Source organism: Coturnix japonica, chromosome 11 (assembly GCF_054131305.1).
Source record: "Coturnix japonica strain WE chromosome 11, WE-NBRP24, whole genome shotgun sequence".
Lineage (NCBI taxonomy): Eukaryota > Metazoa > Chordata > Aves > Galliformes > Phasianidae > Coturnix > Coturnix japonica.
In genome coordinates, this window is record NC_140673.1 from 6,132,787 (window position 1) to 7,186,149 (window position 1,053,363).

Genomic DNA, 1,053,363 nt, shown 5'->3' on the forward strand with positions numbered 1-1,053,363 from the left:
CCTGTACAGCAGAGGGAGGGGAGTGAATAGTGACAAAATCCAGAGCAAAAACACTGCACCAGGACACATGGCTGCAGCCGCGTCCAGGCTCCCGGTGCTGGACCCCGTGCGGAGCCCCTTGGGCTGGACCCGAAGTCCCCGGCAGGAGCCTATTGGGGATGGGGATGGGACCACCTGTCCTCCTCTTCCATAGCTACCACCTGCTCGGCGGCCTCCACTGCCATCCTCCTGTCTGGCTCATCCTTGTGCCCGCTGCCCTGGCACCCTGCTGCCTCCTTGGGTGTCCCTTCGCTCCTCCGGCACTCGCCTGACTGATAGAGGCCCTCCATGCCACTGCTACTGGTTCTCCTCAGCTGCCGGGTCACGGCACGTACACTCGTCCTGGTCACAGTCAGCAGCGAATGGGATCACCTGCAGAGACACAAAGGAGATGTTAGCCCAGGTCAAGCCTCCACTCTCAGATCCCTTTGCTCACCTCCATAACCTTTCTCCACCTTGGTATGGGCTGGTTCTCCGGGCTCAACCATAGCACAGCCTTGTCCTGTTCACCTCTTGGAGGAACTCAGCACCTCCCACCCACAGCAACCTCCATATTACTTGGTGTGGGAACCGAGTTATATGCCTACAGTTCTTGTATGCAACAGATAAAGAAAACCTAGGTAGGCTGGAAACAGTGTGGGCAGGAATGACCTTCAGTAGGAGAGGCAGTGGGTCCATCTATGGTAATTCACATGCATGAGAGAGATTTATTGCACTACATCAACTGTATCCAGCCAAGCAAGCTTATGCCACTTCAGCTGATGACAGCAGAGAAGGGTGGCAGGGCACCAACACAGTATCTGGCTCCTGGTTAACAGATGCCCAGCAGTGGGCCATGGGAGTTGAGATAACCAGTTCCTATGGAGGCTTTATGCAAACCAGGCTCAGAGCCTGGAGTTTTTCTTACTGTGGGAGCATATCTGATTTTTGACAGCCAGTGAGAGGCTGGAGAATTTGGTGTGTTCCGTCCTTAAGAGAGAAACACAAGAGGCTCGTACTGCTGGAGAGCTGCCTGTGGGGCACACGAACTGGGCTGCGTCTCCTTGGGACTGCCTGTCCTTTATTTTGGCCAGAGATCCAGATGCCTCAAACACCGAGAGCCATGCCCTGCTCTGAGATGTGCTATCAGTGTGGAGGTTTCACTCATCACCTGGCTGTAAAGCCTCTTCTGTCCTATCTCAACTGGATCTTCCCAGGGTTTCATTTTTACCTTACTCCGTGTGTGCGTGTGATGAAAGGAAAAATGATTCAAGCTCCACAACAAAGATGAGAAGATCCAAATTCACATATTTTTGCACTGAGAAATCCTCTCGTGCCCTATGCTTTGTTTTGCTGCTGGATATGTTTAGGAAGGATGGGCCGTGAGCGTTGGGTAGCAAGTTAGGTGGGAGGGGTGGTTGTGGTGGGAGACAAAAGAGGGTCTGCACAGCTCTAATGCCAAGTTTCTTCCTATATGCTATTTCTCCTGTTTTGTTTTCTTGGTTTTTTTTCCTCTCCCAAGGAGAACTGGGAAAGGCAGCTCATAGCAGATGCCAATAGACCATGCCAAAATGCCAAATTCCCTTGAGATCACTCAGTTTTACAACAAGGTGACTTCTGACTCACCATGACTAGTGCTACATCCTATGGAAGGCATGTATTCAGGACTTATTTCCCAAAGTGAGAGGGAATCCTGTGAGCCTCAGCAGGAGCCTGGTTGAGCTCTCGGTCTCACTGGCGTGAGTCCAAACCTCACTGTAATCAGTGGAATGATGTCTATCAGCTTCAGCTGGTTTTGGTTTAAAATCATGGGTTTGTTGATGGGAGAATTGCACTGCAGGCCTGGTTCCACAGCCAGCAAAGCACGGCTAATGGGGACCACTTAATCACAAATGCACATACAGCGGAGAATGCTCACTCACCTTCCTGGAGGACAGCGTGGAGGAGCAGCAGTCACCTCCGTCGTACTGGCAGTATGCCCTGTTGTTGATGGTGTCACACCAGCCATCTGCTAGGAAGGGCTACAGAAACAAGCAGTTGCTGAAAGGGTTGTTCGAAGGTGCAAAGTTCCCCCCAAGAGCAGAGATCCCACATCCTCAGCAAGCTACAATGCTCTCATGCAATGGTACCGCAGTGCAGCTGTGCATGTTCACATGGGAAGGGCCTTGTAAGAGGCTGACCCAGCTCTTCTCTCATCACTACTCTTCCCATCAGAAACCTTCCTTCTGATGAGCTTGGCTCCGAAATTGAGCTTGGTGACCTGGCTTGGGCAGCCAGGAGCAGAGAGGTGGTCATGAGGATCAATAGATGCTCAATTTCAGGAAGGCAGATGCTTTATCTCCCTTGGACTACAGAGTCCAAGGTTAGGAGTGCCCCAGAAGTTCTTGTGCCTGAGCAAAGCCAAGAAATTACAAACACTGGTTGCAAGGACTAACTCATTTCCAGAAGTTTCTTGGTCTGACTCTGATGTCAGAAGACATGTCCCTGCGGTACTCTAGACTCTAGAGGCAGCTCTAGCCCTCTCTACAGCACATAGCTCCACCAAACTTTGCCAGGCTGGACTACAAGCCTATTCATCCAGTGGTCAGATGGGAAAAACAGATCTCCAAGCACTTACTCCCTGCAGTCAAAATCCAATTCTGGCTTGAGTAGAGAAAGCATTAACCTTACTGATAATGAGAAATACTGGCAACAAGGCCTCCTTCTAGCTTCAGAATATGGTTGAGTAGTGAAGGACTTTCATCGAGTGGCACAGCCCAGTGCCCTTTGCTGCTCTGCCGTGAATCACCATGGGATCTCCTTGATCTGCTGGGGATGTGCAGAGCCTGTTTTTGCACAGCTCAAACTAATGCCTGAACATTAACAAGCCTTCCTTACTTTCATCTGTACTGTGGAAGCAGAAACCTATTCCAGCAGAATAGCTTTCTGACCAGAAACATTAAACAGCGCAAACAGCCATTCAGAAATCCACTTAGGTTTTTTTTTGGTCTAGTTACATGAGTCATCTGATTAGAGAAGAGAAACAAGTAACTGGGGCTGAGCAGCAGCCAGCTGGGCCTGAGAAACAACGCTGCACAACTGGTGCAACCCAGCAGCGTGCATGAGGAGTGCTTGCAAAGAGCTGTCAGGAGCTATAGCCGAAGTTTATTTAGCACAGATCCACATAAGTACGGCCAAGCAACAATGGGATGTGTTAACAGAATGGAGAGGCCATTCATTATCTGGGTGATTAGCACTGAAATATTTCTCCTGTTCTGCACTGGCAGCTACTGGCTGAACAACTGTGGCCATCCTCCTGCTGTCATCATAAGGGGCTTCTGGTAGAAATCTGACCATCCCTTAGCTCAGGAAAGCAGTCAGGCCATTTCAATGGTCAAGTGATAAATCAGAGGACTTCAAGGTGCAGTTGCAAGAATACAAAAGGGTAAGCACTCCTCTTCCAATGAGGGTCCCCAATGGCTCTGAAAGAATGGAGAGCAGAAGTCTCTGTTGGGCAAGGGCTGGCAGGTGCAGGATGCAGGCGGGGGACTGGCCGCTGATGGTGACGCGCTCTGGACATAATTTTCTTTCATGTTGGAGTTTTTCCTTGAGCTTTACTCCATGTTTCATGACTCATTGGCAAAACAACACCCGCTGCTTCTGTAGTTTCCATCTAATTACCGCGGAGGATTGCCGGTCCCAGCTGCGCAGGTCTGAAACGATTTCCAGATCGTGCTTTGTGTGCAAGGTGGGGGAGGACAGAGGCAGGAACAGGATGGGCAAGGAGACGCTCTCACTTTCTCTCTATAACTATTAGGGCTAATTGCCCCCTTTCCTCAATCCGCCAGAGCCCGTTCCCCACCCCAAACAAATATAGGCTCCTATGGCAACACATGTTGGGGAAACTTAACAGCTCATGCTCCAAATTACATTGGAAAAACGTATGAGGGGAAAATAAGAAATGACTAATTGGACTGGAGACTCTTGAGAGCCAGGAGTATGGGTTGGGGACACTGGCCTTGTTCCTCGCAGCACCAGGACAGGTTCAGTCTCATTGCTTACAGGACAACGGGAGATCAAGGGGAGCAACCAGAGTTGGGCTGACGAGGAGATGCTGAGGCTCTCACTGGATCTGTGAGGGAGATGCCATGAATCCTGCTGCTTTGCCACAGAGCCTCCAGCCAGCTCCAGTTTTTACAAGTAGAAAGAGCAAACCGTGGTGCTGCTCTTGGCTTCCCTTGGTCCGTGCTTGTGTTAGTGTCATCGTGGTCTTGCAAGAGTCTAGAGGAAGACACAGGCAGTGCAACTAAGTATGAACAAGTGATCTGAGAGAGAAAATCACCTACGGATGCTTCCACACAGTGTGTGGCTCTGTAGGAAACAACACCTGCATGGGGCGAAGGGAGGCCAGACTGTGCCAAGGGCTCCAGGAGGACTTGGAAGTGAGTTAGGACATGATGGGGAGCTGCATGGCCAGCTTGCATGACAGTAAGAGCTGGGCTTTGTCATCCATCTTGAGTCTTGGAAGGAGCATTGCCAGGGCATGTGTTAGCATGTGGAGAATGGCACCTGGCACCGCAGGGCCAGGCAATGTGCTGCCCTAATAAAAATAGCAATTGTGCACCCAGTGTTTTGCTCACAACATTTTCCCCTCACCCCTGTACAGTTCCCAGAGTATGAGCTGAGGCTGCTGGCTCTGTCCCTGCAGATGAACCAGACCAGACAATATAGGAGCAAGAGCCATCTCCTTTGTTCTTATCCCAAAGTCATCAGCTAGGTGAATGGGGTCCAGATGCTTTTCTTCAATCTTATATGTAGGTTGATTCACTGTGAAAGAGCTTGGAAGGGTGTGACAGGAACAGTGGTGAGCAAGGCAGCCAGAGAGGCTGGGTTTGGAGAAGGCAGAGAAGCAGAACGGATAAACCACAGATGCCATCAGTATTGCACATATTTTGGTGCTGCGTCACGGGCACTTGGTGAACAGCATTTCTCAGAAATGCAGGCTTTGCTCTGGTTGAGCAGACCTGAAGGCCCAGCACCTTCCTATTGGCAATGACCCATTCCAGATGCTTCAGAGAAAGGTGGAAAAAAAGGGGAAAAGAAAAAAAATGCAGTGTGCACCTGGCCAATTATGTACTGAACAGCTCTTCTGTGCTGCTGTGGAAAATGCTTGTGATTTCCATCTGCCTATAGCTAGAGAAAGCCCAGATCCTAGTTTCAGAATTCAGCCTCCATAAGCAAAATGTTTCCTCCCAGCTTCTAGGATGCTGTGCAGGTCCTGCGCTTTGCAGCCACACTGATTCCATGCAAGGAGGGCAGTTAGGTTGCTCTTCTGCTTCTTCCAAGTCAGAAAACCTCCTGCTGTCTTTGTGTCCTCTCCTTTGGGCAACAGTATTTTGGGTTTTAATGGTCTTCAGATCCTTTGCATTCTATGATGGCCATGTTTTACTCTGCAGGTGCCTTCGCTCTTCTCAGCTGTAGAAGCCCCAGAAGATCAGGGGAGCACCATTTTGGAATTGGCAACAGGCAGAGACCAGCCCTGGAGATGTCATTGCCAAGCTCCATGGAAAGACTGGAAATCAAAGGGAGCTGGTGCAGACTGGAGATCAAAGGGACCTGGTGCAGTAAAGGAAGCAGGGTCGTGGCTGGGTGATAACCTCTACAGGGACATGCCTCTACTTGCTGTGCACATGGTTTTCCAGAAGCACCAGCAGGTGCTCACTGCCAGACACAAAAAAGCAGTGACTCGTAGCTCAGGCAGGTGGAAGCCAGTTGGTAGATGAGTGTCAGCCCAAAGTTGGGCTGATGGCCACAGGACATTGAGTTGCCCTGGGGCTGGAGGCAGGGGGTCACCTCCATCCCTTTCCTTCTTTGCCACCCCACTGCAGCCCCAGGAAAGCTCTGCTATTCCAGGAAGTGTCTAGGAGCACACAAAGTGTGCCCAAAACCTTGTTAATAGCCAGGTTTACCCAACCGTCCAATGCATCCACCACCTTCACGTGTGTCCCTGGAAAACATCACATGGAAAAGCCCTTGTTCCAACCCTTCAGCACCACTCCAAAGCACTGTTCCCCTATAGAAAAAGCAGGGTGTTCCCTGTCCCTCCAGCCACAGCCACAGTTAGAGGGATGCTACAGCGCAGTGTCCCAAGGATGCATCCCCTTCCTTGCACACACTGCCGCTGGTGGGGCAAGGAGCCCGGCAATTCTTGGCTCCTCCAGCTTGCCCAGGGAAGTTGACGGGGAATGCAGACTGTGGGAGGAAATGACAATGTTCATTGTTTGGATTGAATATTTTTCTTGGCCCTCTCTCTATTGCAGTGTGCCTTTTATTTCATTATTTTTGCTCCCCCCTCCCCAACACCCCGAGCATGCTGACTCTCCCTCTCTCTCCTTCCTGAGGCTCTCTGGCACGCAAGGAGGAAATCAGCTCTGAAAAACACAGAGAGGGACAAAGAGGGAACAGGGCTGGCTCCTGATCAAGAAGATTTTTGGGATGCCTCGCTGCCCTGTGCCACTCTGAACAGCAAGTGAGTGCTGCCCAGCTGCTGTGCACAGGGGAAGAGACCTTGAGGGTGGAGAGCAAAAGAAATTTGGCAAGAAGCACCTGAGACCTGAGACCAAGTGTCTGGGAGAAGACAAAAAAGGAATGAATCTGTGCAGCACCAGTGTTTTATCCACTATTTCTGTGCTACCTGGTTTCTGTCCCCTGAGCCATTTCTGTGCTCGTTTTAGAATCGTAGAATCATTAAGATTGGAGAAGACTTCTAAATCCCCAAGTCCAAAACCCCAGCCCACCCTTCCATGCCCACTGCCCACGTCCCTCAGTGCCACATCTCCATGGTTCTTAAGCACCACCATGGATAGTGACCCCACCACATCCCTGGGCAGCCTGTGCCAGTGCATGACTGTTCCTTCTGAGAAGAAATTGTTGCTAATATCCCCCCTTGGAGCCACATGCCCCCAGGATGGCTTGGAAATGAAATGAAGTGTCAGTTGTTTCTGAGCTTACTGGTGCCCCCAAGCCATTCATTATCAATCACATCTTCTCCAGGTGTCCCCTTAGCCTTGTCCTTTGTACACCCTGATCTCACCGCTCAGAGAACAGGAGGAATAACCCAAAGGCAGGAAAGAATAAGCAAGGGGCAGTTTAGGAAGAAGCCACATGCACATAGCACTCCACGCAAGCCTGAGGGTCTTTGAGGGGTGTCCCCAGGGCTCCCCGTGCCATAAGCCTGCCATCCTGCCCTCAGCACCGTGCCCGCTGCTGGCAGAGCCATCGCCTGCCAAGCCCTTCGTGCAAAGTATGTTGCAGGATAGGACGGGTTATGAAAAACAAGCCCTGAAAACCACAAGGGCCTCCTGACCCACTTGTATCTGGTTTCTGCCAAGTTCTTGTTACAGATCTTAAACAGAAAGAAAAACAATGTACGAGGGATGAAGGAGCTGAAGGGGAATATTCGTGTTGGAAGAGCAGTTGGCCGGGCTGCGCTCAGGGATGTTTGTTTATTGTCAAACGCGACTCAATGATTCTGATTTCAGTAGGTGCCTTCAGTGGTTTTCCACTCCTGTCTGCATCCCCAGCTGCAATGTCTGAAAGAAGGAAGCAGGATGTGGGGTTCTGCAGCCTGTCCCTGGCCTGGTGCTGCTGTGTGGTCTCTGGGTGCCCATCCATTTGCTTTGCCCCTTAGGAAAACCTGTTTTCTATGATCAATCTGTGTGCAGGGCAGGAAAAGCACAGCTCAGGGGAATGCTGGAGGAGAAGCAATCTGCTGGGTCAGCCCACAGCCAAAGCTAAGCAGCACGGAAATGTGCCCAGCAGGTATCTGTACAGTTCCACCTCCAGAGAGCTGCCTGCCACCCAGGGCTTTCCCCTTTCAAGTCAGGGGCTGCATCTGAGCCCACGCTGACCACAAACTGCAGTTTAGTCACATGGATTGCTTCACCACGTTCTCTTGAGACGTGGCACACACTGTGTCCTACATGGGAATGTGCCAGAGTCTTGAGCAACTCATTAGGTGTGTGCTCACCTGGAGCACATGGGCCTGTAGGCTCTGGTGGGACGCCTGAAGGAACAGCAGCCACATTCCTTGCAGAAGGATCCTCTCCACCCTATCAAGGCAGGTGGCAGTGCCACATCTCCACAGCTCTTGAATACCTCCAGGGATGGCGATTCCAACACATCCCTGGGCAGCCTGTGCCAGTGCATTAACACCACAAAGAGAGTGAATTTAAATGGCCATGCTGAGATATCTGGCCACTTTTCAGAGCAGCTGGGGTGCCCCATTGCCCTACAGACCAGGAGCAGAGAAGACATCACCTGCTGTGCAGCCCCATTCTGATCAGGGTCCCATTGTATCTCCCACTGCATTAAGTTACAGTGGGAAACTGATTTTAGATGAGACTTCCCCCTGCCTTTACTGCACATGCTATTGGAGGGGTCAATTGCAGCTGCCAAATGCTGGACACAAGTCATGGTTTTGTGCACAGCACTGAGAAGAGCTGAGAAGACCCCATTGGGTCCTGGCTACCTGTTGAGTCACGAGAGGCGAGAACAGCCTGCAGCCACAAACATGCCTCCATCCCTAACTCATAATTTCCACTGCAATTACTCAGGAAAACCACAAGAGAGAGAACAGCTTTGCGTTTTACGATCGTGATAACATGATCGGCAGCGCACACAAGGGCAGAGAGACCTTGTCCTCATGGTGGAAAGACCTGCAAAATCCCCGGCAACCCACGCCAGCCACAGCCTCCTGCCATGGGCTGTTGTCACCTGCAATGGCCTCGTGCTGATGTTCCTGGCTGTCCCCCAGCAGGGATGCTCAGAGCCCAGCCAGGTGACCTTAGGCAGGACAGGCAGAGCCTCAGAGCTCAGACCAGCACCAGAACCTCAAGTGTTTCTCACTAAGAAGGCAGAAAGGGTGCCTGCACCTGCTACACTTAACCCTTTGCTACCTGTGCAAGTGGAAATGTTGCAGAAGGGCTTGGCTGCCCATGTCTGCTTGATCACCACAAGAGCAGCCTACGTTTCTCTTCAGGACGGTGGTGTTACTCCATCCTGTGAATACGACAGTGATAAAAGAGGTGGGCTTTTCCACCTGAACTGCAGTGTATTCCTCCTGAAGTGGCAGTAAGAAGAGTGCAGAGCTGGTGGGCAGCGTGGGCTGTAGACTGCTTTGCTTTCCCAGGTGTGGCAAGCACTAGCCACCTTCATGGATGGACTCAGCACCAGGACAGCAATGGGGACAAGCCATTCTTCTCCCCAGCCCCCTCCCCTCTCCTCCCAGTGCTGCCATCTGTTTTTCTACTGATGGAAGGGGATGAGACGTTCCGCTGGCCCTCGAGAAGCAAAGCGTCTCAGTGCTAACTCGTATTCCTGATGGGCTTCTGGAAGGGTTCACATCACTCTCTCTCTCCTTGAACTACGTGCCTCTGCACTGAGGGGATGGGGAACTTGGCACAGAGCAGCGAGAGACGGGGAGGCAGATGGACGGCCAGATTAGTGGGAAGGGAAGGGAGGTGGGGAGAGGAGTGAGAGGGATGAGCAGGCGAGCTGGTCTGCTGCCAGTGGAGGAGAGAGATGAACGAGAATCTCACTGATGCCATTACATGGTGACTTGAAATTTCCAGCGGGAGGTTGGCGAGGTGGGGCTGGGTTGGTCAAAGCTGGGCTTGGCTGCTGCTCACTGTGCCCTATCCTGAAGAGGACCCTGCGGGGAGGGACCGTGCCAGCAGCTGGGAGTGCTGCACTTCTCCTGAATAGGGCTGTTCCCTGAATGAGGCGGCCAGATGAAAGCAATTCCTCATCCAGGGCACTCAGTAAGAGACGACAGCATCTCCAAGGAGTGACTCAGACCTGAGGGGACCTGGAGAGGCCACTGGAACAGCGTGGAGAGCAGAGGCTGGGCTCCAAAAGGAGGTGCCTCCAGTGAGGGATTACTGTTAGATAGGGAGGAATCCGGGCCTAAGACATCCGTCCCACACAGCTGGCAAGTCGAGCTGAACCACGCCAAACCCAGGAGGATCTCCAAAAACATAAGATTCCTTGTGCAGATGAAGGAGACGCGGGGATGAGTGGGGAATGGCATGCAGCAAGGCCAGGCTATGGGTTGTATTTCATCCATACCCTACTCTCACTGTCTGGCATCTCCACAGCCCATAAGAAATTCACCCCAAGTGAAATGGCCTCCAAGTTCACCCAGGGAGATGCAGGCAGGAGAGAAAGGGGATTGAGGCTGTGGGGGTGCAAGAGAGCACAGATGAGATGGAAACCAAGGGGCACTTCCTTTGTGGAATGGCAACACTTTTCATCTCCCCAGTGCCCAGCAGCCTTCTGAGCAATACCTTTGGGGAAGAGTTGTGGCAGTATAATGTCTACTATGAAACATGTATTAAAAGGTTGGCTTATCAGTCCAACATAAAGAGTAATCAAAGACATGAGAAGAGAGGAGGAGATCAGGGAGGAGGCGGCTGTGAGCTGTTTCTGAAAGGAAAGCATCGGGGCAAAGAAAACAACCTGAAGGATGAATCTTCATTAGTATTGCAGTGAGTGACTGTGACCTTAAAAACAGGCCTGGCTGATGAAATTGCTAACAAGGAGGAAGGCATTGTTCCACAGAGGAGGATCAGGATATCTGACAAAGAGATGACCTGAGGACTAGGGAGAGAAACAGGATGACATTCACTTGTGTAAAATTGAAGGGCAAGCTCTTGTGCTGATAGTAAAACATCTGCTGTTAGCTTGGAGCTCATCAGTTGGAAACAAAGGATGCAGAGAAAGATCTGGGTGTACTTGCTGACCTCAGGTCTCTCTGAGCTGCCAGACTGATGCAACTGCAGAAATGACAGATACGTTCCTGGGTCTTATCAAAAGAGATTTACACATAGGCTTTGTGCAGGGCTTTGGTGAGACCGCAGCTGGAAGAGCGTGTACTGCTCGGTCATTTCTACTGGAAGAGTAATTAAAAGCAGAAAAGGTGTAGAAAAGTATATGATAACAATGACGAGAGTAGACTCTATCTGCTTTTAGGGCACTGCAAGGTTTTGGCTTGCTTAAGTTATAGCTGTAGGCTACAATTCTTGTCTGGGAATGCTCCTTAGAAGTAAATGAGGATGACAACATCCAGGAACAGAAAGAGCTTGTGTTGGCCATGAGCACGCTTAGGTGGCTAATGAGAAGACAGGGAGTACTGCTATGAGACACTGGGATTTTAGACTCAGTGCCTCTCTCTCATGCAAACAAACAAGCTGGCATTTTTCCATCATCCTTTACGATATCTCTCATTGAAGACGCAGACCCAAGATGAGCCACAAAACCTTCCTACTTCAATTAGAAGACATAGAGCTTCCCAAGGCACTGAATCCACCATTGAGCTCTGGTACTCAGCCATCCAACTCCTCTCTAGCACACAACATCCTATTGCCTTACAGATTACAGGAGCAAGACACAACAAGCCACCAGGTTTGGGAGATAACTGCTGCACGTCCTGCCAAGCACATTTCCTCTCTGGGGACATGTCCACTGCTGCATTGAGGCCACACAGTCACAAACAGTCACACACGCTGCCCTTTCTTCCACCCTTCAGCTGACAAAGAGCTGAGCTAGGCAGAACCAGCAAGCAAAACCTGATCATTTGCATTGAAATGAGTGCATTTAAAAAAAAAAAAAATAATAATAATATTAAAAAAAAAAAAAAATCAGCAAAACCCAAAGCTATTTTTGGTGCGTAGACTTCATTTACATTTTCCTTTTTGGTAGAAATCCCAAATTTTTAGCAGACAACATTCCAAAATTCCCTCTTCACCCCACCCACCCACCCCAGCTTTATATTTTTTTTAACCCTCAATCATAATAACAAATCGTGCTCGACAAAGACTGCCTATTTTTCATTTCCTCTGTGAACCGACTCCAGGCTGCCTATGATTTTCTCTTGCCGGGTAATTATTCAAAACCAAATGAGTGGCTAACCGATTTCTGCAAGGAATTCTTTGTCTGCAGATTCTTGGGGAGCGGTTTGTTTTGCACACACGACGCTGGAAATCCTCCTTGTTTTGGTTGGACGCGTGAGTCACGCAGGGCTTTTCTGGACCCGTATTACTCTAGAACTGCAGATCTGGTTAAGGAAATATTCAGGCTTGGAGTCAGCACGCGATTTTTGGGGATACCCCTTGCCAGTGAAATCCTTTTGCTAGAATTTTCTTCCCGGGTTGGCTGAGAAGAGCGCAAGGAAGGAAACGCGGCATGAAGCCCTGGACCTATTCCGTGGCCACGCGGCGCGTTGCAGCTCACCCCCAGCATTGCTCTGACCGCATGCTCCGGGTGAATGCCAAAACACCGAGACTCCAGCAGACTTTCTCCATGCCAACCCATCGCAGACCTCCACTATGCCAACCCATAGCAGACTTCATCTGATCATAAAGACCCCACATCCGCGCTACCCAGCTGCACCGCAGGGCTGGAGCTGTCCCATGTGCTGGGAAAGGAAGCTTACCTCACATGACTGGATGCAGTGGATGGCAGAGGGGTCTGGGTACCATTGCAGCCTGCCCGTGCATACGATGTGCTGGGGAGGAGAGGAGAAAAGAACTGTTAGGGAGATGGTGGAGGGAGGACACAAGCATGCTCCCAGTGGTGCAGGGTCTCTTTGAGCTCCACAAGGCAGATCAGCCCTAACACCCTCCTGCATCTCTGCCCGGAGGAAACCCCTTGGAGCTCATTGAACCCAAGCTTCACCCACAAAGCAGACTACACTGTTCAAAGCAGAGCCTGGATAAAGAGATAGATGCATATGTATGTATATGTATGAACCCCCAGGAGAGGAAAAGGGGAGATAGTAAGGATTACCAGGATCTGGTTTTGGCTGGCAGCACTACACATGGTGGGCAGCAGCCAAGCTGGGAAGTCGCCATCCAGTACTACCACAGATGGAGTCCTCTGTTCATCTCAACACACCGTGATGTATTTATCAACTTCCCACTTGCACCAGCCTCACGTCCCAGCCAGCTGTCCCAGGACACCAGCATCAATTCACCCTGCACAGCTCTGAGAGCTGTGTCCACAAGGGAGACACCTGGGGACTCAACTCCCCCGACTTGGCTGGGGCTGGATACACCAGCCTCATGCTCACCCCCACCGCAGAGGTATTTATGAGGTTTTAAGTCAGCAGTTGCAGCCAACTGGACACAAGAACTGGATGCGGAGGACTGAGTTTCATCTAACTGGAACGCTCCGTCCCCATAATTCAGAAGGGGGTTGTTGGGAACACTCATGATTATATGGGGGAAGAAAAGCCCCACCACACAGGCAATTTCCTCCTTGTAAAGCTCAAGCAGGCTTTGAAATCCGAGGCCCCATAAAACAACGGCTGGCCTGTGAAAGTGTCCTAGGATGCCCTGTACAGCATGGGGTGTTACATGGATGGACACGTCTTTCTTCCACCAACATGGCTCCAGCACCCTCAGCATGGGATGGAGCAGCTCTGCCTCAATATGCTTTCATGGGGTGCTTTACTCCTGGGTTTGTGTGTGATGGGAGGGGTGAGGGAGCTGCAGGCTGGCTGGTGGCATCTCCATCTGCTTCCCATGTATGCCAGGGTAGTGACTGATGGCCAGAGGGCAGGGTAGTAGTAGCACCCTTGCAGGTGGTAGCAGACAAACCCCTGTGTTTCTACTGTATTTTTCAGCTCCTTCTTGCTCCAAGTCTTCAGTCCAACCCAATGGGTTGCCAAGAGTAAGCTCCAGAGGCAATGTCCTCAGCCAGAGCAGGGAAGGCAGCTGTGATGGGATGGGACAGAGAAACTGGAGAGAGCAATTCCTGCTCACCCCAAAGGATGCTTGGATCCCAACCCCATTGGATATGTTGTATGCGGTTGCTGTACAACTTGAATGAGTTCCCAGACCTTCTTGGCTGTAGGATGCGATGAATGAGAGCATAAAAAACAGCAATGCCCTCCCCAGGCAGCCTCTGCACTCCTGGTGTGTTTTGTCACATCCTCCCCACCACCTTGGGAGCGTGGCAGCTCCTGGAAACACAAGCACAGCAGGAGGCAGAGAGCAAAGCAAGGCAGCCCAGGCATAGAGATGCTGCGAGGGGCAATTCAAAATAACACTGTACTTCACTTCTCCACAATGTTTCCCTTGCATGAGAACCTGTGGCCAAGCCACCCGGTGATCTATCCAAGGCTCAGGCTCCACAATCCCACATGCCACGGGCATCCTGCTGCTGCAAAGGCATGGAGATATGGCATGGGGATGCTGCTGGGCTTTCTGCGGCTTCCTGGTAGGAGGGGAAGGCCTGGATTAGGGGTGCCAGCTCCCAGAAGGACTGTTTGTTTTCCTTTGTTCCACCTCCTTCCTTCTGCATCTCGGTTTTATTTTAAGAAATATTACCCCGTTGGAGCTGCATTTTGGGAAAGTCGTGCCACGGAGATCCAAACTATGTGAGCTATTTGAGCTGTTTTGCCTACAGAATGAGTAAGGGTTGGGGAGGGAGAGGCAAGCGGGTGGCCAGCAGTCCTGGCTGCAGAGCCAACTGCAATACCTCCTCCCTGGCAGGGACACGCTGCCCGGGGCCACATTGCAGCTTCCAGGTGTTCAGGGACCAGGGCTCACACCTTGCCCTCTGCCAGGGGTGAATTCTGATCTGCACTCGGCCATTAAAGCACCTTGGCTGCCAATCGCATGTGGCACATCCCAAAAGTCAGCAGGATTCCTGCATTTAGCTTCATTCACAAAGGTATCCTGTGAGTCCTGGAAAACTCACATAACATCCAGTAGCTCACACTGAGCTTTGGTCTCGGAAGGCAGGAGGCTGTGCAGTAGCATCCTCAGTGTGTGAAAGAGGAGGAAGAAATGCTGAAAACTTGGGCACTGGTTATGAAGCAGAAGAATCAGCCTGAAGCCTCATAGCAATTAGATGAAGCAGGCATGGTGCAGAGATACCAGGCATGGCCTCTGCTGGCCTGAGTGAAGCAGGTCTGAGATATATCTTGGTCCTCTAAGATCACCAAGCCCAATTCATCCCACCATGCCCATTTACCACATCCCTCGGTGCCACATCTCCACCTTTCTTGAATGCCTCCAGAGATGGTGACTCCACCACCTCCCTGGACATCCCATTCAAATGCTTATACCTGCATACACAGCAGGATGCGTCCTTGGCCATGCCAGCCCTGGTGGAGCTCATCCCAGGCTCTAAGTGGACATCAAGGCAGAGGTGGCCAAGATGAACAACCCAGAGGCATCTCCTGAGCATACATTCATGGAGAAAACCATGCTATCTCCCTGCGTACCTGGACTCTGGTCGGTTGCAGGCGGTGATCCATAGTCTCAGCAGTTATGTTTTCAGGCAGTATGACTGGATCGCTGGGGGGGATAATGCAGGAAGGTACACACACAGCACCTGAGGAAGGAGAGACAGCTTTAAGGGACTGCAGCAGGAAGCAGGCAGCTGACTGCTGTGGGATGGTGTTGGACACCAACATTCCAGCTCCTCACTGCTTGAGATGCATTTAAAGGAAATCCTTTGCCTACCAATAGCTGACAATTTCTTCCCCCAGCCCTGACTTATGTGAGAGTTTACAGTTCTACCATGACTTCCTATGACCCAGGAGGACAAAAAGCTGTAAAACTCCCACTTGGCAAAGCAGGTGGGTCCCAACCTCAGTCTCAGCTTCACATTAGGTCTGTCCCAAGTTTATCTTTGGCCAAGCCTCAGCCAGTTTTAGGTTTTACACTAATGTCCCACCCAGCAGGATGCAAGGTGGGATGTAATGACTGTGACAGCATTGCATCTGAAAAACCAAGTCTTTTAGAAAGAAATGGATGATGTGGTCCCTCATCTGGTGAAAGCACCCTGTTACACACAGCTGTCACTCCAGCTCTTATCTCAGACCTGCCCCATTAACCCTGCAGATGTCAGCAGTCACATTAAGTGCAGAGGCTGCAGTGGGACTGAGAGCTGGAGGGTGAGATAAAGCACTACAGAGGGCTGGGCTTGCCCTAGAGATGAGTCAGTCCTTGCTTCTGAAGAAGTGCTTATGCTGATGCAAATTCTAAGTTACCAGGGGATGCACAGGGCTAAAGCCACCCTAGGGCTCTGTGTTCAAGAGGAGATTGAAAAAAGAAAACATTTTTTTTTCATAGATTTAATGGGAATTGGCCCAAGTAGAAGAGTCACTGTGACCTTCCAGCTGGCTCTCCAGGACAGCTGACTCAACACAGGGTTTCTGCAGGGTGTTCTCCTGCCCTCACCTATGCCGTGCCCCTGCTCACACTTGTACTCCACGAGGTTGAGCTCTGGGGGTGGTGGGCAGGTGCCCTTCAGGCTCTTGCACAGCTTGAACTCCTCCGTCCACGTGCCCTCCTTGGTGCAGACAATGGGAACCTGGAGAGCAGAGAGAAACCAGGATCTGGAGATACTCTAAGCTGGGGTGCATCCGTGCTGTTGCTGGCACCCACACCACCACAATCATCTCCAGCAGCAAGTAGAGCTCCGTTTTAGCTTTAAGTGGTACCCAAATGCCCCAACATGCCCAGCCCTGCTATTTTGCAGTGCTCTGAAGCCCAACGTGTGGCTCACCCCCACCCTGTCCCATCACTCACCCGTGATCCTGGCGGCTCACAGCTCAGGACACACTGGCTGTCCAGCTCAAAGCCCTGGGTGCAGTTGTACATGCCTTCAAACACTGGCGGGGGTGGCTCACACACCACAGGGATGCAGCGTCCCTCCTCCCATTGCCCGCTCTCCAGGCACTGCACCTTCAGGAACTTCCTGGGAAGGGAGATGGAAAGAAAGCTGAACTGCAGACTCCAGAAACAATCCTTCTTGGTTCTGAAACCCCCACTCATGGGGCTTTCCCACACTGCTCTATGGGATAACCTATGCTCAGCCAGGACCTTCCTTCCCCTTGTGCTGATTTAGGAATCCTGGACACTTCTCACACCACCCACCACCCCATCACACCAATTTAGTGGGCGTGATGGCGATGCATTGACAGCTGGACTAGATGATCTTAGTGATCTTTTCCATCCTTCATGATTCTATGATTTGGGACCCCTGGGCACTTTTTCTCAGGCTTCTCACAGCACTGGTATTGGAGCCCCAGACACTTCTTCCTGTGCTCCCCATCACCCTCCATCCTTTGTAGCACCTCCGGATGATCTCTCCCTGCCCTCAGCCCCCACGGGTACGTGCAGGGCTGCCTTGTCCTGCCGCCAGTAGCTGCATACTTTGCTGGAGGAGCGAGCCTCCCCTGTAAATCCTGCTGGCCCACACCCAGCCCTGCTGAGGCTCCTCTTTGTGCAGCGGCCAGAGCTGTCAATCCCACTCTCACTGAGGAGCTGCCGCACCAGAGCAGACCAACACCAGCTTGTGCTGCTGAAACGGCCCCAGCGTGAACCGCTTGCCAAAAAGAGGATGAAAAAGAAGGGGAAAGAAAGGCCAGGAGCAAAGCCCACCCGCTTCTCTGTCTCCTCGCCTCGGCAGCAAGATAGACTTCACATCTTCTGCACAGGGCTTGCCTCTGCCCACTCAAGCTGCCAAAGCTATCAAGCAGGGCTCCAAGTGCCCTGCAGAGGGAATCTAACATCCAGTGCTGGGCTGCAGAAACTCCTCAGGGTGGCACTACATTGTTCTGAGCTGCTGCCTTGGGGCCACCTGTGCCACCCACCACACACCACAGCAGTGGGGATCGTGGCCATGCCCCACTGTCAGAGCGCAATGCAATGGGCTTGGTGATGTCTCCATCAGGTCAAACTGCCCTTCTCATGTCCATGCAAGCACCCTGCTCTGCTTGCCCAGATCTGGCCAACCCAGAAGGCTGGAAGACAATGCACATGAGAAGAAGTGACCCAAGGTGGACATGTGTCTGACTGACCCCAAAGCAGGTGTGTATGTTTCTGCTGGGTGCTGCTGGATGGGACATTCGGGAGCCTTTTCAAAGCATTCTTGTCTTTTTAAATAGTTGAAGCTCTTTGAGAATCCCCTTCAGAGACCTGACTTTTTCTAGAGACTTTATAAAAGTGGCAGATGTTTCCTGCTCTGATGAACACAAGCAATAACACAGGGAAGGCACAGGAAGGGAGGGGACATGGCAGGGCCCCCAGTTCAAGCAGGAGCCTTGAATTGACTGAATTGATTGAACTGAACTGAAACTGCATCCAATCTTGGAAAGGTGGTGGGGAGAAACATCTCTAGATCTCACTGTGGACATCTGCAGCTTCAGCCCAATGCCAGTTTCTTGCTCTTGCTTGCTGCCCCTGCCACCAGGATAATATTCACTGCCTTACAAAGACGTTCCCATCAGACCTCACTGATTTGAAGACTTTGCTCTGCCCAACTCCTCAAGCAGCATTTTACCTTTCTGTCATTGCCTGGCATGCAGAGTAAATCAGAGCAGAGAAAGGCTTTCCTTGTGTTGCTGCATTGCAGCTACACCGGAGGTTAAGCTGATGACTTTAGGGCAATATGAGCAAAGCAGTGGTACAAAGCCTCTAGCACCAAGCAAAACTCCTTCTCAAAGCATCTGGCCACCTGGCCAGTATAACTGATGCAGCCACTGCACGTCACTGTTGTTCTTCTGACCTGCAGCATAGGACCTTTAGCATGGAGCTGGGAAGGACTGAGGAGAGGCTCCTCATGGTCTTTGCACAGAGGCATGTCATGTTGTGCAGCCTCATTGCCCTCAGTGGGGATTCTGGTTGAGGTCCAGGGTAACCTCATGCATGAACTCTCCCTGTCCCTCCGCAGCCCCTCCAGACCTGGACTGCAGTCCCTCCCCTCTGGAGGCTTGTCCCACTGCCAGTCTCTGTGCCTTTAAACCCCAGGTGGCACATGGATCGTCACTGCACATATGAAGGGGGCAGCTTGTATTCAGGCATGGAGGAGGGAAGGGAGAGGCTTTTTAAGAAAATAAATAAATAAAATAAGAAATACCTTGAAGCAGCTTGAAGTTTCCAGGCCCCCTGACTCCTTCTGATCTGGCTTAGCGGCATTTCACAAGGATTAATGAGGAAGCCAGGAAAATCAGAGTCAACGCTTCCCCCTCCAGCTGGGCAGTGTGATGTCTGATGGGGAGAGGAGACCGGGAGACGCCTGGGACTGCACCCAATGTGAAGGCATGAGCCCCATCCAGCCCCAGGGCTGTGGGAGCAGGAGCCTGGCTGGGATCCAGACCCACACTGGGGTCCACCACACAAGAGCGGTGATGAATGAGCCCAAAGCCACCTCATCTCCCATGGCAGGAGACTGGTGGCTTCAGAAAAGAGGGGGAGGAAGGAGGGAGATTTGATGGGAAGTTAAAAGAAAGCAAGGCTAGATTGTAAGGATTCTACAGCCTGAGCAACCTGGGCAGTAAATCTTTATCGAAGGTCTTAGAAGTGGAAATGACATGGAGCCCTGCTGACAGCCTGTTTTCTTTACCTGGCTTTTGGCTCTCCTGGCTGCCTGCATGTTTGTCTTTTATCTGGAAGGGACCAGATGTGGGCAGGAGAGGCGATAGCCCTGCACCTTTGTACCCACCACAAATGTGCATGGCCTGGTGCCCTGCTATGCTGTGATATCCCTGGGATGGGCTGTCCTGCTTTGCCCGCTGCCGTCCTTCTGATGCCATTCCAGCCCTCAGCCAGCTAAATTCTTCCAGGCCACCTTCCCATCCATGTTCCCCACCTCCTCTTTCTCCTTCGTGGCCTCCATCAGCCTGCTGCTGTCTTTGAAGAGGGCAAGAGGTGGAGGGGCTGACATCTCCATGGGGCTGGGCTTTCTCATGTATCCCTTGATCCTGGTGAAGGGCCATTTATTCCTCAGGCTCACCAGTGCATCTCCTGACAGTCCTGCCAGCTTCTCAGGGCTCATCCCAAGAACTGGTTATGGAGCAAGCAGGAACAGAGGGTGGTGGCCTTAGGGGCAAAGTCCCTGGGCTTGGACTGCCATTATGGATGTAGCAGCTGTGCAGTTCTACACAATGTATGGGAGAAAGGCACTGCAGGAGTCTGATAAATAAACAAACAAACAAAAAAGCAGCATTCTCACTTTCTTGTACCCATCAGCACCTGTGCAGCACTCAGTCCTTTACAAGGCTGGTACTTGCTTTACAAGCTGTCCTGACCTACACAGATGCCACATGCACACTAGAAGAGCATGAGGTCTCCCAGAAGACACCCTTTGCCACAGAAGAGGTGGCAGCAGGGCTGGGACTGTGCTGATCTAACTGCATGTCCAGCGCCTGAATGCCAGAGGCATCCAAGCTGCTCCCCAGTTTGCAAAGCAGCCCATGTGACTGTAGCCATAGTAGTAATTTGCTCTGCTCCTCTTGGCCCAAGAGATCCTCCTAACACTGTGAAAAACTGTTTACAGAAACCACTTCCTTCATTACCAGGCAAGAAATTTGGCAGCTGCTTCCCAGTGCACAACAACCCTACCCCAGAGCAAAGTAGAGCTGAAGTCTGCATCCAATTTAAACTGGAAGAGGGCATTAAACAATTAGCACATAATTATCTGATTGGGGCTAGCACTGGGACTCTGGGGAGGACCCTGCTGTTGCCAGGGAATCTTTTGTGACCATACCCAAGGGGACTTCAGCTGGAGGTGTTGCAGACAAAACGTTGCTCAGCCCTCCAGCATCACAGTGCTGGTAGTGAATCACCAGGATTTTTTCCCCAAAGAACTGGGAAAAACCTTCTACAATTGAAATACAAACACTCAAGATCAGATTTAGCCAAGATGTGCAGGGGGTAAAACATTAACCCCAGCAGAAGGCCGTTGTTTGTTCCTACAACCCTAGTGCTGTGATCTGTTTTGATCACTTGTCACCTTATCACAGCCCTACTGAATTACCCAAGAGCCTGCAAACACTTCTGCACACACTTACTTTTCAGCAAGAGGCAAGTGCACTGAGCTGCACCGGACAACTCATACGCTTCAGGCTAAGGCACTTAATATACACAGCAGCTTATATGGAGTTCCCATCTGCTTTATTCTAAAGTGGAGGAACGCCTCTTGTATTTGACAAAATAAGCATGAGAGCAAGCTTCTCTGCTTCATATCTCTTCCAGCAGCTGAAGCAGTGCTTTGATGGAGATAAAGCATCATGACCTGTACTCTTTGTTCATGAGCAGGAAGGAGAAGTGACTGCAGACCCATCCCAGACTTACTTCTTAGGTTTGCCCACTGTGTTCTCTGCCACGTGGTACCCAGGCTTGCACTTGTAGCGGCAGATGGAGCCCACATCGTGGTTACCCTGCATGCAGCGTGGGACCAGGAGCCTAGCGTTGGGCACGGCAGGCGGAGCATCACATTCCAGCTTGCAATAGGCTTCAGGGAGTGACCAGAGCCCGTCCTCCAGGCACGTCAGCCATTGGTTCATCCCTGAGTCCAGGAGAGAAGTAGAAAGTTTGGGTCAGCGCTGGAGCACCTCTGAGGGAAGGTCTGAGCTACCAGCACACATCTTCTTGTTGGGTAACACCACAGGAGGCAATATATACAAAGACAGATTGTATGCACAGTTGGACAGCTTCAAAGGGATGGAGAAATGACCTTGGTTCTGCATATTTCCCCCCAAACTCTCCCTTAAAATCCCCAACTCTGGTGATGCCTGAGGAGAGTCTTGGGTGGGCTGAGGGCTTTTGTGGGTGACAAAAACACAGGCATGGGCCCTTCCTCGTGTTTAGTTCAGCACAACTCCATTCACCCCACATGGCCTGCCAGAGGAGCCCAGGCTTGCACCCACCACGTGCTAAGGTTGCTGCTTCTTGCTGAGTAAGAAGAAAAGTAGAACTGAAGAATTGGGACTTTCTCTTGGGAGCTTTGTATTGGGCCTCCAGCAGGTTCATGGTACAGCCAGACAGTGCCATGCTCCCTCCAGGCATCACTTTGTTTTTATAGACTCACCACTCTGCCTACAACAGCTCATAGACAAGGCTGTGCTCCTGCTCAGTGCCAGTATTCCTGACGGCTGCGGTGCATGGGCTGTCCCCACCTCCGAGCGCCGTGACAGGAGCTATGTAATCCTTTCCTTGCCTATTCTTAGCATTTATGAGCACTGAGAGCTTTTGGGGAGAACACGCAGCAGACACGTTCCTGCCTTGACGACTCGGCAATCCCCCTCTCCTTGTAGGCCTTGGCGGAGCCCCATTGGGACCGCTGTCAGCTGCTGGAAGCCACCCGTAGATGGGACGCCAAGGGAGCCCGTGGCAAACCTCCCGTTGACTTCAGCAGGAACAAGAGGAGGCTGTCAAGGAAATATCAGCTTCATGCCTGCCCTGGGTTGACCCACTGAAGGCAACGGCATGGCTCTGTGCAGAGCTTGGCCCGTCGAGCTGTCGCTCGGGCGCTGCCCTTTGATCAGCTCACGCTGGGATCTGCAGCGTTCCCTCCTGTCATGAAATGAGACCTTAATTCTCCACCACCAGTTTTGCTCCTTAGATTTAACTAAAAAAACAGTAAATGATTTTCATGCGTTTCAGCTATAAATGTCGCCGTAAAATAGGGCACCCATTAAAATGATTTGTTGTATGCGATTGTTCAGAGCGAAGGCACTGGTGGAAACTCACATAAAGTCCCAATGCTTGAAGCTGTCAAGGCAATTACCCCCGAAATCCCATCCAGCTCAGCCTTGCATAGACAGGAACAGTAGCTCTCTTTCTCTGACTTGGCTTAAAAACATTCCTGTGGGTATTGATGGAGTCGGCAGAATGAAAGCCAGGCCGTGGCGTGTCTGGAGGACTGCTGTGTGTCTGGGTGGTGCACATCTTGAGACTGCTCTGCAGCTGTGGGCATCAGTCTCTATGGCGTTATAAGGCCCCAGGCCTGCTGAACCACATTATTTCCCACAGCCGCCAGGCACCAGGCCATCTGCGGCTCTCTGAAACCCCCTCTGTTTGTCTGCACTCTTGCTTCACTCATGTGTGTAATGCCACAGCCAACCAGACTTCACCAGTTAGCAGAAGACATCCCTGAGGATGTGGGCTGCCAACCAGGGCTGGGCATCACAGGGAGTATCCTTATGCCACGGTGACCCTGCTCAAGAGGGATGTATGTCTATCATTTTGGGAAGGATTCTCAAAGGCACACCTGTGGCAGAAGCAAACTGGGAAATTCAAAATATCACTGCTCAGTCCTGAACAACCTGGGACAGGCACCAAAAAGGGAGACTTAAATCTCTTCAGCACCCCAGACCGTACCTCGAAGCTTGGCAGGGTGGATGCAGGAGAAGGAGCATCTCTTCAGGTAGGTGGTCCCCCTGGGGCAGGAGAACTCCGCATAGTAGACATGTGACTGGTCAGGGACACCACAGTCAACAGGCTCACAAGTCACAGATCGGTCCCACCGCCCTGAACTGCACATCAGCGTCACCTCCTGCTACAGAGAAAGCAAGTCTCCATCAGACCCCAGCAAATGAGCCTTAATGCAGTGTTTTACTTGAAAATACACAACAGTTTCCTAAGCAAGGAGTTATTCCCAGATCTGCACACTACCATTTTCTTCCCCACAAGATCAAGTCTTAACTCAGGTATTTCACCTCTCCTGTTGATTGGTCTTCCCCAAATGTCCTGATCCTGTCATTCCTGAAGTCTTCACTGAAATCAGAGATTTGTAAAATCTTATTTACAAGTTGTCATTATATAGCCCCTCTTACACAGCTGGGGGCCTGCATGAGAACCTGAGTCCCAGCTGCCAGGGGTTCCAGCCCTCCATATGATTAATATTAGGTACTGACCTCGCCAAAACAGAGCAGTATATGATGGTGTGCTATGATTTCCATCCCCATAGCCCAGAGAGGGTGTGCAGGAAAAAATATATCTATTTTTCCCCTTCCACTCAGGGGCTGAGGGGTGCATCTCTCCTGCCTCACTGCACTTCCCAGTGCCTACCAGGGTGAACAATTGGGGCTCTCCAGGGAGAATGAGGCCCATCATGTGCCCATGGCCTGATTTACCTCTGCTTGTCTCCATATGTGAGAGTCTCACACTCTGCCTTGGACTTGTGGGGTAGCCAGCTCAGCTTCTGTCCCCTCTCCAGGAACAAGCTAAGGATGGGACACACTGTGCTCAAAGCCCTGCCAAGGTGACTGCCCACATCCAAGCTGCTCTGCTTCGAGGACCTCCAGCCCCAGGTCTCCTCATCATCGACTGAGAGCGGAGCTGGCTTACAGCTTTACAAGGCAGATCCTGGCCTTCTGGAAGGCAGGATGAGCCCTTTTATGCTGACCTCTGCCCTGCCTCACAGGCTCAGGCAAGGAAGCACAAAGGAAGAAAAGCTCCCAGAGGCTGTTCTCTGTAGCCATCTAAATATAGTCTCTTTGCAATGACTTCATTTTTTCCCCAAGCCACTAACTTCAACTTTAAAAGAGAAAATGTCCCTGGGATGTTTAACCCTCCCTTCCAGAGAAGAGAATTGTCTGCTCCTCCCTCTGGAGTGCGTCGCCTTGGCCTGAGATGTCCTCTGCTCTGGCATTTAGCCTGGAAGAGCTGTGGGCAACATGGGGATGCAGGAAGATGGCAACAGAGCAGCACAACCAGCACTGCGGTCCAGCATCAGAGCTGCTGTTAGAATGCCATTTGCTGGAAAGGCTGTGAGGAGCCTGGGATTGGAAACCTTTGGAAACCAGAAGTCAGTCAAAGGGTCACCGTCATGCTGATGGTACTCACCTGTGAGGAGCCCAGGCTCTTCCCACTGCCAGAGCGTGGCACAAAGCCCTGCTCACAGGTGACGGAGCACACCATGTGCCTTGGGCCATCCGAGGAGCAGTTCAGGCTGGCAACATGAGCAATCACTGGCTGCGTGCAGCTTCCCAGCCCTGTGCAGGCACCATAGGCACAGCTGTGGAGAAGAAAAGGGAAGGGTCAACCCCAGGATCCCAGAACTCTGTAGCAAGGGACTGGCCAGGTGGCACTTGCATGGGATGCTCGGCAGGTCATGGATGCATGTGGAAGGAAAGATGAAGGGAGCTCAGGATGGAGCAAAGGGCAGGCTGGTATGGTGGTTAGTGACCCTGCTCATGGCAGCAGCTGGAGTTTGATGATGTTTGAGATTCCTTCCCACCTAAGCCTTTCTATGACTCCATGATTCTAGGATAAATCCTCCACCACTAGAAGGGCATTAGGTATGTCAAACCCTATACAAGACATCAGAGAACCCTCAGCACATGTCCAACTGCAATACAAGGTTTTGTTGGACAAGAAACCTCTGCACATACTAGAGAACCAACCTTCCAACTACCTGCCAGGCTCTTTGGGAACAAGACCACCTCAACACACATCTGTTCAGATCTAAAGCTCCTCTGTGGCCACCAAGGTGAGACATGGATAAGGGAAGAACAATCCTCCTCTCTGAACCATCTCAGGTTGTGAGAGGGCTGAGGAGATCTGCAAGGTGTCACCTGTTCCCAGAAAAAAAAGCAGCCCTTTTACTTTTAAGTAGTCCTTACTACAGCAGCTCTCTGCCAAGGACCCCTGCTGTTCAATGATTAAGCATCACAAAATACCCCAGAGCAGAGAGCGACACTAGCCAGGAGACCAAGTTCTCCGTCAGTGAAATGCAGCAGTGGATGAGTAAACTGGGATTGAATTAGGGCATGACATGGGCTTAACACGACTGCTCCCATGAGCTAAGCCCCAGGACATTTGGTGGTCGGGACTGTTTTGTTTCATATGCTTATTTAACCATCTGCAAGCAGTACCAGTGCCAAAATGCCAGCAGCCCTCCTGGAGCAGGAAAGTACCCTCCAGCATTCCCCCTGCTCCCTGGCCAAGCCTCACTTTGCATGGGGCTGCCCACAGCTTTGTGCACCGTTTGGCACTCAAAAAGCAAACACTGTGCTGTCTTTGCATCTTGCATTGCCCGACCCCACCAGCCGAGGACGCACAGCCAGGAATTCCACAAATGCACAGAAACTGCTGCCAGCGGGGATGCAAAGGGAACGCGATGTGCTGTCAGATCTGGACAAAGGCACAGTGGAAACCTGTGGGCCACAGCCTCCAAAGAGCTGGTGGGCACAGACAGAGGGGAGGAATGGCACGGGAGGGGACCACAAAGGAGAACAAGAAAAAAGGGGCTGTTTTTTCAATGCAGACCTGTTTATGAAGTGAGAAATGGTTTCAGGGCAGCTGCTGCAAATTCTTTCACTAGCTTATATTTCCATTTGCTTCCTTTTTAAAGAATTTGTTTTACGAGCACAGCGTTTGTCAGGTCATTAGCTTCTGAGGGCATCTGGTACCAATTGCAGCCCTCTCCCCTCCCTCCTGCCTGCAGCCACCTTCCCTGGGCTGCTCCGCTCTCTGCCGGTGCCCTCTCCCAGTGACACAGCCTTTGCCCTAGTGTGTGAGGGGAATGGGACCTAGCTGTCCCCTTCTACCTCTCCCTTATCACATAGGAAATCAGCGCATGGGAGTGACCACAAGAAGTGCTGGAACAGGCTGCCCAGGGATGTGGTAGAGTCATTGTCCCTGGAGCTGCTCAAGAAACATTTAGATGTTGTACTGAGGGACGTGTTTTAGTGGGAAATAGTAGTGATAGGTGGATGGTTGGACTGGATGATCTCAGAGGTCTTTTCCTACCCTGGTGATTCTATGATTCTATGAAACTCCAAGCAAAGAGCAGCATCCCTCCTGCCCTGGAAGGATGGATCACCACAACACAACAAAGCAAGGAACTCCTCACCCCTATAACCTCTGGGCACACAGGGATTATCTCACCCAGTCTCAGCTCTACCACCGAAGAAGTGGCTGAGGGTTGAGCCGTAGGATGGCCAGACACCTGTAGGTTGCGTTGGCCTATTGGGTTCTGCACAGGTTCTGTGAGCTTAAGGGACATGACACTTGAAGAAGGTATACTTAGGTTGGATATAAGGAAAAGTCTTTTACAGTGAGGGCAGTGAGGCACAGGTTGCCTAGAGATGTGGTGAATGCCCCACTTCTGGAGATTTTCAAGGCCAGGCTGTACCAGGCTTTGAGCAACCTGGTAGGTTAGTGAATGTTCCTGTCCATTGCAGGGGAATTGGACCAGATGACCTTAAAGGTCCCTTCCAACACTAAAGATCCTACAACTCTACGAAAGGTTCTCATGAAGTCATGATGAGTTTCAGAGGGCAGGCTCACCCCGGGCTGCATGGTGGTGGCACCCTATGGGCACATCCAACCAGGGCAGAGCTGGGATGGGGCCATTCTGAGGGCGCTGGCCGAGTGGTGACAGATGCATTGTCTGGGACAGCCATGCAGCTGGGATGGTGCCATCACTGAACAACAAATGGCAGAGCACAGATCGCTTTCAGCACCACCAGGCACAGCTTTGTTTTCAGCTTGTTTGGAAACAGCTGACGGTGCTGGTAGAAAACAGATCAGGAGACAAGCATGTTTCTTTCTGCGTTATATATGGACAATATTATATAGAGGTAGTAAGAGATTTATAATGCTGGATCAAAATGTAAGACTGAAACATGACTTTATATATGCACTACACATGTACACTCATGCACCCTGCCTGTATGTGTATATAGCTATCTTTCAGAAATAATTAGCTTTCCATCCTTTCCCCAGAAGATAATTAACCTATCACCACTCTCTGTGTGACTAACAAAAACCCACCACGCCTCAGCTGGGACATGATCTGAGGCATGTACCCAAGCTTTGAGTGGTGCTGAGCTCTCAGATTGATGTTGTTATTCCAGACCCAACGAGGGGCTCGGGTCGCTGAAAGGTGCTCTTCCCAAATACAAGCTCAGTTAAGAAAAATAATATTCTACCTACACCCTTGCTTCAATCATTTGTTTTATGGTTACCAACACCGTTGTAATAGTCTGGGACAGGATCCTCTGAGCCTGTTGCCATACAAAAGCAGGACAAAAAGAGCCCCATCGCAACCTACATGCCTTGCTTGCTCAGGTAGCACGATGGCATAAATCATTGCTCCCAGCTGCTGGAACACCCCAGAGAAGGCTGGACAAGGAAACGATGCAGTTAGCCCAGTTCTGATCTCAGCATAAAGGAGCTCTTTCTCCTTTTGATGATAAATGAAATTCCTGTATCACAGCTGCAAACCCCTGACATTTGGCCATTTCTGATTCAGTCCGTATAAGATGTATGGCAGGCCAATGTTTTGGGTTTCTTTTTTCCATTTTCCTTTATTTTTTTTCTCAGCACCTTTTGAAGCTCAGACTAATGATTTGTCTACAACATTTTTTACCAAACACCAAGCTTTTTCTCCTAACTCACTCCACATCAACACAGACCTGCATGGCTTTCTGGGCTCATCAAGTTCCATAACTCACACATCAAAGAAAATTTCAGATCTGGAAATTTGAGAAATTCTGCCAAGCAATGGCCCTGATTGCTTTGGAATGATAAGAGCTTTGTTTTGAAAAGGGATCAGTTCTACAAAGTCAGAGGAGAGCTTTTCCTTCAGGATCCTTCTTTAATATAAAGCAAGAGGCAACCACCTCCGAGGGAACGCACTGAACCAGAGGTGGGAATGTCAATAAGAAGAGCTCGTTTTGTTGTAATGAATTCCAAATTGCAAAAAAGACAAAGTTTTGCATTTTACAGTCATTGTTTCAGAGGACCCAGAGAATACTGAAGGATTTACCCAAGTCAAGCTAAGCCAAGTCAAATAGAGCGCAGCTGCCTGAAGTATAATAAATCATCCATAAATTGCTGTTGTATCTACCTAAGCTTTCAACCCAAACACTGCTTCTAAAACAGCTCGAGATCCAACTTTAACAGGGGAAAATTATTATTATATGAAGTTCATCTCATAGTGCAAATCTGGGGGGCTATGGAAGGTGCTGATGGAAAGGTAAAGCCTTCAGCCAAACCTCCTGAAGTTAAAAGTAGTCACTGCATGCACGCTGGTGGAGTCCAGATTGTAACACAGAAGAACATCAGGGAGATAAAAAATGTTTACTCCAATGTTGCAAAAAAGGATAGCTAGAAAATGAGGAAAGGTGTTTTGGAAATACTTGAGAATCTCTTCTCCCTTCGGGCATGTTTCTCATGAAGAGGAAAGGTCTCACAGCATTACGGTAAATCTGATGGCAACCATCCTCGTGGGAGCAGGCTGCATGTACAGACCCAACGGTGGTGATGCTTCTTGATTAAGATCTTCACTGAGGTTGCCACCTCAAGAGAAGATGTTTGCTTCTCTACGTGACTCCCAAAGAAGCTTGCCAAAACAATAACATCCCTGTGAGTCATCCACTGTCATCCACCCCACAGATGATAGAGAAGGCTAAGATAGAGAGACTGCTAAGATGTCAGATGATCTTTTGGCCTCCCTATAGCCATAGGAAGCAAAGGCAGAAAATGAAACAAGAGGAGCTCAGTCTTAATTTATTTCCAGAGAGTTCCTGCTGCTTACTGCACCAAAATACATTCAGAGAGCAGAAAGTGGGGTCTTTACATCAGTCTATCCAATTATTTTCATTGGCTCATCCAATACCATGGTGGTACTGAGGGATGTGATTAGCAGGCATGGTGGTGATGTGTTGATGGTCAGACCAGATGACCTTAGAGGTCTTTTTCAATCTGTATGATTCTACTATATAGATGGATTTGATTCTTCATTCATGCCATATAGTTCCTCACCCAGTGCTAAGTCACTGCCTGATGCAGTGGTTGAGCACCTGATGGGAAAACAGGGCCAACCCAGGGGAGCTCAGGTGTATGCAATGTGCCTGAGTGACCAGAAGGGATGGAGCCAGGACCCACCCTTTCCCAGCCCTCATTTAAGGGTTTGCAGTGGAAGTCAGAGCATTTTGTTGGAGATCCCTGCCTACCTGAGGCCTTCCAAAGGTAAGCAGCTTTTTTTTCCTTCGTGTTTGTGGCTGCTTCATTTGGGCTTGTCCTCATTTGCTGCAGTTAAAGACTTTGTTGCCCTTCTATTACTGCTGTACTTTTATAGTGTTACACTTCTGTGGCTCTCAGTTCCTGCATAGGTGCTATATCCTATTTTCAGCACTCCTATGATGGCTGGGCTGTACAAAGATGATGGTGTGCTGTTTAGTTTTGTTCTCAAGGAAGTTAATTCATGCACTTCATAAGTGTGATTGCAGAGGGCAAGGCAAAGGCAAGCCCGTGCTGTGGGAGAGGCAGTGGTTGGGATCATGGCCCTGGTTCTTGAGAGGATTTCTCCTGCAGGAGAGGATGTGCATGGTGCTCTTTGAGGTAACTGCTCATCAGAGAAGGTTGCCTCTTGGAAATACCTAAAAATGCTCCTTCTCTGTCTGATTTTTCTCTCCCTGATGCCCTTCCCATCTAGCAAAAAAGCCAATGCCAGCTCTTGAGTTAAATGAGCTTTTTGTGGGTTTCATGCAGGAAACGCAAACACAATGCAGCCTGCATTTTGTAGCACCTCTCCTGTTAACTTGCCAAGTCACTTCCCAGCATATGCTAACATAAAATAAAGCACTCTAAAAACAAAGCTGAGCTAAAAATAAAAGTAACAGAGGAAATGAACAGCGTTCCCTTAGTTCGATCTATAGCCTGTACCAAGGAAAACAGGAGGATTGCGGCTTGGTTCCTAAAATGTAAAGAAAAGCATGAAAACTTGAGAGCTGGAGCCTGGTGGGATGGCATCCTGATGGGAGCAGTATTCCTCAAGCTGAGTGCAACTTGGGGTTGAGAAGGGATAATCTCAAAGGAGAGTCCCTGGGTCAGGTTTTGCATTGGACACATCCATCTCTGCAGATGGGAATTTTCAGGAAACTCATTAAAAGCCTGGTTTCTGCTTGACCTTGTATCTTTTTGGTTGAGTACAGAAGGCAAAATGTGCCCTGGCTGTTGGCAGAGACAGTGGAGAGTGGATTGTGGTGTTGGGAGCAATGTGTGAGGAGGGATATCAACCTGCTCTGGTCTTGCTCTTCCACCTGCAATAGCCAAAGCAGCTCTGAAAGGAGAAGGCAGCTCTTTCCTCCAAACAACTGTGTGCTTTCCTAATGTCTGGTACCTGCTGCATTTCACCAGCAAAAGTACAGTCCCTTTGTTTTTAATCCTTTGTTTCTAAGCCTGCAAAGCACTTTGAGATCCTTCATGATGAAAGATGTTACAGAAATACCAAGCCACCGTATTTATTATTTTGGCAATGAGTGTTTCTAGACCAGAGTCAGGAAACCTCATTTCTTTCTTGCTTTTTGTTACTGTCCCTCTCTTGGGTTATTTTAGGAAAGAACTTACATGCACATACTGTGTATGTGAGGCTGGGTGCGTGCGAATGGTCCATTCAGCTCTTTACTGGAATAACACAGATCTTCTGTGATCTTTTACAGCTGAATGTCTCTAAACCTCTTAAGAATTTATATTCCTGTTGTTTTTCTTTTATAGGGGATTTTTTTTTTTTCCCCAGGCTCCACCTGACTTTATGGGAAACCAATTATTACTCCTGAAAAACAGAAATATCGCTGTACATTTGTTTTGGAGATGAAATAGGTTTTAAAGAATACAATAAGAGAGGGGAAAAAATCCCACTTGGATATTTCCTGCCTTAGAAGAGGCAGATCCTTTATTAGTGAGACTACTGGAGATTGTAAATCAGAGCTTAACCCCCCTCTAAATACTCAAGCCTCTTATCCAAGGGAGTAATACTATAAATAATACTTCCTACTTCTAAAACTCTGTGGATCTGATTCATTCAGTGTGTTTGCTAAGGACACGAGCATAAGCTGTAATTTAACATACTACCACCTCACAGCTGGTCGGGGAGGCCATGCAGAGAGGTGAGAAGCCTGTCTGGGGTGCTTAGGGCTGCCTCATGGCTGCAGAGATCTGAAGAGAATTACTTGAGTGTTTTTTGCAGCCTGGCTGAAGAGCAGAAATATCTTCAGACAGCATAATTTGGACTATTTCATCCCTGCACCAAACCTCTGCTAATGGCTGAAATCTCTGGCCAGGAGAAGCTGCTTTAGAACATATCTTCTCCAAAGGCCAGCCCTTTGGCTGCCTTCTTGCCCAGCTGTGGCATTACACCTGCAGAGCTCAGTGCTGCAGGCAAGGGGAAGGGAGAGGGGCTCAAAGGTCCCGTTGAGTCCTTCCATGGCCATTTGTAGGGGACAGCAGGCACTGTGCCCTTTGGTGCTAGGGGAGCTGGCTTCACACAGGCTTGCATTTCATCACTTGAGCCTGTTAGCAGTAGAAGACTTAGAGTGCTTTTCCCACAGATGGGATGTGCTTAGGAACCCTCTCTGCTGTGGAGCCACTGTTGTCTAACAGAAATAAGTTGACAGGATCTTGGACTTTCTCCTCTCTCACCAGCTATGTGTCTCTATGAAGCTTTCAAGAGAATAACATTCACTTCCTGCTATTTGTCCTTTTACATCTGCCCATATACAAGTGATGCTCAGCTATGTCTGGTCAGTCTGCTCCTCCTTTCCGTCCCTTCTCAGGGGGGATGGGAAGCTCCCCAAGCAATGAGAGAATAAAATTATTTTAAAAGATGAGAAAATGTAATTGAAAAACCACATTAGTTGGCTGGGGGCTTGGAAGCATGTGTGTACATAGCTCTAACAGCTACCAGGAGGAAACAGTCTGCATTTCAGGTGGACACTGATCCTTTAATGTAAGGCTGAGAATAATATTTATATGCTGACTCACCTTGATTTATGTTTCTGTATAAATCACACATGCACTTTAAAAAAAAAAAAGTCAAAAGCGACTGCAGGATATTCACAGCTTCCAGAGCTCCACATAAATCAATCACACTGTGATCCCACAAGCTTTTAGACAGGCACACACACACACTCATTAATTATCAGGGATGTTTGTCCATCCAGGATCATCAGCAGAAGAGAAGTAAGGATGGCAGCAGTGTTACGATGACCCCAGTCAGAGCCCTTTGTTCTCAGTGCCTCTATGAAAGCTCAGGCCCAACTCGGCACTCCCAGTTGCATGGATTTAATAACCAGGAACTGCCAGCTTCATTGTCCCTCCTGGACAAGCCTGAGCACTGTCCCCTCATTCTCCCTATGTCCACGTTTCTGGTATGCTCTTGGCTTAGTCTACCTTCAATATTGGTCCTTTGTGTTTCTCCTCACTTGACTTGCTTGGGAAGAGCTCCCCATTCCATTAATACTGCCTCTCATTTACAGCTTTACAAAGACAGGTGGGCATCGTTGAATGCCTGACATCAATTAATTAGCACTGTGGCTGCTACTATCATTACCAGCACATTGCAGTGAGGCAGCACAAGTCAGCACAGGGAGCATGCCAGCCACAGTAGGGACCAGTGTGCTCCATGGTGTGTGGAAGGATGGGGTGGCATGAGATGCTATAGTATTGGGCATGGTAGTGATGGGCTGATGATTGGATTCGATGATCTTGATGTTGGTAAAGCATATGTAGAAGAAACCCATGTTTTAGCTTCAATAACTACTTCTTAGCTGAGAGATCTTAGTTTTGCCATCAGGAAATAGCCCTTTAGTGTAGTTCTATACAGATGCATAGGCCATATGCTATTTTTTTTCCCCCTGCCCTGTTACCTCCACAGCACTATAAACAAGTCTACTGACACTGAGTGAGAGCTCCAAACCCATTGGAGAATAGCTGTGAAACAACTCAAAGAGTGAATTACAGTGATTGAGGTTGGAAGGGACCTCTGGAAGCCATCAGATCCTACTCTACTATTCAAGTTCACACTTGCATATGGGTGTAAAAACATTAAAATTGAAGCCAAGAGCCCCTGGAGAAGAACCTGGGAAGGAAATACCTGTAGTGCTGCTGATCATGTCCCTCCTTGTGCTGCAGCAGACAGATGGAGGGCTCAGAGGAGCCAGGCACAGCCAGTGTTCGTAGGGCCACAGCCGCGATGCCCACAAGTGGTGAGGAGAAGTTGAGCAGCATTGATCCAGCCCAGAGGGATGATGGCTTCTGGCTGTGGGTCACGCTGATGATGAGTGGGTTTTGCTGGCATGACAGCTCATGTGTCCCTGTAAGGTGAAGATGAAGAAAGAAGTTGCTATCATTTTGGCTTTCTTCCCCTGCTTGCCTGTACATCCCAATGGATCAGCTTGGAGCAATGTTTGGGAAGCAGAAGGTACTGCAAAGTGGAGGATGGATATCAGATCCCAAGACAGTGACAGATGTCTTGGGGCATTGGCAGCCACTGTGGACCAGTGGTACAGCACACAGGATGCTCACCCAAAGAGTGGTTCAGCCCATCCACATCACCCAGCTGAACGGTCACCCGTGGCTTGTGCTGGTCACTTGGGATGGTGCCATCAGAGGCCAGGAAGAGTAGGACGGAGGTTGGCACCACAGGTCTCTCAAAGCACACCTGGGCAAGGAGAGAAAGGGAGATCCTGAGAGCAAGAACACCCAATGTAACCTATGTGACCCCATGAGAGAGAGTGGGAAAGAGGAGGACTAGGGCAGCACTTAACCAAGACCCAGACAGCCCCTCTCTCACCCTTCTTGCACCCCACAAGTGGCACATGCAGAGAGCACAGCTGCTGACAGCACAACTGCAATACTTCCATTATAGGCAAGAACTGGCCCTGGCACTTGGAGTGATTGTGAGCTGTCTGTCAGCCAGCATGGGGAAAGATTTGTGGCAGGATGTCCTGCCTGCTCAAGGAGCCAACAGCTCCCCGCTTGTCTAAAGCCCCAAAAGCTACAGGAGACAGCCAGGAAATGCATGCCATCAAGCATGGTGGGGCAGATGTTCCTTGGAAGTAAGAGGGTAGAAATGTTTTTCTCCCCCACCCCAGCACCAAGATGTGTTTTGATCAGATCCACTCTACAGAGTGTTGAACGCGGGTATACGTGGATCACAGGAATTCAAAGCAAAGCTGTGCTCAGGAGACATCCCAGCTGATCACATCAGGCATTCCTTATAGGCTTGTGGGGTTCAGCTCTACCCCAGTACTGGTATGGGGCTGAGGGAGGTGTTATCCCCACCGTACCCCATCCTTATTCAGCAGCCAAAGGGTGCAGGAGACGTGGACACAGACTGGAGCAGGAGAAATCCTTCTGCATCAGCTCAGGTCTGCCAGCCTGCAGAGCAGCCTGTTTAAAGCCACAGCAGCTGACTCATCTAACATCCCAGTTCTTTCCTTCTACTTTTTGTTTTTTAAATATTTTTAATTTATTTTTACATATTTCATGCTTGACCACAGCAAGCTATCTTAATTTCTCTTCTCTCTCTCTCTCTCTCCCCCTTCCCATTTAATTTCCTGTGTGTTATGCATCCTGACTTGCCTCCAAGTGATTTTGATTCCTCTCTTCCTCAGATGTGCTGGAAATGGAGAACAAAGAGTGGCCATGGATCTGCAAATGGTAATTATTCCCATCTGCACGGTAGATGCCTCATTAGGTGGCACAGCCATGTGCACCTCTTGCCCCCAGCCTGCCTACAGTCTCCCTTGCTCATTGGTGCCACCTCTTCAGCAAGGCAGTAGGAAGCAATTCCTACCCCATGACAGGCTTTGTGGTGTGGTTTTAGCCCTGGTGACACAGGTGCGGCTGTAAAATGGGGATCAATAGCTAGGAAACAGTGTGCACATGCATGTGTGAACAGTCCCTGCCCATGCAGGCGGGTGTGCTAAGCGAATTGTCAACAAGAATCTGTCTTTCCCAACCCAATATGTTACCAATCAGGCAAACTATTAAAGAAAAAAAAAAAAAAAGGCATATTTATTACTAGTCCATAAATAATTTTATGGATGGAAAATAATAGCACTCCTAAAGAGAGCATGGAGAACCAGTAATGAAAGTCTTTAATATAAACATCCATAGAGGAAGAGAACTGACCACAAGCCCCAATAAAACTGGAACATGCTTTAACCCCTGGTGAGAGGTGGAAAGCAAGCTTTCATCTAGGTAGGGCAGAGGGAGATTTCTGCCTTCATGCTAGCTAAAGAAGAAAGGAGGTCCATTTGTCATGGCTGGCACCAGATACTGAAGCTGGAAAGCAGGTTGTGAGCACAGACAGAAGGGGAAAAAAAGCACTTAAAGGAAGTTCTTTGGGGACGTAGAGGAGCTCAGAGGGTAGAGAGGTGACAGCAAAGTTTATTGACTCTGGTTTGAGTGGGTGGCAGCCCTGCACACAGCAGGGGGTTGGATCTATTAGATGATTTTTAAGGTCCCTTCCAGCCAAAGCTGTTCTATAATTCTGTGGTGGGATTCTGATAGCCCCAGTTTGATGCCCAGTGCAGAAGGTCTCCAGCAATGCAGGCGAGGTGCAGGGAGGCAGCAAGACCAAGCCCAGTATTCCAGCAAGACCAGGCAGGAGCCATGAAACTTCTGTACCATGGCTGTGGCCAGAAAATCAATGCTATAAAAATCACTTAGGCCTAAGCCTTGGCTCTTCCCTGCCTTGCTTCTCTGCCTGTTGGGATTAAGAGGTCTGATGCTCCAGGCTCATTCCCAAAAGCACCAGAGCCCTCAGGACTGGTATGTGGTCAGCAGTGGCAGGACCTGCATGCTATGGCTGGCTGCTGTGGGCTCTGTAAAGTGGGATACACAGCCCTGTCTGTGCAGAAGTTAAGATTCCTACAGCTCCTACAGAAGGACAGAAGAGGAGTGGTCTCAGTCACTGAAGTTACGGGGCAAAGGCAAGTGAATCCTCCCATCCCTGCCCGCACACCTTGCTTACCTTCAGCCAAACTCTCTCGCCACCCAAAGGCATCTTCTCATCTGGATCCTGAGTGTTGTCTTGGCTGGGAGCACATGGGAACCAAGCAGCCTGGGAAAGGTCCTTTGGCACAGTGTGAAGATAGGATTTACATGCCTGAAAGGAGAGCAGTTTTGGTGGGGTTGATGTTGTTTTTCTTATGCAGAAAGAAGAAAGTAGGAGAGAGAAGTTTTGTGGGCTCTCTTTAATTCTCTAAAATGAGGCTCAATGCAGTGTAAAGCAGAGAGACAGTAATTCCTAGCATGAAGGTAATTAGGATGTGGGACTGACAGCTCACCACCCACCTTGTGCACAGGAGATTTCTGTCCTTTTAGGATGCTGTAAATAAGATGTTGAGGTACTTCATACTGCCCATGGGGCTAATGGCCAGGAAAAATAACCAGGCTCTGGGATGGCAGGAGGACTGTGGTCGCTGTGACTGAGTTAACAAGATCTGAAGATGCAAACTGTCTGATTGAATGCCAGTTTTCAGCCATATCACTGACCTCAGGCATCTCCATAGGCCTGCAGGACAAAGTCTAGGAGAAATAGGTACATGTGTCCTTCTAGAGGAGCAGGCACCCAAGGCTGAGACAGCTCACTGGGCACAGATGTGAACCAACAATTTAATCATGGTTTGGGTCTTGTGAAGAATGTGCCTTACATTAGGTCAGTTGTAGTGCATGTGCAGATAGCTAAATATGTACCCTTTCTACTCTTCTTCCCCTTCTTCAGTTTGTTAGCAAAGAATATGCACGTATCGTGTTAACACTGATCGTGTGAAATCCTGTTCTATACCTCCAGGGCCCTGCTCCAAAGCCTGCATGAAAGATGGGAATTCTCCCATTGATTTTTGCTTTGGCTCCAGAACAGACAGCTTGAGAGCAACACAGATGTGTGATTTTTATCCCTTCAAGCCCTGACCTTATAAGGTATTCTATTTATTTATTTATTTGACTTTATAGCACTACTCATATGTTCCAACTTGTACATCAAGCTGGTGGGATAGGGGTGGTCACTATTTATCATACTGTAAGGTGCATAGGAGATGCTCCTGGTTTGGATGAGACCTCCGTGCACTGCAGTTCCTGGCCCTAGAAACTGCTGAAAGAGGGATGTAAGAAATGTCCCAGTCATCTGCTGGCTCTCTGTCTGGAAACACAGTAGTCCAGAGCTGCACTGATTTATTTGTATTTCTTTAGTACACTCTTGCACAGGCAGTGAATTCCCCAGCTTTATTACACAGGCATTACTAGAAAAGCCCATTATTATTATTATTATTATTATTATTATTATTATTATTATTATTATTATTATTATTATTATTATTATTATTGTCATGCCTAGTCTTACCTTTGCAACAGGCTCTCCGGTGACCAATGAAGCAGGGCAGGACTTCTCATCCTGATGGGAGGCATAAGCTTTTGTTGCCCATAGGTCCACGTATCCATCTGGCGTGTAGGGACCACAGTCCGTGACACTGGTGGTTTTCTCGAAGGACTCACACACACCATCTCCATCATGCACATAGCACAGGCTTGGCTCTCCTAAAGAAGATGGGGAATGCCACACTTGTGAACTTGGATCCAGCCACACATATCTCCTGTTCTAGGAGGCATGCTGGCCACTTGGCCTTGGCATTTCCCATCTCAAGGACCTGATGAGCCCCAGAAATAAAACCAATGTTTTATTGTGCTGAGGTGCATCACCACATGCACTAGGCCTGCTATGAGGGAGGTGTGAGTAGTTCACCTTTTTGATTCCTGCTGAGCAAGGTTGCCTAAATCCATTTGGACTCACCAACACAGTTGAAGCCTTTTTCCTTCTTACATTTCCTGGAACAGCCATCTCCATCCAGCAAGTCCCCATCATCACATTCTTCTTCCAGGCTCCTATAAAGACCACAGCAGGATGTTTTCATACTATTGACTCACGTTTTCTAGGTGCTTCTGCCTAGTAACAGTAACTCCATATCTTGGGTCCATTTCCACAGAAGGACAATATGTGGCATAAAGAAAGGAAGAAACCATATCTTTCTAGGGAGAGAATGTTCAGGTTGGATGGCTCATCCAGACCCTGCTCCTCACACAGAACATCTCCATCTCCTGTACGTGTGGCATTTTACAAAACACAAGCTCTATAGCCCAGTCTGCTGGGAGGATTCAACACAGTCCTATACCCCTGGGTAGAGGACTAACCCCATGCTTCCCTTTGAGACAGGGTGACCTGACAGCTTTAAGACCCTCAGCTGGGAGGAAGGGGCTTCTTGACTTACACAGTCACCTTCCCATCCCCACAGTAGGGTGCTCCATGGACATGTACGAGCGGTGGGGATGCTTCTCCCAAGGTCGTCCCAGAGACTGCCTGCACCTGATAGTGGTACACTTGCCCGGGTGTGACTTCCCTGCAGGAACAGAAGGCATAAACAAAGAGCAGGAGAGAAGAATCCATTCATCTGCAACAAATTTGCTCACCCAGAGCTATAGAAATCACATGTCTGTGCCCAGGCAGCATCGTGGTTTGATATATGTCTTCATACACTAAAATGCCAGAGGCAGGGGCTGTGGGAAGAGGGCTGCTGCCAGGCCATGCAGAAGGGCCTGCCTTTTCTTCCCCTAGGATCTGAGCTGGGGAGAAGTTGCATTAACTCTAACAATCATTTTACTGGTCATGTTTCTGGGTTTAACGAGCTGCTTCTCGTTAGCAAGGGCTGTGCTAGCACAACGGGGCTGCATCAAGCTTCCTGAATGCTGAACGAGGAATCTGCTCACAGCACTGAGCATGGCATTTCACACAGTAAGAACTCACTGGGACCAAAAGGCAGCACTCACGTGTCAACAAACTCACGGTGCAGCTGCACGGAGGTGGCAGGGGAACCATTGGCAAAGGGAGGATCCCGGAGGATGCGGTACTGGATGAGCTTACAGGAGGAGCAGAGGGAGCTGTGAGGCAGAGAGGTCAGCAGGGCTGTGTCTATCTCCATCCTCTCATCAAAGGTGTAGATTTTGACCCCGGACACCTTTTTGTGGATGTTGAGCTTCACGGTAAAGGGAACATCACAGTAAGTGTCCAGCGGGCCCAAATGGATGGACTCCCCCTGCTCTGTCAGTATTTCAATGTCAGCCAGTGCTTTGGGAGCATCCGTGGAGAGGTATGTGGTCCAGAGAGTGAGGGAGTCGGGGTAGACAGGGTGCAGGAAGCGCAGCTCCAGGATGCAGCCATCCGGCTGGGGACAGGGCACCGTCATGTTCATATGGTAGAGGTGGAGCTCTGGGCTCCAGGCCTGCAGGCTGGGCTCACAGGGCTGGTCTACATCCGGGGGGCCTGGATAGGAGATGTGAGGAGCAAAGGGTGAGGACCCACCTCTTGGTTACACACACAAGCATCAGATCTGCCTAGTCTTGTCTCACTGCCATTCAACCAATGGAGATAAGGACATTGGGACACATCAGGTGCAGGCCTAACTCATTTCTCTTGCACTCAGCAGGTAACAGGTAGCACTGGGGTATCAGTCCCAGAAAGCATCACCAGATTTCTGCCTTGTGTACTGAAATACTCTCATCTTCACCAACAACTGCAAGCATCCCTCAGGGCCCAGCAGTTCAAAGCCTGCATCTGTTTAAAGCCTGCATCAGTCTTCTAAAAACCCCCAAACCTGTCTCTTTTTCAACAGAGCCAACATGAGCTTGTGGTAATTACAGGCTGATGCAAAGGAGAAAATAACATCTAATACTTCCAGCTGTAGTTTTAATTTGCCAGTGAATCAGACAGGCGGGGGAAACAGGAACCACTGAAGAGAAATGAGCCAAGCTTTCATTTGTTTGGTATCACTGAATAAGCACAAATTTGTGTATTTCTTCAACTTGCCTTTTGTGCATGTATGTGTGATTTGTACTGCTGGCAAGCAATCATTCCATGAAATGCAAAAGCTAGGGATGAGTTTTCAGATGGTGAGCATCAGCTACATCCTGACACTCATGTTCTCAGTGCATGGGCTTCATCCACAGGGACAATGAAGTCCAAGCTGTACTTCCTCAGCCCTCCCTCATTTTCTGTCAGCCCTGGTGTCTGATGCACATGCAAATACTCAGAACCAGAAGGTCCTCTGGATCTGGACAACCTATGGGATTGCTTCACCTGGTCTTCTCCATTAGTGAGCTTCCCTGACGAGAAGACAATTCATTCTCTCAGAGAAAGGCTCCATTTTCAACCTCATCTCTGCTCAGGGGATTCAAGCCAAGGAAAGAGAAGAGTTTACCTTCTGCTTCTTCCGGGGTCCAGTAGCCAGAGGAGTCACAGACCCGAGGGGATGAGGCCTCATGCACGTACTGCCGAAAAGTGCCATCCTCAGCACAGTCATCACAGAGCGGATCCAGTTCCCTGCAGACCAGAGACACAGAGGAACAACGTGTGTAGTTGTGACCAGCTCATTTACCATCCAAGTTTACCCAGGCAGGATCATGGTCCAACTAGATTTCAGTCTGGGGGTCAGCCTCTTCTCACAGGTAACAGCGATAGGATGAGAGGGGATGGCCTCAAGTTGTGGCAGGGGAGATTCAGGTTGGATATAAAGAATGGTGAGGCATTCAAGTGAGCTGCCAGGGAGCTGGTGGGGTCACCATCCCTGGAGGTATTCAAGAACCATGGAGGCTTGTCCACATCTCTGTTGACCTTCCAGCGCTACCAGGAGGAAGAGAAGACAGCTGCCCAGTGACCAAGGCTGCGCACAGCTCCCCAGCTCAGTGATTCCTCAGCATCATTTCCCCTGCTTGAAACATTTCCTGACTTACCCCCAGTTAGTTACACCGGGAGCCTGTGACAGCACTGGGAACGAAACCCAGCTTTTGCGGTTCCAGCTCCCTGCCTTAACCACAAGGCTGCATTTCCTCCTAGTAAATGGCTATTTTATACAATAAGTGCTAAATGAAGCTCATTTTTCATTCTGTGATTGCACTCTTGGGTTTAAGAATTGGCATTGCCTCCCAGCGCTCCTTGGCTTCCCCTCCCAGCACCCTGACAGCAGAAGGCTGGTGGCAGAGCCTGGTGCAGCAGCCTGCTCTCATAGCAGGGGGCTGTGCTGGAGCTGGCCAGGGGCAAGGAAAGGTTGAACTGTGTATCTCCCTCCATCACCAGGCAGCTGCGGGGATAGCTGTCTGTATGGATGGGCTGAGCCCTGCCAGCTGGCGGGGGTTGTGAGCAGCATGCCAGCCCCCTCAAAGCCTTCACCGACTCCAGAAAGGCTCCTGTCCACCTCCCAGCTCTGTGCTGAGCAGCTTTGCCAGCAGATCCCCACTCGTAACAGCTAATACAAGGAGAACATCGCTCATGAGGCTTCAGCTGTAGCGGATGGGCAGAGAGCTTTAAGATGGGGTCTGGACCGCTGGGGGCTTCTTGGACCCTTCATCAGGCACCCATGCAAGCCCCGAATCATTGCAGCAGCCATCACAGCAGCAGCTCTCACCTCTCGTGGATCACACCGCTGATGGGGGGCAGCCAGTAGATGCTGAGGGAGTCCTGTGTCTGCCCTGTGACCATGGGTGGGATGGGGATGGGCGTGGGCTTCTTGCCCTGGCTCCAGCGCTGGTACACCAGGTCCAGGTAGCAATGCATCCGGGCCACTTGGTTAGGGGTGAAGGTGTTGGTGCAGTCGTCGTCTGGAAACGAAGGGGAACATATAGGTCAGGCTGGGGGTGGCAGGGACCGGATGGGGGACACGGAGGCGTTCATCTTCCCCCATCCCCAAATGCTGTTATGGGGATGCATGCGAGACGCCTGCGACTCCCCGACCAGGCTTCGCTGGTGTCGTGTGTCCCCAATGCCACAAGATGGCACTGCCTCAGCAGCCGCACGAAGGCTCCGATCCGCGGTGGCCCCGTGTTGCCGTCGGCCGTCATCCCAACACCCGCACCGGGACCTGCGGGACAGCCCTGCAGGCTGCGGGGCTCCTGTGCCGATAAGAGGGACACTGTCCCATGTTGAACTCAGCCTGTCGCATCCCTGCCCACCGGAGAGGAGCACACAAGGAGGGGGCTATGTGTGAAGACGGAAGGAAGACCCAGCTTTCTAGCAATGGTCACCCCTTCCGTATTGTAGCAGCTTACCTGTGTAACTCATGTAGTTGTTGAAGGGTGTTCCTGTGAAATACATCTGGCCACAGGTGTCATTGGTGGGATCTGGGTCCCTGCAGAGTTTGCTCTTTGGGGTCGGGGCAGTGTCAGCACAAAGGTCTCCTGTCTCCATAGATGGAACTGTCTCCCTGCAGGGATCGTCGCATGATTCCCTCTCACTCACTCCCTTGAAGACGTGGTACAGCCCCAGGACATGCCCTACCTCGTGGATCATGGTGTTCGTGTGGCCAGGCACACCATAATACGCAGGGTTGAGGACAACTCCACCTGAAATTGTAAGCACGGAGATCAGCAGGAGAAAGTGACAGCAGGATGCAGTGACTCACCTATGCTGGCTGAAACTCCTCTCTCTATGCTGCTCAGGTCGCAGCTGAGGTGCCAGATTCAGACCTGAAGGTGGATATATCCATCATTCCCATGGAAATGGATTCACACTGATGCCCTCAAAGCTTTCAATGATTTCAGCTACCATTTCCCTCTGTACACAACTCCAAGAGAAGTCTGGAGCCAGAGCAAACATGCAGTGAGTTTCAAGTGATCACCTTTCGAACCAGAGGACAAAAGACCTCCCCATAGGTTAGACAGCTCACCGACAGCCTCAGGTGGCTAAAGTGTGCCAGCTCCTAAGGCAGAAGAGGAGAACAAACTAGCAAAGTCCTGACACACCTGGCTTTGCATTCAGCAAGAACCCAAAAGAAGATCTAAAAGCACAGGGTAGGTCCGTGCTGACCTTGCCCCAAACAACCTGCAGGACACAGTGTTTCTCCTTCCTGCTCACCTGCCTGCAGTGAGAGGAGCAAGGAGCAGTGATGCTGAGGAAAGCTGAGAGGAGCAGAGCTTTTGTTCAGTGCCAACATCTCTGACTTCTGCTCCAGGGCACAAGTTCTGTAAGGACTGTATGCCACACCTGCTGGGAAACTGCCCACGCAGGGTGCTCCAGAACAAAACTTGTCCCTCTTCTCCTCTCTCTTACTTCCCTTCCTTTATTCTGCCCAAATGGAGACCTCAGTGGAAACTCTGCTTCTTTTCTCCCCATTCTCTTGCTTTTTAGTGGCTATCTCCTCCCTCTTCCTTGCTCCCCTACCCCCATTCCTCCATGCTGTCTATGGTTCAGGAGCTGGAAAACGGCATGGCAAATTGGTTATACCCCACTGTTGTTAACCTAGCTATCCTGAATGGCAGTGCAGTGCATAGTTGGCTCCAGCACAGCTTGCTCCCTCCTTAGCAAGACCCTGGAGGATTTACTGTGCCAGCTACCTCGCAGCAAAGCCTCGGCTACTGCATCTTTGCTGCTGATTGCTGCCCCTGCCAGCAAAGCTATAACTGGCAGAGGGCCACGGTGTGATCCCATCTCCAGCCACAGCATGGACAGCTTTAATTCTGCTCCTGAATCAGCTCCGTGCATTACTGGACTACCTCGTGTCCTCGAGTACAGGGCATTCCTTCCAAGAGAGGGCTGCCTCCAGATCACAGTGTCCCTGGCAGGGGACCAGCAGAACTGTGACTCCTCTTGTGGAGCCATGCTGGACAAACACTGGGTTGGGCTGGAAAGGAGCCCTTAGTGGTGCCCTGAGCAATGCTTACAAAGCCAACAGGTTGAAAAGGGGTTGAAGAAATAGGGGTGGCATCTTCCATGGAGCATCCTGCATATGTGGTGTGTGGAAAGGTGGGAGACAGCAACAAGCAGTGATGTGGCACCATGTTCTAGCTGAAAACATGCTGGTTACTCTTCCTCCTGTGTGGAGGGTAGTTTGTTGGCTCAGAGCAAGGGGTGGTTAAAACACTGCTACCTTCTCTTTCACCCCAGTAGTAGAACAACAGAGCAAAGGACCTTTCACTGCTTAATCTCCTGGTCCTACTGGTCTATGACTGGTTTCGAGCCATACGAAGTAAGAGGTTGAAAATCCTTTCAGCACCTGCACGTTCAGTTGTGTCCTCTCATCCAGAAGGGTTCTGCATGCTGTCCGCCTCCCATTTCTGAGGCTGGTAAGTACTACAGAGGGCACCCCACAGATGGAGAGACCAGTGGGCAGACAGAAAGCTACTTTCCGCTTTAGTCAAAACAAAACAGAAAGAAAAGACTTCTCTGCAGCCAAACCCAAGCCTGAACAAGGCAGGGAGCTGCCTGCCCAAAGGTCTGGAAGGAGGAATGTGCATGCAGAAAGAAAATAATGTTCATAAATAAAAGAAGTGAGATGTGAAAGCCCTGCACGCATCCTGCAGCACTAACCACAGAGACGGTCGGAGGGGCACCAGAGGCTCTGCAACCAAACTGTCCTCCTTCCAGCAGAAACCTGATATTCTTCCCAAACAGGGGGAAAAGATGGGATTCCAGTGCAGGGAGGGAAAGAAGTGTCGCAGGGGAGGGAGAGATGCCAAGGCTGGGATACCCTATCGCTCTCTCCTCTCTGCTGGCTTCCCCTGGCCCAGTTCCTCCCCCACACTCCATGAGGACATTCGTATTTTTAGTACTTTGTGTGGCTAATTAGATGGCAGGATTAAAAACAGCATGAGAACTGTGCCTGACTTCCAGAACCTCCATTCTCCCCGCAGCTCCCTGGTGAGCAAAGAGCTGCAGAGAGCCCCTACTTCAGACCCGGATGCTTTGTTTCCACTCTTGGCGGGTCCTAACTGCAAACACAAACTATGGAAGTGTTTGCAGCATCCCATTGCACCAAGACCAGCCTCCTCTTGCGCACTCTGCACATCAGATCTTCCCCTCACTTCTGTTTCTCCTCTGGGAGATGGACTGAACTGAGCTTTGCATGTGCCTTCCTTCTCATGCCTGACCCTTAGGATCACCATTTACACAATCAGGAGCTCCCAGTCCCAGGACCTCACTCTTCTTCTAGATGTAGTCACTGAGCAAATGCAGAGGGGCTCTGCTTCATGTCGACCCCAAAGAAACCAAGCAGCTCTTGGTTCAGGGCTGTTTCAGAGAATACGCTCAAGAACAGCAAACCGCAAAGCTAAACCTGTCTCGGAGGCCAGCCTTCCCCAAGCACTGAGTCATGGCAATTAATGGAACAAACCCATGACCGTTAGTCAGACAGGAAGATGGCCATTGCCTAAGGTACCTTTGATGGAACGACTGGCCCTCCTTCAGGATCCAGTGACCTCAGCCAGATATATGAGCTGGCCTCCGCTTATATAACTACAGAAGATGGCCTCCGCTTATGTAACTAACGAAGATGTTTATAACTTCAAATATTCATGATTCTGTTGCCTTTCTACCGTGTTTGTGCGAATACAGTTCTCATGCAGATACACAAAGTTGAAAGTGTTTATATTTTTGCGTTGCTGGGATTCTGAGATAAGGCTTTTTCATTGTGGAGGGATGAATTTTGTATAGGTCAGGAGTTTTTCATCCCTGTCTTTTGTAGTTGATGCACATGAAAATTCTCAGAATATGAATTCTGGACTCCAAGCAAGAACACGCTGAATTTGAGAAGAACTCACTGTGAGTATGGTGGAAACATCAAGGTAGAAATAACGGCTATATGCAGCAGTGCAAATGACTTCGGGTTTTAGCTCTGCTGCTGGCTGTCTTGTAGCTTACAGAAATGCCACAGACTGGGACACCCTCTCCAAGTCAGTCATTGCCTTTTGCACTTCAGTAAGCACAGCTGCTGCTTGTTGGTATTTTGTAGCAGAAATGCTAAGTCAAGGCTTGAAGCAGTGATGGAGCACCTGGCAGAAGGCAGGGTCAACCCAGGGGAGCTCAGGTGTTTGCAATGTGCCTGAGTGACCAAAGGGATGGAGCCAGGATCCACCCCCTTCCCAGCCCTCATTTAAGGGTTGGCAGTGGGGGTAAAGGAATCATGCTGGAGACTTCTGTGTTCCTGAGGTCTTTTGAAGGTAAGCAGCTTCTTTTCTTTGTTACTGTGTTCATAGCTGATGCATTAGTGCAATACTGAAATGCTCCACTTACTGCAATCTGGGATCTTGCTGCACTGCTATGTTTTCCATTATGTTGTGCTACTAGTTGGTTGAGGAAATGAAGGTGAAGATACTTGCAGGAAGGTGGAGAGGGCCTGCTCAGTGGATGTGCTCAGGGGTTATGAAGAGTTTCTGCAGAGTTCAAAGCCTAGACTGATAAACTGCTAGAGAAGTGAAGATGAGTAATTTGGGAACAGTTGATCTGTAAGCTTTGGGATGAGAGGAAAGGGTTGAAACAGAAGAAAAGAGCTGGAGAAAAAAAGTCTCATGGTATTTCTCTTGAAATCATCCATGAAAGTTCAGTTCTGAAAGAGATATGTAAACAAGGGGAGAGAAGAGCATGACCAGAAGGTAGGCTAGCTTCTAGGAGAAGTAAGTATAATTTGAACGCTACTCTGATTCAGTAGGAGACTTGAAGTAGAGGGTAACAGTTCTGGTAGAGAGTGATGTCTGTAAAGAACGAAGTGGGTGGCATTTCTGATGAGAGAGAACACAGCCTGCAGGCTGGCTTTAAAACGTAAACATCAGGAGGGATGGAAGCCTAGCTGATAACAGTTGAAGGGAGGGAAGGAGAGTGTCTTGTTGGAGACTGGCTCCACTCGTCTGTGAAGACCTGTCACCACCCCTTGCCACTGCTGGGTCCTTAAAGCTCAGGAAACTTTCTCAAGTTACTATTAACTCCTCCCAAGCTTTTCCTTTTCTTTCTTACTGTACCTTCACATTTACTCAGATTCTCCAGTAATCTTCTACTCAGTCCTAAGTTTCTTCTGTGCTGACAATAATATACATTGTGTGTGGTATGAAACGCTTGACAAGCCTACTGTTTACAGAGCACAGAGTCCATCACCCTCCCTTCCCAGCTCGTTAAACCTAAACCTAAGGACAGTCTTTAACCAAAGCCTTTGGTCTGTGCCAGAGCCTCAGAGAAGTTCAGATCCAGCTTCGCACTTCACAGCTCTGGCACCAGAGCCAGGCCAACACCCCTCTTCCCCTGAACCTCTGCGGTAAAACCCCGATCCAACATTTCCAGATGGTGCCACTCTGCCTAAGGGCTCTGGCTGGACATAGGCTCTAAGAGCAGAGTTAAAGTGCAAGCTTTTGATTAAAGCAGTTACCCTGATTCCCCTTCTGTATGACTCTTTGCGAGCCATTGGGAGGGGTCTGATGAGAACATGTGTGTCTGAAGCACTTGCTGTAGGAAGACGATTGTCAAGACGAGACTTGGAAGCGATTTCTGGAAGCTGAGGGAATAAATTTCATGGAGATTTGCCTTCCTCAACTAGCAACTGTAGCACTATGCCATTGAAAAACCATTGAGGGAGGGAAGCTGGCAAAGAAGAGATTTAAAACAGGTCTTTAAGAGCAGCGTGAAACTGAAGAGTTGCACATCATACGCTGGTTAAAAGCAGAAGGTCTGGGTCTGCTGTGCAGGTGTCACGAGTAATTATTTCCAGTAACTTATTGAGAAACACTTTAGATGTTTTGACTACAAAGTGTAAAGAGCTCTGCCAGAAAACTCCGACACTGAAGAGGTGGAGGGAGAGGCAGGAAAAAAGAGAGACAGTAGAAATAGGAGAAAACACACAGTACATTTACATTCTAGTGAAGCGTTGCCTTTAACTAGTCTGGAGTCTGCCAGGACTGATGACCTTTATGGGCTGCCCTGAATTCACTGGAGACAAAGGGTACCATGCCTTCAACAAGCAGTAAGTTGAGTTATAAAAAACATGGTTTAAATTTGATAGTTATCCTCACGTTTGCTGCTGGATTTGGAAGTGGATGATGCTCAGTGTTCTGAGTGGCTTGTATCTGGAGTCTTTGCTCTGAAGTTGCTGAGTCTCCTGGTTTATGTTTGTCGTTGGTAAAGCTGACCATTCCTAGCATCCTGGTGGATGGGTCTGGATGGTCTGAAAGAATCCACCCTACCCCATTGTAGGACCAGCCTTTCTTAAACCAAACAGGACTGATGTGACTCTTGCTGCCTCTCCAGAGCCTGCATCTCTCCCCACCATCTCTCTGTTCAGTGCTAAAATGCCAACCCATGCTGAAGAATGGCTAACCTGGAGGAACAACCCCAAATCTTCCTTAAGCATCCCATAAGTGAAGGCAAAAGGCTTTGTCTCAAAATACCAGTTTGTTTTTTCTCCCAGCTCTAGTGCATCTTTTCAACCATCCAACTGAGAGAGAAAGAAGTGGAAAAACCCTGAGACCTCGTTAGTCAGGCAGTTTGCTTACCCAGGTGACTAAGGGCCTCTTTATCCCATGGCCAAGTGGCAGCACCAGCCAGCTCTTCCCTCACTGAGCTGGCAAAGTAAATGTTGAGGAAGTGGGTGCTGTTCAGCTGCAGTGCCTCCTTCAGCTCCTTCACGCTCATGTATGCCCTGTAAGGACAAGGGAGAGCAGACAGTCAGCAAACATATCAATGTGGCAAAGAGGACAAGCAAGAGCAGCCCATAGTTGAGCTGGAAAAGGTTAGTGCTGAGGTTGGGTTGGATGCAGTCATGCAAATCCAAAGAATTGTTGCCAGTGTTTCTAATCTGTTCATAGGATTTCACAACCATGGGTCTTGGTTCTACCTATTTCCTCCAGGCAACTGGTATGGTGGGTGGTAAAGAACAGGGAATCCCTGCAGTGTGTACTGCATCAAAGGGAGTGCAGCCTCACCACCATGCCTGCATGTTGCACAAGGAGGCAGAGTATGAACAACATTTTGCTCTTCCAGCTCTGCTCAAAATGGAGCATGGCTTGATGTTGGAGAAATTCCCTCTGAGTAGGATGGGCTGGGATGGCTGTGGGAGAGAAGTTTAGGAGCTCTGAAATAAGGGAGAGGGAAGCAGATTTGGATACAGCTCCACCAAAGTGCTTGTTTAGTGGGGGAACCTCATGGTAATGCTGCTGACTATCTCTTCTCCAGTCTCCAAATTGGGGCTAGACAGTTACTGGAATCAAAAAACAACTTGGAACAGGGATATCCAAGGCATCCATTTCTTAGGGGCACAAGAAGGTGGTGAACTGGGAGAGGTGAGAAACATTGCACCCATCCTACAGCAAACAGCAGAGCAGTAGCTCTCATGGGTGCCGGAGCATCTCCAAAATGATCCTCACTGCATCTGCAGGGCTGGCATGTCTCAGTGCTTGGAGAATGTATGGTAGTCAGGAAGTTTAGGTTTTGCTCTCCCATCTGTGGGGTGCTTTTTGCATAGGTCAGAGATCTATTCTGCATTAACTGGTATACCAACAGTGTTGATCTTTACAGAGTTCATGTCCTTAGCTGTGTAAAAGGATCAGGATCAAACTTAATAATAATAACAACAATTCCAATAAAAATAGTAGTGGGATTGTAGGGCCTTGGGCTCTGCTGCAAGTGCCAGGTGCTCTTTTAAGTTAACTACTAGTGTTTCCACTATCGGTGCCATGAACCCCATGAGCTGAGACAGCACTGGGACAGGTAGCCCTAGACACTGCCGCTGTGTCTTCAAAATCTGAGGAGCCTGACCCCACAGTTCATGAAGCCAAGGGGAAAGCTGCATTAACTTAAGAGATCCTGAGGGGAAAGAAAACACGTGGAAAGGCTTCAAATAGATCACTGTGGAATGATGATGGAAATGCACCGTTGTGGAAATATGTCATAAGAATGACTAAATCCCCAGCATAAGGCCAACAGCAACATTAAGGTGGTGAAAAGCATTTCACTTATTCCCATGCTTCCAGGAGCAATTGGCATCCTTGAGCTCCATGGAGCGATCACGAAGGGAATGCAGCTGTTTCTTTACACTGGACCAGCCATGAAGGTTCACCGGCTGTGTTTGAATTAGCAGCTTCTGTAAAAGTGGTATCCATTAGAGCATTCCTCACCACGCTGAACTGTGGAAGAGGGAACTAAAAGTTAAACATGGGCTAAGAGGAAAAAGGCACGTTCTTGTCCAAGATGTGAAATGAGAAGGGAAACCAGCAAAACAAAAAAAAGTGCAAATACGCTGTTTGAAATGGCAAGATCCCTAGTGAAATTATTATACCAACAGGCTTGTTTAGAAAGAGAGAGGTTGCTACAGCAGATGGAAGAAAAGGAGGAAAAAGTGAACTGAAAACTCAGATGAACAGGATTTCAAAAGCACACCGGAGCAGGATGACATGAGGAAAATGTAGCACATCAAACCCAGTGTGACCATCTCCCTGGAGCTGAAATAGCACAGGTTTTCAGAAGTCACTACCAACTTGGTGAGTATCACACAATTGGAATCTGCTGACTATGTTCCCCATACCTGCCATCCTGTCCTGGGCATCTCAACTACCTTCCCTGTGACAAAGCAGTTCCAAAACATCAGCCGCTTATAGCTGAAGCATAAGGCAGTATTTAACAGTGGGATGAGATGACCATCTCTTCATCACCAGGCCCTGAGATCTCCTACCACAAAGAAGCATTCCCAGCACGTTTTCCCTAGGCACATCAGCTTGTGGAAAGAAAAACTCTCCCAACCGGAAACAGCAAATTAGGATAACATGATCTCTTATTTGTGATGTCTCGCCTGAGCATCCCAGACACGCGCCACGCTGACGCCATCTCTGCAACCCAACCAAGATGGGAGCAGGCTGGGAGGAACAGATAGGGAGAAGAATAAATAAACCTGAAGAACATATTTGTGGCATGACTCGGAAGGAAGAAAAGCAAAAAAAAATTCATAGAAATAGAGTACAAGGAGGGGAGAAAAAGCCTTTCTTATGTACCAGAGCTGCTCAGGGGACGCAGAATTAAAAATAATGTTGATTCCTGACCTATGATATCTTGGAAAAATAGCCCCAAACCCTTCCAGGCTGTCCAAATTCCGAGAGCTAACGTCAGCCCTATTCAGAGGGATATTCCCGCTGCCTCTCTTCTGGAGACATCATGTTTTTCTGGCTGTCGCCTGCCGTTCCCTTGACATTAGCAACATTTTTTGGTCAACCCTTAATTATAAATAACTAATTTCCTCCATTGAAAGATTGGGATGGTTCAGAGTGTTGTGTTAAGGGTAGGGAGAGCAGTTCTAGCATGGAGGTGCTCAGTTGGATTGGATGGAGGAGGAGAGGAAGAGACCCCAGTTTCATCCACCATGGCAAGGAAAGCAACACATCCTTCCAGCATCCCCGAAGACATGAGCAAGACCAAAACAACTCTAGAAAAGGCAGCTCTGATTCCCCTCAAACCCTCTTTTCCATTGGCATTCTTAGCTGAGACAAGGAGCATGCAACTGGCGTCTTTGCCTGTCACTAACTGCCAAGGTCATGCTCTCCCTTCTTTTCGGCGCTTCTGTGATTTTCCCTGGGGATGGCAGAGAAGCTTTTGGTCTCCATGAAAGAACCAAGTAACAGACATCTCTGCTCCCCAGATAGCTTCCCAGCTCCTTCAGGATCAGAGAATTCCAAACTAGATGGTATTTAGGGCACAGTGGGTGTTGCAAACCGATGCACAAGCACAGGGAAAGCCAGAAGGATATGTGGGGGGGGGAAATGAGGAAAAAAACCCACCCAGGAAATAACACCCTCTCTACACAGAGAATAAAGGTGAGGGCAGAAAAGAGGCATAAAAAGGTCTTTGGTTTTGCAGATGTTTCTCTAAGAACAGAAATAAACTCAGAGGTGAGCAACTAGATGCATGGCAGAGCCATTTGAGCCTGGGTAGTACGTGCACCCCTGGGAGAGTGTAGCTTGCAAGAAGAATATGTGCAAAAGTGGTTGGAGAATAAGGTAGGAAGGATCATGAGCTGTCATTATTAGTATGGAGTATAGGCATGAACACCATTTGGAATGATGATGTTTGAAGGAGTGAATCCAGACGTGAGGGCTTCCATCATGCCAGTACTCACCTATGGCACAGCTAACTGAATGATGCTAGTGAGTAATCTGACTACAAGGTGGGCTTAGGTACCATGTGAATGCTTCTCAGACTCATGGCTGCTGGAAAAGCAGGATAGGAGGCCTAGATCTTGTACTGTTCAACAGTACAGTGGGGCAGCCCTGATGCGTCTGTGGTCATAGTAATGGGTCAGGAACATGTGACTGTGTATGGAACAAGATGTACTGTTTCTGTGTGAAATTTCAGGCAATTATTAAAGGAGATGAAAACAGGAAGTCCAGCAGCTTCCATGATCATCTTCAAAGAGGTGTGGATTCAGAGACTTACAAACTGCAGCTGGACAGGACTTCCACATGTCATGTTGTCTGACCTCTTAAGGTACAAAGCTTATTACAACAAGTTGCTCAGGGCCATGCCCAGCTGAAACCTGAACAGCTCCAAGGACAAAGGTTTCACTACCTCTCTTGGCAACCTACTCCACTAATTAGTTGCTTTCATGGAGGAAAAAAAAATAATCCTAACACCTAATCTAATTACTTGATGCTCTGATTAAGGCTTGAAGACCCAAAGATTCCATTCTAAGCAGCTGAAAAGTCATACTTTGTTCCAAGCCTCCAAGGAAAGCTTTCACATCCTTTCTCGTGTGTTTGCTTGCACCATTTTTTTCCTAATCCATGGGGAAGACGGCATCTTTCTACTCACGGTTGTAAGTCAAGGTCTGTGTTGACTTAGCCAATAGAGAAGACTTGGTGTTCTTCTGCAAGCAGCAATTTCTGGCAAAGATAGTAGGAATGCTGGTGGTGCAGAGTTGGGAAAGAGAAAAAGATCTGGTAATCTACTGGGTGGTAGAATGGGCAACCAAACCAAGCCTGATTTTGTTGAAGTTGAGAGAAGAGAAGCAAGAGCAGCAAAAAGTCTTGGTGCCATAAAAATGGCCATTACCAAGGAAAGGCAAAAGATGGCACTTCTGAATGAAAAAGCAAGACCAACGTGTACCACACAGCACCATAAATCAAACTGAATTCTCTGGGTATTGCAGAGGATACAGTGTGTAATGCCACAGGAATTCCACTGCAATGCAAAAATAGAAGTCTTTTCCCTGTAGGCTTTTCAGAAGGGATGTGGGAGTGGGGATGAATGGAAATTGTCCAAGTGCCCTCCATGGACAGCTGGAAAATACTTGAGACACAGCCAGCTCCAAACTAACCATCCAGCCTAATGAAGTCACAGGGGATTCTGCTTTCATGTCTCTCATCCACCGCAAGGAAATTCCTACTCCTGCCAAGCAGGGAGGATCCTTTCTTTCCCCAAACCTCTTCTTGACAAACGAGGAATCCCTCAGACTTCCCAGGAACACGAACCAGCCTGCCAGTAACTTGTGCTGACAGCATGCTCCCCCAGGGCTGCAAAGGGTTAATGCAAGGTGTTAAAGACAAAAAGCCATGACTCAGTCCATGAAGACAGGTGCTGAACTAAGTGGCATGAATATCATCAGAGGGCAGACTTGGAATTCTCCATCTTGTCCATGAAGAGATGCTCCTCCAGATGGTGAGCCAAAGCAAAGATATTCCATTCACCCCTGCAATGCCTCTCCCTCCATGGCAACTCCACAAGGAGTCTAAAAAGTTTTGCTGCTGAACTCAGGCTTGCGTACACAAATCTTCCCAGGATTTGGGAATCCTCATTCCTATTTCCCAGCACAGGAGCTCCCAGGTGATATGTAACCAGAAGTCTTCCTGAACTTGTTAAGACTCTTCAACTCCCTCTTCAACCACAAACCTTTGTGCTCTGATTCCAGCTCAGAACTATGCTGCCATGTCACAAGCATCACTGCTGGCATCATGCAGCTTAAGAAGGCAGCTCAGTCATCTGGGCATCTAACAGCACAGGCAGACATGAAACTTGTCAAAGAGAAGCTGGAGGAACAGGCAGATAACTCCCTGGGCTGAGAGGAGGCACAGCACCACTGGCGGGATGCCCTCTGTAATCCCTGGGAGTACTTCATCAGCTTTGCTGTGTGTTGGGCTTCAGCCCAAGAATCCAAAGCCATTTGGGTGTGCAGAGGACAAGAGTATCTCATCATGTCTTGGGTTTGCCTGAGAAGACCAACCCTGAGGCACTGATACTGTTGGTCAAAGAGCAGCAGGGAGCAACCATCACTAGCAGCATTGTATGAGAGACAGTTCAAACTTATCATCAAGGTTTGGGTATCCAAATGTCAGCAAAGATGGCACACCAAAATGCTCCTATGAGAGAGCCGTGGGGTTCAGGGTTTCCTTCCCCAAGAGAAATTCCTGTTGCAGTCAGAAGGAAACCTCAGTCTCTGTGTGGGATGTGGATTTGGCTTTGGGACTGAAAAAGCAGCAGTAGATGCTGCAGAGGTAGAGCTGTACCAGCATAGCTGCAGACAATGGTTGTGGTTTGAGACTGTGCCCCTTCCATGCAGATGTACTGAGCACAGAGAGCAGAAGGCTGTGGACCATAGCACAGAGCAGACCCACTGCCAGCTACATCAGATGGGAGCATGTAACTTCCTGAGGTCAGATTTGGGTGAAAGGGAACAATACCATCAGTGTCAGATTAGGAAGCCCTGCAGGGCACTTTGCCCTGAGATAGGCTGAAGAATAAATGCTGCTCGCAACATCATGGTCCAGTTATTCCTGGAAGTGCTCACTAACAGAATTCTTTAGTAAATCATCACCGCACCAGCAGGAGCCAATACTATTTTAGACCGGGTTTTGGTAAGCAGTGTAAGAATTATGAAAGAGCTGATGAAAGAAAGAAAACTTGTCCTGAACTAATTATGGCTTGATTGAGATTAATTTAGACAGAGGAATAAAGAAAGTCCTTGAACTAAGAATGGTAAAAACAGGACAAAGCAGCAGGCATTGCTGCATCGGAGAGGCTGGGAGTGCAGGGTGGAATGGGAATTCCCTGAAGTCAGGCTGACTCCAGTGAAAACAAAGAGCAAAAGGCCCTTTTCAGAAATAAGAAAAGCGATAGAAGAAATGAAGAGGTCTGCTGAGCAGGGAAGGTGGGACTAAAGATCAGTTTAATTGAGATTAAACTGCAGAAATCAAAGTGTTCACAGATAAAACTTGGTGGATATTTGCAGTGGGAAGCTGAAGAAGTGCCACCCTGAATCCAGAAGGGCTGACACAGGGCATGTGACTGGAGAATAGCCATTGCAATGCATCATTGATGTCTGCAAGGGTGAACGAAGATCACAATGAGGTAGGCTGATCCAGTTATCTTTGTGCTGACAGACCTTAAATCTACCTGCAAATCTCAGTAGACTTTCTGCTTTCTAAGTCTCTGTGTCTTTACTTCCACCCTCCACCCTACTTCCCAAAAAATAATGGAAATAGATGGTTGGATGGAGCTGAGAGACTGTACTTGAGCCATCTCTGAAGGACAGGATAGCATTCACACCCTATTAGGAATTCAAGAGGAAACCAAGCAAACCTGATCTGAAGGGGAAGAGCTCTCCATAGAGATTCATTGAAAAACAGCTATTCCATGAGGTTCAAGTCCATCCTGCACTGCAGAAAGCACCAGAAATAGACAGCAATGGTCCCAAAGGCTCATGGGGCCATGATGGGTGATACAGAAGCCATTTTATTATGAGCCCTATCAGCGGCATGGCACAGGCAAGAAACTTCACAGCATTCCCTCTGGATGTCTACACCTTCTCACAGGGATGGGAACATGCACATTCTCCTTCATCTCCTTCAAATTTAATTCCTCTAAGCTGATGAACACACAGTGCCTCCTCCGCTTTCAACCCAAGTCCATTCAACTTCACTTGTTGCTGGAGAGGAAGGGTCATCCTTTGTCATGACCAGAGCTATTGCCCTCCAAAGCTGAGCACAGGAACATGCTAAGTCTGTGCTTTGTGGTGGCCTTAGGACTTGCACAGTCCTGCTTTCTGCACCTCATTTTCAAGACCCTGGGCACCGTCCTTCCATCTCAAGCCACTTCTCAGGCGAAACAAACCGCAGAGATCTCCTGCAGTCTCACCACGTTTGCACCTCTGCAGCCAACTTTAGGGTCCATCACATCAGCAGCCCTAAAGGGCTTACAGGTGCATGGAGAAGAGGACTTGGAAGAAGGGCATCCTTATCTTTGTAAGGTAACCTTCCTAACAGTTTTCACTCATACAGCCTCCAAGTGCATGACACACGTGTGTGCACTGTAATATACAATATGGAAAATCCTGTTCTACCAAGAACAGACCCACAAATTCCTAACTTCTTCCAGCATTTCAACCCTGAAGCATCATTTGCTTCTGCCAAACAACCAAAGCCTACACACACTTGAAAGTTAATATAAAATAAGCCAAATGTTTCCCAAAAAGCTCCCACGGGTGTCTGGCTTTGAGCTTGTGCTAAAGCTACCGATTCACCCCACAAACCTTCCTCTTTACCCCCTTAGGGAAGACTAACACACACAAGTCCCATAAACTTCCTGGCTTATGTGACAATTCTTGTGTTGCTTAAGTATGATGGACCATCAACTTTCCCCTGGGATAAATTTGTCCCAGCAATCTGTGTTTTAGTGCTCTACATCTTGAGGGAGTTGATAGCGTTTGGGATTTGTTTTAATGGGAGTTGGTAGCTGTGATCAATTGTAGAAGCTCTATTTCCACGGAAATGGGTATTTAATAGATTTTTGAAAATGGTAGTTATTGACCCAATGGGCCTTAATGGCTTAAAACCCATCTGATTGTAGTATGTAAGAGTAAATGCATATGATTTTCAAATTAATACTGGAATAGGTAGTAAAAACCCTTTTAAATTGCAGGGACGTGGTCAATAGGGAGTTTCCATTTGCTTGTTTGGCCTTTCTATTTCTATCAGCATGAATCACGGCCATCTCTTCCTCAAAGAGACTTTCAATTTCCTCACAAGTGAGATCATCTTAAAACGTTCAACACATCTGAGCCCCATCAAGGTAGGACATCTTTCATTAGGGGAGAGCCAGGCTTTCAGAATGGTTGGCCTCTTGTGGTGGGAGCAGAGGACACGTGGAACATTTCATCCTCCCTGGCCACAATCACTGTCCCTTGCTTCCAGCAAGAGATAAAAGTCAAATGACTCCTGAGATTCAGCTCAACCTATGGGTTCTCACTTGAAGATCAGATGCTCAAAGTTCCAAGAAGAAAACTTGGTTCATTTAGAAGTTAGCATATCCCAAAAGTATGGGACAGTGAAGGAGTGAACTGTAAAGGAACTCAAAATCCACAAGGTGAGACATGGATTTAAGGCTTTTCCAGCCCCTGCTGATAGGACCCTGCTGAGCTGGACTTTCCACCTGTGTCCTGTGTTGACCCTCCACTTACAGCAGGCATGAAGAATGCTCAGTTGGCTGTGTTGTGTTGGCTTCTAGAGAACCACCTTCCTCCACTGTCTTGGCCATCTGAAAGAGCACAGACCTACCAAGTGAAAAAGCCCCTACAGACCTACCAGGGCTGCAAGAGGACTGGTCCCTGGGAAGAGGAGTGGAGCTGACATCATGGGATGTCATTACCTCCAAACCCAGGTAAACAGCGCTGGGAGCATGGGGGGAGTTAGTGGGAAGAATGTGGGAGAAGCAGAGCAAGAGACCCAGATCTGGAACAGGTGGTGGGGAAGGCAAGGGCCTTGCAGCGAGCACAGCAGCAGCTCAGCCAGGCCAGGAGCCCAGCATCTCTGCACATGGATCTGCTCCAAGTCCCAGCACGGGCAGCAGTGTGGCTCCAGCACACGCCAGCAGATCTTGGAAAGCCCGGCTGTCCCCCGCCTGGCTGAGCACCCGCTGCCTTTTCCCGGTGTTGATGCTGGCTGCTGAGCCACCCGCGTTACACAGAACACGTGTGAAGGAACATGTTTGCAGCCCCTTGCGGTTTTGCAAGGCAGAACTCAACAGTGGCAAGTTATTGTAGAGCAGGCTCCAAGCTAAACAAAGCCAGGTATGGTTCGGTTTCTGCCTCGGTTGTTTGTTTCAAAGAAAAATAGAAAATTTCCCGGGCCAGGACTGAGCCTTGCAGTGCTCTTTCCCTCTCTCAGACAGTACAGATAAGCTTGGTCCCCATCTAAACCGCAGGAGATATGTTGTAAACCAGCTCTCCCTTCCTTTCTGCCAGTGAATGAAGTAGCAGTCCAGGTGCAGGGGGCTGTCAACACTGCATTGCCGCACAAGATGGCTGGAATTTTGTGCCTCAGTTTCCCCATCTGGAGAGCTGGAATTACCCTTCCACACAGCACAGGTAGGTGGGAACTACAGAAAGACAACCTCTGCTGTGTGGGTGAAGGACCTTTCCCAGGGCTGGCAGTAGCCGGGTGAATTTGCTGAGCAAGGATGAAGCTGCTCATCGAAGGGCAAATACTCTTGGTGTTATTCTGGAAGAAGATCGATATGGAGAAAGAAAATAAATCTATTCAATCCAAACTTCCCCTCCTCTTCTTAAAGAAGTAAATAAGAAGGGGAAAAATCAAGTCCCCAGCCCCCAGCTTATTTTTAGGCCCAGGCAATCGGGTGTCCCAGCCGGAGTGTGCTCAAGCCAGCATTCTAAAAATGCCTTTCTCCCGAATGCAAAGAGGATACAAGACAATTATTTAGGGGAAGAACTGTAATGTAACAGCCCTACGTTAACCACAAACAAGAAAACCCCAAAGCTCCCACCGCTCCCCTCCCCAGAGCCCTCTGCTTTGCTCAGTTCTGGTGGGCTTGGGCTGCGTCGGACCCATCCCTCTCCACACATCACCCTCTGCAAAGGGACAATCTGATTTCCTATATAACGGTGTCAGCAGAGCCAAGGCAAACTAAAAATGGTATGCTCATTCAACAGCTCCAGTGTCCGCGGCGCAGCCTGCCAACCCAAACGTGCATCAATCATCCACAAGAGCCCATCAGCGTGGGGCTGATGGAGTCCCACCAGCGTGCTGCCAAGCACCCTGCTGGGTCATTTCCTGGGATCTCAGCTGCGCACGGATGGATGAGTAGAAACCCCAGGGAGTGCTGAAAAGCTGGAAACAGAGTGAGTCGTCCCCCTCCTCTTCCCCAGCCCTTGGACACACGCTGTTCCTTCACAATTGTTGTCTGGATCTGATCAGCCCCTGGGATGGTGGTACTGCTAGAACAATAGCTCACATCTGGATGGGTTGTTTTCCCTGAAAGCGTCTGGGCTCCTACAGCTGCTGGGCAGGGACTGCTGCTCCCGCTCACACGCGGATCGGGTTGTCCTTCTGCACAGTCCCAGCCACCCTGGGGCACTGGGCAGTGTGTGCTGCTCTTCCCTTTGCCAGCCTGAGCTGGAGGTGTTATGTCCTTCTCACAGCTTGGGGAGAACAAATGCCTGAAAGCCCTCTGGGATGCTCAACTCAGCCTGATGAATGATGAAGTTTGGGAGATCTCTCTCTATCAAGAACCTGGAAGAGAGGCCAAACCAAAGAGACCAGCACATCCAACTCCTGTAAGAGACAAGGGCAGACAACTGCATCTCATGACAGAGAAGGAGCAGCTCTCACAGCAGATGAGAGATTGGAAGGAAGAAACAGGACATCTAACCAAACAAAATACATCCCACAGCTGAGGTGAGCAGCCCCCCAGCAGTACCTGGGAGTGACGTGAGTGCAGACACACTGCAGGGCTCAGGAAGCCACACTGACTAAGAGTGGAGCCCATCTTCTTAGCACTCCCTCTCAGAGTTCACTGCTCCTCAGAACACAACTCTACTCTTGGGTTCATCTTTGACACAGTACATCAGATGCAAAGGATGTGTTGCATACCATCACCTGATGTATTTGGGCTGAGAGGGTCAAAAGTAAATTTGGGGTCTTTGACCCAAACCAGGAGTCTGGGTGGACTGGCTCTCTGTCACATTATGAAGAAGCATCTCGGTGGACATCCTGTCCTCAGGATACAACAATCATGGACAATCCCATCCATCTTTGCCAAGTTTTGAAATTAGTAATCAATGGGAAGAGCCCAGAGAGAGTGTGCTTTCCTGCAAGGAAAGGTTCAGCTTTTTATGAGCTCAGTCCAACCTCTCACATGAAACTTTAAAGAACCCACCAAGGAATCCATCAAGCTCCATCAAAAAGCCCTGTTAATTACCACACCTGCCCAGCCCCAGTGGGCCTACCAGCCTGGGGAAGTGGCTACCAGGAGCAGTACTGCTACCTTTGGATTTCCCTTTGGGGTTCCCAAGATGCTCATCTCCTCACCACAGTGCTTACAGCTCCCAGACCTGAGCCCAGCACTTGGCTTAGGCTTTCTGTAGCAAGGAAAGGAGAGTTGCTGAGTGATAGTTTATCCTTAGGTCCTGTGCACAAGAGACACTCAGTGAGGTTAATCTGGATTAGTGTTTGAAGAAACTGCTTAAACAGTGGGAGGCTTCCCAACAACCCTAACCCAATTAAGCATCTCTCCCTGAGGAAGGCAGGCTGGCTAAGTCTGCATTAAAGCCCATCAAGTGTCCTGATGATGAGATAGACCCTAACATCACAGCTGTGGCCATCCCAGAGGAGGCAGAACTGAATTTGCTACTCTGAAAAACAAGAGGTTGGCAAGAAGGAAGGGAAAGTGTGGGGCAGAGAGCATGTTGGACAGCCCCATTCAAGCTCTGCCCCACACCTTCCTAGCCCTGCAGCTTTCAGGGCCATAGCAGATGCTCTCTGTGCCTGTGGCTGTCCTAAAGGGCAGCACCTCTACCACCAATTCTTCTGTTTATTGTGTTATTTCTGTTCCTTCTGCTGGAACCCACACTGCCCTCCAGTTGCTCTTTTCACACTCACTGTGTCACACACCAGGCTCACTGAGTTACTGCCCGAGGGGGGACCACACTGAGTGTTAATTGCTGTTAATGAGCTGTTGCTGCTTTCCTTCCAAGAGCACCAATTACAACAACACTCAAACTCTGTAAGAAGAAGATGTCTGCAGTAAATGAACACAAAATTACTCCAGGATCCTGGCATTACACTGCCAGCAACTCGTGGAGGAGTTGGGTGCTGGATGACAGCAGGCAGTTTTCTTGCCATATCTGTCCCCTTGTTCTTTGTATGGTCAATCATGTCCTTGACTTGCTCACGTCTCCTGCTGTGGTTATGGCTCAGTACCACGGTCTGGCTGTGTGCACACCAACACTGCTATGGGTTCAGCACAGCTCCCTGCCCCACAGTCTTGCCACCCTTCCTTCCAAGCCTCATCTGCCTGCTGTGCTATTGATATTGGATGGCACTATGCATAGCCAATGTGTTGAGACCAAACATAGCTCTAGAAGCATACAGAGACTTCCACAAGCTGGGAAGCACTAGAGCTTCCTCTGCTCTCTCCAACAATCAGATTAACTTCTCTCAGAGATGCAGTCATAGAGAGGTAAGGGCTATTCTAAGATGGCAAAAGCTTTTACACGCGCATAAGGTCATGCAAGCCAAGGTATCAGGGCTCTTCACCAAAACAACAGCATCTGTCGACAGCACTAAGTAAGAAATTGTCCAGTGTCTTGTGCTGACTTTCTCCTTTGGATTATTTTTGGCAGTGCTGAGAAACATTCACATCCAAACCACTGCTTTAGCGAGCCTTGAAATGAAATACAGCAGAGCTGATTCAATGCGCAAAAACCCCAAAGCTCCATTGTGCCACCTTGACCCAAAAGGAGATGTCCAACAGCGTGTTTCCCCCTGCCCATCTCCATCAAAGACATCACAACGCTGTCCCCAGCCACTGCTCTTGCCATGCTGGGAGCTCTTATCTCCAGGCACCTGGCTCCTGCTGCACTGCCTTTCCTCAGTTTGTTAAGTTTTATTTTTTGTTATTCCTCCCCCTTTGGCTTCTACCCTAAAAATCCTCCTGCAAGTTTCCCAGCTGCCCCGCTCCTCATAAACACTCATTTAAGCACAATGCTTTATGGCCAAATGCCTGCTTGTGTATTTTGGGATTAAACCCCCAACTTGTAGGAAGGGCACCAACCCAACCAGCTCACCTCACCTCCTTGTTTCCCAGACCCATGAAACCCATGAAACAGAGGGGTGCAAATTCAGGTTGTACCTACCCCAACCACTGTGATAACCCATGCAGGCAGGGAACATGCAGCTCAGGAACTCAGCAATAGCAGGATCATTAAGTCATAGAACTTTAGGATGGCTTGGGTTGGAAGGGACCCCAAGGATCATCAAGTTCCAACCCCCTGCTGCAAACAGGGTTGCTAGCTGCTAGATCAAGTACTTGATCACATTGCCCAGGTCCCCATGCAGTCCATGCCCAAACCACTATGCAAGATGGATTTCCCTTTCAGAGCTTTGCCTACAGTCCTGTCTTGTCTGTAGACCAATGAGGGTTGCGGAAAGAAAAATTACAGAAGTTTTGTTATTTCCCTAGTGTTCCCATTTTCCCACAGAAGGAAGGGTTTTGTTTTGTTTTGTGTGTTGTTTTTTTTTTTTCTTGCTTTGTTTTGTTTTGTTTTGCTTCTTTCCCAACTTTCAGGGGAAAATCCTGACAAATGGAAGTCCTGATTCATACCAGCAAAAATTCATCCTTTTTAAATTTAGGTGGAGCCCTTCTTGTTCGAGGATGAAAACATTCCTCTAGCTGCACATTGCATGGCCAAGGACAGAGCCTTGGCTATGTCTCCATTAAGTAGCAAAGCCTCTTCTGGTGGCCAAGAGGGAATGGGTGGCCACCCTGAACAGCCATGGAGCAGGCAGCAGAGCCACTCACCGCACCAATAATAACGAACAATATGGGCACAGGCAGATGGTGGCTGCCATCAAATTTCATCACAGGGTGAAAAAACAGCTGGGGGTCATGTCTGGTGCCATGGTTGATGGGGAAACACCGAGAGAAGGGCTCCTCGCACAGAAAAATACTGCACAGCTCACAAGCCTCACAGCCTGGCCCCCTACATACCTGTATGGTGAGTCAGGGTCAAAGCAGGTCTTGGTGACATCAGTGGCCCGTGGGTCGCAGCAGTCGCCATCATCGAAGTCATCCAACATGTTGTTGCACTCCATGTGGCAAACACCATCGCGGCGCTTCCAGGAGAAGCAGCGCCCAGGTCGGCGGCAGTCCCCTCCATCATAGCCAGTCAGTGGGTGCTCACACTCGGGGTCGCAGCGTTCATTGCCCACCTTACTGGGCTCGCAGCCCAGCAGAACGACACGGCGGCGCAAGGATGAGTTGCGCACCTCCAGCAGGCTGAGCTGCCAGGTGATGTTATAAGGGCGGAAGGCCTCGCTCAGCGCCCGGTGCTGCCTCCACACCTGCTCACGGCTCACTGTCGGCTGCCCGCCACTGTCCTCGGCCAGGCTGACCACGCGGTACCGCACCACCTTGGCCCCACGCAGCGGCCAGTGCCGGTTGTAGTAGGAGACCAGCTCCACGTTGTCACACGCCGTCTGCCCACAGGCTGGAGGACCGAATGGATGGAGGATGGGAGGCACGGCGGGGGGCAGGACCCGGCGCCGGGGGAGCGAGGCTTCACGGAATGGCACCCACTGCTGCTCCAAGGTGTCCAAGCCAGCAGCCAGCACCGGAGAGCTGCCAGGCACCCCTTCAAGGAAGGATCGCTGGAGCTGCGCTTGGGGCAGCACGTCCCGCCATAAGGCCAGCCCAGCCACGTGTCCCCGAAAAGCATGAGTGTCCCCCCAGGCGTCCCCTCCCAGCAGCAGGGTGCGGCAGGAGGCCATGAAGGTGCTGTGCAGGGGCCCTCCCTGCCCATCAGAGTGGCCCACCCGCACCCCGTCCACATAGAGGGCCATCCAGTGCCCGTCATAGCTAGCAGTCAGGTGGGTCCAAGTGTCCGGTTGGTAGCGGTGGGACCCTGTCACCTCGGTGGCGGCAGCCGCTCGGTCCGTGCGTAGGGAGAAGAAGAAGCGGGCATCCTGCTTGCCACCCAGGCGCAGGGCACGGATGCCCAAAGCCCAGCCCTTATTGCTGGCCGTGTGTGAGCAGTTGTCGAAGACGCCTGCAGAGGGGATGGGGTTGGAAAGAAAAGAGGGAGGTGGTGAGGAGTGGAGAGCATTGCTGCTCTGTGAGCATCCTTGTGGCATGCCACTGCCTCCCACACTGAGATGGCTCTTGGGGAAATGGAACAAAAGAGCAAAGCACAAATTATTGGGCTTCTGTGTTTTGGGGAGAAGAGGCAGGGGAAGTTTTCATAGAGTCATAGAATCACTGAGGTTGGAAAAGACCTCTGAGATCATCCAGCCCAACCTTCCATCTACCACCACTATGACCCCACTAACCAATGAGGTCACATTGGATGAGACACACGCAAATGAAGGTGGACAGGGTCTGGCCAGTGGGCATTGCTCTTTATTTGGGTGAGCAGGTGGGGAAGTCAGGAGGGAGGTCAGAGCGAGGGTGGAAAGGGGATGAAATTTATCAGGGTCCATTTGGATAGCATCCCTTCCTTCTGTTGTAGCAACTGCACCACTCAGCTTGGAGTCATCCACAAACTTGCTGAGGGTTCACTCAATCTATGTCACTGATTATGTTAAAGAGCATCAGTCCCAAGATGAGCCCCTGAGGGACCCCACTCCTCCATTTGGACATAGAGACATCGACCTCAACCATCTGTCCATGACCTTCCAGCCAAATCTTTACCCACCAAATGGTCCACCCTTCAAATCCATCTCTCTCCAATTCAGAGATAAGGATGTATGGGACCATGTCACAGGAATTATGTCCAAGGGAGCCAGGCCACCACAGCCCCACATATCCCTTCCGGACCTCATAACACAGCAGCAAGCTTCACAAAGGGAAAGAGCCATTGCAGAGGAGACACAAACCTTGGAATCTGCAAGTACAACTTGGCACCTGATCTATAGGTTGGGAAAGGGGAAACATAACCTGGCCTGTGACTTGTACCCAGGATTAGAGTGATAATGCTGGATTTAAAACATGAGTTGTTGGCAGCACCACAAAAACACCAAGGGAAGCAGCCATGCTTCAGCACCCATGTGCCAAAAGCTGGCCACAAAACTGCCCTCCAAAGCACCGAGGTGTAAAGTTCAGGTGGTGGAGACAGACAAGGGATAAATAACCCTTCTGGTTTTACTGCCAGGAGAGTGGTGAAGGAGAAGTACACAGCTTTGTAAGGACCACGCAGAGCATCCTTTCCCCCAGGGCTCCTCCCTGAACACCAAGCACCCAATGCTCAGTCCCATCCAAGCAGGACAGCAGGGCCGGAGATCCCGGTGCCACCTGCACACACAGAGCACAACAGCACTGCTCCATCCCATCCCTGTCCCCATCACCACGGCCCCGCATCGCCAGCTGCAGGGAGCGGGTGGGAAGCTGCGGGTGACTCAGCCAGCCGGAGGTGCGTGGGGCTGACTCAAAGCCTGGAGCGGGGGATCATACCAGTGCCAGTGGTCGCTGTGTGACGACAGGCCCACCCTCCGCTAAGGGAAAATTAAACAACAACAAAAGACAGAAAACTAGCTGGGGAAAGTAAAGCAGAGCACCTGCAGGGCTGAGCTCCAGGTGCAGACAGCTGTGAAACGGGTGGGTGGGAGACACTGGCTCAGCTTCCCTCTCTGCCACTCGTCCACTCTCCTCTTCTGCATCCCAAGGAGAAAAGTATGTGTGGGGCCCAATGGTAAGTGAAGCAAAGGGGTTGAGTGGAGAGGCACAGGCTGCCCAAAGGTGCGTGACTGCCCTATCCTTGCAGACAGCCCAGGTCTGTCTGCCGGGGCTCTGAGCATCTGATGGAGCTGTGAGCGCCCCTTTTCAGTGCACGGAGTGGGGCCGGATGGTTTTTTAAAGGTCCATTCCAACTAAACTATTCTGTTATTCTAAGACTCTTATTGCAGCTCTCCATCACCAGCTCCTGGGGAGCCGTGGGTTAAATCCCCGTGCCATCTGTCTCCCCACGGATTGAAGCCCACATCGGCAACCACACGAAGAAGGGACCCCGGGGGGACGCAGAACCCGGGGGCACCGCGCAGCCCGGGCCGGGGCGGTGCGCGAGGTGCGGCTGCCACCGTGCGGCCACCGCTCCCAGGGCTCCGCGGGCCGGGGGGGATTCGCCGGGAGCTCCGTACCCCAAACCCGGGGGGGCGAGGGGCCGGGAAATACAGACCCTCTCCCGGTGAGTGCCCGGGACATGGGGAGAGAGGGATCTGGGGTGTCGGTGGGACGGGGCGGGTGCTGTCACCTGTCGCAGGTGAGCAGCTTCAGATCTCGGCTCTGTCCCCGCATCCCACCCTCACCTCACGACCTCGCAGCTCATCCCTTCCGCCGCAACACGTCGAGCTTTACCTGCGATGATGGCCGGGTTGCTCTGTCCGCCCTCCGCCTTCACCCACAGCTCCAGGGTGAAGCGCTCCCGCGGGATGTGGGGCAGCGCCTCCGGCCGCGCCGACAGCGTCTCCCGGCCGCCGGCGAAGTACAGGGCGGGGAGCGGCCGGCCCCGGGGGGGGCTCGGCACCCTCGCCGCCCGGCCCCGCAGCCTGCCCTCCGCCTCGCCCCACGGCTCCTCGCCGCCTGCCCCGGCTGCCCTCGGCCTCCGACCCCGCTGTCTCCTGGAGTCCTGGGGGGCTGCGGCTCCGAGCCCCCCTTGCGCCGCTCGGCCCGGGTACAGCCCGTAAGGGTGATGCGGTGGGGCCGCCCGGCGGCTCGGAGCCTCCAGCCCGCAAGGCTGCGGGGGACCGGGGGGCCGGGGGTCCCCGCGGGTCAGGCTGAGCGCCGTCAGCAGCAGCGCGACCAAGGGAGCCCCGCGGCTCTGCATGGCCCCGAGGGGACGGGGGATCGGGAGGCGGCGGCCCCGGGGCTGAGGGAGGCTCAAGGGGGCGGCGGGCGGCAGTCGGGGCAGCGCCGGGGCATCCTCCCCCGGTGCCGCTGCCCCCAACTTTTTCCCTGGCGCCGCTCTCCTCCCCTCTGCGGGCCCGGGAGGAGGAGGAGGAGGAGGAGGGGGAAGAGGAGGTGGAGGAAGAGGGGGAGGAAGAGGGCACGGCCGCGGGGACCCCTCTGCCTGCGGCGGTGCCGGAGCTCTCTGCCCGCCGACACCGGGAAGGAGAGAGCCGGGCGCTGCCTGCGGGAGCTGGAGCGGGAGATGCGCCCTTATCTAGAAAGCCCCGAGGCGCTCGGCTCCCCCCGCCGGGGAGGGGTTGGGGGGGGGGTAGGGGGGGCTGCCTTATTTAAAGATGATTATGTCCAATCTAATAAACCCCGAGCGAAGCATCGCATCGCCCTCCCCTCCCTTCCTCCGCCTTCCTGGGCTCTGCCCAGGGCTCTGCACCCCACCAGGACCCGCTCCCCGGCTCAGCACGGCGCGGCTCGGTCCCAGGCTGGGAGAGGATCAGGGGATGGGAGCGGTGCCGCGGCCACACCTGAGGACACAGCGCAGGCTGCCCCGACCGCCTGCCTCACTCGCTCCTCTCCGCGCACTGCCGAGGAGCCCGGCGTGCTTTTCCCCTTTCCTTTCTTTCCTTTTCTTTTTTCCCTCCTTTTCCTTCTCTCTTTATTCTATTCTTTCCAAGACGAGCCGTGCCCACGCTTCACTCCGGTCGTGGCACCGTCTCTATCCTCCGTCCCATCCCTCACCTGTGAGGAAGGGGCGATCCCCTGCCCTCCCCACCGAGAGCTCAGAGCAAGCAGTTCACGCAGCAGAGAGCCCCGGAGTGCCCCTCACCCAGAGATCTCCACTCTTTCCCTATTTTCTTTCTTTTCCCTTCCCTGAACAACGGTCCCATCTGCTTGACACTTGCAGAAAGGTGGGCTGGAGGCATGCCGCCCAAGCTGGGGGAAAGCACAGCCCCCCAGGACCCACCTTGGCACATCCTCACCCCCCTCTGAGCACCACGCTGCCAAACCTCCCCTGAGAAACCCTCAGGTACATCTGAAAACTACATCGAGGAGATTCTTTTCTTTTTTTTTCTTCCTTTTATTATTATTATATATATGTATTTTTCACTTCGAAGCACTATCTGTGGCGGTCAGTCTGAAGTAGGGTTGCCAGCAAGAGCTGGGAGGCCCCTTCCAGGGTACCGGCTTGCAAAGCAGCCAGGCAGGAGGGAAGGGATTGAAGCACAAGCAGCGGGAGCTGCACACACGGGGCTTGTTTGCTTCCCAAGGAGGTGGGGGGCTGATGCTTTGGGCATTAAAAATAGCACTGGAAACACTGGAGGGGTGGCACAGAGCGTCGCCAGGACACAGTGATGCAAGAAGATGTGTGCGAGGTGCATGAGGACACGGAGAGCTCATGGAAGGGGAGCTCCACAGTTCCCAAAGATGGAGATACTGCCCAGGGATGTGGGGTGGACTGCAGCCCCCTTCCAGCACAGGGGTCCCACCCGCTGCTGGCATAACTCAGAGGCACCACTACCCAGCACTTGGCCCCACCGCAGTGTTGTGCTAGGGCAAATGCCAGCAGTCCCTGCTAACAGTGCGTGTGAGTTTAGGAATGAGCCAAGCTTCTGATAGCCCCATCTACCAGGGGCAGATATCAGTGGGTCCCACGAGACAGCTTATTTTCAGTGGTGGTGACTTTATTTTAAGCAGTTATTCATCATCTTGCCACGCGCCCTGTTGTGCCAGCCAGCCGTCGCACCAGGAGCCCACACCCCAGCAGCCCCAAAACATGTGTGACATGAAGACAGCTCCTCTGGGCTGGACCTGGCTCTGAAGCAACAAAACCCTCCCAAAAGGCACATTTTCCCCCCTCTTACCCCTCATGCACACACACAGAAAGAGCAGTCTTGCTTCATCAGTACTCCCATGTGATGGTTTCACTGGTGTAAGGCAATGGCAGGACCTGGGAATAAGGTAAAGGAATAGGGACAAGTGCTTTGCCAGCCTGCCAGCCACCATGAACACTGGCACATGGAGGTTTTCTGGGCAAAACCTCCCCCCAGGTGGCAGAAAATATGGGGAATCATGGAATCATTAAAGTTGGAAAAGAGCACTAGGATCACCAAGCCCACCAACAATACATCCCCACCATGCTCACTGATGTGTCCCTCGGTGCCACATCTCCACAGCTCTTGGACACCTCCAGGGACAGTGACCCCACCACCTCCCTGGGCAGCCTGGAAGAGCCATCCCCACTGCTCTTTGCCATTAGAAACTGTCACCAAGTTCTTTTCCACTGGTTTTCATAGATGGGAGCAGATGCTCCAGTCACCATAGAGTAATGCAGCCTCCCTCCAAGGTGTCCAAGGAGTGGATGTGTGTTGGAGGTCCCAGCCTGGAGCAAGGATGCTTCGGCTGGGAATGTAGCAGCCCTGCAACCCATGGCCATCACTGCATCCCATTGGCAGCCCTGCTTCCTTTGGCATCCCTGCATCCCAGGGACACCCCTGTGTCTTGGGGGCATTTCCACATCTTGTGTTCATCCCTGCATTCTGTGAGCAGCCACACATTCTGAAGGCATCCCATGGACATACCTGCATCCCACAGGCATCTCAGCATCACGTGGGCTGTCCTGCACTGTGCAGGCACCCCAGCATCCCATTGGCACCCCAGCACACAGTGCCTGGATGGAGATCCTCACCTCACAGAACCCAGTGCAGGAGGGCAACTGTCTGCACTTCCTTGCTGTGCACCCTTTGGCCACTCTAAGGCCCCCTCCGTACTCCCTGAGGTGACACTGCTGGTGCAGGGACAAGGCTACAGCCTGCTCCATGGGAGGTGAGAAGCAGCATTCCTGCTGGAGTTGAAGCCGAGCTGTGCCTCTCCCCACGCCTGTCAAGAGCCATCAGCAAAAGCCTTCCTCACCCTTTGCTCCTCCATAGGCAACCATTGGAGAGACTGACACGGGAATAAAGGCACGGGGAGAAGGCAGCTTTTTGCTCACGGCTGGGCAGCCAAATCCTGTGGGCTTGCAGCAGCAAGCCTGATCAATCAAAGCAGCTCAGGGCATAGCCTGGTTCCCCCCTCCCTACATCCCAGCTGTGGCATCTTTTCCCAAGCAGATTAGGAGTGCATTCAGGCAGCTGGGACCCCCGAGGTCAGAGACCCTGGCCCCGCACGCTGGAGGTTGGCTTGGGAACGCGGTGGGTTTCCTGCCTTCGTCTGCTCTGCAGATCAGCACTGGTGAGCAACCTGGCTAAAATACTGGCATGAAACTTCCGGGTCCCCTTCTGCTGCATTCCTTGTTTGAAAAGCAATGTATGTGACCCCAGCTCCCCTGAGCACAGAGCTAAAGACTAAATAATGAGCAGCAAGGACGCATCTCCACCACCCTGCACCTTCCATGTGCCGATGCTGAAGGCAAGCCCAGGGGCTGAGCACTCACCAGTGCCTGAGTGAGCCCTCAGTACACACCATAGGCTCTCAGGCAGGAGAAGATGCTCCAATTGCTCACACCTTGATTCAGGGAAGCTGCCCACACCCCAGTGCTTTGCACATCTCCAAGAACTCACAGGCGCTAAATTAAGACCATCGAGAGAACAGAGCACGACCTTTGCCAGATGGGGTGTCTCAGATATTGAAAGTGATTCTGACAGCTCACAAAGGGCAGAGACCCGGCTGCCTTTATGTAACACTGCTCCTCCAGCAGCCACGGAGGAGAGAGCATGGAAAAATGAGGAGAGATGCTGGGGCTGCCTTTCTGCTCTGTTCACTCATATCCTGCTGCTTTTGGTCAGGAGTTTCAGCCCCATTAAGTCCAGATTTTCAAGTGTATTTCTGTGTCCCAGCAAGGCAGGAAGTGTCTGCTGAAGGGGAGGGGGAGGATACTGTGTGGTCCATGTGCCAACAGCAGAATAATGGTCCTGAGGACATCAGCTCAGCCACCTGCATGAGGAGCATCTTGGAACAAACAAACACAGCATGGGCTGGAGCTCATATCAATAGAGCCCTGAGCTCTGACAGGAGCTCCAGGAGAGCACCACGCTCACAGCAGGTGAGTCCAGGTAGAATAATGACACGTCCTTGCTGCATTTCCAGCATCCCTCTGCCAACACTGACATCTGCTTGCTGGTCCCCCTCAGATGTGCTGCTTGCACAGTATCATCTCTTCTCCAGGTTAGCGTGACTTTCCCTGCCTGATTCTCAGTGTAATCACTTGCACAAACCTGCCACCTCCAGACAGCTTTCACTCTGCCTCCTGTGGTTATGTACGTGTTTGTATTTGCCACTCATTGGTGCTAGGAATTAGAGGTCCATCCTGACCTGCTCCAAAACACACAAACATTGTACTGTCTCCTTTTGACTAAGTTCATCACAGATCCAAGTGCACCTTTAGTACCCAGCCTCTGAAGCCAGGGGCTGGGGTTTCCTCCACAAAGATCTTGCTGATAAGGAACATCCTTTCCAAACAAGTGCCTTCCTGGGTGCTATAACCCATTGGGTGCTCCTGCCAGGCTGCCAGTGCTCCCCTAAAAACCTACTGCATCACTGCCACATCACAACAAGGCCTCCCAGTCCCCTGTAGACCCTCTTTCCTCCCCTTGAGCTTGCGTCTTGACATCATCACCTTTGGGACAGCAGGAGATATTCCTGCATGCCCCTTGGACAGAGCAAGGGTGGGTTCGTTGTGCACATTCAACAGTCATAGGTAATGCTGGCTCCAGCTTCAAAACAACAAAGAAAAAGGGTGAGTGTGGGCAATGTGCCTGCAGGGCTTGCTTTTTGTACATGATGGGATGGCCCTTGCATGGCTTGGTGGGAGGCTGTTCTGTGGACATCCTAAGAGGCATCCCCAGCAAAGAGTGTAGGACAAGGAGCTCATCGGCTGCCGCTTGATCATGAGTCCACATCCACTCCTGTCCTCTTGGCTCAGATGTTATCTCCAGGTTCTTTGTTTGCCCACCTTGAGCTCTGGACAGGTTACCCCAGATGAGTCTCCTACGGATGACAGAGAATGGAAGAGGATGCTCCCAAAGATGTAATGATGGAAGATGATGCTCCCAAGTGCATTACAGCAGAGGATGATATCCCCAAGCACATCATGTTCATGATGCTTCCAAGCATATCTCAATGGAGGATGACGATGAAAGAGGACGATATTGTTCCTAAACTCATTATGATGGAAAATGATGATGTTCCCAAGTGCATCATCACGGTTAGCAATGACCACATGCTCGAACCCCATGAAAACACCGTGGTTCTTGGTCTCCCCCCAGTGACCAGACCACAAACAACAAAGTAGCAGGTTGCACCCAGACACCAGAGGTTTCCAGCCCATGAACCAGAGCTCCCAGAACAGGCGTGTTGTTACCAAATAATTATACTAATAATTATTTCTCTGAATCCTCCCAGTGAGTGAAACCCTCTAGATGCACCCGTTCACTTTTGCATATTTGGAACAAGAACCTATTTCCCTACACGCATGAGCACTCCAAATGTATATATTCATTCATTAGAGAGCACTGACACCATGGAGGCAAATGACCTGCCAACAGATTTACAGCAGGAACTAAGTCACTGCCTCTGAGCCTGCGCTTTTAATGTAATTAAAGTCCTCTGTTTGGAATTCAGTGCTAATTAATATTCATGCTCTGTTCCCCATCTGCCATTCCTGCGTTGCTGGTTCCTCCTGAGATTGATCAGAGGGTGATTAAGGCAACGAGCAGACAGAAGGAGGGGGAGGCTGGTGGGATGGATGGAAGGGGAGAGGGGCTGCATCCCAGGCCCAGGCTCAGCTGCAATAGGCTGAAGCGGGGGGAAGTTATGGGGCTGACGGGGATGCAGACCCTGATGGTCTGCTTTGGAGTCCTGCAGGGTTTTCCTGGCCCAGGAGGAGGGCAAGAAGCGTTTACAGAGCCGGGCTACAGAGGACAAATCAGCAGCTGTGGTGTGAATGAAAGCCCCTAATTGAGATAGAGCCTAATCAAGATAGAGTCTAATTGAGATAGGGGCTAATTGAGATGGAGCCTAATTGAGATGGAGTCTAACTGCCAGCTCTTGTGTGTTCATTGTGGGGTGCAAAACATGGAGCTCACTGGGACACTGTGCACGTGACTGTGTGTGCTGGAAGCTCACCATGGCCACACACCCACTGGGGCAGACACCTGTCCTGCTCCAAAACCATTCTGTCTGAAGCTGAGCACAGACTGTCCAGTGCTGTGCATGAGGAATACATCCACATACTCTGGGCCGGGGGCACAATGAGTGGCACAGTTCACAAGGGCCCAGAGGGATGTGGGCCCTGGGCCAGGTGCTGGGTGACCCCAGCTGTGCGGCAGGTGCACGGCCAGGGGGTTCCTCAGTTAATGAAGGGCATTTCAAACGCCTTTCAGATCCTCAAAAGCCATCGGAGGGCTTCATTTGGATGCACCCCAGTTGGAGAGCTGAGTCCCGCAAGCACCTCTTGTTTACGTACGAGCAATCAAAGTGATTTATTCAACCGTCTGAAGCATGCTTGCTCTCTGACCATCCATCCATTATGCTTATCTCTCTGTCCTAGTTACCAGCCGAGCAATCCATCTCGCCCACCCTAATGCATGCCCAACCACTCTACGATACGCCAAGCAATGCACGGGGCAGACAGGGCTGGCCTGGCTTTGTGCAGCATTGACGTCAGCCCAAGCTGCCCACCAGCACCCTCCTGGACAATTAGGATGATGGGGCTTAAAGCCATCTGCAGCCATAATTGGGACCAGCTATGGCCAGGGCCTGGTGATGCCACGCAATGGGCGCCAGGGAGAAGCCCTCCCACGCTGACACTACAAGTGCACAAGGAGCACGCGTGTGCAGGGAAGCTGTGCTGGTCCACGAACTTGGGCTTCGTGTTTCTCCTAATTGAATTGCAAAAGCAGAGCGGTGCCGGAGCGGCGTGTTCTCATCCATTATTGAAAGAACAGGCTGCTCCGGTGTTGCAAAGCACCCACGAGAGACAACTCGTCACTCCTGCCCACTCCCAACAAGAGGAAGGGGAGGTGTCCAGGAAATGCCTTGCTGCCTCTCTGCTTTCTCTTCCACTGGGAACAAGTGGCTGAGAGAAGCTGAGGATGCCCACCAGCCCCCTGCCTGCAGCAGGCAGGCACCCAGCGGGAGAATTTGGGTCCCTATGCCCTGGTCCCATCCTGAGCTCTATGGAACAGGTGAGGAATGTGGCCATGGATGGGGCAGCATTGATACTCAGTTGCATGTTTTCATGGAGTTCTCCAGTCCATGGAGCACAGCTCAGGGTGGGGAGGCGTGCTCACTGCCCCATGGTTGGCAAGTCCAGCTAAGAACCAGTCTGCCAGCTCAAATCAGCTACTGAAAGGCATTGTGCTCCCTCCAGTAACCTAGCAGTGGTTTGCAGCTGGAAGAGGGCACAAGCATGGACCCCCTGAGAGCTTGCCCATGGGTTTTCTGCTCTGGGTAGCATTAAGGGTGCACTCTTGCCAAAATTCCCCATTCCCTGATGAAGCACAAGATGTTATGGCAGTTCTAAGAGGTTTGGGAAGGATGCTCAGGCACAGATAAACCCTACCCTTTTTCCTAGAAACAGCTGACCCAGTCTAGCTGAGATTTTCCGGAATCTAAGCTGAGGCAAACCTCTGGCAGATGACTTCTGTCTAAATGGTCAGTTTGGGCATTGTTCTAAGAAATGGGAAACAGCCTTATAATGGGAAGTATTGGGTAACCTCAGCAACAAGTACTATTATCTCCTCTACCTACAGTAAAATAATTAGCTCTCATTAAAACCCTCTTTGTCTTTGAAGGTGATTTGGGATCAGCCAACCCCCTCTGAACTCAAATCACTCCAGATGCATCTGCAGATGTGTTAAATGCTCACAGCACCTGCAGCACCACTTTAATCCATGCAACATGGGCAAGCAATGCTCAAGCATTGGCATTCTCTGTAGCATTAGCAAATGAGGTTTACTCCCTGTCTGAAAGCAGGGGTGATCAGCATTTCATGAAAAAGCTTACTTTTGAGAGATTTCCAAAGTGAGAAACTCATGATATTTGTATAATCCACAGTAGTTCCATAGAGGTGACTAAATTTTGAGGAATCCCACCAGAACCAGGGCCTTGACACTGGTGCCTACATCAGGACGCATCCCCAGTTCTGCCTAATGGATGGAGACATGGGTACCATCATCTCCCTGATGGATGGAAACGTGGATGCCATTATCTTCCTGATGGATAGAGACACGGACACCATCATCTTTCTGATGGATGGAGAATGGTCTCCATCACCACCAGGAATGGGGCAGGGAGCACAGCTGTCAGCACATCCCAGTTCAAACCCCATTCTCTATCACTCCCAATCCCCTTCTATTACCCCTTCTTGACTCATTTTGAGCCCTGATCTGTTGTCTTCTGGAAATTCCTGTCTGGGTCATGCAAAAAGACCATCTGGGTTTGATAAATTTAGCTTTCTTTAGTGTGAGATGTCTCCGTCCACAAGCCACAGTGACTTCACAGCCGGTGTGAGCACAGGGCACTCACCGCAAGCTCAGAGAGGAGCCCTCCAGCCAAAAAGGTGCTTTTGTGCCATGAAACTGTTTTCACAGAGCTGAAGTCAAGCAATGAAATATTCATAGGACACTAAAGCAGTGGGCTCACTGGCTGCCTTCTTATGGGAATTCAATAATACTGGAGACAGCCTTAATTCAATATTCAAAAAGCCTCTTTCTCTTTCCCCTTCTCTCCATCTCCCGGCTGTCTCTTTGGGTTCAGAGATCTTTTCCGAAACCTCACTTTTATGCACCGGATCCATTAGCAGAGAACGGCGGGGAGGAGAAATGGGGGGAGAGGCAGTGGAAATGTGAGGATGGGGAGCACACACACAGTGCTGGGTCACCGAGTGGTGCTTGATGGATGGTCTGAACCAGCCTTTCTCAAAACTGTCTGGACCCAAACCTGTTTTGGGAAGGTTCAGTGAAGAAAGTCCTCCAGGGGCTATCAACACACAGGTGGAGTGCCTGGAGAGCCCTGAGCCACGTGCTGTTGGAGGCAAGGAGAATCCCCTTGGTAGGAAATGGAATGCTGCTCCTGTCTGGCTGCCCACCGTGGTGAGAGGCAAATCTGTGGGACAAAATGGGAGGATAAACCAAGACTGACCACTAGCAGGGCTGTGCAGGGCAGTGACACAGCTGTCACCTGTAGCTCTGGGCTGCGATGATCTATGGGAGTTGCAGCAAAGGGGAGATTTAAGACAGCACAGCTTTCCAAGCACTTAATGGGTTTTTTCTTTCTTTATAAAATCCTGTCCAGAGAACATTTAAAATTAAATGATTTACTCCACGATGCACTAGTTATTTGGTTTCTTCTGGCATCTCCCTGCCACAAATGCCCTCGAGAAGATCAGTTTCAACCTTCAGAAAACCTCTCTATTAGCATTTGATCTTGTCAGGCTCTCTCTACAGCCGCTCGCAGAGCTAAGTGGCATGTCTCAGTGGCTGTCTGCCATGCACGCAGGTGCCAGCTGGCAGGGACAGCACAGGGAGACTCCAGCACAGCAACACCCATACAAAGGGTGTACAAAACCTCAGGGGGAAACAGGGGGACAGGGGGCTCAGTGCAGCTTGGATGGACTCACCCCAGGGCAATGGCCATGTTCCCATGGCACGGGGATGCCTGGTGCACCCTGGAGTCACCAGGTCCATGGAGACAAGTGGAGGCATGGGGCACCCTAAGGAATTTTTGGTGGTCACTGCTTCCTTTGCTCTGTTTTTTCCAGTGCTCTTGTTCTCTGCCAAGCATCTCTGTTTAGCTACCAATATTTACAATCTACAAATGCCCCTAGACACGATTTGCTCTCTACAGCAGCATCTTAATGGAAAGCCTGGTTTCTCTGATGCAACATGGTAAAACCCACAGCATGGCCAACCGTGACCCTGCCCTAAACACAGCTACTCTGCTGTAGCACCTACACGTGTTGGGGTATCTAAGCCTATTTTATACTTCACAATTCAGCAAGTATGTTTTCCTGATGAAATGTCTCACTGGAGGCAGATAATTATCTATTAGATGCACAGAACCAATGAAGCTTAGTTTTCTCCATCTTTTTTAGTCCTCTTGGTGTTAGCTTGAAACAAGGCTTTTTCTGCACTTGTGGTGATCTCCCTGTTCCATGCAAACCTTGCCTTGAGCCCATTCTTTCCAAAGGCAGGTCGAAACACCAGAATGTCTCCCTTTGCCCTAAGTCCTGTTGTCCCAATGGGCCAACGGTGGGTGAAGGACCAACTCCATGTTCCCTAGCTCCTCTTTTCATGGACTATCTGGTGGAGCTGGCTTCAGGCCCGCCACCTTCCAAAGAAGCCCTCTGCGAGGAATAACATCACTAATGGACATTGCGTGAATTGCCTGCCAGTAGGTCAGGAATTACTCAGATGGGTCTGTTATTCCGAATTATTCACTGATTCACGCGGCAGCTTACGCAGGAGCTCCTTGATTAGATTCCTCAATATCGAACGGCCCGCTCTTTGGCCCAACCTCCCCAGCCACGTAAGCCTCCAGGCCATAAAGCACTCTTATCCAAAATCTTGACCTCATGTTTAATTTTATCACCGTTGACGTTAGCGGAGGTTTGTTAAACTTAAGCACACGTTGGAAGCGATGCTTTCCTGCGTCGGGGCCTCGGGACATTTCCCATTGCTGACTGATGACCTGAATTCAAAGATGCTTTTTCTCTGGCTTCGACGGGCTTCAGCTTGGCATGCACATAATTCCTGGAATCAGCTTTCCACCACAGATGATTGTGAATCAATCATTTGCTTTCTGAACGTGTTCCACAAAATTCCCTCAGCCTTCAACATGCTGGCACCTTTCCTACCAGAAAATGAGTTGGCTCGACAGCTCTTGGGATAGCAACCACCCCAAGTACAGCTCCCGCCTGGAAACAAATGTATTTCAATACTTGAACTTTTGTGGGATGACCTTTCTCAGCACTTTCCCAGTTTTAGTGAACGCCACTGTCAACAGAAATGGGTTTGTGGGCAGAGGGTGGCTGAAAGGTGTGCGCCAAGGCTGGTGTGTGGAAGCTGCTCAGCCCAGGGTGGTCTAGGAAAGGCTTTCATCCATTCAACAGACCCTTGGGTATCTCACCTTTTTTGGATAACTCCATGGAAAATTCCTACAACACTTGGGATGAATTCATCTCACCTCACATTTGGTGTTTGGAAAGCTAGTTGTATGAATGAACCGAGTCATCCCAGCCCTCTCTCTAGTCACTGAAGGGATGAGCAGGGGCTGCATTACCCCAGGTATCTGAAGCAACTGGTTTGGATGACATCACTCTCCAACAGCTGCTTGTTCCGTTCTTTGGCCACTGAGGGAACTCAAACAGCATCTTTTGCTGCCGCAGCCAGCTTTTGGATGGCTGACATGGCTAAAGCGAATCCTGCCCTTTGGTGACCGCTTGCAGCTTCACAAAGCTCTCTGCTGCCATACTTACTCTTCTGCAGACACATGTCCCTGTGTTGTCCTCCATGGTCACACTCAAGGCAGGACAACGGCTCTGGAGGCAGAGAACCCAGCACAGTGGGTGCTTCCTTGTTCCGTATGGCACCTCCCGTGCCATCTCCAAGAGCTTGGATCCTCTTGGTTTTACCAGCAATAAGGGTCTACCACAATAGCAGGGCCAAACTTTCGCTGTAGTTGATAACTGCCTCTCTTTGCCTTTTCCTCAAGGGGTGGTTTCATCCTTGTGAGGTAGTTTTGGTTGAATTTGGAGCCTATCTCTGTTCTTTCCCCTCCATATTCTCTGCTGTGAGGGCTGAGCGTGGGGTGGGCGGCTGTGTATTGCCATAATGCAGAGCATGTTTGCAAAGCGGAGTGAATCATTTTTGCCTATCAGTTTAATCGTCAAATGCTGCCTCTCTCCCAGAACCACTCTCAAATAGATGACAACTTTCTCTAATTTAATCATTAGCCCTAATTATTCGATCCATCTCTCCTATTAATAACACGCAGTCGGCAGATTGACAGTAAACAGCTCTGTGCAATTATTTTGCTGGGTGAAGTTGGAAGCGTGAGCTGTGCCAGGTATTTCTGCTAGGGCAGATTGCATGGTGCATCTCCGCCTGCCGACGGCGTGGATCTGAAAGCCCAGAACTGCATTTCTGGTGTGAATGCCCCTGTTTGCAAAATGAATGCATGCCAAAAAGCTGCTGGTTCCCAGACTCAAAAGGCATTTGTGTGAATATCTGTGAAAAGGGAATACAAAGAAGGACCGAAGCAGATATATTTTAAATAGCTCAATAAATCATCTGCTTTGAGTTTTCAGGAGGCGGCTTTCTTTGGGCTCACCACATGCCCATATGCAAAGTTACAGTGGGAATTTGCCACCTGAAGCTAAGAGTGACTTCTGGCAAGGGCACAAGAGAAGTGCCTGGTATTTAATGAGCGTGATGTTAATCAGCTACATTGTATTCTGTTCTTCCAGCCGCACCGAGATCCCCTTTAGCAGCATGTGAAGCCTTTGCCTTTCTTTCCCAGTGCTCAGAGGATCACAGGATCATGGAACAATTTGGGCAAGGACATCACCAAGCCACCAGCACATTCCTTATGGCTAAACAGCTTTGAGCCCACTTGTGAGGCTGCAGTCTTGTATTTCACTCCTAGCAGGGAACAAACAGGGACCTCCCTTATGCATATACAGACCCAAATTTAAAGCCACTGGGGCATTCACCAAAAGAGGCCCTGATGCTCTGGCTCCCAACAAAAGCCCCTGTGAGGGAAATCGCATCAACTTCTGATGGGGAGAGCTCATTCCCTGGTTTTGAATTCACCCGAGATGCAGAGTTTATTCAATTATTGGCCATCTAGAGAACAAAACATGGCTGCAATCCAAATACCAAATGGGCAGGGGAGACGATGACATCCGGGTTAACCCTTTGCTCACTGTCCAGCTGGAAGGCAGAGTACCACCGAGCTGTCCTACAGGCATGCACCACGTACCGCCAAGGTTTGAGCTATTGGCTCAGAGGTGGAAAAAGCTCAATATGATGTGGTACCCAACAGGAGGATGCTCTATACACAAGCCTCCTTTTGTAAGGGGACCCCACGGAGCACAAAGGGCCTTCTGTCCTCAGGGGAGACCCACGGCTGGAAAACAACAAAGAGAGACACCGGGAAAGCGTCTGGTTCATTATTCCCTTCTGAAAAGCTCTCCAGCGTCAGGCTTTTTGAAGGAAGCGCCGGGGCGAGGAGGGGGTGTGGATTAAGGCCGAGATGTATTGGCAGAGGCAAGGAGGGGGAACGCAGTGGTGGGGCTGGCGAGATGCAAAGCCTTGCTAAGTGCACCAGGAGGGTCTCAGATGGAGCTAGCAGAGGGGACCACATGCCAAGCTCCGGCTGTAGCTCAAAGCCTTTCTCTTTGTGCCATGACCTGAAGGGCTCAGGAGAGCTGTCCTCATGGAGGATGCCTTCACATGAGCTGATCAAACACAGGGAACAGAGAATATTCCCCCTGCTACACCAAGCTTGCTTGGTATTTCAGGACTGCTTCCGGCACAGGACTGCTCCCGGTCACCCAAAGTCACTGCACATCCCTAGAGAAGCAGTACCACTAATTTTGCCAGGGCTGTGCAGCCACACTGACAGTTCAAGGGAGCAGCCCCATTCAGCACCGTCTTTTTCCATCTCAAATCCCATCACGAAGTGTCAATAGAATTTCTACCAGAGGGGAGGCTGGAGAAGGCTCCTGGGAACCACTCCTGTATCAAATTTGGAGCTGCAGGAGACTTGCAGCGTCCTCCTCACCGTTTGCTGCTGGTAATCTTGCAGAGCAGGATTTGCTCTCAGGGGAACAAGGAGAGAAATCTTTGCAGGGATAGGCTCGCCTCCCATCCTCTTGCGGGACAGGCAGTGATCGGCCCGGCTTGCCTTTGCCATTACCCAGCAGCAGGAGCCTGGCAGCAGGCAGTACGGGCTCTCGCTTGGGCTGAGCTTGCCCTCTGATGGCAAATCCCGGTAGTGAGAACAAGCCGGCTTTGCAAAGCCCCATTCTCTGCCCATCTCCAGTGCTGCTGAAGCATCTCAGGGTGCTGTTGCCGTGCAGGCATCCTCGGCTCCTGAGTTGAAACACGTCGAGAAAAGATGAACCTAGAGATGGAAAAAGCCCAAATTAGGGGGAGAAGCCCAGAACTGAGATTAAATACCACTTCCAGGCAGAGGATGTATGGCTGAGGTCCAAAGGCAGTGAGGACTGCTAGGTGCTGGATTCTGTGCATAGTCCCAACTTCCAGTCTGGGTATCACAGAATCACAGAATGGCTTGGGTTGGAAGGGACCCTAAAAACCATAAAATCCTGATCCCTGCCATGAGCTGGCTGCCCCTCACCAGCACAGGCTGCCCATGGCCCCATTCAACTTGGCCTTGAGCACCTGCAGGGGTGGGGCACCCACAGCTTCTCTGGGCAGCCCGTGCCAGTATCATGTTGTATTTCTCTGGCCACACATGTAAGGAGGGATGAGAGCAGTGACAACGTGGTGTCTGTTATAATCATGAAAAATCCACATTGCACAAGGCAGCATCACAGTGATCCATCCCGGTGAGCTGATGCAGAGGAGCAGAGCCTGGCAAAGCAGTGGGCAAAAGGCAGGAGAGGTGCTCAGCCATCAGGGAAATGTGTACGTGGAACTTCAGACAATGAAAGGGACCTCAAGACAGGGCAACTGCTTCTGCTTGGGTAGGTCAGAATGAAGTGAGACCCCTCCTTTCAACCTCATGTGAGTTCAATCAAAACAAATGCCATTTCATAAGACACAAACGATGCAGCTGGCAGCAAAGAGATGACACAACCCCAGATAACTTCTTTTTCTTTTCACTTTAAGGGATAAAAGGTGTTTAAACACAGCAGCAAATGTTAATATTTTATTTTGCTGATTCTTCACCTCTGAAAATGAAAATGCTTGAACCACTTATGCTCAAAATCCCTACAGTAGCTTGGAGTTATATTGCGGCTAATGCACAAAATTTCCTCTGGGAGAGGCAAAGGTGTTGCTATAAAGCACTGAAATTCCTCTTTTTTTTTACTAACACCATATGATGCTAACTATATCAGAGGTCACTGAGCATCTTCTCTCCCAGCAATACTTGATATTGCACTTTTAAACTCACAAAGTAAATTAAAAAGGAAAAAAACCCCAAACCCAAGAGTGCTGCCCATCCACCATACCATGCAGATTCCCTACATCTCTGCATCTGATTTCAGGAATTAAAGACTGGAGATGTGCGTCTTCCCTTTAAGCAGAGGAAGGAGCGTGTCTAATGGGTAAGGATGGGGTCTCCCAGATAGCTGTGCTGTGAGTTTGCTTTAGGAGAAGTTGCTGACAGCCTAATTTTCAGATTTATGGAGCATTAAAGTTCCCATTGACTCTGTAACCAGGTGATGAATCTGTCTGTGCTTCATTTTTCTCAGCTAGAAAATGAGAAGAAATGGCATTTCTGTCACTGGCTAGCTGGGAGGTTAATGCAATGATTATTAATAAGGCTCTCTAATGACCTCTGGAGCAGCAATTCCCCAGCCCAGGGGCAGCTCCTAGCAGGGGCTGCAGTGCTGCTGAGCAGACCAACAGGCAAAGGAAGCAGAAGTAATTTTCCTAATGGCAATCAGCAGTGGAGCCCAGGACAGGATTATGGTTTCCTCATACACCTGGCCCATGTCGCACTGCATGGAAGGAGATGAGGTCTCCCTGGGCTTCTGCCGTTGTGCTGACAGCAGGTATCACATCTTCCACTTGCACAGGTAAATGGAGCTGCAGGCACAATAGGCACTCACTTACAGTGAGCAGGATTTATGGATCCAGAAGAGCAGAACCTATGCCGCTATTAAGGCTCACTCATCTATAGACACTACTTGTCTGCTCCTTCCTTTAGTGCCAGGTTCCTGCCTCATCCAACACATGGCTGTGCAGGCCATTCTATGATTCTGATGATGATCTTGAAAACCATGTTCCTTATCCTGGTACAGTGCAGATACCTGTGTATCTCTAAGTAGTAGCATCTAATCTTCCCCTAGGCTGCATGCATTGATTTTGGGACTGGTAATGCAAGGTAACCCAGGAAATGAAAGGTCCCCGGTGATTAGCAGAAGCCACAGGCTGCTCAATATTCATCAGGGAAGCACAGACAATGTCTTTGATTCCAGAACCTCCAGGAACTCATAATGATTTCCTGAAGCTCAGTATCATAGAGTTGGCCTTCAGGCACTGCAGGTACTGGTGCTCAGCTCCCGCTTGCAGTTGTAAGCAGTGTTGTGACAGTTAGACCAAGGGAAAACAGCTCACCTCCAACACCTTTCACCTGTGCTATGTTTGCCCCCCTGGATCACAGGCACTGACAGCATCAAGAACTGCACAGCTTTTCCATGACCAGACCATATTTTGGTATGCATGAAGCATGCAGACATACTACTGCCTTTATTATTGCTTGTGACAACTTTGCTTTTTCCTTGGGTAACATACTAGTCTGCTGCAGACGCTCATCCCTGTAGCTTCTGATTGCTCTAGAATACAAGGAACTGTTGCTTTCCTCTTTGGCTCAAAACAAATCAAGGCCCCTTAAAATCCTCAAGAAAGGGAACTTCAGTAGCAGCAATAAAGAGTTAACACATGGGAGTGACTATAATGGCAGATGTAGCTTGTAAAGGTGAGTCTGCTGACCCAGACTGAGAAGAGAAGCGGCTTTGACTTCCCTGGCTCAGCTTCGTCGGACTGTTTTGATTGTTGCCGTCAGGTTTGGCTTTTTAACCAACATTAACATCTCCTTTTGGGAGATGCAGGATCTGGCCATCCCTGGCACACAGCAGATTGCTGACCAGCACTGACAGCCACTATTTTCTCCCAGACCAGTTTTCCCAGCCATCATACTGGTTTTGCAGCCCACTGAAGGCGCATTCTGCTACCTGCGCTGGGAGGAGTGCTGCAGACCTCAGCTCAATGGGCATTTCCCCATACCTGGTTTTGGGATTACCAATCTTGGGGGCTGCCCTGGAGTTTCACCAGCTGCCTTGAAATCTCTTTAACCCTAGACAGGTAGAACTGATGGCAGGCAATACAGTTACTCAATGCAAAGCAGGCTGTTGTATTTTTATTACTTATAGGCTGTTTGAAAAGAAACAAGTGGTTTTTATAAAGCAGTGAGGCAGCGGCACAGGTTGAAAAGAGAGGTAGGTGCTGGTGCCCCATCCCTGCAGACAGCCAAGGTCAGGATGGATGGGCTGTGAGCACTGATGGAGCTGTGTCCCTGCTCAGTGCACAGTGGGACTGAAAGGCCTTTAGGACGGAACCGTTCGGGATCCCCTCAGCCCCAATGGACCCGCACGGACACACATGGAACCACGGCTCCATGCTCCGCTCCGCATCCCCGCCCCGCTGGGAGGAGCCCCGCATGCGCGGCGCCGTGTCCGCCTGTCAATAAAGATTGAACCAGCTCCGTGCCGGGGGCGCTCGGGCGGGCGCGTTTTGTTGGGCTGTTTTTTTTTCCCCTTCCTTCTCCTTCCTTTTTCCCCTCCCCTTCTTCCAACAAACTTTATTGTTCCGGCGGCGCCGCGCGCGCGCGATGCGCTGAGCCCGCCGCGCTCGGCCCCGCTCCGCCCGGCCCGGCCTCGGCATGTCGGGCAGCCGCCCGCCGCCGCACCCCGCCGCGCCGCCCGCCGCCCCGGCCTCCTCCTCCTCCTCCTCTTCTTCTTCCTCCTCCTCCGCGGCTATGGCGCCCGGCTCGTCCTCCTCGGGCGGAGCGTCGGCTCGGCCCGTGCTGGTGGCTGCCGCCGTGTCGGGATCGGGAGCGGCGGCGGGCGCGGGGCTGGCCCGGTTGGCGGCGGCGGCGCGGCCCGGTGGCGGCTCGTCGGGAGGCGGAGGGGCGGGAGGAGGGGGCAGGAAGAGGCCGCTGCTCACCCCGCTCTGCAACGGGCTGCTCAACTCCTACGAGGACAAGAGCAACGACTTTGTGTGGTGAGTGAGGGGGTTGGGGGGGAGCGAGGCCTTCCCAGGCGGCCCTCAGCCCCTCCTGTGGTCCTGGGCCCTCTCTTCCAGGGGGCTCCTGCTGCCCCGTTCCCACTCAGAAGGATCCTGGAGTTGGTCCCGTGGTTTACTTGCTTATTTAAGGACTGATAGGGGCCTGCAGCATCTCCCTTACGAGGGGAAGCTGAGAGTGAAGCTTATGGCTGTTTATCTGTACAACGGGGCCAGGCTCTTTTGGTTATAGAATCATAGAGTCGTAGAATGGTTTGGGTTGGAAGAGACCTTTCAGATCATCTAGTTCCAACCCCCCTGCTATAGGCAGGGACACCTCTCACTTTTGGTGCTGCCCAGAGGCAGAACAAGGGACAGTGGGCGCAAATTGCAAGGTAGGAAGTTTCATACTAAGGTGAGGAAGAAGTTCTTTGGGGATCTGATCAATATCTATAAATATCTAAAGTGTGGTATGCAAAGGGAGAAAACCAGACTCTTTTTCAATGCTTGTGACAACAGGAAAAGGGGAAATAACGACAAACTGGAGCATGGGAAGTTCCACATGTATGTGCATAAGAACTTCTTCATAGTAAGAGTGACAGAGCTGTGGAACGAGCTGCCCAGGGAGGTTGTGGAGTCTCCTCTCTACTCAGGCATCCACCTGGGTATTGAATACCTGTACAGCCTGGTGTAGGGAGCCTGCTTTGGCACAGAGGTTGGACTAAATGGTCTTCAGGGGTCCCTTCCTGCTCCTTCAGTTCTATATGTCTTTACTGGGCAGGTAGCAGAGCAGTGGGACAGGCTGGACAGAGAGAGGTGGTGGAGTCCCCTTCTCAAGGCGACTTGAGCACTTTCTTATTGCTTTTGCAGAGTTCCCTTCCAACTGACCCCTATGATTCTGTGTCCCCTTGGCCATTGCTTTATTTATTGATTTATTTTTGGATGCTGATCACCACAAATCCAGCAAAACTGGTGTGCGCCTTCCTTTGTTAGCTGGAGAGAAGTGTTTGTGTCAGCCCAGCACCTAGACCCAGATGAGTAAGGAACTTCTGTGCTGATGAGAAACATTTTCTTCCTTAATCCTCTACATATGTCATTCTTCTAATGTTCAGAACTTCTGCAGTGATGAGGAAAGCTTTACTTCCTTGAACCTCCCCACATGTCATCCTTCTGATGTTCAGCCAGGGCTGCCGTTTATACTTGAAAATACCCGTCCAGCAGATGTGGAAGACCAAGGCCCAATGCTGTGTCTGCTGTGGGATCTGATGGTAATTCTCAGTTTAAAGACAGCTTGCTGGTAATGGGTTTCAAATCTTTAAACGTCAGGAGGAGGTTTGGTGTTTATGGCTGGGGGGATGTACTAGAATGTGAGAACAGAAAGGTGGGGTAAATGCTCTCAGCTGTGGGGTGAGCCGTGATAAGAGACTAGAAATAAGTGTGAGCTGTAGGAGAGTCATCGGCTGGAAGTACAAGAAGAAAAGAAGTGAACTACAGCTGCCAAGGTGGCCCTGTCTGACTGCTGACTTGCAGGGGAGGATTGGATGGTTGTGTCTGCAGGACACATGTCATAGCAAAACCCCACGGACCCTAAAGTCGTCTGTTAGAGTAGATGGGAATTATCCTTATTACTCAAGTGAAGCTGCTGTGATGTTGGTGGCAGGAAAACCAGCAACTGCTTGCTAGTAATAGGAGTAATTTTTGGTCGTTACCTGTCGCTGTAGGTTTGCTCTGTAGTGGAGTTGGGGTGAGCAGGCAGCTGTAATTGGCTGGTGCGCTCTGTCTGAACAGTGGGCCTTGTTAAGTGGGTTTAAGGGCACTTGTTTGGAGAAATAGCTGCTTTGCTATTGTTTTGTGGTTACGGTAAGTAATGTGATGCTGAATGCACTTGTCTATTCATTATGCTCTGGTCTGCAGCCATCACTTCGCATCCCTGTCCAGTCAGTTTTTGCTGCATGCTTTGTTATGAGTTGTAGAAATAAGGTTGCTGAAAGGAAGGGGGCATCAAGTTCTTACCATTAAGTTTGCAGGACAGTTTAAATACTTTGAGTCCATTCAAAATTTCATGCAGCTGCTTTCTTTCCTTGCAGGCAGGTGCTGCAAGGAGAGTGTGTAATTAGTTGTTTTCTCCTCATTCAGGAGTGCTGCTGGCTTGAATAAGCGAGAAGGAAAAAGAATAATCAGCTGAGCAGTAATCAGGGCAAAATACCTTTCCCATCCTTTTGTGCTTTAAAGAACAGCCACGCTGGGCCTACTTAACTACAGGTCAGAGACTTTAAGAGCAAGTAATAATTAGAGTTAACTTACCTGGGTTCTTCACTGCTATGTATGTCAGTGGGCTGTAGCACCTGCTATGAACAATAGGTTTGAATTATAGCACTCATCTCTTTTATTTATTTATTTAGAAGTAGCAGTACAGTTATGCAATACAGAAGTGAAAACTCAACTGGCAACTTTGAGTAACATCCAGCAAGACAGGTGTCTGCACAGGTTTGAAGAACTGAAGCTTTGGCTGACTTAGTCTGAGAAGAGGAAGCTTTCTTTCTTTCCAGGGATGCTTTCAAGACTCTGCCAGATGCAGGGGTTGCTCAGTGATCTTCCTGCGTATGGACTGTGAGTTACTATTCGATGCAGCTGCAAGTTTGGCATCATGTTCTGTCTATACCAAGCTGAAGCTGGAGGAGGAAGGACCTTCACATATACAACTCACCTGAACTTCTTTGTGAAAATCCTCTTGGTAGCATAAGTGTGCACAGCCTCTCCATCTCATAAAAATGTGCTTTCAGAAATGTGAGGCCTAGGCTTTAATGCAAATGCTGGCATACGCTGCTAGTCTGAGTTGTGAAATCTTGAGCTCAGGGGTTTGTAAATAGGTACTGTTTGTAGTACTTTTCACCTTCTGCCTGGAAACGCATTACGCCAGACCAGGAGAGCGCATGTGTGTGACTTACTAGACAGCTTTATGGTAATATGGTTGACTTCATGTTCCTCTTGGTATAGGATGTAGAATTTAAAGATAGACTTTGTATTGCTTGTATAGCCAAGCCTCCTTCCAGTCGCCTCAGGAGTGACTGAAAGGGAATCTTCTAATAGGAATATTTCCTCCTCTGAAGCAGTGTAATTGCCTATGGTTTTCCCAGGCCTTACTTTAACCCTCCCAGTTAATGGTTGGCTCAAACTTTCTAAAACCAGTTGCCAGTTGTTCTGCTTCCCAAACTGGGGGGTCTGAACTGCAGGCTGACTTTTCAGTGGCTGTTTTGTTTCATCACTTGTTTGAGCTCTGACATAAATAAGAGCATATGGAGAAGAGGATATTGCATACAGAGGTACGCCCAGCTGACTTGGGCGTGGGAAGCTCTACTTGCTACATTTAAAGGTAGACTTGTAGGTCTTTAAAACCAGTTCTTTCCTTAGGTGCTTCCCTGTTAATGATGTCATGTGTAAGTATAGTTGTTTGTATTCTTGTGGTTTGCTGTTACATTTGAGCTTTGTATCAAGTATAGTTGATGGCAGTGGTCTTTATTTACTCTGAGTGTGACCATTCAGAGCCTGTAGCCAGTGCTGCTCTCTTGGATCCCAGAAGGATGGAATAGGAGGGAGAAACTTTAACAGGTCTGCTTTGCTTTGGAACACATGGAAATAAGAAATGTGCTTGGATTTTGTAGTGATCACTTCAACCAGACCCACAGATAAGCTTTTGTGGTTTAGAAAGCATGGGGTAGGTAATTGTTCAGTTAATAAAGTATCTGTATCTGTTAAAGAGGAGTGAAATTGGTGGCTTGCTGGAGTAACCTGCACCTTTTTTACATGACTCTTCTTCTTGTGACCATCAAACAGTGAATAGGAGCTACCTTGTGTAGAGGAGCCTTGGTTTCACCATGCCTATGCTTCAGTGAATGCTGCAAGTTGTAGTGAGTCTCAAGTTCCTGTCTCGTGCCTCTGTTCATTTCTTAACTTTCCTTCTATTGAACTAACATAAAGCAACTGCTGCATAGCAACTTCTCTGGTTAACAGCCAGCTTGGCTTTGATAAGTATTAAAAGGCATCAATCTTGTTTCCCCTTGTAAATCATTGAGTATCTGGGGTGGGATGGAGGGGGGGAATGGTTCCTAATGGTAACTTTAGGCTCTGTTGAGAGTAACCCTGGTGCCAAGTGGCTATTTTTGCAGGCTCTGTTTGCTTTTTCTCAGCTGTTTTGGGTCTGTCACTTTTCCAGTCAAACTGGCATGAGGAAGAATAAGTTGGGAAACAATGGTCTGGGATAGCTGTCATGTCAGGAGGCTATATTCCTTCTTTAGCTCTAATTTGTGATGTCTTGCTGCAGACAGAAAAGCTGTTTCCTGCACTTATTGTGAGCAGTGTGCTAGGAGTGTACCAGAGAAAACACATCTGTTGCTGCAGAAAACAGCAATTTTTAGCCTGTCTTCAAATAATGGCATGTTATATGGCATGGCTGGAAGGCAGCAAAGTGATTAAACTCTTCATTACCAGTGGGGAGAGACCAGATTCAGAGACTATATAACCACAGGTTTTTGACTCCTTGTTTTCTGTTAGCTAGCCTTTAAGTGATGCTTGCTTTTCCTCTTAACTAAAAAGTGCCTTAAAACTAAGTTACTTCTTGTAGAAACAAGAGACCTTAACACCTTTTGTTGGTGCAACTTGGGACAAATGATTCACAGTAAAGGATCTGCTGGGGCACAAGAGGAGCAGGTACCTGTTAATTACTATAGCGACTTTGGAGGACCAGGAATGATGCAAAGGATAACATTCTGCTTTGCTCACAGTTAAGTTGTGTTCACGTAGCTGATTTTCTTGGGGTATTTAAGACAACCTAGTTTGTGTGTCAGGTTGAACAAACTTAAAGGCATCTATCCTTCCCAATTTGGTCACTTTGAAGGGGATTTAGTTTGCAGTGGCCATGGCATCCACTCTTTATGGGCTTAAAAGATACTTTAAGAGATGTTCCTCCTCCTTTTAAGTGCTCAGGGGTCCCAGACATCTCTGAACAGAGTGGTGGGATAAGGGAAATGATTCCTGTGATGACTTTGCTTAGCTAGGTATTTCCTGGTTTGGTCTGACATCAAATGTTTTCATCTTAAAAGCCTTGTAAAAGCTGTTAGTGGTTTTTTAACAGGTTATCCTATGAAAATGCACATCATAAGGGGGAGGCTGCTTCTGAAGAAGTTCTGCTGACTAACTCCTCTCTGAGTGTAGATGTGTATGGACTAGCGGGAGTGTGAGGACGGCATTGGAATCTCTGGGTTTGAAAGCAAGGTGTAGCTTGTAGCGTGTCTGTAGCATGTGTTACATAGAAAATTATGATACTGTTATCCACAGCACCTTGCTAGATAACTGGTCGAATTCTGAAGGTATGTATGTCATAGCATGTCTTACCAACCATCAGGAATAGCAACTAGAGTAGTCACTGGAAGTTAAGAGCAGCTTTTTGTCTTTCATTTGCCTTCCATTTCCCCTTCAAATTTGGTGCAACCGCTTATCAAGGAGGCAGATATCCTGTATTGCTATCTCAGTAGATCCCTTTACCTCCTACCTGCCCTGGGCTCTGTGGAAAGAAATAGCTCTGGAAAAAACAAAAGCCTTGGTGTCCAACTGCGTTCTCCTGTTTTCCTAGTTTGGGTTCCCGTTTCCTCTATTCTGTTGTCTCTTGTCACTTTATAACACTGCTGGGCTGTTGGTTCCCACTTGCTGCACTGTACCTTCAGGCTGTTGGCTCCTACTTGTTGCATTGTATACCTTTGGGTGCCCTTCAGCTCTGCCTGCAGTCTGGTGTGCCCTGCAGGGCACAGCCCTCACTGGCACCTGTGCCTCAAGCTTGTTACAGCTAATTCTCATGACATCACTGTTGAGTCATTTCTTTTAACTGTGCATAGCTATTGGCTGAAAAAATAGAAGAAAAAACTGATCTTGATGTCACATAGGCATAATTTATGTTAAAAATAGTTTAGGGTCAGCTTGAACTGGCCAGGAGGTTCAATGCTTGTCAGTGGTGCTTTGGCTTTGAGTGGTTTACAACTGTTGAAAGCTTCAGGGGTGAACACGTACCTGGTCTCCCGTTGGAGCAAACTGCAGTATTACTCAGAGTTCAAAGAACTGTTGATTGCCCTTTTGATCTTTATGCTGCCTAGTTGCTGTTGCATTTTTCTGTCCTTTTCAATTTTACAATCATAAAAGATTACACTTGTTTGAATGGCTGCTTCAAATTAATAACACTTCATAAAAAATACAACTTTTTTTTTTCCAGTCCCATCTGCTTTGATATGATTGAAGAAGCCTACATGACAAAGTGTGGACACAGCTTCTGGTAAGATCTTTGTATTGCACAGATCATCCATCCTGTATGGTGCTTGAGACCTAACATTGCTGTGGACCACTTTCCTTGTGAGTTATTACTTCTGTTTTCTGGCCTTGCACTGAAGACATTGAAATCAAGTTTAAAAGGTGGTTGCTACCAGTTAGACTAACATAAAGAAGTCTAAGTATTTAAGATGAAGCTTTGTGCTGCCATATTTCTCTATAGAGGGAAAAAAATGAGAAGTTTTAAACTGCTGTTAGCACTCCAGGGTCAGGGCTGCTTCTGCAGGAGGGCTTTTTCTATTGCCATCTGAAGCAGTGGGTGTTGCTGTTATAAAGGTCATGAGAGCCGGTGTTGGTGTTGGCAGGTCCTCTGCTTTTGTGCAAGACTGCATGCAATTGGCCTCCATGTTATCTATTGCAATTCCATTAAACTTAAGACAGAGGGTGTGCTTCAGGCTTGCTTCTTTATTACCTCCTTTATATTTTTCTCTTTGCAAACTGTTTACTAGGAAACTACTATATCGAATTGGCTTTGAGGTTCATGTATTTTTCAGTATGGTATCTCTGGCTTTCACAAAGAGCAAATCTTCTGTGGAGAAGGACACGAACCCTCCAGGTGCAGGTGTGAAGTTACCTGCTTCCCTGGTTTCAGAGTGGGGTTGGAATAAGTGTTGACCCGTGAGGTTTTAATGTCTGGTGTGTGCTGCCCTCTTACAGCACCTGTTAAATAGGAAAATTATTTCCTACCTTTTGCAAGTGGTAGTGTTTTAGGAGCATAAAACCATTACCTTGAGCAGCAGATTCAGTTAACTTTCAGGATAAGTTTTGTCTTGCATACAGGTAAGGTAACATTTGATACAAAGCACAAAACATAATGCTTCATTATAGATCACTGGGATTTCTTTATTCTAAGAAGTCCAAGATGAAAGGCGTAATTATTTAGGTAGAACAGAGCAATGATGTGTCATTGGATGTTTCTTTCAATTGACTTAAAGCTGGGTAGGGAGTGAGGTTCTTTAGCTCCATGCTGAAGTGCATCTTGTTAGTCCATCCCTCAAATAGCCAACAAGTTTATCACAGCACCTTTGGAGTGCCTTGTATTAAGAACAGCTACTGGGAGATGGGGTGAAAAATGTGAGGCTCTTCTAAAGGTCTGAATGTGCAGTAGTTTTCAGTGTACTTGCAAAGTATTTGGCTGATGTAGAAAGGTGCTTCTGAATAATGCTGTCCATCTGCCTGCTCTACCTGTGGAAAAGGAGCATGAATTTAAGATGTGAGTGTGACTGAATTAGCCACATTGTCACAATCCTTACTGAAATAAAAGAGCCGAGTACTTAAAACACAGTTTTGTAATCCTTGCTAAGAACTTCAGTTTTTGCTGTAGCATGCCCTTAGTCAGTATTGGAGTGCTTTGACTCTACTGTAGCATCTTGGCAATGCAGCCATTAACTAGGCATCTAAATGAAGTACACGTTACCTAAGGTATATATTCTTTCCTTTATGCATATGTACCTTTTTCTTTTCTCTTTATTTATTTTTACTTAATTGTTTTTCTTTTAATAGCTACAAATGTATTCACCAGAGCTTGGAGGACAACAACAGATGCCCCAAATGTAATTATGTTGTGGACAACATAGATCATCTTTATCCTAACTTCTTAGGTGAGCCCTGGGTTTGTTTGTGTAAGTAACGTCTTGGTTGTGATGGGAGACATGTGCTTGTAAATTCATCCTATAAATAACCTGCTTGCAGAGATTGAAAATGAAGTCCAAGCATCATCCCTTTGGTCAGCTGTGTTTTAAAATAAATAAATACACGTGCTTAGTAGTATAAATTGTTAATACTCCACTGCCTCTAGCAGTTCTGTATGCTGAGTTATGGCAGCAAGACTCTGGCTTGCTTTTTATAGCATGTAGACAGCAGCGAAATGTTTTATGTCGACTAGAGATTTCAATCTCTGTAATTACTTCTGATTTCTTGTGCTGCCATTTGTTTAATAACCAAGAACTTAACGCTGTTTCTGAAGTACAGATGCTGATGTGGGGAGGCTGAATTGTATATGGTGCTACTTTGACTGCCAATGTGGCTCATGTGATGCATTTTAGTGTCTAAATTACATACAGAAAATCTTTTTGTGTGTACACAGTACTTATTATTTGCTACATAAACAAAGAATGGAAATAGTTAAATACTGTGTTACAGGGAGAAAAGATCAAAGTGAAACATGTTGGAGTATGAAATATCAAAATTGAACAAAATCTTGATTTCATAGCTGGGATACCCGTTTAATAATAGCCTCAAAGCCACAATAGCCAACAAATGTTTCAGAAACTGGCACGTTTGCTGGTTTTTTAATGTATCTTTATACTCTTCACAAAAATATGTCCAGATAGTAAATTGGTAGGAGAAAAATGTCAGCAACTTCGTACTGTTTTAGATGCAAGTTAACTTTGTGTAATTGCAAATAAAGATTGGGATGGTTTTTTCTCATTTTATTTGAGCTTTTAAATCTCTCTTCTGATATCTGGTTGTTTTTTGTTTGTTTGTTTTCAGTCAATGAACTTATTCTTAAACAAAAACAAAGATCTGAGGAGAAAAGATTCAAACTGGACCATTCAGTGAGTAGCACCGTATGTTCAAACTTTCTTACTTTATATTTATTTAAAGATTCTGTACAACATTAGTCATTATGTGGCTTGGTTTATAGGAGATTATATTGTCAAGCTGGTGTTTTAATATGCTTTATGGGGAAATAACACTAATGTTAGTGGCAGTGCATCTCCACAGCCTTGTTGACTCTAGTTCTTCCTGCCAGCATTCGTACAGGTAGAAGCAAGTTGCTAATTACTTAGCATAACTAAATGTCATGCGATGTACTGAATATAACCTGAGAAAGTACCCGTGGAAGCACGCTTATTTAAAGGTAATCATCTTTATTCAGTGTTGGAAATTACAGCTGTATTAGGACTAATAGTAGTACAGGCTTGTCTGATCATGTGCGAGAAGTTAAGTTCTACAGAGAAACTGAAGGATAATACTAACCACAAGAGGGAGAAAGATGTGTTTGGAGTACTGCTGTCCTGGCTCTGATCCCAGATGCGACTGCCTGGTTCTCTTCTAGACTTTGTTCATGTTGTGGTAGCAGAGTGCAATTTAGGCTGAGCTGTGTTCTCTGGAGGAAATCCCTGTGCTGTAGCAGTGGATGCTTTTGTATGTTTAAGATCAGAACAGTATATGATATTAATCAGGAAACTTGCATATTTGTCTTAGTACTTCTGGTTTCCTTCCTGGGCTTCCGTAACTCATAAATAAGGATGCAAAGTAAATTTGTTTTGGTCAGTGTAATATAAAAAAAGAAAATTAAATCTCTATTGAGGCCTTATTAATTTAGGGGTTACATTGTAGAAAACAATGCTTCCAGCAGCTGTGTGCTTCAGGAAAGAGAATGCTTTAAAGATTCGTTGGCTTATTTACCACCCATTTTCTACTGAAAATAAAATAGAAGGGAATTGATACCTAACTTTAAAATTCATACAGCTAACCTGAAGGAATGTGCTATAGCTTTTTGGAAATCAATTCTGCTTTCTCACAGTGCACTATTAAAACTATACCTGTGGATACCCTTACGTTAGATAACTGTCAGTAAGTGGAAAAATCTACTATGACATTACTCCAGAAACACTATTATCTGTTTTTGCCAGCAAACAAAAACGCCATGTCTTCTATAAAAAGAAGCCTTGATGCCGTATGTGCTTCTTAACATGCCTGTTCTCTTAACATCAAATGTAATAAAGGAAGTTATTTGCGACATGTTACAGCAAATGAATCCTGTGCTGAGCACTGTTTCTTGGCTGTGTATTCGTCTCATTAATTGAAGAAACCACATTAAGGAATCTCTGAAACTTTCTAAATCGTTTAGTAGAATCCATTAAGGAATAGCACCAGTATGTAAAGATTGTGTTCTGGTCCCTTCAGTGATGGCTAAGACAAGATTCACGCTGCATGTAGCATTAACAAATCAATTGTGTTCTTGTCCATACTGGAAGTGCGTTTCTGGAATCTGGTATCTGTAGATATGAGTCTTCGCCTGTACATTTCATTTTACTCAAACATCTCTTTCTCCTCAACCTCGTCTCATGAGCCCAACAAACCTATAACAGTGTTCCAATTACTTTCCATTTCTGGAAGGAATTTGTTTCCAGATTAATAATTTTCAGGTTAATATTTTGTAGCTTTATTACTATCCTTTTAAAGTATTAAATAAAAATCTTCAGCAGTTCAGCAAGTTCACCATTGAATTCTCTTTTTTTGTGAATCTGATGCTTGTTCTTTCTTTCCATTCTTAGAAGAGTAAAAGTATACCCTGAAATTTATTCTAGATTGTATTACTTGAAACTTCTCTATTAGCATATTGACTTGAAGTGATACATAAATATACATATTTTTTTCTAGCTGTTCCAGATTGAAATTGAGGTTTTTGTCTGTGTGGTTCCCACAGGTTTTAGGCGCTGTGTAAAAAGGAATAATGTTCTATATGGATGTTACATTATTTGTCTTAATGTAGCCAATACAAATACACTATAGCTTCTTAGAAAACGTCTGCTTTGGATTGGAAGGCACTTCTAGTTCTTGCAAACCTAAATATCTTGATTTAATGTCGTAGCTTTTGAGGACAAGGTTTTTGATCCAGCTTTGGGTTTTAGGAGGCCCAGAGACCTTTCAGCTTCATCCTGAGTTTTCCTCATGTAAAGGTATGCTAGCACTGGCCTATAATTCAGCCTTTCCTCTTCTGAAAGATACTTTTTTGCCTAACTTTACTGAGAAAAAGAGGGGCAAACAACCTTCAGAGATGGGAGTCTGGGCTGTACGGTACTGTGCTTGCTCTCCAAGGAGTCCTTTTTAGTTCTAACAAGTTGGATGAAAAGATCAGCCTGCTGAACTCCAGCTTCTTTCCTGCTCTCCTGTTTGCCAGGAAAGTAGTCTTAAGAGGAAAATAGTGGTGGTGTTGGGGTGGGGAGGCATTAAAGAAATGGACTAATGCTACTTTTCAATTTAGCATAAAGCCTTTATGTATTCCTCGGTTAAAAAAATTAAATGGGATTGCCAGTTAACAATATTTCAGGTAGATATAATTCAACTGAGTTTCCATAAACGTGCTTGCTTTCCCTCCCCATAGAAATATGTTCTCAAAAACTAGGGCACAAATCAGATAGAACTGGGGCTGTGTAATAATTTTTTTCCTAGCAGTAGCTGTGTTCTCATAAAGCACAGATGCTTAAAATATCTTCCAAACAAGATAAGCAGTTACACAGCAGTGGGACAGAAGAGCTATTTCCTGTAGGTGTGGGAGAGTTGGGGGATTTTGATTTGTAAAACCTGCTTTGACATTTTTTACAAAGGGATGAAATAGTGCTGTTTGGATACTTGTAGCTGCGTATAGCCCTGAACTTCTTGAACCTTCTGTCCAATGTCTCTCATTTTTCTTTCTAGAATGGCCACAGGTGGCAGATAATTCAAGATTTGTTGGGAACTGATCAAGACAATCTTGACTTGGCTAACGTCAACCTGATGCTGGAGCTGCTGGTGCAAAAGAAGAAGCAATTAGAAGCAGTAAGTTTGTTTTGTGCCTTGTATATTAAGTCAGTCTGAAGGTTGGTGCAGAGTGAAGCAAGCTGTACTGATTGATCAATATGTTGTTGGTTTGGGAAAGATTTAGCCATTTGGTCTCAGATGACCATTTTCAGTTATAAGAGCCAGATCTTCCAAATAAAACTGGGTTACAAACTTTGGCCGAGGGATGCTTGGGTAGCGTTTAAATGGTGAGGAAAAGTTGTATTGGAAGTTGTGTATCTTATTCTTGTAGAATCGATATTTACTCAGTCTGTGTCTCTGGTAGTGGGGGAGTAACACAAAGATACTTATTGACTTTGAGCAAGATTACGTACCTCTCTTGGGGTTTGGAGAGAGGGCTTGTATGTAACTCTTCCACTGTCATTTGTTGATGATAGGGTGGGAGTATAGTTTCTAAGTTCAAAGTAAAACCCCTTTATTCTCAAGCCTATTTGTCACTTGTGACAAATGTGAAACAAAGAAACATGATTGAGCTTATAAGTACTTCTGAGAAGGAAAATCTTGTAAGAATACTTAACTTTCAAAAAAACAAAGTAAAAAGCATCCTCTTACACTTGAAGAATGCTTGACAGCTTTTTTTCTTGAGTTTGCTTGCTTTACTTTTCAATTACAGTTGCAGGGGTGGGGAGAGAGAGGAAGAAAATTACAGAGGAGAAAATTGTGTCCTTGCATCCTAATTTCCTTATTTCTTTCCCTTCTGCCTGTAACGGGTTGTGTGTCGATATCATGAGCTGTTTTGACTGCATGTTCTCAGTCAATCAGTGACAAAAATTTCTGTAGATTGTGAGAATAAACTTCAGAATATTGGAGCACAACTATAGGACTGTATTCTGAAATGTCCTTATTTCATCCTGCGGTCTTCTTTCTCCTCTTCTCTTTCTCTAAGATTTTAACAAATTTAGGTGTAATTATTAAGTTGATGCTTGAAGGAGATAACTATGGAAAGACTGGAAATATGTGTTTTAGTTTCAATGACTTTGTCTTCTATTCAGGAAATGTCTTCAGCCATCGTCATGTCTTCTTACATAATCTCAAGTGTTAGTGTTTTTCAAACAAGTATTTCATCCTTCATTATGCTGTTTGCAGAAGTGAATACTAACAATCTTCAGAGTAGACAAGTGTGCAAAGAACTGGTATTCCAGAAGCATTTTCAGGTGCAGCAGAGGGGGGCCTTCAGAAACACACAAACAACTGTTGCAAAGGTTTCTTCTTTCGTGTAAAAACTTGTCATGAACCAAACAAAACCTTTAAAACCTGCAAGGCAAGTAAAACTACTGTTCTTAGAACTGTCTTCATAATCCAGTTTCTTGTCCTCATCTCTGAATGAAAGCAGCTTTTTTTGCTACGTGAATATATGAGTACTGTGTATGAATGCTTGTTGCTGTCTATGAAAGAGTGGTACACCCTTATTTATTGTTTTACAGGAGTCCCATGCTGCCCAGCTGCAGATCCTTATGGAATTCCTCAAAGTTGCCAGAAGAAACAAACGAGAGGTAACGTGCTTTGTTTCTTAGTGTGTGAGGTGGTGCCTGCTGCTTTCTGTCATATTGTTTCTATGTAAGCAATGTGGAAGCCTGGCATTATCTCAGCAAATAAAGCAAGGCATTTTTGGGGAAGTCCTCACACAGAGGACAAACAGTTTTCCTTGCAATCTAATACGTTTACCACATGACAGTTTCATTATGGTGGTTTTGTTTTTTGCCTCTTCATCTCATGCTGATGTAAGTTTAATGAAGAACTTTTTATCCCCGGCTTCCCTTCCTCCAACATGCTTCACTAAGTTTATTTTATTTGTGATGGAAAAGTTGGAAGACTGAGAAGGAGTGAAATTGTGGTCTGTCTTAATTTGGTTTTGTGTATCAAATGCCATGACTAATGCTGTGTCAAAAAAGAACAAATAGTCTGTGCTCTTTTCTTACTTGTCTCAAAATGAATGTCTCAAGGAATGAAAGATGTTTCCACGTCAGATGCATTGTCTTTCATGGTTTGGAACATGTTGCTTACTAACTGTCATGAAATAGTATACACTCTTGTAGCAGAAATTTCCCAGAAACCTATGGAAATGATGGTGAAAACCACAAAAGAATGAGCTTTCTAGAGGCAGTTTTTTTGTTGAAAGATAGGAGAAATCTGAGACCCAACAGCCTGACTGCAGCTTATTGCAAACTTGAACCACATAAAGGCGATGCACAGGAACAACCTTGTTCAGAATGGCATGAGGATTTGTTTACACAGTCATCCTAAAGGAAGTTATCCTGAACCTGTCCACAAGTAGACGTCCACAACCTTCTTTCTTTGAGTACAAATTAAAGATGCATGTGTTGAGTCTGAGACTTGCTTAGCTAGGTACAGCCACACCTGAGAAGTGGAGTAGCTGAACTTCAAAGGAAAACATATACTAGAGGATATCTTGGATGCCTTATACTAGAGGTGTCAATGAAGATGTGTCCACTTAGTATGAAGCAAACTGTTTGACTGAGCCTTCAAGGTTAAGAAAGAAATACATATTCCTGTGTTTTTTTGTTTTTTTTTTTCCTTGTTTAAACGTCAGAGACTTGAGCACTGCTTGAAACTGCTGAGACGTGTTTAAGCTGCACTACTGCAGCTGAAAGAGTTACTTTCACAGAAGGATTTGCTGTTAGTGCCAGCTTTAGTTTACGTTTGGGTGGAATGCATGGCTTCTGTATGTTCTTTTTGCCTTTTAGTATGTGCAGTGTTCCTCTACTGACAATACTATTCAGCATCTGGGAAACCTTTCTCATATCATCTGTGTTTGCCCTTAGTTTCAGTTGTAATGGACGTCAGTTCTTAAGGCTGGAAATATGGGGCCTTGGGAGCATTCTGAAGCCTGCTGGGACAGAGAATCTACTTCAGGTCCTTTCTGTCCCTGCTTATGTTTTCCCTTTGTTGTCAAGACTACTTTGGATGTTATTTCTTATCAACCCCTTCTCCCCCTTTTGTATTCTAACATCAAATGCAGACTGTCACATCTCAAAAGACATTTGTGCAAGCCTGTCAGTTCTGAGCCTGCTTTAGTGGTTAGCATCTGGCCTTGCCATTCATCTTTTAGGAAATAAAGCCTTGTCAGGACTTGCACTTGCAATCTTTCTTTTCACTTGATAAGAAAGATAAGGAGAAACAACGCATAGAAATGTGGAAGATAGGAATTAGTAGGAAGGTTCTAGAAAAACTGTTTTCATCAGTCAAGACTCCAGTTCTTACCAACAGAATAAATGAATCCAGTTGGTTCTTTATCCCAAGGTAGATATAATCTATCCCAAGATCTTTCCCATAGTCAATAGAGTTTGTTATAAATACCCCATTCTGTTTTCCAAGTGATTTCTTCCAGAGGAGCTGCTGTTTGGGGAAGGTGGTCTATGTTGATGGTGATGATGCATTCAGTCTTAACCTGCATAGAGATGTCTGCAGAAAGGCTGAAGTATTAATTTGGAAGAGGAGTTCAAATGACTGTCTTAATAAAGCAGTAAAGCACAGGAAAGGTTATCAGATCTTTCAACAAATTTTAAGTGCTGTTTGATGCTTTAATAGGTGACTTTAAGAAATAAAGATGGAACTCAACCAGCAAAGACTCTGGAACATTTAACATATTTGACAGAACTCTGAGTCATGTAAGCAGACTTTATTTTTGTGGAGAGAGTCTGAAGGAACACTACTCTTTTGTTTTGTTTTTACTAATTCAAACCTGGTTCTAGTACAGATGACTGCACAGTGAGTAATTGCAAGTTCACTCAGTAAGTTACAGCTTCTTTTGTGTATGATTGAGTGTCTGTTTCAATTTTTTTTTTGTCTCGAGTCTTCAAAGAAATACAAAATTGCCTGGTAACTTTTTTTCCTAGTGTGCCTCTTTGAATATTATTTATTGCATGATTTTTATTAACATCTTTTATTAATTACAGACTGCAATATCTTGGGACTGGCAACTTTGTTAGTTAATACAGATCTTGCCCTGGAGTTAGTGTACTTGTATATTTCATTACAACATGTTCAGAGCATATAATTTACCACCTGTAACTCTTTGCTTATTTCACTCAAAGTTGTTTTTTTTCCTCCTGCCTTCATAAAATAGCGATGACTTCACTTATTAAAGTGGGAGTTACATCTAGAAGAAAACTCTATAGACCCATACTTAAGAATTCAGAATATTGCTGTAGTCAAGTCTTTTGACAAATGCCTCTTTCTTGCACTTTCATCATTTCTCCAGAAGATAAATGGGAAGTTCAGCACCTGCAGAAGTTTCCATTAGAAATTCTGTTTTGATGTGTTCATAACTTTCCAAATCTTTCAAGCTGAAATTTACTGCATGTATTTTACACAAAGGTATTTGCAAGTTTCTTTCTCTTTTAAGGTTATGTTTTGTTTTCCTTGTGACCTATGGCAATGTGGCTAAAAGAAATAATAAAAGAAAATCCTTGGCAGTAAAAGCAGGAATAAAAAAAAGAGTCTGACTTGGAAAAGGATTGAAAACAAATGGCTGAAGCTTAAAAATATTTTCTAAACAAAATAACGGATGGTTTTATAGTTGATGGCTGTATGGATCATTCAAAATAGCGGGTTTTCTCAAAGGCAGACTTAGCGTGGCTGTGTGCCTTTCCATATGTGTGCAGTTAATTGAATGCACACTTCCCATTTTTTCCATCTATTATATCTCTTCTATTAAAATCAAAGATCCAAGGAGCCTAGGAGGTCAAGTTTAATAATGAAAAGCTTAACTTTGTGTTTTATTAGTGTTTTCAAGGGAAACCAAGTACATCAACCTGTGACTCTTTTAAAATCAGTGATTTAATGCCATTACCTGAGCTGTGTTGCATAAATAGTTTATTCAGGTTTAACTTTGTTTATTTTTAAATGATTGTTCACCCCCCTTGAACATTTAACTGCTGTTATCAGTTCTCTTGCTAACAAAGCACTGCTCTGTTATCAGTTTAAGGAGACTTAACTAATTATTTTACCGTGGCTTGAATGCTACCACATGCAGCTAGGCACTGCCATATGTATGAATGTATTTTGTGTGTATATATTTGTCCTAAAGCACTTCTAACACATCTGCTTGATGGAGAATTCGCTGTGTGTTTCTGTGAAGTAGCATACTTACTTACCCAAGGTGGATATTGAGTTAACAACTGGTGTCACAAATCAAGTTGTGCAATGTATAGGTGATATCATCTAGGTATATTCATGCTTCTCTTGGCAGCTGTCACTACTTTGTCTTTATGGGCTTTTTATTTCTAATAAGGTCACATTAAGTCTCTCTTATTTACCAAGCAAGACTTTTTTTTAGCATCAGCCAATGCAAGAAAATGGTCTTCATCTCTCAAACATTATGGAACAGAGGAGTAATCCCAAACTCTTCTCAGGCTGACTGTGCTGTATGCTTGCTCAGCATTTCAGAATCATTGTCACTCTTTTCAGTTCGGATACACATTTATCCAACTGTCTCCACTTACTCCATCTTGTGAGCACGTTAAATACTAAAAATAAGAGGAGTTATTAGTTATTGTGGGGTAATTGCAGGGAATTATAAGCATGAATTCTCCGGGGATGTCATTAGCTTGTGTTAATCACTTCACCTGTCAGATCTTTTTGTTCTGTGCATACACACACGGATGAACTAATGAATAAGCAAGAGGAGGTGACAGAACTAGAAATCAGTCATGCTCTTATGTTGTCATATAGTCTTGATTACATTCCTGGGCTCCCGAGGTAAATTTATATCTGTAGTACTCTTTCCTATGCACTGCACTTAAATAACGGGTATTTTAAATCTATTTGCATTTCTAAGCTGCTCAATTAGACATGTGAGCTCTGACTGTAGTGATAAGCCAAGGATGCAGCTGGGGTATGAGCAGACAACTAGGGATTACTGCAGAAATACCGGTGTGTAATAGCTGACTGTTATTTCTTAGTGCGGTGGGGGAGATATCCCTAAAGAAAGGAGGGTGTGCAACCTAATGCTGGGAGTTAAGTGGCCTTGTGCACAATTTTATTAAACTGAATTGATCTAAATGTTTAAACAGTTTTGTTCCCTGCCTCAATGATTTTTCTCTTGTGGTGTCCTTCTACCTGACTGTGTCAGCAAGCATTCAAAGCATTGTCCCTGCAACCTGACTTGGCAGATTTATTTCAGGAGGGCTTGGGGGAAATTACAAGTATGAAACACACTTGGTTAGCCAGGCATCCCCCATTCCTGCCTGCAGGAATTTTGTGTTAGCCAGGATGTAGCCTTCAAGCCATTGTTAGCTCTTCCCCTGCTTAGAGAAAATATATGCCATTTGGAGGAAGTATTGACTGCAGGGAAGAAATATATCATCAAGACAAGTCTTATGGGTGGCCTGCTCATATGTCTAAAAGGCTTGTATCCCACAATTAACCAATGGAAATAATATGCAAAGGCTTGTACAAAGACAAGAAGAATGCTCCAAAAGGAACCTTGTATTGTTTTCCACTCATGCAAAGACTTCATTGGTAAAGCTGTCAACAAATGGAATTTGGTGTCAAAACTTGTGGTTTAAAGGCACAAAATCTCTTTCAACTCTGGAGATTGCTTCCTTGCCTACTTGATCTATGTAGCATGCTCTATCAGAAGAAGGAATGGAAAGAAAACACTGAAGCATGTGAAACTTCCAATTCATTTCCAGGGAAAGCTGATCTATTTCTCTTTAGAGCTGTATTTGAGATATTGAGTTTTATGGGAAGAAACTTATCTCACTGGGTATCTGAACTGAGGTTCAGCTATTGATATACTGAGAAGATGATGTAGAAAGGGGATGTTGTATGGAGGTTTTTTTGTGAACATGAACTGATTTAAAGACTTTGATACGCTAAAGCAAGACCATGAGATATTCGAGCTACCAAAAAAAGACTCAGTGCGAGTATCATCTCATTTGATGCTTATGAGATCCGAAGACTCTTTCTGAAGTAAACATTCTACATGCTTACCTCATTTTTAGACTTGCTGCTGCTCGATAAATCTGATTGCTGGACTAAATGTAACTGGGAGGAAGAATTAGCAATAGCAAATGAGGTCTTGGGTACTTCTAGTACTGTGCAGTAGTTACTAAAAGCTGGCCACTGAAGTGTCTCTGCACAGTGCATATAGAAAGGTCTCCTGGTCACATGATGGCAACAGCCATCAGTTATTTATCAGTAATCTAGTTTGGCCGTGATCCAGTATGTTGTAGAATAGCTGATTTCCTTGCTGTAATTTTGGAAGTGAGGTTTTGTAACTTCTTTTTAAGTTTAAAGGAGTAGGGGACTAATGGTGTTTGACTGCTAGAGCTGAGCACAGGCAGGGGCCCATGCTGTGCAAGTGTCACTTAGCTTTACCACTAATCTTGGAGCTATAGCACCACCTGCTATTCTTACTGTAGGTTTTGCAAGTGAAAATGGAATTATCTGATATGTGTAGTGGTTTGTAAATTATCTGTGGCAGTCTAGGTTTAAACCATTAAACTTGTGCAGTCTGTGACTAAAATTGTGAACTGAAGGCTTCAGAGTAGGGTGGCTGGAATGTAGATACAACATCATCTCATTCCAGGGAAGATGCTGCCATCTTAGAAATAGGTGTGAATGCAGCAGTCCTCTCCTTCCTTTAGGCACAGAAACATTCTTCATGTCAAAGAGGTGGGTTAAAAGAATGGCTTTTCTGGTGCAGAGTATGTCAGTGTTTGCAATGCTGGTCAGTAGTGGGAATTTTAGTCTTTAAGCAAAAGTTTGTCATTTTAAGGAGCAGGGCACTTGAGGGAATAAGCCTTCAGAAAAAATTTGCCAAATATTCTTGGGAATATGTCGTGCTAGGAGTATTGTGTAATGCAGTACTAATAATTTTGGTTTGGGTCAGTTTGATATTCCCTTGTAAATCCAGTAAAACAAAAATGTGACTGACCTTTAAAGAACATTGTGCTTAATGCACTTTCAGTGGACTTGCCAACTTGATTATAGCTTCTGGTCAAATGCCATAGTGCTAGCTGTCTGTAGTTCTTTATGGCAAGGTGAGGCAAGTTAGGTGGACTTCCAGTTCTCTGTTAATTAGGGTTGTGCATGTTGGTGAGTTGGGCCTGCACAGAAGCTGGGATTAGTGTGTTTAGAGCTTTTTCCTAGCATAGTGCATGTGTTTGAGTCCTGAGATGCTAGGCACAGGCTGTGTGGCTGCCTGGATGGGAGGTATCTACTGAATGATGAATGAGAATTAGAGCTGGTGAGCAGGTGATGCTCTTGCTTAGGAGTAAGCAGTAAGCACCAAGTCTGTGGCCTTACTGTGTGGGATGAGTCAAACCAGTGCAGTGTCTGATTGGAGAGGGAAAAAAAACAACAGTGTGACCCCAAAAAGGGAAAGGAAATGGTGGCTGGTGAGTTTGGAAGATGTTTCCTTCTGAGCCTTTTGTGGACAGACCTCAGTTAGATTGGCTGGAATCTGTGGTGTAATCCAAGGTTCTGCACCTTTTAAATTGATACCATGCTTGCTTGGTACCAGGAGCAAATCTCTCCCTGGTCATAATGGGTGTTTTTGCCAATCTGAAAATCTTACCAGCAACTTTAACTTGTCAATTAGTAGGTTAACTGCTAGAAAGGGAAGTGCTTGTAATACATTTTAGCTAAGTATTTCATATTTTCTTGGAGTATGAGGTGATTGTGGTCTCATTTGTGGTGTCTTTGACTGATCACATTCGATGCTTGTAAACAAGTTATAAATATCTTGCATGGAAGGTGTTACGAGAGTGTGGAAGTGTATATATTGAATAATATGGATCTTTGTTTAAAACCAAAGTATATCATGCTCGTTTTGTGCCATTTCACGATAGTAACTTCGTCTTAAAAGTAGTTTGTATATATTTATGTCAGTCTGTACATATGAACATCTGCCTAGTGACTTTTGAGTCATGTACACTTAAAATAGTTAAGGTTTCTCTCTGAAAAGATCTTAATTTAACTCAGCAGTAGTGATGTGCAGATTGATTTAGATTTCTCCCATTCTCTTACCCACAGCAACTGGAGCAGATCCAGAAGGAGCTAAGTGTTCTGGAAGAAGATATTAAACGAGTAGAGGTGAGGTGCCCAGACGTTGTTCTGACTCTGGCAATTTTTCTTTTCCATCAAGCTGTCTGCCTTGCTGTGGGGCTGATGTGTTAAATTTATGGCATTTGATTCAGTAATGGGAAAATGAACAGATGATGCTCTTTCTTTAATTTGTTCACATAGTTGATGTGCGCAGACTGCAGGTTAGTAAAGGAGGAGCTTTATTGAAGCCTGGCTCTTATATAATCATATCTTTCAATTTCTTTATGTGAGTACTGTTTTAGAATAATTGCTGGCAATCAGCATTCAATTTATTGACCATGATGTATGATTTTTTGTGTTGCCCTATTCTGGCTGTCTGCAGACAGTTTAAATCTTAGCAATACACCACAATAGAAATGGAGGTGCATCGGGGCGCATGAGAGAGCTGTAATGCAATGACAGGGTCAGAGCAGAATCAGTATCTACTATATGTCAGAAAAGAAACCTTCTGCTACTACCTGATTCTCAGGATCCTCCTGAGACTTTTTGTTAAGAATTATTCTCTAAGTATTTGTGAGCCCATCAGCATAATCCTGCTATCCTCATTCAGTCTTTTAGGTTTCTGCTTGATCCTTTCCCCCAGTCATTCTAGTGTTTTGATTGTGAGGTAGGAAACTGTTTTAGGAATGCATCAGATTCTGCCACCTCTCAACATAGATTTCCCTTAGAGCTTCTTGGGAAATCAGTTTGCTTGGCTGCTGTTCTTCTTGCTTGCCTCGAGCAGTCAGTCCCATCTCCCATCCACTGCCCCAAAGCCTCTTAGATTTCTACATTTATGTTGAATTTATACACGTGCTGAGGAATTATCAAAGTATAAATAGAACTGACAGCTGCAGGAACTTCCCTTCAGCTGATAGCTATGCAAATTGTAGTTCAGCGGATAACACTGTGTTTCAAGCTGGCTTCCCTGAATTTTTCTCAGCTCTTGGGAAATAAATATACCTTAGCTTGTTGACTGGTAAAATAGGCCTTCAAATTTAGGAGAAGCTATTCTTAAAGCTGCGGGTTCCCTTGGAGAATGTCTAGCTACCTGCTTTTCTGCTCTTTAATCAGGCAGTTCAGCAGGCTGCAGTTGGGGTATGCATCCAGAGTGTGACAGTGACCTCAGTACTGACCTCTGAAGCTCTTGTCACAAATATCTCACTTTATACCTAACAACTAATGGGCGCCTAGTGGGAATTTTAAAAGTACCAGTAACATCCTGGAACACTTTGCCCCCCAAACTAATGAGCTGCAGCATCCTGCATAGCTTCAATTTCTCAAATGGATTAAAGGTACAATTTCGTACTGGGTGCACTGCAGTGATTTAGTCTGGAAGTGACAAAGCCAAGTTCATGTGCAAAGTTTCCCTGTGCACCTACTCCACAGAAGACTGATAGATCCTCTTTTAAGTCTGGGGCACAGTACCACCTTTGCCCCATGGTCTTGTGGCTGTTCTTGCCTTGACCTACATCTGACATTACTTTATAGCTGCAAAGGCTACTAGATAAAAGTTAGCATGCGTCTTGAAAATGTGCTTAGAGCTTGCTTGTTCTGCTGCGCTTAAGGGAGGTGCTGGGTTAGGGACTCTTGGATGTTAACTAAATCCATTGGTGTTTTCTTTTTGTTTGACTATAAACTTTACAACTGCCTTTTGTAGGGCAAAAAGTTACTGTGTGGCTTCATAAACCCAGTTGATACCTGAGTTTGTCAGAAACAATACCTGAAAGAAAAAAAACAAAAAGAATAGAATCAAGGTTTCTTCAGGTATTGCAAAGGCTTCCAGGAGCAGATTGAAGACTTAAAGATACAGTTCGTTATTTCATTAGTCAAGGGGGAGGGAAATGCAAGGAAGTCTATGTAAACACCATATATTAAATTATGCCTACTAGTTGTGTTTTGTCAGCTTTGCTGTAATCTGACTTTCTGTTTCAGGAAATGAGTGGCTTGTACTCCCCAGTCAGTGAGGACAGTACGGTGCCGCAGTTTGAAGCTCCCTCACCTTCACACAGGTACGGAGCTTGCAACTTGGATCTCCAGCTGTACGTGCTGTGCTGTTCTTGTTAGTCCTCTCCATGCAATGCACAAAACACAAGCAAAACTTGAGTGCCATACAGTATCTACCTGTTCTGATCTTACTGGTAGAGATTCACATGAACGAAGCCATCTGAACCTACAGTTGGATGACAAGTCTTCTCCAACCCAGATGATGTGAAAAGCTGATGGTTTCAGATGTAGCGTGGGTTAGTTAACTTGAGTTATAAGCCTTTGCTATGGTATGAAATATTACTATTAAATACATGTTGAACATTATGCAGGTTTTTGACATATGAAAACATAATGCCAGTGTCCTCTGGCTTTTGCACTCCACATGAGGGACTAAAGGTACAGGCTTACAGAATCAGGCTGTGAAACATACATAGTGTTGATTGAGTTTATCTACTGTCTGCTTTGATTTAATGAAATGCCTTTCTAATAACATATTTTCAATGTGGATTTTAGTCTGGAATATTGCATAGTCTGGTTTCTTGATGACAAAATTGCAGATGCTTCTTACATCCAAGTTGCGAGTGCCAAGGTTTGAAGAGCTCTGGTTCTTTATAGCCATATTTTTTTCAGCTGGAAGAAAGCTCTGATTTCACAGGGCCAAATTGTTTTATTAATTGGTCATCTCTCCTACCTCTCCCAAGTGTATTTTCCTGATAGTACGAGTTCTATAAGCAGTTGATTTCTGCCACAGAAGTTTCTTGGTACAATTACTACAATTATCAGCTCCAAACCTGGTAGCTCAGAAGCCAGCTAGACAGGAACGATCAGATTTCCTCTGCTGGAGAGATGTAGAAACAATGCGTTGGTATGGAGCACAGCACTAGTGGCTGGGAATTTTGTTCTAAGTTGCTATTTTTGGACCCAGAGAAAAGAATCACTAGGATTTCTAGGAAGTTCTAGTTGGCTCCGATGGAAAGGAATATAGTAGAGATGGACAGGAGCAGCCTTTGTTGCTTTGTCCTTCGCTGCTTGCCTAGATTTGGGTGTAGGTGTGTTTTCTGTGTGGGTTATTGCTGCTCTGCTAAGCAGCAGTTTTGTGAAGCTGATGAGATTTTTGTCAGGTTCTGCTAGTTTTTTCTGCTTATTGGCTATTAAACAGATTGCTTGTGGTTTGTTTCATGTTACTGCTGCTTGGGGATAACTTCAGCAAGGGCTGGGCTGAATTTGTTCCTCACACATTGAGTGCCTTCAGGCGTAGAAATCTTTTTTTTTCTGAGAAGATTGTGTTTACGAGTAGAAATGCATCTTTGTTACTTGGGGCAAGTTAACAAGCAAACTCCCAGATAACTTTATCTATTGAAATCTCAAATAACATTTTAAGCCCAAGAGTTTTTATGAGAGGGTTTAAGAATCTGCTGCGTGTGACCTACACTGGTTTCAGTCTACTGAGAATTTCTTAGTATTTCTTATGCCTCCTTATTTCATGTGCTAGGGTCAATTATTCTCTGTCCTTGCTTTTGAAGATGTAAGACAGTGTCCAGAATTGTTCAGGGAGTTTCAACTGTGTTCTGCTGGGAGATGGTGGTAGGCAGCTAGACCATTGCAGTTGCTGAGGCCATGGGATTGGTTTCTTACTTATGTTTCTTCAGTTCCATCTTGGCTGAGTCTGAACCTTTATTTCCTTCCCCTCTTGTACAATGTAATACCAGGACTGTGATATATAACACAGAGTATACACTGTCTTTCTGTACTACGTGGGATTGCTGACTGCTTTTCTGTTTCTTGATGGCATTGCTACATTAAGAGGTAGTTGTGAGTAGTGCAAGAGGAAATGGTAGGTGAAGGCAGCGTCTGAACAAGCATCCCTTGTTACCTGGCTCTTGTGACTTCCATCCCTCCTTGATCCTGACAGTGGTTTATGTAATACAGATAATTGAATTGGCTTCAATTACACGAACTCTTATTCCAGAAACTTTTAACGCTTGAAATTTTTCCTAACGTTAAGTATAAGTTTTGTGGAGTATCTCCCAAATTAGCTGTGATTCCTCCTTGGAGAGAGTGGTGCAGGACAACTGATAGGAGATTTAAAATCTGCAGGTGTTTCCTTCTGTGGTAGCTGATGTATTTAATCTTCCAAGTGGTTTTTATTGATGATGCTCTGAATCAGAAAGGATGAAATATAAAATATTTTGGAGGCAGTTTCACTTATACATTAAAATGATGTTAAACTGGCAGAGGCTTTTTACACTTCCCCTGAATTAAAGCGGTATATTAAATTGGAATGTAACTTGTTAACATGCTAAACACCTTGGCAATGAAATCCAATAATATAAACTTACTACCATGACTCATAAATAGCACAAGGCTATCATGGAACCCTGCTGAGATTAAAAAAAGTACAAGTAAAAAAATCTCTATAAGCCTTTGAATTTAAAGTTCAAGAATATGGTTCTCTGGAATTCAGAGTTTTATCTGGTCTCCAGTGACTTGCCCTTATTCAACTACTTGCTCTAAATTACAGCCTTGCTTCATTAATTCTTTTCATTGTTTCTTGCTTTTTTTTCATGCATCCACAACATCAGAATGTGAAATTACTGTGCCTCCCCCCATCTCCCTTTCTGAATCCCTTAGCAAGAAAACAAATACAACTACCATGTTCAGAATGCTCTCTGCTTGAAGAAACAAGTGTTTTTCTCTTTTATGCTTGTACAGGACGTGAGGAAATATTCAATTGAGTAATAGCGTGCCACTTGTTTACAGGACTGCAGATTGCTGCCTTTGTATACTAATAGAGAACAAGATGGGAAGAATAGGGGAAAGAACAAATAGTTCTGGGTTTTATCAGAACAGGCTCGTGTGCTATTTTTGCTATGGATAGATGGTGCAAACAGGAGATAGAAGCAGCAGCTTCTCTGTGGCTAGGTATTCAGACAGTAATAGCAATAACAAACCATCACTCTAATAGGTGTTTCTGGGGAGAGATTCTGATGTTTAAAAAAATAAAGGAAAAAGAAAAAATTAGTTGCCTGGTAACTCGGCCTCAGTTAACAAAATCCTCATCTCCTCCCCCTGCATTTGCTCTTACCATCTCATAAGAATATAACAAATGTGATTTACAGGCATGGGTTACTGTGTCGTTCTTCTCATTCCAGCTTTTTAAGTATGTCGTTTTAGTGTAGCTGGATTTCCTAATTGAGCCTCCTGCTACAGCTTCTTAAAAGGAGTTCAGAGGAAACTTGGATTTTTCTGATTATTTGCTTCCTGTTTTTTTAAATGGAAAACATGCAAACATATGCCAGCTTAACTCGGCTTCAGGCACCATGCAGATACAGCTTTGAATTTGTATTCTGGTTGGGGAAATGACGTCTGCACTCCTGAAGGCTTTACATCACCAGACAACCTGCAGCAGAACGAGACTAGACACCCTAAGTCCGTGTGTTTTGCTGTTAATTGCTGCTTTACCTGTCTCAGAGTGGAGTACTTTTTCATTGCTTTCCAGCCGAGTGTCTTATTCATGCTGTTCCTGGCAGGATCTACTGTATGTGTTTCATTATTTCATGTGGCCACGTCCTAAATTAAAGTTCATTGTCCCTGACCATGCTTGAAACAGCTCTGCAATTTCTCCTTTGCAATAGCTAGCAGCAAATAATGATTTCTATCCCTTAGATTTTCTTTGTTTGCAGCTTTAGTCTTGCTTGTAACAGAGCTCCAATCAATCTCACCTTGCCAGTTAGCCACTAGCGATACTTTAAAATCATCTCTCATCTGTTTCTGCTTCCTTCCACTTCCAGGAGATGCTTTAAAGGAGAGCTTTAAAGCATCCAGAGAAATATTTAAGCATTAGTATCACTATTTCATCCTGACTGGTGTTTCAGCCAGACCACTCAATTCATGACCAAGAATGTCATGTCTGCCCATCTGTTCTGGCAGCCATTACCTAAACATCACTACATACAACCCCTTCCAAAACCATGGCCTATGGAAATGTTCTGGCAGCTCCTCCCAGGCAGTGCTTAAATCTAGGGTTAACTTGGAAGTAAAGCTGAGAATAACGAGCACAGCTTCTGTCCAAATCAAATGAAATGACACAGCAGAAGCATTAGAGAAAAAAGATTTTTTCAGAGACAAATAATGGTGATTTGTGGAAGGTGTTCTTTGTAATTAATGAAACGGTGTTGTGCATGTAACATTTTTGAATAGGTGTGCTTTAAGCTGGCTCCGGCGCTTCACTTATATTTGGCCCATAAATGAGAGTGTACTTACCACCTTCTTTTTAGCACTGTCAGATACCTTTGCATTTTTGATATTGGAACATTTGGAGTTGGCATGTATATGTTACATTTTAAAAGCAGTGATTTAGATTCGCTGGGTCATTATAAATACTGACTATGAAGCCTATATGTAGCGTGTCAGTTCCTAGTACTAGCACTCTTGGCCTTTGGTATTTCAGTTCAGTTCTGTATTTCATTGCTGGTGTCTGTTCTGTGAGGTGTCTGGAACACTTGTCTTTCTTAAGCTGGTTCCTTTAGCTTTTTCTTCGTCCTGCTGTTTCAAATGCTACTGATTTAAACTTCTCCTAAAGGAATTGAAAACCGATGGTAGCATGTTAGTTATCAGAATGCATGTTTCATGCAAAAGATATGCATTTGCATTCTAATTAGGAATTATTAGATTGTACTACACTAAATTGTGTGCGACAGGAAATGAATGTATTGTACGCACAGGGATGATCAGCATTCTGTTCGAGACATTGCAACCCCACGTCACTCCCAAATCCCCAAATAAAAAACAGCCTTGTGTTCCCTATCTGTAAAATGGGTTCCAAAGGTAAAGTATGCTACAGGATGTAAAGGGATAGGGGAGGGTAGTAGAGGTTGGAAATGAGGAAGGTTGGTTGTACAGTGATTTACACAGACTGTTTCTTTTGTTTTTGCAGTAGTATTATTGACTCCACGGAGTACAGCCAGCCTCCAGGCTTCAGTGGCAGTTCTCAGGTAAGGTAATACACGTGTCTGTGCACGAGGGGAGAGGAGCAGTGGATGTGGAGACTGGGGAGAGATTAAGTACAACACAGGCTAGGTTGCCAGTCAACTGGCCTCTTGCTTTTACTGGTTATGTCGTCAAACTTGAGCTGAGACTATAGCGGTAAGAATGACTGTGCGTAGTTGTGAATATTCATAGTGATGCAAGCAAAGAAAATAAGTGTAACTTATTAGATGTGTGACTTAATTCCCAAAGCTGAGTCTTCCAGGGCAGAGAGGATATTTTCTGCTTTTCATCTCTTCTCCCAAGTCAGCAGTGTTTTAGAAGAGAAGTAAATCCCTGACGCTCTGCATTGAATTACATAGAGTTGGATCAAGTCTGACTTCTAAAACAAGAACATTCATTTTCCAGATATGCAGTTGCCCTCTAGTTTATCATTGTTAGGGCCTTACAAACTGTAGTAAGAATTCATACTGTAGAGGGCAAAAGGTTCAGCATACAGTGAGGCCGTTTGGCAGGCAGCCTCCAAACTCGGTCTGATCCACACAGCTTCGCAAATGACAAATAGAGTGCTGCTGTGGTCTTGCAGCTCTGAGTGGTTCATCTGAAGTATAAAGATGACACTGGTATCCAGCTCACTGCGTCAGGAGAGTTTTGATTGTAGAGATGAGCCTTTATTTAGGTAGGCTGTTGTTTACGTGTTAACTTGTGTCTTAGGAGCTCTGTTGTGTGCTGCCACTAGAGATATTCAGGAACTGGCAAATGAACTGGTAGAAGTGCTGCTGGATTTTATTTGATCAAGTAACTGACATCAAGAAAAAGCACCTACGTTTTGAGCTTGAGTGCATATGCAGATCACTGTTTGCAACTGTATAACTTATTAGTAATGAGAAATTTTTCTCCATCTGTATAAGAAAGCTTGTTATTCCTTCTGCTGCAGTCTGTGGGGTTTTTGCTTAAGCAAAATGTTGCAGCTCTACCTTACTGTAAAGGGCACATGAAATGTTCATGGGGATTTTAAGTTCAGGACTGATACGGTATCGTGTTTGTTCCCTACTGACGTTGCTTGTCTTGGTACTTTAATTTTTCCTTTGAAATGGGGAAAAAAAACACCATAGCTGTACTGCACAGAACAAACAACCTAGATTTTCTAGTCAGACTGTATGACAGTCAGATTTGTTTGAGATTATTCTTTTTGTCCTCCAATCCAATTTCTTTGTCCTTGACAGTGCAGGTTCTATACTCTCTAGTGCAAATTTACTAATCAAACTTTAATGCATGTTTGGATGGAGAGCGGAGAGAGGAGTCTTAAACATTTCATTCAAAGGGTAGTCTCATTTCAACACGACTTCACAGCTAAAAGTTTTTCTACAGTAAGAACATTTCTAAGAATTTAAATGCAGTTGCACACTTTAAATTGTCAGTCACAACAGAAATCATAGATTTTTACAGCTGGCAGTGTGTAACTAAACTAGAAGGGACAGCATAGCTTGCTTTCACAGTGCGATTACTTTTTGCACTGCTTGCAAATGTGTTCTTAAGGAAGAATTCATGTGCCCTGAGCCATAGGACAATTTTCTTGCAGAGGCTGAGCTTCAGTAGAAAACAGTGGACAAGTTACATAGGCTCTGGGGAGTTCTGCAGGTAGTGTTTAGTTACAGCATTTGGCTTTTCTGCTGGAAATGAGGAGCTTGTGAGCAGCTGTGAAGGTTTCCCACAGTTGTTTGAGAGGACTCTTTAGGGCACCTACTGGACTTCAGACAGAAGAATAATTCTTGCTAAGAGTAACCCTAACTATCGTTCTCAACTGGAACAACACTGATAGCATTTCCATATTATAGTGAGCGGTTGAATGAAAAGTACTTGGGTGTGTTTTCTCTCCTATAGCCTTATTTTTTCCACTTCTGTTTCCTAGTGTTGCTTAACAACTAGCCATCAAGCAGTCTTATCTGCTTAGAAGCTCAGTAAATGTTTTGATTAAAAACTCAAGCAGCTTTAAACCTCTTGCTGCTGAGGCTTAGCACAAGGTGCAGTCCAGTTCCCAGCACAGCTGGGTCACCAGGTGCCAGTCTGAGGCTGCATGGAGGGAGGAGTTGTCCTCTGCTGATGTATTGTACTTCAAATCACTGATGCTTACCTCCACGTGGACTAGACACAACCAGCAGATCAGAGCCAGGCATGACTTGTATCCCTCATTGTGTCACAGGTTTGTTTGTCTTAACAAGTGATTGCTCCTTGGTGCTTGAGTCACTTTGAGCCCTCATCACTTCTGATGTGTGGAGAGAGGCTGGGGTGCAAAATTAGGGGAGTGGTGCTGTAAAATGTTCCATCACCTCTCTCTTTAAGCTGTGAAGCTTTTGAAAATTGTATTCAAAAGTTGTTGAGGTAGGAGTGCTTTCCAGCACTGGAGATGTGTTCTGAGATTGGAGCCGCTTTCAAGATGAAACAAGCTGTCGAGCTATGAGTCGCAATGTCAGCACATAGCCAGGGGCCTCGCACAGGAAGTGGCATCTGGAAGTTTCATTGCTCGGGGTATGTTTCTTCCCTTGAGCGTTAAGTTACTGTTTGTACAGTTACAAGCAGAATCTCAAAGTAGGCTCTAAACTTTGTTTAGTCTTGTTGGCTTCTTGACATTTGCAATGAGAGCAGCCCCATTCTGCCTCATGATTTGAGGGGGAGTTGAACCTGTGTTCTTCGTGGCATGTGGGTTTTGTTAGTACTTGAGAGGCGTTATACACCTTGTGTGTGTTCAGGAGTATTGTGCCCTAAGAAATGTTCATTGCGGAGCCTGTTGGTTCTTTTAAAATTCCCCCATTATCTCTGAGTGATGTGTGAGACTTTTGAAACACAAACAGAAGCGAGATGCTCTTCATGCTCCTTGTGCAATAATTTGTTCCTTTCGCTAGTGATTGAAACAAGAAGTACTTTGTTTTCTAAGAGAGAGCTTGCTTATGTAGTTTCAGTCCTTCTCCCTCAGCATTGATGCCTGTGTGGGTTGGGAAGTGATGGTTTTTTGTGTTTCATGGACTTATTTTCAATTAACCTTTGAACTTAGTCTCTTAGTGTATTCCTGCTTCTTTCCTCACTTGTTTACTTTTATAGGTACTGAGTTACTTCAGAAGGAATAATTCACTGACTCCTTAAACAGCCCCTACTCTTTATGAGTGGTTTGCTAGAGATCTAGGAAGTGATTCTTGTACAGTCCATTTGATTTGGGAAGTTGAAAGGCTGTATATTGGGCCTCTGCTATCTATCTGCACCAGTGTGATACATGGCTCCCCATGGGTTGCTGCCATCTGTTCTGTGTGTAAAGCTGAGCTTGCAGAGATTGAGAAGACTGCTATCTAAAAGCAGCTCTTTTTGCTTCTTAGGTTAGAAGGTGCAATGCAAGGCCCTAGTCATGAGTGGATAGTAACATGATATTCTTCATTGTCGCTGTGAAATTCTGACTCACCAGATACAGTGGATAAATTGTATTTCAGTTTCTTAGAATCTATTGAAATAAAGCCCAGGCTTGTCTTTTCCTCTCTCAAGAAGCATTTTCTCCATTCAGGCCAAAAAGCAGCCGTGGTATAACAGCACGCTCGCCTCACGACGGAAGCGGCTCACAGCTCACTTTGAGGACCTGGAGCAGTGCTATTTTTCCACAAGGATGACACGTGTCTCAGGTGAGTTCCTCCTGCTTGCTGTTCAGCTTTTGACATCATTTACTTCTCACAGTCCCGCTTCTCAGGAAAGCTTCACTTTTAAGAGACAAGCCTTTGTTTTTCCCTGCCTTGAGAAACACTGCTATACATATGCATATATTTCTTCAAGTCACCTTGTGTGGATTTTTCATGACCAGTCTTTGAGGTTTTTAAGCTTATAAAGTATAATACTATTGTTTCAGAGCGCCACATATGTTGCTCTGTAATGCTGTACTATGAAGGTCGTAACCACTAAATAGTTTTTCTCTAATCTTTGTTCTGAAGCTGCGGTGGCTGGGTAGTCTTTCTTCTAGATGTGGAAAAAGCACAGTCATTAAAACACTTATCAAAATACTAAAGAGGTGAAAACAAGTTGATAAATGTTACTATATTTAATGTGCGGTACAACACTTGGAGGTTATCCTTTGTTGTCCTGATTGTGAGTCTTGGTTAACAAATGGCTTCAAGTACAGAAGCTGAGTGTGCAGCAGCGTCATTATCCCATGGGGCACACCTTAGATTTAAGACTTGTTTTGTAGAATTAGAAGCTGTTTTCACAATTGCCTGGATTGCCTCATTCATAATTGAGTAACAGTGTGGCAGCAGCTAGAGTAATTGTTACATGGTGGATGGATGGTTCTTAATTATATAACGATATTCTCTTTGGAAGCGAACAGGTCAAACGGATGCCTCTTAAGGGAGAGGAAGGTCGCTCTCTGGCTCTCATGGGGAACAAGCAAGCTTTGGGGAAAAAAAGTTTAGTGCAATGGGCTGTGGCAGGCAAGAGATGTGCAGCACCATAGTTCTAACAATTTGTGGCATGATGGGCTGCAAGATGATGGCAGAAGGTAGTTGTGTGTGACCAGCCAAACTCCTGTGAGGTGCTTGCAATGTTCTGCAGGCTGCAGTACTTCACAGATCATGCACAGATATTTCCATGTGTGCTATCTTGGTGATACGGAGCTGTGTTTTTGTTAAAATAATACGTTTATTAGCTAAGGATAACAAATTGGACTTTTCCCAGCATTCCCTTGTTGAAGACATTTTTCTTCATAATTGGAACTATAAATATGAATGCGGTGCAATTGTGCATTTTGTTTATGTGTATGTCAGCTGCACCAAAAGTAGAGGATTTGATACGGCTGTTTTTGCCCTAAATAAGGGATAACCTGTAATGCTTAATTAGATTTTCTTCTCTTCAAAGTCATTCCTGCTTTTTGACACATTTTAAATAGGATTTAATATGGATATAAGGGGTTTATTTGCAAGAGATGCCTGAAAATCTTCTAGTAAGGAGCAGAGCAGTAATACAGCTGGAATTATGAAATGGCCTCGTGCTTTGACGAGGAAAATGTCTTGAGAAATAACATCCCGTTTTGCAGACATAGATGCAGAATAAATTACAGGAGGACTGTGTGCTTGATCTCTAAATGAGGGAAATGGAAGAGCAGCAGCTATTTGCTCCTATTAAAGTGTCAAAGGAGGAATCGGTCTTTGAAAAATACTTACTGATGTTTATGTGCTGCCTCTCGAGTTGTTTTCTTTAGTGGTCAGGTGCTGAGGGTTTAATTTAAAGCAGTGCTTTGTTCATTCTGATCTATCTGACATGAGTAATGTACCCATGGCTGTACCCTAAAACACGCTTATTACTGAACTTTGCTATTTCTTTATGCAATCAAACATGAAACAGCTTGCAGGGGACACTTCAAAATGCCCTATGGTTACAAAGCAAGATAATTTCTGATGGCAAGGAATTACCATGGTGCAGAAATGTTAGAAATAACTATTGCAATTTTTCTCCTTTTTTCACCCCAGTGTTTCCAAAGACTTCCAGTAAGTTGAGTTATATCACTTTCTTACGCTATTGATAAGGGAAGCTTAACTGTGGCGTAAATTAGCGACCTCGGCTGCACAGGCAAATGATGTGTACCTTTCTGCTGCTGCAGTGGGTGCTGTGGTTTAATAAAAGGCAAAGTATTCAGTAATGTGACTTGCATACTGGACTACCTGCAATCCAGGGTGCTGCATGTCAGAGCTGCAAGGAAGGCAAGGGGGAATTGCTGCAGATTCTGGGGGTTGCTACAAAGCCTGAGGGCTCTGCCTGATGTTTGACTGCCGTTGCTTGATCACATTAGGAAAGCTGGCTCGTCCATGAGGCATGGCTGTAAGTTAGGAATTCTTCCTTATATAGAAAACTCTAAATTTTGAAATGGTTGAAATAAAATTCCTTTAGTACCGAAGAAAGTTAAGACTCGTGAGGTTTCAGGGAATCATTTTTAGCCCTCTGTACTGTAATTTACTTTTAACGTTTGTAGCGAACTGTTCCATTTTCCACAGAATATTCATCATTATTATTCACGCTGGCTGAATTTCATCTTGTCTGCTGAAGGTCATAATTTCACAAAACTTACAGCACATGGAGTCTTTTGGTTTCATGCTTGTCTCCTTTCTCTAGCCGTGAAACAGCTCTCCCTCAGCTCTGTTGCTTTTGGAGTAACAAGAGAAATACTTCTTGCTACAAGTTTTTTGAGTGTAATTGACACCAAATGTAGGCATATTGTACCTGAAGTATAGTTCTGGGGGAAAGGAATATATTTTTCACTTCCATAGAATGCTAGACATTCTTTACAGTGCAATTTGATGTGCTTAAGGCTTTTCTGTTAATAAACCTTATGGCCCGTAGGCTTTGAATTTGACTAAAATAAGTGAGCTCATCTATCAGGAAAGCGTATTTATGATCTCTAGGCAGATTCTCAATGCAGTAGGTTCATTGGAAGGACTTAATTTATGCTCTGAAAATCCTGCTGCCTTGAGGGAATGCCAAAAAGATGAAAGAGAGAACCTATTTTTGACCAAGAATCCTCCCCAAATAGCAAGCAGAGGTGGTAACACATGAAGACACGCGTCATGTTTGCCGTTGTGTTTATTTACTTTCTTATTCATTTTTCACCCTCTGCAACTCTTCCACCTCTCCCTAGATGACAGCAGAACCACAAGCCAGCTGGATGAGTTTCAGGAGTGTCTATCCAAGTTCACACGCTACAATTCTGTCCGGCCCCTGGCAACGCTGTCCTATGCTAGTGACCTCTACAATGGCTCCAGCATAGTCTCCAGGTGAGAAATTTGGTGGCTCTAGCAGTGCGTTTCATGGTGATACAGGCTGCTGAGGCAGAGCTCATTGCTTGTACATATCATAACTTGTTTAATACATGTGTAATGCTTTAGCTACACCAAAATAATTTTGTGATGAACGTGTGGTTATCATCGGTCTGTGAATGTGCTTAAGAGTCACAGTAGTACCTTTTCTGCCAGCTGATATAGATCAGAACCAAGTGTGGAATCTTTGAGAAGCCTTTCTAGTAAGACATGAAGGTTTTGTTGTAGGCTCGATCCTCTTCATGGTGAAGTTGCATTAAAAATAATGGAGATCTAGCATTTTAAGCCATTTTTCCTGATGCTGGTAATGTTAGGAATCTGTGGTGTTATTAAATCTTGTTTGTGGAGCCAGTTGTAATGGCAAATATTAAATAGCTAAGTTGTTGGTGACTGCGATTGCTTGACCTCTGCTAAGTGTTGGAAGCTCTTTCTGTCGTGCTTAAACTGGTGAGGGGGTGGTTGTGGTAAAATCAGCATAATAATTCTCTTTGTGCCAACAACAACTCTGCACCCCTCTGCCACGTGGGATGATCATGTCTTCTGCACCACTAAGGTCTGAGCTTGCAATGGACTTGTTTAGACATATGAGCTGGTGTAGGGAGCCTGCTTTGGCAGGGGGGTTGGACTCGATGATCTCTAGAGGTCCCTTCCAACCCCTACAATTCTGTGATTCTGTGAAATGTCTTTCAACAGAATCAGTTTCTTCTAGTTTCATGCCACGAACCAAGCTCCCTTAGGGATCAAGCCTGAGAAAGCACACGGGATAGGGAAAAGCTGCGACCTGCCAGCAGGCCATACTTTAAACTGACTTCAGCAGCTGTGGAAGCATTCCCTGGGGGATTTAATTAGTCTGTGGTAACTTGGTTAGAGCTGTTGGTGGTGTTGGGAAAGATGATGCAACGTGCTAATTGGGATTTTTTTTCCCTGTATGGCATACGTGCAGTACACACAAGATTCTTAGGGACACATTTAACAGATTTAAATGCATTTGTAGAAGTAGCATCATCCCTAATTTATAGGAAGGGAGCGTGAATTCCAAAGTGGCCATACCTGGGGTCTTGAAAGTAATGCTACAATAGCATGATGAATTGAACTCAGACTTTGAGCCTTGGTCTAGTGCTGTATGACAGAACCATCCAGACAGTGACAGAACAGCTTGACTGTTTCTTGAAAGACCACAAGAAATGTGTTATGTGGAGAAGCCAAGGCATGTGTAGCATAAAATACATATTTTCTTTTAAAGCAGCATTGATCCCTTAACTGCTGCAATATGTAGCAGGAATGTATAATGTCCGACTTAGTCACAGAGGTCAGAACACAATAATCACTGATCTGACGTGTATTTAACCTGTGCTGATTGGGTTCGTGCTGGCTGCAATGAAATGCAGATGGGAATCTCACTGCAACATAGACAAACTTCCTCAGCTACCAACTTCAGCATGGATTGGATTTTTCTCCTTTGCCCTTTCTTCTCCTTCACATTCTGCAAGAACAGCATTTTTGTGGTATTTGGTTAGAAAATACTGGAAGGGCAGTAAATCTCGCTCCGGTTTTGAAGGTATTATAATTCTTGGGTGAAATATACATTTGAATGGTATTTTACTGTTGTTAAAAATGAAGATAGAGTAAGGCCTCCATCCAAGCTAGCGCTAGAATCTGTAGTTACCTAATTTGCAACACATTTAAGCCCCCAAGAGTGTGGCTTCCACCTTTGTGTTTCTCCCTTGCTTAAGCCTTTCTTTTTATCAAAGCATTTAAGGGATGTTTAGGGGTTTCAGTGTGTGGGCTGACTTAAGACATTTTGCATTTGAGTGTGTCCTTAAGTGCCTTGGTAAAAACAATGCTGCCAAATGTGCTTCCACTGCAACTCCAGTTTGCTTCTGGCTATCCAGACAGTTCCTTCCAAGTTTGAACTGGTTAATCGAGAGTTTATATGTACTATTTGCTGGCCAACATGTTCAGTTGTTCACCACTGCTCTTCAGCCAAATTAGTAGGTCAGAAGCATCAATGAAATAAAAGTCAAAAAGAGAAGTCTTACTGCTTAGCTGCTGCTGTTGACACAAGTGCATTTAAATACAAAGCAAAAATGACTTATCAGTAGGTAATCCTCATCAATTCACCCCTCCAAACAAGGAAACAAAAAACCCAATAACCAAAAAATAGAGAAACAACCCAAAAGCAACCCGGTGGTATTTTTAAGGGATATTTCAAGTATATTTAAAAGTGGAACGTGGGATTGACCTGAAGTTCAGTTCCTGTGTGTGCAGTTTAGCTTGAGGTTTTCTTAATAAAATGATGGTATGAACCAACAGAATGCAAAGGTGCCTGGTTTGCATTGCTGTAACTCCTTAGCATTTAATACACTGGACTTGGAGAACTCTGTTCTCTTTAACAGAGAGTTGATAAGATATATTAGCTCTGTGTGCAAAGGGAGGTTGATGGAAACATGTTCGTTATCAGCAACCTCTTGTTTGTTTGTTTAGAAGGGAAATAAAACCGGATTTATGGGAACGGGATGAAAAGTGTAATTAAAGGCTGTATATAAGCCGACTGAAAACCCCCAAAGCTGAGCAGCAGTCTCCTGAGCCACTTGCCACAAGCATATTTATGAATGCCTGAACTTCTTGAGGGCTAATAAAAGCTGATGAACAACCCTGGGCATGTTGCATTACCTAGAAGCATTTTGGTGAGGCATGAAGCTGCTGCTGCCCTCCAGGACACGACAAGCTCTGCTTTCCAGTGTAGCTTTCCCCAGCACTGAGCGTACCCTGGGAACTCTTCCTCCTTGCTCTGCAATCCTGCTGTCCCTGGGCAGCATCCACACGGTGGCAGCCGCCGGTTGCGGTGCTGGGAGCTGGGCAGGGGCTGTGCTCCCTCTGCTGCATCGTCCATCACACATTAACACTGATTTAATAAGGTGCACGCAGCCAGATGGTGAGCCCAGCCTGGGTGATCTTCCTCACTTTGCTTAGAAAAGATGCTCGTGCATGAAAACACAACACATCCTTTTTTCCCCCCTTATTTGCATTGAGCAAAAGCTGAACAAAAGATATTCGGTGAAAATACATGTAAGGGTTTACACTGACCGGTTGTTCAGTTTCGCTTTTGGGGCACTTTCAACATGCCTGCTTTGCAATTGGAGCATACGTGTAGCTCAGTATGCTAAATGTATTTTTATGCACTCAGTTCTCTGAGGACAAAGTATTTACATGGCTTTCACGAGTATGTTAAGTTTAGCTAGAATTGGGCCAAGGAATAAATTTTCCATTCATTATGCCACCAGACAGAGCAGTCGTCAGAGCTTAACTTTTCCTCTCTCCACTTACTGAGGCAGTAAATAGTAGAAGGCTTTCTTTTAAAGATGAGACTGTAAACTGCAGCGTTAGCATTACAATGATTTATGTAGAAAATTGCTTTAGCGCTGTCAGAGGCCTTCAGAGTATAACGTGGCAGTCTTTCATGTTTCAAGAAACCGAATAGAGAACTACAAGGCTGCAGTGGGATGATGTCTGCCTGAGGCTGCACATCGCTACTCCCTGCTGGGAGTTCCCAGGTTGGGTGCAAACATGGCTGACTTCTGTCCTAGAAGCCCTCAGAGGTTTTTTTTGGGCAAATGCCGTGTGGGTTTTTCTAATTGGCTCAGACTGCAAATTCTTCTGGGTTAGTTTACCACTTCTCTGCAAGGTCTTGAAATGACGTGGGAGGAGGTTTGGATAGCCAGAGCTCTATTTGCCCAGTGACTTAGTGATTTACTTCATTAAAAAAATAATAATAAAATAAATTGGTTTTGGCTGCTGATACCTTGCTAATCAAATGAGAGCTTTTACCTTTTGGAGTCCTTTGTTCATTTTTTGGATTTATTTCTTTTATTACTTGCTTTTTATTCTCTTTCCTCTAAGCCAAGTGCAGGATATGAAGAGGCTTTCCTTGCACTCACACCGTACAATTAAGCCACTGTTTCAAAGTTGGGCTTTTGTTTGAGTTGACCCTTTCAGTAACATGACCTGAAATTCTTTCCTCAAAGGTGAGATTAAAAGGAAAAAAAAAGCCCATTAGGAGCATGTTTTCCATCGATTCACTGAGCTGTTTCATTTTTCTGTTCCCCTTTTTCCTTTGGTCTACTATTACTTGTTCATATATATTGAGTTCCGTACTTAATAAGATGCCTTTTAGTTCTATCTAACACAAGTGTTATTTTTTTTCTTCACCTCCCAGCCCCTTCGCTTTTTAATGCTCTGGGCTGGCAGGGGTTAGATGAGCCGTTTTATTAAACTGGTGATGCTTCTGTGTTGGTGGTAGAGATGAATGACAGAAACGTGCATGTGGGTTTATCCTTCGCAGGACTACGTTTCAGAGTGGAATGGATGCTGCTGCTTGAGAAGGTGAGAAACGAGTAGGGCTGAGTTTTTCTTATGGCCTTTTCTTAAAGCGATCGTTTATAAAATGGACCCTTATTTAAAGGTGGCAGTTCTAAACTGTGGATGGATTTGTCTTCCTTGGATTGTTCTCCATAACTGGATGGAGGAGAAATGGTCGGGTGAAGCGACTTTAAGTGCAGAATAGCAGAGGATGCTTGAAGTGGAAAGCCCTGAACCTCTTCGAAGTTTGTGCTTCTCCTCTGGCTCTGTTACCTTGATTCACATGAGGTTTTGGCCTATACACCAGAGGTTGTCTGGGGCCGAAATGGAATTTTGTTTACTTAGAGCTGGGCAAAATACTGAGCCTTTCCATTACTTTTTCTCTTGAGTGCAAAACTAATGCATTTCTTAGTACATAATTGTGGTCTGGATCCCTGGAGCAGAAGCTCACTATGATGTGTAACCAGCAGAAAGGTTATACAGATGTCAGCGTGCAACTTTGACTTTGAGGCCATCTCAGCTCCATACTGTAACCCTCCTAGTCCAGAGCAGTAGGACCAAAAGGAACTGTGAGAACCTCTCCAGCCCTGACCAGAAATACACACCTTCTGGTGGCTGTGTTGGCATTGCAGCGATATATTCTTGCATCTACGTGTGAATTTGCTTTTAGGGTTAGCATTTACATAATTAGGAATTGGGAAGCTAATGAATGAAACTTTCATAGCCACCAGTGGGACCTTATTTTTTTTCCTCTGGTAATTTCAGACTATCTGGTAGTAAGAAGATCTTTTTCCCATTAAGCTTTTAGTACTTCAAAGCTGTCTACAACTACAGATAATTAGATGGGTTTTGTAATTTAAATCAAATTGTATGAATTTTTATAAATAGTCTGTAAAAAGTATTGAAGAGTCCTTGATCAGTTTGGGAATCAGTTTCCTCCTGCCTTGGAAGCACTAGCAGAAGAGCTGATCATGCTTTGGGTAGGGTGTCGGACTCAATACCTTGCAAGGTTCTTTCCAACCTGAATTACTTTCTATTCTATCGCTCGGTAAAGCAGCTTGGACCTAAATGCCATTTAATGAGGTTTTTGAATCTCCCTGTTTCCAGGTCTGCATTCTGTATGTTTGTGCTGAATGCACACAGTCAGCTTGTATTTAAATTCCAGGTTCTGCTTCCAACTTCCTGCTGAGCATCTTCCTCTGGCCTTATGGTTCAAGAAGAAACAATATCCTCACGTGGCTTTGCCACTGTGCAAACTGAAATGCACTTCCTATGTATTTAGATGTCAATTTAAGCATGAGTATTTACCCTAACAAGGCTGGGCTTCTCAAAGCATGACTTTGTAGAGCTGCAGGAATTGAGAATGAATGCAGTAGCATCAAGAATGTCTTCTGAGACAGATACCTGAGTAGTGTGTGGAAGTCGTATTGCATCCCTGTGTTCACCCTTCTTTTCTTGATCAGGACAAAATACTTTCCTGTGAAGCTTCTGTTTCTCCTCCTATTCACATAAATGCCATCATTAGTCTGTAGTGTGGTGCTTTGACCTCAGACCTGGGACTTACAAACAACAAAAGCTGTAGTTTCACAGCACCTTATCTGCTGAACACACATAAGGACAGCATTGGCAAAAGGCAGTTCCACAAGCTTGCCTCCTCCATTCCCAATTTTATAGCTTTCTTTAATTTTTGAGTTTTGATGCAGTGAGTTTCATAGCTGACTGCTTGAGGAAACAAAGCCTGTCATTAACAGGGCATGAATTTCAGTAGTTTATTAGTGGGCTCTTTAATTTTCTAGCTGGATTTGTTGGAAATGCCTCGCTTTGGTAGCAGGTCATTATCTGAAAAGAATTAGTGTGCCTTTGGATTTCTTGTTTTTCTTCCTTGCTTGCTTAGGGGGGAGTTGAGGTTGTTAAATGATGGGCTGGCATGCAGAGTAGTGTGGGCTTGAATAGTTCTGAGGGAGAAAAGAAACGAAATCACCCCCCCAGCAGCTCAGCTTGGAGAAGAGGTTGGAGCTAATGGTTATTAATGTTGGCTGTACTAAGAACTGAGAAGTAGGATGGAGATGCTTTGGATCCATATGCTGCCTAGGTGTTTTGTGGGATAAACTGTGAAGTGACACTGGTGTTTGTGTGGTTACAGGGCTGAGTATGAGTGTGTGTATACACTGATGTAAATGATGGTGGTGGGAGTCAGGGCAGGTTTCTCTCTATGAGACAAACAAGGAAGATCCCTCAGAACCTCTTCCTGAAGAAACAGCATGCAAAACACTAACCAAAGAAAGAGATTCGGAATGCTATCAAAGCAATTTCCTGAAACAGATTTGGCAGGTGGACTGAAAATGTTTCAAATGGCATTTTAACCTCCTTCCATCATTGCCAGGCAGCAGGGCCATCAGAATTAATTGTCCCAGCCTGTTCTTTGGCTCCTCGACACGGCTCATCTGCGGCGTGCGGACACGATATTTATGAAGGCTGGTACCCTGCCTCACGCTGCCTGTTGGATTCAGCCGAGGTGTCTGAAGAGGTTACTGTCTCCAGCTGTCCCTCCTGATGCTCTGCTGCAGGGCGTCTGGCAGAAGAGCTAATGGAGTCTGATGAATTCGGAGGCTCTGGTTAATAGTTTGGCAGGCCGTGTGCCTGGCATGGGCCGGGCGCCGGTTTGATCTGAGCTCCTCATTAGGGAAATGGGGAATCTGGCAGTGTGGTCAGCTGGAGGCAGTAATGCCTTTGGCGTGATGGTGAAATGGGGAACTGGAGGCCTGTAGATGGGCTGCGTTGATTACAGTCCCGGTACTGATGGATGCTTCCTGTTCTGAGCTCTTTTCAGATGCATTTGTTGATCTGTTGCAGCTGCGATGCTCTGTTTTGAAGAAACACAATTTTGTTGGCACGGTAATAAATGTGGTGGTTTGAAAGGAAGCTTGCAAGCTTTTGATGGCCCTATATTTAGAGGGAATTTCAATCGCTATCAGAAGCTTATTCCTAATTCATGGCATCGCACTGGTAGGATGTACAGACAGCCTTCCAACTGGCTTGAGTTTGACTGTGGGGTGGAGTAAGGTTTCCTCCCTCAAACCTGTTCCATCATACGCAGCTTGGCAGGAGGCTGCGAGCTTCCTTCTGAAAACACTTCCCGAGCTTGAAAGGAGAGTGGCAAGCGTGTGTGGAGGCCTAAAATCTCTTCCACTCTTATGTTTTGGAATGCTGAGGCTGTGCAGTGCTACCCCCAGAGCTGTCAATAAACTCTTGCGTACCAGCAAACCTGGTTAAAATTGAGGATCCTGCTTTTCAAATCTGGATAAGCCGCCTGAAATATTGCAGCAGGCACAGCGATGATTTGGCTGCAGTTTTAGCTAACATCATTAGAAACATGCTGTATTTAATTGTTGGTGATTTTTAGTTAACGTTTGCCCTAGCCTAGCTTATTTTAAAATGGTGACTTTGGAAAAACTGAATCTAATCCTCATTAACTTGCATGGTAGTTGTTTGCAGTTGCTTTGGCTCATTGTACTTCTGTGTATCTACCATATAAACCCTGGGACTGTCGTCATCTCTTCAGCATGCAGAAGAGCATCGCTAGCAGTAAAGTGGCTTTTTATCAGTACGCTTTATGTTCAGTTGCTTGCAAAATTCAGTAGTTCCCTATAGATTTTTCTCATCATTAGTGCTAATTAAACTAGGTTCCCCTGAATACATGTATGAATAAAACTTATTTAGTAGAATAGTACGTCCCTAGCTACATGATTTTACAGACAAAGTTAGAAGAGATTTTTGGGTTGTTTTTAGAGGATATTATGTTCAAAGTTGCTTCCCCTCAAAACAGAGGGGATCTTGATTATGGAAGTTAAGCTACTGTAGGAGGCACTGTCTCATAGTGCAGCATATTCTCCTGTTGGGTTTTAAAAAAGAATAATTTTATTTTATCTAGTGATGAGAAGGCATGAAAGTAGCTCTGTTGGTTTTGATGTTGGAGCAGAGAGAACCTACCAAACCTCCTCAGTTTCAATTTAGAATGAATTGAGAGTATTACTAAGTGGCTTCTATTAGAACTGATGGTATTTCATTACACATAAAAGGATTTTTGTAAGCATGAAATGGGCCCGAAACTAGGTCTAATGACATTACTTAGTCAAGTTGGTACCTTTTTATACCTGTCTTTGAAACAGAGCAGAATAAAGCTCAAGACTACTGTGGCTGTGAGAAGGATACTGAGTATGACTGCAGCATGGTTGGTACTATAGTGTCTTCACAATTGCCCAGAGCTGAGGACTCACCTTGTCTGTGCAGTGCAGACTTCAGTAAACAACAATGTCCTTCTCTGTTTGTTCCCTTGCTGATGGGAAACAGTTACAGGGAAAAGCAGGTAATCAACTGGTGAAGAGCTGACTTATTGTGCCTTATGTCTGTGTTGCAAATAGACTCCTAAGCAGAGCTGTACTTGAAAACATTTGAAGTGTGAAGGAGAAGCAGTGGCAGGTGAGGTTACCCAAGATGTGTTCCAACAGCGGCCAGTGTATCCTGAAGATCTCCAGGAGAAGGGATCAAACCCCAAACCCTGTGCTTTTGGTGGGAGAATGTGCTGTTACTAACAACTCAGTAGTCTGGGCTTTTGATCAATATCATCTGTTCTCATACTCCTACAGTGGCGAGGAGTGATATCATTGTAACAGGACTGCTGAGCCCTGATGGTATTGATCTTAGGGTGACAGGGATCTGCTCTGGATCTGCTGCTTTCATCACTGGAGGTGCACATGAAGAAATTGTCTCTCAGTTCTAGCAAGTCTGGCAGAGATGGACTTGAAACCTTGCTGAGTCCTTCTCCATCTATGGCCTTGGTTCAGATCCAGCTCTACCTTATAAAATGTTGTGGTAAGTTGATTGTGACTGCTAGAGTCAAACAGCAAAACAAAAACCCCACCAAAACTGTGAGCCCTCTAGTATGCAGCTCATGTCTCAGAAGCATCTAAAGGTATTTCTTTGTGAAAAGTGGTGTGCTTAATTTTGGACTGGAACGCTTGCTTTGTAAAGCAGATTGCCTTTGCTAGGGGAGGCATAGGATGAAATGGAGATCTGTTTGCAACAGTTTACAACAGATGTTCAGTTTTCTTTTTCCCTGAAAATCAGGATACACGGTATCAGAGGGATCCTAAAGTCCAATATCTCTGCCAGTTTTCCTGGCTGGTTTGCTGTGAACAGAATAGTAATAACTCCAGGCACCAAGTGGGCTTCAGTGTTGATTTGAATGATGGAGATCTTGGGGCTGGGAAGTAAATGATAACTACGGTTATGATTAGGGAATAGGAAGGCTTTCTCAAGTTTCTGGCTCATTCATTTCTATGCATCAATTTTCATGTAATTTCATCCTTTGGGCTGTTGGGACCAGAGGCTGTCGTGGGCTGATGGACTCTTGTTTAATTAGCTGGGCTGTGAGTTCTCTTTCCATTCTTTCTGTCCACTTAAGTTTCCTTTGTGCTGGGTCAGACATGTAGCTGATGTTACTGAAATTATCCTTCTGGTTTCAGCTTTGACTTGAATGTTACACAGAACTTACCCATACTGCTTTTCTGAATGAGATTAAATGAAGCAATAGGAATGCCGTAAGCCCCAAACTGTGATTCCAAGTCATAACTAGATTATACTAAAACATAAATAAAATTACCTTCACCTTTGGCATAGGGGCTGTGGGCATGTTTGACAGGAAAAGTGTTTTATGTTGTGCCAGAGGATGTTCAGGTTGGATATTGGGAGTGAGCGTTGAGGGACATGGTCAGTTGGCATGATGGGGATGAGTTTGGGTTGGACTTGGTGGTCTTAGACTCATAAAGGCTGGAAAAGCCTCTTTCAGTGAAAGTGGCAGATGCTGCTGAATGATGTTCTCATTTTGTACTTGGTGCTTATGCACCTGTTTAATATCTTTGTGTCCTGGCTGTCTGCTTGGGCCTGTTTAGGGGTAGGTGTTCCATTATTGTCTTCTGCTTGGATTACTCTATAGCCTAGTAAAGAACAGAGCAGGCAGCCTACAGAATCTGCTGTCCCAGTATGGCATTAGGTGAGGAAGATGCATGCCAGTCACCACTTGAACTAAATGAATATACAGGTAGTAAAACTAATATCTGCTATTGGTTAAATGGCTCTGTTCTACTACTGTATTTAAAACTTTGTGCCCTGCAAGTTGTCTTCTGGAATGTCTCATCCACCAACGTTTTTCATCAGACCTCTGTTAAACTTGAATCTGATTTATTAAGAGGCCTTAATTGTGGTAGCTGAGACATCTTTGTCAGATTTGTCCTCTAATCAAGCTAATGTTCTGGTAATCTACGGTCGTGTCCAGCCCAGGTTGATGCAGTTCTTAAGGATGAAGATGTTTGCTTTTTGATGTTGGTATCCATTAAGCAGAGTCTCATTTATGTAGTTAACTTGTCTGTCTGTGTAACAGGCTGTAGAACTGAAAGGTATGCTGTTTTGTTTTCTTTTATTTAGGAGGCTCTTCATAAGATTTAGGGGCTGCAGTAACTCAAGGTTGCACTGTACTTACTCAGTTTCTATTTGGAAACACCCTTTGCGGTACAGCAGTTTCAACAGGGCAAAATGTTCAACTGAAGGTGGTCTGTTTGTGTTCTTATGGCACAGGTCAAGTATTTAGGGGCAACAAGGAGTCACTAATGCAACTGTTGCTTTATAATTTAAAACTGACTATTTTTTCTTATGCACAGCTTTAGCATAACAGCTTTTTGATAGCAAAACATGATTGTTTTTTATCTCAGTAATAGTTGTTTTTAGATGTGACAAAATCTCATCTTTGAGGTGCTGGAGTGCAAAATACAAGCACCGTCTGAATGTAGCTTTGTTTTAAAAACTACAAATTAGTATGTGAGTGCACGCTTTGTGGCACTAATTACATTGCCTTAAAATAAAAGTCTGCTGTAAAAGCAGTCTCTAAGGAATGTGATATTAATACCAATTTCTGTATTGGTCCCAGGTGCCAAACAGTCTGCAGGGCTGCTCGTGGATTGGCTTGTAACCTTAATTTCTAATCTTTTGACTTCAGTGTTTCAAAACACGTTGGAAATAGGCAAAGAGGCTGCAAGCAATAGGGTTTGGGATGGGATATCCCCATAGTCTGGGGAGTGGAAGCACAAAGAGAGAAAGACTGAAAGCAAATGCTGCTGCTGCTGCTTCCCTCCCACCAGTTAACTTCCCTCCGCTCCCCAAAATGGAGAGCAATTATCCAGATTGCTGTTGAATGTGGGACTGGAAATGTAGAAATAGAAACAGCACCATATTAGGTAGAAAGTGGAATTGAAAGGATTTGGTATATTCAGTCAGAAAACTATATATAGGCCCATGGGGAGGGACTGAGATGTACCCTTTCTGGAAATGGTAACTCCTGCAGTCTCAGATTCTATTACTGAGTCAGAACTTAGGATTGTAGTAGTGATTGTAGAGTGTGTATATGTACAGTGTTCATTACCAGTGTCAGGTTCCCATCACACTATGCAGCAGCAAGGATCAGGTGTGGTGTGTGTGTGTTTTAAAGTGAAGGGCCATGGGGAACCCAAGATAAACCTTCATCTGTTCCAAATCAGTCTTCTGGCAAAGTGCTTTCCACTTCTAATATGAAGTGGTTCACCACCACTTTTGCTGTTGCTTTGTTCATAAACTGTGACTTTGTACACCCTGCTTGTCCCTTCCCTCAACCTGTTTCCAAAGCAAAAGCCTCAGTCGTTCTGGCACTCGCCTGTGAGGGAGCTGCTTCATCTCTTTAATCCTTCCAATTGTCCATCTGTATGCGTTCTCTAACTCCAGTACATCATCCAGGGATGTGGCGAACATCAGGATGCAAATATAGCAAGGCTTTATGCAGTGGTAAAAATGGGGAATACTCATTCTTCACTGTTTTCCCCGTAGGTCTACCCTCAATACCAAGCCAAGGTCCAAAACGTGTTTCAGAAGCAATTTATTTCATAATTCCATTTGTTAGCTGGAAGTGCTCTCTAATGTCATTGGCTTTTAAATAAAAATGAAAAAGTTGATTTATTTTTTTTACTCTCAATCTCTGAGATTATAGAAAAACAGCAGAGAAACCAGAACTTTTGAGAATGGATTTGCTTTCCACTGGCTGTTAGTGATAATACTAAGATGCTGGTTACTTGACTTCTCAGCAGAAAGAAAGCAGTGATTTGGGCATAGGAAATGTCTCATCTCCAGAAGGTTCCTTCCAAAAATTCACATAGTACTGATGCTGTCAGTCTAGAGAACAATCTGCCATCACTGGAGCTGGTTGCTTGCACTTGGGTTGAGGTAGGTTTGTAGCTCCAGCACTGCTGTTCCCTCAGCCCTCTCCAGCACTCTACTGAAATCAATCATCGTTGGTCCTACATTAGGTCTACTTCAAACACATGGCTCTTCTTTCAGGAGGACATTAACATCCAGCACACGAGCGCTTCCTGCCTTGTGTTGGCTCGCTGGTGGCCTCTCACTGCACATGAAGCAGATGCTAACTGCTGCATGTGCTGTGCTCTGGCTGCTTGTTTTGCTGAGTGATGGCCTTTTTTTGGACAAAAATGGTTATTTCCTATTACCCGATTGCATGTTATTGTTGTACTAATGGCTGCAACTTGATTTATTTATGTAAATCTGGCTTTAGAAATATGTCACCTGAAAAGCAGGTTGTTGTTTATCAGAGCTAGCCCCATTGTGTCATTTGGCAATATGTAAAACTGAATTCTCCTGTGAATTTTCATAAAGATAAACATGCGTGTAAGGCAGAGCTTATACTGAAACAAAAAGACTTGAGATGGTAAGTGACAGGAATACCAGCGAGCTAGTTAAGTGCAAATGAGCCTTGCTTAATACTAAACATGTTTAGAGGACTTGTAGGGAAAAGTGTGGGAATGGCTGCTGTGCGAATGGGGTTGTTTGTCCTAATCCTGATTAGTGCAGGGGGGAAGCGGAGGCTCTGCAAATATTAGCAGTAATTTTGCATAGTGAATAATCTGCTCCATTAGTTACTTAGATTGTTGATATTTTTCTTTGCCAGTCGCTTACTAAAAGCTGATTGGCAGAAAGGTGGGTTGCTTTTCCTACCAGCACTGCGCGTAGGTTGCAGAGGGCAGGATGCGACACTGTTAGATTTGCTGTGTTGGGTTTGCCTGCCTTCCTCACAGCCACCAAACATCTGTGCAGGTGCTGCTTCATTTCTGCATCAGTTTTCTCCCTGCAGTGTCTTTGATGCTGTCTGAAGGTCGCAGGTCTGATGATCTGTTTTTGGTGGTTGATGCTTTTTATTAATTATTTGTAATGGTGTGCTAACTTTTACAGATGCATTGAGATGCTCATTTGTTACGTCTATGGTATATCTCTTAATGCTAGAGAAGGAAACCTACCCTCGCTGAGACAGTGTTCTGTTCCAGTAACTTGGCTTTTTACCAGCCATTGTAATAAATTATTTGTTCTGCTGTAGCAGAAGGCTGAAGGTATAAATTGAGTCCAAGCAGATGAATTGCTGCCATCAGTTTAGTTGCGCCCTACCTGAATCCACGGACAAGCAGGAGCCGAGGCTGCGGTTCAATTAAGACAGTGGTACAAGTAAATCCCTTCTTTTGTTGCGTGTGCTTTCGATTATACAGTTCTCACATAGAGCAGAGTGAGCTGACAAGTCAAGTCAGGAACAGTGCTTTTGTCCTGGCTATATAGAAGGAGGTGAGGCTCAGGGAGAGAAGCAGCCTGGCTGCTTTACTTCTTGCTTTCCCTCTCCCTTTTTATATAAATAGATGCCTGTGTGTCCTCTTGATTCACTTATTCCCCAGTCATAAGCACGTTCATTTTCTTCACTTCTTTTTGGAACTGATTTGGCAGGCTTGGCCTGACTTGCTCTATCTCTACTGTAGCAAGCAAGCAGTGGTGGAGGAACTGTCTCCTGCAGCGCTTTGGGGAGTTTTAGGCAACCTGAGTTAAAAGGCCAAGTTACAAGCTGCTTCATTGAATTACTTCATATCGTCAGGCAGCATATCAAAAGTCCTTCGTCTCCATAGTTTAAAAATAACCTGATGATATCTCTCCTCTACAAGGATTTGAAAACCCTGTTGGCATTTGAATTTCTCTTCCCTTGAAAGCAGTGCGGTGCCTTCAACTGCTCAGCTATGGCGAGGGGTAAGAAACACGAGCTGTGGCAGCTGTGAGTGCTGCCTGAAGAGCCCTCTTCTCTTATAATTGGTTTGTCACTTTCTGACTGTAGAAAGGTACCGTAAGTACCCCTGCTCAGGATTTTTCAGGCTATATGAGTGTGAAATCCTCTCAGCTTAAACTGGGTGTTCTCTGCTGTCAGTCTGAATGTGCTGTCTGGTTCACAAATGCTTCTGAAGAGAATTCTGATAGGGACAGTGGAGATTGAAATTAATTACTGAATGGTTAGTAATAGCGGATTGCTTAGATGGGAGACTAGAGGAGAGCTGGTGACTCATCATTGCAACATAGAGATTGAGGGTAAATGCTGCTTCCACCTTCTTTCTGGGAGTAACACCAAATTATAGTCTCACTGACAGTGATGTTCCTGAAACTAGTTAAGTGTCTGCACACATCCATCCTGCCATACCTTGCATGACATGGGCTACAGGCTGGTGAGGAGCTGCTTCTAGAAAGGAAATTTACTTCTCTGGCTACTAGATGTTAAGTGGGTTTCTCTCAAGCCCTTCCAAACTGTGGAAATAGCAATGAATTGAGCTGTGTATACCCTGTTGCCTGCCTTTCTCTCTGATGTATATCATGTACAACCGCAGGCTTTTCTCATTTGCAGCTTAACTTTGTTATAAGGTGACTGCTTTTACTTGCTGCTTTGTTGATATCTATTACAAACTTGCCCTGCAGTTCAAGAAAATAAGTGCCTCTGTTTCCAAGAGCAACCCTAAGTGGAAGTCGTAGCGTGCATGTGTTTTACAGTATTGATGATATATGTTTCAACCCTCTGTTGTTACTTAAGGAATTTAGAGGGCCTTTTCCAGTAGTGCTGGTTTGCCCTGCATTAACACATAGAGTTCACCAAGCTGCTGTACAGAATTGCTGAAGGATGGAGCGATGCATCCAAAACAAATCAATGGGCAAGCATCCCTCAGCATCTTTTTTGTAGACCATGCAGCTGAATGTAAAGCAAGCTTCCAGGGTGAACCGTCAGCTGTGATATTTGGGTATCTTGTAATGTAGCTGATATAGTTGAACTGAAAAACCTTTAGAGCTTCTGAACAGAAGTTCATTTTGTAAATCGAAGAGTTGGATGTGTATGGAGTGGATGATTAGAAAATGGTGCCTGAAAGCAAGAACTCTGTCATTGGTGCCACACCTTATACAGTGTTCTGTGCATCGTATTTGTTAACTGCAGTCTTAAGGAGGATTATTACCTGCTCTGCCGTACTGAAATGTACTTACCAGCAAGGTATTTTGTAATCTGAATATGTGTCGTGTTGCATGATTCTCAGTCTGTGCTTTTCTTTTCTAGTATTGAATTTGACCGGGACTGTGACTACTTTGCCATCGCTGGGGTGACGAAGAAGATTAAAGTCTATGAATATGGTACAGTCATTCAGGATGCAGTGGATATTCACTACCCTGAGAATGAAATGACCTGTAATTCCAAAATCAGGTAAGCGTTGACTTTGTATTTACTCTCAGACTGCCTTTTCCATTCGCTTGTTTACGTGGTTATTTTGTTGTTTTGCTTTCTTTGTCTGCCGTGGGTAATACTTGGCTGGGAGGGGAAGGGTGGAAAGCAGGAGCTGGCAGAGAACTTGCTGTGTGCTCTGGGTGGGATGATGTGGCCACTAAGCACTCCTGCTTGAGTGTGCTGGGCCCAAGTATTCCGAGAAAGAAGCTTATGGTAGTGAAGAGTCTTCGTGTTCCTTGCAAATGCTGCTGGAAATCCACTTGGGTAAAAGGAGAGTAAAACCTGAGTTGTGGATCTACGGGCTATACAGATAACTTTTTGTCTCCAGTTCCTTATAACAGCCACCAATTCATTTACACTCTTCTATTCAATAAGATCATCTCCATTGCAACAAGTGGTTACTGGTCCTCAAGAAGTACACCTCATTTGCACCTCCTGCCTATGAATTTATATTTGCCTGATGGACCTCATGATGTTGAGCTCTCGGGAAAAGATGTTGCTTAATTTTTGTACTTCTGTTGTTACTGTTAGTGTTTATTTTTTAATCCTTATAAGTGACTTAAGCCAAAGGAAGTGTAACCTATCCCACAACTTCTATCAAAAGAATCCAGCTAACGTAACTTTAAAAATCCCAATTTTTTAATTTAATGCGTTCATTGTGAGCTAGGCAGCATACCAATATAATAGGCAGTCTCCCTGTACAGCTGTGTGTTTGTATGATGCTTGCTTATGTAAATGCACCTGTTTGTTTGGAATGATCCCTTCATGATCAACTATTGGATTTCTTCTTCATTCTCTTACCTGTCTCCTTTTCATAGCATTGACATTTAGATCAGTATCACTCAACTGTCTTTTCCCAGTCTGATTTATTGCCTGTTTGGAGCTGAATATAAACAATATCAGAGGATCCTGTATTGATAAACCGTACTGATGATGGAGCTTGTGTTCTGCTGGACTTGTGAAATGCTCAGCTTTTTTGACCGAGTCATAGCAGTGTTCACACTGTTCAGCTTCATTGTTCTGAAGAGAAGAGCAGAATAACAGAACAATCTAGCACCTGATGAAAATCTCTCGTCTTAATTAGAAGGTGGAAAGTAATGTGAATTTGGTATTTTGCTGTCCGAGTCTCACTTCCCAACTTACTGCTTCACATTTGATAGGAATCTGCCCTGACAGTCCTGCCAGGCATTAGGTAATTGTTTGTTCTCCCTTCCCTGGCAGCTGCTGGTGCATTAGCACATTCACTGATGTTACCCTTGTCAGCTTTGTGCTCCAGACAAGATACTGCTTGCATTCAGCATTTCTTCTCTTCCTCAAATCTCATGCATGTATATACATATATATATACATATATATATGTGACGATGCAAATGTTCTGTCCTCTGACACTCTGCCTCAGCAGAGATGGACAGGGTCCTCTTCATTCATTTACCTGCCCTAGTTTCTCTCTTTCCTCCCAAGAAATGCTCTTTTTCTTTTTTTTTTCCATTGGTACCTTCACATTATATCAACCTTCCTTCAGCATATGGGTGCTTTTGGTTTTGACAAATAAAGTTAGGCTGTCAGTCAAATGCATCCTTGCTATATCCATTAGCTGTTCTGCCAGTCACTGGTCCTGGGGCTCTCTGTCACAGTGTAAAACAGTATAATAATTTGCTATTCTGAAGTGATGTAGCTTGAGGGAGAAGTTATATAGGAAGGAAGACTGTAATCTCATTACAGAATATTGCAGTATGCTGAAATTGTGCCTGCATTATGGTTAAAAAAAAAAAAAAAGCCTTGGCTTAAGGCTGTTTCATCTTAATTTGGGTGGAAATGCAGCATCTTCCAAAGGCTTATTCTAACTCCTCACTAATGCCTTTCTATTACCAGGGACAAACACATCCCTGCAGCACTGCATGGGTGGTACCTCTCTTGCCTGCTGTCTTGGGTGGGTTTTGGTGCTCTGCCATGGTGCTGCCATTGAAAACTCCTTTTGCTGTCAGGCTGCCTTATGGGAACCTTTGTGTCCCAGCTGGTTAGAGCAGGCTATTGAAAAAACAACAATAAAAAAAAAAGCCCTGGTATAATGGGGATCTTGCAGATGGCTGCAGGCGCTCAGCACAGCTCGTAACATCCCTCTTTGCACTGCACCAGGGCTGTCTGTCTGCAGGTGGTTTTGCTCTCCAAATCCACGTCATGGTAAGCTCACCCTAAATCGATCCTGGTTAACCTTGTTGGAGGCAATGATGCTGGGATAGAAGTGATTAGCTTAACACCGGTGATTCAGCTCTGGGGGAGCAGTGGCTCAGGCGGGCTTCCATTGAGCTGACAGGTGACAGCAGAGGCTCAGCCTCTGGTGCCAGGCCTGCTGTCCTGGAGCAGCTGGGGAAGGGAAGGCAAAGGAAAATGGGAAGGGAGGAGAAGGGCAGCCCTGGTTGAGGCTGGCACCAGCCCTGACAGCATTGGTGTCCTCTGCAAGCTCAGGTCTCACCGAGTGGTGATGGATTGTAGGCCTGCTTGGAGCAGAGCCCTGGCACAGAGCATCTCTTCCTCTTTTCCAACCCCCTCTTTACACCCACCTGCTTCTTAAACATGTTCCTTTTTCATCGCCTGCTGAGCTTTTCCTGATCTTTATTTTTAAGAATGGGGAAGGAAGTTGGTGTGTCAGTTTTCTGGTAAGCGTGCATCGCGTCCCCTGGGAACGGCAGAGGCAAAAGCTTCCAGGAAAAACACAAGATGACACATAAATCCTCATAAAAATCCCATTTACAGATTCATAGCTTCAGCACAAGAAACAAATCCTGGCATTGTGCAGGAGCTATAAAAAGCACCGTGTGAGCTAATTATGATTTGCTGTGTCCCAGCTATGGCAGGCAGTAATCTGTAGCTCCCTCTGAGCAGGGGAGGTGGGAGAGAACCAGAGTGGGACAAGCAGCAAGCACAGCTCTCCTATGATTTATCCAACAGGCAGAATGGCTGCTGTGCCATAGGCTGCTGTGCCATACACTGCAGCAGGGAAAGAGAAAATAAGAGGGCTAGTGTTCCAGGTGAAAGAAATTTGCTTTAGGCCTCATTAATCCACAGTAGGTGATGTGCAAGTGTGACTAGGTAAACACGCCTTTCAAATGCATGTTTGATATTCTGCATGCTCACCACTGTGTGTGTGTTTGCAGCATCTGTACTTCGGTGATAGATGTTACCACGAGCCGCCCAAATTGGCTGCATCTATTTAGTCAACTGCAGTAAAAGCTGGGTTGTTGCTTTGTGTTTTGGTGTTTGTTTTTTTAGGAGGCTGCTAGTATTTTATTGTACTCATTTCTTGGTGTCAATAAATCAAATGCATGATTGCTGTAGCCTAATAGTTTGCAGGCATATTACTGTCAATTTTTAAAGTGTCTTTCAGTCCCCGCTATTAAGCTGAAATTAAGCAAAAACTCAGTGTGGTGTTTTTCAGCTTAGTGGGCTATTTGGAGAGGTATGATCTTAGTTTATGCTGGAAAACTTCAAGGATGGTTGTTGGGCGTCTATATTTCTGCTGCAGAGAACAGAAACACCTCCAACTTCCATTAATTCCAGCTTTAAGGTAACTGTCTTATTTTGCAGTAAGATGTTTTTCTTTACAAGTATTTCTCTCTTAACCCCATGAGGGACTTTCTTTGGTTTGATTCAAAAAAAAGAATAAATCTGGTTTTAATATCTGCTATGATGCTGTAATTCTGTATGTCTCTGAAGTGTTTGGTTAGTGCTGTTTCTCACAGGGATGGACCTTGCAATAACACATCATTCCTTTAAAGGCGTTTCTGTCTTCTAATTACTGGGCATTAGTTCACTCATGGCATTAGACTGGATCTGAAACATTTGGTACTCGAAAGCAGGCCGCTATGCAAGTAGTTTGTGCCTTATTAAAAGCCTCGGCTCCATTCATTTGACACCTGGTGACTTCATTGTGGATTTTAAGACTTTTCAGCCATAAAAACATTGGCTCATGAAAGAAACATCGGCACAACTGACAGCTCTCACTGAGCTGCCCACTCGTGTCACTGAACAAAATGAGCACACAGCTTCACAGGGTCAGGGATTTTGTGTGTCTGGACCAGATGCCAAGGTTAGGAGAGTGCTTCAGCAGGGGATAATTAGCTTTCAGTGAGACCTTCTCAGCAAGTTTCTCCTTGCTAATATCTCAGAAGGAAAGCTGTCATAAATTACAGCAAAGTAAACCTCGGGTGCAACTGTTTCACTGTTTGTGGTCAAAAAAGCAAAGTGAAAACTGAGAAGTATGGCCACTAGTATTTTAAATAAAAGGTGACCTTCACAACCCCACTATTAATTATGCATTATCTCAGCCCTAGGTATCTATCTTTTGTATCATACATCATAGCCTCCACATTTCAGTTTTTCCCCTGTACATGGCTGCAGGCCATCCAAAGGTTGTCTCTAGAAGGTTATTTCCATATACTCCTGGGGTTTTTGTGCTTAACTCACCTGAGGACTGAGTAAGCTGCATTTTTGGTCCGTCTCCCTTTTGCCCTTTACTTTCCCAGTCTCCATCTTGCTCACTTGTGCATTTCTGAGTCTCACTCAGCTTGTTATCCATGATAACATCTTATAGGAACCCAGGAAGATAAAAGGTCTTTAAAATTTCAACAAAACTACCTGTGTTGGGCACAGGAAAACGATCAGCCCCTTCCCAGTACCTTCTGCAATACCGTCCCAACCCTCTGTAGATCCCAGAGAAGCCATGTGGAGGAGAGCTGTAGGTGTGCTCAGAACAACTTGTTCTTCATCCCTTTGCAGCCTTTATTTTAATACAAGGAACACTTAGGTAAAAAAGTGTCCTTTACCTGGTCTCTATCTGTTCCAACCCTGAATTGTGCTGTAAAAAAGTTACTTTAGAGGCTTTAAGTCATAAAGAAGCTCAAGCACTACACTGTCAAGGAGAACACTCTGATTTCAGACTTTGTAAAGAGAGTTGGGTGGTGATGAGGGGAGAATGAAAGCAGAGAGGTGGAACAGGATTGTCTTTGTCTTATTATGATCCTTTAATCGTATTCCTTAAAAATGAAAGATTTATGGTGTGTGTGACTTAAAAGGTGTTAATTGAACCACTTAGTCGCTGCAAATCCCCAAACATTTTTCACCTGTCAGCTCCTGTTTTCCCTCTCAGTCTATCTACAAATGGTTTCCAAGTGAGTGTTAACCCCTTGCTAACACTATCAGGATAAGTGGTGCAGAATGCTTAGCTTGGTCTTTGCTGTGCCAGATCTACTGGATGTACTTTAGGGCACAGAAACCCTTCTTTTTTCTCTGTTTATATTGATTGCTATGATAATCTATTACTTCTCCTTACAAGCCTGACGTTACTTATATCCTTAGGCATTCTCTGGTCTAGCATATCTCAAACAGCAATGTTAAGCTGACCTTTATATTTTTCTACCTACTCAGTAGTTCTAAAGTTTCATCATTAGGGATTATTATTATTATTATTATTTACACAGTGCAGTTACACAGTTTTACACTTCTTCATAGTTCATTTCTAACCAGCCAGACTGGCACCAACCCATCTGCCTTTCTCTCCTACTGCTGATGCTGCCTGTCTGACATGCTCTCAAAGCTGTCTGGATGGAAGAATGCATTTTCAGATTTGGCCCTTTGCTGTATTCTTTCCGCTCTTCTATGATGGCTAAACTTAGATACGTTTCTCTTAAGCTGTCTCCTTGAAGTGCTGGCTTGAATGAAGATAAGATGATGGGAGGAACAGGTTTAAATAGATATGTCTGGGTCAGTGCCTGCCCCCTGCCAATGCTTGGAGGCTGCTCCCAGCCCAGGGCCTCATGCTGTAGCTGTAGGGCTGTGAGCTGCTGCTGCTTCCATCAGTGGTCACCTGGTAGCAGGACTCCAGATGTCAGCTATGGTTATCTCTGGATCGCTGCAGTCCTTGGTGGGCAGTGCCTGCCAGCTGCATTTGGTCCACAGGGAGCCACTTCATCCTCGCAATGAGGCTTCAGGTAAATCATCGACTCAAGATTTGCCTTGCTGTGTGTGCCCAGAGGTGGTAGCATCGACATAATGATGATATCTCCTTAATGATACGTTTGGGAGCAGTACCTACAAGGGCAGAAGATATGCTTTCTAATTAATGACATATTCAGGAAAAGCATTGCCTAAGCTGGATCGCCTCAACCCTTCTTTTAGCACCTGGTGGTACAGGATAATGATTTATATTAAGTGAAACTTGGAAATTTCTGATTGTGAAGTATTGCAAACAGTAGATGGCTGTTACAAGAAATGAATGTCCAAAGGTGAGAACAGGCTCTATGTTGGTAGAGGTGAGCACAGTGGTGTGAGAGATTTGTTGAAAACTGGTTCTTTTGGATGGCCTGCTCTCATTTTAAGTTAGATTAATATGTACAGAAGAGCAAGTCAGAGCTAGAAGGCTTGGATCGCCCAGCGAAGTTTCCTGTTGATGCAAACACTGACAGCATGTTATTTCTTTCACACATTTCTTTCAATTTGTCTCAGAAACCAGCTGGGTTTCTTGCTTCACATTACTCAAATAAACCTGTTGGTGCTACAGTTAAATAGCAGTCAGCTGAGATTAGTGCTTGGTACCCACAGTCCCCTTGTAGTTTTAATATTGGCACCCCCTGTAAATCTGAGCATGGTCAAGAGTAGGACTCCGGAGCTGTGCTAATCAAAGAACAATGGTGTTTGTATTTTTAAACTGCCTTAAGAAAGGAAAAGGATTTTCCCATATTCAAGTGCCCTATTTCTGAGGAAAACAGGATACGAGTATACAGTGGAACCAAGAATTGGCCGTGGTAAAGTACTCCCAAATGATTTCATGCATCTACATCATATTTCAGAGTGCAGCTGCAGTAGTCAAAGGGTGACAGAAAAGTTATGGAATCCTGAACTTTGAGCTGTATCTTTGGTTAAAACTTGGTCCCAAGGCTGTCCTAATCTAGTTAACTGTGTCAGAGTGGTTTGATGACCTGCATGAGCTGGCTCTGTCAGTTCAGTTTCTGCTACATACATAGCAATTGATACCAACTGGCATGCTTTTGTGCCAGATGGTCCAAAAATTGGTGAACAAGTATTACAAATTTGCTTACCTCTGTCACATTTCAGGAGGCAGAGCGGAGGCATAATGCCAGAGCGATATGAATGTGACTTGGCACAATTGTTGCTCCTGTTTTGTCTGCTAGCAGTTAGTTTGTCAGTGGAATTGTCATTTAGATTTTATGCCTACTTAATTTGGTTAAAATATAAACCCATGTAATGCACTTCCCAGTCAGCAGCATCTCCTGAATGGCCCTTAGCAAACAAACTGCTGTTTTCTTCTGGATAAGAAGTGGGCTTTTTATACGGAACTGTATATGTGCCAGGGAGTAAGACTGTTTTGCCTTCCATGCAGCCCTATACTTTGCATGTGTAGCTTTCGTTAGGTAAGTAGTTATCTCTGTAGTAAAAATAAGGCAGTAGCTATTGGCAAAAGGTGAGGTCATCAAACACTAACCTTTCTGTGAGAGTTTTTGAGGACTTAAAGCTAGAACAAGAGCTGTATTAGAAATGAATATATCCAAACAATAAATAACTCAAATCCTAGCACTTTGCTTGCTTAAGTGATGTTGCTCTGTCACTCGCTCTTATATAAAGCTTTTCTCCTAGCTTGTGGAGGAAGGTTTGCTGTTCCTGGTGATTTTTGGTTTTGTCCTTTCTCAAGTGTTTCAGTGGCATGACTGAATGAAATCACAGAACCATCTAGATTGGAGAAGACCTTCATGATCATCAAGTGTTACGTGCTTTTTAAAGCCTAATCACCTGACGTATCACAGGGTATGGTTTCATGTAAAACTGACCTGGCTCTTTATTTTCTTCTTTTAAAGCTGTATCAGCTGGAGTAGTTACCACAAGAACCTGCTAGCCAGCAGTGACTATGAAGGCACAGTCATCCTGTGGGATGGGTTCACGGGACAAAGATCCAAGGTCTACCAGGTAACGTGTAATCAGCAAGCGACACTTCTCTGCACTACAGACTGTGTCTGGGGAGCAGTGTTCAGATTTAGATGCTGCTTCTAGTCCAACTGTAGGTGAAATAGATGCTGCTTCTGTTTGATAGATGTCTTATCCATACAATGTTATTGAGCTGTAGTCCTCTGAGCGAGGCAGCTCTGTCTTCTTGTCACAGCCATGAAGCAGTTGATGTTTTCTTGCCACCAGTCTTGCTGCTGTTTCCAGGTAGGGAGTCTGCACAGGGAGAAATGAGTTCCTGGAACTTATTTGTCTCACCCTTCTTTAGAAACCTTTGTCTGGCTCTCTCCATACCTGTTCCACATCTGTCTTTGTCAAAAGCGTTTTGTGAAATCCTGCAGTGATTACTGTTACAGGTGTTTGTAAAGCAGTAAAGCAAAATGCAGACTTGTGTGGTGAGTCTAGGAGAATGGAATTGTAGGCAGAAGGCTTCCCAGTACGGTCCTGTGTTCAGCAGAGCAGCGTGGGCACATGTGGACTGAGTTCAACAGCGAGACCTGTTTTGTGATAACTTTGTGGTACTTTGTCTTTTTGTGCTATTTGAACACAGTGTTTTTATTTAATAGATCTGAGAGCCTTGAGGTCAGAACAAGGGGGTTGGAAGTAAAGGTGGCCTGGTGGAAAGAGGTTGGAAGTGCTTGCTGTGTGTTGTGTAGGTAGAATACTGCATTGAAACTGGTCTGTGCAGGCAAGCCTTCAGTTCTTCCTTCTTGACAGTTCAGCACAACTTTTAATTCCTACTTAAAGCTTCGTATACTTTTTCATTGTGTTTGAGTCATTTACAGTGTTTGTTTTCATTAATCCTGTACACGTGTCAATTAAAAAGAAATGGTACCGGGCAAAATAAATCTTGTCTGTTTTCCTCACATATACGTTTTGCATTTCTTTGAGACTAAGTAATGAGCCTGGAGAGGACCCAGCTGTTGCTTGTGTTAAAACAAACTAATTTTGCTTCCTATCGAATTACCTGAATTCTTGATTTAGATGTTCAGAGATAAAGGTGCACACACTGACATGTGCCTCACGTATATTAGAATTCCTTTAGCGACTTTGTCTTGGCGAGCTTTTCATGTTATCGTCTTGTTTAAAGGCTTTAAACAAAGGATTTGCCCAAATTTCAGGTTTCATTCAGTGCTTTCGATTCCAACACGAGATATGTCAGTGTAACAAATATAGCCCTTCTGTGCTTTGTGTGCAGGCTTGAAAATGTATGTTTGAGTGGAAAAACACAGGATTCAACACTAGAAGTGTTGTTTAGTAATTCGATATGAAGATGAGAGCTTCCAGGACTTTCTGATAGATGTTCTAAGTGGTTTTGGACAGACGTGTTAATCAGTATTGGGAGACAAAGCTGTATTCTGTTACAATAATTAGCAGCACACATTGGAAAAACAGCCAAATTATAGTGGGAAAATAAATCTTTAACATATATATCTTGAAATCATAATTGCTTCAAATTTCAATATCAGATTGAAAAAAGAACAGTTTTTAGTTCTTAAAAATTGGTGTTCTGCTGTTCTTCCAAGCCATGTTTAGTATAATACAAGCATTGATCTGACTGGGAGAAAAGGTTTTAAGAAACCACCAGAAGGCCTAGGGATAGCCTGACAATTTACAGCAAACAGCATGCGTTTTTCTTTCACTGCTTGATCAGATTACAGCTCACTGCCTTGAAATATGTGTCGTTTTTCTCTAAACAGGAGCATGAAAAAAGGTGCTGGAGTGTTGACTTCAACTTGATGGACCCAAAGCTATTAGCTTCAGGCTCTGATGATGCAAAAGGTATTGTTTTTCTTTTCCCTTGTCTCTGTGCAGAAGACTTACGCTTTCTGCATTCCCTCCTAGGAACAGAAATGTGATCATTCAAGTAGCTGATCCCTCAGCTGCCTTCAGTATTGTTGTTGATGTAGTAACATGTCAAGATACCACCAAACTGTTCAGAACTTAAGAGTGAGAGAGCCTTTATTGGGATTAAGATTTCTTGGTGTGACATTCAGTTTTAGGGTAACATACTCTCTCGCCATCATCTTCCAGAGCACTAAAGAAAACTAGGTGTGTTTTAACATTAGTTAAGCTTGTTGAGTTAAAGCCTCAGGGCCTTTCAGAAGAACAGCATGTATTTGTGTTCCAGAAATTAGGTTGTCAGGCAAGATGCAGACACTGAACAGCAGCAGGCATTTTTACCTATAGTTCTGAACATTAAATGTCCTGCACGGCAATAAGCATCTCTCTTTCACAACGTGCAGGGTGTTTTTCAGAGCTTAATGGGGTTGGGCAGAGTGGACTCAATGGGGTTATTGGGAGCAACTCTCAACTTTCCATACTCAAAGATCCATTGGTTAAAGAGATTTTGAAGAACCCTTAAGGCAATTCTTTCCCAACCTAGCTGGTAGGTGAACGTTCCTCTTCTAAGAGTCAGGAAACATCTAAAGAAGGGGGATGGCACTGAGGAATCTGTAACACGTGTAACATACTTCATCCCTAATGAGCAAGATTTTATCTATAGTGTGTTTACAATAACAAATTGCTTATCAAGCAAAAAGAGCTTTAGAGTTCCTTTTGTAGTCAGTGGAGGTGAACTCTGCTAGATGGGCTAACAGAGCCCTGGTCAGAGCTGTTCATGATTTGCTTTGAAATGATAACTTTTGCACAGCAATTAAACCTCGAGAACCTCTTAAATGCTTTTAAAAACTGTTTCAAAAGAAAGCTGTATTAGTGTTCATCAAATGCATTTAATCCTGTTCACGTCACTGGCAATTTCATTTAGAAAATGTAGCTTTAATAATTATTTTATATATAAGATTCTTTTTAATATGTATATTTTTTTGCACTTTCCCCCTTATGGTTGATAGTCAAGAGTGTTTTGTGTGTGCCTAAATGCAGTGTGAACGTTCACCTTGCAAATTATCTGCCTTTCCATCACTTTGCTCCCCCCTCATGCTGTGCATTTAAAGAAGCTTATCTACTAGGTAGACTCGCATTTATTAGCATGCTAACAAGTTGTCCAGTTGTGGAAAGCCAGCCGCAAGCAGAGCTCTTGTCTCTAACTTGACAGTTCACTTCTTCAGTAATAGTTTTTAAGGGCGGTGTTTACTTAGATATTATTGAAATAAAGGCTGCAGATCCACATAAATGGCATTTCAATCCTCAAAGGTCTTTTTGAAGGTATGTTGGTGAGGTTTTTTAGTGAATAGAACTGGCCTGGAACACTTTATCTTTTACCTCCACCACGGTTTGCCTGTGATTTGCATACAAAACAAGAACATAAATGGATTTCTGTGTGAGTGTTAGAAATAAGCACCGCTTTTAAGTCGTTTCAGGTACAAAGCAATAGTAGTAAATATCCAAATTGAACTGTCATTGGTGTCCAACTTTGATTTCACATAAAAAGGGTTGAATTTGAGGAAAATGTAACCCCTACGAATGGTCTTGAAGATTAAGGACATATTTGGCCAGGTGCAGTATCTGGTGGGAAATACAAGAGCTCCATACTCTTCCTGTTCTCTTCTCTGCTTGTGCAAGGCCACTCTTGGCTTTCTAACAAGAAATTTCACTGTTGATAGATATTGGTGTGACCAGGACAATTGGAGCTGATCTCTCCATGTTTCTCTAGAAGGCATGGCTGTAAAATTTTTCTGTCAAGTGTTCAGGACAAGCCAGCAAAAAAAAGTTGACAGCTTAGCCAGTTCTTTCTGCTTACCTGTGTATCTGCCTGTCCCTTCTCAGTCTTTTCAAGTTGGAAGCTAATTTTTAAAGCACTCTGTATCCTCAGTAGATATATTTGGGAAAGCAGGTCTTAGATTAATAATACTGTCATTGGTGCTTCACAACTGTCTCTGCCAGGGCTCAGACGCAGCAAAGAGGATGCTAATAAATGAAGTGTCACAAAGGATAAAATGCTTCTGATACAATAAGAAACAACATCTTCAGGTCTTGGGTCCTGCATCAGCTTCTTCATTAAATGAACATAATCCAGGATGCTTATTTGTGGTAGATCTTTGTACTTTAATAGTAGGTAATGAGAGCGTAAAAGCATTAATGCACTTGAAATAGCTACCATATGCATGAAAACATCATTTTGTCTATGGTTGTTATGCACTTCCCTCTTAAAGTGGCAAAGGTAGTTGAGTACATCTATAGAGACCCAAAGGTGCATGCCACCTAGATGGCAGTCAGCAAAATTAGTGTTTACTTACGATGCAAACAGCCTAGGGAAACTGCATGGCCCTACTTTCAGCTCTTTTATTCGCATAATAATGGCAGGAGCTGTGATTCTCATGTAAGTAAGAAAGGGTGAAGTTGTGCTCTTTGAGCAAAGGTAATTTAATTTTGTGACAGCATACAGTCGATATTGAAGTGCTGGGTAGTGCTGGAGCTAGTGCAGACTTGCAGCTCTTCCTTAACCCAACATTGCTACAAGTTCTGGGCTGAGAATGTAGTTTAGTGGTCAAAGTCATGTTAGTGAATGAGATAATGAGGCAAAGTATTACCTGTTGGTGTGCAGGGAGAATTTAAATCTTCACTGAGGCAGTTCTGGAGTGATCAAGTCTGTATTCCTTGTTCTGATCTTTTTGAAGCTCTCTGATGCTTGCAGAGACGCTAGCAATACTGACTAATTAAACTACAGAAGGAGTGTTGGCTTTGTGTCCTTTCTTAGCTGAAGTCCCTTCACTATTTCCAGCTCAAAACGGGGACCTCCAGCAGAACAGAAGCAGCTGTGAGGGTACTGATGACTGCAGGTCAGAGCATGTTTCCAGCTGTGGTGAGGATATCAGAGGTTTGTTTGGTGCTTCATTTTGAATGATACTTAGCTCCTTCAGCTTCTACTGACTCTCAGTGGAGTTTTAGGTGTTTACAGCTCTTAAAATATCAAGCTGAACTTTCAGCTCATTCGTTTTCCTGGCTAATAGCAGTTCAATAACTTCCTGGAGCTTTCAGGTCCATTGTATTCAACTGGGAGTGTCTCAAAAGGTCAAGATGATGCTGACAGGTAAAGTGGCAACCCAGATACCTGACTGACAGTCTTAAACTTTCTGTGTGTAGGAAGGAAATACCTCGCAGTCATTGCCTTCTAACAATCAGGAGTTTAAATCACACTCCTGACCTTACCATCAGTGTGCTGATTTCATACATCAGCCTCTTCGGCTATTGCAGTGCAGGCTTCCATCTCCTTTATTAGTTAGTGTTTGGTCTATGGAAGATTAATTTATAAACTGACACAGTTGGTTCTGAGCAAAAATAATCTTAAAAAGGTACAAACATTTGAAAAGGCGAAGGCTGTTCCAGAAGCATCTTCTTCTTTGTGTGGTGAGTAGTAGCCACTTGGCCACTTAGAACTGTACCTGTCAGCAGCAGCAATACTAGGAAGTGTGCTCTGAGAACATGTGTTGTAGAAATAGTCAATCTCAGATGGTTGTTTGTCTCATCCACACAATTCAAAGTGATAAAGACATCTGTGTATTGTATAATTACTGCCTCGACCTCAGTGCTGAAAGCTACAGTAAATAAACTCTTATGAATTATGCTTTATTAAACTGTCAGTTCTTTATGAAAAATAATGGACAGTTGCAGGTAGAACTTGACAAGTTTCATTATGAGTTGTTACACGTTGCATACATCCTTTTTTATGGCACTGACTAAGATATAATTGGAGCCTGGTGTATCCCACAGCAGCCAGATCACAGAAATTGCTGCAGACTCTAATCTGCATCTGTCAGTTGCGACGAATATTATGATGGCTTTGAACACACAGGTTGACTCTCCTCTAGATAAATGACTACACAGTGTGACCTGAAGACTGGAATGGAAAAAACCTGAAGCTGAAATGGTAGCCCTCGCATAACTTCTGCATCAAAACTGAGACCAAATGGCTCTTTAGTAGAGGTGGTTTCAAGAAGGGACTTGGCTATGTTGGAGACTGCTATAAATGTCAGGGGAAGCTGGAAGGCTTCAAGATGAGTCTGTTTGCTTTTATTCCTAGATTTGGGAAGAACACTGCTCTAAATTGTGAGAACATTTAACTTTGCTGCATACCTCAAGTTTAAGCAGTGTTGTCTGCCAGCCGTGTCTTCAATAATGACAGCATTGTTTGCTTCCTATACTGTCACATTCATAAATGTGACGTCCTCTACTGGCACTGCAACTTTGAGTGTATATTTCGTTCATTAATACAAAATACTAGTGTTATATTACAGTGCAGAATTATCTTTTCTAGCTTTGTGCTTCTCTTCTGTCCCCCAGTATGACATACAATGGAGGAGTTATACCTTCCAGTCTGATCTGGGTAGAAAAGAACATCTTAATTGATGTTTACAAGGTTGTTTGTTTTATTTACAAACGTGGCTAGATGTTTAAGGTGAACATTATGGCTCAGGTAAATAAGGATAGATTTATTGCTGAAAACCAACAGCAGTGTGGGTGCTGTTTTCATTGGATTTTATGTAATGGCTTTATGTACATCCAGTATGCATCAATGTTTGTGTTTTTTGTTGTCTTCGTGCTTCCTTGTAATGGTTCCAGGCAGCTGTCAGATGCCAGCACAGGGCTGTATTTGAAAATGATTTGTTGGTGTGCTCTGAGCAGTTGTGTATTTCCTCTGTTCCTAGAGCCATTCCCTAAGGTGTGATCAGACATTGCCAGCTTTTCATTAATAACAATACTATTAAGAAGTAGGAGCACTGGAATGAACCTGCCAACATTCCTTCTTTTCCTTGACTTAAAATACCCTCAGATAATCCACACAGGATTGCTTTTCCTTCAGAGCTCCAGGGATTTGAATGACCAAGAGAACGTATAGAGGAGTGCTCTGCAAGTGGAAGGGACTCACCATGAGAATACTTATTTCACTAACATGCTGACTATAGTGGGAAACAAGATTCCTGCTCTTCTTTGCCATTTTTACTTACACCTTCACCTCCGAAGCAAACTTTCTGTCAAGAGATGGCCACAGATCTGAAGAAACCCAACAGGGTCTTGGAGCTTTTATGGGGTTTAAGCCTTTGTGCATCTCCTACATGCTCAGCTCTTGGCTTTAGCTTGCTCTGCCTCAGAACACAGTTCATGATGCTTGAGTACAGCACAACTTGCTGCAGACTTAAATCAGCCTTGCTGACACTTGCATGCTGCGTGCAGGGCATCTGTACCTTTGCTAATTGTGTACGTTTTCCAACTGTATCTTCAGCTCCATTAAAAGCAGTGTGGTCGTTGGTCGGTGTGAGCAAAGTGACTGTCCTCTTCTGTTCTGCCCTGTTCCATTTGAAGTATTGCATCCAGGCCTGGGACCCTCTGCACAAGAAGGATGTAGAGCTGTTGGAGCAAGGCCAGAGGATGGGCCACAAAGATGCTCAGAGCAAAGGTGGAGCACCTTTCCTATGGAGGAAGGTTGAGGGAGCTGGGCTTGTTTAGCTTGGAGAAGGCAAGGCTCCAGGGTGACTTCATTGTGGCCTTCCAGTACATAAAGGGAGGACCACTGGAAATCTAGGGAGGGACTTATTATAAGGGCATGTAGGAATTAGGCAGTGGTTAATGGGCTTTAAACTAAAAGGTAGGTGGAGGTTAGATACAAGGAAGAAATTCTTCACAGTGATAAGGTGCTGGTTCAGGCTGCCCAGAGAAGCTGTGGGTGCCCCATCCCTGGAGGTGCTCCAGGCCGGGTTGGATGGGGTCCTGGGCAGCCTGATCCTGATGGGCGACAGCCCTACCCATGAGAGGGGTATTGGAACTAGAGGATCTTTAGAATCCCTTCAAATTCAAACCATCTGTGATTCTATTTTAAGAGTAAGACTGACCACGTGGGGAGCACTTATCACTTCATCTTTGAGGTTAAATGATGCTTGAAGTTTTTGTGGATAGTAGAGAAAGCTAAATTTTGAAAAGCCACTGGTGTTTTCTGTTGATCTTCCTGTGAAGCACTGTAGTACTTTTGGGGAAGAGCTTGTTCTGTACAACATAGTTTAATCAGTGTTCACACAGCAGTGTTGAGAAACAGTAGAGTTCTTTGTACCAAGGAAATATATCATCATAGGAAGCTAGCATACTGATTTCTTTTCTGTCTGTGCCAGTTTCTTGAGAATAAAACAAGTTGTTCTTACTCGCTTGTGTTTAAGCATACAATTAGGTGCATTTATTAAGTGCAAAGCAGTTCTGCCTTGGAGCATGGAGTTCTGTACATCTCAGCAAGGGAACAAAGAACAAAAGGGGGTATAAACCTTCCTGCTCGTGGTTATATGGATCTGCAGTCCAGTCATCTTAAATGTTGAGATTATAATATAACAGTGAGTCATCTGTTGTGCACCCATCACCTGCATGGGACATGCACCTTCAGCACCTCCTGAGTGTATGGGGATGAGTGGAGTATTGGTGTACCTGGGAAAGCTGTCAGGCTCAGCAGCCATCAGTTAGAATCTAGCCATTTCTAGTTGTTAACATCTTGGCAAATGAGTTTGTTTGTCATCTTAATTTTGAAGGTGATTCCATACTTTTCAGATGAAGTTGGGTCTTTTTGCTTACTAACTTCTTTTTCTGTTTCTCTAGTGAAGCTGTGGTCTACCAATTTGGACAACTCCGTAGCAAGCATTGAAGCCAAGGCGAATGTGTGTTGTGTCAAATTCAGCCCTTCTTCTAGATACCACCTAGCCTTTGGCTGTGCAGGTAGGTGAAAGGATCCTTGAGCAAAGAGGTATTGTTTCTTCCTTCCTTTAAGCTTCTTCTTTCTTGAGCTTGGCTGCTATTCTTAGGAGTGTAGTATCTTTGCAGTTAAAATGTCTCTGAGTAAAGCTTTTCAAATGTGCAGTCACCCTGAAGACATTGTGATACCTGAGTGTCAACTCCTTCCTGCAGCCTGACTTTTTAATTTGCCTGTGTATCAGAGAAAAAAAACTCGTGAAAGCAAGAGGCACAATGTGTTTATTGAGATAGCTACCAAGCAAATCACAGCTTTGTGAGTCTTGAAGCAAGGTTGAGCGTGTTAACATGGTGATAGTTGTCCTTTCAAATTTACAGCATTGCTTAGAAATAGTAGAAAACCATACTGGGAGTTTCAACTGGTTTTACCTGAGGCGTGCTGTAGAACAGTGGCCGTGCATGTTTCCCATAGCTGCAGATATGATTCCTGTTCATGGGTTGATGTTTTCCTAGGTTGAGTAAAGCGTTAATGTTAATGGCTTTGGGGGTTTCTTGATGTCACTGGGAAAGGCACAATATGACTTCTATTCTTTTAGATTAAATAGGTTTTGCTGTTTGTACAAAGACTTGAAAGCAGAGCGGGTATCACTTCAGGAGGAAACTGTATTGTGCTACACATGCAGCAATTGAAACTTAGAGGTACATATAAATGTTTAACCAACTCTGCATTTCCCTTCTCCTCAGGGAGTTTTAATGTGCTTGTAACTAGATGTTCTGATGACACTTGCTATCTCTGGACTTTGGGAGATATGTTGATCGCGTTCTTGCAATCGCTACTTTGCCATTTTTCTTTAGGTGTTCCAATTTCCAGACTGGTTATGCTTAGAATTGACTCTTAGGAGGAAAAAATACATTTGCATTTTGATACACTGCAAAAAATGGATTCAAGTTGGAGTGTAAAATATTGACTTGCTTGACAGGCATCTTGCTGAAGGTTAGTGAATTACATGCAAGAATAGAATTGAATTATAATACCTACTAGCAGCATTTGAATGAAAGGGGCTATCTGTGAAAGGCTCTTGGGAACGATGAGAGCACTAGCTCCAAATGGATCAGCTACTGATTAAAATAGATATGTAACAGCACCATGAAGCAGAATTCTTCCTGATAAATCAGTGACTGGGATTCTTTTCCACCTGAAAGGCAGAGGAGAGGATAAGGCACAGATAAATCTATGAAGGTTTTTGAAGCTGTAGGGGCACATGGGATGAAAGCAGATTGTGTGTCTGAATCTATCAGGCCATGCTCATACCAAATTAAAACCACACTTGTCTCGTCTTGTTGGGGAAAGAGGCATTAGTGGACATTAGGGGTTAAGTGGAAGCTTCGTATCACCACATGTGCTTTATTGAGGTTGAGGTAGCTGAGGGTAAAATGGTATTTGTAGTAGGGAAGAGCACGTAGGAGGAAGACAGACGATATTTGTTGTAAAAAGTAAAAGCATCTTTACCACCAATTAGCATCTTCTTGGTGCTTGGCAATTAAGTCTAAATAAAAAGCAAAATGGATATTTAACAGTGGTTGTGGGAGCAATTACGTGGACTAATTGTACTGGTGGGAATGATTTCCCACAAAAGAATTTTAATTAATCTTTCAGCAATAAATACGAGTGGGGGGAAAAAAAATGCCAGATGAAATTAACCAAAAAAGAGGGATCTTAAAAGCTGGTTTTATTTCTAAAGTAAAAATTTGAAGTAAAGAAATTAGTTTATTTTTCTCTATAGTGAGTATGAAAGCAGGCACTCTCCTGTTTAATGTGTTATGACAGAAGTAGTTTTTTCCTTCTCCATCAGTTTGAACTGATCTTGTTTACTAATTTCATTGAGTCCGTGGAAGAAAAACAACAGTGTAACTTGTGAACACCGTGTTTGTCACGTGGGCTGTACAATTAACAAAGAGAGAGAAAATCTGGTTTCTTTAAACAGTGTTTAAAAAGGAAATAGGGATGCAGAGGTTCCTGTTACCTGTCACAGAAATAAAGATGGGTAGTAGAAAACACTGATTCATTAAGAACTATAATGGGCAGTTTTAGGAAGTGGGCTTGTCTCTGCATTGACTTGCTTAGGTGCTCAGAGGAGTTTCAGTGATGAGAATTCATGTCAACTACTGTCCCAATGATTTTTTTCAGTGATAAAGGAGCCCTGATTTCCCAACACTGCCCACCCAACAGAACTGGGTGCAGTGTTTAAGCAGAAGTGCTGCTCCTGTATGTGCTTCGTAGTGTTGGTTTGATGGAACTTGATGCTGTATTTGCGTGCATGTATGTGTGTATATATCCTTACAGCTTAGAACTTAAGAGGCAATTGATGAAATGGTTGGTGGGGAAAGTATGTAATATTTGAGGTATAAAAAGATGGTGTGGGTTGGTTTAATTGTGTCATAATTCAATTACTAAATGCATATCTTCCATTCCCCCTTTCTCTGTACGTGGGATAGGTTGTGAATTGGTACCCTTGCTTTAGTAATGCAATTTTGACTGCAAGTCTAGGATTTCGCTATTCGTCTTTAGGTTGTTGGATGTTGCTCTGCACAAGTTCATGCGTTATCTCCATATGAAGTGTCCTCCTTTAGAGTGAAGTACTGGCTTGGCTTCAAGTAGATGCTGCAGAAAACTGCTTTAGTTGCTATTACAGTTGCAAATCCCAGTATTCCCATCTTAGATGGATGATAGATGTTTCTTTTCTGGACTCTTTACTCCAAAAGCTTTCAGATGACCAAAAGATCATTTCTGTGTCTTAAAACAAAACAAGCAAGCAATACACTGGAAGTAGAACCTAAAATAGAGAAATAGGTGTTCAGTTTAGGAAATAATTGTCTTAAAATTTGACAGGCCATTCAGGTGAGAAGAAAGCTATCACATCAGAACTGCAACCTGATGGAATCCATTGCAGTGGAGAGGGGCCATAAAGAAGAAAAGATCCCTTTTGTCTATTCCTTTCATAAAAGATTCTATTTGCATGCTTACTGTGTTGAAACATTGTGCGGTATAAACTGTAATCACTGACAAATATAAAATCAGGTAATTTTGTGGTCTTTTCCTCTTTTTAAAAATAGGTGGGTCTTTATACTGAAATTAGCCGTATAAGTCATGGCCAAAGGTTGTTACTGTTCTGCTTCAGCAATAGCATTGATACCCTCAACCCATATAGTTTTGAGCAGTACTGTTTCCTTGCTTTTAGGGGAAAAATTGTGAAAAATGGGCTGCAAATGTATACAGTTGGCAGCTTGAAAGTCCAAGTTATGCAGTCTGGGTGAGATCAGCTTGTCTTACTATCTCCAGTGAGCTAAGCACAGCTATTGATAGCAGCAATGCTTTATTCCCAGCATGCTGTAATACCGTCAGCAGCTACTGCTGACCTTTTATTTCCCATATATTATGCGGAGATCAGATCATCAAAACTTTGAATTCCTGAGTTCTTGCACTAGATTCATCATCATCTTTCATGTGGTTTTTTTCTCCATGCAGGACCCATAAATGTGGCAGGTTGAACTGGGGATGAGAGGGGCTCCTCAGCACTACACAGCCACAAAGCAGTCTACCTGCTTCCCAGGAGTTGTACAAACAAGTGGAAGCAGCTGATGAGTATACATAGACAGAAGTGCAGCGGAACATGTGCATCATGTTCAGAGCTTAACATTTTGGTGGGTTAGTTTCAACCTCAGTCAGATATCACTGCGTTGTCACAATCTGTTGACAGTGTAGATTCAGGTGTACTGACCCAGAAAAGCATTGGGCACCACTCATTGTGCTGGTAGTAATGCTTACATAAAACTACAGCCTCAGAGGTTGAGGTTGTCTACACTGGGGTGGAGTCTCTTCCCCACTCTCCGGCTTCTCCGCCTATTCCTGTCCATGCATTCATTCCCCATTCTGTCCCTTTTCCTTATTCCCTTCCCTTCTTGTACAATGCTGCTGAGCAAGAGCGCTTCCCAAGTAGCTGCTTGTCCTTCCCAGATGACTTTGCCCTTGTCCAGCAGGTTTTGCATGCTATTTAAAAACACTTTTCTTGCACCATCTTCAGCATTACAGAATGGCATCATACTCTGGCTTTGAATGCTGTAGCCTTTCGTTCCTTGTTGAAAGGCCACGAAACTAATGATTCTGATTCACAGCGTACAACTTGAAAAAGGACTCCTTGTTGCTATGTCAACCGTTTTGTTTTGATTTTTTTTCTTTTCAACTGTATCCCCACCTCTTAAATTCCCTGCGCAGCCCTGATGCACTTCGAGTTCAAGGTCACGTGTGGTTTTTTAGTCAGTACCATTCAATTTTGCTAATGTACCTGATGCCCGAGCAGGACTGCATCGAAGACCATCTTTGTCCAGTGAAATATTGATTTTCTTGCTGCAGTAACTGGAGGGAGTGATTTCTCTTTTCCCAATATCTTTGTGTAGAGCCAGCCTTTCATGCTGCCTGAGATCTGGGTGACTTGCCTGCCTTGTCACTCATCTCAGAAGAATGATGTGATATTAATGACCAAGAAAGCAGCATGCCTTTTTGGAAGAGAATTAATGTTTTCCAGCTGAAAGCAAGGTCTTACCTTAATAGATTCTCCTGGGTAAGTACTTCGCTCTACTGAAAGCCAGCAATGACTCAGAAAGGATCTATCTGTGTGAAAATGTGATATGTTTAGGGTGGAGTTAAGCAACTTCTTTGAGCTTAAGCTATAGGATTGCCTTTAGCTTTTGAATCGAGTTTGGTATTCAAAGGCACGGGCTAAGGTTAGGCATTTCTTTGAAGCATGTGGATAAAGTTCACAGCAGCACAGAAAATTCAGCCTTTATGGAACTGGTGCAGCATGCAGCAGTCCAGGACTTGCCTGTAAATTCTGTTGAGCTGGACCTGCAGGGTATCTTACCTTTTTAAGGGTATTCAGTGAGTTTCTTCTAGTCTGTAATCTCTGAGGCTATTGACAGGGAAAGATGGGGGCAAGGCCATGCTTTTCCAAGTGCATGCCTGACATAGTATGGCTTAAACTAATTCCAGAAACTGTGCCAAGTGTTTCATTTGTTGCAGGCTAGGAAAGCATCTGCAGCCCTTCTTCAGTCTTCTAAGGGTCCCTTGAGGGAAGGTGTCTGTGTTTGACATGGTCTCACACAACATCTTTGTTATGAAACTTAGAAAATGTGGGATAAATAAGTAGATGGTGCATTGAGCTGACTGGCAGAGCTCAGAGGGTGGTCATCAGCAGCACAGAGACTGGCTGGAGGTATAACTTGATCATCTCTTTTGGTCCTTTCCAGCTCCTATGATTCTGTGGTTTCAGCCAATGGTAGTAATCATTTGTCTGAACTGATAGTAATTAATCTGGGGGAAGCGCTGAGCTTAGTAAGATTGTTTAGTTTAGAACACTGTATTGAATGTTTCTTTTAAAAGTGATCCCTCTTCATAAATGCTGGAATGTAATATAAATTGAAGTATCAAACTGCCTTCTGTCCTGATGCCTGTCCAAAGACTGTCTTTCTGGCTCAGATTTCAGACGTGTAAGGTAGATCTGCACCTGTTCAGAACTGGGAAATGGAGGAACTGCAGCCATACCATGTTACTTAAACCAGTGCTGTGTAAACTGACCTGCCTGTGTGGGCACAACAGAGAGATGCCAGCTCAGCCAGGCACTGTGCAGTGCCTTTAGATCAGGCTGGGACAGGAAAAAAAACCCAAAACCCATTTACAGGCATGAAGAAGGTGTTGTATATACAGATTTCAGGACTTAAAGCTTATTTCACGTTATTTACACAGAAAAAGTCATCTCAGATTCACTGGGTCAATACATACATTGCAGTACATAGTGAATACCACTACAGAGACCTACTGGGAGGTACCAGACTATCCAAGAGATCATCACACTTCAGTGCCAAGTGAACGAATGAAATGAACTTGAGAAGCTCCATTTGATTCTCTGGAGAAAAGGATAAATCTGCCATTAGCAAGAAACGAGCTTTCTTATTGTTTGCTTAAATATTCTTTTCCCCAACATTTTGTCTTACAACCAGTGCTGAAATCATTTAGTCAACACTACAAACTTCAAATTAAGATTGAAATAAGCCTTGAAATTGAGAAACAGAATAGGCAGCTCTGAGATTCATCTTTTCCTCCCAATGTCAAATTGCTCTTGCTAGGACTTTTTGCTCTATTTCTAAGCGTTGAATTTGCTTCAACCTCAGTTTCCAAAGCTGCAGTTTGTTTCTGATGGCTGAATTTAAAGGAATTACTTATTTGAATGACATCTTCTCTAGTGCCTCATTGTTGTACCTCCTTTTCAAACTGCTTACAGGTTTTTATTTGAGGACAGTGTACAATTGGACTTAGACAACACAGAGTACCTTTTCCATACAAACTGGTGAAAATTGTCACCTTGTTTAGGAAGAAATCTGCAACATACAAATGCAGTGTGATCTGTTTTCTAGAAGGCTCCATTCCACAGTGTCTGAACATCTGGAGATTGCCCATGTTTTGTAAGAGGAGAGTTTCAAGATGCTTGGCCTAGATTGTGAGGAGCTTGTCTTCAGTTCCTACTGTTAGACACTTGCATCTCAATTTGGTGACAAAAAGAAAGGCTGTAGATGTATGTACACATCCAATTGTCCTTCCTGTGGGTCATTTCATTGCCTAGTTACGTCATAGATTGCCTCTTTTCCACATTGGATTCCTGTGTATTGTCATGTACTTCTTCCATACTTATTTTCTCATCTGCATTATCTACCATATCTTCAGGGTTTTGATTGAAGCACTCCAATCTGAAGTCTGAGTGTTAGTGATTGTGACATAATAATATCTTTAATATTCATCATCTCTTCCAACAAGACGGGAATCTACTTTGATGGCCATTTAAGCGATGAGTGAGATCACCACCTCCAAAACCTCAGAGGAGGAGGCTTGTATCTCCTCAGGCCAGACAGGCACAGCATAGTGCTGGGCACACATCAGGTTTGGCTGAGAATTAGACAAACCTGTGTCCTCAGTTGAACATTGTAATGCCTATTGCAGCAACCTGCACTTTTCCTAGAACCAGTTTGGTTGCTCTGAAGCTTGTGTGGTGGTTCTTGTGTGATGTTTGCTGATATAATAGAAATCCTAAAGCTGTTGCTCCATAAACATGCTAATAAAATCTTAGGGAGGATGTTCCTTTTCATATCTATCTTTTATAGTGTATCAGGCCTTCACCTGCATGAAGTTGTTGTCTTGGACCTTGTGGTCAGTGTAAGCCTGACTACCACCTTCCTCACTGCTCCATGACCTCCAATGCTTTGAGGGAATTAGTAACAAGACTTTTGTTTTGCACTAAGGTCAAATGTTGCGTGCAGCAAGTACATTGAATCAGGAGAGATCTGCTCAGCAAATGAGGTGGTACCGATGGCTTTGATGGATGTAGCCAGCAGTCTTTGTACAAGACTTCTGGTGCACCTGAGACAGTTCAGATCTTCAGACATGTATCTAAATTATAGCATGGGTTGGGGGACTTCTTACGATTAAATTACTTAACATATTCTGGGTGTCATGAAAGTCATTTATGGTCTTTGAAGTATATGAATTAGTGGATATAGTCATACACATCCATTGTCAAGAAGAAGAGTTTGAATAAGAGTCTGAACAGCAGATTTCTGCAGGTCTGCTATTGTCTTCATTAGTTTTGTAACACTGACAGATCTGCCTTATCTTTACTGAGTATTTTGGGTTTTTTTCCAGCAATCTGATATAAGAAAAACTTTGAATTGCACACAGACCATCTATCCCTTACTCCTATGAGAAATCTCTGCAGTTCTTTAAAGCCATGAAGGTCAAAGTTGCAAAGGAGTTCAAGAGAAGTCTGTTTTGCTCCCCTTCCCACCTCAACTATTTTTCTCAATGGATTAAGATCTCTAAAGCTTTATGTCTCTTCCCTCTCCCCTTAATATGGGACAAGTTACTTAGTGGAGGCTTTATGGGCTGAGGCTTTAGACAAGTCAATAAAAAACGTCCCCGGTGCATAAAGACCATTCTCCATACCTTGGCAAATGTCATCTGTATCTTCAAGCCATAGGGAATCTGTCGAATCCAAAGGTTAAAAAATAGGTGGCAGATCCCATCAAGGCTGCTGTTCCCTTTTTCTGTTCAGCAGAGGGAGATATAGATCTTCAGTGAAATGCTAGTGTTGATATATATTAAAAAAGAAAAGCATTTGGTGTAAGAGATTACAATCAGTGGCTGAAGCAGAGTATCATCCTCCCTGCAGAGCTCTGTCGGCGTATATCATATGCTAACCTGTAGCCCACTGCTGTCACCTCCCTGAGCCTTTCCTTGGAAGAGTGCTTACGTGAGCTATTGGTTTTGCCAGCCATGAGACTGACCCTACCAGTTGTGCTCTATGCAACTGGAGCTCCCTTGAATTCAGTTTGCATGTGGTGAGCCTTTCCCATATTGCTTTTTGTATCATCCAGTCTGCCCTACAGAAGGTTGCTAGGCATTTCCTTCTTCTCAGAACTGCGTTCTGCCTTTGTTTACATGGAGATCAGGGCTGGATTTGTGTGTTGGATTCTTTAAATATGATGGGCAGTTGCCTCCAATAGTGGTCTTTATTACAGCATGAGAAAATGAGATTGTCAGAATGCAGTCATCCCCAAAAACCTGCGTGCCTTCTTCTGCTTTAGAAACTCCCCATAACAGCCCTACTAACATCACTGCTCTGTGTTTTACTTAACAGATAGATTTCAGATTTTGCCACCAGCAAAACAAATCATACGAACCTTGCTTACTGTTGCATAGTCCTCTGAGCCAGGATGTAAGGGAAGAGAACATCAGGGAGCTTCAACCCACAGGGAAAAATCTATTGAGTGCTTTTCCAACCCTGGGCCCTTGGTGGGTGGCTGTTAAATGCTTGTGATGTGTATGAGCTCCCTGGGAGTGCTGTACAGAGGTGTTTGAGACCACTTGTCTAGACAGAACTCAGAGAGCAAACATGAATGAAGCACTGCATCCCAAATCACGTTGGGTGCACACATGAAATACAAAATAAGGACGTTGTTCCAGTTGGCTGCTGCAGAGCAAGGCATTGCTCCTTGAATACCTTGCTGAGTTTCCCCACCAGGGTAAAAGAAAATGGATATCCAGGAAAACTGTTCTTTTCTTTTAAAAAGAAGAGGTAAAACAAATGCTTCAAACGGGTAGTTTTGTTTTAGTTACATAAACAGAATGCTTGTAACTTCAGCAACGGAGCGTTGTGAATATGAAGCTATACCCAGCAAACACTGTAATTGTGCCTGTAACACTGACTGCACTGGGATAGAATTTTCTTTGTTTGTGAGGTCTTTTGATGGGAAGCTATGGACAGGAAAAATAAATAGCAGTTAACTCAGCCTGATGCTGTGATGATCTTCCAGCAGGGAAATGCTGGGATGAAATGGTTTTATCTCTCTTCTCTCCTCGCCATGTGATTTGTCATGCTGCAAGTGCAGAACGCTGCATTCTTCAGCAGAATGCTCCGGATTGTTTTGTCTGCCAAAGGCTCTTTGCTTCAAACTATATCAAACCCATATTTAATCTCTTCGCTTACAGGAGAGGAAATAGTTTGTAAAGAGGGCACTGGTGTCAACTCACTGCTGTTGATATTATCCAATTTCTTCAGGAAATTCTTGTGTTAATTTTTGTTGCAGGGCTTTGTTTTCTTGAATTCAAGTCCATTTTGTTCCCCGTGCTTAACGTGTTGCTGTCTTCTCTCTTTTTTTTCCAAAGCATCTGTTTTCTTTATGTAGTGGAAACTGTCATGTTGTCTTTTCTCCTTGCAATTGCTTGCAATGGACCAAAGCCTGTGTTGAGCCTTGTCCGTTCTGGTCTTATTCTATAGAGTGAAATCAATCTTTTGTAAAGCTTCTTTGGCTGGAAAGTTTTCTTACTATTCTTTCTTTCTTCCATACTCTCTTATACACTGGAAAAGACCAGCCTTCATGTTCCTTAGTGCAGTGGATTATTCCCGGGGCTGGAGCACTCAACCCTATGCTCAAACTCCAGTCTACCTCTCTGTCATAGGGAAAGCTAACTTTCCATCTCACTCCCTTGTAGACCTCAAAGTGCTGTTGTTTGTTGTTACAGACTCTGCAAAAGTTGAAGTTCTGTAGTTCATTTTCCTTTTCCTTCTTTCCTTCTTTCCTTCTTTCCTTCTTTCCTTCTTTCCTTCTTTCCTTCTTTCCTTCTTTCCTTCTTTCCTTCTTTCCTTCTTTCCTTCTTTCCTTCTTTCCTTCTTTCCTTCTTTCCTTCTTTCCTTCTTTCCTTCTTTCCTTCTTTCCTTCTTTCCTTCTTTCCTTCTTTCCTTCTTTCCTTCTTTCCTTCTTTCCTTCTTTCCAACTATAAGAATAAAGTTAATTACACTTAACAAAGGTTGCATGGCAGCACCTCGTGCCACCTCCAGTATGTGGGAGTAAGTAGGCAAAACGTGAAAGATCTGAGATTCCAGAATAATAATAACAAACGGCTTAAGCAAATTTGAATCTTAAATTAAAGGAAATCTATTTTAATGTATTTCATCTTTGAAGCTTGGGCACCGATAGCAGTTTTCTGTCTTATCTCAGATGTCTGAGAAATAGCTACACTTGTTTATTTGGCCCTTACTCAGCTTGCATGTTATGTGCACTGGTCCTTACAGAAAAGTCATCTTCAGTGTAATGCAATATAGTGCACCATATGACAGTGTACCACAGTTGATGTGAGCTTATTTTAAGATCAGGATGTTGTCCCTTTTGATCTCCTTCCTCTTTCTCTGCACTAACAGAAGAAAAGTTTTCAACAGGGAAGACTGAGATTGTACCTTCTGATTCTGCTTCTGTTTTTAGCTTAGCCAGAGCCTTTACCTCTGAGGATGCAAGCTTCCCTTTTGTAGGACAGAACTGTACTGAGCCTGGCAGAAAAAAAGGCTTTTGGTTAACTCATCTTGATGGCAAAGTTCTGTTTTTCCTATTGCTTGTTTGTGTACGGTGAACAAGAATTCTTTAAGGTGGCCTGCCCTTCTCTTTATGGCATAGCACTTGTGGGAGTGATAACATGTACTCTTTATGTTCACTCAGACACATGAAATGCAAGCTTTTGTTTGGACCTCTAGGCTCGAAGCAATGCAATGCATTGGGGTATGACTATGTGTTTAACTCTTTTCTTTGTGAGCAAGTTGCCTAGATATAGTTCTGGGTAGCTTTGAAGGCCTTGTTCTATCCTTTCTGTGTGCTGAATGTTCTTGCTTACACTTGGTAGAGGAGGAATGAGTGAAAGACCATTTTCTATAGGTAGATATTTAAATATAAATATTGGGGTTTCATTGAACTCCTTCAGTGCATATTGAGCAATGGGTGCTTCCCTCAGGATGTCCAAAATCATTTTTTAACCAGCCTCTCTTCCTTTACTTCTTTGTGCTTTTTGTGGTCTTTTTTGTGCCCTTTTGTTTGTATTGGTTTTGTATTGGATAACCTGACTGGAGGAGGGCGGACGTATCTTGCACCAATATTGCCCAGATTCAGATTAAACGTTACCAGGCAAGTTGTATAAATATTCCCCTCCACTCCTCAGTCAGATTTATATAAATATCTTTAATTTTCACTACCTGTCATACAGACTTTCACTGTGGCAAAGGGCAGCAGCTTTGATCCAAACTTGAATATCACAGAGGGGGAAAAAGAAAGCAGACAAATCTGAGGGAATAATCAACCACTGACATGAGATACTAGATAAACAGGTAAGGCTGTTGTGAACAAAGAAACACAGGAGAAATACATTTGAGTGCTGTTTTCTAGCCTGGGCTTCTGTTTCAGTGAAACAGCAGCAGCACAAGACATGCTGGACTGTAGGCTGAAGCTGGAGCATTGATATAGAAAGTGGATTTGGCCCCTTGTTTATTTTTAAGAAATTACTAATAATTTGAAGTGTGCTTGGATAACAAAAGGCCTTTAGCAGACCTCAAGTAGCATCTGATTTGTTGCTTTCCAACTTTGGATGCTGGTGTCTTCCTGGCTATAGCATCTGTGTGGTCAGAGCCACTGGCATTCCCAGGCATGTAAGCCCTTGAAAAATGAGAACGACTTAAATTGCTTATATTCTGAGTAGATCAATAGCATAAATATTGAACAGCTGAGAAATATGCATTTCTGAATGAAGTAAGAAAAATGGTCGTCAGTTTGTCAGCAATTCAGTTTTCCTAAGGAGAGCTACAGGACCTTTGCGTGCAGCTCTTGGGGCTTTCTAGTCGTCACATCTATTGAATACAAAGCTGTTGCATTGCAGGTAAGCTGTTGTTTTGCTGTCCTTGGCTTGGTATTCCTTCTAGGAAGTGGTTCTCAGTCAGAAAAAAAAGCCTTGGAGGGCTGCGAGGTACTTGGAGCTGTAGGGTAGTTAATGCTGCTGGTGAAGGACGTGACGTGGAAGATGAATGTGGCTTGGAACTGCTGGTACCTGGAGAGTTGGATTGGTCTGTGTGCGTCACCACCGCGATGCACAGGTACTCAGAGGAACATTAGGGGGAAAAAAAATCTGCTGCCCTACGATGCTCTTTGCTAACCTTGATCCAAAGTTGCTGTTCCTCAGTATATTTTAAGAGCTTTTCAATAGGTGATGTGAATTTAGAGCCTTCTGGTAACAGCTGTTCCGTGAACTTTAGCAGCAAATCTCCCTAAGTGTAAGAAAAAACATTTTAGGCAAAAACACAGACTTCGCTCTTCTTTATTGTTGTTTAAACCACTGAAAATCCAAGAGCAATTACATCTTATAAAATTACTGAAGCTGCTGCCGGGTCCATTAGCAATTCCCAGCTCTCTTTGTCGAAGTATTTCACCTGGTTCCCTGTAACCAGATCATCAGTTTGTTCACTCCTTCCGTTGTGTCCAAGCTGTGATGGAGATGCTCATCTCCTCGCGGTGTTCCAGCCCTACTGCTTGCCCTGCTAATTTACGAGCCAGCCTGTGAGTGATGGCAGCCTCTGCAGATATAGGCTGCATTTCCTGGAGGTGGGAGGGGGGGGCTGGGGCATCTCTGGGAAGCTTTGCTGGACTTGTCAGTGCTTGGCAGTAGAAAGTCTGAATTCCTGATGAGTTGTCGCCTGGGCAGCCCAAAGGTGAAAGCGCTGCTTCATTGGGGAAGTAAGCACTTCTGGAAGTGCTATTTAAAAACTCAGCCCTGTGGTCTGTGACCTCGTGGCAGTGGTAGCTGAGCTGAGCTGCCCTTTCTTTGCCTTCTGAGACCATTAAAAAAAAAAAGAGCGATAAAAACAGATATAATATGACCTGATTAATCTGAATTCAGGAGGAGCAGCAGCAGAATTCTGTCATGCTCGGTGTCTGCGGTGACATTGAATTAGATGAGAATTGCTTCAGAGTGTTTAATTTGTTATGGTATGTATACATACCCCTTCCCATTATCTCGTATATATTTCAATTAAGCAGGAACACAGAAGCAGAAGTGGAGAGCTGCTTCTGCCTCGGGGTTAGGTGTGAGGCTTTGCACTGTGGAAACATCATTTGGAAGTTGTTTGAAGTGAGCTTTTGGGTTCGGGTGGGAACTGTAGACCTTAACAAATAAAACTTGCTGGATGATGGTTTTTAATGCTCAACGAAACAAGGAAATCAATAGAGCCACCAAGGTTGGAAAAGACTTATGAGATGATCCAGTCCAGCCGTCCACCTATCACCAATAGATCTCACTGGAGCTGTGCATGGCTGGCACCAAAACAAACACACTCGCGGCTTCTAGAAACATGCAAACTGCTTTAAAAGTTGAAGGGCAATCACAGAACTTGGGGGCTGAGTCCCCTCAATGCCCACTCCGCTCTCCTGACCACCAGCTGGATGCTGGGACCCCTTATTGCTGAGCTGCACAGCACTCAATGCCTCTGTGCCCTCATCCCAGTCCACCCCATGGGGCTCCTACTGGGCTAACTGGGTGTTGTGTTCCTCTCATTTAGCTTCACTTTCGGACTCTGCTCTTCCTCAGCAGATGGCGTTTTTTATCTTGTTTGCGGAAAGTCCATATGGCCTGAAAGAGAGAGTATCTCTTTAATTGTAAAACATGACCACCTGTTCTGGTTTTAATGAATGCAGTATGCGTTTGTCTTCACATAACTACTTTAAAAATAGCTGCTTCAGTCGAATAAGAAAAAAAAAAAACCTCAATTGCGCGCCAACACTCGGGCTGCTGAAATAATCAATTAATAATTAAGTGGCTAATTTTAGAGCCCACTGGCCTTGCTGTTCCCCCCGGCCCTGCGGTGATGAGAGCAGACAGTGATTGATTGCCCTGCTGCCATGGGGAGGCACGTTGTGCTGGGTGCCAGCAGACTTCCAGCTGTTTGTTGCCATATTTTGGAGGCGAGTGCAACTCCATTTCCCTTTGCTGCAATGGACTGCTGGTTCCTGCTGCAGCCCTTGCCTTTCCCCGTTGTCCAGATGCTTTGAGACGTTCTCATTCAGCCCATCCGCAGTTCCCCCTTTCCCTGTCACCCTCTGAAGGATAAAATCTGGTGATCCAGAGGCATACTAATGACAGACCAGCTGGAGAGGAGGCTGAAACTGGGAGCAAAAATAGGCTTGAAAGGCTTATCTACTAACTGGCTCATAATGGGAAGCCCTGCTAGGATCATTTCTGCTCATTAAAATAACAATTGCCAGTTAACTGTTTCATAGCTCCAAGAGGTGTAGCTCCCAGAGGTGTATGCTGACCAGGTTAGCAAACCTGCCGGGTTTGAAGCAAGCTTTCAGAGAGATAGAAGGGAGCAAGGTGCTCAGATTGTACTGAAGGAATGATAACACTTAATCTGACTTCTCCTTGAAAATTATCCCATTGCTGAGTATGCATGTTACATCACTGTGTTGTTCTAAAGGTGATTCAATGCTTGATTGTAGGAAAGCTCTTGGACTTTAGTTGGTACCATCACCCATTCTGAGGCTCCTGTTTTGGAGGTAGAAGGAACAGGAGCATGTGAAGGAGTGTTTGGGAGCATAGCACTTCCCAGTGCCCTGATGCTAGTGTGAAGGGACACAGCAGCTGCAGAGCTTGAGCCCAGTTGGGAGGCTTGCCTGCTTGAATCCTGGTGTCAGTGATGGAGAAGACTCAGAGTGTCTGCTTCTGCACTGCAAGAAGGACATGGTTGGAGAGGGAGAGAACTGGAAAAGCTTGATATGCAGTGAAGTGAGGCACTTAAAGCAAAGAGGACACCTTACCTGCATGCCACATCTGACTGCAGGTTCTGCCATACGGCCCTGTCCCTCTGTGTCCTGCAATTAGCCCCTTAATGTGGGTGAAAAGCTGCTTCTGCTCCAGGAGCTGCTGTGGTCTGATCGATGGGAATCCAGTTATCATCCAAAGCACATGGGATACTGAGACAGCCAGGCACTGCTTGTGAGACTGAGAGCCCTGCTTCAAAACCATGCAAATACAGAAATAGCTGCAGCTATTGGCATTGAAATTCATTTCTGGGTAATCTTAGTGATAATCTTCCATTGGTGATGCTTGTTTCAGCAGAAGGAAGATTGAGTCAGTGTTGAGTGCTGTCTGGGTACGCTGAATTGCAAGGTTAGAAGGCTGAGGACAGTGAAGCTGTGCAGGGTCTGGGGCACAGTGTGATGGGAAGCAGCTGAGGGAATGGGATGGGGCAGTGTGGAGAAGAGGAGCTTGGAGACCTCATTGCTCTTTATAACTGCCTGAAAGGAGGCTGTGGTGAAGTAGGGGTTGGCCTTTGCTCCCAGGTAGCAGCAGCAGGATGAGAGGTGATGGCATCTAGTTGCACCAGCGGAGGTTCCGTTTGGATATTAGGGAAAATTTCTTCTGCAAAAGAATGGTTAGGCTTTGGCATAGGCTGTGCCGGGATGTGGTGGAGTCACTGTCCTTGGAGGTGTTTAAGAACTGTGGAGACATGACATTGAGGGACATGGCTTAGTGCTCATGGTGGGGATGGGTCAAGGGTTGGACTAGATGCTCTTTTACAGGTCTTTTCCAACTTTAATGATTCTGTAATTCTAAGGGAGGCTTCCTGCTCTGCTTCCATGCACATGGTGTTGCCTGCCCTCCCTGGGTGTCCAGAGCAGCAGGAGATAATTAAATGAAGTTCAGCATTGACAATAGAAGGTCAGGGAGGGAGAAGCTGATTAACCTCATTAGGCTAGGAAGAGCGCTGGGTGGCCTCAGGGCTTGGATCTCATGGGGGCTTCCATTCTTGCTTTTTCTTTTCCTGTTTTCCTGGGAGGTGGCATTTAGTTGTGGAGGAAATAAAATGTATTGCTAATTTTGTCGCAATCCTTTTTATGTGGTTGTGGCACTGCAGCACATCTGTGAATTAAATCTAAAGAACTGAAATTTAGTCTCTGCTCTTTCACAAGCAGAAATGCTTATTCTCTCTTGATCGGTAATAAAGCCCAAGGAGAGATGCAAAAACAAAAGTATAGAGGTTACCTGTGTAAGGTGAGCATGAGGAATTCAGTCTGTTTTCTGCTGTTTAAGTAGCAGACAGGCTGAGTTTGTAGCCTAATGTTCTTCAGCAGTTTTCCAAGAGGGGACAGATTGAGGAAGGAGAGGGGGGGGTGGCATAGAAGTGGCAATTAGGCTGCCCAGGCACAATGCCAGGAAAGGCAGGAGTGGTGAGAGTCCTTTTAGCTGCTGCCTTGCACATGGGCTGTGAGGTTTGTAGCACTGAATCCTGGAAGCAGCCCATTTGAAATGCTCCTTTCCTGTTGTGCAGATTGTTTACCCCAGTTGCAGCGTGAGGTGAGATATAGAAGGTATAGACAGCGCTTTCATTGTGTCTAATTACCTATGAGATGTCTCATTCATCCTTCCCAGCTGATAAATGTTACCTCTTCTTTCTTGTTTCCAGATCACTGTGTCCACTATTATGATCTTCGCAACACTAAGCAACCCATCATGGTGTTCAAAGGGCATCGCAAGGCAGTCTCCTATGCAAAATTTGTGAGTGGGGAGGAAATAGTCTCTGCGTAAGTATTTATTTTTATGCAGGGTAAGAACTTGGTAGCCCTTGGTTTCTGGCAGCTGTCACGGGCACTTTGCAGGGTGGCCAGTGTGGGTGGATGCACACACTTGCTGTGCTTTTAGGAAGCAGATCTTTGCTTTTTCCAAGGCAAAAATAGAAATTTATTCCACGTGTTACTTGGCTGTACTCTATCTTATGCTGCTAAGAAGCTTGAGGAACATGAAGACAAGTAGATTCAACTTCTGTCCTTAAGCCCCAGCTTTGGGAAGTTGCAAGTTGATGGTCCTCCTCTAAAGAGCCTGTATGTTGAGGGTGCTCCTGACCAGAGCCCTGCTGCAGACAAGGCTGCTGGCAGCCTGAGAATAGTAATTTGCAGCAGAAGGGCATCTGGTGAGTGACAGAAGTGATCAAATAGTGTTGCTACCATTGAAGAGGGTGTTTGGCCACAACTTGAAAGCAACTCATGTGAGCCCATCCCAAAACTGAATATGGCTGCCTCCATTCTAAGTAAGTTTTCAGTCATGTAGGGCAGAGTGTGTCTATCAGATGATGTGTGGAAATATTTGAAGGACCGGGTACATGAACAAAGCAGAGATGAGCCCCTGTTAAACGATGGGGAAAAGGCAAATAGGTTTTGTAGGCTACAGGCTGCTAGGGGAATGTTAGGTGTTGTACGTGAGTGTGTTGACATCAGGGGAGACAGGGTGCAATCACAGGGTTAAATCTAGTCCCAACTTGCTTCCTTGAGCTGAGTAGATGTCTGTCTATCTCAGTTCTCTCCCATGTTTTCTCACAGCTTGCTCTAGCAGCCTGGAGCCAAAGCAGAGCTTCTTGAGGCGTACATCTGAGTATTCAGACTGCTGGTGAATTACGCTGATCAGAGCAGCGTGATGGAGGATTCCCCAGTGATTTCCAGTGCTGTTTGTATTTCATCAGCTCCTCTTCTTATTTCCATTAGCATTATAGCTCTTTGGAAGGGTGCAAATTCATACCTAGAACATAGATCAAATTAAATTGAATGCTTTGAACCAGATCTGACTAAGAAGAAAGCATTTACTAGAAGCATAAGGAGGCTGAGAATGTTTTACAGCCATGATGCATAGGATGCTGTGGGATTGAACTGCCCTGTCCTACTTGAGCTGTCCAGTTGAGAGTGGTTATCCCTGAGCCGTGGGAGGAATATTGATAGAGCTGTTGGAATTGGACAGGCAGTAACAGGATGAGGGAGCTAACTGTAGGGCTCACCTATCTTTCTGTGTGAACAAAAGGAAGCATCAAAGAGAATAGATGTCTTAATTTTGCAAACTGGGGAGTCAGCAGTAGCGACTCCCAAAAGCCAAGTACCAATTCCTTTAAAGGAAAAAAAAAATAGTTTTGTATATTCAGATTCTTTAGATTTCTAGCTAAAGCTGTTTTATAGATTGCATTGATTTACTGTGCCCTGTAGAGTTAGGTTTTGACCTCGAGAATGTTCAGAACTGCCTGGTATTTAGCACAACACATTGATTGCAGTGCTAATTTACAGAGAGGCAGATTTACCAGAGCAGCACATCCATGATGTGTTTTTTTTGGAGAGGGTATGAATCCAGAAGAGCAGTGTCACAGCAGAAGGATCAATAGCCTATTCTTATCCTTATGGCACAGTGGCAGGTAACCATCATCTTGTATGGCACACTTGTCCTAAGGAGTGAAAAAATGACCAGAGTGTGATAGAATATTGTTAACCTACTACTAATTGAATGCTTTTAATGTGAAGTGTTGTTTATTTTAATGAAGATCTAGAATGTATGTTACTAAAACACGGAGGTTAAGTGCCTGTATACGTAAGGTCGTCTTGATGGGTTAACTAATAGCAGAAGCTGTCACACGAACCTGACAGCTTGTAGACCAGGGATTATTCTGCTGCTTCTTCGCTCTGCCTTCTGAAATTTTTAGTTTCCAGGCAACTCTGAAGCTTTAAAAAGGGCCGTTTTAAAAATAACACTGCTATCCTAATAGCAAAGAAGGCAATGTCCTTGTACTTCTGGGCAGTAAAAAAAATGGCAAAAACAAACAACAATGAAAAAAAACAACAAATAATAAAAAAAAAAAAAACACCAAACCAGTAGTATATATGTTTTTCCCTTTTCTTTGTATTGCTCTGATGGTGAGTAGAAGGGAAGGGAGAGTGAGCTGCAGCGAAGCTAGGGAAACTGAATGCTCTGTTTTAGGCCTCCCTGGTCAAGACCTGGGACTCAGATAGCACTTCTGCTCAAGTCACAGTGTTGGAGATACAGTTTGTACCTTCATGGGGATCTGACCTCGTGCTGTTATTACATATGACTAACAAATCTTGCTGCAGCTCCCTTATCTCTCCTTTGTCATTCCAGCTGTCATTGAGGGCTGAGATAAGGTTTTTGCAGTAAAGCACAAGGTGCATCTCTCTCATGCTATATTTTTAGGCAAATGTGACGTTGGACTAATGTGTTACGTTGGGAATATTTGATGGATATTGTTAGTGGGGTTGTTTTCCTTCCAACTCCCAGTATTTGAAAAGCAGTACGTCTGGGTGACACAGCCTATACCAGCCTCCCCTCTCTTCCATCTCATCCGGATGACAGGTCCTACTCCCATTCTCTTTGAAATTTAAGATCAAAACAGCTCTATCTGTTTTCTCGAGGGTGGGCTAACTGTGCTCCAGTGCCTTCCTCATCAGGAGTTGATGTGCTCACAACCGTAAGTCAGGGAGTGCTGGGACATCGGAGCCTGGCTAGACAATAAATCCTGGCAGGTGAGAGAGGCTTGAGTCCCATCAGCTCTAAGGAAATGAATTAGCCCTGAGATCTGGGATCTTCCTATTTTGCCTGTGCTCTGCCAGCCTGAGAAGTCTACCTGCAGCACCTTGCTTTTGCCGAAAGGGAGGTTTGCTCACAGTAAATAGACGGTATGTTTACAAGCGGGGTAACAATGCGAAACATCGACTTCAACTTAATCCCTATGGAGCTGTATATTTCTAAAAGTAATATTTAGCTTTGCTGCCAAGGTGAGAACAGCGAAAGTTTGAGATTTATATCTAGGCAGTCTCAATTACACAAGAGAAATCCACGTGAATTTAATGCAAGTAGTAATGCTGAACCCCCATAGGTTTCTATGTGCTGATGTTTGGTATTGGGAGAACGTCGTGCTTTGAAGGCAGCCAGAGGGGAGGAGACTGCCTTGAGTTCTGTAAAGGCATGAATGAGCATTTCAGCAAGCAGGCAGGAAGGAACAGACTTCCTCTGTGCTGTAGAAGTTAAAAAAAAAATCGTGTCCCAGATCTGCAAGGATTTGAGGGAGGCAGTGATGTCCCACAGGCTGTGCAGTTCAGTGGAGGACTCAGCAGTTGATAGGAGAGAGGAAGAGTAATATTGCAAGGAAGTATTTTATTCAAACATTTTGACAGGCTTTTAAAAAGAGCAGATACTTTCCCAGGCTCGGGCGGGGTTGCACCGTGATTTGAAGTGGGATAAATCTCTGCAAGCGCACTAAGACTTCCCACATTAACACTGCAAGTAGGGTGTTCAGGAGCAGTGTTTCAAGCAAGGATTACCTGCCATATGGCAGCATTGTAACTTCAAGTCTTGTTTTCAGGTCAACAGACAGTCAGCTGAAGCTGTGGAACGTAGGGAAACCTCACTGCTTGCGCTCCTTCAAGGGCCACATCAATGAGAAGAATTTTGTAGGGCTGGCGTCCAACGGAGACTACATTGCCTGTGGTGAGTAAAGCAGCTGCCCTTACCCCAGGGCTGGTGGGACAGCTTGGGGTTCCTGCCTCTTCATTTGCGAAGCACAGCAGCAGCATGCCATGTCGCTGCATGGACTTCTTAGTAGAGGATTGTCCTGAGCTTCCCTGGGAACAATGTAAGCAGCTTAACCTAAGGGACTACTGCTTGGTTTACCTTTCATTTGATATGAGGTCTGTGTGTACAACAGTTTGGACTTGCTGCCACCAAAAACTTCTTGTTAACGTAGTTGGTGTTGATACAACATACACCCTTCCAATTTTTCAGCTGATGCATCTTCCTGCATTTTTCTTAGGAAGGTTAGCAGCCCGGAGCATGTGAGTGGGTCACATACTTGTCACATAGTCTGCATGGTAAAGGACTGATTCCCTCATGGTGAACAACTTTCAGAAGACTTAATTCATTCTTAAGCAATTACTCCTTGGGTCATTCCTGTCTTTTTGCTACTTTTTGGACTGTTGAACCTCTGCAAATCCCCAGGTCTTGGTGGAAAAGCACTGGCAGGCTGATCCTTCTGAGAAGTGTTCTCTGATCCCTCCATAGCTTGTACGGCAGAAGTTGGGATGGATTTTAAATAAAGCCTACTTGCTGTCTAGTTTCTCTCACTTAAACCTCCATGGAACCTACTGTCATATTCGATTACTGCAAGCAAATGTATGACAGTGCTACCTGCCTCACAGCTGTGGCACTGAGCAGGCATTCCATAGATGCCATACTCAAAGGGCTTGACCCTAAGGAAGTTCTGGAGAAAAGCTGGGATCTGGTTTATTTTACATCTGCACTGCATACTGCAGTTGTTTTGTAATGAAGCCTATTCTCTTTGTAAGTGTTGTGAAAGTTTGCTGTGGTTATGCCCAGTTGCCAAGGCACCACAAGCATGATGACAACTACTGGGAAGAAATGTCATTTCTTGAAAGAATAAAAGGGCTAAGAAACTGTATTTTTTTTTTTTGTCTGCTTCCAGAACATAATCTTCTGTATTTTTTATTTCTAGGAAGCGAAAATAATTCCCTTTACCTATACTATAAGGGCCTCTCAAAGACACTCCTGACATTCAAGTTTGATACGGTCAAGAGCGTCCTGGACAAGGACCGGAAGGAAGATGACACAAATGAATTTGTGAGTGCTGTCTGCTGGAGGGCACTACCAGATGGGGTAAGCTTTCTGCTCACTCACACAGCAGGGTGCTGAAAGGATGCCCTTCTGATTTCACAGCAAGTGGCATTGCTGAGGGCTCGGTTGCATTTGGTATTTGCCTGTTCATGGGTGTTGGAGGCCTGTGTAAGAAAGTGAAGACTGCAGGATGACTGGAGTGCTGTGAGCTGCAGGGAGAGGATGCCAGGGGATGAGGAACTGCTGTGGCCTGATGTTTTCCATCCATGTGTCTGAATACCTTTACTTTTGTGACTGAAATCCTAAAAGCAGCACTATACTACTGGCTTTCCATTGTGTGCATGCATTAGAGGAAGCATTGCTTTAATGAAGGCACTCACAGATACTCTCTGTGTGCTCTGATTTAAACATTACCCTGTATAGATGGCTAGCTATTTGAAATGTGTGCCCCGTGTGTGGACGAGTAAATATATAAAAGAGGTGAGCCCTGGCTGCATTTACTTCAATGAGTACATCAGTAACAGGCAGTTTTTATATTTAAAGTGCGTACTAATGCTGCAAGCAGACCTGAATCCATGTTTTTGAGCATCCTTTAAGTGTGGGGAAGCTTTGGAAACCCAAGAGTGTTGCTTTTAATTCGGAGTGTCCTTGAAAACCTTGCATAAAGAACTTGAATGAGTGACTCTTCTGTGCAAATATTTGCAGATCAGGTACTTAACTGGTTTTTTGGGAGGAGGAGGAGAGGATCTCATCCTAAATGCAGTCAATCAAGGAGCTGAAGTGGAATGTTGCCTAATTGATGTTTCTAGACATTGCATTTACAAAGAGAACTGTTTTAGAAGGGTAGCATCCACCACTCCTGTTTGAGTATGAAGAAATTGCCCCCACAACCGTGATTCAGTTGTCACTGGTGTAAACTCATTTCAGATGAATGCTTCTAAGTTAAAAGAAAGAAACCAAGGGGTAAAAAAAAACACGACAAGTCTCTAAAATGAAAGCTTGCTTTTCAGTTCAAAAGCAAAAAGCGGGTGGTTTCAGTTTGAGCTGTGGACATGAGACTGAATGTGTAGGGCTGCTTACACTTCTGGCTGGGGAGTTTCGAGGCGTTTGGTACAGACAGTTGTCATGTCTCAGATTGAGAGTTACTATAGGAAGTTGTGTGATTTCACGTTTCTTCTGGATTATAACATGCTACAGAAACCTCTGTGTCTGTAGACACCCTTTCCTTAACTTTCTTTACTGCTGTATTTCTCCGTTGGGCTGGTCTGCCCACTGACCTGTGCAGCTTTCCTACAGGCAGCACCCTAACAGTGGGCCCATCTCTTGGATTATTTCTAATGCTGTCCAATCTTATCAGCCTTTTCCATCTCTGATGTATTGTGCCTTACTTTTTGGGGGGGTCACCGTGGGCTGTCAAACAATTCTCTACAACAGGAACAAAAAATTCTCTGAAATAAAAATGTGAGAAAATGTAAGACAGTTTTAAAATGTAACAGTTAAATTGGGCCCATAAAGATTGTACCAAATAACATTGAAGCTTCCTTTTGTTAAGCAGCATTCAGAATCTGTCACCGTCCTGATTTTATTTTCTACCATTCCTCTGCTTTTTTCCTGGGCTTCTACCAAATTTCAGCATCTCCCATGACAGCCGCAGCACCTGGCTTCAGTTTATATAGAAAAAAGCAAAAAACTGCCTGTGGTCTGAGAGCTGAGTGTTTTCCTTCAGTATTTCACTTCTTTTTGGAGCACTTGCCATCCTGCTTGTGCTACTTGCATCTGACTGTGCTGGCATTGGCCAGAAGCCTCACTGCTGCCTTGTGCCATCCCTTCAGCCTCCCCAAGAGGTGAAGTGCTCTCCAGCCCTGCATCTGCACGCTTCTCTTCCTCTTCTAGTTGTGCAGTGGTCCTCTCAGACCTAATTGAGACTTTGCTCGTGTTCCTAGTAAATTAAATTACTTCACAGCCAAAGGTCACTTACATCCACACGGTCTTGTTCAAGTGATGAAACTTTTATTCTCCTTTTTGATGATGGTCTCCTAAATTAGCATAAAATTTTCAGATGAGCTTTGTATATAGGCTCCCTAAAAAGCTAGCGTGTTTCTTAATGATGCTGGCATGAGAGAAGTCCTTTGCTTTGCAGCACAGTCAGTGTGTGTATGGGCACTGGGGAACCTAGCGCCTGTTTCTAGGTTAATTGCAGCCTTTGATCCTGGGTGACTCACTCTGCCTTAGTTTTCTAATTATAAGAGTTACCACCCCTGCCTTTGGCCGCTGGTGGCAATGGCTCTGAGCTCTGCTGAGGAGTGTCAAATCACAGAGCACAGCCCAAACTGCAGCACTTGCCCAGGAGCCATAGCGAGCACTGTGGGCAAGCTCTGTGCTCTTCTTGATGTCATGCTGGGCCAGTTCAGAATCATTTTGGGTCTCCATGGCAGTGGTCACTGTGCACTGATTTCAGCTTGGAAACTGGAGCTTTTCAGGTGGGGGTGCAGGCGCTGCCTGCCAGCTTTTCCCCAGGACTCTCAGGTGGAACAGACTCTTTTCTGTTTCCCTATGGCGTTGCTCTCAAGGATTGTTCTTTAATTAACCTTTTGAGATGAGATGGGTAAGTTTCAGATCTGTCAGTTATCTCGGGAAGCATCAGTAACATACATTCCTTCTCTTCATGCAGTTCAGTGCAGAATCTCAGATCCTAATTAAAACTTAAGCTAAAACTTTCAGATGAAATGTCATTGATTCTTTCCTAAATCTATTTCTGTGTAACTCAAGCTTTTCTTTCTTCATGAGCCAAAGTCAAGCTGTGCCAGCAGCCCTTGCCAGAACCCATCTCTGTTTTTTTTCTCCCTCTTTCTTGGTCTTCCCTTGCTTAAGATGATGCAGAGCTCTGTTTGCTACAGCTGTCTCTTCTCCAGCTGCACAGGTCCAGGCAATGTGTTTTCTCCACGTGTGTCAAAGGCATAACGAGTTAGAGAAATTGTTCTCTGTAAGTGCTTATTAGCATTTTGCATAAGCCTTAGTCACTTTTTCAGCTCTTAGGTAATGTTTAGAAATGAGTACTAGCTTGTAGGCTAATGTTTCTGCTAGACTATTCAAAAAAGAACAAATGTTTCAGCGTGTACTTGAGGAAGGAAGCATTCATACTTCTATTGGTGCTGCGTTTTCAACATAAGTAAATGGGGTTTTTGTTTTGTTTTTAAGGCACTTCTTTTTGTACCCAACATCCAACCTGAACCTCTTCTGCTTTCTGTAATACAGCCTCTATTTCTGACACCTTGGCAAGATTTACCTCACTTTATTTGAAACCCAAATCTGGTCCTGAAATGGCTAAAATTCTCCTCATTCAGGACTCTTTCATTTCATTAACATCCAAGCAGACTCAAGACGTGTTTTCTCCTTCCCTAAAGGCAGCACCTTTTGTTTGGACCTGGCTTCCTACATAGCAGAGTTCAGGGTATGCCTCACACATCTGTGTTAAACGATTGCATCTCAACTAGCCCCTTTCTTACCTGCAGTTAGCATTTCCCAGATGCTGTCAGAAGAGAAACCAATGCTGAACCTGCTCCCAGGACAGCAAAAAGGTATTACTGCTGAACACAGAAGCAATTTGATTATGTAGATTAAGCGTGGCTCAATCTATCATAATCACTGTAAAGAAGCCATTTAATTTTGTACCTGTTTGCGTGAGTATTCATTACTGCTGATAAGCAGGTTAGCTGGGGAAAAGTTTCTCAAGCAGAAATGTTAAGGTTTTGATACCAGTAACGAGATAAAGATATGAACAGCAAAATGTCATGTAAATTAGCTTTGGTAAAGCCTTACTTACGTATGTGTGTGTGCACTGGGTGGTTTGGGAGGACCACAGCAGGTGGAAGAGCAGCAGCACTGTGAATCCATCTCCTTTGTGTTACATGGGAGATGCTGGTGTGTATCTTCTCGCCTTGTTGGCACTCTTCAGAAGGCATCTGGATTTAGGGGGGGCTCTGGAAACAATTGTCCAGCAGCAACAGAATGGAGCAGGCTGAGGGACTCAGGCTTCAAGCTGCCTTTAGGCACTGTGATATGACAGAAGCATTTACATAATTAGTTTTGCATCTCTGAACTTCTTTTCGTTAATGTATGAAGATTTGAAATATTCCCTTCAGGTGGATTTTGGTGCAGCTCTTCAGAAAGCCAGATTTTCCTCCATTTGTTTGTTCCCGTCCTCTCGATGCTCAGCTTTGTATCTAACGATGTCTGGCTTGAATTCTGTAAATAGAAACCCATAATTATTTCACAATAAGCCGGTCATTTAATAGGGCTGTAATCTTGTTCAGTGATGAAAAGTAGCCATCCTTTGTTTCCCAGTAGCCTAATAAACAGTACACAATGTACACACAAACTAGTCAGGGCCTCTGATAATTTACAATCAGCAAATTGGCTCCCTTCACTGGATTTAATTTAACCAATACAAATTATTTCGGGAAGTGATTCATGGCCGTTTTAAAGCACTAATTAATTTGGATGACTTATGAACATTAGAAATGAAACCTCCTTTGTCATTCCCAAAAACCCAAAAGCTTTTTCAGTATCGTTCTTGAGTAACTTGGGTTGACTGCAGCTACAGCTCTTGTAACTTGAGGGTGGTAATTTAGGTGGGATTTGGGGGCTGGGGGCAGGAACAAGAGTAAGATTCTTTTGTTGTTGTTCTACTTCACTTCTGATACGTTTAAAGCCTCAAAATAGCTGCAAATGTTGTCCTAACACTTTCAGTGAGGCTTGCTTGTTTTTGCAGCATCCTTTTTTCTCAGGTCATAGTTAAGATGGAATCAGGAATCTAACTAAAGCTTAGGAGCAAAACAGCTGTCTGAGGTGGTCAGACCCAAACTGTCCTTGCCTCCCCAGACCCAAGTGAGGATGGAGATATAGGGATGTTCTCTGGCTCATCCCTTCTTTCCCAGAGCTGGGCTGAGCTCCACAGAATCTGGCCCCGCAGCATTGCCATGCAGTATCTCCAACCTGGTGTTCTTGCAGGTCATTCTGTGCTGTAGCATTGCAGTATGCTGGAGATGCAGTATCCTGGGGATGCATTCTTTGCCTTCTCCCTCGTGATTGAAATGCACAGCAGTTTATGGCAAGCTGCAAACGATCAGCTTTTAAGAAAAGCAAAGAGATCAGGCTTTGATCAGATTTCTATTTTTTTCTTTCCTTTCTTATCCCTCCTTCCCCCCCCCCTCGAAACAAGTATCTTCAAAGATTTTCCTCCAGTCAGTGGAACTTGCCTAAGCCCTGCAGCATGTGTGCTGTGAAGCTGGGAGCTATGTGATGGCTTCCCCTTCCTCTCTGCATGTCCTCTTCTTCTCCCTGGCCTTTGGCAATGCTTTCAACAAGAAGTGTTTGACTTCTTTACTTAGCTGCTTCACGCTTTCCACTCTTAGATTGTAAACATGGTTTATTTCTCTTCTATCTTTTTCATGTCTTCCTCCTTTACTTGCCTGGGAATCTCTGGTTTTCATTAAAGAAAAAAGTGGAGCCCAGAATATTGCAAGATAACACTGTACATCATGCATGCTTGATTGTTTTTTTCCTCCAAATCTTAGCACATTACTTATGCATACCAACACACACAAGTATATATTGTTTTGTATGCTTCTCGGAAGCTATTTTTGCGTGCAGAATAATTTCAGCCTCGCAGACAAAAAGAAGTCACAAGTTCAGTGTGCGTGCTCCTTTACTTTTGTACGTGCTCCTTTACTTTTGTACGTGCTCCTTTAGTTTTGTATGTGCTCCTTTACTTTTGTACGTGCTCCTGTTCCCTCATACCCACATCTCTTCAAATGCTCATTTTTGGGCTCTGTTTTTTGTTTGACTAAAGAGAATCAAACTGCTCAGGTTACTGTGACAATGTTTTATTCCTTATCGGGAAGCTTTGATGTCCAACCACAGGAAACTTCATGGGGGAAAGACATCATACTCTATTATTAATGTCTCATGCGCTATATTGAAATTGCAGTATTTTGACACTTCACTCTGTGTGAAAGACCACGTTGGTAATGCGATTATGCAAATGATAGGCTTTAGGAGAGAGTGTTTAAGTGTGAATCTTTTGTACAAGAAGACAAATATTGGTAAATGCTTTTCTTATTCCCTCTCCGTGGCTTGCGGGATGCTCCCCGAGCTGCCTCCCAACAACATGGGCAGGGATGGAGGGTTTCAGGCACTTAGCTCTCAGGTGAGGGGCATTTCAGAGGGAAAAAAGATGCATTGCACCCTTCATTTTGCTGTCTCAGGGCTCAGCGCAGCACGCCAGTGGGTGCATAACGCATATGTTAACTCTTCTCTAGATGCAGAGCTGCTGTTGGTGTGAGCAGAGGGGGTGAGTGTCGCTTTTGTTCAGCCCTGGAAGTTCAGGTCCCCTGTGGTACTGCAGCACTCCGATATCATTCGAGCTTCTATTTTAGGAATAGCCTCTCCAAGAAGTGTAGGTGGCTTGGTTTTCCTTTGTTAACTTTACGTTTACATTTGCAAACTCAATTTCTCTCTCCTTCCGCAAGGTGAGGCGTGCATCTTTTTTCCCCTGCATAATCGCTGAATATTGCTACCGGGCCAATGTGTTTTCTTTGAAGCAAAGGCAGATCAAAGTTGCTCACATTTCCTGAATGAAGGCAGCACTTACACTCCCAAACTTGTGCAGCTGATATTTGCTTACCGATGCATCTCTTCTAACGTCACCAGAAGCACCATGCAGGTGGGACTGAGGTCCTTATTAGAGTCATCTGTTTCCTAGAGCAGTGAATGACACAGCGGTCAGTGTAACACTGTTGGCACTACAGTCCAGGAGCTGATCCCGGTGGTGCAGCTGTACAGATAATGGATTGCAGTTCATTGCCGGTGTAAGCAGAGGTCTAAGCAGGCTCTTGTTGTTTCCTAGGTTTTAGAAAAACAAGGGCATCCCAATGCAATCAGAAATTGCATTGGTATGGTACGCACCGTGAGCTGAGGATGCAAAGAAGTCTCTGTGCAGCTGTCATTAAACTTGTAAGTGGCTGTTTCTCTCCTGTTGGGCCTCTGTTGCTTTTGTAAACACACGTTCTTTATTCAGGTCTGAGTTTTATAGCAGATGAGCCGAAGGCAGGAGCTCAGCTGTAACCTTGACTTCATTCCCAACTCCATCTTTAGTTCCCTGCTGTACCATAATGCTGCAAGGCACAAGCTGAGAGGTAGCAATACGGATTTGGGTGGCCCTTCACATAAACTGTATCCCAAACAGTGCCACGTCATAGAAAATTACTTATATAACAGCATTGCTTGGGGTTACCCTTGTGTGTTCTGTGAAGGGAAAATAAGAGCAGATTCACACATTTGCTTTTCAAATCAGGTGTTTATATGACTTCTTTTCTTCTTCACTGGTCCTCTGCAGTGCTGCTGATGGACCCTTGGCCTGAACTCTGATAGATGTCCTGCCAAGCTGTAAAGATGCTGAATCCAGTGACTGGTAGAGGCTTTGTTTGGTTGCTTGGTCAGATGGTGCCCAGCAACCTGCTTGCTGCGAGTTGTAAGCTTCTCTTTTGCCAGGCTTGTTCTTCTTGTTCTTGTTTTTGTGGGAGAGTTCAGCCTCATGGGGTTTTCACCCTCTTTAGCACTATGGCTTAGAGATGTTAGGCTTGCTTTCTGAACTCATAGTCTTTGGATAAGAAGGCCTATCCTTATTTATTAATTTAATAGTGCTGCTGCTCCCCTTCTTATCTCTGTGCACTGAAACCTGTAAGTCACTTTTGGAATGAAACAGAGGAGGTATGTGGGTACCAGAGCTGGCGCATATTGACTGATCTCAAGCTCTGACAAAAGCTGCTCTCCTCCAAATTCATCATGAAAACTACCTGAGCATCCACTGTTAGCCTTTCACTTATTCAGTTCATCTGGCTTTTGTTATGGAAGTGCCATATGTTTTAAGTCTCTGATTGGCGCAAAGTGAGGTGTGACTCCTTTAGCCAATTCTCAGCAAGCTAGGCAGCAGTCAGTCTGTGTTTAGTGAAGCATCTCCCATTTACGATGGGAACTGCAGGGGTCAAGTTTCCATCTCAGCACTAAAGAAGGAGCCTGATTTCAGAGCTGTAAGAGCAGAGCAGGTTGTGAGCAGCCCTTGGCACTGGGCTCACCACTGCCTTTGAAGCCAGCTTCAGTGGAGCAGCACAATTCCCACACCGAGGGCGTCCAAAACCTCAGTGCTAGTGTTCCTTTCTCACTGCTGCTTTAAGGTGGTTTTACAACCTCATCCCCTTTAACAAGTGCCACTGCTTCAGTCAAAGCAACCTCAGGGTACTCCTTTTCTCATTCTCTGGTGCACCTGCTGATGGTGAGTTCTGCCAGGTCACTGCCGTTCCGTTGTCTCAGTTCATGAGCTGCACCAACCTTTTGCTCTGGTGCTCCCAATTAAGCGGTTGTACTGGCAAGGATTTAATGTTTTACGGAGTCTGAATGAAGTGGAAAAAATAGGAAATGAGTTTGTTTTTTTTTTCCTTCCCGGCGCAAGATTTTGATCAGATGATTTAATCTCTGGGTGAGAGGGAAGTGGAAGCATTTATGCACAGGTAGTTTTGACTGCAAAAGCTTTGCTTTATGTAGGTCTCTACAGTAGCAGTTACTGCTTGGCTTTGGAACAACCGTTCTGAAGGTTTTCTTGTGCCTTTTGCACTTCCATTATCAATAGCAAAAACCTTAAAAACCTTGCAGCGTGTGACCGGTTCAGTGTCAATCACATTGCCTGCTGGTAGAGGATGAATTAAGGCTTTTGTGGTGCTGGTTTTCCCCCAGCAAAAAGGATTGATGCATCTCCCTCAGACACAGGGTTTGAATTTTGGGTGGTCCTTTGTGGAGCCAGGAGTTGGACTTGATGATCCTTAAGGGTTCCTGCCAACTCAGGAATGAATTAATCTCTAACCCACTGAAATAAGACTACTTTTCTTTCTGCTGTTGTCCCAGCTTAATTCTCACTAAGGGCAGATGAGTGAGCTACCTGCATGCGATGGTCACCCCATCAATGAATCCAACTGCTTGTCTGTGTAATTAGGCCGTGTAATTATTGTATGTAGAGTACATACAGAATTATACTAATCATCCCTGCCTGAAGGAGGGAATCCAGTACAGCTGGAAAATTATGCTTAGTAAGTTAATGGGTACCTTGTAGATGGGAGTGATGCTGTTAGTGAAGGTTGGGCAGCTCAATAGAGCTGTGCTCACCCTTACACAAGGTGCTCTGAATTCTGCAGGGGAGGTCTTCCAACAGTTGTACCTCTTTTATGCCCATCGCCATCACTTTCTGAGCTCTTACCTAGTCACTAAAGCTGTAGAAAAATAAGCTGTTTGCTGCAGCATTGAATTTTTCTAGATTTATATAGTATGTCTGAAATGAGTATTAAGAGATGCAGCCTGGGGAGCAGGCAGATAGAACTGCATTGTTTTCCACTTCTAATAATGAGAGATTCTGGAAGGAAGATAAGCAATATTGCATGTACAAGGAGGAAAGATTGGTTCAGATCTACTTAAAGGAAAAATAAAACAACAAAAAGGTAATAATAATAATAATAATTCTTTTTACCTGTAATCTGCAAATAGCATTATAAATTAATTGCAGCAGGAGGAGGAGAAGCTGCATCTCTTTTCACTACCTCACTTTCAGGGACTCCACATCCTCAGCCAAGCCTCCAGCATAAAGCAGCATACATGATAATTTTTTCTTCCTCATTTCCTGGTTGATCAATTTGATTATCTGAGCTCTTGTTCTTTCAGGAAAGAATTTTTCTATCAAGCAGGCTTCTCTGGCCAAGTTTGTTCTCCTGACCACAGCTTGATGGAAAGCCCATCTCGTCTGGGAAGTATGTGCTCGTGGAAGGCTGTGATCATTTAGAGCGAAATATCCTTGATTAAAGTAGGAGGTTAATGGTGCTTCTGTATGTGCCTTGGTTTAGAACATGCACGTTAGCTCCAGCGTTTGAAGGGATGAATTTGAGCCAGCGGCGGTTTGAAAAAAGAAAGAGAAAATGAGCTGGAAGTGAAATACAAATGTCCTTATTTAGTACAAAAGAATTCATCTCTCTGTAGGCTTTCTGTTTGTGTGAGGTTCTTGCTTGGCTTGACAATGCAAAAGAAGAAATGTAAACTCTTGGAGACTCTTTGAAAATGCAAAGGAAAGCAGGAGTTGGCGGCTTGTGGAACTTTTGTTCTGGTGCTGCAGCCTGCATTGGGAATGCACGAGGTGGCTTTGTTTCAGGATGCGAGGGGAATGTATTTACCTTGCAAAGAGTAAGCAGTCACACTGTGAAAATCGCTCTGCTGATGCTTGGATGTTTGTATAAGAAAAATACTGCTCTAAAGATTTATTTTAGATAAATGTTTGGATAGGTGTATGGCGATGGGGCAAGGAGATGCAGCCGGCTGGCAGCAACTTTCCCACTATCTTGGAATGGACCTCTGCAGTCACCCTCTGGCTCTCAGAATGACGTTCCTTGCTCTCCCCAGGAGCAGAGCAAGCTGAACCTACAGGTGGGACAAGGGCTGTCTCCTTGTAAGCCCACCACGCAATTCTCAGCTTTCTGAACAGGAATTATAGCTCCATCCCCACTGCAGAACAGGTGATAGCTTGTGTTTGTGCAGGCTCTTAAGGCTCCCATTCTCCTTTATGAGCAGGTTGAAAGTGCTTTTATGATGTTGACAAGTGTGTTCTCAGCCAGGCGGGGGCTCCTGTATTAATTTCAGATAACACGTAGATGTGGAATTGGAGTCCCTCTCGCTATAAATAAAAGGGGGTGAAGTAATGAACCTGTCGCACGCTGAGCCGCGTTGTCTCTGTCCCTTACCCTGTGTGTGTGCTGCGTGTGGCTTTTTGGAGGCCGTTTCTTCCTGTATCATTTATTTCCTCCCTGGATGCCATAGCTAGGGCAGCAGATGATCATGAACTCTTTGCAGGAGCTGTCTTTCTGCTGATGATGTAGCAGAGCACATAGTTTTGCTGTGACAGGAAATAAGTTCTGCTTAGTCCTGGCACAGAACAGTTGTTGTTATCTTCAGATTGACTGTACTTTGTCCTATATTTCTTCCCATCTCTGCTCTGAGTTGCTCTCAGGTCCCAGCAGCCTGTGAGGAAGTAGCAGGTACCTGCTCCAGAGCTGTGATATACATGAAGGAATGAGCAAGCAGCAGCATCTCTGCAGAAGGAGTGTTTAAAAGGCAGTAGTCAAAGGAGAAGGAAGCAGATTAGGTAAAAAAAAAAAAACACAAAGTAAAACTGATCTAATGCCAGAAGTGTTTGCTGTCTCTTCTCATCAGCAGAGCTCAGGTGTGCAGCCCCCTGTTTACACTGTAGGATATAAAATTGGAGTTACTGTGGATCCCAGCACCAGGGGCTCATTCATTCCTATGATTCCAGTAGTACGTAACACAGTTTTTTCCTTTATATACTTGAATCTTTTTGAATGTCTTTTTTGCTATTAGTGTCGTTGGTGGCTTAATGGATTTCTTGGTAGCCGAGCTCCTCTTTTTGATACAGCTTTGTCAATCTGCGCGTGCGTTCAGAAAGACAGTGCTTAAAAATCGCTCCTTTCAATTTGAGATATCGGAAGATAATTTTTATACCCACTGTGTGAAAATAACTTGAACAGTAGTAGAATTATCCATTGTAAGAGAGGTGATTTTGCTTGTGAATTGTGGGTTTAAAGATAAAATCTTCCTCGTTCCTGGGACCTGGATTTCCTATTCATTGCTCTCTGTTAAGATTAATCGGGAGCAAGGCTTAATCCAGAAGGTGATTGAATTGTCCTTAAACAGTGATGTAGAACATTACCCACTTTATCGAAATCCTTTTACAGTCTTGCAGTGCTAAGAAATCACGGGCCTGTGAGCTGCTTGTGATGTGCACCGTGTGAAGGAGGACGCTGCTGCCTCTCTGGAAAGATAAATGTTTTCAGAGGTTTTTTTGTACTACAGTTGTTGTAACTTATAAGAATTAATGCCTTCTGTATCTCCTCTTTTTCAGCAAGAAGCGTGTAGTGACTGTTTCTAGGGGTTAATTTGCCACTTTTGGATACCCAAGAATGGGGAGAAGCATCTAATTCTCAAGGGTTTTCGGGCTGGGATGCTTCAACTCCGTAGTCCATCACTTCATTTTAGGAGTCCCAGCTTGAGAATGGTTTGTGATGAGGAACATTTGGGATCTGGTAGTGCTCATTTGAGATGCATGTACCACATCCAGCAACAAAAAGAAAAAAAACTGGGAACCAGCAGCTTGTTGTTTAATGGCCTTGCTGTAAGGATGCTGGCAGCCAGCACGCTGCTGGCACGCTGCTCCCTGTAGTTTAGGAGGGTAGTCAAGGCCAGGAGATTTAGGGGCTTATTAAAAGCACTGCAGTTTCAGGCACTCCTTCTAGCTAGCAGTCACCTAGCGAATAAGAAAGACAGAGTCTTAGGGGCATTGCTGAGTGCTGTTATTCCTGTGCTTCGTGTGGCTTCTTTCTTGTGTCCAGAATGATTTTGGCCTTCTGTGTCAAGCTTTCCCACTTTGTGATGTTTTTCTAGTATTTGAATCCTTTTTCCAACAGTTTGTTTGCATGCTTTTAAATCATGTTTCGTTTAGGATTGGATACGGTCAGAAGCTTGGGATAGAAGACTCTGTAGGAAGCATGTCTTAGTCACTAAATGGGACTGGAGGCTGTTGGGACCAATTGGGACCAGTCGTGGGCAAAACAAGTGTTTTGTCCACTCTTGCAGCCTTCCTAGAGTAAAGTGGAGGTCTCTGTCTGCTTTAGGAGAGCCAACTAAACTGGATCGTTCCCCTCCATATATGTTTTATGCCAAGATGTTCAGGGACAGCTTGTTCTGCTGCCAGCTCATCCCACAGCATGGAAAGGGCCATTGGGCAACCCAAAGCTGTGTGTAATTGCTTAGAGTGAGGCTAGCCCATTAGTTTAAAGCAAGATTATAATCATAGCTGTTTCCCCCCCCCCACACACACACACACACTTTTTTTTTTAATTTTTATTTATTTATTTAAGTCCTCATTTGGTTTATAGGTGGAAGTGATTAAATTCCCTCTGTAGAGATGCACAGGCATAGGACAGGGCTCCTGGGCTTCTCTTCCCTCTCAATTCTTCCTGCTGCTTCATGAGGCAGTAATTTGCTGCAAGCCAGGCTTTCACTTGTGATTGGAAATGACTGTGCAAAACCCCATCAAAGCTGTTCACATCCCAGAGTCGTTTAAAATATATATGGATATTTATACCTAAAAGGCACTTTGGAGCGCAAGAGCTCCCTGGGATGCCAGGGGCCATTGCAGTCATTGCTGGTGTCCCCAGATGGGACCTAGGGAATCTTCAGCTGAACTCGCTGTGTTTGTCTGCCCGGAGAGCCCACAGACTGAAAGGAAAAGGGAGGAGGATGAAATTGCTCTCACTGGGGTTTCGGATGATTATTAAGTGCTGGCCTACTGCCTGGTTCCTGTCACTGCTCTGCAGAAGTGAGACAGATCTGGAAGAGGTGGCTGCAGCTGTACAGCTGAAAAGTTGTGCTTTTAATTGCTAACTAATTAAAGTTACCATTTGCATTTGGGGTATTCCTTTTTTAAAGAATGACATGATATTATACATGAAACTGCTAGCACTGCTTATTTAGAGCACAAGTGAACCAGGAACTTTTTTCTCTTGCCGTTTTGTTGGTGCATCTGGGTTTCACCTATTGCGTGCTTTGCTTTGCCATCTGGATTATGTGACTTCTTCAATCTGGTAGCACTTGTCCTTCCAGTCCTTGACTCCCCTCTCTCTGGGCATATGATCCAGTAATGTTTTCCCTTTTGTCTTTGTAAACAATAGGCAGTCAGACTAATAGTGGAAGTACAAAGTCAAGGGAGCTTTGCAGATTCAGCTTGACAACTCCTCTCTGAATTATTTAAAGACCTTAGACAAAAAAAGCCCGTCATGATTTTCGGATGACTGGTATTGTGGAGAATACCTGGTATGCAAGTCCCACTGATGTTACCCATTGAAATCCACGTGATTAGTATAATAGCAAATGCAATTAGAATTCGGGGGCTACCTCCTGGTATCCTCTAGAGGCAACTGAGTTACAGGGAGCTGGAAGAAAGAAAGGGAATTTTCTCTCTAGCCGTAAGAATTGTGTGCAGAGATTGGGTTGGGTTTTTTTTCTTCTCCCAATCAATGAACTTGTCTAAGGATGTCCTGCCTTTTTCTTCTGACTTCAGTCTCAGTTTTTGGTAGGCTGTTAATTTTGCATTCTTGTGGTTTTGAAATCTACCGATGCTTTTCTACAGTTGAATGACCCGGTGATTTCTGATCTCTCAGATGCATTTCTGTTGCTAGTTTCAACTGTCCTTCTGGATTCTGGGGCGTTTATAGATGGATGGGATCAGGGAAGCAAGCAGAGAAGTGCAATTGAGTCCTTTAGATGATGTGCAGTTCATTATTACCTTTTGAATAGTTCATTCTGCAGAACTAAGTAGGGAAGATGTCATGCTTTGCACTTACTGCGCTAAAGCTATAAAGCTGAGCTCTCATCATTATCAATACCTAAGGCATAGCCATCATCTCTTCCTGCTCTCTTCTCCCTCGGATGAATACAATAGAGAAAGCATCAGCAGAAGGATATTAGAGAAACAACCTCCTATGTATCATCTGTACAATGTATGGTTTTGTTTAATGAAGTTCTTCACCTTCAGTGTCAGAGCTTTACTCCTTATTAAAATTCAATTTACTGTACTGTCTTTCAGTACCAGCAGTACCATTTGGTAATCAACGCTGATATTTTGCAGTGTGGCCTGCCTTTGAAAACTGGCTTGCAGAAATGCTGTGTGGGCTGCGATGTACCTCCCTTTAGAAATTCCAAGATTTCTTTTAGTTTCCAAGTAGAAGATATCACTCTGCCTCCCGGCTTGAGGTCCAGTTGAGCCACCTCTGCATGTGCTCATACTGATGAAGAGAGACCACACTGATGCCAAGCCAGTCTGACTTCAGCCCTCTTCTTGGCCATGGGTGAGCAAAGAAATGTCTCTGTTGGCTGGCAAGAACTCCTTGCTAAGCTGCTACAGCCCTATCCATGCTTACCCTGTAGCACCACAGCAGAAGAAAACGGTTAGAGGCTGTAGCCATTTCCATTGCCAATCTCAAGTTTATCAGTGTATTATTTCCTATTAATTTTCTTATGTCTTCATACAATGCAACAGCTTCCCGTTTCTGGAGGCTAGAGAAAACAACATGGTATGGTAAAGCTTGCACTGCCTTGTCTGCATTGCAGGAGGCTTCAGGTATGTAGCACTGCGCTTGGTCTGTTTATACCATTAGCTCGATTGAATGTTGAAGGAAAGCAGCAGGTTGTGAATTGTTTCAAGATTGATGGGAACTATTGTTTTACTTTAATTAAACTTGCATTCATTAAATCAAAGTCCTCTTCCTCAAATAGGTGTATGTTATAAATAACATTAGTATAGGGATAATTTCATGAAGCTTGTATGCATGCTAAACGTTAACATTTTCTCTGCAAGAAACAGTTTGTTCCTTTTCTCTCACCAGGTTCTGCTGATTTCAGTTGTGGCACACCAAAGCCATACCATGTTCTAGGGTGCTTCACAGGGCTTTACCCTTGTGCCTTTCTCTTAGATCTCCCCTAGCTTCTTCTGACACATCTCTTCCCACTCAACCAAAAAGTGTCATGTGGAAACACTTGTGTTCAGAGTTGCATCTTGGTCCTGACCCTTGCTTATAGCTCTGCTTATCACACAGATGCCTGAACTTCCATCTTCTCTGCATGCAGTGTCAGCTAGAGGTATAACATCTTAGGTATGCTCTCATTTTGGCCCTGCAGACTGCATCTTTGACAATTAAACCCTTGGTTTCATTCCAGTTGCTATTAAAAACCTCACTCCAGGCTTAAGGAGAAGTGAAGGCTTTAATTTTCATGCCTGCACTGAAACCACTGTATTTCTTCTTTCAGTTAGTCATTGTTTCACAGCTATCAGAGCACTTGGGTCCCTATGCAGTATTATTCCAAGACCCATCAAGAAAATGGTGAGGATTTTAATATCCATTCCGATCCTTCAAAGTGATCTTGGTTGTGGAGGGAGATGCTGAAGTGCATGTTTTAAGTCACCATTGCCCTTAAACCTCCACATAGCAGAAGTCAGGTCACCAAGAAGCTTGGAGTTTTCCAGTGCTCCATCTCCCTGCCTGGCATTGCCACCAGCACAGTGTAGCAGCACACTGCTGCCACACAGACTATGCAGTAGCTGTCACAGCTCCTGTGCTGTTGCTGTGGCATCAGGGTTTGGGGGTGGGATTTCACTTCAAAAGGGACGTTATTACAGTTAAAGCTTGCAAATTAACTGTCAGAATGTGGTTGTCTTAATGTGAGGTTTTTTTTCTCCTGTCTGCATCAGGCGAAGGTGGAGGTGACTTTCATTAGCACAGTGCAAAGAAGCTATGATCGCTATGAGACCCAATTTGCTGGGTTTTGTCCAAACAGACAGAAAGTGACAGCCTATTGCCCCTGAAGCTTTGACAGCCAAACCGTCCAACGTGAACGATAGCAGAGTATGAATCTGTTATCAGTTTTAAATAAATTGATTTCCTCAGCCCATCAGCCATTCCGTGAGCTTTTGCCAAAGTGTTCCCCTCTTGCTGACCCAGCCAGCCTGACTCAGCGTGGATCTCTTCATCATTCCTGACATCTTTGAGTGTTAACCCGTTCTCCTGCATTGATTGCCACTATCTGTGTTTATAATGTATTAATTGTTCTGCTTTTCCTTTGAGGGGATCCCTTGTAGAAGTGCTCAGAGTGCATGGGAGACAGCAGACACTGGTGTAGGTTTGTGTCCTGCAAAGCAAGTGCCCTGCATACCAAGTGTACATGGGTGCGACCTATGGGATAGGAAGGGCCATGACATGTTCTTCAGAACCCACAAGCAGAGAGCGTGTTGGATGCAGTGCATTCAGCCTCACCTGGCAGACTGTTGTGGGTTAGTGGGCTCGACAGCAGTGATTTGTGCCCCTGCGCTGTTTGGGAGAGAAATGCAGATTGAGCAGATTTCTCATCAGCAAATAAGTAAATACCACAGCTCAGGAAATGAATGCTTATTAAGAGAGCTAAATCTCAATGGTATTACTCCCTGCTTTCTGTCTTCAGTTCCATGTTGTGAACATCAGGATTAACCTGGGGCAAATCCAGAGGGTGTGTTGCCTCTGTTTCCCCACGTGTCGAAGTAGGATAATAGTTAGCTGTCTGGCCAGGACATTTGTTACACTTAATTAATGTTGTAATATGCCTTTGGTTCCTCTGATAAAACGTGCTGTGTGAATGCTAAGTTGTTTTTACTGATTGGATTGTTAATTAAATGTGCACATAGAAATGATTTATTGGCGTTAGAAAAACTAAGCCTTAATAATTTAAAATGTTAACATCAAGGGGGGTTGGGTCAGTGTTAGGATTGTATCATCCACCTGTGTAGAGATTTAAACCTGGTACTGAAAATGTAAAGGATGGTTTTATTGGGAGAGAGGGAAAGCAGGAGCTTGAACAGCTGTTGGCTTATTTAGTGGTATCTCTTCATGGGGGCTGATTTAACAGCGGGACCCACACTCTAATGCCTGGTGCAGGGATGCCATCAGCAGTGCACTGAGCTACAGAGAGCAGGGAATGTGGCATGTCATCTTGGCCCAACTTGGAAACTATTTGTCAGCATGCAGAACAGAGCGCTTCAGTTTGGCACAGCAGATGACGTGCAAAACTTGCTTCTGTGAATCAGGGGATGAAAAAACAAAAGAAAGTATATCTGGGGGAATGTATGTCTGCCAGGCTGCTGACACGGATCACTGCCTGCTGAACACTCCTGGCCCAGCAACAGTTATTTTCCCCATCAAATAATGTGGAGTTTCAGTCTGTAGTCACAAAGCTTCTGCCTCCATATATTCTTTTTTCCTGTCTGGGCAGGTGTCTGAGGTGAAAGTGGGAATGAGCTGTAGCTGTAAGCCAAAGCAGGGACTGGAGGAACAGATATGTTGTCAGACTGCACTAGTGAGTTCAGGGACCTGGAAGGATGGAGAGCTGAGAAGATGCATGGGAATAGATACGATACCCTTGGTCAAAGAATGGGTTACAGGGACTGGAGGAGTGGGTTAGCCAGCATCCATTCCCATTCAGAACCCAAGCAAGATGTGTGTACTGGTGTGGGAGATAAGATAGCATGCTGGAGGCAAAAGGTTTGGAAAGGAAGGGAGGCAGGATTTACAAAGCTGGTGTCAAACAGACACCTGAAACATTAAAAAAGAGCACAGAATGGAGGGGTGTGGTGGGAGATCTCATGCTAGGGAGAATGGTCTCAGATATAAAGCTTCCTGAGGCTATAGACAGATGGTCTGGGAGAGATCACAGTGCTCTTGCACAGACTGGTGTGTGAAGACTTGAAAGAGGAAACTGAGCAGCCAAGGAGTGCTGGATTTAGTGTTGCTGGAAGAGAAAGCCCTGGTTTGGTGAAAATGAGGAGAGAGCATAAGAGAGATGGGAGAACATGGAAGTGTGAAAGAAAGAGGCGTATGAGAGCTAACTAAATGCAAAGAAACACTTAAACAAATTGGAGTTAGCCCTTAACAGTAGGTCAAAGAGCTTGTTGTAAATGGAGGAGGACCAAGAGGCTGGGAAACAGAAATGGATGGCTTTAGCATCAATCAGGGGTTCCTCTCAGCACCTGTTCCTCCCACTCCCCAGCCCAGAACAGCAGTTGGAAGCAGGGCTCTTTGCTACGCACCAAAACCCTTCAGCACCCACGGTAGGCTGCATTTATAGGGTGAGCTGCTCATGCAATTCCAGGATTGCTTGGTCTGAAAAGGCTTTTCACGTTCTACTGACTTCTATTTACAGCCTCTGATCCCCAATGGCTTGCAGTTGGTCTGCAGAAGATGAAAATCTAAACTACCAGATTTAGATCACATTTCTGAGTGCTCTTATGCAGACTTTGTGGCAATTTCTGGGTTCACACATTTTGTTTCTGATTAAATGAGCATTTGGGAGAGAAACATACAGCGATAGCAATAGTAAGTGTTAGCGCCCTGGGGCTTCCTTTTGCCACACACAGCTCTGATGGGCAGGGCAGCATGACCTTGCTTGGGAAGAGATTAAATTCATCACCTCCAGCATGAGGTAATGACTGAGCACAACAAACAGGAGGAGGGAGGGAAGGAGGAAAACGTATGGGCAGCAAGAATGCAGATCTTGGACAGTTGCAATTGTGAAGCATTGCAGTATGTAAAATTGCCACTTGGATGTTTGGGGTCTTTAGAAGTAACAGAACGGATGCTAACGGCTGTTTTCACTAAACTAATGCCTAACTGCTTAATGTAGTTTTACAGTGTTGATGCTAATGTGTTGCATGTTTATGTATATATATTTTTATAGGCTTATTGCAAGCTGTATTTATGCACTGTTGATGGCTTTGTTCAAGGCCTTGAGCTGTTTGTTTATGGCAAGTGTCTGAAATCCCAGGATATAGGATGATAGAAAGAAACAGCTTTAGAGACTGCCACGTATAATGGGCACCAGAGCTCAGCCGTCCCGCACATGCAGGATGAGATGATTTGCCCTTTGGGAAGAATGAGGGCTGGGTGTGTACCTTAATACCAACATAATTTGCTTTTAACATATGTCTGTCTACCTTGCCTGATAGGGAATGTGCAACAGCTGCTAGAGCAGTGTCGTTCAGTCTGCATTAGATGCAAAGTAATAAGGCTCTGACAAGTTATTCTTGTGTTGAATTCCAAATAAATCGGGTGCCCATCAAATGATAGAGGTGGTTACCCATAACCATAATCAGCACCTCCTGGGGTGTGCTTTGCAGGCTGGCTCTTGCCCCTGCACAATCATCCTCATTGGCCTCCATTTCCATCTTGACTTCAGAAGGTGGTGTGGGAAGGAGCAGATTGGTGCTCGTCTGCATGCTGCTCCATACACATGCCTGTTTTTCTTTGAGCCTGGTCTTCAGTTGCCATGTTGATCTTGTTTTCGTGAGAGCTACATGCTGAAAAAGAAAGGTCACGCTATGAAAAAGCCATTTCTCACTTGGCTGAGAGATGGCTTACTATTTATTTGAGTATGTCGTTGGAGCAAGTCTTGGACTGCTTGCCTCTGAGCACCCGTGGGCTGTGAATACAGAGACCTGTCTGCATGATAGCGAATGAGCCTCCAGTTATACGCTTCCTTCTTGTGCTGAGTTCTGTCTGAATAAAAGTAGAAAAACACATTAAGTGTAAAATCCATAAATGAGCAGACTGCTTCTTCGGGGAGGCTTTCTTAGGGCTAGAAAGAAGGATGTATTCATGTACTGAGAGTTGTGGTTGGAAAATACCAGTTGTGGATGTGTCAGGAAACTTTTAATAAAAGTGTCCACGGTAAAGAGGTTAAAGGATGGGATTGCAGAAAAATGAGAGCAGGGATTCAACAAGATGCTGACTTTCTACCTGTGAGCATTTCCCAGCGAGGCTAGATTCATCTTGTGCAGAAGCTGCAAGCTCTGCATGAGGCAGAATGATGAAAACTAATTTGTTTGAAAGCTTTTTCTCCTTTATAGAGTACCTGTGAATTCCTACGTGAGAGGAAAGCGCGTATGTGATTGTGGGCAACCCTTTCTAAAGAAAGCAGCTGAAGGAGTATTGTCATCTGTAAATCTCCAGGTTAATGTGTTAAAAAAAATACCTTTATGTGTATTTTTTTTTACACACCTGTGTAGGTGTGGTTGTGCAGCGTTTATAAACCTGGGGGGGGGGGGTAGAAATAGTCTCTGCAGCTGGAGCTAGAAAGAGGCACAGATGAGATCTTTTTAGGTTATTGAGTTGTTGCATTTCCCCCCCCCAGATAGATAAGCCTAAGGAGGCTTTATCTCCGTGTACAAAGGAATTACCTTCGGAATGAGATAAAAATACAGTTTCTAAGGATTAAAAACTGCTGTTTAGGCACGTGTTCTGTTCCAGGCTTAAAAGCTGGAGAGTTGGATGGGGCCGCTGCTGAAATGCCTTGGTGTGACATCGTGTGTATGGAAGACCTCTTTCTTTAGAAAAAAACTGCTCAGTTTAAAGAATTAATTAATTTCTGCTCAGACCCGATGTTCCCAGAGTAGATAGCAGTCAGTTAAATTTGTTCCAAAGGGATTAACATCGAGCAAACGTGATGGCACGTGAAGTGGGCTCTGGAACATGGGGAGATAACAGGTTGGACAGTGCTGCTATAACCACTGCACTGTGCAGCTGTTCATGGATAACGATTGTAGTGCAACAATGGAGAAAGGACAATTCCACATGCAAAGTACTGCCCTGCTGGGGAGAGATGTCGTTTATTGGTTGGGCTTATTAGCATTTGATTTTGTACGCTGGAGGTTCATCTTGTTTCTCAGGTTAGAATTTGTAATTTTCTTTCAAAAACAAAAGCTGGCTTGAGTCATGCAACAAGAAAACAGCTGGATCTCAGGGGATTTAGAGTGAAAAGCCGTTATAATCTGCTAATTACAAGATGAAGAGCAGGCGAGCATTGGTGTTCTGTTGGGGAACCACTTTCATGCATCTCGATACATGAAAAGGCTTCGTGCATAGCGTCAGTGTGAGAACTTTCCATGGGATATGTCTTGAGTAATAGCCATCTCCTGTAAGGACCAAGTAGCTTTGCTGTTAAAAAATAGCTTTCTGTGCAAGCTGCACTAGATTTAATCCAACTGTGCACTTTAATTCTGCCTATAAATAACATAAAACAATGGCCATTTGAGCACTAGCTTTCTCAGCCAGTATATCTTGCTATTGTATCAACAGCTTTTCTTAATTAGGGCTCCAGCTCCTTTGAATACGTGTTCGGGGTTGAGCTGCTTGAAAGAGAATTGCTGACAAACCAGGCTTTTGTTAGCAAAAACGTCTGCTGGGGCGGGAAGGTGAGAAGTTGTTAATTTAAAATAAGTTCTTTAAGAATCCTAACTGTGAATCTATAGAAGGAATGTAGCTGAAAATGCAGAAAACTCACACTTATCTCAATGATTACGGGACTGGAAGTTTGGAGGGGAATGTGGTTTATTTATGTAGGGAGAAGAGAGGCACGAGTTTGTCTTCTGTAATTATTTATAAGACAGTGAAAAGTCCCAAATAAGGTTTTGAGTCTGTTGTGTGAACACGTGCATGTATAATTTGGAGAAACATCTTGCTCCACCGTCTCTACATTAACCTTCCTAACAAGCAATTTCTTCAGCCCGTTGCATTCTTCCTGCTATTTGTGGAAGACAGGAGGGAGAGTGCAGAAGTAGGAAATAAGTCTGTGTTGTCTCATCTCTCCGTTAAGCAGGCTTCTTCTTCAGCACAGTCCTTGTGGGAAGCGGTTGGCCAAGTTGGTTTGAAGCTTAGTTGTGTCTGGTTAATGGCACTGAGGAGCGCTTCTGCATCTTTTATGTGTTTGCATATGCAGTTAAAGCAGTGTCTGTTTGCTACCCAGTGCATTTAGCAGCCCTTCAAGCACTCTGACTCTGGCCTGGTTGGACCAGCAAGCACAAAACTATTCCATTTGCAAACTGTAGAAGCGTAGGTTATGTTGATAAACAAGTGCTCCTATTCATACTGGAGGGACAGAGATGTTTCAAGTGTGCGTCTGTGCTCTTCTTCTCATGTAGATGATGCTTCAGCTTTTCCTTCAGGGAAAGTTGCAGCAGAGATTGGGAACATCTGAATTTAAGGATTGCTGTGTGTGGGTTAACAGTGGGTGAGTGGTCTTGCAAAGAGGATTAAAGGAAAAAGAGATAAGCGATTTGTGTTCATCTTGCCTGTACCAAGTCCTTTTGAGACAGGCCCTCTATTTTTATCAGGAGAGGAAGACCGTAAGCCACTTGCCTGTGATTTCACAGCCCAGTGATGAGGGATACACAACAACTGGAGGCTGAGGATGCAGGTGAGGGTACAGCAGGGTCCTCCTGTTCACCTCTTTGTTAACAAGGGGGGCTGGCAGAGACAGGTTGTGCAATTACACCGTAGAGTTGTATACCTGAGTGCCAATGTGTGCCCATCCAAGAAGCCGTGCCCTCATGGTGGTTCTAAAAACTATCCATGTGGAGTGACTTTCATTCAATTACCCCCACCTGTGTTTTCTTGCACAGAGCTACAGCCCTTACTTCCTATCACACTGAAGCAGCTCTGACAATTTTCAGGGCTTCAGTTGTTCAGCTGAGTTAGCTCAAGCTTCAGGAAACTTCCAGAGCAATTCTGATTCTCTGACTGCTCTTGCATGAATACCAGCAGCCAGCCAGGCTTGCCTTCCCCTCCCTCCCCTGTACAAATTGCCTCCCCAGGGCCATCCAAACGCAGGGCTCATCTAGGAGGGAAGGAAATCAGAGTGCTTCAAAACCCAGCTGTCACCAGGTGAATAACTCCTTTGAATGATGAATGTAGCAGGTATCTCATCTACTCAGGAAGGTCCCAGATTTGATTTTGTTTTTCTTTCCCTTCAAGAATGTGCTGTAGCAATTTCTCCTTTTGGTGCAATCAGTGAAAGTCCCATCAGATCCCAAGGGTGAGTGGCTTTGAAGTTACTGGGGGTGAGTGAGTCACGTTCTTCCAGCGCCAGCTCTGGGTGATGGGGATGCCAGGTTCAGGTCAGAGGTGCTTGTGTCTGGACCACCTTTGCTCTCATTACAGGTTGATTTTGCACAGTGCCTATCTCTGTGTAGGTCCACATCCAGTCTGTAGGAAGGAAGGGATTGCTGGTGGACTTGAGCCCTTCCCAACGTCAAGCAACTGTCTTTCAGGCTTCCCATAGTAATGTCAGGGCACCCGAGGGAAAAGACAGCACAAAAGAAAGGCTGTTCTTGAGTAGTTTCAGCACAAGATGAGACTTCAGCCCTGGAGCACCCCGTGTTCATCTTGATGCGAATCCTGAGGTGCACCTACATTTGTCAATTAATCTTTAAATTAGTGCATAACTCCGAGTGCGCAGTTCTGATGATCCCCAGAGCCTCTTCTCTATCGATTTAACAAGACCAAAAAATCTTCAGCAGTCTCTCATCAGTTCTGTGGCTGTCCCTGGCTTGTTTGAAATGCTGTGTTATCTCATGGCAGGGGACCGATGCACGCTGCATCACATCTCCACCCATCACCCCTTATCTGCCCTGATGTGCATGGGAGAGGTTGCCACATTTCATCAGGGTGCAGTAATGCTTGCCGGATGGAAAAATGCTGCTGTTTGCCAGGCAGTAAAACCTTCGCTTGATTTTTATCGTGTTTGTTCTCTTTTTTTTTGTTGTGGCTGTTTTCCCTTTCAATCTTCTTTTAGTGAAGGCAGCTGGCACCTACAGATCCTGCTGCAGGAAGTGCTGCAGCTGCTTACCACCCACAGCAGGACCCAGCGGGGTACATGTGTAACAGAGTCATTTCAGAACTTGGTTACTCCAGGGCACAAGCATTCAGTTGTGGTGGGTCTCCCACATCCCCCCACCTTTGCTTTGGGATCTTTGGACTCATGCAGGCAATAAATGAGAGAAGGATTGAGAGCCAGCCTTCCGACCCATCCTGCCATGCGTGATTACAAAGTGATCAAGTAGGACATGCAATCAAAGCCAACAGTAGGAGTCTTTGTTCAAGCCTGAATGCTGGCAGTGGTGCCATACATCTGCCAGCTTAGGTGGCCATGGTCCTTTGAGGTAACTCTCTTCTACCCACCCAGGCAAACAGATTGGCTCAACGTGTGTGTAGCTGCTGGGAGGTATAAACTGACAGGGCTCGTGCTGCTATCTAAGCAGCTGCACAACTTGCTTAGGTTTATGATGCCTTCCATGTATTGCTTGTTTTGTGGGCAGCACAGAAGGAAGAGTGTTGTTCCTCTAGAGGATTAAAGAGTTCCCTTGCTGTGTTCCCGGAGAAGCAGTGTTGGAGTGCCTAACACACGAGTCCCTGTTTGCTCAATGACAGATTTGGTGCTAATTTTGCTGCTGTCTGCTCTCATTTGTGTGTTGTGGATGAAAGCGGCGGAGCAGCGATTAGCTCAAGCCCTGCTGAAGAAACAGTGGCTTCTGAAGAACTAGAGAGTGAGAGTGTATTACCCTCTGGCGTTTTTATTTTATTTAGCAAGGTAAAACTGTTCATTGAACCAGAGTTCATTTACAGTGGTACCCCAGCAGACTGCAGCCACAGGATGAATTACCAATCACTCGCAGTGCAAACAGGAATCATTCTGGCCCTGGACTGTCTGTACCCAGGAGTTCACTCTTTGGCATGGTTCAGTAGATTGGTATCTGTGCCTCTCCCCCTTAATCCTATCAGGCATCCCAGAACGATCTGCTCCCTGTTCTGGTCACCAAATCACACTTAAATCTGTATCCTTCCTGCTGTTTTTGGATTGTAGTTGTTAACCAGAAGCTGGGGAGCTCACAGGATTAGACTCTGCTAGCCTCCAAATTAATGGAAATGGGAGTATATGTTTCCTTTGAGGATGTATTTTCTTCTCGGGAGCTTTGACATTGGAAGATCATTGCTGAGATAATACCAGGAGTAGTAACTAATCCCCTAATGGATAGAATTGGGGGTGAACAATTCTATTTCTAACAGTTAGCCCAGTGGGTCGCCGGAAGGCTGCTCTTACCTGATTAGTGGACTTACACATCAAATGGGATTTCTCCCCCTTTGCTTCGGAGCTGGTGGTTGTGTGGGCTCCCAGTGCTCCATGCATCCAGCATGAAGCCCCATTCATCGCCCTGTCCCCCAGGCAGTGATGTGCCTGCTGCAGGGCCACCTCCAGCCCGCTGAACACCAGCAGGTCTGTTCCAGTCACCGGCTTCATTAAAAATGCATGTGTTAAGTGATGGGATAATTACAGCAACTTTGTCTAGCAGCACCAAGAGAAACTGAAAGATGTTGGGGGATATCATTAGACAAAACAGTTTGTGGCAGGTGGTTTGGTTGCAAAAGGGCACGCAGGACACCAGGTAGGGAGGGGTTGCTTCCAGTGCTGCTGCCATTGCTGTGGTGCTCATTTCTTTTTGATGTTTCTTGGCACTGTATCATTCATTTGGGATTTCCCTGCCCTGATTCTGGTTGGGAAGGGTGCATTTGCACTGCCATCAGGCATTCAGGCAGCAGGGCAGAGGGCTTCCTGTATGCGACTGGCACTCAGTGTCTGCCTGAGGTTGCCTGTTGGTGTGGCAGGTGTTAATTTGCAGACAACCAGGATAAGAAAATAAGAGAATTCCATTGGTTCACAGGAGCTGTCTTTCTGAGTCACAGCAAAGCTGAAGCCCTCTTTTCTTTCCCTTCTAAATGTGGTGTATTTGCTATTGCTTTCTGACAGCGGGGTAAGACAAAGCTACTCTTTTCCTTCTTTGTTTTGTTGGTTGGAAACCCCCTGGCTGAGCTGGAGAGCTTTTGTCACATTGATGAGTTGGTTTAGTTAGGTAGGGCACCAGAGACCTTTGTCCATATGCTGCCAAAAGATGAAATGATTGTTATTATTTGCCCACTTCACAAGGGGACTGTGAGGATTAATTCATGTTTGTAAATTGCTTTTGAGATTTAAAGCTGTGTACGAGCACTAGGGATTATTGCTTTCTAACTCTTTAAGGTAATGTAACTTTTATGAAGACTTCTAGCCTCAAAAGCATCTTGGAAGTGGGAAGAGTTAAGTTCCTTTTGCAATTAGATATACTTACCGTGTTTAAAATGAAAAAGCAACTACTTCACTGCTGTTTATTCCAAATAAAGGAAAAGGAAAAAATGGGAAAGCAATGGCAAATGGTGACTGAGCCTCTTCTTTTTTCCAGGAGTCCAACGTGCTAATTGCTGCTAACAGTCAGGGTACAATTAAGGTAAGTTATTTTGTGCATCTTCTCTTTGAGTGCTTGAATCTGTTGTTAGTAAAGAGAGAGGCCGCAGACATGGTACAGCCAGCAGAAACCATCAGTGGAGGTCATCCCAGCCATGGAAGTTTGCAGTTTAAATGATGTGTTTGCCTCTGGTATTTGGAGGGATGGGCATATAACAGAGGTAGGACCAGGGTGCAGAAAGCTGCTGGTGCTGCCCTGCATCCACTGCTCCTTTGCTCTCAACAGTGCAGAAGGGAAACTAGCCTGCATCGGGAGAGCTCGATGCTCTGCAGTGATGTGCTGCTTAAATTAAACACAGGCCTGGCACTGGGTGTTATGTATGCAATATTTTTCCTGACTGATAATAGGTGCCACATCTCAGTTGCCACAGCAGCCGCTGCATTTATACGTTGGTTCAAAAGCAGCTGCGTGGCGTTGCTTTGAATGGAGAGGTTTTAAATTAGTGCTGTCTGGCACAAACATCTCCACGCGCTCGTGTTGATTTTTGTGACAGCAGAGGAGGCTCTGCATTTGCTCGTTGGCATTAGCCAGACCCCATCTTCTGGCTGGTGCAGCAGAGCTGAAAGCTGAGCTCCTGATGTGCAGCCAGCTAAAGCAGTGCTTGAAATGAGCAGGGCTGCTCCCTCGCATTGCTTACTCTGAGCATGTGGACTGACTTTAACAGACAGCAGCTGCCAACATAGAGTTTCACGAAAGCAACAGCCTTCCCTGTGCACAGAGAGGCTCATGTTTTGCCAGGTTTTCAGTGCCTGAATACAAGTCTTCCCAGGATATCTGTTCAACGTATTTCTGTCCACACAATGTCAAATAACATGCAGAAGACTTTGTCCCACTTTGTGTCTCTATCGAGCACATAGCCAAGCAGAAATACTGCCCAAACCCAGGTGCTGCTCCTCTGCAGAGCCCCAGGTCCAGCATTGTCCTGGACTGAACCCAGGAGTGTTCACCTCCACTGTGCTTTTAAGGCTTGGTTTTCATGCTGCAGGCTCATAGCCCAGAGCTCTGATGCTTCCCATGGCTGCTGATAAAGGAATTTACTTGCTGTCTGCAGAGTTCCATGCTGAGTTGTCACCCTTGTGAATCTGAGCTTCCTCCTCCCAGTTCTCCTTCATGCCATCATGTGACAGCAGTTTTCTGGAGCCAGACCAAGTACAATGGTCTGAACGAACCTGGAAAAATGACTGAAAAAGCAGAAATAAGTCCCGAGTTGTTTGTGTGATTAAGTTTATATTTTTCTTCCTTTTTAGGCCATCATTGGCCTGGTTACTCCTGTTATTGCAGTGTGATGCTGTAGCTTTTCATTTGTAGGTGATTTATTTGGCAGACTTTGGAATTGGTTGCTCATTACTTTGGTCACTTCCTTCCTACTTAAACGGGCAAAGCACACAGATGCTTCTGATACCTTTAAGTGAATCCAGCAGCAACAGGAATGGTTTTGCTCATGCACTTTGCTTGTTAATGAGTGAAGGTGGAGGGAGAAATGTGTAAACAGCCAAGGTTATTTGGATTCTGATATTTCTATTAGAACTTGTTAGCAGACAGTGGGGAAGGTGCAACAGGCTGGCAGTGCCCAGGAAAGGGCACTTATGCTGTGGGCCCATCCCTCTCCACCATGCCAGTGTGTGCCCATGGACTTACAGCCCCCAGCTGTCCCCAGTCAAACCACCCTGGGTTGTTACGTGCTGTACAAATCACTCAGCAGGTGACAGCCCTCATAGTGCCCGTCTCATTTGTTTGATGTTATTGCTTGCTGGTGAATAAAGGGTAAGAGGTGGAGACAAGAAGGGTCAGACCTGTCCTAATGATCTATATGCTGATGTAGGACATAATGAATGTCATAAATTCCTATTCTGTACTTCTTGTCTTTCCTATTAATCAGGTACTGGAGCTGGTATGAAGGCTTTTCTCAAGGCTTGAGGTACTTGGTCCTGCTGATAACGCTGCATTGTTCATCTGGGATCTTCAGTGGGACAAGAAACCGAAACCACCTTGATGTTCCTCCCCAAAACCACCATGTTTGTTTGTATGTTTTCCCATGTATGGACTTTCAAGGACATTTTTGAGATGCTGGGAACACCGGTGAACTGTCTGCCATCAACATTAACTCCACAGACTTTGCTGCTGCTGGTGGTGGTATGGTTGTCTAATTTTTATGATAGGAAAACAAATTCTTTAAAATAAAAACAAAAAGGAATAATAAAATTTATTGAGCCACAAGCTGAAGCGGGAAGATTCTCTCTTGTTGCACATGGGAACAGATTTACTGGGGAAGGGAGCGCTTACTGGACCACACAGGGCTGTCCTCAGTCGCACACCTCCATTCGTCTTTATCTGGACTATTCCTTCATCTCTGTTGGCATGAAGTCTCTAAGCCTTACCTGGACGTGCAAGCAATTTGCTTTCAGATATGGTTGAGTTGTTCCTTTGATTTTATTTTTTAGATGCATTAAATGTTGAGAAATGTCATCCAGGTTGACGCCGCTGGAGACTAAAGTCCTTTGGTTACCCAGAAGAGAAGGGCAGCTTCCCCTTCTTCTTCCCTTTGTGCCCCTGCTCTGGCCCTAACGGGCTGCTCCAAAGAAGAGGAGTAAGTCAGCCTCTGACCCACGTGAATTTAGTCCTCTGCTGCCTGCCACCAACTGTGAAGAAGTGACGTGAGCTGCAGCTGCCTGGGACCTGGACTGCCCCCACCAAGACGTCATGGAGAGGTGACCTCATTGACACTGAGCTGCCTGCCTTTGACTCTACCAGCTGGAGGAGAAAGTATCTTGTTCCAGTTACCAAACCCTGCACCATTGGTCTCCCTTGTGGTCCACTGACGTTTGCCCCTCTGCAAACCATCAATGGAAGCTGAGACTTGTGAATGCTGTAATAAGAGAGAGGATGGAGTTGGTTTGTAATGTGTTTCAGAGCCATGATATAAGTAGCCTTATTTTTAATGGTCGTGCATACACTTAACTGTACATACGGAGGGGGAATAAACCATGATGCTAAGAGCTGTCGTTGCTTTGTTGTCAGAAGAGCAGGGGGAGGAGGAAGGTGCAGATGGTCCCCAGGAGCAGCAGTCACACAGAGCTGCCAGCACTTGTTAAGCCTGGAAGTGGAATTGGGTGGGTGTAGCAGCTTTTTCTTGTTGCATGTGGTGAAGGTGCAATGCACACAGCGATACCTGTAGGCAGCATTTCAATTCACAAGCGGAGCCCCTTTGAGTTCATTCATTGAGTTCATGTGTCTCCAAGGCTTGGGGTTGCTGGCGCAGGGTTTTGTGTGCTGTGCATGAGCACAGCAAGGTCTTGCTGCCTGGGCTGCCAGTCATGCAGCTGTGCCTGCTGTGTGTGAAAGGTGGTAAATGCTTGGAGCTGATGTTTTACAGCAGAGCTGAGGACAGATCCTGTCCTGACCCAATGCTCGTGCTTGTTTCCAGCTGGGCTACAGTGGACAGATGTGCTGCAGTTCTCAGATAGAAGGGAGCACCGTAGGCAGCACCCAGTGTGCGCTGGGTTTCTTTGTGACTGTTGACATGCCGGGACAGAAAGAGCAAGGAGAGCAGGGAGAGAGGACAGAGCATGAGATCATACTGTCTTGCTGCAGGTCTCAGCCATGTGAGTCACCAGGGTCGTTGTGACAGAAGGAATCGAGATGGGCTCCTTTGGCCTCCTGCCGAGCAGTCCATATCCATCTTCACTGTGTTTTCAGGGGTGCCTGTGCCTGAGATCTGCCACCCTCCCTGCATTGGATGCTGGGTTTCCCTCAGCCTGTCTCAGTTATCGGTGCCTATTGATTTGTTTTGCAGGCTGCTGCTGTTGTGTCTGGTGTTGTGACAGGGGCCTTCGGGCACATCTCATCCCCCTGCTCCATGCCACAAGCAGCCACTTGGCAGCTGCCCTCATTCCTCCTCTGCTCCCTACTTGAATGTCCTCTGGACTTTAAATTGAAATGGCTCTGATGAGATGTTGAAAACAGAAGGGGGAAAAAAAAACAAACAGCTATTGAATGCTGTGAGGTTACTCCTTGAATTAAGCAGTGAAAACAGTTTAACATTAGCCTCCTTTATTTTCTAGGTTTTCATTCCGCTTCAATCAAGATAAAATGCAAATTCAGAGTCTGGCCCTAATTAGAAACACAGCAGCTCATAAACACGGGTTGATGGCATTTTTTGTCTTTGTCTTTTTGTGACAAGCGATATGCTCCTTATTTTAATCCCCTTAATTTTCTTTCCTTCAGGTAACTTTCTGCTGTTGATGTGAATTAAGTTGCATATAATTACTATAATCTTTTAACAGCGCTTGGTTGGATTTCTTTCGAATGAGTCGTCTTCCCATGTCCTCTATATGAGCAGCTCGCTATCCAAAAGCCATTGCTTTGCTGTCTGTGTGGTGTTTGCCAGGACAAGTGATGAGGATCCTGCAGATGACCCACGTGGAAGGAGCGGGTCCAGTTAACAGAGACTGTGGAAGAGATGGTAGTTCTCCCTTCCCAAACAGCTCTTGCACAGACCTGCAGCAGTTCTCATCTACTGTTTTGAGAAGAAACCATCTCCAGGCAGGTTGGTTAATGGCTGGTGAGTTCCCAATTCACACACTTGCTGTACTGATGCCGTGCTGTGTTCCTTCAGCAACGTGGTAGCCTTCAACAGCCTCCTTTCCATCCTCAGCCCATGACCTCAGTGAGGTTTTCAGCCTTTTTTTTAGTGTCGGGGAATAATCCAATTCAGGAGTCACCTCTGGAAGTCTCTGCTCCACCCCCTGCTCAGAGCTTCAAAGCTGCGTTGGGTTGCTCCAGGGTTTGGAGATGCTCAAAAGCTCAACCGAGCAAGGACAGAAATTCTTAAACCTCTCTGGGAAACTTGTTCCAGTGCTTAACTCTCATTGTGAAAATTAATTGCTGTTGCAGTAGGTGTGTGCAGCCCTTACTCCCAGTCTCTTGCTTTGGGAGACCCAAAGTGACAAAGCCTGTGGCTGGTAGCTGCCCCACAGCAGCTTTTGCCTCCAGTGCTTGTGTCTCTGGGAGAGGTGTTGGGTGAATTTGAAATCCCACAAGAGCAAGCCAGCCTCTTTAATTAATCTTAAAGCACTTAATAGAAGAGTGGGAGGATCGCGCTTCAGTGCTAAAAAGAAGTTCATTGCTGGAGGGAATCGAAAGTGATGGTCAAGGGGAAATTTGAATTAATATCAATATGTCAGGGCTCTTCAGCAGCAAGTGCAGGCAAGCTGCTAATGCCAGCATTCAACTCACATGCTGGATCCTTGTTTGTTTAATTTGGTCTCATTCCAGAAGGTTGCAAAGACACCAGCAGATAATTAGAAAGGCAGAACCAATCCTTCCTTGCTCAAAAGCAGTCATTCCTTTCTCCTTGTTGGAGGAGGCCAGAGGGCAGCCAAACCCTGATGTTTGGCTGGAAGAAAGCACCTTGTTAGCCCATCGCCTGCCATGACATGGGGAGCCAAAGAGCTGAAGCCCCCATGGAGTCATGGTGTGGCAGGAAAAGACCAGAGCCCATCCCACAGCTTCCTGGTGACCGTCACTTTGCTTCAGTTCTGTTTTGAGAGCGGGTTCTGGTGTTGAGGGTCTTCCCAACCTGCTCTCAGCTCAACAAGGCAATACTGGGGTATTTATTTTGTTTCTTCACTCTCTTAATGATATGAAACTGTGTTGGGTTAAAGCAAGTCTGCTTTCCCTGCTCCCCACTGACAAGCCAGCTTGAGTTGAGTCAGCTTCACCAAAAACAGTGGTTTTAAATCTTTCCTAGCTTATCTTCAAGAACAGGAATTTTATACCTTCCTACTTTAACTTTCACCCCCTTAAATCTGGGTCTGGGTGATGATTCACCATTGCTACTCAGCAGAGGCAGAATGAGGACTCATCCTATACAATTAAGCAGCAGGAAAAAAAGCCTTTGGGGCAGGGTGTGCAGTGACTTCTTAAGGACTTGCACAAGTAGCTGTAAGGCATGAGCTGCACCTCCAGCCCCAGTGTACTGCCTGAAATCCCTTTGTGCTCCCACTGTGGGGCTGGGGGCTGCTGGCAGCTGCAGCTGGACGGCGCTGCCACCTCATCTCTGAAATCCTCTCAGGCAGCCAAGGAACATAATTTGGAGACGTTCAAATTAAAAGAACATCCAGGCCATCCTTAGGAGGCGTGAGTAATAGCATGTGACAGCTGAAATCAAGTCAGTGGTGCAAGCCGAACACAAATCCCAAACTGCTCATGCAGCCTGGGGGCCTTGGGGAGAGCTTTAATCCTGTTTGCTGCACCTGGGATGATTTTTGTGGGGATTGCTTTTGTGCATTTGAGTAACAAGGAGGGGTGAAAGGCTGTAGGTGTGGACCCATCCCAGTGTCCTTCCATCCAGGAAATGTGCACATTGGGTAGGGAGAATCTTTTGCACTCATTGAAACAAAGAGCACTCTGAATTCCAGATACCCCTAAGAACGTACAAATGTTGTATGTATGTTTTTAATCCCCAAAGTTCCTTTCAACTTGGTACCTGTCTTTGCTGGCAGTGAAGACTAAATCCCATTCAAGACCACCTGAAAATGTGAGTGTCTGCAAATAACATCCCACTGAAGCTAGAATTCAGCCCCTTTGTCTTGTGCTCAGGACACCACCATCCCAGCATGACTCAGCCCTTCCCTGAGCCATGTAGCCTTCCCTGGGTCTCTGGGGTGGATGTATCCTCCTTAATCAGATCTTCATGACTCCCCTTTTTCCAACCCTTGCCTCCCACACCCTATACATGACAATCCTGTGGCTTATTTCTATTAAACCACAAACTCAGCATCTCCTCCTGATCATGTGCCGACCAACAAACATCCCGAAGCCACTATCGATCTGCAGGGGCAGAGGGGTGATGTGGAGGGGCAACCCCTCAAAGTCATAGCAGCATCACGCTCCAGCTGCCGCCTAAGTTGAGCCAAAGCCCAGCAGACCGCAAAGGTGTAGCCCTGGGCACAGCCCTGGCAAGGGCAAGCAGGGGCCACAGGGCTCAGAAGTTGTTCAGAAGCAGCACATGCACCAACACGATGCTTGTGAACCATGGACGTTTCTCACCTCTCTTCCCTCCTCCAATTCATTTTCTCCTTTTTTCCCCCCTGTAGGAGATTAATGGTAACTCTTTGTCTTCTAACACCACTGCGCCTTACAAATTCTCTCTCTCACCCTCATCCTTTAAATTATCCACATAATAAAATATGTATTCAGTGATTTCAGGTCATAATTTGATCTGCTTAAGGAAGGAATGGAATGATGGAGAAGGACTGCCAACACGCTCCTCTTTCCTTCATTTATCTTTATTTATCATCTTTTTTTTCCCTAATAGCCCATGTGCAGCCCAGAGATGGAAACACCAGTACTGCATGTTGCCTGCCTGAACAGAAAGAAACAGGGCTGAACAGGGAGTTGAGCCTATAGGACCCGTGGTTGGTGATCCCAGCCCGTGGCCCTTCCAGGACTCAGTTTTACCCATCTGTGAAATGGGCACAAATCCATCCCCCTGCTAAGCTGTAACACACTGTGCTTCCTGCAGAGAAGGCTTCAGCTTCCCTCTTGCCCATCAGGCAGTGGTGGGCAGGGGGCTGCTATAGGGTGATGGGGCCAATGGCTGAGCCCCATTGCAGCCACCTCTATCGGAGCCACCAGCTACTCCTGGAGCCCTCCCAGAGCTACCACAGCCTCGTCTAATTCCAGATATTAAACCTTGAAAGCAGAGCTTAATTGCTTTAATACACCCCTTAACACGCAGTAACATCAGAATGAATTGTCTCGGTAATAGCAGCACTGAAGGGCATCTTGCATTTTTAACAACCCTGCCAACCTGTTGCATGCTGCTGCATCCCAGGGATGCTGCAACCCCACCTGCACATGGCTCTGCCTGAGGGGCGAGGAGGGGATGGAGATGCAGAAGGCAGCGTGTGAGCGCTCCCACTGCAAGTGTGTCGGGCTTGTTTGCCATAAAAATCATGGTTTCAAATCCCTGCATTTAGCACGGTCCTTGGAACAACGTTCCCCCGGGTGCCAATTTTTCCTGTAGCTGTTTACAGAGCTATTTGTCTGTCTGCGAGCCTGCAAAGCTGCTCCTTGTGCTGATGCAAAGTCGTCGGAGTCAGCGGTGCTGGGCTGGGGTGTGGGCTGGGACTGGGGGAAAGGAAGCAAACTGTGTGGCCATAGTGGAGAAAGAAAACTTGCCTGCCCTTGCTTTATATCATCACAGGTTTACCTGGGCACTGAGCGCAGTGGTCAGGGGAATAATCCCACTTGCCTGGGCTCATTTAAAGCAAAGATGCAGAGAAGTGTTGGTGCAGAAGGGAAGGCTGCTGCTCACAGTTACCCTGGGATGATGCTGCCCAGGACAAGCAAGTGGTAACCCCACATTCAACCTGCCTCTCCCTGGGACACAGGTCATCATCACTGAGCCTCTTGCCTCTGCTTTGAGGAGTAATTTATTCTGGCGATGGAGATGCTCTCGGTGCGGACAGATGAGAAATCAAGGGCTCGTAGCAGCAACGACTCTTTAATGATGATGAAGTGCCAACGTCAGCATCGCTTACCCAGGACACCATGAAAGCGAGAAGGAAGAGGGACCAGAGCAGAGGATTCTGGCTCTTCCCCCAGACTCAACCCTCTGGGGCTCCTTTTTTGGGTTTTATTTTCATTTTTACCTTTAAATCTGCCTCTCCCAAGGAGCAACAGGTCTCCACGCTGTCAGCAGCAGCGCTGGGTCGTTTCCTTCCAACACGAAATGAAAAATCCATTTGGTTTCTCGTGTGCTGCCTATGATCTATAAACACGGCTTTTATTGGATGTTTTCAGAAAGCTATCTGCTGGTAATAAGCATTTTATAGACGGCGGTGTCAGCTGCAACCCACAGCATGAGCGCACGGCGATGCCATGCAATAATATTAATATTGATATGAAGATTGGACACACTGCGCGTGCCATCCGAGGGAGACAAACTCTCTTCGTATCTCAGAGTTTGCTTCTCCCCACCACCCCAGGCTCTGCCTCTGCAGCTGCTTCACAGGAGCAGGGAATTCGGGATTTGATCACGGGGGCATTAGATGGGTTTAAAGATTTGGGTTTATTGCTTCCGTGACTGCACTCAAACTGCTTTAATATCCCTCCTGCTCTCCGCCTCTTGTTATTCACAGCCCTCCATCTCAGCGACCAGCAGCCCTCGAGCTGCTCCTGTTGGCCACACAACTGGGGTTCTTGGTTTTTTGGGTGAGGGATTTTGTGCTCTGCTTCTCAGCTTCACTCCTGGTTTTGTTGGTGGCGGCCTCTGCTGCTCCAGCTGTGGGGATTGCAGAATCCCACAGGGATCCAGTAATCCAGTGACCCTTTGTCCTGCCCTGGGATACTGAGTGCTGCTGACCAGCGATGCCCATCTACTGCTTTTATTTTCCCATTAGGCTGCTCCAAGGAACATATATATGTTTTTTGCCTCACTTGAACACTTCTTAAACAACAAAAAGTGAGATGTCTTTCAGATGAAACTCTTCATTTCAATGTCTTTCTCTTCGTTTCAGATTTGCCCTCTTTGTAATGCAAAAGCCTGAAGCCCACATTCTGTGGAGTACATTTCAAAGAGGCTTCTCAGAATCGATCTGTCTTTCCCCAGTGGAAGATGAAACAAAGTGCTGTGGGATGTTGTTTCACTCAGTGCAGTGGGGAAACATTTTGGATTTGAAGGCGTGGGGCAGCAATTGATGGACCTCAAGGCTCTCAGTCACTCTGCTTGCAAGTAAATAGCCATCCACCCAGAGTGGCATGGGACCCTAAGAAGTAAAATCATGTCTCTGGAGTTACAGACACCTTTAGGGCCACCTCAGCACTGTGCCATGTTCTGGCTGGATCCAAGAGGGCAGCACTGGGACCCACCTGTGGGAGCTGTGTCCAAAGCTGTACGTGTAATTAGGTCAGATTGCTCTTTTCGACTTCAGTTCACCAATTCAACTGGGAAAAACACATCAACCCACAACAGTGCTGCTATTCCTTGTTGGGCAAAAAGCATTGGCAGGCTCATTACCAGAAATATTCAGCCAAGTTCTGAAGTTAAAAGAAATCAGAGCTCTCTGAATATGTTAAAATACAACCTCACAATCTCTTCAGTGTCTTTCCTGCATATTGGGGGCTGAGTGATGGTAATTGGGAGGATTTGTCAGGAATACACAAACAGTTCCAAACCTGCAAAGAGAGAATTCAATTGAAACTTCCCTCCTGGTTGTGTTTGAGGCAGCAGGCACCGGGGAAGCAAGCCTGTTTCTTGTTCTCTTGGTGACACCAGCAACAGTGTCTACAGGAGCAGTGTGGGCTACTGAACCTGGGGATTTTTCACTGTTTTAAGCAAGGATGGGTGCAAAAATCCCTCATGCCAGCCTGGCCATGTATTCTTACACTTCCCCAAGGTCTGGCAGCTGGTCTGAGACAGGTCAAAGTGCCGATACAGCACCTTGTCCATCCTGCTTGGGAAGGGAGCTGGAAAATCCCTTCCAACTTGGGATTTTCTGTGATTCTATGATTAGAAAAAAAACTCTTCACTCTGTGGATGGTGAGGGACAGGTTGTCCAGAGAAGTTGTGGATGCCCCGTCCTTGGAGGTGCTCGAGGAAGCCTGGTCTAGTGGAAAGTGTTGGGTTGGAAGGATCTAGAGGGATTAGAATTGGATGATCATTAAGATCTCTTCTAACTCAAACCATTCTGTGATTCTATGATCTGCAGGGCAGGAACCACCCCAGACCAGCGGCTGTTTCCATCACTGTTAAGGAGGAACAAGACCCAAACCTTGTTGAATTGTTTTTTCCCCAGGGGTTCGCGTTTCCAGCCCAGCATAACTCAGCTCATTCTCTGCATCTCTTCCTTTATTTTCTCACCCCTCCCTTTTCCCCCTCATGGTCCCTCTGCCCCCCTCCCTGTCTGTTCCATGCCTCCCCCGGGGCAGCCGCCTGGCATTAGGGCGGCGGGGGGGAGGCGGTGCAGCCGCAGCGGTGCCGCCTGGGTGTTCGGGCGGGATTTTCCTCCCATTTCTGCCCACTAGGTGGCTGCGTGCTGGGAGAGCCCGGAGCGGGGAGAGAGGGGAGAAGAGGGGAGAGCAGGAAATATATAAAAAAAAAATAATAAGAAAGAAAAAAAAAAAACGAAGCCGCTGAAATTTAAGCAGAGGAGGGAGCGGCTGCCGGGCAGTCCCGGGGTCGCTCCGCTCTGCCACAGTAGGCAGCGGGCTGCCGGCGCCAGGCAGGCGTCAGGCCGAGCCCGGGGACCCCCCCCTGGAGCGGGGACGCCCCAATTCCACCTCGACGGCAACGGGAGGAGGAGGAGGAGGAGGAAGGACGAGGAAGGAGGCGTCTGGAGGAGGCAGGAGGCGCCGGCCCGGCCCGGTGAGTGCGTTCAGCACCGCGGACAGCTCCGCGCTCTGCGGTTCTCCGCGCTGCGGGGCGACGCGGGGCTGCGAGCGGGGGGGGCGGCCCGGCCGCAACGGGGAAGGGCTGCGCTATGGGGGGAAGGTGGCCGCACTTTCTGCAAGTTCCCTTTGTTGTTGGTATGAGGCTGAAAGAAATGGGGTTCTGAGCCCCCGCGTCGTGTGGGGAGAGGAGGGGGAATGCATCTCACTTCATCCGCTCAGGCGGTGCTGGGGGGGGGGTCGCTCACACTCTCTCCCCTTCGTGCTCCTTCCCACTCCCTGCTCCTGTTTCCCTTCTGCCCAGCTCCGGGCTCAGCCCCGAGCAGCGCCGTGTCGGTACCGGCGGAGCCGTGCCAGCCGCAGCCGTCCCCGGGCGGGCAGGGAGCATCCCCAGCGCAGCGCTGCCCTCCGCACCCAGCCCCGCCGAGCTGCCCCCATTCTCCGCCCCGCAGCCCTCCCAAGCCGCTCCGAGCTGCCCGCATCCCCGCTCTCTGGTTAAAGTTTGAAGGAGATTTTGCCTCCCCTCTTGCACGGTCGGGAATACACCGATGGCAGCTTGATGGAGGCACGTCAGGTTTGGGGGCAAATCTGGTACGGTTTGGGGCCAAATCTGCGGGTTTTGGAGCAGCTTCTGTAGCGCTCCGAGCAAAACACGGAGATTTAAACAACAGCCCCAGAGCTTCGTGAAGCTGGAGAATACCAAGCAAAGGAAACAGCCCCGCTGGCTGCCGAGCTCCAGAGGGCTTTTTCCTCCCCAACACCCGGTGCCCTTCTATTGCCCGCGGGGTGCGCTGCCGGGGAACTGCTGGGTGCTGCGGGATGAGCGCTGAGCGGCGGCTCCGGAGCGGGGAGAGAGCGCTGTTGGCGGGGTTAGTGCTGCCGAGCTGGAGGGGAGAGCTATGCTATGCGTGGGAGCTGCCGAGGCACGGATTAATTAGGCACGCTCCGTTAACGGGTACCTGTTAGAGCTCCTGGCTTAAAGCATCTGCCCTGCGAGGAGGAGGATGCTGAGCACAGCGAGGATGTTGCCCTGCTGAGCATCCCACCTTTAGCCACGTCTGTGTGCAGGCTGGGACCGGCGTGGCCGTGCCCAGCTCGTGCAGGGGAGTACCAGGCAGGGAGCGATAGTGTGGGGTGGGCAGGGGGAGCAGAGGGGCCTTGGGCTCCCACAGCCCCCCCAGCATCCTCCCAGAGCTTGTGGTGAATGTGGTGAGCACCGAGCAAATGTTCATTAGCAAGTACAGGAGTGTGGGTGCAAAGTGGACGTTTGAGTGTGTTATATAAACAAACAGAAAGGAGCCATCAACGCGGTGGGGGAAGGAGTCGATTCATTGATGGAACTGCCCAAGCAGAAGGGATAAAGCCGGCAGCAGGGTGACATGGCGTGGCGGCAGCTTATAATCCGCTCTGCTTTTAATTGTGTCTATAATGAGAAATGAAATGTCAATGTCATTAGATGCTGCCTCTTGCTGTCCCTGCCAGTGTGGCACAGGGGCATGGGGACCAAGCAGGGTCGAGTGCTCCCGGCTCTGTTACGAGCTATTCCAACCCCTCTGCCCAGAGAGCAGCAGGATGGGATGTAAAGGACTGATAACATAGGAGGAAAGGAAAAGAGAAGGAAAAGCAGGGGAGGAGGCTGTGGCCCCCTGCACAGCTCACTGTGGATTCTGTGGAGCACATGGGCAGGTGCTGCCATGGGTCTGGGCTGTGCAGGTCCGTTCCAGGGAGCTTCTTTGGCTCCTTGACCTGGAGGTGGTTTCTCTAAACCTCAACATGAGGTTTTGTCTCAGTTGATTTCTTGTGGTGTTCTCTGAATGTGAAGCTTGTGGTAGTTGGAGAAACCCCATCTTGGGATGGACACAGGGAGCCTTCCCAGTTGTCATATAGAGAACTGAGCTGCTGGCTGTGGTGAATACCGTGATGAACATGAATTAGCTGCAAAGAAGGTGGGTGGTGCCCTGGCTGCCTTAGCAGTCAAGGGGTGCAGAGAACAGGGGCAGAGCCATGCCCAGTGCAGGGCTCCCTGCTCTCCTGCCTCTTCCAAGTCCTCCTGCTTTCTCGTGTTCATCTCAGAGCTTGATTTCAAAATCCTTCACTTTACCTTTATAATTACCCCTCTCAGTCTCTTGCAGCCACTTCCTGATGAGCCCCAGATGATTGTTTGATCTTTCCTCCTCACACCCCTCCCTCCCCTCAGATTTGCTTCTTGTTTTCAATGTCAAAGCCTTGCACTTCCATAAGCATCAACATTCATCTCCAGTAATGCAGGGGGAGCAGAAAACGGCAGGGCTGGAAGTGCCAGGAGCTGCCCTGCTTCCAAAACCAGACAGGGGATGGAGGCATAGCCAGGATGGCACCCAACCCTGTGCTGGGAGATAGTTGGGCCATTGCTTGAGTTGTCCCAATGCTACCCTAGCTCTGATGGGTCCCCATCACTGAAGGCCCTCAAAAAAAAAGACTTCAAAATTACCTCCACTGTTGGAAAGTGTTGCGTATGGACCTTCAAGTGAAGAGATGCCCTTTGGTGGAGGCCACCTTCTGAGTCAGTGGGGTGCATTTGTGGAGGGCCAAGTGCTCTGAGCAGGGGGTGGAGTGGGATGAGTGGGCGAACAGGAAGGGTGAGGATGCCCTGGCTCTTGTAATCCTTGTCTCAGTCCCAAAGCATCCTTTTAAAAATGGTAACACTGAACAATGAACCCTTTCCATTTTTTCTCCTGCTGAAATCATGTTCATCAGCAGAAATATCTGAAAACAAATCCGACTGCTGAAGCACATCCCTGAGCAGAAGCACAGCCCTGCAACAGAGGCTGGCTGCCTTCAAGTTAGCCAGCAAGGGCTCCCGGCTGCTAATTATACATGGATTGATTGGGATCGATTGGGCTGTTTTCCTTTCGGGTGCAGTGGGGTGTCCACAAGAACTGCTCGAGCTGGCAATAATGGGACCCCCTCGCCCCAAGGTATCCAAGAAAATCCTATTGCAAAGCGCAAGCCTTAAACTCAGCTGTAATTACCCAGCTAATCTATTATGTAGCACTAGAAGCAGAGCAAACCAGACAAACAGTTCTGAGATAGCACTCGAAGAATCGCTTCATTCAGTAAATAATTTTAATGCCAGTAATTATTTCCTACAAGGGGACAGGGCAAGAATGCCTCAGGGGACTTCCAGCCACAGAAGGGATGAGCCCTCTGTGTAATTCCTCATTAATAACTGGTGTGCATCCCTCCCAGTAGATAAACCAGGATGGCTGGTGTGGTTTCAGTGGCCCTGCCCCCATGGGCAGCATCTATGGTGCTACCTGGGGACGCAGCATCCCTGCAGCAATGGAGGCTGGGATGGTCCCTGTGTTTGTGGCAGCATCCCAGCCCTGCCAGGGTTCAGAGACAGTAAATAGGGTAAAATCCATCGTTCTGCTGATGTGCTACTTCCCTGTGTTAGCTTTGTGTTAATGAAGATTAATGGTGGGGAACAAAGATTAATGTATGGCTCGCTTCCTGGCCACAACTGGCACAGCCAGTGTCCCCAGCACCAAGCTGCGGTGCCACCAGCTGAAGGGTGATGCTAGAGATGGGAGCATGGTGTCCTACCTGCAAGGGTTGTGTCCTACTGTGGGATGGTGCTGGAGGGGTCCCCAGGATGCAGGGTGTTGCATTGCTGCTGCATCCCAGCAAACAACCATTCAGACCTACTTCTTGTCTTTCCCTCACTGCTGCTTTCTGCAGGGCTTTGGGTTCTTTGCTGCATCTGAACCCAACTTCATGTGCGGGAGCAGATGTCTTTGAAGATGCTCAAGGCAAGGCTGCTGGAGGGAGGGATGACTGTCAATGCTTCGCTCAGGATCAGCATTGCCTCCGTTGTCCAGTCTGGGCTGTCATGCCTGGGGATGCGTCACCTTCTTGGTCAAATGGAAAAGCTGCACCCAGTATTGGATCACAGAGCTTCACAGCTCTGTTTCCCTCTGTCCTCCATTTCCCCTCTCCACCTTCCATTTCCAACCTTCATCCTCCATTCTCTATCCTCAGTCCATCTCCACCTCCATCTCCATCCTCTGTCCTCCACCCATCTCCATCTTCCTGCTGCATCCCCATCCCTCTCCCTCCCCAGCCTCACTGTTCTCTCTTCCCCACTCTGGGCTTTTGTTTCCATCCCGGCTCCATTGAAAAGCGCTATTTATTGCATTAGGCACTAATATGAAGAGAGTCTCTCTCCGGCTGCCCACTGCAGATGGGGACCTCACTCAATCCGTGTCCTGTTCTCAGCTGGGGAATAACAATGAACTCTGGCTGGAGAAAGAGCAGCTCTGTGCTGCAGGAGACAGCCCTGTCCATGGGGCCAAAATAACTCCGTTTGTTTTATTTATAAACTCCGGGGGGACAGGGAGTGAGCGGCATACAGATGTTGGCACAGCTGGCTGGGCTGGCACTACGTGCCCGACTGCGGGGATGCTCTGGGGTCTCGGCATCCTACCCACAGCAGGGATGCTCATGCAGAGCCCACGGTGTTCGGCTTCTACCCAAGAGGAAGGGGGAAACTAAAAACAGTGGGGGGAAAAAAGCCCCTCTTCATCATTTGTAAAGAGAAAAAGGAACAGCAGTAGTGGCAGAGCTGATCATTCCCCATCCGGATCCCTCCCCTCCACTGCCCCCCATGCATGTGCTCACTCTTGCTCGTCTCCTCCCGCGCTCCCACAAGTGAATTGGATTAGTCACATCCTTAATTAACTGTGCCAGTGTGAGCTCTATTAGGCATTAAATGTTTGTCACAATCCAATTAAAAAAGCCATCCCAGCAGGGCAGGGGATGGGCAGCACCATGGGCATGCAGGTGGGTGGGGGACATGGAGAGGAGCCCCCCCAGTCCCATAGACACCCATGGGATGTATTTGCCCTTGGGAAGAGCTCCATCTCTGCATTACACCTGGGTGGTTTTGCTCCCTGCAGCCCTAAGGAGGAGGTGGTAGTCCCCGTGGTGCCCATGGCCACATCTCATCCCATGGCAGTGCCCTGGGAGAGGGAACCCTGGTGGGGAGCGTCTCCTCTGCAGCAGAAGCAGGAGGCTTAATCCCATTAAATTTCTCCTTATCGATTGTGGATTTACAGCTAAACCACTCGCTGTGGAAATGCATAAGCTTCCCCCTCACAAGTGCATTAGCTGACCACACCAAGGGCTGCTCACACACCCTAGGGCTCAGCTGGGGGACATCTGTCACCTCTGCTTGGTGGTGGCTGGAGTGACCCCACCAACAGGTAGGTCCCCACCACCCTTCCCTTTTGGTTCCCTCCAAATCACCCTGCAGGTCCCACATCCCACAGGCTGTGGGATGGACAGGGCTGGGGTAAAGGGGATTTTCGTTATCGATCCCCAGAGTGCAGAATCTGCCGCTCTGGAGGATTTTCTTCCCAGCAATCAATGGAAATGTGTTTATCAGGAAAACGTGTTTGACCTGGACAAGTGTTTTAGTGATGTAAACAGAGCTGGAGCGGCGAGAGGTGGAGATAAGGAGGGTTTGGAGCAGAGACAGACAGCGGCACAAAGGCTGGGAGATGAGAGGGCCTGAGATAAGGAGAAGGAATGGAGGGGAGAGCAGTGTGGGGAAGGGCTGATGGGAGAGCAGTGGAAGTGCAGGGAGGAAGAAGGTGATGGGAAGGCAGCCGTTCCCTTAAACTAGCTCTAGGCAGGTCAGATTTCTATGGAAATGGGTGGTGATGCAATGATGCTCTACCTGGACCCAGTGGTACCTGTACAAGTGATGCTGTCCCTGCCTCTCTTTTTGTGGGTCCTGATAAGACACCTATGGTGCAGCTGATCTCTCTGCCAAACTTCTCTCCCCTTTATTTCTCCTCTGTCTTCTTGTGACTCACCCCACGAGATCGCCAAATTAAAGAGGCCTCAATTAGAGGCTTTAATTAGATCCTGGCTGTTGGATCTGATGATCTTGTGTCCACTTTGGTGCCATGCTGCAGCACAGCTGACCCAGGTTGGAAGCGATGAAGGATTTGAGCTCAAGTGGGTTTCATCTTCCCACTGTGCTTTCTTGGACATGGCACTGTCCTGCAGCCCAGGTTGATAACAGTGACTTTATAATGGGGCTGCTTAGGAAAGATTTCAGGAGAGATGCCAGCACTGCCGTGGGCGGAGAGATACAGGAGGGATGCATGGGGTGGTCAGGTTGGGATGTGCATACCCACCAGCACCGACACAGGAGTGATGGTGATGCTCATAACACCCCAACATACATCCAGGACCGTGGTGCTATTTATTGTAACCCGGTGAAGCTGGGGAATGCCCCGGCACTGGAGCAAGGACCACAAACAGCAGAATAAATAATTCAAGAGGTTGTTAAACAGGACACCCAGGGAATGAAAAGAGAGACACCTCCAGGGCTTTGTGGTACAAAGCCATTAACTACCTGTGGCTGTAAGTAAATTCCTGCTGTAAGCAGCCTGTCCCTAATGGCACTTTCTCCCCTTATCAGGCACCTGGTGAGGCTCTGGGGAAGCTCTGCTTTGCTTTCTCCCCACCCATCACTTCTGCAGCTGCTTACCTAAATACTTCAGTTTCTGCCTCAAACATGAGGAATGGGAGCACTGTGGGATCTGTACCCACTGCTGTTATCCTCCCTGGCACCATGTCTCTATCTCAGGCACCTCTTGTTTGTTGTTAACGCTCTACCAAAAAAGAACTTTACATGGGATAGGACAGCTCTGATGGAGTGTGGTGATGGTGACGCCGGGCTTGGTGTGATGGAGGCTGCAGGCAAGATTGATGGGCAGATCGAAGAGGCAGAGGAAAGAGAGACAAAGGTTAAGAGTATAAATAGGCAATGCTCCAACCCAGAGCACAAGGGACTGGTGAGGGAGGATCGGTGGGGAATAAAGAGTGCAGGATAAACAGTGCATGAAAGTGATGATGGGTAAATAGGCAGTGAGATGAAAGCATTACCAGGAGCTGGGGGCACAGAGGATGGGGATAGGGTCCCTGTTGTCCCCACACATGGGAGGCTTTGCTGGTTGGGAAGAGATGCAGAGGATGAAGTGAGACCCTCAGCAGGAATGTTTCTGCAGGGCAAGAGCAGTGGTACCCAGTGGGGATGTGCCATGGGATGACATGGAAGAAAGCCACACTTGGCATACCCCAAACCCTGAGTAAGCACATAGATATGTAAGTACTGGGTGTGCATACATATGCATGCATACGTGCTGCTGTTAACACTACTATTTGGGTTTTCTGCTGCTTTTAGGAGGCACAAACAAGGAGAGAGGCAGAGCACTGTGTGATGGTTTTACAACTTCCCAACCTGCTGAGTCGTGTTCTCAGTGGCTTAAAATAGGCTGTTATTAATGTGTCAGAATGACGGGCTCCCTTCAATTGTCAGTTATCCTTTTTTATGATATCTCCAAAAGCACTGGAGAAAAAGACCGGGTCCAACCATCAGCCTGATCTATCAAGTGCCACCACACTAACCCACGTCCCTATCCAGGGATGGGGACTCCACCACCCATTCCAATGCTTGGCCACCCTCCCCATGAAGAAATTCTTCCTGTTGTCCAACCTAATCTTCCCCTGGCACAGCCCTCAGGAGGGATAACTCTTGGTCACTCCAAACAAGGGGAGCAATGATGAGACCCAACAACCACTATGAAATTGCTGATGAAAAAGAAAAAAGATTAAGAAAACTGGAACTACTTAAAAAGAGAATCTGCCATGAGAAGCGATATTTGAAGCGCTGCCATTTAGTGGACTCACACGGAGTGTGGCAATTAAAAGCTGGCTACGCTTGATTGGCAGGAATTAGAACCCATTCCAAAGCCTGGCACAAGTGTGGGTCTCTCCCACCTGCTTGTCCTTCCTGATCCTTCAGACCTTTACCAGATGCCAAGCAGACAAATGATGCTAAATTAGCTGCGGTCCTTCCCGCTTGTTTCATTTATTTTATTTCTCAAAACCAACAGCTTGGAAATAAATGTCCCCTCAAGGCAGAGCTGTCTCCAGGTTGAGTTATTTTTCCTCACCCTAAGCAGCATCCCCTTCGCCCCCACAACCCCCTATCCTTGGTCCCATCAGCCGCTTCATCCTTAGGCTCTCCAGGTAACTCCTTCTGTAGGGTCTGCTCTAATGTGTCTTTGGGAATTGCATTTGGAAGGCGAGATGATGTTTTGGGAATTGTTTTCTGTTAGGTTTAATTCATTTTTAATCAGCTGACGGTAACGATTTGATACAGACCATCTTCCTGAACCGAAGTTAATCACTGCTGAGCAAGCCTTTCACTTTGCGTTATTTAGAGAGGCATTTTAGAGAAATACTGTTGGAGAGGTTATTTAACCATGTATTTGTTTTCATTGTGTACACAGCTCTTTCATGGCCTTCCCGGCATTTAATGCAGAGAGATTTTATTTATTTTTGTCATTTAGAGGGAATTCAGCCCTGCCAAACTGCCTGGGATTGGTGGCCCTGGAGGCTGCAGTAATCTGCACAGACCATCTGGGCTGCAGCCCAGGGGACTGGAAAGCCCTGTTCCCACCAGGCCAGCTCCAGATCTCTCATTTTTTGCAATAGAAGGGCAGGGAAAGGCACCATAGAATCACAGAATCATAGAATGGGCTGGGTTGGAAGGGACCTCAAGGATCGTGAAGCTCCAACTCCTCTGCCACAGGCAGGGCCACTGACCTCCACATTTAATACCAGCCCAGGCTGCCCAGGGCCCCATCCAACCTGGCCTTGAACACCTCCAGGGATGGATGGGGCATCCACAGCCTCTCTGGGCAGCCTGTGCTGGCACCTCACCACTCTCTTGGTAAAGAACCACAGAGATGCACCAGGTCCCTATTTTTGCTTCCAGAGCACTTGGAGGGTTGATGATGTGTTGGCAGCAAACTCAGAGCAGGAGATGCAGAATGGGGCCATGCAGGCTAAGACCCTGAGTTATGAACTGAACTGGCTGAAGAGTCACCTGGCAAAGGATCATCTGACCATGGTGGAAGCCAGGCAGATCCCTTGGGCAACCCGTGGCTCCAGATGGAAGCTGAAAGCCAGGGAGTCTGGTGCTGCCCCATCCATCCAAATCCTTTCCTCTGACTCCCAAATCTCCTTCCACCCTCTATTATATCCACCCTATCAGAATCCAGAAATAACTGTGCCATCTCCCTTCGGTCTGCTTCGGCAGAGCTGGAATTAGCCAAATCTCCTCCATGTGTTTATTCCCCTTTTTCACTCTTTGCTCTGAGCCGCGCTCCCTCCCAGCTCTGCCGATCTACATCGGCATCTGATAACGAAAGGCAGCATTTCCCCCCCCCACATCCCCCACCCCACCGCAGGATGCATTATTTATGACGCGCATCGATCGTGGGAAATAACCCCGGGGCATTCCAACCTGATCGAAATCGCGGCTCACACCGCAGCGTTAATTACCCGCCGGCCCTTCCCTGCTCTCACAATCCCAGCGGGGTGGGTCCATCGGCCCCACTGAGCGCTGCCCGCACACGGAGCATCCTCTCATCCACCCCCCATCCCTGCTGCCTTCTCTCCCTGCCACCTCACTCTGCTCTCTCAGTGCCCAGGAACTCTTTAGTATCTTCTTTAGTGTTTCCCTGCCTTGACAGTTCTTATAGGAACAGTTGAAGCCACCACTCCATCTTCCTGATGGACTGAACAGGCTCAGCTCTCCACATCTCTCCAGCTAAGCGGTCTCCCCATCCTCTAATGATTTTGTGGCTCTCTGTAACTGCTCTGATTCCTTCCTCATCCTCCTTTGCTGAGGTGCCCACAGGCAGAGCAAAGCACCCCCAGCTCAGCACACTCAGAAAGGTGCCCTCCCCCCTGCACAGCTCCCCCCCATTCCTCCCACCATTCCCATCTCCATGCTGGAGTTATGATGGAGAATGGGGTGAATATACCCACACAGGGCCAGTACAAGTCAATGCAGTGCCATAACACCACGGACCTGAGCACCAGCTCTCACCCAGGTGCCAATTCAAATCACATTGCTTCAGCAGAATGGCTGGTAAAGGAAGTAATAACAGCAAAACACAATAAAACTGTAATGAAAAACAATTAAAAGACGGCCGTCGGCATGGGGGTGATTAGGATTGCAGGGAGGGAGGCAGTTACAGTGCTATCCCACGGAGGCAACGAGGAGCAGTTCTGATGGTGGTAATGGGGCTGCTGGAGACAACGGGGTGTCTGGATGAAGGCACAGATCTTGGAATTGTAATGGGAATAATTATGACTGTAATGGGGTGGTAATAAAGATAATGGTACCGTAATTGAGGAGGGGATAGCTGGAGAGGAGGAGGTGCAGATAACAGCCTTGTAAAGGAGATGATAAGAAAGATAATGGATGGTAATGGAGTTGTTGTTAAAGGTAATGGAGTTATAATGAGGTGACGACTGCAGCAGGTAGAAGGGATGGTTGGTTTAACGAGGACCGTGATGCAGAGAGGACTATATTTCTAATTGGCTGTGACAGGCAGTGGTGGAGGTGACCGGGAGGCTAATATCAACTGAAGGGGTCAACCACTAAGACAAACGCGGACATGCAAAGAGCACGGCAGAACTGTGGTCCCTAGGGATGCAGTGCAGGGGTGATGGGCAGCGGGGATGCTGTGCTGCGGCACGAGGAACAGGGCAGAGATGGAAAACAAGCTCCGAGCAAACCCTGAGGTTTTCCTCAGGTCTCTGAACCCAAGAGACAGGGATGGGGGGCAGCCCGTGGCATGGATGAAGATGAGGAGCACCAGCAGTGGAGATGACGGTGACTGGGACGAGCTGGTGGTGGCAGCACAGCTGTAGGGCAGGGATGGCCCCTGTGGGCTGCGCTGTGTGGCAGTGACTGGCTGGGACAGACACACCAGTGAGCTCATCGGCTTGCAGCGATGCTGGCACAACTGCAGGGGATGAGGCAGAGCATCTGATTCACTCACCTCCTCCTGAAGCTCAACACAAGGTCCCCGGCCCTTCCTTCAGTCCCATTAATGGCCATTTTTGGGTTCCTGCAAGTGCTTTCCACCACGGTGCTCCCAGGCCACTGTGCTCAAGCAGGACTTGGAGAACTCTGCATGCCCCATAGGTTGGGTTAGCCCTGTGCAGGCAGCTCAGGGCATGCCCTGCTGACATGAGCACACTTGACTCTAAATACCCCCCCGGGCTGCTTTGGAGCCTGGTGTAATTATCCTGTCCTGATGAGCTGGATGGGAGGGAGGGCTGAAGCTCAGCCCACACTGTGTTCCTGCACTGCAACTCTGGCTCTCTTCCTCCATTCAAGAAGCAAAGAGCTTGGGCTCTCCTTGGCTCTTATTCTCCTTGCCATGCACTTATAAAACAGTTTTCCCCAGCCATTAAACTGATGGCCTACTGGAGTTTGCTCTGCTTGTATTGGTGCATCTGCTCTCCTCATCATTGGGTCCCTGTTTTCATTTCCCTTTCTCTGCAACTCCTCACGTCTGCCAGGTCTCTGAGCCACCTTCCTCTTGTCCCTCTGCATCAACACGGCCTGTTTTGGTGCCCCTAATGCAGTCACTTTAGGTAATTGCCAGCTTCCCTGCTCTCTTTATCTCTCGGATTATCTTCCCTAGAGATGTCACCTACCAGTTCCCAGAGAATTTCTTTTGCAGACCATTATCATCATTCTGCTGTTCTTGCTCCCCTTCTCTTGGCACCGTGCACTCCATTATTTTGTGATTTATTTCCTGAAATTACCTCCCACTTTTTTTTCTTTCTTTCTTTTTTTTTTCCCCAAGCAGTTCTACTCTATTAGCCCAAATCAAAGCCAGAGCAGCATCTTCTCTGGTAGCTTTTTCCATCATTGGAAATGAGATGTTGCTCTTAATATGCCCCAGGAATGGAACAACTCCATCCTGCTGTATTGCTCTCCCATGAGGTGTTGGTAGAGTTAAAGGCTCCATTACCAGCATGTAATGAGAGACCCAGGTACTGAAAAGTCCCTTTTACTCACCCACCTCCCCATGCTGACTCACATTGGTCCACCAGTGTAGCCTACATCCAAGTCAGCTACTACCAATTCCTTGCTAAACTTTAGGAGGAAAACCCCATTCTTTCTTGCCATTTGCTGGTATTTTCTGGGCAGAAAATACTTCTTCCCTTCATCAGCAAGCCAGCATGACTACAACGCTATAACCTGTGTAGTTCTGCCTCTGCTTTTAGGGGCACAATTTGGTGAGTTCGAAGTGGCATCTGCCTGGGAAAGGGAGAAGCATCCTTTAAATGCCTCAAGCACCTGTGAAGGAAATGAAAGAGGTAAACAAAGAAAAAATAGCAAGGTGAAGAGTGAGAAAGAAAAGAGCTAAGGAGATTGCCTCCCAGATAACCTAAAGGTTCACTTCCACTTAAAGATATGGCTTTTCTTTCTTTTGTCTTAATCGGTTTCTCAATAGAAACACTTGAAGTCGAAATAACCCAGCACACCAAAGGACAAAGCAATTGCGGGTCCCCTGGTTGGTTGCCAGATCAAACTCTGCTATATACAGTAACAAAAATAAAGGGGAAAAAGAAGGAAAAGAAAAAGAAACGATACACCTCAACAGGTCTCCCAAAGGGAAAACAGGCAGAGAGGTTGAAGAATAGGAGGGGAAATTGGAAGGGAAGGTTGGCCAGGCTCCAGGACCTACTTGTGCGCAGATCCCTTAATGGCCAACCAGTTGTGGCTGCCCTGGGAAGCTGGTGAAAAACTCCCATTGGTGTCATCACCAGAGGCTCCAGCCCTGGTAAATAATGATAAATGGTGAGCAGTGTCATGCAGTAAAAATCAAGGAGAGAAATATTGCCTTAGGAGGAGCTGCAGAGTAGGCAGCTCTCACATTCGAGGTGTTACTTCTGCTTGAGCAGAGGGATTAGGATGTCCCACATCTCTAGTATGGGGCTGGTCAGGATGCTCAGAGCTCCTTGGAGATACATGCGTTCAGGATGTCTGCTGGTCACTGTGGAACTGAGCTGCTCAGTGGAGGGAAAGAATAATGAAAAGAAATGAAGGAGAAAGATGCAACACTCCTAGTTAAGGGCAATCCCATGGGGTGAGGGCTGACCTCTCCTTTCACCTGGGTATCAACATCTCAACACGAGCTCAGGAAGTTCTTGAAATTGCTGGAGAGAGGATAAAAGAATAAAATAACTGAATGAGATCAACTTCTCTGTATGCAAGAGATGTTATTGGTGCTATCTTGGCTCTTGTTGATGCCACGTACCACAAGCAGTGGAGAAAGTTTATCAGCTTCCATTCAAAAACTGGGAAACCAAATGTCTCCTATGGGCACAGGCTGCTGCCAGCCTCAGTGCTCCTCTCACCTTTGGGAATAATACTGCCTAAGGCATCCATGATGCTGCTGCCTTCATGCTGATTTATTGCTGACCTTGTCAAAATTAGAAATAGGCTCTTTCAGGCTCAGCCCCTGCAAAGAGATGAGCATCCCTCAGCTCATGTGTGCAGGGCTGTGCATGTGTTTGGTCCTCACCTAGGGCTCAGCCCACTGTGGCATGTATTTGGAGGATGGAGCTGGTATTCCATTGGTGGGAACAAAAAATTGCTGCTGATGGCCCTGAGATGTCTTCTTCCTTGGCAGAGAGAAACACCAGGAGAGAGCAATGGGGCCTGGACACCAGCCCAGGCTGAGTCAGCATTTGAGTGTGCAGAAGCTCTAACATTACACCATCAGAACTGGGACTTAAATTATAAGAAACTAAAGCCATGTTCTCAGCCCCAAGCTGTCCCTGAGCCCCACAGAGGACATAACCATCCCCTCTCCATCCCACTGACCAGGAGGCTGCAAATTAAGCTTTGGGTCCCATTCCTGTCCACGATCCTGTTTTCCTGCAGGTTTTGCAGGCTCAGCAGGCCGCCCCCAGCAGCACAGTGCTGCCTGCCAGGCCCAAAGGCTTTGGCAACTAATAGCTTTTTATGGATACTTGAGCTTTGATGGAAGCCAGGGAGCTCCTGGATGCAGCCATCCACCACAGCCTCTCTCCTGCCCTGACCTCTGTCCTGTTTGCTTCATGTAATAAGACAGGAGAGCAGTGGGTTGGGTTTGCTGAATCTGACCAACTGCTCCCAAGATCCTGCAACCAAAAATCCCTGCCTTTCACACTGCTGTACTCCAGCTCCATGCATATTTTTGGCTCTTCCCACAGTGATGTAATTGCTGTGCAAGAGATCTTGTTGCTCAGTCCAGCAAGCCCTGCATGGAAGACCACAGCGCATCATTTACCACTACTTATTCATCCACTGGAAGCAAATGGGAAGGAGGGCAACAAGAAAGCGTGTTTCAGATGGCTGTGGTTAATTTGGGCTTTGAAACGATAAGACTCAGAAATACAGAGAAACAAGAGGTGCTGAACCAGCTTTCTGGAAAGGGCAACTGCACATATGTGCATGTGGGTGCTGGGGACAGAGGGAGGGGAGGGAACTGAGCCAGCACAGTGATGGGCTGTGACACAGCGCCAGGGGTATGGCACATCACTGCCACACGACCAAAGGATCTCCTTCAGCCCAAGCCTTGTGTCTCCATGCAGCTCTTCAGGCAAAAAAAAACCAAACTAACCTTAAAATTGATTTTAAGTGCTGGCTTGTAAACAGTCCAACCCAGCACTCATAGTGCTAGTGGGATAGTTTAAGTGAGCAGGAACGAGCTGGAGCTCACAAACCCTGACAGACCAGCAGGCATCATTCCAAGCTCCCATGCCCTGCACCGGCTCCAAGCTCAGCAAATTACATTAGGCATTTATATCCATTCCTTAATGAGGTACTTGCGTATTATAGAGCAATAAAAACCCAGCCTGGCTTGGGTCCTCAGTGCCAGTCCACACTGGGGCACTGCTGTTCCCCAAGTACCTTGCCCTGTAGGGCAAAGCACTGAGATTGCTCCTGGTTCCTTCAGAGGGATGTAGAAAGGGGGGTCTTCCACCCTTCCTTGATGCAGTGTAAGGACTGAACCAGGGAGTCCATGTGGGTATACAGCAGGGGATGGGAGCCAGCTTGAGGCCAAAGAAGAAGGGAGAAGCCTTGAATCTTGGGCAGCCACAAGCAGAGGCAGGGCTGCCACCTCCTAGCTGTACACATGCATGCAGCTCATCTGAGGTGGAAAAAAAAATAAATAAAACAGATTAACCTATCTGACAGTACAGCCAGGATGTGTCAAAGCCAGCCTGGCTGGCTGGCTAGGAAAAAAAAAGTGGTTATTACTGCAAACTCTATATACATTATTTATCAAATGAAGTCTCTGCAGCACGTCTGCGATTCATTTCCCTGCTCTGGTTGTCTTCTCAATGGCAGAAGTCAGCCTGAGCCCTGCAGTGGGGCTGAGGACGAGCATCTCACTGCACTCCTAAAACACTGGGCTCTGCAGAGGGGATGTATTGTGTCCAAGAAGTGTGCTGCTCACATGCATCACAGCAGTGTGCAGTGTGGAGCTGTGTGCTCTGTCTGGGGGGGTCAAAGTCTTGCACTAGCAGTGCTGCTGCCCCAAACGTGTAGGGGGAGCTCAGCAAAAATGGTGATTAGATGGAAATTACTGCTTTTTGAACTGCCTCCTGGATGCTCGTCTGGCTTCTGGATGCACACATGGATGTGTTGCATACATTAATTTGCATCATTACCACAAAGCAGAGGCAGTGGTTGGCAGTGCTTTGGAGGAGCTGGGATGGGAACATCCCATACTGGGTAATTCACATCCACTGCAGCTACGCACACAGCTCCGAGGAGGAGCAGGAAGGCTCACGCACTAATGAAACATGACAGCAAGCAGCAGATACACGAGCACGAGGCTTTGCTGCCTTTCCTGGAGCTGTGTGCTGAGAGCAAACAGGGGAAAAAAACCCATGCACGTGGCTGAGAGGGACCCAAAGCCAGTGCTGTTGAGATGGGGTGAATTCACTAGAGATCCGGGCTCTCAGAATGGATTTTCTCCTTGCTGGAAGATGCCCATGTGGTCCTTCACCTTACATCCATGAGTCCTGTGCAAGGATGGGCAAAGGGAGGAATGCCAGGAACAGGAGTGGGAAAAGCCATGATTGATGGAGAGGGAAAAAGAAGTACAGAAACTGCCTGCTTATGTGATGCTTCACCAGGTCCCCACAGCCCTGCATCAGGCTCCTGCCATGCAGGTGCTCAATGTAGCCATAATTAGAAAGCAATCTCGCAGTCGTTTGCACCTGAAGTCCATTTAGGATGGGCAAAAAAGCAGAGTAGAAAAGGAAAAGTGGAGCTGGGTGAGCATGGGTACATGAACAGCTAAAAGCCTGTTGGTATGGTTGGATCTAGCAGCAGTTCACAACATATCCCTGTGGGACACAGCCCCATCCAACAGCCTCTACCATGCCGTGCCTGCAGGTCCTCCATCACCCTCCAAAGTTAATGACTAGTGCCCATGCTGAAGATAAAAATAACCTCATATTTATTTTTGCTCTTAAACTACAGTTTCCTTATAGATTAAGTGCTACTACATAATTGGAGAGGATTTAGAGTGTGTTTGTGACCCGCAATGCTCTGTAATTATGGTTAATTCCTCCTTTATGGTTTCACCAGCACAGTTCTGTGCCAGAAGAGCTGCATATGGAAGTGAGGGGCAGAGCTGGTGGCTGTGACACTATGGGTGGGATCTCCAGAACTCCTTTCTTCGTAAACTTGGGCAGTTTGGTGGGAAATGGGTCTGCAGAGCAGAGAGCGGGGCATTGCATGCAGCACTGCAAGCCATCATGCTGAGCATCACCTGAGGATGATGTGGGATCACACGGGTCAGATTCAGGCTCCACCTGCCCACGTGTAAAGGTAAAGAGCTCATCCCAAAACTTTTCTCTCATCCCTTCCTGTGGGAACATACAGAGGCTACCGATACATGCCGCTAAAATCCAATAAGGAAGCGTGTAATGAAAGAAAGATATAATGTAGGCTGCAATCACAAAGGCATACATGAATTATTAAGCCTGCCAAATTTACAGGCAGCTTGGGGAACTATAGATTTCTTCCTCCATGTATAGTTAGGGAACTGCTGTTTAAAGCAGGAGAGTATTTCATCCTTAACCACACAATTAGTCAGCGGGGGAAAAGCACTCACTCTATGGGTACCCATGTCACAAGAGCCAACCTGTATCAGTCCTATGGGTCCTGGGGGCACCTGATGCATTCAGTCTGGTTTTGCATGGGGATGCTGTTGGGTTTTTTAAACCTTAAATCATCTCCAGCAAAGATGTTCCCCAACAGCAAGTGATTTTGCAGCTGTGTCATACCCACATCCATCGCATGGTTTGGGCTTGTCAAGGCCAAATTTACAAGCAATAAACAACAGGCTGCAGATGCTGCTCAGGGCCACAAAAATCTATAATTCAGGTGGACACACTGCAGGATGTATCTTGGCTTTTTACTTCTTCCCTTTGTAGGCCCCCAGTACACAAATCCTGGGTGAGGGGAGGACATCTGAGAGGTAGAGCACTTCACTGCTTCTGGAAACAGCACTCCAGTGTTTATCTCAGTTTTAGATTGTTTCCTTTTATTGAGCCCCATGCACATAAACGGCAGCAGATTGATCATCTCGCACATCCCTGAAGTTGAAGCACTCGATGCCTGCCAAACTTGAATTTGAACTTTAATTCTCACTAGGTAGGCCCCACATTTGCCTACAGGCATGTTGTTAATGTAGCCTCTCTCCCTTGGTAGCTTTCAGACATACCTGCAATCCCAAAATGCACCCATTGTTCAGTTTATGATACTAAAAGAAAACAAAGAGAAAGCACCCTTAGCACTGTACCATGGGGATACAAACCCCCTGCAGCATCACCATTGCCCAAAGCCACTCCATGGGGTGGGAAGAGAGGTGATGCCACCATACATCACCCAAGAAATGAGCACTGGGCAGCACCCCATAGGCACCCGCAGTGATGGAGATCTGTGGGAGGACTTTATTTCGTTCCTACCACCTAAGCTGCTCTGCGATGCTGCTGCTTTGAAGCTCTGGCCCAGCTCCATGCTACTGGCTTGCAGCCACAATTCCTTCCCCACTGAACAAGCACAAGAAAATAAAAGCAGGGAGAGAGGCCAAGGAGCTTGCACGGAGCCTTGCATGCCAGCAAGTCAATCAAAGGCAGGAAGCGCTAATTAGTCCCTGTGCCTCCCCCTGTGCCTGGCCTCTCTGTCATATGGGGACAAGAGGAGTCAGCCAGAGCCACCAAGGAGCTGTGGAGGAACCTAGGGTGGGTAAAGACTGGGGGCTACTGGGAGGCACTGCATGCAGCCCCACTGCGCCAGGCTGGGTCATGGGGTGTTGTTTAATTCCATATATCATCCCTATCACAGCTAGTTCCCTCAAGATACCTTTCTCCATGGTGGTCTATTTACCTGAGTTAATTATCAGGTCTTCCTTGAAGGGATATCTTTCCCTCATGGCTGACAGGAGCCATCACCATAGGGTAAAAGGCTGTGTTCTTTTTCCAATTGCTTTGGCAATACCACTTTGCATAGAAAGAGATCCTAGCTGCTTGGCATCACTGCCCACTAAGACCAGACTACTGGTCCCTCCATCCCAGCACTGAAGCATCTAGGTGGCAGCACAGTCAACATTAGGAGTCAGATGGTTTCTGTCTCTTCCTCATCCTCCAGCCAAGTGGATCCTCCATATTTAGTATGGAGGATGATGGTTGAAATACAAATATGGAAACAGCTGGCAGGTGGATTATATCACACATCCACAAACTCACCATGGCACACGCCATGTGCTTACAATGGTGGAAGCAACCACCACTGCATGGAAACATATCCCATACCCCATGCCAACCCCATCTGAAAAGGTGGGGAGGTCACTCCACCTTGGAGAATTTCATTTATTTGCTTTGCTTGAAATCACAAAGAAATAGAGAAAGCCTAGCAAAGCTCCATGTGCCTGATCACAAGAGAGGCAGGCACTGAGCACAGAGCCAGGAAGAAACATGCAGGAGGAACGCTGCAGTAATATGGGATAATAACCCTGCAAAGACTGAGAGGCAGCTGAATAGCTGTATTTTCTGTAGTACCATGGTATTGTAAGAGAAAAAACAGTAAACAAATATTTTCACTGAGAAGCTGACGAAGAGGGGGAGGCATTTTCATTCCTCAAAGAGGAGCGTTAGAGCAGGGGAATAGCGCTGAGAGAGGGGAACTGCTCAAGATTATGGCCCTTACAGACAGCAGTAAAGTCAGACCACAGACAAGCAGCAAACCACTCTTGCCTCCCATCTCCAAAAACCCAAGCTTTGTGGCCTGAAGGAGACTGCCCCTGCACAAGGACACTGGCTCCTCAAGGCAGGTCCCATCCCAATGGGACCAGATATTATCCATTCCCCTCCCAGGGCATACAGCACTCCTAGGAAAAAAAAGATACTGTGAGAGTCCCAGTGGCTGACCCCATCCACATTGGGAACCACTGACCTCCAAATGATGAGAGCAATGTAATTGTAGTCTCAGTCTCACCTGCCCACTAGTTCTATCCTGGGATGGACTGGGCAGTGATTCCTCATGGCAAACTTGTTGATGTCCAGCACTGGTCAACACACAGTAGTCCCAGCAAGAGTAACGGGACCAAATCCATCTCCAGCACAAATGAGCTGACATTGGAGGTTTTTGGTTGCAGATAATCATGTCCTTGGAGCCCAGATTGGTACCTGGGGGCTTGTAATTGATACAGAAGTGAGAAGTTATTTATTTTCAAATCAAGGCAACTTTAACCTGTAATCCAGAGCATGGGTAGGAGGTGAAGCCACTTCATCACAAGGGATTTGTCTGCTCAGAGCACAAACCTAAAGGAGCTCAAGCCTGCGTGGTGTAATTTAACGGTGTTTTGTGTTGAGGCTGCTGTTCCTATAGCTACTGGAGGAAGCTTAGCAACCTCAGGCTCAGCTCCTGGGGCACCAGTGGAGGGGTCCAGAGAAGAGTAAGGATGTGGTATTTTCACCCATGCATTGTCATCACCCATGCATTGCTGGCACCTATGCTTTAACCCCAGTGCTGATGTTGCACTGATTGCAGTAGCCACATGGGGGTGGAAACACAGATGTGTGGGGCTTTGTTAGTACCAAATCAACTGTTACCTTCAAAAATACTATGGGAATAAGAATCTGCTTCTGTCATTGAGAGCTGGAGCCAGAATGCTGGGAATGCATGCTCTGGAGAATGTCTACCTTCTTCCCCCAGCCCTGTGCCCATCTTGGGGCTGCTTTGGGCTCTACCAAGGTCAGTGGGACTGTGCATATGTCAAGCTGGCCCACATCTCTCTGGACAACTCGCCTCTCTGACCTTAGTGCAGTGTCAGGTCTAACATTAATCATGCTCTTTTTCCTTTCTGTCCATAGGTCCTCCTCACACTTGGCCAACCAAGGTTGGCTTAGAAGGCTCCTCCCTCTCCCAAGAAAATGGGGACTGACAGTGACAACCCAGTCCTGAGAAACGTGCTCATCAGCTTCAACCTGCTGCTCTTGGGTGCTGTCCTGAAGCCGTTTGAGTGCCGGCTGGAGGTGACAACAGAGCCAGCCGAGAGGCCGGCAGTGGATGAGGAGGGGGGCCTGGCCAACTGCAGCCCACCCATCAAAGAGCAGCCCATGGTCTTCCACCACATCTACAACATCAACGTCCCCGCGGACAGCTGCTGCTCCTCCATGCTCAGGTCTTCGGCTGAGGAGGTGAGTTCAGAAGACGACAGGCTGGCGGAGTACACGGAGCAGACCTCCGACAGCGAGAGCCAGGTCACCTTCACCCACAGGATAAACTTGCCCAAGCAGGCCTGTAAGTGCTCCACCTCCCTCCCGTCCCTGCAGGAGCTGCTGAGCAGGATTGAGATGCTGGAGAGAGAGGTCTCCATGCTCCGGGACCAATGCAACTCCAATTGCTGTCAAGAAAATGCAGCCACAGGTAGTAATACCATGCTGTTAGCTCTTGTTGGGGATACAGGGCTCAAGCAAAAGGCAGGAGAAATAAATACAGAGCTGGTAATGTCACTCAGAGCAGCGATGAATGAAAATCTCTGTTCAGCCGTGGTGTCACAGCTGTGCCAAGAAAAGCCCAGCTTAGGGCCTCCAAGGCAGGGAAATACCTGGGAGGGATTCAGTAACTTGAGCTCCCAAAGCCCACTTGTTATGGAAACCCCATCAGCAGAAGTGTATCCATTAGGCAGAGCTAAAATCCCATTAAGAATAAAATTGTGGCTGGTAAGGGATGAGCGGGCTGAGCTTCCCAACCTGTTACCTCCCAGTTCTGTTGGCCCTTCACTGAGAACAGCCTTGGCTCTGCACAGCACTGCTTAGCAGCTACTGTAAGCATCAGTGTTTTACCAGTATGGTCTCTCAGGTGGCCCCTCCTGGCTCCAGGCTTGGCTCAGTCCTGCTTGGATGCCCCAGTGTGGCACCCATCAGCTGTGAGCATAAAAGGGATTGGACAACACCCTTGAAAGCCACGACTGTGTGCACAGCAAGGGTTAAAACAGAGTAGGAAGAGCAATAGGAAAAACCTGATTTAAAGGAATACATTTGAAAGACCGATGGAACAATTTGGTTTGCTTGCAACATACGCAGCTTGTCCCATTAAACATTTATCACTAGTTGGAGTCTTCACTCGAACCGCAGATGCGTGCCGAGGTAAAACTGGAGTAATTTCATTCATTTTACCCAAGCTGCTTTCAATTCACCACACTTTAAATGAGAGCAAGATCCCTACCCCATAGCCTCAGGCACTTCCCCAAGGAAAGAGCTGTCTTACAGCACACCTACAAGCATCTTCTCTCCTCCTTTGATAACTTAACTAGAGGATGAGATCTGAAGAGAACCCAGTCACCATTCCCAATGCTTTGCAGGAAGCATCCTGCAAAGGAGCCCAAACCGCTCTGTCTGACATAGTATGGCAGCTAAGCCTTGCTGAGAGAGCATCTATCAGTTATCATCCAGGTAACTCATCTAGGATGAGAGATTCAGTAGGGGGGACAAAAAGGTGTGTCAGAAGGGGAAGAATTAACCAGGCTGCTGTAAACCCAAAGCTGAAGCAGCAGGTCCATGTTGTGAGGAAAAACATGGGAGGATGGGCAGTGTCAGAGCAACTGGTGCCCTCATTGCCATGTGCTCCCCCTCACCCCACAGCAGCACTGCTGAGCAAAGCAGGGACATCAGAGGAGGTGGCTGTGTGTTCTCCCTGCCTTCCCACAGCCCTAACTCACGTGCAAACCACTCTCTCCATTTCAGCAGGAGTCAGAAGGATAGGGATGAATATTATACATTTTTGTTTATAATAATGGGACATAATATTGGGATGTCTCAACTGTATGATGAGAGAGGAGACAGCAGAGTCCACTGAGTTGTAGTTAGTACAGAGGGGTTGGCCAGGGTGGGCTTTTTACCATGTAACTGTCTGGAGAACTACAGAGAAACTAAGGGGAGCTCTGGCACCCAGGAGCCAGGAGCTGAGACTAGAGCTCCTACCCTGAGCCCCAGCATGACCCATGCTGAACCTGCACCTCGGGCATCCCCAAAGCCACCAAGTCCCACGAAACAAAAGAGCACAGCTATAGGGAGGACCACCCCTGCCACTTGCCCTCCATTCACAGACCCCACCCCAGGCTCTGACCGCCCCGTCCGCATCATTTTGCAGGACGCCTGGATTACACCTTACCGTGCAGCGGCCACGGGAACTTCAGCCTGGAATCGTGCCGCTGCGTCTGCAGCGAGGGCTGGGCTGGCAGCAACTGCTCCGAGCCGCGCTGCCCGAGGGGCTGCTCCAGCCGTGGGGTCTGCCTGGAGGGTCAGTGCGTCTGCGACAACGACTACGGCGGTGAGGATTGCTCCCAGCTCCGCTGCCCCGCCGGCTGCGGCTCCCGCGGGCTCTGCGTGGATGGAGAATGCATCTGCGAGGAGGGATTCGGTGGGGAGGACTGCTCTCAACCCCGCTGCCCCCGTGACTGCTCGGGAAGGGGACACTGTGACAACGGCACCTGCGTGTGCATCGAGGGCTATGCTGGGGAGGACTGCGGGTGGCTGCGGTGTCCCAATGGCTGCAGTGGACGAGGTGTCTGCCAGGATGGCCTCTGCGTCTGCGAGGATGGCTACGGAGGGCAGGACTGCTCGGCAGGTAGCAGGGGTGTGTTGGGGGGGTGAGTTAGACCTGATTGCATGAGGAAGGGACACAAAGTTCCCAGAATCTCACACATTGTGGAAGGAACCAAAAGATGGTGGAGCACTTTGTGCTCACATCCCATAGTTTGATTGCCTGTCTGTTGTTCCTGTCCCCAAAGAAATGCATAAAGGTTTGGAAGGCAAGCAAATAGCCATTGAGATTTGTCCAGATACTGGTGGTGAGCCACTTTTACAACAGCAGTACAAGCAGGTTCTCCTGAGCCTTTGCCTTGCAATAAAACATGTAAGCACGTGACCCCCAACCAAGAGCCCTTGCCCATGTCTAACCAGCAGACCTACACTCCCTCACCTGTGGACAGAAAACAAGCCATGCACATCCTGATGCTCTCCCTCTCTCTTCCTGTCAGTGGCTCCTCCTGAAAACCTGCGAGTGACAGGGATCAGCGACAGCTCCATTGAGCTGGCATGGGACAGCCCCGGGGCAGCCACTGAGTATGTGGTATCATACCAGCCAGCGGGGCCAGGGGGATCCCAGCTCCAGCAGCGGGTGCCTGGGGACTGGAGCACCATCTCCATCACGGAGCTGGAGCCAGGTGTTGCCTACAATGTCAGCATCTACGCAGTCATCAGTGATGTCTTGAGCAGCCCTGTCACCACCAAGGTGACAACCAGTAAGTATCTGCCTGCACTTGTCACTTGGTACCCCAATAACCAGAGGTGATGCTCATCACACGGCTGCAGAAGCCGGTGTTGGCCCATATAATGAGGAATGCTCAAAGCAGCCTGTAAAAAAAAAACAAACAAACAGATGGCAGAAAATCAAGGAAAATTTCAATGCTTACTTGAAGCCCCCAGAACACAGCCCAAAATATCTTACATTTTTTGTGATATATCATATAAGTCACAGGTTCTGCTCCTTTCTCTGGATGGACTCTCCAAGGCAGAGGTAACAGCACAGCAAGAGGGGATGTTCCTGTGCATCATGAGGTTCTTAATGTCAGAGGGAAAAGGGAACAGCAGGCTGTGACAGCAGCCTCCAGAAAGTACCCTTGGGAAATTAAAGGCAGAGTGAGCAGGGGAAAAACTAGTGATGCCGGTACCACTTTTGTAACCCCATTGCTCACCCTGTTGGCATGGTGTTATTGGGTGCCATGCAGTGGGATGCCACAGTGGAGAGCATCCCCTTCCTCTCCCTCCAGCCCAAAAGGACAATGATGTTGCTAACAGAGACCAGCAGGGCCCTATTTCCACCACCCCAATAACAAAATAGCTGCGAGGAGGTCAACCCAGCCCTCACCACCTCCTGGTCCCTTCTAGACTTGGCCACGCCGCAGGGGCTGAAGTTCAAGACCATCACAGAGACAACAGTGGAGGTGCAGTGGGAGCCCTTCTCCTTCCCTTTTGATGGCTGGGAGATCAGCTTCATCCCCAAGGTAATGCTACCTCACAGCACGGCATCGCAGGGTACACCCTAAGCCACTCCAGGAAGTCCAGATCTCAATGACCAGCCGTTAGCTGTCAGGGCTCCAGTATCCCCAACTATGTGCCCAGATAGCTCCTGCCACAGCATTTTAATTGCAGTGATGAACAGGTAGAACTGGTGCCAGGAAAGATGGGAATGATGAAAGTGTTGCCCTAAATATCGCCTATTTTCCATACGCAGTAACAGAAATTGTACATCAAGTATTTCATCTATATTCATAATTTCTACACCATTTAGCCATAAGTATAGCTTCAATTGTATATGGAGCCTCTTTACAAGAGGCTTTCAATCCCCAGCAGTAAAAGAAATGCTGATTAAGGGCACAATTATGCCATTTTCCCTTGTACAAAATCCTTGCTGGAGTCAGGCAGCTCTGGGCAGTAGGAACAGCAGAAGTTGGCCCCAAAGTTTTAACAGCTCTCAATTGCAAAGTGTCATGAGACACAGCACAAAACAGGGGCCCGGGGGCCTGAGATAATTCATTCCCCACTTTCAGAAAGGTCTGGGAGCATCTTGATGCAATTTTTGATCCACAGATTGTGACCGAAGCCAAAGTTTGGGTACTGCAGTTACAAAACCAAGGGCATCAGGATGAAATAGAGCAATAGGATCATGGGATGTCTTAGGTTGGGGAGGACTTTAAAGGTGATGTGGTTCCAACCCTATGCCATAAAACAGGGCAATGCCAAGGAAAGACCACCAGAGCTTTCAATTTAGTGGCAAACAAATCATGCATCATTCAAACATTTCATCAATACTCATGAATTAATCTAAGCAGCATCCTCCCTGAAGCAGATAAATGGGTATAGGCATGTTTTGGGGTGATGTGTTTGTGGGATAGAAGCATCTCTCCTACAAGGACATCAGCAATAGGTTTTCCTCAAGCCAGCCCACTGCAGCAAGCTGTTGGCTCCCATTTCTCTTTTTTAAGCTTCAAACCAGCAAGAGACACGTTGGGAATGAAACAAAGAGATAAAGTACAAAAGGAAGGTTGTTCCTCGGGCAGGATTTCAGAGATGGGAACGGTTGCAGCTCACAGGGCTTTCATTTTAGTACCGTCCATCAAGTGTGAGCTCTTGCATTGTGAAGATACAGTTGTGCTCCTGCTGCTGAAATTGGGCTTTCTCACGTCTGTCATCAGCTTTTCCCCCGAAGCAAGACAGAGGGTGCTGTCTCCCTGGCTGCCTGGAAGCCACACTGACGGCTCAAGCCGCTTGGACAGACACAAAACCATTGCTGCACCCCAATTAAAAGCAAAACCCAAGAGGCAGCAACATGGAAATACATACATATATATAGCATTAGAGCAGTCTTATAGCAAATAACCCCTGTGCTGTAGGCTTGCAAATCGAGGTCAAGCTGCCTTTCCAAAAGATGGGTGTGGAATTTTGTCCTCAGTGTCCCCAGGGGGAGTGCACACCCTCTCTCTGTACAAGCCACCCTCCACACACCAAATGGTTCCGAGATAGCAGGATCGGGGTTGTTGGGGTGCAAAAAGGAAAGAGGAAAGCAATACACAGGGATATTTGGGGCAATGAGAGTGTCTCAGAGTAGCAATTGATGAAAGGCTGCAGTGATAACAGGCATAGAAAAGAAAATTAGGGTAGGTGAGATGGCAATTTATGGATAAAATGGAAGATTTCCTGTTTAATGAGGAAAAGAGATGAATATGGATTGAGAGCTATGTGCACAGATTTGTTTAGTGCGTTATTAGTAAAGACAGCAGCAAGAAAAGATCCATTGTCCAAACACTGGCAGGGAAGGTGACATTTGCAGTTGCTTAAAAGACTTATGTGTTTTTCAGAGTACAAAACAGAAAGTATAATGAATTCAAGATATTTTAAAAGGAGGGGATTCCAAAATAAATACGCGATGGTTTCACCCCTGCATGAAAGCCGTGCCATAAAAGGAGGCTTTGGTTTTATCTTTTATGATCTGGGGAATATTCAGATGGCAAAATACAACAAGGTATGAGGCAGGAGAGAGGATGGGAGCATTTCCCAGCTCAGGTGCTCCACAGCTGGTGGGTGACTTTGTCCCAGGCTCCTGCATCTCCATGATGAGACATGCTGGGATGAGGATGTGATCTGGGGGTGCATGGCTGGGTCATCGCCTTGCCATGCAACAGTGCCTGTACTCCCCCAAAAAAGAAAAAAAGAAAGAAGTTTTTTTGTGTTGTTTTTAAACCCATTCCTCCTTCTTATTGCCTTTTCTCCCCCCCGTCCCTGGCAGAACAACGAGGGTGGTGTGATTGCCCAGCTCCCCAGCACCGTTACCACCTTCAACCAGACGGGGCTGAAGCCAGGCGAGGAGTACACTGTCACCGTGGTGGCTCTGAAGGATCAAGCCAGGAGCCCCCCAGCCTCTGACAGCATCTCCACCCGTGAGTGAGCCCGGTGCTGGGCAGTGCATCCCAAGAACCTCAGCATCCCATAGCAAAATCAGCTCCAAACACAACATCTGCTGGGGCCAGAAAGCTGCCCAAGCCAGGTGCTGGGGCATCAGATACACAGAAGTGTTTTTTTCTTCAACCAGTATTCAACCCAAAAGCCCAAGCTACAGGTGCATTGCAGCAATAGGTTTTCATGCAACACTTTGTCCCTCTCCCTCCCAAATTGCTGCAAGCATGGAAAGCATGGTGTGTTTAATGGGGTTGGGAGTCACGGCTCTAGTCAGCTTGCACATTATAGCTGCATGAATTGCTCTTCTCTGTTAATCTTACCCCAGGCACATTTGGGAGGCTGGATGCACCCAAGATACAACTCTTAAAAGTGCACTGCCTACTCATCTCCTCCATATTAAAGCTCCCACATGCTTTTGTGCCTCCAAACACCCTGTCCTCCCACCCATTCAGGCAAATCAGGCAGCGGGGCAGGGAGCCAGAAGCAGCTTGATGAAATTCGGTGTGTGAGGAAGAACGCAATCCCCTCCTCACCAAGAGGATGTGGCGCTGGGCAGAGCACGGAGAGATGCTAATCTGGGGCTTTGGGGAGGAAGGGGTGGTGCAGGGATGGTCCCTCCATTAGACAGCACCTCTCTGGCTGCAGATCTGAGCTTCCTCAGTATAGTCCTGCTCCTCTTGACACGGCTTAACAGAGACATCTCCTGGTCAAGGCAAACCTTTCCCTTTTCCTAGGAAGTCACAGGGAAAAAAGAAAAAAAGTAAAAAAAAAGAGAGGCTGTTACCTCAAATTAAGCAGTTGACTTTATCAACTGCTTTTTATGCAGGGCTGTGGTCTCCACCTCCAACATGAGATGCACTGTTTGGATTAGCCTTGGCCAAGTTAGACACTCATCTCCAACCTAAAAGCCCTGCTCCCAACAATCCTTCTTCCTCTGTTGCTGTTTTGTCCCCAGATCTCACCCCACTACTTCCAATTCCCCCCACATGTCTATTCTAAGCTCCTTCATCCCTTCCCAGGATTTCTCACCCTGGGACACAGCATTCAGCACATCCTTATTACATCATGACATTTCCAATATATGTAGCATATGGGCATATGCAGCACAGCTCAAACTACAAGGCAGACTAGTATGTGGTTTTTTTTACCACCTTTTGGTCGCAGAAGAGATAAAGCAGGCAGCCAGCGCATCAGCAGTGCCATGGTACAGTAGCATCTGTCCATGCTGATGGTCCTGCTGTACTCAAAGCATCCCTCACTTGGGCTGAGCATGTGATTTCCCTTGACCGAATACTGATGGATGCAGAGAAAGAAAGAGCCCAATTCTCTGCAAAATAGAGTAAAAATGTCCTAAACAGCCTCTTCAGGAGATGCTTAGTATGAATGCTTTAGCTAGAACCCCTTTATCTGAGGGTGTTTGGTGGACACCTTCCATCACCCTGCTCCCAGCTGGTTATGAAGCCTCATCAGAGCAGTTGCATTTTCCTCTCCCTCCCCAGCACTAACACGTCAGCAGCTCCAAGAGCTGATCCTGCAGCTTAGCTACAAAGCAGGAGCTGGCACTGATGCTGGAACATGTCTAGAGACTTTCTCTAGCTCTTGATGGTTGGATCAGTCCTTGGCCCTGTGTTATTTAACACACTGTCAACACCTTTCAAGAGCCATAATAGACAAAATATCATTGATGATAAATTTTGCCAACAATAGAAAGGCTTGGAAAAGAGTAAATTGAGTGGAAAGAAGGAGATCATCAATAAAAGCATTTTGAATGGCTTGAAGAGCCAGGCACAAAGGAAAACTGCATTTTTCTATGCATCACCAAGTATGAGCAGTTATATAGGAGCAAAGAAAATGGACCAGAGAGAAACGTAGGAGGTTTTATTCTGGGAGATGACTCCTGAGCAAGACAGAGAGGAATTGTCTATACTCAGCTTGAGAAGGGCAGAAGTTGCATTGTATCTGTAATTGGCACATATCTGAAATGCTTTGCTCAAGAGTGATGTCAGGAAAGTGGAGGGTCTGGAATAAGGTACTGGAACTCCCCATGACCAAGCCCCTGTGAGTGCTTTAGGTTGGAAGAGTTGAGCCTCGTGCCAACTCTTCACGCCACCCTGAAGGCCAAGTCACAGCTTGTCGACCCCATACCCGCTGCACTTCCCCATCCAACCCTCCCACATTAACCTCCCCTCCTTTCCCCCACCCTCTGCAGTCATCGACGGCCCAACGCAGATCCTGGTGCGGGACGTCTCCGACACAGTGGCCTTTGTGGAGTGGACACCACCACGTGCCCGGGTGGACGCCATCCTGCTGAAGTACGGGCTAGCGGATGGGGAGGGCGGGAGGACCACCTTCCGCCTGCAGCCCCCCCTCAGCCAGTACTCCCTGCAGGCCCTGCGGCCCGGCGCCCGCTACCACCTCGCTGTCAGTGCCCTCCGGGGTGCCAACGAGAGCCAGCCGGCCCTTGCCCAGTTCACTACAGGTAGCTGGAGGAGCCAGCGAGGGGGATGAATGCTGCAGAGTGGTGTGGTGGGTGGGTAGGAAAGACCTTCAAGAAAGACCAGATCCAGCCATCAACCTGACCTACTGAGCGCCCTACACTAACACGTGTTCCTCAACGCCATGTCCACACATCTCCTGAGTTCCTTCAGGGATGGAGACTCCCCCCCTGACCTGAGAAGACTGTTCTAATCCTTGCCTACCTTCCCCGTGAACAAATTGATCCTAATGCCCAACCTAAACCTTCCCTGGTGCAACCTGAGCCTGTTTCTTACTGTCCTATCAATTGTCACTCAAGAAAAGAGATGAACACCCACTTCACTGCAATCATCATAGGATGGCAGAATGGCTTGGGTTGGAAGGGACCTCAAAGATCATCCTCTCCTCTCCTCTAAATTAAATTGCAGTTTTCACCCTTGACGCCACCCACAGACCAGTGTGCATCAGAGGGGTCTGAGTTTAAGACAGTGCTCCCATACTTGCTCAGCACTGAGAGCTGAAACAGGCACAGTGCCTGAAAAATCAGCAATCAGGCAGCTGGAAGCAGCCCAGTTAAAAACACGGATATCTTATTTTATGTCTTATATGAATAGCCTAACAGGTCAGTAAAATTTTAATTAATGTTAAGCTTGCAGATAGCTAACGGGTTTAATTTACCGTGCCATAAAGGAGGAGGTAGAGAGCGTACATCAGTACTGTTTTATGGTATATAAATTACTTGTCATGTACATCACTGGTGGATACTAGGCTCCTATTACAATAACCACAGCGTGTGAATTGTGTGTATATATCTATGCAGATATATATATGAGACGAGATGTTCATTGCAATTGGTTTGCTGAGTTGGCCTTATTTGCTCTATTTCTAAAAGGCAACATAAAAATCCCTCCTAAGCCCAGACCCAGAGCAGGAATTAATGCATATCTCCTGTGCAGCCAGAGCCTGCCCTGCTCAAACCCATTCCTTGCAGGCAGCTATGGTACAGATCTGAACAGGTTTGGCATGCAGCCTCTGCAGCACTAATAAAACATTTTATAAGTCTGGACAGTGTCTGAGCATGAATGAATCTGTAGAGATGCTTGAGGTCTTCTAGAAGAGGTTCAGGCCAGTGTTTGATGGCTTTAGAGCACTGGCCTTGATGAGTTCATGAGGGGCACCTCCAGGTCTGTGCTGAGCACGGGGCAAGAGCAGATATCCCAAACGTGGGGATGTGCCACCTGTGTCCCCTCCCCATTTCTCAGCCATGCCACAGCTCCCAGTGCCCATTGGTGAGACCATAGAATCATTAAGGCTGAAAAGGACCTCTGAGATCTAGTTCAACCATAGAGAGACCATGCTTTTCTTCCTTGTGTTGCACAGAGATTGATGCCCCCAAGAACCTACGGGTGGGCTCAAGGACCCCCGCCAGCCTCGAGCTCACCTGGGACAACAGCGAGGCAGAGGCACACAGCTATAGGGTGGTCTACAGCACCCTGGCTGGAGAGCACTACCACGAGGTTCTGGTGCCACGGGACACTGGCCCCACCACCCGGGCCACTCTTGCAGGTATGCCTGCACTACCTTCATCCTCATCTTCATCATCTTCATCTTTACTCTCACTCATCTCCATTCTCCTTGCAAGTCCAAATCAGCTTACCCTGGTGCTTCTGTGAGTCTGGACGATGATCTGCTGAGAGCCAAGCGATGTCCCTTGCTGGGGCTGTCACAAGGGTCCAAAGCACAGCTAGCAATGCAGAAGTGAGAACTGGGGAGAGGAAGACACTTCAGGTTGATCTAGATGAAAACACTACTTCTCTTTTTACTTTTCCCCCTCTTGATGGGACACTGATGCTCACCCCAACACTTACATACCAAAAAAATATCATTTGTTGAGCTTGAGGCTTATCTAGATCTTCAATATGGCACTGCACCAGGCTCTCCCGTGTTGTGTCAGGCTCAGACAACTCCGCCATATGGACATATAGGAACAAACATGTTCAGTGGGAAAGTCTAATGCAAAGCTACAGGCATGGAGGCACTGAGTCATGAGAAAGGCTGGAGGGCAGAAAAACCTTTAGAGCAGTTAGCTTGAAAAATGTGGTGTGTAAGAAAGAATGTAGTAGGGATAGTTTCTGCTGCACTCATGAGTGGAAAAGTGGGACAGAGATGGATGAGGACAGCAGGAGATAGAGGTTTTGGCACTGGTCCCCTGTACTCTAGGACATTTGCTGCCCTTTGGGATGATATGAGGGGGACAGAAACGAGGACAGCCTTTTTTGATGGCATGGCAGCTGCAAGCAGCCTCTCTGTATCCTCATCACACACACTGTAGCCTTCTCCTCCAGGGTTTCATCACCCATAGTCCAGCCTGTTGGAGCAAATTTGCAGCTGCTGAGGACCTGGTGGGGTCCAAGGCATAAAAGCCTTTATCTGCTCCTAAGAAAAGTGCCAAGGAAAGGTGCTGAGCAGAGTTTATCGAATATTTAAGCTTAAAAATACAGCAAACTTTGCCCTGCCCCATAGGTCTCTTTTCAAAGATGGGAATTCACAGAGCTGTCAGAAATATTGGGCATTTTTCCCTATCCAAGAGATGGGAGAGAAAAGGCTGGGCTGCAGGGCTTATGGCTTTCTCTGACCCAGTGGGAAAGATCAACAGAACATGAGGAAGAGAAAAATGAAGCTGTCAAAGGCCAAGCAGGAGTGACAGACCCTGGAGATGTTCCATGGAGATAGAGCAACCAGCAATAGGTACAGACAAAACGAGCTCCATTAGCTCCTTTTCCATTTCCCAGGTGAGAGGAACCACAGGCCATATCTTCCTCAAGGATCGTGCTTGAGTCAGCTCCCAGCTAGGCTGTATGTTTACTAATTAATGCCCATTTCATTTACTCTGCATAATTTATTTCTTTTCGAGACACCAACCCTGTGACAATATTTGAAGCTGAATCATTTCGGAAACAAACACAGCTACTTTATCATTCCCATCTCATTTTCTCCCTCTCGTTCACACACAATTTCAGTCTAGATGCCAGCAATTACAGCAGACCTCAGTAACGGCTCTTAAAAATTGGTTATTTCAGAGCTAGACTAATCACATTTCCCCGTCCAAAGGCATTTGGGGACTTTTTCAAAAGGCTTTCTACAGCCTGTGCTGCGGCTGGTGATTCTAGAGGCACTCAGGAGTGTCCCTTTACCTCCAGCTGTGGTGGGAGTCACTCTCTAAGACCACCAAGTTGGATGCTGCTCTCACACCCCTCTGTGTCCTTTACTCAATCTTGCAGATCTGGTGCCAGGGACAGAATATGGCATTGGGATTTCAGCCGTGATGGACAGCCAGCAGAGCGTGCCAGCAACCATGAATGCCAGGACAGGTGAGTCTAGCCCCATTGCTTTTGGCCTCAGAATACAGTCAGATCCTATGGCTTTCCAGCTCCTACAACATCCATGGGACAACCCATGCATGGGACCAAATATCTGTAATATCCAACCCACAGAGCTTGATAGCCCCCGGGACCTCCTGGTGACGGCTTCCACGGAGACATCCATCTCACTGTCCTGGACCAAAGCCATGGGTCCCATTGACCACTACCGTGTCACTTTCACCCCTGCCTCGGGGATGGCCTCTGAGGTGACGGTGTCCCGTAATGAGTCACAGCTCACTCTCTCTGAGCTGGAGCCAGGGACAGAGTATACCATCTCCATCATTGCTGAGAGGGGACGTCAGCAGAGCCTGGAGGCCACTGTGGATGCTTTCACAGGTAAAGAAAACCAAGTGGAGAAGTGCCCAAGCACAGGGCACTACCCCATTACCAATTCCCCACCACCAAAACTCACGAGACAGGGATGGGGATGAGAGCTCAGGGACAATCCATCCACATCAGAGCAGGTCCATGGACCTGAGAAAGGTGATGGCCCTACCAGTGTGGGCATCCTGCCCCTCTGGATGGTGGCACTGAACATCTTCTTGGCTTAAAATTTCCATAAGGAGGAAGTAGGGAAGCCTCTGTAGGAAAACGTGCTGTCCTCTGTGGTCTGAGCTGGCAGAAGGGAGAATCCAGGCCTCGAGGGGCCTCAGAAGTACCTCTGGGATAATAAAAACATGGTTGAGAAGTACAGACAGCTCATCTCAATTGTATCAGATTGTCCCCTCCACCCATCATACGTTCACAGTCAGAACTGAGGAAAACACCATTTCCCCTTTCCAGTTCTGCCTCTTGATCCCAGCACAGATTCAGGCCCCTGGAGCACCCACATGTGGGGCTTTGCCACCCCCCTTATATCCCCTATATTCCAGTGCACAATACTGGATACAAGCAAGACGCTGGGAGCCGCAGACTGCAGGGGGCTGCATCTCCCCTCTATGGCTTTCAGGAGTCCGGCCCATCACGCAGCTGCACTTCTCCCAGCTGACATCCTCAAGTGTGAACATCACGTGGAGTGATCCATCCCCACCTGCAGACCACCTGGTCCTCACCTACAGCCCCCGGGATGAGGAGGCAGCACAGCAGCTGGCACTGGATGGCACCCGTAGGCATGCCAGCCTGACCAGTCTGCGGCCATCCACTGAGTACCTGGTGTCCCTGGTGGCTGTCCATGGCGCAGTCAGCTCTGAACCCGTCACAGGCTCCATCACAACAGGTACCCACTGAGTGTGAGACCCTGCCAAGGAGGTGGGTGGAGGAGGGGGAGTGGACCTGCCTTCCACAGCTGTGCTTTCTGCTCCATCTCACCAGGGATGGATGCACCAAAGGACCTCAGAGCGAGCAACATCACCCAGGACTCCATGGTCATCTACTGGAGCCCTCCTGTTGCTCCCTTTGATCACTACAGAATATCCTACCGTGCTGCTGAAGGTACGGGGTCAGACACTGTGCAAAGTCCCTCCTAGCTATGCTGTACCCCAGGATGCACATGGGGCTGGTCCTAAGTTAAGCAGAGGACTTCAGCAGTGTCCCAGCAGCTTCAGCCCATTTCACTCTTACTTTTCTCTTTTGGAAAATGTGGTGCAAGAGCAGCTGCTGGGGTTGGGGAGCAGGGGCAGAGGTTAGTCCCACATCACTGCAGAACCCAAATTACAACCGGCACAACTAGCCCTGATCTCCTCCTGTACCCTCCTCTCCAACCCTTGAGCCCAAGTTTTGCCAATGATGATAGAAGGACTGAGTCAGTAGGATGATGGACACCCTGGGTTGTGGCACTGCCATCCCCTCCTGGGCAAACTCTGCACCTAGGGTCAGGGCCAGATATGTCACCAAAGCTCCTGTCTCTGTCCCTGCAGGGAGGACAGACAGCACAGCCATTGGCAGTGATGCCACTGAGTACACCATCCGCCTTCTGCAGCCTGCCACCAAGTATGAGATTGGAGTGAAGAGTGTGCGGGGCCGGGAGGAGAGCGAGGTGGCCTCCATCACCACATACACAGGTAGGAAAGGGCTCCCAGTGGCAGGCAGTGATCAGACTGGGCCATGTCCTGTACTGGGGCAGGGCTGGCAGCCCATAGTGTTTCTGGCAATCAGACAACCAAGAGTGTACTGAACCTAATGGCATCCTGAGGTGAGCTTGAGATGATGAATGAGACTCACAAGGACCCACTGGGGACTTTCAAAGTATGTCTAAGCAAAGCCTTTCCTGTATATGCTTGTCATGGAGGGAGTGACAAATCTGTGTACCAGTCACAGGGAGGGCAGAGATGTGATGCTGGGCAACCATAACAACCTTTCCTAAAGGAAGTACAGGCTTCCAAAAATAATCCCTAGGGAAATATGTGCCAGAGTCCTGAAACAAACAGCATCTGTTGCAAGAATAAAACCCTCTGCTATCCCTGGACACCTCAAAACCTAAAAAACCTTAGCTTCTCAGACTGTGTATTGGGAAGACAGTGGAAGGCAAACCCGGATAGTGAAGCAATGCAAGCTGCAACATGCTGCTCACCAGCTAGGGCAGTAATATCTCCTCTGTAGGTAAATGTGTGCCTGGGAAGAGACCCAGGGCCAGAAGAAGCCCTTCCAGCTTCTAGTCCAGAGTCCCTTAATGCACCTGACCCTCCAAATCTGTCCCCTGTGCAGCCATGGATGCTCCGCTGGGTGTCACCGCCACCAACATCACCCCCACCGAGGCACTGCTGCAGTGGAACCCGCCGCTGATGGATGTGGAAAGCTACGTCCTCGTCCTCACCCGCCACGCAGGTGTGCTGAAACCCCGCACCCCTCTGCTGCAAGATTTGCTAGGGCTCCATCTCAGCTCACCTCTATCTCTCCCCCCACCCCAAACCTGGGATTGTGTTGGTTTTCTTTCATGGAGGGAGCAGTAAAGGAGCCTGTGCCTTGGGAGAACAGTAGCTGGTGGGTGGTGGAGCTGTACCCCATCCTCAGGCACTGACTCATCCCACAGCCAGGCCCCATGGCATGTATCACTACCCAGCCTCATAGCATCTACCCTAACTCATCTTTCGGCTAACAGTTGCGGGAGAAACAATTCTGGTGGATGGAATCAACCAGGAGTATCAGCTGACCAACCTTCAGCCCAGCACCACTTATACGGTTGCCATGTATGCCACCAATGGGCCCCTCACCAGCCAGACCATCAGCACCAACTTCACAACCCGTATGTACAGTTCTGCTCCTACATGACCCTAACCATCTGTCCACCCCAGGAAAAGACAGAAAGGCTGATGCTAAGTTCTTGTTCCAAACATATCAATGGCCACATGCTAAAGGGACACCCAAATACCAGTGCTAGACAAGGCACAACATGAGAACAGGATTCCCATTACTGCATGCATTAACCATCATTTTCTCTCCTCCAACACCCACTGACATCTTTCTTTGATTTCCTTTGTGTTCAGTGTCCTGAGAAGATCCTTGATCAGGTGTTCTTTCCCAGGGCCATAGTCTGGCTCTGGAACAGGCCATCAAAGTGGGTTGTGGATTCTCCTTCTCTGGTGATACATCTGCCTGGAAACTTTCCTCGGTGACCTGCTGTAGTGAACCTGCTTTAGCACAGGGTTGGACTAGATAATCTCCAGTGGTCCCTTCCAACCCCATGACTGTGATTCCAAGGAGAGTGATAGACCCCATTCCACATGCATTCCAGAGCATGCACTGGAGGGCACTTAGAGGGTTTGCATAGCGCTGATCAAGGCTGGGAACAGAGCAATCAGAGCTGGAAATGGGATGAGGATGGACTTCAGGCTGCAGCTGGGGGTTGTGGGGCTGGATACCAGTCAATATAGTCAGGGAACAGCTTAGAGAAGATGCAGTGGTTGTGTGTGTGGACATGCCTTCCCTTGTGCCTATCCACCTTGCAGTTTTGGATCCTCCAACAAACCTGACTGCCAGTGAGGTCACCCGACGGAGTGCACTGCTTTCCTGGGTGCCTCCCGTGGGAGACATTGAGAACTACATCCTGACCTACAGATCAACTGATGGAAGTCGCAAGGTGAGTCTTCATGGGAAGAGGTTCAGTGAGTCCAGCAATCACTCGATCACGGAGGGATGAGCAGAAGAAGCCCATAGAACCAATAGAATGATACTCATTAGGCCAAGGATACCAGAAGGGCACATTACACTCTCCAGTAAATGTAACTTAGATAAACAATTGGAAAAAGCAGAAAAGGACTGCCTAGGGCAAAACCTGCAAGTCTGGGCAAAGAGGGAATGCCTGGGAACAGACAAAATTCACAACTCATGAAACACAAGCAAGTTGAGGCAGGAGAAAATTTTCCAGCAAGTGGAGATGTTAGAAAGGTGATTTGCCCTCCCTGCAAAGAGGAGGGTAGGCACAGACAGCTAATTAATCCCTCAGTACAATATATCTGACTGTTTAACAAGTGTGTCCATATCTGTCTGTCTGGAGGAACTGCTACAAACACTATCAGAAGCATGTCACTGTAAATCATCTCATTTCCTGGTGCAAGTAACTTGCTGCTGCTGGAGGATAACAGCATTGCAGAGGTGTTCAATATAATGCTCTGTGGCATTGGCTGATGACCAGAAAAATTAACATGACAGGGATTGATGGAGCCAAAGCTGGCTGATAACCAGGCTTGGCCAGCCCTGCTCCTTGCAACGCTCAGGAAATCTGTCACGCCCCACTCTGAAGATGAACAGATCCAAGCAGTGTCAGTAAATAGAGCACTAAACCTCCAGTGTCCAAAGCAGTGAGTTCTTACCTGTACTATCCCAAAGCTGGACCTCACGCTGACTTAGCCCAGAGCTGTAAGCAGCCATGCTGCACCCTCAGCCAAGGGCTGCAGCAGTCTGTGGCTTCCCTTCCCTCTTCACTTGCTCTTTAGGCCACCCATTCTTTTTCTCATCTGTTGCTCTTGGTGTCTTCCCATGTACAGGAGCTGATTGTGGATGCTGAGGACACGTGGATCCGCCTGGAGGGTCTTTCTGAGACCACCGAGTACACCGTGCACCTGCAGGCTGCCCAAAATGCCATGCGGAGTGGCTTCATCTCCACCACCTTCACCACAAGTGAGAACCCACACCTTGCAGGCCAGGCCAAAATGATGCCCTTGTCCCTGTAGAGAAATTCCCTCCATCTTCACTGCCAGTTCAGTGCAGAGAGTTTTCTTTGAGTTTGCTGTGGATACACTTCCCCATCCTGGTTACATGCAAAGGTTCCTTCACCTGCTTTCAAGAGATAACAGAAACTATTTACACCAACAGAAAAAAAAAAAAAGCTTTTTTTTTTTTTTTTTAAACAGATGAGGTACTCTACTTTTTTCTCATCCCTTATCTGGGTGCATGTAAGGGTGGCTAATTGTAAAGGTATTGACCAAGATGGCGGTAAATAGTCAAAGGTTATAAACAAAAGAAAACTCACCAATGTCAATGCCTTGACCAGAAGCTGAGGCAGTCTCCACTAGGAAGCAATCTCCAAGAGATGCTGCCTCAGTGGTGGTCAGCCCTTAAATGAGGTCTCAAAGGAGGTTGAGTCGAGTTCCACCCCTTCCAGGAGCACAGCTCCATTACTCTCACCTGTGCTCCCGCAGCTGACCCAACACTTGCCTCAGCTGATTAACCAGTGGTTCAAGCTGTGATTTCCCATACAGTGCATTACGTCAGTGCATTTCCAGCAGGTGATGGGAAAATGTGTGTAATCTTCAAGGCTTCTCAGGAGTCAGGGACAAAACATCTCATAGCTGGCTTCTCAGAGAGGAGAATGCAGGACAAACCCACTCACACCAGGTAATGAGAGCATCACTTCAGTTAAACAAAAATGTGTCTCCTTGACTTCATTAAACACCACTGCCAGCTGATGCAGCATCTCAACAGAAGTTTAACTCAGCTCAAGGTAGGCATTAACAGGAAACCAATTTCTCCCAACCTACCCCACCTAAAGGAGAAAGAAAAAGAAGAAAGAAAGAAAGAAATAGGCTTAATTTAAAATGCTTTGCTTCTTTGTGCTCTCAGTACACATCTCAGGGTTCTTCCATTCCCTCTGACACATTAATAGCTCCATCTCTTTGTTTCATGTTTGCATAAGGTTCTTAGGGAGTTGTATACAGATGGGACAAAAGGAAGAAATAGATACGGTATTTATAATTTATAGTGGTTTGAAATGTCTTTCAAGGTCTGCTTGGTTCTTTAAGATATGAATATGAATTAAGAAACAACTAATCTGTACGGAGCCCAGGGGAGCCTGGAGTGGATGCCTTTGAAGTAATTTACATTGTTGAATGGTACAAAATGTAAACACTGTCTCACCAGAACTTCTGCAGAGAGAGGAAGAAGTAGGGGATATATATCAAAAGTGACAACTTGACAATTTTGGGTCTTCTGGTCAAAAGGGTTGGGGAAACAATGGGAGAACTCCCTGTCCTGCCACTCCTATGGGGCTGTGCATTAAGGATAGATGAACATGGTACATCCTTCATACTCTCTCAACTGCAAGTCTGACGTCATTTACAAGGACATGGGTCAGGAGAACTCCCCTGGAAACAGTGAAGTCATAGAACCAACTTAGAGTTGGCAATCCTAAGAGGAGAACAGGTTTTTGGCATTTTCAGAGCTGTCCAAATATGCCAGCGACAGCTTAAACCCCAGGGTTATAGAAACGATGCGGAAAGACGATGAAAGGCGTGACATTCCTCATCACTCATCACAGTGTTACCACACATCTTTCCAACGTAGGATGTGTGGGAACTCATTAATGTGTGCTCAGATTTACCCCATTGCATTCTATGGTGTTGTCGACGGATGCACAGTCACCACTGCCTTGCAGAACCCAGGACACAAAAACAAAGCTAAATCCTTGCTGGACTGTAACCATCAGGGCCCGAGGCACATGGAAAAGCTGTTTGCCTGCCCTGATTTTGATCATTGCTCTCTTTCATAGGTGGCCGTGTCTTTGCCAACCCTCAGGACTGTGCCCAGCACTTGATGAATGGAGACACACTGAGTGGTGTCTATACCATCTCCATCAACGGGGACCTCAGCCAGAGGGTGCAGGTGTTCTGTGACATGAACACAGACGGCGGAGGCTGGATTGTGAGTTACTGTGGCACACCTTGACCCCAACAAAGCTCCAGGAGCAGCCCCGTAGCACTGAGACCCTCTCCAAGGGGACAGCAACCCCCTGAGCCATGCAACTCCCTGCCCAGATTATGCAATGGCAGCCTCCCTGCACGTTGTCCCCATCACTGAGGAACACCATCCCATTCTGACAGCAAAACCAAGCTCCACGCCAGCTTAATGTTGCTCGCCTCATTTCCCACACCACAGGGAATGGCCCACACTCCAGTAATAATAGTTACACTTGGAGAAATGGCCTTTGATTTATTTGACGTGTTTGCAAGTGCTTTTGGAGAGAAAGATCTGCGAGTAAATTTGAAGCTGATTTATTGTTCTAGAAATAAAATTAATGTCTACTAGCTTTCATAGGGAATGATTCACACTGGCTGCAATAGGAGGGTGTCAGGCATCACCCAGATTGAATCTGCACTGGAGCATTTTAGAGGCAAATCTCTGTCTTGCTATTGAATTGCACCATCACCACTTGTATTTACTTAGATGGACTGGCCACTGAGGGAAACAATGCTCTGGCACTAGGATTATTTTTGTCTCAAATAATCACTTGCATGTATTATATAAAACCCCAATAGATGTATAGTCCAAACAAGAAGAAAAAAAGGTTTTCCTTAACTGCTGAGTTCTAGCACAGCTATATTTTCAGCCAAGAATTTTTCCTCCATCTCACTCTGCTTCAAAGCATCCCATTGGGTATCACAAAAGAGCCAAGCAAACACAGAATCATGCTAGAAAACTGGAGAAACCACACTGGGTATAGCATAAACTCTGAAGGCTGAGTCTTTCCTCCTCGGTCTATTATAATATTGCTCCCTGCATCTTCTAACTTGTCTTCAGCTGATCCATCCACACCTGAACCAATGGCATGGCTGCAATTAACATTAACTAGATGGACATTGCCATTTTCTCCACTGAAAGGCGCTATGGCAGGGCAGAGTATTCTCCTGGCTGTGTGTCCCAAAGCCTGACCAGGTCATCCGCTTCTCACATAGTGTCCCTTGGTTTCCCCAATGCAGGTCTTCCAAAGGCGGCAGAATGGGCTGACTGACTTCTTTCGAAAATGGGCAGATTACAGGGTTGGCTTTGGGAACTTGGAGGATGAGTTTTGGCTGGGTAAGACCTTCACTGTTGATCTTGCACCAAAGTGTCAAACCTAAGCTCCTCTCCTCTGCAATCTCTCCAGGCTGTTTTACTTCCCTTGTTCATTCCCTGCCCTATGCATTTGAAATTCACACTTCTGCGTGATATAAAAGCACATCATGGAGTTCCCCAGTTTGCTGCTCCCAGGCTGGGGACCTTCATGGACCAGCATCTTCCCTTGGATGACTGGAGGTGTTGGTGAACAATACAGTTAACAGCACAACTTCTCAAGCACCTCTCCCGGCCTTAGTCAGCAAGCCAGTTGCCCAAAACAGGAAAGAACCACAGGGAGGTGCAGCTTGAGTGGAGAAAGAAAGCTTACACCCCATCAGTGTCAGCAGAGATAAGGCCTAACCACAACCTGCCCTCTACTGCCTCGTCTTGCTTTCATTTCCCAGAAACACTTTACTGGCCCAGATCTTTCTGGTTTGCTGATGTTGCAGATTCATGTGCTGCATCTCACCAGGTGTCCTGTTGCTTGTGTCCCCAGGCTTGGACAACATCCACAAGATCACATCGCAGGGACGTTACGAGCTGCGCATAGACATGAGGGATGGCCAGGAAGCAGCATACGCCTACTATGACAAATTCTCCGTCGGTGACTCCCGGAGCCTCTACAAGCTCCGGATAGGAGACTACAATGGCACTTCTGGTACAGCCTCAGGGCTAGCTGAGGGCTTCCCCAGTAGGGAAATGCTGGGACTGGTCAGTGTGAAGGTGTAAAGGAAGTCCCAACATCAAAGCTTGCATTTCTGGAGTGTAAAGATGCAAGCCTACAGGCCCTTTCTGCCTTCCTGCAGTTCACTGTGCAAAGCAGGCTGATAAATTCCACTAGAGACTGATAAATTCCACTAGGGACTGAGGGAATTTTCCATCAGGGATAATATATTAAATATCAGAGTCGTTGCTGTTCAGATAATCAGGTCATCCACCAGAGGTGTCATCTCAATGAACATCACCGCAGCTCACTATTGATGCTGTGCTGCAGGGTGTGTTTATCACCCTCCTACAGCAATGGAAAAATCTGAAATACTCTGCAGAACTTTGCCCCATACAGACCCAAAGGTAGCCACTATTGTAAGGGCATGGGCACACCTGTTGGCTCAGCTGACACAGCAACATTGAGCTTTGCCCACCATGTGAGGAAGGAAGGAGAACATGGGGGTCTCTGCCCCAAGTAGGGGGTAGGGGCACAGCTACAGCCCCTCTAGCTGGGGTAGAAGTGTCCAGTGACTGCAAACCTTCACAAACACCCCTGTGTGTGTCAATATTGCTTAAAGCATTCAATGCACAGTTTGGGAAGAAAAGCAGTCCCAGATTGCATAGTTCTCTGCCTTCCATTTCTGCAGCAGCATTTGTGCAGCACTTTTCTTTCCCCCAAAGGGAGTTTCTCTCCCCTTAGTAAGGAGGGGAGAGCAGGCTGGTGGGTTTGGTGGAATAAGACATAACATGGCTTCCAAAAGGGTCAGAAAGACACTTCCTCCCTCTTATCCAGAAGGAGAAAAGAAGGGCAAGCATTTTGGTTCAAGAGAAAAGTGCTTGGTTTCCTCAAGAATGGGCAGGTCCCTTTGGTTAGCAAGAGGGAGGGAGGGAGGGAAATTCCTCAAGGTATGCAGCTGATCCAGACTCCAAGAAATCAAGGCTTTAGCTCATTTCTGAAACACTGAAATTCAGATCCAAATACAGACGGCTACTTTATCTTCCAAACCCTAAGATTTCCTATGGTCTGTTCTGATCCAAAACCAACAGCAGAGGACCTCAGATGAATCCACCATGAGTAATCCCAGTTAACACTATTCCCACACCATCCCACCAGCCTTCAGCTATTTGAGCTGTTGACTGACAGGCTACCACACACACCAGAATTTCCTCATGAAAGGCCAGATGGCTTGAACATTGAGGCACACAAGCCACAAGTGGGTTTGTTGGTCCATCCCCCTTAACAACGTGTCTTTCCACAGGGGACTCCCTCACCTATCACCAGGGCCGCCCCTTCTCCACCAAGGACAGGGACAACGACGTGGCCGTGACCAACTGTGCCATGTCCTACAAGGGGGCCTGGTGGTATAAGAACTGCCACCGGACCAACCTCAACGGCAAGTATGGAGAGTCCCGGCACAGTCAGGTAAGGGCAGAGCTGGGCTGAGACCCTTCAGCATTTCTTCAGGCTGTGGCTGGGGTTGCATGGTCTGGTCACTGGGGTCACTGACATTGGCTGCCTTGGTCATTTGCCATGGTGCTCTTGTAGGTTACACTACAAAATATATCCACCAAATCTCATCAGGAGCCTTTGGGCAGTGGGAAAAAACAAGCAAGACAGTTCAGCAGAAGAGTTTCTTGCTCTTCCTGTAGCAGGCTTTTCCCTCTGGTTTCTCTATGCAACCAAGCTTGTTTCCTTCCTCTCACACTTTCATTTTGTGTGTGTGCCTTTCTTTACACCAAACCTTAACCCTTCACCCTTTACCTCTTTCTCCCTCCAGGGAATTAACTGGTACCATTGGAAAGGCCATGAGTTCTCCATCCCCTTCGTGGAAATGAAGATGCGACCTTACAACCACCGTAACATCTCTGGGAGGAAGCGACGGTCCCTACAGCTCTGAGCCAGCAGAACTCCCCTCCCGCCACCTGACCTTTTCTGTCATTTGTTTGTATTTTATAAAATGAAAAGGGGAAAAAAAACAAACAAAAATACCCCTCCTCTGAGATAGCAACCTGCCCCTCATGAGTCCTGGAGGGAACCACAGCACAAGCAAAGGCTGTGGGGGGAAAGAAAGACCTCATTGCTTTGCATCTGTCCCAGAGAAATACCAAATTTCCAGACTCCCTGCACCCATACTCTGGCCCTTAACATGAAAAGAAGGAGAAAGAGACAGACAGATTTTTTGATATTTTTGTTAAAAGACCTAGAAATCCCCAGCAAACCCCCTCCAACACTTTTGTTACAGGGTTGGTGGCAGAAGCCTTCCCAGCAGGGACCTTCGTGCCATCATTTCTAGCCCAAGGCACAGCCAGGGACACCTGGCCTCGTCCCCATCCCTGTCCTTTCTCAGCAGGGAGGCCCTGAGCCCCCAATGACACCATCCCTCTGCAAGCAAACTACCACACTTCAAGTCCACAGCAATGTGTTTGGGTTACGCTGAGCCTGAGAGAAAAATAGAAGGTGATAGATTGAGGGGGAAAAAAAGATCATTTCTTTCAGTCTTGAAATCATCATTAAGGTCTGTTTCTTCTGCTACTTCTTTATGCCACCATGATGTCATTCACAGAGGTCGCTGGTCCCAAACCAAAGAGCCACAGAGAAGGACCAACAACCAAAAAAGCCATCACACAGCCAGAGCTCAGCCTGAAGCCAGCAGTTGTGTCATGCCATGTCCAGGGACCTGCACGCAACAAAGGGAAGACAAGTGCACGCTGAGAAAGGCCCATTGCCTTGCCTCTACACCATCCCTCCATGCTTCCATCACAAGGGGGACCCAAATCTCAGTGCCTTGGTATCACCATCTTTCTCATGGGAAATAACTGCTTCCCTCCTCAAAAGAAGGCTTGGCCCATTTAGATTTTGGAGCACCTGGAGACCCTTGAAAGAATAGACATATTCACTCTTTGCATCCTTAATCTCTCTCATTCTAAGGAAGATGGACACCTCAGGAAGCCTTTGTTGTCATTGCTGCCACCTGCACAGAGCCCCAGTGGTCACCACCATGGACCCACCGCTCCTCAGAGGCTCTGCTCAATGCTGTGCTTTGTCACCCACGTGTCCCAGGACAATGCAGCCCATCACTGGATGCACAGCCAAGGCAGAATTACAAATGCTAAACACTGCGTTTTGATTTTACCATACTGAAGCTGCTTTGTCTCAGGAAACATCTTCCAGATGGCAACATAAAGGCATCCTTACAGTAGCTTATAATTCAGGCCAGTGTCTCTTTCGTGGTCATGCTCCTTGATTTGCTGACGTTACTCACCACCCTGCAGAGCTGAAGGAGGGCATTAAGCAAGAACCCAGCCCCTTTGTCCATGCTGGGCACACAACCTCAGCTGGCCCCGAGGTCAGGATTAGACATGGGGTCCAGCCCCAAGGTGGGCAGCTCGCATCCTGCTGTCACAAATCAGATTTTAATCAGTTCTCACTAAGTGAGTCCAACAGCCGGGGCACAGGCCAGGCAGGAGGCTGTACATGTTGAGATCTCTGCAGCATCACTGATGGCAGTATCTCAATCCACCCACGCAGCCTGCCCCATTAAATATCCCCGGTAGCAGCAAGTAGAACTGATTAAAACTGAGGAGGCCTCCTGCTAGAGCAGCACAGTAACATTTTCCCCACCACTGAGAGTTTATAGGTAAGAAGTGCCCTAAATAAAGTGCTATAGTACAGCACTCACAGCTATGAGCAGAGGTTGGTGGTGGATGATATTCATCTCCTGTTCTGGATGGAGCTGTTTGCTTTTCCACCCAAGTGTAACAAAGAGATGGCAGTGAAAAAAAAAATGGTAACTCAGCCCTGGCTATCAGGAGGAAGGCAAGAAACCTGGTTTTGTAAGCACAAAACAAACAGAAGCAAACAAAAAAAACCTTGCTTTTCCATGAGGCTCCAAAGAAGATCCTCAAAGAAGCTGGTTATTCTCCCAGTAGATGTTCTGACATGCATCCCTCCCTCTCTGCTCACATCCATCATCCTGTGGTCCTGCAGCTGGGACAGGAAGGCCTGGCCAACACAGCTCTGTCGTCAAGTCTGAAGGACACCCCTGGGGACAATAGTCAACCTTCCAGTGAAACAAAACAAGTTCTTTCAGGGAAACAAAAGGGATGTTACAAGCCAGAAAGCCAGGCTTCTTCCCAGTTCTCCTTCCAGCATCACCTGCTCTGCTTCCTTCCATCACTGTCCAGATGGGTAAGGGCCCCTTTGCCTGAGCACTGCTGGTGTCACATCCTGAAGCCCACAGCACCAGCAGCACATCAGTCCTTCACCCTGCAGAGAACCACATGCCCCCAGCACCTCCACAGCCTTCCAAAGCCACCTCTTGTTTCTAAACCCAAAACACCAGAAGGAAACACCAAGGGACCCTCTCAGCTCTTTCCCAATGTGGTTATCCCTCTGTTTCTGTTCCCACCTGACATCTTTTCCACCACACACTGCTTTGCTGTATGACCAAAGAAAAGAAGGCCTGAAAGGAAGATCTGCATTCAGAGAAGTAACCCCTAGGGCAGCATTTACAGAGGAATAGTGGAGTGGAGGCTTCCCCAAAGACAGCTGGGCTTTGGCAGGAGGATGCTGCAAGAGCATCAGAGCCGCACAAAGACTGGGGAGAAGCCTCCACCTCTGCTCCTCCTCTTTGTGCTGCTTTACTGTGTGCATCATAAAGCACAGTGCAAGCCTAAATGCACTCTCAGCTCCTTCCCAATGTGATATTTACACCATGTGAGGCAGAGCTTCAGGCAGCCTGCAGGAGCCCCAGCACCTTCCCAGCACCTCACCTCCACACCAGCCAGGTTCCCTTTTTCCTGACCCCAGCACATCACGCCCTGGGGTGACCACACACCTCCAAGCAACACCCAGTAGCCTTTCATCCCCCATCCTGACCAAAGGCTTTGCTCCAGGACCAAGCCCAGCCCCATTTCTACCAACCAACCACCTGTAGTTGGGCCACCAAACCCAACCAAGCCCACATGGATGGGTGGCATCTCCCTGCTCAGCCCAGAGCTCTGCAGGTGTCAGAGGTTTGCCAGAGGGATGGTGACATGGGAAAGAACCAACCAAGCAAAAAGCAGCTCCTCGTGTACAGGCGTTACACTGCAATTGTGTTTATTCCTTCAGAAACTAAAAACCAAACAACACAGAAAGGCGACAGAAGAACAGAGGCAACGAAACCCTTTGGAGAGATTTTGATGAACCAAACACAGCCCAGTGCAGCCAAATGAGGGGAAGATGAAAGCAGATAAATGCATAAAGAGAGAAGATAAATAATATAAATAAATAATATATTAAACAACCCTTCCCCACCCCATAATGAAAACGTAGCTGGGAGAATGGGATCGACGCTTGTTAACCATTGTTAACTAGTATTTTTAGTCTTGACCGCTCTTAGGCTATGTATAGTTCCTTTTTTTAATGCATTTTCTATACATTAATAAAAGATACCAAACGAGTCAGCTGTGTGCCAGTCTGGGAAGAAAAAGGGAAGGAATGAGAGGTGATGGCCTTACGTTGTTGTTCCAGAGAAGGTTCAGGTTGGATATTAGGAAAAACCCATCCAAAGAAGTGGTGATGCATTGACACAGGCTGCCACAGGGGTCACCATCGCTGGAGGTGCTCTGGACCACAGAGATGTGGCACTGAGGGATGTGGGCATGGTGGGGTGGGTTGGGGTTGGACATGGGGATCTTACAGGTCTCCTGCAGTCAGAATGGTTTCATGATTCTGTGATTCGAGGGCTGAAGCTCCATTGCAAAGCAGCCTCCCTCCACCATCACCCTCCTAAGCAGAACATGCTCCTGGTAAAACAAAACACAACACGGGTTTAGCAAAACCTCCAGGAAAAAGTGGGAATCTCAGAGAGTACAGGAAGCCTCCCTTCATTCCATATGCAGGCTTTATTTAGATCTCACATCTTAAATTCTCATGCTCACCGTGCAGCCAGCCAGAATGAGAAAGCCCTGCAGAAGCCAGACTGCTAAATTTAATGCTGGAGAGACAAAACAAGGGGAATTTGCTTTAAGGTGGTTTCTATGTTTCTGTTTCTTACTCCAATTCGAGAGAAAAAAAGGGAACTGCACTGCATGGGGCACGTCTGCAGCCTCACTGCTGTGGGGAGAGGACAGCAAAGCCTGGAGCTCAGCCACTGGCACTGAGTGACCCCTGTGCCAATGAATAACATCAGCTCCAATTTGCACTGAGGCTCACAAAGTCTTCTGGAGATGTATGAGGTGGAGGACATCCCAGCCTTCATCATGGTGCCCCACTAAACCCAACCTTGTGGGTGCCACATATGACCCCTAGGTGAGGGCAGTGCTCCTCCAACGCATTTCAGACTGGATGAGGAGGGGGCCAGGCTGCCATAAGCCCTTTCCCAAATGCCCCGTGCTCCTCCTTCATCCCATGGCAGTCATTAATCCCACCACACCAACCCCATCACCCACCACCGGTGCCTACCCAGCCCATCACCCCACTGCCTCTGCACAGCACATGTTTTGCATGGCGCATGCACTCATTGCAAGAAGTGATGATACAAAGTCCAGCACATTCTAGACAGGGTCACACGTGGTAAGATGTCCCGTTCCCAACCTCTCCAAGAAGCATAACTTAGCACAGCAGCCCCTTTCCTCCTGGGATCGAGCTCCAGCCAAGCATTGTGCTGCCCGCCATCCCATATGCACTTTGTACCCAAATATTTCATCAGAGCCCTTTTACCAAAGTCCCTTTCTTGCATGAGTGATGCTTGGGAACTTTGTCCCACCAGCAAACATCAGGAAGGCACACAGAAGGGTTCTGGGCCAGCCTGTAGGCACTGGTCTCAAGCCTGGCACTTGAGCAGAAGCAGCTTTAACCCCCCATCCCAAAACCCCATTGCCACCCCCCTTTCTCTGCTTTCCAGCTTAGAGGGTAGGAAAGCACTCAGAGCCCTGCAGAGAAAGTGCCAAGATTCCTGAGCTCGGGGTGCCCAACTCCCTCCCATACTTGATGCTTTGCAGAACGTGGTATTTCCTTACAGCACTGTTTCTAATGCTTGTTTTTTGCTTTTTATTCCCCCTCGTAAGCCTGAATGTGCTCATCATCCATTTAAAACCCTCGTTCCCCTTTTTATCTCCTGTAGCTACAAGCATTACCGCATAATTATGCAGGGCATTAAAGAATATCTCTTTTAATCAAATCCAAATGCAGGGCTTTTAATTTTCATCGATCCATTATCCCCCTTTGCAGGACCGGGAGCAAGGTGAGGGCAGCCCATGGGCTGTTCCCTTTCCCACCTATACATACACACAGTGCCACTTCCAACCCATTTGAGCAGTTTTCCATGACAAAAGCATAGAGGATACACACAGTAATCGAGGCAGAAAGACTGAAGCTGCGTCTACCTGCCTCCCCACCGACCCCAGCACCATGCAAAGCTTTGAGCATCACCAAAGAAAGGCACCTGCCGTCCCTTGAGGGGGTCAGGGAGAGGTGAGACACCCACAGGAGAGAGACCTTTGGCTGCTTGTCCTCTTTCCCCTCTCCAACGATTTGCATCTTGCTTTCATTTCCCCCCTGCCCCAGCTGCACAGTCCCCATACAGCAGAGCTGTGGGGCAGCATCAGGCCCTACACTGAGGTCCTACACTGCTCTGAAGCCTGGTGCTGAATGTGAGGTAGTAAAAGTATTCATTTAAAAAAGGAAAGAAAGAAGAAAATGGTGCCTGCTATTTGTTAAAGTAATGCCATTGTCCTGCCCTGCTGCTGCTCTGCTGGGCTCAGGTTTGGGGTGCTGACACTGAGGGGGGCCCAATGCTCAGCTGTGGCAGAGGGATGGAGTGCAATGGGGCTGTGCCTCTGCTCCCACCATTAGGAGCGCATTTTTACCCCCCCAAAAAGCCATCTTGGCAGCTCTCAGCATCAGGCAGAAACCAGGTGTTCAGAGCAGCATGAGATTAAAAACAACACACCACCACAACAGAATCCAAGCAGCCCAACCACACCTCCACCCCAAGCCATTAACCCCTGGGACTCTGCTTTGCAGAGAACAATCCCAACAGACAGCAAGCCAGGTTGGATACAGCCCTTGGGTACGAAGTCCCATGTCCCAGCATTGCTCAGCCCCATGAACATGAAGGATGCAGGGCACCCCATTTTGGTGCTGGATGAGGGGTACCCCACTGCCCCATCTCCATGCTGGGGCACCACCTCATCCCCAGGCTGCTCCCCACTCAGCTCCTGTATGTGGTTCCGCTCTCCCCACCTCCTGCTGCCATGGGATTTCCTCAGGAAGGAGCTCCTGCTCACACACACAAAGCAACCACCGATTGTTTGGAGTGTCCCAAACAAATCCTCCTTTTTACAGGGGGTGCTCAGCCTGACAGCCCTGCACAGCACAGGAGCAGCATCACAGCATCCCCATCACTGCGGGTGCAGAACGGAGCCACAGGCACTTCTGGGGGCACAGCTCCCTGGCCTACAGATGGAACCCAACATACTGCGGGCCATTTTGCCCCTGGAGAACTGCCCCCCGGGGGGAGGAAAGCCTGACCTCAAGACAAACCCAAGGCAGCTCAGTGCCCACCACCTGGCCCCAAGCATCGCCCGCCCCATCCTCCTCCTGAGCTCTGCTCCAAAGCCGGAAAGGCGACTGCTGCTGCTCAAATAAATACCAGGGGCAGCTATTTTTATCCAGCAAGCGACCGGGCAGCTTTATTTTTAGCATTTAAACTGCAGCCTCCTTTTCCTTTTTTTCTTCTCCTTTCTTTTAGCCGGGAGGGGGGAGAAGGAGGGAAAATGCAGAAGCATCAGGGAAAAATGAGAGGAATGTTTCCCTTCGAGCAGAGTTTTCCATTGCTTACTTTGAGCCGGGGCCGCTGTGTGCAAACAGAGCAAAGGGGAAGGTGTGCCCATCAGCAGCAGCTCTGCTCTGTGCTGGAGGGGGGAAGCAGGGGAATTTTGCTGCAGTGAGGCTGCGAGGGGGGGGTTGAGGGTGCAAGGATGTGGGTTCCAAACACAACGTCCCCAGGGATTGCGTGTTTTGGGTTAAAAATAGGCCGTGTGCTGGCAGATCCCATGGGTCCCATGGGATGCAGAGCCCTGCTTGTGGAGCACCGATGCGTTACAGCAGTGTTTTTTCCACCAGTCACTGCAGGGTTTCCCAAACATTCAGGTCTGGTTTAAAAGGATTCTCACCAATGTCTCTGTGGGCTCCTCCGTCCATGCTGGAGGCCCAGGAGGAGGAAAGAAAGCTGTGTAATCCGGAGCAGGAGTGATTCATCGGCCTCTGAGTCACAGCTTCCTCTTGACTTGGTGCTGCTTCTGGAAAACAAAGCACCCAGAGAGTTCCATACAAGCAGGCAGCAGAGGCCACATCTTGCCCAAGAGCGGAGCCATCAGTCACCAGCTCCATCACATCCCCTCGGCGTGGTCACTGTCACACCCTCATTGCTCCCATCCCCAACACTCGTGCTTGCTGAGTCAGAGCAGCCCCACAGCTTCACTAATAGGGAACTAATAAGGAACTAATAGGGAACTGGGGAGGCTGAATGAAACTAACAGGTGACAGGTTCAAAACTCCAATATTTGGGTGTTTGGTGTTATTTTTTAACACCATACATAGCCAAGCTGTGGGACTCTTTGCTGCGGGGTTATGTGTTAGGAGGGATTCGTGTTCTTGTAATGCATCTGATATGGACCACCATTGGAAAGAGGAAATGAGGCTGGACAGAGCTGGGAATGTTGCATCCATATATCCCTGTGAGTTGTAGAACCATTCAGGCTGGAAAAGACCTCAAAGACCATCTAAGCCAACCCACCTCCAGTACTGCCCACTAAACCATGTTCCTAAGTACCACATCTTATGGCACCTCCATGGTTTTATGGCACCTCAAGGGACAGGGATCCCACCGCCTTCCTGGGCAGCTGTGCCACTGCATCACTGCTCTTTTGGAGAAGAAATTGTTCCTCATATCCAACCCAAACCTTCACTGGCAAAACCTGTGAGCTGGCCATGGTTACCCCCCGAGGCCGCTAAAATTGGCCACTTCCAGTTAAGGAGGATCAAAGAGGGACGGGGTTTGCTCCTCTTGCTCTGGCCAGGACAGCCTTAGCTGTGTGTTCTTCCAGTCACAACACTGGGCTGCGATGGATCCCGGTTACACCTCGTGCGCAGATAAAAGAGAAACGGGAAGGAAAGCCTAAGCGCCTAAACTGGGACGGCTGGGGGTGTTCGAAACTGAGCAGGAATCACGCCTGGAAATCACCGAACCGTCCGAGCACCGCCCTGCAGTGAAGCCGCCTCCTCCACAGCCCGTCCCGTCTAAAGGCAGCGCCCTCCAGTTCCTGCCCGCCGTGCCCCGCACTGTTAACACAACACAGCCCCCTCGGGCCGTCCGCCCCGTCCCCTCAGCTCCTCCTCTAGGGCCCGGACGCGCCTCCAGCACCGGGGCGGAGCGGGGTGAGCCCCGCTGGGGCCGGGCCGGGGGCGGAGGCTGCGGGGCGGGCGGCCCATTCCGTCGGCGCGGCGGGACGAGGTAGGTGCGGGCCGGCAACACGCGGAGCCCCTCCGGGAACAGCCTGCGGGGACCCCAGGAGCGGGATGGGGGTGAGAGGCTTCGGGGTGACCGCGGCTGCCACCTCGGAACGGACGGTGTCACGGACGCAGGAGATGCCGTCGCGTCCCCCGCTTGTGCTCCAGGGCTGAGCCAGGTGGAGCCGCGCTTGCAGGGCTCCCGGTGCCAGTGGTGGAGGCACGGAGGGGTGGGAGTGCAGGGTGAGGTCCGTGCTGTGCTTCGTGAAGCTCAGCCCGTGCTTTCACTTTAAACCCGTTAGCAGCAGCCGCGTCGGGAGCGCTCACGCCTGGCCGGAGTGTTGGGGGCTCGGGGCGAAGTTCTGCTCAGTGCGGCGGCTCTCGGCTCACGTTTTGCTTTGCAGCCTATAAACGGGGCGATTGACGGCTGCTGCTGCTGCTGCTGCTGCTGCTCACCACTTCCAGGTCTGCGACGGCTCAGGCTTCACCCCGCTGCCTTCCAATCTGCAGGTGCAAACAGGGAAAACTGGCTGTGTTCCGCATGCGTCACTGAGCTCGCAGGCTCCAGGGGAGCTGGGACACACTGCACCTTGGTTGTGTGCACGGTGACTCCCAGCCCTTGGCCTTGTTTGCAGGGGCCCTGCAGCTCCTTGCATGGCTGCGGTTGCTGTGCCATGGATGTGGGCAAGCTGGCACTGCCAGGCTGTGTGTGCTGGGTTCCCTGTGCCCGGCCTGGGCCCCCCAGTTTGCCTCTGTAACACAGGAGATGCTCCTTCCCTTAAAACCAGTTTGCTTTTAGCCGAGGTGGATTAAAGGATGCGGTGCTGGGCACCCACCTTCAATAACCCCAACAGGAGAGGCACAGACAGCAGCTCCAAACCCCACTGCAGGACCTCCTGAGCCAGTTCTCCTGTCAGCCTCCTCCTGATGCACTGCCAGCACTTCCCCAGCACAAAGAGAGCATTTAACAGGCGCTGAGCAGCCCTCCCAGACACTGCCCTGTCTCCAAGTGCCTCCTGGTTGATGGTTCTTGGCCCAGAAATGCACCGACCTCCCACTGGCAGCTCCGTGTGCGCTCACACCCATCCTGGATCACAGCTTGGACGTGGCTCTGCCCCTCCATCCTCCTCCAAAGGGAGATGCTGCTGCTGCTGAAGCACCAAACAGGGCACGTTCCTAAAAAGCAGTGAGAAGGAAGGGCTGCGTGCAGGAAGGCAGGCGCTGAGCGAGCAATGGGTGGCCTCAGCTAACCCCAGCACTCTCAGGCTCAACAAGGCACCCGTTTTCCTGCTCTCCCCTCTCCTATTTGTTTATTTAGTAACAGAAGAACCCCTTCATGTAGCGCACAGGCATCTCTTCATTCACAACACAAAAGGCGATGCACGTACCAAAAAGCAAAGGCGTTTGAAAAGCAGCAGTGCTACAAGGCAGCCTGGGTGCCGTGCTGGGTGCCGTGCCTCTGCCTGCCCTGCTCTGCAAGGATATGCATCACCCCTTGATTCCAATGTCCCACACTGCAGGGTGGGGGTCCCAGCTGCCAGCCTCCCCCTACAGACTAAACAGCCAACAAAGGCTTTTTCCCCCTCATTCAGATCCATTTTCAAATGGAAACATTTCAAAGGACTCTCTGCTCTTCTTTCTTTCCTTCTTGCTTTTTGTTTTTGCACTGCAAACAATTAATTACGAGCTTAAAAGGAAGTCCCAGCCCTCCTTCCCTCCCCTGAAGTTTACAGGCAGTAAACATGAAGCGGCTCAGGGCAGGAGTAAAACTGAACATCCTGTTTTGTCTGAAATTGAGGCCGTCGTTGTTTCGCTTTTTGCTTTTTAAGAAGCTTTTTGGAATGAAGGGCATCGTAGGAGCTCAGTGTTCCTGCCTGGATAGCGAGCTGTCAGGATATTTAGGGATAAATGGCAAACCTGCTTCAGGCCAAGGGAAAGCTGCTGTGTTTATTTGTACGGCCATTTAACCTTAAGACATCTGCACTAAAAATGGCCTCGGAGAGGAGGAAATCTGGGACAAAGCTCAATGAAGTGCTCTCTGCTTTCCTCAGTGCCCTTTGCTTGCAGTGCAGTGGGCAGCAGAAAGCACCATGGGCACCCAAGGACTTTCTCTTACCCCCTCCTGGGAACAAAGCTCTCTTTAAATCCCCTTTTTACTGCACATGAAGTAGAGGATAGAGCAGCAACAGGATTTTCGTCTGTGAGCTGCCATTTGGAGCCTGCCCACCACGGTGCTGCTTCCTCTTGGCAGGTTGCAGGTGCTGTGCTTCGGGCTGTCAGGCTCTTATGGTTTCCTCTTTTGGATCAGATAGCTTTGGTGGTGGTTAGGAGATAGGCAGGGAGTGAGTGCACCCAAAGTGCTGCAGGAACCCAAACACTTGGTGCAGGGGTATCTGGAGATAGCAGGTGATATGCAGAGATAAAGGCAATTCAGAGCAGGGAAGGGCAGCACTGTAGAGATGGAGGTTTCAGCTCGGGGCCCTTCATGCTGTTCCATAGAGGAGAACCAGCAGTTCAGATGCCTCAGCTTCCCCTTTGGTATATCACAGGGTTTTCAATATTCCCTTGAGAGGCTGTGGGGCTGGACTCCCAAAGGCAAAAGCAAAGCAAAGAGACACCGATGTAAAATGGCAAATGAGGGTGAAACATGCTCTCTGAGCCTCATGTTGCTCCTGCTGACTTTCCATCGCTGTGATCCATAACTCAGTGATACTTTGCTCATAACCTCCAGGAGCTCTGCCTGGCCCCAGAGGGAGGCTGGGAGTAGAGGCAGCAGCTCCCTTATCCTGCCCTCCTCTATTGCAGGAGGGCTTCCCCAAAAACCTGGGGCTCAGCAGCACCTCTCCCTCCTTGAGGGGGAGGAAAAACCTCACATCATGCCACAAAAATGCTCCTCAGCCTTGCCCAAGCCTTGGAGCAATTCCCAGGTGAGTCATGGAGGCTTCTCAGTGCAGGCATTGCAGACAGCCCCTGGGGGCATGAGGCTGCTTTTGGGGACCAAAGTTCACCCACGCTGAGCCACGGGTGATCTGTTTGGGTCCTGCAGGCTCTCACCCACCTGAGTGCAGCTCCATAGTGTAATTTCTGTCTGGACTCTGTGGGCACAGACCTCTCGCCCTGCAGAGACTTTGGCTGTGCTGGCAGCTCTGAGGAAAAGAAAAACACACTGAGGGCACAGGCACCTGATCTGAGTCATTTCTTGTCTCTGCAGGCACCACCCAGAGCTGCTCGTGGAGCCCGTTAACTCCTCACAGGAGTCAAACATATCCTGAGGAGCCATAATAAAAGAGGAATCCTGCCCAGGAGCCAGCATGGAGCAGAAGATCAGCTCGTTCTTTAATTCCATCTTGGAACTTGTCCGCACCAAGCACAAAGAGGGCGTCTTCAACACCGTCTGCCTCGCAGTGCTGCTGGGTCTGCCCTTCGTCGTCCTCATCGCATCCATCTTCATCTGCTGCCACTGCTGCTTCTCCCACTGGAGGAGACAGAACAGGAAGAGGGACAGCCCCAGCAGCAACGGGCAGCTGCAGGCAGAGAGGAACAAGAAAAAGAAGAAGAAGAAGAAGAAGGATGAGGAGGACCTGTGGATCTCGGCTCAGCCCAAGCTGCTCTTGCTGGACAAGAGGCCATCTCTGCCTATCTAGCGACCAGCTCCGATGTCTCCAGTCCTTCCAGCTGTGCTACAAGGAGATGCTCATACTGCTGCCACTTTATGGTGACTTTGAAAAGAGGCTGAGCACATTAGTGGGGTATGAGAGAACCTGAACAGAGCAAGGCTTGTAGACATGGGTTTATGCCCCCCACCAAGGTGAAACCCTCTGCAAAGGACATACGGCCTGCTGAGCCACCATGGGGCCATGCTCACTCTCACCTTGGAGATGCAAGGCAAACCAAGTGCAGCATTACAGTGCAGTGCAGACATCCTGGCCCTCCAACCCCCAAACCAAAAGCAATATGAGTTTCACAGGATGAACTCAGCCCAACCTCAGAAACCTCAAGTCCCAACGTAAGGCAGCAAAGCAGAAGGCCATGCTGCCACTCAGCCCAGAGGCAGGAAGGAGCCAGGAAGTTGCAAGACCAGCCCTTTTGCACCGGCACCTAAAAAGTTCCTTAAAAGACTTGTTTTATACAGACTTGCTTTTAAAGAGCCCACCATATTGCAGCAAAGGCTGCATCACCTCTGTGCTACTGCAAGAGCGGAGACGTAAGCTGACGCTGTGTCATGGCTTAGCTGTGGCCATTAGTGTTATTTATTGAGTGACTACTAAAGAGCAGGACCAAAGGCCCCTCTGTTACAGGGCTTGGTGCACTGAATTGCTATTGGAGCAGCACTTTCCCAGCACAGTCCTCCCCGGGCCACACATCGGGGGCACGCACAGACCCACAAGCACACAGCACTGCCAGCTGCTGCATGGCCATCAGCACAGCTGGATCTGGGACTGCACCCTGCACTCATTTCCCTCTCTATCTCCATCACCCTTGTTTATCCGCCTGGCAAAGCCACCAGCTCATGGCAGCTCCTTGTGCCACCCATCCTGGTTTGTGCAACTCCAGCAGGGTGGTGATGCTGACATCACACCACGGGGCTTGGCTCCATTTGGCTGCACTGGTGACGGCCTGAAGGCTCCTCACCACTCGAGGGCTTTAAATTGCCCCCACATGTGCCTTATTTTCCACTTTCCTTTGTGACCATTGAAATAAACGACTCCCTCCTCCTCCAAAACAGGAAACGGTGTATAATGGTAAAAAGGTTTTAAGCTTTGCCACACGTACACCCATCCCCCAGACAGGTACTTGCTGGCCAAACCATGCACTGAACCACTGCATTGAGTCAAAAGCAAAAGAGATGTGCCTGTTATCATTGGGGTGACAGCCAGCTGAGCATGAAGGCAAAAGCAGCATGGTACGGAAACACGGCTGCACTCCCCCTGCATTGCCAACCCACAACTGCACTTCAGTATCAGCCTTTTCCTAACGAGTCCATGCAACAGGAGGGGAAAAAAACCACCCACAAAACTATACATTTTCCTAGATTCTTATTGGTTTTTGTACAAATATAAATGACTCTAAAAGTGCAAACAAACGCCATGCCTCTAGCTGTTGTGTTTATTTTCATGGGGAAATTGTTCTTGTATCTGTTCCCTGGCCCTAGATAAGACGCTGGGAGGGCTTAGTGGTCAGATGTGCTGTGCCTCTCTGCCTGCAGACAGCTGTGCAGCTCCAAGTTTTCTTAAAGAAACAGCTTAACTTAATCAAGTTTATTGGCCTCGTCTTGTTAATGAACACAGTCAAGTTCCTCTCCCCAAAGGCAGAAATTACCAGGAAGAAGAAAAGCAGCATTTCAGGCTGCAGGGAAGGGTTCTTTTTCCCTTGTGAAGGCTCTGTAACACGGGGTGAAACCCAGCTGATTTCTATCAGACAAGTAGTTCGTGGTGTCTGCAGCTCCTCGCAGCTGTTCTGCACTGGGCATGGAATGGGGAAGGACTGGCAGGAGGAGGTGGATGGGGGTGGGAAGCTCATGTCAGTTTTTGACTGTTCCCTGTAACAGCCCAGGGATTAAGAGGGTGCCAAAATTGCCCCATGTCATCTCTGAAGTCCCATTAGGAGGGGAGAACTGGATCCTCAGTGACCATTCCTCTATTTCCTCAGCCAACAAAGCTTGAAGTACGATGGCTACTTTCCAACCAAGTGCCCAGTACAGTAAGACACTCCCATTTTCTCCTCTTCCCATAGCCCAGTGAATGGTGACTTACACCCTTGAGAGTCTGATGCCTTCAGGAAGCAGCTACTTTTCCCCATCAGCAGCATTTTGCAGAGTCCAGCCCTCTTAATGGGACAACTCCAAGCAGCTCGAGTCTTTAAACCAGATCAGCCAGCTCCTGCAGGCAAAGAAACTGCTTATCAGAGCAGCCCCAGCCTTTAAGTCTGTGATGCAGCCTGATTAGCCCTCAAATCATCTTTCCGTGGAAGCCAGCTGCATACAGGACTGGTTCTCCTGAAGCAGCATGAAGAGAGGATGCCATCCTGTGGCTGTCTGGAAACACTGGCTTCCCACATTAGCAGTGGTCTCTGACTGCCCTTCCTAATGAAGGAGACAGGCCTGTACTGCAGAGAAACAAGCTCATTCCATTTCAGAAGTGTATTGAGTATTGCTCCACCTCTGTAAACAAAGCTTAGTTCAAATTGAGAAAGAATAATAATTCTGACACCCAAAGCAAGGAAGGCAGAAATATTTTAAGACCTCCTTTATCTGCAATTTTATTGCTTCTTCAGAATCTGGGGGCTCTTTAAAATGTATTAGTCAGCTTAATACTGGGATAGAAAAGGCCATTAAAGCATAGAACAATCACGTTCCAATCTGCTCAAATGAGCAAGCCTTTAATTAAGCATCATTTGGTGAGCTCCTACTTCTCCCCTGCCTGTAGCTGGTGGTCCAGACACCCTGAAAGAAAAGCCTAAGGAAGAGTGTGCAGATCAGCTTAGTTCTCTGATGCTAATTTTAGGGCTGGATGACAAACATTAACTTTCCAACATTGCTATCCATCTACAAAGCAGAGGATGGCAGATGGGATGTTCACATGGAGAATTTTCTTTGCAGTCTGTATCGAGCAAGGATTATACAGAGGTTTGTGATTGTGAGACAAGCTTGGAGGAGTATAGCCCTTACATTTACCTTCTTTGGGGCATCACCTGGGAGTGTGAACGTTCCCTTTACTGCATGTCTCCACAGGCTTTTCTTTGGCTGGGAGATGAGAAGAGACAAGTTAAATATAGACCAGGATATCATCCTGGAAAGATGTTATATTGGAAATTGAGGAACCCAGACTACAGACTTTGCCTGTGTTAATGAGGCTTGTTGTCAGCAGCTTGACAACATTTCCCAAATCTCAGTGCTTTGACTGGAGAAAGAATAAGAAATGCTGCACCCCAAATGAGGAGGGGAGAGGAAAAGAGGAGACCACTGATCAAGCGATGTGGGAGGAGACAGTCTCAGAACAGCTCTCTAATGTAAATCAGGAAGATTTCATTTCTCAGTGAGATCACAATGAATCATTTGAAATCTGAACTAGATGGCATTAGAGAAGGACAGAAATCAGAGGAATCAGCAAACTGGGTTTTGAGAAACAATAATGTGTTAAAGCTTGTTTTATGAACAATTCATAAACGTTGCATACATTGGATCAAGCAGGTCCTTGTCATGTTTAACCAGGAAAGCTACAAGTGACATGCTGCCCACAAGTCCCCTCCCAGTCTCTGACACAGCACCCATCCAGTGTATTCCAAAGGCTGGAACTAGCTGAGCTGCAGATTCAGAGACCTCTGGGTCCAAGTTGGTCAGCAGTTGCCTCCAAAGTATTGGAGAAAGTCATCCAAAGCTAATTTTGTTAAGAAATACCAAATTATAACCTTTGTGTGCTGTCCTGCACAGAGGGCAATTTAAAACCTGATCTTCCTCATTTTTCCTGGTAGAAATCTCTTCTTCCTTGCAAGGACTGACTCATTACTAGACGACTGAGGACGAATCTTCATCTCAGTAAAAGGGATGGAGAACTCATGGCCCTTCCATGGCTCCCAGTTCACCCCCTGCAAAAAGACCATATGATTTCTTTTAGTAAAACACCTAGACAAGGTGTTTGGAGTCTGCTACTGCCCCCTTCTAATGCCATTCAATCCTCCCACAAAGAGAGACACTGTTTTCCACCAGGTTTTTACCGTAACTACAGTCAGTATGCTGATGCTCCTAATATGAAACTAAATCTCTATCCATCCAATCTGGAGCTCAACAGGACTGAGTTATGCTCCAGCACAAATTCAGGCCATATAATGAGATGTACACCAAGGCACACACTGAAAACATTTGCCTTTTTTTCCCTTCTATTCCTCTCTGAAATTAAAACAGCTCCATCTTAGGTGTCTCTGTTCACCACAAGAAACAGATTGTGAGCTTAAGCCCTTTGGATCCTAGGAGAATCCAGGAGCTTTCTTGTGGGTGATTTTCCTTTAAAATGAAATGAGCATCAGATTGCATGGGCAATTGACAGTCACGCAAAGCTCTGCCACTCACCTCGCTGTGCTTACTCTCCCCGTATTTCCCATTGAGGTTGGCCAAGTGGCAATTCTTGTACCACCACGCACCATGGTGTGTCAGAGCACAGTTGCTGAGAGCCACATCGTTGTCTCTGTCCCACGTTGTGAACTTCCAGCCATTGTGGTAAGTCATTGCATCTCCTAAGAGAAATGATTACAGACATAGATAGGAGCAAGGGTGTGCAGTGGCTCAGCCTGAGCATTTTATGCAGCCTTCATAAGGCAGAACACAGCAGGCCTGTCAGGAAAGAAGTAACAGCACACAATAGATTTAGAAAATAATTTCTTACTGGCTGTTAGTAGAGGGCACGTATAAGGACTGGATCCTCTGGGCCTGAAGATCTCAGTCTACTACTACAGCTTAGCAAAGCCTCCTTCTGAACAAAATCCACTTTCTTTGCACTTCTCAGATGGGGAGCCCCAGAAATTGCTCCCCCATAAACACTGTTAATCTCATGAACACACTTAGAGCCTGCCTGCTCAGCTGGTGATTCACTGGGTCACAGAGCAGCTCTCTTCCCAGTTGAAGAACAGCTTAATTCTGTCCTCAGCAGAAGACAAGCCTTGGGGGGTGCATCTCCCCAGTACTCCTGGGAAATACACAGTTCTCTCTTCAAAAAAAGGGACATGCAATCTAACCCGAACTAATGAGCTCCCATGCTACTGTCAAAACAAATACCCAAATCCCACCACTTGCTCCCCTGTGCGGAGCAGACAAAACAAGTCTCAGGCACTCCTCACCAGCATTGCCTCTGTAATTCCCCACGGACAACCTGTATCTTTCTTTGCTCGAGGCGACCTGGAAGAAGTCATAGACAGCATAGGCAGACTCGTTGGCTGTCCGTAGATCCACCCGCAGCTCATATTGGATAGGGCTGCTGCTTGTGAGATTGTGCAGCTGGTCAAGACCTAGAAGGAAGAAAACTACTGTTAAAAGGGAAAGGCCTGTTCACCTTCGCAATCCTGGAATCTCACCCTGTGGCCATTTTGGTTCAATCAGCTATTTCCTGCCTGCTTCCCATCCTGCTTGATGCAGTTATGACATTGTGCCAAGTTTATTCTGTCTTATCCCATTCTCTGGCAAGAGATAGCAATGTCAGGAAAAAAAACAACAACCAAACCCAAACAGTTTAAAGCAGCACAGGACAGACTGTGCAACATCATTTTTCCAAGAACATTCAAAGACTCTTGCCCCAAAGACCTTGGCTAATTTAGGGCTGGATTCTCTGATGCAAGCAGTTATCTAACAAAAAAAACAACTAGGCATGCTACATTTTGTGTGATAGCCTGGACTGTACATTTTCATTAATGTAATTTCTTTATTCCTCCTTGCATAGGAGCCCGCATGCCTCAAAGAAATCTCTCCAGAGTTTGTCTTTTTCTGGGACTGTCATAAAAACCAAAGATGCTGATGGAAAGACTTAGCTGGCCTTTAGAGATCCTCATAGCTTAAATGGCACTTCTAGGAGAAGCATAAAAACTGACAGGTCAGAACTGTAGACTCAGCAGGATCTCACTATTTCAGCATTTAGATGCCTCTCCAAAGCTAATCTTCATCTCTTCAGCAGTCACACCACCCTTGTACTGTACCGAGCCAAAATTCCCCAGTGGGATCTCCAAAGCCTTCCACATAATTCTTCCAGCGTTTGTAGAAATCCAGTTCACCAGTGCTCCGCCTCTGAAACACCTGCAAGGCAAGGATGGCTGAGTGAGAGCTCATGGCAGGTATATGAGACTCAAGGAGGGTGGGCGTGAGAAATCCTCATCCTGATCCAAGTACAGGCAGAAAGGTGAAGTGTTTGGGACAAAACCAATAATATAGGCCCTAAGTCACATTCATGACCAAGCAATGAAAGTTCAGCATCCCCTTGTTTCCAAGCCATCCAGCCTCCCACAGCATTCCTACTGTCAGTCTGAAAGGGCACAACAGCATCCACTCCCCTCCTAAAACATGCTCCTCCATCATGGGAGGAGCTGAAATACAGCAGAGTAGACAGAAAGGAATATCAGCTAAGCCCAGTTCACATGATTATGCTCATTAAAAGCAAAAATTAAACAGTAGCAAAGAACCACTCACTATCCACCCGCCTCCATCGGTGGTCATGTCACAGTACACCTGCATGGGCCTGCTGCCATCGCCATTGAGATAAATGGTGTACGTGCCACTGGAAGTGTTTCCATTCTGCTGCATCTGGGCGCAGTCTGCAGGGTATGGGTAGAGGAAGCTAACTGGGAGAAGAGAGAACAAAGCTGGAGGCATCTCTTATGGACAACAGTATTGAAAGAGAAGTAAAGAAAGTCCCCAGCTGCATCAGCAGGTAGCTGTCAGCAGCCTTTCCCCTGCTCAGAAGCAGGAGCATGGATGAGGTCAGCAGAGGCAGCAAGAGATGCTGCTTTGGGTCACAGTGAGACAGAAAGAGAAGCCCTGGTTTGTGAAGGTGGGAATGCCAGTAAAAAGGCATTTTCTCTGCATCTCACAACCTACCCACAGCTGGCAGCCTCTGTGAGAACCAGCTCAGTATAAGAGGCATCCACATCAAGGCATGAGAACGTTTGCCTTGCTGGCATCCAGGCATATATTTCCTGATCTCTGGAAACAACCTAGGCAGCTACTCAGGACCACAACAGTACTTACACAACTGCTGGCCTATCATTTCTGTGACTGTGCTGAACAATCCCAAGCCCATTATCTTCTCTCCTGCCCACTGGCAACTCACCAGGAGGCTTTGCCCTGCACTTGGCCAGCAGGGTTTGCCAGCAGCAGTGACCACTGTGGCAATTTTCTCTTACAACTACCCTGTTATGATTCCAGCCCTCCAAACAGCATGGCTTAGAACGGAACCCAGCCAGAAGAGAAGTTTTCAACTCACTGGACAATTTGCTTCTGATCACATAATTTCCCAGTATATCACATTGTTTCCCAGAATAGGGACTCCATCTCTGACCTCAAGCATAAAACACAACAACTGCACCCAAGACCAAATCCTACCTGTTGAGAAGGTACCGACTGTCTTTCTGCTCTGGTGAACCCCCTTATAGGCCATCACAAACACAGTGTACTTTGTTCCTTGTTCCAGTCCTTCCAGCACAAACTGTTGTTCTCTAGGACCCAGCTGCACTTCCTGCCAAATAAAACAGACTGAACATCAACCCAACTCTGAACATCATTTAGCTTTTCTGGACCGCAATACCTCACACTCAGTAACTATTCATAGGCTTTTCTTGTAGATTTCAGATAGGCATACTGTATATCTTTAAGACATAGAGTCAGTTTCCTCAGAAGGAAGGTGTGATGCAGGGTCTCAATAAATGCTGTTAGAACACTGAAGACACTGTGTCCCTGGTTAGTGCTGCTTTTTCACGTAGTAACAAGTTAGAAAAGGAAAGTGATGCAGTAAACTTGTTCTCTGCATCCTGAAGATCTGCTGGAAAGTGGTATTCCACTGTCACAGAGTCACAGTCACAGCTTCTACTCATAACAGTAGCACATTTACTTAGGCTCTGCCTCCCCAAGCTAATAAAGCATAGATTCCACCTCAAAATTATTTACCTGTGGCCCATATACCCACAAGATCCAAATATCAGAGTCTATAACCATAGGGGTGATGTCAGTGAGCTCTGCAGGGCTGAGGAATTCACTGTACCTTACTGGTGTTATTTTGATCCTGGTAAGTCAGAGTGTAGCCATCAATCTGTGCTTCAGGAGGAGCCCAAGTAACTACACCAGTAGAGTGAGTCACATCTGATACACGGAGATTCTTGGGAGGATCAATCTCTATTGGGAAAAAAAAAAAAAAAAAGAAAAGAAAGAAAATTCAAGTCCCTTTGCATAAAAGAAAGGCAGCAATTCCTGTGTGTACAGAACCAGTTGATCACAGCCTGAACCTCTGCTTGATCACCTGAGGCAAGTGACAAGTCAGCTGTGGGAGCACAGGTGGAGGTAATTCAGCTGTGCTCCTGGAAGGGATGGAGCTTGACTCCACCTCTCCTAGAACCCATTTAAGGGCTGACCACCAATAAAGTACCATCTCTTTCTGGAGTTCTTGTGGTGAGTCTTGACATCAGTGAGCACCTATCTTGAAGACTTCAGAGCTGGTGAGTCCTTTTCCTTAGTTACCCTCTGGCTATTTATTTCTTACTATGTTTGTACTATTCCAACTGTACATTATACATGTATTATTTCCACCATATAGTGACAAACTTGGGCTGAGCTTTCCAATGCCTGATCGTGTGAACTGGAAACTGCAGAAGTCACCTGGTTAAGTTTACAAGAAACAACAGAAGCCTGTTACAAATTTGTTTGTGGTTTTGTGAGCCCTGCAACTGGCTCAGCTGTACAGAGACTCCCAGGGCCTGGAAGCTCCTGACTCATCCGTCTGAGAATTACTTTTTAAGCAATGTTAGTTCACAGCAAGTGTCAAAAAGCATCTGTCTTAGAAGATAACCATATCATGAGGGAAGCGCTGGAGCCCTGTTAAAACCAAATTGCCAAGCTCAGCTGGAAGTAATAACAATGGAAGCAGGCTCTCTATTTTTCATCCTATGCTTGATATTCTGGTATTTTGGGAACATCTTAGAGACAGCAACTTAAACAGTAGGTCTGTACGGCCTCCCAAATTTTAGACAGAAGGCCTTTTGGGGGCAGCACTGGCCTTGAGGGAAGAGGGCTCCATCCCTGATGTATGCCTGAGTTTATAGCAAGCTACAGCTGAATAACTCAGAACATCTTCCTGTTCTTCCATAGATCTCCATGGGTGGTGACAAGCATGGCATTAGCTTGCCTATTGATTCGGTTCTTCTCTGTACAAGCCAAGCAATAACAATTCTCAGATCATGGAGAGCATTATGAGAATAATCATAACAACAATTATAATGCAGCAGTGAAATATTACAAGTTATGAAAAGGCCACAGAGGAAAACAAGGCCAATATTTTGGCCTTTACTAGATAAACAAGAAAAATGGAACAGTACAGCTTCTCTACATTCCTTGAGTATGGGGTTACTGCTTAAAAAAAGACATAAAAACAAAAGAAAACAAAATACCAGATAAATTGAATCAACAAAGACATTAACTCTTAAGTTGATGTAATGTGTCACTTAAAAGTTGAGCTATTCGTTATAAACTAAATCCACCATTCACTGGTCTCCCGAGTCAAGCATCTGTTCATTTTTAATCAACTCCAAAGTCATAAAAGAGACCACCACACAACTGCTTTAAATTAATGACTCAGCTCTTAAAGATACTCATTATATGTGTACCACTGGATGGACAGAAGAGGGAGCTAAAAGGTGTCAAATCCAACACTAGAAGTGAGTGCTGCAAAGCTCAGCCTCTAGGCAGCACTTGAACTTTACAGCACTGTTCCTTCAGCTTCCCCAGGTGAAGGATATAACTGCAGAATAGACCCCTGCTACAGTGTGTTTTAGGAATGTTAGTGAATAAACAGCCATCATCTAGAGTTAAAGGTTGGATTATTTTACCAGAGGTGTCAGGTTTTTTAAATACCACCAAGATGGGGAGGAAAAATAAAATAAAAAGGAAAAAAAAAAGTGCTTTTTTAATGGGCACAGATATTCCTAAAACACCCCTATTGAAGTGAAATTCATTCCCTCTCTGATCAGTTTTACTTCATGTGAAATTTCCAGGCGCATCCATTTTCATCCTAGTTCAAAAAAAAATAAAATATAAATATTTCAATTTGCTTAAATGATCCTTAAATTTTCAATTTAAAGACATTTGGCCTTAAGAGATTGCCCTTTATTTCCATGTGCTGCCTTTGACCTCTTCAAGCACTGAGGACCTGTCTGGCTCCTTGCCCTGAATCCAGGCTTTATTTTTCTATCTCACACCAGCTTGAATCAGAAACTAAGAAAAATCACATTAGCAAGGCCAACAGATAAGGAGTGACCCTGAAATACTGCCAGAACACCATCGTCCTTATAGCTGATTGAACAAGATAGATTTAAGCCTGTTTTGTAGTCTCTTAGGACCAGTCTAAGGTCATGAGTCAAGCCATTATTTTTAATTGCCTCTGAGTCTAAGATGGTTTAACTTTGGCTGTTAAACTTCTGTTATTGTTAGACTTGATAGCAGCATACTAAGCACTGCGTGCTTTTGATTAATAAGTGAAATAAGCTGTGTACTCAGCTGTCACCGCTCCTGTGTTCTGACATCTGTCTCTTCTACAGCAGCCTCTAATAGCAGTTTCTGCTATGTCAGGCTATAATCATGCACTTAGCTCCAGAATGGATTTACCACAGTAGATCTTTGTTACCCAGTAATGCAAAGAGAGATCATGAAATGTAAATTAACAAAGGAGTGGGGTTCTACTCTGCTTCTCTTCTCCCCACAGTTACCTGTGAGCGCATCAGTGCTTGCCTTCTTGCTCTGTATGCTCCCCAGCTCTGCCCAGAGATGGATGGTGTACTTCATGCCTGCTTTCAGCCCCAGCAGAGTTGTAGTGCTCTTGGCCTTCCCCACTTCTATTTCCTTGGTGTCCCCGTCAGCAGAGGTGTAGCTCACAATGTACTTATCTATGGGAGCTCGGACACTATCCCAGGAGATTGTGGCTGAGTCTTCTGTCACTTGGTCAGTTACCAGATTCTTTGGGCTATCCAATTCTAAGAAATAAAGTGTAAAGTATCAAGTATGAGTAACTAAAACACACACGTTGCTCTTAAAAGCTTTAGCTTTCATTCATCCATGATATAGATGATGTACCCAGTGTCTGCCTTCTCTCTATTCTCTATCTTCTTCCTTCTCTATCTTTTCCTCATTTCTAGGAAGCTGCCAGTCAGTCAGTTTTCAGCCTAACTAAGCATCCAGATCCTGCAAGCAAAGGCCTTCATGATATGAAGTGAATTACTGATACTTAAGAGACTTATTCTGGGCTCAAAAAATTCTTTACCCTTTTGCTTTATGGAAGATAAGTAAAGTGGGGGTGCTTCCTTCCAAGCCTTGATTCATTGGCTAATGCAATTCTTATCAGTGGCCCATAATTTAAGTAGGATTCAACAGAAATATTATACGCTGTGGAACTGCACTCAGCCACGCCTGCAGAGCTCAGCATAACTGGAGACCAAAACCAGCACGTATGGCTGGTAAGCGAAGGCTACAGTGCTTTAGCAAAGTATAAGGAAGCTCACACTGGTCTGATAGTTTCTAGCAACTAGCAACTGATCTGTTAATTTAGAAGTAATTAATGTCTTTTCTCCTGAACTGAGGGGAGGCAGTATTTCTACCTGAAGATTGAAGTGCCCGTAGTATGAATGTTTCCATATTACAGGTGAGCACAAGATAAATTGATGTCTAGTACACAGTGCAACAGAAGGAAGCAGGCAGGTAGAAATATCACCTTCACAACATAGTATAGAAACACAAGGATTCTTCTGGAATACCTGTCACTGCCTCAGTGCTGGTCCTCTTGCTCTGCCTCACTCCTTTTTCTGCCCAGAGGTAGACGACATATTCAGTGCCAGGTTTCAGTCCTACCAGAGTTGTAGCAGTGTTGTTCTTCCCCACTTCGATCTCCTCAGTATCACCGTGGGCAGAGGTGTAATTCACCACATACTTATCTATAAGAGCCAGAACCCTGTCCCAGGAGATGGTGACAGTGTCCTCTGTCACTTGATCAGTCACCAGGTGAGTGGGGCTGTCAATTTCTGCAGAGAGGAAGAAGTCAAGAAGTCAAGTTGTCACAGTCAGGCTGTGCTGAGACACCACAAGACTCCTCCTCTGGGGCTGGTTTTGTTAAGAGACCCAAGTACTCTTTTACTCAATTCTCTTCAGCAAGTCCCTGATTTAGAGCATGGGTATTGTAAATGCTTACGACTGCTTGTAACAGATACACTCATCTTTACAATGTTATAAGCCAACAATGGACAGAGCACTATATAATCCTTACCAGAACGGACCACAGAAGAGAGAACAAAATGGTAAGAACAACTGAGGAACTCAGATGAATTATCCTGCTGCAAGAAAAAACATCCTGCATGCTGTTACTCTCTGCACTTCAAGTTCTCCATCTGCAAAAATAACCTGAGCCCTTGAAAAAGGATAAACCAACACATTTAAATAAGGCTAGACAAATAAATGAGAGATGCTAGAATGGAATGTCATCGTTTTCATAGCTAGAGACTAATAATACGCTACTAGTAATCAGCATGCAGCCTATCTGTAGTACATACAGGTAATTATGATCTCTCTGTGATAAAGTTGAATGGGTTTCACAGCGAGATGCATTAACCCAAAGATTGTAACTCCTAAGCTTTGTCACAAAAATGATAGACTTATTCAGTGTTAAGGCAAAAGCAGGCTGCAGCTTATACTCTTAACCTACTGACCTCTTACCTGTCACAGCCTCAGTGCTGGCCCTCTTACTCTGTTGTTCTCCCTTTTCTGCCCAGATGTGAATAACATACTCCATCCCTGGCTTCAGTCCTGCCAAGGTGGTGCTATCCTTGTCTTTCTCCACTTCTCTCTCCTCTGTATCCCCATCAGCTGAGGTGTAATTCACTCTGTATCTGTCTATTAAAGCCTGGACTTTCTTCCAGGAAACAGTGATTGCATTCTCTGTCACTTGGTCAGTCAACAGCATAGTTGGGCTGTCAATCTCTGTAAGTAAAACTCTTCATTAGAAGTTTTAGTATAGCACTGTGGTAATCACAACGGTCTAAAGATAAAGACAATGTAAGCTTTATAGGCAGAGGCAGTATATTTTATTAGACTAACATAGATTTGGAAAAACAGATGAGCTTTGGGAAATTATTCTATGCCCAAAGATCTAAAAAGAGCCTGTATGCACATAGACAGTTGTAGGTAGGCAATAGAATCTGCTCCTGCACAGCCACGTGAGATCACATCAGCTTCATTATAAAGACTGAGCAAAGCAGTGCTTTGAGGGGTCCCCCAAAAGAGCTGCAGATGCTGCTCAGATGCCCTTACAACTGAGGATCCCTATCATGTGACTGTCCTGTTAAGGAGATTTGATTCTCCACACAATTCTTATCTTATGCCATGAATACCAATACCATTCTTCCTTTTTAACAAACACTGTCAAGTCTGACTGCACAACACTTGTATGAACTCAATTTAGTAATGGGCAAAGTCACAAGAACAGCTTGGAGATTTATGGCATTTTTAAGACATTTTTAATGTACCGTGGTTCTAAGGCTTTAGTCAATCAATAAAGGAGTCTAAATTCAGACCCAGGCTTCTCTTGCTGCCACTGCAACTTACCTGTCAGAGCTCTGGTGCTGGCTTTCTTGCTCCTGTGGGGTCCCTTCTCTGCCCAGATGTGGATGGTGTATTCCATGCCTGGCTTCAGATTCCACAAGGTGACGGTGCTGCTTTCACTGCCTACCTCTGTTTCCTTGGTGTCTCCATCAGCTGAGGTGTATCTCACCATGTACCTGTCTATGGGAGCCTGAACTTTATTCCACGAGACAGTGGCTGTGTCCTCCGTTACTCGACCTGTCACCACGTTGGTTGGGCTATCAATTCCTGAGAACAGCATTTTTAAATGCAGGATTAGGAAACTCCATCTAAATTAAACTATTACAACACCTCTCATTCACGTACACACTTCTGCTCTAAACAACTAAAACACAGTCACCTGGATGAGTGTGAGAAACAAAGGCATCCCCAAGGAACTGGTATGGTCAGTGTGGGAAGAAACTGGGATTTTTCTACCTTTTGGATGTAACCTTTTTTTACTCTCTGCAGAAAGGTCTTGAAATCTATGTGTTTCACCTTCCTTGAGCAATAACTTCAGCATTACCTGCCTCCTTCCTTTTCCTATCTCCAGTGTCAGCCATTTGTTGCTCCTTCCTTTCTGCCCACCCTGCAGACCCTTTGTGGAGTTTACTGCAAGCCTTCAACATCAGTGAGTATTTTCCATTTGTCACAGATGATCTTTCTATCGTGATAATCTTTTGTACAAAACATCTATTTAACCTGTTTACCTGTCAATTGTATAACTGTACAGAGGGAGGCTGTAGGTTTTATGAAGCTTTTATTTTAATTGAGTAATTTACAAGACAAACTCGGGTGTATCAGAACTGATTTCTCATGTTTCAGTCTTTGGATGCAGCACCTTCACCCTTCTGTAAAAGAACAGATTTTTACAAGTTTCCAGAATCTTACAGGTATAATGAGAAACTGAAATTTCTTCAAGATCCGTCTTGTAATATAATGAATAGCTCAAAAAGTTTTGCTGTGTTTTTGAAGAGCCTGAAACACTAATGAACCAACAGGTTTTCCAGACCCGTTTAAACATTCAGCATCCTCTACTGTTCAGTTCATAGTCTAATAAACAGCAAAATGATGCTGGAGCCAGGGAATACAGGAAAAAGAATTCACTCTCTTCATTACTGCTCCTAGGCTCAGGGATCAAAGAAATCAGCAGCAGCTAACAGCTGCAATGCGGTCAGCAGCAGCAGCCATAGCCAGATTGGAAATCATGTGTACATGGATTCAGGGAGGTCATCTTGTCAATTATCAGGTTGATATCAATATCAATCTGTAGTATAACCATTACCATAAAAGAAACTTTCCACCTACCTGTCCTGCCACTCACTGAGGATGGTTTGCCCTCTGTATCGTCTTTCACAGGTATGACAGTAACCTCATACTCCATGCCAGGTTTCAGGCCTGTGATCAGAAGGTAAAGAAAGCTATTTAAAGAAAGCTTAAAGAAAGCTATTTTGTTTAGTCTCCCCAGTTCTAGACTTACAGAAGACAAGCATTTCAAATGTAGATATCTATCTAAACTTCCTCTTATCTTGAGAATGCCTCGGACGCATTCTTGGTCTAGTCTTGTCATTAGGGTCCATATTAACTACAGGAAGTGAGGCTTTCTGTAACATTAGTACTTCCAGGACTGAAATAGAAGATATACTTTATTTTTTTTTTAAACAAGGATAGAATTAAAGCTGTCTGTCTTGAAAGCTGTTATGCACAGTGTACCGAAAATTTCTCCCTGTGGGAGGATTCCCAGCAGATCTCATCCTGCTCTCAAGGTGAAGGAGAGCACAAGAGAAAAGAATCATGTCAGAACTAAGATCAAAATGGATCACTTGTACCCCTTCTCCCTGCCCAATAATCATAAGTACTCACCAGTCATGATGTGTCTGCTCTTGGGGTCGCTGCTTTTAGGCACCACAACCTGCTTCTCATCTGTGTCCATCAGGGATCTGAATTTCAGCTTGTAAAAATCCACATCTGTTGGTGGGTTTTCCCACTCTACTTCCAGGGAATACTCCATCTCCTCTGTCACCCAGATGGTATTGAGTGCTGATAGGACTGAGGAGGACAGAAAGATGTGCCAGGAAGAAGCAGCACAAGCATCAAGAGGTGAATATAAGATAGGAAGTTGCTCAACAGACCTTCTCCTTCCTTAGATGACTATTCTGAGACCTAAGAAAAACCTGAGACGGTTTTCCTCAACCGAACTTAAGAGGTGAGTATGGCACAACCACCATTTCAACAGGAATAGTTTCATCCATGATAACACTCTGATTCAGGAGGTCTCTGGCTCTCAGTTCCCAACCTCTTATACTAGAACTAAGAAAAAATGTCAAAATAACCCAACTTTCCCATATTCAGATGTGTCAATGCCAGTCAGATTCAGAAAAGAAGAGACACAGGAAATTTGCAATGCATTCAGCTCCAGAAACACAGATCTAGAAACAGATTCTCCAGAAGAGAACAATAGCAAAAGACTGAGATAGGGATCAGAAGGAGGCACTGCTCTCCAGCGTTCAGACAGGATGCTCCAAGTTTGCAAAGCCAAACCATTTACTCTGTTCAAATCTAACATGAAAGACCTACGGATCTTAACTCTGAAGGAAAGGTATATCCATTCCTACCTGTACTTGCTTCCAGATGCACGGGCTCACTGGTTATCCCCTTCTTCACGTGACGAAATGTGACATTGTATGTGGTGCTAGGATGGAGGCCTATAACCTCATAGCTCAGCTGCTCTTTGGGCACATGGACTTGTTTCTCCAGTGTCTCATGCCCTGCTGGGTAATAGCTGATGAGGTAATTATCCACATCAATCATACGATCCCAGCTGACAGCCATGGAATCCTCTGTAACATTCAGCAGCTGCAAGTTCTGAGGAGCAAGCACTAGAAGAAAAACAAACACGCTTCAATGAGGATGATTTGTTACAATCCGGTCCAGGACTCAGCGTAGTCACAAGGATTCTATTTCAGTGGGCAGAAGGCAACTTGTTGCTCTGTGAATGAAGGATGGATGAAAGGTGAATTAGGAGGACAGGCAGCTGTGGGCCATGCCACAAGTCCTTCTTAGGTTCTACTCATGGTCATCAGTCCTTCTCTATCTATCTTTGAGCAGCCAGTACACCAAAACTCTAGACAGAGCACAAGTCAGTACCTGCTGTTTTGTCATGCCATGTCTCATCTACCTTCCTTTGCAAGAAATTGCAGTGCACTAATTATACTGTTGCATGCTTGGTAGCAAGTTCTAGATTATCAGACTTGCTGGGTACCACGGCAACATACAACAAAATGTTTTGTTATCATCTGAGATATATTAAAAGCAAACAAAAAGAACAGTGCTCACTTTAAATCCCAGGTTACAAAATATCTAATCCAATGGAACAGAAAAGGAGAAAAGGCAATTTTTGCTGCAATAGGACAACTTGGCTACAGGTGCTGACACAAGAAGCATTTTGATTCTGGACTTAAAACACTTATTAACTGGGAGTGAAAGCCTATTACTTAGGAACAACAACAAAATGGATAGTGCAATATGTATTAGCTCTACAGTGCTTGCTCACTTGCACACTCAGATTAGAGGCTATTTTCACAGCCTATAAAACATCTGCAGGTGCTGTATAAGGAAGGTGACGCAAGGCTGGACACAGCCAGCCCCTTAGAGAGGCTGCATGGGGAAACAGCTCCCTGCTTGCAACCTCTGTAAAGGTACTGGCCTGAGCTGCAAATCCCAGTCTGTGAAAGATTAGACTAAGCACAGAAAGCAAGGGTTTCAGGGTAAAAGGCTGAGTGTTAAGGCCTAGAGTATCAGCTTGTGGTTATAGGGAGATTATAGGTTTTTCAGAATAGACACCAAGCCATCCAGCATTAAGCAGAGACTGGTGGATGCACACTTCAGGGTGAGCTCAGTCCATGTTCTTAGGCAAATCCTTCTGCCTCATAACAGAGTATTGTAAGAGTTTCCTAAAGCCTTTGCCATCAAAGGGTGGTTACTTAATGGCTTTGTGCATCTTTCATCTAACAGGTTTTTATCAAACCAACTACCTTATCAGCAAGTAGCACATGTTACAGCAGCCATAATTCCATCTTTTATTATCTCACATGTCAAGAAACAGATTTAAAGTTCCATCTTTAATTACAGGATCCGTACATTGTTCTGCTCTCTCCTTCAGCCACTACCCACATTTTTGTGCTAGATCTGCCTTAACCTGTGTTTTCCTATTTTCTCAATCCAGAAACATTTTCCAGGCAGTTCTTGAAGACATGGCTCACTCACAGCCATCACTAAGTCCAATCCCAACAGGAACTCAGAGGGGACTTCGGTGATTCCAGGCCTGTCTTGCCTACATGATCAGCCCAGTGCTTCCTCAAGAGGGAAAAGGGAAATGCAGAATGAAAGTAAGGAGGGAGAAATAACTCACAAGTTTTTCTTACCTTGGGAGCAGTCAAGGCCAAAGAACCCCTCATGGCAGTAGCACTCTCCTGTGTCACAGAACCCATTGCCACTGCAGTCCCCGGGACATCGTTTCTCACTGCAGTCCTCTCCGATGAATTCTTCGTAGCACACACAGACCCCTTTAGCTGTGTCACAGATCCCATTGCCGCTGCAGTTCTCAGGACAGAGCTGCTGGCTGCAGTCCTCACTGAAATAAGGCTCATCGCAGATACACCTCCCACCATCACAGTGCCCGTGGCCACTGCAGAGGTTGGGGCAGGTGGGGAGGGAGCAGTCAGTGCCCTCCCAGCCCTCTGCACACTTACAGCTGCAGGTCTCATAGAGGAACGTCCCATGACCACTGCAATGCGTGACACCTGGCCAGCGCAGCACCACAGCAAGGGTGATGATGCACAGAGAAAAGAAAGAAGAAATAAACTGAGGAACAGGTCAATGAGAAGGTGTGTTTGCAGTCATTTAAGGGAAAGTACAACTATATATGGGCTGAAGAAGAGCTGAAGATCACACAGCCCACATGCCCCTGGTTCAAAGAGGGTCCTGCTCCCTCTTGTCTTTCCCAGTGCACTTGTCTGGAGTCAGCAACAATGCAAAATTCACTAATATACCAGACAACCTTCTGATCACAAAACCACCACTCTGCCTGCAGGACTTGAGCTTTTCACTCTCATAACCCTTACAAAAAGATTCCAGTCCCCATAACTGTGGAGAAAACAGGCTACATGTAGAAGATAAAAACAGACACTTCAATTGTTACATACCCTGGCTTCCCCCACAGCACTTCTGAGGGCTGCAGGCTTCTCTCAGCTTTGCAACTTCTTTCTCTAGCATCTCCATCCTCTCAAGGAGATCTTTAACATGGGCCAGAGTTTCACAGCTCTCTTTGGGTGCATGCACATGGATGTTGTGCCTAAAGACGATATCCTGCTCTTCATTTTCCTCAGCTTCACTAGGATCTAGCTGTACCCCACTGTAGCCTTCGTGCTGCAGTGGATCCGCCTCCACCTTGATCTGGGAGGTTGTAGGCAGGTCAATCTTGTAGGAGTGGCTGAAGGATATTCTTTGACCACTGCTGGTGCAGTTTTTGGATGCAGGAAGTTGAACAGCCGATGTCTGAAGAGCACAGCATAGCAATATCCCAACGGGGAAGGCAAACCAGCTCTGGAAATCCATCCAGTAGGTTGTCAGAGGAAGCACTGACCCCTAAACAGCAAAGCTGCTTTCAAGAAGAAGGAAAGAAAATGTAAGAAATGTAATTATAAAGCTGGTATTTGTGATTTTCCACAAGCATTCTACTTTGCCTTGATTCAGTACAAGGTTGGTTAGCACCTGCAAAAAAGTCACACTGAATTAGATCAAGAGTGCTTCTAGACCCCCTTGACTAGGAGCTTTAAACTTGTATTTCTTAAACGAGATTCAGTCTTGCAGACCAACACAACTTTTAATGATGCCATAACCCTTCACAACCCCATGCAGCTAAGACAGTCTTCTAGCTGTGCTGCAGATTACAATGACCAACGTCTTCTGGTCAGAGTAAGTGATCAGCAGCACCTCAGCTTGCAGGCTTTCAATTAGAAGCTCGATGGCCTGTCCATGAGAAAATCTTCACTGAGATCAAGCAAAGGGTACTGAGTTTGTTTTATTTTTATACTAATTAAAGAAGATGATCATCTCTGCTTCTTATTCACAAGCAGTACTTGGCTTTGTTCATCTTCTCCCTCCTCTGTTCAGCACTTACCTAGCAGATCTAATTTCCTGCAAGAGGAGTGGGGAGAAAGGGTATGTTGTGCTGCTGAGGAAGGGCTTCTTCCCTGCCTCCTTTATTTCCAAATGTGGAAATGAGGAGCCAGGATCCAGTCCTTGCCCCTACAAAGCACAGACAAAAATCCCTTCTCTCAGCACTAAATGCTCCACAGCATTCTGGGTTACAACATGATGTCATTACTAAGTAGGGCTTCCTGAAAACCACAAATTGATCTCAGATTTTCCTCGGCCTGGAGATCATTCATGAGGAAAAACCCTCAAACATATGGATTTCTGTCAAGTAAAATGAAAGAGGAGGACAGCTATTATGGCTTCTTCATCATGTAATAGAGAGATTTTTCCCCTGCTGTTAAAAAGAGCGGGTTTAACTGACTCATTGTGGAGAATATCATGTCATACACATAATGAGCAATAACAGCAGACCAAGAAAAGGAATAATTTAGGGCAGAATGCCTGGCAGTCAGGTCTAAGAAGCTAGAAAATATTATCCTAAGAAAAGGGATGGAAGAATCCCTGCTCACATGTTATTCACTGCGTAAAGCACAGGGTAACCAAAGCTGGAGAGATCCTACAGTGCAAGATTTCAGCAGCGTAGCTCTGTAAGCTTTTCTCCATCCCACAGGCTGGGGCTTGAAGATGCAGATCATTGCACTGTGATGTTCAGGGGAAGATGCACGACTGGAAGCTTCTATAATAGAGGCAAGAGCTGATAAAGACCTGGTTGTGGGTACCAGCAGGTGATGCAGACGGAGATGGGACAGAGGACAGAAAAGGGGCTTGTAATCATAGAAGAAAGGAAATGTATGTCCAGCACAGATCTAGGTTGGAGAAGGAAGAGAGAGACAGAAGTAAGACAGCAAGAGTTACATAAAGCAACACCCAAAGCGACACAAATTAAAGCTGAAGGAAAACAGCCAGAGAAAAAGGAGATACAGTACATGAAGCCATGGACTGAGACCTGAGCTTGGTAAGTGCCAGAGGCCAGAACATCGTGCTATTACTGCAGTCCTGAGCTAGAACAAACTCTGCCAATTTGTACCACAGCACTGGAAACAGACATTGGCAGCTTCCTGACTGCTGAGTTAGAAAAGTGCTCACATTCAACCATCCTAAAGCTACGGGAGGGTTCTCAAGGAGCACAAAGAGAATAATAGATACTCTGCTACACTGATTCTTTTGCAGTATTCTTCTGTTAAATCATTATTTTCCAGCTCAAGTTAATTGGTCTTTTTTGAAGCAAATCTGTTTTGTTGCACGTATGGTTCAAGAACCTTCAGACATCTGTATTTGCTCAATTTTACTTACCCACAGAATCTCACATTTTATAACTGGTATAAATAATGAATTGGCATTATTATGGAAATAGAACTGTATTGGCTTCCACCAGTGAGCCTTGAGAAGGTGCATTAGGACGCATAAAGAGCTTTTCTGTGAGAAAACACTGAGCAATCACTAATACAAACAAAAGTAACAAAAACGCCTTAAAAGATTCCTCTTACCATTCAAGTACTTTCAGATGCTCTTCTGATATATCTGCCACTTGCAGAGCTGATCTGAGCAAGCTGAAAGCTCTCTTCTCTTCCCAGACCACTCCACCAGCCCCTGTAGTGAATGTAAGTCCTCGTGCATCAGATGGAAGAAACCAATAAGGTCTGTGAGTGTTTCCCCTACTCAAGTCTATCCTACCAGCAGGAAAAGAGTCTGTCCTGTTCATTATATGCTCCACCCCATAATGGAAAGCCAAAAAGCCTTTCCAGACATGTACATGTGGCAGAAAACATCTTGGCATGGCTGTAGAGACCCAATATTCACAAGCACTTCTACAAGAATAAAAGATGTGATCATTTTTGTATAGTCAGCACCAAATGCAAAACCTTTAAAAGACAAAACACTATGAACTCTCAAGGAAGCCTTGAACTACACTTCTAAACTCTAACACCATAGACAGTAACCAGCTTTGACACAGAACTTAAATAGGAACCCCACCAGAAACGGGCCACAACTCAGTTTCCTTCACAGACTCTCCCCAATCCCACTCACAGAAGGGCTCTGTTCTGTTCCAAACCCAAACACTGACCCTACATAGTGAGCAGCTCCAACCCTAAATAGGGATTCAAATGGGATCCTATGATTCAAAGCTTGATACACCCCATCTTTCTTTGGCAGATCCTTCCCAATCCCACCGACACACAAGCCACTCTGAGCTTCACACCTAATTCATCTGGGCCACCTAAGAAGCACACAGACACTAAAGGGAGACATAAATACACACAGAACAACTGATAACCCTTTAATAGATATACACCAAACAACTGATCGCCCTTTAAACCCAGCCGAGCGGCAGCACCGAGCTCCGCCCCACAGGGAGGTGCTGCGCAGGCGGGGTAGGGGGACAAGATGGCGGCGTCCTTGTTGTGCTGGGCCCTGAGGGCCGCTCGCCATGTTCTCCCAAGCCAAACGAGGAGCTACTACGTGGACTGGAGGATGCTGCGAGACGTGAAGAGAAGGAAGATGGCCTACGAGTACGCGGACGAGCGGCTGAGGATCAACGCCATCCGTAAGAACTCCATCCTGCCCAAGGAGCTGCAGGTACAGCACGCAGCGCTAAGCTCATACCCACACTGCATTAAATCCCCCTTTGTCCTCTGAGTTGTCACTTACATAGCTTGGGAGAGCTGCTTTCCTGTATTATATATTGTCTGTATATTATACAGCTGCCTAAATAAACTTAAAGGTTGTTACTCGATCCTGCCAAAGCCATTTGTTGAATTATACGTTGTTAATTTTAACATAGAATCCTGGAGCAGCTTATTATCCCTGCTCTTACATTAAAGCCCCATTATCCTGCTTATACCCCCCACCTCAATTACTTCCAACCGTGTCTTCCTACCACAGGGTTCTTTAAGCTGCTCCTTGGTGCTTTCTGCAGCTTTTTTTTGCTGTGATTCTGTGATTTTTTGCTCTCTGGTACATAGACAGAACTTGGAGCTTCTCATTGGAACAGAGACACTTTCATTCTCCTCTGCCTGTAGCTCCTTATGAAGTACATGCTATAATACCCATTTTATTGACAACAAAGCATAACCTGTGAAGGCAGATAAGAAAACAGCTTCTCCTAAGGGACTAACCCACCCCATATCTACTGGCTTGAGGCTGTACAGTGCATCAGAAGGTTCAATTTGAGGCCTTGATGTAGATCAGTTTACATTCACTTTTAAGGCATCCAGAAGGTAAGAAGTTTGCCATTAAATATCCAACCATACTCATGATGTAATAGCACCTTGTGGCAATACCTGTTTTTACAGCTGGATTTGGAGGCCCGGAGGTCAGACCCCCTCAAAATCCTGATGAACGTGGTTAAACTCTAAACTGTGATCTTCTGTTTTAGGAGGTGGCTGATAGAGAGATCGCTGCCTTGCCCCGGGACAGCTGCCATGTGAGGATCCACAATAGGTGCGTCCTGACATCCCGCCCTCGGGGGGTGAAGCGGCGTTGGAGGCTCAGCAGGATTGTGTTCCGCCACTTTGCTGACCACGCTCAGATGTCTGGGATACAGAGAGCCATGTGGTAGATCACCATATGGATATACATCCAGGCAGGAAACACAAGACAGGCTTACAAGTTCAATTCAAACAGAGTCCTGTGTGTAAGTCCAGCATCAAACTGAGCAGGAAGGATGAGAAGCCAAACCGACTCATTGACTGGATTGTGATTGGTACAAGCAGCAGCATAACCGCACTAAGGCAGTCTGTAAGAGGCAGTTTTATTTTGAGGGGGGGAAAAACAATAAATCACACTGTTGCAGAACTGAGCTGAGGTCTGTGATGTGGAGAACATTTAAAATAAAGACATATAGCAAAGGCTCATTTAAGCTTTTTTTTTTTTTTTTTTTTTTTGCCACTCTATGGTTAATTTAGGTAAAAGCATAAATGAAACTTCACAACAGGGCAAAGTAGTATCCTGCCAGAAACAAGAAAGAGCATCAATTTAAAACATAATTTCAAGTTCAGATAATCTTGATATGCAAACTTAACACAAACATACTAACAAGCGACAGGTAGAGAAACTATTGGAAACAGCATGTTAATGTTCTTCTCCTACCTATAGTGCAGAGCTTGTTCCAGTGCTTTAAAAACAAATTAGCAATGAAGTCCTAGTCCAGACCATAACAGGGTGGTAATGGCTTGCTTATTTTGGCAGGTCACATTAAGTAAACCTGTCCCTGGGAGAAAGCATGAAAGAAACAACAGTAACCCCAACAAGCCTGCTGCTAAGTTCATGTTTGCCATGTACTCTTCTTCAAAGCAGGGCAATAAAGGGGGAATGGCCACTCTGCCCTCACTACTTGTAGGTGGCAGTGGCTGCAATAAGTGCCAAGTAAAGCTGTACTATCCTCAGGTGGAAGGAAGACACACAGGCAGCAAGTTAACAACAGTCCATCACCCAAGATTTGGTGAAGTTTTGGTGTTTAACTTAACATACTACTTACTCTGTTACCTTAAAACCTTTCAAAGTTGATAGGAGGTTACGGAGCTTCTTTCTTTTCCTTATACAAGAGCCAGGGTCAGCTCACCAGCATCAGCAGCTCACTACTGACTGATGCCACCTGAAGACACCCCCAAGGAGCTCACACTTAGAAGTTAAAGAGCAGTTTCAAAGCCAGGAGCAGTTAAACAGGTAGTATTTACATTTTAATCCCACATCTCATGCCACTTCTGCTCAACTAGCGAGTGCCCTGTCTTGAGATAGTGGTTCTACCTTCCTCAGCATTCATCCTCTTGTCACAACATACTATATACATACCCTGCAGTGACATTAGTCCCAGTAACCAGGTGGGTGCTGATGTCACTTGCAACATAGAGACCCTGACCCATCCTCGTTTAGGATTCCTTTTTTCTTCTACATTCCCTTCTCAGTTTCACAAAAGCCTCCACTTATCTGAGGTGCTTTTTCAGGGAGGGTAAGGATTTACCTACGCTCCACTCATCAGGAGATGCTGAATCACTTGACTGAAGGAAACGCTTTATAAGCTATTTTATTTAAATATTTTCTCCAACCTGAAATGGAAAAATGAGTGTCTTTGCTTGGAAGAAGATTGTGTAAACAATGATCTTTGCAGCACAGCGAGTTCTCACATGGAAGATCTGTATTAAGGCAGCCCTTCAAATACTTTCAGATATCCATCGGTATGTCCCCTTTGGATTGTTTTTCTCTGCTTTCAACCCAGGCCTTGTTGATGGTGCGCTTCATTTCATCATCTCCTTCTGCATACATCTTCTTTAAGAGGTTCATAAGCCCTTCGCTGGGATCTGAGGTGTCATAGGCAGCTTTCCTGCAAGACAGATACATACCAGAACATCAGGCCTAGTTAATAATTCTCTGCAAAAATCTGAGCTCCAGCATTTGTTAGAAACATGCTGGCAACAGCGAGCATTTAGTTTTGGCAAAGCCTTTATGCCATGGAAACCCTTCATCATACCTTTGGCACCACGTCTTCAGGTACATTTAGACTAAGTGCAATTGCACTTAAAAGGAAGGTATGACAGGACCCACGTTACTAGACTTTATACTATTCTATCTCTGGCTAAACTGCCTCTATATCCCATTTCTCTAAAACCCATAGGTATTATAGCTGCAGGCTACCCAAAAAACACTGAGATCAAAATAAATCAGCAGAGGGAGCAAGTTCCCAAAGTATGGGGCTACACACCAGCCTCAAAAACCTGAGAGCACTGGTAAACTGGGAGGAGTATTTCTGAAGCGACTCATTTGTCTTACTATAATCCTCAAGCCTTTGAGTAAGGCAGCGTTAGCCCTGTCAGGCTGGGCAACAGATGGTACTTCTCTGCACAACAAACAGATTTAATCAAATGACTACGTTATACACACATAGAAATGCCTTTTGTCCCCATGTGTTTGTAGCTGCAGTTTACCACCTTTTCACGTCCAGTGCTCCAGTTACCTGTAGTATTGGTCCCAAGAATTTGAAGCAAACTGATCTAAATTAGTCTGAAAATGCTGTCCAATGATTAGGTAAGCAAAAAACCTGTTTTACTCTCACTGAAGGTCTCATCTGTCTTATTTCCATTGATGTGACATTCATAATAAGCAATAAACAAGTAGAAGAGTGACAATCAGCTCTCAAAGAGCATCTCCTCCACTGTCAGTCCTACTGGTACCACAAAAACCCCAGCCTAATGATTCACAAACACCTTGGGGGCTTGTGCCCCAGAACAGCAGTTCTCTTAATCTGTCTGTCAGTGCATTACAGCTCTTCTCTTGCCTGTCCTAAAGCAATTTCAGGAAGGAGATAAAGGGGCAAATGGACACTTACTCTTTCTCTTTGCTTTCTTTTTCCACTTGAGTGAGACAGTCCCATTTCTCCTCCCGCTTCTTCTTACACATCACAAGAACTGTGTCTGTCTTTATCTGGATGGAGAACAGTAAGGTATGAATTTAGAATCCTAATAAAGGATGCCAGTCACAACCACAATGAATAACATGAACTTTAACCTCTTTCTATATCCACCAATTCCCAAAACATTTCTTTGCTATTGATTTTTAGGTAATATACAGAAGTCCTAGCGTGTATTCAGCTTCATAGCACCAAGTATTGTTACTGTGGTGGGATTAAATGCCATGACTGACAGAACACTAGTATAGTACTACAGTAGAATAGCAGAGCATACAGTGCTGTAGCAGCACCATTCAGTCATTTTAGGATGCTAAAAGCACACAGGACTGTCTGGTAAGTGGCATTACCAAGTTTTGGAAGATCTTAACTCATTTCTCCAAGGGCAAGAAACTGGTTTAAGGGCATTGCTTCATCTCATTGTATGTTTGGAAGTTATAAGCAAAGCCTGTTTAATTGCAACCCTGACCTAAATTCCTCCAAACTGCTATGTGCCATGGCACACAAAATTCTACTAGAGCATCAGCTGAGCTCACTGCCATGACCACTGTTCTTTTTCACTGTGAATTGGAGCACCGTTCTTTTCTTCCCCCCCTTTGTGATACACATTCTAGTTTTAGGACAACTTCAAACTGAACCATCATTTGGTTCAATGGTGTTAGGAGCAGCAAAGTAAGAACAGTATTTCAGTTGCAATGACCATGGTACTACCCATAACGTGGGGTTTCCACTGACCTTTCTGGAGCTGCCTTCCACAGAGATGGGCTTCAGGAGGTTGTTGAAGGTCATGGTGTAGTTCTTCCCATTCAGATTCTTCACTAGCAGATCAAACGACCTGGAACCAGAAGGTGGGGAGAGAGCAAACATAAATCAGTACTCCCAGTCAGTGCAAGACTATTCCACCCTGTCATTGAAAACTGTCCTAGAGCCCCTTAGCAGGTGTATTACTTGGGAGAGTATGTCTTGAGTCTCCTCCTACCCAGGGCTTTCAAATCTAAAGTTGGATTTAATACTGACATGTTAAAAAAAACAAAACTATCTACATTTCATAACAAATCAAGATGTTTCTGGGGTTCTTTCTATCGCACTGACCAACAACCAAGGCAATTTTCTTTAATCAACAGTTATATCACCATTAAGAACAGGGCTAGCACTAAGTAGGGGGACAGGAGAAGACCTAGTTGATCCAGAGCACTACTCAGCACTACACAGCCCTGCTTTTCAAACAATATTTCAGCAGTTCCTCATCCATGCTCTCCCTGATGGCACAGTGCAACAAGACGAACTCACCTCTCTGTGAAATTCACTTGCACGTTCTCAGCTGGAAGCTTCTGGACTCCATTTAAAGAGACATAAATCTTAATAAACTTATCTGACTGATCCCAACCTGCAAGAGAATAAAGAGATTAAGATCTAGCTTTCCTCCATAAACGTAATGCATTCTGTTCTACGATTGCACGATTCCAATACTCCCACAAAATTCCCTGGTAATGATCACAACCTGTACCTTATTGAAACAACCTTCAGAGGGATAAAGGAAATGTACGTGCCACTCTGGAATCATCTGGGAGTAAACAAAGGTCCTCACACATCCCTACACCTCTAAATTGGGAGAAAAGCCATGCATCAGCTCAATTAAAATGACAGAACTCCAGCAGTGCAGGAGCTGGAGATGTCTGGTTTTGCTGCAGTTTCCTTGGCCCACTTTCTCCCAACACACCAGACAAGTATCTTGAGCAATTCCTTCTCCTTTCACCTACACGACAAGCAGAGAAGCCAAAGCTCACTCTTTCATTCTTGTTGAATGCTATACAATAGAAAAAATACTCACTAGTACAGCAGGAACCATTAATACCTTCTACCAGAATGGGACAGCACTCACAGCAACAGAACTAACACATGTTGGGGCTGCACTGTATGCACACAGAACCTTTGTAAGTGGCATCTCCAGTGCAAAATGAACATCTAAGACAGCTCCTTATAGCACCATGTGGAGACTGCAGGTGACTAACACTATTCAGGGGGCAGTCTGAGCTTTTTTGAGAAGCAAACCTACCGTAATTGTTGATTTTCACAGTGTACCCTCCCAGCGACGACTTTTCTTCCTCTATCACATCTTTAGGCTTTGGCAGAGGCTGATTCTTGATCTCTAGCTCTAGTTTGTGCTTTTCCATCATCAGAACATCACGAAGCCGCTTCCTCGTGGCTTTCGCAAGCAGCTCTTTCACCTCCTCCAAATCCTTCTGCAGCTGTTTAACAGATCACACACGTAAATCACACACAGGTTCACTGCCTTCCACCCTCACCAGCTATTTCGTATTTACCCAATCATCCTCGCTAAGCACTGAGGCTACCAACACCTTCACACGCTGATCAACCAGGACACAACATTGAGCCGTATGTATTTTATACACGAGGTTCCCCGCGTCTATAAGCCCACAGAGGCCTCACGCAGCGCTCCGGCCCACAACTCCCCACAGCGTCCTTCCCTCCAGACCCCATTCAAAGCCGGGCTTGGGGCCGGGCCCCGCTCACCTCCTCTCTAGCAGCAGCCATATCGTGTCACAGCGCTGAGCTGCAGCTCCACACAGCACCAACAGCTCCACAGCCCCTCTGGAACCTTCCGACCTCCCGCCCCGCCCCCGCGCACCACAAGTGACGTCCGCCGCCTCCTCCTCCTCCATCGCCACTTCCAGCTCGCTCAGCGGAAGGGGAAGGACAAACCATGATTGGCAGGAGTTTGCCAGTGTCGTATTTTCACCTCATTTTGTGGTAGTTACAATTGCAAACGGCACCATAACGACCTCAGCACAGACACTGTGCCATATGGGGGCTTGGTTTTCTCCCATCCCTCCTCTGAGGTGTCTATCTGTTCCTCAGGCCAAGCATCAGCCTGCAGCCTTTAGGCCACAGCATTTGCAGTGGGGCCAATCTGCTAAATTAACCAGCAATAAGTTTATAACCTTCAGCTTTTCTACCTCTGTTCCTATTTAACTCCCTGTGAAGAACCCTGTGCTTATCTAGTTATGCAGGGAGCACCGTCTGTTCACCTCAGATCATACAAATAAATCCTCTAACAACTACAGACAAAACTGATCAAAATAAGCACCTCATTCCCATTTTGTTTGCATCTCCATTTATTTTACAAGGCATCGTCCACACAATGATAACAAGGTACTGATCCAAACGATTCTGTAACGATTAGAAAAGTAAACATTTTGTTGTGACCATGTACATTGAATTGCACTTTGAATAAACAAGCGTTACACTTAGTATTTCTGTATCATACTTTACATAATACATGGATTTGTTACACAAGAACTGGCAGTATGGAACTGTTCTCACAGCGCTGTGATGCTCTTTCTTCCTAACTCTCTATTTTATGAACAAGGGACACACCAAGATAACAAGTGCAGCTGATATAACAGGATAACCTCATTGGTAATCAGCACTTTGAGGGTGCTCTCTACTTTCAGTGTGCTCACGGAGGGCTCTGGATCAGAATTACACTTGATTAGATCCTTCTCTGCATTGCTAACCTGTGTGAACACACCAGAGAATCCTCTTACACACACAAAAGCATCCCAAAGCTCAGGAGAGCTCATGGTACAGCTTTACAAGGTGGTATTGGTACCACTGTGTCCTTAGGAATTATTGGAAGGAGGGACATGGGATCTGGAGAAAAAGCTGAGAACATATGTTAATATTTGCATTGATAATAGCATCCATGTATTATATAAAATACAAAAATAAGAGAAACTGGAAGGAAATCAGCACAGCCCAGGATTCTGGTGGTATCAAATCACAAATGAAACCTACAACACTCGATCCTTTCGCTGTATTTATCTCCTTGGGATTCAGTTTCCTATATATTATTCTATATATAAGATATAGTTCTCCAAAGATACATATATATTCCTTTACAGGTTAAATAAAAGCAAGTCCCACTGAATAAGAAAATAAGAGGAAGTAATGTTCTAATTCTATACCCATTTTTTTAATTATTATTTTTTATTTTTTTATTTTCAGGTAAAAATAGCATGAAATACATTCAGTAGCAAAGCAGTTGGAATCCAGGAGAAGTGGAGAGCCCTGTATTCCTGGAGGATTAACCTGTACGTCTTAAGTCATGATCCTGAAACAAACTGTGTAGACTTCTGAGTTGAGAAAGGTACGATCTTGATCAGTGCTGATAATTAGTCGTCCAGTTCCAAATTCTTTGTATCTCCCTAAATCCACCTATGGATAAGCCCAGTTTTAAAAGCTGCAGTGATGTATACATAATCCATTTGGAAAGGTCCAAAAATCAGTGCTTCATTGTGTCTCCCCTTAGTATTGTTACTTGGAAGGAGGTATCGGGACAGCTCCCGGTAGGATGGTATGTTAATAGATGGAAATAAATAGATCTTAGTCCAATCCTTTGCATTTGAAAGCACAAAGTGAGGCCTGGTGCTGCGTGTACCCACAGCACTGGGTATACATGGCATTGCACATCTCTTGCAGCCAGCTGTTTGAGCAACAGCCCTTTCTGCAGGGTTTAGCTGTAACAGTGGCATGCAGGTCAACCAGAATGACATAGAGCAAGGTTTTCTCTATAGCAGCTGAAAGAAAACCAGCATTGTGAGAAAAGAGAGTTTCTGGTTTCAATGCCAAAGGTATTTAGGCTTACTAGATCATGGAGAAGTATGCCAGTTATCCCTGAGTCTAACAGTAAATCAACATAAGAGGTATAACTCTCCCATGCATACGAGTAGTTCCATGGATTTCACTGCAACTACTTAAAACAAAGATGGGAACAGTTCTGTTTCCTTTGAAGAAAGCATCACTATCTCATGCTTTTTATAATGTTTTAATGCCAGTAACTTAGATTTTCATTTAACTCCAAGTGCCCTGTTCAGTCACTGAGTAACACTGCGACACTGAAGTCAATGGGACACTTCATACTTTGTCAAAGGGACGAATTATTTCTGTTCTTGATGTTTGAGCTCCCTCTCCTGTTGTAAAGTGCTGCCTTTATGCTGTGTTGTTTTTCACACAGCAGCACGGATGGAAAAGTCTATTTCAGGGGGGATAACAAATCAGGAAAAAAAAACACCAATTAATCACTCCAGTCTTATGAGATTTGCTCTGGTGCCACATGAAATAAGTTTGATATTTCCTGCTGAAAATCTCAAGGTTGAGCCAGCTGCCCCTCACAAACCAGTTGATCTGGAATATGAGCGTGTCTATAATCAACTGCTAAAAGGACTAATTAAAAGCCAGATTTTCTTTATCCTCACAAGAAAGTATCTCAGTAACACGTACAGTCTGCAGGCCGAGTTTGAGCTTTCCTGGTTTCATTCCGCAGTTTTGCTACTTTCTTTGTTTCTGAATCTAACTATACTCATTCATCAAGGTAATGCCACAGAGCTATTTTTCTTTCAGTACATTTGAGAAAACAGTTTCCACGTATAAATGTTACTCTTCCAAATGCCACTGCTACAAACACTGACTGGGATGTACACATGGAATGTGAAAGTCATTAAGTGCCTTTACATCATTACCAAAAGTGGATAGTTCAGCCATTCACTGCCTTCTGAAGCTTCTTTTGAGAGGTATAAGCCAGTTTCTATCTGACAGTGCTATGAAATCATCCTGGCTAGCAGGATTTTGTCACAGAAACTCAACTTCCAGAGTCAGAGCGCTGAAATCTGAGGAAGCTGATGTTCTGTCAAACCTAATTTCACGAAACACAGAAGCTTACTGAAATCCCTAAATAAACACTGAGAGCACCTCTCCCATCTCCCCCTCATCCACTCACTCTTATTGGACCCACCAACACGATTTCATGGAGTGATTTATCAAAGGACCAAAAGGCAGGAAAATATTCACACACACACGCGTTCATAAAGTTCATCTGCAGTAAGTGCCATACCAAGGACAGGGACATGGCTGTACAACAGGGAGTTGGGGTAAGGTCTCTGAGCAGCAGTGAGATGTTATGTAAGCACTGCTGCTCAGGGAATTACAGTCTTCACCATTTTCTTTTCTTTATTATGATATCATTTTTCCAATCAAGGCTTTAATTCAGACTGAAGGTACTCATTTTAAGATATATTTAAGAAATATGGACACTTGTCAAACTTCACTCATCAGCACAGCTCTCTCAAACATAACAAGTAAATGCTCACCAGGTTTTTCTCAAGTGTCACTTCCAATTCTTTTATGCCATTGATACCAAGTGTGAAATGGTACTGATAAGCGAATGGATAATGCTAGGTTAAGATAGTCCACACAATGGAAACATCTATGTAAATATTAGCAAGAAAATGTATTTTTCTCCTAAGAGATCCCTTCTCCTAAGAGATCCCTGCAAAAGAGATCCCTTCTGCTTTTTACCTCTTTATTCCCCCCTATCCCCCAACATTAAGGTTTCCAGACGATCACTTGCGGGTGTTTGTAAAAATACGAACGTTCTTTAACTCCCAACTCTTAGAAGAGAGGACTTTGTTGCAGGATCTCTGTGTCAGGACAATGATTATATTTTGATCCCTGCTTCAAACAGGTGACTATCCTTCTGAATCATTCCTTTGGCACAGATAAACCTTAAATTCATACTACTCTGTTCGAAGTAATTCACAATTCTGCTTGACAACAAAGCACAGGATGAGTATCATTAAATTTTATTATACAAAACTGACAAGATATGGCATTCCTTCAAACTAAAAAAGAAACAACAGCCAACCAAGTCAAACCAAAACTGCTATACCTGGAACAGTCCTGTAAATGGAACAATTACTACACAACCTTTTGTTCGGCGGCGATATTTACCTGCAAGACCATTTGATAGACACGAGAGGTATAATTAAAAAAATAGTCCATCAGTTCAAGCAATAGTTCAATCTTCCATCAAATAAGTCTTTCTATAAACACTTCACGTTCAGTCAAAACAAACGCTTTTGAGTTTTCTTACCTTGGACACAGAAAACAACCAGACAGGTTTGGGGATCTTCAGAGAAGTCTATCCCACGGGAAAAGTCTTAAGTTCTGGATTTCACTTGAAAATGTTTGTTTTTATGAAATAAGTACAATCAACATAGAGGTGTTTTTTTTAACCCAAATATTTATAGCGAGCAGATCCTGCTTCTGTGATGTTTTATTCATCGCTGCAGCAAAAAGCCTTTTGGGGTTTGTATTTGATACCTCATTTCTGTGTCCAATTCAAAATCTGCATTTAGACCCGGGGAAAGTTTTCTGTTCATTCTATTCACAAAAGCTCTGCTTTATTGCACAGGGTCACAACTACGCAAGGTCTTTCCTCTGCTTAACAATCACATTTCCAACAGTTTTCCCTTTCTCCCAGTGGAAGGAATGACTTCTTGAAATAAAAAAGGGGAACCAGGTAACTTTGCTAAGTTCCAGTTCAGCTGTAAATAACCTTTAAATAACCTTTAAACCACAGCGCTACTCAGCGCTACGAAGAACTGCACAACTTGCATTTCTGAAGAAGAAACAACTCAAACAACAATGAAATACTTGGGGGAAGCTCATGAAGAACTGTGCCATGAGAGCACAAGGCTACCTTCTGCCTAAGCTTTACAGTAAGTGCTTCTCTGCAGGACGCAGTCACTGCCATCAACTTCTGATGGTCCCAGGGCAGAAGTTATCCTAGACACTCACACACACACTAGTACTTGTTACACTGTGCTTTCTGGGCAGAGATGATGCTGCAGTACTTTACATTTGACATTCTCTCTCCTCCCCTTCCAGAAGAAAAAAAAAAAACCTTCTATGCAAGGTAAAAAATAATTCTGAATCATTAGTCATGTATTAAAGAGCTAGTTTTGAATTATTTATTCATTTTAACATCTAGTCATATAAAATAAAGTGTAAAAGTATGAAGGTATCAGAACGTGGCTTTCAGCAAGGCAGTTTGGGAAGTAGGAATTCAACGTAAAACAATATTTTTTTACCCTCCTTGAAAAGGGTCACATCAGAACGAATGAAAAAACACTGAAGAATTTCACTTCAAGCCTGCACTGCTGCCTTTTGTCCTTTACCGGAGAGGAGAGACCACTGGAAGACTCCCCCAGGGTTTCAGCTGTGTTGTTCTTTGTGCTCTTGTGTTAGGTCTGGCTGGAACTATGTGCTGCCCTCCTTGGGTGGCAGGGACGGCTGAGGCTGCTGCAGTGGCTGTGTGCCTGTGGCAGTTTTGATAGAGTTCAGAGTTTTGCTAAACCAAGAGTTTTTGGCAGCTTGGATTTCATTCATAAGGGCTCCCCTCTGGTGCTCCAGCTCCTAAGGAAGCAGAATAGTCAGAACTGATCAAAAACAATTAAATAAAACCAAAACATATCTTCAAACTCAATTCCCTGCAATCTAACTTTCCTTGCAGCCTCCCAGGCACTGGGAGATTTAGGTATACAAATGAGAATCCTTTTTTCCATCATTTAAGGACAATCAGAGGATTCTGGAAGTTCACATGCATACAGCAGTGCACATATATGCCATTTTCTTGAATCCAAGCACTGCAGGGCAGTCTTCCTGAACCCACATACCTGAATTTTGCACTTGGCTTCCACAAGCTGCAGTTTGGTCTGTGCAAGTTCCAGCTCCATCTCCCTCAGCTGCTTCTTCAGTGCATCTTTCTCATCATCTATTTCTAAGCCTTTATTATCCAGGCTTAGAGCAGGCAGCTTCAGCGTCCCCTCCTTACTGAAAATCTCACTGCAGTGTTTGCAAGCCATCACTTTACCCTGGAATAGCCAGAAAGCTACTTTCACACTTCACATTAAAGGAGTTCGGTGAGTTCATGAACAACATGCTTTGGCAGGGGGGTTGGACTCAATGATCTTTAGAGGTCCCTTCCAACCCCTAGAATTCTGTGATTCTGTGAACATCCTGGGTATATGAAACAGTTCACATTTTATACTGTTTCACTCAAATTTAGCAACACATGCATTAAAATCATTCCATACGGAGAAGCATCAGACTCACCTTTACAACTTCCAGTTCATCTTTACTGGCTGTCTGTTGTTTTTCCAGCCTGGTACTCAGCTGGGAACAAATCTGGAGCAAAGAGAAGGCACGTTCTTAGGTGAAATGGACTTTACTAGAATATAACCTGTGCTTTTTAGCAGTGCCTCACTCAGCTACACGTGTTCCCCCTGAATAAGTTCACTGCTGCTAATAACTAAGACTTAAAAACAGCAGTATTTGATACAGAACCTGAATGCAGGGATGAGAATATTTTATAAGCTATCCGGTTTGTGATGCTTACACTGCTTTGCAACACACAGCAAAAACAAATACAAATCACTCTACAGTCCTAAAAATAGCTTAAAGACAGATTGTTTTGGGTTCCCTAAGTCAGCAGACTATCAGACAAAAAGACTTATCAAAAACTATCAAGCTTTCTGAAAGTCTAAAGTATAATTTTTTTTTAAAGCTTTTTCATGTTTATATAAAGGATGAGACTTTTAGCTCTGACAATTCAGCTCTCAGGGGGGGTGGAAAAAAACATTTTACAAATAAATATGAGGAAGAGTCTCTATAGATCATTACCTGTTTATAGTCTGCAATAATAGCTGTGGTCTTCTTAATCTCAGATTCTGCCTTCTCCAATTGCTTCCTGAAGACTTCCTTCAGCTGGGAATTGAAGGAGAGGAGTTACACAGAACACTGAAAGAAGTGCTTGAAATGCATCATCAAATTGTTCTCTCCAAGTCTGTCCGGGTTTACAACATCTCTGCACCCTTTTCTTATCTATTTCCAGCTCTTTCGAACAGGAAAAAGTCTGATTAATTTATTACACTAATGTTTCAGTTAATGCTGCGTTTGGAAGACAAAAGCCCCTTTCTGATTAACATTTTGCTTGCATTCAGCTAAATGGGAAAGACTGGAGAATGCCTCACCTGAGCAGTTTCCTCTTCCTGCTTCCGTTTCTCTTCCTCAGTCTCCACTAGTCTCTGTTTGGTCAGGAGAAGCTCTTTGTTCAGAACATCTGCTTTGTCTTCAGCCTAGAATGAGAAGCACCGGTGTAAACCACATTACCTGTGCCACTGCAAGTGCACCGATGTATATATCTCACAGGTACTATGGATTCAGGATCTAGAGTTGCCTTTTCCTGACCTCGGATGCTTCACCCAACCTAGTTTGTAAATGAAACTCCCATTCAAGTAGCTGCTAAGATATTTCTTTGTGCTTCAAAAACTGTGCAAAATGACCCTTTTTGACAGATGTTATCCATTCCCAGGTCACATACAAACCTAATATAAATGATATATAAACAACTTTCGGTTTGCATCAACATTAATCCAAGTGAGGGCAGCATGGTTCAGCTGCTGCCTAACTTTGCACACTGCAGATAAAGCTGGGGGCCTGCTATGTACCTTACCACGTGCCAGAGCTCAGGCAAGTATTAGAGGCAAACTGAACCACTAGATGAATAAGTTTGTTTATTAGTGCAATTAAGTAATTCCTGGAGAAACCTGATACAGTGCGCATACTGTAATAGTAAAGAACTTGTCTCTGACTTGCACTCTGTTTTTCTACACTGCCAGTGGTATCAGCTTATCTATTAACACAGTGTGAACTGTTAGGGAGGGTGCTGGTGGTGGCTGAAGTGATGGATGGAGGACCCCTGCATTGCTTACTGTGTATATGTGGCTGTATGGGAGAGAGTGAAGGCACAGACAAGAGATAAAGGCTGACATCTTAGAACAAACCAACTTAGAATGACAAAGGTATTTTTAATAGAAGTCCTGCTAAAGGCACACTGCGAAGGAATAATTGAAAGTCTTTCCTCCTTTGATGTGGTTATTCCTGGTTCTCCAGGAACCTGCAGTGCTGCACAGTGTCACCTCTCCCTGCAAGTGAGGAACAAAGCTTTTCTTTCAGTGCTGTTGACCCGAGGTGAGGTGTGGGAAAGCTTCGTGGAGCCCCCTTCATCTACAGGAAGGCTGCTAAAATGGAGGAGAACAAAGAACAGGACAGGCTAAGGTACATGCTTAGCCTAAGTAGAAATACAACTTGCATTACAGGGCTCCTAAAACTGGCATTGCTAAGCTGGAGCTTGGACCCATCTCCATGACAATCTCCATTACCTGGTCCAGGTCATTCCGTAAGGCGATTTTGCTTGTTACAAGCTCATGGGCAAGGTCATCGTTCTCCTGCTCCAGCCTCATGCTAGCTTCTTGGAGCCTGCGGTTTTCCCTCTGCAGAAAGAAAGGAACAACCAGAAGGGGATGTTAATCCTTATCAATATTAACGAGTGATAAGTGAATATACTGTGTGTATAAAGCACCGAGAAGGCAGAAGTGCACATTAAGACAGGACTGCTACTCTGGGAAACAACAGTGAATTAAGCCAGCAGTGCAAATGCAGCAATTCCACTTACATCCCAATGGATATGTTTGAGTTGCACTAAGTGACACACTGATTGCTGGGTTTCTCTGTCCAAAGTAAACACAGTCCTCTGTAGAAATACTTAGTTTCTGCTCGTTCATCATCCAAAGAAATAAGGCAGATAAAATCCCACCAGCAGCAGTAAACAGGCTAATACCCATAATAAAGTTTCCAGTCAAAAGAACAAAGCTGCCCTCTACTCCATTTTACAAAACCTTGTGTGCAAGTAATTCATAAGAGTCATCCATCTGTAGATGACATTGTGCCAACCGCTCATCTTCTGTGGGACCAGCACAGAACCCATAACCTGAACCTCCATTGCATGCTCTCTCTATAACCTGCACCAGTGACAACAGGTTTATATATATATATATATTATAAGGGTTCCTGCTGAGAAGAAGCACCAGATGAAGAAGGGTGTCACTCCCTGAGCTCAGGTCCAGAACATGTTCTGCAGGTGATGTGTGGCAACTCAAAATGTACAACTGTGAGACTGCAGGCCCCAATGCTCCCCTCAGCACAACCAGACTTGTTCCACAAAGGAGGAACTAACTCTATAGAGCACTAATTAATGAGGGTAAGAGCACGGGGGGAAAAAAGTGACTGTTTCTTCTGGAGCTGAGAAGCAAGATTATATTCAGAATGAATCTGCTGGCCTTTGGTCACACAGTGATCGCAGGAAGGGACTACAGAGGGAAATCTGAGCACTGTGAAAAGGACAAGTTCACACAGAGACCTGCAGATGGAGAAATGGGAACCTACACAACAACAACACAAAAAGGACGCTCAAGAGGTAAGTTCTGCTTTCCAAAGAAAAACAGTACAAGGGGATATAGACCAGCGACATTTCCCAAGGGTTGCTCAGTGAATGCTGTTCTACACAATGTGATCTCTTTGCAGCCTTCACTTCCTCCTGCTCAACAGTTCTGCTGACATATTTTGGTCCTTCCAAAGCTCACCACGGTGAAACCATGTTGCAAAAATAACCCACAGATAGTGCACGCTTGTCTTAAACAAAAAAGGACAACTATAGCTGTGAGAGGATGCTGAAAAAAGGCCTCCTCTTTGTGTTCGCTTCCTCTGTGGCAGGAAACAGAAACTGTGCAAATACATTCTCCTTAGTGTGACCTTATTGTGCAAGTAGATTGTGCCCTGCCCCGCACAGGAAAGTCAGCTTGTTTCCTCTCTGAAAGACAGGACTTAAAATAACTGTGTTGTTTTCTCTCTTTAAATAGGGACTGTTAAATATCTGTGTCTCTCGCAGTTAAAATAACCACATATTCTGTTTGAGACAGGGAATTTTTACACGTAAAATTATCCTGTAAGGCTAACACGTACTTCAAAGCACAAAACTAACTTGCTGTATTCAGCAGTAGAAGCTCCAGTGCATCTTTACTTCTATATGCATTTGACACCATCCGAGTAACATCAGTTTTTATAGACACAGGTCTGTCAGTGAGCAGTGAACAGAAAGTCACTTCAGCTCACTTAAAAACTGGGATGAAATTAGGACTGTATTGCAGTCAGATGCTGCAGCACCAATACCTTGTCACAGGGATGTTCCTTAGAGCAAAAAATAACCCAGAAAGAAGTTTGCTGCAACGTTTTTTTGCTACGCTTCCGCCAAAAGCTTCGGTGTCTGCAAAGCAAGCTGCACAACGTGAAGTCTGAAGTTCCTGCTTTGCGTTTGCAGACAAGTGGTAAGCAAGCTGCGTGGCTGGAAATGCGATATCCTCCTCTTAAACTGCAAGTGACATCTTAAGTAAGTTAAACGTCTCTTACCTTGGGCATCCAGTCAATAGCTAAGAGCTGAGTCTCTCATTGGGCCACCTTTACTCTTCCTCCACACAGGGCAGAGTGCACAATTAGATGGTTTGTCCTTTCCAGCTCCTCCCCCCTAATCTAGAAGTGAAAAACTGCCTCCTTCCTTGGGAGGAAACTCTCATCTGCTTAAGTCTAAATAAGACCTAACGTTATACAACAAAGATAAGAATATCAAATGGTGCTTTTTTTGTCTAGCAGAAGTACTTCCGACAGCTCTGAAATACAGGAGGGTTTTATGAATTACCAGTTGGAACAAAGTTCAATAGATGGAGCTGGTTCATTCCAGCAGGGCTCACAGGCACTATTTTGTAACCTGGCATGAGCCAACTCGTCAGACCTGTCTCTGGTATGAACAACCAGCTTCCTGCCTTTTTCTTTGCATGCTGCTAACAATTTACTGACTATGCCAACAATTTCCTTCTCATCAGCACTACCCAGTCCCTACAACCATTAGAACACGATATTCCTTCTGTCTTAAATTCCTGTTACAAAAAGCATCCCGTGAACTCTTTTAAAAGGAGGATACTGCATTTCCAAAAGGGACAAACATTGCTGGTACGAACAAACACAAAGAAACTTACCTCCAGCAAAGTCACAGACCAAATACTGCTTTCAACCATTGGTGAAAAGACAGTGAAAACAGGATATAAAATATCTTTAATACCAGCAAAATCAGAAAAAAAACAACAACCACAAGAAAACGTTGCCAATTCTTCGGTGGGTCTTTGGTTCCTATTTTAAAAGAGGTTACTCTCCAGCTTCCATCACACACTGGATGGAAAGAAGGCTAATTTGAAAGCAGTAGGCAAGCCTCAGCTCAGAGAGCTGAAGGGCTGAAACTCCACCCTCTGCTCCCAACCAGCCAGTGCAAAGGAGCAATACCAGACACAATTAGTGGTGATGATGCATCCTCTCTATGCTGCTGCTCAAGCTGGGTGTGACGAGTCACAAACCTTGTTAAGCAATTCAGTGTCACATTTTTGGGTAAGCAAACACCCAAACCACAGATCTTTGGCAAGAAAAGGTCCTGGGTGGAATGAAAGCACTGCTTACAATTCGCTTTCCTGATGTAATCAAAGTGCAGTCTTCGTAAGATCACTGGGATGAGCTCTGGATTGCAGCTCTAAAGGAAAACCCTGCAAAACACCATCTAGAAAGCCAAAAGGCTTTTACACCACTGCTCAGAAAAACCTTTTGTGGGAAGCAACTCAGAGGCTCCTGGAGGTGATCTGTGTCTTTCCTTGTTGAATGTAAGTTCCCTGAAGGGCACCAGAGCTTTTAACCAACAAATGGAACAAAACCAAACAAACACAAACCAACCCCCAAACAAGAAATCCCAACAAGAGTTACCTTACATTTTTCCACATGGTAGTTACCATTCAGTTACCACGACTCTGAATTAAAACGCTTCCACTTCAGAGACAGAAAAAACTATTATGTCCAAATCACATTTATTCAGATAGAGCCCTCTTCCTTGGTAAGTAAACCAAAGCAACACATTGTTCTGGAAGATTACAGAGTGGACCTGCCGGGCAGAGCTCACACAGAGCACACAAGGCCAGAGGAGCTAACAGCAATGCTGTGCTCACAGCCAATATATTGGCTTTTCACCAGTGCTGTCTCAGGCATTTCCCTAACCAAGCCCAGCAAGGCAGTCTAACATGACACTGCCAAAACCAAATGCATTTCAAAACACAAGGGCTGCTGTGTGATCATTTAAGGGACAAGTAAATCTGGCTCTCCATTTTCTGTCCACAAGGGTCCACTGCTTGCATCTCCTGTTGCCCTTTGGAAGCTCTCTTGAAATGTCATTTCTCACCAACCTCAGCCTGACACACAAAAATCAAGCAAGTAAGACAAAGGACAGAGAGCACTGCTAAGCATTTCTCCATCACATCAATCAGCTGAAGAATGAGTCTAAACTTTGAATTTAACAAGTTATGGAGCCTACCATCAGTAAGAACAGCAGACCCAACACAGGCAGGTGGGCAAATGCAAACCAACACCTGAGCTGTGCTCTTGGCTGTGACAGTGATTCACAGGCAGTGACCATAGAGCCACTTCCTATATCCTCGTTTGCAGTTTGGAGATGATGTTCTTCACCGTCCACCACCCAGGATTAAGCAGTTAATAAGTTTCCACAGAGCTCTGAAGAAGCTTTCTCTGGATTTTAAGCATTACTTTAATTCCACAGTAGTAAAAGCAAACCACTGGAAAAGAAGTTCATCAGCAGCAAGTTGTGTTTTATCCTCAATGTTTTGCTCATCAGCTCTTGGCAGACCCAGCTCTCAGAAACAACAAACACAACACACACTCTTTGACATAAAAGAACTACACTTAGAACATTAAAAACATATTTCATTGTGAAAAATTAAGTCAGTTTCACTTTCTTTGCAGCTGTAACTCTATCTTATCATATTTACTGATTATGGCACAGTCTTTCACACTGCGGTTATACAAACACGGTGCACTTTTCTTATGCCCACATAACATGTAAACCTGTGGCAGCACCTGTAATTATTCACTAGCCCACACTTCAGGCAGACTCTGTACCAACAGCGGTGTCACTTCACATAATAAGGCACGGCAGGAAAACATCACAGGTGTATATAAGCAATGTCAGTTCCCAGCAAAACTGGGCAATATGCAGTAAAGTGCTTCATCTTTGGCAGCTTTTCCCAAGGAACACTAGAACACTGACCTCTTTTTAATACTGGGTAAACAACAGAAGAATCCTGAACACTGTGTAAAATATAAGCCTAGAGGCAGAGCCTCCATCACACAAAATCTATGGCAGCAGAACGTAGCAATAAGGATAAAACAAACATATTGGAAACAACGCTGATCCAAAATTATCAAGGACTATTTTTCTTTGTCAACTATTGAGCTACCATACTAATAACTGAAGCTTTATTCTTCTGCTGCTCTAAAGCAGGCTATTTATGACTATTAATTCTATTGCAATGCTATACCAGGACCCCATGAGAACACCGGGTCCCACTGTACTAGCGATTATACTGACAAAAAATTACTAACATTTGCTATAAACAGAGTTGAGAAGCAAGGACACGTCAAAGCAAGGAAGAGTGCATCTTCCCAGAGTCTCTGTGGATGTTACTGCACACAGCTTGGGCTACAACAATGTGTATTCTCTCCTTTCTGTGTCTGTAGCTGAGAATCACCCTTTGTTTCTGCGTCTCATGAAGATCTCCCGTAAAAGAGCAACAGCAGGAGAGTTACCTACAAACATATAAACTGAAAGAAGAAAAATATTACATGTGGCTACTTGAAGAGGTCTTGAGAGCAACAAATCGTGATTCAAACATCCCTGCAAAAGCACCGAGCGTTCAAAGTACTTGTACAAGAGAGGGAATGAGTTTTGCCTGCCATTTTAATACCCTGCAATCTGCATCAGCAAATCCTGGAGAGGTGAGCAAAGGATGCACACCTCTGCCTAACACATGGACTGCATCACTCCCCATGTAATTCAGCAAATGAAAGAGGCTCCCACACAGCATCTCCCGTACCTTGTATCTGTCCATAGGATCCTCCTGCTGCAGCTGACTCTCTCGCATTGTTTGGTACTCTCTCTCATATTTCTTCAGTTTCTTTGTTGGCACCTGTGGGACACATTTGGAAGACACGCATTTAAAGATCAGAGAAACACCGGAAAGGCTTTTTGAAAGCTCTGCCTGCAAGCAGGAAGCAAAGGAAGAGCTGGAAACTGCTGCTGAATTAAGTGGCTCCTCATTGCCCCCCTCCCCTCTTGCTCAGCAAGCCATGTCAAACACTTACCAATACACTGCAGGCTGGCTGACATCTTTCTGTGCCTATTGCTGTTAATTTTTCAAATACTTAGAGACAATGCAATAAGAAACAAGAACAAAATGGAGCCGAAGAACAGGGAAGAAGAAAATGCGCTTTGATATGTATGATTCACTAAAATAAAGTGCCTTATCAAAACCAAACCAAACCAAAAAACAAACCTGCTAAAATGAATTAGAAGAAAGGGGTGTGTGTGCAAAAGGACTGGAGAATTCCCTGGGGGAGATCAGAGTAATGGTTTATATTGCTGGAAGAGTATTAATGTCTAAATTACCAGCTTGTGACCAATGCCCTCCTGAAGTCTGGCACCAGACTCCTCCTAGCAAAGGTGGAGATGCTGCAGTGAGCGCTGCCAGACGCAGCAGGGAAACACAGAGGCAACAACACTGAAATCACAAGCAAATTCAGTCATCAGCAGTGCCTGAGAAAACACAGCTTTGAACATGAAACAAGGGACAACAAAGAGCACCTGTATTTCCTACAGACCAAGCACAGAGATCCTGTGCTTTCACCTTGGTACGCTGTACTACACGACCAGCTCTCTGGAGGCTTCTAATAGCATTACCGTGTCCCTTCTGTGCAACAAGAACTCATCCCTGCCAAGTGTGGGATCACGGGCTGGCATCCAGAGAGATCACTGACACCACTGACCACTGCGACTTGTAAACATACGCTCTATCTGTTATGTATGCATTTCCTCCTCTCCCATATATTGATCTCGTCTAGCCAACTGCTGGCATGAGGACATGCTCCTGTCACCTTGCCTTAGGACACAAAGTTACTGCCAATGAGCAGAGATAGATGTTTACATGTCATTTTGGTGTTGTTTTTCTCTTACTGGTTTTCAATCCAATACCTCCTTCCTCTGTGAAGCAGGAAGGGATCAGGGAAGGTCCCTGGTACAGCAGAAAACATGAAAGCTGTGACCTGCAAAGCAGAACGCAAGGAGCTGATAAAGCAGCACTGCTGCTTGCAGCTGCAGATGGAATCTTAAACCCTACAAATAAAGAGAGGAGGAAAGGAGAAACACATATAGGAGCACAGTGTTAGCTGTGTTTCAAGTCTTCATGGGCTGCTCCTGAACAAAGCGTGCTCATAAATCTTCCGTAAAAGCTTCTGCAATATCGATCTCTTCTTTCTTTAGCACCGTGGTTATATTGGCTAGAACTGATGGTTATCAAATATAGGAGGCTCTTATGGTTTGTAAACAAGGCTCATCTGTTCATCTTGGTATCTTCTCAACTTGCGTCGCCAGTAGTCATATGTATGGCAAAAACACACAGAGCACCTTGATAAGACATCCATGCAGAAGAACTGACCGACAAATCCTCTCCCTGCTAGAATAACATACGAGTGGCACAGAGCACTCAGGGATGCACTGAGCCGATAGGCAGCAGGTGAGACAAATACTCTGTTATTAGCTGGCCCTAGTTCAGACAGGGCTGGAAAAATCTGCTTCACCCTTCTTTAGCAATCCTACTTGCTGGCAGCGTGGGGAGCACCAGCTCAGCTACAGGAGACCTCTGCCTCATTCTGCAGTTTCTGTGGCTGTTTACAGGCAGTTCAGCCTGACCTTGCAGGATTAATAAGTCACACATCAATGATTCCTTCCTCCGAAATGTTTTATCGCTCTAATGAGGCACAAGCACTCAGAGGAGGTAGTTATCATTATGTTCATTTGACAGCCAAGGAAATGGAAGCAGAGATGTAAAGTCATTTCCTGAACATATTGAAGAGAGCCAGAGGCTGATCCAGACAGAAAAATCCCATTACCCGATCTCCAGTTTCCATTAAGGCCGAAGTGTCACACCGAGCACAGCACCTTTCCCAGCTCCCCTCTCCTTTTCCATCTGACACTGCATATAGACTCCAAAAACATGCAGTCCCAACAGACTCCCAATGTAGGCAGCAGTGTTCAGTTACCTCTGGACTCATTTTAAAGTGCTCGTTTCTCTGAAGCACGTCATACAAAGACATCAAGCTTTAAGCAGAAGCTCACAAAGGAGAACAGTGGTAACGCAATTCAGATTTCCAGTGTGGCCTCCATTTGTTGCCGCACTGATTTAGTTCTAATTCATATTTAATATTTAAAAACAACTAAATTGGTTCAAGGAAGGATAGTATGATTCTGTTCATTTAGCCAAATTAAGGCTCGAATGTAACCAAAACACAAAGAAACTGACTCAATGCTTCCCTGCTCTGCCTAGTCATTGCTATGGACCATCCGCTTATACAAATGCAGTTGCCAAAAGCCAAAGAGAAATACTTTGCAATATCTGTCACTGGAAATAAGATGCAGGAGGAGATAAGCAATTTATTTTTCTTTTGGGAGGACGCAGTAATGAAAAGGAAAGAATAAAACCAATGGTAACATGTTGGCACAAGAGACTTGTCTCTTGGATGTGGTTTTAAAGGGGATGAGTGGGATGTCATCTATAGATGTTATGCAAAGCAACTGGAACAACTTGATCTCCAATAAGATATTAACCACAGGCAGGAAATCACAGAGGGAAAAAAGGGCAAATCAGAGTTTCCCACCAAACACTCTTCACTCTGGGTAGAATGCAGAACAGCCAGGGATGTAAATCAGCTGCTGCCTAAAGAAAATCCAAAAGCTGGGACGAGGTTTGAAGAACTGCCACCACTCCTTTTTGTGCAGTGAAGGTCTTGCTGATAATGAGCTGTTTCTCTGCAGGTTTGAAATCCAGTGCAACAACAGGCATTGCTATTTCACCTGGCTACAGCATGGCCAGGAACCCAACAGCCTGACTCCAAAACACAACCACTGACCTCATTAAACAATGCCCAATCCCTGGTTTTAGAGCAACACTGTCAACAAGTCCCAGTGAAGCAGCCTCTTACCACGTGACTCCAGCATCATCCTCCTGCAGCCTGGTTTCATGTGAGTTTGCAGTATAAAACCTGCAGTGCTTGTGCTGATTTACCACCTTTCATCACAGTGGATAAAGGTGAATCCACAGTACTGTTATCCTGCTCAAGCTCACGAGCTGCATACAGCACAATAAAAGCCCTGAATGGCAGCTGCTGTTTTACTATCTGCACTGGCAAGAAGGAGATGTTCCCTGAGATTCCTTGGGAACATTCATCATGCTGGAGAGACCGTCTGCTTCCCATGTGCCAGCTGCACGGCACCACCTCTATGCTGCATTTGGGAAGAAGAACCTGCAGGGATGCTCTTTTCCTATCAGCAAAGCAGCCTGTCCCAAAGCAGCACATGTAAGTACTGCTTCATCGCAGGAAGAATGTTGTTCTTGCTGTGCATCACCCCTTTGTCAGTTCTGTAGGTCTAAGACCTCCCAAAGAAAGTCTTCAGGATAACACAAATCCAATTTGAATGCCAGCTGGAGGCAAAGCAGATCTGCTTTGCTTTGAATTTTTACTGACCTCTTCCACATCACCCCATTAACAAAATATATCAATTGCAGCTGAGACACCCATAGGAATTTATACCAAGGGGAAAGGCAGCTTTCCACAGTGCCTGCCCAACTTGCTGTGATTCAATACAGCAGTGGCTGCAGTCAGTGACTCTGCTTGATTTCCAACACCAGATTCTTTTGTCAGCTTTTAATCTCTCTACTGCAGTTCCATTCATCTAAACCTGCTGAACCTGACAGAACTCATTATTCTTCCACACCCCCTCCATTTGAAGATCTGCTTACTTAGGCTCGATTAACAATACAGTTATCTTAGTTAAGAGAGTGAGCTGAGACCAAAAGATTTGTAGCAACACAGGCAAAGAGAACATGAAATTCACGTTTCCTGAGCTGCAGCTCTGAATACTGGAGTGCACTTATGCACTCACTGCAACACTTCTGTGTTAGAACTGCAGAGGAATCTGCATTAGAAAGGAAGTTTTTCAGTGCTCCAGAATTCATTTTCACTCCAATTCTGCTTGTTTCAGCAAAGAACCAACCAACCAACCCAACAACCATCCTCTATGGCTTAAAAGCAGTGCTTACAGATGGCTGATGTTCTATCACTGCAGTGGATGTCTAGCAGCTCACACTGACAAGAAGTGCTTCCTCTCACAGATACCAGCTTCAGCATTGAGAGTCACACAGTGAAAGGAAACAGCTACATTGTCTGCAAGCATCCTTTTTTTTTGCATTTAAATTGGCTCTGGTCAACAAGAGTGCAGTGGTTAAGGGTAAAAATATTCAAAACATTGTAGAGATGGAAAAATATCTGTCTACAGGTCATTTTCATTACCCAACATGGCTTTAAGAACGCCTGAACACTGAGCTCTCTGCCACAAAGGATGATGCAGTCTAAGTGCTCTTATTTATATACCCAGAGGACTCAGAGCAGGAGCAGGTAACAGCAGAACTGGCACAGTGACCAGAGCGGATTTTCCATCATAGAATTATTATGATTTGCACCTCATCACGTTACATTTCCCTGTAAGTTTACATGACTTACAGAAGCCTTCCAGTGCATTTGGTGCTATAGGTTACAAACACACACACTCCTTCTTACTGATTATACAAAACCAGACCCCTCAGCTCCCCCCAGGTTGAGGGGCAGCATTCACTGATTTTGATCTAACCCACATCTATGACAGTGAAAGGAAATCGGGGGTGGTAAATCATGCACAGCTGTAGCTCACTACAGCTCACAGTATTCTCTGAACACATGTTGGTTTTGCTAACATTGCTTCACATCAACCGCTCTGCATCGTAATATTCAGAAATCACAGTGCCATCATACCTTAAATTTGCAGTCAGACTTCTGATACAAGGCAAAGTCATCGATGCTAAAACATCTTTCATTGCTTTTATTAATATTTCAAGCCCCCGGATTATTAAGAGCAATTACTTCCTAGTGCATTAATACACTAGCAGAAAATATTTACCTTTATTACAGCTGGGCCATTAAATGTTTGCATTCAATGCTCTGTAATCACTTCTGTTGTATCGAATACTCCTGTCTCCATCTCAGTAACAGAGCTTTCACCTCACCCTCACAGAAGCTGTACCTTAGAATCATGGTCACAGAATCACCATGGTTGGAAAAGACCTCCAAGATCATCCATTCCATCTGTCCACCTATCGCCAGTATTTCCCACTCATCCATGTCAAGCAGCAGCCTCACCAGAGTCAAGCACAGAGGGATGATCACCTCCTGCTGGCTGCTCTATTTCTGCCACAAGCCAGGATGCCATTGGCCTTCTTGGCCACCTGGGCACACTGCTGGCTCACCTTCAGCCGAGCATCAACCAATACCTCCAGGCCCATTCCTTCTATGCAGTCTTCCAGCCTCTATGCCCCAAGCCTATAGCACTGCTGGGGGTTGCTGTAGCCAAAATGCACGACCCAACACTTGGTCTCATTGAGTTTAATCCCAATTTCCTCAGCCCAGTGACCCAGCCCGTCCAGATTGCTCTGTAGGGCCTTGCTTTGCCTTGACATACCTAATGTGCTGCTCTGGATTTTTCTCAGCACAAAAGACAAGCTCGTAGGTTTGAAGCAACAGCAAGCAGCACGACCAGCACTCGATGGTGTATTTATTGTTATGTAAGTTCATATTGACACAGCTGGGCAGAAGCAGTAAAGAAGATGTGTACACACTGTATGTGCATGAGAGAACAAACAGGATAACAAATACTGCAATATACTTCCTGAGCATGGCACTGGATATGTCACAGTGTTCTGAGAACGGGGTTCAAGAGTGAAAAAAAATCCTGTTAATAAGCTGTAACGTGACAAATGAAGGAGTTTTTAACCCTAGGTCATCATTAGGACCGACACTAGAATACAATATCTGATCTCATAATATGCATTTGGGATAAATAAAAAGGATGCAGAGCAAAGCTACCTAACTGCTTTGTGCATGGTGTAAATGCCTTACAGCAAGGTGCTTAAGAGCTCAAGCTCCTCAGCTTGTACAAGAGAGCAGAGAGCTGAGCTGCTCACAGCACGTCGGTACCTGCATAGGGATAAAACACATCATAGCACAGAATGCTGTGTTCTGCCAAAAAAAGGCCTGCTGAGAACCAAGATGAGGAGCTGAAACCTGAATATATTGCAATGAGGAGTTGGAAGTGTATTTTCAACAGCTGGAGATGGACAGATTTCCATGGAAAATGACCCCGTCAAACTCAAGTGAGAGCTGTTTGCTTTTCCTCAATATTTTCCCCTATATTTTCCTCTCCTATTTGAGGACATTGCCAGAACAGAAAGAGGAAAACCAGCCCCCCACACAGCAACACAGCAGCAGGGCAGGGCTGGATGCCCCACAGTAGCTGACTCCAGCTAAGCTGACGTGCTTTATGCTGTTTACAAGATGCAAATTTGGGGCTCGACCTGTGCACATTAAAACAAGCACTGAGTTTTATCAGACTGCTATCTGCTCCATAATGATGTCATTGTTAACAGCAGCAGGAGCTTACCCAGTGCTGGTGCTCTCTGGCCCAAAGGGATTCCACATGGCAGGGGACCTGCAGGTGCCTCACACAGTCACCATGGAAGCAGTTTCAGTTTTCTCAAATAAGCAGAAAACGTAAGAGTTTAAAACATGGGGAACCCAAGAAAGGAAGGCATTTTATTTTAATGTGCTTATTGCTGACATCTAAGGATGTTAACCACGTCTTAATGGCAAATAAATCCTTACCAAATTAATACTCATTGGTCACACTGATTAATCTGTAGTAAGTTACTCAGCAAACTACAGTGATATGACTGCTTCTTTAATTAGCTTTATATGAGGAGTGCTTTCTTTACCCACTTAAAATCCTGATGAGTTTAAGGGAAAGAAGATAACATGGTAGGGCTGACTACTTAAAAGTAGATTTATATGTATATATGTGTGCGTGCAGGGGAGCAGAGGCAGAGCTCATGAGGGTCAGATCCCTGCTGCTGTAGGGAAAGGAAATGAGAAAGATTACAGAAGGGTGCAGATGAGCCATATCCATTGGGAAGAACCAATCCCAGCAGTAAACTGGGGGTAATAGCACCCAGGGAAAGCTCCTATTCTGGCAGCTCCTTCTGACCACCAGACCACACAGGAGACACAAATCCAGACTCAGAAGAATGGAGATTGAAAGGGCTTTGCATTGGGCACACAGTCCGGTCTCCTGCTTGGGAGTTTTTGCCACCTGAATGTGATAATTCATCCTCTTCTCCTGTATAGACCTGAAAACGTGTACCAGCATCATCCCCATCCCACCACCAACCCCCAGTCTCAGCCAGCAACCAGTGAGACCTCCAACCACCACTGCTATGCCCTGCTCTCCTGCCTGGCCACCCAGTTTCCCACCTACTTTGCAGCCAACCCATTCGCTCTGAACCTCCTCCTTTTGGCTCCAAAGCTTCTGTGGGAAATAGCAACCGAGAAATCATTATGGCAGCATGTGCTGGTGTGTAACCACGAAGGATTTCTGTGAAATGCCTGATAATCCCCCTGAACAGAGGGGCAAGGCGGGCAGGCAAATGAAAATACAATGCAGCTTTCCAGAAGAACGTCCTTCAGCTCTGGATTAAGCGGATTATTCCATTTAGCATTGCATTTTTATAAGTCTTTGCATCCAGGTTTCCTGCAGATAAGTTGAGAATTTAAATTCCCCAGAGTAAAGCTACTCAGCTCTCCCAGCACTCAACTTTCATGCTTCTGTGTATCTCAGTGCAACATGGTTTTGGACTAACATAAAGATACAGTGATCTATAAGGAAGGCATCTTGGTCCCATGCTCACTCATGCTGTTTATCTGATAAACACTTGCCATAGCCAGCTACCCCCCCATGAAACACATGCAACACCTACCAGAGCCCAATGGTGACAAATTTCCACTAATTTTATACAGGTGCAAGTGACTGCCTACGATGCAAACCAAAGCTGAAGCAAAACTGCACAGAGAAATAACCACGTGTCATGGTCACACTGCAATATGACTGATATTATAAAGATGTACGTTGGAAGTTTGCTGTCATACAGCACTGAGAGCAAATATTCCTGTTAAGCTGTCTGGTATTTGCATGCATCAAAGCAACACTAAAAGCACTGTCATTAAGGCTGGGAAAGAATCATTAAGGTTGGAAAAGACCTCTCAGATCCCCAAGCCCAACCACCCACCCCCCCCACTGCCCACATCCCTCAGTGCCACATCTCCAGAGTTCTGGAACACCCCAGGGATGGTGGCTCTCCCATCTCCTTGTGCAGCCCATTCCAACACTTCATCATTCTTTGAGAGAATAATTTGTTCCTGGCACAACTTAAGGCCATGACTTTACTCAGAGTAAGCAGGAGATGAGTTCATGCCCTGAAATTCCCCGAGCACACACGGGCAGGCAAATCCAAGCAGGAAATATGTGCAGGGAGATTTTACACGTGGCAAGAAAGGAAAGTCTTCTAAGAAATCTCCTTTGTCACAGCTTAATGAATCGCTGCAGGTACCTTTATGACTAACTTAGTGCATAGAAACACGTACACAGACCAAACTGAGAACAGAGATACCTAGTTGGATTCCTAAGTAATTAGTCTCATTCATATTGAACTTCTAACTGCATCTGCTTTCAAGGTAAGCTGAGCATCCATCTTTCAAAGGCTCCTTTCGACCCCTTCTAGCTGGATTGGCCTGCACATGGGCACAGCTGTAGAAATGAGAACAAAATGAATGCTGGCACCAAACTTTGGGGACAGAAAAGCATCACTGCAACTCCACAGAGAAGGGCAGAATCACAGAATCACAGAATTATAGGTGATCACACTACATGGAATTTACACAGACGTGCTACTTAGGAAAAAGTAAGTGGTAGTTCAACTAAAAGGCTGTAACAGATACTTATGTTGGCTTCAAGAAAAGCATAGAGAAGTGTTGAATCATCCTTGCCACAAAGGCCAGGTCCTCTCACAACCAATGGTGGGTCATGACCTCTACCACAGACCCCAGGCCTGAGCCTCCAGCTGAGTGCTCAGACACAGAGAGAGCACCCATCATTTAGCAACAACATCAGTTAATTTTCCAGTTCATTATTTCAATTATTTAAAGATTACTTCCATAAATCTTATCTTCCCACTAAGCAGGTCATCCTCTCCTAAATTCAGCAATCTAGAAGGGTATTACTTTAATCATCTCTCCACTGAAATCAACTTCAGCCTCACTGGCACATGAAGGCAAATAGCTGGAAAGGCACTAAAAAGAAAAAAGCAAAGAGCTTTCAGCAGGAGGATGGAGCTGCTGCAAAGAGCATAACCTTAAGCACTATTGGCAAAGGAGCGAGAGGAACACCTACCACAGATCTGGGTTTGCTGACTGCCACCAGATTGGCCAGAAAGTCCTCATCGTACAGCTGGCTGAAAACATGCGCGTCGTAAGCCACCATGATGGACACCTCTTCCATCATCCTGCCGTTAGCAGCGGGAGCGCCAGCCTGAGCCTTGGCACAGCTCTTTGTCAGTTGTTCACACCCACCTGAAGAGCTAATGAAGAAGGAGTGTCAGGAGCAAACCCGAGCTTAGCAAACAGCTCCTGTGTGGATCTCCCTCTCGAGGGTGCCTCTTATTACTGCAGGAAGAACACCTGCTCACATTCCCATCAGTCCGCTTGCAAAAGCGTCTCCCGAAGGCTGAAAAAAATCCAGCGAGTACTTGAAATTCCAGTATCAGGCTGAAGAGGAACGAGCAGCAGCCAAACCAGATCAGTGTTAAGCAAGAGCTGAACCGCCAGCGCTTGACGGCAGGACTGCAATCGCTTCTGTTCTTCTCAAACTTGGTACCAATTGCTTTTCCCAGCTTTCCTCCACTGAAAGCTGATAACCTTCTTTAGCAGGTTAGCTTGCCTCCCTGAGGTCTTCCCTCAGCTTTCCACGTGTTCCAAACCTCTCCTTTGAAGCTCTGAAGAACGTTCACTTTTTCTTCTACATAAATCCAAATTGCATTTTGTGCCACTCAGATCCTCGCTATGAGCAGGAAGGTAATGGTAGCAGGTCGCAAATCCCCCTCAGAAGAATCCTTTGGTTTCACTTTGTAACACAGTACAACAGTTGTGCAAAAGGCAATGAAGTCTGTAGGACCTCTCTTGAATAAACCTGAATTTCCACAAGTGAAATAAATCCAGTTTATCTAATTGGGGAGTTTCACAGTGGAAGGTTTTTGACCTGAACCCAGGACTGCTCTGCTTTTATTTAAGCAGCGCACTATCTCGTCTCTGAGCCTTACAAAGCAAAGCTGCCTCCCCAGTTACTCCAAGATGTCCATTTGTTTATCCCAACATCTGGCACAGCCCAAAAGCCAGTGCAGATATTAAAACAGAAACAAACACATCACCTCCAAAACAAACTCCTTCCAGGTGAAAATTCCAACCAAATCCACACTCCTGCATGGGCACATCCGCTACCTTCTCCTCTCTTGAAGCCTTCTGTCCATCCCAGCAGCAGAACCGACCTGTTTCAGGAGCACCATGTGTTCATCTGTCCCCGAGGAGCACACGCCGGGTGCTGCGGCTCAGCTAGAAGTTTCCAGTTGAATGAGTTGGTAGCAGACAGTTACACTTTCACTTTCCAGAGCAAACTGGGTTGAAGACGCACCTTGCTCTTCTCTTTTTCCTGTGCTCCCGAAGTGTCCTTATCACAGATTACACGGGTGTCTAAAAAGCACCAGGTGTTATTTGCATTTGAATAGGAAACTTGAGCAACAGCTGCAGCGTTCAGGATTAAAACCAGACATTTCTCTCACTTAAATACGGGGGAAATTACATGTTATTGCTAGGAAACTGAGAGAATTCTAATAGGCTTATGGCAAACAAAAATGCAGTACTTGAGGTTAAATCCTTGAGACCAAAGCAGCTTCTGACCACGCTTAACCCTTGCAGGATGAAGGGAGGTATTTTTTTACTCAAAACGCATCCATAATGCTGCTTTATAAGATCTGTGTCTCTCTCCAGGGGCGTGCAGAGCTTCAGCGATTGCTTCCCACGGCAGACGTAGCTCAGACTCGGATCCTGACGCAACACCCAGCTCCCAGGGCTGCTCTTTGTGCCACGTCAAACAAAAGCCATACCTGATACGCTAAAACCTGCTCAGGTTTTCAGGAGCCCTTTGCACGACCGCCTCCTCTTCAGCTTCAGGAGGTGCCTGTGGGCTCCTTTCCTTGCAGGAGCCGAACACACAGCGCTCACAGCCGCCGCTCACAGCACGGGAGCTGCCAAGGTGTGCTGACAAAGGCACCTGTTGTCAGAGCCGTCCCACAATGCCTCCTGCAGGGCTGACCTCACAACCAGCAGCCCCATGGTAACGAGGGACCGACTCAACGCTGCAATAAGGGCAGGAGGTGGAGAATGCAAATTATCAGAAGGACTGGGCAGCTGCGGCCGCTCGGAGCCCTTTCCTGATTCAGCCAGCAGGGAATTGTGTTCATAAGGAATCATGGATGGGGATCTGCGTGCCCTTTTTGAGCCCTCACCAGGAGGGGTACGGTGATTTAACAGAACTAAACAGACACATTCCCAATGTATCATTGGCTGAATGATTCTTCTCATATACATCCTTCACAGAGGGCTTGCGATCCTGGCATGCTCTAACTAGCAATCTCAGGAACTAACCACTGATTTCTGATGCTGGCTAATGCCTGTCTTCACTCTTAAAGGGAGGATTTTCAGCTTGTTATTTCCAGCTAGCATAGCTGAGCTGCCTACCAACCTCCGTGAGCCTGCAGCTTGCATCCACGTTAACAGCCTGTGCTATAATCTGAGTCACAGCACAAAATTATAATAAGCACTGCAATCCAGTTAGCCTAAGCCTGTACTGATGGAAGCAAACACCGGGAAGAAAAAGGCAACAAGCATGGAGCAAGCCACGGCCACTTCCTTGGGCCACACCACCCCTTACTGACAGCATCTCAGAGCATCTTCCCCCTGCAAATATCTCTGAATGCTGCACTAATGATCCAGCTATTAAAAGACAATAACGGCCCCATGCAGCACCATCAGACAGCCCTTATCTGCCTTCTGCTAGGAACAGGAACACAGTGCCTTCCACAACACGTTTATAAGGCATACCTCCAAAGCAGCAATTTTTGGAGCAACGGTTGAAGCGAGCGGTCAGGACGGCAGAGGAGAGCCTGCAGAAGGACAGGTGAGCTGCACACAGCTGTTACCTAATCAGGTAAGTAGCCCTAATTGGGATTTCTGTGCTGGTGGATAACAAGAGGTGAGTGGAAAATTCCCGAACTGAGCCCAGCAGCCAGCTTAGCAAAGCAGAACCTGCTGGCTCCCGAGATAAATTCACTTCACTCCACCCCCAGGAATGTCTTACTGCTATCTGACAGGGATAGGATCTTCTGATAGACTGCAAAGCATTACGTATGTGAGGTGTGTGCAGTTTCTAGCTAAGCAGTCATTCCTCCTGCTGTGCTACCTCTGTCATTTTCTATGATCTGTTTTTCTTGCATTAACGACTCCAGGAGTTCACAGCAGCCCTCAGATAAGGAAACATAGCACTCTTTTCATAGCACTGGGAATGGCATTTGGCAGCATTCAAGATAAGCTTACAGGGTGATTTTTTCACCCAAATGCGATGGAATAATGATTCTATCATTCCTTTCTCAGTAATGAGCACTGCTTCAAATGCAAACAGTGAGTGAAAAGCGCTTGTAAAGGGTAAATGCTGTAACTCCCAAAATGAAGTTCTGTGTCTCCACCCCCAAGGATCCCCAAATGGTGGACACCCAATATTACCTGAGGTCCCACCTGCAGCCCCAGATATGGCTGGCCAAGCCCAGGTCCCATCACTGCTGAGCCCATCCCTTGGCCAGATAAAAATCCTTGAGTTGGAGCACCAGGTGGGCAGCCCATCCTGCACAGCTGTGCTAACCCAGTCAGCTGGGGAGCAAATCCCCGACTCCTGTGCTGGGCAGCTTTCAAACAGGCTGCAATTTTACTCATAAATTGTTCCACTTTTAGACATCAAAGTTTCTCTAGAGATGATTCTGGACTCACAGCTCGTAGAGAACGCCCAACACCATCCAATAAATGCTGTGGGGTGACCTCATTGCAGCCTTCCAATATCTGAAGGGAAATTATTAACAGGAAGGGAAACAAATTTTTACATGGTTTGGCAGAGATTCGACAAGGGGGAATGGTTTTAAACTAAAGGAGGGGAGATTTAGATGAGGTGTCAGGGGGAAGACTTACACTGAACAGGTGGGGAGGTGCTGCCCAGAGCTGTGGATGCCCCAACCCTGCAGGTGTTTAAGGTTGGACGACGACAGGGCAATGTGATCTAGCACTTGATCTAGTGGATGGGGACCCTGTCTGCTGCAGGGGAATTGGAACACGATGACCCTTGAGGTTCCTTCCTACACCACATCCTTAGGATTTGAACACAGGTAAAATTTAACTCATTTTGCTTAACTCATGCTCTGCTGGAGCAGACCCAGCCCCAGGGAACTCCACACACACCTCAGTTCATGGACACATCTTCTGTGCCCTCAGATCACATTTTGCTTTAAAACTGCTGCATTTATGACTTCAATGGGTATTTCAAAGAAAAGAAAAAGTATTTTTTGAGGAAATGAGCACAACAGTTCTGTCAGGAGTGCTCTGCACTTACAATTACTACAGTGGATTTATGGAAAGACTTCAGCATGGCCTCGTTCAGGGATTTCACCCAAATAGCATGGAAGCCAACACAAGCAGAGCCAATTTCATCAAGAACAACATCCATCTGAGGAGCAGAGCCAGCTCAGGCTTCATGAAAACAACAACCATACAATAAGTATACAACCGTACCGCTATCTTTATCCATACTCTACTGGCTTTTCACTGAGAGCAAATGATCAGCAAACAAAAGACATTAATTAATGACTAGTAGTGTATTGAGAAGCAGTGTCTGTCTTGGATTGGGTTTCAAGGCTTGGGGCTCCCCACTCTAAAACCCACAACCAGATTGTTCAAGGTAGATATCTATCTACATATTCACCCTTAACCTCCCTCAATAGGAATTAACAGCCTTTATCTACCTCCCAGCGGAAGATTAATAGCAGCAAAATCCATGACAAGTGTCAACATAAAGGTGATCATTATCATTATTATTGGTATTATGTTGTTTTCTCTGAGTGCTGTTAACAGACAAATTGTTGTGGTTAATGGAAGAAGGCAGGAGCACAGAGCTTCCTCAACACATCAAAACACCAGGGCTGGCTGGGCACAAACCCACAACAACATGCCTGCTGTGCAATGGGTAGGCAGGGGCTGTACTCCTACCTCTGAAACTCCATGCAGAACCCCACAGCAAAGCCCCACACAGGTCTGTGGCCATGATTTCCTCCTAGAGCCCCAACAGAGCCAAATGGAAAAGGTGGGACACCTTGATGTGTGGATGGCACAATAGTGAAGTTACACTGCCAACACAAACAGTGCATCAAGAGCATGACTGCTCACTAGATGAGATAAAAATAATGAAGGCTAACATTATGTGGGTGAACGGCACACGGTGTCAGCTGAATGGGCCTAAACTGGACAGACCAGCCCAAATATCTTGATGGCTGATGGCCGAAGTCAGACAGCTGGGCTGCGAGAGGCAGTCTAGACTGAGGAATGCATCGGGACTCTGAAAAGAGATTGTTTCATGCATTATACATGAACACCACAAACCACTGACTCTTTCCAGGAGAGCAGCGTGTCCCACTGTGTCGGGGTTCAAAATGAAAACATTAACTCGGAGGTCACAGGATAAAACACAGCCAAAAAAATAAAGCCCTGAAAACAGCACTTGCATGCCAAAGATGAGTAAGAGGGATCAGACAGAGAAAGCCTTTGCCATGAGCCCTGCTCGCTGGGGTCAGAGGAGGGCAGCTCAGTCTCAGTGCTCCCCTGGACCAGGCAAGGGAAGCAGCTCAGGGCTGTGTGAGCAGCTCAGCAGAAGGCTTCCAGCAGCAGCCACTAAGCTGAGCCTCACATTATCCTTTGCTGCTAAATCCCTATTCACCACTGCACAGTAGAGCAAAAGGCAAATTCTGCTCTCAGGATGATTTGGGAGACAAACTATTTCAGTGCTTAACTGTGCTGATCTAGTCTCCCACTGTGAAAATCTGCATCTAAGTTTAATGCCTCAAAATACCACTACGAGAAAAGCTTCTGTATTTACACATGATTTAAAGATTAACTTGTCTCAATTTGACTGCTAATAAGCTTACTTGAAGAGCTCAATTGGTCTGAGTGGAAGGGAAGCAGCTTCCTATACATGTTGCTGGAGCAGCTCCCTGCCTGGTGCTGGGGTATTTATTCAGGCAGCAGAGACCTGAAGCGTGTCAGCATCCATTTCTTGCCTCTGAGTTTGTCCCATTCTAATTTAATCATTTATTTCAACTGGCCTACAGCTCTGGTATTAGTGCCATTATAGTACCTACACACTGGAGGGTTGTGCTACCATCCAACAAGACATGGACAGACTGGAGAGTTGGGCAGAGAGGAACCTGATGATGTTTAACAAGAGCAGTGTAGTTGATTTACCAGATACTCAGTCTATTGAACTGTCTTGGGGAAAAAAACACATAACAGTTTCCTTATCACTATTTGTGACTATAACACTGAAAAAGACAAGGAAGGTCTGAGTCACATATTTCTCACGGAGAAAAACAGCAGCCAACCTGCTGCAAGGTAAGGACTGAGCACCCTACCTCAGTACCTCCCTGTTCTTGGCCAGCTGTTATCAGGGCATTGCAAAACATCCACTTGGTTGGGCAATGCTGTATCTGTATTCTCACTTGTTTCACATTTTCCTATCAGGAATGCACGACCTGTGCTGCCTCATGTGGTACTGTTTGCATTCCTGAGCTGTTTCTGGATCCTTCCTGAGCTGCAGATCATTAGATGCAGGCAGCTGGATGGGGAAGCTCTGATGGTTACAAGAGGCAGCAGAACAAACCAACAATCAGCTCAACCTGACCTTCTCTTCCTTGGATGTAAATAAGTACACTTGCCCTCATACACAACCCCAGTCTGCTGAGCATTTATATGCTTGCCTTTGTTCTTCTCCAGAGGGTCAGGTAAGGATGGATCATCAAAGCAGAACAGTGATTTTCCACCAGAAGCCCATGATGAACACACAGCACAGGCATGCAGAGCAGCTGCCAGCCAGCAGCAGCAAGGAGAGGACCAAAGGGCAGCAGCTGTTGGAGAAGTGGAGTGCAGAGAGCAGGCTCGTGGATATTGTGCTTGCATGTGGCAATGAGAGGGTAACAAATACAAAAAGAAAAGGGGGTGAAAACATTTTGACACCTGTTTGTTCTAATATAGATCTGCTCTTTCTCAAGCTCTACAGCGCCTGAACTGCCTTCCAAGCCAATGTGAGTGGTGCTGCCACACAAACAAAGCCAGGCCCTGATATTCTCTTATTTCCACTTACTGCCTTCCTGGTTGTGAAAGAGACTCAGTGTTGAGCTGCCAACTTGAGCTTGGCAAGGAGCTTCTCTGGGCAGCACCCCTGGCCTGCCCATGTGCTGGCTGTAGAAGCAAGCTGCTGGTTTATGGCAGCACAAACCCTCTTGCAGCAAGCTGCTCCTCCAGCCACACCCTGCAAAAATGAGGTTAGTCCTGCAGAACTGCCTCTGCAGCAGGGCTCTTCTCGGCAGCGCTGCAGGGAAAGGAAAGTGTCTTCTCATGCCTGGAACACAGGCACAGCTGAAGTCAAAGTGGCCAGAAATAAAGCAGAAAAATGGTTTAACGCTGTCTTTGTTTGCAGCTTTTCTAGTTTCCCCATCAAAAACACCTGGGACCAAATCCACAGCTCAGTTAACTCACAGTGAGTGCAGCATGGCCAGCTCTGCACCCAAAATGCCCTTCCAGCACCCTGATATCACAAGGAATTTGCTCAGCTGCTGCAACAGCAGAGCTGGGGTTGGGAATGCTGCTTGGGAGGAGCCACAGCGATGTGCAGGGCACACTGCTGTAACTGCTCTGCTTATGAGCTATGGAAGAAATCTGCTCAGCTAAATAAGGGAATAAAGCATGCAAATAAAGAAATAAAAGCAAGGGGCCAGCTGCAGATGAGTTGTGAGAGGGAGGCCCAGGCATTATTTCAGAGGTTGCCTGGTAACAGACGGCAGCAGAGCTAGAGCTGTGCAGAACCACAGTGCTGTGTTTTGCTCCATACTGCAGGGAGGTGTTGTCCGAGGGGCAGCAGGACAGAGCAGTTAATTGACATGGGGGCATCTCTAAGGCTGCTCTCCCAGCAAAGGGATCTCTAATTGAAGCAGGCAAGGCCCGCACCCTGCCTGCCCAGATCAACTCCAAAGCACACCCAGCTAATCTGTAATTCCATCTTAACTAAAATGATGCCCTTTACAGTCACCTCATGGGTTAATTACTTACTAACGATCTTGAATAGCTCGAAGCCTGTCGTCAAGCTACTCTCGCTTTGTTAGTGGCAGCTGATTGTACACCACAATTTCAGTTATGGACTTATATAATGTATTGCCCTGTTATTTCAGCACTAGGTTATCTCAACACCAGCTCTGCATTCCCTACGCATCTTTTGAGTAACCGAATCAGCATCATAGATCCACTTTTCTGGCCAAAAAATCCTCCTAAGTCATGTTGCATCTGCAGCCTTCTGGATCCACCCCACATGGCCACTGTGGATTGTCACATAGACAGCAGCTGCTGAAAAGAGCAGCGTAATGAGAACAGCAAGAACTACACACGTACACATTTCATAGAAGCCCTAAACAGGAGTTCTGAATGAAACTTATTTCTGGGTCACTGAATGTGGGCTCAGACTGCAGCAGTTAATTGTTTTCCACTGCTAAATGTGTAGGATGCTGCTCTTCACAGCCAGACACAGACATATATCCACGGCCACAAGACCCAGGCAGGCTGGGGGGAAGGCAATGGTCCCTGCTTCCAACACACAGAGGTAACTTACATTGGAAGCCGTTACATTCCATAGAGTGAATTATGGACTGCTGAGCGCGTTGGCTGTTCTCAAACCTCATAATTACAGACAGGACTTCTGGGTCCTTGGGGAACTGCTCACTTTGAGGTACCGTTAGCAATGTTTTGCTTTTGTCTGGGGTTGGAATGAAGGCAACATGCATGGCAAATGCTTTGGAGAGACACCCTCCATTTCCTTAACAAGCCTATTAAGAGAATCTATCAAGTGTTAAGGATGGGTCTCAGAGGGAAGAAACACAGCAAGAAAAGAGATTGTCCCGAGATATTTCCAGCCCATGATCACAAGGAAACAGCCCACAGCCTACAACTGTCAGGTGGGAACAATGCAATCCCATTGCTAGAGAGGTACAATCTCACATACCTGGACACCTCCTTACTGCACAGACAAAGCATTGGCTGTTTGAGCCTACAGCTTCCCCATCTGCTTCAGCTTCCCTTTCTCTGAAGGGGAGATGATGAACCTCGTTCCAAGGAGATGCTGACATACTCAGCTCTTGGGGAATCAAAAAGAGGACAAATATGAAACCCAGATAGACAGAATGATAAGGCAGGTACTCACACTACACACTGCAACAGGACCTGTGAAACCCCCTGCCTCATTGATTTGAAAATACTTGTGTGTTTTTTAACCTCTCTCTCTGTCCCTGTGATGGTATACGATCCTGTGTAACTTGTATAAAATGTTTATATCATGGATCAAAGGTTGAAAACCCATAAGGCAAACAGGCAAACAGTTCTCTTGTTTAAACAGGTATTCTGTAAACACTGCCTGCAACACAGTACTCCTGTAAGACGATATTCTTATTGAAATCTTGTGGATGTTACAATACAGAAAGTTGGAAGGAAAACAGAGTGGCTCCTGGCTGCTCCCAGCACAGCAGGATCCCTCAGGAGCCCCGTGTGTGCTCTCAACTCAGCACTGTATCTATGAATGCACTTCTTGCTTACTGCCCACATAGGCCATTAGGGCCTCAGCCAGCTTCCGGAGGAGCAGCTGTTGGATGGAGAGAGACTGATGAGCACAAGCAGAACCCAAGATGGACTTCTGGCACTGCCCACAGCCATCTGTCCTCCTAATTCACCTTGGAGTGAATTAGTGGGGAACCCTTTAATAGAAACATCATAGAATGGCTTGGGTGTAAAGGGACCTTAAAGATCATCTATTCCAATCTCACTGCCATGGACAGGATAACAACCAACCACCAGATTAGGTTACTCAAGGTGCTATTCAACCTGTCCTTGAAAACCTCCAGGGATGGGGCAGCAACGAATTCTCCAGGCACCGTGTGTTAGCACCTCACCACTGTAAGTAAAAAATGCCCCCTTAACATCTAATCTAAATCTCTTCCCTTTTAGTTTTAAACCATTCCCCTTTGTTCTATCACTATCAGACCACGTAGAAACTGACCTACGTGGTCACTTGCATCCCATCTGATGTCAGCATGACCATCCTCAGTAAGGCCTGCCTAAGATCATAGAATCCAAAGCCCCGAGTGTGGCACCAACCACACAACCAATCCTTCCACTGTTCTGTTCTCTTCCTTCTTCTTGGGTCCCAGTCTCCAAACAGAAGGACAGAGGAGAGCACCACTTGTGCTCGTGATCCCTTCAATGTCCTTCCAAGAGTTGCAAAGATATTAGTGACATACTCTGCAGTCACTGAGTAGCAGCTCCTCTCGGTGCTATCGCCCCCTTCCATCTCTACCTCACAAATAAAGAAATCATGCTTATTATTTCCAGGACCGACAAAGGCAAGGACATTTTTTCCCCCCTCATTTCTGACAAGTCAGGTAGATTGCAAAGTCATCCAAACTAACAGCCTGACAATAAGATTTCCTTGTGCCACTGACAGTGGAAAAAGAAAAGAGCTTCAAGTGAGAGAAACAGCTTAGCAGACAATGCAGATGTTACTGAATACAGCAGCTTGCAACCAGCTTTCCTTGAGGGAGAAAATGTGTACGTGAGCAAGCAGGACAAAGCATTCTCATTATCCACTTAGGAATCGAGGCATTGATTTGTTTCCAATCCCTTCCATGACTTTTGATTAGCTGAGATATAATCGATATTCCCAGCTGGGTAAGGGTGGCACAGCCAGGTGGCTTTCTCAGACTGCTGTAAGACGGCTCCTCAGCAGGATGCTAAGGTCAATGCTGCTCAGACAACATCTTGACTCTGCTAAGAATGTTAGCTGTACCTTTATTTCTTTTCTGAGGTCAAGGATTTGACCTCCAGGCTACATCAGCTGTGTCCTACAATTTATAGTTGTGCACATAAACAAACCAGAGAAATAATTTAACCCTGTGTTTACTACGCAACTTACCTACCACGAGAGGAAGGAGGCGATGATATAGCAAAAATAAAAGGAAGTAACTACAGCAGGATCCTGAAGCAAAGCCACAAGGAGACCGAGAACTGTGAGTGCTGCCATCAGGAGGCACTCAGCTATACCTCTCCTCCAGAAGCTGCAGGTTGCTTATACAGCAATCAAATAACCACTCAGTGAATTTAACACTATCAATAGTGGCAAAAATAGCCCCCAGGGTCTGTAATGCAAAGTTATTAATAGGGATTCAGTTCTGAACCCCACCTGCAGACCTCTGCATGTATAAAATGCACACTGCCATCTTTCTATACATAGCTTTGTTTGCTCACTTATTTTTGAAGCAAAGAACTTCAGCTGCAGGTGCCCGAGAAACCAAACATCAGCAATATATATACACATGCATAAAGAAACTGTCCTCAGTGTCTTTTCTTTGTTCATTTGCAAAAGCTCCAGGGGAAAAAGAAGGGAACATTGTCAGCCTTTGTCTTTTTTTAATGCTTTTTTTAAGTTTATTTTTAAAGCCTACCCTCAGGTCTCAGTAGTACTCTCAGAGTAGCACTCTGAGTGCTTCAAAAGTTCCCTCATTTCATTACCCAAACAGCAGAGCAGACCTGACTACACAGCAAGGATTTTCTTCCTCAGTCTGACTGCTTAAAATGGTCCAGAAGAATGAGAGATGGATTTGCACCTCCAGGAAGGAGCTTTGATGGTTTTGTTAGTGTTGAAGGAACACTTCCTGGCCAATGTAAGTGTGGTGCACAGCTCTTTTCTATAGGTATTTCAGTGGCTGCACATTCAACTGCATCTTCCTCCACAGAACAGGCAGACCTGGAGTTATGTTTATATGAAGCGTGGTTATAAGTGCTGATCCTGAGACAGATTCTTCTCCATGAAGTCAGGCACTGGAACAGGCTGCCCAGGGAGTTGTGGGGTCACCGTCCCTGGAGGTGTTCAAGAAACATTAAGATGCTATATTGAGGGCCATGGTTTAGTGGGCAATGTTGGTGACAGGTGGATAGTTGGACTGGATGATCTTGGAAGTCTCCTGCAATCTTGGTGATTCTATGATTATTTTTTTCCCTACAGCCTCTTGTGCATCACAGAGCTGCCTACAGGAGGAACACATCACACTGCGAACAAGAGGCACTGCAACCTGCTGGGTACCGTCATCACAGTCTTCCACTATACTCAAACTCAAGGCATTCATCAAAAACAAAGAAGAGTTGAGACTTCTGCTTCTGGAGAACAACCAAAACAATTGCCACATTCACAGTGGGAACCCGACATACTCTGCAACCAGTTGACCTGCGGGCCACTGGAGGTAGAAATCTGTTCATACAATATCTTAACCTGTCACCGTATTAGCCAGGACCCTTCAAACCCCCCTCAGCCAACTTGCACCTGGAATTCAAATGCATCTGATTCAGCTTAGGAAACAAAAAGAATCAGTTTCTCATAGAACCGAGTTACTTTAATTTAACTGTGATATACCTGACAGGAGAGAAACATCAGTGAGACTCGGTGCCACTTTATCACCAGCTCTCTGTGCTATTTTCAGAACCCTTTTCACAAAGAGGATGGAAGATAAAACTAATTCCCCTCTCTGCCCCCAAAACTGGGGTTTCTCCTAGTGAAGACAATGATCCAACTTAAAACCCTAACAGTTTTGCATGCCCCAAATGCAAATACAACATGCAACAAAAACTTCTGGCTAGGCTCCAGCTGACATGCCCAGTCATTCTGAATTAAGGTCAGGTAACTTCAGGTTACTGTGGAGGAAAGCAAGGGACAGCCATCTCTGTAGATCGTCTGTAACCTTGTAATAACCATCCGGCAGTACATACACAAATGGCAATACCTACTCCAAGTAAATTTAAAAGAAGAAGTAAAAGAAAGAGCAGCTTTCCTAATGTTTAATCATCATAAGAATCTTAGCTCACCACCTGGTCTGCTCACTGGAAAACCACATACACAGAGCTCAATAAATAAGGATTTCTTAGCTGAAACTGATTTCAGCTGATGGCTTCTTCCACACAGTTGACACTTATCACTGAGATGACAGAATATTAAACATCCAGATCCACTGCAGGCACTCCAATCTGACTGTCAGACGCCAGGTCATCATGCTGCAGTGTAGCACAAAGCCAAGCAGGAAGGAAGAAGCTGAAGGTGAAAACAGAGCAGGCATCAAAACCCATTGCCTTCCTATGGCAACAACAGGATCCTGTGCTTTGGAGATAACAGCACCGACATAATAAGTGGAATTGATCATTGGCTTTTAATAAGAATTCATATCCAGGCACAGCAGGGTTTTTTACAGATCTAAACACTATTCTTTTCAATTTGGTTTGGCCTTATCTCAAGAAGGTGATAAATGTGCAATCTTCTTCCTGCCCTTCACAGCAGAAGATGAATTGGATGCACTGTGGGTAGAACCAGAGGAAGAAGAAAGTTGTCCAGACGCAGGGCTTTCTGCTCCATCCATGGACTATTATCTGACTAACCAGATAAATACACAAACACAAAGAGAGAGAATGTCCTAGAGAGGGAACAGGAGAGCAAGAGAGCTACTTTTCCTTCTTTCTGCTGAAATTCACAAAAATCAGTGTGTAATTCCTTGTTAAACCACGCCTGCAAAAACTCGCTTCCAGATCAGACAGCAGTACTGCATCCACATCAGCACGGTACCAGCTTTGAAACTCCAGTTTGAACACCAAACCCTGCTACCTAAATGGGCTGAAAGCATTTGGATGGCGAAAATCTCACAGTGAGACTCCACACCAATCTACAACTCAACTGACTGAAGCCAAATGTAAGAACAGAAGTGCCAGGCTTCCTGTATTAAAACCAAGCCCATGTTTACAACTGTAAAGCTTATGAAATGCTCTGGGAGGAACAAGTCCCCCTCCGTAAAGTACCAAAATGAAAGCTGTGGTCATTGCAGACTGGAAGGCCAACAGGAAAGGAAGGAGGAAAACCTCCCATATATATATATACACACACACATATATATATATACACACATATATACACACACACACACACACATATATATACACACATATACATGTGTGTATATGTGTGTGTGTGTGCATGTATATATATATGTATATATATAATATCTAAATTTTCATCATTTGTCATTTTTGTCTTTAATAAAAGTTTTATTAGCCCTTAAATTAGCACCTGCCACCCTACTCAGAGAATTAAGGCCTTTGCTTTGTTTGAGTGACTCTGAGCTGGGAAATCTGTGCAACAGAGGTCTCCATCTACCCTAAGAAACTCAGCAGAGACCTTCACAATTCAGCCTCCCTCAGCTGAACAAACCTTCCATTCTGCAAATGTGGGATATAATACATCAGCCAGATATTAGTGGGACCTTAACTCTGCACCTGTGTAACACACACACACGAGAAACAAGGGGAAGCTTCTTAGGCAATATTATTTCAGGGTATGGAGCCCCACAAAACATTCCTCAGCCATGGAATGCCATCCACCAATCAGTGCCAATAAATGCAACAGTTCTTTCTAATTCCATTGATTTCAATCACAGCGATTTCCTCACTGATAAGCTATGGAAATTCAGACCTGGTGAGTAACCACCATGGATAACTCTTAATTGAATGAGACAGCCTCTACCACACTTTAAATACAGATTTCAGTTAATGGGAGCTTTTTCTTTGTATTCACAGAACAGTTCTCAAGGGAGAGTCTGATGCTCATTCTTTCAGATTTGCTTTAAAAATAGGATGACAAAACTACTACTTCCAACACAGCACCTTCAAAATCCAAGGGTTAGCTCCTGAGATCCTGAGTTAAACCACAGTGTGAAGGAGAAAAACACACCACACATTTTCTCATTCGCCTTCTCTAGAACCATGATAGGTAGAGCTCAGGGTAAAATACATGGGGGGAAAAAAAGGACCAAGAGGTGGATTATTACTTGGGTAAGGTCCTGTTTTGTAGCAATGCAAAACAGACCATGACACTCTGGAGAACACAGATCAAGAGCATGAAGCCTGGATGCATCACGATTTTGATCTCAAGTTGTTATGCCTCAGCCATTAGTTTACAGTCCTGAAACAATCTCTGGCACTTACTGTGTGATACTTACCCTAAAAACATCTGGTGTTTGGCCTACAAATACTAACACACGAGTGAGAAGCAGTGACAGACACATGGTGCCCAATTTATTCTTTAGCAAGTACATGGTTGGAGGTCTGTTTGTTGATAGTTTTTTAAACAGAACAGGTTTTGCTGCATTCAACAAGACAGAAAAATACCCTTCACACAACCTCTGCATTCTATGTGTATCCTCTTCTGACAATAATTATCAAGACCATAATTTCCTATTTGACCATGTCAACTTCTGTAATTATTAGCTCCTGTTTGTACACCTATGCCACAATTATAGTATCTAATTACAGAACTTCAGACCTTATAGAAGATGCTGTCCAACACAGCAGGGTGAAGGACAGCTGGCTGCTCAGGGCCACTTGTGTTGTCAGTGCCTCCTGAGATGGAGAGTCCACAACCCCTGGGGCAAACCATTACTGTGACTGATCACCACTCAAGTCTGAGAAGATTAAACAACCCCAAACCACCTGCAACTTGCTGAGGATGCTCCTGCTCCATCTGCAGGCTGCCAATGAAGCAGCCCTTGGGTACAGCTGCCAGTCACAGCCACTGATGCTGGGCAGCTCAGCCACATTCCAGCCCACCCTCTGTCCACCAACCTAGTCCACGCTTCAGCATTTTGTCTATGAGGATGTCATGGTGTCAGAAGTCTTACTGCGCTCATCCCCTACACCAGCCACCTCATCACAGAAGCCACCAGTGTGATTTCCCCTCCATGAACCCACACTAATTACTCTCAATCAGCTTGCCCCTGTTCAGTTGATTTTTTTTTGATGGGCGATGAAGCCCATCAAATAGTTCCCGTACCACCTGAAGCCAGAGGTTTACCTTCTCTTCATTCAGACTTAGCTCTCTAGAGACATTTTGTTGGCAAAAGTGAGAAAAATTGATCCAAATCTATAACAGCTGTGAACATGAAGTCAGTCCAACCCCCGTGTTCTAATGTGACATGGAGCTGACATAGCCAAGGCAGCACGGAATGCCTCAGTAGGGATGTATAACTGACCGGTCATTAAGAGCAAAAAGATAATTTGACTGTGCTTGTTCAGTTACTCATTGCTGAGAGCAGAGCAAAAAACTAAACATGAAACATCCACCATCTTTTACTCCCAAGAACTCTTTCAGCAGCAGAGCTCAAATCTCAAATCCAATTTTCATAAAAGCTTTGCACAGATCATCTCCGTTTCTGGCTGGAATCATCATTAGTCTGGCAAGCCCCGCTCTTTGACAAGATCAGTGTTTTAACCAGAATGGAAAGAGCTCTTGCTTAATAAATGGTGAAATTAAGCAGCACAAAAGCAAATGCATAAATACATGGAGAGATACAAGGAACAGCTGACGGTGAGAGGATCCTTCTGTCCCCACCATACAGTGCCAGCTCAACGCAGGGCCACACCAACAGACCAGATATCAAAACCCTAGACATAATCCAACAACATAAAAATCCCAGAAGAAATGCTCAGCCTTTCAAATGACAGTTTTATGAATGTCTGTAGCCCTTTTTAATAGATTTCCACCAACAAAATGGAGTCAGGCTCCTCTGGTTTGCCCAGAGCCCAACACCAGCGCTCCAGATGTTCTCCAAGGCTCCCTTTTGGCAGCACAGCTTTGGATAACAAGATTTTCCATCTCAGTAAGCTTGATAAGCAAACAGGATTTCAGTTTCTACTTCAATACAACTGTATCACACAGCAGCACTTTGCAAATCAACAGCATCAGGACAAAACAAATAATTATGACCCGTGACTACGTGATTATTCGATTTATTGTGCTGCTGCTACCACTGCTTATATAGAAATCAATGAATTAGAGAGTTCTGATCATCCCAGTTTTGGATCACGAGTTTAGTATTCTAATAACAAAGCTTGCTGAAAAGCAAAGAGGGAAAAGTTCAGCGCTGTACTCTTTTAGCATTGCACCTTACTTTTGCCATGAGCAGAAACACAGACTGCCTTACCTTGATGTTGCAGGCTTGTTCCATCAGCCTCCTGGCGTTCTCCTCAGCTCTGTACCTCTTGGGCAACTGAACCCTGAAGAATTTTAAAGCTCCTTCAAAATCCGCTTGTAGAAGGTCCTCTTTGGAGGTCTGCAACCGAACACAAAGAACTGCTCTATAAACGCTGAGAACATTAAGTCATGCTGTTTCACCAGATTTGTCATTTACTGAATGTATTCCAAAGCACTGATATTCACACCGGCTCAAAAGACATCACCTTTGCTGTCAACTCTTTAATTCCTGTCTCATAAAACAAACCAGAGCTTAAAACTTAGCCGAGGAACGCTATGCAGAGAGGGGCAGCCTCTGCCACACACGGATGTATGTTGTTCTTCTGTACCTGCAGGGTAAGAAAGTGATTCTAGCAAAGCCTGTCAAGCTGCAGCTCAAGGAAGAAAAGAAAAAAACAAAGAAAAAAGAAACAAGGGAATCTGTAATATTTTTAGAGAGCTTATGCTTTGTAACAGCACTGGCTTTTATAACGCTGCTCTAAGAAGACAATATATATATATATATATATATGGATATATATGGTTGCAGACATTAACAGCAGAAGCAGAAATGCATATGACTCATAGGAGGCACCAGCAAGTCAGTGTGCAGAAGTCTGTGACACCATTTCTCAGAGAACACTGTGCCAGAGAACGTTTCCCATGTTTATTTCTATATCTGTCTTAAGGCTGTATTCTCACTGTGGTATCGAGCCTAACAGGTCAGAAATGTGAAACATTCTGCGCTAATCCCATTCTGCTGCTGAGGAGGAAATATGATTCATGACTCAGGGACAAATGAACTCATTTTTGGAGCTGCAAGAACTACACAATGAGATCTTGCAGCTAAACAGAAGCCTTCAGACAGCTCCCTTAAGAGGCTCACAGAGATCAGACATGCAGAGAAAACAGTCAGGATGTCACCTCAAAACAGGAATTCTTTACGAAGCAGAAGGAATAAAGAAAACTGTGCCAATGTACAGCAGGGTGAGTCAGGCCGTACACCTCAGTGCCATCACTGGCACGTGTGGGACAACACAGCCCCCCCATAAAGGCAAACTACTGGATGCCAGCTCAGGCACTACATGAGGAAGAAACCTGCACTGTGCATGGTTATCCATCACATAGTCCAACAGATTATTATACTGCATGCCCTGCTGAGCACTTACTAATAGCTTCTGCTGCATTAATCACAGAGTGAGGAATCGCTAAGTGCAGCTGAAGTGGCTTTGGAGGATCTGTTTCCCTGCAACTGCAGGATTCACAGAATCTGCTCAGAGTTCCCTCAAGATCTGTTGGGTTCTCCCTTCCTTGGCAGCCAGGAAGCCGCTGGGTCATCCCTGCAGGCACACAAGAACAGCTGACATCAAGATGCTGATGAGCACTGCTCAGCTTTACAAATGAACACATCCACTTCTGCCCACAGTAATTTGGCAGGAGGGCTGCTTGGCCGAGGCAAGGCCGATGTCATGTTGACAGCAAGCTGATGCTGAGGTATCCAATGAATCCCACTCGTGAACACAATTCTCGCCAAGGCATCTGATTCCTCTTCTGAAGGCAGTTTTCCATCTGGACCAGGTTTGCCATGGCGATGTGTGCTACGCCCCACTGCAGATGAGCTGTGCCAAAGCAACCGCAGGGCACAGCATCACAGCAGTGTCATGACACAGCTCTGGACAGTGTTAGCTGGGCAGTGCTGATCGATCATGGAGCTGTTAAGGCTGGAAAAGCCCTCTAAGATCCCCAAGTCCAACCCCAGCCCAACATGCCCACTTCCCCCATCCCTCAGTGCCACATCTCCACAGTTCTCCAACACCCCCCAGCATGGTGACCCCAGCACTCTGCGGGCAGTAAGTGTTGGATGCTCAGCTTAATTGAAAATGACCACCCTCCTCTCAGCAATGCTGACAGCTGTGATCACTATATGGACCAGAAAGGTTTCCCTATTCCACTGTAGATCTGCCTTACTGCATTCTTGTCCTCACAGCCCTGCAGCCCAGCCACAGCTCTGAGAAAGCTGCAGGGGGACAGGGGCAGCCTCCAGAACCCCATTTTGCTGCTGTTATTGATTTCACAGGCTGATTGCTGTGGCTTCTGACACAGTGGGAGGATGTTTTCAATCACAGCTCCTGGACAGTTGCTCCTAGCACTAAACAATGGAGCACACTTGTTGTCAGAGTTCCACCTTTTTAGTAGGAGCTGAGCTGCTCTAATTTCAAGCAAACATTTTAATCTGAATATTAATTAATATTAATATAAAGCATATTTTGCTTTAGCTTTCCAAAAGTTAGCATCGTGTACTTTGGGCTCTTGTATTTCTTTACCTTTAAAAACATTTAAGATCAACACTTAAGTTATCCCACCAAACCTCAGAGAAGCAAAGGCACCAACCCTTTATATCCATAGCACTTCATTAAAACAAACAAATACCAAAAAAGACAGAGGCAAATATATCAGAACAACAAAGATGAGTAAAAATTCATACTTGGAGGCAGTTCTCCCAGGGTTCCCTTTGTATCACTGCTACAATGACTCTGCAACAACCCTCAAACCAATTACTTTCACAACACTGTAGACAAGAAATCAAAGTAACCTTTTAAGACCAATGTTAACTGGGCCATCTATTTTGTGTGTATATATATATATATATTTGTGTACATTATGCAAACAAACCTTTTCAGGTACTAATTAAGAACAGGAAACAACAAAAACCAGTGTGTGTATATAAGTACATATGTACGTGTACTTAGAAAGAGGGATAGATGGATGTATATGTAGTCCAAGAGAAGTACGCAGCGCTGTCGATATTCAATGATTCACATTTTGTGACATTTTGTGATCTTAATCTATAAATCACAAAGACATTCCAGGCCCCTCTGGCAGCTGTTTGACTGGCAGGGCTCTGTAAATGTACTGGTTCCTATCACTCAGCTCAAGGATCTCACCAACAATTTCTTTCCCTCAGCCATCTGTAGGCCTAATGAGCCGCTAATTCCAGTTTGGCAGGTATATGTCACTGCTGTGCACCTGGGGACCCCAGGGCATTTTTTAATATTTGAGAGGTAATTCTTAAATAATCATATTTCTGTTTAAAACATGTGTTAAAAAGACAGGCATAAGAGGAGACTCATTGAGATCTATGCACTTCTGAAGTCTCTGCTTGCCTCGTAGGGTTTGGTTCAATGTCTCCTCAAGTGTCCTTCCCACATATTTCAGTAGATTCACAAAATGGCCTGATATGGAATGGCTGAAAGGAAGGAAAAGCCCTTTTGCAGAAGTAGCAGGGAAGCTTTGAAGCCTACAGATGAACTGCTGGGAATGTGCAGATGATTGAAAAGCATGAACAGAAAACCTGAGCTCTTCTTTGTGACCGACTTGAGTAATGGTGGGTTTACCTTATTATTATTATTACCACTATCTTCTCAAAATGCTGAGGGAAATGTGATTAAGACAAAGGCCTGGCTTTTTTTTTTTTCTTTAATTTAATTTTGCCATCTTTAATTATTCATTCTGCAGTCTCATTCTTCATTGACTCTCCCAACTAAATCCCCTGATCCCAGCTGCGAACTCAGGGAGCAGAAGAAACTTCCGATCAACCACACTGAGTATCCCTGATTTAATTCTTCCTCTTTTATCCAAATAGATTGAACAATTCCATGGTCATTTCTACAGAATTAAGCATACGTTGTATTTCTGTTTAGGATTTCTATGGGATGCCAGTGAGCGTAAACCTCCTGTTGCACAGCCTAATGGGCATGGGTAGGGAAGAAGAGAGCCACTGGAAGGCAGAGGAGAACCCAGCCATACTCATACTATCATACATCCTACCAGTAAATCCAGAATGCTTTCAAGTGACCCTACAGTACTTTATCAGACCATATTTAATCTTTAACACACCTAGATGTGGTTTTAAGTTGCTGCACCTCTGCTCCAAACACCACCGGTGTTTGCAGATCCAGACTACAGAAGGTAACGTTCCATCTGCCATCTAAAATACTGATGAATGTCAATCAAACCTCTTTAAGAGAACAGACATTATTAGCATCATTTTGCCGTTTTCCTCCTTTTTTTAGTAACTGAAACATCATCATTCAGAAAAGTTGTCCAGGTGATTAAGTCCACCAATTTCCTGGTATTCCCTACCTGGAGGGCCAGTTCCAAAGCCTGATGAATCAAGTGAAAAAGCCTAGTGACTCTGTCTCATCACAAACCAATTCAGAACGACCTGGCAGCCCTCTCCCAGGAGATCAGCAGCACTGAGGCTGCAAAATGGGGTGGAGGAGTGCTGAGGAGCAGCAGGAGCCGTGCAGGCACTGTGCTCACACACAGCACCTTCAGCCACACGTTATCAGTCCATGGCTACACCCAGTTCTACAAGTGATTGCAGACATACCCAAACTGCCCTTCACTTCACTTGCAATCTGTGAGCTTGTGAATATTGCACCTGTCATGTCACGACACTCGCAACATGCAGGTGCAACTAACCACCCTTCTTTCTTTCTATTATTTCCCGTTACTCCAACGCTGAGCATCTTACACCACCACTCATCCGAGGGCGCCGCAGAACACGCCACGATGGCTCAGCAGCACCATGAAAATGCACAACAGGTCACACAAACACAGCACAATAAGGGGCTACACAGGGTGTGGAAATAAGTCGTGGAGCAGCAGCAGCTGCCTTTCCTCAGACACGGCTCCTAAATGGCATTTTGGTGTGCTGTGCCACCCAACCCCAGGGCAGCACCCAGAGCACACCCAGGGCAGGGACCAACTCTGCATCCTCTGCTGTTCAATGGCTTTGGGTGTGTTCTGTGCAGCAGCAGTGATGATGAAAGTGCACTTCTCTGTGCCGTAAGATGCCACACCAATTTCGGGCCATCTCACAGACAGACATCATTTGCTATGACAGATAAAAAACAGCTTTAACGATTTATCTCCCAGATCATTCCACACAAACATTTTGAACTTCTTTATACTTAAATTGCCTTACCAAAACCGAACACGGAAAACTACCATACACCACATCTTTAATTGTTATGATTGCCTAAAATGTTTAAAACAGAACTCTGATGCTGCTGTGAATTAAAGCACTTTCCAGCAGCACCTGGGAGCAGACACAGAATGATTATCAGGAACCATTACAGAACTAAGAACAAAAGCATCCACTGCTTTAGGACATGTTTTATGGGATTAGCCCTGGTTGGGACTGCAGGTATCACAACACCAGCCTTGCTGGGTATAGGGAACAGTCAGCACCCAGGAGCTGGATTGAGAGAAGCCAAGAGAGCTCTCCCACTTCCATGCAGCATAAAGAATCCCAGGGGAAGCAGGTTTGAAAGGGAAGATGGCAAATTCACAATGACTTAATGTGAAGAAAACGTGATCTCACCGCAAGCAGCCGAGGCACAAACAGGCGATGCCCCATCCCCAGAAGTTCCAGCACCCGACATGCATACTCATTCACCAGCTTGCTCCTCTCGTCATGCATGTCCTGGGACTTTTTGACAGGTGGGGTGAGCTTGGCAGCCGGAGTTTTGCAAGGTACCCCTTCTTCCATCAGCAGCAAGTAGTAAGTATCCAGAGTGAGAAGAACAGGCTTCTAACCCCAGTTTCCAGAAGTGCAATGCAAGGTGAGGTGAGCCAGCCCCGGCTCTCGGAAACAGGCTCAGATGGGCGTCTACAGCTCAGAGCAAGAAAAGCATCTTTGCTAAGAATCGAGGAAAAATATCATCCACTGTGTTTGCTTGGGCTGAGTCCAGAAAGGATGTGAAAAACAAACCAAAGAAAACATGGATCTAAAATGTACCCAAAAAGGCAGGAAAATGGCAGAAAACAAGTGTGGGAGAGCTCTGATGCAAGAAAGGCAAGGGAGAGCTCTCAGGGCTCAGTGTGTCTGAGGCTGTGTGAGAGCAGACAGCAGCAGCGATAAGAGCAATAAAGCCGGGGCAGTTCTGGAGCTGCAAAGAGAAAAGGATGAGCTCATTGCAAGCTCGGGCTGGTGACAAGCGTGGCGGCGGCTGCTGCTGCCTCTCGCTGTGCATCGGCAATGAAGGGATGGGGAGGAGGGGGCTGGGAGGGGGAATGAGCATGCAGTGTGCGTCTCAGGGGAGAATGCCGTAATAAGAAGCCAATAGTAAGCGGCGGGACGGATGGGCTCCCCTCCCCTCCACCTCCCATCAATCCCACTGTGACAGGCTCTGCTGCTGGATCCCAGGCTCACGTACACGAACGGACGGCATCCTCGATGGATGACTCGAAGGAGACTGCCAGGCAGCGCAGGGACTGCTGGCTGACGTGCTGCTGAACAATGCGGACACAAAGCGTACTACAGAGATGGGCAGGTAGGGCTGGGACCATCGCCCCTGCTGGACTGGAGAGGAGAAAGGACGCAGCAAGAGGCTGCTGGAGAGGGAAGGGCAGATGCAGCAGATGCAGCCAGCTTTGCACGGCCTATACAGTGCTGAATGAAACAACCAACCATCACTTCCAGCCCTGCCTTCTCCTCATGCATTTCTAAATCTGGAGACGGAGGGCTGGGAGCGGATGATGTCAGTATGTGCTCTGAATCAACCCTAGCAATTAACTGCACGTTCGTCAGGAAAGCAGTGATGTCACACATCCGTGGTCCTGCAGCTCCCCAGGTGCACTGACCATCTGCTTGGGGACAAGGCAGCACATCACTGCATTCACAGGCCTGCATTCAGGCAGTGTGCTTTGCTGCTGCTGCCCCTCTGCATTGCCTAGCTGTAAAATGGGCTCTGTAACAAACAATGCATGTTTCCATCACAGAGTATAACCCGCTGTAAAGAAATAAAATCGTAACATACCACAATGAGCTCGAGACACCTAAACCACAGTAATTGAAAACGATTCTGATCTGCATAATTTATATATAAAAAAATCACGTGTTTCATCACATTCTGAAACATCATGTTCAGGTAAAATAGTGACACAGAGTAAAACTCCATCAGCGTGCAGTTCCAAAGACTACAGCTTATCATCTTATTAAGTATGATGTGTGTAAGCCAGCAATGTAACGCTGACTGGTTATTCACCATTGGTTGAATTCTCACCTCACTAAACCATCTGTGAAGGGTAAAGGGGCTTAAAGAAAGAAGGTAGCTTGATATTCAAGAAGCATCAAGATCCTATCCTCAACATGTGACTGGAAACACGACTCAAAACATTAAGGAGGAAGAAACGAGAGCATTACACGGTGTGATTTGGGAAACAAAGAAGAGACAGAAGAAACCAGAAGGGGCAGAGTCACTGGGGACCAGGCACAACCTGTGGGCAGAGCATGCAGAGCACCGGCCATGTGAAAAGCCTTCCATTCCTCCTTGCATAAATCAAACTTAACGAGATTTGGTTCACTGTGGGTAAGATCCGGGCTTATGAATAATGGAATGAAGTGATTATTAAATAAAGTCTTTAATTCTAGAAAGTTATAATAGGATCCAGTAGTTAGAGGCAAAAACCAGATGAATTCAGGTTAGAAATAAGGTTCACGCTTTTAGGAATGAGGAAAATTAACTACAGGACAAGCATCCCAAGGGATGTGATCTACTACCATCATTACAGTTTCTACATCAGCCCTGGATTTCTTCTTTAAAAAAACAGGTTTTAGATACCCTGAAAAGTTTCAAGGCTTCATAAAAAACCTGAACTGCCAGCTGAAATCCATCACTCATTGTTTATTACAGAGCATGACAGTGACCCGGTCATTAGATCTGCAGGCTGAGACTTTTCATACTCCCATCCATTCTCAGATATTTCTACATCCTAATTGAACACTGCATCTTACTTTTACTTGTGTCTGATGCACAGTTGTGATTTGCCCTTCATGCAGACCTCACTGCTCTCATCCATGCCTTTGGCACTGCTTTCAGCTCTACCATTAGCTTGCTACCCTGGATTCTTCAGCAAGGCCTGGCCGAAGTCAACATAAAAACCTGGAAACAGCCCAGGAGGCAGTAACTGGCACACTAAGGCCTTAGGGTAAGCACACATTACTAGAGCTCTGAGTTCCAAGTTGGAAGCTATCTGGTCTTTTAAGTATGTTTGCATTGTTTTTCTGGCCATGAAATACCTGCTCACATGGGCACTGCTGCCATTAGGTCAGCTCAGACACAGACAACAGAGGTCCACTGAACTCTGACTAAGTGGCTCATGGAAGAATGCTCTTTATTTATATATATATTTATATATAAGATTCCTTTCTCCCCTTCTGCACCCTCACCCTGCCCACCCATTCTCCCAGTCCTATGCCTTCCCTCTGCCCCTGTCCTTCTGCAGAAGCCCTGCTGGCCTCACCTCCCATCCCATGCATCTTATGATAATGGAGCATGCTACTGAAAGGTCAGTACTGAGATAAACTGAACATTTCCTTAATTGCTTATATCAACTGCTAATTGATCAATGCCTTTGTATGATATCATCTCTCTTTTACATGTCAGCTATCCATAAAAAAACCGAACTGGGGTTTTAGTGGCAAGAATAACTGGCTTTGAAAAGCTAAATAGAATCTAAACCTTGAAGAACAAAAAAGAAAGCTCTCCTTCAAGTTCTTCTCTAGGAAAGGATAACACAAACCCTGCACCAGAACAAATCTGAAAAGCCATATGAATTACAAAGTGCCTACAACAAGTGCTTCACCTCTCACCTTATCAGAAGTTACCTTGTCCTGCCTGTTTTTCAGGTCCAGTTGCAACAGAACAATCTGAATTTACTGAATTTTACATCTCTTAACGTTATCAGAGAGAACACAACAAAGCAATTACTTCTCAAAGCAGATTCCAACTCAGTGCCAGGGTCTGTGCTGGTTAACCTGTTCTTAGATGGCTTGGAAAAGAGGATGAATCACAAGGTGACAGTGTTGGCAAATGCTACTGAATTATTCAGGGCTTACAGTAAAGAAGTGAAGGACTGTAAGAGTCTGAGTGACTGTGCAATAGTGCAGTACATGAAAATTCAGTGTAGATAAGTGTAAATTGTTGCAAATGGGAAAAAAAATCTATCATTTTTACCTATAAATGACAGCTGATAATTGCCACTCTGAATCTTGGCATTACTGTGGGTGATTCAATGAAAACAGCACAGCTGAGGTCAATAAAATAAGTCAAATGGCAGGAATTAATAGGAATGTAAGGTAATTTAAACTCCAAGAATGCCATTATTCTACAATACAACTCCACAACATGCTTTCATCTTCCATATTACGCACTACTCTGGTACTCCTACTGCAAAAAAAGAGATAACAGAGACCAAGAAGTATATAATGAGAGAATAAGGCTCCAAGTGAGGAGATAAAAAACAGACTCAAACAAACAAGCCTGTAAAATAGACAGCTGATGAGGGATACAATGAACCTGTAAAATAATGATGGCCAGGAGAAAGTGAAGAGATACAAGCTGTCCAAAACCCCTTTCAACCCCACTTTTTAAACTCTAATGCCCCAGCCTAGAGAGCAGCAAGGGGTAATATCAGCAGCATATGTGTGTGCTGGGGGATAAAGGCAGCTTCATTTTGGCTTACAACGCAAACTGCAGAGCTCCCTGAAGAATCGGGTGTACAGCTCATCCATAAGCAACAGAATCCAAGGCCGGTGAAAATCAATCACTGCTATGTCAATGTTTGCTGTGTCCACTTCTCATGAGGATAAATTTCTGAGCTATATCTTTAACGCTGAGCAAAATTTCAGATGTCATTTTGAAGTTCTGTGTTGGTAATTCAGGAGGTAAACGATGGACAAAACTCAGAGCAACCATTAGAAATGCTGCTTACATTTGGCTGAGTTCAAGGAACAATATACATAAGTACTGACTTGAAGACAACAGGGCACTGAAGTGAACCTCTGCTAAAGCAGTTCCCTGCAGTAGGTGGCATAGAAAGCATCCAGTTGGGTCCTGAATATCTCCACAGAAGGAGAATATGGAACCTCTGGGCAGCCTATTTCAGCCCACTCACAGTTAAGAACTTCTCTTATTTGCATGGAACTTCCCATGTTCCCATTTGTGCCCACTGGCCCTTGTCCTGTCACAGGGCACCACGGAAAAGGCCCCATCTTCTTGAGTCCTGCCCTTCAGATATTGATTGGCACTTATACAATCCCCTCTCAGTCTTCTCTTCTCCAGGCTACTTGCCAACAAAGAAACCAACCAGCTGATGACAAAGGAGATCTGAAAGTATGCTGGCGCTGGAATGCTACATGTTCCTCTTCTAACAGCCTTACCAGGGATTTTAAGTGAAAATCCCAGTGCGATGTTGCTTGCAGAGCTGTCTGAAGCACGCTATTCTCAGCTGCCTCTTTCAGCACTGGGTTCTTCTCCAACCTCAATGCTTTGCTGGTAACTGATGCTCACAAAAAGAAAAGCAAGCAATGTCTGCACTACCAGCACAGCTGAGTGAGTGTTAATTCAGGTGCAGTCTCAACGTGATGTAACCCAGTGATTAATGCCAAGCTGTAAAATGCTGCCACCAGCTGGATAGAGAGGCTGACGGTGCACTGATAAGCAGCACATATTGGAAAGCAGAACGTTGGGATGCTACGGCAAATGAAGGCTGTTTTGCCATCAGTAAATCAGATTAATGCCCTGCCACAAAGGGCAGCCTCCACTGCTAAGGAGCTTTAATCCATATTGTTGCATACCCAGAAGGTGGGAGGAGGAAATGGAGAGGACAGCCCTGGTGTCTCAAACACATGTTCATTTTCTGAAGAGCACGGCACCGAGATATCACGGGTCATTGGTCACAGAAGCAGCACTGCTGTTTCCAAACCAGAAGCCACTCACCCTAAGCACGAGCAGCTGGCGGGAATAGTGAGAAACTGCAGTGAGTTAGGGGGAACTCGAGAGAAAAGCTTTCTGTTGCTATTTAATGGGGGACTGAGGGGCACACACTTCACAAAAATGCAAGAAAAATGGCATTTATGGAATGAAGACTCAGATGTTCCACTGCTGGATGATCCCCTCCTCCAAACTAAATCCAATAGGTTGAGGATGAGAAAACAAAAGCTCTGTTTTAAGACAGAACAAAACCTAGGAATTACGAGGGTGGCCAGTGATAGGACAGGAGGGAATGGTTTTAAACTGAGACAGAGGAGGTTTAGGTTGGATCTTAGGAGGAAGTTTTCCACCCAGAGGGTGGTGACGCACTGGAGCAGGTTGCCCACGGAGGCTGTGGATGCCCCATCCCTGCAGGCATTCAAGGCCAGGCTGGATGTGGCTCTGGGCAGCCTGGGCTGCTGGTTGGCGACCCTGCACACAGCAGGGGGTTGGAACTGGATGGTCATTGTGGTCCTTCTCAACCCAGGACATTCTATGATTCCATGAATTGCTTCCATTCACTTCAGAACCAGCGACAGGCACAGCCTTACAACCTCACAGCTTTCAGAGCTTTGTCTCTGCAGCACTCACATTCACTTTCTGCCATTTAGAACAACCAGCAAACTAAAACGCATCATCTCTAATGACTGTAAGGGGTTATGAATACATCTGAATAGGAAAAAAATATTTCAGGTCTCCGCGTTTCCCTCCATAAAAGAACAGCAACCCACGCTTGCAATCCAATCATAATGCTAATTTGATGACATACAGTCATCAGCTCTGTGATGGTACCACCACGGAAATGTGCTCTGATGTGAGTGCATCTGATTTAGAAACTGATCCTACTTATCTATGTCTTTGTAGCTGGTACTGGCTGTGGTATAGCATCATCTGCTCAGGATAATACCTCCCTTCCCACTCAGAGCCTAAGGCTGATGGAGCAGATACAGCACCCCGAGTAAGTATTAGACCTGCTACATGCAGAATTAAAATCAACTTGCAAACTCTTCAGATCACGAAGTAGTTACAACAAAACTGACAACATCCTTCCTTGAATTTTCCTCTCCTGGAAAGGCCAAAGAGAAATGATCAACTGGAAAAAAAGCATGTTGTGGAGTATATATAAGTACAAGGAAAGGACTGAGTATTTTCTGTTTAAATAAACTGGGGTAATTTTCTGGCATTACAAAACCCTTATTCACTACTCCAAGTCTTATCGTGTTTCCTAAAGATTTATTCCGTTGCTAACCTCAGTTCAACCGTCTCCAGCAGCAGCAGCAGCAGGAAACACAAGGCAAACAGAACTGCTGGGTGTACACCCATAGTTTCCAAGCCAGACCGCAGAACTACGTGGAACTGAATTCTAATTTCCCAAAAGCCTTGCCAGCCATTTTCAGCTCAGCACAAGCACTCCTCCTTTTCCTTTTCCTCGGCTGAACATCCATATACTGGTATCTCTTTCCAAGTTCTGATCCCAACTGGTGGCTACTTGGAGGCTCGGTCTCACCTTTTCACTCTCTCTCATGCCAGCACCTGCTATGCTGCCCTTTAACCATATGGGCCATAAAAAGCAGAAAACAGAAGCACCTCCCTGGCTGCAAATAAGTTACAAAACAGGCAGAAAAGAATGCACACTCCTCTCAACCCCATCCTTCTTTTTCTTGTACATACAAATTTAGATTCCCGTGTGGGAGCACTTCCCTGGAAACATACATTAACCAACATTTCAGCTTATAGGCTGGTTCATTTAATACGTATACTTACATTGATAATGACACCACCACCTGACGCTGACTGTGCAACACAAGTTACTTGGGACCTTTCCTTAGCATAAATCTACCTGCTGTCTTATACTCACCCGTGGTCCCCCACTTAGCTTACTGTTCCCCAGGTGATCGCCTGTGCCCTGAAATTTGCAGTGCAGCACCACCACATATAAACAGGCAGACAGACATAGATGCACACAGATATATTCCTACTGTGGAGCATTTGGAACAGCAGGAGGTGAATGATCCACGTCACGGGGCTGCTGTGTCAGTACTGGCAGGCTGCTCTACCCTGAGCTTTGGACCAAATCACTTGAATTCTAAGGTGGAACTTCTAATTCTGTATCACATGCCCATGTAAGGGCTGCAATTGCACTAAAGCCGACTTGTGAAGGTTGATCCGAGTTCATTTTGAGCAGTCTTACTGCCATCAGAAGAGCCAATGGTTCACCTGCAGGCGGGTTTTTCTTGTGTGTGCTTCGTTGCTTTAGGTAAACTCTGAGTCTAAACCAAAGATAGAAGCTACCCATTCCATAAAAGACTTCCATTCCTCCCTTGACACTGCAAATACATTTGACACCAAATAACATTCCAACACATTTCTTGAGTATTTATACGTAAGAATCCAGATATAAAATAAATATGCTGTGAAGTGAATCAGAATTGTTTCCTAAATAGTCTCATATGAGACACTTAAGTGCTAAGAACGCACTCCTTGTTCCATGAACTTTATGATATGATTAAGTTTAATTTTAAAGGGATAAACAAATCTATCATAACTGTAGTTTTGAAGACATTTCTACCTCAGTGCATACTTCTCCTCTGTTCTTTCTCCCAGAAGTCTCACCATGATCAGCCCTTCATTACACTACATTCAAACACTCCATACAGTTGAATAAGAAAAGCTTCTAATCAATGACTGACTTACCTTCAAGAGAGCCAGGGCTACGTGAAAGATTACGTTCATACCCTGAAAAATAAGAAGAAAGAGACTTCAATCATTGCCAGCACACAAATCTCTTTTCTCTGCTACTTATCGCCATGCAGCATCTTAACAAGATGCCACAAATCCCTAGGGAACACCTTTCTTTTCCTCTCTACACTTCAAAGCTCGTCATTAAAGCTCCAAGGCTCAGCTTTCAAACTCCTGGCTGGGGAAGATGGAGGCTCTTTGGAGTTATGGAATCTCGCTGTGCAATTAGTCAGGTGCTTTGCATGTCACAGGATGCCTCTCCAGCTCTCCAGTACCTGCCAATGCTGTTTCTCATCAGCAGTACAGGATATTGTACCAAGCAGCCCTTCAGGAAAGCATCAGAAATATTCGAGCTGGCAAGACTTTTCCCAGTAACTGAGAGCTGTTATCAATCACTTAATACCGTCAGTGTAATCTGTTGTGAGATAACAGCAGAACTTTGGAGAAGGGAGCCTTCTTCAGGGAGTTTCTGCTTCTGCAATGGAGTATTTTCCAAGTCTCTTAAAAGCACTTGACTACACCCCTATAAAAATCAGACTTTATGCACAGAGACTTTGGAGGCATTCCTGGGAACAAACTGTATTTCCTTCCTATAGGTGGTATAATGCCATGAAGGGATGTTGCCATTAATTAGTCTTGGAAATGCTACCACATTAGACACGCTGAATACTGCATAGTTCAGTCAGTTAGTGTGCATAGTCATCATGACAGACTGCCTTTTTCCACTAGAGGTCACAATTGCAGCAGGTCTGAGCCAAAAAGCGTTAACAGGAAACCCTTCTTCCAAAAGTGATAGCAGAGCTTTCAAATACAGTCGTTATTTTGCTCCTCACACTTTGTTTTAACAAGAACAAAAGGTCTGTCTGTGAGTTTCAGTCATGACACTCAATCCCAGAGCACCTACAGCCATTCTTTCAGCGCACAGCACTCCCAGCTATATCCCAAACACCCATCGGAGGCCAATGCCCCATTGCATCCATACCCACCTGGTTAAGTAACTCACAACCACTGAGTCAAACCACAGACCTGAATGCCTCTTCCTAGAGCAAGAAAGACTGTTCTGACACTGCCTTCTTTTTCATAGCTGTTAAACATGGCTATCTCAGCTCATTTTTTCCAGTCTCTTATTTAAAATCCTACTTCATTTACAACACGTTGATTTATAAGATTCAGCTTAAACTCCTCCATCTATTTTAGAAGCAGAAGAACCAAAAATACCAGTGCGTACCAGACTTATAAATCATTGCTAGCAATATCCCTCCAGCAATTTTATAATGAAAACATGGAAGTACATGCAAATCACCCTCAAAGGAAAGAGGAGAGAGCCCATATTAAATAAGCTTCAGATAATGACTTTCTAAAACCAAAGGTCATCATTTTAACTGTGCATTTTGAAATAGCTGCCTTATTATCACGCAGATCTCAGTATTAGTGTCTTTGCAAACATGAAAGCTGTCAAGAATTACCTCAGTTTCTGTTTGACATTTAACAGCAAAAATGAAAACTAGATACATATATATAAACAAGAGCTGCCCTTAAAGCACAAGAATGGTGAGGGGTTTATTGTGCCCTATTGCTTCTCGTGCATCCATTCTGTTTTTCAACCCAAGAAGCTTTGCTGGGCAAACAAAGGACAGTGTGTGGACTGCACAGCTTTCAGGGGCAGAGATCCCAGAAGGAAGGCACGTGGATGTGCCCCTCCACAGAGCTTGCAGCAACCAGAAGAACTAGCAGTTCCTACAATAGTATGTCTAGAGGCTTATCTGTCTAGCTGAGTGTCTGTACAGTATCTCCCTGCTTCCATCAGGTGTTACCTAAGAACCCTCTTAAGCTCGCATACAGGCCTCCAGCACTCAAAAAGATCTCATTAAGCTCAGAAGCCAGCTCTTGTAGTGAGAGTTGTTCACAGTTCCTCAACCCTCTGCAGCCAGAAGCACTCTTCCAGAAGCCCTCAGCTTGACTCTCTCTGCTCTCTGAAACAAGTTGGCTTCTGAAAAGGCCTGACATGAAGATGGAGAACAAGGAGCAACAAACAGATGGTAAAGATAATAGAATCACAGAACCATAGAATGGTCTGGGTTGAAAAGGAACACAATGATCATCTACTTCAACCCCCTGCTACGTGCAGGGTCACCAACCACCAGACCAGGCTGCCCAGAGCCACATCCAGCCTGGCCTTCAGGTTCTCTGAAAATGATTTTATTTAGTGAGATCTGTGTGGCAGAAAGGCTGCTTATGTCCTCCCTTAGAAGTGAGGACATACATCTGTATCCATCCAGCAAACATGCCAGGAGACAGGAACAAAGGGAGCTGAGGGAGGGAGCAGCAAACACATTTAGGTAGCAGGTAAAGCTCACCAGCACACTGAGGGAAGACATAACAGTCAGGTCATACTGTTTAATCCCGTACTATCGGGACTACATTTCCATATGGGATTCCTTTGGGATTTTTCTCTCATCTTAAATCGTGTCTTAAAAGACAGATGCCTTGCAGGAACACAGGCTACTTTACAGACCAGCATCCAACCCAGACCACCACAGACCTTCCTCTGGTTACAGGACAGCACCTGTACAACATTTCCATAAATAAAAGGAATGAATCTCTTCAAGGAGAGCACAGGAAATTCATTTGAGTGTCCTTATCTTTGCTCCTAGATGTAGGCAACATGCCTGGGAAAGCAATGAAGGTATTAATACAACGATATTCTCTGAAGTTCAGCACCAGGTGGAAAAGAACGCCTGAGCACATCCTCAAGGGTGGAGGAATCTAAAGACTAACGTGACACGCCATCAAGAAGCAGTTAACCTGCTCCAGTCTTACAAGCGAGTTTTCCCTTTTTAAGGAGAGATTAGTTATTCCACTGAAGTTAATTTGACATTGTTTCATCATTAGAAAGTGCTTAATAATTATGCGTTCAGTCGCATACTCCCTTCAAAAGAGCCGTAGAGGGTAATTGGGGTTACGAAATCAAAAGGAGAATTACAATTCTATTGGTGTTTTGGATTGCTTCCAGCAAAACGTTTGTTTGGCATCTGTAACACGCCGTGAATACACAACAAACCTCAGGGATGTCACAGATACATTTACGTTGCTGACGCTGTACAATATGCTCTGAAGCCCAGATTTCTCTTTGTAAGTGATGCAGGCTCGGAGCACGCTCTGCAAAGATATGCACATTAATTTGAAGCTTTTACTCAGATGTACGGCTTGTGCTTTTATTCCAGCTCAGCGACAAGACAACGAAGGAAAGGAAAAGCTAACTCATTGAAATAAGGCATAAGAAACAAGGAACAGTTCTATTTACCAAGACTGGCTGCATCTGCACACAGCACATCCACATGTGTACATGTGCATTCAGCCATGGCTACTCACCTCAGTGACTGAATACCATTTGAATTATGGCCTCGTTAGCCCAGCAGATCACGGATACGTATGAAAAGAACTGTTAAGTTCCAATGGAAAAACAGTTTGTAATTCCTGCTCTAGAAGGCCAGAATAAGCTTAATTTCCAAATTCTGGTTCACTCCATAGAACTAAAAGCTACATAACCATGATCTCAATATGTGGAAACAAGCAAGCTGCTTTGTATGAGCAATGGACAGAGCTTTCTTCCTAGACAGTTATCTCAGAGAAAAACAAAATGCAAAGAGGTCTGACTTCCAAATTAGTTGACATCTCAAACTGGTTTTCCCTCAGTGCACCCATATGTATTGCTCCTATAATAACTAACAGCAGGAAATGCTATAAACACATAAATGAAGGAAAGGAAACACAGAATTCTTCATCCTGATACTACAATGCTATGAATAACACAAAAATCCAATTAAAACCAGTTGACTGAACAATTAGATAAATAGGCACCATGGAAATAATGAAAACAGTGTCTTGAGATTCAATACTCATTGTGCCGCTTTTCTGTATTGTATTGCATGAAACGGCACATGATAAACATTACCAGACAACCATGAAAGTAAGATTTTGCATAAAATTGTGTTTGGTTGGTTGCTTTTAAAAGAAATGAATGTGATTTCAGAGTGCTAGTAAATATTTAAACGCTTTGTGTGACTTTCACCTCATTTAATGCTAAGATATTGCAATGGCTGGATGAAGGCCTACAGTGCTATGAGATTAGCCCTTTTTCTATTGAGTTCATGTGACTGATTTCAAAGAATAAAAATTACAGCCATGGGATTTTAAGGCATTTTCTCATACCCAACTGGCATCTGGTGTTTCTGCAGTGGCATGCTCCCTGGAGGTGTTCAAGGCCAGGTTGGATGGGGCCCTGGGCAGCCTGGTCTGGTATTAAATGTGGAGACTGGCAGCCCTACTTGCAGCAGGGGCGTTGGAGCTTCATGATCCTTGAGGTCTCTTCCAGCCCAAGCCATTCTAGGATTCTATGATATGATTCTATGATAGAGAAAGAGACCTGCAGCCAGGTCCTTTAAACCGAGAACTGCCCTCAGACATGCTAAGATAAGCAGGAATCTTCCAGACCCCAATTTTCTTAATAGGAAACGATGCATGGGATTTGAGACATCACAGATGTGTGTCCTTCCCCTCTGCACGTTCCCTCAGTCACAGCACACAGGGGAAAACACACATCCATGCTAAAGCTCCCTCCGTGCCATCTGATCTCTTTCCCAGTATCCGTTCTTCATGACGTCTCTATCACAGCACAGCCCTGGCACTTGCTTTGTCACGCCTTCACCTTTATCATCCCTTCAATGTGACGTTTACTTTTTGATTTTATGTATTTCATCAGAAATTCAGGCCTCAGTTTCCAAGCACGAAGTGACGGGAAATGTTTTGGCACAGGCAGGCTGCACCACCCTCTCTTTTAAAAACAGCCCCCGAATTAGCTCAGCTTCCTGGATTTGTTCACGGAATATCACTTTGTCGTTTGTTATCCCCTTCCTCCAGTTATTTCTGAAGCACTTTTCAGCACTGCCAAGGCTGTCTGGAATATGCTGCTATCCCACTACAGCAGATGGCACTGGTGTTAAGTAAGCATTATGGAAATTTACTGTATTCCTAGAAAAATCAACCAAGTGAACATCAACTAGTAAGTTGCAAAATTACTTCAGTGGCAATGGGGAAAGGGATTTGGAGACAAACTGTGATATGGCATTAGCTGCCTCTGCCTGCTAAGGCACAAGTAGGTTGCTCTCTAGGATCCCTGTCTCCGCCAACTTCTCACCTGTATCCCAAAACATCTTCCAAAACAGAAGCAGGCTCCGTGTTACAGGACCACAACATTTATCAGCATCCCCAAAAAGGCACCTTCTGTTCACAGAAGTTCTCTTGAATTGCAGATTGCCGTGAAATCGTTTTTCCTTTGCTCATGCTGAGTGTTTATCACCAGCCTTCTCATAATTGGGGATAAACAAGCTGCAGCTATGAATAGAAGACACGTACACCGTGGATGTCACAGGAACAGCTGGACAACGCAGTGTAAAGCATTATGTTAAACCTTGAGGCTCACCAAGAACCTCTTGAATGTGCTCTATGAAAACACTTCCCTCAATTCAAGCTGGAATTCTTACAAGTTCTCTATAGCTTTAAAAGTGAACACAGCATTTTGCGTTCTGCACCCCCAGGCAATACAGAACGCAATGTTATATGCCTCCAATGTCTCTGCTGTTGGTTGGTTGGAATTCTGTACCCAAACACCTAATGCTTCTTATAACCTTTAGTTAGAAAATAACTTGCAATTCTTTATTATAACCTGGATGTTTTACACACGCTCATACAATAACTTTGGCATGTTTCTCCCCCATAAAACACAATCAAATACTACATTCATCTAAAATCCTTTTTAGTCTAATTTCTAGTAATGGAAAAAAGCCACTCATCATATAGATTAAGCTAAATTTTCATTTAGTATGGATTTATATAATTCATCTAAATACATGAAAGCAAAATATCCACTGTACTCCAGACCTCAGGCTTTTGCAGTGAAGGTGATGATGACTGACATGTCAGCAGCTGCTTCATGATGCAGAAAAGTCACTTCTGTTCTCTCGATAATTGACACAAAATTCTGTATCTTTCTATAGCGTATGTATCACACTAATTGTCTATCATTGCTTTGCCTCACGATGTCTAAAGGAACATCTATTTCAGGAGATAAGAGACTGTACATGCTATATTCATGCATACATGTCACACTTTGAATTGAGAACGCTGCACGAGCGCCGCAATTCTTTTGTAAACGTACTGCTGGCAGCAGCCTTGCAATGACAACTTCAGAGCTTAACACCAGTCCCGCTAAATGTCATTTAAAAACACAGAGCTGTTATACAAGAACTTGTGCCTTACTGTATGGAAGGCCTCAAACCACCTAACGATCCATGAATCTTTTCTTTCTCAGAATAGCAAGCCTCGAATGCAGTAAATCAGTGCTACCCAACGGGGCACGTGTGTTGAGATCCCTTCCACCCGCAGTCTGAGATACAACCTCTTCTCTTTCTTCTCAAACCAATTAGGATCTAGCTGGAATAGGCTCCGATAGAAAGCCTTCCCAGACTATTCACATGGAAGTGCAGTGGCTTAGAGAGGCTTCAGGAAGGAGGCTGAGCTCCCCAGCAGGTGTAACACAAAGAGAGATGGACAGGAGGAACAGCACAGCTTAAATGCCAAAGCTGGACATCACAACAACATAAAGACAGAGCTGCTGCTGTGTAGTCCTGGGTAAGGCAGCCTCAATTCTCTGATACGAGCTGTACAAAAAAACAATGCATTCAAACACAGAAGTGACAGGAAAGCAGTTTCATCCTTGTCTTTTCAGTCCTGATCCAAAAATCGCAGCTCCGCAGTCAAAACACTAATTTCTGTAATGGACTACGTAATTACTGACACTGAGATATGTAAATATATGTACCAGAGCAGGAAAGGCAGCACAGAAGGATTTTTGAACAGTCCTTGAAAGGAAAGAGACACAATCCTTACGTATTTCATATCCCCAAGACCGGCACATGAGAGTAGCCAGACACACACACAGCAGGTTAGCAATAGCATCTCAAAATGCCAGGTAAAGAACAGAACGTCAGCTTGAGCTCTGAACCTCCTTCAGTTTTGGCAGCACTGTATGTGTGTGTGTGTATATATATTCCAACTGGTTTGGGTATTTTCTTTTTTAAGAAGCAACTTTCATGAAATCAAAATTAAAAGCTTCTATGTAGCCTGCCAACTGTTTTCCTTCTCTTTTAAATGTCTAATCAAGGTCACTTGTTCAGTGCATCTAAAAGGCATTTTGATTCCAAGATGTAGATTCTAAAATGCAAGAGGAAGATAAATGTTAAAAAGTTAAATGATGCCAATTTTTTAGTCAAAGGTGGGGGCAAGACAAAGCAGCCTCAGGAGCGTTCAATAGCATGATGTCACATGGATAGTTAAGACTGACAAGCCCACACAGAACTCTGCATTTCATCAACACAGTTGTTCTGTAATGCAAATAGAAATAGCAAAAGGAGACTAATGAAGTGGCTGAAACAAGCAGCTAACAGGAGCCTTGGAGGAAGCTCTTCAGCTGACACTGAGATGTTGAAATCTATCTGCAGAGCCAGGCTGAAAACTGATGTAATCTCATTGATGCTTCCAACTGGATCTAGAGGTTGGTTTGTTTGCTCTTACCACAGGCACTCAGACAACAAGTACTAAGCCTTACAATTAGCGCCATGATGGTATGGGTTACCTGCCTCCAAGCTGGCAAACTTTCAGTTTCTGCTCAAGGTAAGACAAAGAAATTCAAAACATCTCCTTTCTAGATAACCCTGGGTGACATATTCTGTCCTACGGTTATCAAGGCAGCATTGCTTATTTTTACACAAGTAATTCTGGGGTTGAATCTTCAGCAGCCTGCATATGGCTTAAAAAAGGTGAGAGAAAGACAACAGGATGGAAGAACTCAATCTTGAAGAGGCCACACTAAGTCCAAAACTCATGCAAACCTGAGCTATTTATTTAGTTATTAATCAGGTAGTTATAATGTGAGAATGATGGAAAGCCGTTGACTGCAATAGCACATGCTCTGATGGGATTTTAAACATTTCCCCATCATTCCCATCCCAAATTCAGCTAATCCCATCTCCCTGGGATCCTGTGATGAAGGATGATCCACAAATGGTGTACAATGAAGGTTGACTTCCCAGCTGTGGAGCTGCCACTCCAGCACATGCAAGGGAAGCAGGCAGGCCTACCTGACCACAGCTGCACAACTGCAGTACTTCGAACGCTTCCTCTTCCACTCAGATCTGTAGTATCTCTCCCAGCCACGATCAACAACTATAATGACAAATCTCATCCAAGAGTTCCTGGGCAACCCAAGCCACTCATCCACGATTCAAAGATTCTCATGGATGTCAGAGAACTGCCCTTGGAATGACCACTTTGCAGGTAGCAATGATTTAACCTTTTTTCCCCTTCCCCCAGTACTCTTCTTTCACAGCATATACATAGGATGTAAACTTCTTGTCAGCAGCAGCCAGGACAGGATTATGGAGAAAGCACAGCCAGGAAGGAAAGTTGAGCTATTTTAAATTCATCCGTATTTATGACAAATTAATGAGAAGGCTGGAAGCTTGTTTAAAAAACAAACAAAAACAACCCCCAAAAAATCAAAAGACTTCAAAGGAGTTTTGATTTTTTGAGGATTTTTTTTCTCCAGAAGAATATGTTCTGGTTTTAGCAGCTGCAACTGTTTTTTCTCTTTCCAGTGGCTGGAATCACAGGCATGCTGTTTGTTCAGAGATAAAGAGCAGTTTAGTGCAGACACAAATTATTTTTTGACTCCTTCTGGAAGCTGCCTGGACAGACTGCTTTGCAGTGCCATTTCAGCCCTCCATTAAGGAATGATTCTTTTCCTATTCTGTCTACGTGCCTTCAGATTTTACTTTCTCTCCATGGTGAGAGCCAACCCCATTTTTAGTTTAACCTGATTTTAATCTTTGCTCCTCTCACAAATGCTCAGAACTGCCTGCTACTCCAGCCTGGGTGACTCATGAACATTAGGAGCAATCTTCTGATAGTCTGCACTGTTGCCTCTGTATGTTCCTGTCTACACACTGCCCCACTGTTTCTCATGATGTCTGTACGTACCTTCTCACTTGAAATCAATTTTCTTATCATTTCTGATTTACTTTTAACTGTTGTAAAGGATGCTCCTTTGGTGCCCTCCGCAGATGCTAACCACTTTCCCTTTCTCTAGCAGATTCCCACATTGGCTTCTCTGAGTCTCTTTCCAATTCCACTACCTTTCTTCCCAGAGTAATTCCTTCAGACATGCTGAGATAAACACTGTCACACGTGAGATGAATGCAAATATTTAAACCTGTATTAACCATAACTAAAATCTCTCTACAGCATGTTTCACCTTCAAGCCTAATGCAGTAAGTACACAAACTTCAGGTGGGACGCAGCTATACTGCTAGCACAATAACCACCACTATGGAATGGTATTCTGTACTTCTTGACTAAAAAGTTCTTAAAATGGTTATTTCCGAGTGCAGCTCTACGTCAAGATCAGAATGAAGAAATAAAATCAAGCAACAAAGAGTGATCAAACCCAGGCGAGAAGACCACTGTAAAACCTAACTCACAATTCCAAAGTGATCAAGGTATTTTGTTCTCTGTTGGACAGCTATCTCTGCAAAAAGGAGGGCAGAGACAGGACAAACCAACAACTGTTCTTTTCCTATTTGCCCACTTAAAGGAAACAAGGCACTATGAAAGAGTTAGAGCTCAGATATATCTAAACTAAAACATCAACATAAGCGCAGCTAGCCTGAAAATTTCTAAGTAAAATACTTCATGCTAAGAAATGTACAGAATGAACCAGAGTCAACCACGTTTCACATTCGTGAAGCCCTTTGCAACCACTGGAACAGGTTGCACAAAGAGGCTGTGGATGCCCCATCCCTGCAGGCATTCAAGGCCAGGCTGGATGTGGCTCTGGGCAGCCTGGTCTGGTGGTTGGCGACCCGGCACATAGCAGGGGGTTGGAACCAGATGTGCACTGTGGTCCTTTTCAACCCAGGCCATTCTGTGGCTCTATGATTTGAAAATATCAATTATGCACACACGTACGCATATGTAAACACATACATATACAACCATCTGTACACCCTGACTTCCTGATGGCAAAAAGAAGAACCTACATCTCACCAAAATAAACACTCCTGACTGACTACCATTTTTGTTTTTAATCACAGTGTGGATGTGTCCACAATACAGAAATGTACTATTTGGTATCTGAAGTAATGCGTTCCTTAGTTGGAATAGCAGGGAATAAGTTGGAATAGTTGGAATAAGGAAGGAGGGAGTCGTGTCTTTGGGTGACATTCTGAAATGCAAAATCTGAAGAGTTTTACCACTAAAAGCTCACTGGGTATCTCCTGGAGATTAGATTTTCCAACTTTGAATACACTGCGTAACAAATTAAATGAGAACAGATGTGTACATCAGATACTGTTAATAAGATCCCTTAGTAAAGAATGAGGCAAATCACAATTTTAATTTGAAAACCAGACCAGCATTTCACTGAACATCGTCTCTTCAATATAATCACGTTTTCTAAAGAAGTTAGTACACACAGTTAAGCTGTAATTGACTCCAACAAAATGAAACAGAGAGATACATTAGTTCTTAACGCATTCATGAAGTGGAGAAAGGACTTTCTGATTCAAGGATCTTTCTTACCTCACAAAGTAGTAAATCAATGATGTGGAAGACCATGCAGAGTGGAAATTTGGCAGTAAAAAGAGTGAGGAACCACTGGGATGCGTACATGTGAGCTTCCAAGTTGAGGTCTGAGAAATGGCTGTGCAAATCAGGCAACTGCTCCTGCAGTACAGGAAAAAGTAATGAATTCTTCAGTACTCCTCCTTAATACGGCACCATCATCTGCAGTGTAAGTACCACGTTGCTAAAGACTGAGAAACACAATAAAGTGAAACCCTGGCTTCTTCTGAGCAACAGTAATAAGTTTCTACATAACTTGTAGTGGTTGTGGTTACAGTTTTAATGAGATAACTACAATGAATTCTATCATGGCATCACACAATATACTATTAAATTATACTGAGAAATTACAAAATCTTCAATAGGGGAAAGACAGAGTAGCTGTGAAATTTCCATCATGTACATATATATTTTTAAAAGCTTTTTCTTAATCATGCCTTGTCATTTATAAATGATTCTGTTAGAAAAGCAATAGATACTGGAACAAGCTCACCTTGCAGACCATGAAGGGAAGCTAGCTCTAGTGCCTAGCTTTCACTCTGTAACAGAAACCCAGGTCAGGGCTTACTGAACTGCTAGTAAGTGCTTCTTAGTCAGAGCAATAGTGTCAAACTTGCAACTTTCCATTTAACCAGCTCTGAATAGGACATAATTACACCCAAAAAGAGAGCAATGCATTGACATCCCAGTAAAATGACCTACATTTATTTTGCCCTGCCCCACCTCTAAGTGAAGGGATTTGCTGCCCAGAAGGTGATGTAAGCAAAGCACCAGTCCCCACATCAGTATCCCCATTTAGGAAAGCAATTTGTTACTTCGGCCCCACCTGCATTAGCTTCTCCAGCTGGAAAAATTTGCAATGGAGATCTTCAAAGTTATTTCTGTAGAGGTCCCTCAAACCGTAGTCATACATGATCTTCACGAACACACAGAACGCCTGCTCCTCCGGCATCTGGGGAAACACACAAACCTGATTCTAAGAACTGAGCTGAGGATGGGTATTCTCTCTGCAGACGGACACACACGCACACTTAAATACATTGAGATGAATTCAAAACCAGGGATGTATTAAATTGTTCAGCAAAGCACTCAGAATTTAGAATTATGCTACTGAAATCTCAAGGGGACTGTTCTACTTGATGGACACCCTGATGTGGCTCTGTAAGACTGAAGAAAATGTGGGATCAGATCATAGGCTCATGTCAGTATTGCATCCCTACAACTATACAACTGCCATCACTATGCTTTGTGCCAATAGGTCTGAGATCCATCTCAGGTGCAGAACTCCAGCTTTAAAGCCAAACACAAAGCAAAACACAACAACAAACCATCCTAAGACACTGACTTCTACCAAGAAAGACTCGGTTGGTTGTGAAATATGCAGAACTGAGCTACGACCAACCCTCTGTGAGAATCTCAAAGCTCTTTATCACTATTCTATCTGGACAAAACAATCCTCTCTGACAGCTGATCAAGGCTGCAGCTACAGGGATGGGGAGAAAAAAATTATCCTGATCAAAAAGCTTCAATCTGCTCTAGAATAAAATGAAAGCAAACATACATTTTTTGTAAGGTAACAATTATTTCTAATAAAATGACAGATGCTCATGCACAAGCACACCTACCTTGCATGCTCAATCAGACACGTGCATTGACAAGTCATTCCTCCCCCACCACAGGGAGAGGGAACAGATGTGAGTACTGGGCCAAAGACGGTACAGGCAGAGGCCAAGGTGTCCTCACTCTGTGGACGCAGGTTCTCCAGTATTACCAACCCCAAGAATTCAAAACCATAAATGAAATTTACTTTGTTGTTGTTGTTTTTAACTTTAAATAAATCCTATTATTTGGAATTACAAAAGCCAGACATTTATATTCTGTTTTTTGGTGTTGTTTTTTTTAAAGAAATACTAGTTTTTCACTTAGTAACGTCTCCAAGAGTCAGTCAGAAAAAAAAGCCAAATCCAGTCAGACTGACAGCAAGTCTTATTAGAGATGGCAACACTGGTCCCCTGAGATTAGAGATTACCTGCTCATCTTTGATGGGAATTTCACCAAAGTAGCAAAATCACAAAAAGCCAGGATGGAAGTTCAGGCTACCCAACCATCCCTGAAAGATATCTACGCTGAAAAGAAACAGCCTGTCCCAGAAGAGAAGGGGAAACGAAGGAATCTAGAATCCATGCAAAGACTGGAGAGTTAGAGGGGATCGTACAAGCATTCACAGATGCAGATTGGTTGGAGAATTTGAGAAAAACACAAGTTGGAGGATATCCTGGGAAGCTCCCAACTTACATGAGTGACACTGCTTCCCTTCCCCCCTTTCTCTGATTATTTCAGTTTAATATCCTATTGTAAAAGCAAACATTATAAAGGGCATATTAAAATGAGTGCAATTGCCATTTAGCATTCCCTGTAAAACAGGGCACTTTTTTCTAACTCCAGAAACACTAGAAAGAAAAGAGATTCTCTATCGCAATGACTGCATACTACCAAGAGAGAAAAGCTAAATACTGAACACTAAGAACGTGACAACCATTCATTTCTAAACAACTTGGGTACTGCAAATAAATTATCCTTCTGGTTGAAATTAAAAACCTTCTTTGAGTAAAAACATTACTTGCAAAGTAACTGATAGATATGAGCTGATTTGCAAAGTATGTGGGACTGCAGTAACCGAACTGAATTCAGATTAACTCTTGACAAACCTCAAGTTTCTCTGTAACACTTTCATGTCATAAATCTTACCAGAAATTACAGCTTATAGTTAAATTAATCTGAATTTGATTTCTGGGTGCCTTGGGAAAAGTATACATAACATATATATGTCATGAACATCCCATCCAAACCCACAGGGCTGTATGTATTTCAACCACGATTAATAATTCATTAATTAAAAGCCTGACAGAAAAAGGCAATGGACAGAAAAAGAGCTGCTGTTGGGATCTTAGGTGTTTTATTCAGAAACTCTTCACAGTATCTACCAATATTGAATCTGCTTCTTTTCTACTGATGCATCTAAGTGAAAACATCTCATAAAATATAAAAACCATGTATTTTTCTACCTATGTCTAGACACCTACATATGTATATATAGGAAGTGACTGATGAAGGTTTGTAAAGATTTCGGTTACAGGCTAAAATATCAACATTCAAATTCAGCTTTCATTCAGAAGGATTCATAAAATGTCCTCAGGAGAAAAACATATTGCTGAAAATTCAAGGGCATGATTTCCTCTGTGAGCTACTCTGAGAACATCTCCCAGATCTGAGTTCCCCCTAATCCCTTTACCTACGGGAGTACTAAACTCAAAGAAAATCCAGCACATCACTTTCTGGTTTTGACACAGAAGTACTTGATAATTTGATGGATTTCTCCTAAGTAAATGAAATCTACATTCATAGAAGCAGAAGCTGCTATTCACTATTTGCCAGAAAGCAACAGCAGTAAAATGAATATAGACAAATATAAAACAGTGCACATCTGTCAAATAAGATGTTCCAGTACTACTGATTTTAAGGCTGCTTTAAGTATCAAAGCTTTCATTTAGCAATTAACTCACATGAAGCAGTAGCACAGCTGCAAGGAAGGACTGTCCCTGGCAATAGCCAATATCTTCATCGTAGACAGAATATGCCTAGAAAAGATAACAGTCAACATATATTTAAAACTCATTTATTTTTCAAACTGCATGAAAAGATCTGGATGTGATTTATCTTCACCTAAACCAGGGATAATTCTGCTGAAGTCAGGAATATAAGAAAGGGAATGATGCAGCAAGTACGAGCTGAAAAACAGGTAACTATGGGTTGTGTGCGGAGTGTGCTTCCTTCTTGGGTGTGGGGAAAACAAACGTTCACGTTGTGAAAAAACAGGTCATTTGCTAGAAAAAAACACCAAAAACTACACTGAAAATTTCATCAGAAACTGTTTTTCCACTTCCTTGTTATGCTGAAAAATGAAGACAACTCTTTATGGTAAGATGGCCGTGTTACATTTTTCTTATCACTGAAAATAACAAAACCTTCCGTCCTTCTCTGCTTTTCAGAGACAAGATGATGGATACTGTTTTGAAAGAGATGTTAGAGGATGTTGAGGATTGGAGGAAACCTGGGACAGGAAGTAAGCTGGAGCAGGACTGACATGGAAAAGACAGCCATCCTGAGGAAACAACAAGGTTATGGGGAGGGAAAACTGCAGTGCAAGGCCAGAGCTGCAGGAACAAGCCAACAGCTCCTCCTCAGTCCATATCCACTGCAAACATACCTGTGTACACTCCAGTCCTGCATGCAGGCTCCAATTCCACAGCAAACCTTCCCTTTATAGAAAAAGCACTGAGTACATCATTTTACCAGGTGCTGAAGTGAAACTGAGAAGCCTCTGATTATCAGGGTCTTCCTTCTTGCCCAGGACAACGTTTGCCAGCTCCCAGTCAACTGGGACCCCTCCAGATTCCCAAGACCATTAAAAAACAGTTGAGAGACCTCACAATGCCTTCAGCCAACTATTCATCTCAAAATGACATTTGGCTCCTTTTAAGCCAAGAGTATTATCATAATTGTCAATAACTTCTGCCAGAAACACCTTTCCTTCTCCATTCTGACTGGCAGAAACCAAGCAATAAATACTTCTAAGGAAGTTGGTAGTGACCCCAGTAAGGAAGATTTTCATCAGGAACATAAACTGAATATTCTTCTAAAGAATCCATACATTCCCCAGTATATTTGTCCCTTGGCCTCTACTGCTTACTGTACCTTAACAGCAGAAATAGAGGTGACCATGATCCCAATTCACCACTCATTTTCATCAGACAAGTAACTACAAGAAGACTAGTTAAGTACACTACTGAAAAAGAACTAATTAAAACCATCACTTGTTAATAATAAACAATAAACAGCCTTTATCTCTTTGTCCCCCAAATCTACCAGTCTATTTTAACTGCGCAGCAGTCCTAAAACATGTATTATTTCTGTCTTGAAAGGCCAGCTCCAGATACATGAAATTACAGATAATACATGTGATCGATGCTTTCTTCACATAGAAAGACATATTAAATTAACAACTGCAACAAAAACATGTAGGCTAAAACCAAAATGATCAACCTTCATGGTAGCTCTATCTGTCATGAGAGGCAGTATTAGCACAACGGCTAATTGTTGCTATAAACAGCATTGACTTAATTCAAACTACCTTGAAGACCTATATAAACTGCTTTGCAAACTGGTATGGATAGAATTTAAGGTAAAGGAAACTACCAGGAACATAAACATATGCCTTTGAGACTGGGAAGCGAGTTGAAATTAGGGCAGAAGGTGGAAAATGCAGTGTTTAAAAAGAAAAGTAACCCCAACCATCAGTCTGCATTTTAAACACAAACATGAAGAATAAGGAACATTCTCATGATCAACTTCCGTGAGCACAACATAAGTAGCAATAAATCCATTTTCAAACATAACCAGAGCAAGAAGGCAGAGCTTATACTTGGAAAATATGTGATGGAGGTGTACTGCAGTTGTGTTTAAACTCCAGCACAACATCCACATGGACTTTCTTTGTGCCTGTGTTATAGCAGAATAATCTCAGAGGCTGTCATTCTGCTGCAATGACTTCCTGCAGGGAACGTGCTGAAGGGTCTGTCTCCAACCGAGTATCAGGAGAAGAGATTATAAATCAAAATGAAGAAAAATAGTGAAAATGTATTAAGAACAGACAATGTCTGTTCCGAAGGAAATTCCCCACAACGTGATCCATGGAAGCAGCTGTGGCCAGATACGTGGCTGTCATCTTGAGTTCAGGACAGGAATTAGGACAAAGCTAAACAAGTCAAAGCAACGTGATATGTGCAAATAAAGATATTTTTGTTTTAAACTAACTCTGTAGAATCAACACAGTTTTATTTCATTTGCCCAAAGCAAATACATTTTTGAGCTTCATGCATATTACATTTCCAATTATACGTATACTTTTAGCTTTAAGTAACCTTTGGGACTTGATATTGCTGAAATACGATGTAATTAACCAAAATACCCTCAAAGATAAGGATGTTGCCTACAGATACAATACTGCTGTGTAATTAAGAAAAGATCTAAGATGAATTATTTAAGATTTGTTCTTTAAGGGACTTAAGAGCATTAACTTTGATTTTCCACATAAATTACAAAAACAAAGCAAAACCCCAAATCTCCCATTTCCAATGAACTCAATGTTTCTTCCCATTTCAAGGGAATGGTATTTTTCCCTTGATAACTTGTGACAATGCTGTAAACTTCCAGTTCTTAGTTTTTCAAGCTCTTCAGGAACCTCCAATTGCAATACTTCAATTAACTGAGATCTTAAATACTCCCTTTCTCACAGTTTAGATTTAATAAATATTCTGATTCTGACTTAAAACCTTCTTTAATTCTTTAACTTAGCAAAGACCTTAAAACAGAATGAAATCACCTTTTCAGTAGTTATCTGTCTTCTGCAGAGAACTGTGCAGTTATTAAGCACATTGTTAGCAAACAAATTGTTTGGAAGCTAAAGAGTCTCATGAAATAAATGAGCAATAGGGAACCACGTGCATATCTGGAAAGTGAATGAAGAACCCAGAAATGGACCGATCTTCTATAGAAGAGGATGGTAGTGACGCACCGGAACAGGTTGCCCAAGGAGGCTGTGGATGCCCCATCCCTGCAGGCATTCAAGGCCAGGCTGGATGCGGCTCTGGGCAGCCTGGGCTGCTGGTTGGTGACCCTGCACATAGCAGGGGGTTGGAACCAGATGATCATTGTGATCCTTCTCAACCCAGACCATTCTATGATTCTATGATTCTATAGATACACTAATTCCATTGCTAAGTTCCATTCCAATGGTCAGTACTATTCAAAAACACAAATGGAAAGGTTACTTATTGGAATGCAGTAACTCAGACTCTGGATTTTTGCAACTGCTTTGTGTGAGTCCCAATTAAAAGGTTCATCTTCAATTCCAGACTAAACTGTTTTTTGCCACTTTGCATCCTCATAAGCATGAAAATGATTTCTTGAACTTGCCACAGGTTCACATGGACTTGAAACAACAAAATGTACAACACTGACCAGTGAGCAGCTTACAATCACACGGCCAATTTGCCTCAACTGCATTAACTGCAATGAATTAGAAATTAAACAGAGTCCATGAAAACATAATTCTATAGTGTTTTCCTCATAGAAACATATTTGCCAGAGCTTTTGCACAGTTCTCAGCAATGCAGTGGGAAAGGTACGAGCAGAAGAGCTACACATCCCCATCCTCATCTGCAAGAATGCTCTCCCTTCTCATTAGTAATATCATCTGGCACAGGAAACTCACTGCTCTGAAAAAGCGACAGGCACTCTGGCAAGCTGCTCAGCAGCCTTACTATATATCCAGCATCTCAGCTCCAGAAAAATACAAAATGAAAAAGGAATGCAAGATTTTTTGACTTACAAGCCTGGTTTGCTCTCACTACTCGCCTTTGTAAGTACAAATGACCTCTGGAATCCACACAGGGTTTGACATGGAAACTGCTCTGTGCACACTCAGACCTGCAGGCAGCCTTCTCAAGCAACAAGGCACTTTATGACATGCTGAGTAATACTGGTAATTGGTAATATACTTTGAAGTGCCACACCTAAAAGGGGAATTTAAAACTCCGTACCTGAATTTATTGCATTGCTAACAGCCTGAAAGCAATGACATTTCTACATCTGCAGCATTTAGGATGTATTGCATCCTACAGGGAATGTCTGTGTTCACTGAAGACTGCATTTACCTGTTTATTGTGCATCCCCCAGAGGCAGGTGTATGTGCACCCTACCATAGGCCCAGTAAGGGCCCAAAGAATGAAGAAGTGCTCACGTTCCCTCATGCAGGCCCTTGAAAACAGCAAAGCCTTAGCACCATTTCCAGCATTCAGAATTCACAATCCTGACCTTTTTACTAGCACAACTCAGCAGAAAATCCACATGCAAGAACAGCACTGCTGCTTCCTTGCTGAGCACAGATGCACAGAGAAGGAAACAACGTAAATTGAAGAAGACAAGAGAACGTTAAAAATCCTTTGCATCAAGCAAGACAACAATATTTACTGAAATCGCTCTTCAATCCAGGAGTGAAGAAAATAAACAACTAAAAATAGATGAAGAATAATTCTTAACTAAGTCTGCTTGTGCTTCTATGTATATTCTAAAATACGATAGACCACTACAGGAAAGAAAGAGATCTGCTCTTGGACAAGGAATTAAAGGGGACAAACACTGGAACTACCCATCTGTAAACCTGAACAATAAGTAAAGAAGGATCAAGAAAAGAATATGCTCATAGTGTCAAGAGGTCATCAGCAGAATGAAGGCTCTGCCAAGAAGTGAGTATTTCTCATGAAAGGATGAAGGCAAACAGTCATTTTACATCAAGGCATTCAGCAGCTGTTCTGTCATCCTGGAGGATGAACCCACCCCTCATGGTGTGGTACAATACAGAAACTACTGGTCACAAAACTCAAAGACACGCTCATATTTCAATTATATCATCAAGAAAGCTAGACCAAAAAAATCATATTGGATGCTGTTAGTTGGCTTTGCTAACAAACTCGTGTCTAACTCCATCTACTAATCTGGGTACCACCAAGCAGATGCTGGGACAGGGAAATAGTGCCTCATTTTGCAGCAAGCCAAGCATCACAGTGATACTGCACTTTACACATCCAGGCAAGTATGACCGGGATTAGGAGGAAACTACAAATCTGATAAACCAAGGAGACAAGTAACAGTAACAAAATACATCATGATACAAGTGATTCATAGCCTTCCTTGTGCCTTTTCCACTGACACCTACTCCAAACCTCTGCAAATCCCATCCATCTACTTTCACAATAGCAGGGAAACGCTGTGTCTATTGTTTCAGCCTGCCCGGTAACATTATTAACCCTGATAAATTGAGTTCACTGCAACAAATTCAGTTTCTTCTATTAACATCACAGCGGTTGTTTGTCAAAGAAGAGCTGCTGTAATCAGAAAATTAGAGAAAACACATCTCACATTAAATTGTGCATTGTGTACGCTCCAAACAGTCAAGAGAACTATTTCTGTCACACGCCTCGATTCCCTGGAGCACAGAGCTGCTAACTACATATGCAAGCATGGAAGTAGGTCAAGAGTACTATCCTGCTATGCACTGTAACACTAAGAACAAACTCTTTAGAAAAGCTTGAATTTTCAGAGTATTTTAACAGGAAATCTGCAAGAAGCATAAATATTTCCCAAAGACGTTCCCTCTGAACAAATCTAGTTTATGTGATGTCCTCGAGTGAAATCTCAGATCTCAAATCTGGAACTCTTTTCATTCCTTATCACCACTGTCAGGCTTAAAATTTATTTTTAGACTCTTTACTTTTTCACATATACGTTCTGAAATTGAACAAGTTCCCATCTTCCCTGATTTCCTACCGTTCTGAAGAAGAGTTTTAAGAGATGGAACTAGAACTGACAGACCTGTTAAAATGAGGCAGTGAGCTTTTAATGGTTTCCCTTTTTATCTGACAGCTCAGATCATCTCTTGTTTCAGCAGGGCATGGAGGAAAAGCTCTTCTTTCTACCCTCCCACTTGAGGAAAGACCCCTTCTGGCTTCATTCAATAATCCCATCCTTCAAATACCTTGTTTTCCATGTCAAAAGAAGGCCCTGAGCACACAGCACTGCTGTTCAAAGCTATGCCAGCAACCTAAAGTAGTTACTAGAATGAAACATTTATAAGCGAATTAATTAGATTTTAACACTGTTCCTTTATAAACGATCAAGTTAAAATAAACGCAAGGTCTGGTCAGAGCTCCATCACCATTCAACAAAGACAAAAAACTGCTCAGAAACCTATAGGGCAGTTAAGTCTCATCTCCATTCTGGCAAGAAGGTACACACCGGCAAGAATAAAAGCAGAATACTTACGAATAATTCAATGCTGAAGATTCAATATGGCTGCTCTACCAAGAAGCAATGCTTCACAAATGCTTCTATGAAGGAACCAATGAGCACACAAAACGCGAAGCAGTCAGTGTAGCCCATGAGCATTTTGGAAAGACATCCAACAAGATCCCTTCCCAAACACTTTTAGGGAATTAAGCTGCCATGAGAACAGGCTCAAGCAATCGATTAGAGAATAGGAAACCAAAGGAGGGAACGAAGAGTCAGATTTCAGCCACAGAATGAAGGCAGAGTCTCTCACAGAACCTCACAGGAAGACATACTTAGAGCTGATGCTATTGAAAATATGCATCAGTCGTTGTAGTTGTTTAATTCTGCACGTGGCAACCAAAAGCAGCTGCAGTGACTATGAAGCACAAGCTGCTCAAGTCATTCTGTTCCTACCTAAGCTTCATCTATTTACATACCCTTCATTACTTATAATTCCCTTCTCTGTGTCACCTACAAATCCTTAGGAGAAACGATTTTTCTCTGTTCTTTCAGACAACTAACAGGAGCACACCAAACAAACAAGTCATCTTCATGACACCTTGTTTGAAATGCATTTAGTTCTATCTAGCTACGTTTAGAAACCTGTTAGCTAGTTAGCTGTAATTCTTTAATGTGCATTTTATTATGTTCTAACTTGTCCAGCATTTATATACATATATTTCTTTTGTATGGCATCAGTTTTACAAAACTGTGGTAAAATTGCCTTCACCAAAGAAAACTGTATTTCCCTTTCTTATCTTAGCTTGTCAAGATCTATTTGCAATAAACTCGCAGGCATTCATTATAATATACTTCTCACATTTAATTCCTGATAAGCTGAATGCCATTCCATCATTTTTCACTTAACTGATCTCAAACTGACAAGCCCGTAATTACCCGCATCATTCCAGTTATTCTTTCCAAAGCCCTCCAGGATTAGTGAGAAATCAATGTAATAGTTCCAATGTCCTCTCTACTCTATTATTTGCTTTTTCTCCTTTAAAAAGAAACCAAAAACAAGTTAATGTGAATTATCTAGGACTGTGAACATCCATTCTAATAACCTAAGCAGGTATTTTTTTCCCTGCTGTCCAAATTACTGTTTGAATAGTAGACTGCATCACCACCACATTTATCTGGAGAAAGGGAATATGTATCAATATACCCCACAGGCAGGACGCTTGTCTGCTTGTTATGACAACTCCATCACTTCTGTCTGTACAGCAGCTGGGGGAGGAAACAAGAGCAAGAAGGAGAAAGAAGGGCAGTAGGAATGGCTTTGTCTGAGGCAACCCTTTTTCCTATAGGTAGAAAAAAAAATGTAAAATGAAAACTGACTGCCAGAAACACAGTACAGTCTGTAAGTGACAACAGGAGAATTGCTTGTCTAGAGGCAATCTAATACCTTCTGCATCTCCTCCTGAGCAGCAAGCCTGCCTGCACAACCCGGCCAAATCTGACCACTCGGTTCCTCACCTTCCCTAGGAGTGAACTGGAAGAAAAGTATTAGGCTTTTCCTGGATCAGAGGGTGACCTGAATGGTACGAGTGAAAAGCTGTATGTGTATGTCACTCGTGGAATGGCCAGATAACTTGTTCTCTAGATAATTACCTCAGAGACATTCCTGCTCAGCATCACTCAGACATTGCTCTGAGGATTTCTCATCCTCTGAAACACTCTTAAACAGCAGAGAGACAAAAGCTGTGCTGCCCAGGGCTCCTATAGGAACAGCTCCAGATCCCACACTGCCCACAGATAGCACTAACGGGAGCCTCAACCGCTCTCACATGCATCTTAGGATACAGAAAAGGCAAAGCTGCAAAACTACTTCAGAGTATCTGGTACTACAGAAACACTATAATTTTCATAAACAATATTTAAAAAGCTTGAAATCACATTGATTATTTGTATCAGAATGAGGGGGTTAGCTGGGCAAAATACAGTCACAGCATTTTATGGAACATGTTAAAATTCAGAGTGCTGACTGTACCTTGCAGATTTTGTATAGAGATTCCTGACCGTCTCCTTCTGTATCTTTGAAATAATCGTGTGCTGGGAATGTACGATGAATATCTCGTGTAATAACATTCTCCTGAGCAGAATCCTGTAAAAGGGAGAGAAAAATCCCCAAATATTAGCCTGGCAACAGCGTAATTAAACATACAGCACATACAATTCTATATGCAGTCAACGTGGTTACATTAGATAACTGCTTTACTGACTCATGCTCCAAAAATGCTTTGAGAAGAAACTGAAAAGCCTCTGGTCTCAAACGCAGTAATAATTTGACAGTTTAACAAGAGCAACGTGGCATGTTTTCTGTCCTTCAGGCTTACAGTTCAACTTCAGAACGCAGAGAAAATGACTGGTTATTTAATTGCAGATGCTTTTTTTTCCTACGGAACATATGCTTACTGATTTCTCTACCAGTAAAAAAAAGGAAAATGAGACCGTCTCCCTTGTGAAAGCTTGAAGGTATTAATTCTAAATCCGTATCAACATACCACAAAAACCATGTTAATTACCATTTCAAACTACGCCTGGGAAATGTTCAAAGTTTACCAGTAAGTGATCTCTAAGAGAACAAAACCAGAAGTACACAAGTCCTGTATCTTCCTTGCTAGTAGAACACCTTCAACAGGACTTAACTTCATTTTTACACGGGCCAGCACCAGGGACAAGCTCAGGTGCCAAACCATGTCCAAAAACACCTTGCAGAAGCCCTGTGATAGCCCTGACTGATAGGCAGCTGTGCTGCAGGAGGGTAGGAGGCTCCTTTTAAGCACTGCAGCAGCTCTGTAAGCTCCATACGGATGATCTGCATATCCACACACATCTGAAACAACACCAAGTGTCTGTGCTTGGAACTGAATTGTTCCCAAGACATACCTGCCTCTTTAGATGAAGAAGTAAATGCTCACAGCGCTGCATTTTTATGTGATAAGAGCTGTGTGTACGAGGACATGGCACCAAAGTGCTGGAGCCTCAGCAACTCATCCATTATCTTCAGGTCCCAGTTACCCACAGGGGAAGATAGCACCTTTACATCAGCGAATACCAAACACTGCTTTTCTCTATTACCTTTGTAATCCTAATCCAACAGAATCCTCACGCACAGCTTAGAAAATAAATCTTTTATAAGTACTTTTGCCTTGAAAACGAAATACATCCATTTGTTACACAGAAGCTTCTAAACCCTCAGACTGCAGTTTGTAATCCAGCGCTCTACAGAAATGAGCTTTAAACCCCTTGGAGTCAGTGGGCAGCCCATCTCCCAGGGTTGGGGCATCCCTCATCCCACACAGGACAGAGGAATGCTCCCTCCTCCGCTGTTTCTGCAGCTCCTCTCCTCTTCCTCCTCTCTGATTTCCCTTCAAGTCCATGTCTCCAACAAATCTCCCCTGTGAATGCTTCATTTATGTTGTCCTCATTCTTAGTGATCTCAACTGTTGCTTTCCCTTTGCTTGACAACATCTTTGGTACAAGGCAGCGACACAATCTGTATTTTGCAAAATAACACCAGGCGTGTTGTGATGTGCTGAGGAAAGGAAAGCTTACAGAGAGGGGCTGTTTTTATTACACTTGCTGGAGAAAACAAACATGCTTTTGGGCTTCCCCTGGGTCACCATCAGCACCTTCAGGATCCCTGTTAGTGAGTGAAACTAACCATGCAGCCCAAACCACATGCAACAGTACAAATAAGAATTAATGTTTGATAACAAGCAGTTCTCTTAGTGCTCTCTTATCGTATCCCCGAAGTCCAATACAGGAGTATCTACTGACAGGCACAGTGAGAAGAGTGAAAGGCCACTATGGAAACTCCCATCAAAATATAAAAAAGAATCAGTGCATTGGTTCAGCATCTTTTTCTCATCAAAACAAGTCACCCTTCCACATGCCCTTCTATTTTCACCTTGTGCCTTCATTACTATGTCACCTTTCCTCACACAAACCAACAAAACATACAGAACCTGTGCAAGTCTCTACCATTTTCCACACAGCATTCACTCATTGGCCTGCTCTCAGGATTACCGCAGCAGCAGAGTTTACCCTTATCTTAATTCAGCTTTTCAGAGGGTTTTTGTTCTTCTGAAAGTCATGATTAGTTAATTCCTTATGGAAAAAAAAAGATCAGGTGAGATGGCTATCAAAGCACGAAGAGTTCTGATCATCTCCTCACTTCTAACAATCACTTCTGTGCTGCCAACTCATGAGAAACAATATTCTACTGAGGAAAAGAATTATCTTCATGTGTCAACTCTGTGACAGCTGACAACCTACTGAACGAGCTCTCTATTTTGAGTTGGCACACTCTGAAACAGCCCAACTTCTGCAACTGAGAAGCAACCATACCCGCATGGTGACACTGCTATCGTTCTGAACTATTAAGGCACTGCTGAACGTGGACATGGGATGCCAGAAGGCAGTTTGAAATAGAAGTACAGAGAAAAAAAATAAAACAAAACAAAATCTGAGAACTATTTCCATTAAAGTAAATATGTTAAAAGAAAATTAAGGCTACATGGCGCTCAGAAGTAAGAAATACAGGGCAATCTTTGTGCAGGCATATTCTGAATTATGTTTTAATTGAGGACATTTCAGACACATTGGAAAAGACTCCTGCTCATGTACTGCCCTGAGCGTAACCATCCTCGGTGTGACATCTCCATGCCAGCTGTTAGATGATAAAATCATAGAGTCATAGACTGGCCTGGGTTGAAAAGGACCACAATGATCATCTGGTTCCAACCCCCTGCTATGTGCAGGGTCACCAACCACCAGACCAGGCTGCCCAGAGCCACATCCAGCCTGGAAGATGCACATCCTTTCCCCACTTCTGCCCACAGGTTCTTACATAGAAAAACACACACAGCTTTCACAAAAACATCACAAGAGGTCAGCTGAGCTTTGCTTATTACACAGCTGCCTGTATTGCAGCTGTGGACTCGGTATGGAGAAATGCAGGTTACTCATGGATGCAACCAAAGGAAAGCGAAGTTTTGCTCCAGAAGTTTCATGTGAGTAGAAAGAAAAGTAATAAATCAGGTCACGGGTGTCTCAGACCTGGCACTCTAAATGAGCAGTACTTCTGACCTCAATCTCCTTGTGCTCCGTTTCTCTGGTTAATAATAATTCTCTGTCTCAGTAGGGTGTAGTGAAAATCAATTAACATCTGAAGTGCAGAAAAACTGTGGTGCTGAGTCCTACAGAAATGCCAAAGAGGAGAATAATAACTTCATCCTCAAATTCTGATCTAAACTGTTTACTGTAAGGCATAGAGCTACAAAATGAAACACACTTAAGGGAAAGAAAGAAAATAAGTAAAGATAGACAGGTGCTATTCCTTCCGTATACAACAAGGTAGGGATCCTGGGAATTAGAAACCAAAACCACAGAGCTGAGTGTGACCAAGACCACATCACTATACATACAACCACACAATTTCATACTGTGCTTCTTACTTCCCAGACCCTTCCAGTTTGGTCTTATCATATTACACATTAAAACAGTATCATTTGTATGTGCCAGAGTAGGCACAAGCTCACCCGAATGGACTCAGCTGTAAGGTCTGCATCTCTGCTGAGGTGCAAACAGCAGTTTTTCAGCAATTGCCCCATCCACGCTTCATCTTCTCAATGACTTAAAATATCCACGTCCCAGAGTCTCAAGGAAAGACCAAAAAGTTCTCTAAAACACCATCAACCAATAGGTAGAAAATAACACACAGCAAAGAGGTTTAACACGGGTTTGAAACGAGCCATGCTCCTGGCATGTAGCTTTGGCCCTTGTTATTAATGAGATCCTCCCAAGCTCCTGCTTTCAATGAAACCTAGCATTCCGTTGTGCCCACACATGCACATCACCAACCCCTCTCCTCTCATCATCCTCCGTGCTCACCACAGCCCTCCAAGTACATGTGTGACCCAACAAAACCCCATGTTCTTTACCAACAAGTACCTGGGAAAATAAACCAACAATCAAGAGCTCTTCCTTTTAAAACTACTGAATAGAAGAGGCTTGGCTTATGCTCAAGTCCTTCTGTAGCATTTTTGTAATACATACCTTGTAGCTCAGCTCTTTCCTATAAATAGATTTTCTTTCTATCATCAGCAGCTTTTATTCAGCACAGAGCACAAAACACTCGGATTTCTTATTAACAGAGAAGAAAACTGAGAAAAAGGACACGTGTCATAAACACAACAGTTCGGTTCGTCCAATAAGTACACGGGTCAACTAAGCTTTGCAAATCCAGTCTCCCAACCAGCTGTATTTATTGCTGCTCAGGCAGAAATGCTCTCCACAAGCAGAATGACCCAACAGTCCTGTTGGAGATGGGCCCATCAGCTCCAGCCCAAGCAGACCTCTGCTTCTGGTGGCTCACATCAGCTTCTCCTCTTTTATTAGTGTGAATATAGCTATTCTTCTGTAACTGGCTATAGCAGGGAAGTGCTGCTGCAGCCTTCTTATAGGTAAGGCAGAAATAGCTCAGATTTAGCAGGGCTGAGCCATCAATCTGCCCCAGTATGATGGGATTTTTCTGTAAAAATCACAGCACATTAGATCAGCTACAGAACACCAATTCAGCACACGCTCACTCCTTCTCCAAAAGGGAGAATATCTGTGACCTTTACTATCTTTGTGTTTTATTTCCCTTCCTCTGCTCTATACAGCCTCCCTCTCTGGTATATACAGATACATAATTTATTCTCCTTTCTCTGCCATATCCTTTCTGAAAAGACGCTGTCAAAAGAAAAATGCTGTTTGTGCTACTGGGCAAGAGATCAATTCTGGAATATGCCAGGCTCAAATCATTGCCACTGGCACGGCAAAATGAAGTCTGAGCTCCCCTTGAACACTTATCTTGAAAGCTCCCTGCTCTCCCACAAGAGACAAGGAGCTCTGCACACCAGCAAATGGCTTTGGGGTCATTTTTACCCACGTAATGTACAGCAGGCATGAAGGGCCATACACATTTAACTGTAGGTATGACAGCATTTCAGTTTTGATTTTGTTCTATTTGGAGCTTTATTTGTTTCAAAAATTCTTAGGCAAACATGATACTAAACACCTTTTTTGTTCAAGAGCATTTTGTCTTTGCCTTTAACAGCTGTTACCTCGGAAGGCCGATCCCTGCAGAGGATGTGAGGCTCTATCAGATTAAGACCAGAGGGAATGGTTTCAAGCTGTGACACTGAAGATTCAGGCTGGACATTAGGAAATATTACTTCTCAGAAGGATGGTGAGGCAGTGGAATGGACTGCCCAGGGAGCTGGTGGAGTCACTGATCCTGGGGGCATTAAAGGAATGACTGGATGTTGTGCTGAGGGACATGGTTTAGTGGGAGCTATTGGTAATAGGTGAACGGTTGGACCGGATGATCTTTTAGGTCTTTTCCAACCTTGGTGATTCTATGATTCTATGGCAGTCATGCCACCCAGGTTACCCACCATCAGTTCACCAAGAGCGCACAGGCATTACGTTATGAACAGAAAAGCAAATGTGTGATTCCCAAACTTATCTGTATAGCCAGTTACTTTTGTCCATGTTCCTTCTGGCTTGTTAATCCTCATACAGGGCATTTTTTTTTCTCAAGTCTCCTCTGTTCGAGATGCAACTGAATTGTAAAGGTTGGAGAAAGTGTTCTCGTGATTAATCTGCAATTTGAAATTTAGATAGTCCTGACTCTACCACCAACTCACTGGGTAACTTCCAGAAGCAGGTGAGCCTGCTTCTAACTAACAATACTTAGCTGCACCCACAGCAGATGGCTGTGAAAAATGAAGTTGAAAATGTTTACAGAAAATCACAAAAGCAGTGTTTACGGATCCTGGGCTCCTACGTACCTGCCTCAATTGACAGTGTTACCAAACCTAGCTCAGTTTTATTAAGTAGCTTGAAATCTTCACTACGAGAAGGACAAAAAGGAAAAATACTGTTACTGTTTAAAAAGGCATCTTTAAAAAGTCAATGTTACAAAATTCAATTCAGTTACCACCCAGATCTTCTCCCTACATCGTTCAAGCTACAATTTGGGATCCTGATATCCTTCATTTTAATACTTGCTAATGGCAATGCTGCTTTTCTGATTTCATTAAGCAAGGTGCCTCATTATGCTGAGGCATGTACTTCTGTGAGCCGCTCTTCCAGAACTACCAAGATCAACAAACCCATCACAGATTAAATCTTTTCTATTCTTCACGTACGAAATCCAAAACCCGATGATTTCACTGACAGCGATTTGCATCCTTCAGTGCTCACATCAGAGCATAATACTGAAGGACTTTTGCTTGTTGGGAGCACGTAACACAAAATCACCCTTCAATAGTACCTTGAAGCCTTTGCTTCAGCTGCAGGACACCAAGCACTGCAGAGCAGGAAGGCCAGACAGATGGAGAGGGACAAGAACAGAAATACCATGATGGAGTTTTCATTCCTGCTTTTGGAACCTGATACAATGGTGGATATATTGGATTGTGTGCATTAACTTCTGAGTACCTCACTGGATCTTCTGGAGTGGATCAGACCATGAAGAGAGCTGCTGAAACTGCAGGCACTGACACCACAGGTGGCACTGGAATATGCTGCAAGACGAATCCCAAACATAAGATGCTGACACAGGGGGCTACAGCTCTGCTTCCACTCTTTTCACTCTTCTCCTGCTACAAGGAGAGGGAATGCAGAGTGAAGGGGCTTCCACCTCCTGACAATTCTTCATACAGCTGCAAGTGACTGCAAGCAGACGCTCCCTAGGCTGACAATTAGCTGTCTACACCTAGGTTTGTTAGTCGAAGACTTTAACACAACTGTAGATGAAGACACAAAGAAAAATACTGCAAGAAGGACAGAATCACACATCAGCTGGTCTGTGCTGACTGTATCACACGCAAAACCAGTGTTTTCAAGCGACAATTCCTTAATTCAACGTAAGCCCAACGTCCCTTAAGTCCCACTCTGAGCCAGCAGTGTGACTGCCACATGTGGCAATGGGAGGGCCGTGCCACAGAGCACTGCCTGTAATTGGGACCTATGGGGCTGTGCATGAATCATCAAAAGCAGCTCCATTTCTGCCTCTGTGTTTTGTTCTGGTTCATTCCCATTGTTTGAAAATGAAATTTGCCTCAGATTCAGCACCACCTAACATTCAGGACAGTGCAGTAGTGACATTAGAGAGCATTTAGCTGGTCATACATGGGTCATAACAATAAAGACCAGACAGTGCAAAGACAGCACACCGCACTAAAATAATCCTAACTCAGTTACAAATGATATTTGTTTCCTATATACCACTTCTCAGTGTGTCTGAACGTTTCTCAAGCAGTTTATATAGCCACTGCACAGGTACAAGCAGATTTCAGCTGCTCCTTCTCCTTGGAAGCAGTCAAAAGAGACTACATCCACCCCTCGTTTTATGCTTATATTTAGTTTATTCCAGCTACTCTGATCACAGCGGGGTGGTGATCTGAGTTTACTGATAACGCCACCACTCCCTTCGCATAAAGGATACAACTGAAAACATACCAGGAGACAGCACTCACTTTTACAGCTACAGAAGTGCTCTCCATGCACCTAAAATCAGTTCAGTTACGGCTCGGTTATGCTTGTTAAGATCTGTATCAAAACCCAGCAATCATTCAACACAGAGGATGGTGATGCACTGGAACAGGTTGCCCAAGGAGGCTGTGGATGCCCCATCCCTGCAGGCATTCAAGGCCAGGCTGGATGTGGCTCTGGTAGTTGGCGACCCTGCACATAGCAGGGGAGTTGAAACTGGATAAGCATTGTGGTCCTTATCAACCCAGGCCAGTCTATGAATTAAGCAAAGCTCAATGGGTAAGTTAAACAACCAGCTCCTAAAAAACAGCTGCACTTTTCAAGGGTGACCACCAATTAAACACACATTATTATTTGGGAGCACCTAAGAAAACACTGGCAGTCACAGAAGCAGCAGCAAGCAGGCATCCAGAGCAGCCAGGTAGAACTGAAGACAGAAGTTTCCAACCTTGGCCAGTCTGCCTGGAAAGGAAAATCTTTGGGACTTCTGAAGCCTTCCCAAAACTACCAGCAAAACAACTCGTAAATCAAGAAAGATCAAGTTCAGTCCTGGCTGCACAGACATCCCCCAGAGCTTGGAACAGGAAGCACATCTGGGTTGTACAACAACATGTAGAGAGACAAGGTTACAGTAAAGGGGTAACTTTGATTCAGCTTTTCTTCCCCCTTTCCATCCCTCCCGGCTTTGATAACCAAATACTTGACATGAATTGTGTTACTTCATTACATGTGTGTTTGCCTGAGGTGAAGGAAGGGCTCCAAATGGAGGATGAATGACCTCAAGTACTTCACAGGAGTGATTAGGGAAGGCTGGTCATCAGCACAATAGGAAAACCAATTTTCTCAGGCTGCCACAGTGCAGAACAGCAACCAGCAGTGAGCAGCAAGGGGGGGGGGGGGGGGAACAGAGGAGAAGCAGACTAAGGCTGTAGGGACAGAAAGGAAGACAAGAAATGATCGTGAAATGGAGAGGAACAAGAAGAAATAATGGGGAATAAAATAAGATAAAGGATGGAAGAGAAAAGACAAGTACCAGAGAGGTTATATTTAGTTCTCGCCAGCTCATAAAAGGAAGCTATAAATCAAATATCCTCATTTAAATCAGTGAAAATCAGTTTGAAAGAAAATCCAGATTGGTTTTGTACTGTGCAGGCTACCGAATTCTATAAAATCTAGTTAGAGCTGTTACACTGATGAAAAGGGCTTTTTTCCCCTCTTATTATAAATGTATTCTCTATTATTAAAACGATCCTGCCATCAAGAATTCTGTAACTCCTACAATATACAGCTGATATATGTTAAAATTTTCCACTTCTTAAAGCTGCTTATCTGCTTTGGGATTAGCAAAGCGCATTCTGCACACAGCCGCACGCTCCTCTACTTGATGGCAGCCTGAAACCAAGAGCAGAGAGAACACGGCCCACGCTGCAGTGCTCCCTTTCCCCTGGCTGCTCACAGGCTCTGCTGAAAGCAATGCAGGACAGTTCTCATTACTGCTGCTGACAGGCATTCCTGGAGCCAGCCCCATGCTTCATCGCATTTCTGCATGGACTCAGTGTGCGATTCCTTAGCTGGTTGACCTCGGCTCACCTGGACTCAGCTCTGTGTTTCAGTCGGGTATTTGCAGCTCTCATCTCCAAGTACAACTGATAACCCATAAACCAAAGGAAATACTAATTGAAACATCTACTTCAAAGATGCGTAAATGTGCATCAGAAAACAATGTAAATACAGATGAGACCCACCCAAGTTTTGGGTTGTTCAATGTGGGAAGTCTACTCCAGAAGGATAGAAGCTATTTATGAAGCCGCTTTCTGCATCTAGTTTTATTTTAACACATAATGCCTTACAGGTTTATAAGAACGTGTGCATCATCGCTTCCAAGCAATGCAGGAAGCAGGCAGAGGATTAAACGAGTCCCAAAGAACACCATGTGCTTCTCAAACCCATTTTTTTCCCCAGTTGCAAGTAAGGAATAAACAGTGAAGGACAAAACTATTTGACAATACTATGCAATAATTATTTGTATCGCCCACAAACATAAACAAACAGGGAAAGTCAAAAAACAAAGGAGAAGTGCCACCAACAACTACTGCTATATGATGCAAAGGGCACATCCACCTGATGTACCAGCCTACATGGTGGATCTGCTCCCACACAGCCCCCTTAGTGCAACACCCACTCATCAGCCCTGAGCCTTCCCACCACTTTCACCTTCTCAAGGCCAAGGTAGAAAATTGAATTGGCTGTCACAGAGAAGCGAGCTGCAGGCTCTCATGGAGAGGTTAAGCAGAGAGAAAAGATCAACAAACCTATATATAAATGTCTGTCAAGATAAAAGATGGAAAACGCCAAAAGCATTATATAACGCCACATCTGATTCTAAATAGAATAGGGTACAAAAGTTTTCCACTGTGTATCAGCAGCTTTTTCTGCAAAGAATCAGTAAGTGTAAACATGGATAGCTATTTATAGGCAATACAAAATACGTGTCTAGGAAACACCTGGAGCCTTTCACTCCCTGCTTCCATACAGTGATTTCAATGGCAGCCTCCTCTTTCTAAGGGTTTTCTAAACCAGAAAAGATTTTATGTCCAGAGATTGCTGAAGTATTTGATGTGAGGCCTGATTTCTTGTAAAGTTATCTTTACTTTTTACTAGTTATTCTTTACTTCCTGAGGAAACAACCTCACACTTTCGGATCTTAGGAGAAATAAACCAAAGTCTTTAACTGTTAATCTGTAGCGATACTTCACTGAAGATTACTTTCAAGGTGAATATGTGTGAAGTGAATGATGAAATAACTTCTTTCACTTGCCATGCTATAACCGCCCTTACAGAGCAGTGCACATCTGCATCCTGCCTGGTCATCATAAGATATGAGTCACTCAGGGGGTGGTGACACACTGGAGCAGGTTGCCCACGGAGGCTGTGGATGCCCCATCCCTGCAGGCATTCAAGGACATGCTGGATGTGGCTCTAGGCAGCCTGGTCTGCTGGTTGGCGACCCTGCACATAACAAGGGGTTGAAAGTAGATGAGCACCGTGGTCCTTTTCAACCCAGGCCATTCTATGAATCTATACTCAATTCCATATATCATACACCAATACTGCAAGGCAAAACAACAGCAATTAAACCCTAAACAGAGGCCATACTTCTGTTTGAAATAAAGAGGATGAAGGACAATGAGTGGCACTTTCAAGCCAAAGGCTTCTGCTGACACAGGAGTGGACCCCCAGCCCTACAGAGCCCTGCTCACCCAGGCTTCTCTGCCAGGGATGGCTCCCTGCCCCATCAGGGACCTGCACTGCTAGAAGCCTGTGCTACTTCCTGCACTTCCCAAACACTTCTGAAGTATTTCGGTACCACCTCAGATAACTTTTCCTTTAATACTTTTTCTAGGCAATACTTTTTCTATAGCAATAACATTCTGCAATATTTCTCAGGTTTGGAAATCCATTGAAACCAACACACAAAGCATAAAAATAACTTTTCAAGGTAAGCGCTCAGGCACAGAAGATCAAACCTTGGCCCTAAAACTCTGCTGCCAGGTACCTGAAGCTGAAAATAAAAAGCTCAGCTACAAAGAGACCGAACGCAGCCAACTTAATTTTGTACAAAAGCACAGGGAAGAAGAGGGAGAGAAGTGGATTTCAGATCCCCCATATCTTTTTGGTGAGAGATGTACAATGCTGACAGCACAGATGGCACCGGCTCAGCCCTAATCAAAACTAATGAAGTTGAACTTGATACACAACCCTGTAATGAGCAGAATGTATTTTTGTTTTCCCAGTCATTTGAAAGTTATCACACAGCAACGGAATCATTAAGCCAGCACATTAACTGCACAGTGCATTGTAACATAGGTAGCACTTGGGAGCACCTGAGAAAGGCTGCAGAAAACAAGGACACATATACTTTTAAACTGAACTGTATGTGGCTTTCCTATCCCAATACAAAGTCTCATTGGTATCCCATATCCATAGCCTGTAAAGGAAGAAGTCATGTTCAGATTTCTTAATAGAAACTTCACAAGGCATCACATTTTAAAAGAATTACCCACTCATTAGCATTTAAATTCATATATTGCATGTAACCAGCAAAGATCATGGTAATGAGCTAGATGACATTTCACTTTGCTAGCAGCTACAGCATTAAAGTCTTCATGCTTGAGGGACAGAGATAAATGAGGAGAACATGGAATAATGGAACAGGCTCACCAAGCCCACCATGTCACTGCTTCACTCCATGTAAAACTAAGCAGTCTGCATCTTTTGCTTTGATTCTTTTTAAAATAAGAATATGAAATACTCCGTAACGACTCATACCATGTCACTGCAGCACTGCAACTGCAGGGCTCCTTTACTCAGGGACAACACAGCTGTCCTGAGCTGTACTCCAGGGTGAGAGGAGGCAGCAACAGCTCAGGTGCCGGACTGAGCATCTGACAAACACTTACACAAAGCACAGACAGGCAACAGGAGCTGCAAAGTGAGAGAGGAGTCTGCCTGGCCAGCATGAAACTTTAAGATATCTCTGCTGCACCTTCTAACACAGCCCACAGCGTGAAGGTTCAGGACTGTGTGCATCCGCAGCTGGACTGCTCTGCTACAACAGACTGCATACAGCTTTAATAGGAAAGCCTTCAAACTGAAAGATTAAGATTAAACTATGTTGAACACCCCAAGCAAACTGTGCTTCACCTGAGCTTTGTAAAAAGTTGGCAATGAAAACAGGAAAACTAGGTAACCTAACAAACCCTGCCTGATGCTGCCCCACTGAGCACAACAGCAGCAGTGAGACACATAGTAGAAAAGATCCCACTCGTGTAATGAACCCATCCCCAATAGCATTTTTATTAATTACTTTCATAAACATATATTGTGCCTTGTAATTAAGATTCCGTGTGCCGAGTTGCCATGGCAGCACAACTTCCCCAGAAGAAATTGCCAGGGCTCAGCTGAGAGCGGTGCCTGGAGCTGGGCAGGAGCCTTCTGCAGCAGGTCTGCAGGGCACCCAGGGGGAACAGGGCACAACGGAGAGGAAAAAACAGCTTCCTTGGTTCCTAGTGCAGAAATCAATGCAAGAAGAGCCTGCTGCATTTCCAGGGAGGCTTCAGAGGAATGCAAATGATGCCTTTTCCCTCCGATGGTCTGCTCCATCTCCTAATAGCTGGCAGCAGCGCGGGCAGATGGGCTGCAGCTATAAATAGGGCTGTGCCAGCTGCCTGCCCGTCCCTGTGCCGTGCCCGCTGTGCTGCTCTCCGCCAGCCCTGGGGCATGCAGTGCCCCGGTGTGAGCCAGATAATGAGGTGAGCAACGAGCTGCTTGCACCGTAATTAGCTCCTGGGATGATATCCCTTGCTGTAAAGGAAGCTATGAATGCCGAGAGAAACTCAGAAGTATAATTAATAATGCTGCGTGTTGTCTGCAGGCGCTTAACATTCAAGCACAATTCCTCACCATGACACCATTCTTGCTTTTGGTTACACAGAAATTAGTAATAGATAAAAATAAACCTCAAATACCAACCACAGCAGCCAAAAATAATGCAGCTGGGGAGCCAAGCCTGGCCCTCTGCATGAGTCAGCAGCAGGCAGGCGGGCGCGTGGCGAGGTGCAGGGTTTGCCCATCCCCATATCAGAGCAGTGCCCGGCACACCAACATCCTCCTCCTGCTGCTCCAAGACAGAGGAACGACCCTAAAGCATCTCCTCGCTCCCACTGCAGGTCTGAGCAAGCACATTTTGCTTACATTTTTAAACACTGTAATTTTCCTTGAGTACGTTTGTCATATTGCACGTACTTCCTCAATAACCCTAATGGTTTCAAAATGGAGCTCTCATTTCTCTGCTAATCTATGTAAACATTTTACACAGCAGATCAAGGGAAGCAATCATTCTTTTGCACTCGGCACTGGTGATGCTGTATCTTGAATACACTGCTCACCAATGGGATGTTAGGAAGGCAGAGCACCCAGCACAAACCACAGCAGATTCAAAACCACACTGCAGGTCTCCAAGACTTCAACAGACCAAGGTGCAGCTGCTGAGTGATGGAATAGTGATGGAATAGTGCCAGTCGTGCTCTGGGAAGAAAGGTGGGAGGGCTGACCTCCAGAACAGATAGATGGCCCTACCCCATCTCCTTGAAAGGCTCTTCAGTCATACAACGCATCTTGTCCTGGAGCTGTTTCTATCTGGGACCTCTGCTATAAAGCAGACCTGAGGAAGGGAAGGAGAAATTCTGAGGTGGTAACTGAGGATCCCACTCAAGAATTAGGCTCCAAACGTTGGTTTCAAGTCACCTGCTGCACTCAGTTTTCCCCAGCTCGCTGCCTGGTTCTGAAGGATGGCACCGGCCAGGCACTACCACTTGCCTCTGATGCCCACTGGGATCCTCCAAGCCCCTGTATCCTCAGTGTGAGCACACACAGGGCCCTCTGCTCAGAGCAGCCCAGTGCATGCACAGAGTGAGGCACCAAGCAGGCGGCAGTCACTTCAGCAGCTATGGAACAAGTCAGTAGGAGGAGACAGCATATACTCACAAGGTAATCTTTCTGACAAGGTAATCTTGAACACACTTTAACCCACGTATTGCTAACTTACACCATCTTGACACTTTAAATATCCACTTTTCCCTCACATGAGAATTCTCCTCAGCAGCAGAGCCCGAGAAACAGGAACGTTCATTGCCACTTCCTGGGTAGCTGGCAGTTTTTGTCTCTTATAAGTGACTATCAAAGATTTCTTCTCAATTATATGCTCAGATTGCCAAATTGGGTAAAACACATCCTCTGCAGAACTTTCATCTCAACCTTGAAAAGATAAAAGTCATCTGTCTGAACAAGCTAAAAAGCACACAAGAAGTTTTTTCCAAGCACAGAGAAATACGAATCCATGGGGAACTTGAGGCATCGTCAACAAGGCTAAAAAAAATTCTTACCTCTATAGAAACATACAGCCAAACTCCTACAATGTTAGTGTTACTCAGCTAACGGGAATCACAGAGTGGCTGAGGTAGGAGGGTACCTCTGGAGATTGCCTGGTCCTCTCTACAGCCACGAGCTGCTCAGGATCACCTTCAGGCAGCAGCTGAGCCATACCTGGGATGGAGATCCAGCAGCTTCTGGCTGGTGACTGTCATGACATCCAATGGAAAAAGAAAGGGTTTTCTTTTCAGAGATGCGCACATTTAGAGGACAAAAATAAGACCACGACTTCCATTTCTACAGCAGACAAGGCGTTTCCATCACAGCGAGGCTTCCAGGCCACAAACAAGTGTTTGGATTGTAAAACATTAAGCTCCTAGCACTACAGGAGAGCAGCAGAACAAAAGGTTTTTATCATTACTCTTCATGCTTTAATTACCTTTATCAAATGCCATCTGAGAGTAGCTATTTTTAAATCCCTCCACTTCATCTGTAATTAAACTGACTTAGCACAGATTTGATTCTTCCCTACACAGCTCCATCCTAAATAAAACTCAGTGTTTTTTGATGTAGAAAGTTTCCGAGGATATTTACGGACCGATCAATCTGAAAACAGCAGCATCCAGAAACAATGCTGGGTTTGAGCTGTCAGTCAAACCCAAACAAAAACATGTAATTGGGAAACAAAAGCAATATACTGAAATCACAGGATCACAATGATTGGAAGAGACCCCCAAGATTTAGCACAGCAAAACACTCTGGCAGCAGAGGCAGCTGGAGATTAAAAGATTTGGTTTTATACAGTGGAAATATAATTTGTGATCATTTAAACACAAACTGACACCGTGTCTCCTATTATTACTTATACAGTGTTCCTTTTTTATGCATCCCTTTGGACAATGAAAACCAAATTGTCAGTTTCCTTTTTATTCATTAATTACCTTCAGTCATTTCTTTTGCAGCTAATATCTGTTCCTAAAAAGTGTAATATTTGCAAAGAAGAAAATGAGACATTAAGTACTTTCATTAGCTCCTAATTACTCCTATTATAAACTGTCACTGTTACTTAGCGATTTCCTCTTTTCCTGAGCAAAACCCCTCTTAAAGCAAGGACAGAATTCAGTGCAGCCTTTCCATACCCAACCCAGAGAGCAGCCAAAGCAGCTCTCACTCAAACACTCACAGGATGCTCACATTGCAGGAGGGCACAGCAGCTCACAGGGCTCTACCAGAGGAGAAAACAAATCCATGCATCGCCACAAGAAACACCATGGAGCAAATGATGTTTTTGGCAGAGAGGCCATGGATATAAAGGGTAGAGAATAGGAGGAAGGCACAGAGATCCCAATACATAAAAAATTCAGGCTGCGTAATGTAAAAGCTTCTCTCTTTGACCCATTCAGAGCTGGATCAATAAATGCTTTTGAGGAATATTCTTAGCATCGTGTGACTTGCAGATATGTGTTAACTCAAAATATAATGCACATCTCCACTGTTCTGGCACCCTAAAGGAGTGCTAAATATAGCTCAGAATCCGACAATGTTTTTTGAAATACCTCATTTGTTCCCTCCGTGTTCTTCTGCTTTGATAATTATTTCTTTTCATCTCTCCCTGACTCACGCACAGAGGCGACCAAAGGAGAATGAACAAATAGAGGTGGGAGGAGAGTGGAGAAGTGGCACGGATTTGAAAAGCTTTGAATGCCTTCAATCATCTGGAAAATCACAAGAAGCAACCTTTTAACTTCTGTAATTAAAGACTCATGACACATAATGCTGAACAGCTTCAACAGTTCACTACTACGGACAATTACATTTTCGAGGCCTTTCTTCATTTTCTTATACAGCTTTTCAACAGCAGCACTTTGGATGTCATGCTGGAAAACAGAATAAATAAGTATGCATGATCGTGTCCACAACATTAAGATGTTAACTCTCATTCACAAACACGTGGCATTTAAGATTTTAGGTTCCTCCTTCCTATACCTTCTTAGTCTCCATCTTCTGCCTGATTTTGGCAGCAGGTATTTCAAAACTACAATATGTAATCCTCAAAAGAGAGCCTGCTGTTCCACGTTCCATGCAAATCACACAGGACTGCATTGGGAACTGGTCACATCTCAGTAAGACTCCCTCTATAATTCAAAGATAATGGCAGATATGCTGCAACCCAGAATTTGGATAAATCAGTACCTCCCAACTGAACACAGAAAAGTTGTGAAGTAATGATATGTATTAAAGATACAAATCGTGTTTACATCTGGAGAGAGAGAAGTTAAATACAAACTGAGGGAAAAAAAAGTATTTTCAATCAAATCAAAAGACATGGAAATAACATAAGATAGACAGAAAGCGTGGCTGTACAATATGGTGACTGCAGGCTCCTTCTCTTCAAGGAGATGCTTCTTCAAGGGGAGACAGCACTAATTCTATCACTGCTCAGGCCCAGGAGATCAGATTCCGAGCAAACAGAATGAATTTGAAAGTAATCCATGTCAGACCCGTTAATACCACAACATACATCTCCTTGACATTAACAGAGACCAACAGACACAAATAAAGTGCAGACAGCAGATAATCTGCTTATGTTTCTGCTCTGCTTTTTAGGTAAGAATGGATTTTGTGAAATGAAAGGGCTCACTGAAAGCTGTATGCAAAGTTATTTTGCTAGTGCTTATTCAAGAGTTCTTGAACTTAGAAGGATGAAAACATGGCTGGTTATTTCTCCTGAATAGCCTCCCACTGCTATGAGCGAGGCTCTCCAGCACCAGGTGTTTAATCTTCATCCTATGCAAGTGAGCTTAAGAAAACCAGGAAATTTGTATCCATCACAAAGTACTTTCTCAGCCTGCTGCTATAACAGACTTACAGATGGACCCACACATTATGGATGTGTAGACAACTCAATGAAGGCAGCAAAAAAATTACTACTTTTTTAAATACAAATAGGGAATATGAGAATAGTAACTATTAGCACACGTTCAATAGTTGCAACAGACTAAATTCCATATGTATATATAATGCGTTAGATGCTAAAGGAGACCAACCAGCAAAAATTAAGAAGCAAACTATATTAGCATTTCACTTCTGAGAAGAATGTGACCCGCTATAATTAAGATAAATGCTTACATTACACTATGGGTACATGTAGCACGTAGAACATTATTCACTGTAACTGAAATAGGAACATTTGATACTATGGGCTTTCCTAGGCAGGTAGGTGCCACTGCCACAGACAACGGCATTACCCTGCTGACCAAACCATTCCCTTCAGACCTGCAGTCCCCATCCTGCCTGTCTCCTTAGTAGAACCATGCAGAGCTTGGCAACGTAAGGATCTACTGAACTATTCTGCATTGAAATAGCAAGAAAATCCTCAAGTGCTGCACCAAAAAAATCAGGTGAAGAGGCTCTACAAATCTTTGTCTACGTGCTGAACACATGTTCTCTGACAGTAACTTTCATCCTGCCAAATGCAAGTACAGACTGATACCATTCGAGCCCCATCTTGTAATTGGAAGCATTTGTCTGTATTGTTTCTATTTTATATCTCTCTTAAAGGCTTCATCATCACTTCATGACCTAGCTTGTCATTTCTATGGCATTTGTTGCAACAAATAACAAGGCCAGCTTTCAGCACCCAATTACAGGGACACTGTTACCCTGTAAATGAATAAGACAGCTTTTCATTAAACTTGCTCTCACCAATACATCACTACCAGTGATGCATCCTGATGGATTTTAGTCTTGTTTCTTATGGAAATCAACCTTCCCCAGCCCATGTGGGGCTCCTGCCTCCCTCCCTCAAGATCTCAAGGGGCAGAAGAGATGCTCTCCAACCAGCGATGGGTAACTAATGCAGAGCTGCTCCACGCTGCCTATACTGCCTGTAGACAAACTGTTTATGAGTGTCATAGAATCACAGAATTACTCAGGTTGGAAAAGACCTCAAAGATCATCAAGTCCATAACCTAGTCCTAACCATAGTACTTGTACCTGTGAATAGCTAGCTGTTTCCTAATAGATGCTGGATAACACCTTCACATTCCTTAGAGCCTACAACACTACATCAATGACTTACAGGTTTCTCTGAGCAGGGAAAGGTAACGTCCTTCACAAGATCTCCCTTCCCTTATTTACATTTTGGGTTGGGTAAAACATTCTTCGTGACACAGATTTCATCTGAAATTCAGGTAACTCTGCACAAGCTGTCCTCATTCCCATTTCTCCTCTGTAGTTCATTTTGAGGGAAAGTACATTATTTTCTAGCATTCAAGTTAGTTACCCTCCATTTCTTCCAGAAAGGGCATCCCAGCTTACTCTTCCATCCAAAGGCCTGTAATCTTTACTTTGGGCGGTTAGCTGGGTATTACTAATTATTAAAACAAGTGCACCCTGTCGTGGGAAATCAGAATGAAAATAGGTAAGGGTGGCTGTGAAAGCTTCTCTTGTCTCTCTTGCTCAGTCCTATGGGGAGAAATCAATTAACTAATCAAACACATAAGAAGAGCATCACTCCATAAGCCAATATCTGACAATTCTCCAATCACCAAAAGCATCACTGGTGCTCAGAGGCTTCACTCAGTCCTATCTGCTGTGTTTGCTTCCAGGTTCCTGCAGCACCTCCTGGCCCTGCTCCACGCCCTCCCTGGAGCCCTGCCTGTGCCCAGATGGGCTCTCTGTGTGGTGCAGTGGGAGAAGGACATCCTTCCTCAGCCTCCCATTTTACATAAGCCTAAACAGCAGCCCTATGCACAAGGCTTCACCCAAACAAAAAGTAGAAATTCAGTGTCCTCAGGCTGGTTCTGTGATCCAGGACCACATCTCAAGCATAACGCACAGGTTCTGCCTTGCTGGTACGGCACTGAGTGCTCACACTCCTAAGCATTCTCCAGGAGCATTTATCTCACAGGTCTACATGGTCTGAAAACATTCCACCTCCTGGTGTTCCTTCTTGGAGACTGGGATGAGCATTAGGTCTCAAATCTTGAAAGGCAGAACTGCAGAAGGCAGAGTGAAAAAGAGCTCAGCACAAACTCACATGCAGCCCTACAAGCCCTTTACCTCCTCTGAATTCAGTACTAACAACAAAACAAGTGCTAACCAATGGTTGTCCATTTTACAGCCTATAGCTACACATCTGATCAGGCTCTGAGCCCCCCAAAAAAAGACCAAAATAAAAACAAGAAAAGAATTTTTTCCAGTCACTGCTGAAAGTAAGTTTAGAACCAAACTGGTTACCAAAACCACTAATATATCAGGAGACAGAAAGAATCAGGTCCAAATTTAAAGCTACGTTATCTAATTGTGAATATTACAATTACTTTGAACATAAGCGATGGTTAGTAAGACAGGATATAAATCTACTGGCAGCAAATATTAAATTCAGGCTCTAAATCTTAATTGTGAATTCACGGAACCTCAAGAACAATCAAATATAAAAGTAACACAATGTATGCTAATACTGCCCTAATTTTGAAGTAAAATGATTAATAAGAAAGCAGGTCAACTCAAGTACAGCCAAAGATGCTGCTGCAATGGAGCAGAAAGAACTGACAAGGCTGAACCAAGAGAAAGCACAGACATAACCTGAGCTTGATTTATACACATGAGATTATTTTCTTGCAGACAATGAAGAAGGCACAAATAATAAACTGAAGCGTGACCACTGATCTTCTGTTATGCAGAAAGCTCTCAGAGGCTGCAAGAAGGCTTCTTGTCACAGGAGTCAAGGAATCATGTTAAATGTCTAACAAGAAACCTACACAATGCTAAAAATACAAATAGAGAGAGAAGATCACAGCTTTGTATATGAAACAGAATTATTTTTCCATTAAAAGAGTACATTTACTACCAGGTTTCAGATTTCAGCTCTATTTTTGAATGTTCAAATATTCTGTCAGTCAGCAGAGACAGTATCAGATGGCACTCATGAAAAATAAGATACAATCTCGAACTAATTAATTTGCTATACGATGCCTCTTATGTTCATATAATCTTACTCTACTTCAAGTGAGAACAGGAAACGCTGTTAAATGACAAAGAGTGATGTAATAGATGCAGAATAGGTTGGGACATAAGGGTTCAGCAAATCTATAACAAAACGTCGCTAGTGTCTTTGGAATTCAGACATTCTAATAAACATTCTAATATAATTACTTTCCAGAGCTACATTCTTATGTTTTTACTGAAATAACCTATATTTTAAGTTTCTCAATAAGCTTATAAAATAACGGTAAAAAATGCATTATGTATAAAATAAGCACTTTAGCTATTTTACTTCACACAGATGAGAAACGTGACTTTTCTGACCATACTTTAACATAATGTTTTCAGTTCAGCACACACACACAGATGCACACTTTCATTATGCAAGTCCTCTGTTCTCATTAGTAATGCTGCTGATGCATTTGTCTCTACTGTAATGGAGCTAGACATGAGTCATGTCGTGTAGTTGCCTAAAAATCACAAGTCCAGGGCTCTCCATATTACTGGTAACTTAAATAGAGAGAACTGAGCACAGGCTCCTTAGTACTCCAAGATTCTCTCAAAGTCAACCGGAATTCTTCTTGCAGAAGGAATGAAAAATTAGACCAAAATATCTGTAATTAATAATTGTAACAAGCTGACAGCTTTAGAAACTGCTAAAGGGACTAACACTCATATGTGGAACTTAGCAGAGAAAAAACACAAACGTACCTTAAACACCAGTTTTATTCACAGAACACTTTCAACTGATGCTGGTTTTAAAGAAAATGTGAACGTGTTATTAGGGGCAAACCACACGTACTGTCTGTAATTGCAAAGTGAAAGGGGTGGGATGAAAGTTCACTACAAAAAGCAGGTGAGAAAACCCAGTTGTGGAGATATACTGATGGGCAGGGCAAGCTAGATGCTGCTTCCAACCTCGATGCCTGTACAGCAGCAGGATGGCCAGGGTGGCACCCAAAGAGGCAGCCGTATTTCATCCAAGTAACGTGACAACAAAGCCAACAACTGCCCAGCCCTCACTGTGCCCATCAAAGACCTGAAGAGCCCATTCAGTAGAATGATGCTGTCAACACCTAACTTGCCATTGATGAGCCAGCGCTCATAGAGGTGCAGCAAACAGCAGAACCTCTGAGAGCTCATGAATCTCAGAGCAGATTAGATTCCAATCACTATGTCAAAATGTTGACGCTGTCTGCAGTGGGGTGGCTCTGGGAAACACCAGGCCCAGCTCCCATGGTACTCCCCTGGGAAGGAGGGAGTTCACATGGAATGAGCCTTGGCAATGAAGGGATGACAGGAAACATCTTCATTTCTTGCTCAAGGCACTTAGTGGGTGAAAACACCAGCAGGGTTAATTTGGTTTCAGAATGCTTTAGCTAAGCTGGAGGTTGAAAGCAAACAACACATCTCTTCAAACACACACTTCTCTTTTGCAATTCAAAGTTACACTCCTCTCATCCTTCTGATTTTCAGTCTTGGCACGGTGTCAGCTCACTCCTCTCCTCCACACCATGAATTCCTCTTCCACCACAACAGCAGCTCCAGCAGTGATGATGCTCGGCTGCTCCAAGATGGCCAACAAAGAACCAGGCAGAAAATGGCCAAGGATGGTCGCCCCTGCCTGGCTGACCTCATGCAAAGAAACTAGCCCAGAAGAGTGCAGATGAGATAGAGAGCACAGGCACTCGGTTAGTGCTTCATAATATAATAGTTAGTAGTTCAGTTGTCAAAGAGATCTCTAATTACACTGTTTGAATCAGAAACCTGATGCCGATGGTACTGATGCTAACAGCTTTCTTTCCTTTTTATAACTACAAACATCTCACATATTTTGGATCAGCTGTTGTTTATTAAACTAAAACTTCCCTAATATTTCTTTCAGTACCCCAGAACCTCTTCTTGATAGGAAACAGACATCGTTTGTTCCATGGCCAGATGAAAAGTCAGGGCTGCTTTTCTACAGGATCAATTATTCCATTTCTCTCTTGAATCTTACCCCAAATAAATCACAAACAGATACTCCTCACCTACATGACATTCCAAATCTCTTTTTACCAACAGCGAACATTTTTTGGCTTGCTCTAAATCTATTTTTTCTACCACAGACAAAATGAGCATCACAAGAGCACTTTGTTGTTTTATTTTTAAAATACAAGCATCACTTAATGCAGCAGATCCATCAAATCAGAGGACCACCGTGCACAACTATACCAATGACCAGCTGTACCAATGCCCAACTGTACCAATGCCCAACCATCACAACCATGCTGCCCCCCCAGAAGCACTTCCAATGCAAGGTAACTCAGAAGCAAGGAATGCATGAGGAAAACACAGTAACACCTCCAGCTGTACTTCAGCATTTACCCTCATTTACTCTCAGCAAAATTGAAGGAAACATAAAGAAGAGAAAGGAATCTCCATAAACTCCTCCAAAATGCCAACTCACCACCAAAACAGTTTCTTTACCTGTAAATTTACAAATAAAAGCAGAGACACATCGTATTTCAGCCCAAAAGAAAAAGCTGTGAGGATCTGGCACCTGTGCCTGAGGCTTGCTGCCAAAACACACAAATTCTAGTAAAAAAGGTTTAGCAGCACGTTTCTTTTGATACCACGGGATGCATCTCAAGTAGACTCAGGGCTAGACACAGCTCCTTTGAAGGATACGACCCCTCTTATAACCTCATAAAGGCTTTTACAGAAGTGAAGAACATATCAAAGTATCAGCAAACCTGGATTTTAAATTCATATTCAAATAAAATCTTAAAAAGCCAGAGATCAAGCACAGAAATTAAAGCAGAGTCAGCAAATGATACTAATTAACTGCTGCTTCCTGAGGTGCCAGATACCAGAAAGTACAGCCTCCTTAAGTCCTGAGTAGAAAAATTAAAGATCTTAAAGATAACGTTGTCACAATAGCATGGAATTGCATTTGTATTTATTGAATTATTTTAACGTTTTATGTCATCTTCATAAACCACTCCAAGTTATTGCCTGGAAAACATGAAATAGCCAGTATTTCAGAGACAGCAGCGTGGGGTGAAGGCCTTTCCCTGACAGCCTCCTTGCTGGATTGGCTTTGGTCGTTTCAGTGCAGACTGTACTTATCTGACTCCAGCCACAAAGCAGCCCTCAAAGCCCTTGAAATGAAGAGAAAGCTCCCACTGAAACCTGCTGTTATATAACTGTTTACAATCTTAAAGTATACACATATGTGTACACATACAAGCTGCGTGAGCAGTCATTATAGAAACTGGAGAGCCAAAAATCCACCTGGTTATAACGCGATTATTTTATGACCCTGTTCCCCTACTGAGGGCACAGGTGGAAAGGAGACCAATCTGCTCCTGACCTAACAATTCATTACTCTCATCACACAGATCTCTCCTTCAAATGTTTATTTTTAACTTACTGCTTGCCATTAAAGATTCCAATCCACAACCTCCTGCAAAAGCCTTGCTGAAGACACAGAAAGCATTACTGCCTTCAGCAGCACGTCCCGCTGCTTCTGGGGCAGATCACCTTCATGCAGCCCAGTCCAGCAGGAGCCCTTCAGTTCTCAGGGTGCAGGGTGAGGTGAAAGAGGAGCCCAGAACAGCTGGGGGAAAGGAGGCGAAGCAGGGCCCTGCTTCATCCTGTTGCTGGAACAATTTAGGGACAAAAACCGCCCCAGGTTTAGTCAGTGAGCATGAATCAGAGATTTAAATGGCACGCTGCACTGAAAAGGATCTACAGGGATAGAAAAGAGGGGGGAATGTATCTTGCAAAAGGACACAAATGCCTTAGATTTGATGCTCACCATTTCAGCATAGATATGAGCGCAGACATCCAGTACCACAGCAACATTGAGCAGTGCCTGGTCCCCAAAGCCCCAGGCTGGCTGCCCTGCACAGCGTACCAGCAGTGCCCAGCCAAGGCCCCAGCAGCTCCTGCCCCACTGCCCCAGCAGAGCTGCTAACGAGAAGCTGCGTGCTGCCACCAGTTAATAAGCGTTCAGAGCCTGGGGCTGCAGCAGACCTCTTGCAGAGGTCAGAACAGATCAGCTTCAGCGCTGGAAACATCATTTGTCCATTTACAATTATAAATTTAAACATCACACAAGAACAGCTTTTAAATAATACATGCCCAAGTATAAATAACACTCGAGAGATCATTCAAGGGCAGAAACCTTCACAGGATGCAGGTATTCAAAGACTCTCTTACCTAAAGAATGGGAAATGTGAAGTACCTGCATGCTCTATGTGTGATGCACCTCATTGTCTCTCTGTCACCCCATCATACTTTCCCAAGTCACTATCTTATTTCTCATTTAAGTATTTCATTACCTGGACTTCATCCATGAAGCATTTAAGCTTATTCAAATAATTTACAGAGGAAAAACAAGACAACAGGCAGATGTATTCCACATCAAGGAAAGGAAGAAACAAAAGGCAATATCATCAAGACGCAGAAATGCCCTCAATGTGATTAATGCTGACATCTCTGATCCTCCTCAAAATTTCAGCTTGTCCCTTTTTCCTAATGCTGCTGCTCATAAAACTGAAACCACGGGCTGGAGCGAATGGCACATACAAGGAGTAAGACCTCTTTCCCTGGCAATCATTGCATGTATACAAGTTTCCTTTCAATCAGAATCATCTGTGCTTTGCTCACAGTGAGCCGCAGGGTGATGAGCACAAACACCCGCAGCATTTCTGCCATGTTCTTCTCAGGAGGGTCAGGCAGCAGACAGGGTAAAGCAGTAATAAAATCCCAAAGATCTACAGGCATTTTTACGGCTTCAAATAGCATTTCCCAGCCTGCTGTCAGCACATCTGAAAGCACAAGGGCCTCCTTCTACTTGCCCTGTCCTTCGCAGTACTTCAATAAAGGAAAAGCCCAGAGAAATGGTGGATGTGAAAGTGAGATGAGTGGTTGGCAGAGTTTCCTCCAGGCTCTGCTGAGGAAGAGTGCCCTTAGCAGCCTCTCCTCTGCTTGTGCACTGCCCTATTAGCACCTCAGGCCCGTGGAGCCCTACTCATGTTTTCTGGAAGGATTTTCCTGCTATCAAACAGAGAAAGGAGTCTATTAACGGAGCTTTGCATTTTGGCTCAGCAAACATCGCACATTCCTCCCTGAAAAGGCAGCTCCAGGCTGGGCACATCACTGCCGAGCTGCTGCTGGCAAAGGCTTCTTCCTACTGCAGCAGCACCCCGAGGCAGAGACACAGACATTCAAATGGCAGCACAAAAATCCACAGCCCATAGGCTGGGCCACAAGCGTATCACGGAATCAATACGTAATATGGAAAGATGAAAGAGCTCCATGTTGAGAACCAGCCATGGGATGGTACACAAACTAATTCATTTCCCATCAACTTGACATCCTGTTGCAGCAACTACCTTTTGTTTGTATTGAAACTCCTTCTGCAGAATAAGAAGCTAATGAAACTGCAAATCATTGCGTCGATGCTTGACTCTAAACAGCCAATTTCTAATATGGGCTGGCACATCACCAAAAAAAAGCAGTTTTTACCAGCTTTGCTGAGGGTGAAAACAAAGCACAGCTACAGATATTCAGTTGGCAAATACTAACACAGTAAAATATTTGTAATTACAAAATAAATGCTGTTTTTAAAAGGTTTTCATAAACTGTACCATGAAAGGCGGCTCATTAAAGAACAGTGAACTGCTCAGCAGAGGACACACAAAGATTCTGCCCAAAAATAAACCCAGCATGACGCCTCGTGCTTTACCAAGTACAATCACAAGACGTGTTTGTAAGCAGAAGTGGGGAAAAAAATACATCTTACTATGAGAAAATCAGTAAGAAAACACTTAAAACAACACCTTACGCTTCTTGTGGCCACAGTTTTCTTTCCCTGTAAGGAATGCTTTAAGAGGAAATCACTTGGGTGTTTCAGGAAATAAAGGAGCACATGATGCTTGGTGAAGAGAAAGTCACTTTCCTGGTCGCACTTCGGCTGCCATTGCATGATTGGGGTTTTCCTGCTGTTTAATACAAGATGATGAAACTTTATATAATAAAGACAGACTGAAAATCACAACTGACAGGCTGGAGATTGAAATTTCTACTGGGCTTCTTTTAAACCCACCAAAACATCCAGCCTTATCATTTCTGAAAGAGAATTCAGCACCAGCTGGAGTCCTCAGACAGCATTAGTAAAACAGCAACAAACCTCCCTTAGATAACTCTTGAAATCAGGAGTTTAAAAAGCTTGGAAAAAAAAAATAATGAAACACACTTACTAAATGGACAAATTCATGTGACTGACCACCACGTCAAATTCTGTCATCCAGGGAACAGCACCAGGAAACACAGGGTTGAACTTGGCTGGGGATAATTCAATAAACTCCAGGTTTATATAGAACAGGCTGGAGCATGATTTCAGAGCAAGTGAAATTCTGGCTTCAGATACATGCAAGTCAGTTCTCTTGCACCAGCATTAGATTGATGTTCAAAGAAAAATAAAGCAGGGAACCTGGATACCTACAATTCATATGCAGGGTAGGGGATTTCTCCCAGATTCTGTCCCTTCAGCATCAGCCTGAGGGCCCAGGAAAGTGCCACATGCCAGCTTGACACATGGGGAGGGAGGTATTACTGCCTGCCCCATGGGCTGCTGCATCAATCCTATGGGGCTGCACAAGCAGGGTTCAGCTAAGGCACTACTGATACAAATGAGCTAGCTTGTGTATCTCAACACTTTTGAAGCTACAGCACCACATAAATACGCACCTGGCGCCTTCAAAGTTGCGTTTCTTCTTTTTAATAAAAGGTTTGGCCAGCTACAAGGATTTCCTAGAACTCTCCTTGGATTTCCAAAGGTCACACCAAAACCTGTTACTGGAAATGCCAACGAAGCACTAAGCACAAATGCAGAACTACTTCATTAAGTTGAAGCCAACCACACAACCTGGGAGGAATAAGGCATTGCTTGCTGGCCAAGTCCTGTGCTCTAAGAACCTAACTAGGCAGGAAACTAACTACATTGCTACACAGAGCACAGATACAGGTCTGGTTTTTGAGATGAGACAGGGTTGAACAACCTTCTGGAGCTGCTAAGAAGAGCCTTCTGAAACAAACAGCATCTTTTCTAAAGAAGGCAATACACACGTTGCCACTGACGTGAATACGTGCAAAGAACTCTACTTGCTTCTCCGCAGTATCTGTCAGGGCTCATCGTCAGCAACAGCTCAGTTTAGCTAGAGGAATGTTTCAAGTCATATTTCAATCTGCTTTAAAGGCTGTGTGATGATAGAAACCAGCATACAAACACTGAAGACAGAAAGCAGGCAGTCTTAGTTTGGGATTTTAAACAGGCAATTCCGAAGTCCTTCAGAAGGTCGCTGGAACCCAGAAGAACTTGCACAAAGAAGAGAGCGTAACATCAGGGAACTACAGTCAGGCTGGGTTTGATATACACAATATTACTTTATTCCATCGTTTTATCTTTCTTACAGGTTTAAAAACGTACAGGGGTTCAGAACCACCTCCACAGAACAGAGAGTACATCAGTATGGGAGATCTGGAGTCAAACCACAAGTGTGCAAACGTGGTTAGCTTCCATTACAAAAAGTAATAGGCACGATCTTCACAAATGCGTTTTGGTGAAAGAAGGAATAATAGTGCAGTGCTAAAAAGGCACCAATAGTCGGGGCCTTTTTTAAAAAGCCAATAACCATCGAAGAAAATGACATTTGGTTCAAAATAATGATTTAGGTGTTTTATCAACCAACATGCATCTGAACCCCTGGCAATTGATTTCACAAACCCAACGTTTCCGCGCCCTTGCGAAATAAAAAAAAGATTTAATTGGTGGACTTGAAAGTCAGTTCACTACAAAAGGAAATACCAAAGCTCATTTGCCTGTGTTTGATACCCAAATGTCTTGTTCACCTTCTCCGAGAGCATCTGGCTGGTGAACATCTATTCAACAAGTATTTCTCTGAAAACAAGTACAGCGTTTTAGTCCTGTAGCACTGACCTACCCCACGTGCTAGAAAAAACATCAGGCACAGACCACAGCTTACGTTTGCTCTTTAAAAAATAACAGCTGAAAAGAATACAGTATGTGCAAGCTCGGTTCACACAGAGGATTGGCAGCTACAACAGTAAGCCAGACTTCCAAAAGAAAAGGTTTTGTTATTTACTTTTAATTTTCTAAGCAGTGATGCACACTGCTGTGCGCCATTACCATATCTGCGTTAGGATTATTTGTGTAGACAATAAAGGAAAAGCTTTAGTACACCCTAAAGGACACTACATCAACACCGTGTGCTACTTTAACAGGATCGAGAGAATGAAAGACAGAAGAAGTCAGTCCTTACAGGCGGGCAGCTGCACTTCCTCAGCTTACCTCATAGGTGCCCCCAAACTAAACCCCTGCAACAGAACAGGACCTAAAGATGCACAGGATGGAGGGGGCCGGCGGGGAAATAAAAAGAACTGAAAGGGGGAGGTTTGGTGACAGCTATAGCAGAATGTGCCATTTTATCCGAAAGCATCACGCCCTGCGTAGGCTGTATGCACTGCAGGTTGTTTGTGTAACTGAAAATGGTTTACCAGGTGTGAGCAGAGACAGAGCTGGTTATTGATCTGCAACATCTACTGCAAGTCCTCAGGAATATAATTTATGGATAGCCACTTACTGTGTAGTTGATTGCTTCCTCGTAAATATATTTAAATTCAGAAGGCTACAGTATATTCTGACACAAAGATAGTAAGACAACTTTTCTACAAGGGCGAAGAGAAGGTAGTAACTAACTCATTTGTTTTGTGAGGACCCTCCTGCCACGCAGGAGCTGCATCCTGCCCTTTGGAAGATTTAAGTTCTCTGACTTTCTCTGTTGTCTCTGCTGAATGGCTGTGCTCATAATTTCAGAGCTACAGTCAAGAGTCCAGTGACCCCTCCTACAGCAGCCTTTTCCTTTCCCAAAAACACTTTTCAACTCATCTCTTAACAGCATTGCAAAATATTCAAGTAAACATTTCTCCTCTGTTAAGTCCCCAGATACAGCAAACACTATCAAAGCTCCTCGTTTGATGGCACACAGCAGTGTTCTTTAAATGGAGCAGGAATTAGCCCGTTTCCTTGGTTTAGGGTCCTGTACATCCCTGTCCTTTAAACACGTGCAAGATGAACACATGGTCTCTGACAGTCTCCGTAGTCCCAGCCTGAAAACACTGTTGGAGAGGCTATAGATCACACAGTTGCAGAAACTATTGCTTATAGCAAGCCATGTCGTTAAGAAGGAAAGCGCGGGGTTCTCCAACACCCTAGAGCTCTCCAGCAGAAAGTATATGATATAGGGGAGCCACAGCATGTAGAACACGCTGGTGATCCGAAACAACACCATGGCATAGCGGCGGTCAGGGCTGTGCCCCGTCTCCCCAGCAGCATCCACTTCGTGGCTGGGAAAGCGAGCCCTGCGGTCGTTGATCTCTTTGGTGTGCTGCCGGCAAATCTTAAAGATGTGGAAGTACGTGAAACATATGACAAAGGCAGCAGGAGCGTACAGTAAGCAGACAATAAAGCCAGTGAAGTAGGCATTAGTTAGCCAGGAGGTAGCACACCACTCAAATATATCTCCGTGGTAACCAGGTTTTCCCCAGCCGAAAAAGGAAGGCAAGAAGATCAAGCAAGAGTATATCCAGATCAAAATGATGCAGATTCTCAAGCGACAAGGTGTGACCAGTTGATTATAGGAGAGAGGCTTTGTTATAGCGAGATAGCGATCCACGCTGATGCAAGCCAGACATGCCATAGACACACTTTTTAGCACGGAGATGATGTATCCAAAAACTTGGCACGTCAGGGACTCGTGGACACCTGTTGAATATTGTAGCAGGGACAGCGTGGGGACCAAGCAGCTGACTCCAACAAAAAGGTCTGCGTAGGCCATGGTCTGAATGAAATAGCTGGTGGTGTAATGGTGCAGAAGCGGGGCGCAGTGGAAAACGAAGATAACAGTCAGGTTACCCGCGATAATCAGAAAGGTGAGCAGGACGATAACGACCGTCTCAAGGATACAGATGTCGACTGCGTTGTAGTGACCAAATCCCAGAGGGCAGGAGAGGTGCTCAGACAGGTTCACCACGCTACCGCTCATATTCAGAGTCCTCCATTCAACCCATCGCGACCGGTTCATGTTTTGTGGTGGGATCACTGTGACTGGAGGCAGCGGGCAGGTGACCCGCTCAGCGGCAGCCAGGCTGCTCCAGCGTCCCACGGTCTGTCCTGCAGCTGCTGCCAGCGCTTACAGTTGGGAGGGTTCTACAGTCCCGTAAGCAGTTGATGCTCCTCAGCATCAGCACATCACCTCTGGTGCACCTTAGCTTTAAGGAAAGAAAGAAAGAAAGAAGGAAAAAAAAGAGGAAAAAAAAGAAAAAAAAAAAAAAAAGAGAAAAAAAAAAAGGCCAGAAAGAGAAAGGCCACTGATCAGCTGCTTCAGTGCTCTTGACCAAACCTTAGCAAACACAAGGCACTTCTAAAGCAAGCAGGTACCATGAAACAGGGAAAGAAAAACCGAAGAACCACCTTCGTTCCCCAGGGTGAGGGGGGGGAGGGTTGGGGGGAAATCTCTGACTTTTATTTTCCTGAGAAAGTCATTGACTTTGGAACACAGCGGGGTGAGAGGAGGGAGGGAAGGAGGAACCTTGGCACAGCTCAGGGCTCCTGGACCAGCAGGTGCTAGAGGTCATCTTTTAACGTCGCAGTTTAAATCAGAGTGACTTGAGAGTAAAGGAAAAAGTTCATCATCTAACGCTGCCTTTTCTGGCTCCGTCTGGGAGATGGCACTCTGCCTTACCCACGCTGTTTGTTAGGAAGGTAAGGAAAACACTTTTGTCAAGGTTAATTCCAACAGACTCACCACCGTTTGGGTATGAATAATGAATTTTATTTGGAGGGAGACGGGCGGGGGACAAGGCAGGTTTGTCCTCTGATTGCCCAGGAAGCAAGCATACATCTCACATACAACGAGGAAGATTGCGTCTATTCACGTAAAAATCAAAATGCTTTAAGAATAGGCTTTGGAGACTTGGGTCAGTATTCACAATCCCTTTAAAGCAGTTACCGTCTGTTCCAGTGATCAATGCCAGCAGCATACCTCAAGGTCCACACAGACCAAAATAAATCCTCTTCAATTCTTATTTCGGCATCGGCAATTTAAAAATCATCATCTTTGGAAGCTCTGCCACAGCAGAGCTCAGCACTCAGGAGTTCACGGGTACAGCCATGGCAGAGCTCACCTCTGTAGCAACACCTGAATCATTTCACAAACCCCCACAGCACAGCGACAGAAACTTCCATCTGCATTCTGCTGCGATGCTAACGAAATGCTGATTTGACCAGAAAGGCTGCCATTGTTTACTACTCCATTATCCTGCTGTTTCGCTTCATCTTCTACGTGGTTTCAGGGCTCTTACATTTATAGGTGATCGGTGTGATAAATAACTGCTTAAAATAATCGTTCTTCTAATTGCAGGACGTTACCTTGCTCATTGTATTCGCAGTTGGGGAGAAAGCAAACATTAAGAGAAAGCATCTGGGTTCAGTTTGAAGTAAATGCTCCATCAGTTCCGGAATCGTTAGGCAGGTAAATTAATTGCACGCACTCGTGGTTTCCGAAAGGCCCCAGAAATGCCACAACCGCCTTTATCCGAGAGTTCTGGAGCCCGGCGGGGGGAAGCGAGGGATCCACACACACCGATCCCAAGGTCATTCCGGTATTAACGCTGGCATCTGCTTTAAGTCTCTGCAAAAGTCCCCGGTGCGTTGGGCAGCCCTCGCTGCGTCCGCAGGAGGGATTTCAGCTGCCAGACAAGAAACATTTTCTCCAATCCTGTCGCAGCACTTTGATACAAACCATTCCAGTCGGAGTTAATTTCCTGCCGCGCATCCCCACGCCGCACAGAAAAAGTCCTTCGGTTTTCAGAACGCCCCAGAAATCCCGCCGGCTATTCCCTCCGTCCACGAGCGGCACAGCGCACACAGAACCACTACTTTTTCCTCCGCTTCTTTGTTACGGCAATGAGAGCTGCCTCCCCTCCGCGCATCCTCGCCAGCCGCCGCCCGCCCGCGCTCTCCTACTCGCCGTGCTGCGGCTGCGGCCGCCGCCGCTCCGCTCCCCCGCCAGCGCCGCTCGCACCTGAGCCGCCCCTCTTCTTTCCTCCCCTCCTCCGGGCCGGCGCTGCGGCGTCCGGGCGGCTCGGGGCAGCGGCGCCCCCCGCAGCGCAGCGGGGGAACGGCGGCGGGGATGGACGGACGAGGAAGAGGCTGAAAAGTCACGCGTGGGAACGGGAAGTGGCCGCACAAACCGACCAGAAACATCAGTCACCTACACCTGACTTTCGCCACCACAAGCAGAGCCACCAACCTCCACGTTTCGCAGACCAGGCTGCTGGGGACCCATCCAACCTGGCATTGAGCACCTCCAGGGATGGGGCATCCATAACCTCTCGGGGCAGCCTGTGCCAGCACCTCACCACCACTCTGACTGTAAAGAACTTCCTCCTAACATCCAACCAGAATCTTACCCACCCTGCCCCCCGTTCCTGCCATGGGGTTCAGGGCTGCATCCAGCCCCCAGCTCCTCATGCTAAGTACCCACATAGAGCCCCATGAGTCTGCAGGGACACTGGGTGCCTAACACAGTGATAAATGGAGATATGAAGATACCAACCCCGTACTTCAGGCTACAGGGATCAGCAAAATACATCTGCAAAGCACAGCGTGGGAGAGTTTGACAAAGGGATTTCAATGCCATAGAACCAAAGCAAGGCAGAGCTGCCATACTCAGCCTGGAGCAAGAACTGCGGCCAGCAAAGAGAGTGGCTGCAACACAGAATGCATCCTCAGAGCTGGGCCCCACATGAGTGCCAGTCAGCAGCAAACTCCACTGGCTGGTTTTCAGTGCAGGTGCCTGAATTATAATGAAAGGGATGAAGTAAGGGAGTGGACATCCCTTATTTGTGAGCAGATTTCCTCCACGACAGCAATAAGGGCCCTGCTGCAAGCTGCCAGCAGCCCTGCCCTGTGCTGCTCCCAGCAGCAGCTCCAGGTGCAGCGCTGCCTACTGGAGCTACTGATCCTAACTAAGACTTTCCTTTGGAAGAAGGCTCTCAAGATCACATGATAAATGGAACTCACACACTCCACTGAGTGCTACAGGCACTCCCAAACTTCTGAGCTTCGACTCAATCGAAATAAAACACCCTGGAGTAAACCATCCATAAAGAAATGAATTTTCCTCAGGGAAACGCTGTCAAGTGTAATGAATGGTGATCATTAGCATTCCTTAGAAATTAAACATAGCATCTGCTTGAAGAAACAGCGCTTAAGACAAAAGTGTCTGCAACCACAACTAACCCACCTGCCCTTAAACCAGCAGTAACATCACAGCACCCCAAAGACCACCTAGTTCAACCCCCCTACTGATTTTAACTCTGTGTTCCTATATACTTCTCCAAGGCACACTTTGACATAGCTGTGGTTTTACTAATACCTTCCTCTGCAGCAAGGCAGAAAGTTGGAACTAAATGCTACAGATATATCTGAACTAGTATTCTACAAGCACATCAACAACTGGACACCAAGAGATTATATGTTCACAACACACGTTTTCCATTCTTCATTGTCTTCAAAAACAAAGCAAACAAAAAAACCTATGCACAATGCTAACTTTAGTTCACCCAAGAGCATCACCTCTGTTTTGCCCTCCAAACTTAGCACAGAACTCCATGCCAGGCCCACACATGCACTCAGTGCTGTACAACCAGCCCTCCTTTCCCACCTCAGCACAGTACCTTTACCTTTCACAAAGACACACTTGGAAGCAACGTGCTGCTGCCGACTGCTGCAACGCTGTGCTGAGAACTACAGCACACACACACACAGAGAGCACTTCCATGTGTAATTCATCTTCTCAAAACTGCTTAGAACCCTTCAGATTATCCACTTCACTCCAGTTCCCCTTTCTGAAAACACTGCCAGCACTACAGGACAAATTCCCAGCTGCTTGTCAAAATGAGATTCCATTCCCCTGTTTATGGACGCAGCTCCCATTAAGCACCAGCTGAATATGACAGGCTGCCTGGAAACGCGTGATCTCAGGGACAAGTCAGCTTTGCTTATACAATGGGAACATTCCACCCTAAACTCTGCCTTGAGTTTAGCGGCCATTAGGAGAACAAGCGAGAGCCTGAAGTGCTGGAGCTAACAAAAGCAGCTGAGAGCTAAAGATTCAATATTTACCTTAGTGCAAAACCTGCTGAGGATGATGTGGAACTTCCCGAGAGCAAAAAGGGGAGAACAAACCAAGCAAATCTGGGATCTTTCAAAGACTGCCTTCAAACAACGTGACTGCTATTCCACCACTTCAGATAAGAAATGGATGAGAAGAACGTGGAAAGGATATGGCATGGAAATTATTTATAAACTGAACCGTGGTACAATTTCTTTATATAGATTTCAAGCTTCATTTAGGCTGAATTTTCCTCCCAGCTGGAACAGCTGAAGAGGTAGCACTCATAGGCTGTGTGCTGCCAGAGAGTGTATCAGCACCCACTGACATCAAAAACAGCAGAGAAAGGTCCAGAAGCAGCACCTTACCAACAGGAGCCTATAGGGAAAAGTCAGCAAACAGCAGCAACAGAAGCAGACTCCGACATGGCACACAGCACTAACAGGATGCTGGAAATGCCAATGAACTCCTGCCTTTGCTTTCCCCACAGTTAAAAGTTAGCTAAGTCAGGTTTCAAGGTATTTCATATCTGGTAACTGTGCTTTGAGCTTAGTAATATCTAAATGCATTCAATTTCAAATAACTACTGATTTTGTCTTAAATTAGATTATATGAGGACATTTATATTTATAGATAGAAATTGGCACATGTAAAATGTTATGCGAGCTGAGAAATTAAGTTCTGATATTTCTTTTCCTAATAAAGAAAATGACATTATTTGCCATCTAAGAAACAAACAGAATTAAACGCACACTTTGTTAGTGCCGATAGCAGGTAAAATATCTTGTTAATAAAAACCAGCAGAAAACTGAAGAATAGAGTGTCCAAGTAGAGGCAAACCAATGAGCTTTCCATGCTATACATTCCATTCCAAGATTTCACAAGGGCACTTTATCACATTGCCCCTTAAAACGCGCAGCTGAATATCTATGTTTCAAAGCAGTGGGTTTTTTATAACTCGATTTTAGGTCTTACAAAAACCTTACAAGTCCTTCCAGGTCGAAGTTGCTCTGATAAGTCTACAACAGCAAAAAATAAATGAATCTACATCAGTTCTGCTCCATGAAACCTGAAAAAACTGATACAATTTCTCTATGTAAATGCTGACTGCTTTGTATTTGCTTCATTTTTAATTCTATATTACATCTACAAACCAGACCTAGGTGCTGTGTTTAAAACTAGCACTGAGACATCTTATTGCAGCCCTTCACCGAGCAAATCATGCTGTGGATTGCTAAATCCCAGGGCAAAAGACAAAGCTTTTGAGAGAATCTATGAATGCATTTTACAAACTCATTTGGGGAGGACATTGCCAGGCAATAGAGAGTTTAAACCTATAGATCAAATTCAAGGCCAACTTTTTTCACCAATACTAAATTCATAATAAAACGTCTCTCCTCTGCTCAAAGCTGAACCCTGAAACTAAACACCAGACTCTTTGTTCATATTTAGAGTTGTTATAAGTAAGCACCCCACAGCTGGCAGATAAACACACTGACCCTACCTACTTGTCATGACAGCCAGGAAGGCCACACAGAAGTGAGTGGAAGCACTGGGTGCTGCAGAGGCATCTTCACCTGGCAGCTGGAAGTAGTTGGGCTGGAAAAGTCACACAGCACATTTCTTCAATGCTCTTCCTCCCAACACATCTCTAATATTTGCTGCAAGAATAAGCTGAGCTTAATTTGTTCTTGTGCTTCTAATGAAAAATAAGATAAAGAATGATGTGACAAAACAAAAGATAGTTATTGGCTTCAGAACAATCTTGAAAGCAATCTTATGGTAAGAAAAAGAAACAAGCAAGCAGAAAGAAGGACAGCTTTCAATGGCATAAAGAAATACACTCCCATATCACTGCATCAGCAGCAGTTATCTACACTGCATTTACTGCCATTCCGTGTAATGAAATGAAGATATTTGGAAGTGACTCCGATAGTTACGGTGTTTGAATACACAACATACAATGAACAAAATGAAATCCCAGCAGCAGTTTTCTACACCAGGAAAGGTATTTATACAGTGATCTGTATTATTTGTTCTGCCCAAGTTATGAAAATGCTCAGTAGTCAAAAAACTCAGTAGAAATTGAACAGAACTAGATTAAAAAACAATATCAGCTCATGTTCTAATCAAAGCGCTCGCAGGGGAACAGCTTTGCTATGATTCCTTCCTCCCCCCCCCCCCCACCCCCACCCCATAAGGTTCTTTGTAAAATAAAGCTAAAAAAAAAAAGGTTACTTTCAAAAAGCTATATTTTATTGTTATGGCAACTGATGTGCTAAAAATAAAGAAATAAAGTTGTTATGGCAACTAGCATTTTAAAAGGCAGTCAAAAGTAGAATAACCAAACATTCTGCTGGCTTAAAATGTAATGTCTATGACTCAATTTTCAGAGAGAGCTTCAGAGACAAGTAGTGTTCTTTTTTTGACGCTGCTCCGGAGCTCACAATTAGCACAAGCTCCAGAGTGCTCTGCAGAGTACAAGGAAGGAACTGGAGGAGATCAGGCATTTCAACACTGCAACTCCTCTTGGTCCACCCTGTGCTGCTTCCTTACTGTGCTGAGCAAGCAGAGTTCTGCCCCTTTATACATACAGGATTACACAGATTATTATAATTACTGGATCATACTAGCCTACAGTGTCTGATAGATGGCTGGTCAGCCTTGCTGTGAGCCCTCCCCAGAGCAGACAGTCACAGAACCTACTCTCTGCCACCCAATGCCTGGCACATGTCAAAATATGAAATTAAGACAGCTGTGCACCGTTAACTTTCCAAGGCCCATAGTCAGATAGGCCTTAATTAATGCTAAGCAGAGTATTTAACAACTGCTTCAGGGACTTGAGTCAGTAACTTTTCCTGGGAGTAACTTTAACTGGAAATATTTGCACTGGAACCACACACACAGTGGTCACCCCCAGTTCCTTGCTGGGGACAAGACAAGAATGGATGTTAAATGAGGAATCCATGACAAAGCCAACAGCTTCTGCACAGGAAACTCCACATACAATACTATATAGCAATTCTCTTCAGTCAAGATAAACCTTAGAAATAGGAAAAAGCAAAGCTTTAAAGCAAAGATTTTAGCAGCATGCTCTGTAACACTCAGACTGAAAGAGCCAGGCTGCATATTTTCAAGGCTTGACGCTGACTCAACCAGCCAGTGAAGACAAAAGACGCGCTGATGAGAGCTTTCTATGAAATTTGTTTCCTCATTGTGTAATAGTCTAAAATTAATCGAGTGCATGGCTGCTTGAAGTGCAGGTATTCAATCCCAAAGAAAGCTTGCAGCAGACCAAACAACACACACCACCCAACTGAGAGCTACGTTCATCCATCACCTGCATTCTGCCTCGCATGGCAGCTGCACAGAGATGCACCTCACCACTACCATAGGAAAAGGGGGAAGTTCTCTGAAGAAATACATAGAAAACACCACAATGCAGCTGCCTTCAGCCACAGTGAAGAAAACCTCTTCTGCCTGAAAATGCACCCCCAAATATGGGGTTTAGCTTAGAGTCAGGCTGTATACTGTACTGTCTGGGCAAAAAAAGGTTACATGAATAACAATAAATCCCAAAGTATGATCTAAAAGAAGTCATACATAAATTAAGGTTGAAAAAGGCATCAGGATCCTTTCACGTATTAGACGTTAGATTGCATTCAAGTGATGCGCTCATGGCTTATTATTACTACGACTGCTTGCTCACTAAGATTCTGAAACATCAGCTCTCAGCAGTTAGTCACAGGAAATACTGCCTGTTTTGAGAACTGACTCCTGTGCTACCTTCTACATGTGAAAGTTTAGGACCTCAGATTGAGCTCTTAGAGAAAATACTTGATTTAAAGCTTTCAAAAGCACACAGCTTCAAGCAAAGACCACTGCAAGCCAAAACTGCAAGCACCAATTCAGATTTTCAAGACAGAGAATCATCTTTAGATAGTCACTGTGTTAGGATATGCCAATGCCTTTTGCATGGCTTGGTGTCAGTTCAGCAGCCAGCTGATGCACAAATGGCCTTAATTACAAGTCAGTCTGAGGCTGCCCCCATTTGCTTCTGGAGACTAATGTCACAATTAATTTACATGTGCAATATCAGAAATTAGTCACCCTTATAAACAAGGCATTTAAAATACAATTGCTTTGTCTTTCAGAGCAGCTTTCCAATTTCCAGACTGCAGATGCTGTGCAGATAACATCACTGAACTCATCTCTAACTAGCAGCTGCATTATAGCAACATACACAAAATGATGCTTTGTCTCTTCTGCTCACGTTCAAACAGCTCCAGCCCTCAAGTAACGTGGCCTCCTGAGCACCAGTTACGTGACCTTTGCATGGAAGGAGGGAATGGTTAGGAAGAAGCCAGCAAGCAAAGAATTGCAGATGAAAGGCAGCACCAAGAGAACATTGAAAAGATAAATGCTGTTAGGAATTGTAGAGCTCTCAGGCTGGCCTGGGCTCTGAATGCCCTGATAGAGCTGGAGATGTCCGTGTTCATTGCAGGGAGGTAGAGGTAGCTGACCTTTAAAAGTCCCTTCCAACTCCAATGATTTTACCATTCTCAGAACTGTTTACAACTGATCAAAAACTGATCAGTTTGAATACTGGTATGTTAACAGGTAAACCAGGATAGCTATCAGTGTTGTATTTATGGAGGGATATGACAGCGCTTTAGAACTCGTTCAGAGGTGTGAAGCACTTACCACAACTAGCAGCTTTTATCGCATGCTAAAGAAACAGAGAGATACTGAGATATCCCTGCTCTGTTCTGCCTAACAAAGCCCTCTGTATCATCATATATATCAGTGTACATCCAGAGACTATGAGAACGTCAATTGAAGTATCAGTTCTTCCAGTAACCATCAGTTAAGCCTCTTCAGGCCATAATACTGTTATTATCATTCTATTTCAGTTGACGCTCCCATGCTTCTGCAGATAATGGATTATAAATGTACACAGATCCCAACAGAACGTGGCCTCTGAGAGAACAAATGCAAATCTCATTTGCACTCTCCCCTTCAGAACAGATGTGTGAGTGCATGTGATGTTTAGAGCTGGTACGTCCCGCAGCGCCCCAAGAGTCAAGGTTGCATCCTGAGTGTCATCAGTGCTTGTGCATAGAAGAGAAAACGCAGGCCAGTTCTGCCTGTGCTACAATGCTTTTTACACAGGCCCTGCAAAAAAATATTAAGAGTTATTTCACATATTTTTTGATATCACATATAAAGGTTAAAATTTAGATGACATAAAAATTACTAATGGATGCTATATTTTTTTCCTTGCAGAGAGCTGTTATTAAACATAAGAATTCCTTCAGAGACAAAGAGTGAGTACCACGTTTTCCCTTCTGTGCACACAAAATTGAAAGATTTCCTCCAGATGAGCAATAAATGAATCAAAATTTGACAAATTAAATTCACCTCGGGGACATTTTATTCCTGAATTCCTAACAGAAGTATTAACATTTACTATGCAACGAGATACCTTGGCACATTCATGATAAACTAAACCTTTTATCTGAAGTCTAAATTTAAATAAGGCTCTTTAAAGAATTAAAGCCTCTGTCAAGTTCTGCTCTTCAGAGGCAGTATTTTCTTATTAATTTCTGTATAGTATATAATTGTTATTCCACAACACGCAGAGTCACTAAAATAGTTCAAACAAGGGGAAAATCTGCCTCCAGCAGTAACCAAAATACCACTAATGAGGTAATAATAACCAATACCAAAGATGAGACATCCTGCCAATTCAATCAGTGTTTGACTGATCGTTCCCTAGAAACCACCACATTAAACTATAAAAGCATCACGAATCTACCTGACCCAAAATGAACAATCAAGTTTAACAGATCAATTAAATAAAAGCCATCCTAGTCTCAGCCCTTCAGGGAAGGCAGAGGTAAGTAAAACTTAAGAACCTGCCAATAGATATGAGTTAGCTGAATAGAAAACAAACACAACTCTGAAAATACTACACATATGTCTGATTATCTGTTCCTGCACAGTTACCATATCTCATTCAAAATGCAATAAAACAAGTTGATGGAAGAACTTATTCTGGATGTCATCACCAAGAAGTGGAAGAAAGAAAGGTTATCAGATGAAGTCAGCATTTCCAAGAGGAAACTGTGCTTGACCAACCTGGTAGACTTCTGTGATATCATGACTAGCTGGGTCAGTGAGGGGAGAGCTGCAGACACTGCCTACCTTGATTTCAGCAAGGCTTTCGACACTATCACTGATAACATCCTCATCAATAAGTTAAGCAAGTGCGGGACAGATGAGTGGACAGAGACACGGACTGAGAACTGGCTGACTGACAAGAGCTCAGAGAGCTGTGATTGGCAAACAGTCTGGTTGGAGGCCCACAGTGCTCCCCAATGGTCAGTACTGGGTCTGGTTTTATTCCACATCTTCATAATGACCCGGATTAAGAGGTAAAGTCAGTCTGCTGACACAGTTAATGTGCCATTCTGGATGCTCCCTTGTTGTTGGTAATCAGCCTGCTCAGTAGGCAGAGCTCAGATAATACGGACAACCCCCACTGAACCAAGCAGAAAACCACACAGAAGTTGCTCCACTCCACAAAGAAGGGTAAATAAACTCTCCCACTTTCACTGAGGACAAACAGATTCTGAACACAAATATTTGCCACGAAAATGCTCCAATGTTTCAGTCCATTAACCAATCTGCTGTGGCAGCTGGTGAACAGTCATTTTTTAATTAGCCTCCCTTACTGATTAATTAGTCTCAGAGCACTGAGCAGTAGAACCCAGCACAATGCCATTGAGACACAAGAGATTCCTCTTCCTGGTGCTAGTTTTACATCCTTTGGTATAGCTGCAAATAACAAGCTCAGTTCATTTTCCACTCAAACTAAAATAGTCTTTTTTCTATATACTCAACTCTCTCAATCCACAACTAAGGAGTTTCAATGCAACTCTTTCACACAAATAAAACACATGGCATCAAGGCTCCAGTTTCAAAGCCAATCACATTTTATCACATTAGACTCAGTGGCTTATTTGTAATCTCCTCCATATCCCATTTTCTGCCTATGCTAACAAACTTGCTTTAAGAAAAGCCAAGCAAATATCACCTTATTGCTGCCACCAAGAGACAGCAGATTGCTGACCATTTACACATCAGTTCTGACAGAGTCAGAGAGAGGTGTGACAGAGCATCATGACTGCTAAAGGCCACTACCTGTGTGTGGTGCACATTTTTATGTCTGAAATTGTGCTATCATTCACTAGGGACACATGTTCAATATGCCAACACTGTTCTCCTTCCACAGCTGGCAGTTTCCCAGGCCTCACCCAGTAGTTTTAAAGCTCCAGCATTTAATATATTTCCCTCTGATGCCCAGAAGATGCAGCCACAGATCAGGTATTGTTTGCACAATACAGGTAACCCCAGCTATTGCTTCAACATGGCACCTCTGACAGTAGAATTATAGTGTTAGGAGAGAGATGTGACATGAAGCAAGGGGAGGGATCAGTGTGGGACAGCATGGCTGCAGCTCAAAGGCAAGCAGACATGGGGCATGACACAGATGTTGCTCCCACCTCCAACACACCTGACTCTCAGGACAGTCAAATTCAGAACGCTGAGAACGCTGCCATCTCTTATTGCAGAATTGCTCAGGTTGGAAAAGACCACGTAGCAGTGTCTTAAAGGAAGACGCACGTGCTTACCGAAAATACTCAAGTAGTCAAGGAGACAATGAAACTGTCCAGATGTAGGCACAAATGGAAAGAATCAAAATGAAAGCTATGGGAAGAAAAGTTAATTATGGAAAATAATAACACACGTGTATTGGGACAGCATTGCACAAACAATGCAGCAAAATCAGTTCTGCTTTGTCACACAGAAGAAAGTGAACAATGAGTAATACTCAAATTACAAACCTGCATCTCATTGCTGATACACAAGATATTGCTACCAGAAAGCTTCCAGCAGGACTCAGAAGGATACACATATGACAGTCCTTTAAGTAGCTTAATTCACTTTATAAGCACACAAAACTAAAACCATTTTCCATCAGATATAGTATAGAAAGTTCCTAAAAAACATCTGATGTTTTTCTGTTGCATCCAACCAACAATGGACTTTATCTTTAGTTAGGCAGAGTAGCTCTCCCATTCATTTATTTCCATGAACTCTTTCATCCCATGTGTGCTGGGTGATGTTATCACCAGTAGCTCTACATGTGGTTTGGCTACAGAAGAAAGCTTATGATTACAGATTTATTTCAGAAGAAAACTGAATTTGTACAAATGCCTCAGCAAATAATTCTATAACCCATACACGTGTATGCAACATCTATCATCTTCCAAAATACACACCACCAAAATACTTCTATCACAAAAAGGCCAAACGTGGGCAAGGTATTTTTAAGGCATGAGACCTTAGCTGCAAGATCACATTTGTATTTTAGAAGCTCTCCACTCCCTCCTCCACAGCGAAACAAACGTATTTGGCACTTTTGGAAAGCAAGCAGAAAAACAATGGAGGTGGCTTTGATGCAACATACAGCTGACAGATGTCCTGCAAATGGTTTCCAAGGAAAATACAACCTAACCACCACCTCAAAAAGAACGTATACACCTTCATCTTTATTAACTGGTAAAGGAAAAAGAAGTCATGATGGCAGATCTCACTCTGCGACTTTTTAAAGTTGACTGACAAAGCTGGTAGGTCAGACAAACAGGACAAGCATCAAAAATAACCATCACAAATTATGAAAGGAAGCATTTACTAACAGCCCCTACCATAGAAGCTTTCTATGGATAGACGATCCATTCTCCATATAATAAACAACAAAATAAAAACCACTTGAGTTTGTATTCTTAATTCAAACTAAAAAGCTGGAAATTAAGACACGGAGTAAACAAACTGCTGAAAAACAAAGGCATGAATTTAAAAAGCAAACACCTGGACAAGAAGCTGATGTGCTTATTATCATCTCAGCAGGCGGACAGAAAACGAAATGTCAAGTATTACCATAGATATAGGTCAGCAGTTTCTATTGTTAATGTCATTCAGCAGGTACCCTTGGCAGGAGGTAAAGTCACCATCACAATTTCAGTTGCTTCAAACAAGCCAAACTGCTCCTCTCTTCTGCTGCTTTGCCACTGAATAAAATCACCACTCTGTATAATTCATTTTAACTACTCAAAGAGAGAAGGAAAAATAAAAAGTAACTTACCATTGTGATGAGAATTCTGTATTTATCCAGCATTGCCTCGTTGTCATGACATCCCGCCAGCAGCTGCCAAACCTCTGCCCTCAGTGCCTCGGGAACTCCTCTCTTCACCAGTGTGGACAGTCCATTGGGTCTCACCACAAGGTTATTGTGCCTAAGGAACAGAGAAACATTCACCTGTTACACTACATGGATAGAAAGTGAGACAAAAAGAGCTCAAGTTTTCCAGTAGTGCTCTGAGAACTAAGAGTCAACTACTATGAACATTTCTTCCACGGGTCATACTAAATAGTATTTGTCAGATGGGAAAGCAAGGATTTGCAATAAGAACCAATGGCAAAACATAGTGATTTCCAAAGGGAAGATAAGAAATGGCAATGACAATTAAAATAACAAATTACAGAAACTAAACTATACTGACCAGTAAAAAAGAAACTGAATTGAAAGAGAAAATTAAGCAGTACGTGCAAACATGTGTTTGGCATTAGTTCCCTGCATAGGGAATGATATTTTGGGAGCCATCAGAAGGTGACTAAGTATTAACACAAAGACCTACAGTCCTGCTCTTACCCATAGTAACACATGGCAAGGCACACAGCAGCCCTGTTAAGCGCTTGCTAAAATGCCAGCACCCCAAGCACAGCTGCCAATGGGGCTGCACAGCCACCAGGCAATGCTGCAGCACCAGGATGGCTCTTTCCTGTCCCCAGCATCATATCAGTAACCCTCCAGAAGTGGGCACACATCAGTGTGAGGAGGTTGTAACCACATGGATCAAATACTGAAGACAGGGTTTTTTCCCCCACAACTCAGCCCGTGCCTTCAGGATAAAACAGCTGCACACACATCACTGCACAGCGTTCAGACACACGTATTTAAAACTCCTTTCTGAGATAATGGTGTTTACTGCTGTAGATTAAACCTTGGTTTGATTTATTATGACAATTTCCCTAACAATGCAGCAAGAAGGTCGCGTGAATCGATGCTATTCTTGCTGAGGTACAAAACGCTTGCAGGAATTTGCTTTGTTATTGTTTTGACCATTGTTATGTTTTTCAGTTCTACTGGCAGGAGAACACTGACAGTGGCAGTTTAGCCAAACGCAAGCAAGCTGCCATTTAATCAAATAACTCACAATTTGACCCTCAATTTTATATAAATGTTTGCAGTACTCATTCTCTGAAGCAGCTCATTAAGATGCGAACAGTTTTCCACTGCTGGTTCCATTCAAAAGCTGCTCCAAACAATGTTCTTTGTCCTGTGCTCAGAGGAGTTGTCTCAAATCACTGTGACACCAGGGAGGGGCCTGGAGGCATGACTTCCTTATGCACCATACTTTATTCCTTCAAAAACAGTGATCAGCTTTAATTTTCAGCATGCACTGCAACAGAGGTCACTTCAAACTTCATTATTCAGTCAGCCCAAATGAAGGCCTTGCTAGGCCCCGCTCTCTTTTCTGGTGTATCTTGAGGCAGGGCACATTAGTAATGCCATGATAGGAAAAAGATTGAAAGCAAAGGCAATATTCACAGATTAAAAGAACCACACATTCTAAATAGCTCCAGAACGATGCAGCGTACATCCAGGTATAAATAAAGTACAATAGAAACTTTAAGTTTTGCAAATACAAACTACTCACTGCACACTTTGTATCAAATTAACTTGGTTGTTAAGTGGATTTGGTCATATGCATTATATACAAAACATAAAGCCTTCACTAATGAGTAGCAAGTAGATAAAATCAAACAATACTATTAACTTCCAGCAGCCACTAATGGAGATGCTCCTTCCATGTTACAACACCTCACCCTCGACATACAGTCGAGAACTAAGCACGCCACAGTACAAGGTCTCACTACAGCTGGTGCATTAAGACAGCAGTAACACCTTAGCAACTGTAGGATGTAGCGAAGAATACGGTGTATGAAGTAAATGAAAAGCTTTCCAACTGCTTACTGCATCTTCTTGTGTAGTTATTCCTTGCTCTGCGGTACCCTTTGAAGGAGGCTGTTGGAGCAACTTTCTGCTGAGTCAGTCTATGATGTTACAGTGACATTTCCATTAACTGACAGGGAGTATTTAAAAGGCAAGGGATTTTGCACCTAAAAGGCAGATGGGCACACACCACTTCGAAGTGGAAATGTTCATATTTCTTTCTTTATGCTCTCTACAAGCACACAGATATTCCTTTAGCATATGGTGCACTGTTAAAAGCATTTGCGGATCTTATTTTCACCCGTTTTTAGTTTTCAAATTGTCAACATTTTTTCATGTTACACTTTCCAGGTTTTGTTCTTAAAATGTAACATAACACTGTTCAAGAATCCAAGTACCTTCTGTACTTCAATTCATCTCAAAAGGGAATATTGTATGAGACGCTGATAAAGAAAATGTTTGCTACTGTTAGGCTTCAAGCGGACTGGGACATCTCATTTCTCATCCCGTACTTAACTCACTTCAGCTGGGATGTTTGACTACCAAATGATCCTCTGACATGAATGCCTTGTTGGTTTTGTGGTGCCAGATGTAAGACTTCAAACCATTTATAAATTCTTTCTTTGTGAAGGCCTTTAGAACAAGCTTTGGATAGCCCTGCATAGCTCCAGAGCAGATCTGTTTCTAGCCATCCCAGAGGAGGAAGCCATTTGTGTACAGGGATCAATAACTTCCACATACTTCCTCATTTGCTTCAGCACTCAAAATGGGGTAAGAAATAATGAGAACAAAGGCAGGAAAGATGGGTTCTGCTGAGAACCTGGTGGTGTCTCACACTGAGGTAGCCTTTCCACAAGGTGTCTATTACAGATAAGAGCTGCACCAAAGGGTTGTTTCATCTCCAAACAAGCAAGGCGGTCAAGTAAAGAGGGAAAGCATCTTGATAAAGCCTTTTTCAAACATTTTTCAGCTCTGTTTGGAGTTGGGAAGAACCAACTGTGCCAATTCTGGGTTAAGAGCCTGCCATTATATTTGACCCAGGCAGTATGAGCTATTACTTACAAAGACAAAACCAAGTAAATGTTTCTGGCATTTGCTAACAGCATAAGGTCTTGCAGAAGCAGCAAATTTACCATCTTTTTTCTCTCTTGGCAAAACATACGCTGCTGCTGAAGTGCTTAATTAAAGCACAGAAATTAAAGCACAGAAATAAGGCTGCTCCAGGCTTACAAATCATCTCACTCTTCACCAGAAACAGTTTACAGCAAGGGTCGTGGTCTTCCCACAATTTCCTGTGCCAACAAAAAGCACATAAAAGAAGAAAAGCAAGAACCTTTCTAAACAATTCTAAACGTACACCAGCCACAACTGGATCTCCTGTAGAACAGAGAGGTTCGACACAAAGTCTCAAAATAACAATGCTTAAAAACTAAATTTATATATGTATGTATATATATATATAAAGAAAGAAGCATTACCATCTCCCTAGTAATTCTCCCCAGGAATACAAAATCTTCTCAGGACAATCCTTTGACACATCACCAGTGCCACTGGAGAGTTCATTATCACTCTCTGCAAAATAAAAACAAAGACACAAACAAGAAAACAAAAGCATGCACAGATTTTACCATAAAGGAACGGACATTAAGGATGCACACACAAATGTGTCAGACAAATTCTTCTCGCTTCTCAGCTTTGAAGAAAAGAGAGAAACATAGATAGTATTAGTGGAACCGTAAAGAATGGTTGGTGGATTTGACAAAATAAATGTGTTAGTAAAGTCACCAGAAGGTTTAAAAGAAAAGGCTACAGAAGAATTGACAGAGTTGTTATGAAAGAAAGGGCTGGGATGCAGAAAAGCATTACATGAGGAAAGATTCGAGGCAATCAGCTCTTCATTCAGTGATACTTCACAATGTAAAGTTATCTAAAAGTCACATCCACTCTAAATTTCACATCAAAAAGAGCTCTCTCGCAAAACACAGACGATAACACCACTCCATGACATCCATCCTTCCCGTGGCATTCTGTTCTCATGTTCTCCAAAAGCCTGCTCGGAGCAATGGAATTATTTCTTTTAATGAAATAAGTTCAAAGTGCAGTAAAAATGATACCGTGACATGAAAGGTCACACGGTGAAGAACAGAACAAATGGAAAAGAAGCAATGTAAGTATCAGAACAAATGACTTGTGGAGGAATACGTGCCATTACGTATGACTAACACACACAACTCAAAGAGATAGTGGGAGCTTAGGATAGCAGGCTCAAACAGGCAGTAACAACCCAGTTTTGGAGTGTTTTGGAAGCCTGTGCAGATGTTCACTACAAGAGGAATAAGAACCTTTTAGAACAGCTCCTGATATGATCATGGCTTCGCAGTTATTCAGGGCTTTTTCCACTGTTATCTGCAGAAAACACTGCTAAAAATTAAACACGAGTATGATTTTGACAACACCAAACGGTAAGTGGTCTGCAGCTCTCAGCACCGCTGTTAATGAAACCCAGTCCAAATGAGGGACTGAAACAGCCCCGTTATCCTCAGAGTCTGGACAGCTCAGGTGTCAGAATGCGTGAGGTTGCTCTCCAGCTATCTCAAGAAGGAATGCCTTCATCCTTGTCATTCAGACCTCAATGACACATTCCTATTATTTTACCTCAGCAACTGCCAAATGCAAGTCAGTAATCTTACCATACTAAAGCATATGCAAAAGAATCTACGCTTAATACTTTTGGGTTGTTATCTGATCCAAACACAGGCTTGCAAAGGAACATCAATACCAGCCAACACAGAAAACCCTTCCTTCCCTCACCAGGTCAGTATGCTACACTACATCTTCCGAAGCTCCTAAGGACATCAGTGTTACACACCATAACTATTCCAATCAGATACAGCACAGAGTTACAGTGCTTCAGCCCTGGAAACTCTTTCATCTGGAAGACTTCACAGTAGTTGGAATGTATTATTCAGTTGTATGTCAGAAAATCACAGGCCTTAATTAGAAATGCCATATGGTCCCTTTCAAAAGACACTAACGTCAAATTTCAAAATAGAACAGGGCAAAGGGTGGAGAATAAACAGCTTTAAAAATCTCTACTTTGTTTCCATTCTGAAGACTTTTCACATGCTCTGATCTGTACAATCGCTGCGGTATAAACGAAGGAAAAAAGAAAAGAAAATGGATCCTGGGAAGAATTTTTAGCTGTATAAATTCTCCCCTGAAGCTTTTCCCCCCACACACACTGTATAGCATCTATCAGCCAGCAGCATTAGCCAAGCATAGTTTCATCCTGTCTGACTCTGCAGGGAATGCAATAGAACCATTTCCCTGGCTGTATCACGTATTTTTCTCTTACTTTTCTTTCCTGGTCTCCCAGAAGCTCTAAGCTGCAAATCTGAACGCACACCTCAATAGAACAGGAGGTCAAGGATTGGCAAGGAAGCAAATCAGAGTGGCTGGGTTATGAATGTGTGTAACACACATCGCCCATGAGGATATTTACAAATAACAAGTCTCTTTTTGTAATGCATTATGCATTCTTATTTTGTGGATGGGCGGCCCAAAAAACAGTTGCCTAAATTCCAGCTTTGATTTTAATGCAAGCCTGAAGGACTGCACTTAAGCAGCCAGCGTCACTCTGCATGGCTTAGCAAAGAATCAGAGAATACCTTGGGTTGGGAGTGACCTCTGGAGATCATTTGGTCCAACTTCGTGCTCCAAACAGCTCTAATTAGATCAAGTCACTCAGGGGGCCAAGAGCAAGTGTAGAATCTCGAAGATCATCAAGAAAGATGATTCCAGAATCTCTCTAGACAACCTGATCCACTGCTTGAGCAGGATCTACCTCATCATTCATTACACGAGCAGCCTATTTTGAACAGGGCACAGGGAATTATATTTTAAGAGGCCCAGCACTTACAGCATTTATTAGGTAAAATACTTCACTGACCAGGCTGTTATAACTCTTTCCCACCTTTAAAGGACAGACTCCATCCTGTAGGAGTGCTCTTTGGAAAGACCTTTTACCACTCCATAATAACGCTGGGCTCTTTATTCTTGCTAACTAATAATTTGGAAAGTGTTTCCTGATGTCTTGCCTTCCACACAGCAGAGGCACAGCCCAAAAAGCTACTTTCAGTGGGACCACCCTGTGCCACAAGTAAAACCAGAAGAGGTTTTGACTATCTCCCAAGACCACCTTAGAGTGTTCAACACAAGCCTTAACAGGGAGCTCAGGTAGGTCATCCAAGCTTCTGCTTTTTCAGCTTGACCACAGAAAACACAGGCCTGGATCACACAGTCCCCTACAGACACTTGTTAACAGACAGACCTCCAGTTACCCCCCTAAGTTCATTCCAAGCCCTTCTTAGTGTAACTCTTGGACCACCTCTCAATGTTCTCAGTGCTTTCTTTCTCCAACTTTCACCAATTGTTTTTTCTCCTAAACAGAAGAGACATGGAAAACAATTTTAACATATCTCATGTTAAAAAAGAGTCTTTGTCCACTCCTTCTCTCACAAGACACATTTCTCAATGCTTCTACTCGTTTCTGACTAATTCCTCCAGCTTCCCTCCAACTGCTCTGTATTTTCTCAGTGAGCCACATTCAAACAAAACACCAAGACCTCGTGTGTCCAAAACAGAAGAATCACACAGATGCTCTCTTGGTCATAACCTAGTATCTCACAGACATAAAGCACACACTAGCATACAAAGTCTTGGCCTTCTCCTTCCCTTCACATTCTCTGATAGCATGATGCTACACCTTCCTGTCCCTCCTCAGGTACCTGGCAGAGTCTTAGGAAAGAGCAAGCAGCTACATGTATCAGAACTGACCATGTTTGGCATAAGGAAATAGATGCCAGTTAAGAACTCTTGCTCCTGTCAACAAAAAAAAATAGGTGTTAAGTAGGCCTGAATATATTTGATCTTGTTATTTTATTTTTTACTGCAAATGAGGGGCATTTTGTCGGTTATTGTATTATTATTTTTTTCCATTTTCCTTAAAAGTAGCCTTTAAAAAACCATTCTTCTTTACCCATGTTTGAAACAAATATTATAGATACAGGCAGTGCTAACTTTTAAGCAGCTCTGTTCCCCTTGAAAGAAGCCTACTGGATTACTTGAAGTACAGCAGGTACCTTAGAAACCAGACTAATTTGTTGACACTAAATGCAAATAAATTAGAAAACTATAGTGTTGATACCAAGAGTTCAGCATACAAGCAAGTAAGTACGGTCTGAAGTGAGTGAAAATGCATGAATATAGCAGGAAAAGAAATGAACAGGTGGGGTGTGAAGAAGAAAAAAGGATTTTTAATGAGTTTTAATTGAGAAGCTGTTACAAGTGAAATAAAGAGTAGGTGGAACTGAACAAATAATACAGTTGGAGCAGCCTGAGCATGGCAGCCTGTAGGAGAAGGAAATTAGATTGTAAAGATAGGTGGGAATAGAATGGGAGTAATTCAAAAATGAGAAGTTTGATCGCTATGTAGGAGCAGAACAAAGATGAAGGGAGGGCTGACGTTGGCAGCGTATCATCAGGGCAACAAGATAGAGACGTTACATGGAATCATTCCATACATTAGAAATGAAAGACAATCATGAGAAAGGCCACAGAAGAAAGCAAGTTTCCATTTATAAGGTTAAAGGAAATTATACAGAGCATGAGCTTTAGTTTTGCCAGGGAAGACAAGAGGGAAATAAAGTTTAAGTCAGAGTTGATTCTAACATTAAATAAGGCAGACTTCCAGAAAGATTCAATTTATCAATGCACTACAAAGCATTCTGATGAAAGCAAAAAGCCTCAAAACGCCTTTTAAATGATGCATTTATGAAAAGATGAGCCTCAGAAAGTAGGAAACTGAGCAAATACAACACATTCCTTACGTCAGAGGGAAGAAGAGTTCTGATAGTATTTAAGTTATGCAAAAGAATTGAAGAAAATTAACTTCTCAGCTACTGGGATACACAGAGAGCAAAAACAAAAAGGTAAGCCTACATCTGATAAGCTCTGAAAGAAGGTGGAGGAAATCATGCCTCTCTGTCACTGCCAGCCTCATCCAGACTGCATATAAGAATGGTTCTCGCACAAGTAATGCAGCCTGTGCAGTATCTCTCAGCATCTACATCTCCACGTTGGAACAGCCCCATTGGTGCAGTGTGAAATGAGTAGCCACGCTGCCATTTTTTTCCCCTCAATGCAATAAAAAGATTCCTTAGTTTCACATCATAGTTTGTACACAGACACCACCTTACCCTCATATAAAAATAAAACTCATGGCAATAAACCTCAACTCTTCATCCATGTCTGAGTGCAGAAGCGTGCAAAGATTTTACCCTTCTGTAGCAAACAAACAAGTGGGCCACCATGACATCTCCATGTGATGTAAAAGTGCCTGAAGCTGCATAAAAGAGCGGAGGAAACCAGCGCTTCAGTTCAGTAGTTTTGCTCCCACACAGATGACAAAACCAACTCAGTGCTGCTCAGTGGAGGTATTCTTGTAAATATAAACATCTTCCACATGTACTGAGCTGTCTGAAAACTGACATCCTTGAGAACATGCAGGAAAAATCCAGCGTGAGATGCTGCCGCAGTTCTAAAACAATGCAACTCACTGCTCTGACTGAACTTTACAATTTGCGGATTCATTCCCTACTTGACATTTACCTCTGAAACTGCAATGGAAAACTGGTGGATCTCGGGGTTGTTTTACATGTCATATACAACCTTGCAATATCATCATAATCAGTACTTTGAGAGCTGCTTTGAGTTGAAGCCATTTTAAATACTTGCCTATTTAATGGAAAGTCCGTACCTACATGAATAAATGTGAATATGGTTGTAACAACTTCCATCATTTGGTGCAAATTAAGAAAAATCCTCTGCTTTTTTTTTTGCTAAAATACACACTAACAACGTGATCACACCCCATCTAGCACAGTCATTTTAATAACAGAAGTTAACTCCTAAGGCACCACAACCCAAGACAAAGGGTCCATCAAATGACATCAAGACTATTTTATCTTCATTTGGAAGTTATGGATTCACATTTCTTCAAAGCATTTGTATTTTAGGAACCCCCCTGACAGAACTCCAAGCAAAGGTTAACTGGTATCTGTCAATAAGAATAACAGCTTAATACATTTAGGATTTGTTAAATTCTAGTTCACTTGTATGGCTTCAACAAACAAACAAAAATTCTCCAGAACAGATTCAGTGTGATTTTGTTTAGGACACAGCATCATTATTCTGTGTTCTGATATAAGAAACATTTCCTATGGATTACATAAAGTTATTTTTAATATGGATAAAAATGAGGAGTTGATTATTTCCACAGTACTAATGTCATTCGTCTCACTCAGTCATCCTCATTTGTTCAAATTCTCCCTGATCATAAGCCCTTATTTTATCACAAAATACTCTGAATAGCTCTAACTCCTAAAATATCACCTCCTCTACTCTTCTGCCTTTTCAGTTCCTGAGAACAGCCTCTAACTACTCACAACATTTGACCCAGCATCTTAATTTAGCCTCAATGATCAGCTCTGATCATTCAGCATTGCCCACTCCTCAACCACTCTACCCATCCACTCTTCCTGTGCTGCCCAAACATTACTACCTCAGATTTCTTTGAAGCTTTCATAGTCCTCTATCTTATCTCCACACTCAATTTCCATATCTCATACGTTAATTTCTCTATTGTATAATATTTCTCTTTGTACTTAGAGCCAAGGCAGTTAGAACAGAGAGGAAGCATTACCCTGTTATGTTTGTTATTTCTCTTCTTCTCCTGCACATTACTACTCCTACAGCTTGATATTTACATGTAATTTCTCCTTATTAAAAGCCAATTATTAAACTCCAGACACATTTGACTGGGCCTCTTGCTGCCACTGCGTTGTCAACTGGATCCCAGTTGCCAGAAACGATGCATCTTTTGAATATCAAGAAATCTATTGCTGAATTAAATAAAAACCACAAACATCACTGCATTCCTCGAAGGCATTTCAGATGGTTCTAGAGCCAGTCTACAACTCATCCTGCAGCTTCTTTCCAGAGACTTGTTAACCTTCACCTAACATGAATGACCTGTTTTGGAATGTGTGCTAAGTACGCTGTGTTTGCTCTGCGTCAAATGGATAGCTGGGGAGAAGAGTCAGTAATTAGATGCTTGGGACCACATAAAATAGAAGCAAAAGAGTCTTCAGCTTACTTGCACTCAGTTTAAAGACTCCGGAAACACACAGTATGTTGTGGTTCTGAATACAACTACTCCTACTTACAATGATCCTTAACAGCGTTCTAATTTAAGATGAAACTCAAATAGCTGTCCAATACTTTCCTGCAAAGTTTGACTATTTTAAAAAGAAAAAAGTGTTAGAATCAGAGAAAGATCAGGATTTCACCTATCATCTAAGGAAGTCTTTGTATGTTCTCCTTGCAAATCCTTCTGCCAGAAAGTTTTCTCCAGTGCTTCATCTCACACCAAAAGTGAGGAGGATCAGTTCAACCACCAGCACTCAGCACTTTTTATCAGGTCCTACTTATAATTCCATGTTAGCAAGGTAGTTTCCTGCCTAGGGATGAAAATTGATATTTAAATACTTAAAAATTGGTATTTAAATTATAATTTATTTGAAACTTTTCTGGAAAGTAAGAATTTTCTTATTATATATTTGATTCTTTTAAGTTTGAACGTGAATTTAAGAGAAAATTTCTTACTAAGAAGTGCACTCTAGACTCTGGATTTTGACAAGGAACCATTAACATTAATTAATACTTAGAAAAATGCTATCTCCAGAGCAATGAACCTTAGATGACAGAGTTGCCTGAAATATCTATGATAGTGTTAATATTTAAAAAGAAATAAAAGTGACCAAAAGAACTCTAAGTCGCTACTTCACAGTCTTTGCAAATATTAGTTTTCAACAGAAAAAGCTATAGAAAGAAGCTAAAATGGAATGATAAGAAGAAAGAAAGCTAAGAATAATATGTAGTGGAAATATGTTTGGCCTTTCATTAAAATAAAAAGAACAAGAATATTGAAAAGATGCCTTGTGCAGATAACCTTTATTCATATACTCAAAACATGCGACATCTCACCAACTGTGTGTATGGAGTACATAGAAAGCAGGTAAGTTACAAATGAGTCATGCATTCCCACAGCGTTACACAAACAAAACTTGAACGTAGTGTTTCTAAACTAAATTAATGTTCTGTACGAATGCAGTATATGCCTTTAAATATATATTAAAAAGAGATAATAATCCTCAATATCTGTAAATGGGTACACCAGCCTCTGGTCTATCTAATATTCTTTATAATGCAAACTTGCCACAGGAGCAAGCAGAAAAAAAATCTACATGGCCAGAGAGCCTTAACATTAAAGAAAAAGCTTTCTTCCAAGGCTAAGACACTGTAAACTCAAGGTTTTTTTTTCCATCATCATAATTAGTACCCTGAAAAGAAAAAGAAAGAAAAAGAATGAAGAGATTTATTTAGAACAACTGGCAGTGACTCATTTAACCTGCATATCCACTAGGATAGATAACTTCTAAGCAGATCTAAATGCAGTTTCCATGAGAACAGAGTCACATCATGGTATTTTTAATGTCTTCTCTTAGGACATAATCCACATATATAATATGGAAACTAGCATTAGGAAGCTAACCCAAAGTTAAACTTTGGCTCATGCCTCATACGCATATACTCGCCCTATAGTAAAATATAGCTGCTTTATAATAGCACCAAGAGGACAATAGCCATATTATTAATAATTGAGCTATATTCATCAAATTCTACTATAGCACTTTTCTTGGTGAGAAGTAATACGGAGGGGAAAAAAACCAAATCAAGTTACTATTTAAGTGCTGTCCTATCAAACAAGCTCCAGAAAGCATTCTGACTACCACAGCACAAACATCCAGCAAGGAAAAGAATACCCATAAATGTCGAGCTTCACTACACTGAACCACGAGACCCAAAGGTCAATCTGAAATAACTCCTGCTATAAACATTAAGGCATTTCCAAGTAACAATTTAATATAAAAGTTCCATTTGAGATAATGTTATTTTTACTTTTCAGAATTGATAGTGGAAAGACAGTGATAGTCAAAACCCATCCTGCCAAATTCAGAGATCAGTCAGCTGTGTTTTTCAGGCATGGTATCACCTGGGATTTGGGTTTTTGTGCTTTGTAAAAAGAAGGGAGTAAACATCTGCCTGCTCCTTGGTCAACAACAGGGTTCTGACTCCTGCTGCATAAACTGATATTCAACTATTTACGATCAAGTATGAATCAAGATGGAATTTTTCCACTATAATAAGCAAAACTTTTTACGGTACTGACAGAACAGTGCCAGAAATCTCAAGTGTAGCTTTGTAAAACTGTCACAAGTTCTGGAAGGCTGGATAACCAAATGAAAGAAGGCCCCTTGAGAGCCTGTTCTGAAAGCTCTAAGCCAGCCTTCAGGTACAAAGGGACTACAGTAGGCCAAGGGCTACAAACACAGGAGAAAGACTCTGAGGAACCATTAGCCTTAGGAAGAAGAAGGCAAATGTTATGTGTCTATCAAAAGCAGCAATCCACAATGCACTCACCAATTTGAACCAAAAGGTAATTTGATTTGTAAGTGCAAAAAAACCTCACAATCGCATGCTTGACATACAGATCAGGGGCAGGAGAATTCCCTTTATGAGACTGTTACCCTGTTGGCTCTTTTCCTGCATGTAGGCATTTACAGCCAGACATTTCAGTGCTGTTCTTTAACAGCACAAAGCCAAATGGCTTCTGATCAGATGAAAACCACTCTAGAAAAGGTTTTCTATCACATTAGCAGGGCACAAGTGTAGCAGTAACAAATTCTGAAGCATACAGAAAAATAGCAACGTATAGTCTGATGCTGCTATTAAAAGAACTCCAAGTAATAGGGTTGGCAAAAATGCTATTGCTCAAACTGCTGCCAGAAGACAGTTACGTGTGAACTTGCTGCCCAGAACAGCTGTATTTCTATTAGACACAAACAGGAAGAATTGAGTAAACGATCAGCAAAAATATAATAGTACTGTCTACAGAAACTACAAGCACTTCCTTATTCATTCTTACCTTCTTCTGCCTCATCTTCCTGCGATGATACAGGCCCCCCTCCACTTGTTGGGCTCAGCAGCTGCTCTTCTCTTGTAGACTCTCTTCGTAGACTGGCAACTTCATAGATGGGATCCCCAGCATTGGTGCGGTTTTTTCCTTCAGACTGAAACAAAATAGGTGCATTTATTAGGACCTCTTATTGACAATTCCAACTCTAACAGTTTGCCAAAATCAAACCAAAACACACATTTCTTGCTGCAGCTACACAATAGTTTGGGCAATATTCCCTCAGATTCCTTTCAATGGCATATGTAGGCTGGCTGTAATACACAGCTTTGTTTCTCTTTTGAGGTTTATGGTCCAAAGACGCAAATAAAACTGCATGGTTTTAGTTTTACTTCAGGGTGGAAAAGTTCAGAGTTTAATTTACGTCTTCTGCATTCAGTGGACACCTGCATGAAAAAAGGTACCTGTATCCACTGGATGCAGCACTGTGAGTTTTTAAAGGAAAACCAATAGTAGCTTTTCCTCTGAGTTCCAGCTCTGAAAACAGTTATTATTCAGTGACATGCAGTGATTAATACACTCACAGAGAGTTACATAAAACTGAAAACTAATGATTATAGTAAATGAACTAGAACCAAAACTCTGCTTTGTTATTTGTGCTCTTATCAGTTCAAATAAGGTAATTTTCTGAGGATATTAAAAATAACAAATTATCCATGAAAATAAAGGAATACAGACTCAGAGTATATTCAATTTGATCCAAAAACAAAACTGGGAGGGATCTGGAAGACAACTTCATGACACCTTTTGCTGGAGATGAGCGACTGCTCAACAAAACTGGCATTTCCAGCCAGATGCTGACATTGTTAAGATAGTACCTTAAACAGGGACTGCTTGCACTATAGCAGCATTCACAATTTTGAGCTGAGAAATCCCACTCTATCTCAAGGACATTAATCATTCACATCTGCCTCCTTTAAAGCTGATACTCCCTGAAGTACACAGTAAATGGGCTCCAATTAGCAGCCAGTTTTGCTGACTGAACTTCTGAGGTGCTTAATGAACTTTGGGATGAAAGCATAAACACCCTGTATTTTTTTTAAACATTCAGCAGGATATTAAAGCCATTAGCCCCGTTTTACTTTCACAGAACACTTTTATCACGCAATTACAAAGTACTTGACTAAACTGATACCTCTCAGTGTTATTCACCCATCATTATCTGTAGCTTTTATTTGAGCAGGAGTAAGGCATGAGGTACTATGGATTTTGCTGCAGCATACACAAATGACAAGTCTTTGGTGCCTTGCACTGCTCTGGTTGCCTGCAGGAGCCATTTGTATATGACACAAGTAGCTCTGCACAATGATAGCATTATTGCCATGATTTTACATCTGAAGGCAAACACAGGATTTGTTGAGCTGCACAGAGAAGCCATCTCTCTTTAGAGCTGATGTTACCAACTTTCACGTCTACCTGAATTCAACTGCTTTCTCAAACAGTGGCTGACCCCAGTGCCACATGCAAAGCTGTTTTCAAGAGTCCCAAGGGATGGGCTCTTTCAGAGCTATGTGCAGGAAGAACTACTGCAACACAAGCTGTGCAGCCGGTAACTGGATGGATAAACAGTTGCTAGAGCTCAAACACACAGATCCTGTCATCCATAATCAAAGCCTCATCTGGGAGAAAGTTTAATGAGACTGAATATGTTCCTCTTCTTAAAGTGTGCAGAACAGCTTCTCAGGATTCTATAGGTGTAAGAAAAGCTTGTGGTTTTTAGGGAGAGAAGGCGAGCATGTTTTGTCACATTATAAGGGGCGAGAAAGGAAAAAGAATGCATCCATGATATTGTGGTAAATGACTTACTGGAAATCTTTGTTGATTATAGATGAGTATCAAACAGTTGGGAAAGCAGTATCTCCAAATGCATTTTCCTTACATTTAAAATGTAGATACTCTCAACATTTGCATATAAGAGGGAATTTAAGAAAATGTGAGAAAACCAAGCCACTGTGCTAATCTCTAGAACTACATCAACAGCATTTCATGAGATTTGCTTACTAGATGTTAAACAGCTACAGTTTTTCTATATAACATGAACAACAGGCTGTTTTTCAAGGCCCATTACTGTGCCGCACAGAAAGATGACAATTAAAGCATTCACACTAAGCTCAGTAGAATTAAATCACTCCCGTTTGGTTTCATTAGTCAAAGATGATGGATCATTATTCCAATGCAAACGACACTGTTCGCCTCTACTGCTCATTCTGTGAGCTAAAACCCCAGCACAAATCTTTGGAGAAAGCAGGTCAATGCTCAGTGCACAAGGATGCAGTTGTACAGCACCCCACACTGATGATGGGAAGACATACACACTTCATACATTTCAGTCCTGCACTGCTCACAGCGCTGGGTCTTCAGCATTCAGTTCAGTAGGGAGCTATTCTACAGTCATTACAAGATGAGATGGATATTGCATCTCTCAGTGCTTGAGGAAGTAATAAATGCACATTAATCATGCAAGCACAGGACTGGGAAAGCTAACAGAGGAAATACACTACTATGCATTAAGCTTCATCTTCACCACTTCTCCCTTTCATAGAATAGGGATTTGTTGTTTATCTTCAAAGTTGAACTCCAAGGAACAGAAGAACAAAAATATTTCAGACAAACAGCATGCAAAAAAACACTTTTCGTTTAACATTTCATAAGCTGTTCATACAGTCAACAGTATGAACAACACTAACTTAATCACAGCAACAATGCCCCTGCCCTTGACAAAGAGCATTGAAGAATATAAGAATAAGAACTTAATTACGTATTTAATCCTTTCAGCAATAACCAGCTTAAACAAAGGTGTCAACATTACAAAGGCTACAATAAAAGAAACAAAACAAACACTCCCAGCACCACCTTCTCTTTAAAACATAAGCACACAATACCCGTTTCAGCTTCATGTAGAAAGTTTCCGTGAAGGTTTTCCTGCTGAAGTACCAGAAGCGTTCGTTGGCAGGATACACACGCACTACAGTCTCCAGCAAAAACCTCACAGGTTCTACTACCTCAGTGACAACCATATCCACTGCCACGGTCATGTACACGCGCTTATCTGAAACACAAAAATAAGTCATGTGCAGAAAAAGTTGGCAAAGAAAAAATACCTTAAAGCAATAAAAAAGTGAACTGTTGTACAAATGGAAAACTAGCTCAAAGGAACACTTCAGATCTTTGTCTATCTCCATGTCTATACTGTGTCAGTTGTAAGGACTAAGAAGGACATGGAGCTGTTGGAGCAGGTCCAGAGGAGGGCCACAGATGATCAGAGGGCTGGAACACTTCTACCATGGGGACAGGCTGAGAGAGCCGGGGCTGTTCATCCTGGAGAAGGCTCCGAGAAGACCTTATAGTGGCCCCCCATTACCTGAAAGGGCCTGCAGGAAAGCTGGGGAGGGACTTTTTATATGGACATGTAGCAACAGGACATGGTTAAATGGCTATGAACTGGAAAAGGGTAGATTTAGATTAGATATTAGGAAGAAAGTCTTTACTGTGAGGGCAGCAAGACGCTTCCCAGAGCAGCTGTGAATGCCTCCCTCCCCCCCCGGAGGCATTCCTGGCCAGGCTGGATGGAGCTCTGAGCAGCCTGGTGTGGTGCAAGTGTCCCTGCCTATAGCATGGGTTGGATCTAGATGGACTTAAAGGTCCCTTCCAGCCCAAACCATTCTATGATTTTATGACTAAAAAAGTTTTACCTGCCCCTTTCCCATTCCCTGGGTCAGACGATCTTTGTAGCAGCAATGTGCTGTGCTATTTTTTTCTCCCTTCATCCTTCAGCATAAGTCAAACTTTAAGTAGAGCATAATACACAACCAACCAGAAGATGAAGCAGAAATAGTTCAAGTGTATCTTGTAGATTCCCAATATAAGAAAAGGATTGGGGCTTCTGAAAACATTTATCAAGAGTAGCAGCCATCATTTTGAAACAGAATTGATTTCCCTCAGTCAAGAAGCACAGCTTTTTGTAATAAACACTGAACATCCGATTTTGAAAACCCAGGCCCTCATGTTCTCCAACCAAAGAGGCAAGATTCTGTATGCTTAGGGAACAAAAATCCTGATAATCACGGAGCAGGAACATAAGCCCAACCACTAGCTTAGGAACTCTAAACCTGCAACACATAGGGTCTACATAAAACTATTCACATTTCTATGTTGAATATGTATGTACAGAAAAGTTCCACTTCCAGTCACAGATGCTCAGAACATGATAGTGTATGTACACAGAAGTATGTGCATCAAGCTTGGTTCATATAAAAAATATATATATATAAGTTAGGTTAAATTACCTTTAGGTGTTTCCTCATTAAGTACTAGAAACATAGGCGCATTAGGATTCCATATTCCAGTAATTACATAAGCCTTCCCATCAGAGCTTTTTCCCATGGATTCCTAAAAATAAAAGAGAAATAAAGGATTTTATTACAGATCAAAGAGACAGAGTGTGGGGAGGTAAAACAGTTCTTGGAGTTTAAGAATATTATTATGTTCACATCAGAGAACAAAACCCAAAGAGCGAACGTGGTATAATGGACTGGAAAATGGCATAGAAGCCAAAGTAAACAAATAGTGGCAGTTTCATTTTTGGGTGGTGCTTTTATATGGCTGGGGCTTTTTGTTTGCTTTTTAAATTACCCATCTTATTAAAAGGATCACTAAAAACACACATTACCATGTCCAGTAAATGCATGTCACTGTTCTTCACGTTTCTTCCAGGACTCAGCAGCATCCCAAAGCATCTGTGAAGTTTTATTAAAAATATATGTTAGCATTTCAAAGACACAGAAGATAATAAGAACATAATGACACAGCACCCACTGCTTCTAAATTAGAGCAAATCTCAGTAATTTTCTGCTAGTGTTATGGCAACACTCAGCAAACATCACAATATATATTACAGACGTGACAATAAAATTATTTTCCCAAATGAAAACAACAGAAATTAGTGTCTAACAGAAATTACTGTCTAACCTATGAATTAATTGCTCTTAAAGACAATTTAAAACACCAAGTTTAAGACATGAGATTCTCTACACAAACGAGACAGATTGGCAACATGAAATAAGTTCTCAATTTGCTTTCATACAATTAAATTAAAAAAACAATTTACATATTTTATCACCCGTAACTTCACTGGTGTAAATCAACATCGCCCAGCTTCACAGATCCTTAAAAATACCAGTTTGCTCTGGTTTTACACTTTAGTCTATTCTTTACATCTGATCCTCTGTATTATACAGGTGCAAGGATTCTTCACAGTCACAACTTATGGCCCTCAAGTGTTACATGACGAATCACAGTGACAACCTGTCATCAGAAAGAGTTCAAAAACAACGACCAAAAAACCCTCAATAGTATTAATCCAGTATAAACTAGGTTCAATTCTGCCCAACAGATTCTCTACCAGCCTCATTACCTTCATTCCACAGTATTCCACTCACTGTACTCAAAAAATGGAGCTAACAAGCCAAAGTAGGCTCACACCTTTCTTGCCACAAGCAAAAATCACCTCCTTAGGTTTCAATGTCCTGCTAACCCCTTCTGTAAGCATGCCTACTCTCTGTTCTCTCCTTTACTTCAGACACTGATCACTTTTTCGTAGGTTTTAATACCATTTTAATAACTGTTAGCTATCTCAAGATGCATCTTGCTTACTTACACTTTATGATCAAATCATGGGATGCTTTATTACTGTCATTTTATTAAGGAATGCAAGATATAAAGGCTTACAAGAGTTCTCGACAAGTCCCCCACCATCTAAAGTGTGTATATATAAGAGTAGGAAGCAGCTTCTGCCATAGAGTTTGCAACCTAAACAGAAGGGACAAAGGAAGTTTTATGGCCACTACCACCATGTGAGTACTCTGCCACAGAGATCATAAATAAGCCAAGGTCTTGAATTCCAGCCCAGTCATTTAACTAGCAATCTTTCTGGATACCTTTAAAAGTAGGAAATAATTAAAGCCTGAAATTTTCCTGAACAACCACCTAGATTTTTGAACTTTCTAAAGTTTCTGCAATTTACGTCTCTCCTTTGAGCATACACCACTAGGAACAAACACTGAACCAGTATGCATTTACAACATACGGTGTAAGCTGTCTAATATGTTAGATCTCAAACAAGGGGAAAGAAACTTAAAAGCAATTGCATAATGAAATGTTATAAAAATCAGGGATCCTGGTTCAGAGGGGTTTGCTTTGAGAACTTTTGTGTTGGTCAAGTTCTAAGTATCTCCAAAACAGACATTAAATAACTTCTCTGGGCAATCTGCTCCAGTGCTCAGCCCCCTTTGTACTGATAACAACTAACCCAAAGGAATTCCCAGGGAAGTGACTTGTTCTCACTGACTCCAGTCCTTCCATTCCACACCTCCAGGGAGGGCCAGGCTCTGTCTCTTCCTTGCCCCTTCCCCAGGCACCAAAACCAGCTCACATTCTCACCTTCTCTAATACTGAACAAAAGTTGCTCCCTCACCTGGGCAGCTCAGTTATCCAAAGGAAAATTCTGATTTCTCAGCAAGCAGAAATCCTTAGATATTATCTGAACAGTCAGAGGACAGTAATGCAGGCAGTAGTTTCACAGCTTCAAAGCAAAAATGCTATCATGAGCAGTAGCAAATAAAATAGTAGGTAATGATGAAGACTCATCTACGCAACATAACACAGTGCCATGTAATGACAGGGCAGATACCACATGAGCAGGCTTCTCTGTGAGACCAAGGAGATCAGGCAGACTAATGGTACCATGGACCAACAGTACCACTTTTAGCTCCTGAGGCAAAAATAGCTCGGAAGGAGCTACAGTTTATTACAACAAAGTGGTCATTAGCTTCAGGTAAGCCTGCTAAAGAAAACTGCAGGCCTGAGGTTCAGAGGCAAATGAAATATCCGTGCTTTTCTAAGGCACCAGATCCCAGCCCTCACCACATTCTATCAGATGGAAATAAACTTTGATGTATTTCTCAAATATTCTGGCCTGTATGCTTCCAGAAGAAAGGGAATCAGTAACAAGCAATCCCTGCCTCTCGCAGAAGTAGATACTGATGATGACTGGTAACATCCTGCTACTGGAAGAGTCAAGGCTACTCTTCTAAGTTCAAAAGAGTAAAATGACTTCAAGTGAGTTCAAGTAGTAGTAAGAAACCAGCCAGTATTCTGCACATCAATCTTATGAACACCAAGTACAGGCTCCAGCCTAACGTACACTTACATGACTCAGCAAGGCTGTGCATGTTACACCAATTAAATAACTCAGCAGCAAAGCTTGTGGTGATAAAAATAACATCCAAACTTAGGATTATGATTCCACCCTAAATACCATGTAAGTTAAAGCTCTTTTCTAATGAAGGTAGTTTTAAGAGGAGAAAAACTAAATAAACAAATAACACGAAACCAAACACCTTAAGATCCCCCACAAAGAAAATGCTAAATAGAGAATTAATACTGTTCAGAAAACAATGAGTTAATCATTCATGAACTTTCAAATCAACTTCATTTCGATTACAAATTTAATCTAACGAGAAGCAAAAGAATGGCTTTACATTACTGATAAAATAACCCGCTGTGTGTTTAGAGTTCCTTAGATTCTGTTATCTTGAATTCCCTGCAAAGCAACCAAATTCTGCTATTGTTACTTTTTTGCTAAGCCTGCCATCTAGTGGCATTTGCTCTTTTTAAAATATGAAGCACTGAGAAAGATTTTCCTCATTTAAGTTCATGCAATGCCTACTACTGCTGTAGCAACAGTCCCCATTGCTGAAGGTATCAACAAACAGCTTCTCTTCATGCACATGGTTGGCTATTCCTGCAACTGCCTCCCACAAAAGAAAGTTACTTTGAAAGAATTCCCCCCTCATTCAGTTTCCAGTAAATACACCTTTGGTCACCAACCATCCATCAACTTTACTTAAGATAAACAACAGAACCATACAGGAACAAGAACTACAATGAAATCCTGGTCTTGAAGACTCCAACATAAAATTCCTTCTTCCAACTGTCCGGCTGAGTCCAAATACGTGCAAATTCCATTAAAAAGACCTAGGTTGAACATAGTTCAGACAACCCAACTTAGTTACTTTCACAACACAGCCAATAGTGATAATGATTATAATAAATGTGGTTTTCTGTGCTGATTAAGAACAAAAAAGCACAGAACGAAAAATGTGAGTACCCTAATTATCCTAGTTCAAAAAATTCACATTCAAAAAATGCAACTAAGATGAAAAGTTTGCTTATTACATGCTATGCTTCTAATACATCGTGTTTCCACCTTATAAGTCATACATGTGATGTTATTTAAAATTGAACCACACACCTATGTGATTTTATATAATTTTATAATTTCATTATGCAATAATACTTGTCGCTGTTTTTCTTCTTTCAGCTGCATGACCTGCAAAGCCAGGCTGAGAGCTACTGTTCTCATAAAAGGGTGATCTGCATTACTTTTACACAGCTCTTACCTTTCAATGGCCAGTTCTTTGTTCGAGAGCTGCTGAACTGTAATCACTACTTTCTTCTCAATTCCCTGCTTAAGTTTGAAATACAATTTGTCTCTGTCCTTCGGCACAGGGCTAAACGAAATTGTTCAAAAGTTAGTATGAAAAGAAGACATTAACATGCAGAGAAGAAAACTGTAAAAACAAAGCAATAGCTTCCTCCTTAAAGCAGGAATAAAGCACTTATGAAAAGAAGCTAAATCAATCTCACTGCAGCACAACAGTTGTGCCTTCTGCAAGTATGTTTGATTCAAGAAGATTTTCAACTCTCCCATCCCATTCAGATTACCTGAAATTTCCTTTTCCATCATCTTCTTTGACTTCTAAGGATACACTGAAAGTGTACACATCGCTGTCTGGAGTAGGAAGAACGAAGTCCTTAACGTGATCAGATACTTGTTTGGAGGAACGTTTGAATGCTGTGGAGAAGCTATATAAAATTCGGCTGACCTGCAGAAAAGCAAAAGAACAAGCAGTATTATCAATTAAAACATGAAAAAAAACCATCCATGTTTGCTCTTTTTCCTTTTCCATTTTTTTTAAGCTTTATTTAAAACACAAAGCTTTTAGTTCATGTGTTTCACAAGCATTCAACAATGTTTTCTCAGTAAGTTAATATATTACAAGATTGGGAATGCAACTCATTGGCAGACACTAAAAATACATTTTTCGAGTTGTGCATTTAATAACACATCTTACAGTTTGTGCAAGTAGAACCTTGTTTTGTCACCTTTTCCACCCCTTACTCTTCCAGCCTAAAAAATCCTCCTATCTCAAACTATCAGCGGTTCTTCCCAAAATATCAAGGACAATCTCAGCACTATAAAGTGATTCTTTCCAACTCCCAAGATCTGCACTGCAACACTAACCTGGAGTCTACTCAAACAAGGCCTGAAAAACAAAAGGCTTTCTACAGCACTCCCATTACAGTGCACTTCGCTATCTCACTGAAATACTGTAACTTCTAGCTGGTATTAACAGTCACACTTGACTATCTGCACATTCTGTAATATCCGTTAGACATGTGCTAATTTATTTCTAATACATATCATTCCCACATCTGGAATAACTTTCTCAGATATCCTTTATATCCTCTATATGAGCCATTATACCATATTTAATACTTACTGCCTCTTTAATTTCACAGGAGAAAACATGAATCTGGAACTCTTCCGTACCACAACTGCTTTCAGTAAATGCAAAACAGTCACTTTCTGCAGTCCCGTTCTGTCCACGCACACAGAACAACACCTTATAGATTGGAAAAGAGGCTATTTCCACATTGCTTGACTGATCTATTATTCTGCCAAAGAAAAGAACAGTGAAGAACAAAAAAAGCAAATCAAATAAATGTACACAAAATAACTTCCTGCAGTTAGATAAATACCTAAATTAAACTTATAACTAAGTATACAGGACTGAGAATAGAACAGATAAGTCAGGCTTGCTGACCATAAGATTTAAATACTTCTGGTTGCAACAGTGGCCTAATTTTTTTATGCTCCGTAAGACAAACATAGTAACTCTTTCCAAAACAGCAGAAATCAATGAACAAGATGCCTGACAATATTTGGCCCTAAAGCTAATGAACAAGTACTTGCTGATATCCAGCAGAGAGAAACTAAATCTTAGAGTAATCTTACACCCAAAAATGACTTTCAGCCTCATGCTTCATTTTCATTGGTCAACTCATCCTTCACATTTTAAGTGCTTCAAGAAGATGCCCACAAAGAGGTGAACATGATCATCAATACGGCACTTCCACAGACATTGCTTTTAAAGGGTGAAGCGTCTCACTGTACTGTACAAGAACCTGAGCCCAAAATCCAACAACTCCACCTGCCTGTGAGAGTAACAAACTTCAAATCCACCTTCCACGTGTGGCGCAAGTAACAAAAGAAACATTTACACACTACCTTACAGAGCCCTCTGGAACATTTGGAACATAGAGTGTTACAGAGAGAGGGGCCTGACTTGAGGATTTCAAGTTTGCCATGGCACGTAGAGCTTCTGGCTCATTCCGAGGGGCAGACACCTTCATGCAACCCATGTAAGTCAGTTTGTTAAACAACACACTATCCTCTTCCAAGGGTTCACTGGGAGAAGATGACCTTCGTGCAGATACTTCTGAAAATGAAGAAACCATTTAACTATTTGTTTTGGGTTTTTTTAATACATATTTTTACATATGGTTACTGAACAAGTTCCATAGCAAAATCTCCTGGTGCTTGTAAGAATGGACAAGAGGATCCAAGTCTAACAGTGAGAAATCCACTGAGCAGCATAACATTGTTATGTCTATTCTAACACAGGTTTCCAACTATTATCAGAGTAATCCAGATTACTGAGCTACTGGATCCAGAGATCCTTTCCATCTTAAATTCATTCTAAAGCAGAACAGGCCAGACTAGAGCTAGTTGAATCAGGTTGCTCAAGGTCCTGTTCAGCTGAGTTTTAGCTCCAAAAATGGAAATTCCAAGTCTTTCCTAGCAATTTGCCCTCTGTTTCTTCATATTTCTTTTTTACTACAACCATTGCTAGTGAAACAGTTAAGTCAAAAATGCTGCAGAACTGAATATGTGTCAATGGACATAATCTTGACATTTCTCATATTCCATCAGCAGCATCTCTATCTTACCTATAGCATATTCAGCACTTATCTGACACTGAACCCTAACTAAACTAAACAAAAATTATCTTGATGACAAGTGAGCAAAGGCGTATCTGATACCAATCTATTCCTACATACAATCTTCTCCTAATGGGAAACCTTGAAGAAACCCCACAATATTCTCCAGAATAGATTCGAAATTAAGTTCCAGAAAGCATTATATCTATTTCAACTTCAAGCTTTAAAGAAAAGAACTACCATATATGCAAGAGTTATGTGGAACACAATGCAGGACAGGGGAACTCTTCAGTAATACCTGTAGTAGAAGGGTCTAAAACAAGTTGCAAAGACGGATGACTTGTTTGACCTGCTGAGCCAAGTCCAGATGCCTGGCAGCATGAATCACCGGAACCTACGAGGACAGCAGTGGAATCGTTCTGATCTTTTTCTGAATCCCTCAGTATCTCCTCCATTGCCTTCTCCAGATGATCATCTCCATTTGAAAACACCTGTAAATAGATGGAGATTTTTTTTTTACCCAAAAAACATATAGCTGTATGTATGTTTATTTTGGCTACTATCTTTCAAACACAAAATCTTACTGCAAAAGTTAAGAAATATTACTAAACAAAACAAGCTAAGCACCTGTAAGACTGCACCTTAACACAGATATATAACTAAGAGGAACTGATCAGTAAGGTATCAGAAATCCATGGAACAGTCTGAGATCAACTGCATCCCATGACACACATGTATGTGTTTCATCCCACCAAACACAACATGCATCTTCTCATTGCTGGACCAACAACCATCCAAAACCTACAGACCTCTGTTAAAATAACACTATTGTGTTTAGATTCTCCATTCGAAAAAGAGAACAGAATTTGTTACACATTTTCCTTACAGAAAATTGTGCTTTCTTAGTCATACCCAAACCAGTTCAGTTGCCTCAGCAATTGTTCCACATATAGTAGGAAAGTAAATGTATAAAAACAGCCAGAAAATAGTCAGATGTTCATCCTCCCCCCCAGACAAGTGCTTTTCACAGACACCTGCGTTTCCAACCAAAATACAACACAGCCAGTAATAAAGCTGCTTTATGGATTCTATCTTGTAGATATAATTACTAAAGAAGCAGTCGGTGTTTAATTAAATTTCAGACTGAAATCATCAGTTGTAAATAACTGCCCAACAGTTATGGAAACATAAAATCATTGTTGTCATTTCAAGGGGAACAATTTCCCATTTTTCCAAGTGAATCACATCTGCTACAGCAACTGATTTGGGGAAACTTGCAATTAACCAATCAGCTGATACCAAAACACTAAAACATCCAGGCAGCCTGTGGTAGAAAGCTTCCATAAAAGGCCTATAGCCATTAGAAGGAAAACAAAACCAACATCTACTGTGGCTTATTCCTATGCAGCCTAATTGTGCTCTTTAAAGAAAAACATCCTGAGGCTCTTATCCCTAAATAAAGAATATCTCCCAAGCATTAATCTGGAGTTTATTCTTTTAAAGAACAAATTTGTAGTCCCTGTTAAATGCATAAACGCACAGAATATTAACAAAACCAGCCCCTGAAGAAGTTACCTCTACAAGGAAAACTGAACTGCCACATTTCCTTACTCTGAGCCCTTAATTTCACTGGCAACGAGCACTGACAAAAATGGACAGTAAGATTCTCCTCAAGCACACTCAAGTATCTTTAGTTAAATACTTCAAGGCAGCAGCTGTTTTTTTGCTCAATATAAACCTTATTCTGTATTTCAAATAAAACAGCAATAAACCTTTAGCTGAGGTTTTGCATCTTTCCCAGATGAGTCTTCAGTTTGCTGGTGAACCACGACAAATTCTTCATTAATTAATGTGGATACGGTTTCAGGAATTCTACTGGCTTTGCTATAAGATGTTCTGACTTCCATATCAGGTCAGCAGTTTTCTGCCACAGACACCTACTGAAGGAAAAAACATTACGAACAGATCAAAAACTCGGTCTTTAATAGCTTAACGGGTGTAACAGGAAATTTCTCTCAGGGAATATAATACCCCAAGTTTTATGAATGTATTATACTACATTTAAGGACATTTCTCTAATTTCATCTCTGTAAGAACTTTTTTAATAGCAAGGTGTATTTAAGGGTATTAAAAATGCTGTGATTGAACAGCAGAAGCTTTTATCTGCATGCATAGATAACCCCCAACCAAGTTCACCCTGGAGTATCCACAACCTTCCAGAGTTTGCTCCCTCTACCTCCCCAACTCCTGCCCTTTTTCCTCCATTCTCTCTCATACAGATGAATTTCTCAACATCAGCATCACCAAAATTAGGTGAAGATGCAAATTACCTGATGACTAATTTCCCAAACTCATGCCATACCCACGAAAACACATTTAGCAACGTTTTCTCACCGGGGTATTTCGATCTACGTGTGATAAAGCATCAAAGATTATACTAAACCACAATCATATTCTTCTCAGCAGTTTCTCTGAAAAGTCCACATCAGTTAATCACGTTACTCACATAAAAATTAGCTGTAAATATTACAGAAACCAAGAACAGGTTTCCTCTTCTCTGTGCAGAAATAAGCCCAGGCACAACCAAAAAAGGGCAAAGGATTGGTATCTCTACAAGATCGTTTAAATGAGTACCAAAAAACCAACAATTTAAACCATTCCCAGCACTCCCAAATGAGAACAACTGTAGGTATCCAACACAAAGAGAGAATCATCTGTATTAGTATAGAACATTTTCCTTGGACCCTACAGGAATGACAGACTAAGATGCTGTTTTTAAAGTGAATCCATGTTTTAATAATTCCTCTGTTAAAAGAAGCAAAGGTATTTTCAGATACTCTTGGTAAGTGGCACATACTCCCAGTGTGCTTCCACATCAGGTTCCAGAAAGTCCAGCTCAGTGCTGCAGTGTTTTCCTTACAAGACAAAGCTGTGATGAATAACCTAGATCAGAGGGGGAACCTTCACTTACTGCCTTATTTGCAAGGTGGAATATAATGCTTACCCTGAAACTGGATACAGAGAGCTCAAACTCTGCTCAGTCCCCACCTATTCAGCCCCCACCAAACCCAGTTTCACACTGGAAGGATCAGCTGCAAAGCATCTCAGAGAGAGAAGCTCAGTCAGACTTGAGTTGTGACTTGTGAGCATGGGCAGATTTTGCTTCCCACTGCCTTCACAGCAGTACCAAGGCACAGAACTGTGCCACGCTCACGTCTCGGTTTTAGTTTCAAAACATGCAATCAAGATCACCAATTTAGGTCTACTGGCAGGGAACCACAAAAACAGCCCTTCAGACACACAAGTCCTCCTCCATTCTGAGCAAGCACTATCGAAGCCTGCTCGCCACAACAGGCAGCTCAGCAACTTTGTACCTAAAAGCAAGTTTAGGAACTAAGCCAAGTTCAATACAAAAACATTTCCTATCGTTTTGCTCTTCTCAAGACTTGGTCTACTTACACACACCTCTCTCCAAACAAATTTTCTCTCTCCCTAACACAACCACAATCTTACCTTCCAAGCCAGTGAGAGCATTACACACAGAAATCCCAGAGAACCACAGAATGGACCAAATTGAAAAGGACCACAATGATCCATCTGGTTTCAACCCCCCTGCTATGTGCAGGGTCACCATCCACTACATCAGGCTGCCCAGAGCCACATCCAGCCTAGAGTAACTAAAAAAACTCAACTTGAAGTGTTGTATTACAACACAGAAAACTTGTCAGGAGAGTGGCATTAGGAGAAAGCCCCCAAACAGCTGTAATATTCAGAATGACACTAACTACCAGTTTGGACTGGCAGTGTGATGAACCCAAAGCAGTAGCTTGCAGACATGACATCATGTGAGCACCACCCAACCCTTGGTCATGGATTCTGCACTGAAGTCAGCTTGATTTCAGCATTTTAAGGCATCTTAACTCTAAAGGTCTTCTAGGCAAAAGGGACCAAAAGAAGTTTTAAATGTAAAAGGCTGAAAGCAGACTCAAGTACAAAACATCCCCACGTGGGTAAAGATAGTTTTAGGCAAGTTCCTCTTCCGAAACAGAGGAAGGAAATATAATTAACACTAGATGACTGCAGGGAATTTCTAATTCAATTTGGAATTCCTAAAAGCATACCATGCACATCACTGCAGTTACAGTAGATTTGCAAGGAATTTAATGTTGTTGAGAGTACAGCTCAAGCTTGACCCACGATGTGGTGTGCAGGCACCTCCGCTATGCCAGCTGAGCACACCACCACCCTAAACCCCTTCATTCCTACCTTTCCAACTCCAACCTGCCATCAGCATTACTCATGCGGATGCTCTCTGTGCCATTCTAGTCACAGCAAAACCAGCCCGGTTTCTGATGGTAATCAGACCGTGAGCTCCAGGAGCACACATCTCCTCCCATATCAGCTCACCTAAAGCTACAAGCCCACAAACCCCTCAGGCTTTTGCCAAGACCAGGTCTAAATCATGACTGAGTCGTGTTTCGAATTAAACAACTGAAGTTGATATGAGAATTTAATAATGTAACTCTGAGTCTCAAGCAGATTACTGAGGCTTTACTGCATTAACAAGTAAGCTACTTAGAGGGAAAAATACACACATTCTGTTACTCCAGCAAAGCACTTTGGAAGAAAAGCAGTATCAAGAATAAACCTCTCTTGAATGAATCACACCTTACAGCGCTTAAGGGAAGGGAAGAAATAGAATGTGATTTTTTTACTTTATTTCTCATTCTTTATGTCTAAGAAAAGAAAGAAACACATTCTGGACTTTCCAGTCACCTCCAGACAGCAGACAGTTACGTTATTTCACTTTCAGCATTCGCTTTATCCCATACTGAGTACTTACTCCTGTTTCACCCATCGCAGAGAGATGAACTCCCCTGTTTCTCATAAAGGCCTGGAACAAGTGACTGCCAGCAACTGGGGGTGAGGTGGGAGCACATCAGTCAGAACACACAGACGGTTATATAGCCTACAGTCATGCTAAGTTTATTCCTGGAGCTGAACCATGGCTCACAACAGTCATGAAAGAGGTTCAGCATTTGCATTTGGTTACTGCTCAGAGTACACGTGATGGGCAGGAAGCCAGCAGAAGTAAAGCACCTCAGCTACTTCCACACCAAGCCCATAGGCTTTGCTCAGCTCCTGCTGCAGTTTTACTTCAGATGAATTAACACGTCTGAGGTGCAAATAAACCTTCTGTTTGACCAACGCCACTCCAAGAATAAAACCACGGAGCAGATGGGAACTTCCCAAGCCATCACAGCCCAGAATCAGAGGGATCTTCCAACCACATCTTCAGAAAAACGGTGACAAACTGTTTTGCAAGTTCTCTTCACAGTAAGAAATGCTGAAGTACATTCTACTACCACAAGGAAGCAAGTTCTTCAATAGAACTCCTGAGCTGTCCTGTTCTTCCCCATAGAGAGGACAGTTCTTCCTCCACACAGATGAGCAACGCCACACAGAAAACAACTGGAGAACCCTGTGACAATACCACAGAAGGAAGATAAAAACAACACCACACACACCTGGAATACAGTTCTCTGGAGGCCCCAAAGTGGAACTTGCCATATATACATCCTAATCATCAGACAGCCCAGACCCAGAAGCTACAACACTTCCTTCCAGTAAGGCACCATGGTTTCACTGCAACTACCTACAGCCGGCTTACCCTGCTGTACAAGAGGAGGGGACACAGGAGGAGGTGTTTCTCAATTCCCCCTCTCCCTAACTCTGCCATGTATTTCATGCTGCATGTAAACTGGAAAACCACATCACAAAGAGAAACACACAGGCCTGGGTAGTGATGCACATCCAGACCCTGAATGGATTCATAAACTTCCTCATCAAACTGGTCCCATTAGTAAATACCAATATACACATGAACTAGCCCTATGAAGCACTGACCTGGTATTTTTGCATTTACTTCCAGTTTGTGTTCAACAAATATTTCAAAGTTAATGCTCAAGTTCAACCTAAGTTAAAAAAAATAATGATTTATTTTTTCTTTAAAAAAGAAAATGCTATTAAATTTAACAACTAAGATTTTCCAGGGGACTCTCTGGAAGCCTTTTGTGAGGAAGGTCCCACACGACTATGTGGTGATTTCTGTTCTGCTAACAGATGTTCAAAGCACAGATGTACACAGAAAAGGGTCATTTGTTCCCTTTTTTAAGCCACTCAATACAATGCACATGAGCAAAAAGAGCATTAAACTAACTGAACTTGAAAACACAAGCCCTGTGTGACTCACATTTCTAGTTTACATAGAGGTAACGTGCATTTCATTCTGATTTCCTGCTTAAGGCACTGGAAATGGCACCCGCTGCCAGTGATACCCACACAAATAACTCAGTCTTTGCCACTGTTTCCTACCCCGAGGCACGTCATAACTGTTACTGTAAATCCCACTCCGTTTGTTTAAATCCAAGATCATCACCACTCTAATTTCACCCTCCATCTCCATTTCTCTTTGTGTCATCTTCATGTAAGAAGCAGAACCTCTCTGCTCATACTATCTGCTGCTTTACCATCCATAAACTGTTTTCCAGTGTCCTATCTCTGGCTGTGAAAAACAGCTCAAAACACACCTGGAAAGTGTTTTGAACTAGTGTTTACTTGCTTTACTGTTCCCCTAGATTAAAATCAACCTAAAATAAAGAGATCCCTGCTGGATACATACTAACATGTACTTCCATGTTTATGCATTAAAAGTCTAGTTTCTATGAAAGCAATGGTAAGAACTCAAACTAAATAAAACCAAAGAATGACCACGCAGCTGAAAAACCACGTCGCTTATTTTGGCAGCTTTGTCTCCTCTGTGAAAGTGAACTTGTACTTCATACAGCACAGCAGATAATCAGCCTGTTCACAGCCAGCAGCCTGTTTGCAATTCCTGTACTGGGTGCCTGGATACAGAGGATACAGGAGGCCTCAGCACAGACTGGCCCTACGTCCATCTTATAGCCAAGGAAAATCTATTAAAAGGAAAACATTCAAAAGAAAGCTACGTAAACAAGAAAATGTCTATTGTGCTTCAAAGCAATCTGCATCCACAGCTTAAAGAATGAATTCTGAACTGATTGCATTTTGCATACTAAGGGATTTATAAGGAGAGAAACAGCTTTCCTGAGCTGGAATCCCTGATTACACGTAAGCCACCGAGACACTTGAACATTGCAAAGATTCCATTTGGAGCTGCACAGGGAAAAAGGCTGTTTTCATTCATCTTGACTCCAGGCCTGTCGGGTGCTGGCAGACACGTTGGTACTGCAGAGCACGGTGACTCAGGCAAGGAAGCAGCTGACATTTATGACATTTACAGCCCGACAGAGAAGCAGCACCTCTCCTCTTCTGCAGAGATCATCAACTGCTGCAAAGCACAGGCAAGAGGGAAGATGAGAAGCACGTTAAAAAATAAACCCACCGATGTGAACTACAATTTGGAACGTGTGGGGAGAAGGGTATCACAAATGGTAAACAAACTATCAGACCAGATAAAGGAAAGAAGATCAGGTCAACCACAGAGGCAGCCCTGAGTCACATGCCTGCTTGCATTCACTCAAATGCCACAAACAGAATCACAGAATGGCTGGGTTGGAAGGACCACGAAGCTCCAAATACCCCCAGTGCAGGCAGGGCCACCAACCTGCACTTTTAATACCAGCCCAGGCTGCCCAGGGCCCCATCCAGCCTGGCCTTGAACACCTCCAGGGATGGACAGGACATCCACAAACAAATGGAATAGCTGCAGGGCACAAGCTACAAAACTGAGTTAAAATAAGGTTGGGGAGTAAGTCCTCAAAAAGAAACAACTCCTCAAGCCTAAGATTTGGCCACAGTTAATGGCACGAGCCACCAGGTGACAGGCAGCTAACTCTACCATACACACCTCTCACTCACACATACTACTTCACACTGTTCACAAGTGCAAGCAATGCTAACCAATCCAATTTGTATGTAAGCAATTAAAGGATATATGGATTTTCTGCCAATTAAAAGTCTTTTCCCTAACAACCCCCTTTGAAAGCGTACGCCTCATAAGTAAGCATAAACAAAGCAGCCCTCACTATCCTGAAGAGGGATATCCTATCAGTCTTTATGGTTATTTTATGGAAGGAAAAGCAAACAAACCCCACCAACACAAAGCACAGCACAGATACATCAAGTTCTGGTACACAGGTTCACTGTGCAGCTTATCAGAGGTTTAAAACAACTCATTTCAGCACAGCAGCTCCAATTTCTACCTCTAGGATAGAGCAAACAGCACCAAGGAGCAACTCAAACACATGTTCACACTGTTACCTGTCACCAATCGAACACTGATCTTCTATTTAATCCTTTATTTCTTTAGTGAAAAATAAATAGGCCTAATTTAGCCTATAGGGCTATGGAACTCTCTCTGTTATAAGACTCTGTCTGTTAAACACACTGAAAGATTCTAGCACATAATTTCTCCACCAGCAATTATTTCCCATTAGAAACACATTATGTAATGCAGAAAAGACCATATGGAAGAGCAGTATGATACAGGCAGCAGAGATTCTGGGTGCCAGCCTTTCTCCCTGCCAAACACACACCTCACAGAGCATCACTTCCAACAAATGCCACTGAAACTAACACTTTATGCCCTGATCTGGAAGTCTGGGATGGAACACAGAATACAGCCCTAGTGATTCAGGGGAACACAGAGAGCTTCTTCTCCATCTGGACTGTCGTAAGTCCATAGGACTGGACAGGCTCCATCCTCGGGTGCTGAGGGAGTTGGCAGGGGGTGGAACTACCGAGCTGCACTCTGACATCTATCAGTGTTCCTGGTTATCTGGAGAGGTCCCAGGGGATTAGAGGCTTGTCAATGTGACTCCCATCTACAAGAAGGGCCGTAAGGAGGATCCAGGGAAATACAGGCCTGTCAGCCTGACCTCAGTACTCGGGAAAGCCATGGAACAAATCATCTTGGGTGAGATCACACGGCATGTGTGTGGCATCCAGGGGATCAGGCCCAGCCAGCATGGGTTCATGAAGGGTAGGTCGTGCTTGACCAGCCTCATTTCCTTCTAAGGCTGCGTGACCAGACTGGTAGACAAGGGAAAGGCTGCTGATACAGCCTACCTAGACTTCAGCAAAGCCTTGGACACTGTCTCTCACAGTATTCCCCCAGGGAAACTGGCTGCCCATGGCCTGGCCAGGTATACCCTTCTTTGGGTAAGGAACTGGCTACAGGGCTGTGCCCAGCAGGTAGTGGTTAATGGAGTTAAGTCCAGCTGGCAAATTCTGAGGAGCCATAGAGGTGTCTCTCCAATTGCTAAGCACCATACGAGCTAGCAAAGCAAGCATTCTGTGACAGACAAGAAAATACACTGCACCTACAGGAGGTGGGGACACTACATAACCTCAGAGCCAGCGTTACAGCAGGGAAAGCTGCCATCACCCAGGAAAAGCAGAGTGACACAAACCCACATCTCATCGTTTTGATGCTGAAAATTGAAAACTAAAATGTTAAGTTTGGGTATAAAGTGTTTTTGTTGGAAGTAAAGCAGGAAATTCACAAAGGTGCCACAGACAAACCTCTCCGATCCATTTCCTGGAACTTTATACAGTCAATAAATCGCACTCAAATTATTCTTCTTAAAGTATCAGCAAGTAGGATCAAGTATGACAGGAACAAAGAAAAGGTTTTATGTAGAGACATCTATGTGAGAACACAGCCTGCAGGAACTGACAGGACTGATATTTCCAAACGCCTGCCTTCCTTGCACTGCCTGATCTGCGTTCCACTTCAAGTTTTACCCCCAGAGCAACCACTGCCACGCACTGAAAGCTCTCTTCCAATTTCATTACCGAAGATGACACAAGCTACAGATAGCCCAGTAATAATATCTCAAACATACAGGAGGTGCAGAATTGTCCACAAAAGTGGCAGCCTTACTGACCTTCTATGCTGGGTGCACAAGCACACAAGGCAGTGATGCTGAAGGAGATGGGGCACCTCCTGCCACTGAGTGACCAATAACCCCAGAGGAGAATGGAGGATTGGAGCAGCTCCTCCCGGCTCAACGCTTGGCTGGGCGAGCGCCTGTGTTAACACCATCACTGCACAGAGCACACACACAGACTGGCAGCTTGGACTGGGGACAACTATTACTTACGCTGTGCTGCCACCAAGAATTTACTTGCGAGATCTGAGTTGAAAACAACAGGAAATAATGAAAGTATACGCCAGAGGAAGGAGATAAAGCAAAGGCCTCGCAGAAAGGAAAGAAACAAAAGCAGCCAGCACTGCTCTCTGCCACAGGCACTCCAGATGATTCAGCCCAACATCCAAAAGGTTCCCCAAGGAACAGGCTGTTGTGGAGTGATGTCAGCATGCAGTGCTCGCACTGAGCTGAAAGACACCTGGATGTTATTGAAGGACAAAGAAACAACTTGCAGATTATTTCTGCAAACTTATTTTAACTGTTTTGCCTGTTCTTACATTTCTGCACCTACTCCTAAATTAAAGCTCTGGACTTTGTATTGCAAACAGAAACAAGCACAAGGACAGTGCACCAGCTGGGGAGTTCTTTACAACGTTAACTGTGAAACATTTGTTGGGAATACAAATATGTATACACAACATACACACAAATGAACTCACCTACAGATCATACCTCAATTACTTCTTTACTAATTATCTCCATTAAAAAACACACTATTTTACACTGTTCTAACTCGTACTTTTCTTGTCCATCTTAATCATTATGTCAATGGGAGTCCAGACCTCTGTGAAGTGCAGTAATCAAGTAAAAATAGCTGATTTTAATTACTTTCAACTGCTTTCCTCCAAAGAAAGTACAGACTGCTGTAGGAGTATTCATTAAGATACTAATAAAAGATATGCTCCTATTAACTCACTGTAAACCCACAGTGCTAAATGAATGATTGTACTGAAAAGTAACCCTTGTGTTTCAACACAACAACTCACAACAAAATGCTGCTGTGGGTTGGTTTTTTGGTGTGTTTTCTTAAGTTATTGTGATTTCTTGTTAAAGTAGAAACCATGTTAACATAAAAGGTGGCAACTCTAAACAGCAGTGAATTAGTGTGATCTAATTGTTTAGTTAACGTTAGCCCTCAGAGTAAGAAGCCCTGGCTCTCAATCTGTTCTTTCCAAAGGCAAATAAGAACATCAGCTTATAAAATGCAATAGTCCATTACGTGGAACATTCTTCCTATCAAGGAAAACCTGGTTGTATGCCTTAAGATGCACACAACTACACAATATAAATACTATAATTTAAAAGCACAATTATTTAGCTGTACAGCACCCTGGGAGGACGGAGGTTTACAGATTGCTTGGCACCAACAAGTATAACTTCAAGATTCCTTGATGGCTCCAGCCCCCCAGGCCCCTGAGCCCAGCAGCAGAGTCTGCTGGAATAAAGATGCATGTCAGGAAACTGGAAACACCCAGATCTGTCAGAGCAGGTGGGATGCATCTGAAAGTCCAGAGGGAGCTGGCCACTGTCACCAGGCTGCAGATCCAAATGCAACAAGAGGACCACAGAGCAAATCCTCCTGAAAGCCATTCCTATGCCTGAGATGAACATGGTTATTGGGAACAGCCAGCACAGACCCACTGCGTACAAGGTACACCTCATCAGTACAAGGAGATGGCTGGCTTACTGGGTGACCATCAACACAGTTCCACGCTGTAAGGTGGAATGATACAAAGATGGTAACAGATATTCAAAAGTTTATTTAGGGAGAAAAACTCACCAATATAGATGCCTTTGCTGGGAAATGCTGAGGCAATCTCCACCAAGGAGCAATCTCCAAGAGATGCTGCCTTAGTTGTGGTCAGCCCTTAAATGAGGTCTAGAGGAGGTGGAGTCAAGCTTCACCCCTTCCAGAAGCACAGTTAAATTACTCTCACCTGTGCTCCCACAGCTGACCCCACACTTGCCTCAGCTGGTTAATCAGAGGTTCAGGCTGTGATTACCAATTTCCCATACACCTTTATCCAGGTTACAACAATGGCTCTCTTAAAACTTGCACTGCTATAGTGAAGTATGATTGAGGCTGGAATAAACTATCAAAACTACAAACATCAAAACAAAAAAAAACCTTACAAAATATACTTAAAGCACCTTAGTCTCCTTTAGGAGGAGAATTCTACAAGGCTTAATGTTAATATTTGAAATAGACATTTTAATTTTCACTTAGAAGGTCAAGATTAAAATTCACAGGGTGAAAGAGCACTTACAGCAAAGATTAGTACAGCTGGTGGTTGGAGATTTAAAAGGTCCATTGCTGCCGTCTGACACGTTTGTGCATCCCTGGTGCTGCCCTACCAGGATTAAGAGTGCTGACATGGCGTATCAGCCCACTGGGCACGTAGGATGGGTATAATCTAATGACAAATTGGTCTGAACTGGAAATCAGAAGGTTTGTAATTACTAAGGTCAGTCAGGTCTGAAATAGCCTTTCAACTATAGCAGAAGTAATAAAAATACGACTGATTATTTTTAAATTAGAGCTGAACAAATTAACAAATGTCTCTATCTAGTAATGCCCACATCATTCTTTGCAATTAATGAATCAACAGCAAGTTCAGAGAGAAGAAAGGATAACCAAGGAGAGAGCAAAGAGCCAGCTACTGATGTGGGCAAGCGGAATTAATGTGCAGAAATAGAGGTAGCTCTGTTGCTTAGAGAAAAACAAAAACAAAAAGCACCACCACAAATGATACACCATGGCTTCCTGACCAATGCATGCCAGTACACGGGAGCTCTTATCATTTATTACCTTCAGCATGAGCTGCACTAAAGCCAGCCACACACACAGCAGATCCTGCGGGCAGCTCCTTTCATGATCTTAACACCCCTCAGAGCACGACCCAGATCAGCACATCACACACTGCAGCTCGTGGCTGCATCAGAGCCACAGCAATAGCCACACGCACTGCAACACACTTCTCCCTTTGGATGGAGTCAGCATCCCTATAACCTGGCAAGCGAACTAGTTCAGGAAGTTGTTCTAACCATAAAGTAACCTGGAGGGGGGAAAAAAGAAATACCAAGTACTGCTTTTTGACCAGTTCTCTGAACTCACTTCCTTGCTGTACAAGTCCCACTGCTGACACAAGGGAAGCAGCAGCCCCAGCTCAGCTCATCCTCAATTGCTCTGCAGTACACACTACGGCCTGGATGTTTTTGCAATCCTCTTAGTAATATCACCAAACCTTAATCTGTAAATCTCTTTTCAAAGGCCTGCATTCTATTTTTACCCAAGCGATCCTGCATTTCACTATCACTATCTTAAAGAGAGCACTGCAGAGCGCTTCATACACCTTTCTGAATTAGCTTCAACTCCTACAACACTGAGCCAACCGAGCGTGACTGCATTAGTGGTGTCTTCAACTTTAAACTGCAAACTGACCTCTTAATTAGAAGCACAAATATCACATCACCCAAATGAACAACACCGTGCTACCCAGGCACAGGCATAAGGTGCAGAACTGATCTTTTCCCCCTGCACACATTCACAAGACGTGGCACATGAGTCAGGCTGACTCTGCTCAGGACTTTTACCTGCTTTGACAAGGTTAGGCCAAACAAAGGCACGCTACTCCTTAATTAACAGGGAGATGATGATGCCTGCAACACCATCAGCCAGCCAACTCTGTTTGGAGACAGAAAGACTGCTGCCCTTTATCTGGAGTTTTACCTGGAGAAAAATGTGAGACTACAACCTGAGTAAAGGAGCAGCAGCGCTTACTAAAGGGAGCTACTCCTTATGTCTTGCTGGATTTATTACTGTCTTAAGATTTAATAATAAATAATTGACAATCTGTTGGGGTTTACGCAAAGGGATGGATGCACGCACGCAGGTATAAGATCACCGCATAGCTGGCTTGGAAGGAGCCCCAAAGCCGCCCCCCCAAGTCTCTCCAATGCCCTGCCCCAACTCCGGCCGCACACCCCGCACTGCTTCAGGCCGGGACACGGCAGAGCACAACCCAACGGAGCAGCACGTCGCTCTGCGAGCACAGCGGGAGCGAGGGACGCGCGGCGCTCCGGAGCCAGGCGGCAGAGCGCACCGTGCCGCCTCGGGATCCTACAACCGCGGGCAGCACTTCGCCGCAGGACACGGATGTTTGTGCTGAGCCTCAGCCGGGGAGGGCCTAGCAGGAAGCCGGAGAAATTAAAGGGGGGAAAAAAAAAAAAGCAAAGCACTCGAGAACAGGCAGTAAGTCCGAGCCGTGCCAACAGCGCGGGGTTAGGACTGCGCCAGCTCCGGGCACGGACTGCACTTTCCCTCCCGCACCCAACTTTACGCCGCGAACTCCCCGCAGCCGCCGCCCTCCCGCGGGACACGCAGCGGCGGCCGGGCCCACTCCCCCCCCCCCCAGCCCGGGAGCCCCGCGGCGGCATCGCCTCTCACCGCTGCCAGCCCAGCCGTCCTCCGGGGCGACTCCGGCCCGGCCCGGCCCGGCCCGCCTCCGGACGCGGGGCGGCGGGCGGGGAAGGCCGAGAGAGTAGAGAGCGGCCACCGCGCAGCCGCCTCAGGGCCGGCAGAGCGCCGTCCACATTCCGGCGGCGGGAGGGGAAGGAGGGAGGGAGAGAAGGAGGGAAGGAGGGCCGGGGCGGATGGCGGAGCGCGGCGCAGCGGGTGGGGGCACGCGAGGGCCGCTCCCCTCCTCCTCCTCCTCTCCCTCCCCCTGCCGGCGGGACGAGAGCGCCGCCACCCCGGCCCGAGTCCTACAGCACTAACGTAGAGAATGAGCTGTAGCGACGATTCTCCCCGTCCCTTTGGACGTGAGAAAGGCCGGCTGTAAAAGTGTTAAAGTCCCGGCTGCGGCCGAAGGACAGTGAGCGACGTGCACGCAGCGCCGCCTGCGAAACGCGCCGCTTGTTTGGCTGTGGCTCGCGGCGCTGCGGGCTCCTTATCAGGTGTTTATGTACGGCTAAGTCAATATTTAATATTCAAGTGGTAAATAGGCACCTGTGTTTAGATAAACATCGGCACCGTTTATGTGCAAATATCAAGAGAGGCTGCCCCGTCGGTTTCTTTCCTCCCCTTTGTATTCCACGTGGAACAAATTGCACTCAAATTACCCCATAACTCACATGCTCTCAGCGTTGGACGCAGCCCCGCCGAGCAGCACAGCACGGGATTAAAGCACAGCAACAGCTGCCATGGATGTTATGGGGGAGGAGTAAGATGAACACAGTGTTACTGACACACGCTCAGGTGCTGCACTTGTGTGAGGATGCGAGCAGCGCACAGCAGGAACTGAAAGACACGATCAGAAACGGCTGTAATCACTGCAAGAGTTTGCTCAGTAACTCGGCTGTTAGTGTCCATGGACCAACAAGATCAAGTGTATGATGCCATAACTTAAAATCATACACAGCATAAAGACTTGTAATGAGAGAAAGTCACGGCTAAACAAGAAGTTCCTCATCTCCTGATATTTTTGTCCTGAATCCCAAACTGCTTGAGTTTAGGTGACGTGACATGAAGTGAATGCAATGTGGACATAGAGGATATGTCCTCAGGTGAGAGATTCAGGTGAGAGCTGCGAGCACTTTAGAAGACAGAAGTGAACATAATGCCCTGTGAGGTGCAGTAAAATCCTGAGGACACACAGCACCCATATGCTGAGGAAGAACAGCGTGGATTTTCACCTTGATAGATAAAAATCTGCCCAGGTAAAAAAGATAAGAATCAATGCCAGACCTGTCCTGCATTATCCACTATGTGGAGCTGAAGGGTAATCCTGCTGGGTAGATAAAGGAATCCAGTTGTGTTTAATTGGAGCTGTAAAGTTCACATGTACTATTTTCACAACCTGATCTCTGCAGAACTCACATATAAATGCCAGGAAAAATATATTCAATTCTATGATATAGCAGGAAATACAGCTAGAAAGATATAGCAGGAAATACAGCTAGAAAGGTCCCAGAAACGTTTTCTCTATCTTTGTATTACAAGGACTTTGCCTCAGATCTTCACAGTACATCTGAGCACTCTGCCCTGATATACTTCAATATAGAGCTCACTGCTGAAGTAAGCTTTAAAATCTGGAAAAAATAAGTGATGTTTAGAACTAATAGCATTGGAAATACTTAAGAATAGATTCCACAGTGACTTTTGTCTATCTAGGGAGGTTTCATATCCTTAGAATCATAAGGCTGCTGCCAAATATCACATGCCTGAGGTAAGATCAAGTCAAATTATCTTCAGTAAGTAATTAATACTTGTACTTTATGGGAAGTATTTCCCAGTTTAAACACCTATTGAGGCTTTTAGTTACAAGATATGGAGAAGTTCCACGTGTTAAAGATGCTCAGCACATTGACAAATTGTAATTAAATATTGACACAGCCTTAAATAAACACAGCATTGAATTATGGACACATAATCAAGAACAGGATATAGATAATCTATTTTATAATGTGATTGCTGGTTTCCCACATTGGTGGTTCAATAGCACATAAATGAATTCACGAGTTATTTCTGACAGAACAGATCAATGTGAACCCAGCAGCGTGTTCAATGCTATTGCTAAAGTGCCAGCAGCTCAGTAACAGGCCAGAATGAAGGGAGAAGCCTTTATGGGTTTGGGGATGTAAAAGCTCTTATCATCACGACCTTATCTCTCTATTTCCTTTGTTTGTCATTATGAAAAAGAATCAATTGATTCTGAATTTGCATCAGGATTACTGAACACAGTAATAGAGCACAGGGAAACTGAATCAGTTTGACTTTATCTTGCATAACTTGTATGTGTTATGTACCACACCCTGTGTCACAACAGGAGTGACCACTTCATGGCTAGTCAATCAATTAATGTAGGCTCAGTTGCTCAGGTGAGGATGGCTTGTTATTAAATAGATTAAAAAGGGCCAACATCTACTTATTTCCTGATGCTTACATAGATCTAATGCTTACATTTCATGTTGCTGTGTTAGAAGATCTCTATCTTGTTTAAGAAACAAAGTCAGATAAGAGCATAAGTGAGCACTAGGAAATGCTACTATGAGATCACAAAGGGCTTTTGTGTTTATATTTATATACTATGTATATTCATAAGTGCTCAGTTTATATCAACATACACCCACACAAACACTGTGTGTATTGTACACATTCTCTAATATCTGGAATTACTCTGTTGCCAAATCCATGCTCTCCTGCCTTTAAAGCCAAGGGTCTTATGTCCATAAATGCCAATCCGTTGACATTCTTCAGAAGTGTGAGATGTCCCCAAAAGCTGCTGTAAAAAGATTTCTTCTGAATATTAACATCAGAAAAGCTATTGGAGCTTCAGGCCTGTCTGTAGTAAACTGCAATTGTTAAGTTCCAGTAGCGATGCCCTACAAAGATATAAGGACTACAACGAAAAGACCATCTTAATGTGGAGCAAAATACAAAGAGAGGAGGAAAGGCTTCAGTATTGTCGACATACTTCTGCTCAACAGTGTGTGTATTTATTATGAGAATTCCTGACCTTCAAACTAACCCTTCACCTGAGAAGTTCAGAAGAATAAGATTAAAGGTTATGTGATAAAGTTTTCAGAGGGAGATATCCAACAGTTGGCTCTTATTAAGATCTGATAACTAAACTGAGCAGCAATAGCTACAGGATTCAGCATTAATGGAGAAGCAGGTTACTAGAATGCAAATCTCCTTCAGGGTACACAGAAAAGATGAAATGTCTTTAGAATTTTTAGTTGCATTCCTGTAATTTTCCTTTAAATCTGTTATCTTGATATCAGTTCAAGCCTTCATCTCCTGACACTTGTGTGCTGTGGCTGTTGGACCTCAGAACACAGTGCATAAATATATGTCCATTCTTACCTGTTCTTCAGTGTTTGATTCACATATCTCATCCATTCTAGTGCTTGACTCATATATCCACTCTTACCTGTTTTTAAAGGCTTAACACATATAAGTGAATTTAAAACAGATTTATGCTGTCTGTGCCATACAAAAATAAGCATACCTATCCATATGTGCTCCCTTTGAAATAAAGAAAAGGCCTGTACAGTGATAATAAAAGATGATAGTTGTAAATACCAAAAAGATTATTTACAGGAAAAGCTCACCCATGTGGAAGCCTTCAGTCTGCTGGGAACTGCTGAGGCAATCTCCACCAAGGAACAATCTCCAAGAGATGCTGCCTTAGTGGTGGTCAGCCCTTAAATGAGGTCTAGAGATGGAGTCAAGCTCCACCCCTTCCGGGAGCACAGCTAAATTACTCTCACCTGTGCTCCCACAGCTGACCCCACACTTGCCTCAGCTGATTAATCAGAGGTTCAGGCTGTGATTATCAATTTCCCATACAAGGCCACTCCCTTTTCTTTGCAGAGTACTATGTGTACTCCAATAGAAACCAACAGAATACCAACTAATAGAAACGCTTGTAAGAAAAGCTGCTGCTGAAGAGAAACAGCAATAAACTGCAGCATAAACGAACAAAACCTGACTGATGAAAAGAAGTTATTGAGACTGAAGACAGCAAGATGATTACCTGTATGGGAAATTGGTAATCACAGTAATTTAGCTGCGCTCCCGGAAGGGGTGAAGCTTGACTCCACCTCCTCTAGACCTCATTTAAGGGCTGACTACCACTAAGGCAGAATTTCTTGAAGATTGCTTCTTGGTGGAGATTGCCTCAGCATTTCCCAACAAAGGCATCTATATTGGTGAGTTTTTCCCCATAAATAACCTTTTGAATATCTGTTACTATCTTTGTATCATTCCACCTTGTGTTGCCTCTTTCTTTCTGACTTCTCTTTTCATGTGTCTGTCCAGCAAAACCACCAGAAAACCAAAAGCATTGGAGACAAATAACTAGGGATGCTTTGGCTTTACATATAGCAATGAGAAATTTCTCTAACAGAATGGAAAGTGCCCTTTGTAAAATATGTTGGCTTTGCTAGCAGGCTCTCACTTCTGCTGATGCTGTAGCCTTCTGGGTGCCTCAATGAGCACAAAACTAATCCTCCCCAGTGTCCAAGATCTGATGGCACTCACTCTGAAATGAAATTAGTTTAACACCTTATAAACTTATATACAAACCACATCTGTGATTGTGTTTGCAGAGTATGTTCTGATCCTTTTATTGCTGTGGTTTTCTTGGTTGTTTTGTTGCTTGTTTAGCAATTATTTCAGTAGTTTACGAAGAAAAATAACATCAGAAGTACTTAACTAGCCAAACCACAAATACTATTCCTTCCTGTATGTTAATGAGAGCTAATTCCACTATTTAGTTACTATTTCATACTTAACTTACTATTTCCCTTTATGAATTTCTTTTTTCTTTTGTGAATGCCTCCTCCTTTCTCTCCTTGCATCAAATGAAAGTAGACAGCATCATGTGACACAGCAGGTTACTGCTGCCTTTAACCTGCCAAAGAAAAACAAGTCAGAAAAATCCTTTTTATTTTTACTTATGATAAAAGATAGCAACTTAGCTTTTTACTTCATCAATAAAATAAATGTCCATAGTCAGAATGTTAAGTTAGAAAAATCCTTCTAGTTTAGGATTAATAGTGTAATACTTGATAATAATTTACTAAGAGAAATATGTGTTTCTCACTCAGACTGTAGTGTTGGAGTGTTATGTAACAGCTTTTTACTGGTATGTAGGAAGACAGAAAAAAAACAAAAATAATACCTTGACAATAAACTTAAAACTAGGAGAGGAAAATAAATAGGTAATGTTCTGTGTCTGATAGAATTTGCTTATGAAATTCTAGCTGTGATATGTAGAACCTGCTAAAAGACTTAAACAAATAATCATACAGCTATGAACTCATAGAAAATAATCCCATCCTACCTGAACTAATTCAATATGTTCCCTCTGAAATTATGATTCTGCAAAATGCCTCTAAAGTGTGTACTGCAGCTCTGTGTTACTTAATTGATAAGCATCTTCTTCAAGAACAGTGAGATAAGATCTTATATAGGACCCTCTGCAATGACCTGAGACAGCACTGATTTAAAAACTACCAGAGTTCAGATCTGTGATATTTGAAAAAGCAGAAGCTACTAATAGCCCTGCTCATAATAATTCAGAAAACAAACAACAACAGCAAATACCACCCAAACATGCTTTACACACACATCATTAATGTATTAAAGCTTACTCGGTCCTTTGCTTTCATTTTCCTACAAGGACTGACAATTCTGTTTGCTGGAAGATGCACTTGGGAAGGTGTGTGTTGGATGTTCTCAAACCAAACAAGAGCAACGCTTCAGTCTTTACGAGTGATACAAGGCAAAGTAAGTCCTGGAAACAGTTTGTTTTCTTTTTATTGTGCAACCACAGAAAGGTGAGGGAGTCCCACTTTTTACTTGTGCTCTAACTTAGAAAATCAATTGGAAAAATGACTCAGATAATAGCTTACTCATCACGCAATTACTGTAACTTGTGCAAGTGTGGAAGACATGGTGATGTCTGGTGGTTAGGAGACCAGACCATGTGTCAGGGTTTTATTCCTTATCTTGCTACTGCTTGCTGTGTGAACCTGAACAGTTGCTTGACATCATCTACATTTAGCTTCCCTTTCAAAGTGAGAGTAAGGTTGTGGTTTCACAGGCAGCTCAGCAAGGATACTGAATTGCTGCAGAAAACCCATGCTGAGTGTATCACGCTTATCTTTTTCCTCTGCTTCTACAGAACATGAGGAATCTGCCAGAAAGGAACAAAAATTATGTGGCTGCTGTAAGTGGTTTTTGGTTTTAAACATATGCAAGTTAGCCTTCTTGTAAAATGTCATTTTCTTAATTCTCATCATCACCACTCCAAGGGAAAGGTTGTTGCAAACTGCTGTGCAGCAATGGTGGTAAGGAAGAGAACAGATTTCACAACAAAAGTACCACCAAAGGAAGCAAGGGAAAAACTTATGCTGCTTTTTGTTGAGATAGAAAGGAAATAAGAAGGAATTAAACTGCAAGATAAAGGGGTAGCAGCAGATGGCACCTGACATAGGCTCTTGGCCCTCACCATGGAGGATTCAGAAGCCAAACAGATGGTTACTTCAGCAGAGGGCACCAAAACGACAAATATGTTGTAGTGCCTTAAACTTGCGCTGTCCTGTGAGCACTGAATCTCTGATATCCCCACAGCCTCAGAATGGGTTTGTGTCCTTGTTGTACCTTGACTTTACCTATATTGCTTCCAGGCATTGGGTTTTTTGTTTTGTTTTTCCCTCCTGCCAGGGAAGAGATGGTGCTGAATGACACTGGAAGATACACAGTTAAAGCAAGCAAAGAAAAGTATGCAGAAAGGCACTGAGGAATACCAAGAGAATCTGTGACACTCTACTAAGTCAGTCAAGTCAGTCTGTAGTATCCCTCAATGTCAGTGGGAGAAGGAGAATAATGAGATGCTACAGTGAAGTGAAACCTGTCCTGAGAAATCATCAGAGGGAAGTTTCTTACCTTCCTTGCCATTCCTTCTTATATTTTAACACCAAATGAAGCCACAGTGTATGTTTATGAAGATTATTTCATTCCTAGCAACCAGAAAACACAAATGTTAACTGTTCTGATATCCTGCAAATCTGTTACACATAACATCACAGAACTGTAGAAAGTTTTGCAGGTTTTTAAACAAACGTGATAACATTTGGAGAGTTACACAGTATTATCTTGTATAAATTGAATGGTAGAGAGATGAGCATTCATGGAGATAATATTAATATCACACTTATGCCCTTCACATTTCATTACACCACTAACACTTCTGCAGTATAAATGACATCCAAACTTCATATGTTAATATGGTTAAGATATGGGGCATGCCCTTCCACAGTAGAATACTTTAGTTTGTTTTCATCCTCTTATTACTTTACAATTGGCATAAATGACTAGTTCTGAGAGTTGCATCTGAATTTTCATTTGGATGATATTCAGCATATTCTTTAATGAATATTTTTTACCTTTCCAACTTTACCATTGGAAGGACATGCTTCTGTGTTCTGCTTCTATCAGTGGCATTTTATAAAACAGCAGGAATTTTGGGTTTTGTTAATGCCTATGGTCAAACACATGAAAATGCTGAAGATTTCCTCTAGTGTTCTCTTTTATTTGATATGATACATGCAAGAGTCTTGCATATGTGAAATAACAGGAACATTTTTTTAATGCTTGAAGCCAGCTGGAAAAAGATATTTCATTCTTTCCTTTTATTTTGATATCACATGTTTCAAAATGAGAAAATTTCCATTATTATTAGCTTTATAGGTCATGCAGGTAACTGAAATAGCAAACTGAAACACTGCCAGCTCATTAAAAATCTTTCTTTATGAAGATGGCTACTGTTACTGCACTGCAATTTTATATGGAAACTAAAATAGGTTGAATAATCAAAACGATACTATTTCACAGTTGCATTGATATTTCACCTATTTCAGTTGTGTAGGTTAGTATAGGGAGTCATTTCTAATGAATCTGAAGGCTACTGGGTTGGCCACAAACATAAGATCCTAGAAGTGTGCCAACATCAGCATCTCAATGGTGAGAGGAACAAAAATGATAACGATGAAATGGAAAACTGGTACATGGTATTGTAGAATCGAAGCTAATAAGTGGAGATAAAAGACAGCAAAATTAAAAAGCTGAAATGAGATTTGAAAACAGTAATCCTGAAAGTAAATATTTTGTGTTTTGTATGTTGATGCAATGTATCAGATAGGAAATAATGCTGGATAAGTGGAGAAAGTGAATGTTAAGAATAAACTAGCTGTCTCATGAGATCAACTCCTGGGTGGAGGGTGGGGGAAAGAAGGAACAAGTTCACCTACAAATTTCAGAACCTTTAAAATCCAGGACAAAGAAGAATCATGTGGAAGTGTTACTCTGAGGATTTAAAATGGGTTATGAAATTCAGAGCAGTCATCTCTGCAGTGTTACTTAATAAGCGTAGGTCATTCCAGATCCCACTTCTCTAAACAATGTGGTACTGTGGTAGATTATGTTGTAATACAGAAAATTGTTGTTAGCGAGTAAGTACTGGTAACTGAGTTTACTAAGTGGTAATAGAATTAAATGTTGAGGGCAAACAGAAGCTACCTGAAAATGAAATCCTTTCAATAGACAGGAATTTATGTGGGAACTGACTATAGGAAGTGGTAGAAGGCTCCTGAATGAAGTACTGAGAACACAACTGAATAGAATACTAGGATTATGTACTCTGTACCACCTGATATCCACTAGGCAGGAGGAGCATGTCCTTAGACCTCAACTGTTTCTGGTTTCTTCAACTTTAAACAAAAGTTGTTGAGAATACCTACCATTTCAGTTCATGGTGCTGGCTTCTGTGTCTGAACAAGATATTAGCAACTTCAGCCATTAATTAATTAAGACATTACTTAATAGTAATGTGTTAAGTACTTAATAATAAGACATTAATTAAGAATTAAGTAGGTATTCAAATTTACTTAGGATAATGTGCAGTCATACTGTTTCATAGTTCGTTTGCAAGCAGAGGGGTTAATTAGATAGCATTATGAATATTCAGATTTTATCATTAACCATGCTGCAATTTGCCAGTTGGTCATACGAAAGATTGTGCTTCAAGACAGACTCTTCCAAAATTTACACAGTCATTATGAACAAGTGGTCTTAGTGTCACTGTAGGAAGTATTACAACATGACCATAATGATAGAATGATCAATGAATCTATGTGCAATTAATAAAAGAGACAGAAAGATGAGCTGAAAGTCAAACTGTCAAACTCAAACCCCTTTGTCTAAGAAGCTCTAGGTGTTTGTTTCCAGGTCTGTCTGCATGATGTGACCCTGCATCCTTTTGCAGGTTGCTATCTCAAGGCCCTGACTCTAAGCCTGGTTATTCTTCACCTGACATCATGCTTCTTCAATGGCATATGAAGGTCACACAGTCCTCTGCTGTTGGGATGTTGAACTGACAGAGCAGTGCATGTTTCTTGTAAAGTAAAGTGTAAAGTGTAAAGTGGTTAGCAATGCCAGGATTCCACGTACAGCATCCTGCATGCGCCTCACTGTGCGGGTTACACACCAAACCTTTCCCAAAAGGGGAGTAACAGGAAAAGTATCAGCATGTAACTCTGTAAGACCCTTTAGAAGAGCAACATGAGCTGTCAGTGCCTGTTTTAGCACTGAATGAAGAGCTGTACTAAACAAACCCCAAGCAGATGCTGGGGCTCCAGCTGGGCACCCACACAGGGACATCTTTGGGGAACATCATGGGGCCGGTGACCCCAGAGCTGGTTCTCACATCTGTACACAAATTTGAATGAGTTCAATTGTATTTGATATCTCAGATCACGCTTTCATGGCAAGAGAATCCAGTTGATGCTATGCTGAAATAACCTGAAGTTCAATAGCTTTGAGATGTTCTGGGGAGTAGATGTCCATCCATTTATGCTAACTAAATGCAGCAGTTGTCAATACGTGTAAAATACTCCAACATTTCTCCAGTAACCAAACTAGCTCCAGTACTGTGTGCCACAGGACGGCTTGGTGGATCCCCAGCACACCTCCAGCTTATTTTATGTGGAGGATAGCGGACCTTCCCAGCAGCAAGCCCAGCTCTGTGCATTCCTGTGGACCTGCTGGGCAGAGCAGCGCACAGACATCTTAAAGAGCCTGGCAGGGGAACAGCTTTATATTTTTACTTTATTTTGAGGAAGAAAACGCAAACTGTAAGGCCGATGCCGGGGGGCTCCGAGCAGAGCGGGAGCGCGCCCCGCCTGAGGTAAAATGGCGGGCAAGAGCCTGAGGGGCTCCCAGCTCCACACAACCAAGAACCAACCTTGCTGCGGCTGCGTGAGCGCCGGGAACGACGAAATGAACTGAAAGAACGAAGCGGGGGAAAAACATCCAAAACCAAACCAAAGGCACAGAATGCAGAGAGCATTTCGCTGCCCCGGCCGCCAGCTGCCGGCAGTGACAGCTCCCCCGCCCGGCAGCCCGTCGCCCAGCAGGGCCCGGCCCGTGACTCGGCTGTTTCTCCGGTTCCTCCTCTCCCTCCTCCTGCAGGGGGCCGGCCGCAGGAAGGGGCGGGCGGCAGCGCGCAGGGAGCAGCCGACGCACAAGATGGCCGCTGCTGCAGCGGCGGCGGATGGGGTAGCGGCGGGGCGGTGGGAGGCGGCGGGGGGAGCCCGGAGCCGGTGGGTGCAGGAGGCGGAGGGCGCCGCGGCCGCCCCCGTGTGTCGCAGCTGAGGGGGCCGGAGGCTGCAGCCGGGAGTCCGGCCCGTGTGGTGAGTGAGTGAGTGTGGCGTCCCTCTGCCTTCACCGCGCCGGACAGCGGGGCCGGCCGCGCGGGGCCGTTGAGGGCGGTCGGGCCGGTGGCCGTGTCCCGCCCGCCTCGGTAGGCCTCAGGGTAGGCCTCAGGATTCGCCGGGCTCCATTTCCGAGCTCCCCGGGAGGGAGGGAGGGAGACGCCGAGGAGAGGGGGGAGGGGAGGGAGGGCCCGCCGGTTGGGTCCGGCCGGGGGGGTGGGGGCAGGCGGCGTCGCCTCGGCCTGCGGTGGGGAGGGAGGGGAGGGAGGGAAGGGGCCGGCGGCTTTGTGCGCGGCCTGCGTCTCCTGCCGCCCTTCCCGAGGGCCGTGCGGGCCTGAGCACGATCAACACCGGACCCCGCGTCGCTCTGGCTCGGCTCGGCAAGAGCGGCCCAGCTGCCAGGCAGGAGCCCCCCGGCTGGGGACGAGCCCGCGGTCGCCCTTTTGTCTGCGTCCCTAAGGGCAGAGCGAACAGCGGGCATTTCCACTGCTTTTTCATCCTGTGTTACGTTAGGATTGCAGGGCGAGAGTGGGTAGGGTTTATGGCTGGCTGCACGGAGGCGGTGTAACTGCGTTGTAGCTAGTTGCGGTGGCTGGGAGTGCCCCGGTGTAAGGTTTTGTCCGCCAAAGCCATTGTGAGGCGTGTGCCATGTTACAAGCAGGGAACCGGTGTGTTTTTTCCTTGCTAGTGAGTGGTAAAGCTGAATTTCTCCGTGCACGTACTTGTTTTGTATGTAAGAGCTGCTCTCTTGTTTTCTAATTTCAGTCAAGCGTGAATGGAAAATCCTGTGTGTTTTGTATTATACGGGATACGGCCAAAGTAAATAGAAAAAAAAATAATGATAAAGGAGCCAAAAGCTGCTCTCATCTCTGTAACAGCTTTAGCAACGCTGTCTTCTGATGGCCCAGCTAGGAATAGAAACGCAGTTGTCAGAGTCTGTGTTTATGCTCCGTTGGTGCCATAGACCCACACAGAGCTGTTAGGTAGCTCTCCAATACTCCAATGCAGATCTTGACCTATTTTTTCCTGTTCCTGACCTCTCTTTCCCTTTCAGTCTTATGAGCAGAGTGGTGCTAGCTGGCAAATTGTAAATGCCTGCATTTGTGTGTTTGAAGTCAATGAAGCTGATGAAAGCCTTCCTACCTGTGTAAATGGACAAATACACCTCGGAGTGTGTGTGCAATGGACAGCTTCAGTGCTAGAACCATAGAATGTGACTTTTATTTAGTCTATTCATACATGATGTGGATATGAAATTATGGTTTCTACTAACATTAAATACTTCATCAGGTAGTCACCTTTCTTTTTCTCTGCAGCTTCTTATAGCTTTGCTTCCTGCCAAAGCAGAGAGAGTGATGGGTTGGTTTGAGGGGAACTTGGAAATGAGAAAGTGCTGTCGTTGTGGTCTGCTTTGACAACCAGAGTCTTGGTGTCCTTGTCAGTCACTTCTGAGCAGCGTTAACACTAATGGAGATGAGAAACAAAGTGACTTGCGTGTTTTCTGTGTTTTTGTGGGGTTTTTGTTTTTTGATCGATATGGTATTTGACCCAGTTTAAAAGAAAAGTGGTTTAGAGGCTCGTAATATAGTGAATGCTTATAAAGATATTAAAGTGTTCCAGTGGACAGGTAAATGCGTGGATCCTGCAGTTACATACACCAATATGTCAAGGCTTAATGGAAGGGCAGCTTAGGATGTATGTGTTACTGTATGTACATGATCAGGTGAACAGAGATTAGCAGGATTTTTTTCTCTGCCCTGTTGCCACTGATTCATCATCAATCTGGGCGGCAACCACTCTTAATCTTGTTGAATTAAGCACTGCAGATTCCGAGATTCAGCAAGCGAGTGTATTGAAATGGTGGCTGAATTTCTTCATATTTCATTCAGAGGTCTTGGGTGATGATGACCATGATCACCCTTGATAACAATGATGCAGAGTCTGCTATCAGTAATTATTTGGGGTCTGTGTCTCTTAAGTAACTATTGCTACAAAGGGGATGTTTTTACGGTGCTTAAAGAAAACAAGTACTCATCTGCATTTACACTCACAAATGTACATCCCCAGTGTCTCAAAATAGCTGTGCAGCAGCCACTGTGTGATACCTTATAAGCAGAGAATCTTTTGTGAAAGTTGTTAATTTTTGGAGACGTCTGTTCCCTGTTTCAGATTGTTATCTGCAGTGCATTCAGTGAATCATTTGGCAGATAAAGCCATGGTTTGTGGGTTATCCCCTCCCCCTGCACACCCCAGATTGGAGGATGGCTGTTTGTTGGAGAACCCCGAGCTGTTAGGCCAAAAAACTCGAACTCAGTGGGAGATTTGTGGTTTGGAGCTAATGCCTTGAACTGCGTTTAGCAATGAGTATTCAGTTAGCATGCAGAAATAAAGCTATATTATCCTTCTGTTGTGACAGGGTTTTATATAGATGTCCTAATCCAGCTGAAATTTCAGAGTGACCTTCAAGGTTACTTCTGGATGGGGTTTATTACAGCCGAGCAATCTGAAGTCCACAGACTCACATTAACTGAGATAGAAAGCTACAGCTATTTACCTCTGTTCCTTTCAGTACAGAGGCGGTTCTCAGTGTGTTCTGAATAGATTGCAGTTCCCATCACCTACTTCGGCCACTTGTTTTTCTCAAGAAGTGCTTCTGACAGATATTATCTTCTGCATTAGTTTCAATTCCTTAGTTAGCAGTGCAGTAAAAGCTGAAATGCTATTAGATTTCAAAGGGCTAACTGATCTCTGAATTGTGTTTTTTCTATTTGTGGAAATGCGTAACTGGGAAGAAGGCGAGGAAGCCCCCATCACGTTGTTGTAAGTAGATATGCTGACAAAAACCAGCTGTCTGCTTAGACTTGTTTATGGGAATAACTTCTATCGCTATTGTATGGTAAGAACTTTATTCTGCTGTACCGGTGAGAAAGGAAACTGACTTTTAAGTTTGAAATATCAACATTTTGGGATTGTTTCTTCAAGTTTGTATTGCAAAGAGCTGCACCACTGTACTGGAGTTGTTAGTTGAACGTGTTTCTTATTTACCTGGAGATTCCTGTTTTAATGTGGCAAGAAAGAAGGTGGGTATGTGTGGACTGGGGTGACTTGTGGCAGGTACGGGTGGCTTGTTGTATACGTGAGCAACATAGTTTGTGCAGGTGGGCTATAGAAAGGCCATCAGCATCACAAGAGCAGGTTTTACCTGTGTTACCTCTGTGGAGGTGGCAGCTCCTGGCTCTGGCCCGAGCTTTCACTCATGAACAAGAAACCGGTGCCTTATTTAGATGAAGAATGTCACGTCGTTTGTTTAGCTGCATTTTTCAGCACTGTCCATTGACAACTGGAAAATCTAAATACTTTAGTTCACATGAGGGGGAAAAAAAAGCACTGCACATCTTTTACAGACTAACACCTGAAGCAGATTGTTCAGAGCATAAGGGCCGCGTGTAGAATGGGCCAGAAAAACTGTGTGTTGCTTTTGTGCCTATACACTGTTTTACGAGGCATTAGTTGGAATCAGTAAGGCCATAGACCAAAATCTTCTCACGAGAGATGGTAAGAAGGAGGAAAGAGGAGTCGAGAGTAGAGGATTTATTTTGACAGACAGAAGAATTAGTTTTATCCTGTTTTGCAACCTACAAAATGGAAGGAATTCAATTAAACTGAAAAGTGTTGCAAGTGTAGCAGAAGGGAAGGAGCCTGTCTTGCGTTTGTTTGGGGTAGATTGTAGCATTATGGGATTACTTTGTCATTTGAGGCATAACAGAAAGGAGTGTTTGAGTCAAAAATGGGTAAGGCTGCGGTAAGGAGTCCTGAGCTCAGCATTTCATAAGCAAGAGGGTTAATTTTCATTAGTTCATTCCAACCTTGATGTCACTGGAATATCCAGAAGCTGCACTATAGCCACCTCCACACCAATTCACAGCATTATCTTTCACATAGGACACTATTCCTTAATTACACCAATACTTCAAGGGGGGGAATGTTGTGCTGATCTGAGACTGCTGCACTATGATTGCACTTCTTCAGCTACAGGACTATTGATGACATCAAGTGTGTGGATAGCTGCACTAACTGAAATACCTGCTGCTCTGGGAGAGCCTGCATCCTGTAGGACATTCCTCATTCCTTTTGGTGTGGTTTACTTTTGTTTTAACAAAGCCTGATTTATTGCACTGTTTTGCCGGGTTGGTTTAATAAGTGTTCTTAGAATCGATGCTTTCTTAACTACTGCTTAAAGGCAGGTTGTTACATTGAATAAGCAGTCCAGGCTTTCCAAATGGCATGACTTGACAGGATGCTAAAATCCTGCCAGGTTAAGCTTTGAAGGTTGAGGTGTGGTTGGTTTTAAATCTGTTGTTTGTTACAAGCTTCTGGTTGATCAGCTGGTGGCACAGTATCTCCTTAGTATGCACTGAAGGTCTTCAGGGACCTGCAAACTAATTATTTTTGATAAACTATGGCAGGCAATTCTGGTCTCCAACTCAGATTTAAGAGCTGTCTTCGGAGGCGAAAGGAGTCAGGTTGAAGGAAGGTATTACAAAGTGGATTAATCGAAATTGGTGCCAACGGGGATGGTTTTAATTAGTTACTTATTAATAAACCAGCTTATTTGCAACACTCCCTCTGTTCAGTAGCATTTCTCATTCTTTGTGCTTTGTTTTTAGTATAGATGTTATTCATGCTGACCTACTCCTCTTTGTGTGTAGCAGTTGTACATGAATCAGTAACTGTTCTGTGTCTTAATACAAAGTTTGTGTGACATAAATCCCTTATCGTTTCCTTTAAAAGTGAGAGTTAAATGAGACCTTTAGTTGTTGACTCTTGCTTGTCCTGTAAGTCACATGCTTTGGCTTCTTTCCCCTCTCTCCCTCCCCCCCCCTTTCCTTTGTTATCAATTTGGAATAGAAGTCCTTCAGGTACTATTTGGTGTTTGGAACTGTGCAAACAAAGGAAAGTGCTACGAGTTCCTTATCCAGCATTTGTATCTGTCGAGTCTGGTACTCACAGTACAGGAAGGCTGAAGTGCTCTGTGCCCTATTTCTAACTGCATGCCAAGACGCAAGAACTGAAGACCTTGAGACTATCAACCACTAATTCAAAAGAAATAGCAGAAAGCGAGCTTGGTAGCTTACATGGCTCTCTGAACTATGACACACTGCATAATCGTCATTTAATGACCATTCATAATACTGGCAGTTACACAGACCTAATGTTAATTACATCCCATTTCTGAACAGAAGACGTTCTCCTGATGAGCCCAGTGGAGCGTTTTTCTTTGCTTGTGATGGTTTGTGGCTTTAAAAGGACCAAAACAGACATTTTACAAAATCAGACTTGAAATTTGTGCCACATTTGGGTCTTCCAGGTATTGTGAGGAGATAAAAAACACCAAACTGCTGTTCTGCTTCATGTGGAGGAAAGGAAGAGCGTCTACATGCTGTGAAGCAATTCTCAGCCTACCCCCTCAATGAATGAAGCATCATCTCAGCTTTCATGGTGTGTTTTGTGGCTTCCTTCAAGCTTGCCTAGATTGATATTTTTTGAGTATTCTAGAGCAATTAAAAGATCTGCTTTAGATGGTGGTCGGTTGAGTTTTTTAGTCTTGTCAGAGGAGCTCAGGTGCTCCCAAGTGAAACATTGAATTGACAGAATGCCCTGTTGTGAACAGCAGCATGAATTAATCAAATTAAAAATGATAAATTGTGGTACTGAAACTGGCGTTGGTCATCTGTATCAATGTGGGTAGACATTAGCATTCATTAACATTGTCTTTCATGATCTTTCTCAGTTATTACCTACTTTCCTCCCAAGCGCTTTGTTTTTGTTCTGTTCTGAGCCAGTATTCAATTCAGCCAGTTAATGAAGGTAACAGAGATGGCGTATTGCTTAGTAATTTTACTGCTTTGATGATCCAGGATGGGTTGTTTGCATAATGGAGCGGCCATGGGACTTCTTGTTCCTGATCTTCGCTATGGTCTCCCAAAATGTCCTTGCTTCCTCTGGAACCAGTGAGAAATTGGGAAGCATTGTTCATGGCCTGCTCCCTTGTGACTACTCTGGCTGTTCCTGTGAATGTGAAAGATAAAAATAAGTTAGGTTAAACTGGCTTGTTGGAATGAGCTGGTAAGTTAGATGAGAGGCTGCAATTCAGGCTGCCCTTCCTGTTTGTGACTCATTCCTATTTAACTGCGTGAAAAGGCCTCCTGTAGAATTAATTAAAAGAGATCTTAGTGGTGCTGCGAGAACCTCACAGTTCAGTTAAAGTGGTGAATTGTAACTTTACTCTCCCTTGTTTAACCTCCTTTAAGATGGAAGCCTGGATACTATGACTAATCTGTAGGTGATGCATACAACAAGCAGAAAGAGAATGTTGTGGGGTAAAGTGAGTGTTGGTTAGACTTTAGTTGCCTGCATTAATCCAGACTGTTTTATATGACCACTTTGTTGCCAGCTGCTATTGAATTCTACAGAACAGCTTGAGCTTGTCTTGTGCATATTATTATGCTTCTGCATATTATTAATCTGTTGTATATGTGCTCTGTCACATTGTGGCGGTTACCTGAAGGTGTTACTTCTGTGATACCTTTGTATGCTGCTGAGTTCTGTGCATTGCACTTTGCAGAGAGCCGTTTTCTGACTTGGGGAGGGCGTCCTTTGTATTTCCCTGTGTTTTTCTCCTCTGAATCATCTGTTCTGTTTGCCAGATTTAAGGGCATGTTTGTGTTCAGGATCTGAATAACGAGTTTCACGTTGATAACTGTGGCTTTAAAAAACGGCTCTGTGGGCAAAGTGTACCAGAAAGCAGAAAGGCACAGTTCAATTGGTACTTTTCAAATTAAGGACTTGTGCTTTAAAATGTCACCTTCAATTGCCTGCTTGAGTTTTGCTAATAACATTTCTGTTTTGGCGTTGTGCTTTGAGAGCTGCTGATAAGGGCTGACTTCAGATGAGAACAGGAGTGCTCCCTTTTTCCCAGTTATTACCAGAATTATTGAGGCTGATCTCCCCAAGCACCGTAGTTACTGCAGAGAAGCTTCCAGAGGGGGAGGAATATGTGGCAAGATTTGTACATCTCCATAACTCGCTGTGTTTTGTTTCCTTTCTACAGCATTTGCAAAAAGGAACAAGGAAAAATAAAACTATTAAAATGACATAAAAACCAGCAAACCACTTTCAGGCTGTATTTCTTCTAGCATTTATTCCTGTACCAGGTGTATCAGAAATAAGGGAGTAGAATTATTCAACGTTAAGCATCAAAGCCTCTGCGTTACAGTTCATAGATATTAAACATTTCCACCCCTGTGTTTTGGAGTCTGAAGGTTTACGTGGGTTCAGCAAACAACAGGCTGCAGTTGGCTTTTCTGGTCAGTTCCTTTCTCAGTGGAACTTCTCAGTCAACTGTTTCTAACAAAACCACACACGGGCACTGGGTGGGGATGTATCTGGGTGTGCTCCTTGGGAGCAATTACACCATCACAGCCATCTATATGTGGCTTTCTGGATTCACTAGCTCAATTTAGAATAGAGTAACTTGATCTCTGTCAAGCTGAAGCCTGGGTGTGATTTAGATGATTTCCAGGCATACCTGGTAGAAGGTTGCCGCAAAAATACCTGGTAGGTGAGCTCAACACTTGGGCATTCGGGAGATAATGGTGTGAATGTCCTTAGCACTGTGTGACAGGAATGGGGTGTGGTGGCAGTGTTGCTCACCAGGCACAGAAACTACCGCAGGTGTAGCTTCTCTTATGTAAAATCTGAATTAAAACCACATTCCATTGTGTCTTCCCTTGAATAATACATGAAGTTGTCTGCTAAATAACAGTGGAAGCTGTCTAATCCCCTCGCTTTGTCCCAGGAGAGAGGGAAAAAACCTTGGACCTTCACCTGCCAGCTTATGTGACAGTAACTGGGAGCCTTCAGGAGGAGCAGTGGGCAGCAGCGATGCTTCATTGATCAGTTCTGAAACGTTAATGGACTAGTGTAGATTTTGAAGAGTGGGAATAAAATCAGTCATGTTGATGTGATGAGCTGGTTTGAGTGCTGTCGTTGTAGAATAAGAATTGACAGCAAGCCTGTGGAAATCCAGTGACTAAAGTATGCTAATAAATACATTGAAATGATGTGGTTCTATCAGGCTTTGTGTATTAAAGAAAGTAATTCCCAGCCCGAGTGTAATAGCTTCAGTGGATGTGTTAGAGGCAGCTGTGTGTGGGCTCCAACAGTCAGTGTTAGGAGCTATTGGGCTGCAGCCACTTCAGGAAGACGATTCTTAGCAGGAACCAAAACACCCCATTGAATTACAGGGATGTCAGACCAAAGAGCTACTCTGGTTTTCTTCCAGAGTCAGATTCATTAACAGAACCTTCCTCTTTGCTCTTAAAAACTACTAGTTCAGCATGCTATGAGGAGTTCCATACTTTGTACTGCTAGGATTAGGGCAGTGGTATGTGAGAGATGAAGCGTCCTGTGTATTTCTTAGTTTTGTCTTGTTGCTGATGCTGCTAAAACATGGTTGTAGTAAGTTTTCAGAGATGAACAAATCTTGTAATACATAACAATGGTGTCAACTGAGAATGAGAGAATTATTTTCCATGGGTTGCTCCACTTGCATCAGTTCTGTGCTAAGTAAGCAGTAAATAAGATCATTTTCTTCTAAAAGAAGTGTGTGTCTGTAGCAGAACTGCATTTACAAGGCTGGTGTTGCAAAAATCACCAAGTTGGCAATGGAATTTTAATAGGTAACTTCCTGGGATTATGTTTTGCCCTTTTGCTTGGATTATTTTCAAGTTATGTAACTTTAAACCTTTACAACTGGGTTTATAATTCAAAACCCTTATTAACAGGATATGTCATTCTCTTTTGTTCCTATCTGAATTCAGGCTCCTGCCAAAGAGTTACACATCTCTCATCCATTACTGATAGGAGGATGCCTGGGATGTTGGAGGGCTTTTGGTTTTTCTTTGTACAAGGCTGTCTTATATGGTTTGGTGTATTTAAGAAGTAGTGTTCTTTTTTATTGTGGTTTAGCTCTGAAATGCCATTTGTTGGATAGGACTAAGCAGTCAATGGAAATGCTGAGACTTACACCTGCTTGTTTCCACTCGCCAGAACCACACAAGTATTGTTTTTAATAATCTGAACAAAGCTGCGAAGAAGAGGCACTATTTATAAATGGGGAAGGTGAGACTTACAGCAAAGCAAAAAAGTAAAGAAGAAAAAAGGAAAAAAGTATGAGGTTTTGTTTAATAATTGCAAGTTAGGTGAAATACCACAAGTTGTAGTTTGCCCCAGGCTATTTCTGGCCTCTGGGATTGCTCTTTTTAGCAATTCTACAAATTGAATCACCAGATGCCAGTAGCATTTAAAGCAGATCAGGCTCAATTACACCGTGAGTCAGAAGTACCTGAATTAACCTGCTTTTCAGCAAAGGTGCTGTGACTCTCCTACTGCTATGAAGTCTTTTAAGCTGCGTATACGTGGTAATTTAAAGCTGCTTGGAAATGTTGAGCAGGTTTTTCTGTTGTTGAACAGTGTTTAACTTTTTTATAACAAAACTGTGCTCAGGCATGGAGCAAACCTTGGAACAGTTCGTTTGACTCTTTTATTGTTGTCATTTTTTATTATTATTTTTTTTTCATCCAACAGTTGCAACAGAGCTGAAACTCTCCAGGCTCCCTGCCATTACTGCAAGGAGCTGCTGCTTAACCTTGGATGACACCAGAGCCCCAGTGTAGACTGGGTGGTGTGGTTAATGAGATGCAATTGCAGCCTGTGTCACGGAAACAAGCACAGTACTCATCTGTGAAACTTACATTCTTTATCTGGATATTCTGCCTGTTATTATCAGCAAAGCTACTGCAGGGGTTGCCAGAAGGGGGTATCTGGCTAAGTTTGGTCTCATTGACCTCTTTTTCTGCTAGCTACTGGAACATTCACATGATTGCTTCTACCTTCCTAAAGGAACAATTCCATTAGTTGTGTTCTGCATTCCATTTCAGCTCTTTTCATCATGCCAGCCTGCTATTCTCAATGCTAGGGTTTAGTACAGTTTACATATATAGTTTTAAAAAGCTAGTACTTTAAAATAGATTTCATTAAATAAGCCATACTTTTAAGGCCTGTTGGCCTTGTCCTGCTCACAAAATTGCATCTAAAAACTTCATAAAACTGCACTGATGCAAAATGTGGCTTGCAGTTGGTCCCCTTCTCCTTCCCTCTTTCCTTTATGCTTTCAGGACTTCTTGACCAATTAACCAAGCTGAAGCAGCTTTGGAGTCTGTAAGGAGCTGACATGGGACAGAAAGGGATTTGGTTTTGACAGAATAAAGTCCCTGGTATAGATGAGACAGCTGTGTGAAGTGTAGAGCTGGGACATAGGAGCAGTGTGATAGTGCTGGGCAGTGGTGCTGCTGCTTTGCTATGAAGTGGTTCTGATTTGTCCCAGCGTAAGCTGTACATGAAGCTGCATTGAAAACACAAAAAAGCTTTATTTAGTATATTTAATTATCTGTCTTCATTGATTGCAGAGTTAAAATGTAAGTCTGTGTGATTCTGTCCTCACAGGGATAAGATGGTTAGCCCTTTTTAGCTAGTGAGCAGCACAGATAATTATCTGGTGTCTTAGTGGAGATAAGGTTCTGTTGCTGCAGCTGTTAGACCTGAGCTGGAGGATCCTGTCTGTAGGCTGAGGCTGTGATTTGGTCTTTGTTTACAATGTGGGTATTTTCAGTCAACAGCTTCTAACAGTGCTCCTTTCAGCTCTTGGCGTGGCAAATGCAGGGAGGCTTGTGCTGCAAGCAGGGAGAAAAATGGGGGAAATTCAGATACCACTCCATTGGCATCTCCTCAGTCTGCTAGCAGAATAGGGAGTAAAAAATCCAACCTCTTAAGGAATTCCTGCTATAGTGAAAAGCATGCCAGTGCACTAGGTGCTCCATTGCCCTTTGAAATAACATCACAGTAGTCTAGAGTTTGTTTTGTATACAGCAGAAAAGAGGAGATCCCTTCTTTTGATTATAAAAGCAACTCATGGATTAAAACACAGACAGGTACGCAGTGCTTCCATAGGTTTCTGTTTAAAAATTCATAACTTTGTTTTACTTGGTGCTTTTATTTAAAAGATCTTTTTGATGTTTAAATGCACTCTTTGGAATTAAACAGCATTTGGAGGTAAATACAGTAACCAAAGGTTTATTAGAGACTCCTGTTATGTAAACAGTTATTAACATGAGGCTGTTATCTGCTTTTAAAATGGGGGTGGCACCTACTGAATGAGATGAAAAACTAGCTCCAAGTCAAAGGGACTGGGAGGGAGGGGTAAGAAAGCTCAAGAGGAAATCCAGATTTTCAAAACCCAGAATGGCTGGGTTGGAAGGGACCACAAGGATCATAAATCTCCAACCCCCACAGCCCCCACCAAGAGGCAGGGCCACCAACCTGCACATTTAATACCAGACCAGGCTGCCCAGGGCCCCATCCAACCTGGCCTTGAACACCTCCAGGGTTGGGGCATCCACGGCCTCTCTGGGCAGCCTGTTCCAGCACATCACCATTCTCATAGTTAGGAACTTCCCCCTGATACCCACCCTAAATCTTCCCTCCTTCAACTTAACCCCCCCACCTTGTCCTGCTGTTATCTACCATTTCAAACAGTTGACACTCCTCCTGTTTATAGTCTTCCTTTAGGTCCTAGAAGGCTGCAATGAGGTCACCACACAGCCTTCTTTTCTCCAGGCTGAACAAGCCTGGCTCCCTCAGGCTGCCTTCGTAGAGGAGGTGCTCCAACCCTCTGATCATCACTGTGGTCCCTCCTCTGGACTCTCTCCAACAGCTCCCTGTCTTATACTGTGGGTTACTGTGGACACATTACTCCAGATGGGGCCTCACATGAGCAGTATAGAGAGGGACAGTCACCTCTCTGTCCGTGCTGGCCACTCCTCTTCTGGTAGAGCCCAGGATCCCATTTGCTTTCCGAGCTGCAAGAGCACACTGCTGGATCATATTAAGTTTTTCATCCATCAGGACCCCCAGGTTCTTCTCTGCCGAGCTGCTCTCAAGGACTGCTCCTTCCAGTCTGTTCTCACTAGCAGATGCTGGTTGCCGATGGCATTGCCTTTGATATTTGAAATTGCTAGAAGATATATTGAAAAAAATGTTTCTCTTTAGCAAGTTAAGGCTCACCTTCCTGTTCTATGCCCATCAGCTGAAGTATTTACCACCTGCAGCTTACTACCTGCTTTCAATCTCTGTCTCTTTTGAGCCTCCTGTAGCTTAGGTTACTTTTCTGGTGAGCTGTTTGTGTGGCTGCTTTGTTGCCCTGTTTCACTTGAAATGCTCTATCAGTGTAGTTGCTGCCCAGCTGTGTTTCTGCATATGTGTTTATTAAAAGGTTGCATTTATATATAGGAGTAGATGGTTATGTGTATCTGCAGCAGTGTAGGCTTTTGTGTAAGTTCTGCAAAATATCATAGGAGAGAACAATCCTGGATTGCTTCAGCATTAGCTCTTGGGAGCAGATTAGTGTTGGCCATTCTTGTATTGGTGTGTTCAGAAGGCAGCTCGTCAAACATGGCTCTGCTTCTGGATTAAGAAGTGGTTCGTTACCATTACTTCTGGAGAGCAGAGCTGGTGACTGTTGATGTGTTGTGTCTAGCTGAACCTAAGGCTGCATTCTGAAAGCTGCTGTGGTTATTTCAAGTGCTTTTTGCTGTTAATCTGACTGATTCTCCCCTGATTTTATTCTATTATTATTATTTATAGTTCTGGTTTAATCACTGTGCTGCTGTCGATAGTCATTTGCATTGAAATATGCAAGAACTTTTAATTAGAAGCGAATGCGTTCTGGACCTGCTTGTCTGCTCTTAATTCCCTGGCTTTAATCATCTGTGGGTTTGAGGTTCCTTATGATCGGTAGAAAATTTTTCCTGGGTAATAGGCCATGAAACCATTTGCTGTTAAGGGTTGGTCGCTGCTTCCCCTTTCTTTTAAATGAGCTGTAAGAGATGTCTGATACCACCCAGGAGTTCCAAAGGTAGACACGTGTGCCTTCCCTGACACTGCACTGCTGGGGCCATGTGCAGGAGTGTGATGTGGGGCAGTGTGAGCAGGGGCTTCCTTTCCATGCACACTGCCTTTAAAGTGCTTTTGGTGTTATAGTCCATAGGAAGACATCAACTCTTGCCTTGCAGGATGTGTGAAGTGTAAATCATTGCAAATTGGGTTTAGGTTCCCTGTAGGGGAGGTACTTGAATAGAGATGTGTTATTCCTCCACCCTTCTCCCTTGTGCTGTGACAAGCCAGGAAGTTGCATGACTATAATGTCTCGACCTTAAATGGCCCCATTTTCCCAAGGAACTTTACAGATGTCCCAATGAGATAATTTTGAATGAAAGCCTTCGTTGTTCAAATATATTACTGAGGACAAGAGAGAGCAAACCTTGGGTCCGGTTTAACTGAGCTTCAGTGCTTTTGGTACAGAATTACAATGGTGTTCATAATTTGCTAGTATTATTTTTCTATGAGGCTTTATGTCTCTGGAGCCTGTAGGTTTGTCTGTGGGTTGGAAAGAAGGATGGGAAGGTGTTACACACGGGCTTCTGGGATTCGATTGGGGTGGGAATCCCTGCGTTGTGTTGCAGAGGGCAAGTGGTGGGAGCGGGCAGGCTGGGCATGCGTGCAGCAGAGCAGGAATGAGGAAGTGAAGCACTTGGCGTCACTTGAGGGTGTGCAGCAGAGTTTCAGAGAGCAAAGACTAGAGGGGGAAAGCTCAGCCTGTTGGAAACAGTCTTCTGAGCGTATTGTGTTTAGTGTTGTTCATGGAGCTCCCCAGGCAGAGGTAAGGAGCTTTTTCTTCTGTATTCCCTTCTGTGGTGAGCCATGGGCTTTCTGCTTCTCTTTTCCTTCTTTTTTTTTTTTTTTTCCTTTCTTTTTTTTCTTTTATTTCCCCAGAGGCTTTTCTGTGGAACTAGATATAGAGAATGCTGGCCAGTGCTTGTCCTGTTGCGCAGCCTGTCTGGGTGATTGTGTGTGCTGTTAGTGTGTGTGGCTTCAGTGTATCTGTTGGGAACAGCCTTGTCTGTATAAACAACTGGTCACTTGTGGCTGGTCGGCGTTGCCCAGGGGTCAGCTTGTCAGTTTTTTCCCTAAAATGAAATTCAGGACGTGTTAAAGTGTTATGTTGCGAGCCGTGGGTGAGTGTTGGGGTGTTTGTGTGGCAGTTGCTGGGTTGGGCTGTGCCGTATACATCTGCTTCCTCTTATCAAATAGGTGGTTCACTGTTACCTGTTCCCTTCATTTGGGTTGATTTGTTTTTCATCTGGAGCTTCAGAGGTTTATTAGTGTAGCATGGAACCAGTCCTGTGCCTTAGGCCAGGTTGCTCTTTCTCAGAATTGTTTCATTACTGCTGAGCAGTGAGAGCCTTTGAACAAATTAATGATGCGGTGTATGCTTTATTAGATTAAACTATAGATCAGCCAAGAGCCGTATTTGCTTGAACAGATCGGTTGGCACAGCTCTGTTTGTTTTGGCAGCGAGGAGCTGCTTTTGCATTAAGCTTTGCACTAAATAGGCTTACATGGACATTCATTGGTGCAGGAAGTTCTGCTTGTTTTGTTTCTAAGTCTCAGCAAAAATAACACAGCAAAGAAGAGCTGGCAAGAAACGTTACTAGTATCCAGAATTTTGACCCATGAACATCCCAAAGCTGATGCCGTCAGGGTAGGAAAGCTTAGAGAGATGCCATAAAGAGAGATGGAGGAACGGTGGAGCAGGTAGTCCCTGTTGGGTGATGCATATCCTGCATGTGCAGGAGCAGTGGCTGTGGGGTGCTGAGTCATCTGCCTCCAGCTGACATAGTGTGATTGTTGCGGGCTGTGCGTGACGCAGCGCACGTGATGGGGCTGTGATGGGGCTGTGCTCAGACAGGTCGGGCCCTGCACCGTGTTTGTGGGGGACGCTGGTACTTAGAGCTGTGGGGAAGGACTTGGGCAGTGCCATTTAAAGGGAGTTGGATTTTAACTGAAAGCAGAAGTGAGTTTTCCCAACGTGTCATCGTGTCTGAAACTTGACGCCAGTCGATAATGCTATGAGGCATTCTTGAGTTTGAAAACATCCTAATTTTGAGGGTTGGATCTGCAGAGCTTGCTGGTTGTGTGCAAGGGGCCCTGCACTGCACTGCTGGGTGGGAGCCACTTCCTTGCAGTGCTGGCAGTGACAGAGCAGTGCCAGCTCTCCCTGAAGCCTGAGCAGATCTTGGTGGCAGTGCCCAAGGGGAGAGGGGTCACGGGTCTCATTGCAGCCTGATGTTTCCAGTGCTAAGACTGAAATGGAAGAAGGAGGCTGTTACCTCTGTTTAGAGTAGAATAGCTGTGTGGTACAGCATCAAACAGTACTAGCAACTGAAATAGATGGAACTAATTTCCAGGCAGGTGTACTGGCTCTTTGGCCTGAGATGTGGGGCTAAAGAGCAAACAGGAATCCCTATATGAAGTGTAAGTAGGGAGCAGTGCCTTCTATCTGACAGCGTGTTTTCTAATCTGTTTTTTCTGGCATCTCTTTATTTTCCTCCGTCACGTTTAAAGAAGCGTGTTTGTGTATAGATGTGTGTGTGTGTATGCATACAATATTATGAGTTAAAGTGGGAAAGAGAATGGAAGGGATGAGTTAAAAAGTCCAAATGTTATGGGGAGAGGCCTTTTGTTTTTATGTGGGTTTGTCTTCCTGAAGGGTTGCAGTGAAGGTTTCCCCAGGAGGATTCATACTCATGGAATAATTCTGGGGAGGTGTATGAAACTGTCTCATTTCTCCTGTTTTATTGTAGCTTCTGTTTTCTCACCTGTTAGTTGGAGGGTACTTTGTTTCCCATTGTTTTCAGGGTAGTAACAAGTTGCAAAGCTTGCAAAGAGACATCTCTTACCCAGCTCAGTTGTTACTGATGCACCATCTGCCTGTGGTGATTCTGGGTGGTATTTATGTTGTATTTCAGTGCATGATTCTGCTTGGTGCTGTGGATGAGGACCCAGCAGTGAGACCAAAGCCATGTACATGGGCAGCTGTGGAAAGCTTAGTTCAGGGCCAGCCTGCACACACACAGCCCAGAGCTGTCGGCCCCTGCAGTGTCATTCCTGCTGTATGTGACACTGGAGAAGTTCAGCTCTGTGCTGAGCAGCCGGGGAGGTTTATTAGCAGAGCAGGGCTTGTTGCACAGACAGCTATTCCTTCCCTCTGTGGGGAAAGGTTGGCTGGCTCCAGCTAGATAGCCATCTGTTTCAGCTGTTAGACTGTGCAACAGTAGGTGGTTTCCTGAGGTTCCTCCCAGCCGTACTTTCTACTGTCAGTGCTCCCAGTGGCCTCGCTCTAGCATTTAGGCATCAGTCTGGGGCTGTGGGTGCTTGCAACAAGGGGCTGGAGGGCAGTCTGTCACAGGGAGAGCTGTTACCTGGTGCTCCCGGAGTCACTGCATTTCCCCTGCAGGGGCTGTATCTGTGAAGGCTCTTCTAGCCCAGCTGGCTGGTACATGTGATGACAGGTCTGTGTGCTGTGCTTGGCTGTGAGCTTTGCCTCCTTCAGAACCCGCCATGGTAAGATATCAGCAGTCCTGCTGTTACCTCCCTTCTCGGACTGGAAGGCAAAAAACTTTCCCTCATGTTAAGGCTGCAAATAAGTGATCTATTTTGTTATGCTGGTGTTCTTCAGTGGCCGGAGGCATGACAATGAACAACGTCTGTTTATTTTTCAAATTAATTAACTCTTGTGTTAAAGTATGTCAACTCACTTTTTTCCAGTTGAGAAGCTGGGATAGCAATGCCTGCATGTTCACATCTACTTTAGTGCATTGGCAGTGCAGTTTCACGTTAGTATCTGGTTTTAGATTTTCTCAGTTAGCAAAAAATTGCTCTTTTTGTTAATGCTTGGATTAACGCAGTGGTTAATAATCAGTGTTTCACTTAGGCTGTTCAAATCGCTTGTGAATTGGAGAGGAGCCTGGGAAATGATCGGTGGATCTTTTAATACCAGCGTGGTGGAAAGGAAGCGCTGTGATTCAGCTGTTAAGCTGTGAGCACCGAGTGGTATTTCACAGTATGGCAGTACGTGCTCTAGGTTTATGAAGCTGTGTTCTGCTCTTTGCAGAAAGGTCTTGTGACATTTCAAGGTAATACCTACTGCAGGGGTGTGGAATACCTATGTGTTCAAACAGCTGTGACGCCTCTTCCTCAGTACCACCTGTCTGGGCAGCACTGATTTCCTCTTCACTCCTTGCTGGCTGCTTAGCATTGGCCCTATGGCATTGTACATCTCCTGACGATAGATGTCATTATTTTTTCCATTAGCTTTAGTACCAAGCTTTAGATCCACTGTTGAAACATGGCTAGAAGCTTAACATGTAACTGTTCATTGTTTGCCCTGGCAAAGTGATGTGAAGTGTGAACAACACGGTGCTAAATTCTGGAACAAAGGCCCGAGGCTTTTCAATCTCTGTTTTGGCATCAGATTTTTGTTGCCATTTCCAAATGCTTTGATTCTGAACAGTGCAAGTTCTAACATGAGCTTTATTTCTGCCTTTGAGTTGTGTGTTTGTTTTTTAAGCTAAGGTTTGTTAAGAGGTTGCTAGGTTTGCTTCTTTTTGAACAGATAATAGCAAGCAAGTGCTCGCACCTTGGGATGGAACCTAAACCAGTGACTGGTGGAGAATTGGTTGTTTTAGAAGAATCTGTTTAGTAGTGGTTCAATGTGACCTGAGCTGGTTTCTGCTACTTTCACCGATGACAGAAAGCGAACCAGGCATCAGAATGTTGTTTTCATTACCAACATTGCTTCTGGTAATGATTCTTTTCATATAACTTCCTCTCACATTTATTCTTTTCTATTTCCCATCACACGTGTGATGCAGCTCTGCTTTTATGGCAGTACGGATCAAGGTTAGAGAAGGGGCTTTGAGAAACAGTTGTGGCTCTTACAGTTGACAGTAACTTCTGTAAATTCTTTTGGTTGTAGACAGATGGAGGGCAAGCTGTCAGTGCAGGATCACACTCAGTAATGCATGGGGATTCCCAGGGCATGGGAGGTGTGCCCAGGTAGGTCCGTGTGGGATAACGTAGCTCCATAGAGAATCATAGAGTGGTTTAAATTGGAAGGGAAATCCAAGGTCATCTAGATCCAACCCTCCTATAGGCAGGGACACCTCACACCAGACCAGGTTGCTCACAGCCCCCCACCCAGCCTGGCCCCAAATACCCCCAGGGAGGCATATAGATCAGCTGCAGTCTGCTGGTGTTGCAGTAGCTGTACGTGGCACTGTGCATGGCTGCATTGCATGCAAGTGGTGCCTGACCATAACCCTGAGCTATTCATCTGTCTTCTGAGGCTGCGGCAGCTCAGTGCTTCCACAGAGTCTTTGTGTGCCAACCCAGAGCCCCTGAGCTTGGGAGGAAACTGGCTTGTGATACAGCGTTTGGGTGAAATTATTCAAACTTCTAATGAATACTTGAAAAAAGTGTTTTGGTAGAATCAATAGAGCAGCACTTCAAAAGCTGTCTTGTTTTGACTCAGATCTAGTTAATGCTAATTGGATCATTTGTAAAGGAAAAGGTAAAAATTGAAAGATAATTAATCCAGCCTTATATCTTTGGTAAGATAACTATCTTGATTTGTTTCTTTCAAAGACAGATAAGAGCAGAAAGATTGAAGTTTCTTTTCCAATGCCAGAAAATAGCTGGAATTAAAACAGGTTGTGACTTAGTCCATTAAATATGTCAGAGCTGCGCTCCTAGTTCAGCTATACCTGCACAAGTGGAATTTAAGTAGCACAAAGGATTTCAGATGCCTGTTCCGGTAGAGAATGCTAATTTTCTGTTTCTGTTTTCTTCCAGGTTATGTTTCACACTATGTGCTGACTGTCTGTACTTACAGAAGATATTTAAAAGCAAACAGACTTTTTTTTCGAAGATTTTGATTCCAGTGGAATCTGCTTTAGATTTTTGTCTCGTCAATTAACTCCTGAAACAATGCCTGTACAAGCTCCGCAGTGGACGGATTTTCTCTCCTGTCCAATTTGCACACAGACTTTTGATGAAACGATCCGGAAGCCCATCAGCTTGGGTTGTGGCCACACTGTCTGCAAGATGTGCCTCAACAAGCTCCACCGTAAGGCGTGCCCTTTTGACCAGACCACTATCAACACAGATATTGAACTTCTTCCTGTGAACTCAGCTTTACTGCAGCTAGTGGGTGCTCAGGTACCAGCGCTTTTTTTTATTACCTCTTCCTGTGTTATCCTCTAAAAAGAAAGAAGGAAAACAATTAATGCTCTAAGAATGTGACTGTGTAGACATCTCATTGGTGATTACAGGTTTTGAGCCATGACGTGCTGTAGACGATATGACTGGAACAGCAGTTCAGATCTTACTTCTGTCAATCACTGACTAATTTTGTGTTTGTCATTTAGTGTAACTTTGGGCTGTCACCATGTTCTGTTCTCTTCCTTCTTCCCTGAGTTGTATTTAGCCATACTATGCTGAAAGGATGAGCTGGATCAGGATCAGTGAGTTAATCTGGTGGAAAGCTGTTCTTCTTTTGTGAGTAGGTTACTTGCTTTATGTGGTTGACCCAATGGGCTCGTCATCAGGTGCCCCAAAAGCAGGATGTAGAAGAGAAGTAAGACAGACCCCTCTGGTAGCAACCTTTGTACTGCCTTATCTTTAATTTGAAACTGAACTCTGAAAGTGTAACTTTGTGAGCTGGCGCGTTAATATAAACTCACAAAGGTGTATGGGGGAGGCTGCCCAAGATGGCCTTTCTGCTCGAAGGTTGCTCAGAGGTCAGCTGAATTGCGATGAACTGTGTGAGTCGTCCTGCAGCACTGCTACTAATGGCAGCCTAAGGAAACAGGCAAGGATGTGGCCAGTGGGAAGCAGGGTCGCCCTGTTCATCAGTTGCAGCACAGACTTAAATTAGTGTAAGCTTACTGGTTGGTTTATCAGTAATTTCATGTGACCTGTACTTGCCAAGGCTGGATGGAACTGTGAAACAGGGGCAAGCAGGGGTGATCATGTCTAACTTATGAGTAAAGACAAAGATGTAGAAGGAATGTGGTTATCGTAGCATGGTCATTGTTTTCTGTTTGCTGCTCAGCTGCCTGGGTTCGCCTGAGTTGAAGAGGCAATAGAAAAGTCAGGGAAGTGCACAGCTCAAGGAAAAGAGATGAATTGTATTCCAGAGGAGCCAGAAAGGGGGGAGGCCAAGATGTTGCTATGATGCTTCTTGTTAGGTTCTGTGACTTAGATCCAGATGTGGTTTTGCCACTTCTTGTTTTCATTCAATTTATTGAGGAGTGTGGCTTATTTCTTGTTTTCATGCTGTCTAGAACTTGGTTACTCTAGCATTGAAGAGTGTCAGTTTCTACCTGGAATTACTGCTTGTTTGTCAGTTTTGGCTCTCCCCATCATTTCCCAATGAGTGAACTTGTTGCCCGATTTAAAGCCATACTTGATGTGGAAATTAACCTTTCTGCTTTCCAGGGACATCAGTAGGGTGTGCTCTGGGGCTGTTGCTGTGTGGTTCAGCACATACTCAAGTGAGGTGGGGGGAGAAGGGATAGTGGGGAAGGTAACAGTTAATATCCTTGAGAGAGCTAGAAATAACTGAGCACCTAAATAAGAGCTGAGAGAAGAAGTGAAGAACAAGAAGGACGGTGGTCTTTAATACAAATCAAAAAGGATTTATTAGAGCATTCATAGGATGGATTTAAAACTTTTTAAACTTCTCAGATAGAGAAGAAATCTCTTAAGCCTATTTCTAATGGAATTAAATTCTGAATTTTGGCTGCTCAGGCATCTACAGATTACTCGCTATTATGTGACTGCTTTAAGCATTTGCTGGGCCAGTGTTTTGAAGGCTCACAGTCATGGATGTGTCATCTCATTTCTTCCCTCAGCATTGTTCACATTCCAGGTGGGTGGTGTCAAGTGGCAAAAGTTCCTGTGGCACTTTAATTTCTATTGTAGTCACCTGTGAATGCGACAAATACAATTCCAAACATTGGGCAATGGAATCATGTGGATGGAGAGAGAATTTGGGAATGTGATGAATTGATAGCCCACGAAAAAGGGGAAGATTACAACTGCAGAGCTTGTATTAACAGCTCACTTGATAATTTAACAGCTAAACTGCCATTTCCAAATCTCTTGCCTGGTATGAGGTGATGCAGTGTCATACTTTCCTGGTCACCCTTCTCATGCTGTCACAAAACTGCCTCTTCCCATGGCTGCGCTGCCAGGAGGCCTGTGTTCATTGCCAAGGCAGATGTACTCAAAAAGAACACAAGTTAAAAGTAATAAAAGAGTCTGAGATGATTTTTCCGGTCTCGTTCTCTGTTGGGAGACGTTTGTGATGTTATGTAAATGTGAAAACTGCGAAGGGTGTGGTGTCTGAGCAAATGGAATATTGAATGAGGATGAAAATCATGAACTCATTCTGCAGGGCATCTATTTTGAGGCTCTCAAGAGGCGTTGTAAACAGAAGGGGCTGGAGCGTCTGGCATGCAACTGAGAAGATATTTTGAGACGGGGAAATGAAAATGCTTTGAACTTGTGTGATTTCTCAGTTGTCCTCCAGCAACTGTTTGACGGAGCCAGAATTAACGTGCAGCTCTCGTGTGACTTTCATTAATTGTGGCTGTGCTGTTTTTCACTTGGTCAGTGCTGTTCTTATAGTTGTTACAACTGTGAATGCACGGGGAGCAATGGAACTGTGTATAGCAGTACCCAGCAAAAGGACAAATAACTCACAAGCTCTGCTGTAAGATGCTTCAGTGGTGTTGTATGTGTGAGAAGAAAGGTATTTTCATCTCCTGAGACTCCTGAAGACACCAAATAAGTGTCTAGTTCTAGAGTCCCACACAATGCCTGCTTCAGCTTGAGATGAACGTTGCATCTCTTTTGAGCTGCTGCTTTGGATTTTACATTGAAGCTTCTCTTGCAGAGAGGAGAAATAGGAGCGATGTTGCAGATGTGGAGGTTTAAATAGCTTTGTGAACTCCTGGCAAGTTTTCCTGTGCCATCTTTCTCCTAGAAAAAGGGAAGCTTTCTGTGAGCTTGTGTCTGTGGGGCTGTGTTGTGCTGCATACAGCACTGCAAACCGCAGCTGTGAACATGTACCAGACCAACCCTGCCTGATTGCAGACTGAAATCCAGAGCTGAGCAAGCCATTCGATGATTCCTGCCCCAGCCCACTATAGCAGCTCTGCTTGCATTTTTAGTTGCTGCTGCTGGCAGAGCCTGCAATGGTATGTGGGAATTGTGCAGAATAACCATTCTAGCAGTAGGGTAGGGCAGAAATACGTGAGATGCATGTGCTGTTAGATCAATGAGCCAGTTCTGCTTGTGTAACTTTACAAACAGAAGCAGGCTGCTAAAAGGGCAGCAGCTTTGGAAAGGTGGTGGAGTGTTCTGCGAACATGAATGTGAATGCTGAAGGTGCTAATGTGTGTTTCCCAAAACCCACTAATCCAGTCCAGCTGAGACTGTTGCAGTTGAAACAGTTATGGCTGACCTCTGTAAGGCACAGCTGCAGAATCCTCTGCTCAAAAGCAGAAGTCCATGGAAAGCATCCAGGCCAGCCTTCCTTGCCTGCTGTGGTTTAGCTTGCTGTTTTCCCCTGTAAGTGGTGTGAAAGTGCCAGATGCATCCTATTTTGGTGTTGTTTTTGGGGTGGTATTAACTGTCCTAATTGTTGTAGGCTGTATGTTACGCAGACAGACTTTTTTTGTCACCAACTTTTGACACAGAAATGATGCTAGTAGTAACTTTGAGATGTGTGACAGAACGAGCATCTGGCACGACTGGCCTTCTGGGCTTGTGGAAGTGACATCCTCTAACTGGAACAGATGGCAAATCACAAATCAACAGGGAAACTCCTGTTTGTATGCATGGTGATGAACATAAGTATGTGTGTTTGTGTGTGTATTTTACTTACATTCACTGCTGCCGTCATAATGGTACTCTGCGTGGCTGTGTTACATGCAAAGGTTGTCAGGTTTGTAGCTCAAGCATTAAAGGCTTGCACTTTGAGGGTCAGGTAAGCAGCTATACAGGATTAGCATTGTGTTATTGCTGGTGGGATGGAAATTGACTTGGAAATAACAGAAGTCAAAGTCTGAGATCTGTTTGCACTTGAGTAGCGTATGCAAAAAGGCTTGCAATTAGTCTTGTGGGAAACTCCAGTTGTTGATACTGTTGTGTATTTGTTGAGTTGGTTGCTGGAATAGTGCTGTTAGTGGGCACTGTGCTGTGCTGCACCTCCAAACTTGTTTAAAGCTGTAAGGATTTAACTGGAGAAAATGGCAGCAAAAAAATAACTTTGGGGGTGAGGATCCAACGTACCTTCGAAACATGTTGGTTTCTGGTGAGTACCTGGATACAGAGATAAATACCATAACCAAAACATCATAAAAATAAAACCAAGTGTGGCCTGTGATGTCAGTTTGATAGTTGGACTTTGTGTTCATACAAGCTGTGTAGGATAATGTCTTCTTACTACTTGATGGCAAAATACATTGCAGGAGTGACCCAGTGTATTTGCTGCTAAGTCTTTCTCCCCCTAATCCAAGTAGCTCAGATTGCTTATCCCAGGATGACAGTAGAGCTGTGAGACCCTGGATACGAATCTGCACTTTCCTGTAAGTCAGTGTTCATCTGATCTGTGCTATATTTGGTCATCCAGCTTTGGAGATGTCTCAATATGCACATATGACTTCAGCAAAAATTATAATTACAAAAAATGCTAATATCTCTTGTCATGTTTCTGTTTCCTGTCAGCAACTGAATGAAAGAAATCTGATAGAACAATCATACATTGTCTGCATATATTTAATCTTGTTTTTAACTAGTAGCTCTTTGCAGTTTGTTTACTAAGGCTGAAAAAATTGCTTGCTAATGTAGAAAAATGCAGAAGAGAATGAACCAGGAAATGCTTGGTATTAAAAAACGTAATGTGGTATTTGTGAGCATGGCTGCCAGTTTTTTCTGTGCATTTGTCATAAATATGTCATCTCTTTCCAGGTTCCTGAGCAGCAGCCAATTACTATATGTAGTGGAGCTGAAGATACCAAGCATTACGAGGAGAGCAAAAAATGCGTGGAAGAATTAGCATTGTACCTCAAACCACTCAGCAGCGCAAGAGGTAATTCCTGCATGGTTTCCTCGGAAGATGCTTGATGGAAATACTGTGTGTAACAAACTGTTCATGTGGCTTTTGAGCCCATTTGGGATAAATGGGCATAGACATAGTTTAAAACCAGGTTGAAACTGCTTTCCTAAGCATTAAGGTTATGCCTTTACTTAAGGGAAATAAGTAAAGTCATTATATCGAAACTAATACTGAGGGAAAAGCTGAGGTATTTGGTGATGGTAAAGGAACTCAAAGTAAATCAGGTAAAAATAATGTTTTTTGACTTCTGTTTTGTTTTGAGATAACTGTAGTCCAGCGTGTTTGTGGCAGAGGAAAAAAACTGAAACAGGGAAGTTATGGAGCATAAAAGAGAAGTAATGCTTTGTATAAACAAGGTTATACCACAAGAGCAGGGTCAGCAAATAATCCTAGCACAGCAAAACAGAACCGAGTTCAAGAGTTTTGTATTTTATCTGCCTTACATATGATGAACTTAAATCTGTCACTCCTTCCTAGATGTAGAAGCTAATAAAGCACACACAGGCTAAGAAACTGATGTCTGAAAACAGATGGTCAAAGAAGGCAGTGATCCCTGCAGCCCCTGACTAAGGGAAGGACTGCAATATGATTTTACCATTGAGGAGACACTTGGGAATCCATAGCAGGAGGCTCAGGATAGACTTCTAGTCTGGGGAGAAAATTCATTAGAGGCTGCACCATCTTAGAGAGCCAAATCAATCAATGAGACATAAATCTGTGGGAAGGCTGACTGCAGAGCACTGTTAGCTTCTAATGCTGAGTGAAACAAACTGGCAAAAACAGACTTATACACCTTCTCTGTAGTGTTCTATTTAAAACAAGTAGGCATCAGAAGAACTAGTTTTGTGTTTCTCCAGAGCAGTAATTGAGGACTGGCACAAGAAAAGGAGATACAAGATAGTTTATTTCTTTTCTCCTTCGTTTTATTTTGAAGGTGTGGGTCTGAACAGTACTACTCAGAGTGTCCTGAGTCGTCCTATGCAAAGGAAGCTTGTGACGCTGGTTCACTGCCAGCTAGTGGAGGAAGAAGGACGGATCAGAGCCATGCGTGCAGCACGGTCACTTGGTGAAAGAACAGTGACAGAGCTCATTCTTCAGCATCAAAATCCTCAGCAGCTCTCTTCCAACCTCTGGGCTGCAGTGAGAGCCAGAGGGTGCCAGTTCCTTGGACCGGGTACGTGACGTTGCTTTTAATACTTCTTGGTTCTAGAAGCAATTCAGAATTGAGGAGGGCTGAGAAATGGACATCCTTGTGACTGAAATTGTGAGGGTTTTTTTTTGTTGTTTTTCTTTTAGGCTGTGGCCTGATTTCTTAACTGTATGTCTTCAGAATTAATGATGTATCTGTTGGGCTGCTGTCCCAGGCTTTCTCACCCCTTTAGTGCTTTTGCAGGTCTTCCATAAAATTCAGAATGATTGATGTCCTTTTGTTCTTGTGCTGCGATGAAATAGGAAGTAGCCTCTCCTGCTGTCCTTTGGAGAAGCAGGGCCTTCCTAGAAACAGGAAGGCAGTGACTAGATGTGTTGTCTTTTCCTAACCAAGGGAAATGAACATACAAAACAGCTGTAGGGAGAGATCTGGTACCTGCAGGTGTATGTGTATACATGTCTTCTTAGAAGTTACATACATCAAAATCTGAAATCTTTTACTTGGAACACTAAATTGCCTTTTGCTGAAAATAAATCAATATGAAGACTGGTTACTTGAATTTAGAGAGTTCACTTTCTGAATGCCAACTAAAAAGAGTTCTTTGAAATAGAGGCCAGTTTCTTAAAATAGAAGCTTTTTACTGCTGAAACAAGTGGAAGAAGTCCAGCTTTGGGATGCTAACTTTGGCTCCACTGCAAGGAACATTGAGGCTAATTTGCTAGCAAAATATGTAGCGGTACAGCTCCTCATTTGTTTGTGTGGGCACTAATTGCTCTTTTACCTGCATGGGAACCAGCTTTGCCATTCTTTAAGCTGTCAGCATTCTGTTACAGATATGAGAATAGAACTTACATTAAAAAATCATCAAGATAGACAGGAATGAAGAAATCTTCCTATCATCTGATACCCCAGACTCTGGGAATCTGGAAGTTGTGTCTGAAACAGCACAGAGACCTTCCTTGGTCTCCTCTCACTTTTTTTGTGTGTGTGTTCTCTTTCATTTTCTTCCTCACAGCTATGCAAGAAGAGGCTTTAAAGCTGGTTCTGCTGGCTCTGGAAGATGGATCTGCCTTGTCACGAAAGGTCTTGGTTCTGTTTGTGGTTCAGAGGCTGGAGCCACGATTTCCTCAGGCTTCTAAAACTAGCATTGGGCATGTTGTCCAGCTTCTTTACAGAGCCTCGTGCTTCAAGGTATGAAGAAGATTCTGCTCAGAGATTTCATAATGCAGGAAAATGTTTCTTCATATAACAAAATGATCCCTCAGTGTAAAATTCTTTTAATACACATGCACCATGTCTGAAAAAATTTCTGCTTTTTGGTTTTCATTGTCCTATACGATTACATGAGTCTAAAAATGATTATGGAAAATATTTCTATCAAGTCCCACATGTGTTTAGAGAATTTCTACATCTGTGATGGCAGTGTGGGCTGAAATTGCAATTTTAAGCTGTAAATCTAAGTTGGGACTCTGTCCAGGTTTAATGGATGTACCATGACTAAACCTGTATGCAAGTCAGTGTAATTTATTTCCTTGGAAGAGGCCTGAAACTGGAAAATTGCCGGTTCTGTTAATTGAGTGGTGATGTGCTTAGAAACAAAGAAATATGAGGCGGTGGAATATGGGAGTTGTAGTAAAGAGAATGAAGGCTGTGTTTGGTCCTTCATGCTATTTAAACACTCGTTCTTATGTGCTAAACGTCTTTCAGTTAAATGAGGAGAATGTGCTTTGTTGCTGGTAATTGTGTTCTAAAACGAACAAACCAAAAAGTGCAATGCACGTGAAATACCTTGATTGGAGAAATGAAGTTAGTGTGCATGTTGTGATATTGTTTGCAAAGTGTGGCGCTGCAGCAGGTGATGTCTGGGTCAGATTTTGAGTGAGTTACAGTTGGTGTGCATTTCATAGTGATTGCAGTTGTTGAAGAGCGCACGTTATTTTAATAGGAACCACTAGTAGTGTTCATTGCTGGCTAAGTGTTTTTCTTGCTTTGTACTTCACATCATCTTATCCTGCATGATTGTACTTGACTTGTTTTTTCCTGCTAGGTGACGAAGCGCGATGAAGATTCCTCCCTGATGCAACTGAAGGAGGAATTTCGTACTTATGAAGCTCTGAGAAGGGAACATGATTCCCAGATTGTTCAAATTGCTATGGAAGCAGGTTTACGCATTGCACCAGATCAGTGGTCCTCGCTGTTGTATGGAGACCAGTCTCATAAATCCCACATGCAGTCTATCATTGACAAGGTAAAGCCACCTAAAATCGACCCACTTTATCGTTTGCAGCTGTTGTAGACATATGTGCTTGCAACTTGAATTCTTAGATTTGCACGTTGTGCCTGGGTGTACTCACCTTACTCGTTAATCACTTGCCCCATTATTATAAAACCTGTTATGGCTTGAATAACTGCAGTTTATGTTTGTAACCTAGTGAATCTTTCTCCTTTCTGTCATCTTGCCATCTCTTTCTACCTTACCTCTTTCAACAGATGAAAAACCACAGAAGTTAGTGCATGATTGGCGTGTGTCCTTTCTAAACACCTGATAACTGACAATGCAGAAAAAGAATCTAATGGTTCCTGCTTTCAGGCTGGGAACTAGTCATTCAATTGAAAGAGAGCGGTTGTTTACTCTGTACTCAAGACGAAGAGAGAGGATGAAACATGTTTCTTAAATGATTTCACCTCTGGAAATGTGCAGATCACTTTTTGTTCAGAGTGAGCACAGGTCTAATGTTCCCTCCAAATGTTTAAATCAGGGGATTCCCCTTAAATATTAGATCAGACAACTCATAAAATTGCCTAAATTAGGTGGGAAGAACTGAGTCCTAATGTCTCGGTGAATGGTTATAAAAGCTGTGAAAACAGCTTTGAGTGCCATTCAGGAGGGCTGGCTTCGGGAGCTGCTATTTATTATTCATGTGTTTGCCCGTGTTTTCTGATGTCCTGCCAGGACATCTCCTGAAGGTTTTAGGCAGAGTTATAGAACTTATAAATGCTAAAATGTGGGATGTTATTAATCTTTTTTCCTTCTTCCACTGTGCTCTTTCCTGGCTGCTGTACTCAGAATGCAGTTCTGTTGGTTCAGAAGTTGAAGATACTGGACTCCTCAGAAATCTTATATAAATGAACTTTAATAGCTGCATTTCTTTCTGTGTGCCAACACAACACAGAAGAGATCGTGGGTACATTGCTAGAAGTAATGTCAGCTTATTTTGTTTCTTTAGGACTATATTTCAACTTACAGTATCAAAGAAAGGGTGTGTTCATAACACCGTAGGGAGAATTTAATACAAGGTGCCGCAATCAGTTTGTGTGGGGAGAAAAATGTAGTTCAGTTTTGTAAAGCAGCAGCTTTCTGGCCTTGTGGAGCGACCATGAGAAACTCTGAGGATTGCTTCTCCTGTAGAAAGTTAATTATTATAATTTTTTTAAGTTGCAGACCCCAGCCTCGTTTGCGCAGAGTGTTCAGGAATTAACTATTGCTCTTCAGAGGACTGGAGATCCAGCTAACCTGAATCGTCTTCGACCTCACCTTGAGCTCCTGGCAAATATTGATCCCAGCCCAGGTAAGTCCAGATGCTTTGCAGGGCTGGAGGTGGGAGGACAAAAGAAATCACAAGCTCTAGTTTAGCAGGAGGAGCCTTAAGAGTCTTAGGGGGTAAAACAATATTCCCCAAGTAGAAGGAAACATATTCTGTAATTCTAATTTAATGAATGACGTTCGTAACCAACTTGAGAGCAGCAGTGACCTCTGTGAGAAAGTTAACCGTTTTGAAGCTGATAGAACAGCAGGAACAGTTTAACTACTTCTCTGAAGGCAGCTTCCTTGTTTGTCAGCACTGACTGAGTGCAGATAAGGATTTCTGATGTATGCAGTCTTGCAAGGTTCCACAGATGTTTATTTCTTATTAGGCAATGCTAGCTGGAGGGACTAAGAACAGTCTTTAGTTTTGCATTTGCTGCTGTTGGAAACCAGACTTGCAAAGCAGTGGAAGAGTTAATAAAACCACTAATTCAGTGCTTTGGTTGTCACTGTGTTATTTTTGTATCTCCAGTTCTTTGCTAGAACAAATGATTTATTTATGATCTCATGGGAGTAATTAAGGAAAGCAGTTATCAGATTAAGGACTTCCTTTAATTCCCTATCCAAAAATTGTATATCTTTTCTGTTACTCTAAAAATTATACATACTAATTTTTGATCCGAGGTCTCTAGACTGCAGTCACTGCACTCAAAGACACACTTGAAGGCAGCTTAAAACCATAGGGGACCTTCCGTGTGAACAGTTTTGATAGATAGAAGCTCAGCAAGAATCTGTCTTAATGCACACATTACTTATCTTAAGGAATTTGTACTTCTACAAGAGTGTGAATGATGATCTGGACAGGGGAAATGAGATGGAAAGAGCATAACTGGGAAATTAAGATGCTGACAGAGAAGAAAGTGATGAAAGACGTTGGAAAAGTCAGCTGCAGGAATAGGAGAGTGCTGAAACTGAAACTTTATTTAATACCTGTTGATATTTGTGAAATTGAGACTAGAGTGACATCAGGAGATGAAAAGCTGTAGATAGTTTCTCTACTTTTAAGGCAAAAAACACCTTCCATGTGAGTACGAGTTTTACTTAGCAGGTACTTTTTCAGTGGGTGAGTCTGATCTTGAAGTCATTTCTCTGCTATGCTATGGAGCTGCTTCCCTGCTATTTTCTGAATAGCAGAAGTTCCATGGGAATCAAGTACTTGTCAAAGTGCTTGAAACAGACTTAGTGAAGCTCTTTGAGGTCCAGCATGTCCACGTGGCAGAGCACATCAGCACACTCTGGAGTGTCTTCTGTTGGAACAGGTTAAAGGGTTGGACGAGTACGTTAGTCAGCTAGAAAGAGCAGATGCCCCTGTAGGACTGAAGTTGCAGTTCACACTGCAGTGTGGTAGATGGTCTGATGCATGGATTTGTTTTGTGTCACATGTTTTCACATGTGGGACACAGCAGCTTTGTATGCTGCTCAGTAACTGTGTAATCTAGGCCATTGATAATGGCGTTTGTACAGAACAGTTTTGCCTGAAGGAATCTGAGTGTGAAGCAGGATTTTGATTTTTAAGTACATAGAGTTTGTACAGGGTATTTCCTCTCAAGTTCTGTGGGGTATGAAAACCCTTGTAAAGGAGATCATTGATGTGGTAGTAGTAGACTTGATGTCTGATTTATCTGTGAGGTTCAATATTGAGTCTTGAGGTAGCATTTTTCTTTAAATGTTACGTAAATCTAAAATACAAGGATTGATTTTCTTTATTCAATGACTTTTGCTTCTGATAAAACTTGGTAACTATTGTTTTTGTGTGTGATACTGACTGTTTCCTAATACCTGGTTTTGGAAATACTTCTTCCTTATTGTATTCTGTTTCCTGCTAATACTACAGATGCTCCACCTCCAACATGGGAACAACTGGAAAATGGGCTCGTTGCTGTAAGGACTGTGGTTCACGGCTTAGTTGATTATATCCAGAATCACAGCAAGAAAGGAACGGATCAGCAACAGGTAACAGCCGAATCATTTAATATAAGCTAACTCCTAAATTTTACTTGGCTCTGTGTAATAGTAGAGGTTTACTAATGTCACCTGGAGAGATTTGACTTCACAAAGAGTATGTTGAGAATGTTGCTGCTCTTTCATATTCATATATTGAAAAAAAAACCAAAAACCTGCATGAATTTGCACTGTTCACTAGGATGGAAAGAAAAGAATCTGATCAAGCTGGTTTGTTCATAGTGATTCCTGATTAGATGGGGAGAGAAGCTGGGGTGACTAGCACTGTGCTGTGGGAATTTCCTTGCCCTTAATGTGACAAATGTTAGCCGGGTCCCTGTGTTACCAATGATTATTAAACCTATTCTTAATCATGCATAAATTGTAAAGTTTTAGGAAGACTGGGTTTCATCAGACAACTTTTTTGTTCATTTTGGTTTGTTTCAGAAATTGACGTTGCTAAATACAAGTATGAGATAAGCTAATATTGATCTTATCACATGTTTCTTTGATCTCATTTTGTTCAGCTAAGTTAATCTAAATGCTGGCTACTATCGAGAGGCAGAGCTGCTTGCCATACATTCCCACTCTCTGCATTGGCACTCTGCCACCTGGAGAGTTGGTTCAGGGAAAGAGCTGGTTCAGGGAGCCGAACCAGTGTGGGGAAAAAACAATCACAAAATCAGAGTGAATTGTTTCAGCTCTTTTACCTTTTTGTGTTCACTGGTACTGTCACTGGCAAAAGGAGAAGAAGTTGAAATACACACAATATACCTTTATGCACTTATATTCAGATATCTTGTTGTTTTGTTCTTTTTTAACCTTGCCAGCCTCCTCAGCACAGCAAATACAAGACATACATGTGCCGAGACATGAAACAGAGAGGAGGATGCCCCCGAGGGGCCAGCTGCACCTTTGCACATTCACAGGAGGAGCTAGAAAAGTAAGTGTACAGATCTGCCCAATATTTGCTTCACCTTATCCTTAGTTCTTCATCATAAAGTTTTGGAGCTGTTCATTCTTGTGTACAGAATGTTTTGGTTAGTTCAGCAGCAGCTCAGCTCTGAAACTTTGATATTTCCACAGGAAGCATTACTTGAGATTTTGGGGATAAGCATTATATTTATTTTGTTGGGTTTTTTTGTTACTTCATTAGTGTGGATAAACATGCTACTAGATTGCATGCATTGAAGTTATTTCTTCATGTGTTTTTCTCAACCTGTTTTTATAGTTGAGTGTGAGAGAGAGGTTGATACTGTCACATTCCCAGATCTAGGGTTCTTTGTTGTGTGCTGCTTTTGCTATTCAGAAAGCTAAAAACCACAATACTGTGCATTTTCTTTCTTCTTTTCTTTAAACATCTGAAGCTTCGAGTACTGATACAGCAGTTCGTTAGCTATACAGCAGGCAATACGTGGGCAAAAAGAAATTGGAGGAGAGCATGTGGTGTTAGAATGACAAAGGTGGTTTTTCAAGCTAACAGAAAATGGGACTTCGGTACTTTTTTTTGCAGAAACGTATGGATTTTTTCCCCCTTTTGTAATAACAGTAAGAAAATGAAGACTGGTGGTACTATTTTGGATGATTAATAAGGGTGGTGAGTCAGTACTAGCATCTCCAAACTAGTAGTGTGTACCAAGGACAGTTTGTCGGGTTTGCAAGTGCAGGAGGCCTATCCAGACTGGATTGTTTGCGTTAGTGATAATGTTCCTGGGGCAAGTGAGGTGAGTGCTGTGTGTCAGTTGCAGCAGTTTTTGTAGGCAGTTGGAAATTGTCCCTTTTGGTGTGGGACAAAACAAGTCTGCATAGGTGATTCTTGGCAGGGGGTGTTACTGTTTCTGTTGTTGTCCTGTACATGCGGAGACTACAATGTTCCTTTTGAAGAAGATGAAGAAGAATCCAGAGGGAAACACTGTACAACTGTGTTTCTTTCGAAGCATGTTATTATGGAGTACATAGTACAAATGCTTCCTGTCACTTCTGATCTGAATGTGTTTGTATGTGTGTGTCTGCCTCTTAAGCGTATTGTTGTGATCTAGATGAGTGAGCAGGGATTATTAGCTGTCTCCTTCTTGCAAGTTATGTGCAGACCTTCAAAAGATCAGGAGTTAGGAGGCACTGCACCTCTAAGAGACCTAATGTGAGTGAGATGGCTAGAAGTTATTGGCAGGCAGAACATGCTGTGCTGATGCTTTGCAGGGAAAACCAGTTTAGCTTTGAGTAGAATGGCCAAGTAAAGTGATACACTCAGCCTGGGGAGCTCACTTCAGCTCACCTCCATGTCTCCAGCTGGCAGGAAATGCCAGAATGACTTCTAAGCAGCATGTTTTTAGAAAGCCTTAAACTGTCTGTCCCTCCTCGCGTGCTTGTACCGTGTTAGTATCTGTCTGTTTATTCCTTTTAATATGTTCTGGACAATGCCTGCTGTCATTACCACATAGCCTGGATTTAAAGTGTTGTTTTGTTTGTGTTACCATCTCACTTTGCTCGGAAGTGTTTGCTTCATCCAATCTAACCCCTGTGAAGGCTTCACACATAAGAAAGTCTCTTGCTCTGTGAGCACTCAGGCTAACAGATGTGCCCTCCTACTTGTGTTCTTGTATCTAAGCTGGTGGCAGGAGGTTTAGTGGAGGACCTTCAACTCTGGAATTTGTTCCCTTTGTTAGTCCAATACCATCAGTCTGCTGATGTTTTTGGTTTTTTTTTTTGCTAGTGTTAAAGGGCTCTTGTTTGTTCAGACTTATCAGAAGCAGTTGGATTTTGACATTATACTGTGTCTAGAGATTTTTCTCTGAAATCATTTATCAAACCATGCAAGTGGTATCAGCTGTATATTGCTATAGTAACAGGGCATGATATATCAAGATCAGTATGAAGGTGATGCAGTTTGGCACTAAGGACTTATGTTGGCTTTATGTCATACATCTTATGTAAAAGATAATCTATCTTCTGTGATTCCTTTAGTTGTCTGCTGTTGGCTTATTCTCTAAATAAAATAGACATCAGCAGCCTGTGATTCTTGTTTTGAAACTTCTGTTATTACAGGTGGTATTTTAAGTGGTGTTTGTTTTTTGGTTGATTTTCTTCATTACAGTTGTAATGGATATATGTGCAGGAGGGAAGATTTCAGGTTTTCTGAGCTCTTGGTGTAGTTGTCATAAAAAAATCCACACTTGGTGAGACTGATACTGGTTCATTTGATTGAAATTGATATGAGCACGTCAAATTGCAGCAAAATTCTAGTCTTTCAGGTATTAATAATAAACGTCTCAAGCCAGTAGGAAATACAATTTCGAACTTGAAGCTTTGGTGCCACCTGTGTTTGGGGGAAAAAAGAAATCTTGAAAACCCTTTCAGTATTTTGTTTCAGTTTTTGATGTGTAACTTCTTTCTTCAAAGATTTCGTAAAATGAACAAGCGTCTGGTTCCAAGAAGACCTCTGAGTGCCTCCCTGGGCCAGCTGAATGAGGTGGGCCTGCCTTCAGGAGCTATCCTCTCGGATGAAGGGGGAGTGGACTTGCCCAATAGGAAAACCTCTGCTCTGCCAAATGGAATTGTGTCAACTGGCAGCACAGTGACACAACTTATTCCTCGAGGGACGACTGACTCCAGTTACGAAGCTGCTCTGAAACCAGGGAAGATGGACCATCTGAGTAGCAGTGCCCCTGGATCCCCTCCTGACTTGTACGGGTCTTCTTAACTATTGTTTGAAGTGTCCTGTGTAAACATGCAGTAGAGACCAAAGTAAACCCACTCTCTAGAAAAGAAGCAGAATGGTTTGCTTGTTTGTTTTGTGGTGGTAGAGTGCAGTAGAAAACTATAGCTAAAATAATGAATTGCTTTACATCTCTGATTGCTTATATTTTAATTGGAGGAGATGATGCAAGTCTTCAGAAGATGGAATATAGACAGAGTACCTGTGAACTGTATCAGCTTTTAATAGGCAATGTCACCTTTCTACTTCTTAGGCTGGAACCTGTCTCCAAGAGCTCTATTTCTGCCTTACCAGTGAACCCTCATCCTGTGCCTGCTCGGGCACCAACAGATCTGCCTTCAGTGTCTGTCACAAAACAGTTGCAAATGGTACCTCGTGGATCTCAGTTGTATAATACTCAGCAAGCAGATATCTTTTATCAAGATCACAGGGGAGCTGCCCCACCATTTGAGCCAGCACCCTACCAGCAAGGTACGTTTGTGACCAAGCTCTCTATCTTCTGATTTACATATCAGTTTTATTCTTTCTTCCCACTTTGGTGTTTATTTATGTTTCAAATTAGGTTTTTTTTGCATATCACATAGACTTCAGGCATTAATGTGATTATGGTATAATACAGTGGAAATAGATGTGTCAAGATGCTGTACAAATGCAGTTGGTGAGCTACCTCCTGCAAGACTTCATAGGTCTTGATTGAGGAGCTTTAGAGGTTTTTGTCCACTGTAGTAAGTCCCTCTTTCTTCAGTTTTTCCAAACAGTTGGCCAGGTCAGTAAATTAATGTGGTAGCCCTGAATTCTATTTGATACAGGGAAAATGGAAAGTAATGTTTAAACAGCAGAGGGGTTTATTCCTGAGGGATAAAATAAAATACTTCAATGCAAGCTGTGTTAATATTTCAGAAATGTATGCGTATGCATATGATGGGTAGAAGTGAGTGAAATTAGAGAACAGCTGGGCAAAAAAAAAAAACAATAGTAAAAAAAAATAATGGGAATAATGGGAAAGGAAAAGTAAAGGAAATGGAAGAGTTATATGTGTAAAGAGACCAAATGGAAAAAGAAAATATTGAAGGATATTTACAAAAAATAAACCCACAAACCTACGGCTATAGCAAGATGAGGAATCAGTCTTGTCATGAAAGAAGAAATTGAAGAGAGAACTGGAATAAAGTGAAAATAATGTCATAGAAAAAGAAAGAATGTGACTAATGGAAGTGGAAAGAAGCTCTAGGAAGGAGTGGAGGGAAGCATTTGGGGGAATAGGAAGCTTGTATTTGATTTTTGCATGCCAATGCATGACAAAGTTGAATGTGCTCAGTTAGTGATGTGTCCCCTGTCCATATGCATTTGTAAATAATCCAGGAATCTCAGATCAATTACCTGAAACATTCAGGTAACTAACAAATGTAATTTTAAGAGGTCTTTGGTGGTTCACAGTACTGAAATTTGCTTCTGTTTCTCAAGAGGTAGAGCAAATATTTGAATAATTAACTTTAAAAACCTCATTAATCCCTGTTTATGCAGGCAATGACTGATGTGTTGGGGCAAACTGAGTTTTTAGTTGCACAGATAGAGGCATACAAAATGATCTTCCTTTTGCTTTTAGCTCTCTATATAAAAACATTCAGGTAAATAGAGAGACATCCTAGTGAATTAATTCTGGTTAGTGTGCTGTGGAACCTGTGGTGGGCTCGATCTCACTGCCTTTTCTTCAGCTACAGTAATCTTTACATCTTGCTGTCACTTGTGCTTTGGATCAGCTCCTGCTTCTCTAGGGTTTTCTGAAGTGGTTAATTCTTGAGTAGAAATACCTGTTAGACAGTGGTGGCAAACAGTAAATGCGTATTAATTTATATCACTGTTCATGATACTTGTAAACTGCAGTGTTTGAATCAGCCCACTTTTATGAACAACTGTAATAATTTCATTCTCTACCTTGTTTGTCTTTTTCTTGCCTAAATTCAGGAGTTTACTATCCTCAAACCATGTCTCGCTTTGTGCGACCTCCTCCATCAGCTCCAGAACCTGGTCCACCTTATTTAGACCATTATGCTCCCTACCTTCAGGATCGTGTGGTGAGCCCCCAGTACACACAGCCTCAGCAATATCCTCCGATGGGACAACCCATATATCCCCCGCACTACGACAGCCGCCGTGTGTACCCCCCTGTCCAGCCATATCAGCGAGAGGAGATGGTCCGAGGAAGCCCTGTACCCATTGAAATTCCACAAGCAGCTGTACCCTCCTACGTACCTGAATCCAGGGACAGATACCCACAAACAGAGAGTTATTGCCCAGTGGCTCCCCATCTCAGTCAGATCAGACCTTCCTGCCACCGGGTATGGTATTCCTAATGTGTTTTTGAAGTTGTTCCCAGAGAGAAAATACAAACTAGTTGAGAAATTGATTTTTTTTTTTTCCAAGTAAGGTTGTGGTTTATGTGAGGAATTTAAAATAATAATAATAATTAAAAATAAATTGGAGAATTTGGTGTGAAGCTGATGAAAAAACCAGAAGGCAGTTTATTATCGGCCAGCTTGGTGATTGTAATGATGTTAGTGTGTAAAAAGCAGTTTACTGTTTAGAGCTTGAGGAACGTAAGTATTGTGATTATCCATTTCTTTTAACATAGAGCTGCCTTCTCTTGCTTGGATAAAACAGCATTTTCTAAATTAGTGATTTAGCATGTTGTTAATGCTTCAGAAGTTTTGTAATGTATTCCTGTCTTAATTTCAGCCTCACCCCAGCCTGGATGAACTTCACCGACGAAGGAAAGAGATCATGGCACAATTAGAGGAGAGGAAGGTTATTTCCCCACCTCCTTTTGCACCTTCTCCAACCTTGCCTCATCCTTTTCATTCAGAGGAGGTAAGAATATTTTTACTTGTGAATATGATTAGAAAATGTTCTGATGTTTTTTTCGTGTGAGCTGACAAGTGACAGTAACAAGAAAACTAGAACAATACCATCTTGAAAAATGTTGTGGAGAGAGTATCTTGTATTGCAGGTGGGAAACCCTTGTAATATGATCTCTGGAATGACTGGCTATTCTGTGATCTACCACTGATCTGTAATGGTCAGCTGTAGGTGGCACCAAGAGAATTAAATCAAGCTATTATTAATTGAAGTAGTCAGACTTCGCAGTCACTAAACTTGGCTTTGTTCATTCCCAACAAGTTTAGAGTTACCTAGCAGTTTGGGGCTTTTTTTGGTATCATTTGTTTTCTTAAACCAAGGTTAAAATATATCACTCTCGTACTGAGCAAGTGAACAGTTGGTGCTGGAATTGTTACCAGCCAATCAAGATTTGATATGTCTTCTGCCTTTTGTGGCCCAACTCCAAATGCATTCAATTAAAAAAATAATAATACAAAAAATCTGATGGTGTTTTTTAAGTTCACTGCTGTTGAGCTAATCAGCTGTGGCTGTGAAGCTGCATCTTCTCCTTACTGACAGGACCAGATCTTTGTTTTTGTACAGTACTTAGATGAAGACCTGAAGGTAGCTGGGAAATACAAAGGAAATGACTACAGCCAGTACTCTCCCTGGTCCTGTGACACCATCGGCTCCTACATTGGAACCAAAGATGCAAAACCCAAAGATGTCGTGGCAGCAAGGAGTGTGGAGATGGCGGTATGTAGAGATTAGGGGAACACCAAAGAAAAGCTAATGCTTCTCTAGGCTGGGAAGGACTCTTTGCTCTCCAGGTTGATGTCGGTACTTGTGGAGGACTTTTAAGCTCAAAAGCGCAACATAGTGAAAGAATGTATTTGCAAGTGAACAGAGTGTTCTGCTTTTGAGGTTATAAGCACTCCTATGTCTGCATTACTGCTTTAAAGTTCTGGATATAGATGCAGGCTAACTGCTCTGCAGTTAACTGTTCTTTATGCTTACTTGAAATCTAAAAATGACTCTACAGGCAGCTTGTTAATTAGACATATCCATCTGTTGCTTCCTCTTCTCTGTAATAGGAAGCTACCATAACTTTGTGTGTTATTAATTCCATTTATGGTGATTGTGACTGCTCTCAACAGTATTATTAGATTCTATTTGATTTTCTGGGATGTTGTGACCACAAGAATGCTCTAAATTTGCTTGAAATTTTTCAGAAGTGTAGTCACAACACTAGTCTGATTCATCTTGAGCACAGTTCATTGCTCTGTGTTTGCAGTTCTTCACTGATGCTGTGACTGCATATGATCTTACTTCATGCAGCTGATGCTTAAATGCGTCTTTTAGCATGTTACGTTTCTTTAGTTTCCAGCTCAGCTGTGATTTCTACTTTCATCCCTTTATTCCTGCATAGCTCTGTTACCTCGTCAGTTTCCAGCAATCCTCTCCTCACTGAAAGCTTGCACTGACTATGGAGAGATGTATTGTATGTGTCCGAGTAAGTGTTTTACTGACTGACTCCAGTTCTGCAGGCTGTTAGATGATAAAGGGCTTAACTCTGGGCTTCAGAGGAATTCCTTGTGGTCTGTGGAAGGAGTGTGTATTCCTCAGTGATGCCTACTGATCTCCTCCTTGATATTATTCTCTAGTTCTTCTCAGCTTGTCCCATTAAACCTTGTCTGTCTTCCTTTGGCTCCTGCTCTCTTTTCTTGGTTTGCTCACAATCATGCAACTATTTCGCATTGGTGGTAGTGAACATGTTAAGTTAGGCTATTAATGATATGCAAACCCTAAGCAGTGGAGATACAAACTGCAGAACAGAAAGGCTATTTGAAGGATGAAGAACCAGAATAGGAGAGAAACCTTACTGTAGTGGTACCAGCTTGTTTTAAAAGAAGCGTATTTTTGCTCTCTTCTGATTAAATTCTTCTTTCCCGTATCTTGTCTAGAACGTGGATAGTAAAGCCATGCGTGACCAACGATTAGACATGCAGAGAAGAGCAGCAGAGGCTGGTGATGATGACCTCATTCCATTTGGAGACCGACCAACTGTGTCGAGATTTGGGGCCATCTCTCGTACTTCCAAAGCGATGTACCAGAATTCTGGTCCCATTCAGGCCATGGCGGTTCAGGGAGCTTCCACCAAATCAATCATTTCAGGTGCGTACGTGCTCTGGGATTTTGATGGTTGTCGCTCTTTTCTTCAGTGCTCTGGTATAGTACAAGCTGAAGACTGCCTCTGTGAACTTTTCTTGCCTCAGAAATATAGTTAAGATGTATGTTATGTTCACAACGTAACTATTTTCTCTCTATGGGAGACTGAGACACCCAGATAAAAAGCCTTCTGCTTCTTCCTGTTCCAAGGACAGATTTATTCACGCACAGAATGTGTGTAGGTAACTTGTTGACACTGATACAGGAAAAGTAATTTGTTTTTCTGGTCCCTCTGAGATGCGGTTACTGCTGTTACAGTAGAATCTAAAAATTAGCTGCTTTCTCAGGCATGAGTTAGCTGAATTATTTAAGTGATAGTTTTGTAGGTTGCAATTTGATTTGTTTTCCTTGTTTGCTGGCAGACTACAGTCCTTATGGAACTCATGGAGGCTGGGGAGGCTCTCCATATTCTCCCCATCAAAATATACCTTCTCAGGGACGTTTCAATGACAGGTAGGAATTGTTTACTTTTTTTTTTCTGCCTTTTTCTATGATCTTTTTATCTCTTTTCTTCTGTACCAGCTCAATTAATTATTATTATTTTTAAAGTCTCCTTATTTCTCATTGTTTTTCTGATCCCAAAGGGAGAGACTGTCCATGTCAGATGTGGCTGGTCATGGAAAACAGTTGCCCTCAGCTGAGCGAGAGCAACAGCTGCGCATGGAGCTGCAGCAAGTGGACCATCAGATCAGCCAGCAGACACAAATGAGAGGACTAGAGGTTGGTACCAACATTTGTAAGGGTGATGAGAAGTGGTAGGGAGAGAGAGATGAAGCTAACAGAGCTGCTTTTTGTATGTTGATGGTCCTTCTCTCTTTAACGATACTCATTGTTATTATTAATTCTCTGATGATAGACATCAGGACTGTGGTAGAAGTGTAAACTTCTTTGCTTAGCAGCAGAAACTTCCCTGGACTTCGCATTAAGCAAATCAACACCGTACTTGAATCTGCACTCTGTGCTCATTCGTGTTTGCTTTCATTATCTCTCTCACTCCCCCTCTCTGTTCATTCAGAGGCAAACCTTTTTTTTTTTTTTTTTGAAGTGGTTATTTGTTCCTCTTGGCTTCTGGCACTGAAAATGTCTGATTTGATGTGCAGACAGCTGTGTGACCTTCATCTGTTTCATGTTTGGCTTTGTGTTGTACCTGTTTCTTCCTAAGTAGCACAAGCCACAAAAGTGAAAATTAAGTACAGTTAGCTGAAAAAATTAAAGCTTAATATTTTGTCTCCTTTTAGAGGAAATGTTGTCATTTGCAACATAAAGTAACATGGGGGGTCTGTGTTTGTAAAGGAATTAATAAGGAAATAAGGAATTAATATGGAAATTTTTGTTCATATTTTGGTTGATTGAAAGAGGAGAAATATCAAGGTGTAATGAGATAGCAAATCTTTCAGTTGTTTGTTTCATTTTCTTAATAAGTTGTGGGGGAAAAATCAGTAAAACTCTTCAGAAAACACTAGAAAACTATTCTGTGTTCTTCATATCAATTGTATTTGCAGGAAGAATTGCTATAAGTAGTGAGTGGGTAGCAGCTTCTACTGAAGCTTTGGTTATGTGAGAACTTGTGTTAAGTCAGAAGGATTATTGCTGATTTCTCATAATAGCTGACAAATTTGAAGTGGCAGCAGCAGTTACAAGAAGCGTGTATTTTTTAGGTACTTGAAAAGTAATTTGTGTTCTTGTGCTCTTGTTTGGAAACGAGAAGAGATTGTTTAAAATCTTGCATGTCTACTTTTGCCATAATGGAGGAGTATTGGGGAGTTCTCAAAAACCTGAAGTGGCCTGTCTCTCCTCCTCACTGTTACTGCAGTTGTGTCAGTTTAAATCCTACATAGTTGAGTTTAAACTTTGATTTTACCATAGTATGGATTTGTTGGAACTCACAGGTTATTATGGGTAACAGCAGCTTTCCAGTTGTATGTATTCGATACACAGGAAGCTTTATAATTTGCCTGTTAACTGGTTGTCACAGTCACTAAAATTCAAGTCTGAGCATAAATAACTAGACTATCCTGCTCTTTTGTCAAATTAATGTGCACTTCTACTTGTAGACCTGCCATATGCTTGGCTGTGACTAGATGGTGCAGTTCTCTGTGTTAAAATGCAGAGCACAAACTCAGGGAACTCATTCCCAGATATTACCATATTTTTGGAATGGCTGACATGGTTACTGCTTTTAAGATGGCTGCTGGTAACCTGTGACTACAGTCTTCTGATCCTCTCTATTCTGTCCTTCCTTATCTGAGTCAGTAGAGAGTGACATATTATGCCATAATTTTAGATATACTCTGAACTCTTAACATAGAGCTGTGATAAATTCTCCACTTAAAGCAGCAGGGTTATGTATCTGCTCTTACCTTTTACTCAACAAGTAGCTCACAAAAGAGTTTTTGCTCTTTTGCTTTATGTCTATATGTAGAAGATGTCTGAAGTTATTTCAGTATGTTAAGTATGGAGCAAGAAGGCCTTGGTTTTATCAATAAACAATACTCCAGAGTTATGGCCTAGTGCCCTTTTTGTGCTTGGTGTGCCATGTGCTCAGTTGTGTATGTGCTTGGCTTTATGCATTTAGGCTGTTAGTAACAGGCTGCTGTTGCAGAGGGAGGCGACTACCCTGGCAGGCCAACCACAGCCCCCACCCCCACCTCCCAAGTGGCCTGGGATGATCTCAAGTGAACAGCTGAGCTTGGAGCTACACCAGGTGGAAAGGGAAATTGGGAAGAGAACCCGGGAGCTGAGCATGGTGAGTGCTGTGGGGGTGGGAGGCAGAGAGGTGGGGTGGAGGGCTGTGCAGCTGCCTGCAGCCCTTTCACCTCAGCACAATGGCTCTCTGCTGGCTGCCAACAGCTGGAGTCACCCATCTCCCTCTTCACCTCTTGATTCTTTGAAACCTCCAGAGAAGTTTCACAATTCTCTGTAAAGGATTTGAATTTGAGCCACCTTAAAATACTCTGCTTTTGTTTTGTTGCTGTTTGAAAATAAGTGTGGCACTGGATTTGTCGAAAATATGAATTGTCTCCAAGATTACTGTGCTATGAGTTGCATAAATCACTTTAGTACAGAAAACATCTCCTGCAGGTGTAGCCTAGTGCTCAGTGCTCTGTGTGCTGTTACAGTCTATGGTCTTTGTGTGTTGTTACAAGAATTATCCCTCCCTTTCAGGAAGTACTGCATCCTGAGGTGATGAGAGTATCTTACCAAGTTTCTTTTCTTGTCTCATGGCTTTTGCGGGCTACACTGTGCAACTCCAGTTTACAGGCTTTCATCATTGGTCCCAAAGAACAAAGTCTCAAGTTCTTTTAACACCATGTTAGAGTTATTTCTTCTCTCCTCCCCCACCCCCTTTTTTTTTTTTAAAGGAAAGCCAGTCTTCACTGGATATTAAAAACAAACTGGGCACCACTAAACAGACAGAAAATGGACAATTAGAACCACAAAGCAAGGTTCCAGCTGAGGACCTCGCACTGGCATTCAGGTAACATGAGTGCTACAAGCTTTCTTTGCACAACATGGGAATGGCTTAATTGGGGTTAGACATATAAATAAACACCCCTTGCCTCGTGTTTCTGATATGGAAGCAGCTGCTAGGAAAAGGTTGTACTAATCCAGTTTTTATAGTGAAAGTGTGAATTAAGGGCCATCTGAACTGATGGGTATCTAACTGTAAGATAGTACAAATAGTACAAAACTGCTATGTTTTTCAGGCCAGAAGTCCCTCTAGTCAATATTGGATGATGAATAGGAAGGAGTGGGAGATACACAGTGAGCATAGAACAAATCTTTATCTGCTGATTTAGTTTCAAAAAAATGTTCCAAGTCTGAGGGGGAAGTTATTCTATCCCGGTAAAGTTTGTAATGTTAATATTGTCTAGAAAGGTACATAGCTTTGTAACCAAGTTTATTTTTATTAGAAAACAGTAATTTCTTTTTAGATGTAGATTCTGGGATTAGTTTGATACTCAGTTGACATAAGTTGTTGGCCTGCAGTGCTGGGAAATCTGCAGTGACTATTTTCATTAGCTACAAGTATCTGCAGATATTCGGATGTTTTCAGAAAGGCTCAAATGCTGCTGATGCTTCGTTGTGTCAAGGCTACATTACTTCATGCAGGTGGTTCAGAATCTGCATATTTATTCTGAAAGTGTTATTAATTCAGCAAATGTATCCTTTGCAGTAGTTTCTGAAGTCCACGCTTCTTATAGCCACTCTTTGCTCTCCTTTGAACAATTAGACCTGAGACCTCTGAAGGGAAACTATTTCAGTCGCAATTTCAGTATGAAACCCTGAAAGTAATGAATTTGAAACAACTTCCATACCTCCATGTGTGTTAAATATTCTAGAATGAATGTGTGTATCATGCAGAACTTACCTAGAATACTAACGGCATTTGGTTTTATTTGTTTTCATATAGTCTTATATCTTTTTGATGAGATCTGAAGCGTAGCAGGCAACCTATTCGTTGTATGGGGCTCGTGTTTACATGTGTTCAGAACTGCTTTTTGAGGTGCTGCAACAAGTACTGAAATCTTTTCACATTAACTTTCAAAGCTCAGTAATTACTCCTCTTCATTTCATCCCCTTTCTCCTCACGACTTTTTCAGCAGCGATGTTCCAAATGGATCAGCCTTGACACAAGAAAACATCAGCCTCCTGTCAAACAAGGCAGCATCTCTCAGCCTGTCCGAGGACCCGGAGGGAGGAGGAGACAACCAAGACTCCCAGAGAATGGGTGTTACACCCACATCTGCTCCATGAAGTGAGGCCAGCGTACCCCAGAATTCCTTTTGCTGGGGCATTGGTAGCTTCCATCACGTTTTATTCCAGGAGTGATTGGAGAAACCCAGGAGCAACAGCCGTAGCAGAGCAGCAGGTCCAGAGGCAATGTGCACAAACACAAATACTAGAAACAAATCCTGCACATAGTTCACATTAACGCATTTTTTAATTAAAAAAAAATATGAAAATTAGCAGTATCTGCAAGCAATTCAAATTAAATTTGTTTTTGTTCTGTGAATGAACTTTATTTTAATAACTTCGGACGCCTTGGGTCCCAGGGCTTAAAAAAAAAAGATATTATATATATACTCTGTTTGATTAATTGTATGATCTTAATGAAGTAGGTTTTTTCTTTTTTTTTTTTTTTTTTTTGTATTATTACATACCCAGTGCATAATTCCTTATCACTTTAATTTCTCGACAAATAAAAACAACCTAGTCATTTCCTTTGTATGATCTAAAAGTAAACAAGGAATGAGGGCAGTGGAGTAGCTCTGAATTGCAGTGTCAGAAGATGTGCAGCAAATTGAATTTGTAGAACAATTTCTCCCCTTGTTTGTAGGAGCTGATTCCAGCTTGTGCAGACAGATATACTACAGCATGGGTGTTTCTGAAGCTGTTTAGCTGAGTCTCATGGTAGAGAGGCTGAGTTAACAAGTGAAGGTTGTGCAGCTTTAGTGAGGCAAGGTCTCTAGAAACAGCAAGCAGGGAGAATATAAGGCTGGGCAGTTGCAGGAAGGATTATCATCTGTTAACTACAGATGAACTGTTGGTCTGTATTTGGTCACCCAGTGCTAGGTTATTTTTTAGGTTGGTTGTTTTTTCCCCACTCATATGCTTTTAAAAGAAACCTGAAGTGTGTACAGTGAGGTTAGTGCAGAGGGACTCACTGACCTCTCTGCTTTCTGAAACAGATCTTGTGTGCACCTCCCTCTCAGCAATTCTTGCCTTTGTTATTCCCTCACTGTTATTTTATTATCAAACATATAATAATTTCTTCTACGACCTGATTATTTTTTGCTGTTCAGTGGCACATCGGATGTTTAATTGTGTTGCTGTTTTGCCTGCCTTTCACTGACAGAGTTGGTCATCTTTGGTTTGCGCACACCAGCAGCAGTAGTCTCTCAAAAACAGAGGAGAATTGTTTTTTCTCTCTTAAAGTTCCCATTTCTTAGGGTCTGTATGTCACACATCTCAGAATCAATTTGCAGTTTGCCTGTCTCTGCTGCACTGAATCCTTCCCAGTTGCATATTTTATAGGAGAAAAGCTGCATCAAAAGTTCCATGTCAGGTGCAGTATTGATCCTATCAGTTATGGTGGAAAGTAAATTTGGTTTGAGAGACCTGGTGTGCTACTTCTTCTACTAGATGCTTTGTAAGCATGAGCTGGAGGGGAACCATAAGCATCTCTAGATCTGTTTTCTTTAAAGAAACAAGGGACTTATTCTTGCTGCACATTTTTTGACCTTATTGGCATGCGCTGTGGTGACACCCTGCATATGAAGAACTCTATGGAGGTTGATTTTTTAAGTGCTGCTCCCTCTGCACCTTCTTGGCCTGTTCTCGTTTTTTTTCTTTCTGGGTTAGACTACTAAATCAGAAAGCACTGGTTATGTAATAAATTACTGCATTGCTTTGGTTGGGTAAAGCAAGAGTTAATAATTTTCTTGTTTGTTTGTTTGTTTTTTCCTTAACCTTAACTCCTGCTGAGGTCATAGCAACCTTGGGCTAAGCTTTGCATTCATCATACTGTTAAATAAAACAAAATATGGGGGGTGGGAGGGGATACAGTCCCACTATTGCCTACCAGTAGGAGAGTCCAAACAGAAGACTCTTTTGAGTAGCAATTATTTAATTTGCCCAGTCAAGGCACCGCGTTTGTATACTATTTCACATTGAATTTGATTATGCCCTACAGACCTGGCTGGTCAAGGATTTGATACACATATTGGCTTGGGATTCGAGCTTTCTTTTTTATTTAAATAAAAATTTATATATAAATATATATATATACATATATACATAGTTATATCTGTATATATATTGGGTATGTTTTAAGAATTTTTTCGCATGAGCGCAGCTGTTGTGATCAGATATCTGGGAGGTAGAAGCACTGAGTGAAAATAAAGGCATTTCTCAGCATGCACCCACGTTCTCCATATCTTCACGCATATTTATTTTGCTCTTAGTTGAGCTTTAGCCTCTTTAACTGCCAGCAGTAGTTTTAAAGCATGCTTTTATTTTTTTAAACCCCTCTTAACTTTTGGTAAAGATCCATCTTAGCGCTTTGACTTTGCCAGCCCCCATCCATCCACATCTCCTACTTCAAGCCTAGCAGCATTTTCTTAGCATAGAGCAGAGAGAGGCTGATGCAGTTTAGAGCCTGGTAGGTCTGTTCCTCCCTTCTCTGCTCTGAGCATGGTGAGGAGCTGCATGTTTCCTGGCTGTGTGCTTGGCATCCAGCTGACACAGCACGGCGCTGTGTCCTTCCGTTCCCAAGCGCAGAGCTCCACCATCAGGTCAGCCTGCTCTTCCTTGGTTTTAATTAGTGTACTTCTTCCTTCCGTGTCTTTATCAACACAGGGAGCTTGCTTTTGTTGAGATAATTAGTGCAATATTCTCACCCAGGAGGACAAGCCCAGAAGGTATCTTTTGTTTGCTGCAATAATTTTAATGTGAACTGAATGTTCAGGAACGGTTATGACATGTTTGGAACTACAGTTTCCTTTTCAACACTAGTAAGAAAATCTGGAGGAGCAGAGAACTTTCTTTTACCTTTTATTCCTTGTGCCAGCTAGTTGCTTTTCCACATTAGGAATTACTCTTTGTCTTCTCTTTGCTTTTGCTCCTTGGAGGTATTCCATTAGCAGTAAATCTTTCAGGTCACCTCTGCTGGCCTACATTCAGCAAATGCTTCCAAAACGTGGATTAGAAGGGAGGCCTTACTGTTGTTACTTCTCCTGTGTCCAGCTCTCCGTGCTGTACTTTGTGCGTAGTGTCCTTGTTGTGATCAGTGTGTCCAGGTGAATGGCCTCTTTGCCCAGTATTATAGTTTGGCTTGTTAAATAGTTTGTTTAATATCTACCAGCAATATTGATTTCTGTTATTTCCCCCCTCCTCTTGCCCCTTTCCTTGTTTCTCTGGAAAAGCTTGGTTGATGAAACAGTCGAACAGCAATGTGTAGTGCATGCTTTTAATTCTTTCTGAAGGCTGCACCTGAAATTTTCACTTCTTATGGAAAAAAAAAACCTGGGAGAGCAGGTAGTTGTACATACAGTGGAGACACTGGCAGTTACATATGTAACCAGAGAGTGAAATTTCTTGGAACAACTCTATACCCCATCGTGGCCCCAGTTGTACAGGAATACTGTCCCACCTCCGTGAAGCTGGTCTCATTTGTAAAGCAGTTTAGTCCTCCTACTTAAAGCAAGAATAAGCAGTATTACAATGGTGTTAAGAGCACCATTTCATAGGTAGGTCGGATTTTCTCCTGCAGTAGATGCCTTTGGACAGTCGCCGATACCCAGGTTTCAGCTCCAGCCTGGACAACCTTCCCTTCCCCGCAAAAAATGGGAAGCTTCAGTTGGCAGGTTAAGCTTCAGCATGTCAGTGATTCAGCTAATGTAGAAGTAACATCATTTTCCTTCTTCTCTTGTAAACATCACTGCATCTTCTCCTATGCCCTAGTTCGCTATATAGGAAAAATCTATACTTTTTTTCTGTTCCTTTTGTATGTTATTGTATCCTGTCCCATGTTAGAATAGCACTTTTTTTTCTTAATATCAGAGCACCTTTCAAAACTTGGAATACTGTTGTCCCCTTTCTTTCCCCTCAATTTCTTTTCTGTCTAGTTTCTTTCAAGCCTCATTCTCTGCCTCTTGTCCATACCTTCCTTTCTTTCCTTCTTGGCTTGCCCGTTCACCCTCCCTGGTTGTGTAACAGTGACAGCTTGCTGCCTCAAAACAGAGCATTCAAATGAATTCGCTTAGCCAATAACTTCTGTGAAGTTGCCTTTTCTAATGGTGTTATTACTCAGTGATGCACAAATGTGATATTGCCCCTACTGGTAGGCAAACGAGGGATCTGTATAAACATGGTAAACTGCTGTTTTTCTTTAAAGGAGAGCCAAAGACTTGTGCTTTACACTTTTATTTTTCCCTGGTGTAGCCATTTGATTGTCAAAACTTTGTAGGGTTTTGTGAGTTGACTGTATTATCCTAATAGAGATTTTTAAATCTTAACAATTGTCAAGCCTTATCCATGCATTGTATTGTGGAAAATCATTCCATGTAGTCAAACAATTTGCGATGTACTGAGATGTATCTCGGGTATTCTGACATGTTTTGTCTCTTGCGTGCTCTCCCAACTGCTCAAGTGGCTCATTTAGAGTGGGAAAAGAAGCAGAAACATTGTATAATTGTAGAAGACTTGTTTAAGTTTAAATTGACTTGAATACTGATTTAAATTATCTTTATTTTCAGTAAAAGATAAATCTGTGCTACAAATGCGACTATTGAACCCTTTGGAACTGAAAAGATACGTCAAGCTAGCATTAAATCAGATGAGTAGGAAGCAAACCCATATGACTACATTGTTTCATGACAGCAAGAATGAGGCAAAATCCTTTTAGAAAGGACTAGGAAGGAGACTTCTCACTGGCAGTAGTGTAAGTTCACTTGCATTTCCCTTCCTTGATCTACCTGAAATTCTTACAGACTGTCACTCAGGTATTTGGGTTCAGAGAGAGATCTGTGAGGAGCGTAACTCCTCTCTGCCATTTCCACTTCTAATCTGAGCTATAAGGAAGCAAACTACAAGATAGTTTCCCAAAGGACCGCAGTATAACCTAGGTATTTCACACCTACTCGTATGGTCCAACAAGTTCAGAACTGATAGTCAGGAGGCTCAGCAGCAGGAGTGCTGACTCATCTTCCCTGTTCTGAAGTGGGAAACAAAGAAAACCCGTATCAGCAGCATGCAAGTTCTGTGTGTGTCCATGTGAATATGAAGTATTTGTAGTCTTGGATATTTGGATTTGGTTCATTTTTACAAAGCATCACTTCCTACTCTGAGCTTAAAACAAAAAAAAAGGATCAATAGTGTCAGCAGCTTAATCTTTTGTATGACAACAGATTGATTTCCCTGGGGAAAAAAAAAAAAAAAAGGAAGCAAAGTTCTTGAGTTGTCTCAAGATGTGAATTGGAAAGACCTTCTGCCTTGCTTGTATAAAGTCTGAATTTGAGGAGAGTGAGTTCGGACCTTGGCACTAGAACTCGGATGGCTGCTGCTTGTGGTCCCTGAGCACACAGTCTGTGTAGCACAGATTGATCTCTTTCTCAGATCAAACATAGTGGAATGTCAAACACTTCATTGGGGATTCTGTTTTCCACACTCACCTGTTACCAAGTGCATTAATTCCTATTGAAAGGAGGAAGAAAGAGGCTGAAGAGTAAATCAGCTCAAGTTATGTAAGTAAGCAATTTGGGGGAATGTTATCCCAGCCAAGTCCCTTTACCTAGTTAATAGATGGTCTTTATTCTTACGTATGGAGGAGAAACTAACAGCTGAGTGTAGTCACGGTGTGTGAGGCACTTCTTGTGGTGCAGGTAGAGCCTTGATTAGCAGGTAAAGGAGAACAAACTGAATAGTGATTGATTGATTTAATTTTTTTATGGCAAGAGTAACATCATGTGGTGGAAACTCTGAATGCTATTATAAGTTGTGAGGGTGCAGGGTTGTTTTGTTTTCCTGAAAATTCCTAATAAAAAGAGCATATGGGAATTTCAATTTATATTTTTCTCCTGCATCCTCTTCTTTCTACATCAGAAACATCCCAGTCATTAGAAGCTCGAAAGCTGTGACCATAGTAATAAAACCTGGATGCCTTGTAGCTTAGTAACTTAGTAAAAACGGCAGTAACAAGGTGGTGCAGTGTGTCTGAAAGAAACCACAATGCATTACAGGTAATGGGATCACGTATGAAATGTGAATGGGAGAGAATATACATATATATGTGTAAGGAGAAAAACAGACCTTGTGGAGTATTTGATGTTTAAGAAATTATTTGTTTCTTTGTAACGTTCAATGGATTTATCAATAGTTCTGTGGCAGGCAGTACTCACAAGTCTTTGGCATCCAAACCGGATTGTGTACTGGATGAATCCCACAACTGGACCTGTGCACTGACCTCTTTTATTTCCAGCTTTTTAAAATGAAACTTGGTAGCAGCACTTTATAAATGTATAAAGCAACAGAGTGGAAACCCTGTTTGCATCTCAGCTGCTACACAGTTTACAATTGGCCCCTTTTATCCACAGCCCCTTCTGCAGGAAGCTGCTGTAACGTGGGCAAATCTAGCACAACAAATGGCTTGGATTTTATAATTTTATGGAGTTCCCATTAACCCCTTTGGCCTTTGCTTGCTGTGTAAGCAGCCTCTGTGCTAAGAGGAGCTTTCCTTGAAGTCAGCTTAGCAACTGTGCTGTAACTTGATTGTTTTCCCCGTTTTCTATACCCAGTAGAATAGTGTCAGGAGCTCCTTCCCCATTCTATTTGTTGCTATGGGGAGGAAGAGGTGAGGCAAAGCATGCGTGAGAAGAGGGAGGAAGAGTTACAGGATGGTCAGTGCAACAGCTCCCACTCCCTCTTGGAAATATCTGCTTCCAGTTGTGGGATTTCTCTATTGATGACTTTTTCTCTTGTATTTTTTTAAGCCTAGGTTGTTTTTTTGTTGATCTTGTTAGTTCTGTACCAGTCTCCCCGAGACATACTGCAGTCATTATCACCTTTTTGGGTGGAGTTTATTTTTTGGTTTGTTTGGTTTTTGTTTTTTTAAATAACTTTTTAACATTGGTGCATATATGCTTGGGATAGAGCTCATGTAATTTTCCAATCGTATTGATTGTATGTGATTGTGCCCTGCAGAGGTATATTTAACAAAAAATAAAGAGGATAGTCTAGGTAATAAAAGGAGACCATGAGATTTGTTGAGTCAGGTTATGAACTATTTCTTGAACTATTTCTTTAGGCTTTTGGATAAGTGAAATTCTTTGTCTGCTGTTCTCATAAGTCGATGCTGAACAAAGCGTCATTATTCCCATTTGTCAAGCTGGTTCTTTTCTTGCTTTTCTTCTCCCCCTGTTTTTCTTCCTTTCCTGCTTTGCTTCCCCATCGAAGAAATAATAGTTCTGAAGCCTTATGTGGCTGGCTGGCTGTTGGAGTGGTTTTGTGACTATGTGTTGTGTGTAACTGTCGGAACGCTTTCAATAGGAGTAGAGATGGAGTAGAGCATATGAGAAGAATTCCATAAAGTGAATTCTTTGCAAGTTCAGGGGAAGCTGGAAGCCTTGTACACACACTGGGCCTGCAAGGCACCGTGATACCTCTCCTTGAAACATTAGATGCTTTGCTGCCTTTTGGGAAAACCCAGATGACTAAAGGAGTAGAAGAGGTCACTGTATCTGTCTTTACTCCTGCAATAGACTTGTTATAGTGGAAAGAACAGCCCGCCAGGCATTATGCTGCAGTAGGACGGAGCGCGCTGAAGGAGGCAAAAGGCAAGGAAGGTCCAGAGGTCTGAAAGTCAGTATTTGTCTCCTTGTTTCTTCCTTAAATTACAGAGCCAACAGTGTCACTTGTATTAAAGAGCAAGGAAGCGGAGACCTATTGTGTGTGCATGATGGTGACATAAAAAAAGCCATATGTTGAAATGCTGTTTCCTTTCCTCTTCTTCACTTTGCTTTTCTCCCTGTTCAAGCTGGCTTGGCCTCACCTTGCTTCCACACAGTGTCTGAGAGTCCTTTGAGTTGCAGATCCAACAAACTCTTGAACCGGTGGAAAGGTGGTGATTCACTACTTGGTCTGTAAATAGATGGAAGTGTCTACAAGGTCTTATCTGCTTTTCTGTCAGCATTTATATTAAATGATAAAGTAATGGAGAACACTGAAATATCTCTCATTTTCTGTCTCGGATGAATGTGCATTTCTTTGAACTCTGGGTGCAATGTCCTGATGGTGTGTGGGTTCTCCTTGGGGCTGGGGCATGGGAGATGCTGAGCAGCAGAGAAGTGGCTGCTTCTATGGGCTGTCTGTTCTCTGCTTGCCTGCAAGCCAGGTTGCTCCTTCCAACAAGAAAAAGATGTTCAAAATAATGCATTTTGCTAATTGACTGGAGGTCCAGCATGCGGTGAGCACCAAATGCTGTCCCTTCTGCCTTTAGGGCAGTCACACAGCTGGCCTCTCTCACTGGGTCGCTTGAGATACTCAGTTCCTATAAAGAGAGTTGTATTTGGTGAGCAATCGTGTGGAAACTGGGTGTTTCTGCAGGCGATGGTTTCCATTCCCATTTTCTGCACTGGTGTGAGGGCTCCAGGATGCTCAGCTACACTTAAAACCAACTTGAACTTCTGTCAAGTTTGGCTGCTAAAAGAGATGTGAATTGCTGCAGTCTGGTTGAAGGAGCCGAATGGGGAGTTTGGGGAAACCTGCCATTTTTTTTCCTCTGGCCTCCTCAGGGATGGCTCTGCCCAGCCATCAGCTCTGGGTTGTTGGTTTGATCTGGACCAGCAATAAATTGCCACTTACCTACTGCACTTAAGATAGGTATTTATCAGCTCTCCCATGGCGTTTGGTTTGGGCAGCTGATGGATCCCTTTGGCCCTACACGGGGTTTGGGAATAAATACTTAGAGGAAGTCCCCAGCTTGCCACCTTCTTTCATTCTGCAGTTAGCCTTGCCTTTAATAGGGCTATCATGGTAACGGAGGTGTTCCCATGCTCTGTTCTAGGCATTCTGCCTGCTTGCAGTGAGCTGCAGTGCTGCTGTGCCTCATCACACTGCTGAGACTTAATTCCCACAGCTTGAGCTGTGTGGGATGTGCAGAACACAGTGGGTGCCTGCTCCCATTCCATGTGGCATCGAGCTGCCCTTCAGCACCAGAAGAAGAGCCCCTGCTTGGATACAGCACACTTGGCTGGGAGCAGAGAGCAGCTGATTCCTTCTGAAGGCCCCAGGGCTGTGAGCACGTCTCACCTCGGCGATTACACCAGCACTGCTGGGAGCACAGTGAGCAGCACAGCTGAGCCCTTCCTTGCAGCACACAGCTCACCTCCTGTGCCCTCCTGCAGTTCTTGGCTGCTTTGCATTGCTGGGTGCTGCTCGGAGGTCACAGTGTGACTTCTGTGCTCACTTTGTCCAAAGACAGCCCTGCTGTAGGATGGGTGAGAGCAAGAACAACGTGTGCAAGACTGATGTGTTGGGCACAGCCAGTTTTCAGGTGGTACTTATGGCCGTGGGCTGTAACCCAGCCCTGCTTTGCAGGCCCTCCTCTGCAGCCAAGGACCACAAGTGCTGCTCCTGAGCTTTTTTCATGAGTGGCTAATTATTTTATTGGCAAAAAAGGAAGGCACCTAGCATTTCTAAGGGGTAGGTGGTCAAACTTTCCCTTGTCAGATTGAACTTTAAAACCTCTTTCAAGCCAATCATTGCTTTTTTGCTTTCCTGCTCTTTGTTTAACCTTCTGCAGCGGTCATCAGCCTTTGGCCCCAGCATCCTGCCCCCATCCTGCCTGCTGCTGGAGCACGGGAGCCCAGTGTGGAGCTGCTCTGGGTGTGTGGGTCTTGAGCACTCCTGTCCTCCTGGGGAATCTGCATTTGCATCCAGAACACAGGAGGCTGGAGGCACCAGGCTGGGTAAGAGAAACTATTTCCACTAATGCTTCATTTTTAACTGAACCCACAGCTCCATTTGCCTGTTGAAGGAATTAAGGCTGCTACCAGACTGCTGCTCCTCTGGATCTGGGGCTTCTGCTCACAGCATGGGGAGCTTAAAACATCACAGTTCCCATTAGGGAGGGAGCAATTTGTGCCCAGCTCACTGATGGGCTGTGCTTCACCTCATTTCTTTGTGGCATTGCTTCATGCTGTGGTGAGCACCAACCCCCCTGGCCCGTGTAGGAGCAGCACTGGTCTGGGGGGGGGAGCAGGAAGGGTTTTCTGTCCATCCTAATCACATTGAGCTGCTGGGCCCAGAGGAGTGCAGCAGAACTGCACAGGTAGCAGGGGTGAATGCAGCCTTTGTTGCAGGACGAACGCAAAGCAGTGGGGGCACACGGGCTGTGCTGGCCGCAGCCTGGCTGTGGGATTAGGAGTCCCCACATTTGCATGGAGCCCTCTGGTTTTTAGCTGAATCAGCAACTTGTTCCTTAGTTTTCTGTGCTTCTCACAGGGGTGACTGAAGCAGGACAGCCAAGCCCTTCCCCCTTTGTGTTCTCTTCCCTGCCAGTAACCCTTCCCAGGCAGCCATTTGCTGTAATGCTTTTGGGCTCCCTCCAGCTGATGTGTGGTGTGGACAGTATGAAAGGGAGGCCCCAGGAGCTGCTGGGGGAGCAGGGCAGCTCCCAGCCAGCGGTATGGCATGCAGCCCTGTGGGTCTTGTGTTCCCCTTCTGCTGTGTGCTTGTGCTGGGTATGCTGGGGGGCTGGGTTGGCCCCAGGGAGCTGATATATCAGATTGAAGGGGCTAAGAGCGTAAAATCCCACATCCCCTCTAAATGGATGAAATCTGAAGCTGGGACGGGCTGTGGGATGCTCAGCAACCAACCGCAGGGCGTGCAGTGCAGCAGGATGGGGCTGAGAGCCCGGTGACCCTCCTGCAGGAGCTGGTATTGGGAAGAGTGGTGCTTCCTGCAGTGCTCCCACTTCCCTTCCTCCTGCCCACTGTGGTGCTTTCAGGGTCAGTCTGTTTGACTTCCCACCCCTTTCAGGCTTTGCCTTCTGTGGTGCTGCAGCTGTTCCATGCATCTGTCCTTCACCTTCTTGCAACAGTGTGTGTTTGCTTTTACCACTCAGACTGGCTGTGTTCTGAGCAAAAACATCTTGTTGTACACGTCCTCTTGCAGTGCTTGCTGCTGCACTAACAGTTTGTGCTGGTGAAGGCCCCCGGGCTCAGTACAGCCCTGGTGCCAAATGAGGTAATTTCTGCTTTCATGGAAGAGCTGCAGCCCAGATGAAGACACAGACTGGTCTGGGTTGGAAGAGACCTCAAAGATCATCCAGCCATTGCATAAGAGCACAGGCAGGGGGTTGTGAAAGAGCCCAGAGCTCCCCACATTGCTCCGTGCTGCCCTGCTGGATGCTGGCAGCTCTGGCGGTCATTAAAAGAAACCTTCCATTTCCGCACTGATGGGGCAGCACAAGGTGACAGCAGCGGTGGGCACATGGAGTCTCACACCCTCCCTGCCCCCAGAGGAGCCATGGGGACATGAGCAAACCCACTGGGAGTCACACAGAGGGCATCTCTGTGCTGCAGTGCTGATCAGCCCTAGGGTGGCCAGTAATGTGCTGCTGGGGCTGGTGGCGATCTACATCCCCTGTTTGAGCTTCCTGCATCAGCAGTTAGAACAGGGCAAGGCTGAGGTGGGCCTGAAATCACAGCTGGAAACTGAAATGGCAGAAGAGCTCAAGGGAAGGAAGGAAACAGACCTGGAGAAGGAGGTTCCCCCAGGAAAAGGGGAAGGAAACCATCTAAAGCACTGTCTGAGGGCTCTCCGCTGCAGGGCTTGGGGCATGGAGTGCTTTCCCAGGAGAGAGAGCAGGGCAGGGTCTGTACAAAGCAAAAACGTGACTGCAGAGCAGAGCGGACTTCGGCAGCTTCCCCATAGAGTGATCATAGCTTTGATCTATGTGTTTTTGCACCAGTTTGTCAGGGCTGCTTAAAAAAAGGACACCCGTGGCTCTGGGAAAGCACTGTTTTCATTGTGCTGTTTCTAAAAGCAGGGTGTGCTCAGAGCTGTGCTGCTCTGCTGGGGCTGTCCCGGTCCATCCCACAGAAGCACTACAGCAGGGTGATGGGAGAGGGCTGTGATGGTCCCTATACCCCAGTGCTGGCTGGGCTGGGGGCTCTCCGGGCAGGTGGGCGCACACTCAGCACTCCCTCTGCTTCCAGGACAATGCAGCTCTTCCTAGTGTGTCTCTTTGCCCTCTGGGGCATGGCTGCCCCTGTACGCTATGCCGTGGAAGACATTTGCACTGCGAAGCCCCGTGATATCCCAGTGAACCCCATCTGCATCTACCGCAACCCTGAGAAGAAGGCCCAGGAAAGTGAGGTGCTGGAGCCGGGGAAGGGCCGGATCCCGGGGTCCACCAACCCCCGTGTCTGGGAGCTGTCCAGGGCCAACTCGCGCTTTGCCGTCGTCTTCTACAAGCACCTGGCCGATTCCAAGGACAACGAGGAGAACATCTTCCTGTCACCCCTCAGCATTTCCACAGCCTTCGCCATGACCAAGCTCGGGGCGTGCGGTGACACCCTGCAGCAGCTCATGGAGGTTAGTGGCATATCCTCAGCCTTCCCCAGAGCTGCTACTGGGGCCTGAAAGGCTGCAGAGCTGGCAGTGCCAGCGGGAGGGGATGCTTTTATTTAAACAGCCCCAGGGTGGGGCATGGGAGGCTGTTTCAGCTCATTCAGCAAGGGGCCAGCAATACCTTGAGGCACACCTTCCCCTGTGGGCAGCCCCTACTGTGGGATGGGAACACTTCTCTCCATGAGCTGTGCTCCTAATGCTCTCTTTTTCCCTGCATGAGGGCTCTTAACACCCCTTTTTGCCCCTCATAGGAAGTGGTGCCACAGATCATGAGCAATTTGCTATGGGATTTTTCTGTGCCTGAAGCCCTGAGATGGATAGGAGCTGACAAATTGGAGCTGTCCTTCCAGCTGACAGCCAGGAACAGATTAGAAATAAATCACTGTGCTGCTGAAATCCACCCTCAAAGCAATTGCCACATACTCCAAAATAGATAATGAGTACCAGAATTACTCAACAGACCATGAGAATTACTCCTGGGAAGGAGCAGCCTTTGGCATTCTCACAGGATTAGAGCAAACCCCTACAGGTCCTGCCAGAGCCTGCGCTGACCCAAGAGCTGCATCTGGTCCCATCAATGCCATGCCCACTTGGTGCAGGGCTCTCACTGGGGAAAGGCCAGGGTGATGCTAATTGGAGTCAGGAGTTGGTCCCAATGGTCCTTATGTGTTCCTTCCAGTTTGGGATATTCTGTGGTTCTATGATTCTAAGGCTGTGCTTTAGGGGGTGAGTGGAGGGCAAGGCCTGCATCACCACTTGCTGTGGGAGCACAGGATCTTGCTGATGGATTCCTTCTTGCTGTTTGGCCCCTCCAGGTGTTCCAGTTTGACACTATTTCAGAGAAGACATCTGACCAGGTCCACTTCTTCTTTGCCAAGCTCAACTGCCGTCTCTACAAGAAAGCCAACAAGTCATCAGAGCTAATATCAGCAAACCGTCTCTTTGGAGAGAAATCCTTGGTCTTCAATGAGACTTACCAGAACATTAGTGAAATAGTTTATGGAGCCAAACTCTGGCCGTTGAACTTCAAAGTGAGTTTGAACTGCTTTGAGATTCCTGGTTTGTTTGTTCCTAACTCCCTGTCCTGCTTCTGCTGTACCCCCATCCTCTGCTGCAGGGAATGCCATGCTCAGCACAGGGAATGCTGGTGAAGACAGACATGAGCACGGGACACAGCTCCTGCCCCAGCTCCATAACCACAGTCACTTCCCGGCTTCTCCTTTCTAAACACTGCAGCACTGTGCAGTGTCCTCCCTGGGGAGGTGGGCACTAAACAAAGAGGTGTTTATGACCCTTGACTTCAGCTATTTTGGTCTCATCCTTCAGGAGAAGCCAGAGCTTTCCAGGCAGATCATAAATGAGTGGGTAGCCAATAAGACGGAGAGGCGCATTACAGAAGTGATCCCAGAGAGAGGTATCGATGATCTCACCGTCTTGGTCCTGGTCAACACCATTTATTTTAAGGTATGGCTAACGAAGCTGGAGAGCAGCCAGTTTCCCAGGGGCAGCGATGTTGCTCATGCTTGCTTTTGCCCTCACCATCTCCCCATCAGGGACACTGGAAGTCGCAGTTCCCAGCTCTAAACACAAGACTGGATTTATTTCACAAAGCCAACGGTGAGACCTGCAAAGTCCCCATCATGTACCAGGAGGCCAGGTTCCGCCATGCGTTCATCCAGGACAAAGTTCAGGTGCTGGAGCTGCCTTACAAAGGGGACGACATCACCATGGTGCTGGTCCTGCCCAGAGCCGGCACGCCGCTGGTGGAGGTGGAGCGAGACCTGACGTCGGACAAGCTGCAGGACTGGATCGACTCACTGGTGGAGGTCTCCCTTACTGTCTCTCTCCCCCGCTTCCGCATCGAGGACAGCTTCAGCGTCAAGGAGAAGCTGAGAAAAATGGGGCTGGAAGATCTTTTCAGTCCAGAAAACGCCAAGCTGCCAGGTGAGGTGTGGGGCTGGGGGCAACCTACCCCTGAGGAAAAGAACACTGAGCACATCTAAGTGATGCTGCATCCCTGAGGGGCTCAGCACTCACTGTGGGCACACAGCCCTGCTCAGCTCTGAGGGCATGGGAGTTGAGCAAACCCACTGCAGTTGGTGGAGGATATCCTCGTTTTAGGGCAGATGTGCCTTCTGGGTTTGAATGCTGCCTATGAGGGAAGGGACTGTTTTGTATCTTGAGCTGCTGTCTCAAAACCTAGTTTTGATTTCCTTGTTTTGTTGCTCTGGGTTTCAGGTATAGTTGCAGAGGGCCGTACGGACCTGTATGTATCTGAAGCTTTCCACAAAGCCTTCCTTGAGGTAAGCTTCATTCTGTCCCAGGATGTGTTCTGCTCTTTGTTCTTGTTAAAAGCATGAAGCACAAAAGGAAAAATGCAAAGGACTGTGGATCTGACACATGTTGTCGCCACAAGGAGACACTGAATCACAGTGCTTCCTTGTGCTGCAGACTGGTGGGAAGGGAGGGAGAGCCATCTAAATGCTGCCCAATGCCTGTGTTTTAATTCCTCCTTCTCTTCTGGTTGGTAGGTGAATGAAGAAGGCAGTGAGGCATCAGCAGCGACAGCTGTCGTCATCTCTGGCCGTTCCTTCCCCATGAACAGAATTACCTTTGAGGCCAACAGGCCCTTCTTGCTCTTCATCCGGGAAGCCGCCCTCAACACCATTATATTCATGGGCAGAATATCTAATCCTTGCTCCTAAAGGCTGCCTGGGCTTCACCTCTCCCCTCCCTGCCCCTGGGAGAGGGGCAATCAGGCACTGCCATGCAGCCCAGATTGTGCTGGGGTGGCTGCGTTACTGTTTGGTGCCAGCTGCAGGGAGGGGCCATCCTCCTGCTCCAGCCCTTGTTCAAAGGAGGCTGATTTAACTTTTTATATCCCCTGGCACTGGTATTTTCATGGCAGCCAGGCCTGTATCCAACCCCTCTTCCCTCTCAGGCATCAAACTGTAACTCTCCTTCCCCGGTACGTTAAAACCTATAGATCTGTATGGAATAAACTCATCTCTGAATGGATGGTTTTCACTAAGTCACTTCCTAGGCTTAACCTTCCCTTCCTCAATGAATGTGCCCTTTCCCATGCTCCTCAGTCGCAGCAGCAGCAGCAGCCAAGCAATCAGTGCTGGGCCCCAGGGCCATCTTCTGCAGCAAATAGCTGGTGGGTGGAGGAGCTGCCAAGCTCTGGAGCTCTACTTCCAGCAGCCCTGGTGTGCCCGCTGCGCCCAAGAGCTGAACTAGTGAGAGCCTCGCCATGCAGCCAAGGCTGTTCAGGCTGTTTGACTGTGTAGTGAGCTTTACACCAGCTTTCTCTGAGAAACCTGCCTTTATGGCTGGGAGGAAATGCCGCTATCCAAGAACAGTCAGCTACAAGAAACAGGCACAGAGCTGAGTATTAAACCATTTAATTCTCAAACCACTCACATGCATAATGTTCTTTTACACCGTGTTAAAAGAAAGAAGAATGCGATTTGTTTTTTGATACAAACAGAAGTTCAAGTATACACTGCTAGAATTTTCCAAGATTCCTACCCAAGTTGCTAGATTTCTTTTTTCATTCACATTGTTCTTAAAGCTGTCCGACGAGAGCGCTTTATGCTGAACTGCTGAAATGCAACTGTACGACTGTACAACCCACAACGCCTCGGTCCTGTGCCCTGCCACAGCTCTGCTGTTCACACTGCAGCCACCATCCAACCCACGGGGACGGCCGGTGGGATTGCTGAGAACAGCAGGACCACGCTGCAACCTGCTGCAACCTGCTGCAACCTGCTGCCGACTGAGCGTGAGTACAGACTTGTTTGTTTTTTCATTGCAACCAAGAGTAAAATTACAAATAAACAACAATTAGTACAGCAGGAAACTTTCTGAACTGTGAGAATAAGCCTTGAGGGTGAGGACACGTGTATGGGGAAACTTGATCACAGCCTGAACCTCTGATTGACCATGTGAGGCAAGCAATGAGTCAGCTATGGGAGCACAGGTGAAGGTAATTCAGCTGTGCTACTGGAAGGGGTGGAGCTTGACTCCACCTCTCCTAGATCCCATTTAAGGGCTGACCACCACTAAGGCAGCATCTCTCTCTGGAGATCACTCCTCTGTGGGTTTACTACAAGCCTTCAACACTGGTGAGCATTTTCATTTATTATAGATCATATTTCCATCACGATAACCTTTCTTAACGAAACATCTGTTTAAACCTCTGTTTACCTATTGGTTGTACAATTGTACAATGCGTGTCCTGCACATTTGAGTTATAGGCCAAGAGTTGATGATGACAGCACAGTTCTCTTACAAATGCTTACTCTACAAACCAGCTCTGAGCGGAATCAACAGGGGACACATGAACATGGACTATTATCATTTGTAAATACTCAACTGCTGAGGGCTCCATATCCATCATATAAGAAACCTCACACCCCCAGGTACAACCTCACCTTAGCACAGCCCTCTGCTGCGCCGGAGCCGGGGGTACGGTCTGGAAATGGGTTAAATTCTCCCTACAGGCAAAGGTGGCGGCGGGTTTTGTTTTTCTGACCGATTTACAACAGGATTGCAACAAGGCCCCCATCCTGCTGCTGCCTTTGGGTGGGACTCCTGCAGCAGCACGGGCCCAGGGGCAGTGGGAGGTAGAGCTGCAGTAGTGCGTGGGCACCGCGCGTTGGGCACCGCCGCTCCCTGGGCTCTGGCTGACAGCGAGCCTCAACAGCAGCCGTGCTCACCTACCAGTTAAAGTGCATTTCTTCAGTAAAGGGTTTTTCTTTTTATTTTTTGTTTTTCCTTTTTTTCTTTTTTTTTTTTTTTCTTTTTTTCTTTTTTTTCTTGAAGAGGAACCTATTTTAAAGTGCTGTTCTCGTTTGGAAAGGGAATCTGTTTAATTATAAAGAAAAAAAAATGGCACCTTTTCTTTTTTCTTTTTTTTGCATGCCAGATCTGCTCCCTGTACGTTTGTACAAGACATAAAACCAGGGAGTCACATCTGCTGAGTAACGACCAACACATAAAAGTGTTATTGTTATTGAAGTTTATTGCTTTTTGCTGCTGCCTGCTCCCTTAGGGGGTGGGAGAGAGGTGGGTCCTCCCTCCCCCTTACGCCCTCACTCCCTCGCAGTGCAGGGCGCGTAGCCCTGGGAGCCTCACTGTGACACTGAGCGTGAGGCACAGACCCCCAGGGCTCATAGAGAGCTGCTGGCACTGCAGGGTGCTCCCCAGTGCCATTTCCCTACAGCTCCCAGAGCCGCCCGGTGCTGCTGCCACATGGAGGTAAGGAAAACAAATCTGAAGTGAACGCTTTGCTGACAGCGTGGCAACCTCAGCACTCCGAGAGAGAGAGGTAGTTACTGTCCTGGGACTCTGCTGCTTAACACAACGCACTTTCTGGAGTGATTGCTCAGAAACAGAACAGAAAAGCTCCTGTGCTCTTTACTAAAGTTATCCCGGTTAAATCTTCCATCCTCAATTATTCCCTCTAAAAAGCTCTTATATTTTAGAAATTGATTGTCAGTTTAGTTCATTAGGAAACCAAGCGTGATTAGCAAATTGTTACACAAAGCTGCTTAAATATGGCCTCTGTGCAGAACACTGGGCCACAGCTGTCCCTGTGTGCAGCCTTCGGTGCCATCTCCCCCGGCGTCACCATGTAGGGCAGCACTTTGTGCTCTCAGCAAGCTGAATGGGAGCCTTCAAAGAGTGATTGGTGTCATTCACAGTGTTGTACAGGAAAGAGGGGGGTGACGCTGGGGAAGGTGGGGGCAGAGAGCACCTTGGGCAACAACAGGGCTTCACCTCATGTTATGGGTGGCGGAGAAGTGACCTCAGGAGCACAGAGCTGTGTGTGATTCTCATCCTCAGCTTCCACCACCGAGGGTCCCTCTTGCTCCTCAGCCCATCCTAACCATCAGCAGTTCTACATACACAAGAAGCGTGTGTTATATAATGACAGCGTTCCCTTGTACTTTCAAATATCTCTCTGGCACTTGCCCTGTGCCAACACAGCTTTTTCTCCAGACATGAAATTCAGGGAGCCAAGAAGCGTTTACCTTACTCAGGGGCTGAACCAACAGCAGCTCCAGTGCTCCCTGAGCAAGGCAAAGCCAGAGCTGTCCTTCAGAGAATTGCACCGTCCCATTTTGTTAGTGTCACACCAGCTCCTGCCTCAGCCCTCACCTCTGTCAAGCCAATGGTTGTTCAGATACCAATTCCCATGCAATGGAGCATTAACTAAAAGCTTCACAGTAATCCAGAGTTTCCTCAGACATGTAAGCGCTAAGGAAATGGCATCACAGAACACCCATACCAAACCAATGCCTGCAATACACCGACCCCAGACAAAACTCTCTGTATCAGGACAACTCCTGAACTCGGCCACCTGGGGAACTGGTGCAGGAACATCTCCAGGTGATGTTCCCACAGGGGTTTCCCAGCTGTGATTTCATGATTCCAGCCCCAGCACTTTCAATCCTATTTTGAAGCTGCTACTCACTGTATTTTATAACCATGAGTAACTCACCAATCTAGCTTCATTCTTACTTTATAATGAGTTTCACAGTTTCATGGGCCGCGGCCAATGGTACTGGGTCTGAATGCAAATGTAACAGGAAGGTTTAAATAAATAAGCTTCACTCAATTAATAATAAAAATAATGAAAACATTTAACTGTAAAACTGAGGGGGGTTAAGTACAAAACCCACATAAAGTTGGAAGCTTAACATAACTGATAGTCTGCAAACAAAAAATACACTGATTTGTTTTAAAGTACTGATGTAGACACCTGCAGAGACACGATTAACTCAGAGTATGTCAGGTTAAACGAGGAGTTACACAGCAGTATTTAAATGATACCTGAATACGTTTCAAAAGCTTAATGATATGAACTAGGCAGCCTGTTAACAGCTGCCCATTGTTACATGATAATTCTTCAAAATAAAATACAAGTCTAACAGAAATATAGCTTGGCTTAGTCCAAGGAACACAGGCTGCTGCACTCAGGCATGGTGAGCAGCCAGCCTCTCCACAGACCACTGCAGACAAGATGCTATGTCACAGGTCTATCATTGGCAAATGAAAATACAATGATAATGCACGGGCAGGGTCGGAGCCTCTGCCCCTTGCTTCATATAGCACAGCACAGGGACAGGGATTCCCAGCCTTCCCCTGAAGGCCTTTGACTCCCAGCCCCCACCTTGGGGCAGCTTCAGGCAGCTGGCATGGGGGCTTCAGCATCTCCAAAGAGGGAGATCTCCCAGCCTCTGTGCATAACCTGTTCGGTGTTTGGCTGTGCTCAAGGTGAAGAAGCTTCCCCATTACACCTAACCTGTATGTCCCGCGTATAAACTCCTGCTTGTTGCTGCTCCTTGCACCGTGCGCCTTGAAGTGCCCAGCTCTGTCTTCTCTGCTCCCTGTCCTTCATTGTGGGGTTCACGTAGAATGAACACAGCACATGGCACAGCAGGGCTCCTGCGCTCAGCCCCAGTGCCCAGCGCCTGCAATCAGACATAGATTAGCTTACAAGCTTTTTATATTTGCCAGATCTGAACTCAGGAGCTAAAAATGGGACTGCGTGTACACCCCGAGCTGTGAGCACGCACTAATCCTGCAGGACAGTATGAAGGGAACCTATTCAATCAGCAGCAGCAGGCAGGCGGCTCATCGCTGCTCAGTGCAAGGACGCAGGGCAGCCTGCTACAAAAAGAGGCTCTGAGAGGAGGCACAGCCGCTGCCAAGCCTGCAGGAGACTTTGTGGTAGAGCTGGCTGCAGAATTTGTACCTTCCTTGGATAGGCAATTACTCCCCTGTACAAAATGATTAACAAGATCTTATCTCTGACCCTACTTCCTCTTTCCATTGGTGACAGCAGACTGTGCCTCTCCATAGAGGTTACTGAAAAACAAACGTGCTTTTCAGCATCAGTCAGCAGCAAGTGCCTGTCTGCTACTGCACTACATCGGCCACTAAGCCAGCTCTGTGTGGCCATTCTGCAGCCCCTGGTTGTGCCAGACTACATTCTGATTTGCTGCCTTCCCTCTTTTTATTTCTGGGTTTGTTTTCCATGAAACAGCTAAGTGCCATGAAGAACATGGCAAGTTTTAAGCCTCGATTCTGTTTAACAAAACCATTTCTCTGTACCTCAGGGATGTTCAGCGGCCTTCAGAAGGCCCTGAAGACCATCAGGGATGGCTGTAATTGCTGTGACAGCACACATGAACCAGAGCCCTGCAGCACTGTGCCTGGCTGCAGCTCCTCCACCTCAGTGCAAACCTCCCAGCCCTGACCCTTCCATCACAGCCAGGAACAGCAGGCTGGGGGAGATGGAGGCAGAGCCACAGGCAGCACAGAGACAGCCTGTCCTGTCCGAACAAAAACTCCTCCCAATCCTGCAATGACAAGGGAGGGCAGCAAAAACACGCCTCAGTTCCCCTGCAGGGAAGTCCTGCTTCATCCAGCAAAGGTAGCTGAAGTGCCTCCTCTCTGCCAGCTGTTCCTGGAGCAGCTCCTCCAACACCGAGTCAGACTGGGGGAGAAAAAGAACAGCGTTAAAACAGTAACGCGCTGCCTCCCCTCAATCAAACCTTATCCAGCACATCTTAAACCTGGCCCAGGTTCCACATCCCTAAGATTCACCAGAGCAAACTCTTACACCTTACTTGCATCTGTATTTTTGTCAATACAGATCTTTAGGAACTCCCACCTCAAATGGTTCCTCCTGTTTCCAAGACGCATCATTTCATAACCTGTAATACTTTGGTTTACAACTGGATTAAAATATAAATTAAATAAGAATAATGCTAAATGAGCTTATATTGAAACACTTTATATATGTATGCATACATATGTATATACAGTATGTGTGTGTGCATTCCCTAATGACAGCTAGAGGAAGCAAAAGTCACTCTACAAAGGCTTCTACTCTTCCAACTAGCACAGTCAGCTTATCCATTGCAACAATTCCCTGTGCATGAAAACTAATGGAGCACTGGAAGGTGGCACTGGTAAACAGCCAGATCGCACAGACGTCCAGGAACGGAAAGGTAATAAATTATAAGAAGCAGTAGTAACGTGTTCACAGTTGGGATGAGGATAATGTGATATGAAACCTGAATTGTCTACAGTCCCTAGGAATAAAAAAAAACAACTCAACCAGGTCAGTGAAGATTACAGTCGGATACCTTTTAGTTCAACCTAAATAACAGCCAACGTCAGATCTGACACAAAGAAATGGTAGGAACCACGTGGCATTTCCCCAGCAGACTGAGCTCTGGTACCTTCAGATCAGCAGGACGACCTCCAGTTCCTGTGTGGAACCAGCGTGCAGCCCAGCCCTGCTTCCATCACAGCTTCCATCCTCTCAATAGCAACGTTCACAATGTGCACAATGAAGCTGACCCAATCAATCCTACGCTCAGAAATAAGATGCTGCCAGACCTTCCTCTCCAGGCATCTCTCCTCCAACTAGCAGCCCAATCACCGCAGCTCAGCCATTCCTACACCCTCCGATTTTCCCTATATTTCACATCAGAGAGCTTTTCAGCAACAATACCTCTTTGCTTATCCCTCACCAGCTGCTGGTACAAAGCAGTCCCGCTTGCTGTCCCAAGCTCCTGCTGCAGAAGAACAGCAAGACATTCTGCTTGTCTCTTTCCCAGCTGTTCCTCCCCAGAGGAAGGCTCAGCTCTTCCCAAAGCAGCAGCACAATACTAACACAACTTTCACTATTTTCACAGCTATTCACAGGAAAGCTGGCAGCAGAGGGGACCGTCCAAGCGCTTTGCTGTCACTCAGGGCTTTCTGCAGGCTGCTGGAGAGAAGCGTTACAGTTGGCACGAGGCAGGTTTCTTTGCCACAGCAAGGAGCTAAGAAATGTGTTCTCGCTCCAACACAGAAGTCCACAGAAATAGAGGACATCCCCCCTGCTGCCTGAGGCAAGCAAACAAATGGGTTAGCGAGCCCCAACTCTGAAGCTGACAGAAATGTTAAGTCACAGAGGTATTACGACGACACTTTGCTTCACATCCTCCTCGAATCACAGTTGCAATCACAGTTTTGGCAAAGGGGAAAAAGCTGCAGCTAGACGTGGAAACGCAAAGCTGCGCCTCAACCCATCACAGAAGCATTCGTACTTGGAAAGCCGGTGTCTGTTCATCCACAGCTTTGGTGTGACCACACAAAGCTCTGTAGTGGAGATGCATGAAGGACACCATCACCACGCCGAGCAGCTCCACCATGCTGGGAAAGCTCAGCCCTGGTTCTGCCACACTGCACATGACCTCCAACCCCTCATTCTCCAATTACAGCCCTGTCTGCACGGAGGAATCAATCACTGAAAGAGAAGTTAGGCGAACAGTTCCCTCCAAACCGATTCCCTCTCCTGGTGCAGATGGGCCTCAATTGCTTTCAGCACTGCTTGAGAAGACATCAGAGACACCGTGATTTCCACACATACATACATATACACATCCATTAAATGTACAGAAATAATATTAAAATGATTCCCACTACCATACCTTATACTGACTCTAGCTACAAGCTATAAACCTCACCTTGGTGAGGCCTGGGCAAGAATATTGGCTCTTTTGCATGCAATCAGAAATGATACAGTGGCAACCTCTGCACCAAAACAAAACAAAAACAAAAACCCCAACGAAATAAACCAAACCAGAGGAAAAAAATAAAATAAAGACCTTTCACAAGCTTTGTTTTCAGACTAGCCTAGAACAATATGAAGGAACAAGGTCATGATTTTGACCAGGCCAATCGGAAGTAGTGAGTCAGCCCAGCAGGATTCCACCGCGGGCTGTTGGATGCTCCTCTATTCACAGTATCGATACAGTAAAGAAGAAAAACAAAAACCCAAATATCTGCTGGAGAAACTCACAGCTATGCCATACAAGTAAGGCAATCACCATCTCATGTCAGCCCTTCATTGCTACGCGCTGATGGATTGGTTGCCATCTGTTTCAGACCAACGCTGCTTGTATAGCAGTTACTGCACCTTCACCCTTCTCTTCACAGCAAGCTTAGCAGGGAAACTTTCCCACTATATTTATATATAATATATGTATATAAATAATTTTATGTTTGTTTTTTTTTTTATAGTTTGGTAGTATTCTTTTAAAAGTTCTATTTTAAAACACTTAAAAATCTTTTAAGCAACTAAAGTAACTTTTGACGCTCTCTAGTGTGAACAGGATAGCATTCCAAAGTCTTTAACTTTCCTTAATGATTTTTGGTAACTTCAAAAGCTATGACTAAAGCAGCATACTCTGCGTATCTCCGCTGCTCCCACACCTCGACTGCAATGCAACCTGCCTCAGCCACGCTCTGATCTCTCATCTTTTGTCACTGCGACCGCACCGCTTGGCCTTTGATAGGAAACTGAACGGGGTGGCTGCTCAGTCACTCCCCACGTGATGATGCACTTGACAAGAGAGGAAGAAGGAGAGGAAGGAAAATGGAGGCGAGATATCAGTTTTCCTGTCCGAAATGCTCAGTGAACTCGTACTTTGCAGGCTCCCAGCTCAGAACACTGGCTGAGGTTCCTCTGAGGAGCACATCCCCAGTACAGCTGATGAACACCAAGCCCTTCCCTCCCCCGCACACAAAGAAACATTCATTAGAGCCACGTCTGCCTTCTGAGAGACATGGGAGGAACAGTGAGACCCATCACCTGCACAAAGCAGAAGCGAGGTTAAGAGTGCTTCGCTCTTCCCCAAATTCTTGCCTTTAAGGAAATAGGAAAATGATCACAAGTCCCAATCCGGGCTGGGGGTGTTCCCCATGCCCACCATGGTGCAGTCAGACAGCAGGACAAGCTGCAGTTTCACTTGGGAAGCCTGCAGCCTGCCAAGCCCATGCTGTAATCACTTGTCCAGCTTCCTTTGTGAAAGCAGAATGGAATGTTTCTTTTTCAGTGTCTCATTGTTCCTCCCATCACCTTAAGGATCAGAACCTCATCCTTCCTTATTATACACAGTAGACATCCTCCAGAGAATCCCTTCAAACAAACGTCCTCTCCCAAACCCAATCTGCACAACGTGTCACTCATTTCCACCTCCATCACGAACAATTCGGCACCAGAATCAAAGAAAAGTATTGCATATTTTTAAGAAGACTTCTTCAAAAGATGTCGAGATATTTGCACTTCTCTACCTGTCCCATGCTTTTCCATTTATGAAACACGTAAGCACGTGCAAACACCTACAATACACAATGCAGGCATGTCTCTCTGGGCCTGCTAAACTTGCTCTAAACGTCAGAGCTGCTTAGAACTTGAAGTCCATGCAAGGGGACAGAGTTGTGATTGCCCTAGGAACCATGAAGTTTCCCAAACCCTTAGGAGGAAATGAAGTAAGGTTTTCTTTTTGCGTTTCATCAATAAAAAACTTATCAAACTAGTTTGTAGAAACAAGTTTAAAAGCAACCACTCGTGATTGCTTGGCTGGGATTAGAGTATTTCAGTAAACCATATTGCTGTTATAAAATATCAAGTGCGTGTCGAGGGGAGAGCTGGAGCGAAGGACGACTTTGGTAGCCAGTCTCCAACTCCTCAGTTCAGCCAGTCCACAAACCTCATCCTAAAGCTTGGCAACATCCAAAGCACGGCCAGAGCACAGGTCTGAAGTCGCCCTGACCCGTCCTGATCAGCACAAGCAATGGACGCCTCTCTCCAAAAGATCCCTCCAAACCTTCTTCCAACACGTTGAGAGCAACGCAAACCTCACAGCTGCTAAATCTCACTTTCAGTAGCCTAAGTGCTTCCAATTTCGCTGACCTCTACAACGAATACTGCTTTACAGCCATGCCCCTCTCTTAAGAAGGGGCCGGAGGCCACGCACCTGGGACAGGCAAGCCAAAAGCCCTAAAATAATAGTTGGAGTAAAAATGTAAAAAGAGACACACCAAAAATAAGACAGGGATAAATACAGTCAGGCAAGGCAGGTTCCACCAGGACAGTCTGATGTTTGTTAATGTGACAACTACCTGGGAAACGGAGAAAGGCGGCTGCCCCCGGCCCTGCTCTCCCCTCACCGTTGGCTGTGGTGAGGAGCAGCCAAGCTCACCTGTGGGGCCACGATGCTGAGAAATAAAAAGGACTGTTGTCCCGGATCAATATCGAACATTACAAAACGTTAAAATCCTGTCGATCCCTGAATAAGAAGTTGATTGACACAGTTGTCTTGTTTCTCCCCAGGAGGAAAAAAGGGGAAAAACGGTTAACACTCAAAGTGTGTGTGTGTGGGTGTGTGTGGGTGTGTGAGAGAAAAGAGAGATTCTTCTGTTTTGGCAACATCTTGGGAGCTTCTTTCTGTCCGGTGGTGGCATTGCACTAATTACAGTACCAGCCTGCGAGGTCGGTGCTGACTCCAGAGCCCAAGTGGGAAGACGTTTCTTTCTCCCCAGACTCCGCAGCCGCGCTTCAATCCGGCCCAGTAGTGGACACAGATCCCTGTGCCGTCTCCCCCACGGCGACAGCTTCCTCCTGCGGGGGCGACTCTTCCTCCGCCTGCCCCCGGGACGTGACGGTGGTCTCGGGGGAAATGCTGTGAGGCCCCTCCAGAGGCACACAGCCCGGGTGGTTCTTGCGAAAGTGCTGGTTGAGGATGGCCTGGAAAGGGAAGCTCTTGCCACAGACGTGGCAATGGAAGGGCTTGTTGCCCGTGTGCTTGCGGATGTGATACTCCAGCTGATCCTTACGGGTGTATTTCTTCCCACACATCCGGCAGACAAAAGGCGTGATGCCCATGTGCAGACGCATGTGCCGGTCCAGGCTGCCCTTCTGGTTGAAGGATTTGGCACAGTAAATGCAGGTGAGCCGTGGGTTGTAGCGGAACCAGCGCTCCGACACTTCCTGCTCCCGGAGATACTCCACGTAACCGCTCACTCCAATCATGGCTGATTCCTCCCCCTGCCCAGGAAACAACACAGATTTAGATAAACAAGCAGCTTGACAAGAAAGAAGGGAAGAAGATCTGCTGCTTCTTCCTCTAAGCCCCAGTCTAGTCAAGCACTGAAGCATGTGCCAAACCTAGAAATCAACAGCACTAATGTCTTCAACCTCAAGCACACATTTAAGTACTTAACAGGAGCCTTGGGGCTGGAAACAAATGAGCAATCAATTAGAAACCTCTGCTCCACAGCCCCTTCTGCCAAGCCACTCACTAGGTCAGGGGAAGAAAATACTGCCTTTGTCAGAAGGGCACTCAGCCACTGATGGAGCTGTGCATCAAATGGGTCAATACGTGGTACTCTTTTATTATAATTATTATTATTGTTAATTCTCCTTAACTTTGGGTCAGTCTCACTGTGCTCTATTTTACTTATTAAAGGTTAAAAAAAAAAAAAGAGAGAAAAAAAAGCCAGCTGATGAGCTTATAGTAAAACAAAGGTGGAGACTCCACATCTGAAACTCTTCAGGTGTCATTTCACAGGGGTTATTTATTTAGGTGTCATTCAGGTTTCATTTTATCATGAATGATGTTTGTCTAAACACTCATCCAATCCATCTACCCTTGTGTTATGGCAGGGGAAGCCACAGCATACAGAGCTAAGATGCCTGATCCAAGACAGACAGCCAGGGCAGCAGGCTGCCTTCTGAAGCCAGAAAGACAAACAGCCAAGGGCTGCACTGCTCTAGGTCAGCCACGGGCACTGCTTTCTGGAACTTTCCGGAGCTATCACATCCAGATGAATGCAGGCAGATGGCCCCTGAATGCCTCCGTGTTGCAGGATGCAGTGTTTGCATCCCGTGCCTGTGGCATTTCCTGATGATGCCAAACACAGACATCAAGCAACATAAGCACAGGAGAAGCTCCCCGCTGGCAGCCAGGGCTGGGAACATGCAAGCAGCAGTATAACCAAGCCAGGTGCCCCTGAAATAGGCTGCTCAAGCAGTGGCAGGCTGCAGGGAACTGAAGGAGATGCACCACGCTACGGTACTTTGCACTCTGCCACCAGGCAGGGATTAAAGGCAAACTATTTATAACACCAGTACAGGAACACCAGGAGAGTGAAAGGTGATAATACTGCTCCGTATGTGCTGAAGCCTATGGTTCTAAGTTTGAGGCCATCTCACTATGGAGAAATAACAGCAGCTTTTCCATACTTGGAGCTAAAATTGCTTTTTATGTTGCGTTTGCCCTGGGGGGTTAGTTTGACCTGAAATTTTCTAGATGAATTCTGAGGACACAAAACAAACGTTCAGAAAAATAGGAACAAAAAGGTAATATCTGTTTTTTTTGAAGGGTATTAGGAAGTTAGCAGACAGAAATGGTAATTTTTATTCCTCGCTTCACTCAGTCTCACTCAAGGTCAGAGCAGCCCTGCTAACTCCTCACCTGCTTCCAGCAAAGTTATTTGATTACAGACTGACACATTACTCATGTGTCAGGAACATGAGAGCCATACTACACGGTGCTGGGTGATGCACTTGCACTACAGTGTCACTGCAATGCTGACTGTATGCAAGAAAGAAACCAGACAAAGGACAATACAGTACAAACCCACAGGGTAAACCCGCAGCCACCTGACACTCCACCCAAAAGCTTTACTGGTGCAGGACTGGGAGGGCTTTTGGGGATGGTTTTGATACCAGTAGGAAAAAGCACAGACGTTGCCACCCCTTGGCCCTCTTCAGAAGCCAGCAAATACTTCCTCCTTCAGCTCAGGCATTTGTTGTCAGCGCTTTAGCAGATACAGCTCTGCAGGTGAACAGAGTTTCTCCGCAGGAGTTGGTGGCCTGCCCAGAATGAGGGTTGGCATTTATGCCCTCAGATAATAAGAGAAACTCCTCATGTTTTCCAGGTATCTGGATGAAATCCCAACCAACAGACAGAATCGGTTCTAAATCGTATACCAATGGCATGCAATCTGAGTGCACACAACTAAACCTTTTGCAACAGCAAATGGCTCTTGTTTCTCAAGCAGTGTTGCTTGTAAATGCAAAACATTGCATATTACACCACAGTACAGTCCCCTTTACCTTCAACGACAACGTTTACTTGCAAACTTCTAGAACTGCCTACCTGGGAACTGGGCTGCTTGGGCTCATCCATCCGCCCGGGAGATTCACTTTTTGATCTGTACCGCTCAGTCACAGCAACCATGCTGCCAGATGGGCTAAATCTGTGGGGTGGGGGAAGAGCGTAAACGGAGTTTTTAATGGGCATCAGGTCGCTGTGGTGCGTAGAACAACAGGTGAGCAATAGAGGCACCTGTATAACATCTCTTTATCATCCTCACCAGCTAACACATGTGAGGCGGAATGCAGAACAGTGCAAGTATAAAGGAAAAACCAAGTCATTGTGGTCTGTAGTTTCAGTCTTAACATCTGAAAAATAAAACTGAGTCATTTGGCTTCCAGTTCAGTAACAGAGAGCTTTCTGGTCACTACTGCAAGCAAATAACTTGATATGGACCTGGTGAACTCAGGAACTCTACATGAGAAGAAACCATTTCTCCCAGGGCATCCTTCACGTACCACCCTCATCTTCCCTTCTTGAGAGTGACACTGAGACACATCACAGCAGTGATGAGGTGGGTTCCAGGTAGGAAACAGCGGATATGGAATGCAATGCAAAATAGATGCTCAGGGCTAGACCCGTGGAAAAGGGGTAAGAAGGTAGGAAAGGCTTCCTGTCCCACAGGCCAACTCAAGACCATTCCCACAGACTGTTCCATAGTGATGGAACATCCACTGTTTCCATGTAGCTGTTCCCCTGTAGGACCAGAGGGATTGAGATGGAAGAGAACCAGATGTGAAGGGAAATCTCCCACAAATCCATAACCTCACAGATACAAACAATCCACACTTGATCAGCTCCATTGTTTGGTCTGAGCTTAGGGCAAGAAAACAAATGCTGGAGCTCAGGGGAAGCAGATGGACAGAGAAACAAAGCACAGAGTAGTTCACTACATGTTACCAATGAAAGCCTTTTGCTCTTTCATATAATCAGAACAACAGTGGTAGCCAAAGGGCTGCCCACCTTGACAGCTTCAGAAGAGGCAAACCCATTCCTCTTGACCTGCTAAAGCAGGGCACCCACCAATTCGCAGGCTAGAAGGCATTGTTACAGTGGTAACTTGTGTAACATACTGCATACAACCTCATTGATTCCAGTGCTGAGTGCACTGTCTGCTGAGGCTGAACTGCAATGTCACTCTTAGACAAAAATCCCACCACAGTTGGAACACTGAAAAAATAGATTCCAATCTACACATCTCTAAGCACTAAAACTCAAGCTCCCAAGTTGGCCTGCACCTGGAGAACCTGGTCTGATCATGATCCAGCCACAACATTATCATCAAAATCAAAGCTAAACACTCTCTAACGGAGTAGAAAAAATCCTTCAGCACTCATGCTTAAGATGGCCACGTGAAATATTAGGGGAAGGTATCCAAAATGGAACAGTCCAGGCAAGTGAAAATCTTGCTCAACCTCTTAGTACAGCTAAGGTCGGTAAATAAGCTAAAGAAAACTTACCTGTCGATCTCACTGCTGGTCGGCCTGACCACTTTGGCTCCGGAGGACCCTAATGCGTAAGTCTCTTGGCTCATTGATCCGTGGCCCGTGGTGTCAATGACCATAGCAGTGACCTCCTCAGCACTGCTGCCATCTTCTCCTGATGGCTGATTCTCTGTCCCCAGCCACTCCTCCAGGTTCTCCGTTTTAATGCGCACTCCTCCCAGTACCCGGACGTCATCGTCATTCCGTCCCCCGCGGTCTCCCACTCCTGTCTCCACGTACCACTGTCCCGCTCTGTTAATCCGCAGGATGGGTTCTCTGCTTTCCACATCCGAGCTCTGTTCGATTATCTGAGGGCTGGTGGACTCTGCTGGTGGGCTGAGCTCCCGGATGTCCAGCACTGTGCTAACCTGGCCCAGGCGGCTCCCTTTCAGGGTGTTATGACGGGGGCTCAGGGAGCGGTTCAGATTTGGTGTCACCCGGTGAGATTCCGGGGGTCTCTCCTGATGTTTCGTCCTGGTCTGGCTCAGTTCTGCTTCCACCTCTGCCACATTGATTTTGAAATGAATTCCCTCAAGAATCTGCGTGCATTTGTCTATGATGTGCTGCATCTGCAAGAAACTGGCGGCCGTTAGGTAACTTATGATGTCAGCCAGCTGCAGACATATCCGACCAGTGTAGCAAAAGGAAAGGAGCTGCTCAAAAACAGATGGGTTCTTGATGACAGAAATGGAAACCGTGCTCATTTCATTCAAAGACATGTGGTCACGGAAGTAGGGTGAGCTGGCAGCCAGCACCACCTTGTGAGCACGGAAAGCTTGCCCCTGCACGTTGACCACAATGTCACACAGGCGACCCTGCATCCGTAGTTGATTCAGGTGGCTCAGGACAGAGTTACTGAAGTCAGGAATCTCCAGCTGAATGTTCCCACTCTTCTCCATGGCTGTCTCAGTCGCAGGTGTACAGCCCTACTAGCAAAGAAAGAAAAATGCCATCATTAACAGAGCCGGGCTACCATTTGCATTTAGAACATCTTTCATCTCCTTTCATTCAGCTTGAAATACTGCAGGTTTTAGAGAGCTTTTCCAGCATTTAATTTACAAGTGGCTCGCAGCAGTTCTCTGATCTTTATGTTCTGTACAGCACCTTTTACAAACCTTATGTTCAAACAGTCCCTGACAGAGTCCCTGACAGATCCTCATTCCTGTTCCCTGTGGCTTAAGTGCTCTAAACACTTCGTTCTGTGAGCCTCAATAAAAACCCATTTGCATTGTAAAAAGAACATTAAAAAAAAATGGTTTGGGTTCTAAAAATAGGTAATGATTGCATAAGGGATTAAAATACTTAGCACTTCTACCTTCAGAGCACATCGATAGGGGGGAGAAATATTGTTACAATAACTGTCCTTTCCAGGACGGGAATGAGGAAGGAGAGAGAATCTCTCTCCACAGAACCTTTTCAAAAGCTGACCAGCACTGTATTTAAACTGAAGGAATCTTAATCACATCATTAAAACCATAATATTTGTCATCTGTAGCACTTCCAACAGAGGGCAGAAAATACACAACAGGCCAGGGGAGAATAAGAACAGCATCCAACTCCGAACACTGACCGATCACCGAGCACGAATGGCTCTGTGAAAACAAAGCAGCTGACATTTGTGCACTTAGATATTGCACGCAGCAAAATATGACTCCTGAACAATGGGGATTAGCAAAGTAGCTCCCTTAGGTTTTGGGGGGGGTTGGTTGTTGTTGTTGTTGTTGCTTTTTCTTTTACTAAATCATCACATTTCATTTGGGTAAAGTTTGCAAAGGAGCCCTGACCATATATGGTAAAAATTCGGAATGGTCCAAAATTAGATGTAAACTCACACCAAAAAAAACAGAAAGAAAGAGAAAAAGGGGACGAAATATCTTCATTAAAGACCACTGCTGGCACAAGTGGCTTCCAAGCCGGATGGCATCTGCACGTCAATTAGGCAGAGTGCTGCAGATATCAAAACAATGTCAGGCAGTCCAGGAATATCGAGGCTGATAGCGCCTACTCTGAGAAAATCTCCCAATCAAAGGCACTAACACATGCTGAAACTTAAGCATACGTGCCTTTGAAGGACGGGGCTCTACAGCTTCAACGAGGCTTTTTTTTCTTTCCTGCAGGATAGTGCATGTTCATATGCCAAAACAGACTTTGTGCAAACTTGGCAAAATATGTTACTAAACCTGAAGCTGCAGAACAGCCTGTCAATCTCCTGGGGTTGTGCAAAGGGATTGCTACACGGCACGATGGCTGCGGATCTGCAGGGCGGATGAGATCGGGGTTGCAAAAAGCTGCCCAAGGTGCAGCTTAACAATGCCACATCTGAAGGCTTCTTCTCCCCTTCGCTACGTTGGGAGGAGAGCAGCAGAACACACATGAAATGAAGAAGTAACTGTTGCACACAGATCTACCTCAACAGCAGAACTTCAAACACACAATAGCAGGGCAAAGCAGCAGATCCGCTGTCTTACCTGTAACGTTAATGGTAACATGCACCCGGGAGGAAATGGGGCCGGCGTCTTTCTGCTTTCCTTTTCCCTTCTGAGGTTGTAACGTCTGAAATCTTTTTGCCCCCTTTGCCTTTAGAAGGAAAAAGAAGAAAAATAAGTAGCACTGAAGAACAGGGCTGTCCCTAACAGAAGCAAGAACGTCAGGTTTCGTTGTCGTTGTTGTGCTGGAGAATACAGCTGCAGTATTAGCTAATACACGACGTCCCACCCCAAACCGCAGAGCCAAGGAAACACTGAGTCTTATCACACTGATATTTCCCCACCGTCTGCCCCGTGTTTGCATTGCATGGACAGTCATTAAAGTAGGAAAATGGAAGTGCAGATAATCCAAGTCAAGTCATTTCCTCTCGTACGTGGCCGGTATCTCTGGCCCCAACCCTGCAGGCATTTAAATGCGCAGGGCCTTACTCACATCGGAGTTCACTTATACCATTAAAAACACCCAGCTGAAATCACGTCAAGTATGTGCAAATGTTTACAGGACCGGGGCCCTGTAATCGCATAATCTTACCAGCCACTGGTTTCTAAAGCAATGAAATCCAAAGCATTCTCTTAACCAAGGCAAACAGCCTCTCGCAGGAGCATGGCCTGCACACATTACACAGGGAGCACAGGGCTGGGACGCCCGGCCAGGCCTGCAGGGCCGTGGGCCGGCCCAACAACACACAGGAGATCCCAGGAGTTGTCAGGAAATCAGCTTGGAAAGCTCAGAGCAAATAAAAGAAGTCAGATACTGAGTGCTGATGGGGCTGCGTGCAGCCAGGGGCACAAGTCAGCTGCTGCTCCACAGGGAGCCCCAAACTCTGCTTGTGTGCTTGCTCCGACAGCAGGGACGCATCGCTGCCTCTGTACTGAAGGAGCAGCAATTTGTGACACGTTTTGGGGACAGTCTGAATGAGATGCTGGCGAGGCGTAATCTCCCTGCTCAGAACACAGACGCTGACCACGTAGGCAGAGGATAACAAGCTTACATGGCTGGCAGTGCGAGCAGCCTCGGCCTTTGTGTTTCCTGGCACTGCACTGCACGCTCCTCACCTGGAGGATAAGTGGGCTCTCCTGCTGAGCGCTGCTCTTTGCAGAGAGTCGTGCTGAAGACGCTTATCTATTTTTAATACAATTTAAAGCGTCAGCAGCTGCGACTTGGCTTATCTAGAAAACGCCTCTTCCCCCTGGTGAGGTGACAGCCACCATGGAACGCAGCAGGAACCCCCTGCCAGCCCTCCAGGCTCTGGGTGGAGGTCACACTGAGTGTATCTGTGGGTAGAAACAGCCCCGTTTGGGCACTGGGTGTCAGGAAATGGTCAAACATGAGAGACCAGCATCTCCCTTGTCAGGAAATTTGGGTGCTGAGCACAGCGGCAACAGAGTTGATTTGAGGAGAGCTGCACCTCGGGGCTGAGATGTGCTGTCACCAGCCAACCTGATGGCTTTGAATCAAGACAGGACTTCAGTCTTTCAAAACTCACAGTGAACCGTGAGATCCCAGGATCATGAAGGCTGGGAAACACCTCCGAGATGACCGAGTCCAACCGCAGCCCATCCCCACAGCATCCCTCAGTGCCACATCTCTGTGGTCTAACACATCCACGGACGGTGACCCTACAGCCACCCGGGATGCTGCCATCCTCAGCCACGAGCTGCCATGCACCAAGCTTGTTATTTCTCGTCCTGAAATCACTAACGAGTGCTGACTCAAGGCCTTCTCCCCAAGAATGAGGCAATTACGGTTAATTTTTAGCCCTCACAGCTACAGCGAGCAGGATCTCGGCGACACCAACCCGGAGGCACAGCGGGATCACATCACTCATCACGCCGAGCTCCCCGCACTGATCCCGGTCCCACACCCCATCCTTATGTTGTGGCACCTCCATGCCCCACAGCTCAGCCCCCTCCCAACACAACTCCGTGTCCCCATAGAGCAGCGCTCAGCTCTGTCCCCCCCGATTCACACCCGCTGCCATCACCCCACGACACCCCCCACCCTTCACCTCCCCCGTCCCGCCGTGCTCCCCGGCTCCTTACCGGCACAGCGGAGGCCCCGCCGTGGGCACGGCCCGGCCGCGCTGTCACGGGCGGCCCCGCTCCCCCCCCGGCCCCGCCCCGCCCGCACCGACCTGCAGGGGGTGGGCACGGCCCCGGAAGCGAAACCGCCCCCCCAGACGGAAGGGAACTGCCGCCATGTGCAGCCCGCCCCTGGGCGGAGCTATATAAGCTATATAAGGGGCGGGAAGGCGCCAGGCCGGTCTTTCCAGCCATGGAGCGGCGCTGGGTGCGTATGTGTGGTTGTGTGTGTGTGTGTGTCCGGTGTGGGGTTATTCCGCCCGGCCCCGCTCCATCGCGTTCGGTGGGTGCTGTGGGGGCACATGCAGCCGCTGTTGGTTTGATATCGGGGCTGGAGGAGGAGGATGGAGGCGGATTGTGGCGGCCGGGCTCGGCTCGCGTTAGGCCTCGGCCCGCTCCTGTGCTGCTGCCGCTGTATGTAGTGCGGGATCAATGGGTGGCAGATGGGCTTGTGCTTCAGTGCGGACACCGGCTGCCTGCGTTGTGTGGGTCTCCTTAAAGAGATTTTTATCCTTAAAGAGGCTTTTATCCAGGTTGTGTGCAGGCCGCTATAATGTGAGAGAACTCAGCGTTGTGTGCTCATGTAATTAGTGGCTCTAGGAGACGCTGGGGAGGGAGAATCCTCTCTGGGTAGGGTGTGTGTGTGAGAGCCTCTGGTCCTTCATCTTTATTGCCGGCTGAGCAGCCTCTTGTGCTGCTGGAAGAGTATTAGGGCTCTCTTAGCATTCCGTGTGCCCACACATGATGAAAACTATGTTGGTAGGGACATCTGAGAGGCTGATGAGTACCAACATAGCTGAGCTGGGCATGGAGGGAGGTGAATGGAGGGGCTGAGGCACCACGTGCTCAGTGCACATAATGGCGGGTGGCTGCAGGCAGTTCTAAGTTCAGTGATCGTCCTGTGCCTGGTAAGTAGTACGAGCTAGAAGTTATTTGTATGGGTTTATCTCCAAGATGGTGCTGTATAAAGGGAAGCTTCTCAGCAAAGCTCAGGGCGTTGATTTGACCTTGCCCTTCATCCTTCTGTGAAAGAAACTGACCTTAATATCTTCAACCTTAGTAGATAACTAACGTATGCTCTTTTGTTTTCAGTGTGAGATGGATCACTTACACTTCTCTGTCTTCGTTGGATTCAAAGCAGGTGAGTGCTGTCTTCGGAATTAACATGTATTGTGTAGGTGCACTTAAAGCAACTACTCTGGATTACTCTTACATTTCAGGAGATTACATGACCCGTGTAAAGCAGTTCTGATGTCTACTAGGCAATTTTCATTCTATTACTGGGAAGAGTCACATGTTCCTTTGCTGGGACTTGGGTTTTAGGCTCCTGGTTCTGGAATGCTAGTTCAGCTTCTAACCAGACCAAGTGTACACTACATATGTTCATTACTGATATAAAAACCTGTAATAATCAGGATCATTAAGTTGGAGAGCCTGTGATGTTTTCAGTATTAGAGTAGTGGACAGAAGTGATTTCTGAAAACTATGTGCTGAGGCTTTTTTTCTGTACTTACTGTCAATGCTGGAGATAATCTCTGGTTCTGCAGCCATTTGATGATGTCCTGTCTGATTTTCAGGCCTGCTGCTGAATATGAAGACTTGATGCTACTTAACAAGGTAAAGCTTCTGGAGGAACTAATAACATTTAGGGGCTTACTGTTTAGATCTTTATTTCAACGATATCATTAAGCAGACTTTATTCTTTATGTTGATCCTCTGGTGCCACAGTGATGACTGTATAGTTTGCTACTCTTGACCAAGAAAATGATGAGAGCTCAAACCACCATAACTTCTATCTGAGGCACAGCGACTTAGAATTCACCTTGATAAAATGTTTTGACCTTGAATTTACTTTCATAAGCTTTTTTTTTTTTCTTCCAGGGTTTGAATAATGCACCCACAGAAGAAACATGACGTGGTAAGGATCTTTGTGCAGTCTGTGTTTGGGTTTGTTCTGTGTAGCTGCTGAATCACTGCAGTGAAAAGGACGGGATGCATGAAATGGGACAGCAGTGCTTTGGGATTAATTGCAATTAGTGCTCAGAAATGGGTACTCGTTAGTGTTTCAAAGATTCTACAGAGCTTTTACGTGTTCTATCATGAGAATCTGAGCTTTTTGAAGTCCTTGCTAGGTGACTGATACTATTACTCCAAAGCAGATACAGTGATGATTACATAGTTCAACAGATATCTCCTGATGAACAATGTTTTGTCTTTCGCTCCTATCTGATGTATCCAGCTGTTGTATGTAGCCCTTTGCTAGGGGGTCTAGACTTGATGAAGAAGGCTGAAGGAATCTGATTTTTCTTTTGTTGCAGGTGCTGGGAAGAGCCACAGAAAGAGTGTGCAAGGTAAATATTGCATTAATTGCAGCATTGCAAAACTAGCTTTCAGTCCCTGACCTGTGAGAAGGCTGTGTATGATGATAACATAGTTCAGCAGATACCTTGTGATGATTACTCTACTAGTCTTTCGCTCCTATCTGATGCAGCCTCCTGTACTTGAGGTAACTGGCAGACAGCTCACATGGGAAGCTCAGATGAAACACTCTATTCACTGTGTTGTTGCTTTGCAGTCTGCCCTGTATGGAGATGGAAGAATGCTTGTGCACAGTGGAGATATTTGCCTTTACTGATGTTGGTGAAGATGCTGCCTTTACAACTGAAGGTAATTGAACATATTTTAGAAGGCTGCTGTGTTTACTGCATTTGTGGTCTAGGTCAACTGCAGTTGAGGAATAAGATCTCAGAGATGCTGAGGAGAGTGGGGGTTAGATTTGGGCTCTTTTGTGGAAGGTGGGAGTGCTGCAGTCTGCTGTAAATGATGTTGAATCAGGTCTCTGATCCCAGTGAGGATAAAACTTGACTAAACACTGATACAGCATTTGACTGAGATCATTGTTCTTGAGTTAAAGATTTTTGTTGGGTCATATCTAATGGCAGCTTTTCCTTTGCAGACTTTGAAAAATCTTTCTTGTTAAGAGGTAAGTACTTGCTTTTAACTTTTGAGTATAAATGTAGCAAGCCTAGAATGTGCCTATGAAATAAAATACTCAGCTGGAGGGAGGGGGAAGATGGCAGTGTTGGCTGCTACTTGCATTCCAGCCAGACCAGTAGGTTGTGTAAAAGGAGAAGGGCTGGATAAGACCCATCCTACATGGACTGGCTTTGCTAAACTGCTTGTGTGCTTGTGGAGTTGATAGCACATCTGGGTCCATCCTGTTCCCAACCAGCCATAGCCCAGAGCAGATAGCTGTCCAGTGACTGGATGTGTAAGCTGCCTGTGTGATGAGACATGAATACCCTGACTTTGGTCATGGAGGTTTGCAATTAGCTCTATCTGACTTCAGGCATCTGACTAGATTTCATTCTTCTGTGTTTGTTTTTGTGCTCTTCTGACTACTGTTTCTTCTAGCGCTGTTGTGGAGCTGTGAGGTGATGCAGTTGTTTGTGCTACAGGCAAAAGTGAGTAGCCAGTGAATTTCTATTACTTGGTCATTACTCTGTGTGTGTGTGCTGGGGAAGTGACTTAGATGTTAGCCTCTAATTGTGATGCTGTCTTGTAGCTGCAGGATTATTCATAATCTCCTGCAGTAGATAATCTTAGAGCAGCCAGCAGGCATCACCTACCAAGGTACTGGGGATTGAATTTCATATGAGGCTCCAGTTGAGTATTCTGTAAAGAATATAATCCTGCAGTCAGGCTAGGCATGTCTTACAGGGTTGTAATGATGTTGCCAAATGTCTGACCTGAAACTACTAATGTAGACTCCTCTTCACTGAAAAACCCTGTATCTGGCAGTAGCCATAGGTGTACTGATAATAATTAGTAATAGCTTGAAATGGGAAGGAGTTCTGTGTGGCAATGAATATTAAGGGGAACAGAAGAAAAAAGGGAGTTTCTTGTCTTGTGGTTATAATACAACACCAGCATTACACTGAAAACTTACATTCTTGTGTTTATCTTAGATTTGAGAATGGAAGAACTGCCCAAGATGTTGTGACAGATACTTGCTTGGTAAGCTATTTGCTTCTCAGTTGCCATAAAGTATTTTTAATGAGATGTCTAGACCAATTGAAATATGCAAGTGCTGTGTACTACTGGAGTTTCTATTGCTTGGAAGGAATGCTCAAGCCTTGCAGTGCAGAGCTTGCTTCAACAACCTCTGCTGATAGGCAACAGTACAGTTCAGTTACTGTTAAACTGTTGGTTGAATCTTGCAGTAGGATTTTGCTGGGATTGTTACTGCATTATGTAGTGAATTACTTTGTCTCTTTGTCAAGATGAGTTTTGACTTGATGTGAATGTGGCAAAGTATGAAATACTGCGCCTTCCCCTAAGGAGAAGCAACAGTAACAAAGCTTCTCTAAGCAGGTACTGTTCATGATGATTAGTTCTAAGCAATGGGAATCTCTCTGAAAGAGACTGAGGAGGACTCTTGATCTGAAACAGTACGTGCATTTCAGACTTACTTGAAACGCTGTCAAGCAGAGTGTTAATAATAAAAATTGCTGTTACAGAGTGAAGTTGAAGGGAAGCACATGTAAGAAATAACACCAACTTTGAGGTGAGTTTAAACTAGAGTATGTTTATGGAGGTCCAGTAATGTCTGGAATGTTGTCATAAGGCTAGTGGTGCATGAAAGTAGATCTGTGTGTATTTTGTTGCAAGTCGTGAGCTCATAGCTTTTGAGGGAATCAAATTTTGTGCATGGAGTAAGGATGAGCTCTGTAGCTCTCAGTGTGAGTTAGTTATAAGAATATATATATAATATATATAATAATATATAATTCCCAGCAGATTTGGTAGCCTAATAATTCTTTAAAGTGCAGTCACTGATGGACTTAATGTCTTCAGTTTGTATGAAGAAAAGACTTGGCCACAGTGGCTCAAAAAAAAACGTTTTTATTGCTTGGTGTCTTCACACAGTAAAAATCATAAAAGCTGAATCAGTGGGGACCACTCAAGCCAATATGTTGACAATTTAATACAGCAGAATGCACAGCAGCAAGCATACAACTCCTGTCATAACGCCTACCTACCTGTATGGCTGTTCTGTGAACTGACACTAACGCTGCTGCACACTTGAAATAGAAAAAAGCCTGTAGCTGGCAGAAACTGTAAAGAATAGTAATAATCTTATGTTGTAGGTACACAAATTCAGGGCTGAGTTGAAGGTGTAGGTTGCTGTAGCACTGTGTTTCAGTGCTTTTATGGGGTATTTTGGGTATCAACTCATCCCGACAAAAAATGACTTTCAGTTGGAGGGACAGTATCTTTAAGCAAGTATAGCAAACTGTTTTTCTGTTTCTTATGTTACTGATTCTGTATCTCCAGTTCCTTCAGGATTTATAAGCTTTTTTAAATATTAAGTGTTATAAATGGAAGTTCTCAGTTGACAGATGAAATAGAGTTTTTTTAATAGGTTAAAATTAGCTTGATAGTTTAGAAACCCATGAGTAGTGATATCTTACTCTGAAATAATTTCTCTCTTTCTCAGGAAAGAACTGCCCTGTCTGCCACCTCACTAGGTAAGATAACAAAGATGAATTCTCTCTTCTGGGAGTATTGGTAGCCACTGATGAAACTTGATTCTGCCAGATGAATTTCTGTGATATCACCATTTCCGTTCCATTCTTTCTGAGGTTACACAGCTGCTGAGAGGAACTCTTGGCAGGTGTGCCACTGTGTGCTAAGTGTGTTTTCCTGCTTTAGGTGGGGATGCGACTTTGGAACTGTATGAGCAAACAGAAAGGTGAGTGTAACTATTAATAAGATGTAGTAGCTGGAACAAGTGATGATTAAAACCTTAGCTTGAACTCTCTCACTGAACAGAGATGAAAACCTAAGGTCTGAGTTGTTCCAGTAAGCTGCTTATACTCATTTGGTTCCTTGTAACAGTTCTTGTGCTTTTCTCAATAGGTGGAAGATCCTGGGATAATGGGTTGTGCATGCATGGAACAGCATTAAAACGACTCTTTATGGTGTTAATATTTGCCTCATACACTGATTGCAGCCAATAAAACATTGTGAACTCTGCCTATTGTTGTGAACTGCTTTCTGATTTAATTGCTAGAGACTCAGATAATCCTATTTTGAAGGTAGGAATGCTTGTATGGTACTAGGGCCTGTTAAGACATATATCTGTTACTAAAACTAATTAATGCTGTTTTCTTTCTAATAAAAGTTGAGATGCCTAGTTCTTCTTACAGAAATATTTTCTGATGCTTCCCAGAACTTTTCCTTAAGAGTAATGAGGTTGAGGTTTCATCTCCCTTCCTCTCCAGCTAGTGTGAACTACTTGAGTTCTTAGCCAGAGTAACTTCATCCTAGATAAACAGTTAATTAGAGATGTTCCTGTGCTCACAAATATCTTCTACAGTAAAACAAAAGCCATTAATATAACAGGGTCTATTTCCATTCAGAGTTGATTAGTAGCCTCCTAGTATTCTCTGCCACTGAATTACTTCCTAAAATACCACACTTCATTGTGCCTGTTAAAGAGCTTGAAGGGACTGTCATAGCCTGCTGTGTAAAAGAAATCTTCATGGAACGATTGGCCTCTGTTCCTTAAGAGTTTAGCCAAGGTTTCGGCTTCTTCAGCATATTTATCTGGTGAGGCAAATCCACTGAAGGACCTGGTGGAAGTAAAAAGGAAAGTTGTTTTTTTCCCCTATTTTTTAGGAGTTCAGGCCAAAATCTAACTGCTCTCTGATTTTTTTTCTCCCCCAGAACTGCTGTTTTAGAAAGAAAAGTTGGCACAGCTAAGAATAATGCAGGCTCTTAATCTGTCAGCTGCATCCATACTACTTACCTGACAAAGATGGCCACTGCCTTCCGCTCCTCAATGAACACATCTGAGTCAGTGGGCTGTGGTGGGGAGTCCTGATGTTCAAATGGCACAAAGAAGGAGATCTTGTAGTCTGCACAGCCAGACTTTACCAGGCATGTCACTGGCACAGTCATATCGATCTTGATTTCTAAAGCATGAAAGATCTGTAGTGAGCTGCAAGCAAAATGCTGGTGTGAAGACTGCTGCAGGCTTAGCCTAAAATCAGCTGCTAAAGTGCCCTCAGCATTGCAGCTTAAAAAACTTGGTTTTATGTTGTTGCAAGGCCATGTGCTGTATCATTCTGCTTCTATCTGCAGAGCAAATCTATACTGACATAGTCCTTGTCTGGGATGTGCAGATCCTTTGTTCTTATGAGGCCCTTTGAGCTTATTTCCCACTTGGCTTCATATATACATATATATGTAGCAGGCTGTTGTAACAGGGTCCTAAGGGGTGTGAAAGTGAAGGTATGGAGGTGGGTGTTAGACCTGTTTGTGTGTCTGAAATCATGTCCTGCCTTAAACTACTCAGCTTCATCCTGTTTGTGGTGCTTGCAGTTCAAAGCCACTGTGTCCTACCTTTCTCATTCTTCCCTTGGATGTAGTGGAAGAGTTTCCAGAAGCCCTGGCGCATTGCTTCCTTCTGGGTTTCTCCCTTAATGACTGTGCTGACCCACTTGGCTGTCTCATACTGGCGCAGTTCAGAGTCCTTAGCCTGAGAGGCAGAAGTTACAGTGACCACAAGATGAATACTAAGGATGACATAAATGGATAGCTATTCCTCCCAAATGAGAATGTAAGTACTGTCAGCAGAAAACCCCAGGCAGCCTCATAGCTGCAGGCACAGGCATATCTCAGACGTCAAACTTCATTGCAAAACTATGCTGTCCTGCTTTAGAACAAGCTGCTTAGAATTTACAAGAGTCCCTCTTCCTAATTTGCTGCTGTTTGGCATGAACAGTGTTCATAGGAACATTTCCTCATTGTTCATCAAAGAATCCCAGACCCGCCTTAGTTCTGCAGCACCCTGGCTTAGAGAATCTCCTCCCCAGGCCTTTAGCACTTACCATGGTCTCTATTGAGCTCCACCTAGGGGACTGCAGATCCAGGGACAGAAACGTTTGCTTGAAGGACTTGATCATCTCACCTTGATCTGAAAAGCAGATGAAGTTCATTGGCGTCTTCAGTCAACACAGCATAAATGGGGTATGAGAAAACACTAAGGCTTTGCTTACAAAGGCCTGGTAGCCACAAATATGTATATTACACCTGAAGCCCAGATGCTGCTATGGACTACAGCTGAATACTACTGATCCCCTTCTATGCCTTGCTTAGGAGGTGGCTAAAAGTTTTCAGTTTGAGATTTATAAGGGTGAGAAGCTTTAAAAACAACAAAAAAAAGCCCGCTCCAAACTGCTGGCAGTGATTTCATTCACAGTCCTTAAAACAGACAGAAACACGTGCTGAAAAGTTCTTTCTAGCAGCTGCTGTAGTACAGTAGTATGAGAATGATGTAACACAGTATTGATGCCAGCAGTTAAAAGCAGGCTCTGCCCCCTTCCACATCCCAGCCTTAATATAACTGCCCAGTCAGCAGTTAGAATAGAGTTGAATTTATTCTTAAACCTGCAGTAAAGCTTAGCTTTGGGTTTTCTATCTCTCGATATACCTCTAACCCACAAAGGCACAGAAGCTGAAAGGACAAAATGCACAGCAGGCACCTGCACAGCTTATGCTGATGCAATGAGTAAACGTAGCAAAAACTGCAAATCCATGGAGCTATTAATTGCATTTAAAAGCAGAGAAAGTGGATGTACTTACAGTTTGGTGGATAGGCTGTCCCAGCTACTGGAGGCTGTGCGCACCCACGAGGTGCTACAAGTTGGTGTTTATTTTAGTGCCGTCAGACCCCTCCCATGCCTCAGCCCTGCTATAAGGGGGTTGCTGTTAGGAAAACCAGAGCTCTGGGTCTCATTGGAGAACCTCCACACAAAGGCTGAAAGCTCCACCTCCTGCTCAGCAGCCAACATTGGGTCCAATGTGTGATCTGGCTCCATAAGCTATTTCACACCCTTGCATAACTTCCAGTGCTTCCATGGCGCCGTGCCGACGTAGGGCTGGGTCAGCAGTGGGTTTGGTGCTCCCGGGAGAAAGAACTGTACAAAAACTACTGTCACAGCCCTCCAACTCAGGTCAGAAGGTGATGGTAGAGAATGAGAGCTTTTCCTTTTTAAGCCTGGAGTGAAATGGTGGGTACAAATCTGGCTGTAAACAGCTAAAACCGTCCTCACAAGATTTGTGCTGATGTGTTATGAAAGGCACAGTGTTCTCTGATCTCTGGATGCTTTGAATGGCATTTGAGACTGGTCAGCTCCCTTAGCTCTTGGATATGAGCACAGTGGGGTTATACAAAGCCATTGTGAAATTCTATTGTGTTCATAGTACACAAAGTAAAGCAGGACTCTCCATTTAACCAGCTGCAGCTCTAGACGTATTTAGACACCAGCACAATAAGGCAAATTAAACATCAACACTTGATTTCTAAGAACATCCCTCATGTTTCCCACACTTGGTGCAGATCCCTTGATTCACCCAAACTCTCTGAGATGTTTGTAATTAATAGCTGGGAATGACTTAACTGAGATGTTTGAAATTAATAGCTGGGAATGACTTTTAACAGCAAAGAGATCCATACCATTGTACTGGCTGATAACACTTAAAAAGGTTCCATTAAAAAGGAGTACATGCAAGCAGCACTTGCAAACCTTTATGTAATGCCATGAAAATGGGGTTGTGTAAAGAGGAGGTTACTAGTTGAGCCTGTTAGGACATGCTAGGGCCTGAAACAGGGTTCTATGCAGGTTTAGCACTTTCTATGGAGTAAACTGTATGTTTCACCTGTGTTCTGCTTGGATCAAGCAAGAAAATCATCACTAAGGTGTTTTGGATAAGGAGAAGCTATTATTTCCTGGGGCTTGCATTGAAGCTGCACTTGCCTGTGTAAAGTTATCTGTGTTAAATTATTGTCTCCCTAAAGTTCCTGTCAAGTGTGTGCTAGTGATTATTTTCTCCAGGGTAGAGAAGGCCACGGAAGGACTAAACCCTGCCACATCACTTTGGTCCACCTCAACAGTTAGCCCTGTTCACATGTATGGAGGAGTATTGCCTAGAAAGGAGGACCACTAAAATGTAGATAAACACAAACCCACTGAATTCTTTGTTTCTGAAGCAGAGAACAGATCCCCAGTCAGTGTGTATGTGCCCAGCTGATGTTTCTGTCCCCAACAAGGAACTAACTGTTCCCAGTGGAGTAGCCTGAGGTTTGAGAACAATCATCAGTGTTCTCCCAAGAGGTTGTTTTTCAGCCTTCTCTTGTTTCTCATGTATGCACTGTGAAGACATGCCAGCATAGTTGTGTAGGGCAGCAGGGCAGCCATGAGGACATGTATTCAGTACATAAATATGTGCTATAACTATACCTGTATCATAAATAGTTGGGGCAGGATGAGAGCTGGCACAGGGTAAAACCTGAGTACACTGATCTGTAACCACTGTCTGTTATACAGAAGAATAACATAAAAGAGCTGTTTTAGCTCCTTGAGGTCCCAGTAGTTTGCAGAACATACAGGCAGAGACGTTCAACTGCACCCCTGTACCACTGGTGTGTCTGTCTATCTCTACTACATGGGGAAAAACAAGCCATGTCACAATAGAAGCTTACATAAGTATGCTTATATAAATATCAGCCTCTCCTTGTACACTGTACTTCTGTATTGCTAGCTCAAGAGGTAGTAATGACAGTAAAAGCTCACAGGCTGGAACTTGTTGTTTGGAGCTGTAACTTAACTATTTTCAGAAGATGCTCCTGTGTATTACAGTGCTGTGCACTTGTACTTAAGTCATGGTATTTACATGACTTAACATATAAGGACAGGTATGTGGTATGGATCATATCAGAACTTTTCCTGTCTTCTAAGGGAGGAAATATTGGTACTGAGCATGGGGTTTTGGTGGGCATTTTTCTTGCTTAGATTATGCAGGAAGGCTTCCTGATGGGGCTTCTTGAAATACCTGGTCTCTCCTGTCCAAAGATGATCCAATGCTGCTTCCTGCAGTAGATGGCACTGTTGTTAGTGTTGAGAGGTGAAACTGACTTTAATTAAAAATTCCCTCAAACCCCCTTGGTTGCCATGAGTCCCTTTGGTTCATTAATGGATCCATTATATAGCTACAGTTCTCTATAATTCTAGAGCCTTGCATCTGAATATTATCTATTAGTGAACTATCTCTGGGGCTATTAAGTATTTAAATGCCTTGACATCTAGAGGTTTAACATCTTGGCACATCAAACATCTTTAGTGCAGCAGACACGAGTGTCTGTGTCAGAAAAGCATCTCATCAGCTTCTCAGATACTGAACTTCTGAGTGCCTGTAGCCAAGAGGGTATTTAAGGGAATTTAATCATTTCCACCAGTTGTACCTTTTTGAGTTTCTGCCATCGTTTAGGCTTTGGTACTTGCAGTTCTGAAAATAGATTTGGGTCAGAATATTGTCTCTGAAAGACTTCGGAAACAAATAGAAACAAAAGCATATTCTAATCACAGCAATCTAACGTTGTAAGGGAAACTGTTGATCACAGCCCGAACCTCTGATTGACCACCTGAGGCGAGCAATGAGTCAGCTATGGGAGCACAGGTGGAGGTAATGGTGTGCTCCTGGAAGGGATGGAGCTTGACTCCACCTCTCCTAGATCCCATTTAAGGGTTGACCACCACCAAGGCACTATCTCTTTCTGGAGATTGCTCCTTTATGGAGTTTTTGTGGCGAGTCTCAACATTGGTGAGCATCCATCTTGACTGAAGGCTTCTGAGCTGGTGAGTCTTTTCCTTAGATGCCCTCTGGCTATCTATTTACAACTGTACTTGTATTATTCCATCTATACCTAACTATACTTGTATTATTCCAACTATACAAGCATCCTGTAGAGGAAGGTTGTAGTACCTTTGGCTGACACATCTTAGCAAATCACTGATCTGAATAATGAAGCGAGTTCTTAGTAGCTGTGTCAATTCTCTATGTCAGCACATGGCAACCGATCTGAGCCTCTTGGCACAAATCATCTGATTTTTAAATTTCTATGACTCCCCTACCTGAAACTGAATTGATATATGGGGTAGTTTAGATAAGCTGTTGATGTTTTTATTTTCCCATTGGAAAGAAAACTTAAATCTATAAAACCATATATTTATTCCTGTAGTCATTTTGGAAAACTGTTTTTTTGTTGTATTCATTGGCATCTTTGCCATCCTCTTAGTTTTGGCACCACTGATCCTTTACCATTTGTTCCTGTGGTTACCGGGGTGATGCTTTTCCGGTCCCTTCACAGCGTGCTGCAGCTGCACGCAGCCTGAACCTTTCTTCTGCCTTACCCAAAATTTACAATGCAAATGTTGGATTCTCTCCTGAATACAAGTTCTCTTGGTTGTATTTTCCTGAATATAAACGTCCAGAGCCTTTCAAGCCTTTCTAAATATCTATTTTTGGCATTAAACACACTCTTTAAAACGAGTATAAAGGAGAGGAAGTATTTTAAAGGCTACAGTAAGATCTTTTCTTCTTTCCCTCAGGGGAAGCATCGTCCTTAGGATGCTGCGCTCACATGCACATCATTAGCACTGCTGACTGCTCAGCTGGTGTATTGGGATGGCAGGGTTTTACTAGATGGACAAAAGTAAAGGCTGGGTGAGAGTTTCAGCCTAATGAGACTCTTGCATTGTTCAGGACCAATTCTCTTATGTGCAGGTGTTAATTTGCTGATGCCTGGAGGAGGGTTAGTAATTATCCACTCTATTGTATGCTACTGTGGAAGTGAACTTATGCTGTCCTTCAATCCACTGTTGAATAACTTGCACATCAGTTTCAGCTGATGTGCAGTTCTCTTTGCTTTCTTCTAGTAATTACAGAGGGCTTTATCAGTGTAAATATCTGAAAGACTTCATCTTCCTTTACTGTCGTTTTCTTAATTACTTTCTTTCTGAAGTAAACAAAGTCTGACCTGAAACATGAAATCCTCACCTAAGGACTGGGGGAGAGAGCCATAGTCAGTGAGGGGTGTCAGAAACAGTGAGCATGGCTTAGAAAGGTCCAGGGATCTCCAGTTCTGGGCTCCCCAGTACAAAAAAGACAGGGATCTCTTGAAAAGCAGAGGGCCACAAAGATGGTGAAGGGCTGGAGCATCTTGCCTATGAAGAAAGGGTAAGTGACCTCTGAGTGTGAGCAGCCCACAGTGAGCATATTTTGGAGTGGAGGAGGAATAGCAGAGACCCAGCCACCTCTGAGATCGTTATGTGACTGCATGAAAAATGTGCTGCTGGGACATGCAACAACAGGGCATTGTTCAACAGGTTACACAAATGTGATTGAGTTTTCAATGTGCATGGGCAGAGTTCTTCAGGGCTGGTTACTGTGTTGGGCTCCTGTCCCTCTCTCAACGGTGTTGCTCTTAGTATAGAAGTCTTGTGGTCAGGAAGGGTATTGATTTATTTGACAGGCTGAGGGAGCTGAGCTTGTTCAGATTGGAGAAGGGAAGGCTGTGAGGAGACCTCATTGCAGCCTTCCAGTTTTTAAAAGGGTATTATAAACAGGAGGGGAACTGACTTTTTACAAGGGTAGACAGTGATTGGGAGTGGTTTTAAGCTTATGGAGAGACAGTTCAGATTGGATGTCAGGGGGATGTTCTTCACTATGAGAGTGGTGAGGTGTTGGAACAGGCTGTGGATGCCCCATCCCTGGAGGTGTTCAAGGCCAGGTTGATTGGGGCCCTTGGCAGCCTGGTCTGGTCTTAAATGTGCAGGTTGGTGGCCCTGCTTGTGGCATCAGGGGGTTGGAGATTCATCATCCTTAGAGTTCCTTCCAAGCCAGTCTGATTCTATGATTACTATAGATAAGCAATACATCTGGAAGTAACTATCACTTTGAGCAAGCGCCTTAATTAGCCGATATGGCAGATATTTAAGGGTATTGGTCTTATCGCAGCATGGATCAGCACTACATCTGGAAGCTCTAAGCAGAGCTGTAAGTCTGAGCTGGACCCGGCTGCCACACTTCATGTGTCACACATCTGGTAAAACCACATGTGGGCGAAGCAAACAGAAGCCACATGGGCTGCGTGTGGGCAGCGGTTTTAGCACCCATTTGCCGTTGTCTTCTGCTCATTTTTCAGTGCCATGATTTAGAATGGTAGAATTATTTAGTTTGGAAAAGACCCTTAAGATCATCAAGTCCAAGTCCCCTCAGCCGCTTCGCTTAACTCTCACTCTCCAACCCCGAACCCCCCCCGGCTCCACGTCTCCGGGGCGGAGCGAGGCGGAGCCGTCCCGCAGTCGCTCCGGAGCCGGCGGGGCGCTTTGGTTGCGGATTGGGGAGGTGAGGGGGCTGTGAGGTCGGGGGGGACTTGTCCTGTTCGACCCTCTGACCCACCCGGCCCCCCGTGCTCCGTGTTTATCTCAGCCCGAAAGAGCACCCTGGAGAAGTCTGCTTCAGAACTTTGTTTGATGCTGTTCTTAGCGGGAGTGAGTGGACACAAAGCTTAAAGACGGGATTGTTAATCTTCATCTTTATTTTTTCCCTGATCAGCTCGATGATGCCCAAAAAGAAGCTGGAGGGTCTCGTCGCTGCCACAGTCACCCCAATGACTCCTGATGGGTAAGCATTGCTTGGCAACACTGCACAGCGTGTTGTGCTGTCAACTCTTCCCTCGGGATGCTATTAATGCCCTTCTTTCTTATTCGGAACGGATCGCTTTGGGTTGTGATTTGGATCAGATCTCTGTGGAATGGGGAACTGCTGGGTGAGAGGCTGCAGGGCAGCTTCCCCCAGCCCTTACGTCCTCATGTTCCCCATTGAGTGCTGTTGGTCAGAGCTTGGAGGTTAGATCAGCCCTTAATCTGTTTCTTTTTCAGCTGTTTTTGTAGATTTGAACTAAACCACAGTAAATCACGTTAGTGTTGCAGCATTTTCAAATGCAAATCACACCCCTCGTTAAAAAGAAGCCTTAAGAGCTAAGAAATAATTACCTAAATCTGATGTCCTTTTACTCTTCTCTTGCCCCTAACTAACTCGTGCATACTCTTGTGTGCGTACTTGCATCAGCAGAATTAGTCTAAACCAGAACAAAACATTGCAAGGACTGCACAGCTCCAAAAATAACATCAAATGAGAAGTTGAATTTCCGCCTTCCTCGTGGAAATGATGATAAACAGATGCCCTCCTTATTGCAGTTTGATGTTGCAAGACGGAGTTGTTTGGAGTCAGCAAAGGGCCCTGAGCTTCTCTAGTGGGGGACATGTCACGAACTGTGTGTGTTATGAGGAATATGGTTGTTATTTACTGATACAGTCCTGAAACTGAGCCTTTACAATGTAAATGTATTGTAGAGCCTGGTCCTATGTCAATAAGGGCGGTTATGTACAATGCAGTCCCTGTTTGCTTTCTTGCTTTAAAGAAAACTTACTTTTGAATTTGCTTTTTATTACTGCTTGAATGTACTGCAAGGTGGTATTTGGAATGTGATCTGGGCCCTCTGCCTGGGATGCTTGGCCCACATAACTTAACCCTCATAACTTGGCCTTCATAATTTGCTGATAACTGGGATGCTTGGCCTTCTCTCATCCTGTGAGATCTGGGGTAATTTGTGGACCCAGTAAAGGTCCCAGAATTGAACATCAGACTGTGGGGTCAGGCTTCATGCTTGGCAAATGGAAACAAGAACCAAATATTATGCACTGATAAACATTTTTTCTTTCTTTTCTGGAGAGAAGACAAACCTATAAATCAATTTCCGCTGTTTGTCAGGGAAGTCTGTTGTTTTTCCTCATCCTTTAATGAGAGGGAGAGGTCAAAGTCACATGCAGCAGGCTCTGCTTCACAGCCTGTGTCCTGTAGTTACAAGTGTAGTTAAACTATTTGCCAGCATGTGCACAAATACCTCTGTGCTCTCAAGAGCGCTCTTGCTTTTATTAACAGTCCAGAAGGTTCAAATGTGCCTCATTGCTTGTGGAATGTGAAACACATGCTGAAGGTATCATTCCTTGGGGTTATCTGTGCGTGCACAGATGCAAGACTTCACAAACACGTGACTTTATTGTTGATGACTGAATCTCTAAGTTTAAAACTGCTGTTGGTAGAGACTTAAGGTTGCTGAGGCTTCTAAAGTTGCTGTGGTTCCTTTCATTTCAGACAAATCAACCTTCCAGTGATTGCCCAGTATGTGGATTACCTGGTAAGCGAGCAGAACGTGAAGAACATCTTTGGTAAGTTGTTTTTATTCCCCACACAAAGTGCATAACGCACCCTTTGCCTGGAGAGCGATCCTGTGATGCCCAGCCTGATAGGAGCTGGAATGGGAGGGATTGTGGATGTGAGATCATGACTCATGTTTATATATTCACCATTGGAGAGAGTGTAAACAATACTTAAAGATCTGGTTTTACCTGTAGCCCATTTATTTCTGTGCAGGGTTATAGAAGTAGTGCCTTTATACAGTGATTTCCCAGCAGTGAATGGATAATGCTGTATTTGAAAGAGAAGACTCAACTGAATGATTCTTCCCTTTTCATGTAATATAATATAATGTAATATAATCATCTGACTTAAAAAAACGTTGACTCAGCAGTCCAGGAGCTCCGAAGGCTTCAGCAAAGCCAAGGGGACTTTTGTAAGAGATATGCGATGTACTGTGTGATGCAACATCAGCTGCTTCTCTCTCTTGTTCCCCTCTCTGAGGGATGGCTGGATCGGTGACAGAGCATCTGATAAACCATTTCTGTTCACAGCCTTGTGTAGTTAAGATGATGTCAATGTTGAGATTTCTGTTCAAAGTTTTAGTCAAAAGAATGGAAACTGGAATGTGGCAGTAACTTCAGCAGCTGCAAAACACTACAAACCCCTTGCAAATGCTTCTGCAGACTGATGTTCTCTTAAAATGAATGGCAAGAAATATAATTCTGCTCAGTATGATCAGAACTGTCAGAACTTGTCTTCAGTATAACCAACATATTGGGCCAGACCTCAGCAGTTATGTTGTGTTGTACTGTGTTGAAACAGTGAATGGCACCACAGGAGAAGGCTTGTCCCTCAGCATCCAAGAGAGGAAGCAGCTGGCAGAAGAATGGATGCTCCAAGGGAAAGACAAGTGAGTAGCTGAGAGGGAGGCTTTTAATTTAGCCCAGTGAAGTTCCTAGTCTGTGTCACTTCCTAGTCTCAGCTGGTTCTTTTTGGCAGATGGGTATTTTTTTGGTTAACACTGAAACCTCCTCAAACCTTCTGAATTTGTTGTTGTGCAGGCTGGATCATGTGATAATTCACGTGGGAGCTTTAAGTCTACTGGAGTCCCAAGAACTGGTGTGTGTATATAAGATTTCTTTCCACTATGTGTGTAATAAATATTAAAGCAGTTGTGCCTTCAGGTATTTCTGATCCCTTCTTTTGTAGGCAAGGCATGCAGCAGCCATAGGTGCTGGTGGTATTGCAGTAATAGCTCCCTCCTTCTTCAAACCCGCAAACAAAGGTGAGTAGATGTGACTGCCAGACCTCCCAAGGCTCAAACCATTAACAGGGTTTCCTGGCAAGAGCAAACTCCAGTCCATGAGAAAACTGAACCCATAAACACAGAGGCACTAACAGCAGAAGATTTTTGTTGTTATTGTATTATGATGACAGCAAGGTTTCAACACAGAGCTTTTTGATGTTGCTTTTCCTTCTAAAGCCAATGGGAAGATTGCCTCAGAATTATGAAGGCTGCAATTAAAAGATTCTCAGGAATAATGTCAGCTGAAACCTGTTTGGTTTAGAATAAACATGACATTCCTGATGTCTCTCATTAAGGACAGTTTCATTTTAGTTTTGTGATGTGTGCGGGTTTATCTGCTATTGATTATGTATGTTCCACAAGCTATGAATGGTTGTTCCACAGTCTCTGGCTGCTGTGAATCTGAACTTTCCCTCACTTGATTCTTTTCTTCCAGATGAACTCCTCGGTTTCTTACAGAAAGTTGCATCTGAAGCCCCTACGGTTCCATTTTATTACTACCACATTCCAGCTCTGACGGGTGTTAAGAGTAAGTACTGCTTAGTCAACTCCTTGAATCCCTGAACTCATAGCGTCCTTGGTTCTTGATCTAGTAAAATAAATGTTTCAAGGTATTCAAAAACATGTTTTTAATGTAACTTTTATGTCACTCAAGTTGTCTTACAGCTGTTTTAAAAGCTATGTAGTTTACCAGGCTTAGGCCAAAAGTGTGTAATCTGTAAAATAGAAGTCTACCATTTAGGGAAGAGACAGGGAAACCTCCCAGAACAGGGCTGTGCTTCTTCATGTGTGGTTGCTGTTATGCACAGTTCGTGTTGAGGAGTTGCTGGATGGAATAAGAGAGCAGATCCCCACCTTCCAGGGTGTGAAGTTCAGCGACACAGACCTCTTGGACTTTGCACAGTGTATAAACAAGAATGAGAGAGAACAGTTTGTGTTTCTCTATGGGGTAGATGAGGTAAGAGGCTCCTTTTAATGATTTCTCTTGCCTCAGCCTTGAAGAAAAAAATAACCCTGGACATACAGTGCCAGGTAGTTTTACTGTCCTCCTCTCTTCTTTTTCATCCCCTTTCTTTTATTAACTGAAGTAGAAGTAACAGAATCACAGACTCATTAAAGTTGGAAAAGGTCTCTAAGATCATCTAGTCCAACCATCCACCTACCACCCATACTGCCCACTAACCACATCCCCATGGGCTGAGGTCCTCCTCCCTTCCTGGATGTCCCAGGGGGGTTCTCTCTTCTTGAAAGTGCATCTATAATTATTTACTTAACATTCTCTTTCTTCTCCCACCCCAAACCAGCAACTGTTGAGTGCACTGGCAATAGGGGCAAATGGAGCAGTTGGAAGGTCAGTATCGCTTGGACTCTGTTCTCCTTCCCACACACATCTTACTGTTATATCTTCTGCTGTCTATGGGGTGTTTCTGTAACTATCTCCTGTCACAGAGGCAGAGGATTCTGCAGGGTAAAGCTGCATAGCACAAATAGGGCCTGCATGCATTTGATGCTTTTCTGTTAACAGTGCTTAAATTGCAGGGTAGTAAGTAATGGGCATTCTGATAATGCCAACAGACAAAGCCAGCATCTACTCTGTTTCAGTGGTTCTAAGCTCTTATTCCACATTTTCTATCTTTGTGGCTTAATTAACGTATTATTATTATTTTGCAGCACTTACAACTACTTAGGTAGGAAAACCAACCTGATGTTGCAAGCTTTTGCAAAGCCAGACCTTGCGTTAGCACGGAAGTACCAGGTACAGTATTTTTGCTGTCCCCATAGGGAGCAGCTTTCTTTCTCCTCTACCTGCACTGGGGTGTGCTCTGTGTCACTTTGTCACCTATACCCTCAGATATCCCCATTAAAGCAAATTGCTTTCAGCTCCAATCTCCCGCTTTCTATTCATAACTCAGCATATATTGAACATATGCTTATTTCTCAGCACACTGGTTTCATTTATGCAGAACCAACAATGGCTTTTGCCTTGAGCAGGCCCCACAGTGGCTTGGATCCTTGGTTAGGCATGTTCTGATGATACCTTACACGATGTCATGCAGAAAACTCTCCCAAATGTGCTCTGCCCTGACCCCTCCTGGTCTTGGGCTGCATGAAGGTTTTGGAGGAGTTCTGAGTAACCAGAATGCAAACTCTACTCATCATCATTATGCCTCACTGGGACGTTTGACACATCCTTTTTTTGCCTTAAAATATATGTGGCTGCAGGGTGAATGTAAGAACCTGAGCATCTAAAAGATGATCTGCTCCTGGGTATCTCTTCATTAGGCAGTGAGTGTACAGCTCTGTAAACCCTTGGAGCCTGCTACAAGATTTACTAGTATTTACAGACTGTTTGCAGTGAGGGACAGCCTGAGCTTTAGTAATAGAATGAGACTAATGTTTTTATTATTTTCCCTCACCTATTCCAATGGAATAGAGTTTTTCCACTATGGCCACCTGGACAGCCCATGTGAAAGAATAAGTAATGGATTGAAACAGTGATTGAGCACCTGGCAGGAGGACAGGACCAACAGAGGGGAGCTCAGGTGCATGCAATGGACCTCATTTAAGGTTCCCAGACCTAATTTAAGGGTTGGCAGTGGGAGGCAAGGGCATCTTGCTGGTGATCTCTGCCTACCTGAGGCCTTCTGAAGTTAAGCAGCTTCTTTCAGCCCATAGATGTTGTCTTTATTTCTGTGCCCATAGCTTTTGCAGCTGAGCAAATCCTCACTGCAGCCTATAGGACCTTGTTGCTCTGTTGCCATAGCTGTGCTTTCTGTCATGTTACACTGACCAAAGACTTTTCTCAAAGCAATTGTATACAGTGTAAAGATCACGATGGTTCTATGCGGCTCTGCTTCTTTAAATCCAAAGGAATGGATAATCTGCTGTCTGTCTTTTTCAGTTTCTCCTGGGGGAGTTTCTTAGTTCTGTCATTAAACTAGGTAAGTTCTATACTGCCCAACTCTGTTATGTCTTAAAGTGCAGACTCGGTACTCCAGAAATGCTGTATGCTAAGAATTTCCTTCCTGAAAGATTTCACAATGGGAAACTGCTCCTTATGCAGCTTCCTGAGTCGATAGCTGACTGAGCATCCCTGAGAGATCTCACTCTCACTTCCTTCTGTGAAGTTTTGCAGCTTCAGAGCTGTGATTTACTTTTGTTTCTTATCCTGACTGTGGTGGTTTCTTGTTTTGTTGGTGTCTTTTTTAGTCTCCTAAAGCCCATTCGTAACATTTAAGAGTCATCTCTCTGTAATAGTGGTGCCCAAGTAGGAGAACGCAGCTCTCATACTTGCTTTTACAGTAACTGCTTGAGGATGTACAAGGCCAAAGCATTTTCAATTTGAAAGACTTTTAGAAACTAAGTTTTAATATGAAAAGCAATTAAAACTAACTAAACCAGTTTGTTATGTTGATCTCATTCCTGAGAAGTGCTTCAAGCTTGGTTGGTGCTGTATTACACACGGACTGTATGCTGCTGCTTTTTGACTTCAGCACAGAGACTGCTATGTGTGAAATGATCCGATCTTCTTTTTGTCTGCCCAGGTTTTGGTGTTGCACAGACAAAAGCTGTAATGACTTTTGTTTCTGGCATCCCCATGGGACCCCCACGGCTTCCACTTCTTAGTGCCTCTGAGGAATTCACCGCCAAGGCCAAAGCCAAGTTGGAGAGCATTGTGTGGCCTGATAGTGACTGACTTCACTCTCATATCAGTGTACAGGTTCACTGTCACTTGGCATACTCCTCATGCAATGGGCTGTGATCTCCTTCAGGAAAATGAAAGTTGGTGTGGAAGGGCTGGCACATGTATAGTCAGCCACCTGTTCTTTACCTTTACTCTGCAGCTCTGCACTGCCCAGCACTGGATGCTGTCATTAAACAAAGAAAGACAAAAAACAACTAAACACAAACTGGTTTGCTACAGCAGCGGAATCCTGACCTTCTTTTGTCTGGAAAGGAAGGTCTGCACTGCCCCAAACAGAAGGGGACTCAATTTTTTACGATAGTAGATGATGACAGGACAAGGGGGAATGGTTTTAAGCTCGAGGAGGGAAGGTTTAGATTAAATGTTGGGGAAGTTCTTCACAGAGAGAGGTGAGGTGCTGGAACAGCCTGCCCAGAGAGCTGTGAATGTTCCATCTTTGGAGGTGTTCAGGGATGTGTTGAATGGGGCCCTGGGCAGCATCTGGTGTGGTACCAGATCTGGAGGTTGGTGGACCTGCCTGTGGCAAGGGGTTGGAATTTGGTGATCCTTAGTGTCTTTTCTAACCCAAGCCGTTCTATGAGCATCTCTAGCACTGGAGTGTCACTGCTGTAATACACCTGTCTGCTCAGGCTGGTGTTCTGCTGTTCCTCACCAAGTCATGGGCACATTGGGAGTCATTGGGAGGAGGTAAATGGTAACTTGACACATCTTCATTTCCAGCAGAATTTAAAACAAAAGAACCTAAACCAAATCTTTTCTAACATCCATTGGCTCTCCAATGAGATGTAGTCTCTGCAGCCATTTCCTTGCAGTTCAAATGCTTGGCACCCCACGGTGGAGAGGGGTTCACTGTGGGTTGGCTGCTGGCTGGGGGGGCAGCTGGTGCTCTGCTGTGGGCCTTGGGGAGAAGCAAGCTTGATGTATTGGGTAGGAGGGTGGTCCCGGTGGGGTTTTGTGATGAGAACCCAATGTGAAGACCTGAAGTTCTCCATTGCAAGCATCTGAGTGCTCAGAGGGTGAGTGAGAAGTGTGCTGAGCTGCTCTGTGAAGCATGAAGCAGCCTGTCAAAAAGCTGATGCTGTGAAAACGGGTAACATAGAACTGTGGTCATCTACTGAACTTGTGCTGAAATGTATTAAATTCCTCTGGGTTGGCATCTACTCTGTGTGCTGCTGGGTTGATCCTGGCTCCTGGGGTCCTGCGTGTGCTGCTTTACAGGCAGAACAGCAGAGCTGCAGCTCTGGAGCATGAGTTCTGTTGATGAAGTTCGGTGTTGCAATTGTAATGACGTGGAGCAGCAGCAGAGGACGCACGAGCTCGCAAACTGTCCTAGTCTGAAGGTTTGAGCTGGAAGTTGGAGTAAATGCAGCTGTGCAGTTTGCTGCTGCTTACACTGCTTCGTGTTCTTCAGCAAGGTTCTGCAGTACACTCCTACCCTATGGGAACGAACCACAGCGTCTCCTTTAATAGGTGCGAAGCATTTTCTGGCCACAGTTTATACATTCAAAACCTATGGGAACGTGTATGTGCATCTATCTACCTGTCTGTCTACATAGGTAGCTATAAATATATATGTACAATGGTACGTGGTTACATTTGTTAATGTTCTCCAATACCTATTAGCAACTTAAATTTAGTGTTTGTATATTAATTATTGATTTTTTTCAAGGCAATCTACTCTATACCCACAGCACATCTGCATTTCTGTTTGCAGCTCTGGGTGAAAGGCTTAAATGACATTGCCATGTGCGATTCCATGAGCAGGAAAGATGTGTGGAATGGCACTGCTTGATTTTGTTGCTTGATGTGGGTGAATGACGTGAAGGTGAATGTGTTCATAGTCCTTTGGGTTTTCTTGGATGTGAGATACAGACGAGCTTTTGTTAGCTTTCCTTAGGTGCCAAAACAATTAAGTCTAGAATTGCTGAGCTTCAATAAGGTGGGACTAGTTGACTGGAAATCCTTTAATAGAGCACTCAGTAAAGATCACAGAATCACAGAATCACAGAATGACCCGGGTTGGAAGGGACCTCAAGGATCATGTAGTTCCAACCCCCCTGCCTAGCAGGGCCACTAAACATAAGTATAAACATAAAGGCCAAGTATTCAGCTCTTTCTTTCAGTTTTCAATGGGACTTTACTCCTGGGGGTTATTACTTGGGCTTGCTATTACATTATGACTCACCATCTCTCTGACTACCTGAACAGTAAGAAGATTTACCCCATACAAGCATGCTGATAATTCCCTTCAATCTCTTTTCTGGCCAGAACTGGTTCAGGTTCTACAGAGATTGCTCAGCATTGGTTCATAGAGGCTGAAGTAGGTAAGGCTGTGAAAACTCCAATTTACATGTATGTGGATGTCATGTATGCATGAAAATTTGGGTATCTTGGTCTTTTGTCCATGATTCTGCACAGATAAAACAGAAGTCCTTGCCCTTTTGAGGCAGAGGTGTGAGTGACTGAATAAGTTTGTCTAGTGCTCCATCCTGGACTTCCTGGAGCAGTGGGGACCATAGTATACTTTGTGCCTTTCTAGAATGTATTGCTGGTTTTTCATTAGATTTGGATTTGATAGAGGTTATGTAGTTTATACTGCGGTCTATCCTTAGATTTTTATCCAGTTTTTTTTATGTAGGATGTTTTGTCTACCAGCATTGCTGAGACCAGCATCACCACCAATTATGTGGTCTATGTCATGGACTTCTGCTGCGAGTGAGCCCGTGAAACAGCTTTTTGTTTTGTAAATCCTGTCCTTTGGAATGCAAAAAAGGTTTTCTGACCACACAGAACTGCCCTGTGTTCCCACAGCCCCACAATCCCAGAGCTGAATCTGAGGACTCGAGCTCACTCAAGACAGATCCGCATTGTCTTTAACTGTTCAGTTGAGTTACAAACGGCATCGGGGTGGGCTGCTTTTGGCCATCTGCATTCACTCTGGCACCACCGCTCATGTGAGGTGTTACCGGGTCTCCGTGCATATTATAAGCATGTAGTCTGCTAAATGGGTGTTACGAACACACAGGATAGAGATGCTGGAAATTAGGAAGATTGCTGTAGACTGTTGCAGATCCTGTCTTGCTATGTGAGTAAATTACACATAGGAATCTCACTAATCGTACTGGAATTTGGAGTGTTTTGAGGGAGTTCCGAGCATTTCGTTCTGTATATAGCTTGGAGCACTGCTTTATAAATAGTGCTGTGCTTTGGTTTGCTAACAGGTGGCTAAGTAGCCAAAGCTTAGCTGGTCAAGCAGGGATGGTTTGCTTCTTAAAAGCAGCGTGGCTGCAGGGAATGAAGTAAGGGCTGGTTTGGCAGGACTGAAGATGCTGAATATCAGATCTTCTGCTTTACTCTGTAACAGATAAAAAGCGAAGCTATTCTCTGCTGACAGTATCATCAGTCTGGGGATCAAAAACTAATTTGCAGCAGTAGAAAGGAGGAGCAGGACATGTGCGTGCTGGGTTTTGTTTCCATTTGTATGGCAGAACTCGCTTTAAAAAGTGAAGCTGTGCCCTTCAGAATTAAAATAGCTCTGGAGAGTTCTCTAAGAACTGTTGCATGTCTGTCTGATCCGACTGGGAAAGTAAAGTCAGGAAGCACAGACAGGAAATGCGGGAATTCTTGGCTATCTCAGTTCTTTTTCTTTAAGAACATATATGTGTTTATATGTTTGTACCCATAGTGGGAAGTGGAGAGATAGTTCGTGATCTTATTGTTCAGAACTTCCCTGTGAACCTAAAGAATCTCTCAGGGGAAAACATGATAGTGCTTGAGAACTGAGGCGGAGAAGAGCTTTGGAATGAGAATAAGGCTCTCAGACATTCCTTCAGATGTTGCAAGCAGTTGGATTTTTCACTTAACAGGCAATTTTGTCATGAAGGTGGTAAAATCCAGGCAAGGCAGATGTTCTCTGTCCATCCCCATTCTGTGGTCAGGAACGCTGCTGAACTGCTGCTCCAGCTCCTTCCGCGCTGCTGAGACTTCTGATTCCTCTACTGGACAAACTGTTTCTCAGTCAGTAGAGCCATGGAAATCTTTTTGCCAGCTGCAGAAGTCTACACAGCTCTTATACGCTCTCTGGTCTCCCTCATGAAACTTAGCAAGCCCTTTTCTCAAGGAGCAGATAGAGCATAGATGTGTTTGAGTGCTCAACTTCGTATGTGTGTGACATCCACATATATGTGCCTGGGAAGGAGAGTGTGTGTTTTGTGGACTTGTGCAAAGAGATATCAACTGAACCTGATACCATCTCAATGTCAAATCTGTTTGAGGTGTCCTGAAAGCTTTTCTAGCTGTCTGCTACCCAATGTGGCCATTCCTATGGGTTCCTATTCCAGTTAGCAAGCTAAGTGCCCATTAACAATACCATGTCAGAGATAAAGACTTCAGAACTCTCTCTTTCTAGCAGGTCCCTGAGATGAGAACTGAGAAGAAAGGAATGCTAGAAGAATGCAATGAGAGATGGAGTGGCTAGGAAGCAGCATTTGCTTTGAGAAGCAATGGTTGATGCTGATGGAATGACCCATGTTGGTGATCAGAGTCCATGTTCAACAAACATGGGCTTTTTTGTCCTCTTCTCACTCTAGACTTAAACTCATGTGCCACCTGAGATAACATCCTTTTGTGTAATTCTCTCAAGCACTGAATTGCTGCAGCTGGGAGAAACGGGTCACTTTTTGACTAAAGCAATAGAGCCACCACCTTTGGATGCTGCAGTGGAAACTGAACGCTCACTAATTGGTACCACTGTTTGCTCATAAGGCTCTGTGTTAATGAAGGTGAGTCTGAATGATTTCCCATGTATAGTGATCACTTACAAACTGCTTTAATGTCTCTTTTGTCTGCTTGTTTCTGTAGTAGCACGCTGACCAAAACAGCAGGGTGTATTTTGGAGGCATTGTGTGGGTGGCAGTGTCTTCTTGCAGCTGAAGAAATACTTGAATTCCCAGGTGGAGCATCTTTCCTTTAAGAAACTTGAGCCTTCGAACCTAAGGCTTGTTTTATTTTGTTGTTGTTGCTGTCGGTTTTTATTTTGCTTTTTTCTTTAACCAATAACCTATGCTTGCTTCCAGCTTCCTGTTTTCCAGCTGTGGCACTGTTGTGTCTTACATTGCCTTAGGCACTGGACTGAGTCTTTTACAGACCTACTATAAAGCCACTAAAAAGAGCGGTTAGTAGTTTTTTTTTGTTTGGTTTGGTTTTTTTTTTGTTGTTTTTTTTTATAATTACTGCTTTTTACAGTTTGTTAAGCTGAGATTTCAACATGTTGTTGAGTAATTAAATCTCCATCTCCATCCTTTAAATCTGAATGTGCAAGCATCAGTATCCTCCTGAAAGAGAAGAAATGGAGGTGGGAGTTAAGCAGTCTCCCCAGTTTTTCCAAGGAACCAGGAAAATGAGTAAGATGAAGCAGAGAGGAGCATGACATTTATGAGCTGGTTTAAAGCAATGATTAGAGAAAGAGTTCTCTTACTTTTCTTATCAGAAATGTTTTTCTTTAGGATTTTTAGACCAATATGTATTTGATAGTGGCTAAGGAGTCCGTTATCTGTTTGCTTTCCCATTTTATTGCTGAGGCAATAGATGGAAGTGCTCTAATTACACTGAAGTTTCCCAAAGTATATGATACCTCACTCTGTAGAGTATGCAAACAATACATTAGCATTTTTCATTTGTTTCTAAAGAGTTTTTGAAGATCACATCTGTATATGTTTTCTTTGGCATGCAGACTTGAGAGAGGGAAAGAGAACACAAGGGAGCACAGAACTATGAAGTGGAGCATAATGATGATGACCAAATCTCCACCTGGAGATGGACCCAAAATCTCCAATCTCCATGACTTAGACTGTCAAGGAAACCCATGAGGCTCTTCCATCTGCAGAGGAAACAGCCATAGATATTTGACTTTATTGTTGCTGGTAGTTTGATAGCTTAAAGGTTGACCTCAAGTGAACAAGGACATGGTATAGTGGGACCTACTGGTAATAGGTGAATGGTTGGACTGGATGATCTTTTAGGTCTTTTCCATCCTTGGTGATTCTATTAAGCTGTTTGGATTATGGAAGGAGAGAAGGGAAGACAAATGCTGTGTATGACCTCGTAGAAGGAAGACTTGGTGTTGTTCTCTTGTTGATGAACAGAGGGTGTTGTAATTTAGCAGCTGTAGTGATAGCTGCAATTGGCTGTCATGGGGCTGCTTTGATTTTTGTGAGGCACAAATTGGGTTAGATGAATTTGATCAAATTTAGAGATCTAAAAAGACTGTAATTAATAGTGTAGAAAAAAAAGGTCATTTTACCCCTCTATAGTGACCTAGAGATGGTTGGAAGAAGATAGACAAAGTATGCAACAAAAGAAAAAGCAGAGAAAGACTTTGTGGATACCGAAGATTTAGCATGACTAAAGAATGGCTTATGTAGGAAAGGGGATTTCTGAAAGGTGTGTATTCATTGTTTTCCCAGAAAGTGAGATTCTATTTGGACACGGTGATTTAACGAGCGTGTTTTTCATTCAGGGATGAGGAATAAACAGGCTAATCTGTTCAACATATAGGCAAGGAAGCGTGCATTAAAGCTCTTCTGCTTTTACAGGTGTGTTCAGGTGAAATTAATAGTGCCATCTCATTCTTGTCTGTTTTTATCTGGTAGATAACAATGAGCTGTGATGGCTGAGGTGCAATACAGGGAGGTTTTGGAGGCTGAGGGAAGGCCAGAAGGATTGAAAATGTTGACTAATTGTTCTTAAAGGAACCTCCCTGATTTTCTGCTCTTCACTTGTTGCATCCCCAAAGTGTCCTCTCGTAAGTGCTGTGCTTCCTGGCCCTTGCTATTAACCTTAGGGAATCTGTGTGTTCTAAACATGATTTTATTGATTTTCTGCATTAGTGCCACCGCAGGGATTTGCAGCAATGTTTGATTCAATTATTCAGATTTATAGAAGTGCCATTTTAAAACTGTTCCTTGAAGGTGACCAGGTTCTGAATTTGCTGCAGCTCCCTGAGGAGCCTGCTGAGTGAACTGACATGGTTGGCTGAATTCAGCACATTCTGCCTCCCTTTAAATAATGAAATAAGAATCCTTTAAATTTGTTTCTCTCTTTACACTGCCGGAATCATTACCGTGTTTATCCTTAAGTTTTTCTTGGGGGGTAAGATGACCTGAAATTGAGTCACCAGAGAATCTGGGGAAGTTCATAACAAACGAAGTAATGAAAACATTCTGACCTCCCCCAGTCTGTCTCCAAAACAAATGACAGGAAACACACTGTGGTACAGCCCATTCTGGGCAAACCTCTCGCTTCTTGTTTTTGAAGAGCTTGGGAGAGAAAAAATACCTCTTTGTAGTAGTATTTTTCAGCCTTTGCTACCCAGGAATTAATTGGAAACTGTAGAGCTGAAATGCTCTGAGTGCAGAGGTCATTTAAGAATAGATGCCTATCTGCCAGCTGATTGAATCAGAAAATGCATTGATCTGGGATCCTGAACAACTGCTGTGCTGTCCTACATGACCTGTGGATGCTAGCCAGTCTTCTGTTCTCTGTCAACAGAATGTTTGATGACTCAACCATTTAACAGCACTGGACCAGATAACGATCTGGATGTTGTAATATCCTTGCTTGCTTTTGGGGTCTACCCCAGTGTCTGCTACCACAAGGATGAAAGGAGGATTTATACCTCTGAGGGGCATAATGTGCTCAGCCACACATCACCCGTCAGCAGACAGGGCAGGAAGTGTCAGTCACCTTTCTTTGTGTTTGGAAAATCTTGGTTTGATGCTTGGGATTTCCACAGGTGTGGTTCAGAAATGTGGTGAGGCTTCACCTGTGTTCCACCCAGCTTAGGCAGAACTTCAGTTTGCTTCTGTGTAAAGTGAGCCCCTCTAAACAGGCTACAAGACTTTCAAACTCAAAATACTATGCTTTGTTCAATCAAAGTACACATGGGATTGAAAAGCAATTAAGATGTCGGCTTAAGAGTGATTAGGTAAAACTGAGGTGAAGGAATTATATTTATATGCAGCTCTCTTACTACCCACTACATACAAGGAGCTTCTATTTGAGGTTTGATTGTCTTGTTTTCTACTATATTTGGCAGTCTCTGACCTGCAAGTTCATTGCTGTTTGTTATGGCTGTTCTACTGATTTCCATTCTGGAAGCTGAATAGAATCCATTCATCTGATCTCCAGGCCACCAGCAGCAGGCATCAACCTCATGGCTGCCATTGGAAGGTGAGCTTGATGCTCTGGGGTGGGGGGGAACGCTCAGCACCTTTGCCTCCAGGGAAACCAATTCCCCACACAGGAGCTTTGAGCTGTCAGCTCCAAGCTGATGGAGGCTGCAGAAACCCAGAGCTAAAATCAGCAGGAAGAGGATTTTTCCAATGTGGAAAGGAGCTTCAGGCTTTTTGTCTGAGCATATGTGAAACTGTTGTATTCAGAGCCTGTTGTAGACAAATCACTGCCTGTTTCCACAGGAAGGACAAATGGCTCTCAGTAATAAAAGCTGTCATCGCTGGTTCCAAAACATAATGACTGTAAAAGAAAAGATAATCTAAATTTATTTTGAGCAAACCTCTTCATGGCTGTTTCTGGAAATAAAACAAAACACTTGGCTGGGCTGGCAGCCCTGTATTGCCCCTTGTTTACACATCTTATGAGGCAGAGGAAAATGAACACACCTGAGCTGTTACTAGTTTAGGAGTGAAATGAAAGACAGCTTGTATCTCCCTAGAAACACTCAAGGCCAGGCTGAATGAGGCTGTGAGCAACCTGGTCTGGTGGGAGGTATCCTTGCCTATGGCAGGGGATGGGAACCAGATGATCTTAAAGGTCCCCTCCAACCCAAACCATTATTTGATTCTATAATTATAAGTCTTTCCATTTAGACAAAAGAAGTTGTTTCTTTCCTGAATTCCTTTCTTGCTGTTACCAATCTGTTTGCCATTTCAGTTCCCTAGCACAAAGCACAGTAACCCCCCTAAGAGTACAACATTTTACTGAAAGTTGTGTGATTTCTTTATTTTTTTCTTTATTTTTTCCCATTAAAGAATTTGGTTTTCAAGCTTTATACCCTGTATCCAAATTGCATTTAGATTCTGAAGCCATCTATTGTTAGTTTTGGTTGTAGGATGTATAAGACATTCTGAAGAAATCTCGTCACTGTCTCAAACCATTCTCTGCCAAACACATTTCAAGTTACAGAGCTTGGACTCAGTGGGGATTTTTCTTTGTGGTCTAATAAGCTGTACAAATAGGCCCTGCTGCAGTGGTTTTCTGTCTATGCCAGGCAGCACTTTGTCGCTTTGCAGCTACCCACTGTCCTAGTGCATGCTGTGTTGCACTTCACAGCACAGCAGCTGGCAGCTCTTTTGCTGATTCAAATGATGTGGGATACCTTTATCAAGGCTGGTGTGATGCTGCTTGTACCTACCAAACCTCGAGTTAACTCAGAATTGTTAACAGTGCCCTTAATCTGAGGCTGTGTTCGTTTACGTTATTGTTCCTAAATAGCCACACTTCAATATTGCAGAAGAAAATGAAAGAGAGAGATGTCTTTCATTAGAATTCTTTGGAGCTGTGGATTACAACTGGAGTGCTTATTCAGAATCAGTAATTCACTGGATTTACAGGGATGTGGGGGATATACCAGTGTTGGAGAAAAACCTAAAGCAAGTCCAGCATTTTCTATATTTCTTATTAAGGCTTCTTTAGAAGCTATGTGAAGTTGAAGCACTGTTTTCTTTTAATCAACACTGGAATAGGCTCCCCAGGGAGGTAGCTGAGTCGCCGTCCCTGGATGTGTTTAAGAGGCGTTTGGATGCGGTGCTCAGAGATATGATTTAGCAGAGGGTTGTTAGATTTAGGGTACTATGGTTAGGACTAGGTTATGGACTTGATGATCTTTGAGGTCTTTTCCAACCTGAGTAACTCTATGATTCATATAGCATGTACACACGTCCTTGTTTGGGTTACAAGTGAATGTGTGCATTTAGATCACACATGCTCACAGGCTTTGGGTCAGCAAGGCGTGATTTACTGAAGCGTGATTGAAAGTTTCTTGCTGCTAATTTCTGATTCAACCTAGAGATGCCATTATTGACTGATTTTTATGCTGAATTAATATATGTTTGGTTAAATTGATTTACCACTGGATTCCTCTTACCCTGCATTTCAGTTGCATGGCACTTTTCCCTTGGTAGTAACTGATGAACTGTACTCTGATGCTTATTTTCACACTGAAAGCTTTTAATCCAAGTAAAAGCTCTGGTAAATATTTCCTAGCTCCGAGCAAGTATCACTGGTGGGTGCTGCATTAAATCAGCAGTTCATAAAGATGGATGTAAATCGTAACAGACTGCAATGCTGAGATCTAATCACAAGGTCTTCATTAACCTGGCTGTAAGATCACAGCCATGTATTCTCCCAGGAAAATGACCTTGTGGCCTTGTAAGTACCAGCTTCTTAAAGCCACTCTCAGGTTACCACGTTGCTGAGGTGAAGCACCCATAGGAAAATCTTATCTGTATGGGAAAGAATGGGCAACAAAGCAAAAGTAAGTGTTCAGAATTTCAGCACAGTTTAAAAATCATCTGCTCCATCCTTTTCCATGGCTCTTAACTGACTCTTTATATTCCAGAACTGCATTTTGGAAGTGGAATTCCAAGTTTTCCTCCCACTCTTCTATCTGAAAAGCAACAACGATGACAAAAAACATTCATAAAGGCTATGCTGGAAAATAGATGAAGATTTGCAGTTTTTTCCCTCGGACAACTGAGTTCCTGACCCATAGTAAGTGGTTGCTGTGTAATTACCCATCGTTCTTCTTCCCTTCTCCTAAGGGAATTGATTACTCAGTGTAGACTTTGTATTTTTGCTTTATTTTGTTTTGGCAGTGGGATAAGGAGAGTAAGAGTTGTCCCAACTGCGTCAGCACTCTTTCCAATGAAAAACATTGGGGGAAAAAAAACACATTACAAGAAAAAGGAAATTCTCATCTATCGTGAGCTTAAAGAATAACTGCATGTTTGGTCGCATAGCTCCATGCCACCAACCAATGCTGTGAGTGTAGTCATTGCACCCAAATTCCCTGCTAGGGATGGAGAGCAAAAAGCTGAAAGTCCAATATTGCCCATGTGAAAAGAATATGTAGTGGTACCTAGGAGTTTAAGGAGGTTTCCACTGAAGAGTGAAAGATAATTGTAGTGGAAATGCTAAGTCATGGCATGAAGCAGTGATTGAGCACCTGGTGGGAAGGCAGGGCCAGTCCAGGGGAGCTCAAGTGTAAGCAATGTACCTGAGTGACTGAAGGGATGGAGCCAGGATCCACCCCTTCCCAGACCTCATTGAAGGGCTGGCAGTGGAGCTGAGAGTATCTTGCTGGAGATTACTGCCTACCTGAGGCCTTCTGAAGGTAAGCAGCTTCCTTCGTTTATTGCAAGTTGCATCGTAGCAAATCCTCGCTTACTGCAGCACAGGACCAAGCTGCTCTGCTATCATTGGTGACAAGAAGTAAATTGAAGATTTAAGACCCTTCAAAGCCCACAGTGTGGGAAGTGTATGAACACAACCTACAGAGCAGAAAACTTCCACAAGAAACTCCCGATTCTGTCATACTTTCCACCACAAAATTATCAGCTTTAATTTTTTTATAGCCTTTGAGTGACTCAGAAATCTGGCAATGTCTGATGTGAGAGCTTTGCTCGTACTTCTGTAGTGGGTGGAAGGGCAGAGTTTAACATTAAGAGACTTCTAGGCCAGTAAGAAAATTCTCTTGAAACAAATTTAAGGCACTAGGATGGAAGAGAGTCCATCGTTACCAAGGTCTGATCAGAGCTAGAACAACCCCAAGTAAATCAACTGCACCTTCCTATGTCTCCAGTTAGTAACCTGAATCCCAAGGAGCCAGGAGAGCCTCAGACAGCCCACTGACATGTGTACCCTTCCCCCCAAACCATTTGGGTCACTTGGGACAACAGATGAGCAGTAGCACCGGTGTTTATTTTATGGCTTTTTACAGCTGCCATAAAATGGCTCCTCCTTCTCCCCCAGGGCTGATGCAGACATTTAGTTTGGCTGGTGGTGCTGGCAGGCTGCTTGCATGAGTAGCCAGAAACACTGCAATAGTTTTGGACCAGAACATGGCTTAGCTCATAATTGGGCAAAGCAACAGTCTACCACGAAGGAACCTAAAGAGAAGAAGGGAAAAATAATGCTGCACATCCTCTGTAGCAGCCAGTGTTCTTGCATGAGTGGCACGCTTGGGCACCAGCCTACGCTAACAGAAGCTGCATGTCTCTACCATGCTGATAGAAAAAGGGCAAGTGTGATGGAACAGCGGGTGGGATAAGCTACATGGCCAAAAAAGCAAGGGCCAAAACCAGACAGCAGCGCAGTGTCAATGTCATTATCTGAGTCCTGCCCAGACTCTTCCCACGACTGAGAGAACAGTGCCTGTCCAAGAACTACTACAGGACATCCAACTTTGTTATGCAGCACCATTGGGAGGCAGCCAGTCCTGTGAGCACCTCAATGTGACATCCCTTTGCTGGGAAGCAGAGCGGCGCTGTGAAACAGTTGCCACAGAGGTTTGCTTTTGAAGGGCTTTCCTTGTTTTCTATTGGAGCTTCTATGTTCATGTGTTTACAGCCCAGTAGATCATAAAGCAGCTGTCACCTGCAGGAGGACGTGGAAGGAGCAACATACATTGGTATTGTTTTAATGTAAATTAGCACAGATCTTGTAGAGAGGTGTCCCTTTGCAAACAAGAATAAGTGCTAAAAGTCAGCATCAGTCAGTGCAGAACAGAAGCTTTCATAGCACTTTGCTCTCAGCTCTTGGAATGAAGAGTGCTTTAACCAGCAACAACTGTCTCAGTAACACTAGGTGTACCAGTAGAGCTGGAAGAGGCAATCTTGTGTTGGGCGTTATCGTGTTTGTGTTTGCTCAGAAGCAGATCCTGCGTGCTCATTCTTGGCAATAACACAATAATATTTCAGCATTCTGAAAGCTGTTTACACATATGATACTTTAATGCTTTTAACAAGAAAGAAATGAAATCCACTGCACAAATGATTGCTCTCTGCTGAGAGTATTTATCACTGTGCATGCCCAGGTGGCATCACCTACTCCACTGTTAAGGGGCTTTGCAATTTGTGAAGTGGGAAGGTGGTTCAGCAAAGATGTGGAGGCTCTGAGCAAGGAGCCCGTTTTAGACAAAGGCCACGTGTCAAAATGCCTCTTTACATTACTGTTGTCATACATAGAAGAACTACAGAGACAGACATTGTCATGTGATCTTGTGATTCAATTCACAAAGGTTTTTGCACCTCTAGAAAAGTCCATGTGATATCAAAGTAGAAAAATGGTACTTGTGAAAATAGCATCTTCCTATCCTGCAGTTCTTTCCAGACATTTTTGAGTCTATGAGCAATATATGTTAAAAACAGTGGCTGCATCAGGTAGATATAGTAACAAATATCTACAAATAAGAGACAGAAATGTATGTAAGCTGTCCAAAGTGATAGTGCCTGAATTTACATTTTACAAGACGATGACTTCACTCCTTGCACGTAACTCAGCAAAGCTGTCTAAACAATGCAAGTAGCTTGTCTAGCTTTCCCACACTAAATACCTTATTCTGAGCTGCATCCAGTTTCTGTGAGCCCCCGGTTTTCAGATCAAAGCTCGCCACGTTCTTTCTCTATAAAGTTGACCTTAAACTCTGAACAGGGAGTGGTCACAAAATATCTGTAGCCAAAAGTAGGGCTAGTGAGAACCCTTCAGCCTAGTTAACTGATCCAAGAGGAGGCCGGGAACTTAAAACTTCAGCTGGAAGTGTTTATAGAAATCTTAGAAGCGGACATCCGTTATCATTCTAAGCAAAATAATGATCTCTAATCACAGCATACACAACATACTTTGCTTAGTAACACTCATTCCTTGGAAAGTTCTGCTATATTAAATATATGAGCTAAGTAGCTTACCTACGTATTCTATCATGAGTTATTGTGGATCATCAAAGTATTCATCATTGTGGATACCATCATGGACACAGCAAGCTGGCCACTTCTAACTGAAGATGTAATTAAACCTTTGGAATTGAAGCCTGCTTCCTGGCTGCTCTGGGACTGCATGTACCTAACAAGGACACTCCTGGTAATGACACTCCTGGTAATCATTCTTCCAAACAGTCATTTGCTGCAGATTTTAAGGTATTTGAGCTGCAGAGAATGTGAAAAATGTGAGAAGTGATGTACAGCTGCAGAAAGGATGATGTGCTTGAAAGAGTCGTCATGACACTATAGGCAACAGACAGACTGACCACTGGCTCCTTGTCCTTGTGAGGACTGGAGCCTTCCTGTGTAGTTCCAGACAGCACAGTGATCACAGAATGGCTTGAGTTGGAAGAGACCCCAAGAATCACCATGTTCCAACCCCCTTCCACAGGTAGGGCTGACCACCACTAGATCAAGTGCTAGACCAGGCTGCCCAGAGCTCCATCCAACCTGGTAACCTGGGGCCACCATGTCTTCTCATCTGCTCACATTTTAGCTTCCCCGAAGCAGGAACTCAAGAGAAACTTGCAAAATTGCCATTTGTCATTTTGTTTTGGGATGAACAATTGCTTTATTAAGTTCTATTTGTACGCTGGAACCTGTATAAATTGGCAACCCTGACTGCTCCATGTGAGGAGAACAACACACTGGGAGAACATCTGCTGTCCCAACAGCAACCTGGAAGGAAATTTGACAGTGAGTACTGGGGATCAGTATGAGAAAAATGCTGTGTTAGTGTCTGTTGTACACTTCAGGGGACTAACAAAGTTATCTGCCATCTCTCTGCACAGTGGTCCTCACTCTTCTTTCTTTGTTTACAGATCCAGATGTTGTTAGGCTGAGACTTGGCCAGGCGGCTTCTAGTGACTAAATAGTTGTTATTGCTCCTTGTCCTGAAAGATGGAATTTATTAAAATTAGGGGCTCCTGCATTGGAGATGAATACTAGAAAAAGCTTTTAAGCCTCTATAGTGGAAAGCTGGGAATTCTGCAGCTTGGTGCTTTGTGACTGACAGTCTGAGATCCAGGCAGGACAAGAAAAGTAAACCAAAGCAACTGTAAGGATTCTCTCAGATTAGTGCAAGCTAAAAAGAACTTTCAGCCATTATCTGGAGGCTTAATGCTCTTTGGGGTACTGTGTGCAGAATTAGATTTATATTTGCTTAAATGAACTGGGAGTCCCATGGTTGGAAAAGACCTCCAAGAGCACCCTGTCCAACCATCTGTCAATAATATGCATATCCCGGGACAAATAATGCTTTAAAATATGTGAAAATTCAGAAGTGAACAACCATGTATAAAACGTCAGACACAACTTTCGAGCTCTGAGAGCTGCGCTGAAGCATTGGTGAAAACGGTATGTTAGGTATGTATCACGACATAAAGATGTTTATGTTCTGGAGTGTTTTGTTTTCTTAACCTTTGAAGTTCAGCAGTTCGGGTGGCAAAGCCTTGGTTGCCACAAGGCCGTGTTTGAAAGGGAGTGTGAAATGTATTTTGAGAACGACTCAAAGCCAAAAAGCAGACCAACAAAAAACTACATTCCAAGTTAAAAAAAACACTGGAGAGTGACAACGAGGTGCTATTTGAAGGAGTTTTCTGTGATATAAAACAGTACAGAAAATACCTTTTAGGAAGCACGTTCTGGTACCTCAATCTAAAATGTCGTTTCAAGGCTAATTGAAATTTAACAGTCTTTAACCAACAGGAATCTGGGATGAAACTTTGCCAGAAGACAGGCACAGGGAAGACTGACATTATCATCACATGAACTTGTAGCCTATATTCTGTGCTTTCTTCCCATCACAACCAATTATCATTAATCTTTAATATTTAAACACGATAAATCTTGATTTTTGACTTCTTGCAATGATTTTAAAATAACTCGTTAATAGCTGAGGGTAATTAATGCACATGAAAGGAATTATTAGAAAAATACTGTAGTTGATCTACTTAAGTGCTTTCAATTGCATTAAATGCTGATATAATAATTTTATCAAGCTCCAAAATGAAAGACATGAACAACAGTTGAAGGAAGTACAAATTATCTTCGTAAAGACCTATCAAGAGGATACTGGGTACAGAACAAACCGTCTCTTTGCAGTCACTCTGTTTTTCTGTACCATTGGCTGTGCCTTTCTGATATTTCCTGTTGAACTGAGTAGCAGAGATGGAAACGTGGGCAGAATGTTGAGGTTCCCAGAAAGGAAAATGTATTTTACAACTCATAACATTATGAGTTCCCAACACTCTGCTTTATGAATCAGAATTAATTCATTGTCAGCGTGACTTAGAATCATAGAATTACCAAGGTTGGAAGAGACCTACAAGGTCATCCAGTCCAAATTCCAGTCTTGTAAATAGCAGTGGATGACAACTACCAGAGAACGATCTTGCAGATCAGAGAATAGTCATGCACATTTCCTCTAAGTATTTCAAGACTGTAAGACTTAGCACTCCCAACAAACAGGGCTTGCCCTCTTTAGCTGAAGATTTGGGAGAGTAAACACAGCCCTGCTACGGCCTCCACCCTCCACCCTCTTTCCCACCCGACCCTCCTGGGTCTTTGGGGGATCTTCTCTTGACTCAAAGACAAGGGAAGGAAGGGTGGGAAACCAGAGTGCTGGCTTTTCTCCCAGCTTTTTGCAGCAGGAGCTGTGGGTGCTCTTCAGGAGCTCTGCAGACTTATCTCTTCCTTCTCTTTGTTTATCTAGTAGCAAGAGAAGGCTTAGTCATTGTACAAGATGCAGGAGAGTCGTAAATCCTGGCAGTCTAGAGTGAGAGAAAGGAAAAACAGGAAATACAGAGCTCAGTAATGGTATTGTGTTATCCCACCGAGATTGCCCATGTTTGATAGAGGGATGATCTTGTCAAAAAAAAAAATAAATAAAAGCTTCTGGTGTTCCTGCAAACATCTGCCTCAAGATGGCTGTGTGACAAACCTCTTGCATTTGTGGTGGTTCATTTATGCTTTGTAGCTTTGCAGAGGCCTTGTGGGGCTTGCTAGCTGTAAGGTCAGAAGATTGTGCTCATTCCAAGTATTTTGTTTTGCTCCTTGGCTATGAGGGATGCATGGATTTTCCCTGAATTGCTTTGTTAAACTACTGAGTCTTTTATGGCAGCATTTTTTGAGTGCAGGGAATGTGCCTTCTGTCCTTTCAGCTGGTCCTTGTCTGGCAACACAGGGGAGAACACAGTGAGCTGGGGAGCACTGAGAGCAGAGATGGGGCATCCTGATAGACAGCAAGGACAGCAGTAGGAAAGAGCCCCAGAAGCAGCTCTGTAGGGTCAAACTCCTCGCAGCTCCTCGCCACTCGCTTTGTGGTCCATATCATGGGAAAGGGGAAACAGCTCTGCTTCAATTCATCGAGCAGCTTCAGAGGGAGAACAAGCAATTGAGATGATCTGTGACTCTCCAGATCCCAAAATTACATGCTGTTTTACCATCATCCAGTGGGGCACCCAGATTTAGCTCATCTGGCATGACAACAAATCTAACTGCAGCTCACTAGTCACGACAAGTTATTTATTTAGCAGGAGAAACACGAGCTCTGCTCATCCAAAATCAGTCATCCAAAAGACCAGCCTCCCCAGTGGACTGTGCCCTCCATTGGATGGTTGCTCTGACCTTGGCTGTTTGGGAATCCTGGATTTCCAGCAATGGGGCCCCATAATGTTTGGTTTGGAAGAGCACTGGAGCTGTGCTTAAAGGACATGAAACTTACAAAGGCAAGCTCTTAAAAGATGAGTTGTATTAGGGTTGCTGTCGACATCCATCTTCTGTAACCAAAGGAAGGATTCTACAAATGACAAAGTAACAACATTATCGTGAGGGGACCAACCAACAGGTTGTGACTATAAACAACAGTAAAGATTCAGCTGGGAAGAAAATGTCAGCCTAGAGCCACTGGCAAAAGTACTCATCCAGCTGTGTATTACAAAAGATGTTGGGAATTTAGCTGGAAGCTCAGGAAGGATAGATATCTGTTGAACAACTTCTCTGTGGTCACACAGAACATTGTTGATGCTGAGATGCTCAGGACCAACCCCCAAACTCAGGCTGCTTGCTGGGACAGCACTTTATCAGGCTTGGAAGATAATTCTAGAGGGAATGTTTTATGGTTAGTGTTAACAGCTCCAGCTCATGCCTGTGAAGGATTTGCATAGCTGGGCAAGTCTCTGCTCTTTACAGCACGTGGTGCTGGAATTTCATGGTGGCAGAGCAGACATCAGTGGACCCTGTAGTGCAAAGACACTGAACCTGAGCTTGCTGTGATTCTGTGCTCTTGGTGAATGTGCTGCTATGTATTAGAGATGTAATAACGTACAGAGATATGTTTAACAGTGTCTTTGACACCCTTCCATCCTTTCAGGGATTGAGACTGGGATTGCTACAAGGGAGGGAGTGCTGAGGAACACCTCATCACCGAAAAGTTTTCTGGGTGTTTCATGGCTGAATTCACCCATCTATGCATGCTTCTATCCCAAGGCATCCTATCAGTGGGCTTTGCAGAGGCAGCAGCTCACTGCATGTGTGCTCTTCCAGACAGCCATGAAGCAAAAGGATGGGCTGTGTTTGAAGAAGAAAAGCTGGACAGTCCATTCATGTTTCAGCTTTCTCACGCTGGCACATTTCTTTGCCATATAACTACCTTAAGAAGAGAGGATACACGCCAGGCCTGTTGCACAAAAGAGAGAACAAAATCGGCTCAGGTCTCTGCTTCCCCTGGGTTTGCAGGGACTTGTAAGAAGCAGATTACTTCCCATAAGCATGCACAGAGATGTATTTACTCGCATTGCTGTAGCTGCTGCACAGGATTAATTGGGATGATCAGCAAAAGAGTGACTGGAAAGTCAGACTTAAGACATTTTTTGAAGCCTTTTCTGCTTTCACAGCTATTGGTTCTTCGAAAGGGCTGACAATAGCAGGACTAGGGGAAATGGTTTTAAGTTAAAAGAGGGAAGATTTAGGTTGGATGTTAGGGGGAAGTTGTTCACTAGGAGAGTGGTTAGGCCCTGGAACAGGCTGCCCAGGGAGGTTGTGGATGCCCCGTCCTTGGATGTGTTCAAGACCAGGTTGGACGGGGCCCTGGGCAACCTGATCTAGTAAAGGTGTATGTTTGGTGGCCCTGCCAGGCAGGGGGTTGGAACTACATGATCCTTGAGGTCCCTTCCAACCCGGGTCATTCTGTGATCAGTGATTCTGTGGTTTTCTATTTGGGCTTTATTCACACGATCGCTGTGACTCTGCTTCCCTGTGATAGACACAAACCTTGCAGTTCTCTATGTATCCTTGGCTTTTAGGACTATTCCTTTTGGACAAAGGTTGGGCTGAAGGCTCAGCCATTTACCAAATCAACAGAGCGGGTGCATTAAGGTCAGGGTGATTCCTGCCCGTGGTGGGAAGCGCAGGGGACCCCTCTCCCCCCCCCCCCATCCCATCCCTGGGTGGGCCCCACGGGCACAGCCGCTTTAAGGCCGCCCCGCGGCGCATTCCACGCTGCCGTGCAGGGGGCGCCTCTCCCGGCCTGCCCCGCGCTTCCAGCCCCGCCCGCCGCGGCGCGGCCCGGCCCAGCGGCGCAGTGTCCCCGCACAGCTCCGCTCCGCAGCGGCCCCGGGCCGAGCCATGGGCGGCGTTGGCGGTCGGCGGGCGCTGCCGCGGGTGCTGGCGCTGCTGGCCGTGCTGGCCGTGTTGGCGCTGCCCCGCGGTGGCGACGCGGCGATGGACGAGTGCACGGAGGAGCGGAGCGGGCGGCCGCAGCGCTGCATGCCCGAGTTCGTCAACGCCGCTTTTAACGCTACGGTGGTGGCCACCAACACGTGCGGCACGCCGGCCGAGGAGTACTGCGTGCAGACCGGAGTCACCGGAGTCACACAGTCGTGCCACCTGTGCGACGCCTCCCAGCCCCACCTGCGGCACGGAGCCGCCTTCCTCACCGACTACAACAGCCAGGCCGACAGCACCTGGTGGCAGAGCCAGAGCATGCTGGCCGGTGTACAGCACCCCGCCGCCGTCAACCTCACCCTGCACCTCGGTACGGGCCTCGCTGGGGGGAGCGGGGTCGGGGAGGGAGCGGTGCCTGGCCGTGGGATGCCGTTCTCAGCCTTAGGGCTGGGGCTGCGGTATAGGGGCGGGGGTCGGTGGGCGCCTTGGTTCCGTCCAGCTCGGGGTTCAGGCCGTCAGTGGGAGCCTCTGCACGCGGTGTGCTGCCCGGCCTTGTGTTGTGCGGGTTGGGCTGGGAGCACATGGTCTCGTAGGACCGTAGAGTGGCCTGTGTTGAATTGAATGATCACGTAGTTTCAGTCCCCTGTTATGTACAGGGTCGCCAACCATCAGACCAGGCTGCCCAGAGCCTCATCCAGCCCTGATGTCCTCGTCCTTTCCTTCTGCTCCTCTTGGAAGCAACCCATCTCTTTCTTTTACTTTCTTTCTTCACTAGGAGAGTGGTTAGGCCCTGGAACATGCTGCCCAGGGAGGTTGTGGATGCCCCGTCCTTGGAGGTGTTCAAGACCAGGTTGGACGGGGCCCTGGGCAACCTGATCTAGTAAATGTGTATGTTTGGTGGCCCTGCCAGGCAGGGGAGTTGGAACTACATGATCCTTGAGGTCCCTTCCAACCCGGGTCATTCTGTGATTCTTTCCCCGTTCCCAGCTCCTCAGCCTGAATTCCTTCTCACTGAGCCTTCACCGCAGCAATCTTTCCTTTTCCTGCTGCTACCCACCCCATATCCCCGTGTATCCCACAACGAGGGGCTTCGGGGCAGTGCCTACAGTGCGGCCGTGGGGATGCTGTGGACCCTGGTGCAGCAAAACAGGGATGTATGGAAGGGATGTGGCAGGAAAGGACACAAAGCAGCACTGTGTGTTTTTGGAGCACAGCGCTTCTGGGCAGGGGGCTGGATTTTCTCAGGCTGGTCATTTTCTTTCAGAGCAGATCCTCACTTTGCACTCCCACAGCTCTGTTGCTATTACCATCCCTGTGCTGTACGTATCGGCCTCTCCTTGGGCTGTTACACGTATCTCTGCACACCCTGCCCGGACCTGGCCTGGTGTTTGTGCATTGCAGTGTTTCTCGGGCAAGGAAACATCTGCTCCCATCCTAAGGGAGGTATGGGGAGCACTGTGTGCCTGTGGCCGTGCGGCCGAGCGCTGTTGCTCAAGGCTCTTAGGGCATCCCTGCCTTGGAGCTGCCAGTTGTTGGGAGAGATGGACTGCAGGGCTCCTCCACCTCCCTGTAGCACTCAGCCCTTTATTTGGCTGCAGGGAGAGCGGCGGTGCTGGTTATATACGCGGTCTGCAGAGAGCGGCTCAGAGCACGACTGCCATTTGAAGGCATTTACAAGGAAACTCAGGCAAGGAGCCAGCTCTTGTGCTCAGCTCTGGTCTGATTTGCTGGTTGTTTGCAACAGAAGAGGGTTTTTTTTTGTTTTGTTTTAAAGAGCAGAAAGGCAGCTTTTTGTAAAGGGAGGGCTGCCCTAATGGAAGCATTCAGCGCATGCAACAGGATGCAGGGAGTTGCTGTGTGCCATGAGTGAGGCTGCTGGGTGTCCTGTTAGAGCTTGGCAGGGGGCTGCTCCGTGTCTTCATGGGGGGGTTGTGTGAGCAGATAAAGCTTAGCAGCTCTGCAAAATGGTTATCAATGGGGAGAGTGCTTAAGTTGGCATTGTAGGGGTCTGTGCACTGGTGGAAGTGCCCTGCAGGATCCATGCTGTTCTCAAGCAGCCGTGCAGGGGTGGGCTAAGCCACCGTACCACCTTCTTTTGGTAAAGGCTGCTTATCACCCAGCATCATTCACTTGGGAGAGCCCTCCTGCTGCTCCTGCACTTGGTTGGGAAATCCCTTGGAGCAGTGCTGGGGCCGGACTGGGGCTGGGATGGGAGCGGCTCGCCCAGTGCCTGTGCTGCTGTGCTGCGGTATTTGCGGAGCCCCGAGGGGACTCTATTTTAGTTGGTCTCACAAAGGCTTGATTTACATTTTGCAGGTTTCAACATGAGGAGCGAAGAGATCAGGCTTTGCATGGCCAGCAGTTGTTCGGTGCAGTTATATAAAGCAGCTTTAAAGCTCTTTATCGCTTCCCGCATACCTTTTAAATCCTTAACTTTTCTCCCATTCCTCTGTCCTGTACCTTTTTGGGATGCTGATGCCACTGAGGCATTCAGGAACACTATCCATGGTGGGGCACTTATTTTAGGGGATGGAGAGAGATGGGTTTGGGTGGTGGTTTAGTTGCAGAAATAGCTGCTGTTTGTGCTCGTCCTGTGTCACAGGAAGGGTTCATCACTGGCTTTGATATAGCCAAATGGCTGCTTTTGCAGTCCTCAATCTTGGAAACTTGGCAGCTCAGAATTCCTTACTGAACAATGTCTAGTTTGCTCTGCATTTCCCTTTCAAGTAGCAGCCTGGGCTGCTGCCTCGTGGGGTGATGAACGTGGATCTGTAGGCAGCATGGGGACAAACACCTCCACTGTGGGGGGAACGGGCCTCTGGTTCCCAGGGTTTGTAAACTGCGTTGTAAAGAATGTAAATGCAAGCCTGGGAATGTTGTCTGACACCATGCAGCTCTGTGGTGGGGCACGGCTCTGTCCGTGGGGAATGATGCATCCCTCACTGCTGCAGGACTGAGCGTTGGCTTGGAAAGGTTGCTTCAGAAAATAACATGGGTTTCATAACATCATCATAAACGGTGGAAATCTGTTTTCCCTCTGCACAAACAGGAGCACGTGTGTTTTTCCCCCAGGTGCTTTACAGGCTTCAGGTGAGGGGTGAGTGGTGGTGCCTGTGCTGAGGGCTGTGATGTTACCACCCATTCAGTGTGAGACCCTGTGAAAAGCATATCCCATTGACATCCATTTGCAAAGAGTGTCCTTGAGACGACCCATAGCATCCCTCGGGTGACCTGGCTTTGAGAGGACTCTGTTCATCTTTGCTGTGTGCTGGAGTCGCCTATGAAAACAGATGTGTTGTGAATTGTGTTTGCGGGCTGCTTTCCGTGCTGTGGGGCTATAGCTGCTGTTAGCCTTGTGGAGCGGGCTTTGGAGGCAAGCATACATTCCTCTGACTTTTTTCCTTCTGTAGAAGCTTGGAAAATGATGAGAACTCATCAACAGTGAAAAGGAACAGAAATTGTATTTAAATTGAAACACCCAACCTTGTTCTTTAATCTCTTTTCCACTGGTCCAGGCCCGATTGACCTGAAAACAACAGAAGCCCCAACCCCCTGAAATGTGGTGATCTTCACCATTTTGTTTGGAAACTGGGTGGCAAAGCTTTCCTGGTTTCCATGCTTCTACTTGTTGTAGATATTCCGATGCGATAGTCATCAAAGAGATGCTTCCAGTGCTAATCACGCCTGCAGTCCTGACACAACACAGCTGTGTTCGCTTGTGGAGAGTTTCAGAATTTCCTCTTTCAGAAATAATATCCAAAACACTATTGTTGGATTATGTGTGTGTGTATGTGTGTAGGTGAGCCAGTATGGTCTTGTATATAGGAAGCAGAACTCCAGATAGCTGTAGGGTCTTTTGTAACGTTTGGTTTTGGGCACTGTTGTTTCTGCGGGGGGAGGTGTTTGTAGAGATGGTACGTTGAGATCTTGCAAAGATGCAGGATTTGTAGATTCCTGGAGCATTTTTCTGGCCTTTACTGCGGAGAGAAATGCTTGGAGAGTCTCTTATTTGTGTTGGGTGCCATTTTCTATTGAACCAAACCACCAGGGCCTGCTCGGTAGGGATGGTTGTTCTTTGCACCTTGGTGGCTCGCGTGTGGCTGTCTGCAGGGCCTGCTCCCTCCCGCGCTGCAAGGCCGAGCGAGCTCTGCAGAGCCTCAAGCTGGCAGTGCTCCAGTTCTCAGCAAATTGCTTTCATCTTGTGATTTATTTTCTCAAGGTCTGCTTTCTGGCCAAGCCTCCATTGGCCCTGAGGAGCTGTGGTTCCTGCCGTGCACCCAGCACCTGGCACGCAGCTACAGAGTGTAGCTGGGGGGGTAACATGCCCACATCCCAACATGTTCTCTTGTTAATACAGATTTTCTTTCCTTTCCCCATGTGTTTCATTTTGGCAGTACAGTTTTGGAAAGAAAAATCTTGATAATCCTCTTTGAGTTAAGAGGTGATGTCGCTTGTCAGGGGCTTTAAGCTAATGGTTGCACTCGGCCTCTTCAAGAGGGAATAAATGGGCCCTTTTCTTCATACTTGTTTGTGCTGAGCTTGTGTGGGGTAGGAGAGCTCGATGATGGTGACCTCATGGAGATTGATGGAATGCTGAATTGTTCCCTTCTGGAAAAGCTTATCTTGATCTCTCAGTGTTAGGTAGGCTCACTTGACATCAGTGACGTTTTTTCTTTCCCGAGGACTTCTGGGGTCCCTTTCTGGTTCTGCTGGTTATTTATAGTCCTTCCATCTGCAGCCCTTGACGTGTCCATCCTGTGGGATTTGGCTATGGGACGTTTTTCCCGGCAGCTCCTGGGCTGGGTGAGGGGCAGCCCTTGGTGGGGATGTACCGCCTCCATCTTTGGACATGGCCTATGTGTGGGTGTGCACCCTGCATTGCTTGCCTCCCCTTTCTCAGCTCCCTGCATCCTGCCTGGCCCCTATTGTCCCCATGTCCCCACTCCTGATGGTGCAGGCTGTGTGTTTGGGAGTCCCTCCCTGAGCTCCCACTTGGTGAAGGGCAGCCTTCTCTCTGTTTCCCTCCCCAAGATTTCGATGAAGGAATGCCGGGATGGAGATCCACATGCACTCTGCAGGCATGAGTTAACTGATTAAATTACGAGCATTACACGAGTCACTGCTCTTCTGCTTTCTAAGCAGAGTGACTCTGCGTACATCTGTACGTACACGCTGCCTCTTTCTCACCCTGAATGGCTGTTGGCTGCTGGTAGTTTGTTGGTCCAAACACATGGAGCCGCTTGTTGCAGTGCCAGAGCCCTTGACTTCTGGTTGGGATGGAGGCCTGTGGTTTGGGGAAGGGCTGCTGTTTCAAATGCTTTAAGGAAACAATGGTACGGCTTGTAGAACAACACGACTGGTACTGCAGTGCTCTTAATTGTCTCAGTTACTATCCTAAAAAGGCAGTGATAAGCAAGGCATTTCTCCATTCCTGCGCGTGTTTCTTTTATATTGGGGAGCTGGGGCTGCTGGGTGAGGACAAGGCTGCTGGAAGCTGCCTCAGTAGATGATGTGTTTAAAGCAACACTTACTGACCCTGTGTTCCCTGGCATCTCGTGTGAAGGCCTTGCTGTGTCACTGTGAGTCACCACAGAAGTCTCCACTCCCCTGGGAGCTGCCAGCATCTGGCCCAGAGCCTCCAGGGTGGGACTGCATTGCTCATAGAGCTGCAGCAGCTTCACCTGTGTTCTGTGTGTCCATCCCCAGCAGGACCCCCAGTCATCCAGTCCAGCTCTCTGCCTATTACCATTAGTTCCCACTAAACCACGTCCCTCAGTACAGCATCTAAATATATGTCCATGTCAGCATGGAAGATGCTGGAAATCCTGAATTTGAGGGGCTTTGAGGTCACTCTTAACCTAAGCTGTTCTGTGACTCTGAAAGTTGGGATGAAACATCAGAAGATACTGTCAAATCATGTTGGTTGGGTTTCTGTGCTGTGAGTTACCCAGTTACAGCCCTCATGAAGTGCTAAAACAAGGTGGGGGAGGGAAGGTTTAGGTTTTGGATGCACTTGAAGTACTTGGCGCTGGTCTTTCCCCACTTACTAACCAAATGGATGTTTATTACTGCCAAGGATTTGGATGTGCTGTTGCAGCAGTGATGTGGCTTGTGCTGCTGACACTGCTCCCTGCACACAGTGTCACTAACACATGGAAGGGGCCAGAAATCTTTATGGGAAGCTTGGTTCTTCCTATTGCAAAACCACATACAAATATGTCTCCTCGTTAATTTGTTCGTGAATTGATTGCCTGTTTCATGTCATCCAGATGGTCTGTTTTGCAACTTCAGGGGCTGTGGCATGTTCTTTTGTTAAATGCTTGGTGGAAAATTAACATGCTGCTCTGGCAGATGGGAGGGACCCTGTCCTCTGGCCTTTCTGTCACGCAAATCCAGCTTTTCTCTTTCTCCCCTACCCCTAAAAAGTCTACATTAACTTGAAAACAGTGGGAGGGAATTAAATGTGTTTTGAAAGAGTGATCCCATGGGTAGGAGTGGTATTGAGTGCTTACACAGGGTATAGAAAGGGCTTGTGGGAAGAGAGGTTGTTCAGCAAAATGAATGGAGTTTGGAGTTGTTAATCTGTGTCATTAGCACTGTGTACCAGAAAGTTTAAACTGTGCCTGACTAAATAGCACGAGTCTTTGAAATTCGCAGCAGTGCTGGCAGCCCTGCTGGCTTTTGTCCTCTCTTGCTGCACCCTGCCTGCTCCAGCTGTTGTGCCCAGCATCCTGTGTGATCCACATCCCCCTGCTCCTTCATTTCCACTGCCAAAAGCCCCCTGAAAGCCATCTGTGGGAAACCCACAAGAGGTTGGCTTGAATAGTCCTCAAGAAAGCAAGTTGGATTGCCATTGACTCATGGAGTGGAAGTAAGCATGGGAGGGAGCAGAGGGCACACCTCGCATCTCTACTCAGTGTGCAAGGTTAACACAGGCAAACTTTATCACCCCCTTCTGAGGAGTGATGTGTGTCAAGACTTGCTCAAGAGATCTGTTGGTCTCAGTCCAGCAGTTTGTACTTCTGTAGCGGTTCATACCCTTGGAAGCCCTCACCTCGCTCAGGTGACTGTGCTGGCTGCCTGCAGTGCTTTGAGTCAAGCCTCTCTTGAAACAGGTGGCTGCCATCTGTCAGCTGGTGCTTTTCTCTTGGCTTCTGGAGAGCAGGCTTTGTCACAGGTATATCAGCAAAAAAGGCAATCGATTGCTAAAAGGATTCTGTAGAACTGTTAAGGTTGGAGAAGACCCCCAAGTCCAACCCCCACCCCTGCTGTGTCAAATGACTGTATCCCTCAGTGCAACATCTGCATTTGGAAGTGTCCTGCCCCCTGACCAAAGCTATTGGGCTACTTCTGCCTCCTGAGATGTCAGACAAGGTGAAGATGATGATTCTCCAGGACAAGTGGTGCTGTAGAGTGGAGCTTCAAGTTCTGTCACAGCACTTCATTAGCTTCCCATTCACCATCCCTGGAGGTGTGCAAGAAACGTTTAGATGTACTGAGGGATGTGGTTTAGTGGAGAAATACTGATGGTAGGTGGACAGTGGGACTGGATGATCTTGGAGGTCTTTTCTGACCTTGGTGATTCTTTGAATAACTCTAGTGGCAGAGGTCATTCCTTTGGCATATAAGCAGCCATTTGAGTTGAAAGAAGCTTAAATCTGAGCTCAGCATGCTTTTACATCCCTGGGAGAAAGATATGTTTAAAGGCTTGAAGTGGAGGATTCTTAAGCCATTGGAAGAGATTACTCGTCATTCTGAATCCAAGGAATTAATACCGGAAAACCAAGGAATTAATAAACAGGTGGTGCATCATTCCAGGAACTTCTTCCCTCTCCCACGCCTAAAGGCCACATGCTGCTTTTCTCTGAAGGATGTGAACAATATAAAATAAGTGTTGAACTTCTCCAAAACGAAACATGGGCAATAGAGATGTGCTGGGCTTCCAGTTCTGGGCTTGGCTTCTGCATAGGGCAGAAACATGCTGTGTGCGAGTGGTGCAGCGTTTTTGGGCCACATCCTTAATTTTGGAGGGAGGCAGTGAAGATGTGGCTTCCCACGCCTCCACACCACCCAAGCTTTGCTGTTCCACTGCAGCCCTGATGCTGTTGGCTCACTCCTTTAAGCTCAGAGATAACCACAGCTGGGTTTGGTGATAGTGGGGCTGCAGGCGGATGCTGGAGGAGAAGTGCTGTGAATGTGCAGCCAAAAGGCTCTGATTTCAGTTTGGTAAACACTCTAAAAGCTTTGAACAAGGAGCCTCACGGTAAGGCTCATCAGAAGGGAATGCTTTGGTTGGAAGGGATCTGCCCTGAGCTCCTGATGCTCAGGCTTCGGTCAAAGGAAGGAAATGAGCTCGCTGAGACTTCCTGTGTGCCATGCATGGGGGTTCTTCATCCGACAACCTGGGAAAGAGATGGAGAGATTAGGGAGCCTGCTGGGGAGGCCTGGTGAATAAGGCATTTATGTGCATGCTTTTGCTCAAACACTGAATTATTGCAGCGTTTGACTTTATGCAAAACGTCCCGATTGTATGTTGGGATTCAGCTGCCCTAGCTTGTTCTAGCTGACTTTGCATAAGTAGATCTCTTGAATTAATGGCCCATTAAAATAAGCAGGCAAACTGATATTTCTGCAGCTGTCTGACTGCTGGGGAAGCAGATTCAAGGAAGGTGGGTTGATATGTAGGGTGTTTTTTGTTGCTTTTTTAATAGCTGTTCATAATAACTTAAGGAAAAAACATGAAACTAAAACCTAATCTTCATAACTGATGCTGAAGTGTTGGATGGTGCTTCCGAATGGGTCTACAGTGTCTCAGTGCTGTGCTGGGTTCATTTCTTGTGCAGTTGCTGGAGTAGTGGGGGAAAGAGCTCTTCAGGCCAGCAAATGAGCTGTTAGCCTTAAGGAGAGGATTTTCTTGATGCAACTTTCACCTACTTACTTAACCTGCAGCTGCCTGGAGGAATGGAAAATGAGCTTAGTGTACCTGGGGGCATCTCTTGCAGAGCTCTCCCTTTAATTGTGTCCTACCCACACAGAGATAAAGGTGAGCAAGAGAAGCCCTGGAGTGATGTGTTTCTGTGCAGGTATGCAGCTGTGCCTTTGGTTCAGCTGTCGTGTGCTGCTGTGATCCCAGGTGCTCAAGCACTGCTTTCCAGCATCTCTCCCATCCCCATGGCTGCCGCACAGCGCTGGGTCAGGGATCCTCACAGTGCATTTGGGCTGCAGGAGGCTGTAGCTTGCATTCTTGTTCCTGCGGCTGGTGCTGAGTAAGTTCTTCCACTCTTTCAATTACACTTCCTTTAGGTTTATGTCCTTCTCACAGATGGAAAAATGTTAAAAATAGCAGGGCCATTGTGCTGGTGCTGGGAGGCCTGCTGGCAGCCAGGCATGCATTGAATCTTAAAGAGTGTTGGGATTTGGGTTGTGTTGCTCTCCTGTGCCTTCCTGCTCTTCCACCTGGAGCTGCTCTTCTGAGCTGGGAGGGGAACCATCATCTGTGTCCCCAAATAAGAGCTTGCACTGCCCACTTCAGCAGATACATCAGCTTATCTCAGGCCTGCACAGCGCTTGCCCAGTGTTACTCTGCATCCAGCTGTCTCTTGTGCAGCTGTGAAACTCATCTGTGACTCATGTGGGGACCACAGTTCTGCCAGGAGTTAGGACGTAGGGCAAACAGAAGGGCAGTGTAAAAAAAAAAAAAAAAAAATCTGTACATATATATATATATATATATGTATTTTTAAAGCTTGTGTAAAGTGGTTGAAGAAAATCCAGTCTGGTGAAGGTGTAACTGTGGGGAATAAGGGAGTTTATTTTTCTGATGGTGAGGTAGTGATTGTTCTTCTCTTTCTTACTTTATTCCTCGTCATGTGGTTTTGGTAAGAAACAGTTAATGTTAGTGTTGTAGCATCTTGATTTGTCAGTGCTGCATGCTCTCAGCCTGGGGGTGGAAGTTAACATGCTGTCTATAGAGCATTTCTTGAGCACATATAGGTTAAACTTCTCTGCTCTCCACCAACTGTATGGATAAACAGGTGGCAGAACCCAGGGAGCTGACTTGGCTGATCCCCCTGTTGGGGGTACTGAGGCTTTCCTGTTTACACAGCATGCCTTTCAGATGTTCATCCCACTCCTTATGAATAAAGCACTTTGCACTGATCTCCAGGGTTCTGGCATACCCCTCGCCATACAGGTTTTGATGTTTCCTCTTTCATAGAATGCATCCATTTGTAAGTACCAGAGGAAAATCTCCTCTGTCTTTGAACACGTGAGAATACACCACTGTCAAATGGGCAGACTTCACTCCAGCAGCTTAGGTTGGAAGGGACCTTATAGACCATCCAGTTACCATGGGCTGGGGCTGCCCAGGGCCCCATCCCACCTGGCTTTCATGCAACAATTATGCATTCTTTAAATGAAGACATATTGTTTTTCCACTGAAGATGGTGCACACGGTTTTGTTTGTGGAACTGCTTGCTCCAAAAACATTTTCTTTCAGGAAGCAGAGAGATTCGGGGGCGCTCAGCTGGATGCTTCCTTTGTAACCAGCACGACAGCATTACTGACTCTAGTAATAAATGTTTCTCTAGTGCTTTGTAATATTCAGAGGAAACCTCCTGTGCTCCAGTTTGTGCCCATCGCCTCTTGTCCTGGCACTTGGCAGAAATGAATACAACCTTCATCCTGAGAGTGGCCCGCCAGCTGGATGCTTGTGTCTGTTTTTAAACATTTACCTCTGTAGACAGGATGTGACAGCTGATTTCATTCTTAGTCCTTCATTAATGGATTCTTGTCCATGTGAGCTGTTCTGTGTGTGAAGATCAGGGTGGTGGCAGAGGACAGCTCTCCTTTTTGCATTGCTGAAGCTTGGTCCAAAGAATTCATCTGAGCTGGAAGGGCCGGCAGGGGCTGTCAGGAGGAACAGATGGCTCTTATTTCTAAATTTACAGTGTTTTTTTTCCCTTTCCCCCACTCCCCACTGTCAGATGAAATGATTTCTTTCATTATTTCCAGCAACTTCTGTAAACAGAGCGTGTAAATATATATAAACAAATGCCTGATCTGCCTTTGTTTGAATATTTGAGAGCGGCAGTTCACAAAGCTTGCTCCTGCCTCTGGGCAGAGGAGGAGAAGTGGGAGGAGGAACTCAGCCATGGGTCTCCTTTTATCTTTTTAAGTCTCTCATCTGAGCTGCTGGGGTCTTTGTGGTCCCAAGGGCAGGCTGACCCTGGCAGTCACAGCAGTATCTGTGGGATGTAAAGCCTATCTGCCTCATTTTGGGTGGAGCTGGGAACAAAATTCTCTGCTCCTTTTCCCACCTGATGTGGTGGAGTTTTTATTCTTTCCTTTTTTTTTTTTTTTTTTGCCAATATGGACTCGAGGCACATCAGTAGACTGTTGTGATGGGTGGGGATAAACACTGGTCATGGTTTCATATGTATTCTTGGATCTATGCAATGGGCTCACTATGATCCAGGCTCCATTATAGGGGCAGCATCACCTGTGCTGATATTTAGTCTTCAGCTGGTGATGATGAACTGGAGTTCATCACTGGAACCTGCTCTGCAGTTGGGGGTTGTGCTGGGGACAGGCAGGTTTTCTGGCAGAGGAAGGAGGCTCTGTGGCCATGTACAACTGGGCATAGAGTCAGGACTGGTTACGCAGTCATGCTCCTGACCACAATTCACCCCTTTCCAGGAAAAGAAAACAGAAGAGTAAAAGGTTGTTGAAGGTGCACTTAGTTTCCATCAGAGGTTAGCAGTGGGGTTTCTTAAGAACTGCTGTTGGCATCTGTGGTTTTTAATCGCTTCAAAATGAGAGGAAGTAATATTTGCAGATGACACAGTTACTGAAGCCGGTGGTAATGAAGTTGGTGAAGTGGTTTCAGAGGTGTTTCAAAAGGCTGTGGCAAAGTTGGGCTGCTCAGCAGAATCCAGCAGGAATAACACAGATGTGTGCTGTGAATATTTGACCTATTCAGATAAAATTGATGGGAATTAGTTCTTAGCTACTTGGCGAGAAGCGGGCTGGAGGCTGCTGGCTGTCAGCAGCAGCACCTGTCTTCTGTTCTGGTGCAAAACAGTCTAATTTAGTGCAACTGCTGCTGTCCATCGTTTTTGCTCTGTTGTCTTTGTGCTGAATATCAGTTAAAGCCCTTCGGATTGCAGCCTACAGCAGAGAATCTCGTTTAGCAGGGGGCTGGATGTGGTGATCCCCAGAGGTCCCCTCTGACCTCAGTCATTATGTGGTTCTGATTTTGAGTGAGTTTGTCTGTACCATCTCAACCTCTGACATAAAAAGTTGCAATAACTTCAGTACTTACATAGGGGAGCAAAACGTTCCAAAACACTGAACAATTCTATTAAGCCAGCAAGAGGTTTTAATTTCCTGCTGGATAAAAGCTTAATAAATTTAAGTGGCCAAATGAATACAAAAATTACCCTTTTCTGGGAGAGACGGAGGCAGGTGTGTCACATTTGGCCACTCTATACAGACCATTGTCCATCAGAGCCCGTGCCCATTTGTTAACAAGGGTAAGGACAGAAGTTTCTCTGTCTGTTCTACAGATCTGGGTAGCATGAGGGCCTGCAAGCTGGAGCAAGAGGCAGTGAGGAGCAGCAGGTGCTGCATGTAGGAAGGAGAAGGATAGGGTATGTGGTTGGATCCATCTTAGTTGAACCCCATATAAGCACTTTGAGGCACAGGTGATGCATCTGGGGCTGATGGTGTTCAGCTGCTGAGCTGAGAACTATCCCTGAGTTGCCTGAATGGCTGCAGGAGCCTTCAGCCCAGTGTTTGTGGCTACTTGGCTGATGGCTGCCTGGGGGTGGAGGAGTTGGACGTGGTTGATGTGCTGTTTGCAAGGCATGGCCCGGTGGGGCTTCAGCGAGGGGAAGGAGAGGCTCCTCTGCAGCTGCACTGAAAGGATAAACAGGAGGAAAAACAAAAATCTCAGTACAGCTTGTGCTCGGTGCGGCCGTCCAGACGCTGAGCAATGGATGCAGAGCAGATGTGGTGTATCTGGTGTGCGTGGTGCTGGCATCCCTCCTGGTGGGGCTGCGCCCTTCCCCAGCTGGCTTTAATGCACTCCTGAATTTTAGCAGCTTCTTCCTTTCTTAATGCTTCCCCTTTGGGAGAGGTCTGGCAGTGGCTGCCCTGAGCTGTGGTTGTGGCTTATCTGAACCGCAGATTATTTGGCTTGTTGCCTGATAGAATGCCAAAGCTGAAGATGTTCACAGCCATGCAGCTTGGGAACAGGGGGAGGAAAGAAGTAATGGCAACATGTTATAAAGGGCTGTTCTTGAAAGTAAACTTGCATTCTAATTTTTACTTTGAATGTATAAGTGCCATCTTTGGCTGCGTAACCATGGATGCTCCCCTGAAAGTGACATGCATGCAAATAGCACTAACAAGGAAATCCTTGACAAATCTCCTGATAGCCTGACTTTAGATGAGATATTTCCAGTTTTTGAGAACTATTTCGTGGTGTGGAGAAAGAAATAAGTTAGAGCAAGAGCTCAATCAGCTCTTTGCCTAGAGGCTTCTTACAGAGCTTTCCTTATGTCATTATTTTCTTTTATATGGGTTTGAAGGTTCCCTTGTTTGTTCTGAATGGTGTTTTGTCTGAATACACTTTCAAGATTTGAGGTTAATGGTGGTTATAGGATGGAGAGATTATCCCAGAGATGCCCCATTGTTCCATGGGAAGTGGGAGCTGCGGGAATGAGCTGCTTCTTAAGGGGATTTGGGGAAGGAATTGGGAAAAGGGAGATCTGGGAGCTTCCCTTGTGCCAGCAGTGAGTGAGGTGTCCATCCAGGCCTGGGGAATAACTTCCCAGCTCTCTTAACTGGGAGTTAATGGTGCAGTTTTATTTATTTGAGTATCATTTTAGTGCTGATCTAAATCTTACTTCTGTATGAGTAGGACTGGCATGGCTTCATTTTGCTTTGCTGTAGAGATACAACTATATAGAGAAACTTGGTGTAGCAAATACGTGGGTATGTCCATCTTCAACTCCATGGGTATGTTTGTGTCAGGAGGACTTGGGAATATTGCAGAGCTCTGTCTTTTGAGGGAAACAGCTGACTCTTGGAAATAATTGATTAAAACAAAAATCTCTGCTGCAGTGTAATGTGTGAGTACAATTAATACAATGATTTTCTTCTTCTGCATCTTCGTGCTCACAGCTTTACAGGCTGAAGCTCCCTGGCACGTCCATGAGGGCTGGGAACAGCCTGGCTTTGTTTTCCCATGAGTTGGGGGGAAATAGATTACCATTCAGTCCATGGGTCTGGGGGAGGATATGGTCGTATTAGGCAATGTGGTTTAAATCTGAAGGCCATTACTGTTTGGGCACTTGGTTAATGGAGCGTTGCATAGTTTATGTACTTAGTGTTCCTGAGAGACTGAAATGCCCTTAAAAAGCAAATCTGTCCAACAGCCCTGTCTTTCTACAACATAAATTAAAAGGCCAAGTAACCAGATCTGGCTGGGTGATCACCTGGAGAAAATGGGGCAAAGTCTGGTCAGTACAGTGCCTTGATTTCCTTACTCCATTCTGTAGCATTGACTTCTGCCTGGGTGAGAACTACTCAGTGCATACACGTTTTTATCTAAACTCTCTCATATTTTTGTTGCTGCTCACATTCGCTTGACTTAAGCACTCAGGGCTTACAGATACAGGAGGGTCAGAGAGGAGGAGAAAATGGCAGCTTAGGGCTGGTGGAGGTGGGAGTTGAAGCATGAAGGCATCTTAACACTTCCCATAGGTGTTGGTTTTCTTACTGTACATCCACTATCTTTACACTTGCTCTGTGTGTTCAGGCTTTTTGACAGTGTCACAGGAGGCTCATGGAAATCTTTAGTGACTTGGAGAGACATAGATAATAGTGTTCATGCTATTAGCTGTTCTACTGCTTCTCGTGTTGATTTGCTGCTGTACATAACAAAACACCTTATGTTTAAGGGCAGGGATGAAGTCTTTGGAAATCTGTTAATGTCTAGCAACTCTTATTTTTAAAGTGATAAATGTGTTGATTGCTTAGCAAGGTCCGTGCTTGCAAATGTGTGGTGACAATAGCTAAGAGCATAGAGATAAGCTGATATTCCTTGGTGGTGGTGAGCAGATTAAGTTATTCTGTTTTCCAACAGCTTTGGTTTTCCATTATGCTTTTGTACCATCTAAATTGTGTGTCGTTGTAGGCACTCTGATATTTTAGTAATGGTGAAATTCGAAGATTAGCATTTAGGGTTGTGTGGTGGTAGCTTTCCTTGACCTCTGAATGCAGAATCTGTCTGGGTCACAAGGAGACATGGTTATACAATAAGGCTGTGGAAGTCAGAGCTTTGGAAGAAGCAAAGCTGTCCTTGCTGTAAGTGCATGGCAGATTGAGGAATGGGATGCTCTTCAGCTCTTGGGATACATGTTGTTTGAGGGAGTTGCAGGTAGATTGGGTTGGCCTTGACCACCACTAAAGGAGATGGTGAGAACAAAAGCTGGAGAGCGTTGTATTCTTTGGGACTTTACTTTCCAAAGGCAGAAACTTTACAGGTGGGTTTAGGTGATGGCTTCTTTTCCTCCCCCCTCAAAATACTGTCCAAAGAGTAGGTATACATACTGAGGACTCCAGGAGCAGACCCTACTTAATGGGCTGCCACTGAAGGTCAACTAATGACTTGGTTGAATGTGTAGTAGTTGATGTTACTGGTTGAGTTAGGAGAGTTGTCATCTTGTGACTTTAGAACTCATTTTGTTTTTAAGGGGCTAAGTGTGTTTATTGTTTTCACTCTGTGTGCTGCCTTAACAGTCCTAGTCAGAAAATGAATTTCTAGTAGTCTCTCTACCAGAGAAAAAATACCTTCTGGTAGAGTTTATTTGGGCATCACAGCAATGTAGCTTGCCTGAAACAATATCTCATGTTTTGGCACGCAATGCAAATGATTGAACTGATTTTTTTTTTTTTTTTTTTTTTTGTGCAATCAACCTCTTTTAGACAGTGCTGTTATCGAAGGAAACCTGGAGTTATTCCTGTGCAGCCCAAAATCCTATGTGTGATTGGGGAGGACATGGTGTGATGTTGTTGGCATGCTGCTATGGGACAAGTTTGGTTGTGTGCAGGTTGCTGCTTATCGATATTGTTTTCTGTGCAATAACCCAGGCGTTGCTGAGCCTCATGTAGCCATGTATGTGAGTTTTCTCTTTCTGGGCTTTGTTCTCAATGTGTTGCTGCAGCTGTTCCCAATCCACACTAAAAGGCAGCTCTGACTTTTTGAGCACCGTGACCCCCGACCATCTGGGAATAAAACATGTTTCTTTGCAGGCTCCCACCAGCCTGCTCAGGCTGTTCTTATCGCTGTGACTGCCCCGCTGCTCTGCTCCTAACAAGGTGAATTAATGAGGGAATTATTGGGCTTCACTTGCATTCCTGCCACCAGGAACCAGTCACTAACATTTAGCTTTACACCCGCTGGCTGCAGAGCCTCTGTGTCAAGACCAGTAGGTAAGCTCAGCAAATTAAAGCCCCTGGGAAACAATCCTTTCGTGTGTTAACATTTAACGCTTGGTTTCCGCTTGGGCTGTTCTAGGAAAACATGGTTTGTAGGAAACTTGTTTGACTTCTCGGCACTATCCCATGTGATGCTCAGATTGCTTTCAACATCAGCTTTCTGAACCCAGGTTCGGTGTGGGTGTCTTGTAGTCTTCTGGAGCCTGACCTGAAGCAGATCTGTAGCTGGCAGCATTGAGAAGCCTGGGGTTCATTCTCTGTGAGGCATCAGGAGAGAGCAGCCAGTTTCATATTTTGTCAGTGGTGTTCCAGTGTAATCCTATCGAGTTGTTTCACTGGGAAAAGGATAATGCTAAGCCGTGTTTACTTCTCATCTTTTATCCTTTTTGCTAAATTCTCTCTCCTTAGAAGCAGGACCCGCACTTAGTGCTTGTCTAGATGGACACGTGAATGGATGTGAACTCGCGTGACTCTCTTTAATGCACATTTGTAACTTGGAGCATTTTCGGTCCCTGCACTCGATTCTCCAGATGCAGAGCTAAAAGCACACACTGGCTGTTCCTGTGAGCTGAGAACTGAAATGCAATTCCCTCTCTGCCTCAAGAAAAAAAAATGTTGGAAGAAGCTTTGTTTCTGACTTTCCAAAACATATTTGAAACATAAGTCAGTGGCGAGCTTTGTTTTGGAAATGGTCTCGCTCCAGCAACAGTTCTGCCAAGGTTGTTTATCCCAATTCCTACATAGCTTCACAGGCTGAGAAAGTAAAACTGGTGTGTGGGTGGCTGCTTGCAAATGGTCCTTATGGATATTGCTGCACTTCGTTTAGCAAATAGCAGTAGCTTGTACATGAGCCTGTAATGCACATAGCATGTACTAGAGCATAGTGCAACAGCACATGGAGAGATGGAAAAAGCAGAGGCAGGAGGTTTGGAAACTCTGTGTCCCGTTATGTGACGTGACTCAGATGTGCTGGAAGTCAGTTTTCTTAACTGGTTACTGGAGAACTCAAAGCGTCCAACATCACAGAGAAAAGTGGGCTGTTCTGTCTGCTCTGGGGCAGGTGATGGATGTGAACACCAACAGTGTTCTTTCCAAATAGTTGCAGCATTAATTATGGCCTGAATCTGAGAAATCTTTGGCTGCTGAGTAGGATGTGGAAGGACAGGGGTGGGAGGGAGAGGTGGAACCATCCAAATTCCAGTAAATTCACTGTTTTGGGATAGGAAAATGCTTGGCCTCACTCTGGTGGTGAAGACAGCACTGTGCTAGCTAGCCTGGATGGCTGTCTTGCTCCTAAACTGGTGCTGCTGAATTTGCAGCTCTCATGTTGTCATATAATTTAATTTGAACTTAATTAGGCTCAACAATGCCAGTTATGTTTTTGATATCATCTGCTTCAGATAGGAGCTGAGCCAGGCGCTAGCGCTGCTTTGGGCCATGGGGCACATGAGGAGTGGGGAAAGGGCTGCCTTTCAGCAGGCAGGAGAAGAAAAGCCTTTAAGAGACTATTTAATAAACCAAATGGGCTGAGATTGGTGATGATGAAGGACTGAGCTGCTGGGCTGTGTCCAGAATTGCAATGTTGTAGCAGAAATTAAGATGTAATGTGAATTGTTTTGTTGTGATTCCTTTGGAGATGTTTTCTCATGCAGGAAACATCTGTAAGTGATGCCTTGTGCCGTTCCAGGGCTAGGAAGTACGACCTTCATACAGCTGAAAGCTTTTTGGTGGATCTCCTGGCCTCCCAGTGCCATCAGTTGGATCTGTGGTGGGCTCTGGTGGGTGGGAGCTGCATCTCCCACATGAGGAAGACTTACTCTTGCTGTGACCCTTTCATTCTCATCTTGGGAAAGGTTAGTGTGGACCTCCACTTTGCTCTGTCACCCCAAGCAGAGGGGGCAGCTCTGTGGTTGGGTCCATGAATAAAATGGAGCCCTTCCAAAATGGCGTGTGCAGCCCTTGATCATCTGTGATCTGGCGGCACTTGCCAAGTGTAAAATGCCTTTTTAAAACGAGCTTTTATCATTTGTGCTGAAAAAGTGCTTTGAGGTTTCCTGTGCGGATAGGACTTTTGTGTTGTGCATGGTATCTCTCCAGTCCCTAATGAATAAACACAGCTGGCGTTTTTGGGAGATGGACTTAACATCTTTTCGTCAAAGCTGTACAAATACAGCGGCAAGTTTTACTGAGTTATTAGACCATGTTTTCTGGTTTTGATGCCAATCCACGCAACTGACTTAAGAGTTATCAAATGAAAAAATGCTTTTCTTACAAGGCTGCCTTCAGCCCATTCCAGAGGAAACAAGTTTCCCCTCCCCCCCTCTCCCCCAACCCCTCTGGAAACACGGCTGGAACAAGCAGCCTTGATGACTTATCAATGTTGGATTATCATGCAATAATTTACTAGGCAGCCCTTTGCTGTCCGGAGCCGCCTACACTCACAAGTCAATGGTGCCTTTGTTCGGGAGTGCCTGGAAGAATGCATGACCTAATGGGGCGGTGGGAGTTCACGTTCATTCCAGCCTGCTGAGTGTCCCCATGCCTTTCCTTCCTCCTGCTCCTTTTCAGGACAAGTGCCATAGGAAAAGCAACCTGCTTTCTTGCTATTGCTGGGGCTTCTCCATTGGAACTACCAATTGCTTTCTGCCCCAAGTCTTTGGCAGCAGGGTGTCTACTTGAAGCTGGTCGAGCCTTGCACTGGGTGGGGGAACTGAGGCAAGTGTGAGCAGGAGGGATGAATGGCCATAGGCACCTTCCAGTGCAGGAGGCTGGTGGAGCTGACTTTCCTGTTGGCCATGAGCATGGTTCAGGACTGTGGGAGGAAATGCCGGGGAAGCACCTTGCTGCTATGATGTGGAAATGAAGGCCAGTCAAAAAGCAATAAATGTGTAACAGGAGATAGCCAAAAGGGAAGCATTCAGAGCAAGCTTTAACTGTTCCATTACAATTTGGGGAATTTTGCTTAAAATAAAAGTGCTGGAAAATCTGGCTCTTGGCCCAGTGCACGTTCTCAGATGGAGCTATTTTCTCAGCAGCAGAACTTAGCAGAGGACGTTTAAAGCTTGCTGCAGGGAGGCTGCAAAGTGGAGTCACAGACAATAAGGAAGGGAGCGGGAGTTCTTCCTGGGGCCATGGATGTGAGCGGACCGATAATGAAGGAGCCAAGTGTCGGTTGGGGCTTATCTCAAAGGCATCTGCTCACAATCCGGTGCTTGTAGTGGCTGTGCCAGCTGGCAGGATGCTTTCCTGATGTAAATCATCCATCCCTTTTAGGAGACGGAGCACAAGAAGCCCTTTTGTGAGTAGGCATGAATTCTTAACTCAGGGGGGAAAGGGAGGAGTTTCTCATTCAGATCTAAATAGCATTTACTTACATTTTCCTGGCTATCTTTATGGTGCTCAGTGTGGTGTGCTTCCTGCTAGACGCTGGGACTGGGATACAGGAGGGATGACCCTGTTGACGTCTGTCAACAGGACCTGGGTGTTGTGCTTTGGCTGACAGCATGGTTGGGTTGGTGGGGATGATGTGCCCTGCATCCAACACTGCTAAATGAAAACATGAGGTTTATGCTTTTGTGCTCTGGAGGTGCCAGAGGTGTTCCAGGTTGTGCTCCTGAAGTGCTGAGCTAATTAATTGCTAATGACAATGCATCATCTTTCTGCCAATGAACTTTAATAATACACATCTGGGGCTCTTCCTTTAAAATAGATCTGCTGCTTCTCAGTACACAGGGAAATGCATCTGGTATGTCATGCTGTTAGATGCTTTAAGACCACAGTGAGATCAAAACAATTGCCAATGTCTAGGAACAGAAGAGCAGTGACTTCTGTCTTCCAAATTAAATACTTAAAGCTGCTTTTCATCTCATTACTGTTGTTGCCATTCCTTAGAGTAACAGCAGCATGTATTTTTATGGAGCTCTGCAAGGCCTGGAGCCCTTATCTTTGCTAGGAAAAGGGCTGTGCAACCTTGAAGAGCCCGGTTTTCAGGCAGGCTGCAAAGCACAGTTTTTATGTTTTAAAGGCGGGAGGAAACGTGTTTCAACGCTGTGTCAGCTGGTCTTGGGTAAATGCCATTGTTCCTGCAGTATTTACCCATGGCAGGCAGGCTGATACAGTGCTGGAGCACAGCCTTGCTGTGTGCATTAACTGCATTCTGATGTCATGCCATTAGCAGGGCTTCTCAAGCAGTCGTGCTGCCAGCTGAAATCAATGTCTTTTCACCTGGGTTGTGCAGTTGGACGAGTTTCCAGTGAGTTTTCTTTGGCCTGTGGTGTAAAACTGAAGATGGGGGAAGGGTTCTTTAAATTTAGCAGGGGAGTTTATGTGGAAAAATGTTCCTGTGCTGCTCAGAGCCCAATTTGCACATGCTGTGCCTTGAGCTTGGGTGATGTTTTTTGCAAGGAGCTGTAGGAGAGCTCATTGGGAAACAGAGCCCATAATCCAGTTAGTTAGAGGGGAAATGGGAGAAAAGCCAGTTTTGGGCTTAGTTCATCCATAAGCTCAAACACTGCACGAGTAGTAATGGTTATTTTGTGGGAATTGTTGGGGGCCTTGTATCAGTATGATGCTCCAGGTGGGAGGGGAAGGCATCTGGAGTCATTCATTAACTTCAGATCCGAGTCTCACTTGCATAGAGTTGGGCTGATTTCAGTAATGTTAAAGGACTTAAATTGAAGGTGTGCAAAATGCTGAGTGCAATGAAATTAAGTCCCAACCTGTACTGGTGCATGCAATTATTCCTCCCTAGGTGCAAGACTCTACACTTGCTTTTGTTAAACCTCATCCGGTAAGTGTTCATCCTTCTAGGATAATGATGTTATTAGTGATGTCTGCAGGAGAGAATTACAGTGCATTAGCTGTGTGTTTCATTGTACTAAAAATCCATCGATCTGTTTTTTTATCCCCTCAGCCTTCTCCTCGACCTTTGGTTCCTTCACTTTGCTGGGGAATATGGTGCTTGTGCTACTGGAAGCTGCCCATCCTAGAGGAACCAGAGATCTTCTAAATGTAAACCTTTGTTGTGAGTTGTTTCAGCCTTTCTCATCCCTTTGTTCCATCTCTTGCAGGAAAGGCCTTTGACATCACATACGTGCGGCTGAAGTTCCACACCAGCAGGCCGGAGAGCTTCGCCATCTACAAACGCACGCGGGAGGACGGCCCGTGGGTACCCTACCAGTATTACAGCGGGTCCTGTGAGAGCACCTATAACAAAGTCAACCGGGGCTTTATTCGGACTGGGGAGGACGAACAGCAGGCACTCTGCACGGATGAGTTCAGTGACATCTCCCCCCTCACTGGGGGCAATGTGGCTTTCTCAACGCTGGAGGGACGTCCCAGTGCCTACAACTTTGACAACAGCCCTGTGCTGCAGGTATGAGAGCAGGACTGGGTCTGTCAGATGGTCTGAGCTGATTCCTTCTGCTCAGCTGTCATGGGTCCAGCTTTGTGGGCTGGACTGTAGCCCTTGCTTATACTTGAAGACCATTGGATGGGTGAGGTGGGTGGGGTGATCCAAAGAAATGTTTCTGGAGAAAGAATGGAGCTCCATTGTAAGTATATAGTAAAACAACAACAAAGAAAAAGTCAGTAGTATTAAAGATGACTTTTCATAGGCACCATGGAAGTCTTCAGAGGGTAGATGCTTACTTCTGTCAGCTTAGAAAGCAGCTGTAGTATTTTGCTGTTGTTTCAGCGTTAAGAATGAGGGGGAAGTTAAGCCTGAGTCTGATATGAGGCATCTTCACGTATATTTTGAGCATAGAAGATAAAGAAACATAATATATGATTAACAAGTGGGAAGTTAATCCCACTTGTTAATCATATATTATGTTTATTTGAAACCCAAACTTTTTTGCATTACATGTATGCTGGTGCAAGGGGAGCGTGGTTTTATCTACCCTTAATTTCTCTTACAGAAGGCTTAGATAAGGGGTTTGGTCAGGGGCTTTTTGTTCTTACCATTCATGCTGCTGGCTGGGCAGTGGCCTGGAGCATACTGGGGGCACCAGTTTATCCGGTTTACTTGCCATTTTCCTTGTGATGATGCTTCTAGATCATCATGCAACAAAGAGCTAAAGCTGTGGAATTTGCCCCATAGGGGCTTGTCTCCTTCCTTTAGGAGCTGGGATCGACCTGCCCTCCCTCCTCTCTTGCATTAGGAAGGCGATCCCTGGTCTTCAGCCAGTGGACAGAAAAGCAGGATCCGGTGGGGCTCAGTTCTACAAACAAATATAAAGATTAATGAGAGAGAGAAAAGCTCGTGCAGTGGAAAAGAACCAGTTTGGCCACCTTATTCCTGCAGCCAGACCTTGCTCAGAAAGGTTTCTAGTCAAATGTGAACAGAAAAATTTCCAGCTGGTGATAGGGTTTATAATCCTCTAGTAAATTCCATGTAAGGAACCAAGACCTGACCGCTGCTTTCCTAAAATACATACGAGCCTCTGGCGTTGATTTTTCAGTACTGAAGTAAATGTGTGTTTTGTGCTCAGCGTTTCCACGTGTTGATGCCAGTGTTTGTAGCTCAGCAAATCTTATTGTGCTGGCTGAATGACTGTGCCGCTGCAGCATGGTTGTACATGCCTGGATGTTTTTCCTGTATTCTTTACCACATTTGAAGGAAAACAGGATTGCAAAAGCTGTAATAAGAGCAGTGAGATGCTAATAGCTACATGCCAAAGGTGATGTGGGATCTGGAGATTCACTACGTTTGCTGACTGTTGCTGGAAGAGGGCGGGGGGGGGTACCTTGTTGAAAATGCTGTATAGATGTGATCCAAAGATCTGCCTGCCTGTTTTAATTCTCACCCTCACTCATCTGTCTGTGTTCTTTTCTGGAGATGTATGTCTGTAGATGAGTGTACCCTAAAGCTCTTTCCAATCTTGCTTTGCAAGAGAGCTGCCACCAGGTATGTGAGGGTAGCAGAGCTCCCCATGCTTCTTGCAGATGGGAGCAGTCAGGGCCCAAGAAAGCCCTGGGAGGGGGTTGCAGAGAAAGGGCTGTCTGGAAAACTTATCCATAGCAAGAGGATATGAGGTAAGGCTTCCTGGGCAGGGCTGGGTGAGCCTCAGAGGATTGGAGAGGAAGTGGTGGGGTAGGAACATGCTGACTGATGGATGACTGCTGGCGGGACGTACTGAATGTAAATACAGCTGCTGGTGATGGCAGTGCTGACACACACTCCACAGTCCCTCTTGTGTGTGCTCTGATGGGGTTTCTGTCTATCCTAGGAATGGGTGACGGCCACCGATATTAGGGTGAGCCTCAACCGCCTCAACACCTTTGGAGATGAAGTTTTCAATGACCCCAAAGTCCTTAAGTCATATTACTACGCAATTTCGGATTTTGCCGTTGGTGGCAGGTGAGTAAACAATAAACCTCTGTGTTTGTTGGGAGCTTTTGGTGGGGATTACTGGAGTGCTTAAAAGATTTTGATTATACTCATATGGTACTGTTAAGTTCCTGTCTTTATTGGCTGTCAAAAAGCTGTAGAGTGAGTCTTAGGGAGCTCACAGATACTGTGCATGTCCTCCTGAGGCTGTAAATCTCAGAGGTAGACAGGGAATGAGTGTTTTATTTCCTGCTTAGCTCAATTTGTGAAGCCGTTGGGGAAGTGGGGCACAAAGAGTGACAAGAAAGTAAAACAAAGAGGGGAAGAAAAGGTGTTTCTGATAGCTTTGTTACACACGTTTGTTAATCTGTAGCCTGGAGTAACAGCAAGTAGGGAAATCTCAAGGTTGTTGCTTCATCGAAATGTTGGGGGCCATCTCCCATGGAGATCTGAAGCACTGTACAACGCTGTGATTCTCTGTTCCTTCTGCCAAAACGTACTGCAGAATGCTTTAATCTTAATTTGTTGGCAATAGGATGTTTTAGTAAACAGAGCTGAGCCCAGTGGAATGTTTTGTGCTGCTTGCAAAGAGCAGGCTGGAGACTGGGCTTCCATAGCAGCCACCTTGTCATCTTTAATTTCTTACTCTGACAACAGTAGCATATAGGCAGCATGTATAACTTTTCCAGGACTCCCATGAGAGAGACACTAAGGGAGATGTGTACTAGTCTGACACCAGTGCTGTTTTTGCTTCTTCTGCTTAGTTTATCCTGCTTTAGTGACAGACTTCAGAGGGAGGTGGGCTGGCATTCTTGCCCTTCTATACACTTGCCTTGAGGATGCTACACCTGCTTGTTCCACTGGAGTTCTGTTATCAGTTTTGTTCTAATCTTACACCTTCTGAATACACATTGTCTCAAGTTTTATATCTGGGCATTTTCTGGATTGTACCACGGGAGACCCAGATCTGGATTTTAAACACCCCTTCCTTGTCTCTTGTTAACCAGATGCAAATGCAATGGCCATGCGAGTGAGTGCATAAGGAACGAGCTTGGGAAGCTGGTCTGCAACTGCAAGCACAACACCTTTGGGGATGACTGTGAGAAGTGCCTTCCCTTCTTCAATGACCGGCCGTGGAGGAGAGCAACAGCAGAAAGTGCCAACGAATGCTTGCGTACGTGTGCCCGCACCCGGCACAGAGAGTGCTTGAGGGTTTGCTCCCTTGGCTGTTGGACGTGGCCTGGTTTTAAGTCTCTGCCTCTATCCAGTAGACTGCTTGTAGGATTTGTGCTCCCAAGTTGGAGGTGCTTCAGATCCCTCTTAATGCCATTGTGGAAGTATCTCAGGTTTCTGAGAGCATGACATGTTTGCTGGAGATTCTGGTGTTATCTAAACTCATATTTGCCTGCGTTTTCAGAGGAAGGAGACCCATGCCTTCCTTAGAGGCAGGCCTAAAACTGGGATGACCCAATGCTGTGTTTTATCTGGCATTGCGTCCTGCAAGTTCTCTGATGAAGCGTAGGGTTGTAGATGGGCTGTTACTGCTGTTGTGTCAGCAGAGGCATTCAGATTCTCCTGGGGGATCTGCCTGCATAACATGCTCTCAAAATGGGCTCAGATTCCTGTCTCTGAGTATATGCTGATGGGAAAATAGAGCAGAGTCCTTTTCCTTGTACTGCTCTGAGCACATCCAGATCTTTTGAGGAATGTTGCCTTGGATTTGTCATCCCTGTCCTGCAGAAGCTTTCTGCTATGTCCCTGGGAAGGAGCATTGTGCTTCTGGATAGGGATGGGAGCAATCTTTAGGCAACACCTTTACCACAAAACCTACCAGCTTGTACTAGTGGAAAAAAAAAATATATTTAGTTTCTGGAGTCTAATTGCCCTTCAGAAAGTTCATTTAGTATCCCCTGATTTCCTCTTGGATTCGGATAACTGGTTTTTAGTTTCTTCTAGACTTATTTCATCCAGTTTCAAGACTGTTGCAACAGTTCTGGGCTGCAAATGGAAATGTCTGGGACTGAATGCCAATTTATTTTTCTTAGTTTAGTGTTGCAGCTCCTGGTAGTTTACTTTATGGGGAAGCTTTTTCAGACAGAAAAGCTTTCTTCCTGTCTGACCTCGGTGTGCACTGATGGTTCCCAGCTGGCTGCTGGAGACCTGTGGCTTTCCTTGACAGGATGCTGAAGCCTGACCCTCCTGCAGAGGGAATTTGGGCTCTGCCTGCTCCCGGGAAGAAGCCCTTCTCACAGCAGGATGTCAGCTTGTGCTCTGATCTTCCATGTGTGTTTGTGTGACTGGGGTCGGTGGTGCTGTGTGGGATGGGAGGGCACTGTGTGGGCTGGAAGTCACCACTTGGCTCATGAGGGGCCATGCTGGTGGTCACTGGGTGCACCATGTCACCAGGATTGCTTCCTTCCCTTGGGGGATGTAGGGAAATAAGTGGCAGCAGGTCTCGGGATGACTGAAGGTTCCCTCTCCAGCTTGAATACTCAGCTTTGCACACTAGGTTTTGTGACTGGCAGGGTTGGGTTATCCACACAGCTGACATCCCTGTGGTTTTTTGCAGCTTGTGATTGCAATGGGAGGGCACAGGAGTGCTACTTTGATCCTGAGCTGTACCGCTCCACCGGCCACGGCGGGCACTGCACGGGCTGCCGGGACAACACTGATGGTGCCCACTGTGAGAGGTGCAGGGACAGCTTCTACCGCCTTGGGAGCGAGGAGGGCTGCCTGCCCTGCAGCTGCAACCCTGTGGGTAAGTGTAATGGTGGTGCAGCTGATGACAAGCCAAGAAGTGAAAAGACTTTTTCATTGTTCTTAATTTCAGCCCTTGTAGGAGATGCTTACTGGGTTGTGTTAGGGTTAAAATTATCCTTGGATCTAACTGGGCTTGGAGTGGCAGGAGCAGATAGTCCAGCATCTCCTCCTTCAAATGTGCTCTAAAATAGTTGTCTTTTATTTCTTTTCCACCACTGTGTATGTGTTGCCCTGGACACACCCAGCACTAAAGCACTCATTTAAATTCTTAATAAACAAGATTACGCGAGTGGATATTTTAGGAAGTTCTTTGGACCAAAGAATGGTAGTGAATATTAGCAGCATCAGTTTCTCCTACCGAGTATCTAAGCACTATAAATACAAACCGGCGCAACCTTAAACACAAAAGGGGGTGAAAAGAAACAAAGTCAAGTCAAAACATGTCGTTAGACTCCTTTTTAAAAGAAGAATGGAAAAAATGCTGGCAGGAGAACAAATCTTGTAGTCAAGGGAACCACCTGACCTGTATGGCTTGGTCTTGTAATTCCAGCAGCCCCACAGCAAATATGGGTGAAGGAAACAAAAGGGTAACAGATAGTAAGATATGATGTGAGGTTCCAAAATAGAGTAGCTGGAAAAAGTAATTGCTTGCAACATGCCCTAAAAGCAGCCAGCAAGAGGGCTGGCAGGGCATGTCTGCTAGCTAATTTGGTCAGAGTCGTACAGTTCTGAAGCGTTGACCAAGAAAGGCCTCTTTCTTCCTCCCTCTGCTCTCCCTGGTTCTCATGCTCAACCTTATTTTAAGATGTGTCTGTGCTGAGGGTTGGTGTCAGTGGATGGAAGCGGCGGTGATGTGACTTCTCAGGTATTTTAGGACAGATTTCAGGGTCCCTTATAACTTAGGCATCAGCTTTGTGTCTCACAACGTGCTGTCATGCAGTGCATATCTGGACTACCATACACGACTATTTTTTTACCTGAGCACTGTTTTTATCTTAGCATTCATTTGTGGGATTGCAAAGGAGCCCCATAGGAGTATACTGTGCATGGTATATGGTGAAGGTTTTGTGCGTTCTTCTCCCCTGCCCGACTTAATCGTCTCATGACTTTTCACTTTGCTATAATCGTCTAACATGGACTGAAGTGGAAAGAAAAGTATTTATCTATTTTAGTATGGTTTTTCCCTAGTTGTTAACTCTTAAAGTGCTGACAGCTTTTGGCCTTCTGGCTGCAGCAATGCCTGGGGAAGAGGATTTAATCCACAATAATTGCAGATTAAAGAAACCTGTGCTGCTGTTTCTGCAAGTGCCCTTCTGGGGACATTTGGGTCATAGACTCATAGAATGGTTTGGGTTAGAAGGGACTTTAAAGGTCATATAGTTCCAGCCCCTGCTATAGGCAGGGACACCTCCCATCAGACCAGGCTGCTCAAAGCAACATGGATGGACGTAGATGTGTCAAGGTAGTACTGAGAGCAAGGAATATGGAAGAGAATGCAATTAAAAGTTTTGAAGAATTATATAAAAATAACGGTTGGAAAAAATACTTTGAGCTGAACATGTTTGTTTTTCTTTTTGCAAAACATAATAATCTGTCTCCAGGCCTGTATTTCTTTGTATTCCTTGCATGCTCCCTACAGCTGGGTGAACCTCACACAGGTGTGGTAAGGCCCCTGTCCCTTGTTTCCCCAGGCTCCCTCAGCACACAGTGTGATAGTTATGGCCAGTGCAGCTGCAAGCCCGGCGTCATGGGAGAGAAATGTGACCGCTGCCAGCCAGGCTTCCACTCCCTCTCTGAGGCTGGGTGCAGGTAAGGGGAGCTGCTCTTCAAAAGGGAATGGATACACCTTTTTTAAGCTATGCATGATTTTAATTAATTATCCTCTCTCATGGCTCTCTCAGGCCCTGTTCTTGCAACCCTGCTGGTAGCACAGGTGAATGCAACATGGAAACAGGACGGTGTGCTTGCAAAGAGAATGTTGAGGGCTTCCACTGTGAGAGGTGAGTTCTCTTCCTGTGGCTTTGTTTCAAGAATGAGAAATATTTGAGCAATGGCCTGGATTAAGCAACGGGGAAATGAATTCTTTTTCCTTTGCATCTTCAGATGCAAACCTGGGTTTTTCCATCTGGATCCTTCAAATCCAAGAGGCTGTACCCCCTGCTTCTGTTTTGGACACTCTTCGGTTTGCACCAACGCTGTTGGCTACAGCACGTACAGCATCACCTCCAGCTTTCAGTTTGGTAAAATGAGCCTTTCTTTGTGTCTCAGGTTGGGTTGTAGATGACAGTGGGACGAGTGCTGCTCCCTGCTCCCTCCTTTGTGAGATAGCAAACTTTGGGTGCAATCCCTAGTTGCCTTTTATGGGAAGCACAGAGCTGCAAAAGTCAATGAGAGCTTCCCCATCTTCAAGTTGTTTGCTCTGCTGGGGTAGAAAGAATTCATGGCTTTGCCCTCAGGCACCCAGTGTGTGCAGTTGTAAGTGGGTACTGCAAATGTAAAACTTCATACCTCAAAAGGGAGGTGCTAGAGAAGGGGAGGCATTTTCTCCATTGCAGAATTGAACTGGGAGCTTGATGGAGAGGATTATAATTGCTTCAGGTTTGTCATACAGTCTGTTTCCTGCTTTCCTGCCTATGAATGTTTTCATTCTGCATAGTCTAAAAAGAACATCTTTTCTGATTAAAATTCCCATGGAGAACGGCTCTTACAAAGGCTGAAACTTGCATAAAGTCGTTGCTGACTGCAGGTTTCCTGGTCTTTTCCTGTGGTCTTCAGAAATCAAGATGTTAAACAAGTATTTTCTGTTGTAGTGCTCAAAGTTCAGAAGGCTTAAGTCAGCGCTCTGGATAAACTGTATGTTTTGCACAGTACCAGCATGTAGAATAGAGATGTGTTGCTTATGAGCAGTTTGCAGTATGACATTGTGTGTAGAGCTGCTCCTTTGAATGATGACTGTTGCATGTTTGGCTTTCAGGAGAGGACGAGTGGCATGCTGAGCAACGTGACGGCTCCCAAGTCCCACTGCAGTGGAGTTCAGAGACCCAGGACATCTCTGTCATCTCAGACAGCTACTTCCCCATCTATTTTGTTGCACCACGTAGGTCACTGCAGAAAATCTCACTTCTTGACTCCCTGTGGTCTCTCTGTTCTCTGTCTCTTGACCATAAGGATTTCTTCCCATTCCAGGCAAGTTCTTGGGCAACCAAGTTTTGAGCTACGGTCAGAACCTGACCTTTTCCTTCCGTGTGGACAGACGGGACACGCGTCTCTCTGCAGAAGACCTGGTGCTGGAAGGGGCTGGGCTTCGTGTGTCAGTGCCTCTCATTGCCCAGGGCAACTCATACCCTAGTGAGAGCCCACTGACCTACACCTTCAGGTGAGGGGGGGCCCAGCCCAGTGGGAGCCAAGAGAGCAGGTGGAACCAAGACTGCCACACACCCTTCCCTCTGAGCTCCTGGGAAAACAAACAGCAGTAATTTTAGCTCACAAGAGCGGTCTTATCAGGTTAATTTGAAGCTGGCTGTTCAGCAGTGTTGCTTAAGTGTATGCAGAGTATGTGGCAATTGCATACCTTGGTTGGAGGTGGTGCTTTAAAAGGGCACAGCTCTTAGCATCTGAAAGCTTTGCAAATGGAGCGTGTCCCTTCTCCCTAGGCTCCATGAGGCTGCCGATTACCCGTGGAGACCTGCTCTTTCTGCATTTGACTTCCAGAAGCTTCTCCACAATTTGACTGCCATCAAGATCCGTGGAACATACAGCGAGAGAAGTAAGTCACTGAGCAGTGTGTAACAAGAAAGAGGAGCAGACCTCTTTGTTTGGTGCTCTCATTGCTTGTAGGGCTTGGTCATGAGTAGCTGTGGCAGGTTATTTGGCAGAGTCACACAATTACTTTCTGCCTGGCCTTCCTGTGTAGCAGCTTCTGCTGGGGCTTCTGGGGAGGAGATGGAGAAGAAACATGCTGTGCTGCCTTTGAGAATCTCAGAGTTGAGTGCTTGCCACTGCTGATCCCCCTCTGTGGAGCAGATGTGGTTCTTCATTCCTGTTCTGCATGCAGTGCTTTCCAAATTAATAGGAAGGCGCAATGCAGAGTCTTGACAGATACGATAGCAGAGATGTGGGGAGATACAAATCTGTCTTTGTGATGGGCATAGATCAGGCTATCCCCTGGGCAGCTGTTCATAGTGCAGTGGTGACTGTGTCTTCTTCTCCCTGCTCCGAGGTGCTGGCCATCTGGATGATGTTACCATCACCAGCGCTGTCCCAGGGGCCGGCGTGCCCGCGGCGTGGGTGGAGAGCTGCTCCTGTCCAGCAGGCTACGAGGGGCAGTTCTGTGAGCGCTGCTCCCCTGGGTACCGTCGAGAGACCCCTGGACTGGGGCCCTACAGCCCCTGCGTGCCTTGCACCTGCAATGGACACAGCGAGACCTGTGATCCTGAAACGGGTAAGCAGTAATAGGGAGCAAAGGGCTGTTATTTTTGTGTTGACTGAAGAAGGAAAAAAAAAAACCCACTTGCCTTCCCGTTCCAGGTGTGTGTGACTGCAGGGATAACACGGCGGGCTCTCACTGTGAGAAGTGCAGTGATGGGTACTACGGAGATGCAACAGCGGGCACAGCCTTGGACTGCCAGCCCTGCCCGTGCCCCAGCGGCTCCAGCTGTGCTGTTGTTCCCCGCACGAAGGAGGTTGTGTGCACCAGCTGCCAGACAGGCACCACGGGTGAGCCCCTGCCACAAGGGCACTTTTCCCACCCTGTATTCCTGGCGTTGGCCCCCAGCAGTTCTGCTGCTCTGACCCACAGCAAACTGCTGCGTCTCCTCATTTAAATGCAACATGTTTGTCTCTTCCTCCAGCCCTGCTTCCCCACGTGATGCTCAGGGCTGAAGGACTCTTGTTCTTTGTGCCCTTCTCTCAAGAACAAAAGGGAAAGGGATGTTTACATCTGTGCAAATCTTAACATTTCTGTGCTATGCATGTGTGCCCTGCTGGCTTCTAGTACGGATCTGGCACAGGGGCCCAAGGCCATGGATGGGGCTCTGGACAGCCTGAGTGGATTGGAGGCAACCAGCCCGTGGCAGGGACCATTGCTGGACCTTTGGGACCTCTTCCAACCTAAGCCATTCTGTCATCTGATAAGTGCATAGCATTGGGCTGAAACTTTGATAGCACTAAAAGAGTCAGGAAGATGGGTCAGACTGAAACAGAATTAGAAAGTGCACCTCCAGAGGCACTGTGGGATGCTCACAGAGGCCAGTGTCCTCCCTAGAAAGAGCTGGAAGGTTGCAGTGGCATGTAGACACCAATCAGAACGTGCAAGGCCAAACATACTCAGCAGTTTTGAAAAGAAATGCATGAACAGGTGCTGAGGTTTTTCCTTAATGACAAACCGGAAAGCCTGAGTGCGTACTTGAGTTGTGAAGTGGGGACTTTTGTTCTGTCTGCCAACAACAAATAAGACTTAAGATGGTTGGCAGCTTCCACTCTTCTCTGTTGGTTTTTTTTTTTGTTTGGTATGAAAGAGTCCAAAGTCCAGAGTACCTGTAAATGCTTTAAATGCTTGGGAAAGCCCCTGCTCAAGCCCAGAGGCACACCAGGAGCAGCCCCTGGGGGTTCCCATGGATGCCATCACTTCGTGAACCAATATGGAGTTCTGAGGATGGAGTTCCTTGCAGCTCAGGTTTCCATGCAAGATCATCCTTTATTGTAGCTAACACGACCACCTGAGAGTTTTTCCCACTTCTCGTGTTTCTGAATGTGTTTGTAATGAGGGAAAGGTGAGGGAAAAGATGGTTTGTGTGTACAGAACTGCTTGAGGAATAACTTGGGACTGGCAGGGAAGTTGAGCTGGCAGCGAACTTTGGAAGCTGCCGGGCTGCATGCTTTGTGGGCTGCCTGCTGAGGCTCAGCAGATCTCACTGTCTGTGGCTTCCCGGAGCAGGGGTGCCCCACTGAACTCCACCCACTCCAACTCTTAAATACAGCAAATTACAGCAGATATGGATTGCTTGAGGGGTAACATGTGCTTCTGTCCCTCTGCAGGCAAGAGGTGTGAGCTGTGTGATGATGCCTATTTTGGAGACCCACTGGGTGAAAACGGGGCCGTGAGGCCGTGTCGCTTGTGCCAGTGCAATGACAACATTGATCCCAATGCTGTGGGCAACTGCAACCGGCAGACAGGAGAGTGCCTCAAGTGCATCTACAACACGGCCGGCTTCTACTGTGACCGCTGCAAGGATGGCTTCTTTGGGAACCCCTTGGCCCCCAACCCTGCTGACAAGTGCAGGGGTATGAGCATTTCCTCTCATGTTTAAAGCTGCTTTGGTCCCTGAGAATGACCTTGGGGTGATGTTTCCCATTTGTGTCCTTTTTGCAGCTTGTCACTGTAATCCCTACGGCACCGTGAATCAGCAGACGAGCTGCAACCAAGTGACGGGGCAATGTGAGTGCCTCTCCCATGTCACCGAGAGGGACTGCAGTGCCTGTGAGCCTGGCTTCTTCAACCTCCAGAGCGGCCGAGGCTGTGAGAGGTAATGTTCAGCCCATGCTGGGGCAGCGGGCCCAGAATTGGGTTTGCCATCAGCAAAGGTTGGATTGCAGTGCTTGTTGCCTGTGCCTCTTGTTCCTTGTTGGCATTGCTGAAGATGGGGAGGAGCAGGAGTTAAGGAGCAGCTCCAAGGGCTGAAGAAAAATCTTGACTTATAAATAGCTTTATAAATAGCCCTAAATCAGAGTTTTAAATAGAAAAGTGTCACGTGGCTGTGTGACCGTTGGTAACTGGGGCTCATGGATTCCTTTTTTAGTGCAGCCACCAAGTGACCTTGCATGGTTCAGAGGCTGGGTGCCTTGTCCCAGCAAGAAAAGTCACTGCCTTGTCATGGAGGCTTCCAGCAGTGCTCAGAGGGCTCCTTCAGAGGCACATCAGCCATACTTCCTGCCCCTTGTTACCAGCTGATGTATGGTTCTCTCCCCCAGGTGTGACTGCCACGCACTGGGCTCCACCAACGGCCAATGTGACATATGGACGGGGCAGTGCGAGTGTCAGCCCGGCGTCACTGGCCAGCGCTGCGACCGCTGCGAGGCCAACCACTTTGGGTTTGGCCCTGAGGGCTGCAAACGTGAGTGTGGGTGCTCTGTGGCCTCAGTGGACAGGTCCAGTGTTAAGGAGCAGCATGATTGAAAAAGAGAATGGTCCAGACTTTCCTTATGGTATTCTTAGAATCACTAAGGTTGGCAAAGACCTCTCAGGTCTCAAAATCCAGGTCCCCCAGTCCAGCTCTAGCCCATCCCCAACCACTGACCACATCCCTCAGAGCCACATCTCCATGGTTCTTGAGCATCTCCAGGGATGGTGACCCCACCACCCCCCCAGGCAGCCTGTGCTAATGCCTCACCACTCCCTGAGAGTGGAAATTGTTCCTAATATCCAACCTGAACCTTCCCTTGGCACAACTTAAGGCTTCGCCGTGCCTTGCTGTTCATGGCAGCACTCTGATGAGAACAGGGCTCTGCAGTGGGTCAGTGGGTCCTCTACTGCTTTGGCAGGAAACGGGCTGCAGTTTTAGGGTGTCTGTGTGTCCCCTTTGCTCTGACCAAGGTTTAACTTCCCCACAGCGTGTGACTGTGACCTGGAGGGCTCACGTGCCCTTCAGTGCCGTGAGGATGGTCGCTGCGAGTGCAAGGAGGGCTTTGTGGGGAGCCGCTGCGACCAGTGCGAGGAGAACTACTTCTACAACAGGTCATGGCCGGGCTGCCAGGAGTGCCCTGCGTGTTACAGATTAGTGAAAGATAAGGTAAGGCCACTGACTGTGGTTTCTGGGGTTGGTGCTTTGTGCCATACCTGCTTGCCCTGGTGCAGTGTCAGAGTGACAGAAAGCAGAAAGGTGTGCTGCTGCTGTGCCTGTGATGCAGCTGCGCTCTGCCCTTTTTACACAGGTGGCAGAGCAACGAGAGAGGCTACGGGAGCTGGAAAACCTTATAGCAAACCTGGGCACAGGAGAAGAAACTGTCACTGATCAAGCCTTTGAGGAGAGGTTGAAGCAGGCAGAAAGGGATGTTATGGAGCTGCTCCGAGAAGCACAGAACAGCAAAGGTGAGCTGAGCAGATCAGATGTGGGCTAGTGTGAAATGTGCTTGGTTGTTCTTGTTCCCTTAGGATGCAGAGCTTTTTACTTCAAGCCTTCAGTATGCACCAGGGCAAAGAGCTATTTTATGCATTATTATGGGAACAGTAAAGGCTGTGACTTTGTCCCCGATGTTCTTTTATTTTAAAGCAGAAGGACGCTCAATAGGTTTGTGTTTCTGCAGCTTTCACCACTAGCAAATGCAGCCTGTGTTGCTCACAGGTTTATTTGGATGCCTTGGGCCAGAGCGTCTCTTGTTGGGATATCATCAGTGATTAGAACAAATGCCTCAAAATCCTACTGGCAAACACTATTAGCCCACCATAAAATGCATAATGCATTGCTGCTGTGGTGGCCTGTAGCTGTTTTTCCTGTTAAACTGTGCTTCCAAAGCATTCTTGTACTGCCACCTCTTCTATAGGATGGCTATGAGCAGGGCATTAAGAAGTGTGACAGTGGATTTTGCTTAGGGCTTTTTTAAACACATTGAGTTAATGCATGCTCCGGAAGAGGGCAACTTGAAGGAGACTTGACTTTGCACTAGAAGTGTTCCCACGGGAGTTTGCTCACTGACTTGAGACCACTTAGGAATAATCTCTTGGCAAAGCTTGCAAAAGCTGGTACCAATCTGACGCTGCATGTCACGTGTTTGGAATGATTTCTGCTGATGTGAATGGTTTCTGAAACTCTGCAGTTCTAGGTAGTGTTATTTCCTGCTTAGCATCTGTGCCTAGATGACGGTAGTCTTGTGTGCAGTGTGTGAGAGTGTATATTATGGTAAGGTTAGGGCATGGATTGGCATTTGTGGTGTTACTTCTTCACTTAAGAAATGGTTATGGGGCGTTACCCGGCAGTCGAGACTTTAGAGAGCTCATAGTTTGTTTGTGTTGAAGAACTGAGGCTGGATCATCTGTCCTGCCTGCTTTCATCATCCCTCTGGGGTGGGTAGCAGTCAGGGTGGGTTTGCTGCTCTGCACATCTTCAGCTGTTCTGTCTGGGACAGATTCTGGCTCAGGGGAAAGCCACCATTGCCCAAAGAGGATCACATACAGCCCAGCTATTCCTCCATCTCTGCTCATGTTGTAGTAATAAAGGTAAATGGAATCAGCAAAGAAGATGTTATGTACCTTTAGAAGAGCAGCTCGGTTGCCTTTCTTTAATCAATGATAGAGGTGGAACAAGATTCTGAGTATAAAATCTCCCATTAGAGCCAGTTCAAGCACCAAGCAGGACTATCTTAGTAGTAGTTAATGATGATGACTTTGATCTCAAGCCAGCTGACTTATGAAACAGCTTTGTTAAGTCCCCTTTCAATGGAGGATTAACCTGCCAATGTGTTGCCTGCAATGGTGTGCTGCTGCTCCAGCTTTTCTTCCTGCTTTAATTAATTTTGCTTCCCTTTTATATTGCGTCTTTCAGACGTAGATCAGGGTCTCATGGATCGTCTCAGAGACATCAACAGCACGCTGACAAGTCAGCTCAGCAGGCTGAGGAACATCCAGAATACGGTGCAGGAGACGGAGAACCTGGCAGAGCAAGCGAGGGTCCGGGTGGAGGATACAGAGGACCTGATTACAATGGCTTCTGATATGCTGGAGAAGGCAAAGATGGCAGCTGGCAATGTGGTGAGTGTGCTGTGCAGATATATGGGGCGGGGAGAAGGCAGAGCCCTTCCTTGCTGGGCTGTCTGGCTGGGTTTCTCTGCTTTTTCTCACTGCTGTAGCAAATTTGCTGTGGTAATGGCTTCTCTTTACCAAATAACATGGAAAATATATTAAGGAATATGCAAATTCTCTTTCATAAATGGCATCTTTGCCCCTGCTGAAGGAAAAACAGTTTGAAAACCCCTGAACGTACACCAAAATGTTTGCTTTTAAGGGAAAACTGATGGTGGAAACGGCAGTGGCTTAAGAAAAAATACAGAGGTCAGAAGGAGGGTTAGACCCATCTAAAAGCATTTAGATCATGGCAATAAATATTTAAAGCGTTGATGAATAAAAGATGAAAATAGAGTATTATTTTTCCCTCTTTTTATTTATTTATTTTTCTTTTTTTTTCCAGTCCATTTCACCCCCTGATTCAAGTGGTGACCCCAACAACATGACTCTGTTGGCAGAAGAGGCGCGCCGGCTGGCTGAGAGGTAGGCTGTGCTGCACCTCCTACCTGCCCACATGTGAGCCCCCCAGAAGGAGGAAAACAGAGCTGGTTTGCTTGATGTGAAACCCTCTTCCTTGGGCTGCTTAAGAGATTGCTCAGTACCCTTTTTGCATGCCTGTGTGTCAGGACAAATGCTGGGTATGTGCTGTAGGCCCTCAAGCAGCATCTTCCACTGCATTTACACCTGTGCAAATGTGGGTGAGGGAGGAAAATCTTGGAGCTGAGGACAGAAACTGCTGCTTGGCAGTTCTAATGGCATCATTTTCCTTCTGTGATCTTGTCCAGGCACAAAAAAGAAGCTGATGAGATCGTTCGCATTGCCAAGGCAGCCAACGATACTTCCACAGAAGCATATCAGCTGCTGCTGAAGACTCTGGCTGGGGAAAACCAAACGGCACGTGACATCGATGAGCTCAACCAGAAGTGAGTCAGGAACAGAAAATCGGGTCCATTTCCTTGGCTTTGGAGCAGTTCTTACCATTGGATGGCTTTGTACCATTTTGTGCTGTTGGGTTCACTTAGTGTTCTAGCCTCTCTGCTCTCAATAAGTTCAATTCAACAAAAAGAAATGGCAGAGTGACAGGATTCTGTTTGTTTTTTTGTTAGATATGCCCAAGCAAGAAACATTTCTCGAGATCTAGAGAGACAGGCCAACAAGGTGCTTGAGGAGGCAGAGGAAGCTGGGAATAAGGCCCTCCAGATCTACGCTAATCTCACCAATCTGCCCACTGTGGACACCACGGGGCTGGAGGTACGTGATGTGCACGGCTTTCTAAAGAGGGCAGCCATTAAAGCACTGTGCAAGGTGGCTGATATACACTGTATGCTCTCTTCTAATGGTATTCTGCTTTAGATCCGTCTAGATAGCATCCAGATATCTGTGTTTTGGTTGTTATGTAGGAGACTTGCAAGCAGGAAACTACAAATATAGATCCCCCATTTCTGCCAGGTTCTGCAGGACCAAAACACAGTGAAACGGTGCTTATCATACCTCATCTTGAACTGAAAAGTGCAAAAAATCTGATTCCTGTCAAGTTTGCAGAGCTCTTCCCTCTCCACTCACCATGGAAGTGTAGTTTCTTTTAGCACAAAACTATTTGCACCTTGTCCTCCCTGTGGGGTATTTGGAATTTTGAAGAAGTTGCAGCTCTGTGAAAGATGGAAACTTGTCATGGCTTCTGCCTGCTTTATCATTAGAAACCATGCTGTGTTTTGTCACCTGTTTAGAAATTCTTTAATGTTCAGGAAACCTGCTTGTGTTTCTGATGTCTGCATGCAGAGTGAAGCAAATAAGATCAAGAAGGAAGCAGAGGAGTTAGATCAGTTAATAGCAAGGAAACTGAAGGACTATGAAGACTTGAGGGAAGACATGAAAGGAAAGGAGCTGGAAGTCAAGAACCTCTTGGAGAAAGGGAAGACAGAGCAGCAGGTCAGTTCTGTTTGATGCAGGCAAAACAACCCAAAGGGAAACAAGTAACTGGTAAGACGCAAGAGATTTGGCCTCAGTCAAATCCTAGTGGTGTTTTTTATGTGTGCAGATATTGAGGAATGATCCTGGAAAGGAAAACCAAAAGGCTGCTAAAAGAGGAATGGCATTGAGGCTGTGTTGGGGAGTTGGTATCTTTGCTGGGTGTGCTGTCTTGTTTGTATTCAGGACAGTGTTCAAAAGTACCTGAATTTACGTGGTTTCATAGCACATATTGCCACTCACATGGGGACAAATGCTGCTCTATATTTGCTTTAGTGTTTTTTGTGGGGTGATGCTTTTTGATAGGCTTGCACAGTCATCCATCAGAGGATAAGAGTATGCTGATAGGTGTCATGTCTCTGCAGACTGCAGACCAGCTCCTGGCTCGAGCAGATGCAGCAAAAGCCCTGGCTGAGGAAGCTGCTCGAAAGGGCAATGGCACCCTGCAGGAGGCCAACACCATTCTCAGCAACCTGAAAGGTAAAGAACTTGTGTGGGGAACCATGCAGCTCCCGTCAGGTCACACTGCAGGAGATCATCTTGGTTAAATGGTCTGTGCTGCTGCCAGTACTTGTGTTGGAGGATTCTTCTGGCTTTCTTAAAGGAAGAACAGTGCTAGGTTGGAATTGAGAGTTTCTGGTTTGATGCTGAGTTTCAGTTTTAGGAGAAAAGCAGTGCTGATTACACTGATGCTTATAGTTACTGCTAATCAGTGCTGCACAGAGCCAAGGCCGTTTGCAGCAAAGGGCTCAGGGAGCTGGGAGGGAACAGAGTGAGGACAGCGGACTTAACTGGCCAAAGGGATATTCCATACCGTATGACATTGTGTGGAAGGGATTGGAAGGGCATTTTGCTCTCATCTTGAGGGCTAGCTGGGCTGTTCTTCCCCCAAATTTCAAGGAGGCAGAGGCAGGGCGGTGCGGTCAGAGAAGTGTTGCAAGGCTTTTCCAGAGCAGGCAGTGAGTACCTCTTTTTCCCTGTCTCAGATTTCGATAAGCGAGTGAATGACAACAAGACAGCAGCTGAGGAGGCGCTGAAGAAGATTCCTGCCATTACCCAGACCATTGCTGAAGCCAACAACAAGACCCGCCAGGCAGAGCTGGCTCTTGGCAATGCTGCTGCCGATGCCCGTGATGCCAAAACTAGAGCAGATGATGCTGAGAAAATTGCCAGCGCTGTTCAGAAGGTGAGTCCCCTGCAGTTCTGGAGCCATGTGTCCAACCACAACAGCACGTAAGCTCTGTATTGGTAAGTTCTGCACCTTCTCCAGCTGTTCTCATCCTTCTCCCCATGCTGGCTATAGAATGCCGCTGCTACCAGAGCAGAAGCAGACAAGACCTTCTCTGACGTGACGGGGCTGGCCAAAGAGGTGGATGACATGATGAAGCAACTCCAGGAGGCAGAAAAAGAGCTGAAGCGTAAACAAGAGGATGCTGATCAGGATATGATGATGGCAGGCATGGTGAGTAATGCTGACGGTGGTGGCAAAGAGGTGACTTCTCCCTGCCTCTGGAAGCTTTCCTCCCTCTGTGCTGCTGCAGCGGCCACTCTGGGTCCACTTAGAATTCTCCATCTTCCAAGTTTTAATTGCAAACGTTAACATGGGTTAACATACAGTTAACATAGGTTTGCTGCTGGACTTGGAGAGGTGGTTTTCTTAACACAGTCCTTTTAACAAACCTGACTTTGATGTGACTTTACCTGTAAAACAGATTTTGGGAATCTGCACCCTCTCCTTTGGGATAAGGAGTATTTGCAGGCCATCTTTTCCAGTGCAGTGACAGATATCTCTGCTCAGAGATCATTATCACAGAGAGAGAAGGCAGATGCATGAAAAGGAAAAGCAGTGGTTTCATTAAACCCTACACAGCTTACAATGTTCTCATGGCTTTTATCCCACAGGCCTCACAGGCAGCCCAGGAAGCAGAAGACAACGCAAGAAAAGCAAAAAACTCTGTGAACAGTTTGCTTGCTGTCATTAATGACCTTTTAGACCAACTAGGTAAGGCTATCCCTTATTTTGTCACCTAACAGGGAAGCGCTGGCAGCCAGTGTGATGTGGTGCTGTGCTGGGAATTAAATGGGTCCATTTTGTTTTCTTAGAAATTAATATGGTTTTGGCAGGTGTTCTTTTTGCTTATGGGGTTGCCTCAAAGCTCATTGTGCAGTGTTCTGTACCACTTCTCTGCAAGCTAAGGACTCAATATGAGGCACTGGAGGTGGAGCCCCTTCAGTTGTTTTTGTTTCTTACTCAGAGATGGACTGATGCAGGTCTTTGCTTTGCTCACCCAGAACATGGGATCTGCTCTGTAACCACTTGGGAACTTCAAAGGCTTTTTAATGGTCTTCACTGTTCCCTTTTGGCTTTTCAGGGCAACTGGAAACGGTGGACTTGAACAAACTGAATGAGATTGAGGGTACCCTGAGCAGTGCCAAAAACCAGATGAAAGATAGCGACCTGGACCAGAAGGTGGCTTTCCTAGAGAGAGAAGCCAGGAAGCAAGATGATGCAATACAGTCCTACAACAGGGACATTGAGGAAATCCTGAAAGACATTAGCAACCTGGAGGACATAAGGAAGACCTTGCCATCTGGCTGTTTTAACACCCCGTCCATTGAGAAACCCTAAGGGTGTGCTGGGGTTGGAGGGTATTCCCCCTGCAGATCGGTGGAGCAATTGTTTGGCTATGGAGTGCCTTAACACACGTTACCTTCTTCCAATCCCCATCTCTTTGCTGCTTGCAGCCTCTGTTCCTCTTTTCAAATCAGGATAAGTTGAAAAGGACTTTTTTTTTTTCATTTTTCTTTTTTTAAGAGAAGCAAATTAAATATCCGTCTTTGGGCATCAAAGGGGTTTTTTTTTTTTAATATAAGTTGTCTTCCTGAGCACTCTGCCTTTGCCCCTTTTTCAGACACAGTTTCCCTTTGATTAGCACAAGGATGAGAGATGCTCTGGACTCTCTATACTGTTCAGCAATAACCACGTGAGCTGTGTACAGCAAGGCAAAACTAACTCTGCTTTCTCTCCTCACTTTTTCCCCTTGACTGTAAAATCCTTGATCTGGAACTCTGTCCCCATGAAGGAAGGGGGTTGGCTACCAAACCATTACTGTAATGGCCAGTATAGCTGCACTCATTCAGATCCCTGTTCCCAATTTCTAATCCTGTGAATTTTTTTATGCCTCGTTTTGTGACATTAACTAACCAGTGGCCGATGGGAAACGTTGGTAGCCTTTTACAAACTATCCTGTGCTTCTTTCTGAAATGCTTTCTGTTGATGATGCATCGCTCTGAGAGAAACGCAGCCTCCGAGAGGAGCTTTTTGGGAAGATGAGATGCCAGGGGAGTGGTAGGTCTCACCAGTACTGGCTGGTGGAGCAGAAGTTGTGTGTGCAGTCTGCAGGCAGCTGCCTGTTGGTTGGCCCAGGCTGGGGAGTCTGGAAGTGCTGAGCTGCGTTCCTATCTAAAGGTGCTGCTGTCAGTGCCAGAGGATCTTTGTTTGAGGCTACAGATGTTCAGGTGGCACACTGACCTATTCAAGCAGTGGGAATCTTGCTGAAGAGGAGAGCTGCCATCCAGAGAGCTCTGACAGCTGGGCTGACCTCAACCTGAATGACTTCAGGTGAGGAACAGAGAGACCTCAAAGATGTCAATGAGAGGATCTTTCTCCCCATCTTCTTCCTGGAGGAGGAGGCAGGTGGCATTTTTACACTTTCCTGGTGTTGCTCTTGCCTTTTGTCTTTTAGTTTTTAACCCAGCTGACAGAGCAGCGTTTCAGGTTCCTTACGGTGCTCCCCAGGTCTGCTCCCAGCCTGGAGAACCCTCTGCAGCTCTCGGTCGGGCTCTGGCCCAGCATCCCCTCTTTCTTCCTTCAGATCAAGCATATATCTATCCTTAAACACTATGCAACTTTGTACGTTTGCGTAGCGGGGAAGAAATTATCTGACACACACTGGTGCTATTAATTATTTCAAATTTATATTTTTTTTTGTGTGTGAATGTGATATATTTTTTTTTTCCTTTTTAATCACAGTGTGAGGAAGTCTCTTGTGCGTGTGTGTGTGTGCGTGTGTAAATATCCTCAGCCATCTTTCCAGAGTGGCACAGCCTGGCCTCCTCTCTGTGCTTTCCCCCATAACCATCGCGGCACGTGCACTGCACTGCTCCTGCCCCGTTGTCCCCGCAGCACCCGGTTCAGCCCAGCTTCCCATTTGGTCCCCTGTGTGTTCTCAGCATCTGCGTTGTGTGATACTGGCAATAACCACTGTGCAGGGAGCACACCTTGCCTTGTGTCTCTGGGCAGGATGATTCCAGCATGCCCCGCATCTCCCACACCCATCTTCTTAGGGTTTCTCACCATTTAACCAAATATTGCCTTGGGGTTTCCCCACCTGTGAACATAGCTGGTCCCAGGAGGAGGGCTCCCATCCCTCCGTGTTCCTGGCTGGCTACTCTGGTCAGATGGCTGTCTCTAACCACGTCACCTCTCTGCCAAGGCTGTGAGAAGAGCAGATGCAAAGATGCGCGCATGCCCTGGCTGACCTCAGGCCTAAGGTTTCCTGCTTTCTCCTCTTGTCTTTGGTTTTGTTTTTTTTTTTTTATTATTATTATTATTTTATTATTATTTTAATTTTTTGTCGTCGTTAAGCTGTTTTTAACAGAATTCTATTTTTAAATAAAAAAAATAAGAAAAAAAAAGGTCTTTATAAGCGATCTCTTAATCACTACTGCATTACAGCCATTATTCATTGTATAAGTCCAGTTATCTCTGTACGTGATGTGATGATGAGATGGCTGCTGGTGAAGTGCTGGATGGCAGCTTGTGTCGGTCCCTCATCACTCCATTCCTGACCGTGGCCCCGCAGTATGTGCCTTCACTTCAGCTTTTTTTTGCCTTAATCTGTGGTCTCGCTGTCCCGGGGCGGTGAACAAAATGCAACACTTGCAGTTTTTATGTATAAAACAGTATTTCTTATTTATAATAAAGTCTGAATATTTGTAACCCCTTATACCTCAGGATTCTTTCAGGTATTGCTTTATTTATTCATTTATTTATTTATTGGTGGGGTTTTTGGTGGTCTGACTCCATCCCAAGTCCATCCCCCAGCTCCCACCCCGTTTTCAGGTTGACTGGCTGCAGCTTTGTTCTGAAACTGCAGTTACTGTTGTTGGATCCCCAGTCAGGATGCAGTGTTACTGCATTTACTCAGTGTTGATGAGGTGGTGTATGTGTGTATGTATAAAATATGTGAGATACAATAGCTTAAAAACCTATAGCTGGAGGTTCTCTGCTTGCTCATGACCAAGGCTCTGCTAAGAGCAACAGGTTGGCAGTGCCCATTGTGTTTGCATGGGAGGAAACCTGAGGCTGCTTCCATCTGTCCCTGGGTGGTATCTCCAATATGAGGTGCTATTTCCAATGCAGGAGGTGATGCTGAGCACTCTGGCCGTCATGACAGTCAGTAGAAGGAAGGTGGGCACCTGGGGGTCCTGCTGACTGGTGGCCTTGCCAGGTTCAATGTATTGCTGAGCTACAGAAGATTGTGATGCATCTGAACACTCCAGTCCATCCAGAGGAGTTAACGAAGGACTTCCTCCCTGGGGCAGGAGGAGCAGCCAGTACTGATGTTCAGGCAGGGAGAACATGAGGATTTCTGCTCAGTGTGGGCTGAGTTCAGCACTAAAGGTGTTAATCAGGTGAGACCTTCCTGATGGACTGAGTCTGGTGGCTTTCCTTCTCTGAGTCGCAGTCAGAGCCTGTAATCACACACTCTGGATGGGGTGATGGTCACAGGGGTGCGTGTGATGAATGGGAGAGGGCTTCCTCAGGAGGGGCCTTCCTAGGAAGTGCTGGCACCCCTTATCTCCCTGTCTGCTGTGTCTGTGTGCTGTGTCTCCTTTGGGCAGGGTGAGGCGATGCCTGCTATGCTGCCCTTTCCTTGCCCTGCCCTGCTTGCTCACTGCCACAGTTGTGAGGCTCGCAGCCAGGCTGCCCTGCAGCTGTCATCAGTGCAGGATGTGTCACCACCAGACACCCTTCCTCTAAGCCTGCACTGTAACCTGGGGGGGACGTGTAGCATGTGAGATTTGGCTTCCCTGAGCTAATTAGCAGCAATTATTTCAGGCCTTCTCCAAATAGTGTTGCTATGGGTGATGGAAGGGAAATGTTTCTTCAGGAGAAGGTAGCAGGCATCAGTTTGCTCTGCTGTGATTTGAAAACAAAGATCCTTGGAGGTGCACTTTGGATGGCACTGTGCATATATTGATGCTGTTTGCAGAGGTGGGGGATGGCAAAATGTGGATGTAACCAAAGCAAATATGCAGAAATGACTGGGGAGAGAGCTGTGTCAGTGCTTGTTTGTAGAGGTGAAGTCAGAGGTGGGGTGAAAATGGCAAGACAGGAGGAGGAATGCGGAGGGGATGGATAAGGGGAAATGGTGACTCTTGGGGGAAGGTTCCTGCTGGTGAGAGGGTTTTCTGAGGGGGAACTCGGCCAAGAATTTGGGTTCTGGAGGAGAACAGATTAAGTGCATTCCATTAAAGGGATTAACAAACCCGACAGAACTGCCAAATCAGTGGAAACACTGTGTTTTTTGTTTTGCTCCTTAAAAAAACAGCAGAGGAATCAGATAAGACAGTCTCGGTGCCAAAAGTCAACATGCCACCAGCACATCTGTGAAGCTGACTTCCTTGTTGTGAACTATATTAAGACCCAGTGTATGGGGTTAGAACGTAGCAGCCTGTTTGTAGAAGGGAGCTGAATCAGTCTGCTGAGGGAGGTACCTTTGGCAAAGGAAATCACAGAAATTTGGTGACTTCAGGCTGGTTGCACCCATGAGATTACTGCAGTGTAAGGAGGCACCTGGGGAAGCCCTGAGTCATTGCTGGGTATGTGAGCATATGGGGGCTGTGGGGCACTGTAGGAGAGAAAGGAAACTTAAGTGTTACAAGCACCAGCTCTGTTAGCTCTGGAATGAGAAGTGAATCAACATAGTTTGGGCTGAGTTTCAGTCCCTACTGTGGAAAGGTAAATGGGGTGTTGGGCTGGGGGTGAGCTTGTTGGGCTTCTTCATGTAATGCTGCTGGTGTCTGTGGACCACTGCAGTCAGACCAAGATGGTAAGTAGGAGATGTTCTGAGATGCAGCACAAAGACATGTGCCATCCATCATCCCTTGTATCTAGATGTTTGGCCGTGGGCAGGGCAGGAGGACATGGTGAGGTGGTTTCATACCAATGGCTCGCTCAGCTTCATCACACTGCTCTCTCGCTGTCCTCCTCACAGGAACAGAGGGAGAAAATGTGATGAAAAAGGGCTCAAGGGTTGAGATAAGGACAGAGATGCTGCTCTTACCAAATTGTTGCTGTGTGGGCTTCCTGTGGGCCACAACATGGGTCCCTACTATCAAGTCCTCCTGCTCTCTCTTCCTCTGCAAACAGGGTCATGTCCTTCCAAGGTGCAGGAGAGGAGTGAGGTGGAACAGTCCCTCATGTTTCACACAGCACTGTGGCTCTCCTTAAGGCCAAAATGCTGCATGGTTCTGGAGCATCCATTCCTCATTGTTTTCTAGTATAAACCCTACTGTACTGGGTTAGGCCTGTACAACCTCATATTCTATCTCAGCAGTAAGAGCAGATACATGTAGATAACAGACCTTGGTCATTCTCAGCCTCCACCCCATCTCTAGAGCTGGGGATTTCCTGAACCTGGTGCTGGTAAATCCTGATAGATCTCTTAGCACATATCCAAGTTGATCTCAGGGGCTTTTTGCACCCTCAGCATTCTCTGGCTGCAGGTCCTGCTGGTCTCTTCTCCTCACTTGCCTTCAGCCTCGGTCCTGCAGGGCTGCTTGGACAACATGGAAGGCTGCGCAGACAGTGCCTGTCCCCTCTCCCCAGGCTTCCCATGATCTCATCCCATCCCACTCTGCTCTGTGCGTGCCTAGACAGCCCCAGCCCTGTGTGCTGAGATGCCTGGTGAAGAAGCATTTCTGGGACAGAGCTGGACAGGATGGGATGGAGCTGGGCAATGGACAGCCTCACTGGCACTCATTTTGTTCCCCCAGGACGATGCCATCAGGATGCCCTCGGGGTGCTGCATCTTAAGCCCAAGTGCAGTGGGCGGGTGTGTGCCTGCCTGCTGCCCCGGGCTGGGCACTCCTTGCTCAAGGTGAGTCAGAGCCGGGCACACGTGCTCTTCCTGTTGGGAGTGACTCAGGTGGAGCAGCCGATAAAAAAGGAAAAGCAAAGCCTTAGAGCAGCAGCCTGGAGCTGGGGCTCTGTGTGCCCAGCGCCCACCCTGGGGCTGCAGCGATGGCCGCATGCTGGCTCCTCACCCTGGCTGTGTCCCTCCTGCCTGCAGCCCTGAGCACCAACGGAGGAGAAGGTGAGGGCTGGGGAAGGTCAGGGGCTCGGCTTTAGGGCCCCGGTAATGGGGAACCATTTGGGTGCAGTGCTCTTCTGCTGGGTCCCACTCCATTGCTGGGGATAAACGTGGGTCTGTAGGTGCTTCTCTTAAGGTTTCCTCTGGAGCTAGATTCCCAGAAGCACTCAGATGTTGTTTCTTTATTACCTGCGTCTCCTTTAAATCCTTGTTTAGGTGTAATCCCTTTATTGCTTAGTGGGGAAAGCCTGGCTGCCTGGGTGGGATGTGGCTGGGGAACGGCTGCCTGTTTGTCTGCTGCCTGATAAACAGTGTGTTACTGAGCCCGAGGAGGAGCAGGGCACATCCTGGCTCTGTGCAACAGTACGTGCAGAGCTCGTGTCTGTGTGAGGTGGGGCCTTGTGGGATGCACACAGCCCAAAAGACCCAAACCATGTGTATTTCATAAATGCTGAGCAACTTTGGGGTTGTTTTCTGTGTCTGTCATGCTGCTGCTGCTGCTTGGCAATGAGCTTTGCTGGGTTCAGAGCTGGTCCTTTGGTATCAGCTTTCGTTTAAGTGCAGTGGAAGCTGATAAGGGAAAATAAGTGCTGAATGAGCGGGTTTTTAACGGACAGACTGATTAGGTTTCCCTGCTAATTGAGTAATTACTGCCGCAGCCATAACTGCATTTCAAAATCCTGGTGTAGGTTTTAATGTCCCACCTCTGCTGGCTGCCTTGGCTGTAGGACATGTGAGCCATGCTGGGAAGGCCAGGGCTGCAAAGCAGAAAGGTTGTGTTGTGTTGCTGCAATGGATTTGCTGCACTGCACACAGATCTGTGCGGAGAGGCTGCTGGAAGAAGGGCTCCTCGTGGATGGGCTCATATGGGTTGGGCTAGTGGCTTCTTGGTGCCCTGCAGCCGACAGAGCTTTCCGTTCTTGTTCTCTAAGCCATTCTGATACTTGAATTTGCACCACCAGAGCAACCAATTCTTGATCATCGTGCTCAGTGGGTGAAAGCTTTAGGAGTGACATCCTGCTGGGTGTGTGCCCCCAGCCTTCCACATTACAGTGCGGCCCCCTGCCCTCCAGAGCAGCCCCTTCCCCAGAGCCCTGAGAGTCAGGGGATGGTGGTGGGGCCTTGGGGCACCTGGCTGCTGCTGGAGACCGTAGGCTTCCAGGAGAATCAGCAACAGAACCAATGGCACTGATCTGCAACAGCATCTCAAATGGCTTTGTGTTAGCGAACCTGGAAACTGCCATGCTGGGAGTTGGCTCTGAATACGCTCCAGCCTTGGAGCAAGGCCTGAGAACAGGCATTTGTTCCCTGCGGGAGCCGTGCCATGCAACTTGGCACCGGCCCTCGGATCATGTAGGGTGAGGTGTGGGTGGGGATCGGTGCTTCTGCATGGAGGGGAGGGGAAGGGACTGACACCAAGCATGCAGGTGGGGAGTGGAAGCACTGAGGAAAAGCAAACTCTCATTTTCGTGTTTCTATGGTGGATTGTTTCTATGCTCTGTGCCCTTTGGGTGCTGACTGTGTCCGCAGAAGCTCTTCTCACTCTTGGTCCTACTGAAGGGCTGAGCGTGCCAGGGCTGGAAAACCTCACTCCGTGTTTGCTGGCACATGAGGTCATCTTCTTTCTCGTCAGCAGCTGCTCACTGAGTGTGTCTGTCTGGTATGTGTGCACTAATGGGTGTGTGAGGCATCTGGCAGCACTGCAGCAGGGAGCCAGGAGGCACTGCATGGCCCCAGGAACCCCAGCAGAGGGGGACAGGGCTGTGGGGCTGTGCTGCAGGGCTGATCTGTGCCACAGGAGCCTGGGGAAGGAATGTTCCTTGAGCTGTGGTTGAGCTTCATATTCAGCTCTCATCCCTCTAACCCTCTTTGGACGCTGTTCTTTTCTTTTCTCCAGCTTGTGACTGCAATGGGATGTCCAGGCAGTGTGTCTTTGACTGGCAGCTGCTGATGGAGACGGGCAATGGGTACCGCTGCCTCGGCTGCATGGGCAATACAGCGGGTGTCCACTGTGAGCGCTGCAAGGATGGATACTACCGCCAGTGGGATGGGGACTGCTGCCTGCCCTGCCACTGCCACCCCCACGGTATGGGGCACCCACAGGGACCAATGTGTTGGGTTTTCACTTTGTTTTCCAACCAGGGATGTGGGGTGGGGTCTGTCAGCAAACTGTGCTGCCTCTGTGGATCCAGCCCCTTGCACTTCTCAGCATGGTGAGACACCCACTGGGATGATGCTCAAGAGGTTCCTCTGCTGATGTCCAGTGCCATTAGATGAGCTCACTCTTGTGCAAGGCTGGGCTCTGCAGACATGGCAGACATTGTGGATGGTGGGAGAAGGAAAAGAGGAAAAACCCCAAAAAATTCCCCAAACAAGCTACGTTGAGGCATATTGCTCCATGTCCAGGAGGACGCCTGCTTCTCTCTGTCTTGAATTTGGCAAGTGATCAGGACCTGTGTCCCCACAGCAAACTGCTCATGTCCTTATCACAGAGGGTGCTGGCCAAGCCCAAGCACAGGGAGCTGAAGTGTTCCCAAGCCTCATGAGTCAGTCCCAAAGAGTCTGTGTGTTGCCATGTTAGGTAGAATTTGGGAGGTCCCTTAATTGCACTGATTCCAGAGCTCACCTGGGGACAGGAGGTGTGTTGCAAAGCACCCTCACTCTGGTGGTAGGCAGAAAGAATCCTCCAGCTGCTCCCCAAAGGACATCCCACCATGGAGGCACCCCCCTGATCTCCCTGTCCCACCACCTGCAGGCTCCCTTACCACACAGTGTGACAGCAATGGCCGCTGCAGCTGCAAGCCCGGTGTGATGGGTGAGAAATGTGACCGCTGCCAGCCAGGCTTCCATTCCCTCTCCGAGGCCGGGTGCCAGAGATATGGGCAGTAAGTTCTGGGGCTGTCCTGTGCTGGGGCATCACTGCTGCATCCTCTTCTTCCTCACTTTGCCCTATATTATCCCACTGGGAGATTCTCTGATGTTTCGTATGACAGCTGTGCTGGGGCAGTGAGCTCCTGGCTGAGCTGGAGGTCCCTGTAGTGTTCCCACTGTCCCCATTGCAGGAGCCAGCTGTGTGCCTGTGACCCAGCTGGCACAGCTGACTGCATCTCGGGCCGTTGTATCTGCAAGGTCGGTGTCACTGGTGAGCGGTGTGACAGGTGGGTGTCTGCAGGTTTGTGTTCTACAGCAGGCTGAGCACAAGAGGAGAAATCACACGGATGTTATGTCATCTTCCTTTTCCAGGTGCAAACAAAACTTCTATAACTTGGATGCTAGGAATCTGGCTGGGTGCTCTCCATGCTTCTGCTATGGACATTCATCCTCATGTGTCAGTGCTGAGAATTACAGTGTCCACAAGATCACCTCCACCTTCCAGCAAGGTGAGGCTGAACAAGATGTCCCTGCATCCTCAGGGGTGGTGTACAAGGAGGGGTCTGACTGTTGGTGCCTTCTCCTTGTTTGCTCTCCAGGTCCTGAAGGTTGGACAGGTGTCCATGAAGACGGGTCCCCAGCCGAACTCGAATGGTCTCCACGCCACCAGGATGTGTTCATAGCAGCAAGGAGATGGGAAGCGCTGTATTTCGTGGCACCTGGTAGGCACGGGGAGTATGGCATGGAGCTGAGCCCAGGCCTGAGCTGGTTTGGGGGGGAATTGGGTAATTGAAGAGTCTGTGGGGCTGGGGAAGGTGTGACATGGGCAGAAGGAAGGGGAAGGGAGGTGGTACCCCAGTGCTTCCACAGCCTGGGAGGTGGCAGTGGTGGCTGCCAGCACAGTGATTCTTGGTCTGACTGCATGGAGGGAAAGAAAGATTTTAAGCCTTCAATTTCTTCCTTCTGCTCTTCTCCACTGCTTCCCTGTGCAGCCAAATTCCTCGGGAACCAACAGCTGAGCTATGGCCAGACTCTCTCCTTTGATTACCGCCTGGACCGAGGGGGGCGGCTGCCTTCTCCCCATGATGTGATCCTTGAAGGAGGTGGACTCCGAGTCACTGCCCCCTTCTTGCCCTCTGGGAAAGTCCTACCCTGTGGTGTCAGCGAGACCTACACCTTCAGGTGACAGGGTGCTTGGGATTGCGGAAAGAGCCTTTGTGAGCTTGTGGATTCAGTGATGGTCCCTCAGAGGTGGCCAGGCTCAAATAGTCGCCCCATTTGGACCTGGGTTCAGCTTGTGTGCATCTCTCCTCATAAACAAGGAGAGGCCAAAAGGGATTGTAGAAGATCTGCTTTGGGGTGGGGATGGGCGCTGTGCTTGGTACAAGTTGTGTGGGAGGAGAGTGTTAGCGCTTTGGACTCTGGAGGGAGATGGGAGAGAGCAGCTGGGACATCCCATGTTCCTGAACACTGCTTCCACCTGGCTCCATGTGCAGGTTGGACGAGCACCCAAGCAGCAAGTGGAGCCCCAGGCTGAACTACTTTGAGTACCGCAGGCTGCTGGGAAACCTGACTGCCCTCTGGATCCGAGCCACCTTTGGGGAGTACAGTAAGTGAGGGGGGCAGCAAGGGGACAGCCCAGCTCACCTTGCTGGAGGCACATAGCTGGATACAGCTGTACTAAAAGGTATTTTAAAAAGTGCTGTAATGTGGGCAGAGGTAAATCATGAATTTTTAAGCTAGATGCCAACAGTGATGGGCAGGGTAAGAAAAACCTCGGCCAAGGTCCATCTGCCCACTGAAGTTGTAGGTGACCTTGCAGAGATCAGCATGTAGATACATGGGGCTCGCAGACCCAGACTCTTGGTGGTGATGTGCCACATCTCCCACCAGGCACCGGCTACATCGATAACATCACCCTGGTGTCAGCACAGCCCACTGCCGGCGTCCTGGCACCTTGGGTGGAGCAGTGCCAGTGCCCCGATGGCTACCAGGGGCAGTTCTGTGAGCGATGTGCTGCTGGCTACAGGAGGGATGCACCTCACATGGGGCCGTTCAGCATCTGTGTGCCCTGCAACTGCCACGGCGGAGGGATCTGTGACCCAGATACTGGTAAGAAAAACTGTGACCTCTCTGAGCTTGCTGGGTGTGTGAGGTTGGAACAGACATCAGGGAGTGATGTGGAAATGATTTGCTGCCCTTTATGTCAGAGCAGCCCACAGTGTTGCAGTGTGAGCTCAAAACAGTGCACTTTGCAGCTTGGACAGTGATGTGGTTTGGTGGAGCCTCAATGGGGAATTCATCAGCCCATTTGCTTCACATGCTGTATATCCCCTCCTGTGTTTTGATTCAAAGGAAACAGCTGAGTTGCCCATCCTCAGAGCAGTGCAGGGTGTCCTGCAGAGGGGACAGCTGGGCTGATGGCCAACTGGTTGCCCCATGCCCTGTCCCTTCTTCCTCAGGCGAATGCTACTCGGGAGATGAAAATGTGGGGAACATCATCAGCTGTCCATTTGGCTCCTACCGAGACCCCCGGCCCCCACACAGCTGCAGAGCATGTCCCTGTGGCCACGGCCAGAGCTGCTCAGTGCTGCCAGGCAGGGAAGAGGTTGTCTGTGACCATTGCCCTCCTGGAGCTGCAGGTAAGGCTCAGGTCATTTTTGCCATTAGCCCATCCCCTGAAGTCTTAATGTGCCTTATGCGTGTGCTTGCTGCCTGGGATGTTTGGGGCTGGGGGGGCAATGTCTTCTCCCCAAGGCTTCCTCACCTGTGTACTCTTGCTTTTAACCAGATGTTTCAGCAAAGCACCGGGACCCACCGTGCTGTGCAAATATGCATGCCCTGCCCTGGAAATGCATGAAATACATACGCATACATCTGCTCAAATAATCTTTTGGAAAGGCTGTTGTGCAAATTGATTAAGTTGATGGAGAAAGGGCTGATGGGGAGGGAGGAAAGCAGAATTTATAGGCCCCAGCACTGCGTAACTTGACCAAGGAAAGCCACCATGCCCAGTTTTTGCTGTGAGCTCGGTGCACAGCCTCCAGGCATCCTCAGAGAGCTGTGATGCTCACATGGGCGTTGGTGTCAGCGGTGTCCCCATCCCTGTGGGCAGGTGGCTGCCAGTGTTGGTCCAACAGCCTCTCCCTTCTGCAGGGCCCAGCTGTGAGTTCTGTGCCGATGGCTACTTTGGAGATCCTGCAGCCTCCCAGCCATGCCAGCTGTGCCAGTGCAACGGCAACGTGGAGCCCAACGCTGTAGGGAACTGTGATCGCCGGACAGGAGAGTGCCTCAAGTGCATCTACAACACGGCTGGCTTCCACTGTGAGCGCTGCAAGGATGGCTTCTTTGGGAACCCCTTGGCCCCCAACCCTGCTGACAAGTGCCGAGGTATGAGGGCAGGGATGGGTGTGTGGGGCTGTGCTCTAGTGTCCAGTGGGTGCAGGAGGTTTCAACAAGCCAAAGAGCAGCTCCCTGTGGCCAAGCAGGAGCGTCTGTGGTGGGCATAGTTTGAGAAACAGCACTGGGGATGAGTAAGGAAATCCATGCTGGAGTGCAAGAGAGCTTAAAGGGGACAATGTGGTGTATTTGCACTTGACCTTGTGGCTTTCAGTGTTTGCTCCACCCTGGTGGAGGTGCTGAGTGGTGTTTACTCAGTGCACTCTCCCAAGCCAAGTGGTGTTTCTCAGCCAGGTCCCTCTCCCAAGCATGGGAGAAGACACAACTGCAGGTGAGATATAGGAAAGTGAGGTTAGGGAGAATTAGGAGAGGTAGCGAGTGGAAAGATGTACCCAGTCCAAATGGGAGAGGGTCCTTGGCCACTGACCTCTCACTGTGCAGCCTGCAGCTGCAACTCAGTGGGGGCTGAGCCCCTGAAGTGCCGAAATGATGGGAGCTGCATCTGCAAGCCTGGTTTTGGGGGTCCCAACTGTGAGCAGAGTGAGTGCCCAGCCTGCTACAGCCAAGTGAAAGCCCAGGTGAGTGCCCACCTATCCATCTGCCTGTCCCTGTCACGGGTTGGGCTTTGGGTCCCTGCTCTTCAGGCAGGGTTGTGCTGATGCTCCAGCTTTTGAGAATCTTTTAGGCAGTCACCCAGCATCCAATGACCTGATTTTCTGTGGTTGCAGGTGGACCTGTACCTGCAGCAGCTGCAGGAGATGGAGCTGCTTTCATCAGAGGTGAAAAATGGAGGTGGGGCTGTGGGCCAGGAGCTGGAGAGGAAGATGCAGCTGGCTGAGGAGACACTGCAGGCCATCCTCAGAGAAGCTCTCAGCCTGCAAGGTACCACATAATGGCTGCCATCAGCCTTATGCAGGGCTGGGGGAGCAGCTGATGAGGATCTGCTTCTGGGTGGAGAGGACATCAGTCCTTTGTGCAGAAGCAGCACACAGAAGATGACAGAGTGGAGTAGTTTTCTGTATTTCTCCAAGCATGCCCAAGGCATTGGGCCGCCAGGAGAAGGGAAAGGGCAATTTGTGCCATTGCAAAGTTTTGCTGTCTCTGCTGTTCTGAGTTTCTTTTCACCACTGCATGTCTCTTTCCTTCTCACCAGCTTCTGACAGATCCCTAGAAAGCCGTGTGACCAGGCTGAAGGGACAAGGGTCCACCTGCCAGAGCCGCTTGGATGATGCCAAGGCAGCAGTGGAGAGGCTGATGTCTCTGGGCAGGCAATACGAGCGGCAGGCACAAGATGTCAGGAGGCTGCTGGAGACAGCCAGGTTGGACCTGAGCCGCAGTGGAGCCTCTCTGAGTCGAGCGGTAAGGCAATGTGTGTGTATGCACCATGCTACAAACCCTGAGCTGAGAGAGTCCATGGAGAAAGCAAGAACTTCATGTATTCTAGTTGTTACATTTATTCTATGAGTAGAGGTGGATATGGCAGGCTCTTTATGTGGGGCTGGGAGCCAGGAGCTGCTGATCAGGGTGGCTCTGGAGACCTAGTATGCCATAGTTATTAATTTTCTTGCCAAATCAGAAGCAAGGACAGGGCAGAGCATTCACACCTCTCTCTCCCCCCAGGATATTCCGGTTTCACACTTTCCTGGAGGCTCAAACAAGATCTTGCTCCTGGCCCAGGAGGCTCTGAGTCTAGCTGACAGGTGAGCCATTCCTTGGGTGAGGGCAGGGGCCCAGGAGCGCCCTGTTCAGTGGCCTTACCTGATGCTACAGCTCTATGAGCTCTGTACAAGTCCCAGAGCAGGGGAAGAAGTGTCTGCAGGGTTGCCTTTGCTGTGCTCTGCTGGCTTTGGGAGTGGTGCTGGATGGGGTGTTTTGGAAACACCTTCCTGGCCAGAGTTTGGTCCATGGGCATCCAGTTGGATCAGGCAGCATCAGCCTCTTCCCCTGTGCTGCCCTACCCTGGGCAGATGCAGAAGGGGCAAGCAAGGCAGATGATCCCAAAGTGTGGGTACCCATTCTCACATACGTTACACTGTCTGCGAGAACCTGATCTGGCTCTGCTGGATAAAACCACAAAGGAGATCAAAGGAGGGAACCTGAGTGTGCAGCCCCTATGACAAAGACCCCCTGTGCCTTTCAGCCACATGCAGGCAGCCAACATCATCCAGCAGGCGGCGAAGGCAGCACAGGACGACTCACAGCAGGCACTGGAGCTGCTGCAGGCAGCAGTGAGCGGGGATGCAGAGGTGCCAGGCTCCCTGCAAGGGCTGCTCAGGAAGTAAGTGCAGGAAAAAGGGTGTGGGGTGAAGCCCTGTTTCCAAGCCCCATTCCCTGCCTCCCTGGCTATGTTTCAGTAACATTGGATGCAGAATGGTAAGGCTTAGGTTTGCCCTTGGGTTCAGCTCTTCTGTCTGCACAGGTATGAGGAGCTGAAGTCGCTGGCTGGAGGCCTGGAGGCTGATGCCAACAGGATAGTGACTGAAGCAGACAAGGCTTATCAGAGCAGCCTGATGATCCTCAGCTCTCTGTCCCGCCTGACCAAGACCAGTTTTGGGTCCTTTGAGGTGAGAGCTTTGTCCCTGTGGGATCAGGACATCACCTTTCATTCACTGTGCCCTCCCTCCTGCCCATTCCACAGCTCAGCCCTCCCCAGTTCTGGACAGGCACTGGTGGTTATCCCATTCCTCACTTCCCTGTGAGCAGTAGGGTAACACTGGGCCTCCAAAGCAGTGTCCCCATCTTTGTGTTCCAGGGGGAGGCTTCCCAATTGAAGCAGGATGCAGCTGGTCTTTTGAGCACGGTGGACATGTACATGGCACAGTACAGGCAGCTGCAGAGCCACATGGGCCGCTGGGAGGAAGAAATCAAGAAGCTTTTGCAGAGAGGAGAAGGCGAGAGAGCGGTAAGACATGGGCTGATACCTCACTTGCACAGAAGTTCTGATGCAGGCTCCCACTAGCATCCCTCCTGCATGTAAGGCAGGTTAATGACATGCCCCAGGACAGATATGAGCTAGGATGGCTACAGCAGCTTGAGCCAGTTGAGCAGCACTCATAGAAAGCTCTGCTGATGGATCAGACTGTGCTCACCTGGATTCAGGGGCAATGGCAGGCATGTGGGAACAGGCTTGTGGGTCTTCACTCTCAGCATGGCTTCCTGCAGATGACCATTGTGGTTCTTATGACTGTTCTGGGATGATTCTCTGCCATGTTTTTCACCTCCCTGTGTCCTCTTGTTCTGTCTCAGATGCTGACTCAGCTGCTGTCCCGAGCCAACCTTGCCAGGAGCACAGCCCTGCAGGCTGTGAGCGCTGGCAATGCCACCTTTTATGAAGTGGAACAGATCCTGAAGAGTCTGCGTGGTAATTTTTTCCCTTCTGACCCCTCCCTTGCACCCAAGTTTCACGTTGCAGTGGAGTATGCTGGGCAGAATGCTGATGGTCTCTGCCAGAAGTGCACTCCTAAGCAAGGTGGGAGCATCACAGGCTGCTCTGGGTTGGATCTGCTGTAGGGGAATGTGTCCTCAGGGTCCAGGACATCCAGGAGGCCATCTTAGTGCCCCAGCCAGTACAGCAGCTCCTACAAGGAGAACAGCAAGTCCTTTCTAGAAACTGCTCACTTCCTTTCCTTCCTGTCCTATCCTCATCATTGCCAGGCTTTCTGGAAGGTGTCTAAACCAAGCCAGGACTGTGGGAGAGCTCTTCCTTCTCCATGCCTCTTGAGTTCTCACAATGTAAAGCTCTGCTCCATTTTCTTATGTGTTTCTTTCAGGGTTTAACCTGCAGGCAGATGACAAGAGAAGGGAAGCTGAGGATGCAATGAGAAGGCTCCCAGTTATCAGCAGCATGGTGACAAGTGCCAAGGAGAAGACTGACAGAGCTGAAGCCATCCTGGGCAATGCTGCTGCTGAATCCAAGGCAGCCAGCAGCACCGCAGGGGAAGCAAAGGAGATCACCTTTGGGATCCAGAAGGTGAGGACAGGCCCTGGTGGTTGTTGCTGACAGAAAGGGGTTTGGAAGGACCAGCCATGGAGGAGCAGGTGGCTGTGACTCCAGCCATCTTTGTGTTGGACCTGATGCACTGACTTCTGTTGGCTTGTCTATAGAGGAGTGTGTAGAGATACTTGAGGTGATTCTAGAAGAGTGGGTGCGTGGGGATTTCTGTAGACAGGTTTATCTAATGGGGATCTCTGTGGCACATCGCTTTGGCCACCACATGGTGGACCCAAGTCTGTGGAAGGAGCCAGGTCCCAACAGTTCCATATCCCAGTGCACCAAGAGTGACTATGCTCTGACTGAGCATCGTGCCTTTGCCTCCCCCAGGAGATCACACGGCTCAGGCTGGAGGCCAACAAGACAGCTGATGGTGTCCTCATGCTGGAGAAGGCAGTGGCAGCCCTGCAACATGAGGCCAAAGAAGTGGATGGAGAATTCCAGAGCAAGGTTTCAGAAGCTGAGGCAGATGCTGCCATGATACAGGAGGTGGGTCCCTAGATCCCACAGCATGCACACTTCTCTGTTGACTTTTGGGCAAATGTTTGCCTTACAGCTTGCATCTTTCTTTCCCCAGACTACCAAGGAAGCTCAAGATGTCCATACCAAGGCTGGCCAGACTGGGGTGATGGTGCAGGAGACACTGGGTGTCCTAGAGGAGCTGCTGCGTCTGATGAGTAGGTTTTATCACGTTGCTGTGGTGTGCTGGGCTCTGGGTGGGGGTACTGAGTATTTCCTGGGGAGATGACCCCTACAGATGGAGCTAAAGTAGCTGGGAAGATCTAGTTTACAGCTTCCATCCATGGTTCTCCCTTCCTTGTTTTCTTCCTGTGCTCCAGACCAGCCTGGTGCTGTGGATGAGGAAGGCCTGAAACAGCTTGAGCTGAATTTCAGCAAAGCCAAAACCAAAACCAACCAGCTGAAGGAACAGATGTCAGAGCTCGAGCAGAGAGCCATGCTGCAGAAGGGCCGGGTACAGAAACTGGACAGCAGCATTGATGAGATCCTGGCAGACATTAGGAACCTGGAGGATATCCAGAGGAGCCTTCCTCCTGGCTGCTACAACACAAAAGCCATCGAGTTACCCTGAGGCAGCACTGGGAGGCTGCAGCCCATATTGGCTCACAGCAGGAGAGCCAGGTCCCTCTGCTCCCACAAAACCTGGCAGGAACAGCTGAGCTTGGTTCTGTTGGACTTGTCTTTACCCTCAGGGTAGTGCCTGAAGTTCACAAGTGTTGCAGCTGAAATTCACATCACTCTGGACCTGGAGAGTCCCTGATTTTCAAAACGATCCGTCCCTCAATTCCAGGAGGAAGGAAATGCCCATTTGTGGCCTGGGGTTTGCTGGTGCCATTTTGGATGTGGCTTAGGGATGCAGCAGCACTAGGTGCCGCTGCTGACCCTTTTCATAAAGCTGCAGGTGCTCCACCAGGCTCCTCAGGCAGGTGGTTTCTATTCTGCTCAGCCCTGAAGGGATGGATTTCCCATCAAAGCTCTTTCTGGGTGAACACAGGTTTTCCTGGCATCCTCTCTCTCACACAGACACACAAGCACAGCCTTTCCTTCCAAGACTGGCCACTTTGGTCCCAGGCAGCTTCCTGGGTGTCCCAGAGCTCAGGGAGAGCAAGGCCATGTTTGCTCTGTGCAAGCATTTGGGATCCTGTGGCTCTCATCCCAGGAACGGGAGCTTTCTCTGGGGGACTGGAGCCAAGCATTGATATCTGAGAGCCCATCCCCATCCTTGCTGCAGTGCCAGCATCCTAATTTGACCTGGTGAAGAATACTGAAACATCTCAAGTGTTTCTCCACCTCTGGTTTGGTGCTGCCCATTCCCTCCCAATCCCACATGTATGGTTCTGGATGTTCCCAAAGCATGTTAGACGTGAGTCATTGTGCACAAGGTTTTTCTACTGTAAATCTTTTTTGAGCACAGCCTGGAAGACAACTGTGCGCCCTACACCCACCCGCTGCTTTCCTGTGGACCCACCTCCATTCTGACACCATTTCCAGCTTTCTTCTGGTGTTTTTTCAGGGAGAAAAAGCCCAGAGTTCTCCAGTACTGAAAACCAGCCTTGCTGAAGTGCCCTGATCAGCATGGAATGGGTGCTGGGCAGAGGGAAATGCTCTGAGGACTAACAGATCTTGTTAGCACTGCTTCTCTGGTAAAGCAGTGCCTGCGCTATTCCTTGGTTGAGGGTCTTCTGAGTAACTGTCTGTGTTATATTTGTGTTTAAGTGAGATATGCTCTTACCTCTGGCATGTTTTCCTTATCTCCCTGTACACCATAGGACAGGCATTATGGATCTGACATTATTCTTCTATCAGTTGGGTTTTAGGAAGGGAGGAGGCCAATAAATACTGAACACTTCTGGTCAACTCTTGCCTGCTGGTTCAGTTCCAGTGCTGTGTTTTGGGCAAGCTTGGCCATGAGTTCTCCCAGCAGCTTGTTTTCCTCAAGCTGACGCCCTCTGGAGCTGGTTTGGGTTTGAAATGGCACAGCAGCAGGGAAAGATGGATACCAGTAGCATCTTTTTTTTTTTATCCTTTTCTTTTGTTTATTACATAATTTAAACATTTTGCTGATAAAGTTTCTCTTTTGTCGATGACTGTTTTCTTTATATAGCAACAGAAGAAGAAAAAAAAAAAACAAAAAAGGCTCCAAAACCTTTCACAAAAGTGAAATTGGTGGCATGGCAACTTCAACCCTTCCCTCCCCCCAACCCCCCTTTTTTATATTCCAAAAGACGTTTGAAGTTCATTTCTCTTTCAGCAAATTCCACTGTTTAAAATCAGAGGTTCCAAGATCCACACGCACCCAGGAGCTGCCTCACACCCCAGCAGTGCTGGAAAGTCCCTTCCTCACCTCCCCACCATCTGCATGGATCTCAAAGGATGAGTTTTTCCATACCCACCCATAGATGTTTTCCAAACCAATCCCAGCGTTGACTGACCTGTAACAAACCCCCCCCCCCCCACCCTGTCCTTGCCCCGTTCTGAGTTTTGCTGAGCAGATACATGAAGGCATAGATAGGACTAGTAAGACAATATACTCATCATCCCTATCACAACACTATGTCTCTAAGGCATGCCATCCTAACCATGATGAGATGGAAAGCCAGCTGGCTTCCTGCACATCCCATCTTGTGTACCTGAGGGAGGGAGGAGAAGAGCTTCTGAGGTTGCTCTCAGACTTGCCGACCTCTCTCCTTCTTCATCTCCTCTTTTGTTACTGTCTTTTCCTCTCTTAAAAGCCACCATCCTTCCTTCCTCTTCAGCTTCTTCACCTTTCCCAGAGGTTCCAATCCTTTTTTGTGTGTGTGTGTGTGTGTGTGTGTGTGTTGGAGGCTGGTTTCTAACACTGCTGCTTCTACTCCAGCTTGGAGCTAAGAAACATGGGTGATGACTGAGGATGTTTTCAGGGATGACCTCTGTGTTGGGGTGGAAAGGAAAAACAGGCTGAAACCCTGAACATGGAGGATAGCAGAGGCAATGGATTTAGAGGAGTCTAGCTATCAGCTTATGTAGGTTGGGAATGAGATGCCCAGCTGGAACCTGTTGAAACATTAGCCTGGGGGTTCAGCAGGATGGGGGCTTATCCCTGGAGGTGTTCCTGCACACTCTGTCCGCCCTCCCTGGTCTGGGATCTCCATGCCCCCTCATCCCTCAAGGTATGTACACAACTGCCTGGAAACAGCATGGCTGGATCTGAGAGATTCAGCACATTTGCTGCTAAGACATCGCATGTGCTGACTGTGTCATTTTTGCCCAGCGTTTCTGCTGTTAGGGAGGTGACTTCTCTGGGAGGGGGCTGTGGCACAGGGGACAGCAGTGCCCAGCAGGTCACCAACCTTAATGCAAAGCCTCATCTTTGAAGTTTCCAAAGAGCAGTTTGTGACTTGGTAGATGTCTGGGAGCTATAGACACTAAGAGATATGAAGCTGGAAGGAGTAAAGGGAGGGAGAAAAGGATGGAGGAAAGCAAGACTTGTACCTTCCTCTCTGTGGCTGTCATCTTTCAAGAGGCTGAGCCAGCAGGACCAGCAGGGTCCTTGCACCCTGGGATACCCAGTAGGACAGCAGCCTGCTTAAGTAACCCTCATCTCTGCAGGACTGGAATTATTCCCTTTTGCTCCATGCTCCATGCCTTATTTTTTGGCATCTGGCTGAGCGGGTTCTACCAGGCATGTCACAAGCAGGAAAGCAGGAAACTGGCTTGTCTCAAGGGATGTGTGAAGTACCTTTAGCCAGTTTGAAAGGGCAAATATATCATGCATAAACTTCTCAAGGACAGGAAGAGGGAAGGAGAGAAAGGAAAAATGGGAATTTTACAGCCAGCATTGGAGAGCTGGAGGCTTGATGATGAGGACGGACCCAGTCCCAGAAAGCTCGGCCAGGCCTGGGGCAATTCTCATCAGTGGCTCTGGGCCACCTCCTCCCCTCTTCTTCCTCCCTTGCTTCTTGTTGTTGTAAATGGCAGATCCCTTTCTAGGTGCTGTAGGCTGCCTCTTCTGACATGGGGCTGGAGTACAGCATCTATCCTTGGCTTTGGGGTGGACTGGATTCACTTGCAGACAAGAAGTGAGACATTCCCCTGGTAAGTTTTGCTCTGGCAGTAGTCCTTGCCCCTTCAGAAATACCATCTTCATGACTTGTCAGGGCCAAGTGGAGGATTTTGTTGGCTGGGTTGTCCTTACTGCTGGCCTGAAGAGGTTCTGCAGGACACAGAACCACTTGCATTATGCTTGCCCACTGCCCGCCAGGATTCAATGGGAAGCAGGGCACCGTGGCAAGAGAGCTAAGGAGCTTGTACTACAGCTATTTAATTTTTTTAAAAAAAAGGAAAAAAAAAAAAAAAAGAAAAGAAAAAAATCAGCTAGATTTGTTGAGCAAAGAGGAAGCCCCTGTTCTGAGCATGCGGGGAGGATGGACTAGGAGGACCATTTCCCAGTCACATGCCAGGAGTGAGGGGTGGAGGTGCCCCTCAGTGAGCACACTGAGCACATCTCTGCCCCCCTCCTTCCCCGTATACAACAGGGAGGACAGTTCCCATAAAAAAAAAAAAATAGAGACCAAACCATTCCATGTGGGGCCGTGCTGCCGGTCCCTGGATGTTGCTGCACTACGGAGCGTCAGTGCTGAGAGTGAGAGGCCATGGGATGGGGAGAGAGATGGAGACGCAGAAAGAGAGAGAAAAGTGTGGTGGAGAGCTGTAGGGACACGGGATGACAGGGCTGTTCTGCTGCACGGCCTGTGGCACTTAGCCAGAGGCATTGATGTAGAGCTGGCTCTTGAGGATGTAGTCAATGACAGGCTGGCAGAGGTAATCCACAACGTGTCCATCCCCGTGCTGCAGGGCCAGTCTAGGGGAGAAGGGGAAGAGGAGGGTCAGAACCCATGTGGGGGTTGGTCGGCCCCTTTCCAGGAATTAGGGCTTCTTGAGCAGGGGCTGGGAACAAAGTGGTGTCCCCATGAATGGAGAGGTTGGCAGGGGGCACCCTGAGCATCACCCACCTGCTTTTGGTGGAGCTGACGACCGACATGGGGTGGTTCGAGTCGTCCTTCACCACCAGGATGTTGTTCTGCGGGTGGAAAAAGAAGAGATGAGCAAAGGGAGGGATGAAAATCAGTGTTTGCCCCACCTGTGTCTGATTGGCCATGGAGGTCTGCTGCCTGGTGGCCACATTCGTGATCCCAGTTAGCAGCTGAGGCAAAAATAAGGGGGGAACTCTCCAGGTCCCATGTCCAGTGTGATGTTGATGGGTCTGGGGGGACACTTTGAGGCCCTCAAGACAGTTTAATCTCATGGACAGGGTGTAGCAAACGGTGACAGTGAGAGCTACAAAGACAGTATGGAGTCTGGAGAGCAAGATTATGGGGAGCAGCTGAGGTGCTGTGGTTTGTTCAGCCCAGAGCAGAGCAGGAGGACAGCAACAGGGCTCATGGGAGAGTCATGGAGCTGCGTCAGGGGAGAGCTGGGGGTAGCAGAAGGGTCTGCTCTGTGGGACAGTATGCATGGTTGTGAGCTGTCAGAGCTCAAGGAGCACTGGGACACTGCTCTCAGCAACAAGGGTTGGGGTTGTGTGGTGGTGTGTGAGGGCAGGGGCTGGGCTCAGTGTTCCCTGTTGGGTCCTTTCTAACTCAGGATTTTCCATGATTCTATGGTTCCCTGACTATGTATGACTCCACTTACTTTGTACTTGCGGAGTATTGAGGAGTGGTTCATGATCCGGTCGGGGTCTGCTCCATCCCGGGGCACCACCACAATCCCAAACTCCCCAACAATTATCTCCATCTAGATAGAACAAACACAAGGAGAGTTTTCACAACCTGCCAGAGCAAAATCTGCCTTCCAATCTGCACTCCAAACTGAGCTGTGCACCTTGTGAGTGCCTGGCAAAATCTGGATGGGGTTAACCTCAGATTTTCTCTTTCTGGACAACCTTTGGGAAAAGAACTTGGATTTATTAAGGAGTGCTGGTGATGTGCAGAGTGATCTGTGGTGGATGAAATAAAAAGGAACAGGGTTAAACTCTGTTCATGAATGTTGAAGTTAGGCTTCAGGGAGAACTTGTCATGGTAGAAAGGGCAGCAGCAGATGTTGCCTGAGGATGACATGAACTCTGCCTCACTGGAGATCGGAGCAGAGGAGGTAGCAGCTGCAATGCTTCACATTGTCTGTACAGCCCCTTATCCCTGGATTTCTTTGTGTTGGTGTTACTGGCATCTCAGAGATGCTGCTCTGAAGCTGATCACCATGGACAGGCTTTCCTCAGGATGGAAGGGAAGAGGATTCTTGGAGTGGTGCGTAGATCCCAGCACCACTGCTGGGAGCAGACTGCTCCAGTCGCTGTGGAGGGACAGTGGCTTCTCCAGTGTTAACTGAAGTATTTTTCATTGTGAGTGATGTTTGATATAGGATCACCTCAGTGCACTGAATTGTGCCTGAATCCTAGTAGGATGCTGTAAAACCAACAACAAAGCCAAACACAGAGCTAGCCGTATCTGTAGAGGTCATTTGCCATCTGCAGGTTGGATCTGCCTTTGCAAGGGAGGGTAAAGTGAATTCTCCATCACTTACCATGTGTTCTGCCATGTGGGTGTGGTCTTGATTGCTCTCCCCCCACCCCACTCTGTCATTATCGCAGATTGCTTGCCCACATGAGATGGTGTCAGGCAATGTCGGGCTGAGGGGTCAACACCATTTTTCTTCTCAGTCTTAATTCTTTGCTTTTGTTATTATTTTACTTATTTCCTCCTTTTATTATTATTATTTACTCTTCCTTTGTTAGGTGCAAGCTGCTGGTATGGTTTTAAGGATCTTCCATTTCTAACATAAGGGCAACATTTCCTTATACCAGCTTTTATGTAAACCAGGAGTGCAGAAGCCCCTGTTGCTCATGAAGCAGAGGCAAGTGATGGGGGTGGTGTGGAATACCAGGGCAGCACCCAGGGGATGGTGGAGGAGGAGGGATGGAGCCCAGGGAGAGGGAGCACGGGGCCCTGGCAGTGACTTACATCAGACTCATTCCAGAGGCCGGGGATGCAGAAGGACTCCAGCAGGTCGCTGCCACAGAGCAGGAGGATGCGCAGCTCTGAAGGAAGGAAGCAGAATGCTCAGAGATGGGGGAGCGCGGAGCTGAGTACACTTCTCCCCTCTTTTCTTGTCACCCCATTGCTCTGCTCAAGGGTGATCTCTTTCACCAAAACACCATCTCTTACCAAAATGAATCCTGCTAAAGCAGCTACAATCCTTGCATCCCCAGTGGTACCAAAAAGAAAGCCTACCCTGAACTACCCTGTGCACTATTTCTGCTCCTCTCCTGCACTTCTGAGTCGTTGCTAGCATTGCTATGGGCTGCTGAGCCACCAAGATGTGCCCTGAAGGGATGGTATCCCACGGGGTCAGGAGGCATTTCTGCATTTTCAGACACATATAAGTGCTTTGTGACCTGTTGCAGGTGCTTGATCTGCAGATGTGTGTGGAGCTGTACTGAGCTTGGGCATGGTTTGATTTTCCTACAGCAGACCTGAGCAGTACAACTACATGATGAAGCAATGGAGCTTTTAGGACTTTTTTTTCTTGGTTTGCAAACCCATGGAGGAAAGCTACAAAATTGCCCCAGGTAAGGAGGGGTGGGCAGAGGAGGTTCCAAGCAGCTCAGAGCTGCTCCTATTTCAGTCCCAGGCCGTGCTGCCTAGCACCAGGGGTGGTGATGGTTCAGCATCCTTTACTTGCCACCAGATTTCTGGTGGTGCTGAGTGGTGCTGAGGGGCTGCATACTCACCAATCTCCTCGTATCTCATCACTGTCCCCAGGTTGGCATTTTCATCTGTGTGGGAAGAATAGAGGCACTGTTACCTGGCAGGGGGTACTGGGGAGGGAGATGGGGTTGAGGGTGATGCCGTACTCCTGTACCTACCCACAAAGGTGAAGCGCTCCATGGGTGGGCGAACACAGCAGATCCGACTCAGGCTTTCTCCTACCTTCCCCAGGATCTTTGCTGAAGACAGAGAAGAAAGAAAGTAAGATGGGGAGAGGCTTTATCCATGGCTGACTGCCCACATGGGATGCTCCCATGTAGGGGGACAGCAACTCTCACATCTCCTCTGGCAGATGACTCAGCCTTCAAATAACCAAATACCCCTCAGGCACTATAAGACTGCTGAGAGACCTCACCCAGGTCAGTTGAAAAATGAAATTATTGCTTTTTTTAGCTGGAGCAGGAAAAAACAGAAATACGCAGCCAGGAGTGCAGACAGAGCGAGGCTGGTGTGTTCATCAGGAGCACGGACACAGGTCAGTTTAACACAGAGTTATAGAAATCTTTTGTTAAATTTGGGACCAACCAAAAATAAATCTGAGCTGTGAGGCAGGTTAGGGAGCCTGGAGCTGCAAGGAGCACAAGCACACTGCTATTCCCCATCCCCAGTGGTGCCATAAAGACAGAAAACTGCAAAGAGGGGGTGGGGACACTTCACCATTAGAGGTGAAAGAGGACTTGGAGGAGCTCAGAAGCACTCCTGAGCAAGTGTTTGGTACCTCAGCTGGGGTGTGAGGAACAGGTGGCCAGTTCCTTCCCACCCTCCCCAGAGCCACCTACCTGCGGTGGGCTTGTTGGACACGTTGTTCTGGTAGATAGGCTGTGTAGACTCATTCTGGGGCTGTCCGATCACAGGGGTAATGGAGGGGGTGTTGACATTGGAGAGGATGCAACCAGTCACTCTCTGCAGCAAGAGAGAAACTCAGTTGTAATTATGGCTTCCCCAAGGCTGGAGTTGATTCCCAAAACCTTTGCTGACCCGGTGGTCAACCCCTCTCACTGCAGATGAAGGTCATCATTAGTGACAGACCTATCCATCTCACTTCAGCTTTCCTGTTGCTTTATAATCTCACCAAATGGGTCTTCAGCTAGTAGGACCCTATTGCTCCTTTATTTAGAGAAAAAACCAAACTTGTTTGTTTCCTGCTAATAGGTGATAATGCATGAAGTTCATCCAATTTGCATTCAGAGGCAGGGAAGAGGAGCAGAGAACAACTGTGACAAAATGTCTTGCATACTTCTTCAGGTCAGGAATATGTATCTTCTCCATCTGTCCCAGCCATGTTCTAGGCTTTGATGTCTCCCTCTGCACTCCAGAACTCATCCAGGCAAAGTGGTGTCTGCAGCCTGTTTCTAGTGCAGGACCAGGACATGAGGTACAGAAAGACTCACCTTCATCAGGTCACGGTGGTGCTCCAGCACGCTGCAGGTGGTCTGCCAGGTGTCCTGGTAGCACTCCCAGGGGTCCACCCTGCAGGAACACAGGGAGGCAGCAGCATTAGTTGGTGGCCACTGCCTTTATGTCCTCACCACACCACCTTCTTCCTTGAAACCTTCCACCCAGCTCTCCCTAGTGATCTCTGTCACTCACCGGATCCAGTCAGAAGACTGCACAGCCAGCTGGCACATGGTCAGGCGGTGCCGGCTGGACACCAGGCCCTGGAACAATAAAAGTAAGGATTAAAAGGAGGTAGTGCATAAAGATGATTTGAGCTCCTTGTTTCTGGATAAGAAAGATTTCTGCCTTTCAAAGCTGAAGTTCTCAGGGTGGTTACCTGGGGTAATAAAACTAATTTGTATTGTGATAAAAATTGGCTTCAAAGTCATTTAACCAACACAACCCAAACAAAATGATCCCCATCATTTTGGATGGTAGCATTTCTCTTTGCTTTCTTGTTTTACCCATTTACAGGCTCTCACTGCAAGTTTTATCTGAAGACTGGCTGGTAATATCCCTCTCCATCTTCTTGGAGACTTTCTTGGGGATTCTCAATGCTTAACGTTGCACATATGAAGAAGAATAGGACAGGAATAACTCACCGTCTTCCCATAGGAATCATGCACAGGTGAGACAATGCCACCGATGACAATGAACCGTCCAGTCTTGTGCAGGTAATCACGGGCTCTCTCTAGAGGAGAACAAGAAGGGATCAGTGCATTAACCCATCCCACCAAGCCTCACAGAACTGGCTTTATGGCTTTGCCAAATGCTGTTTGAGGGATTCACCTCCAGTTTCATATGGCCATCACCTGCCTTGCCCTAAAAGCTGAACCCTCAGCTGCCAACTGTGAATTGGCTATTTTTCACCATCCCCCAAAACCAGAAAATCCTAAGGACTCTATCATGATCATCCTCCATTGGCTTTTTTTGCCTTCTGCATGGCTTGGGTACAGGAGAGCTTTTTGAAAGCAAATGAAGCTGGCCAGCCTGTGTGACTGAGATGTGAAAGTGCAGTGTGGACATGTGTGCTGTGCATCAAAAATGCTGGATGGGAATGGATGACAGCAGTACAGGGAGAAGCGGCTTTGTTTCAGTCTAAATTTCAGTGGAAATGTCTGAGCTCTGGGACAAGGTAGAGAAACATCTTCAAGGGTGTCAGCCCTAGAGGCTGATATGAGACTAGAGATGGGGAGGGAGGCCATTTGTGTTTTGGGGTTGCTTTTATTGTATTTCCTCAAGTTTTGACATGCATAAAAAGGACATAAAAGGTGGCCAAATCCAGCAGTTGCAGCCATGTGTCAGGAATATGAGACAGAACACAAATAGCAGGGGGGCAGAACATAAATAGCAGGGGGCAGAATGTAAAGCCCAGGACAGTGACTGGGGACCTGAGACAGGTGGCTTTAGGGTGCCACAAAATTGCAGCATTGGTGCTTGCAGCATCTTGATACATTGGTGCTATAATCACAAGACTGCATTAAAGCTTTGTGTTTTTTAATGGATTCGATTTTCTTTGGCTGAATAACTCTTCAGTGCACAGATAGAGAAAGCTACAGGCAGCTGTAGCCATGCCTGTCCAAACATATAAGCTTATCCATCTCTGAGTATCGTCTTCTGCACAAGGCAAGACAAAATTACTTCAGATTTTCTAGGAGGAGATGATGCCTCCCGCCATGGTGTGGTCTTCCAGCCCAAAGGTAGCAGTGCTGTGCATTATGTGGAGTTAAGCTGAGTCAATCTGTGTTATTTTCTGGGTTTTGGGGGTTGGAAATGGGATGCTGGATTTGGTGCGACGTTGCTTTGAACTGTTAGGGTTGCTCTGGTGTTGTGGTGCTTTCTCCAAACCACCAGGTCATTCCATACTCTCAGAAAGTGCTTTTCTAGATAGAACCTCTTGTAATTCTAGTATAAAATATTCTACTTTTGGAGACCAGGTCAAAGGTTCCTTTGTGCCATGGTGGTACCAAAGACAACTCAGTAGTGTTGTGTTCCTCTTCCCACGTGTATTCCTTATGGGCAGCTGTCCATTCAGCTCACAGCCTTATCTCCCCACTTGTTCAAATATTTTTTGCCTGGGAAAAATATATTTTTGTTATGGTTAAGAATTACTGGTTCCCCTTTTTGGTTAGTGTTGAGGGTTATTATTTTGGGTTACGGTTAAGGGTCAAGGGTTGTCATTTTGGATTCGGGTTAAGGGTTACCACTTGATTGTAGGGTTAAAGGATGATGCTTACCAATTTGCAAAAGGTTTAACAGATCTTAATCTTTTGTGCTAGTGTAAAGGTGCTCAGGGTCTGAGTCCCAGTTCTTTTGGGTTTCTGGACTGTTGCCTTTGTGCTCAGCCTGGTGGCAATGTTGCCAAACCAACAGCACTGCTTACATTGGGCTGGCGTGGGAGAAGTGGGCTGGGCTGAAATGTCCCCATTCCAACCTTCCTCCCTTCCACCATGGAAGCATTTTGTGCTTTTTGGAACAGCCAAAGTTCTGCAAAATGATGGTGAAGCAAAACTGATCACAAGGTGCTCTTCAGGGCTATGAAAACAATAATTAATTGTTTTATTCAGATAGCATTAAAAAAGAATAAAAGTCCTGCTGCCCTGCTAGGAAATCACTGCTTATTTAAGAGGTGTTTCTTTTTGGTGATTCTAACTGAGCATATTTTAATCGTAATGCTTCTGCTCCGCTGGTGCTTCTCCATCACTTAAACTGCTGTGAATGAAACCAAGTATTTCTTGCACTTTGTTTTCCAAGGTGTGAACTCAAGTGCCTTTGTATCTGATTCACCCTCACCCCCAGGAGTTCCTTTTTCTCCTTTTTCTTTGCACTTGTTTATTTATTTGTTTGTTTGCAGAGGAGGAGACACAGCTCTTGGGATGCTATGGGAACACTGCTGCAAACCCACAGGTGCTGGCCTGCTGGCTGAAGTACCTCCTCCTGCAGGGTGAGTGACCCAGATACGCAAGCATGATGCTTTACCCTTCTAAATCCTGTCAGGCAAGGAGACAGAAATTATTCTCAGCCTAATTGAGTGATGTATATAAATACATATGCGACTCTGGTTGCCAAATCAGGGATGTGTTTGTGGCTGCATCCATTTGGGCCTTTAAAAAATGCTGAAAAATGAAATTACCATGGCAGCAGGCTGGGATAGTTATTGAAGCTGAGGTGTGGAACAAAGCCACTGTCCCTCTGTCTCTGGGCTGCTGCCAGAGGGGCTCAGCCCCCTCAAAGCCATCCCCATTCTCACCACAGAGCCTGGCTCCTCTGCCCCAGCTTTTAGTATGCCCTGGGAGCTGCAGCGAGTCCCTGAGGGCCAGGATGATGCTTCTGCTACAGAAACAAGCCCTGGCTGCCCTCCAAGGAGAGCTTTCCTTTCCAAAGAAGCAGGAGAAGAGGGAAGAAATATCCCATTAAGTCTCATAATGCTTAATGATTTTCATCTCCAAGCTAATTGCTCTGTTACACTCCCCCCCCCACACACACACTGTTAGTCCATAGCTGCATCTAGGCATCACAGAAATAAGAAAATTGGAAGGGACCTTCATGCTAAATGGCTTCAGTTGTTGCTGCACTTTTCTTTTAATGGCTTTTTGTAGGCACAAAAAAAGAAATGGCCAGCAAATGCCTTGAGAACAGAGCTGGAGGCTGAGCTTTTAAAGCCTGCAAGCTCAGCTAGATGCCCCACCAGTGCCCAGCTGCCTGAGGGTTAACAACACTATACCACCATCTGCTCAGCACTCCTGGCTTTGGGACAGAAAAGTGAAATTAGAGGCCCAAAGGAAAAAAAAGAGAGAGAGAAGAAAATGAAAAGGTTGAAGGCTGAGTCAGTTCACAGCAATCTGGCCTAGAAATAACAGAGCGTGAGACCCAGTGGGTAGGGAGCAGCCCAGTTCCAGTCTATCTGGGTCCCCCAGATGATGCTGTAAAAGAACAGACTATTTGGTATTACTCAAATTCAAATTGAAATCAAAGACATCCCGTGATTGGTTGTTTGTTTGTTTGTTTCTCTTTTCTCAGGACAAGAATATTGCAACGGATTGTGTTCAAGAAGACATACAGTAACTGGGGAAAAAAACTCCAGTGTGTGGAGTCTGAGAATATGTTCTGCAGGAAGAATCTAATATCTGGCAAAGCAACCCATGTCAAAACGCTTTCCCAAACTGCTGATATATCCCACAGTGGAGGGAAGGAGCAGATGGAAGCAGGAATTCCCCATCAGCTTTGTGAGGTGAGTACAGAGGGCTGATATGGGGAGCTTGTGTTGAAGCTGCCACCAGCTCCTCTGGGCAGGCACTGGACACACTTTTTCAACCCACAAGTGGTTAGCACGATGCTGTCACTGTCACCAGCTGTAATGACCTCTGGCACAGGTACCCATAGAAGCTGTGGGGTTTCCTTCCTGGAGATGTCCAAAAAACACCTGGACACGGTCCTAGGAACACTGTTCTGCATGGCCCTGCTGGAGCAGGATGGGACATGGACATGGACATGGACATGCACATGGACACAAAGATCTCTTCTGACCCCAACCATTTGCAATTGTGTGATTCTGTAATGAGACGCGATGCCATTTTTTGCCCAGATAACTTGGTGGGAAAGTCTTCCTGTCAAAGGGTGAGGTGAATATGCTCATAGCCTTGCTGGATCTCACCTGAAGCACAGATAGCCACATCCTGACAACTATATTCTCCTGATGTTTGATACCCAGAGCTGCTCCCAGAGTGTCTTGTGGTCTCAGTGATGGTGAGGTGAGAAGTCCCACCCACTGCTCCTGGACATCATATTAGAGGGGAGCAATGGCTGGTCTGACTTGCTGCAGGAGAAAGGTGGTGAGCCCTTTTCTTTCTTCCAGCACAGTATTTTCTCATCATTTAGAGATAAATGTGCCAAAATGATTACAGATGAGCATCTGAGGAAAAATGCCGTGAGCCCACTGAGCTGGAGCAGGGAACAGTGCAGTACTGTGTCCTCCCAAGCAGGAAGGAAGAAAAAGAGGTTCTGCAGAGATACAGTGGTCTTGTTTAGACACAAAACCCATCAGATTATTTGCCTGAAGCAGGGGATGAGTGCCATGATTGAGGGCTACTTTTCTTGCTGCCTGTCTCCCAAGGGAGGCTGTTTCAGGGCAAATACTGACCCACAACAAAGCTCCATCAATTTCCAGCATTAATCTAGCCCCAAGCTTGCATTGCAGGGCTCTATCTCTGCTTCAATTAAAGCCTAAATATCAGCAACCAAAATAAACTCTTTGGTAAACAGAGGAGAGCGTGTTCCAGCTATACCCAACAGCTCACTTTAGGCATGACTTTTATTGCTGTGAGACCACAGATGAAGTCAAGTAGGACAAGTTGAGCATCAAAGGGCACGCAACAAATATTTTCACTGTTCTGTCATGGAAATGGTTCTCCCTGCTTCTATCAGGATGTCAGGGTGGTGCTTTGCTGCTTGTCCTTGGAGAGGTGCTTCAAGGAGCAGGGATGGACACCTCCATGCCCTGGAGGTAGTTCTAAGATAGCTCTTGAGAACCTCTACCTTCTGCAAAGCACATTAGATGTGTCCTTGCACCAAGGAAGACGGAAGTAAAGCTGCTCCTTCCAGTGTTCCCACAGTCTACAGGTGCTTGTCTCCTTCTAACCCAGCCCCAAGGCTTTTCCCATTTCACCTCCCACCAGAGTGAGCTCTTTAGTGACACAGTTTTGCTGGGCTTTCTCCATGCACAGCACCCCAAAAATCCAGCCTTGCTTGGATGAGTGATGGTGGCACTGGGGAAGTGCTTTGATTCAGATATTATGAAAACCAGAGGGAGTGTGATCTCCTCAAAATCCATAGATGCCCTGGCTTCACCCACCTCTTATGCTGGCTTTGCTTTCCTAGAAGCACCTACTGGCAGAGATGAAGTGACACTATAGGGGAAACTGTTGATCACAGCCTGAACCTCTGATTAACCATCTGAGGTAAGCGACGAGTCAGCTGCAGGAGCACAGGTGAAGGTAATTCAGCTGTGCTACTGGAAGGGATGGAGCTTGACTCCACCTCTCCTAGATCCCATTTAAGGGCTGACCACCACTAAGGCAGCATCTCTTTGTGGAGATTGCTCCTTTGTGGAGTTTTGGTGACAAGCCTCAATATTATCCATATTGACTGAAGGCCTCAGAGTTGGTGAGTCTTTTCCTTAGATACTCTCTGGCTATCTATTTACAACTATACTTGTATTATTCCAACTATACACACACCCAAGGTAGACGCGGGTGCCACTGTTGGGGTGCAGTGCTCAGCTGGTCAGTGTCCTCAGCATCCCATGGGCACTACCCAAAAGTAACACCAAAGGCCGTGCAGGAGGTGTGAGTCTCTCAGTGAGCATGTTTGGTTTTGAAATGGAAGTGCAGGCCCTGATTCTTGTTTGAATAAGGTTGTAGTAGTGGGTTTCTGGGTTTGCTTGAGTCTGGTTCAGGCAGGAAGTGTGTGGCCTATTTCAGGAGGTGGTACTGTTTTAGAGACAACACAGTGCCTCATCAACCATAATAAATACTGCTAAATGTTTAAGGGCTTATAAATATTTCAGCAGAATCCTTGAGTGGTTACTGATGGAGTTTAGTCAGGTGCTGGGCAAAGCTCCTCCTCCCGTCTGTGGGTCAGGAGGATGGAACAAGATGCTTGAGAGGTGAAGGGGTTAGTGGGCATTCCTCCACACTGTTGCAGGGCCTGTCCCAAATTAAGGATGCTGAGATGGGAGCATGGACAAGTGGAGTTTTCCCTGCCACAATATTCAATGTGTAATATCTCACTCAGAAGATTATAAACAATATTTGTCCTCGCTTGGCTGATCTTTCCGCTCCCCTGAGTCCAACAATGCCATGCCAATGCAGTGGGGAGCAAAGCTATCCTGAGGTCTACTGTCAGCTGCAATGTCCTGCAGCGAGTCTAATCAGCTACCTCTGATCACCAGAGCTAATTGCACTTTCAGATCTTGGAGCAGAGGTGAAATGGAAGTACAAGGCAGCCTTCACTCCTTGCTCATGTTGCAGTCTTCAGAAACAAAGCCTTTTAAGACCCTGTATGAACTTTTACTAGATGGGGAATTTTGCTTCTGGCCATCTGCGGATATATTTGCATTTAAGGAAAAGGGGAAAGGACGAGCTGTCCCTACACTCACGTCTCTTGCGGCTCTGTTTCAGGCAGCAAAAGGCTTATTAAAGTGCTTTGCACTTTGGTTGTCTCAACAAGTAAGAAAATGTGATTCTTGAAATTCAAGCTACTAAAAAAACACAACAGCAACAAAAATCCCAGCCCTTGCTTCTTCCTCCCTCTTTCCTTACCCAGATTGGCCCCTTTATCTCCAAAGCCTGTTTACATAACGCAGCAGAGCTCAGCACTGTGCCTTGGAATAGCTGCTTTGAATAAGCAAGGAACAGCCCACTGGGATTTTTCATTGCTCAAATTCTCTTAAGAAGCAATGCAATTGGGAGTTTTACTTTTGATGTGTGAGTCTCATTGTTTTTTATCAGAAGTATTTTTTAGATGTCTGCTGACTGGCATACAAACTCTCCTCAATATACAATGCAGAATATAGGGGAAATTCAACAAAGAGAGTAGGGAAGGTAGTGGATATTTACTGAATGTTGGAACTTTAGATTCACCCAGTGCATCAGCTTTGGTTTTTTTTCTGTATGTGCCCAGGAGTTGGCACTGTGTGAAAGGGACTGAGCTGACAAAACAGGTGTAAAGCACCACTGCAAGAAGACCACATCTGAACAACATGGCACAAGTTGCATCCACAAGGCTGAGGCAACGCAGCAGTCAATAAACCAATGTGCAAGAGATAATAATATGGATACAAAAAGACATGGCAGATTTGATTAAAATCACCTACTCCCTATCAATGATTAATAATAACAGCATCATGGTCCATTCTCTGGGGTTTGCCCAATATGCTGCCTCTGAACCCAGTTTTGAGCATCCCTCAACCTCCAGACAGCTGGATCTCATGAGTGCCAGGGCTTGAAACCACCCTCTGGCAGGGTAGGGAGGTCAAGGAATCCCCTGCTAATCGTAGTTTGGTGAGCAGAGGAGAAAATGGTGATGGAGGTGTGAGCATGTCAGAAAGAGTCAAGCTTGATGGGTGGCCAAGCTCTGAAGTTGAAACAGACTGTGGATAGAGTGGCATAGAAACGTATCAGTAAAACTGAATTCATTGCGAAAGGTCATTTTCTGGAAGCCAGAAGGCTTCATGTGGGTGGACAGTTGATGTGGAGATTCAGAACTTTATAGAGTCAGAAGCAAATGTCAGATGTGTCAAATGAGGCATTTTGTATTTGCAGAGAAACTTTTGTTCTATAAATTAAGAAAGTGGGGGGAAAAAAGGAGAAAAAAAAAAAGATCAATATCAAAATATGGCACTTTGATCTGATATTTGTTCCCCTGTCTCGTGGCCCTGATGTTTCAATCTGCAGAAATCATCAAGAACACCCTGAACCTCATGCATTCATGGAAGAAAACAAGACCTTTCCCACCAAGTGCTACAAAGAAGCTCACCCAACAAAAGCTTTTGTTTTAAGGTTGTTTGTTTTTTTTTTCCTCTCCAGACCTGAAATACCCAGAGTTGACCCATGCTGGTCCTTCAGCATTTGACTTTGCACAGGGACACCTTTAATTCCAGCATTATGCCCAAGATTGCCTTCAAAGCGAATTGTATTTTGTTGTTGTTTTGTTTGTTTTAATTTATTTAAAGTATGATTTATTTATTTTTTTAACCTTTTTTTTTTTTTTTTTTTTTTTTTTTTTTTTTTTTTTACCTTGACTTTCTCCCTTTCCCAGTGGTTTCATGATCTGGAGGATGAATCCATGGGAATTTGAGTTCCCTATGCTGGGGCAGGCACTTGTCACCTGGAGGAGTGCCAGCACAGGCTTCAGTGTATTTACAGCACCATAAGGATTGAATTTTGCTTTTGACATTGGCCTGTTGGCTTTTGTCCTTTGGATGGCCTTGCTTGCACACAGGGGAGGTAGCAGGAAAACTACAGGGAGGCCAGGGTGGGTCTGCTATGGGGCAAACTCAGCCTGCTGCAAGGGAAGAGGACTAAGCACATATCCAGAGTTCAGTATCCAGTGCTAGAGAGAAATTAAGAGTATTTGTTTGAATTTGGGACTGGCTTTTCTTTTCCATGCCTCTCAAGAGTATAAATGAGATGGATTTTTGTCTCAGGCTGAAGCCAATCAATTACTGTGTTAAGTCTCATAACATGTTAATGCTATGAGACTTAACATGAGATTCTGCCCTCATTCCTCCTGCCTTTCCTTCCCTTAGTTTCTCATTGCCACGTAAATACTGAATTTACAACTCAAAATTGTGACTCAGAACATACATACATCTCAAAGCACATTTGATACCACAGATAATTCAGAGTGTTTTTGGGGCTATGTGGGTGTTGTCACAACCCTTTAATATGGATGGATGTACAGCACAATATTTCACTTCCTTTTTAATTATATGCTTTATTTGTGCTTTATTAATTATTGAAATCTTTATATTTGTTTTCTATACAGAGATGTGAATCAGGCTCATTTCATGAGTCCCACTGACCCAGCCATGGAACTGGCAGTGTGCAGATGAATTCCTGTTGAGGTTCTACTCCATACAGATGCAAAGGTCAGTCATGGGCTGCAGCTTCAGGTCTGGGGTTGTAACAGAATCCCAACTTTCTGGGAACTCAATCATAACCATGACGCAGAGTCTGAAATTCACATCAGGTGGAAAAAAATAATGATGGGGAAACAGTTTCCCTGATAGAAAGTGCTTTCAGATAACTAACATACCTCTTATTTGGGCAAAGATCCTATGGGCACAGGCTGGGCTTCAGCCTGAATAAAACACAACAAGATCCTAACTGAGAACTGAGTATACAGTGCTACATCTATTGTAATGCATCAGTGCAAATCTTGTACATCCTCTAAGCTTAACAAGGGCCATGACTTAAAAAAGAAATATAAAATAAATTGTATCTCTTTAAATTAAGCAAATGATCCTAAGTGGCTCATGAAACCCAAGTATTTGTCTGAAAATAATTATTTTGCACAAATTTAGTTGCTGGAAATATAATATTTACAGGATGGAATGCTGTTTTTCTAGGCTTCCATGGCACAGAGCTAAAAAAGTAACACAAGTTTTGGTCAAGATTCTCTTCCCCTCACTTGATTCTTGTTTTAGACATGTGTGTGTGTGGGGGGGTCCTCAAACAAAAATGAACAGGGATTTAGAAGTCAGATTCCATGTGGATGACTCATATATCCCTATTAAGGTATCTCAGAACTTTATAGGCCGAGATCTCTCCAGGACATACAGAACAAAAGTTCCACGTCAAGCCATGTCTTCCTGAAAGATTTGTGAATCTTGTTTATAAGCCTTCAAATGACAGAAAATCCACTCCCCCATGCAGACACTCATAGGCCATGGTCTAGTCACTCCTTAACAGCTTTTGTAGGTCTAGACTGAGCCTCTCTCAACTCTCACCATAAAGCCTGTTTCCGGAGCTAATGTAATTCTTGTTAGTGCTATTCCAGGAAGGGTTTTGCTAATGCAGTATGTAAAAATAATACAACCTGTCTTCCTGTGCTCGATATTTCTCTGCTTGCATGCACAAGGATTGCAATTGTTGCTTTGTTTACAGCAGCACACCAATTATATTCAGTGGGTTGTGTACAATCATTCCTCAGTTCTTGACAACATCACTGTTTGGCAGAATACATTTGTTTACCTATTGTTTATACTTGATGTACCTTCCACCTTACTGGTCACACGACTTGGCATTTGACCTCACTGTTTGAGCAAGAACTTTTTTATCAAACAACCCAAGTCAGGCAGCACAACTGGCTCATGATCTTCATTAATTCCAATTATATCCACTTTGTGATTATTGGCACTTTTTACCTGAAGAGATGACGTATTTCATTACAAGAGGATGATGAAGATATGAAAAATACCGAGCCAAAAATAATAATAAATAACAATAAAAATATATATGATTGGGAATCAGAAAATACTCACTGCATGCTGTTATTTCACTGACCATTGTTTTCTAAAATAAGTGTTGTTACTAGTATTTAGTCCAGCGAATATGGGTCACATTGATATTTTTAGTATTACTTTTCTTAATCAGAATGTCCTCTAGGACTAAATAATGTGGATTTCAAAATTTGTTTTAACAATAGTTACTTCCATTGAACCAAGTTGCTACAATTTCATTTAATTATGTTTTGATTTTTAAATAGTTCTTCTTGTTCCTTTTTGTTTGCAATTGCTTTTAGATTAGGGAACATAAATTTTTGAATTTTTCATTGTATTATTATCCAGTAACACAGTCTGCTTGCACTTACAAAATGAAATTACAGTGTGATCGTTTCCATCCAGAAAGCTATTATTTTCTAGGCTGCTGACCATCTCATTATGATCTATAAAAACAAAGCCTGGTGCAGAAATACCCCAAGCTGATTTCAATGTTTTTTCTACTTAGAAATCTATGTGCAGCTTACAGAAACCCCTGAGGATGCTCCCCCAGTAGTAGCAAGAGACCTTCAGCATCTGCTCCCCAGCCTGAAATCTCTCATCAGACATCAAGGATGGTTCCTCTCTCTGCACTCCTGGAAGGTGTGTTAAAAGAGCTGATCTTTCTGCTCCCATTTCACGTGGTGGTTGGTAGCAGACACTTCGCAGTAACAGGGCCCCCTTCTCCAGGTAAGTTGCTGCTTGTATATGGATCTCAAGGCATTTCAAATATTATCTGAGTGGTCAGTATATCTGTCACGTCAGACTGCCTTTGACAGAGACTGCCCTTCCCCCTTCTCTCCCTCTCTCCCTCCCTCCCTCCCTCTTGTCTTGCCTGAACAGGCTGTAGCAGTGGTTTTAGCATCTCCATCATTTGGATCTTGTGGATGCTTGGTAATATCAATCATCTCACATGATGGTTTCCAATTTCTTTGACTCATTATCAGCTGAAAAGCTGGGAAGTCTAATATTTCAAATAACTCCCCATGATTTTTTTCACTTCCAACAAACCTGGCTTTAGCTGTTTGGCCCAGTCCCTCCCTCCCCAGTCAGGGAGGAAATAGAAGTGCTGCAGAGACCGCAGACTTGCAGACCCTATGGATGAGCGGCAGCTTATAAACACAGCCAAGAGTCCTTGCCAGAACCGAACCCGGGGGTTTTGTGGGGGCAGGAGCACTTCAAGGGGAATGAAAGCAGAGAACTCTCGCAGCTTACGTGAAACGCAAATACAACCCGAGCCTGGATTTCAGCCTTTCTCCCATGACACAGAAATCTGTCTCCTCTCCCCATCGTGGGGCCGTTTTCCGCGGTGGCCGTCGGGTTGACTGCGAGGCCAGCACCGCGCCACCACCTCCTCTCTCTGCGACTTCATCACCATCCTCCGTGAACAGAGCTCGGCCGGCCCTGCCCTGAGCCCCCCGCCCCGAGGTGCAGCCGCTCTTCCAGAACCACTGGCCGCGGACAGCTCCCGCCCGCTGCTCCCCCAGAGCCGCCTTGGCCCTGCGGTGCCGCCGCCCCCGCCCGCGGCGCCTTCAGCACCACCGAGCACGGACAGCGCCGGGCCAGGGGGCGCCCCGGCTGCCCCGGTCGGATGTGCCCCCCCCCCCCGATACTCCCCTCGGAGCCCCTCTGGACCCCCGGGGTCCAGAGGATTGGTGGTCGGTCCCCAGCCCCTTCCCGACCCCCAGTCGTTATACCGGCGGGACTCACCAAACATCTGGATGTGGCCCTTGGTGATGGGGTTGAAGGTGCCGCAGGACAGCAGGATAACGTGGGTCTTGGTGGTCTCCGTCATGGTCCCGGCCCGGCCCAGCCCCAGCCGCTTTTTGTGTCTCGGTGCGGCTGCGGCGGCGCGAGGGAGGGAGGGAGAGAGCGGGGCCGGGGCGGGAGAGGGGCGGGGCCGGGGCTGCGGGAGCAGGGACGGAGCAGAGACCTCCCCCCGGCCCCGCCCGGGGCTGGCGCGGGCAGCCTGGGGTACACAGAGCCCGCCGCGGGCACGGGGACACGCGAGGGTCCAAGCTGTGTTTCACACGCACACGTAACACAGGGATTCAAGTCGACATACGTTGCATCAGCTGCCCAGGGAATGGGGGCAGTGGGTAAGCACCCTCCGCATGAACCTGCACAAACTGGGTGTTTGGGTGCAGCCACGTGGTGTGCGTCTCCGCGGTCCTGTCCAAAGGCACTGGAGATCCCAGCCATGCAGTCACCCCTGCACACCCTTCTGGAGGGCTCTAGGGTAAAAACACCCTGGCAGGCACCAAGCACCTCCCTTTCACCATCTGAAGGAAGTGAAATTTCTGTAGATGGGCCACAAAGCAGTTCCTGCAAGGGAAACTAGTACGAGACTGACTGTCTTCATTTCTCATTTGTGTTCCTTGAGACAAGAGCTGTGGGCAGTTGCCTTCAGCCGCTGCCCAGAAGCTGGCATCAGCTGCTGCTTCTCCCCATTTCCCAAACAAAGCCTTTTCTCCCAGCAGGGAGTTATTGGCTTCTACCCAGTTTTTCTTTCCCTTCCTCTATCTGTTAAATCCATTGCCCTCCTCTGTTACACCCCTGAGCAATATGCAGGGCAACAGCCCTGGGAACGAACCCAAGAAGTCACTGAGTTGTCCAGGGAACCCCTATGTCCTTTAGGTAGGATCAGAGAATGGGGTGAGATCAAGAGGTTCATTCTGGGCTTTTTTTGTGCTTCACCTCCTTGTTTGCCTCAAAAGGGAGAGAGTCACTGCTTCAGAATAGTGGCTCTGCAGTTCAGTGCTGCATAGCTCTGCCTATATAACTACAGCCATTAATTAGCATCTATCAGCCTCAGGGTGACAGCAGAAAAAGAGGGCATTCCTCAAGCCTCTCTTGGTGCTCATGCATGTGTGTTCTTGTGCATCTGCCTTCATAAAACTTGTTCTCTTTTTTTTTGGTTAAAAGTCATCCAACAGCTTCAAAAGTTACCTGTGGAGGCTGAGGGACAGACACCTCTTCTTCAGAAACCAGGCTGAGGAATGGAATCATGATCTCTCTTTGCTTAAAACAAGGCAGTGCTGGTTAGCTCTTCTGCACTGAAGCACTGATGAAACATCAGTGAAACTGAAAAGCAATTTTTTGTTAATCCTAACCCAATTGCCACTATGTTTACATAGGAAATGCTTGTGCGGAGATCTATTCCCTATATCCTTCTATAGGAGGCACAACCTGCACCTACAGGAGCATCAGGGGCTGCTGTTAGGTACAAATAGAGGAGGTGAAAAAATGTGCTTCTGTGTGGAGCGCTGTGGATGAGCGCTGGGTGGATGACAGATGCAGTACATCGGCTGTCACTTAGCAACGCTGCTGGTGCGGGAAGTGGGTGCTGTGACGCTGACAAAACATTGTGCTGGTCAGAGAGCCAGTGGCACAGCCACATGTGCACAGGAGGAGACTCTTTCTTCCAACACAGAATACGTTGGCTTGGTAGGAGGTGGGGTGGAGGATGTTATTTCATGTATCTTCCCACTGTCTTACATCTTAGCCTGAGCACTTCTAGAGCATCAAACTGACTTTTGAAGATAGCTCAGCCATGCAGAGTCAGTCTGTGTGGTTACAATCTGAGCTGGGCTATGATGGGGGTAGGAGATGGAGACACTCAATGTGACTCCCCAGGAATGGCTTCTTCTTCCTTCCTTTCCAAGCTGGATTTAGCTTTTATTTGCTGTGGAAGGGTATATCCACACAGCACATGTTCTAAGAGAATTACAAGTAAATCCGCTAAATACTTTATGAATTATAAGGATTAAAAGGGATTTATTTAAGAAAAGCAGCATTTTGATTGATTTATTTTTCTGTCCAGAATAGGAACAGGTTGCCCGGAGATGCTGTGGATGTCCCATCTCTGGAAGTATCCAAGGCCTGTTTGATGGGATTTTGGGCAGCCTGTTCTAAGTGGTCTTTAAGGTCCCCTCTAGCCTAAGCCATTGTATGATTCTTTGATTCTATGACATTTGCAAGGGAATAATGCAGACTTTACACACCTTTACAGACTTAGAAATCCTGAAGTTTTATGTATAGACTCTATTTGGAACAGTGATATTATAATTAGGAAAAGATGAGGCTTTTGTCACTAACAATTAAAACCCATGAAATACATGATAATTAATTACTAAGAGGGACCAATTCAAGGCAAAATTAAGAGCACTTAGGTATCTTTACACTTTGTTTCTTCCTTCAAGTTCTTCAGTTTCTCCAAGTGCTAATTTCCCTCATTCATAATATTTAGATTCTTACAATCATTCAACTGACAGATGATGTGAGGTTTTACCATTCAGCTGTTGTGTGCTGTACTTTGTGCTTTTCTTGATCCCCTTTTCCACTCAGACCAGCAGACAAACATGATGTCTCAGACGTCCATAAGTCAAGATCTGTTACTTGAGATGGAGAGTCAACCAGTGACCACATCATACACGAAAACACAGAGAGTACACATGCCCGAAGGGAAGCTTTGTTCTCCACAACACTCCCAGGGTATTCCTGGACAATTAAAGAGGTTAGAGTTAATGAAGCGGGGTGGGATCAGGCTTCGGTTTGCAACCAACTCTCTGTTCTCAACTTACCTTGAGGAAATCTCTCAGGTTCCTCTGACTGCCTGTTAAACAGGGATGGCTGCTCACTCTTAGAGCAGGTTAGAGCAGCGCTCTGAGGATAAATGCATCACAGGTCTTTGAAATGCTGAGCCCCAACAATAAGAGATGCTGCTGGAGGATTCACATTTGGGATCGTGACCCTTTCACTGGGGAGATCAGAGAAGCTTCACTCCTGGGCTGTGTTGCTCACAGCAGAGAGCCAAGGTCCATTGCTATTTAATGAGTCCTAGGGCTCTTTGATCAACCATGGGATCAAATCCTTGCCAATGCTATGGCAGTGGGAGCAAGGGGGTAGTACTAGGCCTGTCCATGGCACTTCAGAGATGGGGGCACCCATAGCTCTGGGCAGCAATGCCAAAGGTCCCACTACACGGCATGCTTCTTACACACTCAGGTAACACGAGATGCATTACCTGCCCTCATCAGCACACACCCCATTCCACATTTCTGCCTTATTTCAGTGTGCCGGCCCATAGTGCCGCTGAGCTCAGGAGGACTTTCCCTGCCTAGAGACAAGTTTGGGCCTACACCGAGTCACAAAGGCGGCACCGAGTGGCTATAATTAGGCTGTATATACGCTCGTATACGCGAAGGTTCCTATATTTGGCTGTGACGGAACGCCGTGCCCAGATGCCCCGGGCCGGGGTGGTTGTGCGGGGCGGGCAGCGCCCAAAGCCCGGCCGGGAAGGCGCCGTGGTTGCCGTGGCGATGCCCGGCTGTCCCCCGTTCCCCCCCGGTTGTTATAGCAGCGGGAGAACCAATCGCTGCCCGCCGCTCCGGGTCGGCGTGCAGGAGGCGCGGGGGAAGGCTTTGCCGGTGGCGCCGGCGGAAGTAGCGGCGGGGCCGGGCCCGGAAACGCGGCCGGCGCGGCGGGAGGCTCCGGGCGGCCAGGGGCTGAGGACGGCGGGGCGGAGCGGGGCACGGCCGGGCCGCGGGCTGAGCACACGGGATAGAGGAGGAGGCGGCCGGGGCGGCTCGGGGGAGACCGGAACGCGGAGCGGGGACGCGCGGCCCCTCCCTTCCTGCCCCTCCCCGCGGCGGCGGCGGGCCCCGCACGGGAAGATGGCGGCGGCGGCCGGAGGCGGCAGCAACAGCGGCAGCGGCAGCGGCGTGGGGGCGGCGGGCCGGGCCGGCCTGTGAGAGCCGCGGCGGGGCGGCACACGGGAGGAGAGAGGCGGAGGATGAGCCTGCTGTGCGCGCAGTACCTCCGGTGAGAGCACACGGGCACCGAGGCCGGGCCGCGGAGAGGGTTGGGGGCTGGGGGGGGGGCGAGCGGACGGAGCCCGGGCTCGCGGCAAGGTCACGGTGTGTCTGTTCAGGTCACGGTGTGTCTGTTCAGGTCACGGTGTGTCTGTGTCTGTCCGGGCCGCTGCCTCGCACCGCGCCCCGTGCTGCCCGGCTGCTGCCCGCACAACCCGCCGCTGAGCGGGGCGGCCTCGCCGTAGTGCCGGGGCTGAAGGAGCGGGCCGTGCTGTGGGACCAAGGGCTCCGGCCTTGGGTGGGATGAGCAGGTTGTGAGTGAGCTTCCCTTCTGGGCGCAGAACGCTTGTGGTGGTTGATCACTCCAGGAAGAAGCACATGGCCTGGCAGTGTCAGTGCCGTACTAAATCATCCTTTGTCCATGCGGTTGTGATCCTTCCAAGCACATCAAGGGAAAGGTGCTTCTTCACCAGACGGTCGTGCTCAGTCTCTCTGAGAAGTTATGGCTTGGGCAAGTTTTCTTGTGTGAGTTCTAGGAGACTTTCACGTTTCCACTGTTCTGAAACGCTTGGGCTGCCTCCACTTACTGACTCTACCAATGTGCTGCTGTATTCAACCTGTCTGGTGTCTGGCTCCCTGGTGATCCAGACCTGTCTCAGCCTCACCTCCCCATTCCCATCCCACCAAACAGAAGCAATTGATCTAACAGTAAGTTCTTGCACCCTTATAAGGGTTTCCTGCCCGTGCTTAGCTTCTTCCTTCTTTCCAGTCGCTTTATCAACAAAAGCTCTGAAACACTCGTTATTAACTCTCTTCTACTAGCTATTTACTTTCATATATATCTTAATAACACACTCATTTCTCGCCTCTGCCCTCGTGACTGAGTCTGTCTGCCCTGAGTCTCTGCTCCATCCATGTGTGTCCTACCCAAGTCACCTTCCTGCACCGGGTGTTTCTCAGTGCTCTGTGTCCTCCTCATGGAGCTGGAGAACCTCATTGCCTGGCACCATATGTAGCAGTCACCTCTTTTTGTCAGCTGTTCCTCCAGCAGCATAGCTTTGCCTGTATTTGTTTTTTTTTCCTTGAGTGCTCTATGTTAGTGGGAGTACTTAATGCAACAGGGCACAGATATATTACAAGTAGTGAATTGTCTCTTTGTCACCAAGGATCTCCTTCATTTAAAAGAAAAGGGGGTGGGGGGGGGGGGGGGGATAAGGAGGAAAGGCACCCCACAAAACTGTCCAAGTTCTTTGTAGCTGGTGCAGTGCATGTGTGTTTCAGTTCTGGGTAAGTTTGGGAGGCAGTTTCTTTAAATCTGCACATGGTTTTCTATATCCACTGGAGCAATGCTGTGTGTAGATTTAATTCTGATTTGCATAGAGCTATTGAGAGTTGGTTTACAGCAGCCCAGGCCATAAGGAGGACAGGGAATAGGTCCTCAGGCTCACATAGGATACATAGACCAAGTGTAGTTATACAAAAAGATAGGTTAACAAAACATTGTGCTGAATAAAGATGTGGGGTGATTAGTCTTACCCTTCTTAAAGCTAACCAGGGGTAGAAAAGTTTTTGGAGAGATCTTTGTATTTGAAGTTTAAATGTGAGAGAGCTGAATTTCTAAGGTGACCATGTAATGGTTGAATAACTTGTGAAGTAATGACTCTGCAAGAATTGGGAGACACTGAAAGAGTGAGCAGGGAAGAAAGGGGATTTTCATCCAGACTGCATTAACTCCTCCACCACCAGTCTCTTGCTTCTTCTCTATGTATACTTTGTGTATATATGGATGTATGTGTATATACATAAATCATGTTTGGAAATACTGTCCTTAAAAGATCATGCCCTTTCAGTAGGAGTACAAGAGCTGGGAAACAGCTGAGACTCCTACAGAAGTGTTCCAGAAAGAACAAAGAAGGTCAGACACAATATCACCAGTGTTTATACAGTTGTGGGGAATCCTTTTTTTAAGTCATCTTTCTATACTGTGAGATAGCATTGGAATTTTTCCTTTCCTATTCTTAATATCCTTTTCAAGGTCACCTTTCAAGAGTATGTGATTGTGTTCTCCCTCATCTCAATTCAGTTCCCTGGGTACTTCTCTGGGGTCTTTGAGTTGCTTCACAAAGATCTGCATTAGATCTGGCCAGAGGAGTAAAAACTTACAGGAGGCTCCATCAGGGATCTCAGAATAGAGGCTCTATTTGGGTGAATGTGTTCTGGGCCTGGTATGTCTGATCTGACTGAGAAATTTGATCTGTATCTTTTGTTCTGCTTGGGGAATCTTTAAGTACAGCCCTTACATCAAATTGAGCATGTAGGACAATCTTACAGCAAACATTTCGTGTATCCTGCTACCTACAAAGGCACTGGTAAGCAAATTATCACTGCAGGTAGGATTTCTGATGTAATGCTACTGAAACTGAGCACTTAGTTTCTTCCTTTTCATAAGACAGAATTGAGCTTAAGATCACCTAGTCTGCGTGTACTTACTGTAAAGAAATGGTCTTTGTTGCCAGTTCTATAGACATTGTATGGTTTTTATATGTTCAAAACACAGTTAACTTGGATTCAAAAGTGTGATAGCTTGACTGAGATAAGACTGTCTGGATTGCATTTCACAAAGATACGAATTCCAGTTTATAGTTAATGTGGTATTACCCTGGTGAATTGTGGCTTTTAGCACAATGTAAATGTAACATTAAAAAGTGCCTGAATTACAGGGCTTGAACGTTGCTTAGAAATTCTGGTGCTGACAAACCAGTCGGTAGCTTCCTGATGTGTTATGATGAGGCCGTAACCAACTTCATTAAAGGTTTGCCTGCTTTAATAATTTAAATTGTGACTCTCTTTTCAAAGACTCAGTAGCTCCATTAACTTTTGCATCGGCCATGTCTCTTCACGGTGGCTCCTTTGCTGTCTGCCAGTCCATGACGCACCTTTTGCAAAGTTTCTTCACTTTTAAATGAAGAAGGGCAGGAGCAGAGGTAATTTAGTGCTGCAATCTTTGCTTGTTCTGGTAACTGTTCCTGATTAGGATGATGTAGAACTGATGTCTGTCAATGCCTGACAGGCAGAAACCAGTGCTACTTGAACCCCAACAAAACAGGCAGAGTCAGTTAGTTAACTTGAGTTAAATCTCAAGAGCATATGGAGGAAGAAGTACATGTAATGTTGGTAGCAGACTAGTAATGTATGACTGCAATGTTCTGCCTGGAGTGCACAGAACCCCTGGCACTGGAAGTGACCTCAGGGTGTCCCTGTCCAGCCTCCTGCTCCAGTATGACACCAGCTTGTTCAGCAATTCACCCAGGTATTGGCAGCTTCTAATGTCAGAAGCAGTGTTTGCCGTTCTGCTGCTTTACAGCCTTTGTGGTGGAAAAGATCTTTGCGCTCAGTTGGGACCTCGTGTATTTTAACTTAAGCTGATATTCCTGCCATGTGCTGCAGCCAGGAGCCCCCAGAGCTCTGCTGCTGGGTGAGCACTGTGGCTCTGACTGCCCTGGGGTCTCACAGACCTTGCTCCTGTTGGTCTGTTGTCCTCAGTGATTTGTCTTCACGTCCAATTGGTTTTGGGAAGTTTTCCCTGTGGCTTTTTAATGTTCTGCAATGATTAATGGTACTTTCATGCATTGTTTACTTTTAGATTTTAAACAGGGGAGAAGTAGCAGAGAGGTCAGAAAACTGCATTGGCTTTCAGAAGGCGCCACTATTTACTCTGGGGGAAAATAAAGGCAAAATTTCCACCCCCTTTTCTTTCTATACTGCTCTCTGTGCAAGCTGCTTCTAGCATTTGTAAGTAGAATTACCACCAGTGTTTATTATGAGCAATGCTTTTCAAGGGAGAAGGCGGTGGTTTAAAGAGGCAGGTAATTTTGGTGGTGACTACTGTTTGCTACAGATCTACAAACATTGTGGTGACCTATGAAGTAAAAATTACAATAAAAAAGAGTGTAAAGCAATTCCCCCAGAGGGGATTTGGATTATTGAGCATCTTCCTGCCACCCAGGGCAACTTGTGTGAAGGTCATATTATCTCATAGCTCTTAATGCTATGTAGGAACAAGGCAGATGTGAATGTCCTGCTTGTTCGCTGTCACTTCTCTTTCTTAAATGGTTTTGACAGGATTTATCTGCAGAGGGATGGACTGTGAGAACTCGAATGCACGAGCGGTTCAGGACGTGATGGGCCCATTTCATCTGCAGTGGCTGGCAGGAGGGTGGCTGTGTGAGTGCAGATGTGGGGAGAGGGCTGCAACAATCAGAACTCGGCCTTTCTTCCTTTATGCTTTGTGAAAGCCCAACATCTGGAGAACTTCTAACAGTAGTGTCCTCTCCTCCTTTTACCCTCTCCCCTCAGTACTGGTTTGATGGTGGATGATTTTTGGTCTTCAGTGGACTGCTTTTGTTTTGTGTTTTTACCTCTGGGTAGTTCTATGTGAGTATGTTCCCCGTCCTGTCCGTCATTACCACACATGCTGACAAAAGGGGTGAGGTTGTGTGCACGAGGCACTAAGAATAAGGGTAGGGTGGGACTGCAGGTTTTGATGATACAGTGCTCATTCTCTCTAAGCAGTCACTGACCTATAGCCCTGGTAACTAATGCCCTGGGTCCTATGAATAGTGAAGCCCACATGCCCTGCCTGGCTGGTATCGCTGTCCTGAACAGTACCCCAGCTTTCTGTCTGGGCCAAGCAGCCTTATTTATTTGCTTCAGAGCACAGCTTATCACAGATGCTGTTACTTCACTATGCTGGAGGTTACTTGCAAAGCAGTGTTCCAGTGACCTAGAAGTGCAAGTTAGTGTAAGTAAAGCTATAGCTGTATTTATTTATTCATTTTTGGTCATAGGGGCTATTCTTGCAGCAGTTGGTTCTTGTTCTAACCTGCGTATTCGTGCACAGTTTGATCCATATTGAAAAGGAGAGAGGGTTGTGTTGTGGCAATGAAGGTAAGTGATGCTTCCCTGAAGCATCTCACGTTGCACGAAGCACTTTCAGTAGGCTGTCCCTTTCCCTGAATACAGGCTTCCAGAGGCTTTTTGATGCTTTTCTTCATTCCAGTGCATGGTAAGAAGATGCACTTGCCCATTAACTTCTGTTTGGTGACTGCTTAGCTATTTTATGTGGTAGAGGAGGAGAGGTTTGCTGTAGTGGAGCAGCTGGTTTTGCTGGATGAGGAGCACTGCTTCTGGATCTTCATGGTAGCTGCAAAGATCCATGTGTAGGAGCAGACTCGTACATAAGGAGTGGTGGAAGAGCTGAGGAATATAGCTGTAGGTAAGGAGTGTCAGAGGATGTCAGGTATTGCTGTCCTTGCTTTGAACTAGAAGCTTGTATTCATCTCACTTCAAAACCATGAGTCTTTCAGGCAAGAGGGAAACGAAAACACAGATCTATTTCCTTAAAATCATTAGTAGGTTGCATAGTTTGGTCCTGTACTTTTAATGTGTTACTAGGAAGGTCACAGACTTCAGCAGCGCTTAGTAACAAACACATGTTCCCATATGCTAGAATGGCTGAAAGGAATGGCACCTGAATTTGTTCATCTCACTGCAGTGACTGGAGGGCTGAGTGCCTGTAGAGTGCTGGGGAATGTGGGGCTGCCCCTTGGGCTGTAGCTCCTCACAGGTTTGTGCAGGACAGAGGATTGGTGGTGTTTCTGTTCATGCCTCTCAAGTATTCGATCCATTTTAATGTGGCTTCTTTGACTGCTCTTGGCACTGCCTTTAGGTCCTGTTCCTAGGCTTGCCTGGGCACTGCTGCTCTTCCCCTGTTCCCAGGAACAGTTCTGATTATAAGCTCGGGGACATCCTAAACAACCAAATGAGGAGGAAATGGCTCAAGCAGTGTTTTGATACTGTGTATTCCAATTCCTCCTAGCTATATCTGTAGCTGCCCTTTCAGATCAGTGTAACGCGGTGAGTTGAGATGGAATAAGAGCTTTTTGAGTAACATTTGGCCTGCTTTCTTTTCTTTCTGTATTCCAGTAGGACTTGTTTTGGATTATTCACACTGGCTTCCTATGCCCAGTAGTTTATTGTAAGGAACCAGAAAGCTGAGGATTCTCTTGGGATTGTTACATTGCCATGGACAACCTACTGAATTTCATTGATGGGACTTAAATCAGAGATATCCTTGAGGTACTTGGGAGTCCTGCTAGAGTTAATTGTCTCTTCCTCCTTTAGGGCAAATATACACACACACACACACACACACACACATATATATATATAAAATTTTATTTCTGAAAGTGCTATGTCTCTAATACATCATCAGTCTAGTTGTCTTATTTTAATTTCATTGTTGTGGAAGGTATCTTACTTCATCAAATATGGGTCTGTATAAGTTGGTTCAGTATATTCCCCCCCCCATCTCTGAAGTGTCTCTTTTGAGCTATCTGGCCCCACTCACGATGTGGTTGTGTTGTGTCTGTAGCTGTTAGGAAATGAGAAGCTCGTTCTGAATTCCACTGAAACCTTTGAGGCTGATTCTGCCAAATGAACTTGGGGAAGATGTCTTGAATTTACAGAACTGTTTGCAGAGAGGAGATTATTCATCTGGATACAGCAAAACATACCTTTTGGGCATTGAGAGGCTTTCATCAAGACACACTTCAGTGTTTCTTGGTGCCTTGATTTAATGAGGCCTTGACATCTCCTTCTGTCCAACCAGACTACTGCTAAGGGCAGCCTGTTGCAGGGGCCCTCTGGATTCTCATGTTATTCACAGCAGCCTGATTTCCCTACAGCTGATGGTCAGGAGCAGATGGGAATGGACATGTGGTAATTCAGCTGGAGAAAACCATCTTTCAGCCCTTTTTTTTTCATAATCTGAGGAATTCTGCCACTGTTTTCAGTTGTATTGAACGGTTCCTGGAATTTGCTTTGCCATGTCCTGTCTTGGTCTCCCTGTGATGAGGAAAGCATGTGGGTATTGCTGTGTGTCAGACAGCTGTGACCATGTGATGTTACCAATCTTTTTTTAAACCAGGGTTTCCTGTAACCAGCAAGGAACCTTTGACAGACTCCAGCTTTGGTTCCTTCTGCAGCTGGTGTTTTTGGCTGTGCCCTTGAGCATTTAAACTCCTAATTGAAGGTGCACTTGAGCCATTGAGATTGGTCCTTAGGGTGCTTTCCAGACCACGCTTGTGATAACTAAAAATAGGAGTGTCAACCACCTGTGCTTATGAAGAGGGGGGGTATGTCATCAAACTTCTTTTGGGTATTGAGTAGGTGCTCGTAGTCTGTCTTGAAGCATTGTAAGTACTTGTAAGTAGAGGACAATGCAATGACAGAACTCTGTATGGCTGAAAGCACTGTTGTGCATATGGATTTTGAGGTTAAAGCAGCATGATTCATGTGAGTTTCCACGCCTGGTTGTCAAATGAAGCACAGCACCAAAACTATTCTGTTTTCAAATTTGTTTTGGATGTGTTAGAATTATATACTAAAAGCTTGTGTGGTGACAAGGTCGATGCTACTGTGTTTGCAGAGTGAAGTGCTGAGGTGGTATGTGAGATAGGAGTATGGACTGGGTGATCATGGAGGTCCTTTCCAGCCTTGGTGATACCAAGTGCCAGGAACCTTTAATTATAGATGTGGTTCTGGGGGAAAGCTACTTGGCATCCTTTCTGTTCTTCAGGCTGCATGTCCAGGAGCCTTTTCCTCAGCAGCTGTGGATGAAGTGAACACAATGAGCAGGGCTGCTCTGTGTGAACTGCCCAAGGACAGAATCCTTTATAGGTCTGTATCTGAGGTATTGAGATGAAAATTTGAAATACAAAGATTTTTATAGAAATGTTTAATCTCCAAAAGCAGGATTAACCTTGGAAGTTATAAATTTGCTCAAACCTTGCTCCTAGCCAATTCATTAATTTTTAAAGCAGGAAAGGTGAGTTACTGGTTAACTGGCAGCAGCTGTGGGAGCATGGTGGTGGCAGTGTGCTCACCACCTCGTTTGGAGTTGTGGGCTCAGCTGGCCTTGCTGAGGGAGCTGTGCCACTTGAGCAGGGGACATGCACCTTTGTTCTCCTTGGGACCCATTTGTGCTCAATTGCTGCCCCAAACTGCAAGCTGCATCCTTCCTAGAGAGGGGCAGTCCCTGTAGCAGCGCATCTGTTCTGCTTCATTCCCAAGTAAAATGCAATCAGATCTGGGCTGGGGAAGCTGGTTTCCCTCTCAGCTGAACACAGCTGTTGCTGTATGTGCAAGGAACCTGCAGTTTTTAGTGGTAGGCTCTTGCCTTTTGCAATGGACAACCCATCTGGTTAGGGGGAGGGATCTCAAATGTCTCAGGGTACTGAGCAGGGGGAGCTTAAGGTTGGACACACAGCTGTGGCTGCTGAATGGTGACAGGCTTCTCTATGAAAAAGTTATTCCATCTGCTGTGTGTTACTGGAACACAGTGGGGAGCTGCTGCTGAGGCTTCTGTAAACTGTTGGCAGTGATGCACTTAGTACCTATTTAATTTCAAAAATGGCAGGTAGAATTCTTCCTGAGTGGTGTTCAGTCTTAATACCATTCCTCTGCTTTTAGAGTGCTGTTTGCATTTACCTTCAAGATAGAAGATAAAAAATAATATCCGAGATGCAACTTGCAATGAGAATCATTGCAACTTGCAATCATTCAACTGCTTTGTGCAGTTGTTGAATTGCTATAGTGGATAATTTCAATGCCAGTAGTTCTGCTTTAAGCCTTACATTTTTTGAGGCCTTGAGTGTAAGGACATCAGACTTGGTGCTTGGAAAGTGCCTGTTCAGAGAGATGAGTGCTGCAGTACCTGTTGTGGCCTGGCCTAATAGGATCATAGGGATAATACAGTTGCTAGGCCATAGCAACTGTGACCATCAGCAAGGTAGCTCAGCTTTCTCTTGAGCTCTCTGCAGAAGACTTCAGGGCAGGACCCTCTGTATGAAGGGGGAAAACTTTTGATGACCTGCTGATCTCTGTCCTCTGATTTGTGTTTTCCATAGTTCCAGACAGGGTTATCATGATGCCGAAGCTATTAAAAGTAATTTAATCCCTTAGGTTTATTGCCTCTGTTTTTCCAGCACTTGGCATGAATTAAAATATAGTCAGTGACTGTAATATAACAAATGAGTACCAGATTTACTACCTGTTTATCACAGCTGAGACTTGATATCGTGTTCACTCCAATCAGGCTAGACTTGGGAGCTCAGAGTACAGTAGCATTGCACTGTGCAAAGTGTCTCTTTTGCTTGCTGACTTTCACATCTCACGTGGCACTTTGGCAGATGAACTGCAGGCACTGCTGGGTGCTTCCTGAGTTTGGTATGGTGGGCAGGGACGCAACAGAGCTTTATTTTCATCCCTTCAACCATAAGCAGTATGTGTGTAGAGATTAGTTTTCTGTGTGTGTCCAGTAGAACAATATTCTGGGCGGCTAATAGGTCAAGATGGACTGTATGGTCAGTGTTTTAAAACTACTGTTACAAAACTCAGCTGTGCTTAACAAGCACTAGTCTTAATGCTTCCTGCTTCTTCTTTAAGGAGGGATAGAGACGTTTTACTCCCATGAAGATTAAATAGGAGAGCAAGCCTGTATAGAGTTCCCTTAGAGTAGCATTTGCCTCATGGGCACATCTTTTTTAAATCTGGAGGCAAAGGAACTTTTAAGAGACTTTCATGAAGCTGGAGAAGAAAAAAATGAGTCTGAATAAAGCTGACGGAAGGGATGAGGACTGTCAGTTCTGATCAAATTTGGGGAAAGAGCTGCTTTTGGTGGCTGCTTTTTGAAGGTAATTATTATGACTTATTTCTAATGGAGCCTAGACAAGGAGGAAGGGGGGAGTTGAAGAGGAAGAAGTCAAAAATAGTAAAACTCCAATTCTATCCACTTTCTTATCATGCCACCAATGAGCAAAAAGGTCATGGAGCAGGGTTCCCTGTGGAGGGGATGCAGGTGGTGCCTGCTTTGCTTTCTGCTGGTTTTCTTTGCTTTCAGAGTTGCACTGTTTCTGAATTGAGTGACTGTGTGGCTTTGATCTCCAGCTATAACCTGATAAAGCCATTGGTCAGGAAGTCAGCTGCACCCTGACTTCAGTGGCAACAAGCTTTAAACTCAGTAGCATGTGTAAAAATGACAGTAAGATGTCGGCTGGTGGAGTTTTTCAAGGAATATCATTGCTAAGTGCATGAAGGCTGTGCTTTCAGGGCAGAAGGTGTGTGGTGTGTTCGGGTGGATGACTCAGCCTGAAGGTGTCTTGCTGGTCAGCGAGAGCTGACATCACCAAGACCTGCTGGTCATACAGCAGGTGGCGTCAGCCCTTCTTTAAACCTCTTAGGAATGGGAAGTCCTTATTTCACATAAATGAATAATTTCCTCTGCTTATTTTCTAACTCTTTTAGAAGGAGGAGAGCTTTCTTGCAGTGCCCACATCTGGCCAGCTCTGAGCAGTCCTGTCTTTCAGCAAGCCTCCATGTGGGTTGTGCATCTCTGCTTGGGTTTGTGAGGTTGTGGGCACTTCTTGCTGCTGAGCAATTTCTGCACCTGCCTCTGGGGAGGGGAAGTGCAGGAATATAATTCATCCTGGGAGTGAAACTACGCAGACCATTCAGTACAGTTTTGAGTTGTAGGGCATTCAGACAACGAGCAGTTGGATTCCTGTTGCTCTCACATATCCAGCTACCCATTTTAGTGCTGAAAATCATCAGTTCCTTGTCAGTGTGTAGCTGGGATTTGATAAAGGAACTGAAATAGCTGCTGGTGTTTTGAGACTGCTAGGGGAAAACCGAATGGAGTTTCCCTCCAGGCATGGTGGAAAGCAGCGTGTTGTGCTGTGTTTCTATGAGGTCAGGGCTTTTTGTGGGTGTTGTAGGGCGTGCCATGCCAGATCTTACCTGGCACCTCCTCACTGTGTAAATGAAAGAGTGTGTCCTTTAGATGTTGAACTGCTTTACTGACTTGAATGGGAAGTTATTGTATTTGCATTTCAAGCTCAACTAAAGCACAGAATTGAATATGTATTTAGTTAGGAAACCTAACGGGGTAGCTATCATGGTATACCAAGCTATATGTCCTAACAAAGGTGCTTGAAATATGATATTTGATGAGCTGTGGTTAGTGCTTTTTTGACTCCGGACTAACAAACTGGTTGGGAAGATGTGACTTGAAGGCAGGCTGAACTGCTTAGGCAAGCCAGACAAGGAGCTACTTGAGAATGGTATTAAAATGATAAAGTGTGAGTTGCACCAAGCTTGCTGGCAGGCAACACATTTTTGCAGCAGAGTGAGTCATTCTGATGCAATATTAGCTGGTTTGAAAATATAGGGACCTTTATTACCAAGTGTCCAATGATATTTGCAAATGCCAATTTAAGTACGTTTGTTCTGTATGGAACTATTGCAGGTATCATTGAGCCCTGATGTGTACCTGCTCCAAGCACCAGCAAAGACTTCAGTCTTTGGGAGGCAATGCTTTGCTCTCAAATAGTAATACCTTGCCAGTGATGCAGAGCAGGTTTGGTACATTGTGCTCTCTTAGTTTGTGCTGCTGTCTCTGCTGCAGTTGGAGCTGTTTGATTTACAAGTTATCCTTAGGTGAAAATGAGGAGCAGCATGTTGGTGTGAGACCTGCCTCATTCCTTTGGCCTCAAGGAACCGTTGAAGTAATCCAATGCTTTTTATTAAAAAATGTACTGATAATCTCTTTAGTGTATTGTGCTGTAAGCTTATCAAATAGGTGAGGCAGCTTGCCTTACAGCTAGTGAGAAGATTTGTATGACAGGTACTTGTCCTGGGAGCTTGTGAGGGTGGTTGTACAAATCAGATCTAAACATTTAGGTCTAAGCATTTTTTTGGGGGGTGGAATTCAGGCAAAAATCTTTTTTGGTAGTGTTTCCAAAAATTAGGAGTAAATTTCACATTCCCAGTCGCAGGTAAGCAAGTGCCACTTATATGCCAGGACACTGCTGCCATGCAAACCTTACAATACTGTGTAATATTCTTTAGTTCTTATGTTTTTTTCTGAAACAGACTTAATCTATGCAGGGAAAGCTGAACAACTGACTTTTATTATGGTGTGGAATTAGAAGAAAACATTGATAAACAGCAGTGACTTAAATGTGTAACTCAGGTAGTAAGCTGGATTGTTTAGGTTGTAGGCAGCCTCACAGGAGCTGGCCCTGTTTTCTATGCTTGGAGTTGCATGAATATGGTTTAGCATAATTTGATCTGTGTCTTTCTAATTTATTGTTTGATTGCTTTCTTACAGGCAGGCAGAAGTCCTGAAGGCTGACATGACAGGTAATTGCCTTTGTTATGTAGTGGATCTAGCTAATAATGTTTGCTTATTGTTTGTCTTCCTTTTGTGTGCTCCTTGCACTTACACTCCTGAGATTTCTCTGTGCAGCATTATGTTCAAAGTTTGTTCTCTGCATGTAAATAAATATCAATGTAATCTTAACAACTGTGCTTGTCTCTTCTATATCTAAAATACATGTATTCTTAAAGTTGACTTTCAGCATGTTAAAAAGCATTTGGAAACGGATCATATTCCTGTTTCTCTCTCTTTAGAGGTGAGAAAGAAACTCCTGTCCAGACTATTGCAGGAGCTGCTGCACTTTGGGTTAGCAGTGTGGATAGGATCTTGCTAGTGTACAGAAATCTGGTGATGGAAATGGTGATCCAAACACAATCACGTGTTACAATATGCTACAAGCTGCCTTTTAAACTGGTTATTTATGGAAAATGAGAGTGGTTTGTATTAATGTTTCAACCACTTGAACAGTAAACCCATGCTCAGCCAAGATTAGCGTCTTGGTGTAGCACATGCAGCAGGTTGGTGGGTTCCCTGCAGGAACATTCTGACTGCCTTTATCCATCTAGCCCAGCAGAATGGCTTCCCTGGGGCAACGTGTGTCCTGTGTGCTCCAGCAGCCACAGCCTGGGTGATTTTACAAGGCTTGGGTAACTGTACTGTGTAGTTTGTGATAGTAGGGGACTATGTTTGCACTCACCTTCAAATGATGTTGAGCAGAAGGCAGCAAAGTGTTTAGAAAATGGCAAGCATGCAGCCATGCTTCCCTGTGGTGTTCCCCTAAACAGCATTAGCTCACGGACTCTCCTACTTACTCGCTCTTGATGGATTTCTTTTCTACTAAGTTTTTCAGCCTCCTCTGGATTTTTAGAATTCATCCAGTGACAAGAAGTTCTACAACATAATGGCTTATGGAGAGTCCAGCTTTCCTGCTGCTGACTTTAATTTCTAGTTATTTCATTATAAGATTAATCCCAGTCCCTCTGTTGTTTTTGTATTTCAAAGTTCTAATGAATCTGTGAGAAAAGTGGGTGTTTGGCCTCTTATACTGTACTGTACTTCTTTTATTTGGTAGGGCAGTGGATAATCAATGCAATTTGAGTACTTAAAAACTATTGTCCATTTTTGCTTTTTGTTGCTCAGATTCAAAGCTGGGTCCAGCAGAAGTCTGGACATCCAGACAAGCTCTACAGGACTTATATCAGAAAATGCTTGTGACTGATTTGGAGTACGCTTTAGATAAAAAAGTGGAGCAGGACCTGTAAGTACATATCATTAAATCTGTGTGTGTGTGTAACGTGTGCTGATGGGCAGGAAATCCCAGTGCTTACAGAAAAGTGATTTGTTTCCTATGAAATGATTGCCTTATTTCCTTTAAAATGAGAGCTTTGTTGGGGTGGGACATGAGAATTCACTGTGGATTAGATTAAGAGTTCCACAGATGAGTATTCTACAGCAGCAACTGTGTCACGCAGGCTTGAGTTTTGATAAGCAGGGTGGAAGGAGGAGAAGGAAGGGAACATTAGCTATACAGTATCAGGATTGATTTCTGTGATAATGGGAGGTAGGAAAGATAATTCTTCCATATTTAATATTTCTACTCTGAATGATGTCTGAATTTAATGCAGTTCATTTTCATGTTTAATGCTCTGTAATAAACAGCTCTTTCCTGTTTCTTATGGTATGCGTATAACACACTTTCAAAATAAAAAGGAAAGCATTTCTTTTGTTTTCAGTTGGAATCATGCCTTTAAAAATCAGATCACAACGCTGCAGGGTCAAGCGAAAAATAGAGCAAATCCAAATCGCAGTGAAGTTCAGGCAAACCTTTCTCTGTTCCTAGAGGCAGCTAGTGGCTTCTACACACAGGTAAGTTGCAAAAAATCTCTTGGTTGTGATACATCTATGTAGTCTGGAAGTATGCACGCTTCAGTCATATGCCACATGCATGTGGTGCCTTTGTAAAGCTTTGAATGACCTCTGTCAGTTCTCCTGTGTTGCTCAACCAACTGCTTGTTCCCAAATGTGGACGCACTGAGGATTTGCATGATGGCATAATGTTTTGTGCTGTGTTCTGGGTCCCTTCCTTGTAACTCTTTTGCCAGTGGTGAGCACTGAGTTAATGTTTCCTAGGAACTGTTTACAATAAATACAGCTTATTTTTTTGTGATGATGCCTGATTTAGTGCCACTGTTGTGCATGGTTAGATTTCGGTTTGTAGAATTCTGAAGAGAACAAGTTAGTGTGTGGTAATGGCCTTCTTACAGTTAACTTGCCTTTTTTTCTTCCCCCATTTGTGTGCTTAACAGTGTTGTCAGTGCTGTCACCTGTATCTCAGGTAGTGCCCTGTTTTATCACGCCTAGTCTGTGCTGGCAATGGGTTGCAACAGTTAGCATAGGTCCTTCCTTCCTCATCAGATCTGGGTTTGATTTTGACCACATGCAAATCAGTCACTTTTTTTCTTTTCCCCTGAAACTACACTGGTTTGTTATTGTTCTATTTATCCTATCTTGGGCATTGTTTTTTGGGTTGCTTCTTGTTGGAAGCAGCCAGTTGGACAGGCTGTGGCTTGGTTGCCAGGAGGTATCTACCATCTGCATCATTTGTCTTGCAAAACTCTTTCTTCCTAGCAATGCTTCAGGAAACTTTGCTCTTCTATATGACACCACAGAATCGTGTCTTTCTCAGTCTGTCATGTTAATCATTCCATTTTTAGTCTAAAGACAGCTCAGCCATGATACCCACTTTCCTTCAGCGAGGCCTTTATAAATGGCATTTTGGAAAGAACATGAGTTCTCATGATTCAGCATGTTGGAAGATGTCAAGTTTCCCTTTTATTCTTTCATTTGTGAGGTTCCTTTTTTTTTTTTTTTTTTAATCTCCCTACCCATCTACAGTGTCTTTTATACAGTAGATCTAACACCAACCATTTTCTGCAGCAAACAAACAAAGCATTGAATCTTTATCTGCTGGCAGAGCTCATCTCTTATCAGTCCTTGGCTTTCTGAATGCCTTTATCTGGCAGTGGGACTCTGCCACAGGTTTATTTTCTTTGGAGATTGAGTGTGTTCCCACCTGGGAGGAAGTCTAACAATTTTTACTTAGATTTTTAACTGTGGAACTTGGTAGAATAAACAGTTCATTTCAAGACATTCAGTTAAGTCCATTAGGAAGAAAACTTCAAAAGCTCTAATTAGAATGTCAAAGTTTAGCTTTTCCTTGATCAAATTTTGAGATATTTGATTAAGTGGCTGCTGAGTTCACTGAGTCTCATTGTTGGCTTAGCACAAATATTTACTGATTGGCAGTCCACCCAATGGGATAACTCAGCCACTTTAGCCCTGTGTTGCCTACAGGCTTGGTGTTATTCAAGCTAATCCCTTAAGTTAAAGCCCAGGGAGTGCTATTTCTTGTGTTTTGAGTTTCTTCAGAGGGTGAATAGCGTGTACCTGCCTGTAACTGTCAGAGAATGGTGGTTCTTCACGTAGGTACCAAAAATACTACCTCTATTTTATAAACAAATGCAAGACTTATACGCCTCTGGTCATTGATCTCCGCTGATGCTTAGTAACTTGAATAGATGGGAATTGAGGTGCTTGCTGCTTTGAGATGCACAGCTCCAGTAAAAATTCTCCTCACAGTTCTGCAAAGCATAGAGCAATATAAAGCTCTGTGCTTTCCACATAAAGTAATGCAAATCCTCGTTCAGTAACCTAGACTTGTTGACTTCAAGCATGTTCACCTAATCCATGCCTCTGAGTGGTGATTTGTGTGCCAATTTTGTCTGCTGTTTCAGTACTGTTTTGATTGCTGTCTCTAACTGCTACTAAATTAGACCTGTTTTTCTAGTTATTACAGGAATTGTGCACAGTTTTTAATGTAGACTTGCCATGTCGTGTGAAGTCTTCCCAGCTGGGAATCATTAGCAATAAACAGACGCACACCAGCGCCATAGTGAAGCCACAGTCTAGCTCCTGCTCCTACATCTGCCAGCACTGCCTTGTCCACCTCGGAGATATTGGTGAGTTTTTAAAGCAAGAAGAGGTGGGACTCTGAGTTCTGTCTCTGTGTTTAACTTCCACAGCAAGGAATCTATGTGTGTGTGTTCCAAGTTGGTAGCTGGTGGTATACTTCACTGTTGCAGGGGAAGGCTACACTGTTAGGCATTTTTGATGTGTTACACTTCACTACATTCAATTCAAGGATTGCTTTGTAGGGATTTAGTGGGATCTTGTATCCTAGCGTATTAACTGCATAGTCCATGCTATGGCTGGTGCACACACTGAACTATTGAAACTGGTAACTATTAGGAAAAACATGTTGCAGCAGGCTGGCATATTTCTCCATTTCAGAACATTACTTTTGAACCTCTTGGATATAAAGAAGATGGTTAGGAATCCAGCCTTTCATAAATGAGGTTTTGATTTTGACATTAAATTGGGCAGACAAATTCCTTTAACTAGAACTAAATGTTGTAAGAAATTCTGTTTTTAGAGGACTCTGCAATTGTTTGTGTAATAATCTAAAAGTACATGTAGTTACTGGTTATGCAGATAAGTATAAAAAATATATTTGTAGCTCTTTGGGTGTGCTGCTTGTTGGCACAGCATCTTTCTGAATAGAAAATAAGACATGACAACTGAACCTGAGGTAAAAGAATCTCTTTATAACATTTAATTTGTTGAATCTTCTTGCTGTTTGGCATACTTGTAAGTGCTGATACTTATTTCTAAAATGACAATACAACACTCTTGGGGTAAACTGAGTTGTATTAAAGTGTAGGAAGATTGCTTTTGTTTGGTCTCAATTTGTTGGTTTTTTTGTTTATTTAGCTCGATATAGGAATCAGACAAGCCAGGCAGAGTCTTACTACAGACATGCAGCTCAGCTTGTCCCTTCTAATGGTGAGTTGGGGGGATACTGATTAGTTCTATAATTTGAAAGGAAGATTTGAACTATCTGCCTTGTGTAGTGGTTGGAAACAATTGTACAAGAAAAGCCTAATCAATCAGTAAATCATTTAGATAATAGCTGTTTACCTAATCAGTGTCAGTTTTCTACTTTGTGAATATTTAATAACATGGCTTCACTCAGACTTCTGCTGCTGCATTATGCTGAATTAGTCATTCAGTTTTTTAGCTATATCTTAACTGTTCTTTGTGCTATAACAAAAGCTTTACACTGCAGGCAAAATTATTAACTACTGATATTTAGATCAGTTTCATGAAGTAAAACTGGATTAGGCCTTAATTTACTATATGATAATAAATATGTTGGTTGTAGAAAGCCTGGTTTGAAAGTATCTTATGTATATAAAAATCTTGCAGAGTGTTTGTCATCTAATTTTGAAAGATATGGCAAGCTATATATTTGTACCACAAATGTCAGAGCTTTTTCTTTTGAATGATACTGATAATTAGGCTGGAGGAAAAGGGTGACCAGACTAATCTGAACCTTGTCTATTAAAAATTGTAGGACTTTTTACTCCATTTTAAAGTGACCAGACTTGAACTCAAATCTATCCTGCTTCACTTAATGACACTTGTTGGACAACTTGTATTTTCTCTCCTTCAGGTCAGCCTTATAATCAGCTGGCTATTCTAGCTTCTTCCAAAGGAGACCACTTGACCACAATTTTCTACTACTGCAGAAGCATTGCTGTGAAATTTCCTTTCCCAGCTGCATCCACTAACCTACAAAAAGCACTTTCTAAAGCACTGGAAAGGTGAGGCTAAGCACGATGTATTTATGTTCAGACAGGATGGAGGGGATTGCCTCCCTTGCCGGGACATAGTTTTGTTTGGTAGTGAAAACTGAAGTTCCTTGACATCCCCTTCCAGTCTCAGCATCCTTGTGTATGTGTGGAACAAAGGATAGTCTGTTTCTGGGATAATTTTAGTGCGAGTAGGGGAGTGCAGGATGAAAGCATGTCATGTTGTGCCAACAGGAAAAAGCAGCCTTGCTTCCTTTCTTGACCTTCACAGAGAAAGCTTGTAATGTTACATGCAGCTCTGTCTGATTCCATAGACTGAAGCCAGGTGTTTTTTTTGTTTTTTTTTTTTCCTGAATATAGTCGTGATGAGGTGAAGACTCGATGGAGTGTGTCTGACTTCATCAAGGCGTTTATTAAATTCCATGGCCATGTGTACCTGAGTAAGAGCTTGGAGAAGCTGAGCCCTCTTCGAGAAAAGCTGGAAGAACAGTTCAAGGTTAGTTCTAACAAGTATTAATTAGTATATTGAAGAGGGTATTTTTAGCAGCAGAGTTCTGAAATTACAGTCCAATAATAATTTTTCACATGCTAAAGTAAATGGAGCTCACACAGCCAGTTATGGAAGGCTTGCATCACAGTTAATAATGCATAGTTCTGTTGACTTCTGCAAAATACTAGGATTATTTTTTTTTCCTCCATTGTTGGTGTATAAATCAGTGAATGAAACTGATTCTCTGCTTCTTAACCTGGATGATTCTTGGATGCCTCTAATCTGGAAAGTCTTGGCTGAGTTGCCTGAAGAGTTTTGAATGCTTCATTTTTGGATGGCATACCATCACTGCCACTGGATAATAAGACTGCTTTTAATCTTCCTCAGACAACTAGCTTCTCTTGTCAGTGACTTGCCTTTAAAAGCACAACCTTAATTTGTGTGTAGACTAGGACTTTTCAGAACATGTTTCCTCTGGAAAATCCAGGAGTACCTATTAATTATGCAGACAGCTCGTTAAGCTGAACAATACAGCAAAGACTGAAACAGAAAGAACTTTAAAAGGTATGGGTGCAAGGTAGTACAATTCAAAGGGAACATACAGTATTAACTGTTATGTGCCTTCTGGAAACATCTTCATTAGTAGAAAATGAACACAGAGCATGGATAAGTTCAACAGAGCAAACATAAATGTTTTTCCAAATTAAAATAAAGGTGTGTGTCTTAGCAACATAAAGAAATACAAATGATCTTCACAGTGTCAGTTTACATTGCGTGAAAAATGCTACATCTAAATAGTCATTGAAATAAAAGCAGAGCTTGACTTGTATGAGCTTTGAATGTGAGCTGCTTGAGTGCTAAGAGTTTCAGAATTAAGTAATTGCATCTCTCTTCATGTTGTTGACTGTTGAGCAAGTTCTCTTTTTTCCACAGTGCTTATAATCAATAACTACAAGCATTGCTCAGGCTTGTGACTCAGGCATTACTTTTTTAACTGATCCATACTGTTAAAGTAGAGCTAATCAAGCCCTACTTTATTGCTTGGGTTACTTTTTTAGTTTACATCGCACAACGCTTAATTTACTAGAGAGCAGCTCTTCTGACTCATCTGAGTTGAATGTGGATGTGAAGTTGTGTGTATGGTGGATAACTACTTAATTGTGTGTCTGATGTTAATTGTGAATGAGGAGAGCAGTTGTAGGGGCAGCCGTCTGGAAGTGTGCTGCCTTCCTGGGGCCTGGTTCAGGCCTGTCTCAAAGGGGGCAATGAGTTCAAGCACAGAAGCTAGTGGGGCTTATTGAAAGAGCTTTACACTAGCTATGACAAGGGGAGGGACAAAACAGAGCTCACCAGTGATGAGCCTAGGGGAACGATGCTTGAGCTGGGGGGGTGAGGCAGATGATTCTGTTGAAGTGTGTCTATACCAATGCATGCAGCATGGGCATTTGTAAATATACTATTCCAGGCAACCACAGCGCTCTATGACACATGGAGTTAGTCTTTAATACGTAACCACTCAATGGTTAAATTTTCCTGTTTTCTTTATTTTCAAATGTCACCCTATCACTGACATTTCTTGGAAAGGCAGAAAAGTACAGTGGACACACATGCCCGTGCAATTCTTGCATTGCATGACAGTGCTGTAATTGCATATCATAGCCACGCTTTTTCTGAAAGAGAACCACTCCTAAAGGGCTTCTTGATTTGTTACTTCTATGAGCAAAAACCTTGGGCTTAACATCAGGCATCTGCCTGTGTCCTGCTGGGAACATGTTGTGCTGCACTATTAGTGATGACCTGAAAAAATGTGGAGTGAGTGTTGCCTTGAGGGCAGACACATTAGTCCAGCAGTGCAGTGGCAGCTACTGATCCTTTCAGGAGTGTGCTTTACCATATAAAAATGCATGTTTTGTATGTATGTCTCTGTTGCAGAGGTTGTTATTTCAAAAGGCCTTCAATTCTCAGCAGCTGGTACATATTACTGTTATCAATCTGTTTCAACTGCATCACCTACGAGATTTCAGCAATGAGACAGAGCAGCACAGTTACAGCCAGGATGAGCAGCTTTGCTGGACACAGCAACTGGCTCTCTTCAGTAAGTATGAAGACTGCTCTTTGTATTTCTCTTGTTTTTACATGGAATCCATTAGTCATCTGCTGTCAAATGGTGCAAAGTTAAGAGTGGGTGGTTATGCAGGGTCGTGATGCTACTGATGAATGCTATTTTGCTAGGACTGAGGGTGACCTGGTATTGACAGAGTAGGTCCCAGCTCTTCTATGCCCTTGATAATGTTATGTAGAAGTGCAGAGCATTTTTGACCTATTATACTTCTGATTTGCTTAACCCGTAAGGGCTTAGACTCAGCTTACAGATTCCAGCCTGAAGTTCATTGTGAAAGCACCGTGGTCATTTTTTTCTGGTACTGTTCCTAAGCCTGTGTGCTCTAACAGCTGCCTACCCGCAGATGCTAGCTCCATGAATTTGTGTATGTGCTGACATGGGAAAGTGAATAAAATATGGGTAGAGATATCTGGTTGAGTGTTGATCACTTATAACATGCAAACAAGTATTTTCTGGTCTGATTGTAATGGGGTTCTCTCGCTGAATTTTACTGGCTTATCAAAAGAATTTGCATTTTACTTACAGGAAAGGAGGGAAGAAAAAAGTGAAAAAAACATTCTTCATGGTAGAAAACTACATATAGGTTGGGGAAAGAGTTCTGATCTACCACTGAATTTAAGATGAAGTAATTGGATTGCTTAAAAGTATGCTTTTATGATAGGGATTTATTTGATAAGATCGTTTGACCAGTTTGAAACTGTTGTTCTTGTACTATGTTTTTTCTCTTCTCCCTTTCTAGTGTCCTTTCTTGGTGTTCTGTGCAAGTGCCCTTTACAAAATGACTACCAGGAGGACTCTGGGGCTGCATATCCTCTTCCAGCAGTGAAGGTTTCAATGGACTGGCTGAAACTTAGGCCCAGTGTTTTCCAGGAGGCAGTAGTTGATGAAAGACGGTAGTGAGTGTTAATCTTTTGATACATTTAATTGTATAAGATACTGATGATATACAGATTAGTAGGGAAGCTAGTCCTAGACGTTGTTACATCCCCTGTGATTTTTGTCATCTGTAAAATCTGCTTACAGTGTTCATAAAACAACAGTGACACTTCTGATACCTGAGCAAGTTTGGTGTTTTATTTGGTTTTAAATTGGCTTCAGGGTTGCTTGTGACTTTTAAAGGTTAAGATCAGAGGATTTTGCTTCATAACATTCAACTTGAGCGTAACTGAATGTACCATTAGTCAGGTCTGTTGTAATGATTTCTCAGATTTATTGAGGTAGATGGCAGGAAAATACTCGCCTTGATTTCATGCAGTAAGTCATCAGCTTGGGCAGCGTTGGAATCCAGATATTTTTTGGCTCAAGATCATGGAAATAAATAGGCTTTGGTAGAGAAAATGAATGTCAGCACAAACATTACTGTTCTGGACTCTTGCTGGTTTTTTACTTCTGCCTCTAATCTCATAAACATGCTTAAATAGTTGAAAACTAACCAACTTGTTTATAGCCTGTGAACTTTCCATGAATTATGGCAGTTAAGTGTTTCTGATCTAGGAGTTGTTTCTTTAGACTGGAGCAGTTACTGACACAGTTGGATGAGTATTTTTCCTAGGACTGCCACTGTAAGAAAACAGCATGAAAGCAGTTTGCTTCGCTGACTTAACCCTACTCCAGACTAAAGGAGCATCTGAAATAGGAAAGGCAGATGAACCTGAAGACAAGAACTGAAGACAAAAATCAATGTATCAGCATTAACGTGCTATAAAATCATTTGCCTGCTGCTTTCATAGCCATGATGCCCATTGCAAAAGCCAAAGAAGGATGTCTACACTTTAGGTTGGAGCTCTTTAAAAGAAATGAAATTAATAAATAAAGCAGGCTGTTGGTGGTAGTTAAATGTTAAGCAGCTTTGCAGTGATTGTTGTGATTCTTAAATTATTTTTTAAGGCCTTTATAAGCAATTTCCAGTCCTTGCTTGTACTAGTTCTGCTGGGGCAAGCTTGGGTTATTGCTAGCTAACCCCTACTTTTAATTGCAGTTATTTCAGGCCTTCTTACCTTTCTGGTATCTGTTTCAGTGCCACAGAGTTTTGCTGATGTTGGTAAAACAGCCAGGTGTATCTTGATAACGTTTTACTTCCAAACTGATTCATTTACTGTCTTTGAGAGTAGACAGTTTTGGACTGGAAAACACAGATTGCAACCAAGTTCAGATCCCTTTGAACTTTTGCTCATGAAGTATTTTTGCCTGGTTAAATTCATAGCCAGCTTCCTGAGTTGTTGGCTTATGAACATGATACTTGCAAGAGTCTGGCTTCCTGGGTAGCCTTAGGCTGGCTTTTTGAAAATACCAAGTTCTTCAAGATGGCTTTTCTTGAGGAAAAACCTTTGATTGGAAATCAGAATTAATATGAACTGTAACAGTGTAATAGATTTCAACATTTTTCTAATAAGGTGAGCAACTTTCACGTTGTGTGGTTTTCACGTAATTTGTCTGCCTTCTGATTTGCAGCATATGGCCCTGGCTGATTTCTCTTCTAAACAGCTTCCATCCTCATGAGGAAGATCTATCCAATAATAATGGTAAGAATACTTCTAGTCTGTGCTTTAAAAATAACAAATGGAACAATAAAGCTTTTTCAGATGTGAGAAATTGTAGTTGGAAGGTAAAAGCTGAACAAGTTGTATGAATGCCTACGAACACGTGGCAAATGCTGCTTTATCTTGCTCAGCTGACTGTGCTCTACTGTATCATTTTTTATCTCCTCAGATTGCAGGGTAGACTAGTACAGTGGAGCACATTAGCAGGAGGCTTTGCTGTGTGTAGTGACCTTGCTGAGGTGTCTTTTTACTATTCTGTACTAAATGCATTAATGCTTTCCTTATGTTGTTTACTGTCTATTCACCAGCAACCCCCCTACCTGAAGAATTTGAATTGCAAGGATTCTTGGCTCTGAGGCCCTCATTCAGGTGGGTGACAGCTAAAGGCAACTGTTCTTTTTAGTGTTGCTGCTTTGGTAGACATTGACCTGTTCCCTGTGCTACTATGTGGAATGGATAACACAGGGCTTTGATCTCCATTTTTGAAGAGGAAAATAAGTTCTGTGCCAGTCTACAGTAAAGCTCTGAGGAAAATTATAAGCTTACAGAATTGCTTATGACTTTCTCTTCTGCAGTCTTCAGGCTACTATAAACTGAAAGGGAAAAAAATAAGAAATGAGGAAAATAATTTTGCTTTCTTCTGTGTCCTGTGACTAATGTCATGCTCCAAAAATATGCATCTTTAACGTAGAGAATTGAATCTGTAACTCAGACATCTGTAACTGTCTCATTTTGAGTGGGATCTGGTGAAGTACCAGAAGTTATGATAAAGTAATACTGACTGGTTGTATTTCTAAAGGAATGTGGTTTTGCTGAGGGGAGCAGTGTAATTGATATTATTCCCTCTCTTATTTCAATGCTAGGAACTTGGATTTTTCCAAAGGCCACCAGGCAATTACAGGAGACAAAGAAGGGCAACAGCGTCGGATACGGCAACAGCGACTGATCTTCACAGGCAAATGGATTGCTGATAACCAGCCCAGGTAATCACAAATAGCTTTAGGTAGCAAATAGTGATTTTTCAGTTGCTACTGTAAGCTTAGGCAGTACAAGTGACAGAGGTGAACTTGTTTTTTCTCATTATTTTAAAGAGCAATTTTATATGAGGTGTATGCATTTCACTAATGCTGAAAGACTGACAGCACTAATAACGTGCTGTGAATTAGTATGCTGTTACATGAGCTAGTTCTGATAGGAATGTATTTGTAGTGAAACATCATATTTGATAAGGCCTTCATAGTGATACTGAAGCAAAGCTTGAGATGAGAGAGAGGAACAGCAGTAGCAAGAGTGCTAATGTGTGAGATTACCACATGAAAATCTGTTTGGATTTGCTTTTCAATTCCTCTGTCTTTTTCAGGCTGATTCAGTGTGAAAATGAGGTGGGAAAGCTGTTGTTCTTGACTGAAATCCCAGAATTAATACTAGAAGACCCTAGTGAAGCCAAAGAGAGCCTCGCCTTGCAGGAAACATCTATTGCAGAGCCGCTGTCCACAGATGGGAGCCCTGGACTCAAATCAGTTCTGTCATCTGGCAGAAGTTTAAACAACTGTGACTCAGGAGAAAAACCAATGGTCACGTTTAAAGAAAATATTAAGCCACGAGAAATGAACAGAGAGCAAGGGCGAATCTATCCTCCTAAGGATGTGGGTAGGGAAAGACGGGACTATAGCAAAGGAATAGTAGCCAATAAGAATGATGGAAAGAAGGATAACAACAAAAGAAAGACCGAAACAAAGAAATGCGGTGTGGATAAGATACAGGAAGCAGGAAAGCAGAATGTGGCAGTTCAGGTAAGCCTTGAGATCAAAGGGACACTGTATCTTAGGCAGTATGATATTTGAGTGAGGGCCATCACTGCTTGCACAGAATACTGTAGAACTGAGGTCTCTATGGATCCTGCAGATACCTGTAATGCGCAAAGAACCTCAGAGACCAGTCATTAATTATCTTTGGATTTCTGCCCCTTTCCTTAATGCTGTCTCAATTTTGGGGGGAGGAAAAGTTGAGGAGTGGTGAAAAGTAAAATTTTGTGTGTTCATGTTTTTAAAGAGCAAGGACTTGTAGCTGTTGTTCCACATATTGGTCAGGTTAACAGAGCAGCTTGCATGACCAGGTCCTAGTCACACTCTTTCCCAGCTGTGTTTTACTGTGAAGGAGCTGGGTGGTACTTTGCATTTTCAGTTCAGTTGCTTGCACATTCAATAAATTGACTGCATCACTGTACTACATGTGAAGTCAGATAGACCTCCTTGAAAGTAAAGAAAGCCACACAGCTTTTAGACTGCAATTAGACTGCTCAGGTCCTTGTTCAGAATTGTTGGTTATCACATCAGCGGTTCTTTTCTACTTGTGTTTTTCGAAGGTGTGGGTTTTTTCCTGCACTTACATGAGCATTGTGTACAAAAAATGGCCACCTTTTAAGCAGAACTTACTGTTCTGGCTTCCATTGGGGTGTAGTGATAATTTCAGGGTTTATCTAGTCTGTACCTGGAGAGTTTTGTCTGTATCTCAGCCGTTTCCAGGTATTGTCTGGAGGAGTTTAATGACAGTGATGGGGAGATGCTGTTATTTCTCTAGAGAAACTGTGTGAGTTCTTCACCATTCTTACAAGGAAAATCTTTTTCCTTATGCACTTATCTCCCTTGCCACTGCGTAAGCCAACTACTTCTACTCTCTGATAGCCTTATTTGCAAGATCTTGTTTTCCCTAGTCTAGACAAACCAGTTCTTTGAGCCTTTATAGCTTGCATTGGTAGGACCCTCGAATCATTTTTATTATCCTCCTGATTATTTCTTGTTAGGCGTTGTCATTATGAGCTGGAAGGTCTGCACTGGCAGCATTTGTTATTTTTTGGCAAGGCCTTTGCTGGTGTGAAGGAGAGTAGCTTGCAGAAACCATGTGGCAGTTGCTTGTGAGTCACTGAACAAGAGACTGGTACCTGAAAAACAGCCTAGGTAGGTGAGTTAGAATAACAGGAATTTTCTTTATTGAACATGTCTGGAATGTGGTTGCAGGCCTGAGCATAAATCCCAGTCTCAGTGTTTGTGCCACAGTCCTGAAAAAGAAGGACTTGAAAAAACATGATGTTCTGATAAGTCTGTGTGGTTTTTTGCATAAGGTAGATGCTGTCATTTTGACTTAGTTGATCCATCAAATATTTAATGGTTTGTTTTGGTTTTTTTTTTTTAGTTTTTTTTTTTTTTTAAAGGTTTTTTTTTAGTTTTAAGACTTATAAAACCACCAAAACACGTTTCAAACCCAACTGTAGCATACTGTGTTCTGATCTGTCTGGTTAGTGTTCATCTCTTGTTTCCTAGTTATTAACCTTGACTTTTTAGCCTGATCAGCTCTATTTACATTAACAATTACAGAATTTTTTTTATTTAATACAACTGGGAGGACTTATTTACCCATATCTACTGCAGAACATGGGGAGGGTGTTCTCCTTCCCCTGCTGAAAAAAAGCCAGTGTAGGTTCTGTACCAGTCAGAGGTCTACTTGCTTTCTCTTTCCTTGAAACTTTAAGCTTTATCTACTTCGTAGTCGATTCAAAAGCCTCAAAGCTACAGTCATTGCAGATCCTACCTTGCAAAAATGTTAAGAATGCTGTAGGGAAGTAATTAATCCTGTTTCGTGGATTAGTGGGGAAATTGCATGCACAGGATCATGAAAATGTGGCACAGGTTGATTTTCCTCAGTAGAGGTGATGATGCTAGATGCAAAGAAAGATATAATGCAGAACTTACTCAAGGTATTGTATTTTTGAAAGGCCACTGGGAGGAAATGGTGCCTCACCCAAACACTAGGTGGGAAGCCTCAAGACCAGTAGGGATGTAAAGGTTTGGTAGTATTGCTGCTTCTGAGGTGAGATCAAGTTGAAGCAAGGGAAGCAATTGAAATATGTCTTTCTTGATTAAACAGATTCAGTAAGTTAGCTTTCAGAAGCCACCTTTGGGGATGTTTTATTGTAGCTTTCAGTGTATGTTAGGCTAGGATTTGAAATCCCACTGCCAGAGAAGCATCTTTGAATTCTGACATTACTATGAGAAAATGCGTGTGGTTTTGGTTATAAAAATGTTTGACTTGTTGTGGAGGGAAAAAAAGGGATAATATGAGTTAAATATTCAGAATGTGATGAAGGGCAAAGGTGGGCAGTGAGCAGATGTGGCATGAGAATGGGAGCAGAAGTTGCTACATTATTCATGGTATTTAGCATCAGCCAGACCATGAGGAGGAGTTTGCTCCCAGCTTTTTCTAACGGGAGATAAGAAATACACCCAAACCTCCCAGTTTCATATCCGACATTTTTAATAAAATAAAAACCAAATTATGTTCCCATAATTTCTAAATGGGAGAAAGGCTTGAAAATTTGAATGCATCTGTCCCCCCAACCTGATCATATTTTGGAAAGATGCACCTGTTCTCTTAGTCCTTTCAAATCAGCAGCACTAAATGTTGAAATACATTCCACACTGATGTTTTTTTTTATGGGGGGGTTCATTTGGCCCCTGATGAAAACCCCTTTCTTTCAATCACCTCTGAGGCTTGGCGTCAGGTCTGCTCCTGGGCCCTTTCTGTGTTGCCCGGGTTCCTTGCTTGCTGTCTATTTCCTGCCTGCTCCATCTTGCATTCCAGGCAGTTCTGCCGAGCTGAACAGAAAGGGAAAGTAGTCTTCCCCTCTGTCTTCCTCTCCAGGAAGACCCAGACTGCAACTGACTCAGAATCAGGTAAACATTACATTACATTCTTCTCTCTGCCTTTAACTGGTGCAGCTCTTTTAACAACATACAGCAGTTACACAGTAAACTGAAAGAGGTTAAGCACTTCTGCTATTTGTTATATATGCCATTGATCAAAAGAGTTTCATGATATTCCGGAGTTTGTGCATATACAGCAGCACAAAAGGAGGTTGAAAAAAGTTATGTAGGAAGAAGGTGGTAGTGTTTGTTTATTAAGGTGCTGCAGGTAAGTAGCATGTAGTAGGCTGTAGCAGTGCCCTAGGAGAAGCAGTAATAGCATTGTTGGTTTTTTTTTAAGGCACTGTCAGTGAGTAGCTTGGTAAGCCCTTTGTATGGTCTGAGGATATTATTATGTCTGATTCCCACTTCCTTACTAGAGAAGGAGCCTGTTGCAGTCTTGAGATAGCTGTCTTTCAGGTGCTTTTGTGAGGCAAGGAGTACCATAGGACAGTCGCCTGCCTGGGGTCAGAGAGCAAGGAATTGCATTCTGATGTTCCAAACCTCCTCCTAACACCTGGGGCAAAAGAAGATGGTCTCTCAGACAACCTGAGTTTGGTTTTTGGCTTGAGCTGTGATGTGGGTATTTACAGGAAAAGTAATCTAAATTCTTCTTGTTTTATTTTGCATTAGGTGAAATCCCAGACGGAGATGAGGAAGACTCCGGTGTCCGAAGCTAGGAAAACACCCGTAACTCAGACTCCAAGTCAGGCCAGCAGTTCGCAGTTCATCCCCATTCATCACCCAGGAGCCTTCCCCCCACTTCCCAGCCGGCCAGGTAATTGCTTTCAAAGTGAGATTTTACTGTTGACTATGAAGACAAACCTGTAATATTAGTTGTTATAACCTCTGAGGGTAGTAGCTGCTTTGAACAATCATTCTCATGTTGAGAGTCTTACAGCCTAGTAAAGAAGAGGTGTAGCAGAACTGAGACAAAATGAATAAAATTCCTTATGTTTCTGAATCAAGGTCTGTATTGAAATCTGCCACCTTCCTTGTTGTTTAGTGAGTACAAGATCAAGGCACTTCACAGGAGGCTGCTTCTGTAGTTAGTCAAAGCATGACAAAGACTTCTACAAGCCCAGGAGAACGTGTTCTCTCTGCATAGGGCTGTTATAAAAGATCAGTCACACTGCTTTCTTTATAGCTCAGTTTCTTTTTTAGTGATGCTCATGTTTCAAGCTGTTACTTGTGTGGTGTCATTTGCTGTTGTTGCTGCATTGCATGCTCCCATTTTGTTATAGAGTGTTCCTGCCGTGCCTTGCTGTCCATCTTTTCTCACAAAATAGCAGGGAGCAGTATATCCTTCCTGCAGTTGTTCTGTGTAGTTGCTAAATAAGACAGAAGCACCTTCCTTTTTCTAAAGTCGCCACAAAATCTGTCCTGTCATGGACAGAATTAAAGCTTCCTTCCAAACCTGGCTTTCTAGGGTGAGCTGAAGGGAAGAAATTGATCTTGCAGTTACGAGGATTGGTTTGCTCACCATCTGTCTGCTTATCAAAATGGATCCTGAGACTAGTTATCCTGTGGGAGGAGGAAGGAGATTTATTGATTGCTTTTGTGCCTCATAATGTGTGTTTGAGGGAGTAAGAAAGGTGGGGGGGGAAACAAAAGTAGGGAGATAAAGGGATCAGAATCCTGCAGTTCTCTCAGATGCTGCTGAGACAGACTTTTATCAGTGTCTGGAATACTGGCAGTAAACTTGAACTTTGATTGTAACTGTGTACTTGCAAAGGCAGAAAAGGACATTATAGTGCATATATAGTGTTATATTTCTTGTACTCGTAGTGTGAAGATGCAAAATAAATGAATTCACAACAATGTCTTTTTGAGGAAGCTGTCTGCTATGAGAAACTTCAATGAAAAGCTTATTTCTCTTTTGCAGGCTTTCCACCTCCAGCCTATGTTGTCCCTCCTCCTGTGGCTTTCTCCATGAGCACAGGTTATACCTTCCCAGGTGGCGTTTCTGTTCCTGGAACCTTCCTCCAGCCCACGGCTCACTCGCCTGCTGGAAACCAGGTGCAAGGTGGGAAACAGTCCCACATTCCTTATAGCCAGCAGCGGCCCTCAGGACCAGGGCCTATGACCCAGGGACCTCAGCAGACACCACCTCCTTCCCAGCAGCCCCTCTCATCTCTACCAGCTCAGGCAACAGCACAGTCTGCAAGCCAGTTACAGGTCCAAGCTCTGGCCCAGCAACAGTCCCCAACAAAAGCTGTGCAGGGCCTGGGGAAGAGCCCGCCACACCACTCCGGGTTCCAGCAGGTAAGCATGTTCTTAAACCTCCAGGGGCAGTGACTCCACCACTTCCCTGAGTAACCCATTCCAATAACTCACCACTTCTTCTGAGATTTTTCCTAATATCCAATCTGAACCTTCACTGGCACAACTTAAGGCCATTACCTCTTGTCCTATTGCTGTTACCTGGCAGTAGAGGCTAACTCCCACCTCACTACAGCCTCCTTCTAGACAGTTAGAGAGAGCCATAAGGTGCCCCTGAGCAATTATTCTCCAGCCTGAAAATCCCAGTTCCCTTGGCTGCTCCCCATAAGACTTTCATTCCGGACCCTTCACCAGCTTTGTTTCCCTTCTCTGGACACACTCCAGGGCCTTCATATCTTTCCTTTAGTGAGGGATCCAAAACTGAACACAGCACTCGAGGTGTGTCCCCACCAGGGGCTGAATAGAGGGGGACAGTCACCTCCCTGCTCCTGCTGACTACACTATTTCTGATACAAGCCAGGATGCCTGTGCACACTGCTGGTTCATATTCTGCCAGCTGTCAGCTAACACCCTCAGATTCTTTTCCTCTGTGTAGCTTGTCAGCCACTCTGTCCCAAACCTGTAGCAATGCATGGGACTGTTGTGATCGAAATGCAGGACCCAGCACTTGTTCTTGTTAAAGCTCATACAGTTAGGCTCAGCCTATTGATCTAGCCTGTCCAGATCCCTCTGAAAGGCCTTCCTGCTCTCATGTGGATTGACACTTTTTCCCAGCTTGGTATCACCTGCAAACTTACTGAGGGTGCACTTAACCCTGGATCATCAGTGAAGATATTACACAGGGCTGACTCCAGTACTGACCCCTGAGAAGCATCACTACTGGCTGGATTACCTTTCGGAAGCTGGTGTTGAGAATCTTACTTTGGAATTTTGATCTGTAAACTTCTGGGAGAGCTAAAGTTTAGTGGGCATGAACTTACCATTCAGTAATTAAGAGGGAAGTTATCTACTGGGATGACTAGGTGGAAATCTGTCTCATCTGTTTCTGTTTATAGGCAAGGTATGAAGGTGATCTTTCTGGGATGCTTCTCTTAGGCCTTTGTAGATATGTCTCATTTAAGTGTGAGGATGGAGTCTGAATTTTACTCCTTCTGTTGGGCTTATTTCCCTCACACTTAGTTCTGTGTGTACGTGCTTGACAAAATCTGCTTTCTGGCCTGTCTGATCTTTAAGGGTAAGACCCTCCTGTTCTGGACAGCAAGTCAGTACCTTAATAAAGGTGTTGGTAAGCACTGGATTCAAATAAGGATTATGTTTGACTATTGGCTATTGAGGCTAAAATGTCTATCAAGTCTGAATGTTGGTGAATAATGTAGCAAATGAGCATGTCTGCAGTATATCTGTAATAGCCTGGACAGAACAGCAGTTTGAATGAAGTTAGGCACTCGGTTAATATTAATTGTTCCTACCTGCTGATGAAAGTATGTGTCTTTGCCTCAGTATCCGCAGACAGACTCATCAAAGCAACTCTGGAACCTGCCTCAAGTCCAAGGTTCACTGGGGAAGATTATGCCTGTAAAGCAGTCCTATTACCTGCAGGCCCAGGATCCTCTAAAATTGTTTGAACAGTCATTACAGTCTCCTGTGATGCAACAGCAACCTCTGGAGAAAAAAATGAAGCCTTTCCCAGTGGAGCCATATAACCAGAACCCCTCAGAAGTCAAGGTGCCAGAATACTACTGGGACTCTTCCTTTGGCATGGCTGACAATAGGGTGATGGCACAGCAGTCTAACATGGAGCGCAGGGGAAAACGGCAAGGAGTCTTCCGTCCAGAGCAGGATGCTGTCTCCAGGCTGACCTTTGAGGTAAAGATCTGTATTACAAGTGGAGAACAGTGAGGTTCTGATCTTGCTGACAGCTCAGGCAGGAATGCTGTGTTTAGGAGTCCCATCTAGCCCCAGGCAGATTAGTGAGCGTGTTTATTGGGGAGCTGGATGTTGGTGTTGCTAAATGGGATCCCAGTAAATGGCATTGAATTTGCCACTTCAGTGGGCTGTGTTGTGGAATCAAAATCTTGAAGATTGAATTCAAGGAGGTGTAAGTTCTGCTCAGTGTAGATATAAATGCTGATCTCTGTGCTGTATCTGCCAGGTCAAGAAACGTGGCAGCTGACAGGGGAAATTCTTGTCTGGCACCTGATGAAAGCCATCCAAATAATTGCAATTGAGTTATTACCCTTTAAATCAACTCTTGCCACCCACAGAGTACCTTGAGTTTGTTGAATAGTTTGGCTACTGCAGCCTTAGCCTGGGCTACAAATCAAGGGTGGTAGGAACAGTCTATTTTTGTTTTTGTTTGCTTTTTTCCCCTCTGAAAAACCCACCATGCAGCAAGAGAGCTGAGCAGCTCCCTTCCTTAGCTCTGGATTGCACTGATGGAATACTTTGCTTCTGTCTGTGCAGCTGGGCTTCGTGCTGCAGTTTATACAAAGCCTGCAATCTTTGTTATTTATTAATGGTCTCGGGTTGTCTGGAAGTACTTCTGATGATGTTTATAAGGAAACTTAAACAGAGGCCTTTTTAAACCTCTGGTCAGATATGCCTCTGTAAATGCACTCAGTGTTCAGGAGATCAGCTGGGATCACTTGGCTTATCCTTCGGGGAGAAAAGCCAGACAATATCCAGGAGACTGCCTCTACCCTGATGTCAGGCTGCGGCTTTTAGATGGAGAGTGGGTCAAAGCCTTGTTCTCATCCCTAAAAGGAAACCATTGCCTTGGTGCAAGCATGCTGCAGTATGGGCAGTGTCCACAGTGCTTGTTTTAAGCATCCCTTCCAAACTTTGGGATGCCAAGTTCTATTTGCACTTAGCAGGGGTTTATTTTTGCCTGGTCCATGGAGCTGTGCTGTGGTGTAGTAGCCATTAGCAGAGAAGTGAGTCTTATGGGATTTCAGTTCCATAAGTAGAGAAAGGAAGATGCAGGTGTAACTGTAGTTGAAACCTAAATTACTCACAGCTCTGGAAGATTAATTAAAGATCTTATCAGGGAAAAAATAACATCATGTTCGTTGTCCTTTCATGTCAAAAACAGATTCCGTGTTTGTTAGTAATGCAATGGGAAGCACGTGCTGTGTTAATTAAAAGTAGCTGCCCATCACTTTGGCTGTACCACTTACTTCACAGGCAGGTGCAGAGCTCCTCCTGGCACACGTTAGGCTGGTTTTGTTGCTGCTCAGCATTTTCTCTGTGCACCTCCACACCCCTCTGTTGCGCTCTTTTCACCTTGCCCTTCTGCATGCTGCCTTCTGCACTCCTCTCCAGTCTGCCTTCTTCCTCTGCTCTCGTGTCCTGCTTTGCTTTAGCCTCTCACAGCTCTTGCTCTTCCCCGTTCTGCCTTCTGTTGTCTCACTGTGCTCGTTTCTGTCACTAGGACCCCAAGAGCTCCCCCTTGCTTCCTCCGGACCTGTTAAAGAGTCTGGCTGCCTTGGAGGAGGAGGAAGAGCTGATTTTCTCTAATACTCCTGATCTTTACCCAGCTCTGCTCGGGCCTCTCGCCTCTCTTCCTGGACGAAGCCTCTTTGTATGTATTTGACTGAATACTGCTGCTTCTCTAACTGGCATCTCTTTCTTCTGTGAAGTTATAGGAAATGGGAAGTTACTTTCTCCTCTCCATTCTTCCCTTCTACCTCCCCTCCTCGCCATTGAGCCAGTCTGTGTGTGAGAGCTCAGGCTGAGGCTTCTGGTTCTGGATAACTGCAGAGGTGATTTAGCACTCAGTACAGCTCTTGGTCTATGTCCAGAGGGAACTCAGTGTTGTAACTGGGATATTTTTTGTAAGCACAGGTCACAGGAAAGACACATCTATATATCATTGAACTTGCCTGTTCTTCTACAGTTGTTTAGGCTTGGTAGTAAGGATGAGGGTGTGTATGGTGGAAGTCATCAGAACAAGAGTGTCTTTTGTTGTAACCTCATGTCAGGATTGCAAAAAAGCAGGGGGAAACCACACTATTAAATGCTGAAGAGACTGTAAAAGAGCCAGGTGGTTTCAGAAGAAAACTGCAAGCAACTGGCTAAATAATCAGCAACTGCTACAGCAATACATTGAGCTTTGACAGACAGATTACTCTATGTATATGTATTTGCAGTTTGGTAGCTAGAGGGCCCTTGAGCTGCTGAATTTTTACATTACCTCTGAAAATGCAGTATGCCTTTCTTCTATAGCTAGGAGCAAACTCATTAAACATGTATTTTGGAGATGTGGCAGTAATAAGGAAGAGGTTTTTTGTGGCTTGACTGGAAATTTCGTCTTGATAACTCTATTCCTCAGATTTTTTTTTTACATGTCATTGCAAGGAGCCAGTAGCAAAGCAGACACCCGTTGCTGTTGTCTTAGATTCGCTAAGAAACTAATAGCTGCTTCTTCAACAGCTCCCTTTGAAGCTCTTACAATTGCTGTCTGCTGACAAACAGAAGGAAATACTTCTGTGTGCAAGCTGTGTGCATATGTGGAGTGTGAATTTGTCTACCTTTTAAAACGTGTTTTCAAAGTAATGAGTTGTCACTTTGAACATCTAACAAGCCAGGAGCTGCTTGCCAAGGAAACAAGGTTGTTTGTCTCAGGCTTGCAGGATCAAATACTGTGGGTGTAATAAACGTGGTTTTAATTGCATTACTGATTCTATGACTTCAGTGATCCTGATCCTAAATTCAGTGGTGTTCATTGTCTGCCAACCAAGCTTCAGAGTGTCGCTGTGATTTGTGCTTTGGTGATAACCAATTTCTTCCCCAAATAGGCTTGTTTCATGTCTGTATTTTTTTTTACTACCTAATGATAATAAGGGCTGAAGAATGAAGCTGAAAAATATTAGGCTGCAAGTCACAGCTGTATGGGAGATGTAGATGATGGAATGTAGATGAAAAGGCCGTGATATCTTAACATGGAACCCAGAGAAGCCTTGGGATCTCTGTTGTAAATATTGCACTGTTTAATAGGATTAAATTCCCAGCTAATCTTACTGCCTGTGAGTCCGTACAGGAATATTCAGAATGGAAAAATACTGTCAGTAGCAACATACAAGGGTCTCATCAGGTGTGGGTGAGCTCTCATGTCACTGGAAAGCATCTCGTCTCATGTACGCAACCATAGGTTTGGTAGCTTTGATAGGAATGTCCCCTGTAGATATGTCAGGCCCAAAGGCACTTAGGATTTTAAAAGCTGTTCTGTTAGCAGGGTTTGCCCAAGGCTCTCAGCTGTCCCAGTTGATTTTAAGTAATAATTAGAGTTAGTAAGGAAACTTGTGATCTTCTGTTTTTGTTTGGTCATCCCATCCTCCAGGGTGCCGAGGTTGAAATACAAGAGACCTTAAACATGACCAAGTATACTTTGGTAGCTCTTCATAGCTTACTTTGCTGAATGTTAACTGCTCTTCTTCCATTTTTGGTTTTTGAAGAAGTCTCTGTTAGAGAAACCGTCTGAATTGATGTCTCAGTCGTCATCTTTCCTGTCCCTCAGTGGCTTTTCTCTTAATCAGGTACGTGGTGACGAAAGTTGGAAGCCTTTATGCTGTTCAAACTTGTCTTTAAGTTACTTTGTGTGGGCGCATCCTTTGGTACAAATAATGGCAAGCACAAAGGAGACCCATGTGCCTAATTTTAGTCTGTATGAGCAAGTTTCTTTGCCTTCTGCTGTTTTTGAAAATCAATTATCTTCTGAAATTCATCCTAGCTACAGTTGAGCAGATGTTCTGTTGGGTCTCCTCGAGTTCCTGGGATGCTTTCAGTGGAATCACTGAGAGAAAGGGTTCATCTCCAAGCTATGTGACACGGTGTTTCTTTATTCTGGACTCTTGGATTGCTTCTTCTCTTCCAAGGAACTGAGCAGGGTCTTCTGCATGGAAGCATAAAAAAATGATGAAGGAATTGTAATCCAATAGAAGAAACTGATTCTGATTCAGAATGTGTTGGACTTTATTAAATCAAATGTGCAAAAAAGATTCTGAGGAATGAGAAAGATGTTGGAAAAGTGTTTTGATCTGTAATTGTTTCATTTGTGCACTCTGTTTCACTAATAATCTTGGACTCAAGCTCTTGCTTTTTTATTTCTTTGCTTTGCAGGAAAGATATCCAAATAACAGTATGTTTAATGAGGTATATGGGAAAAATATGAATACCAGCACAAAAACAGAGGTCACCCCTTCAGTTGCCCATCAGGAGACTTCACTATATTCTCTCTTTGAAGGGACCCCGTGGTCTCCATCCCTTCCAGCCAGCTCAGGTAATCCTGGCATGAATGTCTCTTATGTCTTTTAAGTGGATTGGAGTTAATTCTGAACCTACTGCAAGTTAATTGTAGCTAAAAATTAAAATCTTCTACAAGGTTTGAAGATTTCTGTTTATCTTTATATATCCTCTGAAATATGATGGGATTCTGTCTTTATTATACTGTGAGAACACAGGTTTTAGTTGAAGTAGTTGAGCGGGATGAAAGCTGCAAGGAGTGTTAAATCTTGAAATCTCTTCAACTTGGGTTCCTCACAAGTAGGAGTGGGACTTATAACTGCTGTAGATGAAATGGAAGGAGCTGCAAAGGGCTTTTATTTTAGAAGGGTTTATGGCAGGACGTGGTTTTAGCTTTTAAGCTTTCACTTCTCCTCCTTATTTGTGACCACATAATTTCCTGCCCCCCTGCTCTGCTGTGTTCTGTTTAGGCATCATCCATCACTCTCCTGCCTGCCCACACTCCCATGTCAGTCTCCTCCTTTGCTTGGTATTCGGTTCTGGTCTGAATTACCCTCAGATTCCCAGAAACATAAAACAAGTTGTGAACTTGAAACTCCTTGAGATCTAGACTTATTTTGTATTGGCTTATGAAGCTTAATGATGGGATCTGTATTGTTTTGGTTGGAGAAAAGGTGTTCAAGAAACTTGAGGGAAGCTTAATCTGTTAGCCAGCCCTCTGGAGGTTTATCTGCTAAGTGCATGTATGTATTAAACAGTCATTCTGGTTTTTTTATATGCACAAACATTTCCACTTAAATTTAGGAGTTTGCATTACACTTGTTTAAAGGAAGGGATGAAAACAGACATTAGTATTGGGAGAAAAAAACTTGGTGATGGCAGAATTGGCAGCAGCACTAAGGAAGTCAGAATGAGGAAGTTCCTCTTCCTTCACCTTTTTTCTCTTCCCTCTAACGTTAGATCACTCGACACCAGCCAGCCAGTCTCCTCACTCCTCCAACCCCAGCAGCTTGCCAAGCTCCCCTCCAACCCATAACCACAACTCTGTTCCCTTCTCCAACTTTGGACCTATTGGGACTCCGGACAACAGAGACAGAAGAATTGCAGATCGCTGGAAAACAGATAAGCCAGGCAAGTGCTGCATTCAAAGCCTGGGAGAAACCAGCTGTTGGTATTTATTTTGCAGTGTTTTTCGCCAGATTTGTTTAAATTTAACTCTTTTTCCCCATTTTTAGCAATGGGAGGGTTTGGTCTGGACTACCTCCCAGCCACGTCGTCATCCTCAGAGAGCAGCTGGCACCAGTCTAGTGCTCCCAGTGGCACCTGGGCAGCCCAGGGCCCCGCCATGGAGGACTCCTCAGCTGTGCTCATGGAGAGCCTAAAGGTACGTTGAACTGAAGCTGTGCTCAGGGCTGGGTACTTGCCTTTGGAATGGTTGTGGTTATGGGATTCAGGCAGCGTGTACTGCATCCAAGTGCAGTGTCTGAGACCTTGAAGGTTTCTTCCTGCAGATTCATCAGCAGTGTGGGAGGTGTCATGGTTTTCCAGTTCCTGCCGTTCTAGAGTATTTTATGGAACAAGAACAGACTGACAGAACAGGCAGAAATAACATTTGCTTTGACTAGTCTGAAATTAGTAATTGTTAATGGGGGGTGGATTTTTCCGTTCCACGAGGGTTCTGAAGGGAGGGGTAATCTTCAAGGGCCTCTCTTCAGAAGGCCTTCTTTTGAAGTCTGGGTTACTTTCATGACAGGACAGGTATAAGTTACAAAGGGAAGAGAGAATACAGAGCAGTTTCTACTTTCTCACCTGAAAGGGAAGGTCTGCCTCAGACCAGGAGGTGTTAGTGTTGACTGTTTGTTTTTAGTCCATCTGGTCCAGTTCCATGATGCACCCTGGACCCTCAGCCCTGGAGCAGCTGTTAATGCAGCAGAAGCAGAAGCAGCAACGTGGACAAGGCGCCATGAACCCACCGCATTGAGAACAAGGTGGCAACCCTTGCAAACCAAGGCTCCATAAACCATGGCATGTTGGGTTTGCAGGACTGGCCCACACAGTCCTGTGCAGGTGGCAGCCCTCTCTTCTGTTCCTTGCTGTCAGGAGGGCGTAAGTGCTCCACCGACCCACTGAGTGTGCACAAAATGTCTGCAGTGCAAGAAAACAACATCAGGAACTCTCCCAATCCCTGGGCCCTCTGGAGGGAGAGAGGAACTGCTGTTTGTCTCACTCAGTAACCCGATATCACCGCCTCTCACCTTCTCCATCATGCATGTCCCCAGCCACATGGGAAGCAAAAGCTGAGAACGAAGGGCAGATGGGAGAAGCTAATGAGAACTTCTCAATCTTTTTTCCTCTCTTTGGGGATATAAAATAGGAATCCATTAATGATTGCTTTGCTGACTGAGAATGTAGTTGAAATTACTCCTAAACATCTTTATTACTATCTCAGTAGTAAGATCACACTGAATTCTTCCGTACACAGATGTGCTTTGTAGTCAGTGTGTAGCAGTGAAAGCCCCAGCTGCTGCTCCGGTCAGAGGTGGTTGGTGACAAGGTGGGGCTCTATCTCCTGGGCTAGCGAAGGAGTTTCATGAAGGAGAGTCTGGCACTTGACACCACTTCACCTTTCACTCAAAGGCTTTGGCCAGCCCGTGGGTGGGTTAGAGGCTCCAGCATGAAATGCCCTCCTCTCAGTAGGTGTTTGAGCTATAGCGGGTGACACGGGGCATTGCAGCACTCTGCTGGACAAGCAGGTCAACTGCTATGGGGTTTTAAATTAATGTTTGATTCCTGTACATTTTACTGTAGCAAAGTGGCTAGTCCCGCAAAGGGCAGGGCTACTCTGTGCATTCACAGCCTGACTCATTTTAATAGGTAGGTAGAAAGCTTTCAGTGTTTTCCATTTTGTTTTTCTTTCTCTCCCCATCCTTCCATCTTTGCTGGATGCTTGTAGTTTTATTGCCAATGTGCAACATCTTGCAGGAAGTAAATCAGGAGTCCAGCAGGACTGGGTAAGGATGATACTCAGCCTGGACAGCGTGGAGTGTTCCAACCCCACAGGCACATACACCAGCTCTGCAGTAAACCATCCCCCCACCCTCCCAGCAGCAGCAGCCCTCAACTTTCAGTTCTAGAAGGAGATCTGAGGTGCCACAGACACGCGTGTGTAACCCACACACGGAAGAAGCATAGTGCTGTTCGCATATGAAAAAGGTGCAGAAGGGAAAAGAAAATGTTTTATTTGCTATTTATTAGGGTGGGGGGGAAGGAAGACTGGAAATGTCATTAAAGGAAAGGACGGCGTTTTTGTTAGGTTTCCCAGGGAAGCTACGGAAACAATCTCAATGTCCGTTTGCTGTGTTTAGCAGTAGGGGTTTATGTGATGATTCGGGATCTCTGGGCTGTAAGTCAGCTGCAAAGCAAAGCACATGCAGGAGCCTAAATGACACTGGAGTCTGGGCAGCCCCAAAGAACATAAAAAGGGAAAACTGAGGCGCAGTACCCTTCTAAGGGTGTGAGCAGCTCCCCTACGTTCTCCACCTTAGCAACACCACCGTTCTTTGTTGCATTTCGAAGATGTATTTCCTTTTTAAAAGTCCAAAAAGTGAAGTTTCCACCCAATGCTAATATTGACTCAGCCCCCCCCTCCCCTACCCCCCTTTCCCCACCCCTATCCCAGCCCCCTCAGTTTGTGTATTGAGCTGTGCACCCCGGCAGCTGCGACATTCCAGTGTTTGAACTGCCGCTGACTCTTGCACCCTCAGCGAGCTGACCCAGGTTCACCACCTCACTCCTGGCAGTGCCAGGTCCCAGCGCACCGCTCCACTTGTGCATGAGAACCCGGTGTCAGGAACACGGCCGGCTCTGGGCTGGGACCCCCATCCTGCCCTCCGGTGCCTGGGGGAGCGAGGGAAGGGACCCCAACAGAAACTGGTTTGTGTCGTAAGCTTTTTTTGTGTTATTTGTCTGTCTGTGCAAGAACTGCAGCTGCTGAAATCAGCTTTGCCTTTAATTAAACCATGTTCTCTTCATCCAGGTCTGTGTGGTTACGTTTATTTCCCCCCATGTAACTGAGCTGCGGGCTTTGAAAAACACATTATTACATTATTTTTCTGGAGAAAATTGAAAGAAGGTTTAAAGTTTTATTTTATTTTCCAATTTGAAAGAAAATGAAATAAATTGCAAAGATGTTTTATTTTCCTGCTTTTGCACTTTTAGGTCTGTTTTCAGATGCAGTAATTAACATGGGAACTTCCTATTTGCAGCACTTGAATTCTTAATTTCTTTCAGTCTCCTTAAACTCTTCTGAAATCACATTTCTGGGTCTTTAGTGTTACCATCTCGAACAAAAGCAGAAGGGAAGATGCCGATCTTTCCATTGCATTGCCCTTCCAACCAGTCTTCGTTCACTGCAAGATAAAATTGATGCCATTTTTGTCACCCTAGGGATGTGCAGGAGCACCATTACCCTCTTGTGCTGCAGGCAGGCCTCAGATCAGAACGTTAAGATCATCTGCAGGAAAATAGCAATGTAACATTACAAAACCATGACAATAGCCTCCCATCTCCCACAGTGGCAGGAGCACCGTTACCTTTGGATAAAACAAGTATCACATCTCCTGCCTGAAACTCCAGGTCTTCGGGTTGGGTGGCCTCATAACTGTACTGTGCTACCACTTGGCTTGGTCCTGTCTCTGCTGTTGCCTTCTGTGGCTCCTCTGGTTTGCTGTCAGGTAAAAATCCCTCTCCCTAGGGCAGGAAAGAAGCTGGTGAAGTCACCATGCGGCTTCTGCTTTGTTCCAGATCATGGCAGATAAGCTCTGCTTAGGCTTCATCCTCTGCCATTGAGCCCCTTGCCGGCACCAGTAGAAGAGCTGGTGGCTGGTGCTGCCACCCACCTCTGTGCAGTCACACCACACTGTCAGGCACTGATCCTTGCTGTGGCTCCAAGCTGCCTCCAGGTTCTGCATGCTCAGAGTCACCAGCTCTTTGCTGACTGCAGACTTGTACCTGGGCACCAGAGGACACAGGTAAGGGGAGAGCCACGAAAACTTGACTCCTGCAGCAGACAGTTCTCACCTCAGCATTGTGTGCTCAGGTTGCAACTCCAGCTTGTCACAAATGAGGCCCAGGAGCTCCTTGTAGGACAGGTCTGGTTTGACTTGCATGGCAACCGTGTATTTGTAATGCACCTTGACAATATAGGGCTTGGGGACAGCCGGTTCGGTTTCCTGCAGGTGGTGAATTGGGGCATCAGGCTTCTCTCCCAAGCTGTATGTGATGTGGATCTGGGCTCTACCTTTTCACTGCAGCACAAGGTCTTACCTTATTGGCTTCTCTCTGCTGCGCTGATGTAACAGGAATGAAGTCTGAGGAGGAAGGAAAAGATGGGTCAACAAGCGGAGCACAGTGTAAGCTTTACTGCTGTGGGCATAAATGTGATTCCAGATCCTCTCAGCCCTTCTCTTCAACACCTGCTGTTATCTGTAGCACCACCCAGCCCTGGAGCCGGCTGTGGTTGCCCAAACAGATCAGTATCAGCTACAGTGAGGTTCTTCTGTGGGGTTCCTCAGTAACCACAAAGAGGCCAGGGCTCTGCCTTGCCTGCTGTTGTTTCAGGTGGTCACTGTGCTCACAATGTAGGGCCTGTTCAGTGTTTGTAGGGATTGGAGCTTTAGGTGCGATGCTGTTCCTCTGTGGGCTTTGATGTTACTGATGCATTTGCAAGCACAAAATGCACAAACAACAATGTATCTTGCCCTTTGTCATATAGTTGCTTCTGGCCCCAGCCCTACCCCAGGTGCTGAGAAGCACCAGCAGCACATCTTCCCAGCGCAGTCGTAGCTCCCAGCTGCCCTGCTGTATGGAGAAGCCTGTAATGCATGTTGTGCTCTGGGACTTATGCAAGCTGGGTCACTTGCCCTGTTGTTTTCCCCAGGCCCTTTTTCCCATTAGCTGCTGCCCTAATTAAGAGCAAAAAGGGGACCTCGAGCTTTGTTGTTGTTCCATCCTCGGTGCTGCAGCTGCAGCATTGCCTCCTGATTTAAACCCACGCTATAAAAGAGGCAGAGATGGCCCCCAGCCCTGGTTCTCCATATCACAGTACACAAGAGACTGTCCCTGCAGTTCCCCCATCCCTCCCCTCCATACACTGACCTGGTGCTGGCCGCCGGGGCCTTGGAGCGGTGCTGCTGGGTGGCTCAGGGATGTCGGGCTCGGGAGGGGCCTCCTCCTGTGCCAGTGTGAAAAGGACAGTGCAGGCAGTCAGCATCCCTAGGGGAGCAGGCACAGCCCCGGGGTGCTGCTGCCTTGGGGGTCCCGTCCTGCTAATTGAGGCAGGAGTCCTGGGGCTGAGCTCTGCCTGCTGTCCATTGATTTGGGGTGGAACAGGGCAGTAGCCATGAGATAGCCATGAGCCAGGAGTCCCACAGCATTGTAAGAGAGATTTGCAGGCATGGATCCTGCTGGGTGATCTATGTGGTTTCCTGGGGCCACCAGCTCCTCCTGGGCTCCTTACCTGGACGTGCAGCTTGTTCTGGAGCTCCATGGGCTCAAGGAAGTTGCAGGGGACGATCCCTTTCTGCAGGGAAGAGACAAAGGGAACAGATGGTGTTAGTCGACCGTCCAGGAGATTGAAGGAATGATTTCTGTATGGCACCCCAAGATGGGCAGCATGGGTGAACCAGCTCACTTCATTGCCTTGAGCACATGTGGTCAGGCAAACAAAGCAGCACATCTGGCCCTTGCCTGGTAGGAGCAACAGGAGCAGGACACCAGGAGGTTGCCTCTACCAGCTCATAGCCCCTCAAATAGGGGATGCAAGGAAACTGGGTTCAGAAACTCCTTCCAGGCCTCTGTAAATCTCCCTTTTGTGCCAGGCAGACCCCCTACCTTCCCATTGAACATCACCGTAGCCCAGTTGTCCTTCTCTTTCTTCAGGACAAAGACGATGTTTCCTGGCAGGACCTGCAGCTCCTCAGCAGTTTCAGGGATGAACTCATACAGGACACGGTGTGGCTGCCCTTCAAGAGCCCTGGGAATGGAAGCCAGCATCATGTCAGGAGCAGGGGGTGATGCTACTGTTCTACCTCATAGGGGGGCCTAAACTCTGCTCCTTTGTTTCTCTCCTCCTTTCCCCCCACTGGTTCTGAACACTCAGCTGGATGGTGCAGGACACGGCTGCACCAGGCTGCACATGTTTGCAATGCTGCCATTGTTTCATCCAACCTACCTGAGGATTTCTGGTGTCTTGGGCCTGGGTGGAGGCCCAGAGGCCTGTGAAGAAGACAGAAAGAAATCTGTCATAATCTGGAGGATTTGGGTTGCTTTGCAGAAATGTCCTGCAGTTCTTTCCCATGCCTGTGTGGGTCCCTCCTCACGCTGGTATCAGGTCATCAGTTTCCTTCTCCACTCAGCCCTTATGAATCTCATGGGGAGGATTTGTCACCGCCCTGAGCTCCCTACCAAAACCACCACCCCACAATGGGGACATGGGGTGCATTCTGAAGGCCTGGCTTCCCCATAACCTCTGCTCAGACATGAGTGGGCTTGGGCTGTGACCTCTGGTGAAGGAAGCAGCTGGGATGTGGGAGCAGCTTCTTCCTTACCCTGGCCGTGGTAGGAAGCTTGGCCTGGTGACACTGCTCTGTGTCACCACTGTCACCCCTTCCCTGTGTATGCTTGAAGCTCTTTGCACCATGTGGACTGCAGGGGGTTGGTTCCTTACCTGTGGCTGGAGGGGAGCAAATCCTGAAAAACTATCCTTGTCCACCACGGATGCCACCACCTACAGCCAAAGGAAGACATGCTGTGACCTGGTGCTTTTCTTACACCTCTGATCTCTCACATCCACTGTCCTCCTTTGCTGCCATCCAAGTCAACCTCGTTGGGTGTGGGTGCTCTGGGTTTGTCTCCAGCCTGCAGACACAGCTTGCATTAACGCTCCTTTCTTACCATGGCTTTTCCCAGGTAGTCTTTCTTCTCCAGCTGAGCAACTTGCTTTTCATTCGGTCGAAACAGCTTCCCTGTGGGAATTGCCACTGGCTCATAGAGCTGCTGCTTCTGTAGCAGGGAGAAATCATTAAGGTTGGAAAAGACTTTGAAGATCAACTAGTCACAGCCCTCCATAGGCAGGCACTGTGCTGAGACCTGCTGCTCCTCACCAGGATGGCTTCCATCGCCCTGTCAATCTTGTTGTGCTGGGGCTCACTCTTTGAGCTCATTGCCAGCGTCAGGTGCTCCTCAGCTTTCTTCCAGTCCTCCATGGTGGCATACACCAGCGCAATGTTGTAAAGGATCTGCAGAGGGATGGGAGCAAGGAAATGGTCTTTTAGAGGCACCAGACCCTTGCTGTGGGTGTTTTTTGCTACCCTAATGACATCCTTGCATCACACCAGCTCTCCATCCCCACCCTGGTGTGCCTGATTTATTTTGTAAGGCGTGAGTCATAGAATCCTTCATGTTGGAAAAGAGCTCTTAGATCACCAAATCCATCCCTGCCGTGCTCACTAACCACGACCCTCAATGCCACATCTCCACAGTTCTTGGACACCTCCAGGGATGGTGACTGCAGCACCTCCCTGGGCAGCTGTGCCACTGCATCACCACTCTTTGGAACGAGAAATGTTCCTCATATCCAACCTGAATCTCCCCTGGTGCAATTTGAGGCCATTCCCTCTCATCCTATCACTGTTACCAGGAGCAGAGGCCGACCCCACCTCACCACAGCCTCCTTTCAGGCTCCTCCACACTGCCCCATCCCATTCCCTCAGCTGCTCCCCATCACACTGTGCTCCACACCCCACACAATTCCTTCTCTGGACATGATGAGCCCATTGAAACACCATTGGGTTCATTTCCCCTGGATTCTGTTGAGCCAGTGACCAAGACTGAAACACTATTTGGTTTCTCTCACCTCACAAGCAAAGAGCCTGTAGCGCAGCCCCAGGATCTTGTAGTCGATGAGCTGGTTGCCTCTCAGCTGGGCCAGAGCCTGCTTGAAATCCTTCATGGCCATTTCATGGCTGGGGAGGAGAGGACGAGGTAAGGCCTTGTGATGGTGTTGTGATACCCCGCATAAGCACTTCACCTCAGGGCTGAATCCCTGGTACCCCACACTGCCCAAGGCCAACAGCTGAACGAGGGGTAAAACTGAGGTGCTGAAGCTTTGCACTCACTTGTGTCTCTTGTAGAAGACAGTTCCCCGCTGGAAATAGGCCACGGCCAAGTGCTTGTCACAGCTGATGCTCTGTGTGAATGCCTGTAGGGAGCAGGGCAAGAGGGGTGAGAAGGGAGAAGTGGGTGACAGCACTGCAGCACTGCGAGCTGTGCCTTACCTCCTGTGCGTCGGCCAGCTGACCCAGGACCAGGTGGATGCAGCCAATGTTGAAGCAGATTTTGGCCGGTGGGTTCTGGACAGCAGTGAAGGCCTTCAGGGCTGCCCCCCACTCCTTGCCATCTGCTGCACACACTCCCTCTTGCCACAGCCGGATGGTCTCCACCAGCGACATTGTGGTGTGCCCAGCTGTGCCCAGCTGTGTTGGGTGCTCTCCTGCCCAGCCTTCCCTGCAGTGTGTGCCTTCCTCGTCCAGCTCCTCCCTGCTGCACGTCTGCCTGGTGTCACAGACCCACCAGGAAGTGGCCTCGGTGGCGTCAGAGCGGCACGGCCCTGAGATGGGGAAGTGGAGCTGCCCTGCCTCTACAGGCTTCCACTTGGGGCTGTACCTGCATTGCATCACGTCCTCCTTGGGTTGTGCTTCGGGGGGCTTCGTGTGGGGGTTGTCTGAGGAGAGAGATCAGCAGCTCCTCGTGTCACACATCTGCACCTCCACAAAGGGGAGTGCATCCATGGTGTGATGCTGCTCTGGGGGTGAGCAGGGCCATGTGATGTGCACAGTGCTCATTAGCTCACCGCCTCTTCCCGTTTCACTCAGCAGCAGCCAGCAGAACAGAGGCCTTCCCTCGCGTTCAGCTAACTGCAGAATTAAAGTCAGCTTCAAGATATCTCAGACTCCAGGTTAAATATTCAGTGACGATTTATTTGTCTGGTTTTTATTACAAAAAAACAAAGAAACCAACAAACAAAAAAAGCAGATATCAAAAAACAGCAAAGATTTCACAAGTCATCCAACCGTTTCACACAAACGGAACTGTTGTAAAATGGTCTCAGTCCTGGCCCTGACCTTCCGTGGTGAGCTGTGGGCTGGGATGCCCAATGCTTCCTTAATTCCTTTTTAATATACTCCTCTTTATATTGGAGCTTCTATTTGCCCACTTGCTAATGCAAGTACAGCAGGGATGTCAACTGTCTGCTAAGCCTTAAGACTACATCCCTTTACTTCTCCTGTGTAGGATCTTTAGCTCCAGTGTAAATGGACCTTTACATTCTAGCATACGGATGTACAGCTCCATCCTCGCTGTGATCTGCCTGCTGTGCACCTGGTCTATGACTGATCACAGCACATCCGGAACAGGCCACAAGGTGTGAGGTTAAGGACAATAGCTGGCTTCATGGAATGATGATCGGTCAGAAGGAAGCTGCTCTTTTCTGTCCTACTCAGTGCTGTAGGCTCAGAGGTTGACCAAAGGAAACATGGTCCAGTTATCAACGTTAACAGCTGCCCCACTTCTCAAATCACACTGTTTGGCTGGCAAAAAGGATTAAGACATTGCCCTACGTCCCTCAGCACTTGCGTGGAAAGTCAGGCCCAAATCTGCCATGATTATACACAAATACGAATCACCCTAAATATGTTGTAAATGTAGCTATGCGTGTCACTGAAATGCTCGAGTACCAAAGAGTCCTGTTAGAAATAAAATTGCACCTTCATAGTTTTTCCAGAGTTGAACAAAAAGAGATCACGATATGCGTTACTTGTCAGGTATGAAAGAAGCAGCGAGAAGGCAAGCTGAGAGACAGGCGCTGCCCACAGGGCAGCAATGGCATCTGGTTGGGTTTTGCACCAGCATTTCCCACACCACGGAGAGCAAACAGCCCTTGGTTGCTGAGTTAAACCGTTTTCCTGGCGGTCAAAACACGGACGATAGACCCAACTCCACCAGCAGCCAGCGCCTGAGGAGAGAAACATGTTGAACTATGTTGGATTATTTTGTTTGCCCCAGTCTGACTAAAAAAAATTGTATAAATAAATCGAACTATAAATGCAGAATCATTACTCGAGGAATCAGAAGAATGAGGAAGAACAAGAGAATTCTGAGCGTGCAGGACCGTGAAGTCCTCACTGCAGGAAATTCAGCACTTGGCTGCTGGCACTCTGTGGCTATAGGCAACTCCAAGCTTTCAGAAGGGACAGGTGAGGAAGGAGGGGAGGTGTTCGCTCTCTATCGTGAGAGGAATAGAGTGCCCAGCAAGAATGGCCACAATCAAGTTGAAAGCTTATGTGTGGTGCAGTCAACATGCCAAGGGACGGGATGTTGTTCAGAGAGACCTAGACAGGCTGAGCAATGAACAAGGAGAACCTTGTGGAGCTCAACAAATCCACATGCAAGGTCTTGCACCTGAGTCACGACAACCCCCACTATTAGTGCAAGTTGATGGATAAAGGATAGAGCACAGCCATGATGGAAATGACTTGGGGGTTGTAGGGAAACTGTTAGGTCATGGCATGAATTGGTGATTGAGCTCCAGGCGAAGGGCTGTGGCTGGGCCAGGGAACACAAGCAAACTGTTTGCACCTGTACTTGCCATGTGACCAGAAGGGGTGAACCCACGGTGAATCCACCCTGGCTCATATAAGGGCCAGCCATGGAAGGATGAGCATCTCTTAGGCCTGCTTTGCTTCCTGAGGAGTGCTGTGTGCTCAGAGACTTTTCCACCAGGTGGGTGAGTTTAACTCTTATTTCTTTATATGGCTGTTGTCCTACCTGCAAATTCTTTAGTGATGCTAAAGATGCTTTAGCCTGATATCACTAAGAACCTGTCTGAAACAACCCCTTCTAAATCAAATGATTCCATGATTCTGTGAACCTATTTTGGTTTGATGAGGCTCAGTTGAGTGTACCCAGGACCCAAGAACCTATTCACAAACAACCCAGGGGACGAGCACGTCCTATACACACACCTTCTCATGCCACTGCAGCAGCACAGCACTGCTGTTGTCAGAGGGGCTCTCAAAGCCTTTGTAGATGTACTTCATTAGCAGATCAACACCATTCTTATCCAGGGACTGGACTGCCTTCTCGATATCGTTGGCTTTGAATGAGATGAGGACCTTCAGGACAATGCTTTCTGCACGATCCTGTCAATAGGTAAGAAAGGCAGAAATATTTATTCTGCATCCAAACATTAGTCACCTCCTGAACAAGTAGACCATTATTCCTTTAATAATTCTGAAATACATTTGAATAGAGCAGTTTGCACACAAACCTTGTGATACTCAAATTCTGTCTTTCAATGCTGAATAGTGTAACAGAGTTCAGTGAGTTTGCTCTGCTCCACATTTCTCTGCCTCTCTGCTTGATGCAATTTTTCATCCGTTAAATGAGGTTAGTGCTAAATATTAACTTACATATTGAAAATCAAGTTCTGACAAGCTCCAAGAAATAAGGATTGAGTACTTGGCTGGCCTCATTTGTTATGAGAGCCCTTCCCATACTTTTGCCCTGTTTAACAAGATGCAATTAGATTATATGGAAGTGGCATTGGCCAACCTAAACTGGAAGGAGAAACTGCTGTAAGTCACACGCTTTCAGAACAATCAGCTCCTGTCCCAGGCACAGAGGACACAATCTGGCAGTGTTAATGATATTGTGTGTTAATGACCATTTGCAAGTCAATTTGGATGTCATTTCAGGCCCAGGAATTTGTGTGGCATGATGACAGCTTCAGATTAGCCATGTAATCAGCAGAAAGTGACTGCTCCTGTTTATCCATCACTAACTGAGGGAGGATGAAAGGGAAGAGGTCTCAAGCTTGTCAGAGTTGTGAATAATTCCATTACACAAATACTTCCAGCAGCTTCCTCTTGCATTACGGATGCTTAGTTTCCTTACTTAAAGCTTCACAGTCACTTGACTTCATGAGACTTCTCACATGTAGAGCTCTGAGCAAAGCTTAAGTCACATAAGGATGATTAAATAGGTGAAAAATGAAGAGTCAGCTGCTGTGCCCCTTTGTGCTGTACTGTTAAGAGCCTCAATATAGGTCTAAGAGAAACAAGTCATTCATATGAAGATAAAGCTGGTCACACTTCTAGACAGCAGTATCTGCAACAAACAGCAGCTGGTTCTTTGTAAAAGCCCTCAGGAAAGCCAGGGCTTGGGGAGAATCCTCCACCAGTGGCCTGCTGAGCACAGCCTGGTGTCAGAGCAGCACAACACAGAGCTGTGGGGCTCTGCTCAGCACCTCCTCCTATCTGCCTCTATCTGCCTGTTCCTCTTGCCACTGCAATCATGAATGACTCAAGATTTATTCTGGGGAGATACAGAAGTACAAGCATGCAGGATGTTCCTGTGTTCTGTCAGGGGAGCATGCGTGACTTCTGATGTTCTAACGGCTTAAATTTGATTGGCTGTGATAACCACCAGTTCTTCCTTTTTTGTAGGCTCAGGTCTGACTGTGCTAGCAGTTTTCTCTGTTAGCATTGACTGTGGTTGTGGCTCTGTGGCTGTTTGGTGCTGAGTGAGGCTAAGTGCAGTGGGGGAAGCTGCCCTGAGGAACCTGACCTGCACCAGGGGTGGGTGGTGATGTGCTGGGCTGGCCTAGGTACAGCAAGGGGCAGCCAGCCTGGCCCAGCACCCAGCTAAAGGCTGTGAGCACCTGATGGAGCTGTGGGTGTCTCTGTTCACTGCACAGGAGTTGGACAGGAGGCCTTTATAGGTCCTTTCCAACTCAAACCGTTCAGTGATTCTACAAAGACACACAGACACATCCGAGCTGCGGTTTTTAGAGTAAGACCGGGAGCGGATATCGGGGCTGTATGGATACAGGCACATCCCACCACCCTGCTGCCCCATAGCGCTGACAGGAACAGGAAGGCTCGCATAAGGAAGCGCTGAGCTCACCTTCACGGCTTGGTTCTTCGTGTTGATGGGCGGGTTCTTCAGAGCCGCCTGCAGCGCAGCCATCATGTTCCCTGTGCCGGGGGTTAAGGAGCAGCACCCAGCAGTGATCCCTCAGCACCCAGCCGTGCAGGGGTTACCCATCCACGGCCTGTCGGGGCGGCAGAACCGGCTCGCTCCCTTCTTCCCACCCGCCCGTTCTCCTCATCCCGCCCGCGATCGTTTCCTTCTCCCCCCCACCCCTCCTCTCACCCCGGCGACGGACGGAAGGATATTGCCTGAGGCACGAATCCACCTCGCCTTCATCGGGCCCCGCTTGCCCGTCTCCTCCATCCTCCTCGTCCACGAACTTGTTCTCGTCGTACTCGTCCACGTCCACCCGTCGGAATCGGGCGGATGACACGGTGTGCTTGGCCATGGCTGCCACCTCCGCGCTCTGCCGCCCCGCCCGTCCCCGGGCGCAGGCGCCTATAGTCGGCCACTGTGCGCAGGCGCCAAGTGCTACGTCTATGGCCATGGCCGCCTTGTTACCCTGTACCTCAGAGCTCCTCCTGATAACAGAGTGTCCCTGTACCCAACCACACCCTACACAGCTCCATACCCTTCTCCACACACTATCCATGGCCTCAGTGCCTTCCTTGCCCAAGAATTAAAGACAACACTCGTCCCATTATCCTCACAATCAGTTCTATTTCAAGTTCCACAGTTGTTCCCTGGATTACCATTCAACAGAAGCAATATCAGCATGGGATTTTTTGCTGCTTCAGGTTCTGTCACCTTTGCTGTCGGTTCCTGCTGGATTCAGGATTACGGCTTGCATCGATTAACCCCTTTGGCATTTTTAAGTGCCTTACAACATTTATAGGTCTGAGGTGGAGATGTTCCCTCTGGGAGGGCAGAAATGAGCCTGGGAAAAACACTGAGTGGCTTTGAGACATGGGATGTAGCAAACTGCCTTTTGTTGCTCGTAAAGGCTGCTGGAAGGCAGGGTGAGGAGAAGAAAAGGCCTTTAGATTTTGCTGCACAGCAGGCTCCCTGTGTGTTGCTTCCCTACAGTAGGTCTTCACTCCTCTTAAGTTGTTAATCTGATGTGGATTCTGTCCATCTGATAAGGTTTCTGCTGGACATATTGACTCTGGGATGCTATGCACGAAGTTAGAGAGGAGGTGGCACCGAGTCCCTGTGGGCAGTGGTTGTAGAGTGACCAATGGCCACAAGCTGGCCAGGCTGTGCAGGGCTTGTCGGTTCCACATGGCTGTGGGGAAGCTGTCCTCAATGTGGTAAGGCTGGGAGAAGTAGAGGCAGAGCATGGTTTCTGGGTGCTTCAGCAAGAATCTATAGATTTTACTTACGCAGCACTGGTAAGCCTCGTTACAAGGAGAGTAATTTGAATAGAGGGTGATGCAGCCGATGTTTCCATAGGTGTGTATCACTGCATCCAGATAACCATCAGTCTCAAACAGCATGGATTCCGGGTGGCTGTCCTGCACATCACAACTGGTGGCGTGGCCTTTTTGGACTACGGTGCCAGAGAAGCTCCTCAGTTCATAGAAGAGAAGGTGGTGGGTTTGTGTCTGTGCTGTGGTTCTGTATGGGAATCCAAAGGCCCTAAGAAACTCTGCGTAAGGAACTCTTGCTTCTTCACCTGTCCGTATGTGGTAGGGACACTTAGCACAGATTTGGCTTTGTGTCTGCCAGCGATAAGGCTTTACCACAGTCCCCTGGTTGGTCAGATATTCTTGGAACATTTTCAGTCCTGGGTTCATGTTCTGTTAGAAATCTCCCTGTCTATGTGCTGTAGAGCTGATGGTCCTGAATAATAAAATGAAAGCAGGTTTGCAGTTTAATCCTCTGATTGCTTTTCCACATCAACTGCAAAAGTTGTATTAGGGCAACCTCTTCCAAAATGTACTGAAACTCCTCGCCTGGATTGGAATGTTGATTTATAACACAGAGAACAAACCTCTCTTGCTGCCTGGAAGCCGTTCTGAGTTTACAAACCAGCCTTTTTTTATGCTAAAAACACAAGGTAAATCTATTTATCTGGCTTCTGTCCTCTTACCCCAGCCAGGAGAGGCTGTATGCTGAAAACAGCCCTACTTTACTTTACCAATGTTAGCAGGTGAGGGTTTTTTTTTTTTTTGCCATCTGACAGAACAAATAAATACCAACCAAAGGAAAAAAGAATAAAGGTATAATTACCATCTCAGCAGCTCCAGCTCAGGGCTATGTATAAGATATAGTAAATACCTTATTTCCTCCACTGGCTTTTTAAGATGGTTCAGAGTTTCCACACCAGTGAATATCACAAGCTTTCTCGTCCAAGCTGCTTGATGAAACTCACTCCTTCTTGCTGTGGTTTGGCAGCTCAGTTGCAGAAGGATCTTTCCCTTTGCTCCACTTGTGTTAGGGGCAGCAGGCAGGTTCCTTTGGCTGTGTACAGGTGCCCAGTGCTAGGAGACAGCAATACAAACAGGCTTTTCTCCAGCCACCTGCAGTGGTTGAGCTGTTGTTCTTTGCCTGTAGATTTGTTTCCTGCCTTATTAAGCTCCCTTTGTTTCTTTAGTGCTGCTTTGATACAAGTTTTTCACAGCTGCTAAATGGACCTTGTTCCAATGAATACGTCCCTAAATTCGATTCCAGCTCACTTATTTCTGTGTGCTCCTGCCAGATGAGCAGAGATCTCCTGTTTTACTTCTACTTTCACTTAAGGCAGCAGCGTTGTCCCTGCATTTACACCCCTCGGCTGAGGCTGTGAAGCAAAGGCAGAGGGGGGTTGGACTCGAAGATCTCTAAAGGTCCCTTCCAACCCCTACAATTCAGTGATGCACCTGGTGCGTTACAGTCTTAAGTCTGTTTTTCCTCGCTGCTATGTGAGGCAGCAGAACGGGCAGTGAGCACAGATATGAACACTAAGGATTACACAACACACCGCCGTTCCCCGCCCCGCCACGGCCGCGCAGGCGCAGAGCGACGGACCGGATGTGAGCACCGAGGCCGCCCGCGGGCCTCCTCCCGCCCCGCCCGCCCGCCGCCGGCCTGTCACGTCGCGGCCCGGCACCATGCTGCCCCTGTCCATTAAGGATGACGAGTACAAGCCGCCCCGGCTCAACCTGCTCAGGAAGGTGTCGGGATGGTTCAGGTAAAGAAGCCGGGCGATGGGGCGGGGCGCTGTGGGGGCCGGGCCCGACACCGAGCTTTGTTGGAGGGCTGAGGGGGCGATGCCGGGCCCGCCAGGTGAGCGGCCGAGCCTTTGGCCGCTTCCCCGCTGCGACCCGGCCGTGACACGATCGTGTTCCCTGCTCTAGGTCCATCCTGGCGGACAAAACCTCCCGCAACCTCTTCTTCTTTCTCTGCCTCAACCTCTCCTTCGCCTTCGTGGAGCTGCTGTACGGCATCTGGAGTAACAGGTATTGGCGGCGGGGCCTGCAACGGGGCGGCTCTGCGGGCAGGAAGCGGCGTCTGACGGCGGGTTGGTGCCACGTCTCCTTTTGACGGGGCCGGAGCTGGGGATGGGGCGGGACGGAGAGGATCGGGCGGTGAGCAATGGAGGCTGCGGAGCTTAATAGTCGTGGGGACCGATGAGGGAGGAGAAGCCGCTCCGTGGGGAGCCTTGGGGGCTGTAACTGCTCCCGCAGGGTTCCTTCTGGGGATGGGGCTTGGTGAAGTGCGAGCTGAGTGGCGGTACCTGCCTGTCCTCGCCCCTGAGTGAGAAATGAGGATTGAAGCATGCCGGTGCAGCTCTTTACTACTTCAAATGAGGATTGAAGCATGCTGGTGCAGCTCTTTACTACTTCCCATAGCACATAAATCCACAGAGTTCGGAAGGATAGCGGAGACCTGATAAAATTGCTGCTGAAGAACTTACACTAACACGTAGTCAGAAAATGTAGAATAATTCTGTCCCAGCTGTGTGGTGTGTGAGCAGAGAGCAGGTCATGTAGTGTTTTCATCTGACGCCGTTCTTTGATTGAGTTGTTTAATGGTATTTCTAAGTTGGTACTTCAGGGATCTGCCGTGGTAAACCCAGTGTTGTGTATTGAACCCAGACACCCTCATCAAAAGCTGCAGTACAAGCACAAGTTGCTGGAACTTCTGATCAAGAGCATTACAAGAGCAGCATGCAGAAATGGAAAACTTCTGAAGGGGAATTTCAGTAATGCCTTGGAGCACACCTTTATTTTAGAGCTATCTTGGCCTACCTTGAGTGCGGCAAGTGATACTGGATACTGCAAGCATTAGCAGCATGTTGAAGATGATCTTGACTTGTAGTTTCCAGTGTCCTTCGTGATGCTAATGAGGTGGATGGCAAGATTATTTCTTATAGATTTCTAACTTGTTGTTTGCTGAGTTACTGTGTCTTTCTCTCTAAATGACAAAAACAGTAGGTTAAATGATCCTCTTACAACTAGTGTAGGAACTTCATGTTCACAAAGCTCAGACAACAGGTTTGGATGCCATGTTTTCCTAAGGTAGAGCTTAAAGTTGAAATCTGCTACGTGAGTTATTCTAAGGTATTAACCACTGTAAGTGTTACTTATTCAGCTGTGGAAGTGGCCTCACTTACATGTCATGTCTTCTACAGAGTTTCTGCTAAATATCCTATGGATTCCAGTGGAAGTTCTTGCATATATTTTGTGTTACTAGTGGTTAACTTACCTGAGTAACCACCATGCAGCTTCTTGCATCTATTTCATTTACAGGTCATTATTAAAACAAAGTCACATGCAATCAGGTTGGTCTTTTACTGGGCTTCCTGTCCTTTGTGCAGCAGAATCACTTACTGCTCTACCTATAATACTATGCCACACAGTGTAACATATTACAGACAATTTGTCCTGACCAGTGTTGATAAATCCACATGCTTCCGTGTGCTATGAGATGTTTGCTTAAGTCTTGAAAGAGGTGGAGCTGTGTTGGTTTTGTCCCTGTAATAAGTCTTGTAGGTACGAGCAAAGTGCTGTGATCATTGGCTGTATGACTTCTGGCTATAGAGCTAGTGTGATATTTGTTTTTTCACTAGCAGATGGTTCTTAGATTCTCCTCTTTCCCAAAAGTTTATAATAAGAAAAAAAAAAGGCACTAAATTATGGGAACTTTTAAGATGTGGCCTGAACCACTAATTGACCACCTGAGGCAAGCAGTAAATCAGCCATGGGAGCACAGGGTAAGGCTGTGTGACAGGAAGGGGCAGAGCCAGGCTGTACCACTCCTAGACCCCATTTAAGGGCTGACTGCCGGGGGGGAATGATTTCTTTTTGGAGATCCCTCCCTTTGGAGTTTAGTACTGAAAGCCTGGGACGTGGGTGAGCATTTCATTCTTAATTCTCTCTTTCCACCACAGTAATCTTCCTGTAGGCCTCAAAAAATCTATCATAGCTCTCTATGGTCCAAAGTATTTGCTGAATGAGTTGAAAGGTCTTTGTAACTGGGTGAAATAAAGCTCTTTAGAAGGTACATAGTGAAGATGAGGTGTCTTTTCTCAGCTGTTTTCTAAAGTTAAGTTCTTTGATAGACTTACCAAAGGCTTTTATTTGTTACAGTAACTCTGTGTCTGTTGTGGGGGGAACTCTGTCATAAAGACAACAGATGAACATGTCTTGTCCACCATCCTGTGGTTACTTTGTATTGATAAGCTGAGGGTTTGTTATTTACAGGTGTATCTACCTCTGGGTCTTTGATTTGTGTCAGTGGATTCCCTCCCACACATCATCCCAACATATACCAGATGGATTTCTTGCTAAGTGCTCTCTCAAAGCAGCCTCAGTGGGCTGACAAAAGCAGGTTTATCAGCACACAAACTGCCTTTGTCAGCATCCTTAGATTGGTGGTATGCTGTGGGTTTGTCCCCTGAGCAAGCAGAACTGTGCTGGAGCCTTTGGAGCAGCGTATTCTTATGGTACATAAAAGATTGAATGCTCTGTTTTTTCTTGTGCATAACATAACACTTTTTTTTCTTTGTTCTTTTCCAGTTTAGGTTTAATATCAGATTCTTTCCATATGTTTTTTGATTGTACTGCTTTATTGGCTGGATTAGCAGCTTCAGTTATTTCCAAGTGGAGGTCAAATGATGCTTTCTCATATGGGTAAGAAATTTCAAGCTGTTGTCTTAATGTGTGCACAAAACTTCTTTTATACAGAACATGAAAAAGTTGTATGGAAAGTATTCTTTTTAAGGTGAATGATTTAAACCTTTAATGTATTTCCCTCGAAATAGGAGAAAATGGAAAGGCTATGCTTTTGATGAGTACACTTCACTGCTAAGAGCTCCACAGTAGTACTAGTGTAACCAGCTTACAGAGCACAGAACTGCTATGCTGTGTCATGTGCATAGCACAGGTACAGCAAAACAGTGTATTATGGATTTGTGCCTGCAGTGAGCTGAGGTATGTCACAGGGAATTGCAGACTGCTTTTGTCCCATACCTTCTTCCGAAAGTTATCTCTGAAAGGCCCTAAGTCCATGAGATAGATGCTGCACCTGAGATTATAAACCATGCCTTGCTGTAGACCCAGCAGGTTTCAGCAGGTGTAGTTATCGTTAACAGCTGTGGATGCCACTAAAGTTCCAATTCACACAGCTGTGCTGTCTTCCAGGTATCCACTGTGGGTGTAATTGTTGCAGTTGATTCTTGTTTCAAGGGCACTTGTTTCAGGTGTGCCTATAAAAGCAGTACTCATGATACAGTAGTATTAATCGGTCATACTGATTAACTGCATTTGGGCTATAAGGTGGGTTGCTGCATTGCTCACAGTGTCACTGACCTGAATGTCATCATTTAACTTCAGCTGTCTTGTATAAGCATGCATTATATAGTTTGAGACTCAAAGCACTGATTAGTCAAGGTGAAAATGGGTATGTTTAGGAATCAGCTTAGGAGGAATTTATTTTGTCGTGAGCAAACTCCAATGAAAGCAGGTTTTATCTTAATTACTGCTCTGCACTTAAGCAGCTGGCGTTCCACATAAGAGAACAGCTACTGTTTATTAAGTCTGGTGTTTCCTACTTTGGAATTACATTTTGATCTAGTGATGTTTTTCTTTAATTGGACAAATATGTAAGAAACATTTACTTTATAATGTTTATGAAAAATTCCCTACTAAAAGAGAAACAAATTAGTGTGACTTCTTTGATATTAAACAAAACTTTCCATCAGCAATCTGAAGTATAACTGTATTTTGTAGTTTCTAAATATATATTTACACTGTAATATATATTTACACTGTTTATTTTAAATGGGAAATACTGTAAATCTTCATTCATCTAGGCCAGGTAGTGGCTGCAGAGGTGAGCTCTTGCTGCTCTAAGGTTTGTGTCTCTGAAATTAGATGGATGGATTAAGGCTTAGGGTTGTTTTGAGGTAGTATCCTACTTGCTTAATTGTCTGAACTTGTCTTGCTTTCCTTCCACTTATCACTTCACTGTTTTAATATGTTACCTTTCAAGTGATCTCAGGAGTTGTTTTCTACTACAAATATGGAAGCTGAGTAGAAGTTGGCTGTGGCTGTGAAATTTTGTCAACGTGGAAAATAGTTAATTACATATAAGTTGTCTGTAGTTTATATATTCCTTGTGTAACGCAGCTGTTTGAGAGCTAGAAGATTATTGTTTGGTTTTGAAGTTTCACTGCTTAATTTCTCAGCTTTAAGTGGATATGGTGATATCTGCTTTGCTTCTTGTTTTTTTGCAGATACGTTCGAGCAGAAGTACTCGCTGGTTTTGTGAATGGTTTATTCCTCATCTTTACAGCTTTCTTTATTTTTTCCGAAGGTGTTGAGGTATGTAATGAGGTGAATTGTACTATCAGTTTCTATTTGTAGAGTGTATTTAGTGGAGATAAAAGTGGAGATAAAATTGCTTAAGATTCTAGGATCTGAACAAGAGTATAGGGCAGTCTGGAATTGTCTTGTGACATAAACCCATTTATTATTTTTTTTCCCATATATTAATAGTGGCTTCTTAAACAGCATTTTGATTTACACCAGCATTGTCAGATTTAGAGTGTGGAATTCCTGAGTACTTCCTAATTCCAGAATCACAGAATTATCAAGGTTGGAAAAGACCTAGAAGATCATCCAGTCCAACCATTACCAATACTTCCCAGCTAAATCATCACCCCTCAACACAACATCCAAACGTTTCTTGAGCACTCCCACAGTTGGTGACTCCACCACCTCCCTGGGCAGTTCATTCCAATGCCTGACTACCCTTTCTGAGAAGTAATATTTCCTAATGTCCAGCCTGAATCTCCCCTGGCGCAGCTTAAAACCATTGCCTCTAGTTCTATCACTGTCTACACAAGAGAAAAGGCTGACATCTATCTCACTACAACCTCCCTCCAGGAAGTTATAGAGAGCAAATTGAGAGCAATTATGTCTTTACGTGTACCTGCTTAATTAAGAAAACACAAAACTGCTTAGACACATGAGCATCCTTTCTCAGTGCCTTTTACTAATGTGATGAGAGTGAAATGCTATGATTGTTTCTTGTGTTTATTCCTAGAGGGCACTGGAGCCTCCTGATGTGCATCATGAGAGACTTCTTCCAGTTTCTATACTGGGATTTATTGTAAATCTTATAGGAATATTTGTTTTTCAGCACGGAGGTCATGGGCATTCACATGGCTCTGGTAGGATGTTTATAATTTTCAGGTTTTTTTTCTTACTTTCTAAGCATCCTGTGTTCTAGGACACTGTTACCCATCCGTGAGAGCCTCAGTATTATGTTTGTAGGTCTTTTTAGTGGCAGTCCCAGCTGAATGATTTGTTGCAGTATCAATTTTCATATTCTAACACTCACTTTAGTATGTAACCGCTGTACTTCTCATGTACTTTCTTATACTACTTCTCACCCATTTACCTGCAAGGCCTAGAAAGCCATAATCTGCTTTCTGTAACATGGGTTCTACTACACGATCTTGGAAGAGATTTTTTTCTCTTGCAGAGTATCTTATGAATACAATTAAACTGTAGTTAGATAAGGGCTCTCCTGGTGAAAGAATTAACAAGGTGTCTGAATCAAATTTTAAACATGGGATGTGAAGATTCAGGTATTTTTCAACTTCATAGTGTTCAATGCAAAACTTGTGTAAATGCTTCTGGTAAATGTTATTTCTTTTTCTGCAAAGCTAATTGATATCAGTTCCAGCTTAACCTCTGAACTGTGATACAGACTCAAAGAAGCAGCTTAAATTTTTGAAGCATGAACAGTAGTGGGTTTCAGTTTTCTATTTGCTTTTAACATGCTTGTAGCAAATTGTGTGCACGTTTTTCAAGCTGTATTAAAACAACTTCTGGAATCAGATATGGTTCATGCAGCCCCATGCAAAGGTTTATATTTCAAACAGCTTGTGTTAATTTTAATCTAACAAATTGGTTTAAAGCCATGACTTCAGGTGACCCAAAGGACGAACAGATTTTAAGTAGCTGAGAAACAAATCTAAGTTTACTTCTGTTTAGCCCTTGTGTTTATGCTCTGATATTTGTTTGTAGGGCATGAGCACAGCCATTCTTTATTTAATGGAGGTCTCAGCCACGGGCACAGTCACAGAGGTCACGGCCACAGCCATGAGCATAAACATGGACATACTCATGATCATGGCCATAGCCATGGACTCTCTCATGGTCAGGATTACTGCCATGGTAAGTACTTAATGTCATAGAATTTTACTTGACTCAAGTTAAATTTGACATTACTGATTTTTCTGAACAGAAGAGAGATTGCTGACTGCTTATTGTTATGAGTACACAGAGAAATGGTTTTTCAGTTGTGATCAATGAAGTGTTATATATTGTCTATCTAAATTTTTGGACTGTTCATCTTTGTTATATGCAGGCCAAAGATAAAAGCATGTATGCTATAGCAGCATAATGAAATGAGATACTAAGTGCTTTATTTCAATTTTTGATGAAATAATAATAATAGTAATAATAATAATAATAAACTGTTATGCCACTGTTCTCAATTGAATTGACTTCACGGATTAAGGTATTGGGAAAGATAAATGAGCAATTTTGCTGTGGGTACTTAGGGATTGATTTGTTGCGTATGGAGTGTGATCTTAAATAGGTGATTTTTTCTTTTTTTTTTGTCTTGAACATTTGTAATCTGTTTTAAAGCTGGTTATTTTGGTATTCTGTATCTTTGCTATGCTTAAATCGTTTCCTTAAAGACAAACAATCTGAAGAGACATCCACACAAAATATGATCACTAGTCTTCACTTTAGGAGAAGAGATGGTGGTGTGAATATGCACAGCAGCTTGTGACAGGAGGTGACAAAGTATAGGAAAACCTTTACTTATGCCTTCTAGTAGATATTTTTAATAGAAAATTAATAATTCTGAAATATGGCTGGAAAACACAAGCTCGGTGTTGGCATTGCCCTCCCAGCCCTCTCCCAGTGGAACAAAGAATATGTTTGGTTTAATCTAATATTCAAATCAATTCCTGCATAAATCTTATACCCTCACTGTAAGTCATTTGCTATCCTTCAGTCTTTTTTCTTAAAGGTGTTTTGTTTTTTCTGATACATTGCCACAGGGTCATTGATCTGCTTGAATGAGAGGATTTTTTTGGGTTCAGTTTTGGCTTCAAGTCTTGTTTTAAATGCTTGGGGCAAAGGCTTGACTGAAATACTCCTTGGCACCAAATATGATTGTACTCTTGCTTACTCCTTTGTATGACTCATTCTTGAAGTGGCTTCTTTTGGTAGATATTGGAAAGGTTTCATTTCTCAATTTTTGTTTTAAAAAGAAGTTGCTTTAAAAGAATCGTTTGAGCCTTTGCATAGGTTAATATGCCACTATGAATATTATTTCCACAGATGACCATTCTCTTGAAGGGATGACTGGTTCTAGCAAGCAGATCTTACAAGGTATGATGAGAAGAAGTACAATGCTTTATATGTTTTAACCTTTTCTGCCTGTGACTATTCATGACACATCTATTTCAGAGGATGCCACTGGATAAATGCTACCTTTTTCTTACTTGAAGTTTCCTTCCATGTATGAACAGATGAGTGCATACCCTGTGCATGGCTGGGCACTGAGACATTCACTGAATTATAAACACAATGCTGTGTCAACACACTGCTTAAAAGGGAGGGTTTCAGCTTCTATGCTGTCGTGATGCTGAAGAGTCAAAGATAAAAAATGAGGAAAGGGTGATAAAAAGCAGAAACCTAAGGTTCAGTGTACATCCTAGAGACTGGAAAAGTGCTATTATTAAGATAGACTGTATTTGGAAGATGCAGGTTGGTATAATATTCTCTGCAGGGTACCGCTGTTTTAAACTAGCCATTACGCTTGGTTTAAACAAGATGGTCATTCAAGCTGTAATCACTTGAAGGAGAATTGAAGTCCATAATCTCCTGAGAGCTAGAAGGGTATAAACTATTAATTAGGTCAGTTTTGAGCTTCGATTTTAAAGTGCGCAGAATTCAGAGGGGAAGAATTGTGCAGTGCAGTTATCTGATGTGTCCAGGTGTGTGTTCTATATTATTTTATTGAGTGGTTTCCTGACTTCTTTGTAGCCCTTCCAAGGGAACATTTTCCACCTCTTCCAGTGCTTGTATCTTCATCATCATTTTGTGTATGTAAACTTCAAGGACAGTATGAGAAGACAGACTGACTTACTGACTTCCAAGTGAAAGGCATGCTTAAACTGAATTAAAAAACAACAAACCTATTTTAACTTTTCAGTATTCTTCTGAGTTTCCTCTGTCCACCAATTGAGCATCCACCTGTTGCTCACTTGTCCCCTTCCTTGCAGTGGTGGAAGGGAAGTGCAGAAGAGGATCAAAACAATACAAACAAGAAATATGCTTGGACTGTGATATAGACAGTTTAATAAACAAGGAGGGAAAACATAGGAATCAAACTTTGGTGCAGAGGCAATCACCTGCCATCTCCCAGCCAACAACTGCTTTAGAAAGCTTTTGTTTAGTTATTGAGCACGATGTCACACAGTATGGAACATCTGGCTGATCTGGGTCGGTTGTCCTGGCTGTGTCCCCTTCCAGCATTCTGCCCAGCCCCTGCCTACTTGCATGGGGGCAGAGTGAGAAACAGAGGACCTTGATGCTGTGTAAGGATCATTCAGCAATAGCTAAAATGCTGGTGAGTATAGAGTACTCACAAACCTGATGCCTGGCACTCTTTGGATGAAGGGAGTTACCTACAGACCAAGCACGAAGAAGGCTTAAGAAAACTGTTAGAATGCTGATTTATTGTTGTGAGTTATCTTTTTGTTAGGAGGGAATGTCACACTCCTGAGAAATGTATTCAGTGAACTGTTTCTGAATGACTACTCCTGTTATTGCCAGCAGGGAGCGCCAAAGGCTGCTCTTTGTAGTTTGATTCCTCCTCTTTACCTTGAGCATTCCTCAATATAACAGTGAACTTCTACATTTCTGCAGTAATAAGTAATTCTGAAAATCACTCGTCTTCAATCTCATTGCCAAACAGCTTCTATTGTCAGTGAAACATAAGTGTCTTTCAAAGCCTTTCAGGTCTGTTTTTGTTAATGAGTTTCTTTGCTATAGTACAGGTGAGTTTTGAATGAAAAATATTAGCTGTAGATCATTGCTTGATAGTCACGCCGTGAAATACCTCTTCATGCTATGTGCAGAAAAGAATATAATTCCTTCAAGTGCTTTATGTTGTAAGGTTACGTTGAAACCCTGTGATTGCTCTTTATGTATTTCACCAAAAATTTATGAAGAATATAACGAGTATAAATCATGTTACCTAGGTCTCGCAACTCTCCTCCTTAAGTAGTCTTTGAAATAATTCTGTTAGCTTTAAGAAACCAGTCTAAATTGATGTTTATTAATCTCTTACAGGTGTATTTCTACACATTGTCGCAGACACACTTGGAAGTATTGGTGTAATCATATCAGCTTTATTGATGCAGAACTATGGTCTAATGATAGCAGATCCTATTTGTTCAATGCTGATAGCATTACTTATAGGTGTGAGGTAAGTGTTGATGGCTGGTAGTCTTTTTAACACTACTTACAGTAGCACAAATTACAGCTCAGAAGAACGGGTTTGCTGTTATGCTTATGATTTACAATGCTTGCTTTTATTCTGAGTAGCACGTTATCCCTGTTGTGTGTGCTTGTTTTGGTGTGCTATTAAATGAGTTACCTAGTCTTTCTACAGCTACTGGCTTTGCTCTTAAATCCACGTTTTAACACTGTAGGCACAGTACTATGTGTTTTATCCAGGTTCAAGCTGTAGTACTCTTCCTTTCTGTATTTAGCACGCACTTATGTAAGCCAATGTACTCTAGTAAATGGAGCAGAACGGCTTCAGTGCAGCAGCTTGCTGGCACAGGATATGCCCTTGTCCCTGATGAATCAAGTCTGGTACTTCTTTCTGTGGAGAAAACTGTTTGTATTTGTATTCTGAGACATCCTTATTCCTTTTAAGACTGAGTGGAAATGCTTCGAGTAGTTCCTTGCTTTCCCTATTGTTGCTTACCAAGATCACTGTAAACGTGAAGCAGTTTGGTTGAGTTTGGAGCAGCAAACGTGTTTTATTCAGTGATGATGTTACTGGGGTATTTCTGGCAGCAGTTCAGATGGTGGCACAGGGCAGAGTGCCACAAGTTCAGGTAGAACATAACTGAAAAACTTTGTCTCTTCAACCATGGTAAATATCTGATCAAATGCAGATACATGCTTGTGTTATACCATATATGGCATGTTTATACCATACGCATGGCAGTGTTCAGAGTTATTGATGTGAATCTCCCTAGTTATCAGAGTAGGCCAATACTCTTCAGGTGCTAAATGCACTCAAAAATCCACATCACTATTAGGTTATTGAACTAATATAAGTTAAATAGGTTGTCTTAAACCTGTGATTTTTATTAAGGGCAAATTATTAAAAATGCAGTTCTGTAATTGAAAAAGTCAATTATGTGACAGATCTCCTCAAACTGGAAAGAAAATGTGCAAGTTGCTGTACAGAAAGAAGCTACTGCTGAATTAATGGTTGGGTGGAACGCTGTTTTCCATATGGTTTGTTTTTTAAGGGTGTACCTTAATGTACAGCAAAGCAGATGTGGAGTGCAAATCAGAAGGTACCATATGAACGACAGGAGGTTTTTGTTGCATTCATATTGAAGTTGGAAGAAGGCTGAAGCTTCCATAAAAGAGATTTTATAATAAAGCTATTAATAGATCTTGTACTTAGGAAGGGCATAAGAGGTCTGTGTTCTATATTAAAAAAGCTGGAAAATTCCTGTTTGATGTGTCCTTTGACCTGATATCAGACTTTATGTTTGACTTGGGCTGTTGATCCACTGCACTGTAAATGTTCTCTAGGATTACTATACCAAGTCTCAATGCAGTTGCATTCAGTCAGTAGAAGCAAATCTGCATTTCTTTCAGACTGGCACGTTTTGACACAGCAGTGGAACAAAGTCTAATTGCAGATTTCATTTCTCGAGCAGTCTAACAGACTTGATTGCTCACGACTTTGCTTGAAATGCACTAAACAAGGTGGTCAAGGTGGTTTTAGTAGTTTTCATTTATGCTCCAGGACGTAAAGCCATTGTTTATTGTAACTTATTCTTCACTGTGATGTGAGTTGAGTTGACTTAAAAGTTTTTTTGAATCTTATTGTAACATGAACTTCTGTTGTAACAGTAGGGGTTCAATTGATTGTTGCCAGGGTACATAATACTTTTGTCCTTACTTTTTCCAGTCATCTAAATCTAATTTAGGAAAATGATTATACTGAAATCTTGTGGAATATAAGATGTGAGGCGGGGGGGGGGGGGGAGGGTGGGTGGGGAAGGTTTGGAAAAGTCTTGAAGCTGATGGTTGTAAGAGCCATCACTAGCTTTTGGTTTCTTAGAGGGCTGAGGAGTCAGTGTGTAGCACAGATTTCTGTATTTCACACTGATGACTCATGTAATTTTGAGTTTTAATCAAAAGCTTTCTACTGCAATACTGTGTGTGAAAGAGTGGAGTATCAAAGAGCTGTGATAAATGGGTCCTATAGGTTGTCATGTTAGTTTTGTTTACAGTGAAAGGTTACCTGGTGGGAGAAAGTGTCCCTTTGGAAGTAGATATGCATGTGGCCTTGTGCACTCTTAACAGCATTTGTGAGAGCGCATCCCATTATTGTTGCTGTTTTCTGGCCTTTTCAGCTTCGCAGGAGATAAACTTCTTCCTAACTAAATGAGAAACCTGTGACCGTTTTGACTCACCTACAGTATCAAGCAACTCCCTGATTTGCCTCTATTCTTTGTACTTCAGAGATGATGACTGTAATTAAACACTCTGCTTTGGGGGTTCTCGTTATATCTTGATAAAAGTGCAATTCATGCAGCATTATTTTCAGAAAATTGTTCAGGAAATTTCTCTGAAGGTGGTGTTAGTGTGGAACCATTATGAAGTCTGGAATGGGTGAAGTCTTGTCAGCAGGAGGACCCTCTTTCAATCTGTACCACCTATACAGTGGATTGTCTTACACCATTCACCTCTTTGTTACCATGGTTGACTCTGAGTGACTGATTCCAATGTGCTGCTTAAAAGTGCTCACTTACCCTGAAGTTTATTAAGCCCAAGTAACCTCTGACTCCTTTTTACCGTAGCTAAGGATTATCAAAACAGTGAGCTGAGCAGTGGAAGCTGCATATGCTGGCACTGCTTCGAGACAGAAATGGAACCCATTGCTTTGTCATGATGCCAAAAATTCAGCTTATGGCTCCTAAAATTTATCATTGCTTTTGCTATAGAGAGTTAAGTGACTTACATGCTCTTAAAATTATATTACTATTGAAGTTTTGAGACTGGACTACAGATAGTTATCATAATCTTAAATGTTAGTGTATTCTACATGGTAGACTGCTCCTAAACAAAAATCAACATACTGAATACTTAGTAAGTGTAAGTGTTCACTGACAGTCTTGGGATATGAACTTACTGGTATTGCTATGGCTTAAAAAAAAATAAAAATGTATTAATGGTCTTTTTAGTTTGCTGATTAAGCAAGACCATACAGTAAAGAGAGAACCTCTAATGACTTCCAAATGTTAAATCTTTGAGGTCAGATGAGACCCTGCACTTAGTTCATGTCAGGAATATGCAAAGTATTCTGTTTCTGACAAAATATCTTTGGTGTAGCTGGACTGGTGCACACTAATTTTGTTTTATGATCTCCTTGTTATTATTTTAGTTCATAAGAAAGATATGCCTTAAACCAGAGACGAAAGAAAAACAGTTTCAGCTGCATATTTTCATAGCTGTTTGTGAGTGATTTGCCGTTGAAGTAGGTTTTGTTACTAAGCTGTGCTTATCAGCTACTTTGTCATTATATGCTTAAGGCACTTAAATTTCAGCCTGAATCCCACAGTTAAACCAATTATTTTTTGATTGTTGGCTGATTGTCTCTGGGTCATTTGAGGGAGAAGTCTGTTTGCCCTTAGTGCGACACCATTAGAATTTGTCTATTCTTTTATTATCTGTGACAGGTTTTCATGGTAACTTTCTCATCTTCTGGTCAAACAACTAAAGAACTATTCAAGAGCATTAAGCAGTGTCATTTTACTTTGTTCTGCAGCTTCTGAAAAATGTCATAGTAGTGAACTTCCCTTTTTCTTTATAGTATTGTTCCACTTCTGAAAGAATCCATTGGAATTTTGATGCAGCGAACTCCTCCATCTCTGGAAAATGCTCTGCCTCAGTGCTATCAGAGGGTAAGCTCTTACTTGGGCCATTTTTGTGTATGAGGAAAGTGTTGAATTAATGAGTCTCAACTAACATGAGGATGTTATCATTTCTTTTTCCAGTAAAGCCTGTGAAAGGTTCTCTAGGTTGTAGAAGTGACAATGCCAGATAAATTATTTTCTCCAAATCCTAAATATTACATAGCTTAAGCTCAACTTGTTAGAGCTAGAGAGAGATCCTGAAGCTTTTCCTCACAGTCATTTGTGCTGCTAGTGCATGAAGTTTTTCTTTTGTCCAGGGTAGTTTATCTCCCTCAAAATCTAGTTCTGTCTTTTACTAAATTGAGGTATAATGACATTGACAAGTGTGTGTAAGGAGGTTAATCTGGATTTGATTTGTCCTGTTACTCCTGGCTGACTTAACTTATAATGTGTCATGATCTGAGCATGTGAAGCACCTTTGCAAACTTACAGAGTATGTTGTATTAATGTGCTTGTAGAATGAGTGTCTTTGTTTCTCAAAAGGTTCTGGGTTTATAATGACCACGTGAAGGCTTTTTGCTGAAATTGGAAGAATGGATTTGATGGAGCAAACTTAAGCCCTCACTAAATATTTACAGGCATATTAACACATTTCTATTAATAGTTAGAATCTCTCTACTTTTTTAATGGGAAAATTACTGCATTTATAGAAATCACTGTTGGAATTTGTGAAGGCATTCAACAAAATAAATGATTTTTCTCTTTTGGACACAACTGGTTTCAGAAATGGTTTCAATAAAATATTTGTAATACGTATGAATAGCAAGATGCAGAATTGTGACCCATACATAGAATCTGCTTTCAGTTCTTTACAATCACAGAGACTGTAATAAGGAATGAAGCCCATGTATTTTTTTGGGGGGAAAAAAATCAAGTTCCTTTTATGTTTAGGTGCAGCAGTTGCAAGGAGTTTACAGTTTACATGATCCACACTTCTGGACCCTCTGTACTGATGTTTACATAGGGACTTTGAAATTATTAGTTGCTCCTGATGCTGATGGAAGGTGGATTCTAAGCCAAACTCACAATATTTTTACTCAGGTATGTATCTCAAAAGCAGAGTCACCTGAGGTGACACTACAACTCTTAATAAGAAAAAGGTTTCTTTTTTTGGTATTATTATAGCTGTTGAAAAGCTGCTTTTCTCCAGCTGTGTAGAACAACTTCAAAATTCTTTGTAGTGTAAGTTGGGTTTCTGTACCTCTCTGCATTCACTTTTGATGCCACCTAATGGAAATAACAGCAGTAATTTTGAGGTACTATATGAAGTTGAAACCTGTATGTTTGAATAATAGTAATAGTCTTGTGCGGGTTGGAAGGGACCTTAGAGATCCTCGAGTCCAACCCCCAGGATTCGGGCCTCTGTGCTGCAAAGTGGCACTTCTACCACTTGTGCCACAGGGGGATTCGAACACCCGGGCCCTGGTGCTGCAATGCGGCATTCCTACCACCTGCGCCACCGGGGCACACAATATGAGTAGATATGAGGAACCAAGGAAATAGGCGAGTCTTTCCTCAAGAGAGAAATTCTGACCGCAGACTGAACCCAGCTTGGTTAAGAATACTTTTTCTTTGCATATTGTGCTGTTTTTCAGTAACATTTATGCTGTGATGATCACTGGTTAGAACGTAACCATTAAGTGTCGTGTAAGATCATTGCATTTCCCCTTGTTTCCCTATAGAATAATAGGTATGTTTTTACCCAGGAATGTATTTGATAGCATTCATAGTTGGTATTAAGTGCTAGAATTCTTGTGAGCACCTGACACTTTATTAGAAGTTAATTATTAAGAAGTTTGAAATAGTAGCAAATGAATGAATTTTTTCTGTTGCTTCCTTATACTTCCAAACCATTAAATACTTTGCTTGGCTGCCTATTTCAGTGTCGTTGCAGGGCACAAATGGCTTAGAGGGATTATCTAGAGTCCCTTGAGATGAAATAGGGAATTTTTCTCCAGCAAGGGAGCTCTGTCAGGAGCAAAGGTGTTAACTTCTGCCATTCAGAGGCAATATCTCGATTTTTATTTCTGATGATACAGGACTATAGTGGGAAGATCAATGCATTTTTTCCATAATTTATTTCTTCCTAGTAATGGAGCTTCCAGCAGCTGGAAGGGAGATTGATATTCCTGTTTATAACCAGTGTTTTATGCAATAAAATATCGTCAGGTAAATGGTAATACTTTGAGGATACATAAATTACTAACTTGTCAAAGTCAGCTGGATAGCGAAGAAGGGAGCTTCTGATCAGATGCTTGTAAACCTCTAAATAAAACAAAAACCTTTTATATATGTTTGAGTGCTTGCATAAGTCTTTTCAAAGCATTCTGCAGCAGGGAAATCCCTTGCTCTAAATGTTGTACTGGTCAATTGAGTTGGCAGTACGTGTGTGTGGTGAATTGTTTATGCATCTGATTAGTGCCTTTTTTATTCTAACAGTCAGAAACTTCATGAAACTTTTTTTCTCTAAGAAAGTGACTTTGCCTGAAGAAGCTGTAGATGCCCCTTCCCTGTTGGTGTTCAAGGCCAGGTTGGATGGGGGCAACCATGATCTGGTGGGCGGCAACCAGCCCATGGTAGGGGGGTTGGAAATGAATGGGCTGTAAGGTCCCTTCCAACCTAAACCATTCTATTAATCTATGACTTGTTATTTTTTGTCTTTTTGTCTTGATAAATTTGCTGATTGTTTTTGCAGCTCAGCTGAGCTAAAAGCAAGTTGAAGATGGTTGAGGACAATCTGATCATTAGCAGTGTTCAAACTAGTGTTGCAAGGTCTCCTTGTGACCATCACTGCAGTTCCTTTATACTGAGGTTAAAAGAATTAATAAATCGTTTTTATGCTGGTTGGTTATGAAAGCTGAGTTAGAGGAAATGGGGATTCTGAGACTTGTCAGGCAGCTTACTGCTGTGGACAGTTTATCAGGACATTTATTGTTTGGTGTTTTTTCATCTCCTTCTCTTTTCTATAGGCAGGAGTAAGACAGCTTTACATACAAATTGACGTCGCAGCCATGTAGTGAGCTTCTGAAATTGTGCTGTTGGACCAAAGTTTTCTGTACTGTAATGGTATGAAACAAGACACTTCCCAAGACAGAGCCTGCCCCTACCACTGGCCTGGAATTGACTGAACAGACTTCTGTCTTTGGGCTATGGATGAAGTTGACTTCTGAGGAGTAAATGTGGAATGAATGTTATGGACTTTGGGTCTTGTCTTTTGTGGCCCCCTAAACTTGTAAGTTTTTGAAGGTTTTTTACTTACTACATTTGTTCCAATAGGAAATTAAAATGGTGGTACTGGAAACCCTGTAACGTCTTCAGTAAAGCTGCTGAAACCACTGCTCATTCCCATAAAACCAGTGTTATCAGAAATTGGAACCTTGTTTTGTACATAATGTCACAATGGCTGACATGCTTCGATATAATTGTATGTTTGTACAATTGTTTGTACTTTGCAAACTTAATGAACCAAACCATATTGGGTTTTCAAAGTGCCTTTTATATCATGAGAGGTATTTGCCAGCATAAGTATGAGGCATCAAAGGGTTTTATTACTTCTACAAATATATCTTGTATGCAGTCTGATTATTTACTAGCAATGTATGTGGGGACGTTGTATACTTGCCTAACTGTAGATGTTAGACTTCCCTTATTATTGCATTGTACCAAACAAGAAAAATTCTGAAGGTAAAAGGCAAAGCGGTTGTAAGGAGACTGCAAAATGAGCTGGATATTTTATTGCACATATCTTGTGGAAACTGTTCTAGTCAAGGATTTAGGTTGAACTGCAATTCTTAGTCTCCTCATACTGTTGAGAGTAATGAGATGTTACATGATGCTACCCGTGTTCATAGTCACCCCAAAAACAGGCAGCTGAGGGAATTGTTTCCGTGGTTGATGGAAACAACGTATGAAGCTTTTTTTTTTTTTTTTTCCCAAACTGTAAGAGCAAACAAACCTACACCTGTTTCTTTGTGAAAGTCTAAATCTCTTTTTAACAGCTTGTGGTAATTCTTGCTTAAGTGATCAGTGAGGTAAGTTTTGCCTTCCCAAATACTAAAGATGTGCTCCTGGTGGTTATACCAGTAACAGAAATAAAGACCACTCTTCATGTTATTCAAGATTATACTTTTCCAGGATGAAAAGTCATGGTTTTTTCATTATGCCACTGTAGCCTCTTGTATTTTCTTTGGGGAAAAAAAACATTCTCAATGGAGTGAGTTGTTTGTTTTTTTCCAGATACATTTGTTGCATTTTGTATTCATTTGATGCTTTCCAATCTCAGCATTGTTTTCAACGACAATCTGCTATACTGGGTATTACAGATAATTCCACTGTGCTGTTGTAGCTAAATTAGTAAGAGAAGGTTTAGAAAGATGCCATTATACTTCACGCGGAGAGAGAAACAGGACAGCCATTTGTCATGTAAAACATAGCCATTACTGCCAGTATTCTTCAGATACCCGATACAGAGTAGTATGGCAGTCAGCACCTGTAGAAGCCAGCAGAGTCTCTATAGTAAGTGTGAGGCATTGGGCAAGTACTGAAGGTTCCTTTAGAGAAACGGTTTGTTTACCGCTGGTGTTACTTAAAGAAGAGGAAGTTTCTGGCACTCATTCTGTTGTTCCTAAAGCTGTGATCTCTCTTTATGGGAAAATACTGGTTGTTGCCAGATTGGTAGATAGTTGGTACCTGAATTCTCCTAAAGAAATATAGAAATGTTCATGTTGATTTTTGTAGAAAGCTTGGGGTTATAGTTCTTGATCTCGCAACTGAAAACTGGGAGTGAAGAATAACAGCAGTAAAAAGCCACGTACCTCTTCTAAACTTTATGGTCCTTCCCTGTCCTCAGAGCCTTATTTACCCTTGTTGCTGTTTTCTGATCTTATTCATTTCTCCAGGGGGTGCAGGTGCCTCACTACTCTGTCAGGTTTGCTTCCAATCTCACCTTGTAGGTGCTCTGCCAGCTGTGGAGGTCCTGACTGGAGGATGAAAAGCTGCATGTGGTGAGGCAGGGTGCAAGACTGAGCAAATTTGATTGTATCAGTTGAAGATACCATTTGCTTGCATGACCACAAAAAGGTATTTAAAAGACAGCTGGAAGTCATTATTTTGTAGAGCTGCATGTGGACTGTGGCTTGTTGCTTTACAACATAATTTCTTGATGTTGTAGTCAATGTTCAAAGGCAAGCACTAGCCAGCTCCATTACAACTGTCATCATCAAATTGCTCAGTTTGGTTTAAATTGTCTTTATAGCAGCTCAGAGCATCTTTGGGGTCTGAGTATTCCTGGACTTGCTGAAATATAACGCAGCACTGCCCAAGTTGTAGGGCTTGGTTGCTGTTTTAGTTGTCTTAATGAAAAGACAACTGCTACAACTGTTGTAGGTTCCCCAAATGAGAACTTGCCCAAGTGGCAGTTGGTTGGTTTGTTTGTTTTTTTTTAACGATATGGATCTATAAAATTTTTCATTATAGGAAATTAAATGCAAAAGCCTCTAAGCTTTTTATAATTACACAATGTTGATTTTAATCATTTTTTGTATGTTCTTATTGCTTAGGAGGGCTTCATTTCTAAACAGTGCACCACCTTAATTTGTAAGGATGACTCGATGTTTTATAAGAAATACATCCTCTGCGAAATTCAGTTTTGAGGGTAATTTAGGGGAGGTCAGATTCAAAATAGACTTTTAAGCTGTTTTAGCCTTTCTGAAAAAGTGTAAGCATTGCAAGTTTCTACAGAAGATGGAAGCTGGCCTGTCCCAGTAGCCAACTGCAATCAAATTTAGCTCTCCTGTGTCAGTAAGCGATGACGTTTGACTGTTTTATTTTCCAGCTACTGAGGGGCTGCTTGTTGAGGCTTTAGGAGAGTAAAAACCAGGCAGCTGAAAGTGCAGCCTTTTTTGTCTTGAATATCAAAACTCAGTTATTTTGTTTTGCTGATTATGTAGCAATTGGCTTATATGGAGTTTTGCTCGTAACATGTTTATTGATACATCACCTTGTTTCAGCAGACTTGTGTGGGTACCTGATATCCAGCAATGGATGTGTCTGCAGATCATTCACTGAATTGGACTTTGTAGCAAACAGTTTGGAAGTTTGAGCCTGGTTTTCAAAGTCTGCTTTCCCTACATGTTCGTGTAGCTGAATGTAGGGTTTGAAGGGTGTAAGGGTGAACCTTAATGTAGGGTTTTTGATCAAAGTCATTTTTTTTTTTTTCTTTCCTGTGGAAGAGTAACTTAAAACTACATTGACCAAACTCCAGTCCTGCAAGTTGCATTTTTACATGACAAACAGCAAAATGGTATTTTACTTTGCTGAGAGCATAATGTGAAAGACTTGACTCTGATTCTGAAGAGTTTAAAAAAGACAAAACTGCTCTAGAATGCCTGTGCTTAAAATGCTTTCGGTGTAGTGCTAAACGTGGCCCTTGGAAAGAGCTTGATTTGCTCAAGAAAGTACAGGTTAAATAAATGGCTATTTCTACATGTTATTTCTGCACAACACTGCTTACTAAAAGTTCAGCTTAGTCTCATTAGTAAGAGCTGAGGACACTATTTTTACACAGAAATTGAAACTTGCTGCTACTAGTAGAATAGACCGTAGCGACTTTGAGCATCGTCTTTATTGCTTGCTTGAGTTTAAAGATAGAGGAAGGAAGGGGTATCTGTTTTCTGTTGGTCAGTGAACCTTTCTCAGTAAGGTAAACAGACAGAAGGTAAGAGAAGCTGCCTCTGACAGCAGTTTTCCACCCTTGAATATTTAAGCTGCAATGAAATCATGGCTTTTGTCCCTGACTGAATGTAGATTTCAGTTGGTGAAACTCTATGCTTTCAAATCCTAATGTAACTCGTGTAATGAGATGATTTCAATGCCAGTTCAGAACAACAGCTTTAGTTATTGGTAAGTCCTGTCCTGTTTTCCCCAGCAGCCTCTGACATTCGCTTTCTATGACTGCTGAATACCCCATCCCTTTGAAGTGTGTTTATAAGACTAAGTAAGACGGGGGTTTAAACTTCTGAATAATTCCTTTCTCTGATCCCTTTCACCAATTCAGTGGTTAATTTTTCCTGTATGCTTTTAGCGAAATCCCCATCTGCAACTTGCTGGATTTCCCATTTGGATTTCTCTCCCTATTCAGGCTTTTTGTATTTTTATTTTGAAGTGACCATATATGTTGGGACTTCATTGGCCAGAGACTGCTAGAATGTGAAAAAGTGCCAGTTATTCTACTCTTCTCTCTTGTATGCAAAGGTTGTGTTTCACCACGCAAAATACTGGTTCGACTATTTGTCTGTCTCAGTGAGCCACAAAAGGTTCCTGCCTCTGTGGAAATGTGGCAGAAATCATATGTAAAAGGAGTTATGTGTTTCATTTCCCATGTGCACCGAAGTCTTTCTTTCATGCCTGTGCTAGGATCTTTAACAAGAGTTAAATGATTTGCTTCAGTCCTGTGGCTGAAGTGTGGAATAATGTGAAGGAAGAACATGCCGAAATCGTTCTGGGTAGCATGAAACATTGCTTGCATACAACATATTGCTTGCCTTTACCTTTCAGCTGCAAGACCGTTCTTTGCAATGAGCTTAAATCAAATAGTACAGTATCAAAATACCTGTAAAGAAAATGAAAATGATAACACAAGGCAGCTCACTAAAATTCTGAAGACTCTGTATGATTTTGTTCTGGAATGCTGATGTAGTAGCTTAGCCATGACCTGTCCCAAGTGCAATATTAGAAATTTTTAATGTAATCTTTTCTACTTGAATACAGTCTCTATAAAATGTTAAATGTCCTGTATTGCTCAGAAGATACGGGATCCAATTTCTTTCCAATAAATCTTCAGTTAAAAAACAAAAATGCATACAGGTCTGCTGGGTTTTTTTTCAACAGTGTGTATGACCAGCTGGAAAGGCAGCCATCGCCCCTTAGCTGATCCTGAAGACAATTCTTGCAGTCTGCTTTTTGAGAGTTGGTAATGATTCAGCTGTGGTTGTTGCAGTTTGAGTCTAGTGCTTCATAAATGTGTGAGGAAATCCAGGTCTATATTTTAAGTGGCAGCTTCCTGAAATAAGAAGTTCTGTGCAGTTTCTCTCTGCACATCTCTAATGGGCTGGAGAGTGAGTTCTTGTTGTAGACATAGAGTATTCTCATCAGTGTTCATTCTCCCAGGTGTAAAAATGAATTCAGACTAACAGGGTTTGCAGTTTTTCTACTGGTGGGAGAACTACTCAGTTGGTGGGATAGTCGAAAAGCTAAATTTAACATCTAAAATGCACTTAAAATCATGCATGCAATAGGCTTGATTCTTATATTACAGCAAAAGTGATGCTGCATAGACATCTGGTCCAGCAGCTCTGTACCTGCACGCCTTATCCTAGTCATCAGCTTAAGATTGATGCAGATGTCAAGGAACTGGACTAAGTAAAGCATTCTTAAGGTTTAAAGGCTGCAGGAGATGTCTTTACTTGTTAGAAACTGATACCAGCAGATATGTTTTGCAGCTTGTAGCCTCAGGTTAAAGCAAGTCCTATGTTATCTGCTGTAGCTGTATACAATCTAAATTCATTTGAACCAGGCAACTGTAAATATTCAGAGTAATAACTTTGCACTGACATTAAACTATAGAATAAAAAAATCAATATGCATTTTTTATTTATGTGGTCTTTTGAAATACATTATTATCAAAATTGGAGCTATCTACAGAAAAAAGCTTAAGCATTTCTAATTCCAGAGGATGCATAGTGCCTGTAATGATCAGGGAATGGAGTGGACCACCTAACTCCACCGTAGCCATTTGATGCAGTGTGCCAGAAGCAATCTTCTGATCAGGAGCACCCACACGTGCGAGGCCAACACAAATGGTGTTTTCAGTAATTTCTGTAAGAAAGAATAGCAAAGAAGTGATTCTTACACAGTTCTTCCAGGAACCACATTCTGACTGTCACTAGAAGGAATAATTCACTGAATATAGGAAAGTGTAGTGCAAAATGAGGCTTGTTTCTTCAGAGAAAGTAATAAGTGTATCTTAAAGCTGATGGTGAGCAGGAAAGGGAAGGCAGGAGCAGTAAGTGAAATTCATTCAGCAGAGGAGGCTGCTGCAGATTAACTGTACCTAAAGGACAGAATGAAATTACTGTTTCCTTTCCATTTTGACAGTGTTTTAAAAGGAGTAAAGATACATTTCTATTAATTTTTTCTACTACGACACAAGGGAGTCACCTTCATAACCACTCTGGTTTCACGTCTGGTCTTGACCAACATCTTTGTAGTGGGCTCTTGACTAGTATTAAAGATGCAAGGTAAAAATTGGTCTGTAACTACAATGCTCCTGCAACTACAACGGATGAAAGAGCTCACAGCTAAAACTGGACAGCAAACAACAGTTACCACACTGAATCTCCTGGAGCTGCTAGTGTTTGTTCCACTGAGCTCAATTAACTACACTTTGTTCAAGCTCTGCTAAATCCATCTTACGGTTCCTCTGCAGATCAAGGGAATGCTAAGATGAAGAGGAAGGCTGTAGAGTTCAGTGACTCATCACTGAGTGAGAACTGAGGAGAAGCGAATAACAGCATTGCAATAATAGTACCTGGTTCTTCTCCTTGGAGTCTCCTGTTCCGAATGATGTCAAGAAGCTGTTCTGCAGCTTGGTTCACACTCATGTAGCGTGGTGGCTCATAAATCTTCCTTCCTCTACAGGGGGGGAAAAAAAATAAGTAGTTTAAATAGAAATGATTGATTTATCTCTAGTATTCTTACAGTTTATTTCAAATGAAGTCTGTGGACCAGCAAATCAAACTTAAACAGGCCTGGGTGTTCAGACTGGCCTTGAGACAAGTGTGGAATTTTTAAGCAAGACATCAGTCTCCTGTGCTCTCACACACCTGTGGAACAGCAGGGGACCTCTATCAGGCAAATCATTGGAAACCTAAAAACAAATCCAGCTGTTGGAAGCAATATGCAGGTTTTGTGACTGCTCTTGAAAGATGCGTTCGGCTTAAATTCAAGGGCAAACTACTGTTTTCCTGTTGAATGCCTTGCAGATGGATTATTACAGGCTAGCATTATATTTTTAAATGAAATGCTTCTTTCTTTGCCAACTATGGATTCATTCAAACAGATTTTATTTTGAAATTCCAAAATAAACAAACCTCAATGATACTGTGAGATTTCACAATGTTAATTTAGACCAGAGTTACAGCGTATGTATAAAGTAACTATTTATATTCCATGTGTCAAAACATACAGACTGCAGAGAGATGATGAAGGTGTGATGAGTTGTCTGGATACAGTTAAATGAACTTAAGACCATTTTCTATATGTTGCTTAATTAACTACTAAAAAGTGGTATGTATTCCATACTTCACACTGCTTCCAGCCACTGTAAGGAAGAGTATTTTCAAAACGCTGCTTATGATATCACTTTGTTTCAGGATGAGACGACAGCAGTAAGAGGACTCTGCACCTGGCAGGTAGAAAGGTCAGTATGGGATAAGCTGCTTCTCACAGGAACAAAGATTACGCTCTGCTGCAGCTTCATTTATTTACTGAAAATAAAGCTAATTCCTATTGTGACAAACAGAAAAATTCTACTGTTGAGAAGAAAACAAAAAACATAACCACTGAGAAGTGAGAGAAGTCAGGTAAGTTCAATATGAGACTTCAGGCAAAGATCTTTGGTCCCTGCACAGAAAAAAAGTAAGTACCATTGTTTGTTTCCATATATTTTCAGAGTTGTGACTCACTTCATTAGATTCTCCAGAGACTGCTCCTTCACTTTAATATCTGTAGAACAAAACAGTATATGAAACACAGGTTCTGTACAAAATTCCTTGTTAGTTTTCTATGTAGCTGTATGGCTCAGTTTAGGAAATCCTATAAACTTTATAGCAACGTTTTAGTTCTTACAGGAAAATGGAATATGGATCACATTTTATTTTGTTTCCTTTGTTCTTTATGAAGAAATGAATGTGATTTTTCTCACAGTGTATGGTATCACAAATTTTAGAGCAGCTAAGATCAGTAGAAAAGTATTGCTAAGTATTAAAAGTATGTTTGCATACTACTACTACAAGATGCTTGCATGTGTAGGCAAAACCAGGGCGTTGTGACTATTTTACATTATAAATATGTTGTGGTTACTGAAGGTGAAACCATAAGACTGATGGACAGTGATTACCTCACCTCCATGCAGGAACTGAGCTTTCGTTAGCACTTCCTTGCTGTCTCAATCACAACTTAGAACAATCTTTCTCTTATGGGAAAAGGAGGATTTGGGCAAAGAAAAAAGGCCAGGTAAGACTCTGAACATCTGCAGGTTTATGAAAGTGCACCTGACCATAACCTCTCCAAGAGACCATCAGATGTTATCTGCACTTAAATTCCTGAGAAATAATACTATAGTATATTGACATGGATCTAGCTTAAAATCACGCTCATTGTTACAACAAATAGGGCCCACTGCTCCTATTTGTCTTCTACAAAGGCATCACTTCCTACAGATTTTCTGAAGAGGAATTAAGAAATTTCTGGCTACAATAATATGAATAGTGGCTAAATTGATTCTAAGTAAACATATATTGAAGTTCCAATTTAAGATATATTTTCAAAGATGTGTTCTCTAAGAGCCTCAGTTCAATCACAGACATCATCTCATGCCTGTTGGGACACTGGAAGACGGTAGCTAAGGAACTGGGACTGCTGCTGCTTACCAAGTAAGCACAGTGTGTGCATTCCATTCTGCCTGTTCTTCTTGATCTTGTCAAAAAAGCTTTCTGGCTTCCATGTGTCTGTCCAGAAGACTATAGAAACCGTCTCTCCAAAATTGTACAACTGTAAAACAAAACAGATGCAACACTTACACAATCAAAATATCAGTACAGTGCACACCAAATAAATGTATTAAAATAACAGCTGGAAACACTGGGAAGTCCTGAGCACAGCAGAGAAGGTTTTGTTTCTTAACAAAATCTGTAATTAGTAAACTGTCCTTTCTTCTCAGTAACAGAGGGGCATCGTTCTTTTACTCTCAGACAGTAAAGAAAGTTAAGGAGTGACTAATAAGAACTACTGTGAAATGTTTACCTATCTCTGCTTTCTCCTTTCCAACATGCAGTAACTTTCAGTCTACCTTCTGTTTCGTTTTGGTTTTTTTTTTAACTTAATTCTAAAGTCTGCTGAAGGTAAAACTTAGTAAGATTGGCACCACAACTATTAATTACTGTTTCTTATTTTCATTAAAGGTACTCAACTTCACGTAAACCTACCACACTTGCAATGCTTCCCCAAGCTCTGATTCAACTGACAGAGCAGGATTTATGTTTAAGCAGCACTTTCCTGCAGATGGGAGCTGTGCCGTGCAGAATTGTCTGAGCCAGACAGTTGATACGAAGACATGAAGAGGGGGACAGACTGTGCCTGGATCAGAGAGGTGCAACGTTTTAGTAATGCACACCTGGTAAGAAGAAAGTGCTGGTAGATTCTATGTCAAATGCACTCACTGCCTTTATTTGTGATCTTACTGCTATTTATTACTGTAAATCCCTAATGGTGGTGAAAACATTTGAAGCGGTACTCTTGCCAGTTGTTTCCAGTGATGCAAAAGTGAACATTAGATGTAACCTAAGGCAGAATTTGGCTTGGAAGTTTTTGTAACAAACTTGAAAAATGGGCAAAAACACACATCAATTTTGGTTAGTTCAGCTCAGGAATGAAGCCAACCAAAATGGATTTTACAGCACGCCAACATTCTGTCTGCTCAAGCCTGCCAGAAAAACACAGACTGTCCTCTCCACTTTCTCTTTAAACCTGTAAGGGGGGACGGCTTTTCCTAGTGCACTACAGGAGGCACAGGGCTATTAGCAGAAAAAGAGGGCCCTGCACAGTAGTGGCTCTGGCAGTGCCCTGCCAGCTGGGGATTCCCCTGTGTGCACTTATTTTACCGTGGCTTTGCTGAGGTTCTGGTTTTAACACGTGAATGCTGGCAGAATTTGAATCAGAGCAGAAAGTTGTTTGTTTTCAAGGACTAAGAGCTTAAGTTTTAACCATTCACGCTGATAAGGAACAACCTTTATTCAAAGATTCCTGGAACATTGCTGAAAATGTTTCCTCTTTTAAATATTTCATTCTAGAACAAAGACAAGAATACCCAGCGTACATTTCACAACCTAAAGGTTCTTCCAGTAAACTAAATATAGGTTGAACCAAATGAATTGTTCCTGATGTAGCAACTATTTCAGGGCTGCACTCTGGGCAAAGAAAAAAAGAAAAAGGTCAGGCTGTCAATTGCCTGTTTGTCATGGGGCTGGGGTTATCTCCATTTTCTACCAAAACTGAAGGAAAACTGTCAGAACTTCACTGCTGGAGCAGCTGGGACAGAGAGAGCTTCTTGTGCTGCATGTTAATTCTTAGCCCTTGGCATCTAGAACAAAGTACTGAACTGCAAAGGAAAGCCTTGCTGCAGAAATAACAGTAAATACCAGAATTCCAGCGTTACCTTAAAGATTCATCTGTTACCAGTTGCAGCCAAGCAGACAGCAGGTGACTGGACACTAATGCCAGAACCCACTGAAAGTCAAAAATGCTCTTAACTAACCACAGAAGACTGAACAGAGACCCAAACTTTTGCAGTCATGCTTGCGACTGTAAAACCGGGACATGTGTTTTTCAGCTGAGATGTACTATAAGGCAGGTATGTATTATCACGTCATGCTTTGAGATTGTGAAGGAGTTTATGACAACAAACAACAGCTCTGAATGTTTGCAGTGAAACAATCAAGTTGCGCGGTTGCTGGCACAGCTTTAAAGCAGCAAATGAAGTCTCACAGCAGTCTTCTGTGTGCTGCACCCTACATCAAACAGCTGGGGTTTGGGAGTGGGCAGGATTTGTTCTGTGAAAGCTAAAACATCTCAAGCATCAGATTTGCACAAAACAGGTTTGTTACAGTGCCCACATTCTGCTGGAGCACAAAAGTGCCACAGTTTCAAAGGGGCTCATTGAAATGGCTGGATAGATAGACACTTGCTGCTCTCAGCTTGGAAACTGATGTTTTTACCTTTTCAGTACTGCTCAAAGCCTTCATAGAATTATTTCAAAAGCTCATTTTGAAAGACCTGTCTGGAAACTCCCCTCCCCCCACCCAAGCAGTAATTGGCTTAAGCAAAGCTTTGTAACTTAACTTTTGCAATGCAACCAACTAAAACCAGGAAGGGAAGCCAGGACTCCTAGGCCATGAGCTGTTTGCCTCTCACAACATGGTGCAGAAAGCTGTTCAATTCACACTTTCATCAGCTCATAACAAGCTATAACTTTGTATTTTACTTATGCATGTAATATGAAAGAATGTCAGATACCATCTGCTTCTACTAGTATCTTTAAGCTTTCTATGAATGATAATTCTTATTTTACTTGTATAAGCAGGAGCGATGGCTAATTGTAAGGCCAGAGTAAACTACGAGAGGCAAAGTGTGGTTGCATGAGCTCAGCTTGGAAAGTCTGCACGCAAAGATGATTTCAGGAAAACTAAAGAGCAACTTCATTAGTGACCAGGCTGAATGACATCAGAAACTTGAAGCTGTCCAGATCAACAGACTGGTGAACAGACTGGTGTTGACAATCACCACAAAAATACAGTGCATGAAAAGAACAAGTGAGACTAAATAGGGAAATTAAAAAAGGAAGTTTTTCCCCATCCCCTCTGAAATGCACTAAAGCAGGCAGGAGTGAAAATGCAAGATAACATTAAAGGGCAGCAGGGCAACAGCTGCAGAGAAACCAAGAAACATATATTTCAAAATGCAGATGGAATCTTTTGCAGAATTACTGCTGTATCAGCTGCGATGGTGACAAAGCAATTCTTCGCTTACTGCCTGGCTCAGCTCCTAAAGCTTCAGAACAGCTTCAGAAGTGGAAACATGTCAAGGGAGAAAGGTAAAAAGGAGTCTTGTCATTACATTTTCCAGTCCATCTGTGTATGCATGCAAATCCTGTAGGACGTGTTCTGTGTCAAGATGGCTACAGGTTGCACTGCATATATTTCTCATAGGATACGACTGTTCTGCAAAGAAAGATGCTGCACAGCCTGATGGTATCCCAGTGACAGACACCAACAGACTGTTCTTCTCCTAATGGTATTCCTCAGTGGAATTTGGAGACCGTACAACACCTTGTATCATCACAAGTTGCTTATTGATAAATCCCTATGAACTTACCCTGCAAGCCTACGTTATTTGTTAATGCTCATTGCAAGAGTTTTGATGTGATACCAGGCAATATTCATCATCAAGTTGAATTTTTTTTCCCATAACAGCTCTCCACAACATACAGATCACATTGAAGGACTCTTCCTGTGCTAATTATTATACACACATTGTTACCAGAGAACAGCCTGGAAAGTGGGACAATCATCAACAAGAAGGTAGCAGGAATCAGATAAGCTTCATTTTTGCTTGTTATCAGTCATATGAAGCAACCACAAGTCTAGATTTAGCTGTTTCTGCCATCTTATTTAGTACCACAGACTTCTAACAACTTTCAAGGCATTACATAAAAACCTTGACATGAAACTGGATGCTTTTTGCAGTTCTCAATCAATTGGAGTAAACTGATGTTTCTGGGCTGTATTTGCTGTGACAAACAGCATGAAGTTGCAAAGCAAATATAAGTAATATTGTCATGTAACACTGACTTAATATCTAGTTGGTTTGAGAAGCAAACGCCAGCTTCATTAAAGGCTCAGAAGCAGGTAGTCAAGAAAAAAAAACACACTAGTGATAGGAAACAGCTTATTTTAACTGTTAGTGAATAAAAAGTATTTTGCATAGAGCCCCTCCTATGACAGCAAAGAGTATTTTTGAAGATGAAGGCACAGAGAGAGGGTGGAGGTGGAACTCAGAGGTTCCGCTCCTGCAACTACTACAGGTTTTCTATTTGACTATGGGCACGCCAAGCTACAAATACATCCTTCAGCTTCCTGACTTCTAAGTAATGCTTCTCTACTTGATACAGAAAGCTTATTCACCTGTTTGGCAGACTCAAAGATAACACGGCAAGCACTGCTCTTGTGTTTGAATGATCAACTAGTAGTTAAAAGGCAAAACTACTCTGTGGCTGTAATTGTGCTACCTGGACTGCAGACAAAAGGCCACTAAGATGAGTCACTGAACGAGACAAGGGGACTTGCAGATGTTTGTTCCAAAGCCATTCAGGTGGAAAGTGTGTATATCTCAAAAGAAACTGTCCTTGTTAGACATGTTTTTAGCTAGCTTACACAACCAGCAACACCACTCTCAGAGAGAGAAGTAGCAATTCCTTTGGATCTACACATCTTTATTAAAATGAAGAAAGAAATGGAAGTGATTGTACGGATGGTAACTGAAAGCCTAGAAGACAGAATGGGGCTTCTTGTAAAATGAAAAATGCTAACTCCTACCTTTCACAGAAACCTTTCTTAGATATAAGGTATGAAAATAGAACTATTATTTATTGCTAACTCCAAACTAAGAACATACTTATAATTCTTGGGCAGATCAGACCACTCGTGTCTCAGTTGTATCAACAGGAGAATCATCTGCTTGCAAGTTGCAAGACAATAAAAGTTTAGAAAATGAAAATCAAAGGTGGTGAGTGAATGCCTCAAGCTGGCAAGAAAAATATTCATGCTCTTTAAATGTGACAAAGCATCACAACTTATCTAAAATGCATGGACAATGTTTACACATGCAGAGACTGCTGAACAATATTTGTGACACGTACCATCACAGATCTTATTATATATAAGCTACTTCAGTAATTCTGCAGTAGAGGAAGACTGCACAACCACCAGAATGCTGTTGGCTGCACAGAAACACTGCCCTGCTGACAAACTTCTGTGAGCAGCCTGGGCTGTAGCTGCATTTTACTAATCAGCAGTTACAGCTCACTACGCACATGGCTTTCAGGATAGCTTATAAAGGTGTTTCCTGTTTTTCTCTAGAAGAGGTTTTGTATCACAATCAGATTAAAGCAAGAAAAAAAAAAAAAAAGCCAAGCCTTTTCTGTGGTGAAGCAAAAGAAGAATCCCTGTTACGCTTCATGGGCTGCAATTTGAAACATAATAACTCCAAAACTGAAACTATAGCAGGAGATGGCCAAGAACATGAAGACCTGAACCAGGTTGTTGAGAGAAGTCATAAACCTCTGCCACAACGCTGAATAAATCACAGGCTGCTCTTTGTACAATACCCCCTCATTGCTGATTTTGTGTGTGAGGTACAGTGAATAATTAAACATACAGCTGGTTGCAGTCCTGGCTGGTAACAACATGATCGCTAGTTCCTAAAATGCTTCTTGCAACACTGGGAATGTTGACTTATGAGAAAGCTGTCCCTCCCAGGCCAGAACGGAAAAGAGGATTATTGCCAGAATGAATAACACCACATTTCCTTTGTGGTCTTTTAGCATATGATAAGGAAATACTAAGCTAATCTTCAAAACGTGAGGAAACATCCAACAGTTTGCAGTGTATTCCCAGGTAATTTTCTTTTTTTTTTAAACTCACCTAGAAGCGCTGTACTCCTGCTTCCTGTGCCTAAATGGAGTTGCAAGGGAAAGTCTGCTTTCCTCCTATAAGATAATATTGCTTGAGTCCAACAGCTATAGCCAGGTATCACTAAGAAAGTGCTCAGAGGAAGAACTATGTAGGTTTCTCCAAAAGTAATGCCTCCTGTTTATTTCCAGGGCAATTACAACATGCGAAGATACAACAGATCACACTATTTGATAGAGCAAATTATCAGTTACAAAGCAGTTCTTGTTTTTCAACATAGACACCACCACTAACTGTGTATTTTCACCGGTGATGAACAAGAACCTGCACACTGCCCCCAGTGTCACAGCTCTACCTGTAAAATAGCTTAAATATCAGTTTTCCTGAGGAGGGAGCAGAGAACGAAAGCATTAGTATTCACATAGAGGCGCATCAAAAGGGACTTTTGCTGACATGTAGCATGCTGAAAAGGAAGCATTAACAAACTGACAACAGAAGTGTTCAATTGCTACAGATCTTCAGACTTCAGATTGCAACACACTGCTTACAACAGCAGAGGAGCTCATCAGTTCTATGTTTAGCAGTTATGGAATACCATATATACAAAAATATTACCTGTAAACCACAGCAGCCCACTGCATTCATTATTGAAGCATTATGAATGACCTGGTACGGAATTCCCAACTTTACTGCACGTAGCACTAAATCACTGTGTGTTGTGGCCCTGTGGTAGGAAGGGGAAAGGGATTAAAGCCTGAAAATACACAGTAACCAAGTATTACTAGCATGATGGTTTGTTTTGAAAATAAAATTAAACTCTACACAAAAAAAAGGGCAATGCAAAGGTGCCAAAAGGCTGAGACTGACTTGACTAATTGTTAGGGAAAGTTAAAACTCACATAACATTTTGGTGTGTTGCCTTCAGCAGCTGAAAATAACAAAAGCCTCAGTACGTTACCATTCCTTGCAGCGTTCTGGTCAAACTCTTAACACTAGGACAACTGTTGCTTTTTAATGTGGCTTTGGCAACTACTTGAAAATGAAAGTTTCAGTTGTCCTTTGTCTTCTGCAGTTGTCTGCTGGACATCTGTTGGGCTGTAAACTTCAGCTGTGTTTGGCATAGACTTGAGCAACCCCCCAGTATTTCCTTACTCCCTGCACAGCCAGTCCTTCTCTCATTTAGGAAATGCTAGGAAAGCACTTTGCTCAAAACAAGAACTTTGAACAAACGGAGGTGAACTGTGCTCGATGCCTTATTTAAACTGTATCAGCTTTTATAAATATTTAAGCCCAAAGGCCTCTTAAACAAAGGGTGCCTGCTAGTCTTGAGTGATCAAGTTAATTCTGAAGTAACTATGAAAATTCTAGTTAGGTTTACAGCTGAACTTAATTTGGTTCTGGGTGTACAAGAACCCCACACAAAACACCTCACAGTGCCTGAATCAAGAGTCACTGGGCTGGCAGATAACAAAATCAGGATTAGAGTCCTTCTAAGATATTGAGTACATATAGATCCAACTAACCTCATTTTTGAACTAATTTTTGAATATTTATAAAATATGAATAATTTTTAAACATGTCTTGCTTGTACATATGTTTACGTACATGGTAGGCTCTCGGTTTTCCACGTGGAATACGAAAATCACCTTCCCCTTGTCTAACTTTGAATGACTTCAGCCATCTCATTGCAAAGATGTATCACACATTTCTGGCCGTTCCAAAGAAGGTGGCAAAGGAACAAAACAGCACATGCTGATCGGAATACTTAGATAGGAAAACTGCTTTCACTGTGGCCTGGCTCAGTTACTCTAAAAGAATTTCCCTTACGTTTGGTCTGCAAATTTCCATCAACCAGCAGATCAGGAACACAAATGTGGCAGCAGCTGGTGAGGCTGCAGGGATGAGTCATTAAAAAAAAGAAATCAATTTAAGTAGAGGAAAAAAAATAAAAAGAGGAATCTGGATTTAGGAAATCAAATGACCACGGAATCAGCTGGCTTTATTCACTGCAATTTGCTCCAGCCAGCACTTTCTCCCAGTAGATCTGCCCATAATGACTGCACAGGAAAGCAGAAGTGCCCACATGGAACATTCAGCTAATACCAGCAAAAGCTTGATGAACTCCGCGCTCTGCACCCAAGGCTGTGCTGGTCTATTTTCTGTCACAGGTGCCATTTTAAGATTTTTCTCTGGATACTAATAACATAAAGATAGCACAGGCTACATGAAGGTGGGCTTTCCAGTACAATGCTAGAAGTGTCAGGCTCCTGCTAGCACATACTATGTCCATAGAAGAAACACTGCGAATGACAGCGAGAACTCAATTCAGGCACAGTTTCATCACTCTGTAACCATTAACCACAGACACCTCAGGTTTCCTAAGATGGCCAAGTACTCTTCTTAATGGCAAACGTACTGGAAACTCTAAGATCAGCTGTAGGCTTCTATCCAACTCACATATGGCTTCTCTTAGAACAGAAACATTAAGGTTTCTTTCCAAAAATCCTCCTGAAGACCTAAAACCTTAGAGCCGTACACAGGCAAAGGAGCAGTTCCAGCTGCAATACTAAGGCCATAAACAATAAGACAGTAGCAACTGTATGGGAAATTGATAATCACAACCTGAACCTTTGATTAATCAGCTGAGGAAAGTGTTGGGTCAGCTGTGGGAGCACAGGTGAGAGTAATTTAGCTGTGCTCCAAGAATGGGTGGAGCTTGACTCCATCTCTAGACCTCATTTAAGGGCTGACCACCACTAAGGCAGCATCTCTTGGAGATTGCTCCTTGGTGGAGATTGCCTCAGTGGTTCCCTGCAGACCAAAAGCTTCCATTGGGTGAGTTTTTCCTGTAAGTAATCTTTTGGATATTTACCACCATCACCATCTTTTCATTGTTGTCACCATACAGCAACTCATTCTAAGAAACAGCAATTTTCTATAGTGATATGATATATTATAGTTAATCAGAATTGAAATATTTCATCACTGAAGCTACTGATATGCATGGCAAATCAAGATACTGCTTACTAGCATCAATTCCATTTCAATAGATGTAGAGGTTTTGTATTCTCATGCACTTGCATTTGTTGCAAGATCACAGTAGAAGGGTGCAGGTAATGGAGCTCCTCACTAATTCTAATTTTGATGCACTGGAATTTAATGAATGTTTCTGAGTACTGAATTCTACCTTTAAATACTAGGTTAATGTAATATTCTATTGCCAATTCCCTTCAACCTGTATTTACAGAAATTAGCCACTTTTGACAGATATGTGCTCTGCTCCTCTTCTTCATAAACCCTATCTTTTCATTCACAAGCAGGGTGCCCAGTGATTTGATTTTTTTTGTGCCCTATAGCGCTATGGTATAAATCTTGAATCACCAGCTGGAGACTAAAAGCTCTTCTGTGTGGCTTGACATTACAGATTGATGATGCCTGACCGAAAAGACAGAAGGGGGATCCTCCTGGTAATAGGAAAACACTATACCTTTCAGTAGCAGTAAGAGGTGGAAACAAAAGGCTTAATAAACCAAACCGAGGAGACATGTTTAACTACCTAAGTCATTTTAAAGACTAGCATATATCAATGCAGAAGCGCTGTACAATCAACAGTCAGTATTCAATTGAAAACCCAGCTTACCCAAAGGGATCACCAACGACAAGAAAAGCGACGTCACAGACATCAGCGTCTTTCAGAATGCTGTCTGCTTCTTGTTCCACTGTTTCTCGATCAGCCAAAATCAGTTCTTTTCCGTAAAACTCCTCCTGGATACGGAAATTAATAGGAAACAGCAATAAGACACTTGGGTATGTATTTGTATCTCCTGGTGTAATTACTTATGGATACCAGAAAGGAGAATGGGATGATTACCTGTAGCTGTCTGACCCACATCTTAAGAGAACCCTGCCTCCCCATGCTAGAACACCTCAGTTTCCCATTAGGCAGCTCTTAAGTAATTTTTTGTCACAAAAAATTACTGTTAATTGTATTATTCCAGTGAGGACTTGGCTCGAAATTTAGCTCGATCACACCCACATTTAGAGGTACCCAGGTGGGCTCTAGGCTGAGTAATTAAACCAGTCATCCTATTGCAGGGCATCCTTTGTCACTGCTCAGAGCTTACCTGCTCAGGCTACTTATAATAGTGACATCAAACCAGATCCAAGTATGACACTAGCTATCCCATAACCTGATCTTTACAGCTTTTATGTTTCCTTTACTTTGTAACTAACCATGCTTGAGGAATAATTCATACCAATCCTTCATTTTCAGTTCTTTGTATAAAATACTTTGCCACGTATATGGGTAAATATGATTGTGCTCACTAATCACAGGGTCTCCTATAAACCACAGCGAGCCAAGGCTGCGTGTGTGCCATTAATGAGGATGTACCACGACTTTACCAGCGCTTCCTTCCCCACGGTGAGCACGGACGTGTAGGCCTCCAGGTACACCCTGCGGCAGCGCCGTACCGCCTCCAGCCCCTTCACCGTGATGTCCTTAGCGTCTCCCAGCCCCAGCCCGACCAGATACAGCATGATGAGCACCGGACAGAGGCCGGCCGAGCCTCCTTCCGCCTCCACCCCCTGGCACGGAAGAGAAAAAGCCCCGCACCGCCGCTATAAGCCCTGCCCTTCCGTCTGCGGAGGCCGCTGGGAGTTGCAGTGCCGGCATGGTTTGTGCCTGCCCTGTGGTGCCGCTTCCCCCGGCGCTATATCAGTGTTTGATGATGCAGTTTTATCACGAGTCGGTTTGGTTAGCAGTCAGAGGCACTTACTTGCTTTATGTGCTGGAGTTAATCACTCACACGGGAGTTAATCACTCGCAAGTATCAAGCCGGGCTGTAAAATCAAACTGCCTCTGTGCCCTTTGCAGCTTTATCCTCTGATTTCAGAAGAATGATGTGTGGTGTTTTCTGCAGGGTTGTCTAAGCATGCAGATATAGTTGTTATCTGTGATTAAGTTGACTTTGGGATGATAAACGTGTGCTGCCTCTGTTGCTAGATAATCTTTCTAAAAGCTCCAGAGGGAGAGAGCTGAAAATGCTGTGTTAAGGTAGTTGCAGCTATCCAGTCATGTCAGCTGTGATTAGAAAGATATGCAAGTTATTTCCAAGTGGTGAAACCCTTTCACAGCAGCTGAGAGACAGAGGATGAGACATTCCGTGTGCTTTCAGGCAGAGCGCGTTACGTCAAATTGATTTCCATTTCACAGCTCCCTTGGTCTTTCAAACATATAGGAGAAGAGCAGTAGGGATGTCAAGGCTTTATGCAATAGGGGGGGCAGAAAGGCCGGAGGCTAAGCAGTCTTGTGTTAGTTCACAACCTCTAGTGCTGGTGATGGATTTGAGCACCACATATATAGCACTACTAACTTGCTTTAATTGCATTTTTTACTGCATTTGTCCCTCTGACAACAGGGACTAGTGCAGGAGAATAATAACACACACACACACAAATGCAGTCCCTTCATTCTCAAGGGGGAAGCGTCTCTCCTGTCCTGAATTCAGGGTGTTCCGTATATTAGATTCCATTATACACTGCTAATGCAGTTATTTGCTTCTTGATTATTAACCATAACGTTGCTCATAGTCATTGTTAGCCTTAGCTGTAGACAAAAGAAGACCCAATTGGGACTGAAGTCAAACGAGACTTGTGCTTTTCAGCTTAGTGGCAGCAGAATCGAGCCTTCACTTGTGGTTCTGCAGCATTACTGCTTTTCTTTGTGTTCTGCACTGTTACTGCTTTTCTTTTTTTGTGGCTCTTTTTTCCACAGCTTCAGAAAATTTATGGAACATTGGTCCTGGTACCAAGACCTATGGCACTCCTTGGTATTAATCTTACTCTGTAGTAAGAATTGGCTGTTTATTTCTTCCCTTTGTTTTATGTTTCATCCTTTTTTTTTTTTTTTCCTTCTTTTTTTCCCCCTGCTTCTTTTTAATTCTGTCAGGAATTAACTTCTCAGCCATGGTTACCGAGTTTCCTTAATAGCCTCTTGTGATGAACAAAATGCCACATCTATAAATCTTCCTATCTCAATTCATGTGTGGTTTCAGAAGGTCTGATTTTGAGAAGTTGTACTTGAGCCTCCGCATCTTTCACTTCCTTCATTTGTACAAAATGTGGCCGTATTCTATGTGGGTGGATGTTTGTAGACAGTATGGGGAGAAATGTGTCCTCTGCTAATCTGGTGAAACCTACTGGCTGTCACTATGTGGCAAATGTAGGTCATACAGATGTGCACGTGATTCAAAAGGAATGGCTGGCCTACATGTTAATTAAGTGCACTGTAGTGCCAATAATTACTATAATGAAGGCTCATGCTTCAACCATGAGCTGTACAGTTTCTCGAGAGTCATTGGAGCCACAATCCCAAAGCTGGTTTACTGAGGAAAGATGTTATGAAGAAAATGTAGGAGGCCCTACTGGCTGTACTTTTATACACACCAGTCTAAGATTGAGTGTGCAGTGTGAGAGGAGGGGCTACCAGAAATGTTGTTTGTCCTGGAGATTACGATGTTAAAATTAGTTATCAGTTAGTTCTCTTCATAGTTTTTTTTGTTGTATTTATGACATTTTGTCATTTTGAATTATTAACCAGATGGTTAATTACAATTCTTAATATTATTATGCCTGTACTTTGTTATATGCTGGTTATATTTCTTGTAAATTATGTAGATAACTTCTTTGTGAGGTAAATTTTCACAGCAGGAATAAGCATGGTAATGTTCAACTCAAGTACAGAGTATGGACTTCACATTTGCATCTTTTCCCTTTTGATCACTTTTTCTTTGTGGAAGTTGTTTGAAGAAGGAAAATATGGTCACTGATCTCTCATTTATTGTGAATCCGAAGGTCAGCTCCTGCGATCTTTAATCAGACAGTAGTTTAGGAGGATGTTTTAAAAGGGAAGAAAGCAACATTAATGTACGTAGTCAGTCTGTGTATTTGCTGCATGTAGCACATATCAACCCTATTAGTTATGAAACTGAAAGTTCCATCAAGGTATAAGCACTGGAAGTGATTTCAGTTGGGCTAACAAAGGGAGGAGAATGAAAACCATTTAAAACTGGTTCACACCAGCAGTTCTTCGTGCACTATTAACTGCTCAGATCTAGTCACAAAACATTATTCTGAGGAGAAAAGGTTTAGTGAACCCTAGAAATTGGATTTGATTTATGCCAGAAAATCTGTCTTTTCACTGCTTGAGATTTCTATGGAAGGAAGCCACAGTCTTTTACCAAACGGTTTCTAAGGTAACAACTTATAGCAGAGCATCTGAAACCAATTTGGTTGTTAATGAGAAATAGTTCTCACGGTGGTGGGAAAGCGTGGAGTGAAAGAAAAGGCTTCAAGATTTGGCAGTGTGTCTGGAAAGGCATTTAAATGTGTGCTGCTGCTCTGCTTATGAAATTTGTACATGAATCGCGCATTCAGAGTCTGCCTTTCAGGTGTGTGGGTTAGGTTTTTGATTTGTCCTTCTATATAAATTTAATGGAGATGTCCTCAATGGTAAGAATGCTTGTGTCTGATAGCTGGATGGTTGAAATAGTTGGCATTTTCCACTGGAAATATAGTTATTCCTACAGGGGGAAAATAAAAATCTCTTTTTGAATGATATTTTTGTGAGCTGGTGATTTCAGAGCCATAGCATCCCACTGAAAATAGGGGCAACTTGCAAAGTTCCTGTGCTTAATGTTGGAGGTATAGTGCAAAACTGCTTTTATAACTCCTTTTCTGAAGTTCTGGCTAGATGAACAGTGGGTCAGTGATCAGAGAAGGACCTTAGTTGAGCAGTAGGTGATCTGAATTTCCTTCAGTCAGACCCTCTTTGGGATGGAAGGGACGCGGTACTTCTGTCAACAATGGCTCATTGCCATTTCTTCCTTCCTCTCAGGAAGAGAGAAAACGAGCAATTCTGGCTTCCCTTTCCCTGCACACACAATAAACCTGTTACAGCTCTCTATTACTCTTACACCATGGCCAGGCTGCGTTCTTGCAGTGTGTTCCTTGGTGCCTGAGTGGAATTGCAGAGCTAAGATGACTCTTTTGTATCGCTCTTTGACATGCGCTTCAACTCCTCCAGCTCCTCTTGCACCATACTCAGACAAACCCATAGTCAGCAGCACCTGTTGGTCACAGTTACAGCACTACATTGGCACTTTAGGGTTGTAACCTCACAAAATGTGGTTACTTTTGCAGCTTTTATACAGCTGTGCCCTTATGCGGATGAGGTTTGGGTAAACTTGTGTTTATTGGCAGTATAACACGTTTGTTGAGGAGGCGAGTTCACAGAGAAATACCTTCAGATTGTTTTGTGGTTGGCTTGAATACAGCTCTTTTAAAAGTAGTACAAGGCACTCGGTATGTCTAATTTCTTTGCTGCTGCTGCTTGAGAGGAATCTTTCTTGCACAATTTTTCTCCCCATCTCTTGTTTGAAACTGTGTTTTGGTTTTTCCTCTGGGAGGTGTTCAGCTCCCTTAGTGATTATAAAGTGAACGCTTTCTTTTTGTCTGTTCAGCAGTCTGAATCAGTTTGTCAGGGGTCACATGAATACAGAAGTAGGTGAAAGACAAGGAGGGAAGACTGTGGCTGCCTCATTCAATAGCATTAAGCAAGGATGATGAGTAAGGACTGCCCGTCTGTGAGCCAGTCTATAGAACAGGAGTGCGATTCTGTGAATGGATGAGCAGCGAACCTTGAAATGTGTTATATGTTCATTTGCTGTACATATAAGTAATGTTTTATGTTCTATCATCAGATAAAGGGTTAATGTTTTTTTTTGTGGTTTTTTTTGTTTTTTTTATTTTTAAAAGCTGTTTGTCCTGAATGTTCTTACTGCAATCTATTATGCATGGAAAGAGACTGAGTCCATTCTCGAGACCTCTAAATGAACTCCATTCATTCTGTGCTTGGAGGAGTCCATTCAGCCAGAAACAGGCATAATGATTACAACCTAATTTATTTGGCACCAATACCTGCTTATTATAAGGGATTTTTATGAAAACGAGTAGTATTTTTTTTTTAATTCTAGTTATATAATTTTTCAATAAAATTCCTTCATTATCTGAATAATGAAAAAAAAAATTGCATGTATAGCACATATATATAAATTAGCATTGCATTAATCTAAAAGCACTTATTAAGAGTTTGAAATAGGAGTTTTGGAAGTGCAGTTTAACTTTTTGGTGCAAAACAAGTTACTGACAAATGATCTCTCGGTGGTGCAGAGTTACAGTGTCAGTTTGTGACTGGAGAAAAGAGCTTTAAAGTTTTGTCTCTTAAAACACTTAAACTTTGATTGAAATTAGAGTATAAAATACTTATGATGCATGTGTCAGAATTGTAGGAATATAATAGTGTTGTTTCATCACTCTGTGGTCAGTGAAGAATTCAGTACTCCAAGTTTTGTAATCAAGTATGAATCGGGGATTGTCCCATTGTGAGTAGAATATCATGATCCTCTAAGTCTTTGTGTGCCAGATTAGATTTTATTATCGTAGAATGGCTTGGGTTGAAAGGGACCTTAAAGATCAATCCCCTGATGTGGGCAGGGTTGCCAGTCATTATGTCAGGCTGCCCAGGGCCCTGTCCAACCTGGCCTTGAAAGCCTCCAGGGATGGAACATCCACAGCTAATCTGGGTGATCTGTGCCAGGACCTCACCGCTGAGTAAAGAATTTCCTTCAAATATCACACCTAAATCTCCCCCCTTTTAGTTAAAAGCCATTCTTCCTTGTCCTGTTGACATCAGAGCAGGTAAAAGTTGGTTCCCCTTCTGCTTATAAGCTCCCTTTAAGTTTTGGAGACCCCAGTGAGGATTTCCCCTAGCCTTCCCTTCTCTAAGCTAAACAAGTCCAGCTTCCTCAGTCTGTCTTTATGAGAGAGGTGCTCTATGTAGAAATAAATGCTATGCTTGGAGCGAAAGAACAAATTTTGCTTTATTTTCTTTGACCTGGCATCCTGTATGTATTAAATTCAGCAGAGGCTCAAGAACTTGGTGCTGTTATTTGTCACAGCTGCGCAGGGCCCTCCTGAAGTTCATGTCATAACCACTTACTGCTGCTTCTGGAATTTGGGCCTTTAAATACAAGGCTTTAGTCAGTGACTTAGGCTGACTGAGCATTTCCTCAAGCAAACTGTAGAAAATACTGTTTGTGAGAAGCCTGAGTAGAGGTGAGTGGGTGAGGGGCTTATAGGAAGAAAAACAACTAACAGGAAAGGGTAAGTAGAAATATCATCCTCTATGCTCTCAACCAGTTCTTTATCTGGCGGTCCTCCTGCTGACTGCTTTTCCTGCTGAGTCTCCTCCTCCTTCCGTCCCCTTGACAAGTAAAATACACTTTTTTTTTTTTGTACATCCAGTGAATACCTACACAATGAGAGTTACAGCACTTTTTTACCAAGACTTGCTGTATAGCCATTCTCTAGCTCTTGTGTAAGATTCCATTGTTTTGGGTATTTCTGAGTTTGACATTGTGAGTTACACCTGCAGTCTGGCCCAGCCTGGGGTTGTACAATGCAGTAATGACTTGAAGCTACCAGGAGATCGATGGAGTAAATGTTTCAGGACATGATTTCTGCACTGTGAATTGTTTTCAAGTTATGTATTTTTAAATCGTTAATGTCATCTGTTAAATTGTTAATATCATCTGAGAATGTTGTGCTCCTGTTTGAAAACTGAATGTCACGTATGGATTTTCCATGAAGTATCTGTTTTCTTTATGGTCTTCATCCTAGTCCATGACCCCACTTCTTTACGGTTCATCTTTGATTTTGTTGGATATACTTCTAACCAGCATCAGCATGGTGGCATCTGATGTGTTTTCCTATCTTAGAGATCCATATGGCACACTGCTCATCAGTTCCATTTCTTCACTGTTGTGGAGTGACAATGTTCTGAAACCATATTTATCAAACAAAATAATATATGAAATATCTTGCTCATCTTTCACTTCTTACTCCCTTCAGGTACTTCCCATCGTGGTGGCTATTCCCTTGATGCTGTGGCCCATGCATTACGACAGTGCGGCATTCGTCATATTGACACAGCAAAAAGATATGGCTGTGAGTCTCTCCTCCAGAAAGCTATTAAAGAGAGTGGTGTGAAGCGGGAGGACCTCTGGATAACTACCAAACTGTGGCACAGTGATTATGGCTATGAAAACACGAAAAAAGCCTGCTTGGAGTCATGTGAAAGACTTGGTGTTGAATATCTTGGTATGCAATTTTGATATAGCTTATTTGCTATACCTGCCATGTGAGTATTTGGAAAGATGAACAAATCCTGGGGGGCCCTCAATTCTACGTAATATATTTCAGGAGTGGTGGTACTTGATAAAAAGTAAATTATGTATTTCATAGTGCCTTTAGTTCTTCCTACCTCAGTAGAGCAATGGAGGAAGGTGTGGACTTAAAGTAATTATCTAAAAATAATGGCTTCGTTGGAGAGAGAAGCTGACGAAGATTAATTGACCAACTATTACCTGTTAGTGTCCTGAAAACATGTACTTGCTTCTTTTGCTTTACCCTGTGCAGTTATAGTCACTGGCTATTTAGTTTGATGCTTTGCAAGATGAAGGGACAAAACCTGTATCTGATAAAGATTTGGATATTTATATGCAGGTCTTTGCCTCCATTCCTTGTGAAAATAGATTCCTGAGCTTTCTGCACAACCACAGAACAAAGCAGGATTAATTAATATCTCTTTCTCAGTCTTCTGCAAATACAGCTTACTACAAGAAGATTTTCATGATCAAAGTTTCAATCCCTAATTCTGTCCTCAGAATTAAGAAATACCATGTTTCTTTCTCTCTTCTTGTTTTGTTTGCTTTCTTTTTTCCTCTGCTTGCTGTGGCACTGGTGCTGAATGCCAATGAGAGGAAAACTTGACTCACTTCCAGGAAATCTTTTCTCAGTGATTTCTCTCAGTGCTGCAATTTGCTTTTATTTTCTCAGGTAATAAGTAGTCTGGTTAAAGTCTGTGCTCGTGCAGAATCTCAGTTTGGACGTTGCTTTTGGGGAGAAAAGTGTGGGAGCAATACATACGCTAATATTGTCATCAGATGAGAGAATCCTTTGTCTGGCATAAACAGAACTTCACATCTATCCTGTGTTCAGCTCTGACACTTCTTCTGCTCATATTACTAAGACAAATTTAGGAGCTGTTACAGGTGCCTGTACAACATGCCCCACTGTCCAGTGCTCTTCATTTTTTGTTCCCACTTGTCTATCTTCTCTCCTTTTCTTCCTTTCCCTTCTTCCAGTAATTTATAAAGCTCTTCCTGACCGACCAGTTAGTCAGACATAGTGAGCTAAATTAATAAAATAAATTAATACTGATTTCAGTTTGTTTTAATTTAACAATTTATCAACTGTGATGAGTTAGGAAATATTTTGCGTGCAATTCACATATCTTTTTTAGGAAAGTAAATTATTTAGTTTCAAGCATTTGTTAAAGCCAGCAGTTCTTCTTGAAATACGCAATGTGGAGAAAGGTATTACTCCAGATTTCCTGATTTCATCGTATGCTGACCAAATATGTATTCACAGAATCTCTATAGGAATACTTGATTCACATAGAAACTTGCAAGATTCTAGGTAACATGTCTGTAAAGTTGCACCTTTGCTCGCAGACCTTAGGACTGCAAAGGAAAAGCTGTAGGAGCCCGGCAGCCAACTGTGCAGCAAAGGTCTTTTTCTCAAGGAAAGCTCCGTTGATGTCCTTGAGGGTCCACGTAGGCTACACCAAGGGGTAATATAATGCTAATGGCTAGATCTGTGAAACTCATAGGAGGCAGTCACTGCTTTTTAAGGTTAAGTGTTCCATGTAAATACTGTTAAAAAACTTTTTTTGATAGACACTTTTGGGCAAGTGGTAATAGGAAAGCAGTGTTCCAGGGTTTTTGTTTGAATCACTAGATTAAATATCCATGAGAAGCTGGATATACTCTTTTTAATTTGTGGGCATTGGTTATAACAAAGATTCTTCTTGTGTTTTCTAAATGCGGTACTCCAACTAGCAGTCACAGTAAACCAATAAGAAATGGCAGCAAATCTTGCGGGTTTGGCAGCAGCAATGTGCCTTCCTTGGGATTTAGATCAAACCTCCAAAGTAACTTCTTGAATGTGATTTGTGGGTTACTGAGTTCATAAACAATTTTTTTCCTTGTGCCTGTTCTGATTCTGCCAGATTCAACCGAACTTATCCTATGGCAGACCCACAGCTGGAACTGGACAAATCTTCGTTGTATCAGCACATTTGGTGTAATGTCTTGACGATTTCTTGCATCCTAGTGATGACAATACACCCAAATCAGATCATGAATTAATAGAGAACATTTGGAGGCTGCTTCATGTTGATCATTATATATATATATATATATACACACACATATATATAATATATATATATACACATACATACATAACACACATGCACACACACACACACATATATATGTAGTTTTAACTGTTTGAATAGAATCATAGTCTTGAATTTCCGTGACAGCACGCTGTTGGCCTTTAAATGTGAAAAGGCCCTTTACTTCTGAATTAATAGAAACCGTGTTGACTATAGGTATCGCAACCACTAAGGAGTTATAAACCACTCTGTTTTAAATGTGTGAAAGCCGTTCTCATATGAATGTTAGTTTTCCTGCAGCTGTGTTTTGACATTTGAACTTTAGGCCCTCGTTTACCACCACACCACTGTAACTTGATTGTCTTCAAAGGATGCTTTAAAAAGCTGGTAAATACAGGAGTTTATTGTGATTTTCTTAAGTGCATCTTGATACTGTGAATCACTACTTATAATTTTGAGTTAGGGTTATTAAGAATATAATTGATAGAGACCTTAAAGTATTTCTTAATCTATCTCTCTACAACAAAGCAAAATTAAGCTTATGTCCACGTCATTCTCAGCAGATTAAAATGTAGTCTGTTCTTAAAAATGGCCAGTGATAGCTACGCAATATGAATTATTAAGCTGTTTTGATTATTACTTTTAACTAATTTCTTGCCTCTGAAATTAGAATGTTTGTGTTCTTGTAAATCCCTGGGGGAAGAAATACCTTCAGCAAAAGAAAATGTGTGGGTGCAGTTGTGAATGTGTGTATGAGTGAAGGTGAAATGGTAGACCTTGGTGGACCTGTGGTAAGTTGAAAGCTTATACGAACACAACCATGAAATTCTGGTTTCAGTGACCTAAGCCTGAAGCAGAAGTGCAACTTCTGCCACCTTTATTTGCTAATAAAATTTTGTATGATTTAATTTGTTAAAACTGAATGGATATAGTCAGTAATGATCATGGAGTTGTGTTTTGATAACAGTTTTGATATTAGGTGCCTGTGTGGAGCAAAGGTGCTGCTTCATGTGATTTGACCTTTTTTGAAGACTCGGATACTCTTTCTTTTCCAGATCTTTATTTGATCCACTGGCCTGATACCCATGTTCCAGGTAAAAGCAATCAGGAGGTCCGAGCTGAAACTTGGAGAGCAATGGAGGAGCTTTATGAGAAAGGTAATGTAATAATAAAAACTTGTCTTCGCTGAATGAATTATGATATATTATATATTTCTCACTTTCTCTTGTATTATGCTACTTTATTGAACTATTGGTGTTTCAGGAAATGTCAACAAACAAGCTGGATGGGTAGGAACAAATATTATACTGTCAATTCTTTGTTTCTAACTTTGTCAAAAACTTTCAGAGGAGGGAGCTATTCTCTCAAGTTCGGGTATCTGTCAATATGTTTCTTTGGTGCACGGCAATGCTCATATCAATAGAAAGAGTGAACTGCCCCAAACAAAATTTATCACTTAGATTTGAGGGGAGGATTTTGCTCCTGAAGTAAGAACGGTATGTTTAGAAACAATATAAAAGAAGGCCCCATCGTGCAGTTCTTAGATAGTGTGATCCCACTGTGTTTAGATCATCAAAGAATTTATGTGGACTGTGTAAAGAATTCTTTGCTTGTCTGTTAGCCAGCTCATATGCTGAAATGGTTATTGTAGCAGTAGAGTGTTGCCCATACAGCCTGCAATTGCATGCTATATGTCTTTTATCAGTTTTATCCGAGTAATAAACCCATTTTGTTGCACTTCAGCCCTTGAGGTGCTTTTGGTCTGTGTTTGGAAGCACAAAAGTAAGTTATCTTTGATACATCTTTGGTTTCTGCTTTTTATATTAAGCATGGGGAAGTTGCAAAAAGGTATTTTCTGCTGTGTAAGGGATTACAACATTTAGTTTTGAAAGAAATACTACACCAACCACCAACCTCGTGTTTGAGGACATCAGTGACTTAAGTCCAAAGATGGATTGATCATCATTGAATTATTCAGCGAGCTACTTTGCTTTTCCATTGAGAAGTGCTTTCTGATGTCATTTGTGTCTGGATATGCCATCCTGATTGGCTGCAACTAGGTTTCTTTTCACTTGCTGTTATGATTCCTATCTTGATGTCTTCATTCTGGTTTTGCTTATAGTTGTGTTTTTGTTTTTTTTTTAATGTCTTTCTAATGTGAAAGATTTTGAGCTGTTCAGTGATCTTCAGTAAGGTGCTGGTAATACTGTCACTGACCTCACATGAAGAGCAGGAATTCCTTTTTCATTTTTTGTTCCTATGCATGTTATCTCTTTACAGATTCTGTTGTTGTATTTATTTACTAATTTATTTTGCAGATACATTTCTTTGACACTTTGCACTGCTGTTTTCTTAATCTAATTCTGTAGGCTCATGATTCCCTCATTCAAACCTAAGTATTCCAGCTCTAGTTGTCTGCTTTACCTTAGTTGAATTTGCCCTCACTTGTAGATGATTTGTTAGTCTGATTCTATCAAATGCCTTTGAATGTTAGCCTACGCAGTTCTGTGTTAAGGGGTGTGCAGACTCTGCATGTTCTGACCATAACCAGAAACAATTACTGAAATGATATGCAGAAGTCAACCACTCTGGAGATGGAAATGCAATGATTCCTGAGGAAAATGTTAAATAACTTGTTTGCATGGTTAACCACTAGACTTTCAGTTAAAGACTGAGCGATTACTGCAGATCTCTGTGACTTGCTACGTGTTATGTGAGTAACGTGTTAGCCTCAGTACAAATAATCTTTCAGTGCCTTAAGGAGAGTTTGAGGTTGAGCTGTAACATCAGAAGCTTCTCATAACTAGAAAGCGATGGGTTCGGGTGGCAGAAGAGAGAGATCCCCCTTTGTTTTCTATCAGAAATTCCCATGGCTTAACATCATTCATGTTTTTAAGAACCACCTTCTCGTATTTCATCAAAAGTAATTGATGGTTAACATTCTTTAAAAAGAATCTCCGGTCCTGATTTGATTTTTAACTTGATATGAACAACTTAAAATAGGAAGGAATCTGAATGGTATTTGTTAGTATTTGTCTGATTACACTTTCTATCTGGCTGGCTACAGTACTGCAGTTTTGGCAAGCGCTCCTTGGATCCAGCATTGTAGCAAATTGGTGCAAACTAAATGTAGTCTGTTTACTGCCTCAAGGCTGGGGGACCCAGAGATGCGCTTAAAAGAAAGTTTTTAGTACTCTCTCCACTGTGCTTGAGTCCACTGTCCAACAGCCTAACGCAGCTGAGCAATTGTCTTACAATTTCACTTCAGGGTAAATTAGTTTTCCCAGAGTCCCAGGTGATTTCTATGAGGTTTTTTAAGGGAGTCTATGACAGATGCAAGTTTTACCAGCTTCAGGTTTTTAAGTTCTTCTGGGTTGAGTCTGAATTGTGGTCGATCATGTGGTTTGTTATGTTTGTTGGGGCTGTAGAGTCTGTGGCAGACCAAGTATTGTATTTTCTGCTGACCGAATCCTTCAGTATGTTTCTTAGAGTCTGTTAATGGTCCTAACGTCATCTCTCCCTTGTTATTCTATATATTTTATACATTTCTTCTCTCTAGCATTTCTTCCCTACAAACAAGGCGAGGCTATGCTTTTAGTTGGCTATTTTTTTATTGCTATTTTTTTTAAAGTATTATGTTGTATAACCACACTTCAGTGATGAGATTTGCCCTTTTCTCATAACAACTTTACAGGGAAATGTGTGTTCCAGTCCCGGTCAGTAAAAGTGGGTACGTATTTAGGATAGCATACAGAACTGAAAGCTTTTGTATCATTCTTTATCAAGAACCAAAATTAATAATTTTTACATGTTTTTCCTTAAACCTTATGTGGAATGTATTAGAACTGTTAGTCATTGTGTTAATGAGTTATAACAGTGCCTGATTCATGAGGTACTCATATTCAGGTTCAGAATTGTGCTGTCTCTTAGAGTAAGCAGTAGCTTAGTAATTGCTCTAGAGTAAGCAGGGATCAAAACTTGGCACCTGGGCTTGCTAATCCTGAGGAGTAGCAGCAAGTTTCACTGAACAATTGTTGCAGCTTCTTTAATCTGTCAATTAGGAACAAACGAAGGTGGGATAATACTTATTTCTTTACTGTTTTTATTGAATTGCTGTGTGTATCTGATGGTATAGAATAAAGGCTCTGCCAGCACTACATAGATTCAGTTAAGAATAGACCAAACTGCTGGCAGTTCATTCGCAGTAGGAAATATTTTGCTGTTAAAATTGATTTCTACTGACTGAGGATTAAGTACTCTAAAACTTTAATGTCAAGAATTACTTTGAGTGCTATTAAGCCCGTGAATGTAACATACATATATATACACGTATATATATATATATATATATATATATATATACACACACACACACAAACACATATATAATTTATTTATTTAAGTATGATGATTTGCTAATATTCTCCAGTTTGTTCGGAGATATTTCATGGGAGGCAGTCAACTGTTGTTGTATGTCATAATGTCAAAGTGAGAATAATCAAATCTGCATGTGTACTGTGGTACTGAGAAACAGAGAATTCTAGACTTGTCTTTGTTCAGCAGACCTCACAGATCTTTTCTTTTAAGACTATGGGATAGGATAGCAGTGCTGAGGAAGAATGCAGAAAGAAACCTTATTTTGGTGAGACGTTTGTGTGTAATAACTGGGTCTTCCTGTTGTAACAGCTGAAGTCAGCTAGGATTCTTGTAATGTCAAGGCTATGGTTTGAATTTCTGTGGTCTCGTACATGATCATTTTGTGGAATTATCCTCTCTGATTCCTCAGGACAGAGGCCAGACTGCCTACAGAACCCATTCCAAGATACATACATTGAGTCAAACATTCCCTTGACAACTGCAACATTCCTGTATAGGCATCGTTTGTCTGCTAGCAGATGAAAGCAGTGTGGGCAAACTGCTTTGACATCATGAATAGTCATTATGTATGCTCACTGGTAATTGGTCTGTTTCTAGCAAAATAACCCTTTCCATATGCAGTGTCTTTACTGACCTTGATTTTGGCATTGTGGTTAGCCCATCATCTTCAAAACTTTTCATACACACATGCACATGATTACTTGTTCCTCCATCTAAAAATACTGGGAAGAATGAGAATCTCTAGCCAGTTTTTGACTGTAATTGGCAGTGCCATTTCTCTAAAACTTATTTTATCCTTATCTGTTTAAGGATCTAGTTGAAGCAGTGAAGCTTCTGTTTACTGAGATACTTATTCTTGTGTCAGGAATTCCTTAATGCTTTAATATGTCTTTATTAAACAGATACACTTTAAAATAATTGTTCTGTTAATTTGTTAGTTTTAGTAGTATTTGCGTATGATTTGAAGGAAGTGACATAAGCCGTAATTGCAACTGAGAAAAAAAGTTATTCTGCCTAATTCCAGGTGAGAGAAGAAATCTGGTCAACCTTAATAATGTTCATGTCCTTTTCCTTTGTGGTCACAGCCCAGTGCAGTCTTCATTTTTTCCTTCTCCATTATCTATCATTTCTTAAAGATATGGGTGGGAGGTAAGTAAACCAAATACATTTTTGTGTAGGTGGCACAGATTTCTAGTACACCGATTCCTAGGTGGTATTGTGCTTTGATTTTACTGAAAAATAATTTTATATCTATGCTGATATCATCAGTTGACGAATGAACAACTGACAATTCACCTGCACTTGTGTTCCAGTTTGACAAATATTTATTTTACAGATGTTCATGCTGGTAGAAATCATATGGAAGGGAGTGTGTGCAAGTTGCATTTATGTTTTTAGTAAGTGATTTACTTAGCAAGACATAATTCACACTATGAACTGCATTCTCTTTGCACAGATAAAGATGTCTCTGGGCTTGTTGTTGTCTGAGACAGTTCAGAGATGTGTTTTCATGGTTTGAAGGTGGTTGCTGTTGGTGAGGATGTTGGTCGCACCACACCCTGTTGATCAGATAAGACTGCAATAAAAGACATACAAAAAGAAATGACAACACATTAGTGTGTTAAAAATCCCGAAGAAGTCTTCATAAAATGCAGTATTTTAATAAGAAATTGACATCAAATCAGGCATTTTGATGCAGATGTGAAAGCAGGAACTAATCTAAATTTGCACAAACATCTACTCTCCTTTGGTATATTTTGCTCTTCTTTGGAACGTTTCACATGCAATTCTAAGTGCAAAAATAAGCCCTCAGACTTTTGTTTCATGTTCTGTTGCAATATGTTATTTGTATTAGCACATTAAGCCTATGTTTGATAAATTTAGGGTGAATCTTTATTTAGCTTACTGAAAGAAAACTTTATACATTTGTATACATTCCGTATGCGTACACAAAGTGGATGGAGGTTCCCACCTGAACACAAGAAACCTTGGGAAGATCGTAGTGTTGAAATACATTTTAATGGAGAGTCATTGTCTGAAGAAGTAATGTACATTATATGGGAGAAAAGGCATTGCTCAACTGCTGTGCAAATGTGGAACACTAAACCCAGGGCAGTGGACTCTAGGCTACTATAAATCATTGTTATTTTATTGACATGAGTCAGTTTGTTGTGATTTATATCTGTTGAGAACCATTATCCTCTCCAATGTGGAAGTCCCCGCAGTATCCCAGTTTAGGAAACTGTGCCTTCGTAGCCACAGGGAAACTGTTTAGAATTTATGTTGTGCTCATGCTACTTTCAGAGTGCTCATTTGAAGGATGTACACAGTGTGAAAGATATTAAGTATTCAGCTGAGTTGCTGGTAATTCTGATCACATCTTCACAGCATGGTGTGTGGTGACAATATTGCCTTAAGGGGTTGTTTCTGTACCGAGTTGCTTTTACTCGCCCTGTCTGCCCATCTGTTCATGAGCAGCTGCTTTTAACAGATGCTTTGAGATACTCTCAATATAAAACATATTTTCAGGCCTTTTTTTTTTTTTTTAAAGCTGGCTTTTACTCAGAGTATGATTCTACATGCTTAACACTGTCACAAGAGAGGGAAATATACATCAAGGGAATTGATTCAGTTTTGAAGACAACCAGACAGCCTTTGGCAGCATTTTTTAGTGTAACTTGGTGTGTAACAGAATTTGAGGAAAAAACCATGTCAGTATAACTGAGATGATGTTGCACTGTAGCGATGAGGATGAGCAGCCAGAGTTGGAGACTGAAAATGCATTTAGCTGGTATTGCTGCATTATGCAACTGAATTGACTGTTGAACTGTTGTGTAAACCAAATGCTCGTAATTAATTTTCTGTCACAGAAAGTGGAATTTGACTTCTGTTCATTTCCTCTCAATTTATCGTGATTCTGAGGTGATCTGCAACATGGAGTTGTAGTAGCAGGCAAGTTGCTTCAAGGCTGGTAATGCTCCTGTACCATTGTGATGGGTAGGAAATGGGTCTTCTCATCACTTTTGCCACAATCTTCCTGTATGCAATTAGGCCAGACTTTGTGTCTGTCTGTGAAATGGGAGAAAGGCTTATGTCATAGATTTAGAACTCAGTTCTGACTGGATCTGTTTAAGACTCACCTACTTTGTGAAGGCTTTGGCTTGCACCCTGCTTGTGGGACACACTCAGCCTGCAGCATTGCTTTAGCAAGCTGTGCTGAAATCTGTGCCTTACAGTTTCCTCTATAGGCAAATGGTATTTCTTACAGAATTCTTGATCTGTATATCATAGAGACCGTGGGCCTTTCCAACCTGTGTAACCTGTTTATTATGTGCATGATGGAAAAGATATTCCTTCTTTTCCTTCCAATATGTTTTATAACGTGTCTTTCAGAGTCTCAGGTAATTCTTTAAAGCTGGCTGAAGATTTCTGTTCCACCACTGTGCATTGGGTCAGTTGATTTTTAGCAGTTGTGGAAGCATCGTTGTTGCCTTGAAGTCTTTCTTTGCTGTCTTACCAACCCCTTGTTCCTGTTGAGGGAAAGGCAGATGTGAGAGAACCAGTTAAGCTACTTGAATGGTCCCATAATTGAGAGCAATCTTCAGCTGCCTCTTCCAAACCTTTAGCATTTTTGTGGTGCCTGAGCAAAGCACAGTAATTACAGAGAAGGAAACCTGTTATCTATTCTTAAATATTTTGAGATACTGAAAGAACTATTATATACACTGAGTTTCTAGGGATGTATTATTATTATTTTTATTGTTATAATACTGATGTAATCGTTCCATGGATCTTGTTTGTTATACATTGTCATAAGTGGGTCTAGACCTTTGTTTTTATGTCCATTGTTTTCTAGTTCTTCATTGGAATCATAAAATAATAGAATTGTTGAGGTTGGAAAAGATCATCTAGTCCATCCATCGACCCATCTCCATTCAAAATGGAGCAAGTGCTGGATTATATAATATATATAATTCTCTATATTCTCGTACTCTGAAGCTCTCTTTCCCAGGTTTGGACAGTTTAGGGCAAAAGTGGTAGTATTCATTCACGTGGATGGAAACAGTTCTCTGAAGTAGAATCTATTGGTTGTTGATGGAAATCTGGACTTTCTATTTTTCAGAAGATTCTGCTGTTTCAAATTCATGCTTCCTGTATGCATTAAAATAAGGTTTTAAATACAGCCAGACTGTAATAGTTTTCATATTTATTGCATTTTATTTTGTGATTTAATATCAAAGGTAAAGTACTTCAATTTTTGTGTATAAAACCATAACCAATACCAAATACCAATAGTCCTACTTGGTTTCTGCTAGAAGCAAAACATCTTCAAAAATACTGTAAGAAAAAAAGAAAATATGATTTTATTTATTTATTGTGGGAATGGGCAGGTTTAATGAGAACTTTCATCTTTTATCTATATCATTTTTGTTTTAATTCTGTCTGAAATAAAAGCTTTATTCTTAAGGGCAAATTAACAGCATGCTTTTTAAACTCCTTAGCTTTCAACAATAGCGTATAATGTTTTGGCTCACCCATTGTGTTAAAAATGTAAATGTTTTTCTCACTTCTCTATCTAAATACTTTATTAGCAGTGACACTGCAGGGTAATTTGCCAGTAGAAATCAAAAGATTGGGTCATCTCCTTCTGGCAGATTACATACAGATGATATAAATTGTTCTAATTCAGATTATAACCTAATTATTTTATGCATCTTAAGCCGTGATCATTTCTGCAAGTGATACTGTTTAGTTGCTCGTGTATTTCAACATTAATAGTTGCTTTTTTTGTTTCCATATGTGAACTTCCATATTAATGCAAGTCTACACCTCCCTGCTGACCTCAAGACAGGGCAGTTCTAACTGCAAAATAAAGTGAATTTCGGTCCAGAAATCATTTGTCACATAAGTGTCAGAGGTTAGCCAGTGACTTTAATTTTTGGCTTAATTCCTTTCTTTTTTTGGCAACAGATGTTTGTATGCAAGAGGACTTGCATAAAGACGTGCTGTACGTTGTATAGAATTGGCTGGGAGAAGTGCTGGATTGGACTGCTGTGTGCACACAACTTGAGGCAGACTTTCCTTCTGCAGAGTTGCAGATTGAAATGTGAATCCAGTCAGTAAATTCAAAGTTCATTTACTAAGGAAGTGAGTCTGATTAATAGTCTGTAGAATGTGCAGCCTGAGGAAAGTGCTACCAGCCTGGCTGCACATGGTTTCCCTATGAGCTGAGAAGACCAACATGCCAAAGAGTAGATAGGTTTGAAGTGTGGTGGCAGGCCTGTACTGGGAGTTGTACTTCACTGTACCTGAGGTTTGAAGGAAGAGGTCTGACTTCAGAACTGTCAACACTTAATTAATTCACATGCATGCACATCTAAGGTTTATTGAAAAAAGCCTTCGTAACGCTCTTATGCCATTTTATCTTGCATGGCATGTCAGGTGGAGAAACCCAGCTGTTCTAAAATGCGCTCTACTTCCTACACTTTTTAACTTCTTGGTTATTTGTAGATACTACTGCAAGTTTTTATTCTGAGTTTTATGTGTAACATCTCAGTAATAAGCTAGTAGAAATAAAAGCAGGGTTATGTGGTTCATTTGAACTGCATGTCCTTGTGTTTTGTTGCTCACACCTTATTAGTCTTCTGCAAAATGTTCCACTTTTCCTTAGTTTTGGCAAGCTGCTCAGAACACCATTTCCTTCTTTTCATTCTGGTGAGATCCAATTGTTCTTTGCTTATACTGCAGTAGCCTTTCCCAGAATTTAACCCAGAGTTTTTATACACTGGGGAGTTCCCAGTGTGTTTAGATTACAAAATGATTTCCTAGTGTGACTCTGACAGAATCATGCTTTCAGATAATGCTGTCAAACTACATTTTGGTGGTGTTTTTCTGTGTTATGTTGCAGTGTTCCGCTATACAGAAATGGTTTGTGCAAAACAGTTTTGTCTTTTGAAAGTGATATATTTCAAGAAATCATCCCAAGCAGAATCATCCCCAAACCTTTTTTTTTTTTCTGTTTCTCTCGTTAGGTGTGTGTAGATCAATTGGCGTAAGCAATTTTCTTATCAGTCATCTTGAGCAACTACAGGAAGACTGTGTGGTTACCCCACATGTTAAGCAGGTGAGTGAAGAAGTAGTAGATTTAAATATCTAGCTTTGGTTTTGTGTTAATGACCCACTCCTCCCCATCCTGGTGCCTGGAAGACTAAACACATCTAGCCTTACTCTTGCAGTTTCCTCTCTTTCATTTCTAGACGTGCATTGGAAAACTCTCAGGAAGGTGATTTGAAGTGAGGGAAAAAATTCTTCATCATTTTATTTCCTCATGTTCTCCCAGGCTACTTGTCAGTGACTGGTTTTAAGTCCTAAACAAATGGTCAGTGCATCAGTTTTTGATGATAAAATAGTTTAGGGGAAAAAACAAAAATTCAAGTATCTTTGCACATTTAGTGTCTTCAGAGTAAATGAAGTTTTGGAGATCGTGTGCTTGAATACCAAGTTTAATTGCTATAAGTGACACTGAGGTGATTCTGTATCCATGCAATTGTGCTGGCAGATGTTGTTACTGTGTTAACTAAGGGTAGCTTTGCAGTGTCCCACTAAATCGCTTCGAATTAAAATGTGTAATTATGGAATAGTTTAGCAAATTTCCTCTTACCCACAGTGTCAGTGTTACTAATCTCATTGTGCTGGTAGTGCCAAAAGAGAAGTTACTTCCTGATGTCTTTTTGATGGGGTCTTTTGAGGCTGAAAGAAGAGACAAAAAGTTGAAACAATGGTGGTTGTGAAAGATGAGTGTTGAGAGTCTGTGTGTCTATGCCCATGTCTATCCCATTCCTCCCTCCGTATTTAAGTATTCATTTTTTAAGGTGGTGCACAGCACTTCCAAGTAAATATGTATGTAAATTTGTACAAGGTAAACATGCATTTTAGGAGTTGATTCTATGATTTTCTGGCATTTGTATATAAACTCACTTGAAATGTTCTTTTATGAGGAAAACTCAATTCTGGGCTAAAAAATCACTTTTTAGAGGAAAAGTAATTCTAAGTCTATGCATTCTGCTTGAGAGGCTGGCTGAAATCCAGATGCAGGAAGAGATCCACATGAAAAGATGTGCAGCAGGGTGCAGTGAGTAAGGGTTGTGTACTGTCACGTGGCCCCTTCTAAGGGTGTAGGTCCCTGCATCGGGATTGCTGTTAGGCTTAACTTTTCTCCCGTTGCAGCATGACAGCCATGAAAATTTGGTGGTTGACCAAATTGCAGCTGTGAAGGGTTCGGTAACGTGAACTGCAAACTCTTTTATTAAGTATGACGGAATATACTCACAAATCACTCAGGGCCGAGTGCCAGAATAGATCAAGATCTTTCTCTAAGCCACTTGATGGGCAGCCCTTGCCTGAGAAGTTTGGTGACTGAAATAGCAAGGGTGGGGCAGGCCAGGAAGTAGGAATTATTATTTTGAGGGGAAGCGCATTCTGGCCCCCCACCCTATGTCTCCTCTGGCTCAGGATCCTGGTGCCTTGCATTCACATGCTGCTAGAATCTTCCAGAAAGATTTCAAAATAAAAGAAACAAACAAGACGAAACAGAAGTAATTATTTCACTTTATGCCTTTGGATATTATAGTCACGCTTTTAAGAAGAAAAATACTTGCTCATATCGGTACACAGCTGAGTGTGACAAAATTAAGTGCATGAAATGTGGAAGCCTCTTCAGTGAAAGGCAAAAAGTAAAATGTTCCCATGCAGGAGCTTGTTTTTTGCTGTACAGCCTACTTGAGAAACAGGGGACGTCTCAACATGCTGTCATTGTTTTAAATCTTACGGTACAGCCTGGAACTGTACTGCTTTGAACCCATATTAGACAAGTGACTGAATTTTGACAGCATGTGTATTAATAATAAGTGCTCAGTAACTCACCTGATGCTGTAAGGATGCTTCAAGTTTTTCAGCATTTAATTGTAGCAGAAAATGTATGTATTTATTTAATATTTTCAAGGCTGTACTATTTATTGCACTTAGTGCAAAGAACCTCTCTAGAAATGGTTATTTCTGTTTAAATAACTGAGTAACACACCCTCTAAACAGTACTTAAGATTTCTATTAGATCGCAATAGTCAGAGTGTGTTAATGCATTTGAAGCTGCTGTATATCTGTATCTAATTATCAGTGTAAAATGATACTTACCTGGGAGAGAACCTGGTGTTGCTCTAAGATGTTGAGTCTTATAAATCAGTCGCATAAAGAACTAGTAGATAAGGCTTGCTTTGGATTTTGTTAATCAGTGTTTTGAAAGGAACTGCTTGCTCATTCTTTTTTTCCCCTCAGTTTTGTGTAATAAACAATGAGAATATTCTCTAGTCGGCTCAGCTGCAAACAAGTGAATAACTGTATGACCTAAACGCCAGTCTCTTAAATATAAACATGAAATACAAAGGCTACTCAAAGGTCAAGAAACATCAAAGGTTGAAGACATGGATGTGTCTGCTGCTTGAACCTTGTTCCCGAGTCCACCTAGTAATTTAGATCATAGCAGCGTTAGGCTGACTCAGCCCAGCCTTCCAGGGGCACGGTTTTTTCTTAGCGCGTATTGAATGACCGCCAGCCTATTGTTCTGCCTATTGTTGTCTGAAAAGACAACATGTACTAAAGATGAGAAACAGGATATGTTCATTTGTCCCTTTTATGGCAGAAGAAATTTTCCAGGTTCCACGTGTTGAGTTAGTTGTTCAGGAGGGTACTTTTCTTCAAAATGCGCAAGAATTAGATCACTGGAACAGTGGTGACGGCTGCTGAGCCAAAGCCACATCACATGATTATGTATTTTATTATTCAAAAGCCAGCACCACCCATTTTCATCCAAGTGCAGAGGAAGGTATGTTTCTTACAATGTATAAGCTGTGAAACATTTTTGTTTTTAAATAAAAGGAATAAGGAATTACTAGTACAAAGGCTTGGTCTTGGCTTTTATTAAAAACCAGAAAGTGACTTGAGATTCGTACTTTCTAACAACTTTTTATTCTAGTAGCTGCCCTTGTAGCTTGGTACTTTTCTTCTCTTAACTGCTTCTTGGCAGTTTGTGATCTTCCTTCCTACCAAGGGTCTCCTGCACAGTTCATTCCGCAGCACGACTCCTTCCTCCGTATGTTGTTGGTGACACCACTCATGGAATACAGGATTTTCCCTTTATAGTCTATGCCAACACACTGCTTCAGAGGTCAGGCCCTCATCCTAGACAAATTCTTCTGGTTTGTGTCTTGCAAATGCAGTCCAGGCTCCACCTCCTCCCCTTGCCTGTGCAACTTGAAAAAGATCATTAGTCGAGTAGTAATTAAGGCAGTTTTTCTGAGGAAGAGAAGGTATTATGTAATTGCCCATAAAAATGACCTTTCTCCCAATATGCATTTGCATGTATTTCTCAAACACTGATCAGAACAGGAGTACGAGTCCAACAGCAGGTAAGGAAGATAACTGCTCCAAATACCTTGTTTCTAGGGTGAACGTGAAGTGCGTAGCAACCTGTCGTGCCAGTTAATGGTAAATTGTTTTGAGTGCATTAATATCATTCACACATCCTCTAAAACTAATTGCTTTCATGTATATCTCATAAGAAGTGAATTCACTCGTGTTACATTTCTAAAGCAAAAGGGCAAAAATATTTTCATTTATCAATGACAGAGTTTTCTGCTAAATGTGCTTACAAGGTTTTTACTAAAAGCTTATTTCTGTTTATCAAAGGTTGAATATCACCCTTTCCAAAGACCTCGGGAGCTGGTGGACTATTGTAGGAGCAGAGGGATTGTTTTTGAAGGCTACTGTCCCTTAGCCAAAGGGGAAGCACTCACCCATCCTAGTGTTGTTCAGCTGGTGAAGAAATATGGCAGAACTCCAGCACAGATTTGCATATGCTGGAGCATACAGGTAATGGAGGGTGGTAATAAAAAACTCTCCCCTCTCTCAGAAGACAACGAAAGCATATAGTGGGGTTTGTTTATCAAACTAGAATATATACTCAATTTTTTTTGCCTTTAGTAAAGTTAATATTGTGTGATCTAATTGTGCTGTACAGGAAGATGTAGTACAAAACAAGGTGCTACTTTAAATATGCAAATAATCTGATTGTGGAGAATGTAAGGAATTGGCAACAGAAGAGATGATTTTAAACTAAATGTTTTAAACTGTAAGGAGTATTGTTCGATTTCTGTTACTCAGCTCAAAATACTAAGCAGGGAAACGATGTTTTGAAGTGATATAAACTATATGATCTGTATTGGAAGTTAATGCACTACATACAACTGCAATTGCAAAAAGCCTATGGAAATGACAATGTCCTCTGAAAAATGAGAGGAAATGAAAGGATTTTGAGAGAGAACATTTTCTTTGAAACTATGGAAACTTCAATGATGAGAATTATGTTTTACAGAATGGAATTGTGACTATTCCAAAGTCCACAAGACCAGAAAGGATACAGGAAAACTGCAAGGTAAGATTTGGTTACACACTGAAGTCCAGCTGATATCTGAATCATTTTTAGTATTTGGGTTTACCTGCCCGTCATCCTCTAGTTAGGGCATATCATTCACAAACGTCAGAAATCAACTGGAGGTTTGGTCAGTGTATACAATAAAGATATCCGCAGACTTTCTGGATACCGAGTACTGAGCAGTCAACATTCATAGGTGATTTTTTTAATCTATTACTTGATTTATAGTAGAAAATCCTGGACTGGTTATGGTTAAGTTCTTTCTGTGATAATTTTATAGATAAAAATGAAGGAATGTGTGTGCTATGCCTAATACAAAAACGTGATATGAAAGCTATAAAACTCCTTTGGAGAGATCCCAGACACTTCTGAAGGAAGCTGCAGTTCTGTCAGAGCTGACTCTTCCCCTACCTTCTTGCACTGACTTGCAGAGAAGGGCCCAGCATGCAGGGGGGGTGCACAAAGAAGTGGGAAAGGAATGAGGATTGGCAGTATCTCCTGTCTCCTCCCTTTTTTTCCCCCTATCTCTTTATACTAAATGTTTTTAATTAATTTCCTCCTCATTTCTGTAATACGAAAGCTTTCTCGAGGGGGAGAGGGGAGGGGGAAAACTGTAAGCACACAAAACCATAAACACATAAAACCATAAACACGTTGTTCTTCTGAAAGCCTCTTAGGAATACAAACTGTTCTGCAAATCAGGGAAAAAAAGTTAGCAAGAAGACAGCAACCTTCTGACTGTCACTGACTTCACTGTATTTACTTAAAGTGTGAGTTATTGCACATGCAATGAGGTTTTCTCCTGGTGGCTCCGTCTATTTATGTAGCTCCTGACCTGACTGTTTTTTCTGACATCCACACTGTGACTGTGGTACAAACGCAGCTGTTTGTGGCATCATGTTGTGAACCAAATCAGAGAGAAGAAACAAATTAAAAATTCCTTCTTCCTCTTTTGTATTTCTTTTTCCCTGCGATATTTTAAATCCAGATTAATTCTGTGTTGTACAGAGTTGACTCTATGACCCCCACCAATTCATTTAATGCAACTGAGGGATTGTATTGCAGCAAAACTCTCATCATAGAGGAGAGGGGAGCAGGGAATTACAGATATGACTTTTATCACAAATCTGTCTTCCCCAACCCCCTGTGAGAGCGTGTTGGTCTGAGTCCCTACAGTTTCTGGTAAAAATGGGGAAAGGTAAACCTCAGTGAGCCCTGAGTATTTAATACATAGTATTTATAGTTGAGTGATTTGTCTGCGGTTTAGGTTTGAAAAGCTTGAGGACTGAAATTTGATCCAGCAATTGCTGGATAATGCAGGATGGAGGGAGCTCATTGCAAAGTGGTTCAGGATCTTTTTACTGAGAATGAAGGAACAACTGAAAGTAAATTCAGTATTGAAGTAATAATGTCCCAGTAATACAACTGCTAAGAAAACACTGTCACCATCACTCATGTTGTGTATCTTGCCACAGGAGAAGCCTGTGGCTCTAAGGACTTGCATGTGAAAACAGGCGCTTGCTTTCAAGTTATCTGTAATAAAAAACTGTAAAACTGTATCTTTTTCTGTATTAATTGATTCATGATAAAGCTTTTGGTTTGCTAACTTTGTCAAAGTACCAATACCTTCTAATAACTGTCCTTGGCAGAAGAGGCCTTTGATACTGCTGTTTTACTGGACGTTTGCTTGTAGCCAGAGTGCTGCAAAACCATCTGAACAAAATCTGCAAATAAATTGAGTCACAAGAAGAGTAAAGGACCCAGTGGAGCCTATTTGTGTAACAGAATGATGTTTGTCTGAGACAAAATATAAACATAATTTCCAGAAGATTAAAATGACATAAATATTGCCTTCAATCTCAAATACATCTTGTTCTAAATGATAGAAATATTCCTGATTGTCTCTGTGTTCATGGTGTTAACTACATATGCGTTCCCACAGGTGTTTGATTTTACAATAGGAGAAGATGATGTTGAAATTCTAAATGGAATGCACGATGGGAGACATGTTTCCTGGGACCCGAGCCTTATTGTGTGAATGAAGGTTTGAACTTTTTCCTTTGTCAGTGATCAGTGAGTCACACCGTGTAATTTAAATTAAGTGAAGGTTGTAGTAAGAATATAATGAGCTTAATGTCTGATGTTCATGATAACGCTTCTGAAATCCTTAAGAATGATAACAAGTAAGGTTTTTTGAGGGTAGTGTTTGTGTACTGAGATCTTAAATCTGTGTATTTAAATCCTGATCCATAATTCTTGAAGTCCATGCAAAGCCTCCTGTTTATGACATCACCGTGCCTCAGGTCAGTAAAGCAAGGACATAAGAAAATACGATTCTATGAATTCTATGATTCTGTGAATCTATATCACTTCATTAAATTCAGAAAACAAATGCTACCTACTAGTGTATGGTACAGGCGTTAGCTGTGAATTAATTTTTTTGGGTACTTTGTTAGAGGGTTATGGTATACAAAGAAGAAAAGGCTGAGTGGAAAACGATGTTAATACTACTATAATGGTGTTTATAGTGTGCAGTACAGTGTGTAAAGCTCCATCAAGAATATGATCTGGCTGCAATAAGCACTATAGTAACATCACAGGAAATAATTTTGTATGTGCTATTGCCTAGTAATCACATTGACCCAGAGAGTTCTATGCTTGTTACTTAGAAGCCTGTAGTTCTAACAGTAAGAATACCTCGAGATAAATCTGTGTACTACCTGCATGGGTAAGAGTTGAGCGGGAAGCTCTGTAAGAACCAGAGGAATCTTTTATTATCATGGATCTTTTACTGGAAATCCTAGCGTTTTTTTCTCACTAAAAGTGAAAATTAGTTTATCTGTTGCTTTTCATTTGTACAGGAGATTTCATTAACAGACTGTTTCTCTGATTTTGTTATAAAATTCATGTGTGTGTAATGAGTTGAAGGTACAGGTATATGTAGTTTACAAGTCTGTTTTAAGAAGAGCGTCTGCTAAGTATTTTGTCCACTGAGTATTGAACTTCCAGTCACATTGGCTTGATATTTTAAGAGTTCCTGTGTCTAGAAAGGTATGGAAAGTCTGACTATGATTTATATTGTGAGTGAACTTCCTGAGGCAGTTTTCCCAGTGCTGTTCTGCTTTAGTTATATTGTGAAACAAAGCTCCTTACTTTTTATCAAGAAATGGCTTACAACAGGCATGTATCCAAGCCTGCAGTGTTTGTCCTCAAAGCAGAGCTGCTACACAGCTCAGCTGAGATACAGACAAACTTACTGTTTACTGATTACTGGTAAACTTTTCAGAGAAAAAATGCCTGGATTTGCCTCTTGAATCATTATTGCATTTATTACTGTAGAATAAGCTGCCCTTACTGATATCTGTATGTGTTCTTCCAGAAAGATGCACTACTTACACAGTCAGCTTCATGTACAGATGAAGCTAAGGGCTACAGTGTGGGTAGCTTTATTGTTCCATCTGTCAAGGGGAATGTGCTCTTGCTTTTGCATCTGCTTTTGCTAGGGAGTCAAGCCAGAATTTTCTCTATCTAGGTAACGTTACCTGCAAGTGAGTAATAAGAGGAATAATCAAGTAAAAACAGTATTATTTTAAACGCATACTTGTGAAGGAGCAGTTTTAATCTGATCCTTTTATGTTTACACTTGACTATTATTGTTTTGGGACTTTGTTCCCAGGATTTTTATTGTAAACTTTTCTACTGATTTCTTTGTTACCAGGTAGTTGCTTTAGAACTTCAGCAGAGTTTAAATTTGACAACGTGCAGAATGTAATTGGACATACTGCAAGCTATTGAAGTGCCAGGACTCAGGTGACTCGTGTTATCTTTCTCCTAGGTGTGGTGTGCTCTTCTGCACGTTGTGCTATCACTGTTCCCCATTGTTTTCTGCCAGAAGCTGTAATTCCTCCGGGAGCCTGCAATCCTCTTATCTCCTGTGTGCTTGAAATGTATCGTTACAGCTTCTGCCTTTAACTACAGCTTCACAAATCGTATATTTAGTTATTTTAGGGGCATTGAACAAATTCTTGTTCAGGTTGCTGAAAAGACAGTCTCGGTGGACTGTTATTTCATGCTCCTCTATACAACTACATTGACATTAAAGATGATGTTAACAGTTTTCTTTTTAAGAAAGAACTGCTGCATAATAAGTCCATGTAACATCATGTAAACAAACGTTTCTAAAGTACTGCCAACTTTGATAACAGTGTAGATAACTAATAAGAAATTGGAAAGTGAACAGTAGTGAGACGTAAGGGTAGGAGTGAGGAATAATGTTCTCTACCAGAAGCAAAACTATCCGGCTGTAGAGATATAAAAGCGTGGAATGCATAAAATTAGGTAGCTTAACTCCATTATTTTTTTTGTTTCTTCTTTGTTCAGTACCCTGGAGGTAGTCATGTTTGAAGGGTAGGTTTGTTTGTTTGTTTGTTTTTTAAGCTCACCCTAGATGTATTTTCTTCAAGTGATCCCATGCCTATTCATCCTCAGGGCTGAAATTCCACCTTTTGTCTGTACAGGCATAAGACATGTTTTCTCCAGAGAGAAAACCTTTTACTTTCATACAGTGACCTTTTTTAGATACAGCAGTGCGTGCATTTTATCACTGCGACACACCATCTTGCCAGTAGGAACAGGGAATATATCTGAAAATTGAAGGCTCTTTTTCTTCCATATTATGCATGTTACTTACAGTTGAGACTGATTGGGGCAATCCTCTCTAGTTGAGATAAACAATTATTTTAAATAAGATAACAATTTATCAGCATTATCTACCTAAGTGCAGTCAGCCTTCTTAGCAGGAGCACTGTAACTGTTAATAGGAGGTGTTCTGGTTTCAGCTGGAATAGAGTTAATTCTCTTCCTAGCAGCTGGCATGGTGCTTTGTTTGGGATTTAGGATGAGAATGAAGTTGATAACTCTCTGATGTTTTAGTTGTTGCTGGGCAGTGCTTACACTAAGTCAAGGACTTGTTGCTTTTCACACTTTCCTGCCAGATAAAGCTGCAGGGGCGCAGGGAGCTGGGAGAGATACAGTCAGGACAGCTGACCAAAGGGATGTCCCATTCCATGTGGTATTGTGATGAACAATAAAACTGAAGGTCTTGGCTGGGGGTCTGCTCTGCCCAGGGCCAGGCTGGGTACCAGTCATTGGTGGTGAGCGACTACATTGTGCACCGCTTGTTATGAATATCTTTGATCATTATTACTGTATTTTTCCCTTCCTTTTCTGTCCTCCTAAGCTCTTTATCCCCACTCATGAGTTTTACCTTTTCTCCCATCCCACGGCTGGGCAGTGAGCGAATGGGCTGATGGTGCTGAGCTGCCTGCTGGATTAAACAACAACAGAGGGGAACTCTTTAAAACAAACAAGGAAAGGAAATACATAAACGGGAAGTTGGTGGAAGGGTGAGGCCATTTTGTGTGCAGCCAAGTAGCTTTAGTCTGGCTCTCAGTGGCTCCTTCTCTCGTTTTCTTGCCTGTTTCTGAATTCCATCCTTTACGTCTCTGATTATTATTAAGGCACCTGATTACGTTAAATTGGAAAATGATGGCAGTGGTTTTGTTGAGTGTGTGCTTCAGGATTTTATTTTTATTGGGTTGCAGAAGTGTTTCTACTGTATGTGTCCCCCCAGAATACATTATTCAGTGCTTATTTGTCTACAGCATCACACAGGACTAATTGTAACTGTCAGGACATTAGAGGATAGCAGTGACTTTCTATAGGGGCCTACCCACTGAAAAAGGAGTAGTGTAAAGCCTTAAATGAGTTTCAATTAATGATCGCTTCCAAGTGGTCTGTTATCATTGCCAACTTGTGGTAGACATGGCTGACATTATGGGATGTCCTTCTCTAAGCCACCTTGCATAGATTCTTTTGTGCTAAATCTCAGTACATATACCCAGGATTAATCTTCTGTGTTATCTGTCTGGGCTTTGTGTACCAGAGCCCTTTTCTCTAATTTGAAATACCAATAATAAATTCAAGTATAGAGATATCATCCTATTAATGATTGCTCTTTTTTTTTTTTTTTTTTTTTTTTTAAATTTTATTTTCCCTGCAGAAAAATACATTTCCAGGATTTTTTGTATGAGATTTCAGAATCCTGGTATTATGATTTACCATGAAGTTCCTATCTTGGCTGTGAAACTGGGAGGGGGACCGGGGGAGTGTTACAATTATTCTATTTCCTGGTAACAAAAGGAGCCAAGATTGTTGGGTTGGTTTGGTTTTGTTTATTCTATGAACTCATTCCTCCCGAATGGTTCCCCTGGACTAATCCCCTTGAGTACCCATAAGATGATGCTGCCAGGATGACTTTGTGGTAAAACACTGAACTGTGAGGGTCGTATATCTGCTGTGGTATAAGTTGACTTCTTGGATGATCAAATAAGAAAACTACATTTTGTATTATATTTATATAATACATGTATAATAAGGAAACAGCAAGTCTCTATTTGTTTCATCTCAAGTTTTTGAGATTTTGGCATGATGGTCATGAACGCTGTATAAACCAAGGGCAAGTTCCAGCAAGATACATTAGCATCTTGGGATTTTGTGGTAATGAAGTGTTCAAGTACTCTGCACATGCAATGATAACCAAAGACTTCAAGTCTTTTTGCTGGGGATGAAGCTTTACCTAATGTTACATTCAACATAGTGATCTAGAAGTGGAATACAAATTCTCACAAACAAATCTGTCAGACTTTTTAAGATATTGGCAAGTGCTTTAAAAACAGACTTTTAAGATTATGGAATGCTGTTACTTATCTGTGCTTCTGGTTTTAAAGTGTTCTCACTGTCTGCTTTTTTTGTTTGTTTGCTTGTTTCCAAACCCAGGTTTTCAGTTTTAATCTGAGGGAAGAAGGTGTGGAATTTTTGAACATGGTGGATATCAACAGAAGGTGAATGCATCCATTAGCCATTGTGGAAAGCATAACGTAAAAAAGGGTTGTTTCAAACTTCAAAAGTGGTGAATTCAAACTTTAATTCATTTTAAACTGATCTGTAAGTTGTTGGGTGATCAGAGTCAACAGCAATTAACAATCAGAAATGGGTAATAATAACTTGTTTGCTATAATGTTGACCATCTAATGAAATCATTTTGTGTTGTTTTCTGTTGCTTTCTTGCAGATACAACTATGCTTACTTCAAGTGTTCTGTTTTCTCAAAGCTGTTTGGCATGTTTTTCCAGTGTGGGTTAAGCTATATCAAAATATTATAATTAAGTTGCTTTACCTGTATGTACATAAATTAAGGTGTTATTTAACCCCTTGGAATGAGTTAGTTGTGCTTTTTTTCTGAGGGTTTATATGAGGTATTAGTTACTTCAGGATACAGATGGGAGCAGGCTACAATGTGTAGAACCTGCTTTGACAGGGGGGTTGGACTCAATGATCTCTAGAGGTACCTTCCAACCCCAATTCTGTGATTCTGTGAACTGTTTGTATGACTAACAGAAATAGGAGCCAGTGGGTACTTATGTCCTTATGAGAATTAGTGCTTGTTGTTTCTACCTGCACTTCATGTATCATCACTGGTGTTATATCTCTCAGTTCTGGGAAGTTAGCTGGCTTTGAGATAAAACAGAGCTGAAAGTAGCACATGGATATCCTAATTGAGAAAATTATGTCTGCACTGCTTAAGAAACAGTTACATAATGTTACATTAGGGGTAATTCTAACCAAGCTTGCTTCATGATATCAAAGATGGTACAAATGCCTTGCTTTCATACACTGTACTAAATTTATGCCACATTTTCTTCATTCAAAATAATAATTTAGTCATGACAGGAATTGTAATCTCGGCTTTCAGGTGATAGGCCTTGTAGCAAGAATAGCATTCTGTTTTCACTTGTACGATGTAAACATGTAAGAATTAATCCAAAATGCAGTATATTTGTTCCAGCTCTACATCAAAAATCTGGACCTGAAGTAATGCCTTTCTTTGTCTTGCATTTCCCCTAGTCAGGGAAACTTGGGGGAATTCTGCTGCCCGCTCTTTGTACTTCCTTAGTGAGCAAAACTATTCTGTTCTGAGGATCTCCTTTCTTGACCTGGCACATCATGAAGGAATGCCTCTGCTATTGGTATAAGCTGTTGCAATTGGTGGTGCTGGCACTGTGAGAGCACTATCTTCTGCTGCTGTCAGAGCCTGCTGACACAGGCTTTGGGAATAGCCCACATTGCGTTTTCCTGCAAGACGGCATTGTTTCCTTTTCCTCAATTAAGAGTTATCAGGGGTGATGCTGGAGAGAAATGTTTCACTGGTAAGTTTTATTTTCAGGCTCTTGACTTTGAATTTCTTCTTAAATGATCTCTTCAGAAAGTACTCTGAAATTCCCAGTGTTGCTCCCCATGCCAGTGGGATGAGTAGGTGCTGACAGCTGTCAGCTGAGTCTTCCACCACAAATTGTGTAATTTGTGAAGGATCAGATCAGTGACTTTTTCTTTGGTTTTCTTGTCATAAAATGATCAGTTTGACTTGCATCAGATCATTGAGTGATTTGGGTTAAGACACTGAAACTAAGGTTATGTGGTTTCCTTGGGGTTATCCTATCACCGCTGCCCTACAGAATAGCCAGGTTTCTGAAATACTCACTGCACCGAGTTCCTGTAGTTTCACAAGAACACTGGTTATCGCAGTAGGTATGTAAAACAAGACTTTTTGTTCATCAAAGAAACTTAAGTATAAAAGGGCGTATATATGATATTCATCATGTTGTCCCATCTCTTTTTCTCTGACTGTAGACTATCTCAGTTTTCAAAGGCGTTATACACCCTGGATTTTTTTAATGTATTTTCTGGAAGTGTGAGTTTCCTTCACATTGGATCTGGCAGATGGAAGGTATCGAGGTGAGAATTCTTGCTCTGTTGATTGGGATGGAGTACAATCCTGGCATAAATCTCTTCACTGAACATCTATCAGCGTGCTTTTGCTCGAGCTGGCTGGAACAGCCAGAATTTACCTGTTCTTGTGATTCAGTCCTTGTGAGGAGGCTGCAATCTGTGCAGCTGAACCACATGAACCTGCATGAACTGCGGTTTTACACAGCCCTCAGAGCAAAATCAGCTGCTTTGGCTTCGTTTGCCTGGGAGAGACAAAGTGCTATTTCAGCATCCTCGCTGCTACATGTACACGTAGCTACAGATGTGTGTGATCATCTAATTTTAACAGTGCTTTTTGTGATACAAATTCCCAGATGTTCAGAGTCAAACTGAAACTGCCCAGCCATTTCACACAACCTCTGATGAATAATGTGTTGGACATCACTTCTTTGGGCTACAGCCCTCTCAGCTGCTTTACCAATAACTCAAACATGAAAGCTTGTACATCTGGCTGTTGAAACCCTGAGTCACTCTGTCCTTTAATTAAAGCATGTCTCTTTATTATGTCCCTCTTGCTTAAAATTACGAGAGAAATATTTCCTAGAGGCGAATGCCTAACAAATGCACTTTTACTTAGTATTTTCTATAGATTAGCTAAGTAAGGGGGAAAGCTTGCAGTATCTAGGGTACGTCAGGCAGTTGCAGGGGATGCATATGTCAACCTCGAGCATGATTTATCTTGCATGCCTTTTCTGACAGTTGTAATTTAACGGCTGTATTTTCCTCCAGGCTCTCAAGAGGCTGAACATCTTTTCAAGTTTCTAGCTTGGTGGTGGAAGATTCAACGTCTGTTTGCCAGTGTAATTTATTGAGTCATTCTGGGAGAGGCGTGGAGCAACTGAAGCGTGAGCATTCGCATAGATGTGAGTAGAGAGGGACTCTTCCAGGGCAGCCTCTTTCAGAGGAGAGCTGCTTCCCTTAATGACCAACCCTGCTCACTGAGATGTGTAGTGCCATGGACTAGAAGGCTCGATACCTTGTGCTCTGATCCACTGTGATATTATCTTGCATTTCAGTTTGGAGTTACAAAGAGCAGAGTAAGAAAGGGAGAGGGAAATTTCTGCACTGCGATCAACTCAAGGTAACCAAGAGTCACATACACTGAGGTGGGTGCTTCTGGAGGAGCTATAAAACCTGAATTCACTTCTTTCTCAGTCTTCGTGTGATGGCAGTGCTACAGCTGTTAAAAAAAGAGAGACTTATAGCTCATTACTCTTTACATAAAACTTTAGAATCCTCTGAACTTTGAGATTTTTTTTTTTTATTCCCATGTTGAAAGCCCAATCAGTAGTGGTGTTTGTGGTGGCAAGGAGCGTAAGATGAGCCCTCAGCCAGGGGCAAATGATGGCTTCAGTCGGTGCAGGTTCCCGTGCTCAGCCTCCCCGGCCGAGAAGCGGGGTAGGCGGCGGCAGGGCAGGGAGGGAACAGGACCGCGACGCCGCCTCCCTGCCCAGCGAGGGCAGACGTCCCGCGGGACAGAATGGGACGGGACTGAGCGGCGGCTCCGCCGGTCCCGCCTCTTCTGGGCTTGCCTTGTCGGCCCTTCTCTCGCCCGCAGCCGCCGGCGCTATAAAGGCGTGCAGGTCCTGCGGGCGGGGAGCCTGTACGCAGGGAGGGGTTAGAAAGGAGGGTGTGGAGCCTCTGCCGCAGGAACATTAAAACTACCGAGTGCCGGCCGGCCGGTGGAGTCGCTCAGCGGCGCTCAGGATGCGGACGCTGCGTGCGGGCGGAGCGGTGCGACTGAGCGAGGTACGGGATGGGGCGGCGGAGCGGGGACGGGCAGGGAAGGGGGGCTTCGGGGGGCTGCGGCGGGTGGGAGCCGGGAGCGGGGCGGCAGCGGCAGCCGAGCGCGGAGCTGTGCCGCCGGACTCACCCCTCCGGCTTTGCTCCGTTTGCTTTGTAATTTGACGGCTCTGAACGCTCTTTTTCTCCTGCCTGATTTCACACCTTTAATTCTTTTTAAGTGTCTACTAGAAAGCGCCTGTACGTAAAGGGAGTTCCCTCTACATCTGCATTCCTTAATCGTATTTGTTTTCAAAGCTTACGATGCTAATTATTTGCAACACAAAGTTCTTTTTGCCGTTCCTTTGTGTCAGACCCACAGAACAGGTTGCTGTGCGGGCTGTTAAGTACTTGTCTGTTTCTCTCAACTTTTCCGAGCTCCTTAACGCCCGTCCGTGCTGCTCGGCTGCTGTGCCTCTCCTGTTTACAGCTCTGGATGCTCTCTCGCACATGGATGAATTACCTTTAGCACAGTAAATTGTTTCCCAGCCCCTCCCGAAACGTGTTCAGACTTTCAGAACGGAGGTGAATTGAGCTCTTTTGTCGAGCAATTTCTTTGCAGGCTTCTGTACAGTCTGCAGTTAAAGCGAGTCAAGCCCATTTCCCTTTCTAAATCAAAGCTGCTGTGTGTGCTGTGTTTCCTGCTAAAGAATTAAGTTAGGCTGGATCCTGCTGCTGCGCAGCTTTCAGATCTTTCACGCTGGAAGAAGTCCAGCAGTGCGGTCTCTGCTGACTCCAGCTTTACCTATGCAGGTAAAGTTGTCTTACAGGCTTTAGCTATTTAGTATGCCTAACTATCTTTAAGCATATCATAACAGATGAATAAAACTGACTTTTCTGTGATTGCACTTGTGATTCTGACGAACAATCCAATCAGCAGATTGTTGTGGACTGTTTCTAGTTGGTTACGTGATTGTTTGCCATCCCCTAACGTGGGCTTTGCCTCTTGTTCTCAGGATTGCTGCTTGTGAGCGTGTGCGGGGAGCTGCGGGGCCACCACGGGTTTGTGCTCTGTGTCTGGCGGCACCATGAGCTCCGGCACCACCGCCCCAATGAGGGTGGTCAGCAGCCTCGCCAACACCGACGTCAACTATGTCATCAAAGAGCACTATAATTACACGGGGAAGCTAAATGAGAATGCGGACAGTGGAATAAAAGTGACGTCGGTGGTTTTTATCATCATTTGCTGCTTTATAATTTTGGAGAACATTTTTGTCTTGCTCACCATCTGGAAAACCAAGAAATTTCACAGACCAATGTACTATTTCATTGGGAACCTGGCTCTTTCAGACTTGCTGGCTGGCGTGGCTTACACTGCCAACCTCCTGCTCTCCGGACACAAAACTTACAGCCTCACTCCTTCCCAGTGGTTCGTAAGGGAGGGCAGCATGTTTGTCGCCTTGTCAGCTTCTGTGTTCAGCTTGTTGGCCATCGCCATTGAGAGATACATCACCATGCTGAAGATGAAGCTCCACAATGGCAGCAACAGCTTCCGCTCTTTCCTGCTGATCAGTGCCTGCTGGGTTATCTCTGTGATACTCGGAGGACTCCCGATCATGGGCTGGAACTGCATCAGCCTCTTGTCAAACTGCTCCACGGTGCTGCCGCTCTATCACAAGCACTATATTCTGTTTTGCACCACAGTTTTCACCGGCCTTTTGCTTTCTATTGTTGTCCTCTATTGCAGGATCTACTCCATGGTGAGGACTAGGAGCCGTAGGCTGACATTTCGGAAAAACATTACCAAAGCTACCAGGAGCTCAGAAAAGTCACTAGCCTTGCTCAAGACAGTAATCATAGTCCTGAGTGCCTTCATTGCTTGCTGGGCTCCCTTGTTCATCCTGCTTTTATTGGATGTGGGCTGTAGAGTGAAGACCTGCCCAATCCTGTATAAAGCAGAGTATTTCTTAGTGCTGGCCGTGCTCAATTCAGCCACGAACCCTATCATCTACACCTTAACAAACAAAGAAATGCGAAGGGCTTTCATCAAGATTCTGTGCTGCTGCAAATGTCCCCCCACAGACTCTGGGACTAAATTCAAGAGGCCGATCATCGGAGGGATGGAGTTCAGCCGGAGTAAGTCGGACAATTCCTCCCACCCGCAGAAGGAGGAAGGCGACCGTCCTGAAACCATCATGTCTTCAGGCAACGTTACCTCATCTTCTTAGGAGTGACCATGGAGGTGTGTTTAGAGCCTTCCTCTGAAACTGGGAGCTGAGGCACCTCCTGCTCGCTGCAGCAGTGCTGGGCTGAGGAGCGAGTAGCATTAGTTCTAACGAGGCCAATGGTGCGCTTGCGAGGCCGGAGTTCAAGAAATGGGACACGCTGTTCTGGCTCGAAAATCCATTTCCCTGGAGCATGTTTTGTCTTTGCACTGAGGCGGCTCAGGATTGTCAGGCGCATTCATATCCTGAAATCTCCTTAGTAACTATGAAAGACTGATGCCTTGGGGAAGTGATGCCTGGTGTGTGCAAGAGAATGAGAGTGGGGGAAGAGGCAGAGGGAGAATGAATCTTTTTTTTTTTCTTTTTCTTTTCCCCGTGAGAAGAATGTGAAGTTATTTTTCCTTTACTTGCAGCAAACCACTGACACAAAGCTCTTTCTGTACTGGGTTTAGCGATGGCTCGTATAGTTGGTCAGAAGTGTTTGTTTAACACATAACAAGGAAAGAGATGGTGTACAGGTATAATTTATACCGCGGTCAACCATAATTTGACATCACTTTCCAGAGTTTTTAGTTAAATAGTAAGGTTTTATTTGCAGGGTCCAAAGCTGTTGGAGTTTAATTTAGCAAGATCATAGCTGTGAATTTTTGTTGGTGGTCCTTATTACATTTGAAGACCAAGAGCCAGGCTCTGTAGTTACACTCCCTTGTACTATTCCATGACTGCGTCAGGTTTCATGGAGTCACTCAGAGCAGCGTTTGGCCCCACGCCTTGTTTGCCATGTTATATAGCATTAAATAAGCTGCATTATCGTGACAAAATGCGAGGTAGAACTGAAGGTCGCTTCTCGTAAAGATGACGGAGAGTGAATCTAATAGATTAAAATACTGTTGACAACAGCAGGATTTTTAGTGAGGTGAAAAGAGCTAAAAGCTGAAGGCAAAGGTTAGAGTCAGGTGAGAAAGGCAAAAGGTAAACATCGGTCATATCATCTGAAAAGAAAGCCTTGAGTTTCAGAAAAGTAAGATTTCAAGTGAAATGACTGTAGATAAATGCACTTCTGTAACAAAAAGCAACACATTTTGGCACATTCTATTAATGTTCATAATTGCAGGAAATATGTTTGTATTATATCAGTTCACGGCTTCGTGGGAGAAGTGCTTGTCGTTAAAATGAATGTATTGTTTTACAGTATCGTTTTTACTTCTCTGGTTTTCTAACCTGTGCTAATGGGGTTGAATGTGTACAATGTAAATAAGTTAATGAGATACAGGAGTCTTCACGCACCTCGAGTATTACTGTAACAAAAGTGGTATATCTGGGGTAGCTGAGAGCAACTGACTGATTTACAGTTATGGACAACTCCTAGAAGTGGTATTTTGTAAAAAAAATAAAATAAAATAATTGCTTTTGTAGTAAAATTTCCAGTGCAATTAAATGGATTTTTTTTTCCTGGTTTAAAAAATAGTATTTAATATGTTTCTGACTTCTGTTGTTCAATTTGCACATAGTTTTATTGACTTCTAAACATTAATAAACTGATTTTTGTAAAGATGCTGTTATCACAGTGCTGGTGCTTTGGTACTGCCATGGGTGTGGTGATGTTAATGGAAGTTGTTGACAGAACTGATGGAAATGACTCCTTCGTTTCAGTAGGTTCTGGGATTAAGCCATTTTTGTGGACATCTTTCTGGTTGAAGATGCACGCTGCCACTGGCAAGGTCATGTAAGATACGAAATGAATTCTGTTCTGTGATCTTTTGTCAGCACGTGCTGTGTCATTGAAATGCCATTAGAAGAATCTTGATGGTAGCACACCTACAAGCGGTTTTTTTCCAACAGCCAGTGGAATACAAGCAGAAAAAAAAAAAGGTGTTTGCCAATGTTGCCATGACCACCTAGAGTAGAATAAGTGAAATTATTAGCTTAAATCACTAATACCCTTCATAACCTTAATTCTTACCTTATTGCAATATCAGGACATTCCTAAGAAGCAGGCAAGTTGGAGCTCCACCTGGTGCAGCAGCACACGCTGCGGCTGTGTGCTTGAATACATGCTGCATGACTTCTTCCCAAGGCCCGACTTCCATTTCCTCTCTTGCTGCCATTCCCACTCGGTCTTACTTTTAAGTTTCACGGCACTTGTACAGGATGCAGTTGGAGTGTGAAGATAAAGCTCACCTTCTCATAGTGCATGTCATCACTGTGCGAGCTTTACTGTGGGAAACTGCAGCCTGCTCAGTAAGGAAGGCTTTGGGTCGTAACCTCACTTCCTGAAGGAAATACCAAAAATGCCCTGAAGACAAAAGACTGGAAACAGGCTGGAATTTCTCTCCATCTGTTTGCCTGTACGGAAGGAATGATTTCATGTATGCTCACTTCCTCGGCTTTTAATTAGTGACCTGAACAGAGCTGGAAAAAAATGTCAAATCTGTATTTGAGCACCAGATAAAGTCTTGTATCAGGCCTGTGCTTGGGCAGTGATGGCTTATGTGGGGTGCTGACAGTCATGGGGAAAAGCACTGTCTGATTCCAGGGATGAAGCTGCATCGACACAGAGCACTAGAAGTATAAAAATCATGTGAGTTCAAGTTAAGCCCTCAACACACTAACAGTAAGTAAGGCACCATATGGGGATGTGGCTTCTGGTTTTTATTTGAACTCTCATCTGGCTTGGTAAGAAGGGTTTTCTTGAGGATCTGGGCTCTTCTGCCTTAAGGGCATCCAGGTCTTTCTTTCCCCACAGGGTTGACAGCCGGAGGAGAGGGATGAGCAATGCTGCAGCACCGCTGTGTCACGGGCCCTTGTGACTCCCACCACCATCCTCTATGTACTGGTAGCTGATAGCCCACAGGTGAGTCACTTCCATTCTCTTTCCCTTTGTTTTCATGTCCTTATCTGTCTTGTCTAGTAGCATTGCAGGCCTTTGGGGGGAAATGACTGCTTCATCCAACGAAAGCGGCTGCGTGATGGTAGCCCTGTTTTGTTAGGGAGCTCAGAGTCTTACGTAATTCATGCAGTAAAAGAAACACAAACGGCAGTACGTGGCACTGAGCCATGGGAAGCGTTTCCTACGCTCCTCATCAAGATGACTGAAATCCATTTCCTGCATAGGCAGGCCATGTCTATGCATGTAGAAAAAAAACCTCACGCAGGGAACAATAACGGTAATGAAGTAACGATAAAAGTTAGGGGTAAGAAAGGCCATTTGTGTCTCTTTTCACTTCTTATGAGAGCAGGCTCCTTAGGCACAGACGCCTATCGCGACAAATCAGCAGGCTAGGCCAGTTGTGCTGTGATGAGTTCTGAAATGTGCAATGCAGAAAGCACCATTCTGGGCCCCAGAGTGCCTTGAGCAGGCACTGAAAGGGCAGTCAGCTTTGTCCCTTTGTTGGCCAAGTGACAAGCTGGCAGAGGAAACTCTCTGAGAGCTGAAAATGTACATTATCCCAAATGTCTCAGTGAAATAAAGTAGCCTGTGTTCTCAGGAGAAACCTGACCCTTTGATTAACATTCTTCTTCCTAGCCCTTCTTGCAGTCTAAGGAAAAGAACAGGGATGGAAAATGATCATAAACTCTCTGCTGCTCCTCCTGTGTAGGACGCCTGTGTAGCTCTGCACTACAGGGCTGGTAGACAGGACCAAAACTACAGGAAGTAAAAATGTAATAATACTATTATCCATCCTTCTCTTACTTTTCAAGCTAGGGGCAAGACAGGGGTTGCCTAACTGTAATGTTTCCTGATTCCTAACTTGGCCTGGAAGATCTTAATACTGCTTGTGTTTTGTGTATGAAGGGTCAGATTAACAAAGCATCTGAAAATGTAGAACAAAGCTCTGTAGCCCACTCAGCTCTGAAGTGCTGGAAATTCCCAAGAACAGGCTCATTTAAGGGCTTATGAATTTCCCCAGGAAAACATTTACCATCTTTTAATAATTCTCGTTGTATTTCTTGGAAAGTTAAATCCAACTCCAGCTGAACGTTCAAGGATTTCAGAAACAAAGCCCATCTAAACTCAGTTCCTACAATGTGCTTTCACAAACTGTTCTAATCCCACATTTTCATTTACAGATGGAAAAAGTTTGTTCATTCTCTGTGGTGTCATTTATTCTAATAGAACATTATTTCTTGTATGCAATTAGCAAGAATTGCATAGTGTGAAAATGTTTCCCTTTAATTACTACTCTGAGTAATAATTCTTACTTTATACGTGGGATTTTCTAAAATTCTCTTTCTATAATAATTACTTGTTATTAAATTCCCTTTGTGAAGATGAGGTAGGTGTAAGAATCTGTGGTACAGCTAACCTGTTCTAGTGCAAGTTTCACGCTGAAATAAGAAGTGTCTAGAAAGACCTAAAACTCAAACATCTAAGATGAATCAAGATATAACACAAATACGTATTGAGGGAAAGTTGAGAACATGATCAGTGTGGTCTTAGAGCATCCGCTGAGGAGAATTTCCATGTCAAGGACCCTTTCCCAGGCAGGAAGAGGGTGGCACATTCCTGTGTCTGCTACTCACCCACAATATCTGAGAGATGTTGTGACAAAGCAGCGCTTTCCAAACAAAACTCACCAAGCAAAGCTCTGTGTAGCCAGACTTCGCTCTGCCAAAAAATCTTCTCCCTGAGTTAAACAGGGACTATTTTCTTGTGCTCAGAAGTGCCCCTGTTACCTTCATGGTACAAAAAGGCAGGAAATCACATCAACCACACCCAGGAATTCTGCGGGCATGGAAAAGTCCTAATAAAGCAAAGCAGACAAAGTTCTGTCAGCTCTTTGTGGACCTCTTGCCAAGCCTGGTTAGCACTCACATAATGGAAACGTGCACAAAGGCCAATTTTTTTTGAGCTTAAGTGAACAATCACTTTGAGAAGATCCATCTTTAAAATGGGTAGTACAACAATGATGCATTTAAATGGCTCATCAGAGAAACACGGCTAATGCCAGATTAAATATTTACGTGTGTATGTAGATTTTGCAATGCTTATTCATAACCACTCTGCTAAAAGCGGGCTCACAAATCAGACAGCACGATTTTCTGTAACTAATGAACATTTGGGAACTGTGGGCTGGGGAGAAATACAGAGCTAAAATTATCTGCTAGGCTCTGTAAAATCACCAATGAAAACAGTCTCTACCTGGGAAAAATCTTTGGTTTGAATCAATGCTGACAGCTGAAACTTTCTGGTGCCAGTCCAAGCTACCCGCTAAATGCTGTTTTGCTCCCTTAAACATATCTGCTTCGTGTTAACCAGGACTTCTGGATTTAGCAGGACACTGGAAAAACTGCTGGAACACTGTCCCGTAGAAATTCACATCCTTGTCAAGCACCTACCATTACGTAATGTGAAGGTGAGGTATGTTACTGATACATGCTGCGGAAACAGAATGTATGTGGTTAAAGAAAACATGCAATAGTGACTCTCACTGGATGACCTGGCAGACCATGTTCAGTGTAGGTCATTTATTGCCCACTTGCAGTATCTCCTTGTGCTTTGTTGTATGGCTACTGTTGTATCACTGTTAGCGTAAGGTGGGAAAACCAACTAACCAACTGCTGGTTTAAGCGCAGGGTAAGAAATTGCTTGTAGCTGGTATGTAGTTTATCTTTTCCCTGTAGGACTATCTGATCAATGCACATTTTGAACAAACCAGAGATAACACTTTTTTGAATGCTTTGTGGGCAGTTTTGAAATGCTCTTTTCTCCCTCTTTATTTTAGAAATCCAATATATACTGTATGTTACTATTTTACTATGTTTTACTGTATTTTTTCTATTTTTTTTCTTACCCTTTTACTCTTTATTAATGTATTATATTGCAAAGATTGCTTGAGGTAATTCCTAACTTTCATCTCAGAGGTTTGACAGCTTCTCATAGGGAAGTGATTGTATTTGAGTGGTTGTATTTTATTTTTCTATCAGGAGGGATATGAACTTGTCCACGCGATTGAGGCAGTGAAAGGATGCTGAAATCTTTAAACTTGCAGTTGTTGATGAGTGGAAGTGGCTGGGGTCAGAGCTCTGTAGAGATACAGTGTGAAGTTGTGCTTTTCACTGAACTTGCTGAAAAGGGCATAGGCATTGCAGAGGGTACAGAGGACAACAAAGGAAGGCGGTTTAATAGGATGAACTACAATAAAAGGCTCAGCCAGCAAAGCCTTTTCCCACCAGAGCGAAGAGAGCCGGGAAACACAATGCTCAGCTTCCCAGCTTCGTTGTGGAAGCGTGCTGGATGTAACAGAAAGCAGGCGAGCTATTTAAAGCTCAAGACAAAGAGCAGACTGCCTGTAGAAACCAGATCCAGTTAAAACACGTATTTCAAATCAGAACTTTGATGCTCGGAGGCTCCAAGTATCTCAGCCTGCTGCCGAGTTTTGCCTGTTCAGGCAGCGCTGCTCTGTGCATGGCCGTGGGGCCTTCTCTTGGCTGTCGGCCCTAGCCCGCCTACGTGGACTGGCCTTGGGTGGGGGAGGCAGCCTCTCCCCCCCCCGAGGCGCTCCTGGAGGCCGGCGCTGCCTTGATCCAGGTCCCCTTGAGTTCCACTGGCCTGGCACTGCGCTGCCCTGCTGTCTGCTGGGCCTTTGGCGGTGTGGAGGTGGGAGGCATAGGGCCAGGGCAGCGGGTGGGAAGAAAATGATTCAAGACCTGCTTTAAGTGCAAAAAAAAAAACAACACAACAAAACCTTCTTCGATGGCTTTATCTACAGAAAGTGCGTGCTGTAAGTGGGAGCTGTGGTTTAAAGCCCTGAAATAAAAAGCAGTGAGGGAACTGTGGTTTCTGTGCTTGATGGCGAGCGCTCAGCTGCCCTCTGTAGCCCACAGCGCAGTGCTGCTGGAGCACGGGGGGCTGTGGGCTTCGTGGGCGTTAAGTCTAAAACTTGAAGGTGAGAAGCACAGAACTGCTAAGCAGTCTGAGCTCTCACAGAGGCAGTTTTGTTGCTAGGAAGTACTTAAATACTTTTACAGTCTGTGATGGTCACAGCTGCTGAGGCGCAGTGTGGGTGTAGAGGCCCATGCTCTGTCCTCCACTCGGCCTTCTCAGCAAAACCATGCACCCTGGTGTGAAACCCGTTTGTAGAAGCACAATATTTTAGTTTAGCAAAAGGAGTCTGTGGGTGATAGTTCTAAAAGTTCCTGTTTCAACTTTAGTGAATGAACAATCTTATTTTCCTCAGTGATTTTGTACTGGGGACATAATAGAAAACTTTTGCCTTTTGCCTCGATTATTTTGCCTCACAAGAAGCACAGGAGTCATAATAGAATGCTTTTATCATTTGCACCTAGCAGATGCAAGGACATCTTCCACAGATTCCACATATATTGTTTTAAAAGTTGCTTGCTATGGCCTAACAAGCAATGGAAATGTTGTAAACTGGGGATAAGCAGATGGAAGTGAGTCAAAGGTCTCTGCAATTAATCCCATGGTGAAAAGTGGGGAAGAAGTAGGCGGGCACTCAACCATTCTATATACCTCTGAGCACAACATAAGCATGTGTTGCTGTAAGATGATTTCCCTCTTGAAGTATGGTGAGAATACAGTGCTGTGGGACATTAAAGCCCAAACTAACGAAGTCTTGGTAGCTGGAATTTAGCTACAAAATGTATGGAGCAGAAATGTGAAGCTGCTGGCACAGTTTGTGGGCATAATGCTTATTTCAGTCTTGCCTTTACTGCCATCCTCAGAGCCTGAGTTATTGTCTGCAGTTCACCTGTAGGCAGCCTTTTGGGAACAAGTCATTAAAGAATCAAGGCAGTGAACAGCTCAGTATCACCCCAGTTTGACCCCTTGGTCATTATGATATGAATCAATGCTTATTTGGAGGACCCAGCTCTCTCACATGGGCTATCAAGCAGCCTTTGCTCTCATCTCTTGGCTTTTTTGTGCATATATGTAGACAGAATTGACAATGTTGAAAGGGACCTCAGGAGATCATCGAACCCAACCCCCAAATTTTTTGATTAATTTATTGATAAAAAAATCATGGAGGAGTTCCCACAAATTAGAAGTAGGATTTCCATTGCTACAATTGTATGCATGAGATCTGCTGATCCAAGCCAGAAAAGTGAAAAAGCTTGTTACCTGCAAGCATTGCCTGTGAGCATTACCTGTATAGATCAAGCAGCTCCATGTCTGGACAGGTTTTGGAAGTGGTACAATGATGGCTTTAACACGTTGAGAGTTTTGATAATCTAATGAATGAATTCTATAACGTTTTATGTCTGATACATAATTTGCATCGAATTTTAAAAGCTTGCAAAACCTTCATATTCAGGTAATGCTGTAACCCCTGTACTTTGCACTGTGGGATCAGAAAGGATGTCAAAATGCCAACTCCTTACATGAAGGCAGAAAGAAACATGCCTAATACTTCTGCTTATTTCTATTCCAAAGTAGTTGGCTGCTAAACTGGCCTTGTTCTATGGCTGTGAAGCCACTTTGGCATGCTAGCCTGGAAATACTTTAATTTTACAGCCCATAAAACTTAGAAATACTCTTCTGTTAGTTTTGGAACTTGAGGCGAAGGTGGAGCTAGGTGAGGTCTAACATGAGCCCAACAATTGGAATAGAGTTTTGGTCTAACAGAAATGGGCTCAAACATAATTCACAAGGGGTTCATAGACAATTTTCCCACACTGCCGGAATGACACTCAGGGAGACTCATGCGGGTTGTGTTACTGCTGTGTGCATTACAGAAAAACATCTGGCCTGTCTGACTAGTTGTGGCTGAGGGATAGCAGTTTCTGTCACCTATGATACATGAGAGGAGAATGTAAACACTGTCATTTGCCTTTGAGTCCTCATTCTGAGTGGCCATGCGTGCATTTGCATTTGAGTTAAATGAGCCTGACCTGGAGAGTAGTTTGGGAAAAAAGCTTGGAATTGCATCTTCCTTGATCCTGAAAACTGCCACAGAACCCTGTGAATTTTTTAGAGTTCACAAGGGTGAAGTAGGTAAGAAGAAATGAGATGAAAAACAGAAGTGGACCAGAAGAACAGGCTGCCTTTCTTGTTTCCATTTGTGGTTCCACATGTTTCTGGAGGTTTGTTTGCTTTTAATTTATCTTTCACGTGGAAGGTGTTTCAAGTCCAGACACAGCTCCCCTGTCTGTGCTTTGACCCAGTCTTCTGAGCCTGAAGGCTGTGTAGCCATGTAACTGCAAGGCACCCTAAGCTAACCTACCATATTTTGTGCAGTTTACTAATTTCGGCAGAGCTAACATGGATATTTGGAGTCCAGACCTGATCTGTCTTGTGTCCTGCCAGCCTCACTCACTCTTATTTATCTGCCCTCAGGCATGCAGATGTACCCAGAGCTGTTTTGGTTGCAGAGACATTACTACAGTTCCTGTTTGTGGTTGCTGTCTGTATTTCAAAAGAACGTTTTGATATGTAAAATGGTGTGGAAGCTGAAATTGCAGTGTTTGTCTTCTCTAGAAGAGGGTGCAGAAGACTTACCCTCCTGCTTTTCTTTAGTTTTCTTTCTTCTTTTTCTAAAGTGTTTTTGTTTTGTTTTCTTTCTGTCACAAGCTCCTGCTGGCTGGTCTCTAAGAGGCACATTGGCTTAGCTTTTCTTATTACATAACAATTCATTAGCAATGGGGCTATGAATGGAAAGGATCTTAAAGCAGAAGAGAGACTGTAAGAGTTGTATGGGACAATACTCATTTAACACAGATCTTGCACTCAGATAAAATTTGTACCAAGCACAAGTTGGTGCAAATTCTATTAAAGTTGTTAAAATTCAGCCCCCACACACCAGATCTGCACCTGACCATCTCAGCAGTCGCTGCCTAGCACTGATGCTCGCTCTGGGTCAGTCCTTGGGCCCTTGCTGTCAGTGGGAGATTTACCATCGGTTTGCATGGGAGTGGTGTTAAAACTGTGGTGAAAAATGAATGGTTCTTGCATTTTATATTTCCTGGCCTGCACCTTGCTTGAAAGGGAAATCCTGCAAAGCTGATCACGCCTCTGAGTTTCACATTGACAGTATAAGGTCTTTAAACACTAAACCTCAGCCCCACCCTGTCAGGCACGGTTGAGTGTTTATTTAAGCAAACCCAGAAAGTCTACATCAGCAGAAAAGAAAAGCTTATTTAAATGAACCAAAATGGATAGTATTTTAATGGTCATCTCAATAATGAGTTATGATATGGTGGGGATGTCATCTTTTATACCCATCTAGGCAGACTCCACAGGGTCTCATTTTTCAAGAGGTGCCTTTCATGCCTTTCTGCAGTTGTTCATGGACACAGCTGTGCTAAAGGCATCTGGAGTTGCTGGTTGCCCATATAGGTGGCTCTCTGCATTGAGGCAGTTCTCTGAGAAACATGTTTTGTAGCATGATCCATTTTTGTTTTCTTTAATCTCAAAGAATGTGCTCGAATGGAGAAGGTGAACCACTTTTGGATCTGTTGGATTTCTGATCGTTCTTAAACAGAGGTGATTTCAATAACTTCTCAACTATTTCTTTTTTATTTTATTTTATTTTTTTTCAGTTTTCTGAAACCTGATTTATTTTTGTTCTGACAGATGTGAAAGAAGTGAGGGTCAGAGTGCACAAAAATGAGTGTTCTGTGTGACTGAAAATAGGGAAAACATTGCTAAGTGTTCCCTTAGGGACCAGTCATCGTGAATTACAAACTTGCATTTTATGAACATCTCAATATCATAACATCTATGTGCTGCATAAAATCATGCAATAAGAAAGATGACAGAAAAGTCATCTAATAAAATTGCTGTGCTTTTGACCATAACGAGTATACAAGGTCATACTCAAAGGATGTTGGATTTGATTGTGAGGACCTCTGTGGGCGAGGACCTGCAAGTTCTTCAGCTCATCCATCCTAGCACTTGGCTCCCTTTACTTCCGAAGTACCTAAAATTTTCTATGGCAATAGGCATCCATGTAATCTGGATGTTTGGATTTGTGTACAGATGCTTTCTTTGAAGGTTGCTCGATTCTTCTCAGTGCATGCTAGAGGAAACTTAGGACATATGATAGGGATACGATTTAGCTGGGAAGTATTGGTGATGGTTGAACTGGATGATCTTTTAGGTCTTTTCCAACCTTGATAATTCTGTGATTCTGTGACATTCCATGTGAGTATAAGTGAGTTGTCTATTTTATTTGATTCTTTCCTTGTGGTCTCACACCTGTAAAGATTTCAGAGGATTTGTTCAGTCAGCTCAGCTCCTGGCACTATAGAAAGCAGGAACTTTTTTTGTTCTATGCCACAAAGCCTAATTTAAGGTCACAATCCTCTGAGACTGCTGTGGGAAATGGAATGCATTTTCCTAATGCTGCGTGCTCTGTGCCTTCCCCCTGCGGTGCTGTCAGCTCCCCTCATCTTCCTCAGGCCTTCCTAACACAAAGTGTCCCTGCAGCGAGCCAGAGGGAGCTCCTTCAGGATCCAGCAGCAGTGGGGCCCTGAAAAAGCTCACTGCTTCAGGATCTTCCCCTTTCCTCACTTTGACCACTGCTCTGTGCTTTCCCTACATTGCTTCTTGTTTGTTCTGCTTCACATTTTCCACTGAGAAGTGCTTGCCATCTAGTGGCTGCTGGCCTGTACAGAGTGCAGCCTTGGGGTGGGCTCTGCTCACAGACTGCTATTTCCTAAAGTAACTGTGGGATATGGAAGGTTTAGGCCATTCCTTCTCCTAATTCATATTCATAACTATTAGTATTGTGGACAAGGACTTAAGCAGCGCAGTGTTGTTGTTCCATGTGATATTTTGGTAAAGAAGACAGTATGATACAAAATCAAATGTATGTACCGAAGGGATTTAATACTGCTGTCAAGTTATAAAATATGTTTTCTGAGGTGGCTTTCAAGTTTGTTCTTGGAGTTACAGTATTCTATTAATGACCTGAAAGAAACTCTACAGTCATTGCTAATACAATTTCAGTTATGTTCAGACTGGGAGAACAGATCTGTACTGAGAAGTTAGACAGAGTGCTGAACACAGGGCTTGTCAGCTTTTGAATTAAAGACGAGATTTATTCATATATTAATTGTCAAACATATATCCCTTATAGCATAGGCTATGGCCAGCACAGGTTCATTACAAAGAGTGTACATAAATGTAGCGACTCAAGACAAGTCCATTTGTTTGGCCAGCTAATAGCTTTGTGTTTGTATGACAACTCTGACCTTAGAGTCCTCTTGTTTTTCTGTGACATTTCCCACTGCAATCAATGGACATTTCTTGTACTCTTAAGACAGTCAGCAGCTGAAAGTGCCAGAAGAAGAGAGATACACAATCAGAAGAAATGGCCGTATGTATGCTGAAGCACAGCTTAAATTTTAGAACAGATTTTGCTGCAAAACCTGGCCAAAAATGCAAGTGGAATATTAATAGAGTTCACTAAGTCTACAGGGAACCTGAGTGAAGAGAAATACCGTATGGGATTTATAGGTATCGTTGGGCTTTCTAGTTCCTAAATAGCCTTCTAGAAAGACAGCCAGAGGAGTGTTGTTACAGTCAAGTTTTCAGTCTTTATAACTGGGTGCTTTAACTGTCCAGGTGCATGGTGAAAATACATTACTTAACAGAAGTTATGGATTGTTTTGAGGGGCTGTGATTGGAGTAACTTTGGGCAGATAGATAGTAATGTTCCACCCCTGTTCTGACTCTCCTCTGTTACCAGATTTCTCTTTCTAAAGGCAATAGGAAAGTTGAGATCATAGTTCTTATAATTGAACAGTGGGGCTGAGACTGCAAACCTTGTTCTAGGCTAGCCAGAATTTGTCGCTGAATCTTAGTGAATCTCAGTGTGCTGTTGGAAACAAGAATTGTCCCTGATTGCTGGAATTTTGATTACACTCTGTATATGCACCTAGATTCAGTAGTAAATTGTTGTATCTTTCTGTCTATCTCAACTTCATTCCTCTGATAGTGGTATTTCTAAGTCTTGCAATAGGCTGCTGTCTTTTGTGAAAGCAAGCAATTTTGCCTTTGGGAACTGTGAGAAACAGTGGTCATTTTGAAAGGCAATTTGTAGTGAGATTGTCTGCAACTAAATTTGTCAGTTTCATCTGCTGGAAAAACAAACAAAAACACCTTAGGCTTTGTAGAAAATTGACTGTATGTGAACAAGTTGCTTTTGAATATTACTTGTATATACAAGTTCAATGAGATCTGACTGTGCAGAAGATTTAGTCTCTTCTATTCTCTCTTCTATTAAAAACCAGGCAAAAATAGACATTCAATTTTGTGATGGATTAACTTCAATTAACTTAAGCCCCGAATCAGCAAGGATGTAGATAGTTGTTTAAGTGAAAAAAAAAAAAACCAAAACAACCTCTTATTGCTAACTTAATTACAAAACAATCTTTTACATTGGTGAACAATGTGTGTTATAGGCAAAAAAATAAATAGATAAAAATGAAGGAAGGCATTAAAGGTAACAGATCTTAATCAGTTTTGAGGAGAAAGAAAAGTAGTCAGGGCAAAGATACAGCAGTCTTCTCCTAGTCCTCCAAAGTCAGGTCATTGGAAAGCAAAATGGTACCTTAAGATGCTGGTCTGAGATTTTCACACAGACGAGCAGTCCTGCTGGGTGTACTGTTTGACTGATCTTTCTGAACATCAGGTATTAGTCTATGCTAAGCCCAGGTCGGCTGGTGGTGGCAGAGACTGCATCCAGTTCTCTGTCCTTCCTTGGACAGAGGAGGTGTGCCCCTGCAGAGCTTCCTGCTGGGAAACAAGTTGCTGCTGCTTTCATGTGGGACAAAGAAACAGTGCCTGGAAGCTTTTGTGTATCTGTTCCTGCTAGAAAATTTGGGTAAATATCAGCAGAACCTTAGAAATGCAAGGCTTTGCTGTCTTGGCACCCCCTGGGATGGGAAGGGAGTAGATGCTCATTTTCCTGTTGCTGGAGCTGACGCACTGTGAATGTGTGCTCTTTACTTTTTTAAAGCCTGTTTATGTAACAGACCTTGATGTGTACAGCATTTGTTCTTTTTGTGGTGTAACTTGGAAACTTGCACATGCACAAAGAGAGGATAATGAAGGTCACAGGATGAAATTAAAAAGGGGAAAATCTAAGCTGAACATAAGGAAAAATATCTTGCCAATGGAATATATTCTGTGGTGAACCCAACTTCCCAGGGTGAATAGTGGATGCTCTGTCTGCCAGAGAATTTAAAACTAATGTAAAAAGCAAATAAATATGCAGAAGGAGCAGTTTTGCCTTGGCAGAGGAATAGAACAGATGGCTTAACAGATATCATCAATTTCTAACAACTATGGTTTTGTCTGTAAGATGTTAAGTCTCTAGAATTATTCTGCGCAGGGCTTGTGTCAACTGAAACTATGCAAGCCATATGCCTCTGGGTTTTATTTCATCTTTCTCATAGAACAGCAATAACTGTTAAAATACAGGACATATACTAGAGATAAGTAACTGCCTGGGATTAATGATGCCTGGTTGTGTGCTGCACTGTTGGTATTTGTCAGCTGAATTCATGAATTGAAGGGTATGACCTCTATCTCAGTCACTGTCACTTCAAAGAAAATCCTACCTTCCCCTGCTGGGTGCAGAAAGCCTGTAAGCATCACACACAGATATTTACATCTGGTGCTGCTTAAGGAACTAGTTCGTGTACTGTACAGGCTGCACTGTTAAAAGAATCATTCTAAGGGTTTTGCTGCACCCTTGGGTTTGGCAAGTGACTATTGGGAAGTCCCACCCTGGCTAGTGTAGCCTTGTCTGTAGGCAGGTGTCCTTGTGGTGTCCTCAGGGTTGTATTGTCTGGTACAAAGTGCTGGAACATGCTCAATGGGAGAGAGTCCTTGAACAATTCAGCTTCAGATCCATTCAGTTCTTACAGGAAAATGTGTTGGTTAAATTCTGTGAAGATTTAATGAGACGTCTGTGGTGTTTAAGCATAATTAAATTATACTTTTTAGATGAGCTCAGTTTCCAATGAAAGTAATAAATCTGTAATTCTGGGAAATACATACTTTTAGTTATTTCCACTCTCCACCCCCAGATATTAGCTTGGGATAGACAGCCCTGTGGTCAATGAAGGCAGAATGCTTCAAGTCTGGAAAATCAGAAGCAATAGAAGACTTTATAATGAGAAGGCAATTGCAAAGCAATGTTGACTGTATAAAGTTCGGTCATTTACCATTCATGAATTATGAATCATGAATCTTACATTCCTTATAATAACAAAAAACTTCAGCTTACAGAACAGATTTCATAGATGTATAGTTAGGTGAGTTTTCTTGTGTATTTTAAAACCAATAAAATGTTAGAAGCGTGTTTCTAAAATATGTGCTAGGTGGATTCCTTACTGCTCTCTGCAGCTTTGAAAGCCTTTTAATACAGAATCCTTTTTAGTGAGCCCATAAAGGCAGAAATAGATTGTAATCCAAAGCGGAGCTTGAATACTCATCTGTAAGCTAGTAAAAAGGAATAGCATCCTGGTTAGAAGCTGATATCAGAGATAAATGTAATTAAGAGGGCTTCTAAAGAGCAGCTTTGGCAATGTGCTTAAATTGCCCTTTTAAAAATGCTTTTAACAGCATGTGATAAGTATGTGCTTAAAGGAGAACTGTGTCTGGTGTAAGAACTGATTAAAAATTAATTTACAAATATGAGCATGAAAGGTAGAAGAGGACAGGCTAATGTTTTATTGAAAATGTTTCTGTAAATTCTGCTACAAAATTGAAAGCCACGGGATGTAATTCAGTGAGGAGCTCTATGAGGGGTGCAGAGTTTCTTTGAGGGGGGGGGGGGGGGGCATGATGTTTAGCCAGTCTGAATTAATTTACAGGAGGAGAGCTAAATGCAAAGCTGGCTATAGGAAGCAGTGCAATTTTTATACTTCAATCTGCATACTAATTAGAGGGTTAGTTCTGTAAATTTTACCTAATTATGCTTATTCCAACCTGGGTCATTCTGTGATTCTGTGTGATTCCTTTATGTTGGCTAGACTTGTAAGATTAGGATTATGGTATAACATATCATGGCTGGACCTGAGTTAAATGAAGAAATAGCATTGGAAGAAAAGCTTGTCTTGTCACTGCAGTCACTAATAAGTTATTGGTGGAAAAACCTATTTTTCGTTCAGATGCTTGCAGCCTGTGTGAGTCCTCCCTTAAAACAAGGAGAAGTAGTAGCTAAAGCTGCTGATGGAAATCAAGAAGACAAAAGCAAATCCTTACAGAAAGAAACAGCTTCAAATATTGATTATGGGAAGGAATGATTTCAGAAGTGTGGTAATGTAGTAATGGTGCTGGATGTGTGTAGTGTTTTTGACAGGTCCTTCACTTCCTTATTGTCCAGGGGGGAGCTGCTATAGCATATGCCTGTCTACCGCTGGTTTTGATTAATAGCATCAGTTCCTTTCGAAAAGTAGTTTTGTTGAGCCTTTTCTTTTTGTGATCTTCACTTTATCTTTAAATTCATTCATCATTCCTAGTGTTCCTGTGGACTTCTTCCACTTCGATCAGTGCTTTATTTCCACAGACATGGATGTGGTATATGTAAAGTGCCCCTATCTCTGAACATGGCAATCTGTATTTTACCAGGTGCATTTCTAAAAGATAACGCAACTCTTCTTTTAGACACTTTTGAAATAGTATGTTTCTCCTGATCTCCATAAAGATATTATTTACTGGGTTTAGGTGGAATTAGATTGGACGCCAGCATTTATGTAGTAGAGCTGATTTTAGACAAATAAGGCAAAGTTTATTTTGTCTAAATGCATTAATAAAATCCACCACCCAAGTAACTCCTGAATACATGATGAAGCTGGTCTTCTGCGTGTGGGTGGAGAGGCAACCATTTCTGTTCTGTACTGGTAAGATTGCTGGCAGTCCTGTATTTTTACTGTGTGTTTCCAGCAGAGGGCAGATAGAAACACCTTTTCCAACTTCTGGAATACTTGAGAAGTTCTGCTATATAAACAAGAGCAGCAAATTGACATATTTCACCCATAAATTACGAATCTGCAAAAAGTACTAAAATCAAGACAATCCAAACAAGAACCAAAACTTGCTGCGTCAGTTTTTAACTTATTGCTATAACACTGTCCTTTTTTAAATCTTCCTCTCTTGATATATTAAACCATGACATCAGCTGTTTTGTCTCCAGATTTTCCCTTTCTGGTTAGCATTGTAATTTACCAGCATTATATAAATGATATGTAAGAAGGGAAAATTATAGGTACTGCCAGTGTTCTCAATTGTACAGGGTCTAACCATTATTTGTCCTTAGCTGAAGACACTGGTTATCCACAAGTTTTTTTGCTAGATTTCATCCATCTGAAACTGCAGCATTCATCTTGTGACTGAGACACATCATGTGTTCCCCCTTGGACACCCATTACTTCTTTCCTGAAGCAAAATAAGTAATCTCCAAATCTGAGAATTTCAAATCAGTCAGTTGAAAGCAATTTATCTGGTCAGTTATTTCAGTATCTCATTGGACTGACCATAAACCAGGCTCTGACATCATGCAGGTGTGCAATCTGTGGCCTTCAGGAGAGTAGGAGGATGTCAATCTTGCAAAGAAGTTTCTTCCTGTAGAAATGTGGTTCCCCAGCAAAGGCAAGTACTTCTTTGGGACCACATGGAGGAAGAAAATCTTGTAGCTATTGGAATTTCACAAGCCTGCACTTGTCATGTAGAGAAATTTAAGAGGTGCTGGTACAAGTTAAGACAGTTCACTTCCCGCTGCTGATGTCTCAGGCTGCCTCCTTTTCTCTTGTATACAAATTATCTTCATTTTCCCGTCATCTAATGGGAAGACCATGCAACCTTTGAGAATTTGGCTGTAGCTTTGAGAAAAAAATAAAATGTAGTAGTATTTATCTGAACAGATTTGCCCATGTCACAGAAAAAGAAGAAAGATACCTAACTTACAGCTCTTCAAATATCTCTATATATAGTGTGTATATATATGTATATATATATATATGTATAGTATATATATAGTATATGTGTGTATATATCTATATACACACTATACAACTGCTGTTTTTCACTGCATTCCATATCTCCTGGGTAGTATCCAGGGACTCCAGATAGGACTGTTTTGTAACACTGAAGTAACTGTGAGTTTTTGCAAAGTATTAGTTGTCACAGCTGCTAACAACTGTTGTTATTAGATTGGTAAATGAGGGGTGTTTCCTAAACTGACTGGACTTTGCCATGTTCAGCTGCATATTGATATCACTGTTTTTTTTATATCAACATAATGTCTGCAAGTTCCAGTGATAGGCATCTCTGGATGTACAGTGAAGAACTGCATTATTAAGTCAGATGAACTACTGATGCAGCAGGGCATCCAGGGCTACTCTGCTTGGATAAACAGAGACTCTGGCAACAAATGAATTATCTTGTTGATCAAATACATTTGAATCATAGAATTGCTGAGGTTGGAAAGGACCCTCAAGGTCACCAAGTCCAACCTCAGCCTAGACATACTACCCTAATATGCCCAGACTGATGGGCTTTAAAAATCATGATTGATGGTATATTTAATCAAAATTTTTGTCTTTATAAAGTATTTGTACAGTATGTAAAGGGAAAGGAAAGAGGGTCTAGGGTCAACTTTCCACAGCTGGTAGTGACACAGGATTGCTGAGGGGGAATATAAGTTAAAAACCACTGTGGCATCGCACTCTGTCATTAGGGCAGAAATTAGTATCACCGTGGCCTTTTCCAGACTCCCTCTAGTTGAGCTCCAGCAGGTGGCATCAGTCTGAATAATCAACGTCTGCTATTTTTTTCTTTTTTTTTTCATTTACCTGCTGTTCCATTCTATGTAATTATACACATAATACCAGAACAATTACAGGGTAAATTATTAACCTTTACTGACAATTTGTCTTTCACATGCTATTCTTTTCCCAGTAGCTTATGCCCTTCTACATTGTGCTAGACTGCTCCTAGAAATGGCAATTCAGTTGAATATATAAGGCACACAAAAGGAAGCTGGAATATAGGATGGATGCTAGATCTGATGTAGGAGGAGGCCATTTGACTGGCTGCATCCCCCAGCTGCTGTCCAGGGAGAAGTCAGACACTAAATGTAAGAAGAGCACTACCACCAGAACTGCTCCTTGAGCAGTTTTGCTTTACTTCCCTCACAGCTCATTTTAGTGTCATGTCTATCCAGTTTCATGGCTTAAGAGCTGAAAGTTGAATAATTGTATGTTAGCATATCTTGAGGTGTTCTGTTTCTGTGGAGCTGGGAGAAGAGTAAGGGATGTTCTGTAATGGAAGCAGATTCCTTCAGCAAGAAAGATGAGTGTTTTAGTGAGGCAATAAAACAGTTGGATGGCAACTCAGATGAACCTGTTGCCTGCAGGACAAGATTCCAACCATGCTCATTCTTTAACCAAATCAAAGAGGTAAAAAAAAAATAATCTACCTTTCCTATGAATTATTGATACCTTCTGAATTACCTTTGCACCGTGCCATAGCCAAGAAATATTACTATGGGGATGGAGGATGAAGATACTTCAGGAAAAAAAATTCTGGGAAAAAAAAAAGTTCCTGTAAAATAAAAGTATTTTCAAAATGAAATGAGACCATCTAAAATGCTTCCAATTGCCCTGTATTTCTGTGGCCTATGCATTATAACTCAGGTGTAAATCTGTCTTCCCTTGGAGCCACTGGGAGAATACAGCTGCTTGGCTGGATCTTTTGGAGGTTTGTTCACTACCACACTGTGCTTAATGACTTACTGATACTGTTTTTCTTGAATTATAAAGAACATAAAGGAACAACCATAAACATCTTTCCTTCCTTGCAGTTAGTGGTACTCTTTGGCAGCTGTTAAACCTTTGGGATATCTTCTTTTGTGTTTTTAACCTTAACAAACTCATTAACTATAGGCTTTTAAAATATTAACTTCAGCTACCTGCTAATTGGCTGATGTTTTAATTGCTTTTCTGTAACTGATTGCAGAGTTTTGGACATTTTCTGTAGCCTTACAAGATCTCCATTACTTGCTTGTTTTTTTTTTGAGCAAAGAATATATTTTTTTCAACAGTGTTTCCTGTATCCAGAGCTTTTCAAATTTAACCACAACAATTGGTAAATATTTGAATATGTTTGTGAAAATTGTGGATCTGGTTATTTGGCAAAATTTCAGGGACTTTTAAAAAAGCACTTCAGTGTTTCTCAATCTGGATGCCTGGAAGAAGTCCAAACAATAATATCCTCCCGTATCAGCCTGCACAGCAGCAGAAAGTCATACTGTTTCTATGACAACAAATAGCTTTTTCATCTTCCCCAAATCGGTTCTCTGAATATAGGAGCCTATTTAACAGATTAGTGGGATGACAGCAAGCCTTCTGGATCTGAAGGTATACAGGTGCCTGTAAAGATTCATATTTCTTAGGCTTTTGTTATGCTAATTCTGTAGCAACAAACCTTGACTGCATTGCAGCAAGGAGATACCTGAAAGAGCTGCGGGTTAGGTAGCTCAAGCACTGACAGAATCTACCCAGTGCACAGAGCTATGAGTTCGCTTTTCTGCTGCAAAGTGACCTCTGTTTGTCTTATTCAAATGCTTCTCAGTGGGCTACAAGGAAGCTGCAATACATAATACAGTTTTTCTGAAAGATAAAAAGTAAAAACAACTGTTTGTTATCTCCTACCTTGTATTGCAGTTTTGCATTGAGAATGCTTTATCTAGTTTTGTTCCTCCTGAATCTCCACAGAAGATTCTTTTTCAGTCTCACTTCATTGAGTGAATGATCAAATTTCAAGTGGTCTTACCCTTTCAGCATCTTTGCTACCTTTGAAACTCACTATTCCTTCCTCATCTTTCAAAACTCAGCATTAATGGTTATTCTTCAAGCCTGTATCTTAGGATCTTCTCTGTCTGTGTCTGCTCTGAACACCGAAGCTGTGGCAGCAGCCTGTGGGGAATTGCTGGCTGTCCTTTCCACCGGCTGACAGGGCACATGGCAGTGCTGTTGCATGCTGACAGTGTGGGCTTATTTCAGTCTTCCAGGTGCCTCCTCTAAATCTAGCCCTTGGAGCTGCCAGAATTAATGGTAGCAATTTGTGGACTCTTTCTAGATGCCCAGAGCCTTGCAACAGCTTAGATAGCAGACAGGCGTTTTGCAGCCTGCATTCCCTGTAGATGGTGGCATCTACAGCAGTCGGTAGACATGGCTGCACTTATGTTCAATTTCACTCCCCGTCTAAAACAAACACATTTCTTATCTGCCTGTTGTTACAGCCTTGGGAAACTCTTTCTTCAAAGCCTAACAGGGTCAAAATACTGATAGCTGGCAGCTGGAGTGAATCTTTGGTTTTGCATTGCCTATTGAGATTTTAAGTTTCAAAGAGAAGGAATTGTATCCAAGATAATGCTAAACAGGCTGTTGTTAGTATTGTGTGCTGTGGACACTTAGCTGTGTTTTATGGAAAGAGACCTGTTTTTTCATTGTATTTATTGAAGCCCTTCCAAACTGTAAACTAAGTAAACCCAGGGGTCTGTGCTGGGTCTGGTCTTGTTCAACATCAACGACCTTGATGAGGGGATAGTGACCACCCTCAGCAAGTTTGTGATGACACGAAGTTGGGAGGATTGGCTGACACGCCTGAAGGCTGTGCTGCCATTCAGCGAGACCTGGACAGGCTGGAGAGCTGGGCAGTAGGAAACCGGATGAAGTTTAACAAAAGCAAGTGTAGAGTCTTGCACCTGGGTAGAAATAATTGCATGCACCAGTACAGGCTGGGGGAAGAGCTGCTGGAGAGGAGCTCTGCTGAGAGGGACCTGGGCGTCCTGGTGGACGACAGATTAACCATGAGCCAGCGGAGAGCCCTTGTAGCCAAAAAGGCCAATGGCATACTGGGGTGCATTAAAAAGAGCGTGTCCAGCAGGTCGAGGGAGGTGATCCTCCCCCTCTACTCTGCCCTGGTGAGGCCTCATGTGGAATATTGTGTCCAGTTCCGGGACCCCCAGTACAAAAAAGACAGGGATCTCTTGGAAAGAGTCCAGCGGAGGGCCACAGAGATGGTGAAGGGCCTGGAGCATCTCCCCTATGAGGAGAGACTTAGGAACTGGGTCTGTTTAGCCTTGAGAAAAGAAGGCTGAGAGGGGACTTGATCCAGGTTTACAAATACCTGAGGTGTGGGGGCCATAGTGGCGAGGCTGGTCTCTTTTTAGTAGTGCGTGGGGACAGGACTAGGGGTAATGGGATGAAAGGACAGCATAGGAAGTTCCGCACGAATGTGCGGAAGAACTTCTTTACAGCGAGGGTGATGGAGCACTGGAACAGGCTGCCCAGGGAGGTGGAGGAGTCTCCTTCTCTGGAGATATTCAAGACCTGCCTGGACGCCGAGCTGTGTGATGTGGTGTAGGGAGCCTGCTTTGGCAGGGGGGTTGGACTCGATGATCTCTAGAGGTCCCTTCCAACCCCAATAATTCTGTGATTCTGTGATTCAGGTAGGGATGTGAAGCCGAACACATCATGGTCCTGCAATTGCCAGCCCGAGCCAGGCACTGTATTCAGCAGCTACTGAAAGAGGCAGCACCACTATTCAAATGTTTCTTTCGCTTTTATTTGCAACAAAGAGATGCTAAATGCATCCAAAATACATTTCAATATGAAATCAAATAGGCGGGATACTGGTAATGACTAAAACTTGCTCAGTTCCTCTCCGCAGTCCAGGAAAGGGAAAGCACGGCCAGGCCTGAAAACCGGAGCACGCAGTGTGTGTCCTTTGGTGCACCTCTGAGGACGCAATGCAGGCGATTCTGCTGTCCTTTGTGCCTTCCTGCTCAAGCCCTTATCGTTTCTTTTTGCTTTCCTTCTTGGCTTTCTTGCTCAGCTGAGCAGCACTTGCCTTGGGTTGCTTCACCGTCTCCCAGGTCTTAGACTCAAAACCCTCCGAGTCCTGCAAGAATCAATTGGGAAACAGTCAGGGAGCTTTCTAACAACTGAAAGGGAAGAGAAGCAAGAGAGGATGGGTGGGTGTCAAATAAGGGAAAAGCTCAGCAGGCAAGAATAAACCTATCCCTGAGCTCCAGCACACACGCGTGACCACTGCCTTATTAATTCTAACAGCAATGTTATTCTAGCCATTAAAGTCACCCATGTTCACGTACCTGGTTGTGGACGTGTTCACGGCCTTGCTGCTGCTGCGCTCTACAACGCCAGCCACGGAAATAAAGAGTGCAGAAAGCTGATCTGTTGAAGACAGAGGAGTGAGCTGTGCTTAACCGACACTGCTTCAGTGCACGCTTACGGTAAGGCACACCTACCTTACAATGGCCACGCAGGAAGCTCCAGACACAGCTCCAGACTGTTCCCATGAAGCATTTCCCAATTGCATTTCACAGCCACTCACGCTCTGCTCCCTGACAATCTGCAACAGAAAAGTCACAAGATGCAAATCCCATCCCTCGGAGATGTCACAGACCTCCTCACTCATGGAGCAGCACTCATGGCTTTGGGTGAGAAAGCAGACGTGTGCTTACCGAGTGAGCGCTGTTTGCTGCCAGCTGCTGGTAGGAACCCACCTAACTCTAAGTACGAACACTAACCTAAGCCTAACTCTAAAACAGGAACAAAAACCTACACCTAACACTAAAACGTGAACAATAACCTACTCCTAATTAAAAAACATGAACAATAACCTACTCCTAACACCTAATCCTAACTAACTAAATTTAACAATAAAAACAACAATAAAAACAACAATAAAAACAATAAAAACAACAATAAAAACAATAAAAACAACAATAAAAACGGGGTTTAGATGGAACCGGGGGCCCGCAAGGTCTCAAAGGAGGAGATGATGTTAAATGAAGCCACCCGGTTAATGCCGGGGGCGGGGGCCGCGCAGACGGTACGGAGCCCAGCGCCTGGACCAGCGATGCTGCAGCTGAGGTGGTACTGCTGCAGGGCCTGGCACGGTGGTGTGGTGCCAGGCCAGCCGTGCATCGGGTGGATCCACCTCCATGGGCTCATCTGGAGGTGGATCCACCTCCATGGGCTCATCTGGAGGTGGATCCACCTCCATGGGCTCCACGGAGGTGGTCACGCACCTGGTCCAGGCGCGATGGCAATGGGCTCCCTTGCCTGTCTGCTGCCTGATGGTGCTGGCAGTGGGCCCCCTCCTCCTCCTCTTCGACCCCGCGGTCCCCGGAACCATCTTCCCAGCTAAATGGTGGGTTTCCTCCAGCCTCGCTCTCTTAGGCCCCCACATGGCTGTTATCGGCCGGAGATCTAAGAGGCGAGTGCGTTGCCCACCGTTGGGCAACGGTGACCAGGGTAACGGCCGTGGCCAGGGTTCTAACATGGCGGCCGCACTGCTGGCACTGCTGGCACTGGCGTTCCACATGGCATGAGGAGGGGGCTGGAGGACAGGGCACGGCACGGGAGCCAGAAGGCACTGCCTGTGCCCAGCGGGCAGCCCTTCTCTCCGGTCAGCAAGAGGGCACAGACGAGCTGGCCCTGAGCAAAGGGCCCTCGGCCTCCTTCATCCTCCCCCTTCTTCCACAAGGGAATCTCTTGGCGCTGCCATACGCAGCACGCAGCACCACGCTGATCTGATGGGGCTCCTGAGCTCAGCACCAAGAACAGCAGGCTCCAAAGGGCACCTGACCACGCCTGCCTGCTGGGACACACCAGCTCTGCTCTCCCTGTTCCAATCCAGAGCCTCTCCTTGTAACACCTCCGACTCCATTTGCATCCACTCACTCTCATTACATCCCACGTCCACACACGGGGCCACGCTGCCTCACCGACCCTCAGTGGGGACCCACAGCCGTACAGCACCATCAGCACAGCAGAACCGGGCCGTGCTCCTGATGCTGCCGCTTGTCCAACCTCCCTCTCGCTGCCCCCATTCTGCTCAGGCAGCCGGTCCCAGCAACAAACACCAGCACAGAACTGCAGCCCCGACTCGTCCCGCTCACCGACAGCCAGAGCAAGGACATGTTACACACCTTCGTTCAGCTCCACGCACTCGCTGGCACCGCACGCATCGCCTCTGCGTGGCGCAGCACCGCCAGCTCCTCCCCCGACATCCCTCCACGCCCCGCACCGCGGCCCGACCCTGGCAGCGCACACCCCGCTCCTCCCGGCCCCGATCACCTTCCCATGGCGCCATGGCCCGGAACTGCTCCCGCCGGCACCAAGCGCTTCCTGCCCCTCCATCCCCCCCTCCTCCTTTCCCTTCACTTTCCATCCGCACTCAGGACGCACATCTCATCATCAGTGCAGGCAATCAACGGCTCGTGCTGCGCTTCACTGCCTTGTGCTCCTCGGTGCTCTGCTGTGCCCTTTCCTAACCCCGCAGGATCACATCTGCCATCCCCTGCAGCCCCTGTGCTGTGACCAACACGATTTGGGCTCGGGCCCATCGCCCTCCCTGCTGCCGGCCCTCCCCCATGCCCATGTGCTGCACCCAAAGTGGCTGCCACAGCCTCGCAGCCTCCTGCAGGCAGCACAGCCCCGGCACCGGGCTCGGCCCCAGCCCCGAGGTGCTGCTGCACAGGCTGAGCCCAGACCCACAGCTGAGATGCAATGACCGCTCATCAACATTTCACAGAATCACAGAGTTATCAAGGTTGGAAAAGACCCAGGAGATCATCCAGTCCAACCATCACCAATACTTCCCAGCTAAATCATGTCCCTCAACACAACATCCAAACGTTTCTTGAACACTCCCATGGTCAGTGACTCCACCACCTCCCTGGGCAGTGCATTCCAGTGCCTCACCACCCTTTCCGAAAAGTAATATTTCCTGATGTCCAGCCTGAATCTCCCCTGGCGCAGCTTGAAACCATTCCCTCTAGTTCTATCATGTCTACACGAGAGAAGAGGCCAACCCCCAGCTCACTACAACCTCCCCTCAGGAAGTTATAGAGAGCTAGAAGGTCTCCCCTGAGCCTTCTCTTCTCCAGGCTGAACAATCCCAGCTCCCTCAGCCGCTCCTCATACGTCCTGTGCTCCAGACCCCTCACCAGCTTCGTAGCCCTCCTGTGAACGGTTCCAGGGCCTCAATGTCTTTCTTGCAGTGAGGAGCCCAAAACTGAACACAGTTCTTAAGGTGCAGCCGAAGAACTCAAGCAAGAGGGAAGTTTGCTGGGCAGTTGGTACTACGCTGCATTCTTGGTCGTGGAAATCCCAGGGTCTGGATCTTGCAAAAGAAAGCATATGAAAATGTCATCGCTCAGCAGCAATTGTCCACACCTGGAGTCAGCTGGAGAGATAACAAAAGAAGAATTGATACAGAAGTCTCATGGCACCTGTCAGGACTGTAAAGTTAGAGGACACAACCTTTGGGCATGCTTGGAGAACAGATGTCCGTATGTTGGCTGTGGTGAGTCCCATTTGGTTTCTCTCCTTTGCAACCAGCTCCTTTGCTGCACCCAACCCGACAATCCTCTCTTCCATCTCCAGCAGCACTGCTTATTGTCACGCACGCAGGCAGGCAGGCAGGCAGGCAGCAGGAGGCAGTGCCTCGTGGCTCGCTGTACACAGTCCACCGTGCAGGCTGGTGGAAGGAGGAAGGTGCCAGGGCGCCAATTGAAAGTGGCCACCAGACACTCTTGACATCCAGCCTCTCCTCTCTGGGCTCTGGCTCAGCTACGTGCCCTTGCAGCACCCTGGCACTAAACACGTGGCGCTGCCCATCATGAACCATTGGAGCTGAAGCAGCGCAGCGCGGCTCGGGGTCCTCCCATTTTTCAGCTCTGGGCCCGAGGCACGTTCGCCTGCAGCCCGCCCGCTGCCCTCTCCTCCAGCCCCACTCCCAGCCCTGCTCTTCTCACCATCCCACCCACACTTGAACTCCTCCTTGTGGGTAGAGGAGAAGCTGAAGCGCAGGACATGGCTGCCCACATGCAGCCGGGCTTCCCAGTGCAAACAGCAACAGACAGTGCACCAGAACCCTGAAAAGCCAACAGGGAAGAAAGACAAGCTCAAGGCGCAGGGACACCTTTCTTCCTCCCACACTGCTTTTGTTTCTCTCAGCCCTTGGAAAACAAGGGATGCTCACAGTCCGTCACTAGCATTACCAGTTCGGCTGAAAGGCCACCAGTTGGGAACACCAACACGGAAAGGTGGGACAAGCAGCTCCATTTGCAGGGAGGGACGTGAAGCCAACCACATCATGGCCCTGCGATTACTAGCCCGAGCCAGGCACTGTATTGAGCAGCTACTGAAAGAGGCAGCACCACTATTCAAATGTTTCTTTCGCTTTTATTTGCAACAAAGAGATGCTAAATGCATCCAAAATACATTTCAATATGAAATCAAATAGGCGGGATACTGGTAATGACTAAAACTTGCTCAGTTCCTCTCCGCAGTCCAGGAAAGGGAAAGCACGGCCTGGCCTGAAAACCGGAGCACGCAGTGTGTGTCCTTTGGTGCACCTCTGAGGACGCAATGCAGGCGATTCTGCTGTCCTTTGTGCCTTCCTGCTCAAGCCCTTATCGTTTCTTTTTGCTTTCCTTCTTGGCTTTCTTGCTCAGCTGAGCAGCACTTGCCTTGGGTTGCTTCACCGTCTCCCAGGTCTTAGACTCAAAACCCTCCGAGTCCTGCAAGAATCAATTGGGAAACAGTCAGGGAGCTTTCTAACAACTGAAAGGGAAGAGAAGCAAGAGAGGATGGGTGGGTGTCAAATAAGGGAAAAGCTCAGCAGGCAAGAATAAACCTATCCCTGAGCTCCAGCACACACGCGTGACCACTGCCTTATTAATTCTAACAGCAATGTTATTCTAGCCATTAAAGTCACCCATGTTCACGTACCTGGTTGTGGACGTGTTCACGGCCTTGCTGCTGCTGCGCTCTACAACGCCAGCCACGGAAATAAAGAGTGCAGAAAGCTGATCTGTTGAAGACAGAGGAGTGAGCTGTGCTTAACCGACACTGCTTCAGTGCACGCTTACAGTAAGGCACACCTACCTTACAATGGCCACGCAGGAAGCTCCAGACACAGCTCCAGACTGTTCCCATGAAGCATTTCCCAATTGCATTTCACAGCCACTCACGCTCTGCTCCCTGACAATCTGCAACAGAAAAGTCACAAGATGCAAATCCCATCCCTCGGAGATGTCACAGACCTCCTCACTCATGGAGCAGCACTCATGGCTTTGGGTGAGAAAGCAGACGTGTGCTTACCGAGTGAGCGCTGTTTGCTGCCAGCTGCTGGTAGGAACCCACCTAACTCTAAGTACGAACACTAACCTAAGCCTAACTCTAAAACAGGAACAAAAACCTACACCTAACACTAAAACGTGAACAATAACCTACTCCTAATTAAAAAACATGAACAATAACCTACTCCTAACACCTAATCCTAACTAACTAAATTTAACAATAAAAACAACAAGAAAAACAACAATAAAAACAATAAAAACAACAATAAAAACAATAAAAACAACAATAAAAATGGGGTTTAGATGGAACCGGGGGCCCGCAAGGTCTCAAAGGAGGAGATGATGTTAAATGAAGCCACCCGGTTAATGCCGGGGGCGGGGGCCGCGCAGACGGTACGGAGCCCAGCGCCTGGACCAGCGATGCTGCAGCTGAGGTGGTACTGCTGCAGGGCCTGGCACGGTGGTGTGGTGCCAGGCCAGCCGTGCATCGGGTGGATCCACCTCCATGGGCTCATCTGGAGGTGGATCCACCTCCATGGGCTCATCTGGAGGTGGATCCACCTCCATGGGCTCCACGGAGGTGGTCACGCACCTGGTCCAGGCGCGATGGCAATGGGCTCCCTTGCCTGTCTGCTGCCTGATGGTGCTGGCAGTGGGCCCCCTCCTCCTCCTCTTCGACCCCGCGGTCCCCGGAACCATCTTCCCAGCTAAATGGTGGGTTTCCTCCAGCCTCGCTCTCTTAGGCCCCCACATGGCTGTTATCGGCCGGAGATCTAAGAGGCGAGTGCGTTGCCCACCGTTGGGCAACGGTGACCAAGGTAACGGCCGTGGCCAGGGTTCTAACATGGCGGCCGCACTGCTGGCACTGCTGGCACTGGCGTTCCACATGGCATGAGGAGGGGGCTGGAGGACAGGGCACGGCACGGGAGCCAGAAGGCACTGCCTGTGCCCAGCGGGCAGCCCTTCTCTCCGGTCAGCAAGAGGGCACAGACGAGCTGGCCCTGAGCAAAGGGCCCTCGGCCTCCTTCATCCTCCCCCTTCTTCCACAAGGGAATCTCTTGGCGCTGCCATACGCAGCACGCAGCACCACGCTGATCTGATGGGGCTCCTGAGCTCAGCACCAAGAACAGCAGGCTCCAAAGGGCACCTGACCACGCCTGCCTGCTGGGACACACCAGCTCTGCTCTCCCTGTTCCAATCCAGAGCCTCTCCTTGTAACACCTCCGACTCCATTTGCATCCACTCACTCTCATTACATCCCACGTCCACACACGGGGCCACGCTGCCTCACCGACCCTCAGTGGGGACCCACAGCCGTACAGCACCATCAGCACAGCAGAACCGGGCCGTGCTCCTGATGCTGCCGCTTGTCCAACCTCCCTCTCGCTGCCCCCATTCTGCTCAGGCAGCCGGTCCCAGCAACAAACACCAGCACAGAACTGCAGCCCCGACTCGTCCCGCTCACCGACAGCCAGAGCAAGGACATGTTACACACCTTCGTTCAGCTCCACGCACTCGCTGGCACCGCACGCATCGCCTCTGCGTGCCGCAGCACCGCCAGCTCCTCCCCCGACATCCCTCCACGCCCCGCACCGCGGCCCGACCCTGGCAGCGCACACCCCGCTCCTCCCGGCCCCGATCACCTTCCCATGGCGCCATGGCCCGGAACTGCTCCCGCCGGCACCAAGCGCTTCCTGCCCCTCCATGCCCCCCTCCTCCTTTCCCTTCGCTTTCCATCCGCACTCAGGACGCACATCTCATCATCAGTGCAGGCAATCAACGGCTCGTGCTGCGCTTCACTGCCTTGTGCTCCTCGGTGCTCTGCTGTGCCCTTTCCTAACCCCGCAGGATCACATCTGCCATCCCCTGCAGCCCCTGTGCTGTGACCAACACGATTTGGGCTCGGGCCCATCGCCCTCCCTGCTGCCGGCCCTCCCCCATGCCCATGTGCTGCACCCAAAGTGGCTGCCACAGCCCCGCAGCCTCCTGCAGGCAGCACAGCCCCGGCACCGGGCTCGGCCCCAGCCCCGAGGTGCTGCTGCACAGGCTGAGCCCAGACCCACAGCTGAGATGCAATGACCGCTCATCAACATTTCACAGAATCACAGAGTTATCAAGGTTGGAAAAGACCCAGGAGATCATCCAGTCCAACCATCACCAATACTTCCCAGCTAAATCATGTCCCTCAACACAACATCCAAACGTTTCTTGAACACTCCCATGGTCAGTGACTCCACCACCTCCCTGGGCAGTGCATTCCAGTGCCTCACCACCCTTTCCGAAAAGTAATATGTCCTGATGTCCAGCCTGAATCTCCCCTGGCGCAGCTTGAAACCATTCCCTCTAGTTCTATCATGTCTACACGAGAGAAGAGGCCAACCCCCAGCTCACTACAACCTCCCCTCAGGAAGTTATAGAGAGCTAGAAGGTCTCCCCTGAGCCTTCTCTTCTCCAGGCTGAACAATCCCAGCTCCCTCAGCCGCTCCTCATACGTCCTGTGCTCCAGACCCCTCACCAGCTTCGTAGCCCTCCTGTGAACGGTTCCAGGGCCTCAATGTCTTTCTTGCAGTGAGGAGCCCAAAACTGAACACAGTTCTTAAGGTGCAGCCGAAGAACTCAAGCAAGAGGGAAGTTTGCTGGGCAGTTGGTACTACGCTGCATTCTTGGTCGTGGAAATCCCAGGGTCTGGATCTTGCAAAAGAAAGCATATGAAAATGTCATCGCTCAGCAGCAATTGTCCACACCTGGAGTCAGCTGGAGAGATAACAAAAGAAGAATTGATACAGAAGTCTCATGGCACCTGTCAGGACTGTAAAGTTAGAGGACACAACCTTTGGGCATGCTTGGAGAACAGATGTCCGTATGTTGGCTGTGGTGAGTCCCATTTGGTTTCTCTCCTTTGCAACCAGCTCCTTTGCTGCACCCAACCCGACAATCCTCTCTTCCATCTCCAGCAGCACTGCTTATTGTCACGCACGCAGGCAGGCAGGCAGGCAGGCAGCAGGAGGCAGTGCCTCGTGGCTCGCTGTACACAGTCCACCGTGCAGGCTGGTGGAAGGAGGAAGGTGCCAGGGCGCCAATTGAAAATGGCCACCAGACACTCTTGACATCCAGCCTCTCCTCTCTGGGCTCTGGCTCAGCTACGTGCCCTTGCAGCACCCTGGCACTAAACACGTGGCGCTGCCCATCATGAACCATTGGAGCTGAAGCAGCGCAGCGCGGCTCGGGGTCCTCCCATTTTACAGCTCAGCTCTGGGCCCGAGGCACGTTCGCCTGCAGCCCGCCCGCTGCCCTCTCCTCCAGCCCCACTCCCAGCCCTGCTCTTCTCACCATCCCACCCACACTTGAACTCCTCCTTGTGGGTAGAGGAGAAGCTGAAGCGCAGGACATGGCTGCCCACATGCAGCCGGGCTTCCCAGTGCAAACAGCAACAGACAGTGCACCAGAACCCTGAAAAGCCAACAGGGAAGAAAGACAAGCTCAAGGCGCAGGGACACCTTTCTTCCTCCCACACTGCTTTTGTTTCTCTCAGCCCTTGGAAAACAAGGGATGCTCACAGTCCGTCACTAGCATTACCAGTTCGGCTGAAAGGCCACCAGTTGGGAACACCAACACGGAAAGGTGGGACAAGCAGCTCCATTTGCAGGGAGGGACGTGAAGCCAACCACATCATGGCCCTGCGATTACTAGCCCGAGCCAGGCACTGTATTGAGCAGCTACTGAAAGAGGCAGCACCACTATTCAAATGTTTCTTTCGCTTTTATTTGCAACAAAGAGATGCTAAATGCATCCAAAATACATTTCAATATGAAATCAAATAGGCAGGATACTGGTAATGACTAAAACTTGCTCAGTTCCTCTCCGCAGTCCAGGAAAGGGAAAGCACGGCCAGGCCTGAAAACCGGAGCACGCAGTGTGTGTCCTTTGGTGCACCTCTGAGGACGCAATGCAGGCGATTCTGCTGTCCTTTGTGCCTTCCTGCTCAAGCCCTTATCGTTTCTTTTTGCTTTCCTTCTTGGCTTTCTTGCTCAGCTGAGCAGCACTTGCCTTGGGTTGCTTCACCGTCTCCCAGGTCTTAGACTCAAAACCCTCCGAGTCCTGCAAGAATCAATTGGGAAACAGTCAGGGAGCTTTCTAACAACTGAAAGGGAAGAGAAGCAAGAGAGGATGGGTGGGTGTCAAATAAGGGAAAAGCTCAGCAGGCAAGAATAAACCTATCCCTGAGCTCCAGCACACACGCGTGACCACTGCCTTATTAATTCTAACAGCAATGTTATTCTAGCCATTAAAGTCACCCATGTTCACGTACCTGGTTGTGGACGTGTTCACGGCCTTGCTGCTGCTGCGCTCTACAACGCCAGCCACGGAAATAAAGAGTGCAGAAAGCTGATCTGTTGAAGACAAAGGAGTGAGCTGTGCTTAACCGACACTGCTTCAGTGCACGCTTACAGTAAGGCACACCTACCTTACAATGGCCACGCAGGAAGCTCCAGACACAGCTCCAGACTGTTCCCATGAAGCATTTCCCAATTGCATTTCACAGCCACTCACGCTCTGCTCCCTGACAATCTGCAACAGAAAAGTCACAAGATGCAAATCCCATCCCTCGGAGATGTCACAGACCTCCTCACTCATGGAGCAGCACTCATGGCTTTGGGTGAGAAAGCAGACGTGTGCTTACCGAGTGAGCGCTGTTTGCTGCCAGCTGCTGGTAGGAACCCACCTAACTCTAAGTACGAACACTAACCTAAGCCTAACTCTAAAACAGGAACAAAAACCTACACCTAACACTAAAACGTGAACAATAACCTACTCCTAACACCTAATCCTAACTAACTAAATTTAACAATAAAAACAACAAGAAAAACAACAATAAAAACAATAAAAACAACAATAAAAACAGGGTTCAGATGGAACCGGGGGCCCGCAAGGTCTCAAAGGAGGAGATGATGTTAAATGAAGCCACCCGGTTAATGCCGGGGGCGGGGGCCGCGCAGACGGTACGGAGCCCAGCGCCTGGACCAGCGATGCTGCAGCTGAGGTGGTACTGCTGCAGGGCCTGGCACGGTGGTGTGGTGCCAGGCCAGCCGTGCATCGGGTGGATCCACCTCCATGGGCTCATCCTCAGGTGGATCCACCTCCATGGGCTCATCTGGAGGTGGATCCACCTCCATGGGCTCCACGGAGGTGGTCACGCACCTGGTCCAGGCGCGATGGCAATGGGCTCCCTTGCCTGTCTGCTGCCTGATGGTGCTGGCAGTGGGCCCCCTCCTCCTCCTCTTCGACCCCGCGGTCCCCGGAACCATCTTCCCAGCTAAATGGTGGGTTTCCTCCAGCCTCGCTCTCTTAGGCCCCCACATGGCTGTTATCGGCCGGAGATCTAAGAGGCGAGTGCGTTGCCCACCGTTGGGCAACGGTGACCAAGGTAACGGCCGTGGCCAGGGTTCTAACATGGCGGCCGCACTGCTGGCACTGCTGGCACTGGCGTTCCACATGGCATGAGGAGGGGGCTGGAGGACAGGGCACGGCACGGGAGCCAGAAGGCACTGCCTGTGCCCAGCGGGCAGCCCTTCTCTCCGGTCAGCAAGAGGGCACAGACGAGCTGGCCCTGAGCAAAGGGCCCTCGGCCTCCTTCATCCTCCCCCTTCTTCCACAAGGGAATCTCTTGGCGCTGCCATACGCAGCACGCAGCACCACGCTGATCTGATGGGGCTCCTGAGCTCAGCACCAAGAACAGCAGGCTCCAAAGGGCACCTGACTACGCCTGCCTGCTGGGACACACCAGCTCTGCTCTCCCTGTTCCAATCCAGAGCCTCTCCTTGTAACACCTCCGACTCCATTTGCATCCACTCACTCTCATTACATCCCACGTCCACACACGGGGCCACGCTGCCTCACCGACCCTCAGTGGGGACCCACAGCCGTACAGCACCATCAGCACAGCAGAACCGGGCCGTGCTCCTGATGCTGCCGCTTGTCCAACCTCCCTCTCGCTGCCCCCATTCTGCTCAGGCAGCCGGTCCCAGCAACAAACACCAGCACAGAACTGCAGCCCCGACTCGTCCCGCTCACCGACAGCCAGAGCAAGGACATGTTACACACCTTCGTTCAGCTCCACGCACTCGCTGGCACCGCACGCATCGCCTCTGCGTGGCGCAGCACCGCCAGCTCCTCCCCCGACATCCCTCCACGCCCCGCACCGCGGCCCGACCCTGGCAGCGCACACCCCGCTCCTCCCTCTCCTCCTCCTGGAGTGCACCCTCAACAAGTTTGCTGATGACACCAAGCTGAGTGGTGCAGTCGATACGGTGGAGGGAACGGATGCCATTCAGAGGGACCTTGACAGGCTGGAAAGCTGGGCTCGGGTGAACCTAATGAGGTTTAACACGGCAAAGTGCAAGGTTTTGCACTTGGGCCGGAAGAACACCAGGGACCTGTACAGGCTGGGAGGAGTTGTCCTTGAGAGCAGCTCGGTAGAGAAGGACCTGGAGGTCCTGATAGATGAGAAACTTAACATGAGCCAGCAGTGCGCTCTGGCAGCCTGGAAAGCAAATGGGATCCTGGGCTCCATCAGGAGAGGGGTGGTCAGCAGGGATAGGGAGGTGATTGTCCTCCGCTCTTGTGAGGCCCCATCTGGAGTACTGTGTCTAGGTGTGGAGCCCTCAGTACAAAAAAGACATGGAGATTTTGGAAAGGGTCCAGAGGAGGGCCACGAAGATGATCAGGGGGCTGGAGCACCAAATTAATGATGTGTTGAAGTCCATTTATTTATGTCATTTGTCTCTCTGGGGCTGAGGAATGAAGCACAATTGCTTTTAGGTACAAGGGAAGAAACAAATGTTCTTTGGTAGAATTAATTTTAGAAGATGTCCTTTGCTGCTGTGTCAGCAAAGATATTCCAAGAGGGGCGGACTGATAGAGAAGGAATTGTCAGGGGAAATGTGGTGGGAGTTTAAAGGAGTGTGTGGGGTAGTAAGCATATGATACTTTTTCATTTGCCTTCTGTCCAGAGACTTACAAAAAAGCAAAGCAATTTTCCTGGCTGCATCCTATAACTGTAAACCTCATGAATACAAAATATGTAGATAACCCAAATACATTTGCAGTCATGGTTTGTACAAGCAGATAGCCCATTTCTGTAAGCCTCTTGAGAATACTTGAGGATACATGCAGTGGCAGCATTTGACCTTGCCTATGTGTTGTATCAAAAATGGAAAGTGAAATCAGGAGGTACGGACTGGAAATGATAAGATATTCATATCATTCTTATCAAATGATAAGTCAGATAATTCACTGAAACCTTTGCTTGATGTGTAGCTCTATAAGCACAAACACTGATGTATGAGGAATACTGTTGATTAAATCTGGTGTGTCAAATCCCTGCTAATGCCATGTTTAATGGATTACAGTGGAAAATAATAAGCAAGAAGAACCACAGGAAGAACAATGTGATTCCTTAATTATGCAAGCAGTAAAAAGGTAAGCTATTTGATCCTAATCAAAGTTACTAGCAGCTAGACAAGAGGTGAATTGCTGTTTTGTTTTTTAATATGAAAGCAATTCAACCTTCCTTGAAAAAAACTCCTCCTGGTGATTGGTGCATGACACAGAAATATTTGGTGAACCAGTGTGCATGGGGATATGACAAACACTGATAGCTACCCACCCAGCAGCACCTTCTTGAGACTTGCCTATGGCATCTTGTTATAGTTTCTCTCTGCCACAGATAGTGTTAGGAATTAACAGCATGATACAGATGCCTGCTTCAGCACCCACTGTCATTTTTGACATATTCTTTCTTACTTTAATAAATTAATAATGACCCAGTCAGATCTGAATTGACAGCTTAGGACTTCAACTGGTACGTTAAAGTCACTGCCATATTTTGGGAATATCCTTTGGAATTTACAGCTCTTGCCAACAAAGCTGGTGAGGGGTCTGGAGGACAGGCCATATGAGGAGAGGCTGAAGGAGCTGGGAATGTTCAGCCTGGAGAAGAGGAGGCTCAGGGGAGACCTCGTTGCTCTCTATAACTTCCTAAAGGGAGGTTGTAGTGAGTTGGGGGTCTGCCTCTTCTCTGGTGTCATTAGTGATAGCACTAGAGGGAATGGTTTCAAGCTGTGGCAGGGGAAATTCAGGCTGGACATTAGGAAACATTACTTCTCAGAAAGGGTGATGAGGCACTGGAATGGACTGCCCAGGGAGGTTTGTCTTTCTTGTACTGAGGACTCCATACCTGGACACAGTATTCCAGATGAGGCCTCATAAGAGCAGAGAGGGACAATCACCTCCCTATCCCTGTTGGCCACCCCTCTCCTGATGGAGCCCAGGATACTATTTGCCTTTCTTCAAAACATTTTTTCTTGCATTTGAGACAGATGATATCACTTTCAGAATAAAAGTGTTTGGTAACTAAATGAAAATCTTCCTTAGAAAGGCTTATTACTGTTTTCCTAACTGGGAATTAAAAATATGTATTAAATTATTATTTCATTACTTGACTTCATTAGAAACTCATATATGAGTTAGATCATAATTGATCTTGAATTAAAAGCTCTTGTTTATAAAACGTTCTAGAACTGATCAGCTGTGAAACCAGCTGCATGCTGCGTCATTGCCCAAACACTGTGAAGTAACTTGTTACTCTGCGTTAATTGCTCAGATTTAGTGCTCAGATTTAAAATGCTGGGTCGTATTAACACTTCAATAGGTCAGGCTGCTTCTTCCTAATGTTTGCTAGGTTCGTCTGCTGTCGAAAGGAAAAATTAGAAGCAATTGCTAAGATGGAAGATATAGAAACTATTTAAGTCATCTAACATAAATGAGAGGAGTTTTTTTTAGAGGCATCTGCCACTAAGAACTTCCTCTGAATTTCATTGGCTTTCATTGCTGTTGCAGATTGAGAAACAGTTTGATTCTCCACAGGTTGAGAAGATGTGTGTTTTCTTTTTTTTTCCCCAAATAATACTCAAGCACAATCTTCGCTGTATTCTGATCTTCTTCTAGATAAGAAAATAATCCGTTTCTTCTTTTCCTTCCTCCAGGAGAATTTCAGTGTCTTGTTATTTTGTCAGGTTACAGAAGTGGAGCAACCTTTCCCACCTGTGGGAGAACAGGTGAGAGTAATTTAGCTTGACTCCACCTCCTCTAGACCTCATTTAAGGGCTGACCACCACTAAGGCAGCATCTTTTGGAGACTGCTCCTTGGTGGAGATTGTCTCAGTGGTTCCCAGCAGACTCAAGGCTTCCATATGGGTGAGTTTTTCCTGTAAATAACCTTTTGGATATTTACTATCATCTTTTCATTATTTTCACTGTACAGTATCAAATTAAAATTTCTTCCTAATTGACTTCAGTTCTTCACAGTGACTGATATGTGTCTTGAAACAGTGAGCTTTGCAAAGCGTTGTGCCACTGATTTCCAGAAACCTTGTGCCAGGTGCCCTGCAGTGCTGATAGCCCCTAATGGCCTTGACCAGCTTCACCTGCGTTCTCCCACCTCCTGCCTATTGCACTCTGCTTTAAACTTAGCACTACCTTTAGGTCTTTGAGAAATGTTACGAGAGTGCTGTTCTCCATCCTGGCCATAGTCACATCTGATTCTGTCTCCAGGCTCTGATGAACTAGGTAATAGCCTGTTTATGGATGTGCTGATTTAGCTTTTGACCTGTTCTATCACTGTTTTGCTTTCTCTGGGCTGTCTCTGACATGGAAATGTTAGTTCATTCTCTAGCTTGACTGTGATTTTCACAAACATACTTGTGTGTGGGTTGGGGTTGAGGGTGGATGCTATCTCTGGAGCTGCTCTTATCAGGTATTGTGTGATGAGCCTTATTATAATGTAACCCCCTGTTCCTCTCAATCCATTTGCTCCCTCTGTTTAAACCTGTGTTTTTGTACACCTGGTATTTCCCATTACTTAGTTAGTTTGGATGTTCACACTTACAAGGAAGGAGAATGTGTGAGCGTAATTCTTCATTTCTTTATTAATTCAGGCGCATAAATAAGCAGTCTAGTATGCATAAGTTTTGGAAGGCTGCTCCAAGAAATCAGTGAGCATTAAGGAATTCTTGTTTTTTAAAACTAGAAATTGCAGCAGAAGTTCTCCAAACTCAAATAGTTGAAGGCTTATGTTAGTCTGCTAGTTTTTGGATTTAAAGTATTTTATTTGCAATGCTGGAACACCGGGTCTGTTAAACCTATCATTGTTAGCTTGATTTTCTGAATATCTGTAATAGATGACTCTGTATAGCTAAAAGTAAGGTACTGAAACATTGAATCGCTGGGGTCTGGAATATACTTTGGTCCATCTAGTCTCCTTGGTTTATTTTATATGGAAACATAAGGAAAACTGCTATTGTATAAGTTAAATTTGCGTGAGTGAAGCATCAACAACAGGAATGCAATTCGGCTATGGAATTAGAAAGTAATTCAGTGATGGGTTTTAACTTGTTACCAAGCTACTAGAGTATATTTTAATGCTATCAATAAAGCCATATTTTACTCTAGGAAGAGTAAGTGTGAAGATGAATTTACATACTTATTTTTAACAAGAATGGTTAGTTTTACCCATGTTCCTTTCTGCCAGATAATGCTGAACAGAGTTGGATCTAGTTAACTAATTATAGCTGAAACTGTTGATGTGATAAAGCATACTCCAGAAAACGTCAAGAGTCCTTCAGAAAAAGCAGTGAAAATACTAGTGATTTCTTTTTGTTGCTTCTGTAGCCTGTAGAGGATCAGTGGTTATAGACTTGCTGCTGGGATGAGTGCGAACCTTTAAAATGCTGGTACAGGAAGAGGAACAATGGAGCAATTTGCTGGGGAATGCCCTGTGAGCCTATCCGTGGACTGATGGGAATGCAAAGGTAAATGAGAGAGTCTTAAATAAGCAGAAGCTGTCTTTTTTTGCCTGTGGCTGAGGCAGAAGTAACTGAGTTGACTGAGACTTACTAGTACCCTTAAGATAAGCTTAAAATTTAGAAAAGAGTCGATATGTAGAATATGAATAAGCAGTGGAACAATTGCAAGCCTAATTGGGGTTCAAAGCTTAGATGAGCAGACCTGTAAAGCATCCCTGTCAAGACAATTCTCTGTGAGGGATTTTCAGTGATCACTTTAAATTAGAATTGCCTGTCTGTATTTGCAGTGAGTGTTTACATGTGTTCACTATCTATCTTGTTTTATTATCTGTTAATTGGCTTTGACTTCTGTCCAGGGGACTATTTCTCCCTCAGTAGGGAGACAATGTATAATATGAAATGGTTGTAGCTGCTTGATACATGCAATCTTTTTTTAAAAGAGGAAAAAAATAGAAAGCTTCACTTCTCAGCCTGTCCTGCTGTATCTTGAGCATCTTAGTGGATCAGTGACATTGCTTTGTTGACATGCTGAACTGTACAAATAAGAGTAGCACCCGTGCTGAACATTATAGAGAAGAGTGTTATATGCTGCCATGCTTTTTTAATACTGTGATGCTTTGGCTAAATGGGTAGACATCCTTTCTGGCAGCTGATAGTATGGTCAACGTAATTCAGTATGTATGTTTTCATTTAAAATAGAGCTGCAGTACACATGGTTTTTTTTGAATGTTTTCTCCCTTGATAGGTTTAAAACTGTCATGGCTTTGCTAAGCTTTCTAGGTATTTGGGATCCTACCTGTTTGGGTGCTCTATTGTGCGCACAAACACACTGTTGTCGGATTTGAGACCGGTAGAAGTTCTCAGGTCCTATTGAACTTGATGAGCTGTGCTGTACTTGATAGTGATGTGCAGAAGGCCAGATGCATCCTTTAAGTGTCAGATTTCCTATTAATATACTTTATGTCTGATTCATACAAGATAGAATGTCTGTCAGGTATTTGGGAACTGGACCTTACGGGTAGAAAAGCAGGGGAGCTGTTGTTGAGAGTTTGAGCAACTGTCCATAGATTACTGCCAGCTTGGAAACCTCTGATGTATCCTTGCATTACTAGATATGTGACTTTGTAACTTGAAGAACTACCTTTTCTTGGCCACTATTTTGTCCAAATATAATTTTTTAGAAATTTATCTGTAAAATACTGCATGTTTTTCAGCATGCTCTTTCTAAATTACATACAATATAATTTACTCTAATTGTATTTGGAAAATGCAAGTCATGTTTTCAATATAGCAACCATAGAAGTGGCTGAAAGGATAGAAGGACTGACTTTTTAGTGGTTTCTTTTCTAAGATCTGGTGCTTGACCAAATGTACGGGGTGTGTGTGCTTATATGACTAAGCTCATTAAAGTGGTCTAATGTCTTATAACTGTCTTAATTCTTGACATCCTTTGAGTTTTTAATGGCTGAAATGTCTAAGTGTCATAGCAACCCTTTGCTACAGTGTTTTATTACAGCAGTAGATCTCTTTCTTTTAGATAGGAACGAAACTCTTTTTCATGTAGATTCACTTTCTTTTATACAGTCAGGTCTCAATTTTCCATTGCATGTCTTTTAACTGTTAGTTACGTGGCCTTTTGGGCAGATGGCTAAACAGATTGCAGCAATCATAAACCCTTCTGTGTTGCTATGCTTCATTACGTGATTTTTGTTATGTTCATAATGCCATTGTGTAATAAGGTGCTGCTCTCAAAGCAGTCAATGTTCTGTCAAGTCAGCAGAGTGCTGTTACTATTCCCTTCTAAAATATTACTGAATCTTGAAGTGCTACTGATCTCATCAGAAAATGCCTGTATATGCTTCAACTCACTCCTCTATGATATCTTCACAGATAGATTTGCTGCAGTGGATAATGAATTTCATATAGCAGGGAAAATGACTTTCATTGTTTTTAAGGGTAGTGACTGATTGTAAGTCCTTATACATAAGTTGATGTTCATGAGTGGTATCTTGTATTTCTATTTGGTGTCATACTGAAGTAATATTGCCATTGATAGATCTAACTGCTTTGAGTTTATTTACTGTGAATAGCCTATTGATTCCTTTTTTTCCTACTGATGCTATCTTGTTATGAGCTGATGTAGACTATTCCAGAATGTTAAGATGCTTCTCAAAGAATTTCCTTGCTGCTGCAGACCTGACTGAGAGGTGTGTCCTGTGGATGTGTTATGAAAGGGTTTTGAAGCTGAGGTTCACAGCTGATTACTTTTAGAGCACAGATGACAGTGGAACAGCTCAAACCTTTTCTTTCTGATGTGAAGTTGTTCATTCTGTAGTGGATTTCCCAGAAACAATTGGGAGACAATTGTATTGCTGTGGAAGATGCTTTCAATTAAACTAAATTTAATTTCATAATCTGAAGAAAATGAAAGCATCACTAGCTTTGAAAGGATGGATTTCTAAAATTGCTTGCTTTGGAATTGTGAAGATATAAAAGTGTGTTGTAGTTACCAGGTACTAAGCTCAGTTGACTTTCTGTTATGGCAGATTGAGGCTTTGGCTTCTTATTGTAAAGTGTTAGATATGTTTAACCTCAAGAATCACTGCTCTGTAAGGTAGGGAAGCTTGCTTGAATTGTGACACTGAGTCAACAGAATTTCAAGACAATGCAGCAGGTGTGAAATCCTGCAAGCTGTACTTTAGTAAGGGGTTACTGCTTTGAGGGGGTTCCTTGGGGCTAGAAGGCTGAAGTGAAACTTAGCCTCAGCTGTAGCACATAGTGCAGGACAGTACCAAGTGTTCAGCAATATAGGAAGAGACCTCTGCACCACTGTCTATGCAGTACCTGAACTCATGTGTTTTGTCCAGGCATACTGAGACCCACCTTGTAGGGATTTAGCTGACGGAGGAAAGTCAGTGTGGCTGGAATCACAAGAACTCCATTTGCTGAAAATAGGAGTCTGGTGGTTGTCATGTGGTTGTGATAACTTTGTTTTGGAACTCATACTTGAATGTAATAATATATACATCTTCCTCTTAGAGGGCCTGATTTGAATTGAAGAACTTAGTCTCCATCTCCTCATCATGACTTTAGCTCCAGAGTCAAGACCTTTACAATTTGGAGGGGGCCAGTTGACTCATGACCCTGTTATTGGTACACTCAATTCTTTCTTATCATTATTATCCTTTTGTCACTTTTGATATTATGATGTCTGTTTCCTTCAGAGGCATCTGCACCTGCAGATTAACTCTTGACTGTAAATTACTACTCAGTTTTTGTATCCAACACAGTTTCCAGAATGTGACACGCTTCTGTGGAGTGGGTTTATAGTGCTTTCTTAAAGTGCGTAAAACTGGCTTAACTGTTCAATCTCAGTAATACTAGTGCTTGGACAGCTATAGAAAACAGTGTCTCCTGGGCCTGTCAAAGTGCTTCTAAGGTCATCTAATGTGCTTTTGTAACTTCTCTGAATATAGGAGCCTATTTAACAGATTAGTGGGATGACAGCAAGCCTTCTGGATCTGAAGGTATACAGGTGCCTGTAAAGATTCATATTTCTTAGGCTTTTGTTATGCTAATTCTGTAGCAACAAACCTTGACTGCATTGCAGCAAGGAGATACCTGAAAGAGCTGCGGGTTAGGTAGCTCAAGCACTGACAGAATCTACCCAGTGCACAGAGCTATGAGTTCGCTTTTCTGCTGCAAAGTGACCTCTGTTTGTCTTATTCAAATGCTTCTCAGTGGGCTACAAGGAAGCTGCAATACATAATACAGTTTTTCTGAAAGATAAAAAGTAAAAACAACTGTTTGTTATCTCCTACCTTGTATTGCAGTTTTGCATTGAGAATGCTTTATCTAGTTTTGTTCCTCCTGAATCTCCACAGAAGATTCTTTTTCAGTCTCACTTCATTGAGTGAATGATCAAATTTCAAGTGGTCTTACCCTTTCAGCATCTTTGCTACCTTTGAAACTCACTATTCCTTCCTCATCTTTCAAAACTCAGCATTAATGGTTATTCTTCAAGCCTGTATCTTAGGATCTTCTCTGTCTGTGTCTGCTCTGAACACCGAAGCTGTGGCAGCAGCCTGTGGGGAATTGCTGGCTGTCCTTTCCACCGGCTGACAGGGCACATGGCAGTGCTGTTGCATGCTGACAGTGTGGGCTTATTTCAGTCTTCCAGGTGCCTCCTCTAAATCTAGCCCTTGGAGCTGCCAGAATTAATGGTAGCAATTTGTGGACTCTTTCTAGATGCCCAGAGCCTTGCAACAGCTTAGATAGCAGACAGGCGTTTTGCAGCCTGCATTCCCTGTAGATGGTGGCATCTACAGCAGTCGGTAGACATGGCTGCACTTATGTTCAATTTCACTCCCCGTCTAAAACAAACACATTTCTTATCTGCCTGTTGTTACAGCCTTGGGAAACTCTTTCTTCAAAGCCTAACAGGGTCAAAATACTGATAGCTGGCAGCTGGAGTGAATCTTTGGTTTTGCATTGCCTATTGAGATTTTAAGTTTCAAAGAGAAGGAATTGTATCCAAGATAATGCTGAACAGGCTGTTGTTAGTATTGTGTGCTGTGGACACTTAGCTGTGTTTTACGGAAAGAGACCTGTTTTTTCATTGTATTTATTGAAGCCCTTCCAAACTGTAAACTAAGTAAACCCAGGGGTCTGTGCTGGGTCTGGTCTTGTTCAACATCAACGACCTTGATGAGGGGATAGTGACCACCCTCAGCAAGTTTGTGATGACACGAAGTTGGGAGGATTGGCTGACACGCCTGAAGGCTGTGCTGCCATTCAGCGAGACCTGGACAGGCTGGAGAGCTGGGCAGTAGGAAACCGGATGAAGTTTAACAAAAGCAAGTGTAGAGTCTTGCACCTGGGTAGAAATAATTGCATGCACCAGTACAGGCTGGGGGAAGAGCTGCTGGAGAGGAGCTCTGCTGAGAGGGACCTGGGCGTCCTGGTGGACGACAGATTAACCATGAGCCAGCGGAGAGCCCTTGTAGCCAAAAAGGCCAATGGCATACTGGGGTGCATTAAAAAGAGCGTGTCCAGCAGGTCGAGGGAGGTGATCCTCCCCCTCTACTCTGCCCTGGTGAGGCCTCATGTGGAATATTGTGTCCAGTTCCGGGACCCCCAGTACAAAAAAGACAGGGATCTCTTGGAAAGAGTCCAGCGGAGGGCCACAGAGATGGTGAAGGGCCTGGAGCATCTCCCCTATGAGGAGAGACTTAGGAACTGGGTCTGTTTAGCCTTGAGAAAAGAAGGCTGAGAGGGGACTTGATCCAGGTTTACAAATACCTGAGGTGTGGGGGCCATAGTGGCGAGGCTGGTCTCTTTTTAGTAGTGCGTGGGGACAGGACTAGGGGTAATGGGATGAAAGGACAGCATAGGAAGTTCCGCACGAATGTGCGGAAGAACTTCTTTACAGCGAGGGTGATGGAGCACTGGAACAGGCTGCCCAGGGAGGTGGAGGAGTCTCCTTCTCTGGAGATATTCAAGACCTGCCTGGACGCCGACCTGTGTGATGTGGTGTAGGGAGCCTGCTTTGGCAGGGGGGTTGGACTCGATGATCTCTAGAGGTCCCTTCCAACCCCAATAATTCTGTGATTCTGTGATTCAGGTAGGGATGTGAAGCCGAACACATCATGGTCCTGCAATTGCCAGCCCGAGCCAGGCACTGTATTGAGCAGCTACTGAAAGAGGCAGCACCACTATTCAAATGTTTCTTTCGCTTTTATTTGCAACAAAGAGATGCTAAATGCATCCAAAATACATTTCAATATGAAATCAAATAGGCGGGATACTGGTAATGACTAAAACTTGCTCAGTTCCTCTCCGCAGTCCAGGAAAGGGAAAGCACGGCCAGGCCTGAAAACCGGAGCACGCAGTGTGTGTCCTTTGGTGCACCTCTGAGGACGCAATGCAGGCGATTCTGCTGTCCTTTGTGCCTTCCTGCTCAAGCCCTTATCGTTTCTTTTTGCTTTCCTTCTTGGCTTTCTTGCTCAGCTGAGCAGCACTTGCCTTGGGTTGCTTCACCGTCTCCCAGGTCTTAGACTCAAAACCCTCCGAGTCCTGCAAGAATCAATTGGGAAACAGTCAGGGAGCTTTCTAACAACTGAAAGGGAAGAGAAGCAAGAGAGGATGGGTGGGTGTCAAATAAGGGAAAAGCTCAGCAGGCAAGAATAAACCTATCCCTGAGCTCCAGCACACACGCGTGACCACTGCCTTATTAATTCTAACAGCAATGTTATTCTAGCCATTAAAGTCACCCATGTTCACGTACCTGGTTGTGGACGTGTTCACGGCCTTGCTGCTGCTGCGCTCTACAACGCCAGCCACGGAAATAAAGAGTGCAGAAAGCTGATCTGTTGAAGACAGAGGAGTGAGCTGTGCTTAACCGACACTGCTTCAGTGCACGCTTACGGTAAGGCACACCTACCTTACAATGGCCACGCAGGAAGCTCCAGACACAGCTCCAGACTGTTCCCATGAAGCATTTCCCAATTGCATTTCACAGCCACTCACGCTCTGCTCCCTGACAATCTGCAACAGAAAAGTCACAAGATGCAAATCCCATCCCTCGGAGATGTCACAGACCTCCTCACTCATGGAGCAGCACTCATGGCTTTGGGTGAGAAAGCAGACGTGTGCTTACCGAGTGAGCGCTGTTTGCTGCCAGCTGCTGGTAGGAACCCACCTAACTCTAAGTACGAACACTAACCTAAGCCTAACTCTAAAACAGGAACAAAAACCTACACCTAACACTAAAACGTGAACAATAACCTACTCCTAATTAAAAAACATGAACAATAACCTACTCCTAACACCTAATCCTAACTAACTAAATTTAACAATAAAAACAACAATAAAAACAACAATAAAAACAATAAAAACAACAATAAAAACAATAAAAACAACAATAAAAACGGGGTTTAGATGGAACCGGGGGCCCGCAAGGTCTCAAAGGAGGAGATGATGTTAAATGAAGCCACCCGGTTAATGCCGGGGGCGGGGGCCGCGCAGACGGTACGGAGCCCAGCGCCTGGACCAGCGATGCTGCAGCTGAGGTGGTACTGCTGCAGGGCCTGGCACGGTGGTGTGGTGCCAGGCCAGCCGTGCATCGGGTGGATCCACCTCCATGGGCTCATCCTCAGGTGGATCCACCTCCATGGGCTCATCTGGAGGTGGATCCACCTCCATGGGCTCCACGGAGGTGGTCACGCACCTGGTCCAGGCGCGATGGCAATGGGCTCCCTTGCCTGTCTGCTGCCTGATGGTGCTGGCAGTGGGCCCCCTCCTCCTCCTCTTCGACCCCGCGGTCCCCGGAACCATCTTCCCAGCTAAATGGTGGGTTTCCTCCAGCCTCGCTCTCTTAGGCCCCCACATGGCTGTTATCGGCCGGAGATCTAAGAGGCGAGTGCGTTGCCCACCGTTGGGCAACGGTGACCAAGGTAACGGCCGTGGCCAGGGTTCTAACATGGCGGCCGCACTGCTGGCACTGCTGGCACTGGCGTTCCACATGGCATGAGGAGGGGGCTGGAGGACAGGGCACGGCACGGGAGCCAGAAGGCACTGCCTGTGCCCAGCGGGCAGCCCTTCTCTCCGGTCAGCAAGAGGGCACAGACGAGCTGGCCCTGAGCAAAGGGCCCTCGGCCTCCTTCATCCTCCCCCTTCTTCCACAAGGGAATCTCTTGGCGCTGCCATACGCAGCACGCAGCACCACGCTGATCTGATGGGGCTCCTGAGCTCAGCACCAAGAACAGCAGGCTCCAAAGGGCACCTGACCACGCCTGCCTGCTGGGACACACCAGCTCTGCTCTCCCTGTTCCAATCCAGAGCCTCTCCTTGTAACACCTCCGACTCCATTTGCATCCACTCACTCTCATTACATCCCACGTCCACACACGGGGCCACGCTGCCTCACCGACCCTCAGTGGGGACCCACAGCCGTACAGCACCATCAGCACAGCAGAACCGGGCCGTGCTCCTGATGCTGCCGCTTGTCCAACCTCCCTCTCGCTGCCCCCATTCTGCTCAGGCAGCCGGTCCCAGCAACAAACACCAGCACAGAACTGCAGCCCCGACTCGTCCCGCTCACCGACAGCCAGAGCAAGGACATGTTACACACCTTCGTTCAGCTCCACGCACTCGCTGGCACCGCACGCATCGCCTCTGCGTGGCGCAGCACCGCCAGCTCCTCCCCCGACATCCCTCCACGCCCCGCACCGCGGCCCGACCCTGGCAGCGCACACCCCGCTCCTCCCTCTCCTCCTCCTGGAGTGCACCCTCAACAAGTTTGCTGATGACACCAAGCTGAGTTGTGCAGTCGATACGGTGGAGGGAATGGATGCCATTCAGAGGGACCTTGACAGGCTGGAAAGCTGGGCTCGGGTGAACCTAATGAGGTTTAACACGGCAAAGTGCAAGGTTTTGCACTTGGGCCGGAAGAACACCAGGGACCTGTACAGGCTGGGAGGAGTTGTCCTTGAGAGCAGCTCGGCAGAGAAGGACCTGGAGGTCATGATAGATGAGAAACTTAACATGAGCCAGCAGTGCGCTCTGGCAGCCTGGAAATCAAATGGGATCCTGGGCTCCATCAGGAGAGGGGTGGTCAGCAGGGATAGGGAGGTGATTGTCCGCTCTTGTGAGGCCCCATCTGGAGTACTGTGTCCAGGTGTGGAGCCCTCAGTACAAAAAAGATATGGAGATTTTGGAAAGGGTCCAGAGGAGGGCCACGAAGATGATCAGGGGGCTGGAGCACCAAATTAATGATGTGTTGAAGTCCATTTATTTATGTCATTTGTCTCTCTGGGGCTGAGGAATGAAGCACAATTGCTTTTAGGTACAAGGGAAGAAACAAATGTTCTTTGGTAGAATTAATTTTAGAAGATGTCCTTTGCTGCTGTGTCAGCAAAGATATTCCAAGAGGGGCGGACTGATAGAGAAGGAATTGTCAGGGGAAATGTGGTGGGAGTTTAAAGGAGTGTGTGGGGTAGTAAGCATATGATACTTTTTCATTTGCCTTCTGTCCAGAGACTTACAAAAAAGCAAAGCAATTTTCCTGGCTGCATCCTATAACTGTAAACCTCATGAATACAAAATATGTAGATAACCCAAATACATTTGCAGTCATGGTTTGTACAAGCAGATAGCCCATTTCTGTAAGCCTCTTGAGAATACTTGAGGATACATGCAGTGGCAGCATTTGACCTTGCCTATGTGTTGTATCAAAAATGGAAAGTGAAATCAGGAGGTACGGACTGGAAATGATAAGATATTCATATCATTCTTATCAAATGATAAGATAAGTCAGATAATTCACTGAAACCTTTGCTTGATGTGTAGCTCTATAAGCACAAACACTGATGTATGAGGAATACTGTTGATTAAATCTGGTGTGTCAAATCCCTGCTAATGCCATGTTTAATGGATTACAGTGGAAAATAATAAGCAAGAAGAACCACAGGAAGAACAATGTGATTCCTTAATTATGCAAGCAGTAAAAAGGTAAGCTATTTGATCCTAATCAAAGTTACTAGCAGCTAGACAAGAGGTGAATTGCTGTTTCGTTTTTTAATATGAAAGCAATTCAACCTTCCTTGAAAAAAACTCCTCTTGGTGATTGGTGCATGACACAGAAATATTTGGTGAACCAGTGTGCATGGGAATATGACAAACACTGATAGCTACCCACCCAGCAGCACCTTCTTGAGACTTGCCTATGGCATCTTGTTATAGTTTCTCTCTGCCACAGATAGTGTTAGGAATTAACAGCATGATACAGATGCCTGCTTCAGCACCCACTGTCATTTTTGACATATTCTTTCTTACTTTAATAAATTAATAATGACCCAGTCAGATCTGAATTGACAGCTTAGGACTTCAACTGGTACGTTAAAGTCACTGCCATATTTTGGGAATATCCTTTGGAATTTACAGCTCTTGCCAACAAAGCTGGTGAGGGGTCTGGAGGACAGGCCATATGAGGAGCGGCTGAAGGAGCTGGGAATGTTCAGCCTGGAGAAGAGAAGGCTCAGGGGAGACCTCGTTGCTCTCTATAACTTCCTAAAGGGAGGTTGTAGTGAGTTGGGGGTCGGCCTCTTCTCTGGTGTCATTAGTGATAGCACTAGAGGGAATGGTTTCAAGCTGTGGCAGGGGAAATTCAGGCTGGACATTAGGAAACATTACTTCTCAGAAAGGGTGATGAGGCACTGGAATGGACTGCCCAGGGAGGTTTGTCTTTCTTGTACTGAGGACTCCATACCTGGACACAGTATTCCAGATGAGGCCTCATAAGAGCAGAGAGGGACAATCACCTCCCTATCCCTGTTGGCCACCCCTCTCCTGATGGAGCCCAGGATACTATTTGCCTTTCTTCAAAACATTTTTTCTTGCATTTGAGACAGATGATATCACTTTCAGAATAAAAGTGTTTGGTAACTAAATGAAAATCTTCCTTAGAAAGGCTTATTACTGTTTTCCTAACTGGGAATTAAAAATATGTATTAAATTATTATTTCATTACTTGACTTCATTAGAAACTCATATATGAGTTAGATCATAATTGATCTTGAATTAAAAGCTCTTGTTTATAAAACGTTCTAGAACTGATCAGCTGTGAAACCAGCTGCATGCTGCGTCATTGCCCAAACACTGTGAAGTAACTTGTTACTCTGCGTTAATTGCTCAGATTTAGTGCTCAGATTTAAAATGCTGGGTCGTATTAACACTTCAATAGGTCAGGCTGCTTCTTCCTAATGTTTGCTAGGTTCGTCTGCTGTCGAAAGGAAAAATTAGAAGCAATTGCTAAGATGGAAGATATAGAAACTATTTAAGTCATCTAACATAAATGAGAGGAGTGTTTTTTAGAGGCATCTGCCACTAAGAACTTCCTCTGAATTTCATTGGCTTTCATTGCTGTTGCAGATTGAGAAACAGTTTGATTCTCCACAGGTTGAGAAGATGTGTGTTTTCTTTTTTTTTCCCCAAATAATACTCAAGCACAATCTTCGCTGTATTCTGATCTTCTTCTAGATAAGAAAATAATCCGTTTCTTCTTTTCCTTCCTCCAGGAGAATTTCAGTGTCTTGTTATTTTGTCAGGTTACAGAAGTGGAGCAACCTTTCCCACTTGTGGGAGAACAGGTGAGAGTAATTTAGCTTGACTCCACCTCCTCTAGACCTCATTTAAGGGCTGACCACCACTAAGGCAGCATCTTTTGGAGACTGCTCCTTGGTGGAGATTGTCTCAGTGGTTCCCAGCAGACTCAAGGCTTCCATATGGGTGAGTTTTTCCTGTAAATAACCTTTTGGATATTTACTATCATCTTTTCATTATTTTCACCGTACAGTATCAAATTAAAATTTCTTCCTAATTGACTTCAGTTCTTCACAGTGACTGATATGTGTCTTGAAACAGTGAGCTTTGTAAAGCATCGTGCCACTAATTTCCAGAAACCTTGTGCCAGGTGCCCTGCAGTGCTGATAGCCCCTAATGGCCTTGACCAGCTTCACCTGCGTTCTCCCACCTCCTGCCTATTGCACTCTGCTTTAAACTTAACACTACCTTTAGGTCTTTGAGAAATGTTATCAGAGTGCTGTTCTCCATCCTGGTCATAGTCACATCTGATTCTGTCTCCAGGCTCTCATGAACTAGGTAATAGCCTGTTTATGGATGTGCTGACTTAGCTATTGACCTGTTCTATCACTGTTTTGCTTTCTCTGGGCTGTCTCTGACATGGAAACGTTAGTTCATTCTCTAGCTTGACTGTGATTTTTAACAACATACTTGTGTGTGGGTTGGGGTTGAGGGTGGATGCTATCTCTGGAGCTGCTCTTATCAGGTATTGTGTGATGAGCCTTATTATAATGTAACCCCCTGTTCCTCTCAATCCATTTGCTCCCTCTGTTTAAACCTGTGTTTTTGTACACCTGGTATTTCCCATTACTTAGTTAGTTTGGATGTTCATACTTATGAGGAAGGAGAATGTGTGAGCATAATTCTTCATTTCTTTATTAATTCAGGCGCATAAATAAGCAGTCTAGTATGTATAAGTTTTGGAAGGCTGCTCCAAGAAATCAGTGAGCATTAAGGAATTCTTTGTGTTTTAAAATTAGAAATTGCAGCAAAAGTTCTCCAAACTCAAATAGTTGAAGGCTTATGTTAGTCTGCTAGTTTTTGGATTTAAAGTATTTTATTTGCAATGCTGGAACACTGGGTCTGTTAAACCTATCATTGTTAGCTTGATTTTCTGAATATCTGTAATAGATGACTCTGTATAGCTAAAAGTAAGGTACTGAAACATTGAATCGCTGGGGTCTGGAATATACTTTGGTCCATCTAGTCTCCTTGGTTTATTTTATATGGAAACATAAGGAAAACTGCTATTGTATAAGTTAAATTTGCGTGAGTGAAGCATCAACAACAGGAATGCAATTTGGCTATGGAATTAGAAAGTAATTCAGTGATGGGTTTTAACTTGTTACCAAGCTACTAGAGTATATTTTAATGCTATCAATAAAGCCATATTTTACTCTAGGAAGAGTGAGTGTGAAGATGAATTTACATACTTATTTTTAACAAGAATGGTTAGTTTTACCCATGTTCCTTTCTGCCAGATAATGCTGAACAGAGTTGGATCTAGTTAACTAATTATAGCTGAAACTGTTGATGTGATAAAGCATACTCCAGAAAACGTCAAGAGTCCTTCAGAAAAAGCAGTGAAAATACTAGTGATTTCTTTTTGTTGCTTCTGTAGCCTGTAGAGGATCAGTGGTTATAGACTTGCTGCTGGGATGAGTGGGAACCTTTAAAATGCTGGTACAGGAAGAGGAACAATGGAGTAATTTGCTGGGGAATGCCCTGTGAGCCTATCCGTGGACTGATGGGAATGCAAAGGTAAATGAGAGAGTCTTAAATAAGCAGAAGCTGTCTTTTTTTTTGCCTGTGGCTGAGGCAGAAGTAACTGAGTTGACTGAGACTTACTAGTACCCTTAAGATAAGCTTAAAATTTAGAAAAGAGTCGATATGTAGAATATGAATAAGCAGTGGAACAACTGCAAGCCTAATTGGGGTTCAAAGCTTAGATGAGCAGACCTGTAAAGCATCCCTGTCAAGACAATTCTCTGTGAGGGATTTTCAGTGATCACTTTAAATTAGAATTGCCTGTCTGTATTTGCAGTGAGTGTTTACATGTGTTCACTATCTATCTTGTTTTATTATCTGTTAATTGGCTTTGACTTCTGTCCAGGGGACTATTTCTCCCTCAGTAGGGAGACAATGTATAATATGAAATGGTTGTAGCTGCTTGATACATGCAATCTTTTTTTAAAAGAGGAAAAAAATAGCAAGCTTCACTTCTCAGCCTGTCCTGCTGTATCTTGAGCATCTAAGTGGATCAGTGACATTGCTTTGTTGACATGCTGAACTGTACAAATAAGAGTAGCACCCGTGCTGAACATTATAGAGAAGAGTGTTATATGCTGCCATGCTTTTTTAATACTGTGATGCTTTGGCTAAATGGGTAGACATCCTTTCTGGCAGCTGATAGTATGGTCAACGTAATTCAGTATGTATGTTTTCATTTAATATAGAGCTGCAGTACACATGGTTTTTTTTTGAATGTTTTCTCCCTTGATAGGTTTAAAACTGTCATGGCTTTGCTAAGCTTTCTAGGTATTTGGGATCCTACCTGTTTGGGTGCTCTATTGTGCGCACAAACACACTGTTGTCGGATTTGAGACCGGTAGAAGTTCTCAGGTCCTGTTGAACTTGATGAGCTGTGCTGTACTTGATAGTGATGTGCAGAAGGCCAGATGCATCCTTTAAGTGTCAGATTTCCTATTAATATACTTTATGTCTGATTCATACAAGATAGAATGTCTGTGAGGTATTTGGGAACTGGACCTTACGGGTAGAAAAGCAGCAGAGCTGTTGTTGAGAGTTTGAGCAACTGTCCATAGATTACTGCCAGCTTGGAAACCTCTGATGTATCCTTGCATTACTAGATATGTGACTCTGTAACTTGAAGAACTACCTTTTTTTGGCCACTATTTTGTCCAAATATAATGCTTTAGAAACTTATCCGTAAAATACTGCATGTTTTTCAGCATGCTCTTTCTAAATTACATACAATATAATTTACTCTAATTGTATTTGAAAAATGCAAGTCATGTTTTCAATATAGCAGCCATAGAAGTGGCTGAAAGGATAGAAGGACTGACTTTTTAGTTGTTTCTTTACTAAGATCTGGTGCTTGACCAAATGTATGGGACGTGTGTGCTTATATGACTAAGCTCATTAAAGTGGTCTAATGTCTTATAACTGTCTTAATTCTTGACATCCTTTGAGTTTTTAATGGCTGAAATGTCTAAGTGTCATAGCAACCCTTTGCTACAGTGTTTTATTACAGCAGCAGATCTCTTTCTTTTAGATAGGAATGAAACTCTTTTTCATGTAGATTCACTTTCTTGTATACAGTCCGGTCTCAATTTTCCATTGCATGTCTTTAAACTGTTAGTTACGTGGCCTTTTGGGCAGATGGCTAAACAGATTGCAGCAATCATAAACCCTTCTGTGTTGCTCTGCTTCATTACGTGATTTTTGTTATGTTCATAATGCCATTGTGTAATAAGGTGCTGCTCTCAAAGCAGTCAATGTTCTGTCAAGTCAGCAGAGTGCTGTTACTATTCCCTTCTAAAATATTACTAAATCTTGAAGTGCTACTGATCTCATCAGAAAATGCCTGTATATGCTTCAACTCACTCCTCTATGATATCTTCACGGATAGATTTGCTGCAGTGGATAATGAATTTTGTATAGCAGGGAAAATGACTTTCATTGTTTTTAAGGGTAGTGACTGATTGTAAGTCCTTATACATAAGTTGATGTTCATGAGTGGTATCTTGTATTTCTATTTGGTGTCATACTGAAGTAATATTGCCATTGATAGCTCTAACTGCTTTGAGTTTATTTACTGTGAATAGCCTATTGATTCCTTTTTTTCCTACTGATGCTATCTTGTTATGAGCTGATGTAGACTATTCCAGAATGTTAAGATGCTTCTCAAAGAATTTCCTTGCTGCTGCAGACCTGACTGAGAGGTGTGTCCTGTGGATGTGTTATGAAAGGGTTTTGAAGTTGAGGTTCACAGCTGATTACTTTTAGAGCAGAGATGACAGTGGAACAGCAAACCTTTTCTTTCTGATGTGAAGTTGTTCATTCTGTAGTGGATTTCCCAGAAACAATTGGGAGACAATTGTATTGCTGTGGAAGATGCTTTCAATTAAAATAAATTTAATTTCATAATCTGAAGAAAATGAAAGCATCACTAGCTTTGAAAGGATGGATTTCTAAAATTGCTTGCTTTGGAATTGTGAAGATATAAAAGTGTGTTGTAGTTGCCAGGTACTAAGCTCAGTTGACTTTCTGTTATGGCAGATTGAGGCTTTGGCTTCTTATTGTAAAGTGTTAGATATGTTTAACCTCAAGAATCACTGCTCTGTTAGGTAGGGAAGCTTGCTTGAATTGTGACACTGAGTCAACAGAATTTCAAGACAATGCAGCAGGTGTGAAATTTTGCAAGCTGTACTTTAGTAAGGGGTTACTGCTTTGTGGGGGTTCCTTGGGGCTAGAAGGCTGAAGTGAAACTTAGCCTCAGCTGTAGCACATAGTGCAGGACAGTACCAAGTGTTCAGCAATATAGGAAGAGACCTCTGCACCACAGTCTATGCAATGCCTGAACTCACGTGTTATGTCCAGGCATACTGAGACCCACCCTGTAGGGATTTAGCTGATGGAGGAAAGTCAGTGTGGCTGGAATCACAAGAACTCCATTTGCTGAAAATAGGAGTCTGGTGGTTGTCATGTGGTTGTGATAACTTTGTTTTGGAACTCATACTTGAATGTAATAATATATACATCTTCCTCTTAGAGGGCCTGATTTGAATCGAAGAACTTAGTCTCCATCTCCTCATCATGACTTTAGCTCCAGAGTCAAGACCTTTACAATTGGGAGGGGGCCAGTTGACTCATGACCCTGTTATTGGTACACTCAATTCTTTCTTATCATTATTATCCTTTTGTCACTTTTGATATTGTCTGTTTCCTTCAGAGGCATCTGCACCTGCAGATTAACTCTTGACTGTAAATTACTACTCAGTTTTTGTATCCAACACAGTTTCCAGAATGTGACACACTTCTGTGGAGTGGTTTTATAGTACTTTCTTAAAGTGCATAAAACTGGCTTAACTGTTCAATCTCAGTAATACTAGTGCTTGGACAGCTATAGAAAAGAGTATCTCCTGGGCCTGTCAAAGTGCTTCTAAGGTCATCTAATGTGCTTTTGTAACTTCTTTAGCCTTGCATGGTTGAAATATATATAAGCCTGTGCTGGGTTTGTATCCCACTGCACTTTTCTATATACAAATACATTTGTATAAGCTTGTTTTTTTTTTTTTTAACAAACAATGGTCTTATATTTAAACTTACCTACTTAAATTTATAGTTAATACTGAAGTCCAAGCTAATCGAATGCAATTATAGAATCAGATTACACATACCTTGCCCTATGCTGGTTGAAGGTAATGAGATGTAAGCTATGATACAGTAAATAATGAGTTTTTAATCTTTTGTTTAAAGTGGTGACCAGGAGTCTGCTCTTAGCCATAAACTGGTACCTTTTATCAGAAAATATCCTAATTTGTTGTCATTAGACTGGTGTTTAAGGGGAGTCATTGGATCTGTATTCCCTGCTTCCTGTCTAGTTTCTTTTAATAGAAGAGAAAATCTACAGCAAAGATGTTAGGAATTATTTACTAAGAATATGCATAAATTCTACTGCAAGCTGAGGAAAAGTTTTAAGTTACGATAGCTCTCAGGGGGCTGGGAATGGAAGCAAACAAAAAACCCCAAACTCCTGTGGAGATAATTGAAGCTGAAACATTTTTTTTCTGTTCCTGAGAAGAGCTGCAGAAAGTGAATTTTGTGAAAAGAACAAAGGGGGAAATGTCATGTCAGCCCTCCCCATTCTCTTCTTGGCTGCATGCCCAATCTCTACATTTATATTAAGCTTCACCATAGCAACAATACCATTGAAACATTTTCCAGTCCAGAGTGTACCTCTTGATGTAGGTTTAGGGAGAAGAGAGCTTAGAAGCTGTTTGTAGCCTTATACTTTAATCATGAGGCTTTGGGATAAAAATGACAACAAACCACAAACCAAAACCTACGCCCTTTTGAACAGGGAGTAGACCAAACTCCGCAATAAAATCCCTTGATGCTGCTTATATATTTTTTTTATTCTGCTAAACAAACAAAAAGCAGCACCACAACTAAGGACATGTAGTGCTTAGCAGTGCAAGCAATGATGAACTGGGAAGTAACTGATCTTCAGCACTGAAGAGGCACAACAAAGCAGCTGCATAGAGGATACAAATATTGTTGTGAATTCATCTAGTACCAGAGAACTTATAGCTTTTTAGACTTCTTTTAATGGGCAAGACACTGTGCAGTCTTTAGCCTGGAATTTTGAAGGGGCAAGGACATAGGTCAGTACCTCCAGATGAACTCATGTTGAGGCCACAATCCTATATTATTGTTTCATTTTGCCAGGATATCAATTAATTAAGCATCAGAAAGCAATGATTTTAGCATCAGATGTGCATATGTGTATTTACATCTACAAAGTTCCAGCACAAGACATTGAAGTTTTCAATGTACTCCTTTAAAATGAATGCATGCATTCACTCTTAAGTCAACACTGTGGAACAGGGAATTGTGCTATTTTAAATTTAAAAGGGGCACATTCACTTTTATCTAGAGGGTCAGTGAGTGTGCAGTGCTCTTCTTGTTACCTACCAATCAATTGCCAGATAATCAGTCACTGATACAGGAGGGCAGTGTTGTCTTGAGTAGAGCTGATTCTCAGTGTACCAAAGTTGTACTTGCATAGAGAATTTAAATTAAGAACTTAAATTAATTGCCTTGTGAAGATGGCCTTCATGTATCTAGATTTGTAATTTATCTAGATTTGTAATTTGACAACATTTGACAGTAGTGATTCTTCCAATGTTTTATCCTTTCTTTGTCTCCTTTTCTTATTTTTCTCTTTCTTACTAATTAAGCCAGTATAATTATTCAAGGAAATCTTTAGTGAAGCAGGTGGGAAACTACACAAGGTCATGTAGATAGTCTTTGTCCTCAAGAGCTGTCAGCTTGTATAGTTTTCAGTGGAGTCTTGTGAACAGTAATACCTACATAAATAAGGCATGAATAACGGTAAGTGATGAAAAATTGTGAGGGACTGTTTATGTTATTGCTGACACTGTAGTAACAATATTCAAGTTTTTCTTTCTTTACGTGTAAGATTAATTCCTTTTCTTTTGAAAATGTTTTAGTTTATGCCCACTTCCCCTTTTTCTGACTTTGGGTAACCACCTAAAAAACCTGGCCTGTTCTCTGTACTCCTGCCTCCTCAGTGCGGAGTGTGTGTGTGGGGAATAATAACTTCTCTTAACGTGCTGACCACGCTCTTCTTAATTCACTCTGGGATACCATTGGTCTTTCTGGCATACTACTAGCTCTTGGCCACCCTGTTGACAACCAGGCACACAGGCCTTTCTTTGCAGAGATCCTCCTTTCTAGCAGACTGGGCTTTAACCTATACTGATGCATGTGGATATTCCTCTCCAGATATAGGACTTAAAACTTGCCCTTCTTGAACTTCATGAAATTCTCTGCCTAACTCTACATGCTATCCAGGTCTTGCTGAATGGCAGCAGTCTTCTGATGTGTCAGCCACTCCTTCAAACTTTTGTATAATCAGTTAACTTGTAGAGTATGCGTGTTATCCATTCATCCAGGCCACTAAAGATGTTGGGGGAAAAAGAATAAACCTGAAATGTGAATGATTTATTGAGCAAGAAATAAATCTTATATTAATTTTGAAATATGTGCCCTTGGTAAGAGGAAACATTTTCAACCTTTTGCTATATGTTTAGAAAACCTCTTATGATACTTCTAGTTCAGAAATTACTGTCCTACAAATTTAGTGCGTAAAATTAGAATGCGTTTAAATATGGATGCATCATAGTTATATTTGCATAGTGTTAATTCGTTGAATATTCTGCCACTGAAATTGATAATAAAATTTTTGTGCCAAGAAATGTATCAATCCTAATTTAATGTGAATAGGAAGCTGTTATCTTACTACTAACTGTGTTTTAGGGGTAAACAGTGAAGTATTTCTGTGTCTAGTTAGTTTGCTGAGGAGACTAGCTGGCTGCTTGAGTAGTATTAGTCCAGAAGAATGCTTCTGGTTAGAGGCAGAATATTAGGTAAGGGTCACAGAACACTCATGCAACAACTTGGTGGTGAACAACAGAGGATTTATTTTGATCTCAGCACTGTGGATGCCTGAGGCAATATGCAGGCTCTGCACAGGCTGGATGAGGTGGTGATGACTACTTTCAGTTGCTCTTTAGATTAAGGAAGATTCTAGTCATGGGACTAATACCTTTCTTGGGTTATCTTGGTTAGAGGCAACTGTATACCTACCTCTATTCATCTAATAGACACTGTAAATACTAGTATGCTCTAAGATGTATAACTATCTCTATACCTTCCATAGGAATGAGGTAGATAGAGAAGTTCAAATAGATTTTCTTAGATTTCATCGTTCCACTTCAGAGAAGCTTTTTCAAAAAAGCTTTTTAATGCAGGAGTTAGAAGTTAACCAATTAAGGTCCATTGCAAAGTATCTAATTAAACACTGTATTTTTCAAAAGTAATTGAAAACAGTAAGACCAGATGGTTCTCAGAACTTCAGAAATTTAGTCTGCTTATTTCAGGTCAGTGCAGATGAAGATGCCTAGCTTTACAACATATATTTGAAAGTATTTATTTTATTTTTGTCCCCTAAATAAACTATTCTACAGTGTATTTACTAGGTAAGCCCACAGATTAAGTGTGGTCTCTCAAAACTTCTGGTATGCTTATCTGTGTGAAGAGATTAAGCAGTGAAGAATCTGGGAGTTCCATACAGTTTCTTAATGGTGCTGGTTCTTGTGAAGGTGGCTGTGTGACTTAGACAGAATTTAGTTTTGATAACTCTCAGTTGCTCTGCAGTCTTACAGAGAAGGGCATAATATGTTTAAGCTGCTCTGTGATCTTGTATGTGGAGCCAGTTCAAGGCCTGTGAGCTGCCAAGATGGCCTAAAGATACTGAAGTCAAAGAAAAAGAGCAGAAAGAATCCATTCTAGAATTTAGTTTTTCACACAAGTAAATGAATTTACTTTTTGATATCTGAACTTTTAGACCCAGCTTTCCTGTACAAGCAAACCTCTCCTGATTTTTGTGCAATGGTGTTTAAGAGCAGCTATTTGGCGAATACTCCCTTAAGGAGCACTTGGATGGGGTCCTTTATATGACAAAAATTGAGTCAGAGTAATGGAGTAGGAGCAGTGTGTTCACTGAGACTACTGTCTGAAGCAGGAGTTTCAGAACTACAGCAGGCTAAGAGAAGAATTAAGACAAATTTCCAGGTGCTATGAGTGACGAGGGGAGAGTGGAAGAAGCAAAGCACTGGGACCTATGGAAAGAGTTCAAGAAGCTGCCAACAGAATAAATGTTTAAAATTTCAGGGCTGAGTGACTTGTTCACGTGAATACTAAGTTTACAATCAATTTCTTGGCAATGTGGTGAAAGAAGTAAGGCTGGAGATTAGCTTCTTACTTAGTAGCACTGCAGTGTGTAACAACCTCCTGCTGTTAAATCCTTTTCAGTTCTTCATCTACAAATTGTTTTGATGTTGTTTGTATACAGTATGCACTCTAAATGCATGCTGATATGAAATCCCTTCATCGCTAACACACATCACAAGAAATGCAATTGTTCAAAGACCATTTTCAGGGCTCTTTGTAAATTATTAAAGCGCTTTGGACATCTTCATGTTACTGTTGGTCTTTGCAATTGTGTTAAGATTGTCAACATATTGCTGCAAAAGTGCCAAATGAAAAATAACATTGCAAGCGTGAATTTATTGAAGACTTAAAATGTGATATTGAAAACTTGCTAAAAAGCTGACTCATCCCATAACAATTTTACTTAGAATATTTAAGATATTCCTGTAATAAAATAAAATGATCAATAATTTTAGTGTAAAATATCAGTTTATATAACTTGTCACCAGCATTTATATGTTCCATTTCTTGCAGTAATCCAGTTGTTACTAGGAGCTGTTTCTTGTACTATAGCATTGAGATGCTTTTAGAGAAGCAATTATGGATATCATAGTTATTTCACTTCAGCGTGTTCCTTGGTTCTAAATGGTGTATTTTCTCCAAGTGCACTGGTAAAGCATTGAAAGTCACAGTGTACCAACTCTATTATTTAGATAACATCCTCTGCTAGAGGAAAAATAAATTTCTTCAGATGCTATGGCTAATGTTCTATGATTTTACCATTGATTCTGGTGCATTTTCTGATTGCTCTTAACATCAGCTCTGTGATGACCCTAGTTTTGATTTCATAGATTGCTCTGCACTGCAGCAGTCACTTTCTTTATATATACACACTGAGCACAGTGATTCAGGTGTGCTGGTGCAGCGATGAGCATCTTGTACTGCTATGAGTGAAACAAGTTCTGTATTTTGAACATGGAATAACAATGAAAGACTGAGGAAAATTAGTAGAATGAACTTTTTTTAAAATAATAAATGGATTGGTACTTAGCACATGATATTAGGTGGACTGTTTCAATTTCTTTATGAAAAGCATGAGAGCTAGAAAGTGAACTGGGGAACAACTCACTAATATGCTTAATTTAGTGTGATAAAAAGCCTCAGCCATCTTATACTTCGCAGCTTGCAGGGAAACATTAATTTTTCTGGAATCAATTTGGAAACCTGAATGACTTTTTAACTTGCATTTCATGCATTTACTGTTAAACAACATGCTCTTGCCAAAGTGAATTTCACGTATTATTGTGAATGGCCCATATTATTTGGTCCATGATGATTTATTTTGAGATGAGTCTTCACCTTATTCTCTGTAGCTGCATTGTCACTTTGTACCTGCTATGTATTTCATCAAGCTAATGAAGCAGCTGTTTCCTATGCTGCTCTGTTGTGTGACTGACTGATAACTTCAGCACTGAACACCTAGCACTCTATTATTAGACCTACTTCCAGGCTTAAGGTTATATTTCAGAGATACTTAATGTCATGGGAACTTTGGAGGGGTGGAAAATAGTTTTAGGGACTCCCTGCAAACTTGAATGGTGCAAATAGCAGAGATTCATCACAGCTAAGGCATTACCTAGCAGATTTCAGGATGAGATGTGTTGTCACCAAAGCCCTCTAGAAACTCTATGCCATGTGAAACAGAGTCACTGTGTCTTGGGTATGAATTCAAAATGCAGCTTTGCTATGAAGGGACATATATAACTACCTTATTGCAAAGCAAGTAAGAGGCAGTTATGAGGAATATTGGATGGCTTTTCCCAGTTTGCAACCAAAGTGTGGAATTGCTTGAGTTTTCAATGGGCATTCCATCCATCTGATATGTTCTGAAAGAAAAAGCCTCTTCAAATGCATCTTTTGGTCTGATAAATTGGTCTTGGCAGATCTTGTTCAGTACTGTCCATTAGGAGATTGAAAACATGTTGAAAACTGCTTTGTTGGTATACCAGAGCATGTTAAGCTCTCAAAAATTATTAGAGGGCTGGAGCACTTTCCAGACAAGGGCAGGTTGAGGGAGCTGGGCTTGTTCAGCCTGGAGAAGAGAAGGCTGTGGGGTGGCCTCATTGCAGCCTTTAAGTATGAGGTAGCCCACAACCTTCCAGTACCTAAGGGGAGAATGCAAACAGCAGGGGAATCAACTCTTTACAAGAGTAGATAATGAGAGGACGGGGGGAAATGATTTTAAATTGAGGCAGGGGAGATGTAGTTTGAATATTGGAGGAAGTTCTTTACAGTGAGGTGATGGAACAGGCTGCCCAGAGAGGTTGGGTGTGCCCCATCTCTGGAGGTGTTCAAGGCCAGGTTGGACGGGGCCCAGGGCAACTTGGTCTAGTATTAGCTATGTAGGTTTGTGGTCCTGTGTGTGACAGGTAGGTGGCAGCTTGGTGATCATTGAGGTCTCTTCCAACCCAGGCAATTCTAAGATTAGCTGAGATCTTCAGAGTCTTTGTTTTGTGAGATATTTATTAGTAGTCACTGGTGTCCCAAAACAGGAAAAGCTGAAGGGAAAGTGTTTTGTTGCAGAAATTACATCGAGTATGTGTTTGTTTCTTTTTGCATAATGTGTCTTTCCTGGTCTATGCAAGTATTCTAAGAATTACTTATTGTAGTCCTTGTTAGAATGGAGATAGTAATTTGGACTTTGCCAAGTATGAAGCTTTGGGATATGACAATCCTATGAAATCTGTTTGCAGAGGCAGACTTTTAGAGGACCACACAATGTCTGCTTAGTATCCTTTCCACTTTCTCCATTGTCTCTAGTAATTATGATTATCAAGAAAATCAGGAAAAGACGGGCTCTGTGATTAGTGATGAGCAACTGAGTGTACATTTTTTTTTTTTTGTTGCATAGAAGTGAAGAAAAGGGTCTAAACTTGTTTCTTGAAACACATTACAATAGGTGTAGCAATGACAGTTACTATGATTCACCTTTTGATTTATAGTTGTTGTGGTGCTTTCCTAGTAGTCCAGCATCAGCCTAAGCAGGCTACATCCCTGCTCTCACACAAAGAGAATCTTTAAAGTCAAGCAATATTTCAGTGACTTCCATAGCAATTGGTGGAGAAGGAAACATGATAGAAAGGTATTGTGGCACTGGGAGCACTGAGTAGGGAAAATCTGCAGTATGCAGGTGCAGGGAGACATACTTGATTTCTGTATCCTGATATTTTTTAGTCCTTCACTGACTCTGTTTTAATGTAGAGCAACAAGTTCTGAAGATAGACTGGAAAAATGATACTTTAGTACTGTATAACAGTTCATAGTCCCCGATGAAGGAAAGTGCTAATAAGTAGCCAAAAGTAGATGATTAAGTGGAATGTACTTGTAAATGAGATGTGCACCATAAAGCCTGAATTACATCAGGTGAAATTCTTTGATATGGATACACAACTATCCTTCTCTTGTTACCTTGGTGCAAGTGTATTTTGAATGTTCTAATTATCCTGTCATGGACATTATGAAAAACCTGTTAATATCACAGTGAAAAATAGAAAGCGAAACAGCAGTGGAAGATCTGTGAGCACTGGGGGATCATTAGAGGCAGGCATGATTTAGCTTTGATTTCTATGCTTGGATCTGAGTATCAGATTTGATCCAGTTGTTCTGGAAGGCACGTTATTGAATAAGATGGAATTGAATTTTATTATATTTTCTGTCTTTCCTATATGTACAAGTAGTTGTGTAAGAATTTGGTGTCCAGGTCTGAAACTTGGAGACTGTGTTGGATGCTTTTATTTCTGTGTGCCCATACTTGAAGCTTTGTATGTTATCAGGAGTGGAAGCTATAGGGATGTAACTCATTATTTTCTTTGTGATGCATGATGGATCTCGAAACTCTAGCCAATATTTATCTGATGTTGCTGTGAGGATTGTTTTCCTGCAAAAATGGCACTCTAATTCAGCGCCTTTTTTCATTGCATGCTTTTTGAGTTGTAAGAATTGCAGAGCAAAGTTAGAGTGATTTTGAGAAGTCTCATTTCTTAGTGTGTAGAACTCAGCTGCCTCACTTGACTTATGGCTACTAGGAAAATGGACTGATTAACCAGTCTGCATGAAGAAATAATCTGTGGGTTGTCTGAATGTGAAAGAAAAAATGGGAAATAAATTTCAGTTACCTTTAGACAATGCAAGTGCCTGTCTGAATTTTTTTCTTCAGTGGAAAGAGAAGTAATTCAGTTTGTAGTCAGTTACTTGGTGGCAGATGTTGTACAAATACAAAAGAAAGACATGATCCTCGTGCCAGCCAAAGTCTTTATAATCTATGTCTAAACAAACAGCAGGTGGATACACCAGACATGGGAAAAGAAAACAATGAGATGAGAGCAGTCAGAATCGTGGGTATCATAGAACAACAGCTGCCAGCTCATTGTTCAGGTTTTAGATGGGTATCATGACAAAAGGCATTCTGGGGAGATTTGGAAGAGCTTAGTGTTCTTTTAGAGAATTATCATTCACAGTGTGACTTATGCTGGAAAAATGTTAACAATTCAACGCAGAATTCAAAGATAGGCTTAATGTTGTTTATTCAGAAAATAAATCCTTTTCCCATCTCCTGTTTCTTTGGTGACTTAGGCCAGAGCCTCATGGAGTGATTTACAAGATTAAAGACATCAGTCTTTGAATTCTGGCAATTATTTGCATAATAATAATAATAATATAACCATATGATTTGCAGTTCTCACCTGCAATTGGTTTTTTTTTTTGAGTTGTATCTTTCTGGACTGCAAAGCCATGTTTTATTATGGAAACACAAACTGGAATCAATATACAATATAAAGTCAGATTAGAAGTTATCACAGGTGATCTGTTATTACAGCTAAAATGTATGCTGAAGCACTTATTATTGCTGCATATTGTGTTTTTATGCCGAAATCCTGTGAGTCGTTCTAAGCAATTCCAGCCTTTGTCTTTCTCATTGTACTTGCTCCTTTCTCTTGTTGACAGACTTCCGTATTCCTTTCATATTGTGCTTCCGTTTCTCTGTAAATTCTACCCACACCCTTTATTTCTATTGAGCTACTAAATGCAGCATTTATTTACATATGTTTATGACTAGACAATTGTCTATTCTAATAGTAAACACTTGTGATGCATCTCTAATACATGCAAACATATTTTCTGGAATAGCTACCCAACTTGTTCATAATGTGTCTCAGCACTGATAGAATGTTTTCTTTGTATTTACATACTGATGTATAAAAAATAAACATGCAAAAAGGCAAGGCAAAAAAAAAAATACCTTGCTGCTGCCTCACATGGATATATTTTAAAGTTGCAGTGAGACTAAAGTCTAATAATTCCTGTATCACGTAATTGGTATTGCTGCTCTAAACAGCTAAAGTTGCCTCTTAAAAGATACTTTAAGTCTCAGAACCACTAATTCCTACAAGGTGGAGAGATTCCATTCCAGGGGAATCACTGCTGCGTGCTTGTTCCATTTGTGTTTTTTGGTCTGTGTTTTTGTCCATTATTGGTAGAGAAGATAAGGTTAAATTAATCTGGATCTACAGAGGCCATGTGTATGTGCTAAAGCAGTATATCCTGAGAGGAGTGCGAGTACATTTTACAGGTTTAAATGAGAATACTAAGCTGAATCTTTACTACAGTTTTCATTTCAGAGCATTAGGGCTCCCCTTTCACTTAAATATATAAGTAAATTTATTAAATGAGTGAAAACAGAGCAATTGGCAAAGTTTCTTTGTGTTTAAAACCTTGCTGCTAAGGTTCAGGAGATCTGGCATAAATGGTGAGCCATATGGTATAATTGCTAATTGCTCCTGCTTTGGTTTTTCATTTGTGTAATGTGCATAACTGTTTTCTTTCTCTCTTGCTTTACTGAAAATTTGTCAGACATGCAGCTTATTTTATTAACTGTGATTTCAACTGGAGCCTGAAAGCTCAGTTTTAATGCAGGTAGTTGTAATGAAAGCAAAGTGTAAGCTGTTGTTCAGGGTGTATTGCATAATCTTTGTAAAACAAAGGAGTCTAAATACGTGTTTTCAGTGCTGTCCTTAACTTGGGTATTTTTGAATACAAATACTGAATTCAGGCTACAACTCCAATGCTAAGGAAAGCTTTTTTCCTCTGACTAAATCAATGTATTCAGGTCAACCTTGTGGTAATTCAGTGCGAATCAGGACTCCAGTACTAAGTACGAGAGGACCTTCCCAAGGGAAAGGGCTACTGATGTTAACAAAGGTTGCAGGACTGGGACTATTAAGTGTGACCTGCAGGTAAATTTAGTCACAGATTTAACAGTTGAAAAAGAGCAATAACTTCTACACTTTCTGCGCTTTTACTGCTGATTCTCCTTATTGTTTTTTTCAGTGTAAGCATTTAGTGGTATTTATTAAATGTATGCTTGTGGTTACTGCATCACTTTTTGACAAGACTTTAAATGCTCAGAGACTACAAGCAGTAAAGAATGAGTGACTGGTTTTTGCAAGCTTAATGGCTGTAAGAAAGGAAGAAGGTAGCAAAACATTTCAAGCATTCATTTACAGAACTGTAGCCCACATGGGGAAGATTTTCCTATTATCTTTCTCTCTTGACCTGTGTACATTCATATCTTGGAAAAGCATATTCTCTCTGAAGGCAGTGCTAGATTTTTATGGGTATTCAGACTCTCACACAGTGAGATACACCAGTATCTGACATGCTTATTACATTTATTTAAATGAGAATAGCAGGTAAAGCATCTTGCTATGATGCTATAATTCCCAGGAGGTTTTTTCTTTACTTTTGGTTTTATAATAGTCAGTACTTATAGAGCATGTCATTTTCAAGCAGTCACTTATCCACAAAATAATAATAAAAGAAAAAAGTCCTAGATGATATTATTTCAGGGTTTCGTTATTATGCTCTTGTCACCTTTCTCCTTAAAATGTGTTTGCCGTGGTAATGGCACATGATATTTGTATTCTAGTCAGCACCTGCAGTGCACTCAGTTGTTCTGGTACAGCTAGGGATACTGTGGAGGACTCACCAGAACAATGTGCTTTTGGGAGACCTTATGTGTAATGTGATAGGAGTAAAAGCTGCAGACGACTAGGGATCTTAGTTCTGAGGTATTATTGGGGAGTGCACTGAACAGAATCTTTGGAGAGCTGGGCTTCTGATGTGCAAAATAAATGACCAAAAAACTGAGTGAATGTGTACAAGGATCTTATCCACAAGACGCTTTCTTCTGTTTCCCCAGCTATCTCCCTCTGCAGCAGTACAACTTAAAAGAGATGAGATATTGTTCCAGGGGTGGGAGAAGTTCACTGAAGGACAGAGACAGCTTACGAATGTGGAAGAAGCTGTCAAGCTGCATAGACTTAAATATCTGCTCCCGGTTCTGGCTAACCTTTTAGACATATGCATTAATAATACAATCATGCTGTGTTATGAAAACAGTGAGTGTGAATCTCATGTTATATTCATATGTAAATATAATCTAGAAAAATTGTTTTCTTTTCAAAAACAAATCACTCATTGCATCCTTACACTTGATTTCATTCAAATGGAGTGGGATGCTGCAGTTTCAGCATAGGGTATAAACCTCTAATCCGCAAAGACTGAGGAATGTATTCTGTCTGAGACAAACATATAACCCCATTATCCTTGGTAGCGGTGTGCCTACGTTCAAAGGTGCAAAAGAATAGATCACAGAAATACTGGATTTTATTTGTGACCCTCATAATACTTGGTTTGTTTATCAATGGAATAAATTAGAAGCTATATTTAATTGAAGACTGAGAAGATACCCCACACGATCTCCTGAAGCGAGGATATATGTTAACAGAGGGACAAGAATCATGGTTCAAAAGGTGCAATAAATTGGTTTGCAAGCTTTGTCTTCTACAGTTTGTTTGAAGTCCTTAGTACAGCATGGATTGCTTGGTTTATTAGGTCAGCCAGCATCTCTTGTTTCACAGACAAACTCTGAAAAAAATCTATTTTTTTAGTTAATGCTTGTAAGACTGGAATGAAAGATCTTTAAATGGGATGCACGGTGTAGAAAGTCCTTGTTTGTGTAGAATGTTTTTCCAGTTTACTAGGAGGAGTATGATGATAGGTGTTAGTTTTCAATGTTTTGCAAATGGTGATTGAGTTATGATAAATGTACCCTTTGTCATTCTTAAGCAGCTAATGAAGAGCTGTTATTTTGCTGTGCTGTCACTTTCCTCAACTGTTATGCCCTAATGGAAAGCTTGTGTTTTAACTGAAATTAATATTTTAAAAGTATTTAAAGAATTAGTGATGGGACTGTGTTATTTCTTTCAGTGAGGCTTGTGCCTTTTACACACTAAATCCAGGCTCCCATATTTCTTCAGGTAATTGAATACCTTAAGAAACAAGGCCCTAAATACCTGCTTAGTTCTGTTCTGTTCCAGTCTTCAGGGGTGGCTTTAGGAAGCTTTCTGGGGTGTGTGCTCCAGGAGACCGTAGCAGCTGCTTGACTGCAGGTGGCCTAGAGCCCAGCTAAAAGCATACTGAAGTTAATGGAAAGCATCTCTTTAACCTTCTAAGCTCTTTGTTTAGCCTATGAGTTCATCAGGCACATAGCTGTCACTTTATTTCACATTTGTACAGTTCTGGGTACCACAAGGCTCTGTTCCTCATTGATTTCTGGGCAATGTTGCATCAAAAGTTAAAAAATATATTATCCTTTTATAAGCATGTTCATTATGTACAGTCTCCTTTCATTGGTGTCAACTTTCCTGCACTGTTTGTGTGCTAATAGTTTACAGGGGTAGATGGCCGAGAGGCTCAGCTTTCTTTTTCTCCTTTCTCTGATCAGTGGTTTAGTTTATAGAAAATGTTTTTGAGGTTATGAGGTCATAGTTTGGGAAATCTATGAAACAGTGATGTCTTCTATTAGATACTGGAGTAAAAGCATTCCGTAATGTGCCTGCTGTCTTACAGCAGAGTGGCAGTCAGCTCTAAGAAATATATTTTTTGTAGCCAGATGTAGGCTGTTCCCCTGGTCTGTGCATCCAGAGCAGTGGGAGTGCATGTCTCAGAGTACTTCAGTTTCTCTGTTACTACAGATATGAATGCTGTTTTCTTTTACATGCTGACAGCCTGAAAAGAGCATTAGTTAAGTACTGTTTGGAAAATAAAAAGCTCTGAAAGGAAATGCATAGGGTGTTGGGCTCTATATGTATCTAAATACTTCATTCATGGACTGCACTTCAAAATAGCAGTGCATTAAGCAGCCAGTCTGTATGGTGTACAAAACTGTGGTTGAGATTTTGACCTGCCATCAGGCCATAAAACCTCTTTCATTGGTTCTACTTTATCCTGACATTGTGATAATGCTGTGAAGTACATACATTCTTGCACCATCCAAACCTCTTTGAAGTGTGGAGGCACAGGCCTCCCTCACAGACTGTTCTGGATCCATTTTTAGCTGCTGTATCTTGTCCATCTCATTCAGGGTATTTTGAGTACATTCTCCATTGTCAAACATTGGTGCACAGTTAGATGTGACTAAGCAGGTAATGCAGAAGGTTGGCAATTCTCCGCTACAGCGACTTTACAGTGCTCAGCACCTATTTGTATTTTGATTCTGGCTGTGAGAGTATTTAGGATATGAGGAGGGCAAGGTCCTGTTTGTGTGTCTAGCATTGTGTTTCTAGATATCATTGCAGTTACTGCATTAAGTACTTCTGTAAATCAGGCTGAGCTTGTTATGCCCTGTTCTTGAAACTAGACTAAGCAGCTGCCCTCTGATTCCCTAAATACACTGCTATTAAAAACAGTTAGAATTTGATTTTCTCAAAGATTGAACTTGTGTTAATTAACATTTTATTTTTGGCCTCCTCCATGTTTATGAACATACCCGGCACAACTAAAGTACAGTTAAAACTATCAAGTTCTGCCTTTTTTTTCCCCCAATCTTCATCTAGATTCCCCAGGTAATGCTATCTGTGAAGCAAAGAAGGTCAAGACTTTTATGTGAACTGTGAATGTTAAAACGAATGCCTAAGCAAAAACATGCATAGAAATCCATTGCAGAGTTCACTGCTTCTTCACTATAAAATTCCCTCAACTCCAGCAGATGGCAGTGAGCAACAGTCTGAAATCCAAATAATGCAGAAGTGGAATTTCCATCGCTGGCACATAAAGGATACTGGATCCATTTAGAAAACAAATGGCATAGATGTGGCAGGTACATGAAGGCATCTAAACAAATGAAACATATGTCAGAGTGGTAGCTTTGAAGTCAGTCTTGGAAGGTGAAGTTTTCTTGATCCCTCCATTACCACCTTGTGCATCCTCATTTGGGCAGGCACTATTGCTTTGTTGTGATGCAGTGCTGAGCAGATAAAGGTTGTCACAATTCACTCTGTTAGATTAATAGAAATGCAGAATGTGTTTTTGAATAGCTCATTTTACATCTGAGCCTTTTTTCATGGAAGATATAATGAATTGAAGTGTGAAAAGCAATTTCATTCATTACAGCTGTCAGCCAGTGTGCACTGCTGTGCTTGATTTGTTTTGGTGCTTCTTGCAGGTTGCTGTTGAGGTGTTGGTCATTATGCTTCATTTTGTGAACTACCCAGGTGGTGAAAACAAATAAAAGAAAAGGTTACTGGGCATAATGGGAGCAAAGCTTCATTTTCTATAGATGTGAAGAAAATGTGGGAATAAAAAGCAAATGTGTGCACTAGTTAAGCCCTGTGCACAGGAGTAAATATCTGAGCCTCTATGTGATGTTGGTTAAATTAAGACATCAGTGCATCCTGTTGTATCCTAGGATAGTTTCCTTGCTCTGAAGGAACAAGGTAAATTCTTTCTGAAATAAGCAAAATAAAGATTTGATAACCCTGTTTATTAGCTGCATTCGTTATTCATTTAACTATAAGCTCAAACATAAATTCCAGTAGTGTAGATGTTGCTGGCAATAGCTAGCACCCATGAACACAGAGGATTGCTTTCATTTTCCGCCCTTCTGTTTTTAGGATGCTTGTTTCCTGTTGAAGTGAATCAAACTTTTGTGTTTGAGGTGTTCTGCAATGCCATTAAGTATCCACAGAAACTCTTAAACTGAAGAGTTTGGGAGGGAAGTCAAAGGCTCTCACAGCTATGGAGAACTGCAAAGGTCACTCTTGCCTAATTGTAGTTTGGCAAATCTGCTCTTAAGAAAAGGGAGGTGGAATTTCTACAGCAACCTTCTTTCCATGTGTTGTTGGGGTGAAGGGTTGCCCATTTGCCTAGAGCTTTCCTAGAATTCCTGTCAGTATGTATGTCAGTGTGAATGTGCTAACTGGCTCATAGCCTTTCAATGGAGTATATGCCTGTCCTTGGCTAGAGTCAAAATGCTTGAACTGTCCTTGTTCTGACAGATGTAAGAGTAGTTTTAGCTAATTATGAGTTAGCTACAGTTAAAGGTGAGAAAAGGTACAGCTTACTTTGAAAATGAAAAATTAATACTGAATTCTAGCTGTATAGATCAGTAAGCCCCCAGTATCTAAAGCTATGTTCTCAGCATGTTTCTGTGTGTGAAAGCAGAAACCATTTCAACAGCTATATGAATTAGTAATTGAAAGTTGTAGAAGACTTCAGTGATGTCAGACAAAACTTTTATTGGCTGAGGTAACAAAGCATGTGTTTAGGTGAAACTAATGTTGAGGCTGTTTGCAAATGGCTATCAATTGCATGGGTAATTTTAAGTAAGATGTTCAAGGAGGAAGCCTTGGAGCTAGTGGTGCTGCTGCCACCTGTCTTACTGCTGTCCTGTGAGCTGTTCTGTCCAGATAGGGGAAAAAACAGGTCTTTAATTTTTAAATTGTTTATCCTAGCTCTAGGATCCATGGGCACCAGGATGTCTGGAGATGCTTAGTTCCTTTTCTTCCACTTGTAGTATTTAAGAAATATCACAAGAGAATGGGGATGACCCTGGACCTTTCAGTAGGTGCACTCATCTTATGTGGGTTCAGTCAATAATAAATAATTTATGTCTTAGGTAATAATGCCAAAGCTTGGGTGTGGGCTGCTGGGTCATACTGCTAGATAGCTTGGCTTGCTCTTTACTTCAGTAACAGACTTAGGTCGAGGAGGGGAGAAGATGGAACTCTGATACTATTCTGTATTCTGTCCTCTTTTTGCTTTCTTTCCTTGGTAATGTTTAAAAGCTATGACTTGCTCAGAAATGAATATTATGATTAATGTGACTAAAACCCGCTAACTTCTGCTGCATAGATAAAACAGGAAAGTAATAAATTTAAGACCCATACTTTGTCCTTTGAGCTAACTTTTTGTTTTGTGAATATAAAATAGAAAAGCTTTTTAAACTTGTTAGCAGGTCTTTCTGTATTGCTGCTACACAATTGCATGAATAATTCTTTGAGTTTGTATATAGTCTTTGGTTTAAAGATGCAGTGAAAACTTCTAGTCACATGCACTATTAACTGATCTTTAGAGAAGGAGCTGTGTAATTAACTTGATCTTGCTATATGAAGCTGGGTATTAGTAAACAAGGATTTCTGCTTTTCTAGCTCTAACAGCAGCAGTTGGAGGCACTGCTGAATTAGCTGCTCAGTGTACTGAGTTACAAATATTTTAAAATTAAGACCAAGGAATCTCATTACTTAAATACATGTTCAGTGTCTTTAGAAAAGACTGGTAAGAGGCTATAATTGAGTTCAGTTATGTTGTGTGAAGAAATCTGTAGTACATTGCAAGATATATTATGCTGCTATCTATCTAGAGAAATAATTCTTTGATGGGTTTGTGTGATGAGGTCGGGTGAGAAAGTATTAAATACTAGAAAAGGAAGATGAGACAAATCCTAACAGATTATACTTACTGTCACTCTGCTTTTGCCCATCTTCTATCCTCTTAAAAGAAATAGGAACGTGTGCCACGTTCTTCAGCTGATCTATAATTACCTTTGCAGTACGATGTGAAGAAATCAGTCAAATGCAGCAGGATGGATGCTGGTCAAGGTTGACTTTTTGTCTTGATGACATCTTATTGTAAGTGACGCTTCCAAGAGCTCATTTATTGCTCTGCTGCTTCTGTAAGGGATAGTGAACTAAGATTGTAATCAGGGTGTTTGCGACAACAAGATGAGTCAGGATTTTTCAGTCTGCTCCCCTTTTTGAGACAAAGCTGACAACTGATCCGGTCCAGATCAGACTGATAGCTGTTCTATAACAATTTCCTTCCAGTGTTAACTGATGTGAATGCTTTGATGGCTAAAGGCTTATGTAGGTGTAGTAACTGACAGTACTAATGCTCTGGTGGGATCTGTTTATTTGCAGAGAAGCTGCATGTTGACTGGTTTTAAGAGCAATTTTGTATCTTACGTTTGGATTGCCTAGCTAATTTTTGCTAGAGGCTGTTTTCTGTAGTTAATTACAGGATGATAAATGCCAATTAAATGGTAAGACACAAATTTTATATTGAACTACTTATGCATATATCCAATGTATTGTGCAGCTCAACTGACACAAGGAGTGACATACTTCAGTTTTTCCATTGTACATTGTGAATATAACAACGAAACAAACAAAGTAAAGCTACTTTGCACCTGGAAATGTAGAATTTTTCTTGTCTGTGAGAAGGAAAAATAGGTGTGCAACTTTTCCTGAGGAGTAATGCTTCAGTTTGATCTTAATTGCCAATTCAGTCCTGACAAGGAGAAATTCTAATGAAAATATGATCATAGTAATGTGATGATAGTCACATCTGGATTAAATAGCCAGCCTTTCAAGGCAGGGTGCAAGACCAAATACTCTTTCCATTTTATGCTGAAGAAATATTATCTAAGCCAAAACTTTGTTCATCCAGGTCCTATTGGCTGTTGTATGTTCAAAGAATTATTATTGCCTAGTCACCATGCTAGCACCTAATATCCAAAGTATCTTTTTTAGTATAGCTCACAATATTACAGGTATGTGCAGATTTTGTTGTTCCAAGTCTCAGTTGCTAGTATTACCCTTTACCTTCCTATACTGCATTAGCTCTAATTTTCTAAAGTTTCATGAATTTTTGAGAGGAAGAAAAGGTGGTTTTGCAATTAATGGTCAGTGTTCTGAGTCCTTTGAGGCAAATATGATGACAGCTTCTTCCTCCATATTTTGGGATCTTTTTTGGGTCTTTTTTTGTATGGTTGCTAACATAGTATACTCGCTTGGTCTTTTTTCATTGATTCATAGGTTATATTATATCCAAGGTCTGTGATTTATATTTGGTTTCACATGTGCTTTTGTTTTTACTTCTGAAACTGGTTTTACCAGCTTACAAAGTTGCTGTCATGCAGCAACTATAAATCAAACATCTGTGACTTGTTTTGGTACTTCTATGGTCTCTGTTACTGCCCTGTGTTTGCTATTTCAAAGCCCTTGCTGTAATTTTCTGCCTGTAATTTCAGGGGCCACTGTTACAACATCTGTTTTTCTTACATATCACTCAGACTGTGGTTAACTGATTTATGAGTTCAGAAAGCAGTCCTGTGTTCCTCTTCCTGGGTTGCTAAGAGTTTGCTCTAAAATAACAGAGAAGCTGTGGAGGACAGCCAATAGTACAGATGCACAGAAGCAAAATGCAGCTCCTTGTTACCAGTCTTTTTCAGTCACAACAGTATCACTGGTATGTAATTGAAATGGTAGCAATAAATGATTATATAAACTGTGTGATGAGGGGTAGCCAGTAAATTACCAAGTTAATCTATCTGAAGATTTGGATCTGTGGAATGTTTCTGAAGGTGCTGTGGATGGTTTTGCAATGTTAGCCTTTCTCAGTGATAGGACCAGGGAAATGGTTTTAAGCTCATGGAGTGAAGGTTTAGTTGGGATGTTGGGGCAGATCTTCACAAAGAGAGTTGTGAGCTACTGGCACAGCCCAGAGAGGCTGTGGATTTTCTGTCCCTGGAGGTGTTCAAGACCAGGTTGGATGGGGCCCTGGGAAACCTGGTCTAGTACCAGATCTGGAGTTTGGTGGCCCTGCCTGTGGTGGGGGTTAGAACTTGATGATCCTTGAAGTCTCTTCCAACCCAAGCTATTCTATAATTTTTTTAGGTCATCTTAAGAATAATAAAGCAACCAATTTTAGCAATAAATATTTCAACTCTGTCACTTGATTTCATTTCCAGTGAACTTATAACTCTAGTATTTTTATTATGACTGGTCTTTTAACTGAGCTCGTTTCTGTAGCCTTATCAAGAATTTGATACAACTCCAGTTGTGCATGAAACCAAGAATTCTCAAGACTTTCATGGGGAAAAAAATAGTTCAGAGTAACGGTAGTCTATTTTGAAGATCATTCACTTGTTCTGTATAAGGGATTTAGACTAAAAGCCATGCTTGGACTCAGACTGATCAAAGACTTAGATCTCCTGCATCTCATAGCAACAACAGAATGCATCTCTCTCATCAGCGAGAGGATACTTTTTCCTTGGAAGTTTAATCAGTGTTAGTATTTCGATGACAGTGCAAATAAAATCACCCAGAAAGACCATATTTTGGATATCTTAATATCTTCAGATACAAAATAATGCCTTACTAGACTTCATAGAAGACCTTTACTGAACAGAAGTCAGACATGTAATCATTGCAAATCAGCATAGCATCACTGCCACTAAATGGATATTGTTCATTTTGTACCTATGGTATGTATCTTAAAAAGGTGCAGAGCAAAAGATGCACATGTTATTCTGAGTATGCATCAATACAGAGGAATAGTTCATTGATACTCTTTCTTTGGTGTGGGCATCATACCATTTAATCCAAAAATGTCTATGGAGCTATGTTGACTGTGGGGGATCTGGCACGGAGAGTGGATTCCACTTAAGATGAACTTCTGCAGGAATAATTCATGCTTAGTCCAGCCTGTCTCAACAAAAACTTTGCTGCAGACTGGAAATGAATCAAGATCATGTCTTGGAATTAGGGACAAGTGTGTTGACTAAAGATAGCTGCAGTTAATGAATGGTATTCACTATTGCCAAGGCAAGCACAGTTTGTCAGCTAGGCATTCTCTTCCCTGGGCAAACTGGAAAAGAAATCCTGTATGCTGTGTAATGCATCTAAAAGGGATTCACTACAGCAGAGAAGCAGATGGTCAGAACCTAGAAGGCTTATAATGCTGTGAAATGAGCAATGTACGCTGCTGGAAGAGACTAGGGGGAGAAAAACATTGAGATGTAGTAAGCTTTGACTGAATTTGGAATAGGAGCAATTGATTTCAAATTAGGTATTTTCTGAGTAATATTGTCCATATTTTCTGGAGTGACTTTTGTAGAAAGGTTTTTTCTAAAGCACAAGAATATAAAGGAGCTGAATCATTACCCACAGCCGTAACAAAGGAGCAAAAAGACATTTTCATGGATTTTAAATTTCGTGTATGTTTACAGAACAGTGAGGATTTTTTTTTGTGCTGAAAATTGAATTTTTCCAAGCACAAAACTGTGCAAAAAGTGCTATTTTGAAAGGACTTATTTCCTACTATATTATATATATATATATGTATATATTATATATTTATTATATATATATAAATTTTAAACTTTTTATTTTTCATTAACATGGTTTAGTTTGGAAATATTGTTAATGAAGGGGAAAATAAAAATGTTTAAAATGATGGAGTTAAGTATCTCAGTTGAGTCTTAAAATGTATGGTTTATTTTGTTATTAACATACAAGAAATAAACTTTTCATTTCAGCACTGAGAAGTATATTCCCATCTCACATGGTTGCAAGATTGGGAATCTGTTTTCTGTTCATTCCTGTCAACTGAGTTAAATCTGGAAAGCAGAATAATATGTTTATTTGGTAGATGATTAATTAGTTTAACAATGGTTAACTATTGTTATCCTAAAAATCATGTTCTGCATAGTTTAAAACAAATAACTCTGTAAGTGAATTACTCTGAGTATTTTAGATGTCATTCGGAGATCAGTTGTGCTCTGAATGTTAAGGAGAATTCACTTTAGATCTGGTAAAAGAGATTGCAGGTGCCTGACAAATCTTGCGCAGAATCTGGGAACCAATTGTTTTTGACCATTTTAAAACAGAGGTGTTGTATTGTAGATCAAAGGGAAGTCGGACAGCTAAATTGGTATTTTATATTCGATAGTAAGAGGAGATTTATCTCCTCAGTCTGACCAGAGTTAAAGTCTTATCATAGCTATTACTTTTAGCTACAATGCTAAGAGTGACAATGTTTTATTTTATGGTTGATGCTCAAGATAAATAGAGAAATGATATGCTGGGTATCATAGATAAAGTTTAGATTGGCTTTTTGCTATGTCTATTTTTATTTATTTATTTTTGTTCTTTTTCTAAGTCATGCTAAGCTTTTGGAGTCATTTGTTCAGAGCCGCTGGATGTAGTAATTTATTTCCATTAATCAATGTTACACTTAAGTATAAGGGATCTGAACAACATGAGAGGGGAATGAGGCATGATGTTTATTTTGATGCATTGAAGGAATACTCATCTCTGGAAGAAATGGATGGAAATTTATCTTGGGGAGTAGCCATTAATGCGTTACACTGAATGTGCTTTTCATTTTTACTTCTCTTAGGAGAAAGCTTTTTCCTTTGGTCAATTGAGTATACCACAAGGGTAACAACAAATTTAATGGATGTTATAAAACCACCACCTTTTGAATGCATAATGTAATTGAATCAGAATATAATGTCTATACTGATGGACTCCCTGGTGCTTTAACAACCAGAAGTATGATTAGAAAGATCTGATTAATGCTGACTTCTCATATGTTAAGGTCCTGTTATAAAATTTTCTTTCTACAACACTTCTGCTTCTGAATTATGCAGTCCTACCTTAAATACTATAATATTACAATGGAATAAAATTCAGAGCTTCTAAAGAGCTTTATAATTCTTGTTGAAATAGATACAATACAAATTTGTAGCAGTGCTGTTTGACTGATATTCTGTCTACACAGCTATCATTGCATTCCCCCTTTAAAATTTCATTATTCAGCAGAAAATTAATTGGAAAAGCAGCACTCTTCTGTATATCAACTGTTAGAGAACAGGATGTAGAAAAGAAATAGGCTTGTAAGTTGAGTATGAGAGAGTGGGGGGCTTCGGCAGGCTCAGAGATATTTGGGCTCTTTACAAAGTATGAGATCTGAAAAGTCTTTCTAAATAAAAGTGAACTGCAGAGTGTGCTCTTAAAAGGCTCCATAAATCATACGGCCAGTAAGCTGCACATGAAGTAAGTTCTGCTTTCACTCTTACAGGAAAAGCTCCTATATCACTATTAGCTGACAAAACAGTTCATGTGTATACACCCAAAATAGAGATTTCTAAATTATGTTATTTTTGCCAGAATTGATGTATTCATTCACAAAATAGGTAGGATTTGACTCTATGTTAGCAAGGCCTGCTGTGTATTGGCTGAACAGAAATAGCTACAATAGGCTCACGCTGGAGGCTCAGGGGTAAAGAGGCATTTGGATAATGCCCTTAAAAACTTGTGTCATTTGGGCTTTTTTTTTTCCCTTTTCCTTACCATGCCGAATGCTTACTTTCTTTCCTGCTTTCTCTGGGAACTGGAAAATGCTGGATAATCACTGTGTGTACACAGAGCTCCATTTCAGTCAAAAGATTTCAGTCAAAGCCATCAGAAGTTGTATGATCATTGAAGATGGCTGAGAATAGAAAAGTAAGCAGTAAAGGAAAATGCTGTGAAGCGTAGCTGACCACTTAATAGTAGTTTGTTTTCTACCATATTTGATAGGTGTGTCTTCAGAAATGAAATCTGTTTGTACACCCAGTGATTTAATCAATACTGTGGATCAAATGAGGTTCTTCTAAAAACTGGAATTCTAAACATCTCTACTGATAACACCGCCAGAAAGTTTTGCTCATTTAACAGAAACTGAGGCTGATGCTGTCCTGTAATTTGACAAAACTGTCTTGAGACTGTAGAAGTTAACACCTGATCCTCAGAGACTTGGATGCAACAAAAGGTTCTTTGAAACCTTTAGGATATAATGATGCAGAAACAGATTCTGATTATAAGGAGAGGAGATTTGCATATGCTCTATTTATACCATCAGTTTAGCTGAGGCTAGTAGACAGTTAAGTGAAAAGGGAATTATTAGAAATAGCTGAAAGACTTCTAGTTTCCTCTTTTGTGTTGATGGAGATCCAGTGATCCAGTCCTATAATTCCAACTGTATCAGATGTTTTCTTGAGCAATTTCTGTGGCACTAAAACCAAAGAGCAACTCTAGCAGCAAAAACAAAACAAAAAACATTCTTCTGAATGTGTAGTAAAATGCTGTTGTGTGAATTAGAGCCTTTCTTACCATTGTAACTGATCTGAACAGAATAGACTGTAGAAGACATTTGATTTGTGCCAAAAGCAATCAGCCAAATGGCTTGGAAAGGATTCTGAAAATTGTTCTGTCTGGGCTGTAGTTTGTGCAACTTTAAACCACTCTAACTAAAAGACAGTATTAAATCTCCGAGTACTAGCCTGGAAATTAGTTCAGGACACAAAACCCTAGGTTGTCAGTCATGTGTCTACAAACTGATTCAAATTGCTGCTTATTATGTTTGAGTCTGTAAACCCTTCTCCGTTGACTCCAGTCACACAGCACAGACTTTGCTGTGTTGATTTCTACTGTTCAGTGATGCTGTGTGGGATATGTTGGTAATTTTTTTACTATTCAGCGTTAATCCCAAATGATTCCTGTTATAAAATTGTGTTTGTGTTTCTCAGCAGCTTTTCTTTCCTGGTAGTAGTGAATTTCCCTGATGTCAACTCTCATGACCAGGAAATGAATATGGTGATGCTGCTTGTAGCGTATGGTAGGTCTCTAACATCTCTTCATTAGTTAATTAAATACTTGAGATTGTGAAGGAAAAAAAGCAACCTCCTGTTTGCGTTGCAATTCCTATGCAGTCTTTACTAAACATTCTACAGTTGTTATGCTCTTTATAGACTGCTTTATTAGAAGCTTTAATTTTTTATTATTCATTGCTATTTTCCTATCTGAGATGTGGTAATTGGCCTATGGTATCATGTGCTGTCTCTCATTTCAACTGATGCCAGATTAGATAGAACAAATTCTCAGCTACAAAAACGCTGTTTTTTAACTTAGCACCATGAGCTGTGCGTTTTCAGAGATGAACGAGAACCTACACACATAAAAATGTGTGAGAATGTCCAGGCTTGTCTGTTTTGTCACTGTCACCATTGCTGAAATGGACCACCCGCCTTGTCACAGTGCTCACATCTGCTGTGTGTTCTCCATAAATGACAAGGGTCGATGAATGTCTGTGGGTGCCATTTCTTCTGCATGGAAGAATTCAATTCCACACCTTTGTTTCTTGCACACTTCCATGTCAGCCTCCATTCTGTCAGATTGCCCAGTCTGTTGCTGTCTGGCACATGGCAACAGAGTGTAACAGAACACTGGTGGAAGAGTTCAACATCTTCTGCCATGCCACTGCCTGCCTCTGATATTATGGGCCAACATAATTTAAGAGGAGGCTTTACATTTGGAGCTGCCCTTGTACATAGATCAAGTCCTGGCATAACTGTAGTGATGGTACTTATGTCATTGTCAGTGTTAACCTGAGAATTGAATCTGACTGTTTTGTGTGAAAATAGTAACAGGTAGCCAAATCAATGTTTTTATTCTCAAATTGCAGGGAACAGACAAAGAAAAAGGTTTTCAAGTACAAAAATGAACCCTTTCAGCTTGAGAGAGGGAAGGAAATGCATTTTGGCTTTCATGTTTCATGCTGTTGATGAGCTTGTATTCCACATCAGAGTCTCTAAACCTAATCCAAAGCCCTTGATAATTCATAATAATGGCCTCAGCTCTAGCCTCGTTTGAATAAGGGCAGTTTATTGTGTTATAAACCAGTGTACTTGCATGCTGAATCTTGAATTAAAGTGACAAACTAAGCATGCTTAAAATTATTTGGGAAACTTCAAGTCCCATAAACATTATTCTGAAGGAGGGGGTGAAAGTTGCTTAATTAGCTTTTATTTTTCTCTTATCTATTTAAGTGTAAATTAAGTTACAAGGTCTAATCCAGTTTTTACTAAAGCCAGCATAAAAGTTCTGGTTGACATCATGATAAAGTTAACAACAAAGGTATCAAAAACAGAGCTGTATGTGCAAAATGAAGGAAGTGAAGACATAACTGAAGAGTGAGTAAAGAATGGAAGAAATGGTCCTAAAGAGATCTCTTGCAGAAGGCATTGTACTGGCATGAGCACAAGATGCTGTGCAAAGAAAACTGATTTTCTTCCTCATAATGATGATGCATTGGGAGTACAGGTGTGAGCAGATCCTAGTGCAGTTCATTAGATGCTTCTGGGAGACTGAATGTTTGAAGTGGTCTCTTTTGTTAGACTAGCAAATAGTAGTTATGGGCAAACTTGGTATGATTCATATCAAGAGATTCTCAAAGTCTTTAGAAATGTTTTCTCTGCCCTTTTGTCCTTGATGAAGGTCACTGATCCTGTGAATGAATGTACTTACTACCTTAATATCTTCTTCCTTAGAAGCTGTTTTCTATCTTTTTATGCAGAGCCATTTCTCCTCCTTTTCTCTGTAAATTTTCTATGAGATATGCAACCTAGCTAGCCATTACCATTGGCAATGACATGGAGTTTGCTTTGGTAAACTAGAGGTTTTGTTACACAAGGATTGAAATATTGCCTGATGATCTGACAAGTTACCATTTCAGATGCTGGGTGGGAGAAGACTGGAAATGGTTGTAAAGCCCTACCAGTTACCTAACCCCTTTTTTTTCTTGGGAAGAGAATAGGATAACAGTTTGAGGAGAGCTGTTATGCAGCCTCTTTGCTGTTTGGATGGTATTTTTTTAGTTCAGGTTCCAGTACAGAAACTTGAGTTCATCTGTCTCTTCAAACCTTCCCCTGTGTAATGGGTTATCTGTATCTTAGTGTTTTTTGAGTTGTTTGAGTCAAAATAGTGGAGACAACAATATTTCTGGTTAAAAATGCATTCATTAAATTGTATGGCATCATAAATTGAATTGCGCCTGTCCACATGGGTACAACAGATGCTGCAGTTGTTGCTTGTTGTTTTATATGTTTTTAGTTAGCATTTGACTGAAAGAAAATGACTGAAAGTAGGGAGCTACTGGGTTATGTTACTGAATTCTGTGGTGTTCACCACTGTGTTGATTTCCTGAACCCCTGAGAGTGCAAAACAATTTCTGACTGTTCTCAGAGCTTTTCCTTAGAGGAATGGATTTTCATGCGTTCTTGCCTAACTGCAGTACTCCTGTGAAGTTGGTATATATGTTCTTGACCATGAGTGGGGAAAATGGGAATAAATTGGAGTGAGGAAACAGCAGTGTGACTGATGCACGTTTGCTGTTTTTGTCTGTTGAAGTTCCTTGAGTAACACTGCTTGAACACTGAACTACTTATTTATTTATTTATTTTTTGAGTGGAAAGTTACAATCTTTGCTGCAAGCTGAGAAACAAGTTTTTCTGAAGTTCTGTTCAGTGCTGTTGGGGGTTCTTTGAACTTACACAGCACTGCTTTGGCATCAGACTGACAGGTATAAGCAAAATATACAGAGGAAAAGGTATTTTTTTGCTACTGGCCCCTAGAAACTTTTAATACCCAGTTTTTAGTATAGTGATTTTTGAGCAGTAAGGTATGTTTGCATTAGCTCTATAAACAATGCTGGTTTTTTTGACTCATTATTGATGTGATGTATTGCTCAGACACTGTAATAAGAAGTAGGAAATCTGTAAAAAACAGATAAACCAACTTTGTTATTCAAATCATAAACCATCTCCAGAGATTTTAAGTACAGTAGGGTCATAAGTGGTACTGAATTCATGAGGTGATTTTAACTTGTTAACCTGTATTCTTAGCAACATCTGTTAATTATGTATGTGTATACATACATATAAAAAATAAAAGGAAATATTTTGAATATTGTGAGAAGGATCTTGGAGGATCCTTCCAGACTTGCTTTGCGGTAAGCCTGTGCATAGCACCTTTGAAGTTTACCTTGCTACTCACGCTGACAGTGTTAAGAACTGTTGGAGTACAGTAGCAACAGACTCTGAAACTGAGGATTGAGGGATTATTGTTCTATGTGCAGAAATAATAAGCCAGAAGCATTGTGGATTATGTGTTCCCCTACTCTGAGTACTGAAGTGTTCTGTCTATTATTTATTCAGTAAGCAGCAGTCATTCCTGGCAGTGAGTAATGAGAAAAAGTTTTAAGTCTTTCAGAATGTAATTCCTCTGTTTATTTATGTGTGCATATACATACATTTCTAGATCTGAGAAGAGAGTTAAGATCTTTGTGCACTGGCATTATTGGATTTGGGGGTGACCTGTTAATTGAATATGTGCAGAGCAGCTATACATCTGTAACTATGATTACAGTTCCAGAGAAACTGCTCCAGGCTCTTCTGAAGTTCTGAGATACAGCAGATCTATTTGTCCATACTATGTTTCTCTGGAATTGTTAAGTTGATGGTAGCAAGCTATTCGGTGATATCTCAAACAGGTTAACAGTCAATGTTAGGAGCGTAGCCTAGATTCATGAGTGCCTTAAATTTAACTTCTGAGTTAGGCACCTCTCTGAAAATGTTGACTTAGCCACTATGACTGAAAAAAACTATCAGTCAGGTTTGTACTGAGTCATGGTATGTTCACAGATTGTCTCTGTTCTGCCCGAGTGGCAGCCAAATCAATTTTTTACCGGAATACTTTTAATATTTTGCTATTTATTTGTTATTTGGCTTGTGTCCTGGTCTACATGCCTCTGTTTAGTGTGATATTTGGTTGCAGAATTCAATTTCCATTTGTATGAGAGCTGTAGAGGAACTGCACGGTTCTAACTATAAAATTTGTTTGGTTTGACTTATTAATATTCAATTACATTTATTTTTAAAGTGCTTTTGTTCAGTGCCCCGGAATGCTTATACAAAGGCTGCTTTATAATGTAAATTTTATTTGATTGAAAGTTCTGTAGAAGCCTGTTTTTGGCAGTGATCTTGAAGTCGTGCATCCTGATGTTAAACCACAGATGACACACACAAGAAAAAGAGAACTGCTGTCCTTGTATGTGTAAATTGTTTGACAAATCTTCCACGGGAATGAAAACTAAATCTATTTAATTTCTCCGCTGTATTTCTTTGTGGTGTATTAACAGGGAATTCATATAATCTATTCAACATCTTAATTAATGAAGATGACGGAGTTCTTTACAAGTTCTGTGTTGTCACAGGCTTCAGCAGCCAGCCTTTTGTTTTTTTCTCACAAGGCTGTGCCAGTATCTAGTAGAAGTTCAGACTGGAGTGTAAGTGCAACTAAATTTCTAAGGGAAGAGGTCAGAAGAACTTAAATGCATTAGTGAAGTGGGAAGTTTTTTTTATAATGGAATGTAATCTGGAATTTCCCCCCCTTTTTTTTTTCACTTATTGACATATTTTTGAGTACTCTGAAAGTTTATCTGCTATACAAGCTGATTAAATACTTGCCACTAAAAAACAAACAAAAGAAACTGTAAAGAAATGAAGTAGCTGATTAAATTCTTATGGGCTCCATGCCTCATCAGACTGGGTTAAAGCAGTCCAAATAATACTTAATGCTAAGCCTGAATGATTGACACACTATGTATCCAGCAGTAACTCCATGAGGAGGACAGTGTTATAGTAAGAGGTGTCTATTCTGCTTGAAAAATAGCAGTTGCAATAAAGTAGTGTTGCTATTGAAAAGCTGTTAGGTAAAAAAACTCAATGCATATATCTGTCCAACAACTTTGACAGTATGGGAAACGAAAAAGAAAAAGGTAGGACAAGTTTGATGCAGGCTACAATCTACTGGGAAAAGGTTAAATCCTGCTTGGATGATTCAACTGCAATTCTGTATGCCATGAGGACAGGCAAATGCAAAAAAAAAAGGAGCAATATCGCTGTATGTGACGAGTTGGTTTAACACTTAGGGAATGATGCTTTATTAGAAAGAGAGTGAGAAAGAAGGAATCAGAATGTAAAGGGAAATACTGTTATATTATACAGTTGACTGAGACTTTCAGGCACAGAAATGAGAAATTTTTTGTCTAGTATTAAACTCATCTAGAGTTTCAAGGTATTGGAGTCTCATGGGAATTTGTGAGCAATAACGGCACAACAGAAAGCTGTAGCATAGAACAGCACAGCAGTGGCAGACAATATCAGTCTCCACTTCTTTCTTTTAATGTATTATCCAGTCAGTTTGAAAAGAAGTCAGACTTCTCTTCTCTTTTTTTTTTTTTTTTTTTCCCCTCAAGAATTAAGGCCTAAAGCAAGAGACACATAAGGAGTAATATGCTGAGCACTGATTGCATTACTGGGTTTCCAGTAGTTTAATTGTCAAAAATGAACTATGTGGAAAAATGCTTGAGAATTTGGAGGCAAAAACAAACTGAAAAAACAGAACATAATAAATATTCTTTGGAAATAAAGGGGAGGAATTGAAATATGGCCCTGAAAGGGGCTCTGAGGTGAAAAAATGACAGTCCCCAGGCATAAATGCTTACTTTACAGAAAAGGCAAGTTAACAGTCAAATACTTAAGGTTTCTTAATCATTTGTAGACCAGCAGATTTGTTTCTCCAGTGTGTTTTCTTCGAGAAGCAAAGAATGTCTAATTTAGGATTCTGTGATATGAACACATTATGGTTTTGGATCATGTGAGCATGACTCGCATGCATGGCTTATCTTGATCAGGACTAGGACCAAGTCAAAGGTGAGGTTATCTTCCCTTTCTGTGGGAATGGACAAGTTCCTAAAAATATGTGGCATGAAAGAGGTGAAAAATACACTGTATTCAGGAAGGGAAAGTGTTATTGTGCAAACAATCCAAAATATCATTCCCAGCTCCTTTCAGTATGATGCAGCAGTGGCATCTGAGCATTGCCATAGCCAGAAGATGCGTAATGCCCACCTTGTCCTACTTGATGTAGGACAGCTGCCTGTGCAGTCTTATCAGTTTGTTATGACAGCAGATAAGGTCTAGTTTTAGTTTGCAGTGCGATTTATGGATGTTGCTAGTAAGGTGTGCAAGCAATTTATTGCACCTAAAGGGAAAAGATTCTGAAACAAAGATACAGAAGAAAATGAAACTTGAAAGCAGTGATAGTTTAGAGGAGAAAAGAAATAAGCTGTTTTACAGCAGGATAGTTCCATTGCATAAGGTACTGAATGTTTTAGCAGTTTGACCAAATTGACTGTAAATTGGTTTTACTGGTTTCATTAGTTTTTCTGCATTGACCAAAAACAAACAAAACAACAACAAAAAAAACACACCAGAAAAACCAACCAAACAAAAACAAACAAAAAAACCACAAAAACCAAAAAAACAAACACATTCAACCAAAAAAAAAAAAAAAAACCAACAAAAAACCACACAACAACAACAGCCCCAAAAAACTGAGTTCTTTCTTGGTGATAAAATAGATGGACAGAGTTGGGAATGTGCAAATTCAAACCAGAGGGTTTACTAATATTTAAGTTAATCAGAGCTCCTTGTAAACCAGGAGAGTTTGAAGTCCTAAAGTTCCTGGAATTAGAGGGAGACATTTCAAGATTAAGTCTGCACAGTACAACTAAGATACCATTCCTTTAACTGGGTAGTAGATGTGTTCTTGAAAGCTAAATGCTTAAGAACAGTGCAAGTGTAAAGCTCTGTTCTGTCTTTTTCAAAAGGTAGAAGAAACACTTCTCTGAAGAAGTGGATCCAGGGTTATAAATGCTTGCTACTTACAGCAGTGTGTTTGTGTCGAAAAAGGTTCTCCATGGGAGAGTACTTAGCTATGCTGTTAAAAAACAAACCCTAGCCATGCTGGACAACTGGGCTGTTTCTGCAAAATGTGCCTAAATTTTAACTCTCGCACCTTGTGAACTATGTGCATAGTATCCAAAATAAACATTGAATAAACATCCTAAGATGATGAGAGCAGAAACCTGTGATTATCTTCCCAATTAAAAAATGGAGGCACTGAAGATACTAGTCTGAAAAGATCTTTCCTCCTGAGGTTTCTCTATTGCAGAGAACTTCCAGCTGAGTTGTAGTTTACTGTAGGAATGTGGTTTGGATGCTGCGAACAGGGTTGTGCAAGAGCATGCTTCTGGACTCTAAACTTCAATGAGGTCAGAGTTTTGGATAGACTTTGCAACTATCATTTTATATTCTTACTGTAATAAATAGCTGATCTGCTCAGGAGAGTTAAAACATCCATTTCTTTTTTATTTTTTTTATTTTAGATGGCTATTGATTTCTGGGGATCTATTTGTAATTTGCAAGCCCTTGCTGGAGAGCTCAACCAGTATGTTTCCATGATTAGACTTTTGGGAGCTGCGTGTTTTGAATTTTCATGGTATGTGACTTGTCACTGAGTGCTCATCACTGCTTTCATTTGATTTTTCAGCAGCAAGGTTGTGAGATGGAGATGAATCAGTTGAGGGAGGCTTAGTTGCACAGGTGTGTTTTTTGTGTGATCCTTGGATATCTTTGGTTACTGTCTGGAGGTTTTTAGGCTCAATATTTCCATCAATAAATCTGTTTTCAGATACAAGAACAACAAATAACAAAGCACACAAACAAACAGGTTTATATTTCAGAAAACACTGGTGACCTTTGCTCAGCTGATTTATGAAATGAGGTTATAAAAGGTTCAGTACGTGTGACGGTATTAGTTCTGTGTTTGGGTATTCCCTATGGGTTTGCATGTTAAATTTGCAATCTGAGACATCAATCAGTAGATAACTACATTATACTGTTTTACAGCCGTTTTTGGTATAAAACATTAGGAGAAACAAGTAAGAGAAGTGATTTAAGGTGTGTTTTACATATAATGCAAATAAAGTTTGTCAATAAGTACTTTTTAGGGAAGTTTCAAGCAAGTATAGGAGAAAGGCAGGAACATCTATCCCCACTTGAATGTAAGAGCTGTAATTTGTGACGCTATGTAAAGCAAACAATAAAAATAACTCATCTTTTCTGCTTCACTTTTTTTTTTTTTATAATATCTGTGGAAAAGCAGAGTATAACCTAGTTCACACTAAATATGTAGTTAGTAATATGAATGGTGTATTCCTAAAAACAGCTGATGGAGAAAGGTGCAGAAAAAGAATTACCAGGCAGAAATGTACTCTGGAATTTTCTCCTCATTCAGTGCATTCTGCATTTCCAATTTGCTTTGACACATTTTATGAAAGCATAGCAGTAAATTCACCATTTTATAAACCTATGCTTGTATTGTGTTACTTTCATGAAACTTTAATGTAAGTCTTATTGTATGGTTCAAAAAGAATATATTTCCCCCAGAGTGGATGTGAGCAGTCTAGGGCTATACTGTGCAGGAGCTCATCTCCTGTTCATGGACAAGTTCAGCACACCAACACTGCACTTTTTCATGGTTCCTGCTTTCATTGCAGCAGTCATGGAATATCTTGGATGTACTGGATTACTGGGCAAATTGGATTACTGCGCCTACGGAACTGATCTGGGGGGCACTACATCAGTTGTTTTGCATGTGTGTGCAGCTATTGAGAGGGCATGGTTTGTAGTCACTGGCCTTGAAACTGGATTTCTCTAACAGGTAGCAGAATGGAAATAAGGTGTTGCTTGGTTTGTGTTTAAATTATATGTTATAATAAGTCAGAAGAACCTTGTCACCTTGCAGTATGTGGGTACTATGTGGAGGTGTCACAACTTGTCCTATGAAAGGTATTGTACAGTTTGTGAGGGTTTAAATTTATGGCAAGTTCAGTGTAATGGGTTGGAGATGTAAAGTAATATGAAACAACAGCATAGATTTTAGCTGGGTTTGAATAGTCATCTGAGCATTCTGAAGTATTTCATTTTGTAAAATACAAGAGAGAAGATTTGGGAAGTTAAATACAAATGCAACCATCAGAAACCTGATGGAAATATTTTGTGGTGCCTGTTTCAGTCATGTGATAACAAAGAGGCTTAAAAAGACATAGATGTTTGGTGACACCTGTGATTAGGTGAGATAGAGGTACAAGAAATTAAGTATAAATTTGGCTCCTGGTATGTGAGCATAAAATTGAAGCTGCAGTGAGTTATTTATGCTGAGGTACATGCTTCCTTGTACAGGTCTGCAAACACAGTAATAAAGTAATGGCATGGAGTATAAATACAAGGCATAAAGTTCATAATGCTTCCTTCAGTTTGTTTTCTCTGAATGGACTTGTATGGGATGGAATATGAATCTCTCAAGGCTAAATTTGGAGGAAACTGACTTGACAAAATAGTTGTTGCACAGTTAGAGTTTTTGAATGTCTTTAATTCCTTTATTTTTTATTTTTGTTTTTTACTACAGTTCTGCTACAACTTAATGTCAGAAATGGGGTGGGATTAAAAGATGGATAGTAAAATTAGTGCTTTGTGAGATATTCAATATATTTATAGGTAATCTTCTGGAAGTAATTCTCCAGTTACCTGCCAAAAGAGACAAGATTTCAAAAATATTCAGAAGATCTTGTAAGACTTGGAAGACTCTGAAAATGTTGTTTCTTTTGTTTTCTATGTCTGTTCAAATATATTAGGTAGACAAAATTAACACCTGCTGTTCAAGTCTCTCTCTCTATATATATTACTGAGAGAAGGAAGTAAAGGATGGAAGCAAAATCTTTTGACTTGATTAATGAATTAATTTTATGGGGACATTCCTATACTGGCAGAGCAAAGTGGCAGCAGGAAAGCTTGTTTATTCTGTGAACCGTTAATTTCACTGTATTTAAACTTACAAAAAATTACTTTTTTGATGTAATTAGCAAACATTCTTTAAAAGATCCTATAATGTTAATATAATAGGCCTGTTTCTAGGAATCTATTACTGTTGGGAGATTTAAGATATTTTCATTAGGTGTTAAACTCATTAGCTTAATGACCAATCAAGTTAGTAATCAAATTAGTCTCTGGTTCTGATAGGTGACAAGCTTTAATCCTAGTTTCCCTATGCCTGTTCTGTGCTGTTGTCACTCTTCTGAAGTCAGCGGATTAAAAAATGAAATGGTAGTAACTGCGAACTCTAGGGACTTCTGTTTCACTGGATTTCTTTTTTGAAGCTGTGTTAATTCTTTAGCCTCATGTTTATAAAATTTACTGAGTTTAATGAGAATGTAGTATTTGTACTTTCAGTAGGAATTAAAACCATATATTTTCCTCATCAGAAAAATAAGTTAATAAAATACATTGGAGAATAAAATGAAAAGAATTGCTAAACAGAAAAGTGTCCGTACTGTGAAGGTGTAATGTTGCTCCCATCTGAATCAGTAGTAAATCAGTTACTGAATTTCATGAGGGTCACCTGAGACGAAATTGAAATGCCTGGAAAAATATTTATTCTAGTGTTTTTGATAAGAAAATGTATTATGTTAAAACAAAGCTATTCTGTTTCAATAAGCTGAAATTTCTGCTTGTTTATATGTGCAGGTTTTCAATTGGAGTTATCAGTGATCTTACCATCTCACCATGAAAATCTTGTTTATGTCAGTGCAGTCACAACATTACAAAAATCTGAGAGAATATTTAGAGAGCAGGAACACAGTTTATAATCAATTAGTACTTCAGACTGGGGGATGATATTTTGCAAGTGGTATTTGTTGTGATTTCCTTTTGTAAATCCATTAATTTCTTCAGGAGTAAATATTCTCATAATTCAGTCTAGAAAAACATAACCAATTTGAGAGAATGGTAAAATGAGCAGCAGAAGGTATTTGTCTTGGTTTTGTGCATAGGTGGTATGGGCTGGTGTTGTGAGCACAATAAACTGCACTGAAAGGTAAAAGGATGATCATCTTATGCAAGCGTTAGGAGTGAATGCTTAAGAAAATACAGTGTTTGACTACAGTGAATTACAGAAAGAACAGGAATCTGAAGTGTGTGATGAATTCAACTGGGCATGGTTTCAAAGCAATAGTAGGAAAGGATAATTCACTTTGTCTGCCAAGGAAAGTAAATTGGTAATGAATGCCCTGAACATCAGAAACGCAATCTGTCCAGTAGCCAATAAGAAACGATTGTTAGATGTAAATGGCATTGCACAGTTTTGAATATATAATGATTACTGACATTCACGCTGAGGAGTGAAGTGGACTGGCATGTGACAGTTATACTGGATGGGAAACTACAGTGGTTAATGTTCAGACCCATATAGCAAGCACAGATAGCTGGATTTCCCAATGTTTTGTCAGTATTTAATGATGCCCTTCTTTCTTCTTTGCCACTTTGACACACAGGAATATCACATTATTTAGGTGTCCAGTGTTTAAAAAAAACAAACCAAATTTTCCAGAGAAAAAAAATTAAATCAAGAGAGTTATGCATGTGTAAACTCTTACTTGATCTTGTTTTCATCATCAACATGTAAGCACTTCTGAGAGTACAGGATGAAGCCTGTTAAGAAGTCAGGGCTAAACAACAGGAGCAGATAAAAATACCAAGTGACCTTCACGTGAAGCAGTGGTTGAATTTAAGCTTCTCAGTTTTTCACTTTTATATCCATGTCTTGAATATTTATTTGAATATGCTTTTTTTTATTATTTTTTTTTTTGTCCAAAAATCTGTTCTGGTTCTTTATTATTTGCTTTGTGGTATTTGCCATTTTTTATTCTCTTGTTTGAAATGTGGAAACATTATTATATAATGAAGTTAGCCAAACATTTCAGAAATAACAAAGGAATGTGGCACTGAGGTGAAGATTTTACAAGTGTTCCAAGGGCTAAAAATTATTGACATAAAATACTCAGCAAATACTTGCAGGTAATTAATGTTTGAATAAAATTATGGTCAGTTCCTCAAGAATTCGTGATAAGAAATAGGATTAAATTTACAAGAACGTGATTTGAAATGAATAATTCAGTTGGCAGTGAATTAACATGGGTTTGCTTTATATATCACAGACCTCGTGTCCTGTTGTTTATTTACAAGTAGTTAATTTATTGATTAGTTTTCTAAAGGCCTGAGGAAATACAGTCAGGTACACAAGCTTAAAGCAGAATTTATTATCATTATTATTTTGTAAAACAACTATCTGTCTTTGAAATTGGTTTAAAAGTAAGAAGACAATTTAATTGATGCTACTCTGTTGAACAATAGCACATAGGTAAGTTTGTGGGATGATCAAGTAGTCCTTGACCTGTGGAGAGTTGAGTGTTTGGTGTTTTCTGGTTCAATAAGTAATAATGCATTTGATAATAAAATAGGAATAATTGTGGAATGGGATCTTGCTTCATAAAAGCGTGTTTGGTGAGAATGGCAGGCCATGGGAAGTTTTTTGATGTAAACTACAGGTTAGGCTGTTAGCCTTTAACTGACTTCATATAAGAAGAGTTTGAGTTGATGGTGTGCTTGCTTATGAGCAGATAAAGGTTGAGTTGCTTTTTATAAGACATTTAATAAGGTTGCTAATAAAAAAAAAAATGGAGAAAGAAATAAGGTTGTTGCATCATAAAACATAGAAGCCAAAGGAGCTCTAAAAACTATGTTTGCTATAATGAGTTTAGCTATAAATGTTGTGCAAAGCCTTCTGGTCTCTGTATTGTATGGTGGAGAATACAGGCCAAATTGTAGGTTGATTTAGCAACTAACTGCAACTCCAGATGCCTCTATATAACTCTGTATTTTAGTTAGCTATGAATTATGCAGTGGCTTCTCCAAACTGGCAGAGTTACGTTGTTTCTTTGGCTTTTCTATAAATGAAAAGTTTGTTAAGTTATTCTCTCCAAAAAACTCTCGAAGTTGATAAGCCTGGCATGCTGCTTGGATATCTTACAGTCCTTTACTGTTTACGTCAGGCACATAAGATTAATCTTCCCAAAAACATGATGCAAACATTAAAGCAAGAAACTCTATGTGTAAGAAGACAGACAAACAGGCCACTGTTTTTCAGTTCATGAAGTGATTTAAGACTTGCCCCCTGGGAGATTTTCCAAGCTTGGAAATAGCAGTTTTTTGCTGTTCTCTGCCCCGTTACCATAGTTGAATCTTGTAGTGGTGGGTTGGTTTGTTTGCTATGTGTTGTTGTTTTTTTTTTTTTTATTTTTATTTTTTTTTTATTGAAACATGGGGTGAAGATAAGATGGAGAAACTGAGTTCAGTAAGGAAACACTAATTTAAGTAATATCCAAATATTCATAGCAGTAACTTTGGTGTAATGCACTGCAGTGTATTAGGTCACTGATTTAAAAGCCAGTGGTGGTAGCAGGAAACTTTATATTTACTGTAGCAGGTTTTGGATCAAGCATTTTGTGTGTGGATGTTTAAATGATGAATATGCGTTTTTCTGTTGCTTGCATTGTAGCTGTGGGTAGTGGATAACTGACCTGCATAACTTAACTGAATTCATCTGTATTTCTGTTTGAGGCAAATTACATGTTCTATACTAGTAAAGCTCTATCCAAACTTAAGAATTACCAAAAGAAGAAGGTATCAAAACAATACATGGCTGCTAACATCATCTATCTGAAGCAAATAGAGTTTATCAGGTAATTAAACAATTTCTGATGTATCAAGCTTTCCTTTTGTAGGTGATAGGCATTAGAGGGTATATCTGGATGGATGGTTTCTAGACATTGAAGAAATAAAAGTCTGATTGTTTGGGAAAAGAAGAGAATGGTATTTTGGGCTTCTGTAGCTTCTTCACCTTATATGAGGATGCAAGTAAGTTTCTTGGATTTAAAGGCAGATAATTACTAGTTCTCTACAATCCCCCAAAGGAAGTCTCCTTATTATAATGCTAGATCATATACCACTTTGTCCCTCATCTAATGTGACTGGCTAATTATTAAAATACTCCATTTTTCTCCAGCTGTTGTCTTCATGGGTAAACAAATTGCTGAGTTCAATTGGTTTCCATTTGCACTTCATTGCTTCTTGACAGCATACACTCTACAAAAATGAGCTGCCTCAGGGCATTTTTAATCTCCAAGGGAAGAAGAAACAAATAGATGCATAATTTCTCTAATTTTTCAGCATTAGCTTCCACAACATAGCACGTAAAGTTTTGAGTGCAAAACTGTTTTTTCAATATCAGATTATAATATTACTCTTCATGTAGGCAGGAAAACAGGAGGAGGCCCTTCATCTATGTTTCAAATTGGTTTCTGCTGCAATGATGAAAACTATCTTCTGAGAGGTGCCAAGTGATTAAAAGGTCAAAACAAGAGTAAGAAGTATATGGCTTTAGTTGCATAAAGAATTTAGTTTAGAAATGACTCAGCAGTGAGTAGTGAACAAACTGTACTGAAATGTGCACTAATATTTAGAGGTAGGGTAAGAGGTAGATAATCACAAAGGTAGGGGTATTAAGGAAACCAGTTATCTGAGTCCCAGAATCTCAAACAAGAAATAACTACAGGCTGATAGTTTGGGGAAGTTATTTTACTTTCCAAATGAATTTTTAAAAGTTCCATACTGGGTATATTTGTATGGAAATAAAAATAATTTTAAGACCTATGAATGATTGCATGTTATTATGCTCTGTGCTCCTTGTAACTTCTTTCAAGTAACTTCTCATATGAAAAACTTTATTAAGCCACAAGAAGTTATTTAAGTAAACTATAATGCTGGAATTCCACTTTTCCTACATATGTGCAGCCAGGATGAAAATAAGTGGCAATAACTAAAAGCAAATATTCATAAATTAAATAATATTTTGGAAGTTTGCAAATCTAGAGCAGTAAAGAGTCTCCACATGAATGTAATGACTCCATAGCACCTGAGGGTAATGGGTGGTCCTTCATTTTGGAGTTATTAACTTGATCCAATGGGAAGATGAAGATTCTGAAGATATTCTGGTTGTTATATTCTGCCACTTTCTGTAGCAAAAAAATATTCTTGTTTCAGTGAATGTATCCAGTGGTAAGAAAACCTTAGAAGTAATCAGCTTGTTTAGTGAGTGCTTGCATCTTTAATGAAACAGTAATTAAAAAAACCCTCTAGAGTAAAATGTCTGTATGTATTATTAAAAATGCAAGTTAAAATAATTATTTTGCAAAATAGCTTTCCTCTTAATAATTTGAAATAATGATTAAAAGTATATGGAAATATCTTACAGTCACACTGATACACTAAAATGATTGAACTCAGGGATAATGACAGAACAAATATAAATTTTTAGAAGCATAACAATATTTAATCATGCAGGCACTTGTTTAAAATTCATAAATGTATTGTCTGTTTATTCCCTTTCAATGTGGTACTTCATGCTTGGACTCTCAATACCCCTCTTACCATAAGCCAAAATTTCCCTTTCCCTTAATAGTGTATATTTCTATACCTGTGAAATTATGAACATATATGTAAATATATATATGTATATACTCTTGCACAGGGATGTATTCACATGCACACACGTGAGGAATACATTTGCTGTTGATGAAGTCTGAAACCAGTAGTGGTGAATTAAATCTTTTATATTAGGTGTTAGCAAGTGGTTTATGACAAGAATGGCAAAGGAATGGTTCTGGATGAATCATTTTGTTGCTTCACATAGGTTTTTTTATGCAGTCTCTTCTGGAAGGTGGGAAGCTAGCGCTACATAAAAATGTGCCAGCATATATTAAAATAGCTGTGTTGGTGAGAATGCATTGATACTGTAATAACCCATCACTGGTAATTCAGTATTGAATATTACTGAAGTAATGTGGAAGCATAAAGAACAAAAATGTCATAAAATTCAGCTTCTTGTAGAGGAAGACTGTTCCAAAATGAACTACTCAACCTGAAATAGTTGGTTGCATGCTATCCATGTCATTATTATTATTCTTTATGATTATTGAATAAAATCAAACATTTATTTGAGGACTCAAGTGAATATCTCTTTGGGGTCTATTATGGAGAGAAGGAGGGCAGTGAATACCAAAGGTTACTGAGATTGCTTTAGTGTGAAGTAGAAGCAATAGGGAATAGTTGTGATGGGAAATTGCAGCATGAGAGCTGAAGAGAGTTCTGCATTTCAAGGCTGCAATGGGCACACTGTGAAAAGATTCCAGTGAATGGGAAGCCATCGTTCTTTAATACTTAGTTAAAAATAATAATGAAATTTGCACGCTTTCAAATATTTCCAGGCTAATTCTGTGAGGTGAGAATAAAGTGAAGCAGAAAAGAATTAGGAGAAACAACTAAATGACAAGACAAAGTTTGCACTTAATCCATATTGACTTCAAGCAATACAAAGTGAAAGGATTTCCACTGCAGCTTACTATTTCTTGGACTGCAGAAAGTTGCTTCAAGTAATGGCTGAGCTATCACACAGTTCAGAGAGATTTCTGAGAGATTCCTGTATCACACAATGCCTTTTTGGTGTGTATTTTGGCTGAGAATAATTATTGAGAAGCTGTGAAGATTACTGCTAATTGAATGAACAAAAATAGTCAAATTTGACTATAGCAAACTAAATTGTTAAAGTGGTCAGTTACACTTCAAGGCAATTATTCCTGCAGCCTTGTACTTCGATATTTTTCCATGAACAGTAGGTATATATGTGTGTGCTGGGTAGAAGCATGAGATGTGAACTTTCTTCATCTATGCTTGTCTATTCCTTTTCTGAGCAAGTTGTCACCATAATGGCATGGTACATGCTCAGCTTTATGTTAACAACTTTCTGGAGATGATAAGCCTTTCCCTATGGGCAGCCTGGGAACTGAGAACGGGGAGGGTGAATGTTTCTGTCATCAGCAGGTATCTGGGAAAAGGCAAGACAGCAGGCTATTTTACGGCTTAGTGATAGCCTGATATTTTTTGCACACTTGTAAGGAGAAGGGCTAATTGCTGGTTAGACCTCAAATACAATTGTTTTTTTTTTTAATCTATGAAAAAAGATCTCAACCGAAACAAAACCTACCAAATGAAAAAGAAAAATACCCTCCTCAGTAACACCAACAAACCCACACCTGTTTTACCTGCTTTATTTTGGCCTTGTTTTATCACATTGGAAGTTTGCCTAGGTTTTGAAAAAAGCTGATACTTTGAGGGTGTTATATGGGTGCCTGATGCTGTTAAGTCAAGGTTGAGTGCACTGCCATAAACGAGAAAGCAGTGCTGGTTGCAGAGCAGGCTGCAGAACTTAATGCTCAGCTCTAAGCTGGCTTCTGCGCTGCAATGGGCTGCCCTGGCAGGTGATAGAGTCACTGTCCCTGGAGGTGTTCAAGAAGAGTTTAGATGTTGTACTGATGGATATGGATTAGTAGGAAATATTGGTGGTAAGTGGACGGTTTGTCTGGATAATCTTAGAGGCCTTTTCCAACCTTGTTGATTCTACAATTCCTTGACAGCTGGTGATACCTGTAAATTCATTTAAGTGCACAAAAATCTAGTTAGTTTGGTATAATTATTTTCTCATTTAAAGATATAGGAACAGGAGCATATAGGGCAGCTCAAATTTAATTCTGATCTTTACTTGTATGATAGCATTGGTAATCTAACTAACAATTCATCACTGTCCCTTTTTTGTGAAGTTTTTTAATATTATTTTTGGTGATGTGTCAATAATGAGTTGGTTCCTGGCACAGCTTTGCAATGTAGAGGTTCTCTACAGATCTCTGACAACAAAGTGGAGATAATTTATTCCATGTACTCAAAGAATCTCCTCTTCACTCCTTGAATGTCTTCTAGCCAATGTTTTGAATTTGTAGATGCCAAATCTTACAAAGTCTATAAATACCTAAAGGGAGAGAAGAAATAAAGATGGAATCAGACTCCTCAGTGGTGCCCAGGTGGTACCAAAACATGAGGCAGTGGGCACAAACTGGAACATGGTAGCTTCAGTCTGAACATCAGGAACGTTTTTTTTATTGTGTGGATGACAGTGCACTGGCGAAGGCTTCTCAGAGAGATGATGGGATCTCCTCCTTGGAGATCTTCATAAGCTGCATGAACATGGACCTGCTTTAGGTGATAACTTCTTGAACAGGACTTGGAGCAAATGGTCCCAGAGGTCCCTGGCAACCCCTGTATGACAATCTGAATTTTAAAAAGTTCAGTTCTGTTGTATGGAGCGTCCTTCTGTGATACTCCTTAAAGTATGCAAGCGCCAATGACCATTCCCAAAGGTAGTCAAAAAACCTAGTTGATCAGAGGTGTTCAGATCTATGTTTCATTTGCAGCTGTATACCTTTATGTGTCATTAAAGCTCGGATCTCCAGTATATTTAAAAATATGCTTTAAAATACTGTTTTCAACTTGTTGGCATAATATAAACACCAGTAAAATAGTGATCCTTAAATCACTTAAATACTATTGGTAGAGTAGTTAAGTGGATCATAAAACCAGTTTTAAATTTCTTTGCTTTTTGCTGAACAAGATGCAAATGTTCTTTGTCCTGAGCCAAACTGTTGGCTCTGTGTTACATTATCTAAGCAAATTCAAAGAAGGCATCATAGAACTTATTCTTAAATTCAGGGGAAGTACATTGTTTTAAATACATGTGGAAAATCAAACAATGTGTGTTTAGTGGAGGATCCTACTGTAATCTGTAATATTACTGCCAATTTTTTGAAGGCTTGAAGCTAATTTCTTTCCTTGATAGTGTCTGACCCAATCTACTGCTAGAAACATCAACGAATTTCTATAAGCACAAATGTGTTTTTGTTTTCTCCTGTCTTGTTTGATTCTGAAGAATTTTACATTTCCAGAATATCAACTCTTTAAGTATTAAATTTAAAAGAGGCTTTTGTCCACAACTTGAGTAGGCCATGAACAGTTCATTCACACTAAAATTGTGTGATGTATTTCAGAGATTTGAAGTTCAGTGATTTTTACTGTTTGTCTTGATTTACCCTGATATGGGTGAGGTCAGAATCAGGCTTGTTTTTGAGATGCAACATATCTCATGGTAAAGCGTAAAAATAACTTAAAAAGGTCAGAGGACAGTTGTACATTTGTAGGTCAGAGATGCAGACAGTGAGAATAGAGTTTTAGAATGCCAAACTGTCCTGTTATCTTGTAAGAAAAGACTGTATTTGTGCAGGTAGCATAATTTAAGTTGCTATGGGAACCTGTTTAGGTAGTTCCATGGATTGTCTGGATTACGATTTCTGTCTTAGCAATGCAGTGATGTAGTATTGTGAAAAACATTTTTAAATTAATACCCTGAAGATGTTGTAAGGCTGCTATAGGCGGTATTCAACATAAGAATAAAACAGACAAGATAATTTTATTACTGCCAAGTTCTTTTTGTGTGTTATCAGGTGATATACCCAAAAGCAAAATGTTACACTGAGCATTTTACACTAATGTTATTGTTTTAAATTCTTCATGATTTTGATTTTGCAGTGAGTGCTAAAGACTGAGCAAGTGCTGAACATGTCAGCATCCTTGTTTTATGCCTTTTTAGAGTAGCTTAAGCTGTTATTTTTGAAGATTTCAGGTGAAATGTACTAATTTTCCTCAGATCCAAGTAACTAAGGAAAGTGTTTACAAGCAATTCAGAGAAATTTCAACTGACTTCTGGCACCTGAAAGCAGTGGTTTAAATTCAAAAGCTTTTGGTTTCTGAGATTTTCATTGTAGGGATCTGAATTTTGTGTATTGTATTGGTTGCATTTGTAGGTTGTACTTTCCCACAGCTCAGGCCAAATTCTTAGAACTTAATCTTTGTTTTCAGGGATGCTTCTTAATGATTATCAGCAAAAAATTAAATACCAGCATACCTTAATTCCTGTGGCATTTTTTGAGTTACTTAAAATGAGTCACTTAGAAGATTTACTTGTGGTTTCTGTTCTCCATAAGTCCTGTCCCTGGAGGCTTTTATTAATACATAGTGGGGTGTAAGTCTGTGCTTTTGGCAGAAATGTGCTGTGCATTGGAATGTGACTGTTCACTGGGTGAGATCTCCAGGAACCGAGAATTTCATTAGCTTTGGTTCCACTCAGTACTGATAACAGATGGCACCTGGTGCTGTCCTGCGTTACATTAACAAGGTGACCTTCAAGAAAAGATTTCAAATTTATTACTTTATAGAGGGGTCATGTTAATCATAACCCAGTAAAAGTAATTACATGTATGAGCTATCAATTATTTTGCATCATGGAAAGCTACATGTGAGATACTTGAATAATGTAGATAAAAATGAATAAGTTATGTTATGGCTGAGTATCTTTCTTTCTCTGATTGCTACTGCGTTGTATTTCCTAAGGCTCCTACATCATTTCCTTTTTGCAGTTGCAGAAGGAAGTCAGATATAACAGGAGGTGATCACGGTAAGAAAAAGATGGAGAAATAAGTTAAACAGCATATAGGAGAGAAAGTGTTCTGGAGGTGTGTAAAAGTGTGATGACAACTCTTTTTCTAACTTGCACAATGTAATGTTTCTCTTCACTTATTAGCAGCGTGCTGAGTTTAGCTGTCATTGTTGTTCCAGAAGAAAAAAAGATGATGGCTGGGTTTCTCCCTTCCTAATGAAAAATCAAAGATAAAGATGGGCAGTAGTCTGTGTTTTGCCATTAGAGATAACGTAATGAGAAGCAGCAAGGCTTTTATGACAATTAGTGCTTAAAAATTCATCACAATTTTGTGATCATTACAATAACTTGTGTCCTTTGGTAAATTTGAAGTATTTGGTTTGCCAGCAGGAAATTCACACCTTGTAGCAGTATCTGCAGCAAAGCCTTCCCTCAACAGTCAGGCTTTTTGTCAAGCAACAGACAACTCAAAACCTAATGATATCTTAATTTGTATTTACTTTAATGGCAATAAGGCCTCATTATTTTTTCCATCTCTTTCTGGCAGTGATGTACAGATGCAGTAGCAGGTACATGGGGGTATGTACTGTGTCTTAAAATCCATTTCAACACTGCCATTTGAGGAGTAAGACAATGCATAACTTCAGTAAGTTAATCAGAATCTGGTGTACAATGAATATTCATGAACCTCCACCTTGAGTTTTCTGATGGCTGTGATAAATAAATCTTGAGATTTGGCCTGCTGCTGTGTGCTTGTAGTTTTATTTTCTCATTTAGAAATATACATCTGAGATGTAGCAAGCAGCATTTGTATTTTACAACTGCTGTTCTGGAACTTCAAAAACTGTATTTTGAAAAGATGGATATTCTTCTGTAGAAGTAATCAAGCTTGTCTGCGTGTGTGGTATTATGGATTCAGTTCTTTTTTTTTTTTTCTTGTGATGCACAACTAAAAATGCTACTGTAGATGTAGTGAGGTTAAAGTGGACTGTTTGAGAATAGGATGTTTTCATGTGAATTAAGGAAGAGCAGTCCTGAGCAGTAGGTCTGATACTGCTCGCAACCCAATCCTCTCTAGGGCTTATACCTGCCAGCTTCTGTACGGCAATGGGGACAGGCAGCACTCGTATGACTGTCTTCATAACTTTGTTAGCTAAGCCCAGCTGTTGGAATTTGGTCAGACAGAATCCCTCTAAGCTGTGCTCTATTGATCGCTCAGTCAGCGTTTTAGTATTTGTGGAGCTAGGGATAGTATGGAAGCACAGACTTTTCAGTCTCTATGAGGGATGATCTAATCATCTAATTCTTTAATCTTCTACCACAGATTATTGCAACAAATATTTATTTCTGGTTTTCCTATGATGTGCTGTAGAAGTAATCCAAACCCATGCAACTGTTTTTATGACCATCTCTGTGCATGTCACTTCTGTTTTGAAACGTTCTGCATTTATTGTGGTGTCTCTCCAGGAGTCTAAAATGAGCTGTGGATCATTGTGCACAGCCACAAGGCAGCGCTCTCCTCAAGAAGTTACTTCAGTTGAGACTGGGGTGAAACATTTGCTTTTGACTGTGATCAGGCATCTTTTAAATAACCGCTGTTCTACGGATCAACATTGAAATCACTTACAACGTAGCTGTTTATATTGCTGTTGTTTAAAAACAAATCTGCGTGTTCAGGACTGGGCTACAAAACTGCGTATGTTCATTGTATTAAAAACTGTTCTAATTGGGCAGCAGAGCCTGTGTGCTGGTAAGATCTGTAGCTATGCAGAAAAAGGCAGCAAGTGAGCTATCTGCTCTGTTTTTCATCCTCCGTGTGTACTGCAGCAGCCTCTGGCAGGCATAATTTCCCTGGCTTTTGCAGACAAAATGGAATTTAGAGTAGCTCTGGAGTAGCCCTAATTACATCAGAGAATCAGTATGCTCAGTGTGTCCCTGAAGTGTTTTTTGTTAGTGGGTCAAAGTAATCTTGTTTTTCTGACCTCTGGGTAAACCTTTCTAAACAATAAAATAATTTGAATCCTTTGGGCTAGGTAGTAATGAATCCATCTGTATATTTTCCTTGCAAAATCTGAAGTCATCCTCAAATGTTATTCTTCCATTTCCACTTTTCAAACACAAATACTGCAAATTTGTAGCAATGGCATATGTAGAAGAAATGATAAATAAATTTAATACAATGGCGTTTGTGGTAGTAGAACTGACTCCAGTTCCTAAATTCAATCCAAACTAAAGCTGACAGGTTATGTAGAGAAGGGCAGCCAAAAATAGTGAAAACAAAATCCGTTAGTGTTGAGTGTGTTCTGGTTTTGAAGGAAGATATAACATCATTGCAACATTAGTTATTTCTAATGCAGAATAACAAAGCAGCATGCACTTACTTGAGAAGATACAATGAACATAGACTATGAGTAACTTGGTGAATGATACATAACGAGAGGAAGTCAAATATCTTGAAATCAAAATGATCTTATATAGAATTAATTATTCTCATGTCTTCATAATTTATTGATTAAAGAAAACAACGTACCTGAGCTCTGTATTGAAAATTTTTTGTCTTCATTTTCTGAATTCAGGAGAATTACTCATTAATGGTTACTCATTTTATCAAGATTCACTGAAGTTATTGTTTGCTGAGGAGTATCTGGCCTAAATGATAACCTTCATTATTGTTCTTGAAAAAAATGTTGTAGCAAGCATCAGCATACAGAAATCTATGTCAGAGGTGATGCTACCTGAAGAAATTTTGAAGATGCAGTATTTATGCTCTTCTGGATGAAGGAAAAGGTGAAAACTGAAGTTGTTGTTGTTTCCATTTCAGAAGTGACAGAAGGAACAAAATCCCCCTAAGGTGTAAATATGCACTTACAGAAACTGTCATGCACAAGCAGACAGAAACATATGTTAAAGGGCCAGTTGTCAACATTAACAAAAAGTCTAGAGGATCATAAATTAAAACCCAAGGGAGATGTTATGTTTACATAATGTCTGCAAGCATCATTCTCTTACCCTTGTTAGGCATTCAGGGTGTAATCTTTGTAATTGCCATCTGTAATATCGGTTTATCAATTATTCATCAACCAAATACTACTATAGTGCAGTATGAAATAAAGGAGGTTCAAAAACATCAGTGGGTTGGGGAGGCAAGCTTAAAATGGTGATACCTGTGTTGCAGGGGCTTGTTTCATGCATTTAATTGTTTGAACTCTGGAATCTGCTTATTGCTCTGAATGTTGTTGTAAGATTTGGTTAAGGTCTGTGTAGGGTTGTGGCAAGTTAGATTTAGTACAGTGCCACGCACAACACAATGTTACTTCTCATTGCAGTTGATGTAGATGAGCACATATTCATTCTCAGTGAGGAGACAGATGACCCAATCAGCTGGAAAATGCAGAGGAAGCAACGATTGGTTTCTAGCTGTTGAAGAAGAGGGGACCCACAGACACTCCTGGATCTTGCCTGCATACAGCCCACTCTTGGGCAGTAGCTGCCTTAGCAGCCACCAGAACCTCATTGCTTTCTCAGCTGTAAGTAGGGATGGGTGAGTCAGAATTCAGTTTTGCCTTGTTTTAACTGGGATACCTGCTTTGTAAATAACTACAACGGCTTAAATACAGAAACACACCAATCCATTTGATCTTTTCTAATTCAAACCATTATAATAGGAGATATAAATGGGAACCACTGCTTCACTTCTTAATGTTCATAGACGGTCACAAAGTTTCAGTGTATTCCTGATTTCTTAAAACTATTGATCAAATATTTACCTGTGGAATATGCTATATGAAGTTGTTAAGTTTCATGTAGAAGTATCATCTTACTGGTTTTTTAAAATTCTTCTGCTATTGTTTCAGTAAAGCAAAAACACCTTTTACATTAATAATAGTTCAAATTATGGAGTTCTAGTTGGCACTGTGCAACTAAATCTACTCCCAAAATGGAGGAGTATTTTGTGCATGCAAATTCAAAAGGACAAGCCATTGTAAATCTTTTGTAACAGAATTCCCATCAGTTTTGAATGAATAGCCCAAGCCTGGACCTCTGCCTCATTTGATTTGAAATTACTTGATAGTAAATAAAAAAAATTGGGGGCAAAATTAAAGCTTGCAGAACATGGCTTGATTTCGACTTCAAATGGTACAGAAAAGTGAGGTTTTTACTTTCATCCTTTATTTTGTTTTTTTCTGCGAAATATTGCTCTTTGATGCAACTGCAAAGTGGAGACAATCATTCTGTAGTGCCAAGTATTTGCTAGACCAGCACAGAGCTATGATTTATAGACAATTCACTCAATTACTGTTTTCAACAATGCTCTTAACAGGATATTGCTTCCTGGGCACATAAGAAAACCAAATAAGATTGGATCTCATGCAAAATTAATATTAAAGAGGAAAAAAGCATATAGTTATTAGCTTTTTAAAAAAAATATTATCAGTTAAACACTAGGTGTTTCTTGATTGTTAAAAGTTTTTTAGTATCGGAGAACAAAGGTGTCTCAGAATTGTAGCACAGTCAACATAAAATCTATAAAGCAACATAGAAATTGCCTTTTACTTGTTCCAAAATACAGCTGTGATTCTCATTTTAGGAAAGTATTTAATCCCATTTTCCCAAGCACTTTATATTCCTTCTTGCTGGGTTTAAAAATAAAAAACCAAACAAAACAAAACAACCAAAAAAACCAACAAACCCAAACACTGCTAACTCTGAAGCAGTAATTTCTATTGTGGAGATGATGTACTTTGTGAAACATTTCTTAATGTGCCACTTCTTACATACATCCCACACTGAAAGAAAAGATAAATAAAAATGTATTGCCTTATATAGGACAAACTGCTCAAACTGCAGAAGCCAATGAGATTTTTTGCAGTTGACTTTAGTGAGCTAGGCCTACTTTTCATGTCTGGTAAGTTTTTCTTTCTTGTTAAGTCATACATTTCACAGTACATAAGGGTTGACTGCATCCACTAGCAGAAGGATAAAAGAATGGGATTGAGACAGTAGTGTTGTGATTTGTTTAATTTCTCTATTGTATTTATCTTACATATCTTACATGACTTCTAACTTGAATCTCCTGTGATTTACACCTGTTACTTGTCCTGCCCACAGTGAAGTATTTCCTGTTCTCTTGGAATCACATGAGCATAAGAATCCTTAATTTTTTGTCTCCCATATAGTACTGAAACCTACATCTCTGAAGCAGTGATTATGTTTTCTACATTTCAGATTACGTGAGAGTCTCCTCTCCTCTAGGTTTCATCCAGTTATTTTGCATTTTTTCCAGAAAGGAATGCTGTAAATTAGCTGTACGTTAAACCCAATGTGATGAATTTCCAGAGCTCATAAGATTTACAAGCTTCATTTATTTATCTAACACGCAGACTTGAATATGGCAGGTACCAACATGTATATCGGTACAGTTAATATTTTTTCACAGCAGGAGAGTTGTAATTTCATTTTCAGATGGAGGTCAAGGATAACTCCTTATTTTAGTTAGCAGATTAACTGTCATCTCTGTCCTGTACTTTCATTGTACACTGAAAATAACACTTTGTACTTATGCTTATTGGATATATTTCATACAATTTCTTCTCTATTTTTTTTAAATTTTTTTTTTTAGTTCTCTAGTGCCGTCTATTAAATCACTGTTAATCTGTCTAAATCTGTATCTTCTACAAATCTGATGAGCTAATTGCCATCCTCTCAACCAAATCATTAGTGGAGACTCTGGACTAGTGCTAGCCAGAAGCAGGCCCCTGAGAAATCTCACTTCCAGTTCAAGAGTGAACTGCTGACAAGTGATTTCCAAGTCTAGTTTATCAGCTGTTTGTGTACCTGTTTTACAGTGGTCTAATTTTTTACTGTGTGTTATTTGAGCTTCCTTATAAGAATAATATGAAACTATTGATTGAAATTCAGATGCATCACTTCTATTTTTATTTTTTTTTGGTCTCCATGTCCAGAAGACATGTATTGGCATACATGGAAATTGGTTTGCCATTCTACTTCACGAAATGATAGCGACTGAATTTTTGTGCAAGTAAAATTGATTGTATTCGTCTTCAATCTGGACCTCAGATTTCCTGTTGTAATTCTTTACTAAGTCATTGTCAGACTATGACTTCACAGATTCCACAAACTGAACAGAATTGTAGAGAAGCACAACTATCTTTATCTGCAGTCCTCCATTCCGGAGGAGCCTGTGCTTGTGTGCTTGTGGTCTAATCAGTGGGACTGCCTTTATAAGTTGAGTGTGTCTATGTCCTTAAACTGATGTGATGAGCAAAGAACACAGTGAAATACATGATGCCTGTGTATGTGCTAAATGAGCAGATTTTTTGAAGCTGGGTAGTTTCGTGGGCAACACACTAGGGATGAACTGCCTCTGCAGCACCTTGTTAAATATTCTTTACTTTTTACTTTAGGTAACATGTTTGTCTCATTCTGCTTTGAATTAATCTACTGAGAGGAAATGAATAAACATTGACTGAGAATGAGATGGATGTTTTGTGTTAAAGTAGGTGCACAGGAGACGCTGTATGTTGCCAGAATAGTAACTGTTGGTATGTGTACATACTTATTAGAGGTGCAAATGGGAAGGAACTGAGAAAGCCTGAACTATGTGTTACTTTCAGCTTGATAACTCTGGCTGCAGATGTCTCACTTTTAAAAAATGTCCTTTACGCTATTAATGCTAATTTATTTTTTCCTATCCTTTGGAAAAGATGATGAACTATATAAATTATTAAGAGCAATAAGGTGTGTTGAGTTTCCTTAGATGCCTGTGTTATTATGAAATACCTTATCAGCTTCCGCAAGCTCTGAGACACCCTTGTATTTGCACTGTTGAATTATTGCCTGTTAGATACTCTTGAATATACGTAAACTACTCTGATGTGGTTAGATTAAGAGAACTGGTCCTTAATGGTTATCCTGTAAACGCTCAGCTGTTGTAAAATTAGTGAACCAGCTGAATACTTGAATGTGGACTTTGAATCTACTGAGGGATCAAAATGAAAGAATGGATATAGACATATGAATGTTTCTGTCTGAAATTGAAAATACTCTAATGAAAATGTATAGCTGACCAACAAACAAGTAAATCATCATATATGCAGTGGGTTGCGTTTTTGTTAGGTTTTGCATTTTAGAAGCAGGTATGTGATACCACTCCTTCAACATCTATGGACACAAGTTACCTATCTGAGAGACTGTGTTCAGTGGTGTTCAACCTTTATCACCAAAGGTTAGATGTACTACAGGATTTATATTCCAGAAGCTAAGTTTCTGTAACAGGTCTGTCTCTGTAGATGAAAGATAATCTATGTAGTATTTCTCAAAGTTAGTTAAGTGTGCACCTGCTGCAAAAGCACATTTATGCAATGTTAAAGCTATTCAGTTCATTTTCATTCAGTTTCAAAGAAAACAGGTATTTTGGAAGTTTGCCACGTTTATTTTTAATCCATGCTTTAACAGTGCACTGTGCTCCACAGAGGCTTCCAACACCTTTGAACTATTTGATGAGGTGTAGCAAGATCTTTCACTGTCTAGAAAATGTTCTTTTATCACATAAAGCTGGAGATGTGCACGGAGATTGACAATCTTACTCTTGTGACTGTAAATCAATGATTAGCTTTAGGGAAGCAGGGAACAAAGAGTCTTTGAGTCCTTATTGATCCACTGAAATATGAGTGAAGTGGTAGCAATGCAAAGCTGTGCATCATCTACTACTTTAATATTTTCATGTTAAAGGAGGAGTAAGAGGCAGCATCTTTAGGAGAAGACATGGTGTTTGTATGCAGATGGCTATTTTTCATGGATTTGTGTATCCCATACTGTTTTCTGTAGTTATCAGATTGTGTGTAAAGGAAAAGAAGTCAGAATATATTTGCTCTTTATCTTATTCATTTCTTCTCTGCAGTGATGAAGAAATTCTAGCTTATAGTGTTCAGCATATGTGCATACTGCTTCTCGTTATGGGAGGCAACCTACCCTGGAGGGGAATAGCTGTCAGTTCAGAAAACAACAGGACTCGGAGCTGACTGGAGGTCATGAAGGAATTAAGAACCACAGTATCACCTGCCTTATGTCTTAAATTTGCTGTATGAGGACGTGATTGTAAACTACTCTCCCTGGTTACTATGGTTAAGGCAGATACTCAGCCTCCTCTTCATCATTTTGCAGAGAAGCAAAGTTTTAACTGCCTAAAGCTCCCTCATGTGCTCTATTAACAATGCACAGAAGTGCAGAAAATACATCGTGCAGCTGCAAAAAATCCACAAATTAGTTCTGGCACTCTAGAGTGTGGGAATATCCAGTTAATTAGAAATGATTTTTATTGGAGAAAATATTGATGGAGTCTGGATTTATTCTGTTTTTGACATGCAACACTGATAGATTTAAAGGAATCAATATACTGAATATTCCTCCTTGCAATTTGATCAATTCTGTCATTATCTATCACCATATATTAGATAGCTAAGCAATACCCTTCAGTGATATTTGGCGTTTCATGGAAAGAAAAGAGAAAAATGCAGCCTTTCACTTTATCTATTTATATACAAATTTCCCTTCTTTTTCCAAGATAAAAAATGACTATGCCTGTGACTTTTCAAAATAATTACATGTAATCTTTTAAAGAAAGCTAAGTAAGTGCCTACAGTACTGACTACTAGTCCAAACAAGGAAAAAAGACAATGAGGGACTGTAACACTTTAAATTTATGTATGGTCATACTGTCAATGCAATGCATATCTGTTGTAAATAGTGTGTACAGGACAGAATAGAAAAATGTCCCAGCTTTAGTAGGAAAGGCTTAAAACCACCAACAAATGCATAAGTACTGGTGGAATGAAAGAAAGATTTGCTGTAGTCGTGGTCAAAATTAGTGTCAGTTACAGTTCAGCTATATGTTTTGATAATCATTGCATGTAACCAGACACCTTGTAGATCAAATTAGCCATATTAATGAAATTCATAAGTAATTATAGTTGGTGGTTTTACAGTCAATTAAGGTGAATGAATGGACATCAGTGTTAGTTAACATTCATTAGATTTCTCATTTTTTAAACAGAATTTACATTACAGTGCACATTTGTCTTTTCCCAATGATTAATGCTCTTAAATGTAGGGAACTTCATGTTCTTGTGTTTGTCTACAATATGAGTCCTCTTGTAGGTATCAAACATATTTCCTTGCTCCTCAAATATTTGAAAAAGGCTTGAATGAGTACTAGGACACATTTATCATATTATCATATTTGGTATACTTCAAACTTAGGAAAAAAAGGGCTGGTCTTGAGATTATATGAACTGGCACATCTGTTCTATTTCTCATTTAGTGTTTTAGAGACTGAAGCTTTATCTCCTTCAGGATTTAGGTTCAACAGCTCATACTGTTAAATGATGTTTTCAAGGGTAGACAAATGTAGGTTTAAATCCAAATCTAATGTCCTTGTGTCAATTGAGTAAGTTGATTTGTTATTGTGTGTGTTGTTTCTATATGAAATGTGGTCTCTTTCTCTCATTTTAATTTGCCATCTTTTGCAATCTGAATTCTATGACAGCAAAAAAACCCAAACAAAACAAAAAACAAAAACAAAAAAACTCCAACCAAACAAAAAACACCAAAACCCAAAAATTGCTCTTATCAGTAGCCTTTAAAATAAACTTTAAGTCCTCAAAATAGTAATTGAAAATATTTGTTCCTAAGAAATGGGAAGAGACAGAAGAATTTATCACAGTATGATCATATAAATAGGCAGACCATTTGAAATGGCTTCAGCATTTAGGAAGAGGCTGTTACATTTTTATATTGTATATTTTTAAGTTTTCATTTGCAGTTTAATTTTGATTGCTGATTTTAAAATGTTGTAATGCTATCATGGAAAATACCTTAAGGAATTTTCTCAGAAAGCTGCAGATGTTAGAGTTATTATATGATGATAAAAGATTTTTCAACCTGTATCACTGTGAATTGGAGATATGTTTGTCTCCAAATGCTAATAATGATAAAAGGCTGCTTGTTCAGCCACTATCACTGCGTTATTAGAAATAACGCACTTTTGTATTGCTACTAAATCAAATATTTTCTATGGCCATTGTGGTTAAGCAAGTACCCCTAGAGAGGAGAAGAAATAATGTGTTATTTTGGTGCTATTCTTAGAACCTCTAAGATCTTCAATATGCAAAGCAAGCAATTAGCAGTGCAAGTACTAAAGTCCATATCAGACTGAAAATGACTAAATCAGAAACAATTGCTCTACGTGAGGTAAATTAACTGCCTTAGAATAAGTCTGAATGTACTTGATGTTCTGATGAGCAATTTCTATGAAAGTATACTAAAGATTTCAGTATTTTAGTGAAACGTGCAATGTTTAATAAAGTATGTCAATTTAATGACACTGGAATACTGAGCCTGCCCCAAGTGAATTTGAAATGTGATTAGGGAAACGCAATCTGTTGTTTCATCTTCAGGCAACAGGGAACGTTTTCCTGGTTGAGGATCTATCCTGAGCTGAGTGAGTACTGATTTGGCTAAAGACAGATATGTACACCAGGGCCAGACCCACTCTTCCTCTTCACCCTTGGGAAATTCTATGGTTGTAGTGGTTAAGGTTCAAGGAATGTTTGGACATTGTGTTGAGGGACATGGTTTAGTGAGAACTGTTGGTGATGGGTGGATGGCTGGACTTAGGTGATCATGTGGGTCTTTTCCAACCTTGATGATTCTATGTAGACTCAAGAGTCAGAAGCTGGGGGAAGAAAATTTTAATAGACCCTTATGCCTTATAGGCACTTTCACACTAAGAAACCAAGTCCATGAACCCTCACTGGGTTAGTTTAGTGAGGAGCAGAGAGAGGTGAGATAATCTGCATCTGTTCATAAAGAGGTGTACCAGTGGCATGAGTGTGAAGAGTGTGCTGGCAAATGGACTGTAAGAGTGGAGACTGATATTTTATTTTATTTTTTTGTCAGTGTTGCAGAAACAATATGTCATTTACTGAGACAGAAGAATCTGTATAGAAAACTAAGCCTAGTGGCTGTTATGGTTGGAAGGATGTCTCTCTGCCTCTTAACAGATTGTATCTACCAGTTCCTGAACAGTAGAATTCCCTATACACTGTTTGTGTTGCATCTAATTCCTGCCAAACAATCCAGTTTTTTGATTAATGACACACTTCACAAAGTGCATAACTTCCTTTCATGTGTAACAGTATTGCAAATCTCTCTTATTATGGAGATAGAGTGAAATATGCTAGTTTTTCACTAGTAGTTCAGAAACAACATGTTTTTCAGGAGCATAATATTATTCTAGAGATAAAATCTCTATGAAAAAATGTATGGAGGTAAAGGTGTCTTCTCATGTTTTACATTTGTTTTTAAAGCGATTGAAATATTCTATGTCTAACATGTGCTTTATTCTCCTTCAGATTAAAAAAGTATTTCAGACAAAATATATTACATTAATTAATATAACTTAAAATTATAGGCATTATTCTCTTATGTCTTTCTACCCTTTTATTTAAATCTTTCCTTTTCACTAATGTTCAGAATATTTTAAGGCAGATCTGATACCCCTCGTCTTGTATTCCTGAGCATCCCAGGGCTGGCGTAACAAGTTAGGGTAAGAGAAGTGCTCATCTTTGGGAATTTTTTTGATGGTTTGATCTTACTGAAGTTCTTAGACGTGCTTATGTGATTAAAGTAGAATCGTCAGTATCCTCTTGATTTAGGGAGATGAAAACTAGATATTTAAGAATCATTAGTATTTTGTTCATAAAGAATGAACAAAAAATGATTCTGATAGCTTTTTTCACATACAATCCCTTATAGCATTCTTCCTATCTATTTATGCACAGAACTGCTGCTGACTGAATCAAAATAGGATTTAGTGGGATTTAATAATACTCTCAGTAGAAAGGCTTAACTTAATATGAGAGTTCTAGTGGGAATTTTCTTTCCTAAAGATATTTTTATTAGCATTTAGACTTCTTAAAATGTACAAATATAGAGATCCCATTCAAAGCACAAAAAGCAATTCCAATCTAAGCATTAATGTATTTAAATGTAGGCCTTTATGGAAGCTGTGTACAGAGCTCTTCAAAATAAACTGTAGCCTTGTTTCACTAAAGGCTTTGAGGTATCTTTCTTCTTTCTCATTACTGACTGTATTTAATACAGTCTTTGAATTCATGCTCGATAGTCCTGATAAAATGAAATGTAATTACACACAGCCGGTCAGTTGTAAAGAACAGTGAGCTAACTGTCAGTTACTGGGCATTCATCCACATACAGACCAAGCCTTTTCTTCCTGATGCATCTCTGCTATCAGCAGTGATCATGAGAATGAATGCTGCTTGTGTTCCATGAGTATCAAATTGTACACTGCAGAACCACCCAGGTCTGACAGTGCTGATATAAACTTAGCTGGAAACAGGACTAGTAATATCTTGTCATACTATTGTATGGTATCTGTGAAACTGTAGCACTATCTTCTCAAAATTCTCAATTGCTGTGAATGGCACATTTGATATCATAGAATCACAGAATGGCTTAGGTTGGAGATGACATTGAAGATAATCTAGTTCCAGCCCTCTGCTGTGATTCCAACCACTAGATAGGGCTGTCCATGTTCCATCTAACCTGACCCCGAATGCCTCCAGGGATGGAACATCCACTGCTTCTCTGGGTAAACTGTGTGCCAGTGCCTCACCACCCTCTGAGTAAGGAATTTCTTCCTAACTCTTAACCAAAATCTCCCGTCTTCAAGTTCAAAGCCATTTCCCCCTTTCACATGGTCTGAATATGGATAAGTTGGTCCCCTTCTTGCCTGTATAAGTTCCCTTCAAATACTGGGAGAATGTTTTCCTGGAGCATTCTCTTCTCCAAGCTAAAAAAAGACCCTCAGACTTTCTTGGCAGGAGAGGTACTCCAGCCCTTTGATCATTTTTCTGGCCCTTCTCTGGACTTACTCCAACAGCTCTGCATTCTTCTTGTGCTGTGGACCCTGGGCTTGGACACAATACTCCAGCTGGGGCCCCAGGAGGGTAGAGAAGAGGGGGATAATCACTGGTTGACCTTCTGTTCTACACATACATGCTGCTGGCTCATGCCCAGGCTTTTGTCTGTGAAGACCTAGCAACTATGATCTATTAGCTGCTGCATCTGTAATAAAGTGTTCTTCGCAAGGTAATACTTCAGTACCTCTGGAAATTTTAGCTGAATGCTGGAATCTTGGACAATATTGTTCTGATACTGATGGATGGATTTTGTGAAACGGAAAAGAATTTTTAGAATATTAGTGCAGTAAAGCTTTCTGTCAGCTGAGTCAGAGAAACAGAAACTATAGGTCTCTTAGTACAGTTTTGGAGATTCTTGAAGATATTTTACTGAGCTGTGTATATATTTCAGCCTTTTCTCCTGAAGTTGTAGGGATGGGCCTGGATCAGTTAACAAAGAGAATACTACTTGAAGTAAAGACAGCTGTTTTAGAATGTAACTCAGAAGGGTGAGATTGGTGCTGTTGTATATTCCTCAAAATGCTTTTGTCCATGTTGTTTTACTATAGCAGATTGGAAGCTGAGTAGACAAAGGAAATATTTTCATAGGACTGTTACTGTTCCTTTAAGAAAAATTTTGTACATTTAAGCAAAAATGTACAGTGAAAATAATTGGACTTTTCTCTGAAAAAAAAGAAAGCATAAATGTTTATACTCTTGTATATTCGTAAATTAAGAGGTGGCTTATGGTTAAGATGGCTGCTGTTTGCAAGTGTCATTTGTACCTGTACCACAGTATTCACTGGAGTGAATAAACGGTACTTGACTCATAATTACATAGAAGTAAAGGTCACATTAGCCACCAAATAACATCTATCAAGATGATCTGGCTTGAAATTTTCCAATCTCTTTGTGTTTCTTTAAGCTGCACTGAGTCATCTTGTTTCCTTTTGGTATACCTGTAGTTTGTGTTTTGTGTTGAATTAGCATCTTGGCAGGGTAGGCCCAGAGAAACCTCAGCATGGGGGATTGGTGTAGCTTGGACCATCCCTCTAATGCTTCTCTAGTTACCCTAAAGGGTTTTCTTAGCTGTATACCTAATTATTCTATCTGCAACTCGTTGCGAGACAGCAATCAGAATTAACTTTCTGCAAAAACTGAAGAGGACTCTACTGCAAATATATTCACCCAGCATAAAAACTGCTGTCTTAAATCAATTCTCTCCAAATGTAGCAGCCTCCTTAATCAGCAACACAGAAATCTGCGCTCCTCTGTCTCTCTTACAGCCTTGCTGTCAAAGAGACATAGAAAGGAGACTTGCCACAATCTTCACTACAGCTATTGTAACACTCTTATGTTTTAACCAAGGCAATTTTGAACTTCATCTTAAATTTCTCAAAGAAGAGGATAACGAGTTTGTTGTATAGTAGGTACTTTTTGTTTTGTTGCTTCATCATTTATATTCTTTGTGCAACTTTAACTTTTACTTGAGGCAAAATAGAGGTCTGCAAGGGTCTGAATTTTGTTAGAATTCACTATCCAATTTTGTAATAATTTTCCAAAATAATTGTGGTTACTAAATCTTTTTTTTTTATTCCAAGTTTAACATCATTTCTGACTCAAAAAGTACCGCATTTTTCTACCTCATGAGTATGTATGCCAATATATATTGTCTGTATATATCCCCTTTTTTGGGTGACTTAACCCTAGACAATTCTGTTAGTCCATTTTAATAGTATACCCCATAAATAAATTTATCGTATCAAACAAGCTGTGTGTTGCAGGAGAGAGGTGAAAATATGCAGAGACAGCCATGGGAAGCTTTTTAACTAGATTTTCTAGCACTGACAAGGAAATATAAAGCTGTATTCTTTCTTTGCAGGATCTCATGATTGCAGTATAAATTAATGCCAAGTCTGCAGTAGACAATGAAAAAACAGAAATCACTTTACATCTTTTTCCCTAGTAAAATACTTCAATAAATCCCCGGTGTTAACATTTAACCTTTCTCTCCTTAACAGAAAAAAATTTAAATGTTGCTATCCTGTAATGTTATGAAAAGATGGAAAAGAAAAGCGTTATCAACTTCTGAATATCACAGTCATGAGCAGTTTTGTAATAAATTTCATAAATGCATGCAACTGTCTAGATCAGTGAATCAGTAAGCACAGGAAAGTGTATGAATCAACGGGGCAATGTCTTTAGTGTTAACCTTTTTACATTTCTTTAATAACTGCATATGTGCAGGGAGGTGTTGGAATCTCCTTCTCTGGAGATATTCAAGACCCACCTGGACACCTACCTGTGTGATGCTTTGTCAGGGGGGTTGGACTCGATGATCTCTAGAGGTCCCTTCCAACCCCTACAATTCTGTGATTCTGCTTATTCAGTCTTTATAGATCTGAATGGAAGAATGCACCACAAAGAACTGATAAATGCTTCAAATCTAAATATGTCAGACATTCATGTAGTCAGAGTTGAGGACTATAATGAATAATGCATCACCTAATCTGACCTTTCCTATTTCACAGACCATTATACTTCTCCATAAGTGCCTCCAGTAGGGGCCTGTTGTTCAGTCTGATAGTTTGGAAATGGAGCAAAAGGAAAATTGCAATTTATACCAATTTGCACATAGCTAATGTCTCTGGGTGAGAATCTCCTCAGTTCTTCTACAACTCCAACCCAACTGATTTTAAAATATTTTCTCTTTAGATTTTTTTCAATAATGTCGCCTTTAAAGTCAATTCACTGTATTTTTTATGTAAGAATGAAAATGGAAAATTGAACATTTGTAAGACTGGTATCTAATTATATCTAATTACTAGGACTGCTAAGGTCTCTTGTCTGTAATTCAGTGAAACACTTAATAATAGGGTTGAGAAACTACTGAGGAATGTGTTTAGCAGTGTCTGTGAACAATAGCTGGTCATTGTGATGTGTAGTTTCAGACAAGCACAAATCTGAGCATGACAGTGGACCCAGTCTGTATGTCAATGTATGTAACTGTGGGCTAATTGAAATGTGTTATTTGGCAGGCCAGAGGAATCCCCATTTAGCTGCAGATGAGCAAGGCAACCCAAAAGAATACCAGTTGGAATAAAACTTGAATAACCTTACTGGGCATTCTGTAGCTGTCTGCATGTTTATAAGAAAAACTGCACTGTATTTCTTGCATCTGCTTTTCCTACTTCAGCTACGTTCAGCCCATCAGATGCTTGCATAGCTTGCAATGTGGCAGCCTGCTGGCCCATGCTATCATGTGGTGGTAGCTCTACCCTGCCAAGTGGCCTGGCCCAGGTGCACAACTGATGCTCAGCACCAACCAAACGCTGGTGTGCTACTAACCCTCTCTGGGATGAAACTAGGACATGTGGAGAGCACAGCAAGTTGATGTGCTCAAGTCGTAGCAAATAAGCTTATGAGTTTTGTTACACTGGCTAGACACTGTCCTGTGATCAGAAAAAAATTTGCCTCCATGCTTTCTGTTGTGATAAAGAAATTTTGAGAATAGATTTCAAGGTTGCAGGGAAAAGAAGTAAATTAATTTTAGGGTTTGTGATCTCATTTTCTGTTGATTACCTGGGCATTTTTAGAAGGAATGTAGAGAGTTGCAATCCAAAATTTGATCATGTTTCTTTACCATTTTTCTAAGCCCAGTCTTAGCAGAGAGAAACATCCCCCAGTTTACAGTCATGCCTTAGTCATGTCATTGCTTTTGGCATTCCATACATTTGTAAACAACTGTTTTCAAGGATGAAGTATAGGAAAGGTAAAATTGCATCAAAAAAATCTCATGAACACCTTGAGAACTCACTGTGAACTGAAGTAACTTCCACTGAACCTGACTGGTGCGTTAGTTTCACATAAAAAGGGTAGCATATCCCAATAGTTTTATGTATTTGTTGCTCTCTTTATCGTATGTTATATTAAAAATAATTAAAAATTAAAATAACTTTCCTCACGCATTAGCTATATTATATATTTAATGAAGGCTGCTCCAAAGTCAATGCCTTCTATTTTATTATGTTGGCCTGTGACATCAGAGGCAGAGGTTCGTGGTATGGCAGCAGAGTTTGAACCTTCCCACCACTATTCTGTTGTTCTGTTGTCATGCAGCACAGGGCAGCAGAGGCTAAGTCTGACAAAATGGCATCTGACATGGATGTGTGTATGAAGCAGAGATGTTTCATTGAATTTCTCCATGTGGAAAAAATGGCACTTGGTGACATTCATTGTCAGACACTTGCTGAATGCTTATGGAGACCATATGAGAGTACAATGAGGTGGTGGGTATTTCAGTGGTGGCGATGGCAACAGTGGGTCACCTCCACATTGTTGCAAGCATGGTGCTCAGGCTCATGTCATGGCTGTTGAAAAAGTATAGCTAATGTTGCAAAAGTGTTTTGCAGCCGAGAATTTGCTCTATTAGTGCTATTGTGCTCTTTGTATTAACTATAGTTTCCATGGAAGTAATTAGAAGACATTACTTTCAGAGCAAATTTCATAGGTACAGCCCTAGGCATCTCTTCACTCAGTGCAGCCCAGGCAAGCCAGAAGGTTGGGCAGCTCCTGTGAGGCCAGGAGGCAAGCAAGTAAAGAAGTGCCCTGTCTGTGAGGCTGTGCCATGAAGTGGGCAGTACATGAATCTTTGGTAAACTTTAGGTTATTCTGTTAGACAAAGCTGCTTATGCTAAGTGGGATTGTTTTCTTATAAAGCTTGTTACATGTTACAGTTTGCTTGACTTTATTAAAAGGTTCCTTTGATTATTCAGATAAGCAAAGGGGGAACATTATCGTTCTTCAAGAATATGTGCTGAGAGTTTTACAACTCCCCTAAGATGAACGTGCATAGGGCTGATAGCATTGAACTGTCTACCTGGTAGCTGTCAGGGTCTCTGACTGTGTCCTTCACTACAGCACGCTGCAGTCTCCATTTGACATCACAACCATTGTTCCAGATAAAAGCAGCATCCCAGGTTGAGGCAGTCTGACTTGCAAGGTGATACTTTTCTTACACAGCGTATTCTTGGCCTCTTTTTCTCCTTCTGTTTAGTATTGTTTCAGTTGGTGTGTGATTGCCCAGAGACACTATATTCTGTCTTGTGACGATCTTAAATACTACATAAAATTCAGACACAGTTATGTACGTCTACGCCTGTGCCGATGTATGTATTATTTGTAAAATCAGTGTTGTGCTTTTTTATTTTTATCAGCAACTTGGGAAGGAAAACATAAAACTGAGATTTATTTTGCTTAGTCATTCAGATGTATTTGATTCACAGCCTATACTGATTAGTAGGTTGTGTACACTGTGTATGGTAAAATATTTCTATTTCTCCCTCTATTTTCTTATCCTGTTTTAATGTTGTAAATCAGAAGTGTTCCATATTTTCAGTTATATGATTTTCTAATTATTTATTTTTTTTGGTGAGCCAGTCTCATGGCATAGTAAATATCCAGTTTTATGTGGCGTGTAAATATACACTTTCATAATTATCATGCATACTGGCATTTGGTAAATACTAACATAATCAGCAGACTTAGTGTTTACTTAGTATCTTCTATTGAATGCCTATAACTAAGTGCTATTAAGGTAGATGATGTATTGTGAAAAAGGCTACTGGCACCACTTCATTTATTTAATGTCATCTGTTGAAATGTTTATCATCTTTTAGGTTGGTGGCTGTTCTGCATATGGAGTTGTTTTTCTTCTCTGTATCATTACGTTGCCATACTGTTAGAATAACAGCATATTAACATTTGTCATAAGAGTGCAATTTAGTCTTTCAGAGTGAAATTCATTGCTGGGCGTAGGGCCAGGATGAGGCTTGTGATTCTCCAAGTCCTACTTCAGCTCTCAAATCAGTGTAAAAGCACATGCAAATTGTCATATTTACTCCTTTTTTTAGCCTGAATAGAACCATTTTTTGTATTTACTTCAGTGAGGTTTGTGCTCCTCATCTACCACTTGTCCAGCACATAAGAGCCTGAAATACATTTAGGTTTCCTTTATTCTTTCCCAGTGTGTATACATAGTGCAGTGTGGTTCAGTGCAGATTTCCAGTAAGGGTTGTGCCCTGGGTTATCTCTTATACTGCCCTGCTACAGGAGCATCTGTGCTGGGTAAAACTGCACTCCAGATAATTCTTGTTATGGACAAAGGAATTTGGTAAAGTCCAGCAGCACTGGAGCTGATACAATTAGATTTGTAGGAAAGACAGACCTTTGTATGTATAGGTAGCACAAAAGTAGTCATGTGTAGCAGTAGCATCCCTTGGATTTCTTCTCCATGAAGGGGAAGAATATATATAGATATATATATCTGACAGGCTCATCATAACTGTGAATTAGCTAGCAATACATGGTGCTGGGACTGAAGGAACTGAGTTGAAACCAATGCTTTGCCAGTGTGTGCAAAGACATCCTTACAAGGCTGAAAACACGATTAGAAAAAGCCATTAAAAATCAGTGTAAGAGCGCAGGAACTGAATATGGGCAGAGTTATTTGGTTTTGTGAATTAATGGCACACTGATTGAGAAAAGGGTAATCTTAATATCAGCTCTTGGTTTACTACAGAAACCTAATAACCCTTGGTTTGTTATTAGTCTAAATGACTCTGTCTGAAGAGTGAGGTTGGCTTAAAAAATAGATAAATTCCTTTCTTCCTTGATGGTGTTGGAATCTTGGTTAATTAGTATCTGTAAATGGCCTCACAGTCCTGAGGATGTGTCTAAGAAATGCCAAGCAGTCAGTTCTCTTGCTCCAGGAATTAGTTGTTGTCTGAGACTTGTAGAAATAAGTTAAAGGTAGTAAAGCATATGGCTGTCATCCAGATCAAGGATCTGCTGCTGGGGAAGGGCAGAACAGCTGTTTGTGCATTATCTCTACTGTCTTTTAGAAGTAAAACCAGAACTCAAACTGGTTTTAATAGATCTTGAGAGTTAATTTTTCTTTACCTGCCAGAAGTAAAGCATCAAACCTTTAATGCTCAGCCACACTGAAAATCAAGGCCTGGTTTGTATCTTGTCTGCAGCACAGTAGAATTGCTCATGTAGACTGTTTTGGTATGGTTAACAAGAAATGTGTATATGCTCTTCCTTCTGCATAAACAAAATTCCAGTGTACTGTATCAGGTCCGTAAACTAATCTCTTGATGCTGTAAGGTTGGAGAATGCAAATTCTTCCACTTGTGCTTCAGTGCTGCATTACTTATGTGCTGCTTGGCCTAGTTCTATTTTTTTTTAATCTGAATGTTAGATGTTGGGGCTTTCTAATAACTGCTTAGGAAAAAAATAAATAAATGCACATTTCCTCAGTAACAATGTGAGAATAATCTTTGCATAATCTAAATGATCTGTTACCTGCGGGAGAAATAACTCATGAGTCCAAGATTAATTTATTGTTACTTTATTTGCTTGCACCTTAATATACATGTGTGCTGTCACGCTTTTCTTTTGTTCTGGTAAATGTTCCTAGTGGGGAAATGGCTTTGAGGGTCTGGCTACTCTGATGAAGTGTATGCCTGAGGCCATGTGAGCTTCTGGAGGAAGGCAACTCCTGCAGGGTGCTGTGGGTGTATGGGAAATTGGTAATCACAGCCTGAATCTCTGAGGCAAGTGTCTTGTCAGCTGTGGTAGCACAGGTGAGAGTAATTCAGCTGTGCTCCTGGAAGGGGTGGATCTTGACTCCACCTCCTCTATTTTTAAATTTTAAAATTAAATCCAATCTTTTGCTAGCAGGACAGGAGTGGCACATAGGATCCAGAGTTGCTGCCAGTTGTCTTCTTCAACACACTGTGACAGGTAGGACTGGCTGAGCAGCCTGTGTGTGTAGCAAGAGCATTGTCAGTACTCACTGGCATGAGTTGCCAGAAGAGGGGGGACTATAAAAGGCAATTGTTGCTCAGGGAGCTTTCTGCGTGGTGAGTTGTTGCTCCCATCTTGTCATGGGGAATTGTTTACCTGCTGCAGGGAGGAAGCTGCAGGCATTACAGCATGCAGTACTTGCCTTGTGTTCACCTGCCTCCTTCTCTGCCAGGTGTGGACTTCTAACATGCTTACTCCTTGAAGCAGGAGGTTATGATTTGTCATTAAGATATATATGTAAGCACCATGATTCATTTTCTTGTGTGTAAAGAGCATTGTGACATCCCAGTAACAAACAGCCTATGTTGCAATTGTAAGAATAAAACTTTTCCTTCACTTATGTAGGTTTCTGCTATTTTATGAAGACTTCTTGCTTGTGCTGCTCAGTTATGAAAGCAGTTTGTAAAATTTAAAATTGCACATATTAAGGTATGGTGTTTGCAGCCTTTTGGGAATATGAGTGGAATTTCCTATTTAAAAAAGATATTCAGATGATCAACACATTCATAGAAAAATGAATGCTTCTCAAAAAGGTAGTAGTGCTGCTTCTTTGGTAGTGTCTTACTGGGTTCTATTTTATGTAAGCTATATTTCTTGTTTAAAGGTTTTGGAATTCAACTGTTACTGATTTAGAAGGGCAGGATTTATTTAGGTATGACTCCTAAGCCTTATTGCTGTAGTTTATCAGTAAGACAAATAACTCTTTAAAGGTGACTTTCTCTTACTCATTTATCCTCAGCACCTTTCAGTAGTCTCTTTCCTTTGATTATTAGGAGAGTGGTCATTTTACCCTTTCACTTGCTAACTAAATTAATACTACTCTAAGAAATGTTACCAGCTCATGTTAATGTATAGACAGTAATTACACTTGAAGAATAGTAGTAACTTTTTTTCCAGACATGAGTATTGATGATGGTAGAAAATTGTTTGATTTCTCACTAGTAACTTTTTAGGAGTTCTATGTTTTCCATAGTGTTTGCTTTAGGGTGAAGATATTTCATTTCCATAAAACATTCTTATAAAATGCCTGTTTAACCAGTAGTCACATTCATGTTCATTTGTCACAGTTTAATTGTTCAGACTGGAAAGCGTGGCAAGTTGATGCAGCAGTGCCATAGTTTGTCTGTTCACCTGGTGTCTGTCTTCACTGTGAGTGATTTTTTGAAGGGTTACAGCTCCCATTTTTACTAGAGTCAGGGGGGGAAATGGAGGTAGTAGAGTAACTTTCCAGGTTGGATATTAGTAAAACTGTTCTCTGAAAGTGTGGTTAGGCACTGGGATGGGCTGTCCAGGGAAGTGGTGGAATCACCGTCCCTGGAAATGTTCAAGTGTCTAGGTGTGTTATTTAGGGACATAGTGCACAACATTGGTAGCAGGTGGATGGCTGGACAAGATGATCTTAGCAGTCTTTTCCAACCTTAATGATTCTATGATTCTAACTTTTCTCTGATTCTGTGTGTGGTTAGGTTTGGGGTTTTTTCCCCCCCATAACAATTCTTGAAACCTCCCAGGTAGCTTTTTGTTGTGCAACCAGTCTGAAAAAGTAAGGCAATTTGTGTTCATCTCCACATGGGCTTACGTTGCAAAGCAGACTTGGAAATGTGTATAGGACATAAGTTATATGAATGTTTTCATTATTCTAAGATGATCTCTGCTGGTACATTGGGGGAATCAAGGAATGAAATGTCTTCAAAATGGATCTAGCAAAATACCTGTGCATTTTTTTTTCTTGTTCTTAAACAGGAGCAACTTTTAATTGTTCCTGGTTTTCTATGAGCAATTTAAAAGGTGTTGTGAGAGGAAGATCCCAGGTTTTGTGAGGAAGAAGGCTTTTCACATGGTTTCAAGTACATCTCTTATGTGACAGCCTAGCTAAATATAAAGGCTATTGTACTTATGAATATTAGTTCCTTTGCAGGTGTGCCTAAATATATAGCATCTTATTTTTTTCCTCAATGGAAACCTTGTCAACCTCCACTAGTTTCAAATGAGATAGAATGAGGCTTACGACACGTTTTTCCTCAAGATATTACCTCTGCCATCCAGTTTCTAACAAGATATTGTAGCAAGCCAAATAGCCAACATATTATTTGCTCTTACTGGAAAACAGCCCCAGTGCTAAGAGCTGTGCCTTAAAACGATTGGCATGAGTCTTCAATATTGCATATTTTTGAGTTAGCACCAATGGTGAGTAAAAAATGTTCCAAGCAAAGTTGAGAATGGGCATCATGCACCTGAAAAACTGAACCATCTTTCTAACAAATAACAACCTTTTCTGAGTTGCTACTGTCAACTGACCCATAACCAGAATTGCAATTAAGCTTCAATATATTTTATAAAAAATAGTACTTAGTTTACTTTCACATAAGTGAAGAGATACAATTGCACAATGGTGGTTACAATGGTAGAAATACATACTGTTGATAAAATGATTGCAAGAGATTTAAAAACATATTGTACAGCACCACATCTGAAATTGGGTGATGGCAGAATGAGTTGTACTCCGTGTCCAAGTAAAATTAAATTCCTAAATCTTTCTTCTAGAATAAATAAAAAACACAATGTGCAATATGTCTCACATTACCAAAATATTTCTTGGAGTTTAACAAGAGATTGAAAACAAAAATGAGGTAAAAAAAGACATTCATGCACTTAAGCCACCATTAGTCTCTGTCTCTAAAGTAAGGCAGATCATTATATTTTAAACTGTCTTTTGCCACTTCTGTAGAGTTTTTTTCACAACAAGGTCTGTCAGTACCTTGTGGAATTGTTAGTTACGATGCTTCTATTTCCAACAAGTTGTTTTTGACAGGTACAGCCATATTTGAAATGCATTGCGTGATAGAAAATGTTACTTTTCCTTGATGGAGAAAAGAAATGTAAAAGAAATGGAATGGAGAAAAGTGGATATTTTGGAATTTTTCACAAATGACGCTGTTTTGAGATGGGGTAGGTTAGGAAGGTAAAAGCGAAAGAGAATTATGTATCATCTTCAGTCTTAATGACGTGGAAAAGAGTGACATTAAACAGGACTTGGTGTCCATTATTCCAAGCATAGAGAGCTCTATCTCTTGCATTGTAGTCAAGCATGGATATATGAAAATACTGATTATGGAAAGGAATGTCTGTGTACTCATATGTGGAGGTTTTGGTGGAGTAAGAGTAGTAGACCTTGGCTCCCGTTAAGTGAGAGTTAGTAACATACAAGGTGCCACAGATCATGAAGGATTCTCCAGCACTTCTTTTGGGGTAGCCTGTACTCCAGCTCTTCAACACCTCCAGTGTGTCCTGGTTTAGCTGGCTGATAACGATGTTACCTGCATTCTGGTTGGTGGCATACACAGCCCATAGCCCGATTTCGTCTGCCATCAGGTCAATATCAGAAAAGCCACCCCAGGTGTAGGGATAGACATTGTGAAAGCCAGCATACTCGAGGCTACGCTGTGCAAGCACCCGCCCAGTATCAAAGCTGTATTTGATGATGATGTTGCTCTGGTACTTGTTGAAATAGAGGGAGCCATTGTAGACAACATGGTTGGTTCCTGCCCATTTGAATGGAAGATTGTATGTCCTTGATTCAGCCCCACTGACAAAGTCTGCAATTGATTTATATTCACGGACAATTTTATTATTAGTGTAACTGTCCATGTACCAGACCTGGAAAGAAAACAAAAGTTAGAAGTGAGTATCTGGAACACAGTTTGAGGCACATGACTGTGGTGTGACATGATGCATGTATGACAAAGAAGGAAAAAGGTTTTGGGTAAACAGCAGTCTGTCAAAGTACAATATTGTCCAAATTCCTGTTACAAAGTATGGAGAACTCCTGAATTTCCAAATCAAGATTTACTTGTGCAAGTGAACTCTTAGGATGACTGTTATATCTGGCCAGGCTGGGATCCTATTACAGATGCAAAAAATAACATAATATGTATTATGGCCAGTGGTCAGTATTCAGCTTATACAGAGCTTAATCCAGCAATTTTGTATTTTGGGGAGAGCTGTGCTTACGGGTGTTGTTGTCTGTATTAAATTACTTAGGTTTTTAAAGAAATGAGATGAATAAAATCTTAGGAGTAAATAAAATGTATGTTCACTTTGGATAGGTTTATGTCAACCCTGACACAGTGTAAGGAAATGGCACAAATGTGCTTTGCTAACATTTGCCTGTAGATATTTTTGCACACTTTTGGTCTCTTTCTGAAGATGTTTAGCAGTGGAAATGATGAAAGTAGAAGAAATATTTTGAGTGTAACCTCCCAGGGGAAAATTCTCTTTTTAAAGGTGAAAATAAAGCAAGTAAAACTCTAGAATGACACAGATATTCAGAGTCTTAACATACTCTGTTATTTTTCTCTGATGCCAATGGATCTGTCATCCAGGCTCCAAATCGGGTTCCAGATATCTTGACTGTAATGGGGCCTGTAATTTTCATCAATTTGCCACACGCTGAAATTAGAAAAGCAAATGCATTAATGCAAATAATTACACAACCCTCCTTGACATCAGACAGAGTAGTAGACCAACTGCTCAAAAGTAAATAGTGTCTCCAGGGAACTCAGGCTTAGGTTGAAGATGACTTGTCATCTACATTGTATTAACTTCTTTGAATTTAGCAGCATTATAAATATACCGAAACAAAGAGACAAAAGAAAATCTCAAAAACCCAAACAAAAAACAAATATTTTTTGTTTTGTGCTTTTTAGAGCATGTTTTCAATTTTCTGTGAAGAAAAATACAGCCTAGTAAGATATCTTCCCAGCTGACAGAAATAACATTTAATAATAAATGAAAAGACATAAAACCCAACTTATTTTTGCCTTCAGAAAGTTCAGTGAAAGGTTAGGGTTGATGAATGTTTCAGTTTTCCATTGATCAAGGTAACAACAAGGGGAAAGGTAAAGGGAAAAGTGAGACAATGGATCTTCTGCACAAAATGTACCACTGTGCACAAGTGCAGGCCCACAGCTGACTGCCCTGGGATTGTACAGACACAGCTGAGCTGGTACTATGGGTCTGGCTGAAACTAAGAAATTGAATGTGAGAATTATTCAGCAACTGTGGCTGTTTCATTTGGCTTCTAATCCATTCTATTGTGTTGTGTTAGACAGTCTAAGAGGAAATAATGAAAATCGATATGATCTTGGTTGTTGACCTTATTAATGAACCAAAAGGCTATATTTCAGGGGACATAAATAATAAACCCATTAGCAGCAAGATCCTGATGGAATTTGTGTGTTGACCAAGAGGCAGTGACGTGTATGTGTCTAAGTGAAGTAGCACCTTTAAAGAAAGGATGTTTCATGTGAAGGGGGAAAATATGACATGTCATTTCATTTCTTTTTTTAAAGTTGAAATTAAGTGTTTCACTATGATATTTGGTTGTGCTATGGTGTATAAGCCAATCTACTTAGGAAATGTGGAAAACAAATGTTACATAGGATTGAGAGTCATCTTATTCCGTTCAGGAGAAGGTTGCATCAAGCCTGGATTTTTCTACATTATGAAACTGGGAAGGAGTTTTTTCTGGCCAGATGTTTTTATCTAGAAATCCTTCTTTAATAAGTAAATGGTTGCACAGATCTTTATTAGGTAATGTTATGGAAACAAACTGAACAGGTGCTACTAGGGACGGGAGTGGAAAATAGCTATTAAACATGCAAGTTAGGTGATTATATTGTGAAATGCAACAAAGTCTGTTAAGGCTCAAGCTAGATCCTTTGTCACACTTTGGCCAGTCTGCCTTCTGCTGCTGCAGGCTTCTATCTGTCAGACTGGTATGGGCAATCACAGCTGGGTCATCTCTTGTGGTGTATATGGCTGGAACACACCGAACCAATCTTCAGGAGCTGTTCACAGTAAACTTAAGTCAAGCTGGTTTAAAACTACAATAAAGACTACACAGGAGTAGGCAAAAAAAAAAAAAAAAAAAAAAAAATTAGCATCACTATTATTAGTAGGAGAAAATAGAAGTCATTTAAGCATCTAAGCCCAATTAGTTAAGTCTTTTATCTATGGCTGCATTTGGAAAGCCGGCTTTCCTAAATTTTATTGCTGAGCATGCTGCTATGTATTGAGGGGTAAATAAGACTCTAAAAATATGTTTGACAAAGTCTTTCATGTGTTTTAGCCTATCATCACTGTACTATTTCTAATTTAAAATGAAGACATTGCAAATAAATAATTTAAGAGTGTAACCTAACCTAGATTTTTCTCATTCCATTGCCTCACAAAACTAACAGTACTGCCTATAAAGTTAATAATGTATTTTAAGCCACATATAGCCTTTGAAAATAGACATCTCATACCTGTTTACTGAGATACTGATCACAGGATTCTGTTTGATTTGTGTCCTTTCTTAACTTAGAAAGTATTTATTCTTTCTTAGGGGGATGGATGCTATAGCACCCAAGATTTCAGTAGCGATCCATTCAGGTATCTCAGGATGAATGGACAGTCTTTAGGGACGCATTTCTGTGTTATGGTTTTTCAAGTGGGTAGGTACTAGTTGCTCATATATAGGTAATAAAAGTTCAGGCTGAAGCTTAATAATACTTCAGATGTTTAGTTGTAGTAGCTGATACTGATCTGGTGCTGAGTTTTGGAGGTACTCAGCTTTGACTTTTTCTAACTAAAGCTATTACTTGAGTAATCGAGAGTCCCTGTTATTGTGTGGTGCTTTTGATAGACCATTGCTATATTTTTTAGTGAAGTCATGCTTTATTTCCCTTAGATACTTACTATGTTGTGTTGCAGATGAAAGAATGGCATAGCTATCCTAGTGTTAATACTACAGGTCTAAAGGCATTGCAGTTGGAGTGGCCTCTCAGATGTTATAGAAAAATTTGCATCATTATTATGTTGTTGACAATGCCAAACTGGTTCCACTCTACTTCCAACTTTAAAATAGGATTTCCTGTCTGAACATTTTAGGAAGAATCTTTGTAGCTCTTTGACCAGTTGTAAGGCTCCTAGATTTAAATTTGCTGGTTTTTTTTATAATCTTCCATTATAATTCCTTTTGTAAACAGTAAAACAGATGTTTAAGATATGTTAATACAAGCTTAGCAATTGTGCTGTCCTAATGGTGAGCTACTCTTGCAATTTATTAGGATAGCATGAATATGTTGCAGTCTTTGATCATGAAGGAAAACTTTCTACTGAGAAAAATTATAGATGGTCAACAGAGGGTTCAAATAATATGTGAAATTTGAAACTTACTGAGTTTCTTCATGCAGTCTCGAAGCCTTGTTTCTAAACTGAGCACCCGCTGGTGTAGTTCGTCATAGTCATAAGCACCAATTTCTTCCTGAATACCAGTGAGAACAGTAGACAGATTCCTAATTTCCTCCTTGAACTGGGTGATTAATTTGGCATCGGTTTTGTATTGCTCCAGAACTGGGATCAGTGGCAGGAGCTCATCCATCTTTTCTTTCAACTCCTGTTAAAGGCAAGCATATGTGTGTTAGAGCAGTTTAAGGGATTTCACTCCTTTCATTTCCCATTACATAATATTTATGCCTAATTATTATAATGACTTGAAATTGATTACTGATTATAGCTACAGATCTTTTTTTTTTTTTTCTTTTTTTAAATTAATTAATTTGTGGAAGCTTTAGAAACTTCAGAATTAATGGCAATAAGCAGTAGATAAAATGCATGAGAGAATAGTTTGTTTCAGCTGTGTTACATGATTACCTTTAAATGATCTGGACAAAAAATGTTGAAGGTCTGACTTTCCATCTAGAGGGTGTAAACTCCCAACTAACTGTATAATTCTTGAGAGTAGGTGATTGAACACATAGTGGCAGCCAAAGATATCATACCTGTTTTTATAGCAGATGAACTGTTAAATTCTATTTCACTCTTTAGAAACACTGAGTTGATTTCTTTAGTGTCTACTGAACCCTATTTAATTCTGATCTAGCCACAATCATATACATTTCTTTCTTCTGATGCAAAAAAATTCCATGGTTCTTAAACAGATTTGTTTTTGTCATCCAGCTATATCACTAGGTGTCTTTGAGCTTCCTCTATTGTTTTTTGCTGTGAAAATGTGTGCAGATCATTTTATTGCCATGTGCAGTCATTGTTATTTTGCCACTCCTATCCCTAAGTGTTTATTAAAGACGTAAGGCTTCAGTTTGGTCTCAGTCTTCACTGTCACATTCTTTTAGAATTTGTCTGGTTGCAACCTACAGTGCCTAATCATCCTTAGTTTTGTAATTATTTTTTAAAGATATAAATCTTAATCTGTATTAAATTAGATTGGTTCAGATTGTGGCTTTTTCTTTTTCTTTTTTTCTTTTCCTTTTCTTTTTTGCTTGGTTAGAAATCCTCAAAGAATCCTTGCAATCAGAATATTTTCTTTTATGAGAAGCATGCAGATTTGTCCTTGACGTATCAGTTGTACACAGATTTGCATATCTGTTTTTAATTTGTGAAAACAGCATAATGTCCATGAGCAAATTCTTAGAGAGATAGAGAATGGATGAGGACACCCAGGGAGGGGCTGTTGTGAAGGGATTAGAAAATGTAGTCCTGATGGATAGCTGGAGTGTAGGTGGCAGTTTAAAAGGGAAAGCAGAGGTTAACTAGATGGAAGCCTAGGCACAAGGAAGAGGGAGGTGCAGAAGCAAATGTGTTCAGAAGTTGGCATAACAACAAATACACAGAGATGCATGTGCACAGTTTTTTTAATCACTTGTATTATAGGTTGCAATAAACATGGTAAAATATCTACAAAAAATAAATAATTTGATGCCAAACAGAATGGTTTGCTATTAAGGAAATATGAAAGAAGTAGATGGGGTTGGCCATTACAGGTGCTTGAAAGTCCACCTCTGAGTTTTCACTTCTCAACCAGGTTTTAAATTCACTTGAGGTCTGCAGCCTCTATTCATCACTCAGCTACATTATCCATGTGGCATTAACAATTCATTTTATGTTAAAATTATAATTTGTTCAAAATAAAGACCTACATGCGGTGTTCAGAAGAGTATTTTGCACACGGGTCATCTTAATAGCTGGAAATTAGCATTTTAAATTCAAACATAGTAATAGTTGTAAATGAATTAATGAGAATCGAGTTTCCTTTTTTCTTTGACTTTATTTGTCAAAGGGTCTTCCAATTATGCTTTAATAGCTAAATTATTGAGTTCTACTGCAAAAACTATTTTTGCTTGATTGCTCTTAGTGAAAGCTCAGCTTTAGTCTACTTTATCTGTAAAACCGTAATAGTTATGGTTTTCTTGATGAGAGTGAGAGTGGGCTTTCTGGGAAGCAGAGCTTCAGAAGTTTAAGTTTTTATTTAATTTTGAGATAATGAAATTAGGCTTTGGTTCTGCGAAGCCATAAACAGTCACAAATCATGGGTAAACCATGTTGGAGATAAATGAAAAGATTGTAACTCAGCAAAATGTGTTTAAAGAGACACAGTGAATGCATGAATGATGATTTGACAGAAGTATGACCATATGCTAAAGTGTGACATGGATCAAGTTTGCATTCTTTGGCTATCAAAAATATGGAACCACGACAGTAGAACATCTTACTTCAGTAAATGATATAAAGATAATTTAGGTGTTTTCATTAATTAAATAAATAAAAAGGTGTCTTCTGACACTCCCTAACTGGTTTCTATGATAGTACAACAATTAAATTGTATCACAGTGTGAATGGGTGGCAGACACATCCTAGCATTGAGTGACTGCTGGTATGAGAGGTAATGCTATGTTAAGAATGAATTTCCTTGCCTCAGTTGAGATAAAGGACTGGAAATTTAGTAGATCAAATTTCAGAAAGGTAGCAGTGTGATGCTGACCTTTCAAATTATTCTATCATTTATATGCCTAGAAATCCGTTTTGTCCACTGACCAATAAAAATATTGAATGTTTAAAAGGTCAGTACTGCAGAAATCTAGTACCTGTGATATCAAGTGTCAGACAGTCAATTTAGATAGTTTGTTTCCAAGGAAGTTTACAACAGGAATGCAGAATACATAATGAATATATAATGATGTTACACAAACATGGTGGTGTTGTAGCAATGAGTAACAAAAGCAAAAAAGGCAGAGGCATTTCTTACTGCCTGAAAATGACTGGATGCGTGTGCTCAAACTCTAATATAAAGAATGATGAAAGAAAATATTAAATTTGGTAGTCAGACCATTAATGTAATAATTCCTGATATTACTAAGACCTGTTGGATATTCAATATATCTGAAAAAGAATTTATCTATGTAATTATTTACTTTAGCATTTATTAGAAAACAATAAGTCCATTTTGTTTCATGAACACTTACAATTATATATATGCTTGGTTAAAAATAGTTTAATCTGCAGAATGGTTTTTCTAGATTCTATCTTGCAGACCAGAAATATCAATTTATTAGCTTATTTCAAAGTATACAATGCTATTTTGTGAACCTCCTACTCAGGAAAAGATTGGCACTTTTTTTTTTTTTTTTGTCATTAATATTCCTTGGAAGTCTTTCTTTAATCACATGAATGTGACTGAGAATTATTGCCCTCCTCCCCTATCCCAAACTCAAAATAGCAAACCTTCAGACGTGAAATTAGATATAAGCCGTACAGGATAAAAATTACAGCAACTGATGTATTATATGCTTTCTTTTCTTCAGCTGCAGTAAATACCAGGTAACAGCAAAAAAATGCAGAACTCTCTACTTATTTGCTGTTAATTTCTTTAGATCTCCCCATTTATCAATGTATCTTCAATGAATAATAATTTTTCAGTATGACATGCACATTGGTACAGAAATAAAAGCAGGATTCGGTTTCTAGTGACATATATCTAATTTTTTAATAACTTCCTATTGTTGCTTCCTAGCACAGTTAACCTGAACAGAGCAAAAGATCGTCATAAAGGAAACTTTTTTTGCTTTGCTTTTTTAATTTTGCCCTCATACGAGCATTTCAAGCTGAGATCTTAGCAGTCCATGCATTGCTTCGAGCAGGCTTTCAAAGTTATTGTTAAAATAAAACCTACTTGAAAATGCTTTGTCATTAATGTCTTCCGATCATCTTCAATTTGCCGAAACTTGGCCTTCAGCCCTTTCATTTGTGTTTCCATTTTTAAAACATACTGGAAATCCCTCTGAGTCCGTAGATTTAAAACTTCAATAGACTGGGACATATTCTGAACCTGTTAAAGAAGAACACTCTCTAAATGTACTTTTTGTTGCTTTACTTTTTATTCCTGGTTAGGTAGTTAAATGTTAGGCAGTAAACTGTACTTATAGCAAAGCTTTAGCTGTGAGTCATTTATACCACTGTATAAGTTTTAAATTTCATAACATGACAGTACAAAGTTTGGGAAACAGGACTAACAGCAGACTAGCAGGAGTGAGATCTTAGAGCCATAAGGGATTTTGAGGAAGGGCTGGAGATCCTTTTAGCACCGGTTTTGATGGGCTGGAAAAATGCCGTTAATCACAGGAGTGTACTAATCTACTTTGTCCTCTGTGGTAGGTGTTGACTGTTCTTCATGGTGTTCTATGTACTGTGTGTTTTCTTCCAGACACTTGAAGAGAGACAGGACTAAAGCTTGGATAAGTTTGCTGAGTTATTATGAAGTGCATAATTTTTAGCTAGAAGGTCTTGATAGAGCAATTTAGTATAAGGAAAACATGAGATTGCCTAGATGTAAGCTGGGATGCGCTCGTAATTAAATTGGTGTTCTCTTATGATTTCATAAATGGGTATAAAGTTATAATGTTAGCCAATTGTTCTAACGGTAGAAAAACTTTTTTTTTTTAAATAGGTGAGAAGAAGTGAACGTATGGACAACTGTTGCATGTACGGCAAGTGACTTAGTAGCTATTGCTGGCATTTGCACTGTAGTAAAACAAGAACTTTCATCTAGAGTAAATTCTATATTTTTAAGAGCACTTATTAAGAAAGCAATGCTTTTGCCAGATTTAAAAGTAACATTTTTCAAATGCAGTTATTCTTTTTTAACAAGTATTCTGTCTCCTTCCCTGTTTGCAACTTGCCTCTGAGAAAGGGACTGTTAAGTTTTGAAATATTTCTAAAGCTACTTTGCTGCATGTCATGCTATGGATTTGGTCGAAACCTTAACATTAAGTATCCACTGAAGTTCACAGAGGTTTGTGGAGAGAAAATCTGCAGGATCTGGCATTACATTAACACTGGCATGATATTTTTTTTTAGCTAGAACTATACAGAAAAAATTCAATGTGTTAAAAGTATATATTTTTGTCTATGTTTTGCTTTCTGATGCTGCTGTTCAGCTATTCTATTTCATACTGTGAGGCTATATAATCACTATCAGCTTACCTATGCAGAGAATGCAGGACAATAGTTTGTGTTTTCATGGTTGCAGCATTTTTAAAAAAAAAAAAATTTTTTTTTTTTCTTTTTGGTACAAAATAACACTTCGCTAGTTTTAGTATAGAGTAAGTGAGGAAACAACTAAAAGCAACTTAGCATATTTCTCTTTTGTACTGTCTGCTTTGATCATGCTCTCCTGCCTGGATTTCGTTATTAGTTGATGAGAGGCAAGGAATGACCTTCAAAAGACATAATTGAAGCATAAGCTGTAGTTCAGACCCTCCAACAAGTAGGCAGTTTGAGATGGGATTTGTAACTTTCAAGACAGGACTGAGTTTCCCTGACTTTGCATAAGGAAAGCTTTTGGGAGGAATGAAGAACGGATTCAACTTCAGTTTGCTAGGTAAGTGGCTTGGGTTGGCAGAGGTGTGCTATAACAACAGCAGATAAATTTGGGTAAGCACTGAAAACGCTGATAGGGAACATACCCTGAAGAAGTAGTTTTGTTAGATAACGCTTTAGGACACAATTTTTATTGAACTTATACAGAAATAAGTAGATTTTTGTGGGAAATGTATTGACCACAAGGAGGAGTTAAGTTAGTAGGGAGTTAGTAAGTTAAGGACTTACCTTCTCTAGCAGCTGTCTAAGCTGTCTGCTCTTGGCATCTCTTGAACACAGGTTTTGTTCAGGTGCAACCACAGTACAAATACAGCGGCCATCAGGATCCTGGGCTGAGCTATAAACTTGCCACCCTTCTTTGGGGCTAATCTGAGTCTGTAACACACAACAGTAACAATGCAAATGAAGGGAACAGAACTGATTCTGTTGCTTGAAACAGTATCTATTTTGGTGTACTTTTGCAGTATATATTTGCAGTGAGGTTCCTCCTAGTCATTGCTTATTATTCTCTTGACTATTTATACTGGTGATTTTGAACAGATTTGTAATAGTTTTCCAGCAGTGTGATGCGAGCATTGTTTCCAGTGTGCATGAGAACAATTTCCTGCTTGGGATTCAGCACAAGCTGGTTGATTTAATTCTTTGCAGAGCAGTGTTATGGTTTTTCATTAACAGAGAACAAATATGTCCTTTCAGCCTGAATGACTTTTACTTTAGACTAATGGAAACAACAAAGACGGAAAAGAACAAATATAAAATCCCAAAGAGAGAGCACAGTATATGTGAGTCATGCAATAGGAAGATGGCTTGGAAATGGTTCTGGTTGGGGATTAGCAAGTTTGCTCTTAAAGATGCAGTGCAGAAAACTGTTCTCCATTGACTTCAACTATGCTTACACTAAAGGGAGAAGGCTTGCTGCAGGGCGGTGCTAAGAAGTGCCAGGTTAGTTTAGATGGAGGGAGGTGATGGCAGGTATGGCATAATGCAGTTAAGACACTGAACTGTGCTTCATTTCCAGAACAGTTCTGGAAATTCCTAGCATTCCTTTAAAAATGCTTTTAAAGCTTGCGTGGTACTTTGTGAGAGTGGTATCTGTCTGTTTAATGGGATTTATGGAAGTCTTTGAGTGTTGGAATGAGACTAAGTAACGCAATTAGATGACTGAACTCAGGTGAGAGAATAAAGACTAATGGACACCAGAAATATTTTTGTCTTTTTCCAATCTTTAATTTAAAATTAATATTACGCATCATTTTTTTCCTAATAATACAGTATTGACTGAATTTTATAGTACAATTGCTAAAGGATATCACTGAAATATTTCTGGACATAGTTGGATTCAATAACTAATTTTACTATAAAATTGCACTAATTGTCAGCATGGAGAGTGATTAGTAAAACCAGCAGGCTTCTATTGATGCATAGCTAGGAGTAAGTTGCATAACTTACTCACCTCAGAAGATGTGCAATGTCTCTGTAGCCTGAAATTAGTAGTGAAGATGATAGTGTTTGCTGAGAATTGGTTTAGTGTCAGAGGGCAAGCTTTTTTTCTTACAGCGACTCTGTGAGGCAGCCACTGAAGATAGCAGTGATCTCTTCTACTGTAGAATTTGGTGAAAATTTTGGAGTTGCATTGTTCCTCTGTTTTGCAAAGAAGAAGGTTTAACCTAGATGACTGTAAAAGGGGACAGCTAGACTTGTTTTAGAATTTGCTAGAAATTTTGCTAGAAAGGCATATCCAGTGCTAAATGGATATTCCACTTCTATGATGTACTTAATTTTTACAGCAAAAGGCCTTTAGTTTAACATGTTTACAAAACTAAGAATTGAACATACTGCTGGAGAGGTAATTTAATTTGGTTTTGAGCAGCTACTGAAAGTGCAGGCTGGACCAACTGAAGCTGGTAAACCTTGCAATGTGCAAGCACTGTTCACTCCACAAGTTTGTATGTTTCTGTGTATGTAGAATTGATGCCCAGCCAGTGTGGTCATGCAGGAGAAATCTTTTGTTGGAGTTCATTATCCTATAGCTTGTGATAAGTCCTATAGGATAGGAATACTCAGTAGGATTTTTGCGAAGGTATTTGATATCTATGTTAAAATCTATAATTAGATTTTACTGCATTCAGTTTACTACATCAGTGAATGAGTTCTGTACAGTGGAGAATGGATGAGGCAGCACTGTCATACACAGTCTGTAGTGAAGCAGTTATAGTCCACACCGTGTTGTCAATGGAACTTAATGGTTCTAATGATGTAATGTGTCTGGTTTGTCTAAGAAAAAAAAGTTGTTGATCAACTCTACCTATTCATGACTTGTTTAAAAATAATAATTCTCACAGGAAAAGACCTTCAGGCACAATATGAGTGTGCTGTGATGGAATACATGTGCAGAAATGAGTGCTGAGGTCACACCCTGAGTTTGGGCTGCAGTTCTTTCTGGTAGTCTGTATTTACCTCTATTTATGCCAGTATGGTTCCTTTGTTGTGTAGGGTGGGTGATACAGTCACAGAGAAAAAGGAGCATGTTTGGGTAGTTGTGCTTTGATTTTTTTTCCCCCTTTGTTATTTTTCTTCGCTTTGCTGTTTAAACCCTACCTGAAGCAGAAACCGCTGTGCCACCTGGGGGAAAATCTAGGCATCAAAACCTGAGAAGAGCTACTGAATCTACTATTCAGATACAGGGTTACTGCTGACAGGCCTTAGAAAACAAACGAGGAAGGAAATAAAAACTGGCAAACAGCAGCAATGATTATATATCATACTAGTTCTTGGAAATCTGGAGAAAACAGAGGCGTCTCTTACAAGCCTGTATTAATCTGTTGTGCTATGCAATCTCTTCACTTGGAAATTTTTACTTTTTTCACTTGCAATTGTAGAAATTCTTGTAGAAATGTTGTAGGAGCTTCCACTGTTACTAGCGGCAGAACAAATTGCAACACGTGCACTTCATATCATTGCTTAGATATAGGCAGTATTTGTCAGTTTGTCCTGTGTATTCAGTCCAGGGATGGAGGTACTGTTAGTGAGGAGGCCTGTTCCCCTGACACCACCTTGTTGTATGATTGTTCCAGTTGAGAGGAGAAGAAAAAGTTAGTGAAGATGAGGAGGTTTTCTTTTGGTTTCCTGACATTTCTGAGCTATATATATCCTAGAAGAATTACTTTTGGAGTACTGGGAACTTTATATCTTGTTTTATCATATTGCCACCTGTACTGTAGTTCACTGGAGATTAGTTACATTAAAAGAAAATAAAATGGAGTTTATCCTCATCTGTTCAGCTTTGTGCTGTTCTAAAACTTAACAGAATCTTATGGCATAATTAAGTTTAAAGTAGCTACATTTAAATCCTAAATGCAGTGACTTTCTGCAGTAATGCTTTTTCTGCATGCATATATTCAATTGAACATTGATTAATAAATACATCATTTTAATTTACAACTACAAAATTAAAGCCTGAGCATAGCAATCTTCTGTACAAATAGTGAACTTTACATATTACATAACACCCTGTTATATAAACATCTTATTGCAGTTAACATATAGTGGTTCACTAACATATGGAAAAACTGTTTCACTTCAGCTTATGAATACCAGTATGGAGTTCCCTATTGTCCAACTAAATGCTTACTTTTTATGGTTTTCATGAATAGCTAATCACAGGTTTTCTGTAGGTGGTCTTTAACAGATGCTGCTATATAAGAGCATCAGCCACACAAACTGCTATTTCTGTCATTTGTAACTTGCCTTTCTAATTTTCTGATTCCCAGCCTCTTAGTACCAATTCTGTTTTGTTTCTAACAGCTATTTGTTTGTTTGATTGTGCTCCAATAAGGAAAAATATATAGCAGTATTCAGACAAAAATTAACAAGGAATCTGATGCCTGAAATCTGTTTTCCTTAATAATGCACTACATTTTTCTGGAGCAGTAAACAAAGGAAAAATGTCTAGGCAAATAAAACGACACTGCTGTACTATTTTTAGCATTTCACCCTCAAGACGAAAACATCTTCTTCACAAGTAGATAAGAATGTTACTTGATAATCTTTTTTTTGTTCATAGTAAGACCGCAACATGCTCACCGATTTATGATGCCCAGAGAGTAGCATGCATTAAGCGATGATAGGAAGGTTAGTATTAAAAAGATTTACAAAGAGGCAACAGAGTAAAGCTTTTGCTAGCACTTAAATTCTAGTTCAGCATTAAGATGGCTTGCAACACAACACAGCTACTTACTAGAGTATCTGAAGTGGGTAGTCTGGTTGTATTTAGTCCTACCAGAGATGGGAGAGTTTGGGACATCCAGCTAGAGATCATTGCCATGGTACTAAGAACAGCACCAAGCTTCAGCAGTGGAGGACTCATTGCTGTGGAGCTAATGAGTTTTCATAGTGACTGATTATCATCCCGATGCAGGCTGGCAGTGAGAGGCGGGACTGCAGCACACAGCAGCTACAGCGTGAATGGAGAGCAAGGAACCCAGATTGAATTATCCATTTAAAAACTCAGATCCTTATTTGCTCTCACTAACAGATACTCTGTGACTATTTATTTACTGATTTTGACTACAATACTGTTGTCCACTTCATAACCTGTCCTCGTAATAGTCATTGCAGTTTTCAGTGGGAGATGGAATGAGTGAATTACCTCTATATAGGTGCTGGAAAATCCATTAGCACTTAATTGGTTTAGTCCCTGCAGAACTGTATGTATCCCTATCTGAAATTCAAAAGTATAGTCACAAAACCAAACAGAAATAATCCTCCATTACTCCTGTAGCAGAACTATGCTCAGGAATATTTCAAAATCTGATACAGGAACTATACACACCCCAGACAGAAGAATGGGGAGAGCTACCTACCCATGGAAACACAAAAGTATTCTCAGAAACCTTTCTGAATATTCCTTGATTTGTTGATCACACATAAATTACAAACATCAGTGACCTTATAATTTGAAAAGATTGTTACTGAGATAATTGTTTGTAAAAGAGTATTGAAGTAGTACATGTTCATATTGTTCAGTGTTTCTGTTAGTGCATGTGTTACTCTTGAGAATTATTGTGTTACAAGGCTGGCAGGCTCCATATGTCTCTATTGCCATTTGGGTAGGAACAGAAAACAAATGGTGGGTTGCTCACGTAACATTTGGAGGCTTCTTTTGGCTCTAATCCACTGTTCTGTAGTGCTGTAGAAAGATCTCCACAGTCAGTAGCAATTTATCTTTTTTAGAAATTTAATAAATGTGGGGGGAAAAAAGAGCAGAGAAAAGGAGTGCAGAAATTCTGCATCATTGTACTGTTGGGGCGGTTACAGGGTTATGGTTTTTGTTTGTTTGTAGTTGTTTGTGTGTTCTTAGAATTATTTTAAAAAGGAAGTAACACTGAACAAGGATTTATAATGCCAGTTATTATTAACGACAGAACTTGCTTGAAAATTTGTAGAGACAGAATGCTGTATTTGCTCCTAGAAGTAATCATGGATTTGGTGCGTTTCTGAATTTGGACCTTCAGCACAAATGAAACTCATCATGAATTTGAAAGGATTGCCTTTTTCTAAGAGTGCAATCACAAATGCATTTATTAAACTTACTATAGTCCTGCAAACACCCTTATTGACCCTCAGAGCTTGTGCACCAAATGTAGGCTGAACTTTCCAACATTCGTTTGGAATTACCTCCATGCTGTTATTTATCGAAAACATATGGAAAAGTAGTTTTTAGAAAAAGAAATAGAAAGCCACGCTGGAGACTGCCATGTAATTTTATAAGAGATCATCAAGCACAAAGATTCAGTAACAAAATATATGTTGAAATTCTCTGTATCCCCCAGTGTAATATTTTCTGGGAGTTACACAGTAAGGTGAGCTGCTTTAGATACTCAAAAAAACCACAGTTCATTGAAGAGGTACATTTGAAGTCTGAAAAAAATGAGTTTATGTGCTTTATACAAATGCTGCACAGAAAAATAGGATTTTTTTTTTTTTTTTTTTTGCTAGTTTCCCTAAATAATGACAGCACAAATCAGTTTAACCCCTAAACTGAAAACCTGCTGACTTGTGATTGAAGGCACTGCTCCTAGGTACATCTTTAAAGATAGTGTAGCAAGAGATGCTTCTCCAGGTTTCTTGGCTGATTCTACTTACAGATTACCATATAAGTGGTATCTGGATTCCCATGGTGCTGAAGTTAGATCTGCTGTAAGTGCATAAGGGCTTTAAAGCACATTTGCACTGCAGTGCAGTGACGCAATTGCAGACTGGAGAGAGAGATGTGAGTCTGCTAAAGCAAGTTAGCCTCGGGATTGATGTTAGGGTAGCTTACACTAGAGAGCTGTAAAAATGCCTTTCTAGGACCTTAAATATTTGGTGATTGTCTCCTATACTGCTGCAAATTGAGTGCTAAAACTCGGGTTTGTTCATACAAGCTATACCTTTCTCCTAGACATGTACTTTACTTGTGCAGTACAACATTCAGTGTACTCAACAGTGCCTCTATTTGTAAAACAACTGCTGCTTCAGTGTGAGGGAACTCATCTGTGGGAACTTTCTCTGAAAACATCTATTTGTTGAATGTTAGAAATGCTCTCTAGAATTCTATTTTATTTCTCTTTTCAGTACAGTTGTATAAATGCCTAGAACAAAACAAAACACCTTTCTGACAAGGATATAAAGCTCTGAAATCATTTTAGCTCTTTTTTGCCTTACATATTTTGGGAAATGAAAAAATAGCAGACAAATATCAGAAAGTCTCAGTGAGAAACGTACCCGAAATGATACATAAAAAGATCTTTTCAGAAAATGTGGAATAACTGAAGAGTTTTTCTCATCTTGATTGGAGATGGAAACAAAACTTACGACCTGTACTTCATATTTATAGAAAATAACTACATGTGCCATATTTTTATCTCATGTAGAAACATGCAAGTCTGTAACAACTTCAGTGCTTTCATCTAAGTTACTTGAATACAAGCTCTGTAATAGTCATGTATTGCATTATCAATTACTTGGAAAAGTAAGGACATTATACAAATACCACATTTTATTGTTATTAGAGAAGAAGTCTGAGGCTCTTTTAGTCTCTGATATTTAATTTACTTCAAGATTGTTGCATTTTCATTCAAATTATGTTTAATGTAAATAAGATCGCAACCCAACCTTTTTATCACAGCTGAGGTGTGATAAACTCGATACAATAAAAAGTAGTTACCATCAGTGTTAGAAATATCAACAAAGCAAATGTCCTGCAAGTTATCGATATGTGAATGCATGTAAATGTAAGAAAGAGAAAATAGAGAAGATCAGGAGTGGTCATTAGACCCTTGTCAGCTCAGAAGGGTGTGTTTAAAAACACAAACAAACAAAAACCCACGAAAAAGCTGTTTAATAACAATACGTTTTTGTTTGACACACCTCTGTCTTTGCAGTGTTAATTGTGAGTGGTAATAGGCAGATTCTTTGAGCAGATGGGGAAACAAGTGTTTTTCCAAGATAATATCCTCACCTCTGGCATTTCCCAGTCAGGCATCTCCACTGATTATTTGTGTCAAGTGAAGGCTTACTACAAGACTGCTCTATCCTTGTCCATGCTCTCAAGGTGACATTCTTTCTGACATGGCCTTCCATGCTCTCAAGGTGACATTCTTTGTGACGTGGCCTTGGTTATATGTTTGGAGATTTATTTATTTATTTTTTTTTAATTTTTATTTCTGGCTCCAGGATAACTCTTGCTCCCTTTGATTGAAGGAAGAAGTTCTTAGAGAGCAGTTTCAAGTAAGTGGGTATAGGTTGCAATATGAATTGCTGGAAATGAGGGGGAGGGTGAGCAGTGTGCGTTAGGAGATTTGGCAGTTAATAGAAAGAGTGGGCAAAAAGTGCAAGAAGGACTAGTTGAAGTGAAAATAAGTTGGGTTGCTGTTTGTTTTTTTTTTTCTGGTTGAATTCCTGCTATCTGAATTTTCATTAACATTTATAGCGTACTCAGAGCTTTCCCCTCAGATGTGCAATATATTAACAGTGCTGAAGGGAGAAAAAGAGTTCGGTGGAATCACCCTTTTCTCTTGATTTCTCTGGGTGATCTAGTTTATTCATGCTTACTTAAAGAACTTAAATAAATAAAAATACAAAGAGACATTTGCTTAGAGCATGATGAAAAATTGTGCTGAGAGTTTCCGTCTCAGCATAAGCTTTGGAGAACCTCAGGGTGCTTTCTTTTAATGTGAAGAGCCACAGAATAGGCCAGTGCAATGCCATATGCTCCTGTTCCTGGTCTTGCTCAGGTTTGAAATGATACTGCAATTTCCATGTACTTTTGTTAGGGGGCTGCATGTAAGGATTTACATATAATCCCCCCCTGTGATTAATCCTCATGCTTAATGCTTTTGATCACTTATAAGGGATATGAGGGAACAAACCTCAGTACTGTACACAGCTGACGTAGCTGGCTTTTGCTTAGGTTGAATTTTAAAAGAAACTTGGTTCTCAGGTGTTCAGAAGCTGAAATTCACTGTGAAGGTAGAGAATATAATCCTGGAGATGGTCTAGAGCCATGAAAATCAGTGCATTTGATTTGTTGTAGTTGAATAAAGTCAGTGTTTTGGGTGACACTGAATGCAACTGTGTGTCAGAAGACTGAGGTGAGGTATTTACTGAGAACAGCAGCCCATCTACACCCTGTGAAAGTGGTCAGTCTAACTGAACCATCTTGAGGTTGGGTAGCCAGCGCTTACAGGGAACTGGCCCTGTTTTCTGAAAGTCAAGGGTGAAGTGGCTTGAGGATCAAATGGCAAATACGTAAAGCTTTGGTAATCCTGTGACCCACAGGATTATCAACATTCAGAAAATGAGAACAGTTTAATGGTGAAGAAGGACAGATATAAAGAAGGAATAGATATTTATATCCAATATTATGGTAATTAAAAAATCATGTGTATGTTACAAGTTGTGGGTAAGGTACTATTCCAGTAAAGGTGGTCCGAGTTGCTGTTCTGCAATGTATGGGGTGTAACACAGAACTAATTACCACTATCTAGTTTGCCAAGGTTTATCTTTTCTGGCATTAAATATGTTAGTGACAACAAAATCATTTTTAAAGGCACCACGGGGTTGAACCATAAAAGTATAGACTACTAAGATGAAACTGAGGAAAAAAAAAAAAAAGATTTATCTTAACCAGTTTATCAAAGCAGTGGTGTTGAAGCAATTAAATAGCAATAGGAAAGTGTCATCATCCATCACTGTAAGCTATGGAAAGCAGTTTTAGATTTACAACTAGGATAAAATCATTTAAGCTCTCTGTAAGAGAAGATCGTGTGACAGAAATAGGAGAGGACAGAAGAAAATATTGCGAAGGTTGAGGGGGAAAGTGGGAATCTGAAGAAACTGCATTTCACGGACGCTTCTTTTTCTGACTTTTCATTTTTGATAGACTAGCAAATTATAATTTATTTTCTTATGAATATATCGCACAGTCTGCCACAAGTAAGAAGATGAGTGATTCTGGTGAGAGCCCACCTCAGTCAGTGCTTTGGTATGAAGATATTTTTATTTTCAGGCTAGATGAATGTCATTAGACTGTTTGCAAGAAGCAGGTGTTTTTACTTTAATGAAATGTCACGTAAGGGAACAAAAAAGGGTGAAAGTACAATCTCTAACTTGAAAATGTGCTTTCTCTGTGGAATCTTTTGCTGTTTGTTTCTTACGGGATTTCTTGCAGGTAGAGGAGGGAAGGGGTTACTGGAGCAAGGAAATCAGAGATATTGGTGCATTCCTTAAGTTAGCAGTCAGTAATAACAAGAAAAGTTGCACAATGCATAAACCATGACAGATAATTTTAAAGACATGGACTTTGTAAATAGAAGTAATAAAATCATCAACTAGCTGTAGCATCTTTCTCCTATTTCAGACTATTTAGGAAACAGTCTTTTGCAGATTTAAAATTTGCAAATGGTTTTTGCTCACTGTAGTCAACTAATCAGAATCAGTAATTGGCAAAATACAAATTGCACTATTTGCCCAAGAGACGCAACAATTTTTTGGCTTGGATAGATTACTTTATTAAGCTCTGCCACTGGACAATGAGATTTCTGACTCATTGATCAGTGTACTAAGAGATGAGTTATTATATAAGATGAGCCAAAGGGAAACTCAGTAGAGAAAGTTAGCAAAATGCATGTTTTTATGTCTGTAGTATGATGAACTAAGAATGTTCTATATCAGTAATAGCCAAATGCTCTTCAGCTCTGTAAAGTGGTTGGATGAGTGCAGTGCTGTTTTCTTGATGTCAGCAAGCTAAATACAATAAATGACTTCTTGATCCTCCCTCCTCAAAAGGAAAAAGGCTGTAGGTAGTTGGAAGTATATTAGTAATAGCATCTAGTGGTGCTGCAGTTCACCAGAGTGTAGCAGTATCTACCTTTGATGTACTTGTATTTAAAAATAAAGACTGAAGTACTGTTCTTAGTATCTGAAAATCTCAGAATAAGCAACCAATAAATAAATAAATGGACAATCTTCTTTAAAAGTTACTATCTGAACTGGTGGGTTAATTTTAAAAGTTTATTTTCTGATTTTATTTTCAGCAATTAGTTGATACTTTGTAAAATTATTTCTGCTATGCCAGTATTGTACCAGTTCATTAGAATAACTATTATGACTCTGAAACTGGCTTTACTGAGGACATTTTCTAGGAATCCAAGCAGGTGGTGTGCAAGGACTTAGATTAAGTGCCGAATCCATTTGTCAGAAAATGATCATATTGCTTATTAGTTGAGTTGCTGAAGCTAGAAGAAATAGTCAGGATGAAATAGTAGCAGAAGTTGCCACAGAAGCAATAACAATCTTCAAAAACAACTGTTTATTCAGTTTTCAGATTGTTCTTGATAATTTGAATTTGTAAATAAGCTCATGTTCCCAAGAAATCTTTGAATATACTTTTTCCCTAGTGGTGTCAAAGAGTGGGAGTAGTAAAAGACAATAGCTATCTTTGTGAACTCTGCCATGTTAATTATACTGTTATGGCTGTAGCCACAGTACTGCTATGATGTGGAAGCCCGAGCAATGCTAGCTGCTGTTATCTGTTTGCTGCTTAATCATGACTGTAGTGAGCTTCCAGTACTTTCTTTGAAGTGACAAATACAAGTAATTTACTTCAGCAGTGGTACTTGGAAAACAGGCTGCTTCAGAATTGTGGTATATATCTGCAAAGTAATCATCAGCAGAATCAGAAGGCAGACTGTCTTCTGTGACCCTGTGATGGATGTTGTTTCTTAATAGAAGATGCTGAGAAGCTGAGATCCCCTACTATGGAGCAAAGAGTAACTCAGTTTAGGTAATTTAGCAGAAGTTAGCGAAAAGATATTAATTTATGCTGTCTGAAGGACTAAACAGAATCCTTCAGAGCACTGTCATTCAGTGTGCCATTCAGCAGAATTTCACTGTGTTCAGACATTAAAAAATAAAATTTTGGCCTGAAAAAATGCATATATGATAGTCTACAAAGTCCTGGAGAGATGCATTCAGAGGCTATTCTCAAAATATCGGATTGTGATAGAGTTGCATTTTAAAAGGATAATCACTACATGATTGCTGTATATAGTGATATTTTTCATTACAGAACAGCTAAAACTAGTCTGCAGTAGGTGTCACCTCCATGATTTCATTTGAAAATGTCCCGTCATTTCTTTCCTCAACAGTATTCTCCAGCAGTGTGAAGTATGGGGGGAAAAAAATCCTCACTGAATAGTGTTAGTCACTTTGCAAAGAATACAGAATCTTAAGAACACAGAAAAGGACAAAGCTCAACCATTTGGAAATGCATTGAAAGGGAAGTACATTTTATTGATATTGGTTAAATGATTTCTACTATACAAACAAATGAAGACCGCATATCAAGCTGATAGACATGCATAGAAAAGTGGAATTTCAGGTGAAGAATAAATATAATTTGCAAGGATATACAGACCATTTTAAAAATGTGTAGTAATAAGTCTCTTAAGGATCAGTAAACAAAAAAAGTTGTGTTATATTGGAGACACAGAAGCAAATCTGTTCTATTTGAATTTCTTCCAGGCAAGGGGAACTGAAGGATCAAAGTAATGAGGGTAAATGCCATACACACAGGTGTGAAAATTGATAAGGAGTTACTGTTGTTAAAACAAAAGTAAAAGTGGCTTCAATAAAAACTACTTGAGAGTGTCAAAAACTAGTATGGGTGGAATACTAGCTTGTGTGTTGTGAGTTGTCAAGTGGTAGTTGGCCATAGAGAACGTGGCTAGAGATTTGTTTAAAAAAATCTGTCCATAAAGATTTTGTTAAATGAGTTTGCTATAAGAAGAAATATTTTGGAATGCTGCCTTTTACATGACTGTTGGTATGTTAAAGAAACAAGGCCCTGGGTCACAGATGACTTTCTGATCAGCAGAAAGTTTTTGAATCAGGTCGTTGCATGTATATCCAGTGGTTTATTAGTAATATGAATGGATATTCTGGGCTGAAAAACAAATTTGCCTTTCCAAGAGATTAGAATAAAAATGAGCTTAGACATTTCAGTTATTTTGAAAAATTGGTAGAGACTTGAAAAATACTTAGTTCAGGATGCTGGATGTAGCCATACTGAAAGTGCAAAAGTGAGCCTATGGGAATGGGTTAGAGCCTGGGAAAGCAGACCACAAAAATGCACTTGCTAGAAACATTCAAGCAATCTTGTTTCATCCTGAAATCTGAATGTTTGGCTGCTGGCAAAATGTTTGTAGTTAGTTTATTCTTAAGATACATATTTGAGCTGTTCAGAAGCTGAGTGCAGTGTGCTTTTTGATCCTTTAGAACTCATGGTTATGGTTTCTTAAGCAATATAAATTGCCAGATTCTTTCCTTAGAAAACTGTTTTCTCCATCTCTTATCACTAGATTTGTTAAATGATGTGATGACTTTGTACAGATTTTCAGTTTATTTTTTTCACATGGATGTAGAATGTTCCTGTAACACAGGTTGGTTTTCTTTCCTGAAGTTTGCTTTGTGCTTTAGAAGAACTGATTTTGGAATCAGATTCACAGATCTGGATCTCTCTTCAGATCTCTGGAAATTCAGACCTGACTCTAGATTTTGCATCTGCTTTAGGAAAGTGTAGACTTAGATTTGCTGAAGTCATCCTAGTATTAACTTAACTAGTAGTTCCTTGAGAAAAACTGTGTAACTAACTTTGCCTGAGTATTACTGATTTTGGACTGTGCAGTAAGTTTAGAACTGACAGAAAAACATAAAACAGCATCCCAGAGAGTTTCTTGATTACTTTCATTTCTCCTACAGATTCCCAAGTGTATACAATAAAATCTCATGGCTTTAGATCCCTTGAGATGATTGTCACTCCCAGAAACAAACAAAATATTTTGCGCTTGTATATATTTATTTTGAAATTGATATTGTAATGAAGGTCATTTGTCTGAGGCTATCCTATCTCAATGTATATATTTAACTCGAAATGTACAGGAAATGAAATGATGGCAAAAGAAAGAGTATTTTGAACTGATTTTAGTGGGTTAAAGTAGCATTTAATTCAGAAGATATTGTTCCTGTGTTACTGCAATTTTATGTTGTCCTAGACTCAATAAGGGTGCTAGGGCCAAATGAAACTGGTATGGGAGTGAAGTTTGGGAATCAAGAGCTTGAGGAGAAGAATCACAAGAATGGAAAAAATTTCTTTATTTGACTCAGAAGTGGGGTATTAGAAGTCAGAAGCATAAAGTATGCATTCAGAAGAGAGTGAATGGAGTCTTTAGTACAGCTTGCTTGGCAGTTGTGAGAATGTAATTATAATGGCCTTTTAGTAGGGTGAAAAATATCCAGTTTCCCCAAAGACCACTCTGGCTTAGCAATGTAGGCTTTCTGACTTCACAGTCTAATGCTTACTTCACAAGATGCTTCATTTCTCCTTATGTAGTTAATTGGAAACAACGCTGTTTCAAGGCATAAAATGAAAGTATTTCTTCATTAGATGAAACAATTTTTCAGGAGTCTTCTAAACAGAAGAGGAGATAAAACTGGACCTGCAGTCTACATGTGAAGAATTTCAAATTCTAAATATAACTGTAGATAAGATAATGGAACATATTACCCATCACTGAGACAGTTTGGAGAAAACTGGCTGAAATGACCACACAGACCCTTTAAAAACACAAGAGAAGCTGAAAGGACTGACATTTGCAAATATCTAAATTTTGGAAAAGAAAAGCATCCCTGAGGGAGAATATGGCTTATCAGATGTTGGAGGACAGATGATAAATTCCATATTACTTATAGCCATTAGTTATGCCAAGGGCATATAAACTGCAGTGCAACTATAGCATGGTATCCTGTTTTAAGTGTTACAAATGTAACTATTAGGATAAAAGCCTTCCAGTATTTTGTACAGGCAGTTGCATCAGTGCACAAAGTCAGTGTTTAGTAATTATGAATTGTCCAAGACGATTCGCAGTCTGTATTTCTGCTGTAATTTATTTGAGTTTGTGATACAGCCTACAATCTATGGTTAAAATTGGGGGTGGGTGGGGAGGAAGTGGGAAGGAAGAATATTACATAGGCAAAGATTTATGATATTAAAAGAACAACTAGGGAAGAAGAAGGGTATTATCCCAATAAAAACAGCATATTAAAATGAAAATAATTTTATATAGTAACAGAATAACCTGATATTTAATGGATAATTCTTTTCAACTAGAGTAAATCAAGGTAAAGAAATGAGAAGCAGTATGAGTATGTGAACTTATAGCAATCAGTGGAACATAATTACGGAAAGCCAAAGGAGGTAATTTTCTTTGTTCCTTATTATAGTGACCCTTTTAAGTATGATTTTCCCTCAATCTAGTATAGTATTCCCACTAGGTAAAATATTAACTGTCTACCAGAAGAAAATTACAGTAGTTGAACTTCCTCTTTCACACTGAGGGAGTATGAAACAGAAGAGTAAAGACTAAGGCTGACAGAATTCAAGAAACAGATGCTTTCTGGCTTCTGTTACAATGCATTGGGAATCTCAAGCTGTCCTGAGTTGGTTGAAAATGAATGCCTTGGCATGAAGAGATCTCTAGGCTATATAACGTGGCTTATTTGCTCACTGTCTTTGTGGTCCTTTGAGATGATTACTTGTTGGCACTGTAGGCTTCAGTCAGCTCTGATTTATCTTATGATGAGCATGTTCTCCTGGCAACGCCTAGATTTCAGTAGTGCAAGAGATGTATGGTCATATTAGTTTTTCTCCAGTCTTTTACTGGATAGATGTCAGTGGTTTCTGAAAAACAAACCTGTAATCTTTAGAAAATTGCAGTAAAAATGACAGGTTCTAGTGCTGAAATACAGTTCAGAAGGAGGAGTATATGTAACTCTTTCCTCCATGTTTCTTAGGAAGAGAGGTTGCATGTTACAGTGTACACTTGTGTACAGTGGTGCTTTTTGGTGGCTTTTTTTTCCATGCATACACTACTATCCAAATCTCATTCAGTTTTATTTGAACCATGTAGAAATTCAAATATTAATAAAATTTTCTATGAATAGTACTCAGTTAAACCTCTATTGCTCCAATGAGCAACTGGAGAAATTTTCTTGCCACAATTTTATTGTACTTCATGAGTGAAATTATGGCAGAAAGTCTGTCTTGAAATTGTAAGACAGCCTTTTAAAGAGTTCTGTAAAATATAAAAATTTCTAAAAATATCATTGTTATCACTTATTATATTGGTACTTCAGTATCAGGTGATCAAATTATCTTTAAAGATATGTATTCCTGTTTGGTTCCTGAACCTGAAGTACTGAAGTAAATCACTCTGATCACACATGTCCTGTCCTGCAGGAAAGTCACTGTTTTGTATTATGATTTAATTTTAAATAGAGTTTAAGATACGCTTTTTGTAGTTGCAGGAACAGGAACAAAGAAATTACTGAACTGGAAGTCCGCTAACTCCTAAAGGGAGCAGAGAATGCCAGCATTGTGTTTTCTGAATGAACTTCTTTAACTTCAGGTTACACAATTTATGCCACACTTACCACACACTGACTGTATTACTGTTTTTTCCTCTTTTCCATTACGCAGTTTTTCAGTGTTTCAGATCTTCTCATTCCAGCAGGTGTGTTCCCAATGCATAGTAGTAAGTTATGAGTGACAAATCAAACTCTTAAATGATAAATTCAGTGAAGTTATTTTAGAGACTTCAGAGCAAAAGGAAAGAACTGAATGACGTAAGTCTTTCTTCGTTTAAGGAAAAATTGTTTATTTCCAATTTAAGAAAATTGTTTTCTGACCTTTCCAGCATAAAGCAGACACAGGCAATCCATTTCAGCCCTATTTCTAGGATGACCCAGGGCTCAGAGTTTGTAAGAAAACGTGCTTTCATTTTTTATTTTTATTTTTTGGTAAAAATAGAAATACCACGTCATCATCTGTGCATTTTTTGAAACAAATTAATAAAAACCAAGTCAAAATGAAGATAGCCAAGAACTAGGATACACTGCTTAGAGAAACTGTCCCCTTCAACAGTAGATGTGCTTAAGCACTGATTAAATTAACTAATTAATTAATTAAGTTGATGAGAGTGATGTAAATATGTCAAATGATTCAGATTTTCAAAAACAAAGGAATCTTTGAGCTTCACTGGGGTTATTTTCTATGATTCTGTTGATAGTTTGGATGAAGATAAAGACTGCAAAATCCACTTCTGGGGAGAGGGAGTGAACTGGGAAGATTTAAAAAATATATATAAATGCTGAAGTACCTGGAAAACTTTTTTTAATGTAAGATAGAAGGGGAAAAAAAAATGACCTGGATAATGCATACTATTAAAATAAGCTTTACTCTTTCTTAAGGTGCAGCAAAGTGACAGAAAGTGTTCTCCTCTGATAAAGATGATAAGAAAAAAAGACACAAAAGCCAGAAACAGAAGTCCAGCTTCTGGTCTGCAAAGAAGTCAAATAGAAGAATCCTGCTTTCTTACTTTATATAAGACAGCAGCATCTCTTGGCTTTTCTTCAAACCAGTTGTTTGATGGATTTGGTTATTTTTAAGACTCTTTGGTTCTTGTGTATCTTTTCTTTGTGTTTGCTTGTTTGCTAAGGCTGTGAATGGCAGAGATAGCGCAATGGAGGTTAATGGAGCTCTCACATTCATGGAACTCATATGAATTAGAAATAACTACTAAAACAGAGGAGGCTCAACAGCATCAAATCTAAAAATACTTCATTCAGAGTTCATAATGGACTAAATAACACATATAAACAGCTGCAATGTAATTTTGCCAAACTGAGTAAAAATAAATGCCAAGGAAGTGTCAAAGTGAACAAAGGAAGGATCCCGCCCATTTCCCTTTAATATATATATATTTTTGTACATTATTCCTTTCATAGAAAGAGATGGCGTAAGAACAGAAAGTGAAAGAAACATGAAAAACCAATCAGCTCTGGAGCATTCCCTTTTTCCTCCCATTAGTGAAGGAATATACGTTCCTGAGATCTCTCATCATTTGAAGTCAGGCACACAAACTGCATTCTCTCCCTTTTTTTAGGTAAACATTGCAAGCATTACAAACTCAGCATTATATTGTGAAATCAACTGTGTGCCTGCTGAGAAAATAAGAATGGCTCCTGTTCTTCTGTGCTCACCACAGAATGCTATACAGAATTTCAAGCAGAGAAGAACACAAGAACAGATACAGCTTTTCCTTTTCTCCTCCCAAGATACCTGCCACTGCAAATGAGCAAGTGTGACGAGAATAATAATTTTTTCTTTATACTAATAGCAATGATTAACATCACTGGGAGGAAAGGGGAAACAATAGTTTCATTGTGCTGCATTCATGTAACAGTACAGCAACCAAATGCTCATTAAGAACTGCTTCCCGAGGGCATAATATAGGTGACCTATATAGTTTCCAAAGGCTTAATCTTATAAAAGAAAGAAAGAATGCTCTTAGATCATCTGGAAATGAATTTTATTCTACACAGTGGAAAAGCTTGAAGGGTTTTGAACCTGTATTTCCTAAAGAGATCAATTTGTGTCACTTGGCAAATAATTTACTGTGTTTTCATCCTTTCAGGTTCAGTCAGTAAAGAGTAGACCAATTTTACATTCCTGATAGGTATGCTGTGGAAAATCCAGGGAGGTGGAAGCTGTCCTAAGAAGCCCTGTTAATCAGCCATCTCCCAGGTGCCAAAGGAATTCCTCAGAGGGTCTGTGCCATACTACCACGTGAGTCAATTGTAGGATATCCTGTCTCAGGTTCTTTTTTCAGCCAAATTTTAATTTAAAGAAGGTCATTAAGTACTAAAGTTTGACTGATCTCATAATTACATTGTCTTTGACTTCCAAATTGCTTCTTAATTCTCTTTGGGCAGTAATAATAATTCTAATTTAAATAACAACTTTATCCTAAGAACGTCAGTGTATTTTGACATGATCGTTGAAGCTCAGACCAAATAAAAAAAAATAAATTGTTATGGATATGAAACTACAGTTAAATTCCTGGAACAGTGGATTGTCTGCCAAAGAGGTACAGCCGAGTGCAAAGTCTGCTGATTGTATTTGAGTGCTCCTGGGATGAAAATTAGCCCAAAAGTTGTAAATCTGGAATAGAAGGATTATTTTACATGTGTTATAAGTATTATTTGGTGTAACTCTAATCAGCGTGTCCATATGCTAATTCACAGCCTATGAAGAATAGATGTGCATGTGTGTGACAACATCCAAATTTTGTACAATAAATACTAGGCTCCAGATGACAGCAGATTATCTTATCATTAAATCATTAAACATTATAAAGGTAGACACATATTAATAATGTGAACCATTTGCTATGTTGAGCTAAATACTTATTCAGTTAGCTTAAGGATTGAGGATTTTGCTCCATACTGTTTGTCATCAATGGCACTTTCTGGACTGTAAGTGTACATGGTAACAGAAATTCTGTGGGCTTTTGCTGTGTACAGAGACAAAAGCTAAACTTCCATTTTTCTCACCCTGCTATTGCAATGTTCTCAAAATAGTATTTGAAAATTGAGCCAAGGAAAAAAAAAAAACAAAACACATGTACTCAAAGCTACAATATTTGTATTTTGTGGATTTTCAGTCCCAGTGTTAGCAGATACTGAAACAGTGCCTGCATGCTAATTAATACAAAAATGACAAGCAAAATCCTCGGTGAGAACAAATAACCTTAGATCCATAGGCCTTTCTGTGTACAAAATGCAACTCTGAGCTTACCTTTAGGTGATCGCCAGTGGTACCTCTGAGTATTAAACAAAAGTGGGCTATGCAAGTCTATCTGTCTTTTCTGAAGGTAATGAACCCCACCGAGTCTTCAGATAATCTAAGAGCAAACTTGAAGTGACTCAGTAGCTGTCATCAGAATACTGCCTTGTTTAATGCAACTTAAGGGGTGTCAGAGTTTCATTGTCTGGGCATTGATTTTCCCTGTTGGTTCATCACTTAAATAGAATGAAAATGGTGAATTTTGCTTTCCAAAGCATAAAAATTCTATTTATTATTTAGGGGAAGAAAATCTTTGTACGTGCCTGGTCAGCTCAGAGTAACCTGTAGTAATGAGCAATTGTTTTGTCAGAATGCATTGTTATTTTGTCAGAATATGTGGCAGTTTTATTTCCCTGATGATAAATAGGGAGTAAATAGCAGCATGGCTTTCTTTGTTATAAATCTTTCAAGCAGAAAAGACGATTGAGAATTTCCCTGCACATGAAACAGACTTCATCACTAGAATGAATGCAGCTTCTGACTGACCCTGACCTCTCCTAGAAGCTCTGGTGACAGGGATATCTCCCAAAATGTCACTTACTATTCCTTTAGTGAGGAGGAGGGAAGGAGGAAAAGGAAGGTGCGGAGGTTAAATAATGGTGGCCAGATTCTGTATCACTCCAATAGCTTTTTAGTGCTGCATAGGTTGTCATTACAGGTATAGCTGTTAATTACTGGCTTGGGGATGGCAGGATCACTGCTAACAGTGTGATTGCTAACGGAGCTGGAGCACCTTCAATCTTATATATTCTTCTTGCACCATATAGAACCTGTATGGACAAGGCAAAAGGGCTCATCAGAATGGTTACACGTTCTGTCATCCTTAGTACAGCCCTGGTCTGTTCTTGGGAAATTGCCAGAGTTGCTGTGTGATAGAAGTAATATGCTGACTGCACTGATCTGTTGGGGCTCCTCTTCCCCTTAAGTCACAATAGATTTCTTCATTAATTGTGGTAATAAATAATATAATACAATACCACTAACGAAGAAATTGTTTTCCGTTCTCCATTTCCTGAAGCTTTTACAGATCTCATTCTGAGAGGGCATTCCCCTCCCCTTTATAAATCTTTGGAAATCACAGAGCAAAAATACCTAAGCAATCTGAAGTTTGGGAAACTTTTTAAAAGTTTATTTCTTTTCAGGCAATAAAAGAAAAAGGGCTAATAAATAGGAAAATAAAGTCACTCTTTCCCCCATGGACCTGCTTTGGAATGCTGGTGCTTGTATTTTTCTGATACAATGTCTTTATAACTTTGCATCATGAATAAATAAAAACTTAAAATAGCTCAGGCCTCTGTATTCCTTGAGTAGACAGAACTTTTAGGATCAGATGCCTCTCTGATGTTCTTTGGGCTTAAGTCAGTCCTTTGCCTCTACTTGTTTGCTGCAGTGCAGGTACTATTTGCAACTGTATTGATCCTTGAGCAGATGTATTGATCCTTGAGCATTGACCAAGGTGTTCTAATGCTTTTTAATTGTACCTATAACTAACTTTACTTCAACATATTTCTGTTCTAGCTATAGAATAAGGAAATGTATAGCCCTGAAATTGTGCTATACAAGTACTGTGTGGGTCCCACAGTAGCAGTCTTGTTTACTCTTCCTCATACAGAAGCGTCCAGTGGACCCATTGTAGACTGTATCTATTGCTACCCAGGAAGACAACTGTTGGAGTTGTCTATTTGCTAAAAATAAACAGACATAAAATAACTGCCATAAAAAGGATGTCCTCTCGTGTCTCTGGGAAAAGCTAAGAGTACTGAACTACTTCAGATAGTTAGCACCACAGAAAATACCATCTTATGATGACTACTAATAAGGCTTTATCTATTCATGAACGTCCACCTATGTATTTCTATAGATCCATCTTTCAAAGATGTACGTAATAAGAGAAGAAAAAGAAATCTGATGAAATATTAAAAAATCTGAGCAGATAATATTTCCACTTAACCTTGAAAATATATTTAATTGCACACGTCACTCAAATATATGAATTAATGGCTTCAAAGTTTTCTAAACAGTGCTGAGAAAAATATTTAACAGAAGTAGGATAGAACTTTCTTGTTGCAAACTGCTTGAAAGTGATGGCTACTAAATGCAAATGAAAATATCCAAGAAACAGCTGTAAATTATACTGTTTAGGATTCTGTTTCAAATATATGGTAGTTTATTCCTTGCTTTATTTTCTTACTGACACATTTCTGAGATATATTTTGAAGGAAAATCATCACTTAGTCTTTTATTCTTTCCTGCTGCAGAATAGTATTCAGTATTTGTTTGCAAGATTTCAGTCCCTTTTTTTCCTTGATTCAGTACAATGAGTCAGAGATCTTTTCCCTATTTTCCCTACTGTCTGCTATAATTGTATGGGATTATTTTTTAGCAAGAGTTTTGGGATGGTGCATTTCCCTTCCCTGCCAATGAGAAACACAGATATTGCTTGGTGTTCCTTGAGTGATAATTATGATTTCTGATTTTGACCCCATTAGCTAGTGGAGCAGAAGGAGATAAAATTGGTTCTGTGTAAACTTTGAAGGGCCCCTCTGGGTGATTTTTTTATACTAGAGACTGAATCTGATTGTGAAGAACTGGGAAATTAAAATTGCAGTGGTGGTACAACGTGTAATTGTATTGTAATATTCTGTAAAATGCTGAGTCCCATCATTGGCATGGTTAAAAGTAGAATGCACGATATACTCAATAATGAGGCTGAGCTGATACTGTGATCTAACCAATCTGACAAAATTAGTTTCCTCTTTGACTAGAATTAGTGTAACACAGAGCACTATTTTCAGCAGCGTTTCCATAAATAGTTCCTGATGCATTGCTTCTATGAATAATTCACAAATCTGAATGTTAAAATTTAAGATGCTTTGAATTGATAAATGATAAAATATACTGGTATTTCTTAAATGAGTTGGCAAGTACAAATGCAAGTAAAAATTATATAGTCATTTTCAAAAACATTTTACAATATTATCCTAGTATTCTTCCCAAGCACCAGTTTCACTTGGTAGAAAAGGAGCACAAGCTTTTAAAGCTATGTTTGTAGAAGTGTTGGAATGAGTACTTATGGAAGATTTTATTTTTGTTCTTCCTATCAACAAGGGCTGTTCTGTAAGTAATGCCTTCTGTTTTAATATGTTGCCCACAGTGTCAGGGGAGATGGTGGTGGTATGGCAGTAGAAGTTGAACCTTCCCAGCAACATTCCATTGCGTTTTATTGCTGTGTGACAAATGGAAGTAGAGGGGCAGTCTGACAAAATGGCATCTGACATGGAAGTGTGGATGGACCAAAAGGGTGACACTGAATTCCTCCATGTGCAAAAAATGGCACCCGCTAACATTCATCAACACTCACTGAATGTTTATGGAGGATGAATGTGAGCATCGTGAGGTCATGGGTGGTGTGTTTCAGCAGTTGTGACAGTGACAATGCATTACCTGGTGCAGATTTTTTTTATAAGCATGGCATGAGTTTCTTGTTCATTGCTGGTAGAAATGCATAGCTAATAGTTGTGACTATGTTGAAAAATAGTGTTTTGTAGTTGAGAATTTCCTCTATCAAATAGTGTTATTGTGCTCTTTGTAGCTGTTGTTTTTATGGAAATAAATATGAGGCATTACTTTTGGAGTGACCGAAGTAGCATTAGAAATGTTGATTTACTTTATTCTTTCTAATCTTCTTTTATTATTTTTTTTTATTATCTTGTACTTGTGCACCCATCATTGACAGGCATGGGCCAGCTGACAAGTCATCGATCTAGTAACATATTCTTACTCGTGACTGATCTTGCAGGTGAGAAATGAATCTAACTTTGCTGCTGAAGCCATTACTTTTTCCCTGGAGATTTACTGTTTTTGTTCTTGGTGAATGGCAGTGAGAGATACAACCATAGGCATTTCTTTGGGCAAACAGCAGTATGTTCTTTAATGAAAGAAATCCCAATGCAATGCTAATTTACTTTGATGCTGTTCATCTAATTTTTAATATACTCATTTACTGGGTTTATGAAAATGCATTTATGAAAGACAAAATAGTCCTGAATATATGTTTTTGTTTTTTTTTCCCCTTGGACATTCCAATTTTCAGTGTGTTTCCAGTATAATTGTTTACCTTAATCTCACACTGTATCATTCGATTTCCTGTTATCATCATTGCCTAAGCCTATTCTCTTCATTGTTCAGTGTACACAGTGCATTTATCACGATGTACCCATGCTATTTAGTGTGTTCTGCTAAACCTACCCTTTTGTCCTTCTTCCCATTCCAAGCTATCACTGTATCACAGTCTGCTATGTAAAACTGATTTTACACTCTACCCTGTAAGTCAGATATTTCATGCGTTCTTCATTTCTAATACACTGTTCTTCAAAGGAAAAAATTTCCATGTACCACATGACAACTGAAGTAGCAAAAAAGGGTTGAAATGCATTTGTCTGCTAAACTGACTTTCTAAACTTGGTTTTTTTTGAGAGTGTTTGCAAGCTATGGGTACTGACTGTGGCACCAGCACCACATCAGAGTGGCTCTGGGCATTTTGCCTGGCTTCCAGTGCTGTTTTCAGTGGGTGACAAACCTGAGGAGAGCTGTAAAGAAGTCCTGCTGCTCACAGACCAGGTATCTGTCTGGAGAATGAACAAATCAAGCCACTGAACAGCATGTATTTGCTGTTCAGTCTAGTCTTTGTCATCTGGACTCATTTCTACTTACAGAAAGGTTTTCTAGGGCAAACGTACCAGAAACTATAGCTATCATGCACACTCTCACTTAGCAATCAGTGGTGCAGTTCAAAACCATCTTGAAATAAGAATACCATAAAACATGAAGAATCAGCAAAGAGTTTCTCAGGACTGTTCAGTGGAACTCTAGGCATTGTTTAAAAGATTCAAGCAGATTAAGGCATTCCTTAAGCTTACATACAAACTGATGGTGGTAGGTATGCTGATCCTTAGTTGCTGATCCTGCTCAAGTGAATATTTTGTTCAGGCAGGCTTGCATTAAAACATGGCCTCCTTGAAGCAACAAATATATATGTGAGTTGCTTTAGGCAGTGATTTTCTCCCCCTACCTGTCATGAAGCATTTTATTTAAGCTGATATTAATTGGAGTAACAGTTTCACAATTTGGATGTGCCCTTGCAAGGATAGCTTGAAATGTCCTTCCAGTCCAATGAACATGTTACCAGATCTGTCTGTTTTGGCCTATTAAAGTAAAATCATATGTGTATGGTACATGATCTAGAATCATGTGAATTCTTGACACTTTAGGATGCTTTTCTTAGGTTATCAGCAAATTTGGCTTAAGATATGCTAAGTAAGCATCAGTAGGCCATTTTGTGTTAATTATCGTTAAAATTGTCGTAATAGTAAAAATTCCAAAAGTCTGTGGTTGCCCTGAAAAAATGTTGTGAACTGTTTTGGACAAAATGTCTTCCAGCTGTTCAGGAGTTTGTGAAGAGGTTTTTCCGCCTACTTAAGGTAATATTTAAAATGGATAAAAGTATTAGTTTAACCTTACAGCCAATCAATACTAAATTAATTATATACCTCCTTTTCATATATTTTCAATTATGTGTGCATTAATATAATGTTTGGTGAGCAAAAGCTTCCAAAATATTATTTTTCAATAGCATATGTAATCATTTAATAAATACTCTTCCATTTGTGTGCCCTGTAGAAGATCCCACACTGGATCTATAATTAAAGACAAAGCAATATGAATTAAAAGTCCCTATTTTCATCTCTTTTTGTCTTGTTGATAGGAAGAATTAACATTTTGGTAATCCCATGGTAATGGAAACTGTTTAAAAATACCCAGACTCTGAACAGTCCTGTTGAATTAGTAACTCTGTAGTTCCAAAAGCAGTATTGGCTTTTGAAATGGAAACTGAGTGAGATAATCTAAAAACATAGTGCTGTTCTACTATTATTACCTGTAGTTACTGATTTTTTCTTTAAGTAATATTTTATTTTTCAACAAAGGTATTTATAAAGTGCCATTTTTCACATTATAAGAAAACCAAGGATATAATCAAATGGAATAGCAGGGAACCAGATGTGGTCCCTCATTTTTCTATAAGGTATTGTCCACCTTTTCTGGCTTGAGTTTATACTGTGAAAAAGGAAGCAATTGAAAAACAGAAATGTGATTTCTGTTTAATTTGTGACAATAGGGATTAGTAACAAAAAGGATGCTTTGATAAAGTCAGAAGTTTATCATCATGCATTTAGTTGCTGACTCCCAAACTATCATTAAGTCTTTTACTTCTGTGAATAAGTTCACGCAAAATTAAGGCGGGGAGAATTTAGTAAATAGCCTGTGTTTTCTCTTAGTTTCATTCCACTACAATGCATTGTGATTGCTTTTTGGTCTGCACTTGCCTATTTAAATTTCTACACATACGTGTACTGAAATAATTACTAGGAGGGTTAACCTCTAAAACTGTATTGCTGAAGACTTTTGTCTGAATAAGTTGTTTCTAAAAGTTCACAATTTATTGTCAGTTTGAGAGCTACTTTTGCAGGATGTATTGTAAATAATGCAGGAGGTCACCATTCTTTAGAAAAACTCTAGAATCAAGCAGTCTCCATTTAGTTAAACATTGGGTTGGTGGTTTTTTTTTTTTTTGGTCATTCATTTTTACAATTGTCTTAATGATAAACTAATGTGATTATCACATAATAGTAGTGGTTTTTCTTATTTAACTGTAGCCTTTTGTCATGTCTGATCTTATCTGACTTTTGTAACAAGACACTGGACTGAATTGGTAGTTGATTTCTCCAAATACGAGCTAGCTGCTAAATATGCTTCAAAAGGGTCTTGTCTGTTACTCTACTCAGCATGCATCTCTGCATGCTGCACGTAAGTTCTCACAGATTCCTGTGAATAATACCTGCAAATAATATTGATCTGAAATCTCGTTATGAAGCCAAACCCGTTACACAATCACTTTTAGAGCTGAGAGTATATACATCTACAGCTGTATGTTTCATACCATTACCTGTATGATAGTTTATATCACACCCAAAGCCAAGATAGCTGTCCTCAAGGCACAGAACTGAAAGGGTCTTTACTGTGAAAATTAGTGGGGCAGCAGGATCTGCTGTTTAGTATAAGTTCAAGTGATGTGTAGGTTCAATACAACTGCTATATATGTACACTTAATCACAAGGTTGAAAAATTAGTCAGCTCTTGTTAATGTGCAAGGAAAGAAGAAAAGCAAGGGAAGAAATAAAAGGAGGAAAAAAAAACCAGCATTAATTTGCTAAGTAAATTACAGTATGCAGAAGAGGTCTTATCTTTAAGACAATTTCTTTGTAATTTCTCTGCCAAACTCTCATGCCACAGCCCTTGGAAATTTTAAGACTATGCAAACAGAATGAATATCATCAGTATGCTCTCATGTTTCAGAATTATTACAAAGTTTAAAGTAGTCAAACAGAAGAGCATGTCTCACCTTTAAAGAAAACGTGTGCATTGAAACGGACAGTGAAAGGTCTGAGTCGTGCAGAGCAGAAATCGGAAACGGGCTGGGTAGTGCTGGTGTGGGGCTGTGAGCAGCTTGAGGCTGCTGGGGAACTTCAGCTTTAAGAACTTCCATTGTTTTGGGTTACCAGTAGATAATTGGAAAACAATGGTCTGCCAATGAGCTGCAAGCTACAACTAATGGGATCTCCTCTATGAAAGAAAAACAATGAAATGCCTATTTAATTCAGTGAGAAAAGTCCTGGTTCAACTCGGATCCAGACCAAATGAAATAACAGTAAATTACTAATAGCTCAGTTTTAAAAAGTAGAGAAATTTCACTTTGAAGTTGAATCTAATCTAAGAAAGATAATGGAATTCTTTGCAACTGCAGTCTGTGTTCTCCATACTGTTTATTCCCTAGTGTTACAGTAATATTTTTTACTTTTTACTTTCTTGGAAGTCTCAATATCATATATTGAAAATGCACAGAATCTTATTAGAAGGTGGATTGGCAAGAATAGCATATGAAAGGCTATATGGAAAAATGGAAAAGGAATGTAATTGTAACACTGAGGGTAGGACTGGACCAGTTTAACCAATATGTGTATATGTACTAGTAATGTGTTCTAAATGGATTGAAGAATGTATTACTACAAATCCAATTTAGAAAGTAATATCCACGGTCAGAAAGCATCTACAGTTTTAAATAAGTGTATGCATATGGAAAATTGAGTGCTTAGTTATTACCTTTAAAGTGATATACTGAAACATATCTTAAAATGTTTTCATAAAAAAAAAAAAAAAGAAAAAGAAAAAAAGTTGATAAATTAAGAACTCATAGAGTATAGAGTAGTAGTCCATGCAGTTGTTTGCAGCGTTGTGATTGGCGCTTAATTAAGGAGTGCATCAAGCTGCAGCTCCCTGAACTGAGTCTTCCACTTGTTCTGCCCATCCTCCCACCCCTTTCTGAATTGGTGATAAAGATAATTTAGTACTGATATAAGAGCAGTTATGTCCTTTGGAAAATGTCTATCTTTCTAGCACTGGGGAAAAAAACTCCCAGTTGATAAATATCTCAGCAAGTAATTTATTCACTCATCTGTTTTTTCAGCAAACTCACCAAAAACACCATTAATGCCAAGACTAAGTATGTGAAGATTGATGCTGTGTACCTTAAGGGTTCTTAAGAGATCTTCTTGTGAACACATTAAGATCATTACTTTTAGGGGGGAAGAAAAAAAAGTAAAAATGATGAAGGGGACAGATTTGGAGCTGTTATTTTGTAAAAGACCTTTTGAAAAACAATGGTAGATCAGGTGAACAGTAAATTGTTCTGTTCTGCAGGTGCACCAAGTACCTGTTTATTAGCTGGCCATGTAGAAAGGAGTGCACACTGTCTATGCTAAACAAGTGCAATTTAAGCTCTTGGATCATCCTTTTGGAATTCCTGAAATATATAAAAACATTTCATTTCTGAATGTTTTTCTATCAAGAAAATATTCTAGAGTAATTTAAGTATTCTAAATATTTTATAGAGTACTATGCACTGCTACTATATGTGTGTGTGTGTGTGTGTATATATATATATAGTTTTGTTTATACCTGTATTGGAAGACTAAGAATTCAGGTAGCGAGGTTCTTAGAAGCATGGAATCACTTAAGTTGGTATAGATCTTCAAGATCATGAAGTGCAATGGTCAACCTGACTTTGAGTCCCATCACTAAACTGTGTCCCTTAGTGCCATGTCTGTGCATCCCCTAAATGCCTCCCCAGGGATGGGGACTCCAAATGGGTAGGATGATTAATACATGTAGAAACGTACTAATGTTATACTCATATCTTAGTTAAAAACATTTGAAAAACAGATCTGATATGGGATTCTGCAGTGTTCTTTATTTCTGTTTATACCAATAATCTTAACTGCAAGAAATTCTGGATTTTTCAGCTCATTTCTGTGATGGAGAGAAGTTTTCGGCTTGTTCCAGATTGCTGGTATTCTCCCTCATGAAAGAGTTCTGTATGCAAAACAAGGCACACAAAACTCTGTTCTCTTGTTTTCAGCTTTGGTAAGACATGCACTTCTTTGTGAAGCGAAGCAGTAGGACAGATTACTCTTCTTGTGAAATGCAGAATTTGAGAAGGTTCATCCCAGGCTTCTACTGGAAGGGTTTACTCAGTGATTTTGAATTTTACCTCGTTTTCAATGAAGATCCATGAAAAATGCGTAAGTGATGTCCCAAAGCATTTGTATCATACTGGAGTACTGGAAAAGGGGTTTTTGGTTCCCAACATAAACTAGAGTCTTTCTGAATACTCCCTGTTGATTTATTAACAGGTCTCTTATGGTTTTTGAAGATCTGAAATTGAAATTTTTAACTTCTTAATCTGTAGCCAGCTAGAACCACCATTTTTACGGTTACAGCTGGGTGCTGTTATAAATTCCATTAAAGTGCTTTTCTGTGGATTGTTAACCAGTAAATGAAGTTAGTGGAGAATAACAACTGGAATCACATTCAGGAGAGGTGACCCAGGACAAACAGACAGCTCTAGGGTGTTCTTCCCTGGCTTTTGAATTGTCTTGCTTGGAAACATTAAGGCACAAGTTCTCCACATTCCGCAATTCATTATTTAGAGCATTCTTAATCCTGCATGGTAAATAGGTAAGATTTTCACTTTGACTAATGAAGAATAGTGTGGAAAACAGTGTAAATTAATTCCCAAGAAGTGAATGAGATTTTCAGGCAAATTTGCAGTATTACAGCACTACGGCTTACTATTTTCAACAACAAATGTGTTCTGTAGTAGCCTGTGTTTGTTTATAATGTTCTTGTTATACAGTCTCACAACAGGGATAAATGGCTTTGTACTACAGAACAGCAGTTCAGCAAGCTCTGTTGGTCTCTGGGAGAAAGAAAGATCGAATGGCTAATTGTGTAGTTTGGTTACATGTGAAAATTGTTGATTTGAAGTTTAGAAACACAGCTATTCCTAAAATCAAAATGCAAAGGTTAAGTATGCACTCAAAAATAGTCAACTTTTAAAACTGCATTCTTCTTAAGGCTAATACTCCCAAATATCCTGTTACTCCAAGTTGTGGATATGGATAATAATTGCCTTTTGCAACTGTCCTTCATTGATAATAGACATATTTTGTATTTGGGATTTTACCCACCAGTCATCTTTTGAATTACTTTTTTGGGGGGCAGAATTCAAAGAATAGAAACCCATCAGATCAAGGACGTACAGTCACATAAAAGATAAAGGCATAAAGTTCATTAACTGAGTTGATAAAAATACATATTTTTTCAGATACATCATAATGCATAAAATTAATGCCACCTGGATTTTGCTACCTGATGAGCTTACTGTTATATGGAGCAGCATTACGCTGCTGTAAAATGCTTGTTGGTTATACTAAGGTGATAATTTGATGGTAGCAATCAAATGATGGCCAATAAGAGTAACTTAGAAAAGTCCACTTTGCAGACTATGAAGGTCATTTCAAAAAACTCCAGGCCTGTCGAAAAGCAGCACAGAGATGCCATCTAGCAGTAACTCTTAGAAATTTCCTAGTAGTTATTCATTTAAGATTCTACATTTGAATGTAGGAGAAAAGAAAGATATTGTGCTGCAAGTCTTTTCCTAAAGTTGGTTTCCTGCTGCGTATCTAATCACCCTGCTGGAAATAAAAAATCACTGAAACACATGATTATGAATAATTATATTTTTCTTGGTTTTTTTTTTCCCCCCTGTATAAATATAGAGCAAAATTAGAATCTAATTAACAGACATGACATTTTAATAAGTCTTAAAGTTGATATTCTATAATTAGCAATATAAGTGTTTAAAATTAAGCTGTAGTGAGCTTGCTAAAGGAGAACTGCCAGAGCTGACCAATATTCTTTATCGGAAAAAGAAGGGAAATACAACAGCATGGGCAGTAAAAGGCTGTTGTTGAAATAAGATTTTCATGTGTCAGAACTTTGGTGATAAACCCTACTTTTTGGGGGTTACATATGCTGCCATAAGATGACAATACCTAAATACTTTACAACTGTAGATAATGTACTATGTTTAGCAGAAAAGCCCTGTCATAATAAGACTGCTGGTGAACAACAGTCTTAAGAGTCATTGTTAGTCTAGTACTAAATAAGAGGTGTTTTCTTCTTTTGCAGGCAAAAAATTTTAAGTAATTGATCACTCAAATTATTGCTTGAATAGTAATAATGCAGGTCATAAATAGGAATATATTGCATATACTCTGAAATATCTGTGGCAATTTATTTTCATAGGCTGAATGGTTTGTGAGTGTCAAGGGCATGAAAAAGTTGTACATCTGGCCATGACCATAATGTACAGTACGGTGTTTTGGAAAGGTGAACAGCTCCTTGTTTCCTATCACAAATATCACAATATATTTGCTTCAAAGCCTTCAGGGCAGATAATTGTTATTCCATCTCCATTTAGCAGAAAGTAAGATAAATATCCGAGCATTACTTCCATTTCTAAAGTGATTTCCATTGCAGCTTGTATTTATTTGCTAAAAAACAAAGAAAAAATTCCACCCCAAAACCCAGAAACAACAATATCAGCCATAAGTCCACAGATAATTTTTCAAAGAAAGGTGAAATCTGATGTTTGTAGTCAACAAAACTGAATTATTATTTGCCATGTGACACCTTCTGTGCTGTAGTATCTTACCTAAGGATGTGAATAACCAGCAAAACTCTCGTTTATTTCTGAAAACCCAGTTTAGCTCCAGTAAACAGCAGACTTTGATTAAGGGCTCACATTTTTTACCTAAGGTCTTAAGATCTTTTTGGCTCAGGGCTGCTTCACAGAGTTAAAAGGGCCTGCAATTAGCATTTTAATATCCCTGAAAATGTCTCGCCTCTTGATGAACAAAAAGCCTTTCTATCGCCGTTTAGACAGGACACCACACCAAAAAGGACTAGAAGCAAAGTTTCAAAGCTAAGTGATCAGACTTGGTTGTGGTGGCTCATCCTGATTGTTCAGTGCTGGTCAGTGACAGACACCTAAGGTGGAGCATGTCTTCCCACTGTTATTTTGGGACATTGTTCTGATACCTGAGCTAAGCAGATTTCTGCCAGCTACAGCTGGTTCACTTCATCAGTGTTTTAGTCTTCTGCGGACAGTGACCACATTTTGGTGGTATTTTTTTTTCTTGCTTTCAGGCCGTCTCTTTGACTTTAATAGATCTGAGTGCAACTGACAATAGAAAGAGTGACTGTGGAAACCTGTGATTATAGTGTGCCCATGTGTTCCTGTTGACATGGACGTGGAACACCTGTGTGTTGTCTGGTAAGTCTGCAGAACACAGCAATAGCTGCAGTTCAAAAACATGGAGATGTAATTCTATATCAACTGATGTTATTAAGTCTGCATCACCTCCTGCTTTTGTTATATTCTCACTGTATTTTGTAGTTATAAAAGCAATATAAATAGTGCAGCTGTAGATCAGATTGCCACCAAATTGCTTTTTAAGTTCGATTTTATGTGTATTTTTAGGTGGAATACCTCTTTAATACTGTTGCAAATTCTGTTCATGTTTTCATATGATTAGTTCTTTTATTTAGAAGGAGGAAACAAACAAACAAACAAACCACATCAGAAGAGGTAAGTGCTATTTCATATGGTCATCTGGTACTGAAATGGCATCATTAAATGTCATCCACCAGCACATTACAGATCATGGCAGCACAGCATTGGGTGCTGGGGGACTGCAATGCTATAAGAATGTTTTTTCTCTCCTTCTTATGATGCTCACGTGTATAAACCTGCATGACACAGATGAAGGTGAAGTTCTAAGTTATATAGCACCACAGCCATCTGCAGGCCCAGCGAGTTTTATTCCCCAGTGCTGCGAGTGCTGTGCTGCAGTTCTTATTTCCAGTGATTTCATCTAAACCCACCCTCCCTGTCAGGCTGCGCGGCTAAGACGGAACCGCTCATTGTTAGCGTTATTTCAGCCCTAGATTCGATCTTTTGACTACCCGAACGCATTTGACAACAATGAAACTCGGCGGTGCTCGGGAGCTGGACTCCAAAGCGGGTTCCTGACGTGCCCACGCCCCGCGTTCCCCAGCACGAATTGATTTCCCCCGCAGCCCTGCTGCAGCCGCTGGGCGCTGCGCTGCAGCCTTGCCTCGCTCCGGGCCCGCATCTGCCCAGCTCCGCAAACCGCGGCAGGAGCCGGAGCGGGCCCGGCGGTGCGCAGCTGGTTGAGCCGCTCCCCCGCTGTCCCCGGAGCTGTCCAGCTCGGGCGGCCAAGGTTGCTCAGCCTCCTTCCACTCGTGACCCATCCGAGCCGCACCGGCTGCCGCCCGCCCGCTCCGCTCCGCCGGGCCGGGTGATGCGCCAGCCTCGGCTCCCGGCCGCCTCCTACCTTGGAAGGATCGAGGCCGGCCAGCAAGGACAGCAGCAGGAGGTTGAGGATGTTGGCGGGCGCCCGCATCCTGATCCCGGGGCTGCCTCTCCGCGCCGCTGCCTTCGGTCATTCACTCCGCTCTCCTTGCGGAGACCGCGTCGGCAGCCGCGCTCTGCTGCCCACTCGCCGGAGCCCGAGTGGAAGCGGCGGCGGCCGCCCGGGGGACGCTCATTCCGCAGACAGCAGCGGCGAGGGGAGGGCGGGCGAGGACGGCGCTGCCGGAGCGACTCTGCTGCCCCGGCCCGCCCCGCCCAGCCTGGAGCCCCGGGAGGCGGTGGGATGGGCGGGGGTGTGACATCACCACCGACGGTGATGCTGCGCTGGTGGGCTGAGATTCGGTCGCCATCCCTCCGCGTCCCGGGGTGGCTCTCCGGCACCCTGCGTACCATCCCAGTATTATTTCTTTGCGGGGCCTGGCAGCAGCTCTCGGCTCTGTTGGGCGAGCTGCCGGGCCCTGCGCTCTTACTAAGTGCAGGGAAGGGCGTGCGGCTTGTCCAAAAGGAACAGCTGGAATCCCCGGGCTGACCATTGGGTAAAGCAAGTACAGGCTGTGCTTGGGAGCCCTGGGTGCTGCCACACGGGAGGGCGACAGTCAGAGAACTTAGCAGGGAGCTCCCACCCTTTCTGCCTCAGGCTATTTCTTCTCTACTCAGTGAGCCAGTGCTTGGAGAGGGGAAGAGGCCACCCCTCCACCTGCCAGCTGGAGTGTGGACCTTCAAGGGACTTCTGCACTCCTTTTCTTTGGCTGATGAGCTGCAGAAGTAAAGCCTGTAGAGGTCAAGGTCAAGGGAGCCCATGGGTGAAGAATTGTCTTAGATGCCTCCCTTACGGATGTGTGATAGTCACCCAAGTTTCCTTTATTCTGGTTGTGCACACACACTTCTGCAACACTTCTGCCCACCAAGACTCTGGGTGTGCTGTCTGCCCATATTGCACTTCAGAGTAGCTTTTCAACCACTGTGGATAGGAAGGATCAGGCAGGGATGAGATTTGGTTTCCTCAGGGTTGCACAGTCTGTGCAGCTGTCTATGGCCAGAAAGTCAGTCAGTCACACTTATAACAGCACCTGCCTGTTGGTGTTGTAAAAGCGTGGTAAAAGTTTATTTATTTTACCTCACGGGACTCAAGTTCCTGATCTGTGGTCAGAGTAATCTTAGATTTCATGTGTTACCATTTCTAAATATGCTGTGATATGCGTGAGTTGGAGTAGGAAAGCAACTACTCTTTAGTTCAGTTCTGCTTACACGCTGCCCCGTAGTGGCTGCTGAAGGACTTCTTTCCTATGGTTGTTACTGCTGTTGATTAATTTTAAATATGTTTGATGAGGTAACATCTGATTTTGTTTAAAGTTGTGGTTTGTCTAGGGGATTAAGGCCTGCTGATCAACAGGAAAAGTGAGTCTCTCTGCACTCCTAATTCTGGACCAAGAAACATGTTTACTCTGTTGTCTCAGCTCTATCCTAAAGCTGTGATTCTAAATGATATCATGAACCTAACAGCATTTAATGTTTTATTTTAAAGAGCCCTGGGTTCTGGATGTTGTGTAGGATTTTCTAGCTTTTATTATAATGTATACCATGTTTCTAACCCTAAGTGGTAGCAGTCTTCCTCTTCACCAAACTAACCAGAGTGTCGTTTAAATACACAGCAGAAACAGGAACTGGAACAAATCATTGATTTTAGGAGGTTGGCAAATTTCTATTACTTGGAGCTGACTGGCAAGATGAAGCTCTCATTCTATGTTTTCTAGTCACAGTGTTATTTGATAATTGTTCTACCCTTAAGAATTTGCAGAAGGTTTCTTTTCCATTGTCCCACAAAAGGAGGGAAAGAAACAGCTGCTAACTGGGTACAGAGTTACTGTGTGTAGAGAATAAAAATAATAAGTAGGTAGAGGGTTATTGGCTACATCCCTATTGCTTTGGTTTGATTTGATTTTCTGCTTGGTTGCATCCCCATTATTTTGGTGTGGTTTGGTACTATCAGTTGGGGTTGTAGGAAGTGGAATAAAGAGAAACTCAGTTTATATTAGCTGGTTAGGTGAAAGAGGAGTGAAGGGAATCTGATTCAGGGTTGATAATAAGTCAGATATGTAATTCTTTTTTTAATCTTGATTAGATGTTAAGTTCTCCTTTTCCTTGTGTAATTAAAGAAGCAATGCTGAAACAGGGTTTTAGAAAAATGTTTTATTGTCTGCTTTAGAGGTGATGACATTTTTGGGGGGGAACTTGTCTGTGAAGAATGTCATACTTTATACGAGTGCACTGAAAATACTTAATGTTTCCAAAGGACTGTAGTAGTGGTGCTACTTCTGAACGAGATTACTGGTAAAGCCGGTATAGAAGTACACTGTAGATGCAAGCACCTGTTAATCAGCATAATTTTTTTACAGGTGTCTGTGAAATATATGGAGTTGTACAAGACAGAAACACAGACATATGTGGGTACTGTATGAAGTAGGCAGGTTTAATAGAGAAACAGAGAGTTAGGCACTTCTCAAAAAAGCATCATTTCCCTGTTAAGAGGTGCTCCGTGTTTACAATTTACTTGTGTTGAAATTTGATTTCAATTTTAGTTTGTGGAGATACTCTCCTGGTAAGTCATCCCTGGGTATTTAGAATTCATACTAAGATTTTATTCTGTGGAAACGTAAGTTGTGTTAAAGCTAATATGAATATTTTTAAATATTGACATGAAGTAACTCAGTTTGCTTTGTTTTTCTTTCAGCTGTCACTTCACCTTTTTTTTTTTTTTAATCAAGGACTTTGTTTATGTGTTAGAAAACAAATTAGTAGAATAAATCCTCTTTCTGTCCTTTTATGAGTAAACATCATCTTTCCTTTAGATCACCATATGGCTCTGGTCTTTTCAGATTTAAAACTGGCTACGTTTAAATATAAATTGCTGCATAAATAGAAATAAAAACGTATAATTAAAGATTACATCAGAATGAAATGTTGGAATGGCATTCTTTGTGAATGCAACAAAATATATGAAAAATTCAGAGATGCTCATGAACCAGAAGTGCTTCCCTTGAAACATTATGGAATTCTGCTTCTTATTTTCTAATATTTTTTCTCTAAAATGTGGACAAGTACAATAAAATGTATCTCAACAGAGTGAAGTTACAGTGTATTTTTGGGTACATGTGAATTTTACCCCTATAAATATATATAAAAAAAAAAATTGAAGGTAATCGTGAGGATTATAATGGTCTTATAAAAGACCTTAGATATCACAAATGTATTATTCCTTATGGAGTTTTTGATGTTAAAATAGTATGATCACATAGAATAAGTGAAACCTGGAGAACTACAGTTGAAGTATGTCCTACATAAATAAGAATTGTAGTGTTGGTAGTAGAACATAGTGGACTGACAGAAATGTGAGCTGGCTGATAGGCTTTGAAAATAGAGAGGGTACTAATGCTCAATATGAATAGAAAAAAATTTTTATACAGTAAAATATTTATCATTTATTATTGCTTCAATGCCATATTTTAAAATTGAATATTACATCTAAAAATACATAATTTGCAGCGTGTGAAATTACGGTTGAAGTCGGACTAAGTAGTAGATGAACAGAAAATTAATCCCACAGTTAAGCCTTAGTAATGTAGGATGTTTTAATACTAAATATTTATGTTAAGTGGTAGGTGATCAGAAAATTAATTCCACAGCTGTGCCTTAGGAATGTCTGTAATGTTTTAACTTTAAATACTTCTCGTAATTTAGAACATAAAGAACTTTGCAAATAGATGCTGTAACTGAAAACAGAAGCTTTAATGAATGCTCTTAGAATATATATATATATATATATATATATATATATATATATATATATATTATTTTAAAGCTGTGGGTCAAAGAAATGTAAGGTACTACTAACTATCTGCCTCTATTTGACTTCTGAAATAAGCTATGAATGAGGGATTGGATACCATATTTCTTGGAAGGTTCCATGCAATTTTTCTTACAGAGTAGTTAAAATTTCTTGCTGTTATATTCAGCAGATGGCAGCATACATGTTAGCTGGCTGGGTATCTGCTCGTATCTTTAAGATGCCATGTCATTGACTATCAAAATAATTACTTTGTTGGTGCTTTCAAGGTCAGTCATACTGGAAACTTCATCTTTCAGTGTAAAAATGATCATCTTTACCCTGATGGGGCACTCACAGCAGTTAGGAATTAGTGGGGAATTATATCACCTTATTCCTAGAATACAACTGTATATGAAGAAGAAAAACATTTAGAACCAGGGTGAAATTCAGGACCCCAGCATTTAATTTCAAATTTCATATTTTCGTATGTGCATCCTGAAGCACTACCAGGATTGGGTGGTGAAGAACAGGTCCTGCAAAGTCATGCAAAATGCTATGCTGGAACCAAACAAATGTTTTTGTGTTACTTTTTAACAGCAATGCTCACCTCCTTTGAATTAATCCATATTTTTTTTTGTTTTTAAGGTAATGCTGTATATTGTAGCTGTATAGTGTAGCTATCATACTATCAACCATCTGAATAAGATCAGTGAAAGCATATGATAACTGCTTAAGACAATTTGCAATGACAGGCAATTTGTCTTCCCTCTCCTCCTCCACCCTTTTAAAATAATTTTCTGTGTGTCAAACAAAAAGGTATTTGTTTACATCTTGATTTGTATGTCCTAGGCTCCTCTGCACTTGTGTAGAGTCAAACTTGTCTTCTACTAAGTTCTTCCTGCTTTGTAATGGCAACTGAATTTCTTCAGAAGATTGATGAGCTTAGTGATTGTGTTGCTCAAATAAAAATACAAGCCTAGTACTGTAAGGGTCTCTAAAAATGAAGGAGAAAGTGTGTAGGTATAAAGTCTGCATCCTATGCATTAAATAACTGTGAAATGTGAACATATCTCTTACAGCCAAGTTGACGTATTAGACAACAAAGAAAGGTAGCAGAAGAATTAACTCCTAATGAGCTTAATTTTGTTTACATTATTTTTGTCTTTCACATTTGCTTTTTTAGTTTACTCATGCTCTAAATTTTTTTCTGTAGTATGGAAATTGAAGATTGATAGTGACAGGGAATGGGTGACCTCAGAATGACTCTCTTGTATTTCTTTTGAGTCAGGCTTTTTTCTTGCAATATTCATGGAAGAGTATGGAAGAGTATGTGGACAATAATAATGAATTTCTGGTCAGCAAGATATAAATTGATTTGATAAGCTCATTATTGTGTACAGAATCATAAAGCAATAATTAAAAAAAAACAACAAACAGGTTGGGTGGAACCTCAAAAGATGGTAGGATCCAGCCTTTCATGGGAAAAGGGAGCTTATAAGAGTTATGTAGTATATACAGCTTCAGTACTCTCTTTGTAATTCACGCTGTTTCTATCCCGGTGTATGCAATCAGTATTAAAGTGCATCTTTGAAATGGGAGACATAGCAAGTTTTCTTGTAATATATGAATTTTTTGTCTGCCATAGTTGTGTGAAGAAAAAGCGATTGAGAGAGTTATGAAAATCTGTTTGTAAGTTACTGTGCTGCTGCTGTCACTGCGTAATAAATATTTACATATACAAGAGAACAAGCTGAAGCTTCTGGAATTTCTATTTCATAGCCAATTGACATCTTGGACATTTATTTCTGAGCATATCAAATTTTATAAAGAAACATCTAAAGCTGCATTTCAGAGAACAAGTACAATTTTATTGATATCTTTCATATCTTTGGGAATTTTTGAAGTTTTTTTTTTTGTTTTGTTTTGTTTTTTTTAAAGTAGCTCATGTGAACTTTATTTCATTAAGAATTTGCTTTTAATTCCTTAATTTTACAGTAAAGATTGTTATGTTAATGAGGCTTCTTAGATAAAGTTCTGTGTGAAAAGACCAAAAATAGCAGAAATGGCTTTTCTCTGTAACATTTTAAAAGAAGCTGTTATAATATATTCTGCTTTAAGTACCTTGGAAGGAATATTAGATATAAAAATTAACCTGACATTAATTTGAGTGTGGAAGTACAATCAATACAGTGCGTTGCACTTCTTAGGTTTTTCTTTTTTTTTGAGAAAAATGTATATTAAAACTTCTCTCATTTAATCAAGTCTTTAAAGAAATATTACTGCAAGTTTTTTAACAGTCTTGCTTTTCTTCCCAAAGTGTTAAATTATAGCTTTTAAAAACATGCTCAGGATTCTAATGTGGCTTGAATCTTAAGTTCTACGAGACTTGACTAAAACAAGAAGATCAAAGCAGGATCAAAGACACTCATCTAAGAGTAAAATCAGATCTAGCAGTGGGTGCTTTTTCAAGATGCTTTACATGAGATAAGAAAGATTTACAAAAATGTCGCAGCTATTGAAGCTAGCAAAGCAAGGTATTTAAAGTACTCATGTAAAATTTTGCTATTCGTTTTTTAGTAGACTTCTGAATATAGACTTGGGCTGGTTGAACACTTCCTATGAAAACTGTTATTTTATATTGCAAATATATAGGACCTACATGCATAGAGGAACAAGTGAAATAGTTTTCATGATTTTGGCAAACAGTTTTCAATCTTTGTTGGGAAAAATACTGCTGATGGGTTTTGTTGTTTGTTTGTTTGGTAATTAAAGAACATCAGAATATTACTTGGAAGGAGATCATTCCTGTTAGCTCTGACCTAGTCCATTATAGACTTTTTAAAACTTTGGAATGGTAATGTAGAAGGTGCTTACACTATAGACATTCATTAATTGTTATATGTGTGTGTGTGTGTGTATATTTATATAAGTATATATATATGTTGAATTGAAAATGAGACAAAAGAAGGGGAGAGACTGTGAATGGAGGCATATAAAGAGGAAACATGACTAAGACAAAACTTTTGAGTCATAAACCTTAGTCAGAATTTGGCAAAGCCTGTGTCTTAGAGTACGAGTACTGTTTGTGGTGATGTCTTAGGGAAAGAACCAGTTGCTCTGCATGGAAGCACACCCATTGTACTGCTACCATAAAATAGTCTTAGAAAATAGAAATGAGCTAAAAGGTGGAACTTCAGGTATATTCAAGGATAAGTACAGTTAGACAGGATTGCTCATGTAGGTGGGAAAATTATGACTTTACTCAAATCTCACTCTTTATCTGTGATAAGTGCGTGCCTTCCAGTATTTAATTGTTTAGATAAGAGCTAGTTTTTGTTTTCTGGGTTGTTTTCTAGGCTCAGGCTTAACTGCTCTAAAGCTAGTACATTGGGAACAATAGGGCTGAATCAAACTGCTTCCAAGAACTTGGGGATAGTTTATGGTAGAGGAAAAACAGTGGGGTGCAGAGATTGTGGGCCTTATTTTGCTGCTTCTGTTCATTTCAGAAATATAATTGCAGGAAAAATGTTGTTTCTGATTAGTCTTGTGCTGCCTGTTCTGTGTTTATTCATAGTTTGTCTGTACAAGGTCAGATACAATCTAGTTATTGCAGTGGTCTCTACACTTTATTTATTTTTGTATGTTTTTATTGCTGTGGTACTCCTTCAAATCACTGCAGTGTAGATTACTGCAAGTTAATAGGAGATTAAATGAAAGCTCCTTACTTATATTTGCTCGGCTCTCTAAGTGCAGCATCTCATCTTGTGCAGACCAGGAGTAATTTTTATGCCAGATTAAGTACTCTAAATACAGACAGCATATGAAAACTAAGCCAGCAGGAGTTTATAATCACAAGCAAGATGGAAAGTTAAGCACAAAAGATATCCATAAGCTTAAATATATAGCCATAGGACCCTTGCATTATCAGATGTGTAAGAATTCAAACACTTATTCTTCTGTAGATGTTCAGTGGCCCTATGGGAGCCAAATTTTAGCTCATGAGTTTGCAATGATGAAGCAGCTCAGATTCAGAGGTGATCGTCCCTCTGGACTCAGCACTGGTGAGGCCACATTTAGAGCAGTATGTTCAGTTTTGGGCCCTTCTCTACAAGAAAGACATCGAAGCCCTGGAGCATGTGCAGAGAAGGGCAAGCAAAGCTGGTGAGGGATCTGGAGCACAGATAATATGAGGAGTGGTTGAGGAAACTGGGATTGTTCAGTCTGGAGAAGGCTCAGGGGGAGGCGTATTGCCCTCCACAACTCCCTGAAAGAAGGCTGTGGTGAGGTGGGGGTTGGCCTCTGCTCCCAGGTAAATAGCATATATTATATGATGAGAGGGAGTGGCCTCGAGTACCATTAAGGGATGTTCAGACTGGATTTTAGGAAGAATTTTTTCTCTGAAAGAGTGGTTAGGCTTTGGAACTATTTGCCCAGGGAAGTGGTAGAGTCAGTCTTCCTAAAGGTGTTTAAGGAATTTCTTAGAAGGAGGAAGCAGAATAAAGATGGTTGTTATAGGTAGCATGTTGCTGTATGAAAGATGAAGTGTGTACAAAACTTGTTTCTCAAGCTTGAGGGCTGTCTCACAGTACCAGAGTAGCTGTGACCCATTCTCTTATTGATTTAGTGTGTGACTAGGGTTTTTGTCAGCTGCAAGTGTTCTGTTAGCTTTTCTGGGGAACAGAAAGCTTTTCCCCTGTTGTCCAGTTTAGTTTGGTTGGCAACTTTACACTAGCAAAAGCACTGTCTTGTCTGGTTGAAAAGGAGTTCTGAATGTTACAGTTTATCCACACATCAGGTCACGATTTGGTCAGAAGGGATCTGGAGCCTCAATAAGCTGCAGAGCATGGCATTAAAGAAGAGACATAAGAAAGAAGGCATTGTAATGGGAAGAATTTGTAGTTTCAGCAATGGACACAGGAACTGATGACAATTGATGTGCGAGGCAGCAATAAGAAGTTCCTCGATGAAAAGTATTTAGGGCAGTACCTGACAGACATTAGCATGATGCACATTAGCTTCTTAAGACTAAACAGAAAATGATAATTTAGATTCTAAGTAGTCTTGCCGATGGCTTATTTCCCCCATTACTTGCATGTAAGAAAAACCCCTAAGTGTCAGTCTAGCAGATAAGAAAAAGTGACAGCAGTGTTAGGAAGGCTGTGTACATATTTCACTGAAAGTGTTTATATGTATAAATCTGGGGGGATGATGCTTTTCATGATGAAATCCAGTTAAGAATTAAAACTGAGAAACACTAAAAGGAGTATAAAAATGTTTTCTATATGAAATCTATTGGCAAAGAGTTTGCCAGTGAAGAAAACTTAATACTTTTGATCAATAATTTTTGTTGGGCCGTTTTGTTTTTTGTTTGTTTGTTTGTTTTTTAGTTTTGTTTTGTTTGTTTAGATTTATAAAATGTCATGGTAATTCTTATAAGTGAACTTGTCTCTCTCTGGGTTTGGACACAACTCAAAACTAAAATCTCGTTGTTTAAATGTATGTGAAAATACCTATTTGTTATCCTCACTGGTTTGATAGTAGCCTTCCAGAAGCACAAGCAGACTAGGAGTCGTTCGTTATACGTTTGATGTGATGGTGGGAACAAGAAGTGAGGAAAAAAGCCAATTCCATTATTATGTGAAAGCAACAACCTCAAAACAATTCTGTTTTTTATTTATTAACTGCTCACTTTAATTGCTCCATAACCACAAAGGAAATATCTTTCATTTAAGGCACTACAGAGAGAGTACTGTCTGAACAGGCCTTATTGCTTACTATCCTTCATGAAAAAATGTGGCTTTTAATGAAATATGCATAAAAGTCATTTCTGATTTGTGACCTACATAATCATACCTGTCCTGAGAGGCTTGGCTCAAAAATTGTTCTATTCCAAATAATTAAATTTCTCTTTTGTATTATTTCTCATTAATTCAATATTCTTCTAAAAAATAAAACTCCCACAATGGTTTTAGCATTCAGCCTTTCAGATTTATGAGCTATTTTTATGCTAATACTGTTCTGTAAGACAAGACTCCTTGATCAATTGCCAGGTAACTGTTCCATTCTTTTCCCAGCACCCTGCTAATCCAGCACAGTAACTTATTTTTAATTGAGTCACTTCATTGTGCAGAAAATTCCTTTTAATTATACCCATAAACATTAACAGTATTTTACAGAAACAATTATTTAAACATAATCATTTTCCTTCTCTTCACCTCCTTTTTTTCCCTTTTTTTTTCTTTTGTGTGTGTGTTCTTGGAAATAATAAGTTCCAAAACAAAGAAGGGACAAACTGGAAAAATTAAAGAAGCTTATGGTCATTAAAATTATTCCCCAAAGTTCAAGACCACTTTTATTTAGAAATAAGTAAGCTCTAAGATAATTACTTGAGAAGCTTGAAAGTGATTTCAATGTACTTTTAGGGGGAAAAAAAAGAAAGTACAGATGTTCTGCTTGTCTGCAGGGAAATCTTAAACTATATCTGAACCGAACAGGAGTTGCACATACAATGAGACTGTAATAATAACTAAAAAGAAGGGATTCAGGTTGTAACTTTTTCGGGTTGAAATATGAGAGACTGCAATAAATATCTTATTCTTTAAATAACGACTTAAGAGTGCATTATAATTTGTCATCTAAATGCAGGAATGCAGCTAAAACTCTACGGATGTAAGAAACGTAAGAACTTTCAAATTCTGGTCTGTTTCAAACTTAGGTTCTGCCACACTTATTTCACTAATACTGAAATGAATTTCACCCTTGTTTAAATGTTCAGTCTAAGGCCAACTGCAATGACCTCTCAAAAGTGACCTTTCATTACTGTCAAACTTGCAGTAATTTGGTTCATTGAAGCTAGAATACTTAAAAACAAACCAAAAACAACAACAAGAAAAACCATCAGCTTTTACATCATCTGTATTAATGAATCCTGAATCACTTTCCACTCTTGTATTTATTATTTGTCATATTTGCATTTCTTTATGTGACAAAGAAGAACATAGATGGTCAACATATTTTTCTTGCAAAATCAGATGAGGAGCAGATGTTTTGCACTCAGTACTTCTAGCTGTATGCTGAGAGATGATGAACAGGTGCAGGTAAAAGTCTTTATTTATTTATTTATTTGTTTGTTTGTTTGTTTGTTTTGCTCAAGTGTAATAATAGTCAACCAGGCATTTAAATTATTATCCTGGAAAGGTAGTTCTAAAAGTGTTCTTTTTTAACTCTTAGGCATGGTGCATGCCAGTACTTAATAGGTCTTAACAGATGTCTTGAATCTGTATGATAAGCTTAAATTCCGTGTACTTAATATCAAACACTTACATGGTAACCAATAATTTGTTTTTATTTTATTTATTTTTATTTTTTTCCCAGAAGTCAAGCTGCTACTTAGCACTGTAAAAGAAAGCATTTCTGAGTTGGACAGGAATTGAGGTATTTTTTAGTTGACATTTTCCTTGATGTTGATTGCAGTAGTTTAAATATTATACCTGTTGCCCAGCTGCAAATGACAGCTTGTCTTGCTAGCAGAAGAGCTATACCTATAGAAGTAAATATTTTTGTTCATACTAATTGAATCCATTTTCTCCCCAAAGCTCAGGATTTTCCTCATATGCCATGACTTTCTGTACTGTTTTCAACTTCACATCCCTCCCCAGTCCAAATATGGTTTCTATCTAGTATGTTTGCCATTGACTGTTAACTTTTTTTCATGAATGATTTTAAGATTATATATGTTTTCTGCTTGTTGTATGTCCATACACCATATCCTGTGTTTTATTTTTAAAAGACTAGTGTGTTAGTAGGGATGAAAACTCCTGATTTTCCTTGGTACTGTATTCTGTGTCAGATAGAATGCCTTGGAGTGAATAGAGTGCATTTCATAGAATAATAGGATTTTTAGAGTTTGAAGGGATCTGTGAAGGCCTTCTAGTCCAACTCCCCTGCAATGAAAAGGGACATACCACATCTAGATCAGGTTGCCCTGGGATTTATCCAGCCTTGCCTTGAAAGTTTCCAGGGACGGGGTGCCAACCACAACACTGCTGAGCATCAAGTCCAGTGCCCACGAATGTAGACACAGGCACAGGATGAGCACTCCTTTAAAAGGACTCGTAGAATACTTATGCTGCAGGCTCTGAACCAGCTTCCAGCAATGACACCAGTACAGTAGTAAAGATAAAAGATTATAACTGAGCTACAAGAAGAGAATGTGAAGTCTAGGTGAACCTTGTGATTTTCTGAAAGTAAATTCTTTTAAAAGCTGCCAGATGTGTTCATGCCCCACTGCATGAAGATGATGAGAAAATTTTCTGTTCTGATGTTCTATTTTAGACAGGATCAATAAAGAAATTGGTAATGACCGAACGTTACCTTGGCTCAGCTTAAAATCAGTGCCAAAAGGTAATTAAATGTTGGTGTAGGTCAACATCCTCCCACCAGTCATTGCAGATGTACAGCACTTTTATTTTTATATACAACATTTTTACTTTTTCAAAGTCAGCATCAAATTCTTTATATTAGTACCGCCCATAGTATTCAGTGTCCCCTGTATTTGTGGCCTGATTTTTCTTTTAATAACACATAGAAATCAAAAGCCTTTTGGTGGAATATCATTTCAGTTGAATACATGTCTTACCATTTGCAACTTCAGATGATAAAATATAACCTTCATTTCCACAAGGTGCTTGCAAATTTTTACTTGTACAAAAGAAGCCATTTTAAGTTGATTTCTGAAAAGCTGGTATCACCATATTCCTTGAACCTTTTTCAGTTAACCATATTCTCCAATTAGAGATAAATTCCTGGTCTGCTGGGTGTTTACATTTTCAAACACCCCAACAATAGGTATATTCAGATCTCAAAAAGAAGGTATTTAACAGACAATAGTACAACTGTCTTCTCATCCTTTTCAGTGTTTTATGTGGATGAAAGTACTTTGAAGACTTCAAAGTACGTTTGTCTTTTAGCATCATTTTTCAGCTGGGAAACTGGAAGATCTCGATAGCATTTTTAAAAGCATCCAGCTGATTATTATCTTCTCAGACAGGGCGTGGGAGAGAGAAGGCAGTGAATTGTAACACGTGATACCAAAGCAGTCTAGGAGTCCATAGATTTATGAAAGTGTTCATTGTAAAACCTGTCTCTCACTGTTATTGATGATTCCCTTACAGTATGCAGTATACAAAATAGTTCACTGTACTAAGGAATGATCTATACTTTTATTAACTATATTATAAGGTTTATCTTGAACACGCTTTACTGTATGGTTAGCGAAAACTAAAACACAGATCTGTTAAAATCTGTTAAGAAGTCTTGCATTGTTCTGAATTTTGGATTGAATCATAACAGTTTAAAGTATTTTTAACAGCAGACATGAAGTGTCACACTGAATTACTTCTGAAACATCAATTTCTGATGATTTCTTTATGAAGAAAAACAACTCTGTTTGTTGTTTATAGATTCTTGTCCTTGAACATTCTGATTGATCAAACCCTAAACAGTATCAAGACAGAGTAAACAAATCCCAGAACACTAGGAGAGATGTTAAAACACCAACATGCTGTTGTATTATGGAAATTTGCAGTGCAGAACACATGCACATTAAAACACAGAAAAAGACAACTTATTGTTTTGGTTGTATTTGAGAGAATAACACATTTCAATGAAATAGTATGGAAGATTAATCTATTAATTATGTATAAGCTGACCTTCTGTGTCCTTGGGCTCTCATTGCTATCTCACCCACTCCCAGTGCCACTCTGATTTAATTTTAATTGGAACTACAGTTAGAATCATTGAGTCACTCAGGTTGGAAAAGATCTTAAAGATCATCAAGTCCAACCATGACCTAACTGTACTACCCCAACTCTTACAGCCCTATTCTAAATCATGTCCCTGAGTACCACATCCAAATTGTTTTTAAACACATCCAGGGATGGTGACTCAACCGCCTTCCTGGGCAGCCTATCCCTGTGCTTAACAACCCTTTCTGTAAAGAAGTGCTTCCTGATATGCAACCTAAACTTACCCTGGTGCAACTTAAGGCCATTTTCCCTCATCCCATCACCAGTGAGAAGAGACCGACCCTGCTGTTGCTGTTCCTTATTGCCAGTTTCATTTTAGGTTTTGTTGCTATACTGCTTGTTTCCTTGAATGTGGGAGGACTACTTCTGAAAGCAGGTAGCATGCATTCTCTAACAATCTTTTCTCTGCTTCAAACAGAAAACCGAATTCTAAAGTAGCAGAGATTGCAGATACGACTGAAGTATGTGCTGTTGTTAGGATTGCACATGATTTCCTCCCACATTTGCGAGCTCACCTTACAAATCTAAGAATGATTCATCAAAAAGCATTAGCTTTTTGGCCATCATCATACCCATCAGCAGCCATCTTTCGTCACAGCAGTTACCACTGTCTGTTTTCCTAGGATAAATAGATGTGGGTTATATAGAGGGATAAATCCTAATGCTAAGGGTTTTCTTTCAGTTTTCTCTTTCCCTAAACCCTCAGTCTTGTCAGATCTTTAGAATGGTCCATTGTCATAATATTATATCTTTAAGATGCATGGAAGTAAATATTAGTGTTTTCCGAATTGTATGTGCTCAGTCACGTTCTGTAAGATCTAGCCTGCTTGTAAACAGGTACTATGGTAACATTTTAATTCTTTTGTGTTTCCCTATCTGAGTTTGTCTCTGCCTTAGAATGAAAGAAGGTTGGAGGAGGAAATGGGAAGGACGGGAAGGAACAATGAACACACTATTTGGTAGCTTGTTTGTACATTTAAGTTAAAAAGTTATGATCTAGACCAACCTGGCACTGGAATAAAATATAAATTTGCTGTTGAATGCTCAGACTCCAAACAGGTGAAAACTTTTCAGATTTTATATATCAGTTTAAAAATGAGAAAGAACTGTCTGTGTTTCATTTTGTTTATAGATTTTTATTTTAATAATAAAGGTAAATTCTGTTTTTTTCCCCAGGAAATATCTGGGAATGATGTCTCCATTTAATCAAATTTAACACTGGAGTGTTGTCATAGAAGATGACGCTCACTATGTTATTGTAACCAGGTAACGATGACTTTATACTGATATTCTTTGATTATTAGTTGCATATAATGTTATATCACTGCTGACTGTGAAATGGACCTAATATGCAAACTTGAAGTGTTAGAATCAATTAATGAATGACCATATTCCTTCCCTTATAATATCAGAAAGTGCACACAGTGTATTAAGAAATGAAGTCAGGAACTGTCAGATGCATTTCACCCAAAAGAAAGTTTAATCAGTTTACTCCAGTGTAATTGTGAAGCAAGAATAAGGATGCTACAACTTCACTTTCTTCAGTCATGGAGAAAAACAGTTGGCATAAAAGTCTATGTGTAAGATAAAAGTATTAGTCAATGAAACCGTAAAAGAAAAATGCATTTTTGGTCCCATTAATACTGCTGAAAAGGCAGAGCAAATTTTGAGTGAGAGAGCAAATTTTTGTTCAGGTCTCTTGGAACTGGAAGCTAGGTTGGGTAGAAATTGACTGGCTACAGTTCATATTAAAGTAGTACCAAGGCCTTGAATTACTTTGATTGAGAGAGTCTTTTAAATTGATCAGAGAGTCTAAAGGGATTAATAATTGCTTGCAGAGGCCAAAAGATGACTACTGACCTTTTGGTTCTTTTACCAAATAGATAGTTCCCTTTTTGCTCTCAGGTAGTAGAATTGGCTGATGTTTCACACAATTAACTTTTCAGATGGACTTTAGTAATGATTTAGCTAATTACTGTACAGTGAAGTATGCTATGTCTGTGATAAGTGTTCCTCGAATAGCATTTAATCACTGATGCCTGCTTTATTACCTGGGTTAGTTGCACACAGACCAAAGCAATCTGTACTTGTGAATTATCTTATGTATTTGTGCAACAGCAGCTGTGATGCATATAGCAAGTTTTGTTCTGAACTTTAGCGCTTGACTCAGGTATGAGATGAGCAGGTGTGTGGCTGTTACAAGCAGAGGACAAGGAAGACTTGCCAAATAAATAGTTTACCTATGAAATATTTCTGAATTACATTTAGAACAAGGCTCTAAGCTTTGTTTCTATCTGCCTTAGTTTGCCTAAAGCATGATCTCAGGTATTTTCTCTTTCACATTTTGTGTGCCTGAATTCAGAATTTCAGGAATTGCTCGTGTAAGAACAGCAGGTTGCTCACTCTTGAGCACATGATTATTTTTCTACACAGATAAACTCAATTAGTTGGAAGAAATGAGAAACATTTGATCCTCCATTGGTTTGGGTAATTGCAGCAAAAGAGGAGGAGGTTAGCTACTTTTGATTAGGACTCTCTGTATCAGTATATAAGTCACCACTGGTTTGTGATATAATTTGTAAATGCCCTGTTAGGTCTCATGGATTACTCAGAAATCCTTGCCAGCTTTTTAAAATTTTTTTTTATTTTATTTTTTTTTTTAAGATTCATCTGTTTAACATTTCTAGTTAATTTGCAATTAAGGGGCACTAATTGTGTTTAGCTTGGCATCTTCCTCCCCACAGAGACTGAAATAATTCAGACTGGAAATAGCAAACATTCCAGTAAGTATATATAGGCAAAATTGTGACATGGAGTGATTTGCTTGCATGGTAACTATTCAGTCTGAGGAGAGGACAGAAAGCGTGTAGAATAATGCAAGTGAAACTAACAGAACACAGTCCAGCTTTGTTTCAGTACTGCCTCTGAACTTCAGGTCTATTTTGCTAGAAACTGTTGAGGAGCCCCTTGGCAGAGGTCAGAGCCTAGTCCCCATTCTGCCACATGCTAAGCTTGAGGGTCCCCACAGTTGTAGCCATGCTGTGTTAAACTGGGTCACTGGAAACTGGAGGGAGGAAAGTTTGTGAAGTATTTTAGTGAGAGGAGGGGTTGGATCTGTAATGAGTTGTATGCTTCTTAGGACATGTTAATTCACATTTATGCGTGTATGTTACTTGCAGTTCCAGGGTGACAGTGGAAAAATAGCGATAAGCCTAGTGCTCTTTGTACGGAGTATAGTGCTTAAATAAGGCCATAATCTAAATCTTTAACTCCCCCCCCCCCCCCCACACTGAGAATTCTTATGGCTTGTGTTTAGATATACTACCTTTTATATGCTATATACCTGTGCATGCATCAAGAGGGAACATGTTGAATTCCAGGTGATGAGAACTTGTTTCTAAGCCCCAAGTATCCCTGGTTTCAGCATCTCAAATTTTAGACAGAAAAAAAAAAGGCTTTGCCTTGACACAGCAAGCATTTCTAGGACTTGAACAATTTCACCTTGGAAGACCTGAGCTCTGAAAGTCTCATTTTGTTTGAAGAAAAACTACGTTATTTGGCATGATTGCTATACTCTCAAGAGAGAAATATTCAGACGTGGAAGGCAGCTCATGTGCATATGAAGATGATATGCATTTGCAGATTTGAAAAGAAGTTTGTGCTGCTTTCATGCTGTGTGCTTTAGGCAAATGCAGTGATCATGTCTCCCCAGCTTATATTTATACACTACTTTTGTGGAGTTTAACAAATCTGTGTGATTATGAATATTGCACTCACATCTGCTGGTTTTTTAATCAAACCTCTAAGACTCCAGTTCTCCATCAGCTAATTATCTAGCATAGTTTTGTCTATATATTGATACCCATTAAGCATGGTGGTGATTTGCAGGTTGGTTATGCGGGAGTTATTTGAAGGAAAACTGAGTTTAACTGGTTTCAACTGTATGCTGAACAACCACGAAGTATGATGGACCCCTAAAAAACTGTAATGGGAAGATGTATTCAGGCTGAAGCCTGAATCCATACCTGTAGTTCGTAAGAAAAGTAAAACTAATTGCATAATAGAAGTAGAGCATTATAATTGTGGTATTTGACACAAAACATTATCAGTGGAACTTCTTATTCTAAATAGTTGCCAGTAGAAACAGTTTACTGTTTTTATTTGAAAGGAAATGGGTCATAAGCCTATTTGTACCTGCAGTCTGCTTACATTTTATTTGCTTATAAATGAATGCTGACAGAACTTAGCCACAGAGGTGAATGTTTGCCAATACTGTTTAGGCTGAACAACATCTGCAAGGCAGGATGGACCTTCAAATGAAATGTCAGAAAATATTGTGACCCTCAGCGTTTTAATGGGAAATGGCTGAAGGTGAAAACAGTGAAACATTTGATCAGTTTGTGTTTCATTTTAACTACCATGTTCTGGTTTTCAGTAAACCACCACGGACTAATTTAATGGGAAGCAGTCATTTTATTTTACTTTCTAAAACATGATGAATCTATGTAGTACAAAACATAGTGGTTGGAAATTTTGCATGAGGATGATGATTAAAATAGCAAGCATGATATATGCAATTATGTGAGAAATTGTTTATCGATAGATGAGGAATTTACACTGAACTTCCCTGTTGTAAAAGCTCTGTAAACAATACATAGGAATAACAGGAAACGAATGAGACATGGACAGGACGTGGTGGGCATTCATTCAACTTACTCCAGCATAATAAAGAACTACCGCCAGACAGGCATCAGACCAAACCAGGAGGACAGGCATTTTATCATCTTTGTCATTATTTATCCAGCTTCTTTCCTATTACTTAAAGGGAGAAGAATAGCAAAAGAGATGATATACTGACTCCTGAGCATGAATTAAGGATGGCAGATGAGCAGCATATTTTGAATCACTGTCTAGCAAGTCAAGAGAACTAATTTCATTTTTGTCCTACATAAAGCCATTTTTTGCCCTTTTCATATTAGCCGCTGGGTATTTCAAAAGGTAACAGCAATATCAGATAAGTCGATGTTCTTTGCCTGGATGATGTACTCATTTTGGAAGCAAAGAAACAGCCTTGTTCTTGCTCCATTAGCTTCACTGTTAGCACAAGGACAATGTAATTATTTACACAGCCCAATGGGAAAGATTAACTGCATTCAGTTTTGCACTATCTCTTATGTATTTAAGCAACAGAAAGTGATCATTAGGACACTTTCATGCTGCAGATGTACTGTACAGAGTTAGGAGACCACTCATAATAAAAAAAAAGCAGTCATTTATACTGGAGCTGCATTTTTGTTTCTTCATCAAAATGGGATCGGTTCCTTGGTGAGCACATGCTATTGTAGGTCACAGAGCATTTTATTCAGTGAAATGGTCTGTAAAGCTTTTATTCTTACTGTATGACTAAGTTAGTTCTGTAATATGAAGAGCTTTAACTACTAATTGTTGCATCTAATCTTCAAACTTAATCATGAAAGGGATGGTGAAGCTTGCTTTTAAGTACCGCTCCACTTTCAATTACACAACACACCCCATCTGGACCATTATTAAAATGATATTTTAGTTCTTCATAATATGGTTCAAATCATGCTTATGTGGTGTGAAATCTGATGTTAAAAGCTTGCACACGTGTATGAAATAGATATTTCACTCAGTTCATTATAAATGGTTTGGTGGAAGAGAGGAAACAGTTTTGTTTTTTTTTTCTAAGAAGAAAAATATATTTTACGGATGAAATTTATATATACTTCAAAGCTATTTATTCATATTCCATGTGTTCAGTATGACATTGAATCTTTACAGACTGAATGACATCGATCTGTTATGGTAGGAACCATATGAAATAGTGCTTTGCTGTTGCCAACACGTAATACGTGATATCATCCATCATTTTACTGAACATGTAGTACTTTACTGGTGAGATGTGAGAGAAGCAGATGTGGCACTATCATTCCAAAATGTGGAGTCCACTCTATGGATTGCACTTGAAGAAGCTGTTTGTGAAATGGGAAGCTAAATTGCATGTCTGCTTAAAAGACACTGATTTGAGCATCGCTGGAATAATTTGGTTCTCCTCCTGTAGTTTTCAAACATTTTCTTCACTTGCTCCTAATGTTCTTACAGACACTGTAAGAACAAGACTCTGTAAGAACAAGAACTTTCTTTGAGGCTATTCGCAATGCTATTTTTAGATTATTGCTTTATTTTAAACCAGAATAGAATAGCCTTCTAATTTTCCTCAGTGTCTTTTTCTTGTTATTTTCTTGTTAATTCTATTGTTTGGGTAACAGGAGGATATGGTAGATCTCCTTATTAGCTTTCTTAGTAGAATTTGCACTTATCATAGTAAAATAAATCTTATGCAGTGGTGACAATACATATGCAGGGGCTGCCCTGAAAATAGTACCACCTATTTTATTATGTTGGCTCACAAGGACAGAAGCAGATGGTGGTGGTATGGCAGCAGAGAGCGAACCTTTCCACCAATATTCCATTTGATTTTGTTGCTGTGTGGCAGATGTCAGCAGAGGGGCAGTCTGACATGGAAGTGTGTGAGAAGCAAAGGTGTGCAATTGAATTCCTCCATGAAGAGAAAATAGCAACCACAGATATTCATCAATGCTTGTGGAATGTTTATGGAGACAAAGCAGTGGATGACAGCACAGTGAGGCAGGGGGTGGTACATTTCAGCAGTGGTGACAGGATGTGAAAGTCAAGCCATGTTCTGGAAAGTCTTGAATATTTTTGTGAGTGCAGCAGGCAGGCTCTTGTTCATTACTAGAAAAAATGCACAGCTAATGATGGTGACTGTTGAAAAATAGCATTTTGTAGCTGAGAAATTTGCTCTATCAAATAGTGTTATTTGCTTGGAGATATGATTTAGCAGAGGGTTGTTAGAGTTAGGGCACTATGGTTAGGCTGAGGTTGGACTTGATGATCTTTGAGGTCTTTTCCAACCTGAGTAATTCAATGATTCTGTGATTATTGTGCTCTTTTTATCTGATGTAATTTCTATGGAAATAAACAGGATGCATTACTTTCAGAGTGACCTACATAGGTCTGCAGTGAAATGTTTTTGCACAAAGAAAATGGGAAGGGTACTGGATTATAATAGGAAAATCAAAATGGAATGAGCGTGGAAGTATAAAAAATGTTGTAGATACTGAAATGTCTACTAAAATTTGGAAACTTTATTGTATATTGTGAGACAATCTCTTGGCAATAGGTTCCCAAATAGGATTCTGTGAAGATGAACAGCGTGAATATAACAGAGTTGTCTTCAAAACTAATCTTGAAGAGTTTCTGTGAATGATACTATTTGAAAGAAGCACATGCTCTGTTTTCTTTGAGCATAAGAATGAAAAGGGGTGAGTCAGCCTTCTCACACTGAAGGAGAAAGAGAATTCTAGCAATAACAAGATAATGCTTAGCAGTGGAGCTAGGAGATAAATCAGGACCATAACAAATGGCTTTTGACAATCAAAAGTCCGGATTGTATTCTACAAAGGGTGTCTGCATTTTAAGATATCAGAAAATTTATGACTTTAAGACTGGCAACTAGTATGTGCAGCCGGCTTCTAGAAATGAGAGTGAATTTAAACTGCTTGTCTCACCTGTCCTTGACTTTTCTACTGAGATCAATAATATGTATACTCTAAGATCTAGTTGTATCTGATGTGTTATTTTAATTTATTAGATGTATACACTGGTTGATTGAGTCCTCAGTTGACATTCAGTACACTATTATGGTAGTTTGGGACAGATTTGATTGCAAACGAAGACTTCCTATTGGGAATGGGAGAACTAGTTCTGCTATTTTCCTATACTGGCAAATTCAATTGAATTGAATTAATATTTTATTTACAAATAAGTATGGAAGAAAAATGTGAGCAGAAAGAAGGGGGTGGGGGGGAAGGAAAAAAAATCCAGACTAAAATGGAGTAGAAATTAACATGAAGTAGTTAGCTCCTCCTTTCAAATGCTCAGGGACCCACATAGTGGTGGGTTGTTAAGGTAGTATGGTTAGGTTGAGATTGGACTTGATGATCTTTGAAGGTCTTTTCCAACCTGAGTGATTCTATGATTCTATGAATGTAATCCAGTTTATTTAGGTCCAACAGACTGCATTCTTTACAATGTTGACTGTAAATTGCTTAGTTGAACACTTATGACTTGATTATACCACTTGATACTCCTCCTTTTAGGATCTCTTATTGGAGAATACTTGTGTTTGCCTTCATACCTAGTTCCGTGTTGGTCAGCTCGTCAGAGGCTTTCAACTATAATTCTGAAGGCTTAAGATCAGTGACGCTTTTACTGTCAAAGCTTCGGCTGCTGCGAAGAAGAATCTTTCATGTTTATGAACAATTGTTTGCACAGTATAAGTTCTAAAAAATATCTATTTTGTTTTGATAGCTAGTTACTTCTGGCCAGTCTCCTCTATTAGTGTACCTTTACTTCTTTGACTTTTTACCCTTTGTCTTTCTACAGAGTGTTAGACCCACATCTGTGTTTGTATGGCATTGGACAGGATTAATCACCACAGTAAATTCCAGACAAAATTTTGGAGATATTTTAATGAAATAAATGCTGCTTAATAGCTCAGGCTGAAAATGTTCGTAACAACTTTGAAGCTACCTACTATAAATATTTATTACACTGTAATCCTTGCTATTGATTTCCCTCTTAGCAGCCTTTAACTCCTGTCAGTCTGATGAACTGGTAACCCGAGCAGCATAAGACATTTATAAAAGAAGTAGGTAACTATCTAATTCTCCACAGATGCCTTCTCTAATACTTCCCTGTGTAAGAGAAATTTTATGAAGATGAGATACAGTCCTATTTTTAAAATATGTTAAAGGTGTTCAATAACATAGAATAATCCTGATTCTGTAATGGTGCTGGTGAGTGAGCTTTTATGACAAGCATATACTTGACAGTATTTTCATACTGAAGCCCAGTTGATATTTCCACAATGTGCTTTTTATTAAATGAAAATATTTAAATACAAATGCAGTTCTTCAGACAGGGGTCCTTTCTTGTGTTGATCATGAAACAATGCAGTTATTAGTTTTGATTCACCTCAAGGGAGGCATTTTGGACAGTTCAGTTGGGGTGATACAAATTAAAGGAAAAAATGACGGAAAAGCTGCAAATTGTTTAACAGTTATAACAAGGAACTATCCTTAATAGTATAACCTACAGTGTCTGTAATGAATAACTGGTGGCTGAACTTGATTATCTTATTGGTCTTGTCCATCTTACATGGTTCTAAGAGAACACTCAAGGAATGGAGCAGATATTGTACTGTCTCCATTCTTGGAGGTTTTGCCCTGAGATATTGTACTGTCTCCATTCTTGGAGGTTTTCCAGATCAGACTGAGTGTCACCCTCAGCAACCACTCTGGTCTTATAGATGGGCATACTTTGATGCTTGGTTATTTATTGTTTCTAACATGGTGACATTTCCCATATTTGCACTGGAGAGCAGCAGGTACAGTTGAACAGCAAGCGTATATATCTGGCTACCTTTGAGGTGTGCTTATGGATAATTTGCCTGAGAAGTAGAACATATGCTCTTACCATTGTACTCATGATCAAGTCATACAGTATTTGGTACAATATCGAGTATTCCTGAGCCATGGGGCCTCCTCTCTGCTGCATGTATCTGAACTATGACATGTTGCAGTCTAGATCTCTCCTACTTCTTTTCACATGCCATGGGCCAGCAGAGCCTTCCCTGTCAGCAATTTTTGTCTGTCAAGATAAATCATTAGCTGCTATTCCAGAAGCAAAATTACAAAAATAAATGAAGGATGAATAAGGCCCACCATTTTAAAGAGGAGCAGAGTAGAAAATTTACCCTTAATTCTGCAGAAATTTTGTTTCTTTAGAAGCTGTGTCCCTGGGTGCACAGCAGAGGTAACAGATTAAAGGACACCAGCCAACACTGTGTTAGTATTTTTTGACTTAGTCCTTTTTCTACCTCAGAGATTCGTTTCAGATTGCTCTGAGAAGAAGAATTCATTCCTTCAGAAGGCTGATGGTCCCTTTTCTTGTCAGTGCTCCCTTTGATATGAAAAAATCCTTTTCTTGTAGTTTCACTTCTTCCACACAACAATGCTGTTCTGCTTATACACAGTTTTAGAGCATGTTTGTCACAAATTATGTTGGTTTTTTTTTTCTTGATGTGGTCTCCTTCTAAAACTGACCTTACAAACTTCTGAATCAAATCCCTTTTAAAATGGATTATAATAATTGCTTTCTTCTTTTATGTGTTGCTGGCTTTTTTTTGTTGTTGTTTTTTTTTTTTTTCTTTCAGCCATATTTCTGTCCAGCATGGAAAGGAAGCCTGTATCTAAGGGATTCTAGTTATTGTTTTTCCTGCCCATTTCCTATATTTTACAGTTCCATCTTTCTGAGAATTTGCAATATTACATTTGCTTTATCCTTTTTAAACTATATTCTTTTCAGTTTCAACTGTGCTAATGCACATTCTGTTGTCAGTTTGAGAGGGAAGGACTATTTGGTTTGAACAAACAGTAAAAATTAACATGGCTGGATATATTTTCAGATTAATGAATGGCATCTGATGGTGTCTGTATCCCTGGGTCATATATTCAGGAAACTATATATATATAGTATATATATGTGTGTATAAATGTGTGTGTGTATATATATATGTATATATATGTGTGTGTATGTATATGTATATGTAGTATGTGTATATGTATATATGTATGTGTGTGTGTATATATATATATAGTGCCTTCACACACACACATATATATGTAGACACATATATTTCATATATTTCAAATCAAGCAAACTGAAAATTCTAAATGTTAAGTGTGTTGAATTCAAAATCTTCCAGTGATAGAAAGCCAATGCTTCTGAGTCTGCTTGGCACTTATCAGTGAACAGAGATTTTCATTGGTTTCATCAAAACCATTGCATTTCTTTTATACAGTATTCTTGAGACTTTTTAGGACTAATACACATTCAGAAATTCTGAATGCCAAAGTACACCTGCTTAGTGTTCACACAATCATAGAATATCCTGATTTGAAAGGGACCCACTCAGTAGTTACTGATAAAACTGTTATTCCCTTTTAAAACAGTAAACACTTAGCTGGACAAACCCCTCTGGAGATATTTCTGAGTGAAAAATCTCATTCTGTGAGCATGTGTGGCTTTCAGTTGTGTTTACTTCATTTCTAATTTAAGGGAATCTTTTAAGGTTTGATCGAGTGCTTGCTGAAGTTGATGAGAAGAGATTAATGAACAAACATTACTTGTATACCTCATGATTAATAAGCATGTTTATCTGTAAACCCACAGACTACTGTCATCTTTGTGCATATAAACTCATATTCATTTTTTGCAAGGTTTTTTTTTTGAGGAGAAGGGAAAGTGAAAGATTGATAAAAAGCAAAATATACTTAGGAGAATCAGCACAGCTGAAAAGCGTGCATTCCTATGTTTGAGAAAAATGTTCTTTAAAATTATGTTTTGTGCTTAGTAGCCAAGTCACTTCATGCTGTTCCAGTTTTGCTCTGCAAATGTTCTGAAAACCAGATTTTGAAATTCACAGGGGAAAGGTAGTCTATTTATTTAATTTTCTGTGCAGGTATAAATCATAACATCAACTAGCTGTTGTGCAAATTGAGTTGATAAAGGAAATTTTCCCCAAATTCTGAGGAACTAAGTCTAGGACATGAGATAGTGGATAGGTGTGAAAAAATAGAAGAGTAAAGAAACCTGAAAAACAATGCCAGTTAAAAAAGATAGATTACTTTCTGTCATTTTGATGTCAAGGGTTTTGTGGGCTACCCGTATGGTAGGGTTTTCATAAAAAAACGTAAAGGGGGGACACAAAAGTGTCTTTGTTCTTATGAGGAATTGTTTGCAAACATGAGGGAGACTGTGTAGAAGGAAAGCTGAGTTTACTTCTATGAATGATAAACAGACAAAATTGTTAATCATTTTTGGAGCATAGCATTTCACCTCTGATTGAGGAAGGATGTAACCTGGTTTACTAGTATTTTGCTGTAGATTTAGGGTACAGGTAGGAAAAAAGTTAGTAGATGGAGGTGTTAACTGTGGTGCTCTGAAATTACCAAGGGAAGATCTCAAAGACCCAGTACCAGTGTTCTTTTAGTCCCCTCTTATTTAGACTTAAACACCTAAAGGCTTAGTGTTAGAACACTTCTGATTGTGCTACAAATATCGGGTGTAAGTGTATGAAAAAAAATAATTGGAATTTTCCTTGTTTAGGTATCATGATCAGTTTAGTGAGTAACTTTGAGTAAACAGATGTGTATATATAGAGGCAGAGAGACTGAGAAGGGAACATATTTATATAGTGAAAAGTAGAATGAGGGGAAGAGTACTATCCCATAATACTGACATTAATTACTTCCTAGTACCAAAAATGAAAAGGAAGCTAGTGGAACATATAAACAGAGATGTAAAAATAGCTGTACTTGATTATTTAGAGTATATTATCCATAGAGAAGTCTGGTAGACTGCCAGCGCCTCAGCATTCATATTCGAATGCATAAGATGAGTAGTAAAAGAGACAACTAATGACATTGTATTTTTTTCAAATACAAAGATTTTTTTTAATTTTTTTTTTAAACTTTAATTATTTAAGAACAGCACTAATTCAAAAAGAAATTTGAATATTTGGGTAGTTATTGACAAACCCTTGCGTTTCTACTGTACATATAGATGTATATGTATAGATGACTGCGTATATGCGTATATGTGTATATATGTATATATGAATGTATACCCATCACACTGCTCTGGAAAGACTGTGTTTAAGATTGCTCATTTATATTTAAACAAATGTTGTTGGCTTCTGTTACTCAGCATATGTATGGTACAACTGCTTTCACTGACAATATCAATGCTGTTCTTAGTAGACACTGATGATTTAGAAATCACAGTTTATCCTATTCTGCACAACTGAATAGTTTTCCTCTCATAGTTGATCATGATCATGACTTCCTTGAAAGCTTTGAGTGGGTTTTTTTTTGTTGTTTTTTTTTTTTTACTAGTGAAACAAATTGGTCATGCTGAAGTAATTACGCTTTCAGTATTGCAGTCTTGCAATGGCGCCTACAGTGCAAAAATCATTCTAATTTTTGATATAATTGTAAGTGACAGATTTTTGAGGCTCACAATCATTTTGGTGTGACATTTTCAATTATTGCAGCAAAATTGATGAAGAGGATTAAGGAACTCTCAGATGCCAAACCCCATTATTTCCACTCTATGTAGAGCTGTCAAATCCTAATAATTCCACGGGGATTTAGCTATTAAAGCGTAAGAAGGCATGCAAAAGGTCTTCATAGCAATCTGAAAACTATTATGTACTGTAAAAATACAAATAATCATAACTTAATGAACATATAATTTTAACATTTTCACTTGGTAATTTTAAATTATGCCCCGCTCTTCAAGTGACATAACGGTCAACTGTTAATAATATCCTTTAAGCAGATGTAAACACGTCTAATTATTTATCCTGGCATCTTAGCATTGTGACTCATGAAAGCACATAGACTAACCTGAAGAAAATGTATCCAATTTGCTATAAAATGGATATGATGTTTCTTCTTTTCATTTGATGTCCTTATATCAACAGTTCGCAAGCTCGTCTTTTAAGTCTTTTCAAAGGGAGATAATTCATAAAAAGCTTCCCTGCTTTATTGTTAAGATACTTTTTTGAAAAATGAGACATACTCAGTTCAGTGTTGACCTCTTTTAGATTGTTCTAGCATACTTTAAGTCATTCCATGAGGAATTGTTTTTAGCCTTTACCCTGTTCCTTTGCAGATTATAAATATCTACCTATAAAACTTTTTATCTTACTGTGAGCAGGAAGCTAACCCCAAGGTTTAAAAAGTGAAAGAAACAGAATCTTTGTGCTTAAACCTGGTTGTTTTCCTTTTATGATTTTTTTTTCTTTATTTTTATGTGGCCTTTATTATGTGACAAATTCTGGGAACACACAGCTAGCAAGTTGTGCATTGAATAGTACCCTCTGTAACTCTTGACAGACCTCTTAATCTGAGGGACTTTTTCCTGCTGAAGATTCTATTTCTTTAGTAGCTTAAAAATTCACAAGAAGGCTATGTGAAATTTGGTGCTTTGATGAGTACATTTAATTCATCTTAATAGATACAAAGAATGAATTGGCACTAAAAATATTTCTAGAAACAATGAAGGCTCTTATGAAATACTGGTGTGATCCACTCAACTGTATGTATTTATGAAAAGTTAGACAGTTTGTATTCTCTTTCTCTACTTAGATTCACAGGTGTTACTTTCACTCATTTGTAGCAATGAATTACAAAGGTCTGTCTGAAGAGGTGAAAAATACTGAGTGTGCAGCATGGGAGAATGCAATATATCTGTTTGACAAAATGATCCATGGTTTTAATTACTGTGCTAGTGTTTGGTCAAGGATAGAGATTAGGCTAATAGGAATTCTAGACTGCTTAGAACTCCTTTGAAGAGAAAGTGACAATAAAATTTGAGTTTTGTTCAGTTTCTTCAGGTGTTTCTGATTGTCAGCTGCAACTAGAAATAATGTTATAGTCTGAGAAATATACTGAAATAAAGCTTCCAGCTGATTCCTTGAATTGCTGAAACATTCCCACTCCTCACAGCCTCTCACTGTGTCTTTGGCTGTGTCAAGATAGAGGACTTTGAATATTCATGATCTTACTTTGCTTGGCCTCTTTTCATTGCAAGTAAACACAAAACAGAAACCACAGTAAAAACCCTTATGAATTTCTGCTTTCTCTCATTCTGTTTCCTAAGGATTATCTAAAGCTTTCAAGTCTGGTGTTGGGTTGAGTCCAGTGAGTTTTGACACATGGTTACCTTGAGTGGAACCCCTGATCTCAGTGCTAAGGTAGGTAGATGTCCCATTTTGTGATCAAGTTGCCTCAACAATGAACTATGATATTGTTGATTTTTAAAATTTTATTAGTATACATAATATTTACATTGCATAAAGCAAGTGCTTGTTTTTCAAGTATGTATAGCCAAAACCTGAGATTAGTACTTCATAACACTTATAACTACTGCTTATCACTTGAATTCTGATTCAGAGTGAGAAATCCAACCTTGTTCAAAACATCTAGAGAATCTCATTTAAAAGATTTGGAACTAGGGAAAGTAGAAAAATTCTATTCTAGAAGAGCTAGAATTCTTCTAAAGACAAAAAGGTACAATAGCGTGGCTGAACAGAGGATGTACAGAGCATCACTGACAGGGAATTGTTTTTAAATGATTGTTTTCTAGATGTAAGTTTTTCTTCAGCAGGAGTTTTAATCCAACTCTTGACTGCTTTATGTGTCTATTGCATTTGTTTTTTGTCTAATTACAATATTAACATTTTTTTCTATGTTTTAGTCACTGAAACGTGCTGTCATTTTTGTATATTCCTGACTATTTGAAGGCAGTCAAGAATTGGTTCTTCATTTGACTTCTGGGATTGCTGTGAATGGTCACTGTAGGTCTTACGCTCACTCTTCTATTCCACCTCAGTTTGTAGTGAGCTAGTTTGCCTGGATCCTGGTAATTTGTTGCAATGTCTGTTGGATGCTGTCTTTTGCTTTGTGTCTTCTAATGAGCTCGATAGTTCATTTTGAGCTTCTACATCTGGTGAAGATAATAAGCATGACATCGCTGTTAGTCACAGCCATGCCTGCAGTGAAGGGCACACTGGGTTTTGTGTTTAAAATAGATTTCTTGTCTGTAGTCTGTGTGCTCAAGCCCACAATAATTACTGAACAAAATGTTCTTAGTGTTTTGCCTGAATAGCATCAATCAATGGCACTGCTCATGAAGGAAAATACTATTTTTGAGACATAAAGAAGCTATGTATATAAGCTGTCATTTGCTTTCCTGCACAAAATCAAGACTTGACATTTTTGCTTTCAATTTAATTTAATCAATAGGTACGCTTTGTTCAGGCTGCTAGAAGTCTGTGCATGCTCCTTCCTTGCATAACAGGACCCCTTCCTTTTGTTCTGAAATGATATACCATTAGCTCAAGGAGGGACTGCATACAATTTTAAATCAATAGCCATATTGGTGTTGCTTTAACTCTTATAGTGCATCTGTGCAACAGGGAACTGATGGAAACAGGAAGACAATCTCTGGAGAGCTTCCATGTACTGAACATGGTGCAGAGATATGGTTTATTTACCCAGTGTATTAGGTTTGTGTGAGAAAGTTTGGGCAGCAGGTGAGCTGCATCTTCTGTGAGCAGAGCCCAGCAGCTGCCCAATATCAGTCCAGAGCCAGTTCCAGCTGGATTTGATATGGAACCCACTGCTGGCAAGAACTGAGTGACTGAGCAGTGCTGCTTGTGCCTCTGTAATAGCAGATTTCAACTTGAAGAACTTCAGCCAGTGGGAAGCCCACAGAATCAGATGGAGAAGAATGGCATCCCATGGAAGGGACCCTATGTGCAGCAGGGAAAGACAGGAAAAATGAAGGAGCAGCAGATGAATAAGCAGGCAGGATCCGCAGAGATCCATATGGTAACCTCATCAGTTAAAATGTGTTATGAGTGTATCTTCTGGGGCCAACTAATGCTCTTTTTGCACTTTCAGTAGCTGTGGGAGGAACTGACAATATTTATTTTGAAATGCTGTGAATTGGTCTTAAATGAGGTAGATGATATGGTATTGAAGATTTGGCTGTACTCCATAGAGTAATAAAGTCATAAAGTCACGTGGTTATCTGAAGAGAAAAGATCAGTAATTAGAGCACAGTGACATAAATGTTTTGCTTTGGAGTGACAGGTTAGGAGAGCCAGCTGATCTTAAGTATCTGCCATGAGGCACACTCTTAGTTGGTTGCAAATGCAATTAGGATTAGCTGAGCACTGGAAGTTGTCTAGGCACATAACTCATTACTTAGCAAAATATTGCTTCCGATATGCAAGTTATTCTGGAAGGACAAGGGAGTAGTTATGTTTTGGCCATAGGGTACCATAAGATTTCTGAGAGGTTGGAGCACCACAGAAGTGATATTCCTGAAATAATTTAACTAATACAGGTATTTGTTTCGCAAGAAGTCTTATTCTCTGATAAAAAATAAAATCAGAACCGGATATTTGAAAGTTGAAGAAGAATGAGAAACATGGTGAAGAAACAGAACATTTCCACTCCTTTCCTCCTGATTCTGAGAGTGTATGGCCATGTGTGTATGAAAAAAGTGAGAGTGATTATTTCTCCCACCACGTTAGAGAAGTCATCGTGGATATGTTAAATAAGTTGCTGCCTGTTGACTCTCAAAGGAGTAAAGTTAGTGAATTGCAGACTACTTAAACCAGACCTTACACACTTCGTTTTTCTTCCTGCTTAAAAATGAGATAAACATGCAAGAAGATCACTGGGGGGAGGCCTGGGGGAAGAGCATGAGGGTGTACTGTTCTAGAATCTGCAGAGCCTGAGTCTCTAAGTAGATTTACAGTGGCTAAGCTTTGGTTATAAATAATAGAAGGAAGAGGTGGTATGTTTTGTAGAAAAACATCAGAATAAACAAAAGTCTTGCACAATAGATGTGGTTTGTGAAATATGATGCTAATAGGAGTCTCAAGACATCCAGTAATGATTTAAACCAAAGATATAGTTTTAAAATACTTAGTAGATGCAGCTGTCATTTGGTAAATATATTCCTATTTGTTTTGGTTTGCTACTGCTGGTGTGAGGTAAATGACCAGTGAACAGTCTGTGGTTATAGAAAGCCAAATCAGTGTTATATGACAGGTGAAAATCCAAGTGGTAATTTGGTTATCTAATTTAAAGGAATTAAATTTTGTCTAGTAACTTGAAAAACAGTTAATTGAAAATCAGTCTTTATCATGTGAATAAATATCTTCATTGTTCAGTATCTCTCTGAATTTCTGAACTGAGGTCTAATTCAAAAATTATTTTACATCAAGTGTTAACTGATATTGTGATATCAAGTGTTTAAGTTAAAGTCCATCCTTTCTGAAAGTGTAACAATTTGTAGGAAAGATTTCAGGGAAGTTCTCTGTTGTGTTTTGGGTACAGAATCTAAGTTGAGAAGCAAGAATAATAAAGGAGCTGCTTGCTCCCTCTATAATGCTATTTTGTGTAATATTTGTACTGACTGAAAATGCAAAAGTGAACTAAAATACGTCATACTTCTCATTTGGCATTTAATTTAGAGTCATAAAATCTTCAGAGAAGCCTTCAGAATCCAAGAGCACACAAATCACTTTATTTCTAGTTGAGTGCGTTCATCAAACAGGCAGCTTGAAACTGGCACGGCTTGAAATAAGTAGGTCTTTTCAGGAAGGAGGGCATGATTATGACAAGGATATGGCTGACAGGGCATTATCCTCCTAAAGGTATGTTTTCCTATTTGTCAGACTGACTTAAAATGGTGGTATATGACTTGTTTTACCTGCACAGGGCTCTTCATGGCTTTTCTGGACTGTAATGGAAAGAACTTCACCATGTAAGTAGTTTTGTAGAAACATATAATTGAAGAGGAGGGCTGTGATAAGGAAAACCTTCACTGTATCTAGTTCCAGTAAGAAAAAATGATACTGCTTCTAGCATGCATAGTAAGTGTCAACTCAGTCGCACTGCTTTGATGAGCCTCATTCTCTTTCCCGTGTTTGTGTTTGCATGTTTCCTGTGTTCCCTGGGAAATTTTCAGGAAAGGAACCTTGACTCAACCTACACCTGTCAATCAGGTATTTAATATGGGAACTAAATATTGCTAAAGTAAATTGCTCTTAGCTATATTAAAGCTTTACATAAACCCCTTTTAAGTAAATGCCTCAAGCCTTACTTCCACCCCCAAATAATAAAAGTGAAGTTAAACAAGACCTTTAGATTCTTTTAGGTTCTTTTTAAATAAATTCCTGGAAAAAAATCCTCTTGATCTTTTAGAAATCATAGTATCATATGACCATATGATACTATAGCTTGTGTTGGAAGGGACCTTTAAGATCATCTAGTTCCAACACCCCTGCTATTGACAGGGACTCCTCCCTCTAGACCAGGTTGTTAACAGCCCCATCCAGCCTGGCCTTGAATGCTTCCAGGGAAGGGGCATCCACAGACTCTCTGGGCAACCTGTTCCAGTGTCTCACCACCCTCACAGTAAAGAATTTCTTCCTAAAATCTAGTCTAAATCTACTGTTTTCCAGTTTAAAGCCATTTCTGCCTGTCCTGTTACTGCATGCCCTTTTCAAAAGCCAGCCTCAGCTTTCCTTTAGGCACCCTTCAGGTACTGCAATTTTAATTTAATTTAATAAAGGAACAGACTCTGCCACTGCAACATGCAAAAGGAGAAGAGACATTAATAATAACAAAGTTAATTGGGTACTAGGAAAGCATAAGGAAATTACGCCGTTTATAGCATCTATACAAGCTGCAAACAATGGAATGAGTAAGTTGAATTGGTGTAGCGCCTGCTAACCAGGACTGGAAAACTTTTTAGTTATCAGTGCTGTTCAGATGGTAAGGTAGAGAAGTCAAGTTGTCATGCTGTTCCAGGGGCTAAGCACATTTGTCAGTTTTCAAGAACGTCTCAGAGTAATTTTCCCAATAAATTAAAAAGTATTTTAAACAGTCACTGTGTATGTACATTATTGTATTTATGGCTGAACATGAAACTATATGCATTAAAATCTGTGTGTGACAATTCTACAGAAGAGTGGTATTTATAACTGAATAAATTCATTACTGTAGCATCATGTAGGAATGCATCTTTCAGGGTATATATAGCATTCTGCTTAACTACACAATGTAATGCACCACAACAGAGCAAAAAATGCACGTGATTTACTTAAATCTGAATAATGGTGATGTCAGAAAACATAGAACTTTCTCTGTGTTTTCTTACTTACCTGGGCTAGGAGGCATAAGGATGGCTGGGAGGTGTTGGAAATACATAGTCAGTGTTTCTCTTATCCCATAAATTCTCATTTGAGAATTTCAAGGGCATTAACTTCAGAAGAAAAAAAAAAAGAAAAAAAGAAGGATAACATTGTAAGAGAATATTTGTGCACTTAAAGGTAAGTCTTTATTGATGAACAGAAGAATACATTACATTAATTACTATAATTAATATGTCACAGTAAGAAGTTCTTGTAATTCTAAAAACTGTGCTATTTCAAAGTAAAACTTAGTAACTAACTTCTCTAGTGTTCCCATAGAAACCATTACAATGGCATGGGATGTAGCCATTTTAGCTTTGTACTGGTCTGTATTTTCTTCCTATATACACATATTAGAAGTGGTTGCAAATCAGAATCCTGGCAAGAAGCCTTACTGTCAGCCATGGCCAATTTTACAGCAGTACTAGCAGCAGCATGTCAAGATAGCTAGTGAGGCAATGCATGAATTGAATGTAATTTGCCAGTAGGAATTTTTGGAGCTCAAACGAGCGTCTTCTAGGTTATTATATGGTGAAGAGAATGTAGTATTAATCCTTATTGAAAATTCATTTCTTCTGAGGCTGTGGAAGGATAAAGTAAACCACATTAATAGAAAGAAGCCAGGTAACATTGGGTTACTTGCATGCAATTTTATTCTGATGAAATAAAGTATTTTTTCTCCCTGCAGTTTGTCAGAATAAAATATTCAAAATGACGGATAACGTCTTAATACTGTAAGCTTCAAACGTCTTAATAGATTGAAATTACATGACAATTAAAAAAAAAATAAAATGAAAGAGGTTTCTAAAATGGCTGTAGAATCACCCTTTATGCTACATGATGATCTGTCTATATTTAGGTGACAAATACTCTATTATCTGAAGACTATAAATGGAATCTTAATTTGCAACTTGAGAATCAGCTATTTTACTCTGTTATATAGAAGGGGTGTGACTTTAAATTTGGCATGATTGGTAGTATAAAAGTGTACAGATGGAAATATAGATGTGTGCTTTGTGATTAGGATGTCATTCACTTAATTTTAACCAGTCATAGAATGGCCTGTGTTGAAAAGGACCTTAAAGATCATCCAGTTTCAACCCTCCTGCTGTGGGAAGGGTCACCAACCACTAAATATCAACAGGGACTGCATCTCTGAATACTGCCAAATCTTGTATTTTAGCAATTTACTTTAGATTTGTACGCTAAAAGGATTCAGTATTTCTGAAAGATACTCACTTCTCAGTGGTATGCTTACCTCAAGAATACATAACTTTCCAATTTCCTTTACAATTAATTATCCATTCTATTAAAAAAGAAAAGAAAAAAAGAAAAAAACCAAAGCACCTTCAGTATTTCCAGTGTTCACTTGTCTTGCCTGTTTGTGTTAGTGAATCACAGACTTCGAGAGATCACTGAAGAGAGGACATTAGTATTTCCTCAAGCATATCAATATCACATTTTCACTGCTTTCAAATACAGGAAAACTCTTTTTGGCATTCAATCACAGAGCTTTATGCAACTATTTTCTCTTTTCCTTTGAGTTTTGCATTATCAGACCACTGGTATGTAACTAACCTTTGTGATCAAAGACTGTAAAGGGCAAAACCAGGACATATGATAATAAAAACAGCTACCAAATTTTAATGAATGCTAAATTATAAAAGCTCAGTTTGGAAGCTTTATTCGCTGTCTTCCTTTGTTGCAGTACTCCTGCAATTAAGGCTCCATGCATGAGGTCAAATTAGGTAAACAGGGATTGGTTTTTCAACAGGGACCGCATCCTTTCCATCCTCAGTACCACTGACAAAGCCATGGAAGAAAAGGACATTTGAAGCCACATCCTGTGAAATGTACATGCTCAAAGGAGGGATTAAAAAAGAAAGAAAGAGAGAAAAGGAAGATATTTAAGCTGTTGTAGCCTTAGGCAGCAGTAATTTATATTCAGCAATTTTAGGAGTGCTTTACTGACTTATTTATCATTCTGTGTAAAAATCAGTCTTAGCAAGTGCTATATTGACATGCACTACAGGTATTTTTAGGATGTGTCAATGCAGCATTTCACATTAAATATCCATCTGCTTCAATATGTTGTATTTAAAAAAATCCAAAAGGGACTCTTTCTGTGTTGTGTACACAACATGCATCTCTTTAGTCTGTTTCATTAATAAAGCTCTGAACTTTGGAAAGGTGTTCATCAGAGTTGGTAGAAGGTGATTTCAGGCATGCAAAGAAGTATTCTTTTAGTTTTGCAGAGCATACGATAGGAACCCTTGTGTGTGCATATCTCCTGCTTAAATCCGCAGATGATGTATATACACAGTGTAGGGCAAAACCAGTCCTAACTTGACTAGTTAACAGGAAAAAGACCTATTTTTCTGAGAACTCTCTTAAGGAAAATGAAAGGAGAATACAAACACACAGCTTGTAGTGTAAGTCCTTCAAATACAAAAATAGGGTTTTGAAATGCTAAAAATAATTAAACATGAACAAGTAAACAGAATCACCACCACCCAGTAACAATCTATTAGAATACTTTCCCCACAGGTGATATGTAAGTATGGCTTCTTGAAAAATAGCTTTGCTATCAGGATACAGTGAGTACAATGATGGAATGTGGGTTTTGTTTTTTTTTTTCTTTTTTTTTTCTTTTTTTTTCCCCACTTGGACATCACAGTTCAGAAGGGTTGAAGAGATTCCTATTTCTTTTTGGGGATTAAAAACGGGGAGCCCCCGTCTTTGGGGCTTCATTGTTGTATTATTAGTCATCATTTCTGGTCAAAGCAGACTGCATGCAAGAGGTAGCAGCAGGAAGAAGGAGAATATTTTGGGATTCTGGTGCAGGTATCTGTTTTTCTATGTCACAGACAACTTGTTTGTGTATGAACTTCAATAGCAACAGTTAGGGGAAGCCAATATTGTAGAGACTTCTGTTCAGGCTGCTGAATGGTGAATGCCTTTTGTCTTCTACTGACTTTTGTCTTATGCACAATAAGTTGCTGGAGAAAAAAGAATGTCATAATGCAGGAGGGTGGGTTGGCAAATGCGGGAGTTATTTTCACTCAGAATAGTGGAAATGGAGGGAAATTATGTTTGTTATTATTTCTTCTCCTTGTGACCGCGTCTAACAGTACCTTCATGCTGTGCTTAATTAACATGCCACTCATCCACTATTGGCTCTTGTTTATTATTGGTTAGTATTTTTCTGCTTAACTGGGAGCATAAATCTTTGCAACATCTGCAAATGAAGACTTTTGGATTTTTACTGTAATAATAGGAAAAGCATCTCACGTTAAATGTTTTTATCATGGCAATTTTAACTCTTCCTTTTAAGATGTTACTGAGACCTCATGAAATGCGTTTGCAATTAGAGGACTTCTGTTTGCTTTTCTCCTTCTAAACATTTTAGGCGCTGCTTGTACTTAAATATTTTTTGAGGGCACTTACTGTATTTGCCATTGAAGCGGAATAATCCTTTGATTTTAATTTTAGTCTCAATATGTAGCGCATGTGAGATTATCCTTGGAAGTGATTAGTTTCATCATCTGTGTAATGAAGGTGATTCAGCTTTCTTATATATCTCTGGTGAGTTGTTACATGGTAAAAATCTGGAGTGGATTTATAAATAGGGATGAAGACCATGTACTGAGGAGGTAGCTGCATACCTGTGTAGCAGCTTGCTTTCCTCCTCAGAGTAGGTGCTGTTTTTTTAATAACTTCTATTTTCTTCAGCAAAATCTGGAGTAGTTTATGATTTACGGAAACATTCAGATTCATTTTGACATCCATCACTGTGTTTGCCCTGCAGACTCATTGTGAGTTACATGTTTAGACTTTGTGTGCTGCTGAATCTTGATTTGATATATCTCTTATTTTTTAATTTTGTCTTTTCTCTTTAAGAATTGCAGATTTTTGTTTGTGGAAAGTTAGTCACTACTTGCCGCTTCTATATTCAGTCCAATTGAGATGAAAGACTTTGTATACATAACTGCTATTCCCCTAAAATTATTCAGTATAAATGTTCATTGGTAATTTAAGCATTAGATTTTCAGATGAGGCAATAAACTGTTTAATTTGATCTGCATCATATGGCAGTTTTTGAGACAATTTTTCTACAGGTAAATTTTACAAAGCACATATACTGATCATTGACATCTAAAAGGGTTTTTCAATGCTTGTTTGATTCATTTATTAGTATTTTGGCAACTATTTCTTTGAGTTTGGGTTGCTGTAGAAAATGAGGCCTGTTCAATAAACCAGTGCCATGGATGTAGAATCACAGAATCATAGAGTGGCCTGGGTTGAAAAGGACCTCTGAGATCATCTGGTTTTCACCCCTGCTGTGAGCAGAATTGCCAACCACCAGACCAGGCTACTCAGGGCCACAGCCAGCCTGGCCTTTAAGGCCTTCAGGGATGGGGTGTCCACAACCTGTCTGGGCAGCCTTTTCCAGTGAGTCACCACCCTCTGAGTACATCGATTTAAAAATTCATTATAAACTGTCCTTAGAAACTAAAATACTTCTTAAACTTGCTTTTCTTTTTGTGAAAGTGCAATTCATTTTTATTTTTAAAAAACAAAAAATAGGCAAAATTGTGTAGTCAATGGTTTCCAACTTTTTTTCTTACAGATTCGTTGTGTCACTACTTTAAGAACACATTTCTTATTTAATTTAAACAAAACAAGAGAGCAGAATAAAAAGAAAATATTAATTGTTCTACTACTGAGAAAGAATGCTCAAAGTAATCAGGCCAGAATGTAATTTTCCTAGGTCACAGCAATGGTGATGTGGCAGATATTTTATTATTTGCATAGGTTAAAAAGAACCATGTATTCCCTCATACCTGAATAAAAAAACCCTTCCTCTGATCAACTTCTATTAGAGCTTAATCCACTTCCCAGTGAAATCAATGAGTCTTTATCATGACTTTAATGAAAACTGAATAAATATTCTTGCCAAGACATGATGCTACAAGGCCAGTACATAAAGTAAATGGTAATTAATGACTCTGGAGATAAAAAATGTTCCTGAGTAATTTAATTAGTTCTTTGGAATATTTCCTATGTAAAATGTAAAAATGGTCTTTTAGAAAAATAATTTAGATAATAACTTTAAGATTAAAAGAGAATAAAGTAAATTGTAAGTTAGAGGCTTGCTTTTTGGTGTTTTTTTTTTTTTTTATAAACAGGACTATCCAATTTAATCAATAAGCTTCAGTGTCTGATTTTAAAAGCACACAGTGTTCTTTATAAGAAATTGCATTCAGCAAATCTTTAAACTCTGAAAAGCTTGGTTATTTATTTTATTGAGGTGAGAGGCTGCTCAGTGCTTCTCATCACTAGAGCTATATAGACTTCTGGACTGTATAAAACATAATTGGTAATGTTTAGATCAAAAAAGAGTACACATTGTAAAACTTTTTATTAAAGAAGTTGAGCATGGTAGTGTTCTTACCCAAAGGAATATTAAAATGGAGATTTGAAAATAAAATTGCTGCTCTACCAAATGAGTGCTGATGGTAGTTCTCTAAAAACACCTTACTTTTCCAAGCAGTTTCCAGCAGATTGGAAGAAATAATTTAATCTTTCTCTAGCTTTTTATCTACAGTGGTAGGTACTAAATTCTGAAGTTGGCAAATTCCTCCCCTGAATTAGATCACTTTTGTTTTCACATAAAAAAAAATTTCACATCGTGCCACTTCCTGGGGAAAACATACACTGTCTATGAAAAATAAAACTAATACATGCAGTGCTTATGAATACATAAGTGCTTAAGGTACCATTTGGAGTTGGATTGCCTGACTGAAAGATAATTTCTTCTTAGATGATTTCTGTTTAAATACTTTTCTCCTGTAGTCTCTACCTAAAGAGTGAAAAAGAAGGGAATTTTTTTTATAAATATATCAACTTTGCTCATAGCTTGCCTTTTGAGTTGACTATCGTGCATTAGGAATATGTAACCATTCTCCTAGGACTTATAAACATGCATCTTTGAAATATATTTTTGTATAGAGATAGCACAGTAATAATCCTTTCCTTTTCTGCAGCATCTTTCAGAGATTTTATAGAAAATTGAAATTAAATCACCTTATGTTCTTTTAAAGCATTTGGTATTATATGTATTTTAGAAGTAGAAAATAAGCACTGACTTTAGTTTCACAAGTGGCGAATGGAAGAATGTGAAATAAAGGCATGTTTTTTTCTGTACTTCAGCTCTTTTGAGCACACAGGAGAAATTTAGGGAAACCTGGAGGAGACCACAGGTAGTATGCTGAAAGCTAAGCAGTTACTGAGGGTTCTGTGCAGTACAGAGCTGTACGGTAATGAACAAATCAGGATAGTTAGTGAACAGCTAAGCAATAAGAAGTTCTAATAACAGCTTTGTGTACTTACAGCATTGAAGAACTACCCTGGGTGTGCCATCCCTGTTGTTTGGTGTTGCCTCAGTGCAAAAGTCAAGTACCGAACTTTCCTTTCCTTTGATGGAAATGACCCTTTGAGGAATCCTGCTACTAACTGATACGACTTCATAAACAAAGTTCATGGGATTAGAGAGATGTCACACTCAAACTGGGACCAGTCTGTGGAACTAAGAACTCTTCAGTATATAAAGAGAAACAAAATTTTATTATCTGTATTAGTTCTTTGGGAAATAAACTGTGTCCTAAGATACCTCCTATAGGAACTCCATTATGATTTAAAATAAAAAATGAAGAAGGTAGAAAACTGTAAGAACTTTCAGAGCAAGTCAGAGACTGCCAAAGGTAAGTTCTGAAGTCAGGATATAACAGAATATAAACAATTTTCACTTGGCTGTCAGAGAACTAGCTCCAGATTTCAATATGACCAGAGGCCGAGTGTTGTATTGTCACTGTATTAATTTTAAACTTGGATGAAGATAGTCTCATAGTGCTACCCAGTATATAAGCTAGTGGCTTATTTTGAAATTCAAATACTGTTTCCTTAAATCTTCCTCTGTAGCTTGAATATACCTAACACTGCAATTCCGTAATCCTTCTGATTTGCCACTGATTTTTCAAGAGTTTTATTTACAGAATTTGTAACTGTGTGTTCAGTGACTTGTATAGTATGATCACAGGTACAATTATAATCTTGTATGCCTTATTCATGTGAGCACTCAAACTGTCACTGTAACTATTTGCCTGAGGAGAGAAGTGAAAGTACAGGTTGAGAAAACAAGGATTTAGATCCAGGTCTTTGTTTCCATAGATATGGACTGGACTGCCAGGGGGAGGCACAAAACCACACTTGAAACTCTAAGCACTCAAGTGCCTTTATAAATCAGCTTATTTTGGTCCATTATGCGAAGTATTTGAATGGATGCTGCTTATACGCTATGATGTTTATTTAAAAGGAAGGCAACGCATGTATTTAAAACTGTATATTTTGGATTAAATTTTTATCACATGATCCAAAAATTGGATAATGTTTTTACTACAGCTGTAGCCTTAGCCCTCAGTCCTTAAGTTAAGGAGGCCCATGTTGAATTTAATTGTACTCTGCATTACTAATTAAAAATAAACATCCATTATATTAAGAACCTTTCCATTCTAATGATTTGTTCTGGGTCCTGATAAAACAAAGGCAAATGACTGGATTACATCGAAAGAATTTATATCAAAGGAATTACTGACTATTTTTTGATATCCCCCCTATACAATTCAGTGAAATGAACCCACTAAGCTGAAAAGGAGACAAAGCATCTATGTCTGCAAGAACATGAAAAAAATTGCAAAGGCTAAAAGGCTAAAAATGTTTCCGTTCTATTCTGCGTGAACCATAAAATGAACTTAAAAGTTCTCTTTATGCTTAAAGAACATAACAGATGATAAAGTGCAGGAAGTCAGTGTGCAGCAGGAAATAGAATATCTCACTGAAGAAGTGAAAGGTCACTTCTAAGAGCAGCTACATTTTTTCATGTGTGAAATGCATGAACAATTTATTTTCCTAGACATGCTGAGATTACAGTATATTGTGCTGAACTTATGTGGGTAATGATTATACAGTTTGACTTTGTGATGCCAAGGTATAAAAGATTTTTATTAAAAATTGTATTGAATATATATTTAGTATAGCTACAGGACAAGAGCTGGTTTTTCCTTCAGGGATTTTTAGCAGGGGTTGCTATGCCATCATTCTGCTACTGTTGTTAAGAGCAGTTGGCTATCTTAAGCCATTTTCAAGATGCTTAATTTCCTTAAGCTGGTGGCAGTACACACCTGGAGTAGTACTGAAGAAGCTGTTTGCTATTCACTGATTAATTAGGATACTTCGGATGTGATTCTGAACAGTTTTGCTTTCTAGTAAAATTTGTACTCTGTCTTCTGTTATCATTCAACTGAATGAAATGTTATCATTCAAATGAAGTAAAAATGTAACTTTGATGTCTCGTTAATCATCATCACACAGTAGGAAAATGAACTATATCTGCTATAAAAGAAATGAGAAACATGGGGGAAACTGAGCAAATTAAATGAAATCTCTCATTCCCTCTTTGCTTAGTAACAGTTGCTCTTACCCTTGCTGCTTATTTCATGTGGATTCCTATACTGCTCAAGGAAGAGGTGAATAACTAATACAGAGCTGAGGGATGGAACTGCAAAAATCCTCAGATTATTTTTGTTCTCCTCTTCACTCTGGAATAGCAGAGGATAAACAAAGTGAGGATTTAACTTAAGTGCTTTTCTAATTCTTCCTTAATATTATTAACCTAGCAACATGACAGTAATTTAGTGTAAGAATTCTTATGTCATTTCCTATTGTGGAAATTTTATTTTTTTTGAGGGAAGACTGGGTTATTACAAAATTCTCTCATCAAGAAATTAAAAAAAAACCAAACAACCCGTAAGTAAAATAGATCTTAAATGTTTTTGTAAGTGCTGCAGTCCTGAGTATTCTCAAAATAGAAAAAAAGGTAAATAAAGTAAAAGGAAAAAAATTTACAGACTTCATGAAAGAATTTTGTGTTTGTTCAACTAGCAGAGAACAAAAGATTGTAACTTTAACGACCCCAACATTAAAGCAAGGCATGCTAGTGTAAGTTAATAAGTAAGGATTACGAATTTTAGTTTTATTAAGTGAAGGGAAGTCTGGAATTTCAAACATTTGAAAAGAGAACTAGGTTTTGGGACCAGTTTTAGAGATGTTATTGGTTAGGTAAGTTCAGATTCTTACGAAATAAACTTTACTTACCATAGGTTGCTGTATTATGTAGGAGGTGGTGCATTTTGTGCTGCAGTAGGTGGAAGATATGTTTTCAACACTTTTTTGTTGGTTTTTTTTTTTTGTCGTTGTTGTTAATTTATCATTTTTCCTGTTTCTAGTGCATTTTGAAGTTTGGATTCCATCAATTCATTGAAAAAAATATTTATTTATTTTTTCCCGAGGAACTAAAATTATTTTCAAACTTTTTGTGGCTCACCTAGAACTGCAGTAGCTACTTGCATAGAAGTTAGGTACTTGCATAGTAGCTACTCTGCCATTTTATAATGAAAATATTTGATGCAATAGTTTTATGAGTTACACAGTGAGAAATAATATATATTTTATCTGTATACACACACATATGTGTATGTAATTACATAAATGAATTCAGCTGAAAAAGGATAATTTTAAACTATTAAGAATAATTTAGTAAGACTTGAAATGTGCATGTTTTCTTTGAATATTTCTATCTCGTCTGTAACATCAAAAGGTAAAATGTCCCAGACTTTCACAGGGAGTCCATGTTTTTTGGCCATTATTTTATTTTATTTTATTTTATTTTATTTTATTTTATTTTATTTTATTTTATTTATTTTATTTTTCCCATCTCTTACTTCTAGAAGGTGCATGAGTGGAAGTAGTTCACATTGCATCTTCCCAAGACCCATAACATTCCTGATTGACTCTTAACCTGAAAAACAGGTATCAGTCCCTAATACCAATTTTAGCTTCTCTTTAATGAAATTGTGGAATGGGTGGAATCTTCTGAAATGCACTGATATTTTCATTTTTCCTTGAGTCAAGACATCTATTAAGGCAATTTTTCCTATTGTCATATTTTATTATAATTTTTGCTTTTTGCTGAAACAGCTCAATGTTCTGTCTGAAGGGATTGCCATCTATCACACACAAATGTATTAAAAGAATCGAATCTGATATTTATACTTTTGGTTGAGCTTTGGGGAGTGAGATCTACATGTGTTCCTAAAGGAGCTGTAGTCCTGCTTATAACAAAAATGTGGTGCTGGGAATTAGCAGGGCTATAGGAAACAGTAGTACAAATCTCAGGGGATTCTGAGATACAAATTAAGCAAGATTCTGAAAATGTACATTATGTTGCCTCTTATTATGTTGCCATTTGCCACAATTCTCTTTTTTCTCTCTTGTACTTCTAAAAAAAAAATTAGATGTTACTTTCTTTCAGGAAGAACAGAACTTCCTCTGTGATATAGGAAAAGCTTTCCATGGAAAAGGCTCAAGTGGGAAATGTAATAACAACACATTCCCTGAGGAAATCTGCCACCTTAGACTGTGTGCCTGATGGAGACCAAGTGAACAACTGAAATATTTATTCCCTGTACAAAATGTGTGTGTGCATGTGTGTGGTGATATGACACAATGCTTTGTGACAGTTAATTTTATTCTGGGCCCTTCACATGACAGATAAAATGATTTCTTTAATTATTCTTAGGTATAAGATTCAAAGTCATTTCTGTTAACACACACACTTGGTTTTTTAGGCATAGATTCATTTAGATATCTTATTTAAACATCCCTCTGGAGGAATAACAACAACAAAAAAACCAACCACCTAAGCCACAGCGAGACCCTGGAAGTCAGAAGTAATTGAGTGGATGAGCTGCAACTGTGCTGCTTCTAGGCCAAGGAAAAAGGCAAGTACAATGGGCTGATTTTTATCTGAAATATCACATTTGCAGTTAAATTTGATTGCAAGCATACACAATCAGACTTCTTATTCTTGTAGCTAAAGTAGCTCTTATTTCACTTCTAAGTTAAAACAAGGTCATTATCATCTTATACTAAGGAGCAGGAGAAAATTTATGTATCTGGTTGCTCAAGAAACAATATATATATTAACCACACAAATAATAAAATATTACTTGCCATTATCAATGCCTGTGACTAGAATAGATGAATAGTTAGAAACACTTATGAGGAAAATATTTGCTATAGAACTATATTTTAACATATTTTTTAGAATTAGTATCTGATGGGAGTATGGAATATTTCCAGATATATCCAACATGACAAGTAAGATAAGTAAGAAAAATATGTCATTTGCTAAATATAGAAGAGGCTTAATTCTATATTTATAATGTCGAAATAATATCGTTTTATTATCCTTTCAGAGGAAATTCTACTCATCTTTCATGATTTTTTTTCTTTCTCAGTGTTCATTGTGTCAGTTTCACTTTTCCAGCACTGAAGTCAGCTAGTGTGTTTAGAGAATGGTTGAACCTACCTCAGTGGTATATAGGTCTACAGAAAAAGGTTTTTCAACTTATATACTTGAGAAAGAAGATATGACCAAAAAAATTAACCTGGTCATATGTCAAAGGTGTTAACGCATCCAGTGGCTTTATTTCTCAACATAGCAAAATGAGAAAGATGGAAGTGAGTGACAGGGATCTTGGAGTTCTGATGCTCAGAATTAGTACAGAATCTTTTCTAGTTTTTTAGAAACTGATGAGCATACATGAGGTCCTTTTTAGGTCTGAGTTAATAGCAATATTGAAAGATAGAGAGTCATTGTTTTCTTCTTTTTATGTAGGCAATGTATACATTGATATGATAACTTTGTACGTATATCTATAATGTGTGTTTATAATGTATACGATATATAACTTGAATACGTTATTTGTTATGAGATGGTAAAGGAATATAAGCATACAAGCATATTAGGTTTTTCCTGGAGTTTCTTAAGCTTAAAATTCTTGAGACCAGTATGTTGTGCATCCTGGTTAAAATCCTGAAAAGTGTAAACACATAGTTTTTTGTATATTTGTTTTGTACATCTTTATCGAGATTGCAAAGTTATTCTATTACATTTTGTTGCTGTGTGACAGATGGCAGCAGAGGGGGCAGTATGGTGAAATGGCATCTACAATGAAAGTGAATATGAAGCAAAGGTGAATTTCCTCTATGCAGAAAAAATGGCACCCACTGACATTCATCAACGTTTGCTGAACGTTTATGGACAAAGAGTGGATGTGAACACAGTGAGGTGGCATTGGGTCAGTGGGCCACATTTATCAGTGCATGTTGTTATGAGTGTGGCATGGAAGCTCTTCATGGCTGACAGAAATGCATAGGTAATGATGTTGACTGTTTTGAAAAACTGTTTTGTAGTGGAGGTTCACTTTATCAAGTAGTGTTATTGTTCTCTTTGTTATGGTTTACATGGAAATAAATAGTAGGCATTACTTTCAGAGCCAACTATGTAGTTAGGAAAAATTGAGAAACTTGATATAGAAGTTCTTTTATGGCTGTCATGGCTTGAGGACCACTGAAAGTAGTCCAAGAGATTATAACCTGGGATCAGATTTTTTAGCTAGATGTCTTGTCATTTACATCATGTGCACCATTATCAGATATAAAACTTCTCATGGGGTGAACTTTGCATTACTTCTGTAATTTTAATGCTATTGCTCTGCCTGTAGAAAATGACTATCAATTTAACATTTTAGGTCTATAGTTCAGAAAGGTATTAACTGGAAGCATATTGAACATTTATTAGGATCATTGTAAGAGAACTCTGAAGAATATGAGCCTTATCTTGGAAAGAGTTAAGTTAAATAAAGCTGGTAGGAAAGAGTGTTCAGTACATCCCTACGCAGAGAAGAAAATATGTCTGATAGAATCGAACAAGAAGTTGATTATGTCTTCTTTTTGCACAGAACTGTAAATGAGTAAATACAAGAACTGGGGAATGGATAGAGGGCAAAACATTATCACTTACAGAAGCTGTAAGTTGCATAAGTAGGCTTGTGCTTTTAATGCATACCAGGTATGAGTAACTGTCATATTTCCCAGCCATTTTTGTCTTTGATTATGTAACTGCACACTATAGCAAGATAACGGTTCAGTTTAGCACAAGTCTGCTTTGCTATAGTCTGTATAATGAGTAATTCTGGAGTTGCATATATTAAGTTTCAGGTTACTTCATTACAGCTGCTTTTAGGAATGGCAAAATTCTGCCATATTAAACCATTTGTAAGTAATAGAAAAATGTTTTGAGAATTTGTGCTAGTGAAATAATTTTTTATTTTTAGGTAACAACTCAAAGAAAATGCTGTGAACAGAATATTTTGCACTGTATTTATCTTCAGATTGATGGCTGCCAGTCCCTTAAATAAATATGATAAATCGTTATTTTTTTATATTTGTGCAGGAGTAAATAAAATATTTCTGCTACAGCGCTTTGTAATGGCAGGTCTAAAACTTAGGACTTTCCTGAAGAGCAGCAGACTACATATCCTTAAGGCTTTGGCTTCTCTGCTGGGAACACTGCAAGAAAGAAGCAGTGAGGACAGGCCTAGGTGAAGAAAGGAGCAGCAGTGAGCGTATTCTAGTCAGGCAGGGCAGGGATCTGCCATGAAGAGCAGCAGAGCTGCCATTCAACCATTTGTCTTTGCTTCTTTCATGTAGCTCTTCTCTAAAGCTAACGGGTGTTTGCTTCCAGAGCTGGGATTTGCCTCCTATTTATATACTGTTGTCATTCACTGGACCTCTGCCTTCCAACTTTTACTGCTTGTAACTCTAAGCCTAGTCTTACCACTCTTCTTTCCTCCCTGGCAGCTTCAGGCTATGCCTCTCTGCAGAGATATGCTCCCCCTCTGTCCTTTCCTGTTAGAATCTCACCCCTCAGAACTTGTCATGTGCTTCTGGTAGACCACATCTGTAGGATGTTGAAACAGGCTTATTAAAACAGTAATGTCTGGGTGGAGGTCTGCTGTTTCACTTAAACAAATCCACGCAGTTAAACATATTGCTGTAGGCTGATGAAAAATCACAGTGGCTCAGATTTCTATATAGGCTGGACTTCAGGAGGTAACTAGATTGAATGTGTTGAGTTGAATAAAGGGAAATGCATTCATCTGAAAATTATTTTGTGTGCCTCATAATGGATTTTATAGCTGATAAAATATTTTAAGAATCTCTTGATACTTGCACAGAAAGAACACAAAATCCAGTGGGATTTCCCTGCTTAAATAATTCTGAAATAATATGCTTATGGGTAGCAAGAAAAATAAACCGATATTGTAATAAAGCCAACTTAAGGCTCCCAGAATAGTCCAGGGTATGCGAGTTAACTCCTTAGAGATATTATTGAATGTGGCTTGAGGTGGAGGAATGATTAAGTTTAATTTCCTTATAGTATTTATAATGAATATATTTTTCATATCAGATTGAAGTAAAAGTACAAGGAAGGAACACTGCAGAACAAATACCCAGACTAGAATATTTTTATTTTTTTGGTTTAATGCAGATATGTGTGGTAACTGTCTGTTTTGACATAGGATTCCCTATTTTTCCTGGGATTTAAACCTCATAAAGTGGCCTGCTCTCTCTAAGTGTCTTAACTTTAGGTCTTCAGTGAAATCCTTTGGCAAATTACTAAAATATTACTTTTGTCCACATTGTTACAGCAATATTAGGCCCTTGTTGTTCTGAATTAATATACCTGAAGCACAAGTAACGTATTCTGTTACATTTTTTTGCAGTGTGACAGATGGCAGCAGAGGGGCAGTCTAAAAGAATGGCATCTAACATGGAGGTGTGTATGAAACAAAGGTGTGTCACTGAACTCCTTCTTGTGGAAAAAATGGCATTCATTGGCATTCACTGATGCTTGCTGAATGTTTATGGAGACCAATGAGTGGATGTGAGCACAGTGAGGCAGTGGGTGCTGCATTTTGGCAGTGGCAGTAACAGTGGGTCCCCTATTCATGCAGATTTTTACAAGCAGGCTTTTGTTGATCACTGGCAAAAACACATAGCTAATGGTAGTAACTGTGTTTAAAAACAGTGTAGTGGCTGAGAACTTGCTCTTTTAAATGGAATTATTATACTCTTTGTTATAATTTCCATAGAAATATATAGGAGGAATTATGTAGGTGTCTGTGTATCTTAGATGCTCTGGTTTTATGCAGATGATGGAACATAATCTAAAGGAGAGGAGATCTGTGGAGAAGGACCTGGGCATCCTGGTGGAAAGCAGGTTGGCCATGAGCCAGCAGCGTGCCCTTGTGGCCAAGAAAGCCAGCAGTATCCTGAAGTACATTAACAAGAGCATGGCCAGCAAGTCAAGGGAGGTAATGCCCCCCGCTCTACTCTGCCCTAGCAGGGCCACATTTAGATTCCAGTCTTCAGTTCAAAAAAGACAGGGATCTTCATGAAGGAGTCCAGCAAAGGGGCACAAAGATGTTTAAGGGCCAGGAGCATCTCCCATATGAAGAAAGGCTGAGGAACCTGGGTCTGTTCATCCTGGGGTAAAGACTGAGTGGAGATCTTATAGATATTTATAAATATCTAAAGGGAAGCGGAAGGTAAATGGATGAGGCCAGGCTCTTCTTGGTGGTGTGTTACAACAGGACGAGGAGTAATGGCCTAAAACTTGAACATAGGAAGTTCCTTACAAATGTGCGGAAGAATTTCTTTACAGTTAGGGTGACAGAGCCCTGGAATAGGCTGCCCAAAGAGACTGTGGAGTGTCCTTCTGTGTGGAGACATTTGAGACCTGGATGGACACCTACCCATGCAACGTGCTGTAGGGTACCTGCTACATCAGGGAGTTTTAGACTTGATGATTTCTAGAGGTCCTTTCCAATCCCTGCAGTTCTGTGGCTCTGTAAACTGGTTCACTGAGTTATCTTAAATGCTGAACTAGATTTCTGAGTGCCTACTTTGAGTGTTACTTGAATAACTCTGAGCTGTTGTGTTCCTCTATCTTGAAGTTTTTTGTTTAGTTCATACTTTAAAAAAACAAACACAAAACACAACAGGAGTGTCTAGGGTCAAAGAACTAATACCTGTACTGTCTTCTTGGACCGGGGCACCATTGCTGGCTCATGTCCAGCTTACCATCCAGCCATACCCCCAAGTCTTTTTTTGGTGAGGCTGTGCTCTATCCTTTTGTCCCCCAGGTTTTATTGACACTGAGGGGTTTCAGACTGTTATCCTCTACAGTCTGCTATACTGTTAATATAGATGGACAAGCCAGTAGATAGCAAGCAGAAGGTGTGTTTGAAGAGGTAGTTCTGCATCCATATCATAAATGTGCTGAAATGATATCAGAGAATATGTATGAGGAATATAATCGAATTTCCTACTGAATTCTCAGTGACCTTGGTCTTAAGGTTTAGGAAGAGCTCTGAGCTAGTATTCTAGATTTTTAGACATACTTAAGGAAGTACGTGTCAAAATCCTTACTTTTTTCCATCATATTAATAAGAAAAGACATGTATTACTCCATATGAATTTACTTCAGGTGTCATATGCTCTTTTGATTTTTCTGAAGTTGCCTACATCCTTTCACACCAGATATGGCAATTGAATTGTATATACTGGATGGCAGTGTATGCTCAGTATTTTTAAAAGTCGTGATGTATTCATTAAGAGCTAGCTATCCAAAGTGGAACTAAAATGGGTCTAAATCTAAAGTGGATCAGTAGAACTTCACTGATGACCATGTAGCCCATACAAGTCTTAAGATCCTTGCATATTCAGTAAAATTAAGTCCTAATTAGGATTTGTTTTTTTAGCACTAGATTTGAAGCATAATTAAATCCTATACTTATTAATCATATTTTGGTTACTGGAGGCCCAGCTTATCTCCTCCAAATAGAAACAATCAGAATCCAGTCTGGAGACAGGGGGGTCAACCTGAAACTGAGGGTACATGTCTGTGTACCCACCTCCATATCTGAGGACATTAGAAGAGAAGAAAGGGAATTAAGAACACTCATTCAGCCTGTACTCTTCCAAGGCTGACTACAATTAATATGCAAAGATACTTGCATTTAGATCTGGCACTAGACCTTCTGTAGTTCGATAAATCAGGAAAAGCTGTCAATGTGGCCTTTAGGAGCAATGTGTCAAATGATGATGTACGAAATCAGTTGTTTCTGAGGAATGCAAAGAAAAGCTTTTAGACTTGTTCCTTAGCAAATGCCATCTGAATGGGTCTTTGCAGTCATAGCATCTCTGGGCTTAAGAATTCTGTAAATGTAAATAAAATTCAAATAAATGAAGAGGAGAAGAGAAGGAGAGAACAGAGATGACTGAGTTAACTCATTTGTATTTTATACTCTTTTTAGGGCTCTAATTTTGTAAATCACTTTAGTACATAATCTAAATCATGATAATAGTCCCTTTTATATCTCTGTATCTACATCAGTAAAATTAAGAATGTACAGGAGTGTAAAAAAGTAAAACAAAGGAAGGTATGATGCTACTGTATTTTTATCCTATCACCTGCTCTTATCCTAACACTCAGTGTCCAAATGAGATAACACACAGGAACAGCATATTATTGATGAAGATTTCTTATTCTTAGTTTCCCACTAAGATTTAAATTAGAATCTGTTTTGCAGATATCAAAGCTATGTTCCTAAGGTAAGACCAGCCATGCTGCAAGGTACAGCCTGTCCTGTAAGGTGTGGAGCACCGTGTATGCAGTTTTAAAGAGAAGTCATGTTTGTGTGATCACGTGGGAGAGAAAAAGAGGCAGAATAGACAATGGTATGTAAAAAAACAGGAGAGTGGTATAAATAGCAAGCATTTTATATGCCTGAATGTAGCAAACTGGGTGAAAAGAACACATTAAAGCTCAAGAAACATAGCATGCTTTCTTATCACTTCCTTTGGGCTTTCTTATATTCTGAATAGTGCTATAAAAGGCTTTTGTGAGTCTATTTGTCTCTTGCTGTTCTGATTCAGAGTGCTTACAAGCATTTGTTTACTACTCATTAGTAGTAATCCTCATAAGGATTAATCATCATGGCAGTAACTGGCAGCCAAATAAAGACTGGGAGTCTAAGCAGTAAAGCTAACTTTCTGTTAAGATCACGTAATTTTAGTAGCAAGTTACATGCAAATAATGTAAGTCTTTAAATGGGTATTATCTTTATGGCCATTTCTGTCTCTGTGACCTTATTTCTTACTTAGTACCTCTGACTCTAGTCAGTGACCTGTCAGTACGTGTGTAGGTGATACAGCTTCTATTTCTCTCTACTAGTCCTTTGGTATGTCAGAAGTCTGTAGGGAATGAGGTTGAGAAAGTCACAGCTTAATTTCACACTTGTTTAATGATGTTACTGATAGACTTTTAAAGAGATTGATTTTTGGACAAGTAGCCATTGCAGAATTTCTTGCTAGGATATCTTGTTCAATCTCTCCTAAGTTATGTTGACCAAATAGCCAAAGCTTGTTCAGGACTTAAAAGAGATGAACTTTTAAATATTACAGACAGAATAAAATAAAGGGCTTGAGTGTGTTCTTGAGCTTTTACAAGACACTGTTAGTTCTGATTTAGAGATTGCTTAGTCCATATTTTGTTGTATAGTGCAGCAAACTTGAAGAAAATTTTAAAAAGAAAAAAATGTAAAATTACACGCAGTGAAATAAAACAAGACCCAGACAAAATCTTTGACTTTTTTGGAGGTATAAAGTTGTTGTCTGGAAGACCATTTGGGCTCTAAAGAGGGAAGAACTGAAAAATATAGTGACCTTTTAGAATACTTTGCCAGTACAAAGAGTTCCCAGTGAAGGAAAAGCAGTTAAGTAGGACAATTTTTTTGTTATTCTCTTTATGGCTCTTTCACAGAAGGTATCATTTAACTGATTTGTTTGATTTTTGCTACCCTAAAAAGTGCATTAAATGAAATGCTCTGTGTATCTCTGCAGAGGTTGTAGTAGAAAAAAGAAAATACTGAATTAAAAGAATAGATTGCATGTTATTTTCTTGTGTGCCTTTCTCTGCCTGTCACATCTATAGTTATTGATTCAGACTGTAGAAATTCTCAGTTGTTCTGTAACCTTTCCCAATAAAGCAGATGTCTGGGTCAGCGAGAATTGCCTTCTGACTTAACACTCATGGGTTACATTACCCAGCTCTTCAAATGCTATTATTTAAATACCCAATAGGGAAAAAGAGTCACTGTGTTAGGTGAACATACTGTGATGGAAATATGCTATTTCTTACATCTGAGTTTTTAATCTTCCTTTTGTTCCTCGGTATTCTTTTATGTTTGTTTAAAATGGTCATATAGTAGGTCATAATAGTTACTATTAGTTTAAAATGTTGATGCTAACAGACTCACTCTTTTTTCTTCACATTGGTTTTGCAATGGTGTAATATACTAATCTTGTAAAAATGTACAGTAAAGCATCACTTACACGATTTCAGTTCTGTTTAACTGTATTGAACTGTAAGACCATTTGGCAATTTTAGTTTTTGTAAGGCTTTTCTGCAGTCCTTCACATGCTGTTTTATTTTGTTCTTTTCAATTTTTAAGTAAACTAAAAAAGCATTCAAATGTAGAATCAATTTAGCTATGTATCCAGTAAGACCTAAAATCTAACTTAGTTTTTATCATGCTAAAATAATAATTTCTAAACTCAGGAAGAATAAGCATTCTTCAGAAGGGACAATTTTTATCTGCTAAATGGTGTTTCTGTTGGAGATGTATTATGTGCTCCTGTTCTTCAGAATGGTGTTAAAAATGTTTATATAGTTTATATTTTAAACTTTGTGTTTAAAATTCCTGATTTTATGGCATAATAAGATGAGACAACATGAAGTGTTAAAGTAATGCATTTCGTAACTTCTGCATGGTAGTGGCACAGACTGCCCAGAGAAGCTGTGGATGCCTCATCTGTGGAGGTATTCAGGGCCAAGTTGGGTGAGGCACAGCACAGCCTGATTGAATGGTTTGCTACACAGCCCTCAGCAGAAGGGTGGGTTGGAACTGCAGGGTCTCTGTCTCTTCCAGCCCAAGACCTTATGTTATTCTATTATGTGATTGTTATTTATTTCTAAAATGATAATGTGCATGGACCAAACTCTATTTTTAACAGAGCTGATTTTCATTTTGATAAAATGCTCCAGTGATTTTGATTGATGTTTCCAGTCTGTTGGTAGGTTGAAGTGGAATGTAAACTGCAAGTAACCTCACTTTGAAACAAATCAGCATCATCAGCAAAAAACAATAAACTCTCCCACAGTTCCTTACTTGGAGCTCAGTGCAAAAGTGTTAGGATAGCTGGTTGAGGGCTCAAGGGAGCTTGAACCCTGTGAAACATATGCTTTGCTGTAGCAATTAAAACAGCCTATTGAGTTAAAGCTATAATCCCTCAGTAATGTGAAGTATCTGAACTGTCTGGTACTTAGCAATAATTCTGAAACAAGGTTAGCTATCCTAGCCATGCATTCATACACTATTGCTTTTATGGTCCATTTGGCATTCTGCATCACAAGGTGTTTAGAGATTTTACTACTCTTCCAATTGTAGAAGTAGTTTTCTACAGGATGCCTTTCACTGACCAGTTTTTTTTTAAAGGTTGCATTGAAACAGTTTAATGGTATTGTCAGCTGTAAAATTTAATAACACCTGTATTCAATATTATACTTCTTTTATTTCCCTAAGGAATTTGATTGTGCCTTGTGCAAATCAACTCAAACCAGTCTATAATAGGCATGAATTTAAATCTTGTCTAGAAAATAAACTCTTGCAAAATATTTTCCCTTAGGGAAGGCTCTTTTAGCTATAGCCTCTTTTTAATGAATGGTAAATTCCTTGAAATGTCATAAATACTTGCAGTTATGTTATTCTTCAGATTCATAACCCACTTAACTGCACCTCAATTTATAGCAAATTGAAATGTTTGCTTAAGGGTTGGTATGAAAGCTTCTTATATCTTCTGTAATGTTTGTTTACTGTTCTTGGACTTTTGATTATGAATTTTTATCCTCATACATCCTCATTCTAAAGTTTCACTACGTCCGTGAAGTAACACAGAAATTAAAGTCAAGGGGCAGCACCTTTTTCAGTGTGATGTTCTTCTCATATCAGTTTCTGAATTCATTAATAAATTTCAGGTGATTTATTCCTCAACCAAGCTGATTCTCTTCATGTAGTTCAGAGTTCATATGTGCGTACAAACGAAGCTGTCAGCATACCTACCTAATTAGATATTTACTGTCGTCCTGGTGGTATTGAAAGCTCATCAATATACTCCACAGAAGCAAGACTACTGTATTTTCATCCCTTTTAATTGTATAAAAGTGTGGACAATCTTTCATATCAAGGATATTTTTAATTGTGCAGTTCTGGAGAGCTGGGTTTGATTTTCACTGTATCTCATGCAAAAAGCCCTCCAACCCCAAATGCTTGAAATTAAATCATTCAGCAGAGCTTTATTTGTTATTGCTGGGGAATTGTTTTCAAACTGAGAAATAACATTTACCAGAAGACTGGGGGTTGTAAACCATATGCTCTTGTCTGCTAGTATAGTGCAAAGGAAAACAGAATAGCTATTACTCTGTGTATTAAGAGTAAAGGATTGCTACTTGAGGGAAAAAAGCAGCTGCTTTCCTCACTGTTTGGTTGCCTCTTCAACATGCAGGTTCTTCTCTAAGCAACCCATTAATTTCTCAGAAATATTCACAATATAGTCATACAGAAAGAGAGGAAAGAGAATGGTAATGGATTGGTACATACTGAAAATGCCAGTAACAATAAAGATCTCGTGTTTGGTCACTTGAGGGAACAACAGACCCAGTCTGCCCTTACAAGAATTTTCACTTATTAGTGACAGTTTTAAACTAAAAATCCAATCCTCTCCAGGAGTATCATTTCAGACACCTCTTTCTTAGGAGGAGGAAAGCAAAACAGCTTGACTCCCCAGCATAGTATGTAAAGAGGAGTCTAGGCCAATTTTCTCAGAGAATTTTAATCAGTACAGAACTTAAGTTTATGATTTCACAGAATAACAGAATGCATTACGTTCACATCCAACTTTAACAAAATCAAATCCAATGTTCCAGTAGGAATATCTTCAATCAGTTTTTGGATGGGTCTCCCTGGGGTTTGTTCAAATGATCAGGTTTTATAATTACAGTTACTATTATTTTTAGGCAAGATAATTGATTTTTCGGCTATATTTTCAGCAGATGCATTATACTTCTAACATACATATATTAACACTGATAACTCAGAAGACAACAGCATTTTGGAGAGAATGAAAAAGTGATGTCCAGGTATATAAGTATTATTAAATCAAATGCCAGTGGTGTTATTTCAGTGCTAATATAGATATCTTGAATGATTATTTATGTTTTTTCTCATTGTTACCATTGCTGTGGATTCTTCTTTTTTCTCTCTCCAGTGCAGCTTATATTATTTCTCTCCTCTGACTGTGGTAAAATTGGTCATTGTATATTTTATTTTGTGGAAAACAATAATGTGGAAAGAAAAAAAAAAACCAAACAAAAAAAACAAAACACACATCAATTCAAAGAAAGAAACCCAGTGGATTTGAAGAACAAATTGTTTCAATCAAAAGTTTTCAGGTTTTTGCAGTAAGAAAGTAGAATAGTTGGAGTGAAAAGCTCTGCTTATGTTTGAAAAGCAAAATAATATTAACACTGAACTATATAAGCAATGATCAGAAATATTCGATAAGGTGAGTGCTTTGTAACTGTGTACTTTTAAGATGAGATATTACAGACAACTGATCCTACATCCAGACAGATGAGTATTAATTTTATTTTATTTTTTTTCCTTTCTGCAACAGTAGATATTTTTGTGCTGGTTTTATATGGATGTTCCAGAACCCTGGGTAAAGTAGTAAAGTAGTTCAGACAAAGAGCTATTTGTGAAGTGTATGTTCTGAAATAGAAAAAATCCCTTAAGAATTAGAGCGTTTTCCAGCTACTGATCTTGAAGTTTTCTTAAAAGGACAAAGTGTCTGACACTTCTCAGTGGAGCAACAAGAAATAAAAAGCAAAACAAAACAAAAAAACCAAAAAGAACCAACTTTTTATTTTATTAAATAAAACAGGAAATGTGTTTTGAGAATCAGAGTGAACCAAGAATTTCAGTCTGCATGCTCTAATGCTTTCATGTTATGCTGCTCTTGCAATATGGAATAGAGTAAGGAGACAGAAGGCTGAAGAGGATCTTTTTTTATGAGATCTTCACTGTGGGTGTAATAGTGACAGAAGTACATGCTGAATAAGTTCTCTCTCATCCTTCGTGCCAGTGTGGTGAACATACAGAGAGGATCTTAAAGATGATGCTAGTTATATTATTTATAGATATTGATGGTGACAGTTTGCTGACTCTATTTTTTTTTTCAAGATAAAATCAATGCCATGCAAATTTCTTGTATTTTAACTAATTCTCAGATTGTCATAATGCTGCAGAAGAGAGCTGTCCATGGAGGATTAAACATCTAATTAAAGAATTTATATTTTGTGAGCATTTATAGTAGCTTCTTTGCAATGCTTTTCACACTTAATGTACCTGGAATAGTAGAATGGAGCTAGGGAGCAGGAATTAACTTTGGCTCCTAGCTGCCTGTCCCACTGTTGTTAGGAGGCAAATTACATCTTTTCAGTACAGGCTCACTAGCTTTCTTCCAGACAATTCATAGCTATAGATAGCACTTACAGGAAAATGTTCTCAGCAGGCGATTGGATGTGGTTACTATGCTTTGAACTGAATTTCATGCTAAGGATAGGCCAAAGAGAAGTCCATAATCAATAGCTAATATTTCCCTTGTGTTTGAAAGCCCAAACCTATATTTTTTTTCAGCACTGGCTGAATTTTTTCAAATGGATTGCAATTCTTTGCAGTGAATGTTATGCAGAGTCATTACAGAAGTGCCATGGTTTGCTTGATGATGAAACATACGTAAACTCCTAGTGGGGTTTGTAGTTCATTGCTTTAGAGAAACTGAGAGACATGAAGAAGAAACCAACTGTGGCAAGGTAAGATCAGAGCAGTTGAATGAAATAGGTGCTACTGTATGCTACTGCATCACCTGTATTTCAGAAGCTCTCCACATGCCTTGTAAATCCCATGAGGCAATGTGTATACATTGTGCAATGATCTACATTACCTGTACAGTCCTTCAATGCTGAAATTCCTGTGAGGTAGATAAAATATGCTTAATTAAGGTTAATGATCATGTGCCAGTGCAGATCAGGTATCCCAGATGGGATATACCAGATGGCACACCAGTGATGATAAATGTCTTAAAATTACCCAGTTCAGAAAGACAGGTGAAAAATCAGGGACAGTTAGAATGACAGAATTCCTCTGGAGAATGTGCTAACAATTCTCTTAACTGTTTGTGTGAAAGTATCATGATTTAGTCATTTGAAAGTATCATGGTCTTATCAAAGAATTTGTAAAAGCAAACTAATTTTCCTCCTTTTCCTCACAGAAGGGAAATCTGGTAAATTAAGAGTATAAAACTTAAAGCATAAAAATAGCCTTACTGGATTCGATAAATTAAAATTACACACAGGTTCAATAATCTCAGATAATTTAAGACCTTTGATTATTTGAACAGCAGATAAACATATGCATTATGCGCTAGACTAGGTGAAGTGATGGTGCAATGCACAGATGAAGCCAGCATTGCAAGAATCCCAGAAATACCAGTAGGTCATTAGGTTCTTTACAAACTGATGGTTAATGTGAATGGTAAAATTTAAAGTTTCATTGCCCTTGTATTGCCATGGCAATAATCAAATCTGTATAAAATGTAAACAAATGTTATATTCTGTACAAACACACATGGAGAAAGATGAAAAGAAACTGAGTTCTTGAAAGTCCATATTTTTTAAGAGAAATACAGTTAATTCTCATTGTGACAAAATCATTGTCAGCCTTCAAAGATTTATATGGATATCTTTGCTTTTTATCTTCACATAGATGTAAACAAGAGAGAGAACTTCAGATGTGCCTCGAAGTTCATGTCCTGGTGTAAATAGAAGTCATAAGAATGCACATAAAAGTGCAGGTAAAACTCCACTCCTCCTCTTCCCCTATTCCCAATAACCAAACTGTGAGCACATTCTAGGTTATTTCATTTCTTTAGAATGAATTCAGAAGTCCATTCTAATTTCATAAAACAAAAGGCAGTTCAGGTAGAAATGGGATAAGGGGGATAATATTTCTTACGTAACCATCCTTGCATAGGTACTCCTGGATCTTAACAAGTCCTGATCCTTCTGTATCTTTTCCACCCAGACATTTGCAGCCAGATTGAATGCTCATTATAGCCTTTTTTCGTCCAAGTTTCTGTGACTGAAGATTGTAGTTTAAAAGAGACCATTGCAAATTGTGATTATTTTTTCTTTTTCAAACTCAGGATTCACATTTCCACCTTTGTTTTCTGAAGGGAACTTAGATGCTTTTTCAGTGCTATATTTTATGGAGAAAAGGTGCTTATTTTGGCTTCACTAAGGTTTTTGACACTGTTCCCATAAGGTCCTTGTAGAAGAACTGATGAGGTATGGGCAATATGAGCAGACGATCTAAGTGAGGTTGATTGAAAAGTGTCTGAATGGCCTGACTTGTAGGATTTGACTTTTCTAATTCTTGCAGGCTCTGTAACTTTCAAACTATATTAGTTACACTTATGCATGTTTTTCTGATGTCTCTTGAATTCTCTCAGTTCCGATGCCCTCTCAGTTAATTTAAGAAATGTTTTAGAATATCAGTGCCTTTCTATTCTTCTTTAGGATATTTAGGAATTATTTAGTTTTGATAGTGATTTTGGGTGATATTAATCGACTCAAAAAGGATGTTTTGCCACCAAAAAAAAAAAAAAGTGTCACCTCAATGAAATATTTTGCAATGTGGATCAGGAAATCTGATCATCATGAATTCACTTTCCATTTTTATTATTCAGGAGTCCACAGGACGACTTTGGAGATATACTTAAAGCAACTTATTATACTGGACTGGATTCCATTGAGAAGAGGTCAGTATAACACTGCACATCTGCATTATTTTGCCTGCACATAAATGCATACACTATTCTGCAGTTTCAGGAATCTCTGGAGTGTAACATAAACTCACATTTAATGACTTGGAACCTGCTGTTCCAACTGCTATTTTGACAAGCTGCTGGCCTGCTATAGCTTACATGAGAGTTCATCATCCTTCATGGAGAATGGATAAATTAGCAGCAGATTTTGTGTGCTATTTTCACATATTTTCCCATGAAGTTTAAAGAGAAAAAATGGTGAGTTACACAGAACTAAGAGTCTTGGCTACCTGGTAGGAAAGCAGTCATCTAATTTATTTATTTTATTATAACAGATTCAAAGTATTGCATAATATGAACCAGGATATTAAAAAGCACAAGGGTTAGCTGAAGTAGGATAATTTGTAACATGTTTCTATTAACTGTACTAGAGGTATAGACACAGCCTTCCAATGCTACTGAATTGAACAGAAATCAAGCATCTTTTTGACACCGATGACACGAACATTAATTGTACTTTTCTAACGACAGATGGTCTTGAGAACATTGTTTACAGTACCGTAGGATGGTGCTGTGATGTTTTCGATCACTGATGGCAAATTTCAGGGAAATTTGAGAACTAGGGAACTAGTTGGAACTGATGTAGTAACTGAAGTCATTAAGCACATTCTGCGCATCAGTGAGTTACAAGGAGCAGAAAATGAGAAGCTACCTTGAAGATCAGTCAGTCTATCACAGCGTGCTCTTGTTTACAGGAGTCTAATTGCAGATATGTCTATGTGAACTGCATGTTACTGTGTTCTGGAAATTAGCTTTATTCTTGGAGTGCCCTTTTGGAATTGTTTTCAGAGAAAAGTTATAGAAACTGGAACTTAAAGGCAAAATGAGAAATTGGACTCTGCTTTTTTCAGAAATGGTGAAATTAATGTATCACTTGTTAATTGTCCTATGGGATGTAACAGTATTTGCAGGCTGGTATATATAAATTATTCAGTCCTGAATTAAGGGATTTCTTGCTTACCATTTTAATTATCTTTAAAGCTAGGGGGGAATATAATGCATAGAGGAATTCTAAGCTGCAGGTTCCTTCAGAAATGGTGGCAGCATTTCAAGTTTCTTAAACATTGGGGTTTACTTTGTCCCGTCTATCTGGAATGTTTAAATCAGTAAATTGCTCTGCTTGAAAAAAAAGCTGTTATGGTCTTTTAATAGAAAAGTTTCTGGTTTTGAAGCGGTGGTCACTAATTGAACCACAGTCAAACAACTGGCTTTGGAGACAAGTGTTTGTGCAGAATTTCTGCCATCTTAGCATTTTTACTGCTACCTGTAGGAGCTGAAAGACTATAGCTGATTTCTACATGCTATGGCTTTATCTGGCTCCACCTAACAAATAAAATACTTATCATTTTCCTAAATGATGGTAGTGTCAACATAGGTAGCCTAATATTTGAGGAAAGGTTTTTCAAGGAGGTTAGATTGAAGTTACTTCATTTCAGACTGACTTGTGTTTGCTTTTGATTTAGTCCTGTTACCATAAACATGTTGGGGTCATACAGGTGCTTCAGTACCAAGGCCATGCATTTGCTTATTTCTTCTTCACCATTGCTTTTTACTTTTAGCCCCAGTTCCTGTTGGGGGATGAAAGATGAGTCTGAACAGTGTAACTGTGAAAGAGAAATATTACAACATAAAGAAAAAAAAAAAAAAGTTTGTTCATGTTTCAACAGTTATTTACTGGGATTAGTTACTGCATGTTTCCAGCTGTTTCTGGTATACGTTGTCTCTGTTGTTTTATAAGTTTTTCTCAATGCAATTAAATCAACCTAGAAATAGCACAGCTCAGTCAGGTTCTCATTGTACAATCTACAGGGTGTGAATTAATACAAGGAAGTCTATGAAGGTTTAGTGTATCTCTTATTATGAGGTCATTCCTATTGATTTGGTAATAGAAAGTGAGTACTTACTATTCAGTTAATGTATTACAAAGCACTTTATGCTTCACTGATTAAACATTTTCAACACAGACATAATAATCATTTTGACACAGTAAGATACAAAGTGTTTTCAGTTCCTGTTGCTCAGTATTTGTATTGTGGCTGGAGAGTAGATAAGAATGAATGTAAACATTGTCTGCTTTCAGGCCATTCCTTGATGCTGCAAGCATGCATTCATCTTAAATAATTTAAGTGAAGTCAGTAGGGTGGCTTATTGAATAAGAAATGTACTTTAAGATCACTAGATCTTAATCTTGAGACCTGGCTAGGCACCTACCTGTGCCTACCTGTGCCTACCTGTCTTAATCACTTAAGACTTAGTATCTGAGACACAAATTACATGATCTAATGCAACTCCAGTACAATTTTCATACCTAAGATGCAGAGCTTAGCTCATTCTACACGCATACACTTTTTTCCTCCTTTCCTTGTCTTTCTTTTCCAATTCAGCTAGAATTGAGAGGATTGTTACCATCAAGCACAGTATTCAATTCCCAGGAGATGCCAACCACAGATGCTTTAATAGTGTATTCAACATAATAATTAGGGCAATCTGCCTGTTTTATTCTAATGCTCAATAATTAGCAATTATCTTTATCCTTCAAGTTACCAAGATCTAGTTTTTATTTCCTCTCAAAATCTTCTATTCTTAGTCCATGCTATCATAACTGAACATTTCTGTAAATCATACTAATTCTAATCCTTTTAAAGTCTTTGGACAGTTGCGTGTTTAATGGCAGTGCTTCCTAAAGTCTGTTTCTCTACTGTACTATTACCCTTCATACGACTATGATTAGGTTTCCTTCAGTTTGGAGAACCTTGTTCTTATATTGTGAAAGAAAAAGAATATGTTTAGTATTCCTTCATTATTTGTATTTCTTACTATCTCCTTTGTGATTAATCTTTTCCAGAATAAACATTCCCAGTATTTTCAGTACCGATAAGCAAAACATTTCTAGATTTGACTCCTTCTCAGTTACTATTTTTTTTATATCAAGTGACCCATACTAAGTTTAATGATATTCACATTGCTATATATATTACAATATATAAATATCTGTCTGAATTTGAAATTTTGGTTCCCTAAAAGTCAGAGGATTATACAGAACATGCAGGTTGTTCAAAATTCATTTTGCTCACAGGAGAGAGAAAAATTTCCTTAGTGGCACTTCAATTTTTTACTGACACTGTCTTCGTAGGAGAGATGATCTAGCCCTTGGAGAATCATCTAGATTGTTTCCAACAGGTCCATGCCCCCCTCAAGCATAGAATCACTATGGAAGGGGTTGGAAAAAAGGGTACCCTACAGCAGGATGCACAGGTAGGTGCCTAGCCAGGTCTCAAATGTCTCCATAGAAGGAGACTCCACAGCTTCTCTGGGCAGCCTGTTCCAGGGCTCTGTTACCCTAACTGTAAACAAGTTCTTCCGCATCTTTGTAAGGAAGTGCTTGTGTTCAAGTTTTAGGCCATTACTCCTTGTCCTATTGCTACACACAACCAAGAAGAGCCTGGCCTCATCCATTTACCTTCCGCTTCCCTTTAGATATTTATAAATATCTACCAGATCCCCTCTCGGTCTTCTTTACCCCAGGCTGAAGAGACCCATGTTCCTCAGCCTTTCCTCATATGGAAGATCCCCCTGGCCCTTAAACATCTTTGTGTCCCTCTGCTGGACCTCCTTCATGAAGATCCCTGTCTTTTTTGAACTGGGGAGCCCAGAACTGGCCACAGGAATGTAAATGTGGCCTCACCAGGGCACAGTTGAAGGGGAGAATCACCTCAGTCAGACATAGAAGCATATGAATTTGCATCGCTGTCTTTTAAAATTGTTAATTTGTTCCTGCTTTCCTGAACGCAATTAACAACAGGCAGGAGTTCTAATGAAATAACTTGATGATTGCTTCAGGGAGTATTTGTAGTGAATATTACTGTGTAGCAACAACATCAGTGTGTTTACATTAACATGTGTTTAATACCAAATCTATTAAGCTATATATTGGGTACAATTTATATTCAAGATAAGGCATACTGCAAATTAAGTAATTGTATTTACTGGTATATTCCCTGTCTAAGTGATGAATAGTTTTATTTAGGGGGGCTTTGGGACTTGCATGCTTTTACCTGCAGGGTTAACAAAATTCAGTTCACTTCTTGCATGTGTGTCAGTTTCCACTATTCAGTAGTCCAGTGAGATGTGTTTGTATGAAATCATTTAGGAATTTCAGTTGCTGTCTGTAGTATCACTTGGAGTGGTACAGATGAGCTCATAAGAAAATTAATAACTTCCTGATAGGGTTAAATAGAAAGGCTAACCACACTAGTGGAAACTAAGTTTAGGGAGCTTAAGCAAAAGTTCAGTAAATAGGTTTTTAATTTCCAGGTGACTGAAACTTGAACCAAACATACTTATTTAGAAAGGTATTTTTTACTGATGATTGTGGTTTTATTAAATGCAGAATGTTGGACTTGAGTTTTGTTACCATTAAGTATGTAACAATTTATGCAATTTGTTGTTGTTGTTGTTGAATTAAACCTTTGAGATGAGGGCCTACTTTTTTTCACCATTAAGACTTCTAGTGCATTTAGATTTGAGAGAAATAAGAAATGTAGATCATGTGCACAATCAAAAACTGTACTGGCAGTTGTAATAGAAGTGAGAGTATAAGTATTTAGTGAATCTTCAGGTAGATCAGTAATGGAAAAGGTAAGCATATTTAAGAAACTGATGTCAGAAAATGAGATTTTTAGGAGCACCTAAATGACTAAGAAACAAAAGCAGCACCTGAGATCATGAGATGCGTGCTTCTAAGGTATGTAAGTACTTAAGAAAATCTGTATCATGACAGAATAAGTGCTTGGATTTTAAAAAATGCACTACTTTTTTTCTGCAATACTCTTAGATGCTCTATAAATTTTAATGATCTGAAATAATTGTGTAGTTATTGGTATTCTCTTTCTCTCTTTCTTTTTTTGGAGTTTTTGCTTCTGAACCCATTACATACTCACTTGCCTTTAGAACAGTTAGTCAATACAGAGAACAAAGAAGCGTTAATGATAAGTATAAATGGAACAGCATTTATACTTTATGCTGATTTTTACAAAGGCCAAACAAATAATTTGATCCAGATGTAATAATACAAAGAAGTGTATATTAAGTGTCACCGATTTCTAGTGTAGTAAGTGAACTTAGTAAATCTGTGCACACGTATACATGCTTTACCACACTGGTGCTTTTTCCATTGCTGACTGCTGCGATTTTTACAGTACTATACGCAATACATAAAAAGCCGCATTTAAAAACATTCTGAAGGTCATTTATAGGACTTTACTGATCCCAGTGCTCACTTCTGACTTAAACTTGCTTAAAACATCTGGCCACTGACTTACATGAAGCTTTCTTTTTCCTTAAATATCATGCATAATGTTTTCATGAAGGCACTTGCACATACCAGTCAAGTCACTTATCAGCCAATTCCTCTATAAGGCACTTTTAAAAGCACTATTATTTTTAAGGCTACCTTCTCTGTTTCAATATCCCATCATTCAAAACTGTGTTGCCAAACCAAGCAATTGTAAGGGAGATTTTGCTTCATCCAAGTCAATCCAGCTGAGAAATGAGTGTTCTCTAGCCTTGAGCTGAGCATTACTTCCAAACTTGTATGAAAGCTATAAAAGCACTGTTACAAATTACTATAATAGGTTCAAATTTCTGTTTTAAGCATTTTTGCCTAATGGAAAAGATTGTAAGTTGGGAAAATGCATAGCAATTTTGTGAATAGAATTAAATATCCTAAATATGAAGGAAAATTAAGTTCCAAAATAAATGTTATAAGTCATTCTACTTCAGTTTATGCCCAAAAGCAATTCAGAGCTGTTAAGGAAATTATTCAAAATTGGTTTCTCATATAAACAAGTGGCAGTGGTCATTTCAGAAGACAAAATGGCGTCAGGTAAACACACTTTTCATATGATAGACTCAAGTGCCCTTTCAAGCTAAGCCTTGGCCACAAAATTGAAATAACATTGGACTCAGCCTTTATTTCCAGTTTAGTGCCCCAGTTGACAGAATGTTCATTCTGACATCTTGCATATGAACTACAGTGCCAGTTCCCTTAGGCACAAGTCTCCATAAGTGTAAGGATGCAGGCTGTTAAATTTGTAGAAAAGCAATGATTTAAAATACTTAATTGCCATAAAACTAGAACTATCACCCAACCCTGGCCTTCTCTACCCCATCCCCAGCCCTTACATTTCCGTTTGGTTTGTTATGGACTATGTAGAAATAGCAGAAAGTTTTGAAGAACCTGGGTTAAGCCATGGACATTAAAATTACCAAATCCAGTTAAGTCATTTAAAATATCTGTTATAATGAACCTATGCCAATGTAATTAAGAATAAAGACTCTGTAAATCATACATTAATTCATCTTTTTAATTTTCAGCATTGCTATTAAAAAGAAATGCTCGGCACATCTGCTGGTATAATTTTAAGTTACTATATTTAAAATTTTGGAAAACAACTTGCCTTTTAATTGCTCCATTTCCATTATGTGCATATTCAAATGTGTAATTCTGACAATTCAAAACCAGACTTTATAGAGCATTGTTAAATACAAGGCATGTTTTACTTAGAAACAGAAATACAGGCATTACAGGTTTTTAAAATAACTTGTGTTATTGCTTATTGGAGAAGTGATAAAACCGAAATTCCACATTTTTTTTTATTAATTTAGTAACTAAAGTTTCTGGAAACAACATGGTAGAATTGTTCATAAGAACTGCAACCTACTGTAAATGAAAATTTAAAAACTGATTCTATTGAAAAAATTCTGGGTATTGAGATATTCTCCATTTATGCTCATAACACCTGAAAATTGCATTTACATTTTTATTTGCTTTGAAGTTCTTCCAATTTTTAATCAGAATTTATTTCAATAGTTCAGGTTCAGAAAAAAAAACAGTTTTAAAAAATTATTCTTCAATTCAATTATTGCTATTTCAAAATTAGCAAGTAGGTGTTTTTGTTGAACTGTGCATGTAGCCAGGGAGTGTGCATTGGTATGGCTTGTGTTCTTACACACAAGGCTTTATAGAGAGAATTATGGCTTTTTGTAGCCATTTGAGGGTTGCTCCTAGTAAAAGAAGATAACTTCTTGGTATTAAGTCAACCTAGGATGCTTTTAATGTTGTTCAACAAGCACACACACCAGAAAAGAAAACAGCAAATTCAAACATTCTTAATTGTGCTAAAATGCTTCTTACCATCAGTTGTAGATGGATGAATTTATTGATGATGGCTAGTAAAGTTATATAATACATATCCCAAAATAATTTTCTTTTTTTTAAATTTCTATTGTCTTGTCTTCATTTTTGGATATTTTTATTCCTAAAGATCTTTCTACTAAAGTGTTATTTTATACTTAATTTATTATTATTAATTTAAATTAATAAATTAATTTATTATTAATTTATACTCCATTTTCTATACAGCTCTTCCCCCCCCTCCTTTTTTTTTTTTTTTTTTCCTCCTTTGTTTTCCTGTCCAGGAGGAATCTATTCCTTTTCTTGGCATCTGTACTCTCTCAGCTACAATTAAGGTAGCTAAGGTAGCTTTGATTCAGGTATTGATACTGTGACCTGTAATGTTCTGTAGGGCTTTATGCCTGTTCTTAGGCTGTATTAGGGTATTGAGCTTGTTCTTAATAGTTTGCAAATACCTTATCCCTAAGATGTCTCTGTCAATTGTATTTAAATAAACAGATTATACTGTAAAATAATTCAACAGCATGCACTTCTGTTTCATATGTAGTTTTCTTCAGCAGCCCCTGTATAATTCATCTGCTTGAAAATGAAGAGCTGTAGTTGTGATATATATGCTCAGAAAAATTAATGCAGAACAAAATTCTCCTACTGGAATATGTTTACTTCAGAAATTTTGAGTTCCATTGTGTCAAAGGAGGGCTTATTCCCTAATACAAGCATCAGCCCCTGCAGAGAGCTTTCCCTTTTGAACTTGTGTGAATTGACTGAAGCTTTGTTCCAAATCTCTGGAGTACTGACATTCAGGTTGCTGACAGAAGAACCCTGCAGATAGCTCGAGGGGTTTGTTGTATCCCTTCAGCTGCCACTATGATCCGGTTTTTAAAGTTTTCCTTGCAGATGAGTTCTAATTGAAAGGTAAACAATTCTGGAAGCTTCTGTAGAAGACAGAGTTAAATCAAACAACTGAAAAGAAAAAAAAAAAAAAAAAGAAAAGAAAAAAAAAAAGAAAGCAAGAAACAATGAAAGAAACCCCTAAGAACTAGTAACACATCTGGGGGACAAAAGGTGAAATAATGACAATCAAATTTACATGGAAATCCTGTAAGCTGAGATTTTACACTGTTAATTGCATCACTGTTCTGAGATACTACTGTCAGTGCTGAGGTTAGTGCACAGCTTCAGCTTCACTTTCTGTTGAGAAATTTGGAAAGAAAAACCAGGAAAAACAAGAGCATTTGAAAAACATTTGTAAAGATCAGTGAAGACTGTGTTACAAATGGCGTCTCCACTATTGTTTTAAGGGGAAGTCTTTCATGCAGAAAGAATAGCCCAGTGGTCATCCTTTAAGGAATTTTAAGTCCTTTGGAAAGGTTTGCTGAAAATGCCAACTCCATTTTCTCCATTATCTGTGATTTTACATTCTACATAAATTTGTAGAATGTATTTAAAATTATCTTAAGTTGCAGTCTAACTGTAAAGTCATCAAAGTTATGTAAGCATTCACAGCTTCTTGTTTGTAGATGTTTTCCAGTTTTTCTGCTATGTTCTCTCCTGTCTGGCCTTTTCATGAACCATACAGTAATATCCTGTATGAGATAATTTACATTCTGCAAGAGGATTCATTGTACAACAGTGATTCCAGTTATCCATAGGACCAAGGTTATCAATCACAGTACAAGTAGCTGTGCTTGAGGATAATTATTACCAAGAAAAACAGATGAATTTTATAGTCTAAAGCAACTGAAATACTAGAGTGTCATTTGCAATGAGCCCTGAGTTCTGCTTAGTAACTTTAGTGTCAGTTAAATGCATGCCAAACTAAATTAAACCACAACTCAAGGAGCGAATACTTAAACCTACTTGGAAATGTGATAATAGTTTAGCTGTTATTAAAATTCCTGCATTTCTGAGACTGCACAGATTGATAATAACTCCTTTTTACTGTCACAGCATTTTGGAGGTCACTCAAAGAACAGAGAGACTGATTGTGGAATCATTTGTTTCATTTGGTTAAATCTTTCTGAAAAACTATCTTAATTTTGATTATTCTGGGCAGAGGTGGTAATTCATGTTCTTCCTTCCCACACTTGATTGCTGCTGTTTTTTCCTGCTGTGCTATGGATTAACTCGTGTTTCCTCCATAATGTTTTACAAGTCCCATGTAGTTTTGGATTGTACCTTCAGCTATCAGGGCAGAGTAATCTGAACCAAACTGAACCCAAGTTTTTGCTAAATAACCTGTATGTCGAGGAATCTAGTGATACCAATGTTTTCCACAAGCACCATAATAACTTCCTTGCTTCTCACAGCTTTAGTGATATGTTAGATCTGTCCTGTCCCCTTCTCAGTGTGTTCCCTTGTGTTGAGTTCCTGTATTTAGGATAACATGTAATCCTTTCCCTGTTGCTCATTTGATTTCCTTAGCCCCACAGCCAGGTGCGTAAGGACAGAAACTACCCTCCCACACAAGCAGCAGAATGAAAGAAGTTCACGAGTTCTAAATTCGGGTATGAGGTCCCTGTTTTGGCCGTTCCACCATTGCCATTGAAGGAGAAATAATGGATACCAGCTTCTTTTCATTTCAAACAGAAATCTACAAATAAGTCATAGCTGATCAAAAGAACTATGCTGACTGGATTGTTTCAACCTTCTACAGTGGATTTCAGCCTATATTTAACTCAAGGAGCTGGTAGTTCCATGCCGGTATGTTACTCAATATTTCTTAACTAGGAAACCTCATTTTAGCATGCTCCTGATTTTGCCAAACTCAGTCATTCTTTTTGCTTTTCCAAGAGAGGGATTTCTTGAACCTGCTTGAATTTTGTTTTTATTGCTAAGATTTATGAAAATGTATTAGTTTCTAACCGGTTAAGGAAAACATTTTTTCTGCAAAGTAAATATTTCTACTGATTCTCTCTGGAGAAACCTTGGCACCTCTGTGACTGGAAAAAGGGTTGGAAATATGGAAGGAAGCGTGCCCAATAGGTTTGAATGTCTTTTCAAGTCCAAGGAAATCAACATATGCATCTAGCATATGTAAAATATGCAGTTTATGCATTCTCAAGACAGATATCTTTTTTTTTTTTTGCAATTTACCCATCTGCACTGAATTCTCTCCTGTCCAACCTGAGTCTTTTTAAAAAATATTTATCTATCTGCAGTAACTGAAGAGTGCAATTGATACTGAAACATTGCTTTTCTTCTACTTTCAGTTATTTCGTGCAGGTGGTCTTTCTGGCTTTTACAGAGAAGGAAGATGAGACGAATATGCTGATGGAGAAGGCTGAAGGAAAGAGATGCTAAGTGTCAGTAGAAGGAAAAGCTTGGGCGTAAGTAATAGATGAGGAGATGATGAACTGAGTTGCTAAGGAAGTTTGAAACCATGCAGAAACATAAAAAACCATGTACCGAAAATTAGTGATGCAAAGTGGTTTTCATAAGGAACTGGAACTGGGCCCATGATCACCATAAAACTTAATTTTCCAGAGTATGGAACTGAACCAAAAATTCTTAGATTTCTGCATGCCTGTGCTTGTTAGCAAATTGCTGGAAAGTCCAGTGAATATTCTTTGTAACTTTAGTTTTCATCTGTAATGATTAAAGAATGAATTATCTATCTATAGTCACAGAAAACTGCCATGGGTAAGCCACATTGCAAATTTATTCTCTTCTTATTATTCACAACAGTGACTTCAATCAGGCCACATAATGGATTTTTTTTATTATTTTTCTTTCCTGAAAGTTTGAAAGCAATTTTGCTTGTAAATATTTTGGGTATAATATATCTTGGATTCATCCCAGGTGTTTTATAGTCCTATAAACACCTCAGCTCCCAGGAAAGTCCCATTCTACTTTAAAACAATGCATCTGAACTTGTTATTCTGTACAATATGGGTGGTTTTTGTTTTGTTTTTGTCACAGTGCTAGAAAGTTTGTCTTTGGGGAAAAGAGGAAAACAAAATAGAACTTCAGGGAGATAGGAGCCATCTGCCCCTGTTACAAAGTACACCAAGGGGATTTCAGCACTTCTCTGTTTGTCATCCAATGGCAGATTGTGCTAAATCAGGCTCACAATAATTTAAGAAATGCCAGTGTTTCTGTTTCATAAAGCTTTCTAAAAAATTGACTGCCCCATATTGTTTCAGAAAATGGTTTCAGTGATCTATCCAAAGCAAACCATATGGACATCTAAGCTAATCAGATATAACTCAAAAATAAACATGTTAAAGACAGTTTGCCAAAGTTAATACGGAGATAGTTATTGACAATTACTCTAATTGGTCAATAATGAAATTCTATTTGAAAGAATATCTGTATTTTGTAAAGGTTTTCAAAAATGGAAAAAGGAACAGCACCATAATTTACAAAATGAAATCAAAATCAACACATTTTTTCATCTCAGTGCACACAAACTGCTATTCAACAATATCAGTATATCTATGTTTAATGTAATTTTATTTGATGTTCTATATATTTATATTGGAAATTACTTTTTCCATGTTGGAAAAGTCACAAGGCTTACAGCTATATCTCAGGGCTTTTTGATGCCATGTTTTTTTTTCAGAATTATGCTTATCTTAGTACTTTTTTTGCAGAAATTACCTTATCTTACCAACCTTCTTTTGTCAAAATAGTGCAGCCTGCTTAAAATCAAAACAAAACAAAAAAAGGACATTCCCTCATAAAACTCCAAAACCCTAGAATCTACTGATAAATGATTTTCTTTTTATCAGAAGCGTATCTGTTAAAAGGTATTTATTTCACAGTGCAAGCACTTGCTTTTACTATTAGCTGTGCTGTATTAATAGCTCAATTTCTTTCCTTCAATTAAAGGGAGGTAGTTAAATTCAGGTATTAAGACTTGCTAAGGCAAACACATTGTCCTTTTTGTGTGTATCTGTGTATGTTAGCATACATCCTAGTCAGTGAAATCTCATCCGTTCTAAAGTTGTGAGGAATTATGCTGTTGTTTCACGTTCAGCTAATGCAGAGGAATCTTTACTGTTGCCTAATTTACCCCAGTTATTATTAGTAAAACCACATGCACAAACAAGTGACATTTTTAATACTGCAGGGCAAATAGGGTAGTAACTAAACTCTCTTGTAGATTCTGCTTAAATGCATTGTGCAGTAGTTCTTTAAACTATGCATTAAAAATGTAAGAAAGTTTTAAGAGATTGTTATATGCTGTGCAAATGGGCAAATTATTTATGAGCTTACTTAATACTTATGATAATATTCTAATTCAAGTCAAAATAAAATGTCAGTTTTCATATGCTTATCCATGTGACTGCGAATCAACAGCGATTAATTTCAGAATACTATAAAAATAGAAGGTGGGGCAGATATAAAATAATATGTATTTGGGAAATAATTGATCACAAATGCAAACGTGGTAAAGGCAAGCATGATATCAGAATGGATAGAATTAAGGCATTTCCAGGAATGTGGGTGCTTTTATTGAAGTTTAACATTGCAGAAGAAGAGCTTGACGATAACAGTGGCATGGGAGCAAATGGTTATTACCTGACCGCAAGGAACTTCAGCCTGTAAATGATTAAAAATAACGTGTAGTAGGGATTTACAGCAGAAGAATATCCTTGGACTTCACAGTGTTTATAAGGTTGGTTGGTGTTTCCTGGGTTGTTGAATTTTAGTTGTTCCAGGGGAGCAGTAGCACTGGCTTCTCATTGAAGTTTATTTGCCAAAATACCTTATTTCCAGAATTTTTATTATAGCTTTTAACAAACTTTTAACAATCTGACTGGGCAATATGGCTTGGCATCCAATCATGTGATTCAATCACACCAAAATAAAGTTTGTGCTGATGTCATCATAGGAAAAAATCCACTTCAAGTTATCAGCTGTTTTTTGTAGTTGTTTCCCAAAATGGTTGTATGACTTGAAATTCTCACACAATCAGAAAGGAAAAAGCCGTTCATGCATTTAGTCTGATTCAAAAGGTTAGAACATTACCCTTCATTTTTATACAGTTCTTTATACAAATGCAATTGCTAAGCTATACAGACCCATCTGGCACCAGACGCTTGTTGACCTGCAGACCTGAGCTGGGAATTACAGGAGTCAGATCCATAAAAAAAGAGAAGTATTTGATTTTAAAAGAACTTTTCTGAAAATGAACCACAAACCAAATGGTGCATTATAAATATTTTCTGAAAGCAATGTGTAAGTAGTATAATTTTATGTTCCATAAGATGCTGCTGAAATCCTAATAAACCTTATGATGCAAAGAAATATTAAAGTGGAGAGCAGTCAGTTAAAGCTATATTATCTTTAGATCTTACATTGAAGGAACACATGCGTTTGTTTATCTTATCGGAAGATGGGTCCCTTAGCAGAAACGTGAGCATTCCTGGTATGTGTTACAGTAATAGAAGCATTAAATTGTTTGAATCTGAAAGGACTTTTAAGTCCATTTCAGTATTCAATCTAGGCATAAAGCTGTCATTTTACAAATACATTATGCAGATGCACTTAATTTATCATGTTGCCTCTAAGCAGAGGAGATACTTCTTTGCCCCCTACAGCTATATCTATGTTGTTCCCGTTTCCTACTAACTCTTTCCAGTAGGAGGTACAATTATGATCTGTGATTAGGGCTCCTATTTTCTCTTGAAAGTCTACGTAGTAAATCTTTGTTTTAAGTTAGCTCTGTGATAGTTAAAAAATAATTAAATAATATTTAATTTAAAAATAATTTAAAAAAACAATATGTAATCAATATGTTATAAAAATTAGTATTTAATAATTAAAATGATAATTAAAAAATACAATGCTAAATCTGTCAATTTCCACGATAACCTCCAGTTCAGACTCTGACTCTGTTCTGTTAATATATTTTTTTTTAAATTGAAATTCATTATGTTGACTAATGTGAACATTTTCCTTGAATCTGTTATCTCTATCAGAGTGATCTTAAGACACTGTTCTTTTTAAACACTTATGAACAATTTTTTGAAATATATGAAAAGTACTAAATATTTTAACTAAATTGTTTATTCCAAATCGAACTAAAGTTCTGCTGTTTGCATGCTCAGCAGGTACAGTTTCCAGAATAATCTGCCAGTGATATAGATGGACTTAAAGAACAGGCATTGCAGGAAGTGGCACAAGAATTTATGTGAGTAACGGCTCAAGCAGATTAACTGTGTCTATGATTTCATATGCACATAGCAGTGTTTGAACTTGATATTTCAGATACTGTGTAGACAATACAGGGCTTGACAGGTGGAACAGAGCATCAAGAGAAACAGTGTATTTTTTTTTTTCTTCTATTGCAGCTCTTCTCCATACAAGTGAACAGATGGAAGGAGACTGTCAGAAACTGGTCCATAAAATGATCTTTCTATTCCAGCTGTTCTTTCTGGGGAGAGAAGTGAATGAAACTGGAGAAAACAACTGGAAGTTTGTTTGGGGGTTGAGTCTGTCAATCAGTATGACACCCAAACAAAGAAGAGAATCTAAGTTACTGCATGGAAGATAAGTGGTGAGTACGAATGTCCTACAACAAGTACAATGGTGATGAACTGGGATTTGTTTGTTAGCATTCTTTGGTGGTAAAAGTATATTCTAAAAAAAAGCGCCTATTATAAAAGTGAATGACTCAAAGGATGACTAAGATAGAGAAGTCCATGTGTCCATCATGTTCACCACTGTGCCAAATTAGCTTTGCTCCCTGATATACATCTGTTTGCATTCTTTCCTATCTGAACAGTTGTGCAGTAGTCATTAAGAAGAAAGCATTTCTGTTTTGATAAATTACTTATCTTACTCCCACTGTCATTGTGTATACCTCCTCGTATCCACATGAATTACTCTCTTTACTTCATGAATTATAGTTGTATGCATGTATTTGCATTAGCCTGTGAGGTTAGCGTTGAATGGATAGCACAAATGGAAGAGGGTTGACAGGAATTTAGAAATCACAGTCAAAATTGTATTGGAATATTCTCCAGCTATTTTAATTGCATGGGAAAGACAGCAAGACAGACAGGTTTCTGCATTGTTCTTTCCTTATAATGCTTTACAACTAAACTGCAGAAACTAATTTTAAATAACTTTACTGTTACTAAAGCGTAGTGGGTAATAACTATGGTCTAATAGTTAATATGATTAATGACCCCTATTTTATTGTGCTGGCCCATGGTGTCACAGATGAGTGTTTGTGGTAAGGCAGTAGGGGTTGAACCTTCCCACCAGTATTCCATTATGGTTTTTCTTGCTGTGTGATAGACAGCAGCACTGGGGCAGTCTGATAAATGGTGTCTGACATGGAACTGCATAGGAAGCAAAGGTGTGTCACTGAATTCCTCCATGAGGAAAAAAAATGGCACTCACTAACATTCATCAATGCTTGCTGAACTTCTTCAAAGACCAGAGAGTGGATGTCAGCACAGTGAGGCGGTGGGTGGAGTTTTTCAGCAGTAACAAGAGAGACAGGAAAGACAAGCCATGTTCCAGATGGCTATGCACAGTTGTCAAAACACAAAATGTCTCTATCTGCTCGTCCATGTAAATTGGTTAATGGTGGTGTCTATGTTGAAAAACAATGTAGGTGTGGATTTGCTCTGTCCTATAGTGTTCTCGTGCTCTTTGTTGTATTTTCCATGGGAATAAATAGAAGGCATTACTTTTGGAGTGACCTCCGGTACTTAGTTTCTGCAGTACTAGTCTTTTCTTTTCTGAATTTGTTTAGGAACTAAATAGGAGGCATTACTTTTTGTGAGATCTACCTATAGTGCCAGTAATGCCACCTTGTAATGAATTAATTTTTTTGCTTCAAACTTTCATCTCAACTCCATTAAAGTTTGTAGTGGGTACAGAACTCTCTACTCAAGTACGTGACCAAACAGTGATTATAGGAACATATTTTAAGTTTTCTGTCTTTGCAAACTATAGCCTCAATTTCTAAAGTGTAAAATCTCTATTAAAATCATATGAAGTAGGGTGCTTGGTCAAAGATCGAGGGGAATTGCTGGCCTAAAATACATTCAGGCCTTGTCTATCCCTCACCATGTGGGTAAAGGAAAAATAATGTATTATTTTAATTAAATTAAAGTAATGCACTGAAAGGAAAGTTAGAACTTATTGGGAGCCTGTAGAACAATTATTAAACTAGTATTCTTATTTGTCAAAAAATAAATTAAAAGAGAATTCCAAGATTGGTTCCTGATTAAGTAGGAGCATGTTGCTTTGAATCAGTGAAATTCAGTATTTTAGCTGATATGTTCTAAAGTAGCCTTTTTGCTTACGGAGAAAGCCAATTCTATAATAAGGATTTTTTCCTTTTATAGTACAAAGTAAAGTAGCGTTGGGCTTTATGATGGATTACAATAATCTCCCACTTGTGTTTCAGTATTTTTGAAGGATTTGGATTAAAGACAGTATAATCAAGAAAAGAATCCTTAATCCTGGAGAAAAGTGTGATTTGCAGTGAATGGCCAAACGAAATTGTTTTACTATTAATGCAGTAAAGTAACTGAAATTTAAGAGAAAATTTTGAAGATCTACATTTTCTTGATGAGAGAGGAGCAAACTAATACTCTATTGTAGTACTTGAAGCATTGTATCAGAAGAGGACCTGTTTTTTTATATCCTGTACAAAGCATTAAATCACAGTACTACATAGCCATGAGAAGTACTGGAGAGTAGACACATAACTCCATACTGGAGTAGAAAGACCATAAACTGATTTCCTCAAGGATACAACTGTATGCCATGTATTGCATGTGGGAAATTGTGATTAGGATCCACAGGGTCATAGGCAAAACAAAGCAGCATTGCTAGGAATACAATATAAATGCTGGGATTGAACATCTGGGATAGGATTCAGCTCACTTTTGTCTCTAAGAGATTCACCTTTCCTTAATTTTGATGTCTAAAATGTAGAATATTGTATCTAATCAGCATGTCTAGCTAGGTTCCTGTAAGCATCAATAAAAATGAATTGATTCACTCAGTGGAGTCAAGACAATTAACAAGCTAACTTAGATGTACCTCATTCTTTTAGGGTGATGATTCACCTTCTAACCTCTGCTGACTGGAGCCTAGACTTATCTGCTGCCAAAATGCAGTTAGGTGAGATGAATCAACCTTGGAGTTTGTAATATAAGCATCTTTTGAAATCAGTCCATTTAAATTTACAGTGACTGTGCCTTCTTAGCAAGACAACTGAATTTAAGACCTGTGGTCTTCTTGGCAACAGTTCCTACTGAGGTATATAGACACTCTGACCAACTGTGCTGGGAGATACCTGAGACTGCCAACAGCAAGAATATCCAGTTACTATGAAGTTAGAAGGACTACAGGAAAGTATAGAACAATGAATTCACTGAGTTCTTAGTATTTTTACCAATCTAAACTCATGAAATTTTGAATGTGTCAAACATCTGCATATATATCTTATGTGGATTAACAGCTTAATCCTATGTATTCAAGATCTTGCATAATCTTTTAGACACCGGCTCCACAGGATTATAAAAAGAAATTTAAAAACAAACAAACAAACCAACAACACACTGATGAAATTTTGCATTATAGAAAGATTGCCCTTGGAAGATTTCTCAAGGATTTATTTCAAGAGACTGAAGGCAATTTTATCATGAATTTCCACTGAGTCACAATGACACAGTCATTAATTTTGCACTTGAAACAAAAGAGACCTGAATCGTATTAGGAATCTGCACGCAGATTTATCTGCTTTCCATAAAATAAGCAATTTGACTTGAAGATCTAGCAAATCCTAAGCAAGCAGTAACTTGCAGTACGTTGCTCTTTGCCCTGTTACAGTTTCACTTAGTAATGCCTAGTAAGGGTTTCTGCAGTTCTATACATTATTATTATTAATAATATTTTTTTTTTTATTTAAGAATCACAGAATCACAGAATTACCCGGGTTGGAAGGGACCTCAAGGATCATGTAGTTCCAACCCCCCTGCCTAGCAGGGCCACCAAACATACACATTTACTAGATCAGGTTGCCCAGGGCCCTGTCCAACCTGGTCTTGAACACCTCCAAGGACGGGGCATCCACAACCTCACTGGGCAGCCTGTTCCAGGACCTAACCACCCTTCTAGTAAAGAACTTTCCCCTAACATCCAACCTAAATCTTCCCTCCTTCAACTTAAAACCATTTCCCCTAGTCCTGCTATTATCAGCCCTTTCGAGGAGTTTACTCCCCTCCTGGGAGTAAGTTCCCTTCAGGTATTGAAAGGCTGCAATGAGGTCACCTCGCAACCTTCTCTTCTCCAGGCTGAACAAACCCAACTCCCTCAGCCTGTCCTCATAGGGGAGGTGCTCCAGCCCCCTGATCATCTTTGTGGCCCTCCTCTGGACCCTTTCCAAAATCTCCATATCTTTTTTGTACTGAGGGCTCCACACCTGGACACAGTACTCCAGATGGGGCCTCACAAGAGCAGAGTAGAGAGGGACAATCACCTCCCTATCCCTGCTGACCACCCCTCTCCTGATGGAGCCCAGGATCCCGTTTGCTTTCCGGGCTGCCAGAGCGCACTGCTGGCTCATGTTAAGTTTCTCTTTTTTTGAAATTTGTTTTTTTTTTTATTGTTGTTGTTGTTATTATTATTATTATTATAGTGATTTGATTGTATCAGATCAAGGCAGAAGTTAAAAAATAAAACTTTAATTTAATTGGAATACATTCATTAGCAACATTTGAACAACTGTTAGGTCACTGGCCATGATGGGATAATTAGTATCTTGATATTTTCTTGATTGTTTTTTTAATTTAATAAATTTTGAAATATTTTTTAGGACATTAATTAAAATTAATTAGTAAGTATAACTGATTGGTTTAGATATACAACCTAACAGAGATACATAATTTTCCATAGTGCTATTTTAACTATTCTAGATTTGAATTTATAATTTTACAGCTATTTTGAGTATCAAAACCAAAGTCTGATTGTCTATTACTTGGCTGTGTGACATAGTACATATTCCCAGAAGGCTTATTTTAATAAATGTTTTAAATTTTGGAAACAGATCAGCATAAACTGCTTCTCACGAACTGAATTGCAAATGCTTTCTGTGCAGCAGATTTCATTCTGCTCATGTAGTGATTCTCCCTCCTCTAAGCAGAAAGTTTTTCAGTCCTGAAGCTGCTTTAGGAGAGAGCTCCTTATCTGAAATGTTGAGAGATAGATAACAAAGATTTCCTGGTGTTTCAAACACACTTTAACAATTAAGAACACCAAGCACCAAATGTTTGTAGTTGATGCCCAGTAGTAACTCATTCTATCTACAGAGTTAGTTTCAGAGGACATAAACATAGATTATTTTTTATACAAGAAATAATTTTCCCAGGTGCCATTTTTTACTGTAGGCTCCATCACTGACTTACAAATGATAGGTTGGCATCTGTCTTCCAACAGTAACTTTGTCAAAGGGCTCAGCTCAGAATTCTGAACACGATTAATTCTGAAACCGTAAAGACCTTCCCAAAGGACCTTTCTTTGTAGTGAGTTAATTTGATGATGAAAAGAACACAGTGCAGGTCTATATATTTTATTGTTTCAGATTCTTTCCTTATACGTACAGTCTCAACTACTACATTGGTCTTAAATTAAAAAATTAATTAATTTAATTATTGGAAGCAGTAGAAATTAGTTCTTACCTAATTATTATTAATTACCTAGTTATCAGTTTATTTTTCTATTACAGAATCACAGAGTGTCAGGAATTGGATGGGACCTCGAAAGATCATTTAGTCCAATCCCCCTGCTGGAGCAGGAACACCTAAATCAGATCACACAGGAACATGTCTAGGTGGGTTTTGAATGTCTCCAGGGAAGGAAAGCCCCACAACCTCTCTGGGCAGCCTATTCTAGTGCTCAGTTACCCTACAGGTGTACCCAACTGATGTGCAAGTTATTCTGAGGCAGAACTGGGAGAAGTCTGACCTAAATTAATTTACAGAAGAACATGCTTTATCTAAATTAATTATACCAGGACAGTATGAGAAATTATTAAGAGAGATAAGGTGACAGGACTGAAGAGTAACATCTTTACTGCAATGCGATGAGCAGCTTTAGACAAATAAAGCATTATGTATTGAAAAGTAATAATAAAGGAAAAATAAGAATCACAGAAAGGTTGAGGTTGGAAGGGACCACTGGGTATCTGTTCCAACCCCCCTTGCTCAAGCTGGGCCACCCAGAGCAGGCTGCCCAGTTCTGCATCCACGGTTCTGAGGAGTCTCTGCCAACTATCTGCACAACTTGTTTCAATGCTCTGTCACATGCTCTTGAGCATAAACTGTAGGAAACTTCTGCTGTTACTGGAGATGCTGGGAAAAAGTGCGTGGTAACTCGGCATATATTGACTGTCTATATCAATTCCTTATTGCACCAGCACTGCAATCCTATAGCTTAAATCTCCCTTTTCTCAAATATTTAGGGAAGATATCAGAGGCCTCAAGGTTCACAATTCTGAATTTCAGTGTATTCAAATGGTGTAAATACACATGCTGACTTAATTTCAGTGGTCCTATCAGTAGTTTGAAGTGCTGTTTATCCAGCATTAATTGGATATTAACTGGGAGGATAAGAATGCTTAATTACTCTAAAATTTTGAGACTAGCAACAGAGCATTGCTTTTGATCACCTTCTCTAAAGTTTTTACAGTGGAGTTTTGGTTAGAAAAGGGAGAAGTAATTGATGGGAGCCAAAAATTTATGTTCTACACAAATCATTCTCATTCTTGATAAATCTCCAGGTGGGTATTTATAATTGGCATGTGGGGTGTCTATTTGTTTACCAGGTTGAACAGAAAGGGCTCAGCTTAATTAAATTATGACTTCCCTTTAGGAATAATGGAATTATGTGATAAGTAGTCACGAGTCTGCATGTACATGATCCTCCCTGGGTTTAAACACAGTTACTTTACTGCCATAAAGAAAAAAGGAGAAGAAATAGAAGACAGTTGAAAGACAGAAGTTTGCAGCTATTTCAGGTTGGTAACTTTGTGCTGTGTCGGCAGATTATCTTCATCACAACTGACTGCTTAACTGGAAGAATGTAATTTTCTATGAATTTTGGGGGTAGATGGACTTGGTTACGTGTATTTCCCAAAAGCTGTGGGAAATCAAAAGCAAACCATATTAGTGAATGCAGGTACTCAACAATTCTAAAATTTATTGTGAGGGTATTTAATATATATTTGGTATTTAAAGACAACAATGAACATTGCTGTCACTATAGTGTTCAAAAAGAACATTTAGGAATATATTGATATATTTCTTGAATCTTATTTCTAGAGTGTAGCTGCATAGTTACATTTATGGTTAAGCAGTTACAAAGTAAAACTACTATTGTGAGGACTGTAGATAGACCTGCTCCCAAAGACATTAAATCCAGCACAGAAATATGCACCCTAGTGAGTAAAAAGTAGATATGGTTTTTGCTGTTAAATTCTTTTATGTAATATGTGTCAATATTGACACCCAGTGGCCAGAGACACTGCACGTTAATTCACTAATATGAATTCAACTCACTTTCAGTGACTTTGTATTAAAAAATTAAGACTGTGAATTTATTTTAGTATCTATATATTCATGCTCACACACATAAAGACATGCAAGTCCAGGCAGAGGGAAAGAGATTATCCACTGAAAATATGGGTATTAATGATTAGAGATTTTTTCAGTAGCACAGTGTGTCATTTGGACATCCATCTTCTTTTGACATTCAATGGGAGATAGCCCTTGGGGTGACTTTTCTGCTAATTAAAGTCTTTTATATACTCTCCTTGTCTGATTGCAATGTATAAAGAAACATGTTAATGCCAATCAAAGATTATTTCTTGCTAGAAATATAAAATATATGAAACCTATAAATTCCGTGTTAAAAACATGGAACCCATATTTAGGGTTGGTGTTTCATATGATCAATAGTTTCTTAGCATTTTTACTCTCTAAATGAGTGTTACTGAATGAAAACACTTGTAAGAAGTGGAGCAGTGCTCTACAGTTGAGAAAGAATTAAAGTACTGAGAACACATAAATAGAATAATTGTACATTGCATGGATGCATTAGAAGTCATTAGGCAGTGAGAGAACAATGTCTCATATTCCCTTTCTGAGAATACTGGAATATAAGAGTTGTGGCCAATATAACATACTCCTAGAAGGTGACTACAATACAGCCTGTATGTAAACATAAAGCAAGGCAACCTTGAAAGAACCATATTTGGTTCACAAAAGCCAGAAGCTCAATACTTTAAATCTCCTTATTGCTGCTTGGCTCCTTTCAGTCAAGGAAGCAGGAAACATTTCACATGGACGTGACCTAAAACATCGGAGAGATTTTCCTCATGCTGTGTATCAAATAGGTTTGTTGAATGTGTGACTTCCAACTGAGAACAGTATGGCATCATATCAAGATACATCCTAATGACCATGCTCTAAGCCTAATTGTGAAAGCTGAACTGTGAAAAATAGGAAATGTTTTCTGAATATTTGTTTTCCTAACTATCTTGAAGAGCATTAAATAAGTTGCACAATCTTTCCAATTAATTCTTCAGTCATTATTGTACGTACTTCTTTAAACAAAGCTATTTTAGAATAGACCAGTGATAAATCTTGTAGCCTCACTGTTACTCTTGCTACAAACAGGTCAGCCACTGGCAAGGAAATGCATGTAGATTAGTTCTCCATTATAGTAAATGATGATAGTGGTTACATCAAGCGACACATTCATGGATTACCTGCCTAGCATGAATACGATAACCCATTCATTCTTCTGTGCTGGAGAAAATATGTTATATTCAACAATTAATCATTTGCCTTGAAAATCTAATAAGCCCTTATGAAGAAGACATTGCAGTAGGCAGAATAAGCTGCATGAATAAAATGCATAGAGTGAGCATTAGTTATTGTCTTTTAAGGCAAATGAATTAAAACTAGTTATTAAGTTGTTCCTGCCTATATTGAGAACTTAATGAAAAAAAAATAAAATGAAAAAATGAACATATGGTAAGGAAATGTGAATGAATATAGGAAGATGGTGGAGTTTCACAGTATGGTTTCACATTCTTCTGCATTCCAAGTCTATGATACTGTTTTTAACAAGCAGCATATTTTCAGTGTTAATTAACAGAGTAATTAAACATTGAGATACAAATGGAATGTTAATTTTTATGTTCTCCGTAATAGTATCAGCAGGTATACCTAGGAATTATATTTATTGCTACTGGTAACCTAGAAAAGAGTTGAAAATGCATATGACAAACAGTGCACAAAATTGTGTACTTCCCATTCACTGACTGAGCTACGTGAAATGAAATGCTTATGCTTTAAAATTACTTATAATTCATATATGATAACTTTAGCACATATTACTGGCATTAGAAACATATCACAAAGATGTCTTTTTTTTTTCTATACCCCTGAGAACTATGACTCAATATCAGCTGAATAATTTAATTTCTCAAATTGCACAACTGAGCATTATTTTTAATTGTACAGTTTTGAAGATGGCCCCAGAAGTTCAGCCTGCCTACTCTCTAAGTTAAAATAACCAGATTCCAGCCAAATGAAACAAAGCAGTTTTCTGGAGTTTCTTATGGCTGTAGAACTTCACAGCAGTTGAATTCTGTCCTTGCAGGCAATGCAGACAGTGATTTCATTGAAGTGTACTAAAATTCATGAGGATCTTCCTAGATCTGCCTTTTCATGTCAGCTTCAATGTCTTTATTTCAGCCTTTACAGAGAACTTCAGCTTTGCCCTTGAGCCATCACAGACAGGGAGCTGAGAAGTCATCTTCCGTTATTTTTCTCCAGTGCTTCTGGTTTTGACTATAAGTGAGCATTTCTGTATATTTTGAACCCTGTGGCTGAGGTTTCAAATAAGGGAAAAAGAACTACTAAAGATTAGTGGGCATTCAGTGAGAACTGGGATGATTATGGAGGTTCTGCAGGGCTATTACTGATAACTGAAATCTGGGAACTTTTATAATTGAACATTCCTAAGAAATTGCAAAATGTTATATGTAAGAACAGCCTTTATAGCATTGTTTGAGAGAACTTGAAGCAAAATGAGAAAACCTTTATTTTCAAAGCAGCTATAGGTTTTGTAAAATTATTCAGTACTAACTGAATTGGAGGTCATGGAATAAAGCGCACTTTATATAAGACAGAATTCTTTGGAGTTGAGCAATGAATAGGAGATTTCAGATTTTCAAGCCCATGTAAATGACTTAAAGACACTAGCATCAAAAAACCACAATAATTAAACATCAGCTATGAAAAGAATATGAAGCAGCAATGATGTTTCTCAGTTGCAGAAGTGATTGTGGACTGTATTTTCAGATGTAATTTCCAGGAAACGTGGGAATGTTTTATTGAAGAATTTGTTGTATTTCAGCTGAAGTTAAGAAAATTCAATACATTTAAATATAAATGGCATTGGAAGGTAGAAAGGTTTAAAGCCAGAAGAATGTAAAATTAATAACACTTTCTTTTGCAAGGTGGCACTTGATTTCTCCTTTTTCCTTGGAAAGATTTCATTCTGTGTTTAAAAGCAACTCAGACTAGGGATACTAAAGTGCTTTTTAGTATTTCCTTATAATCTATATCTCAAATATGCATAGAGTACCAGAAAAATACTTCCATTGGGAAAATAATGCATAAAGTGAGGAATAATGGAATGGTACAGCATCATAATGAAGCAATTATTTTGTAAAGAAAGTATCTGCAGAGGAGGAAAAGTGATATTCCAAAGGTAGAGTTGCTGAGCCCTTTTTATCTTTTCACTGGAATGAACCAAATAAAAGTATAATGAATGAAATATTCGTGTTTGCAAACTGTGCAACAAAACATAATGAACAAGATCCAATCATATCTGGAGGGATTATGATAATTTATCTTTGCTCTAGCCTTTATGCCAATAAATTATTCCGCTGTGTGCCTCAAGTGTTCATGCTGAAGTTCAGCCATGTTTCAAAAATTGATTTCTCTGTATTTCATCAAACTTTCAGATCTCTTTCATGACAACTTCTTACATCAAAGTCAGTGGGACTCTTGTGACAGTCTGAAATAAGATGGTAACTGAAATGATTTACAGAGATGTAACCAATGCTTTCAGTGACTGTCACTACTTTGTCTTACTTTTGTTTTCGCAACTTAAGATTTGTACTTATAACAATGACCACATTATTTTCATTTTTGGAGTATTCTCTGTATCTAGAAGGAATGGTCCAGCATATCAGAAAAATGAAACAAAAAAAGGTCATTGATGCTTTTCTGCTTCTTTAAAACACTGGTTGTGTAGCCCACTTATTAGTATCATTTTCTGATTTTATCTGACACAGGATTATTTTAAACTTTACAGCTTCTCATTGCTAGTACGGGACAATAATCTCAGTGGTCTCCATAACCAAATATAGTAGTGCAACTTGTTTTTTACGTATTTGTGTACTGCAATCATGATAAAACAATGATTTTATATGACACCATGATTTTATTCTTTTCCCCACAGAGGAGCTCACTTAAGTTTCTCTAATCAGTTCTTATACATAGATTGTTTAGAATTCTTTGAAACAGTAAAACAGAACAAAGCATTATCTATCACTGATGGGTTTGTTTTGTTTTGTTTTCTTACAGGCATGAGACAGCAGCAGGAAAGCTAGTGCATCTTTAATAATTAAGTTGGTAGCTTAATTAGGAAAAATCTCCCGCAAGACTGCTACTAATACTTTGTATTATAGTATCTTAAGAGTCTAGAATCACCAGTAAGATTAGAAATATGTCCAAATTCCCTGAAGGGCAGCTGGTGAAAACACAGTAATCATTGTTCAATAATTCATAGGCACATACACATAAATCCCTTCACTTTAACTTAATGCCCAGCATTTCAGCTTGATATATTCTAATGCAGAGTTGAATTTTCAGGGAAATAAAACTTGATTTTCAAAATAAAGCCTGGCTGCTTGACATGTCAGTACATTTAAAAAAAAAATAAATTATTACTAAAACTTTCACAGTGTATGTTAATTAGCGCTGCATCTGTATTCGCAACAGCTTTATTTTTCTCTAGAGTTTGCTTAGCTTGAAGAGGCAATTGTTATAAAAAGAATCAAAACAGAACAGCAAAGTATTATGATGAACCCATCTGCAAGAATTCCTAAGCTGCTGATGGAATACCAATTAGAAATGCTCACACAAGCAGCTCTGCACAGTTTCTTAGCTTACACATTAATACAAAAAATAGTGTCATTAAACAGCTGTGAGAAGATCACTAGAGGCTCAAACTTCAGCACTAAAATCCTCGAAGCTTATTAACATCCTTAGAATTTTTTCTTAGAGAACATCTATTCTTAGTGTATCTGAAAGGAGTGGTATTGAAATAGAATATAGAAATGTACCTTTCCCTCTCTTTGAAGGCAAGGAAAAAAAAAGTATTTCATGTTGTTCCTATCTCACAAAACCCTACTGTTTGTATATATATAGAATGTAAGAGAAATTTTCAGATGAAATAGAAACTTCAGGATTGGAATGGGAAGGTTAGAATGACAGCGCTAAGCACTGAGCTTTATCTTAACTTCTGAAATTATGATCCACTACAGATTAAGTACATTTAAGACCAAACAACTTAAGTAGATCTGGGTAAAATTTTTACAGCGATGAGAATATTCTGAGGTGGTGGTATTTTATTTCTGTTTTTAAAATATATAAGTAACTGGGCCAGCTATAAGATGGTACTTGATCAGTCCCCAGAACAAAGGGGTGTAGCTGGCTGGATTAATTCATGCCAATGCATGCAGGTTTATTAAGGCATCTGAATGACTTCAAAAGACCCCTCCTTACCTGTAATCAGGACAACCTAATATCAATGGTATTTACTCTGGTTTTAAATTCATTTGTTAGTACTCTCAACCACCTGAACGTTGGTTTAAAAAATTATTGTTTTGCAGTTTCTTATTCTGTATTCATAATGATAAATTAAAGAAAAGGGCTTCACCAAACAATGTTAAACTTTTCAGGTGTTTGTTTTGCAGCTCTGATACAGAGTCTCTGTCCAGAACTTTGTCTGCTTTTATTGAAGACATCGTGTGATCTGAGATCTACAGTCTTCCCACACAGAGAACATATTGGTCAACTATTGTCAACTTGGTGTCCTCCAGGAAACACTGTAAGCAGTTCACTATGTATGAAAGTTGTAAAACGTAAACAACAATTTACATGATTGAATAACAGAAACTAAAACAAATCCACTCCCCATCTGATAGCAAATGCGATTTTATTATGAATACTCTGGTCTGCCTTTGAGAAATGAAGCTATTACTCATGTAAAGAGGTTTTAAACCTTTAGTGTTGTTTTTTTTGTTTGTTTGCTTGTTTGTTTTTTTAAAGACCATTTTGAGAACAGGTACATTCAAAGCTAGTTGCATGTATGTTACTTTCTGTTGCCTGAGAGCTCTTATTTACAAGAGCTGCTCTGAAAATAATGCTTCCAATATATTATGTTGGTCCATGGCATCAGAGGTGGATGTTGGTACTGTGGCAGTAGAAGCTGAACAGTGGATGTGTGCAGTGAGGCACTGGGTGGTGCATTTCAGCACTGACAGTGACAGCAGGTCACCTCCACTGGTGCAGATTTCTAGGAGCACAGCACACAGGCTTTTGTTCACTGCTGGTGAAGATGCATAGCTAGTTCAAAAACAGTGTTTGTTTTGTGGCTGAGAATTTGATTTGTCAAATAGTATTCTTGTACTCTTTGTATCTCTTATAGTTTCCATGGAAATAAATAGGAGGCATTACTTTCAGGGTGACCTATGTGTAATAATAAGCAAATTTTATTTGACTGCTGAAACAGAATGAGAAATACAAGCCTGAATGATAAACTGATGTAGTCTGTCAGGCTGAGGGCTGATTTGAAGGTCAGTCATTTTTTTCCCCATGTATCTGTAAAATGATGACTACAGTACTTGTATAATCTGATTTGGGGTGAAAAAAAAAAAGGATGTTCAAACTTCTGATTATAATTTAGTTTGAAGTTTTAAAATAAGTGGTCTTTTTCTTAATTAACTGAAACTATATTTTATATATATCAATATCCTTGCACCATTTTTGATCAAAGCCATCAGAGTCAGCGACATTTTTGCCTTCCGTGTAAATGCTGACAGAATCAGAGCATACTGTCCTGCGAGAGCCTGTCCCTGATTTGGACAGATTACGTGAGTAGTGGGAGAGAAAGCTCACTGACTGTGTCAGGTTGAGGCTTCTCTTATCTTCCCAGAAAAGCAGAAAAGGCCAATATACACAAGACATATAGAAGTTGCAGTGCCCAGACCGTGGTCAGTAAAATTCATCAGTCGGAGTCTAAAATAGCAGGTAAATACATAAAGGAAGCAGATTAATTTAGCATGTAGCAGTTTTAGCAGATTTTATCTGATTTTTTTTTTTCAGATGCAGGGAGATGGTTGGAGAAGAGAGTTGTTTTCCTGGATAAAAACAGGTTTTCCTGGCTCCAAAGTTGCACAAAGGTTAGGGACAACATTTTTTTACTATTGAAGTTATTCCAGCAAAAAGCGAAGTGGACAAGTGTTTTTTAAACACACCCACACCTGCTCTGATCTCAGCAGGTTCCTCAACTCCATCTGCTGCTGCATGGTGACAAAGCACTTTCTAGCTATGCACAGACTCTGTGAGTTCATTGTATATGTGAGAAACAAACCTGACAAGTGCTATTGATAAATGTTCATTCTTTAATGCAGGGTGGAATATTTAGTCAAATTAGCATATTTCTATGCATTTTCAGTGCTGTAAAAGGCAAAACTAACTTCTTCCACTCATATTCTTAGGCCTCTATAGTTACATCTGTACCATTATGCATGGTTAAAAGCCAATTACTGGTAGTAAAAAAAAGACTGTAATGACAAAGAAGCACTAGATATGTTAAGCAGATACTGTACTGGGAACTAATGTAACCGGCTCACACTTGAAACTGAGGAATTTCCATTTGCATGTGAGAAAAACTTCAAGCATTCTGAGATTCCATGATAAGGATTTTGTAATACTGAAGGGCACTAGTTCAGTCTAGAATCTTGACTCCTCGATGACCAGAAGAACATATTTTGGAGGATAGAGGTGGTTATATGAGACAGTATATTCAAGAAAAGGCTTCCTTTTTTGTCACAGTGACTAGAGATTGTAAAGATGCTTCCAGTGGCTTTGTGTTTAGATGCTCTGTTGCACCTTTCCAAGAACTGAGTATCTTGAACGTCTATGAGATATTGAGAAGTGATTTAGATGTGATCTCTAAAAAGGAAACGGAGCTGTGTATATATGATCAGCTCCTACAATAATCACTGAACATCAGTGTCAGAATTAATGAGAAAAGCAGAAGGTGTCAACATGAGCAAAAAGCTTTCAGACCTATTAGTGACTGCCAAATGAAGGGCTTTAAAACACAACAGTTAACTCAGGATGTTATGTGATACTGGCTTTGTCAGTGAAAGATAAGGATTTCATTATAACGGAACCACTTTTACTGAGATTATCTGATAACTTCTGATTACTTAGTGACTCTGCTTTCTTCCAATTTTCAGTACCGTAACAACAATAACAAGTGAAATTACATGTTTCTCATGAAATCATAGATGTTTTTTTCTGTCTTGATGGCTATGCAACTGCTTCAGAA

At 43.2% G+C, this 1,053,363-nt stretch overlaps 30 protein-coding genes, 9 long non-coding RNA genes and 8 other non-coding genes across 155 annotated transcripts; 28 read left to right on the forward strand and 19 right to left on the reverse strand.

Annotated features, from left to right (window-relative positions):
- Window positions 1-269: 269 nt before the first annotated feature.
- PAPPA2 (pappalysin 2) lies at window positions 270-67,520 on the reverse strand. 3 transcript variants are annotated; one of them, XM_015869546.3, is made up of 22 exons: window positions 66,733-67,520; window positions 63,376-64,432; window positions 48,891-49,036; window positions 42,690-42,983; window positions 42,050-42,242; window positions 40,847-40,968; window positions 39,420-39,912; window positions 38,864-38,992; window positions 38,389-38,480; window positions 37,942-38,135; window positions 36,571-36,705; window positions 34,116-34,251; window positions 33,685-33,904; window positions 24,645-24,816; window positions 23,178-23,355; window positions 21,150-21,363; window positions 16,602-16,770; window positions 16,251-16,383; window positions 15,290-15,399; window positions 12,491-12,562; window positions 1,941-2,039; window positions 270-411 (listed from the first exon to the last, which is right to left on the reverse strand). In XM_015869546.3, the coding sequence occupies exons 1-22, from the start codon at window positions 67,199-67,201 to the stop codon at window positions 337-339; spliced, it is 4,902 nt and encodes a 1,633-aa protein (XP_015725032.2). In that variant the 5' UTR covers window positions 67,202-67,520; the 3' UTR covers window positions 270-336. The 3 variants fall into 3 exon arrangements, with proteins under 3 accessions (XP_015725032.2, XP_032302034.2, XP_085368268.1); XM_032446143.2 differs by having other exon boundaries at window positions 23,178-23,352; window positions 66,733-67,341; XM_085512142.1 differs by lacking the exons at window positions 270-411; window positions 1,941-2,039 and adding an exon at window positions 11,935-12,112 and having other exon boundaries at window positions 66,733-67,341.
- LOC116653749 (uncharacterized) lies at window positions 55,627-60,077 on the forward strand. Its single transcript, XR_004308142.2, has 3 exons — window positions 55,627-58,029; window positions 58,613-58,735; window positions 59,318-60,077. It is a non-coding gene; the product is annotated as an uncharacterized LOC116653749 (long non-coding RNA).
- A 17,210-nt stretch (window positions 67,521-84,730) lies between the features above and the next one.
- COP1 (COP1 E3 ubiquitin ligase) lies at window positions 84,731-204,429 on the forward strand. 2 transcript variants are annotated; one of them, XM_015869783.2, is made up of 20 exons: window positions 84,731-85,253; window positions 91,513-91,572; window positions 93,129-93,226; window positions 94,119-94,195; window positions 97,056-97,175; window positions 98,621-98,689; window positions 106,200-106,259; window positions 108,186-108,262; window positions 113,176-113,233; window positions 116,776-116,890; window positions 119,887-120,022; window positions 135,918-136,061; window positions 143,951-144,059; window positions 145,796-145,877; window positions 152,628-152,744; window positions 169,592-169,709; window positions 173,315-173,439; window positions 174,461-174,621; window positions 201,371-201,415; window positions 203,313-204,429. In XM_015869783.2, the coding sequence occupies exons 1-20, from the start codon at window positions 84,913-84,915 to the stop codon at window positions 203,328-203,330; spliced, it is 2,130 nt and encodes a 709-aa protein (XP_015725269.2). In that variant the 5' UTR covers window positions 84,731-84,912; the 3' UTR covers window positions 203,331-204,429. The 2 variants fall into 2 exon arrangements, with proteins under 2 accessions (XP_015725269.2, XP_085367083.1); XM_085510957.1 differs by having other exon boundaries at window positions 84,776-85,253; window positions 94,119-94,183.
- Window positions 187,271-187,393, forward strand: LOC116653813 (small Cajal body-specific RNA 3). Its single transcript, XR_004308281.2, has one exon.
- Window positions 204,430-212,466: 8,037 nt separating the features above from the next.
- TNR (tenascin R) lies at window positions 212,467-260,087 on the forward strand. Of its 5 annotated transcripts, none has more exons than XM_032446232.2 (23): window positions 212,480-212,804; window positions 233,144-233,470; window positions 233,606-233,699; window positions 235,425-235,910; window positions 236,314-236,577; window positions 237,224-237,339; window positions 239,622-239,772; window positions 242,001-242,270; window positions 243,647-243,832; window positions 245,548-245,637; window positions 245,761-246,024; window positions 246,638-246,904; window positions 247,000-247,119; window positions 247,545-247,688; window positions 248,332-248,451; window positions 248,726-248,869; window positions 249,573-249,703; window positions 250,611-250,743; window positions 252,611-252,762; window positions 253,818-253,914; window positions 254,432-254,593; window positions 255,903-256,066; window positions 256,422-260,087. In XM_032446232.2, the coding sequence occupies exons 2-23, from the start codon at window positions 233,204-233,206 to the stop codon at window positions 256,539-256,541; spliced, it is 3,942 nt and encodes a 1,313-aa protein (XP_032302123.2). In that variant the 5' UTR covers window positions 212,480-212,804; window positions 233,144-233,203; the 3' UTR covers window positions 256,542-260,087. The 5 variants fall into 5 exon arrangements, with proteins under 5 accessions (XP_015725284.2, XP_032302122.2, XP_085367059.1 ...); XM_085510932.1 differs by having other exon boundaries at window positions 235,425-235,901; XM_015869798.3 differs by having other exon boundaries at window positions 212,467-212,804; window positions 233,144-233,699; window positions 235,425-235,901.
- A 5,020-nt stretch (window positions 260,088-265,107) lies between these two features.
- On the forward strand, window positions 265,108-270,224 carry KIAA0040 (KIAA0040 ortholog). Of its 3 annotated transcripts, XM_085510974.1 has the most exons (3): window positions 265,108-265,145; window positions 267,947-268,068; window positions 268,353-270,224. In XM_085510974.1, the coding sequence occupies exon 3, from the start codon at window positions 268,453-268,455 to the stop codon at window positions 268,783-268,785; it is 333 nt and encodes a 110-aa protein (XP_085367100.1). In that variant the 5' UTR covers window positions 265,108-265,145; window positions 267,947-268,068; window positions 268,353-268,452; the 3' UTR covers window positions 268,786-270,224. The 3 variants fall into 3 exon arrangements, with proteins under 3 accessions (XP_085367100.1, XP_015725061.1, XP_015725063.1); XM_015869575.3 differs by lacking the exon at window positions 267,947-268,068; XM_015869577.3 differs by lacking the exon at window positions 267,947-268,068 and having other exon boundaries at window positions 265,127-265,216.
- Window positions 270,225-270,890: 666 nt separating this feature from the next.
- On the reverse strand, window positions 270,891-292,119 carry TNN (tenascin N). Of its 13 annotated transcripts, XM_085510946.1 has the most exons (19): window positions 291,983-292,119; window positions 290,189-290,291; window positions 287,687-288,141; window positions 286,907-287,284; window positions 285,098-285,361; window positions 284,346-284,531; window positions 283,791-283,880; window positions 282,468-282,731; window positions 281,580-281,843; window positions 280,628-280,891; window positions 279,587-279,850; window positions 276,874-277,004; window positions 276,219-276,351; window positions 275,307-275,458; window positions 274,820-274,916; window positions 273,971-274,138; window positions 273,207-273,370; window positions 272,549-272,725; window positions 270,891-271,020 (listed from the first exon to the last, which is right to left on the reverse strand). In XM_085510946.1, the coding sequence occupies exons 3-18, from the start codon at window positions 288,096-288,098 to the stop codon at window positions 272,579-272,581; spliced, it is 3,378 nt and encodes a 1,125-aa protein (XP_085367072.1). In that variant the 5' UTR covers window positions 288,099-288,141; window positions 290,189-290,291; window positions 291,983-292,119; the 3' UTR covers window positions 270,891-271,020; window positions 272,549-272,578. The 13 variants fall into 13 exon arrangements, 9 of the variants coding, with proteins under 9 accessions (XP_085367072.1, XP_015725046.2, XP_085367069.1 ...); XM_015869560.3 differs by lacking the exon at window positions 270,891-271,020 and having other exon boundaries at window positions 272,253-272,725; XM_085510943.1 differs by lacking the exon at window positions 270,891-271,020 and having other exon boundaries at window positions 272,253-272,725; window positions 287,687-288,144.
- Window positions 291,060-292,555, forward strand: MRPS14 (mitochondrial ribosomal protein S14). Its single transcript, XM_015869574.2, has 2 exons — window positions 291,060-291,278; window positions 292,078-292,555. The coding sequence occupies exons 1-2, from the start codon at window positions 291,087-291,089 to the stop codon at window positions 292,258-292,260; spliced, it is 375 nt and encodes a 124-aa protein (XP_015725060.1). The 5' UTR covers window positions 291,060-291,086; the 3' UTR covers window positions 292,261-292,555.
- Window positions 292,556-293,706: 1,151 nt separating this feature from the next.
- On the reverse strand, window positions 293,707-297,754 carry CACYBP (calcyclin binding protein). Its single transcript, XM_015869573.3, has 6 exons — window positions 297,637-297,754; window positions 297,158-297,350; window positions 296,392-296,488; window positions 295,837-295,936; window positions 295,024-295,118; window positions 293,707-294,021 (listed from the first exon to the last, which is right to left on the reverse strand). The coding sequence occupies exons 1-6, from the start codon at window positions 297,655-297,657 to the stop codon at window positions 293,862-293,864; spliced, it is 666 nt and encodes a 221-aa protein (XP_015725059.2). The 5' UTR covers window positions 297,658-297,754; the 3' UTR covers window positions 293,707-293,861.
- A 466-nt stretch (window positions 297,755-298,220) lies between these two features.
- Window positions 298,221-458,058, reverse strand: RABGAP1L (RAB GTPase activating protein 1 like). 10 transcript variants are annotated; one of them, XM_015869564.3, is made up of 26 exons: window positions 457,298-457,385; window positions 444,646-444,810; window positions 443,172-443,364; window positions 442,161-442,371; window positions 441,373-441,547; window positions 440,534-440,694; window positions 440,209-440,319; window positions 436,419-436,485; window positions 436,036-436,138; window positions 434,632-434,798; window positions 431,702-431,846; window positions 422,073-422,166; window positions 418,663-418,813; window positions 374,723-374,836; window positions 366,348-366,422; window positions 363,611-363,736; window positions 362,743-362,886; window positions 352,003-352,044; window positions 338,457-338,585; window positions 311,838-311,930; window positions 306,186-306,296; window positions 304,995-305,099; window positions 304,645-304,728; window positions 304,078-304,149; window positions 303,639-303,836; window positions 298,221-303,378 (listed from the first exon to the last, which is right to left on the reverse strand). In XM_015869564.3, the coding sequence occupies exons 2-26, from the start codon at window positions 444,778-444,780 to the stop codon at window positions 303,223-303,225; spliced, it is 3,162 nt and encodes a 1,053-aa protein (XP_015725050.2). In that variant the 5' UTR covers window positions 444,781-444,810; window positions 457,298-457,385; the 3' UTR covers window positions 298,221-303,222. The 10 variants fall into 10 exon arrangements, with proteins under 10 accessions (XP_015725050.2, XP_085367078.1, XP_085367080.1 ...); XM_085510952.1 differs by lacking the exon at window positions 457,298-457,385 and adding an exon at window positions 457,984-458,058 and having other exon boundaries at window positions 301,748-303,378; window positions 444,646-444,813; XM_085510954.1 differs by having other exon boundaries at window positions 301,748-303,378; window positions 442,161-442,368.
- GPR52 (G protein-coupled receptor 52) lies at window positions 402,620-407,301 on the reverse strand. Its single transcript, XM_015869572.3, has 2 exons — window positions 406,317-407,301; window positions 402,620-405,543 (listed from the first exon to the last, which is right to left on the reverse strand). Exon 2 carries the CDS (start codon window positions 405,354-405,356, stop codon window positions 404,271-404,273), a length of 1,086 nt encoding a protein of 361 aa, XP_015725058.1. The 5' UTR covers window positions 405,357-405,543; window positions 406,317-407,301; the 3' UTR covers window positions 402,620-404,270.
- A 4,102-nt stretch (window positions 458,059-462,160) lies between the features above and the next one.
- On the reverse strand, window positions 462,161-467,791 carry LOC146758981 (uncharacterized). The gene is made up of 3 exons (XR_014932589.1): window positions 467,664-467,791; window positions 464,309-464,382; window positions 462,161-462,269 (listed from the first exon to the last, which is right to left on the reverse strand). It is a non-coding gene; the product is annotated as an uncharacterized LOC146758981 (long non-coding RNA).
- On the forward strand, window positions 463,039-464,220 carry LOC116653740 (uncharacterized). The gene is made up of 3 exons (XR_014932587.1): window positions 463,039-463,147; window positions 463,545-463,589; window positions 464,087-464,220. It is a non-coding gene; the product is annotated as an uncharacterized LOC116653740 (long non-coding RNA).
- A 122-nt stretch (window positions 467,792-467,913) lies between the features above and the next one.
- RC3H1 (ring finger and CCCH-type domains 1) lies at window positions 467,914-520,562 on the forward strand. Of its 17 annotated transcripts, none has more exons than XM_015869548.3 (20): window positions 467,914-468,111; window positions 487,003-487,368; window positions 492,190-492,310; window positions 493,272-493,511; window positions 494,503-494,678; window positions 495,535-495,735; window positions 496,924-497,056; window positions 498,908-499,026; window positions 499,845-499,957; window positions 502,414-502,698; window positions 502,983-503,200; window positions 504,695-505,068; window positions 505,466-505,597; window positions 506,192-506,362; window positions 507,571-507,781; window positions 508,198-508,288; window positions 508,420-508,555; window positions 510,411-510,581; window positions 511,198-511,313; window positions 512,440-520,562. In XM_015869548.3, the coding sequence occupies exons 2-20, from the start codon at window positions 487,138-487,140 to the stop codon at window positions 512,591-512,593; spliced, it is 3,393 nt and encodes a 1,130-aa protein (XP_015725034.1). In that variant the 5' UTR covers window positions 467,914-468,111; window positions 487,003-487,137; the 3' UTR covers window positions 512,594-520,562. The 17 variants fall into 17 exon arrangements, with proteins under 17 accessions (XP_015725034.1, XP_015725042.1, XP_015725040.1 ...); XM_015869556.3 differs by having other exon boundaries at window positions 510,438-510,581; XM_015869554.3 differs by having other exon boundaries at window positions 506,210-506,362.
- A 1,640-nt stretch (window positions 520,563-522,202) lies between these two features.
- On the forward strand, window positions 522,203-527,989 carry SERPINC1 (serpin family C member 1). 2 transcript variants are annotated; one of them, XM_015869699.3, is made up of 7 exons: window positions 522,203-522,303; window positions 524,557-524,935; window positions 525,787-526,002; window positions 526,298-526,435; window positions 526,525-526,915; window positions 527,210-527,274; window positions 527,503-527,989. In XM_015869699.3, the coding sequence occupies exons 2-7, from the start codon at window positions 524,561-524,563 to the stop codon at window positions 527,674-527,676; spliced, it is 1,359 nt and encodes a 452-aa protein (XP_015725185.1). In that variant the 5' UTR covers window positions 522,203-522,303; window positions 524,557-524,560; the 3' UTR covers window positions 527,677-527,989. The 2 variants fall into 2 exon arrangements, with proteins under 2 accessions (XP_015725185.1, XP_085367087.1); XM_085510961.1 differs by lacking the exon at window positions 522,203-522,303 and having other exon boundaries at window positions 524,444-524,935.
- An 8,041-nt stretch (window positions 527,990-536,030) lies between these two features.
- On the reverse strand, window positions 536,031-547,109 carry ZBTB37 (zinc finger and BTB domain containing 37). Of its 2 annotated transcripts, none has more exons than XM_015869697.3 (5): window positions 546,998-547,109; window positions 544,937-545,045; window positions 542,445-543,394; window positions 540,988-541,087; window positions 536,031-538,871 (listed from the first exon to the last, which is right to left on the reverse strand). In XM_015869697.3, exons 2-5 carry the CDS (start codon window positions 544,955-544,957, stop codon window positions 538,383-538,385), a joined length of 1,560 nt encoding a protein of 519 aa, XP_015725183.1. In that variant the 5' UTR covers window positions 544,958-545,045; window positions 546,998-547,109; the 3' UTR covers window positions 536,031-538,382. The 2 variants fall into 2 exon arrangements, with proteins under 2 accessions (XP_015725183.1, XP_015725184.1); XM_015869698.3 differs by having other exon boundaries at window positions 542,445-543,397; window positions 546,998-547,091.
- An 11-nt stretch (window positions 547,110-547,120) lies between these two features.
- Window positions 547,121-569,746, forward strand: NPL (N-acetylneuraminate pyruvate lyase). Of its 12 annotated transcripts, none has more exons than XM_085510968.1 (23): window positions 547,121-547,244; window positions 548,129-548,177; window positions 548,614-548,653; window positions 548,918-548,954; window positions 549,355-549,387; window positions 549,612-549,703; window positions 549,993-550,019; window positions 550,451-550,500; window positions 551,005-551,053; window positions 551,557-551,603; window positions 552,537-552,567; window positions 552,752-552,791; window positions 561,503-561,571; window positions 563,105-563,178; window positions 563,972-564,059; window positions 564,211-564,268; window positions 564,359-564,434; window positions 564,892-564,984; window positions 565,265-565,413; window positions 565,760-565,806; window positions 566,127-566,211; window positions 567,358-567,397; window positions 568,001-569,321. In XM_085510968.1, the coding sequence occupies exons 13-23, from the start codon at window positions 561,507-561,509 to the stop codon at window positions 568,150-568,152; spliced, it is 927 nt and encodes a 308-aa protein (XP_085367094.1). In that variant the 5' UTR covers window positions 547,121-547,244; window positions 548,129-548,177; window positions 548,614-548,653; window positions 548,918-548,954; window positions 549,355-549,387; window positions 549,612-549,703; window positions 549,993-550,019; window positions 550,451-550,500; window positions 551,005-551,053; window positions 551,557-551,603; window positions 552,537-552,567; window positions 552,752-552,791; window positions 561,503-561,506; the 3' UTR covers window positions 568,153-569,321. The 12 variants fall into 12 exon arrangements, 7 of the variants coding, with proteins under 7 accessions (XP_085367094.1, XP_085367095.1, XP_085367093.1 ...); XM_085510969.1 differs by lacking the exon at window positions 547,121-547,244 and adding an exon at window positions 547,773-547,944; XR_001556795.3 differs by lacking the exons at window positions 561,503-561,571; window positions 563,105-563,178; window positions 563,972-564,059; ... (6 more) ...; window positions 567,358-567,397; window positions 568,001-569,321 and adding an exon at window positions 552,959-553,075 and having other exon boundaries at window positions 547,131-547,244.
- Window positions 547,768-547,845, forward strand: LOC116653809 (small nucleolar RNA SNORD74). Its single transcript, XR_004308277.1, has one exon. It is a non-coding gene; the product is annotated as a small nucleolar RNA SNORD74 (small nucleolar RNA).
- LOC116653816 (small nucleolar RNA SNORD75) lies at window positions 548,468-548,534 on the forward strand. The gene has a single exon (XR_004308284.1). It is a non-coding gene; the product is annotated as a small nucleolar RNA SNORD75 (small nucleolar RNA).
- On the forward strand, window positions 549,193-549,274 carry LOC116653810 (small nucleolar RNA snR60/Z15/Z230/Z193/J17). The gene has a single exon (XR_004308278.2). It is a non-coding gene; the product is annotated as a small nucleolar RNA snR60/Z15/Z230/Z193/J17 (small nucleolar RNA).
- LOC116653811 (small nucleolar RNA snR60/Z15/Z230/Z193/J17) lies at window positions 549,447-549,530 on the forward strand. Its single transcript, XR_004308279.1, has one exon. It is a non-coding gene; the product is annotated as a small nucleolar RNA snR60/Z15/Z230/Z193/J17 (small nucleolar RNA).
- LOC116653815 (small nucleolar RNA SNORD78) lies at window positions 550,759-550,822 on the forward strand. Its single transcript, XR_004308283.1, has one exon. It is a non-coding gene; the product is annotated as a small nucleolar RNA SNORD78 (small nucleolar RNA).
- LOC116653802 (small nucleolar RNA SNORD79) lies at window positions 551,412-551,490 on the forward strand. The gene has a single exon (XR_004308270.1). It is a non-coding gene; the product is annotated as a small nucleolar RNA SNORD79 (small nucleolar RNA).
- On the reverse strand, window positions 551,926-555,734 carry HEBP2 (heme binding protein 2). The gene is made up of 5 exons (XM_015869795.3): window positions 555,689-555,734; window positions 554,935-555,020; window positions 554,447-554,582; window positions 553,851-554,016; window positions 551,926-553,674 (listed from the first exon to the last, which is right to left on the reverse strand). Exons 2-5 carry the CDS (start codon window positions 555,007-555,009, stop codon window positions 553,500-553,502), a joined length of 552 nt encoding a protein of 183 aa, XP_015725281.1. The 5' UTR covers window positions 555,010-555,020; window positions 555,689-555,734; the 3' UTR covers window positions 551,926-553,499.
- LOC116653808 (small nucleolar RNA SNORD47) lies at window positions 552,610-552,684 on the forward strand. The gene has a single exon (XR_004308276.1). It is a non-coding gene; the product is annotated as a small nucleolar RNA SNORD47 (small nucleolar RNA).
- Window positions 569,747-572,572: 2,826 nt separating the features above from the next.
- Window positions 572,573-578,949, forward strand: LOC107317283 (uncharacterized). Its single transcript, XR_014932582.1, has 4 exons — window positions 572,573-572,942; window positions 574,812-574,963; window positions 576,257-576,390; window positions 578,798-578,949. It is a non-coding gene; the product is annotated as an uncharacterized LOC107317283 (long non-coding RNA).
- A 222-nt stretch (window positions 578,950-579,171) lies between these two features.
- Window positions 579,172-583,616, forward strand: LOC146758982 (uncharacterized). Its single transcript, XR_014932590.1, has 2 exons — window positions 579,172-582,911; window positions 583,037-583,616. It is a non-coding gene; the product is annotated as an uncharacterized LOC146758982 (long non-coding RNA).
- Window positions 583,617-587,739: 4,123 nt separating this feature from the next.
- On the forward strand, window positions 587,740-631,227 carry LAMC1 (laminin subunit gamma 1). The gene is made up of 28 exons (XM_015869581.3): window positions 587,740-588,249; window positions 609,455-609,759; window positions 611,615-611,745; window positions 612,723-612,889; window positions 614,285-614,473; window positions 616,167-616,284; window positions 616,377-616,475; window positions 616,579-616,715; window positions 617,450-617,572; window positions 617,662-617,851; window positions 618,129-618,241; window positions 618,695-618,916; window positions 619,003-619,191; window positions 620,512-620,757; window positions 620,846-620,999; window positions 621,445-621,587; window positions 622,084-622,262; window positions 622,405-622,561; window positions 624,012-624,217; window positions 624,654-624,733; window positions 625,036-625,173; window positions 625,357-625,501; window positions 626,030-626,179; window positions 626,584-626,698; window positions 627,205-627,404; window positions 627,522-627,680; window positions 628,121-628,220; window positions 628,591-631,227. The coding sequence occupies exons 1-28, from the start codon at window positions 587,841-587,843 to the stop codon at window positions 628,845-628,847; spliced, it is 4,821 nt and encodes a 1,606-aa protein (XP_015725067.2). The 5' UTR covers window positions 587,740-587,840; the 3' UTR covers window positions 628,848-631,227.
- A 3,184-nt stretch (window positions 631,228-634,411) lies between these two features.
- LAMC2 (laminin subunit gamma 2) lies at window positions 634,412-647,463 on the forward strand. Its single transcript, XM_015869585.3, has 23 exons — window positions 634,412-634,602; window positions 636,497-636,685; window positions 637,355-637,484; window positions 637,662-637,757; window positions 637,843-637,979; window positions 638,070-638,192; window positions 638,463-638,652; window positions 638,967-639,079; window positions 639,364-639,582; window positions 639,933-640,112; window positions 640,627-640,860; window positions 641,311-641,447; window positions 641,598-641,751; window positions 642,023-642,228; window positions 642,490-642,569; window positions 643,010-643,147; window positions 643,289-643,433; window positions 643,622-643,771; window positions 644,116-644,230; window positions 644,640-644,839; window positions 645,191-645,349; window positions 645,438-645,537; window positions 645,700-647,463. The coding sequence occupies exons 1-23, from the start codon at window positions 634,530-634,532 to the stop codon at window positions 645,948-645,950; spliced, it is 3,519 nt and encodes a 1,172-aa protein (XP_015725071.2). The 5' UTR covers window positions 634,412-634,529; the 3' UTR covers window positions 645,951-647,463.
- On the reverse strand, window positions 647,390-667,513 carry NMNAT2 (nicotinamide nucleotide adenylyltransferase 2). The gene is made up of 11 exons (XM_015869593.3): window positions 667,370-667,513; window positions 655,221-655,309; window positions 654,772-654,839; window positions 654,573-654,651; window positions 653,961-654,084; window positions 653,280-653,360; window positions 653,145-653,189; window positions 652,375-652,451; window positions 651,050-651,151; window positions 650,371-650,438; window positions 647,390-650,219 (listed from the first exon to the last, which is right to left on the reverse strand). The coding sequence occupies exons 1-11, from the start codon at window positions 667,452-667,454 to the stop codon at window positions 650,117-650,119; spliced, it is 921 nt and encodes a 306-aa protein (XP_015725079.1). The 5' UTR covers window positions 667,455-667,513; the 3' UTR covers window positions 647,390-650,116.
- Window positions 658,713-666,259, forward strand: LOC107317209 (uncharacterized). Its single transcript, XR_014932588.1, has 3 exons — window positions 658,713-658,849; window positions 664,165-664,267; window positions 666,129-666,259. It is a non-coding gene; the product is annotated as an uncharacterized LOC107317209 (long non-coding RNA).
- Window positions 667,514-671,099: 3,586 nt separating the features above from the next.
- SMG7 (SMG7 nonsense mediated mRNA decay factor) lies at window positions 671,100-711,845 on the forward strand. 5 transcript variants are annotated; one of them, XM_015869582.3, is made up of 23 exons: window positions 671,100-671,482; window positions 683,702-683,733; window positions 684,890-685,007; window positions 685,483-685,615; window positions 687,597-687,768; window positions 688,580-688,651; window positions 689,322-689,472; window positions 689,821-689,956; window positions 691,883-692,045; window positions 692,812-692,968; window positions 694,524-694,594; window positions 694,921-694,981; window positions 695,476-695,595; window positions 695,973-696,405; window positions 699,985-700,129; window positions 701,237-701,616; window positions 703,075-703,440; window positions 705,005-705,154; window positions 707,028-707,108; window positions 707,692-707,851; window positions 708,775-708,945; window positions 709,050-709,198; window positions 709,682-711,845. In XM_015869582.3, exons 1-23 carry the CDS (start codon window positions 671,454-671,456, stop codon window positions 709,793-709,795), a joined length of 3,564 nt encoding a protein of 1,187 aa, XP_015725068.1. In that variant the 5' UTR covers window positions 671,100-671,453; the 3' UTR covers window positions 709,796-711,845. The 5 variants fall into 5 exon arrangements, with proteins under 5 accessions (XP_015725068.1, XP_015725069.1, XP_015725070.1 ...); XM_015869583.3 differs by having other exon boundaries at window positions 692,812-692,965; XM_015869584.3 differs by lacking the exon at window positions 705,005-705,154.
- Window positions 711,846-711,942: 97 nt separating this feature from the next.
- NCF2 (neutrophil cytosolic factor 2) lies at window positions 711,943-717,859 on the reverse strand. 6 transcript variants are annotated; one of them, XM_015869590.2, is made up of 17 exons: window positions 717,725-717,859; window positions 717,538-717,595; window positions 717,150-717,426; window positions 716,991-717,073; window positions 716,729-716,837; window positions 715,977-716,111; window positions 715,768-715,875; window positions 715,541-715,600; window positions 715,046-715,089; window positions 714,706-714,847; window positions 714,332-714,394; window positions 713,971-714,046; window positions 713,140-713,183; window positions 712,894-713,045; window positions 712,713-712,824; window positions 712,407-712,563; window positions 711,943-712,223 (listed from the first exon to the last, which is right to left on the reverse strand). In XM_015869590.2, exons 2-17 carry the CDS (start codon window positions 717,546-717,548, stop codon window positions 712,126-712,128), a joined length of 1,671 nt encoding a protein of 556 aa, XP_015725076.2. In that variant the 5' UTR covers window positions 717,549-717,595; window positions 717,725-717,859; the 3' UTR covers window positions 711,943-712,125. The 6 variants fall into 6 exon arrangements, with proteins under 6 accessions (XP_015725076.2, XP_015725073.2, XP_085367084.1 ...); XM_015869587.2 differs by having other exon boundaries at window positions 717,150-717,595; XM_085510958.1 differs by lacking the exon at window positions 717,725-717,859 and having other exon boundaries at window positions 717,150-717,680.
- On the reverse strand, window positions 717,831-722,271 carry ARPC5 (actin related protein 2/3 complex subunit 5). Its single transcript, XM_085510973.1, has 4 exons — window positions 722,108-722,271; window positions 721,837-721,908; window positions 719,895-720,071; window positions 717,831-718,885 (listed from the first exon to the last, which is right to left on the reverse strand). Exons 1-4 carry the CDS (start codon window positions 722,249-722,251, stop codon window positions 718,823-718,825), a joined length of 456 nt encoding a protein of 151 aa, XP_085367099.1. The 5' UTR covers window positions 722,252-722,271; the 3' UTR covers window positions 717,831-718,822.
- A 232-nt stretch (window positions 722,272-722,503) lies between these two features.
- APOBEC4 (apolipoprotein B mRNA editing enzyme catalytic polypeptide like 4) lies at window positions 722,504-724,756 on the reverse strand. Of its 2 annotated transcripts, none has more exons than XM_015869591.3 (2): window positions 724,084-724,756; window positions 722,504-723,645 (listed from the first exon to the last, which is right to left on the reverse strand). In XM_015869591.3, the coding sequence occupies exon 2, from the start codon at window positions 723,597-723,599 to the stop codon at window positions 722,607-722,609; it is 993 nt and encodes a 330-aa protein (XP_015725077.2). In that variant the 5' UTR covers window positions 723,600-723,645; window positions 724,084-724,756; the 3' UTR covers window positions 722,504-722,606. The 2 variants fall into 2 exon arrangements, with proteins under 2 accessions (XP_015725077.2, XP_015725078.2); XM_015869592.3 differs by having other exon boundaries at window positions 724,036-724,749.
- Window positions 724,757-724,800: 44 nt separating this feature from the next.
- On the forward strand, window positions 724,801-749,036 carry SLC30A7 (solute carrier family 30 member 7). 6 transcript variants are annotated; one of them, XR_014932562.1, is made up of 12 exons: window positions 724,801-724,975; window positions 725,142-725,243; window positions 727,806-727,919; window positions 729,524-729,611; window positions 730,336-730,462; window positions 731,325-731,474; window positions 732,657-732,707; window positions 734,676-734,811; window positions 738,457-738,547; window positions 739,451-739,600; window positions 741,529-741,791; window positions 748,990-749,036. XR_014932562.1 is itself a non-coding variant. In XM_085510965.1 (11 exons), the coding sequence occupies exons 3-11, from the start codon at window positions 727,834-727,836 to the stop codon at window positions 741,574-741,576; spliced, it is 927 nt and encodes a 308-aa protein (XP_085367091.1). In that variant the 5' UTR covers window positions 724,801-724,975; window positions 725,142-725,372; window positions 727,806-727,833; the 3' UTR covers window positions 741,577-746,413. The 6 variants fall into 6 exon arrangements, 3 of the variants coding, with proteins under 3 accessions (XP_085367091.1, XP_015725383.2, XP_085367089.1); XR_014932563.1 differs by having other exon boundaries at window positions 727,811-727,919; XM_085510965.1 differs by lacking the exon at window positions 748,990-749,036 and having other exon boundaries at window positions 725,142-725,372; window positions 741,529-746,413.
- DPH5 (diphthamide biosynthesis 5) lies at window positions 747,177-760,670 on the reverse strand. Of its 5 annotated transcripts, none has more exons than XR_014932575.1 (8): window positions 760,486-760,670; window positions 759,722-759,846; window positions 756,697-756,805; window positions 750,268-750,388; window positions 749,302-749,341; window positions 748,919-749,021; window positions 748,146-748,249; window positions 747,177-747,433 (listed from the first exon to the last, which is right to left on the reverse strand). XR_014932575.1 is itself a non-coding variant. In XM_015869898.3 (7 exons), exons 1-7 carry the CDS (start codon window positions 760,618-760,620, stop codon window positions 747,210-747,212), a joined length of 858 nt encoding a protein of 285 aa, XP_015725384.1. In that variant the 5' UTR covers window positions 760,621-760,670; the 3' UTR covers window positions 747,177-747,209. The 5 variants fall into 5 exon arrangements, 1 of the variants encoding a protein (XP_015725384.1); XR_014932577.1 differs by having other exon boundaries at window positions 749,263-749,341; XR_014932576.1 differs by lacking the exon at window positions 748,919-749,021 and having other exon boundaries at window positions 749,263-749,341.
- LOC107317335 (uncharacterized) lies at window positions 750,875-753,766 on the forward strand. Of its 2 annotated transcripts, none has more exons than XR_014932580.1 (3): window positions 750,875-751,013; window positions 753,373-753,485; window positions 753,601-753,766. It is a non-coding gene; the product is annotated as an uncharacterized LOC107317335 (long non-coding RNA). The 2 variants fall into 2 exon arrangements; XR_014932581.1 differs by lacking the exon at window positions 750,875-751,013 and adding an exon at window positions 752,110-752,246.
- On the forward strand, window positions 760,577-794,060 carry LOC107317331 (uncharacterized). Of its 7 annotated transcripts, XR_014932565.1 has the most exons (11): window positions 760,577-760,757; window positions 767,053-767,301; window positions 770,500-770,601; window positions 779,854-779,945; window positions 783,563-783,745; window positions 784,248-784,307; window positions 786,250-786,351; window positions 788,026-788,117; window positions 791,145-791,209; window positions 793,055-793,159; window positions 793,922-794,060. XR_014932565.1 is itself a non-coding variant. In XM_085510966.1 (8 exons), the coding sequence occupies exons 1-7, from the start codon at window positions 760,577-760,579 to the stop codon at window positions 786,343-786,345; spliced, it is 963 nt and encodes a 320-aa protein (XP_085367092.1). In that variant the 3' UTR covers window positions 786,346-786,351; window positions 791,145-791,282. The 7 variants fall into 7 exon arrangements, 1 of the variants encoding a protein (XP_085367092.1); XR_014932566.1 differs by lacking the exon at window positions 788,026-788,117; XR_014932568.1 differs by lacking the exons at window positions 793,055-793,159; window positions 793,922-794,060 and adding an exon at window positions 792,272-792,403.
- On the reverse strand, window positions 777,124-782,214 carry LOC146758983 (uncharacterized). Of its 4 annotated transcripts, XR_014932583.1 has the most exons (4): window positions 782,012-782,074; window positions 781,152-781,368; window positions 780,483-780,571; window positions 778,017-778,159 (listed from the first exon to the last, which is right to left on the reverse strand). It is a non-coding gene; the product is annotated as an uncharacterized LOC146758983 (long non-coding RNA). The 4 variants fall into 4 exon arrangements; XR_014932585.1 differs by lacking the exons at window positions 778,017-778,159; window positions 781,152-781,368 and adding an exon at window positions 777,124-777,351 and having other exon boundaries at window positions 782,012-782,214; XR_014932586.1 differs by lacking the exons at window positions 778,017-778,159; window positions 782,012-782,074 and adding an exon at window positions 777,219-777,351 and having other exon boundaries at window positions 781,152-781,287.
- Window positions 794,061-794,788: 728 nt separating the features above from the next.
- Window positions 794,789-798,691, forward strand: S1PR1 (sphingosine-1-phosphate receptor 1). 3 transcript variants are annotated; one of them, XM_085510962.1, is made up of 3 exons: window positions 794,789-794,941; window positions 795,353-795,727; window positions 795,931-798,691. In XM_085510962.1, exon 3 carries the CDS (start codon window positions 796,003-796,005, stop codon window positions 797,140-797,142), a length of 1,140 nt encoding a protein of 379 aa, XP_085367088.1. In that variant the 5' UTR covers window positions 794,789-794,941; window positions 795,353-795,727; window positions 795,931-796,002; the 3' UTR covers window positions 797,143-798,691. The 3 variants fall into 3 exon arrangements, with proteins under 3 accessions (XP_085367088.1, XP_032302281.1, XP_032302282.1); XM_032446390.2 differs by lacking the exon at window positions 795,353-795,727; XM_032446391.2 differs by lacking the exon at window positions 794,789-794,941 and having other exon boundaries at window positions 795,375-795,499.
- A 20,975-nt stretch (window positions 798,692-819,666) lies between these two features.
- LOC146758984 (uncharacterized) lies at window positions 819,667-822,515 on the reverse strand. 6 transcript variants are annotated; one of them, XR_014932594.1, is made up of 5 exons: window positions 820,767-822,159; window positions 820,608-820,735; window positions 820,392-820,495; window positions 820,236-820,317; window positions 819,667-820,024 (listed from the first exon to the last, which is right to left on the reverse strand). XR_014932594.1 is itself a non-coding variant. In XM_085510981.1 (4 exons), the coding sequence occupies exons 2-4, from the start codon at window positions 820,460-820,462 to the stop codon at window positions 819,917-819,919; spliced, it is 261 nt and encodes an 86-aa protein (XP_085367107.1). In that variant the 5' UTR covers window positions 820,463-820,495; window positions 822,340-822,515; the 3' UTR covers window positions 819,667-819,916. The 6 variants fall into 5 exon arrangements, 4 of the variants coding, with proteins under 4 accessions (XP_085367107.1, XP_085367104.1, XP_085367105.1 ...); XR_014932593.1 differs by having other exon boundaries at window positions 820,608-822,159; XM_085510981.1 differs by lacking the exons at window positions 820,608-820,735; window positions 820,767-822,159 and adding an exon at window positions 822,340-822,515.
- Window positions 822,516-824,320: 1,805 nt separating this feature from the next.
- LOC146758985 (uncharacterized) lies at window positions 824,321-826,945 on the reverse strand. The gene is made up of 4 exons (XM_085510801.1): window positions 826,883-826,945; window positions 825,046-825,149; window positions 824,890-824,971; window positions 824,321-824,678 (listed from the first exon to the last, which is right to left on the reverse strand). The coding sequence occupies exons 1-4, from the start codon at window positions 826,943-826,945 to the stop codon at window positions 824,571-824,573; spliced, it is 357 nt and encodes a 118-aa protein (XP_085366927.1). The 3' UTR covers window positions 824,321-824,570.
- A 2,034-nt stretch (window positions 826,946-828,979) lies between these two features.
- On the reverse strand, window positions 828,980-831,468 carry LOC146758986 (uncharacterized). Of its 5 annotated transcripts, none has more exons than XM_085510977.1 (4): window positions 829,921-831,066; window positions 829,705-829,808; window positions 829,549-829,630; window positions 828,980-829,337 (listed from the first exon to the last, which is right to left on the reverse strand). In XM_085510977.1, the coding sequence occupies exons 2-4, from the start codon at window positions 829,773-829,775 to the stop codon at window positions 829,230-829,232; spliced, it is 261 nt and encodes an 86-aa protein (XP_085367103.1). In that variant the 5' UTR covers window positions 829,776-829,808; window positions 829,921-831,066; the 3' UTR covers window positions 828,980-829,229. The 5 variants fall into 3 exon arrangements, 3 of the variants coding, with proteins under 3 accessions (XP_085367102.1, XP_085367103.1, XP_085367101.1); XM_085510976.1 differs by lacking the exon at window positions 829,921-831,066 and adding an exon at window positions 831,342-831,468; XR_014932591.1 differs by having other exon boundaries at window positions 829,705-831,066.
- Window positions 831,469-841,818: 10,350 nt separating this feature from the next.
- Window positions 841,819-844,311, reverse strand: LOC107317343 (uncharacterized). 6 transcript variants are annotated; one of them, XM_085510984.1, is made up of 4 exons: window positions 842,760-844,311; window positions 842,544-842,647; window positions 842,388-842,469; window positions 841,819-842,176 (listed from the first exon to the last, which is right to left on the reverse strand). In XM_085510984.1, the coding sequence occupies exons 2-4, from the start codon at window positions 842,612-842,614 to the stop codon at window positions 842,069-842,071; spliced, it is 261 nt and encodes an 86-aa protein (XP_085367110.1). In that variant the 5' UTR covers window positions 842,615-842,647; window positions 842,760-844,311; the 3' UTR covers window positions 841,819-842,068. The 6 variants fall into 4 exon arrangements, 3 of the variants coding, with proteins under 3 accessions (XP_085367109.1, XP_085367110.1, XP_085367108.1); XR_014932596.1 differs by having other exon boundaries at window positions 842,544-842,887; window positions 842,919-844,311; XM_085510983.1 differs by having other exon boundaries at window positions 844,233-844,311.
- A 75,893-nt stretch (window positions 844,312-920,204) lies between these two features.
- Window positions 920,205-964,046, reverse strand: OLFM3 (olfactomedin 3). Of its 4 annotated transcripts, none has more exons than XM_015869910.3 (6): window positions 963,774-964,046; window positions 930,840-930,986; window positions 928,906-929,061; window positions 925,116-925,335; window positions 922,237-922,343; window positions 920,205-921,551 (listed from the first exon to the last, which is right to left on the reverse strand). In XM_015869910.3, the coding sequence occupies exons 1-6, from the start codon at window positions 963,840-963,842 to the stop codon at window positions 920,874-920,876; spliced, it is 1,377 nt and encodes a 458-aa protein (XP_015725396.2). In that variant the 5' UTR covers window positions 963,843-964,046; the 3' UTR covers window positions 920,205-920,873. The 4 variants fall into 4 exon arrangements, with proteins under 4 accessions (XP_015725396.2, XP_015725395.2, XP_085368271.1 ...); XM_015869909.3 differs by lacking the exon at window positions 963,774-964,046 and adding an exon at window positions 934,849-936,268; XM_085512145.1 differs by lacking the exon at window positions 928,906-929,061.
- Window positions 964,047-971,879: 7,833 nt separating this feature from the next.
- LOC107317344 (uncharacterized) lies at window positions 971,880-1,004,946 on the forward strand. 2 transcript variants are annotated; one of them, XR_014932983.1, is made up of 4 exons: window positions 971,880-975,071; window positions 978,620-978,709; window positions 992,279-992,372; window positions 1,003,790-1,004,946. It is a non-coding gene; the product is annotated as an uncharacterized LOC107317344 (long non-coding RNA). The 2 variants fall into 2 exon arrangements; XR_014932984.1 differs by lacking the exon at window positions 1,003,790-1,004,946 and adding an exon at window positions 993,855-999,465.
- The last annotated feature ends 48,417 nt before the right edge of the window (window positions 1,004,947-1,053,363 follow it).

Excerpts from the sequence above, each read along its gene's own strand:
- LOC146758985 (XM_085510801.1), bottom strand. The coding sequence starts at position 826,945 with ATGGAGGGGCAGGAAGCGCTTGGTGCCGGCGGGAGCAGTTCCGGGCCA. Across the intron at positions 825,150-826,882 it reads GGCCATGGCGCCATGGGAAG|ATTGTCAGGGAGCAGAGCGT; the intron begins GTGATCGGGGCC and ends TTTCTGTTGCAG. Across the intron at positions 824,679-824,889 it reads GTGAACACGTCCACAACCAG|GACTCGGAGGGTTTTGAGTC; the intron begins GTACGTGAACAT and ends TGATTCTTGCAG.
- TNR (XM_032446231.2), top strand. The coding sequence starts at position 233,204 with ATGGGGACTGACAGTGACAACCCAGTCCTGAGAAACGTGCTCATCAGC. Across the intron at positions 246,025-246,637 it reads CACTGTGGATGCTTTCACAG|GAGTCCGGCCCATCACGCAG; the intron begins GTAAAGAAAACC and ends TATGGCTTTCAG. Across the intron at positions 249,704-250,610 it reads CAACTGATGGAAGTCGCAAG|GAGCTGATTGTGGATGCTGA; the intron begins GTGAGTCTTCAT and ends TCCCATGTACAG.
- LOC107317331 (XM_085510966.1), top strand. The coding sequence starts at position 760,577 with ATGTCCTTAGCGTCTCCCAGCCCCAGCCCGACCAGATACAGCATGATG. Across the intron at positions 767,302-770,499 it reads ACTTGGTGTTGAATATCTTG|ATCTTTATTTGATCCACTGG; the intron begins GTATGCAATTTT and ends TTTCTTTTCCAG. Across the intron at positions 783,746-784,247 it reads GCATATGCTGGAGCATACAG|AATGGAATTGTGACTATTCC; the intron begins GTAATGGAGGGT and ends TATGTTTTACAG.
- COP1 (XM_015869783.2), top strand. The coding sequence starts at position 84,913 with ATGTCGGGCAGCCGCCCGCCGCCGCACCCCGCCGCGCCGCCCGCCGCC. Across the intron at positions 116,891-119,886 it reads AAGGATGACACGTGTCTCAG|ATGACAGCAGAACCACAAGC; the intron begins GTGAGTTCCTCC and ends ACCTCTCCCTAG. Across the intron at positions 169,710-173,314 it reads GGGGAGGAAATAGTCTCTGC|GTCAACAGACAGTCAGCTGA; the intron begins GTAAGTATTTAT and ends TCTTGTTTTCAG.
- HEBP2 (XM_015869795.3), bottom strand. The coding sequence starts at position 555,009 with ATGATCAAGTCCTTCAAGCAAACGTTTCTGTCCCTGGATCTGCAGTCC. Across the intron at positions 554,017-554,446 it reads CCAAGGGAAGAATGAGAAAG|AAATCAAGATCGATATGACT; the intron begins GTAGGACACAGT and ends TTCATGCTTTAG. Across the intron at positions 553,675-553,850 it reads GCAGTGGCCATCTTTGTCAG|GTCCTTCAGTGGATTTGCCT; the intron begins GTAAGTAGTATG and ends TACTTCCACCAG.
- APOBEC4 (XM_015869591.3), bottom strand. The coding sequence starts at position 723,599 with ATGAACCCAGGACTGAAAATGTTCCAAGAATATCTGACCAACCAGGGG.
- RC3H1 (XM_015869548.3), top strand. The coding sequence starts at position 487,138 with ATGCCTGTACAAGCTCCGCAGTGGACGGATTTTCTCTCCTGTCCAATT. Across the intron at positions 493,512-494,502 it reads GTGCCAGTTCCTTGGACCGG|CTATGCAAGAAGAGGCTTTA; the intron begins GTACGTGACGTT and ends TCTTCCTCACAG. Across the intron at positions 508,556-510,410 it reads CACAAATGAGAGGACTAGAG|GCTGTTAGTAACAGGCTGCT; the intron begins GTTGGTACCAAC and ends TTATGCATTTAG.
- NMNAT2 (XM_015869593.3), bottom strand. The coding sequence starts at position 667,454 with ATGACGGAGACCACCAAGACCCACGTTATCCTGCTGTCCTGCGGCACC. Across the intron at positions 654,652-654,771 it reads CAGTCTTCTGACTGGATCCG|GGTGGACCCCTGGGAGTGCT; the intron begins GTGAGTGACAGA and ends GTGTTCCTGCAG. Across the intron at positions 652,452-653,144 it reads GATGAGATACGAGGAGATTG|AGCTGCGCATCCTCCTGCTC; the intron begins GTGAGTATGCAG and ends TCCTTCCTTCAG.
- ARPC5 (XM_085510973.1), bottom strand. The coding sequence starts at position 722,251 with ATGGCCAAGCACACCGTGTCATCCGCCCGATTCCGACGGGTGGACGTG. Across the intron at positions 721,909-722,107 it reads TGGATTCGTGCCTCAGGCAA|GGGAACATGATGGCTGCGCT; the intron begins TATCCTTCCGTC and ends ACCCCCGGCACA. Across the intron at positions 718,886-719,894 it reads TGCTGCAGTGGCATGAGAAG|GCGCTGGCTGCTGGTGGAGT; the intron begins GTGTGTGTATAG and ends TTCTCTCCTCAG.
- LOC146758986 (XM_085510975.1), bottom strand. The coding sequence starts at position 829,874 with ATGAGTGAGGAGGTCTGTGACATCTCCGAGGGATGGGATTTGCATCTT. Across the intron at positions 829,631-829,704 it reads TCCTGCGTGGCCATTGTAAG|ATCAGCTTTCTGCACTCTTT; the intron begins GTAGGTGTGCCT and ends TGTCTTCAACAG. Across the intron at positions 829,338-829,548 it reads GTGAACACGTCCACAACCAG|GACTCGGAGGGTTTTGAGTC; the intron begins GTACGTGAACAT and ends TGATTCTTGCAG.
- DPH5 (XM_015869898.3), bottom strand. The coding sequence starts at position 760,620 with ATGCTGTATCTGGTCGGGCTGGGGCTGGGAGACGCTAAGGACATCACG. Across the intron at positions 756,806-759,721 it reads GTCGTTGGTGATCCCTTTGG|GGCCACAACACACAGTGATT; the intron begins GTAAGCTGGGTT and ends TTCCTACCACAG. Across the intron at positions 749,342-750,267 it reads GCACACACTGTGCTTACTTG|ATATTAAAGTGAAGGAGCAG; the intron begins GTAAGCAGCAGC and ends TTTGTTCTACAG.
- SMG7 (XM_015869582.3), top strand. The coding sequence starts at position 671,454 with ATGAGCCTGCTGTGCGCGCAGTACCTCCG. Across the intron at positions 692,969-694,523 it reads GTAGTTGATGAAAGACGGTA|CATATGGCCCTGGCTGATTT; the intron begins GTGAGTGTTAAT and ends TCTGATTTGCAG. Across the intron at positions 694,595-694,920 it reads AGATCTATCCAATAATAATG|CAACCCCCCTACCTGAAGAA; the intron begins GTAAGAATACTT and ends TCTATTCACCAG.
- NPL (XM_085510967.1), top strand. Across the intron at positions 563,179-563,971 it reads GAACGTGAAGAACATCTTTG|TGAATGGCACCACAGGAGAA; the intron begins GTAAGTTGTTTT and ends GTGTTGAAACAG. Across the intron at positions 564,060-564,210 it reads ATGCTCCAAGGGAAAGACAA|GCTGGATCATGTGATAATTC; the intron begins GTGAGTAGCTGA and ends GTTGTTGTGCAG.
- TNN (XM_085510946.1), bottom strand. The coding sequence starts at position 288,098 with ATGGATTTCCAGAGCTGGTTTGCCTTCCCCGTTGGGATATTGCTATGC. Across the intron at positions 282,732-283,790 it reads CTCAGTGAGTGGCAGGACAG|GAATTGATAGCCCAACCAAC; the intron begins GTAGGTGGAAAG and ends TGCTGTTCTCAG. Across the intron at positions 273,371-273,970 it reads GAATTACAGAGGCAATGCTG|GAGATGCAATGACTTACCAC; the intron begins GTGAGGAGTGCC and ends CATTTCTCTTAG.
- ZBTB37 (XM_015869697.3), bottom strand. The coding sequence starts at position 544,957 with ATGTTACCATTAACGTTACAG. Across the intron at positions 541,088-542,444 it reads ACCAGCAGTGAGATCGACAG|ATTTAGCCCATCTGGCAGCA; the intron begins GTAAGTTTTCTT and ends CCCACCCCACAG. Across the intron at positions 538,872-540,987 it reads CCAAGCAGCCCAGTTCCCAG|GGGGAGGAATCAGCCATGAT; the intron begins GTAGGCAGTTCT and ends TTTCCTGGGCAG.
- OLFM3 (XM_015869909.3), bottom strand. The coding sequence starts at position 934,977 with ATGAGTCCTCCACTGCTGAAGCTTGGTGCTGTTCTTAGTACCATGGCA. Across the intron at positions 929,062-930,839 it reads TTAGACAGCTGCTAGAGAAG|GTTCAGAATATGTCCCAGTC; the intron begins GTAAGTCCTTAA and ends CTTCTTTAACAG. Across the intron at positions 921,552-922,236 it reads CATCAGAGAAAAATAACAGA|GTCTGGTACATGGACAGTTA; the intron begins GTATGTTAAGAC and ends TTTTCTTTCCAG.
- CACYBP (XM_015869573.3), bottom strand. The coding sequence starts at position 297,657 with ATGGCTGCTGCTAGAGAGGAG. Across the intron at positions 297,351-297,636 it reads TGGCTGCTGCTAGAGAGGAG|CTGCAGAAGGATTTGGAGGA; the intron begins GTGAGCGGGGCC and ends TCTGTTAAACAG. Across the intron at positions 295,937-296,391 it reads CAAGTGAATTTCACAGAGAG|GTCGTTTGATCTGCTAGTGA; the intron begins GTGAGTTCGTCT and ends TTCTGGTTCCAG.
- LAMC2 (XM_015869585.3), top strand. The coding sequence starts at position 634,530 with ATGGCCGCATGCTGGCTCCTCACCCTGGCTGTGTCCCTCCTGCCTGCA. Across the intron at positions 639,080-639,363 it reads AGCCACCTTTGGGGAGTACA|GCACCGGCTACATCGATAAC; the intron begins GTAAGTGAGGGG and ends ATCTCCCACCAG. Across the intron at positions 642,229-642,489 it reads GAGCCTCTCTGAGTCGAGCG|GATATTCCGGTTTCACACTT; the intron begins GTAAGGCAATGT and ends CTCTCCCCCCAG.
- SLC30A7 (XM_015869897.3), top strand. The coding sequence starts at position 724,896 with ATGCTGCCCCTGTCCATTAAGGATGACGAGTACAAGCCGCCCCGGCTC. Across the intron at positions 724,976-725,141 it reads AAGGTGTCGGGATGGTTCAG|GTCCATCCTGGCGGACAAAA; the intron begins GTAAAGAAGCCG and ends TCCCTGCTCTAG. Across the intron at positions 730,463-731,324 it reads TGGGCATTCACATGGCTCTG|GGCATGAGCACAGCCATTCT; the intron begins GTAGGATGTTTA and ends ATTTGTTTGTAG.
- S1PR1 (XM_085510962.1), top strand. The coding sequence starts at position 796,003 with ATGAGCTCCGGCACCACCGCCCCAATGAGGGTGGTCAGCAGCCTCGCC.
- LOC146758984 (XM_085510978.1), bottom strand. The coding sequence starts at position 822,291 with ATGGAGGGGCAGGAAGCGCTTGGTGCCGGCGGGAGCAGTTCCGGGCCA. Across the intron at positions 820,496-822,228 it reads GGCCATGGCGCCATGGGAAG|ATTGTCAGGGAGCAGAGCGT; the intron begins GTGATCGGGGCC and ends TTTCTGTTGCAG. Across the intron at positions 820,318-820,391 it reads TCCTGCGTGGCCATTGTAAG|ATCAGCTTTCTGCACTCTTT; the intron begins GTAGGTGTGCCT and ends TGTCTTCAACAG.
- SERPINC1 (XM_085510961.1), top strand. The coding sequence starts at position 524,459 with ATGGGAGAGGGCTGTGATGGTCCCTATACCCCAGTGCTGGCTGGGCTG. Across the intron at positions 526,003-526,297 it reads TCTGGCCGTTGAACTTCAAA|GAGAAGCCAGAGCTTTCCAG; the intron begins GTGAGTTTGAAC and ends CTCATCCTTCAG. Across the intron at positions 526,916-527,209 it reads AGAAAACGCCAAGCTGCCAG|GTATAGTTGCAGAGGGCCGT; the intron begins GTGAGGTGTGGG and ends TCTGGGTTTCAG.
- PAPPA2 (XM_015869546.3), bottom strand. The coding sequence starts at position 67,201 with ATGCAGAGCCGCGGGGCTCCCTTGGTCGCGCTGCTGCTGACGGCGCTC. Across the intron at positions 40,969-42,049 it reads AGCGGTGTGATCCACGAGAG|GGAACTGGATCCGCTCTGTG; the intron begins GTGAGAGCTGCT and ends TCTGGTCTGCAG. Across the intron at positions 38,993-39,419 it reads CACCGTGAGTTTGTTGACAC|GGAAGTCACACCCGGGCAAG; the intron begins GTGAGTGCTGCC and ends CTGTTCCTGCAG.
- GPR52 (XM_015869572.3), bottom strand. The coding sequence starts at position 405,356 with ATGAACCGGTCGCGATGGGTTGAATGGAGGACTCTGAATATGAGCGGT.
- NCF2 (XM_015869587.2), bottom strand. The coding sequence starts at position 717,548 with ATGCAATGCAGGTACAGCCCCAAGTGGAAGCCTGTAGAGGCAGGGCAG. Across the intron at positions 715,601-715,767 it reads ACTACCTGGGAAAAGCCATG|GTGGTGGCATCCGTGGTGGA; the intron begins GTAAGAAAGGAG and ends CTTTGGCTGTAG. Across the intron at positions 714,047-714,331 it reads AGAACAAGCTGCACGTCCAG|GAGGAGGCCCCTCCCGAGCC; the intron begins GTAAGGAGCCCA and ends ACACTGGCACAG.
- KIAA0040 (XM_085510974.1), top strand. The coding sequence starts at position 268,453 with ATGGAGCAGAAGATCAGCTCGTTCTTTAATTCCATCTTGGAACTTGTC.
- LAMC1 (XM_015869581.3), top strand. The coding sequence starts at position 587,841 with ATGGGCGGCGTTGGCGGTCGGCGGGCGCTGCCGCGGGTGCTGGCGCTG. Across the intron at positions 616,285-616,376 it reads CTCTCTGAGGCTGGGTGCAG|GCCCTGTTCTTGCAACCCTG; the intron begins GTAAGGGGAGCT and ends TGGCTCTCTCAG. Across the intron at positions 616,476-616,578 it reads GAGGGCTTCCACTGTGAGAG|ATGCAAACCTGGGTTTTTCC; the intron begins GTGAGTTCTCTT and ends TTGCATCTTCAG.
- RABGAP1L (XM_015869564.3), bottom strand. The coding sequence starts at position 444,780 with ATGGAAGTCAGAACATCTTATAGCAAAGCCAGTAGAATTCCTGAAACC. Across the intron at positions 440,320-440,533 it reads GATGGAAAAGGAAATTTCAG|CCCTGTGCCGAAGGACAGAG; the intron begins GTAATCTGAATG and ends AATTTCGTTTAG. Across the intron at positions 306,297-311,837 it reads ATCCTATGGACAGATACAAG|AGGGAAAACCGCAGGCTCCA; the intron begins GTACGGGAGATG and ends TTCTTTCTGCAG.
- LOC107317343 (XM_085510982.1), bottom strand. The coding sequence starts at position 842,713 with ATGAGTGAGGAGGTCTGTGACATCTCCGAGGGATGGGATTTGCATCTT. Across the intron at positions 842,470-842,543 it reads TCCTGCGTGGCCATTGTAAG|ATCAGCTTTCTGCACTCTTT; the intron begins GTAGGTGTGCCT and ends TGTCTTCAACAG. Across the intron at positions 842,177-842,387 it reads GTGAACACGTCCACAACCAG|GACTCGGAGGGTTTTGAGTC; the intron begins GTACGTGAACAT and ends TGATTCTTGCAG.
- MRPS14 (XM_015869574.2), top strand. The coding sequence starts at position 291,087 with ATGGCGGCGTCCTTGTTGTGCTGGGCCCTGAGGGCCGCTCGCCATGTT. Across the intron at positions 291,279-292,077 it reads TCCTGCCCAAGGAGCTGCAG|GAGGTGGCTGATAGAGAGAT; the intron begins GTACAGCACGCA and ends CTTCTGTTTTAG.